General features: G+C 45.0%; 6 protein-coding genes and 2 long non-coding RNA genes across 20 annotated transcripts; 4 read left to right on the top strand and 4 right to left on the bottom strand.

The window, feature by feature from the left end:
• The first annotated feature begins 7,731 nt into the window (after window positions 1-7,731).
• Window positions 7,732-77,971, top strand: TOGARAM2 (TOG array regulator of axonemal microtubules 2). 7 transcript variants are annotated; one of them, XM_047746595.1, is made up of 22 exons: window positions 7,733-7,896; window positions 12,023-12,078; window positions 12,975-13,114; window positions 16,473-16,612; window positions 18,487-18,600; window positions 20,107-20,388; window positions 23,353-23,564; window positions 24,580-24,770; window positions 27,778-27,824; window positions 30,128-30,294; window positions 32,949-33,099; window positions 33,306-33,467; window positions 35,792-35,945; window positions 36,088-36,193; window positions 37,029-37,264; window positions 38,842-39,000; window positions 43,048-43,165; window positions 43,541-43,635; window positions 45,106-45,298; window positions 46,146-46,362; window positions 53,612-53,698; window positions 57,231-57,724. In XM_047746595.1, the coding sequence occupies exons 4-22, from the start codon at window positions 16,585-16,587 to the stop codon at window positions 57,485-57,487; spliced, it is 2,976 nt and encodes a 991-aa protein (XP_047602551.1). In that variant the 5' UTR covers window positions 7,733-7,896; window positions 12,023-12,078; window positions 12,975-13,114; window positions 16,473-16,584; the 3' UTR covers window positions 57,488-57,724. The 7 variants fall into 7 exon arrangements, 5 of the variants coding, with proteins under 5 accessions (XP_047602554.1, XP_047602551.1, XP_047602550.1 ...); XR_007130277.1 differs by lacking the exons at window positions 12,023-12,078; window positions 57,231-57,724 and adding an exon at window positions 77,570-77,600 and having other exon boundaries at window positions 7,732-7,896; window positions 46,169-46,362; XR_007130276.1 differs by lacking the exon at window positions 12,023-12,078 and having other exon boundaries at window positions 7,732-7,896; window positions 46,169-46,362; window positions 57,231-57,286.
• Window positions 66,774-75,800, bottom strand: PCARE (photoreceptor cilium actin regulator). The gene is made up of 3 exons (XM_047746593.1): window positions 71,804-75,800; window positions 71,231-71,233; window positions 66,774-67,431 (listed from the first exon to the last, which is right to left on the bottom strand). The coding sequence occupies exons 1-3, from the start codon at window positions 75,529-75,531 to the stop codon at window positions 67,254-67,256; spliced, it is 3,909 nt and encodes a 1,302-aa protein (XP_047602549.1). The 5' UTR covers window positions 75,532-75,800; the 3' UTR covers window positions 66,774-67,253.
• Window positions 77,972-96,177: 18,206 nt separating the features above from the next.
• Window positions 96,178-104,318, bottom strand: LOC125108901 (uncharacterized). The gene is made up of 3 exons (XR_007130043.1): window positions 104,111-104,318; window positions 102,737-102,829; window positions 96,178-96,562 (listed from the first exon to the last, which is right to left on the bottom strand). It is a non-coding gene; the product is annotated as an uncharacterized LOC125108901 (long non-coding RNA).
• Window positions 103,732-172,619, top strand: CLIP4 (CAP-Gly domain containing linker protein family member 4). 5 transcript variants are annotated; one of them, XM_047745306.1, is made up of 17 exons: window positions 103,732-103,919; window positions 110,174-110,321; window positions 117,617-117,756; window positions 118,536-118,629; window positions 119,793-119,954; window positions 121,700-121,818; window positions 124,900-125,136; window positions 131,471-131,606; window positions 135,685-135,825; window positions 136,710-136,799; window positions 138,249-138,392; window positions 141,584-141,718; window positions 145,558-145,681; window positions 149,920-149,984; window positions 155,222-155,294; window positions 160,432-160,557; window positions 170,640-170,845. In XM_047745306.1, the coding sequence occupies exons 2-17, from the start codon at window positions 110,189-110,191 to the stop codon at window positions 170,734-170,736; spliced, it is 2,016 nt and encodes a 671-aa protein (XP_047601262.1). In that variant the 5' UTR covers window positions 103,732-103,919; window positions 110,174-110,188; the 3' UTR covers window positions 170,737-170,845. The 5 variants fall into 5 exon arrangements, with proteins under 5 accessions (XP_047601262.1, XP_047601263.1, XP_047601264.1 ...); XM_047745307.1 differs by lacking the exon at window positions 170,640-170,845 and adding an exon at window positions 165,229-165,316; XM_047745308.1 differs by lacking the exon at window positions 170,640-170,845 and adding an exon at window positions 172,218-172,619 and having other exon boundaries at window positions 103,733-103,919.
• Window positions 171,001-847,514, bottom strand: ALK (ALK receptor tyrosine kinase). The gene is made up of 29 exons (XM_047745310.1): window positions 845,865-847,514; window positions 650,830-650,949; window positions 628,445-628,609; window positions 482,326-482,527; window positions 357,540-357,667; window positions 298,392-298,523; window positions 290,837-290,968; window positions 288,504-288,604; window positions 268,993-269,162; window positions 251,557-251,651; window positions 251,264-251,389; window positions 228,841-229,003; window positions 219,113-219,263; window positions 213,930-214,061; window positions 213,048-213,192; window positions 210,613-210,795; window positions 209,261-209,359; window positions 208,612-208,764; window positions 207,512-207,616; window positions 205,457-205,643; window positions 204,632-204,722; window positions 204,439-204,503; window positions 202,872-203,001; window positions 196,467-196,564; window positions 193,061-193,153; window positions 190,478-190,579; window positions 174,715-174,849; window positions 173,911-174,001; window positions 171,001-171,736 (listed from the first exon to the last, which is right to left on the bottom strand). Exons 1-29 carry the CDS (start codon window positions 846,568-846,570, stop codon window positions 171,050-171,052), a joined length of 4,887 nt encoding a protein of 1,628 aa, XP_047601266.1. The 5' UTR covers window positions 846,571-847,514; the 3' UTR covers window positions 171,001-171,049.
• Window positions 847,515-1,037,976: 190,462 nt separating this feature from the next.
• On the bottom strand, window positions 1,037,977-1,041,964 carry LOC125109772 (serine/arginine repetitive matrix protein 1-like). The gene is made up of 4 exons (XM_047746926.1): window positions 1,041,958-1,041,964; window positions 1,041,344-1,041,635; window positions 1,040,088-1,040,190; window positions 1,037,977-1,038,223 (listed from the first exon to the last, which is right to left on the bottom strand). The coding sequence occupies exons 1-4, from the start codon at window positions 1,041,962-1,041,964 to the stop codon at window positions 1,038,197-1,038,199; spliced, it is 429 nt and encodes a 142-aa protein (XP_047602882.1). The 3' UTR covers window positions 1,037,977-1,038,196.
• Window positions 1,040,423-1,055,530, top strand: YPEL5 (yippee like 5). 3 transcript variants are annotated; one of them, XM_047746305.1, is made up of 5 exons: window positions 1,040,423-1,040,578; window positions 1,041,849-1,042,032; window positions 1,042,654-1,042,700; window positions 1,052,881-1,053,045; window positions 1,054,569-1,055,530. In XM_047746305.1, exons 4-5 carry the CDS (start codon window positions 1,052,905-1,052,907, stop codon window positions 1,054,791-1,054,793), a joined length of 366 nt encoding a protein of 121 aa, XP_047602261.1. In that variant the 5' UTR covers window positions 1,040,423-1,040,578; window positions 1,041,849-1,042,032; window positions 1,042,654-1,042,700; window positions 1,052,881-1,052,904; the 3' UTR covers window positions 1,054,794-1,055,530. The 3 variants fall into 3 exon arrangements, with proteins under 3 accessions (XP_047602261.1, XP_047602260.1, XP_047602259.1); XM_047746304.1 differs by lacking the exon at window positions 1,042,654-1,042,700 and having other exon boundaries at window positions 1,040,424-1,040,578; XM_047746303.1 differs by lacking the exons at window positions 1,041,849-1,042,032; window positions 1,042,654-1,042,700 and having other exon boundaries at window positions 1,040,426-1,040,578.
• Window positions 1,055,531-1,061,976: 6,446 nt separating this feature from the next.
• On the top strand, window positions 1,061,977-1,069,090 carry LOC125109394 (uncharacterized). Its single transcript, XR_007130214.1, has 3 exons — window positions 1,061,977-1,062,321; window positions 1,065,710-1,065,903; window positions 1,068,912-1,069,090. It is a non-coding gene; the product is annotated as an uncharacterized LOC125109394 (long non-coding RNA).
• Window positions 1,069,091-1,075,424: the final 6,334 nt, after the last annotated feature.

The raw sequence follows: 1,075,424 nt of genomic DNA on the forward strand, positions 1-1,075,424 counted from the left end.
CTTATTCCTGATGTCTCCAGTTTCCTTCTTTTGTCATTTCCGTTCTTTTTGAAGAACTTCCCTTAGCCATTCTTTTAGGGTACACTTGATGGTGACAAATTCTCTTAGTTTCTTTTGTCTGAGGATATCTTGATTTCAGTTTCATTCCTGAAGGATATTTTTGCTGGGTATTGAATTCTGGGCTCACAGCTTTTTTTCTTTCAAGATTTTTTTTTTTTCTTTGTCTTTAGTGTTTTGAACTTTGATTGTGATATGTCCTGGAGTAGATTTCTTCAGGTTTATTGCATTTGGAATTTGCTCAGTTCCTGAATCTGTAGATTAAAGTCTTTCACTATATTTGGAAAGCTTTCAGGCATTATTTCTTTGTATACTTTTCTAGCCCCACCCTCTTTCTCCTCTCCACTCCAATAGTACAAGTGTTAGAGCTCTGGTTATAGGGCCGCACATCTCCAAGCTTCTGTTCCTTTCTTTTCAGTCTGTTTTCTCTCTGTCATATGCATTGGGTGGTTTCTATTGTTCTCTCTTCAAGTTTACTGATTCTGCCCTCCATCATAGTCATATTCACATTGAGTGATTTCAGTTGTATTTTTCAGTTCTAAAATTTCCAGTTGGTTCTTCTTTTTATCGTCTATTTCATTGCTGAGACTTTCTACTTTTTTGTGTGTTTCAAGCATGTTCATCAAAGCATTTTATTATGGTTGCTCTCAAATCCCTGTTAGATAATCTAACATCCGTATCATTTGGGTGTTGCATCCCTGATTGTCTTCTCTCAGTTAAGTTGATATTTTCCTTGTTCTTGGTATAATCAGTAATTTTCAGTTGTATCTTAGACATTTGGGTGTTAGAGGTGAGACTCTATATCCTACCTAGTCTTTTTTTCAGGCCATCATGCTGTCTAGGTAGCCCACAGATCTAGGTGGGAATGGATTTTTCCTACTGAACCCTCCTGGCAGCATCCAAGCAAAAGTAGGGCCCTGCCCCACACTGCCATGCCTTGCCTCATTGCCCTGGAAGTTCCATTCCACACTGGACCCTGCTGGGTAGAGCCTTAAAAAACCAAACAAACATATAGAAATGTATACATATCATGTGATGAGTTTTCACAAACTGGAAACATGGGGGCATTTTAGGAATTTTCTGATTTCTTTGTATGTTCTTATAAAAATGTATCAAGTCATTTTTTTCTATTAGCACCCAGTAAAGGAAGTTTGGGAAACATGAATTCAAATAATATCCAGAATTATTCATTCACTTACTGATTCCTTTTACCCCTTATCTCTTTTTCTTTACATTCCTTCTTTCATTTCATTTATTTATTTAATTTATTCACATATTGGTTTTCCTCCCTCCCTTCCCTTCCCATCCATTATTGAAGGAACAGCTTTCCTCTCTCATGTGCTTTCTGTGGCTGTGGGGCAGTGAGCTTCTCTTCTCTAACAGTCTTTTTTTTTTTTTTTTTTAATATTTTCATTTATTTATTTGACAGACAGAGATCACAAGTAGGCAGAGAGGCAGGCAGAGAGAGATGGGGAAGCAGGCTCCCTGGCGAGCAGAGAGCCCGATGCGGGGCTCGATCCCAGGACCCTGAGATCATGACCCGAACCGAAGGCAGAGGCTTTAACCCACTGAGCCACCCAGGTGCCCCTCTTCTCTAACAGTTTTCTGTGGGGGTAAGGAAGGAGGGGTACATCCCATGTGGGGTAAGGGGCTGGCTTTTCTTGGGAGAAGTCCCTGAGGGGCAGCTGGGCAAGAAGCAGCATAATTAGAAAGCTTTAGTCTTGCCTTGTCACTACCACTGATTTCCTTTGAGACCCTCTGGGCCTCAGTTTCCCTCATCTGTAACATGAAGGGCTTGGCTTGGTCCTCTCTTGTACCCTGTGACTCAGGTCGCCTATATGATGTTGGAGTTTCCCAGGGGATGAGCCTGCTCACAGGGGGATATGGATTGAGGGGGGCCCATTCTGAGCCCTTGGTGGTATCTGAGCATCTGCGCCCACCTGCACTGCCATCAGTACCTCCCAGGTGCTCACGGGCTGGGCTCTGAGTGGTGGACTTGGATAAGAAGGAACAGGACTGATATTTTGGGAGGATGAGTCAGCCCAAGTGTCAGTCTAGAAACAGCACCAGCTTGCCTCCATTGTTCTAGTTCCTCGTGTGGGTGGGTGTGTCGTGTGCAAGGCAGGGACTTCCAGTTCTTCTCCTCAGCCTGGGGAAGGACCCAGGATACACAAAAATCCCAGTGTGAAGGGACCTGGATGTCACTCAGTGCCTGACCCCCTTGTTTCACAAATGACAGTTTGGAAGCCGAGGAAGGATGGGGACTCACCAGAAGCCACACAATAAAGTTGATGACAGAGTCAGGACTGGGACCAATCCACTTGTTTCCTTATCTTGAACCCTTCATCTGGTCATATGCTAATCATCAGTAACCTGGACTTGCTTTATCCTGAGAGTTGGGAACCCAAGGCCCAGCCTGGACATTTGCCTCCCTGGCATTTCCATTAGGAGGGCCTTCCCCCACCTGCTGCATGTAAGCTAACTTCTCTTTGTGGCTAGGACAGTGCTGGTTTTTAATGGGGCAATGCTGCCAAGAGGTCACCCCAGAACCCCCTTCCCATCTTCCATACAATGTGTGGTGCTCAGACTCTGGTCTGTGGCTTGGAGATACTATTTCCAATGTCCACTACTGGGAAAAGCAGTGAATGTTGCAGGGAATGGGAGCTCTTTACCACTAATGGTTCCCTGTTGTCATGTCATCAGGGCTCGTGGTATTCCCACCACACAAACTGAGTGTCTACCGTGCACTCTGGTGCTAGGATCTCGGGAGCTCACGGACTAGTGTGTGTGTGCGGCTGGCTGGGGCAGGGGTGGGCCAGGCGGACCGTCGCAGCTCTGTGTGCTGAATGGAGTTTTGATGGGGATGTGCTGGGCTAGGGAAGCAGAGGAGGTCCTGGGGAGTCAAGGAGGGCTCCCCGAAGGAGAGCGGGATTTGGCCAGGGGCAATATGTACATAGAGGGGGAGGAAGAGATTTGAGAAAGGCTTTTTTTCTCAGTTATATACTTAGATGTTTATTTGCATATTTTAATCAGACATCTGGATATTTTGCAATGAGAAGTGCGTTCAGGATACCCAGTCCTTTACATTACTGGAAATAGAGCAGTTTGGTTCATTTTACAGGTCACTAAGGGCCAAGAGGACCCTTGGGGACATTTCCATTGAGGGAATAGGGTCAAAATGTAATCATCATCCATTTACTGAATCATGTGTTGAAGTTTCCGAGTATCAGTTTTTGAGATCTTGAGCCGCTTGCTGGTGGACAAGAGCTGTCGTCCGTGGATGTGATGAGGACTACTTCCATGGTGCGCACAAGAGCCCTTCTCCCGGCCTGTGATTCTGCACGGTCAGTCGGCTGAAGTCATCGTTTCAAGTATTTACTCAGTGCCTTCTGGGGTGAGCCGAGCCTTGGGCCGTGTCGGGTGTATAGAAATCCTCACTCGTGGTCCTTGTGCTCAGGGAGTTCACAGATCGGGGGGAGGATACAGACACGGAGTCATCAAGCTTGCCTGAGAATTAGTGGGATGATGGGGAACTTAGGGACTGGCAGAGAGAGCCTCATACTCAAATTGGATGATTGGAGGCAAGTTTTGTGGGAGGGGTTTATACAGATTATGGGCAGGATGTGGAGAAATCACCTCCTCAGGCCGGCTGGTCATGCTGGGCACCCTCACCCTCTTTAGGCTTGAAGGGAGTAGTTATAGGACCTCAGAAACACAGAGGGCTGCCTGTCAGGAGCCCTGACCTTTGTGTGAAGAGCCGTGACCTTCAGGTAGGGGGGGCAGCCAGCCCAGCAGGACGGCACGGGGGAAGCTGGGGGAATGGAACCCTGGCCTCTCTCCTCTGTCTTCCACTGGCCAAGCCCAAGGGAGCCAGAAGGCAGAGGGCCTGAAAGATGGGCACAGAGCAGAGTGAAGGGGAAGGAGAGAGGACGGGTTGTGGGGGGAGTGGGAGAGAGCCTGCACTCAGATTCTTTCTGGAAGGAGCAGGGAACTTCTCCAGGAGAGGATGCTTGAGCTCTCTACCAGTTTCTTGGGCCCGCTGTAAAACCTACCACACACTGGGTGGGTTAGCACGGCAGAAATGCGTGGGCTTATAGTGCTGAAGCCCACAAGGCCAAAGTCAGCCCTGAGGGCTGGGTCGTGCTCCCTCTGAAGGTGCCAGGGAAAGATGCTCCCGGCCTTGCTCCGAGCCTCTGGTAAGTCGCTTGGCTGTGGCAGCATAACTCCAATCTTCCTGCAGCTTTCTCCGTGTATGTGTGTGTGTATGTGCGTGTGTGAGTGTGCATGCGCTCACGTGTTCAAATTTCCCCTTTTTAGATGAAACCAGAGAGAGAGAGACAAACCATAGGAGACTCTCAATCATAGGAAACAAACTGAGGGAAACAAACTGGAGGGGAGGGAGGTGGAGGGATGTGGTAACTAGGTGATGAGCATTGAGGAAGGCATGTGGTATAATGAGAACTGGGTGTTACATAAGACTGATGAATCACTGACCTCTACCTCTGAAACTAATATACTTTATGTTAATTAATTGAATTTAAATTTAAAAAAAATTTCCCCTTTTGGTAAAGGCCCCAGGCATGTTGTTTAGGGCCCCCCCGACTCCAGTAGGACCTCCTCTTGACGGAGCCAGCGAAGGCTGCAAGACCTTATGTCCAAACAAGGCCCCATTCTGGGTTATGGGCGCCTGAAACTTCAACGTACGAATTTTTAGGAAACGCAATTGAACCCATAACGGAATTGTGTCTTGAAAGATGTGTAGGGATTTACCAGGCACACAAGCATGGGTGTGTGTTTGTGGGTGTGCATGTGTGTATATGCACATGCGCATGTGTGTACACGTATGGCTGTGGTTGCACACATGTATAGCATGTGTGTGAGTGTATGTGTACATGTACGTGTGTATGCGTGTGTGGGTTCATGCATGTGTACACGCACACATGTGTGAGTGCGTGTGTGTGCAGGTGTGGGCATGTGGGTGTACGCTTGTGTGTGGTGCTCTGCAGGGGGAGCTATTAGGCAGACACCTGGGGGCCTGAGTGGCTTGGATGACGTTGAGACCAGGTCTCTCCTCCCTCACCCCCTTCTCCTGTGCCCTGCGGGGTCCCATCCCCTGGAGTTCCTCTGCCCGTGCCCTGGGCACCCTTCCCTCAGGGCTTGATCCGGGCTTTGCAGGGCCTGAAGCTTAAACAATGTGGAGGCTTCTCTAAGAAAGAAGACAAAATGCGATCTGTTAGGATGACAACAGAAATCACAGCGAACTGGTGAGGCAGGAGATTCAAGTCCCTCATTCCTGGGATCTCTTCAGGTGAGGGACCAGAAAGCTTCCAGATGGCAGCCTGCCCCTTCAGGCCCCCCACTCTCCCATACAGGAAACTCCCCGGCTCCCGGGGCCCTGGGCTGGGGCTCAGCAGTTCCAGCTTCGGAGGCCTCCACTCCTGCCTGCACCTGGCTGGCTCCTTAACTTTCAGGCTTCAGGCTCACACCACACCTCCTGGCCCCAGGCTCACTATGGTCACGTGGTCCCCGACCTGTTCCACACCTGCCTGGCAGAGTGCCTTCTGGGGGTCAAATACCCGGGGGTGGGGTGGGGTGGGGTGGGGTGGGGAGGGCTGCATGTTGTTCCCTGCTTGGCACGCGGGGGAACCGGGGCTCCAACAGCTTGTGTCTTGCCGGAGGTCAGGCTGTGGCTGGGATCAGATCCCGTCTGTCCCTAAGCCATGCTTCTCCGGGGTTGTAAGAAGGGTCCCTGCCTTATTGTAGGTAACACAGTAATGCACAGGGAGTTTTGGGGGGGTCTCTCTCCATTACTCAGCTCCTAAGGGCAAACCGTCACCTTTCCACGTTTCCAGCATCTGGCAGAGAATGTGACGCATGAAGTCCCCTGGAGAGCAGGCCAGCAGGGTCAGGCAGAGAGCAGGAGGCACAGGGAGAGACGGGGCTGAAGGAGGACAGGCCGCCGGCTGTGTTGGAGGGACTTGTCAGATGTGGTGTCCAGTGTAGCCTTTACCCAAGGACACTGGGAGCCATGTGGGGTGTCCGGCTGGGGAGTGATCATTGGATCTGTATTTTCAAAGCTCTGACTCGGACTGTGATGTAAGGATGGGGTTGGGGGGCGGTGCACACATGCAGAGCTCAGGGACATGAAGGCTGGCCTCATCCTGTCCCCACACTGTCTGGCGTTGCCTCTGATCATTCTCACTGATAAGCTATGAAACTTGGCCAGGGGCTCACCTTGCTGGGCCTCCATTATCCCGTCTGTAACCTCAGGTTTCCTCGTGCCCACCTTGATTGGGGGAGTCCAGCGCAAGATACATGGAAGCTTCTTCCTGCTCTTAGCTGGTCCTGGTTTGGAGGAAATGCCTCCTTCCTGGGGCCTCTGCTAAAGGGAGCTCAGGAGCTCAACTCACCTTGCCATCTTGCCTACTGAGGAGCGATGGAGGGCAGCAGCCTCCCCGTGGGCCCAGCAGGCCTGTGGCATTCTGGCCCCAGGGCCAGTGCCTGCCTTGTGGGATCTTGTCAGTGCTTATGGGCTGACTCGTGGAGCGTGGTTGCTGTTCCTTCCATGGCCTCCGGGGAGGCTCCACGGGCCTGCTCTTAGTGTCTCAGAGAAGAGGCGAGAACCCAGGAAGGTGCTGGCAGGGCCAGGAGAGGGTTCAGTCAGTAAGCCCTGGGCACATAGGATTCAGTCGGCCAGGCCTCCTGGATGTGCGACCAGCCTCCTGCCAGCTTTCCCCGCTCTGTGTTATGTCTGTCTGCCTGTTCCCTTGTAAACAGCTTGGGGATCTGCCTAGAAAACTTCATAGCGTCTTTGGGCGAGTAGTTCTTTGCAAGGCTGCGTAAAATTAACGAGGCCCCTGGCTCCCATTGCCCCCGATTGTGGCCCTTGGATAGTGAGAGTTAGAACGGTTTGGCGTGAGGGAGCAGTTGTCACAACGTCAGCCTGGTGCTTCTGCCAGGGGCCTGGGCTCCGTGAGGAAGCACATATGGGCTATTAGTATTCACATTTTCTAGAAGCTGGGATAGTGAAATCTGGCTGAGGAGGAGGCCACAGGCTTCTTGCTATGCCTGTGTTTCTGCTGGGGACGGGCGCTAACAGAGATGTGCAGCCTGATGACAGGCTGGACATAATCACAAGCCTGTTACCTGCCCTATTTAATCCCCACAGCTACCCTCTCAAGTCAGTATTGTTATCCCCATTTTATAGATGAGGAAACAGAAGTTGAGAAAAGTTAAGGATGGCCAAAGGTCACAGCTGGAAGAAACTAGATCAGGATTTAAAGTCAGTTCTGCCTGTTGCCAAGGCCCCGGGTGCTCACCCTCCCTGCCCCATCTGCATCTAGAAACAGCTTGGGAGCTGAACCAGAATTGGGCCCACAGCCCCCTGCCGCAAAACCAGGGGTTCACTGCCAACGACATCCCTGTCCCGAGCCTGGCATCCACTCCCTTGCTCTGTGGTCACTGCTCAGCGAGGCCCAGCTGTCTCTCACCAGCAGCCCCACAGGACAGGTTGGCCACTTGGGAGTGCCCCATGCCCGGCGGGGCCCCAGAGGAAACAAGGCCAAGGGGAAATGTCTCCTGGCTCCCTCTCTCCCTCATGCAGGAGCTACGGGCTCCTTCGGAGCAGCGGTTGCTATGCAGCCTTGTTTATCCAGGGAGAGCCTGGCAGAGGCCGGCAGCACACTTGAAGCTGGGCCAGGGGCCTGTTCAGCAGCCCGGGGCCGGCCAGGCCTGGGGCCACCTCGTCCTTGCCCCTCCGGGCCCATGGGCCGCATTCTCTGTGGAGAGACACCAGTGCCTGGCTTCCTCCAGTGACAGGGTTGGCCTCTGGACAGAGAGGTAAGGTGGATATGCAGGGGGGAAGGGAGCGGGAGGAGGCTCAGGCTGCCTGGAGCCCTTGGAGGGGTGTGGAAAAGCTGAGGAGCAAGATCTGGAGCAAGGACACAGGGCTCCAAGGGAGGAGGCCGTGGGACTGTGGAGCCGTCCCTTCCTCTCTCGGGAGCCTGTTGCTCTCTGAGCCTATGAGCTATGGAAGGGGGCTTCCCTCTCCTCCTGGCCATGGCCTCCAGCAGAGCTCCCTGTTTGGGGGTATGCTCCACTCCCTGGGGTGCTGAGGGTGATGGTGCCAGAGGGATAAGGAAGGCTCTGTGTTAGGGGCGCTGGGGCACAGGCCTTGGACAGGCTGGAAGAAGCAGGATTCCAAGCCAGCTCTGCCTGCTGCGAGACCTAGCTGCTCCCACTACCGGCTCTCCTGGGTCCGGGTTTGAGTTCAGGCTCCACCTCTCTCTGGGTGTGCGGACTTAGGCCCTTTTCATTCTGAGCCTCAGTTTCCTTGTCTGTAAAGCGGGGGTTAAGTGACATTTCCCTTGGGGCTGCTCGTGAAAGTTGGAGATGGTAAGGAGAAAGAGGAGTGTGTTGGGCCCCATGCTCAACGGAAGTTACTTTTCGTGGTGCCATTATTATTACAGCAGAGATGATCGTGTTCCTTTCCAGAGCAGATCTGGGGCTCCAAAACAAGAGGTTTTGTGAACCACTTCTCCAGGACAAGGGCTTACTTTGGCTGGGGACCTTGAAGGGCTGGTGTTCCCTCCAGAGCCCCAGAAGGGACTGTAGGGCCTGTGCTGGGGGTGGGGGGTGGGGGTTTGTCCATGGCTGCTGAGGGTCATGGAGCACAGTGGTGCCCAGTCCCACTGAGACGGGCCATGCAGGGGTGTAAGCGGACAGGTCCTTGCCAACCGCAGGTGGGCCAGCTCAGCCCCTGCAGCCTTGGCCTGGCGGATTAAGAAGGAGGGGGAAGGTCATGGAAGCAAGTGACAGGGAGGTATCAGGCTGAGCTCAGGAGCGTCAAGGTCACCCAAGGTCACCTGTTGCCCCAATGCCACCTCACAGGCACCTGACTCTGCTCACTGGCATGATGAGAAGTTTATGGCTTGTTTTATATTCAACCTCTTGCCGACAGAAAAATGTATAAGACTCACCAACCGTTTAAAGTAGAATTAATGTGTAGCCACCACTGTCCAGGGCAGGAAAGAGACGCTCTCTAGGGCAGCCCCCAATGCCTCCCCGAAAGGCCCCTGCCTATCACAGCCGCCTCCTTGCCCCCCAGGGTTGACCACACTCCTCATTTCCCCTGGCTTTTCCATAAAGTCTTACCATCTTTGTGTGTATGTCTAAGTTGTTGAATTTCGTCTTTGAAATGCACACAAACAGAACGGCAGCCTCTGGTCTCTTTCGTGCCTAGCGTCTGTCAGTAAACATTGCACGTGGTGCAGAGCAGAGTGGTGTTGAGTAGCTTTGCTCATTTTCATTGCCATGGAATATTCCGTGGCATGAATACCTGTAACTTTTTCTCCAGTTTCCTGTTGGGTGTTCGGGTTATTTCCAGATTTGGGCCATTGCCAACAGGGCTGCTATGAACGCTCTCGTACTTCTGTCTTGGTTCACAACATGCAAAGTTTTCTCGAAGGTAGACCCCTAGAGGTGGTCTTGCTGGGCGTAGGGCTTGCATATCTTTAACTTTAGTAGATGAGCCAGACCACTCTCCCCTGTGGCCGTGCCCACGTCCCCCTCACCAGCCCTGCATCGCGTCTCTCTGACACTTGGTATTGTCCAGAGTCTTCATTTTTGGCAATCTTCACAGACTGGTGACAGTGGTCTAATTAGCATTTCTCTGATCAGCATGGGGTCAGGGCCTGCGTTGCCTTTCTTCCTCCTGGCTTTCCTCCTTAGGGAGGCCCCTTTCCCCTGGTTTCCTGGCTCAGCCCCCTCATCATGCTGTTTCCCAACCTCCATGTTCCTCTCTGCCCTCCAGGCTCCTCTGTCCCTAGGCCCCATTTTCTTTCTTAGGGGACAGTCACTCATCCACATGATTCCTCTGCCATCGATCTTGGAGCAGCAGTTCTGGGCTCCAGAGCAGCTCTCCGGAGGTCTGAGCTTCCCATGTGTCTATGCGTTAAAACCTCTGGATTTGGGCTCTCCTTGCATCCCCTCCTGGGTCTTGGCTTTCCCTTCAATAAAATAAGGACAGAAGAAATGACCCTCCACAGAAGCCCTTTCCATTTTCTGGGCAAAACCTGGCATATGTCCTGGAGAGGCCCATGGAAGATTCTAGCTTTTGGTCAAGCAGAGTAAGTTTTCTCCTGGGGCCATTGGAAAAGGACAGAGCTAGTGGTCTGAAGTCTGCTGAGCTTCTTACAGGGAGACCTTTGTCAAGAGCCATTTCCTGGAACGGGACAGGCATTTAGATGCCAGGGACCGCCACCACAAGTTTCCTGAGATGTTGATTGGAAGGGCTGTTTCTTTCTTTTCAGCCCCTCTGGTCCTGTCGCACCTGTAAATTGCTCCCAGAGTGCAGTTTGATGACCAGAGCTCCAGCAACTTGGGTGAGGGTCCCCGAGTGGGGAAGCCGTGCAGAAAGCCTTCGTGGGGCATTGGACCAGGCCTCTCTGTGTCAGACTCCAGGACTAGGCTCAAGATCTTAGACAAGTCAGCCCTTGATGGTGAAAATGTCAGGGGGGATGGGCAGAAGGCTTCCAAGTGCCAGCCAGTGCTGTGTGATTTCAGGCAGGATTGACACAATGGCGCCCAGCCCCACCAAGAAACGACATCCTCAGAAACACGTTGTCATGGCTCTGACCAGGCCTGGCAGTCTGAGGCACTGCCCCGCCCAGTGCTGAGGTGACCATTTGGGGGAAACCTTAATGGGAAGGGGAAGGAGGGAGCTGAGGACCTTGTCCCCACAGTACCTTTTGGCTCTTGAAGGCCCTGGGTATGTCCTGTAGCCTTTCCAGGCCCCACATTAACCCCTCAGTTACCAGCCAGGAGACTAGCTGAACTTTGGGGTCTCTTACAGCTGAAAATTCAGTGACAGAGGGAGCAGATAAAGGTGTCTCTTGTCCCCACCATGTGAACCTTTGTTGAGTTACTAGCAAATATTCTGACTTCTAATTTATATTTGCACCAAGATGATACACAAAAGTAGGGCAGGCTCAGAGGATTTTGAATTTTGGAAATTTATGGGTATGTCACATACCCTTTTCACTGGGGCCATCACAGCTCATCCAGTGCCTCTGTGTGAGTTAGAAAAAGACACCTTTTTATCAAGGCACTTTACTTCTGTTCATTAGAGAAGGGCAATAAAAATGCAAATCTGTAGTGCCTGCAGTGTGAATGTTGTCTCCTTAATTACAAGGCCTTGTGCAGTGCCCAACCTAAGCAATCACACAGGGTGGCTGTGCTGGTCACTTATGGTCATCGTTTTCCAAACAGAGCTTAAATAAGACTTTTTCTCAACCATAGGCCTTCCCATGTCTCATATCAGAATTCCTGGGAGGTAGGGGGGCTGTTTTGAATGTCACAGCCCTAGACATATAGGCAGCTCTCTCCTTCCTCTCTCTATACCTGCTCTCCTCAACCAACACCCACACTGAACTATTGCAAATGGAAACCTTCCTCAGCTGTGTTGGAAATGAAAAGGGTTGAGAAGTTCCGCTTTGGGCTCTTGACCATGAGATCCACCCTGTCCCGGAAAGTCATTAAGATGCAGGCACTAACTGCCTTCTTAGCAGACTCTGCCAGTTCTGGTAAGAAGGGATCACTTGGAGCATTTCCCAGCAAGGTGATACTTGAGCTGCTCTTCTAAGGGTCCTGCCCCAGCCTGTCTGCTGCCTCCTGCTCACCCCGGAAACTTCTGCATTGAAGGTCATCGGCCAGGGGGCACCTCCTTTTGCCACCCAGCCTTGGTCAGGCCTCTAGAGCTCCTTGCCCCAAAAGCTTTCAAAAAGGACACTTTCCTTCTTCTTGCCCATCTTAACACACACGCTAAGATCATTATTAAAGAATAATGTTAATAGCTCCCGTTTGTTGAATTCTTGCTTAGGGGCCAGACGATTTGAGATGCTTTTCATATTTTATTGAATATGCTCAGTAACCTCGTGAGAAAGACATTCTTCTTTCCCTTTTGCAGTTAAACAGAAGCTCAGAGAGGTTTAGTACCTCACCGCGTGGGAAGTCTCCCAGCTGGTAGGTGATGGACTTGAACGCGGGGCTGTTGCTGGCTATGTAGTACCGCATTCTTCTGCTTCCAGCAGCATCAGGGAACTCCAGACCGGAAGCCTCCGCTGGCCTGCTCTGCGGCCTTGGTCCAGCTACCTAGCCTCTCTGAGCCTCAGTCTTCTTAGGCACAACAGGAGGACAATAACATGTGCCTTGTTGCTCTATTTCAAAAGCTAAATGGCATGAAACTAAGAAATGTTAGTCTCATTGCCTTGTTTCTTCTCAACAAGACTCTAAGATGGGCTACGATTTTGTTTTTTACATTCATGCACGCTGCATTGGAGCTCGTACTAGGTGCGGGGCCCCATGTTTGGTACTCTGGGTTTCTTTACCGTCCCAGGGTCCTGCTAGCAGATGCACGTCTTGCTGTCTGGAGCCCAGACGGTTCCAGGGACATTGACCCCACCTGGCCCCATTAGGCGGGGAGGTGGCATCGGCAGCAGTGGGTGTGGCTCCAGAGGGGGTGAAGGCCCCGCACCCTAAAGGGGGGCTTATGGTGGGCAGGGCAAGTTTCCATGAGCAGTCGTCAGGCCAACCGGCCTGCGTGTCAGTCACCTACGCAGCCAGGAGCCTGAGTGGGGGGCCTTGGGTGCCTCTTCAGGGGGCGTCTGGTGGGTGTGAGGATCAGTCTCCTGGTTTGGGTGGAGACAGCTCCTAGAGCTACCAGCCCCAGGGGTCAGATAATGTTATTTCTTTCCTCAAAAAGTCTTTAGAGTTCCTTTCCCTCCCCACACCGGCTCTCCGCCGTCTCAGCCTCGGGGCCTCCAGCCAAACCCCAACCTCACAGCCTGTTTGTTCTTCCACGTCTCTACGCACCCTGTTTCCTCAGCCTGCGAGGCCTTTCCGTTTCCTTCCCCATCCAGACCCCGCTTCCCTCCGGGCCCAGTGAGGATGCCGCTCTCCTGTGGAGCGTCTCCAGGCACCTAGTCAGACAGCACTGCGGCTCCCGCGTGTGTCCATCTCCGCCTCAGCCTGGCGTTCGCTTCACAGCACAGCATCCCAGGTGAGAACTGCAGGAGGGCCCGCCCCGCCCGTTTGGGCCTCTCACTCTGCAGACACGTCTGTCTCTCCCATGTGAGGGGCACCCGTGTCACCCGGGTCTGTCTCGTAGGGACGGAGGGCTCTGGCCCATCAGAACTTTAAAGATGGCGCTTGGGTGGGGACCGGGAGAGGAAGAGTTCTTACCTGATTTATTGACTGTCTACCAGCAAAGGTGCTGAAATTTTTGCACATGACTTCACTTCATCTTGACCAAACCCTTTGGTAGGACTTTTTTTTTTTCAGATGAAGAAACCAAAGCTCAGAGGAATTAAAGTTAATATGAGAGGGGCAAGTGGGAGCAGTGCCTATCCGAAACCTCTCTTCAGAGAATGTTTCAGTCGGGGACATTTTGGGGTTCAAAACCTAGGTTTCTCCACTCTACCATCTTTGCCCTAGTCCCCTTCTCTACCCACCTTGACATCGCACCTCTGTTCCCACTCAGTGGGTCTGAGGAGGCGTGAACTCTGACTTCTTGGAACCCACGTCCTCAGAGGCCTCTAAAAGGAGGAATGGGTAGTGTCATGGTCACACGAGGGGAGCTGCACGTGTGGCAGCCCCTGGGAGGGGGGGCAGGTGAGGATGCATCTTGGGATCAGGGGCCTGTCCCCTCCAAGGCCTCTCTGCAGGCACAGGGTGACTAGGATCTTGTCCCTGGGGCTGACGTCCTTTATGGGGCCAGTTCTAGCTTTGTGTCCTTTCCACTTGAAACCTGAGTCCCTTCCGTCACCTTTCCCATTCCTGTGGTGCCAGTCACCATGGAGCCTCTGTAGCCATAGCTTTAGTGAAAGGGGTGGGTGGACAGCGGTCAGTTAGCTTGGGCCACTCCACTCCCAAAGCTGGAAAACCAAGGCCAAGGGTGGGGGAGCCAGCTACCTTGGGCAGTGCCTCAGGGAAAGAGGACACAATCCTGGTCCCCAGCCCTTTCAGTCAGGGGTAGGTTCTTCCAATAGGGGACAGTCACACCTCCATGCCCAGAACAGAACAGGGCCAGGTGCAAATGGGGGCTCAATGGATTGTGTCTTGGATGTCGGGTGCTAAGTCCGATTGATGCTAAACCTCAAAGTTCTATCTGCATTGGGGCTGGAATTTCTGATCTTGATTTTTAGAGTTTGTACATGGATTTTTAAGTTCCTACCAGGTCATGGGCCCCTGGGATCTCCCTGGGGAGGTGCTGCCCATGGTTCTCACATACAATATAAGATGTGGTTGTTGGTCCATATGCAGCTGTGGCCGCCTCCCCTGGGGCAGGTTCCCAGGAACTCCTGCACGCAGACCCTGAGGGCCTAAGGGCTCAGAAGTGTTGACACAGTCAGGAGTAGGCCCAAGAGGGGGTCTGCCTGCTGGGTTGCCCTGGCAAGCTGTGACATGGATGAGGGTCTCTTTTCTGTACAGTGGGTGTCCCCAGGGCATGGAGTCACATCAGCTGTCTTGACCAGTGGCCATTCTGCCATTTGACCTGCTGAAGTGCTTGTGGCAAATGGGGAGGGGGCTGTCTTATTCAGAAGGCCCTTTCCGGTAGAGCTGGCCACTGAGACTTATGTCATCTGTACTCTCAGGCAGCTCCAAATCTTCTCTTTAGCCTCCTAAAGAGCAATCACTTTGGGGAAACTGAGGCAGCAATAACTACTTTGACAGTGAAAGGTGAGAAGCAAGGCTGAGATCTCATTAGAAAGTGAACCTGAACTGTAACCCATTGGTTCTCAGTCCTTTTTGAACACTGAAATCACACAGGAGTTAAGAAAAAGAAACCAAAAAGATCCCCATGGCCTGCTTCCTAGAAGACTCTAATTCAGTAGGGGCCGGAGGTGGGGCCTTGCAATCTGTCATTTTTATCAGTTCCCAGATGGTTCTGATCCACAGCCACAGTCGAGAACGATTCTCAAGAAGGGGTCTCAAGAAGGCCTGTGGCTAACCATCCCTTCTCTGCCTATAATTCACATAGAAAATCGATGCTCTGGTTAGCTGTGGTAGCAGGAGTCCGTAGAGCCTACAGCTCTCACTGTCTACAAAGTCTAGACTCCAGTTTGTTTGCCTTAATTCAGCTGTGGGTGGCCTGTCCCCACCTGGAACATTCGTGCTAGGCTTTGCCGGAAGCAGCAGCCTTGCCAATCTCTTGAGTCTCTTTGCCGGCTCACCGGCGCTCGGGATGGGGTGTTAAGACCTGTGGAGTCATCTTCTGCCACCTTGCTCAGGAGAAGTGCTGTGTCTCACCGACATTCCCCTGTGGCCAAATACTTATCCTAGTAGTCAGCACACGGGGAGTTGTGAGGAAAATTCTCTTTGGACAGAGAACCCGAGTGCTTGAGGATGTAAGCAGAGAGACCAGGTGGAGGCTGGGCGGGAACCTCTGTTGGGGCCAGGAGTGTTGCTAGGAGCTGCTCTGCCTTCTGGGGCCAGGGTGGGGATGGTGGCAGGCTGCCTTCCAGACGGAAGGCAGGTTTTCTCAGTTTCTCAGTTGGGATTTGGTGCTCAGCCACAAGGAAGTTGGCACTTCGTCTTGCCCTGTCCCCAGATGATATCTTGAGGGAGCTACGCCAGAGTAGAGGTTGGGAGATGTGGCCTTTATCCCTGATTTTGTCACTGATGGGCTCTGGCCATCCACCTCACTGTCAGGGTGAAAATGGTTCACCTTTATCCTGGCAAAGACTCTAAAACTGTGTGAGGTCGCAGAGTCTGGGTGAGACCTTTGTCACATGGAAAGAGAAGTTAGGTCCTGAGCAAGAGCTGATGACTGAGCCTAGAGGTTTAAGGGAGACCAGGACGAGGCTTGACGTGGTCCCGCAGTTCGCCACAGGACAATGAAATGACTCTCTGATGGGGGGAGTGCAGGCCACGCACTGTGTGCGGATAGAGCCTGGCACATCCTGAGAGGAAACTGGAGAGCTGGTTTCTGGGCAGACCCTGCCACCTACCCGAGTGAGAAGCGGAGTCACAAAGCTTGACATTCTTCAAGAGCTTCTGGGCCAGTGGGCAGAGAAAATGGGGTTTTGAAGAAAATAGAAACTCATGGGGAAAGAAGGCATCAGACTCCGCCTCGATAAATTCCACCTTCCCCAGAGACCCTAAGGTGTCCTTGTCAAAGCCACAAGTGAAGCCAGTTTTGTGGGTTCGGTGATGGTCTTCACAAATTTCTCTGCCCACCGTGGCGCAGGCTTGACACCCGGAAGGTTTCAAGTGTCTCAGAGAGGCAGAATGTCAGAAAAGAGATGTCCTTTGGTCCAGCAGCAGATTTCCTCACTCCAAGAATACCTGGGCTCCTGATGGGCTTCCTGCAAAGCCATTTACTTGTACTGACATCCCTCTGCTGCTCCCCACCGTAGGACTGCGGATGATACGGGCTGCCACCTTCTGGATCCCCAACGACTGTGCTTACGTCCCAGGAAGTAGCTGCTGCCTCTGGACAACCTCTCAGGCTCCTTTCCCACCCAGGGCATGAGCACCCGTGATGCTGTCCCCCCAGGTAAGGGGCTGCCCTCATCCTGGGAGATGGAGCCAGGCAGGTGACAAGGCCTTTCAGCCCTGGCCCAGATCTCTGCTGGCTGACGCTGGCCCTCCATGCTCAGCTTCTTGTCTGGGGGCTCCCGGGCCCAGGGAAAGACTCAGAGTATTCTAGAAACTTGGTGGAGCATTGCCTCCACTCTCTCTGCTGGTGGGCCGGCCGAGGAGCTGGCCTGTTTTGTAGTCAGAGGACATAGGGCTGGGCCCTCAGGAACAGCTGGGTGTCTCTGTCTCCTCAGTGGATCGGGCAGGAGAAGGGGAACAGTGTGGCTAGCTCAGGGTCAGGAGATGGAGTTCCAGGCCTGATGCTCTGCTCTGGGACCAACTGTGTGAACTTCAGTTTCCTCTGGCAAATGAGAGGATCCACAGGCCCCACCACAGATGGAGGGGGTGCTGGTGAGGTGGAGACCTGCTTTTCCCTGGCGGGGCTGGAGCTGGGGCCCTGGGACCAGAGTAGATCCAGACATGGGTCATCACCTAGGGACAGAGCACCTGGGGCTTTGCCATATTATTGTGAGGACAGTTTTGTAATTTAATGCCACATCAGGTTCCTGCCGGGCATTAGTTTCTTACAGGGAAGTGGGAAGTACTGAAAGCTTAAGAAAAACCTAAAAGTCTAGAAATAGGATGAAGGTATGACCATATGAACCCCTAATCCTGTCCAATTCCTTTGTTTTACTGACCTGGGAACCGAGACTCAGAGAGGCTAACTTACTTCCACAGGGTCACACAGCTGATAGAAACAGGAAGGGAACAGACTCCTGTTTGCCTCCTGTCTGGGGATCTTCTACCCTGGGAGTGGGCGTGCTGGGTCCAGGTGGAGGCTTCTCCAGGTGGTGGGTTGGGTCCCTGTGCATAGTCCTGAGCTGTGCTTTGGATGGGGATAATACTAATACTAAAGTGCCCCCTGAGTGCAGGTCCTGCAAAGATGGATGGGATGAGGTCCCTGTGCCAGGATGGGACAGGGCAAGGAGGGAAGAGGCCAGGAGAGGGGAGGGTAAGATGGGGTATGCTTGGGCTGCTGTGGGGGCACAGAGGAGAGGCAAGGCTTCTCAAAGCAGCAGGTGCTTCGCTGAGGCTCCCCCTCCCACTTCCCCCGGCTCAGGGCCCCTCCCCAGAGCCACCCTCCCCCTGAGCTCCCCACAATGTCACTGCTTGTTATTCATTGTCTCCTGCACTAACCTTTGGGTCTCATCAGGGGCTGGGAGGCCGAGTCTCTGACAGGCAGCCTTTGGTAAATATCCAGGGTAGGGATCAATCAAATTGATGTGCTGAGCCAGGGAGGTTTAGGACAAGGTGAAGTTTCAGTGAGGGACACGCTGATGAGGGGCTGGAGGACTCCCAGGAGAGGGTTGTTGGGGCAGTAATTGGATGCTCTGCTCTGCGGCCATGGGGCGAGGTCAGGGCCAAAGCCACAGGTCAGAGGGTTACTGCATGAGGGTGACAATGAAAGGCATGTCAGTGAGAAGCGGCCCGTGAGATGAGCAGAGGACAGAGGCAGGGTGAGGGGGGTGTGTGGAGGAGGGGAGCCCATGAAGGAGGCTAAGAAGAGGTGGCCAGTGGGGGTGGGGGCGCCTAGAGAAAAGCCGGATGGAAAAGGCGGGTGAGTGTGGGGAGAAGTGGGAAGCCAGGCTGAGAGGGCTGAGGAGAGCTGGGTGGTGGGCCTTGGTGGGGATTGTGGTGCCCTGACTGGCTGGGCCGTGGGGTGGTGGGCCCCCCATCCATGAGCTGGGCTCTGGTTTGGGGGTGGGCTACAGAGACCCCAAGGGGAAGAGTGCTGGGGCAGCCTATTCCCTAGTTCTGGTTTCAGTGGGCTTCCGGTGCTTCTGTCCCCAGCCAAGGTTCTGGCTCCAGTGGCCATATACTGTGGGAGTGTCCCTCGGACCAGTACGGGGCCCCGTGCAGTCCCAGGAGGAAGAAGTGACTCCAGGCTGCAGACTTATGGAGAAGGTGAGGTGTGTGGGACTTGGCCTGCTGACTTGGTCACACCAAATGGCCTTCCAGTGTCCTCGGTGGCCTCCCTGGGGGCTGGGGGCAGAGAATCAGGGTTCCGCCGGGAGCTACCCAATCAGGGCCAGGGACCAGAGAGCAGAGCTAGGGCTCCCTCCTGGAGAGAGGATGTTGAGTTGTTCTAGAAGCCTGGCTGTGCGGTCCAGCTAGGGCACATGCTATTTTTACTGCGGTCTGCTGCTGAAATCCCTTTTGGTTTTAGGTGGTTCCTTTCAGTTCCATCAGGGGATGGAGGTGCACAGAGGGAGAGCCCCAGGAACAAGGAAGTGGGGATCCCAGCACGCCCCTCGCTCTCATCAGAACCCAGGGAAAGCCCCCATGAAGATGCGGTCTGCTGTCCCTCGCTTGGGGGTCTGGGTGGGCCTTCAGCAGCCAGGGCGGTGGTGGGGGCAGGGACACCTGTAGTGGGACAGCTGCTGGCGTGGTGAATTGCAAGCCAGCCATTCAGCTTCTACTTTCTGCTCTGACTTCCAGCTACAGACCCTCTTCTCTACAGAACCCCAGTTCCCGTGTTCTCGAGGGAGAATATGATTGCTCTAGCTCCTTGCCCTCTTCTGGCTACTCCCCTCACAGGCCTGTGGCCAGCACCCAGGTCAGCTTTTGCCGGGCCTGGTGCCACCCAGGATCGGTGGCCTCCTTTGTGGGTCTCATGGCTTAGGTCAAGGCCCTCCGAAAACGCTGTGTGTGTGGCGGAGATTCTAAAAGCTGGTCTCTGTATTTGTTTTCCCTGGCCCTCCCACAGTCTAGACTCCTTCAAGGACAAGTTCAAACACCACCACTTCATGAAGTCCTTCCAGATCCTTCTCTTCCTCCTCTATGTGCACAAAACATTTTGTTGGCATCTCTCTCAGGGCATATCTCCCAGTTGACCTTGTAATGAACCCATTGAGAGATGAATCTTTTTCTGTAGTAGATTGAAAGTCCTTTCTTGGTAAAGACTGTGTCTCACCCATCTCTGGGTCTCCACTGCCTGGACAGTGCTGGGCACAGAGGTGACGCTCTCTGAATGTTTATGGAATGTGCGATTGGATAAGCTGGTGTCTGCGTGGAAGCATGATTGAGTCACCTCAACTTCTCTTTTCAATCTGCATTTGGTCTTGTCAGGTATACTGAATGGATTGGTTGGGACCCTGGAGGTGGCTGGATGGTGGTCCCTGGGCGGAAGACCTTCCCGCAGGATTTACGGCTCATGTCTGTGCTGTCATAGGGCTGCATATCGACTCCCATTTTCTTCCCTTGAGTAGCTCAGGACACACCTGTTAAGGTCAGGCTTCCCAGAGACTGTTGAATGAATGGATTGACCCAAGATCGATGGTAACATTGAATGACCGGGATTCGTGGGGCAAGGCCTGACTGTTCTAAGGAAGCAGCACCGGAGAGTTCACTGGAGCCTGGTGCCACCGATGGTGCTGGGTGCCTAGCCACTCTTACCTCTGTCTCCCTCAGCCTCCCTCCGGCCAACTCCAAGTGTCCTGCTGGAGAAGCCACTGCAGCTGTTGCCTGGACAAGGGGACCCCCGCAGCCTCAAGCTGGATGCCCCCCTGAAGGGCTGGCAGGCCAGGAGTGGCCACCCCAGGGGCCTTGCGGCCCTGTCTCTGGGGTCCAACCCCCTGGCACCCTTCTCCTCTCTGGAGTCTGAGGCCAACAGTGTGGCTCGGGACACCACCCAGATCAAGGACAAGCTCAAGAAAAGAAGGCTCTCGGAGGGCTTGGCAGCATCCTCCCGAGGTGAGCCCTGGGCCCTGCCCACCTACCTCCCACACACCCTGAGGCCAGGGACCCCCATTACCCAGCTCTGAGGGTCAAGAGCTGCTCAGGATGCCCCCACCCAGGGCACTGTCAGCCGCCCTCCTGGGAATGCCCCTCCAGCCTGGGCTCTGCAGTGGCCTTCCAGCTCACCTCCCTGTTCCTTCTCCTCCTTCTAGTCTTCTCTCCAGGGGGATCCTTCTAAATCGCCAGTCGGATCATAGTCTCCTTCCTGCTCCCACTTACGATGCTTAGAACCACCCCGAGGTTTTGGGATGTGCTTAGAGCAAGCTCCTGAATAGAGTCCCTAGTGTGTGAGGCCGGCTGCCTTCACCATGTGCCTGTGCCACACCCTCTCCTTTGCTTTCTGCTCCTCTCCCTCCAGCTCTGCTCACTCTCCCCTGCACTCTGCTCACTCTCTCCCCTGCTCTCTGTTGTCAGACACACCGACCCTCTAGTCCTGGAGCAGGGGGGCTCTGTCTGGCCTCAGGCTCTGACAGGCTGTCCCCCCACCTCCCTCCTTTCCTCACGGGGCTACCACTCATCCTTCCTGCTTGGCTCAGAAGCCCTCCTCAGAGAGGTCTCCTTGACTCCTCCAGTCGGCATCCATCCCAGTGACACTCTCTAATTGAACCCTCTAGTTTTCTCTCTAAGCTCTTCTCACGGTTTGCATTTGTGTGTTTGCTTGTGTGATTATTTGTCTTTCATGGGGATTCTGTACTTGGCGGAACCTCCACGAGGGCGGCTGCGGAGGCTTCAGCGTGAGGCAGAGTTGCCTGGCAAAGGAGATTCTCCTGAAATCCTTGTTAAATAGATGAGCCAAGAATTGAACAGTGGGCATTAAAAAAAAAAGAGTTTATTTATTTATTTGACAGAGAGAGACAGCAAGAGAGGGAACACAAGCAGGGGGAGTAGGAGAGGGAGAAACAGGCTTCCTGCTAAGCAGAGAGCTGGAGGCGGGGCTTGATCCCAGGACAGAGCCCAAGGCAGACGCTTAACGACTGAGCCACCCAGGTACCCCTAACAGCGGGCACTTTATATTTCTTTCTCATCTGAGTAGTGGATAAATCAGGAAAACAGGCCATGTTCCAATCTTAGCTCTGATACTGACCAGCTCTGGGACTTTGGGCAAGTCAGTTACCCCCTCAACCTCAGTTTCCCCTCAGTGTAATGGGGATACTTACACTTCTGTGTACCTGAGTGTGATGAAAATATCGTGCACAGAATTCTCAGCACCTGGCATTGTGGGTAGAACTTAATAAATTTTCATTTCCTTTTCTCTCTCCTCTTCTCCTGGACCAATCATGTAACTGGGTCCTTTCTGTAGCTCAGTGAATGTTTGAGTAACACCTGGAATAAGAAGGCTCGAGGTCTTCGGAAGGGTGGGGACACTGGGGACATGCTCTCCATTGAGTAAGATACTCCCCCTGCTGAGGTCTCCCTGGGGCTGTGACCGTGCCCAGGATGACACGGGGAGCCACTGTAAGGAGTCCCTCTGTGGCTGGACAGTATGGAGGCAGCAGGTAGGGTGTCAGCGTGCTGGAGAAGCTTGCTTAGAATTTCTAAGTGGTACAACTTCTGGAGTTGCTAGACCAAAGGGATTTCACGGACTCCCTCCCTGAGAGGTCCGAAGTCTTTCTCTAGACACGTCATCTCTTTGTACAAAGTTCTAGTGCGGGAGAAAAGGAATAGGAGTTGTTCTATGCAAGGTGCGGATGGGAAGTGATCTTGACTTACCGGGTCCCTCAGCAAGTATGGCAGGACGGGGATCTCTGGTCCCCAGGGCAGTGCTGTGGCTGCCCTCTGCACCCTGAATGGAGGCTGTGTTGGCCTCTTGGTGCCACTACCCAGATGGGGCCCCAGGTGGGTACTGTCTCCACCTGGCTTGTGACCCCTCCTTTCCTCCCTTCCCTCAACACCCCGACAGGACTGACCAGAGGGCAAAGGGGAGCCAGGCTCGCCAGGGGAGCAGAAAAGCTATTTGGGACTTTGTGTTTTTTTTTTTTTTTAAGATTTTATTTATTTATTTGACAGGTAGAGATCACAAGCAGGCAGAGAGACAGGCAGAGAGAGAGGGAGGGAAGCAGGCTCCCCGCTGAGCAGAGAGCCCAATGTGGGGCTCGATCCCAGGACCCTGGGAACATGACCTGAGCCGAAGGCAGAGGCTTTAACCCACTGAGCCACCCAGGCATCCCGACTTGGTGGTTTTGATGCGACCACTTAGGTGTAGCTGGAACAGAAAGGCCTAAGTCTAAGTTTTTTTTCACTGCCACCAATCATTGCAAAGATAATCCTGAGCTCTTTACTGTGGGGATGGCAAGGGGCATGGCGCTATTCCAGAGGGCGTGGGCAGGGGGCACTGAATGCCTGTTGGGCGCAGACAGAGCTCCATGTGTCGTGGTCTGCTTTTAGACTAGGTCAGCGTGTCCCCTGTGCTGAAAGAGCAGTACCCCTGTATCATTAGCTGGAAAGGAAGGGGGAACAGAAATAATTTATGGGCACCTGCCCTGTGCCCAGTACTTTCTTGGCATTTTACGTAAGTCACCGATCTTTGGAAAACCCCATGACATAAATACATTCATTTTACAGAAGAGCAAGTGGGGATTCAAAGACTTGCTCAAGGTCCCACAGCTTCTAGCCAGGACCCACTGTCCTGACTCCTACTCTAGGACTGGTGTCCTTCCTGCCCAGCCTGCCTCTGACTTTTAAATAAATGACTTTGATTGGCCCTTTTTGCCAAATTTTATAGGAATGGGAGCGGGTCCTTGGCGCTGTCTGCTGCTCAGCCTAGTGGTAGGGTTGGGGCCGGGGGATGGTGGTGGATCTCTTTCTGCTCTCGCAGTCCCAGCCTCCCCTGGAACCTATGGCCCTGTTGCCAGTGTCTGAATTGCTCCCCTCCCCGTGCTCCTGGGACTAACTTATTCCTCACCCCACCCCCCTGCACAGCCTCCCTGGATCCTGTGGGAGGCCCCAAGGGGGTTCCTCTGAGGAGCACCATCCCCCGGGCCACCTCTCAGAGACTGCTGAGGGCCCCCAGGCCGATGCCTCCCATCCAGAGCATCCCCACCACCCCTGAGGCTGGCGGAGCCAAGGAAAAGGGCCTGGACCCACCTGGGAGCAGTCGGGGTCCCCAGGAGCTGAGACCTGGTGCCCAGGAGGTAAGGTGGTTTGTTCTGTTTTGTGCCTTTCTGTCCTATCTTTGTTTCCACTCTTTTTTTTTTTTGTAAAGATTTTATTTATTTATTAGAGAGAGAGCGAGTGAGTGCGTGCACGTGAATGCATGAGCTGGGGGAGGGGCAGAGGAAGAGGGAGAAGCAGACTCCCCGCTGAGCAGGGAGCCCTACCCAGGGCTTGAACCCAGGACCTGGGGAGCATGACCTGAGCTGAAGGCAGGTGCTTAACCAATGGAGCCACCCAGGGGTCCCTCTTTGTTTCCATTCCTTCCTACCCTGGTTCCTGAGCCTGGAGCTTCTCCCAAGGTGTATGAGTGGCCGCCCTCAGGGATAACGGGGCCACGGAGGGGAGCATCTTTCCCACAGCACCCCAAACCTTGGCAGATGGCCTGGGAGCTCTGGCAGGCTGCCCCAGAGGGGCTGAGCACAGCTGTGTGACCACCAGTCCCACACTTGGGGGTTCCCTAGGCCTTCTCTGGTCTAAATGTTCCTGAACTCCTCATGCTTCTGACCCTCCCCATTATAGGCAAGAGAGTGTGACAGAAGGGAAAGCTGACTGGGCTATAAAACTCGGGAGATCTGAGTTTGCACTCTGCCCCTCACTGGCTGTGTGACCTTGGGCCAGTCCTCCTCCTCTCTGGGCCTAGTTTGCACATCTATAAAAAGAAGGTATTAGATCAGATGTTTTTGAAGATTGCTTTCAGCTCTGATCTGTAGAAGTTTCTGAAATGAGAAGAATAGAAAAACAAATAATAATAACAAAAATGAGTAGGGACGAGCCTCTCCCTTCCCCCACCCCGCCTGCTGCATGTCTTCTGTCTTGGAGTGGGAAGGAAACGATGAGGGGGCAGGTTCCAGGGTGGTATGGCTGAGAAGAAAAACCAGAGGACACTTCCCAACACAGCCTGCCACCCCAGTGGCTCCTGATAAAAGGGACCACCCTGTATAAGGGCCCAGGGAAGTGAGCCTCCAGAACTTTCCCTCCAACCTCCACTCCCAGGTGCAGATCTCCAGACAATACCTGCATTGCAATGATGAGAAGATACACAAGTCTCTGGGGGGCGTTGTGATCCCACCCATCCCGAAGGCCGCGGTGTCCGCTGGGGCCTCCTCCTGTACTCCTGGCTCCCTGCCCAGCCGCCTGCCTCCAGGCCAGGGTCTCCTCATGGGCCTGAGGGCCCCCCGCGCACGGTAAGCAGCCCCCTCTCCGTCTAGCTGAGCCTCTGCGTCAGGGCGGAGCTCTGGGGGGCCGGGCACATGAAGAGCCTGGCTCACCCATGGGCCACAGGCCTGGGGACTGCACGGGGCTGATCCTTGAGCCCAGCAGGCTGGGTGTCTGGGCTCAGAAGACAGTGTCTTGGCCTCCAGAGTCCACCAGTTTGCGGATGTCTATGGTTGTCACAATGATGAATAAAATAGGAGCTCTGTTCAGGCTAGTTCTTTGTTATTATGTATTTCCTTAATTAATAGATACTAAAAATATGAGCATTACCAGGTACAGGTATGGAAGTGGGAAGGAGTGGTCCACAGAAGTTTGGGGCATAATAAGGGGTTTTCATACTCAAAGATGTTTACGAACCGTGGGGGTAGAGGGTTGCTGTGCTGTAATGAATCTTGATTTATGGCATGTAAGGAAGACAGATCTCTTCAGATGGCCCAGAACACCCCCACGGTCAGTCCAAACTGATGCTGGAATATGTGTGTGTGTGCGTATGTGTGTGTGAGAGAGAGAGAGAGACAGAGACACAGACAGAGACAGACAGACAGAGGGAGGATGAGAGAGGCCTCACTTCTCCAATCCCTTGGGGGCCTGCTGGACTGAGTTCTCCCTTTTCTCTCATGCTTCCTCTCCTCTTCGTCTCCCATGCTGCCTTCCCCCCTATCTGTACACATATCTACCTCCTTCCCAGCCCCGCAGGGCGTGGACCTGGACCTGGATCTGAGCGGCCGTTCCATTGACCTCTGCTTCCTCACGTTGGGCCCTTCTTCCCCTCAGCGGTGGTCCTGGTGGCTGGGGGGATTCTCCTGCCCCAGACCAGCGGCCTTCACTCCACCCTCATTGCTCTTGACTTCCATATCCTGTAAGGTGTTGACATCCTTGTTGCCTTCTCCTTCCTTCCCTCCTGACTTGAAACCTGCTTCTTGACCTTCGGTGGCAGAACCTTCTAGACAGTGCTCCCTGTGCCCTCCTTCACCCATCTCTTAGATGTGGCCGTTCCTGCTGCTCGGTCCCAGCCTTCTGTGCCCACTCCGTGTTCTCCCCAGGGGAGTCTTGTCTGTGCCGGTAGCTTCCAACGATGGGTGTCTTCCTCATCCCCTCAGCCCCTGCTCTGGCCCGAGGTCTCCCTAGGGTCAGGCTCCACGTGTCCATCCCACTGGTGGACCTCTTCAGTGTCCTCATGGCCGATGCGGATCCGGGGTCAGAAGGAGGCAGCGACACTGTGCCACCATCACAGCCACACCTATAGGCCACCTCACGTTTCCCCAAACCGCCTCCTTCCCACAATCCCTCGACGCCCCCCACGGTGTGTGCATTCTCTTCCATCTTCCAATCTCAGCATTGTCTTCGGCTCTTGCTCCCATGGCCCCGTGGCCCAGCAGACTGCCACATCCCATCAGGTTTTCCATAAGCAAGAGAAAATACAAAAGGCTGCCACCCCTCTCTTGCCCCTGCCTTCTCCGTTTGCACTCATAGGCTCCCTCTTGAGCACCTGGACAGCTCCTAGCCCGGCACCTTGCCGTGTGGGCTCTGCGTTCTCATTTTCCCTTCTCGTGCACCGCCCTGTGTACCTTTCCTCCACGCGATCCACATTTTCTGACACCCTGTGCCAGCAGCTTAAAGACGAGTCTCGCCGGTCTGACATTCAGGGCCCATCCCTGGCCCGCCACCCCTCCCACCTCCTGTGCTGCCCTCGGGAGCAGCACCTCCAGAACCTCCCTGCCCCATCTACGCAGCCCCAACACCAGCCTTCACCCGGGGCCCCCATTCAGCTCCTACTGTTCCTCAAGCCCCAGTTGCACACAGTCCCTGCTGTCAGGTCTTCCCTGCCCTCCCTGGGGAGGCGATTCCGGAAGAGCCTCCTTTGTGCTGTCTACACAGCATCTAGCCCACGGACCGCCTGACCACACTTTTATTTAAAGCCCCATCTGTTCTTCTACTGGGAGCCCTGCAGGGCAGAGCCCATGCCTCGAAATCTCTGTGGCTCCCACGGTGCCAAGCTTGTACCTGGTGTGGTTTAGTCACACAATAAATACCTCCCCGTTTGTCGCCTTGTTGTGACATGACTCCTCTCCATTAACTCGGGGAGGCTAGCACAGAGGTGGGAGCAACCTCTGTCAGCATTTCTTTCATCCCTTCACTATTCACCCGTCCATCCACATGTCCATTTACTTACTCAAGAGCTATTAAGCACCTGCTACATGCCAGTTTCCTTAGAAACAAAGCCAAACAAGACAGTCTCCGTGTCCTAGGAGCTCATGAGAGAGATTTATTAGTAAACCATTGGTCTGAAGTCCAGTGAGGTAAGTGCTAAGATAGCCCATCGTTCTGGGGAGCCTGCTGGGAAATGATCTCAATCAGTCTGGGAAGCCTTCTTGGAGGAGGTGAGGCCGGAACCAAGTTTTGAAGGCTGAGGGAGAGTCTGGGAAATGAGGAGGGAGAGACAGGAGGCATTCCCGGAGCTGTAAGGGGTGTGCACTGGTGTTGGTGTGAGACAGGTGGGCGAGGTTAGTAGGACTGCATGACCCCATGGGCTAAACTGAGAACCGTGATCTCTATCCCGAAGTAGCCAGGTGCCACTGAAGGCCTTTGGCGTGGAAGTGCCGTCAGATCTGCATTAGAAAGGCCACTTCAGTGACCAGAGAAGGCTGTGCACGCTGGGGCAGAGACTCCTGTAGGAATGGCGGGGAGAAGCCACGGACCCCTGAGCAGGGCAGAGACAGTGATGTGCGGCGTGTGTCTGGACCCAGCCTGGTCTGGTCTGGTCTCCTGTCAGCCTGCCCTTGACTTTGCAGATGGAGCCACATCTCCTGCAGCTTAGAGCTTTGAGCTGAGAGCCTCCTTACTGAGCCGCCCACAGCTACTCCGTGATTCCCCCCATCTCGCCTGTTGTCCCATCCAGGAACCCCCCTGCTCCTCGCTGAAGTGGCTCCTACTTGCCGTCTCTCATGGTTCTTTTCTCTCCTCCATTCTTTTAAGATTGGCTCTGGAGAGTGGGCCTCGGGAGAAGACCCCTGAATCTCTGGGTACGTACTCCCCACAAGCACCCCCACTTGCTTTCTCCAACTCCCTGCTTCCTGGACTGGGTAGGGGATCAGAACTAGGGTTGGAGTAGGCGTGAGCACCCTCGGACCTGAGCTCCTTATTTCACGGATGGAGAAGCTGAGGCCATGGGCCCTGCCACCTCGGAGGGCAGCGGCCCCTGCTCTGGGCCAGGCGTGTGGAGGTGTCCCGGCACACGGAGCCTCCCAGTAACCCAGCTGCGAGAGGGGCCCATGTGACCCATGAACAGCTGCACGGGGACTGCAGTCTGGGTCTTGTCCCTGGTCCTAGAGTCTGGAGGGCAGCCCGCCATATGCGCGCACGGGTCCACATGGCCACGGAGACCATGCTCTGTCACCTTGTGCAGCTGCCCCTGTTTTAAGCAGGTAGAGGAGAATGTTCCTCACTAGGCTGAGTGAGACATTGAACCACATCCCACGAACCCCTTAAATAGCGGGTCCTGGAAGGCTTCTGTGTCAGGAGAGTGGGGCCAACTGGGACGTTAGGGAGGCAGGTGGACATTGGAGGCTGAGGCTTCAGAACAGGAAGCTTCAGAGAAGCTTCAGAACAGGAAGCAGGAGGCTCTCCAGCCTGATGACCTAACTGTGGGGAGGAGGGAAGCTGAGCCCTGGGTCGGGTGAGGGGATCTGGATGGAGCACCCCAAGGCTGGGGAGGAGAATACCTCAGCGGTTGTGCAGACCGGCAGGAGGGGGCCCACGCCCAGTCCAGCTTTCTAGCAGGTCCCTCTGGCTTAGCAAGTGGGCCAGCTGGCGAGGGGGAGGCGGTGGCCCAGGAAGCCCCAGGCTCAGCACTTGAGCTGAGCTCAAGATGCAGGCCTGGCATACAAACCTCCGGGGCGGCCGCTTCCCCTGTTGCTGTCTGGCTGGGCTGCAGTGGGGTGACCTCGGGCTGTCTGGTGTGACCCATGCTGACAACCACAGTGTCCCTAACGGCTACCCCTGAGTGTGCCAAGAGACCCCAGTTTGTAACTGTTCCCTTGTTTGCATCACCTTGTTTGCATCTCATCATGCTGCTTGAGAACCGGGTCCCCGGGGGCTTGGGGGCAGGGGCCAGGCTGCTCAGACAAGGCTTTCCAGGATGTCTCATGGAGTTGGGGGTGAGGAGAGGGGATGCGGGTTCTCTGATCTTCCAGCCATTAACTGGGGATAACATGGCCCAGTACGTGTAACACGCCTACCACACAGAAGGAGCTCACGTGGTATTGTCTGAAGCTGGGGGCTTCCTCAGTCTCGTGGCATTCCTGCAGTCCTTGTCCTCATTAGCTGGCACCTGAGCACCTGTGTCCTCTGCCCTGCCCCCTTATTTTTGAGCAAACGAAGCCTTTACCCCTCCTCTATCTTGGCCCTCCATCCTTATCCAGCGATCGAAGCAGAGGGATCCTTGGCAGAAGGCATGGGCTGGGCAGAGGTCAGGGTAACCTGGGAGCCCTCCTGGAGGTCCCAGATTCAAGGTGTCCCTTCCAACATCAGGTAGCCCCAGAGGGTGACCCCCATTCCAGCAGACCCCTTATTTGCAGGTTCACCCAAGAGCAGTGTGCTCCAAACACTGTGAACAGGAGAACCCAGTTAACACTTTTTTCATTGAAAGAAAGCTGATCTACCCCTTTCCTGCCTCCATAATAAGACAAGTTGCTTTTGAAGTCTATTGATTAGGAAAATCTAGAGTGACTAAGAGATACTATTGATTTGATTTGATGTCACTTGGAAACGAATACTGTACCAGTTACAAGAGCGTGTGAAGGTTGCTGGGTCTTCTCTATCCGTAAAACGAGGGCATGGGACCAGAATTGATTAATTCTCTGGTCCTTCCATACTGTGTGATGATGGGGCTTGGTTTATTTTCTGTCTTCCTGAGGTGCACGCCTCTCAGGTAAGACAGACTGACATCCTCAGGGGCTATCTTAAACTTCTAGGTAACAGACCACCCCCTGTTTCTTGCCCAGTCTCCTCCCTTCCCTATCTTACAATAAGGTATGCAGTAATTATTGAATGAATGGGTATATGGGTATATGGGTGGATGGATGGATGCACACATGAGAGGAGGAGAATGCTGGTCCTTGGGCAGCCCGCTCTATGCCCACCAGTGCTGTTCTGTAGACTTCTGTCACCAAGCAAGCACTGGGCAGAACAGCAGAGGGTGGCAGGCTTAGTAGTAAAATGTTACACCAGCTGCAGGGTCACAGAGCCCCAGGGGCAGCCCAGAAGGGTGAGAGCTGCTTCAGAGTGCTGGATGTCCTCAGCTCCATTCTTGTTCTTGACTCCTCAGAGCCAAGACCTTCAGCCCTGCCTGTCAGAGACAGGTCTACCGCCCCTGTGAAGCACCCCCTGCCTTCATCTCAGTCCGCTCCTACACTGACAGCCTTCTCCTTAGGCCAGGCCAAAGAAGCCCACCCCTCGCTCCAAGACGAGGACCAGAAGGAGAACAGTACCAAGGTACCTGGAAAGTGAGGGGAGGAGAAAGTGGGGGTCAGACTGGACCACTGGCTGAGCACAAACCTGTTTGATGAAATTTATAAATGTGGGGCCAGTTTGAGGAAGACAAGAGTCAGCTCCCCGGGTGCTTAACACTGGAACCTGAAGATAGTTTGGGGATGAGGACCGAGGAAAGGAAGAGAAACAACAGAGAGGAAGAGAAGGATGGGGGTGGGGGCTAGGGGAAGGGGAGTATAGTGGGGAGCTGAGGGAGGAAGGGAGGGCACAAGGAGGTCACCCGAGGTTCGGAAGGAAGCAGGATGTGGAGAGTGGAGAGGAGCTTAGGTGAACCAAGCCCAGTAATTTGAACCAGCACCCAAGATAGAAACTGAGAGGCAGCTGACTCGGGCGGATCAGCCAAAGGCTCTGCTTGACAGGCTGGCAGACACCTTGCGCTTCTAAGGTGACCTTGGTCCAGACGATTCTCTTTCCTGGTCTGGATGTGTTTACTAACACTTGAAGAGTCACTGCTGTGGGAGCTCCGGGCTCAGTCTCTGAAGTGGAGATGGAAGCGTACAGGAAACATGCCTGGAAGGGCCGCTGGGCGCCTGCGCTGTGTTAGGGTCCAGGGATGGTGACGACAAGGTCCGGGCATCACAGCCCTCCCACTCCAGCCAGGGCATCAGAGCCTGGAACGAAGGAAGAACAATTAAGGGCTGGGAGGCTACCCCACTTCCCAGCCCACCTTGGCTGCTCACCCCATGGTCAGACCGAGGACCTTGTGATAACTTCTCCCCTACTGGCATCTCTCTTTGAAGCACTCCCTTCACTCACCACCCATGTCCTGTTCTTCTAGCTTCGTCCAGCCACACCCCGGCCCCAGCATTTCTTTTCCTTTTTTTTTTTTTTTTAAATATTTTATTTATTTGACAGAGAGAGATCACAAGTAGAGAGAGAGAGGAGGAAGCAGGCTCCCTGCCTAGCAGAGAGCCCGATGTGGGACTCGATCCCAGGACCCTGAGATCATGACCTGTGCTGAAGGCAGAGGCTTTTAACCCACTGAGCCGCCCAGGCAGCCCGGCCCCAGCATTTCTAACCGTTCTTGCATCAGCAACATCCTTCCCGGAATCAGACCATTCCCATCAGCAACTTAGCTGTGATTTCTTTTGTCTAAAAAAAATAGAACGACTGCTTTGTCTCCACCCATTCTGTCTGTCCTGAGTCCACTGCAGTCGGGTTTGGGTCCCACTGCCCTCATGGAAACTGCCCATGTCAAGGCCACCAATGACCTCCACCTTCCCATGAGCAGCACAGCTCAGCCCTCTTCTAACCACCACCCCTATCAGCAGCTTTGCTGTTTCATTCTTCTTGAAGTCCCCACATTAGGAGGGAGGCGAGGGGATGGCTTCCTTCCTAGTTTTTCACTCCTATCGGATTTTGTTCCTTCCCAGTCCTCTTAGCTGACTCCTCATCTTCTTGCCCTCTACACGCTGGAGGCCCCAGAGCTCGGATCTCTGGCCTCTTACCTATTTATCTGACCCCCTGTGACCTGTTCTGGTCCATGGCCTTGAGTGCCATCTGTATTCTGAGGACTCCCAAATGTCCCTCTCTGGCCCTGACCTTCCCGGACCTCCGGGAGCAGTCAAATTTTGTAACTCAGTAGGTATTAACTGATACTCTGCATTTCCATTTAGGTATCTAATTATATTTCAAACTTAGCTCATCCAAAACTCAGCTGTTGAAACTTTACCCCCAAAAGCTCTTTCCCCAGTAAATAGCAAGAAAAGGCCACTCCAGCCTTCCAGCTACTCTGGCCAAAAATCTTGGGCCTGCCCTTGCCTCCTCTTTCTCTGTTGCCCCACACCTCATATGTCAGCAAAAGCGGTGGGCTCTGCTTCTGGGACCTGTCCACAATCAGGCCTTTCTGTCATCCTCATTCTTGCTGTGCTAGTGCAAGCCCCACCACGTGGAGACTCTTGGCTCTGTTTTGCAACTTTTTGTGAGTCTTAAATTATTCCCAAATATAAAGTTACAAAACAACAACACTTGGAGGGACCCCTTGTCTCCCAGTGGAAGTCCAATCAGGTCACTCCTGTGTTCAGAACCTCAGTGGTTTTCCGTGTCCTTTAGAGGACATGTCTGACCCCTCACCATGGGCCATGGGGCCCAGTGCACTATGGCTCTGCCCACCCCTGCCACCTCTGACCCCGTGTCCTCCCATCCTCTGTCTTGGGGTGCTCCGGCCAGTGTCCTCACCACCCCCAACCGTGCCCAGCACCCTCCAGCCTCAGGACCTTTGCATTCTCTTTCCTCTGCTCAGCACCCATCTCCCCTAGAAATCTGCATGGCTTCTGCTCCCTTATTCCATCCATGTCTCTGCTTCAATTTCCCCTCCTCTGGGAGTCCCTCTGGGCCTTCCTACCTAAAATGGAAGCCCCAGTCACCCTCTATCCCTCCTTTCCTTCTGGTACATACGGCCTGACATTAGAAATCGCTCTGTTTGCTGTCTCCCTGCTCCGTGGCAGCCTTCCGGGAGCAAGTTCTTGGTTGTTTTGTTCACTCCCAGAAGAGCGATGGCACGTAGGAGCCACTCACACTCCTGATTGAATAAATGCAGGTACAGAGGACACCGGTGGGTCCTCAAGGTAACAGAGTTTGCCTTGACCTTCTGCCAGATCCAGGTGACCATCTCCAAGTCTGCCCAGGAGAAGATGCGGCTGAGGCAGATGAAGGAAATGGAGGTGCTCCAGAGGACAAAGGAGCTGGAGAGGGAGAGGGAGCTTGCTTCCCAGAGCCTGGCCTCCCGCAGAGTCCTGATGAAGGAAGGTACCTGGGCACCTGGGGACAGGATCCCCTCAGGCTGGGGAGATGTCTTGGCCAACCCCTAGATGAGAGAGGGGTTAGCCACAGCTCCTGATGCTCCCCATCTGGACAGTGGACTGGGAGCCACTAATGGGCCCACATCCAGAGGAGGACTGGGGCCAAGGACAGGCAGGACCAGCGCCGTTCTAGGACTTCCTCTGTCTCCACAGGCCTCCTTCCCCTCCGGGGCAGTGGGACCATGTCTGTGCCCATGGGGCTGAGCAGCCCACGCAGAAACATCGGTGGTATCCTGAGGAAGCGGGCCAATCGGGCCTCGCTGCCCAGCATCCCTGTCAGCAAACGGGAGCCCAGCTTTGCCCGCCATGCTTCAGGTAGGGCCCGGCCGACTGCCTGGGGGACATGTGTCTGTCTCGCTGTGCAGCCTTGGGATGCTTTGGGGTATGGAAAGGTGACCTGGGCCACTCTACTTTTTCCCATTACCTGTGTTAGAGTAGACAGCAGCCTGAGGTGTGATCACCCTGCCAGAGAACGAGGGATAGTGTGGGAGTCAAAAGTATCAGTGGGCCAGACTGGGGGTCTGGGGAATTGTAACTGGAATTACTGGTAGAAGGGCAGGTGTGCCCAGCCCAGGACATGTCCTAGAGGCCTCACTAGTGCACCAGGACCAGAGATGACGGGGAGAAGCATTCCCGAAAGTGGCTGGAAACATCGGAAAGAGGAAGAGAGGGGTCCGGGAAGACCTTGGGTTCCTGGAAGACCTTGGGTTCCTGAAGTTTGCCTCGTGAAATGCCAGGGTTGGATAGGGCTGATTCCCGCCGGGGATACCAGGATCCAAAAGTTCTGTGGGATGGTGCCAAGGCACAAAGAGGCTCTGACCCCATTCTACCAGAGAAGCTTCGATTTTGCCTCATTTTTTAATATATTGGGCACCCACCTGACCTTTCAGTTGTGAAAGATTTTGCTACTAAAGAACATTTGAAAACAACCAGTCTGGCTCAGAGTTTCTTTAAGCGTGGGCTGTGGTGGGACTATAATGAGAGAACAGAACATCATTTTAGTGCCAGAAATAATACTGACTCATCCTTCTTTTCCGTTCTCTTTCTGTCCCTTTGATTCTGTCAAGTAGAAAGTCTGAATTCAGTGTCAGTCGTGAGCAACCCTCTCAGGCTTGGAAATCTGCTTTTTTTTTTTTTTTTTTTTTTAAAGATTTTATTTATTTGACAGACAGAGATCACAAGTAGGCAGAGAGGCAGACAGATAGAGAGAGAGGGGGAAGCAGGCTCCCTGCAGAGCACAGAGCCCGATGTGGGGCTCGATCCCAGGACACTGGGACCATGACCTGAGCCGAAGGCAGAGGCTTTAACCCACTGAGCCACCCAGGTGCCCCGGAAATCTGCTTTTTAAACAAAGAGATCTTCCTTCCAGTTTGAGTCATCCGAAGCTGGTTACAATTTGATCACTGGAGTTTATAATGTCCTTTTACTTCTATTGCAAATATCCTGTCCTGTGACAAATAATATTTGTTTGCCAATCATGGTAGTGACATATCCCTTTATGATAAACTTATTTAAGACTTTGAAAAGTGGATTGGCTTGAAGAAAAATGCCATTAAATAAAATTACAGGTAATTAAGAGACATGGCAAGAGGTTGTGAAAGTGGTGATTGAATGGTGGGTACTCAGGAGATAATGGTCTGTATAATCTACCCCACTCATTTTAAGAGTCAACAGAACTGAGACCCAGAGACCTAAAGTCACCTGAATTTACTTAAGGTGATTATGGCCCATGGGGCCTAAGATTGTGGCTAATGACTCTTGTCCAATGGCAAAGCTGAGAAGAGAATCCGGGAATGAGGTCTTTTGGTCTTGGCTTTAAGTAAAGTCCTTGCCTAGGACCTGCTGTGTGGGCTGCCTGGACCTTCATGCTGGTGGAGAAGAGAAGTAGCCAGGAAGCGAGGTGTGGCAGTGATAGCTCTGGGTTCAGAGGAGACCCTGTAGTCATGGCTCTGGTGGTGGAGATGCTGAGGGGCTGTGGGAGGGGACCCCCGCCCCGCTGTGCCTCAGAGGCCTCGATGATGTGTTTTGGGCACTGGAGCAGATAGACGGCTAAACTCCCTTCCTGTTCCACTAGGATTTTATGATTCTAGCACCTGGCCCCATAGAAGGGGAGCCTAGAAAGCATGACCTGAGTTTTAAACAGCATCCCTGCTTGATGGCAGTCCCTGCCGCATCTCGACCACACGGCACCCCCCCTTGGCCGCATTGTCTCTTTTGAGCTTTCACTGCCCCCTCTTCTTCCTTTGGGCCACTTCCCTGCCTTGCCCGTGGGCGACTTCACAAACGATAGAGAGTGGGGAGGAAGGAGGAGAAGCCGGTAACACAGGCTCCTGGGTGGGGATGAGGTTAGGACACCACCAATGTGAAGAGGGTTCCCTCCTTGCAGACTGACAAGCCTCACCCAACCACAGAGAGGGCACGGTGGGCTTTGTCACGTGGCATCAAGCAGCGTATCACAGGTGGGCTTGTTTAGAACCATCAGGATGGCAGGGCTGGGGTGGAAAAGGCCAAAAAGAGCTAGAACTTTCGAAGGTGTCTGCGGCTCTGCAGCAGGGGACGCACAGACCCGGCCCTCTCAGCCCCGGCCTGAGTCTTCCTGCTGAAACATGCCGTGTTTCTTTTCTTTTCTGCGAGGGCAGCCAACTCATTACCTGCGGTGCTTACCTTGGGGTCTCCCGAGTGGGAAGAAGAGGAGGAAGAGTTGGATCCTAGAACCTTTAAGGAGTTGAGGCCTTTCTCGAATCCTGAGCTGGGGCTGATGGATGCTCTCCAGTGCCTAGAGAGCAGTGACTGGTGAGGGGACTCCTTCTCCTGACCGCAGCTGCCTGCCTCCCCTGTGGCAGGGGAGGGGTGGCGGGGGCACCCCTGGTCTGCACAGGGAGCGGGGCTCCTCCCTCTGCAGCTGCCAGTGACGGGCCTGGAACTCGCTTCTCAGGCAGACGAAGGAGAAGGGCCTGCTGAGTGTCCAGCGCCTGGCACTCTGTCATTCAGATGTCCTTGCTGGGAGGCTACACGACGTGTCCTTGGCTGTGACCGGAGAGGTGAGGCCACCCAGACAGCCTGTGTCCTGTGTGCTGTCCCCACCCTGCAGGGCAGGCAGTCCCCCCTTCCCAGGTGCCACTGCTCAGTGTGGTTCACACGGCAGTCACAGAGGGGCCATGGCTCCCTGGAATGTGGTATCCCCTGCTTATATCTTAGCCCTTAGCCATGGACGTGGGAGGTAGCCGCCCATGTCTCAGATTGGAAAACTGGGGCTTGGGGTTTCCTTGTTTCTAATCTCTGGGCATGGAAACAGCCAGAGTCCTGTAAGCCTGTTTGTCCCAGCCCTGCACTGTCCTCTGCACTCAGATGCCAGACGAGAGGGGCTGGAATGTTTGGGGCTAGATCTCTAGCTTCAAGGAAGTTGTGACATTTCCCAAGGACTTTCTCCCCTGGGGCTGGGGCGGGGGACCTAGACCAGTCAGAGAGGCATTGAGATGCATTTTACCACACGTGGAGGCCAGGCGCCTTCTTGGGAATAGACTGTTCCAGGGGTGGGGATGAGGTTGAGTGGGGGACGGCTTGTGAAGACTAAATCCAACATTATTTGTAAAAATACTTTGAAGACAAAATGTTGCACAGATTTCAGATGTTCAAATTTTAAATTTCAGGTAGAATTAATAACTATGATGATAACAATAGCATTTTTTTAAAAAAAACGGGACTGTTTTGTCCAGAGCTACTGCATGACTTTCGTTTCTAGCCTGGCGAGGCCTTGGCCTGCAGGGAGGCTGGTGGTGGCAGGAGACCTTGGGGATGTGGTCCTTTCTTGGATGTTCTGGAGCCCTTGGCAAGGTTCAGCAGTCCTGGATGCTCCCTGTCCCATCTCTTTCCTAGGTCACCAACCTCCGCTCCAAAGTGTCCCGCCTGGCCATCAGCACCCTGGGGGCCCTCTTCCGGGCCTTGAAGAAGAACATGGACCAGGAGGCTGAGGAGATCGCTCGCTGCCTGCTTCAGAAGATGGGGAACACCAGCGAGTTCATTCAGAGAGCTGCCAACCGCTCCCTGGGGGCCATGGTGGAGAACGTGACCCCCGCCCGCTCCCTGGTGGCCCTTACCTCTGCAGGCATCTAGTATGTGATGGCTTGTTGTCAGAGGGGTGGGTTGGGAAGGTAAGGCATGAGGAGAAGTCTGGGGCTGGGAGAGGAGCAGGCAAATGGGGCGGGTCCTCACACATGTGGCTGGCGGGGAGGAAAACCCCTGCTTCCTGGTGCGCTTTTCTCCCACCTTTCCTGAGCCGGGTTGGGGATAAGGAGGCGAGCTCTGGGCAGCCCTAAGCCTCAGCCGCAAGGGGAGAGCTGCTGTGTTCTGTTCAAGGCTGGAGTTCAGAGCGTCTGTGGTGACATCCCTCGAGACGGGCTGAGAGCCCACCTGCGGCCCACGTGCCTCTCCCAGGCGACGGGCGTTCTTTCTGATGAAATCAAGGTTGTGAGCAGAGCAAGGCCCACAATCTCGCTCTAGCTCACACCTCTTGGCCTTTTTCTGGGGAGGAGGAAGGTGCTGGCCTACTGCGGGAACCTTTCTGCAGCCAGATTTGCTTTCACCTTATTGAAAAACCCAAACTAAAGGAAAACCAAAACCATTTCCCAAAGCCTTTATCCCACGGGGCCACACCATCACACCCCAGAGGCAGTCGTGATACAGATGCAGGAGGCTTCTGGGAAAGACCCCGGGGCATGTGGCAGCAGCTGGCCAGACTTCGCTAGCTGCCCTGCAGCCCGGTGGGAAGGGTGAGGGGCTGTGGAGTCACGTGGCCTGGGTTCACATCCTGGATTGTTACTGAACTCTGGACTCAGTTTCATCATCTGTAAAATGGGAATGATAAGGATGCATACCTCCTCCAAGTGTGAGGAGTAAATGAATTGCTTCATGAAAGGGCACTCAGAGCTGTGCCTGCCTTTACTGTAACATTTATGGACCATTCACTGTGGCTGCCACTATCTGTGTCTAATGAACTGTGGCCACACAGACCGTTTGAAAGGGGTGAAAAAGAAACGAGTGACATTCTGATGGGTTTCTCTTGTAAGATTTCAGGTTCTTCCTGTTAGGGTTGCCAGATCACCCACGGATCCCCTGTCTCTCCTTCCCGTCTCAGTTCACTTCAACAAACGCACAGTTAGCTCCCACTAAGTGTGGGCTTGTGCCTGGCACCCATGGGGCACAGGATTCCACGGGGTAGGGAAGGGAGCTTGGTGCCAGCTCCCCAGGAGCTCCTTGCCTGCCGGGGAGCCCCAAGGGCGCACCTGTACTTCTCAGGGGACCAGGACAGCACTAGCCCCAGGTAACATTCTGCTGAGGGGGCTGGGGAGGTCAGAGAAGGAGATGGAGCAGTTGGGTAGAATCTTTCTGGGTGGAGAAAAGTTGAAAGGCAAACCCGGGCTCAGGAAGGCCCAGATGAGGCCCAGGTGAGCACCTGTGTGTGTGCCGAGCACCACGAGGCTGTAGGTGCTCCTTCTTCCTTCTCCCATCCTTACATTGTCATCCTGGGTTCTGTGATCAGGACATGACTGCTCTTTCTTAGAAGATCCCCTGTGGCCCCATGAGAGATTTTGAAGCCCATCATGGCATGGGGCATGGAGGCACAACTGTAGGTCCATGATTCCTTGTCTGAGCCAGTCCCTTGACTGGGATTGTATTTTTTTTTTTTCAGCCACCGAAACCCCTTAGTCCGGAAATGCACTGCCGAGCACCTCTCAACCGTCCTGGAGCAGATAGGCGCTGAGAAGCTTCTCTCCGGCACCAGGGACAGCACGGAGATGCTGGTGCACAACCTGGTGAGGCTGGCCCAGGACTCCAACCAGGACACCAGGTGATACGGGCTCAGGGGTCCGGGGGTTCCTACCTGCCAGCCCAGGTCATATAAGGTGACCAGCCAGCCCCAAGGGCCCTGGCCCGCCCAGCTTGGTGTGGCCATGGGAGGGACAATCAGACGGACCATAGCCGTGTCCTTCCCTTATGGCCGCCATCCATCTCTCTCCGCCGGCATAGAGGAATGGCCAACACTGCCCACCTCTGGTTCTCCCTCTGTTGCCGCTGCTCTCACTTGGTTCCTGACCCGCCTCAGCTCCATCCTCTGAAAGGCCATTCATTCTTTTCAAGGTAGTGAGCTGATCACGCTTCCTTATTACGGACAGCGCAGGGAATAAGAAGGATTAGGCCTCTGCTACCCTAGGTGGGGTGGACAGATAATAAACAAATAAATTATTAGGATCATTTCAGAGACAGATAAGGCGTCTCCTAGAGAGAAAAGCACCACGGTGGAGAATGGGGTGACAGTGACTATGATTGAGAGTCAGGGGAGATCCTCCGGAGGAGTGACATTGGAGTTGAGAACAGGTGGGCGAGCAGGAGCCAGCTCACTGGGAGTCTGGGGTGCGAGGGTCCCAGCAAAGGAGATGTACAAAGGCCCCCCTGGATGGGAGCATGCTTGGGGCTCTGGGAGGAGGAAGGTGGGGCTGCATGGCGCCCAGCGAGTGCCGCAGAGCAGATAGGCGATGCGTGGGACAGGGCAGGGCTCAGCCGGGCAGGGCCCCTTGGGCTGCGGTCAGGAGGGAAGATTTGGCTGGGGTGTGACCAGAAGCCATCAGAGAGGATCTTCATTCAGTAGGAGTGTGAGGAGATGTTCAACAGCGTGAAGCAGGAGAGCGCTGGAACCTGGTCAACAGTCTTGGAAAGCTAGGGTTAGGGTCCAGTCAATCACACCCGTCAGTTCCCGGGACACTACAGCCACACGGCATCCGGTAGTGCTCCTCGGGGGCATGTCCCCCTGCCTGCTGGGCTTCCACACCGGCCCAGGGGCGCTCTCCCCACAGCAGCTGTGCTTACATATGTGCTCCCTGGCGGAGCCCAGGAAGAATGTCTGGGTGTATTCCTTGGGGCAGGACTGAGGTCAGGGGCCTGTGTCCTACTAAGTGGCCTGAGCATCATGGGGAGCTCTTGAGCTTGCCGCACCCCTCCTGCCGGGCCAGGGCCCGAGCCCGAGCGACCTTACAGAGTCGGGAGTTCTGATTTTTATTGATCCAACGGGTAAAAGTGCCAGCTCATTATGATTTCTGAGTGTTTCTTCCCCCTGGTTACTAGAGTTTGTGTATATTTTTTTCTTTTCTTTTCTTTTTAAAAGATTATTTATTTATTTATTTATTTGGCAGAGAGAGACAGCGAGAGAGGAAATCCAAGCAGCAGGAGTGGGAGTGGGAGAGGGAGAAGTGGTTTCCTGCAAACCAGGGAGCCCAGTGTGGGGCTCGATCCCAGGACCCCAGGATCATGACCTGAGCTGAAGGCAGACGTTTAATGACTGAGCCACCAGGTGCCCCTGGAGTTTGTGTGTCTTTGAATGTTTGCTGCCTTCTTGATTTAAAAAAAAAAAAATCTTTCTGGTGGCTCATTAGAGGATTGATAGTCGGGGAGGGGACCAGGAAGGAGAAGGGACACCAGACAGATGGTGACTCCCCCGTCCCTGCCAGGGGTTCTGGAGGCTAGCAGAAGGGAGGGGAGAGCTGGACTGGGGTGTCTTCTGAAGGCAGAGCCAACAGGATGTGGGTGGTGAGGCTTTCAAAGAGAAATCAAAGATGATGCTTGGGCTTTTAAACTGAACAATTGGGTAAATGACAGTGTCATTTACTGAAATGAGGAACATTGGTGGTGAACTAGAAGGTCCTGCTTGATTTCATTGTAGTTGTTGGGAGGGAGATGGACATTGAGATCTACTGTCTCTCCAGCTGGAGTGTCCCCCTCCAGTCTGACCTGTCACGTTGCTGGTGTTGACGACATTCCACTTTCCTACTTGGCACCTGTGCTTCCAGTATCCGTGGCCCTACAGTCCCTAGTTCCTCTCTTTCTCTGTGGCTGCCTCTCTGCCTGCCTGCCCTCCGGATGTAGATGGCCAGAGGACTGTCTTCATTCTTGTCCTCCTCTTACAACTTTCCCTGAGTACTGTTACCACTTCCGTGGCCCCGGCCACGGCAACTCTGATGCTTCCGTAGGGTCTCCCTCCAGCCCACCCCTTCTCTGAGCATCAGTGCTTCTCCTCTAAGGCCTCTGGAGGACCCGTCCCTGCTGTCAGATGTCCCACTGTCATCTTCGGTGCAGAGTTTCCCTAAATGAACCCACTGCCTTCTCCCCGAGCCTGCTTCTCTGGCTGTGTTCCTTCCATTGTTAAAAGTCACTGTTATTTACTGAGTCATCTAAGATGCAGAGCAGGGACCTTCATACTTCGTTGATTCTAAGACACACAATTCCCCCCACGTTTTAATATCTTACAATCAGAGCATCTCACAGTGGCTGCTGGCCATGAAGCAGTTTTGATTTGGGTTTTACTCTCTGCACATTGTCAAACCCAGTCATTACTGCTCATAGCGTAAACCTTCAAATTGCAGTTTGCATCGTAGAAACTAAACTAGGAGCCTTTCTTTGCTCGTTAGCCTTTTATATTCATTTTAAGAAGTCACTGTGGATGCTCGGTGGGGACTTGTTGAGTTTAATTGCTCCCTAAAATGCCTCAGAAATATTACGCTATTCTTCGGCATTGAAATGAAAAGTTACAGTGTATGAGAAGAGGCACGGAACTAGAGTGATGGGACGTAAATTCGATATTAATGCAAACAGTCACAGAAGGAATGACCAAAATTCCACACTTCCTTATCGGGCAACCACCAAGTAGATTAGCCAGCCTAAGGAAGGAGGGGCACTGCCCACGAGTAACGTTATCTCTGTTTCTGAGATGATACACGTAAGTGTTGCCTTCTCAATGGGGCAGTGTCGTTGAATGCAATGGAAATTGCCAGTGCTTTCTATTTCTGTTTTTCCTCAGGGGAAAATAAATCAACGGTGCATTTTATAATCAATGGAGTCTTGGGTTGAGGGAAATATGACATAGATAGATGCTTCCTGCTTCACTCCAGTCAGCTACCAAGCCCTGCAGTTTCCACTTTCTTAGTAGGTCCTGAGTCTGACCTCCCGTTCTTCCTCCCACTCTATAGCCTGATTTCAGGACTTCATCGTCTCTTGCCTGGACTATCATGGTAGCCTCTTAGCAGGTCTCCTGGCCCCCCACCTGCTGTCAGAGACATTTACACTAAAGTGCGAATCTGGTCATTCCGCAGCTTCCCACTATCTGCACGTTAAAGCCCAGCTTCTTCACATTTCCAGAAATTGGGTCATACCTTCTCCCTTTCCTCTCTCGCATCCAGGCCCTGCCTGCTGTTTTCCAAACACACACTTGCCAACGTGTCGGATTGTCTTGCAGACCCTGGAATGACGTCCCACCTCCACCCCCTTACTCCCTGATCCCATCCCACTTGGGAACTCCTACTCCTCTTTCGAGTCCCAATGTAAGGGTCACCTCTTCTATGAAGCCCTCTTTGATTTCCTCCCCCCAACCACTGCTGTTTGCTATGTGGAGCTGACCACTCTCTCCCATACTGTCCCCTTGCCCCCTTCCTCAGACTTCTAGATGCCCCATACTAGAAGAAGTTAAGTACATCTTGGTATAGTCATCCAATGGAATAAATCCACTAAAAAGGATGACATGGGAAGATGATGAATGATGAAGTGAAAAAAAGCCAGAGGCGAGTTATATGTACATTCTGGTATCAACAAAAATGTTTATGCATCAAAAAGGCTACAAGAAAATGTGTAAAAATTAATAATGGTTTTCTCTTGGTAATGGGGTTATGGATGATGCTTATTCCTGTATGAATCTAGTTTTTAACTGTCTTAATTAGCAATTATTGTCTTAATTAGAAAAAGTATTAAAAAACTCTTTTACTACAATTACAAAACCTCTGTAAATCTGTAAAGCGGATTTATGATGCACTTCTATGGCTGTTTCTTCATCCCTCTCTTTCTCCTGTGGCAGGTTTTATGGCCGCAAGATGGTGAATATCTTGATGTCGAATGCGAAGTTTGATGCCTTTCTGAAGCAGAGCCTCCCGTCTCACGACCTGCGGAAGGTCATTGTGGCTATTAAGCAGCGGGTGAGTTGGTGGCTTGAGCAGGTAGGGATGGGTGTGGAGGGTGCGGGGGAGGTCAGAGCTGAGCCGGTCAGGGGGGGTGGGCTGTGCATTCCGGAGATTCCATTTCACCCACGACCCCTACCAGGTGGGATAAGGGTGATTTCCTTCGCCTGTGCTTGGACCTGGCTCTGTCCCTCTCTGCCATTGTGCCTTGAGCCATCCTGGGCGTCCACACTGTCTCCCGTTAAATGGGGATCTTGACCCCTGCCGTGACTACCAGTGGTCTGGAATGCTCACTTGTGCCCTCAGAAACTCTAGCTGTGGTCTAGCCTGGGGTGGCCGGCAGTTCCCCAGAGGGCCACCCCTGTGGCTCATGTTCCGTGTGCCTTTCTCCAGGTACTAGAAGATAGTGACGGACTTCCATCTGCCAAGGGCTGCAAGGTGTCGAGGAGTCTGGTGCTGAGTGAGAACGGGCTGCCCAGCGAGGACGGGTATGGCTGCTCTTGTCTCTCTGGGGCTCCACATCCAAGCTGCTGACAGAGATGGCCCGCTGGCCCTGGGCCAGGGGTGGCTCTGGGAGTCTCTGTGGATCTGGGCTATGGCAGAGACCTAGTTGGGTCTGTAGCACTCATCGGTGAATTTGGTCTCAGGGAGACCAAATCCTGGGTTGGGAAGCACTTGCCAGCAGAGGCTGGTTTCTGCAGTCCTGTGGAGCGGGAGCAATGCCATTAGTCGGTGCGGGCGCACTGCCGGCCAGGCTCCCTGCCCGAGCTCAGCGCTTCTCCGCCCACTTGGAGCTGCACACACATCCTGTGGCCATCAGTGCAGCCGGGGGTGAATTTAGAGGCAGAGTTGGGACAAGGCGGATGCAGGGAACAGGCAGAGAGGCTGGAGGGTGGGTGCTGGGAGGAGCAGAAACCAAGCAGAACCTCCGTGGTCACCGATGTGCCTGAAACTCAAAATTCTTCTCTGGTGTTTGGGGAGGACCCCTCTGAACACCTTAGCAGGCGCCCAGGGAAGCCCCGACCACCTGCTCGAGGTTAGCTTCCTACTCTTGCCCCCACACACGGTCTCCCTTTGCTTATGCTACACCGCCTGCACCCAGAACACGCCTATTTATTCTGCAGGATTCCCCAAGACTCACATCACTGTCGCCTTCCCCCAGAGGCTGTCTCTGACACTCTGTGCTCTGTTCTTCAGTCCTCCGTCAGCCCCCTGGGCTTACCTGCCTCTGTTGGTCTGAGAGCGCCTTAAGGCAAAGAACGTGTCTCTCACCTCACTGTCCTCAGTGCCCACGACAGCTCTTGGCACTCGGTGGGCACACTGCGGGGACTGGAGGCATGCTTGACAGGATGGTTGATGTTGGGCTCTGCCAGAGGGGACTTGCCATGTAGGCCACGCGCTCGAAGAGCCAGGTTCTGCTCTGGGTGTGGGGGGTAGGCGTCCTTTATGGAACCGCTCTCTTGCTGGCTGGACTGGGCCAGAGGCTGTGGTAGACGTGTGCTCTCAGCGGGAGAGAACAGGGCATAACTTTTCCCCAGTCCCTGGAGAAGTATGAACAGGCTGAGGTAACTGGGGATCAGGATAAAGGCACGTGGTGAGATCCTCCCTCACTCTTAGCTTAAATGTGTGGTCACCCTTCGGTGGACTCCCACCTCTCACTCCCACACCAGCCGCCCCCTCTCTTCACATGTTTTCTGAAAAGAGAAAAAAAGGCAGGAAGAGAGAACCCTGTCCCCTGGCAAAAGGACAGGGCTCTGGACAACCTTGTTGTTGTCCCCGGAGGAAAGGGGATTTCCAGAGTTCCAGGGCCGGAGTCCTCAGTGGCAGGTGGAGAAGCTAGGGGTGGGCCAAGCTGCAGGTGACACTCTTGTCTGGTCTCACCTTCTGTGGGAGGGGCATGGGACAAGAGGCACAGACATGCTCTGGGTCTGCCCGGGTCAGAAGTCCCTTCCCCACAGGCTCAGCTCCAACGGCCCGCGGCTGGCGGGGCTACGCTCCTCCGTGCGCGGTGGCCTCCAGGTGGCGGAGAAGCTTCAGGAGCTGACTCGGCTGCTGGAGGCCAAAGAGTACCAGTCTCGGATGGAAGGCGTAGGACGGCTTCTCCAGCACTGCAAGACCGCGCCGGAGCTCATCACCGCCAACCTGGTCCAGGTGAGCGCTGCCCCGTCTCTCTCCTGGGGGTGCAGCTTCACTATCTGGAAAACTCAGGACAGAGTGGGACATGGTGCCAGATGCCTCCAGGTGCACCTGCTATCTAGTCGCCTTGGTAACGCTTTGAGATTGTCTGGAAGCAGCCGAGGGGGCAAAGGCCCTGCCTCCTGCCAGGCACCTGGGATCACCCAGAGATGTCTTGGGCATTTCTCATCCCTTCAGCACAGTTGTGGCAAGGAGGGTAGAGGTAGAGGATGCCACGGTTGACGGCTGCTCCTGATCCAGCCAGGCGCATGACGTGCTGGGTGGTGGAGTATGTGGTTGCCAGGCGATGGGGCCAGGATGGTTGGGCAGGTGGGCTGGGAGCCTGGCCAGATGCTTGCTTCTTCCAGGATCGAGGCTGCGGATTGTTAACCCACGTAGCACAGTAGTTCGGACACGGGCCTGAAGTCAGCAGACCAGGGCGTCCTCCCAAGTTCCCTCCTAAGCTGTGTAATCCAGGGCAAATCACTTACCCTCTTTCTGCCTCAGTTTTTGCTTTGTTTGAAATGGTAAACTGGGGATGGGAACACATGCCTCACGGGTTAAGATCATTCCACGAGAGTGCAGGGAACCCCTAACGAGATGTTCTAGAGGCTTCGATGCAATGAATGCTCAGTACGTGGTGGTTCTTCCCCTCTTGCCCTCCTCCCCTTTTGAGCTCCTCATCGCTGAGAATGTTCTGGCACAGGCTGGATGACCCTGTCGGGGAGGCAGGAGGGATCCCTGCCGAGGGTGGCTGGTGGGGTCGTGGGCTTCCTGCCCAGTCTGGGTTCCCACGGGCTCTTGGTTTCTATTCCCTCAATAGGTCTTTGATGCTTTCACCCCAAGGCTTCAGGATTCCAACAAGAAAGTGAACCAGTGGGCCCTGGAGTCCCTTGCCAAGATGATCCCCCTCCTCAAAAAAAGCTTACACCCCATGCTGCTCTCCATCATCGTTGCTGTTGCAGACAACCTCAACTCCAAGAACTCGGGGATTTATGCCGCCGCGGTGACCACGCTAGACGCCATGATTGAGAATCTGGGTGAGCCTCCCGCCTCAGCCCTGCTTGGCTCCAGTAGGAGCAGCCTCGCTCCCTGAGCTCACCCTTCCTGCTGGGAATCAGCAGAGTGCAGATAGGCACTCGGGGGCTCTCAGGCCAAATGTTTCCCTGAAGTCTACGTAGGACAGGGGTGGGCAGCCCAGGACCTGGCTGGCAGGCTTTCCCATGTCACATCCACCCAAGTGTCCTAGATGGCAGTGTGGAGGAGATGTGTAGATGATCTCGTCTTCCCTCTTCATAGTACATGTGACAGAAATGACTTCCCCAGGGTCACACAGTCTCTCAGTGATGGAGCCAACCGAACACTGAAGGAAAAATAAGTGCAGATTGTGGGGAAGAAGCTGGAGTGTCGCCAGCGGTGTTTTTAGACGTAGGGATGATAGCCGTGGGGGTGGCTTCTGTGAGGACGAGGCAGGATGGTGGTGAGACAGCAGAGCAAGCCTGCTGGAGAGGACAGAGTGGACGGGCGGGTGGGCCACCTTGAATGTCTGGTATAGGGATCGGGCTGGGATCCCATTGGCTTTTGAGCATGGAACAGATGAGAGTTGTCTTTGAGGAAGACTGTTTGGGGCCAGGGCTCAGGGTGGGAGGAATCTGGGTGAGGAATAGGGGGTGAGGGTTGGGGGTGGAATGAAAAGGGAAAAAGAAATGAGCTGGGGGGGAGACGTGAGGACGGCGAGAGCTTCTCAGATCCTGTGTGCTTCGCACTAACACATCTTGGTTCTCCAACATTATTAGGTGGGATTTGGGAGCATCCACTTTTGCTCTTCATTTCTTTCTTAGCTGCTCAGAAGGTGATACTTGGTATGTCTAGGACACAGGCCAAATTGCAGGTGCGTGTGGGACATAGCACACGAGCAGTCGTGTCCAGACCAGAGTGACCCTGAGTTTTCACAAACCCCCCTTGCCACTATGTAAGGTTCTCACGATCTGAGAACTGCCCACGTTGGCCTTGTTGCCGTATGTCCCGATGAGCACAGAGCCACGTCCTGCCTTTAGGACCCACAGAGCATCCCCGTGGTGAGGCTGCGAACCTTGCCAGGCACCCCTCCCCTCCCAGCGCCCACGCCCTGCGGGAACCCAGCTCCCTGGGGCTGGATGGCAGCTGTGTCCTTGGCTGAAGCTTCCAGAAGCAGCTTTAGTTACAAATCAAAGGCCTGGTCAGGCCCTTCTCTGCCTTTTGAGTTCATAAATACTGTCAATTTCCTCTCTTCATCTCAAAGGGAATTTATGATTTGCTGAGTTTGTTGCTATAGAACAAACAATATAAATCCAGCTTTAAATTACAGCTTGTTCTCAGTGCTGCTCTGGGTAAGTGAGATTGCTGTTGCCAATAACCAAGGCTCTTGGTAAATCATTGCAGGCCCTGGATTTATTGGGAAAACCTGCACCAAGCAAAACAGGCTTTAGCTGTTTGAAGAGGCTAAGCACCCTTGTTGGGGCGAGGCACTTTTAACCCTTCCTTCTCCGGTGTTAGGGTTTCCACTTTCTGCCACTGGGCCACCCTCCTAGAGCACGCTGGAGCTCTGGAGTTTTGGGCTGCAGAATCTGGTCTCACGTTGTCACAGGACTCGGGCCTTCCCTACCTGGGCCCTGCTGTACCCACTTGGGCTGGCCGCCCTGGAAAGGGGGTCTGGGGCTAGTTTGCTTTGGGGATCTGTCCACACCTTGAGTTAGGCTGTGGCTTCCAGGAAGATGCCTTGATTTGTCCTTTCCTCGTGGGACAGGATCTCCTTGGAAATGGCTGACAATGCCCCCTCTGGCCCCTCAGCCAGAGGATCTGATGTGGGGAGAATGGAGGCAGGCAGGAGGGGCACTGTTTTCCTCTCTACTCCTTAGGTCAGTATTAGGCTGCAGTGGAATGTTGTTGGCCTCAAAGAGTTGGAGGGAGCCCAGTAAATCCCTGGCAAAAAGCACCTGTGGGGCCCAGAGGGTAAAGCACAGGGTCTTGGCTCTTGATTGTTTTGAGCAGGTGTAGCAGTGGGCTCTTAGGGCCACGTGGCTGTGCTCTGAGCCATACCCACTCCACCCAATGAGCCACCTGGGTTTTGGAAGTTTTTTTTTTTTTTCTTAAGGTCTTATTTATTTATTTGCAATCGAGAGCATGAGTGTATGGGGGGGTGGATGGCAGAGGGAGAGGGAGAAGCAGACTCCACACTGAGCAGGAACCCCAGGGACCAGGGAGCTCCTAGGACCCTGGGATCATGACCCAAGCCAAAGGCAGACACTTAGCTGACTGAGCCACCCAGGTGCCCCTGGCAGTGTTTTTAAACTATGAAGTGACTTGCTGGTTTATGTATCCATGAAGAGCAGAAGTGGAGGGGTTTAGATTGCCAGGAAGTACCATCACTGCCAGGGAGTACCTAGGGTAGAATCAAGCTCTCTCTGGGAATGGTCCTCATCTGCCTGGAATGGTCTGAGTCTGACCTGCAGAAGGAGAAATGGATTAAGTCACTAAACTTTCCCACTGTCCCAGGGGATTGGGTGGTAGAAGCAGAGATTGGGGTAGCAGTGGCAGAAGAGAAGGGATGTAAATCTTTCTTCCCATTTCACCCAAAAGGAGCCTAGTGGCTCCAGTCTACCCTCAGCCTCCTGAGGCCCCTCCTGGAAGTGGCTTGGAGCCCTTTGAGCAGAGGGAGTTTCTCTCAAGCCTAGTGTCATCCGCCTCAAGGGATTCCAGCTCCAGACTGGAGAGGAACCAAGGAAAGCTGTGAAATCTTCAATGTGGAGAGTCACAAAGGAATGGCTCAGCACACTATGGTTTGTTCCCCACTCAACAATGGGGGCCATGGGGATCAGGAACACAGCCAGGGTAGTCTAACTTCTGGCACAAAGTCCAGATGTCACAGCCAAATCATGAAGTTGGCTTTCTAGGCAAGCTCTTACAGTCCCTCTTGATTCTGGATAAGATGACTCATCAGCCACCCCACCTCTTCCAGTTCCTCGGTCTTCCCGAGGTTTATGTGGCAGGTGGTGTCGTGGTTCACAGAGCAGGTGGGGATTTCTGCCCACGTCCCATTTTTGGGACATAGTAAGGAAGGAGATAGGTGGGTACCTTGCTCCCTGACCTCTGCCCTTCATTACTGCCTGCCTGGGAGCCTCTCCAGAAAGGGGCCGGGAGGGGCATCCTTTCTACTCAGCACCAAGATCTTCTGATTTCAGGGGAGTTATTTTGGGGATCAAGGCATTTCCAGAGCAGACTGGCTGGTTCTGTCTTTGGGCCCTGTTACCAGGTTAGCTACAGAAGAAATGTCACTAATTAAAACATTAGGCTGCTGACAGCCCACCCGCTCCTGGTCAGACTGAGCATCAAAAGGAGTTCTCTTGATTTAGTGCAGCCTCCCACCAGTGCTGGAGAGAGCAGATAAGCTCAGAAATGGGCAGCTTCAGATCTACTTTTGCTAATTTGCTCTGCTGTCTCTAAATTCATTATCTTATACAAATCATATGACCAGCATGGTATTGTTCAGGGGATTTCGAAATTCATCCATGATACCCCTCTAGTGTACCAGCTGCTTAAAAATCTCTCTTTTCTTTCTTGTCTACATGTGTACACATTTCCCTGGTTAAAGATTGGAATGTAAATACAATTTAGACTTTGCTTCTTTCATTTAACTAACCAGTTTTTCATGCTACCATGCAGACTTCCTACTTAGCTTAGAAATATAAAGTTTGCTTTCCACCACGTAGAAGTCATACTTGTTCATGATTGAGAAAATGGAACATACAAAGCACTGGGAAGGAAAAATTTGAAAGGCCCTCATTTTCAGTCTCAACTTCTGGGAGAGACCATTATTAACGTTTGGTACTTTTCATTTCAGATATTTTTTTCTGTGCCTATTTGTGTCAAGTCGTGATGGTATCACACGTTTAAATTTGCATCCTGCTTTAAAAAAAGCAGAGCGCAAGCATTTACATATGATTACACACTTGAGTCACTTTGAACAGCTCTGGCCCATGCCTAGGCCTTAGTTCGCATTTTTCTGTTTAAATAGATCGTTTCCACTTCTCCTGCAGTGAGTGGACCTACTTTCGGCGGCTGTGTGACAGATTCAGAGTCCTGTGCTTATTACCAGGGGTCCACTTGGACCCCAGTTTCTTTGCTGTCTCTATCCACGCTACCGTAATTTTTACGCTTTTAAAAGTTCATCTCTGGCTTCCCACGAGCCCGAGGATGATGTGGCCTGGTGGCTGTAGGGCTTGGCTGCATGGGGCAGGTGGGAGGCCCTGTAGACCTCTCCCCCCTTGCAGAGAGGGAAGGCAAGGCTCAGGGAAGACAGGGTGTATGGCCTGCCAGGCATGGCTGTTTTCCCAAGGTCTCATGGCTTTGCTTGCCCTTGTGTGTGGGCAGCACCAAGGCCAGCTCTGGTTCCCTTGGGGCAAAGAAGAGGAGCCCATGAAAAAGCTGGGCAAACATAGCATGGATTTTTAAGGTTTCTGAAGTTAGATTCCAGCCCCCTTTTTGAAAAAATTTTATTTTATTTTTTCGGTGCTCCAAGATTCATTGTTTATGTGCCACACCCAGTGCTCCATGCAGTATGTGCCTCTTAATGGTCTTTCCACCATTCAGGTTGCTGGGCTTTTGGAGCATTTTGGGGAAATAATAGTAAACAGCGGCAACAGTAACTCCTACTTACATAGTAATTATACTCAGGGCACTATCCGAAGCATCATAACATGAGAGCAGCTCTAGGAGGAAGATATGCGCATTAGCATCTTTTTTAGATGGGTAAACGGAGGTAGAGGTTTTGTCCAATGTCAACACAGAGAAATATGGAAGAGCTAAGGATTCAGTCCAGGCGACCCGGACCCAGAGCCCACACCCCTCACCATATGCTTTCCTGCCACCCATTAAACCTGGGTGTGACCTGGAAGCAAGCCATCACTGCAGAAGCAGGCAGAGGGAGAGAGGCCAGTAACTTGGGGTTTATAAACGAGCTCGAGCATGCTTAATGTCTCTGCTTTAACACTCCCTATAGTCCTGGAGCATTTATTGAGCACTTGTTGTGTGCCAGGCACATGGGAGCACGGTCTGGCACAGATGTCTGAGGGATGTGCATTTTCAAGTAGTCCCCAAGTTCTCCACTTCTCTCTGGCTCTGTGAGGCCACAGCAGCCACCAGGAGGTGGGAGATCCGGCTGTGTCCAGAAAATGTTCTGGACTGAGTGTTGTTGGGGAAAGCAAGGAGGCAGAAGTCCTTGTCCTTAGGGGCGAGCTTGTGGCTAATGATGGGCGTGGGACAAATAGAAGCACCTGGAAAAAATAATGCAGGTGATGTTGACGTAAAAACCCATTCTTACATAATTACAGATTTACCAAGGCACCCTGAGACTGCTTCCTGCTGACTGCAGGAAGGAAGGAAGGAAGGAATATTCTAGAGTCCGGCCCCCCTTTTCTTTCCCAGAACAAATTATTTTAAAGTCTGTTGCCTAACTTATGGATGATGCTTTTTTTCTTTTCTTTTCTTTTTTTTTTTTTTTTTTTTTTGAGAGAGAGAGAGAGAGGATAAGCAGGCAGAGGGGCAGAGGGAGAGGAAGAAACAGACTCACTGGTGAGCAGGGAGCCCGACGCAGGGCTCGATCCCAGGACCCTGAGATCATGACCTGAGCTGAAGGCAGACGCTTAACCGACTGAGCCACTCCGTGGCTCCCTGTGGATGGCACTTTTGCAAGCAGCAGGGATGTATGTGGTGTACACGGGGACATTTTTCTCCTCTGTGCTCCTTACAGCTCTCGGGAGGAGAACAAGGGAAGCAGGGATGAGCTCTTAGCTAGAATTGTTGCCTGGCAGGAAAAGGGAAGCTTAATTGCATATCCAGGGGGATGCTGAGATATTTGAGAGATCCAGAGAAGGGGGAATTTGCCTGGAAAGGCTTCCTCAGGTGGGTCTCTAATCTCCGTATCCTGCTGAGAGACACCTGGCCTTGAGTGGGTCAGCCCCTGGGGCCCTAGGACACACTTTCCGGGGGGCACCTGTGGTAACGCCCACACAGACCTCCATGACAGGTGTGGGCAGGCCCCATGGCCACATCCCTGAAAAGTGGTTTTATTACTTGAACTCGCTCCCACGGTGTTGTGCAGGGACGGCTATGGCAGCGTCAGGAGCAGGTGTGTATCCTCTAGGTGATCCTGCCTTCCCCAGGTAAAGGGCTGCTTTCCTCACCTTGTATGTCTCTGTGAGGAATGCGGGACTTCAAGTGCAATCGTTTGAGAAACCAGGAGACATCAGCCAGAACGGGGAAGAAGGAGTCGTTTCTAAGTTCAGCACCTATGGGATCCTGCTGGGGTTGGCTTTAGAAATACAATCCAAGAATGCCAGGGGGCTTCATCATCCCCCACCCTAGTTGCCTGTGGTTTCACCATCGGTGGTTCATTCTAGTAAGCACTTCTTCAACATCGGAATGGGGACATTCCCAGGCCTTAGGCTGAGCAGCAGGGAGAGCTGGCTCCTGGGACTGGGTGTGTCTGAGTGCCTGGTGGGGGTCGGGGTGTGGTGACAATTTTTAAAAAAGGGGGTAAAAATTCATCTTTCCCCCAACCCTCCTGAAGCGTGGGGTTGAGGCATGTGGAGGGTAAACTTTCCTGTCCTTACACGGATGCGGTCTGGACCTAAGTCTCATGCAGGGAGGTTACATATAAACTATTGAGACCTAACACATGCCCCCTGAGAACATCCTCCTCCCACCCAAACAGAGCCCACCAGAAGCTTCTGCTGCTGGAAGGGTGACCAGCCATCCTGGTTTGCCCAAGACTGTGGGTAAGCCCTGTTTTGTTTTGTTTTGTTTTGTTTTGTTTTTTAAAGATTTTATTTATTTATTTGACAGAGATCACAAGTAGGCACACAGGCAGGCAGAGAGAGAGGAAGGGAAGTAGGCTTCCTGCTGAGCAGCGAGCCCGATGCGGGACTCGATCCCAGGACTCTGGGATCATGACCCGAGCCGAAGGCAGCGGCTTAACCCACTGAGCCACCCAGGCGCCCCGGCAAGCCCTGTTTTGCCCCCAAACTCAGCAATTTTGAGGAAGGACAGACAGTAGAAACCAGACCTGTGGGAGTAAGTGAAACCTGTTTGGGAGCCAGTGCAACTGTCCTGGGCCACTCACGTGTCCCCAGACACCCCACTGTGACCCAGAGGATTTAATGCAGCTCCATGACGGGCCTTCTTCCCCGTGTGGGTAGGGACTGTCGCTTGGGCCACAGCATCATAGCCGCTGACACCCTCCTTCTCTTCCAGACAACCTCTGCCTCCTACAAGCGTTTGCTGGGCGGGTGCGCTTCCTGAGTGGCCGCGCGGTTCTTGATGTCACAGAGCGTCTGTCCGGTGAGCGTCCCCGAAGCCCCTCGCCCCAGCCTTCTAGTCAGCCTCCTGGCATGGAGCTAAACCACCCAGTCTCTTAGATGCCCCAAATAATCCAATAATCCTCACAGGCCTTTTGAAAATTTTCTCTAATCTGCTTTTTAAAAAATAATTCTCACATTACCAGAAGATAATCTTTGGTTTGGACCAAAATGGGGCCAGTTGGTACATACACAAAACAGTTTTTAAGAAACGAGGATGCACTTCTTTGCGAACAGGACTTCAGCTAGCCCCATAGCCCATTTGTGTGAATCAGAAAAAACCTCAGCTCTTCTGGGTGGACCCTGGCTTACGGGTGCGGGGCTTGGTCAGCGGCAGCCCCACGGTGAGCACGAACTCTGCCCTTTCTTGGGTGTGCACAGCCCGCAAAGCAGGGCACAGCCTGGATGCCAGCCCTGGCCCCTTCGCCAGGCGCCCGGACCTGTGCGGTGCAGGGCTGGGGCTCTGGCCCAAGTCTTCTCTGCTTTGTTCAGGCTTTGGCTGAGGAAAGCTTCAGCTGATGTCTGCTCTGAGTTTGCAGTCTGGAGTGATTTCATTCCAGGCCTGAAACCTCCTGTGGCCCTTGAGTGGGGTGGGATGGGATGGACACAGGCTTCATGGCGGACAGACCCATTTGCCGCACGTGAACTCTGGTCTTGGGCAGGTTACTTAACCCGGCTTTCTCATCTTTCCTGCCTCCCATTCTTAGGAAGGTCCCATCCAGGAAGGAGGCAGAAGGACTCTGTTCTCTAGACTCTGAGTGACCCTCCCCCTAACAGGCAGACAGGTGGTGTCACCCCCACACATAAATCCTTGAATGGGTTGTCTTCAGGCTCGTGTCCAGGCTCCTTGGAGTGGCCCACGAGGCCTGTGGCTGCCTCTCCAGGCTCTGCTCCTTCGCCTCTGCCTCAATTGTAGGCACTGGGTCATTTCATCCTCACAACATCATAAGGAGGGTGTGGGTTCTCTGATTATCCCCTTAAAAAAAGATTTTATTTATTGAGAGAGAGAGAAAGAGCGAGAAGAGCATGAGCAACGGGGAGGGGCAGAGGCTACGTAACTGAGACCCCGGGGCACCAGACAAGGAACCCTTTACTGTTGCTCAAAATCCACACTCTCTGGGTGAAACCCTTACCTGTCCTCGTACAGGTTGTGTGTGGGCCTTAAAGGTGGATGGGTACCTCACTTTAGATTATCCATGTAAATGTAAGAATTTTCCACCTGTTTCCAAGAGACCTCAAAGGCAAGAGTTTCTATGTAGCTCTCCCAGTGAGTGGGTGTCAGCCAGGAGTCGAGAAGAGCCTTTCAATTGACACAAGGTATGCACTAATAATAGCGCAGCTTAACGGGAGTAAATCTTTTGCTAATTACCTCAGCTGCTTTGTAAGCTCCAATTTAATGGGGTTTTCCTCCTCATGAGGACTCCCAGAAGGGCCATCATCTGCCTCTGCTAATTAGAGAAGCCCACCGCTGTCAGCCAGGTGACCTTGGCTGCTGGACCCGGGGAACCTCAGGCCTGACAGCGTGCGGTCGCCTGGCTGCTGGGAGGGGGGCGTTCAGCTGGGAGGGCAGCGTGCTGGGCACGGGGGCGGTGAGGTGGGGTGGGTTAGGGGCAGGTGAACCCCTCACCCTTTGGTGGGCACGGGGGAGCCCTGCCTGGGCCTGGTTCTTGGGATAGTTCTCCCTTTGGTTCACAGCTGAGATCCCATGGAGGTTTAGGAAGGCTTTGAGTTATAGCTGTTCACTGTAGACGGCTGGTCAGGATTGCTGGTTTTCTTTTGTTCCCTCTGGCCAGCACCGCCTCTCCCCCACCCCCACATCCCTGGCTCCTCCTCACCTCCTACCCCAGCCCTTGCGGCGCCCTGCTGGCCTTCCCGCTACCTAGCCCTCCTCCAGCTTCAGCGTTTCCCCGCAGCTCCCAGCTCTGCCCCACGTTATGAAGTGGCTCACCAGCCATCACGGCTGGGCTGACTCCCCGGGTGCCAACCTGTCTTCCCCGGGAACAAGGGCCACCTTTACTTCTGAGGGTTTGGTGACATTGGGGAGCCCCCGAGAGGCCCCACGGTGTGGGGATCAGGAACCCTGAGGGTGTGGCTGGAAAGCCAGTGTGCGCACTCCACGGGCAAGGACACTGCTCCAGTGCAGGCTTCGCTGAAGGCTGCTGATCTTCTCCGGCCCCCTGTTGTCCCAGCCTGGGCCTGGAGTCCGATGGGCCCTGGGGAAGCATCCTGGGGGTGTTGGAGGATGTTATGCTGGTGAAGGAAGGACACATTGGAGGTTTTGCTAAAAGTAAAACTCCACACCAGCATCTGACATGTGGAACCCCTGGAGGCTTGGGGGCAGCAAGGGGAGCAGAGAGTGAGCCTTGGAGTAGAGGCAGGCTTGGCCTCAGCTCTCGTTAGCTGTGTGTTCTGGGGCAGCTCCTTGACCCCTGAGCACTGGCTGCCCCCTCTGCAAGATGGACCAGTATCCTGCCTCTCAAGTCGCTGTGAGGACAGTGGAGTCACGCTGCAAAGCTCTGAGCCCCTGCCTTGGGACTCCGGCGGTGTTAGCTTCCTTGGTGCATCTCTCCACCCAAGGAAACTTCCAGTTTCTTTGCCTCATCAACAAGTAAAGGTCGTTAGCTCTCACCAGCACTTCCTCAGCAGGAGGACAAGCGGATGGCGCTCAGCGTACAGAGCAAGCATTGTTGGCATGGCGGAAGGCTGGAGTGGCCCTGGGAAACGACTTGGGGTCACTCTTTAACTTTGACCCCTGCATTTACTCTGCGATGGAAGGCTTGCTTGCTGGGGTAGCCTGTGTGTGGGTTTTCTGGGGATTAAAGAAGGTAGAGGGCCTGGGAGAACAGAGGTGGGGGGGTTCATCACTGAATCGAGGGTCTATGCAGAGCTTGGTGGTTGACAAAGCACATTCATGCTTCCCGCATTGCTGCTGGTCTCGTTGTGGAGCTTGGCAGCCAGACCCTGGGGAGGCCACACTGGTCTTGTCTCCTGCTGACTGCTTTATTTTTCAGAATGCTTCATTTGAGAGAGTGTTGACTTTTCTCCCTGGCTCGGGTTTTCTCTGTTCGTATGAACTCATGTAGGTGGGAACGTGGGTTAAGGGAATGCTAGATTGCAGTCCAGTCCAAGTGTGTCCGCCTCTGTCCTCTCCCCTGGGCTGCAGGGGCCAATGACTGCCGTCATGGGCCCTGAGCACTTTGGCCTTTGCATACTTGTTCCTCCGTTAAAAAACAAAAACAAGTTAAAAATTGTGTTTTATAACTGGTTGGTATAAACATGAATATAAACAAGGTTGGATATCTTCCTATTTTTTTCTTTTGATTTTAAAAGAAATACAACCATTTTCATGGGCCCCAAAATGTAGTCCCAAGCCCTAGCTGGTGCGTCTAATGGACCAGTTGGCTCTTCTGGGCTGCCTGACCTTTTTGGGGATAGAGTTGGTGTCCCAAGAGAGGGCAGCAGGAGAGGGAGAGAGTGCCTGCCTCAAGTAAGTCTCCCCGTTTTCTGTCCAACAGTGCTAGTGGCCTCCGTGTACCCCCAGAAGCCCCAGGCTGTGGAGCGCCATGTCCTTCCAGTCCTCTGGTATTTCCTGAGCAACATGACCAGGAACAGTGTCCTGCCCGGGCACGGTGGGAACGTCCGCACGGTGGCGCACCGGCTGTCCCGGAGCCTCCAGGAGCAGATGGGCTCCCGGCTGCAGGACCTGGCCGCTGGCCAGCCACAGCCGGTCCTTGAAACGCTCCAGGGACTCTTAGACGCAGCATCCCTGTGAGGCAGCCCCAACCAACGTCACTGACAGAGGGATGGGATCGGAGAGCACGACAATGGGCAGCTCACGCCCCTTTCAGCTGGGTTCAAGACAGATCTGAAAGGGGCAGTTGTTATTTTTTTACCTTATTTTATTTTTATGATAGAATCATCTCCCGGTCTACTTTCTCTTAGAGTTCCAGATGTACATAGTATATTTTGAAGTAGAAATAAAGGAAGTACTTATTTTTCTAAGGTTTTATTATCTTGCACTTTTTTTTTACCTTAGAGAATATTTTAATAACTAGGTTTGTCACAAAGGAAATGAGACAACAGCAGAACCAGCGGTGGGTGGCATGGGAGGATGAGTTCGGGATGAAGAGTGTAGCACAGACCTGATGTTGCAGACCGTGTGTGGGGACAGCCCCCATCCACAGAGGCTGGGCCAGCCCTCTACCACCCGGAGACCATGAGTTGGCTGTTCAAATCCAGTCCAGCTGTTAATGAGGCTGATTCAAGGTGAGCAGAACAACCCTCTCCAGGGTCATCCTTCTTCTGCCTTAACAAAATCTTCCCAGGGAGAGTTTGACAATTGCATTACTGAAAGCCTTCTCTGGAAGCCAGCATTCTGGTTACTTCTGCAAAGGACTAGATGAAGCTTCACACTTGAAATCCCAGACGTGAAAGCACTTGCTGGAACCACACTTGAAATCCCAGACGTGAAAGCACTTGCTGGAACGGGAAGCTACAGGACCTGCAGAGGTCACATGGGAGCTCTGGGATTGCACAGGTGCCCCCTCCCCTTGGGCTGGATCACGAAGCTGGAGGGGTGTGCTGGACTCAGGATGTGCCAGAACACGAGCAAACTGAGGGAAGGTGTTGCCCATGGATGAGGCAGCCGGAGAAATGGAGTCCTACAGGAAGACAGGGACAGCTTGGGCTGTCTCTCTAGACACAGTAGAGTTGGTTTTGCCTTGCCTGGGGCCAGTGGTTGGTTGACCATGGTGTGACGAGGCAGAATTAGAGTTCTACTCATGACCTCAAACACAAGGGTAAGGTGAAGGTCGAAGGGGCAGAGGCCGGGTGCTAGCCAAGGAACCCAGCCAGATCCGTAACAACACTCTGGGGCAGATCCGCATAGCTGAGGCCGTGAGACCCCAGCTCCCTGCCAGCAAGTTTTCTGGCAGACCCCACCAGTGGACCCCCTCTACTGTCACCCCGCAGTATATCACTTCCACATCACTGGTGTGACCCTCTCCCGAGGAGGATGACCCAGAGACGCCGAGGAGCTCCAAATCAACTCCCATATTTCCAAGTTCATGGGTACCCCTGGCTGAGAAAGCCACGTTTTTTCTTTCTTTCTTTCTTTCTTTCTTTCTTTCTTTCTTTCTTTCTTTCTTTCTTTCTTTCTTTCTTTCCTTTCTTTCTTTCTTTCTTTCTTTCTCTCTCTCTTTCTTTCTTTCTTTCTTTCTTTCTTTCTTTCTTTCTTTTTCTTTTTTAAGATTTTATTTATTTATTTGACAGAGAGAGATCACAAGTAGGCAGAGAGGCAGGCAGAGAGAGAGGGGGGAAGCAGACTTCCCGCTGAGCAAAGCCTGATGTGGGGCTTGATCCCAGGACCCTGATACCATGCATGACCTGAGCCGAAGGCAGAGGCTTAATCCACTGAGCCACCCAGGGACCCCGAGAAAGCCACTTTTTCACCTTGCCTGTGTTGCCAGGTGCAGCCAGGCCGGGTCCCCCACCCTCCCAATGCCCTGGGGTGAGCTGGGGTATAGCACCATCATCCCGGGAGTTGAGCTTTTAATATGTGGCTGAAGTGTGACTTTGAGTAATTCTAGCCTCAGCAGGAGCCACTTCTTACTAATTGTGACCCCAGCAGGGGCTTCCCAGCTGATTCTGACTGAACCAGGTTAAAGGCCTGCTAGATAGGGGATCGTCAACGATGCCCAAGAGGCTGATTTTTAAACGCTTATAAAGTTTTACACAATTTAATTAATTGTGTTTGCTTGGAGTCTGGGCAGACTTTTTGGGTTGGGTGGGGAGACGGACATTTTCTGCTTGTCAAGATCCTAGAACCTGTAGGAACCCAAGGGCACAGAGTCTGGCAGGGGTTTTGAAGGCAGAGACGAAGCTCAAAGTCATCATCCTGTCTTCCAAGTGCATCTTCAAAATGGAAGCTTCCCACCCCCTGTGCTCCAGACCCACCCTCCTGGGTGGAGGTGTTTAATACAGATAAAACAGCTTGAAAAGCAAATCTGCAAGGTTCTGTTTTCCTTCATTGTTTTAAGTTTAAATCTAGTCTCTGGGCAGCTGGGCTCTGTGGGCAACGCCTCTGGCCCAACCCCACTGGGGAGGGGCTGGGTGGTTCTTGTTCTGGGGCAGGGGTGTGGGGAACCTCAGGAAATTTCAGTCTCAAAAGGTTTCTCACATCATTACTTTAATTTTCTTTTTTTTTTTTTTAAGATTTATTTATTTAAGAGAGAGAGAGAATCTCAAGAAGACTCCTGCTGAGCTTGGGGCACGACAAGGGGCTCGATCTTATGCCCCTGAGATTGTGACCTGAGGTGAAATCAAGAGTTGGACAGTTTACTGACTGAGCCACCCAGGTGCCCCCCGACATATCACTTCTAAAGCAAAGGGAAAACAACATATTAGCCTGGGCCTGTGAGAAGGAGGCTTTACGGATGGCCAGTGGTGACCAATGAAGATGGAGCGTGGGGGGTAGGGAGTAGGTCTGAACCGAGCCCCCATCCTTCGCTTGGCTGTGTGCGCAGCCGGGAGCTCTGCTCCTGAAGATGCTCTCGGGGCTGGGCATACAGCTTCTAGCTATGGAAGGGCTCTGTTCTCCCTCCAGTGGAAGGATGAAGGACTAGACTCGTCTGAGAATACTTAAGTGCTTCAGTTTCTGGGCCTTGAGGAGAAGCTGCCCCCAGGTCAAGCTTCCCGTCTTGTTTTCTCTTCCCTCCTTCATGTTTCTCCACTCACTCTGCCTCAGCATCTTCTGGGGAGATGGAAAGAAATACTGATGTCAGGGGCTTACCCCCAGGGATTTTGATTCCATTGGTATAGGGCAGGGCCCAGGGCGCTGTCTTTTCTTTCTATTCTCCTGCCTCAGCTTTATTGCCGCATAACTGACATAGAACCTTGTGTGAGTTGAAGGTGTACAATGTGTTGATTTGATCCATTTCTGTCTTGCAAAGCAATCACCCCCATAGCATTAGCGAACTCCCCCGTCCCATCACATAACTACCGCTTCTTTTTGTGTTGCGTTTTATTCTCATAGCAACATTCGAGTAGATAATATAGATTTATTAGCTGTAATTGCGAGGCCATATATTAGGTCCCCAGAATTTGTAGATCTTCTCATTGGAAGTTGGTACACTTTTTTTTTTTAAGATTTTATTTACTTATTTGACAGACAGAGATCACAAGTAGGCAGAGAGGCAGGCATAGAGAGAGGGGGAAGCAGGCTCCCTGCTGAGCAGAGAGCCCTATGCGGGGCTCGATCCCAGGACCCTGAGATCATGACCTGAGCTGAAGGCAGAGGCTTTAACCCACTGAGCCACCCAGGCGCCCCCAAGAAGTTGGTACACTTTGATTATGTCCCCGTTTCCCCCTACTGGGCAGCTGGCTTGGGGAAGCAGTGCCCTAACCCCGTGCTCCCAGCTGGGCTCCCGCAGTCCCCTGGGCGTGTGGGTGGGCCGGCATCCCCGTGGGGTTACTCACGGGGTGGGCGTTTCTGCGGCTGGGTCCAGTAGGGATTCCAGTTTGGTCCTTATCCTTCCAGGGGCTTCTGTGGAGGGAGGCGGTGTTCTGTCTTCTCCATATCCCGTCACCTGGTGTCTCTGTGAAGAAGGCTATAACATTTGAAGGTTTTGTTTTGTTTTAATCATGGCTTTATAATTACCTCTCTGTGGGTTGACAGCTGCTATTAGCGTCACCTTGGGTTCTCCTTGAGCATCGGGAAAGAGAGACCCAGCACCTCTGCAGCTGGTGTCAGCAGCCATTAACTAAACAATAGCTTTAAAAAGTCACCAGGTTTTGTAAACACAGCCGATTCTGTCCCCTTCCAAAGGAGAGGGGGGAAAAAAGGCTAGATAAATAATTTTCATGAAGGCAATTTGTTTTCCAGGGTCTATATTTCCCTTCTGTCTCATCTGATGTTTTTTACTACTTTGGGGAACTGGCCATAAATTGGGAGAGAGTGGTCTGCTCAGGTGCCATCTCTTCCAGTCCCGGGGGGTGGGGGTCCCCTTGAAAGCCCGCTTTGGGGGTTCACAGCAACAAGGAACAAAGACTTTTTGGGGAGGGGGAAAGACTTATCTTTTTTTTCCTTCCTGCCAGGGGCAGTATTATATGTGTGTGCAGGGGAGGGACGGGGAGTGGTTTGAGGTGCGTAGAGGTGATCATAGTAAATAATTCTCCTGGAAATATTGTTCTGAATTTCCATGCAAACTAGTTTCAGAGGAATGGCTAAAATTACAGCTGACCTTTGGCTGGATCTGAAAAACAATTTCCTATTTGTAAGTGTTGGAGAAAACTGAGCGTTTCTTCCAGGGAAGGTTGTGGTATCTTTTGGAATAACCTCACACCTGCTGGCAGTTGGTGTTAGAACCAAGGCTGGGCAGGAGCTGGGGAGCCCCACTAGCTGGCCAAATGTCTTTGACATCCCTCAACCTTCTTTTTTTCATTTGTCAAAGGCGCTGAAAAAAAAAAAAAAGACTTGCTTTTCATCTCATGGGATTTTTTTAAAAATCTAATAAAACAGTATAGATAAATGCATTTTGAAAATGTAGAGTGTTACACACAAAGAAAAGGCACAATTATTATTAAGTCTAGCCTCAGCCCAGTAAGACTCTCTGTTCAGACGGCAATGAAGTCAATCCCAGCATCCCGACAGGTCACCCACGACTCAGTGTGCAAATAAGTGGGAGATTCTGAAGCTTAATTTATTTTCCCCCATTTGGAGTATTTGACATTTGTAGTCGTGATGGCAAGCAAGATGTTTTAAAGTCTTTTCATTTCGAAAGACATGGAATCCTGCAGCGAAGGAAGTCAGTTCTAGCTGAGTTTGACAGCTGTTTTTAACTTTCTCCAAGAATCAAAGCCCAGATCTGGAACGAGGGGGAAACCGCACTTTCTCTTCTTGCTCAGAATCTCGAAATGGAGAGATGGTGGAGATGCACTTTACAAACAGAGGTAGTGAGGGATTGTCAGCTCTGTTCTTCCAGAGGGCTCGAAAAAGATGGTTTCGTAGAAGTGAGTCTGCCCATGGCTGGGTATGGAGGCTGGCGTGCCCATCACAGCTTTCTGGATGAAAGAACGGGCCCCCGGGAGCTGGATTTCGGGGCTGAGGGATGGAGCTGTGGGGCATCAGGCTTCTGGCTCCCAGTTCCAACCATTAGGAGCGCGAGAGACTCTGGCTCCCCAGGGTGACTGACACATTCACCACGTCCTCCTCCTGTCTCTTCCTTCTCCCTGTTTCTCCCTTCATCTTCTTCCTCCAACTCAAGCCCACCCGGCTTGTCCTCTCCGGGCACTACCTGACTCCTGCTGGGGCTGCCATTCCAGCCAAAACAGGTTGTTGACTTGTGTGCGAGACTTCGGGGCTGTCTGGAATGACGGCATTCAGGACCCAGACTGCTACCCGGGTGGAATTCTGTGGTCACAGGGCCCATAGGCTATCAGTCAAGTTACTTTCTGAAGTCCATGAGACTTCAGTAATCAAGCCAGCAGTGTCCAGGGTGCTCCATAAAATTGAATTAGAGTGCAGAGTGAATGAACCGTTTGCTCCTCTGCGTGTGCAACGAATCGTTAATTACATTTCATAAAAATGTCGGGATGGATTGATGGAAGTTTATTGAAACTTCAGGTAGGCCCAGGGAGTGAACCAAGGTGCAGCATAATGTGTGCTGTTAATGGAGGCCCAGAACGCATTTACCTTATGGCGGTTCAACAGCTTATCTGATGTGAGGCTACTTAAAAATATATTACCTTTGCAAGGCTTTCCTTGGGAAGATGCAGTGGGTGTGGGCAACCTGTAAGCCATCAACTGAATGATCGATAGACAAACATGTTGACACTTCTAATTCAGTGCACCAGCTCCCCTGATACGTGCAAAACACCTGTCTATTTCAGAAAAAAGAATGTATTTCTCAAACCCCTTTCATTCATGTTGCGGGGTGGACAAGACAAGTCTTGTCAAACGTAAGCTTTTCACAGCGCTGGAAAAGTCTCTTTGGTCATCTGCCTTGATTTATCTACTGATATGGATTATTTCAGGTTCTGAACTGGGTACACGATGTAAGGAAAGAACTAGGTGCTGCTTAGGGTGAACCGCCACACAGACCCAGGCTGTGGACAGAAGCTATATGTCGTCTCTAAAATTGTATTTATACTTGCAAAAAGCTATCACTGTTCCACCAGAATATTATATCTGCTTTTTTCCCCTATGAGTCCTTTTGATGGAACTAGAAAATTGTGTTTTTCCCTTCGGGCAGAGCTGTATGCTGCGTTCCTAATGGGTTAGCGGAAGAGGGGAAGCAGTTCCCCCTCCTCGGCTCTGGGGGTCTCCATGGGTGTTGATGGTGGCCGGGCACCCCTGGAAGAGAGTTGGCCCAAACAGGAATATGGGTATAATATGCACATCTTAAACTGATCTCCTTTTCCGTGGTGGGCTCTCTTGGGCCTTTATACCCAACATTCCTTCTTGGTTTCCAGCTTTGGGAAGGAAAAGTGCAGACTCATGAGTCTTTAATGGGTTGGGTCCGTTGGTGACATTATTTGAAAAAGACAAGACAAAAGGGAAACCCTGCTCTTCCTACTCCTTCGAGCGTAGGAAGTGGGTTGGGCTCAGCAAGGACGAGGTTCTTGGGTGGAGGGAAGGTGGGTTGGGTGAGAGTGACCCATCTGAGAAGTTGTGGGATTGGGCTTGTCCCTCGTGGACACCAGCAGTGTGCTTTCCAAGGCAGAGACTTGGGTTTGAGTAAAGGCCTGGTCTTAAGGAGGGGGAAACTGAGTCAAAGCCACACAAGTTGCCTGCTGTGGTACATTTAATTTCTTTTGCACAGTGTGTAATTCACCTGTAGTTTGGCCTAAGTCTGGTGGTTGGGATGGTAGCCAGAAAACATCTGTGACCCATCTTCTTTGATGCTAGCTGGGCCCTGCTTCACCTTTGACCTTTAGTGCCTCCCAGCACCTTGGCCTTAGAGACCCCTCTGCTTTACCCCAGGGGAAGCTGACTTGGGGCTCTTAAAGCAGCTGGGTCCTTGGCCAACATGATAGTCTCTATCAGCTCATTGTCCTTGATGCTCGGACCTGGAGGCCTCTCACTGCATCATGTATGGGGATATACGGCAGGAGCCCAGCACTGCCCTGGTCTTAGTAGGTGCTCAGTAAATGTGGAGGGATGAGGAGGAACCCTGACCCGCTCCAGGACTGACACAGGGACCCTGGAAACCCTGTGTTCCTCTACCACTGCCTGCCATGGGGAGAACGGTGGGTGTCAGCCGCTGCTCAGCAGCCTAGCTCGGGGGGAGGGGGCGACCTCTGCTCTCAGAGAGCCTCCTGCCAGGCACCCTCAAGGAAGCTCATTCCAGACTCTTCCAGGGCATTCTCTTTGATGCTGACTCCTTCCGGGAGGGAATAGGCTGCCTGGCGCCCAGCCACTCACACCTACTTTTGTGGCTGCAGCTGGGTGCACTCGGCCCCCACCTACAGACTCAAACCAGTCCCAACCCTCTAAGAGGGGGAGCTTTTACAGGGAGCTCGGCCTCGCTTCCGCCTCCTACGGATCTGGCTCCCACTTCCTATTCTGGTTCCCAGAACTCGACTTTTTATTGTCCCTGTGGTTACACCCCCACGTTGTCTCACCATTTCATGAATGGTGCCCCCGGCCAGCCCCCCTGTGTTTCTCTGTTTCTGCTGTGTTTCTTCAGACCTTGGGAAGTCTGCCCCTAAGCCCTAGCCCAGGACAGGGTCTGCTTCTCCCTGAAGCCGCTTATCCGTGAGCTGCCTCTCTCTCTGCCTGCTGGCTTCTCCTCTGCTCGGCTCAGTGCCCAGCCCACCCGGGGCCCACCGCAGCTGGCCTGCCCAGGTGGGCAGACTGTGTCCTAAACCTGGCTGTTCTCACACACTTACCTCAGCCATGCCCTGCCTGCCCCGGGAGCTGGACTTCCTCCCATTTCCTGTGGCCACCCACTCACCCCTGTGTGTGGCTCAGCCCGGGAACCCACCCTGCTAACGCGGAACTCCGCTGGGACAGTTAGCGCAGCCCCACAGCAACCGTGTGGGTGGGGACAGACACCTCCCAACAGAGTGGGGGCGGTGCGGCCCCTCCGGCAGTTTAATCATCTGTTCCTTGGGTGCCTTGGAAGAGATCATCCTTGTCACCTCTACTTTAATAACTGGAAAAGTCACGGTGAATCCATTTACAGATGGCATCGTCCCCAGGACCCAGAGGACATCTTCTTCAGCCAGGATCTATTTCAACAAGAAAGGATTTGAAGTCTATAATTTTCCCAAACTTAAAAAAAAAAATCAGCTTTGCTGCAGATCTGGGGGCTGGCCCCTTAGCTGTACCCCGTGGCTGAGAATTCTTGAGCCGGTATTGAATCACCCAATTACTGCAAATTCGTTTCTAAAAAGAAAGCCCTCCACAGCCGCCCGTGGAAACATTCCAAGATCTGCAGCAAATATCTAGCGCATTGGCAGAAGTGATTTGGGCAGGAGCAGGAGTTCTTCACCTCCCTTTCAACCTCGGCAGAAGTGCAGATGACCAGGGAATGAAGCTGGCGGAGAAGCCCCCCAGGGAGACCGGCGTGCGCACGAGGGCTTGTGTGTGTGCAAGTGTGCACGTCCTCGAGCTCCAGCCCCCGCGGGGCGTGCAGGGCAGGCTGCGTATTTGCAAGGCTGGGTCGCACCCAGCCTGTCGGAGAGGCGTGGGGATGTGCAGGGCCGAGCACCCGAGACACGCCCCTGAGACACGATCCCGGGCCGCTCAGCTCAGCCGCGGGAGTGGGCTGGAAGCTTTGGGTGGAGGGTTTTGGTCTGTGCTGGGGAAGGAGGAGAAGGAGGAGGGTGTGTGTCTCCATTCCTCCTTAGTCTTCCTATCTCTGGAGCGATCGGCTCCTAAATAAAGCTCTCAACAGTGGCGTGGCCGCAACCCTGGGCCACTATTTAATCTTAAAACAAAAAAACAAAAAACAAACCACCACGCTTTCCAACCATTTGTACAACTCTGTTTGCTTTAGGCAGATGGTGTGAGGGAATAGTCATAGGCAACGAAATGGAACGAAAAACCAAGGGATTCTGGTGCCAGGCACACCTGTTGGAATTTTTGCTCTGTTCTCTTCCTGGCTGTGTGTCATCAGGCACAGGCACGACACTTTCGGGCTTGGGGGTGGGGGAGGGGTGCTATCTGCTTTATTCTTTACTGTGGGGGTTAAATAAGTCCATGAAACTCACCCCAGCAACCCCCACAGCCCACCAAGCAGCCTGCGACAAATGCATTTTTCCCCTAAATTAAGGCCAGTACTTGAAGGATTAAAGAGCCTCAGGGTCCAAGGTTATAGTTAACCTTTGTACCCCAATGCAAACCAGAATCTAGGACCGAAAATGGCAAAGGTTTAGAACTCAGCAGACTCTCTGGGCAGTGCACCTTCCAGATCTTTCTAGGACGCTTCAGTAGGAGTTTGGTTGGCCACCCTCCCTGGGACAGTCTGATGCTTGGCTGTCACCCATCGCCTTGTGGGGTGGCTGGCATCCGTGTGACCCTGCTGGTTAGCCGGTCAGGCTACTTCCCTCTGTTGAGGCTTGTCCTGGGTGTGGCTGGCTCCGGCTTCCCGTTGCAGCCCTTGGCCCAACACGCAGAGCTCTGGGGGAGACGCGCCCCTGCCACCGCCCCTCAGTTCTGGGGCACAGGGGCTGTTCCATGGCTCTGTGTCCTTCTTGGGGCTCTCCTCACTGCTGCCGTGGAGAAAAAGGACAGCTGCCGATCAAACGCTCCTCAGTGGTTCCTTCTGCCCTCCTCCCCCACCCCCCCTCCACCTCCACCCTGCCTCTCTCAGTCCCTCGCTCTGTCTCAGCCACAGGCCCATGGACTCCCAGTGCCCCACCTCCGCCCTCCCTCACCAGGTCTGCCTGGCTGGTGCCGTCCCGGCGTGCGCCCACCCGCCGTGGTTGGCACCGTGGGAACTGAGCCCCGGGGTCTGTGCGGACAGCAGGAGTCTTGTTCTTCCCCTCACGCCCAGGATCCCGCTGCTCTGGACAAAGCAGCTCCCTCAGGAACTCTGGGAGCCGGGCCTTTATTTTATTTTTGTTTTTAAAGCACTTCTTATTTAATAAAGGGCTAGGCTTAGCTAGTCGAATTAAAAATAACACCAACAAAAACAGCAAAAAAAAGCAAAGCAAACCAAACCCCACCGCACCCTGCTTTGCTCAGTTGCCTCCCCTTTCCTGAACGGAGTAAAAGGGAAAGTGCCGGGCCCAAGCCTGGCATCTGGCTAGAACAGAGCCTCCCAGCTGCTGAGTGACACCAAGAGAGGAGGGGCTTTGAGGGAAAAGGGACACTGAGTGTGCACTGTGGGTGCAGAATGGAGAAGGACCACAAGCGTGGAACGAGCTGAGGCCAGAAGGGGGACCAGCTCTGAAGGCCACAGGGGCTGTGTGCTGGCTGGCTGGCCTCATCGCTCCTGCCTGGAAGTGGGAGTCCGGCTGTCCGGGTTCAAGTTCTGCACTTACTAGCCGTGTATCCTGGAGCATGTTCTTTACTCTCTCTGACTCCCAATCCCTTCTTTGTAGAACGGAGATGATAAAAGTGCGCATCTCATGGGGCGCTCGGAACAAGCACGTGGTAAGCGCTCAGTAGACGGCCCGCGGTCACTCTGCTTGCTAGCATGAATAGGAAGTCACCCCTGGACAGGAAACGAGGGACCACCCTGTCGCATGACGGGTAGGCACCTGAGGGTCAGAGCCTCGCCGTCAGTCATCTCAGGTCCAGGACTGGACCTGGCTCCCCACGTGCGGAGACCAGAAGGTCCTTCTCTCCGCCTGTGACAGCGGGTTCTCTGCCATCCCCGGAGTTTTATCACGCACCGCGCTTGGCTCTGTGGTTAGGCTTCCCCGAGCTGTCTGACCAGCGGAGGGCGAGTCTGAGTTTGGATCCCACTAGGATGGGGGTGGCTGGAATGTGGGGCGAGGTAGGGTGGGAACTGAGATGGGCATACCCAGGATTTTTCCACCGTGAGCGTCTCCCTGTGTTCCTCAGAGCCAGCCTCATCCGCGCGGGGCTCGGGCCCCATTTCTGGTCCCTGCCTGATCAAGGGTGATTCTGCGCTCAGGACCAACCTGATGCACCTCAGGACCCTTTGCCGCTCCGCGACTGGAGGTGCTGGCAGGAACGGGAGGGGCAGGGCTAGTGTCTCCGGTCAGTGGAGGTGACAAAGGATTTTGTCCTAGAACTGTGTCTTCTCTGACCCCAGCCAGGTTGAGGCTCAGGCTTGGAGGTAGATTTTCCTGCTTGCCACATGGCGACTGTGGTTCTTTCTGATCCCAGAATGGCTGGGGAGGCAGGCTGCCTAGCCACTGCCCAGCTGGTGGGTTGGGATCCTGATCCGGGAAACAGGGTTGGGGGATTGGGCTGCCAAGAGCCCCTGCCTGGGTGGTCTAGCCCAAGCAAAGGCTAAAAGCACTGTATTGAGGGGAGAAAGTCTGGACCCTTCTTGAATGCTCACAGTGTCCCAGCGTGCTAAGACCTAGAGACGGCACCTCCGTCAGGGGATTCAAAACATAAATAATAGCTAAAGCTTAGTGACTGAGCTTCCTGGGTGAGCCTCCTAGGAACGTTGCCAATCCCCTGGGCCCCAAGAGTGGGAGGATATAAACATCATCATTTTTTCTATAAAAGGGGTTTGTGCCTGGCACTGGATGACGAGAAGTAGGTCAATGTCAGGGGTAGGCCAGGTCATCCCGCCTCTGATGCAAGATACCATGGGGCGGTTGCATTCCTACAAGTCCCTGCTTGGGGAAACACCCTGTTCTGAGTCTTTCTGCCTCTCTCCCACTGGCCTGTTGGCTAGTTACACGATCTCAGGCAAATCATGCCTACCTCCTCTGTCTGGTTTCTGATATGCAGGAGGGCAGGTAAAAAAAATGCATGTTCTGCTCGCAGATGTCAACTTTACAGGGGCGGAGGGGTAGAGGGATGGAGGAATGAGCATTGTCCCATCACATTCAACAGGTGCTCAGTTTCAGCTCCGAGTGGCTTGGAGGTGTGGTCTTGCAGGAGGCAGGGGAAGGAGTATTAGCCATTATTGTGAACTTTCAGGCAACCTTGGGAAGTCTCCTGTTTAGGAATCCTCCTTTCTTTCACACTATAAGCACTTCTCACTGCCCCACTCCCCACCACCCCATCTCCCCCATCTCCCCCATCTCCCTAAGTATTGAGATTCAGGACATAAAACAACCTTTTAGGCTGCCCTATTCTGTGGAGAAGCCTGAGAGAAGGGCATTATTTTCTTCTTGAACAATTTTATGTTACTTTATTATTGCTACTGCTGTTTTAAAATGTTAGTGTTTTTAATTAATGCCATTTTATTGTCCCTGTTCTCCCGAGCTCTTCTCCTGAAGGGCACAGTTTTAGAAATGTAATAAGAGAGTAAGTGGCCGGTGCGAGGAGTAATGCATTAACATTTATAGAGGTTCTTAGATGAAAAACACTGTGCTGTAGGAAGTTCATTTTAGATTTAAGAAAAGAGCAGCATTACATTAAGATTCTTGCAAAAAATAATATTTCATTTCTTTCAAGTGGCTGGGGAAGTTTATATAACTATAACAATGCACAACTTTCCCTAGATAATAACTTTATTTAAAATCGGCTGCTGAGCACTTTGTAAAAAATTACCATGTATGCCTCAGCAGATTGTGAAGTCTGTAACCCGTGTCACTCTGGCCGTGTCACTCTGGTCGCAGCAGGGGGCCTTTCAAAGATGGCAAGGACCAGGACGGTTGAATTTTGTCCCATCTGGTATCGAGACACATTGATAAGAGATTTCTCCAATAGGTCTCCGAGTTTTCTCCCTATGGTGCATTCTGGAAAAGATGCCATTTCCCCCATGTGTTCTACCCACTTGGGCACATGTGTCTTTTTTTCCGTGTTCAGGCACTGGCTCTACCATGATTCATGATCGGCTACCATCCCATGCCCAGGCCTGCCTGCATGGCTGGGCCAATGACATGCAAGTCAGCTACCCTCACAAGCAGCACACACTGGGAACTCAGTCTGCCAAGGGTAGTGATAGCCATCCTTCCACCGATTCTGGGACTCAATGCCCATGAAAGGGTCTTTTTCTTGCTCTACACACCTCCACACGGGGAGATGGAGGTGAGGCTAGAGTGGAAGGGAAGTAGAGGCAAGTCTTTGGGGTTGTGGGAAAGCTAAACCTTTATATTCCATACTTCTAGGACATCTCAAGGCATGTCCCTTGGGTGTCCCCGAGACACTTTGGAGGGCCATCTATGAGGTCAAAACTATTTTCAAAATACTACCAAGATATTATTTGCCTTTTCCACTCATTCTTTCATAAGATTTATGGACATAGAGTGGACTTTTCTGGTCTACGTTCTGTGTGATATCACTCCAGATGGACTGCAAAAGCGGTTCTGAGAAGGCCGCCCTCTTTCCTGGAAGCCAGACATGAAAGGGATTTGCAAAAATATAAGACGATGACTCTCTTTTCACTAAATGTTTTGGTTGTGGAAAATATACCTACTTTTTAATGGTAATAGATAATGGGGGTCATTGAGAAAATGAATTCATAGATATTTTAGGTATTTCTCAACTGTAATTTATAATACAGTAAAAAGTGAGAGATACAACCCACCTACACAAAGGTTCTTTTGGGTTCTCCATAATTCTTAAGAGTTTTAAAGGGGTCGTCGGGCCTGAAAGGCTGAGAACCTCAGTAAACCAGAGACAACAGAAATCAGGTTGCTGGTTCCAGACAGCTTGACTGTGGCTCAGTGGAGGTGGATGGGTGGGACCTCACTTCGGTCTCCTTTTCCTCAAATGTAAAATAAAGGGGAGGGTATGCTTGGATTAAGGTGATTGTTTTAAACTCCATTTTTAACACAGCAGAGCTTCTCTCAGTTAAAATCTTTCTTGGGAGCCTGAAATGAGTGACAGATGAAAGTGCAGCTGCTCAAGGATGGGTCCGATGGCGGGAGGCAGGTCATATCGCAGCCCCCTGTCCTCGGCCTCTCCCCTTGGAGCACAGTCTGGAAACTACTGACCCAGATGACCCCAAGGGCCTCTCGGCTCTGGCCCGAGGACCCTCCTTACCTGCTCCTGCTGAGCGCGGGTTGACAAGCATCGCTGGGGGTGCCGGGGACAGGCAGCCGAAGGCGGACGCTTGGCCGGCGGTCAGAAGCTGTCCTTCTGATGAAAGGCTGAGGGTTGAGGGCACACAGAGCCATGCCCCGCTGTGAGCCTGCCCTCTGCCGGGGCCCTGAGCTCCTCCAGCCCCCTGCGGGGGTCCCGCGAGGGCCACCAGCTTCAGGGGGCAGCGATGCTGCGGCAAGTGGGTGGGCTGTCGAAGGTGGCAGGGCAGCCTCAAACAGAGAGGAGGTGGCTGGACAGAATATGGAACGTGTGTTCCCAGACGTTTTGGCCGTGGCTGCCTGACTGTCCTCAGAGTCTCTTGTTTGCTTGTGCCCCAGAGCAGGGGACACTGGGGGGGAGGGGGAGGTGGCAGAGGAAGGGGAGCTCACTTCTGTGTGCTGGGTAGCAGGGCTGGAGGTGTGCTGTGCGGGTGGGCTCACCGGGGGAGTGTTGGGAGGCCTGTGCCGGGGTGGGGGGGAAGCTCCTTCCTTCATTGTTGGGGAGCTTAGCACCGTGGGGCTTATCGGAGGGCTGAACGGTGGGCTGGGGGAGCCATGCACGGGGGGAACACTTGGCTGGGCAGGTCTGTGAGAGGAGGGCTGCCTCCTGTCCACTCGGGGTGTCCAGTAACCCCTCGTGGAAGAGGCCTTCCTGACCAGCAGGGGGCTTCTCTCCTGGGTCTGCCTGGGGGCTTCAGGAGAATGCGACCCTCGTGTTGGCCTGGCCAGGCTGGGTTCCAAGGTTCTGTTCTGCCCAGATGCGTGGCTGGAGTGGTGCCAGGGGATGACCTTCTGGGGATGCTTGGACAGGCTGGTGACCCTGTCTGCGGGTGCCTGACTTGGAGCCCCTCTGCCCTCCACCTCTGGGTTTCTGCTGGTTGCTGGCGGGCGGCTCAGGTCCATGGTGAGCTTTCTGGTACTGCAGCCGCTCTTGCTGCCCCCTGGCCCTGTGCTGTGGGGCCTGGTGGGGGCAGTCGCGCTCTTGCTGGGTAGTAGGTCAGTGGGGCTCATGGAGGCTCTTAGCTTCGGGGAAGCCCACGTTCTCCGGGCAGGGTCAGCCCCTCCCAGTCCTGGCACACGGGTCCCCTTGGGAGAGCTCCCTGCTGGCGTGCTGCTCTCTGGGGGCTCCAGAGAGGTGAACGACTTGTCCATCAGGATTTCCGGAGGCGGTGGAGGGAGATGCTCTGGGTCATCTTCTGTTTCACTGTTGAAACTGAGGTCCTCCTTCTTGGGTGCTCCTGATGTCAGCAGACGGGGGAAGATAGGCGATAAGGGCCTCCAGCCTGGGCCCTCCTGGAGACATTCTCTACTTGCTGCTGGAGAAATTTGGGGTTTGGGATACAAAGGGGCAAGCCCCCTGTAAATGGGAAATCTGGGAGGCATGATGGGGATCCCCCACTTCCTGAGGCCGGGGCTTGGCCCAGCGTCCTTGGAGTCCCCTAAGGTCCTCAGACTCTTGGCGGGACTGAAGGTTTCAATGAGTTTCTTGACGGATGTTCTGCTGGGACAACCCCTGACATTCCAGTCCTCGGCCCCTGGAGCCTCACTGGTCTTCTCACCTGACGGGGTGGTGATTGGCCCCCCCTCCCCCTCCCCCGGCCGGGGCTCTTCACCCTCAGGACGGGGACCACATTTCTGCAAGATGCTCTTGTCCTGACTTGGCAAAATGATGAAATTCTTGGTGAGGGAAGCCTTCAGCTTGCTGATGGTGTTGTTCTGGGAGCCCCTGCAGGTGTCGGGCCTCAGAGCCACAGCTCGGGGCTGCTGCATCCGCTCCGGGCTCCGTCCCTGCTGCCGTGCACCCAGGGCGTAAAATGCCTCCAGCCTCCGGCTCAGGTCTCTCTGGACCCTCCGCAGCTCCTGGAAGGTGGGGTCCTCCATGTGGCTCTGCAGACATCCCTCTGACTGGGACCTCCTCTGCCTCACAGGGGCCCTGCTGCTGCCGCTGGCTGTGCTGGGTCTTGGGGAGACCGCTGTCCTCCTCTCCTCCTCATCAGCCCAGTCCTGGGTCCCAGAAGGCACAGGGACAAACTTGATCCTTTCACTGATTGCTTCCTTCATCTTCAGAATCATTTCTTGGGCTTGGGGGCTCTCGAGCCTCCTGGGGTGTGGCTGAAATGGGCTCTCTGAGCCACCAGGTGAAGAACGTGGCCTTGGAGGGGAAGACTTTTCCTGCCATGGACATGGACTCATACAGCTCACCTGGTCTTCCTCCCCCTCTGGGCTACTGTCCTCTCCTTCACTGAGGGAAGGAGTGTCCATTAACCTGGAACCTTTAGAAAAATCTGCTTCCATGGAGACCCCGATCCCAGGGGACTCACACAGAGTACTTTCACCCATCCCCAGAGGCCTGGCGGTCATCGTTTTTGGGCTTGGGCTTGAGGGGCGTGGGCTACCTGCTCCCCACTGTGCCGCGGGCTGAACCTTTGCAGTCGGAGGCCTGGAGAGGGGGCAGTCCTGGGGTCTGTCTGCACCCATCCGGGAAGGACTTTGCTGCCAGGTCTTTCCTGACAGCCTGGCTTCCCCTGTGGCTGAATGCACTGGCTTGCATTCTGTGGGCTCCGACCCCGAGTCCCAGCTGGCTTGCTTGCCCAGCCTGTCCCCCAGCTGCACAGACTCATTGTCCCCACCGATGCCGCTGTCCTCAGAGCACAAGGGTCCACCCTGCATCCCAGGGTCCCCGTGGCCGCTCGCCAAGCTCTCCAGCTGCCCCAGAGCCCTTAGGAGGCATTCATCTGCAGCCCTCTTTGCGCTCAGCTTCTTTCCTATGTGGCTCGCAGTGGCGTGGTGGTAACTGCTGGAGCCCTCCAGGAAGCTGCCAGTGACGGAGGCCACCGTGCCACTGAGCCCCAGCAGCTTGCTGACTGTGTACTGCAGAAGCTGCTGCAGGAGGTCTGGCCGCTTCTGGGACTCTCCTTTCCTCAACGGCCAAGCCAGATCCTCCTGGACTTCCTGGAGGAGCGTTTCTCCATCCTTGGAGATCTCGCCCAAGAGCCGGTTGACCTCATCAAAGCACAGCAGCAGGAAGGTGACCATGGGCTGCAGCAGCTCTTGGGTCTGGGTGGCCTGATGGATGAGGTGCAGGATTGCTTCGTACTTGGAGAGGCAGGAGTGGAGGTAGGTGTAGGCGTGCTGGTGGGCCTTCACCAGGGGCTCAGGGAAATCCACTTTGCTTTCAGGCTCATGAGCAGGAAGGATGGTTTGGCAGCAATGGTCCTGTTGGCCACATGTGTGGCATCTCAGCTTCCTTTGCTGGGTATTCCTTTCTTCACTCTCTTCCCCGGAAAAGCCTGCCCCTTGTGACCCGTGGGAGCTCTGCGTCTCAAATGGAGGGTCCTTAGCCCTGTGGCTTTGTGACTTGTCCAGCTGGGGCGGGGAGGTTTCGGTTGCTGGGGGCATTCCCTCCATAGCTTTCCCTTGGCCTGCAGGGAGATCTCTTGTGAGCCGATAGAGACCTTCCGCTGGGCTTTGGGTCCACCTGGCCCTTCGCTGTTCCTCCGCCAGCCTCTGTCCCTGGGACGGGTCTCCCCCAGAGTCGTAGCAGGTGCAGCTTGGAACCAGCAAAGGGATAGAGCATCTTTCACTGGCCCCCTGACATCCTGGCAGAATTGCTTTGGGCTTTTTAAAAAACTGGATGCCACTCTTAGCAACGCTATTAACAATGTCACTGTGAGAAGGTGTGCACCCCATGATTTCAGCCTATAGTCCTCTCCCACCCACAGTCTTCACAGTTTTCAGAGAACTGTCCTTGAAATACAAGTGAAAGGCAGCCTTACGAGTCGGTCCAGGCAATTTCCAGGCCAGAATGCTCTGAGGTCCATGGCGCTGGGTCCTCGGAACCCCCTTTCCTTCCTTCCTTGGCCCCACCGCGTAGAGGCGGCGGTGCCTGTGGTCTTGTTGCTCTGTGTCTCGAACCCTCTGCTGTGAGTGAGCAGCGGGGCAGTTCTCCAGGACCTCAGTCTTGTGGATTATGCGCCTGCGTTCTGCTCTGGTCCCGACAGATGTGGATGGCAAGTGGAACTTTAAGCCTATTAGGTTAATCATGGCCTAGCCAGTCAGCACTCGCAGTGTGTTCTAATATAGAACTTCTCAGCATTTACTATCTTGGGAAGCGGATTATTTTTGCACGTGCTTATGCTTTTAATTCTGTTCAGACGCCTGCCATATGAAACCTAGAGAAATGAGCCCTAATTGCAGAAAGCTCTGGAAGAGACGTATTTGTGGAAGAGAAGGGAGGGCTCGCCGGCTACAGATCCAGGCAGAGAAGTGACCTTCACAGTTTAATAAGGGCAACCCAGCCAAGTGTGCTCCAACCTGCTATTATCAAGGAGACCCCAAAACACACAATAGACAGTCATTGGAGCAATTCATTGTTGTTTGTGTGGTTTATACAAACACAACGGCTCTAGCGTTGGAGAACTTCTCTAAATAAGACAGGGACAAGAGAAGGCAATGTGGCTTCTCTTTACACTAGAAAAGTGAGTTTGATAGCCGTGGAGCCGTCTTCCCTAGTTTGGAGGGGAAAGCAGAGAAAACTCACTATCATGTAAAGCTCAAGGCTGGTCCCTGTGGAGCAGAGGGGCTCAGAGAGGCAATGCTCTCAAAGTAAGAGGCTTTTAGGGGTGCCTGGATGGCTCAGTGGGTTAAAGCTTCTGCCTTCAGCTCAGGTCATGATCCTGGGGACCTAGGATCGAGCCCCGCATCAGGATCTCTGCTCAGCAGGGAGCCTGCTCCCCCCACCACCCTCTGCCTGCCTCTCTGCCTACTTGTGATCTCTGTCTGTCAAATAAATAAATAAAATCTTAAAAAAAAATCAAGCAAACAAACAAAAAAACAACAATAACAAAGAAAGAGGCTTTTAATTAAATCTTTCTCATAGGAGAGTAAGCCAACCCTAGGCAGCGGGGAGCCATTGGTCATTAGGAGTAGAACATTAAGGAAAAATGTATTTTCCTTTTTGACCACAGCTTTTACACAATCTGAGCATGGAGACCTTGTCCATAGTGAAGGGTAGAGTCTGCCCATTTTAGTATTCCTTTTAATTTTGTAAAAACTGCCAGAAGTCTAGAGTGAGGAGTAGAGAGACTTGGGTTCAAATCCTGCTCCTTCTCCCAGGAGCTTTGAGTTGGGAGAAGGGAGTCATTTAAATTCCCTGAGGTCAAGACCATCTTTGGAATGGGGATAATGGTACCTACTTCATGGAGCTGTTGTAAGAATTAAGTTAACTCGTGCTTGGTAAGTGCCTGGCCAGTGGTAAATTAAAAAAGAAAGAGGAAGGAAGGGAGGGAGGGAGGGAGGGAGGGAGAGAGAAAAGGAAGAAATTCTTTATTCCTTTCCTCCTGGCATCTAAGCCACTTATAATAATAAAAGTCATAAGAAAATTCATGAATTATTCCAGGACCAAGCCCCAATCCTTTCCTGAATTACCTGGAAATAATGCAGCTCTGGATCTGGGTTTTGGCCCTTCTGTGGGTGTAGAATGGCCCTTTGCTCAGCACACTGTGGCCTCAGGATTTCCTCCTCATGTCATTACTCTGCCCTTAAACACACAATTCCCATAATCTGCATACTAAGGGTTTTTTTTTTTTTAATTGTACCATTTCTCATTTTTGCTGGTTGCCAATTTCTAATTTTCCTAATAGAAAAAAAAAAAAGATCACATTGAGTATCTTCTGAAGTTACTTGAGATTGGACTTGATATTCTGGCTGTTTTCATTCTCTCTTACAGAGCCCTGTACAACTGATGAAAATAATCCCGTGGGCGTCAGGCTGGTTTCAGAACCAGAAAGGACATAGAGACACCTCCTATGCCGGGAGCAAGCTGGGGACAGGCTGCTGGGACTGTGCACGGAGCCTGAGCCTATCACAGCCCTATGCCCCAGAGTGCATAATTATTAAAGTTAGCCAATCTGTTTATTTGAGGCTGAACTCATGGGAAACACACAGCTTACTCAGTGCCTGGGGGCGAGCTGTGTTAGGCATCAAAAAGTTGTTTCATTTGTCATGGTGCTAGGCAGGCTCTGTAAACAAGCGTGCCATGTGGGAAAATTCTTTCTTCCATTTAGCAGAGTTGGAAAGCTCATCTGAAGGGTTCTTTATGTAAAGTCTTCTCTCAGGATTTGGGGCCCTGGTCAAATCATCTTTATGAACACCTTTGGTCTAAGTGGCTAAAATGATGTCCAAACCAACGATCAAAATAAAAATATTTGCCCAGAGGGTCAGCTGTCAGAAGCTCTGTGCCTTGGGGAATGGTTTTCTTGACTACTCCAAATAATTTAAGAAGCTCTTTATTCATTGCCACTCACTTTTCATCAAGACTAACTTTTGTTTTTCTTTCTTTTCAAACTGAGTTTGCCTCAAACGGAAAAAAAAAATTACTTTGAGTGGAAATGTAAGATGATCCAACTACTCCAGAAGCTTGTTTGATAGTTAAGCGTACGCCCACCCTATGACCCATCAATTCCACTCCTAAGATTTAAGCCAAGAGTATTGAATTCCTAGGTCCTCAAAGGAACAAGAATATTGACAGCATTGAATGCCTAGGTCATCAAAGGGACAAGAATATTCCTACTAGCTTTATTCATAATGCCCTCAAATTGGAGATAATCCAAATGTCTGTCAGTAGGGAAATAAATAAATTTGGCATAATTGTACAATGGAATACTTCCCAGGAATAAGACTAGCAACCTACTGAAATATGTAACAATATAAATTTAAAAACTATTATGCTGAGTGAAAGGAGCTGGGCATGCAGGAGTACATACGGAATAATTCCATTTGTATAAAGTTCAACAACATACAAAACAATCTAGGTATAGAGCTCAGAAACATGGCTATGGGGGGAAGAGTTAACTAGATATGGGCATGGGGAATTTCTTAGAGTAGTGGAAATGTTCTCTATCTTGACCTGGGTAGTGTTTACATATATGTACAAATTCCTTGAGTTGTACACTTAAGTTGTGTACTTTATGTATGTTAACATATATACACAACTAAAATGCAACTGTATGCTTTACTTTGTGCCTAGAAGAGTCCCAGTATAATGCTCTTGATTCATGGAAAAGGGCCCCTATATTAGTTGCCTATTGTTGCATAACAAATTACCTCAAAATTTAGCAGCTTAAAACAGCAAACATCGTTTCATTATGAAACACGTTTCTGTGGGTTGGGAATTCAGGAGCAACTCACAGGGTGGTTCTGGCTAAGGGTCTTTCATGAGGTTGCAGTCAAGACATTAATCAGGGTTGCAGTCTTCTGAGGACCTGACTGTGGCTGGTTGACTTGCTGCCAAGGTAGTAGATCATTCACATGACTGTTGACAGAAAGTCTCAATTCTCTGCTTGATGTCTACAGGAGTCATCAGTCCCTCATCATGTGGACCTCTCCACAGGCCTGCTTAAATGTTCTCACAACATGGCAGCTGACTTCCCCTAGAGTGAGCTGTCCGAGAGAGCAAGAAGGAGGCCACTCTATCCTCATCTCAGAAAACATACACCTTCACTTTCTCCACATTTTATTCTTTGGAAGATAGTCTCTAAGTACAGTTCAAACTCAAGCAGACAAAAATTAGTCCCCACATTCCAAAGGTCACCAGAAATTTAAAAATCTGATCATATCATTCATAGGTCAAACCGTGACATTGACAAGAGAACTATGTACGGTAAACATTAACTTACTAAGGGTTATCCTTGCTCTTCAGCATGTTAAATAAATTCTACCCCATTTTTAAAATCATGTGCCTTTCAAGCAATTGATCAGTATAAGAAGGTTCTATTATGGCATCAATTTTGAGCCAAACTGTAGGTCATTTAAGCAATCTGATAAGATGTCTTATTTCTCAAGTTCTGTCAGCGTCACAAGTGAGCATTCCTGAACCTTAAAAGCTAAGAAACATTTCCTATTTCCCAAGGCCTTGGGCGTATCTGGTCCTTCAGATCTGAAGGGATGATCTCTGCACACAATTCCCTGGTCCAGATGTGGGATAAACAGGCAATACACAACTGTTGTGGTGAGCTGACAGGAAAAAGGAGCTAATGTTTGTGTTCCAGGTGTGGTGTTGGGAACTTGACATGTATCATTTCACTGGCTCACCTCTCCTGCTTTGCTGAGGAGAATCACTACCCATCATTAAAAAATTAGTCTGGTTATTGTTATATATGTTGGTGTAATCCATCCAGAGTTGCTCATGTGATAAGCAAGTTTTTAAAAGGGAGAGAGAGACCAACATGGGGCTTAATCTCATGACCGTGAGATCATGACCTGAGCCGGAACCAAGAGTCAGATGTTTAATGGACTGTGCCACCCAGGTGCCCCCATGTGATAAGCAATTCTATCAGAAATCACCATCTGACCTTCAAGTGTCTGCCGTAAGTGGCTTCTCTTTTGGTGATCATATTAGAAACCCTATTTTTACCCCACCTTCATATGTGTGGCTTATGGTCTTAACCAGACACACAGTCATTTTACGGTATCTCTGGAGGGGGATTGCTTAACTCTTTGAGATGTCTCTGAGGGTCCACCAAAATAAATTTCATCTATACTCTGTAGACTATATTTGGAATCAAAGTATCCTAAATGTACCCTCCATTTATACGTTTAATGGACATGGACAGAGAGAGAGAGCGCGCATGCCCAAGCAAGGGGGAGGGGCAGAGGGAGAGGAAGCAGCAGACTCCCTGCTGGGCAGGGACCCCCCCCACACACCCCCCCCCGGCAACAGGGATCATGACCTGAGCAGAAGGCAGATGCTTAACGACTGAGCCATGTCAGGTGCCCCATGTCAACAGTTTCAATCATGACCTCCAAGGCAGAAGGGGGAGAGTGTGGGGAAGGCATACCAGATACTCAACCGTCCTTGTTCAGAGTTGACACCCATCATTGTTGCTCACATTTTAATGCCTAGGACTTGTTCCATGACCTCACTTAGATGCAGAGAGGCTGGGAAATGTCATCAGTCCCCGGCAGGACAACCACTTTTCAGCAACATCTCTATACCATGGAAGGGGAGCCCCAAGTTTTGGTGGCCAAGTAGTGTCCTTTGCCACACCCATGTTTCCAGATGAGGACACAGAATCTGAAAAGGGTCAGATAATTTGCTCAGGTCCTATAACTAGCATATAGCTGATGTGGCATTTGGACCCAGGTCTCTCTGATTTCAATGCCGGTGTTATTCCTATGGCATTTTTTTGGATAAATATCTGTGTTTCAAGCTTCACTTAGGATTGATGGTTCATTTCCTGTTGGACTTTTCAGTCATATCCTCAGATTCTGGCCCCACCAGGAGGAGGCTTGCAAGAGTCTATGAGAAGTAACTTCAGATTTGCTCTGCAACCAAAAGAAGTCCTGCAGGTTGCCCTTCTAAACGTTCTCTGTCTCTAATCCTTTTGGATTGATGACTTGGCTGGATGACCATTGATTTTGATTTTGTCCCCTAATGGGGACTTTCAGATAACCCCTAGCTCTAAATTCTAGATCCCACAGGAAATCCCGCGCTCTGCCATCTCTGACCTCAGCCCAGATTCCAGGTCTCTGGCCCTCAGCTGGCTCACCTTCTGGGATGCTGGCTATCCAGAGTGGTGGTTGGGGCCAAGGAATCAAAGATGTAAAATAGCTTCATATTAACTACTGAATAGAGTCGCTAGCAGAGGAAGACGAAGATTGGACTTCTATTCCCAGGGATATTTTAAAGTAAAAGATGTTGATTTCAGCAAAAATGTTTGCATTTCATAAACATGCTTGCATTTCATAAGCATTGTAATTTTATTTTTGCTTATTACCTTCCGCTCTCTTCTTCTACTTATATATACATCTTCTGCAAATTTGTTAATCATATTGTACAAGCCATTATATTATCCTTGTTCACTAAAAACACATTATAAATATTTTCCATGATACACTGCTTCAAAATACTTAAGGGAAAAATCCTGTTGTATATAATCAACAATCTCTTACTTTAACGAAAAGATGAATAGCGGAGTCTGTTAAGTATGTATCAAAGTACAATTAATGAACTTGTTAACTTTTCTTGCCCCATGCAAATGTTTCCTAGAGCGAAGTCTTCGCAGAAATGCATATAGACATAACCACACATTCCTCCTCTGTGGCATAGCTGGATGGAGACAAGAGACGGTGACCAGATGTACAGGATACGTCTGAAAAGCCCATGCCCAGCAAGGATGAACATCTTGAAAGTGGTGAGATGGGGACTTGAACCTCAGGTCTGGCTGACTTTCAGGCTCCTGTTTTTCCCACATTTAGGTCATCTCTATTTTAAATAATACTGAAATATTCCTGTGGGGAAATCTTTGACCACATTTGTGATTATTTCCTAAGGATGGTTCCTGGATGTGGAATAGCTTAGCCAAAGAATATAAACATTAAAATAATTTAATTGACTTACTTTTTCTAGAGTAGCTTTAAGTTTACAGAAAAATTGAGCAGAGAGTTCCCATATAATCCCCCTCAACACAGTTTTCCTTATAATAACAACTTACATTAGTGTGGTATATTTATTATAATTATTAAACCAATCTTATTAGCTGAAGCCCACACTTTATTCAGAATTCCTTCAGTGTTTTTTTGTTTTTGGTTTTTTTAAAAGATTTTATTTATTTGACAGAGAGAGAGAGAGAAAGCACAGCATGGGGAATAGCAGGCAGAGGGAGAGGGAGAGGCAGGCTTGCCAAGCAGGGAGCCTGATGTGGGGCTTAATCCTAGGAGCCTGGGATCATGACCTGAGCTGAAGGCAGATACTTAAAGACTGAGCTACCCAGGCACCCCCAGAATTCCTTAGTTTTTACCTAATGTCATTTTTTCTGTTTCAGAATCCCATCCGGAAAACTACATTACATTTAGTCCTTATGACTTCTTAGGCTCCTCTTGACTATGACAGTCTCAAACTTCTCTTGTTTTTGATGACCTTGACAGTTTTGAGAAGTACGGGTTAAATTGTTGGCTGTCCCTCAAAGCGGATTTGTCTGATGTTTTCTCATGATGAGATTGGAGTTATGGGTTTTTGAGAGGAGGATTGTAGAGGTAATGTGCCATTTTTATTACATGATACCAAGAGTACACACTATCAACATGATTTACAACTGTTGATGTCAACCTTGATCTCCAGGCTGACGCGGTATGTGTGAGATGGCTCAGCCGTGAAGTTATTACCCTATCTTCTTTCTCTACTGTACTCTTTGGAAGTGGGAGGGGAAGCCACACTTAGGGAGTGGAGAGTCATGTTCCCCCTGAATATAAATATTTTTAAGGCTTTTGGTACAAATTATGGAAGTCCTCTCCAGGAAGAAAGATTATACCAGTCTACATTCCTGGCCAACGATGTGCATATGTATCTGCTTTATTACAAACTTGCCAGCATTGGATACTGTCCTTTAAAAAATCGTCGATTTTAAAGAGGAAAAATGACATCTCGTTTCTATTTGCATTCATGAATTTATTGGAGAGCTTGTGTATTTTAAACACTATATGCTCTGTTGGCCACTAGCATATGTTCTTTCAGGGATTACTTGTACATCCTTTGCTCATTTTTAGAGATTGGGGTATTTAGCCTTGCTTTGTTTATCTCCAGTATATCGGTATTTCATTTGGTCATATACATTGCTATGTTGCCAGTATGGTTTTTTTTTTTTTAATTTTCCTTTTTCTTTTTAATTTTATTTATGATATTTTTTGGAGTATGGAAGTTTCATTTCACATGATCACCTCTTCGGTCTTTTCCTTTATAATTTTTAATTTTGTTGTCATGTTTAGAAAGGTTAGATTTATACCTTGTAAAATACCTGAACAAATTTAAGTTTGGGAAATTATTAGTATTATTATTTTAGGAAGTTATTATTTTTAAATACTATATTCCCATGAAATGGGGGTTATGACTTAATAGATTGAGTTTTGTCTCTGGAACAGTTAGCATATTTCAAGGACACATTTGAAATGGACACATTTGAGGAAGGATAACTGTAAACCATGGCCTCTTGAGAATTTCTGGGACTGGTTTTAATGTATTAAAGAATTCTTAAAATGGTAGTTAACTGGCTGACATGATACTAAGTTCTTTAGGGCCACAAAATGGCAAACTAATGGGGTGACTTGAAAATGTGTTAACGTGAATTTGGTTAAGGTTAAGAGGCGAATTTGATCACCATCATGCCTCAGTAGTTTGCATATCCAAATGAGAAGTCAGAAATGGAGAGATGGGGCCTCGGGATTGGTGGGGTGGCGGGCATGTCCAGAAACATGTATTTCCACAAGTAGCTATTTCCAAAGTCCCCAAGTTTTTAGAATCGTCTCTTTTAGAGTTTTCTTCTGAGCCAACATCAGTCATGAAGTAAAATTAGTCTAATTGCGGTTAGTTGTGCCTCACAAGGTAAAATAGTCCATGGAAATAAAGCAGACCATACGGTGGTGGACTGAGATGTGGAATGTTAATTGATGTGCTTTTGTCTCTTTTTAATACTACTCAGATCTTTTCAGGGTATCTCAGGCCCCTTTCCTAACGCCCATGGTGGGGGAGCCTCTCAGTGAAGCTCTGACTGGGAGTTCAAAGGCTCCACTCAAGGATAGGAGAGAAAAGATCTCCAAAGGGATTGGAGGAGACAGACAACGCCCCCTCCCTCCACCTCTTCCAACAGAGAATACCTCCTGAGCTAGGAATGGGAAAGATGTTGGGAGAGAAGCCACAGGGTTATGTGTGAGTGTGGGACTTCTGATCGCAAGGCCTCATCAGGAGGGGCCTGAGAAAAGAGGTTCCCCTGCCCCCTTCCTGGGCCATAGCCTGACACCAGGAGATAGCAAGTCAGCAAGCTTTAGGGAGAAGTGCCTCATGTTACCTTGAAGTGACAGAGTAGGAAGGCCGGTGTGGCATGTCTACGTACAAAACGATGGGAGACTTGCCCACCCCATCTTCCACAGGTCATACTGGTGTAAGAGGAAACCTACAATGTCCTGAAGTCTTCCATGTAGAGCAAATCTACTAGAGAAAGAGAGAAAGCCAGGGGGTCAGCCAGCCCAGGATGAGGCTGAAAACTGGGTGAGGATTGAGGTGTCCTCTCAACAGAGACGACTAATGGGAACCCCCTTATGTCCCACAGACCACCCAGGTCACCTCTCAAGGGTGCTGGACAGGACGGATTAAGACCAAGATGTGGGGTTCCTCGGATAAGCCCTTGAGAGCTGAGATCAGTTCCAGAGAAGAGAAGCAGAGGGAGAAAGGGAGAGAGTTTTAAACCTAATTGTGACTGAATTATAAACTTGAATTGGCTAAGAAATGACTGAATTTGAATGAGTTTATTTGAGAGTGACTAGATTAAATTTTCTCTGCTTTGAGGAGGAATGGAGGCTCAAGGCAGAAATTACGCTCAATTATAGAAGAATAGAGAAAATTACATTTTTGCAGACTCAAGTCAGTGACTGGCTCCAATAATTACAGGCAGCCAGGTGTCAGCAAAATCTCCAGAACAGACCATGGAATCCGTAGGCTGCTTTTCCAAGTGATTATTTTATCTGTTGGCTGCAGCTCAAAAGGTAACACGATGTCTTCTCATCAGAAATCATGACAAAAACCCATTCAAATTTCTGTTCAAAATGTTCTCTTGATAGCAGAGAGCAGAGCTGACCAACAATGGGGAAAAAGAACAGTTTCTGGAGTTCTGAGGAGGCCCAGCCTGGGTTGTAATCTTCTGACGCAGGCAGCGCTGGTATCTGGTTTGCCCCCTCCAGATCTACTCTCCACAGTCCTTTGCCCTTGCAGGCCCCTTGGGAGGCGGTTCCCTGGCTCAGGACATGGAGGAGGGGCAAGCAAGTATGGTTATTGATTCCCCAGTCTCCCTTTGGGAGAGTCTCCTCAGCATCCAGACCTCTTCCTGGCCGTGAAGTGAGGGGCCAGACCGTGTTAGCCATTCTTCTCTGCCGCCATTGCTGCCCGCAGCCTCAGAGGTAGGTTCAAGGTCATAACTCTGGTCTCTGGCCCTTTAAATCTGGTATCCATAGCACCGCAGACAATGTCATTATTATGTGTCCGCTACCAGTAGAAAAGCCTGACTGGGGTGCACTCTAAGGAGGCCTCCACCACCAGGAGTCAAGTCACAGCCAGCCACCACCACGCTGGCTTTCTGTAATTGGGATCTGCATATGGGCCCAAGGGGGTCCATTATGAAAACACCTATTTTCATAGACTCCCATCCACTCCAAACAATTGGTGCTCTGGCTGAGGAAGACCCATGAGAAATTGACATTTTTTCCCCCTGGGTGACATTGAGAAGACAGTATCATGACTGGGTAAGTTTCATTATAAAATGAGTCTCAGGCCCACCCAGGCCTCTGATGACACCGCGTCTGTGCTCAGGCACAGGCGAGTGTCCAGAATGAAGCACACTGTTATTTCGGATGAATTAACATGGGTTGCAGTAGCTGGACATAGGCTTTGTGAGTCGGTTTAGACACATTTCACAGGAGTGTATCCTTTGCTATGTAATAACCTCAATGACCCCAAAAGGTCAGGCATTTCAGTGCTGAAAACGGAATGAAGTATTAAAAATGCTTCACAATCCACTCTCTTTTTAAAAAATTTTTAACAATTGATGAGCCAATATTGATACATTACTGTTAACTGAGGTGCTTAATTTCCACGACAGTTCACTCTTTGTGGTGTATATATATATTTTTAAGATTTTATTTATCTGACAGAGAGAAAGATCACAAGTAGGCAGAGAGGCAGGCAGAGAGAGAGGGGGAAGCAGGCACCCCACTGAGCAGAGAGCCCAATGAGGGGCTCGATCCCAGGACCCTGAGATTGTGACCCGAGCTGAAGGCAGAGGCTTAACCTGCTGAGCCACCCAGGTGGCCCTGGGGTGTATATTCTTTCGCTCTTGACAAATGCGTAACATCATGTACCCACCTTTACTGCATCTTACAGAATGGTTTCACTGCCCTTAAAAATCCCTCGTGCTCTGTTCATCCTTCTCTCCCTCCCTGCCCAGCCCCTAGCAAATACTGATCTTCTTACTGTTTCTCTTCTTTTACCTTTTCCAGAATGTCATACAGTTGGAATCATATAGTATGTATCCCTTTCAAACTGCCTTCTTTCATTTAACAATATATATTTAGGGGTCCTCCATATATTTTTATGGGTTGATAACTCATTTCTTATTATCACTTTCAATATTCCATTGTACAGATGTACCACAATTTGTTTATCTATTCCCTAACTGAGGGACATGTTGGTTATTTGCAGTTTTTGTTAATTATGAAGAACTCTGGTAAAAACATTCATGTGCAGGTTTTTCAAATCACCTGGGTAAATACCTAGGAGTGAGCCCACTGCATCACAAGGTAAGACTATATAGTACATAGCTTTGTAAGGCACTGCCAAACTGTCTTTCAAATTAGCTGTACCATTTTTCATTCCCACCAGCAATGAATAAGAGCTCCTTTTTCTCCACATTCTTGCCCAAATTTGGTGTTGTCACTGTTTGGGATTTTAGCCGTTCTAATAGATGTGTAGTAGGATCTCATTGTTGTTTTAATTTGCAGTTCCCTGATAGCATATGATTTTGAGCATCTCTTCACATCGTTTACCTGCCATCTTCTTTGCTGAAGTCTGTTCAGATCATTTTCCTAAGTTGAGTTGTTTTCTTACTGCTGAGTTTTAGGAGTTCTTTGTATATTTTGGGTACAAGTCCTTCATTAGATATGTGTTTTGCAAAGATTTTTCCCCCAGTCTATGGCTGCTTTTCATTCTTTTAACAGGGTCTCTGCAGAGCAGAAAATTTAAGTTCCAATGAAGTTCAGCTTGTTTTTGGTATTGTATTTGATGGTGTATCTTGTATTTGGTGTTGTATCTAAAGAGTCATTACCAAATGCAAGGTCATTAGTTTGTCTTTTATGTTATTTTCTAGAAGTTTCGTAACTTTGCATTTTACATATATACCCACAATCCATTTTGAGTTAGTTTTTGGGAGAAATGTAAGGTCTGCGTCTAGACTCATTTTTCTGTATGTGAATGTCTGGTGGTTCCAGCATCATTTATGGAAGCATTTCTCTTTTTCCATTGAATTCTCTTTGCTCCTTTGTGAAAGAGAGGTTGACTGCATTTGTGTAGGTATATTCTTGTGTGGGTATATTTTGCTCTGTATTCTATTCCACTGATCTTTTTGTCTTTTCTTTTGCCAATACCTTGCTCCCTTGAATACTGTAGCTTTATTACGTGTTTAAGTCTCATCTGTCCTTTGACTGCTCTTCTTCAACACTGTGCTGGTCATTCTGGGCCTTTTGCCTTTCCATACAAGCTTTATTTATTATTATTATTATTATTATTATTACTTTTTAAGATTTTATTTATTTATTTGACAGAGAGAGATCACAAGTTGATTGGGGAGGGTGGGGGGAGGGGAGCAGGCTCCCTGCTGAGCAGAGAGCCCAATGTGGGGCTGGATCCCAGAACTTTGAGACCATGACCTGAGCTGAAGGCAGAGCCTTAACCCTCTGAACCACCCAGGTGCCCCAAACTTTATTTATGATTTTTTAAAAATTTTTATTTATTTATTTGAGAGTACTTTTAGGTTTATAGAAAACTATAGGTTTATAGTATAGTATAGGAGGTTCCTCTAAGCTCCTTCTGCCCCTTGGCAGTTTCCCCTCTTATTAACATTTCACATTAGTGTGGTACATTTGTTACAACTTTCAATTTTAAATTTAATACAGCAAGTAGGTATGGAGTGCTTTTAGGCATACAAAAGAAATGTTCCCTGCCCTCACAGAGTTTGCATATGCTATTCTGTTTGGACAGAATAGCATATAATTGGGTTTTGAAATGTGTCCTTCTTTAGTGAAATGGGAGAAATTAGAGAGCTGCCCCCCATCTCCATAGATGAGGTGAGATGTAGAAAGGTTCTGGAAGGGTAGTAGGATTTGGATAGGTGGAGGTAGACTGCAGGCAAAATGTAAGCAGAAAGAATGGCCCATACAAGGATGCAGAGATGGGAATGGTTTATCACATTGGGCAGAGTTGGGATATGACCTTGAAGAATGTCAGTGTGAGTCATCAGAACTTGATGTGCTTCAAGGTGAGTTTCTAAGCAGATCCTTTGGGTCTGGTTCTTTTAGGACCATTGGTTTTTGGTTTCACATATACCTCAAGGCAGATATTCTGAACCACTTGTTTCTTCGAATCAGAATTACAGGTTCACTCCAGGAAGTATTTCTAAAGAGAAGTACTGCCCTTCTGGGGGAAAAACTACCAAATGGGGCTGTTGGTTTTTCATTTGCCCCAAGACTAGAATTTCGCATATGCACCTCAGGAAAAAAAGCAACTTACTGGGGAGTTCAAAAATAGTGATGCAGGTGCTGAGGGAAGTTCTCGAGTTCCCCAGGCCCCTCACTGGCTGGCTGCATTGAACTCACTCTCTTTGAAGAACTCAGTCATTACTGGGGGGCAGGAGAACCATGTGGGGTCTTTCAGGAGGGAGGAAAGCCTATGAGGGAATTGTATGAATTCCAAAGCTTTAATCTCTTCTTACAACTAAGGGAAGAGCAAGGAGGGCATTAAATGCCCTAATTTTTTTTTTTTATTTCTTTTTCTTGGTCTGAGTTAACTTACCTCATGAGGCCTCTCTAGAGTTACATGTAATTGCTTATTCAGTTCACCAGTAATGTCACTGCAGGGATTCAAAGAAGTGTTCACAGGGAGAGGACACATTCATATCCAGAATTCCAGTCATGCCTTCTCCACAGACCTTACCTTCCTTCACCTCTCCATCCGACTCTTTTTCCTCGCCCTCCCCACCCCCACCCTGAGTTCAGGCCAGGCACCTGACTGTAAGGATAGCCACATACCAGATCTCCTTGAAGATAGGGTCCCTGTCATCGTGCCTTGGGGTCAAAACCTCAGATCCATTCTTTCCCTTCACAAAGGCTCTTTTGTTCTTTATCTGAAGCATCCCTTCCTTTTGATCCCTACCTCATCCCAGGACCCGGGCACCTTACCTCCAACTCTCCCAGGAATTCTGCCTCAAATCTAGGCTCTTTGGCCTGGATCTGAAGGTGTTCCCTCTAAAAACGCACAAGACTATCTCATGCATTGCTCTTGTGTTGGGTCCACTGCCATTCATGTTCATCTCTCTGCCTGGCATTTTTCTCTTCTCGCTTACCATTTTAAGCAAATAAAATATCCAGATATGTCCAGCCAAATTTGAATTTCAGATAGATAATTAAAAAAAATAATTTGCTACATACTTATACTAAAAAAGTACTTAACTGAAATTCAAATTTAATCAGGCAGTCTGTATTTTATTTATCAACCCTACCACTATGGAACCTTTTCTTTTTTTTTTTTTTAAGATTTTATTTATTTATTTGACAGAAATCACAAGTAAGCATAGAGGCAGGCAGAGAGAGAGGAGGAAGCAGGCTCCCTGCTGAGCAGAAAGCCCTATATGGGGCTCGAACCCAGGACCTGGGATCATGACCTGAGCCGAAGGCAGCGGCGTAACCCACTGAGCCACCCAGGCGCCCCTATGGAACCTTTTCTTATGCTCCAATTCTTCTTTATGTGATTTTTCTTTTTAGTTGCTAAAATACCTAATTGAGCCTCTCATTATATGCTATCTTATAATTATCGATTACATATACAGTATTCACACTTCTGGAGAAACTATTCAGCATCAGGCCCTGTGTTTAGTTTAGTTTTGTTTTTTCTTTTAATATAATAGCTTATTGAGTTCTTACAAGAAATATGTGATAAAGTAGGTCTTATTATTGCTGTAGAAAAGACATTGGGGTTCGAAGCTGACATTCAAGAAGGAATTCTTGAGACATCTTTGGTGTGAGAAGGTGGTTTTATTGAAGCATGGGGACAGGGTTGGTGGGCAGATAGAGCTGCACCAGGGTCATGAGGAATGGCCCATTATAGACTTTCAAGTTGGGAGGGGATTAACGATAGCATAAGTCTCTAAGGAATTTGGAAGCAAGGTTTCTAGGACCTTGAGGGGGCTCGCTATTGTTGGGAAAATATCATTTATTACCATCTATTAAAACCCTAGTCATGAAAAAACCTTCAGATATATATCAGTGGGCCAAATGCTTGGAACATGATTGCCAACACGTATCTTGGGGGGTTTAAAGATAAAGGTAATTTCCAAAGAATTTTTTATATGTTAAAGTAGGTTTACAGGGTCCTGGGGTGGGGGTAGGTGCAGATCCGGCTAGGATTGCCTTTTGCCCTTAGCAAAGTGTCAACATCCTGGCAGTTGAGTCCCTAGAGGAATGTCACTCTGCCTGTTTCAAGGACTCCTCCATAGACTGTAGGCAGTAAGGAAATTTAGTTAATTTTTTCTTCTGCCTTTGTTTCTCACATCACTAAGATACCAATTCTATAAATGAGGAAGATGAGTCTTTTTTTTAAAATATTTTATTTATTTATTTGACAGACAGAGATCACGAGTAGGCAGATAAACAGGCAGAGAGAGAGGGGGAAGCAAGCTCCCTGCTGAGCAGAGAGCTTAATGCAGGGCTGGATCCCAGGACCCTGGGATCATGACCTGAGCTGAAGGCAGAGGCTTTAACCCACTGAGCCACTCAGGCACCCCAGAGGAAGCTGAGTCTTGAGAGGTTATTTTATTTGTTCAAGATCCCACAGCTCATTAAATTTGAACTTTGATCTGTCTGTAGGGTGATCAGCTTGTTCTGGTATCTTTGACAGTGTCCTGGCTTTTAAAATTGAAAGTGCCACTTCCGAGAAACCCTTTCAGTTCCAGGCAAACCCTGTATGTCTGACTTCAAAGTCTGGGAGTCTATCCTGTTCCCCAGTTTTTTTGAATTTTAATTTCTTTCTCTCAGAAAGTCCCCAAAGACAAGGTGATGTCTAATGGTATTTACTGATACCAAGAGTTATTTAGTAAATGCTTGACAAATGAAGGCCAGAAGCTCCTCTCGGAGGCCACACCTCTTTCCTTGAGCCTCTTCAGACTGTAGGAGCTGAGGGATGCGTGGACTGTGCCTGAGGCTGGCTAATCTTACATGCAACTGAGACCTGAGCATGGCCAGTGGCCTTTGCAATAGAGGCACAAAAATGACTATGATGTCACTGGCCTTTGCTTACAAAAAAGTGCTAGACTATTGTTCCTAGCAACAATGCCTCTAAATTAGTGAAAATATAGCTCCTTGGTAGGTGTGTGGTGCCTCCCTTGACAAGCTGAACCTTGAGAGACTCCCTGTTTTGAAGTGTGAGGTAGGGTTTGGGTGAGGCTGGAGAAACAGAAATCGTGGTGCAGAGAAGAAGTGGAGAGTAATAAGGTGGGAAGCAAGTCCGTCAGCACCTTGTGGTTGGATAGCACCCAAGGAAGCAAAGTGGAGTTTCTTCCCCCCAGGACTGTGCTTTTGTGCAATGCACACATATCCAAAAGATCATTATGTTATTACATTATTATATAATAACCAAGTGATAACCAAGTGGTGATATGTAGGTGTTATTGTTATGCTGCAAAGTGGTTAATGGGGTGCGATGGGAAAGGCAGAAACAATAGATTTCCATTCCCCAACGACATCTGTATAACTTGTCTCAACTTCATTTCGAATGCAGGTCATTACTGTGCATATGTTACCCTAAGTTAAATTAAGCTGTCTGTGGAGAAATCATTTGTGAAAATAATTTGCTATTTAAAAGAACTAGTTAAATTGAATTGATAAAGGCTAACATTCTTAAGGCAACTTTATTCTTAGTTGTTAAATTTCACTTCAAAATGCTTGAATTTTTAAGTGTGCTTTTGTTTCAGGCTTTTTATTAAGAGAGCATAACAGATATGGGCATAAAGTTTAGGTAAGAGTTTCTGTTTTGAACATTGTTGGCAGATTCTATGGTGGTTTTTCTTCAACCCCACAACAGTCTCCTAGCCTCCTTGTGTGACATTCAAGGCCATCCTTGGTTGAGCCTCGAGCTCCCTTTCCAGCTCATCCTCTACCAGTCTATACCATAGGCTCTGTGCCTTTCCATCCTTTAAACATATGGTTAGCTTTTCTGCTTCCCATCCTTTCTCTTGCAAAGCATCATGGTTAAGTGTTTAATCTCTTGAACTAGACTGCCTGGGTGCAAATCCTGATCCTGCTATTTACTGTGTGACTTTTTTTTTTTTTTTTTTTTAGGTTTATTTATTACGGGGGGTGGGGAGGGACAGAGGGAAAGGAGAAACTTAAGCAGACTCCATGCTCAGTGCAGAGCCCCATTTGGGACTTGATCTCACAACCCTGAGTGTAAACCAAGAGTCAGGCTCTTAACCCACTGTACCACCCAGTTGCCCCTGCTGTGTGATCTTGAGCAAGCTGCCTAACTACTCTATGCCTTTATTTCTCCAACTGGAAGGTGAAACTAAAATGACATTTCTCCTTCAGGAGTAAAGTAATTCATGAAAGTGCTTAGAACAATGCATAGCACTTACTAAACTCTCAGTAAATGCTGGTTCCTCATTTCTGTAATGGGAGCTCATCATCCTCCCCACTTAACCCAAGTTAAGAAAGGCTTAATTTGAAGCCTTCCCCCTGATCACCTCCTCCTGCAAAGTGCTCTCCCTCTTGGGAAATCCCTAGGACTAACGCTGTTTCTTTGACAGGTTGTTGGTATTCTTTTCTCCTGCTCATGGTTCATGACCACATGCTATAGTTTTCATCCAGATAGTTACTGAGCACCCACTTGGAGTCAGGCTTTGAATGCATGACACTTGGAGGCAGGTATTTTTTTTTTTTTAAGATTTTATTTTAGAGAGAGCATGTATATGCAAGAGAGCTTGTGAGTGGGGGGAGGGGCAAAAAGAGGAGGAGGGGGGAGAGCATCTCAAGCAGATGACCCTGAGATCACGACCTGAGCTGAAATCAGGAGTGGGATGCTTGACCCACTGAGCCACCCAGGTGCCCCAGAATTAGGTATTCAGGATCTCATTTTACAACAGGACAAAGGCTCAGTGAAGTTAAGTGGTCTGTTAGGTTTACAGAGCCTGGGAGAGATGGTTCTGGGGTACCAACTCAGGTCGTTGCATAATTGCAGCCCCAACACTCTTCCTCTTCTCCTAAAACACACGGGGCGAATCTTATACAGCGGTAGAGCCCATACTTCCCTTCTGCTGGGAGGCATTCAGTTTATTTCTGGCGATTTGATGGACCAGTATGGCAATTTGGTTGCCTTTCTAGGTGTCACTCAGTGCTTATGGTTCTGATTGTTTTGATGATGATAAAGACACTGCACAGGATTTTTTGATGGGCCTTAAAAAGATAAACTGTAACTTATTCTTCTTGGGTTGAGCCCCATGTGAATCTAAAAATGCAATTCACATTTATTTTCGCCTTAACTATTCCTTGCAGTTGCAAATACAGTTAGATGAGGAATGTCAGAACCCATCTCATTATCGATGCAGGTTTTAGTCACCACGGAGACTTTCTCATGACTCAGTACCAGCTAATTGGTCTGTCAATGGCTTTCTTTGTTAGGTGAGTCATTTGATACATTGTTTACAAGATGCAAACTTCTCTCTACCCATGTGGGGAGCTCCAGCGGTCTGACATTTTCTTACCCCCTAATCAAGATGCTATTAAGCATCTGATGGCTTACAGTGAACAGGGATGAATCTGTATTGGTTTTGTAAGCAGCTGCTGGAAAGACAACTTGATAGAGTTTTAAAGAGGTAGGAAAACTTCCCATTTTAGAGTGTGTGCATGCCTGTGATACACAGGCAACTTCTGTGATTTCTAAACTCCTTGGAAATAATAGTTACACATAGTTATGTAATATATAACTTACATAGTTATATTGAGACTGAGATCTTAAAGAACTGGGCCCTTCTATCAATTACTTATTGAATTCTTATTATGTGCCAAGTACTGTTCTAGGTACTGAGGATACAGCACTGACAGAAATAGACTAAAATTACTGCCCTCTGGAGCTTTCTCTTTTGAAGCTTTTTATTATGGAAAAAATTTCAAATTTATGCAAAAGAAGAAAGAATAATATACCCATCATTCAGCTTTAATAATGATCAACATTTTGTCATTCTTGCTTCATCTATTCCTCCCATCATGCACACATTTTTTAATTGAATAAATTTTGACATGTAACATTTTGTTGGTTTAAGGTGCTGTTGGTTTAACGTGTTATTTTGATACACTTATATATTGTAGTATGATTGCCAGTTTAGTGACATTTATCACATTACATAATTACAGTACATTATTGTCTAGATTCATTGTATCTGTAAGACTTATTATTCATTGTAAATTTGTGTCTTTAAACACCATCACTCTTATCCACCCCCCACCTCAACTCCATCCCCTGGTAATCTCTAATTTTTACAGTTTTAACTTTTTTAGGTTCTACATAAAAGTGATATCATATAGTACTTATCTTTGTTTGACTTCGTGTAATTGCTCAAAGTCCATCTATGTTGTTGCAAATGGGAGGATATCCTTGCTCATGACTATATAATATTCCATTGTGTATACGTATCACACCTTTTTTAATCCATTCATCCACTGATGGGCATTTGGGTTGTCTCCATATGATGGCTATTGTGAGTAGTAATGCTGTGATAAACATGGAAGTGCCAATATCTCGCCGAACTCCTGCTTTCATTTCCTTTGGGTATAAACCCAGAAGTGGAATTGCTGGACTGTATAGTAAACTTTAAATTTTTTGAGGAACCTCCATATTGTTTTCCTTAGTGGTTGGACTAATGTGCATTCCCAATCACACAGTGATTTTTGATTGGCCACTATAAAGCAAATCCTGGACATTAAACATTTTATCATAAATACTTTAGCATGAATCTCTAACAGATAAGGACTTTTTGATAAAAAACATAATCACAAAGTTATTCTCATACTTAAAGAAATTAACAAAAATTTCTTGATATAATTTAATGTCCAATTCTGGTTAAATTTCCCTCAACTCTCAATATTTTTTTTTATTACATTTCTCTGCATGCAGATTCAAATGCTCTGCACATTATAGGTTGTGGATAGAGCTCTTATGTCTCTTTTGATCTATATCAGTTTCCCTTAGTTCCTTTTTGACTATGCGACTTAGGTTATCTGCCCTGTAGAAGTTCCCACATTTTGGATTTGGCCTTATTGCATCCTAATGGTGGGGTTTACGATATTCTTTTACGTTTCACATTTTCCATAAGTGATATATCTAGAGGCTTGGTTAACGAACATCCTAGGGGAAACTGTCTTGATGCTGCTACTGTGTGCCAGAGATGTTTCTAGAAGTGTCTTGGTGTCCAAAGCTTTGAGCAGTCAGTTTGAAAAATTTAGTTCTTGGACTAGCAGTTTTAATCCTGAAACCATGAAACATTCCTTTTGTTCCTTCTTCCTTTATGTAGGCCCATAAAGACGACTTTTAAAAGTAGTTGTGTCACACGGCATTTGGGAGTGGCACCAACAGGAGGGCCTGGGAAGTAGTTTCCTACACAGGAACCAGTTGGCTTTGAAAACATCATTTGTTAGTGTCTTTTTGGGAGTCAGACTAACAAAAAGGATGGTAAACCTTTAGAATAGCATGACTCTTAAATCAGGCCAGTTGAGTTAGAATATTTGAGGGAGCCTCTAGGGTTTATTTTGTGATATTTAGGGATTCCAACAGGCAACTAGGAATAAGACCCATGGATTCAAATAATGAGGCTTGTGGGGTCTTCTCTTTGTGGGTCCTCTTCAGCAGGCAGGTCCCTACCTGAAGCTTTGAGAAAGAAAAGGAGATGGGTCAGAGGATAGTAACACTGGGTGACAGTAGGAGGAATTTCCTGGGTCTCTGGTAACTATTGATTTGTAAAGACTTCAGTGGTATTGATAAATTTCTTCAACAATAAATGATGTCATGGGTAGGGGCATCTGGGTGGCTCAGTCGGTTAAGTGTCCACCTTCGGCTCAGGCCATGATCCCAGGGTCCTGAGATCAAGCCCCACATCAGGCTCCCTGCTCAGTGGGGAGCCTGCTTCTCCCTCTCCCTCTCCCTCTGCAGCTTCCCATGCTGTGTTCTCTCATGCTCTCTCAAATAAATAATAATCAAATACCATGAGCTTTTTTAAAAAATGGAACTTTGGTTTGGGAAACCAGAACTATGAAGGAAAGGAAGGATGACTCCAGGGAGCAAACAAAAGACTCCAGTTGTCATTTACTGATAAGGGAAGTTCGTGGGAATGTGTTCTATTCTGAATGTGCTATATTTGAGATGCTTACAATACACTACAGATTAGATGTTGAGTAGGCAGTTGGAGATATGTCTGAAGTTCAGGGTTAGAGATAGAAATTTTGGAATCATGAAAATAGAGATGGCATTTAAAGTCATGGATTGGATGAGATCAACTAGTATATGAGAGAATGGCTTTATAGAAGCCACGTGAAGAAGGTTACACAGAGGAGCGCCTGGGTGGCTCAGTTGGTTAAGTGTCTGACTCTTGGTTTCGGCTCAGGTCATGATCTCAGGCTTGTGAGATAGAGCCCTGCATTGTGTCGGTCTCTGTGCTCAGTGGGAAGTCTGCTTCTCCTTCTTGATCTGCCCCTCTCCCCACCTGAGCTCTCTCTCTAAAATAAATAAGTGAACCTTGAAAAAAAGTCAGTTTCTCAGAGGCATATCTAGGAGGGTGATTGCCAAGTCATAAAGCATGCTGATGCTTTTTTCACCAAATACCGCCAGATTGCTCAATGGAATGTATTACCAGTTTAAATTCCCATCAACAGTGCATGAGGATTCCCATTTCCCCGTATCTTTCCCAGTATTTGGGACTATTGGACTAATTTTTGCCAAGTGGATGGGGGAAGCAGCGGCGTGTTGGAACGGTCTCATGAGAGCAGACTGAACACATTTCTTTGGAACTCCTTGTTCAATGGCCTTATGCTGGTAGTCTGAAATTGGTAGGGGTGAGTGTATTGGCACCACAGAAGTTGGCAAACCCTAAAAATGAGGACCACCCCCACCCTGGCCCTGACAGCTGTTTTTTTCAATACACCAGCATATTGTGGCTATAGGTAGTAGCATATCCTTTGCATTTCTATTCTCTCTCTCTTCACTAGTGGTTTGAGCATCTCTCCTAAGCTTGCCACTCTGGCTCTTCTGTGAACGGCCCATTTCTATCCTTTTCTCATTTTTATATTGGATTTTTCTGACTTCTTTTTGTTGACCTGCAAAAGTTCCTTACATATTTTAGATATTAATCCCTAACTGCTTTTGAACATGCATATCTTCTCTCAATTTGTCAGCTGCTGTTAACTTTTTCTATGGTATTTTTCATTGGAAAAAAGCCTTAATTGTGATATAGTCAAATCTTCCAGGCTTTTGTTTTAAGGTTTGTGCTTTTGCCGTCTTGTTTTAGGAAATAAATCCCTACCCCAAATTCATAAAGATATTCTCCTACATTTTTTTCTATCTTTCAAATGTAGGTCTCTAGTTCCACCTTTGTATATGGTAGCCATATAACTAAGCCAGTTTCCCCAACAATATCTTCTAAATAATGTATATTTTTCTCATTGATTTGTGGTACAGCCTTTTTATATATTGAGGTCTCATGGGTCTGCTTCTGAGTCCTCTGTTCTATCTGTTCCTTTACTAGGACCACACTATTTTTATTACTGTGGTAATAACAACATTTGGCAGGCCAGGTTTCCTCTCTTGGTTCTTGCTTTTCGAAACTGACTTACCCGTTAAGCATTTTATTTTTCCTTATATATTTTATAAATTTACTGAAGCTCCTTAAAATTTGAATTCCTGCTGGAATTTTGGTTGGTAGAATATTGAATTTAGAAATTAAATGGATTTTTACAATGTCCAGACATCCGATGCACGGCATAGCTCCACTTATTCAATCTTCTTTTATGTTCTTAAATAGAATTTTAACATTTTCTCCGTAAAGTTCTTGCAAGCTTTTAGGTTAATTCCTGGATGTTATGCTTTAGAGTTTTATTGCGATTGTGATTCTTATTGTCTAATTTGTTTCCTGGTTACTTACTGCCAATAAAAAAGAAACTACTTTTAGCATTTGATCTTGCACTTGTCAACTTTCTTGAACTCACTTATTACTTCTAATAGTTGATTTTGTTAGCTTTTCTACGCTGATGATCATAGCATCTGCAAATACAAAGATTTTAGGGGATCTACTCAGTGCTCTGATATTTTGCATTTAACTACTTCTGCTAGCTGGTGTCAGTGCCTACCTGACATCCCAATTCTGATAGCTGAATGTCTCTTATGGTCCCTATGCCCTGTACAACCAGAGTCTGGAAACTGAGCCCTTGTCTTCTTCTCCTGTGAATGATATGATATCCTGCCCGATATCTCAGTCCACAGAAGAGCAGTGAATTGGTCTACTCCTGCCTATGTCCCAACCCTTTTCTCATGGTTTGGGTCCTATTAGCTGTTGAAAGACCTTTTTAATGGTGAATTTCTTTTTATTTTACTTCTTTAAGTTAAATTTAATTTAATTTATATTCAGTTAATTAACATATAGTGTATTCTTAATTATATTATAGTTATATTATACACTTATATTATAGTGTATATTATATACTATATAGTTATATTATATACTTAATTATAGTGTATTCAGTTAATTAACATATAGTGTATTCTTCAGAGGTAGAGTTCAGTGATTCATCAGTTGTATATAACTCCCAATGCTCTCCTTAATATCTATCATGTGTCCTCCTTAATGTCTATCACTCAGTTACCCCATCCTGCTCCCTCCCTCCCCTCTAGCAACCCTCAGCTTGTTTCCTATGGTTAAGAGTTTCTTTTGGGGGGCACCTGGGTGGCTCAGTCAGTTAAGCATCTGCCTTAGGCTCCGATTGTGATCCCAGGATCCTGGGACTGAGCCCGAGTTGAGCTTCCTGCTTAGCAGGGAGTCTGCTGCTTTTCTTCCCTCTCCCTCTGTCCCTCTCCCTGCTCATGCTCTCTATCCCAAATACACATTTTTTTTTTTCCTTAAAGAGAGCCTCGGGGTGCCTGGGTGGCTAGTGGGTTACGCCTCTGCCTGCGGCTCAGGTCATGATCTCCAGTCATGGGAACGAGCCCCACGTTGGGCTCTCTGCTCGGCGGAGAGCCTGCTTCCCCCTCTCTCTCTGCCTGCCTCTCTGCCTACTTGTGATCTCTGTCAAATAAATAAAATCTTTTTTTTTAAGATTTTATTTATTCATTTGACAGAGAGAGAGATCACAAGTAGGTGGAGAGGTGGGCAGAGAGAGAGAGGAGGAAGCAGGCTCCATGCTGAGCAGACAGCCTGATGCGGGGCTCGATCCCAGGACCCTGGGATCATGACCTGAGCCGAAGGCAGAGGCTTTAACCCACTGAGCCACCCAGGCACCCCATCAAATAAATAAAATCTTAAAAAAAAAAAAGAGAGAGTCTTTTTTGGTTTGTCTCCCTCTCTGATTTTATCTTTTTTTATTTTTCCCTCCCTTCCTCTATGCTCCTCTTCCTTCTTAAATTCCATATACAAGTGATATCATATGATAATTGTCTTTCTCTGATTGACTTCTTTCACTTAGCATAATACCCTCTAGTTTCATCCATGTTGTTACAAATGGCAAGATTTCATTTTTTTTTTTTAAAGATTTTATTTATTTGACAGAGAGAGATCACAAGTGGGCAGAGAGGCAGGCAGAGAGAGAGAGAGAGAGAGAGAGAGAGGAGGAAGCAGGCTCCCTGCAGAGCAGAGAGCCCCATGTGGGACTCGATCCCAGGACCATGAGATCATGACCTGAGCTGAAGGCAGAGGCCTAAGCACTGAGCCACCCAGGTGCCCCAAGATTTCATTTTTTTGATGGCTAATATTCCATTGTGTGTATATGTGTGTGTGTGTCTGTGTGTGTATCACACCTTTATCCATTCATCTGCTGATGGGAATCTGGGCTTTTTCCATAGTTGGCTATTGTGGACATCGCTGCCATAAATGTTGCAGTGCAGGTGCCCCTTCAGATCACTGCCTTTGTGTCTTTGGGGTAAATCTCTAGCAGTTGATGCTGACTTTCTGACTGTCTGCCTGAATTTCTGAATGATCCATGCTGTGTGACACAGCATTTCTGAGTCCCGAATGCACAAAAGGAGACCCTGTGCAGGTAATACAAAATACAAAACACAAAATCCTGTGGATCAACACAGGACTCTACATCAGAGAGACTTAGGCTTGAATCTTTTTCTGCCCTGGGGTGCACTGAGCAAGTTCTACAATCTCCTGGAGTCTGTTTCTTCATTTGTAAAGTGAAGGAAGTAAAATCCCACTGATGAGGGCCATGTAGTAGTCAGTCAGCATTGCCCCTTCTCCACGCTGGTGCTGATCACCAATGCTGATCACCTCTTGGGGCTATGATCATCAATGCTGATCACCCTCCAAGGACAACCCTTGTTGTCCGGGGACCTTGCTGGGCCTTAGATATATGCATCTTAGCAGGTGCAGCTGGACCATATCCCCATATGCCTACATCCCAGTAGATGGTTCAAGTTCCAGGTTCTGGTCCTATGTCACTGCCCAGTCCAACTCTTGTTAAATGGGCAATACCCAGTCATACTTGTATGACCCATGGGGTGTTCTAGGAAGTATTATCCCATGAACCATCTTAGTGATGGTTTATGGTATAAACTCAGTTTGTGTGTGTGTGTGTGTGTGTGTGTGTGTGTGTGTGTTTTGGACAAAGGCAACCAGGTGTATGACCCATGGGGTGTTCTAGGAAGTATTATCCCATGAACCATCTTAGTGATGGTTTATGGTGTAAACTCAGTTTTTTGTGTGTGTGTGTGTTTGTGTGTGTGTGTTTTGGACAAAGGCAACCAGGTGAGTAGGAGAGTCTCCCCCTAATGGCTTGTTAACCTGGGAAATTGCCTCTAACTATTTTGTATTTAGGTGTAACAGAAAAGGCCAGTGACCTGGCTGGTTCTAACAGAAAGTTTTATTATAGTTAAAAACAACTCAGCTAGCCACACCCTGTCACCTACTAATAGTGGTGTCTCAGAGGGAAAACTTAAATCAGCAATAAAAGTGAAGTGTATACCTCTGGAAACTTCTGTTACACACAGATCTTTCTGAGTTTTTGTGGCTCATCGACAATAAGACTCATTTAAAGTTGCTGAAAGCCAACCAAAGGCAGATTGCCTTCTTTCAACCAGTTCAAGAGGTGGGTGGGGTAAGATGAGATCAGGGAGACGGAGGTGGAAGCCCCAAAGGGAGGAAGCATCTGTGTCCCATTATCATCCCCGAGAGTGCATGAAGATGCTGAACTTGCAGGCACAGAGAAACTGGCAGCTGACCAGGGACTGTGGGATGGTCATGGTGTTTAAATATTGCACAAGTTCTACGGATTTCAGTTGACAGTATGTTCCACCCCATTTAACAATGTAATGGGACTCCTGCAAACAAGTCTTTTGATATTTTGAGCTGTGCTAAAAGAAGCATAGGACCTAGAAAGAGGTAAGAGTTTCTATCCTCTCTGCATGCAACAGGATACTCCTGTTCATTTGTGAGCTCTAGACAAGCTGGGGCGCATCTTAGAGTCCTTTAACATGCTGGTGGATCTTGACTGTTTCTTAAAAGGAGCAGCTAAGGGAGAGGGAATGCTTGTCCTGGATACCTTGAATTGGAGTCAGACATGATCTGGAAACTCCCAGGCTATAGAAACCCAGTAAGAAGGAGATGCAGAGAGCTGGATTTAGCTCAAGGTAAGAAGACCCTGTCAACAAGGTTGATTTGTGATAAAATGGCTGTTTTCAAAGGAAGTGAGTTCCTGGTTACTGAAGGCATTCAACTATGGCCATTTGGTGAAAGGATGTCGTAAGGGAGACTCGAGCGACTGGAAGGGGGCCTTTTCTAGTCCCTGGAATGGATGATTCAAACAGGCAAAGATGCTCTTGTGGGCCCCCAGCACTTACCTCTGCTCCTGCAGACACAGAGACATTCATGCTTTCAACATCTGCTATGGCCAGGCGCTGTACTTGGTGAACACAAAAGCGCTTTGTAGTAATCTGTACATCAGAGCCAGAACAAAAAGGCCTCAGAGAGAGTTGTTATGGTGTAACACTAGTGATTCAGTGTTATAAACCTCAGTCATGGGGAAACAATGGACTCATTAAGTTCCTTCATTAAGGGGACTCATTAAGTGTCAGGCAACACCTTTCCTTCTCTGCATGATGGAGAACCAGGATGTCAGCATTTAAGTCTGTTAGTTGTCACAGTTTCACCACCTGCTGGCTCTCGGGAGATGGGGCCGGGGACCAAGAGAGACGAAGGTAAGAAACGAGCAAAGCAGTAGGGGAAAAAAAGTTCTGGGATGACTACTCCAGTTTTCTCTTCTGCCTCTACACTGACACCTTCAGGGGTAATTATTCAACCTGGGTATACCACGGAGTAGGCTTTTTATGGTAAGACCTTCAAACAGTTAATTGGCTGATGGACCTACCCTGGGCCATGCACAGTTAGACACAGGGGAGCCCCCAAACAGGGAAGACGCCATCGCTGCCCTTGAGATGCCCGTGGGGGCGCTCCTAGCCCCAGAGGTTAGCTTAGGGCTTAGGGCTTTAATGGAGATATACAGCGCGCCAAGGGCAGCTTTCCCCGCTCACCGCCCTGGGCCCGGCGGGGTTTCTCCGAGAGCCTCCCTGGAGCTGCGGTGGAAATGTCACAGCAGCACCACCTCCACGCAAGCTTAACCCCAGACAGTCCTGACCTGGAGACCCCCCTTGCGTGGGCTGGGGGGCCGCGGGGGCGCAGACAGAAGACGCGCGAGCACAAGAGCGCGCTCCCCGTCTCCGCCCGCCCCCCCCAACGAACCCTCGCGGGTCCCGGCGCGTGCGCGGGGCTGGGGCCGAGGCCTGCGCGCGGCCAGGGCGCCTGCACTGCGCGCGCGCCGACCCCGCGTGGGGCCCGGCTCGGCGCGCGCGGAGGCGGCAGGCGGGAGGGGCCGGCCGAGGTCCGGCAGCGGCGCGGCGGGAGGCAGCGCGGCGGGACAGCGGAGACCGGCGGGACAGCGGAGACCGGCGGAGGAGCGCGCCTCTCGGCCTTGCCTCCGTGTCTCCGCGTTCGCGGTCGGCCGCCCCGACAGGACCGCAGGAGCAGGTGGGGCGGGAGCGCGCGGGGGTTCAGGTTCGGCTGGGCGGCAGCGCGGTGGCCGAGGGGCGGTTGGCGGCTCCGGGAGGGCTGCGCGCGGAGGCGCCGGGAGTCCCGTGGCCGCGTCCTGTGGCGCAGGTGTCGCGGGCGCCCGCAGGCCTCCTTGGGGCGGCGCCGGGGGCGGGGGCGACGCGACCCACCTTCGGGGAGGTGGGCTTCTCCTCTCCGCTCCAGGCGGGCGCTTTAACTTTCGGATGAGGTGCGGTGCGGGGGTCTTGGTTGCGCCCCCCCTACTCCCCTTCCGCCGCAGCCCCGGCCGCCCGGGCGCCCTGGGAGCGCCACCCGCGCGCCGAGGTGCTGCGTGCGCCGCCCTCCGTCTTTTTCCTGCGGCGGGCCTCCTCCCGGCTCTCGGGCCTCCCCCGGCTTCGTAGATTGTTGGAGAAACCTGTGCCAGTGGGAATGCGACGCGAAACCCAATGACTTTGCTTCCGGTCTTTGGCCGTCCCGAGATTCCTTAATTCTAAGTCGTGGGAATGGGGAAGGGAAGTTGGGGGAAGCCCTTGCAAGGAGACCTGCTTTACACAGAGACACGGTTGAGACCTCATCCTTGTAGAGGAGATTGATGGGTTTATAATGTCAGCTTTCTTTTAGATGTCAGGTGGTTCATTCATCCAGAGACTCAAGAGGCAGTTTGGATTTAAACTGAGACAATGTTTTGATATGTATCAGAGGATGATATTCTCCTGGGATAGTAACTTACTCTGTGTTCCCAGCTCGACTGTGGTTCATACTGTAGCAATATCATAGTATCAATCGGTGCCTTTGAAATATTTGAGTCAGGAAACACTCTCCTCCTTGGAAACATCCCCCAGATACTTGTACTTCATTTTCACATTGACATTTGTGAATCTTTTGCAAAATTTGGAGTAGGTCGTCTAGAAGACAGGAGATCAGGCGGTGCGGGACATGTAGCAACGGTGGACGAAAAGCAGGGAATTGAAAATGGCAGAAATCTAGCTTTCTGCGTTTCTATTATGCAAAACCATCCCGGTTCTATCTTACTTTGCTAACATTAATATGCATTTTTAATGCCTTCGTTTGATAATGGACTACCAGGGCTGTAAGATCAGATCTGGAAATGTATTGAAAATTTTTATTTCGATTTTATAGAAGATTTAGCAAGTGGCATAGTATTTGTAATGTTTATTTCAGATATTTCAGATTTACCAGATACAGTTCCCACCAGCAGGGCCTTTTAAAAAAGTGATATTTATATGGTGTCTTCTATTGTTTATAACGCCTCTAATTTTGAAACCTGTACTAGTGATGTTTATGTTATAGAATCAGCTCTGTTTAAACCTACACATATCTGGTTACTTTTAGGCTTACTGTTCCCTTGTTAATTGTGTATAATCAGCTTCTCTGCTGTTGGCTTGTTTTGTTTGTTAACCTTTATTTGTTTCTTGCTGTTTATTATTTTCTTATCTGGAGTTTGAGCAGCACTGCTTTGCTTCAGTGATATTTAGTAGAACTTTCTTCAAGGAGGGAAATGTTTCTGCCCTGTTTTAATGGGGTAGGGGTAGGCACTGGCCACTTGTGGCTTTTGAGTACTTGTACGGGGCTAGAACAATGGAGGAACAGATATTTTAATTTAAATAGCCACATGTGGGGCGCCTGGGTGGCTCAGTGGGTTAAAGCCTCTGCCTTCGGCTCAGGTCATGATTTCAGGGTCCTGGGATCAAGCCCCGCACCGGGCTCTCTGCCCAGCAGGGAGCCTGCCTCTCTGCCTACTTGTGATCTCTCTCTCTCTGTCAAATAAATAAAATAAAATCTTAAAAAAAAAAATAGCCACATGTGTCTAGAAGCCACCTGCTTGGACACCACAGCTATAAATTTTTAGTCCTTCAGGAAGCTTCCACTGGCCTTCTTGAATCCAGCACTTGTGACAACTATATAGTACTTACAGCTTTCTTATAGGAATCCTGTACTAGGCCCTAATCTGTGTGAGGACAAGGGCATAGCTATTTTCTTTCCCTTTGCTTCAGCCTAGAACTTAGAAATTCTGAGTAAATGTTTGTTGAGTGACTAAATGAACTTCTTGAGGGCAGGTGTCTTTTATAATCTCTCTGGGGCCCAGAGTCAGCTAAGTATTAAATACTGTAAATACCTGTTTAGTGATTGAGCGGATGCATGTATGTAAAAAATAAACGGGTAACTGGAGATTCTACATAAATCACTTTTATCATCTTTTATTAATGTATAATTAACACACAGTGTTATATATATGTGTGTATATATATATATATATATATGACTCAGCATTCGGTATATTATTCATTGCTCATCATGGTAAGTATATTCTTAATATTCTTTATCCTTTTCACTCACCTCCCACCCAACTCCCCTCTAGCAACCACTGGTTTGTTCCCTGTATTTAAGCGTTTTTCCTTCCTTCCTTCCTTTCTTCTTTTTGCTTCCACCTCCCCGAACCTTCTTTCCTTTTTTGTTCCTTTGTTTTGTTTCTTATATTCCACATTTGAATGAAATCATATGGTATTTGTCTTTCTCTGACTTATTTCACTTAACATTATGCCCTCTAGGCCCATCCATATTGTTGTAAATGGCAAGATCTCATTCTTTTTTATGACCAATATCACACACACACACACACACACACACACACACACACACACTCATCCATTCATCTATGGATGGACCCTTGGGTTGTTTCCACATCTTGGCTATTGTACATAATGCTTCAATAAACACAGGGTGCATATATTTTTTTGAATTAGTGTTTTCATTTTCTTTGATTAAATACCTAGTAGTGGAATCACTAGGTCATGTAGTAATTCTATTTTTTATTTTTTTTCTATTTTTAATTTTTAAAGGATACTTAGAGATAGGCTTTAAATGCTTATTTCAGTTATAGTACTTTCCTGGGAGTCTAGTGAATATAAAGACTCATGGCAAGATACAATATGAGTTTGAACAGAAAGGCCTCATGATTCCAACTTGTGTGGACACAGCTTAGATACCGTGTTCGTTGAGTAGCTCAGAGATGCTGCCTTTGAACCATATTCCTGATAAAACCAAGAGAGTCTCTTGACCTCAGTGAGGTGTCTTAGTGAGGCCTACTAGCCCCGAACCACTCTGAAGAAATTACTGGGCATCTCCACTCACCACCATTCTGTGTTAAGGAATGGGCCAGGAATCCTTGGAAAATGAGCTACTAGAGCCATGTTACAAGTTGCATTTACTCAGAGCTGGTTTGGGGGGTAATGGTGTAGGATGGGATTCCTGTTTGAATCAGTTTGGAGAACTGGATTCTGGTTTGACTAAGTTTGATCCAGATCCCAGGAGTCCTAGATCTTCAGATCCAGAGACTGCTTGCAGAAAGGATTCTAAAACTTGACCAAGGTTTTTAGAGGTGTGCAGTTTTCTTAAGTGGGCAAAAGGTAGAATTGTGAGTTTTTCATAAAGGAAAGGAAATGGGACTAGGGAAAAATGCAATGCAGACACAAAGTACAAAGAATGTTCTGTACATCGATCAGGTGATATTGTAGCTTCTCCGGGCTTAAAGTACCCTAACATACAAAATGACGACATTTATTACATCTTGTTCAATGAGTCATCTTTCCACCCTGAGTCGAGGATTTGAGTGATAAATAGGTGTAAGACACTATCTAAGTCTAGCTCCTGTGGTGAGTTGTAGTTGTATAAGATACAGTTCTTTAAGGATCTCCATAGCCTGCAGGGAAATGACAGGTGATCTCAGGATCTCGTTTAAAAAACATTTTTGGATGAGAAGCTCTACCCTTTGAAAGGGAGGTTTTTAAAGGTGGCTTCCTCTTAACCAGTTCAGAAACATAGCCACTTAATCACTTGGCTGGAGAACTGGGAGTATAAAAAAACACACCTGAGTTCCAAAGTGTGATTGCAGTCAGATTAATCTTCCTAAAACACAGTTTGAATCAGGACACTCTCCCTTTAAAAAATCAGGGGTTTCCAGTGCTTATGGAATTAAGTGGTTTGGCCTTTGATCAGGTATATAAAATACTTCCAACTATAGTCCTAAAAACCATTACAGCCTTCCTGCTTAACGGTGTGCCTAGACTGCCTGAGTTCCAGGCCACAGTTTCTTCAGTGTGCTCATCTTTTAAATTTCTGCCCTGGTGTCTGCCCACTCATCTTTCAAGACCCATCTGGGGAGATGCTTTCTTCATTGGACCATTTCTGATTGTCAGGGGCCCCCATGGCAATTGTTCCTTGCCCTTATGTTATAGAATGTAGCCCATTCTCATTGTCCGTGGTTATTTTATTCATCCTAGTAGAAGGTAAGCTACCGAGCAAGCATGGGCTCTCTGTTCCTCACGTTTGTATTCTCTGAAATATCTAGAACAGTCTGGTGCTTTGTACATAGTGGTTCCTTAATAGTTACTGAGCTTTGTTTCTGTCCCTTGACTTTTTCTTATTTTTATTTACTTACTTATTTTTGGTGCCAAAGAGGTAAGTTTTATTAAAGCACAGGGACAGGACCCATGCACAGAAGAGCTGCTTCTGTTCCTTGACTTCAAAGGAAGCTTCATATGCTGTTTAGAACATTTTGCCCAAATTTACTGCCAAGGAAGTAGAGGCCAAAACGTAGAAATCCCAAGTTACTTTTAGCACTGAGAAGCCGTAATATTGAAGAAGGGCCGTCTTAGGGGTGTGTGTTACTTTTTGGAATTGAAGTATTTGAGGAAGATCACCTTGCTGTGTGGTACCAGTTCCTTATTGTCTCCCTGTTTATGTGGCAGAGTTACCATCAAAATGATTCAAAGTATTGGGCAGCAAGTAACTTTAGCATGCAAGAGAACTCGAGTTCCTTTAACATAGTTAACACTGGGTTAGGTCCTTTAATACAGAATATCCACACATCCATAAAAACGTGTACTTCATGAGAAAAAGAAATCACCGTACTCTTGACCAGTTCCTGCTACTCTCAGAAAACAGATGAGTCAAGTTGGCAAGGAACCAGCTGGCTCACACAGGTGGCTGTTCTTTGGCACAGCGTGGTGATGGTGGAGTAAAGATGGTTACGTTAGATACAGGACTGGCGAATGAAGTATACTTGAACACATGTTGGGTAATATGTGGAATGGCATTAGCTGGTAGAGTAAGCTAGTAGTTAACTATCTTGGTTTATTCTTTCTACTAAGATGGTTGAAAATAATTTTTATTTAGTTTTTGAAATACGGTTTTTTGCTTATATTTAAAACATACACAGATTCACAATACTTCAGACTTTAAAGATTTGGTACAGAAGAAACTGGATGCTTTTTTGCCTTTCTAGCTCAAGTTTACTAACATTTTCTCTGCTTTCTGTGCCATTTCCAAATGAGCTAGGCTGCAACAGCGGTCCACTTTAGAGCACATTGATTCTAAGCTCTCATGCTCCCTGGGAAGAAGGTAAAATAAGTGATGTGGTTTACAAAGCATGGCCTTCCAGCTCCTGCTGGGGTAGACTGAAGAGGTCTTGTACATTGGTAAGAAGTGAACAATACCAGTAAGCTCTTAGGTCTTGTATAAGCGATGTAATTAATTTTCAGTGAAGTTTTCTGGGATTTCAGAAAACAACGAGAACATTCTAAAGTAGATGATTTTCATGTGATGAGCATACGGTAAGAGCTATTACTGGATGATAGGTAATATAACCTGTGTCAGATAGAGATATATCTACAAGGGATATTATGTCCCTACGTTACTATGAGTAAAGAGAACTTCACCCATTTAGATTAACTCAGCATTTAAAAAATTTTTCACCTATTATTGGGTAATACATAGCTTTTTATTACTGCCGGGCTTTGTCTAAAAAGATTACATGTCTGTAAGAGAGGTAGGAAGCAACATATATTCAACAGTTTGCTAGAAGGAAGTTTTGCCCAGGACGCTGGGATCACGACCTAAGCTGAAGGCAGCGACCCAACCAACTGAGCCACCCAGGTGTCCCTCTGAAAGAGATTCTTGAAGGTTGAAGTGTACTGTGTCAGTAGGTTGGGATGCTTGGCTGGCTCAGTCGGGGACACATGTGACAGTTGCTCTCAGGGTTCTAAGTTCGAGTCCCATGCTGGGTGTAGAGATTACTTTAAAACATAAAATCTTAAAAAAATGTCGGTAGGTTATATATTAAAAGAAAGTATGCTTTTATTGTGATAGAAGTCAATCATTCTAACCTGCATACAAATGTAATAGATTGACTTTTTTTCTCTCTCTCATTAAAGGTGGCTTTCTAGAAGATGACCATAGAGGACCTTCCAGATTTTCCAGTAGAAGGAAAGTCTTTGATTGGAAGATACCCATTTTTATTTCCAGGTTCAGAGACACCAGTTGTTTTTTCCATTTCTGCAGCACCAATGCCTTCGGACTGCGGTACGTTGAGTAGCTGTGTGTATTTCCTACAGCCCGGAGACTTGACTTCTGTCTAATGCCCTTTTTGTATTCATAATCTTTCCTAAAACCCTTTGCCATGGTTTTCATAAAATTGCTAGTTTTCCTTTTTCAAAAATACAATTGTTTATTGCTTTTTTCTGCCTCTTAAGCTAAATGCTTTATTTTGCTGTCAGCATTTTTATTATGTAAAAATGTTCATTTTAAGCACCATGATGGATTTAGAGGATCTTATTTTTAGAATGCAGTGGTGCTAGACATCTTGCATTCTTTTGCTATTGATGTATTTATTTTGGTTAAATATACTGACTTGCTTAAAAAACCACGTATTAAGACACAGCAAAATATTATGAGCTAGCCATCTCTAAGGGCCCTCCTGTGTCTGAAATGCTAGGATCTAATTTACCAAATAATCACTGCTGAAATGATCCAAATTTGGGGGACGATATAACAAGTTGTGTGTGTCAGTACATAAGCAAGCATAATTTGGATCCTGTCTCACTTGTCTTCCATTGTAATTATAATGTATACACAAATATGGTAAAACTACAAAAAAAAAAAAAAAAAAAGCCATGTACTTAGGTAGAGAGTATGAGACCTTTCCTTAGAATGTGGAGTAAGATTGGTTTGTATTTAAATCAGTTCACTTAAATCTCCTTTGTAAAATATAAATTTATAGCTATTCTAGCTTTTACCTATTTAGGCTTATTTCCCCAGAACTATATTTTATCAGATCAGAGATAAAAGAATAAAAGAAAACCAGGAGATAAATTTAAAGGATTTGTTACATTTCTCGTATAGTTGGAATTTTTCAAGTAAAGTATTGGGTCATCATTTCAAATTGTTTTGGAGGCAGAGATCATGCAATTTCTATTTTTTATTATTATTTTTTGTTCAGAAATACAATTTTTAAGTGTTAGTAGATTTAAAATTATTAGGTGGGGAATTTATCTCTTTAGTCATATCTACTCTAATGATTACTCGCCTCCAAGTTCAGGTTCTAAAGCAGCTTGCCTTGCAGTCATCAAAAGTATTGCATAAAACCTGTGCCTTGACCCTGGGAATCATTTGCAGGTTTTATAACGTGTGGACTGTGTTTATTTTCGGATATAACAAAATCAATTATGCAGGAAAAACCTTAACTAAAGCACTTTGTGCCTTACTTATGGCACTTACTTTATTCTATCCTGAGTCATAATTGTCTTATTTCCTTTCCTAGGCTATAGTTCTTCAGGATGGAGTAGCAATCATGCTTTGTTTTTGTTTACCTTCATAGGGCTAACTAGTGATTTGTTGATTAGTTGCTCAGTCTGTGTTTGTTGAATAAATACATTAAATGTAAGGTGATAATGGCCATTGACCCCTTTGTAAACTGAAATTAAACATTGCCTGTATGCTTAGAATTATACATTCTTGGAATCTGAATGGACCTGTAGGTCAACTTTCCCTACTCATAACTTCTTAGTATAGAAGTTCTATTTTCAAGATCTCTGATGAATAACCACTCAGCCACTTGGATAACTTCAGTAGTGGGGAACTAATGAAACAGTCAATTTCATGGTTAAAAAGTTTTAGTTGTGATAAAGTTGTTTTTATATATAGACTCAAAATATGTCTTCTTGAAACTTTGGCCAATTGATGCTTGTTTTTGATATGTGGAACATACTTCTTTCTATGAGAGCATTCAAATGTTTGGAGATAATTTGAATATTTTTATTTAGCCTGTAGTTCCTTAGGCTCCGTGTTTCTGGTTCCTTCATCAGTCCCTCAGTGTCAGGATTTCTAGACCCTTTTCATTCTAGTTGTCTCCTTCTTGGTACAGTGTAGTCAGTGTCCCCTTGTAAAGGGGCATCCTAAATTGTATTTATTATTTATTGAGGGCCCATTATGTGCCAGGTACTGTCCTAGATGCTGGGGATAGCACAGTGACTGAGGCAGACATTTTAGTGGGGAAAGACAATAAACAAATTAATAAACAAGACATAAATATTATAATGAATTTTGTGGAGAAAAGAAGCAGGGTGCTGTGAGAGGGAATAATGATTCAGAGTGTCTGTTGCAGATGGGGTGGTCGTCTGGAGTCAGAGGAAGCTGGTCACAGGAAGAGCCTGGAGAGAAGTATTCCAGGCAGAAGAATAGGATGTTAAGGCACAGGGCTGGGGAAGAAACTTTGGTATATCCTAAGAATTAATGGAAGGCCATGGTGGCTGAGAAGCAAAGTGGCTGAGGGGCAGAATGATAGGAGAGGAGATGGAGAGGAAGTCAGGGGGCAGATCATGCAGGATTATTGAGGCCTTGGTAAGGAATTTGTATTTTATCCTGAGTGTAATGAGAGCCATTGAATGTGAGACTGATAATGAGATTAAAACAAGAAATAAAGAAAACCAACTGCACAAACCAGAGGTTAGACAAGCAGGTCAGTGTTGATTCTCCAGGTGGTTACCCTGCAAGGCAATATGAAGATTTTTGGAATCCAGATTACACAGAATGCATATCATGTATGTTATAAACCCCATGATACATTTTTACTGTTTTTCCTTAAAGAGTGAGTTACCTCTTAAAGAGATTTAAGTAATGGTAACATATCTTATTTGCCCATTTAGTTATCTTTTCTAGTGTTCTTTATTCTATTGTGCAGATCTAGATTTCCAGGAGATACCATTTTCCTTCTCTCTGAAGGGCTTCATTGAACATCTCATGTGGTGCAGATCTGCTGGTGAGGAACGCCTGCAGCTTTTAGATGTCTAGGAACATCTTTATGTTACCTTCTTTTTTGAGAAATAGGTTTGCTGAGTATAGAATTCTAGGTTAATAATTTTTTCTTTCAGTGCTTAAAGATGTTGCTCCATTGTCTTTTTACTTGCATTGTTTCTGATAGGAAATCTGCTGTAATTTTTGTTTTTCTGAATGTAATGACTTTTTTTTTTTTTTTTTTTTTGGTCCCTGGCTGCTTTTAAGATTTTCTCTTTATCACTGGTGTTGAGCAATTTACTATGATGTGTCTTGGTGTGATTTTCTTTATGTGCTTCTGTGTGGGGCCTGTGAAGCTTCTCAGACCTGTTGGTTTCAGTTTTCATCAAGTTTGGGAGATCATCATATCTTCAAATATTTTTTTCTGCCCCGTGACCCTTTCAGACAATCCAGTTTACATGAACATTAAACCACTAGAAGTTGTCCCACAACTCACTGATGCTTTTTTTCGTATTTAAAAAAATTCTTTTTGTGTTTTATTTTGAATAGTTTCTGCTGCTATGTCTTTAAGTTCATTCATCTTTTTGTCTGTCATGTGTGATCAGCTGATCTCATCCAGTGCAGTTTTCATCACAGCTGTTGTTCTTCTCAAGGGCAATTTGGGTCTTTTTCATGTCATCCATGTCTCCACTTAAAATTTGAACATTTGGAATACAGTTATAATGGCTGTTGTAATGTTCGTTTCTGTTAATTATAGTTTTGTTTCAACTCTAGGTCTGTTTCAGTTGATTATCCCTGATTATGGTTCATGGTTACCCCTTTTTTTGCATGCCTGGCAATCTGTGATTGGATGCCAGACATTGTGAATTTACCTGTTGGGTGCTGGATATTTTTCTATTCCTGTAAGTATTCTTGAATTTTGTTGTGGAGTGCAGTTAAGTTCCTTGGAAATAGTTTGGCCCTTTCAGGTCTTGTTATGATTTGTTAGGTGGTTCTGGAGCAGTGCTAATCTGTGGCCAATTATTCCTCAGTATTCAGGATTCTACCCAGTGCCCTGTGAATTTTTTCCCTAGTCTTTTTTGTGGGTAGAGGCACTATTTTATTTTTCTTTTCTTTCATTTACTTATTTTAAATTTAAATTCAATTTAATTAACATATAATGTATTATTAGTTTAAGAGGTAGAATTTAGTGATTCATCACTTGCGTATAACACCCATTGTTCATTCCATCTGGGGCCTTCCTTAAAGCCCATAAGCCAGTAACCCCATCCTCCCACTCATCTTCCCTCCAGCAACATTCAGTTTGTTTGCTATAGTTGAGTCTCTCTTATGGCTTGTTTCCCTCTCTGTTTTTGTCTTATTTTTCCTTCCCTTCCCCTGTGTTCATCTGTTTTGTTTCTTAAATTCCACATATGAGTGAAATCATATGATATTTTTCTTTCCGTGACTGACTTAAGCCACTTAACATAATGCCCTCTAGTTCCATCCATGTCGTTGCAAATGGCAAGATTTCATTCTTTTTGATGGCTGAGTAATATTCCCGTGTGTGTGTGTGTGTGTGTGCGTGTGCCATATTGTCTTTATCCATTCATCTGAACAGGTACTGTTTTATGCCCTTTATGAGCACTGGGCTTTAATCTTTTTAATCTGTTGGGAAGGTTCTTTCTCTTATTTCAAGTTTTCCTCACAAGTATATATTAAACACTCAGTAAGACCTTTCGTAGATCTTTGGGGTTCTCTTGCTGTGTATCTCTCTCCTCTCTGATATTCTTTTCTGTGAATTCTAGCTCCCTGGATTTTCTTGGGTCTCAGTGTTGTCTCCGTAACTCAGGGAGTCTTCTGTGCTTCTCTTGGTTTCCCCTCTCTCTGCACTGGGACCTGGAAACTCTCAAGGCAGATAGTTGGGGCAATTGTAAGACCCACCTTATCTGTATCCTGTCTCTTATGATCACTGTCTTCCATTGCTTTGATGTCCAGTGTCCTTGAAAACTGCATTTTATCTATTTCCTTTGTTTGTTTGTTTGTTTTTGATGTTTCAGGTGGAAGGGTAAATCTAGTCCTAATGACTAGATTTGATTAGAATTGAAATTATGTCCATCCTGACATAAAGTGGGACAATTCCCAAAATTAACATTGTAACAACATCCCTACCTGATTCCTATCTATGTTTATGTTTGGAAAACCCTGCTACTGATGAACCATAGAGTAATTCTGTATCTCCTCTCACAAATAAATCCTGGTGAGATATTGATTAGAATTGAAATTATTTTAAATAATTGTTCTTGGTAAAATTGGCAGCTTTAGACATTTTTTAGTTCCACAGCATGATGTGTCTCACTCACTGAAGTCAACTTTCCTCTTCCAGTTTTTTATAAAGAAGTTTCACACATTCATTGGCATGTTTGCTACTTCCATTGATACTGTGTATAGGATGCTTTTTCCATTGTTTTTTCTTTTTTAAAAAATAGGAAATCATGTAAAAATGCACAAAATATAGTAGCAAACATATAAGCCACACATATCCACCATCAGAAAGGATAAATATTAGCACTTTTGTCATTTTTTCCTTTAGCTCTTATTTTTTAGTTACAAGAAAGCCTTAAAGTTGAAATTGCTTCTATTTTCTTTTGGTCCTGTTCCCCTTGCTCTCCAGAGACAACCAATATCATATATATAGTATGAATATTCCAGACCATATTATTAGATGTTTACTACATAAATGGGTATACTTAAGTGATATGTAGTATTGTTCTATGTATTTGTAGTTTTATGTAAATGATAGAAACTGCATATTATTCTGAAGCTTAATTTATCAATCTGTATGTTTTTTGAAACCTAGCCTTATCAACTCGTGATTTAGATATCTAATTCATTTCTTTAGTTGTTAAAAAGCAAAAAATAGAATATGCCAATTCTATCCATTCCTTTATGGAGAGAGATGTTTCAGCCCAGCTTTTTTGCCATTATACTTGATGCTAGAATAAAAATTCTTGAGCCTGTCTCCTGTGGACACATTCCGAAGAGTCTCTCGGTATATATTTAGAAACTTCTCCCCTATCAATGCCCAATGCTTCGAAAAGAGACTGATCCATATTTATTGAATAATCGGTTATACCCCGACCACCACCCCATCTAGTCAGCTGCTATTATAAGAAATTTACCCAAATCTGTGTTCAAGAAACCATGCAAGGTCCTCTCTATTGGATACCTGTTCTTTTCTAAGTCTTCCTTTCTGAACCTAGAGGGCCATTCTGTTGTCAAAGATTTTAGATAGTATGTCATTTTATTTTAGTTTTTCTGATTCTTTCCTAACGGACTGCTGCTCTCCTTTCATATGCATACTTGGTTTTGTGCTTTTCCACTCACCTTTTAGTTATCCTGATTCTATAGTATGAATTATGTGTATATAGTATGATTTTGGAAAATATATAAAAATGCAAAGAGCATTAAAAAAAACAACACGAATCCTGCTACTCATGTATGCTATTAAAAGCTGACTTCAATAGTGAATTCTCTTATAGAGTCAGCACAATAGAGACTTTGGATACAGATCTGGTTTTCTACCCCCAGATGTGCCACTTACTAGCTGTGTGACTTGGAGCAAGTATGATTTAGTCTGAGCTTTGGTTTCTTTACCTGCAAAGTGAGAATAATAGTACTTCCCAGGTAGGGTGCTTGTGAGGATGTGTAGGGTGTCTGGTAAGTTGTAAGTACTCAGCGAATGTTGATTCTCTCATGCTTTCCTCCCTTAGATGCTTCTGGTTTTTTAGATTCCTTGCCTGCTCCCCCACCTTTTTTTTTTTTTTTTTTTTTTTTTTTTTTTTGGTTTGTTCGAGATAGTAGAATCTGATTTTCTTCCAGTCTCCTCTTTAGCCATAGGCTGACCAAAGCTTTCTGTGAATCTTAGAGAAGTTTTAAGATGTATTTCAATCATGTTCAATTTTGCTAGAATTCCATGTTTTTACTAATACACATCCCCAAATCACCCCCTCACTCTGGCCCAGGGTTTCACTTCTGCATCACCAGCTGTTGGTCCCCTGTCGGTTGGCGTCACAGTTCTCATGCGTCTTCAGGGGGTAGAGGGTAATGCCTGTCTCTTATAGAAGAATTAGGTAAACACAGAGAAGTAAAAAGAATTTATATAAAATTGCATGCCAGTTGATATTTTGGCATTTCCCCCTTTTCTGTGTGTTTTAATTATAGATGTGAGTCTACTGTTCATGCCATATTTATGTTGTGAGAGCTGAAAATATTGATAAAATTTGACAGATTTTCTGTGCCTTAGAAGTAGTTGTTGGAAAGTTCAAGGTCTGAGACTGGTGTGCTCACATTTTTTGTTCTGTCTCTAATAAAATGTGGTATGATGCTCAGAAATCTCTTTCCCACAGTAATTCAGGAATGCTGCATATTTTTTGGCTCTTTTGACTTTGGTTCTGAAAATTGCTTAATGTAAACCTACTTTTTCTTACATCTAAAAATATCTGTATCATTTAAGCCCTAATCTTAGTGTTTATTATTTTCAATATATTTATTTGGCACTTTTAATAAGTTTAATTTACACCTTTTTTTTTTTTAATTTCAAACAGAGTTTTCTTTCTTTGATCCTAATGATACATCATGCCAGGAAATTCTCTTTGATCCCAAAACTTCTGTATCAGAATTATTTGCCATTTTAAGACAGTGGGTTCCTCAGGTCCAACAAAACATTGACATTATTGGAAATGAGGTAAGGAATTCTTCCATTTTACATTTTGCATTGTTAGGATTTTTAATTGTATAGATGCTCCCCTCCTTCCCCCCCAGCAAATCCCACCATCTGAATGGAAAGGTGATGGTAAATGAAAAATCTTTTAAAAATTCTGATGTTTGTTCTTTGTATCTCTAGGCTTTGCATGGGGCAGTTGAGTTAGTATTGTTCCTTCTTTCCATTGTTCCCTCATGCTCCTCACTTGCTTATGCCTAGAGTTCTGATGTTAGAGACTCTTGGTTTTCCATACTTCCTTTCTTTGTACACCTTTATTCTGTAGACTTTAAAAAATACATTTCATGAGATTTGATTACCAACATGTTTTATCCATACTTTTGGGTAGTCTGGTAAAGATGTAGGCTTCAATATAGTTTTCAAAAATATTTGATTTTTTGAAGGAGGCAAGAAAGAATAATTGGGTTTTTTGACCTGCATGTTGTCATGTAAGAAGAGAGAGCTTACATATTTTTTCAAATACCATTACACCCATTAGAATGAAAATTTTGTTTATCCCCTGGGGACATACTTAGAGTGCCAGATTACCTGGAAATGGTCTTTAAGAATTTCCTTCAGTCTAGTGACAAATTATTTTCATTATTGCTATTGGATGTAGAATTTAAAATTTATCCTTAAGAGAAGCTAGTTCTAGCTACTCATTTTATTGAGAACTAATTCTGATAGGATGGATTAACTTGGTTCCCAGCGTGGGTTTGAAATCAGTGTTCAGTCATCATGTTGTCACATCTTGGTTTCCTCAGATTCTTAAGAGAGGCTGCAACGTGAATGACAGAGATGGACTGACGGATATGACTCTCTTACATTACACTTGCAAATCTGGAGCTCACGGTATCGGTAAGTGTGTGGTGAATCAGCTAGTGGCTTACGACATCTGTATTTATATTTGTATAAGCTGTGTTATGCCACCAGAGTCCCTGGGAGGGCACCTAGCTGATGATAATAATGTCCCCTGAACAGGCAAGGATACAGTTGGGTCCTCCCCAAAACTATATTCCTTTCCCCCACTTTTCTCAGGGGTGGGAGTCTTTATAGTCTCCTGATACCTCCCAGCTTTTCTAGAGCAGGCTTCATAGCTACATTCTCAGTAGGTGAGAGTAACTGGTAGCACTCTAGAACGTTCCTGAGAGTTTACATCAAGGTTAGACAATCCAAGCTGTTTTCCAAGCATCCCAGTTCTCACAGACCCCAGTTTTCAGGCCCAAGGAGTATTCCTGTATACATAACATATGCATGTTTTCCCAGATTGGCATTCTGGGCTTTACCAATGTATAAACCTGCCTCTGTTACTTAACTATGTATTGTGAGTATCTCTCCCTGTTTCAGTAGTCTGATAAATGCTTCTTAAGAAGCTGTTAACAGTGAAGGACTTTTTTTTTCTTACAATCCATCATGGACTGATTTTTGTAAAAAAAAAAAAAAAAACCACAAATGAAATTATAATAGAAAAATCAAATAAAGACTTAAAATCAAGCCTAATTGTTTTTCAGATGGCATAATATTACATTTCAATTCATATATTCTGAAGAAATTATTGCATTGGGAAAAAGAAAAGGGTTATCCAAAGGACAGAAATGACAGTTTGGGACTGGTAGTGGTCCACAGAGCACGCTGAGTAGCACTGGTCTGGGCATGGCTTTTATTGGCTTTATAGTATCCTAGTATGTGAATCACTTATGATTTATTTAACCAATTTCATATTATTGTACTTTTAAAATTTTATTTTAGAACAAAATAGTTTATTTATTTATAAAGTAGTTTAGTTTCAAAATTTTATTCCAAATACAAAGTACTGTGATGAACATCTTTACAACTGAGTGTTTATCCATATCTCTGAGTATGATTTTTTTTAGAAAAAATTCCTTGTAAGTGGAATTTTTGAGGTATATATGTTGATTCAGTATGCTATTTGCTCTGGCTTTTCAAATAAGGTAGTAGCTAGCCATCCACTGGAACTTCAGGTTGTACTGGAGAAAAATAATATAGAAAACTTTCTTTAGGTGATGTTGATACAGCTGTAAAATTTGCAACTCAACTTATTGATCTGGGAGCAGATGTTAGTTTACGGAGTCGCTGGACAAATATGAATGCTTTGCACTATGCTGCTTATTTTGATGTCCCTGAGCTTATAAAAGTGATTTTGAAGACATCTAAACCAAAAGGCAAGTACTGTAAGCTCACCATTTGATGTTATTAGTTGACACTTTATTAGTGGCATAAAAATTAAAATTCAAAGAGATTTCTGCTTCTAATCCATCTTGTTCCATATGACCATTTTTTCTCAGGAATAGTTTAATATCTTTATTAAAGATTAATTGCTGTTGTTAAACAAAAGGTTTAGTATAAAGAGATACAAAGTAAGACAGTGTTCTCTGGGTTTTTATATCTCTGCAAATTCCCCATATAACATGGATTTTATGAAGTGTAATTGAATCTATGTGCTATATAATTCTTTTGTCTTGAGTAGCCAGAAATAGAACAACAAAGCTTTCAGTCCTAAGCATTGAAATCATAAGACGTGTTTTAGATGGCATTTGGTTCTGAAATTCTCTGATTAAAGAAGGATACAAATTCAGGTTTCCACCCCTCTTCCTATTTTGATGGTAATATCCTAAAATTGAGTATCAGACAGTCTCTATTACAGTACTGGTGTTTTGACTTTCTCTGGTCCTCTCAGTGGGTCAGTTTTCTATTGAGAAAAATATGAGAGCAAATGCAGTAGTATTACTCTAAGTTAAAGGTGAGTGGTATACAGTGTTTTCCACATTCATAGAAGACTTGTTTTAGTAACGATTCAGTAGCTAAATTCCCAGAATGTTTGTTTCTCACTCTGCTTTGTATAGTCTTACATTTTATCTTTAACTTTTACCTTTTAATTTTTGACTGATGTTAGGAAGAAAGCCTCTTTTGATTTTCAGTGTCTTTAATAACTCAAGAAGGTTTGTCCTGAGCATGTTTTAGTTGTTTGCAATTGTAGGTAGTTCATGTGGGGCGGTGTGGTTTAGATTAAAGTAGAATTAGTAGAACCAGGTATATTAAACCCTTGTTATCAAAAATACGCAAAATGGGATTCCCAAATCTGGAAGATTTCTTGTATCTAAGAATATTGTCTTAGATGCTACTGATTTATTGAAAGTTATTAAAATTATTGAAAGTTATTAAAATGTCCTTAGAATTGCAAGATTCTTTTTTCCTACCATGAAGTCCAAATTCATTTGTTGAATACAGTATTACAAATGAATATGATTTAAGAGCATTTGTACATTTAATTAGTCTTTAACTTACTCCCGATTTGAAAATTCTGCATTGTTTTACCTACAGCATTTTATGTGAAGGGCCAGGTAGGAAATACTGTCAGCTTTGTGGACCGCTGCAGCTACTTGATTCTGCAGTTACATCAGGGAGCTAGCCATGGAGAATATGTAAACACGTATTTGTGGCTATGTTCCAATAAAACTCTATTTATAAAAGTGGATGGTGAGTTGTGTTTGCCCATGGGCTGGTTCCTGACCTAAACCTTACTACCTCATTGTAGCTGTCACAACACATATGCAAGAAGCTCATGAGAAACTGTGTTAAGATCGTTACATTTACAAACATGAATTATTGCCATCAGTTTATTTTAAATATAATTTCTAGAGTTTGGTTTGTGATAGCTGGAAAATCTATGATAATACCAGCCCATGTTATAATGAAATTTTATTGTACTGAGAAAATAATTAAATTGGTTAACCAGATTGTGATACGAAGATTTGGTTCCATTGTGAAATGGTGCTTCTAGTGGGTGGGGTTGAGTTCTCCCTCCCCACCCCAACCAGAAAAAAAAACAATCCCACCTGTCTCCTTTTATATTTTCATAGCTAAATTTAAAGTTTTAGTTAATATACTTGGTGGTGTTTAATTGCAGATGTAGATGCCACTTGCAGTGACTTTAATTTTGGAACAGCTCTGCATATCGCTGCTTATAACTTGTGCGCAAGTACTGTGAGATGCTTGTTGGAGCTTGGAGCAAATCCAGCATTTAGGGTAAGAGGTTAAATTAAAAGTGAAAAATATTTAAAGAGTTAAAATGTCTAACATTATTTTCCAGTAAAGAGTTGAGTCTGGATGTTGTTATGGAACTCATACGAGTAAAGAATTTATGTTTCTGTGCTGCATAGAAAGAGCAATGGAACTTTATCTCCAATAAATATAAGGCATAGCAGTGAATTTCATTCCCCTTATCCTGATAAGTTCTATAAAATTTCCTTTCATTCAGTGAGGTAAAATGTTCCGTAATGTGTCATCATCTTTGAGTGTGTTTTCATTTAGTTTTTTGATATATTTATAAAGAATTAACTATCAAATTAAAATGCATATGTTATAGTGAAAGTTTTATATCAAACCATATTTTAGTTCTTTTGGAAAGAAATTTTATTTCAGAAAATTTTTAAAAATGCACATTTAGAAGTGTAGTAAACCTTTAAAAATTAAAGGAAAAATGAATTTTTTCATGGTAATCATGTAAATTAGTAAATTTATGAAGTTAACACACAGGATTGAATTTCATAATCTTCAAGTCTTCTGGTGCTTTATTGTCTTTACAGAGTGGCTGTCACTGTTCTTTTCCTCAATATGAATAGCAGTGACTTCCTCTGGCAGGGATTTTTAATTGGGTCTGGGCCATCCTTTGAAGGGAAGGGAGGGGGGCAGTGTTTGAAAAAGCCTCTTCCCTCCCCACCTTGTCCTCTCCTCCCCGATTTCTAGTTTCCCCTCTCCTCCTGGCTTCTTTCTGCCGCTGTTCCTTCTGTTTTACCCCCATCATTAGTTAATTAACCCTTCTCCCCTCTATCTTTACCCCACTCCTCCTTCCCTATTATTTCCTGGGCATGGGGAGAATACAATAAATAAAAGTCTTTGTCCCCAAAGAGAATATAGTCTAGAGGGGAGGATGGACAAGTAATTTTACTGTTGTGCATTGACATTCAATGGGTTACGATGTGGGGGTGGGCAGAGATGAGGGCATCTCTCTAAGTCTTTCTGGCAAAGGTGACATTGGGCACCTAAACACAGTTGGAGGAGGGAGGTCTGAAACATAGTTAGAGGAGGGAGGTCTGAAAAGCCTTTTAGGCAGAGAGGAGACCAGCATTCACCAAGGCTAGGAGCCGATCCCCCAATTTGGCTGGAATGTGAAGGTGATATATTTTTATTTTTCCTAGTATTACTGTTGACAAAACCTCCTTAGTAGAGAGACTATTTTGAATTTAGTAAAATGCAGTGAGGCATGTCATTGAGGTAAATGTCCAATTCAAGCCAGAAACAATAATAAATTATTGTATTTTGATGGTTAATAACAACAAAAGAAAAGCAGCCAACATGTGGGTCAGCAGTAGCCCTTGGCTCATACTCTGGTACCCACAATTTTAGAAGAAATTGGAATTCTGTAATTTGAAATTGGAATTCTGAGCAAGCCTTCTTATGTTAGCATGACATCATTTTTAAAATTTTATTATAATTTTTTAATGGAAATTTTAGTTGCCAAATTTTATAGGAATTAACATAAGTGTGTGACTTACTCTAGAAAGGTGAGGACTTAAAAACCTAAAGTAAAATAGTCTTTGTCAGTATAGTTTACAACTCATCAGTACAAGGTTTAAAAAACTCCTCCCCCCTTTTTATCAAGAGCACATGTAATTGCTATACATACCTGTATTATATTTTGTATATTTTCTTTGAAATCTGAAATTCTTTAAAACAGCCCCATCACCATCTCAGAAATTTGATGACATGTCTCCCTGCCATGTTTTTACTTAGGACCAAGCTGACTTAAATTTTAAAACAAAAACTGTGAGGCACTCACAAACTAAGTGTGTTCTAAAAGCCTCATTCTTTCATCCATATGGATCATTTGAAGGTCGTTGTCAGCAGAGAAGATAAGGAAAAGAAGTTTCTCAGTACAGGAAATCTCAGTTAATCATATTAAAAGAAGATTACAGTCTGGAAACTCTCCTGTAACATCTAATTTTTTTTGGTTAAGGAACATAAAGAGAGATTCTGTGTTTGAGGGAAGGATAGCCCTAAGTAGAAGGGCTGAGTGTAGCAGGTCCTAGACATGGCTTCAGATGTCCCATCTGCCAGGAATCCTATAAATGACTTGGAAGACGTCATTAACTTTCCTTGCTGAATTTCCCTAATTGGCAAACCAGAAATGATAGTCATATTTTACTTGTTCAGTTGGTTATTGTAGCTTCTACTACAATATATACTCTCGGCATGGATTTTTATCTGTCTTATTCGTAAGCTTTTTCTTGACGTGAGAATCAAATGAGACAATTTAGATGATAGGATTTGGTTATAGAAACACCACGCAGATGTTAGTGGGCTTGTAACTGACCATTTTGTCTTGTTGGAGGATTAAACCCAAAGGAGGCAGTCTGTCCTTTATAGTGAGACCAGGCCTGTTTTCTTGATTATAGCCCACACTTTAGAAGTATGGATACTGTAGTTTCTATTCCTGAAATCTGAGTCCCTCCCTGCGTGGGCAGGGTGGGTCAGGTCAGACGGCTGAGGCAACAGAATCTTGGACCTGGTGTTGGGAGGCCAGTCAGTGCTATGACTTCTGTGTCTACACCTGCGTGGCCAGGGATGCCATCCACTCACGAGCTCCAGCATTCATGCTTCGAGCCGGGGCCGCCTTCCCCGACCAGCTGGCCTGCACGGAGCTTCCACATCTCCGTGGGCCCCAGGTGTCCCTCCCTGGCTGCGCTGTGTGCCTAGATGTCACCCTCCTGGTGTTCTCTTCTTCCCTTCTCGGAACTGCTGCTCTCTCTGCCACTTTTTAACCATTGGATGGACCATCTCTTTCACTCGTTTGTGTGTGGTTTGTCTCTCCCACCAGATGGCGTGCTCTCTGAGGACAGGGCTTTTTCTCCTCCCTGGGACGTCAGGAACATTTTGGACTGCCCCTGGCACGTTGTCAATGTTCAGTAAATAGTTTGATGACACAGTGAATGAGTTGAACTTAAGTTTTTTTTTTTTCACTTTAATTTTTTTTTTTAATAACTGTGTATGACCGTGTAGAGCTGTAAGTGATATGGAGCAAAAATGTTCTCTTCCCTGTATTTGCAGAATGACAAAGGACAGATCCCTGCTGACGTGGTTCCGGACCCAGTGGAAATGCCATTAGAGATGGCCGATGCCGCAGCGACTGCTAAAGAAATCAAGCAGATGCTGTTAGATGCGGCGCCCCTGTCGTGTGACATTTCAAAGCCCCTGCTTCCAAACTGTGACCGCGTCACTAGCAAGGCGATGCTCTCGTCCCTCGGTCTGAAGTTGGGGGATCGTGTCATTATCGCAGGACAGAAGGTACGGGAAGTAACCGCCATCTCCGCGGCTGTGTCCGAGGTCACAGTGTGGCCATACACTGTGGCCAGAGTTTTGAGTTTTTAGAAAAAGTGCAGAGTGCAAATAGAAACAGACTTAATGGCAACGGTGAAACTGAGGGGCAGGCTTACCCCCGGACGGAATACCGAAGGCCTCTCCGCTGGGTGGGACAGTGGGGTCCAGCAGGGCTGCTGAGTGCATTTGGAGGCCAAGCTGAGACTTTGCTGAGCCTGGAGGGCTTTCCTGCAGCCCCCCTGCTGCCCTCAGTGGGTTTTCCCACTACAACTACCTCGCAGGAAATGGAGCAAAGGAGACTCTTACCATCCATGGATATTTGGCCTTGAGATCCTATAGAGAAACCTTAGATGTTATTTTAATGTCATAATAAAAATGTATGTGGAAAAGAGGAAGAGGCCCCAGCCCCCAGCCTACTGAAGATGCTCCAGATGCCTCTTTTTCTCCAAAGTCTCAGTGTCCTTATGGTGCTGTCTTGTTGCCAGCCATTTCTCTTTTTTTTTAATACCTCATAGGGAAGGGCTGTTTCGTTTTCTTTAGCTTTAGGGTTAATAGGGTGCTGGGTATGGAGAAGGGACCAGGGAGTTCCTGTTTCCTAACTCAGTTATGTGTAAATATTTGGGTGGGCTTGTGGGGAGGGTGACATGAGTCTTGCAGAAAATACCCAAATCTGGAAGCTTGATTTACTGAGAAAATTGCTTGAGAAAGGAAGGTAAACTCCAGACAAATGATTGAGAGTGAAAGTTACCAGCTTCCAAAAGAATATATTCCTAGGACATTTGGACATTAGTTAGCTTTTTTTTTTTTTTTTTTTTTTAACTTGGGGTTAATATTCAGCCTCTTCAGAATTCCTGTCCTGTGTCTCAGAATGGATGTTTAGAAGAGTTATTCTGTTGTTTTCATTTTGGGTAATTTGAAGCTGCACAAAAATAAAAGCGTATAATGAGCGTGCTTGTCCCAGTCAGCTGGATTTAACCTGATCGTCGCACGGACAGTCTTGCTTCCGTCATGCTTTGTCTCACTCTGTTGCTTGCCTTGTCATCCTTTTAGGAATTTCTTTCAAAAAGCAGAAGTTTGAAATTTTGATGAAACCCATTTTATCAACTTTTTCTTATATGGATTGTGTGTTTAGCATAGCTAAGAAATTTTCTACAGTGTCATAGGACAGTAGAAGATACAGTACATAGATTTTCTCCCAGAAGTTCATAGTTTCAGGTTTTACATTTAGTTTTATATTCAATTTTGAGTTAACTTTTATACAGAATACTAGGTATAGATAGAGTTTCTCTCTCTTTTTTTGCATCTGATTACCTATTTGTTCCTGCACCATATTTTGAAAACACTGTTATTTGTCTCTTAAATCACCCTTTCCCCTTTGTCATCTGACCTCAGGTGTGTGGGTGTATTTCTGGATTTTATTCTACTCTGTGGATCTAATGATTACCTTTTCTTCAGTACTAGTCTGTCATGATTGCTGTAGCTTATGGTAAATCTTGCAATCACATGACGTCAGGCCTTCAAGGTTTGTTTTTTTTTGCTTTTGTTTTTTGTTTCTTTGTCTTTCCATATACATTGTAGAGTCAGTTTATGGATTTTAAATCAGAAAATCCTGCTGGGATTTTGAATGAAGTTGTATTGACATAGATTGGTTGAGGAGAACAGATATCTTGAAGATATGGAGTCTTTAAAACCCAAGCATAATCGAGGCTCCTGTGTGGCTCAGTTGGTTAGGTAGCTGACCCTTGATTTCAGCTTGGGTTATGATCTCAGGGTTAGGGTCATGGGATTGAGCCCAGTGTTGGGCTCTGTAATTAGCATGGAGTCTGCTTGAGATTCTCTCTTTTCCTCTCCTTCTTCCCCTCTCCCTGCTTGTGCTCACTCTCTTTCTCTAAAATAAATAAATAAAATAAAAAAGATCACAAGTTGCAATACATCTCTGTTTAGTAGGTTTTTTAATTGTTTCATCAGTTTTGTAGTTTTAAACATTTATCTATTTAAATTTCAGATAGTTAACATAGAGTGCAATACTGGTTTCTGAACTAGAATTCAGTGATTCATCATTACATACACCTAGTGCTCATCATAACACGTGCCCTCCTTAAAGCCCATCTAGCCCATCCCCATCCCTCTCTCTCCATCAACCCTCAGTTTGTTCTCTAGCATTAAGAATCTCTAATGACTTGTTTCCTTCTCTTTTTTTCTTTTCCCCCTTCCTATACGTTTATCTGTTTTCTTTCTTAAATTCCACATAAGAGTGAGATCATATAGTATTTGTTTTTCTCTAACTGACTTATTTCAGTTAGCACGATGCACTCTAGCTCCATCCACATCATTGCAAAGGACAAGATTTCATTTTTTAGGGCTCAGTTGTTTTCCACATCTTCTTTATTCATTCATCGGTTGATAGACATTCGGGCTCTCTCCATGGTTTGGCTCTTGTTAATAATGCTGCTGTAAACATTGGGGTGCATGTATCCCTTCAGATCAGTGTTTTTGTATCTTTAGGTAAATCCCTCGTAGTGCAATTGATGGATCGTAGGGTGTTTCTATTTTTAACCTTTTGAGGACCTTCCATACTGTTTTCCAGAGTGGCTGCATCAGTTTGCATTCCCACCAGCTGTGCAAGAGGGATCCCCTTTCTCCTCATGCTCATCAACACCTGTTGTTTTTGTATTGCTAATTTTAGCCATTCTGACAGGTGTGAGGTGGTATCTCATCATGGTTTTGATTTGTCTTTCCCTGATGATGAGTGATGTTGGGCCTCTTTTCATGTGTCCGTTAGTGATCTGGATGTCTTCTTTGGAAAAGTATCTATTCATGTCATCTGCTCATTTCTTAACTGGGTTATTTGTTTTTTTGGGGGGTTGAGTTTGATATATTCCTTATATATTTTGGATACTAGCCCTTTATCTGATATGTCACCTTTGCAAATATCTTCTCCCATTCTGCCTTTTAGTTTTGTTGATTGTTTTTTTTTTTTCTGTGCAGACAGAAGCTTTTATTCTTGATGAAGTCCCAATAGTTCATTTTTCCTTTTGTTTCCCTTGCTTGTTGTGATGTGTCTAGTAAGAAGTTGCTATAGCCGAGGGCAAAGATGTTTCTGCTTGTGTTCTCTGGAATCTTGATGGTTTCCTGTTTCATGTTAAGGTCTTTGATCCATTTTTAATTAATTTTTTTGTATGGTGTAAGAACGTGGTCTAGTTTCCTTCTTCTGCATGTGGCTGTCCAGTTTCTCCAAAATCATTTGTTGGAGAAACTGTCTTTTTTCCATTGGATATTCTTTCCTGCTTTGTTTAAAATTGGTTGACCATATAGTTGTGGGTTCATTTCTGGGCTCTCTATTCTTTTCCATTGACCTATGTGTCCTGTTTTTATGCCAGTACCATACTGTCTTGATGATTATAGCTTTGTAATGTAACTTGAAATCTGGAATTGTGATTCCTCCAGTTTTGCTTTTCTTTTTCAGAATTGCTTTTGGCTATTCGGGGTCTTTTGTGGTTCTATACAAATTTTAGGAGTGTTTGTTCCAGCTCTGTGAAAAATGCTGGTGGTAGTTTGGTAGAGATTGCATTAAATGTGTCGACTGCTTGAGGTAGTATAGACATTTTTTTTTTTAAGATTTTTATTTATTTATTTGACAGAGAGATAGAGAGCCCAAGTAAGCAGAGCAGCAGGTAGAGGGAGAGAGAGATGCAGGCTCTCTGCTGAGCAGGGAGCCCGATGCAGCACTCCATCCCAGGACCCTGGGTTAATGACCTGAGCCAAAGGCAGCAACTTAACCAACTGAGCCACCCAGGTGCCCCTAGACATTTTTTTAAATTTTTGTTTGCCAAAGAATTTATTTATTTATTTGAGAGAAAGGATGAGTGGGGTAAAGGGTGGAGAGAGAAGCAGGTTCCCCGTGGAGCTGGGAGTCTGATGTGGGACTCGATTCCAGGACCCTGGGATCATGACCTAAGCCAAAGGCAGACACTTAACTGACTGAGCCACCCAGGTGTCCCTAGTATAGACATTTTTAACAATATTTGTTCTTCTAATCCATGAACATGGAATGCTTTTCCATTTCTTTGTGTCCTTTTCAATTTCTTTCATAAGTATTCTATAGTTTTCAGAGTACAGATATTTTAATTCTTTAGTTAGATTTATTCCTAGGTATCTTATTGTTTTTGTGCAATTGCAAATGGGATCAATTCCTTGATTTCCTTTGCTGCTGCTTCATTGCTTGTGTATAAAAATGCAACAGATTTATGCACATTGATTTTGTATCCCGCAACTTTGCTGAATTCATGTATGCGTTCTAGCAGTTTTTTCGGTGGAGTCTTTTTTTTTTGGGTTTTCTACGTAGAATATCATGTCTGCAAATAATGAAAGTTTGACTTCTTTCTTGCCAATCGTATTTTAAGCATATCTTAGATATTGCTATGCTTTGTTATATTTATACCAAAGTTTTTCATGATCTTTGGTGCTATTGTAAATAGTGGTGTTTTGGAAATTTCATATAAAAATAGTTGATTTTTGTATATTGACCACATATCTTATAACCTTGCTAAATTTATTAATTCTCTTGGCTTTTTTGTTTGTGTGAGATATCATATGTAAATAATCATGTTGTCTGTGAGTAGAGACAGTTTTATTTCTTTCCAATATGTATGCCTTTCATTTGTTTTTCTTGCCTAATTTCATTGCCTAGGACCTCCAGTCTAATGATGAGTAGAAGTACTAAGAGTTGATAAACTTGTCCTGTTCCCACTATTAAGGAGAAAGCACTCAGCCTTTCATTGTTAAGTGTGATAATTGTTAGCTATAGATTTTGTGGGTATCTTAATTTATTAAGTTCTGGAAGTTCCTGTCTAATCCTGGTTTGCTGAGAATTTTTTAAAAAAATTATTATTATGAAAGGATGTTGAAATTTGTTGAAGACTTTCCTGCATATGTTGAGAGTTTCTTCCACCCTTTTAGTATGTGGATGATATAATAAATTATATTGATTAATTCTCAAGCATTGAATTAATCTTGCTTTCTCATGACAAACCTTACTTGGCCATGGTACTGGATTTGATTTGCTGTATGATGCTGGATTTGATTTTTCTATATATTGCTGGATTTAATTTGCTCTTATTTTGTTGAGGATCTTTGTGTCTGGTTTTGGTATCAAGGTAATGCTGAGAATGAGTTGAGAATTAGTCCTTCCACTTTTATATACTAGGTTTGTGTAGTGATGATTACTCTTCCTTTAAATTCTTTGGTAGAATCCACCAGTAGGTCCATAAGGTTCTGAAGGGTTTGTTTTTTGGAAGGTTTTTAACTATAATCCAGGTGTGAGCTTTGACAGTTTGTATCTTTCTAGGAGTTGGAACTTTTTATCTCATTTGTTAAATTTATAGGCACAGGGTCGTTCCAAGTATTTTCTTACCATGTTTTAAATGACTGAAGGAATGTCATGATGTCCTGTTTTCATTCATGATGTGTGCAGTTCATGTCTTCTCCCTCTTTTGTTTTCTTGGTCCCTAACTATAAGTTTATTAATCTTATCTTCCTTATGAAGAAGCAGCCTTTGTTTTCATTGATTTTCTCTATTTTTTCTGTTCTTAATTTCTTATCTTTTTTAAAAAGATTTTATTTATTTATGAGATTGAGAGAGTGAGAGAGAGCATGAGCTGGGGGTGGGGCAGAGGGAGAGTGAAGAAGCAGGCTCACTGCACAGCAGGGAGCCTGATGTGGAGCTTGATCCCAGGATCCTGGGATCATGACCTGAGCTGAATGCAGACACTTAACTGACTGAGCCACCCAGGTGCCCTGTAATTTCTTATCTTTACTGTTTCTCTCCTGCTTGCTTTGGGTCTTCACTTTCTAGTTTCTTAAAATGAAATTTTAGGTCATTGACTTGAGACCTTCTCTAATACAAGTGTTTCATGCTATAAATTTCCCTCTAAGCACTGCTTTTGCTGCATCCTATAAATTTTTGTATATTACGTTATCATTTTCACTCAATTTAAAATGTTTTTAAATTTCTCCGTGATTTTCTCTTTCACCATGGGTCATTTGGCAGTATATTTTTCAATTTCCAAATGTTTGGAGATTTTCTAAAATGAGTTGTTAGGTGCATACAGATTTAGGATTCTTTTTGGTGAATTGACTCTTATCATTATATAATACCTCTTTTTATCCCTGGTAATATTCCTCTTCTAAAGTCTACTTTGAGAGAATGGTTTTTAAAAACTTCCCTGGTACAGTTGCAAGAGTGGCACATTTAGAATTTCTAGTAATCCTCAAAATTTATTCTGATTTATGTTTTCTTTAGGTTGGAACATTAAGATTTTGTGGAACAACTGAATTTGCAAGTGGGCAGTGGGCTGGCATTGAGCTGGATGAACCAGAAGGGAAAAACAATGGAAGTGTTGGGAAAATCCAGTACTTTAAATGTGCCCCCAAATATGGTAAGGTAGATACTATCTAACTTAATGAGAATTAGTTTAAGATAATCAAATTTACTTTTATTTTTATAGTTTTTAAAAAAAGATTTTTATTTATTTATTTGGAGACAGAAAGCATGATCAGTGGGAGGGGCAGAGGGAGAGGGGAGAGAAAACCCCAAGCAGACTCTTCACAGAGCCTGGAGCCCAATGTGGAGTTTAATCTCATGACCCTGAGTTCATGATCTGAGCTGAAATCAAGAGCTGGATGCTTAACCAAGCTTAACCAACCTGGCCTCTTCAAACTAGCTTCTTTCCCTGTGTAATTTGCATTTAAGTTTTCTTCATGTCTTTTCATGGCTTGAAAGCTCATGTCTTTTTAGCACTGAATAATAGTCCAGTGTCTGGATGTACTACAATTTATTTACCCATTCATCTACTAAAGTATATCTTGGTTGCTTCTAAGTTTTAGCAATTATGAAAATTTTTATAATAAATTTTAATACTTGGCAATACCATTTTTATGTGTTTTAATTATTACCACAGTGAATGCATAAGTCAAATTGTATCATAAGGTTTATTAAAAACATTAGTTAAATCCTTCCCTGGCTTGCCCTTCCCTGACCCTGCGTCCTGTCCTTTTGAGGCAAGAACCATTTCAGTGTCTTTAGTTGTATCTTCTGATATTAATATTTATATTTGTAAATAATACAAGAATCTCTCTTGATTTTTCCAATTTTATTTTTATTCTTTTAAAGATTTTATTTTTTAAATAAAGGTTTTTTTTAAAAAATATTTATTTACTTGAGAGAGAGAGAGCATGTACAAGTGAGGAGGAGGGACAGAGGGAGAAGCAGAGCAGGGAGCCCAATGCAGGGTTCAATCCCAGGACCCTGGGATCACGACCTAAGCTGAAGATAGATGCTTAACAGACTAAGCCACCCAGGTGCCCCTAGAAGATTTTGTTTTTTAAGTAATCTCCATGCCTGACTTGGGGCTCGAACTCACAACCCAGAGATCAAGAGTCACATGCTCTACTGGCTGAGCCAGCCAGGCACCCCTGATTTTTCCAGTTTTTTTTTTTTTTTAAGATTTTATTTATTTATTTGACAGAGATCACAAGTAGGTGGAGAGGCAGGCAGAGAGACAGAGAAGAGGAAATAGGTTCCCTGCTGAGCAGAGAGCCCAATGAGGGGCTCGATTCCAGGACTCCGGGATCATGACCTGAGCCGAAGACAGAGGCTTTAACCCACTTAGCCACCCAGGCGCCCCTGGTTTTGCCAGTTTTAAACCTCTACTGTCTTCATACTATGAGGAGGAAGATTGGGCCCCTTCATTATTCTAAGTCATTTTTTTCTCTTAGTTTACCTCTTTGTTTTGGTGAAGCACATCCTCTAGTAGCTTTTTGACAAAGGGCTCATGGGAGATTAATTTTTTGAAGCCTTCCATTCCAAAAATATGTTTATTTCTACCCTCACACTTCATATGATAGTTTGATGGGATAAGGCATGTTAGGCTGGAACTCATATTCTCTTAGTATTTAGAAGGTGATGTTCTGACATGTGATGGAGTTTGGCAAACTTCCTGTAAAAGGCCAGAGGAAGTATTTTAGTCACCAAGAGCCACACAGTCTCTCACTCAGCGATTCAGCTGTCCTGTCGTAGTGAAGAAGCAGCTGTAGACTGTGTGTAAACACACCTGGGTGCCGTTGGGACTTGACGACAAGAGGTGGCGGGCAGGATGTGGCTTCTGGGCTCTTGGTTTGTCAGCTACTATCTTGAGTTCCCAGTGTTGCTGTGTAAAAGTTGCAAAATCTTTCTTCCGTGTTTGACTCCCCACCGCCCCTTAGCAGCTTTTAGTATTTTTCCCCCTTTTTTAAAATCATTTTCTTTTTTCTTCAGAGTTTATATTGTTTTTATTCCTTACTAATATTTTGGTGGAATTTTGGGAGGAGTTGTGGTAAAATGGGGGCCATGTTTATCTAGAAATGTGTTTTTCTTCTATTTAAAAATAATTCTTCCCTATGTGTTTATTTTAGTTAAGCTTTACGATTATATGTCAGGATCTGAGCAAAATTCCATCAGTACTTTGATGAGCACGAGTTACTAGGAACTTTAGCCCATATTCTGCATGCACTTTGTTCTTCAGGTGGAGCTAGTCATTGCTCTAAATTTAGTTTTGATCTTCCAAATGATTTATTTCATTAAAAAACAGGAAGAATGAGGGGCACCTGGGTGGCTCAGTGGTTAAGCCTCTGCCTTCAGCTCAGGTCATGATCTCAGGGTCCTGGGATCGAGCCCCGCATCGGGCTCTCTGCTCAGCAAGGAGCCTGCTTCCCCCTCTCTCTCTCTGCCTGCCTCTCTGACTACTTGTGATCTCTGTAAAATAAATAAATATTAAAAAAAAAAACAGGAAGAATGAGAACTTATTTTTTTTCTTTATTTTTTTAATTTAATTTTTAAAAATTTTTTATAAACATATAATATATTTTTATCCCCAGGGGTACAGGTCTCTGAATCGCCAGATTTACACACTTCACAGCACTCACCATAGCACATACCCTCCCCAATGTCCATAACCCCACCCCCTTCTCCCAACCTCCCTCCCCCCATCAACCCTCAGTTTGTTTTGTGAGATTAAGAGTCACTTATGGTTTGTATCCCTCCCAATCTCATCTTGTTTCATTTATTCTTCTCCTACCCCCTTAACCCCCCATGTTGCATCTCCACTTCCTCATATCAGGGAGATCATATGATAGTTGTCTTTCTCCGACTGACTTATTTCGCTAAGCATGATACCCTCTAGTTCCATCCACGTCGTTGCAAATGGCAAGATTTCATTTCTTTTGATGGCTGCACAGTATTCCATTGTGTATATATACTACATCTTCTTTATGCATTCATCTGTTGATGGACATCTAAATTCTTTCCATAGTTTGGCTATTGTAGACATTGCTGCTAGAAACATTCGGGTGCACGTGCCCCTTCGGATCACTACGAATGAGAACTTATATTAGGTGGGGTTTTATATGCTATAGAAATCTTTTAAAGCCATAGTACTAAATATTTACTTTATATAAATATTGAAGATATTATGTGGAATAATATTGTGGAATATTAATAATAATAATAATAATTGTGTGGAAATTTTCTACTAAGACCTTGAAAGAAAAACCATGTAACCTTCCACAGATTAAGGAAAAAAAATTCATTAAACAACATTATAATGCATTATGGCAAATTTGAAAGAGAATTCAAGAGTAATCTGACTATTCCCATAAATATGTTTTGGTTTTCAGTTTTTTACAGTATTTCTTACATCCACACATAAAACTTTGATATGATCATAATGTAATCAACTATATAATTTCATTTTTATTTTCTTGATAATTTTCATGCTTTTCTGTATTTTCAGTTTTTATGGTTTTATTTATTGATGGTGATGTTCATGGGTATAGTTCATTCATTCATCCTATTGCCACATACTTGTTTTCTCCTACTTATGAATGACATTGTGATGATGATATACTCAGGTATACAGTCTTTTCCTTCCATTTGGATTAATCTTTCATAATTAATTTCCAAAAGTGTAATAGGATCGTAGTAGTAGTAAACAAGAAATTGTTTTGGCTTTTGAAATCTATCTTTTCCTTATACCATACAAGCGTAATTTTGTAACTTTTACGCACATCTCTATTTCCTTATCATTTATTTCCACAAAGTGGCTTAGGTTAGAAATTTTTGTCTTCCAATAAGATCGTACAAATTTACAATTGCCAATAGCTTAATCAGAAATTACTATGATGGAAAACTATTAGGTTCACTCATTTCTCTTATCCCTGAATTTCACATAATACTTGATTATGCATCTTGTATGTGATTCTTAAATTGCTGTGTATGTGGTTCTTCTTGACAGCTAGATTGTAAGCTCTCTGAGGGCAAGTACTGCATCTCACTTTTTTTCCTGTCTTGTCTTACAGGACACCTGGTAGGCACTAAAAAAGAACTTAAAGATTTATGTTACCAAATGGTTGTACTTGCCCCTTTATTTGAAACGCTTCTCGTTGCTTCACACTAACTCAAGCTCTCCCTTATCCCCTTAGGTATTTTTGCACCGCTTTCAAAGATAAGTAAGGCAAAAGACCGAAGGAAGAATATAGCACACACTTCTTCTGGAAAAGCTGTGGCTCTCATCAGGTCCCAGAAAATTGATTTAACTCATGTAACGTCAAAAGTAAACACTGGTAGGTCAAACCAGAAGGTTAAATCTCTTCTTCAGGTTTTTTTTTTTTTTTTTTTAATTTCCCCTGTGGACTGCCTTATGCTTAGTGTGCTTTACAATTTTTTGTTAGATAATTCTGGAGCCTGAATTTAATAAAATCTGCATCTTACATGTTTTTAGACGTCAGTCATGGTTTATGATTTTGATTCCTGACAAGAGATTTTTACATTTGTTCCTTTCTTTCCTACCACCTGCATAACTTCTGTTTGGGACACTTGGGTGTGGTGATGGTGGGGTGGTCATTGTCAGAGCGCCAAGGGCAGAGAGTGTGGGCCTCTTCACTGTCTGACGTTCGCTTTCGTGTCGAGTGGCTACAACGGTTGGCAAACATTTTTACCCAGAATTCCCCAGGCAGAAAGTCTGCTGTAGCTGATCTGCAGACATGTAAGTGGAGTCTGTAAGTCGTGGCCAGGCCTGGTGCATGTGCTGTAGTCGTCCTCTGGCTGCGTGAGCTTCGCGCCGCCCGCTGGCCTTGTGCGGACACACTAATGAGTGCGCGAAGAGTCAAACAGCTAGGTAGCTGGGCTTTAACTGTTTTATAGTATTTAGAATTCCTTAGTGGATTGTTAAATAGGTCAAAAAGAGACCTTGGTGGTATTTGAGGAAATTGATTGAAGTTTTCAGGGGGGGCTAAGAATGCGTTCTCCTCCCCAACCCCCCACCGCCCCTTCATGTGATGAAATCTTGGACCGGCCCCTGCTGTCTGTGAATTTACTGTCCAGCATGTTTCCTGAAGTGGAGAAGATTTAGATAACGTGAGATGTCTTTACTTTAAACAGCAAGCACATTTGTATGTTTAATGTTGACGTTCTTTCTTACTCAAAGTGTCTTATTTCTATGTGCTAGGATTAATGACCTCAAAAAAAGAGAATGCTTCTGAATCAACACTGTCATTGCCTCCTGGGGAAGAGCCGAAACCTGTAACAGAGAAAGATGGTAAAATAATTTTATAATGTCCATTCTAAAAATTTAATTTACTGATGGGACTTTAAAATGACAGGGTGCCTGGGTGGCTCAGCGGGTTAAGCCGCTGCCTTCGGCTCAGGTCATGATCTCAGGGTCCTGGGATCGAGTCCCGCATCGGGCTCTCTGCTCAGCGGGGAGCCTGCTTCCCTCTCTCTCTCTGCCTGCCTCTCTGCCTACTTCTGAACTCTCTCTGTCAAATAAATAAATTAAATCTTTAAAATGACATAGTGATAAAGCTTATATGGGGGCTAAGTTTTAACATTTTTGAGAGAAAAATCATTGCAGTAAAAAATTACCCTCGGAAATACATGAAGCAGCTCATCGAAAAGTGTATATACATGGTTTTGGTATAAAATGCTGTGTTGTGCCTCTGTGTACGCTTAATAGAGAGCTACCAGGTTAAATTAAATGGGAGACTAAAAGGAAACTCCAAGTATAGACGGTTTGATAAAAATGTTTAAAATTGTCTTCGGCTGTCAAATCACTGGGTGACTAGAGCATGAACAGCACATTCAGGAGTATTCCTGCTTGCCTTCAGGTTAACTCAAAACATTTTAATACTACCCTTTTTTATCTTAAAACAAATTAATAGACTTTTTAAGTGTAAATAAGATTGGATTCTACTAAGCCATCTAGACTGGGAGGTGAGAGAAACTTTTTTTTTTTTAAAGATTTTATTTATTTATTTGATAGAGAGAGATCACAAGCAGGCAGAGAGGCAGGCAGAGAGAGAGAGGAGGAAGCAGGCTCCCCGCTGAGCAGAGAGCCCGACGCGGGGCTCGATCCCAGGACCCTGAGATCATGACCTGAGCCGAAGGCAGCGGCTTAACCCACTGAGCCACCCAGGCGCCCCGAGAGAAACTTTTTTTTAAAAGACTTTATTTATTTATTTGACAGAGATCACAGGTAGGCAGAGAGGCAGGCAGGGGTGGGGGAGGAAGCAGGCTCCCTGCAGAGCAGAGAGCCCGATGCAGGGCTTGATCCCAGGACCCTGAGATCATGACCTGAGCCGAAGGCAGAGGCTTAACCCACGGATCTGTCCAGGCACCCTGTGAGAAAGACTTTCTAAGTGTAAATAAGATTGGATTCTACTAAGCCATCTAGAGTGGGAGGTGAGAGAGAGCGTGGGAAGCAAAGGAGGTAGTCGATTTCAGTGAACCCGGATGTGACAGGTGCTCTCCTGTGAGAGTGTCCTCGTGCAGCGGGAATCCTCACGGTATAATTGCTTGAGTGGTAAAGTCTTGTCTGCATGAACTGCAGGACAGTTGGATGAAACCAGGCATTTAATTCAACACTAGACAATCCACAGCTGAGAAAGCTAAATGGAGGGTTTCAGAGGGATTTACCTGGAAAGTCATCTTGTTGGTTCACTTCTTATGGTCCGCACTGCGATGCGTTCCTCTCCTTCACCGGTTTTAGGTACCCTGCTTGGCTCCATCAGCAGCTCCTCCTCCACCTCGTCTTTGGAACACAAACCGAGCTACCCCAAGAAACTGAATGCACGTGGCAATAACAAGAAGACAATGAGCAAAAGCCCGTCTGTCTCCTCTAGAGCCAGTGCTGGTATCTATGGCTTTTTCAACCAGGCTTTCTTGATGTTTTTTATCTTGGTTTGTTTGTAAGTAGATTTGCTCTTTTTAAATGTGTAGAAGGAAACTTTTACTTCAGTCAGATTGAACTACTTGTCCTCTTCTGTCTTTCCCATGCCCCTCCCCCCTTGTGAGCGTCCTCGGTCTCCCTGCCTTCCTCCCCGTGCTCCCGCCGTGTTCCTTGTCTGCACTCCCTTTTTCCCTTCCACATGCATGTAACGCCTCTGACCCTTTAAGGTTCATTTTAGAACTTTACGATAGATCCTCAGATACGTGGAAACCATATGGTTATTAACTTTCTCATCTGTTTTCTAATCTAGATGTAATAATAACTAACGTGTATTGTATACTTACTATTTCAGGTTCTATTCTAAGTACTTTACATACCTTATGTCACTTAATTCTCAAACCCATGGGTAGGTACCCTTATTCTCATCCTCACTGTATGAATGAGGGACCCAAGGCTTAGGGAGGTAAGTCACTGGTGCCTGACGGCAGTTTCTAAGGGGCACACCTGGACTCTAGCCTGCGGTCGGTCTGCTGCTTCCTTGGCTGCTGTTCTGGTTTGCCTCCGTCCCAGGGACCTTCTGCTCTTCCTCCGGCTCCTGGGTCTCCAGACCGTCACGGCCAGCCCGTAGAGAGCTGAACTGTGGGCACAAGCACAGTGTAAGGCCTCTCCTCCCATGCGGCGGCCACACTGTTGTCCTGGCTCCAAGGGAGCCTCCGGCCGGGGTCCTTCACGTTGCTGCTCCCCGTGGGACCTTACCTGAGTTCACATTCAGCTGGGCGTGGGAGCTTGCATCCCACTGCATTCTGTTGCTTACACCTTGAATACCAGCTTTCCCACGCACTTTTGTGTCATCTTCATATTGAAGTTCAAGTCCTCGTTTAACACTGGGCAGGAGAGGGTCAGTGGCTCTCCTGACTTGTTGACGATGGTGACCCGTTGGGATGTGGTGAGCCCTGCCGTAACCTTGCTCACTCCACCTTTCTCCAGTTATGCATAAGGACGTAGAAATTGCTTCATAGCAGACTCCTTGCCGGAGTCGACACATAGGCAACACCCTGCCCCTCACTTACTTGGCTACACAGCAAACTTGTCTGGAGAGGAAATGAAACCATTTTGGCCTAAATTGTTCTCAGTGAACCTCATAATAATGACCAGATTCTTGTTCACATACTTTTAACCAAAGTTGTACTGAAGCAATATTCTGTTATAGAAAATGTTCATGACAGGATTTTTTTTCTCTTTAAAATACTGTATGGTGACGGGGAGGAGCCCTCAGTGGCAGCATCGAAGTGATCAACCTTACAGGTTGGGACTCTGAAAGCGGAGAACCCAGAAGTTTTACCTGAAATTGTTTATTTGGAACCTGTAATTTCAGAGTAGGCCTCCTTCCCCTGCGAGCAGTTTCTGTCTAGCCTCCCGAGGAACAGAGACCCCGAGACAGGGATGTAGCACTCCCACTTGTCCTCACTGTAGTCACACTGCAAGGCCCTCCTTCACCTGGAATTTGGGCTTTTGACGTTTACTTGATTTTTAAAATGTACATGTGGCTATGGAAGTACCTGTTTTACTTTTTATAAGAAGTAAGTCTAGTGTTCCTACATATTTTTTTCTCTTTTTATAAATTTAAGCATGATGTAGGCTTAGATAGTAGTGGATGAAGAGACTTGTCAGTTAAAATGATCAAGAAGACCTTTTAGAAGGGGAGGGAGCAAGAACAGGAGATCCGTGAGAGGAAGTCCCATGATCAGGACCTCAGAGACGCTTCCCTTGCACACTTTTCTAGAGTGAGTAGATACTCCGCTTTCTCCATACATTTGCATCTGAGAGGTGCAGACGTACTGGGAAGTGAGGCTAAGGAGGGGTAGAAAGATGAGATTCAGGGAGTGGTGGAGGTGAGGGAGGGTGTCTGTGTTCGCAGCATTGTTGTACCCCGTGGTTGAAGGTGCTGTCTTAGCCTGGGGACCCGCCTGAGGACTTGTGCTCATAGGGCCTGGGCTCTAATCGGGCTGTGCCATCGACTGCCTGTGAACACCATGTTTTAGTTAATTCCTGGGTTTGTGTCTTACCTGTAGTTATAATTCCATGGAAGGCACTTTGTGAAATGCGTTGGAAATATTAGTTATTATGAGGACCTAGGACTTTTTAGTATAGCACTTTATCCACACCTGCCCTCTCTCTGGGTTTGTGTTCCTCATTTGTTGCCATGGCGTTAGTCTCTCTCCCGTTGGCGATGTGACTTACCCTCTGTCCCCTGCCTTCACAGAGGCTTCTGTAGGCCCTCTCCGGGGCCTACAGCTCAAGTCAGTTTATGGACTGGTGGGAAAAGCCTCAAGGGCCCACTTTTTCTCTGTTATAATTGAACAGCTTTCCAGACAGTAATTCTCTAGGACCTCTGACGTTTAATAGTGGGCATTTCAGGGATTAGGTTTCAATCAAGGTGAGGGGGAGTGGTTTGATTCCTAATAGGGAAATCAGTTTGAGCTAAGTGGAGACTTACGACACTTTTCAGGTTCAGATCACATTCCTGTATGTGTAATTCACACCGAGTCCCAGTGAACGACTCTGATTCTAGCATTTTAGCAGAACAGGGATACAATACAGCCCACGGGCCGAATCCAACCTGCCACATATTTCTACAAAGTTTTACTGGAACATACCATGCCTGCCTTGTCTAGGCGCGCTTTCCTGCTGGGGTAGCAGAGCCGAATACTTCCGATAGACACGGCATGGCCCGCACTGCCTCACATCCTCGCTCCCTGGCCCTTTACAGAAAAGGAGCATTGGCCTCTGTTCTAGCAGCGCGCCCCGGGAAATCTGGTTTAATTAATTAATTAATTAATTAATTAATTAATTAAATTAATGCTTTACCAGCAACCGTGTGTGTCGGGTGCTCGTGGCGGTAATTTTTTCAGGAAACCCCTCCCAAGTTCTTTGAATGTCTTGATCCCCCACGTGAGAACCGCAGCCGTGGGGGGCGTACATCAGGAAAGGGTCACACACTGAAATCTCTCGATAGCTAGACTAGTGAGAGCATGTGGTGACTTTTCGGCTAATATGCTTTTTGAGGTTGGTTTTTTTTTTTTTTTCCTTCCCCTTCGCTTTTTTCCCTTCTCTTTCCTGCGCCCCACCCCTTCCCCCACCCACCCACTAAACAGGGTTGAGTTCCTCAGGAGCCTGTGTCGCAAATAACAGCCGCTGTGCAGGAGAGCCCCACCTCGGAGACCGAGTGCTGGTGGTGGGCCAGAGAGTCGGCACCGTCAAGTTCTTCGGGACAACGAACTTCGCTCCAGGTAACCCGTCTCTGTGTGCTCAGCTCAGTTTGAGCCCTTCAGAATACAAAAGGCTTAAAATTGTAAATGTGGGTAGTTCCTGATGACCAGGTCTCGGGGCGTTGGTTAGCTGCCGCGCCGGAGAAGCCCTACAGCGGCAGAAGCTCCGACCGGACTTGGGCTACCTTTCGTCCTCGAGGTCTCCTTGTCAGCTGTCTTCTAAGTTGTCTCATGTTAAAGTTCGTTGTTGTTCTCCAGCTTCACTCACACCGATTGCCAAGAGTGCTCAGTAACAGAGAAAACATCAGGATAGATTTTTGCTAAGGATATTCCTTTTTTTTTTAATTCCAAATTTTTATTTAAATTCTGGTTGACATACGCAGTAAAATTGGTTTCGGATGTAGAATTCAGTGATTCCTCCCTTACATGTGACAGCCAGTACTCATCACTAGTGCCCTCCTTTAGTTCCCCTCATCTGTCTAGCCCGTCCTCCAGCATCCCCCAGTTTGTTCTCGATAGTTAGGAGTCTCTTATGGTTTGCTTCCCCCCTCCCTTTTTATTTTCCTTCCCTTCCCCTATATTCATCTGTTTTGTTTCTTAAATTCCACACGTGAGTGAAATCATGTGATATTTGTCTTTCCCTGCCGGACTTATTTCACTTAGCGTAATACACTCTTGTTCCATCCACGTTGTGGCAAATGGCAAGATTTCATTCTTTTTGATGGCTGAGTAATATTCCAGGGGGTTTATAACACCTTCTTTAACCATTCATCAGCTGATAGACACTTGGACTCTTTCCATAATTTGACTATTATTGATAATGCTGCTATAAGCATTGGGGTGCGTGTGCCCCTTGGAATCAGTATTTTTGTATCCTTTGGGTAAGTAGATATTCTTAAAATGAGTTCACAGGGGGCACCGGGGTGGCTCTGTGGGTTAAAGCCTCTGCCTTCAGCTCAGGTCATGATCTCAGGGTCCTGGGATCGAGCCCCACATCTGGCTCTCTGCTCGGCGGGGAGCCTGCTTCCTCCTTTCTCTCTCTCTCTCTGCCTGCCTCTCTGCCTGCTTGTTATCTCTGTCAAATAAATAAATAAAATCTTTAAAAAAAAAAAGAAAAAAAATGAGTTCACAGGATATAGCCTTTATCTGAGTGGCTTAGAGAGAGAGAAGAAGTCAACACACCAGTTCGAGGGAAAAAGAAAAAGCTTCTGTGCACCCTGGGACCTTAAAAATACATGTTTGTGTATTTACATATTCATTCCAATCTAGACTTAATATTGTGTTTCCAAAAGTAAAGATCAGCTTTCTTTGCATTTTCAGTGATTTTAATTTTAAATATAGAAGCCCGTTGAATGAAACCATGTTTGTGTATTTTGAATGGCAATATGCTATTTTGACACATGGTGGCATTGCAGGATTTTAGGAAAAGGTTACCCAGAACATCGATTTTAAATTTGTAGCATTCTGTCAAGAACTGTGAAGGATATGAGATTTTACCCTACGTTGTAAGCTGACAAGTTAGATTGCCACCGTTTCATAGATGCTGATGGAAGATGTTAGGCTCCCAATTCAGAGACAGGACTTCCACGGTCCCAGCAGGGGCAGAAGCAGAGGGTCAGCATTTTCTTGCACTCGCTCCCTGAGCCCCAGTTCCCGGGGTGGCGGTGGGGGGTGACACGGGCACACCCTGTGTTTTATGCTACAGGAGAAGAGCCCTGAGTTTCAGCAATCTGAACCTTTATACTAGACAACACGCATGCCTGTATTTTGTGTGGGGCCTGCTGTCCGCACTCTGTCTCTGTCCTCCAAGGCTGTCCTCTTTGCAGACATCCATGAAAAGACAACGCCTCTGTTCGTAAAGCATGCAGAAACATGAGCGAGTGGTGGAGGATTGTCTCCCAGCACAGTCTTGTTTCATTATCCCACTTATAATTGCAGTCCACCTAATTGATTTGAGATGGGCTGTGTGTTGTATAGTTCATGTCTCTCACAGGTCTCCAGGTAATAATTGAGGTGAGTTAGGATGGTCTTAATATAATTCTCAAATAAAAACTCAGGAATCCCCAAGGTAGGGTATTTTTCACAATGTCCATGTCTTTTGAGTTCCTTTTCTCTATATTAAACAAGGTTAGAATGGTTTGGTTCACTGGATACAGTTCTTTATTTTAGGTTGACTTTTAATTTTTAAATTCCTTTGGTTAAGCATTTAGAAATTTGGGTAGTCAGTCATAAGCAAATGTAAAGTTGGAAACTTTTCTGTTAAAGTCATTCAGTTCCTTTAGAAAGTAGTAGCATCTATGTCTTATGGCACCAAAATTTAGATCAGTCAGTTCTAGAGAACAGTCCTAATTAATGGAAGCTCTTTAGATTATAAGATCTAGACCTAAAAAAGGTCATCTTTAGCATCTTTAGCCTTTTTATTAGAAAAAAATTACCATTTAAATGGGAAACAATATATGCCACTACCAGACAAGGTATAGTCACAATTGTTAACACTTGTCATACTGTCTTTCTGTGACATGTTACACTTTTTCAAGAGTCATATGGTAAACATGTTGCTATTGTATGGTATGCTGTAACATTGAGGGTTGGAACTGTGTCACTCCGAAATAAAAATGACAACCAGACAACCTTGGTTAGTGACATTCAGAAATGTGATGACCTATTTCCAGAGCATTTGTATGGCTAAGAAGTAAATTTGTTGACTCTGTACTTGTACACTGCTTAAATATAGGAGACTGTGGTCATGCATTAGTCTTTTCAGTACAAAAGTATCGAAAAATGGGCTCAAGTGTCATCTTTTTTGAACATACAAGGAATAGACTGAAGAACTTCAAGGTTGCCATTTTTGAGGCTGTACAGACTCTTTGAATTAGCAATATGAAAGGAACAATATTTTTGTATTTTGGAATTTAGGATTTACAGTAAGTTTCTCAATATCTGTATTCTTAGTTTTTATTTGATACTGATTGTAAGAGACCAGATCCAATTACTACTGTATTCTACTTTTAAATAAAAATGAACAGATCAGTAGAGACTTTTAACTGGTCTTGAGGTTCCCTCCATTTGAGGATCCTTCTTCCAGAAGTTACTATGTATATATTCAGACTAGGAGTATGTGTCCGTTTACCTAATTCTCACCACATTAAAAGCAGCCTCACTGCTGTAGTTTTGGCCCTCTAGAAACGGGGCCAAAGTTTCCTCAGAGTGGGCCCTTTTACATACTTAAAATAAGCCTTTTAGAAAATTCTTCCTACTAGCTAATCTAAATCTTTTCTCTAAGGTTAAGTATTATGATTTTTCTCTTCATCCTGTGTGGGGAAACAAAAAGAGAAAAAGAAGAGTCACCATGAAGCCTAATCATATTTTCCAAATTATTTTTGTCCTTCCTCAATTATCCAAGAACTGTTTGTGATGTTGGAGGGTTGGGAGAACGAGAGGAAGAGATTGCACATGAACATTATGATTCATACAGCTCAGCAGTGTGTTGTACGGCTCTCACTGAAACAAGTCGTATCATTGAGTCAAGGGCAGGTTTTTTTTTGTTGTTGTTCCTTATGACTTGTAGATATACTGTGGTCATAACACTACTTGCATAATAGCTAATCTATGCCAAATTTATGTATTTTATCTCTCTCCTTTAATGTACAACTCTGTAATTGTGCTTGTAAAATGTTTTTCCTGTTCATTTTTTCCAATTTTCAAATTTTATCATTTGAAAGCTCAATGATCATGATGCTCTTCCATCACTTTGGTCATTTTGTGAAAATGTTAAGCCATTCGGGCGTTGGGTTTGTCTAATAGCATAACCATTTTGGGTAAAATGCAGAGGCTTTTAAAATCCAATATTCTTGTTCTAGGATATTGGTACGGTATAGAGCTTGAGAAACCCCATGGCAAGAATGATGGTTCAGTTGGAGGCGTGCAGTACTTTAGTTGTTCTCCAAGATACGGAATATTTGCTCCCCCATCCAGGGTGCAAAGGTGAGAAAAAGGAAATTTATGTTTTTCCACAAGGCCTTTTTGTAATTTGCAATGGTTTATAGTTAAGACTTCCTCCTTTCACATTAAAGACATGCACTGACTACAGCTCGGGTCTTCGTTCAAGGGGTTAACCAACCACCTTCTTCAGAGAGAAGGCTCATGGAAAGCTAAATTCGCTTTGCTGAGGATTTGCAATTTTAAAACCCTCCTTTATTCCTCATTTGCAAACCCTATGAGTATGTGTAGGCTATTAGAAGTGGCGTTTGCTGTGAAGAACAGTGAGAGCAGTGAGCTTAATCTGTCATGCAAACAAAAGTAAAAATGCTCTCTGATTGCTTCAGTCATATCCTAACTACATTAAATTTCCTGCCAGCAGGCGCCCCATTCATTCTCCTCCAACCCTAATGGAACCAAAATGGCTTTTTCCTCTGATTTCTTTAGTTTTCAAAAATAGAATAGGCAGTAGATCTTTGGGGGAAGTGAAGCTTTAAGGGTTTATATATAATGTACCTCCTTGGTGTTGCTCCTTAAGATGCTACACTTCGGTACCAGCTCGCCCTGGCTCTAAAAAAACAAGTTGAGCAGAAACAAGTCCCTGTGGAATTCCAGGTACCATTTCATGAAATGACTTATGTGCTGAAGAAGTTGGCTTGGTGTGCTCTTCAGCGGAGGGGAAACGGGACGCTAATCTTTCCATGGGAAAGAATGTACATGGTGGGATCCCATTCATGAGAACGGATCTGCCGTCACATCCCGGAGCCCCGTCTAGTTCCCTTCTAGCTGGGCTATAGGACTGCCTCTGGGCAGATTTTAGAGTTTTTAGACCTATCTTCCACCTCACTTTGTTTTTCTTATAATTTCATGTGATTTTTATTATATTAATTTTCTCCTCCTTTGATGTACTTTTTCAAACCCTCATTATTTATGACAGTATAGTATTGAACATAGGTAATGCTTTGCAGTGTATGAAGTATCTTCAGTTCAGTGTTGTTTCATTTGATCCTCATAAGTATTGGGTCAGGTAAGCTGGAAAAGAACAATAACGAGGGGTGCGTGGGTGACTCAGTTGGTTGAGCAAGTGCCTTTGGCTCAGGTCATGATCCTGGAGTCCCAGGATTGAGTCCCTCAACGGGCTCCCAGCTCGGCAGGGAGTCTGCTTCTCCCTTTGACTTCTCCCCTCTCATGTTCTCTCTCACTCTCAAATAAATAAAATAAAATAAATCTTTAAAGAAGAAAAGAACAATAATGATGACAAACATTTATTGAGCATTTAGTAAAGGGTCGGCTCTGTACAGTCTACTTTAGATGTATACTTCGTTAATCCTCCTCAAACCCAGTGAGTTGTAAAGTGTTCTAATGGTTCCATTTCACCAGTAAAGAAAAATTTCAAGAGATAGAGTGACTTAGCTGAAGCCATATAGTTAGCGTAGGGGAGCCAAAAATTTTCCTCTACCCTCTTAGGGTCAGTAGTTGCTGAGGGGGTTTGGGAGTGCTGTTTGTGAACTAAATTGACAACAGATAGATGAGCAGGAGGAAAGGCATACAAATTTATTACATTTGAATTCATATGCACCTGGGTGTCACAGAATGACGTCAATACCCATATAGGTGGTGAGATTGGAGTTTTTATAGACCATCTTACTAGGAGAAGGGGAGGGAGAAAAGGGCCACTTGTGGGAGGGCCTGTGGTTTTTAGGAAAGATAACTGGATGGGAGGTAAGATCGTCTGTGACAGTGTCTGTCTGGGTCTATGACAAGAGTCCGTCTTCCCTGCCTGATGCAACTGCTGGGGAGGGGCTATAGGACAAAAGAGCTCTTTTTGGGGGGCACCTGTTTTAGGCAGATAAGGAGAGTTCAGAGAAAGCCTCTCCCTGCATTTGTTGGTTCTCAAGTGTCTTTAGCTCAAACTAATCCGTATGCCAGGGTGGCATGTTCTGGAGTGACATATTTTGGTCTGTCTTACACTACTTAACGATGGTCCTGGACTCAGCCCAGGTTTGTTATTTTGTTGTGTTTCCCAAGCCCTTGCTTTTAGACAGTTTGCTATTTTGTGGTAGGCATTTAATAAATAAGGATAAAGGTAGTAGCCAACGCACCGCACTTGCGTGTAGCCGCACAGCTACGAGCGCCGCAGTACTGTTCCCTTGGAAGCTCCCTCTGGGTCAGGTCCTGTTTCACAGGTGGGGAAAGTAAGGCAGAGGGAAGTTAAGTGAGTTGTGCAGGGGTGCACAGCTCCCAAGTGGGGATTTGAACCCAGGTAGTAGAGTGTATGTTCTTAACCAGTACCCTGTCATGATTAAAAGAGGATTGCTGACTTTCTTTAGGACTGATGTCTTCTCAGTGATTGATTTACGGTAAAATCTATGCTGAGTCCCCCGTCTTCTGGGTTCTCTTATTGCTTTGGACAAATCTTCATTAACACATTGCTACAGTCTCTTACAAGTTTCATTCGTCTCTTAGTTGTGAGAACTGGGGTTCTTCATTTTATGTTTGATCACCCAGAGGACATAGTGTGCATATTTTAAACACAGTAAATACTGACTAAATCTAGTGCAGTGTTGCTTTATGCTGTAACAGCTTTCCGCCCTCTAATATTGGGAAGCCACTTTCTTTCTCATGGTTTCATGTTCTTTTTCTTATTTTGTTTAAGGAACACATGGTTTTACTTTTTTTCTTTTTTCCTCGCCTTCTATTTGGTCTTCTTTAAGGTGATTCATTTAAAAGCATCCCCCTCTTCTTAGAAGATACAGGGCTCTCTCTCTAAATGAACCGCTGTCTCAATCCAGCTGTCTTCCTGTCATCTTCTGATTGTCTCATTCATCATCATCAAATACTATTAAGTGTCTTTTAGCACTTTGTGCTGTGCTAGGCATTCTATAAGCAAATAAAACAGACATGGTCCCTGATTTTGAGGAATTTCTAATTTAAAACCAGCTTTAGAGCTCTTCAAAGACACCACTGATCTTCAGGAAGAAAGAATTTTAAACTGGGGACTGCTTGAGGACAGTCTTAATAAAGTAGTGACCAATCCCAGTCCCACTCCTCCCAGATTGTAGTTGTCTTTTTTTCCCTCCTTTCCATTAAGAAAAAAAATGTGCCTCTGAGAATCTGTGCACATGTTATTTCCTCCGCTTGGATAGCTTTCTACTATCACCCAGCTTTCACTGAATTCATAGCTTTTTTTTTTTCTAATAATATGTAAATCATCCACTATTTCTTTGCAGAAATTCCAAGAAAACTTGCTTGACTAGATCTGATCTTATTTCTTTACCTACTTACCTATTTTTTGCCTAGGTGGTCTTCATCAGCACGGTATTAATTTTCTTAGTTCTCTCGATTAGGTACTTATTATTAATGAACTGATCACTTTTAGAATTAAGTTCTTCTCAACTACCCATCACCACCTAATTATCTGTCCTCTTCATCAAGTCCTATTCTCTGCGTTCATCAGTCTCTTGCTGATTGCCGTGGGCGTAAATCATGTGAGAACAACGCACACGAAGTGCAAGGTGGCCTTGCAGATAGCGCGAGGGTTGCAGGATTTCTGGCTGGTGACCAAGTCTCCTGCAGGAAGCAGTTGACAGCATAAAGGCCTTGTGGGTCAGGTCAGTAAACAGCCGAAAGAGAATGAGACTGGGAGGATTGGCTTTTCAACAATGAAGAATGATTTCATTATTAAAAAATACAGACAGACCTGTCAGCAAAGTTACCTTTATGGTTGTGCCAAGAGTCAGATATAAAGTAAAGGATGTTGGATTGTACTCATCCATGCAGTTTTATCAGAAAATTACATGCATAGACGGCCCGAGTCAGTATCTTTTTTTTTTTTTTTTTTTTTTTCCAATTTAAGACTGTGATGTTTTTATAATTCGGATCAAACATTTGTTAAAGTCAACATAAGACAAATGTATTTTCAGGTTTTTTAGTTTTATCTGTGAAGATAAAGTTCCAAAGAAATAATGTCAAGTCCCCATTTTAAATGAATTTACTTTAAGTTGACTTTTTCTGCATTACTCATTGTTTGATAACAAGGCTCTCTTCTGTTTTGTTATTGTCTGTCTTCTCTGCTAGCTTCATGTTCGTTCCTGGCTCCTAATAGATGCTCGATCAATGTTTGTTGAATAGGTAAAATAAGAAATAACATTGGTGTGGAAGCCTCAGTTAGGAGCCAGTCTTAAAACTGAACACTTGCTACTTCTTCTAGTGAGGTTTGCTAACTAGGTTTGCTTTATTCACAGGGTAACGGATTCCCTGGATACTCTTTCAGAAATTTCTTCGAATAAACAGAATCATTCTTATCCTGGTAGGTGTATACAGTTTTATGTTCCTAATAATTATTTGTTTGCTTTTATTTATCAAAAAAATTTTTATTGTGAAATACATGTGTATACAAAAGAGTAAATGCCTTTATATAGTTTATATAATGATAAAGCAGACATCTGTTACCTGCCCTGTTCCTGAAGGTGACCTGAACAGTAGAAGCCAGGAGTATCCCCTAGTCTCATCTGCTTCCCTTCTCATATACCTTGTCCTCAGATTATGAGTCTTGAATTTTGTGTTAATTATTCCCTTGATTTTTAAAAATATCTTTATCATGCTTATATAGATATATTAATAAATAATGTATGTTATAAAATGTATATAAATTTAATTGTTGGTTATTTTGTTAGTGTTCCATTAAAAGATACTGTTCATTCTCTACTTGATGGATCTTTGTGATACATTTGTTTTTTTACTGTTAAGAACTACACTATTGCACACATTTGCCAAGGTTTCTCTAGGATTGCACGAGGCAGGGGCCATCCAGATCTTCAGCCTCCCTGCGTAACAGCAGACTCTTCGCAGGGCACATGCCCATGAGCAGTGAATGAGAGCCTCTGCAGCTCCTTATCTCACCAACCTTAGTCCTGTTTAGAAGTCTTTGCTCATCTGATGGATTTAAATTGTACCTTTTGGTTTTAATTTGCATTTTTCAGATTGTAAACGATGTGGAGCCTCATTTTTTTCATGTTGATGGGCCGTATGCATTTTCTCTTTTATGACATACCTGTTCAAGTCTCTTGCCCATTTTTCTTTTGGTTGGCTTGTCTTGTTAATGTGTAGGTTTCTATATACATTTTGGACACTAATACTTTGCCAGTCTTGTGTGTTGTAAATATCTCGCCTGCCTGGTTTGTGACTTGTCTTTTGCGTTCTCCCACCCCCACCACCTGTTTGGTGTCTTTTGATAAGCAGATATTTAAAAGTTTTAAGTAGTCAAAATAGCCAACCATTGGGAGGCTTGGGTGGCTCAGTGTGTTAAGCATCTGCCTTCAGTTCAGGTCAATGATCCCAGGGTCCTGGGATTGAGTCTTGCATCAGGTTCCTTGCTCAGTGGGGAGCCTGCCTCTACCTCTGCCTGCCTCTCTTTCTCTCTCTGACAAATAAATAAAATCTTAAAAAAAAAAAAGCAAACCATTATGTTCTTCATGTTTTATCTTAGGAAATCTTTTCCTAAAACAGACCTCACACAGATATTTTCCTATATTGCTTTCTAAAAGTTTTGTCTTGTATTTTTGCTTTTCATATTTATCAGTTCATCTGGAATTGATTTTGTGTATAGTGAGGGTCTAATTTCATTTTTTTCCCATAGGATAACCGTCTGTGTAAGAGTGATTTGTATAACTAGCCCTTAAATACTTTGTTGAGGTTAATTTTATGGCTTGTGGGTTTTCACCATTCTAATACACGTTCTAATGCACCGTGTGTAGTAGTATCTAACTGTTGTTTCCATTTGAAATTCTCTGATGATGTATGATGTCATATTAGTTTGCTAGGGCTAGCATAACAGAGTACCAGAGATCGTGTGGCTTAAGGAAAGGAATTACTCTCTCAAAATTCTGGACGCTAAAAGTCCAAGATCAAGGTGTTGGCAGGGTTGGTTTCTTCTAAGGCTCTTGTTTTGCTTTGTAGATGGGGGTCTTTCTCCCGTGTCTTAACAAAGTCTTTTTCTGCCTATGTGTCTGTGTCTTAATCTCTTCTTTGAAGGACACCAGTCATCTTGGATTAGGGCTGACTTGTTTCATCTGATTATGACATAATTGCCACTTTAAAGGCCTTGTCTCCAAATATAGTCACATTCTGAGGTACTGGAGATTAGGATCTTAACACATGAATGGGGCCACAATTCAGCTCATAATAGAAGTTGAAGATCTTTGCACATATTTTCCATCTGTCCATTTTCTTTGGTGAATTATTTTTCCTGGTCTTTTGCTCATTTTAAAAATTGTGTGTTCATTGTTTTCTCATTATCGAGTTTTAATTCTTTAAAATTTTTTTCTTATTATTGAGTTTTAAGCAGGGTTTTGTTGTTGTTGTATATTTTGAATCCTAGACCTTTATCAGAATGTATTTTGGAACTATTTTCTCTAGTCTGTGGCTTGTCTTTTCATTGCCTTAACAGTCTATTGCAGAGCAGAAGTCTTTAATTTTAGCGAAGTCCAGGGTATCCTCTTTTTTTTTTTTTTTTCTTCCATGAATTGTGCTTTTGGTGTTATATCTGAAATGTCATCATTGAACTCAAGGTCATCCTGTGTTTCTCCTGTGTTATCTTTTTAGTAGTTTACAGTTTTGTATTTCCCATGTAGATCACTTGTTCAAGGAGTTAACTTTTGTGAAAGGTGTAAAGTTTGTGTTTGGATTCTTTTTTTTGCATATTTTAGGGCTATTTGTTAAAAAGTCTATCCTTTCTCCATTGAATTGCCTCTGCTCTCTTGTCAGAGATCAGCTGACTACATTGTGTGGATCTATTTCTGGGCTCTCGGTTCTGTTCCATTGCTCTTGTTATGTTTCACTAATACCACATTGTCTTAACTACTGTAGCTTTTTAGTGATTCTTCAAGTTTCTTCTTGATCTTCCTCAGTATTACGCTGGTTTTTCTGGGCTTTTTCCTCTCCATACAAACTTCCCAAATAGTTGGTTTCTACAAAATAATCTGTTGGGATTTTGATTGGGATTGCATTGATTGTATAGGTCAAATGGGGGAAGAACTAATGTCTTAACAGTTCTGAGTCTTCCTATCCATGAACATGGAATACTGATTTATCTTACTTGATTTCTTTCATCAGAGTTTTATAGTTTTCCTCATATAGATTTTACACATGTCTTATTTGATTTATACCAATATATTTCATTTTTTGATGCTAATGTAAATGGTATTGCTTTTTAAATAATTCTTTTTACCTTCTATCAGCTTTCTTTTGGTGAAGTATTTGCTTAACATATCTTTTTCTATCAGTTATCTTATAACTTTTCTATATCCTTGTGTTTTTTAAATATTTTCTAAATAGAATATGATTGGATTTCACTTCTTTAAGAAAATATGGTTTGACAATGTTTGCCTTTAACCCCAGAGTTTCACCTATTTACACTTATTATAAGAACTCATGTCTTTGGATTTATTTATGCTACTTATTTGCTATTTTTACAATTTTTTTATACTTGTGGTTTACTTTTATTCTAGTTATATTCCTACCCTTTCTTGTTCTTATTCCATTCTCTACTTGAATGAAAGTTATACTGTATGAACATACTTCTTAATATTTGGTGAAAATTCGAGTTGGAAAGATGTTTTCTCCCTGTACATTAGCAATATAATGTCATTATTTTCTGTATTCCATCACTTTTTTGAGAAGTCTGCTATGAGTCTGCCTAACCCATACTTTTGTAGGTGACTTATCTTTCTTTTTGACAGCCATTAAAGGTCTTCTCTATTTCCTTAGTGTTGTATAGTTTCACTACGATGTTGTCTAGATGTTGTTTGTTTATCGTGTTTGTTATCATGGGTCTTCCTGGATCTGGGAATTAATATCTTTGATCAATTCTGTAAAACTCTTGTCTGTATACTTAAAATATTTCTCCTTCAATCTCTTTATTATCTCCTTCAGACACTCTGATGACTAGTGTCCTAGACTTCCTCACTTTCCCGTGCTTCTTTTGTATTTTTCACCTTGGTCTTTTTGGATTGTATTCTAGACATCTTCAGCTCTATCTTCATGTTTCCTGATTTTTTCTTCAGTGATGTTTATTCTGCTGTTTAACCCAGCCACCAAATTTTTAGTTAGAAAATTTTCATTTCTTTTTTCCTTTTTACAAATCTGTTTTGTAGTTACTTATTATAACTTGTTATTTCCACCATATTTTTAAGTTTTCCTTTTATGTTTTTAAACATCTTAAATGTTGTTATCTTTTACGTTAAATAATTCCATACCTGAAGTCTTTGTGAACCTAACTTATGATTCTGCCCGTCTGTTTTTGTGAGACTAACTCACGGTACCTTCTTTCCTTGTGGATTTTGTAATTTATTATTGTGAGATGCTTATTCTACTCAGAATTTAATGTACAGGAATTCTTTGAGGCCTGAGTTGATGCCTCCAGAGAAGATTGTATTTACTTCTTCCAGTTACTCCTAGAGGTACTGCCAACCTGGGACTACTTTAACTTATATTCCCTGCAATTTTTTTAATTTCATAGATAAAATGAATTTGACTTATGATCACAAATTTTGAAGGGAGAAAAATCTTGCCACCTTCTAAGCATTAAGTTTGACACAGCCACTTTGTTTTGTTTTGTTGGAATGGTGTTTCATTCTGTTTCTCGCTTAACTTACATTGAGGGTGAGCTGGTTGGGATCCTCATTTTAAACAGGAGTCTTGTGCTAGAGTCCCCCTTTTGTTAGGCCCTAGATTTTATTCCTTTCCCGCCTCCTGTGCAGCCAGTCAGAGTTCTCTAGGATTCAATGGCAATCCTGTGGTACAAGTTGATAGATTGCTTTGGTGCTTGGGTACTTCTCATGGGTTCTCTTTTTGGTTGTTGGTGTCTTTGAAATTGTGCCTTGTACCAGCTGTACCAATATATATATATATATATATATATATATATATATTATTTTTTTTTTAATTATGATTGTTTAAAATTATACTCACTTCAGTCAAGAGATTGATTCAGCACATCTGCTCTGCCATAACTTTCCAGAACTGGAAATCTTACTCTTTTTTAGAAACATCTTTTTAAAAATGTACCTTTCATGAAATCTTTTTATTTCTTTTAAATGATTCTGTCATTTGCAGATGCCAAGAATCATAAACTCTGAAATTAATGTTCAATATTTTATAAATGGCATATTTAGTAATAGCGTTTTTAAGCCATTTTTATTCTTTCTTTCATAGGATTTATCAAGATTATAATATTTGAGAATAAAAAGATTCAACTTTATCAGTGTCTAATTTAGTTTTCAAGAAATTTTATAATAAGCTCCAAATGGAATGTCATGATCTTAACTTATTTATACATATACATTGTTTGATGAGAAAGATAAAAATTTGTCAAAAAATCCAAACTACTATTATATTTTGTATGTACTTACTTTCTTTGCTTTCTTTTTCCAGAGAAGCACTTGATAAAATAGAATACCTATAGAGAAATGATAGACAATAACTTTTAATGAGGACTGCAAATTTATGATTTATTTTTCCTCTTTTGACCTTAACTTTGGCATTTAGGTTTTAGGAGAAGTTTCAGTACGACTTCTGCTTCTTCCCAAAAAGAGATTAACAGAAGAAATGCCTTTGCCAAGTGAGTATTAATAAGATTTAGAAAAACACTTTTCAAGATGAATATGACAGGATTCTGTGAAGGAAGAAAGTAGATTTTGTACCTTTTGCGCTGCTCAGTAGAATTTTAGCGCTTAGGAGAAAAGGTGTGATGAGTGCTTTGAGATGAGTCCTCCCTCCTTCCCCCGCAAAAACTCAATTAAAAATGTCACCGGTGACTAACAGTAGTATACTGCATATATTTTCAGAGAGATTTAATACCATTAATAAGAGTTGGAGGGATTTACCTTTCGTGTTATTATTGAATAGGGTGGATTGATTTTAAACTGTTTACTTCGTTAATGAGAGATTTGATTTAATATTTTCAGCAACAAATGGAAGAAATGTCAGGTCTATTTGCATAAAGTGATCTTAGTATTATTTTAAAAAATATTCCCACTTCCTTTTGTAGAATATACTGCTCAAAATGCCTTTTTGGTTGTTGTTTCTTTATAGAATCTTTTCTTTTCTTTTTCTTTTATATATTTCCCTCAGACCCACTTTACTCCCCCTGATATTTTTCTGACAATTTTGAAAACTTATTTTTAGAGAAATACAAGGCTCTTCTAGATTGATTGGATGAAGGAGTTCTTTTTTTTTTTTTTTAGTGTATTTTTATTTTTTTAATTTAAATTTTTTCTAATTAATCTAAGGGCTGATGCCTGGGGCTGTGGAGGGGTGGGTGGGAAAGGAAAACAGGACTAGCTGAGTAGGAAGGCCACATCCTTGCTTACGTGTGGCGCTCTGGAAGCCCAGGCGCGGGCACCGGGCTGTCAGCTGAGCAGCAGGAAGGCAGTTTTTATCATCTGGTAAGAAGTTACTCGAGGTGTCACAAGGAAATCTGAAATTTCACTTGCCAACCCTGTTCGTCCTAAGACGCTGCTAGGTACTGTTTAGCTGCATTGGCTAGGGGTATTGTTTTCGTTTTTTTCTTTCCTCCAAACCTTCACCAATTTCGAGAGTGTTAAAATTGGTCTCCTCGCTTGAGTAGCTGAACATGTTAAGGGCAGTGACTCTCTGTTCCAGTTTCTTGAAGATATCCAAGACTTCTTAGGCAAAATGGAAGAAATACCAGGAAGAGACCATGGGCATATGAGGGACCCGGGGTGGGGGCCAGTGTCAGCGGCCGTGAGCGATGCTGGGGGTGGGAGAGCATGAGGTCCAGGGAACCAAGGGAAGGACGAGAAATCTGAACCACGGGGATTATGCAGCAGGTCTGGGTATTCGCAGGATCATCTGCTGACCTGAGGAGAATGTGAGGGCCTTCTCTTTATTTTCTACAAAAATCAAAGAAATGTAGCTTTACCAATACTTGTATAGATTGAAACTAGTACCTGTTTTTTTTTAAAGAAATACTCTTTTATTGAGTGTATAAAATCAATTTTAAAAATAATTGATTTTTGTTTATAGAGTATGAGACTGAAATGTTTGGTGGCTGCTGTTCTAAGGATCAAGAGGGCGTTGGCAGTTATCAGAAGAGCTGTCTGTAACCTTGGGCTAGCGCAGACGTGAGAGTGACAGCTGGCCATCTGCCAGGGGCACAGAGAGGATTGGGTACTGTACTATGACTAGGCTGGAAACCTGATGCATTATGAAGACTAAGTTGAAAAATAAGTACATTGAGATTCCCCACAAACTACCATTTTCTTGTTTGTTCTTATGGAAATAAGTGATACTTCCAGAAGAAACATGGAAAACGTAGCAGTATGAAAATTCTTGGGGAGGAAAATGGAAAGGTTTGTGCAAAGGACCTGCCTGCCCCACATGAGGGAGGACGTGAGGAAAGGGGGACAGGATCTGGTTTTCCATGTCATTTGTCGAGATGACTGTGATGAACCCATTTCATTCAGAGGACAACATGATGGCAAGTGGCTTGAAGCAGGTCTCCTGTCTTCAGAATTTTATGTGTATCTAATGCCAAGAGTAGGGGTAGAGAGGGGGGGGGCTTGGAATCTGAACCGGACACCACAGCGCCCTGGTTGTCCTGAGGAGTCCGTCCTCTCCCTCCTGGCATCCAGCCTGCATCTGGGTCCCGTTGCCACACGCAGCCCGGTCCTCACCAGCTTCTCTCCACTCCTGCCCATGCCGTCACCGCACGTCCCGGCTGTGGAGTCCAGCCTGTTGACACGGTTCACGTGGTCAGCTCAAATTCGAATGTCTTGAGGCAGAACTCCCAATCCGGTTCGCTGCGTGTTCCGTGAGGTCACACCATGCATTTGCATTCATTGTGCCTTGAAGTTTCTCGATTCTCAAACCATGACAAAATCCACATTCATTGGCGCAGCACGTGAATGTGCTGCGTCTGCATGCACGCTCCTGTCTGTGTCCCCTGGCTTCGCTCTTACCAGCGAGGCTAATGTGTCACTTCCTCAAGGAAAGCTCTTCCCTGGCCCTTAGGGGAGGCTGGAGGGCCTCCGGTCTCTCTGCTCCCGCACCACGCGCTGTCTGTACCGCGGCACGGATGATGGTTTACTGAGTATTACGCACAAATCTAGAACCTTGCCCCGGCCATTTCATGCGTGGTCAGTGTTTTTGAATAAAACATTACAGTACCTAAATGTACTGTAATTCCAAGTTTCTTACTTCCCTGAGCTTTTAGAGCTATTAGATGTAACTGGAATCAGATCATTCTTATTTAATGTTAACTCTTCACCCAAACCATGAATTTTTGGTTTAGACCTTGAATTCATTTATTACTTGTTTATTTCTCTTAAACCTTTTTTTGATTATGAAAGCTGATTGTACAAAACTGAAAAATTATTAAAAAAAACTAAGTGCAGATAAAGATCATCTGTAATTTTTATCACCTAGATGAAATTATCACTTCCATTTTGGTATATACTCTCCCATTTTTTTTCCCTAAAGCATGTATCTGAATTTTAAACCAAATTGGACAAATCATACTCTCCATACCCTCTGAAAGCTTTTTCCCTTATTAAATCCTGTAATCTTTAACAATTTTCCTCGGTGTGGCTTTTGCAGTATTTTAAAAGACTGTCCTGTGACATGGAAACATTTTTATAGCATAATAATTAGTGAAAAAAATCATAATTTAACTAATAGTAGATGCCAGACTTTTCATACATGTATGTGTTTCCCTCCCTTCCCACCTGTGTGTGTGCATGTGTGTTCAGGTAGATATCCAGCTCTATTTCCTTCTGGTTCTTTCCTGTTTTCTAATGTATGTATTTAGCTGTTTAATTTACTTAGAAATTATTTTAACATACAGTGAGTGGTAAGAATCATATTCTTTTCCCCCAGATGATTTTTACAGCACTCCTAGTTGAATGTTCACTCCTGTCCCTACTGATTAGAAGTTTCCCTTTTCAATCACATGAGAAAAAAAAATTATGTGTATTTCTCTAAGGTATCTTTTCTGTGTCACACAGAAGTACATTCTGGTGCCAGAGCCACATTGTTTTAGTCTCAGTAACTTTAGAATTTAACATGCTGGCAATGTAAATCTTTGCTGTGTTAGTTTTTAGTTTTGTCTTAATTACTAACACCCATCTGCTGTTGTAAGCGCCTGGCCTTTGTGCTTGTAACTGCCTTGTATGGGAGCCCTGTCTGTCCTCTTCACCATCTCTCTGGTTGGAGGCAAATAGCTTCATTTTTTTGATTCTCAAATTCATCTTCCATTTGAAAGGAGATCATATCATGGCAGTGGCTTGGGTAAGGTTGGAGAAGATAATGGATGGAAGTTCCTGGCACATAGTAGGTGCTCAGGAAATGATACACAGCATCATTTTTATGAGAAACTTAGAGTGATTTGTGAGGTTGCAAACTATCCCTCTGGGGGGTGAATTCAGGGAGAATTGACACAAATATGTTTCTATCCAGGAGCAAAGCTTGGATATTTTTCTTTTGTGTTTCTCAGTAAAGGTTTGTGCTTTTCCCAGCAGGTATTACGTATTCTTTCTTAACCTTATCATCACATGTGTACATTTGTGACAAATAATACTTTTTTTCCATTATGTTTTCTAACTAGAATTCTGTCACGTGTTGACAAATGTGGCTTGGGACAAATCTTTGGACCTCAGTTTTCTTACCCATGAAATTAGGTCTTCCTTTCTTACAGGGTCGTTAATGGAAGGAAATGAGACGTTGTGTGTGATAGTGTGTTAGGAAACACAGACGGTAGGATGCACTAGAGGATCAGTAGGACCCCGTTTCTTCCCAGCACTGTGCGGTTTCGGTAGCAGGTTCTGCCTTGTCTCTGCAGTGGGGACGAGGAGCAGGTTCATTTTGGAGGAGAGGTGCCACGCGGATGGAGTGTGCAAGGCTGCAGTGGTGGTGGTCTGGGGAAGTCTCGGGTCACAGAGGGCAGCCGGAACTGGTGATGTTTCAGGCCCAGCGACTTGGCAGTGACCGTGAGGAGCTCTGGGGCAGTATCGGCTGAGGCCCTGGATCAGTTCCCTTGTGGGAACTCAGTGGTTTTGTCCTCAGGTCAGGTTGGTGGCGGGTGCCAGGAGGCAGTACATTCTAACTAACGTTTTGTAGAGAAAAGAGGAAGAGTCCTGCTCCTGGGAACTGAGCTTCTCCTCCCTGTTAGTGGCTGGGAGGGGGCTAAAGCCTGAGGTGTGGCTGGAGTTCATTCAGAGATGATATATACTTATTTTTTTAAGTTAGAAATGAGCAGTTTCTAAACATTGTTTTTCAGGTAAATGATATTTAAAAAGTGAAGGGAAGTTTGTTTTAATTTACCTCAGCCCTAACACTGCATTCTTATTTATTTATTTATTTATTTGCTTTGATAATTGAGTGCATTTAAACAGATTATAAGTGTATTTTTTCTAGTGGCTGTTTTACAAAGTAAAACATAAAGTAAAAATGTGTGTGTGTGTGTGTGTGTGTGTGTGTGTGTGTGTGCGCTTAGAAATTGCTAGTGAAGTCTTCAATCCAGATTAGGGTACTATTAAAATAACCAGGAGAGAAAAAACGTTTCAAATGCTGAACAAAAGTATATCCTAACATCGCTGTTTGGAATAGAAACAGTGTGGGTGTAAACACAGAGCGCTTTGTTTTATGAGTGAGTTGCGAGCCAGGCGGTGGGCAGGAATGGGACTCGTGGCCCGTGTTGCTCCCCTGCTGACAAGGCCCCTTGCTGTTCCCTCCGCCAGATCAAAACCCGCCCTGCGCCGCAGCTGGAGCAGCGCCACCAGCGCCGGGAGCCTGGAAGGGAGCGTGAAGCTACATGAGGGGTCCCAGGTCCTCCTCACCAGCTCGAATGAGATGGGGACCGTTAGGTACGTGGGCCCCACTGACTTTGCTTCTGGGATCTGGCTTGGACTCGAGCTGCGAAGTGCCAAGGGGAGAAACGACGGAGCCGTGGGTGACACGCGCTATTTCACCTGCAAGCCAAACCACGGCGTCTTAGTTAGGCCCAGCAGAGTAACCTATCGGGGAATAAATGGTTCAAAGCTTGTGGATGAGAATTGTTGAGTTCCCCTTCTAGCATATTCGGTGAGCTCATATACACACGTAAAATTAAGAGTCCATGGCCAGTGGTTTATTTAGCCATTATTTTAGAGTTGAAAGTAGAGCTAGTCTCCTAAAAATAACCGTTCTAACAATTCAGAGAGACTCCTTTAGAAAGCTAGAAATCTGAACTGTGGGTACCATGGTTCTCTTAAGACAAGTTCAAACTAAGTATTTTTAAGAGCTTTTAAAAAGCTTTAGAGCCAAGAATTCTGAGACTTAGGGGAAAAAATAACATGTGCCATTAGGTAACCAACTGACGTTGCTTACTGTTTCATTTTTGCACATAATATTGGATTTTTCATAGGCTGTCATTGTAAGAGTTTTCACAAGCTTTGGTTAACATATGACCTTCACATACCTTTTCCTGTCCAGTATTTTTGGAGTTTTTCTTTCTGTACTAGTAAGTACAGTAGGAGAAGAGCGGCTCTATGATTCATGTATTTTTCATATTTTTTGGTGTGAAATGACCTGCCCTTTCAGGAATGCCTCATCTAGACAGACGTTAAAACCCTGGAGTCGGGTGGGCCTTCAAGGTTCTTCTGCTGAGCCTCTCAGCCATTGCCAGAGAGAGAAACGGAAGTGCTAGAGCAGTCCTTCTCCTGCCCGGGTCTCTCACTAGCTGATTAACAGAGCTCGGAATCGAATGGGGGTCTCTTGACCCCGGGGCTTGTGCTCTTTCCTCTATACACAGTATGTAATCACAGAGTTTTCTTCCGAGCTGGCAGTTGCCTCATCTGCATGAACTACAAAACCCCATCATTAGGTTTAAGAATTCAAGTCATAATTGGAATTTTTTGCACATACTTGTCTAAATCCTTATTGGACATATCTATAAAACACACACACGAAGCACTTTCCGAACATAATGCACTTTCATCTTTGCGGAGGATTTGCCATTATTTCTTCCTGGGATATGAAAAACATTTAGAAAAATTATATTTAAGAGAAGAGAGTAAATTGAGATGTGTTAGGAAGAATCTAATAGTTACTCATTTTTAAGTGTTTATGATTGATTTCTCAATGTTTTTGGTTCTATTCATAAGACTGGAGTTGTGTTTGCTATCTCCGCTGTTTTTGTATTTTCCATTGTTGTGGAATTCAGCCTGTTACACAAAGCTACAGAACTGTATCATGCTTTTGTGTTTCTTTTTGAGCACACGTTAAGAAACTGGGCTTCAAAACAGAGTGATATAATGTAAACCGTTTGTGTGTGCTATGTATTGCCGTTTATGTCCTATATGTGTAAAGATTTATCTTTTATTGTAGATATTTAGCCTTTAAACTACACAGAAATATCAAAAAAATTTACTTTATAAGATTGAAAGTATCCTTTAGAACGGGAGCTCGCTTTGTGCTTAGAAATAATATGTTGAACTATTTTGCAATATACTATTTAAAATCTAAATTCTGTTGCTTTGCTGCCTTTTTAAAAAGAAGTGTGGTATTTCAAATATTGCCAGAGCTATTTTCCTGATATACATTTGCGAAGTATGGCTGCTTTATAATCAAGGGATATTTTTATTGATCGAAGAAAATGCCTGTATTGCAATTCAAAAGTAAACTTATTTTATTACACAGCTTATTTCTTTAAAACTCTATTTATACCTTAATATGAAATTCATGCCTACTCTGAACTTGGATGTCCATAATTCTTCCTGTTAAATATGAAACACTCCCAGAAACAGTAACGCCAACTCTAAGGTCAGGGAAACAGTTGTTCTCATAGTTAGACTGGGGTCATTAAATCCAAGTAATGTGTATGTTTACATATACTATACACACAGATTAGGTGTTTTCATTTGTGTTTTGCTTATTAAATGTCATTCTCAGTTCAGTTCTTGAGCATCAATAAAAAAGGGAAGCTGTTTTGGTTTTGGAATGTTATCTTTTCATTACCCTTCCCGCATCTCCCCTTCTCTCAGTAACTCAGAGTGCTTAACTTTTTTGTCTCACCATGATGACTCGGATTTGTCCTATCCCGCTAGAGCCTTAAAAAGTATCATGCTTTCTACTCAACAAGTGAAGTTATGTTTTTAGCTACCCTCCTGCTATCTCGTTTTGATGGACAAAGAGCCATTTAAGAGAAGGAGAATGGGTTTCTAGAGTTTTCTAAAATTGTTTCACTTTTTTTAAATACCAGTGGGATTGCATTTGTTAATTTAGTGCAGAATAAACTATTTTGAATTTAGATTTAAAAAAACATATAAATAATGACCTATATTCTACTACAAAGCTTTTATTTTTTATTTTAGGGTGATTTGGTGGGAATATTATTAAGTGCTTCAAAGTGTTCAGGTGCAGATGTTTGCTGACTCTGAACTCTGAGACCTTGCAGTCTTGGTCTGAGATGCTGGCACCCTCCTCTCCAGAACCGTATACCACCCCCCTCACGTGTGATTTTTCTCCTTGGTATTTACCATCCTTGGTCATGTTAGACTTTTGTTTCTTATTTTTCTCCTCTCTCACTCGATGGAGGGAGGGATTTGACTAATTCATTGCTTTATCCCTGACACCTGGAGTAATACGGGTGCCAAGTAGATGCTCAGGGAATGCTTGCGGAATGACCAGGGGCGATGAAGGCCATTGAAAGTAGGGAGATTATCTAGGTAGCTTCAGACAGGTGGCCTCAAGAGACCAGGCCATGGAAGAGGTAATTGTGCTGGACAAGGAAGGTTAGAATCGTGGGAGTCTAACTTGCAGAGAAAGAAGGATGCTGGGGCTGATGAGAGAAGGGGAGAAAAGAACAGCAGGGTCACCGGAGGCACCTGCCTGTGTGCTTTCCCTGGGACGGCTTTGAATTTCTGTTTTGGTGCGACCGTAACTCCGAGAACGTCTTCCTATGTACGGTCGAATACTGAGTGTGCACAGTATTGGTCTCTGGGGCCAAACATTTTTATTTCAGAGTTTCATTTTGGACCTATCCACTTAGAACATGTGATAATATTATTTAAGCCACATTGACGAATGGCTAGAGACCCAAGGTGTTAAGAATTCTTCTTAATTAAGAAATGAATCTGGTAATTGTAACTACTCACTGGACAGTTTTTATCTAAATGTGCGACTCTGAGACATACTGTGTATCACCACATTGCAAGCCAATAGATTTTATTTTTTATTTTTCTTCATGCCCTGTGCTTTGCTGTACTTATACAAATACAGTAGTTAATACAAAACTCACAGTGTCACATATATTTTCAGTAATTATTTAATAATATCCCTTGATCCATCGGCCCTTATTTACAATGTCACATACAAGCTGCTTGAATATACAACAGACAGTTCCTAATGATGCTTGTAGGCCGAACAAGTTAAATAGGACATGTTAAGATTTTATTATAAGCAGAATATTATCCCTTTGCATAGGCAAAATGGATTTCCTTTACCAAATTTTTTGCTAAAGCTCCTTTTCACAGGAGGGGGCAGAAAAGCACATGCATAGGAATTATGGTCGGCGAGCACACGTTAGAGATGGTACTGCATCTTCATTACGCTCGGCAGGAATGAAGCCGAGTTTCTGCTTACGGCCTCTCCCTTGCAAAGAGGGGTACCAAGAGGTGTGGGAGCCCCACCCCCCCTTGTTCCTTTAGACTATCTTACAGTGAAGAGAATTTTCATGACACAGCAGCAGCAAGTTTCAACATTTTCATCATTTACTACCCAGGGAAGTATGGGGGGTCACAGTGGGGGTACAGGGGACCGTGGAGATCTGAGTTATGTTAGCAAAGGTGTTTCTAGGTGTTTAAATCAAGGCCCTTTGTTTAAAATAGAATCTGTTCCTAAAGATGACTAGTGTCATTTTAAAAATGCCCACAAATCTGGCATAAATTCAGCTCTAAAATCCTAAATGAACCCAGACAGACAAATTTGCTGTTCCTGTAGGTATGACTATTTGCCTGCATGCACGTCCCTGTGGGCTTTCTTGTTTAGAGGCGTGTGATCTCAGGACTGGGTATTCTGTCAAAGTTGATAGAACTGGGTAGAGGAAATGGAACAGGGAGTCTCAGAAATCTGCTGTCCTGCACTGAATTGGAATGTTAAGCATTTCTAACGGGTAGGAAGTGTAGACACCCAGAAGCTGCAACCTCTGAGCCAGTCCCCTAGAGCCAGTGGTCTTCCGGCAGAGCTCAGGCTGGCTTTACTCAAGCTAGACTTACCTCCTGGAGGATGGAACTCACTGTTCCTCACCTGACAAGTCAGATCAGACGGACAAAGAAATGAATCATGGTAAAGTCAGACACAAAGCTTCCAGCATTCTCTTCCTACTTTTTCTAACATGACTTCTGAGATTCAGCTTAAATCTCGGTCCACAGTGTTCCAGATACTGACTGTTCCTCACAGTTCTCATCATGAAGGATAGGGGTCACTCTCCAGCATCTCCAGCAAAAAATAAATAAATAAATAAAAAATCCTAAGATGGATCTTAAAATGAATTTCAGTTGTCACAAAAAGTCCCATATTGATGGCAGCACAAATGGATTTTGCATTAGAGACAACAGAGAAGAAGAGTAAGGTGTCAAACTTCAGTCCCCTTCGTTGAACCTGCTAATAAAAGTGAGTTTCTAAAAAGAATTCCAGTAGATTATACATATGAGTTTAAAAAGTTATAATTTTCTCAAGTGCTCTTTCCCTTTTCTTGAAGGGAATAAATCACAGGAAGTTCCACGGCACCTCACTTCACACTGCCTGTTGTGTGACTGAGGAGAATTCGGGTGATGTTCTGCGTGTTTCCTGCTTTGTACGAAACTTCACTAGCTGCTCACTGGTGCACACCATGTGCCAGAAGAATCTGTCTTTAGTATCACTCTGTTTCTTCTGGGAACTATGAAATACTCCATAAATCTTATTTGGAATAATGCAAATGAACTTATATTTTAAAAAATTTTCTCAAGTATTAGAAGTACTAACATGTAGACAATTTGCCGGCAAGTCTTCACAATCTTATCCTTTGGCAGGATATCTGAATGGGCTCTCTTTGAGGATTCCCTATTTCTATGTCCACTCTAAAACTCTATTATTTACAACATGTTCAAAAAATTGCCATCCAGTTGCTGTGAGTGTGTCTGTAAACCTGAAAAGAGGCTTCTCTCTAGTTCTGTGTAGCTGGGGGAGAGGAATCCTGTTATGAATGAATTCCTTATAACGGCACCGTGACACCTGTCGAGGGATGCCCAACTCTGCAGACACCTCCTGGTCTCAAACTGGTCACTCATTCTGGGCTTTGTATCTGGCTCTGGGAATGGAGACTGGAAATGGAGACTGCCCATTGACGATGGACAGGAAGTGCACCTGACCTGTTGTGAAATGTCAGGCGTGGAAAACCTTCCAGAGATAAGTTTTATTGTTTTACTTTGCCAATAAGTCTGCAATTGTAGCAGACATAAAAAAGAGAAATGAGTGTTACGGCACCGAAGGCGTGAAGGTCATTCAATTCTCTTCGTCCTGCAGCTTTTCCTGCTTTCGGGAAACCACCCCATTAACTTTTTTGCTGTGTTAATAATTTTATGATTTGTTAAAGAGATCTTTGAATAGAATAAACGGAGAACTGATACTAAACTTCTTTCTGGTCTCTTTCTGTATAAAGACTGTAACTTGGCTCACTGGGCTGGCGCACTGAATTAATTGGCTTTGGCGCCAAATGCACGGAGAGTCAAGAGTCCAGCCAGGTGCCTAGATTAAGGAAAAGAACACACATGTAGGGGCGCCAGGGTGGCTCAGTGGGTTAAGCCTCTGCCTTCGGCTCAGGTCATGATCTCGGGGTCCTGGGCTCGAGCCCCGCATCAGGCTCTCTGCTCAGGGGGGAGCCTGCTTCCTCCTCTCTCTCTGCCTGCCTCTCTGGCTACTTGTGAGCTCTCTGTCAAATAAATAAATAAAATCTTAAAAAAAAAAAAAAAAGAACACACATGCAGCCCCACACCAGACCTGCCGGGATTTGCCTTACGCAGAGGTAAAGTCTCCTAGAATCACTGATCTCAGAGCTGGAAGGGGCTTTGAGACCAGACGGTCAGTGTTGTGAATTAAGAAAGCAGAGGCTTCCCGGAACTTGCTGCAGTCACTGGGGTGTGGGTTCTTGAAGTCTAGCTGCCTGCCGAGTAGTGCTAACCCGTCCACGGTTTTCTGATCAGCCGAAGTTTCGTCCGTCTGATATTCATCTCTGTCGGCAAATGACATCTCTTAGAACGTAAATATTCTAGAGGCTGTTACCATACACTAGTTGCTGAGGCTTCGAGGGAGTTCCTTTAGTAAGGAACCTCATTCAGCCCAGCTGCCACGTGCCTATGAACGCGCATGTGAGAGAAGGCAGGATAAATAATTGTAATTGCTTCCAAGGAGGCAGGAGCCATGGTGGACAGCTGGGGTTGGGAGAGAGCTGGCGAGTATGGAACAGAGGCATCCGTGAAGTGGACACGGGGCCAGCAATGCACATGGACTTTGGTGTTTCCGAGCCTTCCGAGGTTGGCGTGGTAGGGCCATCTTTACAGGGAAGGGTAGCACACCCGTTTAATGTGAACTGAATACCGAAGAGGGGGAGGTCATTGCTGTAGATTTGTGGTTCTAGTTCATGTTCCTCCTCCCCACCATCGCATGGAATAGTCTGTTCTTACACTGAGTTTTTCCAATGTTTCCAAGTTAAGTGAGAGCTAAAAAAAGCTTTGTACTTGAGGTGCTCATTAAAAATTAAATACACCTACTCAGAATATGAAAGGAAAACAGAATCTTAGCAGAAGCCTTACTGTTTGTTCTCAATAATTCTCTTTTATTTTAGGGCATCCTGTGGAGGATTACGGGAATGTTGGGTTTTGTTTTGCATGTTTGCCCAACATGGGGAACCATCTGCTGCAGTGAACTCAGGAAAGTCAAATTGTGTGTTCTTTGGGGACCCATTTAAAAAGGCATTAGCTAAAGACAGATTGACAACACACTTCATATGGTTTTATGAGTCTTGTCATGGGGAGCCTGTTATCAAGGGTAGTCTGAATTCATATGCTTCTTGATTTTAGGTCTCTGAAGCTCATGTGAATGTGATTCCTGCTAAATCTATTAAACCAGCCTGATCATTTAGAATTTCTTAGTGGAGTAAGGTTAACCTGTAGTTATAAAATAAGTTATAGCTAGAGAGTTTGCCAAGTTTGTCATCTTATATGAAGATGCTAGAATTTTTTTTAGTTAGGCTGTTTAAATACCTTCCTTTCTGTGATGTTTATTTTTAACAAACAGTTCTAAGTGTGGTAGAGTCTTTACATTCTTTTGAGCTGAGAAGGACTGGGGGCCAGTAGGGTTCTTGCTCCTGTGATTACACAAGTGACAGAAGCAATCCAATATGGCGCCACCGGGAGAACCCAGAGGCCCAGAGGGATGAGTGCAAGAACCCCGCTGAGCTTTCGTGGTAGAGAGGCAGGGATGCTTAGGCACATTCTGAATTTTGAAATTCTCCCCCATGCCCAGCTTGAGTCACTTGGGAATCTTAGGGATGTACGAGGGAGTACTTGTGTTTAGACACAGTTTGTAATCAGCCTGAGGGGCCGTGAGGACGGGAAGCCATTCTCTCCATTGTACATGGAGACATGGGGACAGCTAGGACTGATACCCAGGACTCCCAACCTAACTGGTGGGAGAGAATCCAGTCTTTTGACCACTGAGTAGATCATAGTCTTTAAGAAAAATTAAGCTTATTTTCCTGCTCTTTTGAAATGTGCTGTGATTTTGAGGTGCCACATATTAAACTGGTCACTTCCTTACAAATCGTCAGTTTCCCAGGGGTAGGGCTGTGCACGTTTGATGAGCTTCCTTACATACATGGACCGTAAATCATTATTCTAGCTTATGGTTTCATTAACATGGCTTCTATAAACTTTAATTGTGCCTGTTCGGGCTCTAGGTAGGGCTCTTCTCTCAGCGTTAATAAGCCAGAGAATCCACAGCATCTACACGAATTGCCATAGCCACGTGGGTAGGGTGTGACCGAGTGGCCAACAGTCCAGGTTAATGGCCTGGCGATACCTAGGGCTTCCAGCAAATTAAATGAAACATCTTGAGGTCATGATATCTCAGTGTGGAGTTGTTTATTTACTTATCCATGTACACAGGCTTTGAAGACTTGACTATCATTTACATGAAAATTGATACCAATGAAGACAATTAGAATCAGCAAATCAAACTCAGTGGTAGTAAGGCACAACCTGAAAATGTAATGGATTTGTAGTTTTTAAGAAGAGGAAGGGATACAACCCCCCCCCCCCTTAATGACAATAAAGAGTTGGCTACTGCACCAGCATGCTCCCTGTTTAACTGGCCACTGGTGTTGCGGATATAAAATGAAACGGTTCTTCTCAGTTCTTGTCAGTTCCTCCGTCATCGACCTTTAGGAGAGTGTCCCTCGATGCATCGTTTGTGGGCCCCTAGTGGTTTATGAATTAGATTGATGTTTATATAATTAGATTATTTACTTTTGCGCCTGGCAAGGGCCAAAACTTCGCTGATATGGTTATTTAGAGACGAGTTCGTTGACGTTTCAGCATCATCGGTGGTCTGGTGAGAATATTTTTGGCAGTTAGGATAAAGGAAAAGTGGTGTCCAGGGTGTGAGTGCTTTTCCGGATGTACAGGACCCCTGACCAGGGCAAGGCATCTGCCTCCAACAGAATGGATGCTTGTCCAGCATTGGCCTGGAACAGAATGGCTTTCCCACGTCTGCAGCGATGCTTGTGACCTAGGGGAGAGTGAGGAGGCAGGAGGAAAGGTGGATATTATATACAGTCGTTTTGCCTGGGAATGCTTAGAGCCTGGCAAGTCACGGAAAATGCTGTCCACCCAGTGCGATGTTTCTGCACAGCTACCACCAGGAAAGCAGCTGAGCAGGGGAACGGGAGCAGCAGAACGCAAGATGAAATGAGAGGTCACTGATAAAGCCTTAGTGTGCAAGTATGTGTGTGGAAAGCTTAACCCACTCCCATTTCTTTTTCATGGAAATCAGTGTCATCTGGGAAAACCCACGCTGGGAGCCCCCACTATTGTGTGTCAGTGTCCGTCTCTGCTCTCCAGGGCCCGCTCTTCCTTTGCCGTCCAGACAGAGAGTCCTGCTCCCATCTGCATTTGGTAGCTATACCAAGGACGCTGGGCCTTACGTGAGCAAATCCGTGTTCCCATGTACGCTGGGATCACGTGCCACAGGGGGACGAAGGTAGGTGCACGCTGGAAGGGCGGACACTGCACCTCGCAGGACCACCGAGGGCCAGGGCTGTCCAGTGACCCGCCTGCCCCTGCAGCTGGAATCTCTCCCTGTGCTTAACCTTCGTGATGGAAACTGTTGGAAGATTTGGGCCTGGGATGGATCGACACCGAGGCCCATGGAAGGACATGTGTCTGTGCTTCGATGTGCCACTGCTGCTTACAATTTTTGCTTTTAAATGATCAGAGTTGATTTTAATCAGTGGGAAGTTTTAAATTAAGTAAGAACTCAAATCTCGAGTTTTCAATCTAGTAGGAAACCTCGCACTCTGTGCCCCTTTCGTAGGAGGGTTTTCTTAAGGCATGAGGTATAGCAACAGGATGTTTGAATCTCTGGAACCGGACGGACTGTGTTGTTATCATCCTCAAAGTCCATGGAATATCTGCTTTCCATTCTGATGGATATAAGTGCGTTTTCTCTATGGTACCATAACTAGTCCTCACGTATTTACAATCACCAGCGAAATCGGCACACTTGGAAGCATCCAGACGTCTCCTAAAGGGACATTGCCGCTAGTTGTCTGATTTTTCCTTTCCTGGTAAAGAGCGTCTTTCCCCATGCCAGCTCCTGACAAGTAAATAACACCTTGGTGTCTGTTCCCTCCCCGCCTCGCGTGGTCCGGGTCCACACCCGCAAGGTCAGGAAACACCCGTGACTCCAACTCAGAGACGCAGGAGCAGCTAGCGTGGACCGCGCCGAACAGAACACACCCCATCTGAGAGGAGCAGGAGGACACGGGAGTCAGCCATGCACAGGAAACCTCCTGCCACCGAACCGGGGCCCTTGCAGTCACCACTTGTCCCTGTGATGTCATCGTCTTTTGTGAAGGAATAAGATGAACCCATGCTCCAAACCTTTCTCTAAAGCATTTTGAAAATAGAGCTGTGTAGGGGGCACTTGAAAACAAGTTGTCACGAAATGAAAAGGGACGTTTGGTCTCTCGTGTTGGAGGAGCCACGACCTGTCCCTCCTCCATGGGGCTCAGGCTTCCCAAGGAAGAGAAGTGAGGGGCCGGGCCGGGAGGGGGGGTACTCAGGGCCCAGGCTGGCTTTTCAGAAGGGCGTCCTCGTAATGAGCGGCGCCGGGGGCAGCGGTGGCCTCGAGGGGCAAGCCCTGCTGTTGGTAGCCGTAGTTGACATTCCCGCACGGAAAGTGACGCAGCCGGAACAGGGGCACGTCCTGCATACTGGCCGTCAGCGAGGACGGCTCGAGGAGCAGAGAGGCGCCCGGGAGTCGGCCAGCTGCCACGTTCGGTGGCACAGTACAGCCTCCCTCGCGCCCCAGGGGTGCCCTCTCCTGGTGCTCCTTCTTTGCGGGAGGATTGTTCTTTTTGGTGGGTTTCTCTGTAAACCACGAGCCATACGTGGGGTTCCAGAGGCTGGTCGGTTTGTTTCTGGACCCCTGGACTTTGTGCAGCTCTGACGGCAGGTTGGACTGGGAGAATGCCATGTTCACGTGTCCTCCTTCCACGGCTGGCCCTCTGGGGACTCGGACAGAGAGCTCGGCCGCCGTGGGCTTCTTCACGGCTTTGCCAGAGGACGTGGAAGGCCGGGGGGGCGGGCCAGCGGGGTCCTGGCCTTCCTCCCGTTTGGCTTGTGGGGGAGAGACGAGGAGAGGAGGAATGTCCTCCGGGTCTTGGGGCCTCATGGGCACCTTCTCCTCCTCTTCCACGAGCGGCCCATACTCTATGGGCAAAGCAGTGTTGATCACATCTGGGTCCTGTAAGGGAGAGAAACAAACAGATTAAGACGCTGAATCACAGACTAAAAGTGCTGGGTCTGGAGGATACCTTAGCGAGCGTCTCATCCAGACTTATTTTCCAGATGAGGAGACCATCCGGTGTTCACTGGGAATATATTAATTCACAGACACTGGGGAATAGGAGAGGAATGGGGAGCCGTCCTCATCCTTGAGGAGTGTGGAGGGTAAGCCCTGTCTAGAGGTGTCTGGGCACAGGGGAGTGGCTTTCCAGAGACCGCCTTTGGGCAAATCCTACAGATTCGTGGATTTAGAAAAATTATAAATCCGTCCAAAAAGTTATTCCGGTCTATTCCCAATCACATCCCCTCCACTGAAAAGGCTGTGACCTCACGTGTGTGTGTGTGTGTGTGTGTGTGTGTGTGTGCGCACGTGGGACGGGGGAGGGGCAGGGAGGAGACACGCTGTGTTGGCTCACAAGGTTTACCTCTTCTCTTCCTAGCTACCTCCCACTTCATCGTGTTTGGATGGGCGACACTTGATCACGCGCCCTGTGTTACATCATCGTGCCATTCTGTGTGCAGGGAGCACAGTGGTGCTTTATTGGGTCTGCATCCGACCAGACCCTTTGAAGCCCAGAAGGAACAGCCGTGCTATGAGGAATGCCCCTTATGAAACCAAGTCTGTGCTAGATCATTTTTATAGCAATGGAGGGTAACACAGAACAGCAGAAGCATTTGCCAGAGATCTGAAGAAAATCTGTGGAAGGAAAACTTAAGCTTGGGGGAATTTCAAATATTCATTAATATTTTATGCAAATTGGGAAAACCATTGCTTCGGTGTAGCAGAAGAGTGCGTTGGTCCAGTTGTCATCAATAAAAAGAGTATAAGAATAAAAACCACTACCTTCTGGTTCTCTTATTCTTTACTTCCTTCCCTGTTAATTATTCATTCTCTATGGGGAGTCATTCAAAATATGCTTGTACAGAACTGCCTGCTTTTAAGAGGGATGTTATATGCCTGGGAAAAGAATTACTCCAAAGTGTATATAGTTAAGTGGGTCTAGTCCATTAATATTACAGTATAATCACCTAAGATGCCTTTCACTGGATAGCAAGTTTTCTGAAGGAGCCACAGAACTTGACAGACGAAGTCCATCTAGATAAAGGCCAGTCCCCTCCCTTCTGAGCTTCTGTCCCAACCAAGATGAGGCGATTTGGGGAGGTAGTGGTTTCCCTTCTGAAATACTCTCCAGAGTCACAGACCCTGGCACAGTGACAGCCCAGAGAGGGAAAGAAGCCGAGGTGTGGGAGGGAGGGAGGGTCCCTGAGGGGCAGCTGGTGGTGCAGGCTGAGGGGCTCCTCTGAGGGAGAGGCCCGCCCCCTCCACTGACACGTGGGGATGGGGGGGGGGGTGAGAACGAGGGTCCATGCACAGACAGGCGGGGGCAGGGGGGAATGAATTCCTGGCCTCTCCTTTCTTGAGGCCCGAGGCAGGGTCTGCCAAAATGGTGTAAGGAAGAGAATTTAGAGTCCTTTCTGAAGGAAATGGGAGAAGGATGCGCATAGGGACCAGCAGTACTGCCAGGAAACTTCGTGGCTTGGAGAACCTCTCCAAGCCTCGACTCATCTGGAAAGTGGGGATATTTTATGAACCTGAGGATAAAAATGAGGAAAAATGATTTGTGTGTTACAGATGCTGCACGAATCCTATCTGTGATGTTCAAATTTCTCCAGCTTACCTTGTTCCTTCCTGGAATCCCTCTAATATTTGTCACTGGGCATCCAGTTTAGCAATTCTATACTGGGAAATGTTTCACATTATTATTTCTCTATCCACAGTAGAGAACATTTGAGAGCACGTGTTTTCCATACTTCTCTGACGCCCCAGTTTTGCCTAAAAAAAACATTAGCTACCCAGGAGGGATTTAGTTGCTACTCAGGAGGTGAACTGACTCCCTAATAGTATTGGGAGGTCTGCAGCTGCGTCATGTGTTGGCGAAGGAAGAGGCAGTAGCCGGCACGGATATACAAAATGGGCAAACTGAGGCACCACTCAGCTTACTTCACAGATCGACAATCACGCTCATGATTGTTAATAACTCCTATTTTCTGTCTGGCTTAACATTCATTTCGCAGTTTGGTGTTTGCCATCTTTTCCATATAAATGCTGGTCAAGGGGGAAAATGCTTATACCTGGGTGCAGTATTCAATCCTCTCCAAAATTATGGCAAAGTTGGGCCTATCTTCAGGCTGATGTTGCCAGCACTGGGTCATTATCCGGTATCTGAAAGAAGAGCAAACGCGCTCGTTAAAACCAGGAGAAAGAGGGGAGAATACATTTTCCCAGCACTTCTCCAAGGGGGACACGAGGGGGCACTGTCTTGGAGAGTGACTCCTCATCTAGGTCCCATGTGGTTGGCCTCTGCTGCCCTCTGCTGATGGGCCGAGGAATCGTGCCCAGGTGTAAAGGTGCTAGAACACCAGAGCTCATGAACAGACATCCTGGCATTGACGTGAAATATGGCTCCTCTCATTCCATTTCCGAACTAAAGTCACCTCTGGGGAAGAATATTCTATTTCCCATCTGCCTTGCTTGTGGGAAGGAGGTGAGGGATGCCAGAACGGGCAGCAGAAAATGCAGGGAATGGAAATAGTTAAAGGAGACTTAAGACAGATGGTGCAGGACAGCATGGGAGTGGGAAGGGGGTGGAGAGAGTCCCAGATACAGACTCCCAGGGGGTGTTGAGGAGTGAGTCCACAGTCTCTACTGCGACAGAGGATAACTTTTCAGGCATGACATTACTGCATTCGAGGGGCCGGAAGATGAACTCCCCTCACTGAAGTCACAGATATACTCCTAATCTGGGGCATATTAAAGAAGGTCAACCATCTGCCCCCTCCATCTTAAAACCAAAAGAAGTGTGTGTGGCTGCAATATTTTTTGAAAAGAAAAACTGTCTTTAGCAACTGGTAGAAATGTTCCTAAAAGAGTCATACACGGGCCCAGGACAATTCTTAGGGGGGTCCATCCGTCCTCCGCTGGTGACGAACTCCAGAACTTCCTGGTTGCTTTTGCTGGGGTATGGCATGTATCCAAGAGAGAATATCTCCCACAGCAGCACTCCAAAGGACCTGTGCACAGGACAGAAGAGATCATACGGGTCCATATGTACACGTATACACACATAGACATACACACACAGAAACACACACATACGCACAAACATTAGATTTAAATTTTATTACATGTTTTCCCACAATTGAGAATTCTTAATATGGACGACAAAAATTTTAAAAAAGAATGAGGAAGTAGCCACGGGTGATGCTCCGTAAAAAGATAACCATGATGAGCATGTTATTTTTTTGTTCTGGTCAAGTTTCTGTACTTAAATTTCTTTTACATAACTGCAGTTCTATTTCAAACGCAATTTTGAACTTTGACTGTTTTTGCAATTTCTATTATAGCATAAACATTTTCTGTGCTCATAGAAACATCTGAGATGGCCATAAAACATTCCATCGAGTAGTTGTGCCACGATGTGCCTTATCGTTTCCATACTGTCTTCAATTTTTAAAATTATTTAAAAGACTGAGGACCATCTTTTAAATCCGTGATGTGTTTTTTTTTTCTCTTTTTTTTTTTTTAAGATTTTATTTATTTGTCAGAGAGAGAGGAGAGCGAGCGAGCACAGGCAGACAGAATGGCAGGCAGAGGCAGAGGGAGAAGCAGGCTCCCCGCCAAGCAAGGAGCCCGATGTGGGACTCGATCCCAGGACACTGGGATCATGACCTGAGCGGAAGGCAGCTGCTTAACCAACTGAGCCACCCAGGTGTCCCCGTGATGTGTTTTTTAAAAGGACAACTTTCTTAGGACAAACTCCTCAAATTTAGGATTAAGACAACCTAGTAAAATCTAGGATAATTCGAATCGAATTACTAGACCAAGAGAATATGAACATCGAAAAATTCTTGACACCTATTGTCCACTGCCACACTTCCAAGTGTGACTCTGATCACAAGCGACCAGCATTGCGTGGGAAAGCATCAGACAGTCACCAACATTGAGTATCATCAAAAATGACAACTTGGAATGATTTTAAGGGGAAAAAAAATGATAGAACCTTTAAAGGAAAAAAAATGATAGAACCTTTTAATTTATATCGACTTGGTAATTAACATAGTTGAGTGTTTTCTCAAGTATTTATTAATTGACTTCCTTTTTTTCCCTTCCATGAATTGTTTGTATCTTTTGCCCATTTGTAGCTACATACTGTTTTGTATTTATCAAATTTCTTTTTGATTTGTAGACCTACTTTATCAGAGATGTTCACCTTTATTCAAAATTGAAGTACTTCCATCAGTGGCTTTCTAAAACTACCAAAGATTTTGTGTTTAGGTAGTCAAATCTATTTTTTCTTTAATTTGTGATTTCCTTCATCTGTTTTACAGATTATGCAATCCTCCTTTCACGAAAGATTAAATGAATATTTGCTGTTTTCTTGTATTTGCTCTTCCTCCTCAGCTGGATTGGAGAATATGTTTGGGGCATGGTGTGAGGTAAGTGTTCTAAATTGTTTTGCAAACAACGGCTCTTCCAACACTATGCATAGAATACTTCCCCCTTACTACTGACTTGTGTGTAAAACAGGTTTTTGGGCTCTCTATTCACTTCATCTCTATGTTTGTTTTTTTTCTTTTCTTTTCTTTTTTTTAAGATTTTATTTATTTATTTGATAGAGAGAGAGGAGTGCCCACAAGAAGGGGGAGCAACACAGGGAGAGGGAGAAGCAGTCTTTCTGCTGAGCAGGGAGCCTGATGCGGGACTCGATCCCAGGACTCTGGGATCATGACCTGAGCCAAAGGCAGACGCTCAACCGACTGAGCCACCCAAGTGTCCCTATGTCTGTTTCTTGCATTGAGACCATTCTATGTTACCTTTTTGTATATTTATGTTTTTTAGTACCTGGTAGGCACTTTTTGGGTTATTTCTCTTTTTAAAGAAATACAGTTGAATTCATTTGTTATTCTTTTAAAATGAACTTTAAAATATGTTTCAGAATCATCTCCTTTCATATTTTGACTAAAATTTTTATTTTATTTAATTTATTTATTTTTGAAGATTTTATTTATCCATTTGACAGACAGAGATCACAAGTAGGCAGAGAGTCATGTGCGAGGGCGGGGGAAGCAGGAGAAGCAGGCTCCCCACTGAGCAGAGAGCCCAGTCCCAGGACCCTGAGATCATGACCTGAGCTGAAGGCAGAGGCCCAACCCACTGAGCCACCCAGGTGCCCCTAAAATTTTTATTTTAAACTTTTAATTACATCATTAGCTTTTTTGGGGGGAAAAAAGCACATCTATCTTTGTTTTTGTATCTGGTTGTAGTTTTTGGATGTTAATAAATATTTTATCAAAAATTGGAGAGAACTACAGCTCCTCCATATCCAAAGGGACAAAAAGTACATCAGCTCGGTGAAATTTCAAAGATTCTAGTGAGGAGCATTGGGCAAAGATATTTTCCATATTTTTCAGGTGAGAAGGCTGAAGCAGAGGTTATTATGCAATTAATCTGAAACAGACTGGAATACATTATTAGATCCCTCGACTCTGGTACCTACAAGTTGCCTGGTACATATATTATTTTTCTCTGCTTGGTGGTTTGTTTTCCTCCAAGGCAAAAGAAAATAAGCAAAAATCATGCAAAGGCCTGGCAGCAAGGCCTCGAGAATTCAGATATCTGTTTTCTGCCCATCTAGATAGCTAGAGGAAATAGATTGTAGTATCCTTTGAGAGAACCAGCATATAGGTGGCAAATGTTTATTTTCTTGGTTTGAAGTTCAAAGGGACAAGAAGTAGGGCGGGTCATAGAACTTGGATAATTTCAGGTAGGGAGAGTTATTAGCTTTAGCAAATAACCATACAGGACATACAGGTAAATTTGTTCAGGACAAATAAGAAAAGCCTTTAGAATATAAGTATATCCTAAATATTGTGTGGGATGTACTTATACTAAAAAATTAGGCACTGTTCATCTGAGATTCAATTTAAACTGGTCATCTTTTATTTTGTCTAGCAACCTCACAGATCAAGTAAATCTGTGTTTCGTATGCCAGATGGTTCTTTAATCACCTATAAGCCTGTCCTCATCAGGAACAATAGGGCCCACAGCTTTGCACTGAAGCATTCAAAGTCAAATAAAAACAAGTATTTTTTAAAAATCCCACTCTCCTGCTCTTGATATTAAACTTGTTTTGCCTGAAATTGTAGAAACAGGTTAAGTGGTTGCTGCCTAAATTACTTTAAAAATTTCAATGAAGCTAATCGGATGAAAAGGTTTTAAAAATCACGAGTTGTACTGTGCTTATCAGTCTTTTAAAGTTACATTTTATTTTCCCCTTTTCACACCTGGAAGATTGTCTTGAGGTGTGGTAGAGGGCAGAGCACAGTTTTTGGAAAACTGGGAGTCAAAAATGTATGGTCTTCCGGTTACAGAATGAGTAAGTCTCAGGGATGGAGGTAGGGCAGAGGGAATACTAGATTGATGGTATTGTAATAGGGCTCTACGGCGAGAGACGGCGGCCAGGTTGTGGGAGCACAGCGTCATGTGTCGACTTGTGCAATCTCTATGCTGTGCATTACAGGTCAGCTACACTTAGAGAGAAAAAAAAAGCTTGTGTTGTATTTAAATATGCAGCCTGCTGATTCCACTTCTTTTACACTTCCCCCTGGAGCTTCAGACTCACAGAGCAGAAGTCCACTCAACGTCTCCACTGGCCAGTCTTACAGGCATCTCATACTGGACTCTCTCCACACCCGACCCACCCGCTCCGTTCTCTCCAGTGATGGCAACGTCGCCCTTGATCTCACGCTTTCCACACCTCCCACTCCACGGCCGACTTTCATCAGCCCTGTCAGCCACCTTTAAGGCAGAGCTTGAATCCCGCCACTGCTAATATCCCTCCACCCTCCCCCCACCACTAAGCTTAGCCTCTCTGTTCTCTTATCTTGACATGGGTAGGATTTCCCCATCTTCCCCTATCCCACTCCCGTTTCTCGTCATCGGCAGCCGGAGTGATATTATATATGTATATTTAAAGACCTTGTCAAATTCTGGCTTTCAGCCTTTCAGGGGACATCCCGTTGTGTGCTAAGTAAAACCCACATCCCTCAACCTCGTTTCTAGGGCCCTCCACGTCTGGCCCCTGCCTGACCTTTTCACTCACCTACCACTGGCCCCCGTGCTCACTAGCTCCAGCCGTGAAGACTCGTTTTCATTCCTCAAACACAGTCATCTTGTTCCTGCCACTGGCGTTTTATACTTGACTTCCTCCTCAGCCTGGAAAGATCTTCCAGATCTTTCCATCTTTCTGCCATTCAGGCATTGGACTGTCACCTCCTCCATGGAGCCTTCCCCACCATCTGCATCAAGCAGCTTCCTTCCCGGGGCCCCTCCACCCCTCCACTCTTGATCGTCGGCTTTTTTGTCTCGCTGGCCCTCATCAGTATCCGAGGTTATGCAATTTACCTGTGTCTTTAAGTGTTTTAATTAGGAAATAATAAGGAAACAATCTAAACTTTTAAAAGAAAATGTAATTTGATAGATATTTAGGTACTGAGATGCCCAGTCTCCTTTTCTTTTGGAAGAAATAAGATAGATACAGTAAAGTCCCATCCTCCCTCCTCTCCTCCTTCCTTTCTCCCCTTCCCCCACTGAAGTTAGAATGCAGCCTTCCCATCTGTGTTTTCATAGTTTTTACAATGTGTGAAAGCATAAACAGTAAAGAATCTGTATTATAGACTTGATTTTTGTATTTAAAATTATATATAATGATATTCTACCCTTCTGGAACTTGTCTTTCTTCCACCCAAGGTTGCATACAGATTTATCCGTGTTGATACAGGTGTCTGGGGTGCTTTTTTACACCGCTAGGGACTTTCCCGTGATATCAGCAAACCACAGTTTATTTTCCATTCCCCATTTGAGGGGTACGTAGGATGCTTTGTGCTTTTTCTCTATTACAAACCGCGTTGCAAGTGAGCATCCTTGCCCGAGTCCATTTTTGTCAACGTCCATCTAATGTAGACAGTTGGAAGTAGGATTCCTGGCTCATAGGAGAGACAATTGCTCAGAACAATTACCTAATTACCTAACTTATTCTCTGCATCTGGATAGGGCAGCTGGTGGTGCCCTAACTTTGGTGCACATGGAATCACCTGGAGGGCTCCTTAAAATACAGATTCCAGGGCCCCACCCCTAGACTTCCTATTCCATTAGGCGTGAGGTAGGGGCTAAGAACCTGTGTTTCTAACACATCCCACGTGATACCGGTGCTGTTGATCCGAGGACCACACTGAGATCCACCGGGTTTGGGTAAGTCAGATCTCAGCAATTTAAAACAACAAAGGCTTCTGCTCACGTGGACAAACGCGGGTCAGAGACAGGGCTCCGATCACTGTGGCTCCGCCATTTCGTGACGCCACTTCCACACAGGCTTTCACAATCTGGGGACTTTCGTTCATTGTCTTCTTGGTTTCCTGTGTTGCTGTTGAGAAATTCGATGCCGTTTGGACTCTCTGTTTTTATCTCTGACCGTATTTTACTACAATTATTTTCTCTTTCTCCTTAGAAGCTTACAGAATCGTGATCACCATCAGTCTGAAATTTCATGATGACATGCTTTCATGTGGCTTTTTTGATCCATTGACCTTGGCACTTGGTGGATGCTTTTGTTCTGAACATGTATGCTTTTCTGTTCTGGAAAATCTTCTTGAATTATTTCTTTGATATCTTTATTCCCTTCATTTCTTCTGTACCTTCTTTTTGGGATTCCTATTTGTTAGCTAATTGGACCTAATTGTCTAATCCTCTTAATTTTCTCTTCCTTTCTTTCCTATATATCCCATTTGCTTATATTTGTTTCCTCCTCCTCCTTCTTCTTCTTTAAGATTTTATTTATTTGACACAAAAGGATGAATACCCAAGTTTTGTAGCAACATGGACGGGACTGGAAGAGATTATGCTGAGTGAAATAAGTCAAGCAGAGAGAGTCAATTATCATATGGTTTCACTTATTTGTGGAGCATAACAAATAGCATGGAGGACAAGGGGAGATGGAGAGGAGAAGGGAGTTGAGGGAAATTGGAAGGGGAGGTGAACCATGAGAGACTATGGACTCTGAAAAACGATCTGAGAATTTTGAAGGGGTGGGGGGTGGGAGGTTGGGGGCACCAGGTGGTGGGTATTGTAGAGTGCACGGATTGCATGGAGCACTGGGTGTGGTGCAAAAATAATGAATACTGTTATGCTGAAAAAATAAAAAAAAATTAAAAAAAAAAAGAAAAAAAAGATTTTATTTATTTGACACAGAGAGAGAGAGAGAGTGCAAGCGAGTGCACAAGCAGGGGGAGGGGCAGGCGGAGGCAGAGGGGGAAGCAGGCTCCCCGCTGAGGAGAGAGCCCCACACAGGGCTCGATCCTAGGACCCTGGAATCATGACCTGAGCTGATGGCAGATGCTTAACCAACTGAGCCACCCAGGAGCCCCTAGTTGTTTTATTTTCTCGATGATTTATTCAACTCTGTCTTCCGAGCTTTCTGTTACTTTTACGTATCTATCATCATAGTAAAAAAATAAATTTCTTGAGGACAGTTTTAGATTGTAAATAAATGAAGCAGATAATACACAGAGCTCCCACATACTCCACATCCAGTTTTCCCTACTTTTAGCGTCTTACATTCATATGGTACATTTGTTACAATTAATGAGCCAATATTAAGGGATCATTATTAACTAAAACTAGCAGTTTATTCAGATTTCCTTAGCTTTTGCTGAATTTACTTTTTCTGTTCCAGGACCCTGTTAGAATATCACATTATACATAGTTGTCATGTTTCCTTAGGCTCTTCTTGACTGTGACAACTTCTCAGGGTTTCCTTAGTTTTGACGACCTTGACAGTTTTGAGGAGTATTCGTCTGGGCTTTAGTAGAACGTCCACCTGGGATTTGTCTGCTTCTCTTATGATTAGACGAGAATTATTGGGTGTGGGGAGAAAGACCACAGAGGTTAAATGTCATTTTCATCATATCATATCAAGGGCACAAGCTATCAACGAGATCAATCACTGTTGACATTGACCTTGATCACCTGACCTGACGTTGCTGTGTGCAGTCACTCAAGCTTCAGGGGACTAATGCGCCATCTCCTTGAGCACTCTCTATTTTTACTTTCTAAGAACTCTTTTCTCTAAAAACCTTGTTTTAAAAAATCTTTCATCCTTAGATTATGGTTGCAATAATTTATCTTTCTGAGGATATTAGGGTTTTTACAAGTTTTCCTAAACTTTGTATTTTTCTTCCTCCAAGTTCCCTCTTTACATGTTTGTTTCCTTCAGATTAGACTCTTCTCTCAAGCCTTCGTGGGTTCTTGGCTGGCTGTTTGTATTTTATGACTGGGAAAGTGCAAAGCCGATGGGAAGCTCTTGTGGATCCTGTCACTTGGGGGCCAGCTGGCTTGTGCATTTCCCGGGGTGTATCAGTCTCTTGTGGCTGCTGTTAACAAACCGCTACACACTTGTTGGCTTGAACCACAGGAGTTTGGTTTCTCCCAGCTCTGGAGGTCAGACGTCCAAAATCACACAGTATCCTGGGATAAAATCATGGTGTCTGCAGAGCCCTATTTTTAAAAAAATATGTATCTTTCTTTCTTTCTTTTTTATAAATTAAATTAAAATTTTTTTAATTTTATTTTTTATAAATATATAATATATTTTTATCCCAAGGGTACAGGTCTGTGAATCGCCAGATTTACACACTTCACAGCACTCACCATAGCACATACCCTCCCCAATGTCCATAACCCCACACCCCCTCCCAACCCCCCTCCCCCCATCAACCCTCAGTTTGTTTTGTGAGATTAAGAGTCACTTATGGTTTGTCTCCCTCCCAATCCCATCTTGTTTCATTTACTCTTCTCCTACCCCCTTAACCCCCCATGTTGCATCTCCTCTCCCTCATATCAGGGAGATCATATGATAGTTGTCTTTCTCCGACTGACTTATTTCGCTAAGCATGATAGCCTCTAGTTCCATCCACGTCATCGCAAATGGCAAGATTTCATTTCTTTTGATGGCTGCAGAGTATTCCATTGTGTATATATACCACATCTTCTTTATCCATTCATCTGTTGATGGACATCTAGGTTCTTTCCATAGTTTGGCTATTGTAGACATTGCTGCTATAAACATTCGGGTGCACGTGCCCCTTCGGATCACTACGTTTGTATCTTTAGGGTAAATACCCAGCAGTGCAATTGCTGGGTCATAGGGTAGTTCTATTTTTAACATTTTGAAGAACCTCCATGCTGTTTTCCAGAGTGGTTGCACCAGCTTGCATTCCCACCAACAGCGTAGGAGGGTTCCCCTTTCTCCGCATCCTCGTCAGCATCTGTCATTTCCTGACTTGTTAATTTTAGCCATTCTGACTGGTGTGAGGTGATATCTCATTGTGGTTTTGATTTGTATTTCCCTGATGCTGAGTGATGTGGAGCACTTTTTCATGTGTCTGTTGGCCATCTGGATGTCTTCTTTGCAGAAGTGTCTGTTCATGTCTTCTGCCCATTTCTTGATTGGATTATTTGTTCTTTGGGTGTTGAGTTTGCTAAGTTCTTTATAGATTTTGGACACTAGCCCTTTATCTGATATGTCGTTTGCAAATATCTTCTCCCATTCTGTCAGTTGTCTTTTGGTTTTGTTGACTGTTTCCTTTGCTGTGCAAAAGCTTTTGATCTTGATAAAATCCCAATAGTTCATTTTTGCCCTTGCTTCCCTTGCCTTGGCGATGTTCCTAGGAAGATGTTGCTGCGGCTGAGGTCGAAGAGGTTGCTGCCTGTGTTCTCCTCAAGGATTTTGATGGATTCCTTTCTCATACTGAGGTCCTTCATCCATTTTGAGTCTATTTTCGTGTGTGGTGTAAGGAAATGATCCAATTTCATTTTTCTGCATGTGGCTGTCCAATTTTCCCAACACCATTTATTGAAGAGGCTGTCTTTTTTCCATTGGACATTCTTTCCAGCTTTGTTGAAGATTAGTTGACCATAGAGTTGAGGGTCTCTTTCTGAGCTCTCTATTCTGTTCCATTGATCTATGTGTCTGTTATTGTGCCAGTACCATGCTGTCTTGATGATGACAGCTTTGTAATAGAGCTTGAAGTCCGGAATTGTGATGCCATCGACTTTGGCTTTCTTTTTCAATATTCCTTTGGCTATTCGAGGTCTTTTCTGGTTCCATATAAACTTTAGGATTGTTTGTTCCATTTCTTTGAAAAAAATGGATGGTACTTTGATAGGAATTGCATTAAATGTGTAGATTGCTTTAGGTAGCATAGACATTTTCACAATATTTATTCTTCCAATCCAGGGGCATGGAACATTTTTCCATTTCTTTGTGTCTTCCTCAATTTCTTTCATGAGTACTTTATAGTTTTCTGTGTATAGATTCTTAGCCTCTTTGGTTAGGTTTATTCCTAGGTATCTTATAGTTTTGGGTGCAATTGTAAATGGGATGGACTCCTTGATTTCTCTTTCTTCTGTCTTGTTGTTGGTGTAGAGAAATGCAACTGATTTCTGTGCATTGATTTTATATCCTGACACTTGACTGAATTCCTGTACAAGTTCTAGCAGTTTTGGAGTGGAGTCTTTTGGGTTTTCCACATATAGTATCATATCATCTACAAAGAGTGATAGTTTGACTTCTTCTTTGCCGATTTGGATGCCTTTAATTTCCTTTTGTTGTCTGATTGCTGAGGCTAGGACTTCTAGTACTATGTTGAATAGCAGTGGTGATAACGGACATCCCTGCTGTGTTCCTGACCTGAGCGGAAAAGCTTTCAGTTTTTCTCCATTGAGAATGATATTTGCGGTGGGTTTTTCATAGATGGCATTGATAATTTTGAAGTATGTGCCGTCTATCCCTACACTTTGAAGAGTTTTGATCAGGAAGGGATGCTGTACTTTGTCAAATGGTTTTTCAGCATCTATTGAGAGTATCATATGGTTCTTGTTCTTTCTTTTATTAATGTGTTGTATCACATTGATTGATTTGTGGATGTTGAACCAACCTTGCCCTGGAATAAATCCCACTTGGTCATGGTGAATAATCCTTTTAATGTACTGTTGAATCCTATTGGCTGGTATTTTGGTGAGAATTTTTGCATCTGTGTTCATCAAGGATATTGGTCTGTAGTTCTCTTTTTTGATGGGATCCTTGTCTGGTTTTGGGATCAAGGTGATGCTGGCCTCATAAAATGAGTTTGGAAGTTTTCCTTCCATTTCTATTTTTTGGAACAGTTTCAGGAGAATAGGAATTAGTTCTTCTTTAAATGTTCGGTAGAATTCCCCCGGGAAGCCATCTGGCCCTGGGCTTTTTTGATGATTTTTGATGACTGTTTCAATCTCCTTACTGGTTATGGGTCTGTTCAGGCTTTCTATTTCTTCCTGGTTCAGTTGTGGTAATTTATAGGTCTCTAGGAATGCATCCATTTCTTCCAGATTGTCAAATTTGTTGGCATAGAGTTGCTCATAGTGTGTTCTTATAATTGTCTGTATTTATTTGGTGTTAGTTGTGATCTCTCCTCTTTCATTCATGATTTTATTTATTTGGGTCCTTTCTCTTTTCTTTTTGAAAAGTGTGGCCAGGGGTTTATCAATCTTATTAATTCTTTCAAAGAACCAGCTCCTAGTTTCGTTGATTTGTTCTATTGTTTTTTTGGTTTCTATTTCATTGATTTCTGCTCTGATCTTTATGATTTCTCTTCTCCTGCTGGGTTTAGGGTTTCCTTCTTGTTCTTTCTCCAGCTCCTTTAGGTGTAGGGTTAGGTTGTGTACCTGAGACCTTTCTTGTTTCTTGAGAAAGGCTTGTACCGCTATATATTTTCCTCTCAGGACTGCCTTTGTTATGTCCCACAGATTTTGAACTGTTGTGTTTTCATTATCATTTGTTTCCATGAATTTTTTCAATTCTTCTTTAATTTCCTGGTTGACCCATTCATTCTTTAGAAGGATGCTGTTTAGTCTCCATGTATTTGGGTTCTTTACAAATTTCCTCTTGTGATTGAGTTTTAGCTTCAGAGCATTGTGGTCTGAAAATATGCAGGGAATGATCCCAATCTTTTGATACCGGTTGAGACCTGATTTAGGACCGAGGATGTGATCTATTCTGGAGAATGTTCCATGTGCACTAGAGAAGAATGTGTATTCTGTTGCTTTGGGATGAAATGTTCTGAATATATCTGTGATGTCCATCTGGTCCAGTGTGTCATTTAAGGCCTTTATTTCCTTGTTGATCTTTTGCTTGGATGATCTGTCCATTTCAGTGAGGGGAGTGTTAAAGTCCCCTACGATTATTGTATTATTGTTGATGTGTTTCTTTGATTTTGTTATTAATTGGCTTATATAGTTGGCTGCTCCCACGTTAGGAGCATAGATATTTAAAATTGTTAGATCTTCTTGTTGGACAGATCCTTTGAGTATGATATAGTGTCCTTCCTCATCTCTTTAATTATAGTCTTTGGCTTAAAATCTAATTGATCTGATATAAGGATTGCCACTCCTGCTTTCTTCTAATGTCCATTAGCATGGTAAATTGTTTTCCATCCCTCACTTAAAATCTGGAGGTGTCTTCGGGTTTAAAATGAGTTTCTTGTAGGCAACATATAGATGGGTTTTGTTTTTTTATCCATTCTGATACCCTGTGTCTTTTGATTGGGGCATTTAGCCCATTAACATTCAGGGTAAGTATTGAGAGATATGAATTTAGTGCCATTGTATTGCCTGTAAGGTGACTGTTATTGTATACTGTCTCTGTTCCTTTCTGATCTACTACTTTTAGGCTCTCTCTTTGCTTAGAGGACCCCTTTCAATATTTCCTGTAGAGCTGGTTTGGTGTTTGCAAATTCTTTCAGTTTTTGTTTGTCCTGGAAGCTTTTAATATCTCCTTCTATTTTCAGTGATACCCTAGCTAGATATAGTATTCTTGTCTGCATGTTTTTCTCGTTTAGTACTCTGAATATATCATGCCAGCTCTTTCTGGCCTGCCAGGTCTCTGTGGATAAGTCTGCTGCCATTCTAATATTTTTACCATTGTACGTTACAGACTTCTTTTCCTGGGCTGCTTTCAGGATCTTCTCTTTGTCACTAAGACTTGTAAATTTTACTATCAGGTGATGGGGTGTGGACCTATTCTTATTGATTTTGAGGGGGGTTCTCTGAACCTCCTGGATTTTGATGCTTGTTCCCTTTGCCATATTGGGGAAATTCTCTCCAATAATTCTCTCCAATATACCTTCTGCTCCCCTCTCTGTTTCCTCTTCTTCTGGAATCCCAATTATTCTAATGTTGTTTCGTCTTATGGTGTCACTTATCTCTCGAATTCTCCCCTCGTGGTCCAGTAGCTGTTTGTCCCTCTTTTGCTCAGCTTCTTTATTCTCTGTCATTTGGTCTTCTATATCGCTAATTCTTTCTTCTGCCTCATTTATCCTAGCAGTCAGAGCCTCCATTTTTGATTGCACCTCATTAATAGCTTTTTTGATTTCAACTTGGTTAGATTTTAGTTCTTTTATTTCTCCAGAAAGGGCTTTTATATCTCCCGAGAGGGTTTCTCTAATATCTTCCATGCCTTTTTCGAGCCCGGCTAGAACCTTGAAAATCGTCATTCTGAACTCTGGATCTGACATATTACCAATGTCTGTATTGATTAGGTCCCTAGGCTTTGGTACTGCCTCTTGTTCTTTTTTTTGTGGTGAATTTTTCCGCCTTGTCATTTTGTCCAGATAAGAGTATATGAAGGAGCAAGTAAAATACTAAAAGGGTGGCAACAACCCCAGGAAAATATGCTTTAGCCAAATCAGAAGAGATCCCAAATCGTGAGGGGGGAGAAAGGGGATAAAAAGAGGTTCAGAAAGAAAGAAAAAAAAATTAAAAAAAGAAAACCAATAAAGAAAAAGTATTAAAAGGAAAAAAATATATATATATATATTAGATAAACTAGTTAAAAATGTTAAAAAAGAAAAGGGTAAAGGTTAAAAAAAATTGGCAGAAGAAGAGAAAAAAAATTGAAAAAGAAAAAAAATTAAATTAACTGCAAGGCTAAAGAATCATGGGGAGAAAGCCATGAGTTCCATGCTTTGCTTTCTCCTCCTCTGGAATTCCGCCGCTCTCCTTGGTATTGAACCTGCACTCCTTGGTAGGTGAACTTGGTCCTGGCTGGGTTTCCCGTTGATCTTCTGGGGGAGGGGCCTGTTGTAGTGATTCTCAAGCGTCTTTGCCCCAGGCGGAGTTGCACCGCCATTACCCGGGGCCGGGCTGAGTAATCCGCTCAGGTTTGCTTTCGGGAGCTTTTGTTCCCTGAGCGCTTTCCGTAGAGTTCCGTAGGGCGGGAATGAAGATGGCGGCTCCCAGTCTCCCGCCCGGAGGAGCCGAGAGCCCGGGGCCCCACTCCTCAGTGCGCCCTCAGAGAACAGCGCCCAATGACTCCCGTCACCCTGGCCTCCGGCCACGCTCTGAGCTGACCGAGCCTGCGACCGGTTCAAGGTAACCCCAAGCTGAGAGTCACTCCTCGGCTCCGTCTCTGTAGCTGGCTTCCCCGTTCTAATACCTGCAAGCTCTGCGACATTCAGACACCCCCGATCCTTATGTGACCCTGCGGGACCTGAGGCCACGCTGACCCCGCGTGGGCTTCACCCCGGTTAAGCCTCTGGAGCGATGTCCCTCAGTGGAACAGACTTTTAAAAGTCCTGATTTTGCTCCGTTGCTCCGCCGCTCGCTGGGAGCCGGCCCCTCCCCCTGCGGTCTATCTTCCCGTCGCTTTGGATTCACTTCTCCGCCAGTCCTACCTTTCAGAAAGTGGTTGATTTTCTGTTTCTAGAGTTGCTGTTCTTTTTCTCTTCGATCTCCCGTTGGATTTGTAGGTGTTTGCAATCTTTAGATAAGCTATCTAAAGATAAGCTACCTGAAGTCTCAGCCTGCTGCTTCTCCGCCATCTTGACTCAATTCCTGTATCCTTGTTTCTAACAGAGATTTATCCTCAGTGATGTCTTAATGTGCCCCCAGAAAGGCTTTAATTCCATCTTTTCACAGAGGGAACCCCTGGTTTTGTGCGACAGTAGGGGAGAGATGGGGGTGAGGGAATGGGCCAAGGATCTGCTTGCTTTTTAAACACACCTGTAACTGAGTTTCCTGTCTGCTGCTCTTTGCGGCTGGGGGTGCCTGGCACCTTCAGCTTCTGGGCCTTTCTGGGATTTTGTGCAGCGTGAACCAGGCTGTTTCTGGACCTCGATATAACGTTCCGGTTTCCTAAGTAAGGTACCACCCAGTTTCCAAATTTTTGTCATTGTTGTCATTTTTGTCCTTGTGGGTTTTTATACAAGCAAAGAAGACTTCCTTTTTTGTTGTGTGCATGTGTGTGCATGTGTGTATGGACGCGTGCTTGTGTGTGCATGCGTGCATGTTCACGTGGGTGCACATGTGGGTGAGTGAGCATGTGTGCGTGTGGGTGTGTGTGCGTGTGTGTGTGGGTGTGTGCATGCGTGAGGGTGTGTGTGCGTTCATGTGTGTGCATGTGCGTGTGCATGTGGGTGCGTGTGCACGTGCGTGCACACATACATGTATATTTGGCAGATAGCACTGATTTAATCTGCCATTTCAAATTCTATGTTGCTCTCATAGAGTGTAAAATATAAAAAAGCATGGAGATTTCCTCAAAATAGTAGAAACAGAACTACCTTACAATCCAGCTATCCCATTTCTGGGTCTACAGCCAGTGGAAACAGAGCCCGTATCTCAAAGAGAGATCTGCAGTCCCGAGTTCACTGCAGGGTTATTCGCACAGCCGACGTGTGGTACCCACCAGCAGATGATGGATAAAGAAAACGTGGCGTGTGTGTAAACCACGGAATATTATTCAGCCTTCAAAGAGAAGAAAATCCTGCCATTTGAGACAATGTAGATGAACCCGGAGGACCTGATGTTGAGTGACCAAGTGAGGCACAGAGAGACACCTGCTGCAGGCTGTCCCCTCGAGGTGGCATCAGAGAAGCGGAGGAGTGACCAAGTGAGGCACAGAGAGACACCTGCTGCAGGCTGTCCCCTCGAGGCGGCATCAGAGAAGCGGAGGGCGGGATGGAGGTTGCACGGGCAGGAGGAAGAAGGACGTGGGGAGGTGTTGGTCTGGGAGCACAAAGTGTCAGCTGTGCAGAACGAGGAAGTTCTGGAGAGCTCATGTGCACTGTTTTCCACTCTCAGTTTTACCTATAGAATGGGTCTCAACCCCTAAGCCTACAGCACTTTTGTGCTGATAATTATTTTCTCCTTTTTTCTGTTGGTGGAGAGAATGCCCTTGATCAATTTTTCTAATATTACCTCAATGTTGCCTTCCTGGAATAAACCCAACTTTGGAGTTAGGAGAAAAAACCCCAATTCCCGTGTCTCTCCATGCGTGGTCCCCGGCAAGGGGGCTCGGCGTCACCAGGATGCTGGTCAGCAAGGCAGAGTCTCGGTGATGCCTGGGCCCTCAGGGTGGGGGGAGTAACCTGTGCCCCACAGGCCTTTCTGTGGGTTCGGATCCTTGCCCGCCTCCGACAGCCCCTGTGCAGAGGTGCATGGACACGACTCCTCTGCCCCTTCCCTGTGAGACAGCGTGGGAGCACTTGCTCGGGAGCACTAGCGTGAGGCCCACAGTGAGACCCGCAGGACGGCCACGCAAAGACTCACCATGTGTCTGTTTTGGAAGTAAATATTCCTTCCATGAAGGCCTCTGGAGGCATCCACTTGACGGGCAGCATGGCGCAGCCTCCTTTCCGGTAGTAGCTGGCTCTGTGGGGAGAAGAGGAGACCCACGCTTGGTCCCGGAGGGAGGCTCTGAGTGGGAGCTCTGCCAGGCGACCACGGGCTGTGGCCATTCCAAGATTGAGATGAGTGAGGGGTTCTCGGGGCTCGGGAGGGGAGGAGGGGCACATGGGTCGTTGAAAATGAAGGGGAGAACTTTGGTGTCATTTAACAGGAAGCGGCCCACTGCAATGACTAGAGTATCCGGTAGCAGATGGGCGCGTTTCCCTGGATGGGTTTCCTGTGTTCTAGCTCACAAGGACTAACAGTACTCCACCTGGGGCCCGAGGCCCACAATCATGGAAGATCCGACCTGGGGGGACTGAGAGCAGGGCCTGTGTCTTGTCTGCTTTGGATCCTCCATGGGACTTGTGTGGTGTTTCTTTCAATAGCGGAACTCAGCAAATAATCTGGGGAGCCAGAGGGACGCTGCCTCCCCCCATCACACCCCAGCCGAGAACACAGGGCCGGTGGCAGAGCTGCCTCCCAAGTTGTGAGGTGACCGAACAGTTTTTATCATGAGCTGCGTTAACGACATCACTAACAAAAACTAGTAAGTTAGCTCACGCCTTTGAAGCCAGCTTCACCTGTAGCCCTGCATTCTCCTGTTGGGGTGTGCTCAGGGAGGCAGCTCCCCACCAGCTGCCCGGAGTAATGACTTCAACAAACAATGGTCTCCCCTCATCCATGGGAGATATCATCCCAAGACTGCCAGTGGATGCCTAAAGCCACAGATAGTACCAGATCTTACAGGTTCCCGGATTTTCTCCTATGTACATGCCTATGATAAAGTTTGACTTATAAATTAGGCTCAGGGAGAGATTAATAACGAACACTATTTATACTACAGAACAGTTATAACAGTACAGTGATAGAAATGTGAATGGGGCATCTCTCTTTCTCAAAGTATCTTCCCATCCTGTCCTCACCCTACTTCTTGGGTTGATGTGAGATGATAACAAGCCTGTGTGAGGGGATGGGGTGAGCCCAGTGACGCAGGCATTGGGACAGGAAGTTAGGTGACTCTTGACCTGCTGATGGTATGTCAGAAGGAGGGTCACCTGCCTTCAGACCACATTGTTGACCATGAAAACTGAAACTGGGGAAAGGGAAACTGCGGATAAAGGGGGACCCCTGGACTGAGTGTTTACTCTGCTGAGTGCTGAAGACATGAATAAGTCACAGTTTCTCTTGCCCCAGCGTGGAGTGGGAGGAACAGACACACAGACACCTGCAGTGGAGACGAACACGTATGGTGGTGGAGGTGTGTGCGAAGCTCAGGGATACAGAGGCAGTGGTGAGAGACAGGAAGAGCATCACAGACGGGGGCCAAGGGAGCTGAATGGTGAGGAACTTGCTGGAAGACCATTCCTGACACATGACATCACACACATGTGTGGGAACAGTGGGGCCGTGGGCCAGTTGGGGTGGTGAAGCTAGGGCAGGAGAGCCGTCAGAGTTGAAGATGGAGGGGAAGGGCTCTCTTGCTAAGTCAACTTGCTGCAACTTTCGTCTGTTGAACGGAGGGGAATCCTGGGTATTCTGAGAAGGGAGGGGGAGGGACGTGGAGCCTCTGAGAGGTAAAGAGAAGGGAGAGAGGAGCCCCCGATCCTTCCCGCGCTGCTACCCTACAGGAACGGGGTGCCGTCAGCATTCCCTCCCGTGTTGATCGCTACCAGTTTTACGGGGACCAAGGGACTTTGGGGGTCCCCTGTACTCTCTGAAGAGTGAAAGCTCTCTGTGACCATCTCTCCTCGCTCCACCCCTGGACTGGGGGGTGCGTAGTTAGTGACAATGCTAAGGAGTGACTTGCTCAGTTCACACAGCCAGTAACGGTCATAAATAACCAGCTGAAAATGAAACAAGGGGTTGGGAAGAGAAGCATAAGGTAAAGGACAGCAGAAGAGCTTTCTTTTTAATTAGAAAAATTATTTTATTTTTTAACGTGCCCTTGAGACTATGACAGGGATGAAGAGATGAAGCTATGAAGCTTAGCTACGGGCTGTGAACCCCCTTCCCGCAGCTCCCGGGGTAGGTAGAGGAGACTGGGCAGCCGGCCGTTCTGCTGTCCGTTCCGGGGTGCTCCTGTCTGGAGTGATGGAAGCCAAGTCCACTTAGAATTCCCGAGTATTGAGGAGAGGGGTGAAGTAAAACCTTACTGAGATTTTTTTTCCATATCAGGTATCTGGGTTATTCTGTGCCTGAGAACATTCTGGGATTAGAGAGTTGGAACCAGAAAGATGATCTCCTTAAGAACATGGTGTCAGTGAGGGCAGCCAGTGTGATCCCAGAATTAGGATCACACCAGGCACTTGCCCTAGCTGAGGTGCTATATGTCCTAGAAAAGGCCTTAAGGAAATGTTAGGTGGCTAATGGACGGTACCAGAGATGAGTTAGGGCATAGGCAGCCACGTCCCATTCTCTCTTGAGGGGACGGGGCTTTGATGGGTAACTGCCATCTTTGCTCACCTGTAGATGTCCCGGGCCATTCCAAAATCTCCGATCTTGGCCACTCTGCCAGGACCTGGACAGGTCAAGAGGCAGTTTCTGGCAGCAATGTCCCTGGGAAGAAAAAAAGGAAAGACACAATGCACTTCCTAATTTTATTTCTGGGAAGATACACAGGTAATATTCATCACAGGGATTTTCACCTCCAATCTCAAGTTCAAGTAGTTCCCTTCTCTGCCCTCTCTTGCCTTTACTACACTACACTCCAGTATGAGAGAAACAGCTAGAGCCATTCTAGCCCTCAGAACTAACAGGCGAGTGGAAACGGATTTGGGGAGATGGTTGAAAATGCTTAATGGGATAATAATAATGAAAGTAATGATAATAGGAACTAGAATTTATTGGCCTTTTACTCTGTACTAAGCATTGTTCTAAGTGCTTCCTAGGTGATTATCACAACAACCCTAGAAGATACAGTTATCATGTCTTCTTTGCCGTTGCACTCCAGATGGCCTATTTTCCTGTAGCATGCCTGGAAGGCATGATCAAAACTCTCCAGACATATCCACTCATCAACGGCTTACCCATTCTTGACATGCATGGAGAATGAAGGATGCATCTAGAGAAAGTCTGGAAAGTCTAGAGAAAGTCTCTAATAATATTGAAGACGTGGACAGAAAAAAAGTATTTCTTAGGGAGTATAGGTAGCATTTTCCTATTTTCATGTTTCCCAAAGGTCCTGATCTTTGGTAGAGAAATGAGGACATGGGGAAAAGAAATAGAATCTGGACTGGAGGGTCATTAGGGCACTTAAGATACCAGAAGAGTGGGGCAGAGAGGGAAATTGGTGTTAATACCACCGACTTGATACAGAGGGTTTCAGCTGAATTTTGAGGACCAATGGTGCATAAAATGCCCTAATAAAACTATGAAAGCATAACATATATGACATCAAAAAGAAGAAAAATAGTAGGATATATAGCCATCATTTCTCAAGAGAAATGCTCTGAAATAGACCAGAAACAATATTTATATCTCCAGGAAGGTCATTACGCTGATGCGCATGAAATGTTTGCTTAAAGAAGTGATCTTGAATTTAATGGCAAAAAAGTGAATGTGATATCAGAGAACACACCAAGAATTGGTAGAACGACCCATAATTCTTGAAATGGCAATAAACCATGTCCAAAGGAAACAGATCTAATAGAAAAATGGGAGCCTGTGCATCTGAGAAAGGAGTTCCGCTCTGAATTCTGGAGATGTGCATGCACGGGAACCTATGAGAATCTTGTGGCGGACGTTGGTGGAGGAGGGAGCATGAGAGGCCACAGTGCCGTGAGAGTGCATTCACAGAGCTCGTGGCCAGTGAGGAGGTGTGAAAGATGTTTTCCTAATGCCAGTTAGCTCAGAAGGAAAGCTGTGTTTTGGGATGGACAAGTTCTGTTCCATGTTGCCTTTTGCTTATAAAGCAGATCCTCTTTGCAGATCCTACATTCCTGATTTGGTCTTTGACAATTTCACTTCTCAAAAAAGATAAAAGTAGCAATAGATGATTACTCTGGGATGCAGTTCTGACCTTCAGTAACTATGTACAGATGTGGAATTGGTAAGAACCTGGAGTGACTGTGATCCTGTTTTCTCATCATCTGTAAGAAGAAAGCACCGGATGTAGTTGACATGTCTCATGGCTTCAGGAAAGCAGGTTTTAAAATGTCAGAGGAAAGAAGAACGTGATTCCCTCAGCTGGAGAATCTGGATGCTTGGTGATGAACATGGGGTAGGGATGAGAAAGCAGAAATGATCTCGGGGAGAAGGGAAGGCAGGTGGCCAGAGTCACCAAGGTGACCGCCCAGCTTGCTCTCCAGTGAGTCCAGACTTTGAGGACACAGACAACAGGTGGAAAGATGTCTTTAGCCAAGAATGAATCCCAATAAGACCACAACCTTGTCCTGTCTGAGCAGCAATAAAGCCCAGAGCTGAGATTTATGGAAAGTTCTGGGCACCACAGAAAGGGCAAGAACAATGGCAGGGCTGCACGTGCTTTGAGGCAGAGCGCGTGGCTTTGGAGGAGAACCTGAAGGACTGGTCCCAGCTCCTTTTTCACTCCTGTTGTTTCTATTAAACAGAAGACCTGCGAGTTGGACAGAGTTAGAATCAAGAGGAAGATCTGAAGACCGAAGGGATGGAGTGACAGTGGAAGGATATGCTGGTGTGAACGTTTATTGCCTGGTTTTAGGAACTTTAGGAGCCCAGGCGAGTGCCCTCCTTGATCTTTAATTTCTCCATTTTTATTGGGGCAGAAAGCATAGCTTGCTATCTGCTTACGTGCTTGTTCCATTTCTGAACTCACACAGCTTCTCTCATTTACTGCTTTGTACTTACATATTCTAATTATTTCGAACATGTCTTCTACTCTTTGAAGACATGCGTTAAAAAGTGATTGTTCATTCACCAGGCTTGTATTTACTAACTGAGAAGCATATCATTAGGAAGAGCTTTGCAAAGAGCCTAACAATCTATTTGACTTCTCAGATTTCAGAATCAAGGTGTCAGCTGAGAAAGTCATCAACATCCACATGGAAAGAAATACGTATTATCTATCATGTCTAGAGCATTACACGTGGATTTGATGTCCTAATCAAACGCCATTTAAACGTAAGGGTCCTATAGAACAGAGGAAATGAAGTATGGAAGCAAAAAAAAAAAATGATCATGCTTCATTTCAGAGTATTTTAGAAAAAAATTACTGTATCCAAGAGACATTAATTGTGCTCTGTGATGTAACAGGGGAATGAAGAGAAATAAAATTGCCTTCGAGTCACCCATAGTCAAATATGTGAAAATAGGAGCTCCTCTAACTGCCCTTAAGGAGCTTGGTTTTCTAGACGGGAAAAACGTTAAAGCGATAGCGGACTACAAGGTGCAGGCGGGAATCCCCACACAAGGTCAAGAACAGCTCGTCTCATCTCTGGCTCCAGGACTGATATTTTATTTTATTTATTTTATTTATTTTTAAAGATTTTTTTTTTTTATTTGACAGAGAGAGAGAGAGAGAGAGATCACAAGTAGGCAGAGAGGCAGGCAGAGAGAGAGAGGGGAGGAAGCAGGCTCCCTGCTGAGCAGAGAGCCCGATGCGGGGCTCGATCCCAGGACCTGGGATCATGACCTGAGCTGAAGGCAGAGGCCTTAACCCACTGAGCCACCCAGGCGCCCCAGGACTGATATTTTATGATACCCATTTTACATATGGGGTAAATGAAGCCCTGGCGGGGTCAGTAATTATCTTAAAGACTGGCGAAGTTGAGTCATCCAGACAAGTCTGGAGAGAGACCTGCCATTGTACTCGGCAGGGGGCGGACCTGAGCCCTGGAGACACGCAGGGCAGCACACAGAAGACAGAGGGACGAGCAAGCTCGCTTTGACTCACCGGTGGATGAAGTGATTTTCCTCCAAATACTGACAGCCACAGGCGATGTCCCGAGCCACATGCAGAAGGTCCAGCATGGCCAGGGAGGAGGGCTGGTTCTGTGGGAGAGACAGAAGCGATCCACTGACCAGAAGTTCATGGGCAGAGAAGATCTGCAGCGTGGGCTTTAGGAGCTGACAAGGAGCGAACAGGGCGCCCCGCCCTGCTGGGTCTCAGCCCCTGCCGCACCTCGGAAATCACGCGGCGGCTCTCAACGCACATGCCTGGGGCTCGACCCAGACCAAGGAACCCACCTCTCTGGGGGGTGCATAGTGTTTGCAAGTTCACAGCCCCCAAGGTCCGTGCAACGTGCAGCGGGGCTGAGAGCAACCCAGGATGGGGCAGGTGTCCCGCCCCCTTTCCATGTATTTTGCTCGTTCTTCCACCTCAATCTCCACAAACAGTCAAACCTCCCGAACTTACAAACAAACCTGTGAAGAAATCAAGGGAGATAAGTGTTTCTTTTTTTAAAGTGTTCTGTTCTAATGTTTTAAAATGTTTAAAGAGATAATCTTCTTCAAGCAGTTGTAGATCTAAAGTGGACCGACAAAGAGAAGTTTTCAGGAAATGCTGGGCAGGTGAAGAGCGACATCAAGCGTTTCTACATGAAGTCTCTTGTGCAAAAGGAAAGATCACACCACCCCCGGGGTGCAGCTCGTCCCGGCTTCCTCTGCAGCCTTGCTGGGCTCCTAGCAGCCTTTCCAGAAGGCTACAGCCCTTCTTAAAACCCCCAAAGTCTGCAGCAGCCTGCTATCACTCTGTGTCACATTCACTTTGCTGTTGTAAAAGTCACAGCAAACTGTGAGGTCCCCGAGTGGGGATTTCAGTGTCCACTTCCCGGTACCCAGCGTGACACTCAGCACATGGCGGCAGTTCAGGGAACACTGAGGGGGTGGGCTGGTCGATGACAGTTGAACTATGATTTACCCAGATGGCGGCTGGGAGTTTTCTCTGCCCCAGATCTAGGCCTCCTTGGGACTCCTTGGAGCAATAGTATGGATCTGGGGGAGGCGGAGAGGAGGTGAGCTGCTCTAGGGCATGCTTCGATTCTGGGGGAGACAACTTAGAGAAGGGAATGCTGTCTGCCCAGGGAACATCAGGCAGTGCCTTATATGCAATAGAGCAAGTCCATGCACATGACCTCCTTTGATGCAACATCTTGTGCGGTTGTGGGGAAGAGAGGGTATATCCATATTAAAGAGGAGAAGGCTGAGGGCTCAGAGAGGCTAAGTGATTCCCTTCAGGTCACACAGCCAATAGCAGGGAGCTGGGCTTTAAAGATCTGGGTTGGAGGAGGCAGCATCCTAGGAGTTAAAACTGGGCTGTTCAGGATAACATGTCCGAGGAGGGATGGAGAATCCACGGGCACAGGGCACAGTACTATGTACAGCCTGAGTACTCATAATCTGAGTACAGCCGACTCAGAACATAGCCCACAAATGCAGTAGCAACGTAGTTCAGTGGCCAATTGGGCTGACCTGGGCTTCATCTCTGCTCATCCTCTACTCACTGCGTGGCCTGGGACAAATTGCTTTGCCTCTCTCCAAGCCGGTATCCCTGTCCTTGAAAGAGGTGTGTTCTTACCACCCTTGTTAGATTGTTACAAGGACCCACAGCAAGAGGCCCAGAGTGAATCCTTCATGAAGGGGTCTGCAGTCACGGCGGGCTGCCTGGAGGACCACGGTAGTCTCAGCAAATGGCTCCTGTGTCTGGCTTCTCTAAGGGCCTGACTAGGGTCAGAACCCCTGGGCACTGGGAGAGAGTACCCGTCTCCTAGGGGTGAAAAAGTAATACATTTCCAAGGGAAATATTAATCCTTCTTGCTATAGTATTAGAAATATCTTCTCTCTCTCTCTTTCTCCAGGAAAATGCTCTGTTCCTCTAAGAGAGGACCAGCCATAGCTTCCCCTGAGTGTCTTTGTGTCTTAGCCCCCATCACTCAGGAAGCAAGGACCATTGATGTCTGAATGGCTGGGCTGCTGCAGGGACTAAATCTTCCCAGGCATTAACCCATGGGCCAGGTTTATCTGAGCTCCCTGTCTTCGGCGGCTCAGAGCAAATTAACTGCTCCACTGATCAGTCGGCACAGAAGCGGGTAGCTGGCAAGCTGTGCGTGTGTGTGCGTGTGTGTGCATGTGTGTGTGTGTCTGGGGGAGAACTGCAGAACTGTTTAGTTGTTGTGTCAAACTGATAAACCAGCAATGCAGAGCACAGCCCTTGTGTCCAATGGCATTTGTATCGATCTTGGGCAAAGAAGGAGTTGGAATCAGTGTTTTTTGTTGTTTTTGTTTGTTTGTTTGTTTTGTTTTGTTTTGTTTTGTTTCAGCGATTCGCCACTCAGTGGGGCACTTCCTTCGCAGCCGTCCATTCTTTGGGCAGCCATGGTCATGGACATAGACCTCGTCCAGTACTCAGAGAGGATTTTGCTCAGTATTTCCCAAGGCGGGCTTGTGGGATGGAATTTGTTCAAACAGGCCTGGGAATTCCTGGGTCAGATCGGTTCCCTGAGCGCAGGAATTATCCGTCTTTGTTCGACACTGATGTCCACTGCGAATCAATAGGACAGCAAGGCTCTCTGACCACGCGTGTCTGACCACGGCATTCCTTTGAGCACGCATGTGAGCATGTAGCTCCTCGGGGCGCCGGAGTTCCCTTCAGGGACGCTGTTTAGACCAAGGAGCCTACTTTTACAAGTGAGAAAATGGGCCCAGTGAAGGAGAATGATTTCTTTGGTTACCCCTTCTGAGGGGCTTTTCCCAAAGGGTAACATATATACTAATAAAATGCAGGATAATATTGGTGTCTATTCCTTCTTAAAGTAGCTGCTCCTGGGGCCATTTGGAGGGGAAGAATCAGAGGACAGTGGTTAGGAACTGTTTCACCAGTGAAAAACAGAATAGGGATGTATTTGAAAGATTTACTTATTTATTTTAGAGAGAGAGCGAGCGAGCAGGGGAGGGGCAGAGGAAGAGGGAGAGAGAGAGAATCTCAAGCAGATTCCCAGCTGAGCATGGAGTACGACACGGGGCTCGATCTCAGGACCCTGAGATCATGAACCAAAACCTAGAGTCGGATGTTTAACTGACTGAGCCAGCCAGGAGCACCCAGGATAGGGATTTATTTCAAATCTATGCATATAAGAGCAAGAGAGAACACTGAAAGGAAGAAACAGGTACAAAAAGCAGCATTGCCAAAAATGGTGAGAAGTTCCTGCTGCTGGGGCCTCATATTTCCTGGCTCCTGATGTGGCCGACTTTTCACCGACACCAAATCCTCAAATGCATTTTGGAGCCGGAACTGGTCTGGCAATCTCGGAGCCAAAAGCCAAGGCTCTCACCTGGACACTGTGATCTCTGGGATCCAGGAGCCTCCTGTGCCTGGAGCATCTTCTCAGAGCCGCTACCCATGAGCATTGCCATGTTCCAAATAGGTACAGACACTGTTGTGGTTAATGACTGCCGCCTTTAATTGAGAGGTTACTGACCCCTTAATGGCTTCTGTCATTATTGATTGAATCAACGGATACCAAAGACGGCTATTAGCTTGTATCGGGTGTATCTTAAACCCTCAATAAATACTTGTTGAATAAAGATTGGGTCTGTAAAATTATTTTGACATGACTCCTTCTCGAGAAGGTGGGGTCCTGGGACCAAATGAGGTTTTTATGAATTTTGTTTCCATGATGGACAGGGTTGGCTGGAGCATCTGTTCTGTCCCATCGCCCCTGTACATATTGGTTCTGTCACTTCATGTCCGCACACCTGTTGTCTGAAGCCAGAGGTCCTTCGGTTCTGATGGTCTATGGAGCTGCTGGACCCGAGGGATGGCAGGAAGAGAGGACCGAGACCTTGTCTGACTCTGAATGCCCAGCCAAGCGCCTGCACACAGCAGGTCTCAGGGAAGCCCTGAGAGTCTCAGGGGGTTCGAACAAACGGAGCAGGGGGAACTCAGGTCTTGGAATCCAAAAGAATGCCACAGCTCTACCCACCGTCTTTTGGTGTGTACTTCTCCAGCAGCGATGCTCACTGGCCAGTCCCTCCATCCTTCATCCCGTGGGTGTTACCGGTACAGCGACCCCTGCCCATGACAGTGGGTATTCCTTTCTTATAGTCAGCCCAATCCCCACCCGGCTAAGCTGGTTTTTGTGGCTCTGAGAATCCGTGCCCAATGCCCAGCAAATCTCCCAACCCCCACAGCAAATCTGTGGCCACAGATACATGCCTGGGCTCCCTCTGGGGAGCTATCATCCAACATGTAAAATCCCCTCTTTTGAGGCACCTCGGGAAGGACCAGCTCACCTGGGATGGGTGGGTGCGTGTGAAAGCGAGGAGGATGTGGGGACACTACCAGGACTTGGGGGCGTGGCTGGCAAGGAGAGCCGCACGGAGGAAGTGGGGTCAAGGGTTAGAAGAGTGGATTTGGTGAGTGGGATCCTGACCCTCAGAAGCGGCTCTCCCAAGGAGAGTCGACCAGCTTCCGGCTGTGGGCAGCTCCATCCCCTGGGCAACGCCTGCCCTGAGAGATCACAACCTGGCCTCAGGCTCCTTAGGGTGGAGCAGGGGTAGGAGGTGGTGAGGTGGGAATGATCCGCCTTTCCTTGCTGGTACTTTGCTCTTTGGGGCAATACCCCAGTCATCTTTATCATCACAAGAGAGAGATGCTTTTGCTTGCAAGAAGAGAGAGGGAAGTTCCATCCCCACCCCCCACGTCCTTGGTCTTGCCAAGTGACGGGGTCCCTGGTCCCCTGTACAAGCAAGTCTGTCCTTTGTGTGCACAATATTGCCTTCTCAAGCCTCGGGAGTGTCCAGGAGGAAAACCAGAGCTAGGTCTCTTTCCAAAGTGTGATGCCATGTGTCTTTATTTGACGTAAGCCAGAAGCACTACTGAGAATCTCAGGGCTGAAGGCCTTGCCTTGCTGAGGGGCGGTGGGAAGGCCTTTGAGGCTGGTGTCCATACCCGGCACAGATGCTGGCACAGCTGGCCGTATGGGTACTCAGTGACCAACCTCATCTTGGTAGCCCTTGGCTTCCTGAAGAGGATCGTTGGGCTAAGCAGATGGTTGGCTGGAGTGAGCCCTGAATCAGGCGTCCCAAGCTCTGAGTTCTCGCCTCAGCTCTTCTGCTTCCTGAGTGGCCTCAGCAAGTCACCTAACCTCTCTGAGTCACAGTGTTCTTACTTGTGAAACTAAGGTGAGAGCTATGCCGTCTACTTCACAGGGGGGTTTCAGAAATGTGGCCACCATGAGGAAGATGAAGATAACGCTGATGACGGTTATCATGAGATGGGGCTGGTCTTGCTAGCTGTTCCCCTCAGCCTCCTGCCGGCTGTGACAGCTGCATACACTCATCTTTGCAGGGAGTTAGACCGGTTTCTTCTCAGAGGCTGAGAGGTCACGTGGAGGCTCCCAGGGCTCAGGGATCCTAACTTCAGTCTGATTGATGGTGGGGGTAAGGGCAGGTGTGACCTTTCAAGGTTTTGGCCTCCAGTCCAAGTCCCTGAGACCACGGTGTTCAGTTCTGGGCTTTCTGCAGCAAAACCGCTATCTTCTTGCTCTGCTTTCCTGGGGGTGGGGAGAGTGCCAGGCTTCCCTGTGGTCATCACGGTCCAGCAGCTGAGGTCCTGGCTTGGGAATCAGCTGTGCTCCAGTTCCTGACGCTCAAGGCCTCCTGAAGACCCCAGCAGAGACAGGAGTGGGCATCTAGACTCAGGGTACGTCCTGTGGGCTACGTCTTAGAGTTTAGAACCATCTCCGGATGGTCCAGTCCAGCCCTTGGATTTCACACTGCCGGTCCTGAGGTTAGAGCTCTCACAGTCGGAAGCCACACGGTTGTCTAATGGCCAGTCAGGGCTGGCGGGTGACCCATTCCTGGGTCTACCTAGGTTTCTTGGCTCTCCCAAGCTCCAGCCCCTTAATCATGACACACATGCAGAACCTTCATAAATATTTCAGTATTTTATTTTGACAGGAAATCTACAAGGTCAGGATGTCCCCACTTAAGAGATGAAGCTAGTGGGGTTCAGAATGAGTAGACATAGAATGCCCGGTCCCCAAGTCAGCTGAGCGAATGACATAGCCGGCAGGAGAGTCCCCTCTGTGCTTGTCCCTAATTCTTGGAATCAGCAGGCCACAAAATTGGATTCAGGTGGGAGGAACCCTTGCACAAGCCCGGCTCAAGCTCCCCAGGATGGGCTCAGCCGGTGTCCCCCTTCTGTCCCCTCTCTCCCGGCTGTTCCACCAGATCCAAGTCCCAGGGCCGACTCCCATCTCACTGAGGGTGTGGCTCCTTGGGCTGCCCATTCTCACTCCTCCCGGCCTCTGCTCCATTCCCTGGCTCAACCACGAGGGTGACACTGGGCCTCACTCACCGGGCGAGGGCGGGTCTCCCGGAGGAAGGACTTGAGGTCTCCTCCTGCCATGAGTTCCAGCAGGATGAAGCGGGGTAGGGCCTGCAGACTCACCCCAATGCAGCGCACGATGTTCTGGTGGTTGAATTTGCTGCAGAGCAGAGGGGGAGTGACCACATTTAATTGAGCTGAGTCTGGGAAAATCTTAAGCAGGAAAAGCGGGAAACCAAGTGCTGTTTTCTGCAACCGCATTATGTAAGTGTGGGTAGCAGGGATCCCACAAGGAGCCTAGGCTGGGGGGCATCTCACCGCTCAGCAGGCAGAGGAAGCAGAGGGCAGGCTGGGCAGGGGTTCAGAACTGGACAGGAGGCAGGAGGACACCACACAGTCCTTGGTGAGGAAGTGGGGGCGGAGGGAAGGAGGGAGGGCGAGAGAGCAGCCAGGCTCTTGGACATCGGTGCACGGACTGCCGCCTAGGATTCATGGGGGAGCTCTTCGGGGAAGCCGTCAGGCAGAGAAGCTAAAGGAACTGCTTCCTCCAGGGGCTGCATGTGAACGAGAGTGAGCAAGAGGGCCCTAGGCACATTCCCTGGGGGTGCTCATGGGGAGGGACTGAGTCTGGCCACGAGGCCCTACGATTTGGGTCTTCTTGTTAATGGGATCCTGTTAGGACATGGGGAGGGGGCAATGGGGCCGGTGCATTCCTTGTGGGCACAGTTGTGCAGAGCTGAAGGACCACACCACTCTTCACTGAAATCTGGTAGCGATGGGATAGCAGCCAACAGAGAGAAGGGATGATTTGGGTCTCCTTCCATATCATCTTACACTTTCCAAGTTGTATTCAATAATCATGGCTTATATGTCTAATCGGAAAATATGTTACCTAAGAGCAAGGGGGCCCATCCTCTGGGATCTACGCTCCATAGGCACCTCATAGGCCGTCCTAGCCTTATTCCCCTGCCACTTCCACACGGTGGGGGGTGGTAACCCCAACCACCCCATTTTGTCTGGACGTTTGAGGCTCTCCTGTGTCACAGGAGGCCATAAGCATGATAAGATATCAAGGTCAAGCACCTGTGTCCTCTTGAAGGCGATCTGCTGCCAGAGCACATGCCCTCAGGAGCCCTGGGCACTGAGATTTCTAGGGAGGGGCCCCAGAGCCACATGCTGAAGGGCACAAGCCAGCTGGTCTGGACCAGGGTGCGGGGGCCTTCCTCATCTTAGGGGGACACTTCCTTTCCACAAGATCTGAGAGCTGGATTGGTGAAGGCCAAGTGGAAGAGTCACCTGGGGTGAACGTGTGTCTTCCCCTGTCAACAACTAGCATGCGCCATTAAGAAAAGGGGGCACCCCGCTGGATGACACAGGGGTGCTCGTTGAAGGCAGAGTGACATCTCCGTTATTAGGCCGCAGAGATATTTTTCTTGGACAACCACCTGGGGCTATTTCCCTCCAGTAAGATGTGTTAAGAATTTTAGGGAGTCTCCTGGTGGAGAGGAAGGGGGCGCTGGGGGACAACACCGCTTCCCTTGGAGACTGACAGGAATGTCTAGCAGGGGTGCGGATGCCTCTCTGTGGCTTTAGTTACCTGATAATCAGGGCCTCCATGAGGAAATCCAGTTCGTCCTGCTCAGAACACACTTCCGGCAGCGTCTGGGCGCAGAAGGGGAGGGTGGGAAGGAGAAGACTGTGAGCTGCAGTGGGAGGAGGCTGTCGGCCAAGAGCTGAGGCCCACAGAAACTGCCGGCCAAGGTCAGGCCCAAGGTGGGGCCGCCTCTTACCTTTACAGCCACTTGCAGGGGGCTCGGGTCGCTGGGCGCTCCAGACACCTGACCTTCATATACCTCCCCGAAAGCACCGTGGCCCAGCCCCCTGTGCACAGGAAAAGGCAGGGTGAGGCGGGGGGAGGGGTGTGGGTGTAGGGGGTAGGGTGGAGGGGCAAGAGAAGGAGACACACTAGAGGAAGGGGGTCACATACACACGCAACGTCCCCCCACCTGGCTTTGCTAGACTACCCCAGGCCTCCACTACCTTATCTGAAACCCAGCAAGAAAGGTTCCAACCAGAGATTCAGGACACTGGTTGAACGGTTCATTCATTCGATGAAGACTAAGTCTTTGATCTCTGCTGGGGTCGCAGAGGTGAAGACACGGCCCTGCCCGGGGAGAGGCTCCCACGCCCTGGGGAGGGACAGATCCCCGGCAGACACTCCTGCGGGATGTGCTCAGTCCATGATAGAGGGAGGCATGGGGGGCTCTGGAAGCTCCGAGGAGGGGCACTTGGCTCCTCCTGGAGAAGGCGGGGCCCAGAGGACTCTGGAGGGAGCCCTAGAGTGGATTTTGAGGCAGGCCCTGGTCCCTCCCATCTTGCTCTCCTCTCACTGCAAACCCCGTGAATAGATGGGCTGTTAAAATAAACGATTAATACCTCCCCAAATGGCCCTGGACATGAAGCCTTCTCCTGGGAGGGCTGGAAATGACCCGAGAGGTGGCTTTGCTGGCTTCTTGTGGCTAGAAAAATCCACCGTGCGGGGATGACATCCAGCCCCCAAGGACTCCTCCCCATGTGCCATCCCCCTCCCCCGCTGCCCAGAGTGGGGCACTCACCGGATGAGGGTGATGTTTTTCCGAGGCACCTCCTTCAGGTCACTGATAGAGGAGGTCTTGCCCGCAAAGCAGTAGTTGGGGTTGTAGTCTGTCATGATGGTGGAGGTGCGGAGTTTGCTCAACTTGTACTCCGGGCTCTGAAGCTCCATCTGCATGGCCTGCAGCTCCTGGTGCTTCCGGCGGTACACTACGCACAGACGAATGTTAGCTGCAACACGGCCCAACGCTGCCTGGACCAGGCTGCCTGGCCCCTTGGAGCCCAGGAAGGGCTGCCTCCTCCAGGAAGCCTTCCTGGATCTCCATCTCCTCCTCGGGGATCTAAACGTTTCCATCACACTTAGTAAGACTAACAAAATGAAAGATCATTTAAAGGAGATGGACAGTTTAAAATCTTGTAAATGAACGAGATTTGATTGTCTCCTATGGGGGCAGAAGCCCGTCAGCTGGGGTCCTCTGAGAAGCAGACCCAAGACAGGATTCAGCGTGCAAGGATTTCAGCAGAGGAAATGGCTGAGCGGCAGTGGGGAGGGGCAGGGGTAGGCTGGGAGAGCCATCAGGCGGTGGTGAAAGTCTGACCCCCCAGTGTGAGCACGAGGGAAGGTTGAGGGAAGACCCAGGAGGGCCATGCAGTCTAAACAAGTTTCAGCAAGATTGCCGTAAGTTCCGAAGCCCGAAGTCGGCCCTTAGAGGGGGTTCCCTGTCTCCCCGGGATGAACCTGCCTTAGAGTCTGCTCAGCCCTGTCGCTGGGTGGGCCAAATGTGGTGGTGGCCTTGAGGGTGCAGCTGGGTGTCCTGGTCCCTTGGCTTCCTACAGCTGGAAACTGCCAGGGACCGAAAAGCTCTCTCCGCTGGCGCCAGAGGACCCTGCGTTCTAACTCCACCTCCATTATTTACAGGCTCAGCAACACCGACCAGGTCACATGCCCTCTTTGGGCCCAGCTTCCTTCTCTGCCAGCAGGGACAGTAACTCCTGCTTGTCCCCTAAGCACCCCCGCCTCCCTTTCCCTACCTTTGGGGATGGCATAACGAAATGAAGCCACCAATATAAGGTGGTTTTGAAAAATTCTGAAGAGCTCTACCAGGGCAGTGACCATTATCCCTGCTCTTACTGTCCATCCATGAGAACATTCTGTAGGGCCAAGTCCGTGGGAGGCAGGACGAAACTGGGATGCACAAGGTGGCTTCTGTTTGGAAAGCCCAGTCGCCCTAGTCAGAGGCCAGGGCAAGCGAATCAATGGCTGCGGGCTCAGGCCTGCCTCTGTGAAATGGACCAACCACGCTCGGGCGGGGTGGGGGGGTGCGAGGATTCAGTGACCTGAAGTGTGTAAGTCACCTGCCACGTGGTAAGTGTGCAAGTGGACGCTGTCATCATCCTGTCCCTTGGAAAGATGGCGTCATATAGGGAAATAATGCCGGTTGCCCTCCCCCTGTCCACCCCTGACTCCCTTACTGGCCCCCCAGCTCCCCAAAGGGGCTGCTCTGAGAGCCTGCCGAGCCTTCCCTCTGCCTGCCTTCATGTCCTGCCCACCAGCCCCGTGCATTTCTGGCAGTAAGGGCCTGGCTTGACCACGGTGAGCCCTCTGAGACCTGCCTACCAGCTCCTTGGCTCACAGGCCTAACAGAAACACTTACAAACTAACTTTGCGTTGCCTGCTTGACGTGGGGAAGGGCGGGGCTGGGGGTGTTTCCTGGGGAGTGAGCAAAGCCAGGGGTCCCCAGGAGCCTGTGTCTGATGGCAGCTGGAAGTGGACTCTGGGGGTGAGGCGACCTTTAGCGACTGTGTCCTCCTCTGCAGAGTGCCTCTAGAAGGCTCAATATGGGGTCGAGGCATGGAATCAGCAGTTCCCCTAGGGAAGGAACATGGTGCTGGGGGCTGGGGGAGGGGGCTTCTATTGAGGCTGACTTGGGCTGCTCTAATCACCACCCACCCACAGTGACACCTCTGTATCCACAGCGAAGCAGGAGATGCTGTTCTGTTCCACCCGATCGGCCATCCTCACGACCCCACCCTCAACCCCACGCTGCCCGGAAGCCCCAGGGCTCTGGCACACTCACCAATCATGATGCCTGAGAAAGCCAGGACCAGGGCGGCCACAAGGGCTGAGGTCACGACAGACAGGACCAGTGAGAGCGGCAGGTGGGGCTCTGGGGTGGGAGACACTGCAAGATAGGTCCCAGCGGGGCACTGGTGACATCGCTGATCGCTCTCTGAGCTAGCTCCCAGAGAAAAATACCCTCCCCAACCTGGACCAATGCCAGCCGCTCCTCCCCCACCCTGGAGGCCTTCTTCTGCAGAGGGCTGGGGGCAGGAAGTGGGCTCATTCTGGTTTACGACTTTCAATAGTAGCTTTTGGGTGGAGGGAACTCCTGACAGGCATAAATATCAAATTCTGGACATTGATCCCAGATGTCAAGGGCACAACGACAGGAGGAGGGTAGGAAGGTGAGCCAGGAATGGCTATGGAAGAGATTCAGAGTCCTTAGTGAGCACAGACTCAGGACGACCCAGGAGCAGAGGGTGCCTGACAGTGACACCCGGCGGCTGAGTTACTGCCCATGGCCCCTGCACACTGGGCCCGGAGTGCTGGAGAGAGGGTCTGGGTGCGCACCCGCACAGCCCACACCGGGACAGCCTGCCTGGTCCTGGACACTAGATCTCACAAGGACACTGTCACTGGAACGCCAGCAGATGCAGGACACGGGATGGGGAGGAGACACAGAAGTGTCCGTGTGAACTGATGGAAACAAATGCCTTATTCCATCTGGAGACTTGTAGCAGGAGGAGGACACAGCTCTGTCTTCAAGCACCTGAGAGGTTTTGCAAGTCCAGCTTGCAAACTCTTGATGGGCAGTGGGGTCCCTGGCATGCGGGGTGGGTGTTCAGTGTAGACAGAATGGCCCCTTGGTAGGAGTGTGGGGGTTCACGCCCTGGCTTACGCGTGGGACTGGACACGTTGGGGCTTCCTCCTCGGCCACGACCTGCCTTTCACACACAGGACCCTCTGCCCAGTCCTCAGAGTGCCCGTATTGGAGCAGACAGACAGGGGTGAGATGCTTACAAAACTATGTCTGAGGTGTCCCAGAATCACAGACACCAGCTGCAGCCACCGTTGGTTCATACTCTGGGCCCGTCACCACGCTCACTGCCCTCTTACCGATGCAGGAGACGCCATCCTCAGCCAGCACTGTCCCGTGGTCACAGAAGCAGATGACCTTGTGGCTTTCGGGGTCCATGTGGCACTCGTCTCCCTCACAGTGGCTGCAGTTTAGATAATGCTTAATATTCACTTCCCCGTGGCCCTCCATCACTGGCGACAAGAAGGGAGGATCAGCCTCGGCTTGTTTGTGGCAGGGAGGACCACCCCGCACCCTGCTCCTGGTGTCTGTGCTTTATCTCTAGCGGGTCGGGGTGGGTTCTCTGGCCCCCGTCCCTCTGTCCCCCGCCCCTGAAGGACCGCGGTGGGGAGGGATGTCCCTGACGCACGCATCTGAAGGAGTTAGGGAGACACGAGGATGCATTTTTGTAGGCAGAGGGGAGGCTCCGAGTGTGAGCCTCTCGGGCTGGCTGACCCGGCTCAGGGGACTATAACTGTCGCATTTTCTAGGACTGGCCTGAAAGTCAGTCTTTTGCCTCTAGGTCTGTATCAGACCACACATCCTGCCGAGATGAGCAGTGGGAAGGATGCTGTGAGGGACCCGTGATCATGCCTTTGTATCTTGGACTTGTGTCCATGGCCCTAAGGTTTGTCTGGGCGGGAGAACTGGCCTGAGTGGGTCAGTTCTGTCGCTTGGCGGAGGGGATACCTTTTAGAGCAGGGGTGTACAGGGTGCCCAGCGGACTGATGAAGGAAACCCCGTCCTCCCCGTCCATCTCGGGGTCATTGTTTGAGGCCGCGTTGCCGCCTGTGCCAAACCAGAGAAGAGTTGAGCGCAGAGAGGCGGGGGGCCCAGGTCTCAGCACATCTGCGCTCAGCGGGGCATGCAGGGGCCCCCGGGGCTGGGAAGGGCCTCAGGGTGGGGTGGTGGGGAGGGAAGGGAGGCCTGGGGCACAGGGGTGGCTCTTGGGGAGGGGCTCAGTAGATGCTGGGTGTGAGGGCCGCCTTCCCTCCAGTTCCGGGCCAGCCCCTTGCCGGGGAGGCCCCGCCACTGCACTGGGGCTGCTCAGAAGCAGGTCATGTGAACAAGAATCAGAAGGGGTCTCTTGTCCTCAGGCTGGACTAGCCCCTTGCTGCCTCTTCCAGAACTGGCCAGGCCAGTAGCACTGAGGAGTTGCTCTCCAGTCCCATGGGGTCAGGCTGAGGCATGGGGGGAGGGGATGGGCCCCTGTGCCTTTAGGCTCCTGTCCCTCCTTTCAGCTGGGCTGGGTTATCTCTGGGCTCCCCCCTCAGGCTCCTCCCTCCCACCCAGAATTTGGAAAAGAAGAGTGTCTGGGTGAACACAAGCGTCTCACACACAGCGTAAAGCAAAACACAGACAGAACATCACAGTGCGGGCATGCATTGTTTCCTAATCTGTGGGGATGAAGGAGCCACCGTCTTCCAGCCTCCCAGCCTCCCAGCCTCCCAGCCTCTCAGCTTCAGAAGGCTCTCGAGCTCTGCTCTGAAGCTCGGAGGAGAGCTGGGGCCTGTGGCTGGTTGCTGGCTGATGGGCTGGGCTGGCGCTGCCTCTCGGCATAGAGAGGGGCAAAGTTCTGGAAGCTGGTGGGCTGGGGCAGGGAAGGGAGAGGGTGAGGCCAGAGGCCACAGACCAGGCCCTCAGGGAGCTGGCTTGGCAAAGACTCAGGCCAGGATGTCCGAAGGAAGGCACGGGCCTGGGGAGTGTGGCTGCCAAGGTTCTCGTGCCGGTGCGCCACCAGAGGTTGCTCAGAGAATAGTCTAGGAAATCAAAGCCCTTGATCATGGGCTTGGGGAGCGGTCATCAAGAACGCACGAGGTCTTGAAGCTGTTGGTATTGAAGCCTCGAGGCAGGATGTTGGCGCGAGAGCCAACACCCTGCCTCTGGCTGGTCCTATGGGGCTGAGAGGAAGGCGTGCATGGTGACATCACAGTCCACACTTGGGGTGAGCAGGGGAGGGCAGGCGAGGACCAGGGAGAGGACAGGGAGTGCCTAGGACTAAGAGGGGAGGGAGTGACACCTTGAACACGAATCATCTTTACCTATATATCCTCCGCCTCCTCCACCTGAGGAGCACCCCCCTCCACCCCCTCCGAAACCCCCTCTTGTCTCCCACCCCCACTTCTTCATGGCCTGGGGGCAGGAATGTCCTCCGGTGGCACCCTCCAGCAAAGATTTTCCAGACCACAGCAAGGAAGTGTTATCATTCCAGCCACCTCCGCCACCTGCAGGAAGAGATGGAGAAAACCCCGAGTGAGGGGGTGCTGGCCAGGGGAGGCAGGACGCCGCGGGCTCTGAGGATGCTTGCTCCGGCAACAGCGCCCAGCGGCTGGGGAGGGCTCCGGGCTTCAGGATCCACAGCTGGAAAAACAGGAGCGTGCCCTCTGCCCTCATGAGACCGGCTTTGGCCACAGCTGTGTGGGGACTTGGTTTCCTCAATGCTTCTCATCCCAGCAAGGACTGGGACCTGCCAGTCTGTGGGCAGCCAACCGTCAAAACCCTGCTGGGGTCGCTGCGGCGGGGTTCCTCTACACGGATCCTGGACTAGGCCAGACAACCCAGTGGGCTTTATTGTTTACTGGCTCTGAAACCGTGGGCCAGCTCTTCTCCGTTCTGAGCCTCAGTTTCCTCACCTGTAACTCGGGGATAGTAAGACTTGCCTCATTGGGTTGATGTTCAGACCAAAGGGGACAGTGGGTGTGCCAAACACTTCCTAAACCATGACATGTAGGGACGGTTGGGAGTAAGAGGTAGAACATGGGTGTGCAGAGGTTTTCACACTCTGTAGCTTCGTTTTGCTGGACCGCTTCTAATGAACTGCTCCAAGGTCAGGGGCAGGGAAGATGGGGTTGGGGAAGGGACTGAGGAAAGGGGTGGGCAGTCCCCTTGGGATGACAGTCACTGGAGCTGTGCTTCCCAATGCCTGGGTCTGCTCTGAACTCTTGAGGGGGAAATGTTATTTACAGAGCTGAGGTCGAAGGCAACTTTATCTTTAGGCCATAGGCCAGCCATAGTCAATCTCTACTGCTGGCCCTTGAGATTCCAGGGCCCTCTCTGTCTCCCCCTATATTGTTCCATATGACATTTCAACAGGCAGTCTACTCCAGAAGCCCCCACAGTGTTTTCTGTTCCAGTAGGCGATGGGTGGGGAGGACCTGGAGAAACAGCCGTGGTGGGTCTGTGGAACCATGAGGGTTAACGGGCCTGGAAGGGCCTTCTGGAAGAATGCCTGGCAGAGGCGCTTCTGGACCCCCAGGGGGCAGCAGAGGGACGTCTAGGTGTGGGATCTGAGGATGGAGATCACTACTGTGCTAGAGAGAAGAAGCCGGGTTTTAGGACAGGAGGCCAAGGTCAGGAACAAGCTCGGTCTAGAACAGGGACGATCAGAACCGAATCGAGGCCCCCAGGCAAGTCAGCTTTGGGACCTGCAGGCCTGTGGCATCTGGCCTGGGTTTCAAGCAGCTGGCCTCCCTTCTGTCAGCCAGAGGGTGGCGCGTGGGCCTTTCAGGGCTGTTGATGTCTCGTGGCAAAGGGAAGGCCCCTTGGCAACATTAGGGACCTGAAGTGGGCCATGAGCGTGGTAAATAAATTAGGATGACCTCGCCCTGATACCGTGTCTGCCCCTGCGCACCACCCCACTGGTGCCGGTGACTCTAGCTTGTGCCCAGAGCAATCCCAGGCTGAGGGGGTTTCTGACCCCCACCCCCACTCTGTCTTAGAGCTTTTAAGCAAATATATGGAAAAGAAAACAACCTGCCAGAGCGCCAGGAGCAGCACTGGGTCGTCCTCGTCCTCACCGAGGTCCCAACCCCTATTTCTACGCTTCCTTCTCTTCTAGCCATCTCTCACTAGGAGGGCAAGTTTGAGTACTTGCTTAATTAACCTCAAATCTTAAATGCCTCCCAAAAGCCTTGGTCTGACTGTGGAGAAAAGAAAATATAAAATTGAATGAATTTTCTCTTCAGACATAGCCGGCTTCCGAGGAATCCGAATTCACACCCCCTTCGGTGTCTGTCTCCGATTTCTGTGTGGCTGGCTCTCACTTGGGAGCAGGGATTGCCAGACCAAGGAGGTTCCTGAAAGAGCTTTTCCAGCGAGACGTGCGAGCTGGTGCCCTGGGGCCTGGAGGCGCCAACCACAGGGCCAGGGAGGCCTGACTGTGCCCACGCTGCTGCCACCTGCTCACGTCCAGCTGCATTTGAGGAAACCTGGGGAGGCTGGGCTGCCCGTCCCAGGGAGGCTGCCTGTCTCCTGTGCTCGGGGACCTCTGCAATTCAGACCCCACGTCAGTAAAGACGCCTCCAGGTCCCCAGGCTGTAGCCCATCCTCCCTCCCTCGACATGGGTACCAGAGTCCAGAGCTCCCAGCTTCTCAAGCACCAGCAACCGGGATGCAGGTGTGTGATGACGCTGGGCCGAGCCCAAGCGCACAGTCCCGGGGGCCGGTCCGGGGGAGGCGCGGGCTTGCAGCATCTTACCTGCGGCTCCGGAGTTGCCGTTCAGCCCCAGCACCGAGGAGTTATTCTCCAGTCTCTCTGGGTGGAACGTGTCTGTCTTGGCCCCATAGGCCCTGCCGCCACCGCCAGCTGCAATGATCAGGGGCACTGGCACGCCGTCCTTCATCTGTCCGGGGAGATGACCAGAGACTGAGAAAGCGAGTGGGGCTCCCACTCTGGGGACCCCTGAGCCACTGCTGCATTCAGAGTGTCAGAGTGTTTGCTGGGCTCTGGGTGACATCCTGGTGGTCTGAGGGCTTTGACCCTGTGTTGCAGCAACCCGTCCACTCTCCCTATCCCCTGCCCCCAGCTCCCATACCCGTCGGGGTTCAGTCAGAGAAGCAAAAGCACCACTAAAGAGGTGGGATGGATCTTTTCTAGAAGCTGCTCATCCTGGCCTCAGAGGACTGGGCGCTGGTGCTTATAAGCATGGCTCTCTGCTCCCCTATTCCTCCCCACTCTCCAGGGCCTCTGGCTCTCACCTCCGTAACTTCAAGATTAAGCCCTCAGCATTACCGTCCCGGTGCGAGGACCTAGCAGAAGCCTTTGCCTGCTTTTGATCATGTCAGAAAAACCCACCGTGGGACAGAGGAGGGCACCGTGGGACCGTCTGGAACTCTGAGAGAGGGACGGCAACACCTGCATGGGGTCATTGGACTGGGACGTTGGCAAGAGAAGAAAGAACCTGCTTCTTCTCATTCAGATAGGGACCCCTACATCCCTCTGGGCCTCGCTTTGCTCATCTCTGGATGGGGCTAAGGACACCTGACATGCTCCATTCCCAGGGCTGTCATGAGAAGCCCACGTCCTGGTCCGTGATGCCCGAGGTCACTGCCCATGGGGAGCTGGGGCCACCAGACTTACCTTAAACACGTAGGTGGCTCCGCCCCCGCCTCCGCCCCCTCCGGCCCACTCATGCACACTTCTGTTCACACGAATTTCTTCTTCTATCACGTTGTTCTCTCCAATGCAGACTTTCTGGATTAATCGGTTTGTCTGTAGAAACAAAATGCCCCTCAGGTTGGTGCCCAAGATTCTCTACTTGCCAGAAGACCTTCAATGCTTCATGATGGGCTCTGACGACCTCTCAGATAGTTCTGGTAGAACTGAAGCGACAAATATATAAATTCACACGCAGACAACTGTCACTAGAGAGTATTAGAGAAGGACCATAGGACAGCTTTGATAGAAAATGCATGGGAAGATGGGTGGCAGCAAGCAGCTTTGTTGCTGACTGGTAATCAAGGGGGACTGCCTGTAGGAAGTGGTGTTTAGTTGGGCCTTGAAGGACAGGGAGATTTTAAAACAGAGAATGAAGCAAAGTTAGGGCACTCGAGGGGAAGAGACTAGCATGAGCCCAGGGAGAAAGAGGTAAAGAAGGAATTTGGGGAAAAGTACAAGGAGTCTGTTTGGTTCAGAAAAGTCCATTTTAGGACAGAGAAACAGTCTAGGAAGACCTGTTAGGATCCTCTGGACTCTGAAGAGGGGACGACAAAGGCCCTAGATGGTGAGGTAGGGCTGGAGGGAGTGTAAATGCGAGTGAGTCAGGGAATTCAACTGGACAGTCAGATAATGGCCAGCAGCCTTAAATACAGTCAGACTTCATTCTCTAGGCAGTGGTGAGTTATTGAAGGTTTTTTGAGTAGTTTTGAAGTATCATGGGAAAAGGACACAGCAGTGCGAGGCCAAGCTCAGATTTTTCCCCAGCCCACCTTTGGGAAAATCATTTCTCCATTTTGGACACCTCTTCCCTCCCACCTAAGGTCCCACTTCTTGCCTCCAGAAATCCCCTGACACAGTCCGAAATGGAGCTCTCTGTGTCCATGACGGAGAACAGGGTGGGGCCCCAGGAATCTGCAGATACCCCTGGATGACTGAGAAGTAGGTGCTCCAACCTCTCTGACCTCCAGGTGTGGAACAGGAATGCAGACACACAGCACACACAGCACACACAGCTGCAGGCGTTAGGAGAGGTGTCCAGGAGGGTGTCTCCTGTGTTAGGGACTCAATAAACAGCTGCTGCTGTTTCATGTGCTCCTGCTGTGGGCTCAGGCATCTAGAAGTCCCTGGGGTTGTGTAGGAAATCTCTGGGACCCAAAATCTGGGAATCCCCCAATAAAGAAGGCAGGGCTTCTGGAAGAATCAGCCTGTTTGTCTGGCACAGCCGCTAAGAAGAACGCTCCAAACATCCACCCGACTTTGGAGGAAAATGGCTTTTCTTTCACTTATTAGAAAAAAGGCCAATAAAACACCACATTTCCATTGAATGCTGCTGTGTAACCAGCCAGTGGACACGGCAATTCATCTTGAGCCACTCCGTATGCTAAAGCACTCAGGGGTGCCGGCAATGAGTGCTACAGAAATTTCCAGATAAATAGCCAAGATGCAATTTGTTTTATGGCATTTTGGATTTAATGATGGAAATAATTTGATATTTTTTAGAGTGGATTTAGTGCGGGTGGAAGGTTCTGAATTGCTATTGTAGAGAGCTGACATTTCTCTTGGGTGTGTGTGCGGGCTGTCCAGGTGGGATGTAGTGGGGATGGGTTGGGAGTGGGGGTGGAGTGCTGGGGGTGGGAAACCCTGCTAATGGCTGCCTGGGGTGGGCATGAGATGTCAGGGGTATTCTCAGAGGGCTGAGCCTGGGGCCAGGGGACCTAAATGTGGGATGTCCACTGGGCACAGCGGAGCACAAAATACAGGGTCCAATCTGGCTTCTTGATGGCCTGTGCTGGAGATTTGCTGAGTCACACTGGGTGAGGAACCTCACTTTCCTGGACCTGCCTCTTCCTGTGTAAGTCGAGGGGCTGTCCAGTCTGAACCAGTGATATGAAGAAGGTCCGTCCTCTTACACCCTGCTCCCCATCTCTCTGTCCAGCGGCAGTGGGACCTCCACGCTTTGGGGATGCCCTCTTCCTGTGAATGGAATCTCAAGGTGTCTGGGTTTGCAGGAGTGGGAAGGAGGGAGCAGTTGGGCTGGGGAATGGCCTTTCTTCTAATGAGAGTCCAAACTCTTGCCCATCCCCCACTGCCCATCTCTGTTGGCTTCCAGAAGTCACCACCTGGCTGTCCACCAGACCTCTCCTACCTTGCTCCCAAACCTGCTCCCTTTACACCATTCCCAGCTCAGGTGACAGCAGCTCCCTTATTCCCATGGTTCAAGTGCAATTCTTGGAGTCATCCTTGATCTTTTCTTTGTCTCAGTTCTTCAGCTAGTTGGGCAGGAAATCCTTTTGATTTTTCATCCCAAATATGTCCAGAATTCAGCCACTGTCACCATCTTCATCCAAGCCACCATCATCTCTTGTCTGGACTAATGAAGTAACCACTGAATTCATTATGTTGACTCTTCCCTTGGTCCCAAGTGAGCTCTGTACAGTGGCCAAAGTGAGTCTTATAAATCACAGCTGCTCCCTATTCCACTTATTCCCACCTTTAGGCTCAAAACCCTCCTATAGCTTAAAAATGTCCTGATGGTGGCCTGATCACCTCATCTCTCACCAACTCTCACTCTTGCTCCCCCTACTTACCCTGGCTGTACTCTCCCACCTCAATGTCTTGGCTTCTGCTTGGCTACCATCCCCAGATAGGTTCCTGGTTCTATCTCTTTCATGGCCGATGCTCAGCTGTCATTTATTCAATAGGCTTCCCTCGACCACCCTATCTATAATCGCAACTTACCCTACGCACCTGACTCTTGTTACCCTACTTCCGTTCACTGGAACACTTTCACTTCCGGGTGCTCTGATTGCTGATATTACTAGTCATTGTTCTTCTCTTGTCCCCCAATGGGAACATTAGCTCCTTCAGAGCAAAGATCTTTCTTTTGTTCATGGATATATCTCAAGTTGCTAGAACAGTGACTGATAGATATTTGCTGAATACATTTGAATAATTGGGGGCCATCTGGGTAGGTGCTGACCCTCACAATTTCTGCCTTGTGAGTGATGGAAGTTGTGAAATGTAACATTTAGACCAGTGGTTTTTCTACTCTGGGGACACCTGGTCATATCTGGACACATTTTTGATCGTTAATCCTGGAGGATGCTACTGGCATTAGGGGATAGAAGCCAGCGAGACTGCTAGAGACCCTATGGTGCCCACAACTGTTGCCCACAACAAAGACTCATCCTCTCCAAAATGCCAATAATGCTGATGTCAAGAAAGCCGTGCCACCAGACCGCGTGGTCATGTCACCAGATGAGGCTTGGGAGGAACTGGAGAAGCAGTAGCCGAGGGGGTTCTCAGCAGCTGGAGTCCATGCCAGGCTCAGGTGTGACCAGGCACAAAGGAAGAGCGACTGCACACAGATGTGCTGTTGAACCAGGAAAGCTGCCAAATTCTGCAGTTTAATTCTTAAGAGTGCACTCCATTCACTAGAGGATCCTCTTTAGGCACCATTTTTCTGTCTAGAGAGGACTGGAGATTGAAGTAGTGTGACAAAAGATCCTTCTTTCTCTCTCTCCCAGTGACTCCTGCAGGAGGAGGTGTGGGGCCACAGGGAAGACCCAGGACTAACTGCCCTCCCCCCACCCCATACCGCCTTTCTCCCCATCCCTGCTATCCCCGGCCCTACCACCAGGGGGCCCAGCTGAGCCTGGGCTTCTTTAGAACTCTCCTTGTGCATTCCCAAAGTTTGAGAGCAAGTAGGTTGATTAATAACATGATAAAGTGCGGCAGCCCCGAGGAACAAGTAGATTACAATTGAATTAAAAAAAAAAAAAGGACTTAGTCCTGTGAAAAGACATAACTGATTACAATCCAATCAAGTAAAAGTCCCTTGCAGAAGTCAATGCAATCTCTCTGCTTAGATGAAAGAATTACATTAGCACTCGATACATTCCTGTGGAAATTACAGCAGCCTGTAACTTAATGACTTAATATATTATATCAGGTTCGAAAGTCCTGATTATAGTTGCTAAATAAAAGTTGCGGTCCAGACATTTCTCATGTGCCGCGCTTACTCCCATTGCTTTGTTTGAACCCTGTCAGTGGGGGTGGGGGTGGGAGATGGGTGCTGTGCTCTCCTCCTTGCTCCCAACCTGAGGCCCGGCTTTTAGGAGACCTGAGTTTATTTTGTGGAATCGTATTGCTTCCTGGGTAGTCCTTGTTCCCACATCTGTCTCCCAAGGCTGCTCTTGAATGAGCTCTTGGAGAAGGGGCCTGGGACCCAGCTCCCTGCCTTGGCCCCACCCCGAGTGGAAGCTGGGCTTCAGGGGAGGGTGCAGCCTGGCATCACAGTACTGTGTTCCTGCCAGGCCAGCCTGCACCGGCAGGGTCCTGTCACCCCCAACACAGACAAGAGGCAAACCACTGGGATGCCTAGAGTCTCCGCGGCTGCTACATTCTTAGTCTTCAAAGTCTCATTCTCCTGGCGGTTTTAGATCCCTGCCGGCTTTCTCGAGTCCTGCCGTTGGGGCACTCACTGTTTGACAGGTGGATACCCCAATGGGATGAGAATCCAGAAAGACAGGCTGTCTCTGGGGCTGCAGAGGATGGCGGTCTGGTTTGTCAGATGATGGGCTCTAAGTGAGGAAGGGGAAAAGGGCATAGAAACCGAGGCCCAACAAGTGTGGGGCACGGCACTAGCGGGAGCCAGAGTCCCTACTCTGTGCGGCATTGTGAGTGGCTTTGGAAAAGTCCCTTCCCTTCTGTGCTCTTGATTTTCTCATCTGTAAAGTGTCCTGTTTATAATAAGGCTAAAGACAATGGTGCCCCAGCAAGCAAGGGTAGGAGATGGGCTTTAGCGTGTAGTCTGCTGAAAAGAACAACCATTTGCCCACTCAAATAGGATCCAGTTCTTAAGTTTTAAGGGTCACTCTCAAAACCCATGCCTCCTCCTTGGTTCCCGTGGAGATGTGAAACCCCAACAGCCATACCCAAATGGGCCCGGAAGGGGAGGGGCATGTGTAGGCAGAACGAGGGGTAAGTCCCGCCATCTTTGAAATATGAGCTCCCAGAAGGAGGGTATCCATGGTTGATGCCCTCCAAAGGGCCACCCGGGGTTCTGTGAGTGTGAAGGAGAGGTCCCTGCTCTGGGAACTTACGCTGGGGCAGGCGTCTTCCCCCTGTTGTCCAACCAGGATGTACAGAGTGTCACCCTTCTCCAGGTTGAAGATGCCCAGCACAGACACGCCATGGGACCGCATCATGGTGTTCTTCCCGCCTTTCCCACCAGCAGCTCCGTAGCCTGAGATGCTGCAATGGAACAAAGCACATGAAGACTGATTTCCTTCCTGCCAACCCAGGAGCTCCCAGGGGGCTCAGTGCCCCACCATTGTGGTCCTGATGGTTCTTCCCCTACTGCACCTTGCGTCAGCATGAGGTCAGCAAGGAGGCTTCCTTTACCCATGGTCAGAAGAGGACAGTCCTGTTGATAGGGCTAGGGAACTGCCTCATTCCCAGAGCCAGGAAGAACCAGTATGAACCAGTATGGGGTACAAGAGGAAAGAGAGGGAGAAGAATAAGGAAGATAGGGAGAGTCTGTTTTAATGGGGGGTCTTGGGGTGATGATTTCCTGAATACCGGGCATGTCCCATTATGGTTTCTTTCCCTTGTTGAGATCAAAGGACTCATGTGACCTTAGACAAATGACTTAACTTTCCTGTTCCACATCTGTAAAATGGGGATAATAAGTGAACCTACATTCTAGCATGTATGTGTATGAGATTAAAGGAATTAAGACATGTACCCATAGAACTGTGGCTGACACATAAGCTATTCCATAGTATCATACAATTATTACAACTTATATTATGTGTTATTATTGTTATTGTTATTATTAATGGTGGAAGTCACAGTCATTGACTGAGTATACAGTTTTCAAGTTTTCTCCCTGGGTCTAGACACAAGGAGGTCCCACATGGAATGACTGAGGTCATTCCCGAGGTGAGCAGTGTTTCTGAGCACAGACTGTTTATTCCCATCCTACTAGTAACTCTTTCTAGAGTCATGTGTATACAGAAAACAACCAATCATGATGAATAAAAACAGAGTTGAGGGGGAGCGCAAGATTATTTCTGTGCCTCTTAGGTTGTCGAGATGGAGTCACACAAGGACGGGAGGAGAAGAACTCAACTGGCGAACCTTATCAGAAAAGCAGCATGTCTTGAAGACAGCTGCACGCTAGTTTCAAACGCCTCCCCAGAGACCATCTGCCAGGGAAAGGGTCTTGGGAGATTTTCATGTCTCCATGCATTCAGATCCAAGGTCCTTTACGGAAAGCATTCAGGAAGAGATGCGAGGTGGTTTGTACATGTGCACACGTGGTGGCTTCTCCACCTGTAATTCTAGGAAACGTCTCATGTTCCAAGTGTGCGAGGGGCCTCCTGGGGGCTCTCCTAAGGCAGAGCTAAGCTCCTCTGTACAGAGAGAAGCCTGGAGGGCTGGCTGATTGCTAATGCAGCAGGTGAAGACTGGAGATCTCCATGGAATGCTACGGAGAGTCTGATGTCTGTCACCCTGTCGGTGGCCAGACATGGACTGGAGCTCACTGAAAGCTGACATGGCTCAAGGCTGTATGCATAAGGGGAGACTGGAAATGGGCTTCAGCCCCTCCTGGGGCTTCCAAAGAAACTGGAGAGGCAGTTATCATTATGAAAAGAGAAATCTCACCCTAAGAGTGGCTGTATTAGGGAGGCAAAGAGGCTCTGGAGTTCTATGACCAGAGTGGACCATTTCCTAGCTGTGTGTCCTCTTGGAGTCCCAGCCTCTTCTGTAGTCAAAGAAGAATTGTATCTTCTCTGAACTCACAGGGTAGCAGAGAGGTTCAACGTCAAAAAGAGATCATAGGTGAAAGCCCCAAGAAAGTGACAATCTTGGCACGAAGTCCTGAAAGTCAGGTAGGTGTTCGGGGCTGGGAAGGGAGACAGGACCATGACAGGCAATGGAGCAGTGGCATGCCACTGCTGGATGTTGGGGACTGAGGTCTGAACTTGTCCTCGTGGCAGAGATGTCGGATGGGCAGGACGGTCACACAGGGAGACAGAGGTGAAGGATAGGAGTTGGGCTTGTGTGAGTGGAAGTGAAGAGGCAGGGAAGCTTCTGGTAGGTGCGGCGGCAGCAGGTGCCGGAGCTGGGCAGCGAGAGGACCCAGCTCTGCAGGACGGGGTAGGGGCTGGTTCCTGAGCATCCTATAAGGCGGCAGGCTTGAATGCATAGGGCATCTCCCCAGTAGCCATAAACAGTAGCTCCTAGTAATTCACTTGACAGGTGAGAACACTGAGGCTCAGAGGGACCAAGTAACTCATCTGAGGCTACACAGCTGGTCACTGGCAGACCCCGGTCCAAGCCCCCATCCCCTCAAAGAGGCCACGTTCTCTCCAACATGCTGGCGCGAGGCTTATCTGGATGCATGGCAGTGCGGTCCCACATGCCCATCGTCGCTCCTGACCCATTAGAAATGGAGAAGGTGGCCAGAACTGTTGAGGGAAAGGAAGGCATATTGGTGACAGGCAAGCAGCAGGATTATTTAGCTCAGAGAAGGGAAGCCTAGGGCAGGGGTGGGTGGTGGTGGGGCTCACTCCCATTGCCCCCCCCGCCCCGCTCCAGGGATGAACTGTGTAGAATCTAGAGAGAGCGTGGGGTCGGGGGGGCCCCCCCTGCCTTGGTTCTGCTCACTACTCAGTATTTCCAGGGCTTTATCAGGAGAAAATCCTTTCAACCTGAAGGTGTGGTTTGCTTGGAAAACTGCCGCTGGAGGCAGAGACCTTGTCCAGCCCACTTGTGCTATGGCTGAGAGGTAAGCTATACCCCCGCTCAGCCCTTCCTGCATCATTTTTATAGCCATTTACATCAATCTGCACGCATTATGAATCATACGGAACTCCGGCAGATTAAATTTAGCCAGATTATTATATTTTAGAAGTTGTTTGTTCCTGACTCCTTTTTCCTTCCCAGCCCTTCTTTCCTATTTCTCCTGCCACTCCCACCCCCAAATACGAGCCTCAGCCCCATCTAGGTCTAGTCCTAGCTCTTGGCAATGAGGTGGGATGCCAAGAGGCCCGAGTTCTGAGTCATAGACTGGGTGCTCTGCTGGCTGGGTGACCTGGGGTGAGCTGGTTAACCTCTAGGAGCCTCAGCTTCCCCACCAAGGGACAAAAATGAGGACAAGGACTCCTGTCCTCATGAGAAGAAGTAATGGATTTGAAAAGACTGCGCAGGGATGCCAAGTGCAAGGTAGGACTCTAGGCTGGGTCGGCTAGAGCTTGTCAACAGGCGATTTCACTTTCCTATGTTGGCCTCAGCCCCACGTTTCCAACCTGGATGAGGGGCTGGCTTAAAGTCGGGGAGCAGGCAGGCGACTGCCTTCCTGGACTAACCGTAGGAGAAGCAGCACCTCCCTCGCCAGCCCTCGGAGGCCTTACATCCCACCGTAGCGCTGCACTCCTTTGGAAGCTTCTAAATGCTGCTTACAATGCTTATCTCTGGAGGGGGCCATGCCGCCCAGAGAAAAGCATGGGCTTGAGGGCTTGAATGCAGACACAACTGGGTCCAAATCCAAGCTGTTGCTCAAGGCCCTGAGTGGGTAAGGAACCTCCCTCCCTGGTGCAGACCCGGCACCTGGCTGACCCTGAGAGAGCCGGTGCCTGTTGGGTTTCACCCAGGACCCACCTCTGTAAGGACCAGTGGGGGCACAGGCAGCCTTGGCATGTCTGAGGACCCCCCAGTCCTGTGACTCATGTCCCACAAACTCGTGCCAGAATAATTAACATAGCCCGACTCTCCAAAGCGTCTACCCCATTCCCTGTAGACGATTTTTGATGGTTGACAAATGACAACAAATACACCTGCCACTCAACTGGGGAAAATCACTTGCAGTGCTTCCAATTTACTGGAAATTACAAGACGCTATTCTTGACGAGCTGGCACAGTAATTTTTTTTTTTATTTGGTTTTGTTTTTCCTCATCTCAATCCGTGCCCCCTGGTCAGAACGGATGTTTATTGGGTTTGCGTTTTGTATTATTGACTGTGAGCCATTGTTACCTGATGTAATTGAGTTGTGAATCTTTTTAAAACAAAGAATTAGCAGCAAATCAAAGGGGCTGCCTGCCAGATCCTGGGAGGTGGGCGAGCTAGTGTGGGGCATGGTGGCCTGTCAGCGCCGCGACTCTGCGGGGACACTGGAGTGGGGGGGCGACGGGAGTGAGCCAACCCCACTTGGAGCTCATTTCTCTCCTGTACCTGACTCTGGGCTCTGCCTCTACTTCCCAGTGGGACCTTGGGTGAGTCCCTCCTCTCCTTTGCTTCTTGGTTTTCTCCTCTGCAAAATCAGGGGGGTAAGATCTGCCATGCCTGTCCTAGCCTGTAGGGTTTTTGGGGGGCGGGGGTGTAAGGGCTCAGTGCATGGGAAATCTGTGTTTAGATGTATAGTTGCATTCTCTAGATGGGTCCTTGGAGCCAGCAGGAGACCCCGCTGGGGGTCGGCGGTAAAGGGCGAGTGGAGGAGGCACGCCCTTCTCGCAGCCCCAGCTCTGTCCTGGATTGCTCCGCTGAGCAAGGCTCATGGTTCAATTCTTCCTCCAACCTCCCTGACCAGTACAGTCCTACACTCCTGGAAATACCAGCGCCGGAAAGGATCTCAGCAACCTCCCTCTATGGCACACTCCCAAGGTCACATGATGTCTTTGGCAGAATTTGGACCCGAACTCCATTCTGCCTGCAGCCCATCAATCTTGGCGCAATCTCCCTGCCTCTGACTTTCCCTGCTCTGTGCTCCTCGTGGCGATGGCTATCTGCACAATTACTCTGGCAATTGGTCATGCCTGCGACTCTCTTCTGCAATTGTCTAGAACTTTATTGGCGTTGTGGACTGTTAATTTAACTTTTCTGCCCTGCGGTCTTTGCAAAGATGGCGAGAGGCTCCGGAGTCTCAGTCCTCTTGCAAGCGCCTAGTCAGCGATCGGCCCACGGTAAGAGCTGCACAGCTGTGGGTGGACCGGGCTGAATGACGGTGTCATCCCGCTGCACACACCGGTCCCCGGAGCCAGGTGGGGAGATTGAGTGTCAGTGATGGAGGCCATCAGGAACAGCTGTGGCCCGGGTCAGCCGGCAGGATTTGCCGGCTCCAGCCGGGACCGGGGACCTCTTGTGCGTTATGTCTGAGGAACAAGTGAACCATGCGAGAACTGCCGTCAGGAGCTGTGGGCCGTGCTTGACAAATGTTTTTATAAATGATCTGTGTGTGTGGTGGTGGGGCCGTGGAGGATGGAGAGCGAGGAGAGATGCTGAGCCTTGGAGAAGCAGGAAGGCAGGCAGCGGGGAGGAAGGGAGGGACAGACTGGAGAAGAAGGCAGGAAGAGCGAGATGGGCTGCTGGTATCTACTGAGTGGGCCCTGTGTGGGGTAGGTCACACAGAGTCACACGAAGTCCCCAGCAGTCTGTCTCTGCTCCCCCGTGAGGGGGAGCCCCCCACAGCCCCAGCATCCATGCCCTTTCAGCGCCCCACTTTGGCCATCCCCCCCCCCCACCTCCCCGGGCACACTCAAGACATGGTCACTCAGTGCTGTGACCCAGAAATCTCCCTTCATTAGGCGTCACTCTGGCTGTTGCCCTAATTCTTGCCTGTCCTTCTCAGTCAAGCTCCTTGAGATGGCAGCTGTCACTCACTGTCCTGCCTCCTCAGTCCCCAATCACGGCCTGCCACCTGGGCTCTGCCTCCTCCCTCAGTCCTGCAATCACGCTGATTCCACCTCCCAAACACTTCTTGGCCCCACCGGGTCCCTCCGTGTGTATCTCCCGGCCCCTGGCTTAGCTCTTCAGGACTCCACTCCAGCAGCCTTTCCATCCGCGGTCCCCGCCTCCAGGCGCGCATGTCCCCCAAGCCGGCGCCAGGGGGCGCTAACGGCATTCGGGATGTGAGGCTCCGGCCCAAGGGGCTCCTTCCTCCCCTCCTCTTTGTGGACAACTCTATCACCTTCAAGACTGAACTCAAGTTCTGTCTCCCTGTGGAAGCCATTCATGAACTCAGGCCCTTCCCTGGCCTCTGACAGCAGTGCCTGATGCAAACCTTCCCCAAAGAACTTTCTACATCGCGCATCAATGCTTTGTTTCTATGTCCAATACCCCCACTGGCTCCTCGTAGGCACAGAGTGGATCTTGTACACCTTTATATACTTGGTGCCAGTCAGTGTCCTAATTTGTGCTGAGTGCTGTCCACAGAGACCTGGGAAGCAGGAAGGGAGCAGGTCTGGATGCTGGGACATAGGTACTTGGAGGGAGTGAGAGCATCACTACTTTGACAGAGGCAAATCCAGGGGAAGGGAAGCCCAAGGCAGGAAAGCAGGGGGCGATGGGGGTGATGGGGATTTAGATGTTGTCCCTAAATCTCCCTCCTTAAGCCTGCTGTTTCCTGTCCCCCAGCCTCTTCTTCCTCTCCCTCTTTCTGGGTTTCTTCCTTTGTGGTGGTGGGCAAAGAAATAAAGGGTGGGAGATGGGCCCAGGATAACTGACTGATAAGGGCACACTTTTATCCATGTGTATCCCCGAGGAAGCCCCAGACAATGATGGCCCCACCATGACATACATTGGGCATATGGTGTCACCTCTCTCATTAACCATAGAGAAGTCAGTGGGAACAATAAAGGTGCCAAACCTCAGGAAGCAGCCAGATTCACCCTCTTCCAGGAACAGGGAGAGAGCATAATAAACACTCGTGCCCTTTCTCACCTTTTTCTCACCTCTTAAGAAAACATGATGCATCCCATGTCTTTCTCACTAGATGAACTGCACTTACTAAACAAGAATTAGTTAATATGGGGAATATGTCTTCCAGAAAGAGGGCACCTGACTTGTCAACATGGATATTTTGATGTGGGGATGTTTTGATGTGGTCTAAAAGGCAAATCATTAAATGGTCTGGTTCTTTGATACTAAATTATACAATCAATATGCATTACTGTCCAAGCCCTGAGCCTCCTCCAGTGTCAAGGTCAGAAATATCCGTTACAGCCTTTGAAGGGTTAAAAAAATCCCAAGATTTCAGAAACAACTAAAAAACCCCAATGTTTTTCAGTTTTAACTCTTCCCTTTTTGATCTCAGGCCAGCTTCATTATGTCCTACGGATCAAAATGTCCCCTTTGTCAATCTGGACACATCGAAGTGTTACGCTTCAACAGCAAGACGGCTCCTTGTCCCTGTTTTCAATGAGCATTTGCCTGGCAGTGCTGGGGGCCACGAGCTCATTTCAATATTCCAGAGAGAAAGAGAAACTGTGCCCCGATTTGGGTTGGGGTTCTATGAGGGAAGTGTGGCAATACGTGGCAATTCATGCAGATCAGAAAACTGGCTAGACTTAGATGTGCTTGTGATTAATAAAAAGGAGGGGAATGAATTAGTGCTTATTTAATAAGTATAGGTTGTCTGCCAGGCGAGATCTTTTGAAACACGGGGCCCATGTGAGGAAGTCAGAAAAAAGTCCTTAGAAACAGAGAAGTCAGGAAGTACACCCTGTGGGATCAAGCTGTTCTGGAAATGCTTCCGGCCACTGCCTGCAGCCAGATGTTCTCCCTGCTCCCTTTGGTCTCTCTGCCCACGGGCCTGGGAACACCCAGTGCTCAGACGTGTTGTGCGAGGCACTTGTACGTCATCTTGGCAAGATCCCCGCTGGGCAGATATTAACACCCCCAATCCCTGCCTTTTACAGAAACAGAGCCTCAAGCGATTCAATGACCTGCTCGAGTCTGAAAGTGGGTCTGATTCACAGTCTCAAGGGGAATGCCGCCCAAAAGGAACCCTGCTCATGGTGCCTCCTATTTGTGGATCTTTGTGGTCGGGGCAGGAAGGGACTTAACAGCCCGTCTGGCTTGGGAGTCGCCCTGGATGGGGATGGGACAGTGGGTCTTGCTGGGCATTCACTGTTGAGGTGTCTGTCTGCCTCCCAGCTCCTCTGCTCTCTTCTTCACACTGCTTCTTACACGTGGGTCTCTGCCCCCAGGGCTGGGCAGGCCAGCATCCCTGCAGGTGGTGGGGCCTCCCCTCCCAGGCTTTCGTTTCCAGAGGCTTCCTGGAGGTGGGTGGTGCATGACTGCTAGGCCTACTTTCCCTTTCTTGTTCCTCCTGTCCCCTGATTGCCTCTCAGAGTCCAGATGTGGGCTTTTGTGGAAAGAACACACAACCTTTGGGCCAGAGGACCCTGGGTTTACTAGTTACGTGGCCTTTGGTCTGTTGCTAAGCTGCTAACTCCAGTTTCCCCCTGTGGAAACAAGGGAATATCAATAATCATAGTAATGACATCTGCCTCATTGCTAAAAGGGGGAGAAATACTTGGTGAGTCCTCAGCGAACACTCCTCTCCGTCTCTCTGGGACAGTGACTGAGCCGGGGAACCTCAGCCAGGCAGGAAGGAGAGACCCGGCCTGCTCAGTGTGGCAGATCCAAGGGTGGCTGGGTGTCTGCAACCATTTGTTGGGGGAAGTGTAGGACCTCGAGCAGCTAATTTGATTGCAGCCAAACCTTGTTACTGCATTCCTGCCCAGAATGTCATTTAAAAAGCACTTAGGGCTCCCCCCCGAAATGCATTTATACCGAGGTCCCAGGGGTGGGGCTACAGAGAAAACCAGGCAACCTGAGACGCTCCTTTCCTTCTGGGGGTTGGGGGCTGAGGAAGGGGAAAGAGAGCTCACATCCCACTGCGTTCAGCCGCGGGGGCGGGGGCATTTGCACCAGCAAGGTCATGATTAAGCTGCTTCCTGTTTAAGCCTGCTGTTCCTTGTTCACTGTGGGAGGAGCCTCAGCAAGCCTGTGCTTCAGGTTTTATCCGGCCTGCATGTCTATGTGTCTGTGTGTCTGTGGGGAGGCACCCCATTCTCTGAGCCTCAGTTTCCTCTTGTGTAAAATGAAGACTGCAGCCCAGGCCTTGTTCACAGAGCTGTGGGAGGACTACATGCAAGATTTCAACCTAATTCAGTCACCCTAATAGGGGCCATATTAGCATCACCTAGGAACCTGTTAGGAATTCATATTCTCAATGAATGAATACAACCAGCGTGATGAATACCCCTTATGTCTCCCTTCCCAACCCGGATCCAATAAATGTCAATATTTTGTCATATTTGCTTCATTCATATAAAAATGGATAGCTTAAAAATTTTCTTAATATTCATATCCTTGGGCCCCTCTCTAGGCCTATGAAATGAGACGCTCTGTGAGTGAGGCCGGTAATCTGTATTAACCAGATGTCCAGTCATTTCGATGGTGGAGAACCATTGGTCTGAGCCTTGCCATCAGCTTCATGTACGAGCTAAGTGGCCCGTTGAGTCAGGCCTCCCTCTGGCCTGGTCTTGCTCTGTTGGAATACTGTGTAGTTGGGGTTGGGGCGGGACAAGAGCCTGAGAACAGCTGCTTTACTTGTGAATAGTGAAGGCCCAGGGAAGGAGGCTCAAGGGTGAGAGCATCATCTTTCATGTCCATCGTACGTCTGTTTCCCAAACATTTCACATGTGCTGACTCATGCAAACAGCATCAAGCAATACTCAAAGAATCCACTATAATTACAATTATTAGTAATAAAGAATATTCTGAAGCTAGGTCACACGTGTATATCATCTCCAAAAACAGACTGTGGGCTCCTTGAGGACAGAGAACACATCTTTATTGCCATATCCCATTATCCCAAATCTCCCCATCTCCAGCCCTTACACCCCACTATGGGTCAGAGTCCGTGGCCTCTGAGCCTCCGTGTGCCCAGGCACCCTGAGGGCATGCACCTGCAGGCAGCACCCCATCATCTTCAGAAGGGGAGATCTGTCCCTTGGCCTCCCCCTCCCCCATACGCACCTGTAGGTGTCGGTGGCTGGCACCTTCCAGGTCTGGATGCCTTTCAGGGGACCCTCGCTCCCCACCACCACGCTCAGGTTGGAATTCCGGTAGGCGTTGTTACACTGGGCCTGTGTGGGTCCGTGGGGCCCACTGGCCCCGCACGTGGTGAACAGCCAGTGAACTGCGACACAAGAGGAAAGGTAATCACTCACTTGGCCTGGCCCTCCCTCCTCCAGAGGCTTCCCTGGGCTGCCTCTGAGCTGTCCACTCCATGGCCCTGAACCCACCTTCCAATATGGCACCAAGGCCAGGGCAAGAAACACCGATCAGCCATTCAAACTGGAAATGTCTGTTGAGGATCTACTCTGTGCCAGGACCTGGTCAGATATGAGGGGAGATACACAGATGGAGCTGACTGACCCAGCCTTAAGAAGGAGGGATGGAACTATCTAAAACACAGGATGGTAAAGAAAAAAATCCCCTCGGTTATCAGGAAGAAGAGAAGACCCCCTTCAGGTAAGATAGGCGTGGGCAGTGGCTGGACCCTCTCCTCGTTTCTCACCGAGTCTGGCCCAATGCTGGGCAACCAACAGGTGCTCAATCTATGCTACTCTGACATAATGCAATGTGACTGCATTGAACCTGCTCCCAAAGGCTGGACATGTGCATATAAGATCCTCTTAGCTTGGGGAAGCTCAAAAGAGTAAATTGGACATAGACTCCAGTTTCCCTCTAATGTGATGAAGTTAAATTCTACCTATAGAAAACATTATGAAAAAATTAATTTGGTATAATTTTGCTCACTAAAATGTTGAAGTGAAAAATCTTTGAAGACTTTTAACTAATTTAATGATGTGGAAATGAAAGCTTAATTTGGGCTGCTAAAATTACAAGCAATCAGATTGAGACAGTACTGGGTAGTTTTGATGATCTGGAAACTTGACGAGTGTGGGGGGGGCTTTTGTGACACTGCCCTGACCCCAAGGTCAGAGACCAAAGTTCTAGCTGAGATTCCAAAGCATACAGCTATACAACACTGTGTATTCAAATCCTTTCTCAGTTGGCTTCACTTTTTTGAAATGGAGATGTTGATCTCTGTTTGGTTTCTGAAGGTTGTTTCAAGGACAAGAAGGAGATGAATCCATTCATGTTGGTTGTGAATGGTTGATTGTCAATTTTATGATCTTTCTATACTCTAAAGGAGTAACCTGTTACTTCAAAGAGCTAACTCTTTGAATACTGAGTGCATTTTAGCAGCACTCTCTTGGCCAGTTGCCTTTTCATCCATATCTCCAGCACCCAAATCCTAAGTGTGGGCTGTCCTCAAGTGGTGAATGGAAAGGGACACAGACTTAGGGGCAGCCTTATCAGTTACTGGTTGTGGGACGTTGGTAGAGCTCCTTGGTCTATAAAAGTAGCTGAAATGGCATGAGGATTAAAGGAAGCAAGGGATATAACAGGCTTTGTAAAGTCCAGAACTCTAAAAATATGAGTTGTGTCCATGACTCCTGCCTACACCCAGGGCAGGTGCTGTTCTTGACAATAGGAAATGTGACCAGAGGACTTTCTGTCAACATGGATCCTCTTCCAGCAGCACCTAGGGATTTAAACTCAGTGAGCTGGGGATGAGAATGGGACAGAGAGAAAAAGATAATCCTGGAAAGGAAGTAGAAAAATCCACTTGCTCCATATGATCTCCAACTCTTTGAAGGCTATTCTCAGATCCAATGTGTGCCTAAAGCAAGCAGCCTGGATTTGTGGGCGGCCTTCTCAGTCTGGGGCAGAGGCATGACAATCCATGCAGTTAACTCAGTCCTGGAAATGAAAGCATGTACATGTGTGATTTCTTTCTTTCCTTTTTCCTCAAGAGTGCGCTGAGGAAAAGAGCTGAAGGTATGGGCATAGCACACTACCTGAGCATTTCCCCTTCCGTGGGACCCACTTTCAACTTCAGTCTGGGTTAACATTGCTCTAAATGTTGTGGGACATTCCCAGAGAGGCTGGGATTGTAGTTCTTGACCAGGTAGGACATTTGGTGAGGTAGGAAGAGAAGCACAGTCTTTGGATCCAGATGGGCTAACTTTTCCTATCCTGGATTTTGCCCCTGACCAGCTATGATACCTGGGGTAAATCATACACCCCATCTGAGCCTCAGTCTCCTAATCTGAATGAAGCAAGATTGGACTTAGTGAGACTACTGAATGATGACCTAAGCAAAGTGCATAGAAGAACATTTGGCATTAGAGATGCATGATAAACACAGTTCAGAGTTGTGTAACTTCCTGTTCAATTTCTAACTGTTGGAAGCAGAGACACCCAATCTCAAGATTTATGTTCGCCGTTCCATAAAAAGGGGACATTACGGCTCTTTCTCAATAAAGGGATCAGTATTTTCCCAACTCAGTGGACATATATTAGTCTCAGGTGGTTTCTATACACAACATTTTGTTTTTATTTTCAGTGATTTCTGATGGAAAGGTCCAGAGAGAAAATTCTTTCCAGAGTGGATTCCATGGGAACAGATTTGCCATCCCAGGTCAGATCCATGATTTATACAGCTAGAATTCTCTTGCTTTCAGCAGCCTTCGAGGCATGGTGGTCCTCCCTGCTCCCTCAGATGGCCCCGACCCTCATAAATCTGCTTGAAGTTGCTTGGAATCAATTTATGTTTCCCACCAGCTTTACCTCTTAGGGGGAATGGGGTTTCTGAGTTCATTGCCCATTGTCCAAGGGCTCTCCTGCTTCTTATGTGTGTGGGCTTGTCTTGCTCAAACTTCATTCTGTTGGTTCCCTTTGCTCATTCTGTCTGGAATCTGACATCATAGAATGTCACGGCAAGATGGGACCCTGGAGATCACTGAATTCAGTGGTCCCAGACCACCTAAGGACATTTAAAAGTATGAATTTCAGAGCTCTGGAGATTCCAATTAGTAGATACTAGGTTGGGTAATGATTGGGGAAGGACATTACTTGCATTTTGTAAAAGCTTTTTCAGGAGAAGCAACCAGATTTGTGAACTAGGTCCACCTACTTCATTGCTGAAAAGGAGAAAGAACATTCTAGAAATGGGAGATTTTTCTGAGTAAATCAGCTTTAGAGAAGGAACTAGAAATTGGGGGCTCTTCCTTCTACGTCCATAGATCCTTTGGTGGTGATCAAGCCCTTCCCATCTTCTTGTCCTGAAGACTTCTAGCCTTTTCCTATTGTCCTTACATGAGTTCCTGATCCTGTGTCCTTCCTAGGATTTTAATGCTTGAATCTGTTTTTTGAGATAAGGTTACCAGAACTGTGGGTTCTTGTGGCTTTGTACAAAGGGACAGGGACAATGTTATTCTGCTTTATTTCTGGTGTCCCTCTAAAGTGCTTAACACAGTGTTGGCTCCCCCTCAGCTGAGCATTGGGTTAAGGCTTGCTGGCAGCAGGCCATAATAATTTCCAGATCCTTGCTTGAGAGGTGGGTCATGGATGTAATTGGAAATTACTGCTGCTCTGAGTGTGGTGGTATTAACAGCCATGGGCCTAGGAGGGCCCCAGAGGAGGCATCTGGAATGGTACCCTGGGAGCAGGAAGAGTCTGGCAGAACATCAGGCAAAATATCCAGGCATGAGATCTGTTCTAAATGAAGGCAGATAGAATAATCAGTCAAGCTGGGTATTAGGCACAGATCATCTGAGTTCCAATTCAAGACCTGAAGAGGTGTTAGACGCACCAGGAAATCCTCACAGAACTTGTTTGAGAGTCTGGTTTTGTTTTTTTGTTTGTTTTTTTCCTTTTAAATCCATAAGCCTTGGGCTCACTTAAAACTAGGACAGACCATACCAAGTTTTCTCAGGCCTAGAGAGTAGGCAGGCCACCATGAGGGGACAGGTGAGAGTCTGGTCAGGATAGCATGGTGGTGGACTCACAGCCTCGGAACTGTGGCCCTATAGTATCACAGCCTAGCAAAGAGCAGGCTTTAGGGGGTCGTGGGCATAAGCCAGGGAAAACAGGTGCTCAGCATCAGGACTCTAGTCCCCAGAGAGGCCATGGGGAGCCAGGAAGTGTCAAAAGGAAAATCTAGTAACTGGGATGTTTACAAGGCCAGGAAGCAGAGATATAAGAGAGAGGGATTGGGTCATGAAGCTTTAAGGCAAAAGCTTGGTTTTTGGTTAGAAGATCAAGGTCATAGTTAGAATAGTGGTGCGGTGGGCTTGATGCTGAGCTGCCAGTCTGAGAGCACAAGGGTCCTTATTTCCCCCTAGATGAGAGTCTACATTGGTCCCTGAGGCTCTGTGGAGCTACAGGAAGATCAAATGCCTCCCCCACCCCCAAAGGAGGAGCCTGGATTGGGGGTGGGGGAAGGAGGAACTCTGGTTCTTTTCTCTTGGGGAAAAAAAAAAAACCAACCCAACAAAAATAAGACCAAAACTATTGTATTAAAACTCATTTAGGAAAGAAAAAAAAAAGAACTGCTTTATCTCATCCTACTTATACCATACACTGGAAAACTAGTTTAATACTCATTCACATCTAAATTGTACAAAGAACCCACAAACATCAAAACAGTGATTGGTTATAGACAGCTGAGTAAGGAAATGTCCATTAAATACTGGGTTTCATTTTAAGTATATTGCAGTACCCTCCAAGAAGAAACAAATCAATTAGTAATATACTGCACAATGCTAAAAAAATAGGCTAGACAGTGATTGTACTAGTTTTATTACTGTTGCTAAGCCATCTCATCTGCTCAATTGAATGCAAAGAAATAAAGCGTGATACCAAGGAAAATAAGTTTTCAACTATTACTATTAATCACAATAATAAGGATCTGCCTCCCGTTGAAGGCCTATATGACTGTACCACAGAGAAGCACTCAATGCAGCAGATGGATATTTTGGTGCCATTTTGATTCTGATCCATGGAATTGAATTCTATCTGTATCTGTTGAGTGAGCTGAACTTCACGGGAGCTGTGGCCTATGGAGCCATTTTGATGGCCACTGTAGTTACCATTAAATAAAGTCATGACCCAAATCCAAGTAAATATGATCACTCACCATCCATAAATGTATATGACACCATTTTTTATTATAAATTGGAAAAAGTAACCCTTTTTGGGGGACATTATGAAAATTTCTAAATTGTTCTCCTTATTAGGGAAAAATAAAAGTAATACACATATTATAGCCATCAAGAGGTTAAACATTTCTATCATCTGTCTCAAATCTTTAAATAATGGAGCAGCATCCCCTTCTAGATATGTGACCAGTGATTTCTTTTTTAACATTAGCAGTTATTGAGACTTAATGCTTAGCTCCATTTATTTATTGGGAGTTGCAAAATAATGATATTCAAATGATATCTTTTTCACTCATTTATTAGTTGGAATCTATAAGGAGATGCTTCCTTTCATCTACTATTTGGTTACCAAGTGGTATAGCTCATACAGGAAGGGTGGGATAAACGCTCAATTCTTTCACCTTATTTACAGTTTTCAAGATGATGGATTCATTTTCTATCATCCTCCGGAGTTGAAAAATTAGTCGTTCGTGTATCTTTATTACTCCATGAATTAAAACATATTATTGAGTTTTACTTAATCACAATTATTATCCTTTAGAAGTTCATATTCTCGGGCGCCTGGGTGGCTCATTGGGCTAAGCCTCTGCCTTCAGCTCAGGTCATGATCTCAGGGTCCTGGGATGGAGGCCCCCATAGGGCTCTCTGCTCAGCAGGGAGCCTGCTTCCTCCCCACTTCTCTCTGCCTACTTGTGATCTCTCTCTGTCAAATAAATAAATAAAAATCTTAATAAAATAAAATAAAATAAAAAAGTTCATATTCTCACATTTTTGCTCAGTGGTAGCTACCTGAGTTATTTTTCTCCCCTGCTATCTGGTACGATAAAATATTCCTTCCCTCGACCTGGACTCAGCCATCTTCTCAAAAGCTTTGATTTCTTTTAGTGAAAAAACACCCTTTAAGTACACAATCTAGGTCCCATAGACACTTACTATTACTGGTCTGATGATTGTTTCTAGGTTTCTTTAGAGGACAGAGCTAAGATACTTGTATGTTTTTCAGTATAAACCTACATACACATGAAGTAGATACATACATATATGACAAAATACCTCATGAGCTCACAATGATACTTTCAGCTCAAATTCAGGACTACAACGTTTTAAATTTAATCTCTTCTCTATTTCATCTGCATTTTTTTTCTACACTGAGAATCTTGGTTCTCATGAACACAGGGGACAATAGATTTAGAATATTCTATAATTAATCAGTTACTTTATCCTTCATAATATGCATAGTAGTAACTGCTACTTTACCATCATTGATATAAAAATTGAGATCAGGAAACCCTGGGTGGCTCAGCTGGCTAACATCTGACTCTTGATTTTGGCTCAGGTCAGGATCTCAGGGTTGTGAGATCAAGCCCCTCACTGGGCTCTTCACTGGGCATGGAACCCACTTCAGATTCTCTTTCAACCTTGCCCCTCCCCCATGATCCTGCTTGCATTCTCTCTCTTTCTCCCTCTAAAAATAGAATAAAATAAAATAAAAAAATAAAAACTGAGATGAGTTAATTTATTTTTTTTGGTGTATGTGCTATCCTTTCTCCTATAATTTCCTGAAGTTGTACTCTAGCTACACTGTTTGGACATATCACCATTACATACAATACCTTTTCCTCTTTAACCTTTAGTTAGTCTCACTTCTAAAAGTGCTGTATGTTTAATGCTCCTAACAGTCATGCTGAATATCTCTAGTTACTTTGGTTGTCTGAAGCTTGTTTCCATAGATTCCTTAGGAAGGGCTTATGGGAATAGTATTCTTTGAGTTCTTGGATATTGATAATATTTTCCCCTTGAGTATATTAAATACATTACTCCACTTTTTTCTGGTATAAAGTAGTACTATCAAAAACTTTGATGATAATCTAAATTTCATACTCTAATAAATCACTTGGTATTTTTGCTTAGGAGCCCAGTGTCCTTTTCTTCTTTTTCTTTAATTTTCAGCAATTTTACTAGAATACCCTTAGGTATTGCTCACCTAGGCTGGTAACACAGTGTGCTCTTTTAATAATTAGATTCAATAAGGAAAATTTCCTTGAATTATAGCTTTAAGCATTTGTTTTGTTCCCTTTCTCCGAATTTTCTTCAGGCACTCCTGTTATCTGCATGTTGGATCTTCTCTGCCTATCTTGATGGATGTCATTTTTTTACTTAAAATTTTTTTCTCTTTTCACCTTGTATTTCTTGTAAGGCATTAACTGTGGTGTGTATTTCCTCTGCATACTTTCTAATTTAGTTTTCATTTCTGAAATTATTTTTTCCTTTTATCTCAAATTCTTTTATAACTTTCATCACTTAGTTTTTGATCTTTTGTAACACTGGATTATGTTATTTTTTCATCTCTTGTATCACTGTTTTAATGTCAGCTCATTTGGAAATCGGTTAAAATTTTGATCTCTTTTGTAGGCATGTCTTTCTGGTATGCTTTCACTTTAATGTGGGGCTGTTGTTTTGTCCTCTATGCTCCTCTAAGATTCTTATTGTAATGTGGATGGGGATTTGGTCTTGATACCTATGAATTTTTATTTTTAATTTTTAAAAAAATTTTAGTTAATCAATTAATTATGTTATGTTAGTCACCATATAATGATACCTATGCATTTTTACATGAAACTAATTTTCTAGGACTCTTAGAGTTCAGGACTTTCCTAACTTCACAGAGCTCCTTTTATTCTTTTCTTCATATAGTGTTGAAAAATGCAAGGTTTGCCTTCAAATATTTCTGGCTCTGTTTCTTTCCTTCATATTTATCTGGATATCTATCTATCTATCTATCTATCTATCTATCTATCTATCTATCATCTATTTATCTATCTGTTACTCCTATCCTACTCAATGTTGATTTGACACCCAGAAATTTCTTCTTAGTATGGGCTCTTTCCTAGTGGCCCAGTCCCCCTAGCTCTTTCAAACATCACCATGGCCCCTTATACTCACATATCCTTGGAGTGGACAAAGCCTCTCCCAGATTCAGCAATGGTTCTCAGATCAAGTTATTTCCAGCAAGTATATGTCAGTGATTTTCTCATGCTCTTTGGTTTATAAGACAGCCTGTTGTCTTCATCTCCTTTTTCTTGCTCAGATGCTGATATCAGACAGATCTTATGGTGGTTGTACTTTGTCCTCATCCATTTTATTTTGGGTATTTTTTAATAAAAAAATTTTGTTGTAAATGTCTGTGGGTTTTCAGTTTTGATATATGGTTGCTTTGCATTTAGATTCAGAAAGATAGACAACTATGCTGGTACCACACCATGACTACCATCTTCCCAGAATCCTCGAGAATCACTTGAGGTCACTTGCCTTTGATTAGCCCTTTTATATCATCTCTCTGGTCACGTCTGTCGCCCTCATTTCTACTCCTGGGGCTGCAGGGTTTTTCAGACTATATATCAGGGACATCTCCAAAGACCATGGCCTAGAACTCGCTGTTATATCATGTCTGCCTTTTTTGGGATAGAGCCCACTATTTAACTTTTTCTTAATAGTGCCACACAAGACTGAACCAGTTGTTTAGGGGTATTTGTTCCCTTCATGAAATGGCCTCAGATATAAACACTTTATACTAATTCACTTTCTTCTCTCTCACCATCACGTATGTTTTCTTAGTGCTTCAGCATGTTCTACTATGTATAATTTTATACTCAGTGTTGGGTGAGGGTCTGAGAGTGGCCCCCTATTTCTGCGTCAGGGTGAGGACCAACTAGCTGCAGGAAGCCTTTATCTCAGTTTTGGAATATATTGATATTTTGGTACTTGTATTTAGTAGATGGTGGAAGTTTCTGGAAGTCTAACTTTAGGTAGAAAGACATTACTATGATTTGAGTCAACAGGGCCAGGACTTTTAAGGCCTCCAATTTCCATGCATTAATTACAGCCCATTTATGTAGCATGTCCATCCTCCAGCAAGTTTAGCTCCTGAAAACCATGTTAGGTCAGCAGATAGGGAAGAGGGAAGAGTCATTTTATCTTACCAGATAGGCGACTATGTAGAAAAGTTAAATCTGGGGCTAAGTGAGGAGAGGCTGGTCACATTTGCTCTTCCTACAACACAGTTTTCAGTTGGTGAATTTTCCATGTTCTAGTTTGCTTCTTAGACTGAGTTTCTTTGCATGACCTACGTGCACACATGCACACTCTCACACATACTCTCACACCCACCATGCTAACTCTCACACACATACTCTCAAACACTCACACACACTCACATACCATACATACCCTCCATACACTCACACACCCACCACAAAACTCACATGTTCACATTCACACTCAGTCACACACATCACACAAACTCTCACACCACATTTACGACCCATTCGCACACTCCACACACTCACACACCACACTCACACACACACAGCCATGTTCATTTGGGCAAAGATTTCTGGTCATTACTCTTTTGTTCTTTTTTGCTGATGAGACATTAGGAGGTGTAAGAATAATTAAAACACCAGCCCTGTCTTCTGTGCTAGAAACGCTCCTGCACGTGATCTGTGTTTTACTGTTATATCATCATCTCCTTTGCCCCTCACACAGTTCCACTAGACAGGCAGGATGCCTAAAAATACTTAGGTCCCCCAGAGAACAAAGACCAGAGGCCCATGTCCCTCTCTGCTGGGAGGCAGATATCCCTTCATGGAAGGCAACCAGTGAGCCAGCTCCCCATCAATGGGCAACAAGTCAGGGCTGTTGAGATAAAAGCTGTTTTCAAGACAGAATTACCCTAAACAGTTCTGACACCCGGCAATCTGAGGGAGTTTTTAATGGCTCCTGTGATGGCTGCTTGTTGTGTTCTCAGCCACCCCCTGCTCCCTGGGGGAAAGTCAGTAACACATGAGAGAAGGGAAAGGTCACAGGAAAAACACTCTCCTGAAAGCGTAGCTGTAAAAATTAAGTTAAGGGAGTCCTCAGGGCTAATTTTGCTATTCCCCAGTTGGCTTCAAGCCAGAGTTGTGTTAATAAAGTATTTGATAGGGAGAGGGGTGTTGTAGATGCACCCATCTGGGGGTTACACATAATGGATTTGGTTTTGAGTTTCAAGTGGGAATTGGGGGTGGTTCAAACACCAGCCTTGCCACAAACAGGCCTGAAGAGTCATTGATTTCTGCCCGTATCTACTCTTCTCCATGGACTGTGGGGAGAGAAGACCTTAGTCTGGTGCTTGACCATGGGGGTTATGTTAACAGGATTCACTGCCTCAGGAGAGAGGGGCAACAGTACAGGAGGCTAGAACCCTTCATTGCTTTATTCTTGGTAGTTCTTGCTTATTGTCTGGTTCTAAGTCATGAAGGGTAAAATCCTTACAAGGCCCTTGTGACTGGAAAACTTCTGATGTATGGACAGATGAAGGCCACTGGCCCAACTGGCCAAGTGATTTGGAACTAGAAAGAACAAATGTCCTGACTTTGGGGTCTGGGTCTTGGATCCATCCAAGATCAATTAGATCCATCCTAGACCAATTCTAGGATTAACTGGGGGAAAAGAACACCTGAGAGGGTGGGAAATCCAAATGTCAAGGGCAGAAGGGAAAGTAGTGGGGTAGTGGGGGAAGAGGTAGGACCAAATGGTGGACCGAAAAGAGAAGGCAAAATATCTGAGAGGGCTGGAGAAAAGGGGAGAAGAGACACTTCTTTTTTATTCCTGCCTCTGATGCCACCATGGTGGCTAGAAATGCAGCATCATAAGAAACAAACATGGGGAAACGGCCAAGAAGATCACAGAGATGTGCATCTCCCCATCATCAGGCCCTGAATTAATGACACTAGTCATGTATAAGGCCACTGAACTAACAGTCAGCAATCATCTATAAAGTATTTTTTGTTATGGCACTGGACCCTTCCTTGGGCTCCCAGCCATTGTCTGGGTCCTACTTCAATCTGAATGGGCCCTTCTAGAACCAACGTCTCCCACCTGCTTATAGTAAAAACACCAATGATCAGAGACTCCTGCTGCTATCCCTCAGTGATGCTGGCTTAGAGAGGGAGTATGTTTTCAAAACTTCTTTAGACACTGTACATGGCCTTCAGCTTGCCTTTCCCCAGGTGGGGAGCCAGGCATTTGGTCATTCTTCCCACCTGGCCTGCTCAGACCAGGCATGCCCTCCCTCCCTTATTCACCCACCCTTGGCTGTGTCTCTGCACAAGGTCAATTCACAGTCAAGACCTTGACCTTAATGAGAGTTGTAGCTATGTAATGAGGGCCTTGGAGGTTTTCCCAGGCCACGTCCGCTTAGGAGTAAAAAGTAGGACTTCAGTGTCAGCAACAAATAGCATCGTCTGTTTCTGCTCTGATCCACACCTGAAGGAATCTGAAATTTTCTCTGTTCACACCCCCATCATTATGGCACAAATGCACACACCACATATGCTTTGCCACTGTCATTTCTGTCCCTGTAACTTGCTTTATTTTCTTTACAGAACATCACTCTCTGAAATATATCACTGTACACTTGTTCGTTGCCCTTCACCCTCACTGGTGTATAAGCTCTGTAAGCCTACGTGAGGCTTAGATGATGCTATTCACTGCTTTGTCTCCAGGGCCTAAAACAGTGCCAGTCACATAAGAGGAAGTTAATATACCTTTGTTGCGTGAAGAACCAAACAGTACAGAAAGAAGAGAGTAGGCCAAATGCCAGCCCTCAAAGCCACTCGAGGGGTCAGGGGGAGGAGCTCGTGCATGATGAGGGTACCATGCGTGGTTTGGTGGGAGTGCCTTTGGCCCTTTGTGTTCCTGAATTAGCCTTAGAGCAAGAGAGGGTGGAAAGATTCAGGTAGTCCTGGTAGAAACGGGTGTTTGTGGAAAGGTATTTTGTCTCTGAGCCATGATTGCACAACAGAAAGGGGTAGGCTCCCGAGGAGATAGCACACATCTCCACGTTGTCATTCAGACACCAGCACACACTCACAGGCATACAACCACACCCGCAGGACTGAAATGAAGGGAGCCCTGCAGTCTTGAAGAGAATGCTTGGGTCCTACTCCTTAGTAGTGTGGACCCTCCACTGACTTGACTACTGATGGAAACTGTCAACTGAGAGACTGTATGGACTAGTTAGTAGGACCAAAGTCATAAACCAGTTGAGAGAAAAAGAGCCCTGTCTTCCAGGTAGTTATTCTGAGGCCCCGGGGAGTTTTCCTGATTCTGTCAGGTTGTTGGACAAGCCCAAACCATGCCTTATTTTCCTCACTTGTTAACATTAATCTTGGAATGGGATCAATCTGTCAGTCACTTAAAAAATAATAATTAAATGGGTAAAATGTGCTCACATTATTATGAAGATACTGTCAATATTCGCTATAAAAACCAAATCAGGCCTCTCAGATCCAATCTCTTGGGATTTGATTAAAAAACTGCTCCCGGAGGAAGTCCTGGAGTCCTCATCTGATGGAGATTTTGACAAGCTTTAAAAGACTAAAATCCCTTTTTTAATTTAGATCAGCAAGCGGGTCTTTTTGGGGCAATCCTCTGTAGCCCCACAAAAGTCATGTATTTCCCCCAAATGCAGTTCGAGGGCTTCATTTGCAAATTGAAGATGAACTGTGTTGGGAGAGAACTGATTGTACAAAAGGACCCAAAGCACAAAATACTACTTTCTGCCTTTTTTAGCTTTAAGAGTACAGATCTGGGATTTGCTTGAAACTTTTGCAAAAAAAATTCAGGAAAAATAGAGTCAGAACACATAGTATAAAAAAAGTATGTATAAAAAAAGTGCACAGCTCACAGTTTGGGGAGGAGGAAGATTATAAATACACTGAAAATTTAGAGAAGACAACATATGGAGGGATGAATGAGCCGCCCAATGTTTTCCATGATATATTTTAATAATAATGTTAATAACAATATCGTAAGAATGTTTTATATTAGCATATTCTTTTGTACCCTTCCATGCCTGCTAGAGATGAGCTCATTTCCTCACTACAATAGCCAGATCTGAGAAAGAAGTGTGGCAGGTAACTGTTCTCCCTGCTTTACACATGAAGGAAAAAACTGGGGTCCAGAATGTTTGATTCTACTGATATCGCAAAGCTAGAGCCTTAGTCTCCAGGATTCTTTTTGTTTGTTTGTTTTTTTAAATATCTTGCCTCTAGCATTTTATTAACATATAATGTAGTCTCCAGGATTCTTGACCAACCCATTTATCATCTTGCTATGGACTGGCACTCATGGGGTGTTTTCTGAATATTTAAGTGATAGGCTTGAGTCTGCACAATTTCTCAAAGTTTCCCAGTAATCAGGTGATCTCTGGCACCCAAAAGCCCATTGCAGGAGGTTCTAAGATGGTCCCCAGTGATCTCTGTGTCCTGGTAGTCACACCTTGCTTAGTCTCCTTCCTTTGAGTATGGGTGAGACCTGTGCATTGCTTCTAAGCAACAGAATATGGTAAAGGGGAAGGGATGTCATTTTCATGTTTACATTACATAATGTAATGTAATGTAAGATGTAACTTCCATCTTGCTTGCTTGCTTGTCCTTCTCCCTTTCCCTCCTCCTCCACTACTCCTAGGCTTCTCAAGGACTGCCAACAATCATGTGAACTTGGGAGGGACATGTTCCCCGCTTGAGCTTTCAGATGAGACCCTGCCGTAACTAACACCTTGATTGCAACCGTATGAGAAATGATCAAGCAGAAAACCCAGCTGAACTGTGCTTAGTTTCCTGACCTGCAGAGACAAATATAACAGATATGTGCTGTTTTAAGCTACTGCATTTATGGTAATTTGTTATAAAGCACTAGATCACTCTCTAGCCACCTCCAAAACTCCCCATCTTCTGTGTAAGCACCAAGTGTGGAGGACCCTGGCTAGGCTGCATTCTTCCAGGCGTCTTCTCTCTCTTTCTTGATTCGGTGATGGTTGGGGTGATTCCACCTCTTGTTCCTTTTCCTCTTGCCAGTGGAGGAGCAAGTAGGGGAGGGGGGATCCCTTTATGCGATCTAGAGTTAGTATTTCAGCCTTTCTCCTCTTAGCTTCTCTGTCCAGCTCTGGGCCCAGATGAATTAAAACAGAACAGAACAGAAAAGAACATCTCTCTGTCCAGGACCACTGAAGCTTTGCTGCAGCAAGCAGAAAACTGAATAGGCTCCAAGGCTATGCAGGTTTGCTTTGAAGGCTGATCCAGCAAGTCTGGGAGTAGGGCGATAATTAAAAATGATCTTTCCCCAAAACAAGTGCTTAATGTATTTGCGCTGATGGAGGGGCCTTTTGTATTCTGCTGGTCTTGGAGCTAAATGATCTTAATCAAGCCGTGCTGAGACCAGAGTTCCCAGATCATTTGTTGTCTCCCACTTATGCAACCTTTCACTGAAACAAACGGGTAAAAGCAACATGTTTTTTTAGGCCATCCGGAGGAGAGAAAGGCAGTGAACCTGTCTTCTGCTAACAGGAGCCATGCCCTGGTGTTAAGCCATTTTATCTGAGGCTTGGCCATGATTCCAACCACCACACAGCATTAAACTGGGGGTTCATGAGGTGTTTTTGAGGCCATCAGAGCTGGATGATGCCGTGCTGTTTGGCCAGTGGGGCCCAGGGTTGGGAAGTTCTGTAGTAACAGCATAGTTTCCTTCCTTTCTTAAAGGACCCTAGAATTCTTTTCAAAGAGGATGCTTAGCTCGGTAGAATTCTCAATGTGCTGATCTTGGATGAAGACCTCCTCACCATCCAGCACAGGGTAAAATCAGAGCCATAGAGTGGGAAGACCCGTCTGAATTCCAGATGCGATCTGAATTATAAACTGGAAAGGGAGCCAGGATCTCCCTCGTGCTGAGAGAGCAGTGGTTTCATCTCGGGCTTCTGTGGACCCGGCTCTGGGTAGTGCATTTTTCAAGAGCGGCGCTTTGGTCCCCTCCCAGCAGCAGGCCCCGGGGCACCCAGCACCTGGCTTGGCACAGAGCACGCATACTGTACACGCTTGTTAAGCTTGGTGAATTGAAACTCAGCCCTACATGATTTTTTATTTTTTTTTTTTTTAAGTGTTGGGATTCCGGGAATTCTAAGATCACATTGACTAGAAAACAGCAATGTTTTCTGTGTTGAATGCTGAGCTGAATTTCCTGAGTTGGAAAGAGAAAGCCAGTCGATCTGGATGCAGCAAGAGCTTTTCCCTTTTCAGCAGCTGGGTGGTATTTGGGATTCCTCCCAGCGGGCATGGGGTTAGAGAGTGAAGACTCCGGAGGCTGCCAGCTTGAGTCTGGAGCCTGGCTCTGCACTTGGCTGGGGGGACAAGCCACAGAACCTTTCTGATTCTGTCTCCTCACTTCTGAAATGAGGAAACAGCCATGGCTCAGACAGCTCACTTCATGTCCTGCTCTTTCAGACTGGGACAGGCATGCACTCCCCTAATCCTGTCATCGAGCCTATGAAATAGAAGCACTAATGAGAAAAGCACCATTTTATTTTATTTTATTTTATTATTTTTTAAATTTTTGACGTGGGAAGCAAAGGCACAAAAAGGGAGAAGGAAGTAGCTTAAAGTAAATGGCGTAGCTGGGACTTGAACCCAGGGAGTCAGTGCTCTTGAAAAGTAGCCAGACACAGAATCGGTGAAGCGGTGTGGGAGGTTTGGGCTTCCGGTCAGGGAATGAGTAAGTCACAGGGATGAGAGATGCAGTGCAGGGAGTCTGGTCAATAGTATCGCAATAGTCTTGTGTGGTGCCAGGTGGGGTCTACACTGGGGGGGTGGGGGTGGGGCATAGCACAACATATAGATTTGCTGACTCACTGTGTTGTACGCCTGAAACTAATGTAACGTTGTGTGTCAACTATATTTCAACAAACAAACGAACAAACAGCCATGCCATCCGGCTTTCTGTTAGTGACGTCTATTCTCGGGGAGCCTGGGGCGCTGTAAGGACCAAAGGAAAGAAGTTGAACGTGCTTAGTAACTGGGGTTCAGATCCAAGGGGACAGCCTGCAGTGGTGGACTATTGGCCCGGAAGCTGTTGCTGGTGGGGGCTCCCTGGGGCGGGGGGAGTGGGGCGAGCAAGCCTCCAGCTCAGCCCTCCCCTCCCCCCGAGCTGTCCCCAGATCCCCGTGGAAGGGCTCTCTCTCCCTTGGCAACCACGCAGGCCACGTCTTGGGGGTGCTGACGGGGTCTGCCACACACACAGCCTCTCACACTGGAAGAGACTCTTGAAGGGCGGTCATGAGGCCCACGCATCAGGAATTAGTTCCACGCCGCGTCTCTTCTGGGAGCCCGGGCGTGTTAGCTCCCCGGGAAGGGAGCGGCTCTCAAATGAAGAGTGACATGGTAATCGGCGGGCACTGAACCTGCTGCGGGGGCGGGGGGCCCACGAGCCTTGTTAAGGCTGGTGCTTCACGTGTGCTCACGAGTTCCCTTGCTATCAGTAGGTGATAATCCACGATACTTGGGTAAAAAGCAGGCCAGCTGAGCAGGAAAATGACCGGCCGCCCAAACCAGTCCCCAGGATTCTATCTAAGGCCCATGCCCGCCCAAGTCCTAAGGAACTGCTCCCCCCAGGTGAATGGGTGCTGACAAAAGCGTGTTCCATGCGCACCAGTGAGGACTGGGGTGCACAGAGGGTGCCAGTTAGCTGCCATTATCAGCTTTCTTATGTGTGTGGGGGGACATCGTGTGACTAGGGTGCCGTTTGGAGGATGGGTGAAGAGGCAGATGTGATCTAAGCAAATCTTTAGGCACAGAGGTTTTTTTTTTTTTTTCAGAGAAGAGATTCCTCTAGAAGACTAGTCAATGGTAGAATTCCTTTAAGATTTATCACAACTCGGGGCACCTGGGTGGTTCAGTCAGTTGAGCTTCTGCCTTCGGCTCAGGTCACGATCTCAGGGTCCTGGGAGCGAGTCCCACATTGGACTCCTTGTTCAGTGGGGAGCCTGCCCTTCCTCTCCCTCTGCCTGCTGCTCCCCCTGCTCATGCTCTCTCTCTCTCTCTCAAATAAATAAATAAAACCTTAAAAAAATAAAAAATTTCGGGGCGCCTGGGTGGCTCAGTGGGTTAAGCCGCTGCCTTCGGCTCAGGTCATGATCCCAGAGTCCTGGGATCGAGTCCCGCATCGGGCTCGCTGCTCAGCAGGAAGCCTGCTTCCCTTCCTCTCTCTCTGCCTGCCTCTCTGCCTACTTGTGATCTCTCTCTGTCAAATAAATAAATAAAATCTTAAAAAAATAAATAAATAAATAAAAAATTAAAAAAAAAATGGGGTTCCAAATGTTACCTGGCTGAGAAAACTTAATTTCTCTACGCGATTTAAAAAAACACTATTTTTTTTTAGCCTTTTACACAAGTTGTATAACTTAAGGCAAGTTTACTCACCCCCTGTGGTCCTGTTTCCTCATCTGTACAAGGGGGATTACATTAGAGTCCCAACTAACGAGATAACACGTATGAAGAGCTCAGAAGAGTTGCTGACACCCAGCACCGCCCAGTGACTGGTGGTTTTCAGGTATGAAAAGAGGACACGACAAAATGCTTTGCTGTCTGAGAGAGAAAGACTTAAAAGTATGCCATGCAACTCTGAGGAAGCCCCTCCCCTTCCCCAGGCCTAGGCTCCTCCTCATCTGTGTTCAAGAGGTCAAGCTGCCCTTTGGGGTTGCGACACTTTACTTCAAATCAGGCTTTCCTTGAGAGTTTGTTAAAAATGCAGAGTGTGACCTCCTCTTCCTAGACATTCAGATTCCACAGGTCCTTGTGGACCAGGAAGCTTGATTTTGAAGGAGCAGCCCTCTGGGTCCTCCCTCCCCTGGTAAGGTGACGAGAAGCAGATGCCGTGAGGCCGCACTGGGAGAAAGCCTGGGGTGTCTCTGGGTCCCTGCTGCCCTCAGGAAGTCCCAGATTCTGTCACTGGGCATCTCTGGGGAAGGCTGTTAATGATGCAATGGAGACGAGCATCCAAATGGAGTTGTTCCCTCCACCCCACCCCCCTACTCCCCACTGCGGGGGTGAGTGGGGCTCCCCGGGGCTTCTCTTCTTGTTTCCTGTCCTCCCCTCCTGCCTCCCAAACTGGCCCACAGTCAGGAGCTAAGGCAAAAGCAGTGACCCCAGCTCCCTGCCGCTTGTAGGGAGCTACATGCAGTGCCCACAGGATGCTATGATTTGTTTGGGGCTGGATTCGAGTACATTTATTTGGTCAGCAGCTCTGCGACTCCCCACTATGTGGGGGTGCCACCACAGTGAGCTAGACCTGGCCTGCAGCGCGTGAACGCAGAAGGTTCTGGTGGAAACGAAAAGACCGGTTCTGAGCGAGGGGGCCGGGCCCTGGCAAGCCCACCTTGCAGCAACGCTGTCATCCCCAGAAGGGCACGCATGGACCATAATGGCTCTCACTACAAATTCTATTAACTCTAATAGTTGTTCTGTGGTGAATGGATAATGCATTTAGCAGAAATAGACTCAATCAATTTATATGAAACACATAAAACTTTCTCATTGAAATTGGCATCTGTTCTTGAACCGTAGGAGCGTGTGTGGAAATGGACAGTCTGCCACCCTTTCTTCTGGGCACATTAACAGTGCCATGGGTTAATTAGAGAGATGGACCAAGGAAGCTCTGGCTCCCTTATACCCTATCCCTTCAGCCCTTAAAACCATGGGGCTGGTGATGGGGAGGGACCTGGAGACTGTCTACTTTAAACTGGACTATTAAAAGAAGCAGTTTTCTTGCCTTTGCCTGTGTTGACATTAGCAGCTCTCCTCTGAGCTCTGCTACTTGGGGGCCTTACTGACATGCCTCAGCTGTTAGATGAGGAGAGAGAAGGTCGTGTGGGGGCAGGACCCTCCCCAGGACCACAGCCTGCTAGGGCAGGCCTGCCAAGGCTGGGCACAGACCTGCTGACTCCTGGTCCAGTGCTCTTTCTGTGGTCCTATGTGGTTTTAATTGTCCCCCTGCCCTTTGGCAAGAGAGGAGTACTCAGAAAGCAGTAAACCATCCATCACTAACCAACTCAGAGGCGAGAGTGTAGTTTGATGCCAGGGCTCCGTGAGCTATTAATACTTGTGGGTTGGGCCCAATGTTTGGGCTGGTTCTCATGTAAGTTTTCTGCTCTCCCTATACAACATGTAAGCTCACAGGAGAAGGAGAGAGGGGTAAGGAAGCTGAGGCAGGGTCATGGGCCTTGGGGGTCCTGCCTGTCCTTTTCTGGCTTTGGTGGGCGGTGACAGAGGCTGCCTGCACATTCATTACTGCTGAGAGAGAGAGAGAGAGACAGAAAGAGAGAGAGAGAGCTCTGCAGCCCTGTGATTGCATTATCCCAAGCATTTGGTTAACGTAATTGTATGTGCAAAGCTGACAAATGTAATTTTCCCAGACTTAATACTTGCCCCGTTTTCTCTCTCAGTTTCTTCATCTGATTAGCTAAAGTGATTCAGGCTTCTGAGAAAGCTCCGTGAAGCACCTGGATAGGCTTTACCCTGCCTAGAAGCTCCAGGCGCTCAGCTCTGCCCCGTGGGCTTCAGGGTGAAGGAACCCCTAGAGATGGAGGTCAGGACCTCGTCGTGGGGCTGACTCAGGGGACATGCAGAGCATTTAGGGAGACCTGGATGTGTTGTGAGTGACTGTTTTTAAAAGCCCTGTGTAACCTTTTTGTTTCTAGGAGGTGCTCTAACACTTGCCAGGAGGAGAGTGGAAATGCCACCAGCTGCCCTTGGCCTAGCCCTGCAGAAACTGACAGCGCTGAACGTTGGCAAGGACATCTTGTTATCTGGTCTCCCCCATGCTTGGCTGGAAGGCTGGGAACTGATGTGTTTCCTGGACAGGCTGGGCCTTTTGTCTGGGAAGCTCTCCTGCTCTTCCCCATGTTCAGTGTTACTCTCTGGACTTGGCTACCTGGAGCGGCTTAGTTGGCTGAAAGATTGTAGACTTCAGGGTCACACCCTGGCTCCATTCTCTACCCGCTGGGGGACTCATCCCTCTCAACCATCTTCCCATCCCACAGTGGTAATGACAACAGCTCTCCTTGGCCAGAGTGAGGTCTGGATGGGTTGGTGCAAGAAATACCCCAGCCCAGGGTCAAGCAGGCAGATGGACTCCTGAGAGCTCCTTCCCTTCCCCTCCCCTCCCACTGCAGCCACCCCCCCCCGACCCCCTACCTCTCCCCTTCTTCTCTAGAGGCGCTCGAAGGCAGAAGCTCAGATCTGGGCCCAGCTTCACCTTGCAGGCCGTCACCTGCTGGCTCACAGGCCACCCCTCCCCGTCTATCCGTGCTCTCTTGTAGACTGGAGTTCTTTGACCGCCTGACCTGGGTCTTGCTCCGCTCAGCATCTCTGAGCACGTAACTGGCCACAGAGGAAGCGTACAGGAACTGTGTGTAGTTCTAGATGAAAGCTAGGTGAGGGTGGGCCACAGCATGGACCCAGGGTGGCCTGATCTCCCTGACCATGAGTAGCACCCAGGGGGCGTGATGGGCTTTGTCCCGTGGGGGTGGGGAAGGGTGACCCTGCTCCTGCTTTTCCTGATGAATCAGGGGATGCTGGGGCTGGGACATCTGTCAGCTGGGAGCCTACCTCAGTTTCTCCCTCCCCTTGAGCTCCCCAGCGCAAGAGTGGGTTCCTAGGAAAACACGGCCTCTGTATTCGGTTTTCTAAAGCCTTTCCAAGGAACCCACTAAGGCTGCAGGGGGATGAATTTGCCTCAGCGTCCTCTTCCCTTGGAGGTGGGGTCATTGCAGAAGGGAGTCTGGAGATGGAATGCTGATCCCCCCCAACCCCTGCCCCCTGCTCTGAGGCTGGGTAGGGCAGCCACTCGCTCCTCCTTCTATTTGGAGGTGGTGGGGAGCATGGCCGCTTTCCAGTTGCCTCATGATTTTGTTAGTCTGATTGGCTACTGGGCAGACCCTCATCGATGAGCCTTTTAGGGACAGTGGAGTCATATGGCAATAAACCGGGAGTCAGGCTGCTAAATGCCGGCTGCTAAAATCCGAGAACTGAGCTCAAGCCTCAGCCCCCCCACCCCCACCCCGGTCAATCCATAGGTGTTCCCAGAGCCCCGCTATGTAATCAGTGCTGGTGGCGAGGCAGGGCCAGGGTCTGCCACGAGGTTTGCTGAACCTGTCCTGAATGCACTGCAGGGAGGCAGTCACTGACCAGGACCCAGGGAGTCCTGGAGGTCTGTCCCTGGGGTGGAGTGGCGGGGCGGTGGACGATGGACAGAAGGCCGCTTGCCTCACCTTAGCTGTTTTCATGCACAACGGGGCAGAGTAGGGAAATAGACAGAGGCAGCAGGTTCCCTTTCATGTGGACAAATGAAAAGGTGTTCTGAGGTTTTAGTTAAAGATAAAGGGAGGAGAGGGGAGAGGTGAGGGGAAAAGCAATGAACTCTTTTCCCCTGGTCCGGCCGCTAGATCAGGCAGGAATCCGGGACAGAGAGAGCTACACCTGGGGTGGCTTTTCAACCAGAGAAAGGAAGGGGTTTCTTTCTTTGAAGATAAACCAAAGCTGATACTTATGAAATAAGTTGAGAGTCAATGAGTTTAGTGTGAAGGTGTAAGTCTCCACTTGTTTTTTTTCTTTGTATTTTGCACTAAACAAGGATTTCACATTACAAGCAGAAATTTATCATTTATCTATTGTGATTTTAATAAAGTGATCTTTTATAGGAAAAAGGGTGTGGGTGGACAGTGCTGTGCACATGCTTCTCCGGGTTACTCATTTCACTCCCATACCCAGGCACCCAGACCACCTGGGGGAACCCCTTGACCTGCTACTGTCAGGCCCCAGCTTCTCTGGGGCGAGGCTCACAGATCTAGCATCTGCCCAGGAACATCATACTGGCTTTGGAAACCGATTCCAAGAGATTTCCTCCTAGTACGAAGAATAGCTGAGAAGTCACACCATGGTTTAGGGCCAGAGGCTGAAGAGGACTGTGTTTGAAGTCCCCATGGGAAGTCCTTCCGCCCAGAAGATGCTGAATCAGACAGCTTTGGAAGGCAGCCAAGCTTTGGGGAATCATGTTGAATCTGAAGCTTTTGGGCCTTTGCCCGTGATGGGCTAGCCTGGCTTAGCACAGTGGGCCCAACACTCTTTAGGAGGAGCAGAAATCTGGTGTAAGGTTTGCTTTGCTCTGTAAATGGGGAGTGGTTTCAAGGGACGGAGTTTGAAGAAAGGAGATCGGCTTGGTACTCCAGTGTCAGTTCCTGGGTCTTCCCTAGGCACAGAGGAGAGTTGGTCCTTCGTTCAACTTCCAGATACTCCATTCGGCCAGAAAATTAGAGACCCTAATGACCTTCTCTTATAGCCACACAGCCAGGGTGTAGGTGATGGTCCTTTGAACGGTTGACTCTTTTATTCTTTAAACACAGCTCCCTACCACCATCACAGCCCGTATCTTTCTTCTGCCTTTTGCAACAACAACAACAACAACAACAACAACAACAACAACATGACTTCGCTCAAATTTGTAAGTCGAACCCTTACCTGTGGGGTCAAAGATGGGAGTCTCTCTTGTATTTTCCCAGGCTTTTGGCTCCTTGTTTGGGTTTCTCTCAAATAGATTTCTTGATTTGGGTTCCGTATTCTGTGGCATCTTGTCCTCCCCACTGACTAGAGAAGAGAAGACCCCACGGGCTGAGTTAAGTGAGGCTTGGTTTAAGGCAGAGAGAGAGAAGTGTGCCCCAGGGAAGGTGGGGGAGGCGGGTGGGCTCAGGAGGGAGAGTGTGGCTGTGGGTCGTCTGGGTTGGGGACAAGTGCCGGGGACAGGGGGAACTCACTGGTGAGGTAGCAGTCCAGGCTGATGGAGATATTGTCAAAAGCCACGGTGGCTCTGGATCCTTGTCCCCACCAAGCAACCATCTGCAGCCAGAACCTGTAGGTGTGGTAAGAGGACCATGGGTGAGGAACGGCGTGGGTCGGTCACCTGGCAGGACTTGGCGTCTGGCGGCCGTCTGCCCATGAGGGGCTCACAGCTGCCCTTCTGGTCAGTCTTCCTTCATGGCAGAGTAGTTGTGAGAGGGGAGCTGTCCCCTACTTCCCTGTCTGAGGGATTGTTCCATAGGTTAGTCTATTCTGGAGTTTGGGGGTTGGTTCTGGGGCTCCCTGAAACGGCTCGGAAACTCCTCGGAGACCTCTTTCACTTACTGGGTGTGGAGGGCGGGCAGGAGTGGGTAGGCTTGATATTCAGCGGGTGGTCCCTGAGGGAGCCGAAGTCATTACTAAAATAGCTCTGTACCAACTGATAACAGCCACTGTCCCCCAAGTGTCCCCTGCTTGTTGTCTCGGGCAGCCTGGCTCCTTCCCGGGTACCCCCTGCTTTCCCCATTATCGAGCAACAGAGAGGTTAACCCCCGGCACAGTGTAGCGGCGGGGTGGGGCGGTTCCCTCAAGGATCTGGCATCTCAGCCAATGTCAGTCTCCACTGGGGTTGCTCTGTGTGGTGCCTGACCCGTTGTTGAATATTAAATAATTTGGCTCTGATCCCTGGGAGTGTCTGTAACCAACACAGAGCAGCCTGAATTAACAGTAAACCTACTTAGGTTTGCTCACAGAGAAGGCAGCCTTGAAGTGGGTTTCAAAGGAAGGCGAGGACTGGGAGGTGTGGATGTGGGGCGGGGAACAGTGAGGGGAGGGCATCTGCGGCGGAGGAACCAGAGTGAGGGACGGCTCTTGGCAGGGCCAGGCCCCTGTGGTTCATGTGTGAGGGGTGCGGAAGGATGCACTGAGCGGTCAGTGGGTACAAACAGCATCAGGCTTCTCCATGAGCCGCAGTGAGGTCACGGTTTCCTTAGATTTCCCCAGGGGACGCGGCCCAAGGATAAGGCCCCAGCTCCAGCCTGGGTCAGCCCAGACAAACCCAGGCCTGGCATTCTCAGGGGGCAAACAGGGGCTGGGACACTGTCGTCTTGGTCTGTTTACAGCAGTTGCCAGGGTGAGAGAGAGGCTGCTTGCAGACCGCAAGAGAACAGGTGCACGGAGCCCCTTGGGGATGGCGACTAGAAAGAATCACATCCCTGGGTGGAAGAGCGGTGGGGAAGGCCCCACGGCCCACCTTTCCCATTTCTCCACTCCACCAGCTCCTCATCCGTCATCCACAGGCTGAGGGGCCAGGCCAGGTGCTGAGCATCCTGGGCATCCCTTCCAGGTGGCCTGGGGTGCCAGAGTGAGTGAATTACCTGTGTGCACCCGCTGAGCACAGGGGAGAGGGACAAAACCCCTGTTTTGCCCTAACTGGGCCCTTTCTGGGAGATACACAGCTCCCCTCCCTTCCCTGCTTTCCCTCCCTTCTTTCCGCTCTTCTTCTTCATTACTGAGAGATTAGGGCTGCAAGGTTCTCCACCCGCCACTGGGCCTCTTAGCATGGATGGCATGATGCACGCTGGGCTGGAATGGTCTCTAAATAGAAGAGTTTCTAAAGTGCTCTGCAAGGCAAGAGCAGTGGCAGCTGCTGTTTAAAAGAATTTGATTGACATAGGGAATTGCACATAGTCGGAGTCAGGAACTCTCCTAACAATCAGGGAAGACTCAATCAGATGTCGAATCAGATGTAAACATGCAACGAGGCCTCCCTCCACCCACAAGGCCACCCTGCCAACCCTGCCCCAAGTGCCCCAGACTCCAGAGGCTGCAGGGAGGGGGCGGGAGGGGGAGGGACGAAGGTGGGTCACGCTGGGGTGTGGGGACAGCAGGTATGGAGCAGAGGGATTCTGGGAATAGTCTCTGGCAGTGGCAGGTTCGGGGGCAGGGAAGGGACAGCAGGACCCATCTGGGATTTTCTGTTCTTTGGGGCACCAGCCAAGAGGCCAGTGGCCATCAGGGCCACCCAGATTCAGGAGATTTGGGATTCTCTGCATTGGATGGTACCTGGTTGAGTGTCTTCAACTAACCTCAGGGGAAGAAGAGATTGCTCTTGGCTCTGCTTCCCTCCCCTCCCTGCTGAGGATGAGTGAGGCTTCCTCAAGGTTCTTAGTCTTTCTGATGCAATGAGTTTTTCCTATTGCGTTCCCCCAAAAGTGCAGATACCAAGTCACTCTCCAGGTCAGCTGTGGCCTTGGGTCTTGTCTATACTAGGTATATACAGGTGGAGTGGTTTGGGATTGAGGGAAAGTTCTAGCAAGCACCAGTGAGACTGCTCCAGGATGGAGGGAAAGTTCTAGCATGCACCAGTTAGACTGCTCCAGGATTGAGGGAAAGTTCTAGCATGCACCAGTTAGACTGCTCCAGGATTGAGGGAAAGTTCTAGCATGCACCAGTTAGACTGCTCCAGGATTGAAGGAAAGTTCTAGCATGCACCAGTTAGACTCTCTAGGATGGAGGGAAAGTTCCAGCATGCACCAGTTAGACTGCTCTAGGATGGAGGGAAAGTTCTAGCATGCACCAGTTAGACTCTCCAGGATGGAGGGAACATTCTAGCATGCACCAGTTAGACTGCTCCAGGATGGAGGGAAAGTTCTAGCATGCACCAGTTAGACTGCTCCAGGATGGAGGGAAAGTTCTAGCACGCACCAGTTAGACTACTCCATGATGGAGGGAAAGTTCTAGCACGCACCAGTTAGACTACTCCACGATGGAGGGAAAGTTCTAGCATGCACCAGTTAGACTGCTCCAGGATTGAGGGAACGTTGTAGCATGCACCAGTTAGACTGCTCCAGGATGGGGGGAAAGTTCTAGCATGCACCAGTTAGACTCCTCCAGGATGGAGGGAACGTTCTAGCATGCACCAGTTAGACTGCTCTAGGGCTGAGGGAATGTTCTAGCATGCAGCAGATGGACTTCCCTGAGTCTAAGGAAAGGCAAGGTCCATGCTGCATTATAGCCAGGATTATGAGTATCAGGTGGTTTTAACAAATGTTCGGTTACTTCAGCGCTCTTTATCCCGAAGCCTTAGCCCTGTGTGGAGAAAGAAAGCTGAGCCCTCATGGCTAGGAGAACCTAGCCCTCCTTCTCTGGGCAGCCTGGTCAAGGAGAAGGGAAGAGTGAGCTCTCTGGGTCTCCTCAGCTCCCTCGCTGATCCGTGCTATTTAAGAACAAGGCAGCTGAGCTCTTTCTAGCCTTTAGCAGTTGATTCCACTCCCTGCCCCTCAATAGTTCACACCTGCTCAGCTCTTTCAGTTTTTCCAAATAAGACACTTTTGATTGCACGGATTATTGTTGCTTTTTCTTTTTTCCAGCTGGTGGGGTTTGGAACTTGTTGATAAAATAGACTTGGCTTGAGATCTCGGTTGGAGCCTGTCTTCGCACAAAGAACGTACCCCTCGACTCTGTTCTTCCTCGGCTTTACAGAGAGGCCTGTTGAAAACTGGCCCCCGGGGGGGGGGGTTCAAGGAGGTGGCCACTGGGGCAGTGGGCCAGGTTTGGAGGGGACAGCCTTGAAACTGGTTGTCTCCCAGGCTCACCGGGCAGATCTCTGCATCGGAAACGCTGACATGGCTCATGCACCGCTCCGAAAAGGCACAGTCTCGTTCAGGCAACAGACTGCTAATGGACAGTGAATATAATGCCTTATTTGCCACCGTGGCAGCCTTGGGGATGGACAAACCTAATTAAGTTCACTTAATGATTTTAAGTAGCTGACAAAAAGGTGTGTGTCTGAATGTGGACTGGGGGAATAGCAAGGCTTTAGAGAGAGAGAGCAAGAAAGAATGGCCCGCCTGGGTAAAAGGCATTTATTTAACGGATGGGCACCACATCTCAGATTCCTCTGGACCATTTAGTGGGCTTGGGGGGGGGCAGTGTTCCGCAACCCTTTTCGCAGCTGGGGCTTGTCTAGGCTCTGGCTGCTTAGGATCGAGCTGGCAGATACTGCTGAGGAAAAATGCTTTCTCCAATTTCTCCCTGAGCACTTGATTTGCTCGGCAAAAGTCTTCTAAAATGGACTGTCACAGAGCTCGGGTCGCGTTATGCATTTCTATTAGAATAATGTATGTGATGAGAAGGCCCTGCAGCATCCATCCTATTATCTGCATAACTAACTTCGGATATCAGTCGAAGAGGAGCGGCTGACGGCCGGCTTTGGGTTGCCGGGACCAGCCTGGCTCAGATCACCATGACCCACCCTTGACATGGGTACCCGGCCTGACTCTGGAAGTCAGCTCTGAGACAGGAAAGTGGGTCTGGAAATTAATGGCCAGACTCAGTGGCTGAAAGCACCCTCTCTTCCTGCTCAGCCCCAACTCTCAGAAGGAATTTACCATCCTCTGACTTGGTTTCCCTTCCAGGGATCATGATCCCCACAGCAGTGAAAGGGAGTCACCACAGATGATTCCCTGATTGCCAAAGGCCATAGAGATCTTTCACAATGAACAGGCTTTTGTGAGGGAGCCCTGTGGTGTGGAAGAGGGGAGAAAATGAGTTTTTTAGCCAAGCTTAGCAAGCAGAGAAAATCACTCCCACTCTTCAACAATCTCAGTCCCAGGCTTCCAGGCACTGGCTGTGTGTGACTAATGGTCCTGGTTCCCACATTTGCCCTGGCATGCCACCAGTCGGCAAGGCCTCCCACGAGGGTGTTCCACCAGACTGCAGGGCAGGAAGATGCCCTACTCTGGCAAGTTCCTACTTTGCGCTTTCATTTTCTCATTCTGCATCGTGTACATGGAGCTCTCCCTGGGCCCTAAATTTGAAGGGAAAGAAGGGCACATCTTGCTTCTTGGAGCCCTGGCCTGGCGGGGGTGGGGTGGGGGCTGGGGTGGTGGTGGTTCTGTGCACAGATACACCTGCTCAGCAGGCTCCAAACTATCAGGTGCCCTGAGGAAGGAGGGGTCATGCCCTTGGCCCAGGGATCCCTTGGAACAACTGGGGTCCTTTGGAAGGCCATCCAGAGCTAGACGGCACCTGCATCCATTCTGCTCGAGAGACTGAGACATCTACTGTACCTTTCTCAGGACGCAAAGGCATTTCCAACCCTGGTCTCTTCCTCTACTCTTTGCTGCTGTGTGGGATTATGGCTTTGAGGGCTGAGATGATGCCAGAGACAGAGGCACTGTTCATGGTAAGAAGACCCAGGAAAAGGGTGGTTGCTGGTTCCCTTCTTTCCTGACTGACAGAAATATCTTTATGAGGATGAATTAGCAGCTTTCTCTGCTTGGTGAGGGCTGAGTTTCAAAAGGTAGAGTGGAGTGAGGACTGGGCTACATACTTGGTGGACCCTGGGCAAGTCACTGAAATTTGTTAGGCAACATCTTGGTTTGAAAACACACACACAACTATGTGATGTAGATATATATATTTTTAAGAATGGAAGCTTTCCTTTAGCATGGGAGATCCTAGTTCATTGTTCCTGTTTTATATTTTTATTAGAAATCTGTGCTTCCTCAGCAGTGTTGTAAGTTCTGTATCTCCCCTTCTGCCTTTGGGTAAAGACTATTAGAGCTCCTACTCTGTGTTCATGCACTGTGTCTGCAGCTGGGAGTATAGAGATGCACAAGACATCGACATTGACCTTGAGGAATTCAGATGACATGTGACTCATATTATTCAGTGACTAGGAGATTTCTATAGACCTTTTTAGCTCTGCCCCCATAGAGCTAGATTGTACAACCTTGGAAAACACTGAATCTGGGCAGTGAGAGAGAAGTCAAGAAAGATTTTGAAGAACTGAATGTCTAGGATAACGGTAGGGCTATGGACAGAAGAATCACATAGGAGCGGGGTGTTGGGGGCATATTGAAGGCATGGGAAGGATGCCAATCAGGCAGCCAGAAACCCAGGTATGGGACTCAGGTGAGATAAGGATCCTGCGTCACCTGCACAGAGGTGAGAGTGGAAGTGGTGAACATCGATGAGATTTTAGAGAAGAGCATGCATAGAATTGGATTCTGCTTTGTTCCAAATATCAGCATCCAGTTTTCCCCTAAATTCCAAACTTTGTGCTTGGGGAGAGAAAGGTCGAGAACTTAGGTCTACATCCTCAGAGGCACTAAGTGTGTCTACATCCTCAGAGGCACTAAGTGTTATGAAAAACATGTGCATCTGTTGACTTGTATATTGAGCTGTGGATATCACTGAGGAAATCTCGAGCAGATCCAAACATCCTGTTATTCTTTTTTTTTTTTTAAATATTTATTTATTTATTTATTTGACAGAGAGAGATCACAAGCAGATGGAGAGGCAGGCAGAGAAAGAGAGAGAGGGAAGCAGGCTCCCTGCTGAGCCGAGAGCCCGATGCGGGCCTCGATCCCAGGACCCTGAGATCATGACCTGAGCCGAAGGCAGCGGCTTAACCCACTGAGCCACCCAGGCGCCCGAACATCCTGTTATTCTAACGGGGCTCACTTATTGCCATTTTGAGCGACTACTTCTTAAAACCAGGCTCACAGGCAGGATCTGTCTCACTGCTTTGCACTCTTGATTGTGGAAACTTAGCAATCAAAAGCAAAAACTTGTCCCAAACGTCACAGTAAATCAGTGTTAGAAATAGGATTTAAAGCTCAGAATTGGTAATCTAGTCCTTGCTCCAGTGATCTGGGATATTTTCTGAGAAAGAAACAGGGCCAGATCTTTTCATAGTTATGAATGTTTGATTTGTATATATCTATGCCTTCCTGCACAGTGCGCTGCTGAGCCCCCAGCCACATCTCTCCCTCTCTTCTAGGAGGGTTGGCCCAAGGCTGTCCTGAGCCAATGACACCATAGAAGGTGGCAACAGAAGAGGCCTCTTCTCCTCCAGCCCCTCTTCCCTCCTTCTGAGCTCTACTTCCAGGCTCAGAGCATTTCACATTTGGTTCCTCACAGAGCTTTTAATAGTCTCCTTGCTCTGGTTTCCCATCCTCTGTAGTGCAGAGTCCAAAATATGTGGCCCAATATCCATGCTTACCTTCTCCCAAGGATTCTCTGACACAATGTAGTTGGCTCTTCATGAACCCACATAAAACATTCCTGCCTATAAGCCACCACTCACCCTGATGGCCTTCTTTGGAATGCTCTTGTCCCTGTCCCACTTCTGGAAGATCTAAATTTATATATCTATATCCATATCTATATATCGATGTCGATATTGATACAGATATATATCAAGGTCCATCTTATAATAATCTATGTTCTCCATGATATCCCCCCTGACAGGGAGGCCACCACGCCATCTGAACGCTTGCCATGTTGTCAGACTCTGCATAATACCACATGTGTTACTCTTTGCCTCTCAGTGTGTATGCTCCATGTTTGTCCCCATCCCCAGCATGCAGGCCTGTGATTGGCAAGAGGCTGGGTCCCACACACCTTTTGATCCTCTGTGCTTGATGGGGGCTTAATATATGTTTGCTGACAATGTGACAAGGATCCTTCCCTAGTCACTCAATTTCCTGTCTTGTCCACAAGACATCTCTGAATCTGACATTTTATGCTGGTGCCTTCCAAATGTGGTCAAACATCAAAATCACTTATGAAACTTAAAAAAAAAATATGTATCCTTGGCCTCATATGTGATCTCCTGAGTTAGAATCTCTGTGACTAGAGCCCAGGGCTCTGCATTATAAAAAATGAATTTGATCTACACTTTCAATGCAATCCCTATCAAAATACCATTGGCACTTTTCACAGAGCTGGAACAAACAATCCTATAATTTGTATGGATCCAGAAAAGACCCCAAATTTCTAGGGGAATTTGAAAAAGAAAACTAAAGCTGGAAGCATCATGATGCCTGACTTCAAGCTATACTACAGAACTGTGATCATTAAGACAGCATGGTATTGGGACAAAAACAGACACACAGATCAATGGAACAGAACAGAGACTCCAGAAATGGCCCCTCAACTCTGTGACTAACTAATCTTTGATAAATCAGGAAAAAATATCCAATGGAAAAAAGCCTCTTCAGTAAATGGTGTCAGGAAAATTGGACAGCCACATGCAGAAGAATGAAACCAGACCATTCTCTTATACCATACACAAAGATAAACTCAAAATGAATGAAAGACCTCAATGTGAGACAGGAATCCATCAAAATCCTAGAGGAAAACATAGACAGTAACCTCTTTGACATCGCCGACAGCAATTTCTTTGAAGACATGTTTCCAAAGGCAAAGGAAACAAAAAGTAAAAATGAACTTTGGGGACTTAATCAAGATAAAAAGCTTCTGCAGAGCAAAGGAAATAGTCAACAAAACTAAGAGGCAACCCACGGAATGGGAGAAGATATTTGCAAATGACAAGAAAAGGGCTGGTATCCAAGATCTAGAAAGAACTTCTAAAACTCAACATCCAAAAAACCAAATAATCCAGTCAAAGAATGGGCAGAAGACGTGAATAGACACTTCTCCAAAGAAGACATAAAAATGGTTAACAGTCACATGAAAAAATGTTCAACATCACTAGCCATCAGGGAAATACAAACCAAAACCATGAGATACCTCCTTACACCAGTTAGAATGGCAAAAATTAACAAGGTAGGAAACAACAAATGTTGGCAAGGATGTGGAGAAAGGGAAACCCTATTACGCTGTTGGTGGGAATCCAACCTGGAACAGCCACTCTGGAAAACAGTATGGAGGTTCCTCAAGACATTAAAAACAGAGCTATCCTATGACCCAGGAATTGCACTACTAGGTATTTATCCCAAAGATACAGATGTAGTGAAAAGAAGGGGCACATGCGCACCAGTGTTCATAGCAGCAATGTCCACAATAGCCAAACTGTGGAAGGAGCTGAGCTGTCTTTCAACAGATGAATGGAAAAAGAAGATGTGGTTCATAGGTACAATGGAATAATATTCAGCCATCAGAAAAGATGAATACCTACCATATGCATTGACATGGAGGGAACTGGAAGCGGTTATGCTAAGTGAATAAGTCAAGCAGAGAAAAAGAGAAAGACAATTATCATATGGTTTCACTCATACATGGAACATAAGGAATAGCATGGAGGACCATAGGGGAAGGGAGGGAAAACTGAAGGGGAAGAAATTAAGGAGGGAGACAAACCATGAGAGACTCTGGAGTCCGGGAAACAAACTGAGGGTTACAGAAGAGAGGGGCATGGGGGGATGGAGTAGCCGGGTAATGGGTATTAAGGAGGATATGTGTTGTGATGTGTTCTGGGTGTTATATGCAACTAATGAATCATTGAACATAATAAAAAATTTTAAAAAATAAAAATAAAATAAAAAATGAATTTGAAAAATATTTAGCTAAGTTTTTCAACTGTTGTCCTATGGTATCCTGTTAGTTTTAAGCCTTCTCAAAAATACTTTTTATGTTTTGATTTTAGAAAGGAAAAATTCAATGAGGGAAATTCTGAGTGATTTCTGCAAGAAAGTAAAGGTTTTGCTACATCATAAAATTTTGGGAACGAAATATTAATGCTTTAGAATAGATCCTGGAATTGATTTCAGCCTTGAATTATGAAGGTTCTACGAAAAGACTGATCAATGCTTGGAGTAGCTAAATAAGGAATTGGTATTCCCAAGAGAAACTTTGATAGATGTGTAGAGATGGGGCTATATTCCATGGCTAATTCCATGACACAACATATCTTTTCTCTTTCTCCCCAGCAAATCCATTTCCCTTTCTTCTGGACTCACAGCTAAACTACATTCCTCAGTATCCCTTGCAGGTAAGCATAGCCATGTGACTGAATTCTAGCCAATGGAAACTGAACTGAAGTGACGACTCACAAAAATCTTCTATGTGAGATTCCCCCCATGCTCTTTCTCCATTGGCTGTCTCAATGTAAAGGATTCCAAAACTGGAGAAAAGGATTGAGCCTCAGGGAGAAGGAGCCTGGGCCCCTAGATGACAAGATGGAAGTCCACCCTCCAACTAGCACACTCATTTTGGATTTCACATGGGCGAGAAATACATTTCTTTTTGTATATCCCTGAGGATTGGAGGTTTCATGTTACTCTGCGTAGTGTTACCCAACTAACATGTCATGTAGCGCAGACCTAGTTACTTAGGTGTTCTTCATGTATGTAACATAGGTGGGTTGATGACTAACTCCCTCTTGGGGGTAGGATGACAGGTAAAGTTAGCCCTTGGCTGGCTGCAGGACTCTGAAGAACCCTTCCCTCTCATCTACAATGCATACCCTATACCACTCCAGGACTAAGGACACCCCTGAATGAGGCAAGGTGGACTTAAAGAGTTTGGTCTAGTGCTCTGGAATGTTATTTCGCTCATCTCTCTGGGGAAGGTAAGAAGAGCAAAGTCAAGTTGTCCATGAAGGGCCCTGAGCTTGCTGGGTTTTATCAGTGTTATTCACCCTGTTTGGTCTAAAATCACCGTGGAGCCTACCATTTTCTCCTGGTTCAGAGAACTGAGTCAGGTTGATGTTAATAAGCATGTGGTGATCCCCAGCCCCTGTAGCTTCAGGAAGGGACACTTGCCCTGCCACAGCTGGCTAGGGGCAGAGAACATCTTTTTTCTTTACCTACTCAGAAGAGGGCCCTGGAAGTGCTGGGTTTTGCCTGCGTACATGGACTCAGGGCAGTCAGACTCACTCAAGAGGGGTAGATGCCGCCTGGGAAAGAGAGCCTTGAGATCTTCCCCTTCCCACTGCCCCTCCTCTGACTTTGAAGCCTGTGGGGGCCACTCCTGAGCAAGTCCCTGATGTGCTTCTGTTAATAGTGAATGAATGAACAAATGCAAACTACCCAGGGGGACAGTCATTGCTCTCTGCTTCCATTAGTGTGGGCATATCTGGCAGAGAGAGAACCCCAAACTGGCTACCAGAGAGGAGCCTGTTTGGCAAGTGAGGAGCCCCAGCAGTGGTGGCTTGATTGAGCCTCATGCTCTTCTCTCTTTCTGTGCTTTCCTCTTTCCTGGCCTTGACTGCCCTGTGATACAAAGGTTTTGGTTTCCTACCAGACTTCCCCTTAGATAACATTCCTAGAGGGCTGAAATACATTGCTTGTCCAGGTAAGACTGTCACCTGGCATCAAGTAGGGCAGTAAGTGTTGGCTGGTTACACACAAACATCTGGATGACTTGGGAGGTTGGTAGCATTTTACCCTAGAGCCTTCACAGGTATTCTCTGGTGGGATGGAAGCAGGTAGAAGGAGTTCTGAGGAAGAGCCTTTATGTTTAATTAACTACCTGTACCTTGATTAACACTTCTGTGCCTCCATCTTCTCACCTGAAAATGGGGGATGACATCTGTCCCAGCTACCCAGAAGTGTGGGACAGAGTGGACACCTAGAATTGTGAGGGGGTAAAGCACTCTGGGAGGCAGGTGCATGGCTTCTGTGGGTACAAGGAATATGGGGCAGAGTACAGGGAGTTCTAGGAGCTGCTGTGACAGTTGACACAGCCTGCCTTGTAGAGGGGCAGCTGACACTGGTTTGTGGGGTTTGCAGGTGTGACATCCACTCCTTCCATAGGTGTCTTTCCTGCCTGGGAATGGTGGAGGCAAAGCAGCTACAAATGGAAACTTTTGCAGAAGGGAAGGCAGGCAGAAGGTGAAGAATCCAGGCAGGGCCTGACCCTCTGCTGGTTTCTCCTGGGGACCGTGTAGACATTGTATGACCTAGATTTTCTGTGTTGGCCCCAATGGAAGTGAAATTTAGTTTCTACTCAAGGGTGATTTGTTAAATGTATTTTATTTTTATGCCTTTGTTAGACACGGTACATGAACACATTTGCAAATGAAAAGTGGTTATTGGGACTTATGCTCTAGTTCTGAAGTGGAGACAGTCAAAGACATGCCAGAGTGGTGACTTGAAAAGTCACGTGGGGAAAGGGCCATTGTGTCCCAGGAGAGCAAGGAGAGATTCCCACTGGGCTGGTGGTGCTGCCTGGGCTGGAGGTGTGAGAGAAGGAGAACAGGCAAGGGCTGGGTGGGGAGTGGTCTTCAGCAGGAATGGGCTGGGGAAACAGATGATGGGTTTCCATGGTGGAAGATGCAAAGGAAAGACAATAAACTAACTCAAAATGATTAAGAGGTGTGGCCTAAAAAATCCAAAGCCAAAATATTTTATTCATAATGATGGCAATCACTTGTCAAGTTTTCTACGACATGCTAAGTACTGTGCCTTCATTTCCTCAGGCATGTATATATAAAGTAATCTAGCCTAAAGGTTAAGGGAAAATTATTTAACCTCTTAGACCTCTTATTCCTCTTATAAAAAGGGGGATTAATTATAGCATTTACCCAAAGGGCTGTTATAAGGATGGAATGAGATAATGCATGTTAAGTATTTTTGACAGTGATGGGCATGAAGTAAGAACTCAAAGTTAGCTCTGATCATTATCAAGTAACTGCTTGTGGCTCTAGGAGGAAGCTGTGATTCAATTTACAAAAATCTGAATTAAACACAGCTTTTTTAGGAGTGCACTGAGACCTGAAAACTGAGGTTCATTGGAAATTTCTGTATTTTTTCTCCCTGGAAGTTACTACTTCTCTACTCAGGTAGGAGTAAATAATGAAAATGCCTTTTTCATCACAGAAAGACGCTACACAAAAGGCGAATATTGTTACTGATAGCACCCCATCTAAAGTGGAGATTCTGTGGATGAGAAATAAGAATAGGATATGAGAAAAATCTTGGCTCTGTGGAGGTTGGCCTAAGTACATGAAGACATAACTCTCAGTTTAACGGATCCCATTTGAAAGATGCATTTGTCAAACACACTGCTTGTCATTTAGGACAAAGGATACAAAAGGAACAGAAATCTAAATATCTTCAGAGGGAACATTTTTTCTTGTTAGACTATGTATATAGGGTACAGCTAAAAGCCTTTATAATGATATTGCTGGTGAAGAGAGCCTCTACACACACGTTAAGTTATGTACTTTCTCTGTGGCTGTATGGTTGCAGTGATTTGTGGGACAAGGTTTGATCCATGGTGTTTCCAAATCCATCTTGTAATGAGTCAAACTTAGCACCTGCTTCTGCTCTGTAAGCATGTCAAAGCTTAAGATGGTGTTAGAACATTGAGTTTAATTTACTAGGATATACGATTATAAAGAGGAAAACTATGTCCCTGTAAGAGACTGGCAGATTAAAGGGAGAGGACATGCCTTTCTTCCATTTTGAGAAGAGGTAGAATTAATTCCAACAGAAAGAAGGGCAGGTGAATGGGGAGGGAATGAAGAAAACTAGTTATACGAGGTAGAGGTAAAGTAATGAGATAACTTTTAAGCACACATCAAGCCAGTATTTGAATTGGTTCTGTCCTTCAAAATTACCTTGAAAGCTCATATCTGTATTCCAGGGACACTGCCACTGCTCAAAACATCATGGGCACTACTCATGGAGATTTTTCTTGTTACTCTTTATAGTACGGTTTGATATCCTAGTTGGTTAATATCACTTCATAATGATGATGGACTGTGGCATTATTTCTATCCCTTCGCCTGTTTATAAATGGACATAAGAAATACCATTCCATGGATCAATGTCTCCCTATCATCAACTTTTATATACCGATGGCATATGCTCTGAGCTCTCACAGAAAGACTACTAGGTGGTGGCAGCATTGTGAATATAGCTCTTCACTCTCATGTGCTCAGCTCTAGCTCTCTCTACTCACAAGGATTAGGGCACACAATTAAGATCAAAGTCTTTCATATAAAGTGATTCTGACAGAACAGCGACCAGAGATAAAGAGAGCACAGGTACCAGGCAAGACCTTAAAGAAAATTCCTTGTTGTAAGAGTAGCAAATGCTGCTTGGGTTCATCTGATGGGACATAGGTGTTGCTTTGATATACAGAACACTTTGTAGTGGTACTTATTGTAATGTGACTTAATCTGTTTTGTTAGATGGAACACAGGGAGAATGTTAGCTGGATTCCAACAAGTGAAATTCTCAGTTAATTCAGCTAGGATTTGGAAATGTATACAATGTCTCTCAGCACGTCATTCTGTAAACACATATTTATTGGGCATATGATGTATTAGGCATGCTTATAGATGCTCAAGGAACAGTGATATGTAAGATAGATTTGATCCCTGTCTTGTTAGTGTGTATATTCAGGTACTTAAAAAAAAAAAAAACAACCAGATAGTAAAGAGTAGCAAGTTATTATAGGGATATTTCAGGAGCCATGAGAAAATATTGTAGGTATACTATTTAGAAGTCTTTAAAAAGTGAAGGAAGAGTGGTAGTTAGGGAGAAGGAAAGTAGAGGAAGAAAATTTCAGGTAGAGAGAATGGAAGGTGCAAACGTCTGTAAGAATCTAACAAGGTACAACTGAATTCAAAGAAGTGTCTAGAACCCAGGAGCAGTTTAGAGCTAATCTGTAAACCCTAATAAAGTTGCTTCAAAAAACTTTGTGATGTATGCAGTGTGATGTAATGTTGGGGAACCTAGGAGTGGAGGAGATTTGAGACAGCATTGGGAATAAAGTTTCTGCTCCTTCAAGGTCCATGGTTGGGGAGCTGTCCAGGACTTTGGTGCTGAATAGCTAAAGCCAGGACCTGCCTAAGGAAGGATGCTTCCTTATAAGGTGTTAATGGCTACCTCAGGGTGGGGGGAGAAAGACAGTTGGTCTTTGTCTTTTATCCATTTTCCTTCTCTTTCCCTTACATATATCCTTCTACCTCTCCCTCCTCCCATTTTCATTTTCTGGCAATCTGGCAGCTATAGATCACTCTCCCTGGGAGGAAAAGGAAGAATGTGTTTCTTGCTCCTCCTCCATCAGTGACTTCCCTTTATAAGAAGTCTACATAGCATTGATGGTAGCAAATTCAGAAGAACACTCACCCCTATCTTAGGGTTGCATGGGTAGTTATTATTGCTATATTGGCCAACCCAGCCTATTCTGAGGCATTAGGTGGGGAGATACTATTTTTGTCATATTATAGTTATCGTTAGTGTTATCACTGACTGAACACCTACTGCAAACCAGACAGTTTACCAACTGCTTTACTTTCCTAAGCTTCAGAGGTAAATTTTATTATGTCTGTTTTATAGAACATGGCTTAATTTGGAAGATCAGTGATTAAGACTTGTGCTCTTTTTTTCTATCAGTTATCTCAGACTACCTGAGGGATGATGATGGAAGATGTGGGAAATAAAATTCATTGATACTTACTATATATAGATGCTTTTAACAGTTGTTTTAGTCTCATAACAATCCTGTGAAGTTGTACTGTTACTATACTTACCTTACACATGTAGGCAAAAAGGCCCAGAGAGGTTCAGTGATTGGTTGGGGACACACCACTAGTGAGTGGCTGAGACAGTTTTAAACTTGGGACTATCTGATACTGAAGTCTATGCTTTTTCATCCACAGTGCTGTTTTAGTTTTATGGGCTAGTCACATCTACTGGTAAGTGATTTTAGCAACTGAAAACTGCCATGCCTCATTCTCCTGCAGTTCCATTTTCCTCTGGGTCTTGATACCTTCTATATCATCTCTAGCCCTGGGTGGAGGGAGTAGCTTCCCACATCAGAGCATGTCAGTGGTGGGCAGGGTCCCAGTGAGTGGGGGCACTCGTGTGTTCTGTAATTGCACATTTATTAGGTCACAAGGCATCATCAAACCACGCTGGCCTTTGTCTGAATTCCCACTGGACAGTTTGGTCTCAGTATCAATATTGGAAATGTCAGTCTGGTAAACAGCCTTTAACGGGGAGGACGGAGGCTGAGAACAAAGTCTCCTTCAAATGAAACTCTAGAGGATGGGAATGAACAGAGTCAACATCTTACTTGCTCTAAATCCCCTGGAGTGGTTATGAAAGAGAGAGGACTTGCTGGAGTGAGGAGGAAAAAAGTCCTTTGATTCATCTGAATTAATTTAGCATCTCCCAGGAGGGAGGGCTCTGGCATTATCCTCCTGTTCTCCATCCCCTTCATGCAACCCCACAATCCCGAAGGACAAAAGACCAGTCTATGGTAGGGAGTGCCCACACTGCCCCTTCTTCCACTTTAATTAAATCCATTTGTCCTGGGGTAGCACTGCGCCTGAGGATGTCCAAAGGCTTTGATCTCTAACCCACACACATCTGAAGGAGTGGGAAGCTGGTGCTCAGAGTGAGGACAATCACTTCTTCCCATGACAGCAGAGTTCATGTTACGAGCTCTTGGAAACAGCAGACTCTGTGAAGTTTGGGTGAAGAATTTGAGACCCAACTTTATACTTACAAAGCTGCAAGCCAACTGGCATCACCCTTGTCTTGCCTTAAGCCCTTTGTCCTCATTTTTCAAAGGTGGATCCACGAGGATGGTAATTTGAATGGGTTTTAAAAGTCTAAATGCAGAGGCTGCGCTGGATTGCTGGGTTTGACATTTAGCCTATTAAAGGTGGTTTTCCCCCTCCAGAGCCATATATCTGCCCTCTTTATAGAAAAAACTCCCACCATCTGCCCTCTGCCTTTCTTGGTCTGGAACAGATCAGTGCACCAACCATGGAGGACTCAGTATGCTGCATCAGGGAGTCCTGTGAGCTGCTGTGCTGGGCCAGGCACTGCTTGTCCCAGGCTGACTGCAGGTGGCAGACTGATGCCATCCTGGGGAGACAAGTGGCAGCTGATCTCAATGGTTACGGCTCCATTTTAGAGCCACATGGAGTAGTCAATGATCTTCTAGTCCAACCCTCTCAGTTTAAAGTTGAGGAAACTGAGACCCAGAGGTTCAAGGTCACAAAGCCACTAGTGATAGAATTCAAATAGGAACCAGGACCTCTGGGAGAAGCCCTCCTCTGTTTACTAAAGAATTTGTCATCTCCCTCATCTACCTGCATCAGTGATCTGACTCCACAAAGCCTTGGACTTGGACTGACTTGAGCACCAGTCCTCATTCTGAGGTCAACTTGCTGGTGTGGTAACTCTTTGGTTACCAATGAGAATCTTGTGAAAGGTCAGGAATGAGGAACATGATAAGGTCTGTATTACCTATGCCAAAGACTGTGTTGTTCATAAGGGATAAATATAGTGTCAAATGGGAAAGTAAGGCAAATGCGTTAATTAAGAGAAAATTTGATATACCTATAAAGCCTGATTATTATTTGGCAGTAATATAAGTTGTTCAGTTTTATTTCTTCCTGCTACAGACACTGGAGGCAGCCAATCCGGCCAGGCCAGAGATGCAAGAGGTGAGTGCTCATTAGCATAGAAATCCCACAGAGAAACTCAGTGCTCCCTACAAGTCTGCAAAAGTGTCTGTGTGTATGTGTGTATGTATGTATGTATGTATGTGTACATATTTTATGTATGCCCATGTATGTGTTCATGTGCATGTGTATCTTGGGTAGAAGGGGTGGAGGGAGGGAAGACATGACCCCTTTCTGTATTTTGGCTGACAGAGGAAGAGAGTGACAGGAATGGGTGGAGGCTCACCTGTCAGTCACATCGAGAAGAGGCAGCACCGTCCACTGCCAGAGGCTCAAGCCTTCATTGGTGGCAACATGCCAGACCATTCTGCTTTGCTCCTTCCCAGTTTTGTTCTCCACCAGCACCAAGGAGACATTTCCCTGTAAGACTCCACGGATGAGCCAGGACATTCGGAGCTGTAAGGGAGAGAAGAGCCAGAGGACAGCTGTTAATATTAAAAGGAAGCCTCAGGTCCCCTTCCTGGAATTCTCAAAGGTGTTGGAGACTCAGCCAAGGTGTGCCCAGTAAGGAAAGCTGGTGGCTGTCTGATTTTGCTCAGTCTCCCAAGAGACTGATGGCTTTCATGAAGGTTCAAGGAGCAGGGGCAACAATGGACAATTTTGGAATTTTTTCAGATTGATCCTAAACTTCACAGGATTCTGTGGCTGAGCTGATATTAAGATCCCAGGGATAGTAAATGAACTTCTTAAAGGGGATCCAAAGATTCTTGTCTGTGGCCCCAATTCACTTTGTGACCTTTGGACAAGTGATTTTATGACTCAATTTCTTTAATGCTTTAGGTAGCATAGATTTTTATTCTCCCCTCCCCAGACTCTAATAATCTTATTTGAATGATACAATACCATGTGTTAGCTATGGGAGACGCTGACTTGTTACCTGTGGGCACTGGTAGGCAAAGGTGAGATAAAAATCTCATATCGAGGTACTTCCAAACACTTGTCTTTCAGAATGAGGATATCCATTTTGACAAAAGGAAGCTACAATCATGTTTTTTTCATTGTGGCTTGATTAAAGGTTCCGATGGCATTGTTCCCTAGACATACGAAAGGGACTATAGCTGATAATTCTAAAAGACTTTAAGGGCAGTCATGCCCAGAATCAGTATATCAAATAAATAAGGTTTCTGGTCTTTGTGTTTGATAGAAACAGTCTGTAAACAACATTTAAAACTTAGGACAACTAAAGCATATAATTGCCCCAAATATTCCTGTTCAGATCCTATAATCAAAAGAATGGCTATTGTGGAATAGAAGGTAAAATGTGTCCTCTGGAAAACTAGCATTTTCATCTGCTTTGGTGCCCCCTTTTCTTTGATTCTTGTTGTTTGAAGACTTGCTTTTCTGTAAATCACCATTCCTTTTTCTCCTGGTCCCTGAGCTCAGTTTCCTCATCATTTGATCAAGAATGTCACATACCATGAACTTTCCACTTTGTTGCACACGACCTCTTCACTAACAAGGTCACAACTGGCACTGGGTTGCCAAGGTGCTGTTCTACTTATCTGAGGCAGGTAAGCCTGGTCTATAACCATAACCTCTTCCCTTAGACCTTTCCCATTTCCCAAATCCAGTGTAGCAAAAATACTTGTCACCAATGAGCACTCCCAGGATAATTTAACAAATCTGTTAACTGTTTTTTTTTCTGACCTCACTTGGCTTCCTTGTGCAGTCTGGATGCCATGACTAGAAATTTTAATCCTACCAGTGCCAACTAACCCCTCTCAGCCCTTAGCCCATGCCCTTCAGTGCCCAGCTTGGGATGTTGCTTGCCATGTCCTTTCTCTCCTTTTGCTCCCTGGCCACAGAATATTGCTGATTTGGACTTCTGTGAAATCACAACGTTGCCCTGGTCTGTTGTTGGCACTTACTCATTCCACTGTGGATTTCCATGGTTGATTTCTGAACACACAGAGCACAGTGGGTGTTTCAAACTCTTCCTCAAACACTAAGGCTGTTACCTCTTGGTCCCTAACTCTCTTGACTATTATTTTGATTCTTACTTTACTGATAAAGATTTACTATATTAGGTGAAATCTCCTTCAGCCCCTCTGCTTTCCTCTCTTCCTTCCTTTCTTTTTCTTCCTTCCCTCCCTCCCTCCCTCCTCTTTCTTCCCCTCTTCCTTCTCCTTTTCCCTTTCTCCTTCTTCGTCTTCATCTTCATGTAGGTTTTTCTTTATCCACCTTCCTTCTTCTTTTCCTGTCTTAGCAGAAGATGTATCCTTCATTTTCTTCTATGTTAATCCCTCATGTTTTTACCTACTCCTAGTCCTTGTTCCTGCTTCCAGCACCTTCAGACTCTTTCTGCCTTCTGGCCCTTCTGTCTACAAATAATATCAGCTTTCATCTGTCCCAGAAAAATATCCTTTATTTGATCCTGCTAGCTCTTCTGACTTGCAACCTATTTCTGCTCCTCCATTCAGATGTTAACATTGTGGGTAACTGGCATGTAACTGCTTTTATTTCTTTGTTGCCCATTCTTTCTTTAAATTCTTTTAACCTGGCTTCTATTCTCATTATTCTGACAAAGTAGCATCCACAATGTCCTTTATCACTTACTCTTTCAACTCTCTCCCTGGTCTCTCAAAGTGCCTCTCCCTCTACTTTCTCTCTTCTAAATTCTTTTGTGTATCTCAAGCATGTCTTCCTGTTTATCACTGCCATCTGTGACTCTTCAGTGCTTTCTCACTCCCTAGCAATTAATATCAAGGCATTCGTGTTTCTCTATAATCTAAGAAAATAAGCTTTTTAGGCATTCAGTGAATATGTATTCAGTATTTACACTGAGTCACATGTATCCTCCACCCTAGAATGGTCTAAGAGTTTGAGTTAGAAAGATCTGGATTCAAAAACTGTTCTTGTCACTTTGGTTCTTTTGCAGCTCAGTTCTGTATTCTCCAAGATGAGAATAGGGCTATTAGGATTATAGTGACAACTTAATGAGAGATGACAAATAGTGTAACAAAATGGTGAAAAGGAATTTTGGCTGAAGCACCGAGGCCACAGATACTACACTTCAAAGGGGCATCTGAGAGCACAATGACACAGGACTTCTGTGAGGGGTGGATGAAAACAGGTCACACAATTCTTAATCTCTTTGGATTTTTAAAAAAGTTGGTGATTGACTACGAGGAGAGAGTTTTTAGAATGTGCTTTTGTATATCATGAATTCCATAGCACTTTACCCTCCTGCAGAGAAGGGTCCCTCTTCATCCCAAGTCGAGAGAGAGAGAGAGAGAGAGCAATTTTAATGATAGCCCCTAATATCATCAATTAATGATTGATACTAATTCCCTGCAATTTGGGGAGCTCAACAGAATACTGTCTAACTCCAACCTGGAAAATCCAAAGTGTGAACAAGGGGCTGGTTGGCTGCTCTGGTGGCAGAACAAAGGCAAAGTGGAAGCATTGAATGGCCTGCACTCCCAGAGTTTGACGGTATACAACATGCATGAACATCACACATAGACTAGAGTGAGCCATGTACACGGGAGCCCACGTGGGTCATTTTAGATCTTTTCCAAGGGGGCTTCTTGAAGGGGTAAACAGAACTCAGAAGAAAGAAGCTACAGGCATCTCAAGATGCCAAAGGACAGAGGAAAGAGTAAGTGACCACCGGGGATGATACATAGGCCCTCGTCAAGGCGAACCGTTCCCAGCCATAGTGGAGGGCATGAGGAGAAAGGTAAATCTCCCAAGAAAGCACAAAAGTGCCCCCTGTGAAAACCAGTAGGCACTAAACATTGGTCACACCCAGAGAATATCAGGGCCAGATCACCACAACAGTTCTGGTCGTGTAAGAGTTTTCTTGCTCCCCTTAACCTCTTTTCCTTTCCCTGCCCTTGAGATCTTCAAGTATCACAATTAAGCCAGAAGACTGAAGAGGAGGAGAGCTGAGTGAGTAAGGAGAGAGAGACATCAATGACCCTCTCTCCAGTCTCAGTCTTCTCTGCAATAGGGCCAAGCATGGCAGGGAAAGAAAGAAGCACTAACTTTATTTTTAATTTTTTAAATTAATTTTTAAAAAATCTTGTTTATTTATGAGAGAAAGAGAGAGAGAAAGAGCAAAGCAGGGGTGAAGGACAGAGGGAGAGAGAGAAGCAGAATCCCCACTGAATGGGGAACCCGAAGCAGGGCTCGATCCCAGGACCCTGGGATCATGATATGAGCCTAAGGCAGACCCTTAACTCACTGAGCCATCCAGCTGTCCCAAGAAGCCCTAACTTTAAAGCAAGTTTGAAGTTCTGACCAGATGGGCATTTTGGCTTCTAAATAAGCCTGTGTTTTGTGTTTTGAAGTGACTAGAAAACTGTATTACCTTGGAGCAACCAGATGAGTAGTTTTCACTCAGTAGTCCACACATGGGGGCCCAACAGATGTTAGTTCCTAGTCTCCCTCACATCAGTCTACATACCAGCTCTGCTCCTGACATGTATTTTTCTGCCTTTGTGCTTTTGATCCTTCCATTTCCTCTACCTCTTCTATCCTTCTCGCCACTTAAGAAATCATTCAATCTATCTAATTTTCAGGGAAACTTTTCTTATCATCTGTCTCAGAAATGACTTTCCCCTCTTCTGAAATCTAATGCTTGAGGCTATTGGGATCATCATAGGACATAGCTCAGCTGCCTTGTCTTCCCTCCATCCTCCTCGGACCACAGGTTCCTTCAAGGCAGGGACTGTCTTATCTTGTCTTCACAGTCATTGTCAAGTGAGGGCACATGGTAGGAGCTGATCAGTGTCAGAATATATAAAGATGGATACACTTCCAGGAAGAGCTTCCTGTCTTTACCAGGTCCCCTCTCATGGACAGAAACCAACTTGACACCTGTGAAGTTCCTTAGCACTTTCCTGCATTATAGGGGTTGGGTTCTAGGAAAGGGAAGAGGATCCACGCATCTTGCAGCTAACTGGCTATGGTTGAAATGGCCCAGGTCTCAGCTATTGCTAGGAAGCTTTCAGTCTGAAGTAGATTCTGCTAGTGGCATGAGCATGTCAGTGAGATATAGCCCTGTCATATCGACAATAGGGCCATTGGCTAGCTGACTGTTGAGCTTTCTCCACTTTCCTGCACTATATTTTAGGCCAAAAGGCCTGGGAAGTGAGAACAGTACTGGGTGCCAAGGGATGGCATCCCTAGCTCCTGAGGTCTACCAGGATCCCTCTTGAAATCAGTCCTTAAGATGATCATCTATTCATTCAAAAAATATTTACGCATATCTACTCTGTACTGCATATTACATATATCTTCTCTGTCTTCATGAAGCTTATCATCTAGCCAGGAAGTCTGAATTTAAATGAATAACTGCAATGGTGCTGCATGTAGCAAAAAGGGAAGTAAATAAAGCCACTTGACAGTGAAGACAAAAACATCTGATAGTCAAATCAAAGGCCACATGGGTGGCTCAGTATGTTGAGCATCTGACTCTTGATTTCAGCTCAGATTGTGATCTCAGGGTCCTGGGATCAAGCCCTGAGTTGGGCTACCCGCTCAGTGGGGAGTCTGCTTTTCTCCCTCTTCCTCTACCCCTCCCTCTGCTTGCACACACACTCTCTCTCTCAAATAAATAAATATTAAAAAAAAAAGACAGTCAAGTCAAGGTACTTGACATGACAGTCAGAACTTGGGTCAAGATGACCACTTGTTCCAACTGTTCAGGACTATGGATAAATAGGAGAATGAAAAATATGGCTTTCCTTTCATCTTACAATATCACCACCTAAGTTTATAGCAGAAAACACATATCTACAGCTACAATTCAAGTCAAGGCATGCACTGTTTAAGTTTCAGCAAAGTCTATTTCTAGAAACAGATGAAAAAGGTTTAGAATGAGATACAAACTGGCAGCCAGTGAAGGGCTAGCAAGGTACGTCTTTCTGCCCATCGTCTTACTACCCACTGAGTGTGTAGTAAGGCGATGTATCTAGGTGATACAATTCTTCCTCAGATGTAAGCAGTCTAGAACCTCTGGTCTTTCACTTGGCCTACTTCTCACCTGTAGTTATCCCTAGTCATTCCAGATTTACCTGTAAAAGTCAGTCACCGCTTTGCTGCTCAGAGTGTGATGTTCAGGATAGTGTCACGGGTGTTACCTGGAGCTTGTGGGAGATGTAGCACCTCTGGTCTGATCCTGGACTCAGCGCATCAGAATCTGCAGAGAAGTAGCCTCTGGGCCCTTGCCCCAGTGCTCCTATGACTCATCCCACTTCCTTTCCGGAATTCCCTGGAAGCAATTGCTCCCCGCATGGATATTCATTCTTGGGTAGCTTATCAGACTATCTTGTTTCCTTGCCTGTTGACGATGGGATAACCTGGGGTTTGTGCTCCAATATCAAAGTAACTCAATTATGTGGCTTTAAGCCACCACTTAGCCCCTCTGAGTCTCTATTATGATAATAGCCATACCTTTCCTGCCTGCCTTAAAAGGTAGTTGTAAAGACTGAGTGAGATAAAGAATGTGGAAGTAGAGCCCACCTGTGGTGAATGAACTGGTGATACCAGTGGCTTTCAATATGGGCTGCAAATTAGAATCACCCGGGGAGTTTACCCAACTGCTAGTGTCTACATGAGTTCCCACCCCAGAGATTCTGATTTCATCGGCCTTGGGTAGGTCCTGGGCATCAGCAGTTTTCAGATCTCTCCAGGTGGTTCTAAAGCACATCCTAGGTGGAGACCCCTGGGGATGTGGGGCTACTTAAGGCCGGAAGTACCCTGGCCTTCTCAGTGAGGGGTCCATTCTTATCCTGGACTTTGAGCAGGAGGTAATTCTTAATCACTAAAAAATGGCTTAACACATGTCCACTATCACCAAGGTGTACAAAGAGCATCTTTCCTGCAAGGGGGAGGACACAGACCCCAGCAGAGGGACTTCATGTGGCTGCCATGTCATCCCTGGGCCAAGACTGAGGACAGCCCCAAGGGTGAGCAGGGATGACCTAGGGATGCAAACGGGACCAGAACCATCCTCTTGGACCTCCAGGGCCAGGTTCTTACCAATTTCTTTATTAGAAGACCTCAAGTACTCACGCCAATTCTTTCTGAATATCCCTAATTCATTATTTGTATCTAAGTGTGTAGAGTGACTCTTTGTGGTTTCTAGGGCAGACTGTAGGCTCAAGGCCCTCTCCAAGACTTACATTTTCCTTATAAATGCAGTCCCAGATAAAAGAACCCCTCTGCTACCATTATGTGTGGTAATGGTACCCTCCGATACCATGATATGCCAGGCAGATCTTACTTGATACTGACAGTTAAGGATCAGGTGCTCAGAGTGGGCAAAAAACACTGTTGGAATTTGATCTTATTAAAACCAGTTTCTATCTGGGGTCCTATAAGATAATTAGTTAACTGACTATTTATTGAATACCAGAGAGCTGCACTAGGCACTGGTACATTTTCTACTCACAACATTCCTTCCTGTGCATATGATCAGGCCCATTTTTCAGATGTGGCATCTGAAGCTTAGGTAGGTGAAGTCACCCGTGGTCGCTCAGCCCATGTGCTGCAGACTTGGATTCCATGCTGTGGTCTCTGTGCTGTTTCTACCATATTGCTAGGGCTACATACATGTAATATGTTTTGATGATACTAAAATCTTTGGGAGGTGTATTGTGAAGGTTTTCCAGATCCTCTTCTCTCCAGGTGTGGTCTATAAACCAGCAATATTGGCATGACCTGGGAGTTCAGTAGAAATGTAGGGTCTCAAGTCCCACCCCAGGCCTGCCAAGTCAGAATTCATATTTTAACAAGATCATAGCTCACAAATACCTTTGTAACAGAGGAATTATGGAGATAGAGGGTTTTAAAACCATTTGCAACCTTTGTCTCTGCCAGACAATGAGTTGTCACATAGGTGTTTCCATATACACACACATATAGTGTTTCCACACACACACATGTGTTTCCACACACACATGTGTTTCCATACACACACACACATATATATTTGACAAATGTATTCACACAAATATGAGACATCTTCTAAAAATTCTAAATAATGTTTGTGAGAAATACCACTTGTTGGAGGCTGTAACAATAAAAATGTTGATCCTTCGAGACATGTCCTAGTAGATATAGGTTATAAATGAGAGCTTTTGGCTAATAAACTCTTTGATATGCAGACAGCAAATGAGACAAGTGAGAAGAGACAACACCAGGAACACGCCACCAGCAATTATATTTTCTGGCTCTAGCAGACCCTTTCACAAGGGCCTTCCCCGCTCCCCCCGCCTCAGTGGGTCCTGATAGACTTTCCAATTATGTGCTACCAGTGTTTGTCATTTTATTAATTAAAGTTCTGTACGTAAGGCAAGAGCAGCATTGTGGCTAGGCCTAATGCTATCATTTCTCTCATGGCCCTTTCCTCCTCCAGAAGTAATTACTGCAATTTTATGTCAAGAATATGCCTCGTATTTGCTATGCATACCTCGTGGTAACTTTACAACAATCTCTTGAACCCATTAAAAAAAATATCAGCGTGGAATTTAGGCTGAGGTTGGACAAAAGAGACTCTGTGGTATCAAATAATGTCCATTCTGTGGGCAGCACCCCCAAATGTAGGTCATGCCATGAGGGGGAAGGAGTGACGTTTGTTCCTCTTTCTGAAGGGCTGCATGACTTCCTGCAGGACAGACAAAGCCAGAATGCATGCTCCAGTGTCTATGTCACTGCAAGAGAAGGAAATGCTTTTAACAGAGAGAGAGGTGCTCAAAGATGGCTTGCTTGGGGTGGTGGTGTGTGTTCTCCCGATGTTCCCCAGCATGGGGTTCCCTCCAGCAGTGACTGGGCAACCAAGATCGGAGTTGTTGTCGGGGACATCCAAGCTCTGCATGGAGGTTAAGGCTGCTTCCCCACCTACGCTGCCACGGGGCTGTGATTCTGGTGTGAACTGATAATTTTAAAGGTTCCTTGGTTTCCACGTGGTCTCTTATTAACCTTAATTGAGAGTATTGACTCACTGTAAAACCCAGTGTTTTTGTACACCATCTCCTAATTCACCTGGAAAAAAATAAATAAATACCAACTCTCTAGCTATAAATAGCCTAATGAAAAAATCAACCCAGCACAGCAAGAAGAGGACCAGATGCAGACTTTTGATAACAAGCAAATAAAATATGCTGGCAAATACTTGCAATTACAGAGGCTTAAGAAATGCTGAATTCCTGGCCATGTAGGGGACTTAAAAGATTGGGATCCTTTCTGTAAACAGCACCCCATGTCTCCTGCTTTCTGAGGCATCACTTCGAAGCCAGAAACAGTCAGCCAGGGAAACCTACAAGCAAGCCCCGTTTGTGAAAACACAGCAAGAAAACATGAAGGATATATACAAAAATAATAACTGTGGGATCCCTGGCTGGTGAGGTTATGGAGTTATCGGTATATTTTTTCCCCCTTCTTTGGTCTCCTAAATTTTTTACAATGAACATCTCTTACTTTTTGATAACCTGAACACAAACAATAAAATAAATGTGGTATATGCAGCTATTAAAAGCATATTTATGAAGAATAATACTGATATAGGAAAATATAATAGTAAATAAAGAAAGGAGACATAAAATACCCATATGGCATGATGTCAAATTTGTATAAACCCTTTTCACTCTGCTCAAATTGACATCTGTGTGTCATGAAGGAATTGTACCAATGTGGTAAGTGGGGTTACCATTGCAGGGTAAGACTGGGCAATTTCAATTTTCTTCATGCTTTCCTGTATTTTCCTGATGTTTTGCAATGAACATAGAACACTGCTGTATCAGGAAAAAAACAATAAACACTATATTTAAAAAGGCAGCAAGGAGGGTCCTGATGTCGTTTGAAAGTGGGGGAAAAGAGAGTGCTTTCTTTTCACCCCTTTAGGGGAAGGTAAGTTTCTCTTGCCTGCATCGTGTGGGCTTTTGTGGGAAGACCGGGGAAGGTGGGTGCTTCTGGGGAATGAGAGCTTTGGACAGAGCATGAGCTATGAAATCTAAGACTTGTTCTGTCTTTGTGGCATAATCGGTGCCTCAGTCTTCATCTGTAAAATGGGGCCAATCATATTCTGCTCAGAGAGTCGCTGGGGAACTTTTAATAAGATCATTAAAGAGCCCAGTGCCCAGCTACCAAATACATTCAATCAATGTTAGTTCCCTCCTCCTGCATCGGGAAGGGTGGGCGGGGAACACCACGTTAGAGACAAACAGCTCATAAAATAAAATAGAAAGGGACAGCCTGAAGATTGCTGTGTTTAAAAATTTCAGTTCAGTGTTCCATCTTCCAGTCTCCCCAGAGAGTTATCTCTCCCATCTTCAGGAAAGAAAAGGGTGATATTTTCTTTTGAGTTACACTGTGATGGTATGATCTTGAGCTAACAGTCTTCTCTGTACCTCTGTCTCTCTGTGTGTGATGGGGACGAGACAGCGAACTCGCTCTGTAATCCCCTAGCTGGGGAACGGGATCCAGTCTGTGCAATGAAAGTCCTACAGAATTTATGGACAGGAGTGTCTGCAGGGACCCAGGGCCCCTTGGGGAGTATTTACTCTGGCAGTTGGGGAGAGTCTGTGCTTTCGACAGGATGCCCCCTGTATATGGCCTTTAGAATGTGTCATGAGGATTGTCAGTAGGAGCTACAAGGGTCCACGATTGGCAGGTGGATTCTGAACAGGATCCACATCTCTACCAAGTGCCCAGGAGGATTTTATCCACACCCATGAGCCTTGATAGTAATTCTCCTTATGCCTCAGTTTCATCATGTAATAGAGAGGTATTAATTTTGAATGGCTCCAAGGTATTAAATTAATTATGTCCAACTGCAGTTACAATTGCTGTCAATTCCTTTGGGCCATTAGCACGTGTCCTGGCAGAGTCAACCACATCATAGTAAGGGATGGCAGAATGCTAGGTGCCAGAAGCTTCCCAGCTCTGCGTACTGAGGGGAGAATTATTTTGGCTTGGAGATCTCAATAGGACCATGTTTATTGGATCCTTGAGAATCAAGGAGGAGTCTCTTTGTTAGCTCCTATCCTGGACCAGGGTTAGGCTGTGCAATTAATTAGTTAGTGACTGATTAAGGGGCATATCCTTCTGATGCTAGTCCTAGGCACTGAGCAAAGTCATGCTTCCGATCTCCCCACATGTGGCTATTGACTGAGAAGAGAAACGAGACCACAGATAATGTCTGAATTCATGGTGGACTGACTTCTGCCTGCCTGTGCAAAGTAAGAGGAGATAATAGTAATTGTTTCCATCCATAAAACACTGTAGGGATTACAGAGAGTTTTCACAGTCTCATTTGATCTTTGCAGCAACTGAAACAGGTATTTTTATCCCCAGTTAGCAGGGAGTGACTTGCTTGAGGTCACATGAATTATAAAGGGCAGAGCTGGGATTCAAACACGTGACCTAAGTCCAGTGACCTTCAAGTGTTTGCAGATCTGGCTTTGGAGGGAGACCAATGTTGGTTTATATCCTGACTCTGCCTCTTACTAGCAGGGTGACCCGGGGCAAGTCACTTAACTTCTCTGGGCCCCATGGTCTCAGTCAGTGAACGGGGGCAACGATTCCTCACAAGTCCATTTTGGTGATAAGATAAAACAAGTGACATTCTTAGCATAGTCCTAGCCACACAATAAAGGATTGGTATTTAAAACACGCTCCCTCAGTTGGCTTACCAGCAAGGAAGCGTCCCTTCCTCAGATCCAGACTAAAGAAGGTTTCGTTTTCCCAGGAGGGCAAAGAGTTAGGGTGTTTGAGGGCTCTAGTTAAGAATTTTGGCTTGCTTTTTAATGTGATACAGCTGAGTGATCCCTAAGTTACACGGAGACCAGGACTTGTCAGACTGAGAGTATTTTTAACTTTTCTGCCGAATAAGCACCCCAAAGAGATCCCAGATTCTCACGGTCTATCTCCAGCATGGCTGGCCACATGGTGGGTTTGAAATGAGTACTTGCTGGTTTACTGCCTGACTGAGAGACCTCTGTGCCCTTCCCTCCCTCCCTCCTGCCAGGCATCCGCGTGCCCAGCCAACCCAGCCAAGTTCCAAGTTACAGCTCTAATCCTGTCCCTACAGCTGCCCACCTTCTGCATGCTGAGGGGGCCACCCCCTGACTACCTTGTGGGGAGCCTTTGAAGTGAGGAGATTAGTATTTGAGTCCTGGTTTCGGCACGCCTTAGCCTGTGACCTTGGGGGGGTGTACTTTAGCCCTCTGAGGCTCTTCCTCTGTAGAATGTGGAAGGTTCCATTCACCTCACTGGGTGACTGTGGAGGTGGGCAGGCTCTGTGGTCTTTGACATTATAGAGGATTCTTTTTTTTTTTATACTATCTTTTTTTTTTTTTAAGATTTATTTATTTATTTGACAAACAGAGATCACAAGTAGGCAGAGAGGCAGGCAGAGAGAGAGAGAGGAGGAAGCAGGCTCCACGCTGAGTGGAGAGCCCAATGTGGGGTCAATCCCAGGACCCTGAGATCATGACCTGAGCCGAAGGCAGAGGCTTTAACCCACTGAGCCACCCAGGCGTCCCTATAGAGGATTCTTAATAGGATTATGGGTGTATGAGACCAACATTAGAGACTGACAGCGGGGTTCAAATCTCTTAGGTTTCCAGTGGGTCTGTGGGAAAGCCTTTTGGAAAATGCTTTTGGGAACCACTTCCAACCTCTACCTACTTCCTCTCTGATGCAAAGTGGCCCATGCTTAAACCCCAGCTTAAGGCTCGAGGAGTAGTATCTTCATCATAGGGGGTGCGAGTAGCTGCCAGAGCCAAGGTCCTCTTAGAGTTTCAGACACAAAGTCAGAGTCAGGGTGACTCATGGGATAGTGGGTGGGGGACAGACATTGCTGAGGCAGACTTTAGGGGTGACAAGGGCAGGGCAGATACTCTTCAAGACTCCCCATCTATGGGCTTAACGCTGACACCAGGGGATGGAGTGAGGTTACGCAAGGTGAGGAGGTCTTTGGGCTTCAGACAAAGGCAGTGGGGTTGGCGCTCTTCCTTGGCGCTTCTTAAACTGGGAGACATATGCCTCCCAGGTCTTCCTGAGGGGACCCCCAAACCACAAGATAAACAGGGTATATCTTCCTGAAGTTCTAGCCATTCCATATTAAGTAGTGAGTCATGTTTTTTAATCCAAACAAACAGGCAAAGCTAGAGAATAAGATAGAGAACTGGCATTCATTCTCAAGTTATAAAAAGAGATGTTAAAAGCCAGTCAAGTGATGTTCTGCTCCGGGTCATTTTGCCAGATTCCCTCCGTGCCTCCTCTCCTCTCTCAGACTGTCCCATTACATACTACAGCTGTCCCTTTCCCAGGGGCCCCCCAGGGGAAAGTGGAGATGCTTCTATGTCTTAAGGACCTGTGGCCACACTGCTGGCCAGCTGTGCATGATTGAGGGCTCCCTCCTCATTTGTGAAAGAGAGACACTATCATCTCTAGGTGTCTCCTGCCAGGTTGGAAGTGGGGGTGGGGGTAGGCCATGGAGAAAGTGGAGAAAAGGAACTTTCACTAAACCGGAAGAGGCTGCTTCCCCTGCTCTTGGCTGGGGGGAGAGAAGCGGTGGGAGGATGGAAGGGGTAAGGGGTCTGTCTGTCTCTGGGAGAGCATTAGCTTCCCTGGACCCCAGTCACTGAGCTGGGTATCAGCCCCCTTCCCCTTTATGGCCAGGTCATCCAGGGCAGGGCAGAGTCAAAGTCTCCAGACTCAGGACCCTCAGATAGGACAGCCGCCAAGCCTCTCTCCGATCTTGGATTCGCCACAAAGTCAGGTAGTGATAGGAACAGCAGCAGTAGACGAGCAGAAACCACATGCACCATTTATTAAGCATCCACTACGCTGGGCACTTTTGACGCCCATCTATGAGTTTCTCCTGACAGACCTGTAGAGAATCCCGAAGCTGAGGAGAGGGGGGTGATCTCCACAAGATCCCCCCACTACGAAGGGGCAGGGCTCCACTGAGGTCTAAGCGGCCCCAAGGAGCTACTCTCCCCACCACACTATACTGCCTTGGTGATGCTCCTTTTGTCCTGGCCCTGCGTGACCAGCTGCTTTCCTTTGCACATGCGTGATGTCACGTGTGTTGGGCCGCAAGGCAGGAGGGAGCCCGAGGGGCACTGTGCTTGCTGTGGGGGCCTGTCATTATGTCTCCCTGGGCAGAGAATATCCGGGGGGCAGCCCAGATGGATATTACAGAGCTAGCACGTTATGAGTCCTACCCCGGCTCCCCAAAGGTTCCCATCACGAAGTGGACTGGGGCAGAGAACAGAGTGGAAAACAACCCGCAAACAATCCTGCAAGCACCAAGGTCTGGAGCTGTCCACAAGTGAGCTGGTCTTCCCCATGAGCATTCTGTCACTGCAGTGGATGTCACAGCATTTGGTGAGACGGGGGTTGGATTCCAGTCCCCACATACCTGACCCAAGGAGCTTGGGCTTGTGTGTGGGGAGCTAGGGATGATGTCATCCTGGAATGGCCCCAGTGTGGCTCTGGTCCCTATTTACAAAGAGGATTTCTATAGCCACCCTAAGGTGTCTGTGCAGCACTGCCTGGCCACACAAGGGCACAGTCTGGTCCCAGGTGGAGCCTGGTAAGGACCTGCTTGCCCTTTCGCTGGTCAGCAGTCGGTCTGGACGCAGGATGAATGAAGAGAGAGAGGAGAGGCTCTTCTTCTCCCCAGATGGGCACGTGTTCTATAGACAGGGGAACGGGTCCAGGAAATGACAACCTCATTCAGGATCAAGACCATGAAGCCTCTTGGAATAGTTTTTCCTTCCTGATTTGCTAAAACAAATGAGGCCACGAGGGGCAAAGAATAAGGCCCCCACAAGGCACACATCTTCCGGGTCTTCTCGGTGAGTAACAATGTCCCGTCGGCCACTCAGGAACTGGGCCCAGCGACTGGTCTCAGCCTGGGGAGAGGCTCAGTGGCTTACTGGATTGCTGCAAAATGGGGCGGTGTCTCCTTCCTGCCTCCAAAGATGAGGAGTCTGTGGGGGGCATGCAGGGGCTCTGAGTAAGGCCCACAGCAGCCAGCGCCTCACAAGTGGAGAAGGTGTCCTCCCACCCCCAACACCACAACAGCCCCGGGGGCAGGGCAATGTGACAGAAAGAGCATGAGGGTTGGACTGAAAGGTCTGGGTTTGCTCTTGTTTTTGCATTTCCTGGCTCGACATCTCTGGGTACATTCCTCTCCTACCTGGTTGAGAAGGCCCGCTCCTACCCCGGGCAGGCCTGCGTGCGCCCGCACCCAGACCGGCTCCGTAAAGCCAGCCGAGCAGAATGCCCTTGTTGAGAGATCAGCGGGGGCTGCTGAAGGGTCTTCTCCTTCTGTTTTCTCCTCTACCTCAAGCCATCCTCTAATAATTATGATTGCTCATCCTTGTCTTTGGTCTTTCCACGGAGGATTCTGCCACTGAGTTTAATAAATGCTTAAAACAGTCAGAAAAGCACTTCTCTGCATCTTGTCTGAAAGTCCAATTTGTCTGCCCCCTGGGGAGAGAGTGGGGTCAGCTTACCTAAGCCCAAAGGACACTAGGCATGGCTTACCTACTTTGGATACGGGCCCCGTGTCCAGGAATGATGTCTGCCACCCTGAAAAGTCTCACCAAGTCAACCAGAGAGCAATTTGCTGGAAAACTCCCTTGCTGCCAGCCTTCGGGGCCCTAACTACCCTAGGAGGCCCTTCTCAGTGGGGCTTTGTGCCAGGCTTAGCCGATGGTGGAGGGCAAGTTCAGATGCCAGGCTGCTCTCCCACATCCCTCTGGACCACATTTACTGGTTTCAATGACACCGAATGGAGAGCTCCTTCCCTGCAGGCCAGTTCCCCAGCCAACCCGAGGAGGCCTGCTGGTGGCCTTCTGTCCTCATCTCAGTAGACCCAGCTTAATGGAAGCTGACCCCATTATCACCACAGGGCTGATATCAGGGGCAGAAAGGCCCCAGGCGGCATGTCCCTGGGCATGCACATGTTTGTGGGGGCAGGACCGAGGTGGCTGTGGCTCCGGCAAGGTCAGAAAACCAGCAGCTGGGAACTCCCCTGCCCGTGCGTGTCACCACCCATCAAGTGGGTCCCATCCCACTTCCTGGGCCCTTTTCATTCCTGCAGCTCGGAGAAGGAAAGTTGCTTCCGTGCTTTGGAGAGGGAAAGTGAATGAGGGAAGCCTACTTCTTCTCTCCCCAGGCCTTGTTCTGTCCTGAGAACATGGTTTAAAATATTCCAGTCACAGGCAGGCTATTCAAATAAAATAGAATTTCAAACCGCACGGGGCTTGTTGAGACATTCAGGCTTCTGGGCTGTGTGAAAGGCAGGGGGAGGGGTGGAGACAGGCCCCCTCCCGACTCTCCCCGTCCTCTTTATTACCAGCAGCTGCAATGCTAGACACATCCGAGTGTGTCTCCCAGCCCAGACGGACAGAGCAGGTCTGACAGTGAGCGAACACACGAAAGCCACCGCAAGACTCCCCTCCCCCGTGGCAACTTTAATTATTTCAACTGGAGCTCAGCAAAATAAAAATAAAAATAAAGGCAAAAATAAAAATAAAAATAAAACCTATATATTGTAAGTGGCTCTCCAGTTTCCCGCAGAGAATAGCTTGGGGGAGGCAAAAAAAAAAGATACAACCCTCTCTTTTGTAGCTGGGCTAGGCAGTGGTTTTTAAATATTCATGCCTCGTATGCAATTGTGTGGCGGGAGGGAGGAGAAGGCGGTGCCTGCACAGGCTGGGCCAGGGAGACGCGCAGGGCCAGGGGTGGTGACTGCGGGCATCGGGGGCAGGAGGCTAGAGCCAGCAGCCTTCTGGAATATCTGGGAAGCCGACTGGCACAGAGGAATGTCCTGGCTACGTCTCCATGACTGATCAGTGGGCATCTGACCTGCCTCCCAGTGTGCTACTCTCCCTGCCCCTTCTGTCTCTCTCTCTGTCCCCCACCCTGTCATTTCTCACCACTTCTGACTCATCTCTCCAAAAGGCAAGTTACATCACAGGTAGTGGAGGAAAACTGTCTGCACAGACTCAGAATGAATTTCGGTTACAATTGGCAGGCGCATCTCTGGCCAATTATTTCCGAGTGTCAGTGTGCTTCCAGATCGCTGGCGGGGGGTGGGGGGAGGAGGAGGTTCGGAAAATATAGATTCCCAGGCCCCGCTCTGGGGTGTCCTCGGGGAGGCTTGGGGTAAGACCTAGGAATCCGCAATGATTGCATTTTCTAAGTGCTGGTGACCGGAGAAACAGAGGCCTACCTAGTCAGGTTATATCTAGATTTTCAAGGAAATGCACAGAAGGTGACAATGTCAGCTCCCTTTCGGGGATCCACTGATGGTTGTCAGGTTTCTTGAGGAAGCGTTTTGAGATATCCTGCAATTATTTCAAGTCCCAAGAGTTGGGAGGACCCAAGGGCTTCCAGGACTGGTCTGCGCTTAGAGGAGATGCTCAGTGCTGGGAGTCAGCCCTGGAGTTTGGCCAGCCTCTTGGCCCCCATGGGCTTAACTCTCATCTGAGACCTTCCCCCATCTCTGCCTCGTGTCCCCTTCCTGGACCCGTCCCCATGGCCAGCAAAGGCCCCTTTCGAGTTAGTGGTGTTTGAAGGCCGCGAGTTAATCCCACACAGTTCACATAGCAATGCACCATCCCCTGTCACTGATGTTCGGCAACCTGGGAGGAGGAAATCAACTTGCCGCCTTCTGCATTTAGGATCTGAGTAAAATAAATGGCAAGGCTTACAAACCTGGAAATCATATTTCTATTTTGGTTTATTTTTCTGATGAAAACATTTCCCCCAACACTGGGGATTTGGGACCCATCAGCACTAGATGAATGGTCTGCAAACCTGAATATGAACTAGCTGTGTGCTAAGAATGGAACGTACTCACTACCTTCCCTTCATTACTCCTGCTGAGCCAAGTTCTGGAAAAGGGCAGGAAATAGCAGAAATAGCCCAGAGCAAATTTGACTAGAGGGAGAATAAAACAGGCCAGTAAAACAAAACACCTGTTTAAGCTATTGATCAACCAAATGTTATCAGGGAAATGATGAAGTATTAGAAAAATAGCATTTTTAACCTTGACATTTCTTACTCTAAAATTAGGCTCATTGTAAATCTACGGAAGAATAAATTTTAAAAAATCAAATGCTTTTAAGGATCTCCCTGAACTCTCAGGAAGGCCAACCACCTCTCCTCATTTAGATTTCCCTCTTCGGAAGCCTTCCCTCCAGGGGGTCTGCTGGGAGGCACAGTCAGCGATGTGATTCCACGTAATGAATCTATTTATTTGTGCCCTGACTTCTTCCAAAAAGGACTTAAGGTGGCTAACAGAGATACATAAAATCTAGTAAGGAAACATTAACTAGAAGAGGGGGAGAAATTGGCCAAACGCTGGCCTAGAAAATCCAGCCAAGAGAAAGGCTGTCACAGACTACACACCGTGAACCCCTATTTGCTTACTAAGAGGGGAACCTCAGATTTAATTTGACCATTCTTCCAATTAAAAAAACAAAACAAATCACCACGGATATGTCTTTCCCATTCTTATTTGTGTTTGCCTGTGGGTTTGTATCTCACAAAAAGCCTGGAGGGCTTGAGTTGAGCTGTGTCGCTGAGCGACAGAAGCCTGTCTCCCCACATCTCCCCGGGGCTTCCGGTGCAGGGGAAGCGAGTCTGGTCAGTTTCACACAGGCCACAGCTTGAAAGGAAACAAATTGCTCAGGGGACACATAGCTATTCCTGAAACAAAGCCAGGGAGGGATTTCTCCTGTGAGTTTCCAGAAAGAGAAGACCGGCCAAATCTAAAGTACGTGTTGGCTTTCTACTCAGTTTAAGATGTTGATGGCGTTGCAAAAGAAGCAGAGGTGTGCAGAGCTCTCGGAGAACTTGGAATCTGGTTTTGGCTCATGTCCTTTCCCTCCTTCCCCATTCTCTTTACCTATGTTTCCTCAGGGTGCCAGGCACTGTTGGCTAACTACTGTCATGAATAGTTTGTGCCATGTGATAAGCCCTGAGTACATATTAACCTATTTAACCCTTTCCTCTGTGGGGAAGGCACTCCTATTGTGCCCACTTTCCATGTGGGAAAACTGAGGCCCTGAAAGGTTATTAACTTCCCAAATAAACTGTACAGCTGATCAGTGGTGGAACATAGCTTGGACTCAGGCAATTGATTCCAGAGTCCATGAGCTTAATCACTGGGCCACGTTTGGGTCTAAGCACATTTCTTGCTCTCTAGAGATGATGACCTTAAGCTAAAAAAAACATGTCAAGCCCCTCAGTCCACACATGAAAGATGTTACAGCTACAGGAACCATTCAGGCCAGTGGCTTTGGAGGTACCATACTGAATGCCACCCATATCTTAGTGAAATTTACGTAGATCAAACTTTTGATGCTCTATAAAATTTGAAATGTATCACAAGAGCTTGATGTTTATGAAAAGGCTTTTGCAGAAGGTCTTTTGTAGATCACTGTTTTGTAGATCACTGTTACCCTCCCATGTTATGCCTTGGAAATACTTTCTGGGTTTGCTTCAATCGAGACCCCACTGCAAAGAGTCCAGTGTGGGTGCGTGTGGGTGTTTAAGGCCAGATTCTCTGCAGATAGGACTTCACCGTGTTGGTGTATGCCCTCTGTGTCAAAGATGACCAAAATGCCATCTTGTTCTCTCCCCAGGAGAATAAGCAGCCCTACTACTCAGGCTACTTTGCTTATGAGTTCGGCTGGAAGTACCCAAGGTTAGGGGTGGGAGGACCAGTCCAAGAATGAGGGGAACATTGAGACTTGCCTCACACGGAGAGTTCTTCATCGGGGCGGGAAACGTCACGCTGGTCACTGTAGCACTTTCATAAGTAGGGCTGTCCATGGTGCTGAGCAACAGGGCATGGCCTGGGGCAGAGAGGAAAAGTGTCAGAAACACACTGTCTTCCTGCACTGAAGTGCCTCAGGGTGCAGGGTTAATGGGCTCTGCATCATTCTTCTCTAGACTTGGAACATCTTTGAGGACACAGCTTTCTGTTGTCCAATGGATAAGGCAGTCTACTTGTCACTGTCAACAAAACTTGGCTCATGCAAAGGTTTCCAAATGCCCTGCAGTATCCCAGCATCATACATCTGGGCTACTGTACCTTTCATCTCCCAGGTCACCAGCTTTAGCCCATAGCCCAGGAGCAGCCTGAAGCACGCTGGACTCTCCCACCCCCACCCCTCCCATTTCTGGCCCTGCCAACCCTTTGCCCTCCACTGGTCTCCACGACTTTCACTCTCTTCCACCAGGTCATCCTGTGCCCCATGACCTGATGAGGAAGTCCTATTGCTTGTGTTTTCTCAATGATCCGTCTGTAAACCTGGGAGAACACAAGCTCCCAACCCCACATGGTAGGGAAGAAGCATCTGGAAACCTTCAGGGACTACAGAGCATTTCGGGTGGTCAGTGCTATGGAAATGGGTGCCATGGTGCTCCTGAAATCTTTATCCCACAAAACCCTACATATGACGTTATTCACTTCTGCTTTTCTCTCTTAGTAAAGTCTGTTTTGGGGTTACTACTAAGTAACAAATTCAAGTGGGCACAGAGCAGAGTATCCAAGACAGGCCAGAAATCCTAGAACGCATGTGGCCCATCCTTGAGGAAGAACCTGTGACTAGGGAGAGAAAGGCCCCCAGCGTTAAAGACACAAGCAGTGTCTTCAAATATCTGAGGGGCTTCTTTGGTGAGAAAGGGAAGAGTAGAGTTCCGAGGAGCTCCAGGAAACAGAAAGTATGATCCATAAGTAGAATTTATAGGGAGGTGAAGCTTATCTCTGAGAAAGGAAGACTGGTCTTTTATTGCAGCCATCAATGGAAGGGATGACTTTAGGAAGTCATGAAGGCCCTGTCCCTAGACGTATGTCACCCACTTGCTATGGGTGCCAAGGGAGGCTACGCAGCTGAGAGTAGAGACATGAAGATCACGTCTTGCTTTGAGCCCCATTTCTGTTATCTTCTCCTCCACAAGGTGCTGAGGTGATGCTGAACGGTGAGGAGGCCGGGAGGGGAAGTAGAAACTCTGGGCTCTCGTCCCTGCTGAAAGTCTCCATGGCTGCAGTAACCCAGTCTTCTTCCTCACGGGCCAAAGCCAGCTTGCTCAGGTGCAGTTAGCTCTGAGGGCCAAGGACAGGACTGCATGGGCTCTGGCATCCCTGGTGGTCACGCCAGACACTGTCCTCTCTCACGCTTTGAGCATCTTCACTATTACTATTATTAATTCTTAAAGGGATCCATAGGGTGTATGATCTTCACTTGGAAAGGGAGGGATTTGGTTCAGGGCTCTAGCTCCACAAAGAGCTGACAAATGCAGGGGAGAGAAGGTGAGAGAGGGCCCTTGGCCCTGACCCCAGCTCCATCCTGCCTAGCCACTGGGTAGAGCCCAAGGCTGGGGACATGGCTGGGTGGTCCGGCCTCTCCAGCAGCCCCAATTTGGGTGCTGTGCTGGCCTCACAGGCCCCGGCCTCATTCCTCCCTCATTCCATGCCCCAGCCATGTCTCCCGGGGCATCAGCTCACCCAGGTGTGGGTGGCCTTCTCTTGAGTGTGTGGAGGCCTTCTCCTTCTGGCAGCCCAGCAGGGGCAGAGGGAGGCTGGGCTCTGGCACTGGGAAGGTGGGAGTTGCCAGCTTGAGCTGGGCCGGGATGGGGGATATGGCTAAGGAGGCTGGGCTCCAGGGAATGCACCAGATGTGGGGCTGGGTTTCCAGGGCATGATCTTGGGTCAATGACACAAGGTCAAGGGTTTTTCTCACCTCTCAGTGAGTTACATACATGCCAGTCACAAAGTAGGTTCTCAACAAACAGTAAATGAATGAATGACTACTATTGTTGCCACTCTTCTCATCTTTTAGCTAATCCTTCATCCAGGTTCTTATTTTAGGGAATCAGAGGTGACATCTACCTTGGCCTAATTTGATCATTCTGAAGCCCGGAAAGTCTAAAGAGGGAATTGTGAGCGAGCACGCCAGGCAAGCTCTGGGAGGCCTCTGGCCTCGCCCTGCAGGGGTGGGGAGGCCCAGCTGTTCTGGGGTAGGGCCCTAAGTCTCTTGTCTTGACAGAGGTGCACCAGGGGGAAGGGAAGAGAGCAGCAGTACCTTGGTGGTTCTGGTCCCGGGCATCCTTCAGGGTTCTGACCTGCCACCGGGGGTTGTGGGGTGACAGTGTGCCCTGGGTCCAGCCACAGAAGCCATCCTCAAAGTTGCAGTAAAAACCAGCAGGGAGTTTACCTGCAGGGAGAGCACAAGGGCACGGTCATTTCTGGGACTGCTGAAAGCAAAAGATGCTAATGTCAACTAACATTAGTCAGGCATGACCCAAGTATCTTCATCAACTACAGCTCCTAGGCCGGACCCTCAATGGCTAACCATACTGATAACAATGAAAAGAAGGCCCGGTCCCTAACATGTAAACGTGATCTTCAGAAAATAAAATAGTAATAATAATAATAATAATAATAGTGCGGTAGCAGGGAAATAACCCAGTTTTATACGTGACAGAGAAGGGCTCAGGAAGGTTAAGCAATCTGACTGAGGTCACACAGCCAGTAAGTAACACAGCTGGGCTTGAACCCAGATCTTCTGCTTCTAAATCTGTGCTCCTTATTCTGATTCACTATGAATGTGCCCCTGGGAGAAGGCACTGGAATACATTTCTGATGGTCGACACAGTGACAAGAATGTGATGGCGGCAGTGGCAGTGTTGGTGGGACTTGGCTGGGTCCCTCAATCACTCCCGTCTGCAGAGAAACATATTGCTCAAACTCTCTACTTGCCCCCCTTTATCTCCCACCTCTCTTCCAGTGACAGGAGCTACCATGAGTGGCTCTGGCCCATGAAATGTGCATGGAAGTGATGTGTGTCGCTTCTGGATTGAGGCTGCAGAGAGCCCCTCATGCAATTCTTCAGTCTTTCTCCCTGCTGAAGAGGCCAAGGGGAGCTCTTGTTCCTAAGACTGCTGCTGTCTGATGACAGGGCCCCTGCCAGCCTGGCGCCCCGAGAGATCCTGTGGAGCCCCCACCGCTTTGATGCACAAATACTGTAAATGTTATGTTAAGCCCCTGAAATTTGGGGCTGGTTTATTACTGCTCTAATCTACCTTACCCTGGCCAACCAATGCCAGCCACAGGGCCCCTTTATATCATCTGTTGGCTCAGCATAAAGGGCCCTGTTACCCTTTTCTCTGCATCAGGCTGACCTTGGGTCCCATTGAAAAGACCACAGTCAGCTTTATGACCATATATTTCCCAAGTGCCTGCAGAAGGAGGAGGGAAGGAGAAGAGGGTCAGAGAGCTCACTTTCTGTGGCTTGCTCAAACAATGGCTGCAGGGAAGGCACTCAGTCCCGAAGAGCTAGTGGGCCATTCTAGGCTATTCCACCAACTGCACCAACAGCCCCAGGCCAGGCTGGGAAGAAGGAGCAGGACTATGTCTCTGAGCAGGAGGAAAGGGGCTCTAGCTGGACCCACCATGCTCTGTGTCCTTCCTCTGTCTCAGCCTTCCCGGCAATGGCAGGCTGACAAAGAGGGCCCTAAACGCTTCCTGGCTGTGATAGCACCTTAGTGAATTATTACTCATTTCCCCCTGATTCTCTGTGCATTTCACACAGAGGCAGAATTATAAATTAAAACCAGCTGTCACTGACTTTGAGCATCTCTTCCCATTTATACCCCCCTGAAGAAATCATTTTCCCCCCAAGCCCTGCATGTTCCTCTGATTAAAAATCCAAAAGCTAAGGAGATCTTTCTGTTTTATTTTTTATGCCCCCTCAAGGGACCCCCACATCCACTTCTTTCGCAAAAACTAACTGGTAGCTGGAAGTGACCTTCCATAAAGCGTCCTTTACAAGTGTGCTTTAAACCAGGGACCATGAAGGAAGATCCTAGCAGGCAATGGCTCCTGGTAGTAGGAGGAGGCAGGGCTGGGTTGAAATATTCACAGCTTACCACTCCCTCCTCCCCCTTTTAGGTGGCAGACACAGAGCAGTTAGCCTCAACAGTCCTGGGATCTGGACACCTGGCTTTAACCCTAACCAGCTGGATTCTACTGTGTGAGTCACCTCTTTTCCTCAGAGCCGTAGCTCCATCGTCTGTACACTGGGGTGATATGAGTGTCTATTTCACAGGGCTGTTGTGAGGGTCAAATAAGGCAGAGAGTGTGGAGTTCTGTAAGCAGACGGAGTTCGTGGACAGAGTGGTGGTGGCATTATTAATCGCCGATCACTCCTGGTGCAGGAGACTCATCAGAGGATGAACTGAAATAGCCAACACCGTCCTGGGGGTGGAGACAGATCCCTCAGCTGTCTTTCTGGAAATGCCCATGGCATTTCTGCCTATCCCTTCCTTCTTGGACAGGAAAGAGGAAAGCCACTGGCATTCTCCACCTTCTGGAAGCCCATTGTTGTGCTGGTTTTCCCTAAGACCTAGGGTGAGCCAGGATTGGGAGCCCCTTTCTTTTTGGCTGCTTGAATAAAGAGAGAGGAGGTAGGTGAACTAGTTGGGTCAACAGACAATTTATGTGACCCCGAAAGCCTTTCAGGATGGGAGGGGGTATAGGAGGAAAGGATTGCTGTCCTTGCCAACATAACCCATTGTGTGCTCAACGAGAAGCCACTTCTAAGGAAGCTGGTGGGGTGGGGGGCTTCCGAACAAAGACCCTTGATGGATTAGGCCAGGTTTGGAACACTACTGCCAGGGCCAATGGCTGAGCACAATGTTGGTGCACAGAGTTGAGTCCAATGGTTTCAACTCATGGCCTTCTCCTCTCATTCACCCCAAGTGCCTACTCAGAGCTCAGTGCGCTGTAAGACTGAAATACTTATTTGGTGAATGAAATGGGTATAGGTTCAGTCATCTAACCCCTTTCTACTCCAAATGTGGTGCAGGGACCAGCCACACCCACCTCCCCATCACAGGTGAAACTGCTAGAAGTGCTGACTCTCAGGCCATGTATCCCCCATCGCCACCTGCTGAGTGAGAATCCACATTTCTAACATTTTCCAGGTGGTTCCTATGCAGTTTAGTGGCCGAGAAACACTGCCCTAATGGAGCCTCTTACTTCATTGGCTGGATGGCCAAATCAGCCTGCGTGGGGGCCAATCAATCCTGTAACATTTGGCAATTATGACACCTGATTCCAGCGTAAGAGAGACAGATTGGGAGAGTCACAAAGATGTGGCCTCAGCAGGAGCAGCAGGAAGCTGCCAAGTGTAAGCTCCAGGCCAAATGACACTACTTCTCTTCCTTCCTGTGTGACAGCTCTGTTAACATTTTTGATAAATATGTGTTATATGTTTCCTTGAAAATATAGAGTCATGGGAAAAAAATGCTAGAAGAAATACATCACCATATTATGGTTATCTCTGAATGTCTGAGAGGATTATGGGTGATAGTTATTTTCTCCTGTGTATTTTTCTAGATTTTCCAAATATTTTACAGCCAACATGTTTTATTTTACAATAAAGAAATAAACTTTAAAAAACTGTTTTTTGGCCTGGCAGGAAGAGCGTCCCCACGAAACAGAGGAGATGAGTGAGTACAGGGAGGGAAGCAAGCTGCCTGGATTACTCAGTGAGTCAATGACCCGTTAGGGGAGGAAATGGGGAGATCCTGACCCTTTTCTGGTGAGTCACATGCCATTGACGCTATGGCTTGATACACAGGGAACCCTGAAGACATCCTTTGGTGGGCTCCTGAATTCTGGGATACCTCACTTGGATCAGCAATGTTTAAGTGGAAGGAGGGAAGGAGGATGGCATGTGGTATGTGGTTTGGAGGATGTGATGTGAATGGACATGTTCATGATGGATGCAGGAAGGCAAAGGCAATGCCACCTGCACTTTAGGTACCCTCTTTGTCCTGGCTTGCAGTGGTGCTCAGGATTGAGTGTGATTATCTGAATAAAGCCATGTGTGGACTTCCTTCTGGAGCAAGTATGGGGAGTTAAGACTGGGAGTTCATGGGATCCAACCTACTTTCCCCTCCAAATTTCAATGATGGCAGCTCTTAGTGGACTACCCTGGCCAGAGATTAGTGACCCTCACTCATGGGGGTTCCTTAGAACTGGACATTACCAACAAGGTTTGGGTGACCACTTTCTCAGAGAAGACATTCTAACAGGTTCCAGACTAGCTGGGAAGGACCAGGTGATGTCAAGACCATTGTCCTAAATGCAACACAAACATCAACACATCAGCGGGCATCATGTTATAGGTTATATTACAGGTGAGGAAATAGGCCCAGAGGGTGGAGAGGATCTGAGCCCCCTTCTCCCCACAGAAGAATGTTGTGGCAGAGCTCTGGACCCTCCTTGACTTTTCCCTTCCTCCCCTTCTTCCTGGGTGGATATGTAGCTAGTGTTGTGCTTGGTACAACCAACCACTGGAAACTCATATAACAAATGAGTCTGGTTCACAGTGGTTCAGACTGGGTCTGAGCTGCTGCTCAGCCACTGGCTAACAGTTTCATGGACTTGAGGTTCCTCATCTCTAAGATGGGTATAATAGTATCACATAGGATTATTCTGAGGACAAAATAAGTTCATACATGACAAGTATTTGGACAGTTCCTGGCACACAGTAAATGTTCAATAAATGTTAGCCATCGTCGTCATCATCATCATCATTGCCGTCATTATCATTTTTTTCTTCCCTATGGGGATGTTTTCTAGAATCAACATCAATCAATGTGATAGGGAAAACTGCAATGATGCCACAGAGAATGGGGCACGCTAAAAAGGAAAAGGATATTTGCTAAGAGTACTGCCAAGATCAGAGGAGAAAAAGATTGAAATAACCCTCCTTCTGAATTGAACTTCTCCTCCTAGCAACTGATTTCTGTAGCAAAGAACTCAGTGGGGGGATCCTCCAGGGTGGAGCTGTCATTCTGAGAGCTGGTCAGAGCAGCTTTTCAAGTGTGGCTGGAAAGGCCTCTGGGCCCTAGGAACTTGCCCTCCATACAGGAGATAGGCTGTCCTCAAGCTTGGAGCTGGCCCTGGAAATCCACTAATGGCGGGCCCAGAAAGGTAAGAAAATGCCCTGAGCCCACAGTAATGGGCTGGATCCCACAGACTCAGTGCTTTAATCATGGTTCTGTTCCTGACATGCTGTGTGACCCTGAACAAATCAATTACCTTCTCTGTGCTTTTGTTTTCCCAATTGTAAATCAGGGTATGGCAGTCCTGACCTGTGCCCAAGCTGGGAAGTGGGTATCAAAGTGGGTTTTCCCTTTAAAAAGGGAAAAACAAAATCACACAGCTTAGATGCACTGCTGGAAATTCTTTAGGGACCAATAACTAGAGAGACACACACAGACCCCTGCCCAGGGCAACGTGGGTGGGCTGGCTTCCTTTTGATTCACATGCATAGTTGAGAGCTTTGTGAGAAAGGCCAGGACCAGTGTGGGATAAACAAAGGGCTTACCTGCAAGTCTTGACTAAAGTTTTATCTAAACAGCCACAATTCCATCATGACCAGAAAACTTCATTAGGAAGTTTTATATGAAAAGGAAGTTTTCAAGTTGAAAAATGGATTTTCCTTATTGCTTCATTTAAAAGAAAATAAATAAATCCTTGACTCCCCCCAAGGGAAAAAATCTGTCTTCCAGATGATGTGAGGGATACCATTAATTTTTAAAGTCATTTTGCAGGCCACAGTGTCTTAGGGCCAGTGTATCTGGGAGGCTAGGCATTTGCTCCTGTGTCTGGGCCCCATCGTACCCCAGGCATGCACCCGCTCCCTAGTGCGACTCTGCGGTCTTCCTCCCTGTGACTGTGCTGGATTTTCAGCACTCTGAAGACGGGGCCTGTGTTATTCATCTCTGCTGTAGGCTCTAGTACATTTTCTAGCTCATAATGTATGGGTTTTCTAAGTATTTGTGGTTCCCCTGGTACACGTGTGTATACTCCGAGCCAGGCCACTGCTAAGAACACCGGATTCAGGTGGAGTGCGCACTAGCCTGGGAGTCTAACTGTCCCCAGCTGACCTCAGCAATTGGTTTTTGTCTATGGGGACCAAATTTCCCAACTCATTTAGTCATGTTAAATCAACAAATAGTTAGTGACCCCCATGCCGTGCCAGGAGATACTGGTATGGGGGAGGGTACCAGGTTCAGTTTGCCCACAGAGAGGGAGACAGACGTGGAAACCACCTCTGTGAAATGGAAGGGGTGCATACCCGCTAGCCTGGCACAAATAAGGACATCGCAATGAGTGTTGACAGGGTTGCAGAGAAATTAGAGGCATTATACGTTACTGGTGGAAGGTCAGATGGCCTAAGTATTTTGGAAAACAGCCTAGAAGTTTTTAAAAGTGTTAAATGCAGAGCTGACCCAGCAATTTAATCCTAGGTAGATACCCAAGAGAAATGAAAGTATCTATCTATCCAAAAATGTGTACCTGGGTGTTCAAAGCGCATAATTCGTAATAGCCAGAAAGTAGAACCAATGCAAATGGACATCAGCTGACGAACAGATGAGTAGCCGTACACAGAAACAGTATTTGGCAGTAAAAAGGAAGGAAGTTTTACACAGGACAAACAGGGATGGGCCTTGAAAACATGACGCCCAGTGAAAGAAGTTAACCACAAAAGAATACAAACCGAGTGATTCTGCTTAAATGAAATGCCCCAAATAGGCAAATCTATAGAAACAGAAAGTAGATTAGGGGTTGCTTAGGGCTAGGTGAGATTGGAGGGAAACGAGGAAAGATGGCTCGGGGTTACCTTTGAAGTGATAAAAATGTTCTAAAATTAGATTGTGGTGATGGTGGCCAGACTAAGAAACACTGAAGTGTGTACTTTAAATGGGTGAGTTGAATGGTATATGAATTATAGTTCTAAAAACTGCTAGCAGAAAAATAATGGATGTATGGGGGGATGCATGGATGCAGCACATGGAGGGGAGCAGAGGAAGAAGAAACGACTGTCTGTATTGGGGAGATGTTTGTGGAAATGATCAGAAGAGCCTTCCCAGAAGGATTGACTCTGGAGAGGAGTCTTTTTTTTTTTAAGGTTTTATTTTTTTATTTCTTAGAGAGAGAGGGAATGAGTGGTGGAGGGATGGGGCAGAGGGAGAGGGAGAAGCAGGCTCCTTGCTGAGTCGGGGAGCCCAATACGGGACTCGATCCCAGGACCCTGAGATCCTGACCTGAGCCGAAGGCAGATGCTTAACCCACTGAGCAACCCAGGCGCCCTAGAGGTGAGTCTTGGAAGAGCAGATGTGACCAGAGAAGGAAAGGGCCTTCTGGGCCAGGGGTACTGCACAAGCAAAGCCACGGAGAAGCGGTCTGACCCTGGCGCTGGGGCACATGGAAGCCTGGGTGGATGGGAGGGCCAGGTGGGCGGTGGAAGAGAAAGACTGAAGAGGGAGGGGAGTGTGGGTATAGAGGGCTTCTAATGTCATGTTCCTGAGTCAGGCTTTATGGTGCACATCTCCTCTATGCCACGAGGATGCTGCCAGCATAATTTACAAGATCTTATTTGGGTCATAACTCAGCTCTGTCTCTTGAAGACTATGTAGCTTTTGGAAGTCACCACTGAGAGGACGCGCGTGGCACAGAACGTGAGGAAAGGTGTCCAAGCTCATGTGCCTGGGGTGATGGGGGCAAGGGGCTGTAGGCGTGGGCTGGGCTGGGGCGGTGGGGCACCCCCATCTACTCACTGCACAGCTGGCCCTCATCTTCTCCCTGGGCGCAGTCCTGGTGGAAGTCGCAGGCCTGCCCGAGCTGGAGGACAGTCCCATTCCAGCAGGTGAAGGAGCTCTGCAAGGCCATCTTGGAGCCCGGGGATGTTCCTGGAGAGCACACAGAGACACAGGCTCTTGGTTAGTTTGGATGGCCCTGTGGGAAGGCTCTGGGACAGCTTTACTCAGCCCTGTTGCATCCTACTGGGATGCCCACATCTCAATCCGGTTACATGCAGGGCCAACACCAGGAGGCTGAGAGGATGTTAAAGCCTTTACACCCCATCCCCTAGCCCCCTGGGGGTCCTCACTTTCTAGTGATGGTGACTAGCAGAGTGGCCTTAGGTTTGGTCCACGTTCCTTCAACACTCTGGGGTCCTCAACCCCTGGCTTCAGTGTGCCAGGTGGAGAGCCTGTGGGTCAAGTCTCATTTGCACACAGACAGCTCTACCTGCAAGGTCAGATTTGTTGTGTATCTGACCCAGTGTATCTCCCATATGTTCTTGACCCCAGGTTCACCACTGGAATAATGCTAGAAACATGCAGCACTTTCTAGTGTTGGACCAGCTGAGTGAGGCTGACCCTATCCCTTCTCTGTCCAGACCTCTCTTTCCCCATCTATTAAAGGAGGGATTCTGATGATATTTCTCAAGTCCATTCTGGAGTTTTTATATAAATCATAAATCTCATATAAATCACATTATCCAGTGGCAGAAGGGAGAAGGAGCAATTGAACATATTAGCCATTATTTCTGTATCGAGAACAAAGGGGTTATGATAGTGAATTAACCTTTCACCCCAGAGAACCAGGCTTAAGTTGGCCTGCACCAGGCTGCCCCTCTAAATGGGGGCCTTTGCCTAGAGATCACCTAGCAAGGGTCTGGCTTGTGTGTCTGAGGGTATCTCCTGCCCTCCAGCTCTTGGTTTTTGTGGGATGGGAAAACTATGGCTCCTGTGGAGCAGGGCCCACCTGGTTTCACCCCCACATCTGGTGGCCTTCTACTCTGTCCTCTTTTCTTGCTCTCTCCTCATGATGGTTGGTGCCTTTGCAGTCTCTACATCCCCATCCCACCCCCTCAATGCTCAGCTGGGTGGGTGAGAGGGTAACCCCCCCCCGCCACTTGGCCGAGTCCCACAGCCTCTCTGAGCTTTACATAAGGGGTGGGCTTCTCCAACCCTGGCTGTGAGATTAGACTTCCTTTTATTAGATTTTATCTCAGTAAAACCTCCCAGCTGATTGTGAGGTGGGACTGCGCAGGTTAGATCATCTTTACTATCTGGAGTGCCGTGATTTTCTGGTTCATTTCAGTTCCCGCTGAAACTAACATCAAGTCCAGGCTGTTTACTTCTAGAGTCTGCTGTGCACCTCAGCACATCTGGCTCTGTGAAGAGGCTAGGCAAGTCTTAAGAGTGCCCTTTCCTAAGTGGGGAAACTGAGTCAGGGCAGCGGAGTGACTTCCCTAGGGCTGGTAAGAGGGGTGTAGACCCAGCCCGTCAGACTGCAAAGCTGCTCTCTCCGTCTCACGGAAGGGGAGCGCGGGAAGTGCCTCGGGGCCTCTTTCACAGGTCAGCTCGGATAAGGCTCAGTTTGTTAGTGGGTGCCACATGGTCGCCCCCATTGTCAGATGGGTCCCTGGCCTCACTGGGGCTTCTCTGTAACTGCCAGGCATGGGAATCACAGGCCCTCCAGGGACTCACATCCCAACTCTCCAACCTGCTCTTCAAGGTCTTCTGTGCTCTGCGTCCCAGTTTCCTTTCCTGTCTCACCTCACTCTGTCTCTCCAACAGCCCTTAGCTCGAGCCTTATTGGGTGTTGGTTCCATGCCCCCTGGTTCTAGAACACGTGTGCATGGCCCCATCTTCTTCACCACATTGTTGGGTGTCTGTGTGTTGTCTCCACAGCCCTCACCGGTGACTGGCTCCAGGAACGTTCGTGAAAAGCCTGCACATGAGGTTACCTGCCTGCAGTAAAACCAAGAGTAACACCCACCCCCCACCGAGATCCATATCCTAATCCCCAAAACCTGTGAATATTACTTTATATGATCAAAGGGACTTGGTGATGTGACCAAGATAAAGGTCTTTAGATGGGGAAAGTACCCGATTACCCAGGTGTGATCACAAGGGTTCTTAGAAGAAGGTGGCAAGAGAGTCACAGAAGCTGTACATGTGATCATGGGAGCAAGTCTGGAGAAATGTGAGGAAGGTGTCAGGAGCTGGCAGCTTCTAGAAGCATCTGGAACACAGGTAGCTTCTAGAAGTGGGAAAAGGTGAGACAACCCTTTCTCCCTTGGAGCCTCCAGAAGGAGCCGGCCCTGCTCCTTGAGCCCACTGAAACTGATTTCGGGCTTCCACCCTTCAGCACCGGAAGAGAATAAATGGGTATTGTTTTAAGCCACTAGGTTGTCGGTCATAGCATCCCCGGGAGGTGAATACACCGCTAACACCGGTGCCAGCTGCAGCCATGGGCTCAGTCAGCGGAGGCCCCGTGTGGCTTTAGATGGACCCCTCTGTTCCTTAGCTTGTTCTGTGTTTTGTGGTTCCCTGGGCTAGACATCTCTGCCTTTCCTTCCCACACCCTCTCCATCCCTGTACCTTGAGACAGCTGGAGACAATGTTCCCTCAAAATCCCTTCCTGATCCAAGGGCAGGGGACTGCACCATGGAAAGCCACCCCACCCCTCCGAGTTCCAAATACTCAGCTCCCAGGATCAAAATACAGAAGGAACGACGGGAGACACGATGCTCATTTTCAAAGGTAAAATGCCAAATTCATTTTATCGCTTTAATCCTGCATAGGACTTGTGAGTCCTGGCATCTCGGAAGCTGGGCAACACGGTGCTTCTAGGGAACTGGTGCCAGTCCCCAGAAAGTGCAGTCTCCCCACCCTGGCAGAGCTGGAGGAGGGGTGTGCTCCCTGAAACCCTGACGGAGGCGGACTGGCTGGGGACGGCTATGGTCTTGGTCCCCGGAAGCAGGGGCCCAGCAAGGACACCTGGTGTCCTACACCACCCACCAGCTCCCTGCCGAGCACAGCGCCAGGCACTTTCTCCACTTGTGCACAAACCTTATAACCACCAGGACAGGGCAGCTCTGTCGTTCCCAATTATGAGGGGTGAGTCCCAACTAAGGGAGGGTGAAAGGCAGTGCCAGGCATGTGGCCTCCAGCTGGGTGCGGCTCCTAAAGGCAGACTGCTGTGCCCTGCCTGCTGGCCACCCTGCCTGTCCTCTCTGCCCCTCCTTCAGCGCAAGGACATTTAGGATAATGACAAAAAATTCTCCTTGATCTTGCTTGGTGATTTCCCAAACCTTTTCTTCTTATGCCCTCTATGGGACCATTACATAACGAGGATCTTATTCCCCTCACTCCCAGCGCTACCAAAGACAACATGAGTGAAATAAAAAAAATCTGTGAAGTCCCTCCCGACCCAAATCGTGTCATGCTGGATTCACACCTTGCGATCAGTCCTTCCGTTTCACTACGTGTAGAACTGTGAGCACGTGCGTGCCACGTGAAGCAGTTGCTTGTCATTCCCTGAATATGTCTCCTAGTTTCCTTTGCCTTCCTTCATTTGAAAAATATAGGTCTACTATCAAAAGTTTGAAACCAGGGTAAAAAGCAATAAAAACAATGCCCAGAATTCCACCGCCCAGAGGCCAGCATTTTTAATGTAGGTTTCTCATTAATGTTTTTGGCTTACGCTTCCCAAATGTGCATAGTTGTATCATATGTATATAGGCCTTAAAATAATTAGGTTATATCACAAGGTTTTTCCAGGCTTTAAAAATTCCCCATTAAAAAAAAAAAAAATTCCCCGTAAGGACACTTTTTAATGTCTACGATCCTTTGTGATCGGTACCATCGTTTATCTAAACATTAGTCAAGGACTGTGTTGTTAGACTGTTTAGAAGAACACTTTGAAGAATATCTTTGAGCATAAACCTTTGCCCGCATTTCAGATTATTTTCATAGGATAGATTCCCAGAAGTGGAATTACTGAATCAAAGAGTATAAACATTTTAAAGGCCCTTGATACATATTGCCAAATTGCTTTCTAGAAGTTAATCCAATTTCCACTCTCACCAGCTGTGTTCACACACACATACACCCCTCTTAACTACATCCTGGCCAACCCCAAGTATTATTATGGTTTTTATTTTTAACTCAAAGTATTTCCCTGCTGTTTTATTTGTATTTTTTTGAAAGTTAGTGAGGCTGGATATTTTCCTGCATATTACTGGCTTTATTTTACTCTTTTAGGGACTTGCCCACTTCCTTTTGTCAGTGTATCTGTTGGGTTCTTCACGTTTTCCTGTTGAAGTGTATGAGATAATTTTTTTTTTAAAGATTTTTCTTCATTTATTCAACAGAGATCACAAGTAGGCAGAGAGGCAGGCAGAGAAAGAGTGGGAAGCAGGCTCCCCGCCGTGCAAAGAGCCTGACGCAGGCCTCGATCTCAGGACCCTGAGACCATGACCTGAGCTGAAGGCAGAGGCCCAACCCACCGAGCCACCCAGGTGCCCCTGTATGAAATTATTAATAAGGATGTGAGACATCTGGTTATATGTTTGAAGATTTCCCCCAGTATTCTATGTGTACTTTCATTCTGTCTATAATGCATCTTGATACGTAGGAATTATAAACTTGTATGTCATCCAGAACTATCCACACCTTCCTTGGTGATCACTGTCTTTTATGCTTCCAGAGTTTCTTCCATGTGGGGCCAATAGGCAATGTGTAGGTCACCCTTAGTCATCATAGGGTTGTCCTCCCCTTGCTAAGGCTGCCGCGGCATTTGGGAACATCTTCCACCAACTCCCCATCTTGCAGCAATGGGATCTAGACTTCCCCAGTTTGTCTGCGGCATTTTCACAGAGTGCCCCATTCGCCCCCTTCCACAAACCGTCCTTTCACTTGGCCTTCTTGCTTGAACATGGCGGACATTCTGCTTGATGTTGTAACTTGCTGTTTGTATGCCTGTCTTCCTCTGCAAACTGTAAGTGACTTGAAGGAAGATATCAAATCTCATCCGCATGAGTCTCCAACAATGTCCTCCAGAGAGATCTCTCCACCCCAATACTGGGGAGTTGAAGTGAAACGATGTATTATGGGTGGGAGGTGTCTTGCGTTCATTTTATAGTGGAGATTACAAAGGTTCGAAGTGCTCACATGGCTCCCCCAGGGCTTTGACACCTTGTTCTCTGCCTTTTGTACTTTGTCTGTCTGTGGGGTCCCCCTGGGTGATGGGGGTTCTCAGGAGTAGTTGCTGTGGGTACACAGAAGGGCAGGAAGTCAGTATCCCTCCCCTGCGACCATAAACCTCAACAAAGGAGGGGTCCAGTAGCTGGAAGGGAGGGCTGCTTTCACTCTCTGGAGGCCGCAGAGTTTATCCCCAGGAACTTCCTGCTGCACAGCTGCAACCCAGAGAAGCTGTCTCCTTCAGCTCTGCTTCTACCAACTCCTCCCTCCCTCCCTCCCCTGGCTGGAGACTTCCAGGCTCCCTGGCACCCCCTCCTCCCCTGTACTAAGGGGAACTTTATGCCTGCGAGAGATTCAATTAGATGGACGCCCGGTACTCTGATCTCTACTGCCAGCCTAAACTCAAAACTAATGAGGCGCGACAGAAAACAACTGCTCTGTCTTCCCAAGTTCTTCTCTTTATGGGGCCCATAAATTCCAAGGAGGAAAGTACCCTTGGTGAACAGTTTTAATCAAGGGCCTGAGTTTCCTAACAGCATCCCCTCTGTGGCGGTGGAGTCGATGTCCCAGCTTGTGCAGTAGGGTAACCTGAGGCCCTGGATGGTCAGAGCCAGCTCCAGACCATGAGAAAGGTGCTTCCTGCTGGCGCTTCCTAATCACTTCCGGCCATGGCGCCAGGGATTCCTGGTAACTGCTGAAATGCCAAATGCCCTAGTCACAGAGAGATTGTGGAGAGTTAGGATCAACTCTGGGGAGAGCTGGTGCTTGAGGATCTTTTGTTAATAAGGGTCTTCCCTTCTGGGAATTTATTCACTACCTTCAAAAAGGCATTTCTTCCCAGAATAACATCTCGGGCACTGGGGGGAGTAAACTGTCATGATTCCTTACCTTTGTGGAACATTTGAACACCTTACTATGTGCCTTCCTTATCCTTCTCTGCTCGAATCTCATAAACAAAGGGCAGAACATTTTTTATTATCCCCGTCTGATTAATCAAAAGACCGAGAATTTGAGAGATTAAATAATGTAGCGAGAAATGTTGTTTAAACAGTAAGGCGCAACAAAATGCAACCGGTTATTTGCGAGGTGCCTTGCCTGAGGTCTCAACAGCTAGCCAATCACAGGGGAAGGACCCAGACCTGGGCCACCTGGTCCCAGGTGTGATCCCCCTCCTAGGAGGCAGATGACATCACCTCCTGGAGCAGCTCCCTGAGTGCCCAAGGGAGTCACTTGGGAAGTTAGAAATACTGTGGATGCTCTGGCTGGATCAGTGAAATTAGTCTCTCTGGAGGAGGAGCCCTTGGCTCTGGTGATTTTAGAAGCTTCATGGGTGATTCTCATAGGGTTGAGAACTACTTCCTCAGAGGGCAGGAGGACCTATGCGTGTTAGGTGGGTCCTGTTCCTCCATGGTTCTCCAGGGCCCCCTGGTAAAGAATGTGTAACCTCAAATCCAACCGCCAAGACCCCTTCCATCCTCAACATCCCAATTCTAGGGTTCCAGCAATGGCTGTTGGCGGCTCTAGGTTCCTAGGTTGATTGGATAGAGTTGGTTCCATCTTTATTGACATTGAACCCTTAATGATTTTCTGAAGCCTGCTGTCCTGCTCTGTCTCTCTACTGAGCCACTCACTTGCCTACAAGCTTCCCTTGGTTGTCTCATGTTGGCTTTTCCTGTCTTGGTCATCTGTCATCGGCATCCTGGAACATCTCTCCTGAAACAACAAACAGCATGCCACATTTGTCTGGCCATTTATCTCCTCTGTGGGTGCGGTAGAAATGAGTTTGGATCTGCACTGGAGACCCATGGGCCCCGGGTCAGGTTACATGGGGCGCTCTTCTGCCCCACGGGAGACTTGGTGGGTTTGCTCTCCGGGAATGACTCCTTTTCCCTAATTGTGCATTCAAAACAGAAACCCACACCTGCTCTCCTCCTTCAGTCGCGTCTTGGAGATTTGATGCTCTGAAATGGACACAACTCTCTTAACTCCAATTTCTTTTTAAAATGAATGTCAAATTTTAGGGCGCTTAATTAATTTTTAATTAAGGTGATTTATGCGGCATTAAAAAAGGCACATTTGTATCAGCTTTCAGGCCTCTCCCACCTGCTTGCTCTTGCCTAACCGATGCCACTCATTAAAGGGGGAAAATTGAGTGCTGTGTCAGCGAGAAGGGGGTCTTGCTTTTAAATTAAAGGGGAGAGGGAGGAGGCTGGCTTCCTGATGGTGGGGAGGTCAGGAGGGGGACTACAGCTGGAGCCTGGAGGCGGCACCCAGCTCCCACCTGCCGGTGGAAACTTTCATGTTTTCCAGGACGAGGAGAATCAAGTGCTCAAGGGGAAAGAAGCACAGAGACGTGAAAATGGATGGTGGCACAGTGAGGGTGTAGTCAGACAGAGTGCACAGACTAATAGCACTCCTCTGCCCATGCTCGCATTAATGGGGGTGTTGGAAGACCTGGAACTGTTAAGCCTGGTAGAGAACAGTCCTGCAGAGGGCTTCGGGCCTCGTAGCTGGACAATCTCGTTAAAGAACTGGCATCTTGGATTCCTGCTCAAAAGGCAAACTGGGGAGGAACGGGCCTGGGTATGGAGGGCCCCAGTGGGATGGATAAGAAATATGGTGCTGGGAGTGAGGAGAGCTGGTTGGGGGCCTGGATCTGCCACTAGGCCTCTGACTTCATGGGCATATCACTTCTCTGAGCCTCAGTTTTCCTTGTTTATAGACCTACAGCCAGCCATTTTTGTGTTTACCATGGGCTTAGCCCACTGCATTGATGGCATGTCCTCAGAGGCTCTGCATCAAAGTCATACGAGCTTGGTAACCATCTTACTTCCTGGGCCTCACTGCAGACCTACAGAGTCAGAATACCTAGGAGTGAGACTCTGGAACCAGCATTTTCCACAAGCTCCCTGGGCAACAACTGGGATGCTAAAGTCGGAGAACCTCTTGTGTTGGAGAAATAAATGGGTGTTCCATTCCTTCTCCTTTTGGAAGAATCCTGAGCCTCCTGACACCACCCACTCTCTCACCACGAAGACTTCCTCCTCGGTCCAGAGTTCTCAGAGTTCCCTTCACACCCAGATTCCATCTCTGTTGTCCTTTAGCCTCACTAGCCCAACACCTCGCTAGCTAGGAGTGCGGACTTTGACACAGTTTAGAGGGCCTTTCCCTTGTGTAAGTTGTGGCTGCTATCTAGTCCACAGGGGTTTTGTGGGGACCGAGCGAAACTGTACCGATAACACAGGAAGTGGGCTTCTTTTGAGCTAAGTTCACAGAGTATCCCAGGGAGGTGGGGAGAATTGGCCATAGAGGGTGGCGGGGGGTGGGGAAGGGGTCAACAAAGGGGTTGAACAGTCCCAATCTTGGGGTCAGACACCACCTTTGGGAATCCCTCATCCCAGTGGAGGCGAACATCTACAACGCAATGATAGAAACAAACCCAACAGTAACCTGCCAAACAAATACAGCTATGAAAAAGAATGGCAATGATGAATTTTCAAGATGATTTACTCTGGCCTCACCCCACCACCGGAGTTAACTTTCTGACCCCAGCTCCCTTCAGGTCCAAATCCTCCATCTTTGCTGGTTTCCATGGCATTTGAACCAAGTTGAGGCTTTGCCCAGCCGGCACAGCCCACATTGTCAGCTTCACCGTGCTCCTTTACATCTTGAGCTAAACACCACGGCTTGTGGTTTCTTAAACAGGCAGCCATGGCTATGACCTCTGTGTAACTCCAGTCTGTTGTCTAGAATCATCTTCTCTGTCTGAGCAATTCCTCCTAACTCACATGTCACTTTCCCCAACTGCTTGTTCTTCTCCCTTGAAGAAAGACATGTGCCTCCCTCTGGGGTACGCTGGTAATCGCTCCACACCTTTAACTGTGTACTCGCCTCCCCTACTGGGCGATTAAGTCTACATTGTTAGTTTCTCTCACTAAATTCTAAATTCTTGGAGGCAGGGGGTCTGTCTTCCCTGTTTGATCTCCTGGAGAGTGCCTGGCACATAGTAAGCACTAATGAATATGTGGGGAAGGAACGCAGAATAGATCACCATGTTTGAGCAGAAGGGGCGAGGTAGAATTTCCTTGCATTCTGGAAATTGCTAATTCCCTTAGGTTACACCATAGACATCCCCCTGCCCCCCACCTCTGTCTTTGGTTTATTGAACAACTAAGTCCAGAGCTTCTACTAAAAGCCTGGCACTGGGGTAAGGAGTGGTGACTAGAGGACAATGTGGGTGACCTAGTTTGACAGGTGGGCTGCGTGAGTTCTCTCTGGGGAGGTGATATTTGAGCTGACCCTGAAGGGTATGAGAGAGTCAGTCATGTAGAAAGGCTCTGGAGGAGGAGGAGCCGCTAAAGCTCCTGAGAGAGGATGAGAGAGGCTGCTTGTGATCTAGAAACAGAGCAAAGCCTAGTGTGGCTTGGAGGGTCACAGACGATCGGGAGAGCCATGGGAAGGAAGGCAGCGGCTCAATCAGGTAGGACCTTGGAGGCGGTGAAGGTGGTATGGATACTGCTTAGGGAGTTTAATCTCCCTAAGTCTCAAATTATTTGAAAACAATTTGATTCCTTTTTTTTTTTTTAAAGATTGTTCAGAGCGATTCGGAGAGGATGGCTTGGAGAGGCAACAGACACCATGGCTGCCAGCTGATGTGACACAGACGTTGAAAGTTGGCTTCAAAATCCCAAGTCCTCAATGTCAGTCTTCATCCATATAAACCGGGGAAGAAGCACAAAGGTTCCTGGAGGCCAGCAGTAGGAAAGCCGACTGTGTTGTGTTTTCATGGCTGAGCTCTCTTAAGAAATTAAAAATTTTCTCATCCCTCTGTAGCTTCAACAGGCCCTTGATTTTGCTGCATGGCCCTTTCCCCAAGGTTTCTCTCCGCGACATTTATCTTCATTGCTTTGCCGAAAAGAGCCAGCAATAATTTTATTTTTAATATTATAAATGACCTCTGTGCACATTTACCATTAATCTCCCTGAAAAGTGGTGGTACTTAACCATGCTGCACCACAGCTCCCCATATAATATGTCGTTTTCTCCTCTTGTTTGTTCAGTAAACAACGAGCAATTCCAGGCACACCTTGGAGAATTAGCACTAATCACAAACACAAATTATAGCGACAACCGAGACCACAGGAGGGACAACGCAGATTGCACGCAGAGAGGGCTGCTTGCAACAGAGAGCAAAGGTGAGTGGGAATCCTGAGGACGGAGGGGTGAGGACAGCAGCACTGATGGGGAGAAGGGCCTCGTGGGGCAACAACTCCACTGTGGGGAGCTGGGTGGATTGGGCCCCTGGAAGAGAGGTGGGGGGCCATCTTGCTTCCATTCGACCCATGGAAGTGGTGGTGGAAGGGATGGGTGCTTGATGGAGAGACAAGAGAGTCATTGGGTGTGGAGGTAGGTATCAATCGCGGTAATAACAGCTACCACCCTCACACTTTATCTAGTGCCTGTCCTAGGTACTGTCTTTACAGCTTTATATACCAGGACCCAAGGTTGTAAAAACATTCCCAAGGTCACAGAGGTAGGATTTTATGTCTACTTGACTCCAAAGCCCACGCTCTTCATCAGTATGCTAGACCTGCGAGGTGGAGAGGCCACGTTAGAAGCCCCAGGGACACACAGGAGGGAGGATCATGGACTGCAAGCTAGTGGGGGGCCTGCATGGACTGTAGCCAGAGAGAAGATGTATGCAGTTGGCTGGGGAGCCGGGCTGGGCAGGCGAGCTGGCAGGCTCAAAGAGCTGTAGACGGGTAGAGAGAGAGGCTGGCTGGGATTCGGGACTGGATTCTAGTCCCTCAAAGGGCTGGGAACACCTTTTTAGGGAGATGATATACCCAGGTCGATGCTAAGCCAGGGTCTAGACATGAGGGGAAGAAAAGATGGGACCTGACTATCAGGATTCATGGCTTGTCCCCTGGCTCAGGCAAGAATCTGTCGGGGGTGGTTGGGGTCACGTACCTAAGGGAAGGTACTTTGTAAACCACGGAATGCTAGCAAATCGTTAAGGTTTTATATTTTCTTATTAAACCACCTGACATTTATACAGAATCTCACCAAAATTGTAAGAGGCTCACTCCCTCACCTCCCTGTCTTTACTGAAATGTTAACTTCTCAGTGAGGCGTTCCCTGGTGACCTTATTTAAAATCTCTCCCCTGCTCCCACCCTAGACACTTCCTATGTCCCGTCTCTGCTGTGTTGTTTCTCCTTTACTTAACAATGGGGTAGCAGACACTTTCCTTATTAGCTCCCTTATTGCTGGTCTCTCCCCGACCCGTACTAAGGGGATAGAATCCCCAGTTCCTAGAACACTGCCTGGCCTACAGTGGGTGGTCCATAAATGCTTCTTGAAAGAACAGGTAAACAGATGTTTTTAATAAGCCATTTTTGACAATGGATTCGAAGGTGGGATTTCTGTTTTATTCACAGTTTACAACTGGTATTTCAGAGAAAAGGCCTTTCACTGAAGAAGACCTCCATGGAGGCCCACCTCCCATGGCTATATGCATACACACTTGGGATTTGTCTGCATAAAAAGCAAATCAAGTAGAGGCTCATGGAAGTGGCTGTGGCCTTCTCTGCCACAGGCTGCCACCCCCTTCGGGACAATGGCTGCATATGCATAAGCATGTTGGAGCTCGGGAACTGGGGAGGTAAGGAAGCTGGGGCAGGCACGGGCTTCCAGGAGCACCATACACAGAGGGGAGAAGTGCTGGCCGATTCACAGTGAGGAATGAGACTCTCAGAAAGTACTTTCCATTCCAGACTCCAAACGAGGAAGGAGGCTGGGAACAGGCCCCCAGCTCTCAGTGTTGCGTGGATGGGCCACATCTGGGCAGAGTCAAGAGGAAAGTCGGTGTCCTTGGAGGACACTGTGTTATTTAGTTTGATTTTACTTAGTTTGATTTTGTTATTTAGTTATTTAGTTTGATATGCAGAAATCTAGAAGGGGGATAAAGTCTCCTATGACAAGATCAAGGTCGTTTGCTCTGGCTAGGAGTCAAGATTCTCTTTGTATTCTTTAGTGTTTAGTTCTTTTGTAAGATCCTCATCTTAGAGTCAGACCTCAGAACCAGGACATTGAGAGGAACCTAGTGAAGGAGGAAAGCTTGGTGACAGGCAGGGAGGAAGGATGAGAAATAATTAGAAGATGAACTAATAGGCCGTGACTACTACTGTGTATCAGCCTTTTTGGTGTGTATCATCTTTCACCCGTTCCTTAAATGGACACAACTGAAATACACAAGAAGTGAGTGATTTAGAACGGTAAGTATAAAAAAAAATAAAAGGAAAATATCAAATGGTGGCAAGATATGGAGAAGGAATGTAAACTCTCATACTCTGTGGGCAGGAATGGAAAATGGAGCAGCTGCTGCAGAAAACAGTATGGCGGTTGCTCAACAAATCAAAAATAAAGTCACTGTATGATTCAGCAATTACTTCTGGGTATAAACATATCTAAAAAGTTGAGAGCGGGGTTTTGGAAAGATGTTTGTACACCCATGTTCATAGTAGCATTGGTCACAATAGCCAGAACTAACCCAAATGTTCATCAGCAGATGCCTGGATAAGCAAAGTATGGTTATACACACAATACAATATCATTGAGCCTTCTGAAGGGAGGAGATCCTGACACCTGCTACAACATGGGTGAACCCTGAGAACATCACGCTAAGTAAAATCAACCAGTTACAAAAAGGCAAATACTGGGGGTGCCTGGGTGGCCTAGTCGGTGAAGCCTCTGCCTTTGGCTCAGGTCATGATCTTGGGGCACTGGGATTGGGCCCCCAAACTGGGCTCCCTTCTCAGTGGGGGGCCTGCTTCTCCCTCTCCCCTGTCCTTCCTTGCCCCCTGCTTGTGCTTGCTCTCTCTCTCTCTCAAATAAATAAAATCTTAAAAAAAAAGATACATATGGTATGATTCCATTTACATGAGCTAACTAGTGTAGTCAAATTCATAGACAGAGCATGGAATGCTGGTCTCCAGGGATGGGGGGGGAGGAGGAAAAATGGGGAATTGCTTCATGAGTACAGAGTTTCAATTTTGCAAGGTCAAAAAGTTCTGGAAACTGGTTGAACAATGTGAATAGTTGTTGTTGTTGTTGTTGTTGTTTAACATTTTATTTATTTATTTGAGAGAGAGAGAGAGCACAAGCAGGGAAGAGGGTCAGGGGGAGAGAGAGAGAGGCAGACTCTCCGCTGAGCAAGGAGCCCGACACAGGTCTGGATTCCAGGACCCTGGGATTGTGATCTGATCTGAAGGCAAATGTTGAACTGACTAAGCCACCCAGGCCCTGTGAATAGTCTTTTTTTCCCCCTAAAGATTAATTTATTTATTTTAGATAGAGAGACAGTGTGGGTATGAGCCAGGGGATGGGCGGGGCAGGCGGGGAAGAGAATCTCAAGCAGAGTCCCCATTGAGTGCGGAACCCACGTGGGGCAGGGTTCCATGACCTTGAGATCATGACCTGGGATTATGACCTGAGCCAAAATCAAGAGTTAGACCATTAACCAACTGAGGTATCCAGGTGCCCCATCATGACTATTTTTAACACTACTGAACCGTAAACTTACAGATGGTTAAGATGGTGAATTTTATGTTATACATGTTTTACCACAATTAAACAAGAAGATGACCAGTTATGCTGACCTTAAAACCAGGCCCTAGCTAAAATGTCTGGGCAAGAGGACACCAGTGCTCCTTGAGGGTAAAGCCTGTTGCTGGGGCCTTACAAGGAGGTCGGTTTTTGGTTTTTTTCTCTTTCTTCTTCCTTTAAATACCCCTTCCGTTTGGCTTCCAGTGGGATAAGCTGATATGTGAGGCAGTGGACACAGCCAGCATGCGCCTGGCTGGTGGTCAGGAGGCCTCAGATCTGCGTGGACACTGCTAGGTGGCCACCCCGTGACATTGAACTGGAAACGTGTACTCTCTCGGCCTCAGTCTGGTCAGCCATGAAACGATGGCTGAGCTCTAAGGGGCCTCGATTCTGCTTTTCCTGAGGGTTGAGGTCTCCACTAACAGCAGGGAACAGGGGAGAAGAGTTCCGTACATAGGAGGAAGCAGCAGGATGGGTGCAGGGTAGGGGAGGGCGGTCTGGTAATAGTGATAAATGTGGATGACAATTTGGACAGCTTATGGGGACACTCCCAGCTCAGCTAGAATCTTCTCAGTCCCGGCTCTTGCTATTAAATGTGGGGCATGTCACACAGAGGACTGCTTCAGGCCCAGCAGGTCCCCTGCACACAGGGCTCCATTTCCAACTTTATGAGTATTTCCTGGACCCCTAGGGGTTTTCTGGGTGCTGTGTGCTCGAGAGCGAAGCGCTGCTGAATGGAGTTTATAATTTCATTTTGAGAAAACAGGTGAGAAGGAGACAGGACTTGATGGGACATGTCTGGGAGGACACCTACAGCATTGTCTTCATGCCCACAGGTCTCGGGCAGACTGGCCAAGTCACAGGGGCACAGACATGCACGTCCTCTCCATTCAGGAAGGGTCCCCAGAGGAAAACAGTTCTTCCATCGAGCTCTTGGGAATAACAGCATAGCCTGGTTTAAATGGACCCAGTGGAAAGCTTTATTTTTTTTTAAGATATTATTTATTTTATTTTATTTTTTATTTACTTATTTTTTATTTATTTTTAAAAATTAATTTTATTTTTCAGTGTTCCAAGATTCATTGTTTATGCACCACACCTAGTGTAATACGTGCCCTCCTTAATACCCACCACCAGGCCCTCCCAACTTCCCACCCCCTCCCTTCCAAAACCTTCAATTTGTTTTTGAGAGAAACAGTAGGTGCAAGCACGACGGGTGGGAGGAGGAGAGGGAGAGGCAGAGGGAGAAGCAGACTCCCTGCTGAGCAGAGAGCAGGATGCAGGACTCCATTGCAGGATCCTGAGATCATGACCTGAGCCAAAGGCAGACACTTCACCGACTGAGCCACCCAGGTGCCACGTGGAAAAATTATTTTTTATGATTATGTTAATATTTTTACTTTGGACATTTCTGTAAATATGCAGTACCTACAATAGTTCTGGTAATACAATATGTACTTGGTAATTTTTGCCAAATAAATTAATTAGAATCACAGTGAATATATTGCATTTAATATACTCTGCCTATTTGCATCAGGGATTTGAGTAGGTTTAAAAAATACATGCAATAATAATATACTATATGTGAATTATTTGAATTAAAAAATATGTACAATAAAAAGTAACTAAAATAAGTAAACAAGGGAAATTAGGGCAAAGGGACAGTACAGGAAGGAAAATAATAAATCTATGGTAAGACTGGTATACAGAAATGCAAATGCCTCGTTCCTGAAGGTTAGTGATGATTGTCTCTGCGTGTCCTTGTGGCCATAGCAAAGAAGGAAACAGGGCCCATTATATAGAATTTGGCATCCAGTGGAAAGTTTTTTTAATTGTGTGTCTGTCCTGAATCCCCAAATTGGTCTTTGTACTTTGCTGAGCATGTGCAGAAGCTCAGGAAATAAGACTGGTTTTGGAGACAGATGAACCAAAACTGAATTCTGACTCCACCGTGTGGTCTAGGGCCAACTACTCCACTGTCTAAAGTTTTAACATTTATCTCACGGGGCTGTTTTCAGGCTTAAAAAAAACTTCAGGTAAGCCTCAGTGAGAAGTATATAGTAGGTACTCAGTAAATGGTGAATGATGGAGAAGACACAGTCTCCACTCTTGAGGCCATCTTGTATGTTGTGGCAGGTATGTGAGCAAATAATAACAGTAATAATAATCATGAGCGTTAAATTACATGTGTGTTGTGAGAGTTTTACAAAATATTTGCATATATTTCTTTAATAATTGGGTGGGAAATGTCTATCTCTTCTTGAATCTACGCAGGCTTTTGACTGCTTGGACTAACACAATGGAACCACCATGTGACTGTTGAGGCAAGATCATAGAAAGCTAAGCAACCTCCCACTCTGCTCCTGGACATTTGGCCTTGGAGCCTGGAGCTTCCATGCAAGAAGTTTGATTCCCCCAAGGCTACCATGCCAGAGAGGTGAAAGGTAGGCCCATGAGGGACAGTCCCAGCTGAGCCTGGCCTCCCAACCATCTCTGCAAACACAGCAGATATGTAAGCTAAGCCAGCCGGTCCGCCAGCTGAGTACTTGTGCATCATCTTCAGCCATGCCACATTGTCCAGAAAGTTCCCTCGCTGAGCTCTGCCTGAATTATGCCCCACAAAATATAACTGTTGCTGTTTTAAGCAGCTATACTCAGGAGAATCTGTTATTCAGGAATAGATTACTGAAATGTATGAATGACCAGCACACAGAGGAGAGATGTCTGCCTCTGGGCCAAAGGAAGCCTCAAGAAGGAAAGAGCTGATAACTGAGTTCTGCTCAAAGAACGGACAAGAGTTCATCAAACACGGGCAAGGACAAGGAGACACCAGGAAGAGGATGGTGTGTTCAGAAAACAGCGGGATGTCTGGGTGACCCCCAGTGTGACCTGGCCACGGGGCAGTCTGGAAAAACATGTAGGAAGCAGTTTGTGGAAGCCTTGAATGGCCGACCAAAGAGTTCAGGCTTTAGGCTTTATCTTATTTAGTCCATTCAGCAACTCCATGAAGTAGCTGTTGTCTCCATCTTACTGAGAAGGAAACTGGGATCCGAGGATTTGTAAAGTCATAGACTCTTGGCATAGAGTATTAGCGGAGCCAGGATTTGGACAGGTCTCCCCAGCTCCGAAACCCATGCTCTTAATGTGCTAGACCCGCCAGGTGGAAGAGGTCATTTTTGAAGGCTCAGGAGGTCATTTTTGAAGAGGGAGGATTGTGGACTATTGTAAGCCCATAGGTAACAAAAGAATATCTAAAACACTTTCGAAAGGGACAGGACCAGAGCAACCCCTCTATGTCCTAGAGGGGTTTGGAGAAAGGTGTTAGGTGCAGAGGGGAGGGGACTGGAGATGCTGGTGGTCAGAGGGCCCTGGCAGGAGTCCGGGGAGAGTCGACTAGAACAGGACTGTGGGTGGAGAGGAGGGGACTGGTGAGAGGTATTTCTGAGGTAGATTTAGGACTGTAGGATGGTGGAGGAAGTAATGGATGGCACTGCAGCTTAAGCATCTGGGCGATGGTGGACCTTCATCGGTAGAGGCCGATGACAGGAGCGGGCGGCTGCCCGCTGGAACTGACCGCAGGAGCAGGGACATGGAGCACCCCCATTCCGTCCTCTTGCAGGGTCTCCAGGGCCTCGGAGGGCAGCTGCCATAGTGTCAAGAGGCTCAGGGGACAGGGGTGCACTGGGAGTTGGGGAGTGGGACTCTGAACGGGGCTTGGCCACCTGTCCCAGATGGTCTTGAGGTGAGGTGCATTCTGGGAAGGCGCACTGGCTATAGAAGCTGTGGCAGACCCAGCCAGCTCTGCTCCCTGTTCCCTCAGCTCCCCCACAACAGTCGCTGAGGCTCCGAGAAAGATGGGTCCGCAGGCCCTCCCCACCCTGCAGTCACCACAAAGGATTAGATGCTATAGATTCATCGTGAAGCTGGGATTGGCCTGAAGATGGAGGGATGCCTTCTTCCCTCCCTCCTCTGCTCCAAGGGTCCATCTATTCCCCTGCACCACTCGCACTGCTTGCCAACAGTTGGTGAGGCCAGCCACCCCAAAACGTGCCTGTGCCATGGGGTTTCCTCTTATGTAAAACGGAGAGAACGTCTTTTATCATTTGCAGGGTCACTGGAAGGATTAAGCTGTGTTTCCTAAACAGGAAGGCAGTCAGAGAGAGACTGGCACATAACATTTCCCCTTCCAGTCCTTCCACCTGGGAATCCATCTCAGCAATGGGGAGACTGGGCAGAGAGCTCTGTTCCGAGCTCAGATGAGCAGCCATTGGCCCACCTCGTCAGCTGAACTCTCTGGGTAGATGAGAGCGGCCTCCTCTGCTCAGCACACACCTGCTTCTTGGTGGACAACTGCAGGCCCTGGCTTGGGAGGGCTCGCTTCCCCTTGTGTTTTTCTGTTGAAGTGCTTGGCACAGCCCAGGGGAGAGGACAGGTGCCAGGGAGGGTAGGGAGGATGCTGGCTCAGATGCAGGCGTCTGGGCAGCTCTGCAGTCTGATCCTAGAATGTGGAGCCATTTCTGGACCACCCCCCACCCCCACGCCGAACACTGCCAACATGCTGGCAGAGCAGCCTTCTTACCGACTGCAGACTCTGGGCCAAGGACCAGCACCACCAATGCTGATGACTGGAGCTCATCCAAGTCATTAACGGGGCCAGATCTGCTGGTCTGGGATGTCTTATGCCAGAAGTTGGCTCAGCAAAAAAGACCTTCAGGAAGATGCTTGGCCACTGAACCTCTTTGAGCTAAGCATCCTACTTGCTGCAACATTCGTGTCAAACCTCTGAGGGCTCCTGCCGATGAAGGGGAGGAGGAGAGAGAGAGAAAGGGAAAGGGCAGGCGTGGCAGGGTGGTGGACTAGTTCAGCACATCCCAATTCCAGCCAGACTCTGACGCTGGACGTCTCAGCATGCACCTCTCTGAGTTCAAGTGTCAGAAAGGAAAGGAGGACCACTCATCAGAACTTCTCACAAAGTCATTTTACTGATGGCAGATTTACTCTCTTCTATGAGAGCAAACAAACTCAAGTCTTTGCAGGTAACAGAGGAAAAGCTTAAACTATTTCTGCATTGTTCAAAAAAGGATTTGAGGTGACATGTAATGACATATCTCGAAAGCATATGAATAAATGAATCAGGCTGATCTATCTTAGGGCAAAGGTGCGATCAGATTTCTACATGAGAACCAAAATTTAGCTAAAGTACACTTCCGGGCTTCATAGAAGCCAAAGCCAAAAGGAAAACAGGATCAATGAGAAGATTCAAGATATTCATAGGAAAAGGAATGTTGTTCCTGACATTGAGCTCCTCAAGAAATTGTTTTGTGGGTCCTTATGAATGTTATAAATGACAACATTGTCACCTGCTTGTGTATTACTCAATACAGTAGCATGTTCACTGAGTCATTTTGTAGAGTGGGAAAAAGCCCGTAACTGACCTGAGGGTTAGATTTAAAAGTCTGGGGCTTCAGACTCTTAAACAATAGGAAACAAATTGAGGATTGCTGGAGGGGAAGGGGGTGTGGGGATGGGGTAACTGGGGGATGGGCATTAAGGAGGGCACGTGATGTAATGAGAACTGGGTGGCATATACAACTGATGAATACTGACCTCTACCTCTGAAACTAATAATCCATTATATGTTAATTAATTGAATTTAAATAAAAATAATATTCAGTACTAGCAAGGATGTAGTGAGTTAGGGACTTTCATAAACCCCTGGTGAGAATGTGAGCTGATAGAATTTTCCCAGAAATATTTGACAATATGTTAAACTAAACTAAACAATTTGTTTGGGCCCTTAGACTCCAAAGTTCCACTTGTAGGAAATGTCCTTGGGGAAAGAGCATTATACAGATAGTTAGACCCAAAGGTATTTGCAGCATATTAGAACACCAAAAAAGTAAAAAGAGGGAAAGAAAGAAGTCTAATGATGGGGGGGGAATGCTAATAGGAGCTGGCATGCCCATATCACCCAAAGATGTTTTTGAAGAACTTTTACTAATAAGAGAAAATTTTCCTGACAAATTAACTAAAAAATAAACACACCAAAGTCTGGCTGGAATTTGAGTGTGCTGACCTAGTTCACCACCCTGCCATGCCTACCACCTGTGGGTAAGACTGTCAGAACAGCAGGGCAAAACCCATTTATATGCACAGAAAGACCAAGTGGAAGGAATATATCAAATTGTTAGCCCAAGCTCCCTCTGAGCTGGAGGATTAGGAATGCTTTGAGTTTTCTCTTTCATGCCTTTCTGAATTTATATGATCTATAATGGACACACATAATAATAACATAATATGATAATTAGAATAAAGGAAGTAAAGTTACTCTGCAACAAGCCATGGCTTCTCAATCCTCTCTCTCTCCCTATTCCGATGTTTACATTAAAGGATACCAAATCATCTGAGTTTCTATTCATGAAAGTCTTCAAAGCACTTTCATGTCTATTACCACATTAGTGTCTCACGATCACTCCAGAAGGCAGGCAAGGTAGTGATTCCTTCCATATTTAGAGGGGAGCAATGACCCCTAGGAAAGTCCTATTTGAATGGAGTCTTTGCTTTATTTTTAGGAACACACACCCCATCTACAACCCACACACCCCATCTACAACCCGGAGAACCACACCTGAGAACCACCGGCTGGTACAGGGAGGACAGTGTAGAGACTAGAGACGGGGATGGTGGACCCTACCTGGGGCTGGACTGCCAAGTTGTTGATGCTTCTCAGGGTTACCTCATCCCCGAGACACCCACGGTGCTCTGGCAAGCCTTCTAAATCACGGTTTGGACCCGCACTTCTGACAGAGGCACAAATTGCTACTTTGCACTGCAATGAATCTCGACATCTGATTTCCACTGACAGCTAAATTAACACATCAACTAAACTCCGATATATTTTGTCTCATCTTATGCCAGATTTAATGTGTTTCAGGCACAATACAGTGCAGAGGAGTTTGGATTTACTGGCTCAGGGATAAACTGTAAACTATTCACCGCGTCCATTTCACTCACTGAACTAGGAGGCAATTCCTGGCTCCATCTGTCAGGATCGCTGAGCAGGGAGGAGAGGAATGAATCAGAGGCAGCTGACCTGGCCAGGCAGCCCCCAAGAGCTGGTTATTCACTTTGCAGCACAGTTCCTGGGGCTCCATTACAATCAGTGGGATAAGTTCACTCATAGTTTCTTGACCTGGTCACACTTGGTCTACATCTGCTCCCCAGACCTCACTTGGTTGGCTCCCTTGAGGATGAGTGGCTCAGAACAATAAAGACCTTCATATGCACACACCCTCCACTCTTTGAAGTCCAGTAACATAAATGGTCTCATTGGGTCCTGACAACCCTGTGACATGTTACTGTCACCTCCATCTTACAGATGAGAAAGTTGGTTCAAGGTCAGACAGGTGGTAAGGGTAGAGAGAGACTAGACTTGTGGTCTCGTGGTTACCAGTCTTGACACCTTTTAGAACATTCTAAGGGTGGGGTCTCTGACTCGGAACTAAAAGGAAGGACTCTAATCGCTCCTCTGGAGACCAAGTCACCTCCCTCTGCTAAAACCTGGTTTTCTGACCAGACTTTTGTATACTCCAACCAGGCAGCGTGACTCCCAGCCAGCTGGCAGGGGGCCTCTCCCTTTTTTATATTAAAATTTTTTTAAAAAATTATGGTAAAATACATATAACAAAAAATTTTTGCCATCTTAGCTGTTTTCAAGTGCATGGCTGAGTGGCATCAAGTACGTCCCCGTTGGTGTGGCAACGATCACCACTCTTCAGCCACGGAACTCTGGCTTTCTTGCAAAACTGAAAGGCTGTGTCCATTAGATGTTAAGTTCCCACTCCCTCCCCGCTGAAACCCCTGAGAATTACCCTCCTACCTTCCGTCTCTATGGCTTGATTACCATGTCCGTGAATTTGACTATTCTAGGTCCCTCAGGTAGGCAGAATCACAAAATGTGTCCTTTTGTGAGTGTCTTTCTTCACTTAGCTTAATGGCTTCGGGGTTTATCCCTGTCGCACCATATTGCAGAATTTCCTTCCCTTTTAAGGCATTCGTCCTTATTATTCAAATGAACCATTATATGCATAATCCGCATTTTGTTTATCCACTGGTGGACACTTGGGCTGCTCCCACCTTCTGGCTGTTATGAAAAATGTTGTTCTGAACAGACACAGACACCTGTTTGAGGCCTGTCTCTCCTTTGTAAAAATGGCAGAACAAGCTTCTAATCTTCATTTGCTGAACCAGCTGTAGGATGATTTGGGGGGGCCTGAGGCCTCCTTTTCTTTTTTTAAATCAATGTTATTGAGGAATATTTTACGTAGAGTAAATCACATCCACTTAAAGGGTACAAAATCGATGACACTGATATATATACCTGTGCAACCATCACCGTAATGAAAAACTCTGAACATCCTCATGTCCCCTTCCCTCTATCCAAGCTCTAGGAGGCTACTGCTCTGCATTTTGTCACTTTAGATTAATTAGCATTTTAGATGCATGGAACCATATGCTATGGACACTTCTCTGTTTCCTTCTCCATTCTCGATCTTGCTATCCATTTGCTTAGAGCCCAGATCCTGGAGGGTTGGGTGGGAACAGCAATGGGGAGGTATCTGTTTGCGGTTAGTGTCTACACGTGCAGGAACTTGTGCCAAACTTCTGACAGGCCATGCCACTTAGCCATTGACCACCACCAGCTTTTGGGCACAAACCTAACTCTGCAGATAGCTGTGTTAATTCCATTCTTCCCTCAAGTTTTACAGCTCCAAGATTCCTATGTCCTTGCCTCCAAGTATTGAGTCCTAAGAAGAACTGGAGAGACGAGAAGGTTGCCTGTGTGATAAGGTGTTCCAGATATGCTGGCTTACTTGATCCTCACAGCAACCCTGGAATGTAGGTTTGGTCTCTCCATATTCTAGATGGAAAACACTCGTCAAAGGTCTAGTAACACATCAAAGATGACCCAGTTGTTTATTTCTAGAGTTGTCTTTCAGGCTACAGAACCTGGGGTCCTTCCCTTGCCCCCCCCATCCCCTAATGAGCACAGGGGTCCTTGATGATGAAGACAGTAGGACGGCATTGAGTTCTCTACCATAGCTGATGCCAACATTCCCCTGGTAGCAATTCCTTCTTACCCCAGGCCAGTCTCAAGCTCTCCCTGATGTGGACCATGAGTCAGAGCCACATCTTTGCAGGCACTGATGCCACCTAACTCCAACCCTCCCCAGGCTTGCTGTCTGCCAGCCACAGGGACATAACTGGGCACTACCCTCTGTGTTCCTTCAAAGCAGACTTTGAAGGGAACCCTCTGGGGAACTTAGGGCAGATCCCCCCCACCCAATCAAAATGACTACAGAGCACCCTCACATGTTCATATGGGACTACAGAGATAAATGAGATACTGCATGGTCCTGCTGCTGAGGTTCCCCAGTCAGATATGTCAATATGCTGGGGGATACCGGATGAAACAGAAAGTGTGCCTGCTTGCCTCTGATCCCATCCCGATTATCAATTAACTTGTCAGAGCAGAGTTCTCTACTTAGCAATGAGAGACGGGAGCAGTTCCGTTAGCACTTAGGAGAAATACTGAGCAGAACCGCTATAGGTAATTGTTCGGTTTGGATGGGATGGGGAGGAGGTGGCAGGGCAGAGTCTCTGAGCTGCTGAGGTCTGCCTGCCGCTGAGACCTTAGTGGCTTTTTCAGAGGATAGAGAGGAGATTAAGGTCTAAATTCTCGGCCCCAAAGCAAAAGGACTTGGGAAGCCTCTTTCTTACTACATCTTATTCATTATCAAAGAACTGGCATGTGATCCAATGCACCCCTAAAATGCAGTGGATGCTTGAGTAGTAAGGGGGACTAATGGGGGGTGGTAATGGGGGAGGCTTTAACCTTCATGGCCTTTCAGGCTCCAGCCCTGGTAATAACAACTGCTCAGAAACTGAGCCATCATAAAGCGAACCCACACATCTGCAGATGGTGCCTTCCATGAGCCAGAAATAAACCACCTGCAACTGGGATTTACTCCAAGAAAGTGGGTTCTCAGACTTCAGCATGCATCAAAATCATGCTTACTAAAACCTTCCAAATTTCTCATTTAGTAGGTCTAAGGTAGAGCCTGGTAAGTTATATTTCTAATTAGGCAAACTCTGGTGGTGCTGGTCCTGGGCCACACCTTGAGAACCTCTGCTATAAGGGTTTGGTTGGTGAGGGACTGCTGTTGGTGTCCGCTGTGTCACCTTGAAGGCTTTCCCATTAACCTGATGTGGGTGGCAAACTGGGCTCCTTAAGGACAAGGGGAAAATTGGGAGTAAAGAGTCTATTCCTTTCTCTTAGGGGCAAGCCCACAGTCTGTGCCAGGCTGAACAGGGGTTGAAAGCAGGAGTTCCAGGATTTCACGCCCACGCGACTCAGCCAGAGTCTCTCCATCTCTCCGTGGCTGACTTGGCACATCTACCCAGCCAGATGGTCCCTCAGGGTGGTCCATCTGGGTCTGCTTAGAAGAATGAATGAACTGTGTTGGTTGAGTCCTGGCAGCTCTCCGGAGAGGGCATCTTGGTGCAATCACCATCATAATAAATGCTTTCCCTTCGTGCGGTGGCTGTGTGTCCTCAGGGCTCTCCTGGGCCACAGCTCACTGGGGCTTTTATGGCTTGGACAATTAGGTCATTAGGAAGCCAGGGGAGAAGGCGGCCATGTGTCAGTCATGCCATTCTGTGGTTGGAGAGCCAAAGCTCAGATGTGCCATTCGCACAACTCGCAGTTGGCCAGTCAGTAGCCGACTTCTTCATCCCCTGCTGCTGCTTAACGATAGCAAGTCCCAACAGTTTACATGCTCAGCATCATGGTTTCCAAAGCACTCTGACACCCACGATGAGGTTCAATCTTTAATAACTGTGTGAGGTAGTGATAAAGCATGAAGAGTTTTGCTTCTTGCCTGGATCATGGAGAAGCAGCAAGGCAGAGCTGAAGGCAGCGCCGTTTCTCCTATTTACAGCTCCTTCTGCCAGGATAGACAGTGGCCACTGAGATGCTCCACAAGAGGATCCCCGATTCAGTCAGGACGCCTGAGTGGGTCCTGAACTGGGTGCTGAAGACAGGCTGCCTGAGTTTGACTCTGGCTCTGTCATGTATTTGCTCTGTAAGCTTAGCCATGTGGCTTATCCTTGCTAAGCGTTGGTTTCTCAAGTGTATAATGGGGATAAGTGAGAGTACCTTCTTCATCCAGTCTTTCTGAAGAGTCAGAATCCCTAAAGCTTTCAAGGGTGCCTGACCTGGAGAAAACGTAAATGCTGGCTGTATTTCTATCACATCCCCCCCCCCCGCCCCCCCCCCCTTTAAATTGGTTGTAGGGGGCCACCCTCTCTGCCACCTTGGAGAAGGCCGTGCAGTGTGCCTTCTTCTATGAGGTTTTGCTGAGTCCTAATTACCAGGAAGTAGTGGTCTCCTTGGCCTACGGCACAGCCTACCCCTTCGTTCTTGAGCCCACTCTGACTGGAGTCTTGACAATAGGCCCAGGCCTGGGTTTGGGCTTCTGTTTGTGGTCTAATCTAGGGAAAGTCATTTCAAACTGCTTGCTTGTGATTGTTGCCTCATAGTCTAAGATTCATGGGGCAACACTGGCTTAACAGTCCATTAGGAGTCACAGTGGGGAAATTAGAGTACATTATGTGGCGGCAATTGGCATGGCGGAGCCCACCAGGGCAGTGGCTGAAGAGAGGTTTATATAGACACAAAACAACTCCATACCCAGGAGGCAGGGTTCTAGCACACCGAGGCTGTTTTCAACCTCTGCGTGCAAAAATTGGTTGCCGCTTATGTCCTGGCTTGAGACCTCTCTTTTCCTTCTTTCCAGCTCTTGAGGAACACCTTGCAGGTGCCATGAAGGATACGTAGAGGTTGGCTAGGTGACAGCTCATGGAGAGGAACCACATGAGCAAGGAGAAGGATGGAGACATGGTTTACACAGTCAACACCCGGGGATATCCACGCCCAGCAGAGAGCAGCCTGGGGCACATGGTGAGGCCTGCAGGGAAGGCTCCAAGCTGGGCAAATAGAACCAGTTTCTGCAGGGTCCCTGTCACCATGGCTACCAGACGGGGCTGGTCAGGAGGGCCATTTGGCCTAGGCAAGGGAGGAATCACTGAGATGGGAACATCACATATTCAGAATGGAAGGAGGAAGGTCCCAGAGCCCTAGAGGGTGACTGAGAATCAGTAAGAGCATGTCCAGTAGCCAAAGCCGAAGAATCATTGATCTTAGGGCAAAGGCTTGGGCAACTAGCTTATTTTTTCCAAGTCTTCTTTTTTGATAGGCATAAATAATCCTTGTTCTGTCTATCCTACACTGTTGCTGGGATCAGAACTATCCTGCTGCACAACTCCCAGGCCATTCTATGTAAGGTCTATTGGACCTGATAAGACAGAAGCTTTAAGAAGGATAGCTCTTTGTGAACTTGAAGGAACCATGCAAATGTAACTTTATTATTTTGTTCAGGGTGCTAGATGGGAGTGCCCCAGAGCCTGTGGGTATTTGTTGTGGTCAGAAAGAAGTTAGAAGTCCATCATGGGTCTCTAGCTCCGGTGAGGGGATGGGCAGAGGTGGAAATCCCAGGAAGATCCCTGCCCTGAGCAGAGGGTTTGAGTCTCCCCAAGGCAAGGCTGTAGTTGGGCCTTGCCTTTGGCCTTGCCGGGTTTCTGTTAGCTATCAGGAACCTTCTAGATTTCTCCAACATGCTATACTTCTGAATGAGCACCTCCTGAGGGCCTGCCCTAGAGTAAGCTGAGGAGTGGAGCAATGCCAAGAAACCAACAGTGGCCACATACTGAGCACCAGTTCAGCTCAGGAATGTGGAAGTCACTCAGCATACACCATATACTACTTCATCTCCCATCAGCCCTATGAGTAGGTATCACTATCTTTGAGCAGATGAAGGGACCCAGGCCCAGAAAAGTTAGGTGACTTGTCCAAGGTCACAGAGTCAAATTTGAACTATGACTTGCCCACACCTGAGTCTAAGCAGCTTCTGCTACCTTGGTGTCTCCCAAGCTGTTCTCTGTAGAAAACACTGGTTCTGGGACTTGTTTTTGGTGCTTCCCAAAAAAGTAATTTCATGGTAGTTAAGTAAAGGAAAGCTATGTGTTTTATTTTCCCATTGGAGTTTACAATGCACATTAGCAAATTAAAGGCTCTGAGAAGTCCTGTGCTAGAGAAATTTGGGCATTTTAAAACTCAACATTGATTACATGTATTTGAAGATGTGGCACTTTTTCATCCCAATGATGCTAGGGAAAACTGAGTTATATACATTACTTTTTAAGAAAAATTAATAAATAGAATTACTAAAGGTAGATTAAAATACTTTAATTTTTTTGTAATGTTTTAAATAGTTTTTTAAATGATTTTATTTGTTTGAGACAGAGTGAATGAGAGAGAGACCATGAGCAGGGGGAGGAGCAGAAGGAGAGGGAGAAGCAGACTCCCCGCTGAGCAGGGAGCCTGACGTAGGGCTTGATCCCAGGACCCTGAGATCATGACCTGAGGTGAAGACAGATGTTTAACCACTGAGCCACCCAGGTGCCCCTGGAATCTTCTATTCTTGTAGGGGTTAAGACATATGTGAAACTGAGGAGAGATGTATGAAAATTTAGAGGGAGAGCTGACATTCTCACAGAAGGCTTCATAAAGGAGGTAACAGTTGGGTTGAGCCAAGATGAATCAGAAGGGACCACCTGATAAGGACAGAGGGGAAGGTGTCCCAGGCAAAGATCAGGGCATCAGCAACAGGCAAAGATCAGGGCATCAGCAACATATCTGCACTGGAGACATCAGTCCTGCGGCCTTCACTGTCCCAAGTCCCGGTATCCTGGAAGGCCACCTCTGTATCACACGACACTTGCCCGAGCCACGTCTGATGGATCCAGGAGCAACCAATTCCTAGGTTGGCTATCACCTGTGATTTACGTGCTATGACTTAAAGAAATAAGCTAGAGCATCAGATTCTCAGCTAGGGAAGTCTGACCACACCCACGGGAAGATCTGATGATTTATGGCGACAGTTGCAGCTGAAAAGTCATGGAGGGGAGTGACGCTGGAGCGGCCAGGGTGGGTCAAGTGCAATTCAGTTAACTCTGTGGAAAGGAGGGCTGGGGGAGGGGATGCAGATACTTATTCCTTAAGTAGAGGTTCTAGTTGGAACAAAAAGAGCCAGAGAGAGGACTGATGGTCAATTGGGGCTAATGCATGTGAGGGGCAGATGTTGGCTTTAAGAGCCAAGAATGTTTTTGGCTCTTAGTTCCTGTTGGGGTCCCCGCAGCACCCCCCCGCAGCCCTGGGTATTCAGAACCTCCTCAGCCCTGGCCACAGCAAAGCCAACTCTACCATCGTCCTTGACATTGGGAGTCATCCTCTCTTCTTCCAGCTTCCCTTGGCATGAGGAGTTGGAAATGGTGACTGTCTCAGAACAGGGAAGGGCATGAAATAGAGATAGCCGCAGGCTAGTAGCTAGTAATCTGGTTTTAGCTGTTGGCCGCCCCCATTATGTCTGCTGTGCCCTCACCTCCCCCACTACTCACAATCAACAAGGATTGTAGGAAAGGGCAAAGGAGATACCATGTATGAAAACCCTCCATAAGTTATTATAAGCAGCGTAGATTTATTACTATTATTCATGGTGGAAATGTAGGTAAAAAACAAAGTTAGAGATGCATTCAAAGGTCATGTGGGGGCTGCTGCTACTCAGGGGAGCCACGTGAGACAGTCTCCAGCTGAAGGACCACGTGGTTCTGAAGGAAGGCGCTGCTCGAGGCCTACCCAAGCCTCAATCTCCCTCATGTTCCCCAAATGTCACATGCCTGCCCAGTGGTGGTATCAAATACACTCAAGTGAAGGCAGGGGGGACAGAATGTCAGATGGGATAACTGAGGCCTGGAGAGGTTATGAGACATTGTGACATTGACTAATTAATTGGTAATTAGCAAGTCAGGCACTTCCAGATCCATCTATGAGTAGTGACCTCAAGGTGCCTAGGCTGTGATGGGCAAGAGGAAGAAGGGAGGCCAGAGGGTCGTGGCTGGGGGGTGGGTGATGAGGAATAGGAAGAATGTGGGAAGGGGGCAGAGCCCGACAGCATCCCATTGGAAGGGGTGTCTGGGAAGGGCACAGAATGAGAGGGGTCAAGGGTGGGGCGGTGAACGGGTAGGGACCACTCATTTACTCATTGTTGGTGCAGGACTCACCCTGGCCACCCCCTCTCATTCCAGATTACCTGACCATGTGCCACCCTTGTCCCTGAGACTGTCGCTGCTGAGCAGAAGTGAGGGTACACCTAACTTAGAGTTCATTTTGTGGCTGAGAAACCTGAGCCCCAGCAAGGGGAAGGGGCTATGGGCTAAGTCCCATGCTGTTAACAGCTGACCTGGCTTCCAGGCCTGCATCCTCCATGTTCTGCTACCCAGCTACCCCACAGCCCCATGGGCCATCTCCTCCATCAGCCCCTTGAGTGTGTGAGAACTGCAGGGCTGGCTGAGTGCCGCTCCAGGGGAAGATAATGAGCTGGATGCATGGTTCTTCCTGATCAACCATCAATTTTTCACTTTCTGTGTATTTACATTTCCCATCGTCCCAATTTCCAGGGAAAAGAGGGGGAAAATAATCCCAACATAATTCAACAGAAGACTCATCTCTGAAGTTTTCCAACCTGAGAACATAGAGTTTGGGTGGCCTGGCCAAGTCTGGGTCTATAATGCAATTCAAAGATAGAGAAATGGATGAGTACTGAATCTTTCAACAGCGGGCTGCCATTTTGGTCCTATTTACAAGAGAGACTTAACTCTGAGACAGATGTGCTTTGTTCACTATGGTTGAGATGCCCCAAACCACCTTCCTAACACGTGCACCTTTGGTAGGAGCTTCAGGGTGGTTTCATGTGTCAGACACAAGGTCCTTCAGAATTTTATGTCTGGGGGTGTAAGGGGCCATTAAAAGACTGGAAACATGTCCAGAAAAAGATAGGATGTTCCCAAGAGGCCAAGTATGGTCTGTTCTCTGCATTGGCTCCTAAAGGAATCTACCCTGTCTTGAGTGGCCAAGTTCTGTCTGTGCTGTGTGACCCCTTCCTGGCTGCGAATGAAGGGCAGCCTTTCCCCAGGCTGGCCAGCCATCCGTGATTTATATGGCTTTGCTTGAAAGGTCAATCTGGGTCTTTCTTCAGAACTGGAAATTGAGGTGGTAGTTATTGTCTGCAGTGGTTCAGCTGAAAGGTCCTAGGGTGGATTTGGGGGCCAAGGCAGCCCTTCTGGGTCATTCTTCAGCTAAGGTTAAGATGATAAGGAAAGCAGAAGAGGAGCCCAGGAGAAGCAGAAAGACTATGCACGAGACACCATGCCAACTACCTCTTCATCTTACTCCTTATTTTTTCTCCTCACCTAATGGTAGACACAGAAAAGCTAAAACTCAGAGTCCTTCATGATCCCTAACACACAGGAGCAGATGAGATGCTTTCATCACTCCCTTGAGGAGTAAGATGAAGAGTCACTTTCCAGGTGCCTAGAGCTTTCCGGTTCTAGTCCTAGGTCGTGAGCACACTTCCAATGTTCCCACCCTTCTTGGTGGCAACACAAGTGGGTATCTGACACCTGCCCTAGCAAGTGACCGATTTCAGAGGCGTTAGGCCAATCCATGGGTGTCTGGCCACTTCTCTGATGAGTAGGGTTTAATCCTATCTGTCTGTAGAGAGCTTTCACAGATACTATTTCCCTTGATCCTTTAATACTCTTGTGGAAAAGACATGGCAGGCATCATACTTCTCATACTTTCGGAAGGGAACACAAAGTTAAACAGTACTGGTCCTAAATCCAGGCTCCTGGATCCCAGTCCAGAGCTTTTCTATGGGATCTCTCTAGTTCTGGGGTCATCTTCTAGTAGGTAACTCCTGAACTTGCAGGAGTCTGAGCTCTCAGCCCACCCTGGCCTGTGCTTCTCCAGCACACGCCTGCGTGCATGCACGCACGCATGCAAACACACACATTCGCCCATCGTCCTTGAAGGTCTCTGTAATGCACGTCATTACGTCACGCTCCCATCTCTCAGCTGAGGCTTGTTGCCCAATGGGCCCTGGAAGTAATTGAATGGCTGCACTCGAAGGGAAAGCTTTTTAGCCACAGGAAGCAGTTGTGCTGATTCAATCTCATGTAATTAAGAGTCACTGAACTGTCAGACACATTGCCTTTTGGATTAGGCATAAAACCAAGATCCTGAACTCTTCAGCCTGTTCTTGCTCCCTATCTCTGCCCACTGCTTTACATTTGCCCACCGCTGGGGGAAGCTTAATTCCAAAGTTTGGGTTACCCTGAGGTAGAATACAGAATATAAAACCAGAGGTAGGAGGGACCGCCCAAATTCTCTGGCTTCCGCACTAGGTTTTCCATAGTGCTAGGGCCAGTGGTGTGCTGGAGTCAGCTGTGTGAGAGCATCTCTTCCCATGTCTGAGTCCAGTGACCTCACTGGCCACCTTAAAATCAGCCATTACTGGGAGTATCTACACAACAGAAATTGGCAGATGCTAAGAGCAGAGATCCTTCTCTCCTATCCCTCTGGAGAGACAGTTGTTAGTATCTGTTAGCTCACCACTGCCCAGGACTCCCAGAGGTAGCATGAGAGCCTGCACTGGGAGCTTGGGTGGCAGCTGACGGGAGCAGAAGGCAGGCCCCTCTGTCCCGTTCCACAGAACAACAGTAGCCACCCTTGACTTAGCACTGAACATGTGCCAAGTTCTATGCTGAAGCTTTACAAGTATTAACTCATTTTATCTCAAGACCCTAAGAGTAGGTAGTATTATTAACTGCCTTTTTGCACATGAGAACACTGAGGCTCAGAGAGGTTAAGTAACTCACTGCAGATCACTCAGCTAGTGAGGGTGGCACCAGGATCTCAGTTCAGGCAGTCTGACTCTTAGCCCTACACTCAATCTCTGTGTTCTATTTCCTCACCGCATCTGATTTAACTTGGGAAAAAAATTCCCAGGTTAAAAAAAAGTTAGAAAATCAAGTAACATTTTCATTAAAGTATGAATCGAAGGATTGAGTATTCCCTTCTACCCTCCTGCCCTTTGCTGCTTCTGGTTCTGAAACTTAGCAAAAACTGCTTGATCAGAGTCGGCCCAATCAATAAGGACACTTCGGAAGCCCCCACAAACTCCTCCAGCCTGAGTTTGGGACGGGAGACTGAGCAGACCTGCTGGGGCGGTGGAATCACTCAATCACACTGAAAATGACATCTAAATAAATAAAGAAAATCAAGCTCACCATCTGGGCCCAGCACAGCACGGGCTCCCACACTGCTGCTGGGTGCTGTTTATTCTGGGCTGTCTGGACAGAGAAGGAGAAGCCTGAGTTGAGCTAAGGGTAAAGAATTTTCCAGGTTCCTGGGAAAGAGCTGAAACCTACTAGTGCCCAGGGTTTTCCCCACTATTTGTAACCTGCCCTTCACTGCCCCAAGTCTACCTTTCCTCAAAACTCCCAATCCAGCCCCACGACCTTCAGCCACCCCACACTACTCAGGGTTTCCTAAGCAAGCCCTCCTGGACTTTTTCCACATCGAATCGAATGAAAAGTTCCAGTCGGGCCACGGCTGTCACCTTTGTTCTGACACATTAGTTCTAGTGGCAGCCTCTGTGTCTAAAACTGGGACAATGAGCTACCACATGGGTTATGGTAGGGAGTATGAGATAACCCACCTGAAGTCCTGGCCAGGACAAAATATGGTAGTAGTGAAACATAGTGATGATGTTGATGTTACCGCTCTGCCCTTGTCCCCTCCTCGCCAACATTCTCACTGTCCCCTGCATCTGGATCTCCCTTCCCATCTCTCTCAGTCCAAGCTCTGATGCATGGCAGGGCCCCTGGGTCTTCTTTGAAGACTTCTGTGGCACATCCAGGGAGAGGCAGCCTCTCTCCCTCCACACAGTATGTTACCACACTGCTTCCAGATTCTAGAAAGACCAGCTGTATTAGTCCTGAAATCTCAGTAGTCTTGGCAAGTTTTCATGGCAGACATCTTTGCTACCCATTCTGTCCTCCTCATCACAGGTGAGTTCCGTGGTACATCCCCTTCGTTGCCCTGTCGTTTGGGCTGTTCATGGTCCTCCTGTCAAGTACCAGGCTCCCGCCGGGATTCAACCTGGTGCATTCTTTCCTATCAGCATCCCAGGCTGACTGAGCAGGCTCTTCCTGTGGGGGTGGGGTGGGTAGGGAGAATTCTCTTCTTGCATATGGTGCTCGAGGGTGTATCTCAGAAACTACACCTTCAATTTTTGAGATGCTTAATGATAACTCATTGGCTTGGCTCTTTCCTGGGCCCTTAAGCAAGAATAATTTCTAGTTATCAAGTCTCCCTACATACTAATTACTGTGGCAAACACAGAATATGACCTCTCTTATTTACTCCCCTCAGCACCTCTAGGAGATAGACACAATTATCTCTATTTTACAGATGAGTACGTTGAGGCTAAGAGGAGCAAAGGAACTGACCCAGTTCACACGGCTGGGAAACAGCAGAGCATCAGACTCTAGAACCAGAGTTCTTAATCAATATCATATTGAGTTTGTCAGGGGAAATTGTGTGTGTGTGTGGGTGGGTGGGTGTGTGTGAGAGAGAGAGAGAGAGAGAGATAAGCAACTTATGCAAGGAAACGTGCAAATGTGGCAAAAGAAAACAATGACCAAGACAAGCGCTGTTCTTTGAAATGAGCAACGCTGTACTCAGAAGATATTTTATCTTATTATTTGGAAATTTGAATCTCTGAATGAGGAAGGACAGACTGACCAAATTCTGTAATCTTAAATAAATGTTCTGGTCTTTGCTGTAAAATCAAGCGGGAGAACCCATCTTCCTCAGATAAATATGTGGCCTCACACAGAATGTTAGGGAATCAGCCCGCTGCTGTTTCGGGCTCTTAGTCTTGTCTGTCTCCAAATAAGAACAAAAGTCTCTGGCCTCTGGCCCCCAGGAAGCAGTCTGGTTGGCAGCGAATTCTCCCAAGGGCTCCCGAGGAAACGTTTTGATTTCCAGTTTGCTCAAGTGTTGGGAAAGCTGATTGTTCACAATCCTACTTGCATATGGATTTCTTCGGCCCGTGGGTGCCCACTTTTCAGTACAGCTTCTCATCTGCATCTCCATAAAATAAACTGTGTGTGGTCTCGGTGAGAGGCAGGCACCAAAGAGAGGCACCAAAGTCATCTCTCCCATTTGGAATCATCTGCTCATTTCTCTGTTTCCACAGCTTCCCGCCACCCCCCACCCCCTGTGGTACTTCTCTCCATCATAATTAGTTGTCATATATCCTTCTCCTGGACTATCCTACAAGCTCTGGGAGGATCAGTGATTCCCTACTATGCAGATGATTTATAAACATTGGAAATTAGTAAATAAATGCTTCCAGCATAGGACTTCTCTGACGGACGGATGAGCAAGTAAGACGATCTAGAAGGACAAGGTGCAGCAGAATTTTGAAGGAGCCTTTCAGAGCTTGCCCTGGAGTCTCCACACACATACCAAGTGGTTCTGTTATTGTCCTTGGGCCATCAGATCAGGGTCCGTACAGCAGCCAGCTCCCCAAGCCCTGAAGAGGGGATTGCCAAGGCTGGCCTAGTGCTCCTCTGCACCCCGATTCCAGATTTCCATCTTCTTCCAGCCCTACCGAAGCTATGCCAACAGCCTTGCAGACTGTCCCCCACACGCAGCAGGGCTCCTGGCAGGGTTGGCAATCGGGTGTGCTAAGTGAGGAGCTTAGTCAATTAGCCCAGAAATCCCGTTCCCTTTTCACTGGATGCTTTCTTGTGGTTGGGCCAAGTCATGGTATTTCATTAGGATAATAAAAGGGAGAAAGTCAAACTCTTAGAATGTGAAAGTCCCTCACATAATAAAAGCTGACTGGTAATTTATGGCTGTTTCACCCGAGGGTGACTTTGGGATCAATACACTCTCTAGTTGGACTTGCAGAGACTCAATTCGGTATATCATGTAGTGGACTGCATCAGCCGGCTTACCTCCAGAAGGGCAGCCAGCACCGCCCAGCTCATCCCTAGACTGAAACTCTGAGCAAGGTGGTCTGGTCAGGGGGTCTCACCGCCTGCTCACTTCTTCTCTCCACCTTGGAGACCATTCTACCTGACACGGAGCTTACAGAGCTGGGCCTGTGAGGGGTGCCAGCATCTTCACAGACTTGGTCCAAATGCTTCCTCATCACTTGAGGGGAGAAAGGATGCGCCTTTCAACTCCCTTCTTACAGCCCAGGCAGTAAGTGTCCACAGTCTGAAAGCCTGACCAGATTCCTGAGTCATGAGTCGGGGTTATGTCTCAAAGAGCTCTGGCTCCCACCGCACTGACCTTCCCTCGTGGGGCGAAGTCTGCATAGCCACAAGGGAGCTCTGGGGTTCTGGGCTCGCTTTCCCCAGAGAGGGCCGTGCTTCCATCCTTTCCGATTAGGAGCTGCTACGGAGTTTCAGGGTTGGCACACTTGTGGCTGGCCAACCCAGCCCTATCTCAGATCGAGTCCTGGCCTCAGTAGAGCGGGAAGGACAAAGGGCACACATTGTCCAGGCTCCCTGCACAAGGCTTCCCGCTGCGTGGCTTTTCTGGAAAGCCACGTATTAAACATGCTTTTGTCAGTTGCTCCCCACGAAGGTTTTATTCATGGGGCATCTTTCCTGTGGTAGGTGTCAGTCAGGTGCCGTGGAAATACAGAAATGACTCATTGACTGTTATCAAGGAGCAGCGATCTTTGGGCAGATGTGACAGGGGCACAAATAGCTAGGAGTTGTGGTAAAACATAAGTGCCGTCGTGAGGATAAAAATAAAAGCCTGCAGACATTTAGAGGAGGAGTTATTTCTAGGTTGACAAGGTGAATTAATTACGCTTAATTTATGTGCTTTATAGTCGAGATGCTTGTCTATGAGGTTTGTTTAAAAAGAGGGGTGGCAGGAAGCCCACTCATTCTGGGTTCTTCTAAGAATAGCTAGAGTATTTCTCTAAAGCCCCATTCCCCGTGCGCCCCCTGGTATGGGGGCCTGGAACTAAATGGGTTGCCAGGGGCTCGGCGGGAGATGGAGAGAAGAACCGGCGTATCCGAGGGAGGCCCCCTGAGTCCTCGCTGTCAGAAGCTGAGCGGCGGCCTCTCCGGGTCCTCCTGGCTGGAGAGACTCTCTGGGCCCCTCCGGAAACTGAGGAGCACGCGGGCTGATCTCTCAGGCCGCCTCAGATGGATACCTATTGGCAGAACGGGTCCCTGTGCTATTAGGAGCGGTGACAGCTTTCAGACGGGGCATAAAGCAATTGGTAAAGACCCCTCAGCATTATTCACCAGGCGGGAGAATTAGTTTTGGTATCCGGGAAAAACAGCCGTTTGGGTAATTACATTCTGTTTCCCTGCGTCTCCGCTAACGCATTAGCAGGAGATAATATTCCACATTCTAAGTCCAGAACCATCCCACAGAGCTGCTATTAAACAGCTGTCACCTTCCTCCCCGTCACTGGATGCATTTCTCCGCAGGAAGAATGAGTCCCCGTTTGTCTGTGTGCGCACGGCAGCCGCCTCCATCCTGGCCTGCGGGGGAAAAAGTCCGCACTCCTTGTCGGGGGATGGGGCTCTGGGTTTGGCTCTGCCATGACTTGTTGTGTGACCTTGTCTAAGTCACTTACTTTCTCCGGTGCCCGGGGTTCCTAAGCTGCAGCGTGAGGAGGCTGGGATAGGTGCGATCTGCCTTTTGGGGTCACTGTGTGGGCTCTGTATCGGCGGAGCGTGGGCTCTCTATGACTCTGGTGCTGGGCTGAAACCTCAAAACAGATTGGCCACGTGGTCTTGGACACTGTGCCCTACCCACCGCCGCCAACCGCAGAGAACAGCGGCTTGGAGGCACTGGGCCCGGTTCTTTTTTGTTCCTCACTGACCCAAGGTCTAAGGAGACTGGCTGCTTTTGAAACAAATTATATTTGGCAGATCCTTTCCCTCACTATCTCGTTTTTCAGGATCCCTGTCAGCCTTCTGACCTCACTAGGGTAATGGAAAGTTAGGTAGAGAAGGCTGGAGAAAGTACACAAATGCTCAGCGGTAGGAGAGGAAGTGAGAAAGGGGCAGGAAATGGACAAGAAACAGGAAGTGGAAGCAGGCGGAGGAAGGGAAGAGGGAGGGCCCAGGCATGGGTGGGTGAGGAGGAAGGATTAGAAGAGAATGGGCGGAAGAGTGACAGACTTTGAGCCTGAGTTATTGGAAGGAGGCCAAATATAGGCAGATGACAGGAGGTTATGGAAATACGCCCTGGATGTTTGAGAAATTGACTTCCTTCCTTCCTTCCTTCCTCCCTTCTACCTCCTTCCTTTCTTACTCCTTACCCACCCTCCCTCCTTCCTTCCTTCCCACAAACACTAATTAGGAAGTCAAGATCTGACACACAATATTCTACATCAATATTCTTGGTGCTAAGGATGCAAACATGAATAAAACATGCATGTGAGGAGTTTACAGCACATTAGAAGGAGGCCGAGTTTTTAATGTGTGACAAGGTGTGGAAACACAAGCATTGGAGGGGTGTGCAGGCAGCAAGGAGTGTGGATCGATTCTACTGCGGGGAGGGAAAGAGGGTCAGACAGGCTTCACGGAGCTGGACGGGTCTCATGAGAGGAGAAGGATTTCTGGGCTGTTCTGTTACACAGCAACCTCTCTATAGCTCTGTTGAATTATCTTCCTTCACACGGGCCCTGAGCTAGTCACTCCGTCCTCTACATTTCCATGGCACTGTGCAAATCTGCATTCACCTCACTGTGTTGTAATCACTTCCTTACACGTCCTTCTCACTCACTAGACTGAGCTCTTTAAGGCTAGGAAACTTGGTTGAATTGCTTTTATATTTATACTGCCCGGGACTCAGCACATTGCTAGCAAATAGCAGATTCAAAAAAACCCCAAACCCGGGGCACCTGGGTGGCTCAGTGGGTTAAGCCGCTGCCTTCGGCTCAGGTCATGATCCCAGGTCCTGGGTTCGAGCCCCACATCGGGCTTTCTGCTCAGCAGGAAGCCTGCTTCCTCCTCTCTCTTTCTGCCTGCCTCTCTGCCTACTTGTGATTTCTCTCTGTCAAATAAATAAATAAAATCTTAAAAAAAAAAAAAAAAAACAAAAAAAAAACCCCAAACCCGAACCAAAAGCCCATTGAATGGAAATGTTAGGCACATGTAACAACTCTACTACTGGTTCCCATATCCATGGGTTACCATGGTGACTAACTCCCAGGCCACTATTTCCATCACATCACCACCATTTTGGAGAAAGATTTTTCTCTGAATGCTTTTATCAACATCCATGCCTTCCCTTCCATGTCTTTGCAGTTTCCTCCTCCTTCCCTCCTCTTTCTTTTGTACCTGCCTCTTCCTCCCCTCTGGGGACCTGAGTAGAAGTGGGTCAGCCTCAGTTTTCCTCTCATTCAGGCCATCTAGAACCTTTTTCTAAGGTGTGGTGTTTCGGGGATCTCCTCTCAGTCAGAGCCTGGGGTGTGCACTACTGTAGATTGGTGGTTCCTGGGACTATCTCTTTCTTGGGAGCATGGATCCCACTTTGGCTCCCTTCTTCCTGGGGGGCTGGCATTCATAGCTGCTGGGGTATTTCTTGGAAAGGAGCATATCCAGGGAACTGGAGGCATGGCCTTCACACAGAGCAGTGGTTCCTCTCAGAGCTCACACCACTCAGCCCCCAAAATGTTGGTGTCATGGCTTTAAAGCATACATGGAAGTCCCCTGGCTTCATCTATCACACTCTCATGAAAACTTCACCTCTACCAGGACATGTCTCAGGGGTCCCCCACCATGTCTGGATTGCATGGTTGTCTGGACTATAGTTGCTTGGTCTATACATTGGTTACTCAGTCTATTTTTCTGAGGGAATTGAGTCTTTTCATCTTTGCACACAAGCCCAGGGACCTCAGTGATGGACATATTCAAAAAATCACAATAAATAACTCCTCAATTCATCATTCCCACCTCTGAGAGCAGGATTCTTGGAAAGCTGGTACAATTTAAGTCAACAATTCAGGCTCCGTCATCTCTTTAGAAAAGTTATTAAGGAATGCATGGAGGAAACCAGATTGCAATCTGTTTGTGAAAAGCATCAGGAGAATTCAGGAGAATATAATACCTTAGCAAGGAACTAGAGATACAGTGGAGTGAATCGGCACCCCCTCCCTGAAGAGACCTCCTTCTTCCTCCCATTTTGGGAGTGAGATTATGAAAGGCTCTAATGGTCTCACTGAAATAAATCTAAGCCCTTAAAAATGTCATCCAACCTCATAGTCCCTCATTGTTATGAGCTATAAACACAGACTCAAAATGGGGAAAATCTAAATACTACAGAGTTAATGTTCTACTTTAAATCGGAGTCTTTCATGATTAGAGATTAATTAAAGGGAGGTTTTCTATCCAGATACAGCTACTCCACCTCTGTGGCAGACACCTGGCATTTTTAGACCAGGAAAAGAAATGCCCAGCTTGGGTAATGATAATAGATAGCTTGGCTGTCAGGCTCTGGTTTTGGGTACATCTCCTTATTCACTCTGGAAAGGGAAATAGAGCAGTGCAAGGAGCTGTGATGACTTCTCTGAAATGCAGGGCAGTGGTTGAACTGGGGAAGGGCCAGATAGATAATGAGGTTGGCCTGACATGGGCTTCATGCCACTGCTTAGAAAAGCTGGAAACCCCTAGCATACTTGCGCTAAGAGAAAATCTGGTTTTGACAGAAATCCTGCCAATTCTTTCTGAAGGACACACTGTCCTTGAGGAAAGATCCAGCTATCATTCCTTACTTGTGCCCTGGTTTTCACTGTTAAGGAAACTGAAGGCCCACTTATGGATCCTTGCTAACCTCTCCCTTAGCAAAATGGACAAAGGAGAGCTGGGGCTTGGGGCAGATGTCAGAGACCTCCCAGAAGCTGGTTGAAGTTGCTCTGGTGAAGATGGAATATGGAATGGAAAGCAAGTGCAGGTAATGGAGAAATCCTAACATGTCATTCCTTCTCATCAACTCATTCACCCATTTATCTTTCATCCATCTAGCACATCCTTACTGAGGATGTCTTAAGCTCCAGGTTTTAGGTCATCATGTGAGTTGATAGGATCCATTTTGGTAAGTGGGGGTAGGGTAGGGGAGGAAAGGTAGAACCCAAAGGAGAAAGAAAGAAGAAAATCAACTTTTTTGAAGATTTCCTTTTTAAAAGATTTTATTTATTTATTTATTAGAGAGAGAGAGGGAGAGAGTGAGCAAGCAGGAGGAAGAGCAGAGGGAGAGGGACAAGTAGACTCCATGCTGAGTGCAGAGTCCAATGTGGGGCTCGATCCCATGACCCTGAGATCATGGCCTGAGCCAAAACAAGAGTTGGAAGCTTAGCTAACTGAGCCACCTAGGCAACTCTGAAGATTCTTGTGCTAACCTTTGATGTTGTCTCACTGAGTCTATTCTCATCCTTATGAAGTTGGCATTACAATGACTCTCATTTTATGATGGCAAATAACCAGGGCTTAGAAGCATTGATTTAGGAGCTGTGTTTAACTCCAAAATCTTTTTCACTGTAGTGTACTGTCCTCAGAGAACTCACCATCTAGGCAGGCAGGCACGCATTCTTGTGTGTTGCATGAACCAAGAGCTGGTAGACTCTACACGAAACATAGACCAAGGCTAAAAATGAAATCACTTTCTATAAGAAGCCATGACTACAGAATGACTTAAGGCTAGTTAGTGACAAAAAAAGGAGTTTAAATGGTGATGCCATGGAAAATGTTCATGGATAAAATGAGCATCATGATGGCCTTTGATGAATGGGTGGGACTGGAACAGCTGGAATGACCACCCCTGGCATGTTCGGAGAACACATTACTGATCTGGTGGGCTGGAGTGTGAGATTTAGTCAGAGGCCAAGACGGAAAGGGCTAGACAGGAAGGATGGGGCCAGAGAAAGAAGGCCTCAAGGTCTTTCAACTTTATAGGTGACAGTGATCTTGAGCAGGAAAAAAAGATGTAAGAGGTGCTTCCAAAAAATGAATCTGGCTAGGGGCACCTGGGTGGCTCAGTGGGTTAAGCCTCTGCCTTCGGCTCTAGGTCATGATCTCAGGGTTCTGGGATCGAGCCCCGCATCGGGCTCTCTGCTCGGCAGGGAGCCTGCTTCCTCCTCTCTCTCTCTCTCTCTCTCTGCCTGCCTCTCTGCCTACTGTGACCTCTGTCTGTCAAATAAATAAATAAAGTCTTAAAAAAATTAAAAAAAAATGAATCTGGCTATAACAGAACACAGGAGGGATTTTGCTTTAGGTCATGATATTTTGTCAGGGGAAAATAAAGTATAAACCAAAGAGATTCACATGTAGTTCTATGGGGCTCTGAGCCTGATTCAGGACTACAATCTATACCTAGAAGTGGTGAGTATTTGTTGGAACATCTTAGACTTTAAAATGTTTTGAGTTATTTGTCTCCTATCAAAATTGTTATGGAAACTCCTTCCATGAAGTCACTAAAAAGGGGCAATCAATAGCTCTCTCTGGTGACTGTTTAGCTGGAGGCAGTTGGGCAACCCGAATGGAGGGGTGTGATAATACAATAATATTATCATGATTATGATAATTATGATTCAAAATATGATAGTCATCTGAAGTTTCTTTTTTCCTGAACTTCAGAGACTCACTCCCTCCACCTTCCTCCATTCAGAGTTGCTATCAGCCCTTGTATTGCCTTGGTTGGGGAAGGGCAGATATACCTGAAAATATAGATTTTCAACAGTGAGATCTGGACTTTTTGAGAGTGAAGTAGATCTTAGAGAAAAAAAAAAAAGAGTTGAGTCTTGAGTATCTGGAACCAAGAATTGAGAGGCCCCAAAACAGGTTTATAAGTAAAAAAACTGAGTGAGGGACAACATAGAAGGGTGTGGAATAGACCCCACAGATTGGGAACAAAGAGAAAATTAGAAAAGGAGAGTTAAGATAGCAAGGTCTGTGCATTTCCTATAGTTGGTGGGACTTGTCTGGTTGGGGTGTGGGAAGGAGATAAAGACCAGAAGGTTTGAGAAGACTTGTAAGCAAGAAGGCACGTGAGCTATACAAAAATAGATGAAAGACCTAAATGTGAGACAGAAATCCATCAAAATCCTGGAAAAGAATACAGGCCAGAGCAACTTCTTGCTAGACATGTCTCCAGAAGCAAGGGAAACAAAAGCAAACATGAACTATTGGGACTTCATTAGGATAAAAAGTTTTGCACAGCAAAGGAAACAATAAAAAAAATTAAAGGGCACCTGACAGAATGGGAGAAGAGATTCCTGAATGACCTATCTTATAAAGGGCTAGTATCCAAAATCTGAAAGGAACTTATCAAACTCAATACACCCCCCCCAAAAAAAATCCAGTGAAGAATGGGCAGAAGACATAAACAGACATTTCTCCAGATACAAGACACATGAAAAAATGCTCAACATCACTAGCCATCAGGGAAATACAAATCAAAACCATAATGAGATAACTCCTCAAACTGGTCAGAATGGCAAAAATGAACAACTTAGGAAATAACAGATGTTGGTGAGGATGCGGAGAAAGGGGAACCCTCTTACACTGTTGGTGGTAATGCAAGTTGGTGCAGCCACTCTGGAAAACAGTATGGTGGTTCCTCAGAAAGTTAAAAATAGAACTACACTATGACACAGTAACTGTACTATTAGGTATTTATCCAAAGGATACAAAAATAGTGATTTGAAGGGGCATTTACACCCCAATGTTTATAGCAGCAATGTCCACAATAGAGAAAGAGCCCAGATGCCCATCAACAGATGAATAGATAAAGAAGATGTGGTATAGATATATAATGGAATATTATTCAGCCACCAAAAAGAATGAAATCTTGCCATTTGCACTGATGTGGATGGAACTGGAGGGTATTATGCTAAGTGAAATAAATCAGCCAGAGAAAGGCAAATAACATATGATTTCACTCATATGTAGAATTTAAGGAATGAAACAAATGAACATAGAGGAAGGGAAGAAAAAACAAAATAAGATAAAAACAGGGAGGGAGGCAAACCATAAGAGACTCTTAACCGTGGGAAACAAACTGAGGGCTGCTGGAGGCGAGATGGGTGGGAGACTGGGGTAACTGGGTGATAGGCATTAAGCAGGGCACTTGATGTAATAAGCACTGGGTGTTATATACAACCGATTAATCACTAAATTTTACCCCTGGAACTAATAATACACTGTATGTTAACTAAATTGAATTTAAATTAAAAAAATTTTTTAAAGGTATATGAATGCTGGGTTAGCTCTAGGCTGTTTCAGTGGAATCATAAGAGTGCAGGGGAGAATCTGGGAGGTTGTGGGTAGAAAGGGCCCGAACCCAGAGCAGCATGGAAGAGTGTTGAGGGTCTCAGTGTCTTCCTGAGAAGGGCCCAGAGGTGGCCAAGAGAGTGTGGGTAGACCTGTAGAGGCCTTGTGAATGGAGCTGGGATGGTCTAGGTGGACCAGATGGCCTATAAACAAGGACTCCTTCAGTCACAATCATGGGGCTGACCTGATAACCAAAGAACAACAGGGAGTGACTCTCTCAGAAGAGGCCAGAAAGGATGGCTCTTTCATTACCAGATGGCACAGAACCCTTCCCATTTTTACTTGCTCCCCAAAGGAATGGGAAGGAGAGTGGAAAAGGGGAGAATTCAGAACAGTCTGATTATCTATCCAAAAGAGATTTTAAAAATTCCCATTGAGAGTTGACTTCAACTCCTGACCTTAGAGTAAGCTGTTTGCCATCAATGGAAATGAGGGCTTCTCCTAAGAGCCAAGTTATGTGCCATTTTCAATTTTTGCATATGGACTCTACAGTTTACATCTTCTATATGATGTTTACAATCCTTTCCAATGGGCCAATTCTCTTATATAACAACTGGTCTGGGTCTTCCTGCCCCAATATAGCTCTCTTCTTAAGCATGCCCTTTTCCTGCCTGAGCATGGGGTGGTCCTCTCTCTGAAAATACAAGCTGAGATACAAGGTTCCAGTATGATTATCATTCATTTAACACTTTATCTGGATGGCATATATGCCATTTATTTCAATTAAGAACACTGACTGAGCATCTGGTCTGTGCCAGGCTCTATGCAGGATGGTGAGGATCTAGGACAAGACCCCCATGGAGTGGGGAACAGAAATGCATAGGTGTTAAAGACACTTTCTAATCCTTCCAAGGCTGAGAAATAGAAGGGAGAGGTTGAAGGAAAACTAGAATAAGAGGTAAAAAGTCACAACTTGGCCAGTTGGTAATTACCAGAACCTTAACGTCTTTGGGCCTCAGTCTGCTAATCTGTAAAATTAAGGAGGAGAGAAAAAAAAATTCCTTTAGGCTTTTTCCAGATGCTAAATTATATGACATTTGTGATTTTTAAAAGTGAAGACTGGTATAGTTAATGGAAGCCCCCGAAGGCAAAAGAGTTCATAGAATACAGCAAATATAGTACATTTGCTGTTTGATTCTGTTGTAATGACTTTGGAGCAGGGGCAAAGGCTTACCTCAAGCAAATCACGTGGGGGTGAGTATGTCAGTCATTACCAATCTGGGTCATCCTAGCAGTGTTCAGGATCTAGGAAACGAGTTGCTAGCTGATGTATACCAGAGGTTCTACTCTTGCAATCATTACTAGTATTAGTACTAGTATTAGTATTAGTACTAGTATTAGTATTATTATTTTGGCAGGGGAGAATCTGGGATGTAAGTGGCTGTTTGTCTTTGCCTATACTTACAAAGTAGAATGCCCACCTATGATGGTTAAGTGGATAACTGAAACCATTTGAAATATTGACATATTTGCCTTGTTTACAATTGCTTGCTGCTGATCTCAATTTTCCACTCTGCTTTGCATTCCTAGACACTTTCTCACACTGCTCCCTCTTGACTCATTTATACATTCACTCATTCAACATTCTACAAAAATTCACGGAGCCCCTATCGTGTGTCAGGCTTTAAGCCAAGCACTAGGGATGCAGAGATGAGGTAGAAAGCACACAACTTAGCAGGAGGGGAAAATAACAGAAGCAGAAGTCAGATAAGCTGCAGTACTTGGATGGTCCAGTCTAGCCACTGGATCCAGCCACTAGCTGGAGCTCTGTGGACAGCACACTGGTTTACCCCTCGTACTACACCTAATGATGTTGGTTGTCTGTGGCTGGAACCAAGGGCTGGGGTAGGGGTGTGTTGGGAGGAGGCTTACATCTGATAAAAGAACCCATCAAGCGGGTGCCTGTGACTCTTTTCTATCTTTTTTTTTTTTAAAGATTTTATTTATTTATTTGACAGAGAGAAATCACAAGTAGGCAGAGAGGCAGGCAGAGAGAGAGGAGGAAGCAGGCTCCCCGCTGAGCAGAAAGCCCGATGTGGGGCTCGAACCCAGGACCTGGGATCATGACCTGAGCCGAAGGCAGCGGCTTAACCCACTGAGCCACCCAGGCGCCCCGACTCTTTTCTATCTTATCTCTGAAGCAACAACCAATGATGAAAGCAGGAGCTGCCTCATATGTTAGTATGGCTTCTGATGACGTTGTACCAGATGATATAATAACATGGAAATGAAAATATGATTTTTAAAAAAAATCCCAAGGAGTTTGGGTTATTTAATAAACTTTCCAGCCTTGGTTCTGGAAGCAGGGAGTCCAGTTACTAGGTGGTGGGGAAACGGAAAGCCCAGTTTGTACACTGGGACAGATACCAGGGCAGTAGGTAGGAAGTTTCCATCTTCCTTAATGCAAGTTCAGCACCAACTAGTTGGGTACAAGAGGAGAGTTTTATGGTGGGTGGAGTGTCTAGACCTCACAGCCTTTTCTACCTCTCTCTTCCTTCCTTTCCTCCCTCTTACTTCCTTGGAGAATCCTATGGATCACAACTGTGATATTTAAAGCCTTTAAAACCCTGACCGAAGGATGCTTGGGTGGCTCAGTTGGCTGGACGATTGCCTTCGGCTCAGGTCATGATCCCGGAGTCCCAGGATCGAGTCTTACATCGGGCTCCCAGCTCCACAGGGAGTCTGCTTCTCCCTCTGATCTTCTCCTCGCTCATGCTCTCTCTCACTGTCTCTCTCTCAAATAAATAAATAAAAAATCTTTAAAAAATAAAAAAAATAAATCCCTGACCGAAGCCCAGACAAAACTCTTGCAATACAACCAAAGTAAGCTGGAATGTTCAATGTGACTTTACTAAAGACAGGGAAAAACAAGGGGAAAAACATCTCCAGTGCACACCATGAGCTTAGATTCTGTGCTTTGCTGACCTCTGAAGAGAAGAGAAAGGGTTTTCCCAAGACTCTCCTTCCTAGTTTCTGGTGTCTTCTGTGGTCATGACTGCAGCCTCAGCTGCCATTACCCAAGAGCTCACTCCAATTTAATTTCTTGACCCCTAGAGGAAAATGCTAGACCGTCTTACCTATCTAGATCCTTGCCTTTGCCATGTGATTGACATCAGGAAGACTTCACTCTCAACTAAAGACTGTGGTCTTGCCCCTGAGGGGTTCTTTAGGATCACCGTGTCCAAATGCCCCACAAAACCCCTCACTGTTCACAAGCATGTATGTGCCTGTGTCCCCATGTGTATGCATGTGGAGTGGGGGCTTCCTCATGGGAGGATGCCACCTGAAGGGAAAGGAGGCAGAGTAGGGGAAGAGAAAAACAAGGAGAGGAGAAAATCTGTGCTTAGAATAAGAAGAAAAGGAAGGAAGACTCCCTGTGTGCACACCCCAGATCTGGCCCCTGAGCAGACAGTCTGGGCATTTCAGCTGCTGTCCACGTGCCTGGAGTACAAGCAGAGCAGGCTTCACTGGCTTCCGAGGTGCCCCAGCAATCAGATGGCCGACTTCACGGCCCAGATTTTTCCTCCGCACAGAAAGAGAGAAAGAAAGTTGAGAGGTGAAAATGAATTAACAGACAAGCGAAAAGACAAAGGCATTTGGAGTCTGGGAGAGACAGAGGGAAGGGAAGTTGAGGGCGAGGAGATGTAGGAATGGCCTGTCCACAAGATGCCAAAACAAACAACAAGATGGGGGACGACGTGTCTGCCTCACGTACTGGTTATCATGCAGGACAAGCAGATGCTACGACTCTGCTTCCAGGAGACGCTTTGGCGTTACAAATAGGCACAGGAGAGGAATGGGAAGAAAGGAAGGGGGAAGGGCGGTGCCAGGGGAAGGATGGCGGAGAGTGGGCAGCCCTCTAGCATCCGTATGTGTGCAGGTGCATGGGATATGTGCAAGAGAGTGTGGAATGCAGCAAACTAGGGTTGGAATGCAGCAAACTAGGGTTGTATTGTGCACAGACAAGAAAGATGATCAGTCCTGAGATGTATGGGAAGGAAAACAGAGAACATCTGTCACTGTCTTCCCCTTTCTGTCACCTTATAATTCTATCACCTCAGCTTTACATACTCACAAGCCCAAGTCACAGGAAGAGGCTTTGGGCTACTCCCAGGTTCTCCTTGACCTCTAGGAGCAGAGTGCAGGGAGCTTCTCCAAGCTTAGCCCTCCCAGAAACCAATGAGACCCTCTCCAAGGGTCTGTTCCACTGCTGTTCCCAGCCGTGACAGCTCCTTCACCTGTGTTCCTGAGCCATAAACCTACAGACAGGCTGCCTCTGCCCTTAGACTCGGGTTGTCTATCCCTATAGCATGGGGAAGCTCACCAGTGCCAATGTTTTGATTATATTTACATTTCACGAATGATTGAAAGGATTGGCTTATAAAAACAAAAGAAAGTTGAGGCATTTAACCTCTCTGGGCCTTTTAAGACAAGAAAGTTATTATGTCCATGTGAATTTCCAGGAAGAAGCTTCTAATTAAGGCTTATTGCTTCTCAGCTGGTATGGCTGGCCATGTGGCTCATCCTTCCTGTTCATCAGAGCAGAACAGGGTTGCAGCCTCACAGAGTCTGTGCCCACCTTCCGGCCCACTCTCCCAGTGAGCCTGGGAGGATCGAAGTGCTGCCATGATAGCCCCATCACCCCCCTGTGTGTGACTTGGGAACCAGACAGGATATTGCACCTGTGTTCTTGAAGGAAATAAGACCCCTGGTCTACCAGTTGCATGAATGATTAATGAGGGGTAATTAGTCAATGTTGTTAAGCATTTTATAGACACAAAAATGCTGGCTAAGAGCTAAATGAAGCAAAAGCAGCAAAAGCCAAAAGACTTTCATCCAAATGCTGCTCACAGAATCCCAGAATGTTGAGTGGAGGGAAGGAGGGATGGCAGAGACCACTTGCCCTGTGATTTACAAATTTGACTTGTGGGACCTTCTAGGCACCTGTCAAGCAACTGTTTCCCCATGTTTCCTCCCAAAACAAATCATGACCAAAAAAGGCAAACTAAAGTTCTATGCTCATAGCATAACCTGAAGACAGAGAATCCAAAGATTTCAAAATAACCACGAGTAAAAAGAAAAAGCACGCCACCCTAGTGTTGGGACCTCTCACCCTCCACTCTGGAGGACCTGGCCATTGGTTCCCATAGTCCCTAGTGTTGAGGAGCTTTGTCCAGGGGTCTGGGCAGAGAGGAAGCAAAATATTTCCCAGCTCTTCAGATAGAGACTTAGTGCCCCTTTCTTCCTATCCCCCTTTAAATCAAAACAAAACAAAACAAAGCCAATTCTGAGATCCATTCTTTCTTGGGGGAAATTAAATAAGCTTTAGACCAACGCACAAGGGATTTTAAAACCTAATATTTGGTTAGTCTGGCTCTGACTTGGTACTTGAATTTTAGGAATGGAATCCCTCTCTGACTGATTTGGTAGGTTAGGGCCCCCCTGCTGGTCTCTGGTGCCACCTTGGGATTCGGCTTCCCATCCTGCGGCCCTGTGGCTTGCAACTGAAAAGATACCTTCCATTTGGCTCCAGCTCTCTACGTCAAGCTGTACCTCATTTTCTTAATCCATGTCCCTCTGTCCCTTTAAAGTTGTGCTTCAAATATCCCTATATTCAAATATGATGTGCCTCAAATGGCAGAGAAGGGTGAAGTCACCTTCCAGAGTATGGGGGATCATTTCCAGCAGAAAAGGTCCTAAAGCTCATGTTTTATCTTAAAATTTGTGTGTAGTTTGCATTGAAGCCCAATATATAGCCATGTTAATTTAAATATTAAAATACCCCTCTATTCCAATATTTTGGTAAAACTGAAGCTTTGGGAACATGTACTATGTTGATTCTGTGGGACTACCCATGCCCAGAACACTACTTCATATCCTTAAGGTACAAGTGTCCAGCTGTGAGAAACATCTGCCCCTTTATCCCAACCCACTCTTTGGATCTCGGCCCCTCCCAATTTTCTCACAGTGAAATGCCTTTAGCCATTTCCTACGTGGACGGGGCTTGGGAGGCACAGCAGTGAGCCTGATCTCAGACCTGTGGGGCAGGGCACTGAGGGTGGAAACATCCTGTCCTTCCTCCAGGGGATGTCCTAAGACTTCACCAAGCCCCTGAAGTTGTACAGTTCACTGTTGGTCTGGTTTCTCTTGATGACTCATACGAATTATTTGTACCATGGTTAATTAAGAGTTGCCAAGGCCATTGGATCAACATCATTATGATACGCTCTTTGGAATCAAGGAGCGGTGGAACTAACCCTGTTTGATTTCCCACTAGGTTGCAGGCACTGTGTCACAGAAGGCACGCAAACCGTCAGATTTAATCCTTACACGGATTAAATCTTTACGTGGCGTAGTGCCACTGTCTCCATTCCACGCATTAACTACCTAGCACTGTAGGGTTAGTGTGACAGACACGTAGCACCCAAACAACTCAGTTCGGATCCAAATCCCATCCCCTGTCCACTGTTCAGGACGCAGTGTCCCTTGCTTTTCTTTCTGTCGTATCTTTTGCCCATTTCCCTCCTTGTGGACTCTATCAAGAAATGAACGAAACAGAGAGGAGATGAGGTCAGAATGGACGGATTCTCCTGTCGGCTGTTTCGGGAAGATGGAGAGGATGTGGGAGAGGTGGGGGATGGAAACCAGCGTCTGAACGGACATTTCCCTTCTCTCTGGAATTCATTTATTTGGTTCTTCCTCACAGGGACAGATTTTAAGGAATGGTTACAGAGGGGCCTTAGAGATCTGGGGAGGGAACACAGATTTACCCAGGCTCTCATTCATCACCAGCCAGAGCACTGATCTCATTAATAACTGAGGCTTAATCCTCCACATTCAAAGAGACTCACATTACCCAAAACAATAATTTTTTTAATTATCCAGGCAGAATGGCAATCGCATGTTGAATACCAAGGATGATTTAAAACTAATAAATACTTTTGGAAATTCCTTGAACATTTTAATGAATTAAAAGTTATGAAATATTTATAAGCAGTAACAACGCCATTTAGTACTATTAATAAAATAAATACATTAGTCAGAGAATGAAATTCATTACTATTTTACTACTAGACATTTATGTCAATGACTGAATATTGCTCCAAATTACTTGTAAAATAGGCCAATTATTTTAGTGTGATTAATCTTTTCAATTATTTCTTTTATGTAGTTGTAATTTGAAAGTAATTTTCTTCTGGGAGTACAATGACCTCTGCACACTGGTTCCTTATTTATTTATATTTAAAAAATCTTTTTTCTCTGTCCCCATTTCTGGGTGATTTCCAATGGTCAAATATTTAAAATAGTCGCCCCAACAGTCATTGTTCCTATGTACTTTGTGGGGCATTTTTTAATTGGCTTTATTAGCGATTATGAATAAGCCATTCCAATGTAAGGAAGTCTCTGCCAACAGCAGCTGTACACAGGTAAGGAAAGGAGGAGCCAGAAAAACTCTTTCCTGGTCCCACCAGCTGGGGGCCTGGCTGCTTTAGACCCCATCCTCGGTCTACCAGAAGGATGCAGTGTGATAAGCACATCACAGGATGTTTACGCTTTTCCTTGGCCGCTACCCATCCCCACCGGATTAAACAGTCTTACTCCTTTGCATGGCACATTGGATTCTGGGCACCTAGTCACAAGGGGGAAAATGACTTTATCAGAGATAAAAGCATGATTGTGGGGGAGGGGGAAAGGGGAAGAGAAGCAGCTGCCTTTGAAATCAGAAAATAGACCTGGGCTTTCAGAGTTTCTGTTGGAAGGGAGGTAAACTTGACCTTGGCCCAATGGCTCAGACAAGGTGCAAATGGAAAGAAAAAGGTAGGTGCGAACCTGCAGACATACCCTGGTCTAGCTGGAATGAATTATTCCATCCTGGTTCCAGAATGAGGACATTCAGCCCAGTCAGGGGCTGAGGAAAGGAGAAGGCAGTAGTATTTATTGTGCCAAGCTCTGTGCCAGGGGCTCTACACATAATATCAGTTTTTCATTTCCCAACAAACCTATAATTATGTGTCATTAGCCCCATTTACTATTGAGAAAACCCAAAACTCAAAGATTTTAAAAAACTCTTCTGAGCTCAGAAGGGTGGTAAGCCATAGACCTGGGACTCCACACTCATTCTGTCTGATTCCAAAGCCTATAATCTCCCTCCTACATTGTAACCAGAAAACATGTATTCAGGGCTTACCCCAAGAAAAGCACTGTTAGTTGCTAATTGGGGTACAGAGATTAAAAAGAAAAAGACACAGTCTTTGATTCTAGGAATTTAGCATCTATTGAGCAAGACACATAAATAACTCTGGAAAGAAGGAGATGGTTCTAAAACGGAAATCTATGGAGACATAATTCTGAGCTGAGACTTCTTGGAGAAGATTGTATTTGTGCTGAGATCTGAAAGAAGTACGAGGCGTGGGGAGACAGATATTGGGGATGTGAGCGGGAGGGCACTTGACAGGGGGCATAGCTGGAACCAAAGCTTGAGATGGGAGGTCTTTGGGAAGTGCGAGAGGAAATCACAATTTTAATGCTTATCTTTTTAACAGAACAATCCACGGATAAATTACGGTGGGAAATTTTAGAAATTGGTAGTTAAGAAGGATGGGCCTCACCCTTCAAGGAAGGGCACAATGACAGCAAACTGACAAGGCTGTGGCTGCTATAGCTCCTTGGCTCTCACTTCCAAGCAATAGATCCCCCCTCTGCATAGATCACTCAGTCCCCTGAAGTGACCAACCCGGGCAGTGGCCACCTTGGTGCTGGCGTCACGTTGGCAGGGCTGTGGTGCTCAATACCAACATGGCATTTGATTATTGTTAGCATCACACGATTTTGCAGGAGGCATTAGAACAGCTGATTTGTTTCTGTGAATAGCACTTTCTCCATAAGAAATGAGCAGCAGGGAGGGAGAAGCTATGTTTCTAGAGGCTTCAGGCCAAGCGAGCTCCGGAAAGGTCCAGTAGCTCAGGGCATCATGTAAAATGCATCTCCACAGCCCTCTTCTCATTGGACCCTCATGATGAAGGTCAATGCTGGGACCACCACTGACATGTTGTTATTCCTGTTTTAAATAAAACAATCAGTGTGCCAATTCTGATAGAGAACTTTCATGTCCCTTCTGATCCAAAGAGTTGAGGAGACTCTTGTAAATAAAAGGTAGAAAGGGGACTTCGATCCCCCAATTGCTGGCTCAGGGATCATTCTTATTTCTGAGAAAGACATGGGAACCAGTTCAGAAGAAGATGATCTCTACAAATGGAGCATTTATTCAATACCTCTGGTGTGGATTCAATGTAAGTTGGGGGATGTCCTTTGGGGAGCAGTTTTTGACCAAAACTCAGTCCGAAGACAGAAACAAGTTTATGTTGGTGTCACTGTGCGTTCAGTTTAGTATGTGCTTAGTAAATATTTGTCGAATGAATGAGCAAATGCACGGGTGGGTAGATGGATTACTCTGCTACGTAGAGCATTTTCTGCTGGCAGCCCCAAGAGAGGGCTCCCATAATCTCTGTTTTACAAGCATGGACTGAAGATCCTGCTGGAGTGCTGCTTGCTTTTGGAGCAGAAAATGCCCAGTTTGGGCCAGGCTTCCAGGAGCCCAGGAGGGGCTGGATTATACCCAGCTGGATTTTGGAGTCTACTCCAGAGGCTGATTGGTTCCATATGGCTGGCCAAGATGAGAATCTGTTTGTTCAGCTTCTTTCATTTCCTCTTGTCCCCTTCTTGGCCTAAGGATGGCATTCTTGCCTGGTCATCATTGTCTTTGGTGGAATAGGAGATAGAGGGGACAGGCTGGGACATGCCACACATTTTTTTTTTTTTAAATTGGAAATGTTTATACTAGCTCTCTATCTAGCATCTCAAAGCTAGGACCCAGTGAGATAAGAACTTGCTTTGTGTAGATGGGCCATCACCAAAGTGTATCAGCCTTGTACTTAGTCCTAATTGTTTAAGGAAGGTATAGTTATGTAACAATTTTTGGCTATCACATGTTGTATAAGCACAGAATGTTATGGATCATAAAGCTGGAATTAATAGGAGAGTTGAAAATCAGAATGTCCATCAGTTCTCAAACCGTGTTTTATGAAACCCCCTGGTTGTGGTGGGGCGGTGGGTGTCAAGGGCTGTGGAACAAAAGTGGGTTCTGGGCCCCCCTGCCATCACTTCCCCTGGGCAGCTCTGCTTGCCTAATTTTATATACTGGACTTCTATCCAGGACTTTATTTGAATTAAGCATTCAGCTTCTAAAAAATGTTTGAAGTCCATAGATCCAGTTTAAATGCCAGCATTTTAGGCCCAGAGAGGTTAAGATATCTTCACATCCCCGGCTCTTTCAGGACATGTGTTTTAATGTATCCGTGGGGGTGGGACTGCTTTTGACGCTGTGGATTCCTTCCCCTTCCTACACGACCGAAGTTAATGAAATAACCCCTGATGGGGAACACAGAGGGTTATGACATCCTCTCTGCTGAGCAGATCAGAGGAGGTAATGTGTCTGAAAGTGTCTCAGTAGAGTAAGAAACCAAGAGTGCTTCTTGTTGAGAAATCTGCTCATGAGCTCAAAGTGGTTCTGACCTAGGAAATCTCAGATGTGATTCTTGTAGGTTCACGAAACAGGATGGAAACCATGGGGACCGGCGGGAAAATGTATTTAGGCTCACACAGGTGTCATCTTCAGCTCCTTGATGTTCATGGATGGAGGGTGGAGGGGCCCACCAGTGGGCCAGTGGGCAGCGGTACATTTAAAATACCTCTGACCAACCAAGGCAGGGAGAGGGAAGTTCTGAATCAGCTTCTTAGAAAAACCGAGAACTTGACAATCATGACATGAAGGTAGAAATCACACGGGACTGGGCCGGTCAGTCATTTAGTATGTCCGAGTTTCAGGTAAATAAATCATTGAGTGGTCTGTTCATTCAATTTCTACCAGTGAGGGAGGCAGAAGAGATGCTTTCCAGCAGGTAGCAGTAACACGCGGCAGCAAGAGTATGGATGCTGGAGCAGATGACCTCTGCTCTAGTATCAGCTGTGAGACTTGGGATAAATTACTTAAGTCCTTGTGCTTCCATTTTCCCATTGATGTACTGATAATGATAACACATACCTCATAGCACTGTTGTAAGGATGAAATGAGTTACTATATGCAACAAGTGTAGAACAGGGCTTGGCACACAGAAGGTGTGAGATGGGTGTTTGCAAGAATGCATATTCTTTTTTTTAAAGATTTATTTTTATTTGTTTATTTATTAGAGAGAGAGCAAGCACACATGAGCAGGGAGTGCAGCAGAGAGAGAGGGAGAAGGAGAAGGAGAAGGAGAGAAGCAGACTCCCTGCAGAGTGTGGAGCCTGACACAGGGTTTGATCTTACCACCCCGAGATCATCCTTGGCTGAAATCAAGAGTCAGATGCTCAACTGACTGAGACACTCAGGTACCCTCCCCACCAGCTATGAGCTTCTCAGAGGTGCAGTGTTTTTCAAATCTTTTTCAAGAAGCTAGTCCTGTCCTTTTTGACGTGTGTCTCTCCATTGGCTCTTCTGAACATGAGGTGTCCTGGTGAGTGTCCTGCACAGTTCTACTGTTTTGGACTGTCTGCTAAAGACAGATCTTTGTCAATGGACTAAGGGTTCCCTGGGAGCCAAGGCATGGGTCTCTGGGGGCTGATATCCTTCCCATCACTGCCAAATATACATACCGGCTTTTTTAAGAACAGGGAAAGACCTATTCTAAGCAATTTCCACCTATTGCTACCTCCTTTTGGCAGGAGTAGGGTAATAGTCCAAAGCTATAAAAGCAGGAGCCGCATTTATCAATTGGTTGATTAACTAACAATCAGTCAACCAGTATTTAAGTAGTGTTTTCTATGTGTTTAGCACTGTGTTAACTGTCCCCTGGGGAAATAAAAGAAATATAAGACAAGATCCCAAACCTCAAATTAGGGCCCCAAAATGACTAACTGGGAAGTAATTGTAAAACAACTACTAAATTTAGATGTAGAGAACAAAGTATTTAGAGAAGAATTTCTATGGCTATGAGTGATGTTCTGGAGGGTTTGGGCCCTAAATTGGACCCTAAATGATGAATCTGCATTCAAAACAGAAGGGACCAAGCTGGTTTTCTGTAGACTGTACCAGTCTGACTAGAGGGCGAGGGGTGTGGGAGAAGAGAAGGCATAACATTGGACAGGTACTGAGACCAGATTGTAAAGCTTAGAAGTCAGGCAGAGACACAGGGAGCTTTCCAGGCAGGACTGAGCAGTGGTGAAAATACCAATGTCAGAGTCAAGATGGCCTTGATGTCACTTTCAGCTCTACCACCAGCCGGCTGGGTGATCTCTAGCCCATCACTTTACTGGACCCAGGAATGAGTGAGATGGCCCAGTCTAGCCCCCATATTTCTGATGTGGGAGGCAATAAGAAGTTTCTGAGGTCTCATGAAAGTGCCACACGGAAAGAAAATTTGTGGCAATATGTGAAGGATGGGTAGTGATATCAGGGAGACCAGCTGGCTACTGTCAGAGTCCATGACTGCATAACAAAGGCCTGGAAAAATTATGTTGCTGAGGAAATGAAGTCAGAAGGATAAATTCAAGAGACAGCAACAGTAGCATCTAGATAGCAACAGATAGGATGAAAAGCACCCACAAGTCTAGAGCCCGGGGCTTGGCCATTTGGGTATAGGAATAAGAGAACGAGTCAAAGATAATTCTAAGGTTCTGGCAATGAATTTAAAACCCCCAACCTCTAGGCACTCAATAAGCTGATAGAACACTGTGGACAGAAACATCAGCTTAGTGGTCAGACTGACTTGGGATTGAGTTTGGTTCTAACTTTCCCTAACTGAATGATCTGGGCAAGTTTTGAAACTTCCATGAGCTTCAGATTCCCCACCTGTAAATGAGGACAACAGAACCTGCTTTATAGCATTATGGTAAAGGTCACAGGAAATAACACACTTAAGAAGGATCAGCATGTCCCTTTGCACATGGTAAGGGTTCTGTTGACGTTGGCTTTTATTGCTTCTTAACTGAGCAGTTATTAAGCATTACACACTGTGATAGCTGTCAGGATTCAGAGAGGAAAGAGGCAGGGCCTCTGCCCTGATGAAACCCACAGATAAGTATCATCTCCTCTGCAGGGAGAATTGTCCCAACATCCCCTGTAAGGCTTCTCCGGATAACTAAAATGGCGCCTCTCTTTACAGAGGTGAAGGAAGAGCTGTAGAGTTCTACAGATGTGTCTCCTTTCATATTCTGCCTGTATCTTATCAGGAGGGGACCAAGTTACTATCAGAAAATAGACCTGGCATTCTGTAGACCTATTTATAACATGGGCTAATATGTTACCATCCCTGTTCACCCCCTCAAAGATAATACACCTCTCTCCTTATCTCTTTCCTTTCATGACCTGATCAAAGCAATACATCAGAAAATGCAGACATTTGTCTGCATCAAATAAGCCTTGAGCGTACCTCTGAAATAACTCTTTCCATTTAAAAATGTGAGTGTAGTTTTAGGATGCTTCTTATGTTTGCAACTTGTCCACACCAACTGATGTGCACCTGAAATTGTTCCATGATGGGAAGGAGAATTAGATGTTTTCAGGAAACACAGGAGTCCTTTTGTTTTTCTCTGCTCTGTGCTTTACACATTCACACTTATCTCTTCATACCCATTGGTGGCCACAGGAGTCCAAATCAGAGAAGGAGTGCAGAGAAAGTCTGCTTCTCCATGGAGATAATCTGTTCTTAGACATGAGCCTCTGAAGGAAGGTAGCTGGGACAAGAACCTTCCTAGGTCTCTTGGCCAATTTACCTTCTCTAGAGAATTAGAAACAGATTTCTTTTCTCCTCCTTCTAAGAGACTGTCCTGCCAGAAGACATACTTTTTGGAGCATTAGAGAAAGTTAGAGACAGCAACTCTCTTGGTTTCATAAGGGTAGAGAGGCAGACAAGAAACAGGTCTTTGAAACTCTGCAATAAACTCACTGCAAATGCAACATAAGATTCAGAGGAAGAATTCTGTAGGTGAAAGGGAGTTGTAGGGGGGAGGGAAGAAAAATGTGCATAACTGGTTGAGAGCCTTGACTCAGAGGTATGAAGAATTTTTGCAGGAGGATGGGCTAGGCCTGATAGCTGGGGTTTTGTAGTCTCTTATTCCCTTTTCCTGTCATTGCTCAAATGAGATGAGGCCAGTTTTGGGAACGGATACCTTCTCCCTGTCACATTCCCGTTAACTGGCTCCATTTCAACAGATGGCCTCTTTGGGACGGTACACAGACTCTTGACATCAGCAAGGATTGATGATGTCCAGAGCCATCCACGAATCCACAACTTTGTGGACATGGAAATATTTGTACAAGCTCCTGGCTTTCTCCCAAACCACATGCTTCTTATACATTGCCTCACATCACAGGTTAACCACCTTTTCAACTAGAACTGAAGTTCAATCTATCACATTATGATGATTTTCCTTTTTCCTCACACATAAACCCGTTTTCTTTAAAGGGGAAAAAAACACTTTGTGAAAGTTCTTGCAAGACTAGCAATGAGTGAAGAAGCACAGCAGTACAGGAAACTGGGTGGTCAGGGATGTCCTGGGGGAGTCCCCTTCGTATAGCACCTTTAAGAGGCCCAAGATTCAAAGCTGGGCTTCTACATGCAACAGATTTCTGTGTGTTATGAGCCTTCATGGTTGTTCATGAACAGTCTAAATTGAGAATTTCAGTCTAGGAGCACCATAGGCTTCCTTCCTCTCCATACTTCACTCTTGGTCCTCTCAGACCACAGATTCTTCGGCACACAGAAGAGCTCCCCTCCCTCTGAACCTCTGGGCAGAGGCAGGGCCAGAAGAGCAGCAATAATGAGAAGAACTTCTTCCTGAAGATCTGTATAATTCAAGCCCATCTCCTAAACCTTCCACATGTGGGAAACAATAAAGGATGTTTAATGTTATGACCCTAGGTCTTCTGGACAATCAAGCAAAGGTCAACCTTATGTATCTGTGGATGATTGATTTCCCCCTGTTTACCAATCAGACTTGAAGCGTTGTCGAATGAAAGATACATAGGTGATCTTGAAAACAAGAGTAGGTCAAAAACTCTTCAGAGGGTGAGGGAATAAGCTTATCAAAAACCTATACAGATATAATTACTGTGATTGAGTACTGCATTCAGTTCAGAGTTTCCTGACAACAAATGCAAAAAGGAAAAAAAAAACAAACAAACCCAACAAATTATTCTTCAGGAGACAGCTGCTTTTTCTTGGTAACAAGTCTTGAACATGAGACTTACGCAAAAGGAATTCAATGACAGAGCAGATCATGTCTTAATGGTATTTACAAAATAAGGAGAAGATTTCATATATAACCATTTCTCAAGTCACCCCTTAATAGTAGCGGGAATCAAGTCATTAAAAATACTTAGTCATAAACTTTGCCTCAGGGAAAAGAAATAAAATGATCACCATCAAGTTGGTGGGGTAAGGAGTGAGTAGAGATACAAGTGAAAGAAAAATGGTAGAATGTTGGTAATCGTTGAAACTGGGTTGAGGGTATATGTGGGGCACTGCACTGTTCTATTTATTTGCATACATTTGAAATTTTCACAATAAAAAACCCAACCCAACCCAAACCAAATCAAAACAACATAGCTGAAAGCATCTGGCAGCCAGAGAAGGTAAGATGATACGTTCTCTAACAAAGACTATATTCTGTTTGATGATGTTTTAAGGTAAGTAGGTATAAATAACGTTATACTTAATCTTTGAAAGTTGATCAGCTGGGCTGTGGAGCACTTGGCTATGCACAGAACCAGTCCCATGGCCCTGTAGACTTTACTAGATCAGCAAGCACATACCCAGCTAATTGTGCTGGCAGGTTATGGACAGCAAGCTCTCAAGGAGGGGAGGAGAAAGCCAGATTCAGATACCTTCACTGCAGTTCTTCAGGGCAAAGAAGTCCACCGCAGACAAGCTTCGGTTTCCACTCGAGATGTATTCCAGGGCCACTCGGAAGGGATTCTCTGGGCGTCCAATTCTCCCCTGAAGCACCGTCCATCTGGTCACATTGGAAAGCAGAGGGGAAGAGCAGAGAGAAACAGTGATGAGAGGCAGACCTAATTTGCACAGAGATTCTGTAGTGATTTCTGGGCCCACACTCTTTGTGGACACCACCAGATGCAACCCTAAGAGGTTCTGAGAACGACGACTCTGACAGCAACACAAATGTTTCCTTCTTATCCAGCTAACCCAGAGACCCGCTCCTCAAACCCACTGTAGCCACTGGTGTTTCTTTCGATATTCTTTTAGGCAACTGCAGACTGCTTTAGTAGTTAATCTTACAGGAAGAGAATATATGTACTTAAGAATCTGCTAGCAGGGCACCAGGGTGACTCAGTTGGTTAAGTGGCTGCCTTCGGCTCAGGTCACAGTCCCGGAGTTCCAGGATTGAGACCTGCATTTGGCTTCCAGCTCTGCAGGGAGTCTGCTTCTCCCTCTAACATTTTCCCCTCTTCTGCTCTCTCCTGCTCTCTCTCACTCTCTCTCTCTCAAATAAATAAATAAAATCTTAAAAAGAAAAAAAAGAATATGTGCTGGCAGAGTGAAGGGATACTCTTCAAAAACATGTATCGGTGTACCTGTAATTATCCTTGGAAAGAATTTTGGCTTTCAGAATTTATTCTGATCCCAAAGTCTCATAACCCTTGAGTTTGCTCTGTGGTCACTTACGGGAAGCGAGCAAGGGCTATTTATTTACTTTAGGAAAATTAAAGTGCACCGAAGCATGTATTTTGGGGTAAAAGGTACCTAAGATTGGTATGAACTCTGCAAAAAGGTGCAAACAGAAGAAGATAGAAGGAGGTTGAACAGTGAGCTCCACAGCCATCTATGATCAAGGATACAGACACTGCTGGAGAGCAGAGAATAAGCTGAATGAACATTTTTTACACCTCACTCATGCTATTAACCTCTTAGAATAACCTCCTGTCACTGATTGAAACATCAAATTTACTTTCCACCATTGATTCAGGTTTTTTAAAACATATATAGTTATGTTGACATTTTGTGTGGTGAATGGAAATGACCTGGACTACTTCATATTTTCTTCCTTTAAAAAACAGTTTTCTTGAGGTATGATTGACATACAATCAATTGCATGTACTAAAAATGCATAGTTTGGTGAATTAAAGGGTATGATTCGATGAGGTCTGATATATGTATACACCCATAACCCCCTCACAATGTTTCATAGTGTTCTACCACGATGTAAGGTCTGCGGTAGGCTGGCCAGTACATGTGCAAAGGAATTTAGGGAAGATTCACTTTCTGTTAAAACAAACAAACAAACAAACAAACCATTTAAAGCACCCATTCCCTGCAAGGTATAAAGTGATGCTCAACATAAAAAATATTAAAGATCTAACCATTCAGCAAAGTTGGCAAAGGAAACTAAAAGTCACCCAGAAGGTCATTATCTAGAGATAACCATAGTCACCACCCCAGTGTAGCCTTTTATTTACACTTTTATGCAAACAAGGCCGTCTCCCGCGTGCTCAACGTGACTGGACTTTGCCATTCAGTGGTATGTCAGGAGATGAGAAATATAGACTATGTGATGAGTTCAATATTGCAATTTTAATGATTTGTGTACTGCTTCTGAGTTTTCCTCTTTGCAATCACACTGAGGCTAGCCTTGTGCACTTCTGTAAATACTGCCTTAGGACAAATTCGTAGAGCCCAAGTTCAAGTGCATGCACACTGGAAAGTCTGAGCATATTGTCAGTCCTCCAGCAGTGCCTCAGAGAGCCTGTTTCTCCATCTGCTTGTTAACACTGGATCTCATCTCATCTTTCCCGTCTCTGCTGCCTTTTGGTGATGAAGGCGTTGCCTAAGGCAGTCCGTGGTCTTTCAGTGGGGCGCCCCTGTTTGGAGTCTCTAGTCCTGCCACGTTGTGGGGCACGCAGTGGGAATCTGCTGAGCGAAGGAGGTAGTTTTGTTCTCTAACTATGCTCTTCTGTAGTTAATTCAGATCACCGGAGCCAATGCTTCAGCCATTTAATACAAGTGTATTAAGTTTCCCCACAATAGACGCTGTAGAAGGGATTATTGCTGTTGTAAAGTTTGTTCCCTGTTACGGTACCCAGCAGGATTTCTATCCAAAATAAAACCGGTGCACTTGAATAAGCAAAAGGAGGCCTTTCGTTTAAATGTGGAGCTGTCAAAGAAATAAATACATGAAAAGAAAATGTAAACGTGGGGTTCTTAAGAAAACAAAGAGAGCAGAATTTTTCTTGTCCTTCTGAAAAAATAAAGAACCCTATTTTTGAGGAAAGATGGTAGACAAACGCCTGACTATTCAGTCTGCCAAAATTGTAGCTCTCTGCTGCAAGGAATGATGGATTTTAATTCCAGGTACACTGTGGCCCTTGACAATGATTTCCATTTCTATATTGGCACTAGCCCTCTGGATAAATGTGTCAAGAGTTTTAGGAATTAGTTTCTGAGTTACTGATGCAATAACTTTTGTCTGAAATTCTCTGGCCTCCCATAGTTTACGGCTGCAGCTTTAATAACTTTCAAAGCAGTTGCCAAACATGTATTTTATGACCAGGGAAGTTGGGACAAGAAAAGGGCAAGCTTGTACCTAGGGTCAGCTTTGTTGAAGAGACAGCAGAAACCCCAGGAAAAGCAAATGCAAGTCTCTTTTCTTTCTGACTCCATTTTCTTTGCTCATATCCCAGCAGTCATGAAACTCCTGTATCCGGGTTCTGTTTCCCTCTTTGGCTGCGGCAACTCTACTTGTGTTTGCAGAAGGGTGGGTTATGTTCTGACCTAGATCCTCCTAGAGACCAACGGGCAGCTGTGTCCAGGGGCTGGGATTTGTGGCTGTCTTAGCCCTGGTGCGCCAATCGATCAACGTGACAGTGTGGGGAGTCCATCTGGATTCTGGGAAGCCAGAAACACTGTATGGTCGGCCTGTCACCATCCATTATCTTCCAGTTGTCTCTCTAGGGTTCTCCACTTCCAGTTTTGGCTCTGCCCCTCAAGTATCTGATGACTTTGAACAAGGCCCTTTACTCTGAATGCCTGAAATTTTGCATGTTTTCTGATCCATGTATTCTCAACCAGAGAAAGTGTCTCCAAATTTGTGTTAATTTGCTGAGGAAAAAACAAAAACAACAACAAAAAAACCCAGATCACACATTTTTGCTGAGTGGCTACCTCATACTGAATAAATTAGAACCCATGCAAAAAAAAAGAAAAAAAAAAGTTAGGAAGGCTGTTTGTTTTGTGAATATCAAGGTCCATTTCTGACCTGGAGACTAAAAATAATAGATAGAAAGGCCACTCAGTTGGGAGCTGAGTCCTGGGTTCTGGTTTTTATCTGCTCAGGTTAGGGTAAGTTCCCGTACCTCCTTGAGTTTTAGTTTCTTTGTTAACAAAATGCAAGGATTGAATCAAAGTTCTCCAGGGTCCCTTACTGATCTGGTGCTTATACTTCTCTAGCAATTTGTAGGAGGCCTAGTGACAAAACACTTTCTGAAAGCCCTGAAAGCTGTAATGCACAAATAATGTTCTACAGAAGGTGGGAGAAATGATTAGTCAAAGAATTACAGATTTATATCTATAAAGAGACGAAGTTCGATCCTTTCAGAGAAACGGAGCAACTTGCCCAAGGTCACACCTTTGGTGACCTGAATACCAAAGGTCAAAGTCAAGTATATTATTGCGCCCAGACTACAAGGACAAGAGACAAGGCAACCTATGGTTCAGTCTGTAAATTCAGTCACCACTCCATATAACTGGAAGCCTGAAAACAAAAAGGGAGATGTCTACTTTGCATTATTAGAAGAATCACCAGTTTGGGTTTTAAGGATACACAGGCAGGCCACATAGTAAAATACATCATCAGAAAATGCACACACAAACCAGAAAATCCTAAGAAGCTCTGACATGGTCAGAGGCATGGTCAGGTCTCCGCCCACTCCATACCAGGTTAGTTTGTACATGTTTAAAGGAAATCATCAACACATCTGATGTGAAGCAAGCTGCTGGTGAGACTGAAGGGTCAGCATCCATGACTCACAAAGGATGAAGGCACAGAGTTATTTAAAGTCCAGGGGGAAGGGGAAATTTTTGATGGCCCGTGAGGACTATGGAGGGCAGTTGATAAGAGAGAGGAATGTGTGTTACTTTGCTGCTGTGTGCTATTCTAATGGGTGTGATATTGACATGGGGCTGGCTCCCAAAGCGAGCCTTGGAACCCTATATCCTATTCAATGGGATGCCTTTTCTGAGATGGTTTTAGTTGTTGGAATATCCTGAGGCCTGGAGTCAGTTCTCAGCTCCACTACCAACTTAGCTAAGTTGGCAAATAATTTAACTTAGCTAAGTCGGCAAATAATTTAACTTCTCTGATCTTCAGTTTCCTTAGTTTTTTTTTTTCTTTTTTAAGGTTTTGTTTATTTATTTGACACACAGAGAGAAGTCACAAGTAGGCAGAGAGACAGGCAGAGAGAGAGGGGGAAGTGGGCTCTCTGCCAAGCAGAGAGCCTGATGTGGGACTCAATCCCAGGACCCTGAGATCATGACCCGAGCCGAAGGCAGAGGCCCAACCCACTGAGCCACCCAGGCGTCCCCAGTTTCCTTAGTTTTAAGATGGAAATCATAATGTCTAGCTCACTGGACTGTTGTGAGGATTTGTCAGAAGGAGGTATGCGAAGGAACATCCTTTTGGGAATCTCAATAGTGGAAGCTATTTTTACAGAAGACCCCAGCTTTCTTTATGGAATGGCACTGGTCCATGAAACTATCAGCATCTCCACTCGTTTACAAGATTCAAGGGGGAAAGGAATGTAGGAAAAAGAAAGGGAGAAAAGCATTCGTAATTTATTAATAGCAGACACCCTATTTATTTAAGCCAGAAAAGAAGTCTTCATTTTTAAACAGATCTTCATGTGTTAAGCACAGCCCAAAGAAACCGTGTTCAAATACCCATACAACAAAACATATTAGTGACTATAGCAGGAGGTCAACATTCTGTGCACAGCTCTCCAGGGGTACTGATCTCACTTTAGAGTAAAAGCCTCTTATTTATCTTTCTGTCCTCTTGGGGCATGTGGAAAGATGCCTTGTGTCTAGATGTTGGTTAGAACTTGTTGGATTGAATTCCATTTCTCAGGTATTTTTTGGTGTTTTATTGCACACTAAATAAAGTATTAAATGCTCTGGGGATCCTAAGGGTTTAGGATTTAGCTTGGCACTCTTGGAGCCCACAGACTAGTGAGAAAGAGTAAGTAAATACCAACATTTATAATGAATGGCAGTATAGAAAACTAAGTGAGTGGCATCGGCATTATGTACATTTAAAGCTTAGAGGGCAAAGTGATGTCCCAGTTTGGGTGATCACGAGAGGTGTAACTTGAGGATGGGTTATGAAGGGAGGGCAGAAATTGGGAAAAGGGAAATGCAGAAAGAGAGGTTGGTGTGAGCACATGAGAAGAGGCCATATAGACTGTGTGTTCTGAGAACAGGAGGTCTAGGCTGCCTGGAGTCAATGGTTTCCATTGGTCTCTATAGGAAGGAGGTCCCCTAGGTCTTTCACACTCCTCCATAAAGTTAAGAGTAGTAGGTCATTCATCATTGTGTCTCTAGACGCCGTATTTGTTGAACAAGAGAACAAATACATGAACACATTTCTGTTAAATCAGACAAGATTATGACATTCTTGGATAAAAGTTGTATTTTAGTGGAGCTGAGTTCATCTGAAAGTTCCTGTCAATTCATTATTCATTAGCTATCATCCATTCAGGTAATAATGACTCCTTCCCTGTACGGAGGAATCTAAGGACTGGGAAAGTTTGGAGGTTGAGGGTTGTTTGCAGGTTGCTTCATCCCATAGCTCTTGGCTCCCCATTTGCCCACAGGTGCATTCTTTAAAGGGGCAGGGCCATGGGAAGCAGCTGTCAAATTAGCTCTTACCCAAGTACCCAAGAACCCAAGAAGGGACTCAGAGAATTGAAGTAATTGAGACATGGAGGGATCTGGGTGCTCCACTAGAAGAGGTCCTGTCTGATGTGGGAATGTCCTCTACAAGGCAGGTCAACCTTATGCCAAGTCACTGTGTATATCAATGAGAGCAGCAACAGCAGTTACTATGATTGAAGGCCTCCAGCATACTCTGCTTTGAGCTGAGTTGTAAAGGTTTATATATTTACTTGAGAGAGAGAGAGAGAGCTCATGAGTGGAGGGAGGGACAGAGGAAGAGGGAGAGGGGAAGCAGACTCCCCACTGAAAAGGGAGCCCCATGCAGGGCTCTATCTCCCAACCAGGAGATCACAACCTGAGCCAAATCCAAGATTCGTCTGCCTAACTGACTGAGCCACCCAGGTGTCCTCCCAGCTGAGGTTTAAACTCAGGTTAGCACGACTCCATTAGTCTTTAGGTACACTATCTGAAACTGCCCTTTTACGCTTCTTGAGGTTGGAAACTGAGTCTTCCTGAGGCTTTGTTCCCAGTGCTGGCCCTGGTGAATACGGCTGTGGGCCAGAAGCTAAAAGATGTGGTCATCTGCATGTTCTGCAGCGGTCATGAAAGCAAATTCATCCAGGTGGTGATCAGGCCCCTTGCCAAGACAGCCAAACCCCTGGGTTAATCAGAGGATGATGGGAACCACATAAATTAAACAACCAGCATGTCCCTATCTGGTAGAGCTCAGTGCCACAACTATCATCATTAGTGACTGTAGCATTGTCGAGGCTCAGGCCTTGTTGCTGACATTCCTTCATGTGTCTCTCTGTTAAGACTTTCTTGACGAGTGTCCAGGCATGCGTGTGAAGGTGTGAAGATTCTTGAGAAACAAGAAACTGAGCCTGTGGGAGTTCTTCTAGATCAATACAGGAAAAAAAAAAAAGCCAATTGCACTTTTCTCCCTCATCTTATCTTAAAGAAAAAAAAAAAAAACCACACATTACCTTTCAAATTTTCCTTAAAATATACCTTATAGTAATTCTGCAGCAAATATAAACCATTCAGCACTATTTTTTATCGTTTCCATTAAACCAGCCTGCATTTAGAGCATTTTTTATGGGAGACAGCAGGGGAAAAAATTCCAGATCAATGTAAATTTTAGTGGAAGTCCTTTGTTGCTTATTAATTTTCTGTAATAATAATAGTAATACTTGGTATGGGACATGGGGTCTTTTATCCAGGCACCCTTGGCTTTCTTATTCCCTTGCCCTTTACAGTTTCCCCAGAGTTAGACGGATGTGCCCTGGGGAGGATCAGATCTGGGTAGAAATGAGGTTTCAGGTTGATTCTGGAATGTGGCTCCCACTGGCCCATGGTGGCAAAGAGTTGCCTGGAGGCCGAGAGTGGCTTATGTCTCTGCTGGAGCAAAGGGGGTACTCACTGTGGCCACAGGTGGACTTGGTTGAGAACTTAGCTTGACAGCTGGAAAGTGGTTTTGGTTTACATCAGACATGCTGTACAGGTGACAGGGATCTGGAAGTCTGCCTGGCTTTCCTGGAGCGGGGGCTAAGAAAATGTTCCCAAACTTGTTTCTCCTAATTCTTCCATCAAGCTTTTGAGCAAAGAAAAAATGAATAGGCTCCTTTTCCTGACCTCTCTTTAGCTTCTTCTAATTTTCCTCCCTCCTTCCTCCTTCCCTTTTTCTTCCTTTCGAGGAAACATAGTAAGACCACAAACTCTGGAGCCAGATTTCTGGTTTTATAATTTCTATTCTGTCTCTTTTTGCCTGTGACCTTTGACCAGGTACCTAACCTAGAGTGTCTGTGCCAGTGTTCTGTCATTAAGAAGTGGGGATAATAATAGAACCTTCCAGAGGTGCTGGGAAGACGGCATGAATTAAGACATGGGGGGCACTCAGCTAACACCCCTTGTGTTCATGTTTCTCTTCTCTCCTAAACCCAGGGTGGCAGATGACCTTTCAGGGAGAGACCTTAGAAGAAAGTGGAATAGGAAACTGACCATTTGGTGGGATTTGGGAAATTTGGGGCGAGCCTCCCACTCCAGAATACCAGGATTTTCGAGGCCGCTTTCATTCCCTCCTGTGCAGGTGAAGAGGCAAAATGTACAAATGCAGATATCCCAGGGAGCATGTGCCCAGCACTTGGTGGGTCTGTGCACATGTTTATTTAAGTTCTTCGTCTTTCCAGAAGGGACTTAAGGGAGACCATAAATAAAGCTATTTTACTTTATCTCATTTAATATTCACAATAAATGCATGAGAAAGATAATATCACCCCCATTTCATAAGAAAATTGAGGCTCAGAGAGGCTTACACAACTTGCCCATGTAGTAAATGGTAAGAAGTGATACGAACCCGAGACCCTTTATCTGAAAACGCTCACGCTTCCCACTACATGGCACACAGGTTTACATTTATGCTAAACGTAAATGATTAGAAGGGCTTTTTAGTGGGTTGAGGGTGGTTAGTCCCTGAAGAACAACAGTGTGCAGCAAAGGATGTATCCAAGAAATATTTTGGCTTCTTTTCGATGATGCCCCAGACTACCCTATTCCTCCCCTCTTCAGACCCCAGGTCATTCTAATCCAGTTGGAATATGCAGGCTTGTGGGACCCACAGGGCCCCTGGTTGAGATGCTTTCCTTCATTCTCTATAGCAAGCCAGGAAGGGGAGATGGAGTCTACCTCTACTGAGCTAGCTCCTGAGTCATTAGGAGTGTAGACTGGTCATAGCCACAGCTGTCAGGAAGATAATGGTCGAAGAAATGTTCCTGACTGGATGCCATGTGACCAATCCGATTGCTGGGTCAGCCCAATCTCGCATTGCACATTCAGCAGAACCCCCCTGTGCCTCCTGGACGTTCCCGCTTACCTTTCAGGACTCCTCCACTTTCTACTCCCATCGCCCAAGTGAGACGCCTACGGAGAGTCAGTTGGGTTGTTCCCAAGCCTGTTGATGCCAGCTGTGCTCGTTCAGCTGACACAACGCGAGCAAGAAAAATCTGAATTTCTTTGTAAAGATGGGTAGTGACAAATCACTAAAGATAACTGCTTTTAAATTGGTATATATGGGGCAACAGAAAAGATCAGGAGGAAAAAATGTTTAAAATCGAGAAGTTTTCAGGTTATTCCCCAGGCATTTTAAAATGATTTCCATTTTAGAGGAATTGAACCTGAAAATCATGGATGTGGTGTTGTGGTGTCATGAACACTTTATGACAAGACAAAGCAGGACTCCAGGCAACAGGCCCATATTGGAAGCAAAGGCCTTGGCCCTACATCAAGAGGTTAGTGACTGAGCAGGTATCTAGAAGTCGTAAGTAAAGACAAATGTTTAAGGATGTCATTTGATTCACAAGCAACTATTGGTCCCAAGTTTGTTGTCTAGAGGGCTTCTTCTTTGTTCTTGGTTCTATTTAAAAAAAAAAAAAAAAAACAAACCCTGGAGGATTCACAGGTATTTTTTCTTCTTTTAAAGGAGGTTCCATTGATTACCAGGCAAAAACCAAGGGAGAGAAAAACCCAAATCAAGAGTAGAGAGTCTGAGAGTCCTGAAATTCCTCTTTGAGTTCCTCTGCATTTTGGGATTAGGTCCCACCCAAGCCACCACCTCCTCTAGCATCTGCTGAACATCCCCCATCAGGAAGGGACTCAGCTGGATTCTGGGCAAGGAATGGGGAAGAAGAGGGGGTTTTGTTGTTGCCACATTCCAGGAATCATTTAAAATTACAGAAGTGAGCACCAGAGGGGATCCCAGGGGGGTTCCCCATTCCATAGGCTCATCAGACACTCTGGCAGGGTGGGCCATGGATTTTCTCAGGTTAAAGCCCCAGGTGATCATTTTGCCTTTCAAACTCCTTCTGCACCCACCTGCAGACAGTAGGAATCTGGAATCTGGTTTCCTAACTCTGCTCCTTCCAATAACTTTTCACCACCATCTGTTCTTTCCAAATACCACCTCTTTTTCTCCCAAGCCAACTCAATGCAGGTAGTCCTTTTGTTTTTGTTTTCCTATAATACATCCTCCCCTGGGGAAATGATAAAGACAACACTGAAACCTGGAATGTAACTGTTTCTGTAGGATTCTTCCTTTGGCACAGTCTGCCTCTCGCTCAAGCTCTGATTCCTGAGTGGGGCTAGGGTTAGGGCATTTACCCTGTGCCCCCACCTGGACACCCATGATTTTCCAGGCCTGAAAGCAATCCTCCTTGCCCGTGCTCAAATTATAGCCAGTTGTCCATCTTTCTCTAGAGAGCCAGCCTAAATGACATTTGATGCGTTGATATATCGATTGGCTCAATATGAAGGCAAGCCTCTACACTAAGCAAAATGCTGACTGACGCCCAAGCTCAGAGGCTCCATTTGAGTCATGAATCTCTGGCCAAGTCAAGCCACCCTGTGGGGAAACTCCATATGGTGGGGAAGGGTTGACCATAAACTGCAGTCCTGTAAGCAAATTCTGGGGCTGGGATAGTGGTCAGCTGGAAAAAGCTGGAGGGGCCCTGACAGGTGGGGTCAGGATAGCCAGGACTTGTCATGGGAATCATGGGAGATGATTCCCCCATTCCACATGCTGTACCAGTCCCAGCCTTTTGCTGGGTGGCTATCCGGCCATCCACAGATGCAGAAGTAATTGCCGGAAGCACTGACAGACCATGTTCTAAGCTCCTTGGTGCACAGGGAGCTTGGCCCTGCTACAGAGGCCATACTGTATGGTGGCAAGTATTATGGATGATGATGTTGTTGTGAGGTCAAAAGATGGAAGACTGGCATGAATCTTGAAAATCACTATGTGCCTTCTTTCCACAGGACAGAGAAAGCCTGAACTATGTACCTCCCTCCATGGATAGAGGAGAGTTCCATTCTATACCTTGCGTCCTGAATCATCTCTTTAAAACTGAATCATAACCATGTTCCCCAATGCCCTTAGGACTTGCCTGTGCTTCCCAGAGCAGGCCAGGTTTCTTCCCTGCCTCGTACATGTGCTCAGGGTGTCCCTTATACCCCAAATATCTTTTCTGCCTTTTCTCTGCTGGGCTGTTCTTCACTGTAAGACTCAACTTGGTATCCCTTACTCATCTGACTCCCAGGTTGAACTGGGTGACTGCTATAGGGGAATAAGGGTGACACATGCCTACCTCTGCCCAATAGGTTTTTAGAAGAGCTTCTTGAAGGATGTGACATCTGTTATTATTGGGTGGTCCACTCTCGTCCAAGAAGGGATGACAGAAAGGGTAGTGTTATGTATTGAATTGTATCCCCCCCCCCAAAAAAAAAGATATGTTAAAATCCAAATGCCCAATGTCTCAGAATGTGACCTTATTTGGAAACAGAGTCTTTACAGAGGCGATCAAGTTAAAATGAGATTATTAGAGTGGGCCCTAATCCAATATGACTGTGTCCTTGTAATAAGGGGAAAATTGGACATAGAGACAGAAACATACAGGGAGAGCGCCATGAGAAGAGGAAGGCAGAGATCGGGTGACATGTCTACAAGCCAAGGAGTTTGAAAGATTGCCACAAGCCACCAGAAGCTAGGAGAGGCATGGAACAGATTCTTCCTCACGGCCCTCAGAAACAACCGAGCTGCTGATACCCTGAGCTCAAACGTCTAGCTTCCACACTGTGAACAATCAAGTACTGTTGTTTAAGTCCTCCAATTTGTGGTCCTTTGTTATGGTCTGTAGAAAACGAATATTGTTGGATAGCTCAAAACCATCCCAACTAAGTGAAGGAACAAACTTTAAAATATGTTAACCAGCTACATCTGAATCGTTATCTTTTTATGTGATGAGAAGCCTACGGACAGGCAGCCCAGTCTAAAAAAACAACTCATTTCTCACAAAGAAGCCCCCTTTTCCTTGAGGCCAGAAACAACATAGGAAGTTTTCCTACACACTTATTTCTGCCTGAATAATATCACCTTTGCCTTCAGGGAGACCCACTGTATGAATGATACTGGAAAGTACTTGCTAATAACCCATGGGCTCATTAGATTTGCCTGGGTAACGCTCATACCTTTAAGCCATGCTCAAGGAAACTAATGGAATTTGGACTTTGGGCTTCTACCATGTCAGCCATGGGGGAACTCTTTGGAACCCAGCAGCCAGAACAACTTGAGAGGACATGAGATTGTGTCAATGCTGTGTCCAACTGGGAGTCAATTTCTGGGCTGAAACTGTCTACACCAATTTTTCACATGACATCAAAGGGTCAGCTCAAAATTGTGACCTGGAACTTTTAAGACATGCTGAGCCTGCACTAGAAAGAGAGGCACATGGGGGAGCCAGAAAGTTCTGGGCTGGGGTTGGTGCCAACTTTTTTCTCCCATCTCCTGATTCATCTCAGACTTTGAATATTCACAGTCAGAAACCTCGGGACACTCAGAATCTTTTGACACTGTCCCTGACCCTATACACTGGAAGCTGCAATTTTCTGGAAAGAGCAGGCTCCTATTTTTTGGCTGGTTCAGCCCTTCAGTGATATATTTAATCAATAAGAGCTTGGGGAACAGTCACCTACAAGACAGGAATAGCCCATCTTCCTTTACCTGCCTCCCGAGAGATATATGCAAAAGTGTCTTAGAAAGAGCTGCCTGCATTTCCACTGTATTATAAATGTCACCGTAGCCACTGGTAAGCCTGCAATGCAGTTTTGTTAAAAGGAAACCAAGCAGAAACCTCCAAAGAGTCAATAAAAACTGACTCCTAGAGATGAGGTTGTAAAACCCATCTCTTTGCTCAGGCCTTGTACTCATAGATCATGGAGACTAGAGTCTATCCCATTGTTTGGCATGTTTTTCACGGAACCAAAAGGGACAGCAGAAGCCCTCTTTTCCTCTCCAGCTTATGGCATCCTCAAAGGACAGAGGACTGTGGGAATGGACTGTGACAAAGGCTGGGAAACAAAGTCTAGCTCAGGAGCTCCTGGCTCATGGGAGCTCTGTTGGTTAGCTCTGCCAACAGCTCTAGACAGGTTCAGAGATATTCAAAACAGCTATGATCCTCTGATTCAAGGGGCTGATGGCCTCTGCACCAAGCAGATGGTGGACACTCACCTCTGGCTCTTCGTGCTCACAGAGCAGGGAGGGTGTGGCCCGTGCTGCCTTGGGTAGATCCTGAAAGATGTGGGTGGAATTGGTGGTCGGCTAGCATCTCTGGCTTTGGAAAACTGCCAGTGGTGTCATCCAGGCAATGATGGTAATAATTGTTATACTGCTATTAAATGATTATAAGTATCATAATGCCTACCACTCCTTGGGCACTAATGCTATGTGTGCCAGACACTGTGAATTCGTCATAGCTCTTTCATCTGATCCTTTTCAAAGCTGTGAGGGGAAGATGCTGTTGCCCCACTGTATGGATGAAGAAACTGAGACCCCAGCAGGTGAAGTATTTCGCTCTCGACTTCGTAAGTAACACAGCTGAGATTCAAACCCAGGTCTGTCAGACTCCAAGCCTATGACTGTCTCTGTTGCCTCAACTTCCCACAGAAGCAGGATGTAATCGGGCTGCTTTTAAGAACTAGGGGAGGATGGCCTCAGGCCAAAGATCCCATAGTTTCAGAGCCAAGGAGTATCCTGAGAAGGCTGAGATGCGGTAGTTTCTTGAGGGTCTACGATGGCAGACCACAGCATTTACCACATGTATCAGATTTTGAACCTGAGATGGACTCAGTGGGAAGATGGACTCTCCTTCCAGAGTATTCAGGTTCATGACGCTAGTGTTCCTTGGGATGGCCATGGGACATCTGCTTGAGCTCAGTGACTCCCATCTGAGGGGCTTCATGTCCCTGCACACACCCTCTCCTTGCCACCTGGGGCAATAAGCACACAGGCTCTCTTATCTTCTTAGTCACACAGCCAGGTGGAGTGGAATGAAGAGTTACAAGGCTTGCTCAGAGGACTAGTTAAGAAGTGGTAGAGCTTGGTCTTGTGATTCCAAGGCTGGTGCTTTCCTATCCATCCCCTGAAGATTACTGGAAGCAGGAAGGGTCTCATAGTGTGGAGACTGGCCGCCATGTTGTCTGCTTGGTGCTGGTACACGCGGAGCCTGATTGATAATGTCCTCCTGTTTCTAGAGCCATCTGTTGGCAGGGGATGGGAGGCATGTGTATTGGGCGGGGGCAGGGAGGAGGTTGGGACAAATCTGAGTTGGGAGTTTCCTCCTCCTCTGGCATTTTCACGGGGTGAAAATAAACGTCAGTTCTTGTAGTACAGGGATAATACATGACTCTTCCCATTTTATAGATGAGAAAACCAAAGCATGGGAAAAAGAAGGAAATGGAACCCAGTTTTTTAGCTAGGAAAAGAGCATAAACACGAGGATCCTTGGGGTCAGCATCTGGTGCCTAATCCTGGTAGTGTCCTACTGAATTGAGTGAAGGTAACTGGGGCCCTTTTGTCCACATCCATGACTTGGCTCATATGTTTATGGGTGTATGCCTGGGGGTGGGCCTGTGGCTGGAGCCCATATTAAATTAAATAAGATATCCCTGAGTCTTTTAATATCAAGTCACTTAACTTGACTTAACATGCCTCCCGGTACAGACGATCCCTATATTCCCTGGGAAGGGTTGCAGAGGGCCTGAGGGCATCTCCTCGCTTAGGTTGGGGGGGGGGTCATCTCATTCCCTCTTGGGTGCCTCTACGGGAGGACAGGACTCAGAATATCAGTGTATGAGGCCAAATCTCTTTGGTGAATTCCCCCTTTCTCAGCCTGAGCTCTGGCCCCCACCCAGCCCCCATCTCCTAACCGAAGCAGATGTTTTTGGTCCATAAGTGAATCTCCTTTCAGCAACGGATGACTCTGGATACAGAGTTACGCATTTCTCCCATACAAACTGCCATCACCAGATAGTAAAATACTAAATGCCATCTTGGAGGTGGCTCCTTTAGCTACTCTCACCCCAGCATCCTGTTGTAGTCTCCCTCACTACACCCCGTCCTGCTGGGTCTTCGGAATAAGGTAAGAGCTTGCTGCGACCCTGGCTCTTCTCTCTAGGGGACTTAGCTGCCCTGGCGGGATGTTGCTGCTCCGGTGTCCTCATTCTCTCCTTGGTGGGGGTGAGGGTGGGGTGGGGTTCACTTTCCAATACTGCATAACCCTTCTGATAGCGTCTGCTTTCACTTTCTCCAAAGCATCACAGGGCTTTCTGGGGCTCAGCTGAAGGATCTCTCCCCTCCTTGGTCCTTCCAGTGATGCCCCGAATCACTGCTTTACGCTCTTTTCCATGGAAGGGCTCCCACTCTGCATTTTTTTGTTCTCAGGATTTTACTGCTTGGGCCACAAGCATGGCAAACATTCACATCCTAATGCATCCATCTCTGGCTTCCTCCCGGGGACTGGGAGGGGAGGGGTGGATGGCCATGTGGTTCCCAGCCTCTACTCCCTGCGTGGGGAGATGTCTTTCCTACGAACCCCAGGCTCTTTGGTGGGACCGCTTGTAAGACCTGGTGTCTTGACCCAGGAGCCATGGCTAACGTCTCATGTGCAGGCCTCCTAAAGCGAGGTGACATAAGTTGAGTATTCAGATCGGCCAAACCCCGGGGGCCACTGTGTGGAAATAATTGCAGTCTTTTAACAGAGGTGTCTAAGAGAGCGATTAAGAGAGAATTGCAATTATTGAGCCCAGAGGTAAAATTTCAGAACTGGCCCATAAATCTTGGTCTGACATGAAATTTAAAACCCCCCAATGGTCTCCAATGCCATATTAAAAGGGTTTTAATACTAAGAAGTAGAAATAATGAAGGATAACCAGGGTATTGTTTCTGGGAGCAGGGGCAGCTCCCAGGGACGGGCGGGCAGGAAACTGCAGGCTTGCGTTTGCTCGTGTTTTACAGCCCTTGCTTCGCAAGAGATCGGTGATGGCAGCGAGGGCAGGCTTGGCAGAGCAGTGTTGAGTGAAAACCTGGCAGAGCCACTGGCCGGTGAACCCCAGCTCAAGTCCTGCTGGAAGCCAGAGGTGTGGATGGCCCTTGCCTGCCTTGTCACTGCTCTGGGCCAGACCAGGCAGGCAGCAGTTGCCCGGGGAGGGGTCAGGGCCAGGGAGCTGACCTGGAGAGGGGGCATGGCACTGGGGAGGAGCACAGGAGTGAGCGTCCCAAGATCCAGGCTCACTCCACTGACTTGGGGTCTTTGGCAAGTCACTCCACCTCTCCGTTCACAGTTCCTCAGTTTTAACGTCTCCTTCACGGGATTGCTGGAAGGGTTAAATGGTGGAATGACTAGGAGAGTGCTTTGTAAATATATATTATAACAGGTTTCTATCATTTTGCTTTCTGATGTTCCTCTCTATGTGGTCATTCTTCTCTCAGGACTTATTTTAAGTTTATTCCTTTAAAATTTGTCAACAAAAATAAAGCTAGATGATCCCTGAAGCTCTTTCAGCTCTTGGATACTAGGACAATAGTGGTACAAGACCATATGCGGGGGCACCCCATGGCTTCAGGCTAACCTGTGATCAACTAGAATCCCCTCCACTCCAGGTGACCCGTTTTCCTTTCCCCAGAAGCTGCCAGATCCTATAGGTTGTGGCTCAAAGAAGTGGGTTGCTTTGAACCTGAGTGCAGGGCCATGACATTTCCTGTAGCCAGTTTCAACTGACTTGGTTTTCAGAATTTAGAGTCTGTTACCTGTGGTGTTAGCTCTTCTACCAAGCTTGGAATCATCAGAAGACCAGGCCTCCTGTGAAATTAGATAATGAACACATAGCTTGGCAGGCACGCGGGAGGGCTGAGCAAATGTTAGTTTCTCCTTCCACCAACCATCTCAGGCATGCAGCAAAAGCATCCCAGAACCAAAGGTCAAGGCAGGAGCCTTTACTGTTTTTGTTGGAGATCCCTTCCCGATGGACAAGGCTCATTCACTATGCCTCTTTGGAGTCAAGTGTTCGGTTGCTGCAGACCTGCATACCAGAGTATCAATGGAAACACTGTCAAACGCATGGCTTAAATTAAGAAAATTGGTGTCTTTCACATCCCTTTATCCTCTGCAACACACAACTTTTTCGAAGAAGGTGTCTTCCGGGACCTGCTTTGGGTGAGCCTGTGTTGGCTTCTTGGAAACACTGCAAGCCACTTCTTCAGCAGCTTGTTTAGAATTTGACTAGGATTAATATTTTAAAATAAAAAAAAAAAGTTTCACTCCTCAAGTAAACAGAATCCTAAAAATACAGCATTGAGATCTTTGCATTTTAAATCTAAAAATAAAATTGGCTATAAAAGGAAGTCCACTCAGACGAGCCTAGTTTCGTCGTATAGAGAGAGCATATAACAATCTATTCCAACAGGACATTTTATAGCTCTTGCTGGGTTGGTATAAAAAATGGACTTTAAACAACAAACAACATGGCCATTGAGCACGTAAATCCATATGTAATCCATATGTAAATCCTTCTTACATAAATCCATAGCAAGTGTTCTAGCAGTAGGGCACAGGAGGAGCAGGACAAGAATCCTACCCTCAAGGAATCTGCAGTTGTGAGGACTAAAGAGATCATCCAGAATAAGAAACAAACAAGCTTAAGTCAAATAGAGGCAAGTTCACTGAATTCGACCAAGACTTATGGAACGTAGTCTACACTAGGCAAGAGGTAGGTCCTGGACATGGAGACTGGGACATAGTTCCTGCCCGAAGGCAAGTCACATTGAGTAATTCATGGGTTGAGACTGCTTAAGTGCTGAGAAAATTCAAAGTAAGTGGGGAAAGAGGAATTTGAAGGAAGTGGAGGCCAGGGAAAGACATTCTAGGTAGGCATCTGGATAGGAACCAAAGCAGCACGCAAGTCCCTGCATCTGGCTTCCGGGAGCAGGGGTAAGAATTCCCTGCGTGGGTAACAAACTTGGGTTTCCGTCACCCAATTGCTCCAGGCTCTTAGAGCTCGAATCCCCCTGATAGAGACAATGGTAAGAATGGAGAGAGAGAGAGAGAAGCCAAATTCTAATTTAACAAGAAATAGATCATGTTACAGGTCAGGGAACCCGTTCTGAAGTAAGCCTTCCTTTTTGACAGTGTCCCTTTAAATGATGTGACTCTGGGGACGCTTCTTCGTGCAGCATCTGCCACCCTACACAATAATTAGCCAGCGACACATTTTCTTTGTTGTTCATTAAAGATTAACGAGAGGCAGAGCTTCAGACCTGGTTAGATGGAGAAACCGAAGGGTTCATTTGAACCTTTCATATCTGTTCCTTTTGGAAACTCTGATGAACAGGTTTTCGAGACAAAGGCAGCCGTCTGCCTTCTAACCTGCAATATGTCTTTGGTGGAGACTCAGACGTTTCTGGCAGGCTGTCTCCCACCATCAGCTTAAAAGCACATGAACAAAAAGAGGCAGAACAGATGTTTGCAGCTCGGCAGTGGATGTAGCCCGTTTCTTGCCGGGGTGATGGGCTTTCCCAACAAAGTGTGTCTCCTCACTTGGAGCTGAGTTCCTGAGGTACCATCGAGTAGAAACTCCAGGTGGCAAGGTGCCCACCAGGCAAACACAGCGAGGTCTGGCCGGTTTGGAGGCAACTCCTCCTTTTCTTATTTATTTCGTTCTGGTAGATTTCTGCTACTTCTCCCCCTGCAGACAGTGACATTGGAAGAGGCCGATAGGTGATAAAGGGAAAGTTTATTTAACAGAAAGGATAAAAGGAAATCTAATAGAAGTTTAAATACTCCTGGCTAAAATAGGCAACTGAAAATAATGAAGACGGGAATGATAAGGAAGACCCTGGAATAATGAATTCTCTTCTTGAATTTAGGAGCCCTGGCCCTTTAAGATTAGCTCACATCAATGCCTTTAGGATGATTTAGAGCTTGCTTCTCAGAATGAGCCCTGGTCTGGGTCCACTTTCTGCTCTTTTCCATCTTTCATTTTCTGAATCTGTATTTGGCACTATTTAGCATCTTGTACAATGCCCTGTACCCAGAGGACTTTGAAACCCATTAATAGATGTTGTTGATGATGCCAATAATCAGAGCTGGGAGCTGTGATTGTATTCTAAGCAAAGCATTTGAATAATTGCAGAGCCAACAGGCCCGGAGTGACATGTCTCCACCCCATTGCTGATGAGCATGACCTTGGGACAAGTCAACCCCCTACTGTTCCCCAGGATGCAATTCAGGGAAGGGTGGGGGATCTTCTACAGAAAAGACTGAAGGAATGAAGGCGTCCTGCCACCAAATCTGCCATTCCGTGTTCTCCCCAGTGTTCCCTAGAAACTCTGACCCCGTGAACTCCCTTTTCCACACCACTCCATTCTCCATTCCTCCCACCCACAACCCCTTTGCACTGAGACTCCTTAGGATTTGAGGTGGAATGAGAATCTCTGAGGCTATGAGTGAGTTATTCCCAGCCTGTCCTCAGATCTGCTTTGAGTAAACATGAGGTCCCTCTTACATTCAGTCCTCCAATTGGGGGATGACCAGTACCTCTGATGTCAAGCCCACTGATCACTGATTATACCTCTTCTCATTTGCAGAGCCTGGGGGCAACGGAGAGGGCTAGCCAATTCATGGACCCTCTCTGTGATTAAGTTAAAATAGAATTTTCAGGAAAGTAGTGGACTGAGTAAAGGAGTCAGGACTTGCTACTTCTTCATCCCATGGCACATTGATTGTGTCTGTGTCAGTTGTCCCTATTAACCACACATCTTATTCTGTGCACTGAGTCCCAAGTATCACCCACACTGCCTGCTCCATCCAGGGCAGTAGGATACTTCCTCTGCTGTGCGGCCAACACTTTTAACTGCCTAGGATTCATAACTTTCTGAGCAAGTTCTTCATCTTCTTGGCCAACATATTTTTCACCAGCCTCAACTGTACATGAGTCTGTGAATCTGCTTTGTCTCCTCTGGGTGAGATGTTGCAACACCCTAGATGAGGTCTTCAGGGGACCTGGGTCTCTAAGTCTACCTTTGTTACTATTTGCAGCCAATGTTTATTGAGTTCTTTTTAAGTGCTGGACAGTGTGGTAAGCACTTCCTATCCACTATTTCACTCAACCTTCACCACCTTATGAGGTAGGACTGTCTTGATGTGGTAATAGGAATCGAGAAAAGTTAGGTGAGTTGTTCAAGATTCCACAACTAGTCCCAGATGTGAAGTTGGGACGGAGGACACAGGTCTGCCTGAGTTCAAATCCACTGCTCTTAACTGCTACCTGCACTGCCTCCCAAACCATGTGGAATGAGGCAAGGCCAGTTAGGTTCCAGGGCCTAGGTTTCTTTTATATTTGCAAAATAAGGGGGTAGGTCTAGGACTTCCTATGCTCCTCTAGTTCTTAAATGTTATGGATCCAGTCCCCACACACTCTCTTTGACCCGTAGACTTTTCTATCCTCAAGCCATTCAGAGCAGCCCAAGGTTTTTCCCTCTTCCTATTGGGCCACTGACTTTTTCTCTCCATGAGCCATATCATGGTACCCAGCCATCACCTTCTGCATGAGTGTGGAAGTGAGAGATGAGGGGAACCAAAAAGAGCCAATCCTAGTAGAGTGACCTGGAAAGCCAAAAAGCCAGAGACCCTTACAACCAGAGGCAGAGAAAGATATAGCACCAAGGTCAAAGGAGAAAGAGTGAGCAGGCTATGGGGTGAGGTCTGTGAAGATTCCTGGAGGCAAAAGTACTTCAGGAAATACCTTTTTATAGAACCTGCCGGGAGCTCAGAAAGGGAGTGGCTCATGAAGGGCGGCAAGCCAACTGCAGCTCAGGGCACATGCCATTGGGAGAGGAACGTGCCACACATCTCAGCCAGGCTCTTCAGGAGACAAGCCTCCGTCACCAGTCACCTTGAACTAGACTTTGGACTCTTAACCTGGAGTCTCAGGTTATCTGAAGGGATAAGAAGCATATTCCTCCAGGACTCATAAAATATCCTTTTTTTATTTAAAAGGGGCTCATACAATATTCTGGTTTGAGAAATATTGCTTAATCCATCTTGGCACTAACGACCTTGGACAAGCCATTTTAATGGTTCTTTATGTTTAAAACACACACACACACACACACACACACAGTGGGGGATGGGAGATGAGATAATTTTTAGTTCTATGAATTTTAGGCTGAGAAGAGAGGCGGGGGGACCCTTCTGAGATTGCGACCATAGTCGACCATGTCAAGGTCACCCGTTTTGACCATGACAGTGCTGAGTTAGAAAAACAGATCAAGAAGAAAGCAGGACTTGCTGTTATTTTCTCTGGAATGGAATTGTCCAGGGAGAAGGAAACATGCAAACATCCACATCAAGGGGCTGATTTATTTCTGTGGCTTCCACATCTCAACCCCCCCCCCCCCACTCTCTGAAGGAAAAGAAAACCAGGGCCTTATTTTGTTGTTTGCATTCTGGAGACAATGGGGATGCTATCTCATCAGTGAACAATAATGTAAGTGAAGGAGAGGCACAGACAGGTGGATCTGATAATATGCAACTCAAGGAAGAAAGCCCATATTTATTCCTGTGTCCTCTAAAATGCCACTTCTCCTTTCTCTCACCTGTCCTCAATATATACCTCGCTATTAGCCTCAAGTAAGGTAAGAGGATAGGGTGCTTTTTAATTTATTTTTTCAGTCAAAATGGAGGTGTTCTCTAAGACTGTCTTTGACCTTTCTCTTTCTCCCTCTGCTCTCTGCAGAGAGCTTGTCCATTCTCACAGGTTCAGTGCTGCCTTCTGTGGAAATGGCTTTCAGGACCGTCAACTCCAGCTCTGATCCGAGGGCTCCCTGGACCACAAGCATTGCATTTCCTGCTGCTTTGAACCATTTGTACTTGGATGCTCTCCACTGCGTGGAACTCCCTTCAGTCGACCAGCCAGTCCTTCCAACCATTGATCTACATGTTTCCAGAGCGCAGGAAACAATCCACAAGCCCAGGGCTTCAGAGAAGAGAAGAAGCCTTTGGACCTCCAGTCTTGAAATTACCACTACTGGCTGGGGCCATGGCTCCCCATCAAGCCTCATTCTCTTCTCTGATGGCCCAATTTTTTTGCTGACTTTTGCTTTTCTTTGCCAAGGCTCTTATCCAGGTCCTTAATTTCTAGCAGGCTTCCCACCTGCCTTCTCTGTTGGTGATCTCAGACCTATTCTGCTCACTGAAATCTGGAGTCTCCTGCCCACTTCTCTACTCCATTGCTCATTTCTGGCTTCTCTGTGTGGCCTGTTGGCAGCTCATCTGTTCTCTGTTTGGACCTTGACCTGGGTCAAGTTCTTCCAGTCCCACCCTCATGCCTGAGTCTTTATCTCAGTAGTACACATCGTTAAACATATGTTCAACCTTCATAATTTGTAGCTCAGGAACCCCCGCAGGAGCACAGTATGGTAAGAACACTTTCCTATCTTCACAAGTAAATCAAGAGTCGAATCAGTTAATCTCCACATGTCTTAGAGCTCTGAAACCATAGGATTTAAAAGCACTGAGAGACCATTCCACTAAACTCTTCTTTTGAGAGATGAGAAACTGAGACTCAGAGAGATAAAGTAATGTGACAGTCCGGGGACTGAGCTGGGATTAGAATCTAGGTCTCCCAGCCCCCGACTCTTGCTAAAACTCTCCGCTTGGCCATTGTTGCCTCCCTCTCTCCCTGCAAGCGGGCCCTCGTTCAACCCCCTGACCATCTGTTAGACTGTTGTTTACTTGGAAATAAGAAGGAAAATAAAGGACCCTTGCTCCCAGGTCACTTCTTGCATTAGCAGCTTCAAGATGACGGTGCGAATGTGCAATGCACTTACGAGAACAAACTGTTTTTAAGGACTCGAGCACATTGATTGTTTGTGTGCGAGGGGCACCACTAATTACAAATACGTCCTGTCTATTTATTAAAGCAGGCCCCTTCCAGACATTTCCCGCATGCAAATGATCTTTCCCCACAATTAGGGTAAATTAGTAAGGTTTTACTGAACTAATGAGACAATGTTTGTGAGGCTTGTCTTTATGTTTTCCAGGCTGTTTTGAGACAAGAGTCTGTAATTGGGATTCTTCAACTGCCACACTGAAGACAGGGCTGCATGAGAAGGGAGGGTATCACAATCCCCCGGTGGCTTCAGGAGATGCTGCCTGGAGGTATGGCTCCATATCCAAGGGCATGTGCGCGCATGCGTGCATACACAGGGTATGTGCCCACTTACACACGCACATATATGCAGACGTGCACAGAAAACAAAGTTACATGTTTCTGTTCACCGGCAAGCTTCCCCTTCCCTTTCGAATAAGTGACCATCCAGATATTTCAAGTGCCACCATGCTGGGTCTGACATCTCACCTGATTCATGAAGGATAATACAAATAAAGCAAAAATAATAGCAGTGCCTTTAATTGCAAACTAGACTTTTGCTCTATGTTAGTAATTCTCTTCATGACCTTCCAAGAGAACTGTTATTATTCTCATTCAGGAGGAACATACCTGATGCCTGGTAATCCAAGGTACGTGGTTAATATGCTGAGCTGACATTGAAACCCACTATCTTTCCACTCTGACTCCAAAGCATGGTTTTTATCCCTAGTCTTGTCTCTGCCAAAGCTTGATTTGCTCCCCTCAAGAACGCTAGTCCCTTTTTAGCATAAAATGGAGTCTAAACTCAAGTCATTAGCCTTCTTCCAGCCTCCACCTCGATCCTTTCGAACCTCCAGATCTCTGCCCTGCAGCCCTACAGGAGAGAGTGGGCAAGGAGGTACCTTAGGATGGTACGACACTGCTTCAAGGTTCGGAAAGAACAAGCTCCCCAGTCAGAGTAACTGTGTCAAGGACACAGGCCTGAAAGCTGCAAGTCACCAGTGGAAGGGTGGGGTAGGCCTGCCCCAACACTGATGTGCAAGTCCAACAAGAAGCCAGGGGTTCTGGGGAAGGGGATTAGGGAATGAAACTCCCACCTTTTAGCTATTTCTTCAAGTACCTGATTGTGATCTGAAATAGGGCTTCTAGAAGCACTAAACAGGGTGCCCAAGGCCAGGCTTCAGAGGTCTAGTATTGAGTTTTCCAGAAGTGATTTTCCAAGGGATTAGCATGATTTACAGGATATGCTTCTGCAAAAATTATTAAGGAAAGTGAGGGATTTTCAGAGACCACTAGACCTTGGGGATAGTGTCAGGAAGCATAAAAAACTGTGTGCCTCCACTAGAAAGAAAGCAAAGGATGTCAGATCCAGTCTCCGGCTCCAGACACTACTCCTTTGATCCTTTTGTCTTAGCTCCCAGGATGCAACATAAGGAACTGCCACATTCGGAACAATCCACCCACCAGTAGCCACGTGACCTTGTGCCGATTACTTAAGCTCTCTAAAGGTCAACTTTTCCAACTATAGAATGTTGTACCTCTAGTACCTGGTTCAGGATCTGCAATACAATACGCAGTCAGTAAATACTTGCTCGTAAGACAAGAATTACTCCTTACTTAGTACTCCTGTTTGGTGCGTTTTACGCATTCTAGCAAATCAAAGTTAGCATCCTTTCTTTGCTTTGCTGATCAACTTTTGAAACACTTTCTCCATTCCTAAAATTCCCAAACCTATTTTCGGAGTATCTCAAGAGGCAAATTTGTACTGCAAAGCGGTCGTTCTGAAGATGCTATGAAGAACAAAGATGCATAGGCTCCTGGAATTTCCTTCACAAGAGGAGGCTCTGGGGTTGAAAGGAGACCCAGAGACCCTCCTTTCTAATGCCTCAGTTCACCAGCTAGAAACTGATGGAGAAGGAAGTGACTTGCTCAAGATCACACAGCTAGACAGACTATGTTCATCCCAAGTCAAGGCTGTTTCTGCTGATTAAACAGCCTCTAGCATACATCTTGTGCTCACCAGCTAGAGAATTTCCAACCCAAGGAAAAAACCCAGATACGACACCAGGAAAGGAGACGCTTCCCCAAGGCTGTCCCCTCTCTGTGCTTTAAGTGCATAGGGACCAGGACTGCTGTGCTCTATTCTTGCCCTGCTAAGCATCATGGTCTCATGTCCTGGAATATATTTGAACACCATGCTTAAGACCGAGATCGCACTTACCCAGGTGGCCAGGCTTATAAACTGTATGCTTCATGACATGTTTATTTTATGTATTTGTTCCTCACAAGCATTGCTGGAATTCTATTTGGTCTATTTGAGGTTTCTTCTTCAACAGAAGAAACCTCAATGTTTCACAACCCAGGGGAATGGCACCCCTCTAAGTTCATGCTTTCTGGCTTCTTTTTCTTACCCTATACTTACAACCCATAAGAAGTGGCTTGCTTTTAATGGCTAGATTCAATTAGTCCTTTAATTTGAGTAAAACCACGGAGAGCTTGATTTCCTAGTTCTTGACCTTTGAGAGCTGAATCAACTCTACAATTGAAAAATATTCACCCAGACCAAAAAGCAGTCAATCTCTTGTGTGCTCTGGCTGGTCTAATTCTTAATGGTTTCCAATCCCTACACCTCAGCACTCCTTGGGGACTCCTGGGATCAGAAAACCCAGCCCTTAGTTCCAAGTTTTCATGTTCCACTCTTTTCAAGTATTTTTGCAACCAAGCGTTTCAGAGAAAGAAGAACATAATTAGTAATAGATATTGTATAATCTTGGTTTTCAAAACATGTTACTAAGAGGTGAGTTTCTTTGTTTTGGGTTGCATAGGAAAATAGAGACCAGAGGTTAAGGGAAGGTATGTCCACTATTAATAAGTTAGCAAATTAAGAAATTTGTTGATCGTTCATTCACTTATATATTCATTCATCATTAAAAAAATGTTTATTAAGTATATGGGACATGCAAAGCTGTGGGCTACTAAAAGGAAAGGGGCAGGGTAGAAATACAAAAAAATACATGGTCCCTACTCTCAATAACCCTACATCCCAGTGGGGAAGATGAACTTTTTCTAATATGTTTATAATACAAGAAGTTCAGTAACGATCTCCTGACCCTAGGGCATGCATCGGAATGTGACAGGCAGAGATGGGATGTGAGGGCCTTCCAGGTGAAGGAACAATCCTAAGAAAGGTTGCAGAGTGAGAAGGTGTGAAGGTCCATTATAAATAAGGAGGGAACCTGCTTGGCTGGAGTGGAGAATGTAGAGCATTATTAATATGATACAAAACAAAAGACTTTATCTGATCTATGAAGGAGTTCAGTTTTTGTTTGAGGGTCTGTGCAGAGCTTTGAAAGTTTACCATCACCAGGGAAGTTATGTAAGTAAAGTGGCCCGTAGGGAAAATGTTTTGGTATTAGCAATAATGAAGATATCTAGGGGTCAAGGATCAGGGCTGGGGGGAGGCATGACCTATCAGTGATGGGCACCTCATGCTAGTGCCAAGGTTTGGGGAATAACCTTGAATTCGGGTGCTGGTGGTAGGGCGAGAGAGGTGGGGGCTCCACCAGGAAGGTCTCGAAGGCAGGACATGAACATATCTGACACGGAATTTCTAAAGAACTGTGATTAAGCTCATGTCTCCCCCAACCTCTTTAATACACAGACCAAAGGTAGTCAGTAGATGGGAGTGAAGGCATGTGAAGAAAACAAACTTTGACTGGCGTTTGAAGGTTTTAGATGGCGCTGAGAATTGGTCAGAAAAACACCTGAGTCCCCAGAGGCATCAATTTCCCCCCATGGAGCTGCTCCCAGGTTCATTACCATATTCATTCGGTGATGATTCCCATTTGAGGGCTGCATTCCCGCAGAGGGCTGATTTTTTTCCTTCCAGCCTCCCACTCCAGGCCTTTGAAACCACAGCATCCTAACATAGCTGGTTCAAAGGAGGGAAAAATCCTTTCCTGCTTAACATTCTGCAAAAGACGCGGGCAAATCTCCGAAGTCAATCATCATGAATGAAGCCATTTAAGAGTGAGGCCCGCGACTCCTCTGTGCGGATGAATAACCAGGCGGAGTGAATCTCCGGCAGAGGAGACTGCGGGCGACTTTCTTTCTGCTTTGTCACCCTTTATGACCCGCCTTATGGTCCCAGCGCCCTTCACAGGAATGTCTTGCTTTGCAAAAAGAAACAGGTAATAACCACAGAGAGGAGAACTGCTAGCCCCGCAGCCTGTTATTTAAAAAGTCTGGAGAAATGGAATGCTGGCCGGACCTGCCTTCCACACTGACAAGCCTGCCCCCTCTGCTGTGCAGTTACCCGCCAGGAATCGCAGCAGAAGCAGGAGAACCGACGAAGGGACGGAGGCCACATGCCCGACCGCATCGCGGAACTTGCCGGGGAAAGCAACGGCTACGGGGGCTTCTGGCTCACGGCCCCTCCTGTTTCCACACCGTTAGTCCCTATTCTGCCAGGGTGGCGCTGGCTGAACAGCACTGTTCTTCCATCCTCCCCCGTATCCAGAGAGGAAGTTGGCTCCAGTCCATTCCTTAAGTCCAGGGGCATCTGCGCACGGCAGCCCCGCCCACCCAGAGGTCCGCCGAGCAACCACAGGAGGGGCTGTCCAGACCGAGTGCAGGCAGGAGGCCAGTTTTCTGACTCTGTGTTTGGCTCCAAGCGACCGTTTGAACCTGCTAATGAAACAGTGCTCAGTGATGCTTCGATGACTCATGGGCAGCATGGAAAAGAGAGTTGTGTGCTAATTTAGCTGGACCACTGAGTCACCAGCACAATGTATACTCACTCATTCCATATTTGCTGCGCACCCAGCCTGCATGAGGAAGCATGCTGGTAGCTGCGAACACTAAGATGAATGAGACCCCTCACCGGTACTGGGAGAGGAGGCATCTGGAAGGCCATTTGATCACTTTGGGCCTGTTTCCTTTAAAAGCAAAGGTGCTGAGCATTTACTTCTAAGGTCCCTTCCCACTCTAACAGTCTATGGGTGAGTGACTGGGTTCTGTGACCCCACCAGAGATGAGCAAAGCTTGAGAGATGTGGGTCCTGACTCCCAGGTCTGAGCCTGGCTCCCTCCTATGTCTCAGAAAGCCAGAGCACTGAGTCCCGCAGGAGAATCCTAAGTGCCAGGCCGTGATCAGGCATCTCAAGTGATGTCTGTCCAGATGGCAACCACAGTGTGGGTAGAGAAGAGCTCTTATATTCAAACCTTCCTGCAAAGCCCCATTCTGCAAATCAAACTCTACCGAATATACCCTTGTAATGCCTCGAGGAAGAACCTCTGTTTGCTAGAAATTCTAGAAAAGCAACTCCTTTTATTGCCAACTTCTTCTTTCTTAACTTTTAAGAATGCTTAGGATTTAAGAATGTTTAGAATTTTTCCAGAAAACTTCATTATAGTAAGGCCTATATATTGAGGCTCCTTGGGCTTTGTCCATGAGGAGAGGCTAAGGAATGAGCCTGGAGAATAAAACCAGGGTGGTCTACTAGGAGGACAGAAGTAGCTGGGTGCAACTCAGCGCCTCTGGGCCAGGATCATAGAAGTAAATGGCTGACTAATGATAAGCAAGTCCTTTCAGGAGAAGCTAAGGGCCCCAGGCAAAATCAGGTGAGTTTCAAGAGAGCGAGTGGGGTCTCTCGACTTTCTTACTAACGGAAGGCCCAGTCCCCCTTGGCCTGGGGACAGCCTTAGGATGGACTGCAGGCTGCAAATTGATGGGATGTACACACTCAGAGAAAATTTCATCCTTGATCCTATGGGAGGCCTCTCGAGTCCCAGGCTTCTTACCACAAATGATGAGTATCACCATTCTAAGTTTGGGTGATTCCCCAGGTGTCAGTCCAACGTGACCCTCATTCTCCCTTCCTCAGCTCCCTTCATACTTGCTTTCTGAGGAAATGTGTAATGAAATCAACATGATGCTCAAGAAGTTTTTATGGCTTTTTCCCTCTTTGGGGGACTTGTTAGGTATACTTCACACCAAGTTTATCACACAGAAATAAGAAAGCTAGTGACATGTCCTGCCAGGTGCTGTTTCTCCATGAGAGCCCCTATCCAGAGGATGGGAGCATTTGGCATAGCCCGGGGTTATTGCTCCTCAAGCACCCAGGTTTTACTGCTTCTACAGATACTGGAAATCTTTCATCTTAGAAGCTTTTTTAGAAACTGATTCAAAAGTGGTGCCTGGATCTGTGACAACTCCAAGCCTCCATCAGGACAACATTTGGTAGTTTGTTTTTTTCTGCTCAGTCTAAGGGATCTTACCTGTAAGTGTCACCAACAGTGCTGGGGGGAGGGATGGGCACAGGTGAGGATTGCTCCCCATGTTTTTAGGAGGAGAAACAGAGGATACATTAATGCCTTAAAAATGAGAAATTTTTTTCTGTCTTAGCTGAGGGAAAAGAAACTGGTAGTCAGTCATAGAACACCTTCATGTGCCCCAGCATTCATGGAACTCAGCTCTTTCTTGGGTCAGTTAATTTAATTCTGGAAGGAGGAGGGGGGGTAAAGGGAGGAGGCAGAAACTTAAACTGACTTGAAAGGGACTGAGACTTGCTTGTGAGCCCATCAGCCAGAGATCAAACTAGGATTTGTTTCAGGATCAAACCCCCAGGGTCCTTGCCTTCTCCACCACATAGCATTGACCTAAACAACAATCTGCATCCTTCTGGGACTAATTACATGGGAGAAATTAGTGTCCTCTGAGGAGATAGTGGAAATGCAGGTCTAGACGGTGCCATACCAGCTCCCAGGAGTTAGTTGCCCAGGCTCAATCTCCAAGCAATGATGTGACTAGCGACTGGGAACAGAATATGCCTTCAGAAGTACCTCTTCAATTCCCTCTGCTCCTTCATGATCAAACTGGTGTTTGCTGGCAAATAATCTAAGCAATAAAATTGCCATAAACCACATCAGACCAAGCTAATAGGAAATATACATTGTAGATGAAAAAGGCACAGGCAAGAAGAATGGTATCCCATTTCTCCTACTTGAGAGACACCAATTAGGAAGGGGTGAGTGATTTCTCTGGCCATTGGTGGACCTACTAGGAGGTTTTGGCTGAATTTATTTCATATACATGTGGGGGTATGCACATTCTCATGTGTTTGCTCCAAATGACAGTAAGCAAAGGGAACAAAGAAGAGGAAGGCACGTTCTCCTTGTAAAATAGTAAAACATTACAGATAAGCCTAGTTTTCTCTTTGACCAGCAGGCCCCCTTCCTCCACTTCCCATTGCCATCACTAGAGATAACTACGATGTCGCTTTCAATAGATCTTTGCAGGCCTCTCTTTATGTCTCTCTCTCTTTCACACACACACCACACACACATGCAAATATGTTCACAAGGAGAATAAATTCATGCATTACTTGGCTTATGAAAATTTAATTCTAAACAAGAAAAAAGAAGAAAGAAAAAGTGGAACTTAAAAAGTAAAGCTCCTTTTGGAATGAAGTTACTGATTCAACTTTTAGTGCATTAGAGGTAGTTGTGAGAAGTAGACTGAGATACTAGCATACCATGAACGGGGTATCTGACTGAATTTCTGAACAATGCAGCACAGAATATGACCGACCTAATGACAGCCAAAGTGAGGAATTGTGTCCAAATCTAATAGCACAGAACACTACCACCTACAATCTGTCACCGAAATAAACTCGAAGGGAAGACCTTTTGCAAATTCCAGAGAGCTTTGTGTTCTACTTCTGAACACTGTGGCTGTAGAATACCCATTGAACTAATGTAATGGATTTAGGATCCATGGTTGTTATGTATTATGATTGCCATTAAGGCAGCGGGACTAATTAGCAAAAGCAGAGAGGTTTCTGCCAAAGTGCAACAATGCACTGGAAAGCAAAATGCAGAAAGAGTAACGGTAGCCGTGTATTGTTACACATTCTAAGGCTTCTGTGCGCAAGAGTTCAATTATTGATTCATTCACTTATAATTTTTTTTCATTCATTCTGCCGGCACCTGTATCCAGAGAGCCACGCTGAGTGCTAGAGATGCAAGGGCGATATGGGGAGAGTCTCAGTGTGGGAGACTTGGTTTGGTCTCTTGGCTCCAACAGTTGTAAAGGTGAGATCTCAGGCAAGTCACTGAACACCTTAGACCTCTGTTTCCTCACGGGTGCGGTGGTGATAATAGCCAACTTCCTATGGAGACGACTGGAAATAATAATCACAGGGCAGCATGTGCCATCACTGGCATGAATTTGGACGCTAGATTCCTCACAGATCTCCACATGCCCTGTGTTTTGGAGCAGCTCTGCTTGGAGCTTCAGGAAGAAAAGAGCCCAGCCAGGGCAGTGCGGGCGCGCTCGCTCCGTCAGCGCTCCAGCTGGGGAAGGAGGCTGGGCTGAGAGGCACGCCGAGGACAAGGAGGCTCTACTGCAAAGGGAAAAGTGTTTTTCTGTGATTGGGGGGTAAAAATAACAGTTCTTGGAAATATAATCACTTCCACCAAAGACAGATTTGGAGATGCCAGACATAAGAGAATCGTTATAAGCTGTGAGCCGGGAAGGACAACAGTAAGCTAGCTGAAAGCGAAGAGAAATTGATTTAGGTGATTCAATCAAATGATTTCTGATATAAGACACAAAGGGACCTATAAGGTTGGAAAATCAAACCAAATGATAAATATGGGAAGATAACACACTCTCGCGTTGTATCCCCCAAGAGTCATTAATACGCATTTAAGACCATGTCTATAAGAGCAAACAACAATGTGAAAAGCAGAGCATTCAGGCTAATGGATTAAGTAGGAGATGGGAGTCAATGCTCTTGACTCTTGTAACCAACTGACTCTGAATTTTAGCCAAAACTAAATTACGAATAGAAATCAGTGAAGTGAGGGGCACCTGGGTGGCTCCGTGGGTTAAGCCTCTGCCTTTGGCTCAGGTCATGATCTCAGGGTCCTGGGATTGAGCTCTGCATCTGGCTCTCTGCTCAGTGGGGAGCCTGCTTCCCCCTCTCTCTCTGCCTGCCTCTGTGCCTACTTGTGATCTCTCTCTCTCTGTCAAATAAATAAATAAAATCTTAAAAAAAAAAAGGAAATCAGCGAAGTGATTTATTTTTTTCATTTGTTATGACCTATCTATTCTAGGTACCTAAGGACTGACAAATCAATTTGGTGAAACCTTACATCTTGCTCAGGATTCCATGCAAACTGCCTGCTTGTCCCTTGACTCAGCTGACTGACAGGTGTGTGTGCCATGGCAATGGCAAGTAGGACCAGCAGCGAGTACTTTGGAGATGTTCACGGAGGGGTGCTACCTTGGTGATGGCCACCAGCGGAAGCTGAAGGTCCTGCGTCACTCATTCTTACGATGGAGGCCGAGTTGATCAGTGGATTATGAAAGAGTGCCCTTAAGAGGAAGTGTCCCCAGGGAAGGAAGGATTCAGGGCCTATGAGGTACTAGGTGCTTTGGGGACCCAGATACAAATCAGATGTGTATTATGTCTTCAGGGGCTCCCAGGCCAGTAGAAAAGAGAGTGTTCTGTTTCATTCCATTCTATCCCATTCCCATTCTCATTCCCATTCATTAGCTGGAGGAGGCAGCATTTTAGCTGGTTCTTGAAGGATGGGGCGGGGGAGGACATTCTAGCACAAAAGGAATTTAAAGTGAGCCCCTCAATCCCTGAGGCCTAGGTTACAAGAGGTCTCTCTCTGACATACTGTCTGGGATTGTAGGGAACAAATAACCTTAGATTGCATGATAACTAGGCCATTTATTTGATGATTAACCTTGGTCAGTCTGCACGTTGTCCCTGACTCATGCCATGGCGATAGCTATGGTACAAAAGGGCCATGTTCCTATGGTTCTATTTTCTCCGCTTGAGAATAGGACTCTAAACCATGGATCACCCAATGGTAAATTAGATGTAGTCATTTTTTTTTTTTTAACTGACTTATCTGATCCATTGGGCAGTAACTGATTTGTGATTCATGGAGACATGCCCTGCAGTGGAGGGGGAATGGAGTGAAGTAGGGGTGAAGAAGCTCTAGCTAATGAAATTCAGAGGCCTCGGCTCTAGCCCCAGCTCTCCTACTCATTAGCCATTAGCTGTGGATCATTTCCCAGCTCTGGGTTTCCTTATTTCTATCAGGAGGAAGTAGGTAGTCAGTAAGATCCTTCCCAGCTGCACCATCTATGATTTCATATAATCAACAAAAATTTCCTCCTTATCAGACCTGTAAATAATATCTCTAATTATTTCCCAAGTGACCAGGCAATGTTTAATGACTATAAGAGGCTGTTATGACACTACTGGATGCATGGTAGGGACTTCAGGATGCCCCCCGCGAGTACCCTTTGATTGGCTAAGTGATTGTTTCTCAGACTCCTCTGGTCTGCAGCAATGCTTCTTAAACTTTAACGTGCACGTGAGTGACAGGAGGATTTTGTTGAAATGCACATCCTGATTTAGTAGGTCTACAGTGGGGTTGGAGATTGTGTATTTCTAACAAGCTCTCAGGCGGTGCTGATGATGACCGCATTTTGAGCAGCAAGTTTCCAGAGGGTTTTGAGGAGGAGACATGAGATCATGGAGGTATTAGGAGGTTTGCTACTACATTTGAGAGAATACCAAATTTCAACTAACTTATGTTCTCCCCAAGTGCTTACCCCAAGGCCTTGCTCAAAGGAAGTGCCTAGTAAGTGGTTCACTGGTTGATGGATTTTACTCTTGTTAAAAGTTAGGAGAAAAGGTACCTTCCTACCTAAGGCAATAATTGTCCAAAGGTTTCCCTTACCTGGAGGATCACATGCCATCCTGCTGGCAATTCCTATTAAGGCTTTCTAAATCTGTTAGAACAAGTTTAATGGAATATCTGCAACAAGATACTTTAAAACTCAGAGCTTCCTTGACCCTAACGACTCAATAGCTGAAAATCAGTCAATGTACTTTCGTTAAGTGTAGAGAAGCCGTGGACATGGGGATGCATGCTTTTGTCTCAGTTTTAGGAAGGATGCTTTCCATATCACTTCAACACGTGAATCTAGACAAGAATCCCTCATGGGTTATCCTTGGTTAGAAAGGGAATGCATAAAGTGTTTAGCTGAATATTTTCAGCAACTCTTGATCTCAACCTTAAATATCTCTAAGACATACTCCAAGTAAAAAGAGGATGGAAGAATAATGGATTGATACAAACGGGACTGGGACTACAGTGAGGTACCAAGGATAGCTTATTCCTTTTCTGAAAGTCAAGAAAGCAGAATCGGACCCAAGGCACACTTCAATTTGTGCTTTGTCTCCTAGGAATATCCAATTTGTATTGATTGCTCTCTGATGAATGATTTGCATGGCTAAAATGGAAACATGTTCATCAATTTAAGCCCTTGCTTGCCATAATGTGTTTCTTCCTGAATATAGTGTGCATTACTTGGAAGCAATGCTGGTTGAATTATACATATTTCAGCTGCCAATGTTTAGGACTTGTTTCTTTGACCTGGCTCTAAATCAGTCAATAAGTAATAATAATAGTTTGGTCTTTAGAGTTTGAGGACCGCTGACAATCCACATGATTAAAATTCATAAGATAGGCATTTATCAAACTAACACTTCACCCACAAAGGAAAGGAATTGATCAGTTCCCAACACATATAATATCCACGTACAATGGAGACTCGCCTTCCACTTCTAATGGACAGTGCTGGACGTATGGCTGAGTGACAAGGCAATCGTATCTTTTCCCTTTAGATCAGTGGGGAATCCATTTGCAAAGAAACAGTCAATTTTGGACCACAGATCATTAGAACTGGGAGAGATTAATAGAAATCTTCCAGCCCAAAGCTGTCATTTCACAGATAAGAACACCAACACCTAGAGAACTATTTGCCCAGGTTATACTACTATTTTAAGCACCCAGATCTCCTCGTTGTTAGGCCAGTAGAGTTCAAGAAAGCACCTGCCTTGTTTCAAGCAATGTCCTCAGGAGCCCCCAGTTCAGTAGGTCATTGCTCTTTCTACCAACAGATTTTTGTGGCTTTGACTCCAAACAGGGTGGAAATTAACTAATCAATTAAAGGAAACAAATAGAGTCCCTACCATCTAATAGCCATTCATTATACAAAATATACATTGAGCCTACCATGTGCCAGACATTCAAATGATAAAATCCTGAGGAGTCACTTCCTACCTGGGACTTTGAAGCTCATTTTTCAATAGAAAGACTCATAGGAGTGTGGAGCCCCACTAAAAACCATTCTGGTGAATCTAACTCGAGGGTAATAATGTTATGCACCTGTCAGAGGTGGCCCTATCAGGTGCTATAAACAAGAGGATAACTGAGAACAACATAACATTAAAAAAGTTTCTCTAAGAGCCATGTCAGGTGCTTTCAGACCCATGTTCTCCCCTGGCTCTGGCAGTAACACACTGAAGGACTGCCTTCCTCCCCCATATTAAAAACAACAACAACATGGGAATACGGAAATTTCGAAAGGTTTTATGAAGCCAATCCAAGGTCACAGGGGTAGGAAAAGCTGGAGCTAAGACCTGAATACAGGTAAAGTTGACTCCAAAAGCAGTATATGCTTTGCCCTATATTTGTCAATTCTGTTGAGGAACTGTGTCAAGAACAGTTAGCTAGACAGAACCTCACTTTAAGCCCTAAAGTAGTGCTAAAAGGCTAAACGTTTGTGTCCCTCCCAGACGCACAGGTTGAAGACTAAATTCCCAGCATGGTGGTATTTGGAGGCAGGACCTGATTAGGTCATGAGGGTGGAGCCATCATAATGGGATCCCTCACTTTATACCGAGATGAAGAGATCAGAGCTTCCTCTCTCACAGGTGTGAGGACACAGCAAGAAAGTAGCTGTCTAGGAAGCATACTAGGAAGCGGGTCCTCCCCAGACACCACATCTGCCGGGCCTTTGATCTTAGATTTCCCAGTCTATAGAACTGTGAGATGTCTGCTGTTTAAATTACCTAGTCTGTGGTGTTCTTGTTAGAGCATCTTTATTTTTTCCTTTTTATTTTATTTTATTTTATTTTTTCAGCGTAACAGTATTCATTGTTTTTGCACCACACCCAGTGCTCCATGCAATCCGTACCCTCTCCAAGACCCACCACCTGGTTCCCCCAACCTCCCACCCCCTGCCGCTTCAAATCCCTCAGATTGTTTTTCAGAGTCCATAGTCTCTCATGGTTCACCTCCCCTTCTAATTTCCCCCAACTCCCTTCTCCTCTCTAACTCCCCTTTTCCTCCATGTTATTTGTTATGCTCCACAAATAAGTGAAACCATATGATAATTGACCCTCTCTGCTTGACTTATTTCACTCAGCATAATCTCTTCCAGTCCCGTCCATGTTGCTACAAAAGTTGAGTATTTGTCCTTTCTGATTGAGGCATAATACTCCATAGTGTATATGTTAGAGCATCTTTAATGCACTGAAAGACATAGCAAAGTTGGAATCCTCGTGGCCATCATGATTCTTTCCTCCTACTTGTTAACTACTTAATTTTCCACTTTTACGCTAGGCACTTTTTTCCCCTCTATAATGTATAATGCATTCTGGCCTGAACGACGCTAAAATTTGCCTCTGAGTATAACTTTGGTCCCCCCAAAATGATAGGAAGAGACCAAGAAGGCACAGCAAGTACAGCCAGATAACTTTCCTACTAATGTAAAAAAAAATGTGCAGAATCCATATATTACAAAACCATCAGTAAGACTTGAATTCCTTAGAAATGTGACAGCCAGCTAAAATTCTTTTACTGAAGACATCTTCCTGTCTGAGTGAGGCCAGGTGAACTCACTTCCCAGCACCCACTGCCCATTCCCCAGGGGACTGGTTCCATAATCTCATCATCCTTTAGCTGATGTCTTCGCATCAAATTATCACCTCCAAACTCTTCTCTCCTACATCATTTTCATTAGCCCCTTTAAATTAATCTGATTCAACTGAAGCTATTAACTGAAATGGAGCAGGTATCAGGAGTTCATCTTCTACTGGGATCATGAGGTCTTTCAGAAGAGCCCCTTCCAACAAAGGCCAACTCTGTTGCTATCATAGTCATGTTCCCTCATCAGCTGATAACTCTATTAGCCCATCGAGTTCAGCTTTTAATGGCCAAACCGTATCTGTGACCCCAATTCAATTTCCACTCTGCACTTGTGGTTCCTCGATACCTTGGAATTTTTTCAACCTTCTTGATTAACCACCTGAGGTACACAGCTTAGTTATTTTTAGGTTTTATGAACCATCTGCACACTCAGATCATAGACCAGCCACAGGAGAAATATGGCTCTAGGATCCCTCTCAAACCATTCAGGAAGCATAGCTCCCAAGATCCACGTGCCAGAATCCAGCAGAAATGGGAGAGGACGTTAGGACCAAATCCATAGCCAATACCAGGATTTGATGAAACTGGTGTCCCTTTAAGGGACTCGAGAGGCGTGGTGCTTTCTAGGCTGACCTTTTAATGCTGCCTCTGGTGGTGGCGGCCAGTTATGAAATGGAATCAACTCAATTCTCCGTCCTGTCCTCCAAACTCTTCCTCTGCTCCCAAAGTACCAGCAAATGTGCACACCCCAGCCTCTCAAATTCTTTGTCTGTTACAGTTTTCATTCCTTCTCCTTGTTTTTTTCTCTCTCCTTTCTTCCTTCTCTGTTACTTAACCTGTGTGCCTCTATTTTTAAAACTCCACATAGGCCCGTGATTCTACAGAGAACCTGTTGGTGTGAACACGTGTAATGTGAGACAGAAGAAATGAGCAGCCCCTGACATTTGGAAGCTGGCCTGTAACTCGCAGCTCAGCCATGTTATTCCCCTATCAGACATGAACACGGAGTACTGAGCTCAGACAAGGTTACTCTGAGATCGTGATAAAAAGAGACAAAGCAAGGCCACTTCCAAGCACAGACAAAAACACGATTACCGTGCTGCATACCAAATACTGAACACCCCCTCTCTCAACCGTGAGGTACTCCTGCTTCCTTACCAACCACCATGACAGCTTTATCCTCCTTCTAGTCTTCCCTCCCAATAGAGAAGATTTACTGAGATTTCCAGTCATAGAATTTCACCCACTTTCTGACGGCATCTGATTTAGAGCAAACCCTTGCTTCCCTAGACTTCCTCTCAAACCATCCAACCAAAGCCCAGATCCTAGAATAAGTTCCTCTGAGACTTTCTTACCCAGACACCCTACAGCTCTCTGTGGTGTTTGTTCTTCTGGACTACAACGAATAATTAACTCAACTCTGTTTAACCACTGGTGTTTCTTGGTGGTCTCTGCCTAAAGGGCATTGACACATGGCAAAAATAACTCAGCCTGAAATGCAATTTACATTGTAAAAAGCTTTCACACCCATTATTGTATTATTGTATTCAATCTTCATGACAATGAGGATAGCAGGCAGGTATTATTATTATTATTATTAAACCCCTTTTCCAGATTAGGAAATGGAGGTTTAGCTAACTGAGGTATCTAGCTACCATAGGTCACCATTAAAGTTGCTCCCCATTATTAACTGTATTTCCTATGCCATACACTGTATCCCCATGTCTTACTTATTTTATAACTGCAAGTATGTACCTTTTCATCTCCCTTCTTTTACCCATCCTCCCCCGATCCCTCCCCTTCGTCTGTTCTCTAAATCTGTGAGACTGGTTCTCTTTTGTTTATTTGCTTTGATCAGTTGATCCTTCAGATAGGGAAAACCATATAGTGTTTGTCCTTCCCTGTGTGACTGATTTCACTCGGCATCGCACCCCTGAAGTCCAGCCGTGTCATCGCGTTCTCATACCTTCTTGTGGCTGAGTGACAAGGAATCTGGATTTGAGCCAGAGTTTTTGCTCCACATTCAGTGGTTTTTACTCTTGGCCGGTCGTAGAGGAAACACGTCCGCAACTATCTGTTACTTAGTGGAACTGGAGATTGTGGGTGAGAAGGGGACAAGGCTGGAATATTCTTTAGAAGTGTCTGTTTTACAAGGAGTTTTAAGGAAACTAGTTTAATATTTTTCCAAAGAATGAGGTTTAAGGGCACCTGGGTGCCTCAGTTGGTTAAGCATCTGCCTTTCAGCTCAAGTCATGATCCCAGAGTCCTGGGATTGAACCACATATCAGGCTCCCTGCTCGGTGGGGGATTTCTGCTTCTCTTTTTCCCTCTGCTCCTTCCCTGTGCTCATATTCTCTCTCTCTCTCAAATAAATAAATAATCTTTTTTTTTTTTTTAAGAATGAGGTTTAACATTTTATAGCTAAACTAAACTCAAGAAAAATTTAAAGATGAAAAGAAGGCACAGACATTCATTATTTGCTACAAGGGGTTTAAGGCTACTCTCTGGGATTCCCAGCCCTACCGTCTTGGGGTCTGGACTTAGGGATACTTCGATGGCACTGAGAATTCCATCTGATGTTCATCTATCTGGTTCTGGATCACAGAGCATAGCAAACACCTTGGGCTGATGTTCAGGCTCTCTTATTGGAGTGCTGAGGGCAACCCTGTCCTCAGAGGGTCAATGGAGTAGGTAAAGTGTCCCTTGGGGCCCCTACTGATTCTGGGGAAGGGGAGCTGTGGACTTGTCTGAGATGAGAGATATTCTCTAGAGTTCCAGAGACCACCCAACTTTTTGGAGCTTGGGTATCTCCAGACCTGCCCTCCCTGTGGGATGCAAGCCACAATCTGGCCCCTCTCTGGCTCAGATATTACTCCTGAGAGGTGGGAGGAAAAGGAAAGGTCCCTGATACAACTGACCTTGACTCCATGCCATGTCAAACCCCAGCAATAACCTCAGGGGCATACCCTGGTCATAGGAGGCACACAGACCTTCAGGGAGTTTGAAATCTGACCATATGCCCAAGAAAGCTCCTTTTAACAGATCTATTCACACGTACGAGTTTTGGAAAGGCACTGTCTCCTGTCACATCTGGAATTCATTGAGACCCCAGGGGCTCTAGTACTGAAACAACATGCAGCTACTTTAAATAGAACAAAGGAAAATTGTCAAGAACTACCTGAGGTGACAAATTATTTGTATTACAGTGTTATTTAAAAACGTACAACATAAAAGTGGGTATAATCTCCTTACCCTTACAGCTCTTGTATGACTATTAAAACCAAACAAAATAATCTAATAATTATTTACAAAGCAGATACAAACAAATGTACAAAACCATGCAATTCAAATGTGCAGATCAATTCAATGAGATGGCAGGTGCCGTGGGCACAAACAACAGCATTGCTCCCACGACAATGGGGGCAAACACTGCTCTTGCTCAGGCCCGGAAACATACAAGTCATGTCCCCCAAAAAGATCTGTTCAAATCCTAACCCCTGGTGCCTGTGAATGTGACCTTGTATAGGGTCTCAGCAGATTCAGCCAAGATGAGGTCATGAGGGTGGGCCTGAATCTAACATGACTGGTGTGCTTACAAGAAGAAAAAGGAGAGCCACCCAGAGATGTCAAGTGACCAGAGATTGGGTGGTGGCAGGTGCACGTCAAGGAAGGCCAACAATCAACAACCACCACCAAAAGCTAAAAAGAGGCAAGGAAGGATTCTACCAGGAGTTTTGGAGGGAGCACTACCAGCTGACCCCTTGATTTTGGCCGCCAATACTGTGGAAGATGAAGCCATCCAGCTTGTGGTATTTCCTTACAGAGCCTTAGAGAACCAATACAGGGCTTTCCAGCTGGACATGCCCATCCTACATGGGCTGTCTGATGAATCAGTTCTCCTAAGAGGTTATGCGATGCCTACTACAGCAAATCCTCCCCTCCTCAGGTCTCCCTTGGTAGATTGGCCATCAAGGGCATGAACCCTTGCCAAGGCTGCCTTGTTTCTGTTTTTGGGTGTCATCACAATGAAAGGACCACTCATTGGTGCCCAAGTGATTGAAAACAGAAGCTCAAAGGTAAAGGTAAAAGTGTCTTTATTTTGGTTTCATTTTGATTCTCATTAAAATGAAAACAGATCCTTTAAATTATCAGAGGGAACTCACAGATCCTTGTGTGTTGATGGACTGTGATTGAGGGGCAGAAATATCTAGATTTTGTTATTTCTCTTTCCCTCTTGCCTCCCGTGGTTCTCTGATTCTTGTTTGGCTCTGGGCCCTGGGCCCTGGGCGGTAACTCTTGGATCAAGAGCTTCTGGCTTTAAAAGATATATTAGATTTCTGCTCCTCGCCACATGGGACTTTAGCTGGGCTTTGCTGTCAGGGTGTAGGCAAGCAGCCTCCAACATCAGCCCCCTGACCCCTGTAAGAGGTAGGGCTTGGCACGCCTGGCTCCAGGGCCAGCCATGTCAACCTCACTGCCAACCAGCTGGCCCCAGATCTCTGTGAAAAACAAAAAACAAAAAACACTGTCCTTATGCATATCACTAAGAAATCCGGACACATAGTGTGATATTAAAACCAATCAGCAACCAGTCTCCTCTGGGAGTGCCATCTCCCTCAGCAGGGCCATGGCTGTGTGGCTGGGGGACAGACAGGAATGAGGCAGGCCCACAGAAGCCATGGGGGCCTGACTGGGAGGGTGGCAAGGGGCTGAGTGCCTGGGCAGCTCCTTGTTGGGGTTCATCTGGGCTTCCTGAGTCTGGGGCAGCTGGAGAAGCCAGTGAGCATTTGCATGGCCCAGAGAAGAGACTATTTTCTGGTGGATCAGGAAAACATCAGTGTTTGAAGACTCAACACAGTTGTAGTGGTGTGGGCTCCCTGAATATCTGTCCTGGCTTAGCAACTAGAGAAGAGCCAATCATGTGTTTTCCAAAGTACTTTAGGAGGGATCAGACATCTCTCAAGACCTTGGTTTGGGTGTTACACGACTGTACTGAGATTGAACAGTAACAATGACTTCTCAAACACAGGCAGAAACCGGCATAGCCACCATTCTGCAGCAGCCCGGCAGGACCCCTTGGATACGTCCATCTGGCCCATTGTGAGAGGAGTAAAAAGTTACGGTCATAGGAAAGCAAACAACTTTCCGTTATCTGTCTTGTAGAGGCACAAATCATTTCTAAACAAGCTAAATTAGCACTAATTGAGAACCAGATGTCTGACTCCTTGTGTGGAACTCGCTGGTTCCATCATTCAAATCTTCACAGGAAGCAGGCTCACAGGTACAGCGAAGTGTACCTACGATCATTACGACAAACCCAAATCATGCTTCCCCTCCACTCTCCTCTGGCAGGTGTCTTTCCCCCTCCGTTGTAATCCTCGTGACAATGCACTTGACCAGTAAAGGAGCATCTGTCGGGAGAATGCACTGAATCCAAAAACCTTATAGTACTAGTAACTTTGGGGCGTTAATTACACAAATTGCCCATCAACTCCATTGTTACTCTCTTTCCTCTCATAAATTAAAAAAAAAAAAAAATGTTGAGACTTCTAAGTGTGAAATACAGTTGAGCCAGAAGTCTTCCCTATAAATATGAATGGGACTCCTGGCTCTTTCCTAAGAGCCATAGCCAAGAGCCCTGGACAGTTGGCTCCCGGGCAGTATGGCATCTGGGAAGTCCACTGTCTGGGAGTCAGGATACTGGGTTTTATACCAACTTTGCTACAATGACCTGCTATGATCTGGGTGAACTTGAGTATCCCCCCCACCCCTATTTTGAGCTTCAGCTCCTTCATTGGTAAAAATGGGGATATATTACTTGTCTTCCAGGCCTGGTTGCTGTAAGGATATATAAAATAATGACAGCTCACTTAGACCCCCAATGTGTGGAAATGTGTGTGTGTGTGTGTGTTTATGTAATTGTGTGTGTATACATGCACACACCTAAAAACCTTATGCACTGCAGTGAAATGACAATGGACTGGAGACCATAACACCTGGGGTTCGGTCCTGACCTATTTGCTGTGTGAACTTAGACAAGTGCCTTAAGTTTCTGGGCTTCAATTCCTCATCTGTAAAAAGGCAGTGTTGGACAAATGATTTCCAATGTCCTTTTCAGGTCAAAGACCTCTGATTCTGAGAACCCAAAAGAGACAAAGCCATGATCCTGCCCCTGGGTATGGTTAGGGGCCACATGGTGGCTGCAATGAGACCAGGGTGCAGGGGGCCGGGGGGCACTTCCTGAGTGTCCTGCCCAGAGGATGGGCATGTGGTGGAGAATAAGGGCATAGGCCTGGAGTGACACCCAGAGGGGTAAGGGGTGTCTTTTCCCTTCACTGTAACACCTTTAGCTTCCTTTTCTCCCCATGCTCTTCCCTTCTCGCTCCCATGTTCTCAGCCCCATGGATTTTAGGCCCACCAGGAGGCTGACCAAACCTTTCCTAAGTGGTTGGGAAGGAGCATGGCTAAGTCTGCAAGCTCAACCGACTGCTGACTCACTCAGCCTTTCACAGGTCGTGGGTGTGAACTGAGAGTGGGTGTGAACTGAAAATCAGGGCCCTTTCAGTAGTGACGAAATTAATGGATGGTAATTCAGGAAAGAAGTGGAGGAGGATAGTCAGCCTTGGAAACACTGGAAGTCCTCCTGCCCTGGCTGCTCCGAGAGACTTGAGCTCCCTGATAATCAACCTAATAATAACTCCTAGTTCAGCTGGAATGTTTTTTTGAAGCATCTGCACCTTCTCAGCTGTAATTTCATTCCCCTTCCCACTGCCCCTCCATGCCTGCTCTCATTAGCCTCCATGTGCAGAAACTGAGGCACAGAAAGGAGAAAGTCACATCACGAATTGAAATTGGTTTTCTTATTTTCTCAATGGTTGTGACAGATAAGCTACAATAAAGAACCATGGGATGGCTGTTGAAATATTCATTTGTGCTGCTCCAAGGTTTTCTGAATGGAAGGGGAGGGGGAAATGGTATGACATGGGGTAGGGAGACAGGAGCTCCCCATTTCCCAAGCACCGTCTCCCTTCTCTGTCCTGTGGCTTGTTCTTGGCATTCAGGCAGTTGTCGGCAGGAACACGAGAGCAACAGGGCATGTGGAATGACAGTGGCTGGAGTAAGACACAGGGAAAGCAAGTAGATGAGTCTGGACAAGTCAACCGCACTCCAAAACAAATGACCTTCACAGAGAGGTGGGGTTCTCACATTCTCTTGACATGTTGGGGGCTAGGTCACTCAAGGCCCCCAATTTGGATGCTCTTTTGTAAATGAACAGATGAAAACTGAGCAGAATGGGTGCCCAGGGGAAAATAGAGGGCTGGGTGGGAGCATTCAAGACTGTATTATGACTTTCAAGGGCTCAGGTACTTTTGCCTTCATGGGACCTTTTCTCCAGCAAATAAATAAATAAATAAATAAATAAATAAATAAAAATAAAAATTTATTTTGCAATTGCATTGGTATGCAGATAAATATATTAATATTATATATGAAACCATTCTATTCCACCTAAAAGCTCATTTTGTCCCCTTCTGATTTTAAAAGAAATTAAAATGTTTTCATGGGGCCCTAAAAGCCCTCAAGGCACAGTGCCTTCTGTGAGTTGGAGACAGATTGGCCTCCGGGGACACCTGCGGCCTCCCAGGGCTGCCAACTGCACTAGCTGACTGACCCCTCAGGTCTGCCCAAGCGTGCCCAGGCTTAGCTTACCCAAACTTACAGGATCAGCCTTAAAGCATGGGTATGAGCTTCTAGGAGGTGCAGAGGCACCACTACCTTCACAGAAGCTGAAGCTCAAAGAGGCTAAAGTCAAGTCATCAAAGGTAGAGGAGTCCGGATTCGAACTTAGCTCAGCCTGGCTCCCAACCCCATGATTTGAGTCCTACTTCCTGCTGCTGAACACCACTGCCCCAGACCAGAGGCCTTCCAGGACTTGCATCAGATATATGTATATGTATCATATATATTATAGAGCTTAGCAAATATGGAAATTGGTAATTAGGCAAGGGTGGAGAGGTGATGGTGGATCGTGGGGGAGAAAAGTCTAAAAATAAATTCTATATAATGCAACAAACAAGGTCCCACAGAGAAGCTCACATGAAAGAAAGAAATCATCCCCAGAGGATTAATGTTCTAGTAAACTGTAAGCTGCTTATGTTTTTACCCCATTGTCGTAACTTTCAAGTATCTGTCTCGAACGATAGAAAGGCAATCACTTAGGGCCGGATGCATCACAGGCTGGGCGACACGATCCCTGAGCCCAAAGGGGGTGCCCTTGCACAGTGTCCCAGACACAGGGTGGTGGCTGACGGGGAGCAGCTGGAATGGCAGCAAGGTGGGACATTTTGCCTCTTCTGGAAGGAACTAGATCCATTCTCAGAGCATCAAGCCTCTGGAGGACCAAGAGGCCTGGATGGACTGGGACAGTCCGGGGTTTCTGTCTGGGCATGACCGTTCACTGGTGTGTCACAAACAAGTCACTGCCCCTCTTTTGTGCTCTTACAAATCAAGTCCGTACCAATCCCCTCACTACTGTGCACACAGGTTCCTGGGAGGCCTAAATGGGGTTTGGGAATGACCAAGTGGTGTCCGGTTGCTTGAGACCTTTCCCTGCCCCTCATGAGTTTCCTGTTCTCAGACTTTATTGTCATCCATTTGCTCCTAGATACACAGATCTGGGGGTGGTCACGGCTTCCTCAAAGCTGCCTCTTTGCTCTCCCAGCCGCTGGCCCCGACACCACCAACATCGCCTCGCTGGGCTGCCATACAATGGTGGTAGATTACACTAATTTGTTTTATTTTATTTGACATACTTAGAATTAAGGCTTTTTGAAAGCGCCATGCAAATGTATGTAAATGACTACATTTCATGCAAAATAACATGCAAATAGTGTCCCTATGTTGGCTTAGAAAAATCTGGTGGCCAAAGGCTGTTTATATCGTCACAAAAATCAGGAAGAATATTTTAAACTTCAGTTCCCCTTCCAGATGTTTAAAAAATATATAGATGTCAGGGAACCTAGAGTTTAATATGTGGCTTTTCGGCTGTCTGGTTATTATAGATTTTTAGTCTTCATCAGGAGATCTGATAGCAGCTAAGTCTTCTGACCATTAATTATCCAACAATGATGGTACCAGGTACTAACTCACTTGTAGAGGAGTGAGATGCCAGCTCTTCCTTAAGGACCTCCCTGGCAATGTGGAGGCCAGAGCTGCCTGTTAAAACACAGCTGGGGCCTCAGTTTCCTGGTACACATTCATGGGGTGTGCCCAATGCCATCCTGAATAAAGTCCAAATACTTGGCCAAGGCTCTCAAGACTCTCTTTACAACCTAGCCCCGATCGACTTTCCCCCCAGAATCTCTCCCCCTTCCGCTTTACGGGAGCCCTCTACTTTTCCCAGGTGTTCAGCGTGTAATATTTTTATTTTTCCAAACATGTTTACCTCTTCCCCTTGCTCTGTGTCTCTAATGTTACTTATTTCCCAAATACCAAAGAGCTTTCTGTTATTATTCCTGGCCCAGGTTTCCTCTTGGTGGACAAACAGGAGTGTCTTGTTAACATGGGCTTCTAAAGCCAGAGAAAGTGAAAGCCGGTGAGTCTTTAGCGATCGATCACATAACCCAACACCTTGTTCTACCGAGGCCAAGAGATGGGAAGGAAATTGATCAAAGTGATAGAGTTAGAACTAGAACCCAAATGCCTTGACCCAACTCCGGGACTCTTTATAACAAATGGATGCTCATGGCTCCCAGCCAGAAGTACAAAAAAATAACCAGTTGATCAACTTCCTCTGGGCCATCTAAACAAATCAGACTATGTTTACTGAACACCTGCTCTGGGTGGAAAGTAGCAAGGAGACCCTAAATTTCTAGGACAAGGCCCTCCCCTCCCAGGGATTGCAATATAGGTGCTACACAGATGTGCAACCAGCCTTTGTATGAATGATAACAATAGTAATGAGAGCAGCTCACATGTACGGTCTCTGAACTCCGGGTTGGGCACTGTGCAACCTCTGTCACCCCTCCAGAGTCTGGACAAGAAGTTCTCAAGCCTGGCTACACACTAACATCACTAGGGGGATATAAGTGAAGCCTATCAGGGCTCAGGCTCTGACCCCACTGCTTAAATGGGATCTTGGGGGGAAGACCCAGGCATCCTTATTTTCAGTGCACCTGGAGGAGCCAGGCTGCAGGGAGCTGAGGTGAGGTTGCTCCCTTGCTCTGCCCAGAGACCCTCTCTGTGTTCTCTGACTGCCCCCAAGATACCCCCGATTTGGTTCATTCCCCGTGGCCCTAGCACAGCTGCAAGGCTGACCAGCCACCTGGTTACCTCCTGCCTCTCTCCCTGGACTGAAGGAGCGAGGAGGGCACGGATGTCGCTTACCCTGACTATCCAGGGGCCAGTCCTCCTGCTTATCCAGAGGTTATCTGCTGCTGCTCATCAGGGCGGCTCGTGCTGAGCCCTTGCAGAGACCCAGTACCTGGGTCAGCCGGGGGCAGAGAGTGCACACAGAATGGGTCTGCTGAAACGGTGTTCTCCTGGCAGCCTGGGAAATTATTGTGAGCAGCACGGCAAGCAGTGGCTTCAGGAGGGGACAAAAGTCCTCTGTGTTCATGATAATGTGGGCCGAGCTGATTGACCCGAATGAACAAAATATAGAATTGGTCCTGGTTTGCTGAGCACACATAAAGGAAAAGCAAATGGAGTCAGACCCCATCCTTCCCTCCGCAGTTTGCTTCTATTCGTCAATGACACGATTCAGTGGCACCTCCGGTAAAAAGAGGGCGGCTGGGGGACACGTGCCGGGATGTCACCTTGAAACACAGGTAGACACTCTGTATCTCAGGTTCAGTGGCACAGGTCCTCCAGGTAAGCTCCTGGCTCTGATTCCTAACTGGAACCCCCCTCCCCACGCATCGGGTCTCTGGGCCGGACGGCCTTACCGCTCTCGACTCTTCCTAGTCTCCTTGATCCTTGAATTTGTGTGGATTTCTAAGTGCAAGTGTTCTGCCTTCTGGAAGGCGAGAAACGATGGTGCTTTTGATGCCCTTTCACAATCAGTGAAGTAAAAGGGTGAACAAAAAGTGATGAAGAATCGAAACGATCTTTTTTTAAATGACAAAGGAGAGTAACATTTTTTGGTTTCTCGCATTATTGTTTTCTTTATAAATTTAAGGCCAGATGCAGCAATTTGTGGTTTATTATTCTTTCCTGTGGCGGTTGCTAAAAATTTCAAAGTTAAACCATACTGACTTTCTTTCCCTTTGTATTTCCTTGCTAGCGGACACAGTTTGAATCAAATCTCTAACAAAGAGAGAAGGCTCAGAGCCTGCTTGTTTGCTGGAACTGCTGGAAACCGATTTTGATTTTCTAGGAAGCCAGAGAAGATGCAGGGGTTTCTGTAGTCCGCGGGCTTAATATATGAAGTAATTTAGGAGGGAGGCTGGCTTGGTTTTGCTGGTAATGTGAGTTCATTTGCAATTCTCTTCCCTTCTTAGCAGGCTTGGAAATGAGTGTGGAAATTCAGAAGAGGGTGTGTGTGCCTCATGGGCGTGTTAAGCCAGAGGGGCGTGCTCCCTGTCCGTACTCCAGGGAGGGGACGTCTGGCTATGCATCATTTTTTACAGCTGTATTTGCACAGGTGGGAAATAACAGTGTCATCTTGGAACAGCAGACACAATGATATACGTGTTTGGGGGCAGCTACAGAGCACCATGAATCATCCAACATGCGAGGCAGCCTCACTATAAGTCAATCTACGCTGCCCACCAAAAGCTCCTTAGGTAAGTGGAGAGGCTGCCTTCAGATTACTTTGGAAGATGAAAAATATCCCCCTATATATTCAGGCCAATAAAGCAGCTATGCAGGTGAATAAAAACAAATCCTGAAATCAGAGTCTCAAGGTTGGAAGAAACCATAAAGATGTCTAGACCAGCCACCCGTCCAAACACCCATACTTGAATCCTCTTAACATCTTTGCATATTCTCATATTTCCGGTGGGAACCCCTTCCACCATGGGGATCTCACTACCTGCAAGCAATTAACATGTTCAACTTCTCAGTGTCCAGACAATTAAAAAATAAAACAAAACAAAATCTGCACATCGTTAAAGTCATAGCACCTACTGTTCTAGTCTAGTTCTGCCCACGAGTGCACGATGGATAAACATGATCCCTCTTTGTGTGATAATCTCCCAATAGTTGCAGACAGCTCTCATGCCGTCAGGCCCTAGAATTTGTTTTTTTGCTCATTCAGGAAGTGCACATGTTTTGAGCACCTACCATGTGCCAGAAACCAGGGTCTAGGGCTAGGAGGTACATAAGACATAGAACCCCGCTCACCATATGAGAGGGAAGCAGACACCTACTGAACTAATTTGAATTCACTGTGCTGAGCAAAGGTCTAAACAGTGTCCTCTGGGGGCCTACGGGAAAACATTTATGTATCCGGTGGGTGGATAGGTGAGGAGAAGCACAGACGGCTTCCCAGGGTGGTAGCTCTGGTCATGGACCCTGCGGGCTGCACGCTTCCTACCCGCTCTCTAAGCTGCTTGGTAAATTCCTCATTAGCAGATTTGCATGTTGGTGTCAGCCCAGCCACTGTGTCAGGTTTCCATTAATGCAGGCCCTGACAGTTACTGCTGTTAGGGATTTTCTGCTCCTGGTCCAGACCCAGCTCTCTTCGCCTGGGTGTGTAGCCTGGAGGTCCTTATCTGGAGCAAGGAGGCCCTTGAGAAAAGACATGGCCCCCAAGGGTCTGGCTGCGGGACCTGAGGGCTCATGGCTCTGTCCCCCATCCTAGTCACTTCCTTATAGGGAGAGTCTATGCTGATGAAACTCTGTGTCAAAACCCTCGTCTGTTTCGCAGAGGCATAGATTGCCAAAGGAAATCTTGAGGCTCCTTTTGCAAGCATTTTGTGTGCAGTGTGACCCATTTAGGACGAAGGGGCCATGTTGAATTGTGAAAGCTCCTTCCTTGTTTGGAATTGGAGGAAAGGTCCTTAACTACCACCCTCTGGACTTCCCCAGGTACCTGTGAATCAGGAACACTCCTCTTGACAAGGGGCTAATGGAACTGCTGCCTGTGCAGATCGCATCTGGGCATTTGGCATTGGACAGATAGGAAGAGAAAGTGCTGGAGTTGGAAGTGAAAGGCAGCAAGCAAACCCCAGAGGGCAAAGGGAAGATGTTCCTTCTGCATCCTGCTCACTCTCCTGCTCCCCTGTTGACCACAAGGCTCTTATGAACCCAGGCCATTGGCATCACCACCTGTCTTGTCTGGGGCCATGTGATGAAGAGCAAAACCTATGGGGTGCTGGGCTCAGAGGTCTAGGTTCAAAATCACTCTGATATTTACTGCATGCCCTTGAAGATGCCATTGAAACTCTTTGAGATTCAGTGACCTCATCTGTGGAATGGCTTTGGTAATGACTCTAGTTTGGCAGGGTCACAGGAACCCTTGGGGTAGCAGGTGGGCTACAGCTCTGAGGAGGGTCCTGCAAGTACCAGCCACCTCTGGTGATCCTAGGGCACTGGCTGAGCCCTTCTGGATGCATGGAAGTGACTCCAACAAGGTTCTTGTCCTCCTGGGATTTCTGGTTGTGTAAGGCAGACAGGGCATATCAAAACGAATGTCAATATAAGGCATATGTGGGAGAAGGACAGACAGATCAATCTCTGGAAATGAGCACTTGGAGGAATGAGAGGGAAATGAAGGGGTAATTCTTTTCCAGTAAAAAAATTTTTTTAATTTTTAATTTTTTAGAAGGGATACTTCTTTAAGTGCCCCTCCCCTTTTACAGTAAACTCTACCCCTAACTTGAGGCTCAAATTCATGACCTCAAGACCAAGAGTTCCATGCTCTATTGACTGAGCCAGCCAGCCACCTCTTTAAGCCTATTTTGAGTGGATAAAATAAAAAGAAGTTAAAAGTGGAGAAATATGTTACAGTTCTCTTAGCTCTACTACTCCACAGAGGTAGGAGAAAAGGGCATGATGGGAGAGGAACGTATTTTTATATCTGCAGGACTACAGCCTATAAATAATGAGAAAGGGAAACTGTTAACTTGAAGAAAGCAAGCTCTTGGGATTGGTCAGTTTTTCTCCAGTGTCTTTCCTCAGATTATTGCTCCTTTTATGTTAAAATACAAGTTCTTAGGCCCTACCCCATACCGAATAAACCAGAACCTCTGGAGTGGGGCCCAGGACTCAGCATCACAGCCAGCCACCCAGGTGATTTTTATGAACACTGAAGTTTTAAAAACTCTGACTTGGGTAAATACACTTGAACAAAGAGCACCAGTTTATCAAATATCCATACCAAATCTTATGGGATTTATATGTTAATATTAATTTCACGGTTCCAGTATTTATATTACTGTTCTAGAACGTGTCTGTTTGCTATAAAGAGTAAGTGGTATCTTTTAAAATATCAGTTTGTTTCTGAATGTTATATTTCAAGCAGCCTATCTTTAAGCTCTTGATAATGCTTGGGTTTTAGAAAATTATATGCTGGAAAAGGGACGAGCTCACGTTTGTTTGACTGCAAATGGATTTCCAACCCTCCCTCCCCCTGTGGTCTGTCTCTCCCAACTAGAGACCACTTCATACCTCACAGGCTTGTCGATCTTTCTGAAGCACACCTTGTGTGTGATAAGGTTACTCCTTTGGGAAAAATCGTCAAGGGCTCCCCACTGTCTGAGGGATGACGGTAAAACTCCTTAGACTGTTCCAATGCCTTTCACACTATACCACCCACCTTCCTGCTCATCTTGCCCTCCCATTCTCCTACACACACCCATGTTCCAGCCAGTGTAGACTACTTGTTAATTTTGTCTTGTACATTATGTATCTCCAACCTCAGCTCATACCAAGGCTTTCATCAGGAATGACTTCCTTGTCTCAACCCATCAGGATCTTAGCCTAGACATTGAAGTGCTGTTTCCCCATGAAACCTTTTCTGATCTTCCAGTTGTCAGTGCTTTGTCCAAATCCTACGGCATTTTCTCCCATGCCACACCCATTTACTGGGATGGTGTTTATTTGCACACTTATCTACCATCCTTGAACGGCTCTTAACCCAGTCAACTATGTATTGCCCATAGAAATGAACACAACAAATGACCTCTAGAAGGCATATGCAAGAACACACTGGTAGAATTTTCTGCCATGATGGAAATATTCTGTCTCTGTGTCATCCAATAGGGTAGCCACTAACCACAACAGTGACTACACAACACTTTAAAATGTGGCTGGGGGTTAACTAAAGAACTGAATTCTTTTTTACTTTATTTCGACCCATTAAAATTTAAGTGTGAGTAGTAGATGTGGCTAGTAAATACCCTATGGGACAGCACAGAGAGACACCGTATTTCATGAAGGAAGTTACACTGTACTTAGAAAACTTTTGAAATCTCTACCCTGCCTTCAAAGTCCAGCTGAGCCGGTTCTCCGTACTTGGGCATCCTTAGCTCCCATCACCCTGCTTCCTAGTTTTCTTTTTTTTTTTTTTTTAATTTTGTCTATTTATTTGAGGGAGAGAGAGAGAGCATGCACACATGGTGGGAGGGGCAGAAGGAGAGGGAGAAGCAGACTCCCTGCTGAGCAGGGAGCCCATGCAGGGTTCTATTCCAGGATCCTGAGATCATGACCTGAGCCAAAGGCAGATGCTTAACTGACTGAACTACCAAAGCGCCCTAGGTCGGCCCCTTATTCACTCACTCTAGTCATGCCTGGCTCATTTCCCTTGCTCAAACAGGCCTTGCTCATGCTAGCTCTGGCTGTATGCTTTGCCTGGAGCGCTCTTCTCTCACATCTCACTCTGCCGGGTTTTTGTCATTCAAGTCTCAGCTCAAATGTCCCTTTTGCCAAGAGGTCTCTCTTGACATGCCATCGAAGTAGACTTCCCTGTCATTCCACTTTCTTTTATTTTCCTTACAACACTCTCACTATTGAAAATCATCTAATTTATTTCATTGCTTCTTTGTTACTCCAAATAGAAGGTGAGCTTCTTGAGTAAGAAAGCGTTCAACAAACAATGCGTAATAAAATCAGTGGATGAAAGGACAATGAAAAAAAGGGTATTCCTATGGTCTCACGCCATCTCCCAGCAAGTCACTAACTGATTATAAAGAAGAAAATGGCACCTTTGTTATAGAGGAGAAAACTCTCAGACGCCACCTTTGTTAGGCATTAACGTCTCCTAGGGTCACCCAGGATTAACATCACCAATGACAAGACATTACATCATGTATGTCCCTGCTATGATACATGGAGCACATCATGACTGTGGTATCCTCCCAGCACTGCAGGACCTCAGTCTAATCATGAGACAGTGTTAGACAATCTCAAACTGAGTGACGTTCTACAGGACACCTGACTAGTTCTATGAAAAAGTGTCAAGGTGACAAAGACTGAAGGATTGCCATCGACTAGAGAAAACTTAGGAGATGTGATAACTGAACACGATACAGGGATCTGGACTGGCTCCTGGATCAGAAAAAAAAAGGAGTAGGAAAACATCCTGGTAGTATCTGTAGGATTGCTATTATAAATGCATCGATATTAATTACCTATGTTAATTATGATAAGGGGAATTATATATATAATATACATATTATATATAATATACAATATCATATATAGTTAATAACATATAAATTATATAACATATATATTAAATAAATATGATTTATTTTATATATCATATAAATGATATTTATAGTATAAATATAAACATTATACTAGTGTAAATAGTATTTATACTATGGCCATGTAAGATGTTGGCAGATGGGGAAGTTAGGTGAAGGGTATATAAGAACTCTGTAACTTCTTTTTTTTTTTTTTTAAGATGTTATTTATCTATTTGAGAGATGGAGATCACAAATAGGTGAGAAGCAGGCAGAGAGAGAGGAGGAAGCAGGCTGCCCACTGAGCAGAGAGCCCGATGCAGGGCTCGATCCCAGGACCTGGGATCATGACTTGAGCCGAAGGCAGAGGCTTTAACCCAGTGAGCCACCCAGGCGCCCCAGAACTCTGTAATTTTTTTTTTTACAACTTTTATGTAAGTCTAAAATTATCTCAAAATAAAATATTTTCCTAAAAAAATATAAGCTTCTTGAGAGCAGATGCTTCACTGTTTTTGTTCTAGAACAGTAGCTATTACATAGTCACTAATTATTTGTGAATGAGAGGAAGGATGAGAAGGAAGAAAGAAGGATGGGCTAAAGGGAAGCAGGAACTGGTGAAGGACAAGGGGTAGGGGAGGGAGGGAGAAGAGATGGAGGAAGTATGGGAAGAAAGGAGTGTGTGGATTTGGGAAGACTTGAGGTGTCCCTTGAAGAAGATGTGAAATGCACAACAGACTGTTAAGGTCCTAAAGGAAAAGTTTCACTCACAGCATCCGCCACAGCCATGGACACAAAAAAGCTTGGGGATATCCCCCGGGCAGGGGCTGTGGTTATTCATCTTTGTGTCCCCGGAACCTGGCACACATGTCACATTTTAGGGGTCCAACACACGTTTATTGAATTTGATTTAATTAAAGTAGTTAATGACTTGGATTAAATGCAATGGTTGGATTAACACAGTCAATGCCCTCCCAAGAGAATTTTCCGGCTTCTGGTGGGCAGTTTAATAATGCTGACTGCTAAAAGGAACTGGCCCAGTGTAAGGCCTGGGTTCTGAGAGCTTGGGTAAGTGAGTCTCCGTAGACTGTCAGAAATTGGAGTGACATTAATTCAGTGAAACACAGCGCATACTGGGATGACCTACAGAACTGAATCTATTTTCAGCTTCAGGATATTTAAAATTACATGCTTCACTGTCCTCCAAATCGAAGAACTTAAGAAGGGCTCAAAATTTGGGTTGTCTTTCTAGTAGAAGGAGTGAAATTTCATCGATGAATATTATTTTAATTCTACCTATCAATAACTAATAGTGTGCGGAGCATCTAGTTAGAGATTTCCTTAATTGTTCCCAATAAAAACAGCTCAGGATTAAGTTAATGTTTCTGCTTCACGGATGAGGAAAATGAAGCCCAGAGAGGCAAATCGCCGGTCCTAATTTAGATGGCACTGGAGTCATCGAGCCAGAAACTCACGTCCAGTTTTCTCTCATCCAACACTCTTGAAAAGGGTCTTAGACATTGTCTAAACTCCACGAGACCTTGCCCCATGTTTCATGCTAAGAATAATAGGCATTAGCAGGTGAGACAGACCAGACTTTCAGAGAGAGAGGACCTTGGCCAGTGTCTCTCACGAAGCACTGGAGCAGGAGGCCAGCGGGAAGTGTGTGCACGAAGCCGGCACCTGCAGGCTGGAGTCCCTTCTGGCCTCTCGGGTTGGTTTGCTGTGGGATCTCGGTCAAGAAAGCCATTTGCTCTGTCTGAGCCTTGGCTGTGCCGTCTGTCAGATGATGAAGATATGGAAGCCCACCTATGCCAGGAGAGCAGCGACGTGGGGTCTTGTGTCTGGTCTCTGCTGGAGATCCTGCTGCCCTGAATGCCAGGGATACCTACAGAGCTGGTTTAACCTTCAGAAGTACGGTGCCATGCTACACACATCAGCCTCATAATCCTTTTTTTCCTCCCCTTCATTGCCTCTCTTTTGCCGTCTTTCTCTGTGTGTGCATCTCTCTCTCCCTCTGAGTTTTCAAACAAAAATTGTGTGTTAACTGCATGATCCAAACAATCTAATTGGCTGCAGAAAGGAACATGCACGATGTCTCCAGGGGAAACCTTAGTTCGGATGCAAGAAAGAAAGGTTAGAGAGGACTTGACTGACCAAGAGAAGTAAAAGAAAGGGAAATTCAAAAGCCTCGATGTCTAACTGTGGAAACCGTAATTCTGAGTTCTGTTCTTAAGTGGGCAATTACATCACAGAAACAGCCTGTCCATCCTCGGGTGGCTCTTGGGAATGAAAACAGACTCAACCAGGCTCTTCTCTTAAAGGGACACCCTCCTCTGTGGTTTTCTCAAGGGCTCGGCACGCCTAGCACCATACTGGTGCAAGGAGCTCAGCAAAGAGTTTGAGGTCTGAGAGTTCTGGAATAGAATTGAGCCTCTTCTGCTGCTAACAGCCTGATGTTGAAGAGGTTACCCTCTCATGTTTGAACCTTAGCTTCCTCACCAATAAACTGGGAATGCCAGCTCACATGCACCAGGATGGCCATTATCACACCACAACCAAAGGGCAGAAAATAGCGAGCGTTGGTGACGATGTGGAAGAAATGGAAGCCTCATGGCTGGTGGGAAGATAAAATGGCATAGCTGCTGGGGGGAAACCAGTGTGGTAGTTCCTCAGAAAGTTGAACACAGAACCACCATAGGATCCAGCAATTCCACTCCTAGGTATATAGCAAAGAGAACGGAAAGGAGGGACTCAGACAGATACTGTATGCCAATGTTCATAGCCACACTTTCCCAATAACCAAGAAGTGGAAACAACCCAAGCGCTCTTCAAAAGATGAGTGGGTAAACAAAATGTGGCCTATACATACAATGGAATATGATTCAACTTTAAAAAGCAAGGAAATCCTGACACATGCTACAGTATAAATGAACTCTGACGACGTTATGCTAAGTGAGATAAAGCAGACACAAGAGAACAGACACTGCATGATTTCACTTAGATGGGGGGCGGGTATGGAGAGCAGTCAAATTCACAGAGACAGAAAGTGGAATGGTCATTGCCAGGGGCTGGGAGGAGGGGTGAATGCGAATTGATGTTTAATGGGCACAGAGTTTCAGTTCAGGAAAATAAAACGTTCTGGAGGTGAATGACTGTGATTGTTGTCCAAAAATGTGAATGCCAGTGAACTTTACACTGAAAATGATTAAGATGGTAAATTTGATGTTATGGATATCTTACCACAATTTAAAAACATGTAACTTGCGAGGTTGTTTTGGAGATTAAAGTAGGTAACATGTGAAGCAGCTAGAATAATGCAAGTTACATAGTTACACACATAGTGTAACATATATTAGTCTCCCTCTCCATATAGCATGCACAATGTTACAGGGCCTCTCCTTGCCTTCACTGAAGAGGGAACATACAGATGGAGATGGATGGAATAACATTTCCACATAAAGACGATCACATTCAAAGAAAGAAGACAGTAGTTATAGGTCAGTCTGGAAACCCCTCTTCCTTCCATTTTATGCTCAAAGAATAATCTACTTCTTGAAGCCAACTGAATGCAGAAAGGAGCCCCTGGGGACCTATTGTAAATTTCTCTTGTGTTTAAAATAGGAATAGAGAAAAATGTTTCTAGGTCTCAAAAGCGAAGGAAAGTATCCTTGCCTGCCTAGGTCACTGCCAACAGACATGTCAGCACCAGCTTGACTCGGGTGTGGGAACCATCATGCTGAATGGCATTTCTGATCAGGAAGTCACCACACCTGCCTCGCTATGCTCGAGTGGTGAAAGGATGGTGGGAAGGATCCAGGATGATCAGAAACAGGATGAGGAGGTGAGCTGAGGTCAGGTCCTATCTGAGGCAGGAGTGGGGAGGGTTTCCGCAGCTGGTGGGAAATGGACTTTTAAGGGGTGACGCCAAAGAGCGCCTCTTCCAAATACAACTTTGATGCCTTTGTGGCCTCCAGGTTGGAGGAGAGGCTGCAGCCTGCAAGTCAGGGAAAACTCCTCCCATCAGGAGCCCTCACCAGGTCCTGAGTCCTCTACATACCTGGCCAGGTTGGGCTGGGACTCTGTCCCTCCTTCTCAGACTCTCAGGAGCTTGGGCTCAACTTGCTTCTTCAAACCTGTCACATCTAAATATAGAAGGTAGTAACAGTAAAAACAACTGTGATTTACCAAAGACCTACTATGTGTTTGGAAACTGTAGTAGTGTTCTATATACATTATTCCACTGGATCTCGTACCAATCTAGTGATGTTGGTATTATCATTTCCACCTCATGAATGAGGTAACTAAAGTTGACAGAGGTTAGGTGCCTGGTCCAAAGTTAAAAAAAAAAAAAAAAGAATCTTTATTTCCATAGACTTTTCCTTCTGCCCCTCAACTAACTGTTCAGCATCTTGAAAGTATTATTGTTAGGGAATTTAGGAAGGTCTCAGATGCTATGCTTACAAATAGACTTTGTGCAAATCCTAGAGGTGTGTCTAGCCTATAGGAAAAAAATTCAAAGAATGACAAATGGAGCTATGCAATCTACTTTTTTATTTTTTTAGATTTTATTTATTTATTTGACACAGAAGAGAGAGAGAGAGAGATCACAAATAGGCAGAGAGGAAGGCAAGGTGGAGGGGTGGGTAAGCAGGCCCCCTGCTGAGCAGAGTGCCCGATGCAGAGCTCGAACCCAAGACCTGGGATTGTGACCTGAGCCGAAGGCAGAGGCTTAACCCACTGAGCCACACAGGAACCCCTGCAATCCACTTTTTAAACCGATAACCCTCTTGACTATGTGGTTCCCATATTATGTTTATAATGTGTGTGTGCGTGTGTATGTGTGTGTGTGTGTGTGTGTGTGTGTATGTAATGTATTTATGTGTGTGTGTATATACACACAAATACACACATATATACAGTTAAGTATGTGTGTGTATGTGTGTATATATATATATATGTGTGTGGGGGGGGGGGGCCCAGTTGTGTAACTTGTAACACACAGCCTAGAAAGATCATCTATAACTTGATTAATTTGTTCCAAAATCAACCAGGAAAGCATCTGCTCAATCACGCCCAGATACTTAGCCTCAGACATGCTACATTGTTATGTTATGTATAACTTTTCAGCATTCTGCCAAGGGTTTTATAGTAATTTATCATCTGCCCTTCCCAACACTCTGGGCTAAGGAGATGCCACTAATCATTACAGTTTGAATTTGTTTTAGGCCCTCTTTCTTTTGAGGGACTCTGTACCCTTTAAAGATATTACATCAGTCTTACAAATACCTTCAAAATAGTCTCGAAACTTGAAAATTTTAATGCCCTCAAGAATGCACTGGACATTTCCTATTGTTCTGGTGGGTTGAATTAGGAGACCTCAGTGGCATCTACCACACACAGACTTGGGTGAGAGTGAATTGATTTCACAGTGACTGGACAGGGGGTATAGCTCAGGGGTAGAGCATTTGACTGCACAGTGACTGGACAACTGAACCACAGCTGAGGTGTCCATTAGGATCTGGGTCTCCTGATACTCGCGAGAATTGTCAATAATAAAAAGGTGGGGGGCAGCACGACTGAGTGCTTACTGTGTTTGGGGCTGTGCTGCCGAGAAAGGAGGGTTGCTGTTCAGCATTCTGCTCTTTCAGTGTCCCCTCTCATGGGCACATCTACCCAAGAATACCTGCTTCTACTCTACTGGGTCATCCCCAGTCATGCATGACCATGGTTCTTCATTTTAAAGGAAATAAGAATTACTTGCGAAATGCTTTAAAGTATAGGTTCCTAGAACCCACCTAAAGGTTCACCTCTTGTAGGTCTGAATTTATAGTTTTAACTATCAATTTTCCTGATACAGTCTAGTGTAGGCATCACACAAGTCTACTTGATCACCACTGACTTAGGGCTTAAGATGCCATTCTTATTCTCTACTAAAATACCTGCCTCCATTCACTTCTCAAACATCCACCAAAAAGTTAACATGGTGAAGGATCTCATTTGAGGGTGCTTTGACAGTTGGAAAATCACTTCCAGATATATCCTAATTGAAGGTCATACCAGTCATCTGAACTCCATCAGGCAGGTATGGGGTCAGACACAGCAGACACCAGTGAGCACTCTTCCTCTGCTGCTTCTCCTCTGCTATTGGGACCCAGATGCATTCGTGTGGTGGGTGGAGAGCCCAGGAAACCTGAGAACGTGGGTCCCCATCCCATCCCCAGGGGAAAATTTTTGATTGGCCCAAACTCATTACTTTCAGCAATTGATTGGCAGAGCATGAGCCTGTTCTGACTAATGAGATATAAAAAGGAGTATTCTGGGGAGAATTTCCCTTCCTAAATTAAAAGATAAACAACATCAAAAGCTAGTGATGTACTTCTATGTTAGCTAACTAAACATAATAAAAATAAATTAAAAAAATTAAGTACAGCTATTAATTTGCTAAAAACAAAAATATATGCAAATCAACAACAAAAAGATAGAAAGGAAACAAACAAACAGATAAACAACTTCCTGAGGTAGATGCCTGCCCCTTCTTATTTTCTGGGACTTATAAATAAATGGCCATTTTGTGACTTTGAAGTAATGAGCATAAGGATGAAAGCCAAAATGCTAAATATGGTAAAGCAGAAAAAAAGATAAATGGCACCAGGGTCTCCAATAATATAATTGAACATGTGAAAAAAAACCTTGGAAACTGCATACATCTGAACTCATTTATATGTAAGAAAAATAAACCTGTGTTTTTAGGTTATTGTAAATTAGATATTTTCTAGAACTTTCAGCTAAAAACATCCCTAAATGATACAGAGGTATTATAATTATTAAAATCCTTGTCCTTGGGGCGCCTGGGTGGCTCAGTGGGTTAAAGCATCCACCTTCAGCTCAGGTCATGATCCCAGGGTCCTGGGATCGAGCCTTGCATCAGGCCTGCTTCCCCCCCGCCCCTGCCTTTTTGCCTACTTGTGATCTCTGTCTGTCAAATAAATAAATAAAATCTTAAAAAAAAAAAAAATCCCTTTTTTTTTTTTCTTTTTAGAAAACAGCCTCAGAGGGGTTAAGAAACTTGCTCCAATTCTCTCAGTAAGCAAATAGTGGGTCCTGGACTTGAACTCAGATAGATTTATTTTATAAATTGGACTTTCTCTTAAGACATAATTTAAAGAAAGGGTTCTGCTGATTTTAAAAAAATATAGTTTAAAATAAAATGGCATTATGCCATACAGCTTTCCTCTTATATGTAAGGCATTGCAGATAAAAACAACTGGAATCTTTGATTTTTCCTTTCAGCACATTTGTTACCTAGTAGAGGAGATAAGACACATACACATACCATGTTGAGGAGCAATGCAAGAGTTAAACTAGAGCTGTTTAAGGCAAAGGCTACTTTTTTGCTACAATATGTCCCTGAGAACAGTGTTATAAAGCAAATCATTATAAAATGATTCTTATTTCTCCCATAGGAATTATGTCATAAAAACAGTTATATTCCTAACCAAAGACATAGGATCCAATTAATTATAAATATAACCAATAACAAGGCACAAGAGCAAAATGTAACATCATCTGAAATAATAAAATGATGATCCAAGTTCTATAAAGTGGGAATAAATATATTGAACATATTATAGCACATTTGGGCTTATGTATAATCAAAGTAGTCATATAACATATAAACATAAAAATCTACACCATATAAATCTGACCTAAAACTAACACACTAACAGCAGTAAACCAAAAACATGTAATGAGTGTTAATTATACTTGCTTCTTTGAGACTTCAGATGGTGATTTAGATGCTCACTTCTCTGACAAGGAATTTAGTATTTATGCATTCCTTTGTTTTGGATTCACTCCTGAAGCAAACAGAAGTATTCCAAATATTCCAATCACCTGAAATTCCATGGAAAATGATGACTGTGGTTCAGAGATCCACAGTGGCAGGTGTGGTAGTTTTCATATTGCAAAATGTTTTAAATGGAAAAGTCTCCTGGGTTTTTTGTTTTATTCCAAGCACTTCATGGAGACTTCCATGTCTGCCCATGAGGATTAACTGCTACAAGGACTGACCTCTTGTCATAAACAACTAGGCAGCTAAAAATCTCTGTAAGTCTATATAAAGTGGTGGGTTTCAGACACTTAACAACAGATAGCACAAGACTGTGATCCATGAAGGAAAGGAAATGAATGAGATGAGCCATATAATTTCCCAGATATTGCCCAGAAGCTGCTTCCTGGCTGCAAATCAAAGAGTAGACCCAAACAGAGCACAGTGACTTTGCCAAGTAGAAGAGGCAGAGATGGGAGTTCTGGGAGAACAAATTGCTACAATTTCCAGGTACAATACCAGAGAAAATGCTGGAGAAATTGAAGGGAGGAGGTGTGTGGGGAGGAGAGCATGAGCACCCCAGAAATCTGCAGAGGTCCCCTTGAATCTTTGGCTGGTCACTAAATGAGGCATGCATGAGAGAAAACCACCACAGGACAAGGAGAGAAGCACTAGGAAGCAAAGGACTAAACATCCCTGGAGCCAGAGCTATAAGTAGTCTGTGTCCCAACCAGCCAGAGCAGAGAAATCTAGTAAGACCATTCAGTGGAGTCCTCAGAAGAATCACATTTTAGTAGTAATAGGGTTAAATTAGTCTCAGAACAAGAACTACTCTGATCCTGATACAGCAAAAGTTAAAAAGTAATCCTTGAAAGGATCAAACTGTTACCTAACTGCACACTAGAACAAAATTCAACACTTATCCAGGGAATATAGTAAATATCCAGCCCCCAACAATGGAGATCACAATGTCCAGCAGCTAGCCAAAACTTACCAGGCAATCAAAGAAGAGAAAATATAACCCATTATCAAGAGGAAAAGCAGTCAATGGAAACAGACCCAGAAGTAACAGAAACAATAGAATTAGTAGACAATGACCTTAAACAGCTATCATAAATCTTATAAATATGTTCGAGTATGTAAAGCAGGGTGAAACTATCCGAAATGAAGTTCAGAGAGAAAAAGACTGTGGAAAAAAAAAAATGAACAGAATGTCAGTGAACTATGAAATTGTTATCAAACAGTCTAATCTAACATAAGTATAATTGGAGTCCCAGAGAAGGGGAAAACTATTTGAAGAAATAATAGTAGAAATATTTACAAATTTGCTGAAAACTATCAATCCACAGATCCAAGATGCTTAATGACCCAACCTGAACAAACATGAAGAAAATCACACTAAGATCTATTATAATCAAATTGGTGCTTAAACCCAGTGATTAAAAAAAAAAATCTTTAAAGCTTCCAGAGAAGGATACATTAGGTACAGGGGAACAAACATAATAATGGCAGCCAACTCATTGTTAGAAGTTATGTTGGCCCAGAGACAATAGAGCAACATCTTTAAAGTGCTGAAAGAGAAAAAATGTCAATGTAGAATTCTTTATTCAGCAAAAACATCCTTTAAAAATGAAGCCAAGGGATTTCACTATAAGACATGTTAAAGGAAGTTCTTTAAGCAGAAGGAAAATAATACCAGATGGAAATTTGGATCTACGTAAAGGAATGAGGAATGCCAGAAATGGTACATATGTAGGTAAATAAAAGAGACATTTGTCTGACTTCAATCCCTTTAGAAGAATTCACTGTTTAAAGCAAAAATAATAACAATGTATTGTGGGGTCTGTAATGTTTGTAGAAGGAAAAGTATAACAATAATTGTGCAAGGGTTAGAGGATGAGGACTGGATTTATCCTAATACAACACTCTTACGACTGCACATGAAGTGATATTATTTGAAGACAGATTTTAATAACTTTAAGATGAATAATAAAAACCTTAGCCCATGCACTAAGATATAAAACAAGGAGGCTTAGCTAATAAACCATAAGTGAAGTCAAATTGAATTAAAACAATATTCAAGTAATTTGAAGCTCTTTATGGTCCCAGGGCTTCTCCCCCTTACTTTTTAGAAAGTCACGAAAACATTAGTACAGACCTTAGAAAAGAACTTTTAAAGCTCTGTCACAGTGTTTATACCCTAGTTCTCAGTACTGTTGTCACTCTATGTCCAATGAGTCATGGAAACCACACACACACACACACACACACATGCCCCAAACTTTCTTTGGAGTCTGTCAGATATGCCTCACGATATATGTGTAACAACATTCAAACACATGTGGATGCTCTCATGGTGCAAGTTTATTTTAAAGTATTATTAAATTGATAGGAGTTGCTACCATGTGTTTTTTTAATCAATTAATGTTTATCACTAAAGAATTAATGTCTACTACATGGGAGTCATTAAAAGGGCTTTTATAAAGACTGAGAACCAGGGCACCTGGGTGGCTCAGTGGGTTAAGCCTCTGCCTTCGGCTCAGGTCATGATCTCAGGGTCCTGGGATCGAGCCCCGCATCAGGCTCTCTGCTCAACAGGGAGCCTGCTTCCCCCTCTCTCTGCCTCTCTGCCTACTTGTGGTCTCTGTCTGTCAAATAAATAAATAAAATCTTTGGGGCGCCTGGGTGGCTCAGTGGGTTAAAACCTCTGCCTTTGGCTCAGGTCATCATCTTGGGGTCCTGGGATCGAGCCCCGCATAGGACTCTCTGCTCAGTGTGGAGCCTGCTTCCTCCCCACCCCTTGCCTGCCTCTCTACTTGTGATCCCTGTCTGCCAAATAAATAAATAAAATCTTTAAAAAAAATAAAATAAAGACTGGGAACCATGGAACCACTGTGTTAGATTGAAGGGCTTGGCCTTGAGAGAGTTTGCGACTCTTCCTAATAGATAACAAGCAATCACTGATGGTTTCTGAATGGTGTGACAGATGACAACAATGCTCTCACACATTCTACATCTGATGGAAGTGAGGTAAGAAAAAGTTAAATAATTTGTTCTGAAGCTCAGTGACTAAAACTAAATTGAACAATTGCAAATCAATCACTTAACTGTTAATTTGGGTGGCCTACTGTTCTCTGTTTGGATCAATAAGGTGACCAGACCAGGTATTATACATCTGAAAATTTGAGTTTACACTTGATTAGATAAGCCAGTCATTTGTTGACAGGTTATTATGATATCTTCAGTGGACATTTGTAATCATGAGTGATATGTGCTCAGTGTTCCTTACTTTTGGGAACTGCTACATTCTCAATTTGATTCTGGTGGAGTTTTTAATAATTTTACCACTCTTCCCCTTCTGAGCTGGCAATACCCATTCCCCTCCCAGACAGTAATTAATTTAGAATGGGCACATGGCCCAAAAAGGGCTAATGATTTTCCCTTCTGTGGAATAATATGGATGCTGTGTGAAGGAAGGGATCACTTTTTCTCTGGGATTGTGAGCACTAAGAACCCTGTTTTACCAGAGCTTCCTGGGGCCATCTTGCCAGGAAGTCTTACTGCAAATAGAAAAAACAAGAGACAAGCAAGTTTGAGGCATGGAAACAGAGTTCTGCTAATAGTAATTTGTCTATTGTATAATTAATTAGAAAATATATATTGAGTGCTTACTGTGTTTATCACTGTTCTTGGCTTTAGGGATATGGCAGTGAACAAACCCCATAAATGCTTACATTCTAATGAATTCTTGAGCCCCTTAATAGGGTAGATTCTGAAGTTCAGTCCCATTACTTTATACTCTCTATTTATGTGAGCCAATTAATCTTCTTTTTTCACTTAGGTTATTTTCAATTTCTGTCATTTGAAAGAATTAAAATCCATTATTAATTCTGATTTAGAAAACCAAGAGGATCATTTAAAAAAGAAGAGTATGGTTGAAGACCAGAACTTGGAATTTCCTCACTCTTTCCGGTCTAACAGCACATCCGCTAGATCACTGCTTCTCAAATTGTGGCTTAGAGATCCCTGGGTGCTCCTGAGTCTCTTTCAGGTGGTCTACAAGGACAAAACTCTTTTCATGATAGTATTTAGATATACTTGCCTTTTCTACTCTCAGTTTCTTATGAGTAAATAGTAGAATTTTTCAGAAGCCATATGACTTCTATCATACTAGACATGAACGAGATTTGCAAAAATGTACAATGCCACGCTTCTCACTCAATTAGTTTTAGTTTTGGGAAAAATAGTTGTTTTTCACTAAAACATGTTATTTATGTTAAGATTGAATAGGTTTATTGTTATTTGCAAGTAAATTAATAAACATTTAAAAATTGCTCAGTTTAATGTAATAAAATAAAATCAATAGCTTTAATACATGTGAACAAACTCCTTGGAATCCTTAATCATTTTCAAGAGTGCAATGAATCTTGGAACACTGAAAAAATAAAATAAAATTAAAAATATATAAATAAATACTTTTCAAGAGTGCAAAGTGTTTTTGAGACAAAAAGTTCAAGGCCTGATCTAGACCAGTGCTGAGCAGTTAGTGGATTAATAGATATCTTTTGTGATGAAACTGAGGAATCACTGATACACAGATTAGAAAAGTGCCAGCTTACTAGGGGTGTGAAGACAGCATAAACTCAGGAACATGCATTTCTCTTCTCTATCCTTCCAGATGAAAAGTTCCTGGTTCAGACTGATTTGGCACAAAGCAAAGTACAGTAATTCCGATACCACTAATGTCACAGACTGATGCACCTTGAAAGGGGCCAGCCCTAATGAGGCCTGGGAGGGTAGAGATAGTGCTAAGAAGCTTTCCTAAGGGAGCTACTCTTACTGCCAATCTGAACAAAAGAACAAGCATCCTGTCAACAAGATAATGAAGAGATGAGTGTTCTATCTATTTATATCTGTGGATACGTTGGAGAAGCATAAAAAATTACACAAATTGGTGATCATTAGCCATTAGCTTCTGCAATTGACTTCTCAGTACTCAGATCTTTTAGTATGACTGGGACTGAGAAAAGACAGTGATATCAATAGGAACATCAAATAAGGAAGCTGTAGGTGGTCTTTAGCTATTACAGCTTGTATTAGCCTAAGTATCTTGATAAGGTCCTTCTCCATGAATTTTTTGACTTGTATTTCAAGGTGTTCTTTCCCAAAAAGCTAAAACCAGTGTGTCTATCTAGTCCCAACATCCTTTCACAAGCATCTTCAACTCTGTGGCAGTCAAATCTCTCCCTTTTCTTTCCCAGTTTTTTGTCTTCCTTGCAGCTCTCTTCATGGCATCATCCTCCTGGTCACTGAAGTTCCCAGCTTAGAATGTTTGACTTCTTCTCTCTTGATGATCCTAACCACCCCCTTTCCTCCACCTCTGGATTTTCAGTAAGTTGGTGATCCCTGCCAAATCTAACCAGTCTTTCATTGAGTCTCCACAGCCTTGAATCATTTACTCCTTGATTGGATCAGTGGGATCTGCCTGCCAAAATAAAATGAAACTTCTCAGAAGAACAACAAAATCATCCAGAGCTTCTGGAATTTCAATCAAGTATTACCAGGAATACAGAAAACAGGGTCAAATGGTCCAAAGCTAAGACAAAAAAACAGCAGAGAAAAACAGAACTTAAAGTCTGGTGCTAGACTTATCAAATATACACTTTGATTATCTGAAGAATAAGTTCAAGAAAATGAATGAAACCGAAAGAATTTTCATAAGCACAAATCTAAAACTTTCACAGAACATGAATCTATTAAATAAGAATCAAATGGAAATTCCAGAAGTGAAAAATATAGTAACTGAAATCAATAATTTAGTAGATGGATTTCATAGTGCCTTGGACACAGCAGAAGATAGAATTAGTAACCTAGAAGAGAGACTAGTAAAAATATCCAGATTGAATCATAGGGAGAAAAAAGGAGATGAAATATACAGAAAAAAGAGACATATGAGACACAATGAAAAGGTCTAAAAACAGATTAAGCCCAAGTCTCAGAAAGAGAGGAGAGAGAAGAAAGGAGTGGGGTAATATTTGAAGAAATACTGGCTCAGAATAAATACAAAGAGAAACACATTTAGTTACATCATAATAAAGCCGCTGAAAGTTGAAGACAAAAGTAAAATCTTTAAAACAACCAGAGGGAAAAAAACACATTACCTCCAAAGGAGCATCGATAAAGCTAAAACCCAACTTTTCAAGAGAAGCAATGAAGGCCAGAGAACAGAGTGATATACATAAAGTACAGAAGGAAAGTGACTGCCAGCTGAGAATTATTTACCTGGTGAAAATAACACATCAGAGGGGGAGACAAACCATGAGAGACTTCGGACTCTGAGAAACAAACTGAGGGTTTTGGAGGGGTGGGGGGTGGGAGGTTGGGTGAGCCTGGTGGTGGGTATTAAGGAGGGCATGTATTGCATGGAGCACTGGGTGTGGTTCATAAACAATGAATCTTGGAACAAAAAAAATATATTTAAACAAAATTTTTAAAAATGAAGGTGAAATGAAGACCTTTGCAGACACATCTCCTGCGAAGTTGTTTTCTTCCCCCCCCAGCAGATCTTCACTGAAAGAAATACTGATGGGAGCACTTGATGCAAGAGGAAAATGGCCCCAGATAGACACTCAGTAATGCAAGGGACTAAAGAGCACTGGAAAGGGAAAGTATGGAGAAATATTTAAATGAATTTTGAGTATTTAACACAGCTGTCCTGTGAGATTTAAAATATGTGAGGCAATAATATATATGACAACAAAAAGACAAAAGACAGGGAATTTAGGTAATCTAAGGTCCTTGCCTTGTTGAGGATTGGTAAACATATTAATTTAAGATATACTCTAATGATCTCTAGGGTAACAACTAGCATCTTACAAGAATATGTAAGTAACAAGTTAAAAGAGTACATCATTTTTCACAAGGATTATTCCAAGCCAAGATGGCTTTGCCAGGGAATTCTTCCAAATATTTAAAGATGAAGTAAAACCAATTTCACACAAACTCTTAGCAGAATATTGAAAAATAAGGAAGATGTCCCATCTTGTTTTATACAGCTAGAATTACTTTGATAACAAAAGCTAAGAATGCTTATAAAAGGAAAAATCACAGGCCAATCTCGCTCATGAACATAGATGCAAATTTCTGAAAGTTCTAAAGAAAATATTAGTATATCATTATGAATTACATATAAAATGGATGATCCATTACAAGAAGCTGGGCTTATTCCAGGATATAAGGTTGGTTTAATTCTCAAAAGTCAATCAATATAATTTAGTACCTCAATAGAAAAAAATAAACATTCTATAAACAACTTAATAGATATGGAAAGAGTACCCAATACAATTCATCCTCCATTCATGATTAAAAGTCTCCATATACTAGGTATAGTAATTGTGTTAGACTAGTTCCCAAAAATGGCCACAACATTTCTGCTTCCACAAGCTCTTCTAGAACTTGCAGAAATCTGTTGAGTAGAATGCAGCAGAAATGATCCTGTGAGACTTTCGAGGCTAGATCATAGAAGGCAATGCAGCTTCCACTCTGCCCTCTTGCAGGATACTCCCTATTGGAGTCTCTGCTCCATAGTATTCCACTATGAGAAAGCTCAAATTAGCCTGGATGAAGAGCCTGTAGGGAGAAGCCCAGCTAGAGAGGCTGCAGGTTGCCTCAACCTCCAGATGTGTAAGTGAACAAGCTTCCAAATGATTCCATCCCCTCAAATTCAAGTCTTCTAGGTGAGGCCACAGACATTGTGAAATAGAGATAGTTTTCTAATTCCTGACCCACAGAATCTGTGGCAGATAATAAATGGTTATTTTTTGCCACTAAGTTTTAGGATACAACCACAGGAACTAGAACAGAAGAAAATGCTCTCAGTTTGATAAACGACATCTTTGAAAATCCTACAGCTAACCTCATACTCAAGGATAAGATACTGAAAACTTTCCTCTAAGTTAAGGAATGAAACAATGATACTCATTCTCACCACTCCTAAAACACATTTAACTGGCTCCCCCAGCCAATACAATAAAGCAAGAAAAGAAAGAAAAGGTATACTATTTAGAAAAGGAAAAAGAAACCTCAACTTTGGCAGATACCAGGATAGAAAATCCGAAATAATCTATAAACTTTGAGAATCAATAACTAAGTATTACTTATTGATTTGATAATCAATAACTAAGTATTACTTATTGATTTGATAATCAATAACTAAGTATTACTTATTGATTTGATAATCAATAAGTAAATTTAGCATGGTCTTTGGATACAGAGTAAATATACAATAAAAAGTATATTTTAAAATACCAGCCACAAAAGAAAAATAAATTTTTAAAAACAACTTTTACAAAAGCACTTAAAATTCACATAGGACTAAGTCTAAACAAAGACTGGCAAGAACGCAAAATATTACTGAAAGAAATTATGGAAAACCTAAGTAAATGGAAAGCTCTATTATGCTAATGGATTGGAAGACTCAATATTGAAAGAATTCCAGTTGTCCTCAAGTTAATCTATAGATTCAGTGCAATCCCAATCAAAATCTGAGCAGGTTTTCTTTTCTTTCTTTCTTTCTTTTTTTTTTTTTTTATGTGAGATGATTCTAAAATGGGAAAGAAAGAGTTAAGTATGGCAAAGACAATTTTGAAGAAGATGCAAACACAGGCACACAGAGGCCAGCTGAATAGAGTCCAGAAGCAAGTCCACAGCTAGAATTGCCTGATTTACAACAAAGTTGCCACTGTAATGCAGTGAGGAAAGGATAATTTTTTCAGCTAATAGTGTTGGATCATGGATATCTATATGAAAAAGTGAGTATGCATCTGTACTCCATGACTTACACAAAAATCCATGTTAAGGGAATTATTGTCCTAAATATGAAAAGTGAAACAATATAGTTTCTAGAAGATAATGCAGGAGAAAATGTTTATGATGTTGGGTAGGTAAAGATTTCTTAAGCAGGACACAAATCACATTAATTAAAGAACTAGTAAGCAGGACCTCATAAAAATTCCAAACTTCTTACTGGAAGATTCTATTAAGTAAATGGAAAGGCAAGCCTCGGGGTGGGGGGGGTGGATATCTGCAGTATTCACAATGCATATCTGATAAGGCAGTTTTGTTCAGAATATATGAAGAATTCCTAAAATCAAGTATGAAATATATAGATAGGGACGCCTGGGTGGCTCAGTTGGTTAAGCAGCTGCCTTCGGCTCAGGTCATGATCCCAGCGTCCTGGGATCGAGTCCCGCATTGGGCTCCTTGCTCAGCGGGGAGCCTGCTTCTCCCTCTGCCTCTGCCTGCCATTCTGTCTGCCTGTGCTCTCTCTCTCTCCCTCTCTCTCTGACAAAAAAAAAAAAAAAAAAAAAAAAAAAAGAAATATATAGATAATACATTAACAACAACAAAAGAGCAAAAGGCTTACACGGGTACAAAAAGCGTATGAAAAGACGTTCAATATCATAATTCGTCAGAGTAATGCAAATCAAAACCACAATGAAATACTACTTTCACAACCACCAGAATGGCTAAAAACAACAGAACAGAACAACAATGAAAAGCCACAATACCCCCCCCCAAAACAGACCCTTCCAACTTGCTGAAAATACAGAGCAGCTGGAAGTCTCACATATTGCTGTGATTTGGTATAACCACTTTGGCAAACTGTTCAGCTGAATGGACACACGCTTTTGACAACCCCCCCAAGTAAATATATGAGAGAAATGCAGACATACGTGCACCAAAAGATATCCACAGAAACAACCTAATTCACTGGATAAATTATAGTATATTTATACAATGGAATATTATATAATAATGAAAACTAAAGGTAACTATCAACTATCATATAGAGACAAAATAGTTAATAATACTCATATACTTATTCATATAACACTATACACATTGTAAAAGCAGGAATGCTAATCTATAGGGAAAGAAGTCCAAATAATGATGGTCTTTAAAGGAGGGGGCCCATCTTCATGGGGAGCCTTCTCACATGTTAGTTCATGTTACATATCTTGGTCTGCCTGATAGTTGTATGAATGGTTTCGTTTTATAAAATTTCATCCACTGGTGTGTGTATGTATGTTATAGTTCATTAAAAGATTTAAAAAAAAAAACATAAAAAGAAGAAAACACATGGGAGACAGCTGGGAAGTGTTGATGTCAACAGTGAGAACTTCCTGATCCTAAGCAGACACAGGCCTTTGCCGAAACTCCAAAGGGTAGACTCCATGCAGATATCATACTTGGAATTCCAGGTATCACACTGTAACTAAGTTGGCAGCAACAATGTCTCTGTTGTCTCTGGGGCAAACTGCGAATTCAGGGCTGTGCTGAAACTGGCACCCTAGCGTCGAAACTTACTCCTGAATTCATTCCTTATTCTGTTGGATTTGGGGAGGTTTAGTTCGGGTTGATTTTCGGGAGGAATAAAAGTAGGGGCAGGGAGAAAGATGGGTGTGGGGAGGGTGATTCATCAGATCAAGTTGAAAGGCCGAGACAGAACAGCACAAAAGCCTGAGCTAATTACCTGCTCAAAATGCTTTCCCAGTCGGGGCCCATCCACCACTCCTGCCACTTGTCGGGGCCCAGACTTCCGCATCACTTTGAAGGGAGACCTTAGGGGACCCTTGAAGTTCCCGCAGAAGCAGACGCTGCAACTCTTCCGTCTAATCTGAAATCCCTTCCTGTCCCCTATGGAGCCATCCACTCTACCTCTGATTCCTTCCACTCGCCTCCTGGAGTAATAATAGTGCCCAACTTCAGCGGAAAGAGAGGAGAGTGAAGAAGAAACGAGGAAGGCAGGGGTGAGGTCGGAGGTCCAGCAGTCTGTCCTGGAAAAATCCCCTCTTGGCTGAGCAACAGGCACATCTGGGGACAACATGGGCCTCAAGGAGCCCAAGGAGCATGTGTGATAGCTGCACTGAAGGGACAGAACTTCCCTTTATTGAGTATCTATGTCTGTATCCCATGTGATCTCAGGTAGTCTTATGGGGAGACAGGCTGAGAAAGGTCAAGTTCCCTGCCTGAGGCCACAATGTGTGGGTGGCAGAATTCCCCTCTCCTGCCTTATCCCAGGGCCCCCACCACTCTGCCGGGGTCCTCCGTTCTCCAGGTTCCCACACGGCTGAACACTCTGGGCCTCCCTGGGTTAGCTGCAGGAGACCACATCTCTAGGCCCTCGGAGCCAGTGGGGAGCGAGGCAGCTTCTTTTTCCCCTTAGTGAGAGGCTGACTCCCTGCTGACACTAGGGACATATCCCTGAACCCTCTGGGCCAGTCTCTCTTTGGCCCTGAACCCTCAGTCAAAGGTTTGGAAAATCTGGCTGGAAATTTAAGACAGCAGAGAGCACAGCTGGCTCCCACTGAGTAAAGAGCAGGGAGCCCCCGATAAAAGCTCATTCATCTCTAGGAGCTTCATGCTTGAAAGGCTCTGAGCGCCTGAAGAGAAACTGTGCAAACTGACATCACAATAAACAGAGAAGGCATGTCTATAATATCCCAGACAGGTGGCAAATGCCTCTGGTGACATCGAGACCCACAACGGCACTGAAATAAAGTGTCAGCTGGGCCAGGTAGATGGCCTCAGACAGAGAGACAGACCTGGTGGGGACGGTGGGTCACAGACCCCAGCCAGGGAGCTCTGGGCCCCACCAGTGTTTGCTGTGGTAGACGGTGGTCATGAGAAGCCTTAGGAACAATTTATTAGTGTACGAAGCTGAGACCAATAGAATTTGTTACTCACTTTCCAGATGATGAACTGAAGTTTGGATCATGTCTTTCATTGTCAAGTGCACTGCTGTCCTCTTCTCATTCATTCATTCACCTGACATACAACTAGCACACAATAGGTTCTGAGCTTCGAAGATAAAACAAACAACACCTGGTTCCTGGCCTTGACAATCCCATGGCATAGCAGGAGGGATAGACAGAAAATAACCACCTTTTTTTTTTAACACTGGCAATTGTTTTTTCCACTTACAAAGAAAACTGTAGGAAAGATAACCTTGTAGGAAAGAAAAAAAGAAAATATCTGAAAATATCAAGAAGGAAATAAAAACCACACACCATACTGCTATCCAGAGACAACCATAGTATACATTTAGGGTTATAGCTAGAGCTCATAAACCCAGAGTCAGGGCAGTAGAAGAGGCAGAAAGTGGGTAGGGGCTCAGAAGAAAGAGTGAGTGACTGGCCCAGGCAATGGAGAGGTCTTTCCAGGTGGAGAGGAGGGCAGTGCTTCCTTGGGGGAGCCTAAGGAAAGGGCAGGACAGAGTTGTATGTGTGTGAGCCCTGGGGGACGGTGTGGGAGAAGACACCGAAAAGAGAGGTCAGGCAGATTGCAAAGGAACCCCTGGGACCCGCAAACAACTTGGATCCCATCCTGTGGCCTTTCTCAATGTGGTATCCCTCTGCAGAAATTAGTTGTGAGATGGGTTGCTGGTAATTTGTTACTAATGACCCTTCAGATATCGATTGACATGGCTTTTTATAGTTAATTTACAGCAGAGAAGATTCAAAGTGGTCACTAAGCACTTTGTCTCACTCCCACGCTGGCTGGCTTCCAGAGCGGATGGGGAAGGGGGGGCGCAGAGCAGGGATGGTGCCCCCCGCCCCCCAGGAGTGAGCCTTAACATGTCCCTTCTGCCCCGTGATGATTACCTGCTGTGTCATCCCTTCCCGCCCTGAGAGGGCGGAGTCCACACCTGTCTTTAGTTTTGCTACATCCCCAGTGCCTTGCACGCTTCATTTATCCACCCATTTACTCATTTATAAGTATTTATCGAGTGTCTACTACATTCTGGACAATTGGCACACTTCCGTATGGCAGACGAACATCCCGGCCTCATGGAGTATACAGTCTGGTGGCAGTGGGACTTTGAACGAGTAAGCACACTGATAACATTTCATTATAAGCGCTAAGAATACTATCAAAGAATAGTACAGGGGTTCCTCATGGGGAGGGCTAATGAGGCCGGGAGCCACGAAGAAATTGCCAAGGAAATTACATTTCAGATGGTTCCTAAAGGGGCCGGAACAGAACAGGCACTAAAAAATTATGTAATGAATGGGAAAACTGTCACAATCTGCATATGCCCATGGATGCATGTCATGCGTGGGAGCGATGCCTGTCGGGATCAAAGCCTGGCTGCTGTGGCCTATGGCGAGGAAGAGCTTGTGGTCCAGGCACGGCTCGGTCAGATCTGTGTTTTAAAGGGATGACAGCTGCCTCTTTTGGACCTTAATTTCTTTGTCATTTCTGGAAACAGACCTGGATGCTTCCTAAGAATTCTACTTCGCCTGTTCTGGAATCCTTGACGGATCAGTCAACAACCACCAGACCCTCAGGCAAACTTGGCAAGAGGGTGAGGGCAACCTTGACCTCTCTCCTACTCAAACTTTCTCCCTTCCACTGCTGCTCTTCTCACTTGAGCAAATCCATGGACCTCACACTGATTCCTCCTCTCCTGATCAAAACTGTTCTTATAAAGTGAAATCAAAGAATGATGCAGGGCGGCCAGGTGGCTCAGATGGTTAAGCGTCTGTCTTCAGCTCAGGTCGCGATCCCAGGACTGAGTCCCTGCTCAGCTGAGAGCCTGCTTCTCCTTCTCCTGTTCCCCCCACTCCCACCACCACCATGCTTGTGTTTTCTCTGTGTCAAATAAATAAAATCCTTAAGGAAAAAAAAAAGTTCAAAGAATGATGCAAACATCTGATAAGGCTCATTATGCGTCATTCCTTCCTGTTACCAATGATAGACTCCTGAGCCAAATAAAAGAATGTGAATAGCGAGTCCTGGCCAATCCAGGGCCATAAATGGCATCCAATGCCTCCTGGGCTCTGCTCATTCTGCCGCTCAATTGGGACTCCACCATGGCTTTCCATTAACCCCTCAGTGGGTGGAGGATGCAGGAGGGTCTAGGTTGGTCATAGACTGGACTATAGAAAGCCACAGGAGGAGGCAGTCAAGGAAGGAGGGTTGAGCTGAGTGGTGCAGACGAGGTAAGGTTCCGGTAAGCGAGCTGTGGAAGACCTCAGTGGGTCACAGAGCCTGGAACAAGCCAGGGGACCTGCACATTACAGAGTTGTCATTAACATGCCAAGGGACACCGTATCCCACTCGCCAGGGCAGCAGCACGCCACGGACAGAGCTGCTAAGCTGCTTACCAGCTTCGTGGTTGAGGGCACTCGGTTAGCAGATCTGAGATTCCATCTCCTAAGATAAATCGCCATACTTAGCTCTCTAATTGTGGCGAGGGTTTAGGAAGATGGAAACCATGAAATCGCCTTGGAGACTTGCCTGTCACACAACGTGTATTCCCCTGATGTTGATTTTCTTTCCTTGCCAGCCAAGTGAGTCAGTAAGTTCCCAGCCCCGGGATCGGGCTGGTACACTCACTGGAGGCACCGTGGGATTCTTAATAACCCAGAGTGCACCCCAGATTTTGAAGGTCACTGGCTAAAAGGGTGATCTTTCCAAAGGTCCCTGCTTTTCCTGCTCGGGGATACAGCTGTTCTGAGGACGTCGGATTGTAACTGGCTCCCAGTGTTAGAGGCGAAGTGATGGCAGACCAGGGGATGCGGGGGGCTCTCTGTGGGAAGGGGCCACAAGAAACGTGGGCACTTCAGATTCGGCTGGATGACTTCGGGCCAATTGCTTACCCGGCTAGCTAGCACGCGGTCTGCTGTCCGCGCGCGTGAGCCGAATCTGAATGTGATTTAGCAGCTTGGGTTTTAGCAGGAGGCGCTGTGCGGGAGCACATAGGCAAGACCAGTGAAGGTCTCTTGTCAAGAGATAAAACATTGATTTTTAAACAAAAAAGAGAAAAAGACTATTTTCTCCAGTCTGAGTTCAGTATTGATAAGCTGTGAAAAGTGTGACCCTGCTTGATGTATGAGTCTCCGTCCCTAAGAAATGAAGAGACCGCGTCACTTTTAGCTTCTCAGAGATCCCTAGGCTCTCTACTTTTGGCTCCAGCCCAAACAGACAGAAGTATGAATATTAACAAAATCACAACTACGAATAAGGTGCACAGATGAACATAAATATGTTCCTACATATAAAACATAAACACATACATGAACACGGTACCTGTCTTCCTCCTCTCCTCTCCTCCTTCCTCCTGTCTCTGGGGAAGGACATTTCTCCCTCCGTATTCCTTACTCAGAGATAGACTTAGACGGTACACCTGACTATAATGATCCTTGTTTTGTGTAAATTGTCTTGTAGCCTGAAGACAGCCCTCACATCCCTTGTCTGCCACGTATCAAACGAGCTCCTTCCAGAACAAGCGAGGCAGGTGCTGTCACCTGGATATGTCTGTCGAAACAGCCAGGGACAGTGGAGGACTTGCCTCCCCAGCGGGTGGCCACTGCATCCATCCCTCCACTACCCTTACTCTGTGCTCTCAAGGCTACTGCAGACCAATTAGGAGTGAGTCGTTTGCATATGCAAACGCATTCACACCACCCAGTTTTTTAGGGGCAGGGATCTCCCTAGAGAACCTGCAGCTCCCTAGGCTCAAGGGCTGTGGAGATTGTGGGATGTGAGCCCTTACGCACAGCCTCGGTCCTTCTCAGTGCACAGCTCGGATGCCGAGACCAAGACCCAGGCGAAAGCTAATCAGGAGGCCTGGGGAATGCTTGAACACACAGGTCTGAAACTCCCTTTTTACCCGCTTGGTGATTTCGGAATTAATTAAATATCCCATTTTACCAAAGCTTTAGGGTGTTTTTGCTCTAGAAAGCTTCTTTTCTCTTAACTAAATTGAGGCCCATAAATGAGAAATACAGTGTATGAAATCTTGGGATGTCACACCATAAATCTCAGGCATGCGGCTTTGCAAATCTCCTTTAGGATAAATTGTAGCAATAAAGTGTTTGCATTTTCTCCATGTCCTGTTTGGTGCGGGGGAACTGGGCCTTCTCTAATCCCTAGCACTTTGCAAACTGTGGGGTAAGACAGGGTGATGTGAGGTGGCGTGACTGTGGGCCCTGCGGGTCTCCAGGTCTCTGCCCTTCAGCCGCCACTTAGAGGCAGGGGTGTTTCTGCTGGCCGTGACCCTGGGACAAAGGTGTGGACAAAGTCTTCTCAGGGACAGAAGGAATAGGTTTATATCAGGAGAAAGGGCATGGGATTCTTGCAATGAGGTACAGAAAATTTTTGACCTAAAACACATTAGACTCGTAACTAAAACTTGTTTTTTCTCTAACCAGCCTTTCTCGTTCTCTTCAGCTTGATGGTTCCTCAGTGTTTTATTCATTCAGTTAAATACTAAACAGCAATTTAAACAGAATGAATGAACTCTATACATTTCAACAAAGAAAACTGCCCAAAACAATGCCAAGTAGAGAAACACAAGTTCCAAAAGATACAGTGTGATCAAAACAAGCACATGGGTTGGTTGTGGACACATCCACATACAGGAAAAATATAAAGTGTCACGTGGAATAACATTCAGCAACTTCAGGAGAATAATGGGGGAGTAGGGGAGCGTGAAGGGGAAATGGATTGTGGCTTTACCTTTATTAAAAAAGGGGTAGGAGGGGCGCCTGGGTGGCTCAGCGGGTTGAGCCTCTGCCTTCGGCTCGGGTCATGATCTCAGGGTCCTGGGATCGAGCCCCGCATGGGGCTCTCTGCTCAGCGGGGAGCCTGCTTCCCCCCCCCCCTCTGCCTGCCTCTCTGCCTACTTGTGATCTCTCTCTTTCTGTCAAATAAATAAATAAAATATTTAAAAAAAAAAGGGGGGGGGTGTGGCAGGAGGGTGCCTGGGTGGCTCAGTTGGTTAAGCAGCTGCCTTTGGCTCAGGTCATGATCCTAGAGTTCCGGGATCGAGTCCCTCATGGGGCTCCCAGCTCCACGGGGAGTCTGCTTCTCCCTCTGACCTTCTCCCCTTCTCACGTTTTCTCTCACTCTCTCTCTCTCTCTCTCAAATAAATAAATAAAATCTTTTTAAAAAATAAAATAAAAAGGAGGGGAACCAAGGGAAATAGGGCAAAATGTTAATATTAATTTCAAGTGGTAGGTACATCGGTACTTCTTATACTTGGTATGTTATTTTCTGTATGTCTACAATATTTCACAAATAAAAGTAAAATATTATTTTAAAAAGAATAAAACTTATAGAAGAGGTATGAAATGGCATTTTTTCCTTCAATTTGAATTTCCTGAGGTTGAGCCTCTTTTCACAAATTTGTCGACCATTCTACCTTCTCTTTTGTGAACTGCCTCTTCATATTCTTATTTTTCTTTTATTTGTTGGTCTTTTGTGTTTTGTCTTCTTGAGCTAGAAAAACTCACATAACAACTCCTTAAATAGACATAACTAGCCCCTCTCTTGTATTTTCAGAGTTTGCTGAGTTGTACGGAACTGTTTCCCTCTCAACTAACAGGTCCCAGGTTGTCTGTTTATATTTCTGGTCTCTGCTTCTCACTGTTCCCTTGCCCGAGGGACACACTGACGTTTCTTGCTGTTGTCAGTCAACCTACCCACCTCCTTTACACACCTGCCCAGAAGGGAGCCCAGTCAGAACAGGAAGGCAAGAAGGAGTGGGGCTGGCTAGGACGGCAAGAGCCCTAGAGTTACTTTCTGTCCCCACATAGATGGATGAAAAAGTGGGCAGTGTGGAAGCTCAACGAAGAGCCATCTGTCATCTGGGAAACTGGAGGGGTCCTAAGCTAATCTCTTCTCAAATTTAAATGTGGGTATAAATCTCCTAAAGAACTTGTTAAAACACAGATTCTGATTTGGCAGGTCTGAGCTGAGCCTGAGATTCTGCTTTTCTAATGAGCTCCCAGGTGCTGGGGATGCTGCCGAGGAGCAAGAACCACATTTGAGCAACGAGGTCCTACAGAGGGAAAAAGAGATTTGATATGGTCCTTTGGGTCCATAGCACTTGGGTGTGTTCCTCTAACAGGAGCCTGAGCTCCCCTGTCGGGGGATCAGCTCCCCATCTAGTGAAGGGGAGGTCCTAGAGATAATTCTAGAATGGCTGGGGAGGAAACAGTGACTCATCCATGGCCACACAGCTGGTTAGTGGTAGATCTGGACCGGAACTTGGATTCCTGATCTGTAGTTCAGTGTTTTAACTTCTATCGTCTCATCATTTCCATCTTAGTAAGAAAAAACTCCAGCAGTCAGAATTCACTGAATTGCCAATAGAGCCGGTTTAAAGCTACTCCCCTGTAGATTAACCCAGATTTAAAAATAGAAGAGCAATGGGGAAGGGAAAAAATTGTTTCAGTCCTGATCATAGCGTTCCTACAAACTGCAAGCTCCCATAAGAGACTTCACATATAATTTGATTTTACCAAAAATTGATTTATACGTACTATTTTATCAGCACACGTTGCACAAATAAAGGCCCACCTTAACTGATAATTCTGTCCCTGCTGCACACCAGGTCCTTGTCTTTCTTTAGCTTTCAAGAATCTCTGACTTTGGCAAAGCGATTTCTTTTGGATTCAATTTCTTCACCTAAAAATGGTGTTGGATCCACTGCCTCGAAGGTCTTTTCAGTTTTAATGGTTTTTTAGTCTAAAATTTTCTTCTTTGTATACCTTAAATATGGTTTTCTGGGACTCTTCTCCAGATGTCATTTTTCTCTTTACATGGTTCACAGCTTTCCTGCTCAGAAAAGTGGTGAGTAAAAGGAAGGACTATTGATACAGTAGTTACTTTATATTCAGGAAAGAGGGTCAAGGTACTATTTAAAATCCAGTGACAGAATGACTTGTAGATTGATTTTCAAAGGCTCTTAAGCCTCTGTTCTTCCCACAAAGAAATAGATTAATTGCCCCACCTCCTACCTGCCTTCGAAGAAAGAACATGGCCAGGGCAGTGTGCTATTAGAAAACTTAATGAAGCCAATTGTGGCTTCCCCTTCCTGCCTGTGACCACAGATTGCAAATGGACAAAGCATCAAGCTTTAGAATAACCTCCGGGTAAATTCTGACCAGCCACTGCCTCTTTCCCTTGAGACATTCCTGGTTTGAGGCTAGTATTGGAAATGAAAACCCCAGCAGTGTTAGAACATAAATGCTCTCCCTGGGCTTGGAAACGTATTTCTAGTGGTAGGATTTATACCACTGGACGGCATGCCATGGGGGTGGAAAGTTGCCCGTGCTCAGCGCCTTGATTTCATAAAAGGGAGGTGCTGGTCTGCGAGATGTTTTAGTTTCTTAACTCTAGAAGTATACAGTTCAAAACGGTGATTTGCATTTTAACAAGATTCTCAGGTGACTCATAGGCCCATCCAAGCTTGAGAAGCTCCAAGACAGATGACATTTAATTTTTATTTTTGGAATATTTTTGACATATAGAAACACTTAGAGAAGAACGTAACACCCATGTACCCAAGTCAGGTTTTTTGTTTTTTTCAGATTTTATTTATTTCACACACACACACACACACACACACACACACACACACACACACACAGAGAGAGAGAGAGAGAGAGAGAGAATAAGCAGGCAGGGAGAAAGGGAAAAGCAGGCTGCCTGCTGAGCAAGAAGCCCAATGCGGGACTCGATCCCAAGACCCTGGGATCATGACCGGAGCCAAAGGCAGCCACTTAGCTAACTGAGCCACCCAGGTGCCCCTACCCAAGTCAGTGTTATCAAATCATTAGTGGTTACCCTTTTTGCTTTAGATTTTAACGTAATAACATATATTTTAAGTTGAAGTCCCTCTATGTATTTCTCCTGAATCCTGTCTTTTCCCCCTGCCCCTCTTCGTAGAAGCAGTCACTATCCCGACTTCGGTGTTTTTCTATTTCATGAATGTTTTTATACTATTATTATGGGCGTAAATAATCAGATGGGAAGGCAGAAGGGTAGGTAGATGCATAAAAAGGCTTTGCTTACTTAATACATCTTCCATTGTCGATCTACCTTTGTACTCCTGGGACAAATCCTAATGGGCCATGATATGTCTATAGCTACACCCATATGCTTTTTAAATCCACTGCTGGATTTAGTTGCTTGTATATTTTATTTAGGAATTATGGTATTAAATGAGATTGGCCTAAATTGTTCTTTTATTGTCAGTTTTGTCATCGAGAACATGCTGGCCATATTAAATGAGAAAGAGTTGGTAAGAGATAGGATTATTTTACTGTTTCTTGGAGGAATAAAAAAGCTTGCTTAGAAAAACCATCTGGATCTCGTGTCTTGTGCAGAATGTCCTAGGGGTTGATTATTGATTCTTTTTCATTAATGCGTATCAGTTTATTTGCAGTTTCTATTTCTTCTTGAGTCAATGTTGCTAATTTATCTGTTTCTAGAAAATGATGCATTTCATCTAAGTTTTCAATTTTATTGATATAAAATTGTTTATTGAACTCATTTATTTTTAAAATTTTACTGTAGCTGTGGTTATTGCCTGATTTTCCCTTTTTTTTTTTTTTTTTGGTGTCTGATTTAAGTTTTTTATTTTTAAAGAACCGGATTTTGTTAACTACTTTTGATTGCTTTTTTTCTTATCTGTTCTTTAAATCTAGTTAGATTTTATATTTGTAGCTTGTTGAATTGCATCTTACAACATTTTTTTGGAAAGTGTGCTGACCTCAACGTTCACTGTCGAGTTTTGATTAGTACTCTTAATGTCTCTTGATTCTAAATATCTAGTAATTTCCACTGTGATCGTCTCTTGCATCCTTGAGTTATTTAGGAAGACATTTTTATGTTGCTATTGTTTTAACTATATTTTATTATTATTATTACCCCTAATTTATTTTTCATTTATTATTTTTTGGAATATTTAATGCTTTGGAAATATAAGAAACAGTGCAGAGGATCTTAGAGAAAGGGAGGGAAAACCGAATGGCAAGAAATCAGAGAGGGAGACAAACCATGAGAGAACGTTATAAAATCTACCAGCATAGTTTAATCACTTCTGTGCTATCTGTTGTTTCTTGTGTCCTGTACTTTCCCTCTAGACCTCTAGATTTATTTTCCTTCTTTTTTTAAAAAGATTTTATTTATTTATTTGACAGAGAGAGAGAGATCACAAGTAGGCAGAGAGGCAGGCAGAGAGAGAGGAAGGGAAGCAGGCTCCCTTCTGAGCAGAGAGCCCAATGTGGGGCTTGATCCCAGGACCCTGGGATCATGACCTGAGCAGAAGGCAGAGGCTTTAACCCACTGAGCCACTCAGGTGCCCCTAGATTTATTTTCCTTTTTGATGAAGTGCATCCTTTAATGTTATTTTCATGAGTTTATGGATTGTAAACTCTCATAATTCTGAATGTGTGTTCATCCTGCCTGATTTCTTTCTTTTTTTTTTTTTTTTCTTTTAAGTAGGGTCCATGCCCAATGTGGAACTCAAACTCATAACCCTGAGATCAAGAGTCTCACCAACTGAGCTAACCAGGCTACCCCCTCCACCACCTAACCTTATTTCATTTTTGTTGTTGTTGTTTGTTTATTATGTTCAGTTAGCCAGCATATAGTACATAAGTTTCTTTTTTTTTTTTTTTTTTTTAGTACATAAGTTTCTGATGTAGTGTTCAACGACGCATTAGTTGCATATAACACCCAGTGCTCCTCACAACACATGCCCTCCTTACTGCCCATCACCCAGTTACCCCATGCCCCCAGTCACTTCTCTTCTGTAACCCTCAGTATATTTCCTGGAGTCCAGAGTCTCTCATGGTTTGTTTCCCTTTCTGATTTCTCCCCATTCCATTTTCCCTCCCTTCCCTTCTGGTCACTCACAGCAATGGACAGATCACTTAAGCAGAAGATCAACAAAAAAATATGAGCTATAAATGACACATTGGACCAGAGGGACTTTATAGATATAAACAGAACGCTTCATCCTAAAACAACAGAATACTTATTCTTCTCAAGTGCACATGGAACTCTCTCCAGAATAGACCACATACTGGGTCATAAATCAGGTCTTAACCAATACCAAAAGACTGGGATTATCCCTTGCCTATTTTCAGACCACAATGCTGTGAAACAGGAACTCAACCACAAGAAGAAATTTGGAAGGAACTCAAACACTTGGAAGTTAAAGAGCATCTTTCTAAAGAATGACTGGGCCAACCAGGAAACTTCAGGATTGGGCCAACTTCAGGAAACTGAAGAAGAACAACTTAAACATTTCGTGGAAACTAATGAGAATGAAAACACATTGGTCCAAAACCAACGGGATACTGCAGTCCTAAAAGGGAAATATATAGACATCTAAGCTTCTCTCGAAAAATTAAAAAATCCCAAATGCACAAGCTAACCTTATACCTAAAGGACATGGAGAAAGAAGATCAAATAAGGCCTGACCTTATTTCTTAATGACACTTCAGACGGCTTTAAAATTCTAGGTTGACAACTCCTTTTCCTCAGCACTTCCAAAATACTGCGTCTCCTGTTTCCTGGTATCTTTTGTTGCTAATGAGAAGTTTGATGTTGTGCTGATTACATGTAATCTGTTTAAAAATATTCTTCCAGCTTTTTAATTTTTCTCTTTATTGTCCTTGATCCCCTCTACTTTCTTCTGACATCCTGCTAGACTGCATAAGGCCCTCTCTATCTCCCTTGTCTCTAAACAGCTTTTTTTTTTTTTAACTGCTTTTTTTTTTTTTTTCCAGAAGCATAGAGAATCTCTTTGTCTCTGTGGCATGCTGGGGGGATCCCTGAATGTAACCATCTTGATCCTTTGGTTCTCCACGTGAACAAGACCATTCCAGAGTTGGTCCCATCTATCGAGCTGTTAAATCTGACTCAAAGATTGATTTTTTACTTGATTTTTTATTTCCGGCTTTATAAATCAGTTCCTTTCCATATTCCCGTCTCATTTAATGTTAGCCAGCTTTTGCTTCCTAACTCGTGTTTCCTGACTTTTTAAACAGAAGCTTTTCTTCATGTATCTATGTGAGTAGACCCTAAACGTACTCATTCTAAAGCCCATTCAGACTGGTACAAAAACTTCTTTTAATGTGAGGAACATTCATATCACACAATCGATGATTGTAGGCTTTCTTCTTGGCGTATCTTTACATTTTAGGATTTTGTACTTGAAGGCCAGCCTCCATCTGAGTGATGGTGTTTGTTAGCAGAAACCCCCTTGCCAGCCAGGCTCACCCTCCCTCGTCGTGTTCGTGTCACCCCTGCTGGCTCTTCCCTCAAGGCCAGAACAGATCCAGTCCCTGGGCACTTTGGTTCAGTTCTAGGTCACAAGATGTTGTCCATTGGATGGCAGCTTGCTAAAAATGGTGGTCTCAGTGGCACTTTTTCATCTCCTTTCATCATCAGGAGAACTTATTCCACGTCAGCTCTGGCTGTAAGGACTGAGCACTGAGTTCTCCTCTTGGAGAACTCCTATTTACCTCTGCAAGGCCCATTCCTAGCTGTATGGACTGCTTTCTTCCCCAGAGCTTTTTGGGTCTACAGCTTTGCCTACTAGTTTCCATTACTGTTCTGGGTTTGAGAGATGACGTCTGCATTTTTGAGATCAGTTATGTCATTCCATACCTATCACTGTGATATATTTAGAAGAGGGGAATGCGAAATACCCAATCTCCCTCAAAGTCTTGATCTGCAGAGAATGGCCCAGGCACTGTCAGCAGGTTAATGGGGAATCCTGTTTTCTCAGACAGTTGGAGTTAGTATATATTATGTTATCACCTACCCTTTAGAATACAAGTACCAGAAGGACAAGGTCAGTGGGTTCTCTATCATCCCATGCATTTCCAGGACCCAGGAGATTGTATGGCATGAAATGAGTGCTTCACAGTGTTATAGGAAAAAACAAAACAAAACAAAATAAGCTTCTCTGGACACTTTTCTGAACCTTTCTGATAATGTTCTTAGACTTAAATTCAAACATCTACCCCTAGTCTGTAATGTCAGTGTTGTACATAAAGTCAGCACATTTTTAAGATCAATGACGTCTTGAAGTCAGCTATTAGCGGCAAAAGTCAGAGCTGCATTAGAGAGATATGGACATGCCCTGTTTTATCACAAAGGAGCAACATGGAAAATATTCTCTGATAAATATCCTACCAGTAAATTAAAAACAATAAGCAAATACCTTCAAATTGCTTTCACAGTGTGTTTTGTATGTCTTTCTGTTTGAATATTATTTATGAAGGATAATTTACTGATACTGTTGTTACCCCAAATTATATACCAAAGAAAATTAAAAGCACTACACAGGAGGAAATAATGAATAGTAGCATTTAATTAAAACCGAAGTGAGTACAATCAATGCCTGTCTAATACAATAATGAGCTTAATTTAATTTTCATTTAATGGAAAAAAAATGAAACTTAAATCAATTGCCTATGGAATTAAATGACAGCAATTTTAAAAACGCAAGTTTTTCTGAAGCAGAGTCCTAAGAGAATAACAATGACTAAAAGCAATGCCAGCTAACAGGTCCATATCCGTTTTTCAGTAGAGTTAGAGGGGATTGCTAATAGCAGAACGATGCATTTTGAACTTTGGAAAAGCAGAATTAATTAAAAAGCAATACTCTAACTTTCTGAACTTTGGAGTCATCAAAAAAGTAGACAAAAATTGGATTTCTAAGGATTGCCAGTTTGGAATCATGGTCCAAAAGGTACTAAAATAAACAGATTGCCACGTGGGGGAGAATGAGTCGTGGCCTCCCACTGGATCTCTGCAGGCACGCAGGGCAGCAAGTGAGGAGGGGGTGGAGGGAAGTGCCAAACCCCATCAGCCTCTGTGGATGTGGCTGAATTTGCAGCTCCAGGAAGAAGGCTCAGGTTAATGAAGTGGGGGTGTTTTCCCAAGTCCTTCTTTGACAATGAGGAAAGGCAGGTGCGCTCTGTTAAGATTCCTACTTATGAACTCCAGCTTTGGCTAAAGAAAGCACCCTACTTGAGATGGCTTAACCGTGCAAATGTGAAATGGGAAGCAATGTGGCCTAGTGTTCAGAGCATCAGATTCAAGGTCAAAAGTCCCATCTCTGTGGCTTAACATTCTGTGACCATGTGGCTACTCACTTAATCTCAGAGGCCCAGTTTGCTAATCTGTAAAATGGGGTTAGTGGTAGATGATTCAGAGGATAAGGAGACATTTACTCAATGCCTGCTATGTACCAGTCACTTCACCAGATATTAAAGATTATTTCGTTTCTTTTCCTGCCCACTTACTGGTCTAATCGTCATTTTACTGAGATAGAATCAGGGCCATAAGTGTGTGTCTACCCCCATCCCCGCAGGCCGAGTGCTGTCTCGTGCTTGCTTCTGGAGCTCAGCCCATATTCAAAGGCAAGAGGGGCCCAGTGTGACTGGAGTTATTTTGGTCTTCTCTGCTCAGCTCATTTTTTTGCATTGTTATTTTTTTTCTGCTGGATGCTTCCACAACAGCTATATACACATGTGCGCATGCGCACGCGCGCGCGCACACACACACACACACACACACACACGCCAACAGCCCTCCATGTTCTGTCTGCCCTACTTAGACTCAACTTTATAGCAGTGAGGATCATCTCATATGCACTTGTAGGTAATCCCAGGACAGTTCTCTGGCCGAAGCAGGTGCTATTAATATATGCCTATGTAAATGACTAAACTGGCATTCTCTTAGTTTTGCAGGCTGCTTTTTAGGCAACTGACAACTTCCTGTTGTTTATTTCTGGATAATCTGTCACCATGCTGTATCAGATGGTGCCTAGTTCCTATTACATAAATTGCGTTTCATCCTGCTGTTGTATTCAGCAGAATGCTAGGGTCACTCCCTAACCCCTCAAAACTGATATTCAAACACAGTGACTCATCAGCTCTCCTGAACATGTAATTAATCACAGCAGCACTAGAGCAAAGCAGCACCACTGGGGGGCACGTCAAAGCAGTTCCCTCAATACGACCAATCACATCAGAACTATAGGTTGGCTTGGGCCAAATAATACTGGTGAGAATCCAGATAGCCTTCATGGCCGTATTTCATAAATTTTGCTGAGGTTGGATGAAAAAGCTCAGCACGGAAAAAATTATGTCTAACATTCTCTTCTTCATGATTTACTCATGATCTTCACCTCCCATTTAGTAGTGACGGTCTATGGGGAGAACTTCAAATTGTTCAGACCCATGGACACCCATAACCACGGAGTATATTCAAAGAGGGATGAGGACAATGGCAGTGGGAGTACCAGGTGGGCTTAGAGAAAGTGAATTTGGTTGGCTGCTTTTGATCACAACTTGGTTTTCTTCCATCTGGGAAGGCTCTTGTCTTTGTCCAAGTTCATCACTTTGGTTTCAGGGAACAAAGGAGAGGAGTATCACTTTATTAGCCAACTCAATCCAAATGATCACTGGGATCCCTGGAGTAAGGAACGGAGCTACAAACTCTAAGAAGAAAGAAGAAAGCCAGAAGACTAAAGACTTGCCAACGGAGAACTCATAAATGCCCATCTTCAGGATTTAAGAAAAAGTCCACTTAAGATTTAGAGATGAAGTATTAACTAGAGCTGAACTTATGCAAATGAAAAGGCAAAGGAGATGAAAAAAGCCCACAATTAATTATTTATGTTTATATCTCATATCAGTCTGCACATTTCTTAAAACAAGGTCTGTATCTTATTTATATTTTTACCTTTCTATCCCTAAGGCTTGGCATGATGCTTAGTACTTAGTAGATACTCAATAAGTGATTAATTGAGCTAAATATTCTATACGTGTAACCACATCCAAAGATGTTATATTAATACAATGCTTGATCCTGCCCAAAATTAACAGAGCATGACATATGTTTTTGGGGGCGTGACAGGGTGTGTCACAGTAGACTCAAGAAGGATGGGTTAACTGAAGCAGATGCAACTGAACCCAGAAGCTCATTCCAAGGGAGCTGTCTCAGGTGCTGAGACTGGGAAAGGCCCAGGATCTGGTATGTGAAGGACAAGCAGATAGACAGCTGGTTACGCAGGTGTTCTGAAAATGATATGGCTCCACGGAAGAGAGAAACGTGTCCGAAAGAAGATGAATTATACTGAAATACAGTTATCAAAAACAATTAAAAAGTTATGATGTGGTCATATGCGTGCTTCTTTATTAATGCACTTAATAACTATCTCATGGCAGATCTAATAACATATGTAAATTTGAAGTAGTGATGAGCTTAAATATTATAATGTCTGCAACAACTGTAATGAGATTTGTGTTTGTGACAAAGTCACAACCGCCTTTATTACTGTCACAGCAGTAGATTTATTACCTACATTCACAGTTAAGGAAGTGCTAAATTTCTATTACAAGTAGTAAAAATAAAGATGCATTTTTTCCATCCCAGTTCACAGACCTTTCAATTCTGCCTATAGTCCTCTAAGGATCCACAGTCACAGGATTAAGACCTCTGGGATAAATATTTGAGAAACATCATCTTATTTTATTCTTTTAACAATCCTATTTTTAATATTCCCATTTTATGAATGGGGAAATTAATGCTCAGAGAATTGAAGAAACATAACCAATGTCTCACAGGGCTAGTGAGATATATAGTGCTGATTCAAAGCCCCACTGGAATCAGATTTTCCTGAATAATGAGCTAGTTTCTCTCCAGTGCCCAGAATAGGACCAGGCCCATACTATGTGCTCATTAAGTATTTGCTGAATGAATGAAAGAAAGAAAGAATGAGTGAGTGAGCTTAACTGGACTGAACGAAAGCCAAAGCTGCCTACCTGAAAAGTCCATGCTCTTTCTACTCCCCCCGCCCACTCTGTGCTACTATTAAAATGGGACATTTCTCCTCATTTACCCAGGAGGCAGGAACAAACAAGTTCAGTTCCCTGATCTGCCAGACCCGACAGTTGAGCTTTGATTCTAACATTCATGCTGAATATACATACCATGAGCAACATTATTCTATCAAAATTGGAAAACAATTCGACAAATTGAGGAGAGGAGCATCTCAGCAAGGAACATGAGTCCCTCTGGTTTCTCATGGAAACAGAGGAACTTGTTTATGAAAGAGGTTGTTATTTTCACTCAACATGTATCCTTTAACTGACAAATTAGTTGGTGCCAGCAGGAGAGGAGGGAGGCAAGGACTACCAGGAGAGGGGGATGGGGAGGACCCAGGTACTGGGAGAGATACAATGTAAAAAAAAAAAAAAAAGAAAAGAAAAGAAAAGAAAGAAAGAAACACAGAAGGCGACCCTCTCTATCTGAACAAACCAAATTTTTCTCAGGGGCTTTTCATAGATGTCTAATGTTCTTAACTAACCACACTTAATTTAATTACCTTAAAGGTGAATTGGATGCTGGAAATTCATTTACATAACAGCAATTCTAATGCTTATAAATTGCACAAGCAATTAAACCCTTAAGAATAAATGTATAGGCCATAAATGAAGTATCTATCTAATAGGATTAATCAAAAACTAATCATGAAAAATATCACCCTTGGCCTGACTGAAAGAAATACACTATGGTTACCATTCCAAATTACAGTGTTGCTGGGTCTGTTTTAATACTCAGTCATATTAATTGGCAACACTATGCTTAATGTGTTTCCATAACCCCTTCCTTCTGATTCAGAAATTCATTTTTCTTTGGGCCGTGTCTTCTTGCCCCAACTCATCGTCAACACTGTTAATCATTACTACAAGTGTGTACTGACTGTGTTTTCCATGGAAGACATGGGACTCACCACCGGGGACTCTTCGAGAAATAAAACACAGTCCCTGCCCTTGAGGACAGAAGAGACAATAGTGTGAGGTTGAGTTGCTTTGAAGGAGGGAGAGAGAGGCATCAGGAATGGGAGGAGAGTCTCAGCGCCACAGGGCGAGACCCCACTTTGGCCTGGACTGTGCAGCTCTGGGTTTCTTTAGTTCCTGGCTCAGTGTGTGGCACACAGTAGGTGCATAGCAGAAGTTTTATGACTTCACGTTGGGCCAGTGGCTCTGCCTAATAAGCATGAAACCAAGAAACAGATCTTCTGTTCTTCTGTTCATAGAGGTTCTTTGAGATGGTTTTTGAGGCTGGAAGTAACATGGAGACGGTGCTTGGCTAAGCTGGGGAGGTGGCCCCAGGCTGTGTGGTTGTGCAGAGGCCTGTTGTGGATGACATGTAGGTAAGTGTTCTGATTTTATTTTATTTTTTTTAAGATTTTATTTATTTATTTGACAGACAGAGACCACAAGTAGGCAGAGAGGCAGGCAGAGAGAGAGGGGGAAGCAGGCTCCTCGCTGAGCAAAGAGCCCGATGCGGGCCTGGATCCCAGGACCCTGAGATCATGACCTGAGCCGAAGGCAGAGGCTTAACCCACTGAGCTACCCAGGTGCCCCAAGTGTTCTGATTTTTAAAATCAACTTCATTGTGGTAATACTGGCATGGGTCTTTGGCCAAATTTTAAAACAGATTTCTAACCAGATGGTTTGGAAGCATTTAGAAAAGAACACAGGGATCCCTGAAAAGACACGGTGGGTAAACTCAGAACAAGGCATGTAAGCCAATCTTGTTTCCTCTTCCGATAGGCCTGGCACACGGCAGGTTGGGCAATAACGCGGCAGAGAACATGCATCTCATTCCAGCCTTTGCTGCAGTCTCTCCTGCTCTCCATTTGAATAGTGAGATGGATGTGGATTAGCTGGTAACAGTATTAAGGGGATTTATAGTTACTGGAGCGTCAACAGCAAAGGAGTGAGGATTAATGTCCACGGCTATATCCTGCTGGAGGTTTTCATCCAATACTGGGATGGACCCTGGAAGGCTCGCCAATCAGATTTTCCCGATGGCTTCCCCTCGGTGGCTCACTCCTGACATTCCAGCAGCTCTGGGGGCTGTGAGCACTCCTTTGGTCCAGGCCCTGGTGTTCCCTCATTCTAAAACTGTCCCAGCCAAGGCCAAAGGCATATTCGGTCAGAGTGACGGTTTTCTCCAGTTGCCCCATAACCCAATAAGCTGCCTCAGGAGGGCAGTGAGGGTCCCAGTCAGAACATTTTCTAGAAGTTCGCTGTATCAGTGAGACATTGACTTAGATGTTCTCTGAAGCTTTCCCGCTTACCCTTTCTTGGTTCGCCGTCTGAGGGAGCAGGGTAGAGCAGAAAGCACATGAACTTCCAAAACAGAACTGACTTCGCTCTTGACTGCGCAAAGCACAGCGTAGGCCCTTGATAAATGTTAGTCGCCTTCCGCCTTCTGGCACCTAGATGTGTATCAAGGGGGCCGAGCGAGGGTCCCTGAGAGGTGCCCGGTAGAACCTCAGGGCTTAGTGATGCTGCCTCCGAGTCCCTTTTTGCAAGGCTGTGACTTCCAGGATAAACCCGCCTGATGGTGAAGTAGCAGGTTCTTTCTACCGGTGAGGGGTTTTGACGCTGGCAGAGCAGAAGGGAAGCAGTGGCGTGAGTTCAGAGATAACACGGGGACTCCCACTAACTTGTGGCGTTTTAAGCAGGTTTCTCAGTGTCTGGCACACTGTCCCAGCGTCCTCCTATGAGGAATAAGAAGCTGAATCCCAACCTGATGGGTTTGGGGAGGGTTAGCTTATGTGAGATGGTCTGGATCAGAGCCTGGCCTCTGGGAGAGGCTGAATTAACGGCAGGTTTTAAGATGACTTATAGCGATGATAATCTAAAGAACAGCTGAAGCCTTTGGGTCTTCACACCTGGTATGAGTCCATTCAGGCTCTCCATTACCGTGAGGGAGAACACAGCTACAAAAATCTCGGTCAGCCCCAGCGAAGGCTAAACTGCAGAATGCTTGGGACGCCTGGGTGGCTCAGTGGGTTAAGCGGCTGCCTTCAGCTCAGGTCATGATCCCAGTGTACTGGGATCAAGTCCCGCATCAGGCTCCTTGCTCAGTAGGGAGCCTGCTTCTCCCTCTGCCTCTGCCTGCCTCTCTGTCTGCCTGTGCTCACTCTCCCTGACAAATAAATAAACAAAACCTTTAAACTGCAGAAAGCTTGCAAAACAGAGTATGTTTAGAGGTTCATGAAGTTTGGAGCTCCTAGATCTGAAAAACCAGCAACCTTTCCCACAATCACTGTGGGCTGTGACTTTGGAGTGAGATGGTGAGTCCCAAAGGGGGTGGTAGGACGTGGGGGCTGATGGGTGCAGCACAGGCTCGGCCCCATCCAGACCCTTCTGCGGTCACCGGCCCACCTTGGAACACAAAGGGGTGGGCTGGGCTAGTTGTTCCCCCAAGTCCTCCCCAGACCTAAAATCTCAGGACTCCTGGCACGTGTGGTCTTGAGACATGGCATTACAACCGACCCTTCGGGGGATCTCAATAATTTTGTCTCAAGGCTGAAATCTCAGGATCAACTCACTACCTAGTAAATTCCATGCTATTTGAGCTAAAAGCTCAAAGCTCTTTAGAGAGAGAGAGATTGCATGTGTGTTTGTGTGTGTGTGTGTGTGTGTGTAGTCTCATTCTTTGCTGCTGGGCCTCAGTTAAAGCTATTTTTTCTTTCACCTATTTATTTGTTCTATAAATATAGTTTGCTTACCTACTATGTTTTATATTATATTCCCCTAACTTGCTAGCAAATCCTCTACTAAAAAAAAAAATTCTTCTCGTACGTTTCTATTTTGCATACTTAATTTACTGTACATCAAATAAATCCACATTGCTCAGTGGGACTTAGGGAGTGTGCTGGGTATCTCATGCCCACCCCCAGATCTGCTCTCTGCCCTTCTCCCTGCATCGTGCAGCAGGTGGGAGCTGCGTGAGTACATCCCCAGCTCTCTTGCTTTTTGGCTTCCGGTTGGGTTTGGCCAATAGAAAGAGTAGACGAAGGGTGGGTAGTGGGTTGGCATTGGGGAATTTCTTTCTTTACTTCCCCTGCTCTGGCATCGCCAGTCTGTCCCTCCGCAAAGCTTACTGACTCCTCAAGGCTGACTTCTCTCTACAACTTTCTCTGGATTCAAGTAACCATGCCCCCTTCCCCCTTCAGAACTGGGGTGGTCATGACCTGTGGTCACTGCCCCGGGCTACTGCTCTATCCCTGGTGGTTTCCTTACCCTGCCCACGCCTTTCCTAAAGAATCTCCTTTCTTAAACGCACTTCAAATTATCCAGTTTGAATCTGCCATCTCTTTCCTCCTGCGACCCCAAAGGACAAAAATCATCTGTTCCAAACTCCTCATTTTGACAGAGGACAAAACTTAGGAAGTGACTTGCCCAAGGTCACTCAACTGCAGGAAGCCAGGTAACAAACTGAGGAAGGCTACGATGGGATATAGAGAGAATGAACCCAGATTTTCCCGTTTTCTGATGTTTAGTCTTTTTTTTTTTTTTCCTGAGTCCCTGAAAAATGCTGTCTGGAGTATCGCAGTGTAATTAATGATGCTGGCACAGCCAATGAGGGGAGCTATGATTTAGCAAGTCTTCTAGAGATGTTGATAAATGTAGAGCACACATTCCAGTTTTAGTTAAGAGAATCAAACCCAGTTAAAGAAAAGAGCAAGAGAGCACGACCTTGCATACACCTTTTAAAAGAGGGAAGCTTCATGGAACTCCTGCTCTGAGACCCCCTGGCCAATGCTCTTGCCAACATGCACTCGCCACACACTGATGCTGGTTCCTTGCTCAGGAATCTACTGGAACTCTATGTGTAGATCAAATGAAGTAACATAGCTGAAGTATTTTAGAGAGCATCACAGGCTTGACAAAATGCAAAACATTATAGGCACTAAACCTACAAATATCTGATTTAAGGAGAACATATGCATATAAACAGCCCTTTTGCTTATTACTTATTACATCAGACCCAAGCTCTTTAGGTAAAATTTTTTTTTTAAAGATTTTATTTATTTATTTGACAGAGAGAGAGAGATCACAAGCAGGCAGAGAGGCAGGCAGAGAGAGGGGAGAGAGCAGGCTCCCCGCAGAGCAGAGAGCCCGATGCAGGGCTCGATCCCAGGACCCTGAGATCATGACCTGAGCCGAAGGCAGCGGCTTAACCACTGAGCCACCCAGGCGCCCCATCTTTAGGTAAAATTTTAAGGCCCTCTAAAAACTTACTGCCTTTCCTCTCCAACTCCCTCACTTTTTCATTAAGGCAGAGGGGAGTAGAACAAATACAGTCCATCTTGATTCAATCCTGGTTCAGGGTCACGGTGGACAGCTGTGCCCTGCACAAGGAGGCCATGTCTAAGGCATTTTTACCACAGATGCTGTAGATCTTCCTGTTTTTTATGATGATATTCCAGAAGATGGTAGGAGAGTGGCTTGCTCTATTAGAATTGGTATATTACAACAATTTTATAGCAGATGAAAGTAAAGTATCTAGAGGAAGGGATGCTTTTCCCTTATATGACCCTCTTCTAGCTTCACAAAAAGCAACTATGAATTTATGAAAGCTCGGTAACCGAACCCTGATTCCCTAACCCAATCAACTGAGATCCTGGAGAACCAAGATGACAAACACTTGCTGTGGGTCTCACAACGCTCTGTGCCCATGGCAGATGCCCGTAACCCACCGTGACGCACTTTCTCACCAAACCTGGATGCAAGCCACACCATGTCCTGGGCAACTACAATGGGCCAAAAAGGTCTGGCATCCTGGCTGACACCCGTTTCCCATCACTGCATTACAACCCCTAACACAGGCTTATAAGGATCTCAAGATGACGGATCTACAGGGCATGGAATGTGGTGAAGACGGCTGTTATGTAAGGACATAAAACTTCCCCCAGGGCTCTGGGAATGTTCTCCATGTACTTGGCGTACCAGTCCCTCTCTTGGCATTGGCTGGCTCCCACCTCTCCACCAGCCTGTGCTTTGCCTCAGACATTGATGGAACGTGAACAGAGCCTTGGTCTGCGTCAGACACTGGGCTTGAGACCTGGAGCGACCCCGGCTCCCACCTTCCCTCACAACCTCGCTCACTCCAGCTCCCTTAGCTCCCATCTATCCTCTGTAGGCTCTGCCCAGCCCTGTGCTCTGCTGTTTTCTACTAACCAGCACTGGGTGGTGATTTGTAAGTTTTTGTAGAACTAATTTTAACTCATTTGTGTGTCTAGGCCCTGGATTTACATCATGGAGACAAATCCCCTGGAGAAAGGATCTTGTCTTCCCTTCAGGTTCAACACCCAGCTCCCACGGGAACACCCCAAGCCATATTGTTTTGGTCATGTCAGGGGCCTTGACAAAGCACCGTCATTTATTATAACCTAGTCCCTGGTCACCTTTCTCATCTGAGGCTAAGAAAATGAATATAGTCATAAAAGGATTATTACTCTCCTGGTCCAGAAAGTAAATTAAAAATTTTTTTCCTCTCTCTTCTCAAGTCTGAAAAACACAAAAGTAATTGAGGGCTCCTGATATCTTTATCATACTATCGCTTTTAATAAGTACTAATATTATCAGTCAAAATATAATTTCTTACGCTATTACTATTAACTTCTTTAGGATTCATTTCTTTCCCACCTTCTCATTTTACCAAATGCATTTCAGTAAGTGCATATGGGAGCTGAGAGGATGATAGAGAATTATGGGCTTCAGTATTTATTCTATGCTTTCCTAATATTGCAGCTATGTTCCTTCTAGATGAGATGGCATTTTGACTGTGGGTAATATGATTAATGTCCAAACATGGTTCCAAAAGCAGGGTGGGAAGCATAGTGACCAGGTTGTGGGGGGAGAAGGAGATAGTCTCCATTAAGTGTAAAGCTGCTTAGGCAAGGAAATGCTCATTTCATTAAAAAAAAATGCAAAAAACCAGAATAATTCTGAAATGAAAACTTTTCAGGAATTTGAAGCCTGCAGGGGCGGGGTATGGGTGTGGAAGGAGGACTCCTGAGGCTTTCCACCTGCTGATGTCTTCATCCCTACAGTGGGAGTGCTGAGTAGCTGTCAGTGACACCTCTGTTGTCACAAGGTCTGAAATCTGGGTTGCAGCTGCAGGCTAGGGCCTGCATGGGAGCGCCTGTGACAGGGACAAGGGGCTCCTGGCCCGGCTTGGTCCCACTTGCCACACCATGGCCTTTAGGCTCATTTGTCTGCCAAGAGCTGGTTTCCCCCCGACCCCCCTAATTTGCAAGGAATTGTTGGGCTAGCAAACAGCCCGACTGAGTACGTAAGGATATTATCAATCAGCCAACAGTTTCCACTTTTTCGTAACAATGTCTACCCTTCCCACCTGTGGAGAGGACGTGGAGTGGGTCATCACTGAAACTGAAACAAAGTCAGAAGCAGAGGCACTGACAGGACACTACTTCACAGGAGCATAGCATTCTGAAGCTGGAAGGTCACCTACCCCCAATCCTCCCATTTTGCAGAAAATGAGTCTAAGATTCAGAGTAAATCCCCTCACCTTCAAAAACGGGCTTATTGCTCTGTTCGTAAAGCTGGCTGGTGGCTTCTGGCACGGGAACACTGAAGCAGGAGCCTCTCCTTCCCAAGATATATGCTGCGCACCCTGGTTTTATGGCACTTGAGAACCCCATACCCCATGACTGCTTTGGGCCTCCTTCCCGGGGGTCCTGACATCCACTTTACAGACCCCTGGAGCTTCGATGCTTTTCTCACCTCGCGTCTCCCTAACTCTGTTCCTCCCTCTAGCCTCACTCATGGTCCAGCTTATTCACAATTCTCGCTCAAGCTATCAATTCCAAATCTGGCTCTCCTTCCAGCCCTCCTTCCTTCATGGGTGTTCTCAGCCATTCCCACACAGAACCCTCACCAGTGGAAGTTGATTTCCCCACTCTGGTCCATTTCTTCCTGACTGACTGACTGACTGATGGACTGACTGACAGGGTCCTCCAGGCTCTTCAGGTTTCATGGCGGCATCGGTCTCTTTCAACAAGTTCCTTCTCTTTTTATCCTTGCTAGCCAAGCAAATCTTTCCCTTCACACCATCTTCCCACCCCAGTGACTGATTTTGTTATTAATCTAACACTTGTCTCCACCTTGTCACCCTGTCACCATCCCTGGGGGGCACTTCAACATTCTACAAATTCCTAGATCTCACAGTTCCTGGACTTATTCTTGGATGGTGTCCACTCTTGGTCAGCACCACTCTCCTGGACCCTGCCTTCCCACACAGCAGACCCTTGATCATGATTTTAGATTCAAAATTCCTCTGTGGCCCAACTTCTCTTTCTTCCAGAACCATCTCCTCAACCTCATCATGAACTCAAGTCCTTGACTTCACATCCTCCTTGGATCCCAATTTCCCTTCCATCTAGCCTGGACCTCACCAACAACGGTTCTCTCCACACACTTGCCCTCCTGATGAAGCAGATCTCTCTGGCCTGCCACCGACCCTGCCTCCCCATCGCCATTGGGCAAATATGGTATTTGCTCCCTTCCTTTAGGCCAGCCCACTGGTCTCCTTACACACATCGGGGCTCTGAATCCTAGCTGGATCCAGTGCTCCACAATTCCCCATTGTGTGCCTGCCTACATTCCCTAGGACACCATCTCCAAACTCTCTGACTTTTCTGTGGTGTATTCTCAGTTTCTCACTGTTAGCACTTGCTCTGGTGTCCTCCCACCTCAGGAGGCAGCAGTCCTGCAGCACCCTCTTCACCCATTTCTTCCTGATAGCTCCTCCATCTTCTCACCCTGCCCTCTTGTTTCAAAGGGAGAAGGAATCCCCAATTCATCTTTCCCAGCCATTCTAGATCCTTCCAGAACATTCTTTCCTTCTCTTTCAATCCCTCTGTCCCTTGCTATGTCATTCTTCTCTCTCACCCACTGATTCCTTCCAGTTTCTGCCATCATTTTCCTTCCTTTACAATCAAACTTCAATGTCTTATTCTTCATTTACTTGGTATTGTAGTCTTCATTGCCATGCTCACAATGCTCTGAAGATGCTTGCTCTATGAGGGGTTGCTCCTTATTTCCCAACTGTCAAATCTAAAGGCTTTGGTCAACCACTGTCATCCTCCAAAAGGCCCTTCTTGGAACTCTCTGACCCTTCCTTTCCATGTCCCTACTTGGTCCAGTAGGTTCTGGAGCTGCTCCTGCTCCTGCAGGTCCTGAACACACTCTCCTTGGCTTCCTTTCCATGACACCCGTGGAGTGAGTCCTCAGCACAATTCTATGCCCTCTTCTTCCTACCTCCCTCGGAAAGCACATACACTTCCGTTGGTCCCTTCTCTTCAGGACACTCCATTATATCTCCTGCCTCAAGCTGTCTCTGGACTTCTTGCTAACCCTTTAAAGATTTTTATTCTTGTTGTTATGGTAAAATATGTATAGCATGCAGTTTAGCATCATAACTATTTTTTAAAGTATAGTTCACTGTCATTAAGTTTATTCACCTTGGTCTGCAACCATCACCACTATCCATCTCCAGAACATTTTTCCTCCTACAAAACTGAAGCTCTATACCCATTAAATAACCCATGTCCTCCTACCCCAGCACCTGGCAACACACCGTCCCACTTTCTTTCTCTATGAATTTGACCTCTCCTGTTAGGGAGCTCATACAGTATTTGTACTTCTGTGACTGGCTTATTTCATTTAGCAGAACATCTTCAAGGTCCATCTAGGTTGTAGCATGTGTTAGAGTTTCCTTGCTTTTTAAGGCTGAATAATATTCCATTGCATGTATGTGCCACATTTTGTTTATCCATTCATCCATTGATGGGCACTTGTCACTTAATAAACTTTTAATGAGCTTCTCTGTGCCAGGCCCTGTGACAGGCACTGGTATGCCCTGGAGAGTACACAGACATTGTCTCTGTCCTTGTGAGCTTATGGTCCATGTGGCACCCTCATTATTAGGTGTGAGTTCCATCTCCCCAGATGAGGGTCCCTGGAAAGTATAGACCATATCTGGCTCCTGGGAAGTCCCAAACCTCTAACAGAGCCTTCTGCACAGAGTTGGTGCCCAGTAGAAATTTGTTGAATGAGGGAATGAATGAAGCCAATGAGCACTTGTGAATAAGATCAGTTTTGTCAATACATATCTTGAAATCCTTCTCTTGAAGTTTTGTCCCCAGAGAGTGTTTGCTGTAGAAGCTACCTCCAAACACAGCATGGATCACTCAAGTTTTTATTACTGAGAGATTCTTGTTATGGCATAAATCTTTCGCTCCCCAATGTAAATTGCCATCGAACAAGCAGAACGACGACATGGGCATTCTTTTTATCAAGGGCCTAGTATTAAGACAGATTAACTTGGAGGGAACAGCACCAGCCTGGGTATCTGCCCCATCCCTCATTCTTATTGTGATTAATGAGATGGGGCACATATTTTTTTTTCTATTCTCCCTGGAAACATATTGAGTTTATGCCTCGTCCCACATTGTTAAATATTGTCTTAGAATTACATTATCTCTTACACAGATGGATGGGCTTTGTGCTGTGTGTACGGCTGATGGTTCTTCTGAAGTGGAACCAGGACTGGTAGGGAATCGTTCAGCTGTGATTATAGCTGGAAAGCAGGTGGAGACCTCTAGTAAAACCAGAATATGCAGGTATTTGGTGAATTCAAAAACAAAGGACATAGGCAAAAATGTTGCCAACCACAACAGGATGACGGGATGAAGTAGGCATGTCTTGATGATGGGTGGCTAACTGACAGTAATGCCATCGTGAAGAAGTAGAAACTTTAAGGGGCCATGTCTTCCTATTTGTACCCAGGGGCCATAACACTAGGTGAGGACTCAATAAATATTTTTGAAATTAATGAATTTATATTTTTCAGATTATTCTCGTATTTACTATTTTAGTCTTTGACCATCTGAGATAGGTAGGTAGTGAGTTATTATTCCCAATTTACAGGTGGAGAACCTGAGACACAAAGTGGCATGAGTCACTCAGATGACCTACCAGGGAGTGGCTGGGGTTAGTAAGCTGGCCTATTAAATTTCTGTCCAGGGACTGCCCTTCCACTTAGTTCATTTGTCTTTCCAATAAGTGTTTCTTGAGCAACTACTATGGTCCAGGGTTCTGTTACTTGATTATAGGGGAAGGTTGGAGAGATGGAGAAGACATAATCTCTTTCCTTAGGGATATCATAATTTTCAGAGGATACCATTTTGAAAATAAATTATGACAACCAAGTTGCCAACAGTGAGAATAGAAGCATGGGCACCCTACTGTGGAACGTGGTAGTCCGGTGGACTAACTGCTCGGTGAAGCTGGAAAGGCTTTTGAGAAGAGAGGGAGTTTCAATCAGAGGAGTTTTCTAGCCAGACATGGTGGTTTAAGCTCCTCCTATAACATAAGGAAGCCAAGGGGTACGATAGCATCCCTAAAGAGAACACAGTGAAAGGTCGAGAAGATTTCAAACTCATACGAGGGTAGATTAATTGGGGGGAAAAAAAGTAGCATTTGTTTGGTTCAGCAGCCAGCAGCAGCCCCACTGGGACTGTTTACAGACTTCCACCATGAAGTGAATAGATATGGAAGAAAACTCAGCCCTTGTGTAATGTAAGTGGTTGCAGACATTGTAATAAAACCCACATGAACTCCCAAAGTGATCCCCTGAGCTAATGAATTCTTGTTTGCAACAATTTTGTGGTTAGCCCTCCAAGAGCCAGTCCCTCCCCTAGAGGCATCTCTCCTCATCTGATCATCTTTAGGGTTGGTGTCTCCAAGGTGACCGTGGCCTTGAAGGATGACATCCTAGGGGAAGGGTGTTTGGCTAGGTGGGTGCAGAGACTCTTAGTAAGTCTCCACCAGAGACAGTGTTCTGGGGCAACAGGACTCAGTTTCTTTTCTTCATGTAAAGAGTTCTCAGAATAGAAACCAAGCTTTGGGCATTTGGCCCCTTTTTCAGACTGCGTACTTGCTTTTCTTTATATTTTTCTATCAAACAAGTTACAACAGAGAGCAATTGCTTTTATTGCTAGGTGAAACCAAAAGCATAGAACATGACCTCCACCTGGGAGCAATGGGGAGACAGTCCAAGAACAAGACTGTCGTTATCAAGGAAAAATAAGAATGGTCTCAGGGGGCAGACAAAGAGGGCTCATCAGGGGCTAATGTCATCGGACTTTTTAGAAAATGTGTGACGTGACCTGGCTTTAGAGGTTGAGCAAGCAGGATTTGGAGAGGGCAGGGAAGAATGAGAGCATTTCAGGTGGGACATTGGGACAATGGCCCAAGTTACAGCTGAGGAAGTTGCTTAAAGCAGGAGTCAGATGTAGTGGCAAGGATAGAGGAACTGAAACCCTCGTGTCCTGTTGATGGGAATGTTAAATGGGGCCACTACTATGGAAATAGTACTGTGGATCCTCAAAAATCAAAAACTGAATTACCCTATGACCTAACAATTCCAGACCACTGCAATAAAGCAAATATCACAATAAAGCAAGTCAAATGAAATTTCTTGTTTCTTACTATATATAAAAGTGATGTTTATATACTCTACTGTGGTCTCTTAAGTGTGCAATGGCATTACGTCTAAAAAGTGTATGCACCTTAATTAAAAAATGACTTACTGCTAAAAAATACTAGCCATCACCTTGAGTGTTCAGCAAGTTATAATCACAGATCACCATAACAAATATAACAGTTGTGAAAAAGTTTAAATATTGTGAAAATTACCCAAGTGTGACACAGAGTCACAGTGTGAGCAAACGTCGTCAGCAAAATGCTGCCAATAGACTTGCTTGATGCAAAGTTGCCATTTTCACAAAAATGCAACGTATCTGTGAGGCACCATGAAGCAAGGTATGCCTGTAGCCAGAAGAATCGAAAGCAAGTCTCAAAGGGATATTTGTACACCTGTGTTCATAGCAGCACTGCTCACAGTAGCCGAAGTATAGAAGGAATTTCAGTGTCCCTGGACAGAAGAATGGACAAACAAAAAAATGTGGTCTGTACATACAATGGACTATTACTCAGGCCTAAAAAGGAATGAAATTCTGATATATGTTACAACATGGATATCTTTGAGGAGTTGCCTGATGGATGTGGAGTTTCAGTGTGGGATGATGAAAAACTTCTGAAGACGGATAGTAGTGATGGTTGTACAACAATGTGAGTGCACTTATGCAACTCAACTGTACACTTAAAAATGGTGAACATGGGAGCACCTGGGGGGGCTCAGTTGGTTAAGCCTCCGACACTTGATTTCGGCTCAGGTTGTGATCCCAGGGTTGTGAGATCAAGCCCTGTGTCAGGCTCTGTGCTCAGTGGGGAGTCTGCTCAAGATTCTCGCTCTCCTTCTTCCCCTGCACCTCCCCTCCTCCCTCCATCCCCTCATCATCCTGCTCTCCCACTCAGCAGAGTCTGCTTGAGATTCTCTCCCTCTACCCCTTCACCCACTCTCTCTCTAAATATATAAAATCTTTTAAAAAATGGTTAAGATGGTAAATTTTATGTGTATTTCACTGCTATTAAAATTTTTTAAAGTAAAAATTAAAATACATACTAAAAAAGTAAGAGACAGGATGGCTTCCAGATACAAATCAGGGCTTCATTTTCACTAATATTTCTGTGACCTCAGTGCCCTGCACAGCACCTGGGGCTTAGGAGGGTTTCATGTTTAAAAGATGAGTGAATGATCTGAACCTAAACACTTCAAGAAAAGAAACAACTTCTTAGAATAGGAGCAGGAAAGGCAGGCCAAGCTGCTCGCCAAGCCACCTGCTGATTTGAATCTAATACTTTGGCTGCCCCTGTGGATCTGCTTGTAGGCAGAGAACACACTGGCTGGCCACTGAAGGGATTCTCACCAATCATTATATGTTTTATGGGACATTTAAATACTAGCATATATGACTTACATATGTCTTCAGGGAGCATTAGGTTGAGTCCTAAGCATGTCTGGCCCTGAAAAACCAAGGTCTGACCTAGAACTTGGTGAGTGCACTGAGAAACTGTTGCCCCATGGGGTCTTACTGGCTTTCTCAAAAATTGTTTCTACCATCACACAGCAGATGAGCCAGAAGAGCAGAAGGTGATCTAGGTCCTTCTCTAACTGTTCCTGCCTCTAGCTCCAATTAATATCTGTGTGGACATTTGGAGGCATCTCCTTTGGACCTTTGCTACACAGAGTGGCTGGAGCATCACCAGCATCATCTGGGACCTTGCTACAAATGCAGATTTTCAGCCCAATCCTGACCTGACCTACTGAAAAAGAATCCGCATTTAACTAGGTCCCCAGGTGATTCAAATGTCCAACAAACCTTGAGAAGCTCTGCTTTAGACCCTCTAATTCCTGTTTCCCAAGCCTTCCCAGTTGTGGGAGCCATCTGGGCTGGGTAATTAAAGACATTCCCAGGCTCCTCACTTGGTGATTCTGATTCAGTAGATATTTGTACTTGAATGGGGAGGAGAAAAGGTTAGAAATGGGACGTGAGTAGTATGTGCAGGTACCCCCACATTTGGTCAGGGAAGAAGAATACTCAAGTCATGCTATAAGAAGACACTTGTTTCACATGTGTGAACACCTGTGCACGTGCGCACAAACACACACAGACACACACACACACTCACAGACCACGGTGCCAATGTTCATGGGCAGGAGGCTTCCTTGTAATAAAAGCTTGTACAGGAAAAGGACACTGACTTTTGTGAATGTTGATAAGCAACTTGCAGCAATTTTGGGGTATTCAACATTTAAATAACAATTCTGGCTTTGACCTTTTCCAGCCTTACTGATTTCAGCTTCATTTCTCACTGAAGCATCTTAAACATATCCCTGGTTTCCTCTGATACATTAAAAGAAGCTTATTTTTAAAAAATGTATCCAAGATAGAAAAGCTTAAGGAGAACAGGGATTCCTTCAACCATGGAGAAGGCTGATTTAAGAGTGAATTAGATTAGTAAAAGCTTTCTGCACTTTCCTGTACAATCCCGTTCTGTACCTCCTACTCTTTTGCTTTTCATTGAACATGACTTCTGAAATCTGGAAGAAAAGAGCCTTTCTACCTTCTAGGCAAGTACCTCATCTGGGTCCTCAGGCATCTTTGGAAACCATTATTCGTGAGGGAATCCCTATCCCCCACTGATTCAAAGAACAGTAACTCACACTAAATTATGCAAAAATCATGGACACATAATTGGAATCTAGTTCCAATGTCTTTTTCATAGAATGTTTTTTACAGATAAAAGAACCTTTTAGGTAAGCAAGTACAATGCAGCCTTTTGGGGACATTAGAGAAGCAGAAAGAAGGTAGGGTTGGAGAGAGACATTTTGAAAAGGAGAGAAAGAGGAAGAACTAGAGGGGGCTTTATGTGCAAAGCAACTGAAAGGAAATTTTTATGTTTAGCAATTGTGGTCTATTTGTATTTAAAGTTTGTTAGTTGTCACTTTGCTGTCAGAAGAAAGGTCAACTGGGGTGCCTGGGTGGCTCAGTTGGTTAAGCATCCAACCCCTGGTTTTGGCTCAGGTCATGATCCCGTGGTCCTGGGATCCAGCTGGTGTCAGGCTCCCTGCTCAGCATGGAGTCTTCTGCTTCTCCTCTCCCTCCTGCCTCATGCTCTTGTGCACACACACACTCTCTCTCTCAAATAAAGAAGTAAAATCTTAAAAAAAAAAAAAAAAAACTACATTAAAAAAAAAAGAAGAAAGACCAACCAAGCAGTGGCTTTAATCACCATTCCCTGTTCAGGGATTCCCTACGGGGTCATAAATATAATGGAAGCTCTTACATTGGGTCTGGGGCAAGGTGACCAGTGGAACTGACAACAATTCCCCAACACTCCTGTGGCTTCTTCTGAAGAGAAGGGGTAAAAAGATAGTTGGAATGAATGGAGAGAAGGAAGCTGACCTCCTTTTCTCTTCTCCCACCCAGGCAATGACAAAAAGTCTGGGGATCTTTTAATGAATTTCTTAATCTGCTCCAGCAAGGATGAAATATACCTAGTAACTGACATTCTTAAGGCCCTTTAAGAGACCTGGGTGGCAGGTGGTTACTATTTTAAAGAAGCATTAAAATATTAATTGAGGGACTCAATGAATGAATAAATCAATATTGGTTTATCATCTGAAGTATGTTTAGCACCACACCTGTTGCAAAGGTATACACAGTAATTATAAAAAATGGCCTCAGTTGAAAGGAGGCCCTATCTACAGTGCCTATGAACAGGCTTTAGCACTCAGAAAGAACTCAGAACTCAGAACTCACAAAGACCTAAGTTCAAATCCCATGTCTGCTGCTTGGAAACATCGCTTAATTTCCCTGAGCCTTAGTTGTTTTCTTCCCTGTAAAAGGAAGTTAACAATATTTACTTCGTAAGCTGTTACAAGGATTCAATATGTAACAATATTTGTAAAGTGTCTAGCTTATGGCAAAAATTCAATATTTAGTAGCAAAAGAACAGTCTCTGGGGAAACCATAAACACCTACACAGAACAATTTGTAAACAAACACAACAGTGGATATTGATAGACTAAGGAAACCAAGAATGGAGGATAGCAACCTACAGGCATTATCTGACCAGATCGGACACTGGAGTGTTACTCTGTGGTCTAGACAGTTGTACAGAGCTGAGAAGAGATGAAAACAGAGTGGCTGAAGTCCCCTGGGAAGCCTTCCCGGGGATGGTGATTCATGAGTCAGGGGCTCCATCCGGACTATGTCTGACAAAAGTCAGACAGAAGAACAAATGGGACACGACATGAGTGGCCTTGATTTTCTGCCCCTCCAGTTGCCACCTCTCACCAACCCCAACACTTAAGTTCCTCATCCCGTGTGCGCATGTCCACCCACTTCCCCAGCTCCCTTCCGCTGCCTTTATTCTCTGCTCTTTCGACTTCCCACTGGATTCTCTCTCTCTCCAGGTACTTTTAAAGTCAGTTTTATTACGGTATAATTTATGTGCCATAAATGGCATCCATTTAAAATGCACAATTTAAAGAGTTTGAACAGTTGTTACACTAGGAAACCAGAACCACATTCAAAATATAGAATGTTTCCATTATCCCCCCAGCACACCCTAAAGGTTCTCTGCCCCTTTGGAGTCAGTCCTGCTCCACTTCCCACAAAACCACTGTCCTGCTTCTGTCACTGTAGGTTAGTAGATTAGATTGCATTTTCTAGAATTATGTTTGAATGGGAGCACACACAATGTGGTCTTTGTGGCTGGCTTCTTTCTCTTGGCATAATGATTCTGAGATCTATCCATGTTGCTGTAAGTATCATAGTTCATTTCTTTTTGTTGCTGGATAGTGTTCCATTGTATACACAAGGCACAGTGTGTTTACCCACTCACCTGTTGGTAGACAACTGGGTCATGTCCATTTTGGGACTATGATGAATAAAGCTGCTGTAAACTTTAATGTCTTTGTGTAAATCTATGTTTTCATTCTCTTGGATAAATACCTAGGAGGGAAACAGTTGGGTTGGATGGTAGGCATATGTCTAATTTTTAGAGAAACTTCCAAAGTACTTTCCAAAAGTGGTTAGACCCTCTTACATTTTCATTAGCAGTATATGAGAGTTCTAGTTCCTTCTCATCCTTAGTAACTCTAGGTATGGCCAGTCTTTCTAATTTTAGTCATTCTAATTTTCCTGATGACTAGTGATGTTGAACATCTTTTTACATGATTCATAATCATTTTATATCTCTCTGTAGTGTCTATTAAAATGTATTACCCATTTCTTAAATGGGTGGGCACAAGCCCTTTGAGATATATATATATATGTATAATCTCAAAAATATTTCCTCCAATTCTGTGACTTGGGTTTATATTTCTTAAATGCAACCCTTTGAAGAGCAAGTTTTTAATTCTGATGAATTCCAACCCAACCGATAAACATTTTGTTTTATAGTTTATGCTTTCTGCGTGTCATCTAAAAAAATCTTTGAGAGCTCTCTTATGTTTTCCTCTAGAAACTCTATAGTTTTAGATTTTACCTTTAGGTCTGTGATGCATTACCAGTTAATTCCCTAGGCATTTAATATGCTCCCATTGGCTCCAAGGTCCTGCCAACATACCAACAACTCCTAGTTCTGTTTTCTCCAGCCCAGGACTTTTCTCTGCTCTCCAGACTCCTGTGTCCACCTGCGTGTTCACTTGGATGTTTATAAGTTACTAAAGACTCCAGATTTCCCAACTGTACTTTCTATTTTCCTTCCATACATGTGCCTCCTTCATTTTTGCCTGTTTCAGTGAATGATTCCATCCACCCTGTTGGTCAAGGCAAAGATACCTTCCTCTTTCTCCCAGCTGTATCCCATCCATCACTAAACATGCCTACTGCAACTTGTACATAGATACGTACAAGGCCATTGCCTTCTATCTGCACTCTTAAGTCAGGACTACCCTTCTGTCCCTTGGGCTGGGGTCTCTATTAGCCATCCCTGCCCTACCTCCAATTTACTCACAGTCTTATCCTTAAAACTCTGCAGCAGCTTTCCTTGGCTCTTAAGATAAAGGTTGTACCCCTGCATGTGCCTGATCCCCACTCTGCAGGTCTTTCTCCCCATCCTTCTCTCCAGCCAGACCTCTCTTCATCTACAGGCCCACAAGCACAAGTCTGTCTTGATTTTCTCACATCTCTTTCTCTTCTGGACATTCACATGCCGTTCCCACTCCCAGAAAGCATCTTGCCATGGTCATACTACCACTCTTCCTGCAGACTTTAATTCAAATGCCACTTTCTCAGGAAGGCTTCTCTAATCCCCTAGCCTGGGTCAGCCCCTCCTCTTATGAGAGCTCCCAGGAACCTGTACTCCTCTGCCATGTATCACTATGGTAACTACAGGGCAATACATGTCCTTGGTAATCTAGCCCTCAATCCTCATCTAGAATGTGAGCCTCACGAGGACAGCAGTGGTTTCTGCTTGTTCCCAGCTCGATTCCCACTGCCTGGCACACTTCCCTGCATGTAGTAGAGGAATAATAAATATATTTAGTATTTACTAAGCAAATGTATGAATGAATGAATGAACAAAGACAAAGAGAAAGGCAACCTTGGATGAGAAGAGGGGAAGCAGTGACCATGGGGCACAATCTCCCCAAGACAGAGGGGTCAGAATGGAATCATGTGGTTGTGGGAAACATGTTTGTTGATTTGTTTTTTGGATCGGGAATCGATAAATAATTTTCTTTCTCCAATCATGTAAGCAGACAACCAATTATAGCAAGACTGGTGGGACCTACATTGCTCTTATCAAAGTCAACCTATACTCATCTTCAGAGGCAGATGGTAAAAGAGTTTCAGCACAAAAGATGCAGATGTGACTCTGAAATCGCTGATCACAGCAGCTTTCTGTTTAAAGGCAATTAAATGCAGGCATCAAAAGGCATAAGCAAGAGGGGAAAGTTCAATTAGAGGAAGATATTTTCATAAGCCAATTGGAAAGGAGATAGATGTTTTTCAGTTTTCCTCTAGAGCTTCTGGAAATCCATTTACACTGATGTGCGAGGCCAGTTCAAGCCCAGCTGAGCAGGGCTGAGGAGAGAGCAGGAGCCAATGATTTGAGGAGGGGCTCTGGCAGTGAGAAAGCAGGAGGCTGGGGCCCAGCTCAGGGGCAGAACGCACGCAGACTATGTTATTTCCATCTTGCTCAGTTTATCTAGCAATACATTATGTTTGTGTCCCTCTGCTTCTGGTTTGTCATTCAATTTCACCCACGCATAGAAGGGCTAAGTGCACAACTGGACGTTGGGTGGGAGGGCAGGTCTGACATGCCTCCTCCATCTCTCTACTCATGTCCTCAGGACATGGGTTGTGCAGGGAACTTCTCTCTTGCTCAGCAGGAAAGCCTGCAGTGATTCTGATCTCCTTTTCCCCAAACCAGCACCCTACCTGAGGCTTTCTATAGTGTCCTCCTCCCAGGGCTAAGGGTAGCTGAATCAAGGGCCTCCCGTCCCTCTCCTGGGCAGTATTGTGCCTGGGTAGGTGGTGGAGATGTTGTTTCAGGTGAAACACAGAGAAGACAGTCTCTTCTCACTGGTGTCTGCCCCTGTCTCCTTGAAATGTCACCTGATGGGGCCACCTGTGAATTTCTGGGGGAGGCCTGGGAGGAGCCCTTTTTGGAGAGGTTACATCGTATAGTGTGCTGGTCATGGGCAGTGGAGCGAGAACCTGTGGGTTCAAATTCCAGCTCTGATCATTTCTAGCTGTGGGGCCATTGACGAGTTCAGTGTCTTCACCCACAAATGGGGATAAAAAGGGTATGTCACCTTATAGAACTATTGTGAGGATAAATGCATAACCATAGGTTAGGGCACCTAGAACGATGCCCTCTGTACAGTAAGTGCTATACACGTGGTAGCTATTGTTATTTTAAAGCACTACATCTCTTTTCAGGGGTCCTTATGCATCATCTTCTATCTCTGGCCAGGGATCCTACCACTTCAGGTCTGCCCAGCACATAGGGTGAGATAGTTATCATCTGCTTCAACTCGGAAAGCAGCATGACAATGTTTTCTGAGCTCTACTTGTTCAGTCAACACACAGTACTTGATGCCAAGTCTGTGTCAGGCACTGTGTGGGACTCTGAGGACATCGAAATGAAAACACAGTGTGCACCTGCCTGAAGTTCAGACTCTAGTGGGAAAACTGGGCAGAAACACGCAAAGCTGGTGAGTTTCCATGCGATCGGTCCTGTTCCCTACAGACGGCCTTCAGGGAGGAGAGGGAAGGGATGCCCACGGACAGAGGCATCTGGGAGAGCCCCTGGAGAGAGTGCCACCCTCACAATCTCCAGGGCTGTGTGTCTCAGGGCTTCGGAATCTGAATTAGGGCATTCTGCAATGGACGCTTTATTCCTCTTGTGTATCTAATGCACTGTCATCCCTCTGAACATAAAATAGACTGAACAGATTCGACCACCTTTTACTGAGCCACTGTGCTAAGGGCTTTCACATGCATTATATCATTTGGCCAATTCTCTGTGAGGACGTCCAGATTTCTTCAGAAACCAGGATGCCAGATGGAATAATTTTTTGATGGATGGAGTCCATTACAAGTTTAGGCTATGAGCCCAGGTGATTGAAAAAGCATAAATCAGGCAATTGTCCTGGTGTTGCCACTCTCTCCAATTTTTAAACCTTCTGCTACTAATGGAGATATTACCTGACTCTCTTGATGATAAAAGAATTAGCTCATTGAATCACCACAGGATCATCTGGATTGCAGCTTTTCCTTTTCACTGGCTTTCAAAACATTGTTTAATTTGTACATAAGAGAGGGTTGGCTGGTGTCTTTGTGCATGTGTGTGTGTGTGTGCATGAGCTTTGTTTTACTGCCAAAGACTTCTGGCCATCTGATTTCTACTTAAACCTAGATGTCATGTGTGCACTTGATGTAGGATAAGAGAGAAAGAGGATCTCTGCTCTCCATTATCTCCTATTCTTGGCTATGCTCCGCTCTGAGATCACCAAGTCAATCCCAGTCTGTCAATCAAACTTCCAAATCTGAGCTCTTACAAGATCTCACCTAGTTCAAGCCCTCCCTAGAGGGACAGAGAACACAACAGGGCCAGGATGGGTTTCAGGGTTCCTCAGTTGCCTTCTGTGGAGTCTGATTGCAGAGAATGAGTCAGAATAGTCATGAAGCTATCTCCCTGGCACTAACCCCAGACCCGTTTTAAATAACACATCTAAATGTTAATGCACACTTAAGACAACAGAGCAGCTCATACTCTTCCCAAATTGATTCATTTTGCAGTGAGCCTGATGCAATCTACTCAGTATAAAAATGTCTCTGGCAATTAGGGGAACAAAGGGGCAAAGCTGGCGGACCACAAGGATGACAAACAAAGCAAGATGATGTGGAAGCTGGGGATGAAATTAAATTTCTTTTTGCAACAGATATTTTGGGGAATGTCAATAGCAAACGAGAAAGGCCTCCTTTGCCCGCAAGGGACACTTGAGGATTCTTTATCGGGAAGGAAATATGCAAATCGTCTTAAAAATGGTTTTGATGAAGTGTTCCTGCTGTGTCTCTGGTCACTCACTTTAGGGTGCCTGGGCTTCAAGCAGCAGGAAGCAGCTGGTGGAAGAGTGAGCCAAACTTAGGCTACCTGGGTGGGTAGAGGTTTCTAGATCACTGAAGAGGGGGCCCCCGACCCCTTAGCTGGTTAAGATCACCTGGGAAGAATGTGGCTCTGGAAAATAAGCTATAGAAGAAACTAAAGTTGTTTGGGGGGAAGAAGTTAAGAAGAGACATGAAAACTATTCTCAGAGGAATGGAAAATGGCTTTCTGGGGAGAAAGTAAGCTTGTTCTGTGTGATTCCAAAGAAGACACAGAAGATCAACCAGATAATGGTGAAAATCTGGTGAAACAGGAGAGGAAACTAACGTACATAATTGGTTCAGATGACTCTAGGTGCCTTGCATATGCATGTTCATACTACTACTTGCCAGGAAAATTGAGATATTAAATGGAGTCATATACCTCAGTGCTAAGAACAAGGGAAACACTACGTGCATATTAGTTATCATTGTTAAAAGCTCCTACAAGATAGCTATTACTAGTCCCATTTTATGGATGAGATATAGGAGGCTTGAAGAAATTAATCAACTCTTAAGAGCCATTCAACAGTGTTTCAAGATTGCAAAGGCAGTGGGTTACTAGCAAGTTCTTCCTAGCAGCAAAAGCCGCCCCACAGGGACCATCTGCTCTGCAAGAAGGTGAAAGCATCCTACTGGTTGGACCAGGGAAACTGGTATCAAATGAACTTTGGAAGAAGATCTTGCACTGGTTTAGGGTTGGGGTAAAGGGGCTGAATTCAATGACTTTTAAGGTTCTTTTCTGCTTGATGAGTCTATGACTAAAGTATTTTTCTAGTTCTGTTGTCTCAACTCTGCCTTTAACCCAAATCAGCATGAACAGTCATGCGGGAATGTGAAATTGGAGAGGCAGCCACAGAAGAAGACTAAGGACTCAAGGACCATGGATAGTGCAATACAGAAGTTTTTACTTCCATCTGGACCCTGGCTTTGTTAATCATCAAATTTCTTGGCTCAATTCCATACATGATGGACCAGATGGCCATAGCACCCCAAACCCCAGAGGCCAGCCTTAAGTTAGATAGGGTGGCAGAGAGTTAATCAAGAAAGTTAATAGACAAGTGAGGATTTTTAGAAATGAAAATCATCTGGTCTACTGGGAGGAGGACCCATGGGCACCAAGAGGCCCTCCAGGCAAAGGGACCAGGAGAAGAAAGTCCAGACAGAGGAATCACTCTGAGGCCTATAAGTAAACAAACAATAGAATCATGATTAGAATTTCATGCAGTCAGGGAGGAATTTTAGTCCTGAGAGGGAAAAACAAAATAATGGAGGGAATATTTAAGGAACAGTTGGAGAGACCACAATTGGAATTCATCCTAGCTTGTCTGAAAAGATCAAAACTCAACGGGAGTCAGAGAATGTGAGAGTGTAAAGACAAGTAAACTAAGTAGAGGGATAAATTGGGGGGGGGGATACCAAGTAGAAGATTCTTGTGGAAGATAATATATAGGAAACGTATAGGAAATTGCCTGGAAAATTGGAGGGGCTAAGACAATCCCAGAGTAGGCAATCAGGAAGCATGGGAACCATCTTGTTTTCAAGACTGATAGATGCCAGTATTTGCCTAGTGGTGTGAGACAGTTACGGAGACAACTGGAGAGGATGCAGGCTGAGGACGGACAGTCCTTCTACCTGGGGTTGGGTAGAAGGAAGTGACATGTTATGGAGAATGGAGATGGAATTTTAGTCAAGAGCTTTCCAGAAGCATTTTTCCCCCCTTAAAACCATATCTCAAGTTCTCAAAGAGTTCCTGGTCCAATTAATTGGGGGTTTGTTCATTTAATAAACACTTCTTGAGCATATGCTGCAAGTCAGGCTCTGTACGAGGCAGTTAAGAGGCAGTGATCAATAACACCCACCCCTATTATTAGGGGAACTCATTGATGAAAACGACATGTGAAAGAACAAAAGTGGTGCAGGCCTGAGAACACTAACAGAGAGGTGAAACAGGCCAGAGATGTGCCTGCAAAGGATGGTATAATCAACACTGGTGGGAGTGGGTCTGGAGTCCCAGGGAAGGCTTGGGAGCTATGGGATTCCTGTTTTGAAGGAGAAGGGTTTTACTTGGTGGTCAGAGTGGTAAGAGAAGGCATGAGGGCTTAAAATCACTTGCTTCAGTTAGGGCATGAATAGTTATGATAAATGAAGTTTGGGTCCAATGGAATGGGGTTGGCTCAAGAAGGGGAGGGCTGGATTGGGCCGTGTGTCCTGCTGAGAAGGAGCTTGGGTTTGATGTGCAGGCATTTACTGAAGGGTCTGAAGCAGAAGATTCGTGGTCTGCAACGTTCACCAGCTAGCGCCCTCGTCAAGTTCTCAATCGGCTCCACTTGGGGACTTCCTAACGCCCAGGAGTTGTCACTGAAGTTATTGTTCTCAAAGACCTCAAGGAACTTTCCACAGAGTTAACAATACAACAGAGAACAAAATCTGAGTCTAGAAGTGGGGCCAGGAGAGAAGCAACACAGCATACAGGTCTTTCCTGATACCTACTGTGTACCATTGTTTGCTCAAAGTTGCCTTGAGGGGTGCAGGGAGGCCCCAGACCCCCAGGGAACTTGATGTCCTTGGGTGACTGGCCTCACTGGTGGTTCTCCTACCCTGGGCTCAGCCTGTTCCCACTTGAAAAGCTGTGGTATTCGCTGCACGCCCTCCCTTTCCTCACCACTGCAAGACTTAGCCATTGGCAGAGGAAAAGCAATCAGCAAGCTGAAAGCAGTGGGAACACACTTTCTTGGAGCTTAGTAATGTAAGATCATCTCAGGAATAGACATCGCACCAAATCCGTGTGTAGATTTTGTAAAGCCTTTTAAATGCAAAATCCCATGGTTGATTCAGCTCTTAACTAAGGCTCTGAACCATAAGAAAATGAATTTCTGTTATAAAAACAAGGATTTTAGGTAGATGTGTGAATGTGGTAGTATGAGCAAAACAAACGGGAAAAAAGAAAACTCAGAAGCAGGCCAAGTAATGAAAAACAGGGCATTTTGCTTTGGGCCTGTAGTGACTGACTACAAAGCTGAGCTGGGTTGTTTCTTTCCTCACAAGCCATCAGCACTGGTGGCCAAGACTTTTCGTATTACAAGTAAAAGAGCAGGTCACTCCATCACCTGGTTCTGCCTCCTTTACAACCAGCAGAGACCTGGTGTCCCCAGGCAAATGAGCCCTGATGGGCCTAGAGCTTCAGAAAACAGGGAAGCTGGGACCATGTTACTGGGTTGGACTTCCTAGAACCTTCCACAGGGCCAGGCTTTCTAGTTCCCATTGTTAAGGCTGCCTACTCTCTAAAATGTGCTTCTTCTGTGGGCCAAGGCCTTAGAACTTTGCGCTTTATTTTCAGATGAGATGGATGACATATATACTACAGAAAATATGCATTAGGTATTTATGAAGAGTAAACACTGGTTAATCATCATATGGAAATAATAATGTCTTCTTAATTATTGGTTGGTGATAGGGAGGCCTGGAGCATAGTGAGTAGGAGTGTGGACTGCGGAGCTCGTCTGCCTGGCTTCAAATCTTGTTTGTTTCCTACCTGCTGTGTGGCTCTGCGCAAGTTACTTAACCTCACTGAGGTGCAGCTTCTTCACCATAGAATGCAGGTAATAAAACGGCCTCCCTCCTTGTGTGGCGGAGCATGCCATCCCATGAGACAACACGTGGAAGGCTCTCCGACCAATGCTTGGCACCACACAATGAGCACCCAGTAACTATTCCTGTCTCCTTGCTGTGGTCTGAATGTGTCTTCCCTCCCCCCAATTCACAGGTTGAAACCGAACCCCCACAGTGATGGCATTAGGAAGCAAGATCATTGGAGGTGTTGAGTCATGAGGGTAAAGCCCTCACATATGGGATTAGAGGTCTTATAAAAAGGGCTCCCCAGAGCTCCCTGCCCCTCTCAACATGTCACAGTGACAAAGTGCCAGCTAGGAATCTGGAAGAGGGTCCTTCCAGCACAGGCTGAGTCAGCACCCTGTCTGGGACTTCCAGCCTGAAGAACCGTGACAAATAGATTTCTGTTGTTTGTGAGTCCGCCAGGCAGGGGTACTGTGTTAGAACAGCCCGAATGCACCCAGACACTCCTCTTCCTCTTCAGTACTGTGAGGATGGAAATGTGCTGGGGTAGAAATCAACTGCTCACATGGATTGTCTATAGGAAAGTGGAATCCTCTTTCAGGAGGAAGACGCTACTGCAGAGGGAGAGAAAGTCAGAGAAGAGCCCAGAGTCAGGGCAAGATCCTTGGAGCACTTGTAGCAGGATCTTTGCTGGAGGTGGGGGAGAGGGGACAGGGATGAGAGTTGTGTTTGGAGACTGCCTCGGTGGGGATGGGTACTGTGGCTACATATGCTGGTGGCACGTACGTATGTACACGGATAAAGTGTGAGTGCCCTGAGAGACCAGATGGGGGCAGGGGGTTCAGCATGAGGTAGCCCCAGCACCACCTACTTTTCCAGCTGCCAGCCCTCACACACGGTCTCTCCATGCATGGAGGCCTTCATCTCATTTTCCGCCTGACTATACCCCTCTTCCCTTGAAAGCCAGCACAAGTTGTCTTCTCTGCGCCAGCTTGCCTACAAGCCACCGGGCATACATTCCTCCACACCCCTTTGTACACAGCCTGTGTGCAAACCCATTACAGCCCTGTCTTCACAGCATCACAGCTGTCCCTTGTTATCCACCACCAAACCTCACTGTGAGCCCCTTGAAGGCAGGACGAGCTGTCAGAGCCCAGCCAATGTTTGGGACAGAGTAAAACTCATAAACGTTTATTGATGGATCGCATGAGGGAATGGATGAGTGAATTTCTTGACACTAGGGGTCCATTGCCTAAATTCCTCCATCAATTTTTAGTATCTCCCTCCCCACTGGGAAAAGGTGAGGCTCAATAAACATTTCTTAGATGAGAAGTGATTGTTTTTATGCCTTTTGACTTCTTTTTGTATACAACAGATATTTATCATTATGAGATTTTCCAAGATGCCATTCTGACAAGCCAAGGGGTTATAGGTATTCACAATTCTCTAATCTTCCTAGTGTTCAATCCATCAAATATCCAGGGCAGAGTGGGAAAAGGAAAGCAACCAGCTCAAAAGAGCCCTACTACAAGCCTTGGGCTGTCAAATCTCGAAGGTCAAAACTGGCAGAAGCCGATGGTCTTTTCATTTATTTTTCTTGACGCCCATCAATGAAAGCAATCGTGAGTAAAAGTTGTACCTGCCAGGAAAGGAATTGTCCTTTGTACTTAGTGGCAACCTTCACAGTTGAGGTGCACTCTGACAGCTGGTTCCTGAGCCCCAGGGAGGATTAGACATGTCTCCCTGGATGTGGGCTAGGGGTGGGCAGAAAATACTTTTCATCTTTTCATTGGAGACCCTTCTGTGATCCCAGATTGGGCTTTACGTTTTAGACTCAGAGCTCAGGTTTAAGAAGAGTTGCATCATAGACTACCATAAATTGATCTGGTGTCCATTCACCCAACAAAGAACACTTACTGTGTGCTAGGCGCTGGGTCAGGCACTGGGAGGATTAAGAAGATATGTAAGCCTGAGGCTTCTGCCTCCAGGGCTTGTGGCTCAGAATCAGATGACCAAGTATCAGTTGAGTCTTCTGGAGAAGAGCTTTTCCTGACTGGATGAGAACAGGTATCCATCTCCTCAGAGCCAAACATGACATCAGGGTTCAACTATAAGGCCTCCTTGTGCAAACAACAAGAACCCCCACCCCACAAAAAAAGAAAAGGCCCCAAAGATATGAACTTCCCTGTGTGTTACCTAGAACTAAGGGAAAAATCATTGAACTTCTCTGAGATTCTGTTTACTCATTTATAAAATGAGAATAGTAATATATATGACATAGATCAGAGTGAAGATGAAATGAACTGATGGATTGATGGTGGCTGATGCACCTGGTAACCTGAACATGCACTGTACAGAGATTTGCTATGAGTATTAAAAGCATAGTATCTACTTCCTGAGAAAAAAAGGAGTGTCACAGCTCTGCTGTTAACCTGGGACCTAGATGAGAGCCAACGCATGACATTCTGAAGAACAGACTGGTGGGTGGATCGATGAATGGATCATGTGGATAGTGGATGGATAGATGGACAGATGGCTGGATGGCTGGATGTAGACGATGGATTGATGCATGTAGATGGTGGATGGATGGATGGATGGATGATGTGGATAGTTGATGGATAGATGGACAGATGGATGGTTGGATGTAGACAGTGGATGGATGGATGTGGATGGTAGATGGATAGATGGATGAATGGATGGGTGGATGGGTGGATGGATAGACGGACAGATGTATGGATGGAGACTCTATCTGACTCTGAAAAATCCAGCTCTCTCTAGTCCATTCTATATTCTTCTTAGTCTCCTATGGCCTTGAAAGCCACAGTAATTCTGGAGAGAGAATCACAGATATTTCTTTCATATACCCACTGGTGGAGACCAGTCCCATACAAGGCCTTGAGTTTACCCAGTTGCTCCAGATGGGGGCCACACAGGCAAGACTAGGCCAGAGAAGGAAATAGGACTTTCTACCCTGCCATACAAGTACAACTTTCTTTTCCAAGCTTTCTTTTTAACTTCTGTCTTCAGTGTGTAGTGAATGATCGTAGAAAGTTATTAGCATATGTGACCAACCAACTGAAGCTGAGGTGTTAGCCATGACCCTTAATTGCTGATGTATGCCAGAATCCCTTGTGCCCCTTTCTAGAAATATTGATGCTCATGCCTCTTCTCAAGACAAATAAAATCAGAATCACTGTGCATGGGACTAAGCCGTACAGATTCTGTAGAAGGTGCAGTTCTGATTTGTACCACCAAGGCTTGAGACCTATCATACTAATGGCTCCAAGTCAAGGTGTTCTAGAGAGGACTAGCATTTTAGTAGTTGCTTCAATAGTACTACTCACAGGGATGAGAAATATGGTGCCTCCAGGCATAGCCAGTGGGACTGGTATTTTGGGGCCATAGGGGAACACAAGCAGTCACTTTGAGAACAGAAATTGCTAACCTTGGTTATTCTTGTACCCACCTCCACATAGCCCAGAGCAGCCTGGAGGGAGGCCAGCCTTGGACCCCTTTGAGGGGCAGCTTGGGGGGTGGGGATAAAGCACTACCAGCAGCCGCTCTGCCTGTCACCTAGCTTAATCCTCATGACAACCTCGTGAGGCGTACCCATTATTACCATTTTACAGATAGGAAAGCTGAGGCTCCTCGAGATTCACAAACTTGCCTAAACTCACACAGAGGGAGGGAGCGACCTCCACGCACACATTAACACCCACGTCTCCTGACAGCACTGTGCTCAGAGAACACCAACCTGCATGACTATTCCCAGGGGCAGGTGCCCTGGAAGTAGGCCCCTGACAAGCCTGGTTATGAGTTTTAAGGCTTTTAAAAATTATCTTTAAAGCCTCTGAATGACTCTCTCTTTTTAGTGTAAATCACCCAGACATTAAAGCCCTTATTGTATATTTATTAGTGTGTTATTCAGACCAAGGGGAAAAAGAGAAAAGCCGACAATCTGAATGACTTTGAAGGGGAGAAAATGCTGGGCCTGAAATTAAATCATTGTGACACTGCCACTCGAAGGCATCAATTTCAATAAATGATCACCTTTTTTATTCCCGATCCCGTTTATCATGTAGGCAGGATGGAGAACTTGGGCTGAAGCATGCTGAATGCCACGGGCCCCTGCTTGTCCCGCGCTGGCCAGACCTGCCCACTGCCACGGGCCGACAGCTCGGCAGTTGGGCACCTTTTCAGAAGCAAATGCCTCGTGGCATCTTTCCACATGGCCCTGCCCGGAACCGAAAGCCCGCTCGGCCTGCTGAGACCAGCTGGTCTTTTTACAGGACAATTCGCGGTTCTGTATGTGGGAGGCAGAAGGTCTCTGTGTCAGGAGGGGTAACTGTCCTGTGAGCCAGACTGGGGACCCTGGTGTGTGGAAAATCATTTCCTGCCACCTCAGCCCTCAGTGGTCCCCTGAGGTGAGGAGGCTGCCATGGCAGGATATGGAACAGGACAGACTACAGGGGGAATCTCTGGTTTGGATGGTCAGAAACTGAGGCCAGGAGGAGCTGCAAACGGGTAGGGTTACTGGGACTGACACGGCGCCTCAGAGCCCACAAGTAAATACTGCTTTGGATTAAATTACTTGAGCAGGTCTCCCATCAGGACGGTTCTTGTTTTGAAAGCTAGGGTCTTTGGTCAGACTGATGGGTTTAAATAAATGTGGCAGCCTTGTGGGTACCCAGCACGGACATGGGCTTTTCTTCACCCAGGGAGGGGGGCTGCAGATTTTAAACCAAGGACAATGAGTTTGAGGATTTCTTGATGCAGCTGTTCGGCCAGAAGATAGACAGACGGGAGTACAGGAGGGCGGGCTCTGGAGGGCAGACATGGGCGTGGGTCCTGGCGTGGCCAGCAGCGTGCCCTTTGTCCATCATATCACGTCATGCCTCTGGACCTTGGCTTCTTCCCCCATCAGGACACTGACAGAGAAAGAACTCACGCCTCCTCTGAGGGTAGGGGTTAAAAAGATCCTGCAGAATGGTGAAGCTTTATGCTGAGGGGAACCTTATTTCTCTGCCCCCTTCTGGAAAGAGCCTTGTTTGTGCTATGCAACGGCACTGACAGCTTCTCTTGGCTCAAACTCAAGTCTCACCAAATCCTTTAGGTTTAAAACATCTTTTCAAGTATTAGTAATTCAAATGATTGGCAACTTCTATCCCCTCAGGGCCCAATTCTTCCCTCCACACACTGTAGTTCTGGTCACACATAATCAAGTCCCCAGACACCGGGGGATGCAGGAGAAAGCCGCGTGCTTGGAGAGGAAGTAAGACTTGTGGGCGTCTGGGAGGGAGGGGTGAAGGCACTCCTACAGACCCCACCCCCCAGCCCCTGAGTTTGTGGTCCTGAGCCTAGGAGGGCACTGAGTTCCCACTGCCAACGGCTGCCGCTTGCTCCTTCTTTGAAATCTTTCTCTGCAGAAAGGCAGGGCAACGCAGAGCTCAGCTCAGCTTCTGACTCTTTCTGGGATCCCACTTAAAGCCGTCTCCCAAGCACGTGCTGAGTCTTCCTTACTGGACCGGATGCTCCTGGAAAGCCATGGCCGTGCCATCCTCAGCTGCGTATTCCCAACACCTATTGACGGGAGGCGGCTGATCCAAGGATCGAGGCGCTGAAAACCATCTAGCGAAGCATCTCGCGTGTGCCAAGTATGTACTGCTACAGCCGGCACAGTGCAGACCATTGTCCTCACGCCATCTCGCAGCTCACCCTTAAAGAGGGATCATCATATTCATCCAGTGCACGGGGACTTCGTGACCTCCGACTTCTAGTTAAGATATCCCAGGCCTGCTGGATTCTGGGGCCAGCAGGGCCGGGCTGTTGGGCAGAGCTTTTCTCCGCTTCTTTGCTCCTGCAGCCATTCTGGCAGGAGAAATGAAAGCAGATGAGCAGACACAGCACTCATCATGGTGTGTCCCCTGGGGGACCCCGGCCGAAGCCAGGCTGCCTTGGCAGACGCGGTTGCTCGTGCCCCGTGATTCAGGAGACCTCGTGCATGTGGCTGTTTTCTAGGCGACAAGGAAGGGAGCAGATGCTGGGCCTCCCCGACTGCCTTCCCCTGCCTACAGCATCTCTGGGCAGGCTGCTGCTCCCCCGGCGTGGCATCTCGTTCTCACGACTTGGTTTCTGGGGAACTCAGTGGCCTCAGGCTTGTCCTTCCTCAGCCCACTCCTATGAGTCAAGCTTTCCCTGGCCGGCTGTGTAGGACAGCCTCCTCCCGTGTTACTACGATCACTGGATGTTGTTTTGCAAATGGCAATCCCCAAGCAACCATGTTCCGCCTGTTTTTTTATCCTCACTGTCATCACCACCAGGATTTAACCCTGTTCCCCTCGCCACGTGGAGCACTGTGTTGCTGGGTCATCTCTGACCTTAAAGGGAGTGAGCTTCAGGGAGGCAAAGGCTTCTCCAGATCTCAAAACCAAAGGATTCTTGAGATGGGCCCTAACCCCATTATTGGAGAGCAGATGAGTCTCCGTCCTTTCCGAGGCCCAGTTCTAAGCAGAACAGAGCAGACTAGGGTATTTAATAATGGCCTCTCACGTTTGCATCCTGCTTCATGTGGAAAACCCTTTATTACATTGACCTCACAGCACCACAGGAGCAAAGCTGCCATCTTCATCCCCATTTCACAGATGGGGGAACTTGGTAGGCTTGGTAGAGAGTAGGATTTACCTGAAGTCACAGAGCTCATTCACAAACATCCTCTTAGGGACCATCAAAGGCTGGCCCTCTGTATCTCTGGCATTGGTGTAGTCCCCAATATATAGGAAGTACCCAGTGAGTCACGTTTTCCTAACTGACTGCTGAATGGGACCCTGGGACCCAAATCAAGGCATCAATTGCTAGCATACTAGTTTTTCTTCCTCACCACCACAGTCTAACTGAGCTCTTCCAGCAATGGGTAAAAATAGTCTGAAGCCAGGCCAGCTGGGTGTAGACACCTCCCCTGCACCCTATCTAGCTGATGGCCTCAGAGAAGGTTATCTGACCCCACTGCATTACCTCATCTGTGAAATGGAAGATAGTAACGGTACCTGTGTCACCATGTTATCGAGTGTTAAATAAGAAAATGCACACAAAGGGCATAGCATTGACCAGTCAGCGCATCTAGAAAACGTTTATAAGTGTCAGTAGTAGTTACTGTCATTCGAGCATAGACACTGGCCCTTATACATCTTTGTAACCCAGGTTGGCACACAGACGTGAGTATAGGGCTCAAAACACCTGTCGACCAACACTGACATGCATCCTATGACATGGAGCAAGTCCCCTCCCCAACCTGGGCCTCAGTCCCCACCCCGTGAGTTGACAAGGTTGAACCAGGTGCATTTCGGTGTTCCTCCCAGCTCCAAAATGTTCTAGCTAGTTCTGTGGTTCTCAGTGGGGGAAATTTTGCCCCACAGGGGACATCTGGCAATGTCTGGAGACACTTTTGTTGCCGTAACCAGGGAAGGTGCTCCTGGCATCAAGTAGGTAGAGGCCTGGGAAGCTGGGAGCCAGAACCCAGGACCGCGCCCCCTAAAGGAATTCTCTGGTCCCAGATGTCAACAGTGCAGAGGCTGAGCAACCCCAATCCAGCTCGATGCAAATGCTGGGGGTCCTGTGAGGTACTGGACGGGTGCCCGTGCCCAGCAGCTTGCCAAGGTGCCTGGGGCAGTGGAGCGTCCTGGCCTGCCCCTTCAGCTGCCGCCTTCTACCCTCACTCCATTGATTCTGCTCGAGGTGGAGAGGTTGGCCCCAGCAGCTTTAGTTTCAGTTTGGAATCATTCCTGCTCATCCTCAAGCTCCAAGATGGCTCTGCCAGGGCCGGGTGAGAGCATCTCTGCCCGGGGTTGCATGGAGCCCAGCCCAAGGCGAAGCCCCTGTAGATGGAGGGCAGCCCCAGTCAGAGCCATCAGGTCAGGGGGCTTGCCCCAGCACACCTGCTTCCCCTCTTCTGCCTCAACTCCCACTCTCGAGGGAACAGGCCAACTCAGGCAATGGGAGAGTCACCTTGGGAATGCAACACAATGGCCAGGAGGGCGGACCTGGAGAGTGATAGCAATGGCGGCCTCACAGCCTGCCCGCACAGTGCTGCCTTCCTCTCCTTATTCTCACTCTCTGTGAGGGCACGTGCCCCCTGTGCTCATCTGTCTGGACGCACCAAAGAAACTAGATCACCTCTTTTTGCAAGATTCCATCACTGCCCATGTCCTTTTTTCTGACCCCACTCTTTTGCCCTGAATTCTTGCTGAGAGGCTATGTGTTTCCTGGAAAGTGCAGGAATGAGGAAAGGGGAGAAAATTCTGGAGTCTACTTTGGGCCATATCACTTCCTATTTCCACTCTCTGCCTCAGTTTTCTCATCTGTTAAATGGTAACTCATGGAGTAGTTGCAAGCACGGAAAGATAAAGATGGGAAATGTCTTTGCAAGCCCCCAAGGCTATTGGTACAGAGGAGCTCTGGTCTCCTGCCCATGCTATCCAGGGGACCAGGCTCTGCTAGTCAGGAAGCACTGAAATCCCTCTGGCACCCTTCCTTCACACCCATGCACATGCTCAGCCTGCAGTTCGAGGAGACTCTGTACTTCACTTCCGCCTGTGACATCAACGGGTCCCAGTCCCCAGTCGCACACTTGAACAGATGAATGGCGTGAATCTCGGCAGCCCTGAGCAGCACTGTCGGGTCTCTGCTGGGTTCAGTGGGGCAAGAGTGCTGACTGCAGAAGTCAGAATAAAGAGCTCATGAGGCAGGGCCGATGCCTGTAGGATAACAAAGCAGCTGAGGCTGGCGCCCACCCCTGCACACAGGTGGGAGGCCTTAGCACCTGGGTTTCTCACAAGAAAGGAAAGCCATGCTGGAGGGAAGTTTAGCCCAGAGGACAGCTCATCCAAAACACTGGGCAGCCCAGACACCCAACATTCCAAACTTCTGGTGAACCGAGCAAGAGGCACTTGGGGCTGGGACCCTCCCACAGAGCCCACTGAGGCATTTCAGAGACAAGAAGATGGAGGGTTTAGGTATGGGGATAGCACCCTTCTTGAAGCCAAGGCTTCAGTCCTGCTGGGACGATAGCGGCTTGCAATTCTTTGAAGCACAACTAAAGACAGGTGGGTCAGCAGTAGGAGAGCAGGGCAGAGACTTTGAAGAACTTAGTAAGGAGGCCACAGAGCTTTGTTGGAAAGGCAGTAGACAGGCAATCTCTCCTCCTGACCCAGCATGCTATGGCGGTGAAGAATGGGTAACGCCATTGTTCGAATGGGACTTTTCTGAAGGGTTTCTTCTTAGAGAGAAGCTAAGTCTAAGCTTAGATAGAAATTTGAGGTCTTTCTTCTGAAAACATGTCACAATGAAAGATCTCTAAACTTGTTGATTATCTGAAGTGTTCAGATTGTGGGCCCCTCAAATCTGGGGTCTTATGATGGTATTTATTCTTATGGAATAAGGAAAATAGGTATGCACACAGACACCCTGGTTCAAGGTTGCTTTCCAATGTCACTACTTCTAGAAGGTCAGAGGATTGCTGAGTAAGCAATCGAGTATCTCCTGGAAGCTTGAGCTCACTGACATGGGCATCTGGTGTGACTTCAAGACCCCGTAAGTCTTAGAGGTTCTGGAACAAAGCTTGTCCCAATCTCCACGAAACTGATACTGCTGTGATGTCCCTGAGCAGTTCTGCTCTGAGGTCCCGCACTCCTGTCGCACCTGCTTGGGTGCCTCCAATAGTTTCTTTCCTGCCAAAGTCCTGCTGGTAAAACCCAGTTTCCAGCATATTAAATTACTTTCATTTTGGCCTTTTAACACTCCCCTTGGCTGTTTTCTTCTTGGCTCCATCTGTACTTTGGGAAATAAATATCTTTAACACCCACTCATTAAATGCCCACTCTGCCAGCTGGTCTTCTGGCCTCTGGTAGGACCATGAGCCTGGGCGGTCAGAGGGCCCCACAGATCAGTGCCCAAGATACTACCTTGGGAATATTAGCAGTAATGGCTCAATCTGGATCCTACCCATTAAAGGACAATGGTGAGTTTTTTTTTTTGTTGTTGTTTTTTAAGATTTTTATTTATTATCTTGACAGAGAGAGAGAGATCACAAGTAGGCAGAGAGGCAGGCAGAGAGAGAGAGAGAGAGGGGGAAGCAGGCTTCATGCTGAGCAGAGAGCCCGATACGGGGCTCGATCCCAGGACCCTGAGATCACGACCTGAGCCGAAGGCAGAGGCTTAACCCACTGAGCCACCCAGGCGCCCTGACAATGGTGAGTTTTAAGTAGATGTCACAGACTCTGGAAATTTGCAGCCCAAAGCCAAATGGCCTTTTATAGAATCACTTTTGGACATGGGGAAGGACTTACCCATGCTTTCCCGGAGTGGGGACCAGGAGGATCTCTCTTCCAGGCTCGTTGTGTGGCAGCAGCTGGGCGACGTACCTCCCAGAAGGCTGCAGATGCCTGTGCACGGAGACAGCCAACCTGCAGTGCTCACTGCTGCTCCTCATCCATGGGCTCAGGATGGTGTGCTTGGAGTTTGCAGAGGTGTTGAGGAGGAGGAAGGAGCCTGGCAAGAGACAGAGAAGGTGACTTTGCAGGTGTGTCCAGAGAGGAGGACCAGCAGCATCTCTGTGGCTGGATATAGAGACCAACGGCACCCAAGCCAGTAATGCTGGGGGACTTTCTCACCTTCTTCACATACAACAGTCCTCCTTCCCTGTTCTAAGATTATCTCTGTGAAAAGCAAAGCCTGAGGCAAGAGAATGGTAATTCAGGACTTGGGCTTTATAGTTAGGCAGACTAAGGTTCTGACTTTAGCTCCCCAACTTGCTAGCACTATGTCCTTGTGTCTCAGGTCTTCATCTGCAAGATGGGAGTGAAAACACCTACTCCAAAGGATGGTTGTAAGGATCACACGACATAAGCATAGAGAGTGCTTTACCCAGTTGTGTGTAGAGAGGACAGACCCTATTAAATAATCAATTATTTGACTTCCACTGTCTTCTACGTCAAAGTAGAGATGATAGCTACAGATTCTTTGCCAGACTATAATAGGCACAACTAATGAGGTGTCACAGGAAACTGGAGAAAAATATGGGGGATTACCTAATCCCCAAAGAGTAACCAGCATCAGAAACCTAACCTAGGTGCTAAGACATTCTGCTGGACTTACATCCTGGTCTAGACGGATGGCCTTAACAGTCACTGACTCCATAAATGCACCAAGAGTGGAGCAAGGACATCAGTGCCATCTTGCCAACATCCATGTAGGGTGTTTCCACACCCCACGAACCAGGGTACACTCCGGGGCATCTCAGGCCACCCGACAGGCCACAGTTTCAAATAAAAGCTGACCCGAGCTCTCCATATTGCCTTCAAGCCAACTTGGCCTTCAATTTACGGCCAAGTCAGAGTTTCTCAGGAATGTACGCGTTGGCTCTACAATCGCAAATAGTGCTGACAAGTTAAAGGTTTCCCTTGAGAGGTGGGTGGCTTGGAGAGGCAGCATTTGGGTCACACATTCATGGCTCCTGCTCCTTTGGTTACTGGCTGGGTGATCTTGTGTGAAGCATTAACTGTCTTGGATTTCAGTTTCCTCGTTTATAAAACAGGGTGAAAAGGGTTGGCTGAACTCAATCAACTCTTAAGATCCATTTCAGCTCTTGAGTCTATGAGTCATGTGAATCTGTAACTGGTCTCCACAAAGAAAGCCCTACAAATCCCCCTGGTGCCATGCCTGTGGCAGAGTTTCCCTCTGGGGCAAGTCAAGCCTAATTCCAGTAGCACAGGCCAAGTGATCTATAAGAAACCTGTATCCATGGGGCTTATTGTCAGCATAAAAGCACAGCACCATTGTCTTGTTTCAGGCATTCCTTCTGATGCATTAATTTTATTTGCCATACCTCTGCCTTGAAGTTTTGAGCCATTTGATGCTGCTTCTTTTGCAGTGGAAGACTATTCCAAAACCCCCGACTCCTCGGCTGGGAATGAGCTAATGAGTGCTCAGCCGCCTACTGAAATCACTCCACACCCCTTCGAATTGGTCTCTTTCTACAGACAACCCAATTCACCATGTAGGGAAATGAGCTAGCAGTCAGGGGCAGAGAATGATGCAGATGAAAAGAAGGAATCCCTACTGGACCTGTTCTTCAAGGAGAAGGTATTATGTCAGGAATTGGAGATTTGCAAAATTCTGGAAGTGGAGAATTGTGACTTCCAGGTAACATCAGGATGAGGTCAGCACAAGACTGTATCTAAGTGGGACTGGGGTCCTGGGGTCAGGACTGGAAACTGAAACCTCTGTGATTGCTGGAAAGTTTCAGATGTGGCAGATGGGCCAGTGAAAAGTGCTCTACAAACCTCAATAAATAATCTAAATTATGACCTTGTTTTACAATGGGGGAGATATTCTCATCACAGAGATAGAAGAAATAATAAATAAATATAGAATAAAAATAAGTACATAAGTAAATAAATAAAAATAGAATAAAAAACTCAGAATTAGAAAGGACTTAAAGATCATCTAATAGGAAGCCCTCACCTTCCTAGAGAAGCAGACTGCAGGTCAGAGTGGGGAAATGACTTGTCCAACATCTTGATATGAAACTCCAGACCAGAGTCCAGGTGTTGGGATTTCTTTCTTTCTTTTTTTTTTTTTAAGATTTTATTTATCCATTTGACAGAGAGATCACAAGTAGGCAGAGGGGCAGGCAGAGAGAGAGGAGGAAGCAGGCTCCCCGCTGAGCAGAGAGCCCCCGATGCGGGGCTCGATCCCAGGACCCTGGGACCACAACCTGAGCTGAAGGCAGAGGCTTAACCCACTGAGCCACCCAGGCGCTCCCCAGGTGTTGGGATTTCTAACCAGAGCTCTTTTCCTTGTATCTTTCTCATTATCCTACCATATCCCTTATCCTAAAATACGAGGAGGGTGCGTTATGGCCAAGCTTTATGGCTTATACACTCAGGAGGAAAAAGAGAGAAAGGCAGACAGCAGGATGCTGGACCGAATCCATTTTTTTTTTAATTTAATTTTTTTTTTTTTTATGTGACAGAGAGATCACAAGTAGGCAGAGAGGCAGGCAGAGAGAGAGGGGAAAGCAGGCTCCCTGCTGAGCAGAGAGCCCGATGTGGGGCTCGATCCCAGGACCCTGAGATCATGACCTGAGCCGAAGGCAGTGGCTTAACCCACTGAGCCACCCAGGCACCCCCCGAATCCATTTTTCACTGGCTCTTTTGCTCACTCTTTCTTGCCCTCAAATTTCATTTACTGGATGCCAATGTTGAGCAAACATCCAAGCACTGGCTCTGTCCTGGGGACACAGACATAAACCAGACACAGTTCTGGAACTCCAGGTCCATAGGGGAACGAGGGCCCAGGAAGAACAGCCATCAACAGGAGAGGTTATAAAGTCGTAAAACACATACAAGGGAAGCACTTTCAGAGGCTGTGGGAAGAAGACATTAGGTTCAGGTGGGAAGACTCATAAAGCAGGTGACCTCTGAGCTAGCTCTTAAAGGGAGAGAAAGACAAAGATATTGGCAGAACCAGCCATGTGGAAGCTGAGAGAAGAGGAGAAAAGGCATAAATGTAGGAAGTGTGTAGGCGCACTGGGTCTCAGCGGGACAGCTGAACATGAGGCTGGGGTATAAGGAAGGGGAGGGCAGTGGGGCTGGGAGCAGACCCTACGGGACTTCTAATTCCTGGCTGAAGGTATTCAACTTTTTTTTGGAAGAGCTTTTTGAGGAGGAGAGTGAGGTCATCAGAGCAGTGCTTTAGGAAGATGAATCTGGGATGGTGGGGGAAAGGAGGGGATCCCTACTGACCCGACCTCGTCCTACAGCACCAGTCACATGAGGAAAGCGTGTGGTTAAATGCTAGGGGGGTGTGTTTAGAGTGTTACTGTTTTAAGCAGAAGTGCCATGTGGGGGACGGACTCTGGGATCCACAGGGGTTTCCAACACTTTCATGAGTGTGTCTGTCCAGAGCAGGTGAAAATCCTGGAAGCATCTCTGGGGCCAGAGTCTTGCTCCAGAGGCTTTGGGGCACAGTCTGGGGTTAGGGTGGAGCTAGCCTGTCACACGGAAGGGATTAACTACCGGACCCTGGTCTGAGACCCTACTCTGATGTTTTCAAGTGAATGAAAAGTCATACTGAAATCCATTTTGGGAGCTATGGAGGGAAGGAATGTGGGGAAGAGAAAGGCAGTGTTTTCCTTCTTCTTAGAAGGATTACGTGCATGTGTGCAGACACATCCCCCAGGGGAAACTCAAGTTCCCAGCGGGAGAAAAATCAAGCTGAATCAGGCACTAAGTTTGGGGCTCCCCCTGCACCACTGTTTCTTCCTCCTGGGTTTGGGAGCACATGTTGATTCTGTCCTTGTAATTTAGTAGCTCAATAATGGGACTTTTTCAAAGTTGACTGGAAGATGGATTATTTTTCCAGTTCTAATATGTGAGATGATGTTTATATGAATTTTATTTTGTGCAAGTGGGCTATCAATAAAAGCCTGAGCTTAAAGTATTTTCACTGTCAATGAAACTCTAGTTGAGAGCTATCTCTTCATCAGCACCTTTCCTCTCTCCAAAAAAAAAAAAAAAAAAGGAAAAAAATACATTTCATAAGCTCCTTGGGATATTGTCAGTATAAATCTTTTAAAGTCAGTGAGCATTTCTGTCTCCCCTCCCTCTTTTCCGTTTCCTGTTTATTTTGCTCAGAATAGCTTGGGGCTACTCAGAGGCTCCTGGGTACCTTCTAATTAAGAAGGATGGCCTGGCAGCTCACAGACCCTCCCCCAAAGTGGGCCGTGGGGGAGTGGAGAAGCGGATCAAAGAACGAGCCTTGCTTAGATGGTGCCGGGATCCTGTTTCCCTCACTAGCGGATCATGTTGATATGTTCCATGATTAAATATGAAATGGTTATTATTTTTTTTTACCTCGGTCACCAAAATAGGGATGTGTAACTCTTATCTTGGTCAGCCAGGTGCAAATTACGGGCCAGAAACCAAGGGGTGTGAACCTTGGAGTCAGATAGCCTCATTCATATCCAGGCTCTGTGTCTGTCGAGTTCTAAGCTTCAGAGAAATGATTTAAACTCTTTAAACACTAGTTTGCTCGAATGTAATGTGTCTAGCCTATGTCACGTGGCTGTTGTAGAGATTAACACACGTGATGTGGCCAGTGCAGTGCCTAGCCTCTGTAGGTCTGTGAGAGATGTCGATTTTGTGCTTTGAGGGATGTCTTCATGGGAAGCTCCTTGTAGCTATTCCTAAACTCACCATCGGAAGGACTGAATCAGGAGAACTAGCTCTGCCACTACCAAGCCTCCTTTGTAAAATGAAAGAGTTGGATAGATCTCACTAAGGACCCTCCCAGCTCCAAACTGTCAGTAATTCTATCTGCCTGCCTAGGATATGGTCAGTCTAAAGGAATCATGTGAATCCTCCAAGCCCCCAAATCCTAATGGCTTTGCCTCTTTGGCAGTTCTATAGCAACAGTTTCAATTGGTTGGCCAAATTCTCTGTGAACTCTGTTTCCCTGCCCCGCTTCCTCTCCTCCGATCTCCACAAACACATCACTGGGAAGGGCTCCTAAACTCCCATCATCTGTTTCTGTAGACGCTTCTGCTACAAGGCTGGTACCACCTCCAAATATCTGGTATTGAACACAATGCCTGTCACAGGGAAGGTAATCAGTGACTTCAAGGAGTCAACGTAATATATGCACGTGGCCCGAAGTCAAACAGTCCAGAACGGTTCATAATCATAATTTTCTCAAAGCTATCCCTCAATCCTGCTCTTCTCTCCAAGTCCCAGAAACATAATTTAAGGATTTCTCATTTCTTTGGTGGCCTCCTTCAGGATTCTAAATATGGCGATCATCTTGTTACTTGTGGATGCAACAACTTTAGGCTTACATCCAGGGGACAGTTAGAAAAATGGTACTCTCCCCTTTCTTCTAATTCTTTATTTCTTAAATCCTGTTTTACTTTTTTATTACTTGCCTTTTTAACTTTCCATCGCATTTGTATTACTTGTTCCATCCACTTTATACACCATTCTGCTGGCTCTCCTCACTAGAAGATGGCTGTTAGTCCTTCTGTCCTTGTCCACCTCCACCTCCCGTGTCAGCTGGGCTTTTCCTCACATTGTCAACATTGTCTAAGAGCGATTAAGTCTTGTGTTTGGTTTACAGGTTGATACTAAACCTTGACAATCAGTAAGTAGAACTTTTACACTGATGTACATATATTTCTCCAGTACAGTGAAGAAAGGTTCTATTTGTGACCTTCTCCATAGGTCCAAACAACACATTCTACTTCATAAAGAATGTTTCTAGCATCAGAATCAAATGAATATTCTCTCTTTCTCTGTCTTAATTTGCCTCATGTTTGAGCCCAGACTTTCTTGTGCAGTTTGTCTTTCCAGAAATTTCTAGTTGCTGTTCTCTTTTATATCTGCCTCCTTTCTTTCCTTTTTCTATTTATTTTCCATGTGCCTTTTACACCATATCACTAACACCTTTATATATTCCTTGAAAAATCTCTCCTTTCTTCTCAAAGACACTGATTTCCTGTTTTAATTTAGACCAGCTATTTTCTGGGCTTCCTGCAGAGCCATTATTCTGGGATTTATTTTCACTGGGATTCTTCCATCAGCCACCATCCTTGGGAAACTTCCTCAGGAGAAACTCATTGTGAATCTCTGAATATCTGAAATATTTCTATTTTGTCTTCACACTTGGTTGACAGCTTTTCTGGCGATAGCCTCTAGATTAGAAATTCTGCTTCAGAAATTTGAAGGCCTTACTTCAGTGTTGTCTAGCATCTGTGTGACTGAGGAGAAGTCTGAGGCTAGTTTTATTGTTAATTTCTTTGTAGTCAATCTGTCTTTTCTCTTCTTGGAGGTCTTCAGGATTTTGTTATTATTTTTTTTAATGTGAGGCTTGAACTCACCACCATGAGATTGACACCCGAGCTATCATCAAGAGGCAGATGCTTAACCAACTGAGCCACCCAGGTGCCCCTCAGGATCTTTTTTTAACACTGAGTTGCTAAAATTTCAATACAATGTCTCTAGGTACAGATCTTTATAAAAACTCCTCCTGGCATCTGGTGGGTTCTTTCAATCAGAAAACATACTCTTCTTTCATTTCTAGTAAATTTGTTTTATTATTTCTTTGATGCCTTCATTATCCCCTCTTCTCCACCTTAAATTTTTCTGAAGAGTTTTACTTTTCAAATTAACTTCTGTTACCTAATTTATCCTGTTTTCTCTGGGAACAATTTTTTATATTGGTATTTCTTTTTCCTTTCTTTTCTTCTTTTTAAAAAAGATTTATTTAGTTACTTTAGAAAGAGAGAGAGAGCACGTGTGTGGGGAGGGGCAGAGGGAGAGGAAGAGAGAATCCCAAGCAGATTCCACACTGAGTGCAGAGCTCGACTTGGGTCTCGATCCCAGGACTCTGAGATCACAACCTGAGCCATGCCATGAGTCAGATGCTTAACTGACTGAGCCACCCAGGTGCCCTGGTATTTCTTTTCCATGCTGCTGGGCTATTCATAGGCTGGTTGATCCTGGATCAGCACCTTATATTCAAACAGGTGAGACAAGGATTGCTGATCGGGCTTCAGTGCATGTAGATGGTGATTGACCTGTCAGAACTGGCCTGATGGCAGGTGTCAGGGCTCTGCCACGTTGCTGATGCCTGCTCCCCAATGCCAGGAGTATGGACACATCATTCTGGGCACGAACACTGCTGCTAGCAGTCTTAGCACCTTTTCCTTTCCCCTGTGGTTGGGTATCCTGTTACTTTTAGTCTGGAAAACTGAGGTTGAAAGGGGATGGAGACACATGGGGTAACCATACTCCAGACAAAATTTACTCTGTTCCATCCTTCCAGAGGGATCCCTTATCAGTACTCGGCTGTGGTGTCTCCCAGCAGATGTGCTCCCTCTTTTGCGCTAAACCCTCTCTGCATCTTTTCAGCTATGGCCACTTCAGCTTCTCTGTCACCAGCCGTGTGCTCTTAAAATCGCTCACGGGTTTCCTCCAGTTCTGCCTGCTAGTCAGAATTTATCCCTCCATTGAAGCCTTGATCATCACTTGAGTGGTGTTTCAGGAGAGAAGGAGATAAGCATGAGTGCAACCCACCATCCTGAAGCAGAAGCCTCTTAATCATATTCTTTGAATGAGAACTTTGGTAAACAGATGAATAGATGGACAGACTTCCATCTCAACAAACCACACAGGACTCTACCACCATTGGCTAATTGTCCATATTGCAATTAAACCATTAAATCATTATTATAAGCTATTATTCATTCGATTGATCATGATGCCAATCATATTGATGGGACCTAAGGAGCAGCAGAAGTTTAATGGGCTGGAATATGGACAGAAGGAGTACAATGTGACCCATGCAGGCCTCATTCTGGACACATGCCACACTAGCTGTGGTGTCAGGGGATAATGCTGTGCTGTCCCCCAGAGTACGTGTCCCAGAACACCAGCCCCATGCAGGGCTGACAGGTCTCATGGGGAAGCTCTGGGATCAAGTTAAGTTGGAAGGTTACTGGGTCAAACAAAAGGAAATGAGCTTTTTCACTGCAGGGTTTCCTAGAACTTCAGCAGGTCAAAGAGTCATGACTCTTTAAGAGCAGAACATAAAATTAATATTACCCAAATTCCTTTGGGTACAGAACTCTTTTGCTGTTGTGTATAATGTACCATGGAATGTGCTCAGAAACTTGCCTCTAATGCATTTCTGTGCTAGAGACTGTCTGCAGAAAGAAAGGGGTAAAAATGAAAAAAGAAAGGTAGTGTAGAAGGTGAAGGATCTATCTGTATCACTAGCATCTCTTAAATCTTAAATCTTCTTGGTTTGTCTGACTTTAAACTGTCATCTCATCAAGAACTGAGCTCCTCATGGCAGAATCCTGCTTCTGAGAGGTTCCTGCGTTATCGTGTAGGTCTCTCTACCTGATGGGATTTAAAAGCACTACATTCCACGTCTGGCCTTTCACAAAGTCAGAGCCAGAGACAAACATGGTGGTCACAAAGCTTAACCCCTGGCTATACTGCGGAGAAGACCAAGAAGCAAAGAAGTGAAGGACTCGCCCAAGGTCACATGGCAAGTCAGTGGTGGGTCTGGAATTGGAAGCAAGTTTCTCAGACTCCCCACTTGTCTAGGAGAGAAACCTGTGATGATGTTTTTGGTGAGATACCCTGTTGCCCCAGGCCTTACTTTCCTTTCTTTGTACCCTGACAGCTCTGAGGACTATGCCCAGCATATGGTCTCAAGCCCACCATCTAACTCTGCAAAGAGGTCAAAGATCAAGGCGTGGGATGGTGGGACCCAGACAGATGAGTTCTCCTTTGGAAATCACTCATGGGGGCTATGGTGGTCCCCGTTGCTGGGCATATTTGAAAGTCTCCTTTGTTCATGTGATCTTACAAAGCGGCCATAGCACATTGGTACCACATTAAGAGTTTCCTTATTGTTTAGTTTTCACACTCAAATTCTGCTACCCTACCCTCAACTCAGGCTTTAGGTTTCAGTCCAGAATTCTGAAACTTAGAGGAAGGAATAGGTGGTATTATCCCCACTAGGGAGCTTGGCCTAAGAGTGGGTTAACTTAGGAATTCAGAACTTCAAAGACCTAGAGCTCTTAAGGGTCATTGAGTGCCACCTTTCACCTTGCAGGGGAGGAAACTCAATCCAGTAGGGGGAAGGGAAATGATTGGACTCCAGAAAGGGCAGCTGGGCCATGGTAGGACCCAACTCTGGGCACTTTGACCATCTCTGCTGTGATGGTCTGCCACCAGGACTTAAACGTTTTGCTTTACTGTCCCTTCATTGCCAAGCACTCTGAAGAGAAATGCTATCAGTTTTTGATATCAAATGATTAGAAGAACCAAGTGTGCTCATTAAGGGAGGGAAGGAAGGTAGGGGGAGTTGGTTTTCCTTGATAGTATTGTTAATCTTAACACTATGAGTTCAGTTGTAACCTAAAGTCACAGTACAACTTGCATGTTTGGTGGAGTTCTGCAAACTCCCTCTCAGGTCCAAGTTCACTGATGCTTGTGTGTGTGTATAGTAAGTATGTGTAGATTTGTGTGTGCATGTCTACAAATAGCTATATAAGGGTATGTGCATATGTGTGCATGCTTTTACATATCCCTTATTAGATCTCTGGCCCTCTTAAAAAGAAGAAATCTTTCTGGGGACACAATTTTTTTTTTTTTTTTTTTTTTTTTAACCAACAGGTTTCATTTAGGAAAAAGGGAAAAAGCCAATAATCTCTACATTCTGCGTGTGTGTCCTGGGGTGTCAGCAAAAAAGATAATAAAAGGCAAAGCAAATAAATAGAAGGAACAGAAGCTAAAGTGCTGAGAAACCTCTTTTTCCCTAAGAGCTCATTTTGGTAATCCTCAAGGAAAATAGAAAAGCACTTGATCTGATGAGAGGAAAAAAAGGAGAAGCCAAATGAAAACTAAACAATTGATTTAATTCAATGAGAAGCAGAAGGAAGGAGAGAGAAAATTATCTGCTGCTGGCGGGGTAGGAAAGGGAGGGAGTTAGGGGACCAAAATGCCTTCGTTGTAACAAAACCCACTCTGGAGGGAGAGAAGCATGAAATCAGGTTTTCCCTTATCCACATTGGTTCTTAGCTCTGGAATCAGATTATCTAACCTTTGCTTTAAGTCCCAGATGTCAGGGTATAAAAATCGTCCATGCTACTTTTAAAATTTTTGCTAAGAGGTAGCAGATTTTATTATTTTTCTGTACATTTCATTGATTATTTTTGAAGTTAAAATTTTAAAAAGCAATTTTTTACCCATTTCTTTGTGGGAACCTCACAGGGTCTTAGCTTCATGATCGTAAGTTCTGACGTTCCACGTACTATGGCTCTCAGACACTCCTCTGTTGAAGAAGGAGTACAAAACGTGGGCCAACATTGATAACCAAGCTACGCAGCCCAAAAGCAAGAGAAGGCCATGTCACCTGCATGCCACTCTGGGCATGTGGCGTGAAGCACCAAGAGACCATCCCGCCCAAATCTTCGTTTTTCAGAAGAGGGAACTCACATGTCGCAAGGGGCCTAGGTAGTTAGGCAGAGTTCTCAAAGGTTCTAGAACAAGCTGGGTTTCTTTCAACTGGTCTTCCCACTTCTTGCTTACCCTCCCCCTTTCCATTCTGCACACACAGCCAGAGCCATCTTCTTAAATAGAGTTAGTTACTCCCTTGTTTGAAAATCTCCAATAGCTTCCCACCGACTATGAATTAAAATCCAAACTTCCAACTATGATCTACAAAGAAGGCCAGAGCAGACCCAACCTGCAGCAGATGCCATAGGTTGGCTCACTCAACTCAACTCCCTAACTTCCTCCTCTCTTGCCTTTCTCTTTTATTGAGACTAGAAATTAAAAAATGATTAGTTTTCACCAGTCTTCTTGACAGATAGGAGTGGCCTTGTGACACAGTCTGGCCAGCGAACGGTAAGCAGAACCGTACTCATAGGTTTGCCAGAATTAGCAAATAAAGATACAGGACACCCAGTTAAATGTGAATTTCATTAATAAATAGTGAATAATGTTTTCAATATAAATATGTCTCAAATATTGCATGGGTCATGCTGAGACTGAAAACATTATTTATTTAATTATTTTTATTGTAGTGTTCCATGATTCATTGTTTGTGTATAACACCAGTGTTCATTGCAAGACTGAAAACATTATTTATTGTTTCTCTAAAACTCACATTTAACTGGACATCCTGTGTTTTATCTGGCAACCTCTGTGCTGGAGAATTTTGAGATATCATTCCCCCATCCCCCACTTCTTTCTTTTTCTTGCCTGGAACATGGACTGAAGGCCTGGAGGGGTAGCAGCAGTCTTGTAACCATAAAGTGACAGGCAAGAGCACGTGGAACGGAATGGGAGTTGAGTCACTAATGGGGTTGCTGGACATCTGCATCACTGCTTGTCTCTGGTCTTCATAAGGGAAAAATAAAACAAAGCATCGAAGATCTTTCTTTGGCTAAGCCTCTGCAGCAAGGGCTTCGGTGGTTGTGTAGCTGACTCTGTGAGCAGGGATCCTGGCTGTCTCGGGCCAGCTGTTAGTGCCTACCGCAGTGACAGGGACAGTGCTTCCACAGTGACTATTTGTCGAACAGATCAAGAGACAAAAAAGCAGGTAAGTCATTTGTTCCCGCGTATTTTATCTAGACTGGTGTCATTCTTCTTATTTATATTGGGGAAAACATTGTTCCCTTTGAACCAACTGGTGGCTATAGAAGGATTATTATTTACAACACAAAACGAATCAATTTTTAAGATGGCTGGAAATTTAGACTCTTAAGATCAGTGTTTCTCAAATTGTGGTTTATAACCCATTAGTGGGCCATGAAATCACTTTAGTGGGTCATGACCAGCATTAAATAAAGAGAAGGAGAAGGAGAAAGAGGAGGAAATCGGGAGGAGGAAGAAGTAGAGTAGGATTTTAAAAGACCCACATTTCAATTTTCCTTTGGGAAATAATGGCTGTTGACCTATATGTACACACACACACACACACACACACACACACACGTGCATACATGCACATAGAGACATACATACACACATGTATAAACACATACATACACACACATAGATGCACATGTGTTATTGTGTACCATGTTGTCATGTAAAGTATATTTCTTACTGCAGATCACAGTTACAAAAATGAAAAGGCTCAAGATGAATTGTATTCAAATTTCAAATGTCCATATATGGTGATTCTATTGGCCGGATTCTGGTCCCAGAGCCATATCCCATTAGCTGAGTGGCTCTGGGAGGAGAAGTGATCTGTCATCTCCAATGGTAGCTATGGCTAATATGCTAGCGGCCAGCTAAGCCTGGCCACCGGTACTCAAAATGTGGCTCATGCAGCCGAGGAACTGAATTCTCCATTTTATTTAATTTTAATTTATTCACATTTGAAAGCTGACAGTTGATTCAGTTATTGGAAGAATATGTTTGAACAACTTGGGTATGTCGATCTAATTTTTCAACTATGAATTTCAGGAAATACAGATAAAATTTTCAGATGAATAAGTAGCTTCCAGGTTGAAATGTACTTTCAATATAAAATGCACACTTGATTTAGGACAGGAAAAGAAGATCCGATAATTCACCAATAATTTTAAACTAATGATATGTTGGATAATATGGGGTATGTTGGGTTAAAGAAAATATCTATTTTTGCTTTTTTCTAATGTGTTTTCTAGAAAATCCAAAATTACATTTTTGGCTCTTGTTATATTTCTCTTGGACAGCACTGCTGTAAGGATTAAGTGTCTTGCCCCAGGCCACTAAATGAGTAAGTGCTTTAACCACTGTTATGATCCACTTCATCTGACTCCAAAATCCATGGCTCTTCCCATGAAACTACAACAAATCACATCTCCCTAGGCTTCACTGTTATCTCTAAAAACAGTGAGTGAAATATAGATGTAGGATGATAATAAGAATAATGATGGCTAACACTTAATGGGTGCCTAACACGTCCCAGACACTGAGTTAACATCTTATAAGGTTTACTGCACTTGATTTCACAACAACCCGGTAAGTAGGTATATGATCCTTATATCCACTTTTTAAAATTAATTAATTAATTATTTAAAAGATTTTATTTATTTATTTGACAGAGATCACAAGTAGGCAGAGAGGCAGGCAGAGAGGGGGGCGGGGGAAGCAGGCTCCCTGCCGAGTAGAAAGTCCAATGCGGGGCTCCATCCCAGAACCCTGGGATCATGACCTGAGCTGAAGGCAGAGGCTTTAACCCACTGAGCCACCCAGGCACCCCTACATCCACTTTTTAGATGAGGAAACAGAGGCTCAGAGAGATCAATTAATCTGCCTATCAGCTCAATGTGGTGCAGACAGAGGGGCCCAGAGGCTAGGAGGTCCACACAGATGGCTGAACATTTAGGGCCTTTCCCTGGATTACAGCCCTCATGAAAGCAGCTGGACTCTGTTTGGGGGACAGAGAAGCAGCTGTATCTTCCAGAGTCCCGCTGGATTCATTTCCTTTGGGAAATAATGTCTGCTGATCTTGCTGCTGATTCCAATACCATACAGTAGAAATCTCCAAGCACCACACAGCCTTTGAATATATAGATAAGGTCAAGAAGGTGACTTTGTATCTGAAAAATTTTCAGCCAGAAAATTGAAATATGGGCTTCCTACTATGGATGCTTATTTAAATAAAGATCTACTTGCCATGTGAAACTAAATTTCAATCATAGCTTCAAAGAGAGGGGCAAATCATCCTTTCCCAGTGAAACTATTTTTTTATTATAAACACGGTATATGCTCATTAAATGAAATATAGAAAAAAATAAGAAAAAACAAGTTATGTAGTCTTACTATTCATTCTATTTGACTTGGTTTTTTTATTCCTCAATATGCATATGATTTTTAAAGTTGATAATTCTCATAAATATAATTTTTTCCTTGCTCTTTCATTTAACACTGTGTCATAAGCATTTTCTATGCTTTTAAGTAGGCTTTGCAAATATGTTTATTATGATACTTGTATGATAGTCCAATAAGTGGACATCACATTTCAACTATTTCTTTAGTTTAGATAGTTAGGTTTTTCCAATTTTTTGCTGTTAAAGATAATATTGTTCTCTTGCTCCTCAGCATATCATAGTCTTTCTGGAGGGGTAGTCTATCAACAGGAATCAAAAATCTTAAATCATACATGTTCTTTGAGCCAACAATTGCCTTTCTATGGGTCTGCTTTAAAAAAAACAGAGTTATCTATCTAGATAGACTTCATGGCAAAGTCACTTAGCATTATTTATGTGAGCTGATATTTAGAAATGGTAAATGTTGGACATAGGAGATTTGTTAAGTAATGTATAGTGTAGCCATGTGCTAAAGTACTTTAGGAAGCCACTAAAAAAAAGCCCATCTTACAGAACAGGTGAGGATTATTAGCTACCATTAGCAATAATGACCATAGTTCTCTTTATTTAGTGCTGGGCCCTGTGCTTATACATATTTAAGAACCAATGTAACCCTTAACAACCTACGTGCTTGGTACTTTTGTTACCCATGTCTTTTGTACAGAGAAGGAAACAGCTGGCAGCTGAGTAAGCAACAGAATCAGAACACAAACCTGGGGGGGTCTGTCTCCAGGGCTTACCTCCTTAACCCCCATGCTGTAGAAATACCAAGGGTGTTCATGGTCTATCACTAGATGGAAAATGCAAGGACAAAACAGCAAGGATAGTGTAACTCCAGCATAGTAAAATATAATAAGTATATGAGTATGAACATGAAAAGAGAAAATATTTGAGGGTATTCACCAAAAGGGTAAGTGGGTAAGTCCAGGGGATAGAATATTTTTCTGTGTACTTTTTTGAATTTTCCAAAGCACCTATTACTTTTTGGCTATTTTTTATTGTACTAAAATATACATAACATGGACATTACCATTTTAACCACTTTTTGAAAGATTTATTTATTTGTTTGAGAGACAGAGAGCACGAGCAGGGGGAGGGGCAGAGGGAGAAGGAGACAAGAATCCTGAGCAGAATCTCCACCCAGAACGGAGCCTGACGTGGGGCTCGATCCCACAACCTTGAGATCATGACCTGAGTGGAAACCAAGAGTTGGACACTCAACAGACTGAGCCTCCCGGGTGCCCTCCATTAAAAAAAAAAAAAAATTGTAATTTAGCTGAGAGAAAGAGAGAGAGAGCATGAGAGAGGGGAGGGGCAGCAGGAGAGGGATCTGATCCCAGGACACTGGGATTACTAGGTGAGCCAAAGGCAGATGCTTAACCAACAGAACCACACAGGCCTCCCGGGGCATCCCCCATTTTAAACATTTTTAAATGTAAAATTTGGTGGCATTAAGGATATTCACAATGTTGTGCAACTGTCATCACCATCTAACCAGGAACTTTCTCATCATTTCAAACAGAAGCTCCCAGTATCCCCTCTCCCCGAGCCCTTGGTAACTTAACTACTCTAGGTACCTCACATAAGTGGAATCATACATGTGTCCTTTTATGATTGGCTTATTTCATTGAATATAATTTCTTCAAGATTCATATATTTTTTCAAAATACCTTACTTATTTATTTGACAGAGAGAGAAAGAGCACAAGCAGGGAGAGCAGCAGGCAGAGGAGGAAGCAGGCTCCCCACTGAGCAAGGAGCCCAATATGGGACTCGATCCCAGGACCCTGGGATCAGGACCTGAGCCAAAGGCGGAGCTTAACCAACTGAACCACCCAGGTGTCCCAAGGTTCATATATGTTGTAGTATGTGTCAGAATATCATTCTTTGTTAAGGTTGTATAGTATTCTATTGTATGGATAGACCACATTTTGTTTATCCGTTCATCTGTTAATAGACGTTTGAGTTGTTTCTACCTTTCCGCTATTGTGAATAATGTTGCCATGAACATGCGTGTATAAGTATCTGTTGGAGTCCCTGCTTTCAGTTCCTCCAGAGATATACCTAGGAGTGGAATTGCTGGGTCATATGGGAATTCTGTGTTTAACCTTCTGTGGAACCGCCTATTTCCTGCAGCGGCCACACCAGTTTACATTCCCACCAGAACTGTACGAAGACTCTTGATTTCTCTACATGCTCATCAATATTTGTTCTTTTCTTTTCTTTTTAAATAATGGTCATCCTAATCGGTATAAAGTGGTATCTCATTGTGGTTTTGATTTGCATTTCCCTAATGACTAATGATGTTGAGCATCTTTCCTTGTGCTTATTGGCCATTTGTAAATCTTTTTTGGAGAAATGTCTATTCATGTCCTTTGTCCAATTCTTAACTGGGCTGTTTGTTTTCATCTCTTACTTTTTAAATTGGAAAAATAAACCACAGTGACTCTTACGTAGGATTAAAAAAAATACATATCTGATTGTGTTCTTTCCTGCCTCTCTGCCTTGGGCTGCTTCTGGGATGAAATTCACACTACCCAAGCATGGGTGGGCCGAGTTCTCTCTGCAGACTCCTATCACACTCAGTGCTCCAGGAGTTCCAGCATTCCTGCAGACATTATATACTTGCCGAGGCTCTACCTTTGCAGGGATCTCCTTTCCTTCTCTTCTGTCTTATCATTGCCCTTCTTTATCCAGCCAAATTCTCATCAACCTGTAAGAGTGATCTCAGGATCATTTCTTCAAATAATCCTTCCAAACTCTCCAGGCTGGGCTATGGTCTTACTCCTGCATTAGCTCCATGCTTTGCATGACTCTGCCATTTACCTCCTAATGATGGAGGTATTTGTGCAAGTCTCTCACACAAGTCATGCTCACTCATTGACAGGATGTGTGGGCCCTTGTCATCTGCATACACCAACTCCCAGTACAGAGAAGGAGCTCAATATTTGCTTAACAGAACAAAACTCTTGATTTTTATTAACTAACTGTTTACCAACCAGGCTTTCTACTTTGTCTATCAATAATGCATAGAAGTACCTGTTTCATTCCACTCTTGGCTGCATTGCGAATGATAATATTTGTTGTTTCAATTTTCTTTATTTTTAATTCTTTAATTCTTTAATTACCAGTGAGGTTGAGTCATCTCCCCATATGTTCTTCAATTAGTCATTTCTTCTCTTTTGTGAATTGCCTGTTCATCTCTTTTGTTCAGCCATCTATAGCAAGGTTACTTTTCCTTACTGATTTGTAGGAACTCTTTAAAAAAACAAGGCTATTAACCCTGTGTCTATTCTATATGCTAAAAGAAATTCCTCTCGTTTGTTCTTTGTTTTTTAATTTTGTTTTTAATGTAAAAATATTCAAACAATTTTATGCTATCAAGATCTTATATATAAGGTTTACCAATTTGACTATTTATATTGATGAATTTGAATGTTCTCTAATGGCTTTCTATAGAATCACTTTCAATAATATTTGATAAGAATAACCACTTTACTTAAAGATATACCAATTGCATTCTGAGTCTTTAGATAGAACTTCTAAGCATAATTATATTCATAGAAATCATTAAGTTAAAAAAAAAAGAAATGTAAGAGAAGTCACTGAATTTATAGTGTAAATTGAGCTTTCTTTAGAGCTTCTTTAGCTATTACAATTAGACAGATAAAAAAGCCCTAAATTTCAAATGAGATCTAAATTGCAAAACAATAGTCAGATCTGGAGAAAAAGGGAGTATGAACAAGCATGCTAATCATCAGCCTCAGAGGCCACTGTCCATAGGTGGGCTTTCCTTTGACCCACATCTTGGTCAACACTGGCTTTTAAATGGAAATTAGTAGTCAACATTTAAAAGTCAAGAAACATCAATCACATGAAAATCTGCATATCTAGCTGCTCTGGGGGAAAAAAAAAAGTAAGTTCTGGCAACAAGGGACCTGCTTTTTGGTGACAATAATTAGTTGGCGTGGAGTTATCTAACCCCTTGATGGTCATGTGCTCTCCTTCCCCACAGTTCCCACCATGCCCTGATGTCCCATCACGGAGGATGAGGATCAGTGGCCATTTAGCATCTTGCTCTTGGCCCACTTCACTCATTCACTTTGTCTGCTAGGCTGCTGTGGGAATTTGTGTTTTGGTTTGGGATATCAAATCAGGCTCCTAGAATACACTTGGTAGTCTTACCAAACCATAAAGCTATGAAGTTCCCAAGGTAAAGCCATGGTTACTGAACTGGGAACTGTCAATCTTCGAGTATTTGACCTATGGCTATAAGTGGAAATTGCTACCTGCTTACCACCCTACCTGCCATCTTCTTCTCCTTCTCCCTCCCTTGCTTTGGATCTAATGAATACGATTCATATTGACTTCAATTTAGAAATTCTGTAACTAAAGCCCATCTGAAGAATAGTGAAATGACACTCATTGTGACTATCTGAGGATGAAACTGGCATCTTGTATCTTATATCCTAATGGCCACAGGTAATGATGATAAGTATTAGGGGCACACTCTCTGTTTCTTTGAAAAATAAGAATGCTTTGGGTTTCAAAAGTCAGGAGGGGGAAAAAGACCAAAGTTTAATCAGTTGCCTAGGACTAAAAAAAAGGATAACTTTTACATATTTATAAATACAAGTTAGAAAAAAAAATATTTGGTTGTAGAAGAAAGAAATGGCTTTTCAGGCTGTTAAAGGTAAAAGTTTGTGGAGGAAAAAGAACTACCTTAAGGGTGAAGCTGAATTATCCTGACATGGGAGAAGGGGATTAGAATCCTGAGCAGTGGGTGCCTGGGTGGTTCAGTGGGTTAAAGCTTCTGCCTTCGGCTCAAGTCATGATTCCAGGGTCTTGGGATGGAGCCCCTCATCCGACTCTCTGCCCAGCAGGGAACCTGCTTCCTCCTCTTTCTCTGCCTGCTTCTCTGCCTACTTGTGATCTCTGTCTGTCAAATAAATAAATAAAATCTTTAAATTTAAAAAAAAAAAAAAAAGGATCCTGAGCAGCTGCAGCCTCACTGAATGAGAAGATGGTCAAAACTGGCCCCAAAGGGAACTTGGCATCTCAGCTCTGTACCAGCTGGTACCTGGGAGCCTACCTGAGATACACAGCCCAGACATGGCCCCTGCACTTGGAGCTCTGATCACCTGGGCCAAATCCTGGCTCTGCAGTATGTGGTGTGTGATCTTACTATAGAATGAGGTAAAGAGGCTCTCTAAGGTATTTGGAAAAGAGGACAGGGATGGGGCCCTCTTAAACACTTGTTGTGAAGATTCATAGAGGAAAACCATGTAAAAGCACTTAGCAGACATTCTGGTATTCAGCAAGGGTTCAATAACTGTTCACTCTCATGATTACTGTCATCATGATCATCACTATTGCAAATAAGACTGTCCTAAGCACTTCTGTTGCTGACAAGACAACTTTCAATGATGAGGGAGACAAGAAATGCCACAGGGACAAAACCTCAAGGTCATGGTCACCATGGAGGGGCCTGAGTAGGGGTGGGTCAGGCCTGGGGATTGGAAAGACAGTGCTCTGATTTCATAAGTTCACTCTTCTTTATACATAAGTTATTACCAAGAAGTCTTAGGTTTTGTGGGTGATTTTAGCGAAGCCTACGAGAGCTATCCAAGTTTCATTTAAAACCTGGAAGTGACATTCAGCTTTGGGTTTTCTGATCAATCTTCCACCTGTGCAGGTTTATGCTGATGACATTTCCCAAGTTTCCCAAGGCTTGTTACTAAGCCTCAAGGGGCCTGAGCTAGGCTTCATTTGGAATTTATAATCTTACACCATTTAGCCTATGTTATAAGTTGTAAATATCTCTCATCCAAACAACTTGTAGTAAATTACACTTCCAATTTTGATTTCTACCTTTTTTGAACACTATCTGGCAAAATCAGAAACATCTTTACAAATGTTTCAGTGTTATTATCTGGCTCCCTTCTGCAATATTTCATACAGCATGTGGTCTATACTAAGTATAGGAACATGTATCATTTAAATGCATAATAATAACACATACACTTTGTTCTCTAAGTACTGAGTAGGTCCTACACAGGTAGATGTTCACTGAGTGACTGAGGTCTGAAAAAAGCAAATGCAACCATTTTTTAATGGAAAAAAAGAAAAGAATGAGGGAACTAAGCATAACTCTGAAATTGAGACATATTCTCTAAATTTTGCTTGTAAGTAGCCTAGAGCAGATCATCAAATAGCCTATTTGGAAACACTAAGACATTGAAAGTGCTTGGTTTTCAGGAACTAAATGGTCATGAGTAAGGTAGGTATTTCCCATAGAGCCAAGGATGCTAACACTGTCTTAGGGAATTATTTTTGAAATTGTTCCATTCAGATTGTCAGGGCTCAGAGCTCACTGGTTTCAGATCCCAGGGCATTTGGCGGGTTGATAGGCTGGGAATAGGCAGTAGAGGTTCAGCAAAGGTTCACTTTCACTTAAAAGTGACCTTTTCACTCACAGCTGGGCCTGAGACAAAACCGATGAAGGACTTCCAAATGAAAGCATTCTCCTCCATCTGAAATAATCACTGGTAGGTTACAAGATAGATTTTAAGCATTTACTATATGTAGCACTATACTGAGTGGGGTGGGGATGTCCCTTAAGGATTATATACACATTCCTGTTCATCAGGGAACATAGAGTATAGAGGAAAGAAAAGCAAGAACAAAAAACCATAGGCGTAGATAAGTCATAGATGCCAAAGAACTGCAAAATAATCCATGCTGGGATTTTAGGTTGTGGGTGAAGGTGGGACATTTGCATATGTCATCTCTTATGATGCCTGTCTTCTCCAAGGTGACTCAGGGAGTCTGAACTTGCATGTATGTGTTCTTTCGAAGCTCTGGCAGAGGGGTCCTCTAGGCCAACAGTTCCTAGTGCCTTTAAAGAGATGAAAAGCTGGGGGCACCTGGGTGGCTCAGTGGGTTAAGCATCTGCCTTTGGCTCAGGTCATGATCTCAGGGTCCTGGGATCCAGCCCTGCATTGGGCTCCCTGCTCTGTGGGGAGTCTGCTTCTCCCTCTCCTCCCCACTTGTACTTTCCCTCGCTATCTCAATCTCTCTCTCTCTCTCTTAAATAAATAAACTCTTTAAGAAAAAAAAAAAAAAGATAAAAGTCTGTTTCCTCCTTCCCTCCATGCCTGGCCAATGGTGTCTATAGTCTTCTGGTTGCTGGAAAAGAAGGATATCAACCAAATCTGGTCTAAAATGTTCTTCCTTCTTTATGACACCTACAAGCACTACATGATTGTCCTTAATCATCTCTTCTTTATTTTCAAACAGGTCTTGCCTGTTTATGACATGAGTAAGAACATTTTAGATCATTCACCAAACCAGAGAACTTTAGACTTGCAAGGAATCTTGGAAGGAGATTTCTGATTCTGTACTCACATATTACTGCTCATCTCAGGGTTAGTTCTTGGCTAAATGCTCAGGATTTGCCTCTTCCGGAGTCCTTTCTACACTTATCTTTGCCTACAGAATGAAGCCCAATCTCTTTAACCTGGCCCACATCCTCTTTACACTTCTGTGCCCTCAGACCCTGGGTCACTCCAGGACCCAGCCCCCAATCCACAGAGCTAGTCACTGCTATTCAAGGTACCGTGAAGGTACCACCAAGCCTTTGCAAAGACCATCCCCTCTAGGCCTTTCCTCCCCTTGTCTACCTAGAAATCTCCTAATCAACCCCTCAAAGGGTTACCTCCTCTGGCATGCCCACACCAATTTCTTCAAGCAAAATTAATCTTTTCTTCTTTCCTACATCCATAAGCTTGTGTATTATTATTATTATTATTTCCCAAAACTTAGTGCACTATTTTGACTATGTACCCATGTACCCATGTTTCCAGCTAATCTGTGCTCTCTCCAAGGGTACAAATCATAATTCATTCATTCAACATTTATTCATACATTCGTTCATTCATTCATTCACTCCTTCTCCCTAGCACTTATTCCAGTCCTGACACATAGTAGATACCCATAAGTGACTCCTGAATTAAACCAATAGGGAATTCAGGTTTAGAAACGTGAACTCATCTACTATGCTGTAGTAGATCAACTTTGAAGGTTTCAAGAGGACAGCCTATAATTTTCTGTCCATAAACCTGCTGTATACATGCACAGGTGGGAAAACATTCTCATCAACATGTATCCTGTACCTGATACACTCAGAAGGATTCAGACAGGTGTACCCAGATCTGAAAGCAAAGAGTTCCTGAACAACCAGATGGACTTCCGCTTTGTTTCATGAAGTGGTAGAGAGAACCCCAAGGTGAATTTCAACAGCCTTTCTAAGAATTTTTATTGAACAGGGGCCCATCTGACAGCCTTGGGACCCTTACCTTGTCAGTTTTGGAGACTCAGAGTTACATCCAAGTCTTATGTTAGAGACTCAGAGAGCCAAGGGATGAAACATCTTGAAATCTTGAATAGCTAGGTAGAAATGATGGAGTAGGTAAGAGAAGCAGCCCCAAACGCTTGCTGACAGAAGCTCACTGGCTGAACACTTGTCATCACTGACAAGTAATAGAGATCTCCAGAATTATGACACAATTTTTAATATGTTCAGCTTTCTAATCTTCGTTGTCTCTCCATATTCTTAATATTTGCCATCAACCCTTAATGAGGTTCTATATCTTCATTTTGGGGGATATACTTCTGTTAATTTATCACCTTCAGTCCCGTGAGATACGTATTTCAGCAAGCCATGGATAAATTATTGTAAAGCATATTTATTTAGCACAATCTAATTATTACAACTTTCGGTAAAGGCAAATGAATAAATCATAAATGAAGAATAATGAGGGTGGAACGGCTATGCATGTGTTTCTGGTGAGCGTATAAATGTGTATGAGATGCAGGTGTGCGTGCATGTGCGCGCGCGCGCGCGCGCGCGCGCGCGCGCGCATTAGCCCGCAAAACTCATTCTCCTGACCAAGCCTGGGCCTCAAACAGGACGTCAGGGCAGACATACTTCTGATCTCTACTGTCCAATGCAGTAGCCCCTCACCCCAGGAAGCTACTGAGCTTCTGAAATGTGGCTGGTCCAAACAGAAATGTGTTATAAGTGTAAAACACATACCACATTTTGAGGACATTTTTTTTGTAATGTGAAATATATCAGTATCTGGACAGCAGTTTTGAAGGTTCTTAAGAGGTTAAACATAGGGTTAACATACACCTTGCAATTCCATTCTTAGATACTATCCAAGAGAAATGGTAACATAGGTCTACACAATTTGGACATTGAGTTCATCGCAGTTTTATCCATAAGTAATAGTGAATGACTGGAAACAAGTCAAATGCCTACGAAGTAGTGAACAGATAAACAAAAGGTGGCATAGCCATACAATGTAATATTGCTTAGGATTAGAAAGGAGCTAAGGACTGATGCATGCTACAACGCGGATGAAACATTATGTTCAGGGAAAGAAGCCAAACATAGAGGTCAAGATATAATTACCTTTAAAGCCACAGAGACAGGAAATAGATTAGTGGTTGCCTAGGTTTGGTGATAAGAACTAGGAGTGACTTCAGATGGGTTGAGCCCTTCTTTTTGGGGTAATGGAACCACTTTGTTTTATTTTTTTAAAGTAAACCCCACCCCCAACCTGGGGCTTGAACTCACAATTCCAAGATCGAGAATCGCATGCTCTACCGACTGGGCCAGCCAGCACCCCGTGATGGCTCTGTTTTAAAATTAGATTGTGAGGATGGTTGCACAACTCAATAAAGTTACTGAAAATCACTGAATCTTATACCTGCAGTGAGGAAATTTTATAACATGTAAATTATACTCAATATGTCATTAATATGCAATATTTCCAATGTAATTTTAAATGTAATAATGTTTACATTGTTTACCTGTTAAAATTATAAAGTTTTGGATATATTCAGTTAAATAAAATGTATTAAGCTTAATTCTACCTGCTTATTATTACTCTGTAATATGGCTACTAGAAAATTTCAAAGTATGTATGTTGCTTGCATTATATTTCTATCGGACAGCACAACTTTCAATGGTCCGGTGATGCCAACTGAGCAATCCCCATACTTCCATTAAATTCCAGAGTGAGTGCTTCCCCTTTTCCTGGCTCACAATTAGCCCCACAGGAGAGCAGAGTGCTGGCATCCCTTAAAAGACACAAAACCAGAAGGAAATGGCCGGGTTTGCTGTTGTTTTGGTAGCTGACTGACTGACTATATGACAGTACTCCGCTCACTGGAAGAGGGCTGGGGCTTGGGTACGGACAAAGGTGTGACCCTCACCAGCCGAGGCACAGGCATGAGCGGAAAACCATTTCATTGTCAGGAGAGCATCACTCATGCCTGCAATGGATTATGTTCATTGCATATCTACCTGCTCACATACCCTATATGTCTCTCAATGTCAGTGTTAACCTGCTAAAATAATTTAAGGATATAAGCTACTAAAACCATCTAGGAGGAGCTAAGCTTGAGGGCTACGAATTTATTACGAGAAAACTAAATTTTATTTTTTAAAAACAGTATCATACAGCATGTTGAAAGGGTAGATGTTAATGGCCCGGGGTGGGGGTGGGAGGGGGAGAAAGCAGGATTGTCATGTTCTCTCCTTGTCTGGGCCAGTGGTTTGCAGTTCCAATTTCCCATTAAAATTAACTGGAGGATTAAAAAAAATATATGGGGATGCCTGGACCCCATCCCTAGATATTTTGAGTTAACTACTCTGGGGTGGGATTTTGGTCATAATCTTTTTTTTTTTTTTTTTTGACAGACAGAGATCACAAGTAGGCAGAGAGAGAGGTGGGGGAAGCAGGCTCCCTACTGAACATAGAGCCTGATGTGGGGCTGGATCCCAGGACCCAGGGGTCACGACCTGAGCCAAAGGCAGAGGCTTAACCCTCTGAGCCACCCAGGCACCCCTTGGTCATGATCTTCTGAAAGGTTTTTAAAGTGACTCTAATAAAGGCCAGCCTGAAATTCACTGACTCAGGGCCTTGCTCAGCAAGCATTTAATAATAGAGTTTTGGGTTCATAGAAAGAGGGGGAAGAAGGGATGGACAAGGAGGAACCACAGACTCCCACAAGCCCCTCAAATTTCCCAATCCCCCTCCCAGCCAGGCAGGAACTGCCCTTGGCTCTCTCTGGCGACCATCCAGTATCTGCTGGAGATCCTCGAGGAGGACACTGCCTACAGCTTGTGAGACTCAGCTGTGCTGGCCAGGCTTTAACTGGGAGCTGTAGACACAGCTACAGTCCAAGTTCAAATCTGCTGCTAGTGCCCACTCACAGTCTTATCCTGCCACCTGGACAAGCCTAATGAAGGCTACCCTTTCCCCACACGATGGTCTTTCCATTATTTGAAAACAATTATCAGGACCTCTGGGCTCTTCCTTTCTATCCTCTACAGCCCCTGTTCTTTGATCTGTTCCCAGCATGGTCCCCTCTCCAGGCCTGTAACCATCTCTCAGCACAAATTTGTCAATTTCCCCTTTAAAATGCGGACACTGGACGCTCAGCCTCCAGATGGTGTCTGCCCAGGGCTGAGTACAGCAGGACAATTACATTCCTTGATAAGGCCATTACACTCCTGGTAATGCAACACCACACCATACTAGCTAAACAGCAGAACAATTGGAAAGAGGATAGGGGCGGGGAAAGAAAGTGAGATTCCTAAAATTTTCCATCTGTAAAATTCTAACATTTGAGTGTGGCATGTCAAAAAACACTCATCTGAGCGAGCGTCAACTGGGTTTATGAGAACAGAGGGATTAGGGGCAAAGAAAGGGGATTAGCTATTAATCTTCCACTGTGATTTTGCGATAATTATCATGAAAATAAACATTATTAAATTTATACATCAATTATTCCATTAATCTTCAGTTCCTCCTGCCACTGAAGTTTGGAAGTGTGTGCAAAGTGACCATAGTCAGCAAAGGGCTTAGAGGATCTGTAAGAGCTGGGTCCATCCTGGGTAGAGTATACTCTGTTTGGGAAAATGACTTGGTTCCCAAAGGTAAGCCCAGATCAAATGCAAATCATATTAAAAAAAATTTAAAAAATAAATAAATAAATTTAAAAAATTAAAAAATTTAAAAAATTAAAATTTAAATTTAAAAATTTAAAAAAACGCAAATCACGGGCGCCTGGGTGGCTCAGTGGGTTAAGCCGCTGCCTTCGGCTCAGGTCATGATCTCAGGGTCATGGGATCGAGTCCCGAATCGGGCTCTCTGCTCAGCAGGGAGCCTGCTTCCCTCTCTCTCTCTCTCTCTCTCTCTCTCTGCCTGCCTCTCTGTCTACTTGTGATCTCTCTCTGTCAAATAAATAAATAAAATCTTAAAAAAAAAAACAAAACGCAAATCACATCTCCTGCCTGGAGAGGCCACTGAAATCCCACTCAATGAATTGAAGCTGGACCTTATGTGGCTTTGCTCACAAAAACACAGCCTCCCTGAAAGCAGTGTCCACATCTGACTCCTTGGTGCTGCCCCAAGGCCCAGAACATCTGACTCCTTGGTGCTGCCCCAAGTAGACGGTATCTGCTTCTTAGCTGGCTTAATTACCCACACCTGTCTCCAAAGACAATTCATTTCAAATTCAATTTATATATATCAAATGCTCACTTTTATGCTAGATACCCGAGTAGGGTGCTTTCACATATGGCGAATTACATAAACACTTGCAATTTCCTGCAGTGGTGTAACTTGGACTGCAGAGTGGAAGAGAGACATGGAATGTGATTCAGAAAAGATCACTGGACTCCAGGGAGAAGGAGGGTTGATATTGGAGTTGAGAGAAGACCCAGGGAAGTACCAGAAAAACTCAGGAACACCTAGTCTTCCTGCCTGATCTTCAGACTATTCACAGAGTAGGACTATTTCTCACACTTCCTGCATCCCCTAATGACATGAAATTAGCAGAATTCTACAGACACACATGGTAGGGGCTGCAAGGGACATGGGGGGGGGGGCTATTGATGATTTTGTCATACACAAGTCAATAGCCTCTTTCGGATGTGAGGGGCTGCCTTCACCACCCACTGGTGTAATACAACCTCCCAGGGGAAATTCCTTCTGAACCCTGGGAATGGACCATTCCAACCCGAACGCTGTAAGGCCAATGGCACTTCCTCTTATTGATCTTATCTATTTAACTATCAAAATTGAAACAAAGTCAAATCAACAGAGGAACAGGCACCGTCAAATGGGTGTTTCAACAAAAATGAATGAGCATAGAGCACTTGGCCTAAAACAAAGGCTTTCCACTGCCACCTCCCATGTGGCAAAGTGCCCACCTCCTCCAAGATTTCTTGTCACTACTATGGTCATGCTGAGGGGGTGCCTGACACGAGGTTGATCAGCCTATCTTCCCATCCACTTCTTTTCTTTCTCTATTTCCCTCCTAACAAGTAAATGAAAATAATAAAAAGCACCCATATTTCCAGAATCCTGGAAATGGCAGAGCTCAGTGGCTCGACTGAGATCATCACGAGGGAGGAACCCGAGGCCCCAGAAGGAAGACAGCATCGAAGGTCTAAGTCAGAGATAGGTGGGGCCATTCTTGGGCAGGTTGCTGCTCCATATTTTTTGATGGGTTTGTGCTGCTGTAACTTGATTTTTCCATGGTTTTTCCAGGGTTTGATCTGAGAGGACCCCTGTGTCTTCTTGCTTTATTACAGAGAGACCAGGGAAGGGAGTTCTGTCTGCTGAGGGCAGTTTTACTCTGGTTTACATTCTTTTTTTTTTTTTTTTAAAGATTTTATTTATTTATTTGACAGAGAGAGATCACAAGTAGATGGAGAGGCAGGCAGAGAGAGAGAGGGAAGCAGGAGCTCTGCCGAGCAGAGAACCCGATGCGGGACTCGATCCCAGGACCCTGAGATCATGACCTGAGCCGAAGGCAGCAGCTTAACCCACTGAGCCACCCAGGTGCCCTCTGGTTTACATTCTTTTAAGGCTCTGACTATGGTATTTTTGCAAAGCATCCTCTGAGTCCTTCCCAGGAAAATACAGATTAGATGTTGTGCCCATGATGCATGTGGCAAGGTGGCCTTAGGAAAAGACATAACGGCATCACGATCAACGCAATGAAACAAACCCCACAGCAAATGTCCCAGCTATCATACTCAGGAGAGGGAGTGCTATGGCAGGCCAGCTAATAGCAGGGAGGGACCACGTTGGGCTCAGCACAGCCTTGACCTTCTTCCCACTGTAAGCTAAACCAGTGCTTTCCAAGCTGGTCTGCCATGCTGGCTTTAAAAAACAAAAAACAAACACTGGTATCTGTGTCCCACCCCTGAAATTTGACTGGTCTGGGTGGGACCTGGGCTTTGAGAATTTTTTTAAATTTTCCAGGTGATTCAAATGGGCACTGAGAACCATTGGGATGAAATGTTGCAAAGCACTGTTTCCCAGAAGAGACCCAGGAACTGCAGTCTGATGGATCAGTTCCAAACTCTGACCCACACATCTGACCGAAGGGGTCCGGGTGCACCTCAGCTACACGCTTATGGGAATTTAGGGCGGCTCAGGCTAGGCAACCAGTTGTATTCTCATGGGTATAAGCAGCATTTCTATAAGACTGCTCTGCCCAAACAACGGACATGTGATGAGCCAGCCCTCAACTTGGCTTGGCTTTCCTTAAGAAGGAGAAGCCTTTGTCTGCCTTGGGGTCTAACATGCACAGATCTTTCCAGAAGCAGCATAGCTAACCTCTCACTAGAACCCCAGGTTTGTAGGCCACGTATACCCAGGGACATTCACCAGAACACCTTCTGGGGTCCACAATCCAGCCTATGACTTGAGGCTGTTTTCAGGAAATGACAATAATCACAGTCCCATTATTGTGCCTGGCCTGGAGCTGGGGGAAGGGCGGTTGCAAGGCACAACTCAAACTGATAATGGGAAATGTGCCCTTTGGGGGCATGTGCTCCTGTGGCCCCGCATGGCAAGATGATCTAATACATTCTCACTCAATCCTTACAGAAATCCCTGGATGGGATTATGACACCCATTTTTGCAGGTGGCAAAACTGAGGCAAAGAAGTTTCAGGTCTAAGGACAAGAAGATCCTAAATGGCAGAACCGAGATTTAAAGCTAGGTCTTATGAGCACGTAGCTTCCTAAAGGTGAGCACGAAGGATGCCAAGGTAGCTAGGTAGACAGCTGGATGTGGACGCAGATATAGAGGTACAGATAGCCCAAGACCCTGTTTAGCTGCTTAGCAAGCCTCGGGGAAGCTTAGTTAGTGAGGGGAGGGTAGCAAGAACAAAAGGAAGCAAAGGAAAATAAGGGAGTGTTAGAAACCAGGCATTAAGCAAGTGCATTATGGAAAAATAATATCTGATAGCTACAGAATAAATAACAGGAGAGCCAAATGAGAGGAGCCCGAGGAATCTACTTTTTGGTGAGATCATTCAGTGGAGAATCCCCAACGGCAGCGGCCCAGCTCCCATCATCACCAGCAGCCACCTCTCCCCGGGCTCGGCTTCTCACGTGGAAAAGCACGGCGGCAAGACAAAGGCAGCCAGACTCACCCGCCCCAGCCCCTGTCCCATGGCAGTGACCTCCCAGAACCTTGCAAAACCAGCACGTTGTTATTCTGAACATAACGTCTGTCTTCCTCCTAAAAGGTTTTTATTGCCTTTTGCCTATGAGTTCAGTACTGGGTGAGATTGATTTAGAGCAGTTACAGGAGGAGGAGGAGGAGGAGGAGGAAGAAGAAGAGGAAGAAAAGAAGAAGAAGAAGAAGAAGAAGGTGGAGGAGGAGGAGGATGAGGAGGAGAAGGAGGAGGGGAATGGGAAGGAGAAGGGGAAGGAGGAGGGGGAGAGGGAGATGCAGAGTTTTTTGAGTTTTCAAAACTCAAAATCTGTTTAACAGAAATGATATGAAAGTGAGCACAAATTAAGTTTCTGGAATATTCTAAGAAATATTGATTATAAGAGCAAAACACACAAAAAAGAAAAAGCCTGGAAAGGAGAATGGTTACGTGAAATAATTCATGTACACAATGGGAATAGGAGACAAGACTAGAGGATAACAATCAGTAGTAACCTTGAAGATGACCATGATATATATCAATGTAATAAAAAAAGTCACAAAACAGAATTGCCCTACAATGTATGAACTTTGTATGTAAATATATGCATAGAAAGAAAAGAGACTAGGAGGACATGCACCAAAATGCTAATGTGATTATCTTGAAGTCATCAGGTTATGAGTAACTTTTCTGCATTTTTATGCCGATCTTCATTTTCTCAAATTTTCACAATGGACATGTTCATCAAATTAAACTATAAAAGTGATTATTTTTTTAAGATGTGAAGAACTCCTGGTGGTGCTTTATGTAAATGAAGAAGTCACAATACAAGAGGGAACTTTGAGAAAATCCAGCGGCTCCAGGACCAAAGGCAACAGAAACTAGATAGCGCATCTTGGTTGTCTGACGGCCTTATGTTCCCCCAACAGTAAGGACTCACTAGATGATGCCATACAGCCTTGCTGATGGGTGGATTACCTATGGCTTATTGATACAGTATTGATACTGAGACAGGATCCTGGGATCAGGGCACAGAAACCCTGGCTTTGCCAAGAGCCAGCAAACAAGCCCGCTGATATTTTCTATCTCTGTACAGTGGTTCATAAATGGACAGGGGTCAAGCCCATGTTCTTCCCCACCTGCCCAGCATCTGTCCTGTGCTGGCACCTCACAGGCACTCAAATACCCTCTGACTCGACCAAGCTTGAGCTTGGATCTGGTCTCTGTTTCTCACAGGAGTGACATTTCAAAGACTCTTAGCCAAAAAGATGTCTTCAGAAAGAAGTTTGGCAATCAGACAACATCAACTTACTGCTACGCTGGAAAACAAGTTCTGGAAACTTTGCACGCCTCTGCCTTGCGAAGTACCGCCACACAGACTCCTGGAAACAAGACACTCGCTGTCCCCTAGGCGAGTCTCACCGGGTTTCTACTTTTCCAGCGAAGTGGAAAAGATGAAGCAATTATCTGGGGAGTTCAGGTAAAATGTCAGCTTTCTTCTGAATCTCCTTTCTAGTCTAAATCTCATTCCATTTCCAGGAAAGCATTTTCCTGATTCATTCTGCTACATTTTCTCAATTCCTAGTTTAGTTCCTGAGAGGAGGCTTAGCCTATTATTGTTAAATACTAGGCGCAGAGACGCGTGTACCTCATGCCATCTCTTGGAGGAATATTTTACCATGAAAAATGGGCTTTAATAACAGAATGTTGAGAAAGATGACACAGAGATAATTTACCCACATGTATATTGTGACATATTAAATTGCAGACAGTTTGGGTGAGATTCTGAGTCTTAAATGAAACATCCAATATCTGCACCAGCACACAGCCCAAGAAACTGCAAAAAAACAAAAACACAAAAACATCCATATGTCACTGGGAGCAGCAGGGCCAGAGCCAAATCCCCCCAACTGCCCCTCCCCACACACCCAATGGCTCTGCCGTGGGTTTACGCCTAGCTGCGAAGCACTGAACTGAAAAAGTGGTTAATTAATGAAAAACTTAAAATTCAGCAATGAAATTACCTTTCCCAGTGACTGACAAAGGCAGTATAAATAATTCAGTCTTTCCCACAGTTGATTGAACAGAGTGACTTTCCTCTTTTGTCAACAGCATAGAAACATTTTTTTTTTCCCCTGCTGCCACATTTTGTAGCGGTGACAACAAGTGTTACTGCCCGAGTCTAGCCAGGGAAATGAGAAGGGGAAGAGAAAATCAAATTGAGAACTGGTTTCGGTCAGTAATTCTGAGTGTGCAGCGAGCTTTCCAGGGGTGGTGGCTCAGAGCTTAGGACAAGCCCTTCGAGTGAAGGCTCCCAGTGGTCCCCGGACTCGGCACAGCCACGAGAACCTGGGTGCTTGATGGTCTCCCTACCCCCTCTCCTCCCTGCTCTACTTGCTCACTGAGGAAAGAGAAAATGTGGGGAGGGCCCCAGGTTGGCAGAGACTGTGAAGAAAGGGAAGAGAGCTAACATGAATTGAAGGGAGGTCTTTCTTCCCCTCTGGGTCCTAAAATTGGTGTGTGTTGCCAATGTTTTTTTTTGGCAGGCCCGGGTAGGAAAAGGCATAGCTCGGGCCCTGGGCAGGGACATCTCGTCCACCTGGCTCTTGTGTACATCCACAAGAGGGACCGACGGAGCACTTTCCAGCTACACGGGCTCTCTCCACTTCTTGCTGTGCTGGGGGTGGGGAGGATGAGTCCAGGGAGACTGTCACCTGGGCCCCCAGCAGTCCCCCCTTCCTTTCTACCTGATGGAGGAGGCCAGAGGCTGAGTGCTCAGATGACTTCTGACCACAGGGATCTCTGGCTAAACCCTCGAACACATTTGCACCTGTATGTGGCTTAAACTACTTGAATTTCGTCCAGTGTGTGAGGTTCCTCATCCTGGCTCAATGAATTCCTCATGTTTCCTCTCATTCATTCTTAGGCCCTGAGCCTGGAAATCAAACAGCCCGCCTTTGGAACCACAGGAGTGTCCCTAAAAGTCATCAATACTTACTGAGCCCTTCTCCCTTAATCACTTCTCACTTAATCTCGTGTCTATCGCTAAATAACTACGTTACTTGGGTAAATCACTTAACCTCACCACCAAGTCTCAGTTTCCCTGTCTATAAAATGGGATGGATACGAAAATGTGCTTTGTAGAGATTAGGGGTAATAACAGATGGGAAAGTACTTAACACAGGATGTCCTTCATGCTCAGTAAAGGTGACTTCCTTTGCTTTCCCCTTTCTTTCTCCAAATGAGGTCTCCTTTTATAGAAGAGGACATGGAAGCAAGAAGAAACTAACAGAGTTCCTTAGCCATGGCCTCTCTGATCAAGGAGACACAACAGGGCTCCTAGGGACAGCACAGAATCCCTTTTCTGCCCCAGGGCCTGTGCTAAGGACTTAAGGAGTACCTGAGTAGGATAAAAAATGATCTTGGCTCTGAAGGAATCTCCTACTTAATTGGGGAGTAGCTACCACTGCTGAAACAATTAGCAAATCTCCTGAACAGGGGCCTCTGGGTAAAGGGTTTATCCTTCATCCCTAAGGGGGTCTATTTAGGATTATTTATTTCTCATTAGACTCCCCAGGGCATGCTAAGAGCTGCACAATTAAACGCCTTCTATCAAGGAAACAACCAGTAAAACCTGGGATTCTAACAGATTTCTGAAAAGAAAGAGAAGATAAACGATGAAGACCGATTCTCAAGCTACTGTGGAAAGCCTAGGCCTGGAAGGTGGTGTTTAAAGAAGAGTTGACGTGTGTACGTAGAGTTGCCTACGCAGGTCACAGGGCCAAAGGGACCTCTTTGCCGAGGGGCCCTGGTGAGTTTGTTCAGGTCAGACAGCCGGTGCTCAAGGATCTGAGAATTCTGGGAGCGTTGTGTGCCAAGAGGGACATGTGTGAACAGAAAGTGTCTGTGTTTAGCAAGGGCTCTGGGCTGAAAGGGCCCAGAGGGTGACTGAGTCCAGACCACGGGGTCTCCCAGGAGATGGAAATGGTCTCGGAGGAGCTGTCTCTGAGGCCAGGTCCTTGTGGAAAGTTCTTTGTCAGAAGCTGGTCACCTCCAGCTCCTGACCAAGGGTCCTCAGAACCTCTGACGGGCAGAGTGTATGTTTTTTGGACTTTCCACTCTCTCCACAGGAAGGCTGGCTGCTTGGAAGTGATTTTGATGAGAACCAAGTTCCCAGGCACCGGGCATCCTTGTACAGGCAGCAGATGAGTAGCATTTTATCTAATGAGGGTTCCTCAACGAAGAAAGGCTTGTATTTACCTGTTTCTGAGAAAGGACTATACCACTTTCTCATCAGCTTTTTAAACTCGAAGCAGGAAACATAACATCTTTTCAAATGATTAGAACAAAATAATAGAATGCTCTGTTTGTCTTATGGATAACTATGGAGCAGAGACTCAGGGAGAGGGGAGGGGGTAGAGTAGAGAGGAAAGAGACAGTTGGAGGAGAGAAAAATAGAAAAGCGGAACACAGATCGTTGATGGGTTCAGCCGGATGGGGAAGCAGCATCACACACCTCTTCTTTCCCTGTCAGGGTGAGAAATGAGAAGGCATCCCCTACAGAGGTCTGAGGGGGTTCTATGTGGTGCCACACAAAGTCACACACTCAGAGGGACTCAGGGCCACACAGGGCCCAGCCACGCACCGAAGTGGTTTATAAACCAGGACACCAGCAAACACAGGGACACTCCAGCTGAAGAATGTGCTGGACCTTACCAGAATGAGGGCGAAAAGGTTAAGAACTGTCATGAGAGAGAAGATCTCATCCTCACTTTCACTGGAGACAACTCTGAAATTTTTATCCTGCAACACGGTTGGAGTCCCTTCCCATTTTAAAGAAAAACAGGCCCATGTTCAAAGGGTCATTTCCAAATTGTGGCATTTTGTTTAGAATATCTTAGCTGGTATCACTTACAGCCATTTGGGGTTTGTTAAATCCTGAGTATAGATAGGGATTTTTCTTGGAAATTACTTTGTGAGGCAGATTTAATGAGAGGTCTTGAACTCTTGATGGAGAGTTCAAGATTTTAGGCCATCCAGAGAGGTGGCTGGCTGCCATTGAAATGAAAAATTTTAGTTGTCAGAATGGAATACCAAGACCTCAGTGCAACACTCAAGGCCTGGGGTTGCTGGGCACTCTCTCATGGGAAGGTCCTTGCTCCAGTCTCCAGCAAACAGCTCACAGTTCAGTCATACTGATGACTCCTTCCTGCCCCTGGGCCTTTGCACGTGCCTACATGTCCGGCATGCTCCTCCCCACCTTGTCCGTCAGACAAACACATACCCTCTTTGGCACCTAGCCTGGGTGTCTATCATAGTCTCACAGCATCCTCTGCTTCTTCTCCTTAACACCTGCTACCAATTTAAAGAGATAATGGTTAAGATCTATTTACTGCCTGCAACTGTGAATTCTCCAAAGGCAAAGCCCACGCAAGTCTTTATCTTCATCTCCTGGCCCAGTGTCTCTTAACACGTGGCAGTTGAACATACAAACGAGGGCTTCTCTCAAATACTTCTTGCTAAGAATGTGGCCCTGATCTACATGCTTCCCCAGGCTGTGGGAGGGGACTCTCCCATTCTTTCCCACAATACCCAGTGCATCCCTTCACCTGGCCCCAGATAAGCAGCCCAGTGGCTGTCTCTGTGTCTTCAGGGACGAGGCTTCTGAACTTCTTGTCTCCGAAAAACTAGGCCCCCAAGATGACAGTGCTCCCCTCAGGCCCTGCCTTCTAGGTTCATCGGCCTGTCTCTCTGTAGATCCAAAGAGGTTTTTATTAAGGGGACCCAATCTCTGGGTAAGCTTTGGGGGAGAAGGATGACGCCCTGCCTTCCTCTTGTCCTGACAAAGAGCTCCTACAGCTCCCTCCACTCCCTCCTCCCCTTCCATGTAAAACAGGATGGGGGCTGTCTGTGTATAGGGCCATGTCTGACTTCCAGCACACCTCAGCTTCTTCGTAGACACCTGATGGCCAATGACGGCTGCTTGATGCTGCCGCGTGATACAGCCGAGTCACATACAGGTTCGGTGGCCCCTCCAGCAACGACTTCCTGCCTACTTCCTCTGAGCCAGCCACTGATCCAAACCAGAGGCCAGCAAACTGTGGCCAGAAGGTGAAATCCAGCCTCACACCTTATCTGCGTGGCCCACAGGTAAGAATGTTTTTAATGTCCTTAAATGTTTGGGGAAAAGAGAAGGAAGAATATTTCATGATGTAAAAATCACATAAAATTCAAACTTCCAGGTCCGTCAATAAGAATCCATCAGAACAGAGCCATGCCCATTCCCACACGTGCTGTCTATGGTGGCCTTCACGCTACAGGGGCAGAGTCCAGCGGCCGCCACAGAGAACTCGTGGCCCCTGAAGCCTCAATGATTCATGATCTGCCCTTCCCAGGGGTTGCCAACTCCTGTTCCAAACCCTGGGACAGAGGAACAGGCCCAGAGAAGTCGCACAGCTAGACTCAAAGGAAGGAGACAGGTCCCTGGCAAATAAAAAGTGAGAAATGCTACAGAGAAAAATTTAAGAGATGGAGGAAGATAAATGAGGGGCCTGGGCAGGTGGCAAGATGGCACGGGTGGACGGGCACTGGAGCACAGAACAGGACGAGCCCTGGGATGGTCTGGGGAGAGATGTGCAGGTGCTCGGGAGCACCATGTGTAAAGACCTCAAGGGAGGAGGGTCCTTAGCCAGAACCTTCCATCTGAAAATGTTCCTGGTAGCACTGATTGCTGCTGGGAGAGAGAGACTCGCAGGCTGCTCTGTCTCTTTCTAGAGAGGGAGCGTGGCAGTTGCTGGGACAGCTCTGATGGGATCCAGCTGCACCGAGCCTTGCTCTGGCCCGTGTCCCTGGGCCTCAATCCCAGGAAGCTGGGCGGGATATGTCTTCCCAGCCCACCTCGGCTTGTTTGGAGAGATCGTGAACACATAGGCTCTTTCTAAAGTGCGGTGTGCGTGAGGGGGGGAAGCAGCACTACGACAGGCGCCTACCTGCCTGCCTCCATGGGTGTTCTCTGCCGTTGACTGTAGGCCCCCACACACTGGCTGCCATTCACCCTCAATTCTCTAGGCCTGCTCTGATTTCAGAGGGCGGGTCCGGCTGGCCCTATAAACCACCGAAATGTCCCAGAAAGTCTCGTATTTCAGCCTCCAAACCACAGCTCAGGGCTGCTTCTCACATGCAGGGCCCTCCTGCAGACCCTGGTGAATGACGATCTGGTGAGAAAAGCCTGACCTCCGGGCACCAGGGCGGGAAAAGGTAAAAGTTCTGCAGGATTGCTTTGAGGCCGATACTTGAGGGTCAAGGCTTCCAGCATGCCACTGGCGAGTACAGGGGCTGGCCTTGGCTTCTCTCTCAGCCACCCCCGAGGTCCTCAGGAGCTTCCTAGGCACCTGGGTCTCCTGCTCTGTAAAGTGGGATGGGCATGGACCCCCACCCCCTTCCGAAGAGGACACCTTTGGGACGAAAGCGAGCTCACTGCAGTGTCCTGTCGACATTATTAACATTGGTTCTTCGGCCACTAGGGCATATCCCGGTGGACGTGACCCATGGCCCTCCAGCCTCAAACAATTCGGTTTCCTGCCGCAAGGCTCCCCAGGGAGCCTCTGGAAATCCCGCGACGTTTCTAGTCACATGACCTTTGTTTGCTGCTAAACTCCGATTTGCAGGATGGCCACTCAAGGCGAAAATTTTCACAGAACTCCATGAAATCACATTGATTGTGGTTGGGTATAAGAGTGAAAAGCATGAGAGGATCCCAGTCATGTAAAAATCACTCTTAAGGAAACCGCCAAATAATAGGGTTTTGCTTCTTTGCAAGATTCAGTCAACATGGCCTTCTGCACACTCCTGTTTTATGGCAAGTGGTGAGTGTCTCAACCAGGTCGTCATCGGTTTTCACTCTCCTTAGTTACCTAAGTGGCAGCTGGGGTGGGAAATCAAATGGTGGCCTCCCCACCCCCACCGCACCCCCCCACCATGTGACCGGGTCTTCCTCCAGGAAGGCTGTAGCTCTGTGACATTTTAATTTGCTAGAATGAGACAGAATGTAAGCAGGAAGGCTCAGGTGTGGGCATTTATCTTGCTTGGGGGAAATTAGTGCTGGCTCGAGAGCACACCCACCGTATACACCAATGAAAAAATACAATTCAATTTGTGTTGGCAGCTTTAGGAGAACAGGGTAACCATTTGTTAAGTGTGGGGTAATTCGACGCCTGTTTTTCCAGAGAAGCAGCGCTGAATCCCCAAGTTGGCCATTTTGCCGGCAGATAAGTGAGTTCCCAGCCTTCTGGAAAGTTTCTGGGCAGGAGCTTGCTCTTGTGCAGGGCCGTGGCCCCAGAATGGTGTTTCTGTTGGCCAAGTCTGCCTAGTGCCAGGCTCGCCAAACACTCAAGCTGGAGGGGCCCAGGGGGCCTCAGCTGAGGGACGAGGTGGATGTTCTCCTGAGAGGCACACTCTGACAACTCCAGTGTCACAGCGGAGAAGCCACCGTGCGCGCTTCCAGCCTCCACGTTTATGTCTGCCTCTAGGTTGAAGGAGATGGAGATGAAGAAGGACAGACTCCAGGCCACGGCCGGTAGTAGAGAGCCTTGCCATGACCCCCTGTTCCATATCTCAGCATCCTTCCCACTTAGGACCGCCTTCGCTGCATGCCAAAGGTTTTGGACTGCCGTGTTTTCGTTTGCTTCCATGTAGCTTTTTAAAAATTTCTTCTTTAATTTCCTGGTTAACCCCTTCATTCTTTTGGAGGATGTTCTTTAACTTCTAGGGATTTGTGGTCTTTCGAAATTTTTTCTTGTGGTTGACGTCAACTTGCATAGTGTTATGGTCTGGAAAACTGCATGGTATGATCCTGACCTTCTCGTACTTGTTGAGGGCTGATCTGTGACCTGTTCTGGAGAATGTTCCATGTGCAGTCAAAAGGAATGTGTGTTCTGCTGCTTTAGGATGGAATGTTCTGAATCGATCTGTGAAGTCCATCGGGTCCAGTGTGCTATTCAAAGCCATTGTTTCCTTGTTGATCTTCTGCTTGGATGATCTGTCCATCGCTGTGTGGGGGCTGTTTAAGTCCCCTACTTTTGTATTATCATCAATGAGTTTCCTTATGTTTATTATCAATTGATTTACATATTGGGTGTATTTACATATTTGGGTGCTCCCAAATTGGAGGCATAAATATTTGCAATTGTTAGATTCTTGGTGGAGAGACCCCTGAATTATGATATGATGCCCTTTTCTATTCGATGGCAGATGCTGAGGGGTGTAGGGTCAGGGTCTGAGCAACCAATTTGCTATTCAGAACAGAAGTACATTTTAAAGACTCTCAAATGATTGAAACGTAGAAATACGATGTGCTAGAAAAAAGGAGCGGCAGCTTATATACCCCCAAATACCACAATACATTCAGAAGTGGCTCAGTTTACAAGAATGCTTCGCCACAAACTCACCGGCCCTTTAAAGGTTTGGAACAGGAGCAAAACCTCCAAGTCCTTCTTTCCTGCCTCCTCTAGGGCCAGGGCCCAAGGCTCCAGGCTGGGAAACGCTCTGTTTTCCTCTCTCACTTTCCTTCTTAACACCCTGCGCAGTGCCCTCTGACTACAGGCTGGCTCAGCCGTCCCCTCTCCACTGTCAATACCAGCATGGTAAGGGAGGGACATGTGTCCTCAGCAGGTGCTCTGTCAACATTTGCTCAGGAAATGGGCCCAGCCCATGCTCCGTCCTGGTTCAGATCCTTTCTTGGCCTGCCCTGTGTCCTCGGAGCAGCTACCTGCTGATTGCGGGGGCCCTGACAGCCCCAATTTAGAGTCCTTAGGAGGAATTCCTGGCTGCCTCTCACCCCCCTGCCCCGCCCCGCTCCCCTCAGGAGTCCAAGACCTTATCCTTGTTCTTGTACTAAGTGGCATTGGAAGTTCGTAAAATAAACCGTGGTGTGTTTAGGTTTAAATCTTGGGCCCACCCTTTAGTTTCTTTAAGCCCTTTTACCCCCGCTGAGCCGCAGGTTCCTCACTCGGAAAGAAAGAAAGATACCCCTTCCAGGGGATCTTAGAGCAGATGACATTTGCAGCAGTCCCCACATGCCCTGTGATGGCACCCGGCGCTCACTGAATAAATCATGCTTCCTTTCCGGAGGTGTGAAAACACGCGAGAAGGGATCCGGTGAGCAGTCCAGGGTTGGGAGTGTATCTAATTGCCTCATGTAACACCCTCACGGGGGTGCAAGGGAGGGTCGGTAAGTCCACACAGAGCAGATCTGGGGCCGAGATGGTGAAGGATTAGCAGAGGCAGAGAAAGGAGTCAAGGGTCCAACCCGTGGGGACGACGCTGCAACATTGCGCACCACTGCCCATCCCAGACCCGTCCTTCTAGCCACCCCGCCCCCGGCCTCCGCCCCAGCTTTGCAAATACAGGAGCTCTTCCCAACCTCCTTGTTTCCCAGATGGCCTCAAACACTCCTCTGAGAGCAAATCATGTGCTTGGTGAATCTCTGCCCCAGTTCTCACGTGAATTGGCGGGTGATGAATATTTTCCAGCAACGGAAAGGAACAGTCCAACCTAATTCTCATGACATCCAAGATCTCGCTTCCTGCACGATGGGCTCTGCAGTTCTTGAAGCTACGCTGCCTTCCTGGGTGAGGGGAAAGCCAAGAGGAGGTGCTGGGTAGCAAGGACGTGGGCAGGCCAGGACGGTACCCCCTGGCTGCTGGGGCTCTTTCCTCTGGGCAAAGAGGAGCAAGAGAGGGTCTTGATCTGTAACAGCTCAGGGAGGGGTCACAGGGCATAGTGCCTCAGACACCTGAGTCTGGGCTATTACAGAATCACACACCGAGGAAGTTGGATGGGACTCTGAGACGGCACCTGGTCTCCTCTGGGCACTCAGAGTTCTGAGCTTGTGAAGGACCTCAGAGTCTTGGTGCAGAGGAGACCAAGAAGTCCCCTGTTCTCCCTTGCCATTGACCAGAACCACTCCTCTCTATCTCTTTCCTGACGCTGGGGTGTGTGGCCAATGAGGGCTTCACACGGAATAAAAGGGTTTTATCGTAGCCAAACAAAAACAGCCACGAAAGCCCTGGAGGTGTTTTAATCCCTGTCCACGATCATGTCCAGAGAATTGAGGAGACTTGCCCAAGGTTACCCAGCTGGTTAAAAGGACCCTGGCTGGTAAGCGGAGCTCCTCCCCTACCCCGCCCCGCCCTTCAGGCAGTCTCTGTGCTCCCTCCAAGCTTTCTTGGCTGCTGATGCGGAAAGGGTTGTCCTGGCTGGGGGAACGTGGGAGCTGGAGGCAGTGCCACCCGCACAGTCTCCAGGAAGCAGCGGCGGTGCCTAGAGAGAAGTCAGGAAAGTTCCTCACCCCTGCTGAGTGAGTCTGGGGCTCCCTGGGGCCTGAGGCAGCGCCGGAGAACCCAGAGCCCAAGAGTCCAGCCCTGCCTCTGCCTTCTGTTTGCCACGTGACTCCGGATAAGTAATTATGTCTTTGCATCCCCTCCTCTATGGACAGATTATTTCCAAGACCTTTCCAGCCTGAGAATTCTAGGCTCTCTCTCATCTTTAATGATGACCTCAACCTGGCACCCGTGTCTGTGTTTGCAATCAGCTTGCTATAAAAAATAGGTGTCACAAGCTTCAGGTAGTTGCCTTAAATATTCCCTTATTTAATCTGACCTTCAAAAAGGTGACATTCTGGTCCCTGTGGGAGTGACATGATAGAAAATGTTCAGCCCGGCTTTGATGATGACCTGTATTGCTCTACACAAAGAAAGCCCCCAAAGCCCCCAAACCCCACATCCTCGGCATGTCCTCTGTGCTCTTAGCTGGTATTTTGCTCTTTTCCTCTGTGACCTGCAAACTAACTCAGCATCCATGAGCCATCCCGAGGCATGTCCAAGAGCACCTGCTACGTGCCAGACTTGAAAAACTGTGCATATCGCCAGCTAGTCAGACTAAGAAACAGCTGCTCTGAGGGATGGGTGAGCCCCCACGGAACTCTTTAGGGGTGTGGGGACAGGGCGTATGGCAGACTGAAGGCAGTTCCCTGTGCCTTGGATACTGGCTATGGAAAGGAAAGTTTAACAGACCCCTCAGCAGAGTCTTCAGTCTTGCCTAAGCTAAGCACGTGGATATATTGCCCCCAAAGAGGGCATAATTCTAGGAGTCAACAGTTTCAAGTTCTTCACCCACCAGAACCCAGACTCATTGTAGGAAAAAGCAATGATTCACTCTGAGGCTTCAGAACGGTATTAAATTACTTGTCCATTATTATGTGATTTATGCCGGGACTGGGCTGGAGGTCCCTGCCTTGCTTTCTCCTCCTCACCCCACCCACCCCTCAATTCCAACTACTGCCCAAACAGCCACAGAATTTATAACACAGAAATTGGCTTAGAGACCTAGTGCTGTGGCATTTTCTTTCTGCCAGGGTTGGTTTTTTTTTTTTTTTTTTTTGCTACTGTGTGGGTTTTATGCATATGTCCAGATGATTCTCATATTAAACCATGGGAAAAAAAAATTCAATTTGTTATTTTATTAAAGTCCAACCGCTGCCCTGCCAGTCAAACCCATTTATCTCACTAAGCGTGGATTGCTCATGTCAACCCGTGATTACCGTGCGCGACCTCGGTAACAGCCTGCTGATTATCCCAAACATCTGAAAAGCTGCCTTTTGTAAATTACATTGCAACTAATGAAGCCCAGATGCACTCCCGTCGGTGTCCTCTCTGGCTCTCCCTCTCTCTCTGTCACGCACAGGAGCCAGACCAAGGCCAGCGCTAGCATCTGAACGTCATTATCACCGAAGCCTGGGATTTCGGGCCCAGCCACGGCAGAGGCCGCCTTTGCTGGGGCCACGTGGAGATCAGGTTTACATAATCCCCCTCTGACTCAGTATGCTTTTTCTCCCAAACTTTGATTGGGAGTCCGATTAGAGCTCCATTATTATGGTCTCTGCAGAAACCCAGACACCAGGCAACACTTTAATTTGGGATAATAAGGAAGATGAACAACATGTGGACCAGTCGCCGAGGTGCAAGGGCTGTGATTTTCAAATTAGGCTAAACAGATGTGGAGGGGCCTGTTGCCATCCATGTGACAGTCGGGTTCAGCTGGAACAGAGACGGGCCCTGGCATGGTGTGGGGCTCTTTCTGTTGTCCTGCGGCCTACGGGTGGCAAGTCCAAGGGGATGAGCGGCAGGCTTGCTTCCCCGGGCCCAGAAGCAGTGGGCTCGTCGCATTCTGCTCAGTGACAACATCAGTGCCCTTTCTGTCTTAGTTTCCATATGTCTCAGGCAGAAAGAAGTGTCAAGGCCAGGACTAAGAGAGGAGCCCGACTCGCTGAACATATGGTGCCTCCTTTCCCAAGGTCAAGGTCTTCCCCACAGCTCTATGGCCTTACCGTATGGTTCCTCTAAGAACTGTGTGGAGCAGAGCCTGTGCGCAGGAACAGCTCGGGGAAAGGGTCTTCCTTGGTGGGTTCCTTCCACAGCCCCAGAGCCAAGAGAACAGAAGCGAGGACTGCTTTCGTGTGCCTGCCTCCCAGCAGGCTTTGCTCACGGTTTTCCGCTGTCAGAGCCCTGGAGGAGGACAGAGAGACAGGCAAGGGGAACGGTGGCCTGGGGCCCCTTGAGGTTTGGAGGTTGCTGGCCAAGGCTGGAGGTGAGAGTCATCTGGACCAAGAGCCAGAGCTGCAGGAAATGAGGACCATCAGAGTTGACCAGAGTAGCGAGGGACAGGCAAGGACCCTAGTCCCTGGACTCCCGAATCAAAAGTTCTTTTTCCTCTTTTTATACTCCTTTCTTTCCAAATTAGAATAATTTCTGAGAAGAGTGGCATTAGGGTCGGCCAAGCTTTTGCACCCGAGAGCTAAAGTGCCTCTTCTGCTTCATTTCCTATCTCTCAGGCAGACAGAAGGGTGTGGAAAGCCAGGAGACAGGGAGTGTGGATGCGGGAGAACACGGGTGCCTGTGCAGAGCAGGCTGCAAGGTGGTGGGCCCTTGTGCCATTCTACCCCTCCCCCATCCAGAGTGCAGACTCAAGTCAAACATTCACTCAACAAGCAGCGATCAGGCCCTGTTTGGAAGGTACTGGGCCAGTGCGACAAAGGCACAGCTCTGTCTCCCAGGGAGTCCCTGACCTTGAGTTGTTTGCACTTTTCAGAGATGAGGAGATCCGCAGAGACAGAACCCTGTCTGGAGGAGAGGGTGGGACGAGTGCCGAAGAGTGCTGAAAACCCACAGGTACAGCAAACAAGTGTAGTCTTCTTGCCAGGATAATCCTGAGAGCTCATTCGGGAGGGAGACACTGGAGCAGACACTAGAAATGCCATCCCAAACCTTGGAAGAATGGGAATCTTGCTTTCCTTCTATGTAGGTGCTTTTTTTTGTCATTTTGTTTTGTTTTTGTTTTTCCTAAATGCAAAATGGATTTTGCCCTGTATTTTTTTTTAAAAGATTTATTTTTTTATTTGAGAGAGAGAGTGAGTGGGGGCACAGGCAGAGGGAGAGAATCTCAGGTAGATTCCCCAATGAGTGTGGAGCCCAACCCAGGGTTCAACGTCACCCCGCATGAGATCACCACCTGAGCAGAAACCAAGAGTCAGCATTTAACTGACTGAGCCATGCACCCTGGGTTTTGTGCTGTATTTTAATAACAAGACCTGGAGAGAGAGCTTGAGGCAGCAGCTCATGGGACCAGTCTGATAACTAGGACCTAAAATTGAGTTTGGGTGGGTGTCAGATTGTTCAGAAACCCTGTGCTGCATATTCTCACCTGTTCTGTATCTGCCAGGCTGCGGCAGGGCTACAAGGCTGGCAAATTAAAGGGACACCGTGATGCAATCTCATCTTGTTCACTTCTGTGCTGATGAGCTTTATAAAGAACCTCACTGTAACTGGGGGGAACAGGAATTCTCCAAAGTCTGGCATCAAGATTCCTTTCCAAGGAGTGGTCAAGTTGATTTCACAGACAGAAACAGAGAGAGACAGAGTACAGACACAGATACAGAGAAAGACAGACGGAATCAGAGAAAGGCAGGATTTTTTCCAACATCATCTTCAGACATGGAAAAGAATGAAAAGTCAGAATTCAAGCCCAGCTCCCTTCTTAATTCAGAGAAATTGTTCTTTTTCATGACATGTTGCTTCCTGCTGTTATTTACATAATATTATAATAAAACTAAACATTTGCATCATGCTTCCAAATTTGCAAAGCATTCTGAGTCTTAAAATTGCTTGGTGATCCCTTCTCCATTCTTAGTCTCTCTTTAGAGATGAAGAAATTAAGTCACACGCACACAGGATGATTTGCTTAAGGCTACACCACTGGCTAGTGGGAAACCCCACAGCCTGCCTCTGTGAATTCAAGAAAGCTTCCCCCTGTGCCACTGAACATTCTGCTCTCTGCTAGACCTCCAGTCACAGCAGAGCCCTGAATAGAGAGCATGAGTCAGACACTTCATTCTAATTCCGAGCCCTCATGACCTCCGTTTCCTGATTTCCAACTTTGAAATGAAAATGCTCCATCTGTCCTCTTCCTTTTCCTGTTCCAATTACCATGAGAAATCTGCTTCCTTCTTCCCTAAAAGCCCTTTCTTGGGTGATCTTCTCTGATTTCTTCTGTGGCTGGACCCCCTGTGTGCACTGGGGATGTCTCTTCCTTGCTGTTTGGCATTCATCCCGCCCCCTTCTCTTGCAGACACAACCACCTGATGAGCCAGATTAAACCCTTTTACAGAAACGTGGAACGTTAACAGGGTGAGAGCTGGCATATGCCTCTGGGGCATTGTACGGCCTCCAGTAGAAATCTCATTATCTGCCTCAATTTGTTTACTAAATAAATGAGACAACCTATTTATTTATCATGTAAATCTAATTAGAGGCCTGATTTATTTACTCCGTGTCTATCAAGGTCTCACCACCTTCTCCAGCTCTGCAACCCCACCACTCCAGCTAGCGTGTATAATAATAAAAATTTACCCTCCTGTTTGGATCTTAGCCCAACAGTAGCAGGGAGCAGTGTGCTAAGGGTGAAACCAGGACGAGGTAGGGTGGGAGGGGTGGGCGTTCAAGGGACAGAGCCCTTGCCAAACAAAACCAAAAACTCCAAAGAATCACCCGATCTGAGTGGGGTTCCTATGAGCCTGAGTCCCTAGGAAGCACTGTAGAGTAAAACCTAGTAGGATTTAATGCAAGGGCAAAGATGTGGTATCTTCAAAACTGCAGGTACAGTCACTGCATGATGCAGGGACCTTCCTCTTTTATTGTTTGTTAAGTTGATGTTCCTCTGCCTTTAAAGTCAAACTCCCTCTCTTCACAGATGACATGATACTTTATATGAAAAACCCAAAAGACTCCACCCTCGAACTACTATAACTCATAAAGCAATTCAGAAATGTGGCAGGATACAAAATCAATGTACAGAAATCAGTTGCTTTTTTATACACTAACAATGAAAATATAGAAAGGGAAATTAGAGAATAGATTCCATTTACTATAGCACCAAGAACCATAAAATACCTTGGAATAAACCTAAGCAAAGAGGTAAAGGATCTGTACTCAAGGAACTACAGAACACTCATGGAAGAAATTGAAGAAAACACAAAAAGATGGAAGACCATTCCATGCTCATAGATCGGAAGAATAAACATTGTTAAAATGTCCATCCTGCCCAGAGCAATCTACACTTTCAATGCCATCCCGATCAAATTCTACTGGCATTTTTCAAAGTGCTGGAACAAACGATCCTAAAATTTGCATGGAACCAGAAAAGACCCTGAATTGCTAAGTAAATGTTGAAAAGAAAAACAAAACTGGGGGTATCACATTGCCTGATTTCAAGCTTTACTACAAAGCTGTGATCACCAAAACAGCATGGTACTGGCACAAAAACAGACAGATCAATGGGACCTTATAGAGAGCCCAGATAGGGACCCACAACTCTATGGTCAAATAATCTTTGACAAAGCAGGAAAAATATCTAATGGAAAAAAAGACAGTCTCTTCAGTAAATGGTGCTGGGAAAATTGGACAGTTATGTATAGAAGAATAAAATTCGACCATTCTCTTATACCAAACACAAAGATAAACTCAAAATGGATAAAAGACTTCAACATGAGGCAGGAATCCATCAGAATCCTAGAGAAGAACACAGGCAGTAACCTCTTAGACATTGGCCACAGCAACTTCTTTCAAGACATGTCTCCAAAGGCAAAGGAAACAAAAGTGAAAATGAACTTTTGGGACTTCATCAAGATCAAAAGTTTCTGCACAGCAAAGGAAACAGTCAACAAAATAAAGAGGCAACCCACAGAATGGGAGAAGATATTCACAAATGACACTACAGACAAAGGGCTGATAGCCAAGATCTACAAAGAACTCCTCAAACTCAACACCCAAAAAACATAATCATGTCAAAAAATGGGCAGAAGACATGAACAGACACTTCTCCAATGAAGATGTACAAATGGCTAACAAACACATGAAAAATGTTCATCATCATTAGCCACCAGGGAGATTTAAATCAAAACCACACTGAAAGACACCTAGGAATAAACCAACCAAAGAGGCAAAGAATCTGTACTCAGAAAACTATAAAGTACTCACGAAAGAAATTGAGGAAGACACAAAGAAATGGAAAAACATTCCATGCTCATGGATTAGAAGAACAAATACTGTGAAAATGTCTATGCTACCTCAAGCAATCTACACACTTAATGCAATCCCTATCAAAATAGCATCAATTTTTGTCAAAGAAATGGAAGATATAATCCTAAAATTATATGGAACCAGAAAAGACCCTGAATAGCCAGAGGAAAGTTGAAAAAGAAAACCAAAGTTGGTGGCATCACAATTCCAGACTTTAAGCTCTATTACAAAGCTGTCATCATCAAGACAGTATGGTACTGGCACAAAAGCAGATATAGATCAATGGAACAGAATAGAGAGCCGAGAAATGGACCCCCAACTCTATGGTCAATTAATCTTCCACAAAGCAGGAAAGAATGTCCAATAGAAAAAAAGAAAGTCTCTTCAACAAATGGTGTTGGGAAAATTGGACAGCCACAGGCAGAAGAATGAAACTGGACCATTTTCTTACACCATAAAAATAGACAAAAGGGATGAAAGACCTCAATGTGAGACTGGAATCCATCAAAATCCTTGAGGAGAACACAGGCAACCTCTTCTACCTCAGACATAGCAACTTCTTCCTAGAAACAACACCAAAGGCAAGGGAAGCAAGGGCAAACATGAACTACTGGGACTTCATCATGATCAAAAGCTTTTGCACAGCAAAGGAAACAGCTAACAAAACCAAAAGACAACTGACAGAATGGGAGAAGATATTCACAAATGACATATCAGATAAAGGGCTAGTATCCAAAATCTATAAAGAACTTATCAAACTCAACACCCAAAGAACAAAGAATCCATTTAAGAAATGGGTAGAAGACATGAACAGACATTCCTGCAAAGAAGACATCCAGATGGCCAACAGACACATGAAAAAGTGCTCCACATCACTCGGCATCAGGAAATACAAATCAAAAGCACAGTGAGATACACCTCACACCAGTCAGAATGGCTAAAATGAACACCAACAAGATGTTGGTGAGGATGCAGAGAAAGGGGAACCCTCCACACTGTTGATGGGAATGCAAACTTGTGCAGCCACTCTGGAAAACAGTATAGAGGTTCCTCAAAAAGTCGAAAATAGAGCTACCTTAAGACCCAACAATCACACTACTGGGTATTTACCTTAAAGATATAAATGTAGTGATCTGAAGGGGCACATGCTCCCAAATGTTTATAGCAGCAATGTCCATGATAGCCAAACTATGGAAAGAACCTCGATGTCCATCAACAAATGAATGGATAAAGAAGAAGTGGTATGTATATATACAATGGAATATTATGCAACCATCAAGAGAAACAAAATCTTGCCATTTGCAATGATGTGGATGGAACTAGAGGGTATTATGCTACGTGAAATAAGTCAATCAGAGAAAGACAATTATCATATGATCTCTCTGATATGAAGAATTTGAGAGGCAGGGTGGGGGGTCATGGGGGCTGGGGGAAAAATGAAATGAGATGGGATTGGGAGGGAGAAAAACCATAAGAGACTCTTAATCTCAGGAAACAAACTGAGGGTTGCTGGGGGGTAGTGGGGGAGGGATAGGGTGGCTGGGTTATGGACATTGGGGAGTGTATGTGCTATGATGAGTGCTGTGCAATCCGTAAGCCTGATGATTCACAGACCTGTACTCCTGGGGCAAATAATACATTATATGGTAATAATAAATAAATAAATAAAATAAAAAAATAAAACAAGGGGGAAAAAACAAGCCACATTGAGATACCACCCTACACCAGTTAGAATGGCCAAAATTAATAAGACAGTAAACAGCATGTGTTGGAGAGGATGTGGAGAAAGGGGAACCCTCTTACACTGTTGATGGGAATTCAAGTTGGTGCGGCCACTTTGGAAAACAGCATGGAGATTCCTTAAGAAATTAAAAACAGAGCTACCCTATGACCTTGCAATTGCACTACTGGGTATTTACCCCAAAGATACAGATGTAGTGAAAAGAAGGGCCATCTGTACCCCAATATTTATAGCAGCAATGGCCACAATAGCTAAACTGTGGAAAGAACCAAGATGCCCTTCAACGGACCAATGGATAAAGAAGATATGGTCCATATATACTACGGAGTATTATGCCTCCATCAGAAATGATGAATACCCAACTTTTGTATCAACATGGATGGGACTGGAGGAGATTATGCTGAGTGAAATAAGTCAAGGAGACAAAGTCAATTATCACATGGTTTCACTTATTTGTGGAAGATAAGGAATAGCATGGAGGACATTAGGAAAAGGAAAGGAAAAGTAAATTGGGGGAAATTGGAGAGGGAGATGAATCATGAGAGACTGTGGACTCTGAGAGACAAACTGAGGGTTTTGGAAGGGAGGGGGACGGGTGGAGCCTGGTGGTGGGTATTAAGGAGAGCATATATTGCATGGAGCACTGGGTGTGGCGCATAAACAATGAATCTTGGAACACTGAAAAAATAAAATTAAATTTAAAAAATTAAAAAATACAAAAAAAAACAATAAATGTTCCTTGGGAATTTTTCCCAAAGTAAAATCTGATAAAAGACCTATGGCTGGTTCATGTGGATCTTAACAGGAATTCTTACAAAAAAATAGTCAAATAAATCTGGGCAATGCTAAATTAAATAAACTGGATTTGGTGATCATGTACCAGGACTCTCGGAGAGGCACGTGGCGTACGCAGGCATCCCTAGGGCCACAGAAATGCATCCTTTTCTCCTGGAGAAAACTCAGTGATCAAGGATGTGCAGAACTCAGTCCCAGAGTCTACTCCTGGATACAGGTGAAGGATCAGAACTGCTTTTTTGATTTATGTCTGGGTATGGTGAATCAGCTCCTATTTAAAGGTCATTGTAAGCAATGCTGAATAAAAAGCATTGCTATGATTATTCAGATGATGTTGAGTATCTCTCTTTAAGAATCTATATGATGGGGGACGCCTGGGTGGCTCAGTTGGTTAAGCAGCTGCCTTCGGCTCAGGTCATGATCCCGGCGTCCTGGGATCGAGTCCCACATCGGGCTCCTTGTTCTGTGGGGAGCCTGCTTCTCCCTCTGCCTCTGCCTGCCACTCTGTCTGCCTGTGCTCGCTCTCTCTCTCTCTTAAAAAAAAAAAAAAAAAAAAAGAATCTATATGATGGGTTGGTTGGTTAAGCATCCAACTCTTGGGCTCGGTGGTGATTTCAGGGTCGTGGGATTGAGCCCTGTGTCGAGCTCCCTGTTGAACTCAGCACAGAGTCTGTGGGCGACTGTCTCTCACTCTCCCTCTGCCCCTCTTGCTTGTGTTATCTCTCTCTAATAAATAAATCAAAATCTTTAAAGAAAAAAACCCATAGGGAACATTTCTCTCTGGTCAGTTTCAGACCACAAAGATTTTTACTAAGCAATTAAAGGTTTCATTTCACTTTAGACACACTGTGAATCTTGCAACTGAAAAGCATTCCATGCTTCCTGAGGACTGCCAGGAAACCTATAGCCCAATCTGTGGTTTCCTCTATCAGTAGAATACATTGATGGGTGTTTTGTACTAGGGATATTCTGAGATCCATAGTAACCTTTTTCCTCGCATCTTCTCCTTCATCATAATTTCTTAATTATTTTTAGTGTTTTTTATTTGGTTTAATTATTCCTATTTTTAAATCCGAAGTTCATTTTGGAATTAGGCAAGGTATGAATGCATAATTAAAAATTTTAAAATGCTCATTTAAGTGCTGATGCGCAGAAGAAAGTGAAATTGAAGTGTAATGACAACACCGAGAAAGTTATAGACTGCTAATATTTCTATGTATTTTCTGTTAAGTTTTACAAAATCAGAATTGTACAACTTACATAAGTTTGTGTCTTACTTTTTCCACTTAATTACATCCTAAGTATTTTTCTGTTACCTTAAATATTCTCTATTTTGAATACTTTCTTCTTTGAGGGCTTTCAGCATATTTTCAGGGTGTTTTTTTAATGCTATAAATAATGCTGCCTTAAAATCTTTTTTTGTTCCAGTTTTTAGTTATTTTAGGATACATTCCTAAGAGACGCAGTAGTTTGAAGGCTATAAACATTTTTAATGCTCTTGATAGATACTGTACAACTGTTATCCAAAACCACTGGATCGGTCTCTATCCCTGTCAGCAGCACAGCAACTTCCCTGGCATGATTCCATCATGTTATCTTTCAGAAATTTTGCTAATTTTGTAGTTGGAAACAATTTATTTTTTAATTTGCATTCTTTAACATCCACTGCCATACACTGTTACAAATTAAGCTTGCATTTTGGATGATTAGAATCTCGATCATTTTTCTTCTCTTTATTGATCTGTTTCATGTATTTTTCTTTGAATTATTGCTTTGTATCGGTTGTGCATTTTTCTTCTGGGGATATTAATGCTTTTCTTTTTTATTTATATGAGGCTTTTTTTTTTTTTTAAGATCTTATTTATTCATTTGAAAGAGAGAGACACAGCCAGAGATAGAACACAAGGACGAGGAGTGGAGGAGGGAGAAGCAGGATTCCCACCAACCAGAGAGCCCGATGCAGAGCTCGATCCCTGAACTCTGGGATTGTGACCTGACCTGAAGGCAGACACTTAACAACTGAACCACCCAGGAGCCCCTACATGAGGCTTTTTATGTATATAAAATAGATCAACTGTTTTCCTATGAATTTTTGGAGCATATGTTTGTGTTCTCATTGTGCTCATAATTTTTGGTTGTAAGATTTTAATTATCTAATCATCTCCACATATTTGCCCAATTTATTTTAATGCTTAGCTATATTTGAGGATGAAATAACTATTCACATATACTTTCTTTAAAGTTTCCCAAAATGCTTTGATCTTTTAAATTTAGCTACATTTAGCTAAACTCCAGAATTCATCTTGGTATATTTTGGGGCTTCTGTGTCCATGGGATGTATCAACCCTCTCCAGCACCCTGCCGGCTAGTGGTTCTGCTCTCTAACTTGGGAAACAGGAACCTAGCATTCATTTCAGCTGGGCTCTTTGAAGAAAGTAATACAGATAACAACTTATGTGGTATGATTAGAATTGAATCAGGAAGATATATCCCCTCATTGCTACATGCCAAAAAATATACAGTACCTTTAGCATGTAGGGACAAGTCTCAAATTTCACCATTATAAATGGATCATTTTTCTTTGTACTAGATTACAACAAACAAACAAAAAGCAAAAGTTGGGAAAGCAAAATCCTTAAGCTGGTTCCAGAATGAGGGGTGATTATGTCCCAAGACTTTTAACTAAGAGTCCCAGACTCAGTGGGGCAATATCCAGGATGGAGGAGCAGCGGGAGAAGGGGTCCATGGGGCTGAGGTGGGCGGGGCCTCAGCGGCAGGTGAGGGTGGGGCCTGCTTTGCTCCGCTTCTTCCTGCTCCTGCTTCCCCTAGCCTGAGACTTAGCTTAGCTCCTCTGGGCAACTTCTCCAAGGATGGTGAGTCAGGCAGCACCCAGGGCAACTGAAGCAACATTGATATATTTCTTCTCTAAGTGAGGGAGGGGTAGGATTTCTTCAATTTCAGTCCTGGACACAGACTCCAAGTCCCTGGTCACATGTTCTAGTGGACTTGGGATCTCTGACTGTTGTTTGATGTGATACATCTGGTTGGGGTTTTTTGTTTGTTTGGTTTTTGTTGTTATTTATTTATTTATTTATTTATTATAACTGGCTTAGGCTGTGAGCTTCTTTTTTTTTTTTTTTAAAGATTTTATTTATTTATTTGACAGACAGAGATTACAAGCAGGCAGAGAGACAGTCAGAGAGAGGAGGAAGCAGGCTCCCCGCTGAGCAGAGAGCCTGATGTGGGGCTCGATCCCAGGACCCTGGGATCATGACCCGAGCTGAAGGCAGAGGCTTTAACCCACTGAGCCACCCAGGCGCCCCTGTGAGCTTCTTTTTAAGCACAGCTCAAAGCACTGATTTCATAATGAAATATAAAGCCCAAGATGATATGGCCCTGACTTTTCTGAGTGATCTCTTCTCCTTCTGCCTCTACCAGAGTCAATCGGTTTTATTTTGTTTTGTTTCTGAGATGAACTAGTCAGAAGACCCAAACTTCCCAGCCTCTAAAAACCAGTTCCCTTTTCTGTTTCACTGCATGCTACTCTGTCAATTCGCAGGCCTGGGGCAAATACTTAGCATTTTGCTTTGGTTTTCTGGAAGAGGAATACCTATCCCCAGCTGCACGCTTCTTTCTTTGATTTCTTTCAGTCCCCATCTCCCATACAAATAACTAGAGGCTGGGTAACAGACATATTTTTAGTAAATTTCAAAAACAAAGGTAAGAGACTGTGTTTATGTTGTGTTCAATATTCTTCTATGTGCTAAGAATTAAAAAAAAAAATTTAAGTAGCTTATCCCTCCAAAAGCAAGAACATTGAGAAATATCGAAATACAATGAGAGCGGGGACAGAGGGATGAGGTGGGCCAGTGGGTGGAGCCTATAGCAGGTATCATCATCGTCAACATTTACCTTTATATGGCCTGAACACATGCATGAAGTCTGGGATCTTTAGAGGTAAGGAAATCTTATCATCTCTGCAGCTGAAAACAGAGTGGTATATCCTATGTAATTTGGTACTGATAATAAACTATCAGAGCTTGAGAGTGATTTATACCTATTTATAAAGTAGAGAAGATGTAACGTTTTCTTATAAAAATGGTGCTCTTCCTCACTTGCATTCTGACCTGCTTTCTTAGGATAGTAAGGGGGGAATCTGTTGTGACATGAGTGGCAGGTGATGTTCGAGGTCAGGACAGACTGTCCTGGGCATCCTAGAGCTGTGGGATGGGAGGACGTGGACCTCTGACCTTCTCCGGCCTCATCCTTTTTCATATGGGGAAGGGTCTTCCCAATAGCCCCGCACAGGAAGGGTCCTGGAAGGATGCAGTATCCTGAACATACACACTGAGCAGACCAAGGGACCGAGCAACCTACTCAAGGTTGCACAGCCCATAAGCAATGGGGCTGGAACACTGACGTGGGTCTCTAAAATCCTCAAATTTGTGGGTTTTGCTAAACTACACAGCTTTTAGTATCATGGGTGTCAGAGAAACCTCAAAAACTGACAACTCATGGTCTTCAGGCTATGCATTCGGCAACAACATCCCAGAACACTGGGTAACTCCACCACTGTTCTACAGAGTGGGGGGCTCCTCATTCAGGATATGAGCACAGGAAGTGGCACCATCCCCATTTAATGGAAGAGTAAACTATTTTCAAGACATGACCTAGATCAAAAGAGTCCAATGGATATCCAGAGACCTGGCATAAAGAGCTTCTGTAAAAATGGGATTGGTGGCCGGGGAGTGGTTATCTCTGTTGCAGGTGGAAGTTCTTCGGCAGAACAGAAAGTCAATAGCAGAGTACCCTGTACTGTGCTCGTCAAATTGCCAGCCTGGAGGGACTGGGTAGGGGAGTGTGGGGGGTCATCGAGTCAAGGTCTCTATACAACGGGAATGAGACATTATTGAACACATTAGGGGAGTCACCCCTGGAATGCCATCTGGCCACAATCAAATCTAGCTTTCCTGGCTTGGCACCGAAAGAACTTCCTCGGCCCACATGTGCCTGTATCTACAGGGCAGTGAGGACTCATGGGCATAATTACGGCCAGTGGCACTCTGAGAAGAATGTGTGCCTTCTTTTTTTTTTTTTTAAGATGTTTTATTTATTAATTTGACAGACAGAGATCACAAGTAGGCAGAAAGACAGAGAGAGAGAGGAGGAAGCAGGTCCTTGCTGAGCAGAGAGCCTGATGCAGGGCTCAATCCCAGGACCCTGAGATCATGACTGGAGCTGAAGGCAGAGGCTTTAACCCACTGAGCCACCCAGGCACCCCGAATGTGTGCCTTCTTAATCGTGAAACCCTGTGATTATTCTAAACACAATGTTATCAGTGGTTTCTTATATTTGAACTCCTAGCAAATCAGTCACTAACTTGTATTGCACTCGTGAGTCGCAGCGGTGTACCCAAATCCTGCATGATTCCAGACTTTGTTTCCAGTTGGTCATTTTTAAAGGTTGAATTGTTTACATCCAAACTCACGATCACGTTCAGGAACTCCTTTATTAAAACAGAACACCAATGCCCTCTAAGCCAACTTCACTTATCAGGTCCTTTGGAGTTTCTCATTATGATAAGCTAAAGTTCTCCCTTGTTCTTTTTAGTCACTAGAAAGAAATTCCAAGATTTAAAACTCCTCTTTGGGATCTCAAAGAATATTCGGCTTACCAGCCCCAGCCAGTATGGTTAACAGAGGGAAGCAGGGAAAGCGAGACAGAGAAGCATGCAGGAGGGCTGGAGTCAGGCAAGTGGGAACGGCCGCCCCCTCAATTACACCGCAGAGCCGTGAAACATTCATGGTGATGGCGGGGAAGACAAGAGAATCTAAAACACAGGCGAAGGCTGGACTCGGCCAGAATTTAAAGAGATGGAAATAAACAGCTCCAAAGCAACTCCTTGGAGACTGTATTTGGATTTTTCTTACTAAAGGTCAGAGAGAAGAGGGAGGCAGAGAAGGAGAGGAGCAAAGACAGGGAGAAAGAGAGACAGAAAAGAGAGGAGGAGGGACAGGTGGGGAGGAGTGGTGGGGAGCGGAGGGAGTAGGAGGGTAGAAGGAGGAGGAGTGGTGTGGGTAGAGACAAATGAAATGAGAAGAAGGAGGGGACCTGGTAGGAGAAGGAAGAAAAAAATATATATATAATATATATATATATAAAGTATATATAATACATATATAAATATATATTATATATTATATATTATTTCTGAAAAATATATAAATATATAATAAATATATATTTATATATTTTTTTTCCAGAAATAATCAATTCCCAGAACCTTCCTTATGTATATGACCATGTCTTCCCCCAGTGGTGGTCTGGGTGGCCCATGCCTTCTCATTTTCACTATCATCAGAGCTAAAACAAACTTTTTGGGCCACGGTTAGCATTTTTCAGAACCTGAAATCATTCTGGGCTTTATTCTTTCTGTTGTTTTCCTTGTGTATCCATCTTTATCCATTTTGGCTTAAGATCCCTTTTTGCCAATCTTTTTAAGATCCTTCTGTATCTCATATGCAAAGTCAAGGCTACCGACACTTAGAGCTAGGGAAACTGTCACAGAGATCCAGCCCCAAGAGAACTCAGATGACAAGTCCCAGGGATGGGCCTGAGGGAGGAGAATGAGAGGGAGGAAGGAGCCAAAGTCTAGGAGTCACCAACAGTTAATGACCCCCTGGGTACTGGGGGGGATCCCAGATCCCCTAATCCCCATACTTCACTCCTGGGGTACCACAGGCCCCACCAGCTTGGCCTCAGCCACAACACCCTGTCTCCTACTGTTCCGGGCACTTGGTTACAAAGTACTGTGTAAGTCCTGTACCCCTGAAGCAAATAATACATTAAATTGTTATTAAAAAAAAAAAAAAGCACTGTGTACCTTGGGATCCAGCTCCCTGCCTCTCCCAGGTCAGGCTAGGGGGCCTCCCCGCCAGCCCTCTCTGCTCCTTAACCTGCCCTGCTTAGAGCTGGAAAGGGTCCCTCAGACCTAGGTGTTAGGGCTATCTCCCCAACACAAAGCTGGTAGGAGGAAGAGGAAGTACAAGCAGGTTCAATCCTTCTTTACACCTGGAAAAAGGGAGAGTCCAAGGCCCCAAGGCTCCTTCTCCTCACCCCCTGGCTAGTTTCAGTGCTGAATGGCCCGACCACTTGAGTAATCCATGGGCAGGAGAAACAGCCCTCACTCCTGATCTCCCTGCTGTGGATCAAACAGCATCTCTCAAAAAGATACGTCTTCATTCTAAGCTCCATTCCCTGGGACGGTGACCTTATTTGGGAATAGAGTCTTTGCAGATGTCATTAAGTTTAGATAAACTCTGAATCCAGTGACTGGTGTCTTCACAGGAGTCAAGAGAGGGGAATTTGAAACACAGGAAAGAAAGACATGGGAAGACAGAGGAAGAGATTCTGGAGTTGGACAGACATAAGCCAAGGAGAACCAAGAGTCAGATATGGAAGGACTCTCCCGTAGAGCCTCTGAAGGGAGCATGGCCCTGTTGACACCTCAATTTCAGACTTTCGGCCTACAGACCTATGAGAGAATAAATTTCTGTTGTTTTAAGCTACCCAGTTTGTTGGAAATTTGTGGCCGCCCTGGGAAGCTAATATATCCCCCTAGGCAACTTCTGCCAATAATGGAATAAATTCTGTTGACACAACAGGGTTGTGGAGTTATAAACTGGCCCTTGTAAGTTGGGACGGATTAGCCCATGGGTTACATTACCCCTGCACCTGACAGGCATGTGCCGTGGGAGCTCTGAATGAAGCCAGAGGTATCCTCGGTCAGTGAAGGGGCATCAGGCACTTGGTGGGAGCAAAGGATGAAGGCATCAAGAGGTCAGGAAAGACCCAGAAAAGGAAATGCCATCTTGAATCTGCAAAGGCTAACCTCATTGCTTACAGAGAGATGAGGCAGGAAGTTCCCCCCTCCCTCACCCCCACCCCCATAGCTTGGCAGACCTTTCAGTGCCCACCTGTCACTTACCAGCTCCCCTTTTTCTGGGGTAGAGCAATGCTATGGGGACAGGCTAGCATTTCTTTTTCCCAGGACGTAGCCTCACTGGGGAACGGGAGGGTCCACTCACATCACTGCCTAATGGTGCCTCAGAGGCCCCTTCCCATTCACTCTCTGCCCCTCACCTCCCACTCTAAAGCTGGCTTCCATGGACAGTACTTGAGGACTGAGGGGAGGTCCCTGAGTTTGGCTGAGCAGAAAGTCACACTCACCATAGAGGGAACTCTAGAGCCATGCAACGAATAAAGTCCACTTTGAAAGAAAATCAGGCAGTCAGCCAAGTCACTTTTAATTCAAAGAAAACCAAAAACATGATGAAAGAAAGATGTTGCTCTGCGTTCAGGGATGGGATGAACCCAGTGGTTAAATGTAGAAACCAAAAAAATCCGAAAGTGAGGCTGAGCTCTCTTCTTCCTGTTTCTTCTCATTCATGATGTGACCATGGCAAGCCATTGTATTCCCAGGACAAGCTTCTCTATGGGAGATATAGTAGTGAGTAAGCAAGACCCACCTGTTGAATTTTCTGGATTTTGAGAGAAGGTTGTTCAATGTAGCCATCGTTAACATTAAAGTACTTCACTTATAGTGAAGTCAGTGCTTCTCCCTACGGGTGATTTTGCACCCCAGGGGACACGTAGCAACATTTGGAGAGGTTTTACGGTTGTCATAACTCTTGTGGGTAGAGATCAGGACTGCTCCTGAACCCCAACAATCACAAGGTAGATCCCCCAGGACAAAGAATTCTCTGGGCAAAAGTGCCAACAGTGCCAAGGTTGACAAATTGTGAACCAAATAAATGAAAATAAAAGTAGAGGCAACCAATCCAACAGAATTCACCACTTTCTAATTAATGTTTTTGTGGTTATCTATTTAAAAACAGATTGTATCTGTCTGGTGGAAATACTATACAATGGTGTAAACTACGTTACTCTTCCCAACTCCCCATTCGGTAAAAGCATATTAGTAGCTTAAAACTGGCCATGGTGAGCAGATTTATACCATGGAAAGAAACAAACACTGCCCATGAAGTCTCCTCTCCCCTCACATTTATTAAGCATCCATTAGCACACCACTGCAGGTATAGATGTAGTGAGCGTGAATGAGGGTGGGATTTTTTCTCTATCTCTTTTTACTTTTCTCAAAAGAACACAGTGAAGTGGAAATCTCTGTATTTCTAAACAAAAACAGGGAGGGGGCCAAAGAAGATTGGAAAAATGAAGTCCTTGATCAAAAGGCAAAAGGAAGGAACTGAAGAAATAAGGTGTTTACAAGAAATAATCTCAAATGGAAAGAAAGCCATGCATCTAATTCTTTTTATACTATCGAAACATCTGGATGAGAAATGAAAAATCAATCCTTTACCCAGCTGTCTTTTCTTTGTGATGCCAAGTAGATGAATATTAGAATATTTAGATTATGTAAAGCATAATATCTCAATATTAGCAAATACTACTATGATTTCCCCCTTTTGCCTTGCTGTTCAGGTATTTGAAAGCAATTTCACTTTCGCTAGAGTAGAACTCCGTTTCAGAAAGAGCCAAGTTGGAAGCCAGGATGCCAGATGGTGGCTACTACATTCAGAGTTCCTTAGTTGTCTTGTGTTGAATTACAGATTACTCTGTGATGTGGTAACACCCTCAAAGAGTTTCTCTTGAGAAGAAAACAGGAGGGGAAGGGCGGGAAAGGAAGAGAGAGAAAACAAAACATCTTCTAGAATTTTATAAATTTTAAAATGGAATACATACATGAATGAAGTCTGATGAGATGAAGTAGTAGCTTCGAGACTGAAGCAGAACAGAAAGGTTCTCTGAAGCTGAGAGATTTCTGGAACTGAGGAGAGAACACAGGAGAGCCCCGGACCCTAACAGGAGAGAACTGAGGGACTGAGTTGAGACATGTTGCGTTCCGGGAGCTGACAGCTGGAGAGCCAGTGAGAAAACAGGCTAACTGTATTTGGGGAGTTGCGAGACCAAGAGTGTCCACTTAGATCGTGGGACCCAGATAACTGAGCCCAGTCCTGTTGTCCAGGAGGTGGAGGTGGGTGTGGAGAGATCACCAGTTATCACCAGGCCTCCCCATTGCGGATCAATGGCTATCGGCCAAGTCAGCCCCAGCTTGAGGGTCTACATGAGACATTAGTATCCTAGAAGAATGATGGGAAGGAGGATTCCCAAAGAGTAAAGCAGGGCTTTGCTACTAGCTAGGGTTGGGGGGGGTTTCTATCTTATTCTTTCTACAGTCTTATATTTTCAAAATTCTCTATCACAAACAAGGGCTAATCTATAACCGGGGGCAGGGGGGGAAGGTTCTTTCCAAAAAGAGAAAATGACCAGAAGTAAATATACATGTGTGGTCGGTATCTTTCCAGGTGACAGGCTCATCCAAAGTGGTGGGCCCAAAACACACACTGAATGTCCTTGTTGCGGTTGGGTTTGTTTCTCCAACTGCATCAACACCGTGTCTTACTATTGCAATTTCAGATATTTAGCAAAGACTCAGACTGACTTATATCTTTTGTGATTTTGACACCTCAAAGGCAGAACAGTTCAAAGCAGTGATACCCATGTTTCTTTGCCCTGCTCCTCAATTTCAAACCTAGTTTCCTACTATCTTATAATTAGAATGAAACTATATCTTAATACTCACATTGAGAATTTCAGTACTTTTTACCTGTTATTCTTTTTTAAAAAAGAGATTTATCCATTTTTTTGAGGGAGAGAGAAAGTGAGCACCTGAGTGGGCAGAGGGGCAGAAGGAGCCTGATGCAGGACTCGATCCCAGGACCCGAGATCATGACGAGGCAAAGACAGATGCTTAACCGACTGAGCCACCCACGTCTCCCTTATCTGTTATTCTTGTTATTTTAATAAACTGTGTTAAACTCTCTGGCTTCCCAATATGACAATATTTTTGCTTTAGATTAATACAAAATTATCTGAATTTGTGTAACAGATATAAATTTTGTGTCTATTATGTTCCAAGCACTATTCTGGGTTCTGTGGACACAACAGTGAACAAAATAGGCAATGCATCTATCTCACATAGCAGTATGTTCAGGTTCATACACTTCGGGCAAAATTCAACCAAGTTAGGATTATGGATTCCTGAAGAGCTAGAGGATCAGATCCTTTACTATCAAATCCTTTAATAACATACCTCCTTCCATGGTTGTAGAAACAGATCAAATGCATCCATGACATGTAATCAATGGAAGCATCAAGAACAGAACCTATGTATTTCTAGTCCAGTCCGCCTTCTACTATATCCCAAAGATGATAAATATTAATAAAAACTAGACCTCATTTCAACTGTATCTTATCTGTTGATAATTATCAGTGATTTCCTTTGCTAGATTTAGTAACTCTTATCAGTCTTCACTTTATTGATCTCTCCATAATATTTGGCACTAGAATCATCTCCGGAGTCATCTGTAGGAGAGAATATAGCTTGAGGCTTAAATTTCAGCTACGTGTATACAAATAGCCTCATACAGTATTGGCCTTATTAGACCCTCAACAAATCTTAGCTCCTCTCTCTTACTTCAGTCACACACTGCTGTTATTTTCTTATTTCTGACCTCCCCCAGCTGGACCTGTTTCTCCTCACCTTTTTGCTAGACATGTCATTTCCAAAACCCCAGTAGAGGCTTTGCTCGGGGCTCTATGCACTTCTCCCTGAATTCCAGTTGGTACCTTCAATTGCCCTTTCTCTCTGAAAATGACTCAGGCACACAGCCTAAGTCTCGATCTTGCATTCCCCATGTCCTATATTTTTAGTAGCCTATAGACATCTTGAATTTTCTGCTGTCACCTGCACTTAGTATGTCCAAAACAACTCATGGTCTGTCTCCCCAAACCATTTTTCTTTACCTAACAGTGCTCCAGGCAGAGGAAGCAATACGTCTGAAGACTGAAGGCAAGGGGAGAGAGCATGGACATTTAAAAGAAATGACAGAAATTCAGAATGGCTGGGAAGGGGTGGGGGTGAGGGGGCAGGGGAGCCAGAAATGGTGATCTGGGCCAGATTCTTAGAGCCTTGAGCCACAGTAAGGATTTATGACTTTAGCATGAAATCCAGCAGGTAACTCTAACACTAAGGGACTGGCTATAGATGAAAGAGGCTGAGAAACTAGAAGGCAAGAACCTGGCCACTTGGGAATTCCCCAGGCACAATGGGGCAGGTCATGACTTCGAAAGAGAAACACTGAGAGCAGGTGGGGAACCTTCTGGGTCTACTTCTGGACTGGATACTGACCCTATGTCTTGAATGAGGTCAGACCTTATAAAGAGGTCCATGAGGTCTTTCATCATTACCCTCTGTGGTGGGGTCCAAAGGCCCCTTGCCTGGCACTGGATTCCTCCCCAGAGGGAACATTCCAGTGTAGGCTTTTGGATCTTGAATTTGTACAACTCTGGGCCAGTCAGTACCTCTATCTCCTAGCATCCCCCCACTTTAAGACTGCCCTGAAAATACCACTCACTCCAAGAGTAGAAATGAGACTCAACCAGTGAAACTCTTTAAGGCCACAGCAAAGTTCCTCAGAAACACAAGAATTATTAAGAGTTCAGGGAAGGAAATGGGAAGGAAAGGGATGGTCTTATGGAAATCCAGCCCCATGACTAGCTGTGACTGAGGTAGCGGACGGCAAGCTTGGCCAGCCTCACAAATCAGATTCTACTTAAGTAGTGACTGTCAACAGGGTTGTGAGGGAAAGCAGATTTAGTGCTCACTCCCAGAGCCATCATATCTGCTGTGCTCCTGAGCATGGGAAAGATGATAAATCAAATAAGAATGTGGATTGACACCTCTAATTTGGTGCCGAGTCATTCCATTTGCTATGGGGTCCTCGGAAATTCCTCAACAAAGCCAGGTGCCCTTCTCTTAGAATTACATAACCAATCAAATAATAATAAATTTATTCATTCTTAACATGAGAGTGACTCATACAGATTTCACATTAGGGGGAAAAAAAAACCTGTCAGCCGAGGGGTCTCAACTGGTTCTAATGATCTAATGAGTAATTCCGTCCATTAAGGGAAGATGGGGCTTCCTGATTAACATGGAACCTTAGCAGTGTTTTTAATAAAAGTTTTAATATATACCGATGCTCGACTGCAGTCATATTTAATTAAAACCTTGAAAGCTCCAGGAGAGCCCTCTCTTCTGTTCAGCAGATGAGGAGATGCAGACTGCCACCTCTGGGGGAGCAAGGGGACAGCAGGGCAGGTGGGGGCGCAGGGCTGAGGAGGGCTGGAGGGAGAGCAGCGGAACACCTGCGAGGTGAGAAGAGAGCTCTGCCAGTGCCAGCGTCTGAGGAGGCGGATGGGCCAAAGTTGGACCACCTGCTCTATGGAGGTTCAGGGAGCACCTGAAAAAGAACACTTGTTTATTTTTTGTGCATGAACTAGCATAGAACCTGGTCTAGGATACTGGGCAGGGGGGGCGGTGGACACACACTAAGGTGCTGCATGATCCTAAAGCAAGCTGTTCTCAGCCCAATATCTTTTATGAGGGATACCGTAAGAGCTCGTGGCTTCACCTTATAAAGAAGGAAGGGAATTGCAGTGGATCTAAAGAGCAAAGTGGGGGTGCCTGGGTGGTTCAGTGGGTTAAAGCCTCTGCCTTCAGCTCAGGTCATGATCCCAAGGTCCTGGGATCAAGACCCGCATCGGGCTCTCTGCTCAGCAGGGAGCCTGCTTCCTCCTCTCTCTCCGCCTGCCTCTCTGCCTACTTGTGACCTCTGTCAAATAATAAATAAATAAATAAATAAATAGCAAAAGGCATTGGGCTTGGATTTAAAATTACACGACACTAAGTGAAAATAGTAGGTTATAAAAACAACAGACACACATACATACACACACTGATTCCTATCATGGAAAATACAATATATATGGGCACTTATTTACACTGAAAGAAGACTGGGAGGAGATGCTCAAAGATATTACTAATGATTAATAGCCTCTGGTTGAAGAGATTATGAATGGTCTTTATTTTTTTATTTTATATTATCTGTGTCCTTGATGAATATTCTATAATGGGTATGAATTGCCTTTATAACAAAAATATTATAAATGTATAATTCATGTTATATAAAATAATACTGTCTTCATTTATAAGACACCACAAGTCATGTCTTCCATTCCCTGTTAGAAAGTATATGAACACCTCAAATGACATGTAAAAGGACGCACAGAACATCAAAGACCAAAAAAAGAAAAAAAAAATTCTCTACTTTAATGATGTCCAGGCACTTAAGCCGTATGGCATGGAACACTGTAGAAAGATAGAGCTGTGTCATCAATAGATAAGTTGCCCTCAGAGGTAGCTTAAGGAACAGTGGCTGACTTTAAAATGACTACAAAGACCACCCGACAATAAAATTCACTTAAATATCTGACTCTGCAAAAAAAAATATTACGCTCTGTCCTAAAGGAGCGCAATATAATTATAAAGCCTATGGTGTAACAAGAACATCCTTAGTATAAGGGGCAATCCCAGATGTGATGGAATAAAAATGTGAGCTCTTAAGTACTTCTTAATGTTTCAAAGTCAATGAGGGACTGACTGCCAGGAGTAGGATGGTGGCTCTCTCACTGGGTAACATGTGTTTAAGCTGGAAACTCCATTTGCAAGAGATGAGAAAATGTCTTTGTTGGACTTGTGGAGTACCAAGGGGACTTTAGATTAAGCTGTTGAATGTGTCTGCTCTTGGGGTACAAGAATGTGACCAGGACTTTGTCTGCAGGGCCAGCTGGAAAATGCAGGTTCTCAGGTACTGGTCTGGACTAAAGGGTAGAATTTGAGCTTGAACTTCCTGTTCAAGAGGGCAAAGTGAGCATAAGCTGACTCCTCATTTTCTATACCAAACACAGGAAAAGATAGAAAAATATTTGAGTGATATGAGTTAACAAATATATATCCAGACTCAAAAGCAAGAAAGATACTTCTCACTAGATCAAAGCAGGGATTCTTTAAACCCCTAAAAGAAAGAGAAAAAAGGAAACCTAATGTGGGCACTAGGGCCTTTTTTTTTTTTTTTTTTTTTTGCCTGCGTTGAGGCCAAGACCACGATCATGAGGCTGGGAGCTAAGTTCTGATGCTCATCAGGGTTGCAGAACTAAGCTGTGTGGCTCATTACCCCATCTCATCTCAAGATGGGGGTGATGTTGAACTGTTTACCAGGGTCTAGGTGAGGAATGTTCCAGTCACATGAGACCAAGACCCAGAGCTGTGTCATATCAGTGAGGACGGGGCTCAGAACCATACCACCCACCCAGGAGAGGCTCAAACCAGTGGCCAGCACAGGCCTGGCCAGTAGCCACTTCTCCTCAAGCCTGGGGCTGAGGTTCTGCAAGCCTGTTTCACTGGGATATCACCCAAAATACTCAGAGGCAAAACCTCTGGTAGAAGATGAGCTCACAAAGCCAAATTCCTCAGGCCTGTGTGGGACAGGAACACCATGAGAGGCAGACAACAAGTAGGAGAACTTACGTGAGGATACGTGAGGATTTAGAGAGAGGAGGATAACCTTCAGTAGGCTTTCTGACTAGATATCTTTAAGAAACTCAAAGAGAGAAAGGAGGCAATAGCATCCATGGAAAAGACTAGAAGATACGGAATGAGAAGAGGTGGTTCCAAAACAAAATAAAACAAAAAATGACCCCAGAAATGTTGGAAATGAAGACTATAAATGTAGAATTAAATCATCACTGGGAAACAAAATATTGAGGCTGAAGACATAGTTCCCAGCATTAGAGGAGAAGCAAACAGAAGACAGGGATGGGGGCGAGAAGTGGGCTCTGAAGTGTGCTGGGAGATGGACAGCTGGGCCTTCTAGACTGAGCCAGTGGGAGCTGCCCCCCGCGGGGTGCTGCTTGTGAGTGGTGCTAATGGCCCTGAGAGCTCAGTGATTCGGGCAGGGCTGAACTTGGCAGAGCTGGAGCTGGAGGCGCTACTTCAAAGGGAGGGCTAGGGGCACTTTACGAGCTCAGATAATAAAGAAACTATAACACAGAAATTAATAGAGCAAAGAGGTACGGTGGTGGGTGGGGGGGGTGGTAGAAAGGAACCCAGGTCATATATTTGGAAATAGGCAGCTTAGCTTGGAGAACTAAAAAAAGGGCTAAGTGTCTCTACAGAAGCTTAACGGCAAATTCCTTAACAGGCAAGCCCAGAGGGACATCGGTCTGTCTGGGTGGAAGGGGAGAGGGCTGCTTGGGTCACTGGCTATCTTTGGTTAAAGGCTTCAGAATTGGGTTCGTAACCTATTTTTACAATTCACTGGCAATCACTCATTTCTGGAGCTCAAATTCACTGTAAAATAGTTCAAAATAACCAGAACTTCATTCGCACCCAGCTGTGCCTATACGCTGAGGAATGTGCTCTGTCCAAAGGCCCTGCAAAGAGCAGTTTCAAACTAGCCTGTTCAGAGCTTGGCCAATGGCCTCTGTGAGCAACACAGAAATATCAGGCGGGGGGACCAGACAATGGGAGCCGGTGTTGCAACGAGCCCCAGGCTGGTTTGGAGCACTTTCCACATATTAACTGCAAACTCCATCAAGACCTTGGACACCAGTGATGGCTCCATCCCTCCTTAAGAACTTGATCCTGGTAGCTCAGTTTCCCCATGTATCACTGGGGGTAATCACGCCTCCTCTGCCAACCTGTGGGGGTTATCTGGAGCGCCCGCTGCCAGGATATGAACGAGAAGACTCTGTGAACTGTGATGTGAAAGCTGGGTAGGGGTAGGGTGGGGGTATCCCCAGAGGCAGGAGGCCTGGATGCTCTTTCAATTCATCTCATTGCCAGTGTCCAGAGGACCAGTGAGTCTCTTCTCGGGGTGGAGAGAACAGGATGGAGTTATGGTGTTCGCTCAGCTTGTCTGAGTGTTCCAAAGGGTGAGGACAGCTGTGGGAAGTTATCGTCGCCTGGAGGAAAAAGGTGGCAGGCAGAAAGGTCAGATGACTGGGCTGCAGAAGAGAGATGCTGGGTTTGGGAGACTCAGAACATGGTTTGGGCAGATTTCAACAAATCTTGTTGAGCCTTTGCTGACTGGATGCCACTTTCCAGACTCAGAATGGAAGCTGAAGTGGCCCATCAGGACTGAGCAGGAGACAGGAGCTCCGATGGAAGGAAGCTGGACGGAGCCGGGCAGAGACCCGACACTGCCTCCAGGACACCTGATGTGTGAGGGGACAGGAGCTCAGTCTGGCTCAGGGTTCTCTGGGATGGAAACGTCTCATGGCTGGATGCTGATGTACTGGGAAGTTAAAGGCCTCCACCTAGTGTATGTCACTCATTGCCTGTCGACTGAGGTAAGAGAAAGCTGGACAATTTCGATATAAACTGTATTTTTTTTTTTTTTTGCCCCTGATATTTTACCAGCAGAATGGGGGGGGGGGGTTACCTCATTTTTCTGAAGAAAATGGCTTAATTTTCCCTGATTCTCCTTGCAGAGGGATTGGGCAGACACTGTCACAGTTCATTTGCCCAAGGAGTCCCCAGACCTGGGTTCCCTCCTAGCTCAGGATCTAACATGGACAAGCTTGGAGTAGAGACCCTGACCATAGACTTATGGAGGGCCAGGCCTGGGGCAGGGGTGAGGGGGTCCCAGCAGCTGCTGGGTGCAGTGAACTCTGTATAGACCTCTATGGCTGAATGTATGTGAAACAGATACAAACGGGGGTACTCTGCCAGAGCTGGGGTCCCCCCACTCATTCAGTCATTCTTAGGCCTGGAGACTGTGGGCATATCATAGCTTTGGTTTTTCAGTTTAGGAAAGGTCAGGCGATGTGTCTAGGACCACAGGACAAGGAGGTGGCAGAAATGAATCCAGAACCCAATCTGCTATACAGTTGTACAGAAATCCTCTTCTGCTTTATAATGTCACTATCCCTCACCTGCCTCCCAGGGTAGGAAGAATGGTGATAAGGCTCAGGATAGAGACTGAACTTCTGAAAATACACAATGACATTAAGGAAGGTATAGAGACCTTCCCTTCCTGCGTCACATTTAGAGGCAAGATCATTCCTTCACACTGGGGCACCACATACTCTCTAAAGCTCCTGGAGCATTTGCTTACCTGATAGGACTGCAAAGGATAAAAACCACTCCTTAGCTTATCAGTCCGAGCTATGAGTCCTCTCTGCCTGGAACACTTCCTTTTTTATCCACTCTTTCCTGGCTAAATATGACTCATCCTTGGGTCTCTGTTCTCCTCTCACCTTCTGATTCCCCAATTTAAGTATTTCCCTGTTATAATTCCTAATCACACCCTTTGTTTTCCTTCCTATGTTATTAGTAATTCCATAAAAGCAATTTGAATTATTTGTTTTATATCCATCTCTCCCAACAACAGGAAGGCTAGGACCACACCCAGCATTACCCCTTTTGTATACCCAAAGTCGATCACGGGGGCTGGCAAACTCCAGCCCGTGGGCCAAATCCACCCGCTGTCTGTTTCTCTGGGACCTAAGAGCTGAGGACAGTTTTTTGCATTTTTTAAGGATTGGAAAAAAAAAAATCAAAAGAAGAATAATATTTCGTGACACATGAAAATGGTATAAAACTCAAGTTTCGGTGTCCATAAATAAAGCTTTATTGGAGCACAGTCACGCTCGTTCACTTACGTATTAACTGTTTTCACATTATAATGGCAGAGTTGAGTTGTTATAACAAAGCCAAAAAAGCGGAGAAGGGTGATGCTGAAGTTCAGACATGTGTCAAGGATTAAACTCAGACCCTTCAAACTCCTGCAGAGTTTCCACTTACTGAATTTATCCAAACTGGCAACAAGGACTGCAAAAACCACGGCCCAGAATCGAACCTGGCCCCCGTGGAAATATCCATAATACGTAAATATCCCCTAGGACCTGAGATAAAAGGTGCTTTGTTAAAAGCCCCTTTGAACACCTCCCTGAGAAAAGACACTTGAAGGGATGAAAGCATTTCCGGTGGAAGGATGCCCGGTGTGTTCTGTTTGTGCTGAAGCCGAGGTTGGTTTCCATTCTCTTACAAAATGCAACAGCCCTAGGAGTTTCATGTTCTGATGCCACATTGTTCTGCTTTCAGCTCTTGCTTTTGTTCCTACTCACATCTCTGACATCGGAACAAAGCCACAGCCCTGTGCAGACAAATGTCCTTGGATTACCATGCCTTGCTTCAGCTTATCCTGCTCAAGCCAGAGCTATGTTAAGTCAGCGACCCTGGTGTTAATTCAAGAATCCTGAAAGTTGGCGAATCCTCCTACTGATCATTGTTGTTGGGATATTCTGGCATATTTCACTGCAACTAATAAATGCAGATGATGTTAAATGACAGTGGGGGGGGCAGGATAGCAGTTAGAGGACACTATGGGGAGCTTGAAGACAATGGTCTATAACCCAGAGGGAACAATGACTGAGCAGACGCCTTTGATCTCATAAACTCTCAGGATTAGAAGGGGCCTTAAAAGGTTGTCCAGCCATTTCGGACTGGACTGAACGTTTGTATCCTCCTAAAATTCCCATGTTGAAACCCGAGCCCCCAGCATGATGGTGTTAGGAGCTGGGGCCTTTGGGAAGTGATTAGGTTTACACAGGGTCACGAGGGTAGGGCCCCCATGATGGGATCAGTGTTGTTATAAGAAAGGAAGAGAGACCAGAGCCTTTTCGCTTCTTCTGTGTCTCTGTATCAGTATGACCCCGAGGAGGAGGCCATCTACGGGTCAGAAAGAGGAGGAGGCCATCAACACATCAGAAAGAAGGCTGTCCGCTTGAGCTGAACCTATGAGAACCTTGGTCTTTTTAGCCCTCACACTTGAGAAAGAAATGTTCAGTGTTGGAAGTCCCCGAGGTTATAATATCTTGTCACAGCAGCACAAGCTAAGACACGAGCCTGCTGGCACACCTTCATTTTGAGTGTCCCCTCCATTGCCTCTGCTTGGATGCTCATGCGGTGCTATGTCCCCACCCCGGCACAAGATCAGAATGACTTCTGATCGCTGGCTGGAATGTACTCCCTGTAAGTCCAGCCCGATGATCTTGGCTCCATCCTTCGGATTCACAGGAGAAGCTTAATTTCCCTTCCATGAAGCAGCTCCACAATCACTCAGCTTGTCCCCAGCTCCCACCCCCACCGCCACCTCCCCATAACCTTACCGCTCTTCTCTCCAGACCCAACCATTCTTCCTATGCTTCCAAGCCTCTTCTTTTCTCACTTAAAGCTTTCAACAGAGACAATAAGCAGCCAATGTGCTGAAAGCTTACTTCATTTCCCTTCACTCTCTTCCTCAGAGGCCTGAGGGAAAGAGAGAGGCCGGTAAGTCAAAGTACCACTGGAAAAGCCACAGTCTCGACCATTAAGAGTGGCTCTCAGTGTGGACCCAAACGTTTATGGCAGAAAGAATGGAAGCTACTGGTCAATCACAAGGGAAAAGGGGAAGGACTCCAGGAAGGAAATGGGAATCTAGATGAGCCATTTCAGGTCTTGGGCTTTTGTGCTCAACTTTGAAGAATTTAAATGTCTTTGAGAATGCCCCTCAGTGGGAGACTGAGAAAGAGTACCCCCTGTCACATCGAGGTAGCCAGAAACTGGGTATCCCTGTGGGCAGTTAGACTGAAGCGCAATGAGTTCACCTCTTGAGGCAGACTATCTGATTCAACGGTCGGCAAATCTGGCTGTTGCCTACTTTCGTAAATAAAGTTTTATTAAAACAAAGCTACATGCATCCATTTACCTACTGTCTGTGGTTACTTTTTTCCTACAACAGCAGAGTTGAGGAGTTGTGATACAGACTGTGACCAAGGAAGCCTAAAATATTTACTCTTCAGACCTTTCCAGAAAAAGTCTGCCAACTGATGATCTAGCGTGCTATTTCCTATGGAGCATGCCTTGTAACACTAGCCCTGTGTGATACTCCCCCCCCATATATATCAGGGGAAATTCTTTATACAAGATGCCCCTCTTGGAAATTTCACGGTGATCATCAGCCTTTTTAAGGGTCTGAGAAGTCCCATCACACACGTCTATTTATCTTTGTTTAACTCAGCATTCCTCAGCCTCTCTTGACCCTATCAACATTCCACCGAGCACAAGGAGCACACTCGGCGAAACACCAATCTTGGTGCTTATTACTGCTCTTTGAATTGATTTTCCTTCAGTTTTTTCCTCAGCCTGTAGACAAGCCATGCTTAGATTTTCCATTCTAGTGTCAGTGACACTGATGAGATCTGAGGGAAGGCCTGCGGTGCTCCCCTGGGGCTATATTGGTGCAGGTATGCAAGGCCTTTCTGCCTCAGGAGGGGCTATTCTGGGAATTGAAGGAAATCTCCAGTGGGCCAGAGGATTCCCTCTCTAATGTCATCATATTTTGCTTCTTTACCAGATCATTCCTATGAGCAAAGGACACAATATCTTTCGTATTCAAACAAAACCCAGCCATCTCTGGAGCCCCATTCCCAAGCAGCGACCACCCATTTCTCTAATGACATTTACAACAACTTTCCGAAGAATTGTCTATACATAGCTCCTCAATTACTTCTTCATATTCTCTCTTGAACCCCCTCTACTTGGGCTTTCTCCCCCAATCACTACCCTGAAATGGACTTGCCAAGGTCACTGTGACTTCTCTGCGGCTACACCCAGTGGGCAAGGCTCAGTTGTACTCAACATATCCGCAGCATTCCACACAGAGAATGAGTCTTCTCTCCAAAACACATCCTTCTCTTGGCTTTCGGGATCCCGCTCTCTTCTGGCTCTCCTCCTACCTCACCGGCCCCCTCCTTCTCAGCTACTCCACAATCACCCGAATTTCCCTGACCTCTAACTGCCAGAGTGTTTGCAGACCTCTTGCTGGAATGCTTTGTTCTATCTACATTTTCCCTGGGTGATCTCATTCTGTCTCATGGCTTTAAATACCAATGACTCCTACATTTCTATCTCCATCCTCAGGCTGGAATGTTCTTTCCCCAGAAATTTGCTTGGTTCACTTCTCTCATGTTTCTGCTCAAATATCACATTATCAGTATGGTCCACTCTGACTACCCTCTATAAATATATGTATAAATAACACCCATCACCCCTCCCCCCTGCCTGCCAGGGCTCCCTTACCATGTTTCCTCCACCCCTTCTTAGCACTTATTACCATCTGTTATCATCTATATCTGCTTGTTTGTTCCTTAGTTGTTAGTTGTTTGTCTCCTGTCACTACAACATGAGCTTCATGAAAGCCAGGGATGTTTTGTTCTCTGCTATAATCCCAGGGCCTAGAACCCTGGAAGGCACATAGTAGGCACTCAGTGAATATCATAGTATGTATGAATAGTGGTATGAGTTGCCTGCACTGGGGTTATAGAATTCAACATGATTTCATAGCTGAGGGAGCTGAGTTTAGGTCTTTTTGCTTCAAATCACATGCTTGTTAGTGACAGAGCTGATGTTAGAAACCTGGTCATTTACTGAGTCTCTACTAAGAACCAACCACTCTGGTGGACAATGGGGATATGAGTTCCACTTCTGCTCTAATGGACTTTTTCAGTGAAGACAGACTTTGAATAGACAATGGCAATTTGCCCCTTGCCTTCCAGGCTAAGGTCTTCCCGTAGCTCCTGTTACCACCACCCAAGACCAAGATGTCTGACCTTAGAGAAATAGCAATTACTCCCTCTTGGGGCATAAATTTTTGAGGATTCTATAGCAGGAAATGAGGTTATACCTCCCATTCAAGACAACTTCCTTGGCTCTTAAACTATGCCTGTGAACAAGTGGTAGCTGTCTTGTGTGGTCTCTGAAGTGTCCCAGTATCTATCTACTGGTCTCTCACATTTGCATTTCCTCTTTCTAATGCCCATAAAACCATTCACCCTTACTGGTGTCTAACCCAAAGCACTGCAAGTCTGCCCTTCCATTCTGAGAAGATTCCATTACACAGTGGCAAGCAGAGAGTGACAGAGGCTCTGTGAGGTCTTTGCCCCATCCTGGTGACCCACAGAAGAAAAATGATAAGAACTATTATTGAGTGAGATCTTCCCTCACTCATCCACACATTTGAGGTGAATAACATCTTAGAAGCCAGAAACTTCAATTTGGAAAGGATCTTGAATGTCACCTTGTCCCACCCTTTTGCACCAATGCAGAGACCCCTGAAACATCTGTGACATGTGGGTAACCTTACCTTGAGCCCCTTTATCAACAAAACATATTCACTATCATACAACTTGCCTTGGGTTGAGTCAAAGCCAGCTCCCTAAAGCCTCCACGCATTGGTCTGCGTTTCGTCTTTGAGACCTAGTTCCACCTAAATCTCCCCTTCCGCTCACTTGCCAGCTCTTCAGACAAGTCTGGGAGCATGGCAAAAAGGCATTCATTCCATTCATGTTGGACCTAGCTACCAGAGTCACTCTCTTGGCTGTGAAAGCAAATTGAGATCAGTAGATCTTTCTGTTTGCCCTCCAGCTGCAACAGAAGGAGTATGCAGGGCTGCCTCTGCAGGGTGTGGATGGGGGAACTGAGGCATATGGATGACAGAAGGCTCACAGTGGACAAATGATTCAGGGCTGCTCATCCTTTGCTCTGACTTGGATCCTTAATGTACTCTGCACTCTGGAGAAAGCTATTACAATAACGACTCCAAGAACATTAGAATTCCTATTATTGAGAAAGATGCACTTTCATTTAAAGGGTTTCATTCTTCTCAGATGAGTTCTACTTTCTGCTTTCCCTTCATTCGAATCCCATGTTTATTATTTCCGCTCCACTGCTGGCCTGATAAAGCTAAAATTCCACTCACACCAGCCAGCAAACTCGACTCTGGGCGGCCACAGACGGTAGCACTTGGTCTGTTAGAAACAAAGGTTTCTCTCCAGTTTGGTCAGCAAGCCGAATTTGAACTGACAAGATCATAGCTCTACAAAAATAAGATCTATTAATTGTCCCGTGGAAGGAAAAGGTCATTGGGCAAATGTTACCCTGTATCTCATTTTACAGCTGGAGTCTGGGCATCAGCATCAAATCATTTCTCTTTAACTAGATTCTGCCTCTCAACAATAATTTTAAAAATGACTAGATAAAATCACGCTCCAGGTCTGCTTGTGAATTTTGTTACTTGAATACATTTCACTTATACCGAAATCAGTTTGGAGTTGCTGACACTGTACTTTCTCCCAGACCCCACTAAAAAATTTATTCGAAGTGTCTGGGACCATTAATTGATTCTCCCAGATCTCTGTTGGAGCCCATTTCTCGGGCTTCAGCTCCTAAGGAAGAGCCAAAGTTTCCTTTGTGTGACCTGGGTCACTGATAACGGCAGAGCCTAGGAGAGAAGGGCAGGTGGGGTGGTGTCACCTATCAGTCCAAACACACTACACCTGACAGCCTTGGGAGTGGATGGACTGTAAGGGACCAGGAGCAAAGAGCACCACCATCAGACTTAGGAGACCTTGAGGGGATGGAAGGTGTGGGACTAGGCATCGTGCCTAGGAACAGAAGCTGCTGTGGAAGAAACTCTCTCTAGCTCCCCTTGGGGTGTTGTGGGAAGAAGCCACAGTGCTTCACCTCCTTGGGGTGGCATGAACATATTTGCAGGTTCAACAAACATTTACTGAGTATCTACCACGGGCCCATGCAAAGAGCAAGCATCCCTGGAGGAATTGTACTTACACAGTGTAACCATAGCCGGGCAGATTTTGAGCATCCCCTGGCTGTTTGCTGTTAGCAGTTCCAGGAAATGCTTCTGTCAGCCATCTTTAATCTTATCAGGAGGAAGATGGACTTTGGATAAATAAATAAACAGACAGCGGAGAGACAAAGAGCTTCTTCCTCTGCGCTGTCAATGCCAGTACCTCCGTAGGGAGCTGATCTGGGCAGGATGACTCCCCCCCCCCCCCCGCCCCCGCATCACACAGCTGGAAGTGGCAGAGTGGACACTGGACACCAGGCTCTCCCCCTTCCTCCCCCTACACTGCCTCCACATGAGCAAACTTTAATGCCTCGGCGCTGATGAGATACTTCAGCAGTCACCATCTCAGTAGTGTTCGAACAGCCATCTTTGACTTTAATGTAAAAAAAAAAAAGAGAGAGAAATTTAAGGCTTTCTAACTTTAATTTGCATCCATCCCCTTCATTTTAACTGCAAGTTGGTTTATTTTTTTTCTCTATCTTTACCTGGATGATCAATAAACCCCCTAATAACTTTCATTTCACTCTGCTTTCTTGGTCTCGCTTGTAGCTGCCAGTCATGCCCACATTTTAGGGCTTCATGCTTTTACAACAAATGTGGGAATTCTATTCCTAACACGGTTCATTTCTCTCTGGTTCCCAAAGTTACCATGAGATGAGGAGGACTCACCCTTGGCCAGAGGAGAGTTCTCCCTGGTGGCCATTCTTCTTCCAGCCACTGCTCTTCTGACCTTGTCTTTCTTTTGCTCTGGCTCCCAGCCCTGAAGCCGAGCCCCCTGGAGAGGAGTCCATGATGGCAGCTCTCCAGGTGCTTCAGCTTACAGCAGGGGGTGGTGGTGGACATGGGAGAGCCCCGAAATGCTTACTGAGGGGGTAAATCTGGGAACAGGTGGTTTTGCTGTCTTCTGACAAAGACTCCCTCCTTGACCTAACTCTAGTCAGGGTCTGCTAAACCCTTTGGGCCTTGACCTTCAGCGTGCATCCTTGTCAGGCCTGCACATCCCCATTTTAGTAGAAATCCCTTAAAGTCTCATTAGCCAGAGAATCCCACCCCAGACATCTGGCCAAACTCTTCATCCCTATTCTCCTCCAGGGAGTGTCTGATTACCCCAGGCTTCCTTCAGCAAGACTCCCTTTAGGTCAATGTAACCAGACTAACCCTGCTCTGTTCCTAATTCTCCATCCACCAACTGCTCTTTGGCAATAAATCCCTCCTCTTCCTTGTCATCTTTGGAAATGAGCCTAGCTTTATGCTGAGATCTCTTTTCCCCTGTTGCAACTGTTTCTGAGTAAAATTTCTTGTTACTGCTGTAGACACTGTCCAGCTCTGATTTCCTTTGTCACTTTCACAGATACCTTTGAAATTTTAGAGTTCCAGACAACACATAGCCCTCAAAACAACTCCAAGCCAGTGTGGGAAGGAAGGAATCAAAACAAATACAACACTTAGGGAGCACGACGTCCTCCCACCTGGGTGTGCATGCACAAAGGAGGCTCAGAGTCTATACATCAAGGTATGATATCAAACATGAGCTTCATCAGAAAGGAAACACACTGAGAACAAATTCATGAATTCTAGTTCTTTTTGAATTTCGGTCCCCAAGCTAATTGCTCAGTCATTAGTATTCTGCCATGATTATGGTCACTGGTAGCTTAAAAAACTTTATTAACCCAAATTATTTTTTAAATGTCTGTGCCAAAAGGAAGCCTAGAGCCAAATTTAGTGCTCAACTGAAATCATAAATTTATCCCAGATGCCTGGCATTTCTCATTCTCTGATTCTTTTAATTACTTTTGGCTTCCCTTCCACTTTTAATTGTCAAGGTTTATTTGAGACTTAACACAATAAACTGCTTCTATCCCTTTTGTAGTTCTCCTTAGGAAGTCAAATTAGCTAATATTTTCAGATGTTGACACTTCCTTTCAAGGAATAAGTCCTTCCTGTAAAAACAAACAAACAAAAAAAAACAGCTTTGGAGAAAGAATGGAAATGGAAACAGAGCGCCTGTCTTGGCCACTGTTCCTCCCTGCTGTGGACATCGGCTGACTTGATCTTTAGGAGGGGACATGGCTCGCGTTGGTACACAAGCACTTACAACATCTGTATCTCCTCCACAAAGAAAATAAAATCCTGTTCTTTGTGGGTAGGAGATTTTGAACACCAGGTAGTGGGCCTGAGTTCAGTGTTTTTCCACAACAAACACACACCATTTTATACCATAAAATGAATTTGCACTGTCCAAGCGGAATGGCTTCCAATACTGCCAAACGTGATTACCAAGATTGATTTACTCCTGTCCTGTGATAACCTGGTTACTTAGCTTTGTGTGGATTCAGTGGGACTGGCTTTTCCCTGTGACTAAGTAGAGACGGATCCACTTCTGGCAAGCCAGGGTAAAGGTGAGAACAGGGACAGCTGGGCAACAGGGCAGAAGCCAGTGCCAAATGCCTAACCATCACCCTGCGTCCAACCAGTTTTGATCCAGGCTATAAGATACTCACCAGGGATGTTGGGGCTCGGGAAAAATGGGTGACAACCAGGAGCAGAAATACTGTCCCTCTGTCCTACCTGTGGTTCCTCCCTAAACCAATGTCCTGCTTTTCTTGGGCCCCTGAGTCCTTCGGTGCCTGCTGACCAGGGCCACCTGGCTCCCTTCCCTTGACAGCAGCCGTGGCTGGCATCAGTGGGACCAGGTATCCAGTCCACTTGCCAGTTCTGTATTCCTCGACCTCTCGGAAGTTCAGTTTATTCAAAAGGGAGAATCATCCTTGCCTCACCATTAAATGTTATCCTATTTCAAAATGAAAACAGGATATCAAAAAGATATCTGCATACCTGTGTTTACTGCAGCATTACTCATAATAGCCAAGACACAAAAGCAAACCAAGAGAACATCGATGGCTGAAAGAGATGTGAGATATAGACATATATACACATGCACACACATGCACATGTGCACACATACATACACAATGGAATATTATTCAGTCACAAGAAAGAAGGACATTCTGCCATTTGCAACACGGATGGACCTTAAGGGTGTTACTGTAAGTGAAATAAGTCAGACAGAGAAAGACAAACACTGCGTGATCTCACTTATATATGGAATCTACAAAAGACAAACTCAGAAAAACAAGGACTAGAGGAATGGTTGCTAATGGTTGGGGGATGGGAGAAATGGGGAGATGTTACTCAAAGGGTACAAACTTCCAATTATAAGATTAATAAGTTCTGGGGCTTTAGTGTACAGCAGGGTGATTTTACTTAACAATACGGTATCATATATTTGAGTGTTGCTAAGAGAAGTCTCACAAGTTCTCACTGCAAAACCAGAATGGTAGCTGTGTGATAGGAGCTAGGTGGTAACTGATACTATGGAGGTAATCATTTGGCAATTTATAAAGGCATCACATCAACATGTTAATATACCCTAGGAAATAATTAAATAAGACAAATAAATAAATGGGAAAAATTTTTTAAAAATATTATCCTATTTCATGTGCCTGGCATAATGGTAGGTCACCAGTAAAGGATCAGTTATGATGAATTCCCTTTTTTCTCTATTCTCCTGTCCCTGCCCCTTTACAGACTTTATCTAGTTTCTCTCTTTTCTGCAAGGTTCCCCCCTCTACAGATTGACAGTATAGTCCATTCACTCAAAATGATTCGGAGACTCACAAATATTCTCTCCTTGCCCAAGCTTCAGTCAGGCTCTTCTGAGCCCACTAGACCTTAACCTTGGCCTCCTGTGCTGTCTTTGGCCTGCCTCACTCCATCTTAGCAAGAATCCTGATAAGTCAGTTCAGCAAGAATCCCCCTACCCTTGATGTCTCCTTTTGGTGCTTTTCCATCCTCTGACCCACTCCACCTGCTCCCCGGCTATAAGTCCTCACATGTCCTTGCTGTATTTGGAGGTAAGTGCCATCTCCCCTTCTGCAATAGACTTGAATAAAGTTTTCGTTACCATTTTGGCAAGCGTCAGAACCATCTTTCTTTAACAGTACATGCCAATGATCATTGCCATCATCTTTGCTCTCTTTCAGGAATCAGGAGATCATGGGATTTGTCTACCAGTTCCTGGGTGAAAAGGGAGCACATCCACAGTCACGTGATAACTCTTCCTTCCCGACATTGCAGTTAGGCTGGGAAGACCTTCCCTCATATGGTACATATGGTCTACAGGTAGGTGCTTTGGGGTCAAATGGGGAGGGGTACAGAGTCTGCTCCAACACATTCCTCAGTCTTCTTCTTCAGGGTCAACATGGTGAACTGCTGGAGGGGCGGGTGGGGGGGCTGCCCAGTCCTTTAGAAGCTGCTCTTCATTTCCGACCCACATTCAGCCCAGTTCAGAGCAATCACACCAGCATTTATTTACAGAAGGCCTCATCTTAGGAAACCGATGTTTCTGATCAGAGGTCGACCTCAAAATCCAGTCCAGAAGCAATTATAGTAGTGTTTTAAGAATCATGCAGTTGAGGTTCAAAGTCCAAACTTTTTTCTTCTGAAACAACTTGCTTCTGCCCTTGACAAACAAGGTTAACTCTCAGGGGAAGTATAATACAATTTTAATTTAAAATCTAAAGCTCAATGCTCCCTTCAAGTTGTCATCAGTTTGTCATACTGCTTTGTTAAAAAAAAATCAAGTTCAGTGGGCATGAGCTCTGTCATCTTCTTTCCCCTCCATTTCAAGGTTGCTCTGTCCCTGAGCCTATTTGCCCTCGTTTGGGGAAAGAAGGTCCCGTCTCCTTTCCAGAGCTAAGCCTCCCCTCTGTGTTCACACCCTTTCCACTCCCCACCCCGCCTCCCGCAGGATACTCCTCAGGCCCTAGTTCTCCTCTCTCTGCCACGTGCCATCCCCCAGGTAGTTACTACCAGTTATGTACAAGATGATAAAAAAATAAAACACTTTAAAAATAGTTATGCACTTATTTGAATATGTGTGGTGGGCATTACTCCAGGAAAAAAGTGGATTCTGAGCTCCTAGCATCTCATTCACAAGAAGTCTTTTAGAACCTTCATAGTCGAAAGTCAAACAACATGTAGTAGGGGGTCCCTGGGCTGCTGCCCTCACTCAGCACTGCTGCTCGCCTCCTGGGAATGGGGAACATGCTGGAGGAATGCCAGGAAGCAGCCTGTAGGGCATGGGTGTATCATTATGGGCTGTCACATTTGCCTAGTGGGGCCCTCAGAACGGCATCAAGTTGGGGCCGCCATATGTGGCAGGCCCAAGAGGAGCTCTGGGGTGAGTGAAGAGAAGCAGCTAGGTTTCTAGGCTCATTACTTAGCTTCCCAGCCTTTGACCCAATGACTCCTCTTCTTCCTGTCTCAATCTCTTACTGTGTTAAAAGTTAATAATTAGGATTAAGGGTAAGAAAGACTTTGTTAGTTTGCTAGGGCCACTATAAAGAAGTTCCACAAACCAGATGACTTCAACAGCAGAAATGTATGGTCTTGGAGTCCCGGAGGCTAGCAGTCCCAAATCAAGGTACTGGCGGGGTTTGCTTGCTCCTTCTGAGAGTCTGAGGGAAGGATCCCTTCCAGGCATCTCTCCTTGGCTTGTAGATGGCAGTCCTCACGCTCACATGGTGATCTCCCTCTATGTGTGCCTGTTTCCAAATCTCCCCCTTTTACAAGGACACCAGGGGCCCGCCCTCCTCCAATATGAGCTCATCTTAATTAATTACATCTGCAACAACCCTATTTTCAAATCTGGTCACATTCCAAGGTGCTAGAGGGTGAGGACTTCAACATTTGAATTTGGGGAGGGGCACAATTCAATCATCACACCTGAAGAACTGAGCAAGGAGGCAGGGCAGCAGATTCTAGACCTGGCTCTGCCATTAAGCAGCCCTGCGGTGCTGGGTATTTCTCTAGGCTTCAAGCTTCTCGTGTCCTCAGTCTGAAGGTAAGGCTAGATGGTCTCAAAGGTCCCTCCAGCTTGAATAGCCGATAGCTTCATCATCTAATTGAAATGGATCCAAATGTTTGCAAAGCATTTTAAAACTTCTTACACGGAAGATACAGTATAAACACTAAAAAATAACCCCCAAGCTTCCATAGAAAGAGTGCATACAAATTGGAAGTGGTTTTCAAACATTATTTCATTAATCTTTACAAATCCCCTGTGAAGTAGAATTATTAAAGAGCAAACTGACAATTGTGCTATAATCTGGTCAAGTAAAAGAACAATATCTCAGACAAGATAATAGCAGACTTATCTACCACAGGGGAGGGCTGAATATGCAAAGGCCATGGAAGTTGGAAACAAATAGGAAATTTCATCTCAGGTGGCTTTGAAATAGGGGTTGGAAATGAGGTTTTGGCTGCCATCCTGGGACTTTCCAAAGGAGGGAGGGGGGATTTACGAGCAGACTTTCCAGAACACATGCATCATTCATGGCCTCTAATTTTTCATGCATAAATGTTTGAGCTGATATTTAAGATCTAGGAAATCTTCTGGGAGGGAATTATAATATTTTCCTGAGGTGAGAAAAAAAGCCCTGCCCTCGATTTTTTTTTTTTTTCTATGTACAGGGTGGGTAGGGCAAAAATGTAGGTGACATTGAGATTATGGAACTGTGGCCATTTCACAGAAGCCCTCCCCTCCCAGACAGGCAACTGGGCATTTTCCTGATTCTCACCAGCTTTCAGAGACAGCTAATCACAAGGTGCCTTCTATCCCAGGACACTGACCCCACTCTACTTAGAAGGCAAGATGAAGGAACAATCTGAGGCAAGAGCCAAACCTTGGGCAGTGGGACAAAGGTTATGTCCGTGTCTGGACTTGGACAAACTCTCCATGGTGGTGGATGATGGAAGTGGCCCAGAGGACACTTCTTGCCCACAGGGCCCCCCTCCCAGCCTTAAAGAGCCCTCTCACTGGCCAGTTTTCTGGCCTGAAATTCAACCATTGGAGATTTATGAGTTTGCAAGATTTTTTATTTCCAAATGACCTCCTTTAAAATCCAAATGCTCCTGGAGAAGTAAGGGCTGGACCTCTCAACTAATCACCACTGTCTTAGTATGAGAGGGGCTTGGCCAATCAACCTTCTCTATGGTACTGTGAGATTACTTAGAGGGGAAGTGGGTAGGGCACATCCCCAAACCCATAGAGAGAAGCAGGAAAGAGAAGAACCAAAAGGGGGTGTGGTGGGGGTAGTGGGAAGACTCTGAAGATCATCTCTTCCCACGTCACTGCTCTGCAGCCTGGACTACAATAGCAGTTAACCTCACTTAGAGAAGCAGCAAGGCTAATAGTATACAGGTTAACTTTATGTAGTAAAGCATCATCATGGCTGAATTCCATTCACATTTTAATACTGTGACCCTACTGGTAAATCTGATTATATGTGGTGAGAAACTCTCTTGCAGGGTTCTACTGAGGCTGCTTATATTATCAAAAGCAAATTAAGAAACAAACAAACAAACAACCTTTAAGGCTGTTAACACTAAATGAACATAGCTTCTCAGCTGACCTGGCCTACCCCCATCTCTCACCATTCTTTCAACCATACCTACCCCCAACTTCTTGTAGTTCTCCAAGTGTTCCAGCTCCTCACACCTCCTCTGCACATGGAGCCACACTCCACCACCTTCCATGGCTAGCTCACTATTCTTTATTCAAGACAAACTCAAGCCCTCCACTTCCAGAAAGCCTTCCCTGACTCCCAAGCTAGGTGAGGGTTCCTCCCCTGCATTGTGAGAGGGACTCATCCCTCTGGTTGTAATTGTTAGCTTGGTTTCCAGTTTCCTCCTCTGGAGCATGGGAGGAACCAAAAGGCTCCATCTTGCCAACTCTAGTGTGAGACTCCATCCCTGGCACTTAGGAAACGCTTAACCACATTTATCGTGAATAAAAAATTTTTTTACCTATTAAATTTGCTGATTAAAAAATGACAGGACTCAACGTGGAGAGGGTGATTTAAAGCGCTTATCTTCTACTTTGGAAATATAAATTGATTCAAGGCCCTTGGAAAGCCATTTGGCATCTCAAGAGCGATTGTGACTTCATAGCCTTTTACCCTGGCACTCCTCTTCTGGGAATCTAGTCTCACAATAAGACAAACTATGAAAAAGTGATATCCATAATGATTATCAGGACAGTGCTATTTAAAGTAAAAAATACCTGGAGTGAACTTGAATGTCCACTAATAGAAGAATGATTAAGTCCAATCTGATTCAATGTTTTGCAGCCATTGAAAATCATGGTTGTGAAAAAGTATGTGCAATGTGGAAGAAAATTATGGTAAAACTTTATGTGAAAAAGATATAAAATGCATGTAGGATGATTAAGATGATGGAAAATAAGAATTTTAGCTAACACATATATGGTGGCTCACTTTAACCCTTGTATTAATTCTAAATCCTCACAATTACTTTATGTGGTAGGTGCTAATGGAGATTCTCCCCTTGATCAAACTCTGGGCAGGCTCTTCTGAGCTCTCCTTTTGACCACATCCCATCTGAGGCTCCCTTGTCCTTCTTTGTAAAGTCCAGTTCTAGCAGGAATCCTGCTAAGCCAGTTTAGCCCAAATCCCTCAATATCTGTTCTGGGTCCTCCGACTCCACCATCCCCCAGGTAATGTCTGATCCCTCTGACCTGCCATCAGCAAGAATCCTGTTAGGTCAGTTTAGCTAGAATCTTCCCTCACCTGTGGTGTTTCCTCCATCCACTGATCCCCATCCTGCTCCTTTGTTGTATCCAAAGTTGAGCCCAATCGCTCTCCTCTACTACAAACTCATTATGGTAGGCCCTCTCTTGAAGAAGATCTGCCTTACTTTTTTTTATTTTTATTTTTATTTGACAGACAGAGATCACAAGTAGGCAGAGAGGCAGGCAGAGAAAGAAGGAGGGGAAGCAGGTTCCCTGCTGAGCAGAGAGCCCGATGCGGGACTCAATACCAGGATGCTGGGATCATGACTTGAGCCGAAGGCAGAGGCTTTAACCCACTGAGCCACGCAGGCGCCCCTGCCTTACTATTATTTTACAGATGTCAAGAGGGGCACCTGAGTGGTTCAGTTGGTTAAGCATCTGCCTTGGGTTCAGGTCATGATCTCAGGGTCCTGGGATAGAGCCCCCAGTTGGGCTCCCTACTGAGCAGGGGGGTCTCCTTTTTCCTCTCCCTCTGCCCCTTGCCTGGTCCCTCCCCCCACTTGTGTTCACATGCATGCTCTCTCTCAAATAAATAAATAAGTAAAATCCTTTAAAAATGTCATGAATAATTTTATAACAATGTCTTTAATATCTCCATTTTATAGATGATGGGGGCAGAAGCACAGAGAGGTTAAGTAACTTGCCCTAAATCATATGCCTAGTAAGTGACAGAGCACGAATTTGAACAGTCTGTGTCAAGAGGCTGTGCTCTTGACCACTAGGATACAAAATTCATCCAGAGCTTGAAAAGAAATAAACAAAATGCTATTACTCAAAGGCTGTGAAAATATAAATGAATTTCTTTTATTTCCCTGTATTTAAAGTTTTCTAGAATGTGATTATATTATCTCTAGAAAAGAACAATATTTTAAATAAAAATGGCGAGCAGACACATGAAAAAATGTTCATCATCATTAGCCATCAGGGAAATCCGAATCAAAACCACATTGAGATACCACCTTATACCAGTTAGAATGGCCAAAATTAACAAGACAAGAAACAACAAGTGTTGGAGAGGATGTGGAGAAAGGGGAACCCTCTTACACTGTTGGTGGGAATGCAAGTTGGTGCAGCCACTTTGGAAAACAATGTGGAGATTCCTCAAAAAAATTAAAATAGAGCTACCCTATGACCCAGCAATTGCACTACTAGGTATTTACCCCAAAGATACAGATGTACTAAAAAGAAGGGCCATATGCACCCCAATGTTCATAGCAGCAATGGCCACAATAGCCAAACTGTGGAAAGAGCCACGATACCCATCAATAGACAAATGGGTAAAAAAAAAATGTGGTCCATATATACAATGGAGTATTACTCAGCCATCAGAAAAGATGAATACCCAACTTCTGCATCAACATGGATGGGACTGGAGATTTTGTTGTGTGAAATAAGTCAAGCAGAGAAAGTCAATTATCATATGGTTTCACTTATTTGTGGAAGGAACATAAGGAATAACATGAAGGACATTAGGAGAAGGAAAGGAAAAGTGAAGGGGGAATCGGAGGGGGAGACAAACCATGAGAGACTGTGGACTCCAAGAAACAAACTGAGGGTTTTAGAGGGGAGGGTGGTGAGTGGATGGGTTAGGGATGGGTGGTGGGTATTAAGTATGGCACGGATTGCACGGATGACTGGGTGGTATCCATAAAAGGGTGAATCTTGAAACACTACATCAAAAACTAATGATGTATTGTATGGTGACTAACACAATACAATAAAAAATTTTAATAAAAATTAATCATAATCTGTAAATCTTTTTCAAATGTCTACTTGCAAAACATGTTTACAATAGTTGTTCAGGTGTGGGGTTAAATACTCTGGAGCTGTCTTGAATTAAGATGTTTAAATACTATACTACCTGATGTATACACAGATACACATAAAGCTAAAATTGTATTTCTGCTCATGTATTTTTTTTTTCCTTTCAATAAAGTGATTCGCTGTAATGTGTAACATATGGGATTAGACATTTATACCCCAGCAAGACTCTTCATCAAAAAAAATCAATTCACTAGTCAGGAAAAAAAACCTTTGTCAAACCATGTGTCCTGCTTTCAGACTGCAAATATGCTCACTACAGAGTTGGGGGTAGTGGGAGGAGGAGGCATATGAAGGGAAAAGGGCTTTCCTTCTGCTCAAACCCTAGTCTTGCTCTAGGCGAGAGCAAGAACCCCAAACCAAGTCCTAGGGGAGATGTCCAGGTGGAGATTTGTAAGGGGAGACCAGGCTTATGCCTGGACCCTTCAATTTCTTCCAAGTTCATCTCATCTGGGCTCTATCAAAGCAGAACTGACCCTCAGGAATGCCTTGAGCTCACACTCAGAAATGTTTTTGAGTTACAAAGGGAGGTTTAATGTCCGTAAGATGAGTGCAAGAAATTCTGAGGGGAAAGAGGGCAGGGGAGAGAAAGGAGATGCCAGGGGGAGGGTCCCCCTTCCTTTTTGGTGTTCATGCCTGCAAGAGAAGGGCAGACCTCGGTTTGGAGGAACGATTCCCGCAGAGCCGGGCATCATCGCCAAGACTCTGTATGTAAGATTCCTTCTTCCTGCGTTCCACCCAGGCCCTGCTCCAAGGCACTGGAGAGACATTCATCCACCTGGGCTTTATGGGCTGGGTGTTCATTGTGGGCAGAACCTGGTGCTGGATGAGGTCGGGGGGCCTCAACTCCAGAAGACACATACTCACTGGGGCAGCGAGATGAACACCCGGGTATAAGCTACTTCGGAGTCCATCCTGTGTGATCCACAGTGACCAGCCTAAGTGGTGTGGGCCCAAGGAGCTCTAGGTCAGCAAAGCTTTGGGGTGTGTGTAAGGCTATAAGGACAAGTGTCTGTAGGCCCCATAGAGGCTTTGTGCGAAGCAATTTCACTGTTTTATATTATGTAATCTTCACTAACATCCTCGATTTGCTTTCTTGATTCTATAATGAGAAAATTAATCATTAAAGATTACATAGCTAGAAGGGGGCTGGAGCTCAACTTGAGTATTAACTATTTGGCTTGAAAATCCATGGGTTGAGGGAAGGAAGAACGCCCACACATGCCTGTGTGTACGTATATATGTATATACTCCAGAAAGTGTTTCAAATGGTTTGAATTATTTCCCCTTTGCGACACTTTCCCCCTCTAGGTATTTAATTTGACTCTCTCAACAGCCCAGCAAAGTAGCAATTATAATGACTACAGTTGAACAGATGAGAAAATGGATAATGAGAGAGTATGGGAGATAAGTGAACTGGTGAGGGGCAAAGAAAGTGTGTGAACCCACTTTTTCTGTAGAACCCATGCTTACTACTCACTCATTCATCCAGCAAACCTTCTCTGACTATTACTGGCAGGCCAGGCCGGGGACAGGCCCTGGAGACCCAGAGAGGAATCCAGTTCTGCCTCTGCCTGGTGTGGTGAAGCCTGCCCGCTCCCCCACCCTCCCTCTCCGTGCTCTGCATGCCCCCTGGGGGCAGGGGAGGAGAGGGGTGAGACAGAGCCTTTATGCTCCACCTGGCAAGCAAAGATAAGGCTGGGGAGGGCTTCAAGGGCCCCTCAACTGGCATCTTAAAACATGGGTTTGTCACTAGACCAAGACAGATGAAGGCATCCCCATGAGAGTAAACGACACCTACAAAAGCAAAGAAGTGAGGAGTGGCACAGGGCTCAGGAGAGCTACCGACTTATGTGTTATGGACTACATGTTTGTGTCCCCATCAAATCCATAGGGTGAAGCCCTGAGCCCCAGTGTGATGGTATTAGGAGGAAAAGCCTTTGGGAGGCAATAGGTTTAAATGAGGTCATGAGGGTGGGACTCCCATGATGAGCTTAGTGTCCTTATAGGAAGAAGAAGAGACAGCATTGCTCCTGCTTGCTCTCTCCCTCCCTCACTCTCTCTCTCCCCATCTCCCACCTGAAGACCCAGCAAGAAGACAACCATGTACAAGGCAGGAATAGGGCCCTTACCAAATCCCTGACCACGCGGGCACCTTTAGCTTGGACTTCCCAGCCTCCAGAGCTGTGAGAAATAAATGACTGTTAGCCACTCTGACTGTGGCCTTTGTTAGAGCAGCCCAAGAAGACTAAGGCGGTACGCATTTTCCACTCTACTTTTCTGCGTTGAATATGGCTGCCTTCCAGCAAAACAGGCTGCCACCTTTGCAGAGATCATGGCGGAAGCCCACAGGAGCAGGAGAGACGCACTGTGTAAAGGAAGCCCTTCTTATCTCTGCCCCAGCTGTCCTACATCCACACACCCAGGAGCTACTCCAGAGTACCTGCCATCTACCCACTGCAGTTGGGAGGCCTGCTGCTAGGAGCCTGGCTGAAGTTTCCAAAAGAGAAAGATCTCAGTGTCAGGTCATCACACCCATCATCCCTAATGATGCTTAATGCCAGGCGCCGCTGTGGCTCCGAGGCCTGGCGCGCACAGGGAGCCTCTGCTGGGCACGATGGTCTCTGGAAGGCCCACGGCAGCCTTTTCCAGACCACCGCGGCTCTGTTTTATAAAAAGATTTCTCTCTAGCCCAATTAGAACGGAAAATTCTCCTCTGTTCTCTGGTGTCGTCCAGCCCCAGCTGCCCTCTGCATAGTACCCAGGGACAACGCGTCATTCTGCTGATTCTGAAGTTGGGTGGTTTGCAAAGAAGGACACTGGCGGGGTCTTTGATTCCTCTCCCCTCGCGACACCACTCACTGCTGATGCTGCGGATTTCTGCAGTGGAAGGCAGGTAGCCTCTTTCTACTCCCTAACTTAGCAGATGAAGATGATTATTGTATCTCCATGGTGCGAACCCCCATGGGCCAGGGAAGGGCGAAGCATCCCAACCCGCCCAGCTTAGGGCTCATGTTGGGTACCCGTGTCTCTGACTGGTTTACCACCAAGACCCCCACAGGAGAGAGAGCAGGAAAGCATGAGTCACATCTTGTTTGCTGAAGCAGGAAGATGTCCCAGGACCTTTTGAAGGGGGGGGCAGGGGGTGGAATGATGAATATCTCAAGTTCTATGAATCAAATACGAATTGAACTGTAATCAGGGTTTAAAGTAGACGGTTGCATAATAAGTGCTAAACAATTCATCTTTCTGTCAGGCGGCAGAGAGTAATTTATTCATGACCATTTAAGCAAGAAGAGGTCTTGTGTGTTTAAAGACAGAAAAGTTTAGTGTGCTCCCTTTTACATGGTGCTGCAAAGGGCCCAAGTTGAAAGAAAGTGCTGAAAAGGGAAAAGCAGTGAAATGACCTTCAGAGCATCAAACCTTGATTTGGCTAGGGAAATAGCATTAATTCTCTTTCAGCAACCAGTGGAGAAATCAACAGGGCTCAGTTTAAGAATTCTTCAGATGAAGAACTGGTAAATTCAGGAAAGCTTGAACTTACTTTACGCATCTCAGGCAGTCCCTAAATAGCGATGTGTAAAGTTAAAAGGTGTGTATTAAGTTACATTCTTTTCCCTTTGACTTCCATTATTATTTCAGAGATACGGTTCCTTGAGACCCCCAAATACAATAAAAGCCCCATTTAGGCCTCTTATGATTCACGGCAAGCACTCTACCTTTGTCAACATGCAATCTATGAGCTTTAAATTGTTCCACAAAACCATAAGAAAAATTTATACTTTTCTATATAATCTTAGCACATTCAGGATAAATCACATGTATTCTCCATTAAAACATGTTATAGAGCTAATTTTCATTTTACTGCAATTTTTCGTGACTCCATGGGGCTTAAATGTATCAGCAGCCATAGTTACCAGGAGAATTCTTAAGGATCCAGCCAAATGTACGAGCTAGAGGAACCATATGGTGGAGTTTTCTTGGATAGAATTCAGTCGTACCACTTTACAAGTATTATACGGCATTCATTTGTTATTGCATAGCAAACACTATGTTGTATTATAAAGAAACTGGTGTACAGTTCTGTTTTAAAACTTAGTGGAATTCTGTTTAAGATGCTTGAGTCAAAAAAAAATGTCTGGACACCTTAATAACTAAAACCAAATCTTTGGCAAAGACCCAACTGCAAAAGCTTTTTTCTAGAATAGTCCATGTATAATCCCAAGCAGCTCAATGCAAGTAACTTTCAAATGAATGAAGTTTTAAAGGAGAAGCTATTCAAATACAGAAAAATCTGTTAAAAAAAAATGTCGTAAGAAAAGCGTTACGTGATTCAGGTTTAGTATCTTCAAGACTCTGTGATTTGTTTTTCCTCAGAAACTGGAGCACCGCCCTGCAAACAGAATGAGCTCATGCACCGGGACCAGTCATTCTCTCTAATGTAGACAGGATTCAATGAACCAAAATAAAAGCTGAGCCTAAGACTGCCGTGGAAGTATTCAGAAGGCAAAGTTAGACACTTCTCTTTGTGAGCTGTGAGCTGTCACTTAGAGGGCACGTGGGGTTCTGTCAAGTTACGTGTGCACTAAAACAATGGCATCAGACCTGCCGTGGACACCGTGGGAGAATTCCCCCTTCACACGGGCTTCTGGGTGCTGAAGAAGCCCCACACTCACAGCCAATCCACAGGACTACTGCCTATTAACTATGATTAAAATAATCTGTCAAATCAAATATTCGAACTTCTATTGTGTTTTACTAAGTAACTCTGCACACAAGCGCTACAAAGTTCAAGGGTCTGAGGAAAGAATGGAGCGAGAGGAAACTCGTTTTCTTTCTTTTTTTTTTTTTTTTATTAACATATCATGTATTATTTGTTTCAGGGGTACAGGTCTGTGAATCCTCAGTCTTACACAATTCACAGTGCTCTCTATAGCACATACCTTCCCCGGTGTCCATCAACCAGACACCCCATCCCTCCCACCCCCACTCCCTCCAGAAGCCCTCAGTTTGTTTTCTGAGATTAAGAGTCTCTTATGGTTTGTCTTGCTCTCTGGTTTTGTCTTGTTTCATTTTTCCCTCCCTTCCCCTATGGTCCTCTGTCTTGGGAAACTCGTTTTCCAATCACAGGTTTTTGCTTTGTTTAGATTTATTTATTTACTTATTAGAGAGAGAGAGACAGAGAGAGAGAGAGAAAGCATGAGCAGCAGGAGGGGCAGAGGGAGAGGGAGAGAGAGAATCTTAAGCAGATACCCCCACTGAGCACGGAGCCCAACACGGGGCTCGATCTCAGGACCCTGAGATCATGACCTGAGCTGCAATCAAGAGTCTGATGTTCAACTGCCTGAGCCACCCAGGTGCCCCAAACTGCGAGTGTTTTTCCCAGCAGACATCTGTGATCAGGAACAGATATACAATGGGCTCTAAGAGGAGTTTCATTTGTTTTAATCTCCCTTGAAATGGAATATTGAATTTCCTCACAGAGTAGTCAGAGTTTTCTTTTAGGATTTTTTAGAACTAAGCTTTACAGGAGAATCTTAAATTGAATAATCTTCAATTGCTCTCATAATTCTTTCTGTTACAGCAAGCACAGAGTCCAAGGAACCACAATCCAAGGCACTGCTCTCCACTCAGTGGCCACTATCTATCTTCCAGCAACAGCAACATCGAACATTATTGAGTTGCCAGGCACTGTGATAAGTCCTTTAAATATGTGATCTCAATTAATCCTGGTAACAACCTTCTGAGGTGAGTACTCTTATCATTCTCATTTACAGACCGACGCCTGGAGCAGTGCACCACGCTGTATCGTGTCAGAGGTCAGGACATGAACACAGGTCAGCCTGACTCTACACTAACAGTTTTAATCATTAAGCTTATTGGAAACAAGCTGACCCTGAAGAGGTCCCCTCATGTTCCCAGACCTATAAAATGATGGGGCGGGCCTGAGGGTAAGTTGAGGACCCAACAGACACAGTTCTTGTTCTACTCCCTCCCCTCACTGCCCATAAGAGCACTTTAATAATAAAGAGTAACATGTGTTTTGGGTGGTTCATGTTAGTTGTCTTCCAGAGACACTATAACTTCAGTTCAGTCTAGACAGAAACTTGACTAAACGTTCATGGCCATGTGCACCTTCAAACGCTGGTGAAGCAACACAGAAGAGCGTGGAGTGGAAGGCCAGTTGGTTGGGGAACAACAGCTGTGGAGGCACAGGAGGGTCCCCAACGTGGACTGTGCATACTTCTCCTCTTCTGGACTCCTCCAAAGTCACCAAGGAGAAAATAAAAGACTTTCCTCCTTGCAAAGAAGTAGGAGAATAAAATAATAGCTAAGAGGTGACCTTGGGGATTTTCTGGTATTAATAGAATTATCATAAATGAAGAATTCTACTTCATTTTTTTGTAAGCAATATCAAGCCTAACTACAGGGTCCCTAATTCCAAGCATGAGAGAGTTACATGGTAGCTTGGGGACTTTGACACCCAAGCTACTGTAAGCAAGAAGAAAAAGTTAAGGTTTTATGGAAAGCAGAGAAGGAAAAGAAAGACAGAATCAAGGTTGGCAAATATTAAGTACCTGAGTGTATTAGGTATTTACAATTTTAATACACTATTTTAAATGTTGTTCTTAGAGGTATCACAAAAAATGTTATACAAGCCATCAAGTATTAGCGATCCTCCTCGATTAATACTTTGCTATATTAAAAGGACTTATTTTCACAGGAAATATACACATTATATATAGTTATCAAAGGTCATATTTTGAAATTTGGTTACCTATGTCTTTGAGGAACGGTGGCATTCACACTGTATGACCAATTACCTATTGGTACCTATTTTTTTCTTTTGAATGAACTTCACAAGCTCCAGAGTCAAATGGGCCACCGTTAATCAAGGATCCACTACCAGTCTTATCTCTCCAGATGGATGTGTTTAAGTGTGATTTGTGTACTACATGGCTAAGAGGTGACCTTGGCACTTTAGGTTCTTTGTGAAAAGAGGATATCAAAATGTATATTTTCAATATATTCAAATAAGAAAGCCAATTCACAGTTCTGTAGATTAAATGACCAGAGTGAAACTGCATGAAATACATACAAGCTAAATAAAAATGTAAGTGGGTAACAAGCTCATACTATTATATACCGAGCTTTAAGATTTAGAAAGCATTTATGTACTCTCTACATCATAAATGTTGTTAAGATTCACCGAAGAAAATTTCTCATTAATAGATGTCATTGAACAAGTGATGACTTTGACCCCTGGGCTATATACTCAAGATGAGGGTTATTCAGGTTAAGTTTCAAACTTTAACAGACAAAGGAAACTAGCCTTTATCATCATTGCAGGCAGGGGCTATAGCTACTCCTAATTTTAGGTGAGTTTAGGTCAACCAGGGAAATCTTGCTGATGCAAAGGAGCCCTGCTTCAGGCTATGCTATCATGTATGAACATGTGAGCATGAAGACAGGCTTTCATTCTAGATCCCATCCAGAGATTGGCTGTACATCCCCACAACTGGGTGGGCCAGCAGACAAAGGGCTAGGAGTTAGAAATCCCAGCTCTACCAGTGACGACCTACCTGACTTTGGCAAATTAATTAACCTGTCTGAGCTTCATTTTTTTTAATCCCTAAAACTGACAAAACAGAATCCACCCTGTGCAATTCAAAGGACTATCTGTGCATCAAATGAAAACAGGTGCCAAGGCTTTCTAAAAGCTGTAAAACAGATATGCATTGAACTTCACAGTTAACCTGCCTTAAGAACAAAGATTCAGTCTTGCAACATAGCCTCAACATCCTATACCATCCAGTCCCTTCCCATGTACCCTGCCTCCGTGGCTTCTCCACTGATCCACAAACTCCCTGATCCAGCAACAGCAATCAAATAAGCCACCATTTTCTCCCATACTTTGCATACACTTTATTGTGTTTCCCATGCATACTTCATGCATATCTCATTTGATGTTAACTCTTTAAGGCAGATAGAAGAGGCACCAGTCTCTAATTAGCAGTAATGGTGCAAATAAGTGAACTGCACAGATCCCGTACAGCTAATAAGTGGCGGAGCCAGGTGGTGAGTCCCGGTCTGTCTCTTAGTGCTGCCTTCTGTAGAGTTTCTGTATGTGTCTCCCTGGACAAGGTAGTTAACTTGTAGAGAGGGATGACACTGCTTCCTTTCCACCTCTATGCTGTCCCGTGCAGAGCTTTGCAGAGAATATGAACTAATTAAGGCTGGCGATGCTGAACTGAACCTGTGGGAGCCGAGTGGGGGCCAGATTCTCCTCAGAGGGTATGGGGCTGGTGGGAGGGAAGGGGTTATAGACTGAATTAATTGTATCACACGCACACACCCCCAAATTCAAATGTAGAAGCCCCAACCTTCACTGTGACTGTATTTAGAGAGACAGTTTTAAGGAGGTAATAAAGTTAAACTTAGATAATTTAGGAGATAAATAAGGTTATGACTAAGGAGATAATTAATGTTAAAAAATTAAGGTTAAGGTTAAATAAGGTTAAGATAAATAGTGTTAAATTAAGGCAAAATAAGGTTTAAAAAAGTAATTGAGGGTGAGGCCCTAACTTAATAGGATTGGTGGCCTCATGAGAGGAAGAGACCCCCTCCTTCTCTCCCCGATGTGAGAACACAGCGAAAAGGTGGATATTGGCATCAGGAAGAGGGCTCTCACCAGAAGCTACATATGCTGGCACCCTGATTTTGGACTTCTGGCTTCCAAAACTATGAGAAAATGAATTTCTGTTGTTTATGTTCCCAGTCTATGGCATTTTGTTAAGGTAACTCTAGAAGACTAAGATAGCAAGGGCAGAGACTATACCTAGGGCTGAAGGTGGAAGTCGGTAAAGACCCGCCCCATGGAGTTAATGGGCTTCGCTTCTCTGGCAGAAACTGTTTCACCACAGTTATAACAACGAGCTTGTCAAGAATGATCTTTCAGGCACGAAGAGGCTCCACTTTGCGTTGTGGGCTCAAGAGGTGTGGGACAGCTTTCCTCATGTCACATACTACCTGTGTGTCAAAGAGGTGTTCTCAAAGGAAACTTAAAAATACACTGAACTGAATGAAAGAGGGCACGGATTGCATGGAGCACTGGGTGTGGTACAAAAAACAATGAATACTGTTATGCTGAAAATAAATTTAAAAAATGATTAAAAAACAAAAACAAAAACAAAAAAATACACTGAACTGAATGAGAATGAAAAAAACATATCAAAGTGTGTGGAACACAGTTAAAGCAGTACTGAAAGGGAATTTTGTAATCCTAAATGCTTACATTATAAAAGAATGAAATTCTCAAATCAATAATCTATGCTCCCAACTCAAGAAACTAGAAAAAGAAAGGAAAAATAAACCCAAATAAACCCAAAGCAAGCAGAAGGAATGGCCTAAGAAATGTAAGAGCAGAAATCAATAAAACTGAAAACAGAAAAACAAGAAAATAATCAATAAAACCAATTCTTTGAAAAGATCAATAAAATTGACGAACATCTAGAAAGAATAACAAAGGAAAAAAGTAAGACACAGATTACCAATATGAGACTAAAGTAAGGGATCCCAAAGATCCTGCAGTCATTAGAAGGCTAACAAGAGAGTACTATGAACAAATGTACACATATCAAGTTAACAATGAGATAAAATGGGCCAGTTCTCAAAAATATAAACTTCACAATATACCCAATATGAAACAGATAATCTGAACGCCCAATAACTAATTAGGAAATTGAATTTGCCATTTAAAAACTCTCAGAAAAGGTAGCTCCAGGCCCAGTTTGTTTAACTGGAGAATTCTACTACATAAAGAAGAACGAATGCCAATTCTACACAATCCTTTCAAGAAAACTAAAGAGGTATACTTTCCAGTTTATTTATAAACCTAAAATTACCTGATATCAAAATAAAATGGAGAGAGTACAAAAAAAAAGTGGGGGGGGGGGGGGAACCACAGAATGATATCTCTCCTGCATTTAGATGCAACAATCCTTAACAAAATATTGGCAAATAAAATTCAACAAAATATAGAAGTAATTATGCAGCATGACCAAGTGGGATTTATTCCAGCAATACAAGGCTGATTCAATACTCAAAAATCAATCAGTATAACCCATCATACTGATAGGAGAATAAGAAAAAAAATCACATAAACATACCAATTGATGCAGAAAAAGAAACAGACAAACTTGATACCCATTCATGATAAAAACTCTCAGAAAACTAAGAAGGGAGGGAAACTCCAAGTTGATAAAACAAATCTTAAGAAAAAAAACCCCTACAACTAACATCATACTTAATGGTAAAATAATCAGTCTTTTCTTCCAAAGATTGAGAGTAAGGTGAGATGTTTACTCTAACCAATGCTATTCAAAAAGGAAGAAGTAAACTTGTCCTTATTTTCAAATGACATGACTATCTATGTAGAAAATCCCAAGGAAATACATAAAAAATATCTATAGCTAATAAGTGAATTCAGCCAGGTTGCAGAATATAAGATCGACATATAAAAATCAATTGTATTTCTATATACCAACAATGAACACATGGGCATCAAAATAAAAAACATAATACCATTAACCATTAAATATTCAGGTATAAATCTAACAAAACTTTCTCAGAACTTATGTACTGAAAACTAAAAATGCCGATGAAAGAAATCAAAGATTTAAATAAATGGAGAGACATACCAAGTTCATGGATTAGAAGACCCAACATAGTAAAGATGTCAATTTTTCCCAAAATGATATATAGGTTTATAGTAGGAACTAAATAATGACCACCCAAAGGTATCAGGTCCTTTTCCTTGGTTGGAACCTGTATATTAAATATTATCTTACACAGAAAAGGGTCTTTGCAGATGTGATTAAGTTAAGAATGTTAGCACTTGAGAGATTATTATAGATTAACCAGGTGAGGAGACAAATCCAATCATGAGTGTCCTGATGAAAGAGTAGCAGAAGGTACTGCACATACACAGACGAGAAGATGATCTAATAACAGGGGCAGAGTTTGGAGTGAAATGGCCAAAAAAAGAGGCTGGAAGAGACAAGGAAAAGATTCTCCTCTTAGAGCCTTCTGAGAGATACTGGCCCTACTGACACCTTGATTTGGATTTCTGGCCTCCAGAACTTTGAGAGAAACACATTTCTGTTATTTTAAGCCACCAAGTTTGTGGTAATTTGTTATAGCACCCACAAGAAACAAATACAGGTTTTAATACATATAATTCCTATCAAAATACCAGAAAGATTTTTGTAGGTATAAACGAGATAATATAAAAATCATATAAAAGAAACTAGAACATCTAAAACACTTTTGAAAAATAAGAATAAAATGAAAAGAACTGCTCTATCTGATTTCAAGGTATTATATAGCTACAGTAATGAAGACTATATGGTGTTAGTGGAAGGACAGACACATAGATCAAAGGACCAGAAAGAGAACACAGAAATAGACCCACCCAAGTATGCCCATTTATTCTTTTTTTTTTTTTTTTAAGATTTTATTTATTTATTTGACAGAGAGAGATCACAAGTAGACGGAGAGGCAGGCAGAGAGAGAGAGAGAGAGAGTGAAGCAGGCTCCCTGCTGAGCAGAGAGCCCGATGCGGGACTCGATCCCAGGACCCTGAGATCATGACCTGAGCCGAAGGCAGCGGCTTAACCCACTGAGCCACCCAGGCGCCCATGCCCATTTATTCTTGAAAAAAATGCAAAAACTATTCAATGGACCAAGGACAGCCTTTGCAAATGGTCCTGGAGCAACTGGACATCTATTAACTTGAAACAGGTCATGGCCTTACTTAAGTAGAAGATGTAGAACCATAACATTTTTAGAAAAAGTTTAGGAGAAAATTTGGGGGATATAGGAAAACTCAAAGAATTCTTAGACTTGACACCAAAAGCACAATCTATTAAAAGAAAAACTGAGAAACTGTCTGTCATCACAAGAACTTTTGCTCTACAGTGGACCCTGCTAAGACAAACCACAGACTGGGAGAAAATACTCGCAAATCTGAGAAAAGACTAGTATCTGGAATATATAAAGAACCTCAAAACTCGAATGGGCAGAAGACACGAAGATACATTTCACCAAAGAGTATATATAGATAGCAAATAAGCAGATAAGAGACATTATACATCGTTAGTTATTAGGGAAATGCAAATGAAAATCACAACGAGATATTACTACATGCTCACCATAATGGCTAAAACTTTTAAAGTGCCACCACCGGGGCGCCTGGGTGGCTCAGTGGGTTGAGGCCTCTGCCTTCGGCTCAGGTCATGATCCCAGGGTCCTGGGATCAAGCCCCGCATCGGGCTCTCTGCTCAGCAGGAAGCCTGCTTCTCCCTCTCTCTCTCTGCCGGCCTCTCTGCCTACTTGTGATTTCTGTCTGTCAGATAAATAAATAAAATCTTTAAAAAAAAAAAAAATAAAGTGCCACCACCAAATCCTAGAAAGGATGCAGGGAAACTATATCACTTCCACATTACTGGTGGGAATATAAAATGGTACGGCAGCTCTGGAAAACATTTTGGCAATTTCATATAAAACTAAACATGCGTAATCACAGGACCTAGCAATTGCAATCGTGGAAATTTATCCCAGAGAAATGAAGATATTTCATACACAAAAACCTGTACTTGGATTTTTGGATTGGCTTGATACATAATAGCCCCAAACTGGAAACCTAGATGTTTTTCAGTGGGTGAACAGTTAAATGAATTGTATTAGTTAATAGTAATAGTTAAATGAATTCCATTATACCATGGAATACTACTCAGTGATGATAATAAACAAAACAAAACAAACAAACAAAAAAACAAGCTTCTGATACATGCAACAATTTGGGTGACTCTCCAGAGAATTCAAAATGAGTGAAAAAAACAATCTTCAAAATGTTACATAACATGTCTCCATTTATACAGCATTCTTGAAATTATGAAGTCATAGAAGTGGAGAACAGATTAGCAGTTACCAGCATCAAGAAAGGGATGGCAGCAGAAGTGTGTGGCCATAAAAGGGCAGTATGAGGCGTCCCTGTGGCACTGGAACTCTTCTGTATCTGAATTCTATCAACGTCGGTATCCTGGTTGTGATATTGTACTTAAGTTTCACAAAATGTTACAATGAGCAGAAACTGGGAAAAGGATAAATGGAATCTTCTATATTATTTTTTATAACAGTGTGTGAATCTATAGTTACCTCAAAAATAAAAAGTTTAATTAAAAATATACACAGTCGGGGTGCCTGGGTGGCTCAGTGGGTTAAAGCCTCTGCCTTTGGCTCAGGTCATGATCCCAGGGTCCTGGGTCCTGCTCAGCAGGGAGCCTGCTTCCCTTCCTCTCTCTCTGCTTGCCTCTCTGCCTACTTGTGATCTCTGTCTGTCAAATAAATAAATAAAATCTTTAAAAAAAAATAAACAGTCACCAAACTGTGGAAAGAACCAAGATACCCTTCAACGGATGAATGAATAAAGAAGATATGGTCCATATATATACTGTGGAGTATTATGCCTCCATCAGAAAAGATGAATACCCAACTTTTGTATCAACATGGATAGGTCTGAAGAAGATTATGCTGAGTGAAACAAGTCAAGCAGAGAGAGTCAATTATCATATGGTTTCACTTACTTGTGGAGCATAAGGAATAACACATAGGACATGGGGAGATGGAGAGGAGAAGGGAGTTGGGGGAAATTGGAGGGGGAGATGAACCATGAGAAACTGTGGACTCTGAGAAACAAACTGAGTTTTTTGGAGGGGTGGGGGTGGGGGGTTGGGTGAGCCTGGTGGTGGGTATTAAGGAGGGCACATATTGCATGGAGCACTGGGTGTGGTGTATAAGCAATGAATGCTGGAACACTGAAAAGAAATTAAAAATAAATAAATAAAAATTTAAAAAATATATATATATATATATGGTTGCTATTAAAACTGAAGCTGGGAATGAAACCCAACACAGAATTCTGAAATAAACATGAAAACAAATCAATGTGCATGTCTGTGAAGTGAGTGGAGAGAACCAGTGTTCAAATCAGAACTTCAGGGGCGCCTGGATCCCTCAGCCCTGAAGCATCTGCCTTTGGCTCGGATCTTGATCTCAGGGTCCTGCCTGGGATCAAGCCCTGAGTTGAGCTCCAGGGAGCCTGCTTCTCCCTCTCCCGTCCCCCTACTTGTTCTCTCTTTCCCTTTCTCTGTCAAATAAATGAATAAAATCTTTTAAAAAAATCAGAACTTTATGTAAGTCTGTGAAAGACATTCCTCTTTATTGATCCATTCTCCCTAAAGAGGTACTCAAACTTAATCCTAAAAGAACTCTGTCGACCATGGCTGGCATTTCAGTGATGATGGGAAATGGAAGCAGGAAACTGGGGTGCTAGTACTTGCTAACAGAAGGACGGTGGGCAACCTCTGTAAGCCTCAGCTTTCTCCTCTGCACTGCAGAGATCATCGGGTCTACCATACTAGTCTCTTGTGACACTTAAATGAGATAATACCTCTAAAGGATCCAGCACATGACAGTATCTCAATACATAGCAACTGTCACCAATATCGATATAAGGTAATTAATTGGTCTTCACTCTCAAGGAGTACCTACCACCCAGAAGGACGCTGTGGATATTTCTATATATCTGTTTCTCTCAACACCTCATTCCTGAGATACAAGAATGATGACTCCGGGATCGTCTACAGCGTCAGGGAACTTGTCTGTGGCAACAACGGAACACCAAAGATGACAGGATGGGGGAAGGAGGGGTAGTGGGTTGGGACCGGGACATCTTCACTGAGGACAGGGGCTGGGTTCTTTTTTTTTTTTTTTTTTAAGTTTTTATTTATTTATTTCACACACACACACACACACACACACACACACACACTACAAGCAGGCAGAGCAGCAGGCAGAGGGAGAGGGAGAAACAAGCTCCCTACTGAGCAGGGAACCTGATGCAGGGCTGGATCCCAGGACCCTGGGATCATGACCTGAGCCTAAGACAGATGCTTAACCAACAGAGCCATCCAGGCGAGGGGTTGGGTCCTTATGAGGGTTTTCCCCTTCCTCCTCCATCTGCCTCTGCACATGTCCCTGCTCTTCCCCTCACCCACTCGTTGAGCTGCCCGATTTTTGCCCTATCAGGTCCCCCTGCTCTCACACGATCTTCTCACTGAACTAAAGAAGACAAGCCTCATCGAGGCCGGAAGATCTGGATATAACCTGCCACTACCTCTCATTAACCAGGTGACCTTGGGCAAGTCGCTCTCCCTGTGCCTTGTTTCACCCACACATAAAAGGCAGAGAACTAGCCTGCTAGGAAAATGGGTACAGGAGTTAGATCTAGGCATATGAGGTAGGGACAAGCATCCAGCCCGCAGTCCATGTGGAACACATGCTCATCCTTGCTCCCCTCAGAGACAGAAGTGAATGCACCTTCTCAAAGTAAATAGGGTTTCCACTGTAATGTCAGACACTTAAAAAGAACTGGAAAGTAGCTATAATTAGTCTTGATTACAAAATCACTCTAATTCTGACCTTAGAAGAGAAGACCTTATGCCAATGGAAATCTAGCTTTCACATAGAATTGGAGGACAGATTCCAAAGGTCACTCTATTCTACCGTTCCCCAGAGAAGGATTGAAACCCCAGAGAGGACAGAGCCACTCACACTCCTGGGTCACTTGAAGGTAGCTTTGGTGAGAGACCAGAAACAAAACCACATCCATAAGCTGTTCCAAGATGGTCCTCTCTCCTAGAAGCCCTGATATGTCATTGCAGGGCTGAGGAACACCTGGCTGGCAGGGCTCTCCTCTGCTCATCCCTCCTCCAGGGATCGGTCCCAGAAAGGAATCCTCTATACTTTAAAGGGAATGTATCTCAGAGCCTCATGAATTTCTTCCTTTCATCTATCTCCCTGCCTCATTCCACGATGGATCTGAGGAAGCTTACAAGATTTCGTACTCTAAAATAGAAAGCTATAAGTAATTGAATCAATCAAGAGCAGAGAAATACATTCAGAACAGAAAATCAAGACCAGGGCAAAGCAATATCCCCACGGGGACCAGTGCTGCTGAGACTGTGGCTGTGAGCTTCCTGGCAGCAACAGCTAAGAGAGAAAAATGGGATTCACACATTCAGGGGTGTAAGGAAAGTCCTCAACAGCCACCACAAGAAGTGACATTCCTCCTGGCACTGGAATCTACAGGAGCCGTTTCCCAGGTGGGCCTTTCCACAGGGGACATGGAGTGGCCAACAGTGTCCTTGACAGCGTGTCTACTGTCCTGGGTGCTGTGCAGCGTCACCATGTACCCGCCTAGGCTAACACTGTAGCAGCAGGGTTGGGAAACACAGATCCAGTTTGCTGAGTTCTGATGTCCGATTTAGGGATAAATATTTTAATCACTTTAAGTCTTTTGAAATATATTTTGGGGAAGGAGGATGGGGAGATGTGGCTACCGGGAAGAGGAAGGCAGCAGCTAATTCAGGGAACTATACAGGGGGAGGCCCAGTGCCTTGTTTCCTCTTAGGTCCTCATGACTCTGGATGGTCAGTTCAGTTGCCAGGTGCATTCTTAACACTCATTTCTCCAACATAGAACTATCAAGTCAGGTGTGTGTTGGACAATGAGGAATTAGCTTCAAAATGACAGTCATATCCTTTTGGGACTCGTCATAAGTGAGGGAAGAAAGCTGTTGAGCAAGTAATCACTGGTGTAGTCAGCTGTTACCAATGGACAAGCACTGGGTGTTATGGAAGGGACTGACTGGGTGTCAGTCTCTCCCATGCTAGTCTGGTGGTCTGGGAAGTCTGCTCGTGAAACACAAATATTAGCTGAGAGCTGAAGGATGAGGAGGACATAGCTGGGAAAAGCATCTTATAAACCAGGAGAAGAACAATGTATAAAGTCCTTATGTCAGAACATTCCAGAAACTAGAGACTTGAGAACATTCCAGAAGCCCAAAACAGTATGGTGAGAGGGAGAGAAAGAATGGCTGGTAGCAAGGCTGATGAAAAGAAGTGGTACCGTGTACTAAGGTCCTGAGAAGCCTTGCCAAAGATTTTTATTTTATCCTAAAAGAAACAGGCAGCCATTCGTGTGTTTGAAGCAAGGGAATTATAATGCCAGTTCACAATCCTATTCGTCATTAGGGGCCATGTGAAACAAGGGATGAAGGAACAAGAATGGAGGCAGGGAAATCGCAGTCTTCCCAAGACTAGGTTATCTGGGGTCGGGGCGGGAGCTTGGGGGAAGGGTAAAAATCTTGAGAGAACAATAGGTCGGCACGGGGAAAGAAAAGATGACTGCATTAGACTCTGGAAGCCAATGCAATGGCTTGCAAGTTTAGCACTGTAAGTACGGTACATCGTGAATCATGTCTGCTGACGCAAGAACTCCTGGGAAAGGCAGGGGCCCTGAGACAGACACTAATAACAATGCAAAGTCATTCATGCTTTTATTGTTCAATTATAATGAGTCCACTCATCACGGTAATAATAATGATGATGTGTTTGAATAACATAATTGCTTAATAGCCATTCCTTACCACCACCACCCTCTACCATTAGGAGGAAACTAAGATAATCCAGAGTATTTATCATTCTAAAAGAGGCCCCCAAAATTGGTTTTCTGTGTTAGCAGCTTTTAAGAATCAAATTATATACAGGATCCAGTTATTTCTGCAGCTTTACAGGGCAACTTTCATCTAAGGTAGCAAAATGTCTAGGAGTTATTTTTATTTTTTATTTTTCCAAGAAAATCCCTCCCATATTAGCAGAATCTTCTTCACAGAATTCAGGGAGTCTCTGGGTCTCAGTTTTGCCACTGCTAGGGGGCAATCAGATGGTATCTGTGGTTTTCAAATCCAGCTGCCCATCAGAATGAGGTAGGGAGCTTCCCGAAAACTCAACTTGTTAGGGCCCCTTCCTGGGTCTCGGTATTCTAAAATGCTCCCTGTGTGATTGTAATGATTGCTCGGGCCGTGAACTACTGTCTTGGCTCAACTCTAAGGTTCCTTCTGCCTCTAAAAGTCCAGGACTCTGCTCCTTGGTGCAGTCAACTTGGGAGCTTGTTAGACTAAGAGACCCGGGCCCCACAGAGACCCAGGTGCCCCCCCCCCGCCAAACTTGCTGAAACAGAATCTACTTTTTTAATGAGAGTCCCAGGAGACTGTATGTACATTAACATTGGAGAAGCTCCTTTCACACATGGTCCTCATTTCCTGGAGTTCAGGAAAACTTGGCAGCCAGGGAAGAAACCAACCTCCTAGGAGTCACACAGCAACTTGGTGGCTGAGCTGAAAATACAGTTTGGTGTCCTCTATCAGCAAGGACACAATGCTTCTCTCCCAGCCATAAATAAGCTCAGAGAAAAGAAGCCGAATCAGCAAAGGTAAATCAAGTCCTGGATTGTGCTGGCTTATGCATATCTTGGAAGACAAGCAAAAAACGAAGCACTAAAATCTTGTGCATATTTCTTTAAAATATATAAATAGTAGATAATCAGAGGCTGACTTCAAATCTGGGTCTGCATAAATTTCTCCTCAAGGATATTGTATATCCTTCTTCTTTCAATTTCCTTTTCCACTGGGTCCTTCTGAACCCGGGCCATGTTCTGCACGCAGTTTCCCTTGTCTTAGACCTGGATCTCACCTTCTCAGCTATTCTTAAAAAAAAAAAAAGAAAGCAAACAAAATGAGCAACAATAACAACAAAACCCTTCTGTAATTCTTCTGTTGGTAGTAGATGGATAAATTCCAAATCCGCACTTCTTCGCTGGCATTCAAACCCCATCTGCCCACTGTCTTCAGGAGTTTACTCATTAATGTTCATTCATTCATTCGACTAATATGCATTGAGCACCTTCTTAGTGTGATGTCCAGGTATCACACTAGGTGAGAGTAAATTAAATCTGCCTCTACCCTTTGGAAGCTCATAGTTTATTAGGGATTTAAACTTCAGGAATAATAATACCTAATAGAAAGTGAAAAGTGAAGATTTAGAAAGAGAATAGTTTGGGAGAAAGCCAAAAGACAGAATCCTTTTTAGCTGGGGGAAAATAAAGTTTCCTTAGGTGTCATGGTGGGCTTGAAATATGCACTGAAAAGTGAAAATGTAGGTAGGTTTAAAGTTTCCCAGGGCTAGCATTGGAAAGAAAGAAGACCAGGGAAGAGAAAGCATAGGCATATGCAAGGTCCAGATGGTTACCACATACAGGGGTAGCTGACAGCCAAATCTAGCAAAATTGACTTGAATGGTCCCTGTATGAAGATAAATAATGGAAAAATAGGATGGGAGGTGTGGTGGAGGGTTCGATTTTAGGCTAAGAAATTTGAACTTTATTCTATAGGCAGCAGGAGCCACTGAAGCCTTTCTCAATAGAAGAGTGACATAACCAAATCTGAGATTCTGGAGAAAAATACTGGTAAAAGAGTATTGCACACTAAAAGCCTAGAGGAAGGGCATCACAAAAAGTTTGGTACAGGGCAATGAGGGCCTAAGCTAAGAGAGGGTGGAGAAGAGGGGGCAGGGGGGCAAGAGATGCGATGGTGATAAAAGATGCCACTGTTGGTGTGCAAACAGACTGCAGCTCATTTGGGATTTGCAAGGAAGAGAAAGAAGTAAAAGTAATACTAAAAGTTTGAATCTGGATGTCTGGGAGGGTGATGGAACCAATACAGTCATTTCGAAGTAAAGAGAGTAATAGTATGAGCGTCCTCAGTCTGTCATGCTAATGGGAATGGAGGAGGCAATTGGAAATATGTAATAGGAGACTGGAAGAAATTGAAGGCAGTGATTTGGGGATCTTCTATCTAGACATGAGAGGTAAGGCCATGAGACTGAATATGACAGAAGAAAGAGAAGGTAAAGGAAGCTGTTTTCCAAAGGTAAACCAAAGATGCTTAGTTGGATGTTGTAAAATCAATATGGCAGAGCTGAAGGTTCTTTCTTATCTACCTGCCTGCCCCTGCCCCACACATCTTTCATAGTAGCTTTCTCTGCCCCTGTCTATCAAAGCTCCTTATTCAGAGGTGCCCCTTAAGTCCTCACTTCACAGAGGGCTGAAAGATGCCATTGAGGCATGGGAATGAATGCCAGCCTGGAAGGCATAGATTCTAGTCCCACTTCTGCTGCACTAATTCCCTTGATACTTGGGGTAGCTAATTTTCTCTCTCTCTCTAGCCTGGAGTTTGCATCTAAAGTGGTGAGGAGTAAACCAAAGGACCCACAGTCTAACTCTGAGTCTCTCCACTCTGATGAGAAGGAGATTATGAAGATCAGCTCTTTCACTCTCTGTGACATCACTCAAATATGCCACATGTCCTTCTTTCCCAAGCCAAATCACTAATTATCTGATATCTCTACTGCTAAATTTACTTGGCCTGCTGGACGCTTCGACTAAGATCATTTCAGGCTCCTAATGGCTCCTTATGTCTTCTTATGTCAAATAATTGGATCATAATATGTGCAGGTCTCCATCATTAGTTGAGTCCTATCCATTTCTTCTCACTTTTTGCCATGATTAGTAAAATTGCTACCCCAACATCATATAGTACAATTTTAAACCTTTATACATTTATATAGAATGATTTCAAGAAACAGAAATCCAGGTAGAGTTATTCCTTAAAATGATTTTAATTCATGTGATATTTAATCACTTCCTTCATTACGAGAAATGCCAATATCTATCATCCTCATTGGACCTGACGCTGAATCCTTCCATTGTTTAGGGCAATGATACAGACGTCTTTGGGGAAAATCTCTCTTCTCCTTGGTGTCATCCATTACTCTGGCTCTCTCTGTCCTATAACTCAGACCCTCTGCTCCGAGTTGGCCCAGAAAAATCAGGGGAGGAGACGGGATAGCGTGCTATAATGATAGAAATCTGGCAGTTTCCTGTTATCTTTTATTATTCCTTACTTAGAGGTGCTTCCAGATTTCCCTGCGGTTTTGGAAACACAAAGAAAGTATAGTCATATCGGCATGTCTTTGCATCAGCAGAATAAATCCCAGTAACTATCTTTTTTCCAAATTAAAGAGTTTTTCTTTCTTTCTTTTTTTTTTTTTCTTTTTGCTTTGTTTTTTACTCTCCAGGGATAGCAGAATCTTCTCTATTCATGTAGGAATCCAGTTGTTAGCTATTGTGTTTGCTGATAATTTAAAGAAGTTTATATCTCTTAGCAACCAGATATGCTCACAGTTTGTCTCTGCCACAGATGGAAGACCTTATAAATACAAAAACCTAACCACTACTAAAAACAGTTTTCTGAAAGTATGTCTTCAAAAAGGTAATTTTAAAAACAATGCTTGCATAGATAATTTCTTAGTTTAAGTGGCTTTAGAAAATTAGGTTTAATTTAATGGCCCTCACTTACCTAGTCCACACCCCTAGAAATATTTGGTAAATAGTTGGTATGTCTGGCTTTCATCAGCTCTGGATATAATGACCCCAGGCCAAGTCCCAGATGTCCATGGGGCTGTGCACATCTCATAGCCTCAGTGGCCTTGGAGATATCACGAAGTCAATATTGCCCAGAAAGATCCAGGACCAATCCTTGGGAGCAACAAACTAAGAAAGGCTCCTCCTTTGCTTTTTTCTCTTTTGCTCAATTTTGTAGTATTTTTGCTACCACCAGGTGGTAGTAGGTTGGTGCATCCATGGGAAAGGGGGAGTTAACACAGCGTAAAGGTTCACTTTCAGGAAATTACCAAAACAAATTCTATTTAATAAGAGTCTGGAAATCTTAATTAAATAGGATCAATATTACACAGAGAACAAAAACAAAAATACAAATATAATTGAAGTGTTTCCCCTTGTGGGAAAAGTCAGAAAATGTGTGTGTGCATGTGTGAGCACACTTATGCGTTAGAGTGTCTTAGAACAAACAGTGAACTAACTTGGCTTCTTTCGCATAAGACCCAAAAGTTAGCCTGCTGAACGTCCTCTATTTCCACACACATTTTTCTCACTCTGCAAAAGGAGAAGTCTCACACTCAAGTTTCAGATTCCAAATACTTTTGTGTCTCCATGTCATGAGAAACAACAAACCTGAGAAACTAATCCATTAAAGTGATCATAAATCTTACAATTTTAGGGCTAGAGGAGCTGCAGAGATCTTCTAATTCAAACCCCCTCACTTTACAAATGGGGACACTAGCTCCAGAGAAGTTGTGGGATTTATCTTGTCACTCTGCATGTTAGTAATAAGTAATAAGTAATAGTAATAAGAGCCCAGCAAGTATGACTTCAGCCAGGCTTTTGTCCCCTGTTCCACCAAGATGCTCCGTTTAAGGTTACAGTCATCTCCATGTTGTCAAACCCAGGGGTCAATCCTCGGCCCTCAGATGCTCTTCCCGGACCACTTGCAGCACTTACCTACAACCAGTGACTCTCACTCCCATTTTCTTCACCTAACTTCCAGGATACAGGACCCTGTGGTTCTCCTCCCACTGCATTGTCCTCTCTTCAATCTCTTTTGCTGGTTGCTCCTCATGACACTAACTTGCTCATGCTGGTGTTCCCCAGGGTTCAGCCTTTGGACCTCTGCTCTTTTTCAGCTACACTTGTTCTCTTGAGAAATCTCATCTAGTCTCATGGATTTAAATGGCATCTCCCTAGTGAAGACCCCCAAGGTGCATCTTCAGCCCAGCCCACTCCCCTGAATTCCCAGCCCATTTATTTCTCTGTCTTAAGATTTCCACTTTGAATTTCTAAAAGATGTTTAAATTTTCCATGTCAAAAATTGAATTCATGATCCACCCACAGAAACTTGAGCTACTCATACTCATTACCCCAGTCTTGCAATCGCATCCTACCAAGCCCAAACCATTGGAGTTACTCTTATTTCCTTTCTTTCTCTCACACTTCCCATTCAAATCCTTGGCTACAAAACACCTCAAATCTGACCACTTCTTCCCTTCCATCCTGCTAGCATCTGACTCAAATTACCTTCTTCTCTTACCTGGATTTATTTCTTGCAAATGCCTTCCACACATTTATCTGCCTCAGCCCTTTCTGCACTATAGGCTATTCTCAACACATCAGCTAAAGTGATCCTTTTAAAACTTAAGTTACAGTATGTCACCCCTTTGATCCAAACCCTCTAAAGGCCTTCCATTTCTCTAAGAATAAAAGCCCAAGTCCTTTCAAGACACTGTGCAGCCTGTCCCCAAACCCCCCCTGTCCTCACCTCCTGTTACATTTCTCCTGGCTTACTTTGCTCCAGCCACTTGTCCTCCTAACTATTCCTGAATATTCGAGGCATTCTCCTACTTCAGAGCCTTTGTGCTCACTCCTCCCTCTGTCTGGATGCTCTTCCCCAAGAAGTCTGCACGGCTCATTATCTTACTTCCTTCAAGTCTTTGCTCAAATGTTAACCCTCCCATAAGGCTTTGACTGACAACCCTTAAAAAAATTATACCTCACCATTCCCACCTGTCCAGTCTTATTATTCTTTATAGCACCAATTCTCTTCCAGCATACTGTATGTTTCACTTATTTATTTTTCCTCTTTCTATGAGAACATAAGCACCAAGAAAGCAGGAATTTTTGTTAGTTCTATTGATTGATGGATCGCCAGTGTTTAGAACAGTTTCTCACACAAATGTGTGTTGAGTGAATGAATAATCGATGAATGATTGGCTCCAAGTCCAGTCTCCTTCTACTAGAATATATGGCTCCTTTTCTAGTTTCACACTCTTCTGAGTCTTGGAAAAATCAGTTTCTCATACCACTGCTCTGAATAGTGTAACTGTAATGTTGGAGAATTCAAGATGGCAATGAACTTCTGCCATTGCTTCTGTGTTTGGGTCTATAAGACTTGCCCTCTAAGAGCTGGTTTATTTCTTCATTAAGTACTATACTTGTAGATCAGATGTGTTGCCACCAGGTAGAACACTAGGCTTGTAGTCAGAAGCTCTATGCTTCAAATCTGTCTCTTCCTCTCCCTGTACACTGTCCCAGGCCAGTGTCCTGCTGGGTCACTTGCAGAAGTTTCCTACTGTTCTCTCCATTCTCAGCCTTTCCCCTCTAATCTCCCTCCCCACCTGCAAACCAGAATGATCTATCTCAGTGATCTTCAATCTTTTAGTTTTTAGTGGCCACTTCCTTTTTTACTCATAGATTCATGGAACAGAGAATCTCCACTTGAAGTTCCATCTCTCTCACCTCAAGGCAACCTCTGAAGATGTCTTCAGGTCTCAGGGAGCTGTAGAAGGTAGTTTCATATTCCCCTGGTCAATACAGGACTCAAACTCTGCCTGGACACTCTGCCTTACATAAACCATCAAAGACTTCCTTTAATCTGGAAAAGTGTTTTCTCTACCTTGGTCATTCATGTACCACCTTCACGATTTCTTACCACAACTGTATGCCTCTCATAAGATTATGCACTTAGTGTTCTTCTTAAAATTGACTCACATTTATAAACTTAAATTTAGTTATGAAGAATCTATATCACTGTTATCACTTCTATAAACTAAAAGCCGGATCACTTGTTATGAGTAGAAGGTAACCTTAAAATTAAAGATAAAGCCCTTCAAATAACAAAGATCACTGGGTACATCTGTAAATGCACACCATAACATGAGAGACACAAGCTGAGAGAACAGAGCCCCAGCTTCTTCCCATGACCTGTTCAGTGCCCTCCAGGAACACAGAATTTCATAATGTTCTCCACCCCGCCCCATGCTGTTTCATGCCTCCCTGATTTTGCTCATGCAGTTGCCTTTGCCTAGTTCTTTTGGTTCCCTATCCCAACTAAAATTCAGCTTTAAGGTTTGATGTTGTTGTTAAAGTATTACACAGACACGGTTTAAAAAGTCAGTAAATGCTCTAGGCTAATAATAGAAAGCAGTTGCCCCACCATGCTAAGTTCCACACCCCAAGGCAAACAGTTTTAATCTTTTCCTGATTGTGGTAAAATATATATAACATAAAATGTATCATTTTTAGCCATTTCTAACTGTAGAGATCTGTGGCATTAAATATATTCACATTGTTAAACAGCCATCACTACCATCCATCCCCAGAACTTTTTTCTTCTTTCCAAACTGAAACTTCATATCCATTAACAATAATTCACATTTCCCCCTTCTCCCAACCCATGGCAGGCACCATTCAATTTCTGTCCCTATGAATCTGACTACTCCAGCTCTCTCATATAGGTGGACTCAAGAAGTAGTTATTCTTTTGTGACTGGATTACTTTATTCAGCACAATGACTCCAAAGTTTATACATGTCGTAGAATATAACACTTTCAATTCACCCCAAGACTTCCTTTGACTATCATGCTGAGAATTCTCTTTACCTCTCTTCCGGATGGATCTTCTGTTTCCCGGTTCCCATGTTTTCCTATTTCTTGGTTTTTTTTTTTTTTTTTTTTTTTTTTAAGATTTTATTTATTTGACAGAGAGAGAGAAATCACAAGTAGGCAGAGAGGCAGGCAGAGAGAGAGGAAGGGAAGCAGGCTCCCTGCTGAGCAGGACCCAGGACCCTGGGATCATGACCTGAGCCGAAGGCAGAGGCTTTAACCCACTGAGCCACCCAGGTGCCCCCTATTTCTTGTTTTTACTGCTATATTTTGATATAGCACATCTTCCAATATTTTTTTAAGAAGAAAGTGTACATATAAGGTCAATTTTTTAGACTTTGCACTTATGAAAGTATCCTTATTTTAACTCCACATTTAATGATAGTTTGGCTGGGTATGAAATTCTAGGTTGGAAATTTATCAATTGACTTCTAGATCCCTAATTTGCAGATGTTATTCTGATTCCCTATTATTTGTAGGGACATTTTTCATTTAAAAGACGCACAATCTTTTCTTATTTTCTAGTCTTCTAAAATTTCACAATTATGTGCTACTATGTACACTTTTTATATTTTGGAATTAATTGTACTGGGTACTTTCAGTCATTTGTGTGCGCATGTGTGTGTGTGTTTAAAATTTACTCCTGTTCTCTGCATTAAATCTGAGCATACTTTCCCCCTCTTTGTCTTGATTTGCTTCTTGGTTTTGGTTTCAGCCTGTTTTCTTCTGTTAAAACTATACAGTTCTGTTGAACTACCACCAAATGTCTGGTGGTCTTTGTCCTTTCTTAATTAAGAATGGGAGGAACTAACAACCAATTGAAATCTCTGTGTGCATTGATCAGGGCTGTTGCCTTGTAAACTTCATAGGAGGCTGACCGGGCCAGGACCTAACTAACCACTGTGTAAAGGGCCCCTGATGTCAATATCAGTAGAGCTTTCTCTTGGGTTTGCCAGTTTCTCAGGGAGGAGCCTTCTGCTTTTCTCCTGGCTGGGAGGCCATAAGCCTGTTTGCCACTCTTCTGAAGCCTGGAACAGGGAGGAACAAGCTAGGGCAGCTCACTGTTCATGATAGACTCGCCCTTAATCCCCCAGTAGGTGATATGGTTCAAACCCATTCTCTCACCTTTGCTTGTCTCTTGGACTCTATCCCCAGATTCTATTTGGGGTTCCTCTATTCTTTCCTTCAGCTGGCCCACTTGCACCATTCAGCTTTTATATATTGCTCCCCCTGGCCTGCTTTCCTCCCCCTGCCAGCCTTAAGTTCAGATATAATATCCCTGATATTTTTAAACAAACTCATAATTTCTGTCTTTCATGTAAGATATAGAATCTGTGTGGATCCCTAATTCTAGGCAGAGGACTGAGGCCCCTTGGGAATCAAATTCCATATCCTTAAACCATAAGGAAGAGAGTGAAGAAAGGGAAGTGCCCAAACCAGGCCTTTCAGTTTCAGATTCTTAATTTTAAGACACCAAGTAGCAATAGATTAAAGATGAACATCAGGAAATATTTCAGACTATGACAAGCCTTCACATGAGTAGGCACATAGTAGATGCTCTATGGAAACATGTTACAGTAAATTTCACATACGAGCAGGGTGGCAAGTTTATGGGTGCTTCTAAATGGAACTAAGATCTGGAGATCTTTAAATGTCTGTCCCTTATCATCAATTGGCTTCCCAGTACTTTTTTGATGACATACTGCCTTTCCTTTAACTGGACCTTTAGTTTCTAACCTAATCTTATTTGTCATGGTTCTCTGAGACATGCCAAATAGAGCTTTCAGGTCTCTGTGTATTTTGGTATCTGGATATGTCTGACTCACTTAGGGGCTTTCATCCATTGACAAGAACCATACCCGATGAGGTCTCATGTTAACAGGGTTTAAATGTTTTCTACCCCCTCGGGCTCTTTGGGTGATGATTCAACCAAAGAGAGAATGGAAGTGAAAGTTTGCACCCCCTCCCCTTCTTACTGCAGTGCATTGCAATAGGGCTACTTTTAATGTGCTTAGCAACAATTAGCTCTTGAAGCTGCAACAGCTGCACAATACTGATGCTCTCCAGATGCAGCCAACGAATTAAATCATGCGATAATTCAATTGGAAAATTGGGTGTAATTATGGAGAATGCAGAGTCTGCTAGTCGCCTCACAGTGACTTGGAGCTCTTGAAACAACAGTGGTGTGGGCTGTTCAGAAAGTGTGTGGCATACACAGAAACCGCTATGTGTGTCTGCAGGAATCTCAGCCCCTTCTCTGACAATGACAGTATTACCTAGCCCAAACTCGGTTAAGAGCTAACAGAGTGCCACCAAAACAAATCTCCTTTGTTACTTCCAAACTTTTTACAGACCACCCTTCATGATGTGATGGTGGCTGTACGCTAAATATCTGCTGGTTGAGACCATGTGAAACAAGCAAAGACTAGAGTCCCCAAGAACTAGCAGTTTGTGTTAATCAAAAACACCAGTTGGGTAGGAGAATCATAAGATAGGATACCTTGAAAGTTCTATTTTAACTAGAAAACACACACACACACACACACACACTCATACCCAATTGTGTTTTTTGTAGGGCCCAAGTCAAGGTCTTCAGTCTTCTGTTTGTGAATTATCTTTATTACGTTCACCATACCCTTAGTGCTTTGTCTACAATTTCCCATTTGGGTTTACATAAAGGAGAACAAGAACCCTAAAAAGATTTGTGGAGTACTCTGAATAGAAACTTCTTAGAGATATTAATGCTGTTCTTTCCGAACTTTCACAGTCCTCTTACTTCCAATGCAGAGGCTCCCTGTGCTGCTTGCAGTTGCCCCCTACACCACTCGAGGGGGTGCCATCCACAACACGCTCTTTCAGAACTCTGTGGCTACAACCTGCAGACCCTTTCTCAGGGGCCCTGCCTTATTCAGCAGCAACTTCTTTTTTAGTGGCTTGTCTTTATTGAATCTTTCCAGAGCATTCAACTGAATTTTCATAGAAACAATAGCTCTCTTCTTGCATTGTAATTGAATTTTGTAATTACCATAAATATCTTTGAGAACAAATACAACAATGGATTCTTGGGAAGCTAACATCTTAACTGATGGTAGCAGGAGTGTGCAGGTGTACTAGAGAATAGGCTGTTGACCTCGAGTGTTCAGGCTGCTGTGGGCATCAATCAGGAAGCTTTACAGAGGGAGCAGTTACCCCAGCAAGTTGGTAAAGTGGAGGTTAGTTAAGAGAGCTTCTACTATCCTAGAATTTAGTGATGTGCTTAAATCAATTTGTATTTTGTTTTTCACTGTTGCTTCTATATATTTTTGAAACTATCATCCAGAGGGATGAGACGTTTTATCTTTCTAGTCCACAGGCAGATTTGGGGATTCCTTGCCAGAGCTCTCCAGACATATTAGTTCTCAAGTTGGGAACCCCTGGCTTAGGGTTTCCTACCCATAGTAGGGTAAGAAATATTGAGGTAGGTTAATAAAAAAATGGTTAATAAAATTCTCTTTGTATAACAGTGATTTAAAAATCCTAGGGGAAAATGATGAATGGGTTCTATCGAGAGCCACTCTTCCATAATGAACTCTTCCTGAACAGTTTGAAGGCCACAAGAAATATCAGTGCTTAAGAGGAAGAAAGCCACCAATTTGCCCATTTGGCACTTTGTCCAATTCCTATTCCTTTGGCTCTGGCTTTGACTATATCACATCTTGCCTTTTAATTAGACCAGGCCAGGAAATAGCAACCTCTCCAGACTTGAGAAGCACCCTACTGAAGAAAGTGCCACTGAAGCAGATGGTCTTTGGTTCCAGTCATGGCCGTGCCACTTGCTTATCTAAGTTCACTTAATTCAAATATCAGTCTCTTGTCTGTAAAAGGTCATGGCAATAAGTATTCCACAGAGTTATTATGAGAAATAAATGCTTCAGGATATCCCAAAAGACCAGGCTTGTGTAGGTGTTCAATAAATATTAGGCAGGAGCAAAGGGTAACCAAGTTTTACTGGAAGGCAAAAAAATTGAGGAAAAAAATATAAGGAGGGAGGGGCAGAAGATGCAAGAGAGAGAATATAAGAAGGAGTAGTTAAAATAGTAGTTACAAATGAAACTTGCACACATTATATCATTGGCATATCCTAAGAACCCTGGGAGACAGGATGGACACTAGTATTCCTTCTAGAGATGAGGAAGCTGAAGCCCTGAAGATTAACAGTTGGTCAAAATGATGGAACATAGTTGACATTAGACCCAACGTCTCCTTATTCCCAGCCCCATACTTTTACATGAGGCCATATGAGCTTCAAACTTCCATCATTACCACATCGCACTGGGGACTCTCTGATGAATCCCAACCCCCCAGATGGGATTTGGTCTACAAAGAGCTTCTACAAGCAGAGTCAGTGCTCTAGGAAGCTGCTTTGGTTCTTCTAAATCTAGAATCCCTTCCAACAATTATTTCAAGAGAAATAAGGCTGGAGAGAATCTGTGGAAAACAAAAGGTTGGCTCATGACATTTTGCAGAGGAGACACTGAATATGAAAATTGCAACTGGAGATTACCTACTGAAATTAAGAGCCAGAGAAAGGTGGTCTTATGAACCCTGAGTTGTTTTATTAGTGGGTAGAAAATTACAGGAAGTGATATGTTTTGAGGACGAAGAATTTAAAGGTCTAATGTAACTCTCAAGGCATATGAAAAGACATTATTTCCATATTCTTCTTGTATAATCAATCATGCCATAGCAAATTAAGAGTTCTTATTTTTAGCCCTATTAGCTACACAATGATAATGAAAATTGATTACAGTCACATTCTACTCCTTAAGACACTGTCAGTAAATGAACTGAAATGCCCCAGAATCAATCCATTTAAAAAATATACCAAAGGTTGAAAAAAAAAAACTCTCATCAATTATTCTGACATCTGTTAATAAAAAATAGATGATAAACTGGCTGCTTCTGTCATTGCTAGCTTACTGTAGGCCAATAAAACAAGTTCTTTTGCTTCACCAACCAGACACATCTTCAAGAAGCTTAATGGATCTGGGCTGCTGAAGACTATATATTGATATTCATAGCAATATTCAAAAATACTGACAGGAATGTGCAAAAACTAAAGAGAACAGCCATGTTTGTCTCTGATTCATCAACCTTCAAAGTTTAAGGGGGTTCTCTCTGTGTCTAGATGATAGAAAAGCCATCTCAGGTGCTCTCTCAGGTGAAAAAGTGGCAACTTTGGAACACTGTAGGAGAAACTGGGAACTGCACATTTTGTGGACCTGAGTGGTTCTGAGCTTCATGGTTTTGGAAAGATATCAAGATGCCCAATAGAATAATGAGTGGTAGTATGCCAGCTCCCCATAGTGTTTCTATAAGCTGATCTCTTGGGGTTTTGAAAAGATACTGAACATAGTATCTTAGGGGATCCAAACTAATACTAAAATTTTACTAACAACAGATTCTAGGAGGAACTCACTGAGTCCTTCCTCTGGTTATTCTGAGCTGTGTCCCTGGAGGCCTGAAGGGGCCGTGGAATGATCACACAGGGCAAGAAGACAGTTCTCTGGATTCTAGACCCATGATCTCTGGACTCTATCACCTTCACCTTGTGTCGTAAAAAAGTCTCAACTACTTTCAGAGATCAAGGTCATTAAAAAACAAGCTCACAAACATGCATTGCTTTTGAACAATTATAAATTCGTCTAGATACTCTGTAAAACAAATTGAAAATATAAAGATTCATTTCTCTTTTCTGAGGGACTGAGCTTAAATAACTTGGAAAAATGCTGGATTAAATCTCAAGTTTCTTAATACTTCTTGCATTTCACTACTGATTGGCATAAGATAGCTGGAGACTGGGTCACAATAGTTGACTCTCCATTCTGTTAAATGCCTATATCTGTATCTACATTGACATCTATCTATCTATAGGTTTCTTCTTCCAAGAATATATAATTCTGCCTGAGGGTCAAAAGCATATGTGTATATACAAATTCAAAAGCACAGAGGAGATATGACAGGAATTTTTGAGATGATAGAAATTTTTTGCCATGATTATGGCAGTGGTTTCATGCCTTTGTGTGTTTATCAAAACTCATGGGACTGCATACTACAAATAGTAAATTTTACAAATGTAAATTTGTACATTAAACTCTTCAATAAATTCCAGTAGGGTTGTTGTGGAGACTAAAGGTGGTCTTTGAAACTGATATGCACATTCTAAATTACACTGCAAGTTGGGATGAAAATGGCAGAGAACCAGCCAAAGGAGGCTGGGCAAAGAGGCCAGGGGAACACAAACATAAACAATCAGAATTAATCTCTTCCCAACAGATACCCAGGTCAACAACCTAGCTCTGCTGTCAAGAAAAACAAACAAACAAACAAACAAAAACCCTCTCAATAGGTATGTTTGAAAGTCACTTCTGAAAGAGACCTTGAAGAACGGATGGAGATTGTTGGGAGTGGAGAGAAACTCCTCCCAGGGAGACAATGAAAGATGACAAGTCAGGTCACGGTGGCTGAAGAGGACACAATGATTTGTTGTCTAACTCTCCAGCCACGATGGGCCTGTAACTAATGAGGTTATTCTGGTTACAAAGGAAGCATTCAGCCCCCTAATGAAAAACTCTTTGGTGACTGGTGTTAGGGAAAGAAGAAACAAACCAGCAGCTTATTATTAGTTCCGCAGCAAGTTAATTAATTTTTGCCAGTCACTTCAGGTCACTTGCCAGCCAGAGCATCTGTCTCACTCAACTGAACAGCTGGAGGGCTGCTGGGCGTGTCTCCAGGCCACGCCTCTGTCCCTGGTTCCCGGAGGAGGAAGTAGGGCCAAACCCCAGGCTGAACAAATAAGAGCTTCAGGTGCTCTTCCGGCTCCTTTCCCCCATAATCCACTCAAGCCACGGCAAAGAACTGCAAGGCCATGAGATATAAAGGAGACACAAATTCTTTTTTTTCTATTAACATATAATGTATTATTAGCCCCAGGGGTGCAGGTCTATGAATCGCGAGGTTTACACATTTCACAGCACTCACCATAGCACATACCTTCCCCAATGTCCATAACCCCACCAGCATCTCCCTAACCCCCTCCCCCCAGCAACCCTCAGTTTGTTTTGTGAGATTAAGAGGGAGACACAAATTCTTAGGAGGAGGTTATTTCTGCCTCTGTACGTCATTCACAGGCGCATCAGGGAGCTCTAGCGCAAGGAACCCTGTAGCCGCCATCCTGGTACAGCCCCCAGGCCCACCTCTCCCACTGAAGGGCTCTGGGGCCATGAAAAGGTTGTTAAACTTCACTAGGCCTCCAGAAGCTCACTTGAACTGCCTACCTGCGTGGAAAGATAGTCATTTAGTATCTCTCCTACTGTTGGGAAATTTGAGTCAATAGATAGATATCCTTTCCCAGAGAAATGTACAAGCATTGGCCAAACACTCCAGACCACCGCTTCAGAAAGCCATCAGTGTAAGACCTGGCAGAGCCCCTTAATGTATTTGCACACAGAGGTTGCCTTGGCCTCAAAATATACTAGCATTTCTCCTAAAGATGTGTAATACGCATGCAAATGAATGCCATTTTGTTTCGCATGCATATGCGCGCTAATATATTTACTTTCTAGGGTGGGTTAAGTGATACAAATTTTCTTAATCATGTGTTGTTGCATAATATACAATACACATATACAATATTTATTATGTACTTACCCCCAGAAAAGACCAAGATAAAGGGGCTCATAAACCACACTGAAGCAGAGCCTGTAAGTTTAATCCCTTCTTTGAGTTGCTTTAAGCTATTGTTCAGCTGCTGTGGTTTTTAAACCGTATTTTATTCAAAATTATAAAGTTTTCAGCAAAAAGAAGAGAAAACCAGGGAGGGGCTCATTATCTCCAGCCACCACATACATCTTACTGGGCTTTCAGAGTTGTCTTCCCTCTCCCTCCTCTTGAATAAGACTATGAATTAAAGCTCTAAGTTTTAATGCCCAGCCAGGGGCTCATGAACTGTGGCTTCTGCTCTTCCAACCTCTCCCAGCATGCACCTCCCCCAGCAAGCCTGCTGCAGGTAGTTAACGGGAATGATTGGGATCCTCTACACCCATTCAAGCAAAAGAATTAGGGGCTGGGGGGAGACTTGTTTCACCAGGCACAAAGCGACTTAAAGAAATAAGCATTGCATCTACAGAGAGCACATCACGTCCCGCGACAAACTGTCAGTCCCCGGTAGGCAAGTATGCGTGACTAACATTGCTAATCCCGGAGTGGGCTCCTCTGCCCTGGGAAAGCGAGCTGAGGAGATGGGACCCCGCTGAGAGCTGCTGGCTGTGACCTAAGGAGCACCCATGACCTGGACTGTTCACAAAAGCTCGTCACACACTTTACGTGGGCAGCCCCTTGAGGACAGTGAGACAGTCTAGCTGTTGGGTTATATACCAGGAGGCTGAAAGTTCAGACAGAGGAGGCGAGTGACCTCATCCCTCAGGGCAGAGATCAGACCCAAGAGGTTACAAAAGGCAGCAAACATCTACCAGCCTACCAGCAAACCCCAACCCTTCTTTACACTTACAGTATCTGTCCTCAGGGACTTGGCATTTCTGACAATCCACTGATTCAATATCCATTTGGAAGTAGTTTTAAAAATATAATTTATGTAGGTATGTATGTATGCATGTGTGTATGTATCATTGAGGGGGTTTTTAATCTAATCACTTTCTTGGAATATTCTTCCTCCCTCCCTCTTCCTCTTCCTACCTGTGCTCTTTACATTCTTTCCCATCTTCTCACTTTGTCTCGTCTCTTCTCTCCTCTACTCTGTCTCCCTTTTCCTTGCCCTAATATAGCCCCTTCTTATAGATCCTCTTTTTTTTTTTAAGATTTTATTTATTTACTTATTTGTCAGAGAGAGAGAGAGAGAGAGCATGCACAAGCAGGCAGAGTGTGGCAGACAGAGGAGGAGAGAGAAGCAGGCTCCCTGCCAAGCAAGGAGTCTGATGCGGGACTCGATCCCAGGACACTGGGATCATGACCTGAGCCAAAGGCAGCGGCTTAACCCACTGAGCCACCCAGGCATCCTGGATCCTCATTTTCTGTATTATTAACTAGAATATATCTTTTGAGAAGATCAATGCTCCTATCAAAAGCATCATAAAATACACAGCCCTTCAATATAAACAATTTTGGAAGGAAGCTTTGACCTTAGCAACCAAGTTCCTGTTATGCTGTGGAGAATGGAGGCATTGAGAGTTGGCCCAGAATGGTCCTTCTGGGGCCCAGGGCTGGGGGCTCCATACCCACAGACCCCCAGGCATGTTTGCTGACTGGTTATGTGATTAAACTCTGGTCCAGAGACGCTGTAGCAGTTGAATAAGGAAAGTACGTGGACTGACTAGGAACACAGACCAAAGAGCATTTTAAAGCCTGAGTCATCTGTGTGCAATTTGTTCAGAGGAAGTGGAAACAAACAGCCCAAGAAGAGTGGCCAAGGCAGGTCTCAGCTGCCCCCTCCAGAGGCCCCTCTCATCCAGAAGTCACCCGTGGGGGGCGAGGCCTCCCCCTGGATGTCAGCCACTAGGTTCTGCCAACCCTCAGGGCAATACTTAATGCTGTCCCCTCTGTCCTTTCCAAGGGATGGAGTGTGATGTGGAAGGAAGGAAGGAAACAGGAGGAAGTGAGGGTGAATGGGGAATGAAGGAAATCAGTAGATGACTGGGGAGAAGAAAAGGAGGGGAAATAAATAGGGCCAAGTGGGAGGGCAGAAGAGGGCAAAATGGGGTAGTAGGAAGGGTGGGCAGAGCAGCGGGCAGGAAGCCAGGGAAGGCTGGATCTCGCCTTTCAGTCAAGCATGGGCACAGCTATTCCAGAGTGCACTGATTTCTTCTCTTTGGGATCCTTTCCATTTCTATTATGTTCTCCATTTCTTCTTCTTCTTTTTTAAAAATTTAAAACCAATTAATTAACATACAGTGTATTATTAGTTTCAGGGGTAGAATTTAGTGATATATCAGTTGTATATAACAACACAAGTGCTCATTACATCAGGAGCCCCCCTTAACGCCCATCCCCTAGTCACCCCATCCCCTCACCCTCCTCCCCTCCAGCAACTCTCAGTTTGTTTCCTATAGTTAAGAGTCTCTAATGGTTTGTCTCGCTCTCTGATTTTGTCTTATTTTGTTCTTTCCTCCCTTCCCGTATGTTCATCTATTTTGTTTCTTAAATGCCACCTATGAGTGAGATCATATGATAACTGTCTTCCTCTGATTGACTTATTTCACAAATAGTGTTCTGTATTTCTCCTCTCTTTCTGAATGCGATCACACAGCCATCCCCTGCCACCCCACTGGAGTACTCTGTTTAACTGTAAAGACATAGAGACATGAGACCACATGTTGCCTTAATGGAAAGTATGGTGCTCGCCCTCCTTCTCATCTGGTTGACTTCTCCCAGGAAGCACTCACGCTGGGTATCTTCCCGTGCAGTCAAAGCATTTACTGCTGCTCTGCTCCTCTCGGCTCCTTGCAACACAGTTATGAAAAGCAAGGAAGATGCCAACATTTATTAAGTATTAAGCACTGTTCTAGGGATTTTATATATACATTGGCTCATTTAAATCTCAGCTCTATAAGAAAGTGTTATTATTCCTACTTTGTTCTTATTATACTTTATGCTTATAATACTATTACTACTTTATAGATGATAAAGTAATTTTGCACTGATGCAGCGATTGGGGGCATAGCCCCCAGACCCACCACATGGTCTAGCTCATTACATTTTCATTAAATTAATGAATAAATATTTCCACTTTTGCCATTGAGATAAGAACAGCTTATGGCTGGCAATGTTGTGAGGACACACAAGTGTGAAATACCTTTGAACGTGAAAAAGAGAAAGAACGATGATTGTTTAGGTTTTATAGGTGGTGTTCTAAGGCCTTGCCATGTATTAATCATTTAGTCCTCACCAAAATCCTACAGGGTACGACTCTTTATTTGCATTGTATAGATGAGAATAAAGTAACTTTCCCAAGGCTATATGGCTAATAAATATGGAGCCAGGATCTGAACTCAAGCATCCTGACTCCGTGGTCCCAGTAACTTGTATACTCCACTTGCACACGACTGAAATGGCTGGTCCACATCACTCAGAACCTACATAGCAGAAAGCTGCAATTCGACAGAGGTCAATGTAAGAAATGCCTCATCTGCTGAGCTTTACATATTTAGCAAATTTCACACTCCTTTTTATTTTTTTAAAGTAATCTCTACACCTAACACGGGGCTCAAACCCATGACCCTGAGATGAAGAGCCAAATGCTCCAGGGGCACCTGGGTGGCTCAGTGGGTTAAAGCCTCTGCCTTCGGCTCAGGTCATGATCCCGGGGTCCTGGAATCAAGCCCCGCCTTGGGCTCTCTGCTCAGCAGGGAGCCTGCTTCCTCCTCTCTCTCTCTCTCTGCCTGCCTCTCTGCTTACTTGTGATCTCTGTCTGTCAAATAAATAAATAAAATCTTAAAAAAAAAAAAAGAGCCAAATGCTCCACTGACTGAGCCAGTCAGGCACCCCCACACTGTCTTTTATTGATATCTTTATGCATATGCAACTCAAAAGTCTACTAGAGCCTGCCTAGTCTTTGAAGTCTAGAGAAGATGAGCTTGAACTTCTAATCTGTACTTTGTGGAAGTCTAAAATTCCATTAAGACTTCCAAAATTCCCTAAAGTTCCAAAATTTTCAAAATTAAGACTTTCCAAAATACTCATGGCCATTTCTGGGTCCAGACTCACAGACTCATTTATGCCAATGTCTTGTCTGTTTCATAACAAGTGGGCCCTGAAGAGAAACTTGACCCCTGCCTGGCGTTCCACCGAAACGATCACTTATACAAGGTAAGTTAGGTGCTGACTACAAGCTTTGTGGGAAGGGGAACAATAGTAAACACAGAAGAAGAATGTACGTTGGAAGAATGCACACAGCCTCAAAAGAGATTACAGTTCTTCATCCACCCTCCAGTGAGGAGGTCATGAGGAACGGTCGAAGATGGATTCACCCGTCCTCTCATTATTTTCACACAGAACACACGGGCATTTATAACTTCAGATCTGCTACCCACCCCTTAAGCAATTCATATGAAAATATTTTTCTTTTTCTTTTTTCTTTTCTAAATATTTTATTTATTTATTTGACATAGATCACAAGTAGGCAGACAGGCAGGCAGAGAGAGGAGGAGAAGGCTCCCTGCTGAGCAGAGAGCCCAATGTGGGGTTTGATCCCAGGACCCTGGGATCATGACCTGAGCCAAAGGCAGAGGCCTAACCATTGAGCCACCCAGGTGCCCCAAAAATATTTTTCTAAATAAAGACAGTTTCTTCCCACGGGGTATTTATGTGCTAGTTTTTATAATACAGTTTTTAACCCTTACAACATGTTTGTGACTTATCACTTTGACAGAAGCATAAGCTCCTTGGGACAAGTACTGTTATCTTACACGGCTATATATTTCCCACCAGGCCTGATCAAGTGCCCAGGAGACACTAGGTGCATAAGGGCTGTTTGATGATTAATAAGAAACCACAGCTTTGTACATTCATTCATCGACTCATAGGAAGTTTGACAGTTACACTAATACTCACTCCACTGAACACACTCTCTGAACAACACTGACTTTCTATAAACCCACGTACAACTACCACTATATTTCCTTAAAGGGCAATTCATAAATCAGAGCAGACTAAACCGTGGACCTAATTTCCCCATTGAAATTCACAATATTCATCTTCCTGAGGAACTATAAAACATGATTCCAAAATGACCTGGTGATTATGTCTTGGGGACACTGAGAAAAGTTTAAGTAAAAACGTCTTGATTACACTGGCACAGAATTCTTTCATGAAGCCAAGCTCTTATTAATCACTTCAGGTGGGTCAAAGTAAACATAATCAGTCAAAGCTTTAAAGGAAGAGGTTGAAAGAAAATTCTTGGTCCAAAATGATTGCTTTCCCTCCCTTTCTCCTTCCCATTGTCCTCCTTCGCTCCCTCCCCCATTCTCTCAGCAACTTTTAACCCAAGAAAGAACGTGAGCCGTGATGACATCTCTGTGATCCTGGAGCCACCTCCCACCATTGAGTTTAACCTCATGAGAACCATTTCAGGAAGACTGGATTGGATTTGGGGGGACTCACAGCTGTTTCACGTACCTAGGACACACTGAGTATCTTTCTGTAAGAGGTTCCAACAAAATCAGACAATATCTTCAATTACTTTTCATTCTCTTCCATTTAATATGTTTAAAGGTAAGCATAGGACAACGTTGGACAGGAGAAGTTATGAAAGTTTAGGTGTGGTTTCATGTCATGCCAGGAAGATCACAGCAAACAGGTCTGGTCTCTAAACTGGTATGTTGCAGGTCAAGGTATTTATAGTGTTTCTATCTCATGTTTGCCTATATGCCAGTTAGAAAAAAATGAAATGTTTGGCTCCATGCTGAACACATCTGAGAAGGACTTTTGAAAATGGTTCGTTGTTACACTGAACCAATGAAATGAAAGGGGAAAGGGAGAAGGGTAGTATCTCCAGGAATTGCCTTTTCTTGGCTCCTCATTTACTTCTTCCTGATTAGCACAGGTTTTTCTATTCTCCCCCAAGAGGAAATTCCAGAAACGTTTCTCCTACAAACAGTGCCCCTACTGCCACTGTTTCTGAATCCTGGGTGAGAGAGCTTGGGGTCAGCCTAATAAGACTTTGCTTTTACAGACAAAGATAGCGATGGTGAGAATGGCCTTCCTGCCATAGTTCAGACACTTGATTTGCATAAGTCCAGAGAAACTTTCTGTAGGATGATAAAAAACCAAACTTAACGGTCTGCGATTTCTGTCTGAGCTCCATTTCTTAGATACTGGCATTACTAAATACCCAGTTGCCGAAACAATACAATTAAGCCCATGCTGAGTCTCCTTTCTTCAGCCACCAAGACTGATTTCATATTCACAGCCTAATTTCTACTCCCAGGGTGACTGCCCCAGTTTGGATCTTCAGTACGTGAGCAGCCTCTTCCCTGGCCTTGTTCTGGCCACTGTTTCCTCGTATTTTTCCTCCATCACTATCAGAATGGTAAAACAAGATCTGGCCAAGTTACCCCAGTTTATGAGCCCACTGATGTCCTCCCATGGTCCGCCTTATCAAGTCTGGATTCCTTAATGTGACCTTTAAGGTCTTTCTTCACAAGTTGGTTTAAACCTGTCTTTCCATCCTCTTGTCCTACCACAACCCCTCCCACCTCACCCCTTGTCCCCCCGCCATTGGCAGCAGCAGCGTCATGGCTTTGGCTGTTGAACCTCTACTCTGTGCTCTACACAGGGCTATGTCCCATACAGACAACACTGTGTCCTCACCACACCACTTGGGGGTGATACGATGACTACTACAGTTTTACAGATCATTTACAGAGGTTCAGTAACTCGTTCAAGGTTGCCCACTAGTCTCCATCCTCTGGCTGGATTGCCTTTTCCTTCCCAATCCAATAAATCCTACAAGGTACAACTCTTTATTTGCATTGTATAGATGAGAATAAAGTAACTTTCCCAATGTTATATGGCTAATATAACCTTTAAGTCCCTGGTCAAATATCACCCCCTGTTTGAAGGTGGCCTCAGCATCCCCCAGCTCTCCCCAAACTCCCCTTCTCTCCCATCTAATGTTACTCTCGGTCTCTTCTGTTTTTCCATAGAATTCTGTTTAAGCTGGACCACAGCAATGGTCACTACCAGTTCAAGGTGCCTGTTAACCTACTCTAAATCAGGAACTGTATGTCTTATGTACATGGGACATCTCTTATCTTTTCTGTCTACCATGGGCCTGGCATCAGTAGGTATAGTTAATTACAGGGTTGAGTGTTGGGCTCCAAAGTGTTGGAGGGCTCCCAGGCATCGGACGTCATGAGGGGGGCCTATGCAGGCTAAGGCATGATGACGAGAATAGGTGGAACTCTTGACTGAGGCGATTACGCCCACCTCATCATTCAGAATTAGAGTCCCAGTTTATCTGGCACCACATGATACTGTTTGCATCCATATAGCTTCTCTTGGGACCCAGAAGGAGGCTATACCTGGGACTGGAAACCAGGTAGACTTGCTGGCTCTTACAGGATTTTTTCACTAAAGCACACAGATAAGCTATACTATGAATTTCACTCACGTAAGAGCAGCCTCCTCTTCTTCCTGAGAAGTAATGAAATAATTAAATAGAACCGACCCCTGACCTGAACCTCCCTGCCCCACATCTCCCCACTATGATGCATCGCCGTTTCTCATTCCCTTCTGCTGTCTTGCCACCATGCTGAAGTTCACGCAACAGTGCTCATCTCTAGGCCATTTTCAATTAATTTCCTGAGTAAAATTTCATGAGACACTATCAAACCTTTTGCTAAAATAAAGATATATTACATCTACTCTATTCCCTTAGTCTACTAATCAAAAAAGCAATCAACTTTGTCTGGCATGATTTGTTCTTTTAAAACCCATAATGCTTATTGCTCATAATTCCATTATCCTAGATAGTATTTTTTTCCTCTTAATATTTGTTCCACTATTTTAACAGGAATTGAATTACTAGATAGTCGTTTCTTGGATTCCTTTTTCCACGACTGCTTTGAAAGTTTGCTACCTAATTTGATACTATCAACGGAATGGTATTTTCTTATTCTGGCAAATCACAGAAGAATAGGAAAGGAGTATCCCTGCTTCTAAAGGCTCCATCATTTTCCTGAACCATTCAGACTATTATCCACTATCCAACATCTCCCCTAACAGGAAAGTCTGAGACTTCTTTTGATAACGGACTCAGTGATTCACAACCTTATGCTCAGGAAGCACTTCCTAATTTCTCATCTGAAGGATGATGGTATGATGGAGAAGGCACAGATCTGAGTCCAAATGCTAAACATGCAATTTACTAGCTGTGTGACGTGAAGTACGTCACCCTATTTCTTTTTTTTTCCCCAATGGAAAGCAAGTAGGAATTTTAAAATAAAAACATTAAAAAATGTTATATTTACTTTAGTTTTTAATTACAAAAGAAATATGTGAAAAAATTCTACTGGTAAAGAAGTGTATTTTCCCTTTGGATCTCCAACCAAAATTCCACTTTCCAGAAGCAACTGGTGATCATAGTTTGACCTTTTTTCTTCCAGAATATTTTCCATATCTCAATAAACATATACAAACCAAAATGAGCCCATAACATGCATAGTGTCCTACAACCTACATTTTTCATTTGACTATATCAATAGTTTCCCGTGTCAGTACATAAATCTAGGAATCTACCTAAAAATTTTTCACAGTAAGTATGTATTACTTTTGTAATTGTATTCTACTTAATTTGGCCAGTTCCAGTTAATGGACATTTAAAGTAGTTTGTACTGTTTTTCTCTATTCCAAACAATGCCAACAATAATCATGTTTAAACATTAATGAAAATCAAGAGAGAGGAAGAGTGAGAACTGTAAGACCATGAAAACTGCCCCCTAAAGGCATCCTTCTCCCTCTTCCTCTCCCACAGCCTCCCCTACCAGCAGAACTTGATGGAACAGGAACACAGCGAGGCCCCATCCTTCTGAATGAAGAGATGGCCCAGAGGAGCACCTTTCACTCACCCAGTGTGACTTTCAAAAACCTCCCTGAACCCTGCAAGATGCAGCCTGGGTGTCCTGGAGGCAAGTTCTTCACCTTCTCCAGAGCTCAACCTATTTATTATGAAATAGTAATAACTTTTTTTTGTTTTTATTTAAATTCCCATTAGTTAACATACAGTGTAATAGTAGTTTCAGGTGTACAATATAGTGAACTCAACACTTCCATACAATATCCAGTGCCCATCACAAGTGCCCTTCTTAATCCCTAGCACCTGTTTCACCCATTCACCTCCCCTCTGCTGACCAGCAGTGTGTTCTCTATAGTTAACAGTCTATTTCTTGATTTGCCTCTCTCTCCCTCTTTTTTCCCCAATTTGTTCATTTGTTTTGTTCCTTAAATTCCAAATATGAGTGAAATCATAAGATATTTGTCTTTCTGTCACTTGTTTAGCATAATACTCTCTAGTCCATTCAAGTCATTGCAAATGGCAAGATTTCATTCTTTTTGATGGCTGAGTAATATTCCTGTGCGTGTGTGTGTGTGTGTGTGTGTGTGTGTGTGTGTGTGTGTGTTTAAGTGGATACACACATCTTCTTTATCCATTCATCTGTTAATAGACACTTGGGCTGTTTCCATAATTTGGCTATCGTAGATAATGCTGCTTTAAACATCAGGGTCCATGTGCCCCTTCGAATCAGTATTTTGATCACAGCTATCATCGCCATTTACTGGGCACTTACTACATGCTAAACCCTGTGCCAAAGTGAGCTGTAGTATCTTAATTCTCACTAAATTCCTTTATAGGAGATGATATCACTCTCAATTTTAATTGGGCTTTAATCATTACTGAATTATTAGTATTATTTATATATTCAGGATACAAGTCCTTTATATGTTTTGTGATTGCAAATAATTTATCCCAGTCTGCGGTTTGTTCTTTCACTTTCTCAATGATGTCTTTAAGCAGAAAAGTTTAGAGTTTTAATGAGATCCAATTTATCAATTCTTTTATTGATTGTGTGATTTTAGTATCCTATCTAAGAACTATTTTCCTAACCAAAGTCACAAAGATTTTCTCCTCCATTTTTTTCTAGAAACTGTATAGTTTTAGCTCTTACATTTAGGTTAGGACTCATTTTGAGTTATTTTTTTGTAGAGTGTGTGAAGTAAGGGTCTAAGTTTAGTTTTTTTGTACGTGGTTATCCAATTATCCCAGCACTATTTGCTGAAAGACTATCTTTTCCCCCATTGAACTGTCTTGGCACTTTGTTAAAAATCAATTGCTCATAAGTGTTAAGGATTCATTTCTGTACTTTCTATTCTGTTCCACTAATATATATATATGCCTTTCCTTGCACCAATATTATACTACCTCTCTTAATTTGGTTTTATGCTAAGTTCTGAAATCAGATAGCAGAAATCCTCCAAATTTTTCCTCTTCTCCCTCCTTTAGAAATTGTTTTATATATTCTAGGTCCTTTATATTTTTGTATCAATTTTAGACTACCAAAAAAGAAAACAAACAAAAAAAAGAGGCTATTGGGACTTTGACAGGGATTTCATTAAATTTACAGAGCAATTTGGTGAGAAACGCCATCTCAACACTACTGAGTTTTTCAAACCATGAAAATCTAGGTTCTCTCTTTTTGTTTATACTACCTTTAATTTCTTTCAGCAATATTCTGTAATTTTTAGTGTGCAAGGTTAGCTCTTCCTTTGTTAAATTTAGTCCCGAGTATTTTCTTTTTGATGCTCTTATCATTTGAATTGTTTCCTTAATTCCCTTCTGAGAATTTTATTTTTGTTATACAATAAATAAAATTGATTTTTTATATTGACTTTGTATCCTGTAATCTTACTAAATTCATTTATTTATTCTATTATTTATTGTTGGTGAATTCTTTTAGATTTTCTTTTTTTGTAAATTTCTTTTCAGTGTTTCAGAATTCATTGTGTATGTACCACACCCAGTGCTCCATGCAATACATGCCTTCCTTAATACCCACCCAGGCTCACCCAACCTCCCACCCCCGTCCCCTCCAAAACCCTCAGTTTGTTTCTCAGAGTCCACAGTCTCTCATGGTTCATCTCCTCCTCCAGTTTCTCCCAACTCCCTTCTCTCCATCTCTCCATGTCCTATGTGTTATTCCTTATGCTCCACAAATAAGCAAAACCATATGATAATTGACTCTCTCTGCTTGACTGATTTCACTCAGCATAATCTCTTCCAGTCCCGTCCATGTTGATACAAAAGTTGGGTATTCATCCTTTCTGATGGAGGCATAACACTCCATAGAATATATGGATCATATCTTCTTTATCCTTTCATCCGTCTTGGTTCTTTCCACAGTTTGGCTATTGTGGCCATTGCTGCTATAAACATGGGGGTACAGATGGCCCTTCTTTTCACTACATCTGTATCTTTGGGGTAAATACCCAGTAGTGCAATTGCAAGGTCATAGGGAAGCTCTATTTTTAATTTTTAAGGAATAATTCTTAAGGAATCTCCACACTGTTCTCCAAAGTGGCTGCACCAACTTGCATTCCCACCAACAGTGTAAGAGGGTTTCCCTTTCTCCACATCCTCTCCAACACTTGTTGTTTACTGTCTTGTTAATTTTGGCCATTCTAACTGGTGTAAGGTGGTATCTCAATGTGGTTTTGATTTGAATCTCCCTGATGGCTAGTATGATGAACATTTTTTCATGTGTCTATTAGCCATTTGTATGTCTTCTTTGGAGAAGTGTCTGTTCATGTCTTCTGCCCATTTTTTGACATGATTATCTGTTTTGTGTTTGTTGAGTTTGAGGAGTTCTTTATAGATCTTAGATATGAGCCCTTTGTACTGTCATTTGTGAATATCTTCTCCCATTCCATAGGTTGCCTCTTAGATTTTCTAAATAAAAGATTATGTTATCTGCTAATAAAGAAAATTACACTTTTCCTTTTTAAGCTATATACCTTTCACTTCTCTCTCCATCCCTCCCCCTTTTCCTCCCTTCATTCCTTCATCTTTCTCTTTTTTTCTTTGTTGTACTGGCTAAGTGTAATGTTGAACAGAAGTAATGAAAGTAGTCATCCATTCAGTCTTTTATCACTTGTTATTAGATATGGATTTTTCCATAGATACTGTTTATCAGGTTTAGGAATTTCTCTTTTTTCCTTGTTTGTAGAGAGATTTTATCATGAATGGATGTTGGATTTTGTCAAATGCGTTTTCTGTGTCTACTGTGGTGGTCATATGATTTATGTCCTTTATCCTATTAATATGGTATAGGTATTGTACTTACTGATTGCTTTGTGGATGTTAAGCTAACTTTGGATTCCTGTATAAATACCATTTGATCACAGCATTTTGCTGAATTTTGTTTGCTAATGTGCTGTTATGGACTTCTTGTATCTATATACATGAGGGATATTGATAAATGGTTTTCTTTCCTTGTGATGTCTTATTCTGACTTTAGTTTCAGGGAAAAGTGGGTGGCTTCAAAGAATGAGTTGGGTTGTCTATTCCTCTACTTTCTGAAAGAGTATATTAATAATTAGTATTTTTTGTTCTTTAAATATTTGATAGAATTCACCAGTGAAGACATCTGGATTTGAGCTTTCCTTTTTGGGAAGATTTTTAATTACGAAGTCAAGTTATTTGTCTGTTATAGGTAGGTCTATTCAAATTTTCTATTTCTTCTAGAATTAGTTCTGGTAATTTGTATATTTTTAAGAATTTGTCCATTTTATCTAAGTTGTCTAATTTACTGGCAAAAACCTATCTATAGTATTTCCTCATAATCATTTAATTTCTTTGGGGTCAGTAGTGATACTCCCTTTTTCCTTCCTGATTTTGGTTGTGTCTACTCTCTTTTTCCCCCTTGATTCATCTAATTAAAGTTTTGTTGGTTTGGGGGATCTTTTCCAAGAAGCAACTTTTGGTTTCATTGATTCTCACTATTGTTTTCTGTTTCACTGATCTCCACCCCGATCTTTATTTCCTTTCTTTTGCATGCTTTGGGTTTTTTTTTTTTAAGTTTCTTAAAATGGAATCTTAGGTTATGAATTTGAGACTTTTATTCTTTTCTACTATGGCCATTTAAAGCTATATATTTCTCTCAAAGAATTTTTTTTTAGTTTTATCCTATAAATTTTAACATGTTTCATTTTAATTTTCATTTGGTTAAGCTATTTCCTTCCTTCTCTCCTCTCCTTTCCTCTCCCCTCCCCTCCCCTGCCTGTCTGCCTACCTCTCTTTCTCTCTTTTATTTTTTTTAAGTAGGTTCCATGCCCACATGGGGCATGAACTCACAACGCTGAGCTCAAGATCTGAGCTGAGATAAAGAGTTGGATGCTTAACTGACTGAGCCACCCAGGTACCCCATGGTTAAACTAGTTTCTAATTTTCCTTGTGTTTTTTTCTTTTACACCTGTATTATTTAATTTCACAATATTTATGGATTCCCCAGATTTCGTTCTGTTGTCAACTTCTAAGGTATTCCATTGTGGTCAGAGAACATATTTTGTATGGATTTCAATCCTTGTAAGTTTACAGAGACTTGTTCTATGGCCCAGCAAATAGTTTTCATAGAGAAAATTCTCTATGCACTTTTGAAAGGAATGTGTATTCTATAGTCTTTGAGTAGAATGTCATATATCTGTTGGTTGGTTCATAGTAGCATTCAATTCTTCCATACCCTTTTCTGTGTAATTGTTCTATTCATTATTGGGAGGGGGTTATTGAAATCTCCAACTATAATTATTAAATTGTGTGTTTTTCTTTCAGTTGTGACAGTTTTGCTTTCATGTGTTTTTTTCCTTTTTCTTTTTATTTAAATTCAATCAGCCAACATATAGTACATCATTATTTTTTGAAGTAGTGTTCAATGATTCATTAGCTGTGTGTTCTTGCTTTTCATTTTAAGCCTGGCTTCCTATGTTTCATCCATGTATAGCCTAGTGGTCTACAAATATTTGGACAGAGGATAAGCTCAAACACCTTGAACCAGTAAAACTCTTGTCTTTTGCCATAGGTCTGTGTGTGGGCAAGGGGCTACATTCAAATCTCGGATGCTGGTGTGTCTTTTGCTTGTATGTATACTCTAATGGTTAGCTAGATGGGTGTGGCTAGCTTGGACCTTTCCCCACTCCCACTGGGAATACACATAGTCTCAATCATGAGCACACCTGCCCTGACCATGACTGAGCCTCAGACTAGCTGCATCAAGGATGATCACTTTTACCTACAATTCTCCTCCACATCTAGTGAGCCACCTTCCCCTGCAGCACAGAAGCTGTTGGTCTGCATGGTGTGCCCTGCTTTGTGAGGACCTCTGTGCATACAGAGTTGGGGAGACCATAGAAGCATCAGGTCAGAATGCCACAGATTCCCACACTTCTTACCTGGGTATTATCTGCAACCACACTCTGCAGAGAAGTTCATCAGTTTCTTAACCACAAATGCTTCTCAGATTGTTATATCCATTTGGTCAATTTCTCAGAGCATCCAAATGGTTGTTTTGTCAATTTTGTCCACCTTTATAGTTGATTTTTGGGGAAAGAATGTGCCAGTCTCTTCACTTGTCCATGGCTGGAGGTCCTGCCTTACCTTACTTTTGTGAGTCTAATTTTCTTAGTCTGAAACATGGATATTCATGTTTCTGAAACTATTTTATGGGGTTATGGTGAGAATCATATAAGGCAGCACATGACAAGTGCTTGGCATAAAGGAAGTCCTTGATAACACAGTAACAGGGTCATTATGCACAGTTGGGTGATTTGTGCCCTGCACAAATGTGTTGAGTGAGGGGACAAGTGGGGCTGAAATTCAGCTCATGTTCTCTTCTTTAGCTACGAGTTCTATTACTCACTGCATCTCTCCAGAGGAAACATCTTTTCCTAATGCCTTCACCCAGAGAAGGCAATTTTTTTTTTTCAAATTCACACAGAAATACCATATAGTCTATCGGGTCCCCGAATATAGATTCCTATTATCTTTCCTTCCCTCCATTCTAGACCTTCTAAGTGAAGGCCAAGTCCTTTATCTTGAGCTGGCCCAAATAAATAATAAATAATGCTCACACCAAAGTTCTGTATCAAGCTCATGTCCTTTGCTAGTTTCTCCTCTATTTTCATGTTATTTTTTTCTTTCCCCTTTTCAGAGTAAATGGGCTCAATGACTTTACGCATACATTTATGGAAGCATGAATTAAAAATAAGTGTGGACCACTGCTGCTGCTAGTGGAGATGTTGGGAAGAATACTGCTAGTTAGATTTCTTGCGGAAACTCAATTTCTAAATCTCTCTGAAAGACCTAGGGCTCCTTCAGGATCCTTCTTTCACTCAAGACACTGATTTCTTGTCCTGCCTTTGACTCCAGGGATAAAGAAGCCAATTCACTCAGCTTACTTTTCTAGTATGTGGGGTTTTTATTTTATTTACTCCTCATAGAGCAGAGGACTTCAAGAATTTGTCTAACTTTCTTGTTTGTCTAGCAAGCAACATTTCTCAAATTTGCCCTTATATGTGTGTCATGCAAAAGGCCAACATGTCTGGATCTGTGTTTATTGGTAGGTGAAGCTTGCTTCCAGTCCCTGTGCCAGCCAAGCCTGCTAATCCTGCTTATTCTGCTTCCAGAGTTGTAGATGATGGGAAGGGTGCATTTAGCTTCTGAGAAGAAAGAGAGGATGAGAAAAAGAAGAAGAATAGAAGACACAGGGATAGGAGAGAGAGGGGAAAGCAAAAGACCAAAAAATAAGAAAGGAATGAAGCATTTGTGTGAGAGCCAGACAATTGTGAATGACCTCTGGAGGGTTGCCAAGTCAAAAGAATTGAGACTCTGACCTTCTCCGAAATCCTCCTTTTGAAAGCATTAATTATTTTGATTGTTCTTTTTAAAAAATTCTCAATGTTCTTGATCTAACATAGTTGGACTTTAAATAGGGTATAATCTGAATTAAGAGCTTGGACCTGGGAAGAAGAGCAGCAACTGCACTGAGTTCTCTCACACCTCCCTGAGTACACAAGGCTACAGAATGGATAACTTTTGGGTGTAAGCCTATTGTGTTAATAAATGAAGAAAAAAGAATTCTTGGGGGGTATATAATTCAATGAATGATATATTTTTGCTAGTTTCAGGGATAGAATTTAGTGACTCATCAGTTGCAGATAACACCCGGTGCACATTATATCACCTGCCCTCCTTAATGCCCATCGCCCAGTTCCCGACTCCCCATACACCTTCCCTCCAGCAACCCCCAGTTTGTTTCCTAGAATTAAGAGTAATGACTGACATCTCTTTATTTATATATATATATATATATATATATATATATATATATATATATACATTTGCTCACGGGTTTACTATTTTTGGTGTTCCTCATTTCATCCTTCAAGTATAATTTTTTTAATTAATTTTTTTAAATTTCTTTTCAGTGTTCCAGAATTCATTCTTCATGCATCACACCCAGTGCTCCATGCAATACGTGCCCTCCATAATACCCACCACTAGGCTCACCCAACCTCCCACTCACCTCCCCTCCAAACCCTCAGTTTGTTTCTCAGAGTCCACAGTCTATCTTAATGACACTTGGTATTTGTGTAGCTTAAGCAATATTGCAGATGAGGGTATTAAAAAAGAGCATCTTGTGCCATTGTTGCAGGAGTAAATTTAATGTCTATCTACTTTATGAGAAGACCAGTCCCATTTGAGGCATGCTCATTTTTGACCATTCTCATTTCACTTATAAGGAATACATCATCCCTTATTGCCAGCATAACACCTCTAATACCCTTTCCATTGTTTCCAGTATGGAGAACGCTGATCATATCAGAGAGAAGACAGTTGCCAAAGAGAATACAACCACAGGTCAGGGCACTCCCTAACAGAGACACCAGGAGCTGCCACATGTGTGCCACAAGCCACAGTGTGCATGCCTGCAACCAGTTTCCTTAACAAAATAAACCCGGCATCAAGCATATTTCTAAACAATAACAGCTTCCATGAAAATCAACCAGGAAAGACCTGGTACCCAACAAGTATGCTTTGATCAAGCATGACTGGGAATTAGTACTAAGAATCCTAAAGCAAGAACAGGAGAGAATAAAAATAGATCATAATGCTTTAGCTGGAAACAATGTGGACTACTATTAGAGCTCTCCACCTTAAATATTCTTAATAATCCTTTAGTGGGAGAACTGGACACTGAAATCTGAACCCCCATGCATTCTGCAGAATCTTCTACAATTCTGTTTGCAAATGTGCATGATTACCATCACTGGAGAGGGCTCAGTCATTCACAGCAAATCCATTTTCATGTCCCAAAAGTCCTGGGTTTAAAAATACACCTAGAGATGCACTTGGTTACCCATGATGAATAAGCCTCCTATCTTTTAGGGTCAAGATTCTTAAATTAGGACAGAGCAGAACCCTTTATTTCAGGCTTCATGACTGGGATAACCACTATCAGACTAGGCTGTCTGTTACTATGCCATTTTCCTGTTTACAGAGTGGTCTCTCATGCATTATTTCCATTGATTTTTATAACAAGTCAGGAAACAAGGCCACAGAGGTATAATGACCCCCAGATCTCTCTTCAACTTCCATTGAACCAGTCTTTCTCCATCTTGAATAAAGATTATCTTTCCACTCTAAGTAGAATTGCACTGGAGTTATCCCCATTCAAGAGAATTTTATTTTATTCCTCTTTGCAAGGTCCTGGCTTTCCTTCAATTCTTTTCAAGCATAAATTCAGAGCGGTTCATGACTTTTCTGAGGCAGAGTCCATATTTCTTTAAGCCGTGTCTTATCTGAACCATTTGATATACAGAAATCAGTGAGGCTAAAACGTCTACTAATAAAAGATTCTTAATAAGAAGAAATAAGGAAGTCAGAAAGAGAGGTTCCCATGGTCTTAGAGATTATCTAGTCCTACCCACTCAATTTACCAGTTGAAAATGGAGGCCTGAGCTTACATGTTAGCCAAGGGCAAACCCCCCACCACTCCTGACTCCCAGGACAGTGCTCCTTCCATTTCTAAATGGCAGCACTGGTTGCAGGACTCTAGTCCACCTTCTCACACTAATTCCATCACCATGTAGCCTGGACAGCAAGCTTCGTGCCGTGCCTGCCTCAGGCAGCTCTCCTAGCTCTGGCCAGCTGCAAAGACGACAGAGGAGAGAGTGGGCTTCCCAAGCGCCTTCTGAAGATGCTGCTGTTTACCAGACACCACAGCAGATGTAACCTGGTTGTGTCACAGAACTGAGTGCATGTTCCCAGCATCACTGGCATGTGGTCAATGCCACCAGCCAAATGTACCTCCAGACCTTTAATGACGGTGAGTCCCACATGAGTAGGCCCTAGGAGACGTGTTTTAGGAACAGTTTGGGACACTGGAAAGGACCTGAAATCTGACGTTCAAAAACTGGAATTCAAGATCTGGCTGGGCCATACACCAGCTTTGCAGACTTGAGCAATTTACTTCATTTCTCTCAGCTTCCATCTGTGGGTCAAGAAATACTCTGAAAAACAATCTGAGGGTTTTGAAGGGGCAGGGGGTGGGAGGTTGGGGGATCCAGGTGGTGGGTATTGGAGAGGGCACGGATCGCATTGAGAACTGGGTGGGGTGCAAAAATAATGAATACTGTTACGCTGAAAAAATAAAAATTTAAAAAAAAAGGAATACTTAATGAATGTCTATTTTATATTGGGCCCAGGGCCAGGCTCTGGGGATGTTACAGTGAATGAGAGCGACCTAGTTTCCTCTCTTAGGAGCTCACTCTTTAGCCTGAGTCTACCAACCTCCATATTGAGTCACACTAACAGTACCCATCTCGCCGCGTGATCATGTGATTCATGTGATCATGAATGCAAAAGCACTTTGCCCACCGTAGGTCCTGCCAGTTGCCTCGAGGACAGAGCCAAGGGCTGGTCCCAGAGCTGTCGGCAGCTCACCGCGGTCTCTGCAGCTGCCGCTCCACTGCCTCCTCCAGCCACCGCACCCAGGAGTGCTGCAGACCCTGTCCTGGGAAACATCACAACTTCCTTCCGTGGGTGAAGTAGCCATCCCCCAGCTCCCTCCATTCTGAAAAACCAGCCTCTCTAGGCTCCTGCCTCGTATTCCTTCAGTCCTTCTTATCCACAGGAGCCGGACTCGTAGAACTTCTCTCACTTCTAGCTGCTACTTCCAGCCACGGTTCCTGCTGCTATTTCTGCTCCACTTCCTGTGCACAGAGATGTCTGCTCTGTTCCCAGTGGAGGGGGCCAGTTTACAGGCGGCCCTCCTGGCAATAGCTCATGGCACAGCTTCTATGGTCTCTATAAGGAAGCATGTTTCTAAGGCGCGGTTAGTCCTCTGAGCCCTGCCCTTCCCAGAATCGTACCCCAAGACCAACACTTTTCCTCCGAACTTGGTTAAGACCAGCTATGGTAGTTTCTTATTGCTGCTGTAACAAATTGCCAGAAATTTAGTGGCTTGAAATAACACCCATTTATTATCCTGCAGTTCTGGAGGTTAGAAGTCTAACACGGGTTGGTGAGCTGCGTTTCTTCGAAATGAGATTCAAGGGAAGATGATGCAGTTTCTTGCCTTTCCAGCTTCTAGAAGCTGCCTGCGTCCCCTCTCTTGTGGCCTCTTCCTCCACCTTCAGTGCCTATACTCTGACTTCTTATATGGATTTATGCTCCCTTAGATGTGAGTCGTCCCGCTGGCTTAGAGTTTAACCTTCAGTGTCCTGCCTCCAGTCGGAGCTTGCCAATTGCTAACTTCAGAAATGAAGAAATACCTGATTCAAAAAATTAATGAAACTGAAAAATGGATACACATTAGCACATAGTGATCTTCAAATCCCTGTCTCTCTCTGCTTCCATCATCACATCTGCTCTGACTCTGGCCCTCTTGCCTCCCTTTCTCAAATATAAGGACCCCTGTGATTCCATTGGGCCCACACATATTACCCAGAATAATCTCATCTGCAAAGTCCCTTCTGCCCTCTAAGGTAACATATTCGCAGATTCCTGGAATTAGGCCTTCTTTGGGAGGTCACGATTTTATCTGTCACACTAGCCCTAAGTCCTGTGCTATGAATACACCTCAGGATCACCAGCCTCAAGGAGCTAGCCTGACGGATTCATTTGTGCTAATGGATGGGGGCCTTTCTTTCTTCTCTCCATGGTGCCACACAAGTTTCTAGTCAATGCTCCCATCTTGATGCTCTGGTCCAAAGAATGATTTCAGCCACATTGCTGTATAGCTTCTGGAAGCCATAGCTAAATTTGGGGGGCTGGGTGTATCTCCTGTGGCTGGTGGGGACAGCTGTGGCTCACAGATTTCTATCAGCTATGTGGCCATCATTTGCAGTGGATATGTTTACCCTCAGTCTCTCAGTCTTGTATCAGAGCAAGAAGAGCCTTAGTGACAGTCCAGGCCAAGACCTTTACCTTCTAGATCAGAAACCCAAGGGCCTAGAGGTGAAGGGACATCCTTCATAGGAGAGGTGGGATAGAGAGCCCTTCTCCCTCCAACACCTGTCCTCTTTTCTTACTCCACATGCCCTGTGGGCAGGGTTATAAAGCTCAGGTAAGGAGGGGCAGAATCTTCACCAGATAACCATAGTGCATTCCTTCCCAGCAAAGACTTCTTCTAGAAGGCAGAGGTAATACCGGGGGAGAGGCCCATCCAGATGGAGAGGACTTCACAGATATCCCACAGCATCCTGGCTCCTGAAGGCAAGTCCCTCTGTGGCCCATGAGCTGCAGGCTTGGCACCAGAATCTCATTAAAATGAAGAGAACGACAAGTCACAGATTGTTGAAGGGTTTGCTCCAGGGTCAGGATTCAGGGCCCAACAACCACATTGCTCAGGAGAGGAGGGACACATTTCTGCAAGCAGCACGCGACAGTTCGTGTGGCCTCTCATGATGAGTTCCAGAAAAGGGGCAGGGATAAAAGGCGACCAATCCCCCCCAGAGACCTTACTATGATGAGAAGTTGGCTCAAATGAAAGGCAGGACCATCCAGAACTCTTCTGCAAAAATTCAATGAAAATAGAGCATGCCACTCCTGCTTACAATACTGCACGTGCTCGCTGGGTATGCTCTTGAACCTGATGCACAATTGGTTCCCAAGGTTACCCTTTCCCACCCCTCAAGGACAAGTCAAGCAGAAAGAGGGTGGTGGGGGAAGGGTGTTCTGGATTTGTGGGCCAGTGTGAATGTGCACTATCCAAGCAGGCAGAAAAGCAACCTGCTTGTCTACTTGTCTATCCCACCACAGTCAGCAGGGCTGTCTTCTTTTGGTTGTTGTGGCAGAAAATAGTTAACATGCTCCCCCCCACAAAAAAAAAATCTAAAATAATTCAATAGGACATAGCTTCAAAGGAGAATTTTTGATCCCCATATTAAAAAAAAATAACATGTTTTATCTTATTATAAAAGCAATGCGTGTTCATGGACTCAAGTTTGAAAAATACCAAAGCACACAGAGAAAGATATAAATCACTGATAATTCAGTCATCTAGAAATAACTTCTACCACTATGTTGGTATATATAGATTTTCCTCCTTACATATACACCCCGTTTCCTCTTTTACGAAATAAGCTATATCACACAAATTGTTTAACCTGTTTTTAAAAATTCTAATAATGGGCCTTGAATACTTTCCCATCTTATTAGATACTGTTTTTACATAGCATCGATGGAGTGGCAGCATAACATTTAGGTGTACTGTATTTTATTTAACCAATTCCTTATTGTTTGAATATCTAAGTGATTTCTAGTTTTTCACCATCATAAACACCACCACCAAGAGAGCTTTGTAGATAAGCCAGTAGTAAACATTTGGTTGTGACCCTGTCCCTTAAGTCTGTCAGGTAGTCTCTAGAGAAAGGTATCTTCTGATTCTTGAAGGTTGAGTTTGTTTTGTTGGTGGCACTCGACCCAGAAAGTGATTTCCTTCTCTAAACCATGTAGGGTCTGAGAAAAGGGACTAAGTGGTCTTTGAAATGGAAGAGTCAGAGAGACCACAAGAGCTAGACCTGTCTAGCTTGAATATATTGTATATGTTGAACATATACCTAGTAGAGACGCAAGCTCAGGAATATTTTACTAATGAGGCATACCATAAAGTTTAGAAATCGTTGCCTTAAAACGGTAACTTCATAGTCGACAGAGCAAGCAGCATAGGAAGGGAGCTCTCGGGGGGCTGAAGCCCAAGAAAAATTTGCATAAACATTCCCCGCTTAGATCACCCTGTTTGAACCAAATGAAAAGAAAAAAAGACTGTTCTGTCCCAGAGAATGTGTGTATGTGTGCGTGCGTGTGTGTGCGTGTGCATCTGTCATTCCAACTGTATTTTTCTTCTGCCCCAGTTTGCCTTTCTCTCCTGACCTCTCTCTCAGCATCGACACTCTAAAACCAGAGGTCTTTGCTAAAGGCTGCTTAAACAAAGTGAGGTGAGCCATTACTGACTCTCCCATGAACCAGATCACCTTAAAGGTGACCACTACACCCCTCAGGCAGGGAGCAGCTGATTTTGAGCACGCATTAGCATACTTCAACTGTGCAGCAACGTGAGCCGGGGGACCAGAGGGTGCTTCTGGGGCATGCTGTCATTGATGCTCCGGCCCCACGGCTCCTCACAGCCAGATCTCCCTGACAGCCAGTTCCGCCACCTCTGCCCCGTCCTCACCTATGGAGCTTGCTCCCTGGAAAGAGCTGTAAACCCACTCATGTGCAGGGACGCACCACTGAAGGGGCTAATTTATAAGGTCCTACTTGGTCGGCCAATAAAGCCCAAGAGCAGAAATGGGCGGCTGGTGATGAGTTGCACTGGGTGAGGGAGGAAGTGCTGGGCAGACGTTCACCACTCCAGCTGCTGTCAACACCACAAAGGGTTAAGGGCAGAGCAGGAGACTCACAGCCAGCTCAGCCCACCAGCTGCAGCCCCCTGTGACTGCAGGTGCAAAGGGCGATGTATTCCGAGAGAAACTGCCTATCAACGTTGTGCCTGCAGCTCAAAATGTGGCCCCATTTCCAGGTTCTTAAACTCCCAGGTTGGAGTCAATCTGTGAAGTGTTCAGGGACCCTTTTAAGAACATTGCAAACCCCTAGAGCAGGGGAAGGGATTAAAGGAAAGAAGAGAAATGCTGGTATTAATCTGGGCTCCTCTGATATCACCTAACCTGACTTCCAGAGGATCGAAGAAGCCACAAGTACAAAGGGAGAGACATGCAGGATCCACAGGCCAATCCACACACACGGGGAGAAAAATCAATATGTAGTAGGTTGAATCAGGTCCCCAAGAGACACGTCCAAGTCCTAATCCCTGGTGCTTGTGAAAGTGATCTTATTTGGAAACAAGGTCTTTACAAATGTAATTAAGGATCTTGAGATCACACTGCATTTAAGGTGGGCCCCAAAACCAGTGACATGTGTTCCTATAGGAGTCAGATCTGAGACTCGAGGAGAATGCCATGTGGAGCTGGAGGCAGGGAATGGACCGAAGCATCTATAAGCAAAGGAGCACTGAGGTCCCAGCAGTCAGAAGAAGCTAGGCAACCAAGCTTGGCCTGTATACTCCTGCAGAGTCTCCAGAAGGTACCAACCCTGATCATACCTTGATTTCAGACTGTTAGCTTCTGCAACCAGGATAAAATTAATTTATGTTGTTTTAAGCCACCGAGTTTGTGTTTATTTGTTACAGCAGCTACAAGAAACTCATGCACAAGGGTATGACAGGAGTGGACCAAAAGGCTGAATGACCACACTCTGGCATTACAGTACCCTTGTCATCTGTGGCTGCATCACTAGCCATTCCAGAACTCTAGGACAATGCTTCTCAGCCTTCTGAACACTAAGCCATCTTTTTTATTTTTTCATACAGTGTTCCATTAGTTTCAGGCGTACAACATAGTGACTCAGCCCTTCCACCAACCCATGCCCATCACAGCACATGCCCTCCTTCATTACCATCACCTATTTCACCCATAATGGCCCTCCCACCTCCCCTCTGGTGACGAGCAGTTTGTTTTCTGTAGTTAAGAGTCTGTTTCTTGGTTTGTTTCTCTTTTTTCTTAAATTCCACGTATGAGCAAAATCATATAGCTAGAGAGTGTAATGCTAAGCCAAGTAAGTCGGTCAGAGAAAGACAAAAACCAAACGAAAACAAAGACTTGAGAATCAGTTCTCTTTGAGAGAGCTGAGCAGATGTAGGAAGGATGTCAGCCGCTCCCAGGTGACTCTCCTCCCATCCCTCCTGGGTATGCGTACCACTGAAGGGTTGTGGACGGGTCTGGGGTGAAGCTTTTAATCTGTTTTCCGTTTGAAAGCTAGGGTTCATGTGAGACTAAGATCTTGTCTTGCTGGAAAAGAAAAACGTGACTACATTCCAAAAGACCGGAAGTAGTAGATGTCAGATATGCCCCTGGCACTTCTTAAAAAGTCACAGAATGCCTCAGCCTGATGATTTCCCCCAGATTTTATTAATTTATAATATTGTGTTCCATCAAGATCATCACTTTTTATTATCTTGCTGCTCAAATTGTATCTTCCTTATTATTCTCAGCTACAGGGGCTATAAATTAAAATCATTCAGAATTTATACTCTTACAGTTCATTATCTGTGATTGGTATTATCTCACTGCATTTTTCTGGTCTTTCTATATCCCCTGACAAGAAATATTGCAATGGAGTCTAAATACCATCCAACCAATAAATGTTGAGTTTTAAGAAATCTCTATTGACTACACTACCCTAAAGGGCACCCCATCACTCCTCCTCATCTCCACCACAGGCATCCCTTCTGCCAAAATGACAGAGAAAGTGAGATTCCGAAGAGCTGGCCGTTAGGACTGAGATGTACATCCTTGCTTTGGCACTGTGCTAACTGGGCATGTCATTTTCTCTCCCTTCACCTTCACCTCTTTCCCTGATGGTCGAGAAACACTAAGATACACCAGCTTGCTTCATTGGGAGCAGGTCTACTTTGGAGAACGGGTAGTGATATAATTAGGTGAAGCAAAAAGCAATGAGTGGTCCAATACTAGAGGTTCTGAGCACCTGTCAGTGACATTCCAGAAATGTCCCTATAAAGCCTGGGAGGCTAGTCCCTTGTTTCTGAGACTGATATGAGTATAGGTCCCTCCATGAGACCCAGGAAAAATCAACACCAGTTTCAGACAGTGATGAGAGTCTCTCAAGTTGTGTTTGGATGTGTTTCTTCACTAAAGAACTTGATGCAGTGGGCTGGGGTGTCTATGGTGGCTTTTGTCATGGCTGTTCACATCATCGATCTTAGTGATGCAACATGCTACTACGCTAGGGAGAGTGTTTTTCAGACAGCTGGAAGTTGGCAGTACTCACTAACATAGGACTATTCCAATCCTGACTGATTTAACTAATGAGAGAAGGTTTATATTCAGTGCAGGTACTGGCCTTTGGGACCTGGCTTTATAAAAACATAGAGGCACGGATATATTTCCACACTCTGGAACACTGAGAAGTGAGTGTTTATTTCTTAATTCCCTCCTGTTCCTCTTCTTTTTGTTTTTCTCCTAGCACTCAGGGTAACAAGCAGATGCCAGAGATCACAAGAGAACAGATCAAGGAAGAGAAACACATCAGAGAGCAGCAACGCACAATCTATTGGCGCTCTTCTAAAAATTGCTTAAAAATTTAAAAAGCACCAACTTTCAGATGTATAGAGTCTGACTCCTACAAAGTCTGAGAACAACTGCTGCTTGTCCCTCTCTCCTGATCTCACTGGAACAGGCTCATAATTCATTAGTCATCAAATATAAAACCTACAAGGACCAGAAGGGGAGGGCCTGACCCGACAGCTTGGAGTAGCTGGGAAGAAGGGTCTGGAGCCAACCCTAGGGGTGGGTGAATGGGAGTGTCTGAAAAGGGGTCCCCATCAAGAGTATAACAAACCTAGCTCTACCTCAGAATCACCTGAGAAGCTTCTCCAAACATTAAGTGAGAAAAAAAAAGAAGGGAAAGGAAGAGTCTCATGGAAATGAAAGCTTCTGAAGAAATACTGGATTGCATCTACAAGCTGGACAAAAATGACCAAGTCTGACAATATCAGGGACAGGTGAGGATGTAAGTCCTGGGGAGGAATACGGACACCTCACTGGTAGGGGTATAACTTGGTGCCACCACTTGGGAAAATAGGTCGGCACTATCTGTCGAAACAGAAGCTGCTGCACCGAGACCTGGTGATTGCACTTCCCCTCTCCGCTCTAGGGAAACTCCTGGGCACGCACACGCACCAAGAGGCCTGTGCAGAAACGCTTACTGGAGTACTGCTGGTAATAGCAAAACCATAGAAACAATCCAAATGTCTAAGGACAGTAGAAGAGATAAAGTGTGGTATTTTCATGCAGTGATTGAAAACCAAAGAAACACAGCTACGTGCATCAGAATGAACAAATCACAAAACAGCATTATCTCGTTTATGTAATAGGTTACAAACCCAATCGAGACATTTAGGGCAGAAGTGGTAAGGCTGCAAGGAAAAGCAAATGAACGATGAACACAAAATAGGATAGTGGGTCACGTCTGAGGGAAGGGAGAGATTCTGGGTCTGGGTGGGCGACAGAAGAGGCTGTAAATGGACTGACCTCGTTCAGGTTCTTACACTTGGTGTTCAGAGCACAAGTGTGAATTTCATTATAACTGTCGATCCATGCATACATGTTCTACTTTGCTGCACACGTTAGATTTTATAATAAAATTTAAAAATATACAGATTACCAGGTCCCACCTCAGATCCTTCAAGTCGGAATCTTAGGCTGTGGGGTCTAGGCAGTACTCTGTGTAAGTTCTCCAGAAGATTCAGACAGACCACAGGGCTAAGACCCACTCACCTCCACACACCGCCAGCCCCCCACAAGACAATACACATCAGTATCCGGGTGAAAGCAGCTTAAAATATAAATCAAGGTCAAGCAATTTCAAAAGAGTCATAAAAACAGAAAAAAAGGTGAGCCTGGGAGAGCGTGTAGAAAGGAAAAGAAGCCTGGGGGCATCAGCTATTTCTGTACCACCTCCAACCTCCCCTGGAACTTAATTGAGCTTGGTCCCTATTAGAGTAACAGTAGCATAAGCCTGAGATAACTGCCCTCCAGACCTGGGTCCAGGGTAGGCTCTCACTGTAGCTTTTGCTGCAAAGACAGAAACACGATGTGGTAGAAAGTGTCCTCGTCTAGCACTCATCACTGCAGACATCCAGACCTGGACCGGCATGGATAAGCTGTGTGATCTTTAGCAAGTCGCTTCCCCTCTCTGAGCCCCCTGCCTCTCTCGCAACACTGGAATCCAATGAGACCGTGTAGGCGGAAGGGCTTGGCAAACCAAAAGTACGACACTGAATGTTCGTTATGTCCATCACCGTGCCAGGGGTTATCTTTTCTTAGGAATCAGAAACACAGGCTGTTGATTCTGGATAAGTAGAGTTTCCCGGGTCCAAGGACTGTGGAGTTCTAAGATTTGCCACGGTCAGGCCTGAAGGCAGAACTAGGGCTTGATGCCTCCATTTCTATCTCTAAAAACTCAGCAAGTACTTCACAAGTACCCACAATCCAGTACTACCTCCTTCAGTCCCTAATAATTCAGAAAAGGGTGCTCATCAATAGCTCAGGACTACAGAAAACACCTTCAAAGCTAGGACGCAGCCTGAATGTTCATTTAATGTCTTTGAAACTAACATTGAACCCACTTATACCATACCTTCCAAATCAGAGAGGCCAGATTTAGCAAGTAAAAACGCTGGACCCTCAATTACATTTGAATTTTTAAATATAATTAGAAATTGGAATAACCTTTAAAGCGTAAAAGGCCCCAACGACTGCATGAGATATACTTATACTGAGAAACCATTGGTCATTCACCGGAAGCTCAAATTCAACTGGGCATCCTGTATTTTACGTGGCAACTCTCTTCCCCATGGACAAACAGATCAACCCTTCCTCCTACATCGGTGTGAAAGAGAGCTATAAAATCCCATTCCCTTCTCTTGATGGAAGAGTAAAGGGTGGCCTGGGTCCTTGGAGCCTATGGAAGGCACAGGCACGGTGACTAACATAACATAATAAAATATATATAAATAAATAATACATAATAAAATGTATCATATTAAAACATTAAAAAAAAAGCAGGTTTCAAAGGGAACAGGTGAAAACAGAGCCAGGGAAACCTCAAACCTGCCAACAGAAATGGACATTCCAGCCCCGTCCTGGCCTGGCCGGGACACTCCAGGGCAGCCTGTACCCTTACCTCGGGGCATCTCCTTGGAGTGCTCGGTGTCAGGCCCGTCCAACAGGTCCATCTGGGAGGCCTCCTCAGAGGGGACACGGCGCCAGGACCAGCTCTGGTTGCCAAGGTCGTGAAGGGGTGGGGAGTACTCCAGCTCGCAGGGAAAGTCGAAGCTGCACTCCAGACCTGCAAGGACAGCCAGCAGTCAGGGGGGCGAACTCTGTCCCAAGGGAGACCTTCCAGCCCCAACCCTCTGTTCCAGGAAGGCGGCTTTCATCTCACCCACAGCCCTCACTATCCCGTGGCAGCTGGCGGTCAGGTTCACAGCTGGCTTGGCTCCATATGGCTAGAAATGGGACCGAGAGAGAGAGAAAGAGAGAGAGAGAGAGAGAAGGAGGGAGAGGGGGAGAGAGAGAAAGGAGTTCTTTGTATAATTCAGGTTAAGGGAGGTATCTTCAGAGAAGGCAGATGAAAACAGAGGTAACAGGTGGGACCTGGAGAAGTTCTGCGTCCTCTAAGGTTGCCTGGTGACATGAGAGGGTCTGAGGCCACATGGCCAGATGCTGGCTTTGCAACCGGAGAGGTCTGCCTCTAAGTCTGGGATGACTCCAGCAAGAAATATCAGCCTGTGCAGCCTCCAACTTCCTCACCTGCACACTGCGGATGGTAACACCTACCTCAAGAGACTGCTGTGTGAGCTAGGAGGATAATGTGCTGCCCCTGTACGTGAGCCCACCTACAGTAGACGCTCAGGAGAAATTCTGGCAGGTTCCACCCTACCTGAGAGGAAGGCCAAAGGGAACTCAGGCCTTACTCACAGCCCAGGCTGCCAGCCAGCCATCTGCCCTTTGGCCCCCTCCGCACAAGAAGGCCAAGGCTAGGACAGCCAAGATGGGCTCATTCTCCCTCGGGGAGGGGGTGGGCAAGGTCCCCAGGTAAGGAGAGAGAGAGGGAGGACGCAGGATGACACCATGCCCTGGGACTTTTTATGACCTTTGACTTGGGCTTCTTGTGTCCAAACCATTCCACGTTTGCCAGACTTTTGAGATCCGCTCACCTCCTCCTTCCCTTCCTCAGTGGTTGTTACCCAGCGTGGCTGAAGTGCTGTGCCCTGTAGGCACCCAAAGTGCCCTGAGGGCAAAGGAAATGTGTGCCAAAGTGCAAATTATTCTTCAACCTTTTACTTCACGGCCTCGCCTCAGCCACGGGGTGGGAGGAAAGGGAGAAGGTGATAGGGAGGACGGACCACCGGACTCGCAGATGGGGACTGTGGTTGATGTCCAGGCTCGGACAGTCTCTTCTGTCCCCAGGTGTCCTCTTCTGTCCTGAGGTGTCCTCAGCTGCGAAACAGGGGTTTAGACCAGGTGACCGGCAAAATACATCTCCGGCTCTGCCATCAGTGTGCTGGTTCCCTTGAACAAGACACTGAACCTCTCTGGGCCTCAAGTTCCTCAATTACAAAATGAGACCCAGACTAGGAGTTTTCTAAAGCTCCTTCCTGATTTGACTTTTTAATGATTCCTAAGTCCTTGTTCTCAGAAGGGTTATAGCGAATCTGAGAAATCAGTCTGTGGGGTGGTGCTAATGGGTGCTAGTTCCCAATTACCATTCTGCATTTTAATGGTTGCTTCTGGGGCCACTACTGTCTTGACCTCCAAGATGAGCCTGCTGTTGAGAATTTCCCAACACAGAGGAGAAATGGGGTCAATCATCCCTGGATGGTCCCTTAGGCACACACAGGCAGCTAAGCCCTGCCCCAGAGTGGGAGTAAACTAATTCCCTTTGACACGAGCCAAACTAAGTTTGGGGGCAGGGGTACATCCTTCAGTTACACTTCTATTAAGTATCTTTCTGCTTCTCAGCCTGTAGAGATTTATGTACAAGCTGCTCTCCACAAGCCGCCATCTTTCTTGTCCTAAGGTTAATACCACTCGCCCTTTCACAATGCAGACAATTCACCTTTATAATGGCAAGCTAAAATGGGCAGCACCAGCCTTGTCTGACTTGACGTGCCATGTGCTGCCTACATATTTTATCAGCTTTGAAGACCTTCTAATTTCCTCTGGGGGCTGAGCTGCAGCTAAGTCCGTGAGGTGGTGTCCACGAATGGCATGCTGCCTTACTCTTCAAGACTTACTTGCCAGCCAGCCACCTGGTTTTGACGGCAGAATGCAAGGAGAAAACTGACCGGACATTTTGTACTTTGTAGCACAACAGTGATCCTCGTAATGAAAAATGTAGCTGCTAACCTTGGCGGCTCTTCTGAAGAGGGTCAGAAGAATCCATCCGTATTAGCTAATAATCAAGTCAAAAGACGAGAGAGAAAGGTGTTAGCTGTCCCCAACTCACACCGACAATTAGTGGTGACTTTCCCAAAGCCTCCTCGTCTGTGCCCTATCCTCTATCTTGATTTTTCTCCTCCAATTAAAGTCATCCAATCTCTATTTGGGACAGAGGTGTGGCATGCAAGGTCAGACACTGTCTGGGGCATATTAGAACAAATCGCAGAATCCCAGCATCAAGCATCATCCATCCTGGGGTCTTTGACTCTGAACAGTTGGAGAACTGGCCGTGTTTGGACCAAATCCTGCCTAGTGACACAAGCTAGGCACATGCTCCGATTATCAAACTGGTTCATTTTTAAATTCTGCCTCCAAGGCAGCCTCCCTTGAGCTGTCAAAGCCACACTCTTTGGCTTTAAATAGAAAGGGGGTTAACTTTACTGTTCATTGTGGGTCAGACTGAATTGGGCTTTCCTACATTCCAATTTAATTTCTCCTAAACTATCAAGACAGGTTTCTTTCTCCTGCACTAGCCCCACTGCCTTTCAAGCAAGAAGACCTAGGACTCATCATCTCTGAAAACACCGGGTTAAGGAACATGTCCCTGGGGCCTCTTCTGAGGTTGGAGACCTAAGATGATTCTTGCATCTTTCTCCTTAACCCTCCTCCGACCCAGTCCTTGTAGGATAGGGATGGCCGAGTCTGTTTTCCAGACAGGACTTATGGATCCAGGGTGTCAGTGAAGGATTTGGCCTTAAATAGTGCAGTCCACACCCAAGGGAAGGAGCGGGGATTACATTCACTGAGTCCCAGCTCTCTGCCAGAGACGGCGAGGTGTTCTGTCACTACACTGAAGCAATAGAAAAACACTGAAAAGTAGATGATGTCCTCTCTCTACAGATAAGGAAATAGGGGCTCAGAAAGTTTGCCCACAGATCAAAGGATCAGCCTCAGGCAGAACCAGAATGTGACCCAAGGCTGGATAATGATGAAGATCCAGGCATTTTTTCGTCACAACTCCACAGTTTCAAAATCTCAATCCAGGGCCAACCGAGTAAATTAAATAATACATGAGATACCTGTGAAGTGTTTTATTTTGGTTATGATTAGACCCAAAGTCTGTAGTCTCTTTATATTTGCAATGGCTTGTCCTCTACCCTAAGGGAAGAGATCTAGACTTCCTTTCTGTCAGGCCTATTTGGCAAAGTGACCATGACCTTCAAAAAAAAATCCAGAGATCTCAACCTTACTTTACCTATCAGGACCCAGGAGAATATAACCACTGAAGAACAGCAATGAGAAAAACACATACTTTCCAGAACCTGCTGATCACATAGTTGAATGAGCAATGAAAAACAATGAGAAAAACAGTAATGAGAAAAAAAACATACTTCCTAGAACCTGCTGATCATTGCTACCCACTTTCTAGTTACTTCCACCATGAAAGAAAGATAAGATAATGGAATCTTCTGGAAACAGCTCTCCTGCTGAGAGGGGTATCAAGTGTTGTGGAGGGAAAGATCTTGGTAGAGTAGTGAGGGTAGTTCTAGGCTTGAGCTTGCACCATAGCAGCTGAGAGACCCCAGCAGGTCTGCTCGCTGCTCTATGCCTAGTTTTCTGCATTTGAAAAAAAAAAAAAAAATGAAGGACATGGGGCCCATACCTTTTTAAAGAAGATTTTATTTATTTGAAGGAGATAGTGTGTGAGAGAGAGAGAAGCAGACCCCCTGCTGACCAGAGAACCCAATGTGGGGTTCAATCCCAGGACCCTGAAATCATGACCTGAGACAAAAGCAGACGCTTAACTGACTGACTGAGCCACCCAGGCACCCCATGGAGTATATGCCTCCTATCATGCCCTCGGTCTCTGAAGGTCGGTGATTCTACGGGGCCAATACAACCAAACCTATAGACTATCAGTACTTTTCACTCTGCCTACCTCTGAATGGGGCCTTGTTGTCATCCCTAGAAGCAGATTCCCCATGAAATGTGGCTGAAAGTGTATCACACTCAATGGGGACTCAGTTTTCCTCAAGATCCTCAAGGAACTAAGAAGAAAAGCTCAGGTAAGACTGTTCCTGGGTGATTAAGTGTGGATGTGAATGTGTGTGTGTGTTCATGAATTTTTATCAGCTTGTACCTATATTCTAAAACCTTCCAAGGTATGAGTCACATTTTAAAAACTGGAATTCATTAACAGTTAGCTTTAAGGCACTGCTCTAGTATAAAAGGCAGCCATTCAGAAGAATGTTACAGAAACAGATCAGAAAACCCCATGGTGGCCCTGCCCAGAGAGATGCCCAGTTCCCTTATCCAATGCCCTTAGCTGCAGAGCAGTTGGCAATGACCACACACTGAGACTGAGGGGGGATGACTAGTCTCTAGGAATGTGTGAGACTACTTAAGCACTCATGCCAAGGCCTGTGCTAAGGAAACCTCCTTGGCTAATCAGCAGAGATGGGGGGTCGTCCCAGGCTGAGCTGCATGAAGGACATCTCATGAAAGTTCAGGGCACCATTGACAACATCACATAAAGGTGACCGGGAGACATGACGTCCTTTGGACACTCAGGTCTTCCCTTGGGTGGGGTTAGAAAATCCAACAGTCCTCCCTTGTAGACTGACCCAAACTCACCTCAGGCTCCAAAAAACTTTGGGTCAAGGCCTTTTGTGCCTCCTTGATCCTGACCCTGGAAACCCAGAGACCACCCACTAATTTCCTCCGTCACCTCAAGTCAATTTCAAGTGAGGGGACCAGCAGCCTCTACTTTTTTTAGACTTTCTTTCCAAGGCTGGTTTCCAGAATCCTTAAGAGCTGCTGTCCTAGGGCAGGTCCACAGGAACCTCCTGGCCCACCATGAGGTTTAGAAACAAACATTGCAGAGTGAAAAGCAAAGTCATAAGAGAGAGAAGAATGCCACATTTATCAATCCTACTTTGCTTCACCCTTCATTTTTACTCTTATGAGTATTGCAGAAATCAAGCCTGGGGTCAGACGCTCACATATTTGGCTCTGGCAGCACTGGGTAAGTGTTCATAGAGAAGCCCTGAGGGGAGGACCCCAAGAAGGCCCATGGGAAGTATTTTCATAATTTACAATATTTACTGAGGGCTTGCTGTGTTCAGACGCAGTATGTCAGTCCCCTCACACCATCATCTTATTTGATCCTTATGAAGCAGGCAGGATTCTTACCCTCACTTAACAGATGAAGACCCTGGGATTAGAGCAGTGAAGTCACAGCTGAGTTAGATATGAAGTGACTGTGTGGGCTTTTGCTGACCTGCTTCCTTCCTGGGACCCTGAGACTTTGATGTCAGTACCTCACAAACAGGGAACTGTTCACTAAAGCAGCAGGAATAGCTGCCCTCATTCAGAGCACCAGACCCCAGGAAGGGTCAAGACCTCTTGTGAGGCAGGTCAGGAACTGGACCCATGGCGAGAAAAGCAGGGCCAAGCTAGAGGCAGGACAGGAGCTGGAGCATCTGAGCTACCCTTGAAGGAGTCAGAACTGGGATGCCCTGAGTGAGGACTGAGTCAAAGTTCATATTTCTAAGATCCATTTCTTAATCCCCATCGGTGTGTTGACTCAGGACGCCAAGGCTACATGCGCAATAAGGGCTGGGGCTCCAAGTTCCCATCTAGGCTTCCTAACATCTTCTGGAATATCTGCTGTTTCCTGGTAAGGCTACAGTTGAGGGAACTGAGGGTGGGATGGGAAAGGTTTCTATGGCCATCAAGGGCCCACAGGAGAGTTTACCCAACTGGATACTCAGTCATCAAATCTTCATCTGAGAACAGAATCACCAGGTTGGCTGCTAGTTTAAAATATGGCAACATGACTGGGATTTTGTCTTGGGGTTATTTTCCTGTTTGACTACCAGGATGCAGATGGCCTTGATGTTGGACCTGACATTCCTCACTTATTGAATGTTGGTGTCTTTAGTCCCACCTGGTCCTACAAGCTTCTCTGATGTATCTATGCCCATATGTCTTATTCATTAAGTGACCTTAATATCACCAGAATTGTTTCTCAGGGACAGAGCACAAGACATGAAATTTGACTCCAATTATACCACCTGCCAGATGTGTAGTACAGGGCACTCTCTCCCTCTCTCTGAGCATCGGCCATCTCAGTGATCAGACTAACTTCCCAGCACTGCTAGAAGGACTCAATGAAGTAATGCATGTGCTTGGAATGGAGAAATTCCCAACACACATTAGTGGATTCAGAATTTGCACAGCCATGCACTTTCTGAATACAGTTGCTTGTTTACTATGAGAAATCGTATTTATGTGAGCCATTTTACCTGATGGCAGATGACCATTTGCTTGGTATTATGTTCTCCCATGTGAAGGTTGGCAGGTCCATGCTTAGGTGATATTCACAGAGTTAAAGTCTACTAGAACTTGAAACAACATTTGAGGTCAACTGCTTCTCCCACTGGACGAGCGAAAAAACCAACACCCAGGTAAGGGAAAAGACTACCCCGGGGTCATGCAGCTGGTCGGAGGGTCCTTCCCACACAGTGTGGAGGGCACTTCTGGTTGTGGAGGTCTTTTCAAATGCCATCCTCTCTGGGCAGCACCAGGCTTGGGCCAGGATGAACATCAGATTTACTGAATCACCAGCCCTTAGTTCCTCAGGTTTGGCTTACTGGCACAGTTAAGCCGAGGCTAGATAGATGGCTTCAAGGATGGCATATACCATGCCAGCGGAGTCCTGATGAGTCTGATTTGTGTATTGAACAAAGAACCACGTGAAGCACCGTGCACATGTGACAATTCTCTTACAAGTGGCTTTTAGATGTCATATAATAGAGCTTCATGTTTGAAGCTTTGGCCCGTAAAGAGAGCTCCAGAAACCAACATTCTCAAAACATTGGCAGTCCTTAAGGAGCGTGCCCAGCTCAAGGGAACTCCCATGGCTGCCACCAATCTTGAGGCACAAGGTGGAGTCATCTCCTTTTCTCAAGGACTTCTCCAGAGCTTCTCAGTCATTGACCTTTGGGTGATGAGGGACCGTTGAGACCATCTGACACAAAGAAACTGAGGTCCAGAGCTAGTACAGATGAAAGTGCAAAACTGGTAGTAAAATGTGGTTTCTAACTGTGTGATATTTATTATTATTATTCTCAGCTCAAAAAACAACAACAAAAAACCCCAAAATAATTCCTTCAATAATAAGGAAAATTCTCAAAAATTTCAACTCTGTTTGTCTGGAATAAGTAAGCAAAAGCATACATGGCTAGGTTTCAAATATCTTCCAATGATTTGAAGGCTCAAATCGCTTCCAGTCAGTCTTTCTGGCTTCTCTCATCCTAGATGTACTCTCCTGCCAACAAGCTGCTTTTTGATGATTGCTGGAAGCTCCCTGTCAGAGAGTAGGTCTGTGCAGAGGCCAGAAGCTATGATAAGAACAAAGCAAGGAAAGGCAGGGCCCTAGGAGTGAAAGGAGAAGACCACTAGAGAATTCTCAGAAATTTCCAAACTCTGGGCTCATCAGCCTTAAGCTTTTAGGCAATTCATTTAACCACCTGAGTCTTGGTTTCCTTGTGCATGAACTGAGAGCTTTATCACGATAATGATGCTCATAAACATAGTCATACCTGCAGCGATGATCAAATAAGGGAATGAGTGTGGGCGTGCTTTCTTAATTAGGAAGGAATCTACATGCATGTCTTTCCACTGTGGCCGAGCTGTGCCTCATATTTGCCACTGGGAGCCTTGGAATGAGCTGAACTGACTTGACCTTGGAGAACCCAGGGAGACACTGACTAGAACAGGCATCTTTCTATGTTGCTCTGTTTGACATCGAAACCTCAGGGCGCACCATGCTAGCTGGGGAACACATAGGCACACAGATGCTGCACAGGACCAGGCTGACCAAGGTGAAAGCTTGGCTCTTTCACCTTACTTGCTCTATACCTGGGGTCAAATTATTTACTCCCTCTGTGCCTCAATTCTTGCATCTGTAAAATGGGGATCAAAGCAGGGACCACCTAAAGGGGAATGTGAGGAGGATTACATGCAGTATGCATATCAAGCTCCCAGTATGGCAGTGACTGGCCTACATTTATTATTAAATTTGGCAGTCAGTACTCCTGCTCCTCAGGTGGCCTCACGGGTCAGCCATGGCAGAGGGGAGATGAACAGGTACATGTCCAGCACTGAAGGCAGGAAGCTTGAACTGGGTCTAACCTTGTGGAAACTCCTTACTCAATCTTTGCTTTTTATTTTTATTATTATTATTATTATTATTATTATGTTCTGATAGTCACCATACAGTACATCATTAGTTTTTGATGTAGTGTGCCCTCCTTAATACCCATCACTGGGCTAACTGATCCCCCCCACCCACTCCCCTCTAAAACCCTCAGTTGGTTTCCTGGAGTCCACAGTCTCTCATGGCTCATTTTACCCTCTGATCCCCCCCAGTTCATTTTTCTCTTCCTTCTCCTAATGATCTCCATGCTATTCCTTATGTTCCACAAATAAGTGAACCCATATGATAATCAACTTTCTCTGCTTGACTTATTTCACTCAGCATAATCCCCTCCAGTCCCATCCATGTTGATGCAAATGGTAGGTGTTCATCCTTTCTGATGGCTGCATAATATTCCATTGTGTATGTAGACCACATCTTCTTTATTCATCCGTTGAAGGGCATCTCAGCTCTTGCCACATTGTGGCTACTGTGGACATTGCTGCTGTGAACATTGGGGTGCATGTGGCCCTTTTCACTACATCTGTATCTTTGGGCTAAATACCCAGGGTTGCAATTGCTGGGTGATAGGGTAGCTCTATTTCTAACTTTTTTGAGGAACCTCCACACTGTTTTCCAAAGTGACTGCATCACCTTGCATTCCCACCAACAGCATAAAAGGGTTCCCCTTTCTCCACAGCTTCTCCAACATTTGTTTTTTCTTGCCTTGTCAATTTTTGCCCTTCTAACTTGTGTAAGGTGGTATGGCAGTGTGGTTTTGATTTGAATTTCACTGATGGCCAATGATGATGAACACTTTTTCATGTGTCTATTAGCCATTTGTATGTGTTCTTTGAGAGAAGTGTCTGTTCATGTCTTCTGGGCATTTTTTGACTTGGTTATCTGTGTTTTTTTTGGGTGTTGAGTTTCAGATGTTCTTTATAAATCTTGGATAATCAGCCCTTTGTAGTGTCATTTGCATAGATCTTTCTTCTCTTGCTCCGTGGGTTGCCTCTTTGTTTTGTCCAGTGTTTCCTTTGCTGTGCAGAACCTTTTTTATCTTGATGAAGTCCCAAAAGTTCATTTTCACTTTTGTTTCCTTTGCCTTAGGAGACATGTCTTGAAATAAGTTGCTGTGGCCAATGTTGAAGAGGTTACTGCCTATGTTCTCCTCTAGGATTTTGACAGACTCTTGTCTCACACTGAGGTCTCTCATCCATTTAGAGTTTATCTTTGTGTATAGTGTAAGCGAATGGTCATTTCATTCTTCTGTATATAGCTGTCCAATTTTCCCAGCACCATTTATTGAAGAGACTGTCTTTTTTCCACTGGATATTTTTTCCTGCTTTGTCAAAGATTAGTTGACCATAGAGTTGTGGGGCCATATCTGGGCTCTCTGTTCTGTTCCATTGATCTGTTTTTGTGCCAGTACCATGCTGTCTTGGTGATCACAGCTTTGTAATCTGGCTTGAAATCAGGCAATGTGATGCCCCCAGCTTTGTTTTTCTTTTTCAACATTTCCTTGGCGATTCAGGGTCTTTCCGGTTCCATATAAATTTTAGAATTTTTGTTTCAGCACTGTGAAAAATGCCATTGGTATTTTGATCGGGATGGCATTGAAAGTATAGATTGCACCGGGCAACATAGACATTTTAATGTTTTTTATTTAATGTATTTATTCTTCTGATCCAAGAGCATGGAATGTTTTTCCATCTTTTTGTGTCTTCTTCAATTTCCTTCAGAAGTGTTCTGTAGTTTCTATAGTATAGTTCCTTCACCTCTTTGGTTAGGTTTATTCCAAGTTATCTTACAGTTTTTGGTGCTATTGTAAATGGAACCAATTCCCTAATTTCTCTTTCGACAGTTACATTGTTAGTGTATAGGAAAGCAACTGATTTCTGTGCTCTGATTTTGTATCCTATCTCATTACTGAATTGCTGTATGAGTTCTAGTAATTTAGGGGTGGAGTTCTTGGGGTTTTCTCTTTTTTTAAAGATTTTATTTATTTTTTTGAGAGCAAGAGAGAGGATGAGAGAGACAAAGCATGAGAGGGGTTGGGTCAGAGGGAAAAGAAGACTCTCTGCTGAGCAGGGAGCCTGATGCAGGATTCGATTCTGGGGCTTTAGGATCATGACTTGAGCCAAAGGCAGTTACTTAACCAACTGAGTCACCCAGGCACCCTGGGTTTTCCACATAAAGTAACATGTCATCTGCAAAGAGAGAGTTTGACTTCTTTGTTGCCAATTTGAATACATTTTATTTCTTTTTGTTGTCTGATGTCTGTTGCTAGGACTTCTAGTACTATGTTGAACAACAGTGGTGAGAGTGGGCATCCTTGCCTTTTGCCCTGCTGATCTAACTTTCCTTTGGAAGTGAAGTCACACTAGACCTTGAGTAAGAAGAGCTGTGTTCTAGACCCTGGCTCTGTGCTGTGACTTCAGGCAGATCATTTAACCTCCCAAGGCCTTGGTGTCCTCACCTGAAATGTGAAGTGGGGGAATGAAATGATCCTCAGGTCTCTTCCATCTCTACCATTTTAAGACCAATTTCCCTTTTTGGGCAGATGGCCAAAACAAGCTCTCTAACTTGGCTCCAACAGCTGGTCAGCAGAACCCCAAGAGTCCTGACTTATAGCCCAGGCTTGGATGATGAGGGGCTGCTCCTCCCCCTTGCTGGTTTATCTCCTAAAGGGGTACTTGGCCCACCAGTTACCTTTGATATTAATCTTCCAGCTGCCACCAACATCTGGTCACTTACTTCATCATAAGACTAAGTACCAAACCTAGCCACTGCCTGCTCCCCCCACCCACAACCACTACTCATTTGTCATGGGGCCCCAGAACTGAAATCATTCACTTCCTTCCCACCAGTTCACTCCCTAGAATGCATCTGGGAACCAATCACCCAATTCAAGACATCTGTTTAGTTCACTTATAATCAAGCTTCAGCAAAGAAGGGCCAAGTCTCCTTCAATCAATCAATTATATAAACATAGCCACAAAACAGGCTCAAAGAGGGTATGTGTGCAAGCATGCCCGGGGTGGTGGGAGACAGGCACAGAAAGCTTGATTCTCATTTCTCTTATCTGTGGCCAAAGCAATGTTGTGGATTGAAGAAATGGGTCTCGGCTCTTCATCCCAGAACAGAAAAGTGAAAATAATTAAAATCCCAGGTGTTCTGAAGTTAACCAGCCCAGCCTTCTCAGTTTATAGATGCGAAAACCAAGGCTCAGGAGGGTGATGTGACTTGGCCAAAATAGCAGAGCTGAGAAGTAAGGGGTCTGGAGAAGTAAGAGAGCTGAGACCAGAACCCAGACTGGACTTCCAGTCCAGTTCTTTGCCTGTGATTTCCAGGAAGTGTTCATGTAGAATATGGAGTCTCCGACCCCACAGAACATGGTGAAAACTTTGGTAGTTTGTCCACTGCTCAGCACTGATATCCATATAAATGGGAGCATTGCTAAAAGCAGGTTGGAGGAGAGCCTGAGCAATGTGGCATCCATGATAACCAGAAAAGGCTTATGGTCATGGGGGCTCTCAACTTCAGAACATGCGAAATGACCCTCCCCACTTACTCTTCTTCTCTAATAGTGAGGACCTGCTGGGTGTTGGAGGTTACCAACCATGGGGTTCTTCCCTGATACCAATCCGAAACACAGACAGATACCAGGCTGCCGTAGCCCAGATCTTGTGCCCTCTGGGGACTCCCAGTCCTGGGAGAGGAGACAGACTTCTCCCACCTAACTCTCACAGCTGGCAGACATGGTGGAGACATGGGGACACAGAACAAGAGAGACTTTCTGCCTCGGAGGACCAGAGGCTCACAGAGGAGGCTATTTTAGGGCTGCAGCTTGAATAATGAGAAGATTTTGACATGGTATAGGTTTACACTAGCGAATGTGTTAAGAATGAATGAAGGATTAAGGTTATTCCAGGCAGGTGGGGGGAACTAGGAGTGCGGATTTTCATGTCGTTGTATGAATTTTGAAGTTGGGCTACATAGCATTAAATCCCAGCACAGAGAGTATCATGGTTAAACTAAAGTGCTTTCAGGTTCCAGAGGGCAAAACTAGGGATTTAAAGAGTTTTCTGGAAAAACTTTCTAGCAAAGTAGAGCCAGGTCACCAAAATGCAGGCTACCACTGGCCTCTCACTGAAATGGGTCTCACTCCGGGGGTGCCTGGGTGGCTCAGTGGGTTAAAGCATCTGCCTTCAGCTCAGGTCATGATCCCCGGGTCCTGGGATCAAGCTCTGCATTGGGCTCTCTGCTCAGCAGGGAGCCTGCCTCTCCCTCTCTCTCGCTGCGTGCCTCTCTGCCTACTTGTGATCTCTGCCTGTCAAATAAATAAATAAAATCTTAAAAAAGAAAGAAAGAAAAAAAGAAAGAAAGAAAGAAAGAAAGAAATGGGTCTCACTCCGGTTCAGAAGGTTTTAGTGATGCGCTCTGTTTTGGCACAGAAATCTGTCCTCAGGGTCAGTCCTTACAGTGATTCGGTCAGTTAGGAATCATGACCATTTCCATTTTTCAGATGACAAACAGAACCAGGGAGTGATTTATTTATTGGCTGAAGGTAGTGAAACACACAGGCCCTGGAGCTGGAAGCGAATTCTGCATCTCAGACCCCAACTGAGCTCCTTGCCCACCATGCTGCTCTTGGCTTTCAGACAGAGGCTGGCAGATGGCTTGCCTGAATGTTAGAGATGACATTTAAATAGGCAACAAGGAGGTCACTATTCAGAAGACCTGGGATCCCAAACCTAGTCCTACTGTGCCTGGACCCCAGATCTTGTTTTTAAGATGCTCTTCACGTGATCGTGAAGTAACTAGACCGGGCTAGTTACCGGCAGGTCCTTCCACCGCAGGATGGTACCGACCCCAAACTGATGCAATCCTTTGGACATCAGGAACCCAGTGGATTGATGGAGACCTGAGGACTTAAAGGGATGACATGCATAAAGCCATAGATAGGAGTGACATGTGAGGAAATGCTTTGCAGCCCAAGTGCTGAGAATATATCTGAATCATCACCCAAGCATCTGTGTGGTTGGTTAGATGTGGGCTCTTCCATGCAGATGACCTGGGTTTGACTCTCAACTTTGCCACCAGCTCTGGGCAGATCGCTGACCTCTCTGGGCTGAGTTTCCTCATCTTAAGATGAGGCTATTTGACCAAACCACTGTGGACCCTGACAGCTCACGATTTCTAACCAACCAAATTATTCTAGGCATCTACTCAGATGGACTGGGTAAAGTTCTATTAATCTGAGGTCTCTTCTGGCATATATTTGCATATGAGGTTGCTTTGACAAAACATTTCATTTTAAAAGGATTTCCTCTCATTTTTCTCACTCTTGATCAGTCTTTTTCCTGCATATGTTTTGGACACATGTCTTTCTGGACTGCTTAGGAATGCTCCATATAAAATATCTCAGATGTCCCAAAGCTGTCAAAACAAAAATTCCTCAGCTCACTCACGTCTGCTGAATATGCTTTTTTAGATTACATAAAGAAAAAATAAGCCTGCCCAAAGTAGTTAATGTGATAGCTTTTAATTCTAAACCAAAGTATGTCCAACACAGAAACTGTTTTCCCCTTAGCCCTCTGTCTTTCTGAAACCAACTGCCATGACTTTAGGAATAAGAGGGCTGGTGAGAACATCCCTACCCTTTACTAAAACAGAGATCCTCAGGGGCTCTGGGCTGGGAACTGAGAGACCTGAGTAAACTCCTAGTTTGCCCCTGGATTGTTTGGCAAATGCTGCAATTTCATCTAGTATGTATTTATCAAGAACTCAACTGAGTACAAAACACTGGCTTAATCACTAGAAATGCAAAAGGGAACAAAATGTGGATTCCTTGACCTCTAAGAGCTTACAGTCTCAGAACCATGATGATTCTGGGCCACAAATAACTAAGATAAGTCACACTAATAAGTGTGACATCAGAAATATAAAGTACTGTGGAAAGCCACCACACAACTTTCCTTGGTGAGAAAATGGGGACAGAGTGAACAACCTTGCAGGCTGTTCCAGTCTGGGGGTAATGTGGTCACCAGCAGCTGGGAGGGAATGCTTCCTATATGGTCTCCAAAAAGAAGCTCTATCAATCTAATAGACATACCATGTCTTTGCTAAAACTGAAAAGTCTTATTTCCCAACCAAATCTTCCTGTTGGTTTTGATGGATCATCAGACCCAGGGATATTGCCCACATATACAAAACAATCACACAACGAGCATTTAAGAAGCACCTTTCAGACGGGTGTTTGGGACTATCTTAGACCTATGATAAAAGCGAACTAGAGCAGAATCTCTATAAGGAGCAGAGGCAAAGAGCTTGGCAAACTGTAGACACCCACTGGATGAGTAAATGGGTGATAGATAAAAATAGATCGATAGATACATACATACATATAGGGATAATAGATGAAGGTGACTTACCTTCTTTTTTTACATTTTTCTACAAATTTTATTTTAATTCAATTAATTAACATATAGTGTATTATTAGTTTCAGAGGTGGAGGTCAGTGACACATCAGTTATAGATAACACCCAGTGCTCATGACACCACGTGCCCTCCTTGAGGCCCATCACCCAGTTATCCTATCCCCCCACCCAACTCCCCTCCAGCAACCCTCAGTTTGTTTCCTGTGGTTACAAGTCTCTTACGGTTTGTCTCCTTCTTACTTATCTCTGGTTGGACAAATTAGATTCATCCATGATTGCTCTACCAACTGACCTAGTTTACCTAGTTAACAGTTACCTAGTTAACTGACCTTAGTTTAGTTGACCTAGTTTAAAAGGGATGAAATACAACCTAGGAAATTTACTGGGTTGAAAAGAAACATCAGGGAAGTTCCAGGTTTTGTGATGATGGACATAATCTAATGGGAGTTTCTTAGAGAATTTGGGATGTTCAAGAAATAACCATTTCCTGTACAAGTCAGAATCTTCTCAGATACTGAGAGGGGGATTATACCAACCCAATGTTATAAAAAGCATTCCATCAATTTTTCCTTCAGAAAAAAACCCGAGAAGGAGGACACATCAGTATAGTCTGGGCATCGGTGAAAGCCCCGCTGTGGAGGCAGGGACTGCACTGGGCCTTACAGGCTGGAGCTGGTAGGCTCCAGGGAGACAGGTCCAAGGGAAGCAAAAACAAAGCAGCTGGGGACAGAATGGAATGAGAAAGCAAGAAAGAGGGGAGAGGAAGAATGTAAAATATAAGGAGTATTTATGTAAGGGTGAGAAAAGGCTCTTAAAGTCCTTGTTCTGCTTTATGGCTCAGTGGCTTCAACACTGTTGATGATTTCTGTATCTAAAATTCTTCCCCACCTTGGTTTCTGTGACGATCCCACCTTCTGGTTCTCCTCCTATATTTCCCATTTCTCCATTTCTGCGTGTCATGCTTCTCGTCCTCTTACATGAAATATCTGGAATCTTTATCCTCCAACCACCAGCCTCAACCACAACTTCTATGATAATGACTCTCCATCTCACCTCTGTCCTAGACTTCCGCCTAATCCAAGACCCAGACTTCTGACTCTCTACCTGTCACCTTCACCTGGATGTCCTGACAACATTCATGTATAACTTGCTCAGCAGAGCTCTCCCCATCTTCTCCCCTCTAGATGTCTTGGTCACCATCTCTCCTTGCCAACTGTTTCTCCTCCTCCTCATTTCAGTTAACACGACATTCATCTACTCAGCCACTGAAGCTGGACTCTCCTGGATGGACAACTAAGTCATGCTCACCCCATAGCCAGAATCTCTCCCAGATTCCCATCCTGCCATTCCTTCTCCAACCTATGCTTCACATGCAGGATCATGTCTAAATCCTGAGTACCTCTGGAAGTAACTGTTTCCTGGGCTCATCCCTGCTGCTTCCTTGCAGGTCCTCCCCATCCTGTGTCACTGACATTGACCTGGTCCTAAACATGCCTTTGCACATTCTTTCCCTCTGCCTGGAATGCCCTTCTCATTGGTCTCAGGGTCCGAGGCCCAACTGAGCTGTTCCCATCTTCAAAACACCTACTTCCGAAGTCCCTCACAGAACTGGCCCTGCTTCTTTATTTCCAGAGAGCTTTGGACATGCCTTTGTTTCTGCATCTGTCATACAGAAGGCATGTCTGCCTCTTCCTTGAGAGTTCTTAAGGGGAGGGATTGTGCCCTGTTTATCAATGCAATGCCTAGAGCAGAACCAGTCATATGGCTTGTATTCCAAGAATGTATATACCCATCCACCCATTCTCTGTGGTGTCAGAGACACACTCAGGGGAAATGATGCAGGCAGGTAGGGATACTGAAGCAACCCTCAGTGGGGAATCACCTGCATCAGGGAACCACCTGCCCAGGTAGGATTGCTGAGACCATGTTAGCAGGAGAAAGAATATGGGGACAGCAGGCCAGAAAGGCATGAGTGATCCTTTCCACATTCGTCTGTCTCTATCTCTGTGTGTCTCTGTCTCCATTCCCTCATCTGTCTCCTTTTGTCAATGCTTTTCCCCATGTTTGTGACAATTGTTTTATGTACTTATTTATTTATTTGGGTTTTTTGTTTGTTTGTTTGTTTTTTTTAGAGAGACAGAGAGAATGAGGAGATAAGGGGCAGAAAGAGAGAAAGAGAAAATCTTAAGCGGGCTCTATGCTGGGCTCCACCATGAGCTCTGCACAGGGCTTGATCTGATGAACATGAGATTATGACCTGAGCCAAAATCAAGAGTTGGACGCTTACGGGACTGAGCCACCCAGGAGTCCCTGTGACTGTTGTTTTAAATGGTTCTCTTTGACTTGCTTTTCTTGCCTTTGTGTCAGTTGGTGAATCACTCTTGTATCTTTTAATCTGCCTGTTTCCTTTTTACTTCTCTTTATTCAATCTGCCACTAATGGAGAAATGGCTGGTATTATTGAGTGGGCCTATATGTCTTCAATTTAAAGATAAGGGATATGATCACGTGCAGCAATTTAAACAAATCTTTTATGGAAACACCTAAGCCATCTGCTTTTTATGTAATTTTCATGGGTTGGGTTCATTGGCCCCTAGCAGGCCAGCAGTCCTCAGAGTGGCTGGCGTACCCTGTTCTTGGTGGTGTGTGACCGCCAGCATTGCTGGTACCCCTTGGGACTCAGTCTTTTTGAGCACAGGCCTTGTGCTCACCATGTTGTAGATTAAAATACGAGAGTATGGACTAGGAAAGAACTCAACTTCCCAGTTCAGTGGAGCAGGGTGGAAAGAGAAAACAAAGAGGCCTGGCCTGTCAGGGCAGGGTAATTGTTAGGAAAGCTTTCAACCATGATAGTGGTCCACGAGGGAACTGGGAGCTGCTTTTCACTGACACCAGGCCCTTGAGGGTGGAACAGCTGATCACGTCCAGCCATATTAAATATGTAATTTCAGAAATGTGATCAAACTGACTTCTTGCCAGAGCTACGAAGTAAATCCCATAAGGGGCTTGTGGACCTTTTTGTTTTCCATTTTTGATTCTGTGGTAGGTTGATTTCTTTTTTCTTTCCTTGAGAGAGAGATATGTTTAATTTACCCAATGTTTTCAATCAAAGAAATTGATACATTAACAGCACCGGTGATGGTGGCAGTGGCAGCAGAGAAAGTAATTAAAAAGTCTAATTTTTCTTTCTTTCCAATAGCACCAGTCCTTAAATTGGATGGGTCTCCATGGGCTTGGAAGCAGATGAAGTTTTAATAGGACTTTTATTTAAAGTCCAACAATGGCTTTTTTGTGCCCTAATGCTGGGTGTTAGGAGGAATCTTTCTTTGCCACGAGTCCATGTAGACACTGCAGGGCTGGAGGGACGAAGGACTGTATGACTTTATTAGGGCTGTCATAACAAAGTCCTGCAAATGGGGTGGCTTGGAAAAACAGTCATTTATTCTCTCACAGTTCTGGAGGCCAGGAGCCCCAAATCAAGGCATTGTCAGAGCTATGCTCTCTGATAGCATTAAGAGGGATCTGTCCCATGCCTTTCTCCCAGCTCTTGGTGGTTTCTGGCAAACCTTGGCAATCCTTGGCAGTCCTTGGCTTGTAGATATGTGACTCTAATCTCTGCTTCCATCATTACATGGTGTTCTCCTATGTATGTATCTATGTCTCGTTTTCTCTTCTAGTAAGGGCCTAGTTATATTAGATTAAGCCCTCCTCTAATGAAGTATGAACCCGATTATATCTGCAAAAATCCTATTTCCAAATAAGGTCACATTCACAAGTACTAGGGGTTAGGACTTCAATTTATTTTTTGGGGGGGACACCATTCAACCTGTAACAGGAACCATAGTCTAGACTGCCTACAGTGCCCACATTTGGGAAGAGATGAATTAGCTGGCCTACCCGGGACAGCCTCAATCTGGGGACATCAAGTCTCATTCTATAGCTGCCTAGATCTTGGGTATCAGACTGGACATTCAGTGTGAACACCAGGTCATCTAGGAAATGAGAGCCGTCTCCATGGAGGGAAGACTTCACCTTTGAATTCATTTTGTGTTGTAGTAGAAAGAGCACTCTGACTTGGAGTCAGACAATCTGGGTTCAGTCTTGTCTAACTGCTGTCCTGTTCCATCATAGGGGCTTATTAATAAACTCCTTCGGCCCTCAATTTACATTACATTACATTACTTGGGATATAAATAATTTCATAACAGGCTTAAGTGAGAAAGAGTGTGAAAGAGTTTTGCCAAGTATCAATGTTTTTGTTTTTCAGTAAGTAAGAACTCTCTTCCTCCTGCTCACCTGGGGCAAAACCTTTGGTTGTATTACGTTTCATATGTTGGTCTGATTCTTCCCACACCCGGAGTGGGCAAACATGAGTTCAGTGGGTAGGACACCATCTGCTTCTGTACCTCTAGAACCAAATGTGATCACAGCCTTCAGTGGCCTCAATCTTTTAGCCCCTGGAGCCACCGGAATGAACAGATTTTTATCTGGGTGGGTAGTGAGAGACCAGTCCTCTAGCCAAGCTTATAAATAAGTCTTAAGGCATCAGAGCTGATGATAAAAGGAGCAAAAAAAGGTATTTCTTTAGATGCCCCCACCTCCTTCAAAGCCTTGGGGCAGGACTGTGTGGCTCTCCGCTCGTCAATGATGAAATTAGCGGGCTGCCATCCTTCAAGACAAGAAGCGAGAAAGCGCTGGAATCTGATACCAAATGCCACTGAAGAGAATATATTTTATACACATAAAAGGCCCCAACATAAATTAGAAGAAATATGGTAAGACTTCAAAAAGGTAGGTCAAACTTTTTCCTCAAGCAGATAATTACAGGCTGGGGTGAGTAAATCTTGTTAGCCTCTCGCCACCTCGTCCCTTCTCATAAAACACCGGTGAAAAACACCGGTGAAAGAAAGCCACACTCAATTCAGGACTGGACAGCCTGCCTGAGAGGGCCAGCCAGCCGCTGTCCATCATGACACCTGTGGGCAGGCTGTTGCCACCACCCTCTCGTTGCCCCCTTGTGTGTACACCCCCTCCAGAAAACGCCTCCCACCTCCTCCGCAGAACGCAGGTGCCAGGCTCCACGACTCAAACACCCACGTCAACTTGCTGAGACTTGGTTACTTCTCACAATCTGAAGAACTATCCCTTCAGGCGGCAATTTTCCAGTCAAATTTCTCTGCCCAAGTTTGAGGCCTTAAAATTAATGAAGTTGTTAACATTTCTTAAAATGTCTTTCACGGCAGTTGAAAGGTGTGGATTTATCACCAGAGAGCCTGCTGGCCTCTCTGGTTCATAGACACATGTGGGCTGAGCCCCCAAAAATACCCTTAAGGGGACAGGAGTCTCGGCCTTCAGTGTGCTCTGTGCCCCCAGAGGCACTGGCTGTGGCAGGGGGCCTAGCTAGCTGCCTACGGAGTTATTTCTCTGGCCTCTGAGCCCTGAGAGAGCAGAAGTAAGTCTTACCTATGTACGTATTTGTATCCCCTCCGTTCTCTAGCACTGGACCAGGCACACAGAGGTGACGGGGGAGGCAGCCAGGTCTCCACTGAATTAAGTATAATAAGATAAAAGGCTCTGAAGTCCCTTACCCTCAATCAAGGAGTCACCAAGGCCAAATCAGTTCTTCCCACCCGGTGACTCAACGGCAATGACGGTATTGCCTTTGGCATCTTTATCCAGCATTTGGGCAATGTGTGGCCGATGGTCACACACACTGGGCTCTCCTCAGCCTAGAAGGCAATTCGTGAGAACTCTAGGCCACAAGGAGAATTTGAAAAGGACGCTGGGAATACCCCTGATCTCCACTTTTGCCCCAAGGCAGCATGCCACGCTGCCTCATTTTACAGGCAAGAAGGGTGAGGCCCAGCGAGAGCAAGTAGGTGTACCAGGGCCAAGCCCCAGGAGACAGCCACTTAACAAACTCCCGTGGCTTTCTCCTTTCGACATTCAACCTCCTTCTGGATGTTCCACAGAGGAGGGATGCAATGCTCTCTGTGTCACACAGGAGGGAGGGAGACCTGCCTTTTTTTGGACATTCTGCATTTTATAAAAGTTGTCATCCTGTGGAGATACTGAATGACTTTGAGAGCGAATTCAAAATGTTATCCAAAGACTGGTTGTATCACAAATCTGGTTACAAAGCAATAACGATACAAAGCCCCAGATTTCAATTATTTATAGACACTTGCCCTTATCACAAAATGACACTCAATGTCTGGCTTAAATAAAATCAAGAAGTAATTCTTATCTGGGATCTTCTGACAACTACTGATCTTCCTCTCCCACTAGGGAGGCTTAGAAGCAGCAGGAAACATCCCAGCAGAGAGTAATCCTCTACTGCCCTAGGGCTTTGGATGCATTTATTTTTTTAAGTTTGAAATGAAAGGTACAGTTAACATGAACCAGTCTGGCTACATTTATGCATGAGGGATTGCTGTGAGTGGGAAGATTCCTGTTAGGTTCATTTTTAAAAGCTTGGGTCCATTGGCAGAGACTGAATGTCAGGAATAGGTAAATATGCCCAGAAGGGAATCTAGAACTTAGTGCTATACCAGGTTCATAAATACTTAATTGAATCAGACTTCATGAGTACGTTCCATCCCTGGAAGCCTTTTGTATTCGTTCATCATGCACAAGTCTTTATGAGTGTCTTCTATGTGATACGATAAAGTGGGGAAACAAACACATCTTAGTGCCTACCCTCATGGGATTCACTCTAGTGACGTTCAGGAGAAAAGAAATGTCCACCTGAAAATACACCAACTCTTTTCCAAACCTGCTCTTTCCTCTGCAGAGGCCCAGCTTCTAGGAGCTGTTAGAATGTTAGGCATTAGCACAGAGAATGAGGAAATCCGACATCATATAAATATGGCCTCCTAATGGCTCCTAGACCAGGACGTAGCAGGTTGAGTAGGTGGCCTCCTGGGAGCAAATCTGAATGGAAGGGAAGAATTCTGGTTTTGTAGTTAGAGAATCCAGTCTGTGCCATCTTATTAAGCTCAGTTTCTACATCTGTGAAAATGGAATGAGACCTGGCCTCCTTACTTTCGAGGTGATTGCAGAAGCACATGAGCTGAGCTAATCTCTAGGAACATGTCCAAGTACCTTTAAAGAGTTACCCAAATGTAAAGGAGTTGCTTGAGGGACCCTGGAAGACTGGTGACCTCCAGAACAACAGAAACATGCTTGAGTCAGAACCCTGTATCGAGAAACCACAGTCAAAACACAGATAAGTATGGTGTCTCGTGATTAGTCAGGGGTGTCAGGAACACTATACACCATAAAGGCTGGGGGTTGGGATATAGTAGCAACAAAACTGTTGGCATTCTCTATGATAAAGAAAGCCACTGTGGGTCTGGAGAGGCCAGGCCTGGCTGGAATGTGCACCAGTGGAGGAAGATGGAGGACACTAAAACTCACAGTTCCCTTAATTATGAGCTGGTGATTGTACATCACCAATAACTGTGAAAGATACACTTACCATATCGACTACGATGAGACAGGAAAGGGAAAGAGTCTTTCATTATCCATGTCAGATTCCATGCAAAAGGAGCAGGAGGAGGAGAAGACAGGCTTGTTGGTGACTCCAAGGAGCTGTGACCTGGACATGAAAACAGAGAGAACAATGACTCGTGTGCTTGAAGTGTGTCTTCTGTCACTTATATGGCTTCTAGGAGAGAGTGTGTAAGGACTTTCACATCATCCACTGGAAAATCGGGGGGGAAGGGTGGTGGCAGGGAGAAAGACTGAGTCCCTAATAGACCGAATTGACCTCAGCACCTCAGCACACATTTTCTACCAAGGCAGCCAAATCTAAGAAGTCTGAATCTTGTGACCAACACCCTGACAAACAGCTCTGGGAGATGAACTAGAAGCCAGGCTACTTAATGGCTTGGTCTAATGGCTCTTTTCAAAGTCTATTCTTCCTATAAGAATTTGTACAACTTCATAGAGAACTCCATTCATCTTGTCCAGATAATGCCTCCACTCTATTTTATGTTCAGAATCGTTACTTCATCTAATGCTGTTTGCTTGGGTTATTATTCCCTTACCAACGAGAGGGTTGAAATTGCACTCAGAAGTTATGAGATTTTGACAATTATGTTATATTCAGGGACAAAAAAAGCTAGGTGATGGGTTTTCCCCCAGCCAACAGTCCAGGCAGCCATGAAGGATTAGCGGTCTGATTTGCATGAGAGAAAGAAGGGTTGAGAGAAAAGGAGCAAAAGCAGCATCATTCCTTTGCTTAACAGTACCTCAAGTGGGTTTTGTGTGGCGAAAAGTAATTATGATATATCTACAAATCAAATGAACACAGGTTACATGCTCTTAGGCAGCTCTTCCCAGGAAATCCCCAACTCAATCCCTATTTGCTAATGTTCACGGCAGGCAAAGCTTCTCCCGTTGGAGAAGAAAGAGCTTTTCTGTTAAAGTTGAGAATCAGCCCTGTTCCGTAGACAGATGTGCAGCAAGAGTGAGTGTGGGGGAAAGTGAAGGAAGGTGAATATCTATTCCTCTGTAGCTTCCATGGGCCTGGCGCTCTTGCTGGGCTCTTAATCTGCATAGTCCCACATGAGATTCACATTGGCTCTCTGAGACAAGCATTATCACCCCATTGTACAGATGCAACAACTGAGGCTCAGCAGAGCAAATGATGGAATCAGGAGCTGAATCCTGGTCTGCCTAGTATCAAAAAGCCACACTCCACACTCCACCGTGGGCGGGCTTGTTTGCTACTCAAACATAACTCTTTTTTTTTTAAGATTTTATTTATTTATTTGACAGACAGAGATCACAAGTAGGCAGAGAGGCAGGCAGAAAGAGGAGGAAGCAGTCTCCCCGTGGAGCAGAGAGCCCGATGCGGGGCTTGATCCCAGGACCCTGAGATCATGACCTGAGCCCAAGGCAGAGGTTTAACCCACTGAGCCACCCAGGAGCCCCTCAAACATAACTCTTAAGCCACCTTCAGGAGGGACTTGGTGAAGAAAACGAGGAGGAAGAAGAGAAAGAAGAGCAGGAAACAGCAGTAGAAACCTTTTTCCAGCCTGTCTGCTTTGTAGTTTCTTCCAGATCCCCTCCCACAGCATCTCCTCCGGGCCCTACCCCCTTGTGAGTCTCAATCCCTCTTCATATGCTTTAGGGAAATAACTGTTCTGGGTGGCCAGGGCAGCCTTGCCTCTCCAGGTTTCTCCACGGTTTTGTCTGCTGGTGCCTCACTTGGGATCACACACCCCTGCACCTAGACCAGGATGGGCATGCTACAGTCACCTTCCTGAAGGAGACATCCTGATCTATGCCTTCCAAAGACTGCAGTTGGAAGTGCTGGTTCCTGAGTGCCTAGGAAGGGTTTTTGACTCTTTTCCTCCCACTAATCTAAAGAAATCAGAACTGAGTTGATTGGTACCCAGATCCATCTTTCTGGTAACATTTTCTACATATGATTCAGAGGACATGGGCTGAAAGGGGTCAGGGACTCTGCTGATAATTTCAGAGAGAAGCTATCTCATGTCACCCTTGTGTCAGCTCTGTTTTGTAGATGGGCAGTGGGGCAGAGAGACATCAGGCCCAGAACCACACAGGTCTACTTGGGGGCAGAACTTGGGTTTATTAGACTTAAAATTTATAATATGAACTGAACACATATGGACCAGGCACTATGCTAATAAGCACTTTAAACACATCTCCCAACAACCTTGTGAATGGTACTATTACAGGTCCTCATTTTGCAGCCAAGGAAACCAAGGCTGAGGGAAGTTAGACTCCTGGACTGGGGCCACAGGGCCAGTAGGCAGGAGACCAGAGTCAACAGACTAGGTTAGCCCAATGCTACAGCCCATGTTCTTTCCACCACCCTTCTGAGCCCCCACAAACCAGTGTAGGGGGTCCTGCAGCTCTCTACTGAGCTTCGGATCCCCAGGGGGCAATGGCTAAGGTCCGGGGTCACGACTGAGCATGCTCCAGAACCGGGCAACAGTGTGGGGGCTCTCTGAACTCACGACATTTGCAGCCAAACCCTGCAATGACCTCTGTGTGAATAGCAATTTGCATCTCTAGTTCTGAGTCATCGACATAGCTCAAGTTTTAAGTAGTTTTGAAGCACGAGGAAGATCAAGCCTAGGCAGTGTTTCCCTGCTTCCAGTTGAGGTCATTTTTCTTAACCACACCGTCTGGGAATAGTACTAACTTCCTCCTGGATGAGAAGCACCAAATGGAGCATGCTCAACTTCAAGAAGCACTTATGGATCCATGCGTGGGCACAGGTGGCAGATGACATCCAATACAGATAAGGGCCAGGTTATATATTGAGGGAGAAAAAAATATCTGAAATCATTCAAAAGCAAGGGCTCTGAGGGCTGAGTCATGGCCCAGCAAGGAGCCACAGGCATCACTGTGGGTCATCCCTAAAATAAGCTAAAGCATCTTCTATCCCAAAATGCCAATAAATTGGTGGGCATCTTCAGAGAGGAATAGTGGAGAAAACACAGAAATACGGATGCTGCCCTTACAGGAACTCCTAGGATTCTTGCCTGGAATCTGGGTTTCCCTGGTTCCCAGAGGGAGACAGGTAGTAATTTCTGGCATGGCAGGGAGTGGGGGGTGGCAACCAGAAGGACGGGCCTCCCCACTGGAAAAAGTAAAAACCAAGAAAAACACAGCCCACATAGATGAAGTTGTTTTTGCCAGTATCAGAAGCATGAGATACACACGAGTTCTAGCCAAAGTGCAAAGAACATGCATAAACTGGAAATATAAAGGAGAAAGTACCTCTGAAGCTAACACATGCAGGGAAGAGGATCTCTATCTCCTTTACGCCCTCACTCAGCCCCCGTCCTCACCCTCGGTGGTGCACAGAAGCACAGATGCCATGAGACGCAATCCACTGAAGCAAGAGAATGGCTTGGTTTTGGGGGCTTCCCTTTGGACATGTTAGGGTGCAGAGTGAAAGGGGCTTCGTCAGCACATATGCATGGGGTGAAGGGGTGAGATAAGTCCCGCTCGCCAAGAAGAGTGCGTCTTGGACCCTGGGAAGTGGGGTGGCAAGGAAAGGAGAGGGGACAGCAGGAGCAAGAAGCTTCCAGGTGCCCAAGTGAGGCTGGCCCGTGATGGCTGAGACCACTGGAGGAGCGAAAAGTATGGAAACGGACTCTGGGCCGAGGGCGTTATTGGTTGGCTACAGGTAAGACTGTCCAAACCACTCCCCCACCAAAATACCCCACAACAACTCTGAACTTTCCAGCAGCAACCCTTTGGGAGATTTCATGCTGAATACTGAATTTCATTGCAGTGGTTTTACCCAGCTGGCAGTGACTGAGGACTATTGAATTTCACACGACCCCAGGACACGAGACCATTCCTGGATCTCACTGGAGGCTTTTGGCCAATAAACAAGGAATCTGTTTTAGCCCAGCACTTGCCCACTTATAAACTCATTCTCTCCTATCCAGAGTGCTGGTTTCTAATTCTGACTTGGCATGACCACCATAGACCCCTGTTCCTAAAGCTTTAGAAACTGACTTTTCTTCCTTAGAGAACTCCTCAGTGAATTTCTCCTTGTGTGACAAATAAATATGCTCAACATTTTTAAAAAACACTGGTGGTCAGGGGATAGGGGTATCATTGTTTTATTATTTGACAGTTGTTGAAATTTGGGGAGCTTGGGCCTTTTCTCTTCTCCATTTAAACTCACTCTCAAAGGGATCTCAACCAGTTTCATGCCTTCAAATACCACCTGTATACTAAGGCTACTAAATGTATAGCTCCTGGCCCAACTTCCCTAAACAGCAACATATATCACCAACTGCCAGTTTGAAATCACCATTTTATTGCCTGATAAGTATCTCAAACTTAACATGTGCAAAATGACACACTTGTCTCACTTAAACTCAGGTGTTCCCGTTTCACAAAGTGATGATAAAACTCTTCCGGTTGCTTAGGGCAAAACTAGGAGGAATCCTTGACTTCTTTCTTTTCCCACCCTGACATCAATTCATCAGCAGATCTCGCTGGCTTTCCCTGAATTCTGTCCTTTCCATTTCTCTCCCGTCGCCTCTCGGCCCGAAGCCTGAAGACTGCTGAACACACTCCCAACTGGCCTCCTGCTTCTACGATTTTTTCACTCTTGGGGTGTTTCCCACACAGCACTTAGACTGTCCCTTCAGCCCTGAAATGGCTTTCACATGGCCTATGTCGTTGTGGCTTAGTCCTTGACAGCCCCTCATGATCTGGCCCCTGGTTCTCTCTCTGACCTCATTTCCAGCCATGTTTCCCCTTGCCTGTGGAGCTCCAGTCTTACAGGCCTCCTTGCCAACCCTCAAACTCACCAAGCAAACCCCCACCTCAGGGCCTTTGCATGGGTGGTTCTCTCCGTCTGGAAAGCTCCTCCTTCCCAGAGGCACATGGCCATTCCCGCTATCCACCCAGGTGTCTGCCCAAAGGTCACCTCCTCAGAAATATCTTTCAGATCAACCTGCCAGAAACAGCAGTCCCTGTAAACCACTCGCTATCCCCTTGATCTTCAGTTAGCATTTCTTACAGTTACATCTACTTGTTTATTGTGTGTCTCCTCCCCTAGGTACGGATATATCCCCATGCCAGGCACATAGGAAGCACTTAGTAAATACTTGTTAAATGCATGAAACCAGAGGGGCACCTGGGTGGCTCAGTGGGTTAAAGCCTCTGCCTTCGGCTCAGGTCATGATCTCAGGGTCCTGGGATAGAGCCCCGCATCAGGTTCTCTGCTCGACGGGGAGCCTGCTTCCCCCTCTCTTTCTCTGCCTGCCTCTCTGCCAACTTGTGATCTCTGTCTGTCAAATAAATAGATTAAAAAAAAAAAAAGAAATAAATGCATGAAACCAGAGCCTTGGAGAAAAGTGCTAACTCTGACGCTCACTAGCTACTGGCCTTCATGCTAATCACATACTCTGGAAACTCCACATTCCCAAAATGATAAGACCAAGAATAATGTATGTTCTACCAACCCTCAGGGGTTTGTAAGGGCCAGATGAGCTAATGTGGGCATGATCTACTCTTTAAATATCACTTATGCCACTCTGGAAGTTTCACGCCTCTATCTCCGTTTCAGAATCCAAAATGAACGGGCATCTTGGTTCCCTTTCTATGTCCGGGAATCTCAGATATAATGTCCAGAAACTGAAAGGGCTCCCAGAGAGCTGTTTCTGTATTCTTCACCAGTTAATTATTAACCCTACCAACTGTCCACAAACTCTACTACTCCAGATCCAGCCAACGGCCAATATCTTTATTTCCAGTCTGTATTTTACACGTCTCACTGTGTGTCTATTTATTCCTAAGCCAATGTACATAATATGGTAAATACATCATACTCACCTCAGTATAAATAATAAAGAGCTATTTGTGTGTGATGGTTATTTATATAAATGCCCTGGGTTCCCTAGCAAGCATGTTTTACAAACCGACATCAATAAAATGTAAAAATGCTTCTATTCTAAACACTTCTTGGAACCGTTCCTGCCTTGCCTCATACGCGCTCTACTTATTTATTTTCCTTCCGACAATAAAACAATCAGTGACAGGCTGCTAGCATTCCTCCCTTATTCGAAAACACACTTAATAATGCATTCTTTTACAATGATTTTGTGTCACACAAAGCAAAGCTTAATGTGGTCAAGTGAATCGTGGTCCTGACATCGAATGGGGGTGGCGAGCAGACCCAGCAAGGCCAGGCGCATGGGGCAGGCCGCCCGAGGGAGCACAGTCCGCATGCACCGGGCTGCGCCCGCACCTGCTCAGCCAAAGAAACCCTCCCAGTGCGTTTGCATGTCTCCTGGAGTCAGTGGTGACGGTGGAGTTGTAACAGGTGGTTCATCGAGCCTGAACAACAGAGATGTGATTTTCAGAGAATAGACAGAGAGAGATGTGCAGATGTGTCCTTTGTCCTGAACATGCAGACCTCCCACACCTTCGCCGGGCCTGGAAAATCAAGGGGTTGAATCAGCTGTTCACGAAGGTCCTCTCCAGCTCACACATAGCTGATTCGCCACAGTTTGCTTTCACATTTCCTTCCAGCTGGCTCTTTCAGAGACGGGGCTATTAGCGTCAGGGTGGAACGTGAATGGAACTCAGCAGCCCCCACTCCACCTTGTCCTTCTCCAGGCTCCACCCTCTCCCTGCCAGGAAGCTTCGAGTTCCTTCTTCGCAGCTCAGGTCCTGAAGCAAAAATTATCTCCCCTAATAGTCTCTTGTACTACTGAAAGCCAGAGTTTCAACACATGTGTTTTGTCTCTCCCCAACCCCAAAAGGATCCGTGTATAACTGCTGAGTTCACTCAGCAGTGAACCACATTCATCAGTTGGGAAAAGCAGGCATTAAGGAATATTAAGGGAATATAAAGGAAATTATGAGGCTGGTCCCTGCCCTTGGGGAGATGGTTACCTGCAGGGTATACTACCCCCACACCAAAAAGGGCACCACAAAGGGGTTTCTGCAAAAATGACTAAGACGTCAAATAGCATGGAGGACAAGGGGAGATGGAGAGGAGAAGGGAGTTGAGGGAAATTGGAAGGGGAGGTGAACCATGAGAGACTATGGACTCTGAAAAACGATCTGAGAATTTTGAAGGGGTGGGGGGTGGGAGGTTGGGGGCACCAGGTGGTGGGTATTGTAGAGGGCACGGATTGCATGGAGCACTGGGTGTGGTACAAAAATAATGAATACTGTTATGCTGAAAAAAATAAAAAATTTTTAAAAAAATGACTAAGACGTGTAAAGTTGAAGCTTCATGCTTCTGCTACTATGTACTTTCTTGGCCCTATTTCCCACTCTATCCTTTTGCATTCTATGGTCTCTAGGACACATGTCTTCAAGCTTCTGCCTAACCTGATCTTTCCCTAGAACATCTTTTCTTACCCAGTCTTTCCTAAACCCTGCCCTTCCTTAAAGATCCAAGCCAAATCTCTCCCTCTCCAAGGGTCCCCATCTTCCCTGAGCTCGGGCCCCATCAAAGCAGTTGAGCTGGGATTCAGAAAGGACTAACACAAACTCAGCTGAGGGGCACCTGGGTGGCTCAGTCGGGTAGGCGTCCGCCTTCAGCTCAGGTCATGATTTTGGGGTTCTGGGACCAAACCCCATGTTGGGCTTTCTGCTCAGCAGGGAGTCTGCTTCTTCCTATCCCTCTGCCCCTTCCCCCTGCTCATGCACACTCTCTCGCTCTCTCTCAAATAAGTAAATAAAATCTTAAAAAAAAAAAAAACTCAACTGGTCCCTCCTGCCTCATTGACCACCAAGACTTATTGCCATTCAGGATAGTGACGTTTACATCCTTTATCAAATGTTGTTCAAACTTCCTTCATTGCCCATGACAACAGAGGATAATATGTTATTTTCTCTCACAGATCTCAAGCTCACAGATTTAGAAGAAATTAGGGAAAACTCAAAAGGGCTGTTGTTTAGTCTTATGGAGAACATTCTTTCTAGGGTCAAGATTAGGGTCAAATAAGGGGCATAGACCCCAGGTAGCTCACAATCAGTTCCGATACCATGATTATGTAAGCCACCCACCACTGACTCCTAATTCACGGCCAAAGCCAGATAATGATGGCACTTCAGAATTTGTGTTCTAAGCTGCTACATTTTGACCTATCTAGAGATGACCTCAGTGCCCCAAGCAAGTGCTCATGACTGGCCTGTGAGCCCCAGAGTATCTTCTCTTGTCCTGCAATCTCTGTTCCAAGTATAGTTAGTCCCTGGTCCTACCTGTCTCTTCAGGGTGGACTCACTGGCTTTTGGTAACAGGGGAAGACCAACTGGCATTTGTACAACCCACAAGAGCAACAGAGAGGGTATTGTTCTCCAGATAGCCTGATTTTTCACGCATGCGTGCGCGCACGCGCGCACACACACACACACACACACACACACACCAACCTCACAGGGCAACCTGATTATCTGTTCCAGGTCCATTTCTTTGGTTTGCTCGTATTCTACTCTTTACGAAATTTACTGCACTGTGATCCCAAGCCCATTTTCTTCCCCCCCAAAATACACTGAGTAGAATAATAATCAAAAGGAAGACTTTGAACTGCCACCAGGCCTTTCATCTTGTGATCTCAGAAAGCTTCACCAGGCACTACATAATTAATGTACCGCAAGTGACACAAAGACCAGGCAGCCTGGAAAACCATGACCATCCGTGAAAGAGTTTGTGGAATGAGGGTTGCCTGTGGGGACAAAGACCAACCAGTGGGCCCAGTAGTCCCTGGGTAGGTTGAACAGAAGCAACAAACTATCTAGGAACAACTGGCTCTTCTCTTGACCTGATATTTCAAGCTGGGAAGGGACAGTTTCCAGGGTAACCTCTGAAGAGGTTATGTCATGGCCCCCTTTCATAAGAAGAGGTGAGCTCCAGCAAAGGAAGAGGATCGTTTGTCAATTTTTTAAAAAATGTTTATTTATTTGAGGGAGAGAGAAAGCGTGAATGGAGGAGCAGAGGGAGAGGGAGAGAAACAGACTCCATGAGTGTGAAGCCCAACACGGGGCTCGGTCTCATGACCCTGAGATCACAGACATGTGCAGAAACCAAGAGTCGGATGCTTAACCAACTGAGCCACCCAGGTGACCCCAGAGGACTGGATATTAACTACTTACACAATCACTGTGATTTCTGACTCACTGATGCCTTTTGGAGTCGTTCATTTCATCATCCTGACAACAGTCCTGTTAGTTATCCTTTTTTAAAGATCAGAAGACTCAGGCTCAGAAAACACAACTGCCCTACGCAAGGTCGCATAGCCAGTATCAGGATAGAACACAGGACTGAGGACCCCTGATATATGGACTAACCAGAAATGCCACTCTCAACCTCCTGCCGATGATGTTGATTGCCCCAGAGAACAACGACATTGAGTTAAACACAGCAGAAAGATTGATCAGATTGCAGATGCCTGCAGCATTCTCCTGAGGATGACAGATTCTCTTCAGGTCAACCAGGAAGGTGACCTAGAAACACACACCTTCAGTCAGGACAGCCAGCTCTCCAGGGCCTCAAGCTGCACCTGCACTGTTTCCATGGCAACCACCCCAGGTCTGGTGCTTGGCCCTTGAGATGGGGCTTGGCTGGTCCAGGGAGAGGATGCTTGGGATGGGGGAAGGAAAGGGGCAGAACACTTTCTACTAACTTCCAGTCCTTTCAATCTCTCTTTATCTAGTTGTCACCTTCTCATTTCAGGAAAGAGTCTATCCTCCAGGAAACTGCACTTCAAATACCATTTCTCAGAACAAAGACCTCTCACCCATGGCTGGACTCATTTCCAGAGAATGGAAGCAGAATGCCTGAACAGGCTGGTGTGCTAAATAGAGACCCAGGTTTCTGGGAGCAGTGATGTTACTGTGCGACCTTGGGTAAGCTACTTAACCTTTTTGAAGCTTTGTTTCTCTGCATATAAAACAGAGCTCATCATGCTTTTCCATCCAACTTTAGGGACGTTCTGAGAATTAATGAGACGTATGTACAAAGCCCTCAGGCTCTTTTGAAGAAAGACACACTAGAAATCCTTGGGCTGTTACCAAGGGGCATTGTCATAATGACATACTTTAAAACATATTTCACCTGTACTACTAAAATAAACTCAGCTTGTATTAAAATAGATAGGCCAATAGCCTAATTTGCTTCTCCCTATTCTGATGCTGCACTTCTTTTTGGCTTCCATTCATCTTGCACTGCAAACAACTGTGGTCAGTGTTACCCTTGACCCCTGTGCAGAAACCCAGGGTGAGAGCCGGCAGGGCTCTAAAGACTATTTGTCTATGTCTTCCCATCACATATCCGAGGAAGCTGAAACAGAGGAAAGGCCAATGGTTCACCCAGGGTCATCTCACTCGTAAAAAATCAAGAACCTGATCTTCTGACCCTTCATTCTGTGTCTCACCCAATCACAGGAGAAGGTAATAAAGAAAGAAGGAGGGGAAAGACATAGGGGGACAGGTACTTTTGCTCTGTAAACCTTTAAACTATTGGTCTGTTCAGTACTCTGGGATGAAAAAGAAACTAAGGGAAAAAAAACAGTACTTTATGTACATACCTATTAGGCATGCCAGCCCCATACTGGTGCTTTACAACATTGTCCCATGTAAATCCTACAATTTTCTGAATGGGGGGATTATTATCCTCATTTATAATGAGGGACCTGATGCTTACATAAGTTAAGTAACTTGCCCAAGGTCCTGGAGTGGAAAAGAATGGAACTAAGATTAATTCATTCAATGAATATTTATTGAGTATCTATTATGTGCCAAACTCTGCCCTTGGCAGATAGGATGCCTTAGTGAGCAGAATTAGGCATTACCCTCTTGGAGCTTATAGGCTGAAGAGCTCAGAGTTGGGGGGTGGGGGCTGCAGACAGCAGTCCAACCACCTCACAAATCCCGTAATGTCTCAACATTGACATGTGTTGTGAAGGAGAGATACATGGCCCTATGAGATGGTATAAAAGAGAGACTAGATTTCAGCCTTAAGGCCTGGGTAGGATTGCCTAAGAAACTGATGCTTGAGCTGGGGACCTAAAGTGGATGAACAGAGTTAAAGGGAGTGGGATGGGGAAGGAGGCCAGACTGGGAAGGGGTCTTTTTGAGCCCAAGTGTGTCTCAGTCCAGAGTACCTGCTCCTTATCCCCTCCAAGATGAGGGAGGTGTTGCTGAGGACTCCTGCCATAAGGACCAACCAGCGATGGCACAGTCCAACTCGGAATCTCTTGGAGATGATGTTGATTGTCCGGGAGAACAGGGACGTTGAGTTACACACAGAAGACAGACTGATTAGAACATTTTCCTAACTGAGGCCAAGGCTTACCTCAGGTCAACCAGGAAGGTCACTTAGAAACATATACTTTCAGTCTAGGAAGCTGGCTCTCCATGACCTGTAGCTCAGCCAGCACCGTTTCCATGGAGACCACCATTAGGCCTGATGTCTTTCCCATAGATGGGGCTATGGCTGGACCCAGGGGAAGGACACATAGCGTGAAATTTGTCAGAGGGTGGCAGTCTGCTGGAGGACGTGCTAAGGAGAAAACCCCAGATGATTAGACCACAGAATCCAAGCACACTGCCATACACCAAAGGGAAAGGCTGGGCCCTGGCATCTGGATTCCAGGCTTTCTCCATACAGGAAGCTTGGCCAACAAGCTGAGCATCAGAAAAAAGGCAGAAGGATCATCAAGAGGACAGAGTAGTCCTGACAATGGAGGAGAGCCATTCTGTGGCAATTCCAAGTAACCTTCCTGGTTGACCCTATAGAAGATGCTACAGATATCTGTGATCTGATCAGTCTCACTTCTGTGTGTAACTCAATGTCCCTGTTCTCCAGGACAATTGACATCATCTCCAAGAGGTTCCGAGTTGGACTGTGCCATTGCTGGTTGGTCCTTATGGCAGGGGTCCTCAGCAACGCCTCCCCCATCTTGGTGGGGACTAAGGAGCAGGTACTCTGGACTAAGACACACTTGGGCTCAAACAGACCCCTTCCCAGTATGGCCTCCCTCCCCATCCCACTCCCTTTAACTGGCTAATTCTGCTCATCCACTTTAGGCCCCCATCTCAAACATCAGTTTCTCAGACAATCCAACCCTGGTCTTAAGGATGACTTCCAATGAAGACAACACCAAGTCATTACAGGTCTGAGCACTGAATTAATACCTTCTGGAAAAGCGAAGGCATGAAGGCTGTCCCCTGGGACACTCTTGCAGCCCTCTAGCTCCTGGTGATGAACCTGTGTTTGCTTTCCCCCCAACAGGGCCCAGGCCAACACCACCAAAGCCTTTCTTTCTCACTACCAAGTTTTATTCTGCTTGAAATATTAGGTGAAGAGAGAAGCGGGGGCAGCGGGAAGAAAGAGAAAAGGAGAGGGAGGAAGGTGAGGGAAGAGATGGTGAAGAGACTAACAATGAGGAGGGAGCAGAAACAAAGAGAAGAGGAGTGCAGAGGGAGAAGGGAAATCATCTGATATTTTTCACCATTTGGAAGTTACCGAGAAAAGTTATTCAAAGTACCACTGTAAAAAGGCCATAAAACACCTTGGGGAAAACATGAAAGTCATGCTGCCACCATACAGATGAGCACCCTGGAATTAGCTGCCAGAGAAATGTCGGAAAAGAGGAAATTCAATGGCCCACATGGCTGCCTCCACCCTCTCCCTCCCGGCTCCCACCCCCTCCAAACCGCCAGGCTAGAGAGCAAAGGCAGTAATTTGGAGCCAGCAAGTGTGAAGGAATGTCGGAGCTGCTATTTGCCTTCACGAAGCACATCTTGAGTGCATCTATTAGAAATATATTTTAAAATACACTTTCAGTTTCACTATAGAAAATCTGAAAAAGTCAGGAAGTTCGAAGGAAGAGAAGAAGTCTGACTCCTACCCTCAGCACCCAGAAACCAGTGTTGACACTTTCTGGCATGTTATTCTGGAACTCCGTTTTCGCACACTTGGTTTTCACACTTCGAACATTTGGCTTAAGGTCTGTTGAGAAGGGCAGGAGAGATTTTTCGCTCCACCCATGAGATCTCTGTTTGCAGGGCTGAGAGGAGCTATTCTCTGGAACCATCTGGGCAGGGGGGTGGGCAACACCTTAGCGGGGGCTAAGACCTTGAAGCACACATGCTAAAACCATTGATTCTCGAGAGGCTCTCAGCCCAGAGGGCCCAGGGGACTACGGCCAAAGGCAACACAGGCTCAGAAGGAGTAAAGGCCCGTCTTTGGCAGGGAGGTGAGGCCTTGGCCTGGGCAGAGATGGCAGCAGGGAATGCAGAGAGACCCAGGGGACAGGGACCCTGGCGTGTACTCTCAGCACCCTGGGCAGAGAGGCAAGGAACTTCTGCTCTTGCAAATGCCTTAAAGAAGTTCCAAGAACCACGGACTATAGCAAATATGTGATGTCAGTGCTAGAACCTAAGTAATAGATGTGAAATATTGATCTCATGGCATGGGAAAGATTTTAAAATAAGTGGAATTTTTTTTAAAAAGTGGAATTCCATCCCAATCTTGAAGGGACAGCCAATGAAGGTAAACTGGAGGCAGAGTCCTACCTCTTGGTGGCCAGTGGCCCTCAACGAATATATGGCAGCTCTTAAAATCCCCTTCATAGGCATTTAAGCCTTTGAGCTTCACAATGGTCCCATAAGATAATAAAAAATAATACCAATTTACAGAGAAGGAAAATGAAAATCAGATGCTACCTAATCTTTTTATACATCGTGACACACAGAGAAAATGATATTTACATGGCCCACTGGGGTATGCAGAAGAGGGTACCAGCAGTTAGAGGCAAGTGGTCCAAGGGCTTCAGCCTCTCCTCCCTCTGATTCAGCGTCCATGAGTGGCATCTCTGCACAACGGCTGGCTCTCTGCAGGCATGCATGACCACGGTGCTGCTGGGAAATGAAGCTCCGGGCCGAGCGATGTGGCCAGAGTCACGCTGTGAGAAGTGACAGGGAATGCTATCACTCTGCACCTTGTGCCTGGGACATCCCAGAGTAGCGACAGAGCTATTAGCCACAGAGGAACCCAGGGTTTTCCCTTTGGGCAGTCAGGGAAAGAACAGGCATGTCCAACGCCGTGTCATCACCACACAGGGCAGGTGGTTCGAGGGAATAGGGGTCCTGAAGTTGGATCTGATGAGGCCATAGAAAGTTCCCTTCGAGCACTTTTAACTGCTGAGATGCTTCCAAAAAACAAATAGGAGGTAAACTCAGTTCCTTTCTCTACTGTGGGAAATTCAGAAAATAATTTCACGGGATGGTTATTGAATGGCCAAAAAGTAATGATTACAAATGATGGCGTTAACTGCTGTATGTGGCCTCATCTGTCATCATTCCAGAGCCCGATCGGGGGCCTCATCAGGGTTAGTGGCTCATCATGACGGATGGTATTTGCCGACCAAGACGGCTGGGCTCCATCCCTTGCCCCTTCAATCATAGTGGCAGGAAGAACCATCTAAGGTTTGAGCATAAACCCTGAGAAATTACTTTCAGCAATGAGTCCACAAGTGGCTTCCAAGATAATGGACTCTTTTTCTGCAAGTGGTAGTCTGTCTCCACCAAACCTTCCAGGTCTGGCTGTCACTGGGAGTCTGGGCTGCCCCTGGACATGATGGTGGCCTTTTACTGCTGAGTAAAAGGTCATACTCAACACGAATAGTTTACACTGGTGTAGTGTCTACACAACATGAACCCCCTGGATGGAAAATGAAAGTATTTCCTCAGTTCTCTTAATATCTCCAAACGTTAATCAGAAACGTCCATTCTTGTCAAGATAATGTGCAGGGCCTCTACCAATCTAGCCCAAGAGAAGCAGTCAGGACTGAGCATTAGAAGCGTCTAGAGCAGATGAATGAAACATGAGCTAAATGGACAATACTACTTGTATCACTTATCATTTGTGTATGTAGAGTAAGCCTGACTTCTAGAGAGGTTCCATCAGTGACTGGGAAAGGTGCTATAGGAAGATGAACATCATTCCCCTGCTAATTACACTCAGCAACAGACCAGCGGTGGCTGGGGAGAGACCTCACTTTAACTCGGGCCTGGCACACAGGATAAACCTCTCCCCCTCCCTTTTTATTTTTATTTTTTTATTTCTTGTACAGAACACATCCAGAGATTTCTGGAACATTCACATCCATGAATACCACTGAAGCATATCATTACTTCTGTAAAATGCATTGTCACAATATGCAGAAAACAACAAATCATTTGCTAAGTGACTGGGGACCACACCCAGCCTAATAGTGTGAAACTTTCAAAGTCTTATCTCAGCAGAATGACAAGTTATTAGATATCACGGAATTTGGAATCACTTGCAAATTGTGTAAATTGTGACTATTTCATCGGCCACCACTGAGAAGTTGCTGCAGTCAGAATATGAAAGTGAAGGGATATAACCAGATACAAGAGTCACCTTTCTAGGTCGGTTCTCTGGGGTGGGGGATACTTGGATTCAAGACTCTGCAACAGGCAGCGGGGAGGGGAGAACTGTTTATCACACAGGCCAGAAAACCCATCTGTGGCTTCCCCACTTTCCAGGTCTGTAGATGTGTGCAGTTTTCCTGTCCAAGGTACGTAGCAATTATAACCTTGCTAGGTTGAACTCACCCTTGAGGTGAAAAGGCTTGAGCAAGGCATGTTTGCAAGATTGCTAATTGTTAGGGGGGTCCCATAGATAAAGGCACTGAGATCCTTGCCCTCTGGAGTGGATAGAGGCAGAGAAGATATAAGACCAAGAGAGAAAGTTTCTGGAATGTGATGCTGTCTGCTGGCCAAGAGCAAGAAGGAAGCTAGAGGGGTGCCTGGGTGACTCAGTTCTCATTAAGCGTCTGCCTTTGGCTCAGGTCATGATCCCAGGGTCCTGGGATCAAGCCCTGCATCGGGCTCTCTGCTCGGTGGGAAGCCTGCTTCTCCCTCTCCCACTCCCCCTGCTTGTGTTCCCTCTCTCGCTGTGTCTCTCTCTGTCAAATAAATAAATAAAATCTGAAAAAAAAAAAAAAGAAAGAAGCTAGAATGAGCAGAAGGATACCCACTCCCAAAGCAAACAGGAGAGTGTGACTCTAAAATGAAACACATACGTTTGGCTGGTGGGACCCCTGTCCTGAGGGCACTGTTGAGTGACCTCGCTGGGCTCCTAGGAAGTCATTCAGGGAGTACAAGCTGAATCAGGGAAGAGAAAATCCAATGTCACCCCACCAGAATGAAATGGCAGCCAGAGCTTCCTCCCATTTGAATTATCCTTGTTTATAGAGATATGTGGTAGAAGAGGAGGGTTTATAAAAGGAGCTCAAAATGAGATTAGGAAGAGGAGGCCAGACGGGGAATCCCAGATAGTGCCATATCATCTTGGAGTTTAGATCCTGGGCTTAGACACGAGGCTGACCTGAAATCAGTTGACAGCTCCAACACCTACTGCCACAGGGGTGACCTCCGGCATACTATTTGACTTCTCTAAGCTCCACTGTTCTTGTCTGTGACGTGGGACAGTGACAGAACCAGCATTATGTGCCTGCCTTGAAGATGCCACGAGAGAGTACCTCTGAGTCACGTGGCACAATGCCTAACCCACAGTATGAGTTCAGTAAATGTTATTTATATTGCCAGAAATAATACTGTATTATTATTATTATAAATAAAGGAAATGCTGGACAAATTCTGGGCCCAGCCATTAAGAGATCTGAGTTCTGAAATTTTAGGAAAGAGTCCATACCACCCTTAGGAGTGAGAACAAGAGTTCTGTGGGCTGTGGGGAAAGATGTGGAATCCAGAAACAGCCACAGGGTTGTGTAGGCAATGCCAAAGGTGGGTTGAAGGGGCTGCCTCCAGAAAAAGTAGCCGTGGGAGCTGGGGCGTGCAGATTGGCCAGAATCAGAGAGGCCAGCCGCGGAGGCCTGAGCTGGGAGATCTGGTGCTTCCGAAGGTGGGGAGCGCTCGCTACACTGTCAGTCTGGGAGCCAGGAAAGCACAAATTAGGTGACCAAGGAAAGAACTCGGACACAGAAAAACAAGTAAAGTACCCGGTTAGGAGGGAGAGGCAGAGAACAAGCCAAGGAACAGGGTGGAGACCTAACACGGGGCCCCAGCATCAGCCTCCCTCTGACCCTGTCCCAGACTCGCTGACCGAGCCGTCTGTACTCCTTATAGTCACTCCCCTTGCCCACACTCGAGCCCAGATGAAAGGTGCTGCCAGCAATCTCTATCACCCCCGGAAACGCCGAGCAATCATGGAGATTTCACATTGTGCCAGAGATGGGAGGATGGCTAATGTTCCCAGATTTTTTTTTAATGGGAAAAGGGGATGGAGTTAGGGGACCTTATTAGACTTGTAAGCTTAATAATGCTCTTTGGCACAATTCTAAAATGGACACTTAACCAGACGGCTTGGAAACCTTTAGAAACATACACCAATCATAGGGAGATAGAACTAGTTCAGTAGGAATGAGACAGGATCAGACTAAGGACAATATACTTACTATCAAAAGACTAACACAGCCCCCCTCACCCCCACCAAAAAGGAAAATAAATACAAAATGAAGAACCCTATAAAATAAATAGAACCTGATCTCGCCCTTTCCCTACTACACCCCCCCACATACTCACATGCAGAAATTCAAATGGCTAATAAATATTTGACAAAAGTTCAACTCCAATAGTAATCAAAAGGAAGCAAATTAAAATACCAAGATGTGGGGCACCTGAGTGGCTCAGTTGCTTAAGCACCTGCCTTTGGCTCAGGTCACGATCCCAGGGTCCTGGGATGGAGCCCTGAGTTGGGCTCCCTTCTCGGCAGGGAGTCTGCTTCTCCCTCTGCCCCTCACTGCTCTGCTCATGGTCTCTCTCTCTTCTCTCTCTCAAATAAATAAATATTTCGTTTTAAAAAACACTGAAATACTTTTCAGTTATTGAATCAGAAAATATTTTTATTTTTATTATTTTTTTTTAAGATTTTCTGTATTTATGTGACAGAGAGAAACACAGCGAGAGAGGGAACACAAGCAGGGGGAGTGGGAGAGGGAGAAGCAGGCTCCCCGCCAAACAGGGAGCCCGAATGTGGGGCTCAATCCCAGGACCCTGGGATCATGACCTGAGCTGAAGGCAGACGCTTAATAACTGAGCCACCCAGGTGCCCCTCGAAAATATTTTTAAATAATTTTTAGGAATGTAGATGGTTTAAATTCATTTAAATTAATTTAAAATAGAAGTCAAAATGATCATGCTCAATAAAGATGAGGGGCAACGAGACAGATAATTTTATATACCCCTGATAGGAGTAAAAATTATAAATGTGATTGTTACCTGTAATGATAATGTATGATAGCTACAACAAGTGCTTACTGTGTGTAAAGCCCCATAAACATGCATCATTTTATTTATCCCAGCGACAATATGAAATAGATATTGAGAACCTTGTTTTGCACATGAAGAAATTAAGAGGGTATTTTCAAATTCCGATGCTCACCTATCTGTCAACTGAAAGAGGGAGGATTCACGGGGAGAGGAGGAGAGAAGTGAAAATGTCCTACAGGTGACTCAGGTCTGGGCATGACGATCTCTCTGCTGAGAATAACAACACTGCACCACGCTGGAAGTGAGTGTAGGTAAGCAATTTTGGTAATATTTAGAACATTATGTGTGTGCATACCACTGACTTTGATTCTAGTCTAAGAAAACATTCTAATGTTATATAAAATGTTTGTGAACAACTACACTCCACAGTGATTTTATAACAGTAAATGTTATCTCAATTGGAAGGAGATTATCTAGCGTTAGGTGGAATGATTAACAAAATAATAGTAGTCGTAATGGTAATAATAATAATAACTTTTATTGCTTGTTGATTATGTGCCAGATATTAGTTTAAGCTTTACTTGATTTCCCATGTATTCCTTATAGAAACTTGAAAAGATAGTGATTATAATTATCCTCTTTTGCAAGTAAGGAAACTGAGCCACAGAAAAGTAATTTGCCTGGCATCACAGACTAACCCATGGCAGCATCAGGACTGGGAACCCACACAATCTTACTCCAGAGTATTCACTATTAATCATCAAACCCTATATATTTAATCAATTTCCATGACAGATATTATGGAGCCATTACAGGTAATGTTTTCAAAGAGTTGTTCATAACATAAGGAAATATTTACATTATATGCTTGGAAAATTGCATATATCGTATGATCTCAGCTATATAAAAAATATCCAAAGAAAATGCCTGAAAGGAAAACACCAATTAACAGTAATTGTCTTCGAATGGTCCGGTCATGAGTCATTTATTTCCTTCTTTACACTTTTCCAAATATTTCTAATTTACTGAAATAAGCATGGATTTTTTTTTTTAATCCAGGGTGGGGAGAAAAAAAGGAAATCATACTCAGGCCAAATTATTTTATTAAAATTATTTTGTTTTTAATAATGTATTTTAAAATTTGACTAAGGTAACTTATATTTAGTACATTAAGAAAGGGAACACATTTAACATAAAATGTCTATAATTATTTATTAATAGAACAATGCTTCCTATATGAAGTAAATAGAAGAGGAATAAGACAAGATTAAGGCTTATGCACTCTTGAATTTCTATTCCCTTTACCCCAATATCTAACACAGTGCCTTATGCCGTGTTAACTTTTGGCAAATATTTGCAAAATGAGTGACCTTATCTTCTTCAACACTTTTTAAAAAATCAGTAAAACATGGAAGAATGAATTCCTTACTGAATTTGTAGTGATAATTGGTGCAACAGAAAACAGAGTCAAAATTTGAAATTATCTAAGCCAAATTCAGATGAAATGTAATATTCATTAAACTTCCAAAGTTATCCATTGTTTATGTATCAAAAGTCTTAAAATAAGTTACTAATTTGCTGATGTGATTCTAAAAACATCCGAAGGAAATATCTAAGAATGTACACAAAGACTTAGCCCCAGTGATGCTCCTGGTAACCCCTAAAGATGAAAAACAATTACATCTGTAATAGTACATGATATGTTGAATATACTATGGGCATCCTTAAAATAGATATTATCTAGTAAAAGGATGTTGTAGGAATTTATTTATTGATGTAGATATTTTTGTGAAGATAAAACAGTATGATCCTACTTTGGTTAAAATACATAACTGGTAAATACCTAGAGAGAAATGCATGGAACACATTGGAAAGTAAAATGTTAGGAGCAGATATCTTCACATGGTGTAATTATGGGTAGCTCTGTTTGTATTTTTTTTCATTATGATCAAATATTTTTAAAATGTAAAAATATCTTCTATAACAACTACAGAATGTGTTTTGGGGAATTGGTGCTGATTTTACAGCATTTCACATTACAAAAAAGGTGGAGGGCTCTGAATGTATGATTGCCCTAAGCCCTTACCTAAGCAATACCGTATGGCAGCTAAAAAGACATTAATTCTAATCTTAAGTGACACCACCAGTAGCAAAACCTCCAGACTATAGGCAGCAGTGACTCCCTTGGGCTCTGCGGTGGGCAAGCACACTGATAATATTACATTCACTTCTTGCATTATCTTAGAAAAAGAACTGACAAACCAGGGAGTCCAGAGCAAAACAAGCAGGTGGCAGGGACATCTGCCATGAGCAAGGTTTGCCTGGAAAAGAAGAATCTACTGGGAGACATTCCATCCACCATCCTTCCCAACTTGGTGTCTGTTTTCTTTTACATACTCTTCCCTGTGTTTCTACCACCAGGAAACGTCCTGGGCTAGTTCCCCAGAATGACATAGTATGTCTGCATGGAGGGTGGGAAATGGTGGAGCTGGAGTTGGAGGGTGGTTTAGCAGGAACAGGAAGGTCATGAGAAGAGTAACTGAGCTAAAGTATGAAGGAGAAAGACAAGCACAAGAAGGGGAAAGGGTAAAAATACAAACTTGGTGAACCTACTGAGAGCCTCAAAACCCTGCTCCTGGCATGGGAGGAGGTGAGAAGCAGAGAGATGGCTGGCAATGGCAAGGAAGCTTCCTCAGTAGCTTTTTAAAATGGCTCAGGTTAGGGAGGAGCTCATGTTTTATTATACTCCTCCACTTATTCATCAAATACTACCAGGGCACTTGGGCACTGCAGACATACAACTAGTTTCACACCCAAAGGACCTTGGCCCTCATAGAGACTGCAGCCTTTGACAAAAGAAAAAGAACAACTGGTCCAGTGAAGACTGCAAAGTTGGAGGGCTCTAAGCTCACCTGTCCCATGGATATACATATATAACACCCGTATCAGTGTAAATAACCCAGAAAATGAACCAAAAACTGGCAGAATAGACCTCCACAGCTACATGTAGAGAAGAGGGCACATCTAAAAGGATAGGAAGGGTAGAGAGATGGTCAGGAGCTAGATGGACCCACAGAACTGTCCATAGAATGGAAGGATGCTATGGGCATAAATAGGGGAAAAAAAGAGACCCTCACCCCAGCCACCCCAGGCACAGGGATCTCACAGGGAAAGACAAATCTCTATAACATTTGGGGAACCACTAGGGCCAAATTTCATGAGTTCTTACAATCAGCAGTGCTTAATACCTGGAACTTTCAAAATCAGCTGGCTCTACTCTGAGAGAGCTGGGAGGGCAATAGGAAACTGAGTCCCCACCCTTAAAGAGACTGCACAAGAAACAACACCATTGAGATACAGCATGGAAGCAGCAGTTTGAAAAATGCCTGAAATATATGGGAGGAAGATTTAGTAATGAATCTCAGAGCATGTACTAGAGGGGCAGGGATCATTGGGAGACTTCCCCAAGAACAAAAGAGCTGTCAGGGGCCATTTCCTTCCCCCGTGTCCCAGCCTAGACACACAGATACCTGTAGGAACTGGCATGGGTGCCAACACTCACTACCTAACTTGCTAACAGCACACCCCACCCCCTCCAGCCCAACACTCTGCTCCAGGTTTCCTCCTACAGCAAACCTACATGAGCTTGATAACATTGTTGTCCTGCCCCTGCATTCACCTGTAGACCTGCCCCTTCCAATAAGCTCTTGGCTGAAGCCCAACAAAAGCAGTGTCACAGCTTGGCAATGTGCAAGCGCCCCCAAAAGGGGCCAGCACCACTCCAAAGTCATTCTTCCTGGGGGAGAAGGGAAGACAGCCACACATTCAGTCAGACTGTGACCCCCAGTAGTGGGCTGGGGGGAAGATATCTGCAGATCTGACTTCAGATCTGACTGACACTGCAGGGGACAACACAGGGGAATCCCCCAGAAATATGGTGCTACAGCAGCTCTGTCAGGCACTTGGTCTAACTCAACTCAACCTCAAGGTGGACCCAGACTGGCCCAATAACAATACAGGGACCAAACTCTGTCCACAAAAGGCAAAGAGAGACACTTCAGACGACTGGACTAAAGGCAAAAGTAGCTCAGCCACAGGAGTAGGGTGCATAAAACACATATAGGAGACACCCTTGAAGTGCCAGGTTCTAGTGAACAGGGCACATTGAACTTCAGGGCACTACAGGACCTCTTCTTCATAAGACCACTACTTTCAGGAGTAGAACACATAGCTGACTTTCCTAAAATGTAGAAACAGACACAGAGAGTTAGAGAAAAATGAGGAGACAGAGCAATATGTACCAAATGAAAGAAAAGGACAAAATCATAGGAAGAGACCTTTAAAAATGGAGATAAATCATACATCTGATGGAGAATTTAAAGTCAGTGTCATAAATATACTCAATGGACCTGAGAAAAGAGTGGAGGACCTCAGTGAGACCCTTAAAAAAGAGATAAAAAACATAAAAAAGAACCAATCAGAAATGAAGAACTCAATAAATGAAATTAAAAATACACCGGATGAAATAAATAGTAGACTAGAGGAAGGAAAAAAACTGATCAGTGACCTGGAGAACAGAGTAATGGAAAGCAATCAAGCTAAAGAGCAGAGAGAAAAAATAATAAAAAATGAAAATAGGGAACTAAGTGACACTATCAAGCATAGTAACACTTGCACTATAGGGATCCTAGAAAAAGAAGAGAGAGAAAGATAGCAGAAAACAAATTTGAAGAAATAATAGCAGAAAACTTCCCAAATCTAGAGAAGGAAACAGAAATCCAGATCCAGAAGGTACAGAGAGCCCCCAAATCAACCCCAAAAGATCCACACCAAGACCTATAGTAGTTAAAATGGGACAAAGCAGTGACAAAGAGAGAACTATAAAAGCAGCAAGAGAAAACAAAACAGTTATATACAAGGGAAAACCCACAAGGCATCAGCAGATTTTTCAGCAGAAACTTTACAAACCAGAAGTGAGTGTCATGGTATTTTAAAAGTTCTGAAATTAAAAAAAAAAAAAAGCCTACAGCCAAGAATACTCTATCCAGCAAGGCTATCATTCAGAATAGAAGGAGAGATAAAGAATTTCCAAGACAAACAAAGTTCAAGGAATTCATGACCACTAAACCATCCCTACAAGAGATGGTTTGACTGGAAATGAAAGACCATAACCAGGAATGAGAAAATTAGGAAGCTAAACACTAACAGTAAGTATATCTATAAAAATCAGTCAAGGGATTCACAAAATAAAAGAATGTAAAGTATGATACCATATGCCTACAATGTGGGGCATAGAAGAATAAGGAATGAGTTCAAACTTGAGTGGCCATGAACTTAACACAGGCTGCAATATGCATAAGATGTTATATCCAAACCTAACAGTGTCCACAAATCAAAAACTAGTAATGGAAATGCAAAAAATAAAGAGAAAGGAATTCACGTATACCACTAAAGAAAGCCAACAAACCATGACAAAAAAGAGCAAGAGAAGAAAGGAACTACAAAAACAATCACAAAACAAGTAACAAAATGGCAGTAGATACATACCTGCTAATTACTTTAAATGTAAATGGACTAAACACTCCAATCAAAAGACACAGGATGATGGAATGGATTTTAAAAAAGCAAGACCCGGGGCACCTGGGTGGCTCAGAGGGTTAAGCCTCTGCCTTTGGCTCAGGTCATGATTTCAGGGTCCTGGGATCGAGCCCCGCATTGGGCTCTCTGCTCAGCAGGGAGCCTGCTTCTTCCTCTTTCTGCCTGCTTCTCTGCCTACTTGTGATCTCTGTCAAACAAATAAATAAAATCTTAAAAATAAATAAATAAATAAATAAATAAGCAGGACCCAATTTATACACTGCTTAGAAGAGACTCATTTCAACCTAAGGATATATACAGATTGAAAGTGAAGGGACAGAAAATTGTCATGCAAATGGAGGTGAAAAGAAAGCCAGAATAACAATACTTGTATCAGATAAAATTGACTTTAAAACAAAGACTGTAACAAGAGACAAAGAAGGACACTATATAATCATAAAGGGAACAATCTAAAAAGAAGATGTAGCAACTGTAAATTTTTATGCACCCAATGTGGGAACACCAGATAACAGAATAACAAACAGAAAAGAAATAATCAATAGTAACACAATAATATGGGACTTTAATGTCCTACTTATATCAATGGATAGATCATTCAAACAGAAAATCAACAAGAAAACAGTTGCTTTGAATAACACATTGGACCAGATGGATTTATCAGATATATTCAGAACATTCTATCCTAAAACAGAATACACATTCAAAAGCACATGGAACATTCTCCAGAATAGATCAAGTTTCAACAAATAAAAAAAAATAAAATAAAATTATAACATGCTTCTTTTCCAACCACAATACTATTAAAGTAGAAATCAACCATAAGAAAAAAATCTGGAAAGAACACAAATACATGGAGGTTATATAATATGTTACTAAGCAGTGAGTGGGTTAACCAATATATCAAAAAGGAAATTAAAAAACACATGGAGACAAATGAAAATGAAAACACAACAGTCCAAAGTCTCTGGGATGCAACAAAAACTGTTTCTAAAAGGGAAATTTATAGCAATACAGGCCTATCTCAAGAAGCAAGAAAAATTCCACATAAATAACCTAAGCTTACACCTAAAGGATCTAGTAAAAGAAGAATAAACAAACACCAAGGCAATATAAGGAAGGAAATACTAAAGATTAGAGCAGAAATAAATAAAATAGAAACTAAAAAACAATAGAACAAGTCAATGAAACCTGAAGCTGGTTCTTTGAAAAGATCAACAGAATTGATAAACCTTCAGCCAGACCCATCAAAAAAAAAAAAAAAAAAAAAAAAAAAAAAAAAAAAAAAAAAAAAAAAGCAAGAGAGAAAGGACTCAAATAAACAAAATAAGAAATGACAGAGGATAAATAACAACTGATACCACAGGAATACAAAAGATTGTAAGAGATTATGAAAAATTATATGCCAACAAACAAATTGGACAACTTAGAAGAAATGGATAAACTAGCAACATATAACCTCCTCAAACGATTCAGGAAGAAATAAAAAATGGGAGCAGAGGGGTGCCTGGGTGGCTCAGTGGGTTAAAGCCTCTGCCTTTCGGCTTGGGTCATGATCCCAGGGTCCTGGGATCGAGCCCCACATCAGGCTCTCTGCTCAGCGGGGCATCTGCTTCCTCCGCTCTCTCTCTGCCTGCCTCTCTGCCTACTTGTGATTTCTGTCTGTCAAATAAATAAAATAAAATTTTTTAAAAAAATGGGAGCAGATGTACTACCAGCAATGAAACTGAATCAATAATCCAAAACTCCTGACAAACAAAAATCCAGGATACACAGCTTCACAGGTGTTTTCCTACCAAACATTTAAAGAAGAGTTAATAACTATTCTTCTCAAACTATTCCAAAAACTAGAAGAAGGAGGAAAGCTTCCAAATTCATTTATGAAGCCAGCATTACCCTAATACAAAAACCAGATAAAGACACTACCAAAAAAGAAAGAGAGAGAGAACCATAGGTCAATATCTCTGATGAACATAGATTCAAAAATCTTCAACAAAATACTAGCAAACCAAATCCAACAGTATATTAAACACATTAATAAACACAAAACACAGTACAACAAACACATTATTCATTATAATCAAATAGAATTTATTCCCAGGATGCAAGGGTAGTTCAATATTTGCAAATCAGTCAATGTGATACATCACATCAACAAGAAAAAGGATAAAAACCAAATGATCATTTCAATATATTCAGAAAAAGCATTTGACAAAGTATAACACCAATTCATGATAAAAACCTTCAACAAAGCATGTTTAGGGGGAACATACCTCAAAATAATGAAGGCCATATATGAAAAACCTGTAGCTACCATCATACTGACAGGTGAAAAACAGAGTATTTCACCTAAAATCAGGAACAAGACAAGGCTGTCCATTCTCACCACTTTTATTCAACATGGTACTGGAGGTCATAGCCACAGCAATCAGAAAAGAAAAAGAAGTGAAAGGCATCCAAATTGGCAAGGAAAAAGTAGGACTCTCACTATTTGCAGATGACATGATAGCATACATAGAAAACCCTAAAGATTCCACCAAAAAACTACTAGAACTCATAAATGAATTCAGTAAGTTTGCCTGATACAAAAATCAATGTACAGAAATCTGTTACAGTCCTATACACTAATAATGAAGCAATATAAAGTGAAATTAACAAAGCCATCCTATTTACAATTGCATCAAAAACAATAAAATATCGAGGAATAAACTTAACCAAAAAGGTCAAAGATCTATACTCTGAAAACTATAAAACACTGATGAAAAAATTCAGGATGAAATGGAAAGACATTCCATGCTCTTGAGCTGAAAGAAAAAAATATTGTTAAAATATCTATACTACCTAAAGCAATCCACACATTTAATGCAATCTCTATCAAAATACCAACAGCATCTTTCACAGCAATAGAACAAACAATTCTAAAATTTGTATGGAGCCACAGAAAACCCAAATAGTCAAAGCAATCTTGAAAAAGAAAAACAGAACTGGAGGTATCACAATTCCAGACTTCTAGCTATATTACAAAATGGCAGTAATTAGTACTGTATTGGCATAAAAATAGATACACAGATCAATGGAATAGAATGGAAAACCCAGAAATAAACTCATAATTATATAGCCAATTAATCTTTCACAAAGAGAAATGAAGACACAATGGGAAAAAAAGACAGTCCCTTCAACAAATGGTGTTTGCTAAATGCAAAAGACTAAAACTGGACCACTTTCTTACATCATGGAGAAAAATAAACTTAAAAGGGATTAAGGACCTAAATGTGAGACCTGAAACCATAAAAATCCTAGAAGAGAGCACAGGCAGTAATTTCTCTGACATTGGATGTAACAATACTTTTCTAGATATGTCTCCTGGGGCAAGGGAAACCAAAGCAAAAGTGAACTATTGGGACAACCAAAATAAAAAGCTTCTGCATAGCTAAGGAAACAATAAACAAAACTAAAAGACAACCTACTGAATGGTAGAAGATATCTGCCAATGACATATCCAATGCAGGGTTAGTATCCAAAATATATAAAGAACTTACACAACTCAACACCAAAAACCCAAATAATCCAATTAAAAATAGGCAGAAGACATGGAACTTTCTCCAAAGAAGACATAGAGATGACCAACAGATGAATGAGGAGATGCTCAACATTACTGATTATCGGAGAAATACAAATCAAAACCACAATGAGATATCACCTCACACCTGTCAGAGTGGCTAAAATAAAAAATACAAGAAACAATATGTGTTGGTGAGGATGTGGATAAAAGCAAGCCCTCCTGCTCTATTGGTGGGAATGCAAACTGGTGTAGCCACTGTGGAATACAGTATGGAGGTTCCTCAAAAAATTAAAAATAGAACTACCACATGATCCAGTAATTTCGCTACTGGGTATTTACCCAAAGAACATTAAAAAAAACTTATTCAAAAAGATATATGCACCCCTATGTTTCTTGCATCATCATTATTTATAATAACCAAATTATGGAAGCAACCAAAGTATTCATTGATAGATGAATGGATAAAGAAGATGTGCTATATATACAATGGAATACTATGCAGCCATAAAAAATAATAAATCTTGTCATTTGCAACAACATGGATGGATGGATCTAGAGAGTATAATGCTAAGTGAAATAAGCCAAAGAAAGACAAATACCATATGATTTCATTCATATGTAGATGAAACAAAAGACCATAGGAAAAAATGAGAGAGAAACCAAGAAATAGATTTTTTTTTTTTAAAGATTTTGTTTATTTATTTATTTGACAGACAGAGATCACAAGTAGGTAGAGAGGCAGGCCGAGAGAGAGGAGGAAGCAGGCTCCCCGCCGAGCAGAGAGCTCGTTGTGGGGCTCGATCCCAGGACCCCGGGACCATGACCCGAGCCGAAGGCAGAGGCTTTAACCCACTGAGCCACCCAGGCGCCCCAGAAATAGATTCTTAAGTATAGAGAACAAACTGATAGTTGCCAGAGGGGAGGTGTGTGGGGGCAGGTGAAATAGGGGAAAGGGATTAAGAGTATACTCACCATGATGAGCACCAAGTAATATACAGAATTGATGAATCACTATATTGTACATTAGAAACTAATAGAACACTGTATATTAACTACACTGGAATTAAAATTTAAAATGAAGAACCACCAAGTGGAGTTTGTTGAAAAGGAAGTGATACATTATAAATTTTCATTTTTTTTATGAAGAATCATGCTCAAATTCCATGTACCCTTATTTTTTATCATAAAATATGGTTCCATGTTTTTGTCTTGACAGTACAACTTGGCTTACAAGACCATGGAGGGGATTAACTTCTTCAATTGTCTATTATTTTGTTGTCACTCTGGAATTACAGGGTAGTGACGATGCAGTTCAGATATCGAGCTCTGCTCATATTCAGAGGCATTTGCCAAGGTTTTTAAGACCAACAACGTTTTGAGGCGTGTTTTGAGTATATCGATCTTAGGATTTTTCAACATGGAGAAGGGTGTCAAATGAAAAACTGAAACGATGAAACAGAAACTACTGAAAGGAAACTCATTTATCCAATGGGATTGAATTCATTAAAGAGTGGCCTGGACTTAGAGGTAAAGCATGGTAAGAACACGATGAACCATTTGCCCTCTCTGACAATTGGAAGCTTTAGGCTTTAAGTTCCATGAGACTCAAAATGAAATGACGATTAAGTCAGAACACAGGACACTTGCTATTGATAAACTAAATCCAAAAATAGCAAAAAAAAAAAAAAAAATTCTGGGGCATGATTTCAAGGGTGCACAGGGAAAGGTGGAAAAAACATAGTTACATATTTTGTAAAGTTTGATAAATCTGGATTTACATTTCATTCATGAGCAGTCTCAACTTTCTCACCTGTTAAAAAATTCAATGGGGATGAAAATTCTGCCCTATGTGATTATTGAAAGATTTTATGAGGTATATATTGTGAATGCCAAGCACATATCAATGACTGTAATGTGAGTCCCCACCACCACCAGAATCAAAGTATTGGAGGGCAGCTTGGGTTTTGACCCTGCAACCAGCGATTCACAATATGGTGGTGTAAGGAACTCAATCATGGAATGTGCCAGGCACTAGGAATGTAACTAGGAATGTAGATGAAATGTCAAAAACATCTTTCAGTACATGTAATGAAGTTTTAAAAAATGCATTTGTAATGTCTCTTTTATCATTTTTATTGCATTCAATTCAGCAAACATTTATTGAATGCCTACACCATCCATATTCATTGTCTAGCTTAGTAGAACTTCAGAGAGCTATTGCATTTTCCTGTGAGGTCAGACATTGGTATTTTAAGTCTGTTGTTCTGACATTGAGGAGTCTTCTGTCCTTAACTCTGCAGGGCCAGTTTGCTTCACTGTCAAGTTCCATACTAGTGCTGAGGGGTTCTATCAGCTTCGCGAATCAATAAACAAATAATGCTTTCCACATAGTAGGAGATCAAAAAAGCTCAAAAAAGTCCTGTGTTCTGACTTAATTGTCATTTCATTTTGAGTCTCATGGAACTTAAAGCCTAAAGCTTTAAGTAGTAGGAGATCAAATACTTACTCAGTTAAAACAGTAAGAAAAAAAAAGAAAGGGATGGATGAAGGGAAAACAAAAAGGGGAGGGGAGAAAGAGGAACAGTCAGTCACACAGACAGAGAATGGTCCAAAATATAGACAAAGGGACAGTCAGACAGAGGGACAGACCAACAGAAAAAATGTCTTCTTATCTACTTCATGGACTACTAAAACAAACTTTTTAAAAATAAGAGAGGGGTGCCTGGGTGGCTCAGTCAGTTAAGTGTCTGACTCTTGATTTCTGTTTGGGTCGTGATCTCAGGGTCCTGAGATCGAGGACCCTATGGGGGGGTGGTCTGTGCTCAACAGGGTGTCTACTCCAGATTCAGTTTCTCCCTCTCCCACTGTCCTGCCCCCACCCTCCCTAAAATAGATAAATCTTTTTAAAAAAATAAGAGAAAACATCAGGTTCTAAACAGTAACAGAAAGCATCAACAGTACCAAATGAAACAGATAAATATACTAACATAAGGATATTTGATTTTTAAAAATTCCTATAATCTGCATAGTGAAGCTGATTAATCAGTCTTCACATACACACACAAAAAAATGAAAAACAGGTTAGATCTACTGTGAGCTCTTAAGCTGGGCTGCCTGGTTATTAAAGCCAGTCCAGCCCTGTCTTCCCCAGTGGCATTCATCTAGTCACTGAGAAGCTCACAGGAGCTGAACTCAACTCCTCCCTTAGTACTGCAGAAATGTTGCGTCTTCCAAGACAAAAACCTCTTTGGCCTCCATTTTCTTAGAAGAGTCTCTGAGACAAGTCTGTCCCTACAGACTGAGTCCGAATCCAGCTGCACGGCTCCCGCATAGCAGTGGAGCGACTCCAGTCAGCAAAGGCTGGCAGTTATATGACTGCACCCAAATATGGTTTGGAGGAGAAGCTTGGGGGCAAGGAGAACCACACACCCAAATGGACTCAGGTTTCAGTTCAGTTGCCCATGGGAGAAAAAAATGTAAATTTTCTGCAACAAAACTTGAATTTGGCCTCCCATGCCAGCGAGGGTATCGGCTTCCTTCACAGCCACCACTTCAGTGTCACCCCAGGAGTGTCACTGGGTTCCCCTGAGACTTGGTGACGGTCTCTACCACATGGCAGGACCCGTGCCTCCCCTCAGCCTCTGCTCTGGAGGGCCTGCATGACTATGGATGAACTGGGCAGGGAGGCTGTTTTGCCCAGGACCCCCTCCTGCTGAGGGAGCCCCCAGAGCCAGGTTCATTGCGTAAGCTGCCACCGTGAACCCTGAGGTGGCTCTGCTGACAAACACCAGGAGGGCAAACACACTAAATTGTCTCTCTCCCAGCAGGCACAGGCTCATGGCACTAACCTCTCCTCGGGTCATCCCTGTGACCAAGGGCCGGCATGTGCAGGCTGCCTGCCCCAGACTGAGACCAGGGCTGACAGAAGAAGGAGGAGGTCTTATCTATTTTACAGACTATGGGCCAATCAGTCCCTGGTTCTAGGTCCCCATCTCTGCATTTGTAGTACAAGGGAGCTAGACTAATAGACTGTTAAGGTCCCTCCCCAGTCTCTGAGGTTACCTACAGCCTTTATCCCTGGATCTCAGATCCTCCCTCCACCCAGCGAGGGATCTGACATCAAATGTCGACCCTTTAAGGCTCTGGCCAACAGAAGCCAACAACCACAGCTCAGGGCCAGGGACTCCCAGGCAGAACCCCCCTGGCATGTCCAACCTGAACTACTCTCTCATCCTAGCCAGGTGAGTGAAAATCTCTCAGCCAAAATTCCAACCCAAAACCTAGGTCCCTCTTTCCTTTGCTCTAAGAGCACCCCAGAGCAAGAGTCAACCCTCCTCACGGCTTTAGCCACCACCAGGGTGACGACCGCAAAGCCCAGCTGATGAACAAGAACCCTTGTATGCAGGCCATCCGTCACTGAGGGACTTAAAACACAGAGCCTCTCTTGCACTTTGACAACATCTCTCCAATATCACAATAATGGCCAAGCTCCAGGCAGTAAAAGGAGAGAAAACCCAATATCCCAGGGATATAATCCAATCTTAGCAGCCTTAAACGGACCAAGGAAAACACGTTTTATTCTTGCTGGGCTCTTAGTATTAACTTTTTCTGACATTAAGTTTCATGATCTGCCTATTTATGGGTAGGGGGAGGGACTAGAAAAACAAACAAATCAGTTTTTCCATATTGATATTCCATAAGCTAGACGAGATCTCTAAAGCCTCTATGATCTTCCCTCTCTCTCTCTCTCTCTTTCTCTCTCTCTGAAGCTCACCCAGAGACTTCCTTTAATTAGAGTGTGTTTCTACCATTTCATTTAAGGATGTGATGTTCAACATGGGACCTGGTTTTCAAAGAGACCCCTTTCAGGCTCACGTTTGTACATCAGACAAGCCTAGCCCAGGACAGGATTTACAGACCCTAGACTGAGCACATTCACCTCAGTGGTATGAAATTAAAGAATAAATGAAGGAGGCAACCGACTTCAAAAGAAAAGTCTACCCCTCGGCAAAGGGAGGGGATGAGAACAAAGATACTCAGAACAGCCCAGATCACTTTCCCTTTGTCATTAGAGAGCCCCTGAGGACCAATTCCTGTTTGACTCAGAGCCTGTAGTTTTGACAAAGTTCCCAAACATGACCCCTAAATTGATTTTAAATCCTTCTTCAGAAGAAACTGAAATGATAAAACACACAGCACCCTTTAGAGACCATCTGCCAGAAACCACTCAACAGATGGGGGCTTAAAACTTGGGGAGCCTGCAGCCTACCCATCTTCATTTCAACTTTAAGAGAATCTGCAGGTGTTAAATGAGGCCCCAGGATTGCAGACCTCTTCAGGGACCAGGTTCTAATGAGGATTCTATAAGAATTCCTAGACAAGTGGATTAGAACAGGCCCGCAAGGCTCCAGCCAAGCCCATTTCATGGTTCACGGGGAGGTCTCGAGACACACAAAAACCCCTTCTCCAGTCATAGATGCTTAGGCTATTTGTCTTCTTTAGATGAAAATTCACAACAAAGGCTCTCGGAGAACATTAGACTTCTATACAACAACACACAAAACTTAGGTTTACAATCCAAAATACCTAAATCTTGCAACATCTCCTATTTCCATATTGGTTTCCTACATTACGCTGGACTAGAAAATGCCAAAGAGTTTCTAATCCCAAAGTGCCACACAAGAGGCGGGAACTGAGGCCCACAGAGAAGCTGTCTTTGGTGACATCTCTGCTATGCTAGGCCCAGTGTCATGGGAGAGACACTGGGTAGAGGGCAGGATGGACCAAGACGGGGAGGTGTGTTATTCTAGCTATTTGTTGCTGTGTAACAAATCACTCCAATCCTTAGGGCTTAAAACCAGGATAACAGTTATTTTGCTCACAAATCTACAACATGGGAAGGGCTTGACAGTAGCTCATCCCTGTTCCACTCAGAGTCAGCTGGGGCATTTGAAGGAGGGTACCTGGCATCATCCAAAAGCTAATTCCCTCCCACGTCTAGTGGTTGATGCTGGCTCTTGGCTGGGACCTCATCTGGGGCAGTGGCTGGAGCACCTAGATGTGCCCTTTCCATGTGACTGCTTGGCTTCCTCACAGCATGGAGGGTAGGTTCCAAGGTTGGGGGTAGAGGGCATCTCAAGAGAGAAGAGAGCCAGATGGAAGCTGTTTCCTTTTCCACTGTAGCCTCAAAAATAAAGTGACACTGAGTGTCACTTCTGCTGCACTCTATCAGGTGTGAGTCAGGCAGACAAGCCCACTTGTGAGGAGAAGGTAGGACCATCAAAGAATACGCAGACATGTTTTCAAACTACCATACTGCCAAAGGCCTTTTTTCCTACCACATGGAAAATAGGGGTAACCGGTCTTCCACTATTTTAAACAACTCCCCAGGAAACCTTGCTTTACTCTGTGCCTACTCTATAAAAGGCACATAATGAAGATTTTCTACGCTTTTCTCATTTCAGTTTCAGTCCTAGCAACAGAAGCCCCCACTCACATTTTACAGATGAAGAAACTGACATTCGGAGATAGGTAACTCGCCTATACTCACTCAACGAGGAAATGGCAGAGAAAGGCTGAATCATAGGTCTGGATCAAAAACCCATTTTCTTCTCACAAGTTACACTTCTTCAGCAGTGGACGGCAGCCGGATCCTGGTGACGTGCGATGGTTAACTTTATGTGTCAACTTGACTGGCCAAGAGATGCCCAGATATCTGGTTCAAACATTATTTCTGGGTTGTCTGTACTGGTGTTTCCAGAAGAGATTAGCCCTTGAGTTGGTGGACCCAAATAAAGCAAATGGCCTTCCCCAAAGTGGGTCGGCATCATCCAATCCACTGAGAGTCTGAGTAGAACACAAAGAGAGAAGGAGGCTGAATTTTCTCCCTCCTCCTGACTGTCTATACAGAGACATCAGTCTTCTCCTGCGCTTAGACTGGAACTTAGACCATCGGTGGTGCTCCTGGTTCTCAGGTCCTCAGACTCAAACTGGGACTGGCTTTCTTCGATCTCCAGCTTGCAGACTGCAGACTGTGGAAATCCTCAGCTTCCACAAATGCATGAACCAATTCCTTATCATGAATCATATATATATATATCTATATATATATCTATATATATATATATCCCCACACATACATACTATTGGTTTTGTTTCTCTGGAGAACCCTACGTGGAGTGCCATCCTAAGAAATGCTGAGCCCTAGAGAACTGTGTTATGATGGAACCTTCTCTCACACACAAACAAATGAGCAAAATTCTCTCTCCCAGTTGCCAGCAAAGTCTACCTACACAGATGGGGAAAGGGCTGGGGCTCTCACCTTGGGTGGGGTACTCCTGGTGAGACTGTCTACCTGGAGTGCTAACAGAGAAATCAGGGGTTCTTTGCCTGGCTGGAACTTTTTCATCCTTCAGGCCCAGCCTAAACGTTACCTCTTCAAATGTCTTTCCCTGATCACTATCAGAAAAGGTCCCCACACACTGATATGTTCCATCGCTGCTTCCTTCACATTTCCTAGTCACCTGCTCATTGTCTGACTCTGGTCCTAGATTGTAAGGTCCATAAGGGTAGACAACCCCTATTTTATTCATCTACACCAAGTGCTTAAAATAGTGCCTAGCAGGGAGTAGGTGCTAAATCAATACTTATTGGATGAACAAATGAATGAAAGAATGATCCTAGACTATGAAAATGCTGAGATCAGTTTCTGACCTCTAGGATGCTACAACCTGAGGTTCATACCCTCAAGCCCCACTGTGGAAGAATTAGGCATAGTACAGTGATCTTACCGAAACACTTTGAGTCAGATACTCTGCTAGGACTTTATATTAATCTCATTTAATACATACAACAACCCATGATCTATGTATGAGAACTATTCCCATTTTACAGATGAAGAAAGAGGTTTTTAGAGAAGATATACAACTTGCCCCAAGTTAACACTGCTAGAAAGAATCAAGGCTAAAATTCCCACTGAGATCTGTTTGATTCCACAGCCTTAGCAGAGAGCTGCTATTAGGCAATACTGCCAACTATGGGTTTCTTTAAAGATCTAATAAAAACCCAACTGGATATCAGCTTTGAACAATCAATTTTTGTGAAAAATGAGAACTGGATAGAAGACTCTCTAACAGTGTATTCTTAATGTAAAGCTAGTATTTGGACCACATCCCCGTTTCCTGGGGACAGGTACCCAAATTGTAGGAGCAGGATTTATGGGCCCCTTGAAGCCTGGATCTTCAGAGGACACAGAACCCTTATCACCAAGGGTTGGCTTTGCTTGAACACTTTAAGTAAGAGGATGACTTGCTGTAAATTATACTGAACTCTCAGTTTTCTACCCAGGCCTAGGGCATGATGCAGAACTTGGCCCCTACACCACCTCCAGCATCTACCCTAGTGGTGTCTTGTGATGCACTTAGGTAACTCAGAAACCTGTTGGTGAGAGAAGCCTAATGTTTTCTGGGATCCTCCAGAACTCTAGGACTTTAGGCTGGTTTCAAAGTTCCTACAGCTGTTCCTAGTGCTCGTTTTGGGATATTTATTGCACTCTAAGCTCTTTATGTTTGCTACTCAGTCTACTCTACCTGAGCCAAATTCCCAGGGTCTTCTCACCTGAGAGAGAGAAACAGAACCTAGCTTGCATTTGCCAGCCCCTCTATTCATCCTGCAGAAACAAAATGGAATAAGCCATGTAGATGTCGTTGTGCTAAAAGAACCATAATGCCTGAGATGAATATCATGCGTTCCTACACTTCTCCAGAATCTAAAGATTGGAAGACTGCCAAGCTCATGTCCCATCTCAAAGCCTGTGGCAATGACAGCTTATTCTTCTGCCTGTCCTCCACCAGTGCTGTGTGTGTGTGTGTGTGTGTGTGTGTATTTGGGGGGGGGGGTGTCTCTCTAATCCAGAAGTGGCCAGTACTGACTGATGGAAAGCTCTTCCTTACTGAGAACTTCAACTTGACCTCCCTCAAACTACCTTTGGGAAATTGTGGGGGAAGAAAGCCATTTCTTCTCCTCTAATCAGTACACTATTCATGTTAATATGTTCCAACTAGTATGAAATTTTTTAAAACTTATCTTTGGAAACAGGTGCTCTTAAGAAAGATTGCTTCCACAATCAAACCTAAAAACAAATCTCAGGAACAATTATCTACAGGTAGTAGATATTTAAAAAAAAAAAATAGTCTACAAATGAATGAATGAACAATTTTCTTCATACCAATAAAAGTGGAGGGTTTCATAGTACTCTTTTTATAGATACCACTGGGCCTCCATCTAGGTACATCAGTTTTGAACGGAGAGGAGGAAAATAATTCCTAGACCTCAGAGAGAGAGAGCAGATGTTTCTATCCCTCTCCCTGGCCCCAGGCAGGGAAAATAGAAAAACATTATCTTAAATTTCCTGTCCCCTCAATGTCTAACACAGGGACTAACACAGACTGAATGCTCAGCAAATATCCAGAGGACTTCCAGAAATGGAAAAAGCCCCAGAGACTGTATAACCCAAATACTTTCCTCCCAGAACTACAAAACAAAAACATACTCATAACAGCCAGAAGTTAGGCCCAGACATCCTAGACATGACCTCAGGAGCTCCTGAGGTTTGGGATTTGAATATCATCAGCCCTAAACACCTTTCCATCTGCTACTGTTGCCTGAAGTTCCTCTAATGAAAGACTAGAGTCTATCACAGCACCTACTGTCAACCTTTCCCTTCCAAAGCGTCAAGACCCAAAGAAAAGATAAATTAACCTCAACTTATACTAAGGTGTAAAGGACTATTGGCAGGCCCTTTCTGGAAACCAGCTATAAACAAAAGACTGAGTCAAGTAAGTCCCTAAATCTCTGCTTCTCTGTACTAAGTATTCAGAATAAACTGAGATTGCCTGTCTGCTCAGGGCCGGGTTGGGAGGGGGGCGCTATTTTGGAAGGACATTTGAATGGACTTCTCCTTTTAAAAGATGCAAGACCCACAACAAGGGATCCACACGGTGCTCTTTGACCCTTACTCCGTAGGTGTTGGCCAGCTCTCCAGTGCTTTGCAAGGGTATATAGTTTCATGTTACTTACACGCTGGGGCAAGCTCCAAGATGTCTGGGTGAGGATCCATAGAACACAGGGGCTTTTTAAGAGTCCTTAGTCTAGGGACGTCTGAGTGGTTCAGTTGGTTAAGCAGCTGCCTTCGGCTCGGGTCATGATCCCAGCATCCTGGGATCGAGTCCCGCATCGGGCTCCTTGCTCGGCGGGGAGCCTGCTTCTCCCTCTGCCTGACATTCTGTCTGCCTGTGCTTGCTCTCTCTCCCTCTCTCTCTCTGACAAATAAATAAATAAAATCAAAAAAAAAAAAAAAAAGAGTCCTTAGTCTACTCTGGAATGATACTTTGTATTTTGAGTTAGGGGCCCACATACAGCAGATGCTCAGAGCATGTGGTCTAAGGCAAAGCTTCTCAAATGTTAAAATGTATACAATTTACCTGGGGACCCTGTTGGAAATGCAGATTCTGATTGAGTAGGTCTAACTGAGCCTGACATCCTGCATGTCTAGCAAGTTCCAAGGCAATGTTCATACTTCGAGCAATGAAGGTCTACTCAATGAGGTAAGTCCTAAAATTTGCTGAGTGTAAAAAGCCTCTTGGGAGCATGTTAAATATGCACTATCCCCAGACCCTCAACCTCAAAGATTTTGATTCAGCAGATCTGAAGTAGGGCCCAGGAATTTTCAATATTTAATAAACATACCCAAGTAATTCACAGAAGCAGTTAATGGACAGTACTTCGAAGTATATGGACATAGAAGGTGCTGTGGTGGGTGTGTCCCCTGGTCTGTCCAGAGCAGAAACAACACCCTGGCATCCACTTCTCCTGACCAACGAGAACAGTGGCTCTCAGACTTTAGAGGACTTTACCCAGAGGACTTATTTTTTTTTGTAAGATTTTATTTATTTATTTGACAGAGAGAGAGATCACAAGCAGGCAGAGAGGCAGGCAGAGAGAGAGAGGAAAGCAGGCTCCCCGCCAAGCAGAGAGCCTGATGCCGGGCTCGATCACAGGACCCTGAGATCATGACCCAAGCCGAAGGCAGAGGCTTAACCCACTATGCCACCCAGAGGACTTCTTAAAGCACTGATTGCTGTTTCTGATTCGGCAGGTTTGGAGCGGAGTCTGAGAATTAACATTGCTAATACGTTTCCAGGTGATGCTGATGGGATGTGGTCTGGCTGTCCCACTTTGAAAATCTGTCTAGGTGAAAATTAATCTTATTAAAATCACCAGAGCAGCTTTTCATTCCACCCCAACATTCCCACCCTCATTATAACATACCTTGGGAGGTGCAGCTGGTGTTGTGATTTTTAAAACAGCCCCTCAGAGGCTAAGTACCCTGCAGGGGAACAAGCCCTCCAAAGGAAAGGCCTTTAATCCTGAATAGATAGTAGAGTTAAATACATATCCTCAGGGCCCAAAAACCTGTGGGACTACTTTCTCATGGTCTGGGGTGCAGACAGGGCCATGACTTCTACCCTAGAAGGAAGTCCTTAGGCCTAAGTTCAAAGAAAGACGCAGCCATGTGAAGCAAGAGGGAAGCTCCTACATGGGGTGGTGGGACCCCATTTTCTCTCTCAGACCCCAAAGAAGAGGAGGTCATGGCTTCCTTCATGTCCCAAACAATCTCCAAACTGAAGAGTTCAATCATTTACTAGCTCATTTACATGAGAAGAGCATGAAGGTTTAACTCAACAGCTTGTCCATGCTGAGATAAGGGTGGTACCTTTTAGTTCACTTAGTCCTTCCTCAGACTCCAACAAGACAGAAGAGAAGAGATGAGTCCTTTTGTGTCATGAGATGGGAACACATTCTCCCCAGGACCTGTAGTAACTAGAGCTTCAACCCCTCCCCTTAGACAACCCCAGACTCTGGAAAGCAGGTTTAAGTGGACATCTCAAGGGAAGCCTTAGCCTGAAGAAAGAAGGGTTCCTCACCAGGAAGGAGTGGCCTTGAGAAGCACTTCAGGGTGGAGGTAATGCCAGGAAACAGCCATCCTAGACAAACAGCCTCTCACAGAAGGCGGTGCCTGCCTCAAAACAGTCCCTAAGCTTAGGTGAGGTGAGTAGCCAGGTAAGGCTGAGGCAGAGGGAGTGCGCATCATGTTCTCATGTTCTAGATTCTTTGGCACAGTTTGTGGTTCAAATAGTCTGTTTTCTCATTGGACCACACGCAAGTCCTAACCTTTGGTGATGAAAATATACATAAACCCTAGAATTACTATTAATAACAGCAGTAAAAGAACACTGGTGACACTTAAAACTAACATTTTTGAGACTCAGGGTGGTATAGGTAATGTTGTCCCCATTTTAGAGATAAGGACACAGAGACTCAGAAAGCTAAGGGAATTCCACAAAGTTGCCACTGTCTAACCTAGATCTCACTGTCACCAAAGATTTTACTCATCCTCTATACCCTGCTGCTTCTCCCCTCATTTACTACCCCAACACTGTAAAATGACTCTGGAAGGTAGGACAAAGGAAAAACAAGTCTTGTCATTGGAGCCACTTAGGCCAACCTCCCTCCCCAAGAAGTCGAGGGACACACGCCAGGTGAGCAAGGGGACTCAGAGGTGGGATAGGGACAGGGCATGGCTGGATGGATGCCCACACTTCAGCAACAGCTGCATCAGTGCCTACCAGGGCTGGCAAGTGGAAGCAAGGGGGATGTCCCCTGCACCCCACGTGTCCAGGGGCCTCTGGGTCCCAACTGGAGGGAGCGGGGCTGTGTACATTCCAACCTTCATGCTCATCCCAAGTCCAGGAGAAAATGCCTGGTTCCTCTGCTTGGCCCATTTAGGCTTTATTTCTCCTCTCGTGGACACCCCGCTGAGGGTCTGCCAACTCAGGAAAGGCCTCTGAAGTGAACATGGCTCTGCTCATGCCGGAAACACACAAAGCAGGAGAAACGGACTGAGACTGTCAGAACGCGCAATAAAATGGAAACCCCTTCAATGTTCCCAGCACCAAAGCGTTAAAATAAAATCATTCGGCAATTATTTGCCTGGATCGAGAAAGTGAAGTCACTTTTGAAGTGGCCACTAATCTTCAAAAAATAACGAGTGTGATTTGATCCATGGAAGGAACTGGAGTGCTTGAAGATTTCTCTGCCTAAGGCTCTGTACTTTCATGAGCTATCGACAAAACCTGGAGGGTGAGCAAGGGGGGTGGGGGGTGCCGGACCACTGAGAGCATTTGCAGAAGTGGTAGGCATCAACTAAGTTAAGATCAATGATTTCCTTGATTACCTTGTTTCCCCCTCTTGCAAAGCCTGGTCTCCGTCTCAATTTCTATTCCTATCAGCCAGAAAAATAAAGATTGTTTACAGAGCTGAAATAATACCTGCTTGGTTTATCTTATTTTAGAAACAATAAAAGCTAGGGAGTTGGAGGGATTAAGGAGGAAAAAATCAATTGTGTTCTTTCATGTTGGAAACATTAAAAAATAAGTCACCAGGCTACCTGCTCTAAGGCCCAATTTGGCTCTCCATTACCCAGGGCGATTTCCAATTTCATCCTGCGGCTTCCCAAGATTTAAACTTGACTGAACTATAACAGGGTGCCCTTGACGGACTCCAAGGAACTTTTTCTGGTCAGTTTTTGGCTATTCCAGGGCACGAAACTGATGTTTAAAATGTCAGAAGAAATAGAGACGTCTGCATTTGGCATTGACACCTAAACATGGTCAGTAGTCTGAATCAGGCCGAACTGCTTTAGAGGTTTTCAAAGTGTTTCAGATCTTGTTACTTCGTAGTACCTTTCTAAGGAGGGCACCGAGCTGGTATCCCACACTGCTGTCTGTGGGCTGTCGGTTTCTGGGCCCCTTCTTCTCTTGGGGGAACGAGCTACTCGCTCCAAAACACCTCAACGCTGCCCTCACAGACCTTGACTCTCTGTAGGTGAGCAGCCCCTGTATGAAGACCTACGCCGTATCCCCCAGATGATTTTGCCAGAAGCTCCAGTGTGGCCAAAGCCAGCCATCCTCAGCAGGGGCTTGGGAGAAGGAACCCTGAGGCTTGGGTGCAGACCTATTTTACCAAAGCACCCATTTCTACAGACTATCTCAGGGGACCAGAATTCAAAGGGCACACGATGCAAACCGCGCCCTTCACCTCAGAATGGATCCCACCAAGGAGAAGAGGGCTGGGTTTGAGAAGGGAGACGTGGGAGAGAGGCGCTCCCCATTCCTAGGCACCCTGCAATAAGCCAAGCACATCCCATCCTTTCCCATGTGATTCTCAATTTCTTGGCTTTATAAGCTGCATATAAATAGCCACCTCCCCATTTTGCAGCTAGGGAGACTGAGGCTCTGAAGGGGTGGTTAACTTGCCTGAAGTTGGAGCTTGTCAGGAGAACAGAAGGAGCTGGCTGCAAGCCTGAGCTCTCTTCCTGGCTGTCCCCACTGGAAAGGGAACAGCAGGGGGGCAGGGGAGGCGGGGGGGGGGGTGCTGTGGCCCCTCATGGTAGCGACGCCACACGGTGGGTCCACCCCTCAGTCTTCAGACCTGTCCGTCTGTCCCTTCCCACCAGCATTAAAATGACTCAATGATACTAACAGGCACACATGTTGAAAAGTAGATGCCAGGAGGCCGCAGTGAGCGCAGATCCATCTCAGTAGTGCTGACACAGCATCAGGACAGAACACAAAAATATCTGAGCGCCACACACAGGATGGAGAGGCTACAAATAAGGCGGCCATGCACGCCCATCCCTCGGCGTCCTAGACTCCTCTGTGCTCCACAGGCAGGACCTTGAACCTGCGGCTCCCCCAGCCTTCAGAGCTCTTCCTCCCCTCTTTACATGGCTAACTTCCGGTCTAGTGTCATGGCCAACTACATGGACCCCTGTAGGGAAAAGCCTTTCCTGACCTCCCTGTCAAATGCTCTCAGGGCTCTGAGGACATTTCATGGACGGCCTTTTTTTCCTCCCTCTTTCCTAAGTGCCTGTGCTAGCCTACCATCCCAGTGAGGCTGCGAGGCTGCAACTCGGGGCCCAGGACCCCATCCGTCTACTTCCCCTGCTATCGCCGGCTTGTAGTTGACCCTCATGAACAACCCTGCCTGGTTTACGGCTGCCTCGTGGCTCTGAACTAAGCCCTTTGTGGAAGTACAGTCCCTTACTGACTCATTCATTTATTCTTCAGATACGTGCCAGATACCATGCTGGGGATGAGAAGCCTAACCATGAACCAGACCAAGAGCAAAGGATACAGATGCCCAAGGTCAGGGAGGGGTGATGACAAAGGAAAGCAGAATAAGGGACTAGAGAGTGAGACCATGGCCATGGATGGCCTCTGGAGAAGACAGTAGTAGAGGAGAATCCTGTAGGTGTGGAGGGAGGGACACCAGGGACACTGGGAAGAAGAGAGTTCTGGCAGAGGAAGCATCAAACACAAAGACTTAAAAGCAGGTGCCCGGTGGCAGGGTCAGGGCTGGGGGGTGGAGAGGGTGGTGCCTGGAGTGAAGTCTGGGAGAGGAAAGTAGCCCGGATCAAGATGATATGGTAACAATAGCGCAGACCAGGCTCTGTTCCAGGTGCCCTCTGAGATCCCATCAGACCCATTTTACAAGGACAAGGCTTCGCAAAGGAAGGTCAACTGCTCGGTTACATGAGTGGCAGAGGTAGGACCTGAACCGAGGCACTCGGATTCCAGCCCATGCTCTCGCTCTCCACCATCCCTTTAAGCCCTGAGGTTAGGTTGCCAGATAAAACACAGGATGTCTAATTACATTTTAATTTCAGATAAACAGGAAGTTTTTTTTTTCGTGGAAGTACTTCCCAAATATTGGGTGGGTATCATGTCTTTGTTGTTGCTTTGTTGTTCTGGGGGTCAGATCTGTCAGCACTACCTATAAGCCATAATAAACTTTGGATTTTTCCTAAATGAGCTGGAATCCTTTAGAACGGAAGTCAGCATACTTCTTCTATAAAGAATCAGACACTAAATATTTTGGGCTTTGAAAACCACATTCAGTCTTTGTGGCATATTTTACATTTGTTTTTGGTTACTGCTGTTTTCAACAACCTCTTGACATGTAAAAACTCTGGTGTGCCAGCCAGAGTTTCTGATCCTTGATCTAGAAGGTTCTGAGTACTGGACAGACAGGGTCTGCCTTAGGTCTTGACGCTTTGCACTTGAGAAAACATTCAATATTTACTCCTTACCCACAATACTCTTATTTAGGGAGCAAGAAGGAGTTGGTTGATTTGGGGTTTAACATTGGCTAAAGGAACAGCTCCCTGCTGGCCTTAGGGTAGGCACTCACTTCGGCGTAATGGTTCAACCATGGTTCCCAATGAACAAGGCTCTGTGTAGACCTTTTCTGAGGATGAGGCTTGTCCCAGTTGTGGCTGGGAGGGTAACTTGGCCCAGGGCTCCCACGCCCAGGAGATGCATCAGAGATGAGCAGGATTTGCATCATGTGTACCAGGCCTCCTTGGGCTTCTTTCTGCTCCATCCATCTGTGCATCTGCATCGGGGCCCCGGGCACTCTCCTGGGCTTCTTCCTCTCCCCGTGGGCTTTACTCCTGCCTTATTCGTCATTCCCGTCACCATGGGTGAGCAACTCCTGACCTCTACAGCTTCTTGCTCTTTCTTCTCCTACTTAAAGAGACTTCAGCCAAAATGCAGTCCCTCCTCCATCAGACCTTCAAGTTTCCCATTTTCTGGACATTTCAGATTTGCCTGGAAGAGTCTCAGAAGCAAAGCTTGTTTCCCTTTTGTTCTTACTATGCACTATAAGGCCCCTTCAAAAGCATAGAAACCACTGCCCTTTAATATACACTTGGCGTGCATCATCCTACGATTTGACTTTGCAAAGCACATTCCACTTTGCACGTAATGAAGGCGCTAGAATATTTGCCAAGGGGGACCCTTTCATGTCCCATCTCCTCCTCTGTGAGTCTGAGCTGTCTCCTCCCTGCTCACCAGCCTCATCTCTTCTCTGAAGTCAGCCAATTTGCATGCAAGTCTACAGGACTCTCACACAAGACTTCTTTATTCATTATTGTGCTCCTTGAAAATATCCATCATCCTTCACCTAACTTGGGTTTTCTGTCTGCCTTTCCACTTAGAAAATTTAGTGGGTGATTTAGCTAACTACAGGGTGCCTGGTGTCTAAGAGATGGTAGGTAATAATAAAACAGCCGAGTAACACTACTGACTGGGCCCTCCCCCAGATACTTAGGAAGTTCTACAGAAATAAAAGATCCCTGGACATGCGTGTGTGTGCATGTGTTATGCATGAGCATGAGTATGTAGGTACATGCACATGTGTGTGAGCGTGTGGAGATGGAAGGAGAGGAATGTCGTTCTGATTTAGTCTTCCAGGGATGGAGAGAATGCAGGAGTCTCCCCTTGGACATCCTCTCTAGGGAGTTTCCAATGTCTGGGTTTGACCAATCTGACTGCAGGAAATCAGAAATGCTCTGGCTTTTGGACAGGATTCCAAATCATAATAAGAGAGATGTCCATAATTTCTCTCTTTTTTCTATAATCTGGTCCTTCAGGTTGCACAGTCTTGTGGAATGTGTAGCTGGAGGAACTTATTAGTGATAGGCACATGATGAACAGATCTGAGTATTTATTTAACAACACTGCAGACGAAAGTATTAATAAGTCACTGCTTCCAAAGTCAAAAGCCATTGTCACATTAATTCATTTGTGCACACAAGATGTCCACTGCTCCTAAGAGTGCAAATAATAGCTTTGCCAATATGAAGGCAAAACATAATTACTCAACAATAAACACACTGTACACTGGTAACAGCTGTTATCAACAGCATGTTTGAAGCCAAAACAAAGAGAGTATCAAAGGACTTTTTTTAAACCCCTGCCTGTCATTCTCCTGGAGGTAAAGTGATTTTTTTTCCCCCTGTCACAGGAAGGGTGACTGAGCTAGAGGATTTTCCTTGGTCACCATTCTACTCCTACTTTCAGCCCAGGCAAGATGTTTGGCCTCGTTTTGTCTAGCCCGAAAACGGGAATATGAGTCCTAAAGGAGAGTTACTTAGGTCTTCCGAACAGAAGACCTAATTCATTGAAGACCTGTTCATTGAACGTGTATGAATTTTATTTTTGTTTTCCTCCTTGGTATTGGAAAACTGGCTTTGATTGTTGCTTTATGCCAGCTGTGAATCTTATACCAGCCTTCTAGATGAACAGAAGCCCACACAGCAATGGCCAATCACCATTCTCACTGAGAATCTTGTCTGAGAGCCTTAACCATGGGATGAAAGTTATGGTAAATATAGTCAGTCCATTTTGGGAATATATATATATATATATATATATATATATATATATATATATATAAATAATCTTTTTCCATAGAGTCACGAGAAAGCCAGAACAACTCAAGGCAAATGTGTAATGGGCAAAATCTCCTCTCCTTTCATCACCCCCCAACCCCCCACCCTGCCCCCCACTTTTCCATTTGCTCAGCCTGTCTCTGGAGTCTGAGTGACTAACCCAGGTGAGAGTGTCAGTTCCAGCACTTACGATCTGGGTGACCTCTGGCCAGCTGTTTACCCCTTAAAGCCTCGGTTCTTCATTTGGAGATGGGGATAATAATAGCACTTGCATTCTTAATGGGTAAGGATGAAGCGAGCAAACGCACATCTGAGTCTTAGCTGCCACACCTGACACAGGCTAAGGGACTGCTAAGTGTCAGCAGCTATTAGCAGTAGGACCCTTAGCCAAGCTCCCCGGGTGCAGAACCTCACCCCAGGCCCAGCCTTCTCAGGGCTGGCCCACGTGCTGGAATTCAGCTGTAAAACGGAGCCATCCGATTCCATAAAGCCCTCCCCCTTTTATCCTTGCTAACCAGTCTGACCTGTACCCGGGTTCAGGTGAGTGCCTATGAATTCCGGGGTTACCCGATCTGGCTGGCACTTGCCTCTTGGCAAGAAACATTACACACGTGGATGTTGGGATCTCTGCTCATTTTTGTGGCAGGGAGAAGGAGTGTTTGGAAGCCCGTAATCCAACCCCGCAGAGAACACTGCAGACAACTCACTAACCTACAGTAAGACCAGTGAGCTGTCCTCAACACACTTCAGCACGCCCTGCCTCCTTCCCTAGACCCTGAAGGAGCTTCTGGCCATGTTCATGGCTACTCCCCACCAGAGCCTCATGGCACCCTCTCTTTCCCTTCTGCTCTAAGGGGAAAAAAAGAAACTGCCTGTGGCTGTAGGTTTTCTAGCCAGCTCTGCTGAATGATCTCTACAGCTCTGCTCCCACCTGCCAGGGGACACAGGGCCCACCTCCCTGGGGAGAACACTTCCCCTCTCTCAAGAACTTCATTCTTACGCTGCAGAATCCGACAGCTGCAGGGACCTGAGTACCCCTTACCCACCAACAGAGAATGAACTTAGGGAAGCAGACGTGGGCTCCCGTTGCTGGAAAAACAAGATATCGGGCCCCATTTATAAACGTGGGAGGTAGCACAGTAGAGAGTAAGAATGAACAGACTTTAAGTGAGCACGTTTCTTAACCCTTGAAACCTCACCCCTCCTGTGCCAAATGGGGGGCAACGATAAGGATGAAGATGCTTTGCCCAGAGAAGCAGGTGCTGCTGAGAATGAGCTCTCTGCTTCTCAGCTGAACCTGGAGGGCACCGTTACTCAGGGGTGTGCAGTCACACTCTTTCTGGGGAGTAAATCCTTTACAAGCCAAGAACCAGCCCTGGCAAGCAAAGAAAGTAGATTAGAAATGATTTCTGGTGGAATTTAAGCTAAAAATATAAAGCAGCTTCCCCTTCTACTGTCTGCTGGAGAGTCTCTTGGTGCCCCCATTAAAGAGACCGCTGGCTTGTCCCCTGGCTCCCCACAGCCACAGGCAGAAGGTCACGTTTGTGAAACAGATTGTCTTCTGTGGATCAGAACCCCCTCCCAGACAAAGACAGACTTTAGGATGGAGTGAGCGATCTCTCCCATTGGGTTCCAGTAATGAGTCCAGAAGTTTAGAAGGACTTTAAGCAGGAGGCAAGGAGAATACAATGTATATTTAGTATCTAATTTAGACGGTTCATTTAAAAATCAGAAAGCATTCACCTCTACTCAAAAATGGCCCATTCTAGGTTAAATTCTTAATTATTCTGGAAAATGCAAATGAGAAGCTATAAATACAGAGTCAGGGAATAATCACGGTCTGCACAGTATAAATTCAAGTCAATCGGTAAAGGGGGAAAGAAAATCATTTGCCTTTGACATTAAATCCAGCTGTTCTTTAAAGTCGGTTTTCCCTAGCCGAGGATTTTGCCTTTGCTATGACCAAACCATCTCCAAAACCTTCTGGGTTTAGACAATACTTTAATCGGAACATCTAATGGTTCGTTCTTCTCTAACATCATTGAACATTTCCATTAAACCCCAGTTACTATTATCAACATTATGAGGCCTGTCAGAGTAAGCCCATTGTTCAAATGAATTGACCTCCACTACAATTGACCTTAACATTGCTCAACTGTCTGACAGTCAATTATCTCATGATCTCCCTTCAAATGGGCCTCATTGCTGAAATAACTAATCCATTATGGAGGGAAGGTTATTTTAATAGCTGAGCAGAGGGTTGCCTTTTTTCAGTCGCCCAGTAGGTTGTGGAGCAGCTTGTAGTCCTCAATCCATGTGACAAGGGAAAACAGGGATCCTGCTGGATCCGTGTTTCAGGAGAGAGACAGAGAGAGAGAGAGAGACAAGGTTGGTACTGGTGAGGATGAGGTATGGCTGAAATGACATTAGTCCTTAAAATACAGCAGCTATTGGAGCCATACCCTACTGTGTCTCTAGGCTACAAAACGGAAGAGGAAATGGTGAGGGGAAGTGGGGTGTGGGGGGCCTAAGCAATTAGCTGAAGGGGCCCAGACACCCAGGGAGGCGGAGGAGCACACTTGTCTGCCTTTTCCTAGCTTCAAGAATCCACGGCAGGGGCTCCCAATGGGCTCTGGAGTCATTCGATCTGGTTATGTATCTTGCACCACCACTTTCTAGCTGCATGACATGGGACAAGCTGCAAAGCTTTGCCAACCTTGATTTCCTCATCTATATAATGGGGTCATGCTTTGAGAATCAGATGACAGACAAGGCACCAATTCAGGACCAGGTCCGTAGCAGCCACCAAAACAGTGTTATTATAATTATTATAGATGCTCTCATCCTTCTAGGCACTTTGAGGGTCAGCTTTTCGCCCAGTGAGAGGCCCAAGATGATGGGATCTCTCTGCTTGGATGAGGTCTGGGCATTGAGAGCCACAAGGATATGGGTTTTCCCAGGCCATGAACGAAGCCTAATAAAATAGGATAGCTAATAAAACTGAGTGCTTCATAAATCAGGAAATTAGGTGTTTCCCCATCAAACCAGGCTCAGCCCCCATATTTATCAGCCTCTGGAGACCTGGCTGCCCCTGGAGGAGGGTCTCACAGCACCTCTGCTGCAGGGAAACCAGTTGGTCCCGCCTGACAGGTCAGAGACCATGGCAGCAGGGCTAAGGGCACTGTCCTGCTGTCCCTTTCATATCTGTGTTGAGGGCTTTGCTCTACAACTTATTTTTTGTCTCAGCATACCCCCCCACCCCAAAGTTCCTGAAACCTTAGCCCCAAACCCTAGGGCACTAAGAAGGTAGTTTGGGATTCTATTCTTATATAATAGGACTCAGGCCAATCTGGGGAGGCCAGTGCAGTGAGAGAGGAGAAAGAGAGGGGGAGAGAGAGAAGTGGCTTCCTTTGGGGTTCCAGGCCTACTTTCAAGGACCCTGAAAACTACTCCCCAGTACCAGCTTCTCTATCTTGCCCTCTTAGCCACCTCAGGGGGTAGAGCACACTAATCTATAGATGATAGGCAAAGGGACAGGGACCAGGGATATCCTGGGACTTCCTTATAGTCAGCCATGAATACAACCCAGATTTCCTTCAACCTTAATCCAATATTTCTAATAATTTCCCTATTCGGGGTCAATCCCTTGACTTCTGAACATAGCAGTCCTCATGAGGGTCTGCGATGACTACAGGGCTAGGCAAAGCAGAGGGGGAAGGGTAGGTCCAGCCAGAGAGGCGCATGGTGGTGGTCATGGAAGCCTGAGAACCACGCGGGCCAGTGATATGCTGGAACCGGCTCTGAAGAAGCTAATTGTGCTTGTGTCTTCCCAACCCCAAGTTCATCGACTTCACACTCACAGGCTGAAACTGGACACAAGGAGAGGATTAAACCACAAATTTCAGCAAATGCCATCAATTAGGAAGTTTTTCCTTCATAAAGTTGGTTGTTCAACACGTAGCCACACACACACAGGGGCCACGCCATCCTTCACTCACATGCTCCCTCCGAGCCAGGCACCGCACAAGGTGCCACTGCGCTATGAAAATAAATAATGCATCTTGTTTGCTTAGGTCTTTTGCTCTGTCACTGGCTTGATCTATCCCCTAGGGAGCCCCCGGGACTCACAAGGACAAAGACATTCCAGTCCAGCCATTCTGCTTTTTGTCATCAGCTTCAATAATAATGAGGTCAGGAAAGGATCTGAAATTCTGGCCAGGATGAATGTTGGCAATCACGTTCACACCTACAGAGAGTCCATTCCCATGACCTCTGTTTCTAGTTTTTTTGGGGGGTGGCTGTATAAAAGTATTGCCCAAATGTCCATTCTCCACAGGTTTATCACCTGAAAAGGACTGAGGGTTTTTGAAGTTCGAGGGTGGCCTCTTCCAGAAATCTTAAGACAATGCCCTCCACTCCTTGCTTCAGCATTGCCCAATCCCAGGGGGCTTGTGTGTGCTCACAGGCTGGTCAGAATAACCTTGAAATTGGTCTGCCTGTTCCTGTCCCTTATCATGACAATGCTACCAGAGTAAAACCTCCTTTTTTTAAAAATGAAAACAAAAATTACCTAAGTAATGCATGTTAATTTTTAGAAACTTAGAAAATACAGATAAGCAAAGAAATCACTGATCTCCCCACCCAGCAGTAACCAGGCCTTCCTCTGTATCTTCCGTACACAGTGGGGTGCCCGTAAATGTTTAACAAGTGGCTCTCTGTTAATAAAAACAAAAAGCCCTGACTTGTAATATTTGCCAATTTCTATGATAAATACTTCCACTTGGCTGATTTCAAGCTGCCAGTGTGATGTCACTGAACATGAACTTGGGAAAAGATACTAACAATTGGTTCTTTTGAGCTCCTATGAGTTGGTTCTAGCATACCGTGGTAAGATACACATATAATTTTTAATGAAGTATAGAAACATTACATTTTTTTTTGTAACTTCTTGAACACATATCCAGAGGAAAAAGAAGTCATCTCTATGGTCAACTTTAGAGTATGGTTCCTGATTTGTCCATGGCCCAGCCTCCAGAAGGTTCTACTGGAAGCCATTGGGCACACTGGCCTTCTGAGACTTCTGGCTCCTGGATATGAGGGCAATCCAACACCAAGAGGGCAGAACTGACTTTCCTAAATCCAAGGATTCCTCCAGTAATAATGACAGCGGAGTAGCCTACTTTTGACAGTGTTCTACTACTCTGGTAATGAGAGCCATAGCTAACATTTCACAGGGGCTACCAGGTGGCAGGTACTATGATCAGGAATTTACATTTAATTCTTAACTTTTCAGTTGATTCTCACAGTAATCTGATAAGGTTTTCACTAGTATTATCCCACCATAAGGACCAGAAAGTAAGATCAAGCTTAAAGAGGCTAAGAAACTTGATCAAGGTCATACAACTCATAAACTGTTCTGCTTCCCAATATCTTTGGTGATCCTTACTCAACTCTTTAAGGGCAGAGCAGGGGTAAATGTCAGGAGACAGGGGCTCAGCAAGACACACACACATCACCAAAACCATATAGCGAGATAAGCAGATGGACTATCTTAGCCCAGGACTACTGTGATTCTGAAAAGAAACGTCCGATGTCCTGAGCAGCCCATTGGTCCCAGGCAAATCAGGATCACTGGTCACCTTATGTCTCTTCATAACAGAAGATGAAGTCATTAGGATGCACACATTCATTTTTCCTGGCCCTTCGTAAAACAGGCATCTCAGAATCTGTTTAGAACATTAATCACTCAGGCTCTCAAAAAGAGACAGACCCCAGCTGGAACTGTTCTTTCTAGTATACTCCAGTGATGAAATGCCCGGTGTCTCCCCTGCCTCCTCCCCCACGCGGCACACCTGGAGTCCTGCCACTCATCTGTGTAATGTGCCCAGTGCCATCTGGCCCAGCATCTCATGTGCTGTCAACAGGGATGTCAAACAGGCGAGATGAAAGGACATAACTCCAAGGAACACCACTCATCTCCTAGCCCCAGTCTGGGGGAAGGCATGACAATTACTCATTAGGTAGCTACAAGGAGAGAAAAATGACTCGCTGCAGCCCTGCTGTCAGCTGGTGCCTGGAGCAGTCTTTGCAACTTCTTGTTTCAGCAAGTCTTCTGGGGAGGATCCTGGGACTTTCAAATGAAGGTGGATGTGGGCTAGAGCAACTCAAGGAGCTGCCATGGTATTTTTGTGGGTTAGAGATCTGATGACAGCTTTGGCAATGTCTGTGGTTCTGTCAGCACGTGCTCGGTGTGAAAGTGGCAGCGGGAAGAATGGACACAGCAGAGGGGACCAGAGTTCTGAAAGGCCTCATCTTCCCACCCATTATCTGAGCCAGCCTTCAAATTCCAGGTAAATGTGGGCCTGATAAGTGGTAAATGAGCTCACGGCATTTGGAAAAATAAGCTTACTCGTGTCCTGTTCTGGAAATCTACTTAACATACCTTCTTAGTATAAGCAAGAAGAGATTGCAAAGAAAGAAAGATAGTTTTGATCATACAAAGACTACTAATTTCTCTGTCAGAAGATGTTAAAACAAAAGAAAAAGGGAAACAATAAAGAGAAGGAAAAGACACAACAAAAGGTTGATTATATTGATATATAGAGTTCTTGACAATCAAATAATAAACCTCAAAATATTAAATGGGGCCAAATTTAACAAAACAGAAAATGCTTAAAGTTACTTAATATCTAAAAATAAATAGGAAGGGTGATAGTTTAACCAAATACAGAAATGCAAGTTTAAAAAATGAAATTTGCTTTTTTTTTAAAGATTTTATTTATTTGACAGACAGAGATCACAAATAGGCAGAGAGGCAGGCAGAGAGAGAGGAAGGGAAGCAGACTCCCGGCTGAGCAGAGAGCGGGATGCGGGGCTCCGATCCCAGGACCCTGGGATCATGACCTGAGCTGAAGGCAGAGCCTTAACCCACTGAGCCACCCAGGCACCCCGAAATTTGCTTCTGAAAGACACACACACACACACACACACACACACACGCGCGCGCACACACACACTTTATGTAAGGGACTAGAGAAACAGTCTCTTATCTTCTGCTGGGGGTACTATATATAATTTTTTTGTTTGGCAATTTGATAATATGCATTAATATCTTTAGCAACATTCGGGTGCCTGGGTGGCTCAGTTGGTTAAATGTCTGACTCTTGGTTTTGGCTCAGGTCATGATCTCAGGTCAAGGGATGGAACCCAAGGTGGGCTCTGCGCTGGGTGTACAACCTGCTTGAGATTCTTCTCGCCCTCTCTCTCTGTTCTTCCCTCCACTCACACACTCACATGCTCTCTCTGTATGTCTCTCTCTCTCAGATAAATAAAATATTTAAAAAAAAGATTTTTAGTGATGTCTGTTTTCCATAAACTAGTAAAATCATTTCCATAAATTCTAAAGAAATAATAAGGAATGGGTTAAAATGGTACAGCATATAAGAGATTATTAATTAAAGCATTGTCTATAATAATGCAAATTAAAAAGTGCCAAAAGAATTTAAAATACAAATTACATTTACATAGAATATTGCATTCATTAAGAATTATGTGTTCAAAGGAAATTCAATGATATAAGAAAAGCTCACAATGTAATGTTGAGTATAAAAGCATATATTATACATTCATTCATTATTTCAATGTTATTCATTATTTCAATGTTATTAAATTATATGCGTATATGCATTTACATGTATATATACACACAACTGTAATAGAACATTTCATTTGAAGGTGATAGGATTATCAGTTTAGTTTTTTCTTTAACTTCTCTTCATTTCTCAAACTTCCACATTGTGTTTGAATTACGTTATAATCAGGAAAGAGCCTTTCATATAAAAGAGGGCAAAGAAGACCATGGGAAGGGGATGGAGACCGTCTGACTTTCAAGCTCGTCCCCCCTCCCTCTGCCATCCATCTGTAGAACACTGGGTCTCTTTGTGTCCCACCCATCTTTTACCTCTCTCCACGTCTCTGTTCTAATAAAGAGGACAAAGAAAGCTCATGATTAGAGCTGTCACTTCTTTGTTTAGTCACTGAGACGCCAACAGTCAGCACCAGACTCTACAGCCAGAGGGAGGAAAACAGCACCCAAACACAAGCTCCCTGAGGGCAGACGCCACCTCACCCCATGTCTGAGCCTCAGTGCCCCATACCAGTGGGCCCTCAGGCCTGACCTCTGGGTGGACGCACTTCAGTACACGGCCATCTCTCACTGCTAAGTACTAAGGGCTATTAAATGTGCACGATGAGCAGGAGCTCCTTCTCCCAAGGTTCGGGTAGACAGATTTACAATGAACTATAACACACAAAAAGAGGTGCCATGAAATAAACATGCACGGAAATGCCATGGGAGCAAAGGAGGGTATAAACGCACAAGGACAAAGAGAACAGGAAAGCAGACAACAGCGGCAGCATTTCGGAAACTGAGCAGCAAGTAGAGAACCAGACTGACAGCCAGCTGAGTTAACAGATCTGAGAAATCTGTATTCTTAGCTGACAGGGCACGGACCCCTGAAAAGTGTGAACCCCTCAAAAGTGTGAGGAATTGACTCTCCTACTTCTAGGAGTGTGGGAGGGAAGAGGAGCTCTGCAAAGAAGCTAGATCAAAATCCACAAACCCCTTGCCTATCACCAGCAGGAAGGAGAGTGGGTTTGTTCTCTGGACTGAGAGAAATGGAGACCCCCGCAGTGTCAGGGACACTAGGCAGAACTCAAGGAGGAGGGCAAGGAGGAAAGAAAAGACCATCTGCTTCCTAAAAGCTGATACCTCCAACCGTCTTTCTATTTGTTTCTTATAAACATGGCCACTAGGTCTATTCCTAAAAGCAGGAGACCTGGAGAGCTTTCCCAAGGGGGATTTGAAACAGTGCAAGAGGAAAGATCTAAAGATACTGACATCAAGGTTCAACAAAATAACGCAGCCACAGCCTACATTGAAGTCCTCAGGTAACGGCCCCAGTGACAAGCTCAGAGCCTGCAGCCCGAGTCTGAGCCCTCTGCTCTGAAGAAAATCTGTAAAGTGAAAGATGGAAATCAAATCAAACAAATGGAAAAAAAAATCAAACAAATGGGATAAAAGCAACCTAATAGGAATTATGTAAGGAAAACTTTTATATTCAGAATATATTTAATATCCTGAGAGATCTAAAAGAAGATAAATCGTGTTTATAAAAACAAGAACTGGATAATACAAAAAAAGAACACTAAAAGACCAAAACAGAACTGGTGAAATTAAAAATATTATAATAGAAATGGATAAAGTCAACAGAGGGGTTATAAGATAAAGACACAGAAAACAGGAGAGGAAAGATGAGAAAAGTAAATGACAAGTCCAGGAAGCTCAACACGCCAATAATAAGAGTTCCAGAAGAAGAAACAAAATACACACACGCACACACCACACACACAGGGGAAAGAAATTAAGCACAGAATAATTTAAGGAAATGTCCCTTAACAGAGAGACTTGAATTTCCAGATTAAAGGAGTCCATAAAACCATACTAAAATAAATTCAGAAGGCCCAGTGTCATGAAATTTTAGAATATAGAGGAAAAAGACACAATCAAATAAACTTCCAGAGAGGGGGAAAAAAAAAACAGATCCCACTCCAAAGATTATGAATCTGAATGGCTTTGAACTTCTCCATTGCAATGCCAGAAGCTAGAAAGAAATGGAGTGATGCCTTCAAATTTTTGAAGAAAAATGACTTCTAACTTACAACTCTATATTCAGAGAAACTACTAATCAAATATGAAGGTAAAATCATGGTTTTGTTAGATATACAAGGTCTCAAATGTCTTCTCTCCTTGTTATTCTCAGGAAGCTGCCTGCCTGTGAGTTCTACTGGTGTCAGCGGGACACTGGAAGAGAGAGGTCTAACACAGAAGAGGCAAAGGAAAGGGCCAGGATATCAGAGAGTAGTCCATCCAGGTCAGAGCAGGGCAGAGCCCTCCAGGAAAGACTTTTCAAAGAAGGTGACATCAGTGGGACAGTAGAAGCATCTCAGATGTAGAGAAAACATCTAGACAACCGATATAGAGAGTTCGCGGTTGAAACAGTGATAAATTCAGAGGAAACTAAGCTAATGTAAAAGGATATAATGTAATCTAAGTAGAAAACCCAAACAAAACAAAACTTCGAGGGAAAAAAAAATGTGCATGAAAGGAAAAGTAAAGACTTAGCCATGAGTATCATGGGTATTACCATATAATATAAACACTGAATATTGATTTGAGTAAAATTAAAATGTAAAACTATTGGAAGAACAGAAGGAAAGAAAGGCCCATCTTGAGGCGCCTGGGTGGCTCAGTGGGTTAAAGCATCTGCCTTCGGCTCAGGTCATGATCCCAGAGTCCTGGGATAGAGCCCCGCATCGGGCTCTCTGCTCAGCAGGGAGCCTGCTTCCTCCTCTCTCTCTGCCTGCCTCTCTGCCTACTTATGATCTCTGTCTGTCAAATAAATAAATAAAATCTTTTAAAAATAAATAAATAAATAAAGGCCTGTCTTGGCATGTCTAGTAGGGAGTGGAGTGGGAGGCGGCCAGAAGCTTGGAGCACGCAAGAGACCATTCCTCACCTACCACAGTGAGAAGTCAATAGTGTTTAAGACCCCAGATCAAGAAATAACCTAAATTTAAGCCTATTATTTAGAGGTATGGAGCTGTGTGCCTCCTAAATCAGCTAAATCTGTCGAATGTGGTCTCTCTAGTGAGAAGAGATGGACAGTAAAAGCTAGAGGACTGCTGTGTTGTAGGACAGGTCTATACACCATTTTTTTAAACTATGGGAATGTATAAAATTTGACAAATCTCAATTCTCCCAGTGCTCTTTTCTCTCTCAGGTCATAAATGTGTTTTCTTCTCTGTTCTCATGGTCAAAGCAGAGGACTGGCTGAACACCCCACTGGAGGCCTCTGGGACTTGTGACATGTGCTGGGGACCAACACACAGCTTTCTTGTTTCAGGTTTGTCTCACTTGTTAATGTAAATAAAAATACCAACCAACACCGATAGCAGAACGAGGCTCATTTGTGAATGACAAACCCTATGTTAGCTCCAAACACAAATTCTGGCAAAAATCAACAAAAGCATACTGTGAGAATCAAGTTAGATTTACAAAGGAAGAGAGTACTTACTATTACGTGGTAAATTGTGCACTGCACATCTTTTATAGCAGTAAAACATACAGTAAGCATATGTAGACACACACACACACATACACATTTCTTTCCAGAGAGCCGGTTGTGAAACATCTACCGGCATGCCCTCAACCTATAGCTATTGCACAGGAAGGAGTGAGGAATGAGGAATCCTGACTAGAAGCGAAGAATTGGCCAAAATAATCCCTCAGGGGCCTATGTTCATGGAAACAGCTTCTGCCCTCTCTTTTTTTTTTTTTTTAAAGATTTTATTTATTTGACAGAGAGAGAGAAATCACAAGTAGGCAGAGAGGCAGGCAGAGAGAGGAGGAAGCAGGCTCACCGCTGAGCAGAGAGCCCGATGCGGGGCTCCATCCCAGGACCCTGAGATCATGACCTGAGCCGAAGGCAGTGGCTTAACCCACTGAGCCACCCAGGCACCCCTGCCCTCTCCTCTTTACTTTCTACTTCTTGGGGAGAGGACGCCTCTGCCTTTTGGGAGGGTCACAGCTCTGATTTCACCAATTAGTAACTTGGTGGGTTTCCCCAAAGGGTATTGATGACCATAGAGGGAAAAGTTCACTCCATAATAAGGGATTTCTTTTCAAAATTGAGATTTATTGGTAGCTAAAAGACTGTATTCTTCAAAGAAATACAAATAAAGTATTCATCCATTGGACTACTTATTACATTATATAAGCACTATGTGCAATTTTGGCTGAATTTTGGTTCATGAATTTCCTATGAAATTCTATTCTTTCCAAAAAAAATCCTAAAAAATAGGATTTCAAAGCAAGAATAAACTAATTTAGAGTCTTGAAGGGAACAAAGGGAGAATCTATGAAGACTTCTTTATGAAGAAGCTCTTAGAACTAGGACAGTACCAGATTTATAAAAATCCTAAGAAAAACACAATTTGGTAGGATATTATCCAACTGAGAGCCAATCCTGTTGAAGAAAAGGTGCCTGGCAGTGTTCAGAGCCACTGGAGGCAATGCACAGTGGTGGTTGGAGTGACATCCCCTGGCTAACGCCACCTTCTGAAACGGCCCAGGTAAGGTTCACATTCGACTATCTTTGGTGCTATTTACAAACTGGAAGCTTAATTAGTGTTCATAAATTTGTACAAATGACTGTCAGCTCATTCTCTCCCCCCTGTTGCTTTCAAACTCCCTGACACATTTCTGACTGATAGGAATGCTCAGCTCTGAGGCAACTTAATCCTAACCGCTCCCAGCCTTCTGCAGACACACACTAGGGTAGACAAGAATCAACTGTTGGGTGGAGAGTCTGGAGTTCTCTTGCTCTCTGCTCCCCATCATCTCCAAGTGCGCCCACTTCATAACCATTCTGGGCACTCAGAGCATTGGTCTTATATTCGCCATTTTGTATTACAGTCTCCTAAGTGCTTTCTTTCACGAGCTTTCCCTATGTGAGCTTCTCAACAATCCTGTAACAAGGGCAGGGCTGGCAGAATGCCCATTCTCCTGAGGATGAAACCTGGATTCCTAAGGTCCCAGGGAAGAATCCAACCTAGGACTCCTTCAGTCATTTGGCTTCTAACCCAGCCCTCCTTCCATAATATGCTGACATTTGGACTCTGAGGTAGGCCTAGGAGGTAAAAGTAGAATGCTACACGCCTGAGAAATTTCTTCCAATAGGGTGCAAAAGACCCTATTCTGTGGGCCATAAAAGTCTAAAGAGGAGAAGCAGCAATTAAACAGTTCTGGTTGTGTATACATGGCCTGTGTATAAATGGCCTTTGAAAATGGATGACGTAACGGAGCTCCCAAGAAAAGTCAGCAGACAGAACGGTGTCCACCAAAGGGTGGCTGAAAAAGATGATTTCAAAATTCTGACTTGGGGATGGGTTAACTCAAATTTACAGAGTTAATCATTCTGTAATTGAAAGAAGGGATTTCTTGCTGGAGGTAATTAACCTGGATGTTCATGTCGAGCAGACGAATAGGTTCTGAGAGGAGAAAAGACAGAGACAAGGAAAGAAAGCCAGTCTGAAGATTCAGAACAAGGGAAAAAAAAAGATTTCTTATTTTAATCACTGGAGGTGTCAACAAGCACAGGGCCACTTTTGATTGATTAAAAGATAAACCAAAATACAACATAATGCTTGGTACAAGGTTCTAAAAGGGACCCATAAATTACATGGGGATTTGGACAAAAGATCCCTTGTCGCCCTGGGGTTTTTATTAACTTTGAGCAAAACTGTTCTCTAACTTGGAAGTCAGGGGAATGTTTCACTGAGGCTGACTATTTCTGTTACCAAAACACTTTGACCTAAAGGAAGGTGCCAGTCTTGTTATTTTTGCTAACCAAAGGAGCTGGAGATCGTCATGCCCCTTGGAGAGAAGGAAACCCCTCCTAGACACTTGGAAGGAACAGAGATGTTTTACCCCAAACCTTCACCTCACACTCAGAAACCTGTTCTACCACATACGACATGAGGAGTCTTCCTCCCCTGCAAAAACGTCAAAGCAGAGGTTTGAAAAAAAAAAAAAAGGGAGAAGGGCTCCATATAGCCTTAGCAGACAGCATAGTTGTCGATAGCTTGGCTCTTCCACAGACTTCTTTGGGTCCAAATCTCTGTTTCCCCACTTACTGGCTGGGTGACCACAGTTACTTAACCTGTAAGATGGGGATAACGGTAGAGCCAACTCATAGGCCACCATGGCATTAAATTAATGAATGAAAGTAGAACAGCTAAGCAGGAATGTTGTAACCACCCAATGAAGATTAGAATGAGAAACTGCTTTAGTTCAAAGCTTTAGTGAGAAAGTGTTGCCTTGAAGGAGAACCATAAAGGTTATGGCCAAAGAGTTTTGCAATCGTATAGTGTTGCACAGTTTCTTGGTCATTTTGAAGAAGTCACAGGACTTCTAAAAGCTCAGGGAACTCCTAGGTCTACCAGAGTAACATCTCTAAGGCAGTGGGGAGAGTTTCAGATTTCCACGTTCTGAAGCAGGGAATCACATGATTTGATGACATTACAAATCCTTCACCAAATGCAATCATGTTGATCTGACCACCTTCTCCTTGCCGGGTATGGTGGGAGGCAGAGCAGAAAGCATGGTACACTCTTAGACACACACACACACACACACACACACACACACACACACACACACCCCTCTTAACTGAAACTAAACTAAAACAAACGAACAAAGCAATAGAATTTGGAGAAAGGGAACATAATGCCAGCAAGACTTTGTGGTAATTAAGCTGGCGCTTTAAGCACGGACAAGAAGGATGTTTATCCAAAACTGACTAACAAGTCGAAAGCAACCCCCTCCTCAATCTTTCGAGTCCCAACCTCCAGTCAGTGCCGAGCAAGAAGGAGCAGTGGAGTGAAGGCTGGGGACTGCCTTTGTGGGGGGCAGCTTCTCCCTCTCCCTCCTGGTTGTGCTGACCTTCTGAATGGGTCTGCCGGGGACCCCTTCCTTGGGGTAGGCCTCTTGTGGGTCTGTCAGGGAGCCCATGTGTCCCTCTGACCTCTGGAAAGCACAAGTCAGATGCTGGTGGCTGAAGGGCAAGCTGGCTTTTTTCAAGTCTGAGTCGGGTCTGCTTTTCATCAGTATCTAGACGCTATGACATGGGTAAACTCAAAACAGGTCCCAGCTTGGGTCAAGCCCTGGAAGCTGACATTAGTTTCATGATTCCCTTGGGGCACCAGCTATGCTGAGACAGACCTGGGATTACTTGAGGCCTGAGGAGGAACGCTTTAGCAGGTGGAACCCCCAAACCAGCTTCCAGACCCTAATCTACTAATAAGTGACTCTGTCACCAAGAGGGGATCACAGAGCTGGGACCTTCATCTCCTCGGGGACCCAGTGTCTCCTCCGACTGTAGTGAGGGCAGGACCAGGGGGCACTGGGCAGGGTCTGATGCCCCTGTGATGTGCTTGGGGCACCAGCAAAGCCAGGGCTCACACATGAAAATCACACTTGCTATTTTAAAGCAAGAATTAAAGTATTCATCAAGGGGAGAATTAGAACTTTATTATGCTTTTTATAGTTCACCGTTATTTTATTTTTAATTCCACAGAAGGAATAGGGAAATGGGCAAACCATAAACTTCCTAGGGACCCTGGGTCTTTTAAAAGCATCACCCCGCCTAGAAGTGGGCACCCGTGAGGTCAGTGGCAGCTGGTTTGTGGGGAAGGAAGAGGGAAGGAAGAGATGTCAAGGAAGTGTGTGTCCACCCAGACCTTCCCTCTGAGCCCTCTCGGGCCACTGTCTATGTCACTGCCTCCTGCTGGGTTCCTTGGTCCTTCTGCCATCTGGAGACCCCAGAGTCAGAAGTCCATGCTGCGAATTTCTGCTGTCTTGCTTCCTTTGTACTCCCCATGTGGACATTTGCTCGGTACGGTCTATCTCAGAGGGAAGAAGTGTTGTTGTTAAAAGAGCTGTCAAGGTAAGGGAGCCGATTGGTCACCTGGGGCTCTTGTTAAAATGCAGGTTCTGACCAGGCATGCCTGGGTTGTGGTCAGAGATTCTGCTTGCTACCGAGCTCCTAGATGATGGTGATGTCTCTGGTCTCAATGCAGCCTGGGACCAGAGACCCTGCTATTCTGACTGTCCCAAACCTGTGAGCTCGCCCCAGCACCACTGAAGCTGCAAGTTCCCAGAACAACGGAGTCTCAGGGGTCATTCCCAAAGGCCCCTTGCTTTCTGTGCTGTCCTCATACACCAGCCCCATCTTCTCTACCTGGTGAAGACAGTCAAGCTGGGCCAGGACCCCAATAGCAGGAGCACACCTCCAGGCGGGGCCATGATGCTGAGGAAGCTTACAGACTTGCCAGAATGACTCTGGTGTGACTTCAACAGCCCCGGTTTTCCCCAGGGGAGTCCTCAGGGAAGGAGACAAAGTCTGGAAGAAACCCCCTCAGTCATTTGCATTCACAGTACAGGAAGTACAAACACATTAGGATGCGTCCCACAGCCCTTGGTGTCAGGTGGCAAAGCTAATCACCCCACGATGAATCAGATCGGGTTGGTGGCAGTAATTCAGCCTCTCTTAAGCATCACTCTGGACTCATATGTAGAGATAAAAGACTGAAAATGAAAATACTCTCAAACAAATAAAAAACACCTTACATGGTTGGACCGGGTTCCCAGGAAGGGCCTCCATCACTGAGCAAACTCCAGCTCACATGCCAGATTCGGGGAAGAGAATGTCTCCCCACCAATGTGAGAAGGGACCAGATGAGAGCACCGTGTGAACTCCTGGATGGCTCAGACTCACCAGCCTTGCAGATGTAAGGCTGCATCTGTGCGAGCGTGCATGTGTGCATGTGCATGTGCGTGTGTGTGTATACACACATGTTCATGTTTGTGTGTTGGCAGGGGAGCAGGAGCAAGGCAGGGAAGAAAAGGTAAACACACTGATCCTTTGTCTGTGAAATGGCTGCCACCTCCTTCACAGCCTCCTCTCTCTAGCAGTGTAAGGTAACTCAACCACCTGTCTTTTATTTCCCCTGAAAAGGTCACACCACAGTGACCTTCAAAAACCCAGCAAGCCTGAATAGGAAACAGAGTCTACTCTTCTGAGGTAAGAGAAGAGGAGTCAAGCTTATGACCTTGTTACCCCCTCCAGTACCTGCATGCTCTGCCATAGGCTTTCCCATCTGAGAAGACACTGGATAAAGAAAAACCTCTGGGACTTGGACAAGGCTCTCAAGAAGGACCAACTGGAGATAAGTGGTACCTGATGTCTTTGCAAGTCCAACTGGGAAGCTCTGTGGGTCCCAAGATCCTCCAGCATCCTTCCCACCAAGCAGTCTGTAAACCAGCACAGGCCCAGGCCAGCGGAGCCAAGTGCCCACTGCCATGGTCAGGGCAGACCAGCTTCTCCACCAGCGTCTGCCACCCTTCTTTGGCTTGACCCACACACATGGCTAAGGAGCACCTTCAAAGACCTTGAGGAGGCTTTAGAAGAATGGGTCCTTTTGGAATTAAATCACATCTCCTAATTCCCAGTTCAAGCCAAGGGTCTCCCCATACCAGTATGGATTCCTGAGTTGAATTCATGCAATTCTATCCACACATTCCTTGGTGGGTGCTCAGGCCAGCCACCCAGACATGAAATTCTTCAAGAGCAGCTCTCCAAGGAAGCCAGTTCTTGGTTCTGCAGATAATATGTCATGAGCTAAATCACTCAGGGAAGTGTCACCCAGTTGGTAGAATAAAGAAGGTTTAATTACCAAATATTAGGCTTTAAAAACCAATCAAGTGTAAAAGGTAACTTTAATTAGACAGAAGAATCAGATAAACAGAGCATAAAGCTTAGTGTCTCAACAGCATGTATCTCCCTGTGCCCTTATTCTCCAAGGACACAGAATAAAAACAGAATAGGCCTCTGCCATGCACTTTAGGACAATTACAGCAAAGGGAACAAGTGTATTATTTCACTCACATTCAGGAAATAGTCTTTCATTTATGCATTTTGATCTTGGTAATGCTAAGAACCAAACAACCAACCTCAATTGTGCATCAAGCATCCCAGCCCCGGAGAGAATGGGTATCGACTCCTGATCTCCACCCACACACAAAAACGCAGACCGAAGATCATCAATTGACTTGCGATCCATACTGTCTACACACTACATCCATCTCGGAAAGGAAAAAAAAAAACCTTTTTTGAAACATGTCACAGCCATCTGGACCCAGGGATTCCAGTAACTTCCAGGGTCATGGTGCCCTCCTGCACTCCATGGAGTAGAGACAGCCAGGTGACAGAATGTTCTCTTTCTTACTCTGTGCTGGGTGAAGCCTGCCCCCGAAGGTGTGAGGGGACTAAATTCACCCAGTGAGCTCACTGCAAGCCCTGGAGACCCTCACCTACTGGAATGGCTTTGAACTGCCCAGCCTGGGCCTCCCACTCATGTGGGTATTTTTAGAACTGAGCATAGAACAAAACTGAACTTTTCAAAGACCAAAGGAATGCAAAGTGCTTAGGGCTGGTTTTCAAAGGGCAAATCTTATTTTAAAAGACTATTGATTGGGCCTAAATGCAACATGACAGGGTCATGTGGGGAGGGGTGTCCAGACATGCAGGAGGAAGCCGGGTAGGGAAAGCTAATCCAGCCGAGGGTCTGGGGCAGCACCAGCTGCTGAAGCCAATGGGCCTCATTAGCCCAGCCCATCAGCTGTGCAGCCGGTGATGGATGCTACAAGGAACATGCCCGGTTGCTTGAGAAACAAGATGTGGGCCGGAAGTTCTCCAGATACAGCCAGCATCCTTTCAGCTGACTCAGCTTTGGCCTTATCATCATACAGTAGCCTAAGTTCCAATTTTCAGTTTGCTTTGGTTTGGTTTCTGGTGCCTGAACAGGAACATGAACCCTGGACCCTCAGATCTAAGTTCCCGTTTTTAAGATCAGTTTCTCACGAACTCAGCAAGATGTTCCTTGATGACTTCCTGCATGCATCAGTGTAGTTCAAAGAGCAGATTAGGTAGGAACTGACGGAAAATACGCCACGGCAGCCAAGTGTCATCTTCAGAAAAGGTGGAACTACCTAAGCTCTGTTCTCCCTGTTCCCTCCTTCTTCTAACAAGCATTTTCTGAGCACCTACTACGTGCCTGGCAGCTGGTAGGAGTGAAGTCCACAGAGGTGATTCAGACACTGCCTTTGGGGAGCTGCAGGTGTAGTGAGGGGGACCTTACCCACAAATACCTACAACACACCCACCTTCTTCCAAGACGGCAAGGATGCAGCAGCTGGTTCCCAAGACCTTGTCCAGACTTCCCTCTGCCTTGGCAGGACCACATGCTCAAAGAACTGTATCTCAGCATTGAAGCTTTTGCACAAATCCTGTGTTCCAGAGACAAATGGAAGCCACTCTCTGAACTTCTCCTCAGCTCAACAAAAGCTCTAGCCCCCCAGCTTCCCTATCCTCCTATGGGCTGACCAGGTCCAAAGCCAGGTTCTCTACCTCTAGAGGGAGAGAGAACACACCCACACAGTTGCCATGTTAGGCAAACTTTCTGGGAACATCATTTGCAAAGTGACAGAAAATCACTACAATATGCAAACAAATAAATTATCTCACTTACACAGAAATGACATTGGCTATTATGATGGGTGATGAGCTATATTGAATTTTTCTCTCACATCTCCCATCCTGTGACCAAAAGGTGGTAAGCCATAAATTATTAGACCCTGCCAGTTTTCTCACAGGCCCTTTCCTCTATCTCTGATCCTCTGTCCCCTGTTTCATTCTACAGAAGAGACCTTCACGGGGTTTTTGAATTTGTGAACTGCCCACAGGGAGAATTTCTTCTTGACAAGAAGCTGATGGACCCACAGGAGGATTCACTGGCTTAACTGGGTGGAGGCTTCAAAAGCCCAAGACCAGGGTAAGTGTCAAAAGAAACAGGTGAAATTAAACGGAGCAGGGTGAGAGCTGGAGAGAGTAACTGAGGGGCTTTTTATCCTATAGGCTTCCTCATACCTAGAGACAAGCCCCCTCCCCATTCACTGTGTCAGGAGAGGGGTGACAATATAGTAGAAAAAACAAGAAAAGTGGCTGAACTCTAAGAGCCAAAGTTTTTGCTTTGTAAGAGCCTAAGCTTTGCAATAACCTTGGAGCTGAAGGGATTAAACAAGGGACAAGGTAGCCAGCTGACAAATCATGCTCCCCTGCTCAGAAACTGGATTAAGACTGGAGTTTCGGGGCAGGGGGAGCAGGGGCCTAGAGGCAAAGAGGCTGGTGGGTCAGACGTTTCTTCATGGGACTCAGTCCAACTTCTCTGCCCAATGTCCCCAGGCCAGTCTGGCTAAAGGCCAGCGTCAGGATTGTTTCAAGTCTCACTCATTCAGCCGCTCGTTCAGGGGCTGGAGGAATCAAGCATTTTCCTCCCTCCTCCCAACCACCTTTCATCTGGGCGCCTGCCTCTCCTGTGTCCCCCTCCCACTCCCCGCACAATCTCCTCCTGGACTCGGAACAGTTCTGTACCTGTCGCCCTCCCCAGCCCTCAGCAGCCTTCCAGGAAGGAGAGCAATTACAGCGAATGTGTTTAGGAAGCCAACGGAAAGCTCGGACCTGATTTCCCATCAGCCGTCAAGCGGGAACGGTTTCCAGCAGTCAGAGCTTGAACTGAACCGGTGACCTGAGCCGAAGCAAAAGGCTCCGAACACCATTATGGCTCCCGGGGGCTAGCCTTCCCTGTGCCTTTGCCTCCCACCTCCCCTTTCTGAGAGCACAGAGGAGCCTCCTGGGGTGTTTATGTTAGTTCTGCTCCCTCAGTCCTCCTTCTCAGGACTTTTGGGAAGTTCCCTCCGGCCACACTCCAGATGGATGCCCTGTTGGGGCTGCGGTTCTGGGCAACATTAATATTCCTCAGAATGGGTTTTCTCAATCCTTGCTCCTGCTCCCTCTGACGGTCAAGGTGTCGGGCTCCATTTCCAGGTGGAGTCAAAGAAATCCGAGTCGGTTCAAGACATTTGCCATGACTCAATGGCAGCGACTTAAAGACAGCTGCTGCATGACTGGCTCCTCATTTTCTCCTGCCTTTTTGTCTGGGATGTGTTTTTCTCTTTTCAGCCTCATAATCAATAGTTCTTCTCTCCTTTGTGATGGATCATATCAGGCACCGCCACGCTAACATGTCATCTGACATTTAGTTGGGATGTTGTTCTCCCGAAAAGAAAATACACAATTTTTCTTTCTCTTCAATGCCTGGAATATTGAAAGAGCCTAAGCAACAATGCCCAATTATGTGTCAAGTCACAGTTTTGCCATAGGACTAAGAAAGAGAACACATTCTCAGCTGCTCCCAACTCGCCACAGACCAATGAAAAGCAAACTCAGTAAGTGTCAACCTGTCTCACAACAAAAACCCATTTATTATTGAGAAAGAAGACACATGCATGAAAATGAGATCAAAGGCCTACTACTGCTCATTCATGATGTACTATCCATGCTGAGCAACTGTAGGGTTTTTTTTTTTTATGACTGGAAAAAAAATAATAAAGCCTTAAATACCCCTAGTCCAATAGCAAGAGAGTTTCAAGAGACATCTCAGCTGAGTCCCACGGCCCCAGGAGATGAGCGAGTTTAGCTGTTTTATCAAAGAGCTTTGAAATACAAAATGTTCTTGAGGGGTTAGAAAAGAAAGAGGAAAAACACTATCTATTAGAGAGCCTGAGAACTGGAATTCATCCCTGTCCTTACCAGGTTCTGCGGGGATAAACGTCCCTCAGACGGTCACACCCAGGGACAGGGAGTCATAAAAGTCCAGGATCCCGCCACCTGATGCCCTTGTGCAAATGTCCATTCCTTTGGGCGTTGGTTGTCTCATCTGACATGCAGGAGCTGGATCTAAAAATGTCCAAGAGCCATTTTAGCGTTGAAACGTTATGAGTCTTAGATGGAAGAGAGAAGGGGCAGACCATAAAGTTAGATGGGAGAGAAAGCAAGAGATAGGGTGGGGAAGAAATTAGGGAGCAAGGAGACAGAAAACACTCCTTGTTTTAGGTTATCACAAGAGGAGTGTTAAGGAAGATCGAAGGGGAGAAGAAGTGGGGAGGTGAGAAACAAAAGGAAAGGAAGTTGCAAACCACTGTCGTGCTCATGAACATTACTGATAATGACAGCTCCTACCTGCGCAGCGCCTGCCTTGCTGCATGTACACTGTTCTCTAATATCCACAGCTTTCCCAGATTGATGCTAACATATCCATCTTACAGATGAAGAAATGGAGGCTCAGAGAGGTGAAGAAACTGATCCAGGTTCATACCGCTAATAGTTAATTACACCATGATTGAACCCAAGAACCCAAGCACCCAAGCCAGCCTTTCCTCTCCCTTATACTGTCTCTTAGATCATTAGCCCCATTATTTAGTAAGGGAGCCAGCACTCTCTTCTGCTGTAGTTAGTAAGGGGTAGTTCGAGTAGAGGATCTGTGAAAGATCCATGAAGGGAGCCTCTTCGTCCATCAGCAGGTTTGAATGTGCCCTGAATGTAGAAGGAGAGGGTCAAGGGGAACATGCCCTTTATCCCCAACAAGAAGTATCGCATTTCAGGATGAATCCCGCTCTGGGGAGATGGTGTGGCAAAGAGAGGGACATGCCCTCACTTAACAGGGTCTAGACTCTTGCCACAAATTTCTCACATGGCTCTGCACAGGCCCTACCCATGTTACCTAGCTCCAGCTACTGGGTGCCCCTGTGCCAGTAGGTATAAGGGGTTAGCTAGATAGAAGGCAGGGACAGTTGTGTCCCAGGCGCTTCTGGGTAGTAAGTAAGGGGAATGGAGAGATGGGAGCCGTTTTATCGGAGCCCACCAATGTCCTACAAACTGCAGTCACCTACTCATGGCTTCAGGCAAGTTGGGGTCAGCTTTAAGAAAACTGGTGATTGAAAAAAATTATCTTTCAGAAAAGACAAACTGGTAGGTGAGTGGCATTGCTCAAGTCTTTCATTTTGTGCAAGACTCAAGCCTGGCTTCCATTAAACAGAAAGCTCCTGAGTACATGTGAGAGATGATGAGATGTACAAAAGTAAGTTCCATTTCTGCACAACTTTCCACACAACCTTGCACTAACAAAGGAGAGTTACCCGGGTAGGAGTCCATGAGATATGGGGAAATGGGTAAAGCAGGGAGCAAAGCATGCAAATTTGTGCAGGTCACAAGGTTAAGAACCAGAAAGAAAGCAGATGGGACTGAAAAGGAATCTTGCAGCAGGAAAAAGACTTTGGTATCAAGTACGGCCATGAACCAGCACCAGCCCCACCCAGGTTCCCCAGGGACACATCCCCATGGGTTTGGATTACTCCTCATCTCCCATTCCCTTGATATTAGGAAGCACAAGAAAGGTTCAGAGGAATTTCATCCACCCGGGGGACAATGTTTTACAGTTCATAGCTTTTTTTCTTTTTTCTTTTTTCTTTTTTTTTTTTTTTACCCTATCTGCAAGGTTGGAACTAAATATCTTTCTTATTCACTGTTCCTGGATAAAGTGGCTTTTGAAAGTTATTCACCATTGTCATTTTCACCTGTGCTTTTATTCGCACACACAATGGAAATAAAGTAATACTGAGAATGACTGATGCTCCTCTTTTTAATGATGAATTCTACCAATTTTTTGCATCCTTTGGAGAAGTTTTTTCAAATTCTTTTTTTTTGCCTAGCTGAGCTCCCCCCCCCCCCGCCTTCTTCCATCCAGTCTTTTATTTCTTTCCCTCCTATTATCTGAAACTTCTATATAACCCTAGAAGGACAGAGAAGCCTGGGTGGCTCAGTCAGTTAAGTGTCCAACTCCTGGTTCCAGCTCAGGTCCTGATCTTATGGGTCCCCGGATCGAGCCGGGCGTCCTGTTCTATGCTCAGTGTGGGGTCCGCATGCAGTACTCTCATTCTGCCCCTCCCCCCACTCATGCACACGTGCTCTCTCTCTCTCTCAAATAAATAAATAAATCTTAAAAAAAAAAAAAAAAAAGAACCCTAGAAGGACAAGGGCCACTTCCCCAGCCCTAACCACTATCCATGAACCAACACAAGTGGCAGTTTTCAACAATATGAAATTGGAAACCACCTCATTCCATGTAAGTAAAGCATCAGCATGACCATCAGGGATTCTCTTTCGACAACAATGCAAAGGCAAGCAAGTTGCCCAGGAACAAATAACTTCACCTGGAGAGGAAATGGCATCCATAATGATTGAGGTCAAACAGGCGTGCTAGGCAGATGGCGCTAGAGGACTTCCTAAGTAATGCCCAAGTCACCACATGATCACTCACTTTAAAGCACTGACCGTGTGCCAGGCACTGGGCTAGGAAATTAGAGGTCGAGGAGAATAACACCCAGTCCCCAAACTGGAGGAGGTCATAGTTGTAGCAGGGGGAGCCCAAAATATAGATGAAAACTAAATGCAAATGAAGTTTCTCTTTCTTCCCTCTGCTTCTTGAGTTTGCATAGACAAATGCCCCAAGGATTAAGGAGTTCACCAGAGGGAACAGAAACCTACGTGATAGAAAGAAACATCTCCCGAAATCCAATTCCACCTTCCAAACCAGATTCAATTCAGGCCAAGCAAATACCACTTTAGGTGGGGCATACACGGACCTCAGTAATCCATCCGGCAATGGTTCATTCATCTAGAAAACATATCCTAGCGCTGGGTGAAGGATACAAAGGCGAATGAATCATGGCTTCATTCCTTAAGCCACTTAACATCTTTCCATTTCTGAGCCAGGAAAAAAAAAAAAAACAGATGGCAATCCAAAGCCCTCTGTTTGTTACTTTGCATTTAAATTTATTCACTTTATTCACCAAAACACTTACTGTGCTCATACTGTGCGCATCATGTATATGAAACTAAATTATGCCCGGCTTCTCCTCAAAGAGCTCAAAGGGATAGAATAAGCGGCCCACGGGACGGGTGCACACTGAGGGTACCTGGGTGCAAGGACAGCCCAGGGAAGGCTACAGGGGACTTGACACATGGGTTGAGTTGTGAGAGATGAGTTGGAATTAGCCAGGAAGAGAATGGGACAAGAACCCCAGGGAGAGGGAGCTTTGAGTGAGAAAGTGGATCTGGAAAGACAATGGGGCAGATTCCATGAGGCTGAACACTGAAGTGGTTCTCTGAAGGACAGGCAGGGAGATGATGCCAGAAAGGAATGTGGGACTAGGTGACCAATCACACCCCACGCCAAGAAAAATGGGATCAAAGTGATCACTGACCCTCTTTAGTATTCACCTGCAAACATGAATCCCGTGAAGATAAGATCAGAACCTATGCCTTTATTCAAAGTGTGTTATATGAAAACACTGGTTAGGTGTGATATGAAAGCATCGTTGTGGAAAGAGAAACACATCATCATTTGCTGCAGACATTAAGGATTTTCAGGAACCCGAGAGGTTTCTTGAAAGCACACAGTGATTACAGTCGACGAGAGACCTGCCTTATAGACTCTGCCTCGTCTTCAGGCTGTGACCTGTCTTAGGGACAACAGATAGAGAGAGTTGTCCAAGCTAATCCAGCTGTCTGATGATGGGACAGCTGTTCAGATTAAGGGGCCTGGTGATATCTCGCCGAGGGCCTCAGTAACGTGGTTCATGGCCTGGTCACATAGCCACGGCACCTATCATGACAGGTTTTGACACAAAAAGGGCTCGAGTGTCAAGGGAAGCAGGCAGTGAGGGCGTGTTCTGGTATATAAATTAGTGTACTGATGTGTGTCAGGGAAGGAAAGGTCTAGCTGCTGAAACCAGACAGATCCCCAACAGCCTGCCTTGGGAACTGGGAGCACTGATCACTTTCTTTCCATTTTTATTGCTTATGTGATGCAAAGGCAGGATTCCTGGGCCTGGGAGAATGGAGAGGCGGTTCAGGGACTTGGGGACTCATAAGAAAGGAAAACGGGCAAGGGCCCAGCTCCTGAATAAGAGACAGGAGATGGTTAACAGGCAGCCAACTGAGACTTAAGTCACTGGGAACCGAGCACAGGTCCAGGCACAACCTCAATGAGACTTACTGTCAAGAAGAATTAAACTGAAAGGGACAAGCAGAGCTACTGAGCTGGGGGACAGGAATGATCCCAGGGTCAAGGAGCGTTAGTTTCAGGAGCCAAAGGGCAAAGCAGTGAAAGCCAAGAGCTGCAGTATGACTGCACCTTCTGGGAAGCTAAGAAGAGGAACAACATTTTCTTCTTCGGACATGGCTTTATAATGTCTGTGCTTCCGGTGACCCACCAACGCCACTTTCTGCAAGCCAGGTTTTTTCTGGAGGCAAAGGAGTTGATGGACTGGTTGTTTCTTCCTCCTAATCTCAACTTTTGCCAAGTCATGCAAATAGCCAAGTCAAAAAACATGCTCCATTCTGGCACACTGGGTGTGTATGTGTGTGTGTGTGCAGGTGCTCACGTGCACATGCATGGGCTGAATCTGGATTCAGGTCTAGGTCATTGAGATATCGCAAGGCCATGTGAGTCTAACAATTACTACCACTTACTGAGCACCTTCTAGGGGCAGTGTGATGAACTCTTGAATCCCTAGTCCTTAAAGCTGCGGAGGATAGGATTTCATTTCTTCTTTTACAGGGCTAATGGTGAGACTCCCCAGTGCTCCCAAGAACTGAATTTATGACAGAAAATAATACAATGTATGAAAAATATATCATCCCACCTCCCTGTAGAAAGCAGGGTCTAGAAAAGCAATGTCCACATTTAGACAACGAGTCCGACCACTTTATCTGAAATGCCTAAATCAGCCAACCAACTGATCTGACGGACTGTGTCCAGTGAACTGACTGGGTGACTGACGGTGGGTGGCAGAGTAACAGTGACTTTGGCGTCATGTGGCCACTGCTTTGCACTGTGCCTCTCCTATGAAATGAAGTGACAAGCTCAGAAATGACTATAAATATTTTCTGTTTCAAAGATGACAGCCTGCGTTGTTAAAACCTCAGCAACTACTACAAGCCAAGCTGTGGGACTGGAGGAGCGAAGGGAAGCCACAGGCAGGTCCCAGAACTATAGTGCCTTGGGCAGAGTTTCTCCCCCTGAGTTTGCCTTCATTCGTCCAGCTGAACCTCAACTCTGGCTACTCATTAGAGTCATCTACAAAGCCCTCTCCCTCCATATATATATATAAAATATATATAATATATATAGTTTTTTAAAAGATTTATTTATTTATTTATTTATCTATTTATTTATTTGCAGGCAGAGATCACAAGTAGGCAGAGAGGCAAGCAGAGAGAGAGAGAGGTGGAAGCAGGCTCCCTGCTGAGCAGAGAGCCTGATGAGGGCTCCATCCCAGGACCCTGAGATCGTGATGTAAGCCGAAGGCAGAGGCTTTAACCCACTGAGCCACCCAGGCGCCCCATAATATATATAACTTTTATTCAAATTCCAGTTAGTTAACAGTGTAATGTTAGTTTTGAGTTGCAATATAGTAATTCAACACTTTACCATAAACACCCGGTGCTCCTCACAAGGAGTACACTCCCTAATCCCCATCAGCTACAAAGCTTTTAAAATTGATGGTCAGAAGTCCCAGAGGCACTGATTAAACAGGTCTAGGGGGGAATTTGGAAAATAGCATATGTTTTTAAAGCTTCCCAGATGATAGTAACAGATAGTCCTTATTGAGAACCCTGGATTTTAGTGATATGGCCCCTCTGGGCCTCAGTTTCCTGTTTATTTAATGAGGGTGTGGGGCCAGGTGATATCTAAGGCCCTGCGTAGTTTTAAGATTCCCTGTTAATCTTGGTCCCATCCCCAGCTGGTAGGCAGCTCTGAAAAGACCACTTTTTTTTTTTTTTTTTTTGCATAATTCAATTCTCGAATGCCGCCAAGACGGCTGACCTACCACAAAGGGTTGGCGTGTGGGTTAATGAGATCATATTTGCAAAGTGTTTGGGGCTCTGGGGGAGGAATCTCTAATATATGCAGCTGAAGAATGATTACAGCAACATTAATGTCATTTCTTTAAGGAAGAGTAAACCACAGTTCACAACCCCGCATCTGCCATAATTAGACTATCTTGCCTAGATGGAGAACGGCAAAGTGGAAAGTGGATTAAAGCAGGTCTGCTCTTGTTAAGACTAGATGCCAGGTCAAGTCTCCATGAGATATCTCTATGCAATCACAATTGAAATGGACTGGACTTTAATCTATGCAGGATCCTCTGGTGCTCAAGCACACACCAGTAGACTCCTTTGTGGCCCAAGTCTTTGTAGACCTACTTCCATAGAAGAGGGACAAAAGATGAGTCTTGTGGGTCTTTTCCAAGAGTAAATAATCATCAGTGGGACTCGGCTTCTAAAATGTTATTATCTGTGCTATTTCTAATCCACTAAAATTAGAACCTATGAAAAAATCTTCTTTCTATAAGAACCTATACATTAGACCTGCCCATACACAGGCTTTGGAAACTGGAATGGCTTGCCAACACCCTTGAGGCCAAGAGATGGGAATGTGTACCTAGTTCCACCACTTACAACCACCATAACTTTGGGGCAAGTCTTTTCCTTTCTTCTACCTTCTTTTCTTCTGTTAGATAACACATGAAAAGCACCTAGCAAAATGCCTCGCATTGTTCAATAAATTTAGTTTCCAATCTCTGTACTGCTCGTGGGGAACCACGGTTGATACCATCAGACCTGATGTCAGTGATTTCCAAGTAACAGCTACTTTGCTCAGAGGACACTGAAGGCCCCTAGTAAGCCAGATCTTTTGTTTTTCACGGCCCATCTGTAATCTCATTCATTCATTCACTGACTTACATGCAACTAGTTTTATGTTTTATCCAATATAGACCCAGAGACAAACTCTATTAATGATCAATTGACAACTGAAATTCTAGGGAATTTAAAACATTCCATTTCAGAATTGTCTCCAAATAATCAGGGTGATTCAGAGGCACCAAATGATGTGAAAATCAGTATTTAATTTAGTGTTTTATGTTTAGGAATCACTGATTCTACTCATAACATGAGCTGATGAAATAAAAATTAACTTGGGATCTTGAGGAAGGTCGGCTTCATGTATAGGCTTAAAGATTCCACCTAAAACACCAACAGGCTTTCTCTGGAACTTGGAAAAATGATTCTAAAATTCCTATGTGTTGTGATGAGCACTGAGTGTTACACACAACTAATGAATCATTGAACACTACATCAAAAACTAATGATGTACTATTCAGTGGCTAACTGAACATAACAAAAAAATGAAAAAAAAAATTCCTATGTGAAGTAGTTTAAAATGGTATTGAACCTTTTTTAAAAAAAGAAAATTAATGTAGGGATGGGGGATTCTCTTATCATGTATTAAGGTATTTTACCAAATTTTAGTTGTTAAAATAGTGTGGTGCTGACACAAAAAGAGATCAGTAGAACTGAATGGAGACTCCAAGAAAAGACCCAGGTCTATGTAAGAGTTTGACACATGCACCAGCTTGTGCAGACACTCTGGAAAACGGTATGGAGGTTCCTCAAAAAGTTGAAAATAGAGGTGGCCTATGACCCAGCAATTGCACTACTGGGTATCTACCCCAAAGATACAAATGTAGTGATCTGAAGGGGCACCTGCACCCCAATGTTTATAGCAGCAATGCCCACAATAGCCAAACTATGGAAAGAGCTTAGATGTTCATAGACAGATGTATGGGTAAAGAAGAATGTGATATGTATGTGTGTATATATATATATATATATATATACACACACACACAATGGAATACCAACCACCAAAAATTAAATCTTGTCATTTGTAACAACATTTGCAATGACATGGCTGGAACTAGAGGGTATTATGCTAAGCAAAATAAGTCAATCAGAGAAAGACAGTTATCCCAAGATCTCACTGACATGCAGAATTTAAGAAACAAGGCAGAGGATCATAGGGGAAGAGAGGAAAAAGTGAAACAAGACAAAACCAGAGAAGGAGACAAACCAGAAGAGACTCTTAACCTTAGGATACAAATTGAGGGTTGCTGGAGTGGAGGGGGATAGGGGAATGAGATGGCTGGGTGATGGACAATGGGGAGGGTATGTGTTGTGGTGAGAGCTGGGTGTTATATAAGACTGATGAAACACAGACCTGTACCCCTGAAACAAGTAATAACTTATAAGTTAATTAACTGAATTTAAATTTAAAAAAGAAGAAAAAGGAATTTTACGCATGATAAATGGAGTATCTCAGTTTAGTTGGAAGGGTAGGATTAGCCACTAAATACTGCTAGAGCCACTGATTAATTATTTGGGGAAAAGTTCATTTAGCGTCTCAATTCAAACCATCTACCACAATAAAAAGCAAGTGGAATAAAGTAAAATAACTAAAAACAAAAACACCTTAGTCCATAATAAAACTCAAGAGAAATACAAAGTAGTATTTCATGTGTCTTTAAGAGAGGATTTTCTAAGATTAAAAGTAATGAAAAAGTTAAAAGAGAAGAGAAAAAAATTTTGACCACATGAAATTTAAGACTGCATAAAAATTATGTAAAAATCTTTCAAAAGGGGGAAAATTTACAACACATATAGGATTCCTCCTGATGTCATCCAAATACTCTAGAAAAACATTATTAGTAGGTAAAGAGGCTGTAGACATTAATTGAAAATTCACACACAAACACACACACACATAAACACACTACTAACAAACATGAAAAATTGTTCAAACTCACTGGTAAGCAAAAAATTGCAATTTAAAAGGAGATAACATTTTTTTCTTTACCTATTAGATTAAAATATATTTTTTAAAGTAATATTCAGTTCTGACAAGTGTTCAGTGAGATAAGCATTCTTATGCACTGCTGCTGGGAGTATAAATTGTTCTAGCCAAGCATTTTGTAAAACTCTCTGAAGGCAAATATAGATAATCTTTACAATGTGCCTACCTTTTGACCCATTAATTTAACTTACTGAAATCTATCCCAAGAAAATGATCTGATAGCGTCTCAATTCAAACCATCTACCACAATAAAAAGCAAGTGGAATAAAGTAAAATAACAAAAAACATAGAGGCTTTTTTGCATAAGAATAGTCATTGGCCCAGTCTCTATAGGAAAAACAAACCAGAACAACTAGGAGACAAACCAACTGCCTGAAATAAGAAATGATAAAGTACATTATGGATATCCACAAGACATGGACTCTTTATGTCTCTTTATGTGACCTCTAAAAAAAAGGTTTATTAAGAGTATATTAAAAAAGAGTTTATGTAATGAAAATATCTTCAAAATATTATATGTAGAGGGCCTGGGTGGCTCAGTGGGTTAAGCCTCTGCCTTTGGCTCAGGTCATGATCTTAGGGTCCTGGGATCGATCCTGGCATCGGGCTCTCTGCTCAGCCGGGAGCCTGCTTCCCCCTCTCTCTCAGCCTGCCTCTCTGCCTACTTGTGATCTCTGTCTGTCAAATAAATAAATAAAATATTTTTTAAAAATTTACATGTAATATATTCCCAACTCTATGTTTAAAACTCACAAAGTAAAGACTGACAGGGAACATTACATTGTTAAAAGTACAATTGACCCTTGAACAACAGGGATTTGAACTGTGTGGGTCCACTTATATGCAGATTTTTTTCAAGAAACATATTGAGGGGCACCTGGGTGGCTCAGTGGGTTAAAGCCTCTGCTTTCAGCTCAGGTCATGATCCTAGGGTCCTGGGATCAAGCCCCACATCGGGCTCTCTGCTCAGCGGGAAGCCTGCTTCCTCCTCTCTCTCTGCCTGCTTCTCTGCCTACTTGTGATCTCTCTCTCTATCAAATAAATAAATAAAATCTTAAAAAAAAAAAAGAAACATATTGAAACATTTCTTAGAGATTTGCAACGATTTGAAGAAACTCACAAATGAAGTGCATAGCCTAGAAATACCCAAAAAAGTTAAGAGAAAGTTAGGGATTATTGTAAGACTAAAATACCTAATACACATAACACATGAAACATGTGTTAGCTGACTGTTTATGTTATCAGTAAAGCTTCTAGTCAACATAGGCTGTTCATAGTTAAGTTTTGGAGGAAACAAAGTTATACATGGATTTTCAACAAAAGGGGCCGGTGTGGCTCTAATACCCACATTGTTCAAGGGTCAAGGGAAGTTATTTTTGCCTGGGAGACTTAAGGATATTTATTGCATTCTATATTATTTTCATTATTAAAAATTAAAATATATTACCCTTAGAATTAAGATTTTAAATAATTATTTTATATGTTAAGATACAATTAAGATAGTAATTGTGTGAACAGAACAGATGTACTCCAACTATTACTTTGCTACACAAGATGAACTAAACTGGGTCTTCAGACTCAGCCTTTTTTCTACCCTTTTCTTCCTTCCTCCTCTTTAGAGGCCCACACATGTGGCCTTAAATGAGGAATAAAAGAATCACTTGTTGCAGGTCTGATTCTCCTCTTTTATCCCAGCAGCCAAATGCGAAGCCTTCTTTTAAACAGGAGACCCTAAGTTATTATGCAGGACAAAAAGTAGATAAATGTTTGACAAAGGTTCTTTCTAGCAGGGAAGAGATCTTGGAATGACCAGCAATTTCGTAATAAAGCATCCAGGCTCCACAACTATCTCCCTAATAAGCCCGAGTGCATTTCTTGTAGCCTGGCGGGTGATGATCAGCAAAACTTACGAAAAAATACAGCACGAATTTCCTCCAAACGTTAGCAGTCAATTTCACCCTGGGAGGTCAAATTACTGGAACTGATAAGCCAATATTAAGGGACCCGAAAAGCTCCTTAAATATCCCAAAGACTAATTTGAGCCATCGTCCTCGCATCTGAACAAACGGGAAGATGGCAATCTGAAAATTATAATAAGAATGAATTGATTTTGTACACTCTTCTCCAGTTTCATTACGATCTCTGACAGCAGAATGGAATCATTTTATGTCATTTTCTCCTAAGCTTCATAGAAGATTTTCTTTCAGGCCCTGAGAGATGAGCAGAAAGCACAGATGGCCCTGTCTGCTTAAACTCAGCAGAGACGCAAACGACTCTGGAGTTGTTTAAACTTGCTCCTTTTCTCCAAGCAACCTGGCTGTTCAGCAGCTGTTCACTGCAAGGCTCGGAAGGATGCAGGTGGAGATGGAAATACCTTAAAGGAAACTCGGGGCTGGCTGGCGAGGGCAGCCTGGAAACTGTCCGGGATCAATGTCAGAGGGGAAGAAAGGCTGATGGGACAGTCTTTCAATACTTGTGTGTGTGTGTGTGTGTGTGTAAAAGAATGAAGTGCAGATAAAATCCTATTTGTTTATTATCAGGAGCTATGCCCAGGGTCATGATGTTTACAACTTACTATCACATGGTTCCATGACAACCACAATAATAAAACTACACAGCTATGTATCTACACTAATAATATGTAAGTATGTATATATCGATGTACATATGTACACAATTGGAAAATGTAACAGAGGTGAAAATGAAATGCTGGGATGGTATTCCAGCAACTTTTCTTTAGATCTGAATCATTTTTAAATTATTTTTTTAAAAACATTGAATTTAAAAATGATTTGTTGGGGCACCTGGGTGGCTCAGTGGGTTAAAGCCTCTGCCTTCGGCTCAGGTCATGATTTCAGAGTCCTGGGATCGAGCCCTGCATTGGGCTCTCTGCTCGGCAGGGAGCCTGCTTCCCTTCCTCTCTTTCTGCCTATCTCTCTGCCTACTTGTGATCTCTGTCAAATAAATAAATAAAATCTTAAAAAATAAAAAATAAAAAATGAATAAAAATGATCTGTTCTGTAACTTCTTTCAACAGTCCTGTCTCCGGAACTGGCTACAAACTCCACATTCTAACCAGCCCAGGTAACTCTGTATTTCTTGAGCACATTTTCTGCTTTCCCACCCCCTGCCTGTGTTCATGCTATTCCCTCCACCTAAAGTGCCCTCCTCCTGCCACTCTTCACTGATCTCTCCAAGGTTTGTCTTCAAGTGCTTATCTTTGAAGCATCCTCTGATCTCTCCCATCCCCAATAATATCCCAGGTCCTGCCTTTGAATCTCTCTTGAGACTCAGCTGATCAAGGCAGTCACCCTGGTTATGAGATCCTGGAGCATTCCCCCATCATCAAGTCACTAAATACTCCTTTCTATCATTGCTTGTTTCACTGTCTCTCCCCCTTCCTGGACTGCCTCTCCCTCTGGACTGCCCCCCACCTGCAGGCAGGGGTCATGTCTGCCTCATTCATCGGGTTGGCCCCAAATGCTTGGGACAGTGTTTGGCAGAGAAGTACTCACCAAATATTTGTTGAATGAATGAGCAACCTATGAACTGACTAGTTATTTGTTTACTCTTAGAATTTTTTTTGTTTATTTATAATACGCTTCTTGCTTTCCATGATTTCCTCTCATTTTAGTATCTTACTTTCCTTTCAAGGTCAATGTGGAAAAGGCTGATTGGAATAAACAGGAAAACGAGCATGTCATGTAACATACATTGCCACAAAAGAACTCTCACCAAAATCCTGCGTACCCCTGACCTTATGTTTCTCTGCCCCACGATCTACTGTTGTGTAACGAACTGTCCTCAGACTGACTGGATTAAAGCAAGGACCATTTTACTCTGTCTCATCAGTTTGTGGTCATGAACTCAGGCAGGCTGACTCTTCCAATCCACAAGTTTTTAACAGATGTCACTACATGGTTTTCAGCTGGGAGAGGGGCTAGTCTGGAAGACCCAAGGAAGTTGGCCTCCCATGTTCCATGCCTCAGCGGGGAGAGCTGGCAGGCTGGGCTGGACTGGAACTGTTATCAGAGGACCTACGAGAACACTCAGCAGCACTCTAGATCCCTAAGGCAGGGAGCACTGGCTGGGGAAGCTGGAGAGAGTTTTGTTTTTTGTTTTTTGTTTTTTTTTTTAAATAAATTATTTAATTTACGTAAACTAAAAATAAAAACAACAACAACAAAAATTCACTCATTTCTCCCAGCCCCCAACCTCCCACCTCTGCCCACCACCAATCTAGTCTCCGTATCTACGATACACTAATTATTAGTTACTGGCTTTTGGCGTACACGTATATGTTAAATCTCCCTAAGATCAGGGACTCTTTCTTACTCCTGGCCACATCCATGCACATAGTAGGTGCTCAATTTGTTGAATTAAATCTTAATAGCAAAATGGAGGAGTATTTCACTCTCATGCAAGGCCCAGATGGACTCACTCATGCAGTCCTTGACCCAAGAGTTTGGGTTAAGTGAGGCTTTAGCTCTAGCCATCTGGGGTGGGAAGGGACAGGCCCAATGAGTGGGTAGGACCATCTGTAGAAGGCACTGGAATGGTGAGCTTTGGATCTCCCTGGTCAGTAAGCAAGTCTTCCAGCTAGGGAAGGTGGCCTTTAATCCAGCAGCCACAGCTCGTAAGGGTGAGTACTGCATGGGTGCCACCATCAAATCCTGATCGGGAAAGGTAACGGTGAACAGACAGGTTTCCTGCACCTGCCAGGATCCTTTACTATATTAGCTGATCAGGAAACAAGCTCAGAAGTCTAAACCCAAAAGAGGAATAATTGCCACCACTTTGGCAATTACAACATTCTTCCCTTTCTGTGCACATGTGTAAAAGGATTTTGGGTGTTTCATTGTTCAATCGGTACCTTCATCAGCTCCCCTCCTTTTGGGACAGCCAAGTACTCTCAACCATAGGTTCACTCACAGGGACAAAATTATCCACATTAAGTCCCATTAAAAGAAAATCTAAGGAATTAGAATTCTTACCTGCAGATGGAAAACGTGGTTTCAAACATGGCTGGAATGAGAATCATTGGTCAGGATTTAGAAATCGTACATGACATAGAGAGATTCTGTGTTAGAGAATATCTAGAGTTGGGTCTTCCCATCACAAACAATGCAAGGCCCTGCTGCTGGGTGTCACAAAGTTACTGCCATGTACATTTAAGGAACGGTGAAGGCTCCTGAGAAGTAGGGGAGATCCCTGACCACGTGATAGAACCCGCCACCACATCTCAAGACTACCACACCTCCGTGAACATCCACAGGTAGGATGACAAGAACTCAAACAACTCCATTTAGCCCTCACACACCCACTGAGGCAGAGGAGCTCATCCTCACACCTGAAGAAAATGTGCACAGAAAGCTTGGCTCTAGAGAGGAAAAGACACCAACCTTTCTGCAGAGTTTTCCTGGAAAGAAAAAGAGGGAGAACGTGGCTAGAACACTGTGTTCAGTCAGGAGCCCTGACTCTGGTCCTGCCTTTGAGCTCCATGTCCATGAAAACCTGAATAAGAAACCGAGACTTTCCAAGTTTCAGTTTTGCCACCTTCAAAATAGGAATATAAAGCTTTGCCTCACCTACCTCACAGAGCTACGGGAAGGGACCGGTACCATGAGGGGACATTAAAATGTCTGAAATCTGAACCTGTGGCCACAACCAGCTGGCTATTTTTGATGTGGTTTTCTCATCAGCCAGATTACAACAAAACAAAGTTTCCATAGCATCTTCTCCATATGATTTTTCACTTTGTTTCTCTTTCAATTAAGGGAGAAACATTTTCAGAAACTTTTTTCTAATTAAAAGCATTTTTTAAAACTTCTGAATGACCCACAAATATCCAGCCAGGACAGTAAGGAGGATACCTGAGTGGTTCTGAATGGATAAGGGACATAGGGGAGAGACGGGTTGGGAAGAATGACCATGTATGACTAAGAATTTTAGTATTTTTCTTTAAAGATAGAGAACAGTTGGCCAAAAAGCAAAGAGAGAGAGAGGGAGAGAAGTGGAAAACAAATTCATTATAAAATAAGATCTCGGGGAGCCTGGGTGGCTCAGTGGGTTAAGGCTCTGCCTTTGGCTCAGGTCATGATCTCAGGGTCCTGGGATTGAGCCCCGCATCAGGCTCTCTGCTCAGTGGGGAGCCCGCTTCCCCTCCTCTCTCTGCCTCTCTGCCTACTTATGATCTCTGTTTGTCAAATACATAAATAAAATCTTTAAAAAAATATCAAAATGAGAAAGAGACATACTATTGTACTGTCATTAACAAATCGCATTTGACTGAACAAGAAATGCAAAAATGGGTCCCAAAATGGCATAATGCCGACGGCTGTGGCGAGGGCCAGCCCAAGCATCATACCTTTACCTGTTCACTCAGTGCACCTGTGTTCGAACTGTTCTCTGTGCCGGGCGCTGCGCAGCATAACAGTGCCCAAGAGGGTAAAGGCCTTGCCTCCAAACAGGGGGGCGTAAATAGGCAAAGTAACAATTGTGTCTGCTGTGGTGTGTTCAGTACTCTGCGAATGTCAGCCACCCAGGATGGGGACACCCGCATAGTTCAGAAGCGAGGGCTGGGGAGGAGCAACGAAGGGGCAGATCCCTCAGAGGAGGTGATGCCTGAACTGGGCCTCAAGCGGGGAGAGGTGGGGCAGGGCAGTCCTGGCTAAGAGACAGCAGAATCAGCCTCTCAGAGAAGAGAGACTCGGGTTCAGCTGCCACCATGCTCACCAAAGGAAAGGCCCCAATTCGGTGAGCCCTGAGCCTTCACTTGGGCCGACCAATAAAGCCTTGCATGTATCTTCACCACTTCCCAGCATTTCCCGAGTCTCAGGAAGGGAAGCTGAACCATTCACTCACTTGTTATTTATACTTTCCTTCTTCTAGAAGCAATCTAAGGAGTTTTCATAAAAGGGAGAAGGAAGAGTTTTAGGACTATGCAGAGTGTAAGCTGCTATGGGACAGGCTTCCTCTTAAGATCAGCAAGTCAATGAGGATAGACAGCTCACAACCCTCAACAACCACACACACACTCACACACTCTCCCAAAAACCTTGAAATGAGACTCCCCCAGAGCTTCCAGTGGGCAGTCCTAGTAACTGGAGATCTTTGAGAAGGACCAGGGCCCTGAGGACGCTCAGATTTCCTCCACATTGGAACTAGCAGCAGGGTTTTCTCTTTGAGACCCAAGAAGAGTCCTTTTGGTTCAAATCTACCCCTGTCCACCCCCACCACCAAGGATTATAGGCAGAAGGAAAGAACCACAACTTCCCCAAGGGGACTCCAGGTCCTGAGCAAGGCAATTTGGGGTGCTAGGTTACAGCTGAGTCATGTTGTAACTCTGATATATGGTAACAGAGCACAGCCTTACAGCAGGAAATGCCCATGCTATTGGCTCCCATATACAGCGGCCCTCTTCATCTAGATTCTAAAGGGTCCTACTCACAGAGAGGGACGGAACAGCCCTTAAAGACATGCCTAGCCTCTGCCAACCCAGCAAGGGACAGGCACTAATGCAGCTACCCCAATCTCCCATAAACACACAGAAGGCAAGACAGGGGCTCCCTTTAACCCAGAGAAGACCAAGGAGCCAAGGCAGACCCTCCCTCCCACCTAGCTGATGGTAGAAAAAGAACATCATATATAACAAGTAGCAATAGTGTCAGATATGTTTCCCACCAAGAATAGGAGAAAAAAAAAAAAAAAACAAGAAACATGGGAAACAATACCCATTTGCTTTCCCAATTTGCAATTCCCCTTCATTGCACCTAATTTGAAAAACACATAGAATTTTTTAAGCTGAATGACTAGTCATCTATCGCTTGGTCCCAGAGACTGTTTCGTTTTAAAGAAAGAAAGAAAAAAAAAAAAAGAGCTAGAAAAACTGGAATGGTGCTACCTATACTCAGCAGTGCTTTGGTTTTCTCATTTACTTTTAATGACTCTGAATTCGGCTCCAAGACATATAGGCTTGGCCTGCGACGTCCATCTTGTGTAGACCGCTGCTAGGTGGCCTGCAGCCTTGAAGGATCAGGGAGCCCCCCAGCTACTCTAACAGAAACTGGCCTCTATTCCTTGTTTTTGCCTTCTTTGCTTCCCTTAACTTTTTCATTTTGTGTTTTCTTTCCTGCTGCCTGACGTCTTCTCCCCCCTCACCCACCAGGAGGAAAGAAATACATCTCTCCCTTTGCTGGAAGTGTACAGACCATTCAAGTTCAAAGAGTCTCCAGAAATCTTTCAGCAACTCGTCACCTCATACTGAGAAAACAGAGACAATAAATCACAGCCCATCACTACGGTTGTTTACTGAGTCGGCTCTGGGACACCAGGGTACTTGACCACCATGTTAGTATTCTTCCTCCCCCAGCACGGCAGTGCAGCTGCAGGATGGGCTGGTTCGGGACATGATATACTTAACAACTTCTAAAGCCCTAGGTCTAGAATGGCATTAATAATAATAATATTAAGGGGCGCCTGGGTGGCTCAGTGGGTTAAAGCCTCTGCCTTCAGCTCGGGTCATGAACTCAAGGTCCTGGGATCGAGCCCCGCATTGGGCTCTCTGCTTGGTGGGGAGCCTGCTTCCTCCTCTCTCTGCCTACTTATGATCTGTCAAATAAAAAAAAAAAAATCTTAAAAAAAATAATAATATTAACAATAATAATATTAATGATAATAATAGGTTCCAAAAGAAAACTTGCTTCTAGTTCTGCAAGATAAACTCTCCTATAAAATACAATAGTTCTTGCTTCAAATGTTGACTTGGTTTAAATGTCAAAACAAAACAAAATAAAATCTCCCAGACCTAATTAAGATCAAATATGTTTTGCTCAGTCACATAAGAAACCCACGCATGTTTCCCAAAATAGTCAGCCACTTAGGCTCAGTCAAGTACGGAGATCAAATGAGAGAAGAAAGCTTAGCAGTTGATTACAGTGGTGGGATTCCTCTGTCTGGCTTGTCACCAGGGGCAGGAGACCCTCTGCAGCCAACTCTGTACCCACTCGCAGATTATCAGGTTGGTAGATTACTCAGGACCTTTGCTTGGACCTCCTCCCACTGCTGACATTTTTAGGTCATTGCTCTATTCCCTGTACCTATACTGGAAAAGGGAAAAGAAAACATGAAACCAATGTATTGGGTTAGTAGTCGTGGTTCCTAACAATAACCAAGGAGGTGGCAGAAAACCAAAAAGAAAGTCTGACACATATTTTAGACCAACTGGAGCTGTCCCCTCTAGGCTGACCCCCAAACCAGCCTGCTGGCTTCAGTCTAGGTCCTCTGTTTCCCCTGGAGTGCACAAATAACATTTTTTAAAAGATTATTTAAAATTTAAAAAAAATCTTTAAAAAGGGGGTTTTTCAAAAATAAGAGAATTTTAAAAACACTTCAGATATATTCAAAGGAATTCTTGCTTAATTATCTAAATGGCTTGAACTGTAACGCAAGAGAGGAATTGCTTTTATTAAATGCCAAATCTGTTTTTAAAGCAACCTCAGGGAGATACTCTCAATGAGCTGCGTCCGTGCCAGCAAAACCAAGTGGCAGTTTGGGCAACTGTCCACATAATTCAGATCAAAGAAATCTGCCATCGCCACAACTCCACCAACATGAGGTTCTGAACAACTGAGCCCATCAGGCAGCAGACTTGGGCAGGGAATGGGCCGGAGGAGAGAGAGTTCCCACCAGCTATTACTGAAAAGCCGAACATAGTCAAGAAAACCCTTGTTTACTTGAATTCCGCTGGTTGTTTAATAATAATCAAATGACAAGCAACTGGTTATTAACTTCTTAGAAGAGTAATTGGCTGTTTGCACGGGTCCACTGCCCCACCAGTGTGTTTGGGGTATTCTTCATGGTCAAGATGCGGAAAATTGCACAGAGAGATTTAACTGTCTCTGCTCTGTTTAGAAAGAAAAGTAACAGTGGGTTTGCAGGGTGCTGGCCTCCCCCTTCTCCACCATTAATTCAGATTGCTGTAGGTTTGATTAGATCTATCATGTGGAAATGGTCTTTTTAGCCAACCAAGAGAAATAAACTGACTGCACCCAGTTTGATTTATTTGCGTAGAATAAACACTATCTCAGGTTGTCTACACAGTGAAATGTAGATTTAAAACAGCTACACGGTGACACAGTGGCACCCCAAGCCTCGAGGTTGAGGGTTGGGGGAGAGGGGTCCCCTTGGTCCTATGGATCTGTGTCTCAGTAAACCACGCCACTCTCCATTCCCCCCATATGCGCACATGGCTAAGCCTCGGTATCCCTTCGAGGCGGCATTTTTGGGAACAAACAACTTAGACTGAGAGGAAATTAACCTTCCCCAAGCAACAGTGGTAAACAGATAAGTAAGCTGGCAGACATAATGTATGTATGCTTAGTATCAGACGCGGAGGAAGAAACACCAAGTCAATTGTTTCTCAAGACAATTAGGTAATACTCAGAGGCAAAGCAGGAAACGAAATCTTTTTCTCTCATTACTGCACTGCAAAATGTAAAAGACGGCCTATCTGCAAAGCCAGTAGTTAGAACGTTCTCAGAACAGTAATCTCAGCCTCCAAGAGCTCACTACCGGGTTTACAGACAAATTTCCAAACGGATGTTCAAGATAAACCTGCCGGCTCCCCCTAGTCCTACAGACAGGTGAGTGTGGGTGACAGGTGGGGTACAGAGCGGGGGAGCCAGTGCTCTGTCCCCTCTGATGTCATTTCATTCCATTTGGAGCTAATGAGTTCTCTGAGAACTGGGCAGGCCGAGACGCAGGGTATGACTCAGTCCCTGAAGCCTTAGGTATGCACGGCACCCTTCCAGTCTCAAAGAACTTTCATGTATGCTTATGACCTGTGCTGCTTATGACCATGACTGTGAGGTGAATAAGGCCAGGAAGACTGCCAATGTGCATTCGGCAGAGAAGGCAACAGAAGTTCAGAGAGCTTACTGAACTAATAAAAACTTCCTTACCGGGGCGCCTGGGGGGCTCAGTGGGTTAAAGCCTCTGCCTTCGGCTCAGGTCATGATCCCAGGGTCCTGGGATCGAGCCCCACATCAGGCTCTCTGCTCTGCAGGGAGCCTGCTTCCTTCCTCTCTCTCTCTCTCTCTCTCTGCCTGCCTCTCTGCCTACTTGTGATCTCTGTCAAATAAGTAAATAAAATCTTTAAAAAACAAAAAACAAAACAAAACTTCCTTACCTGGAGGTAGGGCCCATGCATTCCACCAGACGCCTGCTGCGTCCTGCCCTCCAGAGGCACACCATCGTCAGGGGTATGGTGCTGACTGGCGGTGTGGGTGTCGGCCCATCAGTCCTACCTCTGACCTTCCAGAATATGCCCACTCTCTCTGTTTCTTAGATGAGACCAAGCTCCTAACCTCACAGAGTGACTGAAGAGAGCAGCTGAGAGAAAACATGAGGAGACCTCGCATACATGGAGGGCTGTGTGCCAGGAATCCTATCCCTAGAGGCAGAAGCCCCAGGGAGCACTCTTTCTCATTCTCCCCGCCCCTCCCCACCACTGTTCCTGTGTACCAGGCTGTAAGTCTCTCCCCCCGCTGGTCCCGGTCTTCGCCTCCTGTTTGACTCCTCATCTGAACACCCTCTTCCCACTGCGAGGCTAGGTAGACAAGGACAGCAGCTGAAGAGGACAGAGCACAATCTACAAGGAACAGAGTGGATTAGGCAAGGCCGGTGCATATGAACGAGGAGGTGAAAGGAGGGGTCTGGTGCTTGCACTCTCACACACACACACACACACACACACGCATGTGTGAGCTCATGCATGCCCCCTGTGACAGCATGGGCAAACTAACGATGTATAACCCTAGGCCTCCGTAGGTGAATAACTCCCAGGAGCTTTCAAATATGCAGATATTGATTTAAAAATTCCAATGGACAGCTGGATTTTTCCATGGTCTCCTAGCTGTGGTATCTCATGCAAAGACCCGCTTCAGGGAGGGTTTAAGGCTGAGGGCAAGGGTCAGGGAGAGTTGAGTAAAAAGCCCTAAAGCACACTGTGTGCACGTGTGCCCTGTGGCTGTTGTGGGGGGAAGGGGTGTGGAATGACGAAGGCCTGAGACCAGCTTCTCCATAGCATGTAAGAAAGACTAACAGTGTTATATACTGGAAGGAAAGGGACCCGTGCAGGAAAAGAAGAGGAGAGGAACAGGTCAGGAGAAGGTGAGCTAGAAAGGTAGGGACACCCCTGCACAATGGCAGGAGAGCTGTAGAGCCCACTGTTACACAACAGGAACTGAGCGAGGAAGACTGCCAAGTGCACACGGGCAGAGACACACCTACCTGAAGACGATGGCTGGCTGACCTGGCCGAGACCCCAGCAGAGGCTGTCTCCCCAGGCACTCACCTGGTAAGATTTTCTAGCTGGGCAATGTGGATGTTTCCAGAATGGCAGGGCTGGGAGAAAGAAAGAGGTGAGTACTCAAAGCTTCCCAGGGGGATGTTGAGGAACTGGTGACATCACAAGGAGGTCCGATGGGGAAAGGACGGATTCCTGACAGCTCTCCCCAGCGTGCAGGGAATAGCCAGGCCTAGACAGCGACCCATTTCTACATGGCTGAGGGACAAGTCACAGAGGAAGGTCCCAAGTTAGAGGATGGTAAGAAGAACAAACGGGGGTGTTGAATGAAAAGACCATCATTCTGGGTTTGACAATTGCTAGGGAAAACACAGATACAAACATACACTCACACACACGTTCATTAACGAGATCTCAGACAACTCAACCACCTAAGGTACCTTCAGACTCCACTCGGGAGCGATCCTCAGCAAGGATTACAATCTGTGCAGACGGCAATGACAATTAAAACGTAAATTTTTTTAAAACCCACTAATGGCACTTTGGGTCTTTATGGCAAGTTGTCAGGTGCTACAAAGAACTCATCTTTCCCCTCCCTCCCTTGACAACCCAGAAATATCTGTCACTCTTGCCCCTGTGGCTACAACTCTGATATAATAAGAAACAAGGGAGGGGATGAATCTCTCCCCAGACACTCATCCTGGGAAGCGAAGGGAGGCTGAATGGAAAAGAATGGAAGATAACCAGAGTGGTGTGCGGCCAGTGCTATCGACTGCACATCTGTCTCCAGCATTACTCATCAGAATGGCAGCAGCCCTCAGGAAGGGAGCACAGAGGCTTCCTTCCACAAGGGACGGCTCTGTGCTTACGGGCCCCCTGCATGCCAGGAGTGGTGGGCAGAGGGACTCTCAGGGACCGGTTCCTTGGCCTGCTTCCAGGTCCAGGGATCTGCTGAGTTTAAGTGTCAATGGTTTTTAATTAGCGCCTGGAAATTTTTTTGAAAGTGCAAAGTGCCGGGTGGGCAGTTCAAATAAATACTGGTGTAATACAGCCCAGTAAGCAAGTAGTAAGAAGAGGAAGTGGAAAAAGAAATAGTTAATTAGGTAATCATTAGGGTAACAGATGAAAGTAATAAAAATTTGGAGTCGAAAGGGACTGAAGATTCTTAACACAGTGTTCCCCAAAGTATAGGATTCATTCCACTGTTAGGATGACATAGGACGTTAGATGGTCCAGAAAATGCTGTAGATGACACAAAGATGACAAATAATATTAAATTACACAGTGAGAAAGTTGGTTCTGCTTCAATGTCTCTTCTTAACTCTTCTGGGCACCTCAGAAAAAGTCGGAGCTGGGTGCTACTATGTCTAACACTTTCCTAACACTTGCCAAGCTCCCTTTTTAATGAAAAGAGACGAAGCTTCAAGTGGAACAACGATGACCCGGCCGAAACATCTAGCAATAATTTCATCTTATTGTCTGGTTTTCACTTTATCTATCCTTTCACCTATTTTCTGTATCCATTTGTTTTAATGATCTAAGCCTTCTTCAAAAATAAATTTATTGAAATAAAACTTAGCCCATTGGGAAACAGTGGTGCGAACATGTTACATAAATAGGACACGGCTGATGAAGGTGGCATGTATGTGACTGGAGTTTGGAGAATAGAGACGCTGGGCCCAGAGAGGTAAATGACTTACCCGAAGTGGCACATTTGGTTGGTGTCTTCCACTGCTGCCGCTGGGCCCCAATGAAGAAGAACAGGAGGGAAAGTCAGCCTCACATAAAAATCATGCCAAGCTCAGAGTAACCACATGACTTCTCGAAAGCTCTAGGCCCCAAGATTCTCAATAGGAGTCAGTCCCTCCTTCTCAGGCCAAGAAACCTACCACCAAGACTCAACTGACCCTCACTGGCGTGCGTCACATGGCAGTCACAGAATTAGTCACATTGCCTCATTTTCTTGTCCTTCTCCATCCATCTCCCAGATCTCTAGGAAATAACAAGTGAGCTCAAGCCAAGATCATTCTCAGATGAAAAAACAGACGCCATTACCTTACACTCTCTGGTCCCTTCTCCAGACCCCGGTGTTCCAAATATTCCGCAACGGGAGGTGGTGGCTGCAAAGAGTGATGTACGTACAGGATTTGGGGCCTCGAGAGGGCTAATCACCACCTGACCACATGGCAGCTCTATGTGACCAGAATATAAAGTAGAAAGGGAAATCCGCCTTCACGTGGCCTGCTGTGCATCACATCCACATACAAATGCATCCTGATGGATGCGGCGAACACAGCCTTCTGTGTCTGCCACGGCCCCGGTGACCTTCCAGATCCCTGAGTTAAAGGGACCATTAGTCAACTTTATGTACAGCTTCCTATGACAGGTCTGCATGATAAAGCCAGAGACACTCTGATGAAGTAAATAATTTAGCTCCATCCATAATCACCTGCCATTCCCAAATCCTAATGCCTTTCCAGGGGCTGCTTCCCCAAGCCAAGGAAAGAATGAGCCCCTTATTGATGACACCAGGGCAGCATAAACTTTATGCAGAAGCTAAATGGCGTCCGGGAGCGTATGAGTTTTAAAGAATATGAGTGAGGGAGATTTTCTTTCACCAGGCTCTGCAAACACAAGCCTGTCACACTTTTCCATGTTTTAAATAATGGATATTGTCCACCGACCACCCACTATGCACCACGTGTGCTTGGAACTTAAGCGCATCATCTTGTTTCACTCTCCACACAGCCTTGCAAAATGGCCATCAGCATCTCCATTATACTGAGAGTCCGAAATCAGCTGAGTGGCTGGCAGAATGTCACAATAGCAAGGAGCAAGGCAGCAAGTCATTCTAAAATTTTGCTGGAAGCAGGGAGAGCTGCTACTTCTTGATACATTCACCGAATCTAGTTTTCTCACAACCCCTTTTCCTGATGTTGGGGGTGCAGAACATTTGAAAGGGTGTATGAAATCCCAGTGACACCCACTTCCCATCTTGGGGTATGGTCCGAGTGTAGGCTTCATGAGAGACTCAATACATCTTCCACTGCTGTGTCGTGAATTCAAATGATTACTTCCCAGAAATATACATGAGGCCAGGAGATTTCAGAAAGCAAACAGTGTTGGCTAACTGCTTTGCAAAGACAGCAACAAGGTAGCATTGGGCAGTTCAGTCTATCTGAGACTAGTCTGAGACCAGTTTCTACCGAGTAAGTGTGTATCTATCTGCCCATGGCTTTGGCATCTCCCAAGTCATCAATTTGAAAAGCATCGTAAGCCCATATATTTCTGGAGCCAACTTACTCAGCACAACTAATAAATATATATTGATAAAATGTGAAAGGTGATACAGACAAAAAAGAACAGCGATGGTGTTAAGATGGTGAAGGTTTAGGTAGAATGTTTTCCCTTACAATTTAATTGAGATCATCATTAACAAATTAATGGTTATATAGTCATATTGTTAAATGTAGTCAAGGAGCTAAGAACTGAGAAGAAATGGCTGCTATTTTTCAGTTGGGGATGACTCATACTGGGGACTTGGGAGAATAGGGGAAGAGGTCAGAGGCACAGTTCAAAAATTCAGGTTCCCTTCCCCACTCCCACAGTGACAAGCCTGGCACACTTGTGCCAAGTCGCCTGACCCTACTGTCAACTTTCTGAGCCTCAGATCCAATATTAATAAAATGGCAATAACAATGTTGTCCTGATTCTCTTCTGGCCTTCTAACAAGGCTCTGGTAAGGATTCAATTGTGCTTCCCAGAACACATAGGTTAGAGCACTAAGCCCCACTGTGACTGTGTGGACATAGGGACTTTAGGGAAGTAATTAAGATTACGTGAGGTCATAAGGGTGAGGACTGGTTTCCTTCCAAGAAGAGGACAAGACACCAGAGAGCTCCCTCTCCATGCACGCACAGAGGGAAGGCTATGTGAGGACACCGTGAGAAGGTGGCCATCTGCAAACCAGGAAGAAAAGCTTTACCAGAAACCAACACCGACAGCACCCTGAACTCAGACTTCGAGTCTCCAGAACTATAAGAAAATACATTTTAAAGCACCCAGTGGTGATACGTGCTGTGAGAGCTCATGCAGACTAACACAGGGTCCAAAGAGACGAGGCATGAAAAGAAATGTACAGTAGCATACAAAGGTAGTATTTTTGTGTACATGTAGTATTGTGTGCCTGGTGTCTAAGGCAGGTTGTGAGGGAGCAAGGGGGAGGTGAAGAGGCAGTAAAGGTATATCTTGACTCCTCCACTGGAAGTGAAGAGCTGGAGACAGGGGAGGAGCTTGAGGACTGAGCACAGTGCAGAAATACTTGGTAGGACTGGGTCAAGGTACTTCCCATGAGTACCTGTAAGAAATGTGGAGAGGATGAACCCGTGAGGCATCTACAATAGTATCCATATCGGGGCACCGTGAGCTTAAGTCATCTCTCAAGAGAAGGGGATTAGACCCAATTTAACATCCTTCTAAATTGGAGGTTCCCTGAATCCAAAGGCTACAAGTATGGAAATTTCAAGTCTTCCAGCTTGTGACTCACTGACAGGGCGTGAGATTGGATTAATTATTCACTTCACACAAGAAATTTCTTATTCTTCTCTTAACACAAACTGATTTCACACAAGGAGGTAATGTGAAGCAGTAAGTCCAAGCAGAGGACAGATGGCAGATTGAGTTGTAAGAACTATAACCTGTTTCTCCAATTCCCGGTTCTGATCTGGACTGAACATTTACGGTGTTGGTGATTCTCTTCCCCTCCCTCAAGGCTACATGTCTCACCGCATAAACGAAGCCCAGGGTAAGGCACTGGGCGAAAGACTAGGTCTGAATCCCAGCTCAGCCACTTATGAGCTGTGGGGCCCGGCAAGTCATTTAACCTTTTTGGCCCTCAGTTTTCTTACCTCTTTCATGAGGTGGAGTGAGCCAGGATGTGCCGGTCCGGGGTATATGCAAAGCCAGCCTGGCTTCCCACACCCACACCCAGGGCAGACATAATCAGTCGTGGCTCTTGTTTCCACTGAGCTCAGATTTGGACAGCACAGGGAAGCCTCAATCAGTGGGTTCAGTTGGCACAAGAAATAAAATCTGTTTAACTTCCTTGGTGCTAGAGGATATCTAAGTCCCTTCCAGTTCAAATGCTTCCAGATTCTGTGATGCGAATGTGGTAGATCTAAGGCACAAACAGAATAAAGGCTTGGGGGAAATGTAGAGAACACAAGGAAAAGAAAACTGAAGGTGGTATTGGGAGACACAAATAGGAAAGGTGACAAGGCAATTCTCTGGTTTGAAAGGGCCTAAGTTAGGTCCTCCATGCCTTCTTGTGCCTGCCAGATGTTAGCCAGGATGGGTGCAGGTGCATGAAAGAAGGAGAAGACCCAGAAGGCTGTCATGCCGTCCCCACCCCCACAGCTCCCCTCTGCATATCTCACTCCACTGGGCCCTTCACAGCTACACATGACAAACCCAAGCACATGTAGGCAAAGCCTGCAGGGGGATCACGATGGTCAGGAGTGTGCTGCTAAATGTGTGGCAATTGACGTTCATGGGAACAGAGGAGACAAGCTCTGATTTGTAGAATTTGCCTATTTCTGTGGCATAACTCTTCTCACCATTGTCAATTTCTAGCTACCAACAAGAAGTCCCTGGACAGAGTTGGGAAGAGATGCACATGACTGACTTCTCAGGGGTGTACGGGAGCTGCCTTCCAACACAGCGCTGGGAGAGGGAAATGAAAGACCACTAACACCTGCTGGGTATCTTCAGTGCCTCACTCACCCTCAGATTTTGACATTATTATTCCATATCCAGATCTATACATAAATATCCCATTCCTGTTTTTATGGGACTTCAGATTAAATTCCAATTGCTTTCTACAAAATGTAAGCATAATGGTATCACCAGAATGATGCTTGGCTCCAGGAAGCGGAAGCCCAGTGAGGCACAAAGAACTGGCTGGCTGATGTGGCTCAGTTAATTCTGGCTGACAGGGCTGCATGAAGGGGAGGGAGGCCATCCCCTGGGAGACCTCCACCCCCAAGGTCTTTCAGAGCCCACCACCCCTCCTGTTCTCCTTGGCTGTTTTTCCTCCCATCACATCTCTTGCCTGGGCTTCCTGTATTCAGCACAGACATATGGGTCACTTACCACACGTTAGGCACTGAGCTGGCATGGGGCTGCACTCACACACACACACATCGAAACACACACATGCACAAGCTAGGAGAGGAGACAGATCTAAATATGACAATGGAATAGGTGCCCAGTAGAGTCTGCTCTCCTTCTCAGGTCCCATCATCTACTCCGCAGATATTTATAAAGTGTTAGTCCTGCCATTTATCCAACAATCTCTGCCCAGCCACAATGAGCCAGGCTCTCGATGAGGTGCAGGGACAGCACACATGAAGGAGCAATCAGCTCTTCTCCAGTGGATCTTCTTGGGTGGGAGTTGAGCAGGGCCTTGAACGATGAGCAGAATGACCATGGCTAGCAAAGACACGACAAGTGCAGTTGTGAGCGGAGGTTACAAACGTGGCCGGGGGAGGGGCACGTGATCTGCCCCGGGCTAAGGAGGCAAAGACATGATCTCTGCCCTGAAGAAGCCCACAGTCCTTTGGGAGACAGATTTCCAGTTATAATGGCAGAGCCCCCTCGGAGAAAATGCACTCAAGTTCACACAGGCACACACATGCTCCTCACTAATGGGCTCGTGCTGAGTGCTGTACAGAAAATAAATACTGGGTCATCTTGGTCCTGATTTGAATCCTGCCAGGAAACCAAAAATTACATATGCCGCAGGGTGAGCATATGATATTCTCTTAAGAGGTAGAGACAAACTTCATGGGACTTCAGATTGTAGGACATTATTTTTGGATGAAGACATCATCAGGGAAAACGTCACAGAGAAGGTGATAGAGGACTGAGAAGTAGCCCAGCAAACGTGGCTGATTCTGAGCTGAGCACATTCACACCTCCCTCCAGCTGGCCTTTGCTGGGTACCTTCTAACAGCTTCCCCACTGTGCCAGAAATTGAAGAAGACACAGAGATGTCTCTTCTAGGCTCCCCTGCCCTTTGGTCAGCACACTCTTTCTTACCTTGAGGTGAAGGTGCCCATCATCTCTTTCAGTCTGACCAGCAAGCTCCAAAGAGGGGCAGAGCAGAGATGTCACAAGCTAGAATTTTTGGGCACTAAGGATGGGGGTGTAAGAGGAATTAGGGAGTGGAGAGAGGAGGAAAGGCAGAGGGCCAAAGGGATAACCCTGTTGAAAGCTCAAGGTTGAATACCTATTCTTGTTATACCAGAGGCAGGGTGACAACATCTCTCTCAACACAGTCTACTGAATTCATTATTAAAATGAAAAACAAGTATAAAAATAAATCTCCTAGGGGTGACTGGCTGGCTCAGTTGGAATAGCACACAACTCTTGATCTCAGGGTCATGAGTTCAAGCCCCACACTGGGCATGGAGCTTACTTAAAAAACAACAACAACAACAAAAAAATAATAATAAAATCCCTTCCTTGAAAATACATACATACATAGATACATAAATAATCCTCCTAGAACTTGCAGGGATGTGGGCATATGTTTCCATACAAAATAGGAGAACCCCTGCCCCTGCACAGATAAGGCCCCACTGTAATAAGACCAACTTGTGACATGTAGACCATATAGCGACCAACTTGTGACATGAGCCCTAGAGCACTCTCATGGCACCCACACCTTCCCAGCCCACATCTCCCATCTAAACTGGCTGAGCATGTTCTCCTCGTGGAAACTTTAATCCATAGTTGTGTGGCAAATAGCTGTTATATTGCCAGTCCCATAAGCAGCTGCCTGGGAAAGCTCCTTCTATAACTCATATCCAGAACTAATAGAACTTGAGTGAATTGAATTCTATTAAGTCCAAGGCTTTCATGGTTGAAAGAAACTTGAGGAGAGAAAGAAAAGAAAAGTTAATGTTTCCAGAACATCAGAGAGTTGCCTCTCTAAGCATCTCTTTAGAAGTCCGGGGCTACACTTCTGCCACTGTGGTGCAAAGGAGGAAAAAATGTGCAGTTGACACCCTCCTCAGAACTAGAGCACAGGCATCGAGGCCATGAGCAAAGAAAAGCAAGACAACAGCTCCCACTTCAATGAGTGTCAAGCATGACTCTAAGCTCACTACATATGTTAACTCTACAACAACCCTAGGGGGAGGTGTACTTTTTTACAGGTGAGACACTGAGGGCCAGCAAGCCTAATGTTATACTGTACTTACCATAAGCAGAGGAGCTGTGATTCCAACCCAGACACCTCTGCTTATGGGTTAAGAATCAGACATGCCTGAGCCTCAATCCTGGGTCTGCCTTACTAGCTGTAGGAACTTGAGTTAGTTATTCCCTGAGCCTCCTTTTTGAAATAGGACCAATACTATGCCATAGGATTGGTATGAGAATTGTGTTCAATCAAATGCACATAATAGCACCTGGCAACCAAAGCCATCAATGCAGGGAAAGGTTAGGTTAGTGGCTGTAGGGACCGTAGTTGTGCCTCAGAATCAAGCCATAGAGACTCTGGAATAAATGGAATAAATGATAGGATAGATAAGAGATGAGTAGGTCCAACCTATTCATAGTTTCTGGTGTGTCACAGGCCATTAGTGGAGAACAAGAAAAATCTTAAGTGCTTTCTGAGTTGTGTCTAGAACCTCAGATATTCCTAATGCTGCAGTCTCAATTTAAGTCACTTCAAAACTGTGTGACTTTGGATAAGTTACTTGGGGTTCTTAGCCTGAGTCTCCTTTTCTGCTGCATGGGGACAAGGATACCCCACTTTCAGGGTTGGGAGGATAAGAGTCAAAGTTTGTGTTCAACACAGTACTGGCACTTCTGTATAAAGACACTACTAACTCCTCTTAGGTACATACTTTCAAAGAAACCAATGAGTAGCAATAACTTTCTGGCTTCCTGAACACCTTCGAAAGCTCTCCCTCCCAAAGCTAGAGCTGTGGGCACCCATCATCTGAATGCAGTCACCCGACTGGATCCCCCGGACTGGCAGCCCTGATCACATCCCGCTTCACAGACAATCTTGCTTATCTCACGGTGTTTTGTGTGTGTGTGTGTGTGTGTGTGTGTTGCTGTTGTTGTTGTTGATACTTTATTTTATTTTCATTTAAATCAGCTTCCAAAACTTTAAAACAGAGAGTTTTCATGTATGGTTCCAGACCCCCACAGGGCCAGAGTTAGCCTCTGCTTGCCTTCTTTTGTTGAAGCCAGTTGTTTTTTTCATTCTTTCTATTTCATTGCATCAACTGCCTGCACCTATAGGCATCTAAATTTGTGACTTCCTTGGATTATATTAACACTTTCTATGTTTCTACGGATTTTTCTAATGTACTTAAAAACAAAAGGGAGAAGGCAAGGGCTGTGCATCAAAGTCTTTGAGGGACCTGGCTATTCCTGGTCCACCATCTGTTTAATTCAAATAATTCTCTTTGTTGGGATCCAGAAGGCGAGAGAGGCACCTAGACCCGGAGCCAGCCCCTCTTGTGGTGGTCCTTCTCCAAGACGGCTTTGTTCTTAGAAGCCTTCTGCTCCTAGACTGTGGAGAGGTGTCTCTCGTGTGACTCAGAGAGGAGTCCATGCGGACTTGCATGGAACCAACTGCTTTAATGAGTAATTTTAAGTCAGTAGGGCCACCATTAATTCATAAAACAAGGATGTAATTAAAGATTGAGGAAATAGAGTGCAGGAGTGGGTTGGCCAGATGCCTCCCTCCCACCTCCTGTCCATGTCCCCGCAAACTTTTTCTTCCTGATGTAATCCTGAAACAGTCTGTCCCCAGACTGAGCCTCTGAAACACCCATACGATGTTGTCTTTCTCCTGACTTTGTGTTGGAGAAGCCTGAGCCATCCACAAATGTTCAGCTGCCAGCCTGCTATCAAAGCATCACCAAGAATTTGAAAGGAAGTCAATAGCTTTAACCACACTGTACAGAGGAAGAAAGACAAACACAGTCTGGGGAGTAGGCGGATGAAGGCCGCAAAGCTGATAATATTTGTGTCCGGACAGACCCTGTCTCCTCCGGGTTGGAGGCAACAGTGAAAAACTGTTACTAATTTTGTCAATAAACACATATTGTGAGCCTGCTGTGATGTCTGTAGATTCTTTGAGAATATGAAGCATTCTTAACACATGGCCCAGGCCTACTGAAGAAAACAAGACAAATCCATGTGAAACAGTAAGTAACGGGTTCATTCATTCCGGCCAGCAGGAATAGCAGGGCTATCTGCAGACAGATGGGTCCCCTTCCATGTGGCTGGGTGGCCCTGAGCAATTCTCTTCCTTCCTCTAAATCTGCTTCCCCCTCTCCAGCGGGGATAAAAATAATCCCCGCCTCTTGGCACTGTTGCATTAAAAAGATAGCGATATATCTGAAAGCACATTGTAAATAGCAACCTCTTAATCCAATATAGCTTATTATTATTATTATCATCATCATCATCATCATCATCATCACCAGTGAATACCTATTGTGGACAAAAGAATGTGCTCAGTGTGTGGAGAATGTAAGATTAATCAGAAAGACTATCCTAAAAGTGATTACTATGTCATAGTAAAAAGGCTTTACAAGAGAGTAATCTTCAAAAGAAAGATGCTGACAAGAGCTCTGAGTTCCAAAGAGGGAGGCTGCCCATTGTCGGAAGGAAGGCCCTGGCTTCCTCCAGGGTCCCCCCTGGGTTTGTGGCCTGTGCTGCCCCAGCTGGCTCTGTGACCTTGAGCCACTGGCTGTGCCTCTCTGGGCCGCTGACTTCTCATCTGTCAAATGAGGGGGTTGGATCCAATTATCTGTAGGGCTCCTCCCAGCTTGACAGGCTGTGATGTATGGTCTGTGAGGGGCTGGGCCTTGAAAGCTGAATCAGATTTCAGTAGAGGAGTGGGAGCTCATAAATAAAGGCACAAGGGCAGAGACAGGACTATACAAGAGAGAGGGAGTCATAAAAAGGGCTGACATTTATTGAGTGCCTACTTTGGGCCCTGTTTCAAGTGCTATGTGTATTAACTCATTAAATCCTCACAACAACCCTGCGAGATAGAAAAAAGGATCATCTCTCTTCCACAGGGCACAAGACAGAGGCACAGGGAGGGTATAACTTGTACAAGGTCACACAGCTTGAGACAAGCAAGGCCTTGGTTTTGAGCCTGGCAGTAAGACCCCAGAGCCTGCACATAAGACACACAATCACTAGAACAGATTACACAACGTGCAGTGTGACGGGGACAAAGTATAAAATGAATATTCAGTGGGACTATAAGATGGTATCTTTTCTAGGGGGTCCTTTTTGCTCCCCTGAGCAACAAGGCCGGGCCCATGTCTTCTGCCACTGGTCTACCTAGTCAACCACTCTGTCCCCACAGAATGGACTGCTAGGCTGGAAAAACTAAGCCCTTCCTAATGGAAAATCAGAAGGGAAAGGGTGTTTTGAGATCCTCTGCCCAAACTCTTCTCAATGAATATTTTACTGATTTGGACACAGAAGCCTCGGAACATAAGTGACTTTCCCAGGGACGGACGGATGGATGGATGGATGGATGGATGGATTCATTCATTCATTCATTCATGCTATCTCCTAAGTGGCTTGTACTGGAGAAGGCCATACAAGTTGAGGGCTGAGCTAAACACAGATTAAACAAAAGCAATAAAGAGAAACAAGCCCCTGATGAGGAAACAGAGAGGATGCTGGGAATTGGGAGCTGGTGACTTTCACTTAAGGACAGGGGACTATAAAGGATGCCTTGCTTTCTACAGGGAGTTAAGTTTAAGCGGAGCTCTTGGGGTGAGTTATTTCATTAAAGAAAGCAAGGACTGAAACCAAAACCCAAGTGCCCCTGGCCAGTCCTCCTCAGGCTCTGTGTCAGAACAAATTGTTTCCTCTCACTATCCGGCATTTTGCTGCAGAGAACAAAGTGCATCACAGATACTCTCTTGGCTCACGGACCTCCACTGTGTGAAGGCAGGGAGTAAGACTTATTATTCCCCTTATTATCTCCTATTACTGTTTGCTTCCATTTTTCCCAGGGTTCTGCATTTGTAAAACAGGCTGGAGCTTTGATGTGACCTGGATTACATAGACACCTGCGTGGATTTCGCTGCTGTTTTCTCTCTCCGAGAGAAATTACTGCAAGTGTGTGTGTTTGAACGAACTTGGTCATTATACCATTTGAGTTTTTCTCTTTTCCATGGCCTATTTTTAGATTTCTTCTCCCATTTCCCGAGCTCTATTAGAATAAGGTTTTCATTTTAATCACGCTCTCTGGGCAGGCCAAATTTAGGCATAATGAAAACAAAAAGTGTTATGCAAAATGGGACGTTAGAGGAAGCCCGGGCAGGCGCGTGCACTGCATGGGCAACATGGGCTGGCCCCGGACAGCGAGCAGGTTTCCCAGGCTGGCTGAGCTCAGGAGCCTGACGCTGTGCCTGCTGTTCTCCCCCAAAGCAAGACAGCCCATTAGCGCTCCAAGAATATTCTGTTGCATAAGTAATGCAGCTCTGGGCTGTTCTGTCCCCAGTCTCTCCAGCAACCCTGCATCAGAGAAAAGGGTCTGGCAGTGCCTAGCCCAGTGGGGGTGGGGATGGGGGGGCAGGGAAAAGAGGTGGGTCCAGTCCTGGGCTGGGGAGGGCTTCAGGATGTCCCTAGGAAACTGCAGATTTACTCCTAGGGTCTTGGTCCTGCACCCTTGATTCTGCACATGAAAACCACCTAGAGGGTTCTGAGAGCCTCTGCTTCCCCCACGAAGACACTGCAGATCAAGTGAATCTAAGTACGTGATGGTAGATGGTTCTGTTTCCGTTTTTGTTTTCTTTACCATCTCCACCGTCTCTGCTCCACCCCTACTACAGAATTCTAAAGTCCAGCCAAAGTGGAGACCCTCTGTCCCAGGACGAGAAGAATGGGCACAGCAGGGGAGGGAGGAGGACGTCTTGTCGCAGAGAACGTGGTCGCCTACCCCGGTCAGAGCCACCTGGGAACTTGTTAAAAAGGCAGAGTCTCAGCCCCCAACCAGAACCCACAGAATCAGAATCTGTATTTTAACACGTTCCCATGGACTCCAGGAAATTCACATTCACATCATGACCTCAGAGACACTGCCTCCTTCCCCTGCGTTTTCATCCGACACTGTGTGAAAAGCCACTAGGACCGACGTCTAAGAGCGCGGATTCAACAGCCAGACACCACAGGGATCAAGGCCTCGGTGCCGCCGACTTGGCTTTGCGCATACTCTGTAACCTCCGCGTTTCCGTTTCCTCACCTGTAAGGTGAATTCCAGCCCTTAATTCACAGAACTGTTGTGGGAAAGGAATTAGTTACTACTGCTTCAAACAGTGCCTGGCTCACTGCGGATTCTCTGCGTGTTACGAACGGTCACCCGGAGTGGGGGGAGTGACTGGCTGAAGACCGAGACTCCCCCTCAGCCAGCAGTTTGCACATCCCCCGACTGTGAGGGAAGATTATGTACCATATAGAAAACTGCACTGTCTGAGCAAACTGTGACCGTCGGTTGGCAGTATTTATGTCGGGGCACGGGCAAAGGGTTCAAACACGTTGCTGCAGCATGAGCATGTATGTACCTTTGTTGCCTTTTGCTCCAATGACTAGACTCCCCACGGTCAGCAGGGCACCAGAAGATGCTTCCAGAAGTCACAGCTTGCCCTCTATCATCCATACTCCCTGTGATGCTACCCTTTGTGGACCAGAAGGCTCCGTGTCTTCCTTGGGGTAGGGGCATGTTGCAGACGCAGAACAGGCATTTCTAGCGCCCACGGTCCCCTGGTGCAACAGTGGGAAACACCCAGCCCTGTGAGTGGGTGCCTTGGATGACGGGCTGAGTGGTTTTTAATCCACCCGCAAGTTCTTTGACACTCCTTGAAGAGCTGGAACTTGACTCGTCTCTTCTTTAAGGTGAGCAGGAATTAGTGACTCACTTCCAATGAATAAAATGTGGTAGTGACAGTATTTGACTTGCCAGATCAGACTGAAGAAGGTTCTGGAGTTTGCTCCTTGCCGCTTCTGAGCCCACTTGCTCTGAGAGAAGACCGCTACCATCCATGAGCTCGGTCAAGCCATCCCGTGAGGAGGTCCAACCAGGAAGGAATGGAGGCCAAGGGAAGAGGCCATCATGGAAGGAGAGTATCCAGCTCCAGTCAAGCCTTCAGGTGGCTATGGCCTCACCAACAGCCTGACTGCAACCTCTGGAAAGACCCTAAGCCTGAAGCACGTAGCTAAGCTGCTCCTCGATGTCTGACCTGCCAAAGTTATGCAGTATCATAAACATTTGTGGCACCACAGGGAGCCATGCAGAACCCAGCTATGGCCTTCCAGCCACTGGTGCCAGAGAAAGATGAGGAAGGTTGTGACAGGATGTGACAGTAGTGGAGAAACCTCCTCTCGACCCCACCCTCCACCCTCTCCCACTTCCTTTGCATTCTCTGTTGCCACCCCCGCCTCAAGAATCTAGCTCTTGGGAAGACTGGGAAAGGACCAGCAGGCACTAATTTTGACAAATTTCTCTCACACAGGACATCAAGTAAAGCGGGCCTAACCTGAACTTCTGGACTGGGGGGCCTCTCGGTGAGAGGTTCTAATCCCTGAGACTCAATCCTCTGTCCCTGACAGGCCCAAGACTAACCCCACAAACGGGACTGAAAGGAAGCCAACCCCTTCCCCTGCCCTGGTCCCCCACACAGATGAAGTACATCTGGAGGGGAGTGCTGGGTGCTCGTGCCTCCAGACCGCTCGGCTCCTGACATCTTCCCAGCACTAACTGGAAGAGCTCTGGAGGGCATTATACACACTGGGTTGTCCTGGCCTCCCTCTGTTGTTCCCATTCCTCAAACCTGAGGGAAGAGAAGGAAACTCAATCTCCTGCTGCCAGCCATTATTAAGACTCAGCAAAGGGAAATCGATCTTGCCTGAACCGTCCCTTCCTCACAGTTGCCCTCCTAAAGATGAGCACAGACAGGACATTTGGGGACTGAGAGTCTACTCCAAGGTAGCTGTCCCACATGTTGTCCTGACATTCCCCAGGGCCAGTTGGGAAGTCAAAGGGTCTCGGGAAGTTTTCTCAGTCCCTATTTACTTAGCGTCTAAGCCTCAAATCAGGCTTTCCTCCGCAGGAAGAAATAACGATAATGTCTGGTATTTACAGTGTCTTTTTCCTCAAGGGGCCCACAGGATTTTATGCACATTTTCCCAGTAATCCAGTAAAGTAACTTCTAGTCCTTAAATACCTTCTGATTCAGGCAAGAGAGGAACCGATGCACGTGGTTCCCCACGTCTCCCCACTGCCCAAGGAGGAGATCTGGAATTCCACTGGGTTAGTCCTGGACCACTACCGAGAATCTGCCGATGTTTTACAAGACCAACCTAGAGAGCTAAAGGACCAGGGCAATTAGGCAGAGGCAAGACAAAGAGAGAACCATCCCTCAGCCAGGGGAAGGAAGAGGAAATGTGAAACCAGCATGGCAGAACCTAAATTCCGACCACTGGCCGGGGGGCACCATCTTGGCCTCATGAGTAGTCAAAAATCATTGTCTATTAGCTCAGAGGTTGCCTCACATGGGCATGGCTGGGGCTATGACTGAGTGGCTGATGCTGACCTTATTCTCTAGGACTTGGGCAGTTTGCAAAAATTGACCTGGAGAAAGTCCCTCTACCTCTCCAAGCCTGAGCCTCAGGAAGGTGCCCCACTCATAAAATGAAAAAGATCTCTCCCATCTCTAAGGTTCTAGAAGTTGACAAATATGAAATCTTTGGAGAGACAGCAATGGATACAGGATTATTAGAATAAGCATTGGAAAACCTAGGTTCTAGGCTCAAGATACCAGCTGGCTGAGTGCTGTGTGATGGGGAGTGAATCATTTAAGTTGTCAGGGCCTTGGTTTCTTTGCTTACAAAATGAGGCAGTTATATGCTCTCCCTAAGATCCTTCTCAGTTCTGGCCTCTTTCTTTAAATTCAAGGATTGTGTTTGGAAGGAACTATAGTAGGAAGAGTCTTTTCCAGACACTGAGTCCTTTCTTTGCCTCATCTTTGCACCTATCCATCCATTCATTTGTCATATATTTATTAAGTGCCTGTTATGAGGCCAGATCCTCTGGTAGGTACCCTGGGGCATAACAAAGAGAAAGATGGGCATGGTCCAGTCCATGACTTAATTATAGCCAAGGAAGAGAGGCAGAGAGCTAAATCAATACCACAAAGTGTGTGCGTGTGTGTGTGTGTGTGTGTGTGTGTGTGTGTGTGAAGAGCTAGACGAACTAGAGATCTTGGTACTTCAAGAAAGTAAAGAAAGTCAACAGGGTTGGACCAAAAAGTGTCAGGTAGGAAGTGGTGGCCGTGGAAGCTGGAGAACAGCTAAGAGGTAGATCCGAAGAGCCTGCTACTCCAGCTTGAGAGTGATGCTTTCTATCTTAAAGAATCCTAGAAGAGGGGTGCCTGGGTGGCTCAGTGGGTTAAAGTCTCTGCCTTCAGCTCAGGTCATGATCCCAGAGTCCTGGGATTGAGCCCCACATCGGGATCTCTGCTCAGTAGGGAGCTTACTTCCTCCTCTCTCTCTGTCTGTCTCTCTGCCTACTTGTGATCACTGTCTATCAAAAGAATAAATAAATTTTTTTAAAAAATTACTATTAAAAAAAAAAGAATCCTAGAAGAAATCATTTAGTGACAGAAGCATGGTTGTGATACAACTAGGTTTTTGTCTTGAGAAGATAATTTTGCGTCAAAAAACAAAACAAGAAACAAACAAACCACCACTTGCACGTGGCAGGGACTGGATAAAGAAAGATACAGGACATGAGCTCAGGGGCCAGTGCAGGCAGATGACTTGAACTTGGACCAGGATAGAGATGAAGAAATGTGGAAGCATCTGAGAAGAGTTCAGAAGCTAGAAACAAAACATCAAAAAAAGAAATTAGATGTGGAAATGTGGGGCTTAGAAGAGAGTGATCATAAGGAAGACATTCTGGAGGCTCGGGAATTAAGACTAAGAGACAGGGGCCCACAGCTTGGTCTTGTGACTCACTGAATACGAAAACCAAAATAAGTTTTCCCTACACAAAAACCCTCCCTGGGACCCTTTCAGGTGAGAGGCACCCACATGGGACTGGTCTGGCCTGTGCTGCCCTCCCACCCTCTCCCTAGCAGCTCTGTCACGGCCCTAGAGTTCTGTAGGAGGGACAAACAGATCACAGCTCTGAAATCTACAGAAAGCCTACCTCTCTATCTAAGGTCATAGAAATCCAACTGCAAAACCTCAGACGCTTGGGGGGAAAAGGAAGACAGAGTGGCTGTGATTTTTTAAGAATTTTTGTGTGTGAAAAATCAAGAAAAAAACAGGAAATATCCTTGTACTTTTTGGCATTCAGGCTTGAATTACCACGGGCCATGATATATCACCATGACAAAAGTCTATAATGAGAATTATCGAAACATTCTGAGTTACTACAGATAGCCTTTCTAGTTGAGAAAAAAACACAAAACAAAACAAAACAAAAACAAAATCAAAAATATAATCTTAGGTCTTTGCTAGGATCTCTCTCTTTTATTTTCCCCTCTTCTGTCTCTTTATGTGTCAGGCTTTACCATTCACATACTCAGTCAGTCTTATACAAGCCTCATGCAATATTAAAATGTTTACGCAACCCTTTCTGTGCTTGAAGCAGCAGCGAATGTTCCTGGTGTGCAAGAATGAGAATAATGTTCTCACACTCTCCCTAGAGAAAGTCCGACACCAGCCTGTCTTGCCCTCCATGATTAATCGGAGCAATAAATCAGATCTTGTTCTCCCCAGCTACCTGCATTGGGGACCACCAAGCACTGACTGAGTGACGAAGGGTGGGCATCCCCTGGTTTCTTTGCTGTAAGGAACAGAGAATTGGACTGGCACTCACAGTGCTTTTATCTAAGCTCATGGCTGTAATCCTACAGGTGCATGGGATGCTGGTATTAGGTGTCAAACTGTAAACCCATTTAAGGGGGCTTGTTAATAGTGTGACATTTCAAAAGGTTTGCTTTCAGCTGCTGTACTCTTATAGGAGATTGATTTCCAAATATATGAACTGAAATCCAAGTTTTGGAAACTAACAGAAAAGTCAGTCTCAATCCAGTATGTTTCAACCAATGATCGTAAGATATCTGATGGCACAAATATTGCTAAAAGGAAAAGGAAGGCTTGGAGATACCAAGTAATGGTCTCAGAAGAGCACACAGTTCAGAACCAGCTCTGGATGCTTTTTACCAAGCCCAGGAAAAGGAGAACATCAGAGCTAGAAGGAAAGGCCTCCAAGGTCATTTTATATGTGAGGAGCCAAGGTCCAAAGAGGCTAAGTAATTTGTTCAAAATCCCTAATTTGTGGTTCGCTGTCTAAAGCAAAACCCCAGTGACCTTCTAGGAAGAGGCAAGCCAAACATTTCTAAACAGAAACAGACTTGGTCCCTGTAGTTTGCTGTGATGATCCCTAACGCACAGGTCTTCTCCGCTAATGAGCTGCTATCCAATGAGTTCTCTGCAGAATTTACATATTAGAGATGCTCTGTGATTTGTTGTTTTGTTTTGTTTTTTTTTTCCTTAGTACTTAGTCCAATCTGTTTAGTGAGTTCTGTTGGCTAAGGGCAGGGTTAGGGACTTAACTGGTAGGCTCAAACCCCATCTCGGGTGATTTAATGCCCCAAGAAACCAGTTTCACAGCCTGAGAAAACCTTCTACCACTGGCTTTGTGAAGGGCCCTGGGATGAAGGATGGATATGGCTAAGCTAACCCAGCTCTACTCTTGGAGCTTGCTGGAGATCAGCTTGCACATTCTGGCATCCCTCCCCAAAATCAAGGAGCTAGGTGGGAAGCAGTCCAGGTCATTGTTTATAAGGGAAGAGAACAAGGACCTCCCTTACTCTCAGTTCTACTGCATGGAGTCTAAGATTATTACCAAGCAGGGTTGTACATGCTTTAGGCCTGTCACAGTTGTTTGGAGGACAGTTGATTTTGACAGAATCAGATTACAGGTCTGTACTTGAATGAGTGATGTGGGTCAACTACTAAGATCATTTTCACCTACAAAGGGAAGTATATTATTCACTAAATTAATTCTCAGTGAAGACTGAACCTATCTTATTTTAAAAGATTTTGTTTTAATTTATTGGGGGGGTGGCATGGGCAGGGGGAGGAGCAGAGGGAGAGGAAGAAACAGACTCCCCACTGAGCAGAGAGCCTGATTTGGGGCTCAATCCAGGGTCTTCCGGACCATGACCAGCGCCAAAGGCAGACGCTTAACTGACTGAGCCACCCAGGCGCCCCAAGAGTGAACCTATCCTAATACTACCAAAGTCTGGTGTTAGAAAAATCTCAGGGTACCAGCATGAGACTGTCGCAGATTCTCTGAAGCCTGTTGCCTCAAGCTATGGGCGTCTGCATCTCCCTCTCAGCCTGCTCTGACCGGATCTGTGAGGCTCTCTCCTCCTACTAAACTTTGATCTCTTCTCAGTAGCTACAAGTCTCAGCAAATGCGCTGGGCCGATGGGAACACAGGAGCTGTCAGCCTCTGGGGGAAGAGTTGAGATTTCCGTTTACATTGGTGCCATAATTTGCGCTCTCTCCTGAGGTTTGCTTTCCAACCCAGGCATCCTTCATCGCTCCCTTGGCAAACCAACGTGGCATAGAGTCGCTGGCTGCTGAGAAGTTGAACACTGACTTGGCTCCAACTTGCTGAAGACAGCGTTTGTGTAGCCTATCACCCCTCTATTCAGTATGGAGTGGATGTTTTAGTGAGGTTCTTGGCTGTAATACCTTCAGGAAAACTGATTTTCAATAGTTTCTTACAATTCTGTGAACAAACACATGCTTTGTCCTTCACAAAGACACCAACAGCAAAGAGTTCTCTCTCCTTTCAACTGAATTAGTCACCGCAGAGGGAAAACAATTCCTAATCTTCAAAAAGTAGGGTGGTTGCTAATGTCACTTTCCAGAATGTGGGCATAGCCCAGTATGTCCCACTGACACTCATTACTCTCACCAACCGCGAGACAGAAGAAGGCCCCGCTGGGGAAACAGATCTAAGGCTTTCAAAAGAGATGTCAGCTAAGAAGAGTCCTATTGGTACAAGGTCTTGTGTTCCAGGCCAGGGCTCCTGAGACCCTGGCTATTTAAGGTGACTGAGCCAATAACTATAACATTGGCTTGGAGCTTATTAGAAATGCAGTGTCTCAGGCCTGACTCTGATCTCCTGAATCAGAATGTTCATTTTAACAAGAGCCTCAGAATATCTGTATGTGCATTAAACTTCGAGAAGCACACCTGAAATCTTTCTCCCCCTGTGCCCTTAGGCAAGATGACTCCACTACAGGATGAACTCCTAGTCCCTAACCAGCTCCTCTGGTTCTTACTCTTCACGCCATGTCCCATGTTGACCCAGTCCCAACACTACTGACCAAGTCAGTTTATATTTTGGCTTCTCATCTCACCCTCACTCTAACCAATAGCTTTTATGGCAACAAATCCACTAAATGCAATGCCTTCCCAAGGTTCAACACCTAATGCGTAGCCTTAGTTGTTGATAAAAAGCATTTAACCTGTCTAGGCTACAGTTTCCCCAGATGCTAAATGGCCATTTACGTATGTGTCACTCTCTGTGGGACACACATGCCAGAAGGACAAATGAGTTCATTCATAGTTAATAGTGCTCATTATTATACAGCAAGTGCAAGGCATTATTTGTGAGCATCTGTCTGGGTTAATGGCCGCTATCCCCTGAATAGGTTAACCATTTTCATTGCATGCTTAATTCTGAGACCTTTAGAAAAAGTTGGGGTTTCACAGTGTTCTCTGAGGAGGGCCTTATTGCTGAAAGATCTCAGTGTACTGAACAAGATTCATGAGAAACCTCTAGCAACAGAAAAGGAATCTAACAAGACAGGAAACAACATGTGTTGGAGAGGATGTGGAGAAAGGGGAACCCTCTTACACTGTTGGTGGGAATGCAAGTTGGTGTAGCCACTTTGGAAAACAGTGTGGAGATTCCTTAAGAAATTAAAAATAGAGCTTCCCTATAACCCTGCAATTGCACTACTGGGTATTTACCCCAAAGATACAGATGTAGTGGAAAAAAGGGCCATCTGTACCCCAATGTTCATAGCAGCAATGGCCACGGTCACCAAACTGTGGAAAGAACCAAGATGCCCTTCAACAGACAAATGGATAAGGAAGATGTGGTCCATATACACTTTGGAGTATTATGCCTCCATCAGAAAGGATGAATACCCAACTTTTGTATCAACATGGATGGGACTGGAAGAGATCATGCTGAGTGAAATAAGTCAAGCAGAGAGAGTCAATTATCATATGGTTTCACTTATTTGTGGAGCATAAGAAATAACACGGAGGACATGGGGAGATGGAGAGGAGAAGAGCTGAGAGAAACTGGAGGGGAAGATGAACCATGAGAGACTGTGGACTCTGAGAAACTGAGGGTTTTGAAGGGGCGGAGGGTGGAAGGTTGGGTGAGCCTGGTGGTGGGTATTGTGGAGGGCACGAATTGCATGGAGCACTGGGTGTGGTGCATAAACAATGAATTCTAGTACCCTGAAAAGTAATTAAAAAAATAAAAAAAATTTTTTTAAAGGGGGTGAATTTTCACTGCTACCCTGAGGGGTGAGGTCTCTTGTCTGCGTTATCATCTCTATGGAAATGGACAAGCAAGGGATGGTAATATGGGGGATCTTAACACCACAGATAGACTGGATTAGAATTCTGGATGTTCAAAAGCCAATTCTGTAGGACTCCCAACTAGTGATAGGAAGGAAGAGGGTAGAGGACCCAGAAAGCAGAATATCTGGAAAATTCAGGTGGGAATGGGGACTCTTCTAAGTCCCTGGCAGGAAGCCTCACAAGCAGGAGAATGTCCAAGAGGGAGACAGCACCCAAATGTGTCAGAACAAGGAAATTAAGGTGAAGAGTATGAAGTGGCTCTCTCAAAGGGGTAAACCAAGGAGCAACAACAAAGAAACTCAAAACATGCTATCTTTGGAGGGATGGAATTTGTGGAATGCACATGAGAGTGAAGGCATGTACACACTATGGTCTACACAAATGCCCCAGCTTTCCTGGTCATGCCTCATGGTACTATACATGCGGGCATTTTGCCCAGCAATCTGGATGTTTCTGAACTCAGCTTCTGTCAGCCAGTAGGGAAGTTAGAACCTTGCTTCTTCAGCACAGGGGGGCTAGCTATTGACCATGGTGCCTGCTTCCTAATACTCACTCATGCACCTGTTTATCTAGCTAAACTACACATATTTTTGGAGTACCTACTATGCGTCAGGCTCTGAGTAAAGCAGTGCCCTCCCGCATAGACCTCAAAGACTAGTGGACACAGATTAAGCAAGAACAAAAAGGAAAGGAATGCAAAATTGTCACTCCACTCTGAGACCATATAAAGGACGTGAGGAGGTCAGGAGGGGCTTACTTCCCTGAGGAAGTGGCCGTCAAACTGAACTCTGAACACTGTGTGCAATCTGACTTGGCAAAGAAGGGTAGGAAGAGTGTGTTCAGTAGGTAGGAATAGGGCAAGAAGAGGGACAAGAGAAGACCAACGTGGGTGGTGTGGAGAGCTCAGGGAGTGCTTGAGGCAGGGAGATAGAATCATACTGCACAGGACAAACAAGTCTGGTAGAGGATAGGACCTCCCAGGCAGCCCCTAGAGGCTGACCACTTAAAAGTCCTCGTGCCCAGAAGGTCAGTGAGCACAAGGCCCCTGTTCTCTCCTCTGTCATAATCTCTGTAGGTATCTGATGAACAGAGTGCTGAAAAGGCAGTTCTGACCTACACCCCCTACATTCCTGTACCCCTGCAAGAGTGGCTGTGCCCTGAATCTGGAAGACACTGGACAAAATAGGAAATCCAGCTGCCCTCACATTATCAGGTCAGTTTTTGGACATATGCTCTACGGTCTGAATTTTCACTAGTCGGGTTGAAGAGTTGAGTCAGTTGTTTTCCATATTCTGAGCTCTCTAAAAGGGACTAAAGTTAAACATAATGAAGGACTCCCCATAGCAAGGACCATTCAGTACACAGAGGAAGAGTTGCCATTTTCTGTGTACTTACTATGTGCCAGGCACTGTACATGTGCTTTACACACATTGTTTGATTTAATCCTCCCAACACCGCTGCACATTGAAGGAATTTTAACCCTCATTTTACAATGAGGAAACAGACTCAAAGATATGGAATTTACCTCAGGATTGTTGCCCATGCCTATCTGATTCTAAAGGCCTTCCCTACTGGGAAGAGGTATGCAGGCTCTCATTTCCTGGAAAATTAAAAATACAACTCGCAAACTCCAGCTCTAGAGTTTTGGTGCCATTGTCCTTGGAAGCCTAGTCACATGGTTTCTGGAGACCCCTTCCAGATTTTGTTATTAGCAATATCAACTACACTTCCTAGTCCAACCCAGATTTCATTTTCTCAAGCCAGGGAGCACAGTTTAATCGTATAAAGTCAACAGAACACAGTTGGGCACATAAAAGGAAAGCACATATACCAAAGCACTTTGCAAACTGCAGAGAGCCAGACAAATGCCTGACAGATTATTAAAATTATCTTAAGATATGCATCCGGGAATATTAGACTCCAAAGAGGCACAGAGAATGTGTCTAGCAAGGTCACACGTCTGGTAAGGTCAAAATCATTCCACTTCTCAGCCAATGCTGTTTGGGGACATTGAGAAGAATGCTTCTTTCTGACCGGGAGTCCAATCACATGATATGCTTATTGTCTATGTGGTACCCACCCAATTAGTGAAAAATGGAAAAATTCTGCTGAGTTAGCCAGGTTTTGTGGCCCTGACACAACGCTAAATGGCCCATCTCAACCATTACCACAAATGACTTGACAGGTTATTTTTGAAAATGGTTGACAGAACTGGAGGCAGAAAATTCTAGGGGAAGGATCAACACCAAACAACTAGGGTAATGCTAACACGCAGAAACTAGATAGAGTGGGAGGGCACAGTGAAAATTTTCCAAAGCTAATAGTGAAGTCAGTTCAGACATCAGCTTTAATGCCAATATAACAAACATTCTCTCAGGTGAAAAATCATGATGAAGAACTGAGATTGCAACAGGAAATATTTTGTCCAGAAATGTTAACAAATAAAACAGGTGAGTGCAGGCAGAAGAGATGGGGGGGTGGGGAGGGAAAGATAAAGGGGGTAAAATCCTGTATTCCCAAATTATCACTTGGTCCCCAACCACTTTACTGAACCTAATTTAGAAGTCTTTCCCCGTCTCTCACACCAAAACATACAAAGATCAGAGTCCCCTGATCTGCCTTGAGTAGCAAATACAGCATTAACAGCAGTAAAGGAAACATATACCTTCACTTCAAATTGTGGCAGGCAAAATCCCATTTGTCCCACCTTTAAAGAGCACAAAAACAATGTAACCCATTCAGCAATCTTAGTGAAGACAATCTCCCTATTAGACAAGTTCCCCAAAGTCTTGTGATCTAAGCCAAATAAGGAGGCAGCTATCACTCAGGCTGGGCTGATGATGGGGTAATTCAAGTAGTGACAAGAAAACAAGCAATGGTGACCCATGTCATTTTGTATAGCAAATGGTCTGAGGACCCTGAGGGCAGCCAACAAATAAGCAATAACAAGAGCTGAAGGCAAATTTTGAAGCTCACTTTTACTCTAAGTTCACTTAGAGGCTGAGGAAGTAGGAGAAAATGCTAGTAGGAGATTTGCATGAAAATTCAGTGGCTGTGCTACGGAGTGTTTACTGACAGTCAAGACATACTGACATGAGGAGAAAAGGAATTTCCATATGAGGTTTCTGCAACCAACATTTCTATCTTCAAAAAATATGATAGTGCATTTATTCCACACCATTTTTATGAGATAAGAAATTATGAGTCTTCCTGTTGTACAGAACTAAAAATGAAGGTACAGAGCTTCTCCCCTCTCCCTTGTGATCACCGTAGTGGACCACGCCATTGCTTCACCTAGGTCTCCTTGTACTGCCTCCTACTTATTCTCTATGCACCAGCCTCCTCTCCCTAACCATGGTAGTGTATGATCCTAAGAAAGCCCAACTCCCTTGCCTTGGTTTGAAAGAACACAAAGGTAAAACTTAAAGTCCAGAATTCCTCTGTAAAATCAGGCTGCAGCAATACGGCAGCAGGGGGAGGAGAAGATGGGTGAAACAGGTGAAGGGAATTAAGAGTACACTTACCTTGATCAACACTGAGTAGTGTAGGGAATTATTGAATCACTATATTGTATACCTGAAACTAATATAACACTGTATGTTAAATACACTGGAATTAAAAAAAAAAAGTAATGTACACTAATTTTCATCTCTGGGTCTGCGTCTGCGAAACCAACCTAAGACAATCAAATTTTATCAAGATTCAGTCATTTAGGATAGGCTATATTACACAATGAAAACATATAATCCCCCAAATCAATGGCTTAAAACAATAAAGGACTACTTCTTGTTCATGCTGCTTGTCTGCTGAGAGTTCAGAAGCAGCTGGTCTCTGCTCACATCAGTCACTCAAAAACCCAGCAATGCCAGTTACCATGACATAATGAAAAGAGAGACCGAAAGTCTCATCCAGCAATAAGTGTTCACTCAGAATTAACATATATCACTTCTGCTAACAGCTCACTGTCTTTGACTAGTTTTATAGTCCCACCCAACTAAAAGCAGGCCAGGGACAAACTTCACTCATGACTACTACAGTAAATCAGAGCTTAGAACCTTGAAATCTATTGCTTCTCTATAAAATATGATTTGGTTTCTGTGAATATCAATTTATCCCCACAATCTACTTACAGACTTTTTTTTTTTAACAAGAGACAGTGCTATTGGTTAGAGAAACCAAGAACTTCAAACTTGCTATTATTCCAGCTTTACCATGGGTTGATAACACCATGATCCTAGATCACCTATGCTCAATGCCTTCGTTTCTCCATATGCAAAACAAGCTAACAGAACTACCTTATGTGGTCTTCCCCTTTAATCAAGATAGAATAACTGGCACAGAGCTATAGGTCCCAATGAAAACACTTACATAACCAGAAAAATACACATGAAATCACTATTTTCTGACACTGAACAGCAAGCAGCAAAAGACTGTGATTCTTGAGAAAGGGGAAACAGATGACATGACCCACATAATTGACTCAGTTTTCTATCTGGAGGCACTTGATGGACTATAGCACAATAAGAGGGATCACAAACACGGTCTTGCTGAGCCCAGGGGACAAATGTGGGGGTCAGGGCTACCGAGGTGGCTGAAATTCCAGAAAGAAAGAAGTGGTACATAGAAGGAGATCCACAAATCTGCATAGATATCCCCTTGAGTCTTTGGCTGAACACTACTGCATACGTGGAGGGCATGACTCCATGGGTCTAGGAAAATAACATATACCAGAGAAAGAACAATTTCCAGAGGATAACTGTTCCTTTTCCTACTAGAGGCTATATCCCAATCTACTAGAGACACTGGGAGACATTACAGTGACAATCCAACCACAGTGAAAAATCCTAATTATTCATTAGAGACACCAGAAAGCCCATGCCTTAAGAGCAGGCCTAAACTAGCCCTAGGTTAAAGGCTGCTCTAGGTCATCTCTAAAAAATTTTAAAAACAAGCCTCAGAAGGATTAAACTGACTCACAAGTAAATAAATTGCCTGCTAGAGCAAAATTCAACTATCTATTAAGGAAGACAAAGAAACCTAAGTGGTCAACACTGTAGCATCAATCATGTCCTGCATACAATAAAAAAAAAAAAAAATCACCGGATGGGCAAAGAAACAAGAAAATAAGATCCATGACCAGGAGAAGCATCATTTATAGAAACGGACCAGAAATGATAGAGAAGAGCGAATTAGCAGTGACTTTAAAAGAGGTATTATGAATATGTTCAAAGACTTAAAAGAAAATATGAATTTAATGAACAAACAAGGAATCACAGTAGAGTAAAAAAGAATTAAATAGTAATTCTAGAATAAAGAAGTACAATATCTGAAATGAAAACTTCATTGGTTGGGCTTAAACAACAATAACACTACAGAAGGAAAGATCAATGAACTTGAAAACCAGGTAATAGGAACCATCCAAACTAGAAAAATTAGAGAATCAAAAAGAAAAGAATAACAAGAAAAAAGTGATCAGAGCCTCAGTCATCTATGGGATTACCTATAATAGCTCCAAACTGAAAATAATCCAAGTGTCCATCAACAGGAGAATGTATAAGCAGTTTTTAATTTAATTATACAGTAGAATACTATTCATAAAAAAACCCTGATACACACAACATATATATCACAGACATTATGCTCTGTAAAAGAAGCCAAACACAAAAGAATCCTTTTGTCAAAGTATACCAAATGAAAGAAGCCAAACACAAAAGAACACATGAAATTCTAGCAACATGAATCTATGTTAAAAGAAATAACAGTGGTTGCTTTCTGCAAGGGGTGGATTACTGGCAAGGGGCCAAAGGGGTCTTTCAGTGATGGTGAAAATGTACATTCTGATAAGGATAAGGTAGGCAGGTGCATTCAATTGTCAAAACCTCCACCTGTATGCTAAAGATATGTGCATCTCATAATATACATATGTATGTATTTATCAATAAAAGTTTTTAAAAAGTAAAATAAAATCAATTTCTATGTGTAAGTGACCAATAATATACTTTTACATTGTAAGTACCTACTGGTATCAACTTTACCACCCAAAATGACATCTCTGTGTGCCTGCAGATGGCTGAAATTCCAATTCATTTACCTTGAAGCACTCTGCCTGTTCATAAAAAAAAAGGTCCTTAAATGGGTTAACACTGAAAACCATTTGTACCTTTAGAAACTAGATTATCTGCTCTTTTTCTAAGAATGTGGTTTTGGGGAATCACTGGATCAATACCATGAGAGTCACAGGAGTTAATTTTTATTCTGTGTTCTAATTTCTCTTCAATGAATATACAATACGTATATATGAGGGGAAATAGAGTTTTTTTAAGTACTTGGAGATCCTGGATGACTGGGTGGGGTGAAAGACCCTAGTAAGATGGGAAACTAGCAGAGGGAAAAGTAGCCGAGAATTCCAAAAGACAAGTTTCATCATCTTTAAGATTCCACATAACTGCCTTCCAATTCAGACCAGCAGAGCATTAAGATAATTGAGGCAATTTCCTACACAGAGAGACATGGCAAGATATCTTCATGGAAATTTCAAAATCAGAAATGAATGCATTAAGTAGATCACAACAAGAGCTTTTTGTTAAGGCAAAATAAATATCTTGTCATTCTTACCACATGCCATGCTCTCTCCAGCTTCCCTCCTTTGCTCATATCCCTCCCTCTGTCTCTATGGCATGACCTTTTCCTTACATCAGCCAATATCAAGTCCCCTCTTCCTTTAAGTGGCATATGGGTCATTCCTGACAAAGCCTGGCTGACTGCTCCCTCCTCTGAACTTCCATGATACTCAGTATGTCCTGTGAAATCTAGCATGGCTTGGTATCGTGGCTCTCTGTAATAATGACGATGATACCAATAATAACCATCATGGGTGGTTAACAAGGTGCTACTCATTGTAGCTTTATACACATCAGCTCATTTGCTCCCGACAGCCACTCTTCAAGGTAGGCAGCACTAACCCAATTTATAGACCAAGGCTTAGAAAAGCCAAATAACTTGCTCAAGGACAAAACTGGTCTACTTAGTAGATCTAGGATTAGAGCCAAGGCTGTGTAACTCCAAAGCTCTTGTTCTTAACCACTATACTACCTCCTTGACACATCTGGGTCTCATTTATCCTAAAATGAAAATAAAAACCCATCTCTATCTCCATCTCAATATGCTTACTATGTGACAGGCAGAGTGTCTGTAGTTCCTTGAAGGGAGGGGTCATAGTTTGTACATCTTTGTATTGTCTCCTACATCAACATGGTGTCTGGCAAATAGGTGTATCTCAGCATATGCTGGAAGGGGTGAATAGATACACGAGCCCATTGCGAAACCCTAGTTCTTTCCCCAATTCCAAAATCTGTATTCTTAGAACCTCAGCAACTGAAATAAATGAACTGATGAGTAAATTAATCAATACAAACACATATCAGTTCTTATTTCAAACACAGTCTCAATGTTGGCTTCAAATCACAAACCATCACAAGAGATGGTTTTACTCCATCTTGAATTCCCTTCCAGTTCTAAGTTCTGCAAATCTCAGTCCTATTCCTCTGCACTTCAGAAATATTTCTTTCCTAATTTATTTTCTGTTGAAAGGAGATCGCAAAGATTACAAATGGCTATAATGTAGTTTACAGGAGATCTTAAGTTCAGGAAACAAAGGACTCAAGGCATTCCCACATTCTATGTCACTACATTGGGACCGTGTAAGTTAGTAGTAACTAGTTCACCTAGTAATAGCTGAACACTTACTTGCACGACACAGGGCAGTCACCAAAATACTTTCACTGCATTATCTTGTCTGACCTTCACACTTTGGAGTAGGCAAGGAAACTTGGGTTATCCCAATTTTACAGATGAAGAAACTGAGACTCAGAGAGGTGAAGGGATTAGCTAGTAAATAAAATCAAGGTCTCAATCAAAATCTTTCTGCTCTAATTAGTGTCAATTTCACCCACATCATAGTGTCTCTAGCTCACTAGGTCATTAAAGACTGCTCTCCCTATTCTAACTATCACTCAAAGTGTGTGGTAGAACCATTTTGTTAGTTCTGTGTTGGGGAGGGCAGGATTAACCCTCCTTCTGTTGAGTAAGCCATGTTTTACCAGAGTGTTCCTGAGAGTGATTCCTATAAGTTAGAGTAATAGAAGGGTAAAGCTTAAAACGTCTTAGAAAGCCAGGCTCTCAGTATCTCGGTATCACATTTTTAAGAAAACATTTATTTATGTAATCAAGATAGAGAGAGAGCACGGGTGAGTCGGGGAAGGAACAGAGGGAGAGAATCGTCAAGCAGACTCCCCGATGAGCATGGAGTCCTGTGGCCGAGCAGGGCTCCATCTCAGGACCTACGAGATCAGGTTTGACTGAGGCAAAACCAAGAGTCTGACGCCCAACTGACCGAGCCATCCAGGTGTCCCTCACATTTTTTTAAAATAGGAAATTAAGTGATTTTTTTTCAAAGATAAAGGTGCACAGAATTAAGGCTTTAGCATATCTAGCATATGGTATGCAAACTAATCGGAGATTCCTCCAATGCAGCAACGTCCATTGTGCTCATGCCAACTGTCCCCCTTTGTGCCTTTACCATCTGAATCCAGATCTATCCTTCTGCACGTTAGGTAATCCCAGTAATCACTGCCATTCCAGTTGAACCTCTTGGCGGTGAAGGCCACCCAGTTTGGCTCAGTGTTCTTGGGAGCCCTCTATTGGCCTTCTGGGTCATAGCAGGAAGCGTCTGCCGGGGGCGGAACTTGGTGTGGGCCCTGGGAGCTACGTGAACGGCCAACCAGCCCAGTCCACAGAGCCCGGCCAGTGCTACTCATTTCAGCACCATCCGAAACACAAAATGGAGTGAAGACATCTACGTCTGCCAAGCTGAAACAGGCAGAATTGGCAGTGAGACAAACTTCCATTTTCTCAGCTCCCAAAAATATCCATCAAAAATAATTTCTCCAAAAAGAGAACTCAGCTCCAAAGAAGGAGCTTGTCTGGCCTTTCTTCGGGAAAAACTCAGCTTCATCCTCATCCCAAGTTCCACCCATGTCCTCCCCACTCTTACCCCATCCGCGGTGCACATGGTGATGACAAGAGGCTCGTGCCTATCGCACACCTCCTAAAAAGGAACTTTCCCTCTTCCCTTCCTCCCTGCAGCCCTCCTTTCCCCTCCATCCCTCATACTTCATACTTTCCCTCCTTCTTTCCCTCCTTCACACCTTCCTTGCTCCTGCCTTCTCTTCGTCCTCCTTCTCCCTCTCTCCTTCCCTTTCTCTTTTTGCTCTTTTTACAATTTTTACCAGAAGCTGAAAAGGTGACTCTGAATTAGAACCTACCTCAAGGAGTTTATAATCTGATAAGGAAGACATGACAGGTATCTTTATGACTATTTAAAAAAGAAGAAAAATTACCAAGAACCCTAGGAGAAGTTCTGGCTAGACTGACTCCCATGGTTACAGGGAGGTACCTCGAGTAACAAGTGATTTAGCGGAAGGACTCATAAGCCCAGGAACCCAAGCAGAGGCTCATCAAGCAAGAAATGGAGGCTGACTCTGGCCCTGGGAGTGTTTCAGGAGCTCCCTGACCATCATCCACATGCTCCACCAGGACACAAAGCTACGTGGTGTGTCTGGGTTTTTGCGTTGTTTTGTTTCGCTTCGATGTTTAATCACTTAACCATGGACTTTCTCACCGCACAGTTACTCAACTCTTTGAGGAAGACCCTCAGGCTCTGGATTGAGGGCGGGTGCGGCTAAGGGGCAGTCAGGACTCTCAATATATTCAACCAGGGGCAGCAAGGCCACAGCAGAGGCCCACCAGGATCCAGGCCCCCACAGCACGGAGCAGGCCCGGACCGCGTCAGGAAGGGAAGACGGTAAGCACGACTGGAAAGCCGGGCTCATCTCCAACAGAGCAGCTCTGCCAGGTGCTGTATCTGACTGGGTCATCTTAAAAACAGCAACTGCATACTTGGAGCACCCGGAGCTCTGGAAATATCCCATTCACCCCCCTTTCCATTCAAACTCCTCTCTTGCAAGTGGGGAGGTACCTGCATCTGGGGAACAATGGGCTCAGTTGGCATAGATTCTTGAGTGGCAGGATGCTGAGGCAAAGGGGAAGTTTGAGCCAATGGTCCAGCATTAAGGGCAGAGGAAATGAGAAAGGTGGGAAGGCTTCTGGCTTCTCATCTCTTATGAGGTTGGGCTCCTGATTTCTTCACCCCACTGTGAAGTCCCCAAGACACAGCTTGACCAAGTGGCAAAGGCAGGGTAAGGAGGTAAGGGTGGTTGAGTTGAAAACAATATGTGGGCTTGAGACCTGAGTAATCCTAACATTGGGAGGTTGTGCTGATGGAGAAGAGGGGAATGGGAATGGGGGGACGGGAGGCTCATCGGCAAGAAGGGGTCTTAGTGCCCTACCACCGTGCAGACTCGGTCTCAACTATAAATTGGAATTTTTGGTAGTGAAGCTTTGGCTTACTTTGTACCCACTCCCACCTACCAGGTACACACATAGACACGGAATTTCCTCTGATGCACACACACACACATACACCGCCCATCCTAAGGAAAGACCCCTTAAAAGCTGTGGGTATAGACTCTTCTGGAAGACTGGGGTTCACAGGGCTTCCATCTAAAGCCCAAGAGTGTTTTCGTTACCAGCTCATCCACAGCAGCCAAGTCTGGGCACTTTAGGAATGCAAGTCTGCTCACTTCCTCTCTCCAGGCCCTCCCTTGTCCTGCTAGCAAAGCGAAAATAAAACAAGTGGATCTGAGCCAACAAAGGCATAGTTGACACTCAATGATTTGAGTCACTGGAGGGGATCATCAGCGTGAACAATCTGGGCACAAGTAGTGAATCATTCACTCTGAGATCCTGGAGCTGAAGCTACTAACTGCTCGGGCCCACACAAACCCTAGATTTTTCTTCAGCAGTGATTCCCAAAGACCATTCCTTGGTATCTTAATTCTAAGTGATATTAACAGGAGCTCTGAAAATAAGTAAGATTCCACAGTCAAGTGAACTTCAGATCCTTTGTGTAACAAAAGGTAAGACAGGTAACTTTGCTGCAAGACTTCCCTGGTTTTTCTGGTAGTTTTTAAACTTGAAGAAGGAAATCCAGTTTACAAATCCCCTACACTTTTTAAAGACTTCCCAGAGCCTTGGGTTGAGGAACATTTCTCAACATCCATGCTCCAAGGAGAATTTGGGGAAATGTGGCTCTCCAAAGTGCCCTCATTCGTGCCAGGGCTCTCTTCAGCGCAATACAGTGTCATTTCCCATTCAAGGCTCATATTAAATCCCCTTGTGAAGGAATCTTTCTCCAGGGGTCAAGGCTACATTCAGTGCTTATGGACCTGGCCATATGTGTTGACCCATGATTATAAGAAATTTTATTTAGGACTTGGGAACATAATGTCATGATTTGCAGGCTCCCCACAGTCTGGTCCTGACCTCACCCTAAATGGTCCTCTCCTAGGCCAGTCACCCACTGTGGCCTCCATCTGTTTCTTATCAGGTTTATTCCTGCCTCCTTGCACTTGCCTACTGCTCTGTTTCACAGCCAGCACGTGCTGGTGGCTCATCTCATCAGCCCCTGGGACTCAACAGCCCTCCTCTCCAAATCACCTGTGGTTCCAATGCCCTGTTTTATGTTACTCACAGTACTTTTGCTCTATAAAGTTGCCTTGTTCGTTTATTTACACGTACGTTTATCGTCTCTCTTCCCGTCTCACACATAAGCTCCGCGAGAACGTAATTTGTCTCTTCCATCGCACAGAATGTGGTACATAGTAGGGATGAGATATTTGTTGAATGAATAAAAGCTCTCAATGGGTTTTTGCTAATGACTTCTGTCTCATAAAAAGCATCGCAATCCCCTTGAAGGCAGAGTCTACTGTCAGCAAAGCTCAGCAGAAAGGGTCCTAGGGTAAGCTGGAGGCAGCCTGGGTCAATCATAATCCTGTCACTGCATCCCTTTAGGGAAGGCTCTTGACCTCTCTGTGCTTTTTTTCCTCCTTCTGCACAGCAGCTCAACTCATTCACCATTGTACACCCACCTCCAACTCACAGCAGGTTCATGAAAGGTCACTGAGTGATGAAAACCATTTGCCACAACTACTAGATACTCGGTGAGTGCCCAACAAGCATCTGTTGAGATAAAATAGTAATACATTGGGGTTTTTTATATATGTAGGTGAATGGGATATAATCCTCTGCCAAAAATAAATAGGCACTTATTTTAAGTATTAGCGAACTTCACTGGGACGTTATGTCGGTGCTCAAAGAGGGATATTGCTCCTTAAACTTTCTCAGTCTCTATAGCCTGTTTAGCCTGTCCCAGTGGAGGTCTTCCTTTCTCCATCCAATTGTCTTCTGAGTTGTCCATGACCCACTCCTTTTCCTGGCACTGGAGGCCACTGAAGACTGCAAGAGAGGGAGGGTCAGGCAGCCTCCTTGCTGGGTAGTTGGTAGGAAGTTCTCCTACTTCCACTGCCACTGGGGGTAGCTGCGGTGGTAGTAAGAAGAGGAGGAGGAGGAGGAGGAGGAAGAGGAGGAGGAGGAGGAGGAAGAGGAGTGACCGTCGTAGCAGACACCACTTCCTGAGATTATATTACATGCCAGAAACTCTGTGAATCTCTTTACATCTATCATTTAATCTTCACAAAAATTCTGAGACAGGTTCTATTATTATTTCCATTTCATAGACGAAAACACCAAGCTCAGAAAAATCATTTACCTCAGGATTCATAAACAGGAAGACTCAGCTCTTGCTGAGTTATAGAATCTTAAACAGATGTGAAAGGAAGAGAAGAAACACTTGTGCCATGCTTGCCACCTCCCACTCGTGGAAACACCAGAGGAGAGGCTGGGGGGCCCCACCGTCTCTAGCACAGGAGGGGAGTCTCACTGAGGGTTTGGGAATTACCCAGGAAAGCTCTGGGTCTGGGGGTTCCCTCAGTCCTCTGCAGGGTGTGAGCGCTCCCCCATCTGTGGGGAGGAAGCATGTCCCCTTCCGGAGGTGACCAGAGGGAGCGGCTGACCACACGTTGGAAGGATACCGTTGGGAGAGGGGATGGGGAATGTTGACCTCGGACCTCGGCATCTGCTCCTGTCCCTCCTGGAGCTGACACTCTGCCAGCAGCCCAGGGAGCTGAACAAATACTCCAGGAGCCCAGAGGTGCGAGGAAACCAACAGGGGATTTTAATTAAATGCAACTTGCTGATCAGGTACATACTTAATGTTATAATTACCCAGTGATGACAGCACCATGAAGTGCGGGCGAGCAGGAAGTACTGACCAAGCAATTTCAAAAGGTTGGTCTAATGTTCTTCATTTTTCACTAAAGCCTAAATTGAGTTTGTGCTTTCAGGGAATAATGAAAAAGACAGAAAGGTGAACATGACAATCCAGTTCCAAGGACCTGAGACTTGGGAGGGAAAAAAAAGTAAATTTTCTTCTGAAGCCAATAATGGCATTCATTCACTCATTTATCAAACTTTATAGAATCGTTGTTCTGTGCCAGACACTGTGCTCCATGGTGGAAATATGGAGAAGGGAGGGTGGAAGGGGGAGAAGGAGGAGAAAAGGAGGGAGGAGGAGGAGAAGGAAGAGGAGGGGGAGGGTGAAGAGAAGTGGAGAAGAGGAAACAGTCTTGCCTTTGATGACCTCATTGTCTAGTAGGGGAGACAGACTCTTGGCTCCAAAAATACAGGCTCAGCTCAAGAGCCAACTGGACTTAAATCTCTCCATAAGTGGCAGGGATTTCCAAGTCTCCAAGAGTGTCCTCTTGGCTGCTGGCAAGGCTGGGGAGGCAGCTGCCAGGTCCCTGGGAGCTCAGGGGCAGCAGGTCTTGAGTGTGCCTCCGTCCTCCCAGGCCGGGGCAGGAGGAAGGCTGTTCTTCCCAGCCAACTTACCAGTATAGTGGGACATCCATTCTGAAATCACTGCAAAGGGTAAAATTGCACCGAGTCAAAACTATGCTTGAAAAATCCTTTAAATCGCTGTAAAGTGCAGCGTCTGCCCTTTGCCTACCACCTGGTTCAGAAAGCTTTTTTCACAATAAAGTTTGAGAACCACTGAGCTAGCTAGCCTTAAAAGGGAGGAAGGAAAGGAACACCTCTACTGTCTTCAAGATAATTATCAAATTGCTGGTGGTGAAAGGGGGATGAGTAGAGAATTCTGAAGTGTTTCTGCTGGCCTACAGAGCTTTCTACATTGTGTTTTAATATCTAGCCTCCCAAACCTTCATAAATGTTAATGGATTTGTTATTTTTCTGGAGGGTTGCTTAGGATGGGGAAGGCAGACCTGTAGGAAGGAAGAGACTGGGGCAGCTCTCAGTTCAGAGTTCCTCGTGGCAGGATCCTACAGTCAGGTAGAGGACAGGGTGGGGGCAGCCTCACTCGGAGGGTCCAGGTGAAGGCCCCATGTGAGGTCGTGCCCCCGGGGACAGTGGGCAGCAGCCAGCTTAGGAGACTAGGAAGGGAGCAGGCTGAGCTCACGTGAAATGAGGAAGTCGGGACCACCGAGGTTTGGCACCAGAGAGCCCAACAGTGGACAAGCTGCAGAGACCCCGGCCTGGGCTATACAGACTCAGGCGGCATTTGTCAACGTCTGTACCCAGACAGCCTCTTGGTGCTTGCATTCTGAAGCCAAACAGGACATGCCCCTTCTCTCCCCCAGCTCCCCATCCCTTTGCAGCCTCCCCAGAGACTCACCCAGCTGGTCACCCACCTCTCGAGGCCCGCCTGCTCTTCTCCATCTCTGTAAGTCTCACCCCTTCTTCAGGGTACCACACACCCCCCACCTCCCCTGGGAATCGGGCCTCCTATGGGAGGGGATGGCCCTGCATGTGCCCTTCCTCCCACACCCTTCTAGCCTGCTGCGCTCTCTTGACACCAGCCATCCCTGAGGGTGAAGTGCCCGGATCTGAGCTGCCTGCTGACTCGGAATATTACCCGTGACTCTGTGGGCACGGGCCGTGCCTCAGCTTTCCTGTCCGCAGATGAGGAGAAGAGAAGTACCCACCCCAGGAGCTGGGTAAGAATTTAAGGAGGTGACAATGTAAAGGCCCTAGAAGGGGTCTGGCATGGTGCAGAGTGCTTAACAAACATTTTCCAGAAGATCCTCAGAAGAAGGACTTCATACCTCGCTATCTTCTCAGGGCCCACCTGGCACAGCATAGAGTCATAGCGACTTGTCGCTTTATTTTATTAGAAACTCATTCATTCAAGAATCATCTACCAAGTGCCTACACCGACTCATTTATAAAAATGAATAGGATGCATCTCCCACCCTCCACAAGCCCCTGCGAGTGACCCAGCCGGCGCAGTGGGGAGGGTGTCGGGCTGGACCCTCTGGGCCCACGGCAGCAGCTTCCCTTCAGCTGGGTTCCCCGAAGAAGAGGGGGGAGGGGAGGCGGTTTCCTCAAACCACTGATTTCTTATTGCGCATTTTTTTATCATCAAAGAGATTCTTTAATTTTATTATTAATTGATTGATACATTTGACTGCTCCTATGTTATGTGCATTAATATTTACATTTGTTAGACCTTCCTGTTGGATAAACCCATTTATTATGATATATTATGTCCTTCTTCATCTTTTTTAAATTTTTTTAATTTTTTATTTTTTCAGCGTAACAGTATTCATTATTTTTGCACCACACCCAGTGCTCCATGCAATCTGTGCCCTCTACAATACCCACCACCTGGATCCCCCAACCTCCCACCCCCCGCCCCTTCAAAACCCTCAGATTGTTTTTCAGAGTCCATAGTCTCTCATGGTTCATCTCCCCTTCCAATTTCCCTCAACTCCCTTCTCCTCTCCATCTCCCCTTGTCCTCCATGCTATTTGTTATGCTCCACAAATAAGTGAAACCATATGATAATTGACTCTCTCTCTGCTTGACTTGTTTCACTCAGCATAATCTCTTCCAGTCCTGTCCATGTTGCTACAAAAGTTGGGTATTCATCCTTTCTGATGGAGGCATAATACTCCATAGTGTATATGGACCACATCTTCCTTATCCATTCGTCCGTTGAAGGGCATCTTGATTCTTTCCACAGTTTGGTGACCGTGGCCATTGCTGCTATAAACATTGGGGTACAGATGGCCCTTCTTTCCACTACATCTGTATCTTTGGGGTAAATACCCAGTAGTGCAATGGCAGGGTCATAGAGAAGCTCTATTTTTAATTTCTTGAGGAATCTCCACACTGTTCTCCAAACTGGCTGCACCAACTTGCATTCCCACCAACAGTGTAAGAGGGTTCCCCTTTCTCCACATCCTCTCCAACACATGTTGTTTCCTGTCTTGCTAATTTCGGCCATTCTAACTGGTGTAAGGGGGTATCTCAATGTGGTTTTAATTTGAATCTCCCTGATGGCTAGTGATGATGAACATTTTTTCATGTGTCTGATAGCCATTTGTATGTCTTCATTGGAGAAGTGTCTGTTCATATCTTCTGCCCATTTTTTGATATGATTGTCTGTTTTGTGTGTGTTGAGTTTCAGGAGTTCTTTATAGATCCTGGATATCAACCTTTTGTCTGTACTGCCATTTGCAAATATCTTCTCCCATTCCGTGGGTTGCTTCTTTGTTTTTTTGACTGTTTCCTTTGCTGTGCAGAAGCTTTTGATCTTGATGAAGTCCCAAAAGTTCATCTTCACTTTTGTTTCCTTTGCCTTTGGAGACATATCTTGAAAGAAGTTGCTGTGGCTGATATCGAAGAGGTTACTGCATATGTTCTCCTCTAGGATTCTGATGGATTCCTGTCTCACGTTGAGATCTTTTATCCATTTTGAGTTTATCTTTGTGTACGGTGTAAGAGAATGGTCGAGTTTCATTCTTCTGCATATAGCTGTCCAGTTTTCCCAGCACCATTTATTGAAGAGACTATTTTTTTTTTAAGATTTTATTTTTTATTTATTTGACAGAGATCACAAGTAGGCAGAGAAGCAGAGAGAGAGAGAGGAGGAAGCAGGCTCCCCGCTGAGCAGAGAGTCCGATGCGGGGCTCGATCCCAGGACCCTGGGATCATGACCTGAGCCGAAAGCAGAGGCTTTAACCCACTGAGCCACCCAGGCGCCCCATGAGACTATCTTTTTTCCACTGTATATTTTTCCTGTTTTGTCGAAGATTAATTGACCATAGAGTTGAGGGTCCATATCTGGGCTCTCTACTCTGTTCCACTGGTCTATGTGTCTGTTTTTATGCCAGTACCATGCTGTCTTGGTGATCACGGCTTTGTAGTAAAGCTTGAAATCAGGTAACGTGATGCCCCCAGTTTTATTTTTGTTTTTCAACATTTCCTTAGCAATTCGGGGTCTCTTCTGATTCCATACAAATTTTAGGATTATTTGCTCCAGCATTTTTTATTTAGTATTGCTTTCTATTTATTTCCTGGCAAACACATATCCAACAGAGCATTTAGTTTTAGAGGAGATGAACTTAGTGACAATAAGGGAAATCTGAGAAAACTGAAGAGGAAAACCCAGATCAAAGGTTGAAATGCAACACCCCCAAATAGCCCCAAACTGGAAATCACCTAAGTGCCCATCTGGAATGGATAAGTAGACTGTCGTGTGGTCACACAACGGAAAAATCCATTGGCCACGCGAAAAAATCATCCACAGATGGCTACAGGCAAAAACACAGACAGATCTCGGGGATGGAATGTGGGAAGCCTGAGACGGAGAGCCCATAAGGCACCGAAAGAAGCCAGTGAGCGGTCAGAACAATGACTCTCTGGGGGAGGACTGCAACGGAGGGGAATGGCTCCCGGGAGAAGGGCTTCCGGGTGCTGAAATGTACTCACCCCTGATGGTGGTGGGGTTAACAAAGGGGGTTCACTTGGAGAGGTTCTGCATGCTATTGACTTTAAGATCTGTGAACCTTTTTCCTATGATTAGCATATGTCAATAAAATGATTTAAAAACAAGCACAAAGTGGTTTACTATCAGGGATGCCCCCAGAAGAAGCTCGGAAAGAGACAAAGAAGGAATTCTCAGTTGCGACTGCACAAAATGGGCCCCTTCACCCTTGTAGAAGGCCTCCCAGTAGCGCCCTGGCCCCGTACCCCAAGGATGGCTTCATTTGGGTTCAGGATCATTGGCGACCTTTGCCTCGCTCATCTCTGTCCGTATGCCTTCCTCCACCAGGCCAAACTTGTGCCCCGCCTCCTCCAGGAAGCCTGACCGGACTACCCAGGCACTTTAACTACCCAGTCTCTGGAATCCTCAAAGTGACTGCAATTGAATGGGAAAATGTCTGCAATCCTTCACTGGGAGCCCTGTGTGTACTTGCACCTCGTCTCCTCACCCAGGTACACAGTCCTCAATCCTTGTGGTGGAGAGGAGCTGCTTCTTTTCCTGCATCCTTTACTGTGCCTTGTCCAGTGCCAAACACTCAATTAGTGGGGATTAGATCGTCACAGACTGGCCCACTGGTTATACTGTGTCTTTTCCTCAATTAGAGCATACGCTCTAATTGAAACAATTAACCATCTTTATTGGATTGTAAGGAAATGTTTTAAAATTACAATAGCATGATATTGACCAGAAAAAGCCTTCCCTGCTCCAAACCCTTTAGTGGCTTCCCATTAACCTGAGCATAAACTGCAAAGTCTTTCCCCAGATTTACAAGGCCCCTTCCACAGGGCTGCTTCTGTCCACTCCCTCCTACAGCGGCTCTGCCCTTCTGCCCACTGCCTTGGGCTTACTTCACTCTTTCAGAAGGACCAAGTTCTCTCTTGTGTGAGACCTTCCACTGGAATCGTAGGCTTCACTCCACACGCCCCTCCACTTTGAGTAAATTCTAATCATTTCTCCTGATTTCATTATAGCTGTTGTCTCAGGAAGGTCTTCCTGAATGCCTGAACCAGTGGTTCTCAGCTGGGGACACAAATCCAAATCTCCTGGAGGGCTTATTAAAAAACGGCAGCTCTCGGCCCTTCTGGGTCAGTAGGTTTGGGGTGGGACCTTCAGCTCCCAGCTGAAGTGGCTGCTCCTCTGGGGACCACGCTTTGAGAACCACTGTTCAGAACCAGGCAGCACCACCCTTGTTACAGTTTCCAAAGAGGCATCTTTTTACCCCACTTCCTGGCCACACTTTTGGCCCCATGTTTATCCTCCTCACCAGACTAACTTCCACAAGGACAGCAGTGTGGCAGAATCCATGAAAACACGTACCCCACACTTTCATGGCCCTTTAATGTTGCCAGAGTACCTTCATACCCATTGCCTCATTTGACCTTCAAAACGAAGGAGGAGGACCCACAGCCCTCAACACACAATATCTCATTTAATCCTCACAGCTGCACTGGAAGGGTGTTATTATTTCATTTCTAGACTTGAACACACCAAGGCTCACAGGCTAAGAGACTGACCCTTGAGTCAGTTTAAATGTCAGGCTCAGGCTGCACAGAGCTGCTGCCTCAGTGCCCAAGCGACCCATCTCTTTAGGCAATGCCAAGCTCCTCTCTTGCAAACAACGCTGGAAGAGTTATTCCCTTCTACCAAGAGACTGCTGCCTCATGCTCTTGGGGAAATGGAAATGGAAAGGCGAGAACCTTGATTAAACGGCCCATGTGTAACCTTTAATTAATTGGTCAATATTCAAGGATTACACCCTTGAACTTTAGGAAAAATTAACAGAAGAGCTCCTAAAAATTAATTAGTAGAAATCAACACACTGATAAAGGTCTCCATGCCTCCCTTAAATAAGCAGTCACAGGAATTTATGAGTCCTGGTTCTCTTTCTAGGACCGTCAGGTCAGAGAGGATTGGACAGAGAGAGGCCCTGCCCATTTTGTCTTGGTACAGCCCTGACTATGTGGTTCCTAGAAAATCCTGAGCAAAATCCTATCAGTCCCGTTTAGCCTTCCCGGTTCTTCAATTATTTAGTTGTTTATTTCCCTGTGATTTGCTATGTGAATAGAATCATCAAATTTTAAAACTAAAAGTACCCCAAAGATCATGTTTTGATTCTCTAATGTGTGACCCCATTAATTCAAATGACATTAATTTAAAATTCATGATAATTATATAAACACTGAGTGAGAAGTATTGTGGTTCCTTCCAGTTAAAATATGCGTCTTCTCTTTACTGATACACCGTCTCTTCTCGAGAAAGATGTGAGGGTACTGCCTGATTAATATGCTGAGGTTCTGAGAGGGAGGAAGGGGAAGAATGAATGACGTGGCCTCGTGGCTGAGGACTTTTCCATCTAATGTCAGAAAGATCGGAGCTTGAGTTTGGGCTCTGCCATTTTCCAGCTATGTGGCCTTGGGCTAGTGACATCCTCTGGCCCCAGATCTCTCTTCTGGAAAGTGGGAAATGATAATGGCACTTTTATTATTCAGTTGTTGTAAGAAGTAAAATCAAATACCACATATGAAGTGCTCGATGAAATATCTGGAAATTATTACAGCTACTAATAGTGATGTAAGTCATCACACTGAAAGCACCTGCTACCACCACATATTTTATACAAAGGACCTCACGTACTTCCCACCGTAATCTGTTGAGACAGGTTTTACAGGTGAAGAAACAGTCTGAAAGTGACTTAGTAATCTGCTTGAAATCACCCATTGAGTAGGTCTGGGAACAGCTCTTTGAGCCCAAGATCTATGGAACTCCCCCATCAGACTGCTTTCACCAAACCCCCCTCCATGCAGACACATGTGGGTAGATAAAGAAGGCCTGGTGCTGGCACCTGTTTACCCTGATGTGCACAACATGGCTGAAAGAGTGAATGCGGGCAATACTGGGGACACACGGGTTTCAATTTGCAGAAAAGCACAACCAATGGAGGGACCTGAGTCCCTCTTGGAGGCAAATGGCTGTGAACCTACCATAGGAAAGAATGTCTAACAAGCCAAGTTCTTGGGTTAGGTAGAACACTGAATTAGAATTAGAATTAGAAATAGGATACAGTCTTTTATGCCTCTAGGATTCTGTAGTAAATTTGGCCACAATTCTTAGCATTACTTTTTAGCCAAGCCGTCTTAGCTGTCCTTGTGTAACCATGTGGCCTGGGCAGGGGACTGTGGGGATGGGATTTGGCAAAAAGACAAAACAAAACAAAAAGGACCCGACCTAAAGGTAGAAAAAATCCAGAAGGGTGGATGCCCAGCTCTAAGGAATCAGCCTGGACTCAAATTTATTTACCTGACTTACAAGTCACCCAGAGCAGGGAATGTGCAGTACACTTTCCGATTCTGCAGGCGGTACTAAGTATTTCTGGATACTGAACTGGCAAACTTATGGAAAGAAGCCACCAGCTCCTACGTGAACAGGAAGGGAAAGCCTGCAGAGGGGTTTTCTCCAATGTAACAGGATTCAAAGCTCTGAGTTCACAGTGAAGATCTGGGGAATTCACCCAGGAGTCTTTCCCAGACTGGACTCCACAGGATTCCCTTTAAGGTGTTCCTGTGGTCAAAAACGTTGGAAAGGGGGTTGGGGAGGATGAACAGGAAACATAGAAACCAAACAGAAGAGCCCACTGTGACTCTGCCAAACCGTGGGGCAAGCAGGGATCGGCTGTGGCTGAGTATGGTTCTGGCATTTAGAGAGCAAAAAACGCAGAAGGGGCCCGAGAAGAAGAGTCTGAACAATCAAAGGGACACGGAGGTTGTGCTTCATTAAACTGGGACTCTCCAGTCCAGAGGCAAGAGCACTAAGGGGGTATGGGTGATGTCGTCAAAATCATACGTAGAAGAATAAGCACAGGCTAGAGAACTCAAAACTAGAGGTATGTTCTGGAAAGTAAATGGAAACGTTCTCTCATTAAGTGAACAAAAATCCCATGAACTCTATTACTCCCACGAGGCGCAGCTGGTTGAAAGAATAAATGGTTCAGTTCAACAAATACCACTGAGTATTATATCCAGGATGCTAACATTTTTTTTAATTAAACTTTTTATCTTGGGGTAAGTAATAGATTCACATGCAGTTATAAGAAATAACTGAGTGAGATCCCAGGGTGCACCTTTTACCCGGTGTCCCCCGAAAGCAACATCTCGCATCACTGCAGCATAATAGCGTAGGCTACTCACGGTGATACAATGCAACGATCTCACTCAGATCTCCCCAGTTCTGCCTGAGCTTGTGCACACTTGACTCTGTGCAACTTGGTCACATGTGTCAGTCGCTATCTCCAGCAGCACAGTCGAGACACAGAACACTTCCATCGCAAGGCTCTCTCATGTCACCCTCTTACAACCACGCCCACCTCCCACCCGCCCCATTCCCCCCTCCCCAACAGCCAGTAACCACTAATCTGTTCTCCAGCTCTAGAGTTTTGTCATTTCAATAATGTTATGTAAGTGGAATCATATGAGCTTTAACGTCTATGGATAACAGCACATAATTAATGATGAGGAACATCTCTTGAGGTAATAATCGAGACCCGAAAGTTGAACTACCCCTCCCACAAAGTCCCTCTTCTGTGCTAACAGAGGGCGACACAGACAATGGGTCGGATGTGGCTGAACTTTTTGACATTCTCAGGAAATAGACACTTGGTCCTATTTAACAACCTGAGTGGGTGGGGCAGGATGGCGAGGAGGGACTGAGGCTAGGAGCTGGATTTGTCCCCCGAGAGGGACCATGCACTGGGGAAGGACCCCTTGCAGGTGAAAGGGGGAGTGATAAGGAGATGCTGTGTCTGAAAGGTCAGATACACACCACAGTGGTATGGCAAGTGGTCAGGTCTGGGGTGAAAGCCAGGCTGGGCCTGGAAGAAAGGCCTTGGAGTTGAAGTTGGCCTCTGTTCTCTCGAAAGAGCCAGACCTATGCACAAGTGATGTGGGCATAGATGGTTTCATGTGGCTGAAGTTGAGACCAAACCATTTTCAAGAACTTTGAAACCACTTCAACTTCACCCACTTGTGTCAAATAAGTAAGGGATGGATCCTAATAAATGGAGGAAGCGAGGGCTGGCAGCAGAAAGTCCAGTGAAGAGGCCATGGCAAAGCCAGAGGAGCCAGGAGAGAACCTGAATTAAGATAATGGCAGAGAAGCCGAAGAGAAGAAAGTTATCACTTGTGGAAAAATAAACAGAAGCCTCGGGAGTGAGGGGAAGGAAAAGAAAACATCACACGTGCACCCCAGATTTCTAGCCTTGAGTGAGTGGGAAACCCAGAGGTGAGAAAAGGCAGGGCTGGAGAAGTTGGGTTGGTCACGATGACACTGAGTTGCTGGGAGGTCTTCCCGGAGAAATGACCATAGGAGAGTTGAGGGACGCACTACAGAGGCTGGAAGAGGTACCAGTCAGACAGACTGACTTGGCAGGAGTGCTTTCAGACACAGTCATAGTAGATTTCTGAGGAGAAGAGCATTAAGAGAGCCTTAGGGGTCCCAAAGGATGGGAGGAAGAAGAAAGTCTGCAAAGCATACAGACATGGACCAAAGGAAGGGGACAGGGGTGGCATAATCAGCATAGCAGGGACCCATGAAAGAGAAGAGGAGAATTTTAAGGATAAGTTAAGCAGTGTTGAGTGCTTCCAAATAGTTGGGGAGAACAAAGACAAAAATCTACAAAGAGTCTTTGAAATCTTCCCTTTGGGAGCTGTGGTTTGCGGCTTCTCCCAAAGGAAGAAATTCTTAATGACAGAACTTCTAGTAGTATGACAAGTTTCTTTTTAAGAAAGAGTGTTTTTACTGGTAGCTCTCCAATCCCACCATATGGCAACCGCTTCCTCTCTCTTGCTAGTTAACTCCTTTACTCAACCATGAGGACGAGGAACGTCCAGAGGTTCTAGCAGCCGGCTAGGGAACAGCCAAGTCAGGGGAGAGAGAAAAGCAATTATGCAAACAAAGATAAGATTACAAAAGTAATTATTAAGATTGCCTTGGTAATAATGACCAAAGCTGCACTTGAATTTTAACACCTGGTATGTACCAGAGGTTCAGCTAAGCACATCCTGTTGGCAGCCATGAAAATGCACTACTCAGGTCTCCTGCTATGGGAATATCACTGACCTTGAGCTCCAGCAGCCATCCCTCAGGCTGGTGGAGCCCAAAGCCAGGCCACGCCTGTGGGATGTGTAGTCCTGTGAGCTGTGAGCCTCCTCCAACAGGCAGCTCTGGCTCCAGGACTCCTCTCTAGCCTAGCTGAATCTTTCTTGGAATGCCTTCCTTTCACTCTGCATGGAGGTCTAAAGACCTTCTCCCCTTTTCTGGCTTCCTCCCCTTCACTCCTCAAATCATTTCTCCCAATACATCTATTGCACTCATCTCATCTTGGCATCTACTTCTCAGAAGACTTGAATGAACACAACATTTTACCCCATTTCATAGTTACTGCAACATATAAACACCATTAGCCCCATTCTCTGATGGGGCGCAGAGTGGTTAAGCGCTTGTCCAAAATCATTGGCGTCACTCTGGCCATATTCCATTCCTGAACACACCCAGGTCCTCCTGCCTTGGGCCTTTCCCTCACACAGTTTCTTCTATTTTGAGTGCTCTTCCTTTGAAGGATCAGGCTCCTTCTCCTCTTATGGCTCTTAGTGGAGGCGTACTCAACTCTCTGGCCTCCCTAAGTAGATCCTTCGCTTTTCCCTACCTCTGGCCCTGGTTTCTTCCCTTCATAGGACTCACTTCAACTTAAGATTACTTCCTTTATTTTCCTCCTTGGTATTTCTGTTTGTTTCTGTCCCTCATGTCCTACAACACCAAGAATCATGCCTTTCTCTTTTCACCATATTGACAAATCCTAGTACAGTGCCTAACATTTGTAGAATAAATGAATGAGTGGATAAATAAATATATGGCATGTTAGTTTCCACATATATTATTTTGTTGAATGATGAGGAAGAGAACACAAAGGAAAGAAAAGAGAAAGGTTAAGTCCATTGGATGGGGAAAAAAGGTCACTTCCCACAGCTCCAAAATGGCCTCAGGTACCAGGTATCTCTAATGATGGGAGAGTCTGCATCCTGCAAGGACATAACCCATTTTTGGAGAAAACACAGTATTTTTTTTCCCAGAAGAGATGGATACAGAACTAACAGTTCGACATGCAAGTCACATCGTGATAACAAACACCTCCTCCACCCTCTCCCCTGAAGGACATGGGAGATCGGCCGGGCTGGTATCCATCAAAGGTGTCAGAGATGCCGGCCAGGTCCTCTCAGCCACACTCTGGCCTGAGGCTACGGAGCCCAATGGGTTTGCCCCTGTCCACCCAGACAGAATTCTGCTGCTGATAATTAAATTAATAGAGCTGGTGGCTGGATGACCTCTCTCAGGGACATCTTGCCAACATAGCCATGACCTCCTCACCACCCTAAAGTGACCTGCTTGGGGCATGCGTGCTCCATGGGACTGCAATTCACCCACCCCACCCCCCTTACTGGCAGCTGGCCGGAGCTAGTTCAAGATAGTGGGGTGAGGGTCTGGGGTTGTGAGGAGCAGGAGAAGGAAACAGATCCTTTTCTTGGAGGGAGGAAGACCTTTCCCAGCAAATCTAAGGCAACAGTGAGGCTCTTTTAAGAGGGTACACAACCACTCCCTCGGCCCAAGCTCCAACCTCACTGAGGTAAAACTTCTAGATTGGCTCCTCAGTCACAATGGAAGCCATGGGTCCAGCACCACAGCCAGATCTATTCCATTTCATACCTGGTAATACCCTGTCAATGCAGCTCTACTGAAAAATACTCATCTCACATCTTACAGTTTAATGTGCCCACTGTTATAGGCATCATCATTGCCAACATTATTACCATCATCATCAGCCGATAATCTCCTGTATTTTACATCAATCCTTACAGCTTATAGAGCACCTTCGGACATGTGGTCTCACTGAATTCTGTCAATTCCCTCCTTGCAAGAAAGAAATACATTCTTTAGGACTCTTTGTTACAATGGCTAGAAAGTCAAGTCACACTGGCTCCAGCCAAGAAGGGAAGGTTTTGCTAGGACTCAGCACTGTCTCACAGAGCCCAGGAACAGACAAAGAGCTGGACATCCAGAGCATGCTGGTACCTGGGCCTGGAGAGCCCCTGGGGCCCCTCTCTCTTTTGTCTCCACCTTTCTGCTAATCTGCTTTGTTTCTCATGTATGGACCAGCTTCCTCAGCTGCTTCTGAGTTTGATGTGTAATAATCCACATACCCAGAGACTCACAGATTCACCTTCTCCTGCTCTCTCCCCGCTGACACAACGCACTCCTGTCCCACGTTCCAGGATAAAGACTGTTGGCCCTCATTGCTCAGACGTCCATCCGTAGATGACACAACCACGGCCATGGGGCCTGGGGGAGGGGACTACGCTGGAGGAAGGTCTGGGCTGACAGAGTGCCTGTCTGGTACAAAGAAAAACTGGACGTAGGAAAGGGAGACTTACTTAAATCGGTGATGTGTGTGAAATCCCCTAATTTCCTGGCCAGCACATGCTTAGTGCTCCAAAATAGACGTTATTAGCATTATTATTGCCCAAAGTCCTGTTTGCCAGCAAGATGGAGGACTCGGAGCACGCAACCGGATCCCTGGGTGTCCACCGTCTTTCTCTTGGAGCGCAAGGGTCTCTGGGAGCCGGAGCCAGTCTACTCAGCATCGTATCCTCAACATCTAGCCTGGGACCTGGCAGAGACTGCATTTTTTCATTTTCTTTTTTAAACCAAACAATTATTCCCACTGTTTCTAGAACCACAGCAACATCAGTGACTTTCTCAATAGAGCAGAGAAAGAAATGGCCTGAAGGAAAGAAGGGGAAAGTGCAGACGGACCCCAACCAGCCCAGAGGCTGCAGAGGGGCTCCTCCAGCCCCACAGGAAGTGGACTGAGGCCACCTCTCGCCGCAGGAGAGGGATCTTCCTCCTCCACATCATCCCTCAGATGCAGCTCAGCTCCAGGACCTAAACTCCCTCCCAGTGACTCTCTGGGAAATGGAATGAAAGGAAGGGCCAGGAAACCCATTCACGCTCACAGCATGACACACAATGCACAGGGGGCCGTGAGCAGTGGGGACCACCATGTCTGATTTCCCAGGAAAGCACCAGCTCGGCATGTGGCAAGTACAAGGCTCTCAGAGCCCGCTAGGAGTTGGCGGGCTTAGCAGACCCTCTCTGATGACCAAACTTACATGCAAGTGGAAGAATTTTTAATTTCTATGGTAATAAGGAGCTTAAACTCCAGGTCTATTTACAGGCTAAATGTGTGAGCTACATCACTGTGCCCAGGCTGATCCCTATGAGATGCAGACTGACCAGGGACCAGCCGTGACTGAGGAGAACCTACATGAGGATGAACCCGGGTTAACAGATGAAAAGAACAATGTGATTAAAGTGGTTGAGAGAGACTGAAACAGAGAAGGGACAATGTCCTTAAAAGCATACTGAAAGTGTGCCATGTGGAGTACACATCAGCTGTTTGAAACCCCAAAACTCTTGCAACAGCCACGTGGGCGAGGCAAGTGCCCCCAGCAGTACACCCCAGTGAGGTCCCTCGGGGCTCCCCGCTCCTGCTGGCCCCCATCTGTGGCTCTCAGATGGGGGTGTGCTTGCGAATCCCGGGGCACCTGTCAAGAAATGTACGGTCCTAGGCCTTCCTGCCACTTCCGGACGAGCAGGCTTCTACCTCGTAGATGAAATATATACACAGGCTTGATATTTGAAGGGCAAAATTCATTATTTGGCTTGCCCTGCTCGGCAGCTTCCAGGGCAGTAGAAGGATTAATATATTTACATAAAGTAGGCCTCCAGCCCACCCCACATTCCACAGGACATCACTCCGTAACAGCAGAATGACAGTTTGGAGGGGAACCTTCTAGAATATAGTCCCCATTTACCAAAGCCCAGATCTCAAATGAGTGTGTCAAAGAAAGTGAAGTAAAGTTATTTTCTTGTGTCCTCACATCCCTTCAAGGAAATTTAGTTCTTAAAAAAAGAGACAGAGAGAGAGATTGTCAAAATATTCTCCAGACCGACGGTAGCGGGAGTAGAAGTACCATAACCGAAATAGTCATTTGCTCAGTATGTAACTTCTGTATTAAAAATAGTCAAAATGGTATTTCTGGAAGGTGATTGATCAAATTACAAGGTTCACTAAAGAGATATCCTAAAGAGACATTCAACCATTTTCTTGCTATGTTCATGCTATTCAACTGATTCATGAATTACAACAAGGCTGTTTTGTCCCTGACAACTTGAAGGCTTACAATTGCCTTACAACTTGGGATGTTTTTAAATTCCCTTTTGGGAAAACTGAAACACAAGGAGACTGAGAAGTGGTCCAGAGCCACAAATTAATAGTCAACACGTCAGAAAGGACTGAAGTGTATATAAATGGAGACTCGTGTACTCCAAGTCAGAGGCATCTTAGCTCAAGCTGCTGCTCTCCATGACTTCAGGCAAGCTCTCTTACCACACAGCTCTTCTATTTCCTCATCAGCAAACAGATAATCCATATTTGGCTTTCCTGCCTCCCGGGGTTGTCTTAAGACCCCAAGGGTCCTTGTCCTGCATGAGTGAGGAATGTGACGAAAGGAGATGACATAGCCACTGGTTGGTGAGGGAGCAGTGGCCTCACTTCCCATTGATGAGTAAGGACAGAAAACACGCAGGCCCTGCAGAAGCAAGTGGAAAACAAGAGTGGCCAGAGCAGGTGTGAGTGGTCTGGGAGGCTCAGAGCCAGGAGAGTACTCCCCATGTTTCAGCTGGAACCAGATGAAGGCCAGCCATTAAAGACAGAGTGGCGAGGAGAAAGGCTATAGATTCAGAACAGGAAAGTGGAGAGGGGTTCCAGGAGCCAGGAAGAAAAAAGGAAGGAAAGCAGATGAGCTCGTTGTCTCTTTTGGCTTCCAAAGAGGCCCCACAAAGGAAGGTGGCCAGGAGAAAAAAGGGAGTGAGGGCGTCCTGCCCTTCAATCATCTATTTCCTCATTCAATAATTTTGAGCACCTAGCATGTACTAGGTCTAGGCACTTGGGAGACAACCATGACCTTTAAGAGACAAAGATTCTGCTTTTGTGGAGATTGTATTCTACAGAGGGGAGATTGACAATAAATAATAACATAATATATAAGTCAGTGAGCTTGCATGTTTGATGATGATAAGTGTTACTATGGAAAAAATAAAGCAAGGACAGGTAAGAGAGAGTTTGAGGGGTGGGTGAAGTCAAACTTAAATAGGTTGATCAGGGAAGACCTCACTAAGAAGGTGGTTTTGAGCAAAAATTTGAAGTTAGTGAGGCAATGAACCATGTGGTCATTTGGGGGAAGAGACCATCAAGCAGGAGAAACAGTCTGAGCTTCACTCTGTAGCCCAACTTGTCAAAGCTCACTGCCCTGACAACTGTATCTCATCCAAAGATGGTCACAGGAGTATCTCCCACCTCCCATGCTCTCCTTTAATATGACTTTGGCCCTCCTTCCATCATCTCGAATGAGGACATGTTTGAGACTCTGCCAGAAGTGATCCTACATAACTTCTGAAGTTGAGTCAGAAAATACAGTAAAGTTTCTGCCTGGTTTTCTTGGGACACTCACTCTTGGAACCCAGCCACCATACTGTGAGGAATCCCTAGCAGCCACATGGATACAAGTACGTGTTCTGGCTGACTGCTCCAGCGGAAGTCCCAGCTGACAGCCATCAGGTCATTCCCAATTGAAGTCCTAGATATCACGGAGTAAAAACAAGATACCCTTGCTGTGCCCCATTCAATTCCTGACCCATATAAACCATGGGCCTAATAAAATGGTTGTTTTAAGCCTCTAAGATTGAATGGTTTGCTATTATTGTGAGAGATAACTGAAGCATCCATGATAAAGGAGAGAGCCCTACCCCAGCTAATAATAAATATTATATTGATTTGCTTGTCCCTTGGGCATATACCTTCCTCAAGCATCTCACAGGGAGTAGACGTGGTTATGCTAAGTTAAGATCAATGTTTTTCTTTGCCCCTTGACCTCATAGCTACATAACAGTCTCAACATTACCCTGAAAGAGATCAGCAAAACAAAACAAAAAACAAATAGCCCAGAAACAAACCTTAATAAACATTAAAGGAAGAATTACAGATCAGTAAAGAAGGGAAGATTATTTAAAAATTGATACTGGAACACTTGGTTAACTACTTGAAAGAAAATCAATTTAGATCCTGCCCTTACATAAATTCAGTATAAATCAAAGGGCTTAATGAAAAAAATCAAATAATAAAAAAAGGTATGTTTTATTTCTTGGAGGAAAAGACTTTCTAGATTTAAAAGCAAAGGAAAATGCCAATGGATTGAATTGCAGGCCAAAAGCTTATATGGAGTATTAAAAGACAATGAACAAGGAAAAACTGCAACAAAGCAAAAAATAAATATATAAAAAAAAGAAAACAAAACAAAATAAAAGCAGTAAGATTCCAACTGATTAATGGGCAAAGGACACAAACATAAAAATTCTAAATGAGAAAATCCAAATGGTAAATATCCAACCTGATGGGTTATCAAATAATTTCAAATTAAAATAATAATGAGATAATAATGATCTTCATTTATAATAATAGCAAATGATGATAATGGTGCATCACAAGCTTAGTATTCTTACACACTACTGGCAGAAATACACATTTATACAACCTTTGGTGAAGTAAGTTGGCAATACGCATAAGGGCAAACAAAAGAAAAGAAAAAAAACTTGAAACCAATGTAGGGTAAATTTCCACCATCAGGAAAATAGTTAAGCAAATTATGATACATCTGTTTTAGAAAATATTAGATATTTATTAATCATGTTCACAAAGAGTTTTTAAAGATGTGGACAACGATATGATCGTAATTTAAATTTTAAAGTATGCAAATACATGTATGTTTCTGCAAAGAAAAAAGTCTAAGATGTATCTCAAACTATTAGCGTTGGTTATCTCTAGGGATTACTGGCCAATTTCCTTATCTATTCTACACATTTCTGTTCCAGTAGAATTTTTTAGGAAATAAAAAACAAAAACAAGGCAAGCCTGATCAAGGTTTGAGTCCCAACTTCCCTGTAGGAGGAGGTAAGTGGCGATTGATTCTCTTGCCTACAGGAACCACAAGGCTATGCAGGATCATTCATAGCACAGTTCAAATAACTGCCTTCGGAGGAAAGCGGACCAGAGGTAATGCCTTGCACGCTAACATTCAGTTTGTGGATGGATATATTTCATGTTCCTTTAGCAGTCCACTGTAGGAACAGAGAAGTCTGGCTGGTCCACATACATGAACCTTGGTATAGACCCCCACTGGCTTTAGGAAAAAGTCGGTAGAAGCCAAGTATTGAGGGACAGGATGTCTGACTGCAAAGGAGAGATCCATGTAAGACCAAGCTTACAACCAACCACCAGTATAGGCATCTTCTGGGCCAGTGGAAGTTTGTATTGAGGCTAATCCAGGCTCCTCTGGGTTATTTCCAACTAGCACTAAGGCCATAATACATCCATGCAACTATCCTGCACTGACCCCTTAAATCTAGAGGATGGAATGTCCTGAACAGGCTTCATGGGATCAGCTACCACATTCCTCTACGGGGGTCCTCCCACCCTTGTCCACCTGGTCCTCCCTAGGTAGGAGTCCAAGGCTGGTCACTGGCTGAGCATGTAGCAGTGGGAGGCTCAGACCTATCAGCCACAAGCAGTATGAAAAGGGGAAAAACAAATCAGGGGAGGCCCAGCACCCAAGAGCAACAAAACCTCTGATTCTGGAACCAGCTCTTGATGGATGGTTCCCACTACTTTTCTGACCAAGAGAAGTCTGTAGGAAATGCAGGAAGAGGCTTGGGATCATTCTTGGATGCTACCAACACAGCATGGGTCACAGAATGACAGACCCTTAAAAGTCTTAGATATCAGCAACTCCTCTCATTTTACAGAGGAGAAAAACTGAAGCCCAGAGAAGGAAGATGAGTGATCCAAGGTCACATAGCTGGTTCACAGCATATCCTAGACCAATTCTGACAGAAGCCTGGCACTGGCTTTGAAGAAGCAATCACAGACTGAGAGCAATGATAGTACCTGCCTCATTGGGTTGGAATGAAAGCACCCATATCTGGTAAAGGGGCCTCCTAACCCACCCTGCTAGCCAAAGAATCCATGCAGCCTGTTGCCCTTCAAACCCTAGACTGGGTGTCATTAAGTCTCAAGTGGATAATGATCTCACAGGCCTGTCAGATACACAGACCCTCAGACCCAAGCTACAGGAGACCTCACACCTTCCACCTTACCCTCTACCTTCCTCTCTTTCTAATTAAGCACTTCAGGCTTTCAGAGAATCTTCCAGAATATTTAATGATAGGGAGTTGAATGAACTGGTCTTTGGAACATTCTTAATTCAGAGAACCAGGGGCCTCATAAGCCCAAGGAATTTAAGAACAAAGCCAGAGAGAGGTGCAACTGACTAGGAGAAAATAGTGTGGCCTTAGGACATTGCTGTGATCCTCCCCCATCTCAGTTTCCTCATCTGGCAAGGGGACAAAATAGGCAGGCAAACTAAACAGTCACTAAGGTCTTTTATAGCTATGTGTTTCTTTAAATTTTTCCTTCAACTCTGCTATAGATTTGCTCAAAAGCAGCTCTCCTCACTTTCAAGTTGGCGGGCATATTTGTGTACCAAAATGTAAGCAGCCTCTCTTCTTGGAGGAAGACCAGGGAATTCCCCAAGGCTTCCTTGGAAGTGGCTTAGACTTAGCACACTGTGGGCACCTTAGCACACCGTGTCGCCATCCATGATCCCTCCAGGAAGCAGGGACACTGGTGGTGTCCGCCCCAGGCTGTGGCTCTGGCCACTGACTCCAATGGTTTATCAAAGTGATGGCTCAGTGCTACGGGATCCCACTGCCAACGGGCAAGAGAGCCAAGTATTATTTCTCATAATCAGGGATAAAAAGTCAAGAATCCAGTGGCTCAATTTCAGATGCCTCTTTCCTACAACATCCCCAAAGACCACATCCAGAGCCAGAATGACCTTTGAGGGGGTGGAGGGAAGAGCCGGAGGAAAGGTGTGCAGTGGGATGCACAGAGCCCCTGAAGGCAGGTCAGCGCAGGTCAAGGGAGCAACAGAAGGTAAGGCGGGACCAGAACACGGGCATCTGGGATGGAGAAACCTAGTGGTGATAGCGGGTGGGGGAGGGGTGGTCGAGAGTTACCACCCTGCTCAGAAATCAGTTCCAGGTGAGACAGGAGGTAGCGGGCCAACTAAAATCAGTGGAGAAAAACAAGATGCTAAAAACCTGCCCAGAAACAGGTTCCAGAAGGGCTCTAGAGCCAAGTCCTAGGGAGGGAATTCAGCATCAGGAGCTCAAAGCAGAATCTGAAAGGAAGAAGCAGATGCTTCACAGGAAGAGCGGGGACCTCTTCGTGGGCAAAGCAGTGGCCAGTGGAGCTGGGGGTCACCCTTCTCGGCCATGAAACCAATCAGAACCCCTATGACTTCCTCACTGCCCAGACGCAGTTGCCTGAGAACATTTCTAGTCTGACGCTGGGGCTCAAAATCCGGACCCTCTCAATGACTGGACAAAGCAATGGCCTCTGGCCAATAAAGCAGGTATCCCCCATGTGTAGAGGAAACTGGTTTGTTCTGAAAGCATTTCTTTCAGCATGGCCCCAATTTAGCAGTGGACAAATACAGTTTCCATAGAGGGCCATTCTTACAACAACCTCCCCAGCATGACCAGAAATTGCCCTGCTATCACTAACTACAGGCCAAATCTACCGATGCAAAGAAATTTGTGTACACATGCTCTTGTCCCACTGCCCCAGGGTTTGTCCTTCCAAAGCATGTGTTGGCACGGCTGTTTCCATGGCTTTGAAAGATGGTAAGATTATTTCCTTACCTGTGGCCTCCTTCCCTGGTCCATTTTTCCCCCCACTGCTCAGAACCAAGCAACACTTGACATCTGTCTACTGAAGTCCAGTACAAAAAATGCTCTGTTGGCGTGACAAAGGCGGACATACTTGAAAGAAACCTTGGCAATGACAAGCTGAATCCAAAGGGACTAAGTGAAATATCAGATACACAGATCAGACATTTTCCTCCCTCTTGAGAGGAAGTCAGAAATCAATGAGAAAATTCATATGGTTAAAGACAGGGGCACAGCTGGAGTGGCAGCAGTATCTTGGACAGGACCCCTCAGCCCACATGCAGCCAGAGGAGATGCTCACCACACCACCAAAGCATACCTCAGATAAACTGTCTCCACGTGACCGATGCCACTTCTCAACATGCCAAGAGGATCCAAGGGACCAGGCAGGATGTGGCTTTCACACGGGGAAACTGAGATATGTACAGAGACATCATTTGCAGAAAATCTCCAGGAAGCCAACAGGGGGACCAATGTCTGCATTCTGGACTTGCACACAGTTGTTTCTCATTTCAGAGGGGCCTTCGTAAAACATACTGGAGACAAGTTTACACAGATATAAACCCTTGGGATGTAACCACGTGTGCCTTGACGACTAGGACCCTCCTGGCTCAGCCATCCGGTGCCCCTCCTCAGAGGGCCTCACCCACAGTCAGGAGCACCTCAGCTGCTCCTCAGAACTGCCCAGGGAGCCTTTTAAAACATGCCTGTATTGGGCAGCTCCTCGAAAAGTTAAGTGGAATGACTATTTGATTCAGCAATTCCACTTCTGGGTTTGTATCCCCCAAACTCAAAGCATGACTCAAACAGAACCTTGTACACCTGTGTTCACAGCAGCACTATCCACAATGGCCAGAAGATGGAAACAAGCCAAATGCACTCGCCGACAGAGGAATGGATAAACCAAGTGTGGTATAAACACACCACGGAATATCCTTCAGCATGAAAAAGGAACGGAATTCGGTCACATGCTACAACACGGATAGACCTTGAAATTTTATGCCAAGTGAAATAAGCCAGACACAAACAGAGATTTACTGTGTGATTTCATTCACAGGAAGTACCTTCGTAAGGCAAAGGCATAGAATCAGAAAGCAGAACAGGTGGTAGCAGGAATTACAGGAGTGAGAGAATGGGGCGTTATCATCTAATGGGTGTAGAGTTCCTGTCTGGGGGAGTGAACAAGTTCTAGAAATACACAGTGGCAAGAGATCCATGACATTGTGAATGTACTTTATGTCAATGTACATTTCAAATGGTTTAAAATGGGATAGCTAGGTGGCTCAGTTGGTTAAGCATCTTCCTTCAGGTCAGGTCATGATCCCAGGGTCCTGGGATCGAGCCCCACATCAGGCTCCTTGCTCAGCGGGGAGCCTGCTTCTCCCTCTGCCTACTACTACTCCCTCTGCTTGTGCACTCACTCTGACAAAAGAAAAATCTTAAAAAACTGTTTAAAATGTTAAATTTGATGTTTATATATTTTACCAGGATAAGAACTAATATAAACATTGTCTTAAATAAGCACAGAAAACTTTAAAAAATAATTACTTGTGCTTGCATCTTACCTAAGACCAACTGAATCAGAATCTCTTGGGTGTGGCCCGTGTGTTTTTTAATAACCACCCTCTCAGCCTCCATCCACTTGCCCTGGCCTTTTCTCCTAGCTAAATAAATAAACATGAACAGAATTCTTTGCACGTTTTGAGCAATATGCTAAGAGCCAGAAAGGAACAGGTGAGGATCAATGTTAATGACCTGACGAGGTTCCCACACCTAATAAAGTGGACACAGTGACTTTCAAAAGTCTACAAAGTCTTGGGGCCCCTGGGTGGCTCAGTGGCTTAAGCATCTGCCTTCAGCTCAGCTCATGATCCCAGGGTCCCGGGATCAAGCCCCACACTGGGCGCCCTGTTTGGCGGGAAGCCTGCTTCACCCTCTCCTTCTGCAGCTCTCCCTGCTTGTGCTCTCTTTCTGTCTCTCAAATGAATAAATAAAATCTTTAAAAGGAAGGGATGAAGGAAAGAAGGGAGGAAGGAAGGAAGGAATAAAGAGAATGAACAAAGTGAGCCTGTTGAATTTGACTCTCAGAACAAAAAGTGGCCTGAAAGGTCATCACCAAATCTAACAACCCAGCCCCTTCACTCCCAAGCGCCCCCTCCATTCCTGACATCAGCTTTTCCTCCTGGAGCTCATCTGTCTGACTGACTTCTAGGTCATTCGTTCATTCAGCAAGCATCCACTGACCCCCTCTTTGCCAGGTACGAATGCTAAAGGGCTGAAATGCACAAGGACACCCCATGGAAGTAAAATGTGCTGGTCCTGGCTTCTCCCCAAAATCATGGCCTACTGGCACCCATGAAAAAAATCAGCCTCCAATCCCTGTCCTACAGAAGGGAGCTCAGAGCAAATAAAATACCACGCATTTATACTTATATGTACTGCTGTGAGGTCACACTTGCTTATCAGAAATAAGCATGTAGCATTTTAATTTTAATTTTTTTTTTTGCATCTTTATGAGCTAAAGTTGGAGGTTCATGTGGGCTAACATATACTCTCACCACAGACCCCTCTCTCTGCCTGGAGTTCTTCCCCTCAGGTCTCATGGCTCCACCACTCACATCATTCCTGCTCTAACACTAGCCTGTCTCAGAGGCTTCCCCAACCCTCCTATGCAAAGCAGCGGCCCGCCCCCTTCCCAGGCTCCGTTTTCTCCCTGACCCTTCTTACCCCCTCCTATGCTACAGATTTCTTGGCTATTGTCTGCTCTCCCTTCTAGAACATAAAGAGAAGGGGAACTTTTATCCCATTCCATTCACTGCTATACTCCTAGTGCCTGGAGAGCAATTCAACAATCGTTCATTCCTTCATTCATGGAGTTAGTCGTTTACTGAATGAACTCCAGAGGCCACCGTCTACCATTGATTTAATTGGCTCAAAATTTCACAGAATGCAGAGGCAAATTATGGGCAAGACCCCCCACTTCACGGCTCCCACATAGAGGCTCTGCCCATCTGAAGTTCGGGAACCAGGGCTTCAGGGCAGGGGAGCCTCAGGGCTCCTCCTTGTGCTTTCCTTGGCCCGGAGGTGGGAGAATGTAGCAGACTGTCCCCAGGGGGCTGCTGTTCCCAGAGGCATGACCCACTGCCAGGTGGCTCCCAGTCTAACAGAATCGAGGAAGCCCCTCTTCCCCATGCCCAGCCCCAGAACACTGGCCTCTTTCCAAGACCCAGAGGGAAGACATGACGGCCAGATCGAAGGGTGGGGCCACTAGCCCACTCACCCCAACTTGGGAGACAAACTGAGGAGGATATTGTTTGGTAAGAATGGGTTTTCTGCTATCCTACAGAATAAAAAGCTGTCTTTTCATTCTGTTGGACTGCAGGATAAACCAAGTACACAGCTTTTTGTTTACAAAGAAACCACCTGTTTACCATTTGTAAAGGGACTTGATTGCCTCTGAGAAATACTGGTGTGGAGCCACAGCGTTCTACCCACTGAGGAGTGTAGGAGGCTCAGAAATGGAAGAGAGAAGACAAAGAAGAAAGTTATAGGTCTTTAGGGACATTTAGTCTTCAGGAGGTTGAGTGATAATAATGGAAACTATGATCAGCTGAGCCTTGTTAAGGGCATGTCCAATGCAACTACTGAACTCACACATTCTTGTAATTATCCATATTTTACAGATTGAGAAACCGAGGCTCCGTGGTCATATGACTGGCCTGAACTCTACCAGCTGGTAAACCATCGACCACAGATTTAATCCCAAACCCCGGTTTTATTCCCTGAACATCATCTTTAGGCAAATGTGCTGCACTGTCCTTCTGGGACATTTTCTAACACAACTTCACTCAAGTCAGATCTAGACGCTCCCAGCAGGCCTGGGTCACTACAGGGGCCCTGGAATTCCCAGTCTACCCTGGAGGATGGCCAGTCGCCAGGAAGGAACTCCCCTGCCACGGGATAGGGAGCAGAGGGAAGTACAGGGCTGAGGGACTGGGGCACGTCAGAGCTGGCAAGTGTGTGGCATAGGGTCACTGGGTCTATGAGGACAGTGGCATCAGGAGATAACATTGGCCAGGAACCCAGCATCCAGAAGTCGTGGCTGGTAGATGGGGCAGGGAAAGAGGCCAGAGCCGAACATGGGGCCACTCAGCAGGCTGGCTGGGCAGAGCCCAGGTTTAGGGCTGAGCAGTGAGCAGGCAAGAAATGACTGAAGCCAGGGACATTGCCCCGGTGGGCCCCAGTGGCCCAGGGAATACAATTCCACCCAGTGTCCTTTGCAACCAGAACCATGAAGTCCGAGTCAACGAGGGCACCCAGCTCCCCCGTGGATGGTCCTAAAGGACTACTGGCAGGAGCCTGTATGGCAGCACCAGAACACACAGACCTGACCCAGGGGACAAGAATCTCTCCTCCAATCAATTCCTCTAAGTTCTGAGAGCTTAGGCTCATCAGGAGCATCAGAGAGCATCAGGCCTGACAAACTTCCAACCTTTAGAGGAAGAAGCTTAAGGAAATGCTTTCCTCTTCAACCAGTGCCCCCCAAAGTGCCAGCCACGGCGACAGAAGGAGCAAACACCAGCACACAATTGCTGGCACGCTGCATCCTCCTTTGGGAGGGTCTTTCAGTGATAACAAGGTCAACTGAACAGCCCTGTGAACTCAGTGGCTCTGGAGCAAGATCGTGTCATCAACGACCGGTAACAGTGTGTGAACTGTTGGTTTAGCTGTTCTAAACCATTCTGCTCCAGCTCCTTGGGTGCATGCACTCTCTCCCCCAAACCAGTGCTGCGGTGTCACGTGCAGCCCAGCAGACCAACAGCATGGGAAGCTGGGCCTCGAGGACTCGCCTCCTAGGCCGTGATTGGTTTATCTCGACTCAAAAGAGGGGGTGGCTGTCACACACCAGCTTCTTCTGTCCCTTTGCTTTCAAGAGCAGTAGAGTCACTGTTCCTCAGAAACAAAGATGGTGTGACCACTTATGAATTAGAAAAGGAAGAAAGATTGCCGGGCCCAAGTCTTTTAGGGAGAAATTCCTCTTCTGTTTGGTAAGAAGCAGCCAGCAAGTTTCCTGTAAATCTGATAACTAACAAGGCCGAAACTCCAGGGGCTGAGTCTGTCAGAGAGAAGAAAGGCTGCCTGAGTTATTTCAAAGGGGCAAATTATTACTTCATACTCATCTGATGCTAATCCAAGTCTTTATCACCTGAGATGACGCCCTCTGACTGCGGACATCCCAAGGCAGCTCTACAGCAGATCCAGGAGACCCTGTCTGGCACATGTCTTCTGCATCCATTAAAGGCTGCGTCTTGTCAGCAAAGGGATTGGGAAAGTGCCATCTTTCCTTCAGACCAATCCTTGGAGAGATGTCCGCCTCATTAATGACAAGGCCACTTTGTCATCTCTCAGAGCAAATCTCCCCCTGGTTGCCTTGGGGAAGAACCTGCTCCCTTCCTTTCTGCTTCATGCCTTTGCTACCTGTCAGGTTCCATCTTGCTCGGGTCTGTGGTCACTTGGAATTAGCTGTGAAGTAGAAAGAACCGGCTGGGAAGGCTGATGTGTCCCGAGGCAGAAGGGTTTGCCAATCTGATTTGGAAAGGAAGCAGAAGCTCGGGGTTTGTCACAGCCCTTCAGTGATCTGCTGGGCAATCTCTGACAATGGTTCTTAAATAATGAAGGTCATGAATCCTGCCAAAATCTGATGAAAACTATGGATCCTCTTCTCAAAAAAGAAAAAAAAAAAAAAGAGCCCATATATGCAACCTACACACACATACACACACCATTTATGGACCACAGATGAAAAGTCACTGACTTAGGGGTTGTCCCCAACCCCAAGACCTACATATACTCTTCTTTTTCTCTGTTATAGGTCCTTTGGGTTCTGTGGATAGATGGATTTGAATTCTCGGCGCTGAAAGAATAACCTAAGTGGGCTTGTTATAGTGGCATATAGCTGGAAGGGAGGAGGTCTGGGTTTTAATTCTTCCAGTCTCTAATTGCTTGGGTGTAGGAAAGCTGTATTTCCTCTAGACATTCCATTGTTAAAATAAATAAATATATGTGTGTGTGTGTGTGTGCGTGTGCGTGTGCGTGTGCGTATATAATGCTTCCATCAGAAAGGATGAATACCCAACTTTTGTATCAACATGGATGGGACTGGAAGAGATTATGTTGAGTGAATTAAGTCAAGCAGAGAAAGTAAATTATCATATGGCTTCACTTACTTGTGGAGCATAAGGAATAACACAGAGGACATGGAGAGATAGAGAGGAAAAGGGATTTGGAGGAAATCTGAGGGGGAGACAAACCATGAGAGACTGTGGACTCTGAGAAACAAACTGAGAGTTTTGGAGGGGCAGGAGGTGGGAGGTTGGGGGAGCCTGGTGGTGGGTATTATGGAGAGCATGTATTGCATGGAGCACTGGGTGTGGTGCATAAACAATGAATTCTGGAACACTGAAAAGAAATAAAAAATAAATAATTTTTTAAAAGGGGGGGTGATGAAAAACTTCTCCAAGGAGTCTTAAGGGTTCCTTAAGGAACAACCAGGTGGTTGAAGCCAGGGGCAAGGTGAAGCCTGATTGAGCAGAGGTTCGAGTGAGCAGGGCATTCTCTGACCCTCCCATTCAACTGGAGAAGCTCTTCTGGTCTTGAAGAGTTTGAGCAATCTGGATTAGAGGATCTCTAAGGTCCCTTCCAGGGCTGACTTTCTAGAAGTCTAAGTCTGACCAGAACAGAGAGATGAACCAAGGAAGAACAGCTCAGAAAGGGCCTCAGTGGGATCTGAAGACCCCAGACCTTGCCTCTGCCCCCAACAGAATGGAGATCTGTCTTCAGCCTTGCAGCCCCAGAGGTCACTGACTCAAAGCCAGAGGCACCTGGCATGAGATGTGAAAAGAACGGAAGCAAGCCAGGAAGAAAGAAAGACCTTGCTGGGGAAAGGGAAGAGGCACACCACCAAGAAACCACTGACAAGCCCTCCAGCTCCAGGGAGCTGAACCTTACAGAGCTCCAGGGGCACCGAGTGAATGCTGAGAGAACGAGGAGCCTGCTCCCAACCCATTCAGCGTGGAGCTGTGTTACTGGTATTGTTCTGCTAACTTGCTAAATAGCTATAATTAAAACAGGGCTATTATCATTAATTATGATCTTCCCTCTTCTGATTGGCAGGTTGGTGCTTTTACCAAGTTCCAAAGAGCAGCATTTCTGTATCTTACAGGAAGAGAGAGAGAGAGAGAGAGAAGTGGGGCTGAACAGAGTTCTGACTCTGGAGCAAGGGGCACGGTGGCACCGCAGGCTCGGCAAACCTCTGTGCCCCCGCAGGCAGGATCCCCTGCCAGCCCCTCCAGACACAGCAGCCCGCTGCCTGTCTCCCTGACTCCACCACGCGCTGTCACAAGTTGAGCCCTTGTACTCTTCACAAAGTAACGTGATGAGACTGGGAGAGCAGCCGAGACTCCACAGGCAAGAACAGGGCCAAAATCCCACCCAACTTCCCAAAGCTTCTCTGAAATGTCACCTCTTCCATGAAACTTGTCCTAACCCCTCCCCCTCCCAAGGCCCCCTCGCCTGCTCCAGGTCAGAATGAATCACTTTCTCGTCATTCCCTTCACTCTATCTACACTTCCCTTTTCCTTTGTCTTACACCGCCCATCTTCAATGATGTCTACTGCCATCAAGTTGGAGAGAGACTCACTGGAGGCTCCTGAATCCAGGGAGTCCTAGGAGGGGGCCCGCACCATACCGTGACACTTCCCCTTCCTGAGCCCCAGCTCTCCAGCAGCCTGCGGAAGACCCCCACCCACACCTCAGCTCCCACCCAACGTGTCCATGTGCACACAGGGACTCCATCTGAGGTTGTCTAAATAAACGTCATCACTTCCAAGTCTGCTACGAAAGGCAAAAGGAGGTGAAGGATTAGAAGTGTGAGAGCCTGGGTGTCTCCTCACGGCAAACCTTGGCCTGATCCAGAATGCTTTCCAGGACTATGGCTGTCAGACTTGAAAGTGTCAAAATCAGGAGAATAAAGGCAGACAGATAGAAACCAAGTGAAATTTGCATACAGGTCATTGAAAAAATAAGAAAAAAATAATGTATAAGCGTAACATGATGTCTTGAAATAAACTATTACGCTGGGTTAAATTGAAACTTCACTCATTTACAAAAACGAGACAAGACCAAGTAGGTCTCACCTCCCTCATGGAATAGACATGAGAAGTCAGAGGGGCTGTTTATGTTTTCGTAATAGTAGAGTCATCTTATAAAATACAGGACAGCAAATTAAATTTGAATTGCAAATAAAGAATGAATAAATTTCAGATAGCACATAACTATCCCCAATATTGTATAGAACACATTTATCTGAAATTCAAGTTTAACTGCGCATCTGGAATATTTATTTGTTTAATCTAGCAACTCTACCTAATACCCAAATATCTTTTACTTGGTCATAAATGGAAAAAACAAGTAAGCCTGTCCTTGATATTGACAGAGAATTTTTTCTTAAAAATTAAGAAAAGGGGGGCATTAAAGAGTCTCTTGACTTCCCTTTTAAGAAGGTCAACAGAATGGGGACCCCCACCCCAAACTCACTCCTTCTACATACAACACAAAGCCAAAGCCTGGACTGACCCCAGCCACTGAGATCTGTTTGCCATTGCTATTTGCCGTTGCCATTTTCCTTACTCTAGACCCTTGCTTTTGGTACCTCTGCCTAAATGCTCTTAACCCCATCTCTGTGAAATGCTCAAGGTCCACCTTTGCCCATCTTACCTAGAAAACATTCCTTGCCCCTCCCAGACTGTCCATCCTCTGGCCTCTGTCCGGTGATATTCATCAGCGTGTGATGATGATGATTTCTCGAGGTGGGTGTCAACTCTTTTCACCTGTACCCCACCCCCAACAGTGCTGGCACTACTCCAGGCACGCAGTGATCTTCAGTAAAAAATGCTGAAAGGCATTTCTCTCTCATGAGATAAATACAGAGATGAGGAACTCAAACTCAGTGGGGTAAAAATTAGGCTCAAATCTATTCACTCCTTGAAGAATAAGATGGAATTTCCTCACAGGCCAATTAATTACCTTTGAGCCTGCTGACTAAGAAAAAACTGACCACAGGTGTGCAGTACATGGGCACCTGATCCTCTATCCCTTTGGGCACCTGTATCTTGGTATTTGTTAGCCATCCATCAGAGACTGGATATAAAAATATCAAGAAAGTTGAGGGTGCCTGGTTGGCTCAGTGGGTTGGGCCTCTGCCCTCGGCTCAGGTCATGATCTCAAGGTCCTGGGATCGAGTCCCACATCGGGCTCTCCACTCAGTGGGGAGCCTGCTTCCCCCTCTCTCTCTGCCTGCCTCTCTGCCTGCTTGTGATCTCTCTTTCTGTGTCAAATAAATAAATAAAATCTTTTAAAAAAAATTTAAAAAGTTGAAACTCAAAACTCAGGCCAGTTGATACCAGCCCTGTCTGTTTCTCCCCAGGAGGAAAGAGAAGGATGGAAGAGTGCCTTTAGCTGACAGTAACTTGTCTGGCCTGAGAGTAAGTGAATCTCAACCTTGCACCATCCAAAGATGGTACAACCTGAGGAAAAGAGGCATTCAAGTCAGAGACCTATGTTTGACTTCTAGGTGTTCACCTTGGGCAAGTCTCATAACCTCTTCAGCTTCAGTGCCATCATTGGTAACATGGCAATAATTACCCCTAACTCATAAAGTTGTTATGAAGAGGAACAGAGCTTGGTGAAGCACTTAGCTCTTTGCTTGGCAGAGTGGACACGTAATAGATGTCGGTTTTCAAATTTTTATCCTAAGACTTGCCACAGTTGACACAGTAACAGAAGAAAGCCTGAAAGAGGAGCAGTCCCACTTGAAATCAGGAACACCCCAATCCACCCCAGCATTTCGAGTACTTCTGCACATCTCTCTCAATGCCTCCCTGAGTGATTGATCGTTGTTACTTTGTCTAGTGCATCTAAATTTTTATTGGGCATATAGATCACCTAGTATGGACACATTTCAGGTACCTTGCTGCCTAACAAAGTCCCATCAAAATGTAGTGGCTTAAAACGCCACCATTTTATTATATCTTGTGAATTTTATGGTTCATAAATTCCAGCAGGGCTTGGCCGGGCAATTCTCCTGCTCCCTGTGGCATCACCGGGGTCAGCTGGTGGTACTCAGCTGCTGGACGGGCTGGTCTCCAGGGCCCACAGTGGCTTCACTCATACTTCTGGCACTTTCGCCAGGATGGCTGGAAGTCAAGGCTTAGGTGGGACAGGCTATCCAAGTGCCTTCCCGGCTACCGGAGGCTGCTCAGACTTCTCACACTGCAGCTAGTTCCCCCATCGTGAACATCTCAGGAGAATTGGGAGAAAGTGACTTGGCCATTTCTGACCTGCTCTTGGAAGGTCATACAGCCCCTCCTGCCACATTCTATTAGTCAAAACAGTCATAAGCCTAACCAGATTCAAAGGGAGGTGACATAGGCTTCCCACCTCTCAATGGCAGGAATAGCAAGGAATTGGGGTCCATTTTTTTAAACTGTCAGCCTGGGAGTCTTATTAAAAGGCAGATTCGGGTTTAGCAGGTCTGGGGCAGGACCTGAGATTCTGCATTTAAAAAAAAAAAATTCCCCAGTGGTGCTGCTACTGCTCTTCCGCAGATCACACTGAGTAGGAAAGGTTTCGACAGCCCATCACACTGCGTCTTCCACTGAACCCAAATCGTGTCTGTTCCTGTTTGTGTTCTCTCATTTCCTGGTAGCTTCATTTAATTTAGAACTCAGCCGGACAATCTTTTCTTGGGCTCACTGGAAAGACGGCTACATTCAAAGACCTTTATTTCAAAAGAAAGAAACATCTCTGTGTAGATGTCCCAAGGGAGCTTAAAATGGCTAAAGGGGAAAGTCTTTAGCAAACGAGCATGTCAGGTCAGGTAACCATAAGAACTTTGGGGCACCTTTCTCTCCACCATCCATTTGAGAGACACATCTAAGAAGACACTTGTGAGAAAGGGCTCACTGGCTGTGTATCACCTCGAGAGACTCAGCAAGGTCAGGACCCGGCTAGTTGCCGATGGGTAAACACAACGCCGTGGGTTCTGGTCATTCGGGTCAATTATCATGGTTGTTCCTGGGTGTGGACGGTTGGGCCTAGAGGCACTGGGTGTATAGTTCAATCAATTACCTTTTCTATTAAAAAAGGACTATGCACTAGCTAATGATCAAGGTTAACACAACTTCATTTATTAACATTTACTTGCTTATTTAAGGAACAATATAATTCAGAGGCGCCTGGGTGGCTCAGCTGATTAAGTGTCCGACCCGTGATTTTAGATCAGGTCATGATCTCAGGGTCATGAGATCGAGCCTCGTGTCAGGCTCCATGCTGGGCATGGAGTCTGCTTGAGATTCTCTCCCTCCCTCTCTCTCTGCCCCTCCCTCCCCCTCCCTCTTTCAAAAAAAAAAAAAAAAGATACAATTCAAAGCAGTATTCAGATAAATATAAACCCCTGGATATAACGGGTATTTCTGGATTAATTCTCAACTGCTCCAAATTACTATCTCCATAACATCTATTTTCTTTAAAGGGACCTTTTCCTTTGTTCAACCACAATAAGTGCAAATTCCCCAGGCTGTGCTGCTCTAGCCACTGAGCCTCATTCAGAACTTAGAGACTCATGGGCACCACCAGCCTGGAAACCTACCATGTAATTCCCCACCGCCACCAAAAACAAAAAATAAAAACACCTCACTAATGTTTCTTTTCAGTAAACCATATTAACTCTGGCCTATTCTAAGTTCACAGAAATTAAGTTCAAGATATACATGTGACTTCCTATCAAACTTCTCAAAAATTATTTACTTCTACTATATGCACACTCTTCACATTTTTTACATTCCATTCAAAACCACTTGAAAAAGAATGTCAAGTTACATGTCAATTTCTAAGACTGTTTCCTTACTATTCGAATAATCTTACCCCAACATCCAGTATGCCATTTCCTCTGACTCTTAGGAAGCTCACTATTGGTATAAAAGAGTAGGATTTACATGCTGTTTGTATCAGAACATTTCGTCCAGTGAAGTCCTAAGAGGATCCCAGTGCTTATAAAATTCATGAGGCCAGGGTGGAATCCAAAGTGGGGGCATCTCCCTACCTGGACACAGTCCAAAAACCACTGCGGAGAAGTTAATTCAAACCAAAAAGTAACTGTGAATAGTAAATTACTAGTCTTGCAGCTTCTGCTTTAAAAGTTGTGGGGTTTTTTTTTAAGGTTTTATTTTTATTTGACAGAGATCACAAGTAGGCAGAGAGGCAGGCAGAGAGAGAGGAGGAAGCAGCCTCCCTGCTGAGCAGAGAGCCCGATGTGGGGCTCAATCCCAGGACCCTGAGATCATGACCTGAGCCAAAGGCAGAGGCTTAACCCACTGAGCCACCCAGGTGCCCCAAAAGTTGTGTCTTTTAACTTTGGTAACATTTCAAAGCACATCTGAATAGAACAAAATGTTTCCAGAGCTGTACAATAGTTTCTCTGCAGACTGGAGAGAGGGGAAAGAAGGAAGGAGCTCTGAATCTATGGAGAGAGAGAGAGGGGGAAATGAATGAATGAAAATGGGGCAGGGGGGGTAGATGGTCAGATGAGGTGGATGAAGATGGTCTCAAGTATTCTTAGCTCTAGATGACTGAGGAGTCACTTAGATTTATAATGCAGCTTATTGGGTGAAAAGGAAAACCGCCAGATAGCCAGCTACTGGAGATTCTACTGAGAGAAAGCGGCTGATGGAAGACAACAGGCTGCTTTACATATACATGGTGGAGAAATGCTTCAAAAAAGGTTTATGTCCTGAGGGTTTCAGTCCCCTTAATGAGTACTCCCAGGCCGTGGACACTTTCCGTGGATCACAGAGCACACACGTAGGAGAGAAGCAGGCTCCGCTCTCTGCCTTAACCAGGCATTCATTTTGGCAACAGAGCCTATACCCCATTCCACGTGCGCTGGGAGTTAGCCGTTCTGTGGAACTGCCTTTCCCCCACACCAGTCAGACTGTGTGTCACTAGAGTAGAGAGACCAGGTCTTCTATTGGTAAACGCTGTTAGTATCTAGCCAACTTTCATCCTGTTTTAGAATAAAAAAGTGGGAGTTTCCAAGGTCAAAGCAGCCTGGGTCTGAATCCCCAAATGCCTTTGATGGAAATCTGGATTTCTGTGCACTGGGATTTCTGAAGGTGAGTCTGAAATTCTGTCTTTTGTTCTCTCTTCCATAAAGGATCTACAGACTTGATGGTCCTTCTCCTGTATCTTGGAACCCTCAAAACAAACATTTGAGGGGGCAGGATTTCCTTTTTAGGCAGAACCTGTCTCTAGGAAGGGAAGTGACAGTTTGCGTCTTTTTCCTCCTAGACAGAACCACCAACAATGCTGTATGTTTTAATAATATTAAACAGTTTGCAAAGTATTTTCACATTTATTCTTTCTTTGTGCTCAGAATCTCTGGAAGGTGGGCAGGGCAGGTATCATAAGTACTGTTTTATATGTGATTAGCCTAAAGGCATTGAATTAATAAACTGTGAACTTGAATCTAAAAACAAAGGTCTCAGGGACACCTGGGTGGCTCAGTGGGTTAAGCCTCCGCTTTCGGCTCAGGTCATGATCTCAGGGTCCTGGGATCGAGCCCCGAATCAGGCTCTCTGCTCAGCGGGGAGCCTGCTTCCTCCTCTCTTTCTCTGCCTGCCTCTCTGCCCACTTGTGATCTCTGTCAAATAAATAAAATCTTTAAAAAAATAAAAAAATAAAAGCAAAGGTCTCCTAACAGCCAAATGTTCCCTTGCCTCAATTTCACATAGCCAGAGACTTGCCTCAGGTCACATGGACCAGAAGCAGGCTCAAGTCTTGGATGGAGGCCCCTAACATCATGGTATTTGGAAGTCATTCCTTTGGGGGTAAAGATTCTTCTCCTCCAAAAATAGAAATAATGATCAGTCATGCACATGTCAGTGAGAGTTGAAGCAGATTTTTTGAAAGAGGTGGATATAGGAAAACAAGCACCCCAGGGTAACAGGAGACTGGGAGAGGATGCTGGGTGATGATCACCCTTTTACAGTAATGTGGGCAATGCAATTCAGCTTTAATGAGTGTAATGTTGCAATTAACACTTATCTACATCAGGAAGTTTCCAATCAAGTATGTCATTCATGCCTCCCAAGCACTTGTCAAATCATCATGGTCATAGACCATAGACATTGGAAATGGCCTCAGAGATTACTCTACCACATCTCATTTAAAAATGACAAGGCTGAGACCCATAAAGAAGAACATTTTATGATTCTGGGGAGAACTGTAAGAAACTGCTAAATTCTGATACTGCCTGGGAATCAGAGCTAACATTTACATCATCTGCCTGCTTAGGGGACACCGACACACTGTCAACTCACACAGACCTGGAACCAAAGTGCTGAAGGCTCAGGGTCAGAGAGGTCATTGCCAGTCATAGGTTGGCGCCCAGATGCAGCAAGACCTGAGTGCCACCATGGTGGGGAAAACTGGGGCACAGCCCCCCTGACACTCAGCCTCTCTCCACACAGTTCCAGAGCAAAGAGCAAGATTCAGCAAAAGCCCATTCTCTGACTGTGTGATCACCGCTCGGGTGAACAGTGGCTGGACCAAATTCAACTGTTCTCTCCCTGACCTATAATATGACTTTGTTCACAACCATGGTCTTAAGCACAAGGAGGACTCCATTACTGTCTCTCCTTCCCACCTTCCATGGGAGGACAGGCTTCCCTGCCCCACCAATGGTGGCCTGCACCTCAGGATATCATTGGGAAGCTGGAATGTATGTAGATGTGGCAAGGTACCAGCTCCAAGCAAAGGCTCGCTCGTACTTGTTTCCTCTGCCATGGGAACACTGAGGCCTGGAGAAGAGTTGCCCCTCATCCTGCTCCCAGAATAAGATGCACGGAGCAGATCTGAAGCTGCTGACAGCCTGGGGCAGAGCAACTGTGGCTGTCCCATGACACAAACAAGCAGCCTGAAGGAGAGAGCTATAAACGGGGTAAAGCAGTAAGAGTTTGTGATCATTTACACAACAGAATCAGAGGAAATTTTATCCTACACTCTTCATCTGTTGGATTGCGATTTCTGAGTAAACAGATAGAACAATTCTCCCCCTCCCCCAACTTTAATAACTGCTTCTACCCACTTACCCTGCACTAGACCCTGTGTCAAGTGCCTTACAGTCATGAGCTCATTCGCAATGAATTGTCATGACATATAATTGTCCCCATTTTACAGATGATAAAACCGAAGTTGAGAGAACCAGAAGGCTGAGAGCTGAAGGGCCTGGTCCATGATAGGGGTGTCAGTCTGGGACTCGAAACGAAGACCATCTGTGCCAGAGCCCCAGGGCGCATCAGGACCACCCCAGAGTGCTTCTGTGGGCATTGATGGAACTGGGAAACCCAGAGGCCAGGACATCCAGAACATCTCCCCTGCTCGGGCATACATACTCTTTCCCAACAGAATCTAATCTTTTTTATGTTAAATAGGTTCTAGGGAGAGGGGGAAAAAATGACTTGTGGATCTTTAGAATGACCTAACCATCCCCTCAAGCCCATTTTTAAAAGCAAGTTGATTGAATTCTGAGCCTTCTCAAGGTTGACACAGTCAATTCCATCATGTCCAGAGCCTGGGAGACCCAGCTTTATAAAGCCATCCAGCCCATTCTCCGCTCGGGCACAGCAGTGCCTTGAGATGGCCATAATGCTTCTGCCCATGACTTATAGCCCCATCTATCTGGGCCACTCCTGATGGGCCACTGTCATCCCCCACTGCCTGACAGCTTGAGGGATTCTTCGCAGGCCATAATTTCTGAATATCCACCCCCTCCCTAGCCATGGAATTGCAGCTACTTTCCATTCAGAAAAAGATTGCTCCATTTATTCTCAGCTTCACAGTCCTTTTTACATTTATCCACTGCTCAGCCGCCTTCCTGATCAGGTATTTAAAGATAAGCCAGTCTACTTCTGATGAGTGTGCTGCTCCTTTTTCTCGTCACTCTGAGTCTCTCCCTGGCAGACTCAATACCATTTTATATCTTTGCAGGCTTCCAACTCATTCCATTATTCTTTTCCTCTTATCAAATGAGATAATGGATGTGAAAGGGTCTATAGGACTAAAAAGAGGTATATAAATACGAGTTCTTCGTTGTTGTTGTTGTTTCTATACCTAACAATTTCCCAAGTTCAATTCATTGTGGTGAAATGTTAGTTCTCCCTGCTGTGAAGGTTCCCAGATTCATTCTCTGCTTCAAACAACCCTAACGCCCTGGTTGAGGCTGTCTGGGTCGGAATCCTCTGGTATCCAATGCCGTCTATAATAAACAGATGGCTGGGGGCACCTGGGTGGCTCAGTGGGTTAAGCCTCTGCCTTCGGCTCAGGTCATGATCTCAGGGTCCTGGGATTGAGCCCCGCATCGGGCTCTCTGCTCAGCAGTGAGCCTGCTTCCTCCTCTCTCTGCCTGCCTCTCTGCCTACTTGTGATCTCTCTCTCTCTCTCTGTCGAATAAATAAATAAAATTTAAAAAAAATAAAAAATAAAAAAAAAATAAACAGATGGCTGCCCAGCTTCAAGACTGCTTGGTTACCTAGATTCCTGCTTCCACGAGATCTGTAGTTAGAGGAATTAGCTTGTTTAAATGAACGGAGCTCATTAAATTTCAAGTGCGACGGCTCAAGAAGCTCCTTATGTAGGGAAAGCATGGGGCTGACAGAGCTGGGTTCAATTCCCACTCTGCCATTTATAAACCAAATGACCTTGACCAAGGTCACCTCTCTGAGCCTCCATCTCCTCATCTGCAGCCTCTCCCTGGAATGGCATGAAAGCTGAATTCAATAGTCCTCTAAAAACCCTTGGCAGAGTACCTGGCACATGACAGTCATCCAATAAAAGTGTGTGACTAATATGAATAAAGAACTGGAAGACCAGAAGTCACTGCAAATAATTTAAATGTTCATAAGCTTTCAGGTTGAAAGGGATGCCAAGGCTCTGAAACCTATTCATTTACTAGAAGAAGATCAAGAAACAAAGGGAGACCTTGGTTGTCCTGCCCTGCAAACTCTTGAGGACAGAGCCAGGCCACACCTGTCTCCATCCCATTCCCAGTGCCTGGGCTCACGGTAAGTGCTTAGTGGGTATTTGCCACCATTGTGGACTGTGTTGCTGGACCCAAGAGAGGCAGCAAAGCAAGGAGGCTAATGGCAGGTGTTAGGGGTCTGGGAGCCCTGAGCAAGAGCCCAGCTCTTCCACTTGGGCAGGTGACTTAACCTCTCTAGGCTCTTGGACAAATGGGAAAGGCAATCATACTTGCCTTGTGGCACTGCTAGGATGGTTACATAAGAAAGGGAAGCAAAACCCAACTCAAAAAAAAAAAGCCACAAAAACCCAATAAAGTGTTACCTCTTACAACTCACAATAACTTATCTAAGATCACCCAGCTAACGAGTAGGAGAGCGATGAGAACTCAATAACATGATTTCTAGCCAGGATATTATTTTCTTCTACAGTAGGAAAAATTGAAATTTTAAAACATCAGGACACTATCATGTTATCTAGTATTCCAATCTTGCTCCTAAGCACTTTTCTTTAATGTAATATATCCTTTGACTCTGGATTCTCTTCAAATTCTCAAGAATCTTGCTTTTCCATTAGGAAGGAGACAAGGGAAAAAGTCTGAGAATGTTGCTGCTTTACACACACACACACACACACGTGCACCCGCACACACATCACCCACACATTTTCTCCTTAAAATGCACTTTTGGGGTCAACATTTCCATTAGAAGGATGTAGCATTTTCTTAACAATCACTGGAAACCATAAACCCCCTAACAGTTCTATCAGTGGTAAAACCTCAATATGTCAAGTCAAATGTCCAGGCTCCTTTGTGAAGAATTCATATCAAGGCATCATCGTTATCTGTAATGCGTTTTTGAATCAGTTCTTAAAACTTAATGTGGCTTTTATGCCTGGAGATAAGACAGGGTTTGGGGTTGACAAGTTACAGGGGCACCCATGAGGGCCTCCGGTTGTTCCTACTTCTCTAGGATGATTTAAAACCATCATTAGCACTGAGAGTTGTTACTCCTCCTCCCTGCCATTTTGCTCTGTGAACGGGTGACACCCGCAAAGGCAGGGCCACAGTGATGCACGTTAAGATTCCACTAGAAAATCTTTTCTTCATGCTGAAAGACACTGGAGGTGAACAAGGGTTAAAAGACAAAGCTTTTCCTTAAACGGGAACAGGCGGCGAGTTGAAAGTTATACGGCTGAAAGTCTTGCAGAGAGACAAAAATTTTCTGCGAATGGAACCAGGAAGCTGCAGCCTGACACCCCTGGGCCATGGCCATCAGCCTGTCAGCCTGGCGAAAGCACCAGCCAGTGCCTCTGCCTCTGCTGATGCCCCCCCAGACCGACGGGAAACGGGCCCAACAATGTGGAAAAGGTTCACAGTCCTCACAAACCGGTCTTGCAAGGTTAGCCCCATTGCTCATTTTATTCTTTCCTGATATTACTAGTGCTTTACCGATTCTTCCAGTGGCTTCATTCAGGAGCTCCCTTACCACCAAAATTCACCAGTTAATGGTGGGCTTCAATCCGGCCGACTGCTGGCCAGATATCAGTTCCCTGGACTCTATTTTGGCCAATGGGCCTTTGAAGGGAGGAGCCCGGGAGTGCGCTCATGGTGCTCCAGCATGTTCAGTGGCCCAGGGCAAAGGATGCGGGCTGTGGAGGCTCTGCACCTTGGAGGAGTTGACACGTAGGTGGAGACATGAGGTATGAGGAGCATTTTCTAGGATGGAGAAAGAACAAAAGAGCACCCTGGAAGAGGGACCCACTTAACCAAAGCACAGAGCTATGCGGGCAAACTGGGTATCGGGTGTCGCTATAGCCTGAATCTGTAGGTTGGTGCCTTACGCACCCCCACTGCCCTGTATGAGAGGAAAGAAAAGGAGAAGGGAGAAGAGTGAAGGGAAAAGTCAGCAGAAACCCAGTCCCCAGGTCCCGGACCCCCAGCCCCACCACCACAGAGGACCTCGCCCTATCTCCAGCCCTGGCAGGAGCCCACCTGCATGCCTGCCTCATACCATCCCCAGGACCAGAGCAGGTGTGTTTCTTTCCACTCAGCCCATGTTGATTCCGTCTTCCAGATTCTAGGCTTAAAAGCACCAAGGAAAGGCCACATTCCTAACCAAAAATGGAAGAGAAAAGAGTTTCTTTGAAACTGATCAAATGCAATTAAGGCAGAATATCCAACTCATCTCCCTTTGATTAACCTCTATCTGGAGAGAAATGATTGGTGATTAAGAATTAGATGAGGTGACTAATTATATCAGGAATCTGCCTTCGAAGAAATCTCTTTCGGCACCAGAGAAAAAGCTGATAAAAAACAATCATGGCTGTAATGGTGCCTTTTAAGGAGAATAATTAACCTGTAATAACAATTTTGGCCTCAACTTAAGCCCGGTAAAATAATCCTTTTTCATTAACTTCAAGTTCAATTAGCATCAATAACGAGCGTTCGGTTCGGAGTAACCGCCGCATCGAGCTCCCTGATGGCTGATTCCGTGCAGCTCAGCCTCCAGCTGAAAGGCCCTCAAGCCCTTTGCTGCCATGGGAGCTGCGTGTCTCCAAAGTAGGAGGCTCTGACTGCACTCACTGCAGGGTCAGGAAGAGCTCTGTCTTCTGAAAAGTGGAAGTTTCATATGACACTGAAGTTTGTAGGGAGGAAAAGGAAGAAGAGAGGGAAGGGGAAAAGGAGGAGGGAAAGGGGGAGGAAGATGCTGCCACCACCAGCTCCCGTGGCGTGTTAATATCCAAATTTGCCATCCACAAGCCTATGGGCCAGAATGATAGTGAGACTTCCTTATGAGTTGGGTCTGCAATCCAGACACTCTCCTGGGCTGTCCCATGTGAAGGGAAACCCCTCCAGGACAGGACCCAGAGGGACTGAGAGCCTTATATGGAACTGTCTCTCTTTCTGGAACTCCCAAAATTAAAAACGATGATGGAGACACTCAGCAGGCATTCCTCCTCCCTTCTTGCTAAAAGAAGTTCAACTGTGGTCATGTTTGGAGCATCTGTGGAAGTCAAGGGCACTGCCCCAGACCTGGCAGATGACTGATGAACAGTTTAAGCCAACGGTTCTCAGAGTGCAGTCTCGGCACCAACAGAGGAGATGTTTGAAATACAAATTCCCGGGCCCTGCCCTACACCTGCTGAACCAGAATCTCTGGGGCTGGGGCCCAGGAAGAGAGTCTATTTTAATAAGCCCTGCCAGAGTGTGTGCACTGATGCACATTCAGGTCTGAGACCAAGTGAACCGTGTTCTTCCCTGTGGGTATCCTCTCGGTTTGGGCACAGTCGTGTGCAGCCCGAGCAAATGGGACACAGGAGAATTCCACCAGGGGCCTTTGGAAAAGGTTTCCTCCTCCTTAGAAGGAACAAAAAAAAAACAAGCTTTTGCCCTTTTCTGCTGTGTAGGAAGGAGCTTCTGCAGCCACCAACCCTGAAAAAGGCAGAGTGGAAAGCCAGGATGGGCGCGGGTCCTTCACTTTGTTCTGCATCCGTGAGTTATGAGCGAACTGACCCTGCAGCCACGCCAGCTCCACACCTCTTATCACATGAGACTGCGGAGCTACTGTCAGTTGGGTCTTTATTACGGTAGGCCAAAGCACTTGAGCTGATCTCAGTGAGAACAAACACGCTCGGGTACAAAGAGTGTCCCTGCTGCACGTGCTGCATGGAGCGTGGACTACGATGGCCATGAGCCACGTGCTGTTGGGACTGTTCCGGCTATCATCTGTGTCCTCTTCACCACTCCTCATGGACCTGCAGCCCTCACCAGCAGCAACGCTTCTCTGGAAGGCTGTAGCTCACATGCGCTGACTGCCGGGAGAATGCTCTAAAGGGTGCCCACACCCTCGCCCTAGTCCTGCCCAGATGAACAGGGCTTGGAAAACACCTGCAGGTCTACTGGAGGGCAGGCTGACGCCCACTCATCCGTGGCTTAGATTCCAGCGCAGGAGAGAAAGGGGAGCGACCAGCCAGTCTGCATGGAGGACCACCTAAAGGGTGTCAAGGGGAATGGGCTGCCAGATGGAAGGCCGGGACCCATGAGGGCAGTGCACCGAGCAGGGGCCGTGCTGTGTACCAGGACAGGATGGGTGGCCAGGGCCGCACATCAGGCTGGCCTCGTCTTGCACCCCAGGAATGCCTTAGCCTGGAAGCGGAGTTGCTGCCTGCTCCTCTCTCTCCCTCACTCTTTCCTCTTTTTTTTCCCCACACTTTTTTCCCTTAATTCTAAGGAAATCCCAATTTAGTCACTTCAAAGTAATTTTTTCTCGCACCCAGCGTGGGGCCCTGGGCAGAGGGCACCTCTCTCAGAGTCTGTCCACAGTCAAAACAGAAATCAGCAGCCACAATGCAGCCGCACTAGAGCAGCCACCTGCCCTCGGCCAGGCTCCACCCAAAGTCAAGAGTAAGTGCACAGGATGCCCTGAAAGATGAACGACTCGGCACTGCACGGCCTCCTCTCTGTGCCTCATCCCATTAACCCACACACCTCAAGAGAAAGACGTGACAAGAGAAGGGGCCCTCCCACGATGACATGGCAGCAACAAAGCAGAAGAGCAGGCGGGAAGGAACGAGGGACAAGGGATGAGGATGACACAGCTGTGGAGGACACAGAGACGAGCACTCCTGGGTTCCTAAGCTCCTCCACAGGCTTCTTTTTCCTTCTAACTGGGATTGGAAGAAAGCACGACTTGGAACAAGGAGAGGATCTTCAGGCTTAGAAACCTAATCCCAGTTCGGGGAACCAAATCCCAGTTCAGCTGCTTACTCATCTCATGATCCGGGCACATCACGTAACCCCCGGAAGCCTCATTTGCGGAAGAGATGAAAAATAACCATCTTTTGTGGCTGTAAAGGTTAAATGAGAGAATGTCTGCAAAGTTCCTGGCATATAATAAATGTTCAATAAATTGAGCACCTGCATCTTATTTCTCCGAAGGTCCCCTCCCCTCCCCTCGCCATCATTACCTCCTCTAAAGTCAAGTCTGATACCCCGTGCCAGGTAATGCTCGAGAACGTCTAAGTAAATTGTGGGGGAAACTTTCCCTTTGAAGGGGAGGAAGAAGAGGATTAGACCAAAGAAAATTGGACTTCTGAGAGCCGCACCTGCTGTTTGCGCTAACTCAGTTCAAACCACTAATGAAAGCTTGGTGCCGGGAAAGGAGTCCCAGCTTCAAGCCCATCCACCAGCCCTGAAAGCCCCACTTCATCTGATCACATTATCTGCCAAGCAGCTCGTCTCTTGTCGAGAATCAGTGCTTTACTTAAGAAAAGCTGTAAATCAAACAACGGAGCTGTCCAGGGAACTGAGAATTTAGCTCTTTAAACATTTCCTCCTATAAATATAAATGATTGCTTTCCTCTAGAGAACGCTTCTACCCCTCTGATCTCTGATGGACTGGAGAGGGTGCCAAGAGGATCACTATATCTTCTGGTGAACATTCCCGATCACCTTAATCTCTTCACTGACAATCTTCTGATCTGACAGAAATAGAGGTTATCATTCCCCTCCGTTTATAAAGCATTAGGGGAGGGGGGAGTGGATCAGAGGGAAGAACAGAACAGAAGACCAAAATCACTGGGGAGGAGGATGGGAGGGGGAAAGAGAGAATTACTTTTAATAGTTGCATAATCCATAATTCAGCAAGCTTCTCATTTCTCTTATCTTCTGAAAAACATGAAATTAAGTTCTAAGCAAAGTGCATAATTTATGAGAAGTCTCTGTGCTGCTGCTGATTCCCAAATCCCCATGCCCGGCCCTGACTTCTTATAGGAGTTCTAGTCCCACATTTCCAATAGCCTACAGGATGTTGCTGGCTGGACCCAGCTACTATCTCAGCTTCCCACATGCAAGTGGAACTCAACTCTCCCTCCCCAAATCTTTCCTTCCCCAGTTCTGCATTTCTATCAAAGATACTCTAATCTTGCTGGCAGAAAGTTCCAGAATAACTTGAATTCATCCCTCTTCTGCCTCTGACAACAGGATCTGCAAAGTTTCTCTGCAGTCATCTTTTTGCCATTTGACTTTCCAAACCCACACTGCACCCCAGGTGACCAACTCCAGTCCCCCCACATTCTAATCTGAGCTGCACGCCTCTATGAGTTTCATTGTCTTAAAATTCAGATGAGACCTGTTGACAGTTGCCCAGTTCTTCCTAGGAGAAGATCAAACACTCTTGCGTACTCTCCAAAGCCCTCCTGTCATTGTCTGGATCCCATCCTGCCCATCCAACTGTACTTTCCAGCACAAAATCTCTTCTCCAGAGAAATCCCAGCAGACCATAATGTTCATATCAGGTACTCCACAAAGACTAGTTGATTTAATCAGACTCAATCTAGCACCCCTCCCTCCATGCTCCATGCTCCCTGTCTGGAATGCCCTCCTCTCATCTTGACTGTTCAAACCCTACTCATCCTCCAGGACCCATGAAGGCTCAGTCCCATACTCATCACCCCTACTCACTGTTCTTTGCCCCAGTACACATAGAATTTAAGCCCACACCCTCTTGTATTATTTCTAATAGCTGGTGTAATGCTTATAGTGCTTTCAACTTTACAGAGCACTATTCTACATATATAATCTTATTTGATCCTCTCAACAGTCCTGTGAGGTTGGAATCATCCCCTGCACATCAGCAGGACTCAAGATCGTTTAAATGAAAATCATGAAGCTAACTGATGCTGGGGTCAAGTCTTGAATCCCCAACTTTTGACTTCAAATCCCATATTTCTCGTCTTCCTTAATAGACTAAGTTCTTTAGAGTCAGGAATCACATTTTGTAATTATTGTCTTTATACTTTTACAAAGTTCTGAACACACAAGGATCTCTATGATTATTTGTTGGATGGAGAACTGAAGTTAAGGAAAGAGGCAATGAGCCATTAATAGGTGACCATGTGAACTTGTAAGACACACTGTGTTCACTGAGGCAGGTGGTTATTAAAGATGCAGAAGGCTTATTCTACAGCCATTTTCATATATCATATTTTTATTCCTCATTCATTCTTTATTTCTTTCTTTGTTGATTCAACAAGTATTTACTGAGTACCCCCCATGTCCCTCATACTGAGACAGACAAGTCAAGTACTCCCATATCCCAATATCCCATACCTAACCTAAACTCTACCCAAATAAGGAAAAGGAAGTACAGTTTTCATGCATGTAGGTAAGTAGGTGGATAAGAATTTATCTATCGCCTCTGACCACACACTTTGTCCCTGACCAGCTGCAATGATTGAACAGAAAACCAGAACAGAGCATCTTAGATGAGTTCACTATATATCCAGAAAAGAACCAAAGTAACTTGGTTTTTCCTTTTGGGTAGAAATGAAAACAAATTTCTTTAATCTTATCATAGTCTCTAAGTCATATTGATTAGGAGTAAACAGCTCTTGTCATCATCTGCTAGTGACCAAATGTGTAAAAATCAGAAAAGGTTATCATTTCTTATTACTGCTCCGCGAAATTCTAACTGACTCTGCAACTGTTCATAGAAATAGCATCTTCCCGGCAAAGCTTCAGCACCATGCCTGGAAAGAGGCTGGAATCATGCAATTTTAACATGAAAGGGAAAGTAGAGATTAGAACTCACTTATTTCATATGACAGAAACTAAGACTCAGAAAGCTTAGGTGACTGGCCCAGGTTCAAACAGGACAATTTGGCACACCCTAAAATGAAAACCTAATCCCACAATTCCTAGTTCCAAAGTCTCTTCCCTCCTTCCAGGCCTCAAATGACATTATAGTTTTTCAAACTTCATTGTTCATTATTTAAATAAGGACTTTTCCTGCTATGAAAGTAAAAGATCTTATAATGAGTATCTTAAGGGTTTAGAAATCATCTTCACGACTTAATTAAAATTCTCTGACATTAAAAAATAAATAAATAAAAGATTTGCTATTTCCATGTGGAATTCGTAGGCAACGCACAATGGGATGGCACTGACTTTCTGATGGTTTTAGCTCTAAGCAAAAAGGCTGCTTTAGTCCATAATATGTAAAGGTTTCTTTGGGGCCCTTCATTTATTTAACCATATTTCTACAAGATAAATACAATTTTGAGTATAGTTAGATTTCAGCAAAGATGACATGGAAAGGAAGCCACAAAAAATAATAATAATTAGGGGAAGCCCCTTTATTAATAAAACAGTAATAATAAAATTGAAGATAATGGACAATATTTTCAATGCTTTAACAATGTGCCAGGTGCTATTCTGAACTTTTTAATTATCTCATTTACTCCTCCTAAGAACCGTATAAAGCAAGTGCTATAATAATCTCTACCTTATAGATGAGCAGCAAAATTAAGTTATTGTCCTACTACCTTAAGATTTTGTAACTATATTAAGATATAGTAACTATTTTGTAACTAAATTCTGGACCTGGGCACCAAACCAAGACCAAAATCTGCCTTCTATTTTCTTAACACAATGCAATGTTGTCTCCTTTCAGAAGTAAATGGGTTAACTAGTGTTCACAGTTCTTTAAAAAAAGGAAAAAATCCTTTCAGAGCCTCCACTCTGAAAAGGACACTGCTGCTTCTGATGATAATTGAGTATGAGATTGAGTACAGAATTACACTCCAGGCTGGATGGATTATACTTCTATCAGGATTTACACAGCTGGAGCAAGATAATTCTCCCTCCTTCTGTTTTAACAATAAAATGTCTTCAGTGCAGTAGGTTAGTGATACTGGTAGACCTGCATACACAAAATATTTGGTATTTCATCAAAGGAGGGGACATGGGGATTGTGGGTCTTTCTCTGGGAGGTCACCATACCATATGAAAAACCCAAACACAGTTGTGTGTTGCAAAATACTTCCTTGATGTTATCAAATGGTCTCATTACTTATCAGGGATCATTTACCACTTCATTCTATTCTGATTTTTCACATTTTCTGTTGCCTGAAATGTAAACTTCACTACTTATGCTGGTTCCTTAAAAGTACTTAGGACTCTCACCTGTCAGAATCTTCACATAAATTACACTTAAATCTGAACTACCTCTCTTTCCCAAACATTTAAGCACATAAATAATCACTAACCACCCTGGCTGTCATTTTAAACTATTTGGCATTTATTGTTTTGAAGAGAAAAAAGGTCAGATATATCAAATCTGCATTTGTACTTCTTGACATTTTTCTCCAACTAGATTCTTCCAGATTATGGTATTGAGACGGATACTCAGGGAAGGAAAGAAAGAAAGAAGGAGGGAGGGAGGGAGGAAAGGGGAGAAGAGAAGAGAGAAAAGAGAAAAGGAGAAAAGACAGGGAGAAAGAAGGGAAGGAGCGGGGAGGAAAGGAGAGGGGAGAGAGGATGGAGAGGAGCTGTGGTAACAAGAGGGGCTGGTGCATGAAAGGCGAGGCGGGATTTGTGGAACGGAAGGGAGTGCGTGGTGTGGTGATCTGTTCAGCATGACCCCTGGTCATACTTCACGGAATGGTTAGAGGCCATCTGGCCCTACTCCTGGGCTCTCAGTCCTTGTGCCTTGCCTCTGCCTGGCTCTCTGGACATCTGTCTTCTTGTCTCAGAGAAGGAAGCGGTTTTCTTTCTCCCTAGTCACTCCTGCCTGTGGCTCTGCCCCTTCCTACTCGGAAGATGCAGTAACACAAGGTTTCTCAGTTAAGAGGCTCACTGTGCTCCAAGCTTAGACCACAGTGGCGGAAACTTGGCCTTGTTTGAAGTCCACCCCTTAAAAGGAGCGGTGTCTGGAGGAAAGCAGCAAGGATAATGAGGCCTCTGGAAAATCAGAGTTTATGAGAAAGGGTGCCTAGGAGGGCTAGAGACGCCCCAGCTCTTCACAGCGCTCCTCATCGTTTCTTAGTATAGATTTCTGTGTTCATTTGCACATTTAACATGCCTGCCTCAGCTCTCCGTAAACACCGTGAGGGCGAAGCGCTGGTCTGTTTTGTTCAGTGCTGTCTGTGTAGCACCTAGCACAATGACTGACCCACGGAAGCCCGATAATTACCTGTTGAACTAACAATTTAAAAAAGAGAGAGAGAGAGAAAGCCAAAAAGAGGAGGAAAGAGAGAAAGAAGGGGAGACAAAGGAAATTATCCAGGGTATGTGGGAGAGCTGACTTCATATATTTGAAGGGCCCTCATGTTGGAGAACAGACACTACTTGGAGTCAGAAGGACAACCACAAGCAGGAACAGGAAGACTTAGAGATAACAGGTGCACAGTTAAACAGGCTGGGATTCAAATACTAAATCCTTCTCTTACTAGGTATGTGACCATGGCCAGTTACTTAACCTCATTGAGCCTCAGTGTATCTGGAATTGGGAGTAATACTAAAAATCAACTTTGCCATGTTACAGGAGACAGAGTAATTCTGCAAAGCTGTTCAGTGGTAATTGTTACCAGCATTAACTGACATTACATGTTACTTACATACTGCATTCTATTAGTAGGATGCAGCCACTACTCAGTATTTTCCCAATAGTTTTGTCCAGTAAGCACCAGGTAGCCTCTGAACATAATGATCCCCACCTCCCAGAAATATTTAAAAGGATAAGGCAGCAAAAGCTCTATTTTAAGAAGCAGCCAGGGCCTGGATGGAATGCATTCAAGGCTGGGAGAAGGGTTCACACTGCCTAGACTGAGTGGTCTTGCTATGTAATTAACCCCTCCCTTACTGTTCCTCAAACCTTTCTCTTCAGTGTTTTCCCTCCTGATTTTATTAAGAAGGTTCACACACAACACAACTTTTCTTCATTTTGCTAAAGCTTCTAACATCATTGACATTTCATTCTCTTGGTCTTCTCTTCTTCCTTTCACAAATCGAACTACAGAAGCACATTTTGCTGTGATTTCTTCAGCACTCCCTCTAAACTTCCTTCTGCCTCCACCTGCTCTCCAGAAGGGGACAGGGACAAACACAAGGCCTTTCCATTCCATCTCTGGAACACCCGTCTCCCTTAGCTTCCATGACATCACAATTCAGTGACCTTTCTTCCTTCTTAGAAGTTCTTTCTAGTGATGTCATCAACTCCATTCCATTGTCAAATCATGAATTTTCCTAAGTTCGAGGTATGAACTTGGACTCTCTCTTCTTCCTCAGGAAAATGCATCTGTTCTAAAGAATTAGACCACCAGGTCCATTAAACAGTTCCCATATTGATGTCTTCCACCTGTACCTCTTACCTGTCCCTGCTTCTGTTCCCTATCTTCATGTGCATTTCCAGATAACCTGATCTGGTAGAGGACCATGAAATGGTCATCATTTCAAGCACTCTTCCCCCAAACCAGATGCCCTTCCCAACTGTCCTCTTTTCAGTAATATCACCAGTCTGCAGGGCCCCCAAGTCAAACCCTTGGACCTTTGACTCCTTTCTTCTTGTTCCCCTTATATCTGGGCGTCTTTTGGCCCAGCTCTGAGCTTCTCACTCCTGAGCCATTACAACAGCCTCTCAAGGTTCCAAAGTAACTGTCAGCAATCTGTGTAGCCCAGGACTGAGACCCACAACCAAACAACATTCCTTCAAGAATCTGCAGTCAACATGCATTCCCTTACTCAAAAACTAAACACTTTCTGATTTCTTCAGCATCAAATGTAAATTCCTGATTCAATAAGCCAACCCTCCCTCTAACTCAGATTATCTGACTCAGCACCCAGCCTCTCAACCCCCAGGACTTCTTAGGCTAGTCCTACTTTGTTATAAACACACACACACACACACATATACACACACATACTCACACACAGAGTGTCTGTCTGTCTGTCTCTGTCTTACTCTCTGTCTCTATCTCTCACCAACAACTGTTCCTCTTCTGGGTGTTATTTTGTGCTATTGCCCTAATTTGTAAAGTCCTGTGCCCTTCTCTTTTCTCTGATTCTACACTCCTTCCAAGACCCTATTTCTCAAATCACCTCCTTCTGGAAGTTTTTTCTAATTCAATTCTATCACAATCTCAAAAGAAAAGCCATCATTCTCAGCATACCCTTTGACCTGACCCCCTGCCAAAAGGCAGCCCCTGCCAAAAGGCAGTAAGCTTATTCTTTCTAAAATTCCAGAGCTATAACTTCCTGTCTTAGAGGAACTTCACCCCTCCTACTACCATACACTGAGCAAGTAGAATTCATCAGGCTTTTGGGGAATGGTTTTTGAGATCTGGAGGAACAGAACAAAACCATCTCCAATCGCCCCAGCAGGTGCTGACATCGCCAAACCTCTCGTGAGCCACTATAATCATCTGCGTCCGTTCTGCAGCAGCAAGTGCTGCTGTTCCCCGGAGTTATTTATTAACATGCCCTGTTTGCCCTTTTTCTCGAAACCAACTAGTTTGTGAACTTCTGGGAGAAACAGACTGTACTCTATTTAACTTGGTAAGCACTCAGTGCTTTAAAAAAAAACAACAAAACAACAAAAAAAAAACACCCAATAAATAAACATTTCTTCAGGCAAAAGTCCAAATTTAGAGATACTCATACAGAGGATTCCCTTGTCTAATATCTGATCGGCGAGCACCTCCCACACAGATCTAGACGGTGTCTCTGGAGATAAGCCAAAATGGCCGTGATCTCAAAGTTCATTTTATAGGCCCTCAGCCATGATAAAGTAATAAACAGCTGTAAAACTGGACAAAATATAAGAAAAACTGTTTTCATGGGATAATTAGTAGCACAGGGGAGAAGGAAAATAAATGGGGTAGGCCCTAGCTCTGTCCTGATTTTCTGCCTGGAAGCATCTGCTGCACCCTGACATGGGAAGGAGGGAATGAAAGAAAAATATTGCTGGTAGAAACTCTGATTCCAAAAGGGAATGAGGGATTTCCAGTGCAGCAAGATGGAGTAAGCCCACTAAATTCTATTTATCCTCCTCCTTACAACAAAGAACTCTGGACAAATTACAAAAAAAAACCAATAAGGGACTCTGAAAAATAATTAAAACCAGGAATACTGGTGAAGAGAGTCAAAATCTGGGAAAGCAATCCATATGGAGAAGAGTTTCTATTTTTACCTTTTTCTCTTGCATCTTGAACCAAATGTGGGCACCCAGAAAAGCTAGGGTGACGGTACCATGGACGGGTAAAATGCCCATAGAAATCTCTTCTTTCTGGCCAAAAGGGCGGGAAAATGAGTCTTGTGGTCCAGAGAGTGTGGAGGGAAATCTCTCCTTTTTTCTCCCTCTCATGTCATGATAGTGAGCTCTCAGCAGTGTCAGCGTGGCTGGCAATGTCAGCAGCCACCACTCTACTAGAGACCCTATTAGAAACCACATCTGTCAGGCCAGGGGCTTGGGGGAAAAGGGCACCTCAGGCCAGAGTACGGAGAGAATCCCTGATTTGTTTCTCTTTATTATCTCTCTATTTTGCATGAGGACAGTCCCAGTCGCACAAACTGTGCAAACGTAGTACAGATAGGTAAAACTGAGCTTAAGGAGAATTCTAGAGGGGAGAGACAGAAATATGCTAATTCTGTGAAGGAACTGGCCTAGGATCCCAGCTCATCTCCAAGCAGCACATGTACGGACAGACTCAAATCAGCATTAAAAAGGCTTTAAGAAAAAAACTGAGATTTAAAATACACCCAGGTCTCAGACCAGACATGATGTGCAATCATGGATATGATGTAAAATTACTCAGTATACAAAAGCAAAACAAAACAAAACAAAACAAATGACCAAGTAGTTTTTTTTAATGTAAATTGTGTTAGTTACCATACAGAGCAATATTGGTTTCTGGAGCAGAATTCGGTGATTCATCACTTACATACAACACCCAGTGCTCATCACACGTGGCCGCCTTAATCCCCATAACCAATCTAGCCCACCCCCAACCCATGTCCCTCCATCAACCCTCAGTTTGTTCTTTATAGTTAAGACCCACTTATGACTTGCTTACCTCTCTCCTTTTTTTCTTTTCCCCCTTCCCAACATGTTAATCTTAAATTCCACATATGAGTGAGAACAAATGATATTTGTCTTTCTCTGAATGACTTATTTCATTTAGCATAATACACCTTAGTTCCATTCATGTCATTGCAAATGGCAAGATTCCATTATTTATGATGGCTGAATAACTACGGAGAGAGCCCAAATGTCCATCAACTGATGAATAGATAAAGAAGATATGGTGCAGATGTACAATGAAATATTATTCAGCCATTATTATTGTTCGGCCAATCCTTAAAGGTAAAGATAATCAACAAAGGCCAATAGCAAGATGATCCAAATGTGGAAATGATCAGACAAAGACTTTAAAGAAGCAACCCTGTTATAACTGTGTTCCAAGAGGGAAAAGTAAACATCCTGGAAAATTGATGAAAAAGTAGTTCTAAGTAGAGAAATAGAAATTACTCTTAAAAGTAGAAAATTTGGGGTCCCTGGGTGGCTCAGTCAGTTAAGCCTCTGCCTTCAGCTCAGGTCATGATCTCAGGGTCCTGGATGGAGCTCCACATCGGGCTCCCTGCTCAGTGGGGAGTCTGCTTCTCCCTCTGCCCCCCCTTACAAATTATAGCAAAATGGAAAGAGAGGAAGAGTCAGAACCCGTCCAATTTGCAGAACAGAAAGAAAAAAGTTGAAAAAAGAAATTAGCAGAGTCTCAAGAGAACGTGAGACAGTAGCAAAAGATCTAAAAATTGTGTAATTGAAGTCCCAGAGGAGGGGAAAAAGCTATGTACAGAAAAAAATAAGGAAATAATGGCTGAAAACTCACCAGACTTCATAAAAGATATAAACTTACAGATTCAAGAATCTCAACAAACTACAAACCATGCTAGATTTATCATAATCAAATAGTCAAATAATCAAACTTCTGAAAACTAAAGACAAAAAACTTGAAACAGCTACATACAGGGAAAAACAATTTAATGGCAGAATGCTTATCAAAAACTATGAAGGACAGGGAGGAGTCAAGAAGGCAGAGAAGTAGCAGGATGAGACTACTTCAGGTAGCGGGAGATCAGCTAGATAGCTTATCTAAAGATTGCAAACACCTATAAATCCAACGGGAGATTGAAGAGAAGAAGAACAGCAATTCCAGAAACAGAAAATCAACCACTTTCTGCAAGGTAGGACTGGCGGAGAAGTGAATCCAAAGCGACGGGAAGATAGACCGCGGGGGGAGGGGCCGGCTCCCGGCGAGCGGCGGAGCAATGGATCACAAAATCAGGACTTATAAAAGTCTGTTCCGCTGAGGGACATCGCTCCAGAGGCTTAACTGGGGTGAAGCTCAGGCGGGGTCAGCGCGGCCTCAGGTCCCACAGGGTCACAGAAGGATCGGGGGTGTCTGAGTGTCGCAGAGCTTACCGGTATTAGAACAGGGAAGCCAGCTACAGAGACAGAGCTGAGGAGTGAGCTCTAAACTCGGGGTTACCTTGAACCGGTCGCAGGCTCGGTCAGCTCGGAGCACAGCCGGAGGCCAGGGTGACGGGAGTCACTGGGCGCTGTTCTCTGAGGGCGCACTGAGGAGTGGGGCCCCGGGCTCTCGGTTCCTCCGGGCCGGAGACCAGGAGGCCGCCATCTTCATTCCCGCCCTCCGGAACTCTACGGAAAGCGCTCAGGGAACAAAAGCACCCGAAAGCAAACCCGAGCGGATTACTCAGCCCGGCCCCGGGTAAGGGCGGTGCAACTCCGCCTGGGGTAAAGACGCTTGAGAATCACTACAACAGGCCCCTCCCCCAGAAGATCAACGAGAAACCCGCCAGGACCAAGTTCACCTACCAAGGAGTGCAGTTTCAATACCAAGGAGAGCGGCAGAATTCCAGAGGAGGAGAAAGCAAAGCATGGAACTCATGGCTTTCTCCCCATGATTCTTTAGCCTTGCAGTTTATTTAATTTTTTTTTCTCTTTTTCAATTTTTTTTTCTCTTCTTCTGCTAAATTTTTTAAACTTTTACCGTTTTCTTTTTTAACGTTTTTTAATAGTTTATCTAATATATATATATATTTTTTTTCCTTTTTATATTTTTTATCGGCTTTCTTTTTTTAATAGTTTCTTTTTTTTCTTCTTCTTCTTCTGAACCCCTTTTTATCCCCTTTCTCCCCCTCACGATTTGGGATCTCTTCTGATTTGGCTAAAGCATATTTTCCTGGGGTTGTTGCCACCCTTTTAGCATTTTACTTGCTCCTTCATATACTCTTATCTGGACAAAATGACAAGGCAGAAAAATTCACAACAAAAAAAAGAACAAGAAGCAGTACCAAAGGCTAGGGACCTAATCAATACAGACATTGGTAATATGTCAGATATAGAGTTCAGAATGATGATTCTCAAGGTTCTAGCCGGGCTCGAAAAAGGCATGGAAGATATTAAAGCAACCCTCTCGGGAGATATAAAAGCCCTTTCTGGAGAAATAAAAGAACTAAAATCTAACCAAGTTGAAATCAAAAAAGCTATTAATGAGGTGCAATAAAAAATGGAGGCTCTCACTGCTAGGATAAATGAGGCAGAAGAAAGAATTAGTGATATAGAAGACCAAATGACAGAGAATAAAGAAGCTGAGCAAAAGAGGGACAAACAGCTACTGGACCACGAGGGGAGAATTCGAGAGATAAGTGACACCATAAGACGAAACAACATTAGAATAATTGGGATTTCAGAAGAAGAGGAAACGGAGAGGGGAGCAGAAGGTATATTGGAGAGAATTATTGGAGAGAATTTCCCCAATATGGCAAAGGGAACAAGCATCAAAATCCAGGAGGTTCAGAGAACCCCCCCTCAAAATCAATAAGAATAGGTCCACACCCCGTCACCTATTGTAAAATTTACAAGTCTTAGTGACAAAGAAAAGATCCTGAAAGCAGCCCAGGAAAAGAAGTCTGTAACATACAATGGTAAAAATATTAGATTGGCAGCAGACTTATCCACAGAGACCTGGCAGGCCAGAAAGAGCTGGCATGATATATTCAGAGTACTAAATGAGAAAAACATGCAGCCAAGAATACTATATCCAGCTAGGCTATCATTGAAAATAGAAGGAGGGATTAAAAGCTTCCAGGACAAACAAAAACTGAAAGAATTTGCAAATACCAAACCAGCTCTACAGGAAATATTGAAAGGGGTCCTCTAAGCAAAGAGAGACCCTCAAAGTAGTAGATCAGAAAGAAACAGAGACAATATACAATAACAGTCACCTTACAGGCAATACAATGGCACTAAATTCATATCTCTCAATACTTACCCTGAATGTTAATGGGCTAAATGCCCCAATCAAAAGACACAGGGTATCAGAATGGACAAAAAAACAAAACCCATCTATATGTTGCCTACAAGAAACTCATCTTTTTTTTTTTTTTTTTTTTATTCATTTGACAGACAGAGATCCCAAGTAGGCGGAGAGGCAGGCAGAGAGAGAGGAGGAAGTAGGTTCCCTGCCGAGCAGAGAACCCGATGCGGGGCTCAATCCCAGGACCCCGGGATCACGACCTGAGCCGAAGGCAGAGGCTTTAACCCACTGAGCCACCCAAGTGCCCCAAGAAACTCATCTTGAACCCGAAGACACCTCCAGGTTTAAAGTGAGGGGGTGGAAAAGAATTTACCATGCTAATGGACATCAGAAGAAAGCAGGAGTGGCAATCCTTATATCAGATCAATTAGATTTTAAGCCAAAGACTATAATAAGAGATGAGGAAGGATACTATATCATACTCAAAGGAACTGTCCAACAAGAAGATCTAACAATTTTAAATATCTATGCCCCTAACGTGGGAGCAGCCAATTATATAAACCAATTAATAACAAAATCCAAGAAACATTCGACAATAATACAATAATAGTAGGGGATTTTAACACTCCCCTCACTGAAATGGACAGATCATCCAAGCAAAAGATCAACAAGGAAATAAAGGCCTAAATGACACACTGGACCAGATGGACATCACAGATATATTCAGAACATTTCATCCCAAAGCAACAGAATACACATTCTTCTCTAGTGCACATGGAACATTCTCCAGAATAGATCACATTCTTGGTCCTAAATCAAGTCTCAACCGGTATCAAAAGATTGGGATCATTCCCTGCATATTTTCAGACCACAATGCTCTGAAGCTAGAACTCAATCACAAGAGGAAATTTGGAAAGAACCCAAATACATGGAGACTAAACAGCATCCTTCTAAAGAATGAATGGGTCTGGGGCGCCTGGGTGGCTCAGTGGGTTAAGCTGCTGCCTTCAGCTCAGGTCATGATCTCAGGGTCCTGGGATCGAGTCCCACATCGGGCTCTCTGCTCAGCAAGAAGCCTGATTCCCTCTCTCTCTGCCTTCCTCTCCGTCTACTTGTGATCTCTCTCTGTCAAAAAAAGAAAAAAAAAAAAGAATGAATGGGTCAACCAGGAAATTAAAGAAGAATTGAAAAAATTCATGGAAACAAATGATAATGAAAACACAACGGTTCAGAATCTGTGCGACACAACAAAGGCAGTCCTGAGAGGAAAATATATAGCGGTACAAGCCTTTCTCAAGAAACAAGAAAGGTCTCAGGTACACAACCTAACCCTACACCTAAAGGAGCTGGAGAAAGAACAAGAAAGAAACCCTAAACCCAGCAGGAGAAGAGAAATCATAAAGATCAGAGCAGAAATCAATGAAATAGAAACCAAAAAAACAATAGAACAAATCAACGAAACTAGGAGCTGGTTCTTTGAAAGAATTAATAAGATTGATAAACCCCTGGCCAGACTTATCAAAAAGAAAAGAGAAAGGACCCAAATAAATAAAATCATGAATGAAAGAGGAGAGATCACAACGAACACCAAAGAAATACAGACAATTATAAGAATATACTATGAGCAACTCTACGCCAACAAATTTGACAATCTGGAAGAAATGGATGCATTCCTAGAGACATATAAACTACCACAACTGAACCAGGAAGAAATAGAAAGCCTGAACAGACCCATAACCAGTAAGGAGATTGAAACACTCATCAAAAATCTCCAAACAAACAAAATCCCAGGGCCAGACGGCTTCCCAGGGGAATTCTATCAAACATTTAAGAAGAACTAATTCCTATTCTCCTGAAACTGTTCCAAAAAATAGAAATAGAAGGATAACTTCCCAACTCATTTTATGAGGCCAGCATCACCTTGATCCCAAAACCAGACAAGGATCCCATCAAAAAAGAGAACTACAGACCAATATCCTTGATGAACACAGATGCAAAAATTCTTGCCAAAATACTAGCCAATAGGATTCAACAGTACATTAAAAGGATTATTCACCACTACCAAGTGGGATTTATTCCAGGGCTGCAAGGTTGGTTCAACATCCGCAAATCAATCAATGTGATACAACACATTAATAAAAGAAAGAACAAGAATCATATGATACTCTCCATAGATGCTGAAAAAGCATTTGACAAAGTACAGCATCCCTTCCTGATCAAAACTCTTCAAAGTGTAGGGATAGAGGGCACATACCTCAATATTATCAAAGCCATCTATGAAAAACCCACGGCAAATATCATTCTCAATGGAGAAAAACTGAAAGCTTTTCCGCTAAGGTCAGGAACACGGCAGGGATGTCCGTTATCACCACTGCTATTCAACATAGTACTAGAAGTCCTAGCCTCAGCAATCAGACAACAAAAGGAAATTAAAGGCATCCAAATCGGCAAAGAAGAAGTCAAACAATCACTCTTCGCAGATGATATGATACTATATGTGGAAAACCCAAAAGACTCCACTCCAAAACTGCTAGAACTTGTACAGGAATTCAGTAAAGTGTCAGGATATAAAATCAATGCACAGAAATCAGTTGCATTTCTCTACACCAACAACAAGACAGAAGAAAGAGAAATTAAGGAGTCCATCCCATTTACAATTGCACCCAAAACTATAAGATACCTAGGAATAAACCTAACCAAAGAGACTAAGAATCTATACTCAGAAAACTATAAAGTACTCATGAAAGAAATTGAGGAAGACACAAAGAAATGGAAAAATGTTCCATGCTCCTGGATTGGAAGAATAAATATTGTGAAAATGTCTATGCTACCTAAAGCAATCTACACATTTAATGCAATTCCTGTCAAAGTACCATCCATTTTTTTTCAAAGAAATGGAACAAATAATCCTAAAATTTATATGGAACCAGAAAGACCTCGAATAGCCAAAGTAATATTGAAAAAGAAAGCCAAAGTTGGTGGCATCACAATTCCGGACTTCAAGCTCTATTACAAAGCTGTCATCATCAAGACAGCATGGTGCTGGCACAAAAACAGACACATAGATCAATGGAACAGAATAGAGAGCCCAGAAATAGACCCTCAACTCTATGGTCAACTCATCTTGGACGAAGCAGGAAAGAATGTCCAATGGAAAAAAGACAGCCTCTTCAATAAATGGTGTTGGGAAAATTGGACAGCCACATGCAGAAAAATGAAATTGGATCATTTCCTTACACCACACACGAAAATAGACTCAAAATGGATGAAGGATCTCAATGTGAGAAAGGAATCCATCAAAATCCTTGAGGAGAACACAGGCAGCAACCTCTTCGCGTCAGCCACAGCAACATCTTCCTAGGAACATCACCAAAGGCAAGGGAAGCAAGGGCAAAAATGAACTATTATCAAGATCAAAAGCTTTTGCACAGCAAAGGAAACAGTGAACAAAACCAAAAGACAACTGACAAAATGGGAGAAGATATTTGCAAATGACATACCAGATAAAGGGCTAGTGTCCCAAATCTATAAAGAACTTAGCAAACTCAACAACCAAAGAACAAAGAATCCAATCAAGAAATGGGCAGAGGACATGAACAGACATTTCTGCAAAGAAGACATCCAGATGGCCAACAGACACATGAAAAAGTGCTCCACATCACTTGGCATCAGGGAAATACAAATCAAAACCACCATGAGATATCACCTCACACCAGTCAGAATGGCTAAAATTAACAAGTCAGGAAATGACAGATGCTGGCGAGGATGCGGAGAAAGGGGAACCCTCCTACACTGTTGGTGGGAATGCAAGCTGGTGCAACCACTCTGGAAAACAGCATAGAGGTTCCTCAAAATGTTGAAAATAGAACTACCCTATGACCCAGCAATTGCACTGCTGGGTATTTACCCTAAAGATACAAACGTAGTGATCCGAAGGGGCACGTGCACCCGAATGTTTATAGCAGCAATGTCTACAATAGCCAAACTATGGAAAGAACCTAGATGTCCATCAACAGACGAATGAATAAAGAAGAGGTGGTATATATACACAATGGAATACTATGCAGCCATCAAAAGAAATGAAATCTTGCCATTTGCGACGATGTGGATGGAACTAGAGGGTATCATGCTTAGCGAAATAAGTCAATCGGAGAAAGACAACTATCATATGATCTCCCTGATATGAGGGAGAGGAGATGCAACATGGGGGGTTACGGGGGTAGGAGAAGAATAAATGTAACAAGATGGGATTGTTGGGAGACAAACCATAAGTGACTCTTAATCTCACAAAACAAACTGAGGGATGATGGGGGGAGGGGGGCTGGGGGGTGGGGTTATGGATATTGGGGAGGGTATGTGCTATGGTGAGTGCTGTGAAGTGTGTAAACCTGGCGATTCGCAGACCTGTACCCCTGGGGATAAAAATATATGTTTATTAAAAATAAAATTAAAATGAAAAAAAAAAAAAAGAAACTATGACAGACAGAGGAACAGCATTCTTAAAGTATAAAAAGAAAAGACCCGTCAACCCACAATTCAGATATAAAGGTGAAATAAGGACATTCTCAGATAAGAGAAAACTAAGCTCATTTGTTGTCAGTGGAACTGCTCTAAAAGAAATGAAAGAGGAAGTTCTTTAGGTCAAAGGAAAAATGATAAAGTAGGGAAATTGGAACTTAGAAAACAAGGAAGAGAAAGAAAAATGTTATATATCTGGGTAAATATAAATGACTAGTTTTCTTCTCTCAATTATGTAAAATATGTATACCTGCTAAAAGGTTTATGTTTGTGTGTGTGTGTGTGTGTGTGTGTGTGTATAATCTAGCAGTATATAGGTCAACTATATAGGACAACTATAACAGAGGGGGAGGGTAAAGAGACCTATTTGGTTATAAGGTTCTATATTCTACTTGAAGTACTAAAACATCAACTCAAAGTAACTGTGAGATTTTATACATACATATATATGATATATAGTATGCATATATAGGTATATATAATTATAACATGCATATATACACAAATATATATATATTTGTAATCTCTAGAGCAACCACTAAAATAATAATAGAAAGATAAAACCAAAAACCAACAGGTAAATTAAAACTGAAATACTAAAAAATATTCAAATATTAACAACCAAAAAGATACCAAGAAAGGAAAAAGAGAAGAACTTAAAACAGAGAGCCAAACAAAAACAAAAACAAAATGGTAGACCCTAAATCCAACCATATCAAATATAACATTAAATACAAGTAGCCTAAAAGACCAAGTAAAAGACAGACTATAAGATTAAATTTTTAAAAATCACACTATATCCAATAGTATGTTTTCTATAAGGAACTCACTATAAATATAAAGATATAAATTAAGAGAGTGGAACAGATATACTACATACACAATAATCAAAAGATACCTAAAAGACTATATTAATATCAATTTCAAAATATTAATATCTCCAGGGATAAAAAGACATATTACACAATAATAAGGGAGTGAAATCATCAATAAATGACTTAATCCTAAATGTGCTGGCACCTAATAAAGAACTCCTCAAACACAACACCCAAAAAACAAATAATCCAGTCAGTAAATGGGCAGAAGACATGAACAGACACTTCTCCAAAGAAGACATACAAATGACTAACAGGCACATGAAAAATGCTCAACATCACTAGCCATCAGAGAAATACAAATCAAAACCACAATGAGATACCACCTCACACCAGTCAGAATGGCAAAAATTAACAAGACAGTAAACAACATGTGTTGGAGAGGATGTGGAGAAAGAGGAACCCTCTTACACTGTTGGTGGGAATGCAAACTAGTACAGTCACTCTGAAAAACGGTATGGAGGTTCCTCAAGACATTAAAAATAGAGCTACCCTACGACCCAGCAACTGTACTACTAGCTATTTACCCCCAAAGATACACACATAGTGAAAAGAAAGGGCATATGCACCCCAATGTTCATAGCAGCAATGTCTACAATAGCCAAACTGTGGAAGAAGCTAAGATGCCCTTCAACAGATGAATGGATAAAGAAGATATGGTCCATGTATACAGTGGAATATTATCCAGCCATGAGAGAGGATGAATACCCACCATCTGCATCATCATGGATGGAACTGGAGGGGATTATGTTAAGTGAAATAAGTCAAGCAGAGAAAGACAATTATCATATGGTTTCACTCATATGTGGAACATAAGGAATAGTGTGGAGGATCACAGGGGAAGGGGGGAAACTGAATGGGAAGAAATCAGAGAGGGTAACAAACCATGAAAGACTCTGGACTCTGGGAAACAAACTAAGGGTTTCAGCGGTATGGAGGTAGATGGATGGGGTAACCGGGTGATGGGTATTAAGGAGAGCACATGTAGTGATGAGACCTGGGTGTTATACTCAACTAATGAATCACTGAACACTACATCAAAAACTAATGCTGTATTATATGTTGGCTAACTGAACATACTAAAAAAATACATGAAATAAAAAATGATAGAACTGAAAGGAAAAGTAGACCAAAAAAAAACTTGGACACTTTAGGAGTCCTCTACTGGTAATGCAAATAGCAAACACAAAAAAATAAGGAAGGGTACAAAAGACCTGAACAACTCTATTGACCCAATTGACCTAATTGACATTGATTGAATGCTCCACCAAACAATAACAGAAAATGTTCTTTTGAACAGTGGAACATGGAACATTCAGCAAGCTACACCATATTCTGAGGCATAAAACAAACCTGAACAAATTTTAAATAACTAAAATCAAACCAAGTGTGTTCTCAGACTATATCAGAATTAAATTAGAAATTAATAAGAGAAAGATATCTGGGAAATCCCCAAATATTCAGAAATAAAAGAAAGATATATAACCATGAGTCAAAAGAACACCAAATGGAAAATTTTTAAATATTTTAATTGAATAGAAAGTAAATTTCATTATACCATAACAAAATTTATATGCTGTTTCTAAACTGAGATATTACAGAGAATTTTTCCATTACATACTTATAACAGAAAAAGAAGAAAGGTCTCAAACCATAAGAGACTCTTAATCTCAGGAAACAAATTGAGGGCTGTTGGGGGGTGGGGGAGGAGAGATAGAGTGGCTGGGCTATGGACATTGGGGAGGGTACATGCTATGGTGAGTGCTGTGTAAGACTGAGGATTCACAGACCTGTACCCCTGGAGTAAAATAATACATTATATGTTAATAAGAAAAATTTTTTTAAAAAAGAAGAAAGGACTCAAATCAGTGATCTAGGTTTTCACCATAAGAAACTAGAAACAGGAAGAACAATTTAAAGCAATGCAAACAAAATGAAGGAAAGATAATAAAATAAGAGCAGAAATCAATGAAAATTAAATAAGGATAACAGAAGAAATCAGTATCACAAAATTTTTTTTTAAAAGTCAATGAAATTGGTAAACCTCTAGCCAGAATGACCATGAAGAAAAGAGAGAGATGATATAAACTACCAATATCAAATATGAAAGAAGGGATATCACTACTGATGCTACAGACAAAAAATAATGGGGAAATTATGACCAATTTAACTTGCATTAATTCAACAACAGAAATGAGATGAACCTTTCTGACAGACACAAACTACTAAAATTCATTCAAAAAGAAACAGATAATATGAATATTCTTATAATCATTATCATTCAATAAATATAATTAGTAATTTAAAACTTTCCAACAATGAATATACCAGGCCAAGAAGGCCTCACTGGCAAGTTCTATTAAACAAAAATTCAAGAAAGAAAAAATTACAATTCTCTTCCAGGAGAAATAGAAGAGGAAACATTTCACAACTCATTTTATGAGCCCAGCATTACCCACACCTTAAAGCCTGTCAGAGACAAGAGACCTACAGACCAATAATCTTCATGAACACAGATGCAGAAATTGTCAACAAGATATTAGTGAGCTGATCCAGCAATATATATTTAAAAAGAAAAAAAAATATATATATATAATGACCATGTGGCTTAACCTGAGAATATGAAGCTAATTCAATATTTGAAAATCAAATACTGTGATCCATAATATTTACCCCCCAAAAGATCATATTATCTCAATGGATGCTCATTCTCAGGGAAGCCAGACATCAGGTAACAAGGATACTCCAGCAGCCCTACGGACAGGAATACCTGTAGAAGAAATGAGACCTCCCACCACTAGCCAGCATCAGCTCACTAGCCTTATGAGCGAGGCACCATCCAAGTAGATCCTACAGCTCCAGCCAAGATTTAAGACGACTGCATCCTTGGCTGATATATCTGACTGTTATCTCATGAGAGACTCCAAGCAAAGAACACCTAGTCAAGCTATTCCCAAATTCCTAACTCATAGGAACCATAAAAGATAAATTGTTATTATTATTCTGAACCACTAATTTTTTAGCTAATTTCTTATGCGATATTAGATAACCAACACACAAAAAAGTAGACATTAAAACCACAACAAGCTACCACCACAAGCTGACAATATCAAGCATTCTCAAGGATTCTCATACATTACTGGTGGGACCATAAAGCATAACTGCTTGTAACAACAGTTTGTCCATTTCTTACAAAGTTAAACATATATTTACCATAGAACTCAGCAATTCCTGAAACAACTTAAGACAACTGACAATATATGTCCACATAATGGCTTAAACAGGAACTTCCTGGGATGCCAGAAATGCTCTGAATCTTTATCTGGATAGTGATTACATGGATGCTGCATATGTGAATTATAATCAATCTACACATGAGAACAATATACTCAATGTACATCATTGTATTTGTCATCATTCCACTAAAAAATAATTTTCTGATGTTAAAGTAAAAGTTCCTATGTCCCACAGCCATAAATTCTTTTCAAAAAGCCTGGGATTGAGGAAAATTACTTCAATGAAAGGACCTCATTCCGAGAAACTGTGGGAAGGGGCCACTTAACCCCCCTTCAGGGCTACTGAGCTCTTAAATGAAGCCCAACACCTGCCTCAAAATCTGGGAGCTGGTACGGCTGCTCCCCAATGCCAAGGGTTGGTTGAAATTACGAAATGATAAAGTAGAATCTCAGCACATTTATGATCTTGTACACATTCACTCTTTTACGGCCTTATAGATTTTTTTCTGAATAATCCAGACCCGAATCTTCCATGGAGGGTATTTTATATAATGCTCTCACTCCATGAGGTAGTCAAGACAAGTTCTGTATTTTCTCCTTTAGGAAAAAAGTCCCAGAGGTTCAGCAAGTTTAAGGTAGTTGCACAAGATGTCAAAGATTTAAAAAAAAAAAAAAAAAAGGCCAGTATCATAATGGAATCTAAGCCTTCTAGCTCCTAGTCTAGTGTTCCCTTTACCACAGAACACTTATTTTAATTACCTGGGCTGAAAATGTGGAAAGGATCTATAAAGGAGAGCTGCCCATGCCCATCTTCATGAACCATATTCCAAAGAAAACTGAATAAAAGATAAAAAGAGGAAAAACAGAATCAATGGTTTAAAGTTTCCTTTTGATTTCCTCTGGCTAGTTGCCTGATTTCCTTTAAGTATGCTTAGATTTTCTTTGTTTTTATTTTCACATCTTCCTTTTAACCTTTTCCTTACTCCAGGGAATTCTCACTCCCCACCTCTCCAGGCACCTGTTGTTATATAACCACAAAAGTAAGAGTTCAAGAAATAAAGACTCTTAATTAACCAAGTGGATGGATGTATCTGTCCCAGCAGAGCTTTCCCCGGTTCTGGGACTTCCCACATTCTGGAATGCCTATATTCATCAAGTGAATCTGAGAGAATTTTTCTGGGACAGGACCCAAGTTCATAAGAGCCCAGCTGGAAAGTTCATCACAAAATTTACTGAATTTTTTTTAAAAAAGTTGTTTTGAGAATTCTGGCTCAGCAATAAAGGTACTAAGATATCCCCCACCCCCCTCCCTATTTCCCCACCAGGACAACACTCTTTTAAACTGCTCCTTTCTCCAACCTTGGCCCATATGAAAAAGCCCAGGTCTGCAGTAGGTTAGGAAACACTGGCCACCATAGTAACCTCTTTCAAGACACATCTCCAAAGGCAAGGGAAACAAAAGCAAAAATGAACTTCTGAGATTTCATCAGGATTAAAAACTTGTGCACAGCAAAGGAAATAGTCAACAAAACTAAGAAGCAACCCACGGAATGGGAGAAGTTACTTGCAAATGACATTACAGATAAAGGGCTGGTATCCAAGATCTTTAAAGAACTTTTCAAACTCAACACTCATAAAAAACAAATAATCCAGCCAATAAATGAACAGAAGACATGAACAGACACGTCTCCAAAGAAGACATACAAATAACTAACAGACACATGAACATAGTGGGGGGGTGGGAGGTTGGGGGAATCAGGTGGTGGGTATTAGAGAGGGCACGGATTGCATGGAGCACTGGGTGTGGTACAAAAACAATGAATACTGTTATGCTGAAAATAAATTTAAAAAATGATTATTAAAAAAATAAAATAAAATAAATTAAAAACAAAATGTCCCAGGCTCCTTCTACTCCCAAGGAAAAATAACATCCATGTACATCTTTTGAAAGCAATGGATCAGCCATGGCTCATAAAAAATACTATCTATAAAATGCAATATGGATGCTTAATAGCTTCTTTTAGGTTGAGCCACTTTTCTGAGGTGGCCTCCTACTCAAGTCCCTGGGCTATGTGTCTTCGCGGAATCTCAAAGGTCTAATTGCTCTTAATGGGCACATGTCCATCAACCAGTTGGCACCTTCCATCTCTCTCCTGCCTTCCACTTGACAATGAATGGTGAAGCCAGAGATGAAAGGGCATAGTTCCAGCTATGTATGACAAAGAAATTACCAGAGGTCAATGGCCAAGCACCTCTCTGGGCACTGAGGGGCTTGAACTACACACATTGTTCTCCATTAAGAAAGATCCACCATCTGAAAACTGCTATTCTGTAATGCCTCTAACTTGTTCTTCATTAGACTTCATATCTTCATTAAGTAAAGGCTTGCTTTCTTTGTGTAGAAGAAAGAAATAATTGGGTGGTGAATATGCTGCTTGAATCTCTGAGCAAAATCCAGGGTCAAAAGACCTTGGAGGATACTAGTGAATAGAAATGAAGTAAATATCACACCTCAATTCTCCCCATCCACATTTCTAGGTAAGACAATAGAAACTATCACCCTGTCACTCTCCCCATTGATACTGGATCCCACTTATGTCAGGAATTAGTAGTTAGTTGCATGGGAGCCCACAGTATTATGACTGCTGCTGCCAAGGTCACATCTGGCCACACAGAGGGACTACACAACTGCAGATGGCACCATTTAAATAAACTTAAATGTATATGCAACTCTTAGAGTTACAGAGTACACAACCTGCACAACCAGACACTGCGGTGTTGCCGCTGCTAGGAAAAGCCATATGGTTCATATCGATGGAGCACTTTATTATGTCAGGCGTTGGGTTACAGATTTACACATCTCTTCTAATTCAATTTCCATGACAAGATCTTGAAATAGGAACTATTACTATCACTATTTTGCTAATGATGCAACTGGATCTCAAAGATTTTAAGAAAATAAAAGATGTTAAAGAACTTTTCCAATTCATGGCTCTCAAACACCAAATATTTGTTGTATGGCCTTCTGACAAGGATAATGTAAAGCTTTTCATCTACTTACTTGTCTTTGTTATTTATAATCTGAATCTTGAGATGATTCCTTTAGTGAAAAGAGCCCCAATTTGAAGGCAAAAAGATGTGTAGTCCTAGCCAGGACCTAACTCAGCATTCAGCATCTCACACCCTCTTGATCCATAAGTTAAAATTTCTAGGCCTACCACCTTTTACCCAAAAAAAATCCTTACCAAAAATAGCCAGATTCCAGTTACTTCATTTATAAAATAAAGCAAATACTTGCCTTGCCCACTGTAAGACTGGAAAAAATAATACATTTGAAAGTCCTTTATAAATTATAAAATCTCTTAAAACCATAATAGGACATTATTAATGGTTATAAAGACAGGCAAAATGTCCTTTATGAACCAGGCTGGGCAAATTCCCACAAAGTGAGGTAATTGGGCAGTAATCCTAGGAGTGGCAGGGGCCACCACTTTTGCTGACACAACTCTTCCTCTCTTCTTCTCCCACCTGCAAGCCAGTGGCCTTGTCCTTCACAAGACACACTTCCTTAAAAGCATTCAGTTTTACTAATGGTAACACCTTCTTCCCACACCACGCACACAAATCCCTCATGGGCTTTCCTTCTTTTTCTTTCGTCAGTTTGTGAAAAGATCAAATGGATTTAGATGCAGTCCACCTCTCTAACAGCCATATAGATAGGTAAATATAGATATGGCCATAGCTATATCTATAGATATATATGTACATATATATATATATATATATATCCATATATATAATCTAACAGCCATATATATATTCTCAGTATGCCAAAGGGTTTTCAAGTTGCCAGTAGGAGCCAGGAAGAGTCCATCAAATCTAGAACTGGTCTCATCTTCTCAAGAACCAGGTATTTCCCACCCTGCCCAAAGGCCTGATGACAGTAGAGATGCATCTCAGATGTGTAATGCTCTCCAGGTATGCCTCCCCACAGGGGACAGACAGACAACACCCCCATAGAAATATTCTGCATCAGTCCAGAGGCAGAAATAAATAAACCTGGTAATTTCAAAATATTGTTTTCATCACAATCTTCTTTGTAAGTACATCTCAACCAATTTCAAAGACACATATGCAGTTCTTATCTTTTCCTACAGTGAACACCAATATCCAAGGTCTCTTGAGAGTTGGATCCTGAAAGATCCTGTTTCCTGCTGCTGTTCCCCATCTAAGCTCTCCTGCCTGTTGTGGCTTCTCAACACTTCCAAATATAACACTGATTAATTATGAATGCTGTGGTTTATCTGACCCACATCTCACCTTACTCTTTGCTCCTTTGGAATTCCATTCCATAGTCAGAGGAATATCAATGTCAGAAAATAAGGTTTCCCTGATATCCGCCCTGAAGTTTCCTTCTGCGAGTCTCATCCTGTTACTCCTATGGGCTACACTATATGGCTACTCTCCTTCACAGCCTCAGAGATTTGGAGACTGTTACCATGGCGTTCCCTTCACTGCCACTTCACTCAGCCATATATATTTAATTATTTTCATCTTTTACCATAAATCGGTCCCTTCAAGTCTTAAATCAGCTCTCTGCTCTTCTCTGGACTAGTTCCAACTCTCCCAATTCACCTCCAATAACTGATATCCCTTCTGGGAGCTCTAACTTCCTTTCTATCTTCCTTGGCTCTCTTCACCCTCTCCAGAAATAAAATCGGAAGGGACTGAAAGATATGTGAGGTCAAGGGTCATGTGTATCATATTGCATACATTTACTTTAAGTTTCTCAGGCCTCTCCATAGTACATGTAAAATCCCCAGTCATATATCCCCTTTCCAGGAGTGAGAGGGGGGTTGCTTACAGAGAAACAGGCCCTCCAATCCTACAAGTCAATATCCTCTAGGCCTCTGCCTGGGGGATGGCAGAAGCAAGATGTCAGAACATCTACAAAATAAGCCAAGAAATAGGGCTGTGAGCAGTGTGGCAGACATCTTTTCTGAGGTTTGGACTGGCCCAGAATGATGTACCAAAATTCATATAGTCTCAGCAATGGCCTATCTACCCTTCTACCCCTTCTACTTTCCATAAATGAATGCTTTGAAATAGTGATCCCATTTTTTAATTCAAAGCAACCCACAAAGAAAAAACATTTGCATGTCATGCATTAGGAGGCCTCTCAGACATCCCAAACCACAAGCAATACAAAATAACTGCTTTATCCTGACTGGGTGCTTTTCCATTTTGATCACATCCCTGGTCACGATCCTGTTGAGATTCAGGAAGCTATCCTCAGTCTGAAACAAATGGGCTGCTGCAGGCCAGTCACCACAAGGAGAGTGGGCAGAACACCCTTCCTCTCCTCTCCCCCCCTCACAGTTAGCCCCATCAGCAAGCTTGTGCCCCTCTAGACCAGATCACTGGTCATTTGCGCAGAAGCAGGAAGAGGCAAACTGAGCTGTGCCTATTTTCCCTTTGTCTGCTTGAGGATCCTATGTCACAGAGGAGTTGAATGCCTTTTCTACGACACGAGCCTATATAAAAAGAATAAACCCATTCCCTCAAATGCAACAAACAGTAAAGTCAACCCCAGTGTGAGAACCTAAGCTTGAATTTTCAGACAGGAAAGTGAATGGAACCACATGATTTATGTTGCCCCAAACATAAATCATGATAGAGCAGGGTGTGTCCACTCCCTCCACGGGGAGGTCTGTGGTGGAAACTGTATCTGAATGAGGCTGGGGAGGCAGTGGAAAGACAAGAGGCTAGTCCTGCATGGCCAGATGCCTAATGGGAAACAGCATATGCCTCGGAGCAGGACAGCCCAGCCTGTTCCAAGTGTGATCACTACAAGGCCCGAAGTGCTTTTCAATAAGCTGCCTGTCTCCCTGCAGGTCACGGGGAGCTCATCCAGTTACACTTACTGTCTTATGTGATCCCATCAATAATCATTTGATCCCAATGCTGCTGAAAAATGCTTGGCTAAAATTTCTAGCCTTTTAATGACAGAATCCTGGCTCTTTCTGAAAACAGCAGTGCTGGATGTGTCATATGATGCATAAGGCCTTGGTCCAACTGCCAAATGGACTACGATGAGACTTGGGAGGACCTGGGACACTCACAGAGCGTCCCCACTGGCAGCAGCAGACAAGCTCATGAAACACGCTCCTCTCTACATGAAAGTCCCCTGCTCAGCAGCTTACCTGAGGCTTGACTGGAGTATATTCTTCAAATGCACTAAGTATATGAAGCTTCAGAGACACGCACTGACAACTTCATGCAACCTGCCTGTTTACAGTAGGCAAGTTTAGGGCCATGGAAAGAACCCCTTTTATCTGTCACCAACATCTCACAATAGCTGATCTAGACTGCTGGGCCCATGGTCATTTGACAAGAGGTGACAGGAAAAGCTCCAGAGATGCTCACTGACACGAAGGGAGAAGAAACTCCACATTGCCCGAGAAGTCATCTCTAGACCCATTCCAAGTACCGTGGGCATTTAGAGAAGACGCTCTACATATAAACCACAGAAGCCAGGCTGACATAAAGCACAGCTTTTCTTCACGAAAGTATCTGTGGTGAGACCACAGTATCAGTCTCCTAGCTCAGTTCACAGAAGGCGCCATCACACTCATCAGACCCTGTCTCTTACTATCAATTCTGCCTCTTAATATAAATTCCAGCCCTGAACACAAAGGGGTCATCTTAGGTGCCAGTGCCACCAACGCTAATGCTGAACTATGCATCCAGACTCAGGGACCACATACCATTAGGTTCCGTGTGTGTGCTATGACTGAAGAACCTCAGCCTGTAAATGAACCTGCTTCAGCAGTGTAGTGGGTGTGGGGGAGAGTATATGTGTGCACCGGGACAAGCATGGCAGATACTTGTAGCTCTACAGTGGGCTCTTTTCAGTGCTCTCCATCCAATTAACGCTAGACATTAGTAACCAGTGGAGCATAAAAATTTCATTTATTTCTGATGATGAGAATGATATAAAAGAGGCTGGGTTTGCTCAATGGAATTAGTGTAGGCTTTTTAAAGGCATGATTTCTTTTCTGTGCTTTCTCATTCATTTACATGGTGTATTTTATTCACTGAGCCTTTCCCCAATGGTCTTAGAAGAGAAACATCCATTCAAAACCACCTGGTTTTCCAGTCAAAGAATACTATGGGAAGAGTTAGAAGTAAGTGCCTGCACACACACACACCCAACTCAGTGAATAGGAGAAGAAAATGAGAGAGTAAACGAAACAGAAACCTCATTTCAGGAGTCTCCAGCAGAGAGATCTGCAGTGAAACAGGCCTGCCAGAGACTGTCACCCAGAGCTGCTACTGCGGACATACAAGCTAAGAATTAGAGGTTGGGGGGAGGGAGGCTAGCAGGAGAAGAAAGAGAATTCAACTATTGTCTCTCCTGGCTTCATACTTACTCCCTCAAAGGGAGACAATCTTGGCAAGTTTGCTCCCTCTTCTTCATATCTCCCTCCTGACCCATGTTCCTTATTTCTTCTGGGGCTCTCCCAACAACATCTGAGAGGAAAAACAGGAGGCTGAGAGTGGCCAGCACATGGGCTCGAGAAAAGGGGCAGAAAAATTAATGAAGAGGCAATCCCTAGGTAAGCCAACATTTGAAAGGGACAGCTAGGTAGGATTCAACAAGATGAAGAAGAGTTCTATGTTCTCTGAGAATGTGTACTACATTTCCCACATCTGTGATGGCCAGGAAGAGGAACAAGGGGAAGGGAAGATGGACAAGAGTCTTGAGATCTAGAGCTAAGCTTAGAACACAGAAGTAATAAGGGCATTTCAACCATCCAAGGGGCCCCCATTAGAAGAGCATCTCATTTTGGCTAGAACCCCATGTAAGTCGGTAGATAGAGGCATTCTGCCAATAAGAGAAAACTTTTCTCCCAACTTGGTTGCTGGAGAGGAAGGAAAACCCTTGGGGAGTGACTGTGTTCAAGAAGAAAATAAGAAAATATGGTCTAACGGGAGAAAGGAGCCTTGTGGAAGGAGGAAAAGAGCTAAGAACCAGAGACTGGGTTTTGGAAACAGGGGTTAGTTGACAGCGGTTGCAAACTGCTGTGTCTAAAAATACAAAACCCGACACGTTCAGGCGGGAGCTGCTCACCCGTCCCCAAGATCTGGAAGAGAAGGCGGGGCTGGGAGGCGCGGATCGCCGCGGACAGCCTTCCCTCTCTGCCCACTTCGGAAGACTTCTTCTCCGGCATCAGGCGGATCCTCAGCCGCCCTTCACCATGGTGAATCCACCAGCTGAACAGCTCGCTGAGGTTGAACTGGAGCAGTCCCGCAGTCCCCTCCTCTGGGGGCCCGACGCAGCCCTCAAGGATCGCCTCCTCTCCCAGCTCCAGCACCAGCTGCTTGGCGCGCCGCAGCTTGCGAACCGAGCCGCCCTTCAGCACCCTGGTCAGCGTCCGTGTAGGGGCGGGGGCTGGTGAACTGGGGCCTTCTGTCCAGGAGACCGCGGGCGGTGGCCCCACCAGCTGAAGAAGTGGGGCGCAGTCTAGAGCCAGCGAGCCGCGCGCCTCCGTCCGGCCAGCCCTCGACTCCGACCAGGACGAAGGCGGCAGCAGCAGGTCCCGGGCATAGACGCGGAAGAGCGAGGGCACCACAAAGTCCACCGCCAGGCTCTTCCTCTGTAGACGTGAGTAGCTGAGCGGCTCCCGAGGCTGCAGAGCTGGCCCCATGGCGGGTGAGCCCACGAGCTGGCCGGTCCCGGTCCCGGTCTCCGTCTCGGTCCCGGCGCCTGAGCCCGAGGCTGCCACTGAAAGCAGCAGCAGCAGCAGCAGCAGCCCTAGGAGCTCTAAAGATCCCATTCCGCCAGAGAAGCGTTGTTTATACTAGAGTTCCCACTATCCAGCCTTGCCCTTCACTTCCCCTCAAATTAGAAGGGTCCTTAGTTCTGCCAGGCTCCTTCCACCTGATCTCTGGGGGATTATGCGTGCACTCAATGCTCTCCTTTTCCTCCAACTGCTAGGAGGCAAGGAGGAGTCTCAGTAAAATGGGGCTAGAAGCTCAGGGGCGTGTCAAGAGACCCTGAGCGCCTCGGGCTCAGCAGCTGGGACCCTGTGCCTCTGGCGCGCCGAGACGAGTGCCGCGCCTTCGTCTGTAGCTTGCTGTGCTCCGAACAAGAGAAACTACTATGGTTGAAGGGAGGCGGCAGCAGGGTACCGTCCTCTCCTGCCCCCCGCAGCTTGAGCTGTGGTCTGTCTGCTCTCCAGCAGCCTCCAATCCTCCGCAACTTTCCAGCTGAGAACGATGGCTCCGAGCGTTCTGGTGTCCTAGCTCCTTCCTCTGCACTCCTTTCGGCTTCTGAGCTTCTCTCCCTTAGTGTAGGGGAAAACCCGGGGCAGGGGTTGCTTTCTCGCGCACCCTCCTGCAACCCTCCGCAGCGGGAAGTCTGCGGATTGCACTGCTCGCTGAACTTCTGGGCTTGAATCGAGCCTCCGCGCTGTGAAGGAGAGGCTCAAGCCGCCGCCGTGCCAAGTTTGCAGCGTCCTTGCTCTCCCGCGTCTCGTCTGCTCAGACTTCTCAGGCACCGAAGCGGCCCCAGCGGCAGCAGCCAAATGAAAGCATTCCGGCCAAGAGAGCCCAAAATCTAGCTGCCCCTCCTCACCCAACGGCAGCCGCCCCCGCCCCGGCTTCGGGTGGCTGAGCAGAGGGCAGCCGAAAGGCGCCTCTGTGCTGTGCGACCCTCAGGACAGTGGCGACGGGATGTGCCAGCTGCTACCTCTGCTGCCACCCCCGGAGCCGCTGGATCGCATCTGCCTGGGCGCCCGCCACTTGCAGCTGGCAGAGTCAGGAGCTCGCGCCGGGAGGGGGCGGGGCTGTGATGGGGGCGGAGCTCGAACGCCAACTCCGCGCCACTGCCAGGCTCACCCAGGCCCGCCCCTGCCCCGCTCGCACCCGCCAACCAATCGCGCGGCTAGATGGGATTCTATGCAAATCTGCAGAGGCCTCGGCATTCATTGAGAAAAGCACAGGGCCCGCCCCTCCCTCCCTCCATCCCTCTCCCCTCTCTCCTTCCCTTCCTCCCGATTCCCTGCCCTATTTCTCTGCTGTGTGAACAGGAGCGTGTTTTGGATAAATGGGAGGATTGGAAGTGGCCTTTGCAATCAAGCACTCTCCCTAATTATGCATTTAAGAGATTAAACGGGTCCGACTTCAAAAAATCTGGTTCTGGAATAAAAGTGGAGGCGAGGGGAAGAGAGGAGTGGGAGGAGAGGCAGCACGACATTGCCAAAGCCAAGAACAGCTTGGATTAGGGCCCTGAGATAGAATCTTCCCTGACCCTTCCATTATTTAAACGCATTCCTGGGAACCTGGTGGTTCTGCCATCCACACGAAGAAAAGTTAGCAGTGTGGGGGTAGAGTGACGATGATCTCTAAGAGTTCTTCAGCTACAGCAAGTACATTTCAGACCTGTCAGTCATCCTGCATTTTCTCAGAATGGTGCTTGACCATGTGTCACCTCTTTTATTCTCTGAAAGGTAAATATTTTAAATTTCAGCTTTAGCGATGAGACAACTGAGTTGCCAAGATGGTAATTGATTTTCTTTGGGTCACACAGTCATATGTGCATTCCAGGCCCCCCCTCGTGTGCTCTTATTCATACTTCCTATCCCTCTATGAGTAACAGGCCGAGAAGATCTAGAGGTGACTTAGTTGGAAGGAATAATGATCCTACACTTGCTCACAGCTTTGGGAGTGAGAGTTCATTACCAAAGACCATTTTTTATTCATCTGTAAAGTAAGGACTATACCTCTGGTTTCTCTTTCCCTTCATCTCTCCTGAGCTGCCAACACAGAATTCAGATAATGGCTGTGTTTATAACAAGTGGTTCACTAGGACCAAAGACCATAGTATTAGGTTCACATAAATCCCCTCCGTTCCTTCTTGTCAAAGGTTGATTGTCAAGTCTTGTGCTGTCAGAGCAAAAAATAAGGCAATAGCCTCCCTGGAGGAGCTCACAGCCTGCAGGACAGTGGAGAAGCTTCCTCATAGAATCAGAGCACAGAGCGGAGTTGAATGTCTCTCAATGAGCTGCAGAGTGCCGCAGGACGGCCCTCGCTTCCAGGAGGTGGTGGCCAAGCAGGCCTCTGCTCGCCCAGGCCAGGCTCCTTAGAGCACTGTGGTATTGCCTTTGGCCACTGGAAACCTTATAACAAAAGAAACTTAATTCCAGGAATATTTTGCTTCCTGCTGTGTGTTTGATAACTCACTTAATTTGACAGGTAACTGGCCTCCCTCTGGAACTCGAACTCGGTACACAGCCTTTAACAAGTTTAGCAAGTTTAACAAGTTTAACAAGGCTTGTTAAAGCCTTAGGCTCTCTGACCCAAGGAGAGAAAGGATGCTCCTACCTTGGTAAAGGAAGAGAGGGAGGGAGAAAGAGAAGAGGAAGGAAAGGTAATATGTTGGTTAATACTTCCCTAGTAGGGGGGCATATATGTTTGGATTTTCACCAGATTTCACTGGCATGCATACTAATAGAAGAAAAATTTTCTATCTGAAATGTTAAAAAAAAGACTCAAATGTAGGCCCTTTCACTCCATTCCTTATTCTCTATATAATTCTTGTCCAAAGTCAAATTAATTGGAGTAATTTGTCAAGAACTATGAATCGTCTGCTACAATCAGTGGCCACTAGGGGGCGGCAGAGACCTGAAACTTCAGAGGAGCCTCCAGGGTTTACCCTTCTCCCAGGTAATATCTGGGACCACTGGCTTTGCACCTAGTGCAGACATGGGTCTCAATTAATTCTCAAGTTTTTATGAATTCTTTCAAATTTCCCCTGAAGGAGAAACAGTGCTCATCCTTGTACATTAAATCACACCAAATCTAAAAAATGTTCCCTTTTTGTTAATTTTAAAAGGTTGGCAGGAATGAGTATTGATAGTCTGTTGGTCACTACACATGCATCTGAGGAGTGTGTGTGTGTGTGTGTGTGTTTCACATCACACAATGGCCTTTTGGGGGAAGCTTTGTATTATTATTTTCATCACAGAGACAAAAACAGTTAAGGTTCAGAGAGGCAAAATAATTTGCCCAAGGTCAAATAGCAAGCAAATAAAGCCACTGGAATTCAAACCAATGATTCTTTTCTCTGAAATTTACACATCCCTCTGGAACAAATTAGGCCTTTTCCTCACGCTTACAGCTATAATGTTGACACTTCTAACCTATATCTTTGCCATCTAGAGGAAGGGAGATGAGAAAGTGCAGTTAAGAGCAAATAGGGGAAATACAGACAGGGATAAAAAAAAACAAAGTGTGATCGAGTGACGGCTAACATGTCTTGCACACCTATTATGGGCCAGCATATTTCAAAATAATTCCCATGCATTATCTCATTTAAGATTCCCTATAACACGATGAGGGGAAATAATATATCTCTTCTACAGATCACAAATGCAAGCTCAGAGAGAGTGAGTTCCCAACAATAAGATTACACAGGAAATAAAATCTGTTAAAAGATTTGTACCTGGATATCAGATGAAGTCCATGGTCTCAAAACCTGAGCAAGCTCACAAGGGAGAAATGGAGTAGGGCTGAATAGACTGACGTGGGCAGAGGGGGACAGAGGATGAAAATGAAAGCCCACTCAAAAAGGGAGAAGCAGGGGCTAGGGTTAGGGGAGGGGCAGACAGAAGATACCGGAAGCCCTGGGGACACAGTTAATGAGATGGGCTTCTGTGAGTCACCCTGCCATTGACTTGACCACTTGAGATGGGAGGGAGGAAAGTAAGTAGACCACAAAACAAGAGAGAAAAGGGCCAAGCTGCATAGTGAGAGCACCAGAACCCTCTTCAGGAAACTCCCAATTTCTGAAAATGGAAAAATGGACAATTCAGTTAGGAAGGGGTTTGAATTCTCTCAAGAGAAAGAGTAATAAAAACTCATTTCAAATCCAGACAATGTGACTTAAGGCAAAACACATCTCACAATTGCAAAAAACTTGATGGCGACCTACAGGGTTAATTAAGTCAGGCATCCAGTTGGTCAGAAAGGAAGAGAAGGAGAGGGAGGAGAAGGAGGAAAGTCGGAAAGAAGGAAAACAGGAAAAGGAGCAGGTGGAGAAAAAAACTGGGAGAAAAATCACGAAGTCAAGCTGCAATTAGGCATCATAAGATAGTCAGGCTAAGACATCTGGAACCCACAACTGAAATAGCTTACTCTGGGCCAAAATCAGGAACTGCAACCCAGAAGAAACATTCAAATGAACTGTGGGTTGTAGTCAGGAAATCTGCTTTCAATCCAAGCCTTGCTTAAGCCACTGAGCCGCCAGGCGCCCCCCCACTCTGAAATTCTATTTGAGATTTCTCAAAGTGGACAAAGAGTCTGGTCCAAGACTGGGAACCAGAGTTAAAAGGTACCAAAAGGAGACTATGAACTTGCAGGGAAACCAGGAAAAGAGCCTGGACCTAAGGCTAGCTAGAGTAAAATTAAAATAAAACAAAAACTTGGTCTCTGCCACTAGACAAACCTGAGGTTTGAATCAACAGCCTGCAGTTTCTGGTCAGTCATACATAAGGCGTCTTCTAATAATCATGCTAAAAGGAAAGTACAGTTATTAATTCAATCATATATTAGGTACCTAGTATGTGCTCGGATTTGTGTAAGGTGCTAAGGAGAGAGACTGTGGTTGATAGAAGAGTCAAGGTTCTTATCATCATGAAGCCATGAAAAAATTAAATTTTTAAAAATATTTTATTTATTTATTTATGTAGAGAGAGTGGGGGGGGAGAGTGGGAGGAGGGGCAGAGGGAGATGGAAAGAGAATCTTAAGAAGACTCCACGCTGAGCGTGAAGCCCGACATAGGGCTTGATCTCACGACCCTGAGATCATGACCTGAGCTGAAATCAAGAGTTGGATGCTTCACTGACTGAGCCACCCAGATGCCCTCATAAAGTCACATTAAAAAAAAAAATACAAAATTGGAATTCATACCTATGCTACAACTAAGCAAAAATTACAAATACAGACAAACAAAACACCCCAGAGGAAATCACTGACAAATAAACTTGTTGAGGTGGCAGAATTTGGGGTGATTTTTTTTTTTTTACAAATGACTTTTAATAGTTTTGTATAACAAATAATAATAGCATTTCATCCCTATTTAAAAAAAAAGCGTATCTGTCAGGATACCCAGGTTATGTTGTAACAACAACAAACCTCAGTAACTTAAAAACAAAGAAATCTATTCTCATATTCTATGTCCATCTCAGGTGAGCAGAGTGCTCTGATCATCATAATCAGTTAGAGATGCTGGCTGATGGAGCCCTCACCATCTGGGTCATGCACCAACAACTAAATACTCCAGCCTGGAAAAGGCACATGTCATTTCCACTCAGCACCTCTGGACGAAGCTATCCATGTGGTTCTACCCTAAGAGGTTCCCACAAGGCAGAATCAGAAATACCTCAACAACGGCCTTACTGGCTCCCAAAGAAGGAGAAAACCAGCAAGGATTGCGTTATCTGACTTAGACCAGGAAGGGTCTAGAAGATAGTTACCCTGAGGAAAATGACCTAATTCTCTTGGGATCCATAGCCAAATGCGTAGCCCCCGCTGCCATCAGAGAGCACAGCCTCTGAGTCTGCACCTACGTCACTGCGGAAACCACAACAGAAGAGCTCAGCCTGCTCTTCTCCAACCAGACCCTGGGGAAGCCTGATAGGAGGGGCCACAGGAAAAGCCCTTCTCAACCACCAGGGAGTAAGAGCTCTCTCCCGGAAACTATAAACAATCTCATGTTTACTGAAGAGAGGAGTAACAACCAGAGAGATCAGAGCAAACAGTTCACTACTATGTATTTCACAGCAACCCGCCTGTTTGCTGAAGCACAGTACATGAGGGAGAAAGGGTGGGAGCTATTACTGTAACTAACACGTGTTGGTCTTACCACCTGCTCCTATCTTCGTATTTTCTTGTGTTGTTTTTTTTTTAATATCCTTTTTGGGGGGCGCCTGGGTGGCTCAGTGGGTTGAGCCACTGCCTTCGGCTCAGGTCATGATCTCAGGGTCCTGGGATCGAGTCCCACATCGGGCTCTCTGCTCAGCAAGAAGCCTGCTTCCCTCTCTCTCTCTCTCTGCCTGCCTCTCCGTCTACTTGTGATCTCTCTCTGTCAAATAAATAAATAAAATCTTTAAAAAATATATATCCTCTTTGGCTGAGGAAGATGAAAATAAAATTTGGGTAATAATTTGGTGACCAATATAGTCTTCTCGATAAGCGTTTCAAAGAACTCCACACAGAAGCACAGTATCCATTCCATTTTAGTCCTTTCCGATCTCCAGCCAACAAAGGTAAGCGCCATGGCCTATGACTTTTAGTGGTATCAAGAAGGCTTTGGTGTCTTAGAGCCTAGTCACGTCACTGTGATAGATCAAATGGACCGTGGGCAAGATAATCTCTGAGCAATGGGTTATAGCTAATTGAATGATCACAGTAAGAGTTCCCACTGGCCAGTCCTATCTGATTCGTCATTTCTTATCCCCATTGTCCTGCCTGGGCTGTGTCCCTGCTTTCCTTTCTTATCCAGACCCAGGGCTAGCTGAACCCCTTTGACTCAGCCCTACACAGTTTAGTGACCAACCTTGGCTCTTCTTAGGAAGAATTAAGGCCAGAACCGACATTCATGCTAATTCCCCTCTCACTTTGAATCCTATTTCAAATAACTGCTATTTTTGTCTTGCTCCTGTGAACAAGCCACACCTTATCCCTCATTTCCTAAAGGACTGGGTTTAGCCCTGATCTTTCTGGCAATCCCCTTTCTCTGAAGTATGCTTTCAACTGTTTGCCTTCCCCAGTGCCAGTCCTGTGCCAACTCAGCTATGTCTCAGTCCCCTCTCCCAGGGAGAATGAACTAGGGATGCCTACCCTTCCACCCTTTCCCCCTTCTTCTGATGGGGCCCATAGCCCCGAGCATCACTAATTATAATGGGGTGCAGCCCATGGCCATGGCATATTAGAAGAGAGTCAAACATCTGATTCTAGAGAGGCCAGTCCCCAGGCCCGTTGAAGCCAATTAGCTTTCCTCTCCAAAATCTGAACTAGGTAGCAAGGACTGTGTGACGCTGACATCTGAGTCGTGCTATTAGTGGGGCACCAGAATGCCCCCTTTCTTCAGGAATGATGGTTTCCAATAAACCCTCACTTTTTTTTTACTCACTTTTTGAACAAATTTGGGATGGACTTTGCTCCTGGCACATCAAACTAAGACAAGCTGGGACACTTGCCCTTTCCCTCTCATTGGTCTTCCTGGCACTGACTCTCTGCCTAGGTTCTGTGTAGACACTGTTGTCTAAATCCAGAGGCACCAATCCCAGCACTGCTCACCCTGCTGTCCAGGACTGGCTCCAGAGTCCCCTGCTTTCACATCTGTGCTGACTGGGAACAGAGTATCCAGGTGGATTTGGCTAGCACTGGAAAACCTAGGACCATATTTTCAAAGCCGCGAATCTAAACATGTGGTCTGACCTGACCTCTATCTACAGCAAGTTTCCACATAAAGCAGACAATTTGGAGGTTGCAATGTTCATATTCTGCAGATGTTTCAAGACTCTATAGAAAATAAAATTACAGGGTGCCTGGGTGACTCAGTGGGTTAAAGCCTCTGCCTTCGGCTCAGGTCATGATCCCAGGGTCCTGGGATCGAGCACCACATCGGGCTCTCTGCTCAGCAGGGAGCCTGCTTCCTCCTCTCTCTCTGCCTGCTTCTCTGTGATCTCCATCTGTCAAATAAATAAATAAAATCTTTAAAAAATAAATTAATTAAATTATATCATGCTGATCCAAAGCATCCAGGATGCAAGGTTGTAATTCCAGGAACCAATACCTCGGCCCCCAGAACTTTACAGCCATCCTCTAAACAGGGAGAGCGACCTAGTTGCATGAGGGAAGAGCCTTGTTTATACCTCCTTTCCCTTTCCGAGTTCCAAACCCTATCTAAAAGTTCCTGGCGACTTGGCAGTCTCAGTATGGCCCAGCTAATCGGTTCGTATTCTGTAAAACAGATCCTCAAACCTCCCAGCTATCCAGGATGCCTGGCCATGGGAAGCTAGCCCAGCCCCGGAGGCTTGCCCATTACTTTGAACAGCAAGTGTCTACCAGTGGTACCCAGCTTCAAAAATGGCCCCGTCTCCTTCTAATTGCACCCTTGTGCATTGCCCTCCCACACTAAATAGGGCCAACCAGTGTCACCAATAGGATACATAACAAGGATATTGTGTGACTTCTGAATTGGTCGTAAGAGATAGGAGACTTTCTTGGATCACTTGCTCTGCAGGAAGCCAGCTTCCACGGTGTACAGATATTTAAAGATTTATTTATTCATTTATTTGAGAGGGGCAGGGGCAGGCGGAGAGGGAGAGCATCTCAAGCAGATTTCCTCCTGAGTGCAGAGCCCCACGTGGGGCTCAATCTCAAGACACACCCCGAACTGAAATCAAGAGTCAGATGTTTAACCAACTGAGGCACCCAGGCACCCCCAAGGTATTTAAGAAGCCATATGGAGAGGTCCATGTGGCAACAGACATAAGAGTCCTCCCAACAGCCAGTCCTCCCTTGCCAGGGATGTGAATAAGTCACTTTGGAAGAGGACCCTGCAGCCTCAGTTGCTACCTTAACTGTGGCCTCCTAAGAGACCCTGAGCCAGAGCCACTTAGCTAAGTCAAATCTTGAGTTGCATGATCTTGGGAGATGACAGTACTTATGGTTATGTTAGGCTACTAAGGTTTGCATTGATGTGTTGTACAAGTTGCAAACATACCAGCCCTTCCTATTCGTTAGTTTCCTCTGCCTCCCCTTTCACCTGCTTCCCCAGCCACGCCGTGTAGACCAGTCTTCCACAGCTGGTGCTGCCTGTGCCCAAACACCCACCAACATGGGGTTCACCCACCCAGGCAGAGTTCATCTGGTAACCAGGGGCAAGACACCCTTCAAATATAACTCCCTGTTCTATCAGCACTGTAAGAGAAGCTCTATATCCCCACAGGGCCCTGGAAATGAATCTTTTCCATTTCCTTCTCTCTTTTATAGCACTTTCTTTCTGTTTATAAAAGCAATACATATTAATTATAGGAAATTTGGAAAAGTCAGAAGTTTAAATAACCCCTAGTCTCGCCACCCAAAAATAATGACTCAAAATTTGGATATATTTCCTTCCAGAATTGTTTTAAATTATTACAATTTGGCTCATGCAAAGTTATATTCTGTACTACTTTTTTTTAACTTAACATTATATTGTGAGCATTTTCCCACATCACAGAACATTCTAGGGATTTATGATTTTTAATGACTGCCTAGAATTACAATGTGTAGATGTACCATAATTTGTTTAACCAATCTCTATCTTTGAACTTGTGGGGTTTTTCCAAGTCCCTACCATTATAAATAATGCTGTGACAAATATTCATGTACATCAATTTTAGCCCGTGACTCTGATTAATTCTATGGCTCATAAATCTGTTTGCATTTCATTTCTTTAGATTCTTTGTTCCTTTGTAAAAAAAAAAAAAAAAAAAAAAAACATAAAAAAACACAAAGGAAAAAAAACCACACACACACACACACGCACACAGTAACCATTAACACATGCACAGAATTTAAAAGTGACAAAAACTTCTGCAGTGACCAGGTCCTTGGGTGACTCAGTTGGTTGAATGTCTGACTTTTGATTTGGGCTAGGATCATGATCTCGAGGTCATGGGACTGAGCCCCGCTTTAGGCTCAGGCACTTGGAGGGGAGTCTGTTGGGATTCTCTCTCCCATCTGCATCTGTTCCTCCCTACCACTCACTTGTTCTCTGTCTCTCTCTCTCTTTCTCTGAAATGGATGAATAAATCTTAAAAAAAAAAAAAAAATTATGCAGTGAAAGTATACCTTTCTTCCACCAGGGTTCCCTGGTCCTCCCAGTGTCCCTTCTCCAGAGGCAACAGTTTTTACCCATTTTGGGGTATTCATGCAGAATTTCTCTATGTATATACAATCACAATCACATATATGTAGATCAGTGGTTCTCAAAGTGTGGCCCATGGACCCCTAGGGGACCTTAAGACCCTCTTAGGGAGCCCATAAAATCAAAGCTATTCTCATAATAATAGCAAGGCATTATTCATCTCTTCACTTTTATTCTCAAGTATACAGGAGTTTTCCAGAGGCTGCATGACATGTGATTACATCATCACTTTGACAGGTAATGGAATGTGTGCCTGTGAATTCTTGGGCTTTCTAGAATTTTCTGAGACAACTGAGAACCCTTCATTAGGATCCTCAATAATTTTTAAGATTATAAAGGCCTCTGGAGACCCAAAATGCTTGAGATTATTGATACAGACTTCAAAACACACATACACACATAGCTGGTAGTGTGCCGTGTCTGTGTGTGTGTGTGTGTGTGTGTGTGTGTGTGTGTGTTAATATGACAATATATCTTCGAGATTATTTCATCTCAGCACCTATAAAACAGCCTTAGTGTTCTTAAGTGACTGTATTTCATTCTATTTCATGGTTGTTCCATATGTTTTCAACCAGTTCCTATTGACGGAATTTAGGGTGCTTTTTTTTTTTCAAATCTTTGCTTTCATATTACTATTATATAACAATAAATACTGTGCAGAATAACCCCATATGCTCATTTTGTACAAATGCAAGTATATCTCTATAGTAAATCCTCAGTAGTGGAACTGCTTGCTCAAAGGGTAGACACATTTAAAACAGGTACTGGGAAACTGCCTCACAAAGAATGTATCAGTTTTTATACCCAAAATAGTTGAGAATGATTACTTCTTCACAGCTTCACCATCAGTCACAATGTATTATCAAACTTGTGATCACTAAAATCAGATAATTAAAAATATTATATCCTACTATACTTTTAAATTCCATTTCTCTCATTCTCAGTAGAGCAGGTATATTTTCCTATTTTGAAAAGTCTTCTTACCACCTTCTTTGGAAAGTCTCTGCTTATGTAGTCTGCCCATTTGTCATTTGACTTATTAGTTCTTTCTTATCGATTAGTGGGATATCTTTATATATTAAGGAAATTTGCACATTTGTATCTTTTTCCCTTTCATTATTTTATTTTACCATGGAAAACAAATTTTGCAACTATCAAATTAATAATCTCTTATACAGCTTCCGGGTTATAAGCTCCCTTCATACAAAATACACATGTATTTTAAAATTTATCCTATATTTTGGGGCACCTGGGTGGCTCAGTGGGTTAAGTCTGTGACTTCAGCTCAGGTCATGATCTCAGGGTCCTGGGATCGAGCCCTGAGTCGGGCTCTCTGCTCAGCAGGAAGCTTGCTTCCCCCTCTCTGCCTGCCTCTCTGCCTACTTGTGATCTCTCTCTCTCTCTGTGAAATAAATAAATAAAATCTTAAAAAAGTTATCCTATATTTTATCCTAGTATTTTTATGAGTTTTCATGGTTGGACCTTTTTAAACCATTTGGATTTTTTTGGTAAAGAACTGAAGTCCAACTTTATCTTTTAATTTTCTTCCTACATGGGACTCATGGAATTCACCTAATATTTATTTCATGAGCAATATTTTCCCACACTGATAAGAAATGCCAACTTTATTATAAAATGGTTTTTTTGCCTGAATTTGGATCTCTTCCTGATTCCCTATTCTGTTCATGGATCTATTTGTTTACTCCTCCCGCAAAGTAGAATAGGTAGAAAGCTATATCCTCCTTACAATTATTCTTTCTTGATATTAAATTCACTTATCCGTGCTCCTTTATTTTACCGTATGAATTTTAGAACTGACTCAACTAGTTTTAAAAATTCCTGTTATTTTATTTATTGAGATCACTTAAAATTTACAAATTAACATAGGGAGATTGTGTATCTTCATGATGTTGAGTCTTTATATCAAGAACACAGGAGATGGGGCACCTGGGTTGCTCAGTGGGTTAAGCCTCTGCCTTCGGCTCAGGTCATGGTCTCAGGGTCCTGGGATCAAGCCCTGCATCAGGCTCTCTGCTTGGCAGGGAGCCTGCTTCCCCCCTTCTCTCTGCCTGCCTCTCTGTCTACTTGTGATCTCTGTCTGTCAAATAAATAAATAAAATCTTTAAAAATAAATAAAATTTAAAAAAAAGAACACAGGAGGTCGTTGTTGTTTTTTTCCTTTATGTTCTTCACAACATTTAACAACTTCTTCACACACTTCTCACATATTCTTTGTAATATTTATTCCTATCATTTCTTTTGTTATTGTAAATGAGGATTTTTTTCCTTCCGATATAATTTCTAACTGGTTGTTGAGACATATGTTGGGGTGCTATTGATTTTTCTATATCATTTTGTATCTAGGCTTCTTAGCAGATACACTTATTGCTTCTAACAGTTTTTCAGTTGATCTTCTTGGATTTTCCAAATACACAACTATATCACCTGCAAACAAGGATAATATTCCTCTTTCCTCTCCAATTTTATACCATCTTTCATTCTTTCATTGTATTTTTTGGCGAGCTTCTCCAAAAACAAACTTAAATCACAGTGAAGTTGGTGTAGAGCTATATGTCTGTTGTTCCTGACTGCATGAGAATGATTCTAATATCTCACCAGTAAGACGGATGTTGGGATTTGCTTTGAAAAATACATCTTTTTATTGAATTATAACTTACATTTCCAAACTCCATGGCCCCATGAAAATTTCGGATCCCCCAGTCACTGTGACCCCCCCTTCTTGCACCTGTCAGAGGGCATGTGTGCACATCTCCAACTGGAGGAAGGAGCCTGTCGTCTAGAATCAGGTGGCAAACTTCACCTTGAGGACCAGAATTGGATATTTTTAAACATTTTCTTCTAGAGGGGGATTACCAAAAACAGGCACTACATAAATTTCATTTTAGGGGGCTGAGTGAGAAGTTACTATTGGGGCTTGACTAGTTTTCAAGGAACATTTAAAGAAAGGAGACTGTGCCTGCAGAATCCTCAAAGCCAAACTTATTCACATGACTGATCTTTCTGAGCTCTTTCTCCTGAGTCCTCTAATTCCTTGCCTGCCTCTGACTCACAAGGCATACCTCAGCCCCAGCTGCAGGGTCATTTCAGACACACTCTCTATCCTGACCCCAAACAAGCTAACACCACCCTTGTGCAGGCTATACAACCAGATTTCACAGCAGAGTTTCCCAACAAGCATAAGAATAGCCCAAGATGCTTGCTTAAAACTTTAGAAGCCCGGGCTCCACGCAAGACCTGCTGATATGTATGCATACCAAAATCTGAGAAGTACTACCTTACAGTTCCATCACTGTTGGAAGAGCCAGGGAAATGTCAATGGCCAGGAGGCCCCACCCTTCTTCCTCAACCCTTCCAGGTCCAAAGTAAATCATCAGGCTATCCCCTAGATCTGAGTGTGTTCTGAAAACCCCGGAGGGAACAAACGCTCTTTCTGAACCATCTTGACCCAGAGTTTCCAAGGGTTCTCATGCATTTATGGGAAGATGGAAACCCATGCGTATCATTCCTGGGTAGATTCTCGTGGACATTTTGAAAGAAGCATATAAGTAAGGCAAGTCAGTTAAACCAGAACTAGATGAGGCAACTTGCAACCTTCTTTAGAGAAATCAGCCTCTACTGGGATGGGCCATGAGAGACTATAACAATGAGATCTCTCCAGTCATAGGGAGCATGTGATCCAGATGGGCTCTGTACCCCCATATCTGTGCAGCAAGCTTGCCTCTAATTCCCCAGCGTCTCAGAACACATGCTTGCTCCTGAATTACCTCAGGTGTTAAGGCTAGCAAGAGCCAGGATGACATGTGCAGCTCCCCGGGTTGCTACGTCACTGATCTGCCGGCTTCCATTTTTGTAAGAGAGGCTTGGTTGCCCCGATCCCAGCTCTGACCTCCTCCTGACTCCTCCTTTTCCCCACAGCTGATGACACCATACAGGTCTCAGCCACCATCTACTTGAGCTATGGCCGCAGGTAAGTACAAGAATTCTTGGAGACGACCCGCCATCTTTACAAACCATCTACTGCTCACACGCACGTAGTCAGGGCCACTTTGGAAGGTGGTCTTAGAACATGGAGGAGACCCATAGGCAGCAGTCAAGGGTGGTGAGAAATGGGAGAACTACTGCTTGTAAATTGGTCCTTAAGCCAAAAATAATAAATAATCAATAATAAATTGGTCTTTTAGCAAAAGAGTAAGGCAGCTCGGCGCATTAAAGAACACTTCCTCAGAAGCCGTCCCCCCAACATGCTCCCGGGGCCTTCGAGGGCTCTGCTAATGAACCTCCAGCACCAGCTGTAGCTACTTCCCCAAAAGTCACACCACATCAAGGTGAGCTTGCAGGGACATGAATGCACACCTCGTCCCCAGAAGGAGCCCATCTGGTGAGGTTAGCCTCCATCTCCAGCAGCAGGACATAACGAAGGAAGCGCCTCTGAGGGAAGGAAAGCATTTTTCCATCCTGTCTCTCCTCCCTTACAGCAATGATTTCAAAGCCTGATGAAGACAAGAGGTATCTCTTTCTTCCAGGCAATGAGGAGCTGTTCCGTAGACTTTCCTCAGGATATGTGACTATGGGCTACTTAGTAACAACTAAAATTGAGTTATCAGGTCATTAAATGTTGGCATTCATAAACTAAGAGGGGCTCATTATTAGAGTATACAGAGGCGTTTAATTCTATACCCACTAAAATGTGAGGAGGCCTCACAAAGCCTGGCCATCTTGCCCAACTGCTCCTTCTTGTTCACACAGCGTCTTCTGGGTAGTTTCTCCAGCAGTTTTGAGGAAGCTGGCTTTCTTACCACTGGGTCTTCCTGGCTATTGGGGCTTGCGCTCACAAGGTGAATAATGGTCCATGTGATTTCTTACTAGCAACAAGATTACCACAACTGTTAAGAGTTGGTGAGGTTTAAGAGCTGCTACTTTTGGGGCGCCTGGGTGGCTCAGTAGGTTAAAGCCTCTGCCTTCGGCTCAGGTCATGATCCCAGGGTCCTGGGATCGAGCCCCACATCGGGCTCTCTGCTTAGCAGGGAGCCTGCTTCCTCCTCTCTCTCTCTGCCTGCCTCTCTGCCTATTTATGATCTCTGTCAAATAAATAAATAAAAAATTTAAAAATAAATAAAATGAAACTATTAAGAGCTGCTACTTTTGATTTTTTTTTAAATATAAATAAATAAATAAATTTTTTAAAATATAAATTGCTGTTCATTTAGCTTCATTATTATCAATTTAGAGTATTATCAGTTATTCAGTTAACCTCATGGTGCGCAGTGATATTACATTTATGGCATTTCAGGCCTATAGTATTTTCAATAATTACAGTTTAATATTAATATCCCTGTGCTTTTATAAGGACACTTAAATTGTAATGTGCTGGGCGCCTGGGTGGCTCAGTTGGTTAAGCAACTGCCTTCGGCTCAGGTCATGATCCCAGCATCCTGGGAGGGAGCCCCACCCCACATCGGGCTCCTTGCTCTGTGGGGGAGCCTGCTTCTCCCCTGCCTGCTGCTCCCCCTGCTTGTGCTCCTGCTCACTCCCTCTCTCTCTGTCAAATAAATAAATAAAAATCTTTTTAAAAAAATTGTAATGTGCTTCCTGTGAATTCGTGCCATTGGAATAACTTGAACCTTCTACCCAAGAAAGCATGATTAAATCACTGGGCTGTTTTAAGATCACATGGCACTGTTTCAGCGCATAGAGACTTGCCTATGCTCGCTTTCCTCTTTTACAATGTAATTTGCAATATGCATTTCTTACTAGCAGAGAGTTTACCACAGTTTGTTGATTTTCTTTTTTATCCTCACCACTCGTCTTCATGAGTGAAAGAGGGAATGGGTGGGTCACAGGAACGCCGGCCTCATGCAAGTAGACTAGGGGGGAAACCACGGAAAGACTCGGGTAGTTGGGAGGGGCTCTGCACGGGGAGCCCGTGACCGGGGATTCAGGCCCCTAGCCGCTTCATTAAAGCACAGCAGTTTGCCTCAAATCTGAGCACACACTGAGTTTCTGTGTTTGCAGAAAGAACCCTGCTGCCAAAAAAATGTTTGAAATCTTTGCACTAAATTGTTCAATTTATTCAAATACCACAGTCATTTAATACAATGCTAGGAAAATCCAGAAAGGAAACACTACCTTGTTAGTTGTGGGAGTTGCTTTATTTTAAGAAAAGGAACACGGAAATGAAGAGTCAAATTAATGAAAAAAACAAAGGTGGAACCAGGTATAGAAAGTTCATTCCACTTAATTTCCCCTAGCAAAGCACCCAGCTGGGTGTTGGCAGGCAGTGGGGTGGGGATGGTGCCCCGATGACTGAGATAAGATCCTAGACTTTATGGTCCATGAGAACAATGAGAGGAGCTCAGAACTGGCGATGACACACAAAAGAGAGATGTAAAAGGCACTGAGAGGGACGGGGGTTGTCCAGAGCAGAGGGGGTCACTTTGTGAGGGACCAGGGAGGACACCCCTCCCCCAGCACAGTTACTCAGTCATCCAGCAGAAATTTACCCCAGATAAGGCACTGGGCAAAAGCAAGGAAAGGATATCAAGAGCCAGAGATTTCCTTGTTGCTCCTGACACCAAGGAAAGGGATTGAACTCAGGGCTTTCAAACTCGATCATGCATACAAATGACCTGATTATGGGGAGCTGCTAAAAGGCAAAATCTGGGGGTGCCTGAGTGGCTCAGTGGGTTAAATGTCTGCCTTTGGCTCAGGTCATGATCTCAGGGTCTTGGGATGGAGCCCTGCCTCAGCCTCCCTGCTCAGTGGGGAGCCGGCTTCTCCCTCTTACCACCCTCTTCTTGCTTTCTCTCTCACAAATAAATAAATAAAATCTTAAAAAAAAAAAAGCAAATTCTGATACATCAGGTCTGGCATTAGAAACCTACATTTCTAACAAGTTCCCAGGTGATGTCAATGCCAAGTATCAAGTCAGATACTTTGAGGAGCATGGATCTAATAAGCTCATGCCACACTCGGGTGTTGGTATAACATTATAAGGCAGTAACTTCTGTGAGTCATACTGCTACCTGCCTAACCCAATATCCATTCTCTTTTTATTTTACAAGGAGAGCCCCGGTTTGTCTGGGAGGGTAAAACTTCGGTTCCCCAGTATCCACTAGAGTGGGAGTGGGGGTGACAGAATTCTGAGGAAAGATTTTAGTTAGAACACTCTGGAGAAGACGTCCCTTCCTGTTTAAAATGACAAAACCTCTGATGAAAAAGGTTTTGGTCTCTGTCTTGGCTTTTCCTGTTTTCTCCTTTTTCCAGCCTGAAACACGGGGCTATCACCATGACACTGAAAACCTCACATTGGACATGGTGGGGGAGGAAGGAAAAACTTGGGTCCTTCTTGCCTCACAGAACGTGCCTACATGCTGTTTCCTGGTGTCTAGGTTTGGGTTTCCCCAGAAGCGGTCTTCAGACAAAAATTCAGCTGCAGTTTATTCAGGAAGTAATCCCAAGGAACACCAGTAGGGGAATGGGAAGTGACAGAGGGAAGGGGGGGGATGCCAAGAACTGTGTTCATCAGCCAGTTACCACAGTGGGAGGAAACTGCAGCTTAGCCCTACTGGGGAAATCTGGTCAACCATGCAAAACACATCTAAGAATTATGCCACCAAGGGATGAGGGGCTGGGGCCGTGCATTCATGAAATCCTAACCGACCATGGGGCAAACCGGCTTCTGTAGGACATTAATTCTCCAGCACACTGGCCTGCCACACATGCTCCCAAAGCCTGAAAAAGCCCTAAGACCAAGACTGGGGGCATCTGCATTGTCTTGTAGACAGACATGGGCAGCCAACAGCATCTGCCTACAACAGGTAAAACTCAATCCAGACTCTGTTACCAGAGTCAGGCAAAATTCTAGCTGAAAACCACCTTAGGGGTATTCTGATTTTAAAAGAGAGTCTCACCCCTATCACACCAACATAAAGGGCAGTATTTAATGCTAAGCTATATATCTGTAACTTCAGAATCCAAGGCAATATGTTTAGAGGCAGGAAGCTTTTCTAGCAAACTTTAAAACACACTGTATAGGCAACCACCTACTCTGCCAATGGGACCAGCCAGCAGGCCTCTCCACAATGCGGGGATTTTGATATAACACCCAGAGCTTATAAATATGTTATTCACACAGAATATTTTCCCACTTAGTCTAGATTTTATTTTCTTAGTACTTGGGCAAATCAAAGAGACTTTCAATGAGTTCAGGAAAAAAGCATTCTCCAGGTAGGAAAAGCTCCCATCCTTCTAAATGATTAACATCCTTATGAGTGACCTAGAAGATGAAATAAGAAGAAAGTTGCTCAGAAAGGCACATGGTGCCAAGCTGAGACAAGACTGACATGGGAGGAAAGATTAAAAGAATGAGTTCATAAAGTTCTTGGATGTAGAAACTGGAAGAGAGCGTACTGAGATCATCTCTATTCTTGTCTGAGCCCTCTGGCTGACCTTGGGGGAAAAGAAGGGCCCCGTCTCGGACTCCACTCCATGGCCCACTGCCCCACTCTGCGCAGTGCCTGGGTGAAGAGTTGGCCACAGTCAAGCCAACACAGACTAGAGATTAAGCAAGCCTAGAATTCCAAGGGTCAATGATTTCAAAGAAAAAATCAGCAGGAAAAGCAACCGTTACCAAGGGGCAGAGAGCCCCAGAAGCTGCGGGGACACTGCCCCCCCACCCCCTGCTGACCTCAGGAAGGAGCTGGCCCACCAGCTCAGAAAAGCAGCCAGGGCCAGGTCCTGGAGGAGAAGGGAAACCACTTCCCCTCGAAAGAATTCTGGGAACATTTCGTGTCTCAAATATTTCCATATCAGGTCTCAACATAGCCAAAGGGTGTGCAATTAAGTAAATGCTTTTCCTATTCGAGGATAAACACTTCATTTTCTTCGTGTTACACAAGTCACAGTGAGAGGACGGTCCTTCCCGAATCCCCAGTGTGGTCTCTGTGAAGGGACCCCCACCAGCTTTTCTCAGGTGTCTGCCAGCCTGCTACTCCGCCCTCGGGAGTCTCAACTTCCCTATGGATGACGTGAGCCACAGCCCGCCCTTCCACCCTACAGGACAGCTGCCAAAGTCAAAACAGAGAAGGGGTCAGAGACGAGCAATGGCTTCCGGACTGGGAGCCATTACTCTTGTCTCCTCAACAAGTCTGAGTCTGTGGTTCGTAGCATATCATTGTTTACACAGGGCTGGGACTTGGGCTATACTGCGTGGCTCCGAGGATTCAATGACATGGTGTCTGTAGAGAATTCTCCCAGGCGCACACACGTATTATATAGCCCTGTCTGCTCTGTGCTCCTCATCATCCTACCACATGACCTCCTCTACCTCCTCCACCACTGTCCTCCCCCTCACCACCACCGTCCTCTTGGTAGTTATCACATGTCATTCATTTTAAAAACTATAAATGGCCCTAATTGGTGAACATTCCCTCTCCTTGATTCATGGGCATTTGGCTGAGTGTGTTTTCTTTTTGAGCTAATGTCTGAAACCCCAAGCAGCATTAGAACAGAGAGCAGCAAGGCTTTCTCTGACACCCTGAGAGGCTTCTCCTCCTCTGAAAGAGCAGTGGTGACCGGCTGTCTGATGGCTCTGAAAACCAGTGTAGCCCCCATCTTGTTTTCATAAGCAGCATGCACACGGGTGCTGTCACCACCGAGCCTGCACATCTGCGGGCTGAAATTTTCAACCAAACAGTCATGAAGTTGATTTGCATTGGCCCTGAAGCTATTCAAAGGTGGCTTCTCCACCTGTGGACAAATGAGACACGTGCCCCCATCCCCACCCCCGCCATCTCCCTTCCAAGGATTCAGAGCAGCAGAGATGTGAATGCTGAAAAAGCCCTCCCCAGTCCACATCCCTTGCACTGTACAGACCAGGAAAATGGAACACAGAATCGTAATGGCCTCATACAAGAATACGCAGAGAATGAGACCAGATCCCACGTGTGCTTGCCTCCCGACCCAGTGTTCTTCTGCTCCCCGCTGTCCCCTCTTCTAGGAGTCAGCCGGCACCGGCAGAGCCTTGGCAGGAACGGGGCAGAAAGGCAGTCCCTGCAGGTGGGCGAGCCAGGAGCAGCCGGAAATCAGCTGGCTAGAGCCAAGATGAAACAAACACAGAAACAAGCCCTAGAACCAGAGAGACGAGCCGCGAAAAAAGGCAGGGACAGGATGGGCATGTCTGAGCAGTAGGCCGAGCAGATGGGAGCCCGAACCTAACAGCCGGTGACATCTAGCCAAGCTGCTCAGAGGCAATTATCTGGGAGCCCGACCCAAGGCACTCACTGCATGGCTGGTTCCACACCTCCCAGAAGGCCAGCCTTGACCTGGAGGGACAAGGGATGCCGGCCACACTATTGTTCTGAAACATTAAGGGTTGCCTTTGAGTTCAGAAGTTATTTTTGTGACTGTTGTTCTAAGCTTACCATTCTGAAAGGTCTTGTGTGGTGAAAGCTTAAGTCAAGGGTGGAAAACACAGGCTGGGAATGAGAGCTCCCCAAATCTTGAGCAGAAGAGTCCGGAAAAATAAAGCAGGAGTCTACCACCACCCCTGATTCTGAGGGCGTTCACCAGACTGAGCTTCTGCAAGAGCTGATGGTGAAGGGAATCAGAAGAAACTGCTCTTTACAGAAAAGACATCTTCATGTGTTTCACATGTGCCTTAAAGAATAAATCTTAGAAGTCGAATCCTTTTATTCTGAGCCAAATATACAGATTGTGTGGAAGACCAGGTTTTCTACCCACTGACACTCCCCTGAGCTCAGTAACAGTTTCTCTTTTTTAGAATAAAGAGGGTGTTATAAGCAGAAAAGATGTGTACAGTGGCAGAGAGGCAAGTAACAGCATTTCTCTTGCTGACCGCAGAACAGCAAGGACAGCTGGAAAATGGGGTGTCAGGGGGCAGCCACAGAAAGGCTCAGAACGCAGGCAGGGGATGGATCCTGGAGGCCTTTGTGCACAAGGTGGGATGCCTTGGGTTTTATCACCATAGATCCTCATGACGACTCGCACCTACAGATGATCCTCATCTCTCACACATTTGATAGGCGCAAATTCTCCTACTCACTAAAATTTATTGGTAACCCTAAGGTCGATCCTTGCAGTGCTTCTGTGATGACCCACTCACATGGGCAGAGCAGCAAAAAGTTTTGTGCCTGATCCCAACTGAGGTCAGAAAAGGTGATGATGCCCTTTCTGTTTCGGCTCTCGCAGTGTAAGTGAATGCCTTTTCTGCCACTCATTTAGTGCCACATTTTACACATTTTTGTGCTTTGTGTTAGTGATTTCACTGTTTAACATAGTTCCCAAGCATGGTGCTGGAGTGCTGCAGAGCAAGGAGCCAAAGGAAATGCGTGTGTGCGATAGCTTCATGCAGGCGCAGGTTATAGTGCCCCTGGCCAGTTCGATGTCAGCAAATCAATGATACATATACAGTAAGAGGTCTACAAGCAGAAACACACATACAACAGGGTTCTGTATGGACACAGTAATTAAACTCTTGTGACCAGAGGCTCATGGGCACCTGATTCTGTATTCCCCATAAGAGCACTGGCTCCGTGTTCGCTGCTGCCGTGTTCTCAGGGACGTTACAGAACATGACTACTGCAAATAAAGAGAATCCACTGATCCATGGTACTTGGCGTGGCGTTGCTCTATTTCACTTTTAAATTTCCATCTCATGAACAAGGAACCTAGTCTCACAAGGCTGTCTTCCCCAAGGCCCCATTACCTACTAAGCGATGGAACCAGGACTTGAACCCAAATGGTCTGACTCCCGCTCCCTCCATACTTCTATTCTGAGAGGTTACAGATCCTAAAACAGCAGCCAAGCCAGTATCCCCGAGGTCTTAGAAGGTGACAGGAGGCCAGGCCATCACACCGAAGGATAATTCAGGGCTTCTGCAAGGAGGCCTCGTCGGCTCTCGGTTGGATGGAATGGCCAGGGAAAGACGGAGAACCCTGCCTGGGCTGAGCCAGGCTTCAGAAGGACTTGCCCTATCAGTGGGCTGTTACAGGATCCACAGCAAGCTGCCAGCAGCCCTAGGGGGAGCCCGGTGTCTGAGTCACATCACAGCAGTCCCGTCTGTATGCTCGATATTCCCTCCTTCTGCCTCCAAGTGCTGCTGTGTCTCTGAGGGAGACTGAACGGTCTAGGAAGGCAATCCAAAGAGGAGATGGGGTTCTGGGGGGCAAACCATGCAGAAGGCATGGGGGTGAGACAGAGCTGCAGTTTTCCTTCAGGCTAGGTTTCTTTTGAGATCTTAGATGCCTACTCTGTATTCAGCTGGTCTGCATGACAATATAAACACCACTAGTGAGTGGCGAAATGTGCATGAGTGTGTGCGTGCGTGTGCACGTGTATGTGCATGTGTGTGCACGCATGGCAAACAGGGTGGGGGAATCCAAAATATCAGAAAAGGGAAGAAAGGAATTTTTGCCCATCTGATATATTCGTAACTGACCGTGTCCATGAGATCCCCCTTCAAATGTGCCAAAGCTGTAAGAGCACAAAGTCCTTCCCAGACAAGGTTCCTCCGCCAGGAAGGGAATCGAAGCTGAAAGACGCTGAACTCGATCGCAGAAGCCTCAGACTACTTGCAGTTTGTCTTAGGAGCCCAGTCCTCCTTCCGAGGGCTTCTGCCCCCACACAGACACTCAGAGCCCCATAGGCTCGCCGCATGTCCGCTTTCTAAAAAGTGGGGTTTAGTAGTAAAGGGAGCCCACAGGCCAGTGAACCAGAACCCCTACCTAAGACAGAGACGTACACCTGACCCTAGCTAGCAAAAGGGTCTTTCTACCTCTCCTGGAACACCTCTCCTGTGGTGTGAAGTGGGGGGGGGAGGGTTCCTTCCAGCAGTCACAGAGCTCACCCCACGCTCCTCTAATGGGAGGGCCTGCAAATCCCGCCAGCTGCTAGCTCTTGTAAGCCCAGCTTTACAGTCACACAGCCATGCTTCCTGCGGATTGTCTGTGGCTGCCCTCACACTACACGGCGGGGCTGAGTCTCTGTGACAGACACTGCCTGGCCCACAAAGCCTAGAACACCTACTGTCTGTCCCTCTATGGACAAGGCTTCCCAACCCCTGCGTTTAACGAGATGGATGTGTTTTCCTGGATGACACGGCAATCTGAAACCGGCCCTGTAGGTCATTCCGCTCCCCTATGGTGCCCAAGGGGGCTCTGCCCTTCTCTGTCAGACAACCCTTCCGTTTCATACAGTCGAGCGCTGCGGTCTGCTCTTGGTTCTCCCGTCCCCCCATGGAAAACCCTGCCTCATCCAGTCACTGCTTATACTTGGGAGGAGGACCCGCGCCCAGCGCTGCACGCTCCTGCTCTGCTTTCAGAGGAAGCTTTGCATTTCTCACGCCCACCTCACCCCACCCCTACCTCCACCCGGAAATCTTCAGGTTCTTAAATGAAGGTACTTAGTGCCAGATATAATCAGCTTCCATAGAGACCCTGTCTGGTAAGGTCTGCTTTGCCTATTAATCAATCCACAACAACAAGGCACCTGGCCTTGACCTGAAGAAAAGGACAACCTTGAACCCTGAATTCAGTTCTTCTCATATTAGACCTCTCTCCAGCGCATTCTGTGAGCGATGTTGGAATACAAAGAGGAAAATATAGTCCCTGCCCTCCTGGAGTTTACCGCCTCAAGGAAGAGAAAAACACATGCACACATCATTCCAAAATAATGTGGGATAGGAGGCAATTAATGAAGCCCAGAGGAGGGGCCTCTGACTCAGCCTGGTGGGGGTCAAGGAAAGTTCAAGACAGAGAAAAACCCTTAAGCTGAGTATTTTTGGATCAGTAAAACCCACCCAAACCCAGGAAGGGGAAGAAAGCATGGGTTCATGCAGAGGGCTTAACATGGGCAGACCCTCAGTCCCCCAGTGAGGATGGAGGACGAAGGGTCCTTCACTCATGTAATAGCCACCACTCAGTGAGCACTTGTACCCTACCTTGTGCCCTTTAAATGTCAGCTTGTGAAGTCTTCAAACAAATCACTAGGGAGTCAGCATTAGCCCCGTTGTATAGATCACTGGCACTTAGAGACACAGAGTTCCTTGCCCAGGTTTGTGCAAATGAGAAGGGACAGGGGTTGGGGGTGGAAAGGTGCTTGCTCTCATGTTCAGGCCCAAGCTCCTAACTCTACGTACATTCCTGTCTTCCCTGGAACCATGTGAGCTTTTCTCTGCCACCGAAACACACACTCGAAGCATTGGAGCATTCATAAGAGGTGAAGTTGGGGACTGAATGTGCTCAGGAGAGCTCAGGAAGCGCCTGGGCAGCTCTGCCCTCCCAGCAGAATCCCTCCTCCAGAGGCACTCAATGGAAGAAAGGCAAGTGGTGCTTTTATACCCTCTCTCTCAGGTCCCCTTAGAACAGCACTTGGGGCCTGGGTCTCCCTCCCTACCACTGCGAGGCCTCTGTCTTATGCCTGAGGACCTGGATGCAGGCTGGGCTGCTGGTAGCCACAGGGGGCTCTGCAGCCCCTCAGGGCACAGTCCCACAGCACCCCTATCCTCCTGCCTGAGTCTCCATCTTCCTCCGTCCTACAGCCAGGCTGCACTCCAGATTGGCACCGGCACGACTTTGGCCTGGAAACTGCCAAATGTTTTTTGGTAATGGCATCACCAATGATGGATAACTGTTTTACTCCTTCTTCCAGGCCCCTGATGAACTTAAGTATCCAGGACTTAAAAAAGAAAAACAAACACAAAAACAAAACAGAGTCAGCAGGTTTATGGCAAGTAAAGAAAGTTCTGTAGGCGGAGCGGCTGCCAAGGCCAGGTCCAGAGCAGCTGGGGAAGCTGCAGGTTGGAGCCTGTGGCTGCACCTCCCTTTGGGGCCAGCAGCTGGGGCCCAGCCACAACGGTCTGAGGGACAGGTGCAAGATGACAAAACCAGGCCTCCTTGGAACAGAAGCCAGCTGCTGAGGCTAAAAGGGTCTTGTGAGGCTAATAAACAGTGGGTTTGTTTTCGCCTAAAGGCCCCAAGGGTGTTAGCTATAGTCAGAACAATCTTCTTAAATCAAACGCTGTATTTTCGGGCCTCCAATCTCATGTGTGAGCTGGGTTAAGCTCTGGGAGCAGTTACCTGTGGCAGGTACCCAACGCTGGAGAAAGCAGCAGGGTTTCAAGTCAGAGGAGCTGGATGGCCTCCGTCACTTGCTGGCCGTGGGACCCAGGGCTCAGCCTGAATCTCTCTGAGCCTGATTCCTCACCTATAAGATGAACAAAGGATGTGTTAGACCATGGAAACTTCACTCAGAGAATCAACCTAGTTAAACTATGCAGAGGGCAGAAATACAGTAGTAGCCTAATATTTCCACCGTTTCTGTGAAGACTTCCTTGTTTATATGCTGGATTCTCTTTTCTTTTCAGAGACCTATCAGAACACAACATTTACTGAATCGTAATAATTATATTATAAACTCTCTGTTTCCCATTTGATTGAGAATGTCCTAAGAAGAAAGGTTGTGGGGTGCCTGGATGGCTCAGTGGGTTAAGCCTCTGCCTTTGACTCAGATCAGATCTCAGGGTCCTGGGATAGAGCCCCGCATCAGGCTCTCTACTCAGCAGGGAGCCTGCTTCCTCCTCTCTCTCTCTCTTTCTCTCTCTGCCTGCTTCCCTGCCTACTTGTGATCTCTATCTGTCAAATAAATAAATAAAATCTTAAAAAAAAGGAAGAAGAAAAGTTGTATCTTGGTTTTCTTTGTATATCTCTCGCTTAATACATAGCACATGTGCCAAAAAAAAGTCTTGTTGCACATGGAACATTCTCCAGAATAGATCACATCCTGGGTCACAAATCAGGTCTCAACTGGTATCAAAATATTGGGATCATTCCCTGCATATTTTCAGACCACAATGCTCTGAAGCTAGAACTCAATCACAAGAGGAAATTTGGAAAGAATCCAAATACATGGAGACTAAAGAGCATCTTCCTAAAGAATGAATGGGTCAACCAGGAAATTAAAGAAGAATTGAAAAAATTCATGGAAACAAATGATAATGAAAACACAGCGGTTCAAAATCTGTGGGACACAGCAAAGGCAGTCCTGAGAAGAAAATATATAGCGATACAAGCCTTTCTCAAGAAACAAGAAAGGTCTCAAATACACAACCTAACCCTACACCTAAAGGTGCTGGGAAAAGAACAACAAAGAAAGCCTAAACCCAGCAGGAGAAGAGAAATAATAAAGATCAGAGCAGAAATCAATGAAATAAAAACAAACAAACAAACAAAAACCCCACACAATAGAATAAATCAACAAAACTAGGAGCTGGTTCTTTGAAAGAATTAATAAGACTGATAAACTCCTGGCCAGACTTATCAAAAAGAAAAGAGAAAGGACCCAAATAAATAAAATCATGAATGAAAGAGGAGAGATCACAACTAACACCAAAGAAATACAGACAATTATAAAAACATATTAGGAGCAACTATATGTCAGCAAATTTTACAATCTAGAAGAAATGGATGCATTCCTAGAGACATATAAACTACCACAACTGAACCAGGAAGAAATAGAAAACCTGAACAGACCCATAACCAGTAAGGAGATTGAAGCTGTCATCAAAAATCTCCTAACAAACAAGAGCCCAGGGCCAGACGGCTTCCCAGGGGAATGCTACCAAACATTTAAAAAAGAATTAATTCCTATTCTCCTGAAACTGTTCCAAAACATAGAAATGGAAGGAAAACTTCCAAACTCATTTTATGAGGCCAGCATTACCTTGATCCCAAAACCAGACAAAGATCCCATCAAAAAAGAGAATTACAGACCAATATCCTTGATGAACACAGATGTGAAAATTCTCACCAAAATATTAGTCAATAGGATCCAACAGTACATTAAAAGGATTATTCACCACGACCAAGTGGGATTTATTCCAGGGCTGCAAGTTTGGTTCAACATCCGCAAATCAATCAATGTGATGCAATACATTAATAAAAAAAGAACAAGAACCATGAGATACTCTCAATATATGCTGAAAAAGCTGGGGTGCCTAGGTGGCTCAGTGGGTTAAGCCGCTGCCTTCAGCTCGGGCCATGATCTCAGGGTCCTGGGATCGAGTCCCGCATCGGGCTCTCTGCTCGGCAGGGAGCCTGCTTCCCTCTCTCTCTCTCTCTCTCTCTCTCTCTCTGCCTGCCTCTCTGTCTACTTGTGATCTCTCTCTGTCAAATAAATAAATAAAATCTTTAAAAATATATATATATGCTGAAAAAGCATTTGACAAAGTACAGCATCCCTTCCTGATCAAAACTCTTCAAAGTGTAGGGATAGAGGGCACATACCTCAATATTATCAAAGCCATCTATGAAAAACCCACCGCAAATATCATTCTCAATGGAGGAAAACTGAGATCTTTTCCACTAAGGTCAGGAACACGGCAGGGATGTCCATTATCACCACTGCTATTCAACATAGTACTAGAAGTCCTAGCCTCAGCAATCAGACAACAAAAAGAAATTAAAGGCATCCAAATTGACAAAGAAGAAGTCAAACTATCACTCTTTGCAGATGATATGATACTATATGTAGAAAACCCAAAAGACTGCACTCCAAATCTGCTAGAACTTGTATAGGAATTCAGTAAAGTGTCGGGATATAAAATCGATGCACAGAAATCAGTTGCATTTCTTTACACCAACAGGAAGACAGAAGAAAGAAAAAATAAGGAGTCAATCCCATTTACAATTGCACCCAAAACCATAAGATACCTAGGAATAAACCTAACCAAAGAGGCAAAGAATCTATACTCAGAAAACTATAAAGTACTCATGAAAGCAACTGAGGAAGACACAAAGAAATGGAAAAATGTTCCATGCTCCTGGATTGGAAGAACAAATATTGTGAAAATGTCTATGCTACCTAAAGCAATCTACACATTTAATGCAATCCCTATCAAAATACCATCCATTTTTTTCCAAAGAAATGGAACAAATAAGCCTCAAGTTTATATGGAATCAGAAAAGACCTCAAATAGCTAGAGGAATATTGAAAAAGAAAGCCAAAGTTGGTGGCATCATAATTCCAGACTTCAAGCTTTATTACAAAGCTGTCATCATCAAGACAGCATGGTACTGGCACAAAAACAGACACATAGATCAATGGAACAGAATAGAGAGCCCAGAAATAGACCCTCAACTCTATGGTCAACTCATCTTCGACAAAGCAGGAAAGAATGTCCAATGGAAAAAAGACAGCCTCTTCAATAAATGGTGTTGGGAAAATTGGACAGCCACATGCAGAAAAATGAAATTGGATCATTTCCTTACACCACACACGAAAATAGACTCAAAATGGACGAAGGACCTCAATGTGAGAAAGGAATCCATCAAACTCCTTGAGGAGAACAAAGGCAGCAACCTCTTCGACCTCAGCCGCAGCAACATCTTCCTAGGAACATCACCAAAGGCAAGGGAAGCAAGGGCAAAAATGAACTACTGGGATTTTATCAAGATCAAAAGCTTTTGCACAGCAAAGGAAACAGTGAACAAAACCAAAAGACAACTGACAGAATGGGAGAAGATATTTGCAAATGACATATCAGATAAAAGGCTAGTGTCCAAAATCTATAAAGAACTTAGCAAACTCAACAACCAAAGAACAAAGAATCCAATCAAGAAATGGGCAGAGGACATGAACAGACATTTCTGCAAAGAAGACATCCAGATGGCCAACAGACACATGAAAAAGTGCTCCACATCACTCGGCATCAGGGAAATACAAATCAAAACCACAATGAGATATCACCTCACACCAGTCAGAATGGCTAAAATTAATAAGTCAGGAAATGACAGATGCTGGCGAGGATGCGGAGAAAGGGGAACCCTCCTACACTGTTGGTGGGAATGCAAGCTGGTGCAACCACTCTGGAAAACAGCATGGAGGTTCCTCAAAATGTTGAAAATAGAACTACCCTATGACCCAGCAATTGCACTGCTGGGTATTTACCCTAAAGATACAAACGTAGTGATCCGAAGGGGCACGTGCACCCGAATGTTTATAGCAGCAATGTCTACAATAGCCAAACTATGGAAAGAACCTAGATGTCCATCAACAGACGAATGGATAAAGAAGAGGTGGTATATATACACAATGGAATACTATGCAGCCATCAAAAGAAATGAAATCTTGCCATTTGCGACGATGTGGATGGAACTAGAGGGTATCATGCTTAGCGAAATAAGTCAATCGGAGAAAGAAAACTATCATATGATCTCCGTGATATGAGGGATAGGAGATGTAACATGGGGGGTTAAGGGGGTAGGAGAAGAGTAAATGTAACAAGATGGAATTGGGAGGGAGACAAACCATAAGTGACTCTTAATCTCACAAAACAAACTGAGGGTTGATGGGGGGAGGGGGTTTGGGAGAGGGGGGGTGGGGTTATGGACATTGGGGAGGGTATGTGCTATGGTGAGTGCTGTGAAGTGTGTAAGCCTGGCGATTCACAGACCTCTACCCCTGGGGATAAAAATATATTATATGTTTATAAAAAATAAAATTTAAAAAATTAAAAAAAAAGAGGTATGGTCTTTACTTGCTAGCATGAGATACAGTGGTTTAATACAATATTTAAAATTTTAAAGCTAGGAACCGAGAGTGGGATGGTTACCAGGGATGTGGGGTGAGGGGCAGAGAGGGTGGAATGGGGAGATGTTGGTCACAAGATACAGGGCACCTGAGTGGCTCAGTCAGCTAAGCATCTGCCTTCAGTCCAGGTCATGACCCCAAGGTCCTGGGATCGAGTCCCACATCAGGCTCCCTGTTTGAAGGGGGTCTGTTTCTCCCTCTCCTTCTGCCTCTCCCCCTCTGCTCATGCAAACAAATAAATAAATAAAATCTTTAAAAAACAAATAAACAAAATACCAACTTCCAGTTATAAGAACACATTCTAGGGATATCAGGAACAGCATGGTGACTACAGTTAACAATACTGTATTAGATACTTAAAAGTTGCTAAGGGTGTAGATCTTAAATGTTTTTTTTTAAGATTTTATTTATTTATTTGATAGAGTCCACAAGCACGCAGAGAGGCAGGAAGAGAGAAGGGGGGAAGCAGGCTCCCCATAGAGCAGACAGCCCGATGCGGGGCTCAATCCCAGGAACCTGGGATCATGACCCGAGCCTAAGGCAGAGGCTTTAACCCACTGAGCCACCCAGGCGCCCCTGGATCTTAAATGTTCTTAACACACACACACACACACACACACACACACACACACACACACACACAAAGGTAATTATGTGACGTGATGGATGTGCTAACTGACCTTGCTGCGCTCATCATTTCACAATACACACATGTACCAAATCATCAAGTTGCAAAACTTACATTCACATAATGTTCTATGTCTGTTATATCCCAATAAGCTGGTTGGGAAAAAAAGCCAAAGAACTGTAAGTAGTGACATCATTCTTCTAGAAGAAGGGGAGACCTTCTAGAAAAATGGAGAACAGAAAGGGGAGGATGAGAGGGTAAATAAGCCACATCTTCCTTCACCATAGGAGGAAGTCAGCTGACACGCTCCAAGTTCAGAGTGGTTTCAGTGTGCCATATAACACATAGACTGGGAGCCAGACTAAATCCAGGAAGGACAAAGATACGGCTTCTGAGAAACGGCCAAGGTTGAGGATGGGAAGGTACGGGAGTGGGCTGGGGGAAATTGGTTTCATTATAAATCATGGGTTTATATTTGTTTACTGCTTTATTTAAAAGAAAAAAGATTATTTCTAAAAGGGTTATTAAAAAATCTTAAAATCCAGAATCCACGAAAAATGTGCTGTATCCCTGATTTTTTTTTGTTTGTTTTTTTGTTTTTTACTGAAGGGCAATCTAATTCTCTAAGTCACACATAATACAGTGCAAGCCTTACAGAGCTTTGGACATTATTCTTAGCCACATTAACTTTGTTCTTTTGTATTTTCAAATGATTTCAGGCTTACAGAAAAGTTGCAAGAACAGCACAAAACATTTCATACAAACTTTACCCATATATTTTTTAAAGACTTTATTTATTTATTTGACAGACAGAGATCACAAGTAGGCAGAGGAGGCAGGCAGAGTGAGGGGGAAGCAGACTCCCCGTGGAGCAGAGAGCCTGATGCGGGGCTCGATCCCAGAACCCTGAGATCATGAACCGAGCCGAAGGCAGAGGCTTTAACCCACTGAGCCACCCAGGCGCCCCTACCCATATTTTTAACATCGCGCCACTCTCTTTCTCTATATAAATTTTTATAATAGATATAGTGAAGTATTATAATTAATGCTTATAAGCATATAATTTTTATATATTTCACATATTATTTTTTCCAGGCCATTTGAGGGTGGGTTATATATATCATGTTCCGTTACCCTTAATACTTCAACATACCTGTTCTCAGCACAGAGATATCCCTCTTATAAAACCATAGTACAGTTATCAAGTCCAGGAAATTTAATCTTAATATGTTTTTATCTAACTACAGATTCTCTAATTTCACCAATTATCCCAATAACACCCTTTGCAGTTTTTTTTCCCCAGAAATGGATCCAGTCCAGAATTACACTTTCAGTTGTCATGTTACTTTAGAATTCTTTAATCTGAAACAGTTTGTTTTTCCTTGTTATTAATTACATCGACAGTTTTAAAGATTATAAGTTCGTTTTTTACAAAATTTGTCTCAATTTGGGTTTGTTTGATGTTTCTTCATGATTAGACTCATGTGATGTATATATAAAAATACATGGCGTTTTGTTAGATATTATGAAATTGCACCGCTTCACATTCCTTCCACCAATGAATGATATGTCTTCTTTTTCAATTCTATTTCTGAAGATGAGAAATGGTATTTCAGTATAATTTTAATTTCTCTTAATTATAAAGTTGCACGTGGTTTTTCCTTTTTCTTTAACATCTTTTTTTTCTCAAATCTTTTTTTTTTAATTTTTTTATAAACATATAATATATTTTTATCCCCAGGGGTACAGGTCTGTGAATCACCAGGTTTACACACTTCACAGCACTCACCATAGCACATACCCTCCCCAATGTCCATAACCCCACCCCCCCCAAACCCCCTCCCCCCATCAACCCTCAGTTTGTTTTGTGAGATTAAGAGTCACTTATGGTTTGTCTCCCTCCCAATCCCATCTTGTTTCATTTACTCTTCTCCTACCCCCTTAACCCCCCATGTTACATCTCCTATCCCTCATATCACGGAGATCATATGATAGTTTTCTTTCTCCGATTGACTTATTTCGCTAAGCATGATACCCTCTAGTTCCATCCACGTCGTCGCAAATGGCAAGATTTCATTTCTTTTGATGGCTGCATAGTATTCCATTGTGTATATATACCACCTCTTCTTTATCCATTCGTCTGTTGATGGACATCTAGGTTCTTTCCATAGTTTGGCTATTGTAGACATTGCTGCTATAAACATTCGGGTGCACGTGCCCCTTCGGATCACTACGTTTGTATCTTTAGGGTAAATACCCAGCAGTGCAATTGCTGGGTCATAGGGTAGTTCTATTTTCAACATTTTGAGGAACCTCCATGCTGTTTTCCAGAGTGGTTGCACCAGCATGCATTCCCACCAACAGTGTAGGAGGGTTCCCCTTTCTCCACATCCTCGCCAGCATCTGTCATTTCCTGACTTGTTAATTTTAGCCATTCTGACTGGTGTGAGGTGATATCTCATTGTGGTTTTGATTTGTATTTCCCTGATGCCGAGTGATGTGGAGCACTTTTTCATGTGTCTGTTGGCCATCTGGATGTCTTCTTTGCAGAAATGTCTGTTCATGTCTTCTGCCCATTTCTTGATTGGATTCTTTGTTCTTTGGGTGTTGAGTTTGCTAAGTTCTTTATAGATTTTGGACACTAGCCCTTTATCTGATATGTCATTTGCAAATAGGGCAAAAATGAACTATTGGGATTTTATCAAGATCAAAAGCTTTTGCACAGCAAAGGAAACAGTTCTTTAACATCTTAATTTTATTTTTTCAGTGTTCTAACATTCCTTGTTTATGCACCACACCCAGTGCTCCATGCAATACGTGCCCTCCTTAATACCCACCACCAGGCTTACCCAACCCCCCTCCCCCCTCCCCTGCAAAACCCTCAGTTTCTTCCTCAGAGTCCACAGTCTCTCATGGTTCCTCTCCTCCTCTGATTTCCCCGAATTCACTTTTCCTTTCCTTTTCCTTTCCTTCTCCTAATGTCCTCCATGTTGCGTCTATAAATCTTAAACATAGCTTTATCATTTCTGTACATACTTCCTTATCTCCTTGAGTGAGGCAGGTTTTGGGTAAAAAAGCAGTGCCGTTTTTTTCAAATCTCAGCTGTAATGTTCCCACAAACAGGCCTAAGCAGAAGTTTCTAAGTTGTAGGTCACAGCAGCAAGGGAAATAGAAGCAATATGGAGTTAGATACGCTAAGTTTTTCCCCGTTACCGAATCTTGCTTTTAAGTCCAGTCTGCCTTCTAGCTTCTGTCTTTCAAGGGGAGTGCTGAATCCATTTATATTTAATGTAATTATTGACATGAATGGATTTATGTCTGCCATTTTGCTATTTATTTACCATATGATCTCCTGTTTCCATTTGTTCCTCTGTTCCACCTTTAGTGGCTCTAATATTAAATCATTTCTAATATACATTTTAGTCGCTCAATTCATTTTTTTTAGTTATTTTCTTAGTGATCACTTTAAGGATTACATGATATGTCTTTAATTTACCATAATCTAATTCAAGTTAATATCATCTAATTCCAATAAAATATAACAAGTTTGTTCCAACATAACTCAATTTCCTCCACTCTTCCTTAAAAACTTATTTATTTATTTGGGAGACAGAGAGAGAGAGCAGGGGGAGAGGGAGAGAGAATCATCAAGCGGACTCCATGCTGAATGCTCTATCCCAGGACCCTGAGATCACAACCTGAGCTGAAATCAAGACTGAACCACCCAGGCGCCCCTCCTCCACTCTTCTTTATACTTTACCCATACATTCACCATTTCTGGCATACATCATTTCCTCTCATGCATTCAATTACTATCTTACAGCACTTTCTTTAATTCTAAAAGTTTTTCTTCAGAATTTCTTATAGGATAGGTCTGCTGGCAATGAATTCTCTCAGTTTTTGTTTATCTGGGAAAATATTTTTGTCTTCATATTTGAAGGATATTATTGCTGGATATAGAATTCCTGGTTGACATTTCTTTTTTCTGCCAGCATTTTTGCAATATGTCATTATACTGCATTATGACCTTCATTTTCTCTGAAGAGAAGTCATCTAATTGGATTATTGTTACCTTGTATATGACAAACCATTTTTCTCTTGCTCCTTAAAAGATGTTATTTGTCTTTGGATTTTATCATTGACAATGTGTTTAGGTATGGTTCTCTGTGTTTATTTTACTTGAGGCTGTTAAGCCTCTTGGATCTGTGTATTCATCTTTATTTTTTCACCCTTTTGCATGTTATTTATTTTTTTTCAGTGTTCCAAGATTCACTGTTTATACCACATGTAATACATGCCCTCTTTAATACCCACCACCAGTCTCATCTTTAAAATCTGATTTGGGAAGTTTTTAATTGTTCTTTAAATGTTTGTTCTACTCTTTTCTCCCTTCACAGATATGATGCATATTTGATGTTGTCCCAGGGGTCCCTGAGGTTCTGGTTAAGTTTTCTTCAATAATTTTTGTTCCTGATCTTTAGCTTAATTTTATTGAACCATTTTTTTACTTCATTGATTCTTTCTTCTGTCATCTCAAATCTACTACTGAGCAAAGCTAGTGTTTTAATTATTACATTCTTCAACTTTGAAAATTACATTTGGTTCTTTTTATAGCTTTTCTCCTTTATTGAAATTTTCTATCTGTTATCACCATATTTTCCTTATTTCTTTGGAAACAGATTCCTTTAATTATTTGAACATATTTATAATTGTTCTAAAAGTTTTCTTTGTTAAATCTAACATTCTGGGTCTCCTGAGAATCCATTGCTATTGAGGTTTTTTGTGTGTGTGTGAGTATGAATCACACTTTCCTGCTTCTCTGCATATCTCATTTTTGTTGAAAACATTTAAAATAATATTTTATAACAATTCTGGAATCTTTTGTTTTGTTTTTTTTTGTTTTGTTTTTTTTTTGTTTTTTTTAGTAGTGGGAGTACTATCATGAGCAAACACTAATATCTCTCATCAGTTCTTTTATTTTTACCTTCATTTTTAGACCAGGCCTTCTGGGATTATACAGTTTAGTGGACAACACCTTCATCCCTTAAGACTTCCACCCACCTCTCTGCGGACCTATCTATGTATAGATACATACATATCTATGTATATATCTATGAACTTCCTAAAAAGCTCAAAGTTCAGGCAGTTGTCAAGTTTGTGTTGACTTTCACTTTCCACTGGGCTCTCTTGAGTCTCTCCAGAGCATGCATCTAGTCCCATCATCAGTCAAGGGTGGGTGAAGAGCTTATGTACCCCCTCCATACTGTCACTTCCAGGGTTTCCCTCTTAAAAATCTGGCTGATCCACCACTTACCCTACCTTACCCTTGAACCACAACCTCAGGAAGGCAGAGTGGTAGGTTTTCCCTATTCATTTTATGCTGAATTTTGTACTTCTGCTGACAACACTCAGTTTTTGCACTCTGCCCTGTGTGAGGTTCAAACCTCTTAGCAGCAGAGCTGCTGTTTTTCTTGGCCAATTCTGCAATGGTGAAACTATAATTCTTGCCAACACATCTGTGTATAGAGATGGGGATGATGGCTGAAGAATGATAACAGCCCCAGTAAGTAGGTTGTAGACCCCGGTGTTCTCACCCAAAGTTCTAGTAGTTTGTTTGTTTGTTTGTTTTAGTAAATAATGCTTCTCAATTTTCTGTCTGTCTTTGGTCAATTTCGAGATTCCTTAAATGATTTTTTTTTTCTTATAATTTTGTCCTGTTTGATACTTATGGGGGCAGGGAGAAATAGCCAGAAGTCCCACTCTGATCCATTTCAACTGTATTCTTGCATATTGTATGAATCTAGTATCTTTGCTATATGGCTATCCTGTTGTCTCATACTACTTATTAAAGTACCTATCTTTTCCCCAGTGATTTTAGATGTCACCTTTATTATACGCATTAAGTTTCTCTATTTGGTCTGTCTCTATTTATAACTTTCTATTTTATTCCACTGGTCTATCTAGCTATGTCCCAGTACTATCTTATTTTAATTATAGAAATGTATACTATGTTTTAGTATCCGGTAGGCCTGGCCCCTCCTTCTACCCACCGCAATCCACCCACCACCACCCCCATATACACACATAGTTATTCTTTCATGTTTATTTCCCCACATGAACTTTTAGTATCACCTTGTCTAACTACAGTGGGGAAGTTGAGAAGCATGTTATTATTTTTATATGATTACATCAAATTTATAAATTTACTTAAAATGTACCAACATAATGATGATACTGAGATATCCTATCCAAAAACAAGGGATGTGTTCCTACTTATTCAAGTCGACTTTTGTGTCAGAAGTGTTTTAGGGTTTTCCTCATACAAGATTTGCAAATTTTTGTTAAATTTACTTCAAAATGTTTCATCTATTTTGTTGTCATAACCACATTTAAAAGTCTAATAAGGCTGACATTCAGCCTCAAATCAGAGCCCATCCATAATAATAAAAAAAACATGGACCTCAGAATCAACTACATTGGATCCAAATCCTGACTCTTCCTCACCCTGTTATCTTAAATCACTTATGAGGCTCAGTTTCTTCACCTGTACAATGAAGATGATGATTCCCACCTCTAAAGGCTACTACAAGGATGAAGTAAGATAGCCCATTTAAAATGTACACAAGGGAGGGGGGAACCTGGGTGGCTCAGTTGGTTAAGAGTCTGCCTTTGGCTCAGGTTGTGATCTCAGGATCCTGGGATGGAGCCCTGCTCAGCAGGAAGTCTGCTTTTCCCTTTCCCTCTGCCCTATTCCCTGTCTCCATTCATGCTCTCTCTCTCTTTCAAATAAGTGAAATCTTTCAAGCTAAATTACAAAGCTGTGAACACCAAAACAGCATAGTACTAACACAAAAATAGACACACAAAACAATGGAACAAAGGAGAGAGCCTAGATATGGACTGTCAACTCTATGGTCAAATAATCTTCAACAAAGCTGGAAAAAATATCCAATGGAAAAAAGACAGTCTCCTCAATAAAAGGTGCTGGGAAAATTGGACAGCTATATACAGAAGAATGAAACTGGACCATTCTCTTTTTAATTTTTTTAAAGATTTTATTTATTTGAGAGAGAGAGAGTGAGAGAGAGCATAAGAGGGGAGAAAGTCAGAGGGAGAAGCAGACTCCCCATGAAACTGGACCATTGTCTTACACATACCCAAAGATAGACTCTAAATGGATGAATTACCTCAATGTGAGACAGGAATCCATCAAAATCCTAGAGGAGAACATAGGCAGTAACCTCTTCAACATTGGCCACAGCAAATTCTTTAAAGACACGTCTCCAAAGGCAAGGGAAACAAAAGCGAAAATGAACTTTTGGGAATTCATGAAGATAAAAACTTTCTGCACAGCAAAGGAAACAGTCAGCAAAACAAAGGGGCAACCCACAGGATGGGAGAAGATATTTGCAAATGACACTACAGACAAAAGGCTGATATCCAAGATCTATAAAGAACTTCTCAAACTCAATACCCAAAAAACAGATGATCAAGTCAAAATTGGGCAGAAGACATGAGCAGACACTTCTCCAAAGAAGACATATAAATGGCTAACAGACACATGAGAAAGTGTTCATCATCATTAGCCATCAGGGAAATTCAAATCAAAACCACACTGAGATACCACCACACCAGTTAGAATAGCAAAAATCGACAAGGCAAGAAACAACAAATGTTGGAGAAGTTGTGGAGAAAGGGGAACCCTCTTACACAGTTGGTGGGAATTAAATTGGTGCAGCCACTTTGGAAAACAGTGTGGAGGTTCCTCAAAAAATTAAAAATAGAGCTTCCCTATGACCCAGAAATTGTGCTCCTGGGTATTTACCTCAAAGATACAGATGTAGTGAAAAGAAGGACCCTATATACCCCAATGTTCATAGCAGCAATGGCCACAACAGCCAAAATGTGCGAAGAGCCAAGATGCCCTTCAACAGATGAATGGATAAAGAAGATGTGGTCCATATACACAATGGAATACTACTCAGCCATCAGAAAGGATGAATACCCAACTTTTGCATCAACTTGGATGGGACTAGAGGAGTTTATGCTAAGTGAAATAAGTCAAACAAAGAAAGTCAATTATTATATGGTTTCACTTATTTGTGGAACATAAGGAATAGCATGGAGGACATTAGGAGAAGGGGAAAATGAAGGGGGAGAAATCGGAGCAGGAGAGACAAATCATGAGAGATGATGGACTCCAGGAAACAAACTGAGGGTTTTAGAAGGGAGGGGGTGGGTTAGCCTGGTGATGGGTATAAGGAGGGCACGGATTGCATGGAGCACTGGGTGTTACACACAAACAATGAATCATGGAACACTACATCAAAAACTAATGATGTACTGCATGATGACTAACACAACACAATAAAAAAAATCTTTAAAAAATAAAAATAAAACAAAATACAAGGTTGTTACCACCTCCCCCCTTCTTATGATGTGATCATTGATTCTTGGACTCTGAGGTTTCATTTTTATATATTTCAGATTTGCTGCTTTATCCTCACAGGTATATCTGCTAGATCTCTTGCTGAAGCCTTATCAATAAACTGTGGGGTTAGAAACTGGTACCTGAACAATGAAGCACAGTATTATGGGTTTTATTCTTTTATTTCAGGAGCTAGTCAAAGAATGGAATGGGCTTGCTTTTCAGGTTTCTTAATAATCTAAACCCTACTTTTAGGATTATTTCATTGGCGATATTTTGAGGAATGAAAAATGAAATTCAGATCCAAATGCACATTATCACCCTTCTTTTAGTCCCAAGCTCCACAAGAGAGGGGGAAGAAAGGGAAGAAATCCTATCAAATTTCCAACAGCATTTTAAGGATTTATTTGTGATTTACCATTCCCTCCCTATGTCATCCTGCAGGCTCTGTTCTTGCTCCTGTCTCTCTTTTCTCTCTACAGAGCCGATGTAATCATCCTTAATGCCAGGTAAGGCGCTTTGAGATCCTAAGATGAAAAGACTTGGGCCCATAAACATGGAGTTTGGGACTGCTTGATGCTATATGTCTCTGAACCCTCCATTCATCCTCGAACATCTCTGTAATCTTGCTCCCTTTCAAAGTGAATGCACCACGTGGGGTGCTGGGAGTATACTGCCTTTAAAGACACCAAATGTCCTATTTTCAGAAAACAGCCTGTTCCTTTCTGAGGCAGCCCTTGGCTGCTGCTCCAGATTCCTGGAGCCAAACAGAACCTCCCAGAGCAGCTGGGAAAGATAGGTGCTTCCTGGATCCTCCAGATTCACACCTGGAATGAGAACACATGCAGTCCTGTTCTTTGCAGGCCTCCCTCCCCACCTTCGTGGGAAAACAACCGCCGCACCCTTCACTACCCACCCTCGACCTCCAAAACTCTGACCTGACAACATTCAAGAAGGATGGTTTCCTCTCAGTGGTGTTTTCATATATTTTTTTTGGCAGTGGAATCCTCTTTTCAAATTCATTTCTTTTTTCTGAAAGCCATTCTGTATGACAAATAGTAGTGGGACAGTTCTGAATAAGGGTGAGAGAGGCTGAAGGACCCTGCTGATTCACCACCACTTCCCACCCTCAGTCCTCTCTACTACCACACACTCACATGCTCTGGGTGAAGTCACATTCACTGAACTCTCCCTGAAATGTAACCTGAAACTAATGGTGGTGGGGAGGGGGAGATCCATTTAGCTCTATAAATGAGATTTAAGAAGAATTCAAAAAGGAGACTGTAGCACCAGAAGCTATCCCTAACAAAAACTAATAATGAAAACAGCATTTGAACATTAGAGACCAATCAATGCACAAGCTCAGAAATCAGGACGTTTGGGCTCCACAATTCGCTCTGTTGACTGACAGCATGACCTTGAGAGGGTCACTTGGGTTCTCCAGGCTTCAGTTCCTCATTCAGGTAAAGGTTAATGATGCTGACCTTCCCTTAGGTTCTTCCAGTCACTGGCAAAACTCCTTCTTCCTCCAAAAATACTCTATGACGAATAATGGGAACTAATGACAAAATGTCTGCCGCATAAAAGTCACGTTTTACAGTATTTTGTGTAAGCCAAAAGGTAATGGCAATTATCTCTATGTTTAAAATAATTATTCACTCACATGTAATTATTCTCCTTTACTGGAGTCTAAACGTGCACTTGCAGTTGATTAAGGTTTCCGTATTTTACGACTTTCTATATGATGCCTTTATTCCCTCTGCTTTGCAATATATCCCCACTAAGACTTGTTCAAGGTAAGTCTGACATTTTTAGGACGTGATTTTTAAGTGGTATCTGTGTGCAAATTACATTAGCCCATCTGAATTAAATTGTTTTTCTTTTACTGCATCGTGTCAACAGATGAATACCTAATTTGTATTCTTGGGAGTAGGGAGATGGGTATTAAAAATGTCAATATAACAGCATGCTTAATATCTAAAACTCAAGGAAAGTTAGGAATATACATTGGGGTTTTACCTTGTAAAATCATTTTCATCTTCAAGCTGGTCTTGAGCAGCTTTTGTGGGTCAAAAAGAATATGTCAGCACCTCCCACCCAGAGTAGACAGCTCGGAGGTAGAAGATGGGAGGAGACAAGCAAAGAACAGCTCCCTGTTCTGACACTCTTCCTTTCATCTTACTTTGTTGTTTTCCTCTATGAGTTTCCCCAACCTTGCTGCTTGCCTCTGGGTTCATGATGCCACTCATTTTATGACAGTTTACAATTTACCAAACACATTCTCACTCATCGCATTTCACTTTATTCTCACGGCAGTCCCAGGATGTGTAGGGGCCTGCTCTGACCACCCCCACTGGCCGGCTGAGTGGGGAACCAGAGCTCCTTCTGCTCCCCTGGCTGTCCGGCCCAGCGCTCACACCACACGTGCAGACATCTGGGCCCAGCTGCCATTTAGGCCCCCTCTGAGGACAGCCCCCTCCCCCACCAGGAGCAGAGGACCTCTGGTGGACCTGACCTCAAAATGCCAGATCTCGTGTTAGCCCTGTTTCCGTCGGCAGCCCCGGGCACTCCACCCCTCTTGTCTAGGCCTCCGTCCCCCTCTCCGTAAACCGGGGATGGAGATGTGCCCTGCCGGCCTCATAGGCATAATGTGTTACTCAACATGACACACAAATGGCACACACAAAAATGGTTTCCAAGGCAGTGGTTTCACCTCCCCGTGTCTCCTAGGCCCCTGGAGATGCCCTCTTTTAAAGTCACCCCAAGCCACCAGGGGCCCAGCCCGCCATGAGACCTTCCTCTCTGGGACTGGACGGGCCAAGGAGGCTGCTCCTGGAAGGTCCCCTTCCTGCCCTTTCCCCAGCTCTACCAGCCGCTCTCCAACCATACTATCCTTTGGGGCCCAATCCCATGCCCCTGCCCCAGGAGGAGTGCAGGGCAGATCTGACCTCTGAGGTTCAGGGAGCCAGCCGAGCACACACACCCATGGAGCCTGCTGGAGTGGCCGAGACTGACAGGAGGAGAAGGTGGGGTGTAGACAGTAACATACAGCGACAGGTCCGGATAGGGGCCGGCTGCTCCTCTCCCTCCTGAGGCCCTTGGGACAGAGTCCACCGCACTCCACACTCATCATGTTTATCTGAGTAATGCCTCAAGCCTAGGATTAGGCAGGTGGTGGCTGGGAAAATCTGCAACAGTGATCAGGGATTGGGGTGAAGGGCAGGGAGCGGTCCTGGACCCAGTGCCATAGCAGTAGGCCTTGGTGGGTGGGAGGCTTGCTGTGGAGTGATGGGGAGGGGACAGGATGCCTGCGTTTGGTGGCCCCACCACGCTACTGTCACATACGCAGTTTCAGATGTGCTTCTGAGCCATCTGCAGGCCCGGGACTGGCCACATCCAGGGAGAGGCAGCTGCCACCAGGCCTCTCCATGTCATAATGGCTGCGGTGTCGAGCCCAGAGTTAGGAAGTATCTGCAGGGTGCAGCAGGCCTGGCGGGAGAGCTGGATCCAAGGGGGAGTGGCTAGTCAGCCTCCGGAGCTCCAGCCCTTGGATGATTCTCAGCGACATCTGTCTGAAGTGTTTAACGGGTAGAGATACTGCCAGTGATGCCCGCACCGATCGGAACTAAGCACTGAGCTGCTCAACTGTTTGCAAGCAGTATTTCATTTGCTCTTCATGATGGTTCTATAAAGAGGGGGCGGTGTGGACAGAGGCTCACCTCTGCATGTCACACAGCCTATAAGTGGCAGCAAACCTCGGAAGCAGGATCGGTGTCAACCCCACAGTTTGGGCTCCTAAGCCTGTTCTTCTGAACTACCTCTCAGGCAGGACTCTGCTAAATGACATCTGAAGTTTCTTTTATGGAAAAAGGCGAAAAATGTGTCTACGGAGCACCTACTTTGCGCTCGGTACCTTGCATTCATTACCTGTCATGTACCTTCTGATAGTCCTGTGCAGCAGAGACTCTTGTCTCTGTCCTCTTCCCACCAGGCTGGTCTGATTGTATTTCTTTGTGATTTGCACTCAACCTCGGGGGCTCCTATAGCCCCTGAGCAAAACTGTAAAAAGAGTAGCAGCCCCTGGGGAACAACATGGGTCTAAGGGGGCAAGGGGTCATAAGCTCAGGTTGGACAGTGGTATTCCAGAGAAGTTTCTATAACTCCCCAAATCCTGGGAGTTACTGACCGACATTTGAGAGTCTTGCTTTCAGTACCATTAGCCCAGAGTGCCCTGAGATATAAAGCCACAAGCTTTGAAATATCCTGAAAGGGAAAACATCAGACCAAGAGTCAGAAAAATTTTCCTCAGTTCTCCCCTGAATTCTCTGGATAACTTCTGTAAGTGAATTATCCACTCTGGGCCTCAGTTTCCTAATCAGACCTCTTTTATTTTTTTAATTTTTTAATTTTATTTAAATGTTTTATTTAATTAAATTTGATTTAATTAACATATACTGTGTTATTAGTTTCAGAGGCAGAATTTAGTGATTCATCAGTTGCATACAACACCCAGTGCTCATTCCTTCAAGGGCCCTCAATACCTAGTTATTACCCATCCTGCCCCGCCTCCTCTAGCAACCCTCAGTCTGTTTCCTAGAGTTAAGAATATCTTATAATTTGCCTCCCTCTCTGTTTTCATCTTACTTTATTTTTCCTTCTCTTCCCCTACGTTCTTAAATTCCACATATGAGTGAAATCATATGGTATTCGTCTTTCTCTGACTTATTTCATTTAGCATAATACCCTCCAGTTCCATCCATGCCATTGCAAATGGCAAGATTTCATTCTTTTTGATGACTGAGTAATATTCCATCATACATATATATACCACATCTTCTTTATCCATTTAACTATCAATGGACATCTGGGCTCTTTCCATATTTTGGCTATTGTGAACATTGCTGCTATAAACGCTGGGGTGCATGCACCCTTCGAATCACTATGTATCCTTTGGATAAATCCCTAGTAGTGCAATTGCTGGGTCATAGCGTAGCTCTATTTTTAATTTTTTTGAGGAACTCCCATACTGTTTTCCAGAGTGGCTGCACCAGCTTGCATTCCCACCAACAGCGTAAGAGGGTTCCCCTTACTCCGCATCCTCACCAACACCTGTTATTTCCTGAGTTGTTCATTTTAGCCATTCTGGCCAGTATGAGATGGTATCTCCTTGTGCTTCTGATTTGTATTTCCCTGATGCTGAGCGATGTGGAGCATTTTTTCATTTATCTATTGGCCATCTGGATGTCTTCTTTGGAGAAGTGACTGTTCATTCCTTCTGCCCATTTTTTGACCAGATTTCTTGGTTTTGGGTGTTGGGTTTGATAAGTTCTTTATAGATTTTGAATACTAGCCCTTTATCTGATATATCACTTGCAAATATATTCTCCCATTCCACAGGCTGACTTTTAGTTTGTTGACTGTTTCCTTCACTCTGCAAAAGCTTTTTTTCTTGATGAACTATAGAACACTTATGAAAGAAATTGAGGAAGACACAAATAAATGGAAAAACACTGCATGCTCATGGATTAGAAGAAGAAATATTGTTAAAATGTCTATGCTACCCAAAGCAATCTACACATTCAATACAATCCCTATCAAAATACCATCAACATTTTTCACAGAGCTGGAACAAACAATCCTAAAGTTTGTATGGAACTTAAAAAGACCACAAATAGCCAAAGGAATATTGAAAAAGAAAACTAGGGGCATCTGGGTGGGTCAGTCGTTTAGCCGCTGCCTTTGGCTCAGGTCATGATCCCAGGTTCCTGGGATCAAGCCCCACATCAGGCTCCCTGCTCTGCGGGAAGCCTGCTTCTCCCACTCCTACTCCTCCTGCTTGTGTTCCCTTCCTCACTGTGTCCCTCTCTGTGTCAAATAAATAAATAAAATCTTTTAAAAAGAAAGAAGGAAAGAAAGAAAGAAAGAAAGAAAGAAAGAAAGAAAGAAAGAAAGAGAAAGAAAGGAAGGAAGGAAGGAAGGAAGGAAGGAAGGAAGGAAGCCAAAGCTGGAAGCATCACAATTCTGGACTTTAAACTCTATTACAAAGCTGTAATCATCAAGATAGTATGTTATGGGCAATGGGGAAAGCATGTGCTATGATGAGTGCTATGAAATGTGTAAGCCTGTTGATTCACAGACCTGTATCCCTGGGGCAAATAGTACATTATATGTTAATAATAATTTTAAAAATACAGCATGGTACTGGCACAAAAACAGACACATAGATCAACAGAACACAGAGAGCCCAGAAATGGACCCTCAACTCTATGGTGAACAATCTTGACAAAACAGGAAAGAATGTCCAATGGAAAAAAGACAGTCTCTTCAACAAACGGTGTTGGGGAAACTGGACAGCCACATGCAGAAGAATAAAACTGGACCATTTCCTTACACCACACACAAAAATAAACCCAAAGTGGGTGAAAGACCTCAATGTGAGACAGGAACCCATTAAAATCATAGAGGAGAACACAGGCAGCAACCTCTGTGACTTCAGCCACAGCAACTTCTTGCTAGACACATCTCCAAAAGCAAGGAAACAAAAGCTAGTAAGACTTCTTAATGATATTTTAATACTCTATTCATTGATCCTACAGTCAAATCTATCTTAGCCTATGAAAGTGGCTCCCATCCAGGGTGTTAATTGTGAAGCATATTACAAACAGTTTGTTATTCCTATTAGGTGTGCCAAGTTGGATACTGAAACAAGTAACATCACCTTAATCATGATCATGAACGAGCACAAGAGAAAGGACTGAACTTCAACCAGCGTTAGGAATGGCACAGGTACAAATTATTGGTGCTCCAAGGCACTTTCCAGATCTCTGGAAAGTCAGAGATCGGCAGAACTGAGACATCAGAAAGATGGCATACAAGTGCCATTTGCGCTGGGTCTTAAAGAATAAGGAGGAGTTTTCCAGGAAAGGGGGACTTCCAGACAGGACACATTAGATTCAAATGGTCTTTTCCAACCAGAAAGACAATACTCTGTTCAGGGCATGATAACGGAGCCGGTATCCTCAGGGGCAGCCTCTTAAGCCCGTGTGACCCTTGCGAGAGTTCACAATCCACAATGAAAACAGGGCAGGCAGGCTCCTGATACACAAGGAGGATGGGTTCTAGGATTGCAGTTTCTAGGTGCGCTGGAAACACAGAACATTCTCTTTCCTTCAGCAACTCCTTCCAGAGTACGAGACCCTATCAGGCTATGCTTTCTTTCCCTGCCCAAACCTGCCCAGTCTTGTCCAGCCCTAGTAGCCCTGCCCAGTCCTGCTGAGCTCTGCCCAGTTCTGATGACTCCTGCCTTTTCCAGACCTTGCCCAGACTGGTTCAGCACAGTGTGGCCATGCTTTGCTCTGCCCAGTGCTGTCGATTCCTGCCCAGTTCTGCCTAGCCAAGCTAAGCCCTGCTCAATCCAGTTCATGCTCCACTCAACCCAGCCTGCCTGCCCTGCCTGGCCCAGCCCTACCCTACCGCACCATGCCCCGCCCAACCCTGTCAGCCCTCCCTTGATATAGTTCAGGACCACCCCTCCACCACCCATGATGGAAGGAAGCCTCTTTTTTCTGAGACGTCCTAGTCCCTATATATTTGGGGACTTTATAAGAAATAGCCTTAATAAGTAAAATAAGTCAGGCAGAGTAAGACAAATACTGTATAATTTCACTTATATGTGGAATCTAAATTTTAAAAAGAAAAAAGGCCAAATTCATAGAAAAAGAGACCGGACTGTAGTTAACCAGAGGTGGGTGCTGGGGGAGCAGAAATTGGAAAAATGTGGTTAAAAGGTACAATCTTCCAGTTAAAATAAATAGGCACTAGGGATGTAATGCACCATGTGATTATAGCTAACACTGCTGAGTGATATATAGCAAAACTGTTATGAAGTGAATTCTAAGAGTTCTGATCATAGAAAGAAATTTTTTTCCTTTTCTTTTCTCCATTGTTTCCTTTTTTACTGTGTCTATGTGAGTTGATGGATGTTAGCTGAACCTGTTGTGGTAATTGTCTCGCAATATTTGTAAATCGAACCATCATGCCATGTGCCTTAAACTCATACAGTGATGTATGTCAATTATTTTTCAGTAAAATAAGAAAAAAATTTAAAAAAAAAAGAAAGAAAGAAAAGAAACAGCCTTAAGAAACCCTCTACTGCATCTACCCTAAAAACATTGTTGAGGACAGTGTTTACCATATAGATTATTTTCATTAATAGGAATTGTTCTTCTCTCAATTGATGGCCCTGTTTTCACCTCAAAGCCCTGTGACTCCCGTAGTTCTCACGGCGGGGGGTGCCGGCAAGGCAGGAGCGAATACCTGACCTGCCTTTGCAAGTGTGGAGCTTTCCATGGTATGCTTTTTTTCACTCACTTTTTGCATCTTAGGAGGTTGAACTCTTTTTTTCTCTTCGCCTCTTTTTTCCCCTTATGATTAATTTATTTTTCTCTGCAAACTACACAGCATTCTTAGAAAGAAGCTAGTCACAGATAATAAGGAACACTTAAGAAACTCACACTCTGCAGGTCCCATGGATGGGAGCTCCAACCCACCCCGTTCTCTCGCACGGCTTGATAAGGCTGTGCCCCCAGGAGCATGTGCTGTTGCATCGCATGCACAGTCCGTCCAATCAGGAGCGTGGCAAGGAGCTCCCAGGCAGAGCAACCCTGAACTTGGTCTAGGGACCTAAGGAGAATCAGGTTTGAAAAAATGATCGGCAAAAGATTGTTTCCTTTGCTGCGCAGAAGCTTTTGATCTTGATGAAGTCCTAAAAGTTCATTTTCACTTGTTTCCTTTGCCTTTGCAGACATATCTTGAAAGAAGTTGCTATGGCCGATGTCGAAGAGGTTACTGCCTGTGTTCTCCTCTAGGACTTTGATGGATTCATGCCTCACGTTGAGGTCTTTTATCCATTTCAAGTTTATCTTTGTGTATGGTGTAAGAGAATGGTCAAGTTTCATTCTTCTATACATTGCTGTCCAATTTTCCCAGCACCGGATGGATAAAGAAGATATGGTCCATATATACAATGGAGTTTACGCCTCCATCAGAAAGGATGAATACCCAACTTTTGTATCAACATGGATGGGACTGGAAGAGATTATACTGAGTGAAATAAGTCAAGCAGAGAAAGTCAATTATCATATGGTATCACTTACTTGTGGAGCATAAGGAATAACACAGAGGACATTAGGAGAAGGAAAGGAAAAGTGAACTGGGGGAAATTGGAGGGGGAGATGAACCATGAAAGACTGTGGACACTGAGAGACAAACTGAGGGTTTTGGAAGGGAGGGGAGTGGGGGGTTGGGTGAGCCTGGTGGTGGGTATTAAGGGGGGCACATATTGCATAGAGCACTGGGTGTGGTGCTTAAACAGTGAATCTTAGAACACTGAAAAAATAAAATAATTTTTTTAAGAAAGGTAAATGATTGACAGCTTAGGTTCCCAGAAGCAGAGAGCTCAGGAAGCGAGTAATCATTGTCAGATAATTCATTATATTAAGAGAGACGTAGGGGGAAGCTGTGTGGACAAAGGAGGGAAAAAAAAAGCCAAGTGAACATCAATTTGCATGCAGTAGGCAAAATAGTACACGTCAGTGTCATCCTCCCTGTCCACGGAAAGGACCAGAATTCATGGGGTCCCACTATGGGGAAAGTCTATCAGGATACAGATGGTAGAAAAGTGATTTTTAGCCTCCAAGACCTCACATTCTGGGTGGTGGGAAAGCCAGACAGATTTAAAATTAAAAAAAAAAAAAAAGACAAATCTGTCTGTGCTGTGCCCACTTGGCAACAGGGCCACATACAGAAGGAAGATTTTCAATCAAGGAGGGTTTAGAAGCTTCATGACTCTAGTGCTGAGAACAGGTGGGAACTTGCAGAAAGCAGAGCAGGAGGCCAGCTATCCAGAACCCTGACAGCTATCATGGAGCCCCAAGCAGGGTGGTGATGGCGGTGGCAGAAAGTGATAAGTGCCAATATGACCAGGGACGAAACAGAAGGGAGTCCCACCATATGTGCCTTTCACCTCTACAGATTCAGCTGCAGGGACCTGTGTGCACAGAGGGAAAAGCCATCTCAACTGTGCAGACCTGTCTGCCTGCTACTTCGCTCTGAGGTCCTGCTTCGGGGGGTGAGCAAGCACCAGGCAGACGCTGTGAAGCTCATTCCTTCCCTCGCTCTCAGCTCCCCATGTGTGGCTAATGTTGAAAGATCCTTTTTTACACCTGGCATGTATCCCCAAATCAAGTCTTCATAAAAACATACGTAGTGTGTTTTATGGGTGACCTAGGGAGTTTTCGGAGGTAACTGGGTCTCTATGTACTTTCCTACCTTGGCCACTTTCGACTTTGGAGCCCCATCCGTGAATAAGATGCAACTCCCCCCCAAAATTTGCTTGATACAAAGCTGATGAATGAATGGCTAAAAAGGAGAAGGCGAAGATGAGATGAAGGCTCAGGTTATGATCTGGGATGAATGAAGGCATCACTGAGATAGTCACAGAAGGCCAAAGCTAGAGCTGGTTTTGAAGAAATGCCAGCAGGTTTGACTCTGTGGACTTTGTGTCATTAACCTGTCACTTCCTTACCTGAAAGCTCCACTGCCATACAGTGACATACATCACTGTATGAGCTTAAGGCACATGGCATTTCTCATATTCTCATTTTCCCACCTGAGCTACTGCTACTATCCTGGAAGATCAGCCTAAATGCCCTTAGTTAAGTCTTTTCTGAACCCAACATGAAGATTTAGTTACGTGTTCCCTTAGCACGGATGTAGTATGTACTTCTGTCACAAGGTCTATGGAAGATAAGGGCTTTACGACCATTTACCGCAGTGTGTCTAGCCTGTACTGATCTGAGAACATGTCAGGAGCCAAATCTTATTTATTGTTTATTACTGATTCCCCCAAACAAAGCCTCCAACATAACATAAATTAAGCGAGTGAGTTTGGTTAGAGATAAGCTGAGACTGGTAAGACACCCATTATTTGATGAATTATTGATGAATTATTGGTCCTAATTCTCCACCTCCCTGCAGTAGCACCCTTACAGTATGGCCTCAAGGAGGGCAGAGGCTACTTCCCTGCCCCTTGACTTTGACCCTGACCAGCAATTTTCCAAGTGTGGAAAGCAAATAAGCTGAAAGGCGTGGTTGCTTAGACACTTTCAGTGGGGCTATGAGGTCAAAACCATTTTTGTAGTAGTACTGAGATATTACTTGCTTTTCAAACTGAGGTGGTATTTCTACTGATGGTGCAGAGGCAACATCGGTCAGCCTGCTCATGTCTCCACGTGCATCACAGCCACGCCACCACAGTGTGCTGGGGCCACTGTCTTCTCCACAGCCAGACACCCCTGGTCAAAGAAAAGGCTGGTTTCTCTACAAACTGCCTTGATGAAGCAAGACAAAGGATTAACATTATGAAATCTTGATGCCTGTGTAAATGCCTCTTTCATAGCTTGGGTGAGGAAGTGAGAAGGAAGCACAAAGCCCTCGTGCCACACACCTCAGCAGTGCAGGCATTGGCAGGGAAGGCACGGGTGTGAGGCAGCGGCAAGGTGCGCCCGCCACTCTTGCACAGCACAGCGCCCTCACTTGGAAGAATGACTAACCAACTATGGTTATTCAGACTTGTGGATTTAGCAGGCACCGGGTCAAAAGCAAATGAAATGAGACTGTTACTTCTTGGGAAAACACCTGACATGGTCAGCTGCCAATGATACCATTTGAACTCTTAAGTCAAAATCAGAATTTTCTTAACCATTTCGTACCTGTGTAATAAAGGCTCTGACTCCATTTTCTTCATGCTTGAAAGGTCCCTACCCCTCTCCCTTTCCTCTTGCCCCACGTCTGGGCAAGCTGCTGAGAAAGCCCCGGAGCTCGCCCCCCCCCGGATGCCTCACAAGCCCTCCCGCTCACAACCACATCAAAAACCAAAGCCACTATCCCTTTGTTTCACTCAAGCCATTTCAGACTAGCCTGGCACGTGCCCTGCTCCCTCCAGAAAGCCCCAGTGCAGACATGAGTCATTCTCACACTCTCTTGGTGCAGGCCTGGCATCAGCAGTCTTGATATCCAAGCCAATGTGGGGGGGGAAAACTGACCCCACCCGCCATGGACAACCATAAGACAACAGGCACCATAAGCAGGATGGTCTGGGCGATGACCAACACCCCCCGGGACTCCTTCTCTTGGTTGCGGTGGGCTAACCAGCTCAGCGGCCTATCGGCGAGGACACACACGGAGCGGTGGCCTGCTGGCCAGTGTGCTGTGTGCACTGTGCCGCTGCCTGCTGGCGAGCTTGCTCTCTGAGCTGTGAGGCCTACTGCCCCTGTTAGACACTCCACCGATCTCAGTGAGAAGCTGCGATCCCTGTCATTTAGAAACGAGTCCTTAAACAGGATTAGGGCCCTCCTGACAGTCACCCTGGGTAGTGCATCATGGCCTGAGTTTATTTGTATGTCTCAGATGGAATCACATGCTTTGATTTCACCATAGGCCAGGACAGACCGACTCTAGGCTCAGGGAAGGACTCTTGCTCTGTGACTGTTCTCTGTGGGTACCAGCCACCGTTGACCCCTGTTCTATAGAACACTCAGGGACAAACTGCTACCGTGTCCAATATATGGGCCATGTGGACATCACTCATATGAGTAAAGCAACTATTATGGGAGGTACAAGCTCCTGGCCCCCCAGATTTCTGGGAGGCTGAAAGTGCCACAGCTTCGTTGCCACTTTGCTTCTATTAGACACACACACACACACACACACACACACACACACACACACACACGATCCTGATCTTCAGCATTACATGCCTGATGCCCCAAGGCAAAGATCGTAATGAAAGGGGACCAGAGTGTTTTACCCAAGTTCCCCAAAGGAGCCAGAGGAAACTATATATTTACTGGGAAAATGACAAAGTGATCACCAAAGACTCTGGGTGGTACCACCTATCAGAATGCTAGGGGCCATTCCAGCTTCACTATGGCTACAAAAGAGATGGTATTGTGGGAGTGACACTGTGGTGGGGGGGTGGGGGGGAGGGGAATTCCTGACCCTGATGACCCTGACTGGGATTCCCTAGACAGAGAAGCTTAAAGACAGGACAGGGTAAGACCTCCCCGAAGTGCTCTTCATCATTACTCAAAAAAATTTTTTCAGGAGGAAACAGAAACTAAAACAGAGGTCCATGATTTGACCTGATTAGAAATTCAAAATTTATTAAAAGAACTTAATGGGAAGATGAAAAGGGAACCAACTGGCTTTTGCACCTCTGCAGCACTAGTTTGGAATTAATTTTAACATCTATTGAGATGTGCCAACTGGCAGTCCTATCTCATGATCCACAAATTAATAACTTTTTAAGAAACTCACTTAATCTATCAAAATGGACCCATAATAACGCACCTCCTGCATCACTCTAGAGCTCATCTCTCTGTCTTTCCTCTCATCCGTTGGGTGTTCATGGCATGGTAAAGAGCCCATCCCACTGCCATCACTGCAAATGCTCAGGCCCTCGACTGTGGGAAAACCTTGGAGGAAGGACAATAGCTATCGAGGAAAATTAGCATAGTGCAATGGACTTATTGTCACCAAATGTCCAAACGGACCAAAGGCCCTAAGTAGTCCCATACAGAACATTTTGATGTTGACACAAGCCAATTATCCTTAAGAAGGGCACCTCCAAATTATCGAGCAGCCCTACTTCCCCTTATTAGCCAGGCCGACACTATTAAGAAGCATTAGATGGCCAACGGTTATTAGTTGCCACTGAAGAACAAGAGGATGAAGCCCAAATAAATGTTTGCCTATCAAGAAAGCAATCAAGAGAAGAATTATAAGGGAAGTAATGGTCCTCCAAAAGGACATCCAGGCAACCAACCTTCCAAAACCAAGGTCTCCATCAAAAGGCCTGATACTGGAGACTTAAATCATTTCATTTGGAGCATAATCCCTGAAGAGTTGTAAGTTTATTACAGCAGATCATGGGGAAGCTACAAGGCCCCCAGTGCCAAGCACACCAGTTGAATAGCAAGTTGCCTCCAGACCTCTGTGTCTCTCACGCTCCTGCCACCTTAAATGGCCCCCATCCAGAACCTGGATTTTAGGCAACCATCACAAGCCTGCTAGCAACTTAGCATCTCCCAGAAGCAGCAGCCGCCATCGGGGGACAACTGCCCCTATCTCTCTCTGGTAGTTCATTGGTTTCCACACAATTGGCAGATCCTCATGGCCTTAATATCGGGCTAAGTTACAATTATACTTGGGATCCCACAAGATTTAACGAGGTACTCCTATGTTCTTAGGGAAGTTACAAAACATAAACAGGGCAAACAGGTATGCCTCCCCTTAACCATAAGCACTGTTACCTTACCTAAATTCCCCATGGTCACGGCACTCCCTGTCCCACAAGAGCCCACAGTGGGCACGGATACCCAGATACAATAAGCAGTAAATGTGAATAAAATGAAAAATTTGGCACTTACAGTCAGTTTCACAAAATGCGATCCCACAGACTTTCTCCACACCTCCCTTCCACCTGGTTAGAATACTTCAGATGGCCCAATATATTCTGAAATCAGGCCTACAGGAATTAAGAGCCATTATACAAGACTTACTAAAAGAAGAGATCATTGTTCCTACCATCTCCCTCCTTCAATAACCCAATTTGCCAGTGCTCACTGAAACCTGGTGAAAATAAATGATACCTAACAGTGGTTTACCAGTAACCTTAATGCCACGATACCCTCAGTTAAAGTCCCCGTACCAAATATTGACATTACTGACTCCATCCAATCAGCAGTTAAAAAGTATTTTTGATCATAAATTTAGCTCATATGTTCTTTTTGGTACCAATTTTGACAGAATCTTAATTGAAATTTACCTTCACTTTTGCATGAACACAATAATTGCCTCCCCGTGGGGTATTTCAACAGCCCTGGCATCACACTCAGTCTTTGCAGGCAAGATCTTTTTTTTTTCTTTTTTTAAAATTTTTTCTTTTTTTAATTTCTTTTCAGTGTACCAGAATTCATTGTTTATGCACCACACCCAGTGCTCCATGCAATACATGCCCTCCATAATACCCACCACCAGGCTCGCCCAACTTCCCACCCCCCACCCCTTCAAAACCCTCAGATTGTTTTTTCGGAGTCCATAGTCTTTCATGGTTCATCTCCCCCTCTGATTTCCCTCAACTCCCTTCTCCTCTCCATCTCCCCATGTCCTCTGTGTTATTCCTTATCTTCCACAAATAAGTGAAACCATATGATAATTGACTCTCTCTGCCTGAATTATTTCACTCAGCATAATCTCTTCCAGTCCCATCCATGTTGATACAAAAGTTGGGTATTCATCCTTCCTGATGGAGGCATAATATTCTATAGTGTATGTGGACCACATCTTCCTTATCCATGCGTCTGTTGAAGGCATCTTGGTTCTTTCCACAGTTTGGTGACCGTGGCCACTGCTGCTATGAACATTGGGGTACAGATGGCCCTTCTTTTCACTACATCTGTATCTTTGGGGCAAATACCCAGTAGTGCAATTGCAGGGTCATAGGGAAGCTCTATTTTTAATTTCTTAAGGAATCTCCACACTGTTTTCCAAAGTGGCTCCCAGGCAAAATCTTAACTGCATTCAATCTTCCCCAGGAACACAAGTATGACATCACACTGATGATATCTTCCTCTAAAGAGATTCAAAGGAAACACTCACACAGGATATATAAACATTCAGCAGAGCATTTTCCCAGTTAGGGCTGAGCCACTGCTCCCCATAAGATTCAAGGCTCTACCATTTTGATGACATTTCTGTTTGATCAAGGAATCAACTGCTTTAGGGAAAGCCCAACTAACTTACTGGATCTATTTGGATTCGGAGGCGACACATTCCTCACTTATAAATTCTCCTTAAGTCCATTTTCTTGTTACACATAAATCAGTCCACCTTAAAATGCCCCCCACCCTGGCAATAAAAGTCTCTAAAATCTGTCCAAATTGCAGTGCAACAGGCAATCCCATTAGTGCTCCCTAGAGACTCCTTCACTGTAGAACATTAGCAACCTCCTCCCCCTGCCTCCTGAAGTCTCTGGACCCACCTGTGATGGCTGTAAATTGCTCATGGGCTTCCAGTGTATAATAGACACCATTAAAGCAGCAACTTGTGGCCACATACTGAGCTCCTCTGGAGATGGATGGATGCTTTCACAATTCCTAAGACCAGCCCTTGCCCAGCTTTCTAAGTCCAGCCTTTATCCAGCTGCCCATTATGCCTTGGGTCATGGAGACAGCAATCCACAGGTTCGGCACGGCCACAGAGGCCACTATTCCATTATTAGAATGACATAGTTTTTTGTCATAAAATGACATAAAATGTCATAAAATGACATAGCCTTTTGTCATATCCTGCCTACAGGAGGAATGGCTTCCCCGTCCTCAATCTCTTGCTAGAATCAATGGAGTCAGAGGCGGTCACCCATTCTCCTAGACCCACAGGCCACCTGGAGAGCCCCTTGGAATCAACTGAGTTGACTAGAAAAGAGAGTCTGTATGCAATATTCATGGTGGTGGCACCACCACACGTCACAGAGCCCACTGGAGAGCTGGTGTTTTCCATTCCCCAACCAGGACATTCCCTATCAAGAATAGGACCCAAGGTAAGTACAAATGGCCAAACATCCAGTGGTCGTCTTAGCACTGGTTAGATGCCCTGGCCAATAATCAATTTCATCCACATATTTTTACAGAATCTGAGACCACTGCCAATGGCATGGTCATCTGGCACAACCAACGGCAAACAACAATTCCCTATCCAAGCTACACTTTTGTGGTTAAAAAAAAGAAAATCAGGAAATGTCTTTCCTCACAGACATCCAAAATATAAACCAAGGTTACACATGTCCCTGTACATATCAGAGACACAATACAGGTCCCCACTACAACACTCCTCATTGCTCTCAAAGTTCCAGACATACAGATAATTACCAAGGTACTCATTTCACTTTAATATATCTATATTTAATTTAATTGATTTTATTAATTTGATTTAAATATCATTTATTATATATAATTTATATAAATAAATATACATTTATATAGAATTGTATTCCATATAAAACATATCAATTAAAAATAAACAAATAAGTTTTATTATATATAATTAAAATTATTTATATTTATTTATATTATTTATTTATATTTATATATAATTATAATTAATACAAATAATTAAAATTATTTATTTATATTTATTTATATATATAATATATAACATAATACAAATATATTTGTATATAATTAAATTAATTAATTAACTTGAATTAATATAATACAATATAATAAAATATATATATTCAACATATATAATTCTGGGTCCTGACTATGTTTTATTTACTACTAATTCATTTATTCTTCAGTTATTCGTTGAGAATCTTCTAGTAGCCAGACACGACATTAGGTTCTAAGAACACAATGAGTAAGGCTGACGTGGCATAATTCCAAAGGAAAATGGTCAAGTCGACGGTAAACAAGTTACTGATAAAAGTGAGCATGGACTGCTATGGGAGCTCCAAGGGGAGAACACTGAGAACTGAAGAATGAAGAGAAGTCAGTCACATTTAGGAGTGAGGAGAGACAACTGTTTCATACCCACAAGGCAGAACATGGCTTATTCCAAGAAAAGATGTTCACTGTGGTTGAGAGTAGTATGCCATATGGATGTAAATCAGAAAACAGAAACTTCTCCAGGCATCTCAAATAGGGAAAATTTAATAGGGGGAATGTTTTACAACTCTTACGGAATTGCTGAAAAGATAAACAGGATGAGACAGCAACTCGGCCATCAGTGACAGCAGGAAGGCAGGGACGACTGGGGGTTACCAGAGCCCAGAGCAGGAGCCATGTGGCAGGGCACCAGCTTGGGGGTGACTGCCTGGCAAGCATACGGTTAGAGAGGACACAGCAGCCTGGCAGGAGCTATAGCCACAGGAGAGAGCGAAAACACAGCCCTTTCTGGAACATCATTTGAGGCAGAGCGGTGGAAGAGTAAAAATACCCTCCCACCCTTCATCTCCCACCAGTGCCTTCAGTGAGCCAAACCTAGCTGAAATCCAGCCAACAGGGGAGCCTTGGAATATATTCTTTCTGTGTTATTGCGATGCAGGGTAGAGGAATGGATCAGAGGAAAAACAGACAAATGACAAACACAAGGATGTCTGGGAAAGATAAAGTTGGAAAAGTAGGCTATGATCAGATCACTGAGGGTCTCAAAAGTACTTTCTCCTAAAAACCCTAGGAAGTTATTTAAGATTTTAAGCAGGAAGTATAAGACTGAATTTGTTTTAAAGGATCACTAAATCTTTATGTATATACACATATACATATTTTAGTTTTAAATAGCTGGACATTTAAAAAAATAGAGGTTTCATTTTAGTAGATGTGGTCATAAAACATCTGAAACTATGATTTCCCCATATAACAGCTACATTGGCAAGTTAGGGCATATCTAGAGACTGAAAACAAGAATAATGAGGCATCTGGGAACCATGTCATCAAAGAATCAGTTTGAGGGTATCAGTCACATTCCTCCTGGAGAAGAGAGCTCTGAGGGGAGACATGACAGCTGTCATGTTATCTGAAAAGCATCCATGTAGAAGGAGATGTAGGTGTCTCCCTTGATATTCCAGAGGGAAGAGTGAGGAGTCAGAGGGAATCACGGAAAAGCAGATTTTATTTCCATTTGAAGGTGGAACTTCCCAACAGTGAGAACTTTCCAGCAATGGAATGGACCCCCCTCTAAGAGGCGAAGTACCTCCACGTGACAATAAGCTACCAGTGAGGAAAGGTGATTAGACGGAACTTTGTCTTAGCTGGGGTCAGCTGCTGAAGCAGTAATAATACCATAAAATTCAATAGCTTAAACAGCAAAAGTTTAATTTCTAACACCTCACATGCAGTGCGTGGGGTCATTCCTCCCTGTGGTTCCTCAGTGAGCTGGTGATGGGGACGTGAGCATTCATCATCCCCACAAAAGTGGAAAAGAGAATAGTCCTCTTAGAGTCTCTGATTATTGGTGACAAGATCCTTCCTTATATTTCACGGGCCAGAGCATGTCACATGGTGTGACTACCTAAAGGGGTTATGCTCAGAAAACAGAAAGCCAGAAATATGTACAGAAGAGTGTTAATGACAGTCACACATTTCAATGCTTTGATTATACTTGACCTGCCAACCCTGTAGGATGGATGAAAGGATAAAATCCCATGCATCACAGCCCTTCGTTAACAACAAGGTGAAATGGAAATGAACAGGATGCCGGTGATAGTCTGTGCCTTGTTCACTGCTCTCACCCCAGGACCTCACACATGCTTGGTGCATGGTAGAAGCTCCATAAATGGTTACTGGAAAATGATGTAGATTAACAAACATTTAAGTCAATTTGACTACTTCTGGGGGAAACAGAAGTTGAGTCTAGATGTACTCAGGAAAAGGTGACCAGTCCACCATCATTTCTGAGTTGTTAAAAAATGAGATTCCTGTATTTAGATGGGAGATTAATTAAATGATCTCAAAAATCCTTTTTAATAAAAAACAACAACGACAACAAAATGGTAGCCACAGTTTCCCCCAGAAACACAAAAATACAATGGTTTTCCTGAAATGAGAGCCTGGGTTGCACAACTTGTGAAAGATATTTTATTCTCTCTAATAAACCTCTTCTCCACCCACTCTTTACTTTGTGTCTTAGCTTTTTTACCTTCATAGCATGAAACACTTTCTGAACTTTATCTGTTGTGACCCCATCTACCGAAGGAACTACATGAAGCAGGCACATTGTTCTGCTCTTGCTGGTAACGCCAGAGTCAAAAGACTGGTCGCCACACAGTAGACATCCAGTATTTTGTTGAATGGATGCTGCTGGGCCCAATAAGATAAGAGAGATTGAATGCTTAGAAAGCCAAACCAAAGTCAGGCCTTCTGACTTGGAGAAGCACAGAGAGTAAAGGTTTCTCTGAGCCTCCTGGACTATGAGACAGAGCCTCCAGCCTCTAAACACCAGAAAGTGTCCCGGGCAAGAAAGCTTCCCTTTCAGACCCAGCCATTTCACTCACTGAAGGAGAAGAGGTATCTCACTGATAAACACAACCCCTTTGGGAAAGGAACCCTGGCCCTCACAACAGCTGCTTTCTGCCAAGGTGGCATTTTTCCCAACACATTATGCAAAAGCCAGTTGGAGAAGATGCTGAGGACTGTTATTTCCTAATTTGATTCTGCCATTTCCAGTAATGGAAAGCTGCACTCCAGCCATCCATCTTAATAAGTGACAGATGCATTTCATTAAAACTTCCTTAAATAATTTCTTGTGGTTTTAGAAGGAGGGAAAAACAAGAAAGAGTGCTGTTTTGTGCTCCCCATGCATGTCAACGTTTTGAAAGCCATTAACGAAGCAAGAGCTCATCTCAGGTTGAGAATTAAGTGGCCAACTGATGCCAACCTAAGTATGTTCGCAGATGCAGGTGCTCGTTGGACAAAGGCATACAGGTTGTTAGACTTTTGTTGGTGAATGAGTAATAATAGTAATTGCACATGATCTGACAGTTTGTATTACGCTGTCTGTCCCTAAACACACTGCAGTACAGAGATAGGTAATTCTGTAAATGGGCTCTTCTCAACTTTGCAGCTCCCTGCAGGTAAATAGGTACATAAAAATCCAGTAGAGTGAAAACAGCATTACGCTGGATTCAGAGGATTTCAATTCTCATCTTCTTTCTACTGTTTAGGAGCTCTGTGACCTTGACTGAGTCAACAAATTAATCTCTCGGTGTCTCCAACACCTCTTTTGTATGGCGAAAATAGAACACTTGTCAAAAGAACCTCACAGCATTGTTATGAGGATTAAATCAGACAACAAAGACCAAGAACTTGCTAAATTAAGAAGAATTTTCACAAAAAAAAAAACAATTCCTCATAAAAAAATCTTTTGATAGAGCTATATAAATATAGAGAGATACGGATAGGTATCTACTAGTATCTGCACCTCTATCCTAGTGGTTCTGTTTCTCTACAAAGCCTCTGACTGAAATACAGTAAGTAAAGCGCAGTACAATGGACTGTATTAATAAGCCCTTTAAGTTAATTTGACCTTCTAAGAAATACACACAAAAAACTTAAGGTGAGCAAGCCTAAGGCAGAGAATTGTGACAAGAAAGCTCAACTGTGACTCGGGATATGCCCTTTTATACTTGAAAATCCAGGTAGGACAGGTCAAGGTTGCCTATGTCAGCACCCTTGTGCTACTCTCTTCTGAGCTCTCATCACATGCCTATTATCTCATTTAATCCTCAGAAGCCTATTACCCTGCCTTACTCTACCCGTGAGCAACACTGAGGCCCAAAGTGCAAACAACTCCCCCAGGCTCAGAGCTGGTGGGGCAGCAGTGGACCCAGACCCCTGAGCTCCTGTCCCCCACGCCACTGACTCTTGGTCCCCAGGCCCAAATATAGCTGCATCCCCTAACGTGCATGGCGTGATGAATATTAATAAAATCTAAACCAGATTGGCTTCAACACAGAGAGAATGTCCTGCCTCCCACAGAAATGCACAATGGAGAGCTGTCTTCTGAGCAGCCTGATTCAAGCCTGTGTTCCGTTTCTCTGGTTCGGCCCTTATCCATGTGCTTGCTTCGTCTCTAACTGAAGCAAAGATGGTCCCAGTGATTCTATTACAGTGTTCATGCTCTACGTCACACAGACTAAAGAGAGAGCCATGCACCTTCTCTCCTCCAAACCTTGGAGCAGACCGATAAGCTTCACTCTGATTTAGATGAGCCTGAAAAGAAATCGGAGTGGCCCTGGGTTATCACCCGGCCCGTAGACTGACACCCAGGTAAGGAAGATACATTAATTGGCCGAGGGTGGGGTAATGCCCACCATGGCCACCGGAAGGAAACTGTGTGCTGTCAGAAAGAGGGGAAGGCAGCCACAGATGCTAGGTGAGCAACCAATAGACATCCGCCATGGCATCCAAACAGCTATCCTCCCAGCAAATGTGTCCAGATACTTTCTGAGTAGTGACAAACAGCCTGCACCTTCTCGCTCCTCTGAGCCAGCTGTGGTCGGCTCACCTGCAGCCATCCTGCCTCCCAGTCACTCACTCAACACGCAGTGAGTAAGTCCTTTACTCTGAATGAACACCAGTAGACTGACATTCAGAGACAAATAAGGTATGATTCTCTTCCTCAGAGGACTTGCAGTCTGATAAAACTCTGTGTTCTGGAAACAGACCACAAAGGGCGGTAGGGGAAGAGGAAGAGTCAGCTGCAAGGAAAGCTGGGAGGACAGGAGAACATGTGTGCAATGGACAGTCAGAGCCTCGTAAATCCGAACCCTTACTCTTGCAAAGGAATCAACCCAAAGTATTTAACCATCCTTTAGAGCTCATTTTGTCATTTTCATTGCTTTCTTTTGGACCACTTACCTATCTCCATTCTCAGACTCTGAGCCGCATATGTGGTGCTCAGGGGTTCTCCTGATTCATGATGAGTCTAATGCCCCTTTCTTTTTTTTTTAATTTTATTTTTTATAAACATATATTTTTATCCCCAGGGGTACAGGTCTGTGAATCGCCAGGTTTACACACTTCACAGCACTCACCATAGCACATACCCTCCCCAGGGTCCATAATCCCACCCCCCTCCCAACCCCCCTCCCCCCATCAACCCTCAGTTTGTTTTGTGAGATTAAGAGTCACTTATGGTTTCTCTCCCTCCCAATCCCATCTTGTTTCATTTATTCTTCTCCTACCCCCTTAACCCCCCATGTTGCATCTCCTCTCCCTCATATCAGGGAGATCATATGGTAGTTGTCTTTCTCCGATTGACTTATTTCGCTAAGCATGATACCCTCTAGTTCCATCCACATCGTCGCAAATGGCAAGATTTCATTTCTTTTGATGGCTGCATAGTATTCCATTGTGTATATATACCACCTCTTCTTTATCCATTCGTCTGTTGATGGACATCTAGGTTCTTTCCATAGTTTTGGCTATTGTAGACATTGCTGCTATAAACATTCGGGTGCACGTGCCCCTTCGGATCACTACGTTTGTATCTTTAGGGTAAATACCCAGCAGTGCAATTGCTGGGTCATAGGGTAGTTCTATTTTCAACATTTTTGAGGAACATCCATGCTGTTTCCAGAGTGGTTGCACCAGCTTGCATTCCCACCAACAGTGTAGGAGGGTTCCCCTTTCTCCGCATCCTCGCCAGCATCTGTCCATTTCCTGAACTTGTTAATTTTAGCCATTTGACTGGTGTGAGGTGATATCTCATTGTGGTTTTGATTTGTATTTCCCTGATGCCGAGTGATGTGGAGCACTTTTTCATGTGTCTGTTGGCCATCTGGATGTCTTCTTTGCAGAAATGTCTGTTCATGTCCTCTGCCCATTTCTTGATTGGATTCTTGTTCTTTGGGTGTTGAGTTTGCTAAGTTCTTTATAGATTTTGGACACTAGCCCTTTATCTGATATGTCTTTTGCAAATATCTTCTCCCATTCTGTCAGTTTGTCTTTTGGTTTTGTTCACTATTTCCTTTGCTGTGCAAAAGCTTTTGATCTTGATAAAATCCCAATAGTTCATTTTTTGCCCTTGCTTCCCTTGCTTTGGGCGATGTTCCTAGGAAGATGTTTGCTGCGGCTGAGGTCGAAGAGGTTGCTGCCTGTGTTCTCCTCAAGGATTTGATGGATTCCTTTCTCACATTGAGGTCCTTCATCCATTTTGAGTCTATTTTCGTGTGTGGGTGTAAGGAAATGATCCAATTTCATTTTTCTGCATGTGGCTGTCCAATTTTCCCAACACCATTTATTGAAGAGGCTGTCTTTTTTCCATTGGACATTCTTTCCTGCTTTGTCGAAGATGAGTTGACCATAGAGTTGAGGGTCTATTTCTGGGCTCTCTATTCTGTTCCATTGATCTATGTGTCTGTTTTTGTGCCAGTACCATGCTGTCTTGATGATGACAGCTTTGTAATAGAGCTTGAAGTCCGGAATTGTGATGCCACCAACTTTGGCTTTCTTTTTCAATATTCCTTTGGCTATTCGAGGTCTTTTCTGGTTCCATATAAATTTTAGGATTATTTGTTCCATTTCTTTGAAAAAAAAAGGATGGTACTTTGATAGGAATTGCATTAAATGTGTAGATTGCTTTAGGTAGCATAGACATTTTCACAATATTTATTCTTCCAATCCAGGAGCATGGAACATTTTTCCATTTCTTTGTGTCTTCCTCAATTTCTTTCATGAGTACTTTATAGATTTCTGTGTATAGATTCTTAGCCTCTTTGGTTAGGTTTATTCCTAGGTATCTTATAGTTTTGGGTGCAATTGTAAATGGGATGGACTCCTTAATTTCTCTTTCTTCTGTCTTGTTGTTGGTGTAGAGAAATGCAACTGATTTCTGTGCATTGATTTTATATCCTGACACTTGACTGAATTCCTGTACAAGTTCTAGCAGTTTTGGGGTGGAGTCTTTGGGTTTTCTACATATAGTATCATATCATCTGCGAAGAGTGATAGTTTGACTTCTTCTTTGCCGATTTGAATGCCTTTAATTTCCTTTTGTTGTCTGATTGCTGAGGCTAGGACTTCTAGTACTATGTTGAATAGCAGTGGTGATAACGGACATCCCTGCCGTGTTCCTGACCTTAGCGGAAAAGCTTTCAGTTTTTCTCCATTGAGAATGATATTTGCCGTGGGTTTTTCATAGATGGCTTTGATAATATTGAGGTATGTGCCCTCTATCCCTACACTTTGAAGAGTTTTGATCAGGAAGGGATGCTGTACTTTGTCAATGCTTTTTCAGCATCCATGGAGAGTATCATATGGTTCTTGTTCTTTCTTTTATAATGTTGTTGTATCACATGATTGATTTGCGGATGTTGAACCAACCTATGCAGCTCTGGAATAAATCCCACTTGGTCGTGGTGAATAGTCCTTTTAAATGTACTGTTGAATCCTACTGGCTAGTATTTTGGCGAGAATTTTTGCATCTGTGTATCATCAAGGATATTGGTCTGTAGTTCTCTTTTTGATGGGATCCTTGTCTGGTTTTGGGATCAAGGTGATGCTGGCCTCATAAAATGAGTTGGGAAGTTTCCTCTATTTCTATTTTTTGGAACAGTTTTCAGGAGAATAGGAATTAGTTCTTCTTAAATTTTGGTAGAATTCCCCCGGGAAGCCCGTCTGGCCCTGGGCTTTTGTTTGTTTGGAGATTTTTGATGACTATTTCAATCTCCTTACTGGTTATGGGTCTGTTCAGGCTTTCTATTTCTTCCTGGTTCAGTTGTGGTAGTTTATATGTCTCTAGGAATGCATCCATTTCTTCCAGATTGTCAAATTTGTTGGCGTAGAGTTGCTCATAGTATGTTCTTATAATTGTCTGTATTTCTTTGGTGTTCGTTGTGATCTCTCCTCTTTCATTCATGATTTTATTTATTTGGGTCCTCTCTCTTTTCTTTTTGATAAGTCTGGCCAGGGGTTTATCAACCTTATTAATTCTTTCAAAGAACCAGCTCCTAGTTTCGTTGATTTGTTCTATTGTTTTTTTGGTTTCTATTTCATTGATTTCTGCTCTGATCTTTATGATTTCTCTTCTCCTGCTGGGTTTAGGGTTTCTTTCTTGTTCTTTCTCCAGCTCCTTTAGGTGTAGGGTTAGGTTGTGTACCTGAGACCTTTCTTGTTTCTTGAGAAAGGCTTGTACCGCTATATATTTTCCTCTCAGGACTGCCTTTGTTGTGTCCCACAGATTTTGAACCGTTGTGTTTTCATTATCATTTGTTTCCATGAATTTTTCAATTCTTCTTTAATTTCCTGGTTGACCCATCTCTTAGAAGGCTGCTGTTTAGTCTCATGTATTTGGATTCTTTCCAATTCCTCTTGTGATTGAGTTCTAGCTTTAGAGCATTGTGGTCTGAAAATATGCAGGGAATAGATTCCAATCTTTTGATAACGGTTGAGACCTGATTTAGGACCAAGAATGTGATCTATTCTGGAGAATGTTCCATGTGCACTAGAGAAGAATGTGTATTCTGTTGCTTTGGGATGAAAAGTTCTGAATATATCTGTGATGTCCATCTGGTTCAGTGTGTCATTTTAGGCCCTTTATTTCCTTGTTGATCTTTTGCTTGGATGATCTGTCCATTTCAGTGAGGGGATGTGTTAAAGTCCCCTACTATTATTGTATTATTGTCGATAGTTTTCTTTGATTTTGTTATTAATTGGTTTATATAGTTGGCTGCTCCCACGTTAGGGGCATAAAATATTTAAAATTGTTAGATTTCTTGTTGGATAGTTCCTTTGAGTATGATCTAGTGTCCTTCCTCATCTCTTATTATAGTCTTTGGCTTAAAATCTAACTGATCTGATATAAGGATTGCCACTCCTGCTTTCTTCTGATGTCCATTAGCATGGTAAATTCTTTTCCACCCCCTCACTTAAATCTGGAGGTGTCTTCAGGTTTAAGATGAGTTTCTTGTAGGCAACATATAGATGGTTTTGTTTTTTTATCCATTCTGATGCCCTGTGTCTTTTGATTGGGGCATTTAGCCATTAACATTCAGGGTAAGTATTGAGAGATAGGAATTAGTGCCATTGTATTGCCTGTAAGGTGTCTGTTATTGTATATTGTCTCTGTTTCTTTCTGATCTACTTCTTTTAGGGTCTCTCTTTGCTTAGAGGACCCCTTTCAATATTTCCTGTAGAGCTGGTTTGGTATTTGCAAATTCTTTCAGTTTTTGTTTGTCCCTGGAAGCTTTTAATCTCTCCTTCTATTTTCAATGATGCCTAGCTGGATATAGTATTCTTGGCTGCATGTTTTTCTCGTTTAGTACTCTGAATATATCATGCCAGCTCTTTCTGGCCTGCCAGGTCTCTGTGGATAAGTCTGCTGCCAATCTAATATTTTTACCATTGTACGTTACAGACTTCTTTTCCCGGGCTGCTTTCAGGATCTTTTCCTTTGTCACTAAGACTTGTAAATTTTACTATTAGGTGACGGGGTGTGGACCTATTCTTATTGATTTTGAGGGGGGTTCTCGAACCTCCTGGATTTTGATGCTTGTTCCCTTTGCCATATTGGGGAAATTCTCTCCAATAATTCTATCAACATACCTTCTGCTCCCCTCTCTGTTTCCTCTTCTTCTGGAATCCCAATTATTCTAATGTTGTTTCGTCTTATGGTGTCACTTATCTCTCGAATTCTCCCCTCGTGGTCCAGTAGCTGTTTGTCCCTCTTTGCTCAGCTTCTTTATTCTCTGTCATTTGGTCTTCTATATCGCTAATTCTTTCTTCTGCCTCATTTATCCTAGCAGTCAGAGCCTCCATTTTTTATTGCACCTCATTAATAGCTCTTTTGATTTCAACTTGGTTAGATTTTAGTTCTTTTATTTCTCCAGAAAGGGCTTTTATATCTCCCGAGAGGGTTTCTCTAATATCTTCCATGCCTTTTTCGAGCCCGGCTAGAACCTTGAGAATCGTCATTCTGAACTCTGGATCTGACATATTACCAATGTCTGTATTGATTAGGTCCCTAGGCTTTGGTACTGCCTCTTGTTCTTTTTTTTGTGGTGAATTTTTCCACCTTGTCATTTTGTCCAGATAAGAGTATATGAAGAAGCAAGTAAAATACTAAAAGGGTGGCAATAACCCCAGGAAAATATGCTTTAGCCAAATCAGAAGAGATCCCAAATCATGAGGGGGGAGAAAGGGGATAAAAAGAGGTTCAGAAAGAAAGAAAAAAAAAATTAAAAAAAGAAAACCAATAAAGAAAAAGTATTAAAAGGAAAAATATATATATATATATATTAGATAAACTAGTTAAAAAATGTTAAAAAAGAAAAGGGTAAAAGTTAAAAAAATTTAGCAGAAGAAGAAAAAAAATTGAAAAAGAAAAAAAAATTAAATAAACTGCAATGCTAAAGAATCACGGGGAGAAAGCCCTGAGTTCCGTGCTTCGCTTTCTCCTCCTCTGGAAATCCGCCGCTCCCTTGGTATTGAAACTACACTCCTTGGTAGGTGAACTTGGTCCTGGCTGGGTTTCTTGCTGATCTTCTGGGGGAGGGGCCTGTTGTAGTGATTCTCAAGTGTCTTTGCCCCAGGCGGAGTTGCACCGCCCTTACCCGGGCCGGGCTGAGTAATCTGCTCGGGTTCGCTTTCGGGAGCTTTTCTTCCCTGAGGGCTTTCTGTAGAGTTCTGGAAGACGGTAATGAAGATGGCGGCCTCCCGGTCTCCGGCCTGGAGGAGCCGAGAGCCCGGGGCCGCACTCCTCAGTGTGCCCCCAGAGAACAGCGCCCAATGACTCCCGCCACCCTGGCCTCCCGCCGCTCTCTGAGCTGACTAAGCCTGCGACCGGTTCGAGGTAACCCGAGCTGAGAGCCACTCCTCGGCTCTGTCTCTGTAGCAGGCTTACCCGTTCTAATACCTGTGAGCTCTGCGACACTCAGACACCCGATCCTTCTGTGACCCTGCGGGACCTGAGGCCACGCTGACCCCGCGCGGGCTTCACCCCGGTTAAGCCTCTGGAGCCATGTCCCTCAGCGGAACAGACTTTTAAAAGTCCTGATTTTGTGCTCCTTTGCTCCGCCACTTGCCGGGAGCCGGCCCCTCCCCCCGCGGTCTATCTTCCCGTCGCTTTGGATTCACTTCTCCGCCAGTCCTACCTTTCAGATAGTGGTTCATTTTCTGTTTCTAGAGTTGCTGTTCTTCTTCTCTTCGATCTCCCGTTGGATTTGTAGGTGTTTGTAATCTTTAGATAAGCTATCTAGCTGATCTCCCGCTACCTGAAGTAGTCTCAGCTGCTACTTCTCCACCATCTTGACTCCTCCCCCGCTAATGCCCCTTTCTTTCCCTAGTATATCTCTCATTTATTCATGCTTGGCTTGGTTTTTTTTTTAATCTCCTTTAATTGTAGATATTGGGGAGGGGCTCTGTTTACATATTCTTATTTATAGCTTGTCTAGAGCAGAGCTGGGAATGTTCAGTACATATTCTATTAACCATAGTAACTATGTTGGTAAAAAAAATTTTTTTTTCAGCCCCTGGAGCTATTGTACTCAACAGTACAACAGAGTACAATATTGTACTCAACAGCTTTTTGACCAACTCTATACCCATTCCATCCTGAAATATTTACTTTTCAACTGTTGGCGAGTTACTCGGGTTGCTTATTTTTCTCTTCACTGGTACAGTTATATTAGAAGCTGAGCCTCCTTTTCCTCACTGTTCTATGCATCTGAAATTTGTTTTTCTATAAATCTACTGTTATATAGATTTTTCAGTCCTAGGAGCTTAGTACATTCACCAAGCCTCATGAGGTTATCATGGTAGGCTTGACTATCCAAACTTTTATGGTTTTATGGATGTAAAAAAAAAAGCAATATACAGAATTAGGCTGCATCTTATCCAGGGCAACAGCAGAACCAAGAGTGTAATTTCAGTTCCCAGGTATGGCTTACCTACCCTTAGCATCTTCTTTGGGGACACGCCTGAGAAGTAGCTGAATGCAATATAGACAGGAAGAAGGAGAAAAGTGGGTATTTACCGAGCACCTGCTGTGGGTCACACACTTGGTCACCTGTTTTCATATGAACCATAATATTTACCCTCACAAGTCTTAGAAAGACAGTATCGTTATTCTCATTACACAAAGAGTCCAGTAAGGTTAAAAACTATTTAACTTATTTGCACAGAGCTGATTATTTCTAGAGCTGGGATTCAAACCCCAATGTCACTCCAAGCTCTCCCCTTCCTTCTGTTCCCTGTTGTCTCCAAGCCAACAAACCTCTGAACTTGAAAATGCTCAAAAAATGGCAGCTGAAGACTAATGGAGACAAGCAAGCTCATAGCCTGACCATGCCCTCTTGACATGCTGTTGTCTGTGAATGGGTTGATAATGGTAGTGAGTATGGCTGAGGAAGTACATTGGGTTCTACTCCCATCTCTGCTACTGACTAAGAAATCTTGAACAATACTATTTCTCCAAATATGGCCAATAATGTTTTTAATTAGCTAGATGGATGGTTAAATTAATGAACATTCAACTAAGGAAGCAGGTGGTGACTCTGGCTCTCTCTGCCCCTGACAACCCTAAAAGACCCTTGAAAGTCTGAATATGGCTCGAGAATGAGACCAGACTTTATCACCTGTTGCCAGCCCAAACACATCTGTATAAAAGCATGGAATTTAGAGCCTCTGCATGCAGTAGAGGACAGGGAGATAAAAGTTCACATAGCTGCTCTTGCTTGCTTCCCTTGGCTGGCCTCTGAGAATGTTGCAAAACATGGAGCTTCATATGAAGAACATACTGGAAGTGAAATCATAGGACAGAGGGGGGAAAACAGAAATCTCTTAGGCTAGGAAAGAAATATAAGGGGAAGACAGAAGCAAATGTAAGATTTTGACACAAGATTTTGACACAGGAAATCCACCCTCCCAGGAAGAGGCTAAGGGGATGCTGGGGCACTGGAGAGGATAAGGGAAAAGAATTGGGTTTGTAAACATCAGACAGACCTCAAGGTTGGCTCTAGAGTGACTCCTGGGTGACTTCGGAGAGGTCATTCACCCTCCTGAGATTTCCTTTCCCATTTGTAAATATGGGTAACAGCTCCGACCCCACTACTTCACAAAAGCTATGCTAAGAGTTCAATGAGCTAAACCAGAAGAAGAAGAGCAGGTTAATGCATCCCAGATGGGTTTCAGATTGCTCTGCATGTCATCCGTGTAATTCCTTCTCCAAGAACAGTGCAATTGGTATGTGAATATATTTACTTTCTCTATATGCACTTTTTTTTTTTTGAGGAGGAGACAGTCAACATACATTTACTGAGAATCTGTTATGTGTAAAGTCTGCAGAGAGATACAAAGTGTGCAAAACACACTCTCAACCAGTTTAAGAAATGCCTACCAAAACTCCTATCCCATAAGTGATAATAAAGCTAGTTTGGGACTTTGATAGAATAATGGCCCCCAAAGATGTCTATATGTCCTAAACTCCAGAACCTATGAATATATAAAGTAATATAGCAAAGGAGAATTAAAGTTACAGATGGAACTAAGATTGCTAATCAGCAGACCTTGAGATGGGAAGATTATCCTGAATGACATAGGGGAAGGGGGCGGGCAATGGAATCACAAGGGTCCTTTATAAGTCAAAAGACAAAAGAGGGAGAACCAGAAGGAAGGTGGCATGGGAAAGACTTGGCCTGATATTGCCGGCTTTGAAGATGGAAGAAGAATGAGGCCATGAGCAAAGGAATGTGGGCAATCTTGAAATGCTGGGAAACTACAAGAAAACAGAATCTCCCCTAGAGCCTCCAGAATGAATGCAGCCTTCCTGCTACCTTGGTTTTAGCCTAGTAGGACTTATTTCAGACTTCAGACATCCAGAACTCAAGATTATAAATTGGTGCTGTTCTAAGACCCTGAGTTTTTGATAATTTGTTACAGCAGCCATAGGAAACCAACACAGGAATTCAGTTCATTTGGGTTTTTTGTAAACAAATGAAGTACAAAACAAGCATTGATTATGCTCATGAACTCTGGGAGTCAAGAGTTCAGGCAGAGCAGAGTGGGGATGGTTTACCTCTGTTCATGATACCTGGATCCTCAGCTGGAAGGCCATAAGGCTGAGGGCACCTTGACAGCTAAGGGCTAGAATTATCTAGAGGCTCGTGTGCTCATATGTCTAGCAGAAGATTGCTGTTTGTCATCTGGGACATTAGCTGGCACTACTGGCTGGAACACCATCGTATGACATCTCTAAGTAGCTGGGATTTCCTTAGAATACAGTGACTTTTCTAGAATGTCATATAGCTGGAATCATACAGTATGTAGTCTTTTCAGACTGGCTTCTTTCACTAAGCAAGGTGCATTTAAGTTGCTTCCATGTTTTTTGCAGCTTGAGAGTTCATTTACTATTATTGCCAGATAACATTTCATTGCATGGATGTACCACAATTTGTTCCCATTCATCTACTGAAGGACATCTTGGTCACTTCCAGTTTGGGCAATTATGAATAAAACTGGTTGAAATATCTATATGCAGATTTTCATTGTAGACATAAGATTTCAATTCACTTGGGGAAATGCCTAGGAGCATAATTACTAGATCATATAGCAAGACTATGTTTAGCTCTGTAAGAAACTGCCAAACTGTCTTCCAAAGTGAGTGCCATTGTGCATTCCCACCACCAATGAATGAGTGTTCCTGCTGTTCTATATCCTCATCAGCTTTTGGTATTGTCAGTTTTTCAATGTTAGCCATTCTACTATGTACAGCGAGATCTTATTGTTGTTTTAATTTGCAATCCCCTAATGACATAGGACACTGAGTATCTTCCCCAACATGTCAGGTACATCCCATGTGCCCCCACTGGGAAGACTGCTGCTAGAATCACATAAGGATATCTGTTCTCCACCCGCCATGACCCTTGGGAAATAGGGAGTTCCTCTACCAGGGACTCTGGTGATATCAGTCTCTGATGTGTCTCTATCCTGGAAAAAAGTTAAACTTTGTTTGTTTTTAAAAATAAAACCAGAGATGGGGCCTTAAATTTCTCCTTCTGTGAATCGAAAAGGTCACTGTCTTCCCTTGGGGATTGCAGGAATATTAATATTGTCAGTGTAATCTAACAAAGTTACACTTGAGTTTTCTTCCTTCCAAATACTCTGTAAGCCACCTGTATCAACACAGAAGTTTAAAGAACTCTAGAGTCCTCTTTTAAATTCTGTCTCATCAGCAGCTCACGGTGTTCCCCAAATCAGCTGTGACTTCTGAGAGTCCACACTCATCTCTGCTCACCAGTTTTCCAATAGAGAAAAAGTCATTTCCTCAAAACCAATTGGTCCCACCACTAGGACGGTAATAAATCTGTGGTCAGATATGTTACGCTCTGGATTCTTATCAGTCCCAGAGGAGGTTCCCCACATGAAGCAGGTGTGAATTTTACTCTGTAAGATTTAACATCATAAATTTCACATTATTTTTATCTCTTGAAATAAAATTCAATCTTTTCTGAGCCCCCATTCCATTGGGTTGGTAACAAATTTAACTTGAATCACTACTGGAGTATACTTTCCTCCCTGAGGGTTGACAATGTTCCAGGGACCTGGCACAGGAGGCATCATTCAGGAATGGCTCTCTGATGCATGATCATCACTAATACGGTCCAAGGTCCATGAAATCCCACAAGGGGGAGCATCTCCTCTGTCCTGGAGTCACAGTCAAGGCTAAGTGTACAGTGTGCTAAGTCCGGCTTCCTTGGGGCACCTGAGGAGCCCTGCTCCCCTGAGATCCTGCCACTTCCCTGCAGTTATCTTCAGGGCCAGTCACTGGTGCCCACAACCTGAAGAACCTAAGAACTCTTCCTTCCCACCAAGTATAAGGGGATGCTCTAAAATGCCCCCTTCTCCTATGTTAGCCTCAACATCTTGAGCCTCTTGGATGCCAAACACTTGCATCTAACTTCTCTACTCTCAAAGCTTAGCATGATCTCCTCCAGAGCACAGAATTCAGCAAAACAAAAGCAGGAGAGGCACTCTCTTCTGGGAGTGCCGAGAACTTCCGTTTCCAGCAGAAGCTTCCTTCAGAGGGAACAGAGGCATTAGCAGAGTATGGAAAATGCCAACCCTATTGCATTAACAACAAAGCCCCAATTGCTATTTCAGTAAATCATGCTGCCACAGTTTAATCAGCATAATTATAGGAAAGAACCTCTTGTCTAAGGGTTCTTATCACCTGTACATCCCAAAGTATATTTAACAAGACCTCTTACCTCCTATAACTTCAACCATAACACCTTCTCCTGTCTGTCAGCATACTGCCTTCAATCTGCCTCAGATTGGTTTTGGAGTGGTTGCAGATAGGAGTGGTTTTGTCTGGTACTATCTCCCCTGTTAGACTGTGAGTTTATTAAGGGCAAGGCCTGAGTTCTTCTGTAAATGACCAGGTCCCAATAGGAAACCGATGGCACACAGAAATTGGATAATGCCAAGAGGATTTATTTACCAAGGGACTAATTTATAAAGCTGTGGGAAAGATACAGGGGCTTCAGTGGACCGTGTGGGAATCTAGAGCTAGTAAAAACCCAGAGATGACAGAGGGTCAGGTAAATGGACCCCAAAAGGAAAGAGTAGGATAAAGTCAGTAGCCAGGCTGAGGTGACAACAGGGAAGGGGACATGGAATGTCAATATCCCAGCCTTTCTCTCCTCTGACTAGGCTCTCCACTAGGCCAAACCCAACAAAACTGGAGCATCAGATAGGGCTCAACTTGGGGCTGAAAACAAGGTGGCTTCTGTGGGCTCTCAGTATGGGGACGAGTTCTATCAGATTGAATCAACTCTAGTCTGCGCTCTCAAGAGTCTTAGGGTCTACGGACAGAAAAAGGACACAAACACAAGTCTCTTCACCCTAAGTCCGGAGCTTGTCCCATTCCCCCTTTGCTGTACTGACTCTCACCCCCTCCATGATTCTGAACCTTACAAGCACTTCACCTGAGATGCTCACTCCATCACTTGATTATAAGCTATTTTGTAATTCACAAGGGTTATTTTATTACTCCCAATTCAACTATAAACTCTGGGAAGACAAAACCTTCGTCTTTTATCTTTTCATGTATTTCTTATAGTTCTGAAACATAGTGGACTGCCCGGAGTAGGTACCTGATAGCAAATGAGTGAGCCATTGAAAGGATCTTAGCATCACAGAGAGTTAAGCTCCAGGAGTGGGGAGGGGACATCCTTTGAATGATTGCCATACCCTGTCCCTATAGAGATTCTTGGGCAAAGAACTACTCAGAATCAGGAATCATTTCCACCCTTCCTCTCCCCTTTCCCAGTACCTAAAGCCCCAGAGGCAGTCCCAGACCTGTCCCAGAAACAGAAAGGTGACATAGGGGCACTGAGTCACTCAGTCAGTCTAGCACTCAGTTAACAAATAATTATTGAGGCTCTCCTAGGTTTCAGGCAGTGAGCTTAGTACTGGTTATACAGTAATAAATAACCAGATATCGGAACTATAAACTTGTGAAGTAATGTATAATTAAAAAGTGTGATAGGTACAGTAAATTTTTTAAAAAAGAGAGAGAGAGAGTAGCTTAAGAGACTAGGCAGAGACATGACCAAAGTGGTCAGCACCCCACCCACACCCCCAGCTTGCCCTGGAGGTCACCACACACAGTTCCATCCTGTGCATGGCTTTCTGCACCGTCTCTGCTTCAGGCCATTCTCTGCCTTCCAGTCTCTGCTGGGGAAGCCAGCTGTCCCAGGGAGGCAGTAACCCAGGAGCCACCGCCATCTAGTGAGAGGTAGGAGTTCGTGGGGAAACACCTGAATTCCTCCCCCTTCCAGGGCAGTCCTGAGGCATGCTGCACACGGGCTCTCTCCGAGAACAGCTCCCCAGATGCCCACAGCAGTAACCTTCTCAGGAACCCAGGCTGGTCTGGCTTTGTCCCCTTACCTCCATCACTTCCTCACCCCCCTACTGGCACTTCCTGGAACTGCCCCCCTCAACTTGTCTCAGGGTTTCCTTTGCGGGGGAACCAAAAGCAAGATAATAGAAAACTCACTCAAGCTAACTCTAATGCCCACTTATACTGAGACCCCCTCCAAACTCAGGAGTCTGTGGCATCAGTCAAATGTATTCTGAGACCAGTCATTAAACTTTTGGAAAACAGATGAGCCAAAGGCTGGCAGTGCTTTATTAGGGAGGAAGGGAAGACGGAGAAGAGATGCTGGAAGGGGAGTGGGATGGGGGCAAGTAGGGACACAGGGTGTGACCACAGGGCAAGAGCATGGGCAGCCACAGGGAAAAAGACACCAACTGTTCCATTCTCTCCATGGAAACACAGAACTCAGAACCTTGTCCCCCCCTCATGATGGTTTGCATCATACAAAGGCAAGACAAGAGCATTTCTGAAGCAAGTGACGCCACATGGATTTTCTTCCTGACTCAAAGAGCAGAAAAAGGCACTTTATGGCCTACTGACTATGTCACTCAAAATTCCGGTCTCATAGCCCCTCCATCTGCCCATGTCGGACTCCAGGGAAAATACTGTTCATGACTCAGGTATTGCCTTCTCTGAGAGCCAGGACCTCTTTAAATGCTCATCACTTAGCAGAGAGAAGGAGGAAAAGTGCTCAGAAAATACGGGTGGTGGACAAATGGATGAGCATGGAAGGTGAGTTTTGGGACGTTTTCCTCCTCTCTCCTGGCATTCCTCCCTTGTGAAGGGGGCTCATGAACAGTGTGCTCCCAGCTCTACCCCACCTCCCGCTCACTGTGGCCTGACTTGCTCACACACGCATGGAGGACAAACGCTGGAGAAGGTAGCCCAGCCCCTTCCCCTCTTCTCTTTCTCTTCCAAGTGAGCTGTCTACCAGCACAAGAGTTCCCTTGGCTCTAGCACCACGGAGCCAGGGCAGACAGATGGGTCTGCCCGATCCTGGGGTTCTGCCTAAGACCATAGCCGTATTATCCAGGACCACGTCTACGATTAAGAACAGCAGCGTTTTTGGTTCCCCATCGACTCTTTCATCTACATCTTAAAGTTCAATTCATTCAACACCCAACATTCTGGAAAGAGGATTACCTAACTTTAGTGGGACAGGATGACAGAGTCTGAACTAAAGAGGCCTGAGTTCACGGGGTCTTTCACTTACGAGCTGTATAAACTTGGGGTTTTACTCCACTGTTGTTCAGTTTCTTCCATGTTGTGAACAGTAGGAACGAGAGGGAATCTAAGGTCCCATCCATGATTCTACGAAGTAGGATCCACAGGTTCTTGTGCCTCTGGGAAGGTTTCCCTGTGCCACCTGGTCTGGGTGCCACATCCCTTCTCCATGCAGCCCCGGACCCCTGCTGTTTCCTCGGAGCTGACATTAGCACCCTGTGGACAGGTGCATGCATCCGTTAGCTCATCAGTGCGCACTGGGGGCAGGTTCCATGTTTGTTCCTGCTCTCTGCTGGAACCCCAGCACTGGTCACATCTCACAGCAGGTACTTAATAAATATTAGCTGAATCTGTAACTGTGATACAATCTAGAGGGCCGGAGGCCCCTGTGACCCAGCTAGCCACCCTCCCTGGGGTGATAGGAGGAAAAGCATGACTGTGGTCCATCTGACCACATCTCGTAGGCCACGTAACTGAAGGACTCTATCTGCGAAGTAGAACAAATGCAAGAGAGCAAGCCTGATGCTGTATCTATTTCTGAATAAGAAAACTATCTTCCTGTATTGTTTACAGACAAATTTGCTAATACTGGGGAAACTGCAAGCCACCTTTAGGGAAGAGGCAGCCACCTCTCCCATTGATTCATCCATATTTATGGGCATCTGGGTCAGGCCTATTGCTGTGTGTGTGCTCAGATTGTCAGTAAAGCTTTCAGCCATTTGGAAAGCACAATAAACTCCTCTCCGTTCCCATCTGCACAAGCCCACGCTGCAGTCATTCCCCTCTGCAAACCCCACCTGCTGTCATGAGACTTCTCCTCCCTGGGATGGAGGAAAAGAGCACATCAACCCTGAGCACGCTTCAGGTGGCTCTGTGACCTTGCCTTCCTCCCCTGTGACCTTTCCATGTTGCTCTTTGCATGGCAACTCTAGCCATTACATTAGCAACACACAATTACACCTTCAAGGTAGATCAAGTTCAGGCTCTACCAGGACATAAATACCTTAATGAGGTGACAGCCATGCAAAACTTCTGAGTGGCATAAATCAGGGCTCTGATAGACTGCAAAGATATGCTGGCAGGCTCATGCCCAGCAGAAAGAAAGAAGGGAGGGAAGGAAGGAAGGGAGAGAGGGAGGGAGGGAGGGGGGGGGGGAGGGAGGAGGGAAGGAAGGAGGGAGGGAAGGAGGGCAGATCTTTCTATGACAATGCTGGTAGTAGCATACAGTACAGTATTTTTCCAAGTGATTTCTAATGTTCTTCATCCAACAATTGCACTCTATCCCTACTGCTGTGATTCCTCTTCTGGTTAAATCCCCAGCGGCACACCCCAGGATTCAGCACTCGTGTTAGCAAGCACTCCCCGTTAACAGCGCACACTCTGGCTCTGGGTTTTCTTTGCTCTCCTGTATCTTACAGATACTCCTTGACCCCACATGGTGGGGAGGATTGGGGACTCTACTTCACAGATTCCTAAATTTCTGTCAGGGGTCTAAGGGCATATAAATCTCTCATCCCAAGGCAGAGTGCTTTTGGGGGGCCACCTATCCAGCCTACACACCAGCTAGGAAAGGGCACGCTATGGCTGGTGGCCCAGCCACGAGGGGACAGAAGGACGTCTTATCCCTGAACCTGCTCACCCGTACTCAAACAGCTTCTGCTCAGTTCGGTGCTGACTGCAGAACAAAAGAGCTATCACTCAAAATGGGCCTGGCCACTCCTTCCAGTCCAGACACATGGGGTTGTGACTAATCCCAGATTCCAAGAGAGTAGAGAGAGCTACAATCCGGGGTCAGAGTCAAAATAAAAGGAAAGATCGAGTAGCAGGACCCGGAGATGCCCTCAGCCTATAGTTGTCCCCACAGATTGCCATTTCCTTTAAGAGTTCGGTAGCCACTTAAGCAAAGCTGTTTAGAATGGTGCCCAACATGGCTAGGCCTGGTACCGCTCACAACAGCCCCACCCAGCTCTCGTGAGCCTCCAAGGGGCAGTGCTCACAATGATGAGGACAGAATCAGCAATCATCTTTTCTCAGTTTAGCCTTGGCACGGAGGGGCCTCGTATAGGGTTGTCCAATGAAAATATAATGTGACTGACGTGAGCCGTGTTTAATTTTCTAGTAGCTACATTTAAGTGAAAGTAAAAACGAACAGGCAAATTAATTTTAATAATATATTCTACTTAAGTCCATCCATCCAAAATACCATCTCAACAGGTAAGGGATATTTAAAAAAAAAAAAATCAGCTAAGATATATTATCTTCTTTTCTCCACAGCAAGGGCTTTGAAGGCTTGTATAGGTTACACATTTACAACTCCCCTCAATTTGGACTAGCCACGTTTCAATTGTCCAGTAGTCACAAACATCCAGTGACTACCATTTGAAGAGCCTAGTTCTGGTGCGATCCCCGGACAGGCTCATTCTTTTATGTTCCCCAGCCATTCTACAGATACTTGAGTTCAGGCGTACATGTGAGTTAGAAAGAAGGGGCTCTGAGGGAGCCAGAGGCATAAAGGAGGGCATGCCAAGGAGTCAGGAGGAGCAAGCAGGAGCATGTGAGTCTGACCCCTGACAGGAGGAAAGACTACCGCTCCAGCACAGGGGCTCTGCTGCTCCCTAAGGGCTAGAAGTAGCCTCGACTCCTGTGTGCTCTGAAAGCAGGTTGTCTGAGGCCAGAAATGGTGGGATCTTGATGAGAGTCACAACTAGTGGCAGGCAGATTATGTCTGGCCTGCAGCTCAATAGCCCAGCCTAGACTTTTTTAAAAAATGTTTTTTAATTGAGTGCCCACACTTTGAAATTGAGTGATTTCGTTGAAAATCCAGCTTCACAGCTTCTCCTGAAAAATCAGATTTGGGCAAACTGGGCGCACATTTCTATGTGACAACACACTGACTGAGCCACTACACCTGCCAGTTGTGGTGGGGGGCAACTGCTCGCCCATCACTACAGACCCCACCTCGTCCTACTGTCTTCCCTACAATAGCAGCCAGGAGCCTGTTGTCATTTACTGTCACACATGATCTGTTATTTATTTAGAGAAAAGAGAATAAAATATTTCTTGACCCCATGTGTATAACCAAAAGTGGGAACACGAAGACTGATCGAGTGGGCCACATGCTTTCTGTATCCTGCCTGTGTTTCTCATTGGGACCTACGCTGGGGGTCTCTGAGTTTGCCACGGCTCTGGGCCCACCATCCACCATGGAGAAGACAGACCCAGCAGGTCCTTTTGCTACCTTAGTTCCTCCACATTTCTGAAAGTCTGAAAGTTGCTCTCTTTATTTTTGTCTAAACGCACCAGCCCTTCCTTCCAGCAATGAAACTCTGCAGTGCTCTGTGTTGAGCTCCTGGGACAGAGACAGAGAAGAAACTGAGCCCAAATTGTTCTTCCCTTTATTCAAAGCAGAAAGAAGGAAGGAGTTATGACCCCTGCAGACAGGAGGAGGGAGCATTTACATCAAACTCATGTAGCCACAGTGATCGCTAGGTCACCCTGGCATACCTATTTTCCTGGTAAAACTCACATCCTTTTGACAGCACCTAACAGGAGAGTGACTTTCCCCTTTTATCTGCACTCCTCACCCCCAGCTCTGTACTCCAACTCTCCCAGGACAGGTACGTAGGTCTAAACCTGTACTACCCCATCTCATTTATTTGCATGTCTCTTCCCCTAACGTGTAAGCTCCTTGAGACCAGTGTCCGAGACCGTTTTTATCTTATTTATCTTTGCACTTTTTGCATCCATGGCATCTGACACAGAGTCACTCTTTGAAAATGGAAAGTGACTTTAAAAAAAAAAGAAGAAGAAGAAGAAGAGAAAGAAGCAATACGAAGTCGGCCCTAAAATTACAACCTTGCTATATTTTTTTTATTCATTGTATGACCTTGAGCAAATAAAAATCTTTCTAAGCCTGAGTTCCCTCATCCATAAAGTGAGAACAATGATTCCCACCTCTTAGGTTTAATGTGAAGATTTGCTGGGGAACACACTTAGAGCACCTTAACACCTGATCTTCAGCGGGGATTCAGGAAAAGTAAGTTTACCTTGCACCTGAGCTGAGGCGGAATGGGAAACAAGAGGCGATAGGAACTGGGCTGAGTTTAACATCAGCCCCATCCAACTACCTGTCAGCAAGAATGCAAATCTCCATTCAGTCCCTTATATCCAGGCTGCTCGGACCCTCAGTCTAATCTTATCCTGACCAAAGCGGCAAGCAGAAAGAGATGTCCTCCCAATCTGTGCCTTGATTCAGAAAAGACCCACAGTTGAAAACATGAACAGCAATATACTCAACAGGTACAGATGAGAATACTACTTCCTTGGTTTCACTTCTTAATGCATGTTAATTAGCTTGTTGGTCTCTCTTGCTCCATTTCACTAAGAACCAGCAGGACCTCTCTCTTTCCTCAGGTGGTCTGTCTCTGAATCAAGCCAACTGGTCCTCTGAGAATCCTTCTCAGTCCTACCACTTTCACTCCATATCCAGAACCCAGATCCATAATTTCTACTGGAATGAACCCCAAGCCTGAATGACTCTCTTTCGGGACTTCCTTCTCTAACCACTCTGGAAAGAAGGGGACGCCAATGCAGAGTGGGTTGAAGATGACATATAATGCAAAAGACATTATAGCTCCTTCAAGAACTATACAGGAGAGAAGAGAAAGATGAAACAGTAACTGGAGAGAGATACAGCTTCATGGAAGTTGTTCTTTTAAGGATGGGAATATATTTTCAAGATGACAAGTTTTGCCATCATTCTCTAGATAACATTCCCCATTTTAGGAGCCTGGGAGCCTGAATGCCTCTCAAATCACATGAAAACTCCTTCCCCTTTTCTAACTAGACATAAGCCTTCCCTCTCAAAATTTGCTTAAGGCATCCCACACACTTACCCCCTCCTGAGCTACAACCATGTCTTCCTTGTGGTATACTCCTCAGAACTCAACATCATTCGACTTACTTCTACCTTATGAGAAAACCATCTGGGGATGGCAGTAAATTTGGCAGAGTAAGGACCTCTAAAAATCCTCTCTTCCATTCAACTAACTAGAACACCAGCAAAAATTGTCATAATTAACTTCTTCAGGACGCAAGAAACATTCCAAGGAGCACTTATTCAGGGAAAAAGCAAAGCTCAATAAGAACAATGAGTATTAAGGCATTTTAACTTGCCCTATTCCCAACCTCCACCCGGCCCCAGCCCAACAATAGCCTCGATATCCCCTATCCACAGACCCAACAGCCTACAGTCACAATGAAAACCAGCATCCTGGCAGCCACTGGGGGCGGGGGGGCAGGGCAGGGGGAGAGCACCTCCAAAGCTTAATTTCCGGAGAACTGCAAATACTTGACCTGTCTTATAATTCCCTGGAAGATCCCATTGGCAAGGCCTGTCATTATTTGACCTGACTTGGAGCTTGCCCAAGTGCCCTACTGGAATAGAACTGAAAGCCCACATATAAACCCTTACATCTATGGTCAACTGATTTCTGACAAGGGGGCCAAGACAATTCAATGGGGGAAAGAATGGTCTTTCCAACAAATGGTGTGGCAACAATGGGATGGTAACAGGCAAAAGAATGGAGGTGCACCTCAGCCCCAAATCACGTCTAAAAGTTCACGTAAAGTGAGTGAAAAACCTAAATAGACAGCCAAAACTACAAAACTCTTAGAAGAAACAGGCGTAAATCCTCCAGGCCTCGGATTATGTAACAGTTTCTCAGCTAGGACACTGGACCCATAGCAATCAAAGAGAAAACAGAAACTGAACTACACCAAAATTAAAGCCTTGTATTTCTAATTTCACCACCCAGAAGTGAAAAGACAACCCATAAAATTGGAGAAAACATTTGCAAATCATATCTGGAGATCTAATTTTATACACATATAACTACTCAACAATATAAAAATAAGTAATTTTACAATGAACAAAATATTTGCAAGGTATTTCTACAAAGAAGATATACAAATGCCAATAAGCCCATGAAAAGATGTTCAACATCATTAGCCATCAGATAAATGCAAATAAAATTCATAATGAGATACGACTTCACAGCCACTAAGATGGTTATTAAAAAAAAGTAATAACAGCAGGTGTGGTGAAGATACAGAGAAACTGACACCCTCTATTGCTGATGGGAATATAAAATGGTGCAGTTGCTTTGGGCAAGAGTTTAACCATTCCTCAATAAGTTAAACATAAATATTGTATGGCCAAGCAATTCCACCCCTAGTTATATACCCAAGAGAATTTAAAACATGTCCACCCAACACTTGTACATAAATAAATGTTCAAAGCACATTAATCAGAATAGCCCAAAAGTGAACAAATCAAATACCCATCGGTGAGGAATGGATAAACAAAATGTGGTATATCTATTCCATGGACTATTCTATCACTCAGCACAAGTGAGGACTGAAGTACAAATGCCTACAACATGGCTGTATCTTGAAAACATTACACGAAGTGAAAGAAGTTGATAACAAAGAGGACCACATCCTGAATGATTCCGTTTACATAGAATGTCCAGAAGAGGCAAATCTATAGAGACAAAGTAGACTGGTCTTGCCAGAGGCTAAAAGAAGGGGGAAATGGGTGGTGACTGCTAATAGCTATGGGATTGGAGGAGGGGGGAGGGCATGATGAAAATGTTCTGGAATTAGGTACTGGTAATAATTAGAAAACTTATGGACGCTTGGGTGGCTCAGGCGGTTAAGCAGCTGCCTTCAGCTCAGGTCGTGATCCCAGAGTCCCGGAATCGAGTCCCACATCAGGCTCCTTGCTCGGCAGGGAGCCTACTTCTCTCTCCACCTCTGCCTGCCACTCTGCCTGCTTGTGTGTGCTCTGTCTCTCTGACAAATAAATAAATAAAATCTTTTTAAAAAATAATAATAACAATTAGAAAACTTAGTGAATATACTGAAAACCACTTTTAAAAGGTGAACTTTATAGTATATAAATCATAAGTCAATGAAAGAAGAGAGAAAGAAAAGGCCACCTGCCTTTGGGCCATGTGCTTTCCAGCGACCTACCCTTTCTTATCATTTTCCACTTGTGACCAAATGGATGGTGTCTGCAAGAAAAGTTATCTGGTATTACCTTCTCAACTTCCCAACCTTGCCCTCCTCCCATCACACTTACCTCCCACTTCTGGTACACCAAGCTACAATGTGTGTCCTTCTTCAAGATTTCCCTAACCCAATTATTAAAATTATTAAAATTAAAATTCATACCTAAAAACCTTCCTACCATTACTGGAACATGAGCTACCCTCCTCCTTTCCAAGGCCAGTCTATCCCCGATGCCCTTGACCACACTCCCTCCAGGCTCTAAGGTCCTGATGCATCTCCAAACCTTCTCATTTTACGCCTTCAATTTCCCCTTTTCTGGTAAATCTGTCTAACTGTTATCCTGAAAATATGCATACAGGATTCCTACCCTTAAGAGAAAACTTTCCTTGGTACTGGGTCCATTTCTATTTACTGTCCCATCTTTCTCCTCTTTGTTCAGGTAAACTTCTCCAAGATTAGTCACAGTCATTCTGTCAACTTCAACTCATTTCAATTTGGTTCCCCGCCCCCCATCCCTTCACTACCGACCCTACTCTGTGATTACCAGATGACTTCCTAACTCTCAAACACTGTAAGTAGTTTGGGGCACCATTTTTTTTTTCTGTACTACTGATGATCACTCCCTCCCTGTCTTTAATCTCTACTCCCTTGACTTCCAGGACTCCACACACTCCTGGCTCTTCTCCTGTTTTTCACACCATTCTTTCAGGACCTCTTCTGTGTGCTCTTTCTACCCCAGCACAGTACTGCTGTAAACCCACAGCTCCTCCTGAAGGCTCTGCTCTTTATATTCTACTTTTCTCCTTGGATAACATAATTTTAACTATATGTTAATGATTCCTGTTTCTCTTTCCAACCTAGACTTCTCTATCAACCTATAGACTCAAATATCCAATAGTATGTGTCTAGTCATCTCTCACGTACCTTTCATTCAGCAAGTCCAAAATAAAACTCATTTCAGTTGGCCATCTATCTTCACTAATCACCCAAGCCAAAAATACTTGACTCTTTTCTCTTTGACTCTAACTCCCATATTTAAGCAGCAATACTATGAATATTACATTCAAAAGACTTCTTTAGTCTCTATTTCTCTCCAAATTTGAGTAGGTTTTCCACCAAGGTTAGGGCAAGAACCCTAAGAAACCACTTCACTGGTTCCCTTTCTTCCATATATATGTTTCTCAAGTCCATTCCTCATATAGCTACTAGCATGACCTTTCAAAACATTTTCCTGCTTCACACATTTCAAGGCTGACCTATAGGATGAAGTCAAAAATCGAGAAAAGTTCATGGCTAAAAGGATTCCTCCCACCATCCGGATTCATTCCATTATTAACCTACCCAGCACTTTTACTGTCTTTCACCTTCATTCATTTGTCAATGAGATTTTGTATTTTCATTCCAGAAACTGGACCTGCTTATAGTTTCCCCGTAGTCCCCAGGCCTTAATACATACACATACGTACACACACACACACACACACACCCATTCTCTGTGGCTCAGAGGTAAGAACAAGCATATATCTCCTTTCAACTCCATCACTTCCTGGATTATTCCTACTGAGCCCTGAAGTAGCCTCTGAAGGTTTACTTCCTCAAGGTAGAAGACCTGCCCAGATTGTTCACACTTGACCTACTCTTAGGTAAGTTAAGGGTTTCATGTTGTTTAATGCCTCAAACATCTATTGCCCATTATATTTACTGTATTGTGTTGTAATAATCACTGTCTCTCCTACTAGTCTACAAAAGTTCCATGAGGGGAAGGTCCATGTGTTAATCATCAAAACACACTTCACAGGTCCTGACACAAGGAAACACCAATAAGAGGAATGTGGACTGAAGGAATGAGCACATCCATAATTAGTTACATGGGGGTATAGCTCAGTGGTAGAGCATTTGACTGCATAACTACTTACATGGCTATGCACAGCCTTGAAGAGACCAAATAAATGAAGAAGCAAACAAAAGAAATTCAATGGTTGGGGTGAGCTTCAAGGTCTAAAGTAAACTTCAAAGTTCAATGTACACTTCAGACCTGGCTAGATCCAGGTGCTCGGAAATATTGCTCAGGTACGTTGCCATAAATATATGGTTATCCTGAATCTTAGAAACAACCTATCTTAGTATCTGAGAAAGAGCTCAGGACCTGGCATTCAATGACTCATCCCAGGAACCAGCTGCCAGATTTGGGCTCTCTCTCATTAGAAGGCCTGGGTTGTGTGCCCACTTCTATGAACAGGAGGTTGAAGTCAGCCTCACCCAAATACCACACTGGTAAGTGTTGGGTATGGTTGGTTAACATAAGGAAAACTGAGAATTTTCCTCCCAGAAGGAGGAAAGGAAAGGAGGAAAATGATGACTGGACAGCCAGAAACAACAGTCATCCACAAAAGGATCAAGATTTATTCTTCTTCTACGGTTGCCTACAAATCCTGGAAGCTGGTCCGTGCACACCGGCCACCTCCTCCACGTTGCTGACTGACTGATGGGTGAGTCATCATAGACAACATCAGCAGTGAATGAGTCTGTCAGCATGTGCGCAAGGCCAGCATTATAGAGCAGGTGGAGGCTCTGGCTGGGGAACATTTTGCCTCATAGAGTGCTGAGTTTTTATCTGGATTAATGGCTTTCAAGGTTGCCAGATTTCAAATGTAAATCAAATATTTATTGGTGATAGATGGTAAAGAGAAAAAGTATACTTTGGGGGTAATCATTCATGTATTCCCACTCATCTGTCACTGGGGCAGCTGAATTTCAATCCCATAACCTGGGGACCCAAGCAATAATAATCATATTTGTAATTCTTCACACCTAATATAGTGTGTTAGCATTTGCCAAGTCTTCCCATATGTTATTCATTTTGGCTTTAAATCACACACCTGCGCAAGTGAGATTTGCTATCCCCATTTTATGGATGAGGAATATGAGACTCTAAGGTCTTAAGTGATTTATCTGTGGGTGACAGAGCAGGGTTATTACCCATGCTGCCTGATGTCAAAACCACACTGCACCCTCAATCTCTCTCCTAGTCAGTCCCCCAAAACAGAGCAGTCACATTAGCCGAGGGCTCCTCAACTTGCCATGCCTTTTCATGTACATAATCTCATTCTGACAACCATCTTGTGAGATGGGTATTATCCCTTTGTTTTTGGTTTTTGTTTTCTTTGATGAGTGCTTCCAGGTCAAGAATTGGGACTATGAGACCTAGAGAGGTGAGCCAGAGATAGAAGGTATTGTTTGACCAGTTATTTTTTTCCTCAAAAATCCTTCACTGTGTCCAGCTTCCCTTGAGAGAGCCAGACGAATGCCAAGTCCTGGCTGTTTCTGATCATTAATCAAATGCAAGGCACGATCGTCACAGAAACTTTCCTCCTCAAGTGTTCTCTCAAAATGAATCTGTTCTTTCATCTCAATTTAAGTCCTCAACCATCATTCTCAAAGATAATTGTCTGTTTGTACAAACCAAATTTCTGACCTTTTCAAATTTTCATCAGTCTTACAGACGGACGCCCACCTCATGCATGGATCTGACCTCCATGAATCCTTCAGTGTCAGCTGACAGCTCTTTTTCTTGACCCACTTAAGCTTCTTTTTCCATGTCAAGTGTCTCATTTGAAGATTTGTTTAACCTCACAGAGAATCTGGTTGAGCTCTCTGCTCTTGATAGTGGTCAATGATCTTCCACAATCAGGAAATCAAGCTCTTCCCTTCATTGTCGCTGTAGAACCAGGGAACTCGACGACCTTGGCTGCTCTCCTGTTGTAAGATCAGCTGCATGCTGCATGACTGCACTACGACCATTCCTGAGTCTACACATGACAGAGGAAGACGTTCTCCTTACTTCATATCACCTATTTTAACTACCTTTTTATATCAGAGAATGTTGGGGTGAGAAAGGCCTGATCACAAGCCAACATTTCCTAACTTTAGATGAAAAAAAACTAAAACCTTGAAGTATCTGACAGACAATGTGGTTGAGGAATAAAAACAAGGCCTCCTATAACAAGATGGTAGATAGGATCCTTCTTCCCTAAGTTCTCTTTGAAAACAAATTAGCGGATATTTTGATCTGTTTTTGAACTCTGGGTCCCCCTGTCTTGTACATTCTCACACTAATTTCTCCTTTACCAGTGCAGTAATGTTTTAATGAGATACACATTAGTGGTGTTCACTTCCATTTTAATGTCATAGAAAGAGCTCAAAGCCTGGACTCATCAGATTTGGGTTCTAGTCTGGCTCAGCCACACCTGACCTTGGGAAAACCAGAAAGCCTCTAGGGATCTCTACTTCCTGATCTCTAAAACAGGGAATCTACCAATATCGTTGTGGTACCAGATGAGCTTAAGTATGCAGGTGAAAGACCCCACTGTGGCCACACCACCACCATTTCTGGAGGACTGCTCCACACTGGGGGAGAAAGCCACCATGCCTGACAATTTGGGCCAAAGGTAAAGAAAAATGATTATTATTTTTTTAAATGTCCAGGGTCTTTGACCATTTTTGAGAGCAGTGAGTCTGGGGCATATGGAAGAATGAATAAAGAACAAATGGCACTGAATTCTCTCTGATCCCGGCAGCACACTATGCAGAAGATAGGGCGGGAAAGGTCATGCTTCTCTACTTTATATCACTGTTTCATAGAAATATAGCTGACCCTTGACCAACACACGCTTGAACTGTGTGGGTGCACTTATACGTGGATTATTTTCAATAAAGAGAATACAGCACTGTAAATGTATTTTCTCTTCCTTATGATTTTCTTAATATTTTCTCTAGCTTATCTTATTGTAAGAATATAATATATAATCCATACAACATACAATATACGTGTTAATCGACGATCTAGGTCACCAGTAAAGCTTTGGTCAAGAGTAGGCTATTAGTAGTTAGATTCGGGGGGTGGGGGGGATCAAGTTATACACAATTTTGACTGCACAGTGGGTTGGTGCCCCCTTCACTCCAACATTGTTCAAGGGTCAACTGTACTGTCTTTGTGAATTCTGTGTGTGTATGTGTGTTTGTAGGTTTGAGGACCAGGAATAAAATAAAGAAAGGACCTATCTTCACACTGACAGAGAGCTGCCCAAAGGGCATCAGGCCTCGGAGTGCCAAAGCTCACCATGGACTATCCCACCTAAGTACCCCTTCCTCTCCCCTTGATGCTGTTAGAGATATAGTCCTAGTTTGAGGTGTGGTAAAAAGAGTAGATTGTGGGATGAGATCAACCACTGTGACAGCAATATGAGTTTTCACTTTCTGTAAAGGTGGAGGTTTTCCATGTTGGATACCTGATTAAGTCTCTCATAAAGGAGGTGAAGAAGAGACTTCACGCCTTGCACAGGGAGATTACGTATCAGGGTGTACCCAAGGAGAATTTACTTATTTGTTTGGGTTTTTCACCTGCTTGGACTATAGAAAAAGTGAAGCCCACATGAATGCACCTTTTTTCTTCCAACTCTGTAATTATGTCCTGGTACTCCCTCTGCAACTGAGCCCTCTACAGAGGTGAGACGGGACAGAGGGTGCAGGGCAGTGTAGGGACATATGGCCTTGAGCAAGTCACTCCTCTATGGATGCCTACACGGCTGCCCCATCATCACTCTGTGTGGCGTGGCAGCCTCGCAGCTGCAGGCACAGAGGTGAGGGGAACCCATGACGGAGGAGCTGGGAGGGGAGGACACTCACATCCCGGAGAAGTGGTTGCCAGTGGGCATTCGGTAGCAGCTATCAGAAACCCCCCTTTCTCCAAAGACACTAGGAAAGTGAACCTTAAGGAGAACAGAGATTGCTGCGAGTGACAGAGTTCTCTGTGAACTACCAGGCCCACACGGGTAAGAAAGATGGTCAGAGTCTGCAATCTGTCCTCTCTGTGGCCCTCACTCCTCCCCAGGCCTCCACGGTTGCAACCTCGCTATCAGAGAGCAGCCACCTGCTCCCACCCCCATCCACAGTCCCCGCCCCAAAGGTGCCAAATGAGGCTCTCCTGGTCCCCAGCAGGATGGAGGCAACTTGCCCTGCTGTGAGGCTGTGATGACACGGGTCACGTCCCAAATTTTCCTCTGCCCGTTGCTGGGCATGGCCACAGGGCTTCTGGGTGCTCAGCTATCCCGTCTCAGGTGACCTTGCGATTCCCCACTGCCTGGAACAGCAGCAGACATCAATTACAGTAAAACAGCTCCTATTCCTTGGCTCCCCAATGCCACAAGGCCCTCTTGGGAGCAATAAACTGTGTGCTGATCGGGGACAATCTCTGCACTCCCTCTTGATTAACCTCTTTAAAAACCAAGCCACTGTTTCCAGAGTAGAAAGTCCCTCCTCAGAGGACAGCCACGAGCTGGCTCCAGTGCCTCCCCATGCTACCATCGTCAGCCTGACACACCTGGATAATGCCCCTCCGGGGCTGACAGCCCACCTTGTAGGGGCACGGCCTCTGGGATTTAGCTGAGATCCCAGAGCTGGGGCAAGTGTTCGCACCCCTACACCACAGCGAGTGAGCGATCTCCTCATCCTTCAAAGCAGGGCCCAACGGATGGGGTCTGGAGCTCATAAATCAAGTCCTGGCAATACACACATTGTTTAGAGGTATGGAAATAACCTCCAGGAGAACTAAACCAGGGAGAGCCATGAGCAGTTGTCTTCGGGGAGTAATACTGGGGAGGAGAAGAGGAAAGGAGAATGCTGGTTTTCATTTTGAGCACTCGTGTATTATTCAATTTTTTAACCACATGTATTAATTTAAGTATTTCAGACTGACTCAAATGAAAAAAAAATGTAAATAAAAGGAATACAAACAAGTCAAAATACAAAGAAAGAAAATGAAGAAAACATGATCATGTGTGGATTATAGGTCCAGAGAATCCACGGAGCTAGAAAAGAAAAAAAAAATCTAGATTCCCTCTTCCAGCTCCCCTCAGCCCTCTACTTCTTTACAGGGGAGAAAGGCAGGCTCAGAGAAGACATTACTTGCCTAAAACCTCACAGGGAATTGGTTCCTACAATAATCTTACTTCAACAGAACAGTCCTGGAGGAAGAGTGGTTGACACAGGGAGACAGAAGACGGAAGAATAAGGCCCGAGTTCAATCCATCACTGTCATTGTCAGGCACTGTCATTGTGCCCGGAGGGTCACACAGGTGGTATCAGCTGACTAATGGCCACTCTTGTATTCCCACCCTCTCCGGTTCTAGGCTTTAACTTGAATGGTGGGCTGTTGCCCTGGAGAGTCCAGGGGGCAGAAGCTGGGCCCACTGGCTGGTAAGGAGGAGAGGGCCAGGGGAAGTTTTAGAACTGATTTAAAAGACCATGATGCAGCAGGATTCTGGTTCTGTGATCTTAGGGAAGCCACTTGATATCTCTGCACCTTATTCTCCTGATCTAAAAAATGGGACTAAGCAATGGTGCCTACCTGACAGTAATGCTGTAAGGAGTAAATAGGTTTATATACATTAAGCACGTACAACAGTGCATAGCATAAGAGTCGTATCAGTGTTAACTTTCCTATCCTGCTACTCCAAACTTCTAAAACTTCACTTTCATAAACACATATAAATAGAGAAAATTTTGGTGTATCCGTAGTTGTGAGGCATACTGGGGGAAAAAAAAAAGTAGATCAGAAGGCTTGTTACATAAGGTAAGATTCCACAGGACCTCCTGACACTCCATGGGAAGAAAATGCGAGGCCTCTACATGGCAAACTGCTGGGTCACCGTGCCAGGACACACAGGAACTTGTCTCATCAGCCATGCCAAGAAACAACTAATGATACCGGCCAAGAAGACACTCAGCCACCTGGAAAGAAATCAGCAGGGTCACTGGGGAGGATGCTGTCACTGAAAATCAATGCAGAACCAAGAACTACATAAATGTCAGACGCAAGTGATCATAAGAAGGAACTCTCCAACAAAGCAAAAAACTTCCATGTGGGGAAAATAGTAATAAAACAAAATTCTAAAGGACTTTTCAAGGTGGAGTTGAAATCCTCTGAAAAATGAGTATAAACTTTTATCAGTGAAAATAAGACTTTTAAAAGGATAATTTCTTTGAAGAACCAATTACAGACTTTAAAATTAAAAATATAACTGATGTATTTAGCAACAGAGTAAACATTACTAGAGAGAAAATTAGAGAACTGGAAAGTTAATCTGTAGTAATTTTCCAGAATTCAGAACAGACAGATAAGCAGAAAATATGAAATGAAATGAGTACGGTAGATTAAAAGGTAAAATGAGAAATAGGGGACTGTTATTAGTCACAGATTAAAAAGTTAATTCTTACCAATTACAATGGTAAAATTATAGTGATTTTTTAAAATTTTATTTGTTCAGTGTTCCAAGATTCATTGCTTATACACCACACCCAGTGCTCCATGCAATATATGCCCTCCTTAATACCACCACCAGACTCACCCAACCTCCCACCCCCCACCTCTCCAAAACCCTCAGATTGTTTCTCAGAGTCCAAAGCCTCTCATGGTTCATCACCCCCTCCAATTTCCCCCAACTCCCTTCTCTCCATCTCCCCATGTCATCCGTGTTATTCCTTGCGCTCTACAAATAAGTGAAACCATATGATAATTGACTCTCTCTGCTTGACTTATTTCACTCAGCATAATCTCCTCCAATCCCGTCAATGTTGATACAAAAGTTGGGTGTTCATCCTTTCTGATGGAGGCATAATATCCCATTGCATATATGGACCATAACTTCTTTATCCATTCATCTGTTGAAGGGCATCTCAGCTCTTTCTACAGTTTAGTGATTGTGGCAATTGTTGCTATGAACATTGGGGTACAGATGGCCCTTCTTTTCACTACATCTATATCTTTGGGGTAAATACCCAGTAGTGCAATTGCAGGGTCATAGGGAAGCTCTATTTTTAATTTCTTAAGGAATCTCCACATTGTTTTCCAAAGTGGCTGCACCAGCTTGCATTCCCACCAACAGTTTAAGAGGTTTCCCCTTTCTCCACATCCTCTCCAACACTATAGTGATTTTTATATGGGAAAAACCTGGAAGGAACAATCCTTAATCCTGTGGTCAAAGTTAATATTACCAGTAACAAAAAAATCAACACTATGTCCCCTAGATATGCACTAAGAAGGGCAAAACATGACTTCTGTGGTATTCTTTTTCTTTAAGATTTTACTTATTTGAGAGAGAGAGAGAGAGAGGGAGAGAGCATGAGCAGGAGGAGAAGCAGAGGGAGAGGGAGAGAGGGAGAAGCAGACTCAGTGCTGAGCAGGGAGCCCGACTAGGGCCTTAATCCTAGAACCCTGAGGTCATGACCTGAGCTGAAATCAGCTGCTTAACCAAGTGAGCCACCCAGATGCCCCACTTCTGTGGTATTCTTGACAAAAATGTTTAACTTCATCTATTCAAGAGAAAACACCAGACAAACCTAAATTGAAAGATTATTTACAAAATAATTGGCCTGGCTTCTTCCAAAGTGTCAAGGTCATGAAAGGCAAAGAAAATCAACTGTAAGGTTGAAGGAGTCAGGAAGATATGCCAATTCAATGTGAAATCCTGTAATTCCTATAATTAGATCCTGGACCAGAAAAGGAACATTGGTGGGAAAACTGATGAAATTCAAATAAGGGCTTCAGATTAGTTAATAGTCACATTAGTGTCAATTTCCTGATTTTAAGAACTATAATATCATTTAGTGAAAGCAGGAAAAGGGTATATTAAAATTGTATGTTACTACTTTTGCAACTTTTCTGTACATCTAAAATTCTATCAAAATAAAAAGTTTTTTAAAAAAATCACTCAGAATAGTACCTAATACAGAATAAGCAACTCAATAGAGGGTTATTGTTGTCATGGTTATTTTTGAAAGTCACATTTGAAAAGTATCCCACATCCATGGGTTCATAAGCTGTGGGTAATTTTCTGAAAATCCACCTGCACACCAATATTGTCTTTAATTAAATATACCTTTCTACATTTATGTATAATATTTTTCAAAAGTATATGAGTACATTTGTAGACTAATAAAATGTTCACTCATTAAAAAATAAAGGTATTACTATGGACTCTGAAAAACGATCTGAGAATTTTGAAGGGGTGGGGGGTGGGAGGTTGGGGGCACCAGGTGGTGGGTATTGTAGAGGGCACTGATTGCATGGAGCACTGGGTGTGGTGCAAAAATAATGAATACTGTTATGCTGAAAAAATAAAAAATTAATAAAAAAATAAATAAAGGTATTAGTTAATGGACACTAGGACTGTTTCCATAATTTGGCTCTTGTAGATTATGCTGCTATAAACATCAGGGTGCATGTATCCCTTTAATTAGTATTTTTGTATTCTTTGGGTAAATACCTAGTAGTACAACTGCTGGATTATGTAATAGTTCTATTTTTAACTTTTTGAGGAACCTCAATACTATTTTCCAGAGTGGCTGTACCAGTTTGCATTCCCACTAACAGTGCAAAAGTGTTCCCCTTTCTCCACATCCTCACCAACACCTGTTGTTTCTTGTGGTGTTGATTTTAGCCATTCCTAACAGGTGTAAAGTAGTTTTCATTTACGTTTTTCTGATGATCAGTGATGTTGAGCATCTTTTCATGTGTCTGTTTGCCATCTGTATCACTGATGAGTGGATAAAGAAGATGTGGTATATATATATAATGGAATATTACTCAGCCTTAAGATCGAAATCTTGCCATTTGCAATGACATTGATGAAGGTAGAAAGTGTTACACTAAGCAAAATAAGACCATCAGAGAAAGACAAATACCATGCGATTTCACTTATATGTGGAATTTAAGAAACAAAACAAATGAGCAAAGAGTGTGGAAAAAAAAGAATAGGCAAACCAAAAAAAAAAAGATTCTTAAACTATAGAGAACAACTAATGGTTACGGGGTTAGGGGGGATGACTGAAATATGTGAGGGGGATTAAGGAGGGCCCTTGTTGGGGCACCTGGGTGCCTCAGTGGGTTAAAGCCTCTGCCTTCGGCTTGGGTCATGATCCCAGGGTCCTGGGATCAAGCCCCGCATCAGGCTCTCTTCTCAGCCTGGAGCCTGCTTCCTCCTCTCTCTCTACCTGCTTCTCTGCCTACTTGGGATCTCTGTTAAATAAACAAATAAAATCTTAAAAAAATTAAAAAAGGAGGGCCCTTGTTGTGATGCGCACTGGGTAATGTAGAGAAGTGTTGAATCACTATATTGTATACCTGAAACTACTATTACACTGTATGTTAACTAATAGGAAATTAAATAAAACTTAAGATACATATATACAGGTATAATATTTTATACTTTTCCCATCAAGAGTAGAGGTTTTTCCCAACCCACTGAATCTGGGTTGGCTCTGTTACTTGCTTTGACCAGTAAATATCTCACAATAAAATGGAAACTCCCAAAGATAAAAAGATCCTAAAAGCCACCAGAGACAAACAGATTGATGGAAAAGGGATGACAATTAGTCTAACAGCTGACTTCCAAAAAAGCAATAATGTAAACCTGAAAGTAGTGAAATAATATCTTCATCAGGCTAAAAATAAATCTGTTAACTTGGAAAATAACTTCAAAAAACATCTTTCAAAAAACAGGGAAACCAGACATTTTAAGACAAATAAAAGAGTTTGATACAAGGTGCCATCACTAAGTAAAATTCAAAAGGATGTACTTCAGATGAAGGAAAGTGATCTGAACATAAGGAGGAACAAGAGCACAGATGTGGTAAGTATGCAGACAAATCTAAAACATATATGGTGTGTATGATACAATATTAACATCGTGGTATTAAAAAATAAACAAGAATAACAAATTCATAACAAACAAGTCAGAGAAGAGGAGGTGAGCAAAGTTAAACTGTTTTAAAAGTCCTCTTATTTCTGTTCTGAGATTAAAGATCTTGATATGCTTTAGATTGGCCAAGTTAAGCATGTGTTAGCATTTCTAGGGAAATGACTAAAATAGAAAGAGAAAAAGTGGAATGAGCCACTACATTCAACCAAAAAGAATGCAAAAAGAGGAAAAAAATAACAAGGGCAAGGCAAGTAATATGATACCAGTACTGAGATTGTAGAAATAGATCCAGATAAACTGGTGCTTACAATAAACACAAATGGACTAAAATATTACAGCAAAAGACAAAGAATCTCAAACTCAATATGATAACTTATTTATAACACTGCATATCAGTAGAGAAGGATTGAATTTCTCAATAAATATTACTGAAATAATATCATTTACATGGGAAAAAATGAAATTGAAACTCAAACTTCCCACCACAAAGGAATTCAATTCTAGATGGGTTAAAGGCATAATAGTGAAAAGCAAAGTTTTCAAAGACATTATAGGAGGTTTTTTGTATGTTCTCAGGGTGAGGAAAGAATTCTTGAAAATAACACAAAAAGCAAAATCATAAAAGACAAAACTTATAAATCAACTATATAAAACTGAATAACTTTTGATCATCAAAACACACTATAAAGGAAGGGAAAAGATAATCCTGAAATTTATAACACATATATATTGAACAAAAAGAGTAAGAGGCCATATTAACTTCAAACAGCAATAAGAGATAAGAATGGAGTAGAAAAATGGGGAAACTACTGAATAGACACTGCATCAAAGAAAGCAGATTGTGGGTGCCTGGGTGGCTCAGTTGGTTAAGCAACTGCCTTCAGCTCAGGTCATGATCCTGGAGTCCCAGGATCAAGTCCCACATCAGGCTCCTTGCTTGGCAGGGAACCCCTCTCCCTCTGACCTCTCCCCTCACATGCCCTCTCTATCCCATTTTCCCCCTCTCTCAAATAAATAAATAAAATCTTTAAAAAGAAAGAAAGAAGATTGCAATGGCTAACAAAAAGATGGCTAACTGCACTGGTAAACAGAAAGGTACAAAATAAAGCATAACAGGATAACTTTTCAGAGCCACCCTGTTGAAAAGTATTTAAAAAACTCTTAATTCCATGTCTAATGAAGATGTGGAGCAAACACAATGCTTTCACAGTGTTCACTGGGGTGTAAATCATTACAACCACCATGGAAAACAATTTGATATCATATAGTTCAAAATGTTCGTACTCTATGATTTAGTATATGCATGCAGAGCACTGTTTGAGATAGGAAAAAAAAAAGTCCATAAATCATTAAATAAATAAATGAAGTATGGTATATTTTTCCAACAATAATAGATAATATTTAGATAGTATTTATAATATACCAGGTATTGTTCTAAACATTAGCAGATTTTTAACTCATTACAATACCTGTATGAGGTAAGTGTTATTATGCTTATGTTACAGACAAGGAAACTGAGGTACAATTGAGTTTAAACTGAGGAAATTGAACAATTTCCTCACTGTCACACAGTTAATAAATAGTAGACCTAGGATTGGAACAAAGACAGCAGGATGTTAGCAGCTGTGTGTGCTTTCCTTTATACACTGGGTTTGGGATACTTATGTGCTCACTGTATTTTTATTTTTATCCCACACATATTTTATAGACAGCCTTTTGTACATACTCAATATCCAATAAAACCATTTTAAATATGTTTATAAATAAGATACAGAGGAAAAAATCAGAAAAAGCTTATCATTAAGTCTAAGTACTGACTGCAAAAGAAAAAAGTTTTAATAAAAATATTAAATTCTAGTCAATAGCAACATGGGGTTTAGATAAGGGGGCCACAAATAAAGAAATGCTTTTTAGTCATATTCAGAGAAAGAATCTAAACACTAATTAACTCTATAATTCACTAGAAAAATATGCATTTATGTATCACGTCAGAATGGACCTAGAAAATTTGAAATAAAGTGCATAACTTCCTTCCAATCAGTGGAAGAAAATTTTCAAGAATAAAACATTAAAAAAAAGAAAAAATGTAACAGCATAACCATGTGATTAAAAATTGGAGGTAAAGGGGAGCTTGCGTTCAGGTCATGGTACCAGGGTCCTGGAACTGAGCCCTGCAGTGGGCTCCCTGCTCAGCGGGGAGTCTGCTTCTCCCTCTCCCACTTCCCCTGCTTGTGTTCCCTCTCTCACTTATCTCTCTCTGTCAAATAAACAAATAGAATCTTAAAAAAAAAATGGATGTAAATAACCACAAGAGAAAAATGAAATGACTCAGGGAAGCAGAAAGTAAAAAGGATAAGCTTTAAAAAAGGTATTTCCTGTTAGATGCCTTTCAGACTATCTTCCTTTTTAACACATGTACATGCATAATTTCAATAAAAATTAAAGAATATGATTGTTTCTAAAACTGCTGAAAAGACACTTGATACAATTCAACATCTATGTATGATTTTTAAGACTTTCAGCAAATGAGAAACAGACATTTAAGCCCTTAACTTGCTGGAAATACCTATCAATATCATGCAAGACAAGAATGTTCATCATCATTGATACTATTCAACAAAGTGCCAGAAAAGAAAACCTACAAGAAAGAAATAGAAGTTATTGAAAAAATGGAAAGGAAATAAACTGTTATTACGCACAGATGAAATTATATATCTAGAAAACTGAAGAAAATCAAGTAAAAAGCACCTGGAACTCATTAGAGAGTTCAGCAAAGTAACCAGATGCAAAACCACCACATAAAAAAATCAATGGTTTTTCAGGTTGCCTGGGTGGCTCAGTGGGTTAAGCCTCTGCCTTCAGCCCAGGTCATGATCTCAGGGTTCTGGAATCCAGCCCTGCACAGGGCTCTCTGCTCAGCAGGGAGTCTGCTTCCCCCAACCCCTGCCTGCCTCCCTGCCTACTTCTGATCTGTCTGCCAAATAAATAAATTTTTAAAAATCAATGGTTTTTCTATAAACTAGCATTTATCAATTAAAAATACTTTAGAAAAGAGATCCTGTGTCATGAGAAAAACAAAAACTACCCATTAATAAAACAAAATATGCAAAACCTTTTACAAAAAAAATCATAAAACTTTGTCTTTTTAAAAAGTCTTCTTTAAAGACTAACCATGTTTATAGATGAGAGATTTAATGTTGTATTTCATTTCTCCCCCAAAGCAGTCTATTTATTCAATTCAATCCCTATTAGAATTTCAATGTAACTGCATCTTTCAGGAACCCAGCAGGAAACAAACAAAACATTCAGATTAGGATGATTTCAAAAGGTTTTAATAAAAAGAGCTATTTTTACACATGATATAGGTAGTGTCTGGGTCTAGGAAATTCACAAGAAAAAGTGTCATCCATATGCCAGAGAGCAAGTGACAATGGGGCCATTACCACCCTCAGACCCGAAGAAGCAAAGACACACAGCAATTAGCAGAATCCAGAAGATGGAAAAAGAAAGAGAACCAAGAACCCAAAATCCAGAAGGAAGGAGTTGGGAGAAGAGGAATTTATATGGGAATTTAATAAATAGTAGAGGAAGCATTTCAAATAAGAAGAGAAATGATGGATTACTCAAAAAAATGGTGTTCGAGCAGCAGACTCTCTCTTTAGGGAGGAAAGCGGTTAGATAGCTATGTCATACTGTAATAAAAATAACTTTCAAGTGGAATAAATACCTAAAAGTAAAATAGAAAGCTATAAAAGAAGTAGAAGGAAGTTTAATATTTATTATCCTTAGAGATAAAGATGTTAAAAGTAAGAATCAGGGCACCTGGGTGGCTCAGTGAGTTAAAGCCTCTGCCTTTGGCTCAGTCGTGGTCTCAGGGTCCTGGGATTAAGCCCCACATCAGTCTCTCTGCTTGGCAGGGAGCCTGCTTCCCCCTCTCTGCCTGCCTCTCTGCCTATTTGTGATCTCTGTCAGATAAATAAATAAAAATCTTCATTAAAAAAAAAGTAAAGGAGGAGGAGTCAAGATGGCGGAGAAGTAGCAGGCTGAGACTACTTCGGGTAGCGGGAGATCAGCGAAATAGCTTATCTAAAGATTGCAAACACCTACAAATCCAACGGGAGATTGAAGAGAAGAAGAACAGCAATTCTAGAAACAGAAAATCAACCACTATCTGAAAGGTAGGACTGGCAGAGAAGTGAATCCAAAGCGACGGGAAGATAGACCGAGGGGGGAGGGGCCGGCTCCCGGCAAGCGGCGGAGCAATGGAGCACAAAATCAGGACTTTTAAAAGTCTGTTCCGCTGAGGGACATCGCTCCAGAGGCTTAACTGGGGTGAGCCCGGGCGGGGTCAGCGCGGCCTCAGGTCCCGCAGGGTCACAGAAGGATCAGGGGTGTCTGAGTGTCGCAGAGCTTACCGGTATTAGAACGGGTAAGCCGGCTACACAGACAGAACCGAGGACTGACTCTCAGCTCAGGGTTGCCTTGAACCGGTCGCAGGCGCGGTCAGCTCGGAGCGCGGCCCGAGGCCAGGGTGACGGGAGTCATTGGGCGCTGTTCTCTGAGGGCGCACTGAGGACTGGGGCCCCGGGATCTCGGCTCCTCCGGGCCGGAGACCAGGAGGCCGCCATCTTCATTCCCACCCTCCGGAACTCTACGGAAAGCGCTCAGGGAACAAAAGCTCCCGAAACCAAACCCAGCAAACCCGAGCGGATTACTCAGCCGGGCCCCGGGTAAGGGCGGTGCAACTCCGCCTGGGGCAAAGATGCTTGAGAATCACTACAACAGGCCCCTCCCCCAGAATATCAACGGGAAACCCAGCCAGGACCAAGTTCACCTACGAAGGAGTGAAGGTTCAATACCAAGGAGAACGGCGGAATTCCAGAGGATGAGAAAGCAAAGCACAGAACTCATGGCTTTCTCCCCATGATTCTTTAGCCTTGCAGTTTATTTAATTTTTTTTTCTTTTTCAATTTTTTTTTTCTTTTTCTCTTCTTCTGCTAAATTTTTTTAACTTTTACCGTTTTCTTTTTTAACGTTTTTTAAATAGTTTATCTAATGTATATATATTTTTTTCCTCTTTTTATATTTTTTCTTTATCGGCTTTCTTTTTTTAATAGTTTCTTTTTTCTTTTTTTTTTTTTTTTCTTTTTTCTTTCTGAACCCCTTTTTATCCCCTTTCTCCCCCCTCACGATTTGGGATCTCTTCTGATTTGGCTAAAGCATATTTTCCTGGGGTTGTTGCCACCCTTTTAGTATTTTACTTGCTCCTTCATATACTCTTATCTGTACAAAATGACAAGGTGGAAAAATTCACCACAAAAAAAAGAACAAGAGGCAGTACCAAAGCCTAGGGACCTAATCAATACAGACATTGGTGATATGTCAGATCCAGAGTTCAGAATGACGATTCTCAAGGTTCTAGCCGGGCTCGAAAAAGGCATGGAAGATATTAGAGAAACCCTCTCGGGAGATATAAAAGCCCTTTCTGAGAAATAAAAGAACTAAAATCTAACCAAGTTGAAATCAAAAGAGCTATTAATGAGGTGCAATAAAAAATGGAGGCTCTCACTGCTAGGATAAATGAGGCAGAAGAAAGAATTAGCGATATAGAAGACCAAATGACAGAGAATAAAGAAGCTGAGCAAAAGAGGGACAAACAGCTACTGGACCACGAGGGGAGAATTCGAGAGATAAGTGACACCATAAGACGAAACAACATTAGAATAATTGGGATTCCAGAAGAAGAGGAAACAGAGAGGGGAGCAGAAGGTATGTTGGAGAGAATTATTGGAGAGAATTTCCCCAATATGGCAAAGGGAACAAGCATCAAAATCCAGGAGGTTCAGAGAACCCCCCTCAAAATCAATAAGAATAGGTCCACACCCCGTCACCTAATAGTAAAATTTACAAGTCTTAGTGACAAAGAAAAGATCCTGAAAGCAGCCCGGGAAAGAAGTCTGTAACGTACAATGGTAAAAATATTAGATTGGCAGCAGACTTATCCACAGAGACCTGGCAGGCCAGAAAGAGCTGGCATGATATATTCAGAGTACTAAACGAGAAAAACATGCAGCCAAGAATACTATATCCAGCTAGGCTATCATTGAAAATAGAAGGAGAGATTAAAAGCTTCCAGGACAAACAAAAACTGAAAGAATTTGCAAATACCAAACCAGCTCTACAGGAAATATTGAAAGGGGTCCTCTAAGCAAAGAGAGACCCTAAAAGAAGTAGATCAGAAAGAAACAGAGACAATATACAATAACAGACACCTTACAGGCAATACAATGGCACTAAATTCCTATCTCTCAATACTTACCCTGAATGTTAATGGGCTAAATGCCCCAATCAAAAGACACAGGGAATCAGAATGGATAAAAAAACAAAACCCATCTATATGTTGCCTACAAGAAACTCATCTTAAACCCGAAGACACCTCCAGATTTAAAGTGAGGGGGTGGAAAAGAATTTACCATGCTAATGGACATCAGAAGAAAGCAGGAGTGGCAATCCTTATATCAGATCAGTTAGATTTTAAGCCAAGACTATAATAAGAGATGAGGAAGGACACTATATCATACTCAAAGGAACTATCCAACAAGAAGATCTAACAATTTTAAATATCTATGCCCCTAACGTGGGAGCAGCCAACTATATAAACCAATTAATAACAAAATCAAAGAAACACATCGACAATAATACAATAATAGTAGGGGACTTTAACACTCCCCTCACTGAAATGGACAGATCATCCAAGCAAAAGATCAACAAGGAAATAAAGGCCTTAAATGACACACTGGACCAGATGGACATCACAGATATATTCAGAACTTTTCAACCCAAAGCAACAGAATACACATTCTTCTCTAGTGCACATGGAACATTCTCCAGAATAGATCACATTCTTGGTCCTAAATCAGGTCTCAACCGTTATCAAAAGATTGGAATCATTCCCTGCATATTTTCAGACCACAATGCTCTAAAGCTAGAACTCAATCACAAGAGGAAATTTGGAAGAATCCAAATACATGGAGACTAAACAGCATCCTTCTAAAGAATGATGGGTCAACCAGGAAATTAAAGAAGAATTGAAAAAATTCATGGAAACAAATGATAATGAAAACACAACGGTTCAAAATCTGTGGGACACAACAAAGGCAGTCCTGAGAGGAAAATATATAGCGGTACAAGCCTTTCTCAAGAAACAAGAAAGGTCTCAGGTACACAACCTAACCCTACACCTAAGGAGCTAGAGAAAGAACAAGAAAGAAACCCTAAACCCAGCAGGAGAAGAGAAATCATAAAGATCAGAGCAGAAATCAATGAAATAGAAACCAAAAAAACAATAGAACAAATCAACGAAACTAGGAGCTGGTTCTTTGAAAGAATTAATAAGGTTGATAAACCCCTGGCCAGACTTATCAAAAGAAAAGAGAGAGGACCCAAATAAATAAAATCATGAATGAAAGAGGAGAGATCACAACGAACACCAAAGAAATACAGACAATTATAAGAACATACTATGAGCAACTCTACGCCAACAAATTTGACAATCTGGAAGAAATGGATGCATTCCTAGAGACATATAAACTACCACAACTGAACCAGGAAGAAATAGAAAGCCTGAACAGACCCATAACCAGTAAGGAGATTGAAATAGTCATCAAAAATCTCCAAACAAACAAAAGCCCAGGGCCAGACGGCTTCCCGGGGGAATTCTACCAAACATTTAAAGAAGAACTAATTCCTATTCTCCTGAAACTGTTCCAAAAAATAGAAATAGAAGGAAAACTTCCCAACTCATTTTATGAGGCCAGCATCACCTTGATCCCAAAACCAGACAAGGATCCCATCAAAAAAGAGAACTACAGACCAATATCCTTGATGAACACAGATGCAAAAATTCTCGCCAAAATACTAGCCAGTAGGATTCAACAGTACATTAAAAGGACTATTCACCACGACCAAGTGGGATTTATTCCAGAGCTGCAAGGTTGGTTCAACATCCGCAAATCAATCAATGTGATACAACACATTAATAAAAGAAAGAACAAGAACCATATGATACTCTCCATAGATGCTGAAAAAGCATTTGACAAAGTACAGCATCCCTTCCTGATCAAAACTCTTCAAAGTGTAGGGATAGAGGGCACATACCTCAATATTATCAAAGCCATCTATGAAAAACCCACGGCAAATATCATTCTCAATGGAGAAAAACTGAAAGCTTTTCCGCTAAGGTCAGGAACACGGCAGGGATGTCCGTTATCACCACTGCTATTCAACATAGTACTAGAAGTCCTAGCCTCAGCAATCAGACAACAAAAGGAAATTAAAGGCATTCAAATCGGCAAAGAAGAAGTCAAACTATCACTCTTCGCAGATGATATGATACTATATGTAGAAAACCCAAAAGACTCCACCCCAAAACTGCTAGAACTTGTACAGGAATTCAGTCAAGTGTCAGGATATAAAATCAATGCACAGAAATCAGTTGCATTTCTCTACACCAACAACAAGACAGAAGAAAGAGAAATTAAGGAGTCCATCCCATTTACAATTGCACCCAAAACTATAAGATACCTAGGAATAAACCTAACCAAAGAGACTAAGAATCTATACACAGAAAACTATAAAGTACTCATGAAAGAAATTGAGGAAGACACAAAGAAATGGAAAAATGTTCCATGCTCCTGGATTGGAAGAATAAATATTGTGAAAATGTCTATGCTACCTAAAGCAATCTACACATTTAATGCAATTTCTATCAAAGTACCATCCATTTTTTTCAAAGAAATGGAACAAATAATCCTAAAATTTATATGGAACCAGAAAAGACCTCGAATAGCCAAAGGAATATTGAAAAAGAAAGCCAAAGTTGGTGGCATCACAATTCCGGACTTCAAGCTCTATTACAAAGCTGTCATCATCAAGACAGCATGGTACTGGCACAAAAACAGATACATAGATCAATGGAACAGAATAGAGAGCCCAGAAATGGACCCTCAACTCTATGGTCAACTCATCTTCGACAAAGCAGGAAAGAATGTCCAATGGAAAAAAGACAGGCTCTTCAATAAATGGTGTTGGGAAAATTGGACAGCCACATGCAGAAAAATGAAATTGGATCATTTCCTTACACCACACACGAAAATAGACTCAAAATGGACGAAGGATCTCAATGTGAGAAAGGAATCCATCAAAATCCTTGAGGAGAACACAGGCAGCAACCTCTTCGACCTCAGCCGCAGCAACATCTTCCTAGGAACATCACCAAAGGCAAGGGAAGCAAGGGCAAAAATGAACTATTGGGATTTTATCAAGATCAAAAGCTTTTGCACAGCAAAGGAAATAGTGAACAAAACCAAAAGACAACTGACAGAATGGGAGAAGATATTTGCAAAAGACATATCAGATAAAGGGCTAGTGTCCAAAATCTATAAAGAACTTAGCAAACTCAACACCCAAAGAACAAAGAATCCAATCAAGAAATGGGCAGAGGACATGAACAGACATTTCTGCAAAGAAGACATCCAGATGGCCAACAGACACATGAAAAAGTGCTCCACATCACTCGGCATCAGGGAAATACAAATCAAAACCACAATGAGATATCACCTCACACCAGTCAGAATGGCTGAAACTAACAAGTCAGGAAATGACAGATGCTGGCGAGGATGCGGAGAAAGGGGAACCCTCCTACACTGTTGGTGGGAATGCAAGCTGGTGCAACCACTCTGGAAAACAGCATGGAGGTTCCTCAAAATGTTGAAAATAGAACTACCCTATGACCCAGCAATTGCACTGCTGGGTATTTACCCTAAAGATACAAACGTAGTGATCCGAAGGGGCACGTGCACCCGAATGTTTATAGCAGCAATGTCTACAATAGCCAAACTATGGAAAGAACCTAGATGTCCATCAACAGACGAATGGATAAAGAAGAGGTGGTATATATACACAATGGAATACTATGCAGCCATCAAAAGAAATGAAATCTTGCCATTTGCGACGACGTGGATGGAACTAGAGGGTATCATGCTTAGCGAAGTAAGTCAATCGGAGAAAGACAACTATCATATGATCTCCCTGATATGAGGGAGAGGAGATGCAACATGGGGGGTTAAGGGGGTAGGAGAAGAATAAATGAAACAAGATGGGATTGGAGGGAGACAAACCATAAGTGACTCTTAATCTCACAAAACAAACTGAGGGTTGATGGGGGGAGGGGGGTTGGGGGGGGTGGGGTTATGAATATTGGGGAGGGTATGTGCTATGGTGAGTGCTGTGAAGTGTGTAAATCTGGCGATTCGCAGACCTGTACCCCTGGGGATAAAAATATATGTTTTTAAAATAAAAAAAAAAAAGTAAAAATCCTATAGGTGAATCTGACTTTTCTAAATGCTACATATTAAAATGTAATGTTAAATAATTACAAGAAATGGGGGCGCCTGGGTGGCTCAGTGGGTTAAAGCCTCTGCCTTCGGCTCAGGTCATGATCTCAGGGTCCTGGGATCGAGCCCCACATCAGGCTCTCCGCTCTGCAGGGAGCCTGCTTCCTTCTCTCTCTCTGCCTGCTTCTCTACCTACTTGTGATCTCTGTCAAATAAATAAATAAAATCTTTAAATAATTACAAGAAATGGAGATAAAATATTTGCAAATAATAACATAGGAGTAGTATCTGGAATATACAAAAAACTTCTAGAAATCAATAAGGACAAACTAAGGAATAACAGTCTGGAATATGAACGGTTTATAGAAGATTTACAAATGAGTAATAAAGAGAAAATGCTCCATCTTGCTAATAGGCAGGTACACATAAATTTAAGTGATGCTATTTTTCATTCATCAGATAATCCAAATGTAAGTATTAGAACATCAGGTGTAGGGAACAGGTACTCTTCTGCTGGTGGGAGTAAAAATCAATACAACCACATTAGCGGCCAACAGACAGTATCTGCTCAACTAAAACACACCTACTAACCCTTCTTACTCCATTATGTGTCTTAGACATTTTTATGAGACTTGTTTTTGTAAGAAACACTTATGAAACACCCAAAAAAGAAGCAAACACAAAGATGTCCCTCGTGGCCTTGTCGCAGGTACAAAAACCTGAGAACAAGTGAACCTAAGTCCATGCGCACCTGCCAGCGGGAGAGCGGCCAGATAACCCACCCGTCACACGCGCGTGCCACAGCAGCGCGCCGCAGTGACAAGTGATGCTCTGGGTCTGGATGCAATGACACAGACTGCTCCTAAGATGTGCGGTTGAGTTTTTAAAAAGGAAATTACAGAAAAATACAAATAATGCATCATTTGTATGAAATACCCATACTCATAAAATACACACACACAGGAAATGTTTATGGGGAATGCAAACCAAAGTTAAAATCATACCGGACACTGTTCTGGCCAATGAGAGACAAACGGCAGTCCGCTGGGGAATTCAGGCACGGTATTTATTTTTGCATTATTGGTGTCACTTCCTCTTGACACTGTCCCATTCCTTAGCCACAAGGGAAGCTGGACAATGTAGCTTTTAGCTGGACACATGGTCGTTGTGAGGAAGAACGTCACGGTGTTTCTGAAATACCCGCAACCGCAAGCGGCCACAGGAGACTCCTCATCCGCCTCCTTCACTCTGCTCCTCTCTTGGGCTCCCCACATCCACATCACCCATCTAATTCCCATGTGGGGGGCCTCGTCACTGACCCCTTCTCCTCAGCTCTCAAACAGTCACCTCGTCTCTCCATCACATGTCACACTTGTCTACTTCCCTGTGCCAACAGCCCCATCATCCTTCACCCAGACGGCTGCCAGACTGCCCTGTGGTCTCCTGACCCCTCAGAGCTAGTCTGGGCAAGCAGCCCAGGGGATCATTCTAAAAAGAAAAAAAAAAATCATGGAATGGTTTTCCACTGTCTTTAGGATAAAGAGCAAATTTCCTACTGTGGCTTACAAGTCCCCCTCACTCTCTCTCCAGCGTCACTTATCAACACTCTCCCCTCCTTGTTTCACAGCCATTCTAAACTTCTTTTTCATTCTTTCTCATAAAATCAAGAGTTTTTAATAGGTTTTTTTCTCCTCACCTGGAATACTCCCCACTCACATCCCCTGTGTCTAAATAGGACTTAGACCATCTTCAGGGCTCAGCCTAGAAATGCTTTCCTCTGAAGAGTCTTCCCTACCCCATGCTCCTGTGCGAAGACGATGGCGTTACTGGTCGGCTTTCCCCCAGTAAAAAAGAGTCATAAAATCTCGGCTTAGAACAACCAGCAACAACTTCTACTCACACTTGGTACAGATCACATCCTCTCACATTCTGGGTTTTTGGGTTTTTTTTTGTTTTTTTTTTTTTAAAGAATTTATTTATTTATTTATTTGACAGAGAGAAAGAGAGAGAGATCACAAGTAGGCAGAGAGGCAGGCCCACTGCTGAGCAGAGCCCGATGTGGGGCCCGATCCCAGGACCCTGAGATCCTGACCTGAGCCGACGGCAGAGGCTTAACCCACTGAGCCACCCAGGCGCCCCACATTCTGGGTTTTTTTAGAGGCAGGGAGAGGCAGAAGAATGGAGAGGGGGAATCCTAAGCAGGCTCCATGCCCAGCAAGGAGCCCGACACGGGGCTCGATCTCGCAGTCCCGAGACCACAAGCTGAGCCGCAATCAAGAGTCAGATGTTTGACTGAGCCACCCAGGCGCCCCTCCTCTCACACTCTGTTGATCAAAGCATGTCACATGGCCAACTCTGCCATGGGGGGACTGGGGATGTATACTCCTGCCCCAGGGAGTCACCGTAAGTCACATGGAAATGGGGAGGGATGCTGAATCCTCTAATAAGGAAGGAGGAGAAATGTGTACAATCTGCTACAATGTTAATGATGATTGTGGTAACAGCTGTCGTTTGCTGTGTTTACTACGTGCTGGCTGCATGCTAAATGCACTCACGTAAATTTGTCACCGTATCCCCCACAACGGTAGGTGCTACCACTACCCCCACTGTGCAGATGAGAAAAATGAGGGGAAGGGAGTTTGGGTAACTTGGCTCGTGGTCACACAGTGAGTAGTGAAAGCCTAAATTTAAAGCCAATTTCCAAGGCTGTCTGATCAGCATGCAGGCTTCAAATTACTACGCATGCTTCTCCCCCAGTTCCCTGCCTACCCTCAAGCTTCGGCCCTTCCATAAGATTGTAATTTCCTAGGTCGCCTCTAAAAGAAGATGACAAACCATGAGCAGAGTGCCTGGCTTGCAGCAGGGCTCAGTGAGGGTTCAGAGAGGGAACACATCAGTTTCTGCGGCTCCTTCCGCTAATTTTCACTTTCACTCGAAGTTTTAGTTTCAGTGTTAGATGTTAACTCCTTCCAGAGGCTTCCTCTGATCACACAGACTGGGCTAGAACTCCTCTTCTGTGCTCCCACGGGGACTTGCGCATGGAGCTATTCTTGTTCTCATCGTAATGATCTGTAATGATCTTCGGGACTCTGGAAAGCAGGGACTGTATCCTATTCACGTTTTTCTCCATAATCCTTAGAGAAGCCCAATCTCAAGGGCTCAATAAATGTTTGATGAATGAATACATGAATATATGAATGAATGAATGATAAGGTGCCAAGACCACCCTGTGTTGCTTATACCCAGGTGCAGGCCTAGCTGAGAAGCTACCGCATCATTCTCTAAGATGGCACTCTGGTACCCGCCGTCTTCTCTTACCTCCATACCCTCAGAACCTACTGTCCCCTGCTGGTCCTCAAATCCACAACAGTATCTAACACACCTTGGGCCCTTTCCAGCTGTTGGGCCAGGGTGCTTTCTCTTGGGTGAGTATTCCAGGCATAAGGGAGGCTGGCTGGTGGAGGAGGGACGGGAACTTCTCAGTGGCTGCCTACTTCACGTAAGCGTATCTCTATCACAAGGAAGCACTTCCTTCCCCCAGATACATGCCAAAAGGCACAGATCTGAGTATGGACCTAATTACTGCCAGCCCCGTGCAGGACTCCATGAGAGGCCATGAGATGCTCAGGGGAGAGTAAGAACATAAGAAGTAGGTCTGAAACGCTGTGAGCAGGCTCCCGACTAGCCTGGACCTGATGCTCCAGGCAATCCGGTCTAAAACTGAAGGGGAGCCCTGCATCCTTTCTTGCCAATGCCCATGGCTCCCTGTGTCTGAAACCTTCTTTCTCTCCCTCTGTTCCTTTCCTTCCTTCTGACCCACGGTTGGTAGCCCTGAGCAGAGTTATTTCACTACCCACATGGGAACTACTACATTCCCTCACTTTTTAAGGGCCTGCTCTGCATGGCAGTCAGTGAAATCAGTCTCCCCCCATCCGCCACACCGTGCCCTTAGAGAGCCCACAGCCCAGTGTGGGAGTGAGACGAGACACAAGTCATCAGCCTGGAAGCAGAAAGTAAGTAAAGACTGTAAGGTCAAAGACAAAGGTCAACAGGGTGGTGAATGGAAAACAGTAAGTCATAAAACATCTACTCAGAATGGAATAGCCAGAGAAGGACGTTTTAAGGCGTCATGTTTAAACTGAAACCTGAAGTATGAAAAGAAATCAGCCGCGCCAGCAAAGGGAAAGAACACACATTCCAGGCTGAGGGGACAGTACATACAAAGGTCTGACAAGGCTTGCTATGTTCCAGAAACCAAGAGAAAGCAGGTGGCCGGAACATGCGGACTGCAGGGAGACACAGTGCAGGACGAGGCTATGGGGACAGGCGGAGGCGGATCCCAGATAGTCTTTCGGGCCATGCTGAGGAATGTGGCTGGGGAGCCTCTATGGGGTTTTCAATACAGCAGAGATTGTCTGCTTTCCATTTCAGGACCCTCATCTGGCCACTATGGGATAAAGTAGGAGGAGACCACAGACCACAGCACTGACAAAAAGATAAATGGTAGACAAGACTAGGGGAGGGGCCATACAGACAGAAAAATGGACGGGTTTCCTACGTGATATGGATTGAAACATGTTTCATGTATGGTATCTGCTGACACCCAAGTGAAACTGTCTGGAAAACAGCTGGAGTTTGGAGGAGTTCACACTAAAGGTATAATCTGAGAGTCACCAGTGTACTGATGGGGTTTTAAGCTAAGGGGACAGATGACACCCCCAGGGAGACAAAGCCCAAGACCAACCCCTGAGAACACCAATATTAGGAAGTCAGGGAGGTAAGAAGGAAATCAGGAGACTCTTGTACCACAGACACTAAGATTAAGAGGTTTCAAGTACGAATGACTGGTAAGGCTTAATATTTCTGCTCTTATGATAACTGGAACAAGAGAGGTTCTGAATAAATGTCTGAATTGGGTTTTTTCCCTACCCTACCCATAGATATTTATATATTAAACTAAACCTTTACATCAAAACAATTATTCTCCATTTGTGGAATTTTAAGTACTAACCTACACACAGGCACACTTAGGAGAAGGAGGAACAGTGATGATGAAAGTACATCCTCTATCAGGCCATATCTATTTATTTATAAGTAAAATCCCTGTTGCTCGGAGAACCCTTAGAAATTGTCTAGTGCCTGGCTTTATACAGTTAGCCCAGCCTGTGAACACCAATAATGAGTGTCACATGACAAAGTCACTCAAGTGTTCATAATGTACCCATCTATGGTTGCTCTGAGGCATGGGGCCAGAGAGCTTCAACAAGCCCTCTGGGTGAGTCTGCTGCAGACTCCTGTATGAGAACCACTGTCTTACAAGAACCTTCTAGCCTGGAACTCCACTCCTACATAACTGGTCGTGTGATGGGCACCTGGAATAAATAAACCAAACCTGGGGTTGATAATCAGGCACAGCCTGGCAAGTCTTGGCAGCTTCCTAGCAACAAAGGGACCCATGCTAGGATATGTCCCAGGACCTCAGTGGGGAGGACCCTGGATGTAGGAGCGCAAGCCCAGGGTCCTGACTCCATTGAACCACAGCCCCAGGGTTGTAATCCCTTCTCAGGGGTTCCGTGTCTCGGTAATGCTGCTATCTCAGGGACTATGACCAAATGGAAATGCATTAAATTGCAAAGTGCTTCCCCTACCTGGGCCAAGAGAAGCCCTGAAAGATTTCATGGAAGTCTGATGACACCTGTACCTGTCATTGTTGTATACCTCACTCAAGTAAGACCACAGAATACAGATTATTCACCCCAAACACAACCACTCCATAATGAGCTCCTCTGGGGCTGGCTTCTAGTAGGGAGTAGAAAACAGCAAGGCAGCTACTTACAACATATGTTTCCAAGAATAGCAAGGATGCAGGGCGGTAAGCCTCTTACTCTCTCTACATGTCCATGGGCAGACTGCTTCCATTCCAGTCCCCTTCTCCTCAACTGCGGAATGAACGGTTTCCAGGGCCTCTCAAAATTCAGTATGCATTAAATTGCCTCGAAAAGGGACCAATTCATCCTGGGGTTTCCAGGACTGAGGGAGGCCCTGGGACAGTGGAGTTTCAGGACTAAAACCAGGACAGTCCCAGGCAAACCAGGATGAGACAGTCACCCATCCACCCACAGAGCTTGTTAAACCCTACTCCGGAGGCCTTACCCCAGCAGCCTGCACTGCTAGTAAGCTCCCCACATGCACTGCTACAGACTGGATGGTGGGGGGCTCCTAAAAGCCTTTCTGCAGACCAGCTGCATTACACACGCCTGCAGAGCTGGCTGCATATCCAGATTCCCAGGTTCCAGCACCAGAGAGTATTATTATTCAGTAAAGCTGGAGCTGGGCCCGGGAACATGTGTTTAAAAAAAATAAAAGTGGGGGGAGTGGGGACCTGGGGGTAAAAAAAGGAATATATGTTTTCACAAGCTTCCTGCTGATGCCCTGCAGGGTTTCTGGATCACTGAACTACATCATCTTGCAGGTTCCTTGCAATTCAAACATTCGATTGCATTTCAAGTGTCTATGGCCATCCCCATTTAGTAAAAGCTCTCCATAAGAGGGACAGCCCCCTAGTCACCTTCTGGTGTTCGGATCTATTATGCCAGGCACTTCCCTTTTTTACCGTGAGCAAATGCAGCTGTCAGGCACAGCACAGGGGTCCCTGGGAGACAGGAGCGCACACTAGAGTGGGAGAGCACAGGCGCTTACTCACCGATGCCGCTCTCACCAGCCCTGGGGAGACCCGAGCCTGCGTCACGGAGCTCCAGCAACAGAGCTCCAGCAAGCTGCCCGGATATGAGCTGTTCACTGGGGCCTCCTTGGGGATGAGTGTGCCCTGGTCTGCGTGTGTCATGCCAGGTGAAATCAGCTGCAGGCAGAGGGGAGCAGTAAGTGCTTCCTGTACCCGGGCTCGGCAGTCCTGCTGGCAGTCATGACCCAGCCGATCACAAACCTGCACCTGCAGTGGGACATAACTCAAAAGTCCAAACAGGGGTGCGGCGTGATGTCCAGCCCAACCCCCATGGCAGGGACAGCCCAGACCCTGTGGTGGCTAAGGCCATGGGCTCTGATGACGGCAGGTGCTGCCCCCTCCTGGCCCTGGGCTCAGGCTGAGCCACAGCAGTCTTTACCGGTGGATGTGGAATCTCAAATCAGGCATTCTGGAGTGGTTTGGTCTAGAAAAGACCTCGGAGATCGTGCAGCCCCTCCCCCTACTGTGCAGAAGAGGAAATTGAGCCCCTTAGATGATGGCAGATCCCCCTCCACACCCTGGTACAGCAGAGCCAGAGTCCAGTCCAACCTGAGGCTCCTTCCCTACAGCCTTGCTCACTTCTTGCTTTTTAAAGCCAAACCACTATGTCCAAAAGTCTTGACTGCAGACGGAGGAGTCTTAGCAAGAAAAAAGATTTGGCTACTATTCTGGGTTGTGCTCACCTGCTTCCTTCCCGCTTCCCCCACCACTGGATATAAGCAGAGGCACTGGTCAGGGAAGAGTGCTTGTTGCTTCCCAGGGGAGAGAAGGGAATGCTCCATGAGTGCATATTTTCACATCATGATCTACAAAGCAAATAAGCATCATATGGGGAAAGGGCCCTATTTTCCTGCTGCCAGACCATGCTGAGATCACAGCCCCTACGGTGTGCTGCTCTTTCAGATCATTTGGGACCGTGGCAAACTATGCCTGGAGCACGTATCAGCACCTGGAGAGAGGGGGTATGCCCCGCAGAGCCATTTAGAGACCAAGGCTTGGGGACAAGTGAAATGAAAAAAAAAGAAAGAGGAAAGGTAAAGAAAGAAGAGGGAAAAGCAAAAGCGAAAACAGAGAAGGAAGGAAAGGCTGGACAGATACGACCAGTGAACACTAACCTGGGCGGGAGGCCGCTGACTTCTACCTCAAGAAACCTCCCACCCATTCATTCATCACACGTTTTTTGGATGCCTGCTCTGCCCAAGGCATCCTGCCTGACTCCAGACTACACAAAATAAAGACTCACTTAGCCCTGTTTTCAAAGATGAGGGAAGGCAGACGAAAAAGAAACTGTACCAAGCAACTAGCAAAGCTGGGGGGTGTTATGATCAACAAGACACAATCCTGTGGCCACCCAGAGGAGGGAGGGGTATCTCGCTGGGGGAGCGGAATCAAAGAAGGAGGTGTCCCTACACCAGGGCTCTGGAACCATGGGAAGAATGGGCGCATGCAGAGATGGGATTTAGGAAAGAAATCCTAACCCTGGAAAAGGAAAGAAAGGAAAAGCATGAATGGCAACAGGAGGGACAGTGGGTGTGGGAAACATGATGCTTCCATCCGCCTAAAATGCCCGGTGCAGGCAGGGCAGTGCGGGCAGCAGCTGGAAAGAGCAGGAGAGGAGGAGTCCAGGGGCAGAACAAACTCGCAGGCCAAGTCTGCTCAGCAGACAGGAGGGAGCCCTTGCGGCTTCCTAAACAAAAGAGGGCCACGTGCCTGGGGAAAAGAGAGCTGTTGGGCACACTGCAGTGTGAGGAAGGAGAGAAGGCGTGAGTTCGTAGGAAGAGAGGCCCCCATCCACTGGGATTTCATTCCGCAGTTCGGCTGATGGCACCGAACAATATGTCCCAGTGTCCAAACTGCCAGGATTATATCTGCCACTGACTGCTTCCTGTGCGCATGGCCAGGCTTTCTCCTCGAGGAGCCGCCCCAGAGAACAATAATATCCTCTGCTTCCCACTGTCCTCCATCCTCTTCTACTGGCTGAACGGCATGTTTGCCTTTGCTCCGGACTGGTTACGGGCTGTGTGTCTGATTGACATTCACCGTCAAAGTCCTAAGTACCTGTGCCGGACGGGGAGATGATGGAGATGTGTATGTTGTACACCTGAAACTAATGCTACACTTGGGTTAACTACACTGGAATTAAAATACAAACTTAATTTAAAAAAGAAAACAGAAAGAAGTGTGCTAGAGCATTTGGATGCTGTGAGGAGGGTGGTCACAGGGTCAATCCTAGGGAGAGAAACCCAGGACTCCCTTGCTCGGAAGAAAAGCCTTGTTTGAACTATACATGGAGGATGCGGACCTCCCTGACTCTATCCCTTCCCCAGCCCTTATAGAACAGGGATGTTGGGCCATGAGGGCCATTAACAAGCCCCTCAGAATGCACCAAGGGATGAAGGAAGCCTCACGGTGCTGTTGCTCAGGGCTCCACCCAGAACAAGATTCATTACAAAAACCTGCCAAATACCTAAAGTTCAACTATAAGGGACTAGGTCCCCTTGTTCAAACCAGCTGAGAAAATCCAGTACACTGGAAACACACTTCAGTCTTTTCTCAATTAGGGTTGTTGTTTTATTTTTTTCTAATTTTTAAATAAATAAGAGTTCTTCCCAAGGCAGTTTTTCATCCCCTTTGCTTCACAGCCTGACTAATGACAGGCTCAGCTCCACAAAAAGCCAAGGGAAGGGAAGAAAACAAAGGTGAGAGCCCAGGCATCTCAGGGCTCTTCTGGCCTTCCCAGGGAGGTTCAGCGCCCACCACTGCCCCTGGAGGCGACACCACCTGGGCCTGGCCTGGGCCATGGGGGCAGGCAGGCGCAGGATAACCCACATTGGTGGCTGAGTCCACTCCCCACTCTGCTCTGATCTTGAAAAGCCACGTGGAAGTCACAAACCTCTCGCCCTCCACTTTGAATTTCCACCACGTGGTAGTGCAAGGAGTAACGGCACTGGAAGTGGGAAGCCCGGGTTTGAGACTTGGGTCTACTCTTTCCTGGGGTTATTCACAGGTGTGGAGTCCCTTGCAGGCTGCAGTAATGTAAAGCAGGCAAAAGCCTCCTGCACCATGTGGTCTGAAGGCTGACAGAGGGCATCGTCCCCCTACCTGGCCCCAGGAGAGCTCATCTGGGTAAAGGGCTCTGCAGTCCTTAGAAGGGCTCTTACAAGCAGCATGCGGTAGCAGAAAAGCCTGGGACTGGGGGTCAAGCGACCTCCTTTAGGATACTGGCCCTGTGGTGCTAACAGGCAACTCACTAATTCTTTCCAGGCCTCAGTCTCCTCAAGTGTAAAATGGGGTTACTGTTGCCCATGTCAAAGTGTTTAAAAGAAGCTGGAACCAAATGTCTTCAGGAGACAACTTCCCTGAGAAGCTCACCTGAGATATGCACGACCAGTAAGGCATGAACAGAGCTGGGACCAAGGGCTACGGAAAGGGGTGAAATTCTCTGCATGGGACAAGACATCTCTAAACGAAAACGCAGAGAACAGCCTGAGAGAAAGAGGCAAGGGAGAGCCAGGAAGATAGCCAGAGGTGTTAGAGGCAGCTACAAGGTCCCAGCCCCCTCTTCCCACCACACCCCACCCTCTTCCTATCGGTAGCAAGATTCCTGACTGATGGAACTTGTGGTAATAAGCAGAGTGTGCCTGGGAGGGAGCTGCACTTCCCAGGAGGCTGTTCCAGTGCGGCTTAGAACCGAGAGAGAGGAAGTCCGGGAGAACCTGCTTCTGGCAGAAACTGCGGCACAAGCCTGGGCCTCCTGCAGGCTGCGGAAGCTCCAGCGGACACCACTGACATCTTAATATCATCGCAGTAAGAAATCAGTGCAGGCAAATTAGGGGCATTGCATTCACAGGGCCAAACTTCCCAGGACGGCGCTTAAACCAGGCAGTATTTTGACAGACCATATTCCATTCTGCGCCGTTTTCTGGTGAACACAGAATGGCTGGGCTGCCCGACCTGGATACAGAAGAATAAGGAGCCCCCTTCCTGCTCCAGCCCACTAGTAAAGTCCAGGTGGGGAGGGCTGGGGAGTGCCTGTTTCTGGGTCTTAAATGGTAAAGGGGACTGAACTTCCACATTGGGGGAAAGAGAAGATTAAACCCATTTCAAGAGGAAACAATCTCCCAGGCAGGTTAGTAGTTCTATGCTGCACCTGTTCTACAGGCCTTCTTACTTGTGTCTCGGTGTTATTTTGCATATTTTACCCACAGTGCCTTGCAACAGTTTAGCTTTCAATAGGTCTTTTCTTGGCATTTCTCCTAACCTAATTAGGTACCTGCCTAAGCCAAGGGAATGACACTTTTTCTGGCTGAAGATGCCTTTCCAGGGTTGTGAGCGCTCCCAGCACGCGCAAGCCGGGCGCTTCTGGTGGACCTCACCCATGCAGCTCGACCAGGAAGACCCTTGATCTCTCCTCTTGGCCGAACGTCTATAGTCCACCTGACTCCATTCGGAGAACATTACCCAAGGTATTGCCTGGCAAATTATTTATCCACTGGGTTACTGTAGCGAACTTGTAAGCAGATGGGGTTTTAAATTTTCCACCCTGTCTCAAAGAAATGAACAAGGAGTGCAAAATCCCTAAAACCTCTCATCCATCATCGCCCACCCACAGGTGATCTGCTTTAGCTCTCCGTGCTGGGCTCACCCCTGCGGTTCTGTCTTCTCGGCTACAACAAGGGAGAGATGCGAATCCACAGCAACTGTGATGTCAGCAACACCCAGATGTGGGGCCCACGTGTCTCCCGGTGCAGGCCACGTGTTCTGGCCTCTCCTGGCTTCCTCGACAGAGCCTCCGCACTGACGTTTATTTATAAATCCTAGCTCTCACTTCCGTTTGCCTTTCGTCTCACGTCCCCCATCCTGGCCTCACCTTCAAAGCTTCTTAGCACTCTGCTCTTGACAGACCAAAATTCCCTTATTTCCATCAGGGTCTGTCTATACTGGGTCGCTAATTAACTTCTGGCTCTCCAAGCTGCAGAGCTCATTTGCTGACTCACCAGAGACAACCAAAGGAAGCCCTTCATTAGCATTCCTGAGATGCTCATTAGCCACTGGGAGAATCCAAACTGTCAAGCCCCCCCTGACTGCAGCAAGGAAGAATGACTCTACCTAGATTAATGGCACTTTACCTCCACAAGCATTCACTGGGCGTGTCCCAAATCCTTGCAAAGGAAACCCCTGTCCTCAAGCTGATGGGGGCAAGACCCATATGCAAGAAACAGCTAAAATACAAAATGTAACAGGATATAAACATCAAATAAAGGTAGTTTTATCTCAAAAAGGAAGATTGGTTTAACATTTTGGAAATCTATCCATGAAATTTTCCAATTTAATAGAAATATAATTTAAAAAAAAACTTAATAAATGAGGAAAAATCATCTGATAAACATCAACTCATAATTTAAAAGAAAAAACCTAGCTTACTAGCCCCCAAGGAGTAGAAGGGGACTTTCTTCATCTGATCTAGAATAGCTACCCAAAATCTTACTGCAAACATTACATTTAACTTTGAATTGTTGTAAGTTTTTTTCTCTGAGACTGGGAGTAAAACCAGAATGGTCACATCAGCACTTTACATAAAGTTACTGGGTAAACTGGATATTCACACAGGGAAAAAAAAAAAAAAATCAACCCCTATCTCACATCATTCACAAAAATCAATTCTAGGTGGATTACAGATCTAAATGTGAAAAGCAAAACAGTACAGTTTCTAGACAATAAACACAGGAGAATCAACCTTGGTGGTAGGTGCAGATTTCTTTTTTTTTTTTTAAAGATTTTATTTATTTATTTCTCAGAGAGAGATCACAAGTAGGCAGAGAGAGAGAGATAGAGGAGGAAGCAGGCTCTCCGCCGAGCAGAGAGCCCGATGTGGGACTCAATCCCAGGACCCTGAGATCATGACCTGAGCCGAAGGCAGAGGCTTAACCCACTGAGCCACCCAGGTGCCCTAGGTGCAGATTTCTTATACAAGACCCAGATAGCACTGACCATAACAAAAACATGAATTGATCTACATTAAAATTCAAAACTGCTGTGCTTCAAAACACAACACTGACAGAGGAAAAGACATTATATATAACTGGGGGGAGGAGGAGGGCTTATCCAGACCATATAAATAACTTTTGCAAATCAATTATACCGACAACTCAAAAATGAAGCAAAAGCCTTAAACAGGCATTTCACAAAGAAGGTATCCAAATGGCCAATAAACATATAAAGGTTTCTTAACTCATTAGGGACCAAGGAAATGCACATTAAAACCACAATATGATATAAATGACTGAATTAATAAATGGAGAGAAGAGACAAATCTCCCTTGTATAAGAATTTCAGATAATTTATGTAGATTCTCTGCCCTCAAAGAGGGGAAGAGTAACTCACTACTCCTTAAGTATAGTCTGCTTGGGACTTCCTTTCAAAGAGTACAACATGTGGGGGCAAGACTAACTTTATAGTTCAGAACCTGACAAACACTACTCTGGCTGATGACCAAGGTTAATACCTGTGATAAAGACACTGACATTTTGTAACCTTGACAAGATGTGATGGAAATGACCCTTCCTTCTGCAGTCCTCCTCCCAACACCTTTTACACCCCCTGCTAATCATGAGAAAAACATTAGGATTCTGAGAGTGGGGCATCCCACAAAATACTCACCAAAACTATGAGAGTCGTCAAAAACAAGGAAGGTCTGCAGAACAATAAGAACCAAGAGGAGCCTAAGGAGACATAATATTATACCTTAATATAATACGGCATTCTGGATGGGATCCTGGAATAGGGGGGAAAAAAAAAAGCAGAAGAAGAGAAAACTAAGGAAATCTGAATAAAGTACGAAATTTAGTTAGTAAGAATATGCAATGTTTGCTCATTAAGTGTGGCAATTGTACCGTACTAATGTAAGAAGTTAACAGTAAGGGAAACTGAAAACAGGATATAATAAAACTCTTCATGTGATTTTCTCAATTTTTTTCTAAAACTGTTCTAAAAATTAAATCTATTTTTTAAAAACACACACACAATACACCACTATATTTCTACCAGAATGGTTAAAATTCCAGGAGTTGAGTCAAGGAGATATTACTGAAGGTTGGCCAAGACCCTTCTGCACTACTCTACCTCTGCTGCAGTAACCCCTGCCCCCATAGGACCCTTTCCCTCGGGCTGTTCTGATTGTAGTGTGGATTCTTCTGTCCAAGGCCTAAGGAATCTAGAGGCTCCCACAGCTCCAGCCCCCATGGTGTTTTTGCCTGCTGCAGGAGCTCAGAGCCCACTGGGCACAAGCAGGAGGAGCCAGGCCCCCCTCACCATGTTTGTGGCCTGAGATTGTCCTCCGCAGGTGCCCCGGCCCCCAAGACTCTGGAGGGAGGATGAAAAAAGAGGGCATCACGAGTATTTGTCATTGACCCTCTTTTCTTCTATGTCTTTGGATGAAAACTTGTCTTTGGTAAACACTAAAACATCATGCACCAGGAAAATGTTTCATCCAAAAACCTTCAGTAATGACCTTGAGCTTTGAGAACTCGAGAGTAAAGGGCCTGGCAGAGCAAAGGAGACTCCCCAGCCCACATTATTTCAAATCCACAGGGTAAATAAATCACGGTAATTCTAATCCTCGTGGCATCCTGCAGTCCTCAAGGTACCCTCGAATATAACCTTTTGTTTATTTCCTGAGTCGCTTTGTAGACCTGTATGCTTTTTTTCTTTTTCCTTATAATGAAAACAATGAACACTTACTCATAAAATTTGGAAAATAGAGGAAAGAAGAAAAAGTACCTGTAGATTTTCATGCTTAATTTTTTTTTTAAGATTTATTTATTTGGGGGGGCAGAGGGAGAGAATCCCAAGCAGACTACCCACTGAGCATGGAGCCCAGAGGCCAATGTGGGGCTGGATCCCAGGACCCTGAGATTACCACCTGAGCCGAAACCAAGATTTGGACGCTCAATGGACTGCACCACCCAGATGCCCTTCCTGCTTAACATTTTTCAATAGTGTATCACCTTCCTTGAGACAGTTCTGTTGAGTTTTTTCCCCTTCATTAAGTTGTAAACATGCTAAATAATCAAATTTACATAGCAGGGACTATTAGACACTTTTAAAGATAAGTAACCTGAGGCTTTCAAGTTCAATAGCCAGTCCAAAGACACAGAGCTGTTGAGTGAAAGGGCTGGGTCTAGAACCAAAAAATTGTGACACGCTGTTCTAGTTTGTTTGTTTTTTTTAATGACTTTGAGAAATAATAGAATCTCTCACTGCTTTGTCAGCCTACCACCTCAGGCAGATCATTTCCTGTTTTCTCTGCCCCTCCTTGTGGGAAAAGAAGAGAAAACATGAAGTCTCAACCAAAAGTGTTTGCAGGAGGGTTGGGATCACTGGCAGCTGTAAATGAGGAATGGGGGGAGGTCCCCATCGGCTCCCACTACACACTTCTTCTTATGGACAGTACAGGAGTCAGGGACAGGGCGGAAAACAGATGGGCTCTTCTAAAATGGGTAAGGAAAGCAAGTTTAATAATGGCACGGTTTATGAAAGTGGGAGAAGAGCTAAGAAAACACACCCCAAAAGATGACAAAGTATCCTGGGTCTAGAACAGTAGGATCGGAAGCTGCAAAGAGCTGCACTATGGGAAAGGAATTCATTCTCCCCAAATCACGGTCAGCAAGTAAGGAGCTGGGGAATAAACTCCCTAACCCCCCCTCCTCCCACATCCTGAATTCCTGCCAGTGCTTCCAAGACATGGAAATCAACCAGAAGGCTGAGGGCAACGGGACTGGTAAAGCCCTCCAGGCTCAGCCTCCTAGGACAGGGGCAGCGTGTGGAAGCAAGAAGAGTGCATCGGGACCAAAGACGGGCTCTTGGGGATGGGCTTGCCTCCTGCCTCCCCACAGGAGGCCAAACAGGGGCTGTTCCTGAATTAAGGACTTCCAGGCATGACACACCACAATTCCGAGCCGCTAAATGCCTCTAGCAGGGACAGGCACATGAAAGCCTGTGGACCAAATCCAGCGCCAGCCCTGCTTTTTGGAAATGAAACTTTACAGAAACACAGCCACAGTCATCTGTTTATGTATCTTCTATGAGGCTGCTTTCACGCCACACAACCAAATTCAGTCATTCTGACGGAAATCGTACGGCCTGCAGAGCTTAAAATATTTACTATCTGGTCCTTTACAGAAAAAGTCTGCTGACTTTTCTTTTTCTTCTCTACAAAAATCACATTCATTTAACATTCATTCTACAAGTATTCGTGGAATGCTTCTGTTTCAGGCATTAGGGATGCGGCCGTGAATGAAACAAGCAAAAAACTGTCCTTGTGGCTCTTGTGGGAGGGGCTAGAGACACAACAAAATACACAGATGATACAGAATCTAAAAACTGATGAAAGCGGGGCGCCTGGGTGGCTCAGTGGGTTAAGCCGCTGCCTTCGGCTCAGGTCATGATCTCAGGGTCCTGGAATGGAGTCCCGCATTGGGCTCTCTGTTCAGCAGGGAGCCTGCTTCCCTTCCTCTCTCTCTGCCTGCCTCTCTGCCTACTTGTGATCTCTGTCAAATAAATAAATAAAATCTTTTAAAAAAAAAACTGATGAAAGCTGTGAGAACAATGGAGGTGAGCAAGGGGGACAGGACATGCTAGGGTGCAAAACGATGTATTATCATACTTCACCTAAATCACCTCACTGAACCCCAACATAAGGCAATGAGGCAATGTTCTCCCTCCTTCTCAGGTGAAGAGGATAATGAGACTCACAACCTGGCCCAAGAACACACAGCTAACCCAGGCTGTTGCTGGGATGTGGGTCCCTGTCTGTCTGTTCCATGGTTTATATAATAACCATGCCAATTCCTGAAACTGAGGGCACTGTCTCAGGAAAAGTAACTTCCAATTAAGTCTCCTTTTTTCCCCTTTGACGCCAGGCAATAGCCCGGGCTAGGTGCCTTTGTCTTCCTAAGGATGGCGTGCCCAAGCTTATAGTGGGTTACCAGCCAAGCAAGTCTTAGAATCCAGATCTTCTGAAGCCAAACTCAAACATTTAATCTACAGTAACCAAACTAAATTCTTAGCAGGTAATGTTTTGAGGAGTTGATTAGAATTGAGGAAAGTTAAGAGAAATGTGAAACAGAGAAAGCAAAGGAACAGTTTTGACAGCCTATACTGGGTTGCTTAGTGACACACTTGAGCAAGCAAGCATAGAATGACAAAGCTACTAAACACAGACTTCTCCAGGGACAGAGGAAGGAGTCTAACATCATAGCTATTAGCTATATCAATTATTCTCCCATCTTCCAAGGGCCAGATTACAATTCCTTGACATCATGAAAGACACAGGTTTGGGTTGTAGAGAAAAGAAATAAATATTTAGGGATGTATAACAGTGAAAGAAAGTTTTCTCTCTCAAATGTCTATTCCAAGATGGCAGCCGCTCTTGTTCTGTGATTGGTATGGCCTAGGGAGATCTAAGTCGGAAGCCTGGGTCATAAAGAGCCTGTCATGATTCTCCCTCAAGTTAATTAAGTCCCTAGGCTAGGAGAACTACTAAATTTCAGTGCCAAGTATTAGTGCCTCCTCCTGATTGTAGTGATTCAACAGCCCCCCGTGAGAGTGAATCACAGGAAGAGCTAGAGGGCTGAATGTGACCCTTGAGCCCAGGCAGTTGTCATGTTCACGGACATCACCTGGCTTTTACATCAGCCAAAGAGCTGGGCCTTTGGGACAAGTAGCGCCAGCATCATCCCATTTGGTCACCATCATTCCAGCCACGGCTATTTGGTCCTTGCCCTCAAAGCTAGGACACACCAAGTTTGGGGTTGCTCTTTGCATAGATGAAGAAAGGAAGGTTCCAGAGATCAGATAGAGCCCAGAAACGTGTGTCTGAAGCCTCCCCCATCCCGAGATATTCTAATCCAAAGAGGAAACACAAAAACATCAAGACAGAGCTGAAGGGTAAAAGAGCTGAATTAAAGATTCGGTGACAGAAAACATGACAGAAATGGCTTCTGGATAACGGGATTTATGAATAGGAGAGAAAGGATAGGATCTTTACAGGATGGTATATATCTTGCCTGGGCGGGGGTAGTTTCTTAAAAGAGCTACACCATGCCAGGCAATAGGCCCCCTCACTCGGCACTTGTAATAGTGATTTCCATAATATACTTGTTAAAGACCCCACCCACAGGCCAGGAGTGGACACCTGATCTCGGATGCCTCAGTGTCCCCCCAAATGAGCAGCAATACCAAATAAGAAAGCCAGAGACTGAGTCAGTCGCCTATGAGGAGCAAAGCCAGGGGCTGGTTAGGATTAGAGGCTCCACCTTATGGAAGTCAAGATGGGCTCTGGGTAAACAGATACAGGCACAGATGCTCAGAAGGGCAGGGAAGAGGCCCCAGCAGTCGTGGGGCAGAGAACAGAGTAGGCTGACAGCACTGGGTTCTTCTGAGCCTAAGAAGAAGCCAAGTTCCATTATCAGCAGCTCCCCTAGGAGTTGAACTCATGTGAATGAGTTTCTATTCCTTGAAACAGAACAGATCCGGACCAAAGCTTTATTGCCTGTTAAAGTAACCAAACTAGCTCCAGGCAGAGCCACTCACATAAGTCCTATGTCACCAAACCAAAATTCAACTATTTCTATGCTCTGCTCGCCCGGGGGGGGCGGGGGCAGCACTGGGGTGGGGGGAGATAGTTCAACCAATCAGCACCTGCCCGCTCAGCACCAATTACCTGACCCAGCAACAAGACTTCTCTTTGTTCCAAAGAGGGGCAGTAACCAACCAGCAAATGCCCAGTGTAACTTCCCTGTTCCTGCTCACTTTGAAAATCTCTCACCTTGTACAGCTCTTCAGAGCTCTCCTTTCTATCCGCCAGATAGTTGCTGCCTGATTCACGAACTGCTTAAGAAAAGCCTAAGAGATCAGTGAAGTGTGGAAATTTTTCTTTTAGTCCTCTGCTCTCCTTCACAGTTTTACAGATGAGGGGAAGAGACTGGCTTCTTTTTAGAAAAAGGAAGGGAAAGGAAGGAAGGGAAGGAGGGAAGGAGAGAAGGGAGGGTGGAAAGGAGGGAGGAAGGGAAGGAAAGCAGAAGAAATGCTGTCCTGGAATCAGTGGGTCTGAGTTCTTAAACAAATGCTGACTTATTCCATGGGGTCCATAACCCGTGTTCTGGTGTCGATTTCTTTATCAATGTAAGGAGCAGTGGTTCCCAGCCCAAAGGCCACGTACTCATCCTGGAGGTAGTAGTAGGGTTTCGCAATACCACATATCACCCAAATCCTACTAGAACACACCCACTTTTCCACCCAATGGATAGAGGCCACTCCTTCTTCTGCGGCACAGCTCTGTAGGGCTCCCCAGGGCACCAGCTCTGTGCACCTGGCTGCTCCTTTCCCCTCCTCAGCCTGGTGAACTCCCTGAATGCACACGTATGAGTAATGAAAACGCCCTGCTGGAAAAGCTCCAGGAGAGGGAGAGCCTGACAGTAAAACTACTGAATATTTAGGCTGGAATGGCAAAGCGGCCTCAGAGACCCTCTAAGACACTGGCCTTAGACAAACCACAGGCTTTACTCCCTTTACTGGTCAAGTGAGAGGCACGGTAGCTTTTTAGTTCTGTATTTCCATTTTCTATGCTTTGTAACAAACTGGCACAAACTTAGCAGCTTAAAAGGAGACTCACAGTTCTGCAGGTCCTAAGACCAGGCCAGCATGGACACGTTCTCAGCTCAGGCTATCACAGGCTGAAATCAAGGTATGAGGCAGAGAAAACTCGGCTTGTAAAAAGGGCTCAGGTGATAAGTTGAGGCCCACCCAAATACCCCCTTAGCATAAGGCAAACTGACTAATAATGTTAATTTTACCTACAAAATCCCTTTCACAGGGGTAAAGCTAAGGGTGAAGGTCATGCGGCCACCTTAGAATCCTGGCTGCCACATTCCATTGTAATTATTATTTCAATAATTTCTTTTCTGTCTTCCACCATTTTCTCATCTATTACGTGGGGGTGAGGATATCAGCCTCTCTCACTTCATTTGGTCTTACCATCATCGTGGGGTAATGTCAGTGTGTTAGAAGCACCAGTGGGCTTGGATGTTAAATGAGTATGAAGTGTCATTACTTGAAGGTAAAGGAGAGAAGAAATAAATATCTCCGAATTTTATGAAAGATAAGTTCCTACCCTCCTGAGCTCCTGAATAACAATAACGAGAGACCCTCTCACTCTTAAGATTTTAAGGCTACATTTGTCAAAGTACTTTATGCAGACCACAAATCCTGCCAGGATCCCCTTAATAAAGAGGCTCCATGTCCAACTGGTTTTGAAAAATGCTGCACTCAGTATCTTGAGCCTCTGCCCCTCCCACCCCCCTCCGCCCCCATGATAACTTACCAAATGCAATAACATATTCAAGCATGTGAGAAACGCTGCAGTTAATAAATATATGTGGCCACAGGTCCCTCTCATTTCCTATTTTTTTTTTAATCTGTTCATTTTACAACTAGATCATAAGCCTCATGAGAGCACAGATTTTGGGTAGCCTCCTGCTGCAACCTCAGTGCCTACAACAGAGCTGGGTACACAGTCAGGGTCAAGTACATGGATATTGAGAAAATTAAGGAACCAGTGTTCCATGAACACATCTTGGGAATTGCTCATCTTAGAATCATACATACGGGCTAGTCCAGATGACAAAGGCTGGTCTGTTCTGAAGATGAAGAAAACAGTGTCTTGAACTCCATTAATGTTGTTTTCACTGAGACTGACTTCAAAACCAGCAAATCGAGCCGTGCAATTACTCGCAAAGCCAAGGGCACAAGAGATCATACAGTTCTCCATGGGCACCCGAAGTTTGGTGGTCTCGGTGACCCTCACAGAATCAGGTTAAAGAAAGGCTTCTTTACTCTATGTGCACCAGAACCACCTAGGGCTCTTGCTAAAATGCAGATTCTGATTCCGCAGGTCTAGGGCAGGGACTGTGTAACACATCTCAGGTAACAGGATGCTACAGATCCATGGGTCCCACTTGGAGAGGAGAGTTGTAGAGGATCACTGGCTTTGGGAGTTGCCTCGTGGGCCCAACCTAAACTACACAAGGAAATGCTTTGCTGCATCACAGCGACTGCTTTGGTCTTCTGTTCCTTAGAGGCCTGCTTGTCCCACAGTAGACCTGCCAAGGCCCCACCACAGTCATGGAAGCAAAATCTACCTTGTGCTCAGCAGGGTAACGTCTATCCATGCACTGGAAATATTCTTCTACAAGAATGGCTTTCTAATGGCCACATGTCATTCCACTGTACAAAATCACAGTTTATTAAATAAAATCCCTTTGTGACATTTAGATTGTTTACAGCTTTCCACTGTTACATGCAAAAAGGAGACGGGAAAACCTTGTAGCTTAGACTTTGTTCATGTACTAATTTTTCCTTAGGATAAAATCCTGGAAGTAGAAACACTGCATTTGAAGTTACGACGCCTTTGATTTTGTGGTTTTGTTTTGGCTTTTTACTTCTATTTCCTTTCTTCATTTCTAGCTCCAATGTCACAACTGTGATGAAGGTTTGCTGTGTGTGTGTGTGTGTGTGTGTGTGTGTAGAAGACAGGAGATAGAAAAAAAGAAGATTCAAGGAAATCAAGACAAAAATTATTATTCTCATAAGGATAATCCAACTTCTATTTTCTTCCAACTCTTCCTTGCCCAAAACAAAACGTTTACTATTTCTTCTCAATGTGAGCCCTAGACCTCTAGAATATTCTCTAATCATAACCATCAACCACAGAGTAGCCAAAATATTGGCATTCAATAAAGAGCATTATATTCTCCTCATTTATTCTCCAGAAGCTTAAAATGTGGCCATTTGTATAAGCAGATGGGAATCGCTCTCTTCACCAACACACTGAACGGGGGCATGAGTGGAAGAGAGGTTACAGAATCTACAAAGAAGCACATAAACAAGCATGTCATTTTTGCTGGAGAGAACACCAGTCAAAATTTCAGACAAATTTTTTGTGACACAAACTGTATTTTTTTTTTTTTTTAGTATTTCTCAAAATAATCAAGTCTGACCTGAATTTGAGTTTTTAATCCCCATTTTACCCAAATACCACCAGGCCAGGTTCACTCAACCCCACTTAAGAGTTTACATGCACGGGTATTGAAAGTTCTATAAATTAGCCACCAAAATTCAAGCAAACACATACAGCCACCATGAAGCAGGAGAAACAATTAGAGCTAAAACACTTTTTAAAGAGTCCGGGGCAGAGAGAGGGAAGCTATTTGCATAAATGGCTGTCTGCGATAATACTATTCTATATTCTACTGGAGTGTAAGTTACTTACATTCATCCGTTTAGAACGTGCGATTCAAAAGGTTCCCTTGTACCCATCGGTAGTCAGTCCCTGGCACTGGAGCACTAGGCAACCACAAACCCACTTTCTTCAACCATAGTTCTGTCACTTTCAGAATCTCATCTCAATAGAATTATACATGGTAGAGCCTTCTGTGTCTGACATCTTTCATGCACCATGATGGTTTTAGGACTCCTCCATGTTGTTGTGTCTATCAGTAGTTCTTTCCTTTTTATTGCTGAGTCATAGCCCACTGCATGGCTATTCCATATCGTGTTTCTCTATGCACTGGTTGGTTGACTTTGGATTATTCCTGATTTTAGGCTAGTATGAATAACGCCTCCATGTGTGGTCACATGTCTTTACCTCTTGAATGAACAGCAAACAGCAGAATTGCTGGGTCATACGGTAAGAGTACGTTCAACTTGATTTAAAAAAAAAAACAACTGTCCAACTCGTTTTGAAGAGGCTATATCATTTTTCATTTCCAACAGCAACATGACAATTTCAGTGGATTCATATTATTTTTCAACACGTTACTACTATCGGGGGGTTTTGGGGGGTGGGGGGGAGTGAAAAAAGATGGGATTGGGAGGGAGAAAAACCATAAGAGACTCTTAATCTTAGGAAACAAACTGAGGGTTGCTGGGGGGTGGGCGGGGGAGGGATAGGGTGGTTGGATTATAGACATTGGGGAGGGTATGTGCTATGGTGAGTGCTGTGAAATGTGTAAGCCTGATGATTCACAGACCTGTACGCCTGGGGCAAATAATACATTATATGGTAATAAAAATAATTTAAAAAATTTTTTTAAAAAGAATGAGCTTGTCAATTTCTTCTTAAAAAAAGAAAAAGAGAAAAACTTACTGGGATTTTGAATGGGATTACACTGAGATTCCAAGTCCATTTTGGTAGAAGAGTCATCCAAACACTGGATATTCCAATAAATGAATCTGGTATAGCTCTCCATTCACTTAGATATTCTCTACTTTCTCTCTGCAATGTTTTATATATTCCAGTGTATTTACATATCTTTTGTTAAACTTATTTCTGAGGATTCTGTGCTACTACTGTGAATGGTATTTCTATAATTTCATTTCTGATTGTTATTTGCCCCTATAGAAATAGAACTAGTTTTGCCTTATGGATCTCATATAATCCAATCTCACTATATTAGCTTATTAGTTTTAGTGACTTTTCTTTTTTTCTGGAGATTCCTTAGAACATTCTACATACATGCTAATATTATTTACAAATAAAGTTTTATTTCTTCCTTTCAAATCTCTATGCCTTTTGTTTCTTTTTCTTGCCTTACTGCACTGGCTAAGACCTCTATTACAATGTTGAGTAATAGTAATGAGAGCAGATTACTTCCCTTATTCCTGATTTTTGGTGGAATACATTCACCCTTAAGTGTGATGTAAACTATAGGATTTTCATAGATGACCTTCCTCAAATTGTGGAGGTTCCCTTCCATTCCCAGTCTGCTGAGAGTTTTTGTCATAAATATGTATTCAATTTTCTCAAACGCATTTCCTGCCTCTATTAGATGATTAAATGGGTTATACCATCTATTAACATGATGTATTTAATAAAGTTAAACTAACTTTGCATTCTTAGGATATATACTTGTCATGGTATAATATAATTTTTACATATTGCTGAATTGACTAATACTTCAAGATTTTTAAATTTACATGCACAAGGAATATTAGTCTGTGGTTTTCTATTCTTATGTTGTCCCATCTAAGTTTGGCATCAAAGTAATAAAACTGGCCTCATAAGATGAGTTGGGTAATGGTCCTTCCTCCTCAATTTTCTGAAAAATTTATACAGGATTGATATTATTTATTCATTAAATATTTGATGAAATTCACCAATAAAACTATCTGCACTTGTAGGTTTTGCAGTTTTTAATTAAGAATTCAATGTAATCAACAGATATGGGATAATTTATTTTTCTTCATGAATGAACTTTGGCAATTTGTGTCTTCCAAGAAATTTACCCATTTTATCTAAGTTATTGAGTTTGTTGCCATAAAATTTTTCATACTGTTACTTCATTATCTTTCCCATGTTTGTGAAATCTATAATGATGTCCCTGTCTCACTTTTTTTTTTTAAAGATTTTATTTATTTGACAGATAGAGATCACAAGTAGGCAGAGAGGCAGGCAGAGAGAGAGAGAGAGAGAGAGGAAGAGAAGCAGGCCTCCTGCCGAGCAGAGAGCCCTATGTGGGGCTCGATCCCAGGACCCTGGGATCATGACCTGAGCCGAAAGCAGTGGCTTTAACCCACTGAGCCACCCAGGCGCCCCCTTGTCTCACTTTTGATACTGGTAATTTTACTCTTGCTCTCTTCTCTTACAAGCTCTCTCTCTTTCAATCTCCCTCTCCCTGTCTCTGAAGTTTTATTGACTTTATTCCTCTTTTCACAGTATAAGCTTTTGATTTCAATGATTTTCACTATTATTTGTCTGTTTTATATTTCAGTGATTTCTTATCTGATCTTTATTCTTTTCCTCCTCCTGCTTTTCTTTGGGTTTAATTTGCTCTTTATTTCTTCTCTTTTTTAAGATTTATTTATTTATTTGAGAGAGAGAGAGCACAGCAGGAGGGGCAGAGAGAGAGTGAGAGAGAATCCCAAGAGGACTCCACACTGAGCAAGGAGCCTGATGCAGGGTTCATTCCCAAGACCATGAGATCACAACCTGAGCCAAAACCAAGAATCAGATGCTTCACCAACTGCACAACCCAGGCACCCCTGCCCTTTATTTCTTAAGGTGGAAGATTAGCTCACTGATTTTGGACCCTTCTGCTTTTCTAATGGAAGCATTTAAAGATATTAACTTTTTCTTTACTCATTGCTTTAGCTGCATTCTATAAATTTTGATACACTGCATTTTCATTTTAATTCAGTTCAAAATACTCTCTAATTTCCCATGTGATTTCTTCTTGAGTCACACATTATTTAGAAGTGTGTTATTTATATTTTGGGGAGTTTTCAAATTTCCTCAGTGTTGATTTCTAATTTAATTCCATTGTCATCCCATAATTTTAAATTTCTAGATGGTGAGTCATTTCTTTTATGGAAATCAAAAATAGCTTTATTATAAACAATGAGAAAAAGAGCACTAGCAAGAATAACCAATTGTTCAAGAACCACGTATTGAAAAGGCTACCTTTTCACCACTGAACTACCTTGACATCTTTACTAAAAATCAGTTGACCATCTAAGGATGATCAGTTACGGGGCTCTCAATTCTGGGCCAGTATTCCACGAGTCTATCCTTATTCCAATACCATGCTGACTTGGTCACTATAACTTTACATACAGTGATTTTATGTGTCTGAGTAGACAGTCATTCCTCAAATGAAAATCAGGAATATCTTTATGTACAACAAAGAACAGAAACAGTGCTGGCAAGTCCTCCACTTCCAACAAATATATATTCCTTCTAAAACACAGGGAAGCCTGAAAATAGCCCTACGTAAACCCTGCCCCATAAGCAGTTAACTGGTACCCAGCTCAGATGTCCCTTTTTGATAAAGCGTACCCCAGACATCCCCGACAGATGGCGCCATAGGATCTCTCAGCCTCGTTCCAAGGCACTTGGTTCCATGCTTAGCATGCTGGCTAACCAAAATGGACCCATGGTGGCCCTGTTCGTGGCTTTGGCTCTCACCTGCTCTGGGTTTTTTGGCGAGTTACCGCAGCTGATATTATTGCCTTTCTGCCTTCCTCTCTCGGATTCAGGACCTTTGCAGCAGAGTACAGCAAACTGCTGGTCTGTCATGCCTCCCTGAAAATGTCAACCTTACTTTCTTCAGTACTTTTGGAATATCTACTCAGTCATTCCAGAGTTAAAATGTAGTTAGAATCCAGAAGACATCACCCTACAAAATATTGCTTTTCATTTCAGGGATTCAATCAATTTTTGTTCACATGGAGTAAAAATCTTGTCTAACATCCCACAGCCATTTAACCTGGCATAAAATAACCTTAAAAAAAAATTCTTCCTCAGAACTTTGAAGAACTCAAAATGGAAATGAAATAAGTAAAATTTCAATCCTAACCACAATCTTATCCGCTGGTATAAGTGTAAATTTTTGAGCAAAAACTACCACAAATGACTAAATTATTTGAAGTGTCCTTGTTTTTATCATGAGTGGTTTGATTTAAACATATACGCTTATATATACACTATATATTTAAAAGACGTATGTAGCATGAGAAGTAAAATCCTGTCTCCTCACTCCTACCTGAATTCCACTTTTCCAGAAGAAACCACTGGTTAATGTTTGATTGCTATTGGTTATGTTTTAAATTGTTACTTACTAGCCTCTCAGAGGCTACTGACAAGTATGGGATTTTCCGGGTACACAGAATCCTCTCACTTACTTCTGATTCCATCTCAAACCATACTTAGATGACAATAAAGGAATAAAAAGAAAAGGGGCCCACAGAGACAAAGAAAACAGTCTCAACCAAGTTTTCCGAAGATGAAAAGCAAGTCAACAAGTAAGAGCCCTTTAGGGCTGATCTGGACCTCAGGTTCCTCTACATCCTCTGCTTGGGACGTAAATCCGGTCCACTCCCTGTGGCCTCACTCGCTACGATGACTGGTCAAGAGTCACGAGACATGTGAGGAAATGGGTGACAAGAGAGACTGTGTGAAACAGGAGACGCACTAGGAGCAGCAGAGTGTGTGTTCCTAAAATAGGAGATAAACACAACAGTAAAGGTAAAGAGTTTAAAGTCATTCCCTATGTGAGTGGAAGTCTCAGATGAATGGGGTGAACAGGGGGCATACAGTCTCTCAACATAAACTTTGTGATATTTGTTGACTTTTTAAGTTATACCGATGTATTAATTTGCCAAAAATTAAAGTTACGCTTCTAAGAAGCCACTAAGTTGTTCGTTGGTTTCACAGAACATTTTATTTCCACTTCACCTCTGGCAATGCCTTCGCTCTGACTTAAGCAAGTCAGCAGCAAGTTGTCCGCTAGTAGTTTTACATGTTTGTGATACTTTCTGCTCACCTGTTTGTCGTTTGGAGAGTTCCCACCTTCATGATGCATGATGTCATAAGAAATCACATTAAAACCATACCTATTATAACCCCCATCCCACTACAAATATGATGGTACTTATTTCATCAGCTGGCAAAGTAAATGTTCGAGGCTCACTCTCTTCAGATCTTCAGCAGGACCTGACCCAAGTCTGTCAAGTGCTTACAATGCACTCATGCCCTGTGCCAAAGCCCCTTGCCTGCGTTACTACACTCGTCCTTTTAACAGCTCTGTGAGATGGGTACCATTTTTTTTTTAAGATTTTATTTATTTGACAGAGATCACAAGTAGGCAGACAGGCAAGCAGAGAGAGAGAGGAGGAAGCAGGCTCCCTGCTGAGCAGAGAGCCCCATGCGGGTCCCAGGACCCTAAGATCATGACCTGAGCCGAAGGCAGAGGCTTTAACCCACTGAGCCACCCAGCCGCCCTGAGATGGGTACCATTATTATGCCCCATTTCACACCTCAGCAAACTCTGGCCCAACTCAGATGCCTCACCCCAAATCATCTTACTAGAAAGGAGCAGAGCCAAAATCTGTGCTGCTGTCCGCTATACTGTGTTGCTTCTCGTATGCTTTGTAGCAAACTGCACTATGGCGTAGGGGGCCCCGGCTCAGTGCTGCCCTGCGACCCTGGCTGGATTGCTGTCCACAAGGCAGTGGTTCCTCTGGCCATATGCAGTCCAGCGACCTGTGATGCTAGGAGATGAAAGCCCTGTTGTTCCTCGAGGAAGAACTGTTGCTCCAACGCCATTTCCCACTTGGTCAGATGGGGAAGAAGAGATCTACTCAGAGAGGGCCTGCAGGGAAAATGAGGCATTCTGCATCACTCAAACAGTCCCCTGAGGGATCTTTTAAAGCTGTTCGGGAGGCCATCCATGAATGGACAGCTGCTGAGAGAGCTCGGCCAAGGCGTCTACGGATTCCACATCATCCTCTCTACACGTGATGGAAGACAGAGGGGCTGGAATTTTGTTTCCTCAAATATTTGATTTCGCTTCCTGGATGTTGGAGGATTTCAGGGGGACCATGCTGAGGTCATAAGAGCATCACAGCGAAAGGTCTGGGAGGAGACCATAGAGACAGCGCCTGGCCCACTCACTGCCATGGCCCCCCTTGTTCACAGTCGGGCACAGCCCCCAGTCCTCACCCAGCGAGACAGGCTCAGTTCTGCTTGTAGCCTTTGGAAAGAAACATTTCCTTGACAGCGTTCGCAAATCATGTTTTGTTTTTCTCCTCCAGAATAATTTGCACCACAGAAATTCCTCCATATGTCAGAGCTGGTCTCCTCATTTTGCTTGGAGGAGGGAGGCAGGAAAGAAGACTATCGTCAAGGAGCTACTTTAAACCAGAACGTGTATTAAATATTGTAATGGCATCCTCGGCATAATGCTCAAGAACTTTCATTCCTCCAGGCTTCACCTCGTTTCTAAAGTGTAGGTGATTTTGCATTAAACATCAGGTTCTGACATGAAAAATAGGGCAATACAGCTGAAATATAGCTTAATAGCCTGAATTTTGATAATGCGAACACCTTAACTGTTATTACACATTACACTTATGTTAGCTAACGGATGCTCATAACAACATGGTGAGAAGGCGGGCAGAACTACTACCTCGCCTGACAGATCTGCACTGTCCTCTAGATGCCTGTGTACATTCTCTGCCCACCTCACCTGGTCCTGGGCTCCTGGAGGGGAGGGACTGTTGAGAGAGTCTGTTAAGGGACACCCAGCGAGCTCCGGTGATGTGTGATCAGAGATGGGATCGCACTGAGAAATGGTAACGGCGTTTGCTGTATGTATTCTCTCTGTCTGGGTCTCTCAGACCTGGATGTTTCCAAGCATGGCAAGTGCTAGAATGGCCAGTCTCCATCCATACACACAACGGGCCCAACAACATCTCTGTACTCCGTTCTGCCATTTTTGTCTATGATGATCTGGACAGGCCACAGCTCCACAGGATGAGAGATCAAGGTTCAGGGATGAAGGCTTTTTTTTTTCTTTCTTTCTCTTCCTGTTTCCCCTCTAGAAGCCTTGGAATTTTGGTCTCCTCTTGGGCTTAAATTCTGGGCTAGTTACAATGCACTGGTACTCTTATGAGAACGTAGGACGGCGACTGTACATAAATAAATTCCAAAGAGCACACAAACATTTTGAATACATCTTCACAATGTCCTCCGTTTGCTATCATTGCTTGCACATGTATAGTTTTAAATGTTCCTAGAAGATGCTTTTCAAGCAAAGGAGTTCACATCACAAGCATCAAAAGGCAGCATTCAGCAGGGATTCTGGGACGGCAGACATCTGTATACCTGTCTGACCTTCCCAGAAACCCATGAGGCTTGGGCTTCCTGCTCCTTTCCAGCATCAGGCCCACTGCTCCTAGTTTGTGGCTGCTGCCAGTGCCCCTGGTGGCCCCAAGGCCCCCGATCTTGCTCCATGAGGCTGCCACGGTTCCAAGAGCTGCTACACCCTTACACCTTCACACGGTCACGCCACCAGTGCCGCGGTCTGGCTGGGGCTGCAGCCTCCTGACTCCCTCCCCTGCAGTCTCACCAGCTCTTCCGCCAGAGCTCAACACTGTTACAGCGCTGTGTGCCAGACCATCCTTTAATCCTCCTTTCCCACCATTCCCTTCCCTTGCTTCCATAAAGCGATCATCGCGGGCACCCCCACTGCCGCCACCAAGACCTCTTCCCCGCTGGTCAACTGAATTGCCTACTAATGCTTACGCTCCCACATGCATCAGTTTACTCAGGACACGGTTTGTTAGCACAGTTTCACAGCTGACTTAGCTTTTATCCAGTGGTTCTCAGCCCCGGGTACATTAGAATCACTTAGAGAGCTTTGAAAACACACTGATGCTTGGACCTTGCACCCAGAGATGCCGATTTAATTGGTCTGGGGTAGGACCCAGGCATTGCTATGCTTTACAAGTGATTCTAATGTGCATCCCGGGTTGAGAACTACTTTATTACCTTCCTGTCCCTACCTAAATGTGAGGCCTGGGTGGTGCTTATCCACTTAACAGGCCACATCAAACACACACCAGCTAATAAGATACTGATTCAACTTAATGGAGTATATCTGCAACATCTTAACGTTTGTATAGCACTGAAGAGCGGCTCTTATGATGCGCCCAGTCTAAGCACCCAGGGGATGCAAAGCTGGGTACTTCTAGCAACACCAGTTCCAGACTCCCTGCCACTCCCAGAACTCTGAGTTCCAAGCAGTGGTAACTACCAATCTACTCAGATAATTTGGGGCAACATGAGGCAAGAGGTCATCCACAAGTCCAACAGGAAACGAATCCTCTTCCTTCCGTCGTGATAATGAAGGGCTCTTTGCAGGTCCGTGTGCATCCTTCTCTTAAATCTAAGAATCATCTTTTACCACCTGTTCTCAGGCAATGGGGCGTGTCATATGGGATAGTAAAAAAGTTAGAAATGAACTTGCTGCACTTATGGGAGATTGCCTGGTTCTGACAGCCTATTCTGGTCACCATGGTGGCCCCACATTAAGACGCTGGATGGGATGGGATGGCGGGGGTGCCACTGTACCATGCACCCAGGCTGCCACAGAAGGCTCACTAATTACTAACGTCTTCACTGCCAGTGAGCTAGGAGGTAATGAAACTTCGTGCTGAAGACCACTGGACCCTAAAGTCTGAGGCAATGTGCCTGTGTTTGAATTCAAGTTTCAACCCTTCTCAGCTATGTAAATGGAAGGTAATGATGATAACCAAATTCATACAGGGCTTTTTTTTTTAAGATTTTTATGTATTTATTTGACAGAGAGAGATCACAAGTAGGCAGAGAGGCAGGCAGAGAGAGGAAGGGAAGCAGGCTCCCTGCTGAGCAGAGAGCCCGATGCAGGACTCGATCCCAGGACCCTGGGATCATGACCTGAGCCGAAGGCAGAGCCTTTAACCCACTGAGCCACCCAGGCACCCCCATACAGGGCTTTTGAGGACTAAATGAAGTAATGCCTGCAAAGCTACTTAGCACGGTACTATGCTAGGTCATTACCGTTTGCCAAGAGTGCACATGAAAGTTTTCATTTTGCATAATTTAAAAATCATTTAGGGGAACAAAAACCAAAGAGGGCCATGTGAAGACATCCTAAGTATGATTTTCACTACTAATTTTTAGACAATTTGGAAATGGAAATTGGAAGAGTCTCCGAGGAAGAAAAAACTGAGTGGGGGGGATTGTTTCCTCTTCCTTATCCGACACTTCCTGCTTGCGAGTGGTGAGAAAAGCTCTCTTTCTCCTGGATTCGACAGAAATCAGCTCTTCTCATTCTCCCTCCTGATGAAAGACTGGGAGCCAGGGAGGAAAGGAAGATTCGAAATCAGACAATTCCCAAAGAACCTGAGCCAAGAGCGTGGCCTCTGCAATTCCACATCATGATCTCTGGACTGCGTCTGTGAGGCCCTGAGGCCTCCGCTGGACACTGGTCACGGAGGCTACTGAGACCTCACAGTGACCACCACAGCCAGGGCCAGAACAAGAAGCAGACTTTGCCCTTTAGACAGCAGAATGAAGTCACTCTTCTGCTCCACATACGGTTTCCCAAGTGCTCATGTGCCAGGGCAAGCAAAGTCAGGCTGTGACGGTTCCAAATCGACTCTACCCAAACCTCCTAATGTGCTCGGCTTTACTCGTAGCTGAATACCACTCAGGGAAGAGAAATTCACTCTCACCTTCAGTAAATAAAAAAGGGGGGAAAAAAATCAATAAAATAATTTCCAATCTGTTCCTCACAACTCAATGCCCCACTGATCAGAATGAGTCAGGAACAAACGTATTAGCTCTGAAAGAAAACAGCTCTTAGAAATAAGATTTGAGCTCGTTGGCTGAGCGGTCATTATGCTTGAAATTCTCCATGCCATATTTGCCAGTCGATAGAGCACATGGGGGTAAAGACTGCAGGGACACAGCTCCTTTCCTCTGGCACCGGCTTCCAGACCGCATCTATAATTACCATGAAGATCATCAAACCATACAACGACTTCAGGGGAAAAGCTTAATTCTCACCAAAATGAAGCAACAACTAGCTTGTAACAAAATAATACAGGTCCCCTTGGGACGCAGTTCTTCATCTGAGCTTCTCAAATTGGAAATACTATCTTTTAATAAAGATTGGAGACAAAGGTTAGTTGTCTCTGAGGCCCAGACCCACACTGTTACTGGGCCAACCAAGACCAAGAGCATACCAGAAGTCCCATCACGCTCAGTGGAGAGGGCCTAGTTAAGGTGTTGTGACTTCGGTCCAGAATTTGGACTCTTTGTGTCCTATTCCAGAATTACTCTCTTACCCACCTGACTGTAAGAATGCCATTTTCCAGAGACCCTACCGTTGCATCCAACTCGCTGGAGTAGAGTCACTGGGACACTGACAGGCTACCCTCCTCTGGAGCCCGTGCCGGCACTAGTCAATTCCAGCAGGGTAAATCCAGTCCAGGATGTCTGGCCATCAAGCCTGTCTGGATTATACGAAATACCTGGAAGGTTTTTTTCCTCACTCCACCACAAAAGGCTTAACCTCAGATTAAGCATTTGAGCTCTAAACTATAGGGTCTTTGGCAAATGATGAAATAACCATATAAGCTAGACTAAACTTTAAAGGATGCAGGCCCTATCAGCAAAGCACTAGATGCGTGCCTGGTTCTGACATGCCCCAAAGCAAGTCGGTTTACCAGCTGTCCGCATCAAATGTGTTGGTCAGGTTTATGTAGTGTGATATGCTGGTGTCCAGCCCAGATCACGTTTGCTAACACAGCAGTGATTCCCCAGTTTGTGAGTACTGGGTGCTGGTGGTTACAGCTGTCCTCTTCCTTGAAGAATCTCCCTTATCCCACTCTCTGCTAGCCTGGGGACCCACAACCAATGACTGGTTACCATGGAGTACAGAGGGTTCACCCCTTTGCCCCAGGGTGGGAATACCCATTTGATCCCATTCCCGCTCCACAGCCATCTCGTGGGATTAAGCTGAAGCTGGGGTCTAGCTGTGACTTCGGCCTTGCATTTTTCCCCCTGCTGTGGCCTGCTTCCCTCATTCCTCTTCTCTCAAGAACACTCTCTCAATAAATCATTTGCAGCAGCATCCCCAAACCCAGCTCAGCCTCTGCTTCTAGGGAATCCAACAGAAGGCAGCTATACTCTGCATGGAAAATGGATTGGAGCAGGTGAAGACTGACAGCAGGAAAACAAGGTGGGAGGCTCATGCAGCAATCCGTGTAAGCCACACCAGCTCTTTCCTGTTCGATTCTGAAATTCCATGACTCTCTAGGTAGGTTCTTGCTAGCAGTCATAACGAGCTCATTAAATCTGCTCCATATGTTAGAACAGAGACAGGTCAAACTGACACAGTGGGTTGTTTAATCTGCTGGGGCTGATGGTCAGATAAATAACAAACAGAGCAAAAACTGAAACGTTTGATTTACTAGGCAACCAGATGGGAAAAACAAAAACAAAAACAAAAACAGATCATCCTCCAGTCCATCAGTGGGAATTTAAAATAAAATTCCACTGGGGATCCAAAGACAGGTCTGTTGACTCACAGATTATCAAGGAACAATTTGCAACCCTGCGTCATCTACCTTCTGTCCCCACCCCCAGCAGTTTCCTCTGGAGTCAACAGGTGTTACAAGAATGTGACATCAACTAACTAGAAGCTAGATCTGCCCTGAGCATATCAAGCTACACCCAACAGCAGCCTGGTCATGTGTTTATCTAGAATTCCAGTCAACGTGGAAATGCATGCCTTTCCTTGGACAAAGTGCATCACTGTTTCTTAAACTGCTGTCTGTAGAGATATAGCCTCAGGAATTCAAAGCTCTCTGTAAGAATTTTTTTCTACTTTCATTTTTTATGATAACCTTTAAAAAATTAATCTGACTTTATTCTACAGCTCACGATGGTCACTGATCGCTGAATACCGCCATTAGGTTTGAACGGCAGGGTTACAACTGGGTGTTTGGTCATACTGACACCGAGTGATTTCCCAGAACTATAGGTGCTTAACATTTTGTTGTTGTTGTTAAGTTCTTAACTTTTAATAAAAAGTCTCTCAAGCTGGAAACAAGCAGATGTATTCTCAGGAGCCTTTAAACTTTCAAGTTTGAGGAACCCTGAACAATAAATTTCTTCCTGAAGGGGAACAGAACCTACAAAGTCCAACTGCCAACATGACAGCAAGTAGTCCCAGTGAGGAGCCGCTGTCCTGGGCATCCCGCCATCCGTCACAGAGCAGCGAAGGACAACCTGGCTGGGGGGGGGGGGGGCACACCTTCGAGGTCAAGCGACATCAAAGATCTGTGCATCAGGGCTGTTGAGGGTCATTGTCGCTGTGGGTGTTGTATGTCTAACTTTAAAATCCTACAAATTACTGGAGCACCTGGGTGGCTCAGTGGGTTAAAGCCTCTGCCTTCGGCTCAGGTCATGATCCCACGGTCCTGGGATCAAGCCCTGCATCGGGCTCTCTACTCAGCAGGGAGCCTGCTTCCCCTTCTCTCTGCCTGCCTCTCTGCCTACTTGTGATCTCTGTCAAATAAATAAATAAACAAAATCTTTTTTAAAAAATCCTACAAATTATTAAATCAGTGACTGTAAGGCTATTCCGACTTGACGCCAGGGCCTACTTTTATTTCTAGCTCTTCAGAATCCAGCTTCAGGGCTGCTGGGAGATGGTCACTAAGCGCTTAACAAGAGAATAATTATGCATTAAGCCACAAAGGTGGTTCCTCAAGGAACTTTCAGGCTAACAGTAAAATGCCCATATTATAAATGATTATTTGCTTGATCAAAAAAAGAGTCTGCATTCTTAGGTGCCACCATTAGAAAGAAAAGCAATGAGCTAATTACCCTATGAGTGAGGATAATGTTACCTCTGAGGGAGGGAGGTGTTGCGACTAGAGCAGGAAACCTGGGAGTTTCTTGCAACGGCTGGGAACATTTCCGTTGCTTAAGCTAGCTGACAGTGACTTGCCTGTCTATTTTTAAACTACTCAGCTTACTATGAATTTGTTTCTGCAACAAAAAAACTAAGTGAAGCCCTATGGCCTCTAAAGTCCTAGTATGAATCCCAGGTTTGCAACTTATTAGCTGAGTAACCTTGGTCAATCCCATAACCTGAGCTCAGTTTTCCTCTCTGTAAAACGGGGATATCGCCCACCTCACAGGGTATTGTGATTCTTAAATGAGAGAATACGTGTGAAAGTGTTCCATTGCTTTGTACAGTGGAAAGCCTTATAAAAATGTAAACTTGATTGATATTAATTAAGACTGGTGTTGCAACTGAGACACTATGTCTAAGAAAATGTGGGTCTGGGGCCTATATACCACTGAAATGAGTTCAAGGACTTTGTGTCCCATGAAGCACATCTTCTACATTCTCGCTGGTTCCTAGCCTGTCTTCCCTCTGGTGTCTACTCTCTGACACAGACCGTGAGCCCCTACTACACTGTGACCGGACACTTGCCCCAATGTGTGTCATATGCTCTCCAAACCCTGTGCCTTCCCCTACTCTGTTTCTTCTGTCTGGGATTCATCCCTCCTGTGGCCCACACCCTGCCAGCTTCTCACTCATTCATTCACACTCAACAAATGTCTACTGAGTACTCATTATGTGGCAGGCACTGTGCTAGGCACTGGGGATAAGTTCCTGCCCTTGTACTGCTTAACCTTCTGGTGGTGGCTGACTCATTCTCTCCCCGTGATGCTCAACTCAAGGATCTCCACCCGCTCTGGAATGATTCCACAAATGTCCCCTCCACACTTCCCTCCCACAACCACCAGTCTCCAGTCCCCACTGAGTTAATGACTGTGCCTCTTCGCCTTCAGAGCTTCCTGTGTGTTCCAGTACTAGTCTCCTTCCTACAGATGGCAAGCTCTTGAGTACAATGACTTTCAACTCCATTCACAAAGACGAGCACATAATAATGATAAGAGCTAATGTGCATTAACCGCTCAGTCTCTGGCTGGCACAGTTCTAAGTACTTTTACACACTCATATCATATGAGCTGGATGTTACTATCCACTCTGTTTGAAGATGAGGAAGCTGAAGCATGGGGAAGTAAGTGACTCGCCCTAGGTCATAGGACCAGGAAGGGTAGGAGCATAATTTGAACGAAGGCATTCCTACACCTTAACCCTGCACTCCTTGACCTCACAGTTAGGAGACCCTACAGAGGCGTGCGCACAGAAGAAAGGCAAGAAGAGGTCAAGGACGAGAGCCATTCGCTCAGCAAATTACAGAAGGACACGTTTTCCATTGCAGTGAGGATGAGCTTGAGAGGAGAGTTTTCTATCTTGATTTCTGCCTCTATTCCCATTTCCTTTATCCCTTCCCTCCCTAAACTACCTAGGGATTAGCCAATCAATTAGAATGTGCTTTAATTAATGGCATTGTTCAAGCTGGTCTGTGTTCTTTCAATCCCCAGAAGACAATCTCACGGATGGAGTCAGGGGCTGGGGACTCAGGGACTGTGGTCTCCTTCCTGTCAGTCAAGCCCAGGGTCCTCCCGGCGTGGAGCACCACCTGGGAGGCAGTGTGAAGACAGGCTATCAAGACTGGATTGAGCCCCAGAGATCACCTGGTCTAGCAGCAGCAAACGCAGATGCCTGTGTGGGAGAGCAGCTGAGAGAAGGAGGGAAGCAGGCAGTGTTAGGTGTGAAGCGGCTTGTATAGGAATGAACATAGCAAACACTGCCTGGTGACTTTGCTTTTTTATTTTTTTTTATTTTTTTTAAAGATTTTATTTATTTATTTGAGAGAGAGACAGTGAGAGAGAGCATGAGTGAGAAGGTCAGAGGGAGAAGCAGACTCCCCAGGGAGCTGGGAGCCCGATGCGGGACTCGATCCCGGAACTCCGGGATCATGACCTGAGCTGAAGGCAGTCGTCCAACCAACTGAGCCACCCAGGCGTCCCGACTTTGCTTTTTTAGAACTTTGTGCGGAACTTCCCGTGAAACACAGCAGATTGAACCCATGCATTTACGTCTACTTGTCCTCCAACCCCACTACAATGACAGTACAAGAATTGTCTTTTTTTTTTTTTAAGTGTGAATCCATAAGGACAAAATGGGGAGAGAGGATGACAACAGACAAAAGACATCAACACGACTGCGAAGCAGAAGTGATAGCTGATTTAGTAACACAGAGAAAGCTGAAAACGTAAGCATGAAGAAGGGGGAAGTCATCAAGAAGCAAACCAATTTTCACCTCAGAACAACAAAAAAAAAAATCTCTGAATTTGGAGGAACCCGAAAACCAATGGCTGGGGTGAGGGATGGAAAGAGGACAGGAAGCAGCTAAGAATGTCACTCTCGGGTGCCTGGGTGGCTCAGTGGGTTAAGCCGCTGCCTTCGGCTCAGGTCATGATCTCAGGGTCCTGGGATCGAGCCCTGCATTGGGCTCTCTGCTCAGCAGGGAGCCAGCTTCCCTTTCTCTCTCTCTGCCTGCCTCTCTGCCTACTTGTGATCTCTGTCTGTCAAATAAATAAATAAAATTAAAAAAAAAAAAAAAAGAATGTCATTCTCAAGTGGCCAAGTGACTGAGCCTCCCTGCTCCAGGAGGGGACAAGAGGGTTGCTGCTGGTGGAACAGGACCGACCGGTGAGGTTCTCTTGAGCACATCAGACTTGTCAGAAAGCAAGAGCAAAGTACCTCAGTGCAAACAGTGGTGCAGAATGACAGGCTACATTTTGAAGAGGGACACCTGATGTAGCCGTTCTGCATGTCTTTCTTTAAACTTATTCCTCGTGTTGTTTTTGACATTATTTCAAATCCTGTTTTAAAATGTTCATTTTCATTTTCTTAAGATATTTTTACTTAAAGAGAGAGAGAGAGCACGCAAGTGGAGGGAGGGGTGGAGGGAAAGGGAATGAAAGAGTTTCAAGCAGACTCCATGCTGAGTGCGGAGCCCAGCGCCGGGCTCAATCTCACAACCCTGACATCACAATGTGAGCTAAAATCAAGAGTTGGACACCCAACCAACTGACCACCCAGGCGCCCCTAAAATTTTCATTTTCCAACACTTTGTTGTTATTGCCCATTGATCTTGTATCCAGTGACCTTACCAACCTCGCCTAGTAATCTGAATCCTATACCTGTGGAATCTTCTGACTTTCTGGGGACATAATCATGGCATCTGCAAACAATGAAAATTTTATTTCTTCCCTTCTATTCTTTTTGCCTTTCTCTTCCCCCAATTTATTTCCTTAGCTACGATTTCCAGTACAGTATGGAGCAAAGTGGTGTTGGGGATATCACTGTCTCCTCTCTGTCTCATGAAAACTTTCAAAATTTCACCATTAATTATGTTTACTATAGATTTTATTATTTTTTGTAAGTTCCTATTACCAGAATAAGGAAGGTCCCTTTTACTCCTGGCTAACTATGAGTTTTTATCATAAATGAGTACTGAACTTGGGGTACCTGGGTGGCTCAGTAGGTTAAGTGTCTAACTCTTGGTTTCAGCTCAGGTCATGACCTCAGAGTCATGAGATGAGCCCCACATCAGGCTCCATGCTCAGAGCAGAGTCTGCTTGAGATTCTCTCCCTCCCCCTCTGCCCCTCCCCCTGCTTCCTTGCCCTTGCTCTCAAATAAATAAATAAATAAATAAATAAATAAATAAATAAAATCTTTTAGAAAAATGAGTACTGAACTTTATCAGATCTGGTACTTCATCATATGACTTTCCTCTACTAAATTAATCATTTGACCTTCACTGTTCCATTAATGAGGCAAACTGAATTGGCTAGTTTTGGAATGTTAAACCAACCTTGACCTCCTTCATAAATTCAACTTTATCATGATATAGCCTCTTTTTCATATACTGCTGGATCAGTTTGCTACTATGTCATTGGGAATTTTGTATCGTTATCCAAGGGAAAGATTTACCTGTAATTTTCTTTTCTCTTAATGGTCTTTAATAGGTCTGGATGTGTTATTCAACATCTGAACCTGTATTTCCTTTTCTGTAAAATGGAGACGATTTACCATAAGGTATAGGGTTGCTATGAGGATTAAATGATAAAATATATGTGAAATCACTTAGCCCGTTTCCTGACACACAGTATGCATTCAACCAACACTTACTGAAAGACTGCAATGGACTCTGGCTCTAATCAGTTTAAACTTGAGAATAAAATGACTACAAAACGATCCCAAGAATGAATCAATGAAAATAACAGCGGCTTCATTTCTAAAATCAGTAAGCAGGATTTGACACACAATAATCTAATTTGTAGAGCTGCAGCTGATGTTCAGACTCTTACTTAAGATCTAAAGCCCAGTGAAAGCAAATTCCAGACAAAGAAGAAGAGGGGAGAGTGGCCAAGAGCCCCACCACACCCACCTTTTCACTCCCCAGCAACAACTCCCAACCCCACCGTCTCTGTAAACAGTGGACTGGTGAGAACTCATCTGAGTTGGCAATCGGGAGAATGCCTGAAATGACCTTTCACAGATCACCTATCCTTTCTGGGTCACAGCTGCTTCATGTGTCAAAAAAACAATAATCCCCACCCAGACTATTCAATAGGGTTTTACAGGAAGAAAATGGAATTGCTTTTAAAAAGTTAAAACCAGGGACCTGGGTGACTCAGTTGGTTAAGGATCCAATTCTTGATATTGACTCAGGTCATGACATCAGGGTCATGGGATCGAGCCCCCTGTCGGGTCCCATGCTCAGCAGAGAGTCTGCTTGAGATTCTCTTTCTTTCTCTCCCTCTGCCCCTCCTCCTGCTTGCATGTACATGCACGGGCTCTCCTTCCCTCTCTCTCAAATAAATAAATAAGTAAATAAGTTAAAACCAGCTCATGCAGGGGCACTGGGTGGCTCAGTCAGTTAGGCATCTGCCTTCAGTTCAGGGCATGATCCCAGTGTCCCAGGATCAAGTCCTGCACGGGCTCCCCGCTCAGCGAGGAGGCTGCTTCCTCCTCTCCCTCTGCCTACCGCTCTGCCTACTTGTGTTCTCTCTATATCTCTGTCAAATACATAAATAAAATCTTTAAAAAAAATTTTTAATCCAGCTACATGCAAATATGAGGCATTATTACTATATTATTATTTCCAATAATATGCTAAGTGTTTTCTATTGACTATATCAATTAATACTTAAATAAGCCTGTGAGTTAGGACCAGAATGGAACAGAATAAATCACCAAATTGCCCAAGGTCCTACAGCTCTATGTGCTACAACCTGGATTTGAATTAAGACAGTCTCAGGCCTGAGCCAGTGCTCTTAACCTCTATACCATGTCGACTAAGAAAAATGCCAGTCTTCAACCCAAAACAAAAACCTCCCATGTTTCATGTTGTGATAAGATAGAAAATTTGGTAGGGGTACCTGGGTGGCTCAATCAGTTGGAGTTTCTGACTCCTGAGTTTGGATGGGGTCATGATCTCAGGGTCATGCGATCGAGCCCCACATCAGGCTCTGTGCTCAGTCTGCTTGGGATTCTCTCTCTCTCCACCCCCCCTTCCCCTGTGTCCCCACTTATGCACATGCCTGTGTGCTCACTCTCTCTCTCTCTCAATAAATAAATATTTTAAAAATAAGAAGAAATTAAAAAGATTGATAATAGGGTATTAAGACTCAACATCATTTAACACAAGAACATCTATTAAAAAGGAAAAATAAAAGTGCTTCCTTTTATACCTATCCCTGTCCCCTTTTGAGAATGATTTCTCTTTCACTGGGGAAAAAAAGAAATAAAATAGTGGCACTGTCATAGGAAGTGTTTCATCTCATAAAACTCCAGCTAATCAAAAGTTTTCTTGGCCAATTGCCCCAGCTGTGCAACTAGAAGACATTAAGACTTTGGGGAACTCACAGTTCTCCTGTTAATGTAATATTAAATTGTTCTAACATTTCATTGACTCAAAGATTGCTCTTCAACCCACGGTAGCTTCCTCCTCTGGATGTTCTTTGTCAGGTCCCTCCCGTCTCATTGTAAGGTCTGCAAATAGCCACAGGCCTTCTCAAACTCGTCATCTCTAAACCTGCCTGATATCGGCCACTCAGCCCAAGGGCTCACCTTAGAGCCAGATGCTGTCACAGGCGGCACACCAGCCCTGTGGCCTGAGTAAGCCAGCCAGGCTCCCTAACCCTCCCATCCCTCACTGGCTCCATGGGATTCACCATATCAGCCCCAGCGGCTTCCACGGCTCGTGTACGGATACAAGGAGACAAGGTTTGGAAAAGTACCGTGACGACTGCAGGACACTGTTTAGAGTCTAAGACGTCATGTGTGACCAGCCCAGTTGAGTCACGCTGTCAAAAGAGCACAGTGTCTGAGACTCGATAGTCTTGCTCTCTCACACAAAAATCTAAGAGTGATTTCTTCTCCCATTTTTATTATTTTTGCCCCAGCTCAGGCTCTCTTTCCCTCTTGACTTTCTCTCACTTAAAATCTTTTTTAACTCTTTGCTAACAAACAAAGACGCTGCCCCTCTTCTCAGTCAGACGTGTTCACTACCAGTACCAGAGATCCAGATGTTTGAATATGCTTTCCCTTCCGTCCTCTGTGCACTCTTCCCAATGATTCCTGCCCTTGTGCCTCCCTCCTGCCATGACAGGTAGACTTACCCATGACTGAGGCATAAAATGGGGCATTTGTTTTCCGCACCATGTTTTCTTGACCCTCGCCCCTTCCTCCACATGAAGTTCTAGACCTCTCTCCGTTCCACCTTAATCATTCAGCTAACAGTCACTGGATGCCACCTACGTGCCTGGCCCCGTGCTAGGAACAGAGGACACAAAGTCAAACAGAACACAAACTCCTCAGGAGCTTATGAGTCTAGTGGGAGAGACGGATTATTAACTCAGCAATAAACTGATACAGTCTGATATCACTGATGATAAATACGATGCCAGGGGAACACCTAAGCCTGCCTGGGGCCTGCTAGTTAGGGAGAACGCTGCAGAGGAGGAGTCCTAAGGGATAGCTCTTAAAGAGTGAGCTGGAGCCAGCTGATGAAGGAGAAGGAAAAGGGCGGCCCAGGTCACGGGAACAGAGGTATGAGTGAGCACAGCCCTTGCAAGCAAATCCCAAGGAATGGCCAATACTGGCTGCATTTGAGGAAGATCTGAAAAATAAAATGAAGACATAGGCAGAAATAAACCAGATCCTGAAGGTGGCATCTGCTAAGCTCAGAAGCCATGGGGATCCGCTAAAGTCAGGGACTGGTGGGGTGAGATCTGTGTTTCAGAAGTTCCCACTGGTGATTGTGAGAAGGGTAGACGGGAGAGCTCCTGGTAGAAGCACAAAGACCAGTTAGAGGAGCAAACAGTAAATGGAGCTTCAGTGAAGTCCGTGACCTTGAGAATGAAGAGAAGGGCAGGCTCAGGGATAGGGAAGAGAAAGAAAGCTCTAGGACTCGCTGACTAACTGCACACGACAGGGCATGGCAGGGGGTGGCAGGTGAGAAGAAGGGGCCTCGGGAAGATGACACCCCGGTTTCTGACTTTGCTCTTTGGGTGAATGAGAAGAGGCACCATCACAAGAGAAGCTTAGAGAATGTGCTTATTTTTTGCACGTGTCAAAAGCGATGATGAGGTTAAGGGAAAGAAGTCAAACAAAAAAGACTATGCCATCTGATTCTATTTTCATTTGCTTCTCAAGAATGCAAAACAACATAGCGGAAACAGAAAGCAGACCAGTGGCTGCCGGGGCCTAAGGGTCAGGGCAGGGGACCAACCACAAAGGACCACAAGAAAATTTTCAGGGTGAGCAAACACCAAGAACCAAGGCTAAGATATGAAAAGGAAATGTTAGCGAATGGGAGCGGTACATTTTTCTAAGGCCTTGATCTTCACTGAGGTGGTGGTGACTGAAACTCATGAAACTGTACCCCAAAATGAGTGGATTTTATTGTGTATAAATATGTCAATAGAGCACCTCTTATTTATTTTTATACTTTATTTTTTTAAAAGATTTTATTTATTTGACAAGAGAGAGACAAAGCAAGAGAGGGAACATAAGCAGGGGGAGTGGAAGAGGGAGAATCAGGCTTCCCGCTGAGCAGGGAGCCCAATGTGGGGATCGATCCCAGGACCCTGGGATCATGACGTGAGCCAAAGGCAGATGCTTAATGACTGACCCACCCAGGCGTCCCCCCCACTTTTTTTAATAAAGCTACTTTTTAAAGCAATGTCCTGGGGACAGCCAGCTGGAGCATAGGTCTAGATACATAACATGGTTTTGAAACAGTGGGGGAGGGGCTGGTATAAAGCAGGACAAAGGCCAAGGACAGTGCATGCCGGAGACCGTGAGAGCACAGGTGCAGAGAAGCCCAGCAAGACACCTTGGAAGAAACAGCTGGAAACCCAGAAGGTCCCGCAGGAGAAACGTGAACACAAGGTGAGGCAGAGTTTTTTGTTTTTGTTCCTTTTTTTTTTTTTTTAAGATTTTATCTATTTGACAGAGAGAGATCACAAGTAGGCAGAGAGGGAGAGAGAGAGAGAGAGAGGGAGGAGGAGGAAGCAGGCTCCCTGCCCAGCAGAGAGCCCAATGCGAGACTCGATCCCAGGACCCTGAGATCATGACCTGAGCTGAAGGCAGAGTCTTAACCCACTGAGCCACCCAGGCAGCCCCGAGGCAGAGTTTTTAAAAGAGGAGAGCAGTCAACAGAGCAGCACCCCAGAAAGCTCCAGAATCACAGGAGCTAAACGAGAGAGCATCAGTGGCTTGGTCCACCTGGAAGACTGGTGGAGGCAAAGTCACAGATTTTCCTGCCTCGTCCTGCTGCTACTGGAATAACTAGGTCACCCTGAAGCAGCAGTTTTTAAATATTTTATTTTAATAGCAAAGTTGTTGAGGAAGATGGAAGAAAGAGTACTTTCCCTGACCAATCCCACATGTGCTGACTTGCACATTTTTTCTGATTTGGGTCCTGAAGTCCAATCTACAAACACTGTGGCCATGGGTAAACCTTTCTGGTCACATGTCTGTTAGGTGAAAATTGAAATAAATTAGAATGGCACGAGCACCCTCTACCTGAAAGCAAAGGCTCAAATGGGTGCCCGGTGATAACGCCGAGGGCTGCTGCCAGGGACTGAAAACCTGCAAGGGTCACAGACCAGAAGGACATGGAACACATGAGACCTGCCACACTCAACACCCAGAACCAAGGCTGCAGGGAAGAGGAGAATTCAGAGGGCAGGGGATCATACATATTTTAAGGCCAAGAGTGACACCCAGTGTTCGCAGAGATCACTCCAGGCTCCCAACCACCTCCCTTTTCGTTCGGGGCACAGAAGATGGGCTGGGTCACAGGCAAGACCCAGACAGAGCTGCGTTCCTCTGGCTTCCCCAGTCAAGCCGGGCTGAAGAGTGGCAGGAGTTAGGTGACAGTGGGTGAGTTAGCTGGACCACAGGAAGCAGAGTGACCTGCAATTCCGTCTCGTGATGACAGCTGTGAAGAGACAGCCTGACGGTCTCTAAAGCACTTTTGCATGCATTGCCTGTGCTGACCCTCACTGCGACCTCAGTGGGCAAGCAGAGCAAGGTGTCAGCCCTACTGTATGGAAAGAAGATGAAACTGCAGGGAAGTTAACAGATATATCTACGAATCTACGTCTCATGTCCTAAGTGCTCATTCCTTAACACCAGGCCATCAGGACTTAGCCAGGGAGATGCTGGAGCTGCAGGAGAGACCCACACCTGAAGCTCCAGACCTTAAACAGGACACAGCGTCTGAGCAATCCCAACGTCATTCAGTATACATAGACTTCGGGAGCACTCCTATGCGCCAGGCACTATCTGTCTGAGAACGAGAGGCAGTCCTTTCTTTTTCTGAAGAGGTCTGTAATCTATCCAGCAAGGCAGATGAGCAGGATGAAATGGGATGGGACAGAACTGGGATGGGCTGACCCAGTACAGCAGGGGTCCAGCTTTCCAGAGGAGGTTGAAGTACTATGTAGAGTCGCTTCTGTTCCAGATACAAAGCAGCAGCCCTCAGCCAGGCGCAGCTCAGCAAGCCCTCTCACCTGCTCCCCGGACCCCCTCTGCACACCACCCTGCTTTCCCACAAGGATAGAAAGTGGAGAAGAAAATCCACCTTCAGTGAACCTAGGAAACAGCCAAAAACCCAAAGCCCGGTGGATGGAGAGTAACAGCAGTCTGGGCCAAGTCAAAGGGGGAGGCAGAGAGTGGCCTTGGGAAGTGCATAGCTCTAGAGAGGTCTGCACACAGCACGGAAGGCCAAACCCGCAACCATTAGGTAGACCAAGATCAGAGCCTCTTGGAACTGGACTGGCACCGCGAAGGGACGGGGAAACAGGAAGCCGACTGAGAAATCTTTATAAAACACCAGCCCTCGGTGAGGCCAGGCAGCAGACAGCTCTGCCACTTCTGACTGGAGACAGCTGAAAAGAAAGAAATGCTAAACACCATCCAAAAACCCCGTGACAATGCAGGGTTTTCTGATGAGTAAGCGGACTTGCTGCTCACTCCGAAAATAGGAATATGGAGAACGGCAAACATGAAGCCGAGATATATTCTCTGCAGAAGGCAGAGCAGAGTCTGTGAAAAAGTATCTCAAGGACTTGTATTTTGGGCAAAAAGGTGACCAGAGATTGCTGGGGTGGGCAGTCGGGGGAGGAACTCATGCTATAAATATCTGAATATCTGAAAGCACAGGCAAGAGATAAAAACATCTTTTCAATGCACAGCTAAGCTCACGGCAAAGTAAGGGAAATCCACAAGGTCTCAAAATGAAGTGGGAACAGAAAGGAGATGGAGGAGAGAGCCTTGGGCTATTTTGCAATGCTCTGCCCAGAACCTAGAAGTCCTGTTTTAATGGTCCCAGGGAAGATCCAAGACCAGATGCTGAGAAACCCCAGGTGGAGGCTAGATGTGGAGCCTCTGTGTGCACCCAGGAACTCCAAAGAGCTATACGCTTGGAGGGGGGCAGGCTGGGGAAACATCCTCCTGGGGGCTGAGAGGGAAATCTGTCTCGGGCCACAGCTCTGGGTTGGGGGGTAAAAAAAAAAAAAAAAAGCCCACTGAGAATTTAGACGCACAAGCCTTCCCTCCTATAGGAGAGGTTTGAAAATATACTATCTACATGCAGGGGACTCCAAAGGGAAAATTAACTTTAAGTGCTTCGCTGTCAAAATCACCCCTGGTACCCAGCAGATGCAAAGGCAAAATTGTTCAAACCCCTCAGGAGTCCCACAGTCAGTGAAATATGATCAAATCAAAAAATTACCGAAAATTTAAGAAACAAACTACCTGGAAAGGATTGACAACAACAACGCAATGATTTCGAACCAAAATGCTCACATATAAAAATGATCAGATACAAAATATAAAATAAGTAAAAACAGAAGAAGACACACATGAATAAAGACATTTGTCTGAGGATGTTCATGGCAGCTTTCTCTTTTTTTATTATTTATAACAGCCAACATCTGGAAACAGCCCAGATGTTCTTCCATAAGAATGGATAAACCAATCGTGGTATAACTCACTCAAAGAAATACCACTCAACAATAAGAAAGGAAACGAATTAAAGAATGAACCACAACACGGATGAATCTCAGAAATGCTAGGCTGAGAAAAAGAAAGCAAATTCAGAAGCCACACATACAACCTGTATGAATCTATTTATATAAAGTTCGAAACAGGTAAAACTAGTCTATGCGGGAGAAATACCAGAACAGCTGGGGGAGAAGGAAGAGAACCGACTGGAGAGATACATGGGGGAGCTTTCTGGATTTATGGAAATATCCACATGCTCATTAGGATAATGGTTTCACAAGACATACAATTACCAAGAGTCATCAAACTGCACTGCTATGATCTGTGCATTTTGTTGTGTATTAGTTACATCTTGGTAGAATATGCACACACATATTTAAGTGGAAATCATCATGTTCCAGCCCATAAAAAGTGATCAAGAATATCTGAAAAAAATTTCAGAAAGAAATTCTAGAAATAAAAATACATAGTCACTGAATTCAAAAACTGAACTGGTTCTGCTTCAAGCTAAGACTTCTATCAGACCAAGTCCGGTCTCAAGAATGTTAAAGATGTAGGAAAACATAGTTGTTATTTTAAAAAGACACTTAAACGCCCAGGGCACCTGGGTGGCTCAGGCGGTAAGCGTTTGCCTTCATTCAGCTTAGGTCATGATCCCAAGGTCCTGGGATCGAGTCCCACCTCTGCTCCCTGCTCAGTGGGGAGTCTGCTTCTCCTCCCTCTCCCTTGTGCTCTCTCACTTGCTCACTCACATTCTCTTTCAAATGAATAAATAAAATCTTTAAAATAAAAAAACAAACAAACACTGGACAGCTAACAAAACACTGAGAACTTGAACCTGAAAGAGGTTTGAAACTGAGACCTCAAAGAGAAAAGACGTGAAAGAGAGTCAGATATTTGACTGTTCTTTCTCCTCTTACAGTATTTGTTGAAAGTGACCAAACGCGAGTGTGGAAGGTTGTGAAGAATACAGAAACAAAGAAGTTGCGAAGCTAAGCCAACCTCTTGGCAGTCTTGAAGGCTGGGGAGATAAACAGGGGCGTTCAGAACCCTGTACCATATCCGCAGGCTTTCTAGCGGAGTTACACCCTAGTTGTAAGAGCCATAGTCCCCACCAAGACCAAAACCAGCATTTAAGTCAAGTGAACTTAAGAATGAATGAAATCGGGGCGCCTGGGTGCCTCAGTGGGTTGAGCGGCTGCCTTCGGTTCAAGTCATGATCCCAGGGTCCTGGGATTTGAGCCCCAGGTCCGGTTCCCGGATCAGCGGGGAGCCTGCTTCTCCCTCTTTCATGCTCTGTCTTGCTAGAAACTCGTTCTTCCTCCCTTCCTCTCTTACTCTCTCTCTCTCTCTCTCTCTCTCAAATAAATAAATAAATAAATATCTTTTAAAAAAAACGAATTACGTGGTCATCTAGCACAACTGCCTAACTGAAGCAGAAGTTAATCATCTTTGGAGGAAGAGCTCATCCACAGACTCAACGTCTCTCATTCAATGAAACACCAGGCAAGGGCTCCAGAGGCCTCAAAAACCAAGGAAGCAGGGCTGCCATCGCTGCCCCACCAGCAGCCTTGGCACGCTCCAGAAGGTCACAGCGGCCTAGGAGATGCTCTGCTGCGAATGGAAAGGTCAGTGAAGTGGCCACATCTTTACTCGGGCGGTAGCTGAGCTCGGCAGGCAGTTCTCGCGCTCCAGCAGATCAAGCCTCATCGCACACCCCCGGAGACACCAACATCAGCCAACTGGGCCCCCGCCTCAGGGGTCTGGACTCAGGCCCAGGACCTTCCCCTGAGCTCAATGACTCCATCACCAGATGAGTGATAAGTACTTCCCAAAGGTCTACACCACAGCTTCGTGAGGCCCCCCTCCCAGCTTGAAGGTTTTAGTAATTCTCACCCCTTGCCTTTGCTCCCCCAGCATTAGGGATGGTATCTGCTCTCACTACCTCTTTAACACTGGAGATGCCTCTTTTTTGTTTGTTTTCAGAAACCTGGTCAACAAATTTATACCCGGTCGACAATTCTTCACATTAAATTTTCTCTGTAAAATTATGGGTATATCTTCCCAGTAAGGTCTGCTTTGATTCCTCCCCTCACTGTTTTACAGTTTATAGCAAACAAATCTTGTACATAGATTTTGATCTCATGACTTCATTTTCTAAGCGCTGTCTTGAACAGCACTTTAAAAATGAGTTAAAGGATTGAAGCACTCATTCTAGTTAAGATGTCAGGTGTCCCCAGATTCATCTATAGATTCAGTACAATCCAAACCAAAATCCTCATAGCCTTTTCCCCAGAAATTAATAAGTTGATTCTAATATTTATACAGGAAAACAAAAGGGATCACATTAACGAAAACAACTTTAAAAAGGAGGAACAAAGTTGGAGGACACACACTACCTGATTTTAAAACTTGATATAAAGCTAAAGTTATCAAGACAGTTTGATATGAGGGAAAGGACAGACATTCGGATGAACGGAACACAATAAGGAGACATAATAGAGCTTCACTTATGTCATCAGTTGGTTTTCAACAAAGATGTCAAGGCAAACCAATGGAGAAAAGATAGCTTTTCAACAGGTGGTGCCGGACAACCAGATATCCCTATACAAACACACACACACACACACACACACACAAAATCTGATCCATTTCACACACCATAAAGATTTTCAGATAAATACTAGCAGTTTTTATCACTGACAATCTTCACTAAAGAAACCTCAGGAGAAAAAACTATGTTGCAAAAAGGAAAAATGAGAAAAGAAATTGATAAACGTGGTTTTTTTTTAACAGATAATTTACATATTATCTGTGTAAGAACTAGTGATAAACCTCATTTTTAGGGCTTTAAAACGATTTAAAAATACTACATAAATACTACCTGAATCATCTAATATAAGAAAGGGCAACTGGAGTTTAGATAAAATATCTCCGTATTTTTCAGGAGAATTACAAAAGTGCTTGATGATTTGAGGTTTTAAGTTAAACATATATATTAAAATAGGAGCAGAGTAGCACAGCGGGAGCATGTTGGGCCCATATATTAAAATATGAAGAGCAACCGTTAAAAATTTAAACCATTAAAATTTTTTGAAAACAAAGCATACGACTTCCAAAACAGTATAGACAAATAGAATTAAACAAAATGTAAATGAACCCTAAGACTGCTGAGAAAGGAGAGGTAAAAGCATTGAAATTGTGGGCAAAGAGAAAGCCCCAAAATGATACATAAATATGTAAGAGTGATCATAAAGAAGAAAATTTGATGACACTCTGCAGCTGAAATAAAGAGATCATCGCTTCGGATGGCAAACAAAATCCAACTCTATGCAACTTACAAAAGATACACCTAAAATAGCACACAGAATACTGGAGAGTAAAAGACTGAGAAGCGACCATGACTGAAGCATACAGTGTACACATTAACTGACAGAACAGACAGGGGACTCCAGGTAACAGCAGACAAAACACAAGTCAACAGAAAACATTATAACAGATAAAGAAGGTCACTAGTAATAAAAAAAATTTTTTGATTCTCAGAAAGATCTAACAATTCTACACTTGTCATAGCTAATAACCCATCTTCAAAACATATCAAGCAATAATTGACAGGATTAATAAATTCAACATCATAGTAAAATCTTTTAATGCACTCTTCTCCGTTATTGAGAAGATGAAGCAGTCAGGTAGTAGTTGAGCTACAGATGTGAACAGTGCATCCGTAAGCTACATCTCACGGACAGTGACAGGACTCTTCCCCCAATAATGAGAGACTGCATTCTTCCCATTTCCATGTTGAACTAATACAAAAATAGACTAGGTGTGAGGGAAGCCATAAAGCAAGGTTCTGTAAAGTTCAAGGAATATACATGAAATATTCATATTTTCTGATCACAATGCAATTAGTTCAAAAACACCAAAAGCAAACAAACACAAACACTTTAAAAATGCACATTACCAAACAGAGCAGCAGATATCCCCAATAGACCTGGAGCTCAGAGGCAAAAATAACTAGACTCTTGAGAGTTAGAACAACCTCAGAAAAAAGTCAACAAACTGAAGAAACATATACCTATCTGAAAAAGAAATATTAAAACAGAGGAACTAGGTTGTTGTTTTTTTTTTTAAGTAAGCTTGGAAGTATAACGTAATACAAAATAAAAATTTGAAATGATTTTTTTTTAGATTTTTATTTATTTATTTGACAGACAGAGATCACAAGCAGGCAGAGAGGCAGGCAGAGAGAGAGGAGGAAGCAGGCTCCTTGCTGAGCAGAGAGCCAGACGCGGGGCTCGATCCCAGGACCCTGAGATCATGACCTGAGCCGAAGGCAGCGGCTTAACCCACTGAGCCACCCAGGCGCCCCTTGAAATGATTTTTTAAAAAACAAAACACAATAGATTTGATGATTATAATAGTTGAAATAAAAATCACAATAGATAGAATATATAGGAAGACAGATTCAACTGAAAGCATAAACTGGCTAGTTTGAAAATTAGGTTGAGAAACTGTCCCAAAATCAAGTAGGAAAAAATTGAGATAAAGATTTAAATTTTTAGGGCGCCTGGGTGGCTCAGTGGGTTAAGCCGCTGCCTTCGGCTCAGGTCATGATCTCAGGGTCCTGGGATTGAGTCCCACATCGGGCTCTCTGCTCAGCAGGGAGCCTGCTTCCCTCTCTCTCTCTCTCTCTCTGCCTGCCTCTCTGTCTACTTGTGATCTCTCTCTGTCAAATAAATAAATCTTTAAAAAAAAAAAGATTTAAATTTTTAAAAACCTATCTACGAAATAAATAATAATTGTAGGGCCACATCTGAAAAGTAGGGTCCCCAGCAGAAGATGAGGAAAGATTTGAAGAAATAATGGAGATCAATTTCCTATAATGAAAGAAAAGGAACACGTCTGAAAGGGTTCAAGGAGTACCAAAGTCTATAGCAAAGTACAGGAATATCAAAATGGAGAGAATAAATTAACACTTGCCGCTGGAAATTTTAACATACCCCTCTTGGAAGCAGATAAATCAAGCAGACAGAAATGAGCGAAAATATGGAAGATCAGAACAATACCATGGATAAGTATGAGCTATCACTGGCATGACTCTATGCCCCCACTGGCCCCAGACGTTACTCGTTAATGCCTATTGTGCCCTGGCTAATTATCCATAGTTGCTCCTTTCACTCTCAGGCGTGTCATAGTTTGGACAATAAATTCTATGGCCCTGCTGGCTACTGGATCCATTTGGAACTCTACACTCCACAGCAGAAAACATAATTTTATTAGCAGATATGTAACCTTTACAAAAGTAGACCTTGTATCAGGCTATAAAAAGAAAGCCAAAATAAGTCCATTCATTTAGGCATTCTTTCATTCAGCAAACATTTTTGAGCACCTACCATACGACTTGGCATCTTTCGAGTCTCGGGAATGCGGCCAAGGTGTTACATGACACAAGTCCTACGGCAGCTGTTCACAGTGACTACCACCATCAGTCTAGCCAGGAATGCCACATCTGACCGCACACACGCTCGGAAGCCTAGCCTAACAGCTACCGCTTTAGGGTACACGGCCTGTCATCACAGCAACCGTCTCGGGTACAAGACTGAACAAAACAGACAAACCTCTTGCCCTCCTGGAGCTTATATTCTAATACAGACAGAAGTCGAACAAAATAGGGGCACCCGGGTAGCTCAGTTGGTTAAACGTCTGCCTTCAGCTCAGGTCATGATCCCCGGGTACTGGGATCCAGCCTGGCATCGGGCTCCCTGCTCAGCGAGGGGGCTTGCTTCTCCCTCTCTCTGCTTATGTTCTCTCTCTCAAATAAATCAATAAAATCTTTTTTAAAGAAATAAAGGAGAACCGCAGAAGCAATGCCCCTGAGGTAGATGTGAGGAGGCAGGACAGAATGCCAGAGCTGGCCAAATTTAGGAGCCTGAGATTTAAACTGAAAGTAACAGGAAGGATGACCCAGTGTAAGGGGACAGTCAGGAGGGTCAATGTGGTGGTGGGTGTCGAGGGAAGTTTCCCTCTGATTCCTTCAGTTGTCCGCAGAAATAAGAGGTGAGATCTTTGAGTGTAAGAAAGTGGCATTGCGGGTCATGGTAGGGAGTGAAAAATAATAGAAAATGTCATCCAGAGGAGGGAAGCGGGATAGTCACCAGCACGCTATCCAGGCCAAGCCCAGACCCAAGCCCCAGGTCCACGCCCCAGCTTGCAGGCCTCAGGTCCCAGGCTCCAGCCCCTAGGCCCCAGCCTGCAGGTCCCAGGTCCCAGGCCCCACAGCCATTATGCCCCAGCCCACAGGCCCCAGGCTCTAGGTCCCAGATCCCAGGTCCCAGCCCCTAGGCCCCAGCCTGCAGGCCCCAGGTACCAGACTCCAAGGCCACAGCTCCAAGCCCCACCGGCAAGCCCCCAGCACAGCCCAGCATGCAGAGCCGCAGCTATCTGCACGTGCTATGCCGCGTACTCACTGATGGGTGGCTCACCCTCACAAGCATGACGTGGGGTGCGCAGGGTCACCAAGCAGCCGCAGCGCCCGCCCGGCAGAAGCCGAAGCCGCGCGGGCCACCGGCTCACCAGGGACGCACAGGGCTCTGGCCAACCTGAGCCAGAGGACGAGGCCTGTGCCTTCCAAAGGCATCCTGCTCTCGCCCATTGGTGTGGGGAAACCCGAGGCCCCCAACTTCCCCCCCAAAACACACACAGGTCGTCTGCCCAGAAGCCGAGGGCTCCGGCCTCACCTCGCCTCCATGCGGCTGCGGGCCCCTCAGCCGTCGTGGGGTCACTGCGGCGCGTCCTCCTCGGCCTCAGCGTCTTCAGGCTCGTTCCCCGCCAGGGAGCCGCGCACCCATAGGCCCGGGTGCAGGAACCCGCCAGGCTGTGGGCGCGCTCCCCAGGCCCGGGGCGCCCTGGGCCAGCGTCCTGCCCGGCGGCACGTAAAGCGGCGCAGGGTGGACTCTGGCGCAGGCCCAGAACACGCCGCCGTGACCCGAGGCCGGCGTGGGCCGTGACCCTGGCTGCGGAAATACCCCCGACATCTAGGGAAGTGGCCAAGCAGGGAGGCGAAGTTAGAGAAAACCTCCAAATTTCAAGGAGGTACTGAAGAGTCTGCATCTGCTACACAGCGGTGAGAAGCAGAAGCGGGAGGAGTTTCCGGGTTTGGACTCAGCCTGGGACAGAGCGGGTGAGTGTGCCAAGGGGGCTCTCAGGCCTCAGTGCGCTCGCTGAGAAATGGGTACAGTAGCAATCGTGGGCTCCGGTCGCAGGCCCCCAGGTGTCCGTGCGATTCTCACGGGGGCCTTATTCTTACCATTTGGTTTTGAAACAGTTTGCAGGGGCTTCTGTAAAAATCATGTGACGCTTTCTTTCCAATGTGCCCCATTGAAATTGTAAGCAAGGAAGACAAACAGGGATCCCAGATCTAGCCATTAATGGATATTCTGGTACTTCTGAGCAGTAAGTCAGCGTTTCAAGGTCTTTTAGCTCCTCGCGCAGATTAAAAAAAAAAAAAAAGTACTGGGTCAACGTAACACAGGCTTTATACCGGTTACATAGATTTTTTTTAAATTTGACTTATTAGTCTTTATGTTTTAAAAAAATTTTTAAAGCTTAGTGGAAGGATAATTGACATGTAAATAACTGCACGTATGTAAAGTGTACAACTTACCGGGCGCCTGGGTGGCTCAGTCGGTTAAGTGCCTGCCGTCAGCTCAGGGCATGATCTCAGGGTCCTGGAATCCAGCCCCACATGGGGGGAGTCCCTACTCAGTGGGGAGCCTGCTTTTCCCTCACCTCTTGGTTCCTGCTCTCTCTCTTTTTATCGCTGTCAAATAAATAAAACCTTTTTAAAAAAGTACAATTTTATAAGTTTTTATGTACTAAAACCATTTATTATTTGTATTTCAAGATGTTAAAATTAGGAAAAGATTCACTTTTTTCTTCTTTAAAATTATTTAAATTCAATTTAGTTAACATACACTGTATTATTAGTTTCAGGGGTGGAATTTAGTGATTCATTAGTTGCATGTAATACTCAGTGCCCACTACACCAAATGCCCTCCTTAATGCCCATCCCTCAATTATCCCTTCTCCTCCCCAACCTTCCCTCCAGCAACCCTTGGTCTTTCCTAGAGTTTAGTATCTCTTATGGATGGTCTCCTTCTCTGATTTCATCTTACTTTATTTTTTTTTAAGATTTTTATTTATTTATTTATTTGACAGAGAGAGAGAGAGAGAGAGATCACAAGTAGGTAGAGAGGCAGGCAGAGGGGGGCGGGAGCAGGTTCCCTGCTGAGCAGAGAGCCAGATGCGGGGCTCGATCCCAGGACCCTGGGATCATGACCTGAGCTGAAGGCAGAGGCTTAACCCATTGAGCCACCTAGGTGCCCCTCATCTTAACTTTATTTTTCGTTTGCTTCCCTTATATTCATCTGTTTTGTTAATTAAATTCCACATACAAGTGAAAACATACAGTATTTGTCTTTCTCTGCCTGGCTTATTTCCCTTAGCCTAATACCCTCTAGATCCATCCATGCCATTGGAAATGCCAAGCTTTTGTTCTTTTTGATGGCTGAGTAATATTCCTATGCATGCATGCGCACATGCACGTGTGTGTACACACATAAATACACACATACGTACCAAGTCATCTTTATCCATTCATCTATCAATGGATATCTGGGCTCATTACATATTTTGGCTACTGTGGATATTGCTGCTGTAAACATTGGGGTTCATGTGCCCCTTCTAATCACTATGTTTGTATCCTTTGGATAAATGCCCACTAAGGCAACTGATGGGTCATAGGGTAGCTCTATTTTTAACTTTTTGAGGAACTTCCATACTGTTTTCCAGAGTGGCTGCACCAGTTTGCATTCCCACTAAACACTAAGAAGTGAGATTTGCATAAAACCATCCCTAGGATCAAGATAGTGAATATACCCAGCCCTCCGAAGGGTTTCCTTGTGACCCTTTGTAATGCCTGCCCTGTCTTTCCCCAACCCTTCAGGCAGCCCCTGGTTTACATGCTGACTCTGTAGATTTGTTTGCATTTTCTAGAATGTTATAGAAACAGAATCATACAGTGTTTATTTTTTACTGTCTGGCTTCTGCCACTCTGCATGATTATCTTGAGGTTCATTCATGGTCTTTCATGTATTAATATTTCATTCCTCTTATCAATAAGTAAGTAGTATTTCATCTGTATGAATGCACCACACTTTGTCTATTGATGGGTATATTGGCAGTTTCTAGTTTGGGCTATTACAAATAAAGCTGCTGTGAATATTCTTTAATGATAATAAGAGAGAATATGAACAAACTATTAATTATAAAAGTGGGAGACAGACAGTGAAACATGAAAACATGATACGATTACAGAACAGGAGCAACAGAAAGGAACTTAGAGTGAGACCGATCAGCATGGTTTTGTGTGTGTTTCCAGCTGTCTTCAACTGCAGGCATACAAGCATAGAGAAGACAGAGAGTACATTCAACCAAGTTAGAGTTTTGCTCTGAGAACACTACAAGGCAAAAGAGGGCAAGATATTTGAGTGTGCAAAAGAGGATACTGGTGGGCCATGAAGTTTGGAGAAGGTGCGAGAACCAGCTAATGTTATGTTTGTGTTTGAGTGTATATGTTAACAGACACGTAATTTTGTAATAGTAATATCAGTAAATATAGTTGACAAATTATTCTCTTTTGTGTACTAAACTGCCAGCTTAAGAAACTCCCAGCTCACGTTGAAAGAGAGAAAGGAGAAAGAGGGAGCGGGTGGTTTATTTGCAGGAGTCTGGGGCACTTCAGAAAGGCTATTTGAACATAGTTGAAGGGAATAAAAATAGAATATACATGGGGAAGACATTCAAATATGGACCCACATTCCAATTCAGCTGCACTAGCAGACAAGTTTCCGACATTGTTTTCCCACTTGGGAAATGGGATCATACTTGATGTGCCCACGTCAGAGAGTTGTAATGATAAATGTAAGCTCTTGGAGAGCAGAGGGTATGTCTGTCTCATCCCTTATGTGAAACCCAATTCTCTCACGTATCAACACACTTTGGTGGTTAAACGCTAACTCAGTGATCCAGGTGAAAGAATTTCTTTAAACTAGGAAGCGGTACCCAAATGTTAAAAAAAAAAAAAGTAAAAATGTGAAAAATTTTCTGACTAATGTTCCCTCCCTTCCCCACACTGTTATTGCCCCAGCAATGACCCTGAAACTAGCCTGCCCTTCAACCTCAGTGTTTCTCCCAGGCCTCCTCCGTCAGTGTGATGGCCCATGTGTAGAGTCAACCAGCCCACAGTCAAGGACAGCAGTGGTTCCAATGTCCCCTGCTCAGTTCAGATCTCCCAGACCACTAAAGCCACAATACTCCCAACATTTCTCATCTACCGTATGAAGCAGGTCTCCTGGAATATCTAACAGCCCTAATCTCCAAAAGACAAGTCTTTTGGACTTCAGATAAGTCTCCCTCCTGATCTCACCTTCTCTGGTGTCTCTAGCTCAGCCCAGCAACTAAGCCCAGGGCTCCCTTCCCCCTCCTTCCTACTCCAGCCCGGGACTCACATTTCATTAGGCAACCCCAACTCACCCTCCTTAGCAGATGCTGGAGGAAGAAATGGAATCTTGTGGGAAGCAACCCCCTTATTAGCTCCTTCACCTTTACCTGTTGGTAGACTCTAAAATTGATGCCTGTGGTAGCCTGAGAGTAAACCAGGATGAATCCAACAGAATACTATCCTCGTCCAATCATTCGATGTAATAAAGTGGGGGGGGGGGGTGTTGGAGAGGCAAACATTGAGTTAAAAACCTGACAAGCTTGTTTCGGCATCCATAAAGTCAGGATAATAGGGTCTTTTGCTCAAGGTCATTGGGCTAAAGGAAATCCTTTAAGTACCTAGCCTAGTACCTGACACTTTGCACTTCAGCGAATGTCAGCTCCCCTCTTCCTCTAACCCAGAGATCTGGTTGCAGCCAGGATCCTTAGAACCACATGGGAGCTTTTTTCTTAATACTCTTTTATCGCCTCATGAAGGAAATAACATTTCCCGGACATTTTTCTCTTGCCTGACCCTTCTTAGAATCCCTCTGGATGATCCCCCCACACACAACTCAGAGATGTCAGGTAACCTTCTCAAGGTCACATAGCTCCTATGAGGCTTAGCGGAGTTTCAGACCTAATTCTCTGGAACTCCAAAGTCTACTTTTTACGCTTCCCACAGCACTCCCCTTCAGAGATATGTATGTATCAGAAGCACAAACTGGTTGAAATGATTATACAACATCAAGGAAAGAAAGTCATCAGGCAGGATGGGCTGTTTATTCAGAGGACATCTTTATCATATACTGGAATATTCTATCCTCGGGTATCCTTCTCTCTTCTGGCTTTCCCTCTCTCTCCACAAGGTGGCGATATTCCACAAAGTTAGGGGTACAGCAGCTCTGTTTAGCTGGAATCCAAGGGTCTCAACCCTGCAACCTCATGTAAACACCTGCTAGGAAAGACACTCCCTGCTAAGCACCCTAAAACACTGGGCAGAACGCAGGTGAACATCACGACAGAAACATCACGCCGCTTACCGCAAGAAGACAAACAGGTGTACTCTCTCTGGGAGGAGGGGCTGACAATCTGATTCCACTTTACAAGTCAAGTTGGAAAAAGAAAATGTAGAGGGGGTAAGAAGCCAAGAGGAGAAGGAAAAGGCAAAAGAGAAGGGAAAATAAAAAGGACCAGTGAGTGCCAGGGTTAATGGTGAAGGAAAGCAAGAAAGAAAGAGAACAGAATGTTCTGAATTAGAAGACCCTGTGTTTCTAGCAACCCACCTCAGGGCATGTAGGAAACCAGGATCAAAGAGAGGCAGTCACTTGGCCATCCTCACACAGGAGTCAGAGCAGAGTCCTCATTCGGGCTGAACTACCCTTCCGCCACTGGGCACCACTGGCACACCAAATCTATTAGTAATCCCCCAGGGGTCCAGGATCATCGGTTGCTTGAAAAACTGACCCTAAGACTACCACTTACAGAAAATGGAGTAGACATTCTTTCCCCTTTTTTCTGCTAAGGAAAAAACCCTCAACCTTAAAATAAACTTAAGAGGACTCCAGAAATTAGAGAGAAGAAGACAGACAGACTAGGGACCTCAGGACCCAAGAAACTACACACTGGTGAGTTCTCTGAGTTTTCTTTTTTGCCTCCAGTCTGAGTGCTGGAGAAGCCTGCAACCTAGAAATGCCAATAAATATAGACCCTACCTCCTCAAAAAATGCTCCAAGAAAAGACTGTCCCCAAGAAAGGGACAGCCTAGTAAACACAAAACTTCTGGGCAAAACCACTCAGCTCCCGCCAAATATCCCAAAGAAGTTGCAGCTTCACCCCCACCTTCATCAGTAAAGGTCAAAAGGAAAGCCTAGATTTTTACTAGATTTTATTTTACCAATAAAATAACAAGCACCCCAACCATGCGGAGGGGTCAGTGGAGACCACACAGGGTCCTGGACTTCTACCTCCACTAGGTGGTAGCAAGGTGCCCCTTTTTTTCCCTGTTGGCAGACTATTGGAGGTTCAGAGGAGGACTAGTGGAGAGTCGGGACTCACAACACCACTCAGCAATCATGAGGCTCGTCACCCAAACCCCCCACCCCAACGTACCAGTGGAAGCTGTGTGGGGAGCCTAACTCCCACCACTGTCCAGCGATAACAAGGAGCCCCCCACCCCACCCCACCACCACCAAGGTATCTGCTGAGGCCAGGAGGAGAAAGAAACTGCACTCCCATCCCCAGCTGGGAGTTAATAGGCAATGTCTACTCGTTCTCCCGCAAAACGGCATCAGCAAGGACCTGCTAAAACACAAGATCTAAGTAGGATCCAGAATCTCAGAACATACTCAAGATGTCCCGCTTTCAATTTTAAAATTATTCAACATCAAAGATCTCAACTAGGTTGAGAAAAGATACCAGAGACCAACACTGAGATGGCACAGCTGTCTAACAAGGACTTTAAAGCCGCCTTGTAAAAACCCAGTTAGTGTGGGAGCTGAATTAGAACCTGCCTCTGTGGCCTTTGCCTAAAGAAGGGAACTAAAGCAAGAGCTTTAATACAGGAGAAAGGCTGACTTACCAAAAAGGCTACTGCTCTATTCCTTTACTTTGTTTTTAGAATAGAAGGAGGTTGAGAAGGAAGTAGTGCTTTTCATCCACAAGCTAATTTTACAAACATATGTACAAGCAAAATTGGCACCCAGAGTAATAAACGCCTTCGTCTGAAGGACTTTGAATTGATTTGGAGTTTAAAAAAATAATAATAAAATAGGCAACCTATGTAGAAATGTTTCCTTTCTGGAAAAAAATGTAAAATATCTCTGGCCTAATCCAATCTAAACTTTCTCTTGAATCATTTATCTGTGAACAGCTATGATTAAAACAGTGTTTCCTTAATCTGCTTCACTGCCCCAAGAGTAGTCCCTTTTCCCTAACAAAGGGAAAACAGTATCCAAAAGCTCCTAACTTAATACTTATTTTAATGTGGTTTTGTTTCCTATAGGTATACACTAGTAGCTTAAGACAAGTTAAAATACAAGTATATACAAACATTTTTAAAACACAACAATTTTAAAAAAACACAATTGCCTGATTTTTATCTTACACAATTAAAAATATGATAATTTAAGGGACACTAAAGCCTAAAATTAGATTACAGATTAGAAGACTGGGGCTTACCAGTTTCTGTTTCTAATCAGGTTGGCCCCCTGAGAAAATCTCTTTCTGCATTTCTGTCTCCTCATCAAAATGCAGCTAAAAAGTCCCCCTAATTGGCATGAGAAAACTTCCAGGGATAATATATATGTTCATCTTGATTGTGGTAATGGTTGTGCATGTGTATACGTACACCACACATATACCATATAGAAAAAAACATTATATATACATATATATATATATATAAACATCAAATTGAACACTTTATATTTTTTTAAAAGATTATTTTTTTTTTTGGGAGAGAGAGAGCAAGCTCATGCATGAGTGGGGGGAGGGGCAGAGGAAGAGGAAGAAACAGACTCCCTGCTCAGCCATGAGCCGGATGTGCGGCTCTATCCCCAGGATCCTGGGATCACGACCTGAGTCAAAGGCAGACACTTAGCCAACTGAGCCACTCAAGCACCCCCAAACCATACACTTTAAATTTGTACAATCTATTGTCCGTTACTTGAATAAAGCTAGTTTGTTTTTTATTAAACATTCCCTAATCATTGCCACTGACTATGGAACACTGATCCAAGCAGAGAATGGTGGATGGCGGCAGAGGGGAGGGGTGGATGTTGGGCAAAATGCAGGATAAAATGTGCACAGGTTAAAAAATTGTGGGGATTTTGTAACGCATGCTAAAAGGAACACACCTCCCTGGGAAAATGACTGATCAAAACTGGAGTTAAAATAAACCCAGAACCATTTTTATATGGGATTCAGAGCCCTGCAAAGCAAAGGGCCAGCCTCCCAAAGAATAGAAAAGAAACAAGATAGGGCACAGCAGAGTCTAGGAGAGGCCCTTCCAAGGTCTCCCTCACCTGTTCCAAGTGCTGTTGCTACAATCTGCTTTCTCAGCGACCATCTTCATGTCAGCACCTGCTCTCCCATTTCCCATCATGTTCCACGACTTACACGGACAAATGCAATCCCCATCTCTTCTTCTTTCCAAGTTTCTCCTCGACAGTCGGACCTCCCAGACCCCCTGGCTGTTCTCCCAGCACTTTCTCAGATCTCCTGAGAGTGCTGGGAGAACATGCTTCCTTTTCTGCACCCCCACCCCAAGGCTGCCTTTCCTGTTCCCCCTCTAGAATCCACACCCTGCCCACCCTTTTAGACCCAGCTTAATTTTACATCCTCTGCAGAACCTTTCTTGGCTTCACTACTAGACGATAATTTATCATTCCTTTCATTAAAGACCTATGTATAGAGACTATATTTCTGAACCCAAAATTGGGGCATGTGGATATAGAGTTTTGTGCTGTTAACAGATGTGAAAGAGTCTGGGAAACATGGCTTGACTGCTCCAAAATTGGACTTTGCAGGATGTCTTGCTATTGCGTGGAGCAGGGGACCAACATATTTGACATCCAGGATACGTAACTGTATCTGTCCTTTGGCTTTTGGCATGAGCTACCCATGATGCATTATTAAATTGTTTTATTTGTATCATTTTTCCAAAGTTAAGTTTTAATCACCCTGGGGACAGGAGCTGTATCAATTCCTAGTTGTACTCCCAACAACTAGGCAGAGACCAGCAAATTCTTTAGAGTCAATGAGTGGTTATGAATGAACAATTTCAAAGGCATCGTCTCTGTGGGAAAATTATTTTCATGCAGTGTCACCATCAGCCACCCTTCCTCATCCATGCCCTGGGGAGCAACACGCCACACGGAAGTGATACAGTAGAGAGAAGTCAGGAGTTGACCTTCATGATCTTGGGTCATTTGCATCATCTTCAAACAGCTACTTTAGGGAGAGTAGGGGAAAAAATGAGACACACTGAAATGTCGAGTGAGTCTCTGATTTCGAACATGCATTAGAATTCCCTGGAGAGCTTGTTAAAATGAGTCCAGGGTCCCACCGTCACAGACTCAGGAGGTTTGGGATGGTGCCTAGAAATTTGCACATGTCACAATCTCCCAACCGAGACCGATGCTGCTAGGTGGTCTTCACACCCCACCCTAAGTAGAAATGACGTCCAGCACGTTCTGAAGGGGAAAGGCACCATGAAGACCTCATCAAGAAAGTGATGGTAGAAACCTAAATCAAACTACTTTAAGCAAGAAAATGAATTTTCTGGAAGGAAACGGAAGTGGGTAGCTCACAGCGTAAGCAGTAAAGAAACTGAGGCAGATGAAGATCTGAGGACCTCCAGGATTGAATTCGAGAACTCGATCATCATTAGAACTCTGTGTCTTTTTTTTCACTTTTATCCCTGGTTGGCATTGTTCTCCCCTACTGCTGATCAGTTGACTTCCTACAGTGGACATGGCCCCTGGAAATTCTAAATTCTTATTATCAAGTTCCACATTTCAATTACTTATTGCTGTATTATAAACCATCCCAAACTTGGTGGCTTAATACAATAGTTCTTTATCTTACTGACAAACCTCTCAAAATCATACCATTATAAGCCATAACTTGGGCAAGGCCCTCATTTTTAGTGTCTATGGCATCAGCTGGGTGTCAAAGGCTAGGGGTGATGACAGTTGGAATCTGGAACCATCTGAGATCACCCATTTGTCTGATGACTGGGGTTAGTGGTTGATTGGGATTTTAGCTGAGGCTCTCCACCAGAACATATATTCATGACCTCTCCCTATGGCTGCTCGGGCTTCCTCACAGCATGATGGCTAAGTTCCAAGAGCAAGTACCCCAAGAGAACCACATGGCAAATGCGTTATCTTTAATTACATAGCCTCCGATATCACAAAGCATTATTTCCACCATAGGCGCAAGCTTACCCAGATGCAACGAGAGGGACTGTAACAAACCCCACTTCTCAATAGGAGAAGTGAAAAAGTCACATCGCAAGAAGAGCCGTAGTCTGGGAGGCATCGTTGTGAGCATCTTTGAAAATATAATCTACCACAGTCCATAACTTGAGATGCCAGATTTTTTTAATTATGTATGAAAAATCCCAGGGAATCATTTTGACTGACCTGGCCTTAGTCAGTGCTCATTCCATTGACCAGTTACTGTGGCCAAGAGGATGAAGGACAATGACCAGGTCTCGCCTAGCTCAATGCTCATCCTGTAGCTGGCTACAGAGAACAATGACATACATTCACTAGAAAATGGAACTTTCCAGGCTTTGATCCTTCGGACACCAGTCTTAACTGTAATAATCAGGAACAGTTCCTAGAGTTCAGATATCTACATGTGAAGACATCTGGAGGGGACTGTTCTCAGAAATACATCGGTGTTACGGATTAAATATTTGAGCCCCCCCATACCACCAAATTTATATATTGAAATCTCATCCCCAAAGATGCTGGGTTTACCCATGGTATACCTCACATGGTTGTCCTGAGAATAACAAAGTATCAATTTTATGTACATGTAATTGGCATTGCAAAAAATAGTCCTGCCCTACCTCCTGCCCACCCCCCTGCCTTGAAGTTACTGCTCTCCTTACTCCAAATTGCTTAAAATATATAAAGTTTGGATCATTTATTGTTATCTTTCAGCAGCTGTCTTATATGTTAGTGACCTGCCCATGTTTACATCTTACCTCTCAATTAGATCATAAACACTTCAAGGCAGATGCAGGCCCCTAGTAATGTCATTGTGCCCCCAGGGACTAGGATGGGAGCTCTACAGAAGCTCATATAGAAACTTCCTTTTCACGTTGATGTTACAGGCACTTGATAAGCATTTTGCTAAATGTTTTATATACATTATCTCATTTAACCTGTACAACCACGATCCTGGAAGCCAGGAATTCCCTTGAGGAAACAGAAACTCAGAGGAGTGAAGTCACCCATTCAGCATCACACATGGCTGGGAACTGTGGGAGGCGAGCCCAAACCCAGGCCTGTGTGACAACATAGTCCCTGCTCTTAGCTAGAACAACGCAGGACTCCTACGTGCTTTGTGTTAAGACATAATTGCTTCTTACAGGTCTCTTTCCATGAGAACTGGCTGTTTAAGCACTACGCTTAATAAAGTTCAGAAAAGCTATCAGCTACTTTTTTTTTTTAAGATTTATTTACTTATTTTAAACAGAGCACAAGAGGTGGGGCGGGGAGGGCCAGAGGGAGAGAATCTTCGAGAAGACTCCCCACGGAGGGCAGAGCCCAATGCACGTCTCTGTCCTGTGACCTATGAGATCATGACCTGAGCCGAAATCAAGAGTCCAGCACTTAACAGCTATCCACTACTTTCAATATTCAACTTTGTGTTTTAAATCACTTTGTGATTTAAAAAATCACAGGGGGGCGCCTGGGTGGCTCAGTGGCTTAAAGCCTCTGCCTTCGGCTCAGGTCATGATCTCAGGGTCCTGGGATCAAGCCCCGCATCGGGCTCTCTGCTCAGTGGGGAGCCTGCCTCCCCCTCTTTCTCTGTCTGCCTCTCTGCCTACTTGTGATCTCTGTCAAATTAATAAATAAAATCTTTAAAAAAAAAAACAAACAAACAGGTCACAGGGACCATTTTGCTTTATTCTTACAGCAACCCTAAGTGCTACCTGGAAGCCCTGTCATGACCTCTAATGTTACAGGTGAAGAACCCGAGGCCCCGAGGGGTTAAGAGGCCCACACAGCCCCTGCTCAGGGCTCCTTCCGCCCTGCTCCTTCCACACTCGGTCACGTCTCCCTCCAGTCGGGGACATTCCCACCAGCCAGCACTTCAGGGCTGTCCTCAGCTCTCGCCCCATCACACGCCCATGCCAAGGGCATGAGACTGAAAATCTCCCCCTGGTCCCAAAAAGAAAAAGGTGATGCGACCTCTTGGGCCATCAGCTTCCTGCTCTCAGAAGGACTGAGAACAGCCCCTGCATCTGAGCTGAAGCACCTTCCGTGATGCCTCACTGGGCTTTCTCCTCAGAAACTCCTCATCTCCCACTGCGGGCCCCACGCCAGGCTCCCAACCTCAGAGCTCTCTTTGGACTTGTTCCTTGGGATCCAGGACAGCAAAAGTGTGTCTTCTGACCGGGCTCTGCAGGACCGGCTGTGCCCATGTCGGTTTACTCATTAAGCACAATCAGCCCCAGAGAAGGTCATTGTTTGATTCCACCACTCTGGGCCTAAAAGAATTGATCCATGGGCTTCAAATTTCTAAATTTTTTAAAGATATTATTTATTTGAGAGAGAGAATGTGAATGAGAGAGCACAAGCAGGGGGAGCAGCAGGGGGAGAGGGAGACGACTCCCCACTGAGCAAGGAGCCCGATGTGGGGCTCGATCCCAGGACCCTGGGATCATGACCTGAGCTGAAGGCAGACATTTCATCCACTGAGCCTCCCAGGCACCCCCAAAATTCTATTTTTATTAAGGAATTTTTTTTTCAGACAAAGTATTTCCAGAGTCCATAATAAAAGAGATACAAGTGGTAACAGTTTCTTCAGACATTTTAAAATTATTCCATGTGCAGGATCAAATATATCACTGTTGAAGGAAGCCCAGCAGTAACTCCGGGTAGCTGGGACCCTCTAAGAGTTTGAAAAGCCCCCGGACCACCTGGCCCCTGAGGCCCGGCCAGCCCCACCAATGTCTGGGTGAACAAATTCGGCTTATAAAGGGAGGGTGTTCATCTTTAATGCAAGTAAGGTTTTTGAAAGCTGCGGGGGGGGGGGGGGGCGCGCTATGGTCGGTAGCGTAATTTGTATGCCTCATACATTCAACGTTCGCTAGGACTTACTGAGGTTTAAGGGGGAAGGTGCTTCCAGAAAAAATTATACTTGCTCAAATTCTACTTTCACCATGAAACAAATCCCTCGGGCTCATTCCCAGAATGGTCACGGTGTGAATCCATTTAAAGCCAACAACGACCCATCCCAAGAGGATGCCACTCTCCTCTCCCACCTCCTCCCTGTTCCCTCTTGCCAGCCCCAGCACCACAATGTTCTTTTCTCCGAATATAAATTTAGCTCCTCGAGGAGGATGAGCAAGGCTTGCAGCAACTGTGCTCTCTGCAGGCGGCGTGAGTCATCAGCCTCCAGAGGGGCCCCTCCGCCTGAGCTTGTCAGCCTGTCTTCAGCCAGTGCGCCGGTGGGGTCCCATGAAACACACCTGAAGTGACGGCCATCTCCTGTATCGTGCCGTGCGCTCACCCAGAGAACCAAAGCCGTAATTAAATGTACCCAGAAGAGGTTCCATCCCTGCATTTGGCTTCTCTAACCCCAGCTAGCTTCTCTTTCCTCTGTTAGGCAGTGTGTTCACATGGACATGTGATTTGGATCAGATCAGGATCAGATTTGGATCAGGTGAAAGCAGACCCATTCTGCAGTGGAACAGCGCGCCTTTCTTCCCCCCCGCCCCCCAACTAAATTCTAAATGCTTGAAAGATTTTATGCTGAATCAGATTATTTTTGCTTTTAACTACTTGCCACTTCGCACTAATCTGCTCCCTCCAGTCTGGCCCATAAACGAATATATCTCACTTCTCTCTCTCTCTCTCTCTCTCTCAATTCTCTGGCCCGTGGTTTTCCCAGATGGCTAGCATCTCCAAGCGGTCTGCGAAGCGAGAGGTGCAGTCTTTCTTTCAACAAGGCGGGTGAGGCTGCCATCTAGTGTCCAAAAGGGGACATGCGGTCATGAAAGAAGTCGCTTCGTCTGCACAAGTATATATTGCTTCTAACCTGCCAGTTTCTGGAAACAAGGGTGAAAGTTTGTCACACAATCAGACAAGATGTATACCATAGGAGCTAAGGAAGTGATGTGTATGTGAGAAAACACATCCCTTTGCCTTCTCCTGGTGTAAAGTGACTACCCATCCTGGTTTACTTAGGACTGAATGGGAACCTAAGGAGAGGACTTTTAACTACGCAGACCAGGAAGGGGCCAGGGAAACAGGAAGGAAGGAGTTAGTCAGCCTATCTGGAGAGAGAAAATGACTCTGGAGGCAGGGACTATAAGACAGAAGAGACCTCAGGCATCTGGCTGGGGACAGAAGACTCAGCTTGAGAAAGAGAAGTTTTACTTTTATAGAAGATACTGGGTTTTGTGGGTATCAGATGGAGGAGGCTCAGCCAGAGAACAGAGAGAGTTCTAGGAGCAATAGCCAAAAATCTCTTAGATCAAGATACCAGAATGAGCTCAGGAGACCCTCTGGGGGCCTCCATACTGAGGGATCTCAGTTAAAATCCTCTGTCTCCTGCTGGGACAACAGCGGGCTCTGCATCCAGCCGTACGAACTTGGACTTGCTGACCTGGGCAGCATATTGTTTGCATAGATCCCTAACAGAGCCTCAGTGCTCCAAGTAAACACATCCAGCTGTGCTCAGGAAGAGAACTGGAACGTGGTGCTTCATTGAGCATCCGGGCGTCACCCCGTGAGCAAGCAGACCGCAGGGTTGTTCCGCACTGAATGTGTGTGTCCCCCCAGATTCAAACACAGAAGACCCAATCCCCAGTGTGATGGTGTTTGGAGGCAAGGCCTTTGGGAGCTGATTAGGTTTGGATGAGGTCCTGAAGATGGAGCCCACTCATGGGATTAGTGCCATTCTAAGAAGAGGAAGAGACTGGTGCTGGCTCTGACACCCTTGTCCTCTGTCTCTCTGCCATGTGAGGACACAGCAAGGAGGCAGGGGTCTGCAAGCTAGGAAATGGGCTCCCCACAGAACCTGACCATGTTGGCATCCTGATCTCAATCTTCTCAGTCTCCAGAACTTGAAAAATAAGCATCTGTTATTTAAGGCACCCAACCTACAGTATTTTTTATAACAGTCCTAGCTGACAAAGACAGAGGTCAAGTCAGGCTAAAACTGTAGCTCTGCCCCCAGCCAGCTGTGTGACATTGAGAAGGTGACTTATATTTCTGAAGTTCCTTTTCATCAGGCTGCTCTTGGGCCCATTGCATGAAGCTTGCATAGAAAGCACTTCTACAGGGCACATGGGTGGCTCTGTCATTGAGCGTCTGCCTTCAGCTCAGGTCATGATCCCAAGATCCTGGGATCAAGCCCCGTGTGGGGCTCCCTGCTCACCGGGAGTCTGCTTCTCCCTCTCCTTCTGCCCATCCCCCCCCCCACACTGCTTGTGTTCTTGTGCACTCTCTCTCAAATAAATAAAATCCTTTTTTAAATTTTTTAAATTTTAATTCAATTAATTGACATATACTATATTATTTGCTTCAGGGGTACAGGTCTGTGATTCATCAGTCTTACATAACACCCAGTGCTCACCTACCTTCCCCAATGTCCATCACCCAATTACCCAATCCCTCCACCCCACTTCCCTCCAGCAACCCTCAGTTTGTTTCCAATGATTAAGAGTGTCTTATGGTTTGTCTCCCTCTCTGGTTTTGTCTTATTTCGTTTTTTCTTCTCTTCTCCTATGATCCTCTGCTTTCTTTCTTAAATTCCACTTATCAGTGAGATGATATGATAATTGTCTTTCTCTGATTGACTTAGTAAGTAAATAAAATCTTAAAGAAAAAAAGGAAAACTCTCCTAGCCCAGTCCTAGCATAGGACCAGGTAAACCTTGTTTATTGTTGACCAGGCAACCCAGAACCACTTCCCAGCCTGAAGCCAGAGTCCCGGGGCTTCTTCCCTTTCTTGGCGCAAACTCCAGATCAAGCCTACTTTTCTTTCTATTTAAAGTTGCCCACCCAGTACTTATTGCCCACCTCCCTCGCTATACCCCCCTTACCAGGACTAGAGATAGAGCAGAGTAGAGATAATATAATCTTTGTGAGGATTAAACGAGCTAATTCATGTAAAGAGCCTAGAGCAGAGCCTGACATAAGGTAAGAGCATAAAAGTGCTCCTTTCATTATTAGTGTTATCCTAGCAGACCTCCCCTTCCTAGCCACAGGTCCTGTTCATCTCATCAACTGCCAGAGTCAAAGAAACACAAGTTCAAGAGGTCACCCAAATTTCACCCTAAAATCTAAGCAATGCTGGAAAGTTTCAGAGGTCTTCCTGGTTTATTCATTCATCTACTCAAGGATCTGTAGGCTCTAGGCCAGACATTGCGTGAGGCAGGAAGGTTACGGTGAACCGAAACCAACCACCCGGGAACCAGATCCCTGCCCTCAGGGAGGCTGGGCATTACAGGTGAATTACAATGAGGTCCAAGAGATAGGGCCCTGAAGGCTATAGGAAAGGACTAGAAGAGGACCTCTGCAAGGCAGTTCTATTTGACCAGATGCACAAGAGATGAGGATAGGAATGAGTTCTTCACCAAAGAAAGGGGCAAGGGGAAAGGTGGAGAGAATTCCCAGCCGTGGGAGAGAGAGGTCAGGATGGCCAATACCAAGGACTAAAAGAAGGTGGGAAGGTGGAGAGATAGCGAAGCAGAATGGCATGGGGTGAGGCTGGGAGGGGAGGTAAGAGCTAGAATTTGTGGGACCTCAAAAGTCTTTGTAAAGATTTTGAACTTCCTTCTGGGGGTGATGGGGAGTCCCAGGAGAGCTAGGAGTAAATGATCAAGTTTGAATTTGGAAAGTTCACTCCTTTATTCCTAAGGTTGAAACTGAGCAAATAGTATCTATCTCTTTCTTTCCTAAACTCTTCAGAGAAGATGTAGTTGGGGTTGAGATGTAGGTATGAAGCATGGTCTATTCAGGTAGGTACATCTCATTCCCAGAAGACTCCTAGACTAGCAGACCTGACTTCCAAAGAGCCCATCAGGCAAGATGGCGCATTTCTTCCCAGCAAGGCACCCGCCTCTGAGTGAGGGGAGGATTGGAGAGTGGGGCTCTCCCCCAGGGCCCCAGATGGTGAGGGCTGTTGGGAGCTAGCAGCAAGCCAGCTGCAGTGCCGACGCAGGCCTCCTTTTTCTTTTTATAGCTAATTTTATTGCTAGTTTTTACAGTTGGTTAACAAATCCAGCTTATTCTAACCCCTGTATATTTCTCAAATCTCTGCCTTCTGTAACAGTTGATCTGTCATGATTTAACAAAAATGGCCTCGGTGCTTTTAGGTGTGGGTGGATGGATGGGTCGGGGTGTGGAGAAGCTAGATATAAAATAGGGACCTCATTCCAGACTTCCCAGAGCTTATAATCTTGTTTTGTTTTTTTTTAGGATTTTTATTTATTTATTTGAGAAAGAGAGAGAATGTGAGCAGGTGGCGGTGGGGAGGCGGGGTTTGGCACAGACGGAGAAGCAGACTCCCCGATGAGCAAACAGCCCATATAGAGCGCAATCCCATGACCCTGAGATCACGACCTGAGCCAAAGACATTTAACTGACTGAGCCACCCAGGTACCGTGAGCTTACAATCTTGTGAGGAATGAGACAGGGTAATGAATTCAGTGGGAGACAAGGACGGTGACAACCTCTGCACTTCATGGGTAAGGAAGCTGAGGCTGGGAATGTAGGAACCCATTTGCCCAAGAATGGGATGAAGGCAGTGCCAGGGCCGGGCATGGAAGCCACCAGACCACACTGGCCATTGCTCACACAAAAGCCTCAGGGAAGGGCCTGGGCCCCCACCCTGCTCTGTAGGAAACTGATCATAATAAGTTGCACACCAAATTCTTAGCTATAGTCCACCAGCCTTAACAAGCCCCCACCCCAGTCTCACAGACCTTCCTCTGGTCCTGAAAACAAACCAAGTCTGTTCCCACCACCTCAGGATGCTTGCTTTTCTGATTCCCTCTTACTGGAATGCTGTAACCCCCGAAATCAGCGGGCTTCCTCCTCTGAAAGGGCCCCCGGAAGACCCTTCCTGAAGTGACCCCACACCCACACACTTTGAGTCTCTCTGCCCTGGTGTCCTGCTTGTCCTCATCATTGTACTTAGCCATCATCTCACATGATCCTGTTCAGTTAGCGCTCTCTCCCGCACCCCCAGGCCCTGGCCCCAGACCCAAAATTCTATGACACTAAGATCGGGTCTGTCTTGTACACAGCTGTGTTCCCACTTATGGGAGGAGACCTGGCACATGGCAGGCACTCAGTAGCTTTAGAATGAGTTTTTAAAAAGAAATGCTATGTAAACAAATTCATGTCAAGTAGACATGAAAATCATGGCTTGTAAGTAACTCAGTTCAAGGCAAGTGTAGTGGAACAGGCCAGACTGAGTGGTCATGAGACATGAATTTAAGTCCTAGATGGGTCGCTTTTCGAGCTGTGACTGTCAATGTACTGAAAATTCTAAGATTTGGGCAGGTTTGGTGCCCACAAAAGAGAGGTCTGTCTGTCCTTACCCACTAAACTGGGTGTCCTTGAGTACCCAAGAAATACTTGTTGAAACAATAAATGAAGAGTGGAAGAAAGAAAGAAGGAAAGAAAGAAAGAGAGAAAGAGAAAGGAAGGAAGGGAGGGAGGGCAGGCCTCACTCATTGCTGTTGAGACGGTCAAACTAGACAATATATATTAACATGCTTTGTGAATAGGAAAGTGCAAATAAATGTATTATTATAACTATACAAAGGGAATTACTACAGTATTTACTTATATAAGCACTTTCCCTAGCCTATCTAAAGTAGGCCTCAACTTAGAAAAAACCAATTTAGAGTCAACATTTCAGAAATTCATCTAGGACATAAATGGAATCATTTCTACAAATGAGGGCAGAGTATATAAATTGCATCTGTTCTCGGACTCTGTTGTGTTTTTTTCACACTTTGCCCACTGACAGCTGGTCTCACTTTTGAACAGGCTTTTCTGACTGTTTACTTTCTTTTTTCAAAGGCTTTTTCCCCATTTACAATGTCATATACGTTCTTATAAAACTTTTAGAAGACATTGCAAAGACTAGAAGAAAACAGAACCACCTATAAGCCTCATACTCTAGAGATAAACAAAGTAAATATTTTGAAATATTTTCTTCCAAATGATTTTTTTTAAAGATTTTATTTATTTATTTGACAGACAGAGATCACAAGTAGGCAGAGAGGCAGGCAGAGAGAGAAGGGGAAGCAGACTCCCCGCTGAGCAGAGAGTCCGATGCAGGGCTTAATACCAGGACCCTGGGATCATTACCTGAGCTGAAGGCAGAGGCTTAACCCACTAAGCCACCCAGGCGCCCCCAAATGATTTTTTAAAACTGGAGTTGCCCCTGATGGTTTCATATCATGGGGTCCCTAGGGGATGGAATAAGGTCTCTGTTAAGCTGCCTGAGACCCAGGAGCACAAGAGGCAGGTGGCACGGTATAGTGGGAAAAGCACGAGAAAATGAGGAATAAGAGTTCCCACCAACTAGCGTGGTTGGAAACATCCAAAATAAGTGATTGACAGAAACAGGATGATACATAATAAATTATGGTCATATTACCAGCACTGTTCACAATAATGTGTTTAGAGGTGGTAGCTCAGTCCTAAAGAAAGAGAATTTAACTTGAAGCAAAGATGGGATGTCTGGGTGGCTCAGTGGCTAAGCATCTGCCTTCAGCTCATGTTATGATCCCAGGGTCCTGGAATCGAGTCCTATACTGGGCTCCCCACTCAGCAGGGAGCCTGCTTCTCCCTCTGCCTGCTGCTCCCCTGGTTTGTGTGCTCTCTGTCAAGTAAATAAATTTTTTTTAAATGTTTCTGAAGAGTTAAAAAATATATATAAAAACTTGAAGCAAAGTTGGGTGGAGCCAGACATGTTGGGGTAGGACAAGGTAAGAATTCTGCTCCACTGCTAGGATCTCACCTTGCATAGCTGGAGAAAATATCCCATATCTGAGGCTCACTTGCCCCTTCCTTGAAAGTAGTTATCAGAAATATAGAAAGCCAATGGAAATTAATAGCCCCCAGGTCGGGCCACAGCTTAAGGATAGTGATTGGAGCTCTCAGTCACCAGCCTATTGCAGAAAGTCAGGTAAGACAAAGCTATGCTGTGTCACCCAGAAGGTCCTTCCAGATGACAGACCTCATTCCCCAGCTGCTGGGAGCACTGTTGGCAGCCCCCTCCATGGATGACCTCAAGGAAGGAGACAGCACTGCCTACAGTCACAGCCCTTTTCCAGGCGACCCACATCTTGTGAGTGACCGTGTGGGAGTCTGAAGGCCAGAACCTGCTTGCCCGAACTGGGACACCTTCAGAATGCCCCATCAGGTCAGCTGAAGCTTCCATGGAGACTCAACATCTTCGCTCTATGAAATCCTGCTTCCTTCCCACGGGTGTGGATCCCAAAATGTTCCCTACTGAACATCCTGCGTACCGGGGCCTCCATCTCCTACTCTGCTTCTGGGAGAAGCCAGCCTGTGCCCGGAGCCTCACCCGCTCCCCTTCCCTTCTTCTGGTGCAGTCACTACAGCAGAGCCTGGAAGTTCTCTTGGAGAAACAAAGCACTGAGATTTTATTCTCACATTTTTGTCTTCTTTAAAATGTCACAAAAGGACTTCTGCTTCCAGGAGGATGGAATAGGTGTACCTACCCCTGCTTGTCCTGCTAAATACAACCGCACATTGGACATAGTTCATGCCCAAACAAAAGAAGACTCTGAAGGTGGACAGAAGAAATGAGACAGGCTAGGGACTTTGGGACACAAGGAGTAACAGTGCTCAACTCCTTCGGTTTTCTTTTTCCCTCATGGATCCCAGACTTGGAGCCGAAGCATCGGAAACTCAAGAAACGCCGAAAAGCACACGTGAAAAACCAGCCACAGAACCAAGAAAAGTGCTGTCCGGCAACAGAGAAACTTTTATCTTGTTTTTATTTTTTTTATCTTTTTATTTGCATTTATTCTGCGCATAATTTACTCCGAGGCCATAAGTTTTTGTTGCTTCAGTTTCTTCTGGGATATCATTTTCTTCTGTGCAACCTCCTCTTCTGGTTTAGGGACAATCTGTTCTGTTTCAGTAAGGATCCTCTCGGTGTGGCAGGGAGAGCTCATGTACGGATCAATCCCACCACGAGCCCTGAAGTTCTGCTTCTTGATTTGCGTGATTTTGTAGGGTTTTCTGGGTCAGGCGAATAGCGAACCATTTTCAGAGGTCACCTTGGGCCGCTCAGGGGAAGAGAGCCGGAGAAACTTTTAAACCAAAAACACTTAACTCCAGCCAAATGCCCCTTTGCCCCTATTCAGCAGAGAAGGCCAAGCGGGAAGCCTAGACCTCCACCCTCATCTGCAAACAGGAGAGGAGGACAGAATCCCCAGGTCCCTGCAGCTCAATAGTGTTTCAGACAGAATTCGTTAAGATTTCAAATTTGTGGATGCGATCTTTATTTTCTTTTTTGTTTTATTTTTAAGATTTTATTTATTTGGAAGAGAGAGAAATCACAAGTAGGCAGAGAGGCAGGCAGAGAGAGAGGGGGAAGCAGCCTCCCCGCTGAGCAGAGAGCCCAATGCGGGGCTCCATCCCAGGACCCTGAGACCATGACCTGGGCCCAAGGCAGAGGCTTAACCCACTGAGCCACCCAGGCGCCCCCTGTGGATGCGATCTTTACTATCAAAGAAAAAGATGGATTTTCTTTATTAACCAATAAAATTACACACAGTTTGAGTCTTTCTTGTGAAGGACACAGTTATTAACCCCAGGCAGACAGGAGCAGGAACAAAATGGTTTTGGTGCCTCCTGTTCCTGCCAGAAACAGGTGGTGGAGACACCACAACCCACCCTTAATTTCAGGGACTTCTTTTGGAAATTTCAAAAGTTTACATGCCCTTTATTTAATGAAAAAGACCCAATCAATACATTTAAGTGTAAAAGTTACACTGCTTAAGGATTATTTTTGTTCACGCTTTATGATGCATTTCTTTCCAGAACTTCTTTTTACACAAATTCATGTATTTGCACTTATATACATTTTCTCTGCTGTATTTTAAAAATTATCAAAAAACAAAAAAAAAAAACACAACAAAACCCTAGAAACTTAGTGCAAAAACAAAAATTTATAGGAGATGCAGGGCTTACAAAGGAAAAATGTTAAGTTCTGATTCACCAAAGCTAGTCAACACCCAGGAGGCAACTCAGGCACGTGACTCTGTGGCCACCTACCTGATATCTTGACTTGCATTCCAACTAAGCAGCTCAAATTCATTAAGTCCAAGATGGGCCTCTTGCCTACTGCCCCAACTCTGCATCCCAGAGTTTTCCTATCATTGCAGGGGCCCAAATTTCATCTCATTCAGGCTAAAATCAAGGAGTTGGCCTTGGTTTCTCTCTTCCCTCCACACCCCAACACCCATGCACCAGGAAATCCCGTTGACTGCTTTCATAACACATCCGGAATTCTGCCATGTCTCACGGCGTCTGTGACCTCGGCTCCAAGGGCAGCCTCCACCCACTCTTGCCTAGATGACTGCATTTGCATTCTGACCGATCTCCATGCTTCCAGCAGCGGCCAGATGCACACTTAAAGTGAAGTTTAAATGACTGCTCTGACTTCCCATTGCACTTGGGATAAAATCCAACCCCTTTGGCCCCACATGGACTGCCCCCCTTCCTTTCATTCCCTGAGCCCCTGTCTCACCAGACTTTCTAGGCGATGCTGAGCTCCTTCCACATAGGGACCTTCAACTTTGTGTCTCCTCTGTCTGGGACGTTCTTCTCCAGCATCTTTCCATGGCCTTCCTTCTCTAATATCCCTCCTTACACAACTTCAGAACCCCCCCCCACTCCTCCCCTAGATGGTACTTAGTTTTTGTCAAGGCAGACAAAAGGATCTGCAAGTACTTACTGTTCCCTTCTCTCTCTCATGGGAGCTCAACGCCGGTGAGGCGTGCGGACTTGGTCAGACTGAGCACCGCATCCCTAGCATCCCTAGTTTCCTTCGTACGTGCTTGGGGCTTAGTAAATATTTATTGACTCTGTTACAGGATTTTCTTTTCTGTCCGTGCCCGCAGTTCTTGGTCATGCTGCTTTGAAGACTGAAGAGGTAGACCAGACAGAGTGGTGGGCAGCAAAGCAAAGCTTGTTGAGCGATAGTAAGAAGCTCCCAAAGAGGGAGGGGAAAGAGGGAGGGAGGGGACCCGAGAGGGTTGCGGATTTGGCTTTTGATCTAGGGGTTTTCATGGACTTGTTGATGGGCTATTTTAATCTGATTAACCCTCCATGCCCCATCATCCAATCAGATTTTTGTCATGTGGGAAAGGGTGACTGACTCCTTCCAGGGTGGTGTAAAATCCTTTTAAGAATTGTTTCCTTTTTTTTTTTTTTGGCGGGGAGGGGGATCCCTTGTCTCTGCCTGCCTTTCTTCCAGCTGTCCTTCATCAAAGAAAAAATAAGAACATACATATGTATCTACAATTTTTAAAATAATGGCTTCAAGCTATAACTACTCTTTTCAATTTGTTCTTTTCACATAAAAACATATTACACAAACACTGTTCTAAGTCCATGCAGAGAAACCCCCCTCCTAACACAAGATATATTCTGCTTATACCATAATTTATCAACGCATTTCTCTGAGAGACACTTAGATCATTTCCAGGTTTTTTGAAGTGTATAAGCATGTTCTAGGATGCAAAGCTCTGCACAAAGGGGAAAATGATTAACCTGGTAGCATGGCATAGCCCTTAGGAGCAAAGGCAGATGGCTGACATGTCACTGTATCCTCACACAGCAGAAAGAGGGCGAGCCAACTCTCAGACCTCTTCTTGTAAGGGCACCGATCCCATTCACAAAGGCTAATGTGGGCACCACTGTTTCCTGTGTCCTGTGGGCAAACAGTGTATCCTTCCATGCCCGGTATCGCCGTCTTTGCAGAAGATGAGGATAATAATGGTAACCATCCCAGAGAGTTGTTGTGAGGATTACATAAATTAAAATATGCATGAAATACTTAGACTGCCAAGTAGCACATAGTCCGCACTGTATAAGGACAGTCATTACTGTTACTGTTGTGATTTATTTCAGAGCACAGAAAGCATTGCTTTACGATGAACAGAGCTACCTAAATACTTCATGATACTTTTTTTGGTTTCCAAAAAAGTCCTCGCGTCTTCATACATTATAAAAAAAATTATCTCCCCATTTTATCCCTTTTACCTGCACTCTCTTAGCCTTTATTAAATTTGTCATCCTTTTCAACTGGTTCATGTGTCACGCAGAATAATACATGTAGTCTATTCTATATTGTTTTTGTCACTCAAAAACTGGATTAAAAGAAAGAAAAACCTAATATCTCTCAATGATTTTTAGGCAATAAACACAATGATGTAGCACTGTTCTTGGGGGGGAGGGGGAGGGGGAGGCTGCCAGTGTACTGAACTGCCATGTACCATCATCAAAAGACACTGGTTAATATTCATGGTGTTTCGTCTGGAAATTCAGATAGCACATCCATGGAGGACAAAGCTCAGCCCCACTTGATGTCTTTCTGCAGAATTCTCACTGAGCTGAGATGCACAAGTGAGACAGAGCTGTGACAGTGGGTACAGTTAACCCTCTTTGCCTGGTGTGTGCTTAAAAATGACATGAGGCTTCCCGGGACTCAGTGGAACTCAATGGAACCCCATGGCACTGGAGAAAGAGAATGCTATTTACAATTTGGTACATAAGCATTGATCTATTTATTATATGGTCATCCTCTTTGTATTTTTTGAAATTCTGGATCTCTGTCTCTATGTTTTCCAAGAAGTGATCAGTTTGTCCATTTCGGAGCCCAAGAACACTTCTACAGGGGTAAAAACATGCACACCTTGAGCCACCTCCTAGATTACTGATAGAATTACAACCTTTGTCAAAACAAGGGCTTTCTCTGAATTCCATAGGACAATATCTTTTCAGATCAAAGGTTATTGGGCTGGTATCCGTTAAAATTCAAAATTATGTAAGGCTACAAAGGTATTGTGACAGTTAATTTTATGCATCCGCTTGACTGGATCCTGAGATTTCCAGGTATCTGGTTAAATTATTTCTGGGTGTGTCTATGGGAGTGTTTCTGGAAGAGATTAGCATTTGATCGCCAGGAGCCTGAGTAAATCCGATCGCCCTCCCCAGCGTGAGTGAGTATCATCCAATTCTCTGAGGGGTTGAATAGAACAGACAGACAGAGGAAGGTTGGTTGGATTCGAGCTCTCTCTGCCAGACTGAGCTGAGACAAGGATCTTCCCCTGCCCTTGATGCTCCTTGTCCTCAGGCCTTCAGATGCACACTGGGATCTGTCCCATCAGCTCTCTGGCTCTCTGGCCCTGCAACTACATCAGCCCCTCTCCCACAGAGAGCAAGTGTGGGACTTCTCAGCCGCCATCATCACAGGAGCCATCACCTTATAATACATCCCTACCCATCTCTCCCTCTCTCTGTCTCCTATTGATTCTGTTTTTGTGGAGAACCCTAATACCCTAATAGTTCTATAAAAGGTATCTTTTATAGAACTCCTAAATCCATCAGTCCTGTCACCTACATTTTTAACACTCACTTAATTGACATTTAATAAAAATTTTTGTCTAGGGACGCCTGGGTGGCTCAGTCAGTTAAGTGTCTGCGTTTAGCTCAGGTCATGACCTCGGGGTCCTCAGACTGAGCCCTGTGTCGGGCTCCCTGTTCGGCGGGGAGCCTGCTTCTCCCTCCCGCTCTGCTGTCCCCCTTGCTTGTGTTCTCTCACTCTCTGCCAAATAAATAAATACAATCTTTTTTTTTTTTTTAATTATGTCTAGTATTCCTTTTCCAATAGTGAGGCTTCTGTTCCTGAAAAATGTAGGTTTTTAAAAACTCGAAATTGGGGATTTTAAGACCTTATAATCTTTGGGATTAAAAATACATGTAAAAAAAAAAAAACTTTGATATAAATGTATTAGTCTGGCCAGATTTCTTAGACTAGCATTGATGCTCTACCTACTACCTCTTCCCAACCTGGGTTTCTGATCTTGTCTCTGGACACTGCCCTGTACAGATGCTACTCTGTTAAACAGAGTCTCTTCATCTTTTTTCTCCAAGCACACAGACACTTCCTGTCTTGGAGCCTTTGCTTAAGGGCAAATTAGTTGCCAATAAACTTTCACAATAGATGCTTGAATGCATGTTGGCAGTGTCTTCAGCAATGAAAATAGACAGCTGTCTGCCCAGAACAGAACCACTCTTCTTTTGGGGAACACCATTGTTATGGACTCAAAGCTTGTGTACCCCCCTCCAAAATTCCCATGTTGAAGCCCTAATCCCCACTATAATGGTAGTTGGATGTGGGGCCTTTGGGAGGTAATTAGGTCGTGAGGATGGAACCCTTATGAATAGAAGTAGTGTCCTTATAAGAAGAGGCCAGAGAGTTAGTGGGATCTCTTTCTACCATGTGAGGATACAATGAGATGTCAGCAGTCTGCCACCCAGGAGAGGGCCCTCACCAGAACCTGACTATGCTGCTACCTTGATCTTGGAGTTCCAGCCTCCAAAACAATGAGAAACAAATCTCTGTTGTTTATAAGCCACCTGTCTATGGGACTTCGTTCCAGTAGCCTCTACTGACTACAATAGCCATCGCCCCAACTACACATCTAGGATTCTAGGGAAGGAGGGGGGCTGCCATTGACAAGCCCTCACACATATGACCATGGTGACAGGTTCCTGATCTACCCAGGCCATCCGAATCCTTCTCGGGGACCTTCCTAACTGGAGCTTACTTTCCTTTCTGGTCAGGATACTGTCCTGATGCAAGCATGGAGCCACTTGAGGCCACGGCAGGAAAGGACAGTCAATTTGCAAAGAGAAACAGAAGCGAAGACTGAATCAGACAGAATTAGCCAGTCTTAACTGCATCCCAGCTCCCTAAGGCCCAATCAAACCACCCTTCCTGTTCTTATTCTTCAGCTACTTCAAGCTGGATTTCTGCTACTTGCAACCTACCAGTGCTGACTGATAACTGCTGGTTCTGCAGAAGGCGCAAATCTTAACATGACCAGTTTTTGGTATCAAACCTCAATAAAAACCCGCAGAGTCCTGGGATCGAGCCCCACATCGAGCCCCCCACATCGGGCTCCCTGCTCAGCGGGAAGCCTGCTTCTCCCTCTCTCACTCCCCCTGCTTGTGTTCCTTCTCTCGCTGTGTCTCTCTGTTAAATAAATAAATAAAATCTTTAAAAAAAAAAAAAGGCTTGTGGCAATAAAAATTATCTGATTGCTAAAGTTAAACACAAGCATTGTCAAATAGGTGTAAGAAAACTAGGACAGAGTATAAATGAATATCTCAGACTTTTATCTGTACATATATAAATGTATATAATTATCTTCTTATTTTACAAAAATTGAATAAGATTATGCACGTAATCCCACAGCTTGCATTTTCCACTTAATAATGTATTTTGGACACTGTATCAGTGCCTTTAGATCTGCTTGGTTTTTTCAGTGTTTATGTTCAAAGTGTGTCCTCCTAAGTGTCTGTCATTTGTAATGGCGGTCACGAAGAGTGCATGTTATCTCACTGATGGAAATCTAGCTTGGAGCCCAGAGAGACCTTTGCTGTTGACTTTTTGTGGGCAGGTAGGTTTTGAGAGAAGTCGAATGACTCATTTTTCACTTCCATGATATAAACCACGTCAGACAGTTGGCAGTATTTCAAGTGCTCTCTCGATTCAGGGTTGAACCACACAGGAGAGCGAGCGGACATTCGCCTGGCAGTCTGCCAGGTGACCTTAGCATTCTGTAATATGGACAGAACAGGGGAAACAGCAACGCCTGCTTGCTCTGGGCTTCTCGACTCAGCTTCATAATCAAGAGTCATGAAAATAATAACAACTAACACAACTGCAACTTTCCTTGAACACTTGATAGGTGCCAGGGACCCTGGCTAAGCACTTGACATTCGTTATTTTCTTTAATGCTTATAATAACCCTAAAACTATCACTGCTCTTAGTAATTAACTTGAAGCGCTCACCCATGGTCAGGTAGCTAGCAAGTGGCTGTGTTACTTAGCTCAGGCTAAATAACCCTAGAGCCCAGGCTCCTCACCAACATTTATTCTGCTCTTCAGTTTGCCCCACCTGACTTGGGACCTGTATCTATCCTTACCCCAGGGCTCAGGTTTTGAGGTGTAAAAGTTTTTAGTGTTGGGAAAGTTTGTGGAAATTTTACTAACACCGTTGCTGTTGGTTTACAAGTAATTTTAGGGGAGGATGTTACAAGACCCCCTGGGTTGGTACAGTCTGATGAAAGAAAGGGTTAGGAGTTTGGAGGGGTTGCATTCCCAGACACCTCCAACATTTGCTGAATCAGACTTCTGAATATACTATCCATTAGAAAGAACATAGTTATGTGCAGTAATAAAAGTCATACTAATTATAAACAGCACCAAGTCATTAATAAGAAAACTCAACGTAAAATATGACTTTGGGAAAATTGAGTGATTTTAATTTCCTAAGGCTGCTGTAACAAATCCCCACAGACTTAGTGGCTTAAAACAACCCAGCTTCATTAACTTATAGTTCTGGAGCTCTTGAATCAGAAATGGCTCCCACGAGGCTGAAATCCAGGTGCTGGCAGAGTTGGGTTCCTTTTGGAAGCTCTAGGGAGGATCCATTTCCTTGCCTTTTCGAGCCTCCAGAAATGTATGCATTCCCTGCTCCAGCTCCCGCTCACTCTGACCTCTATTTCTGTCATCACATCTCCTTCTCTGACTCTGACTCTGTCCTACCTCCCTTTTTCAGTTGGTTATTATTGCTGTTATTTTTTTTTTAATTTTATTTATTTATTTGAGAGAAAGAGAGAGAGGAGTGGAGGGAGGGACAGAGGGAGAAGCAGACTCCCTGCTGAGCAGGGAGCCCAATGGTGGGCTTGATCCTGGGACTTCAAGATCATGACCTGAGCAAGGCAGACACCTAACCAACTGAGCCACCCAGGCGCCCTGATTGCTTCTATTTTTGATAGAAAGCCTTGTTTATTTCTTAATTGTGGTAAAATACGCAAAACATAAAGTTTATCATCTTAACAATTTTTGAGGGTACAGTTTGGTATTATTAAATATATTCATACTCTATACCCATTAAACAACTACTCCTCCTAACCCCTAGCAAGCAGAATTCTATGTCATGTTTCTATAAATTTGGACTACTCTGTATACTGGAGTCCTACCATCCCTGTCCTTTTGTATTTGGTTTATTTCATTTAGCATAATGTCTGAAAGTTCAGGTCATAGCATGTGTCAGAATCTCTTTTTAAGGGCTAGATAATATATTGTGTGTACACACCTTTTGAGTATCCATTCAAATATTGGGGGTTACTCAGTTTGTTTCTAGTTTTGGGCTTTTTTTTTTTTTTTTTCAGTTCCCAGACCCAGTTCTTCCCCCCACAACACCAAGCAATTCTTGAGCTGAATGCCTTTAGCTGAATGCCTAAATATATATTTTGTATAAATTGTAATATTGCACTATTGTAATGCTGCTATGAAAATGGGTATATAAATATCTCTGAGACCCTGCTTTCAATTCTTTGGGGCATATAACCAAAGTGGAATTGTTGTATCACATGGTAATTCTATTTTTAATTTTTTGGGAACTGCCAAAATTGTTTCCCATAGCAGCTGCACCTTTTTACATTTCCATCAGCAGTGCACTGGGCTCCAATCTCTCCACATTCTTGCCAACATTTTTTGTTGTTTGTTGTTTGTTTTGATAGTAATCATCCGTATGGGTAGGAAGTGGTATCTCACGATGGCTTTGCTTTACATTTCTCTAATGGTTAGTGATGTTGAACATCTTTGTATGCTTACTGGCCATCCTACCCCTCTTTTATAAAGACCCTTGTGATTACATTGGTTCACTTGGATGGTCCGGAATTATCTCCCCATTTAAGGATCCTTAAATTAATCCCACCTGCAAAGTTCCTTTCATCATGTTAGGTAACATATTCATAGGAGATTGGGACATAGACACCTTGGGGGATGATAGCTGTGCGGGGGAAGGTCATTATTCTGCCTACCACAGGTAAGTACCATACCGCCAAAGCCAAGAGAATAAAAAGTTTGAAGACTGAATGGTTGATGATTTCAAATACTGCAGAGAATCTGTGCAGTCCAAAAAGATTGAGCTAAATGTTATGATCAGTGACTTTTGAAATAGCTTTTGGTAAAGTGGCAGGGCTGCAACTCAGGAAAAATTATTGATTTTTATGTAAACTACTAATTTGTGATTGTACTTACATATATATGTTTCTCCCTGAAGGAGCTAATCTGTTTAAACTACCCAGAGTTTTCATAAATTCAGGTTAAAGTAAAAAATGTGCCACACCCCCCAACAAAACAAAACAAAACAGCCTAACATGCGGTCCCAGACCAATATGGCAGCTCTACTCTGCAGCGTTCAGGGTCCAGGTTCCTTCCCACTATCTGCTCCACTGTCCCCAGAAACAAAGTCCTGGTCCTTGTGGTCTAGGTGGCATCCACATCCCAGGCAGCAGGCTGGAGAGGCAAAAATGAAGGGGATGCCAATACACAACAAGAGGAAAGATAGACCAGTTATTGTAAGAGGTCACTTGGGTCGAAATTAAGGTGTTGGGTGTGAGGGCAGATCACTTGTATGGAGGGTCCAAACAAGAGAGAGATGATCAGTATTGCAGAGGTTGAAGGAACCAAGGAAATAGGTGTTGTTTGTTCTGTTAAGACAAGAATTGGATTCTGTTAAGGACTGACTGAGTCTCAAGATCCATAGTGTTCTTGGGGCACCTGGGTGGCTCAGTGGGTTAAGCCTCTGCCTTCGGCTCAGGTCATGATCTCAGAGTCCTGGGATCGAGCCCCGAATTGGGCTCAGCAGGGAGCCTGCTCCTCCCTCTCTCTCTCTCTCTGCCTGCCTCTCTGCCTACTTGTGATCTCTGTCAAATAAATAAATAAAATCTTTTAAAAAATACAAAATAAAATAGAGATCCATAGCATTCTCCAGGTATAGGTGTTCATCAGGCTTCAGAAAGGAAGAGATTGTCTTTCCTGTAGCGCTGGAAAAAGCACCAAGAAAATTGGTGATAGAGGAAGAAACACGGAGATTGAGAAACTCTGAGGTAGCTCATCTCCAGCAGACTTCCACCTGACTCGAGATTAGGAGGCATGATTATTTACAGAGAGTAACACCGGTGGGTAGAGGCCCAAGTGTTTCAGGGCTTATTGAGCAAAGACATTTACAAAACCCTGGGAAGTGTGAGGAGGCGATGAGACACTTAGAGCTGTGTAAGAAGCACTCATGTGGAAGGTGAGTGCTCTCTTACCTTCTCTTACCTCCATGGGCACAACTCCAGTGGAAGGGCTCTTCAAAGCAAGAGAAGAGAAATCAGAGCAGAGGAGAAGTCCATGGACACACCAACAGAAGGGTATTCTGAAAGTCTGATTCAGGGTTTGTAGTTATCATACCAAATTACCCATTTGGGGCAGGTCAGATCCATTCAGTCAGAAAGTTTAGTCAACAACCAGGATAATGCATCATGGTGTATTGGGGTTTGTTGATAGACTTGTGTTTCTGATTTTACCTATTGGAAGAATGTCAGAGTTGGCACCCACAAGTGGTAAAGGAGCTCTTATCCCAAAATGCAAAGGTCGTTTAATGCTGGAGATGGACTACTATATTACATAATGAAATAGAGTAAAAGAAAAACATTACTTTAATAGACAACAAGAAGGTAGTCAATCAAATTGCATACCTACTTTTTATTTGATTTTAAAGATTTTATTTTATTTTATTTATTTATTTGTCAGAGAGAGAGAGAGAAGAGCCCAAGCTGGGGGAGCGGCAGGCAGAGCAGGCAGAGCAGGCAGAACAGGCAGAACAGGCAGAGGGAGAAGCATGCTCCCTACTGAGCAGGGAGCCCAATGCAGGACTTGATTCTAGGGTCCTGGGATCATGACCTGAGCCGAGGGCAGTCACCCAACCAACTGAACCACCCAGGCATCCACTACTTTTTATTTTTAAAAAGAACCTTATGGGGTGCCTGCGTGGCTCAGTGGGTTAAAGCCTCTGCCTTCAGCTCAGGTCATGATCCCAGGGTCCTGGGGTCAAGCCCCACATCGGGCTCTCTGCTCAGCAGGGAGCCTGCTTCCTCCTCTCTCTGCCTGCCTCTCTGCCTACTTGTGATCTCTCTGTCAAATAAATAAATAAAATCTTTGAAAAAAAAAAAAGAACCTTACAAACTAGTAATAAAGGAAATTTTTTTTGACAGATATATTCACACATGTACTCAAAGGTACTTAAATAAAAGACAAATGACTGGAAAGAAGTATGCAAAATTATCATTTGAAGACAGAATAATCTATCTAGAACATTCAGGAAAACAACAAAAGCATTATTTTTCCTCCAAAATAAACAACTAAGAAGAGTTGTAATATGTAGTAGAAGTTCCACTCACAGTAACCCCCTCTGTTAGTTTCCTAGGACTGATTCAACAAAATCCCATACACTAGGTGGCTTACACAACAGAAATTTATTTCTCATAGTTCTGGAGGCTGGAAGTCCAAGTTCAAGGTGTCAGCAGGTTTGTTTTCTACCAAGGTCTCATTCCTTAGCTTGCAGGTGGCCTTCTGCGTCCTCACGTGGTCTTTTCTATATGTTTACACGCCCCTGGTGTCCTTTTTTATGTAGCGATCTCTTTTTTCTAAGAAAGGCAAACTTCCTTGTGCTGTGCCTCACTTTGATAAGTCTGGAGTCTTGGAAGTTTGACTACCCTACATTCTCCTACAAATGGACCTTGAGAGCTTGTTTGGGGGTTCTAGCAGAAGAGTGCAGCTACTTGTATACCCTTGACAGAAGAACAGTCCTTCCCTCTCTCAGGGAAGGTCATCTTCCATCTTCCATCAAGCATGCAGCTTCAGAGAAGGACAGGCACATGGAGGGTAAGGGAAGAAGGGGACTCCTCCATAGCCAGCCAAATCTACCCTGGTGACCAATGTCACAGCCAGATTTGCCAATCTTCTCCTTTTACAAGGACACCAGTCAGATTGTTTTGGGGCCCACTCTAATGACCATATTTTAACTTAAATCACCTCTTTAAAAGCTGGATCTCAAAATATAGACATATTCTGAGATACTGAGAGTTAGGACCTCAGCATATGAATGGGGATGGGGGCACACAATTCAGCCCGTAATACCTCCAGAAAAGATATAATACTTAAATATAATCCTGAAAAGATATATGAACAACCTAAAGGTAGCCATACCATGAAATTGTACAGAAAGACATAAAGAATGTGTAAATGGATGGATACATACCATGTTCTTAGTGGGAACTTCTCAGTATTAAAAAGTGCTAACTTATCCCAAATGTAATTAAGCTAAAAGGTATAACACAACTGTAACCAAAGCCAAACAAGACCTTCTTCACATCTTTTATCTTTTTGTGTTTTCTCTTCCGTACTTGTTACAGTACCTTCAACTGTATATTCTTTATTTCTAATGGGTGTGCCACGTCAGCAGTCCATCGCCTTCCACCCCAAACTGACCTTCCCAATCGCCCTATACCTGGTAATGGGAGTTCATCACCTATCAGTCACCGGGAGAAGATCCCTGGCTTATCTGGGAAAATTCTTCTTAGTGCACCAATAAACAATCAGTCCTGTGCAGCCATTTTTGTTAAGTTAAACCTGTTCCTTCCATTCCATTCCTATTTGCCCTCCTTACCTCACATTTGGATTTTAACTCTGCACGTTGTCATCATCTAGATTAACCTTTTCATCATTCTCTTCTAAGTTTACGATTATAGGGTATAATAACTCTGCTGGGTGACCTTGGGCATGTTAATCACTGTGCTTCAGTTTACTCATCTGTAAAATGGGGATAATAGATAATAGTACCTACCTTATAGAGTTTTCATGAAAATTAAATGTTATAAATTGTTAATTTGTAGAGCACTTAGAACAGTTAGCACTATCTATATATTTGTTTAATAAATAAATATTGTTTTACCTGGTACTTAAAAGTACGCACTTTGAGGAAAATTCATTCCTGTGGGTTTAGACACTATGCACTTTTCAATTGATTATTTTCAGAAATACTTGACTAATAGGTTATCAATGAACACAGGTGTTCCTTACAGCAGTACATTTAATAGGAAAAGATTGAAGTAGGTCTGTAGAAAAAAAATGTAATAAAAGATGGTGAAGTCATACTCTGGAAAACCGTGGATGGAGACAAGGATATATTTGTCAATAAAAGTTGCATTTGCTATGGAGGGATGGCTATAATACATTGAGTGAAAAAATAAGTCGAAGAATAAGAGGCATAATATGCTTTTATACACATTTGTCTCAGGAATAGGATGCACAGGAAGCTTTTAAGCACAGGGCAGAGGTTTCTGTTATGAAAATAAGGCTTGGTGGGGGGGCGCCTGGGTGGCTCAGTGGGTTAAAGCCTCTACCTTTGGCTCAGGTCATGATCTCAGGGTCCTGGGATCGAGCCCCGCATCGGGCTCTCTGCTCAGCAGGGAGCCTGCTTTCTCCTCTCTCTCTGCCTGCCTCTCTGCCTACTTGTGATCTCTGTCTGTCAAATAAATAAATAAAATCTTAAAAAAAAAAAAAAAGGCTGTATGACCTCTCTACGATGAACATGTTTTACCTTTATAATTAAAGCTAAGTAAAAACAAAAGAACAATGAAAACTAAAAATTGTTCAAAACTTCCTTTTCTCTAGACATTTGCCTTTGACGATCAGGTTTTTATTTGAACTGCATGAAAATACTGGAGCCTGCTTCCTCCTCTCTCTCTGCCTGCCTCTCTGCCTACTTGTGATCTCTGTCTGTCAAATAAATAAATAAAATCTTAAAAAAAAAATGGCTGTATGACCTCTCTACGATGAACATGTTGTACTTTTATAATTAAAGCTAAGTAAAAACAAAAGAACAATGAAAACTAAAAATTGTTCAAAACTTCCTTTTCTCTAGACATTTGCCTTTGACGATCAGGTTTTTATTTGAACTGCATGAAAATACTGGTGCTTTTGAGGTTGATGAGAAGTCAGATTGCTAGGGTTTGCTTCAAAACCTCTGTGGCACTAAGATGGTTTTAAAAACCTTGCAGATGAACCTCAAAAGTTAGTGTTTATTTTATTTTATCTTTTTTGCCCAAGAAATACTGAGAATCAAATACGCTTCATCCCGAAACTGGGGCAAAGATCATTAATGTAATTACCTGGGAAACTCAAATGAGACGCAAAACCTATCTTAGGCGTTGATGAGGGTTAGGGGGAACAGCTACCTTCTTCAACAAATATCGGACTTTCAGAGGTAGAAAATCTCTATGTGGAATTTTCTAGTCCTCTTGATAATCATTTCCACTACCAAAAGAAAACTCGAGTTGTAAATTCAGTCGGGCACACTTGAAAAATGCTTTTTCCCATGTTCTTCCGAATTTCCTATACACCGAGATTCAAGGGTTTGGGGTTTGTCAATTAAAGGTGGCCTTTTTTAAGGCATGACAAAAGTAAGCAATCTCAAAGAAATTAATGACACGGTGAGGTGTAACTATCAAGGCACCTGCTTTGCCTAGAAAAACAGCCTGTTGTTTTCATTTGTCATCAATGGGTCTCAAAAAGCTAGGCCTTAGCCACCACCTGGTGACGCTGATGACGCGCGATGTCTTACAGCTGCAGCAATTAGAAAGGCTGAGCCTTCTCCTTTAAGAAGCTGACTCACGTGGATGCTGTGTTGTGTGCTCTCAGCTGGGAAGGAGGTGGATCCGAAGTCTCTCCACATTGGCCGCCTCCGGAGAAGGGGCAGAGTTAGCCTCTTTGATTGGCTGTACGAGTACGAGGAGTAGAGTCAGGGGCGGAGCGAGCTGCGGGAGCTCTCCCTGGGTCTGCGGCTTCTGGGAGGGGTGGGCAGCGACGCGGAGGGGAGAGGGAGTGGGGGAGGGTGAACCAGGGAAGGGGCGGGGCCTAGCGGAAGGGGCAGGAGGCCGGGGATGAGGGCGGGGCCTAGGAATGAAGGGCGTTCTGGGCCAACCGGGAGAGCCGACTGCTCGAGGGGTGGAGCTATGCCGAGTGATTGACGTAGAGGCCCAACCAGGGAGAGGCGGGGCCAAGGCCAGGGCCTGACTAAACCTGGAGACTCGGGTGGCCGAGGGGCTTCATCCCAGCTGAGGAGCGAGGATCCGCTTGCGGCCGCGGATCTCATAGCCGCTCCGGGTGAGTGCGGTGGGAGGGAAGCTGGACTAGGAGCCCAATGGGGGGTGAGGAGCCCTCCGGGCCGACGGCTTCGAAACACTCCGGGATCGGCCCGGGGCGGGGGGACCCAGGCAGGAAGTGCCTCGTCCTCGCTAGGCTCCCCCCGGGGGCCCAGAGCCGTCGCCCTTGACCCTTCTGGGCGGGTCCCGGTGCCGGGGCTGCGGGCTGACGGGCTGGACTGTTTCCTCTTTGTGAGGCCCAGGCGCGGCGGCCGCCGTCGGCCCGCCTCCGCCGCGCAGCCGGGGCGACCGGCGCGACCGCAACAGCCGCGACCCCTCATCTAGGCTCCCGCGCCCTCCCGCCGCAGCCTCCCGCCCGGCCAGTCCCCCCGGCGCCACCTGGGAGGCCCTTCCGCGGGCAGTTTGGCCGGCGATCCCCCAACCCCCCCCCGCCCACGACTGCCCCGCCCCCACGGGCCGCGTCCCCGCCGCAGTGTCGGGGGCGCGCCGGGGTTCCGCGCCACCGCAGTAGTCCCGGAGGCCTGCTCCTCGGCAGCCTCGCCGCGCCCCCTGCCCCGCAGTGAAGTCCGAACTCGGCTCCAGCTGTAGGGCCGTGATTACGCCGCGGCGTGGCCCCTCTTTGAAGAGGGCCACCGTCCTGGCCGCCTGGCACTAGTCAGGGGCCGGGACCGCCTTGGCTTTGTGTCTGCCCCGCCGGGGGAATGTCTGCCACCCTGCCGTGTAGCTCGCAGGCGGGCCCCAGAAGCGAGCGTGGGGCCTCACTGGCCTGGCGGAGGGCGGGGTGCGACTGTCAGGCGGGCGTCCCCGGGCCGCGGCGGCCAGACCCGGACCCCGCGCCGCCGCCCGCTCAGCTGTTTCCGGCCGGTGTTTGTGGTGCGGGAGGAGGCCGCGGCGCGCTCGGCCGGGCCCCTCCCGATTGGCCCGCGGCGTCACGTGCCTGCAATCAGCTGGGGCCAGCTGGGGCCGCGGGCGGCCGGCGGGGTCTGGGCGGATGCGGGTCGCGCTGGGCCGCGCCCGACGGGTGAGAGGGTGGGCGGGTGGGCGTGCTCTCCGAGCCCCTTTATTCTACCCTCCTTCGAGGTAGCTAGGTAGGACAATGAGTATTATGAACAGTGGGCATTGGAAAACGGAACTGCTACCGAAAGGTCGGTTTAATCCTGACCTATTAATCCCCCCGTCAAGGGAGAGTCTGGGAAGGTGTACAGCTCATTTATTTTTAAACTTTTTCTATTTACAGAGCCATGTCGGTAATGTGAGGATTTTTATTCCAGGTCTCCTTGACAGATGGAAAACCTGAAGTAACCTCAGGCTAGCTAACCTTGTTTTTGGGAAACTAGACTTGCTGGTGAAATCCCTGGGGGTAATAGGATCTTAGCTCACTTTGCATGGCCGCGTGTACAGTGTTGCAGCAGCGTTCCAACACGGACGAACCAAAATACACGAAGTGTTCCCAGGGTAAATATTTCTGCCAGATCTCCTGTGTCTCAGTTGATTCTTTTTCTAACACTTGGTTGCATATTTGTACTCTGTTAGATAAGAAGGAAGTTACCAAGAACTTTTCTCTAGAAGCCCGTAGCTTAGTAAAAAGTCATAGACAAATGAAATTGAGTAACAGCACCAACTTCAGTGTTAGGAAACTATGAAATGAGTGTCACAGGAGTTTAAAAATGGGGCAGTGGAAAAAAATGGGTAAGAGTGAAGTGGGAAGCATTCTTAGGTGGATTGGTACTGCTTAGACCTAGAAAATGGGTGAGTCTTTGGGTGGCTTTTGGGTAGACAGGCCTAGAAGATAAAACAGGCCTGGAGCATTTACAAATAGTGAGAAGGTGGGGCTTGTGGAATTTGGTACACAATGTATTTTATCACTTACCCCATTATCTTTCTGGGTATGTACTGGAACACCAGGTAGAACGCACCTCCTTGGAAAGGACTGATACCTAACTATCATACCTTCACCCATCTCAGTGTCCACTATAGGCCTACTGGTTGACTTTCTTCTTAAGTTTAGCAACCATCTTATCCACTGGAGAGGGAGATGATAAAATGTGTTCAAGTAAATTATTTAATTCTATACAGGGGAACTAAGGAAATTGGATTTTTAGAAGACGGCTTTTTCTAAAAAGGTTAGTAACATACATGTGGCCTCTAAAAATAATATATGGTTGGGTCATCAAGGACTTTTCCCTATTTATTTGCCTTTTGCCCTACTTAAGCAGTAAGAGAGAGAAAAAGATTTAGAAACAAAAGGGAAGGAAAATAAAGCCAAAATTAGGTCTAAAAAGAAGATATTAAATTAAGACACTACCCTCCAGCATGGTGGTAACATAGTCCTAAATATGTTTATGAGATGTGAAAGCTAGTTCTGAATATATTCATGAGATGTGAAGATGTTCTAAGTACATTTGTGCCCAAAATATCATTTTAGGTTTTATAGAGCCTAAGTGGCTGTATAAATCATAATCTGTTTCTCTGGTAATCCTGTGGAACTGAACCTTAGGTATGACGTGAATTTGCTACTTGACACCTGAATCAGGAAACCAGACAGTTAATTTATACTCCAGTCCACCCAATAAGGCTTTTTTGACTCATGGTATTGCATCACAACAATTGAGAGATCTCCAATTTGTCTTGCCAATGGGGTGTTAGGGAGAGGTTACCAACTCAGATTGTTTACCTGACTCACTGAGTTACAGGACTACTCTTATTTTTCTAGTGATGACTAAACTAGAAATATAGTAAACCTGGAAAACATTCAACAACAACAACAAAGGCATTATTTGGAGGACAAAAACAAAAATATAGGTTACTGCCCATTGAAGATCTGATTCCATAACCACAACATCATTTGACCCAGCAAAGGAATCTGGCCAGGTATTGAAAGAGAATTAACAAGAGGAAAACAGCTTTCTCTTGTCACTGAAACCTTGGCTTGGTAAATATTTTGTACAAAAGTTGGTAAATTGGTTTTATGGATTGAACTCAATTTATTTTCTCCCTTGCAGGTTTTCAGTAGAATTTAGTCACAAGTCCCTATGAAAATAGTTGATGAGAGAACAATAGCATTAAATGTTAATTATAGTAATCAACCCAGCACTATTAAAAGTCTTTAGGTTTTGTTCCTTCTTTTGTCTTGGAGAGGGGAGAGACTGAAAAACAGATTTCATTTTACAAGAACCATCGCAAAACACAATCTCCTCTGGAAGGGCACATTTCTTGAACCCTTCCTGCACTAGGCCTCTGCACATTCAGTTCCCTGCTGGGGAGAGTCTTTGTAGGTTGCATTTGGCAACCACCACCTGGCATTGGAAAAACCCCCGCACATTTGTCCAGCAATAGGTAGAGTCCCAGTATTGTCTCTTCTGTGGCATGGAAATGCCCTGAGGAAATAATTACTTTACAGAGGAAAAGTCTGTGAATGGGGTGTTTTTCTCATCAGTGGATCCTTAGAGATGCAAATCAATACCTATTCTCCCTGGTATTTTTAGGGCTGGGCATTGTTATGCTTTCTTTGGCCAAATCTACCTGCCAGGGTTGGATCCCAACTGGATTATTAATTACAGGGAACCTTGACAATGAGAACTTGAGATGCTTCAGGTTTTCTAACTTTCCTTCTGCTTGTAATTTCTGTCACCTCTTCACTTAACTTTGCAGTAATTAACAGGAGATGAAGCTGGTAAATTGTTTGTTTCATATTTTTTCTGTTTTGCTTTCTTCCTCTTTAATAGGATGGGGAAGTTGGGGTGAGGAATGTGGATGAAGGAAATCTAGTTTTACTGCATCTACCTTTAACATTTGTGTTGTGCCTATTCTCGTAATGTATTCTCTGCATTGAATTCTCACAACTCAGAGATGGATACTGGTATCTCCATTTTAAAGATGAAGAAGCAGAAGATACCATATCCAGTGTTTACACAGCTTTTAAGGGGCAGAGCTGAGATTTGAACCCAGGCTGTCTGATTCCAGAAATCAAATATCTGGGCCACACTGTTTAGATCCTGAGGATGGGGAGAGAAGGAGGGAGCAGCTAAGTGGTACATATTGCTTATTTTTGTAATCTTTTTAGAGCTGATCTAATTATAAAAAGTTAAAGATTTTAGCTAGGAAAATCTGTGAAGAAAAGGAGCAGGATTAGATTGATCCTGCCCAGTACTCCTGTTGATCCTTAAATCTGAGTGCAAACTAAGTTTATGTTTTTACTGAGAAAGACTGCTTTCTTTCTTTTTTTTTTTTTTAAAGATTTTATTTATTTGACAGATCACAAGTAGTCAGAGAGGCAGGCAGAGAGAGAGAGGAGGAAGCAGGCTCCCCGCTGAGCAGAGAGCCCGACGCGGGGCTCGATCCCAGGATCCTGGGATCACGACCTGAGCCGAAGGCAGGGGCTTTAACCCACTGAGCCACCCAGGTGCCCCAAAGACTGCTTTCTAAATGAAAAGCCCTTTTGCCATCTGAAAGCGTTTTTAACAGGGGTCAGCATACTTTATCAGGAGTCAAATAGTGAATATTGTGAATTTTACAAGCCATAAGATTTCAGCCACAACTATTCAGACTCTATGGCTGTGAGATAACTGTCCATTATAAACAGATGGGTGTGGCTGTGTCCCAATAAAACTTTATTTATGGTCACTGAAATTTGAATTTCATGTAGTTCTCACATATCACAAAATAATCTTTTGATTTTTTTTTTTCCTACCATTAAAAGCATAAAAACATTCTTTGTGGGCCATACAAAAACAGGTGGTGAGCTGAATTTTACCCACAGGCCTTAGTTGGCTGACCCCTGCTTTTAAGGAAAGTATGTAGCAGTGAACCAAACAAAGACCAGGATACCGGATTTGTCATTGATTCCGTGTGTGTATGTGTGTGATATGTGTATATATATGCATATATATATTACCTATGAACAAGTAGAATTTGAAATGAAAAACAATAGCATTTAGCATCCAAAAAACTGAAATACCTGGATATAAATCTAACAAAATGTTACAAGATCTAAATGAGGAAAAATTTAAAACTCTGGTGAATGCAATCAAGAATGAAATAAATGGAGAGACTACATGTTCATGGATAGGAAGACTCACTGTTTTCAAGATATCCGTTCTTCCTAACTTGGTATTGCACTGAATCCAAGTCAGAATCCCAACAAGTTACTTTGTGAATATCAACAAACTGACTGGGAAGTTTCTGTAGAGGTGAAAGAATAGCCTCTACCATATTGAAGGAGAAGAATAGTCAGAAGACTGACACTACCTGACTTTAAGACTTAATGTAAAGGTACAGTAATCAAGACAGTATGGTATTGACCAGAGAATAGACAGATCAATGGAACAGAATAGCCCAAAAACAGATCCACATAAATATCATGAGCTGATACTTGACAGGGGCAAAGGCAATACAGTGGAGCAAAGATCGTATTTTCAGTAAGCCAGTACTGAAACAACTGGATCTCTACAGGAGGGGAAAAATCAAGACACAGACCTTATACCTCATTCACAAAAATTAACTCAAAATTAGTCACTGACCTACATGTAAAATGCAAAATTATCTCCTAGAAGATAGAAGAAAATCTAGATGGCATTGTGTATGGCAGTGACTTTCTGAATACAACGCCAAAAGCATGAGCCATGTAAGAAATAGTTGATAAGCTACACTTCATAAAAATTAAAAACTTCTGTGCAAAAGACCTCAAGAGAGCAAGAAGATAAGCCACAAGCTGGGAGAAAAGATTTGCAAAGACATTGGATAAAGGTTTTATCCAGTATATACCAAGAACTCTTATTAAAAACTCAACAGTGGGGCACCTGGGTGGCTCAGTGGGTTAAGCCTCAGCCTTCACCTCAGGTCATGATCTCAGGGTCCTGGGATCGAGCCCCACATCGGGCTCTCTGCTCAGCATGGAGCCTGCATCCCCCTCTCTCTCAGCCTGGCTCTTTGCCTACTTGTGATCGCTCTCTCTGTCAAATAAATAAAAATCTTAAAAAAAAAAAATTCAAAAAGAAAACAACCTGATTTTAAAAATGAATAAATAGTATATGAAAAGATGCTCCATAATATATGCCAATAGGGAAATGCAAATTAAAACAACAGTGGCGTACCACGATACACAGACCAATTGGAATGGCCAACATACTGAACACTGACAAAACCAAATGCTGAAGAGGATGTATAGAGTAACAGGAACTTTCATTCCTTACTGGTGAGAATGTAAAATGGTACAGCCAGTTTGGAAGACGTAGTGGTTTCTTAAAAAAGTAAACATAGCGTGTGATCCAGTAATTGTACTCCTTGGTATTTACCCAAAGGAACCAAAAATTTAATATCCATATAAAACCTGCCTTTCATAGATTTCTTAAAGAGAGAAGTCTTGAGTGGTTTTTTGCTGTGAACCTAAAACTGCTTTAAAAAAAAAAAAAAACCCTTAAATCTCAACTAAAAATAGCCATTTTTAGAAAGTTGTTTTATTGACTTGGACCCAAACCAGGAAATTGTATAGTCCATATTGTCTAATTTTTGAAATAGTTTGGACAGAGGATTAAACTCTGAGTCTGCAGATACGTGGATTTTTTTTTTATACAGTACTGTATAGATGTATTTCTTCCTCGTTTTCTTTTTTCTTTTTTTTTTTAAAGATTTTATTTACTTGATGTAGAGAGAGAGAGATCACGACTAGGCAGAGAGAAAGGGGGAAGCAGGCTCCCTGCTGAGTGGAGAGCCCGATGCGGGGCTCGATCCCAGGACCCTGAGATCATCACCCGAGCTGAAGGCAGAGGCTTAATCCACTGAGCCACCCAGGCACCCCTCTTCCTCGATTTCTTAATGTTTTCTGTTCTAGGTTTATTGTAAGACTATATAACGCATTCAGCATACAAAAGTTGTTATTTGACACTTAATGTTTGTCAGTAAGGCTTTGGGTCCGCAATAGCCTATTACGTTTTTGGCAAGTCCGTGGTTATGTGCAGATTTTCCACTCTGCAAGGTATGGGGTAGTTAACATCCCTAACCACCACCCCCGTGACCACCCCCACGTCGTTCAGGGGTCGACTCTGATACATTCCTGGAGACATTTTATTTCATGGATTTTTCAAAGCAAAAAGAAAAATTTTTTTCTCTTACAGATTCTGTAAATTCTGTAAATTTTTTTTTTAAATTCTGTAAAAACATAGAGGTTCAAAAATGTGATTGTTTCGCCAGGGTCTCCTCGTAAAATAGAGAAAATTCTAGGTAGCTAAATGTACTGTTGAAGGGGAAGGAAACTGAAATAATTACTAAAATGTGATCTTTAAATTATCTTTGAATTTCACTTACTTTTTGAACTTGTACCTTCCGTTTCCATTAATTTCAGATAAACCGATAATAGGTTTCTAATAAACAACCATATTTGGTACTTATTTCAAGCTTTTAGTAACCCGGAAGTAAGAAAAGCTAGTACCAAAGAGGTCTCATTTATAAAATTAACGAGGAAATAGTACTTATTAAAATTAAGGTTATTACTGGTTTTTTTGCTTGAGATGTTAAAAAGGAAGAAAGCATATTAAAGCTTTAGCTATGAGAGTTTTGCCCTAGCTTTGGTCATAAACTTTGACACCGACAAATACCAAAGCATGTATTTTATTACTTAGAGACACAGTAAGGTGCCCCTAGACTCAACACAGAGAACAGTGGTCATCTATAAAAGCAGCTCAATTTTTTTTTTAAAGATTTTATTTATTTATTTGACAGAGATCACAAGTAGGCAGAGAGGCAGGTAGAGAGAGAGAGAGGGAAGCAGGCTCCCTGCTGAGCAGAGAGCCCAATTCGGGCTCCATCCCTGGACCCCGGGATCATGGCCTGAGCCGAAGGCAGAGGCTTTAACCCACTGAGCCACCCAGGTGCCCCCAAAGCAGCTCAATTTTAAGGTGTTTTTAAAATATGTGGCTGAAGAGATTTGGAATTCTAAGTCTAAGCAAGGGACTTAGCATATTAGGGGAATATTTTGGATATAAAAGCCAAAAAATAGAAAATAGATCACTGGTTGCCTGGGACTGCAGAGGGTTTTGGGAATTTGGGGGAGGTGATAGAAACATTCTAGTGCTGGGTTCTGGTGATATAAAGTGGTGGCACAACCTTACACATCTACAGATCATTCAGTTGTATACTTACAGTGGCTAAATTTTATGGTATGTAAATTATTTCTTTAAATTCGGCGGGGGTATCTGGGCGGCTCAGTGGGTTAAGCCTCTGCCTTTGGCTCAGGTCATGATTTCAGGGTCCTGGGATCGAGCCCCACATCTGGCTCTCTGCTCAGCAGGGAGCCTGCTTCCCCCTCTCTCTCTGCCTGCCTCTCTGCCTACTTGTGATCTCTCTCTCTCTTTCTGTCAAATAAATAAATCTTAAAAAATAATAAAAATCTGGGGACTTTTTTGTTAAAATAATTAGCTATGTTCTGTCAGAAAAAAGTTTCAAAGCTTGTAGAAGAGTGGTCTGTAGGAGCTCTTAGAGATGGTGGGGCAACTCAGTCGATTTGGGCTCAGGTGTGATCTCACCACCTTGATCTCAGGTGGTGAGGTCAAGCACCAAGTCATCTCAGTGCTAGGCATGGAGCTTGCTTGGGATTCTCTCTTCTCTGCCCCTTTCCATTCCCTTTCACCCTTTCTCTATAAAGAGAGATGGCTAAAGCGCATGCGTTTGACCTTACTTTTGTAGTGCTATCAAATTTAGCACAAATGTTGGGGTACCTGCGAATGTGTGTTGCATTTAATAATACACACTCCCTGGCCTCAAGAGGTTTATCTAGAAGGGATGAGAATTTGAAATAAGACACCAATGGGGAAGGAGGAAAGACCTCCAAAAGTGGTTTAGGAAGTTTTGTTGATTTTGCAGTTTCTGTGACAGGTTGCCAGGGTATACTGGTTTAGGAGAGTGTGTCATTCGAACTGGCCACCAACCAAGAAAGGAAATCTAGGAGAGATCGGCATGGAGGCAAGAAGGGTAAAGGTAAACCTGAGGGAGAAAGACGGTGAATCTGGCAGCCCTCTGGTCAGTAGAGAATGAGGAGAGGGGAAAAGAACAGCTGGAGCAAGGTTTCCTTCAGGCCCAGTGTGGCCAGTGTCAGGAAGTCACATAGACTTTATTTCTTCTGCAAAAGTAGGGTGACAATTAAAAACTGTCAAGATTAAATGTGGTATGTGAAGTAGTGTCCCATACAGTGTAGACATTAAAAAGTCCAAATCAGAATTCAGTATATCCTCTAGCTAAAAAGGACCCTAATTCAGGCACTATGTCTTGGTTTTTTAATGACTTTTCTCCTTAAATATTAAGTGGCATTCTGACTGATTATCAGCCTCTTGAGAATTTGGATAGTGTGAGTCAATAGGTTGAGTTTCTAGCCCTGCAAAACTAAGGCTTAACACCTAGAAGCTGATGACCCTGTAGAGGTTTTTCTACTTCCTAAGGACCAGACCTTTGACAAAAAGGGCTGTTTTGCTTGCTTTTGCTAAATTTCATGGCATTCTAGCCTATCTTTTTTGGCGAATAACTAATTTTACAGTCTTATATCCATATATAGTACTCTATAAATGGAAATCACAACTAAGAATAATGATGCTGCACAGATATTTTTGGTCTTGGTAATGAATCATGTCATTGAATCCAGTAAAAATACTTGGGTAAAAATAAAAAGTAGACGGAATTTGAAGCAAGGAAAGAAAGCATATTTAGGAATAAAGAATTAAGAACTTGACTGTACCCAGTAGCAAATGGTCACAGTTCTATGGTAATTTTGAGTCAAAGATAGAGTGATGTAGGCAGAGGGTACAGGGAGAGTTCGTTTTGAAGTCCAGTACATTTTCCACAGCAGCCTGCCATGGCCAGTTCAAAAACATCTAGTTATTACTGCATTATGGTTGAAAGAACTTACAATATGAATATTATATTTAAAAGTTTGAAGGAAGGGGCGCCTGGGTGGCTCAGTGGGTTAAGCCTCTGCCTTCGGCTGAGGTCATGATCTCAGGGTCCTGGGATCGAGCCCCCCAATGGGCTCTCTGCTCAGCAGGGAGCCTGCTTCCCCCTCTCCCCGCCTGCTTGTTATTTCTCTGTCAAATAAATAAATAAAATCTTTAAAAAAAAAGTCTGAAGGAAAATTGGTTTTAAAGTAATGTGTCCCAGAAGCCCAAGCAGGAGACTAATCGCTGCACGATACTGGTTTTCAGAGAGCTACAAAGTCTGAGGACTGTGTCTTAAGAGGTGAGGCTATAAAACCTTGCTATTGATTACTTTTCTGTAGTTGAGCAGCCATAAAAAACATGACCCAGATCAACTGCTCACAAGTAGTTCTCTGCTGTGCTTAGATGAAGTCCTAAACCCAGATGTCTTATGGGGAAGTAATTATGTGATGCAAAGTGTGACTGGGCAGACCCAATGACCTTGGGGGAGTGGCAGCTACCACTCACCTCCAGTCATTGTTGCCACAGGAGAACACGTGCCCTGTGGGCCAGATCTCCCATTGTTAATAACAACAACACAGGCTCTTTAATGAAATCTCTTGTGTTTAATGGTGGCCCAGGTGTTTTTTATTAATAAAAGATTGTGTGGGCCAAATGAAACATGTCCACACATGTTTCCTAGGGGAAGGGTTATTTGTTTTGTTCACTCTTGTATCCCTATGCCACCAAATGAGTTTACCCCGTAGGCCTAAAATTTGCAACCTCTGACCCTTCTGTAACAAATACCGTGTTCTTAAGCATCTGAAAAAAGCAGTGCTATCCTTTTAAAGGCTGTGAAATAATAGTAACTCTTAACTTCTGTCGTCATTTTGCAGAAATGTAATCAAAAAGCTAAATACTATTTCTTAAGTCTTATTTTCCCCCAGGTTTTATTCATTGACATGTTTGTTAATGAGCAGTGGTTTTCCTTTCACTAGCCACACATTTTAATTGTATTTAGCATTTGTTTCTCATTCTTATTAACTTCTATATCAAAATGTTTAATGGGAGTCATAATCTTTGGGATAATGACTTCTTTGATGACATTAGGACTACCTAATAACTAAGGAAGTTCACAGATAAAAAGGAATGATGGAACTTTCTCTTTAATTTGTAATGAAATTGCCCCAAATTTAAAACGACAGTGAATTCTTATTACAAACATAGATTGTAGGCTTTGTTTTCATAGTGGCAGCTGTATCAGCTCTGCATACCATTTCAAAGATAGGTGATATAAATATTTAAAACATAGGAGCTGAAAACTATACCAGGAATAAATTCTTTTTTTAATGAGAGCTGTAGTACATTCTTGACTATATCTGTGTCTTTAGAAATAGTGTTTAAGGGGATTAATTGCTATGAATTCAAGGAGTTGCACATATTAGCTCTAACTTCTAAAAATAAATGAAGTGTGATTATCCTTCTGTCAGAATCTGGTTTAAAAGCTTCTTGTTTTGGTGCTTCAGCACTTCTGTGATTTATGGAATCAGTATGGTTTCTTCAATATAAGTTATGTAATAATGGCTTATCTTTCTTTTCTGTGCGTGTTTTCCTAGCCTTACACCAGGGTAATAGAAGAATTCTGGCTTTAGGGTGGGTGAACTGCATTCCAGTCATGATCTTCTGTATTTGAAAGCTGTGTGATCTTTGATCAGTTAATAACCTTGGATAATTGATGAAATGGGGGGTGATAACCTCATAGAATTGTTGTGACAATTTTCAAACAAGCATGCAGTACAGTGCTCCGGCAGACTCTGACTCACCGATGTCCGTGCCACGCCCCTACGTGGTTGCTGACATGCCTGACAACCAGAGCAGCCCTGTGCTCTTAACTGAGACCACCCTCTTCTCATTTTCTGATTGCCCCTTTTTCTACTCTTGTGATCACCCACACATACTCCACAAATCTTTTCCCAAATTACATATGCTCGGAATGTACACTTACCACTTGGCTAAGCCTTTTTTCTCACATCGCTGCCTGTGCTTCTCATTATTCAGTTTCTGATACTCCACTTTTCTTCCTATGTTTGTCATACCAACCAAAAGAGAAGTGATATTGTTCTGGCCTTGTCTAAACATGTTTGCTCCCTTGGCTCACAGCTTCTAAAGAGTTCTCAGCTTGGTACGCCTGTTTATTTGCTCAGTGCATGAACCTTGGATCCTTCAGTACAGAGTCAGCTACTTCCCATACTGAGTATTACAAAGCAGATCTCTCTCTCTCTCTCTCTCTCTCTCTCACACACACACACACACACACACACAGTTCTCTGTGACCCCCACCAAGTAGGTACCAACAATTTTTTTTTTTAATCCTAATGTTTCCTTGTTCTTTTCCATTTGCTCCTAGGTTTTTAGAACTTCAGCTATAAAAATGGGCAGAATTTTCCTTGATCATATCGGTGGTACCCGTCTGTTTTCTTGTGCAAACTGCGACACAATCCTGACCAACCGCTCAGAACTCATCTCTACTCGGTTCACAGGCGCCACTGGCAGAGCGTTTCTTTTTAATAAGGTTGGTGGGAAAACCAGTTTCATTTCCTAAGTGAGTTCAGTGGGTATATTTGACAGCAGTACCAGAACATCCCTCAGAGCTTAAAGATACCAGAAAGAGTCCGCATGAGGTCTATAATCTGCATGCAGAAAAGAGCTTGTCCTTTGGACCTCAGGAAGGCATTACTAGAAAGTGATTTTTTTACTGTGGAAGTTTGAAAACTGTGTTACAATAAGAAGGGCAGTCTCCATTGCTTCATGAAACATTCAGTGTAAGAATTTAGTAGTGACTTCACAGACTATGGAAGAAGGGGCAGAAGTGCCCCTATGCCCATGTCACTGATTTATCCTTATAGGGAGATGACGCGTTAAGCTTTCAAGGTTGACAGTGCAAGTGAATAAAGATCTTCTAACCAACTTCCCTTGCTCTAATTTATGCTCACCGGTGATCCGGATGATGTTGTGGCCTATTGCATGCCAACAGGAAGAGTGTTTCCTGATTTACAAATTAAGACTAGTCTGTCTGCTTCTCTAATTTGTGGCTTGCTTAAAAATTGGTCAGTGTGATTCTGCCTCCTGGAGTCTAATGTGTACTAGCAGAGTTGAATTTCGAAATCTTTTCTGGTAAGGGACAGAACTAGTCCAGGGTGCTGCTCTTAAAAGGTCAGCTAAACTTTCCCAGTAGACATCCCTCTGTTCCATTTAGAAATGAGCTTTTCTCCCAAAGAATTGTTCATGTACATCTCTTGATCTTTCTTTGGATGTAGACTAGGAGTTGGTATGCTTTGGCAGGCCAGCTGCCTGATGTTGTAAATGAAGTTTAATAAAGCACAGCATGCTCAACCATTTATGTATTGCCTGTGGCTGCTTGTGTGCTACAACAGCAGAGCTAAATAGTTAAAACAAAGATCATATAGCCCTCAAAGCCAGAAGTATTTACTGTCTGGCCCTTTACAGAAAAGTAAAGCGTAGAGGATTGCTGGATGTTCACAGTCATTGGACATTCTTCACAGATGATTTGAACCCATTTGAAAACTGTATCACAGTGTAGTAGGCCTAGTGTGTCCTAGTCGGTTTGCCTATAAGATGTATTTCCAGAAACAAATTCAGCAAACTTTTGTTGTTGTTTTTCTGGAATGCCTGTTTTGTACTAGGTTACTAGGTTCTCTTTCATTGTAGCATTGACTCCTCATTGAATGGTGAACGTTCACAGTTGGACCCCAACCAACATTTTATGGCTCCGGGTGGAGGGACTCTTCACTGCCACAGCAATGGAACTATAGGATGTGTGAATAGTGTGGCTTGGACTAGTACATGGCATGGTGATGCAGGATCGCATTAGATGGCCAGTGCAGTTTTCCAGGTTTTTGCCTTTCCCGGGAACTTCTAAAAATAGCCCTTGGGAAGGGTCTTGTAGATTTGACTAAAGTAACAACTGTGGTTTGCTTTTCTGAAGTTGCTCTTCCTGCACCAGCCAAAGGAACATGTACGTGTTTGGCAGATGACTCACAGGGCTTGGCAATTTTGTCTTCCCGTGTTTCTTAGGTAGTTAACCTGCAGTACAGTGAAGTCCAAGACCGGGTCATGCTCACGGGCCGCCACATGGTTCGAGATGTGAGCTGCAAGAACTGCAATAGCAAACTGGGATGGATCTACGAGTTTGCCACTGAAGACAGCCAGCGCTATAAGGAAGGCCGCGTGATCCTGGAGCGCGCCCTAGTACGAGAGAGTGAGGGCTTCGAGGAGCACGTACCGTCTGATAACTCTTGAAGAAAAAGAGATCACTCCATCTTTTCCCAGGTCTCCTTCACTGAAAACAAAAATCTACTTACATACACTGTCACCTTAGCATCAGGTCGGATTCATGAACTGCGGAACAAGAGGTTGTGAGAATCTAAGATGGAACTTTCCTTTCTTTCTTTCTTTCTTCCTTTTTTTTTTTTTTTTTTTAATTTTCAGTTTTCCATCCAGCATCAGTGTGTAGAGAGAATATTATGCAGATGCCGTTAATTTTTTTTTTTTCCCTGTGTTTACATCTTGAGGCAGAATAGTCTGTCTGCAGCTACGTGATGGGCTATGTGAGGGGAAAAAAATCTGGGCTATTAGAGTGAAAAAGTGTGTTTTATGTAAATTTCGAAAGGAAAATGTGTCAAGAGCATGGTTTTTAAACTTATTTGGGCTTCATTTAAAAAAAAGTTTTTTTAAATCCAGTTATTTCACCTGATTTGCTAGCTTCAGGGAAGAGATCCGAATTTGTGACCAGCGCTAAAGGTTCAGTGTTAGTATGGCTTGTGCTGGCCGCTGTGCCATATTCTTGTTGGAGATGAACCGTAGCACCAGAGCCCATCCTTCCTTGTCAGTCTTGACCCAAAGATGTCACCATTCCTAGTTACTTGTCACCACATAATTGGTGTTGATTGGAAACTTTTCCTGAAACGGGGCAGAACTGCTTGGTTGTCTTTTCCATGTAACTTAAGCATAGTAATATAAATAAAGTAATAGTTGGATGTTTTTGGTCCTGTGTTGCTTTTAAAAACACCTTCTAAAAGAAGAGTGGAGTATTTGATAAGTAATTTTCATGGTAGTGTTTCTTTTCCGCTCTCAAGCTAAATTGTGTAGAAAAGATGACTTTGTTTAAATTAAAGCATACTGTTTTAAACCCATAGTACTGCATTTAGAAAAGAATTGAACAGAATGTCAGTGTGCGTTCATGCAGAAAGCATTTCATCTGCGTCTGTTTTAGAAGAAGAGGGAAAATGAAGGAGCCTATCTAAAAATAAGGCTTTGCAGAGTGTTTTCAGCCTCTCCTCAGTTTTGTGTTGATTTTGACAAGTCTGTAGAATCTAATAGTTTCATCAAAGGACTAGATCTGTCATTAGCATTATTTTCTCAGATCTTCCCTCAGAAATTCAGCTATTGAAGTTAAAACTGTACTTGGTCCCTTGAGGGATCAGATTTGCCTCAGGGTGTTATTTTAGCCCCAAACTTACAACATTATGAAGTATTAAAATATAAATGTTTCTTTATCCAAACTATTTCTAGATATTCTAATACTTGTTTCTGGTGGAATAAATGACATTAAAATTGGCTAATTATTTAAATATATGAATGGATGTTTGAGTGCTCAGTCTCTAGGTCTTTGTCTAGAAAGGATGTTTGCCTCAACTAGCAAAATCTTTCTGTCATTGATATTAGAAGTGACTTCTGAGTACAGTTAAGATTAAGTTTCTCTTTGCCTTCAGCTCTTGGTTAGAGGCATAGGTCTCTGATTAAGTAGGTGTATAATATTGCATTTGAGATAAGTGGACACAAATGATCTTTCCTTCACCATGGAATAAAACTTCAAGCTTTAAGAAACAGCTTTCATTCCCATTCATTCCATACTGGCCTTTGATTATTTGCAGATCCCTGGTAGCATGCCATATCTGCAGCACTATGTGCATTTGCTGTCACAATAAAGTATATTTTGTCTTGCATTGGTGCAATACTACTTATTTCCCACTGATCCTTAGTTTTAACTTAGTTTTAACTTCGTTTTAATCATCTTGTCTTAGTTTCAACGTGAACATATTTGTCATACCTTTGAGTAGCTATGGCTTTCTTCGGTTAGTGATAAGGTGACATTCTGGCTTAGTTAACTTTACCTAATCTATACCAGGAGATACTGAATTCACCACTATTAGCTTCTGTTTGATGATTTTGCATCAGACACTGACAAACTACAGTTTAGTACATAGGAACAAAAGAATGTCCTATCACTAGGTTAACCTAGGTGACTGGCAGGTACCACAATGAACAATGAGGTCCTCTGTGCCTTCTTTTTAAAAACTTAACATATGCAAAACAAAAGAAAAAGCAACATGGACGATGCAGTCAGATTGGCTTTTCATAGGAAGCAAATACACTGTTCACTGGGGCTGGGAAAGCACTAATGGGAATGATTTTGCTTGGGGATGAAAAGGTTGACCAAATACAGGGGAGAGTATATCCCATGATGACTGGGTTGCTGTGGGGTGTACAGGTTAAGCTTTAATCTTTGAAGACTTCAGAACCCTTCCTCTTCATTTTAGAAGACAGCGGCCTTAATTTGTTTTGATTTTAAATAGTGAGTGCTTTTATTTAAGGAGAACCTAAAGTCAGTATTTTGGGGGTTAAGCATTTGTTAATAATTACTGTAACAATTTAAGTTACCCTTGTAAGTGGCTACTTTTGGATTGGAGGAGAAAAATAGTGGCATGTCTGTTTTCTAAGTTCATCTATTCATAAAAGTCTTTGGGGATGCTTCAGGACAGTGGTGGCCCCAGCCCCAGGCCAAAATCAGTCCACAGATAGTTTGGATCCAGCTGTATTGGGAAACTACCAGTTGAAAAAAAAAAAAAATCAGAGACCTGTTTATGATGGTTCCATACCAGTTATAAAAATATCTCAGTTTAAATAGACATCCATTTATTGCATGCCTGTTTTTTTTAAAGATTTTATTTATTTATTTGTCAGAGCGAGGGAGAGAGAGCGAGCACAGGCAGACAGAATGGCAGGCAGAGGGAGAAGCAGGTTCCCTGACGAGCAAGGAGCCCGATGCAGGACTCAATCCCAGGACGCCGGGATCAGCTGCTTAACCAACTGAGCCACCCAGGCGTCCCTGCATGCCTGTTTTTAACACCAGCTTCCCACCAGGAGCCATATAAAACCTAGGCAAGGAAGGTGTGAATTGGGAGTAGAGCAAGATTATACTGAAAAACTCCTGTTAGGCTAGCACTTTGCACTGGTATGAAAATTATTCTAGAAATAAAGTAGAACTAAAAGGAAACTTTAGGATGCATACCCATCTAAAATTGAGTATGAATTGTATGGCTTCTTTTAGAATAGTGGGACTTAGCACATTGAAACTTTTATATATTATGGCATAAAATACACATTCCAAAGCACCTTTAAGGTGCTAAACAACACTCTACATATTTAGGCTTTTAACATCTGTAATCTGACCACCCGGGAGGCTTGTTAAATAGTGAATTATGCCTGCCCCAATACTGGATTGGCCTCTGAGGTGGAGCCAAGAAACCCATATTTTTTACACAATTGCAAACATAACTCATCTGCAAATACATGACCGTCACTCTTCAAAGAGTTATTCAAACTCAATACAATAGTCTCCCCTTATCCATGGTCTCCGTTTCTGTGGTTTCAGTCACCTGCGGTCAATCCTGGTCAGGAAGCAGGTGAGTTCCTGACATATAGTCAGAGGTCAGGGCTAGCCTGCCCTATGTCACAACGCCTATGTCATCCACCTCCCTTCCTCTGGTCATGTTGGCATTTTACCATCGCACATCATTACAAAAAGAGGAGGGGTGAGAACGGTATATTATATTTTGAGGGAAACCATATTCATGTAGCTTTCATTATAGTATCTTAGAATTGTTATATTATTAATCTCTAACTGTGCCTAATTTATAAACTATAGGGGCATCTGGGTGGCTCAGTCAGTTAAGTGGCTGCCTTTGGCTCAGGTCATGATGAGCCTCACACTGGGCTCGCTGCTGATCAGGGAGCCTGCTGCTCCCTCTCCATCTGCTACTCCCCCTGCTTGTGCTCTCTGTTAAATAACATCTTTCAAAAAATTTTTTTTAAAACTTTATAGGAAAAAACAGTATGTATAAGGTTTGGTACTATCCACAGTTTCAGACATCAACGGGGGCATTGGATGTATTCTTTGTGGTAAGGGGGAGGGGGCTACTGCAATGTATGGTTTATGGTATGTTACCACCTGTACAAACAGGTGTTTCTCAAAAAGAGGCCAAAAGAGAAGCATGAACAAGAAAAGGAGTAATATGATTTCCATTTGCTTAAAAATAGTGATCCTTAGGGACACCTGGGTGGCTTAGTGGGTTAAGGCCTCTGCCTTTGGCTCAGGTCATGATCCTGGGGTCCTGGGATCAAGCCCCACATTGGGCTCTCTGCTCAGCGGGGAGCCTGCTTCTCCCTCTCTCTCTCTACCTGCCTCTCTGCCTACTTGTGTTCTCTTTCTGTGTCAAATAAATAAAATCTTTAAAAAAAAAAGTGATCCTTAAAAATGAGTAAGTACAACAGTTAAACTTTTTTTCTAAGATACACTTTTTTAAAGGAGGGGAAAATTCTCTTGGTAGAAAGTTTCTAGAAAAGTCACTAGACTTGAAAGGCCTGTCTTCGGGGCACCTGGGTGGCTCAGTCGTTAGGCGTCTGCCTTCAGCTCAGATCATGATCCCGGAAGCCTGCTTCTCCCTCTCCAACTCCTCCTGCTGTGTTCCCTCTCTTGCTGTGTCTCTCTCTGTCAAATAAATAAATACAATCTTTAAAAAAAAAAAAAAAGGCCTGTCTTCAGTATGGAGTGTGATTTACTATATGACTTAGGGAAGTGTGTGACTTAACCTCTTAACCTTTGTTTTCTCAAGTATGAATCATAAAACAAGTCTTATCTTAAATGATTCTTGTTAAAACATAGTGAAATACATGGCCTAAAAACCTGTGAAGTATTATGTAAATGTATCTATACTTTTTTCCCTGTAAACCTTCACAGTCCTTCAGAATTTACTCTAATTTTACTCTAATGAATGGCCAGAATGCTCTCAAAATTCTTTAAATCCTTCCTGGTCTTGATACACCTTTATGACAAATTAGGGCTAAAAATCTGCTGTTTATCAAATGTTACCATCTTTACCTTTTACCATAAGGAACATTTCATAATCTGCTACAACATTTTACTTTGCTTTCAAAAACTGTCAAAGCTCCTATTTTTCTCCTACCATGGAACAAAAGGAAGCAAGGGTAAAAGGTTCAGTGAATACAACCTCAGTGATAAGGTAAATGAAGAAATAAAAAGCCTCCATTTTCCCCCCTGGCCAGACAGTGTAATTTTGGAGAATCCTGCAAGAATTTTCACTAACAGTGGGGCACCTGGGTGGCTCAGATGGTTAAACTATCACCTTCACCTCAGGTCATAATCCTGGGATCCTGGGATTGAGTCCCCATGTTGGGCTTCTTGCTCAGTGGGGAGCCTGCTTCTCCCTCTCCTGCTGCCTCTCCCCCTGCTCATTCTATCTCTCTCTCTCTTTCAAATGAATAAAATCTTAAACAAAAAAAAAAAAATTTTTTTTTTTTTTCACTAACAGGTGTTGACCTTTTCAAACCAAATTTTCTCTCTCCGGTGTTAGGCTTAGCCTATTTCACGCTAGTGCTCTAATGAGGTTAGTCCAATTTTTAAAAGAGTCCTAAGATCATGAGAAAAATGGTTTTATATACCAAGTCATCTCATTTTAATCGTCCTCTGTGGATTTGCCCTAGCGATGAACAAGTCATCTCTTGTCCCTGGATTTAAAGCAAAGTACAAAAACCAATTCCATCTAATCATTTAAAAACATCCCCAGAGCAAAGCCCAACTTTGGGAAAGGAGGTATTTATGTTCCCGAAGATTGGCCAGAGGGTTTTAGGGACTGGTGCAGTTGGGAGACCCCACGTGGTGTGCCCCTGGGTCCGGGGCGGGGGTGGGTGGGTGGTGGCTTTAGCTGTTCCCAGAATTTCACTTCCACCAGCTTTTGAGGTCCCATGGAGTGAGCGGTCAGCACCTGGCCACACTACCTTCTCAGCCAACCCGCTCTACCTGTAAGCCCTTCTAGAAAAACAATGGCAAAGTGGAGGCCTTACTCTGACCACATGAAGATTCTGTGCTTTCCCTCTCCCTACCTAAGCCATCTCCCGTCCCCCAGCTTCCAAGCCAATTGGAAGGTTCACAGAGCCATTTCCAAAACCTGCCAAATGTGGGCAGGAATCTGAAGATTTTCAAACCCTTTCCTGAGTAAATCCTAGGTCCTGTTTTAAAGCAGGCTCCTTAGACAGTGAGTCTCAACGGTTGAGTGTTTTCAAGGACTTGACGGATAATGAGTAAAATGATCCGAGTGGCCCGGCTGAAGTTTACACTGCAGAAAATGTTTTTTTAATAGAACATCCGCTGGAACTCACGCTACCAGAAAAGCACCAGTAGATGGCACAAGTATGCAAGTTCAGTTCCTGTCGGTCTGACCTGTCTTCTGGAAAGATCATGGGATGGCGGGGAGGGGGCAGTCTTTTAGAATGGGCTCACCTGGATGAGAGAGGATTTTACTCCAACGGGGGAGAGTTTTGTGCGGGCCAAAGGAAATCAGATGTGAGAACATGCTTGGAAACTACAAAGATTAGAAAGATGGTATTGTTTCCAGTTTTTGTGATAAGTGATTTCTGCTGTGTTTTAGTATCTAATAAGCTTCAGCTTCCACAGCTTTAAGCAAGTTTTTCAACAGCTATTTTTTAATATTAGCTTTTATTTTGAAAAGGGTAACCAGAGTCCTAGAAAACTGACGGCCACAGTGTGTCTTTGCTGTTAGTTAACTTCCTGGAGCCTTGTTTCCTCAACTTTAAAATATGGAAAATAATCTATGGAGAATGTGTGTGAAATTTCTTTACAAGTCACACAGTGTTCTAAAAATAAGATACATTCCTCTAAATTGAGTGAGATTCAGTGAGTTAGTTCGCATCGCCTCCAGATGCTAGAAAGTGTCTGCGCATTCATGCATCCATTGGCCAATGTTTGAGCACCTGTTCCCTGTAAGACAATAAGCTAACAGTCGAGGACACCTGGCGCCCACTTCCGGGCAGCCAGATGAAGGACATTTGTGAAGCCCGGTAAAAAATGCTCCAAGCTGGGATGCCTGGGTGGCTCAGTTGGTTGGGCGGCTGCCTTCAGCTCAGGTCATGATCCCAGTGTTCTGGGATCAAGTCCCACATCAGGCTCCTTGCTCAGCAGGGAGCCTGCTTCTCCCTCTGCCTCTGCCTGCCTCTCTGTCTGCCTGTGCTTGCACTCTCTCTCTCTCTCTCTCTAACAAATAAATAAATAAAATCTTTAAAAAAAAATGCTCCAAGCTACTTTATCCATACTGAATGTATCCCTGCTGTGGGAGATGACAGGTATCCAACACGGGCGCAGAAGCTCATGAAGGTCCTTCCTTCTTCCAGCAACTGATTCATTCCTAAGTTGGAACAGACGGAAACTTCCAGAGAAATGAAAACAACAAATCATCTCCGTAAGTGCGATGGATTCTGAAATTGGATTAACCTCCCATTCTGAAACAAGCTTCATCTGTCTCCCTTCCAGAAGCAAACATAAATCAACATTACCAGGGCACGTGGCAATGAAAATGAACACGGCTCACACCTGGCAGCCATGCCAAGTAGAAGACATCCATAAAGGCACAAGCCAAGGCTCACGGCCTTCTTTGCACAAGAAACATCCCAGGTAAAGTATTCTTTAAGTTGGAGGAGCAGGGTGGGGTGGGGACTGTAAATTCACAGGCCCTCAGATTTAGGCATTTTCCAATGAGTGATCTCACACTCAAGTGCCTTTGGAAGCTGGGGGGTTCATTAAGGGGAGGCGGGTGGGCCTGTGAGAGACTACTGGGGTGGGGGGCTGCAGAGTGGAGAGCCAGAGCACATATCATTTCAAGACCGTCACTTTTGACTCAGATCAAGAGCCAAACACAGCTTATTCTTTGGGGCCTTGGGGGTCCAGCTCACAGCCCTAATCTAGCCCACGGCGCATTTTAAACATTTGGCAACTAAGGCCAGGAGAGGTGAAATGAACTAAGCCGAGTTGTCATCGTAAGTAGCAGAGAAACCGGGGTCAGGGTGAAGTGTTTCAACACAACAGAGAGCCCAAGGGGAGTAGGTTAAAGGCCGGACACACTGACGTCTTCAAAGCAGCCTTGGGAGGCAGAAGAGCGTGGACCCTGATCCAAAGGGCCCCTGCCTGAAGCCTAGCTCTAACCCGTACAGCTGGGTGCCCTTAGGCAGGTTACTTAGGCTTTCTGTGCCTTCACTCCCTCATCTCTAAAATGGTGGTGATAATTGTTCTAGCTTCGTGGGGCTGTTGTAAGGATAAAATGAGTCTGTATGTGGAAAGGGATTTGGCTTAGCCTGTAAGTACTATTACTCCCATTGACAGACAAGGAAACCTATGCATTCTCAGAGGTCAAGGTCACACAGTTTTACTTAGAGGTAAAAAATCTGTGCATGCACATATGTACACATGCACACAAAGCTGTTGTGCACACCACCACCCCCGCCCCGCAGATATCCTGATTTCAAAGTTTGGCCTCCGGAGCCTCCCATCTACAATGACCAACTTGGGGAGAATTGCAAAGGGAGGAGCTGGAACAGAGGCCGGAGCTGGTTGGCGGGGTGGGTTTTTCCACTATTCAGGAGTAGTGTAGGCTTCCAGAAAAGCAAGCCCAGGAGTGAAGCAGTTTTGACACACTAGTGTTTCTCAAACTTGCGCGTGCATTAGAATCAGCTGGAGGGTGTTCTCCGACACTGGATGCTGGCTGTGCCCCAGAATCCCTGGGTTGGGGGGGGGGTCTTGGGTGAGGCCCAAGAATTCGCATTTCCAACTGTCCCAGGTGTTGCCGAAGCTGCTGTTCTGGGAACTACACTCCCAAAACCACATACTTTTTTTTTTCTAATTCTCAAAATAACCTTATGTGTTTGACATTTTCTCCATTTTATGGTGGAGAAAAGTAAGTCCAGAGAATGTGGCTGAATTCCTCAATATCACACCATTTGTAAAGAGTGGAACTGGGTCTTGAATCAAGGTGGTCTGACTCTGGAGTCTGTGCTTTCTCTACTGTACCATGTGGGGTGAGGCATGAGTGTTCACTCTTCACCAGGCACCTCGCTATGGGCCGGGGGCACAAAGATAAGGGGGTCGGATGTGGGCTGCGGTGTGCAGGTGGGGAAGGTATAAGGGAGACTCCTCCAAAGAAGGGAAGGCCTCCCTCCTGGTTCCTATTGTCTCCCCTCCCAGTTCACCAACTGCCCTACCTCCTGGGCATTCCCAACTAGTAAGTGTGACGAGGTCACATCCCTGACCCCCACTTTATTGACTCTGTACTCCCAGCTCCCTTCATGGCCCCGTCTGGCTCTCCAGCCTAACTACCCCAAAGCTACAGTCACACTAAGCTTTTGTTCACCCCTGAAAGTGACTCGCTCTCTCTAGCTTCCTGTGTTGTCTCAGTTTTCCCTCTGAGTAGGGTACCCACCTCCCTCTTTGGCTGGAACAACCCTTCTTGTCCTTGAAGACTCAGCGGCTCTGGCCACCCACCCCTCAATCTCCCTAGTGGGGTTACGTGTACTTCCTCTCCCTTCCCGAGAGTAATGTGCCTTGAGTCTTTCGTAACTCTTGCACATATTGTTGGGCAATTACATATTTATTGATGGATTTCTCCTTCTACACTAAATATCTAGTCTAAACCAACTTTTACCCCTAAATCCTCAAGGGCTGTTACAGTATGTGGTACAGGGTGGGGCGGTGGTCCCAGAACTGATCTGCATATTACAATCACCTGGGGATCTTTGAAAAATTCAAGCCCAGACCACATTCCAGATCAATGAAGTCACAGCCTGTGAAGGTTTGGTGGGGGGTGTAGTGGGCATCAGGATGTTTTTCAAATCACCCCAGGTGATCCAACATGTGGATACGCTTGGGAAGCACTGAAGTAGAATTTCAGGGTGCAGAATGGTTGGATAATCAATCAGACTGAAATTTGAAAAGGAGAGTACCAAAAAAAAAAAGAAAGAAAGAAAGAAGAGTACGGTGTAGAGAGGGAGAACTTTTTTTTTTATAATTTTTTTTTATTTTTTCAGCATAACAGTATTCATTATTTTTGCACCACACCCAGTGCTCCATGCAATCCGTGCCCTCTACAATACCCACCACCTGGTGCCCCCAACCTCCCACCCCCCACCCCTTCAAAATGGGAGAACTTTTTTTTAAGATTTTATTTATTTGACAGAGAGACCACAAGCAGAGCAGCAGGCAGAGGGAGAAGCCAACTCCCCATTGAGCAGAGAGCCAAGGCAGATGCTTAACAACTGAGCCACCCAGGTGCACCCTCCCCCTCCCACCGCCCCGTGGTGGGGGGAGGGGCAACCTTTTAATAAAAAGTAACACATAAACAAAAGCCCAAAGGTAAGGGAGTACACCGGACTTGCTGGAAGATCAAGCTAAAAAGGCAGTAACCAGGCAGACTCTGAAAGCCCCAAGTTGTGGTCCTCAGGAATTTAAATGTTACGGTGTAAGCGGATGGAAAGCACTGGAAGAGTATACATATACGCAGAAGGGTGAAATAAACATCTATTCTTTGAGGGCACCTGGGTGGCTCAGCCAGTTAAGCGTCTGCCTTCCGGCTCAGGTCATGATCCCCGGGTCCTGGGATCCAGCCGGGCTCTCTGCCCATCAGGGAGTGGGCTTCTCCCTCTGCCCCTCCTCCTGCTCCTGTCCATGTGCGCACACTCTCTCTCAAATAAATAAATAAAATATTCTTTAAAAAAATAAACATCTGTTTTTTGGAAAACCAATTGACAACTGTGAGATCTTATTGGAGTGGGGAGAGGCCGGAGGGAGGAGGAGGTGCTTTTTCTGCTTCATCCTCCTGCCAGGGACTGGCCTCTGGGAGGCTTTTAGGAGAGGCAGATCAAGTGACATGGGGGGGGGGGGGTGGCTGGGCTTGAGGTTATTGGCGCGGAGGGGCGGGGATCCCTCCTCTAGAGCTGCTGCTAAAACTAGGACTCCCATCCATGATCTCTGCCTCCAGCTCTCATAACCTTTGAACACTTCAAATGATCAGCAGCTCCGGGTGCATTCCAACTCCGGGTCCTGGTGCGGAAGTCATCCTTGACAAATTCAAACTCAGGCAAGCAGACGTGAATTGATCAATGGCCACCAACAAAGCAGAACCTGCCAATTAATCCATTTTGGGGATCGAACTACAGAGGGAAGTGCAACAGTGAAGCCGCCAGTGGCACCATCCAGTTTTATCTCGAGGTGATCAATCTGTCAATCCGCTCTCTGATACTCTATTACCATCCGGACTGGGTCTCTGGTTTTCCCAAGACACTGCTCACCCTGCTGACATTTTACTGGGAGGTAGGGTTTCCTCGGCTGGAGGAGCTGGTGAACTGGAGTCCTAGGACCCCACGCACTTGATCTTCTGCGTCCCCAGCTAGTCATGCTGGAGCTCCCAGCCACTCCTAGAGAAAGTTCTGACCATCTACCTAGGAGGACACAACAGACCCCACATACTTGGTCTGGTTTTCCTTTGCCATTTCTTCCCCCCTCATCTCCTAATTTTGTTCTCTCTCTTCTTCTTTTCTCTATTTTTTTCTCCCCATCTCTAGTCCCTACAGCCACCCTTGTACACTATAACCACCTCTGTCCCATTTGGCTACCTGTTCCCTTCCTGCCTGATGGGTGCCACACTCAGATGTTGCCCTGACCAGGAAGAAAGTAGGGAGAGCCTGCCAAGTCCAAAAGCATCTGCAGAGCTAAGTGCCCAGAAGGGAGCATCCTTTCTGATCGGCTTAGAGGCCCTGGATGGACTCATTACTCTGTTCTTCGTGTTCTCTCCTTTCTCTGTCCCTCTCCCCCATTCCAGAGCAATGCAGTGGGCTGGGCAGAGCATGGGCTCTGGCGTCAGGTCTCTATTCAAACCCTGACTCTGCGATTTGCTGATTCAGTAACCTTGACCATGTTGTTTGAGCTCTCTGTGCCCACCTGCTTGGCTGTTGGCTCGAAATGCCTAGGGAGGCATTTCAGCATAGTGAACACAGATGAAAGTCTCGAACACTCAATCAACCCCTTACTGTCTGCGCAACCCCGGTACCTAACTTCCCCAAGCCCTCATTTCCTCCTCTCTCCAGTGGGTAACAGAAGGACCAAACTTGTCAGGTTGTGGTGAAGATAAATGAGCTAATTCGGGGAAAGTACTTAGCATGAAATAACTGCCAACTGTAGGCCACGATTGTTCTATATTATTTATGTGCTACATAGCACACGGTCGGTCCTTACTATAGCCAGGGTCCTCACTGGTCCCCAGGGAGCCTCACTGTCGGGAATGTGTGCCCTTGTGTAGTTTCCTCCCACACCGAGTCACAGCTCATGGGAATTAGCGTGAATACCGTGCAAGTGACTGCGTGCCTTGCAAGGCCAAGTCGGAAATGCCATTGCAGCTCCCACGGCAGCTTCTTGAATGGTTTGCCTTGCGGGGGAGTCAGCGACATGTCCTGGGGTTGCGCAGACGTTAGAAAGGCCCCTGTGGAGAGGTGCTGAGGTCTCCTGTCAACCGCTGGTGCCACCTTGCCAACCACGAGAGTCCACGGCCCTGGCACCTTTCGAACTGGGACATGGCTGCAGGCCTGGCTAGCATCTGATGGTTGTCTCATGGGGGCCCTGGAGCCCGAACTGCCCAGCCAAACCAAATTTCCGAGCCCTAGAAGCAGGGGGAGCTAATAAATTGTTTGTTGGAAGCCACACATTTGTCACACGGCAACAGTGAACTAACACAGTGCTTAAAAAAAAAAAAAAAAAAAAAAGTCTTGCAAGTGAGAAAGGGCAGATTGGCATTTCCATTGCAAATCCATGCCGTCTAGCATGTGAACAGCAGGGGGCACCATTGGACCATTTTCTGGTCCGGCCATACCAGCATTTTTCTCCTTCAAGCCCTGGGTACATACCAGTTGGGTCAAAGGAAAGGTCAGACTGGTCTGCAAACAGGCCAGCCACCTCAGGCCCCTGCTCCTCAGGCAGAGCTGAAGGGGGTCCCAGGGGAATAGCCAGTCTCAAGAATCAGCTCGGAGCAGGCCTCTTCCTCCTGGAGCCAGGCAGCCCGCAAAGTGGCTCAGAGTCCCGCCTCACTGCCTTCAGCAAGTTTCCAGGCAGGCCTGGGTACAGTTCCTCCGTGGCTCTCCTGTTCTTGGGCTTAAAGCAAAGACCCCGGGAAGGGTGCCGTGACTGTGAGGCACCATTTAGGGAAGGGTTTCTAGGTTTCTTCCAAATGACCTATTTGCCACTTAGAAGAAAGGGAGCCTGACCCAAGCTTGCCAGCTTGCTCACTCTGCTGTCCTGCTGACCCCAGCCCACCCTGTCCATAAGCACCCTTGCGATGCAATGGCCTCAAGGTCAGCAGGTGAGGGTCTTCTGTAGGAGGGCCAGCGACCTTTCCCATCTCATGCCTGAGGCTTTGGGGCCCCTCAACACAGGCGTGCACACCAGATCCAGCCTCAGAGTGAGGACGTGTCAGCGGGTCTGCCCCCACTGTGGCAGAGCTGTGAAACCAGGGAGCACCCCTGAGGACCAGAGAGCCAGCCACACAGCATGATGGAGGCAGCTGGAGGCAGAGCGCGGGCCGCAGTTCCTGCTGGGAGGCAAGCACGGTGGCTGAGTACACCTCCCTGTTTTCCTTCTGTGTTCTCCAGAAAGAACAGAGAGCCTGAGGGCCCTCATCTCCTCTGAGCCAGACACTCACAGTACCAAAGGCCTGCTGAGTCCTGCTACCTCCTCCTGGCCCAGGAAAAGCAGGGCCTTGTAGGGGAGGGAGAAAAGGGATAGGACACATCCTGGACACTTTGCCCCATTCCTTGGTGATGAAGGAGGCTGGGGTAGGGGAGGATGGAGAGAGGTCCTCTGATGATGGGGTGAGAAGGTAAAAATCAATGCACTGCGAGCTGGTTGACCCCTGGCCCCAGGAATGATCCTTGGTACCTGCTTCCTTTGCCAGTCGAACTGGAGAGGAGGCAGGACCACACTCCGGGGGCTTGGAGAAATGTAGGGAAGGTATGTTTCCTCTCTGATGCGGTGCACTTAAGGACCACATCCCCCCGGGGCCTCAGTCTTGGACTTCCCATCCTCCAGAATGGGGAGGAATAAATGCGAGTTGTTTAAGCAGCCCCAATCTGTGATATTGTTGTGACAGCCGCCTGAGCAGACTCAGGCACAAGGTTAGAGCTTTTGTGGGGAGGCCCCCAGTTGACAAATCTAATTATCTGATTCTGCAGTTACTGTCATAAAATACCCCACAGCAGATCTTCTCTACTCATGTGTTGCACCAAGACCCTCGCCTTTCCCAGACCCCCGTCCTAGCAGTGAGGTCAAATACAGTCCCTGGGACAACAGACTATCATCGGATGGCCGGACCTGCTCTCGTCTGCCCAGCGGGTCACTCTCCCTCTCCAGACTCACCATGTTGTTATTGGATCTGTCAGTATTTGATAGAGTTAATTCTGCTCATTCCTTTTGTTTTTGAAATTTTCCTGTCACATGGCAGGCTCTTGATAAATATTTCCTTTTTTTTTAAATTTTATTTATTTGACAAAGAGAGACACAGTGAGAGAGGGAACACAAGCAGGGGGAGTGGAAGAGGGAGAAGCAGGCTTCCCGCTGAGCAGGGAGCCCCATGTAGGGCTCCATCCCAGACCCTGGGATCATGACCTGAGCTGAAGGTAGACGCTCAACGACTGAGCCACGCAGGCACCCCTCGATAAATATTTCTAGAAATGAATGCTTTAAGGGGTCTTTGGTCTCAATGACATGATCAAACTAAATAGATTAAAGAAAAGATGTCATGGGGATATATTCATTCAACAAGTAACAACTAAATGCCTACCTCATGTAAGGTGCTGGGCACCACTCTGTGGAGGAGTCTGAAGTAAGCCAGGAACGGTTCCCATGGGTGACCACAAGCACAGGTACTTGAGAGAAAAACCCACGTTGTTGTCTCCCACCTTCACAGCACACCGAATGGAGCCCTGGGTCTATCAGTTGGAGGCGGTGTGTCACCACTGTGAACGTGTCTAAGGTGTTAGGTAGAAATGCTGGGCCGTGAATAAAATGAGAAATGTGCGGAAACTACTGAGGAGTTCGGGTGGTCCCACCTGGCCTCAGGAAGAGAGCAGGGAGCTGGGAAGATCCATGGGGGCCTGGAGGAGAAGCTGGGTGCTGATACATTCAAAGCAAAACAAAACTCCAGGAAGGAACTTTCTGGAAGATCTGGGAGAGGTGGAAGAATATCTCCCCCTTGGGGATCCTCACACCTTTCCGATCTGCAGCCTCGTGAGGGGGTTCTCATCTGTAGGAGGTATGAACTAAGAAAATCACCAGAGGCTCCATCCGACCACGATGACGAGGCTGCCCAAAGGAGAATGTGTAGAAAACTCAGAACCATATGCCCCCCCTTGACGTGAAAAGTCTCTGCCAGAAATGTCTTTACTTCCTCACCAGGAAAGGGGCTACTCCCAACAAGTTGGACTAGCTTTACCTACTGGCTTCTCCCCAGTCAGGAAATAGATTTTCTGTTCTTTCTTGACTCCCTTTGGATGGTGGAACTCAGTTAGGAAGCTTCACTTCCCGTTCTCTCCGTAACCCTATTTGGTGAAATTAGAATTAGGACTTTAATTCAATGTAGTGCAAAACCCAATGAGATTAGCTTTATGCTTTCAAGACCTCTACTTGGAAACAGAATCCCGTGTTCTGTATTTCTCTTCCAACACCTGACGTCCACAGTGCGGGGATGGGAAGGTACCCCGGCCTGGGGGTTGGTGCCCCTCTCCTGGGTTCTGTGCCCCCCTCTGTCTGGACCGTTGTGACTTTGAACTCTTTCAGCGCTAGATAGCCACCAAGGTATCCCGTGAAGCTCGGACGGTACCTATCTTTAAAACAAAAGTGATTATTAGATTTCTTTTCCATGCCCTGGAAGAATCAGGTGGCAAGTGGCCAAAACCCAAACAGATAACATGCTTCAGGCGCCTCCCAAGTGGGACACAGTTGGCACATGGCGTTTTACGTGATCCTTACCTGTGGCTGCCTTCGTGGTCATAGGAGCCCCCGTGGTTCGGCAGGCCCCACTCTCCGAAGGACCCCTCCACTGGCTTTCCTGTTCTGTTGTTGTTCTCTTGAAATGTTTAGCAACTCTGGAGCAAAGGACCCTGCATTTTCATTTTGCAGCGTACTCTCCAAATCATACCAGTTCTGTTCCCACTACAACTCCCGTTATGTGGCGGGTATTGTTGATCCCACTTTTAAAATGGGAAACAGATGTTGAGAGTGGGTTCAGTGACTCACTGCAGGTCATGCAGATAGAAAATGGCAGATCTGGGATTTGACACCAGGACCCTGCTACCAACCACACAGTCATGTTCTTTTGACTCCGCGATGGCTTGTTTCTATCTACTTAAACTCAGTCCGCCTCTCCGAATTAGGATATTAATTCTGGACACTACAGGTTCAAGTGCATTAGCAGGTGGGTTTTGTTCCTTTATCCTCACGATAATTGCTTTAGCTCTCTGGATAGCTCTGCATTGTGGAATTTATCTTCTGACAAAATGGTTTCTAGCAAAATGTAACAAATTTTGTCTTTGAAACCTAGGCAATCTTTTTTTTTTTAAAGATTTTATTTATTTATTTGACACAGAGAGAGATCACAAGTAGGCAGAGAGCCAGGCAGAGAGAGAAGCAGGCTCCCTGCTGAGCACAGAGCATGATGTGGGGCTCGATCCCAGGACCTTGAGATCATGACCTGAGCTGAAGGCAAAGACTCAACCTACTGAGCTACCCAGGTGCCCCAAAACCTAGACAATCTTTTTATCCTTACACACTTTTAAAATGGCATTACAAAATGCCTGGTTTCTCTCTCTCTGTCTCTCTGTCAAAAAAAAAAAAAAATCTTAAAAAAGATAAAAAATAAAAATTAATAAAATGACATTACAGACATTGACATGAAGAACATTTGCCCTATAACAAAATTAATTTCTTTCTAAGATGTAGTGATTTAATGATTAAAACAATATCCATGAAATATAAATACAAAATATTCATAAATAAATTAAATTAGATTGTGGCTGCTAAGAGCCAATTATCACACAAGGTATCTTCGATGGCTGAAATAATAAGAGGGCAGAATATTAATTCTGACACTCTATAGGCCGTGATTATAAATTGCTAAAATGTTTTAATAGGCTACGGAATTTTATTGAGATTTCAGATGGCCCTTAAAATATTCATTGTGTGTTAGAAATTAGTTGCCTTGATTGATTTTAGTTATAATTCCATTATATGTTTACAAGATGGGAACAGGAGGGTGGCTATAGAACTGAGAAAAAAAGTCTACTTATAAAATAATAATGTGACTAAGATAATAGCACCATGATTAAGAGGCTCAGACCTAGATCTGAATCCCAGTTTCACTACCTTCTGGCCGTGTGACCTTGAGCAATTTACTTCTCAAATGTCCTCCTTGTCAGGGAAGGATTTCGATGAGGAATTAATTAGATAGTACATAAAGCCTAGAGCACAGAGCCTGGCTTCTTCTGTCTTAGGATCTCTGCTGCCACAAAGGGGGAACTTGAAGGGTTCGGGAAGACAGCCTTTCCTACCTCAGTGATTATACCTTAACCTCTGTCTCAAGGGCTGTAACATTTCCTTTAGCACCAACCTGAAAAATTATTGGGATATTCTCAGTGGTGTGTTGCTAAAGATTTACCAGCCAGCTCTCAGTGGCAGTGTGAGCGGGGAAGCCTGGATTTGCACGGTGTAACTGATCTCACCATGGCGGGAGTTGGGAAGGGAGGGAGGCAGACACTGGTCTCTGGAGAGCTGACATGACACAGTCCTCACACACCACTGGAAAACTGGGTTCTCCCTCATTCTTTATACACACACACACACACACACACATATACATATACACACATACATATATATTTATATATTTATATTTGTATATATTTTTATATTACTTGTATATTTAAATTAACATATAATTCATTATTTGTTTCAGGGGTATAGGTCTGTGATTCATCAGTCTTTTTTTTTTTTTTAAGATTTTGTTTACTTATTTGACGGAGAGACATCCCAAGTTGGCAGAGAGGCAGGCAGAGAGAGAGGGGGAAACAGGCTCCCCGCTGAGCAGGGAGCTTGATGTGGGGCTCCATCCCAGGACCCCGGATCATGGCCTGAGCTGAAGGCAGAGGCTTTAAACCACTGAGCCACCCAGGTGCCCCTCATCCGTCTTATATAATACCAGTACTCATTACAACACATACCCTTCCCAATGTCCATCACCCAGTTACCCCATCCTCCTTCCCCTCTCCCCTCCAGCAGCCCTGTTTGTTTCCTATGATAAAGAGTCTCTTACAGTTTGTCTCCCTCTCTGGTTTTGTCTTCTTTCATTTTTTCCTCTCTTCCCCTATGATTCTCTTTGTTTCTTAAACTCCATGTATTAGTGAGATTATATAATTGTCTTTCTTTGATTGACTTATTATATTTGATATAATATATTTTGATTGACTTATTATATTTGATTGACGCTTAGCATAATACCCTCTAGTTCCATCCACATTGTTGCAAATGGCAAGATATCCTTTTTTTGAGGGCTGCATAATATTCCGTTGCCTAACTATCCACATCTTTATCCATTTATCTCTCAATGGACATCTGGGCTCTTTCCATAGTTTGGCTATGGTGGACATCACTGCTATAAACATTGAGGTGCGAGTGCCCCTTTGGATCACTGCATTTGTATCTTTGGGGTACAATACTGAGGAGTACAATTACTGGGTTGTAAGATAGCTCTATTTTCAACTTTTTGAGGAACCTCCATACTGTTTTCCAGAGTGGCTGCACCAGATTGCATTCCCACCAACAGTGTAGGAGGATTCCCCTTTCTCTATATCTTCGCCAGCATCTGTCATTTCCTGACTTGTTAATTTTAGCCATTCTGATGGTATGAGGTGGTATCTCATTGTAGTTTCGATTTGTAGTTCCCTGAGGCCGAGTGATGTTGAGCATTTTTTCATGTTTCTGTTGGCCATTCGGATATCTTCTTTGCAGAAATGTCTGTTCATGTCTTCTGCCCATTTCTTGATTATATTCTTTGTTCTTTGGGTGTTGAGTTTGGTAAGTTCTTTTTTTGTTTGTTTGGTTTTTTTTTTTTTTTTTGACAGAGATCACAATTAGGTAGAGAGGCAGGCAGAGAGAGAGAGGAAGGGAAGCAGGCTCTCTGCTGAGCAGAGAGCCCGATGTGGGGCTTGATCCCAGGACCCTGGGATCATGACCTGAGCTGAAGGCAGAGGCTTTAACCCACTGAGCCACCCAGGCACCCCAAGTTTGGTAAGTTCTTTATAGATTTTAGATACTAGCCCTTTATCTGCTATGTCATTTGCAAATTTCTTCTCCCATTCTGTCAGTTGTCTTTTGATTTTGTTGACTGTTTCCTTTGCTGTGCAAAAAGCTTTTGATCTTGATGAAGTCCCAATAGTTCATTTTTGCCCTTGTTTCCCTTGCCTTTGGAGACGTGTCTAACAAAAAGTTGTGTGGTCAAGGTTGAAGAGGTTGCTGCCTGTGTTCTCCTCAAGGATTTTGAGGGATCCTTATCTCACAGTTAGGTCTTTCTCCATTTTGAGTATTTTTGTGTGTGGTGTAAGAAAAGGGTCCAGTTTCCTTCTTCTGCGTATGGCTGTCCAATTTTCCCAACATTATCGGTTGAAGAGACTGCCTTTTTTTCCATTGGACATTCTTTCCTGCTTTGTTGAAGATTAGTTGACCATAGAGTTGAGAGTCCATATCTGGGTTCTCTCTTCTGTTCCATTGATCTAAGTGTCTGTGTTTGTGCCAGTACCATACTGTCTTGATGATGACAGCTTTGTAATAGTGCTTGAAGTCTGGAATTGTGATGCCAACAGCTTTAGTTTTCTTTTTCAACATTCTTTTGGCTATTGGGGTTTTTTTTCTGGCTCCATACAAGGAAGGATTTAGGATTATTTGTTCCAGGTCTGTGAAAAGAGTTGATGGTATTTTGAGAAGGACTGCATTGAATGTGTAGATTGATCTGGGTAGCATAGACATTTTAACAGTATTTGCTCTTCCAATCCATGAACATGGAACGCTTTTCCATTTCTTCATGTCTTCCTTGATTTCTTTCATGAATGTTCTATAGTTTTCTGAGTACAGATCCTTTGCCTCTTTGGTGAGGTTTATTTCCAGGTATCTTATGGTTTGGGGTCCAATTGTAAATGGGATCGACTCCTTAATTTCTATTTCTTCTGTCTCGTTGTTGGTATATAGAAATGCAACTAATTTCATATTCTGCCACTTTACTGAATTCCTATATGAGTTCTAGCAGTTTTGGGGTTTCTGCATAGAGTATCATGTTATCTGTCAAGCCTTTTATTTCTTTTCATTGTCTGACTGCTGAGGCTGGGGATTCTGGTACTATGTTGAAAAGCAGTGGTGAGAGTGATTTTCCCTCATTCTGAAAAAGGTAGTTGGAAGAAAGGCAGGCACGGGCAAAGGCCTCCTAGTCTAAGAAGAAACCACCCTTAAAAGGATTTTACACCACCCTGGAAGGAGCCCTCCACCCTTTCCCACCTGATAAGTGGATGACAAAAACCTGATGGAGTGACAGGCACAGTGAAGGTTAATCAGATTATAACAGCCAGTCAATAAACTCATAAAAACCCCTAGATCTAAACAATAGCTAAATTAGCAAACCTCTCAGATCCCCCTCCTTCTTTGGG

This window comes from Lutra lutra, chromosome 9 (genome assembly GCF_902655055.1).
Source record: "Lutra lutra chromosome 9, mLutLut1.2, whole genome shotgun sequence".
In the NCBI taxonomy this organism is placed as follows: domain Eukaryota; kingdom Metazoa; phylum Chordata; class Mammalia; order Carnivora; family Mustelidae; genus Lutra; species Lutra lutra.

Coding starts and splice junctions, on each gene's coding strand:
- TOGARAM2 (XM_047746595.1), top strand. CDS start 16,585: ATGAGCACCCGTGATGCTGTCCCCCCAG. Junction 23,565..24,579: donor TGAGACCTGGTGCCCAGGAG/GTAAGGTGGTTT, acceptor CTCCACTCCCAG/GTGCAGATCTCCAGACAATA. Junction 35,946..36,087: donor TGCCTAGAGAGCAGTGACTG/GTGAGGGGACTC, acceptor CTCGCTTCTCAG/GCAGACGAAGGAGAAGGGCC.
- PCARE (XM_047746593.1), bottom strand. CDS start 75,531: ATGGGGTGCACACCTTCTCACAGTGACATTGTTAATAGCGTTGCTAAG.
- CLIP4 (XM_047745305.1), top strand. CDS start 110,189: ATGACCATAGAGGACCTTCCAGATTTTCCAGTAGAAGGAAAGTCTTTG. Junction 110,322..117,616: donor ACCAATGCCTTCGGACTGCG/GTACGTTGAGTA, acceptor AATTTCAAACAG/AGTTTTCTTTCTTTGATCCT. Junction 141,719..145,557: donor GACAACGAACTTCGCTCCAG/GTAACCCGTCTC, acceptor TTCTTGTTCTAG/GATATTGGTACGGTATAGAG.
- ALK (XM_047745310.1), bottom strand. CDS start 846,570: ATGGGATCTTTAGAGCTCCTAGGGCTGCTGCTGCTGCTGCTGCTGCTT. Junction 174,850..190,477: donor ACTTCCAAAACAGACACATG/GTGAGTCTTTGC, acceptor TCCTGTGCACAG/GTCCTTTGGAGTGCTGCTGT. Junction 171,737..173,910: donor GGATTGAATACTGCACCCAG/GTATAAGCATTT, acceptor TCTCCCTTACAG/GACCCAGATGTGATCAACAC.
- LOC125109772 (XM_047746926.1), bottom strand. Junction 1,040,191..1,041,343: donor CGCACCCCGCCCTCCGCCAG/GCCAGTGAGGCC, acceptor GTACTCGTACAG/CCAATCAAAGAGGCTAACTC. Junction 1,038,224..1,040,087: donor GCACACAACACAGCATCCAC/GTGAGTCAGCTT, acceptor CCCATTTTACAG/ATGAGTAAACTGAAGCACAG.
- YPEL5 (XM_047746305.1), top strand. CDS start 1,052,905: ATGGGCAGAATTTTCCTTGATCATATCGGTGGTACCCGTCTGTTTTCT. Junction 1,053,046..1,054,568: donor GAGCGTTTCTTTTTAATAAG/GTTGGTGGGAAA, acceptor CGTGTTTCTTAG/GTAGTTAACCTGCAGTACAG.